Source organism: Rhinatrema bivittatum, chromosome 9, assembly GCF_901001135.1.
Source record: "Rhinatrema bivittatum chromosome 9, aRhiBiv1.1, whole genome shotgun sequence".
In the NCBI taxonomy this organism is placed as follows: domain Eukaryota; kingdom Metazoa; phylum Chordata; class Amphibia; order Gymnophiona; family Rhinatrematidae; genus Rhinatrema; species Rhinatrema bivittatum.
In genome coordinates, this window is record NC_042623.1 from 166,243,381 (window position 1) to 167,294,067 (window position 1,050,687).

At 44.3% G+C, this 1,050,687-nt stretch overlaps 4 protein-coding genes and 1 long non-coding RNA gene across 5 annotated transcripts; 4 read left to right on the forward strand and 1 right to left on the reverse strand.

The window, feature by feature from the left end:
• Positions 1-314: 314 nt before the first annotated feature.
• AGXT (alanine--glyoxylate and serine--pyruvate aminotransferase) lies at positions 315-70,333 on the forward strand. The gene is given in 12 exon segments (XM_029615169.1): positions 315-1,385; positions 20,146-20,338; positions 24,093-24,157; positions 43,144-43,244; positions 43,579-43,649; positions 49,915-49,944; positions 49,947-49,998; positions 56,307-56,402; positions 58,576-58,645; positions 62,430-62,525; positions 67,159-67,287; positions 70,040-70,333. Coding segments are annotated over 12 exon segments (1,275 nt in total). The 5' UTR covers positions 315-1,121; the 3' UTR covers positions 70,148-70,333.
• Positions 70,334-92,244: 21,911 nt separating this feature from the next.
• On the forward strand, positions 92,245-94,811 carry LOC115099180. The gene is made up of 2 exons (XR_003858706.1): positions 92,245-92,375; positions 94,689-94,811. It is a non-coding gene; the product is annotated as an uncharacterized LOC115099180 (long non-coding RNA).
• A 20,678-nt stretch (positions 94,812-115,489) lies between these two features.
• MAB21L4 (mab-21 like 4) lies at positions 115,490-183,648 on the reverse strand. Its single transcript, XM_029616931.1, has 5 exons — positions 183,071-183,648; positions 142,789-143,020; positions 129,384-129,537; positions 127,510-127,866; positions 115,490-118,331 (listed from the first exon to the last, which is right to left on the reverse strand). Exons 1-5 carry the CDS (start codon positions 183,576-183,578, stop codon positions 118,239-118,241), a joined length of 1,344 nt encoding a protein of 447 aa, XP_029472791.1. The 5' UTR covers positions 183,579-183,648; the 3' UTR covers positions 115,490-118,238.
• A 20,292-nt stretch (positions 183,649-203,940) lies between these two features.
• On the forward strand, positions 203,941-709,035 carry CROCC2 (ciliary rootlet coiled-coil, rootletin family member 2). Its single transcript, XM_029616014.1, is given in 37 exon segments — positions 203,941-204,219; positions 292,203-292,353; positions 310,031-310,104; positions 310,106-310,177; positions 330,263-330,430; positions 335,244-335,327; positions 336,926-337,032; positions 342,831-342,996; positions 359,553-359,659; positions 381,347-381,574; positions 428,856-428,952; positions 438,248-438,337; positions 439,534-439,737; positions 468,111-468,310; positions 474,717-474,899; positions 494,419-494,563; positions 503,930-504,076; positions 504,831-505,061; positions 511,673-511,866; positions 512,099-512,226; positions 527,238-527,407; positions 530,567-530,746; positions 539,040-539,174; positions 540,770-540,913; positions 591,022-591,260; positions 605,596-605,755; positions 624,701-624,868; positions 625,937-626,288; positions 644,809-645,020; positions 646,419-646,539; positions 646,981-647,144; positions 658,750-659,190; positions 659,852-660,001; positions 660,765-660,965; positions 685,251-685,382; positions 685,992-686,171; positions 704,446-709,035. Coding segments are annotated over 37 exon segments (6,072 nt in total). The 5' UTR covers positions 203,941-204,156; the 3' UTR covers positions 704,530-709,035.
• Positions 709,036-747,186: 38,151 nt separating this feature from the next.
• On the forward strand, positions 747,187-1,046,888 carry SNED1 (sushi, nidogen and EGF like domains 1). Its single transcript, XM_029616628.1, has 31 exons — positions 747,187-747,544; positions 842,770-843,057; positions 853,473-853,613; positions 860,285-860,447; positions 864,165-864,290; positions 880,915-881,028; positions 903,155-903,268; positions 903,776-903,889; positions 913,336-913,434; positions 914,771-914,890; positions 915,779-915,895; positions 928,062-928,178; positions 937,353-937,469; positions 940,365-940,478; positions 944,298-944,471; positions 948,393-948,506; positions 956,988-957,101; positions 957,979-958,092; positions 963,621-963,734; positions 970,934-971,230; positions 978,680-978,863; positions 982,778-982,878; positions 995,323-995,601; positions 1,006,621-1,006,765; positions 1,007,097-1,007,179; positions 1,008,862-1,008,960; positions 1,010,516-1,010,632; positions 1,012,890-1,012,977; positions 1,028,675-1,028,754; positions 1,037,507-1,037,544; positions 1,043,166-1,046,888. Exons 1-30 carry the CDS (start codon positions 747,344-747,346, stop codon positions 1,037,530-1,037,532), a joined length of 4,074 nt encoding a protein of 1,357 aa, XP_029472488.1. The 5' UTR covers positions 747,187-747,343; the 3' UTR covers positions 1,037,533-1,037,544; positions 1,043,166-1,046,888.
• Positions 1,046,889-1,050,687: the final 3,799 nt, after the last annotated feature.

Genomic DNA, 1,050,687 nt, shown 5'->3' on the forward strand with positions numbered 1-1,050,687 from the left:
GAAAAAGAAGGGATAGGAAAAATAGCAAATAAAGGTGTAAAGGAGAGGGAAACAGAGGGGTAAAAGAAAGCAAGTATACAAGAGGAAGAGCAGAGCAAGGAACGCGAGGGGTGGGGGAGAGGTAGGAGAGTGACTGGCTGCCACTCCCCCCGATGAACCGCTGTTCAAACAGAGCTCTCTGTTTTTCTGGCTATAACAGCCCAAAGGAGGATGACTTTCGGGGTCACTAAGTCACTTATGTCAGTAATCAACCTGGCAAGTTCCGAGAAATATTTACTCTTCAGACGGGGCTCAGTGGACTATAAATCCCCTCTCCCAGAGCCAGAGAGCATAGCAGGGTGCAGACGTCAGGCCTCCGTGCCTCTCCCCGAGAGCCCTGCAGCGTCCTCTCCCGTAATCCGCGCCTGGACCCGGGGGGAGGGAGGAGGCGGGAGGGTCCCTGTAGGCAGAAGGAGAGTATTTCAAAAGAGACATTTTTTTTTTTTTAAAGCACGGATATTGTTGGATTGCAAAGATTTAGAAAAGATCTCAGTTTGTTAATGTTCGACAGTATAATCTTAGTTTTCCAGCTCTTTGGTTAAGCTTTAAAGAGAGATAAACACAAGTATTTTTCCCAAGCTAGAAAAAAAGGGGGGAATCCCTCCCAGGGGCTTTATCAGCAGGATCCTGAATTTCTGTGCTCCGGCAGACAGGTGCCTGGTTCTCAGCACTGGGAGTTTCCAGGAGCTGAGTTTTCTTTGGAAAGTGCACCTAAGGAGGGGGAAAAGAAAATCAGCGGGAACAGTAGTAGCAAGTTTGTCGCCAAACGTTTTAAGTTGTTTTTTTTTTTTTTTTACTTTAAACTATAAAACAGTAGGTTGTGACAGTGCTAAGAAACTGGGTGAAAGGGGACTTGGGAGACCTAAACTGGCAGTCGGATCCTACTGAAGGTCGCAGATCAAGAGCCATTGGTTTAACGGCCTCGGGTGATATTGGAAAAGGTACACAAAATCTCCCCAAAAGAGCAACCAGAAAACGACCCCTAGACCGTTGTTCCTCCAGAGAGAGAGAGGCGCAGGCGTCACTGGTGCCGGAGTCCGGAGAGCAGGGTTAAGGGTTACCGGGTCAGCTGCTTTTTAAGGATGCAGGGGGCAGCTCGAGGCACTTGCTCCTTGCTCTCCCAGGCTGCGGCTCGCGCTGGAGTGCGGTTCTCGGTGCCCCCCTGCGCCCGCGCCATGGCTTCTGCTCAGTCGCAGCTGCTCGTCCCCGCCCCCGCTGTCTTACTGCAGCCCCTGGCGGTCCCCGACCGGCTGCTGCTGGGGCCCGGGCCCTCCAACGTGCCCCCGAGGATCCTGGCCGCGGGCAGTCGCCAGCTGATCGGACACATGCACCCAGAGATGTTCCAGGTAAAGGCTGCAGCCTCTCCCAGCTCTTCTCTCCAGAACTTTGGTGGGACTAGGTCATGGTTTCTAATTTTTGCATGCAAAAGATTTCTTCCTCTTTTAATCGTCCCAAAGATCTTTTTTTTTTTCTTTTTATTTCACACCCTGCACGCATCATACATGTAAGAGAGCCCATACAGGGCTTAGGTAAAGAGTTCTAGAGGGGTCTGGAGAAGCAGCACAGCAAGCAAGGAAGATTAGCTTGCAGATTCAAAGGCTAAGGATGGGCGGACAGGGAGAGAGACCGATAGAAGGCAGCAGAGCAAGACCGGGACATTACTGCTGCCCATTTGACAACATACCAATATTTTGAAACTGTCCAATGTTCATTGCCTATCAGTTTGGATTAAAAAGTGCTCTGTGCAGGACTGGATTTAAGATTATGGTGCCCGTAGACAGAAGATGGGGGTCCAAAAATGTTTCACACTCAAGCCGCACATTTTACTTTCAGAAATTAGCGCCTACCCAAAGGTAGGCGTTAATTTCTGCCGGTGCTGGGAAAGTATACAGAAAAGCAGTAAAAACTGTACATCCTCCGACTTAATATCATAGCGATATTAAGTCCGAGGTCCCAAAGTAAAAAAAATTTTTTAAATCGGTCCACGGCTCGAAAACTGGACGCTCAATTTTGCCGGCGTCCGGTTTCCGAACCCATGGCTGTCAGCGGGTTTGAGAACCGACACCGACAGCCGCCGCTCTTTTTACTGTGGGCCCTCATTTAAATACTGAATCGCGCCTGTATGTAACTTATGCCTAAATCCGGTCCTGGCTCTGTGCTGTGCACCATTGCACTTCAGCAGGTGATTTAGATAGGTCACTTGTTTTTTACTTGAAATAGTAGCCAGAAAACACTATGTCATCTGTAGTTATAACCAGGAGAAGTAGAATATTTTGATTATTTTTTTGTTCAAGGGGGAAACTTATAGCATAGCAGGCATTAAAAAAAGCAAAGAGAGAGATATAATAACTAAAGAACTTTACTTTCACATTAACATAGAGGGCACCATATGATTATACTTGTGGCCAATCTGCCACTGTTGTGATGAAAGTCAGGGTATACTACATAACAGCACCCAATGCCTATTTACAGAGACATCACAAGGGGTGGACTAGCAGGGTGACTGCCCAGGATGGCAAGCACTGTTCCCTCTATGCTGTGCGCAAGCAGGTCGTGAACCCTGTGCACACAAGAAAAACATAGTGCACACAAGAAATCCCGATATTATTTGCACTATGCTGGCTCGTAGCACACAAATTTGAACCCTAACCTAAATACTATTGGGGGAAATACAGGCTTCTAGTATATAACCAACAACAGAATAGCCCGTGTGATTGCAATGAAATTGCTTGTACTATTTATACTTAATACATAATGCAAATTGTTTGAATCTTATTACAACTACTATTCATGTATGGAGAGGAAAAAGGCCTCAGCACTGGATGGGAAATGTCAAAAGACCGAATCCCATCCCAGATAGTACAGTCACAGGTCTGAAAATCCTCTCTCTTTTTTTTATTTAATCCTTAGAACAATTTTTTCTTCTATGCAATTTTTATATGTTTATATTAAAAATAGCATTGGTATGCTCAATAGTGCAAAATCGAATTGTAGAAATAATGGTGCCTACATAGCCTTTTGGAAACATCGACCAAGTTTTTCTATTGAAATTCAGAGATAATAAAATGAATTCATGCCCTGAAGCAGCTACCCTGCAAAATGTTGGTAATGCCCATGTTTTGTTTTTTTTTAATGTCTTTAATCGGAGGCACTCGGCATTTCAAAAGCTATATGAAAGTTGTACAGCATGCAAGAAATCTGATCATGCCAATAAGATAAGTGCACTTTTCAACATTCTTTCTACAATTTGATGTTTGCACTAGTGGGCATACCAATAAACATATAAAAATTACATAAAAGAAGAAAAAAAAGTTCTAAGGATTAAATTAAAAAAAAAAAAAAAAAAAAAGAGGATTTTCAGCCGAGTGACTGTGCTATCTGGGTTGGGATTCAGTCTTTTGACGTTTTTATCCAGTGCTTAGGTCTTTTCCTCTCCATACATGAATATTAATTGTAATTAAGTTTCAAACGATTTGCATTATGCATTAAGTGTAAATAGTATAAGCAATTTCCTTGCAATTACATGGGCTACTCTATTGTTAGAGTTAAACATATACGTGCCTTTTTGTGCCCGTTGTTTTACATGTCCATCCACAAGTCTCTCTCTGTAACACTGTGACAGTTCCACTGAGCCATCCAGCATTAATGCGCTGAGTGTTCCTGCTTCTGATAAGAGATGTATTGTGCTGCATGCTTTCATTCACTACAGCTTTCTTTCAGCTTTGTTTTCATATTTCTCTATAGAAATACAAAAGTTGTAAAGATGTTAAAAATTTGCACATGGCCTTTCAAAAAATTAGAGGGAACTATGGTGTCAGGCCAGGGAGGGGAATCGTGCTGCCCCTGAGAGTCAGAGTGAGAGGCTGCAAACACAGAAGTCCAAAAGGGAAAGGGGGTGCCCAAAGCAACCTTTGCCCAGGGCACAGTTGTATCTAGCCTGTGCCTGCCTACTCCCGTTTGTTGTTGTGATAATTGAATCTGGTGCAAGGATTGCTTTGTTTGTTTTTTGATAGCTATCTTGTGACCTTTATTGTGTTAGTTTAATCTATTTTAGACTGGTTTGGCCTTGCTTTTCATCACCAGGTCCCATATCAGTGCCTTTGAACTGTGGGAGTTTTATCACTGGGGGTCATTTAAGCAAAGCAGTGAACCCCCTGCAGAGCCAGAAGTCATCATCTCTGTCCCCTTCACCTATCACTTTATGCCTGTACTCCCTCCTCTCATATTGGCTGTACACCTGGACCCCTTCCCTGACTCTCTTTACACCCGGTCCTCTCCCCCATTGCTGCTGTATGTCTGGACCTCTCCCTCAACCTTTGCCATATTTTTATCCCCTCCCCCTTCCCTCTCTGTTAAATGTCTCTACTCTTTCCTTCAGCCCTGTCTATACCTCCTCCCACCCACTCTGCTCAGCGTGTGCCGAGATTTGGATCCCCTTTTGCACTGTGAAAGTATACAAAGAATGACAGATTGATTTATTTAAAACTATTTATTGCTCACCTATTCAAATAAAATTTGGGGCAAAATACAGTTAAACATAACACAACATCAAATTGCAAATAATAAAAATCACTTGGTGCTAAAACATCAGAAGCATTAGACAGGTTCAGAGGAGGATGAAAATCGCATCTAGTTGACAAAATAAGAACTGGATTCTAGCTGGAATAAGCAAAGGCTTCACTAACCAGATGTAGTTTTTAGTAACTCCCTAAATGAATTAGAATCATTTGGAAGGAGAGATGCAAAAGAATTCCAGAGCATGGGACGAAAGATTGAGAAAGAGCGCTCACGTGTCTTGGATAACCTAGCTAAACGTGGAGCCGGTACATCGTGTAGAAAACTGGCTAGAGGAGCATAACATGCGACTCGGAGTACAGATGCATAAAGTGGAGCTCATCCATTCAGATGAGACATTATGCAAAAGATTATGTATTAGGACAGCGATTTTATATTGGATGTGCCTAAGGACTGGCAACCAGTGGAGGGACTTTAGTGGAGTAATATGTTCCCTGATAGGAGATCCGGTGTGTAGGAAAGCAGCAAAGTTGTGAATAATTTGCAGAGGGTGAAGAGTAGTCTGGGAAGATCCAACTAGAGAGAATTATAGTTCAGAAGTATCTCGTCCTCCCCTGCCCAAACTTGATCTCTTTTTGTAAATTTGTTGATTATTATGCAAATACACATGAAGAAGAGGATATATACAGAGGTTAATTGGCAATGTGTAGACACCTTTGGAAAATATGCTTTGGCTAAAACCACAATGTAGACAAAGTCCACAAGGGCATGAAAATTAGGGATGTGAATCAGGTGCCCGATCGTTCCCGCTTTCGGGATCGTCTGGCCACGGGAAAATCTCGTTTTCCCACGGATCCCCATTTTTTTTTTTTAGTGAAAAATCGTTTTTCGGGTTAGTGCGCGCTAACTCATGTTAGCGCGCACTAACAAAAATAGCAAAAAGTAACAAAAAATAACAAAAATAAACCCGAAAAACGATTTTTACGAAAATTCGGGGGGGGGGGGAAGTGATCATTTCTTTTTTTTACCAGATATATTAACAAATTTAGAAATATCATACGATATTTCAGTTCGTTAGAAAAATGATTCACATTCCTAAATGAAAATCCCCTAAAATAGGAATGGATGTTCATAGCAAGAATTTAGAATTTTTACATCAATTGTTAGAGAAAGAGAGAGAGAGAGAGAGAGACCTCCATCCTCCACCCAGCACACACAAAAGAGTGGGCTTAATCATCCAAAATGTTTTTGGTTTCTAAAGAGGAAATAACAGGAAGTATTTAAGTTTCTACCAGAGAGTAACTGTCATCTCTGCATACACATACCCCCGTCTTCCCCAATCACTTTACGCCTGGACTTACTGGGCAGACTGCCTTCATTTACTCTGTTACTATAAAAGGAGATTTTCATGAAATATTTGGCACAAATTAATGTAGTCCCTGGAATGGAGTCCTCTTTTGGAGTCCACAGCAAATCCTGGGGCCCGGATTCTCCCTGGAGAGGTGGTGTGGTGTGGTAGAGGGAATACTCTCCTAGGCCCTGGACCTTGTCCTTTCACAGTCTCTACACCAGATAACTATAAGCATGCTGGACTCAATGATAAGGTTCTAAAATAACTTTACTGATAGGTGATTTTACAGTGGAATATAGTTCTGCGTACAAGTCCATTCTTCATACAGTCCATAACACAATTTACTGAAGGTAAATCTGTTTCTGCAGTCTCCTGCAAAATGTACACTCCCAAACAGATTTTCTCCCAGCTTAGGGGCGATTTTAAAGCATCCTCCTTGGGATTCTCTATGTTGTAACATAGTAACATAGTATTGATGGCAGAAAAAGACCAAATGGGCCATCTTCCAGTAGTCAGCAATTTGTTTATGGTAATAACTGCCACTCCACACAGCTTACCCTCATGTGTTCTGTTAAGGGTAGTATCTGCTATTCTGTGCAGGTTACCCCCATACTTTCTGTTAAAGGTAGTAACTGCTCCTCCGTGCAGGTTACCCCCATGCTTTCTGTTAAAGGTAGTAACTACTCCTCCGTGCAGGCTACCTCACATATTCTGTTTAATAACTGCCACTCTGTGGAGGTTACCTCATGTGTTCTGTTGAGGGTAGTAACTGCCGCTCCTGTGCAGGTTACCAATGTGTTCTGTTTAGTAACTGCCGCTCCGTGTAGGTTACTCCATGTGTTCTGTTATGGGTAGTAACTGACAGTCTGTGCAAGTTATCCCCATGCGGAAATGTTATACCATTCCTTTCTTTAAACCTTTAGGGATCTTAAGTGTTTGCCCCATGCTCTTATGAATTCATTAACTGTTCTTGTTTCCACTACCTCTTCTGGGAGGTCATTACAGGCACCACTACTCTCTCTGTGAAGAAATATTTCTGGATATTGGTTCTTAGTCATCCCCCTGGAGTTTCAAATCATGACCCCCCCCCCCCCTGGTTCCACTCTTTCTTTTCCAGCAGAAAAGGGTTGAAGATTGTGCATTGTTGATACCTGTCAGTTATCTGAAAGTCTGTATCAGGGCACCAAGCAGAGTGGACGAAAGACCCCCAAAGGTGTAGAGTCTGGGAAATGGCAGCAAGGCTGAATGGTTGCAAGACCCCCAAGGTGTATCATCAGGAGCAGGGCAGCTACATTTTGATTGGTCTTCCATCCTGCGTACTTGCCCGCTTCGTCCACCTTAAACTCTGTCCTGCTACTACCTTACTCAAGAATCTTCAATGGGCAACGAATGAAACTAAAATGTGTTAAAATTCTGGGGCACCCTCCATTTGTTTTGGGGGTCCACAACGGAAACAAAATAGTCTGATTTGTTGTATTTTACTTATTTGTTTCAAACAAATATACGTCCCTACAATACAGTATTAATATTTCATGTCTCTCTTATCCTAAGCTAAGCCTATTTTTCCTTCCATTCACAACTTTATACCCTCTCTCACACACAGTCTCATTCTCTCACATGTACACTTGTATTCCACACACTTTCTATATGTATGCAAACACTCTCACACACATACTTTTCATCTTCTCTATCATACAGCACAATTCCATGACACAGTGGATCCCCAGGTCTGTAGGAAGACTGAAAAAAAAAAAAAAAAAGACACAGACATACAGCAATACTAAGCATGAAACATTCATACTGACTACTTATAGCACTACATAGCACTGTTACATATAAAAAGGTTTCTTATCACACAAACTGATGTACACATATATCAATTACACTGTTCATACAGTCCATTACATGTGTCGTTTCAGCCAGACTTTCAGGATAGGCTGAACAAGTCCTAGTTTTACCCCATTACCTGCACAGATTTGTAGTTTTGGTGTCCCTGATGAGTTCCTTAAGAAAAGCAAGACTACAAGTCTATTCAGGCAGTGGAAGTAAAACCAGGAATGGAGGAGCCAGTCCTGAAAATCTGGAGGCAGTTGTGAACCCCAGCCACCCATCATGCTTTTGAATATGTAGCTTACAAAAAGTAACACACACAATATACAAAATATAAAAGATTTATTTGCAGCAAAAAAAAAAAAAAGAAATCCATATAAAACAAGAAAGCTTGGCTGTAGGATCTTCTTAATCAAAGTTGTGAGGTTAGATCAGGATAGGGGGTGTGTATGTGTACATATTCTATTTGTCCATTTTGTACTATGCCTTTTCTGTGTCACTGTGTTTCAGACTGGGGAGTGTTGAAGACGGATGATAGCTTTGCCTTGTAAGGCAAATGAGCATGCCTTTCCCTATTCCACAGCCTTTCTTCTGTTAGAGTGCTCTGTGTAGTTAGTGTGGAAATGGTGAGGCAACCTATTCTAGAGGTGGAGTAAAGACTGAAGCGTCAGCATAGTATTAGGATTGTTCATTCTCCATGTGCAGTACTGCTGATAAAACAGTGAAGGCAAGGCAAAGTGTGTAAAAGCGTATGAGGCATTTTATTTTCATATTTTTGGATTTCTGCATCATGTGAGCCTTCCCTAACTCCTTTAAAATATTCTATTTAGCTTTCTTCTAATTCTGACAGTGTTTTTCCCCCAAACAGCATTGAAAGATTTCTTTTTCTTCTTCCCCCCCCCCCCCCCCCCCCCCAAGTAATTTCTATGAAGTTGAGCTCATATTTAAGTAAGACATATGGTTTCTTGCCATTCGTTTCAGCTAACATCATGGCTGAGGCATGCTCAATGGGCTTTTTCTGCCCAGTTACAGATGTTGTGTATGTCAGGAGAGTGACTCTGCCTATCAGAAAAGGGATAATGAGGGACAATTATATTGCAATGAAATAAATACATATATTATGCAATTCTGACTGGGGCCTGATCTAAAAATCAGTGAATAGGGGGTTTAGTTGGGTTTTGAGATATGCAGGGTGCTTGACTCATGTTTCTTAAACATAGAAGGGTACATATTCAAAACATAGCCATTTATCTAAGTTTGCTGAATAGACTTATTTGGCTAACTTACTACAACTGCATTGATATAAGTGGGAAATAAATGTTTCTAAATAAATAAATAACTTAGATGGGATATTCAGCAGCACAGTTTTGCTGTTGATTATCCCTGGCTAAATCGTTACTTAGTTGGATAAGTATTACTCGACAAAGTTTAGACCTGCTGTGGAGCAGCTCTAAACTTAGCCGGATAACTTACTGGCTAAGTAGCGCTGCCCCATTACATCCGTTGCCCACTCCCAAATTAGCTGGCTAAGTGGCAGCTGCTGAATATCCAGTGGCTGCCTATGAGCTGGTTAAGGCTGACCTAACTGGCTAAGAGGCCGATGCAATAAATTAGCTGAACCGTCAGCGCTCGCTTTCTTAACGCCCCATGCAATATTTAAATTAGGGGGTCGCGTTAGCAAGGAGGCACTAGTGTCGCTTGCCAAGGGAACGGGCTTGGTGGAATCAGCGGGGAAAGAAGACCCTGTTGAGCTTGACTCTAGTCTGGCTTGCGCGACCCTAGCACCTCCTTGCTAACTAGAACCCGATCGGTTTTTGTGACTCAGCCATCCGCTGGCAAAAAAAAACGATGCTGAGGGTTCAGAAGCGAACGCTTGTCAGTCTGGTGTCCGTTTCCTGATCCCAACTGTCTACGTTTTTTTTTAAACTTTGTTTGTTTCTTGAATTTTTCATCCTACTTAATATCACAAGGCAGGCAGGCGTTAATAGTTGACAGTTAAATGTGCATTCGAAATGCACATTTTTTTTTTGCATCAGGAGTGAATGCCTAATAGCGCTCATCACATGCATTTGCATGTGATGAGCGCTATTGGATTCACTCCGCGTTGGACGCACGTTGAATATGTAGTAATTGCATTAGGAGATTGATTAGCGCCTATTCAACCCTCATCAGACTGTGGGTTAGCAGTGCGCTCGGCTGAGCACACTATTATATCGGCCCCAAAGTTCATTTGAATATCAGCCTTGATATGTAAATATTTGTATTTGCCAAAGGCAAATACAAATATTTACATATCAAGGCTTCCTCCTATTCTTTTTGGGCATGCAGCTCAGTTGGAACCAGCCTCCAATAATACCATGAGGTTTTATTCACAACTATCCAGAGCTTTTACTCCATTTGCATATCCCCCTTGCAGCCCAGCCAATAGGTTTTGTCATTGAATCATGAATAAGACTCCCCCAACCCGGGGCTGTAAATTCTGCCTTTACAGCAATCCTGGTCCTGAGTGATGGGAGCAGAAGCCAAAGCCAGGAATCAAACTCAAATCTTTCACATGGCATTGTATAGAGCTTGCAGAGAATAGAAGGTGCAGCAAATGTATTTAGAGATGATTCTTAATTGTAAAATTAAACCTTGTTGAAAAAGACAGAATCGCTTGTTGAGAAAATCTGGAAGGGATTTATTTGAGACATCCTCAAAGCAACATTTATTTTTATATAAGCAGTGTGACACGAGTCAGACCCTTGCACTTGCCACTGAGCTTCCAGGCTGGTCCAACAAACATATTTCTGTGGAAAATTCTCTCAAATCTGTGTGAATTAAGCCCAGAAAGGTTGCAAGAAAATAACAGAGAGAGAAAAACAGTCAAATTTAGAGAAAGAGGAAAGAGTGAGTTGAAGGAGAAGATTATCTTGCTGATGGCTGAAGAGGATCAGTAAGTACTGCTGTGAGAAATTTTAGGACTTAAAAAGATTGGGGGGGGGGGGGAGAAGGTCAAATAGTGGGGAATATTATTTAATGTGCTTGTTTCTGATATAAAAAGCAAGCCAAGGTAGTTAATAGTTAGAGTTCACATAAAAAAATCAAACAGGTTTTTATCTAAAACACAGGATTGCCCCAGCCCAATAGACCAATAGTTTAATTAACCCTTTGCAGGTCACCACCAGATTAATAGTGAATATACCAATAAACTTAAAAGATTTTAATTTATGCATTCCTACTCCCTTAGCAACCTAAACTTAAGAACTCTACAAAATTAAAATGAAGGCACCAATCCAGCTGCAAGAGACGGCCCTTCCAGTCTTTTGCTTGGAGTGTCACATGTACTTTTACCTACCGGTGAGAGGTTGTATGTGTGCACCTGGTGCAAGGAGCTCCTGGCACTCAGAGAACGAGTCTGATATCGCGAAGCTAGAGTGGCAGAACTGGAGGAGCTAAGGCAGACAGAGAAGTATAGAGGAGACCTTCAGGGACAAAGTAGCCAAGACCCAACTGTAGTCTAGCAGCCCTGGTGCTGCCTTAGAGCAGGAAGGTCTCCTGATCAGGGAGTATTACCCTGGGGCAACAGGAAGTGATATTGGAGGAAGGACTTGCTCTCCAGGTGATGCATTGACCTCTCACACTGAGGGTTAAGTCGGCCATCATATTTGGTGATTCAATTATGTAGATAGCTGTAGGGCCAGTGCAAGGGTATTAGGCAGCCTAGGCAAACCTTACAGTCTGGCACCCCCTCCCCATACACAATTTTAAATTATGCATTTATAACATTTTACTGAAAAATGACATTCTGAGGTAAAACTAATATACAAGTTATTGTGATAATTTCATGCCCTGTTGTGATGCCAACAAGAAAACTTTGCATCTTGGAATTCATACGGCATCATACCTATTGTGATATATTTCGGCATGGTCCTCCCGTATCAACTCAGAACTATTTGTCAACACTCAAAGAATAACAAACCCACCTATAAAAAAAGAATACCACAAATATTACACCAGAATCTAAAATATCAATACACCTTCTGTAAGGAAAACAGAACAGGCCAAGCTACTACAGATCCCTACAGAGAAACCACATGCTAAAAGAATGCTTCATCTCAATCTTTGCATGCAGAACACAAACCCTCACCAAATACAGAATCAAGCCACAAAGTATACATAGAAATGCGCAGACAAAAACTGAACTGTAAAACGCATCACGCCAGACTCTATACAGTGTAACAATGGAAAAACAAATATTTTACCATTCCTTGTGAAACAAATCAATAAAATCAAGATATATAAATCATTAATCATAATTATAAAATCATATAAATAAAATAATTTCAAAACAGTTGATGAATAGAATATCCAATAATTAAAGACTCATGCAAATTTTGAAAGTTTTACCAAACACCAATAAAATATTTCAAACAGCAGACACATCACATACTACCCAATAATTAAAATGGTAGTCAGTCAAGAAAAATGAATTTAAAAAGCCACCTTTACTTACCCTCTCCAGCAGTTCTCCTACTCCTTCCCTTACAAGTCATACCAGAAGCAGCAGTAGCTGCTGAAGCTGTCCTCACAGTCCTCTTCCTTAGGGACCACAGCCAGTCTCTTCTTTCTCACAGACACACACACCAGTTACACCCTCAGGACCAGTTTCTGTCTCTCACACACCAATCATCTCCCCAACCAGTCTCTCTCTCACACATACACACACACACAAGCATACACATACCAGTCATCTCCCTGATCAGTCTGTCTCACACATATACACGTCACCTCTCTGGACAGTCTCTCTCAAGCACACAATGCTCTCGCTCTCTTACTTACAAACAGGTTCAATCACACACATGCCCTCTCTCACAGCTGCAAGCCAGCCAAAAACATGCTCCGTCTCTCTCTAACACACACAAGTACCCTCCCTGTCTCACATACACGAATCACCCTCCCTGTCTCACATAGACATTACACTCTCACAGAAGCACCATGCTTTCAGACTTGCATGATTTTTCACTTTTAATAAAAGTGAAAGTGATGCTCCCAACCCTTAAATAAAATCACATTCCTATTAGAAGGCAAAATGACACCCTTCCTTCAGGTTCTGTCCTCCCAAGGGACAGCCACCCACACCGTACAGCTTCTCTTGTTTTACGCTTTCAGGCAATAAAGCAAGTGTCTTTCTTCAGACTATCAGTCGTATGATTATTCATGTGGGAGATATGGAACAGAAAGACATCCTTAGTCAGCTTCCCTTTTAAGTGGGAAGATTCCAGTCTTAGTCATTTAAAACTATACATTTTCTAAAGGCTTAAAAAAAAAAAAAAAAAGCAAAACTGTTTCAGATTGGAACTATTCTAGTCTTCATGCTTAAATTATGCTTAAAAAAAAAAAACCCCACCTGGCATTAGTGTCTTAAATTTGTGATTTTGCTGAGATGAACATTTTAAATACTAAAGCAAAACAAAAAATTTAAGTATTTGCTTCTACCCACTTTAAGTTAAATTTTATTTTCCAGAAGAGGGATGTTTAAATTCAGTAATTTCATCTTTCATCCAACTTTTCAAAAGTTGCGCTACAAGCACAAAAGTTGAGGTATATGTATTATCACATTTCATTTTTTTAAACTGGCAGATTCCTCTCTCACATGCACACTACATACACCCACACAGAAGCTCCATTCCTTTCTCACATCACATACACCCACACAGAAACACATATGCACACAGAAAGAAGATCGGCGCAGCCGGAAACTGCGGCCACGTGATCAGCTGACCGGCCCACTGGGGGAAGCTCGATCCTCCGATAGGCCAATTCGCCCCTGGCGCCAGTGGCCTTCAGCCCCTACCATGTGACAGGAGCCAACCAATGGCACCGCTAGCCCCTGTCACATGGTAGGGGCTAAAAGTCACTGGCGCCATTTTGTTTAGTGGCAGCCGAGGCCCCGGGAGCGGCAGACTGCTCCCGGGCCCTCCGCTGGGCCACCAGGGGGGCTGGCAGAATTGTGAAAGGGCACCCCCTAAGTCTCGGCACAGGCCTAGCTCGCCTAGTGGTTCCTCCGGCCCTGGATATCTAGGTGGCTGGTGGATGTGAGGATCAGCTGGTAACTTACCTACCTAGTGCGAAGGTGGCAAACCTTATATGTCATCTAGATAGGATTTTAGACAGTGCTGGGGAGGAACTGGCTGTCATGGTACATGTAGGCAACAATGATCTAGGAAAATGTGGGAGAGAAGTTCTGGAAGCCAAATTTAGGATTTTAGGTAGAAAGCTGAAATCCAGAACCTCCAGGGTAACAGTCTCTCAAATGCTCCCAGTTTCGTGTGTAGGTCCCCAGAGGCAGGCAGAGCTCCGGCGTCTCAATGCGTGGATGAGACAATACAGGGAAGAGGGATTCAGTTTTGTTAGGAACTGGGCAACCTTTTGGGGAATGGGGAGACTTTTCTGAAAGGACAGGATCCATCTTAACCAGGGTAGAACCAGGCTGCTGGCGCTACATTTTAAAAAGGAGATAGAGCAGCTTTTAAACTATATCAAAGGGGAAAGCCAATCGTTGCTCAGCAGCGCATGGTTTGGAAGGAGGTATCTTCAAAGGAAACAGGAGTGTTAGGGCATCCTGACAGAGAGGTTCCAATAAAAGCAAAAGTAGACCATGTGCCTCTAAGGAAAGAATCACCTGCAGGGCTGGTGGGAGGCATTAAGTGGCTGCCTAGGGCACCGGAAGCGGGCAGAGCACCGCGAACGCTGGAGTTGATGTGAGGGCATCATACAGCACCCGTGCAATCTCTCTCTCTCTCCGCAAGATCATCTGAGAGAGGGAGATCATGTGCTAGGGTGATGTCACCGCCTAGGGCAGCTGAACATTCTTGCACCGGCATGGATCACCTGAGCTAAAAGATTTGAAATTATCCCTGTCAACTGAAAAGCAAGTTATTAATACAAACAACTCTTTGAAAAGTCTGTATGCCATGCCAGAAGTCTAAGAAATAAGATGGGAGAGTTAGAGTGTATGATGACATAGACATAATTGGCATCTCAGAGACCTGGTGGAAGGAGGAAAATCAATGGGTTAGTGTAATACCAGGTTACAAATTATATTGTAATGATAGAGAGGATCAACTTGGTGGGGTTGGGCATGGTGCTTTATGGATGGGATGGCATAGAATCCAACAGGATAAAGATCCTACAAGAGACTAAATGCACAATTGAATCTTTATGGGTAGAAATCCCAATGGGGAAGAGTATAGTGATAGGAGTATACTACCATCCACCTGGCCAAAATGATGAGACAGAAGATGAAATGCTAAGAGAAATTTTCGAAGCTAAACAATTTGGCAGTGCAGTAATAATGGGAGATTTCAGTTTCCTACAACAGTAGTCAATAGAGTCGTCAAGGTTACCCAAGCAATAATATAGTAATCAAAAGATGGGAACACAATTATCAATGTTACACATAGCCTCCATGAAGGTGTCAGCAAGCCTGTCACTGTGTTTACAGTCGAAACCAGCCAGTCTTCTCTATCATCCACCTTCAAACAAATTTATTCAAAATGCTTTTTTTGAATTTTTCTTTTGTATGTTTTTTATAAAATAATCCCAGTTCAGGAATTTTCAAGCGCTCAAAAATTAAAAAAATGTGCCCAAAAATTTAAAAAAAGCATTTTGAATAAATTTGTTTGAAGGTGGATGATAGAGAAGACCGGCTGGTTTCGACTGTAAACACAGCGACAGGCTTGCTGACACCTTCATGGAGGCTATGTGTAACATTGATAATTGTGTTCCCATCTTTTGATTACTAGATTTCTGTTTCCCCAATATTGAATGTGTAAATATAACATCAGGCCATGATAGAGAGATAAAGTTCCTAGATGGAATAAATAACTGCTTCATGTAACAATTGCTCCAGGAACTGACAAGAGAGGGAGCTATTTTAGATCTAATTCCTCATGGAATGCAAGATTTAGTGAGGCAGATAACAGTAGTGGGGTCCCTTGGCATTAGTGATTATAACATGATCACAATTGAATTAATGACTGGAAGGGGGACAGTGCTAACACTAAACTTTCAAAAGGGAAACTTTGATAAAATGAGAAAAATAGAAAAAAAACTATAAGGTACAGCTACAAAGGTTAAGAGTGTACAACAGACATGGACATTGTTTAAAAATACCATCTTAGAAGCACAGTCCAGATGTATTCCACATATTGAGAAAGGTAGAAGGAAGGCCAAACGATTGCTGGCATGGTTAAAGGATGAGGCCAAAAGAACTTCCTTCAAAAATTGGAAGAAGGATCCATCTGAAGAAAATAGGAAAAAGCATAAGCATTGGCAAGTTAAATGTAAAACATTGATAAGACAGGCTAAGAGAGAATTTAAAAGAAGTTGGCTGTAGAGGCAAAATTTTATAATAAAAACATTTTAAAATATATCCGAAGCAGGAAACCTGAGGGAGTTGGTTGGATCGTTAGATGAACGAGGGGTTAAAGGGGCACAGAGGGAAGATAAGGCCATCGTGGAAAGACTAAATGAATTTTTTGCTTCGGTGTTTACAAATGACTATATTTGGGGGATACCCATTCTAGAGACTGTTTTCAGTGATGATTCAGATAAACTGAAATCAGGGTGAATCTGGAAGATGTAGTAGGCTAGATTGACAGATTGAAGAGTAGCAAATCACCTGGACCAGATGGCATACATCCCAGGGTTCTGAAAGAACTAAAAAATGAAATTTCAGACCTATTACTAGTAATTTGTAACTTATCATTGAAATCATCCATTGTACATGAGAACTTGAGGGTGGCCAATGTAACTCCAATATTTAAAAAGGGCTCTGGGGTGATCTGGGAAACTATAGACCAGTGAGGTAACTTTAGTGCTGGAAAAAATCATGGAAACTAGTCTAAATATCAAAATCATGGGACATATAGAAAGACATGGTATAATGGGACATAGCCAGCATGGATTTACCCAAGGGAAGTCTTGCCTCACAAATCTGCTACAGTTTTTTGAAGGGGTTAATAACATGTGGATAAAGGTGAGCCAGAATATGTAGTGAATTTGGATTTTCAGAAGGTGTTTGACAAAGTCCCTCATGAGAAGCTTCTAAGAAAACTAAAAAGTCATGGGATAGGAGGTGATGTTCTGTGGATTGCAAACTGGTTAAGACACCGGAAATAGAGAGCAGGATTAAATGGTCAGTTTTCTCAGAGGAAAAAGGTAAACAGTAAGTACCAAAGGGACCCATATTTGGACCAGTGCTTTTTAGTATATTTATACATGACCTGGAAGGGGATACAAGTGAGGTGATCATATTTGCAGATAACACAAATTTATTCAGAATAGTTAAATCACAAGTGGATTGTGATAAATTGCAGGAGGACCTTGAGAAACTGGAAGATTGGGTGTCCAAATGGCAGATGAAATTTAATGTGGACAAGTGCAAGTCAATGCATATAGAGAAAAATAACCCTTGCTGTAGTTACATGGTGTTAGGTTCGATATTAGGAGTTACCACCTAGGAAAAAGATCTAGGTGTCATAGTGGATAATACATTGAAATAATCTGCTCAGTGTGCTGCAGCGGTCAAAAAAGCAAACAGAATGTTAGGAATTATTAGAAAGGGAATGGTAAATAAAATGGAGAATGTCATAATTCATCTTTATTGTTCCATGTTGATACTGCACATTGAATATTGTGTGCAATTCTGGTCACCGCATCTCAAAAAAAGATATAGTTGCACTGGAGAAAGTACAGAGAAGGGCAACCAAAATGATAAAGGGCATGGAATAGCTCCTCTATGAAGAAAGGCTAAAGAGGTTAGGGATGTTCAGTTTGGAGTAGAGACGGCTGAGGTGGGGGGGATATGATAGAGGTCTATAAATCATGAAAGGACTTGAAAAGGGAAATGTGAATCGATTATTTACTCTTTTAGATAATACAAGGACTAAGGGGCAATCCATGAAGTTAGCAAGTAGCACATTTAAAACAAATAAGATAAAATTATATTTCACTCTATGCACAAGTAAGCTGTGGAATTCATTGCCAGAGGATGTGGCTAAAACAATCAGTGAAGCTGGGTTTAAAAAAAGATTTGGAGAAGTTCCAGTGGGAGAAGTCCCTAAACTGCTATCAATCAAGTTGACTTACAGGCCGATACAGTACAGTGCGCTCCGACGGAGCGCAGTTAGCCTGCTATTGGACGCGCGTTTTCCCTTACCCCTTATTCAGTAAGGGGAGGAAAACGCGCGTCCAACCCGTGGCATCTAATAGCGCCCTCAACATGCAAATGCATGTTGACGGCCCTATTAGGTATGCGTGCGGGATACAGAAAGTAAAATGTGCAGCCAAGCCGCACATTTTACTTTCAGAAATTAGCACCGACCCAAAGGTCGGCGTTAATTTCTTCCGGCACCGGGAAAGTGCACAGAAAAGCAGTAAAAACTGCTTTTCTGTGCACCCTCCAACTTAATATCAAAGCGATATTAAGTCGGAGGTCCCGAAGAGTAAAAAAAGTAAAAAAAAAAAAAAATTGAATTCGGCCCGCGGCTGTCGGGCCGAAAACCGGACGCTCAATTTTGCCGGTGTCCGAGCCCGTGGCTGTCAGCGGGCTCGAGAACCGACACCGGTTCGCCCGCTGTCCTGCAGACTTTACTGTATCGGCCCATTAGTAAATAGCCACTGCTTATTACCTGCATCAGTAGCATGGGATCTATTAAATGTTTGGATACTTGCCAAGTACTTGTAACCTGGATTGGTCACTGTTGGAAACAGGATGCTGGGCTTGATGGACTCTCAGTCTGACCCAGTAAGGCAATATTTTATGTTCTTAAAAAGGAAAAGTGAGAGTAAATGAGGAGGAGGGAGAGGAAAAGGAGAATGAAAGGAAAATAAAGGAGAGGGGAGGGAAAGAGGGAGAGAAAAGTTAGAGATAGAAAGGAAAGGGTTAGGGTGAGGGATGGGGGAATTGACAGGGAGAAGGAGAAAGTAAGAGGGAGCGTGCATGAAAGAATATAAGTTATTTGGTGAAATAACAGCTATAGAGTTTGCCCTGCTGTATTATGCATTATTTACATAGAACAACCAGTGTACACAGCACTGTACAAGATAATTCTTTCAGTAGAATGTCCCTGACCCAGAGATCTTACTGAGTATGGGCCAGAGTCATGATCCTGTTAAACGTGGGCTGTGCAGAAAGGCTGCCAGTAATTTAGCACTTCTGGATTATAAAATTCAGAAACAGAAACTTGTATAGTTAGAAAGTGCTCTGGAGGACTTTTGCTCAATTTAAGGACCAGGCAAAAGTGCCCACAGCATTGTTTGCAGAAGATTTTTGTGTGCACAGTTTTTCTGTGGATTTCTTTTCCTTCTGCAACTTGCAGGAAGTTAAATCTTTTAAGCAAATGATGTGCTCTTTCAGAGTTCAGCTTATATAGATCTACAGAAAGCTACCTCATGACTGATTTATAATAGATCTGGCAGTGCCTGACCTCTTTTTAATCTTTAAGAGCTAAGTTAAATGAGACTGGCAGGGTGAAGGGTTGCAAGACGGAAATAGAGGGGAATCAAAGAGAACGAGAGAAGAGGAAGGGAAAATTGCAAGAGAGGGAAGAAATGAGACAGAGAATATTATGTGAAAACTGTTATTAGTTTAATTTCCTGTCCTACTCGCATTATGTCTTAGATCTTTAGCTAATTTTTTATTTGAACATCCCATTTGATTTATGTTAATTCCTGTTTATGAATACTACTTCCATAAATTGTCATTATTTATTAATTTAAAATCTTTTCTATACTGTTGTTAAGTTATTTACCATCACATTACAAAATAGGCACAAATAGTATTAAAAAAAAAAGTTTAAGTTATAGAAGTGACAATAATGATCCAGTTACAAAGAATTCTAATATAATTACTAATTGATGAATTACATATATTTTTCCTTCTGGTACACGTTTCATGGTTGAGTTACATGTAAATCTCACCTGTAATTTTACATTTTAACTAAGGTGATCAGAGAGATTGAAAAGGCGTCAAGCACATAGAAACTAAGTGCCGGGTTCAAATTTGCTGATGCCAGCTTTTCCTTACTTTCTTTGTTGATTTATAATATGAATGTTACCTTTGTAAACCATTGTGATCTATATATGGAATGATGGTATATAAAATGTCTAAATAAATAAATAAATGGGACAGAGAGAGAGAGACCTAAGGATGGAGAAGGGATGAGAAAGAGAGGGAAAGAAAGACGGGGAGAGGATAAGATAGAGGGAAGAAACAGTGAACAAGAGAGAGAGAAAACCAGACTGCGTAAAAAAAAAAAAAAGAGAGAAAATGCACAAAATGGTTAGCCTTCGAGAGTATTTGTTCTTGCTTCATCATTGCCCTGCGCTTCTTTTTCTCTCAGTTCTCTCTGTTTTTATTGCAGATCATGGATGAGATTAAGCTGGGAATCCAGTATGCCTTCCAGACCCAGAACCCGCTCACTCTGGCCATCAGTGGCTCTGGGCACTGCGCTATGGAGGCTGCGCTCTTCAACGCTGTGGAGCGCGGGGAGGTGGTGCTCATCGCTGTGAACGGTGTCTGGGGTGACCGTGCCAGTGACATTTCAGAGAGAATTGGTAGGTTTCAGTGCCCTTTGAGCATTTGGCTGCAGGGGAGATGGAGCCTTTGCCAGCAGTTTCTTTCCATCAGAAATACAGAACCATGTTATTGTTATCTGTGATATTGCCTATTTCTATTGAGCAAAAAATGTAATAAAATAGAAGTTTAAAAAATGAATGCTGGTTTTAGGATTAGAAGGGGTGGATATTTCATTCTCTCTCTCTGTTAATCACTTTTAAGGAAGTGGTGGCCAGTCCAGTGATTTATGAAGTACTTCATACTACAAAGTAGAAAACCTGAGTTCAGTTCCTAATGTCAGTTCTTGAGTCGGCCAGGGTTAGGTGTACTGGAGAAGTGGTTCTCAGGCTGTCCTGTGGAAGAGAGATGACACCTAACAGTCGATCAGAGAGTAGCAGCAGTAGTACTCTTTCAGCCATAGGAGACAGTGGTAGCATGAGGGCTGCAGGCTGCTGGCTGTAAATGATGGTTTTGTAATGAGAGTTGAATGGAATTATAAGTAGAGAGATTTTGGAGAGGTAAATAGAAAGAAATGATAGGCAATCAAGTCACATAGTTATGCAGAGAGCCCTACTGGATCTCTACAAAAGGAGCATACCCAGTGATTATTGCGATAGAGGAAAGAGTAGGTTTAGTTGGGTTATAGCTCCCCCATGTGTAATGTAATGGTAGATTCATGGCCTATAAAAACCCTAAGCAACATTTTGTAAGTGTGCATTTTGGGTTTCCTTTCTCAGGGGCAACATGCTTGCTCCTCTCTTTTCCTTTATTTTTGGGAAAAGAACCTTTGTGTTTCTTGGAAAGAGATCTGGGGTATGGATTAAAAGGCAAAGTGCCTTTCTCCCATCTTAATGATTTCAGGTTTGAATCCTTTTAGTTGTTGGGGAAGAAGTTTATCCATCCTTCTTGTCCTCATTTTTGGGTTATCTTTTATTTTTCTCTTTCTTCTGAGCTCCTTTTGGATCCAGGAACTCAGAGAATGTCATTTTGAAAGAGTATAGGAGTTTTGCATCCAAAGATGCAGAGGTTACTGCAGGCATGAATTCTCATGCATTCTGGGGGAGGAGATACGGACTTGAGAAGAACAGTGGCACTTTTGAGCGTGGTCTACTGTGCTCTCACATGGGTAGTGAAGAGCGGAGCTTGAACTGGGAAGTGAGAAGTGCATTCTGTTCATTTGGAGAAAGGTATACAGAATGGGATCTTATGGTATATCATTAACTGAGTAACCTAAAATGTAGGAGGGAACTTCTAAATGACCTTTACAGTTGGCCAAGGCTTAGAATGGACTAAAAGGTGCATTAAGTATTACAGAGTCAAAGATTTATTGAAGAGCCAAACAAATAAATAGATTGGGATTACATGAGAAGTTGGAATAATGAAAATGACTATTTACATCAACAATTGTCAGTAAGGTTAAGCTGGAAATCACAGTCAGCTTCCAGTGTGATTATTATTGCCTTAACAAGACATAGGATCTTGGAGAGAAATCTCCCCACCACAGGGAATCTTGGATCTCAGAGAGAGGCTTTGACATCAAGTGTATAGGAAGTTTGAATCCCTTAAACCCATGGCGTTGAGGGTAGCCTCAAGGAGGACCTCAGCTCAGAAGTTACAGTTACATGAGAAGCTGGGGTGAAAACAGATGAGAGGTCCATCAAGTTGAGCCTTCTTCTGATTGCCAGTCAATTATTTAAACAAAGAGGTCTAGAGTTGCTTGGAAAAATGTGGGCATCTGTAGCCAAGCGTGGAAAACAAATTCTTCCTACTTTCACATCTCTGGATCAGAAGTGTCCCCATGAGTTCTCTGTGTCTTCTCTCTCTCTTCCATGTGCTGTGATAGCATTTGCAACATCTGGCATAATCTGGCTTTTTCTATGGTGAGGGCCCCTGCAGTGGTAACCATCAGATTTCTGTGGCAAAACAGGTTCTCCAGCTTTTCATCACCCCGAGCAGTGCTGTATTGATGTAGTGAGAAAACAACTGCCTACCATAGCTGAATGTCTCTCCCACCCACAGTGGGTGCTCAAAAATGAATAGAAATGTGGAACGCTGCTCGCAGTATTACTGAGGACCGGGCAGCAGAGACCAGCGATAAGCTGCAAATTAGCAGTACAAGATTCCAAAACTAACTTGGGACTGCTTTCCTGCTACCTCCCGCCATTTTTCTTCAAAAAAAAGTGCAGCTATAATATGAAGCTGCTGCTTGTACTGTAAGCCCCAGATTTGAGTTCCTATGAGTTTCTGTCCATTTCTTAAAATAGGAGTCCATCTTTGACAGATGCCCATGAGAGAGAAGAATATCTTTAATCTGCCAATCCAAGGAATGGGAGCCAAAAGGGGAGCATGTTAACTTTTCGGTGGCCCAAAAAAGAAAGCATCTTCCTCCCATAGAAGGCAAGAGTGCTGGCACTTTATGGGCTCGGCCTGTGGTGGAGAATGAAAGAGACAGGTGGAGTTATCAGGGAGCTGAGAGCCCTAGTTTCTGCGGTGAAGCTTTGAGCTTTTCGTTGGTGTAGAGAGGAATGTGGAACTAAGTTTAATGATTGATGTCCAATGTTTTGTCCAGTTCCACCTGATAGGATCCCATGGGGCAGCTGACCTTGGACTCTGCACTCTCTGCATGTTAATGCACTACTCATTGCAGTCACTGAGTTACAGGCTGGAGCCACAGGACAAAAGTCCAGGAACAGACAGTAGCACCCTCATAAGCAAAATGCACCACTCTTGACGTATTCTTACCAACAGAAACGAGACGTGTGGTGCCAGCCAAGCACATTTCTTCAGTGTCTTGTGCATAATGCCCTAATTTCCGTGTCTCCTCTGAGAAGTACAGTACTGTATAACCATCACGTAAAGCAGACAGGAATGACAAGCACATTAGGTATGTCTAACACAATTTCACTTTATCAGGGCTCCAAAGCCAAGACTGCACATGTAAACCCTCAGATGGCTGTTCTAGATATTATAATACAGTGACGCTCAGATCTGGTTCTCATGATCCCCTCAATGAGTCTAGATTCCAGGGTGACCTAAATCTGTAAATCAACTCGTCTTAGTCCAAATACATGTCAGGAGCGCTCATGAGTATTTATTGCTTTTATTCTTTATAGCCAGACCAGTTCTGGTTTTCTAAAGCACAAGATTTGGGAGCTGCTGGTGTACCCACAATGAGACAGCATCAGTATTGCACTCTGTAGCGTGACAAAGAATTGGAGAGGGGGCATTATTTCGTTGTTTTAGACTGCACATCCTTCTCTGCAAGATGATTCTTCAGGAACCCATCATGCAGAGCCCGTCCTTTTGCCTGTTATTTTTTTCTCCCAGATACTTTCCCCAGCGCAGATCAATAGTGCTGGGCCGCAGGGTGCAGCTCTCCTCGGAGCTCCTTCCACTGCTGCTGGGTGGGAAGAGCTGCGAGGTTATTGCTTGACTGCAGTGTTAAGAGTTCATAACGTTAGAGCTTATCCGAACACTGCACTCAAGAAAACACGAATGCCACTATTAGCAGCATGAATCCAAACCCAGATCTTCTGCTTGGGAGTGCAGAGAATTATGTCTGAGCTCACCCTCAGTTAGTTCCCCTGGGCCCCTAAAGCACACCTAGTTTTAAAACTGTTTATGGATGGGATTTTAATTGTTTCAGTTGGCAGCACACCATGTTCTACACCTAAATCACTCTCAGTGTAAAAAGCTTTCACTTGGCCTTCCTTCTGAGGCTAATCAAAGGTCGTTTCTGTCCTTCCGTTGCAGGGGCAGATGTCCGCCGCCTGGAGAAGCCCTCCGGAGAAAGTTTCTCTTTGAAGGATATCGAAAAGGTGCGTGAGAGACGAAGAAGGTAGAGACAGAGAAAATTGTTGTTCTAGAACCTTGTTTCCTAGCATGTACCATCTGAAATCAAGTTCAGTGGCTCCCAACTCGGGGTCCACGAGAACAGCCCAGGGGGGGTCTGCCAGAAGGGATGCAAGAAAGTTAAGCTGAGCCAGGAGAGTGAGAGTGGGTCTATTGCTGCCTTGGAAACTTCACCACCACATTGCTGCAGGCCAGGAGGAGACGTGACAGAGAAGGAGAGTTATGCAGTAGAAGCCTCAAACCGCAATGCTGCATGCCCAGAGCAGGTAGGGAAGAGAGGGACTGACTGCAGCCCTCGAGAGTCATAAACTCCATTGCTGCACTGTGAGGATGTGGGCAAGAGAGAGTCTGATTGTGGTTCTCAGAACCTTCTGCTGCACCCTGAGGAAAGCAAGGTGATCACAGAGGTGAGAAAGCATTTCCTGCTACTGCCACTGGCCTGACCGAGAAAGAGGAGAGGAGAGCTGTACTAAGAGAGGCAGAAAGGAGGAAATGAGGCTGGCAGTATGAGAGGAGAGACAGAGGAGAGAAGGAATAAAACAAGAGGGAGACAGGAATCCACGAGTGACTAGGATCAGGGGAGAGAGGACCACCACCACAGACTGGAGAAGACCTCAGGCCATCATGCTGAACCAGGAGGTACAGAGAGAGAGGGATCAAGAGGACAGGATAGAGGACCACCATGGTCCAGGAGAGAAGAAGGGATTGATGACTGTCAGAGATTGAGGAGGAAGGACTAGAAAACAGCCAGGTGTGGACAGGACATTAAACATAAAAGTTATTTAGGGGGACACACAGACAGACATGGAGATCTCGTAAACCTTCTTTCCTTTGAAAAAAAAACAGGTTATTGTTTTGCTTTTTCTAAAATATAAATTTTGTGACTTTTGTTTTCTGTGTGTGTTTGTAAGAATCATAAAAGAAAATAAAGTATAAAAGAAAAACAGGCTAAAAGGGGGGTCAGTTTTCAGGGAGTAAGTTTCAGAACTTTTTGTGTGTGCATACTTTTACCTGCGGAGAAAAAAAAGGAGCAGAGCTAGGTTGGGGGAGGTAAGGCACACGTAGGGATTTACTGTAGTTTGGAAATCTTCGTGCACACTGTCACACGTGCACCGGCTTCATCGTAGATAAAAAGTACACAGATTCCCCACCTGCCCGGGTTTTCAAAAGGAAACTCTGCGGGCCGTTTCCCTTTGAACGTTAGACTGCAGGTCCCTGTGCTGATTTCCTGCCAGGCTGGAACCTTTATGACCTTTGCTTCCTATTCCCCACTGCAGCCGGAGTGGGAGGTGGTGGCCACTGTTGGCCTCAGCCTTCAGTTAGGAGGGCAATTTTTAAAGAGCTTTGGAAATTTCCCTCCCTGGGTATTCAGTGAAGGTCGTAAGCATTATTTAAATATCAAGTTTATATATTATAAATGATTCTAGAGTTACTCCTGGGGGAATTCTGCGCAAAAACATTTTAAATTCTGCACACTTTATATTGGTCAAAATAACACAATTTACATGACAGTCTTTAAGTAATTACATTTTGAATTAATACAGAAAAAAATTACTACTTAAAGATGCAGAATTTTAATATTTTGAGCAGAATCTCCCTAGAAATTCACTATAAAAGTGTCCCTTCCACTCGCTCTCCCTACTCCCCTGGCCACTTTGCCCTCTCAGGCCCCAACTCCTCCACCTGCCAGTATCTCTCCCCTCCACCTCTAGGCTCAACCCCTTCAACTCTATCACCAGTCCCAGAGTTTGACCCCCTTCTCAGTACTGCCCCTCACACAGGCTCCCTCTGTCCCTCCCTCTCACACACATGCTCCCTCTCTCTAGTGCACATACACACACCCTCATTCAGGCTCCCTCACTCTCTCGCACACACACTAATCCCCTCATACAGGGTCCCTCTCTCTTGCATACACACTCACACAAGCTCCCTTTCTCTCTCACACATACATCCTCACACAGGCTCCCTATGTCTCTCTCTCATGTACCCCTCACACATACACATTCCCTTCACACAGGCTAACACCCTCACATACACACGATCCCTTTTTCATACACACCAGCTCCCAGTCTCTTACACATATACACACTCCTTCACAATCTCCTAATAAAGGCTCCCTCTCTCTTGCACCCACACTCAAGCTGCCCCTGCTCTCTCACCTCCCATGCTCTCTCACACCCCCTCCCCTCCCTCTCCACACACACACACACACACACACACACACTCTCACTGGGGCCTTCATCTTCGCCACGAACGGCGTGCCAGGGCCTTCATCTTTCCATGCTCCATTCACAGCATGCTGTGGTCTCCTCTGCCATTTTCTGCAGAGAATTTGGCTATTCTTTGCAGAAAATGGCAATTCTGCACGGGGGGGGGGGGGAATTCTGCACAGACCTCCCCCAGGACTACAGAGTGCATATCATAGATTTCTTTTTTATGGCATGCAAAAATTAAAGAGAAGTTAGTCGGGATCCGCAAAAGTGTTTGAGGCTGAAAAGGAGTCCATGTTCCCTGAAAGGTTGGGAACCCCTAATCTAAGGTGACTCTGGATAAATGCTTTAAGCTTTAAAATCTGTTCTGAGATGGTTGGATGACCTAGAGTCTTCTAAGCCTGGCCATATTTGGAGTTGTGGTGCGTAGTTGGCCCCTCTCAATCTATGGGAGACAGAAGTGCAGCCTGCTCACCATGCCCCCTGCCTGAGGCCATTCTGAGGTGCACCCGGCCAGAGTCTAACCCCAGCAGTATTACTGCTTTCCTTATGTTAAGGATCTCTATGTTCACTTGTTGTTAACCTATACTTCCACGATGCACTTCAGTTATCCCCCTCCCAGTTCCTACTCCCTGTTAACATGTACTTTCAAACCTGCTAATACATGTCCCTACTAATTCCGGTATATAAAAGCCTATAAATAAATAAATAAATAAATATTACATCTGCATGAAAGGTGGGGAGGAATGGCAGTGTGTATTTGTTTATGCACATTAGGGTGAATTTTAAGACTCGCGTTACATGGCAATTACAGCCATTCCAGCTTTTACTATTGTAACCCTAACCTTGGCTACATAAAATGATGGGAGAATTCCTTTTGTATAGAGGGTCCCACTCCTTATTTTATTTCGTGGATTCTCATAAATGGATCATGCAGATGGTGATGTGGGCCCAAATAGAGACTGCAGGACTGGACAGGGAGAACTTCCAGGATCTCTCCCTTTGTGAACTCTGGGCCCATGTCCTACCTCTTAGTGTTGGCAAGGTAGCAACATTGAAACTGGTGTGACTCTGATTAAACTCTTAATTTATGGTTCACAAAGTCATTCAGAATTTAGAGAAGTAGGATGAGGTATGCAAATAAATACTGAATCTCAGAATTCATGGGATACAACAATCAGATCAATATCCTTCCACAAGTACCATATGCTGTACTCCCAGGATGGGAGTAACCCACTAACCACTTCCTCTGGAGAGTCCCATGACCTTTTCTCACAACCCTTCTCTTACAGGAATATGAGGTTTACATTCCACACATACCATTTCCCACCTCCCAAGTGCGTACATTTTTCCCATCCTCCCTCGACTCATTCTACTCATGGAACAAGGTCACCACTACCTTTACATTGCCGTAGTCCTCCACATCAAAATTCACATCCAAAAGGGCTCATGTAATTCCATTCCCAGCATCTACTCGTGACTCCTTGGTCACCTGTCCTCCCACTCAGATTCCACACTTCTTCCTTCCAATTGGGTCCAGGTTTCCCCAACATCCTCCATATCTTGGACCGTTGGGGGCAAGTCTTCATTTCAGAATCGCCCCAAACTCCCTTTCTCCTGGCCACTTTCCTCAGACGAAGGAACCCCTCTTCACCCCTGGTTTCCGGTCATTTCTTCGGGAGGAGAAAAACTTCTCCACTCCTTGGCCTCAGGCCTCTCTCCTTGAGTGAAAGAACTGCTGCAGGGCCTCGCTTTCAAATTGGGAGGGTCTCTGGGCCCAGCAGCCTGCAGGTTGGCTATTCAAGGCCACTGCCTTCTGGAGGTCCCTTCCTCTGCCCACCCCATCCCAAGAAGAGCAGGAACAAAAGAGGTCAAACTCCCACCAACTCCTCCCACTCAGACATTCTTTACCAATCACATTCTTGGGTTTTTAAGGGGACACCCACCACATGAAAACATTACACTGCTCACCTCCCACAAAATTCTATCTAGTGGTCAGTTACCATGACTACAAGTTCCAAACGTGATAGATCCTGGGTCTCCCCCACCTGTGCAACTAGAAACCAAACAGAGGGTCAGATTTGGGGGACTCACAACACTAGGTAAGAAGCCCTACGGTACCCTCTTAAGCTCATAGTAAGTGAAAGTTTTCAATGCTTCTTCATCAAATGCACACACAAATCTGGAAAATTAAAAAAAAAAAGTCAGTGTCTTATCTTCTTAAGGTGTAATGTATACCCACAGCTCCTGGAGGAAGTGACTGCTTTTTCCACAACATTTCTGTATCATTTTCATAAGCTTTTTCATCACAATCCAATAAACAGCATCTGATTATAAATACCTAGGGGATGGGCGGGGTATAGCACAGTGGTCTGTAATTGCAGTCTTGGTGCCCATCTCTAGTCTCTTCGCCGATGGAAGAATTCAGATTTAGGAGGCTTTAAACGTCACCGAGGTGGCTCTGTGCATGGGAGCCATTTTTTAATGCAGGTCTAGGAAGAACGGCTCCAGACTGACTTCCCCAAACCAGGGGCCACACCTTCTACAGCATGCATTCACTCTCTGGTTGAGCAGGAGGAAACATGAACATTAATCTATGGTCATCCAGGAAACCAGAATGGCTAGGGGTATCCAGAGGACTGGGCTGAGAACCTGCTCTTAGACACTGGTCCGTCCCACCACAGACTTCTACCACTTGCCATAGAATTCACCACTGAGCTATTGCAGGAAGCAGGGGAGCTTATAATCATAATTGTAGCATACAAGAAATTAGCTGGAAATAAATCTGCCAATCACAGTGAGGTAGATCCATTCTACCTTATCAATGTCATCATCTGTGTTTAATTTCCTTTTCCATTATTTACTTTATAAACTTAACAATGCAGCAGAAGCAGGAGGTAGATTTGCACACAATGGAGGCAGTGCATGCAGGTATTTCTCATGCATATTCATTGTGGATATCGTGAAAACCTGACTGGCTAGAGGTAGTGCTGCATGCTGCCGTGCAGAGGACCTGGGTTCAGTTTCTGCTCCCTAGGCTGGCAGGGGCGAAGGATATTGATTTGCGATTACCATGCTATATTGTGTTTTATGTTTTTGTATAGTTATTGTGGAGGAGCTTGTTATAAACTGGTGAATGGTAATACAACCACTGTGGGTGGGGAGGAGAGCCCAGTCTTAATCTTACAAAGACAGCTTGTGGCCAGATTTTGCAGGCCCCTGGCCAAGGACTGTTGCTGTAGTTACTGGGGCTTCAGTGAGGTGGGAGGGGATTATAAAAAGAGGAGAAAGAAAAGAGTCCTGGACAGCTGGAAATCACGGCTCATGGTCCCAAAGCCCAAGGGAGGTGGATTCTGACTGAGCTGGAAACCCAAAGGTGCAGGAGAAAAGTGTAGGACACATGGCTTGAGATGGAACTTATAATTTAGCATTTACATTATATTATTTAATATACACACGGTAAAATTAATTTAATAGAAAAGCTTTCAGGTTTTTTTGCTTTGTATAAAAACAAAGTTATTTTTGTAACTATTTTTGTGTTCATTTTTCATTATTTTTCTCTCTTCATTCAACTTCACTGTACACCTCAATCCAAAAAAAACAAAAAAATATCAGAGGGTAATGGAGTTCCACCTTGGCATCTAAAGGGATAATATTCAGCCATCCTGTTTTCTTCTCCTTATGCTTTCCTGCTTTCCAGTGCCTCACTCTCTTTTCTTCTCCTGTCCGCAGTCCATCCACTCCTACTCTCTACAGACATCTCCTTCATTCCCTGCCTTTCCTACCCACGGTGAGGTCCATCTTCAAAAGCATTTATCTGAAGTTAGCCAGCTAAATGAATATTCTAGCCGGTTAATAATTTAGGTGGGTAGATTTTAACCCGATACGTCAGCGGGGTTCCGGGAGTGTAGCTGAGAGGAGTTGAGTTAGCCGGATGACTTAGCCAGCTAAGTCTGGTCAGACCAAAAGACCTGTCCCAAGTGAGCCAGCAAACTTTAAGATAGCCAACTATAATAGTGCTGAAAACAAGGAACTCCCTAGTGAAATAAAATGAAAAGCCAACAAGAAAAAAATTTCACTCTTATGTAATGCACAAAAAAAAATAAAATTAAAGAAAAAATTATATTGTCTAATGACCATCATAAACACACAGAAGACTGCATTAATATCGTTAATGACTTGTGTCTCAACTTGTGTGTGGGGTTTAATCACTGGTCATTAAAACAAGGTGTCTTGTGAATGATACCACTATAATATTTTTGAAAAACCTTTGATATTTTTTAGAAAGCACATAAAATTCCTTTAAAAAGAAATGATTTGAAACATTTCTTTCACAGCTGTGCTGATGAAATGCGGTCCGTTGTAAACAGAGTCCAATATTTTACTGTCGTTTGACAATATAGCAGAAACCAGTTAGAATGTTGTCACTTGAGAATGGTCTAGAGTCCTAGCACAAAATAAAGCATCACGGAGAATAAACATCCAACGTTGCAACATTTCAAAAGGATGACATTCTCTTCGGGGATTCTGATAAGTGTTCAAAATTATCTGTCCATAAAAGGACTAACAGCAAAATCTAAACAAAGCAAGATAAGAAATGTGGTATCATGGTAATCCATCTATTTAGAAATGATATGAAAATAAAAAAGTGTATTACTTTTTAAGTGGACTGCTGGAAACTTTATCAGATCAAGAAAGCTAAAGACATCTTCCCAAAGTTAGATAAGCACGAGTAGCTCCAAAACTTTACTTACTGCAAGATAAATGAATGCTAATGTTGACAAGGCACAGAGGCTAAGCGCAGGCTCAAATGACGTTAGCACTGAAAAGTGTGACAGGGTGGGAAAAATTGGCCCTGTCAACCTTGAGAGCAAGAGCAAACTGTTGAAAAAATAAATTAATAATCATAATGGGTACCAATTGATATAGTTGTTCAGACCTGTCGGTGCTACTGTCTGTAGATAAAATATCCAGAAATGTTCCTGTTTATTGAGCACTGCTGTAATGTCGCCTCCCTCTGGTGATTGAATTTTCTCCAAAATAGTCCAGCGCAAATCTGAAAATGCATAATCTGTTCAGTGTAATGCTGGACTATGGGAACATGCATATTTACTGTGTTAAGATGACTACAGTGTTCCATTAAGTGGAGTTTGATCATCCTTGATGTACGGCCAATGTAAACCAAAGGGCACGGACAATGAATTAAATAAAGTTCTGCCTGTGAATTACAATCCGTTCTGATGCGATGATAGTGTTGGGATGTTGCATGAATTACTTTGTAGTGGGGGAGGGTGGAAAGGGGATGTGGGGTGTGGTGGGGCCAGGAGCATTTCTTTTTTGTTTTTAATTGGGGGAGGTCATAGAAACATAGAAATGACGGCAGAAGAAGACCGAATGGCCCATCCAGTCTGCCCAGCAAGCCTCACACATTTTTTCTCTCATTCTTATCTGTTTCTCTTAGCTCCTTGTTCTATTCCCCTTCCACCCCCATCATTAATGTAGAGAGCAGTGATGGAGCTGCATCCAAGTGAAATATCTAGCTTGATTAGTTAGGGGTAGTAGGGGCAGTAACCGCTGCGATAAGCAAGCTACACCCATGCTTATTTGTTTTACCTAGACTATGTTGTACAGCCCTTATTGGTTTTTTTTTCTTCTCCCCTGCCGTTGAAGTAGAGCGCCATGCTGGATATGCATTGAAAGTGAAGTATCAGGCACATTTGGTTTGGGGTAGTAACCGCCGTAACAAGCCAGCTACTCCTCGCTTTGTGATTGCGAATCCTTTTTTTCTTCACCCCTGTCGTTGAAGCTATGCAGGATATGCGTGAAGCATCAGTTTTTTGTTTTTTTTTTTCCCCCTGCTGTTGAAGCAGAGAGCTATGCTGGATGTGTGAAGTATCAGTTATTCTTCTCCCCTGTCATTGAAGCAGAGAGCTATGCTGTATATGCATTGAAAGTGAAGTATCAGGCATATTTGGTTTGGGGTAGTAACCGCCGTAACAAGCCAGCTACTCCCCTCTTTGTGAGTGCAAATCCTTTTTTCCATTACCTCTTGCTGTTGAAGCTTTGAGCGATGTAGGAGTCACAGTAAGCATGTGTATGTTTATTTAATAAGGGTATTGTGTCAATAGCCATCATTCTGGCGAGTCACCCACTCTTCATTGGCGGCCTCTTGACTTTATGGATCCGCAGTGTTTATCCCACGCCCCTTTGAAGTCTTTCACAGTTCTGGTCTTCACCACTTCCTCCGGAAGGGCATTCCAGGCATCCACCACCCTCTCCGTGAAGAAATACTTCCTGACATTGGTTCTGAATCTTCCTCCCTGGAGCCTCAAATCGTGACCCCTGGTTCTGCTGATTATTTTCCTACAGAAGAGGTTTGTCGTTGTTTTTGGATCATTAAAACCTTTCAAGTATCTGAAAGTCTGTATCATATCACCTCTGCTCCTCCTTTCCTCCAGGGTGTACATATTTAGATTCTTCAATCTCTCCTCGTACGTCATCCAATGAAGATCCTCCACCTTCCTGGTCGCCCTTCTCTGTACCGCTTCCATCTTGTCTTTGTCTTTTTGTAGATACGGTCTCCAGAACTGAACACAGTACTCCAGGTGAGGCCTCACCAAGGACCTGTACAAGGGAATAATCACTTCCCTTTTCTTACTCAATATTCCTCTCTCTATGCAGCCCAGCATTCTTCTGGCTTTTGCTATCGCCTTGTTTCGCTGTCTTCACATCATTAGACACTATCACCCCAAGGTCCCTCTCCTGCTCCGTGCACATCAGCCTTTCCCCCCCCATCGAGTACAGTTCATTCGGATTTCCACTCCCCATATGCATGACTTTGCACTTCTTGGCATTGAATCTCAGCTGCCATATCTTCGACCACTCTTCCAGTTTCCTTAGATCCCGTCTCATTCTCTCCACTCCTTCTGGCGTGTCCACTCTGTTGCAGATCTTAGTGTCATCCGCAAAAAGACAAACCTTACCTTCTATCCCGTCCGCAATGTCGCTCACAAAGATATTGAACAGGACCGGTCCCAACACCGATCCTTGCAGTACACCACTTAAAACCGCTCTCTCTTCAGAGAAGGCTCCATTTACCATCACACATTGTCTTCTGTCCGTCAACCAATTTGCAATCCAGGTCACCACCTCGGCACTCACTCCCAAGCATCTCGTTTTATTCACCAGTCTCCTGTGCGGAACCGTATCAAAAGCTTTGCTGAAATCCAAGTAGATGACATCTAGTGCTCTTCCTTGATCCAATTCCTTGGTTACCCAGTCAAAAAAGTCAATCAAATTTGTCTGACAGGATCTTCCCCTGGTCAATCCATGCTGCCTCTGGTCCATCAATTCTCCAGACTGTAGATAGTTCACTATTCTCTCTTTCAGCAGTGACTCCATTACTTTTCCCACCACCGAAGTGAGGCTAACCGGTCTGTAGTTGCCTGCCTCTTCCCTGTTCCCACTCTTGTGAAGCGGGACCACCACCGCTCTTCTCCAATCACTCGGCACCACTCCCGTTTCTAGGGATCTATTGAACAGGTCACACAGCGGACCCGCCAGAACATCTCTGAGCTCCCTCAATATCCTTGGATGAATCCCATCAGGCCCCATGGCTTTGTCCACTTTCAGGTTCTTTAGTTCTTCCCACACATTTTCTACTGTAAAAGGATTTTCATCTATTCCCCTTCCCTCCAGTTTCTTGTTTAGAGATGGTCCTTCTCCAGGGTCTTCTTTAGTGAACACAGAGCTGAAGTATTCGTTTAATATTTCTGCCATTTCTTCGTCTCTCTCCACACATTGATCATTACCACCTTTCAATTTCACTATACCACTTTGGACCTTTCTCTTTTCGTTGATGTATCTGAAAAATGTTTTGTCACCATTTTTTATCTCCTTGGCAATCCTCTCTTCTGCTTGACTCTTTGCCAACTTGATTAATTTCTTTGTCTCCCTCAGTTGATACAAATATTCTTCTTTGTGCTCCTCCCTTTGGGATCCTTTATATTTCTTGAATGCTGTTCTTTTAGCTTTAATTTTGTCAGCCACCTCCTTTGAGAACCAGATAGGTTTCAGTTTTCTTTTGCTTTTCTTTACATTTCTAACATATAGAGCAGTTGCCTTGGTGATTGCTCCTTTTAGATTGGTCCACTGCTGATCCACATCTCTCTCGTTCTCCCATCCTTTAAGTTCTTCCTCCAGGTAGTTCCCCATTTCCTCAAAGTCTGTGTTTTTGAAGTGACGTAATCTAACACTGGCACAGTCACTTAGGGGGTGGGAAGGGGGAGGGACCAGGACAGGATCAGTAGCCAATTTGTTTTTTTACATGGATGGGTGGGGCTGGAGGGGGGTCATCACCGTGCGGGCTTTTTTTTCCCTATTTTTAAACTTTTTGGGGTCGTCAGGGCCTCCTCAACTGGTGACCCCAGGTTGAGACAGGGGTCAGCACTGACCCCTGCTCAGTCTCTCCATTTGCCGTGACTTTGATTTTTCGGGCCAGCGGCCCTTTAAGGCTGTGCTAGTCCCGTGAGATTGGGGCCGCTATTGCATTAAAGGGCCGCTTGCTGTGTTCTTTTGTGTTACATGGTGTTTGGCTGCGATACAAAAGAATGCACCATACAGCCGCTATACTTTTCTGGGGGAGGGGGATGCACTATCTCGGCAACACCACCCCATGATAGTGGGTCCCCTCCTGAGATAAAACATAGCAGCTTCGTGAATGTAGGGGTAACTTTGCTATCCAGACTGTCTGAATATGGACCTCCATATGTCTCCTCACACCTTTCCTCCCTCCCACCATGTCTTCTATCTATTCCTCATTCCTCTCACCCACATGTGCCTAACTTTAACCCCTTACATCATATTTCCTCTCTCCTCTCCCACTGTGCATCTCCACCCTCTTTTCTTCTACTGCCTATTCTCATTCTCCCCCTTCCCCTCACCATATGTCTTCTCAATTTCTTCCTCTCTCCCCTATTTGTCTCCTAACCCCCTTTCCCCCCCAGTATGAATCCTCATACTTTCCCTTGCATCGTCTGCTCTTTCCACTATTCCTACCACTATGTCCACTCCCAGGAGTGAGTTATTTATTTAATGATTAAGAATTTTGCAACCATATTCTGCTTATGATAAATATCTCACTCTAAGCAGATTACAGTTAGCTTACATATAACATAAACATAACAATAGATTAAACAAATGTAGCCCCCCTTCTAGACGTGAGCCTGGAAGACGAGGGTCACACAGGGTCCTGGGGCTAGCTACTCTCTCTGTCCCACAGAGGTGTGGGGGTGACTCTCCTGATGAAGTCTCTCTTCACTGTAGGTGGAACACACACGAGTGCCAACAAAATGTTCTGGACACTCAGACTGGGTGTTCAAACAATAAAACGTTACTGCAGTAATTCTTCAATAGCAAGCTGTGGCACTATACATACGGTACCAGTTCTTGGCACAATAGTGTCCTCATTTCTCCAACTTTCCTTATCTGTGCAAGTGTCCCTCGGTACATGGATGAGGCAAACACTCAACTTTTAGAGCATAGAAAAAAGTTAGCCTTCCCATATTGCGAGAGGTATCCTAGCTGTGGGCAGAAATCCCCTTCCAATATACTGACAAGGTCTCATACCCTGAACAATTCCCATTTGTATCTCTCTCACCAGGAGGAAAACTCCAGATGGTGGTCTCTCAATGAATCAGAAAGGTCTTACTCGCTTTCTATTTTTCGCAGACGACACATGAAAGATACAAACAGCACTTTTAGTTTTCCCCATTCTAGGGCAGGAAGGGTGGCAGCAAAAAAAAAAAAAAAAAATCTTCTTTGCCAATCTACCAAAAGCAAAAATAAATATTTACTCAAATGTCCAAAACTGGAACTCTTGCAGCAGATCACCACTGGCCACTAACCACAGATTGTAAGCTGGGGTGGGCAGAGTCTTTCCTATCCAGGCCAGCCCAGCAAAGGGACTTCCCACGACCCGTTCCACTGTTAATTGTCACCGCTGTTCTTTGTATCGCCCCTGAGCGAATTTTGCAGTTACATTGTAAACCGATGTGATTTGTATCTTTTACAAGAACACCAGTATAGAAAAGTTAAAAATAAATAAATGATCCCTTCCCAAGCCAAGAACCAGGAATCTCGCAAAAAAACTCCAAACTCAGCAAAAAAAAACCCAGGAACAAAACACTAGAGACTATTCAATCATATAGGTTTTGTAGTGGAAAAGATTTAGTCTTCCACCTATCCTGGATTGTAGACCATGAGGACTGGTCCCTGGAGTAGGCCAAAACTACAAAACAATAAGAATCTTCTACATCCACATATCTCCAAACTGAATCTAATCTACCACACTGATCTATGACTCATCCTGCTTTTATTCAGGTAGGGGGATGACCATTCCAGCAACCTCATTGGAGTTACTATTCCAGATATGGTATGACCCTTTCCTCCAATGTCTAACCCTAACTCCTAGTCCAAGATGTAGGGAACTAGAGCCATATAGTGGTGATCCCAAGGGATTGCCACACAAGACAATCACCACTTCTTATCATGTATAATCAGCACATATCAAAATTAGGTCACCATGAATCATTTGGTTTCCTGTATCTAACCATTATTTATTTATTCCAAATTTATAGACTACCTATTAACATTTCTAGGCAGTTTACAAGCATACATTCATAATTCAACATATTAAAACAATCAAACTGAGTAAAGAAACATTAAAGCAATACAAACAAAAAACATCAGACAATGACTAATAAAACATCAAAAAACTTAAAAAAAAAATAAAACTAGTTAAAACAAATTAAAAACATAGGGGACTGTATTCAGTAAGCCAGTTAGTGGACAAGTTATCCAGCTAAAGTTAGACAGATAACTTGTCCCATATATTCAGCAGAATAAATGTCCTGCTGAATGTGATCAACCTAGAGTTATATGGCTATATAGAGCTGGATAACAAAAGCCCATCCAGCTATTTTTGAATAAAGTCAGTTAAGTGTTTACTATCCGGCTTTGTGTGGCCGGATAACCCACTAAGTAACACTGTCATTACCCTATAAAAAAAAGGTTAAGACTAGAAGGTGGTCAATCCCTCCCCCCTAAGTTGCTGCTAAAGACTTGCAAGGCCATAGTATCCTACCCCCACACCCCCTCTCCCCAAACCTTTTTAAATCTTGAGAAAGTGCCTGGCATTTTATGGCAGGGAGGCAGTCAAATGGGTATTTAGTAGTCGGGACTGGAGACTAGGGTCTGGCATACAATGCCAAGTACATTCTCAAGATTTAAAAAGGTTTGGGGAGAGGGATAGGGTTAGGATACTATGGCATCACAAGTCTTTAGCAGCAGCATAGAGGGAGGGGATTGGTCACTCTCTAAACTTTTGTTTTATAGGGTAATGACAACGCTACTTAGCTGGATATCTTTTAAAGCTATCCGTTTATGTAGTGTGTTATCCAGCCACACAAGAGTGGTTACCTTTAGACCTGCTCAGAAGCAGCTCTTCTTTGCCGATATCTCTGCCCTTCCCTGGAATGCCCCCAAAACTCCCCTTTTTTATCCAACTAAAATTATAGCTGGATAACTACTTTTCCGGTTATAATTTAGACAGCTATGAGGCAGAATATGCCACATTTGCTATTTGGACACACAATATTTGAGTTAGCCTTCTAAATGGCTTTTGAATATGGATCTCATAACAATCAGTACAGCTGCCATTCTTGCTTAGCATATTTCCACACAGATCCTAGCCTGGATTACTCGCAAATCTTCAGTGAGGTCAGTGGCCATCATCATGACCGGTTTTCAATAGGTTAGATAAAAACTGAACAGTCATTAATTCATATCTTCAGTTAAGTTAAACAAGAAATGATTTTTAAAAAGTTTTCTAAATCGCATGAAAGACCTCTCTCCCTTTAGCCCTAGAGGTAAATGTATTCCACAAAGATGGGTCCTAAAAAAAGGCGCTCACGAGTTTCGTCAAGCCTGAACCTGTCTAAGAGATGGAAGAATGAAGAGACACTGGGAAACGGATCTTAAAGACCTTGAAGGTTGATAAAGCTTGGTGACAAACCTTGATACCCTTTAAAAACCAATAGTAACATTTTGAACTTTATCCACCACTCAGTAGGTAACTAAGGATATTCAAACAGTACAGGAGAAATATGTTGACACATTGAAGGCCCAGAAACTATTCGAGCTGTAGAACTTTGGACATACTGAAGTGCACGAAGGGTAGTTTGTGGCAGACCTAAGTAAAAAGCGTTACAGTAGTCTAATGAAGAGACAACTAAAGAATGTATGAACATCTTTAAATCATTTTCATTTAGAAAAGGTTGAAGGCTACAAATCATGTGTAGTTTAAAGAAGGCACTTTTCACAACCTTATTAATCTGGGGATGGAAAGATAAGGTTGAGTCCATGATGACACCAAGGTTTCAAGCCTGTTCATTTAGATTACCAAGCAAACGCTGCTATGGTATGGCATATTTGCAAAATAGATTTTTTGGCAGAATTTTTTTTACCTTACAAAGTGCCTGGTCAAAGAGGAGTTTTTGTTAGTTTTACGAGGTGATACTAGAATTTATGGGGCAGGAAGAAGGGGGGGGGGGGAAGGGAGGACTGAGAAAGAAGGATAGGCAAACCAGTATAGCAGGAAGGGTGTAAGGAAGAAGAAAAAGGGTTGAGTAGTGGGCAGAGGGAAAATGACCTGTGATGGGAGGGAGGAGAAAGAGAGAGGAGAGGGCCCTGGAATGGTGGGAGATGGAGGATTGGTAATGGGAGTGAGAAAGGAATAGGGAGTTTGAAAGCTAGGAAGAAGAGGGGGATGAGGAATCAGCTGGAAACACAATAACCAAATTAATTATTTTCTTCAGAGTCAGAGAACAATAGCTCTAACTCTCTGTATGTATCAACTGAATATACAACAGAAGGAAGGGCAAGGGAAAAGGAGACTTCCTTACTAAAAGTTTATAACATTGTAGCCCTTCAAAAGCCTCGTGCAAAAGAAAACAAAGCTTCAAGACATACATGTAGGGCTATAATAGAGTTAATGCTATTGACCACATGAAACAGTGACAATAGAGATATGGAATTGATTGGAAGACGTTGAAGTGATTGATGTGTCTTCTGTTAATGAAAGACAGTTGGTAATAATTAAAGTAGGGATATGACGGGGTGTATGTACCGTGCCAGTCCAGAGGGGGCACTGTGCTAGGAAAGGCACAGTGAAGCCATCAGACTAGTTGAAGATAAGTCTAAACCTCAGCTCCCAGCAGTCTTTGCTAGGGGAGTCAGGAAAGGCAGGAGCTCCGACAGTGGGGTCTCTAGCGTGCTGGGTGGGTAGGGACTCCCAACACACCCCTAAAAAGTAGCAAGTGTGTTCCCTTGGAGTAGGGTGGTGGCTGGAATATCAAGAAGGTACTGTGTGTTTATTTTGAGGTTGGGTTGGGAGCTGTTATGCTGCAACAGAGCCAGAGTTTAAAAGCGTCAGCTTTTAAACTTGGGATGGAGTCAGCTGCTCCGGCTAGCTGACTCCATCCCAAGCTTGACTCTTGATATCTGGGGGGGATTCTTTTTATGTGGCCCAGACAGTGGTGTGTGATCCTCTGTGGGTGCGCTTGTAGTTGTGGCATTCCCGGGAGGGAGATGCTATAAACAAAATAGGCAGAACCAGGCACTGGGTGTTAAATAATAATTTAAAACTTGACTTTAAATTAATCAGAAAAGTTTACTCTTTAAATACTGGTGTAGTTACAGATGAATTTGTTCGAAGTAGGGTGTCTCATTCTGGGCAGGTGTTCTTCGCCACAGCAAACTGGTCGAGATTCCCATGGTGGTAAAAGATGTGCATTAAAGATCTCCCAGCAGCTCACCTGAGATTCCTAGGTCAGGGGTCCCCTTCTAGCATAGCAAAAATCCTAACTTAGGCTCCAGTGTCTTCCCAAACACCCTGCCCCGTGTCCTGGTCCCATACTTGTGCTGGACATCCGGATGGGGTCTCCTTGATCTTACTTTATTCCTTCTGAAAGTTGACGCCTCGGGTTGAAAAGTCTGAGGGTGGGAACCTGCCGATCCAGCCAAGTTCCCAATGAAGAGGGGCGGCCAAAAAGCCTCCTCACAATAAAAGAGAAATACTTTCTTTACAAAAACCTTCCTAGACTGGACTCTTGCTGTCACAGGTGCTTGTCACATTCATTGGGGGAATGGGCTCACTGGTCATCAGCCCCGCATTCTGGGTACAACCTGCGAGGATGACCTGCCCCAAAGGAGCAGGGTGAAATGCACTCCCTTCTGTGTTAGACTTCTTTCAGCCTTCACTCACCTCACACAGCCAAGCCTGTCACAGGTGCTTGCTTCCTTCAGGGAGTATATGGGCTCGCTGGGCTTCAGTCATGGAGTGCAAGTTCCAAAAGGATTCAGACCAAAAGGTTATCCTTACTGCAGCTAAATACCTAGAATCCACTGGCAGGTTGTGCACAACGAATCCCCCTCCAAAAAGGGAAAGTGGTGAACCAGGGAGGCCTCACTAGGAAGGGAAAAATATCTCTACAACTTGTCTCTCTGGTGTCTTCTCTGCACTGACTAACCACACCTTTAGTCACAAAATGGCTGGTTATAAAGGGCAGGAGCAACCAATCCAGTCTCTCCTAGGTGGGAGGAGGGAACGAGGATGGATGGCTCAAGATATTACATCTCTGGATGGAACTAGGGCATTCAGTGACAGACTGAGGAGTCCAGTCACAAGAAGACCAGAGACTGAGGACATGGAGAGCAAGCTCACCTCAGGGGAACATTACTGTGGTGAACATGTGTAAACCACCAAGTATTCTGTAATCAGATCCCCGGATGTCCTGATTTTGTCATAGTAAGTACAGCAATCTGATCAACAGGGGACTGGTGGTTGCAGCAGAAGCTTGAATAGAGAATATTGGCACTGGTAGGAAGGCTTTGGTAACTGCAGAATGGAAAGAAGCAGCTGCAGAAGGGTAGGGAGAAGTAAGAGCAGCAGCAGAAGGGCTAGAGCAACAGAAGACAGCACGGAAGGTGGGCAAGAGGTGGAGGTGATAGAAATGATACAGAATTTCCCTATGGTAGAAGGTTGATGCTGCAGGATTATGGAAGATGAGGGGCCCTAATTATGATTTGGCTGTTAATTAATTTGGGACATGTGACTGACTGAAGGAACTAGCATGTTTTATATTGATTATATAAACATCCAGGATTGTTGAACAGTCAGAACACAGGGCTAGAAATTGGGACATTTCACACTATGAGCTGGAAGTGCTATCTTTGGACCAATAATCTAAACTTCATTGCTTGATGCATAATCAGTTATCAGGTACAGAAGGAGATCTCTCTTTCAGTACAAGTGATATTATCTCACATTAGAGTCCTCAGTGGCCGTTCTTCTCAACTATTGTGAGATGATACCTCATATCATAAGAGAACTCTTTCATTTTACCTAGTAACACATTGAGTGTGAGAAAAATAAATCAAACATTAAAAAAAAAAACCCCAAAACAATAAAACAAAAATGGGGCCTCCCATCCCTCACTCTCACTCACCCCTAAAAGTCCCGGGGCTAGGATCTCCACCGGCCCCCACTTACCCGGTAGGGATTCACCAGCGAGGCCTAGGCAATTCTGCACATCAAAATGGTGCCATCCACTGGGGTGAATGCGCTGAGGTTAATTAACTCTGATGCGTCCACACTGGACAATGTCAGTTGAAGAAGAAAAGAAGAAAGAAAATTATATTGTCAGAGCTGCTCTGAGGCCTGGGCCCCGGCCTCCAGGTCAGGACCTGACATCAAGCCTGGGCTTCAGCCTAGGATGAGGCCCAGGCATTAGGACAGAGCCTCCAAGCCAGGCCCCAGGGTCCAAGCCAAAGTCCCGGCATAGGGCTGAGGTCTGGGTCGAGGCCCCAGTGTCAGGACTCTGACTCTGGTCCAGACTGCAGCATCAAGCCTGGGGCAAGGCCACGGCCTCCCTGCAACCCACTTTTCTTCTTCAGCCGTTGGCGGGTTGGGGTGTGCTGGAGGCCCAACAGCCTCTCTTATTCTTCGGCTGGTGACGGGTTTCACTGTCTTCACCCAATCATTGCTTGACAGAGGACTGGTTGAGGACATCAGTCTGATGATGACGACAACAACATACCCCCCAGGTGTGCCACCCTGTGAAAATGCACAGTATGTACACCCAATCGTGTTGGGTCTGCTGACAGATATGCGAGATCTGGTTTGACATGTCTTTAGTTTTATAGCTTACATTCTAAAACCAATAAAATGAAACATTGGGCTTCTTTTTCCTCACTCATGTTTCCTTTGGAAGTAAAGGAGAAACAACCTAGTACCTTCCTCCTGCTGTTTTTGGCTTCTAGCTCAACTGGAACCCACCACAACTAGGGCTGTGGCACCACATCTACTTGGGTTGTTTTCCTCCTTCCTCTGTAACTGAGTCATCACAGGGATAGTCCTCGATGGAGGGGCACAGACTGCATCTCCCTTCGGAGCCTGGTACACCTGCTGTTGAGCAAGGATTGTGGTTCCCTCCCTGCAGGGGCTACAGGTGCTGCTTCTCCCGCTTTTGCCAGCCTAAGGAGCAGAAGCTTAGAGCAGAACCCAAGTTTTCCTGCAAGGCAGTGCAGAGTGCTGTCAGTGGACCATCAGGCTGCCCCTCCTGTTGTTCTTTATCTGTCTCTCTTTCTTCCTCGGTCTCACTTTTCATTTTCCTTCTCTTTAGGGCCTGGCCGAGCACAAGCCTTGCCTCTTCTTCATCACTCATGGAGAGTCATCCAGTGGGGTGGTACAGCCCTTGGATGGAGTGGGAGAGCTCTGTCACAGGTCGGTACGAGTGAACCCTTCATGCGCCATATTTCACTGAAACCTCCAATCAGAATGGGACCAAAAGGAGAAATAGGAAGCTAAAGAAGGGGACAAAATGTGGAGAGGAAAGTGAGACAAAGGCAGGCAAGAGGCATGGGGAAAGGAAAGATTACGAGAGACTAGGAAAGAGAGAAAAAGCGAGGAGCAGAATGAAATGAGTTAAAAAATTGTAGAATGAAAATAGACAAAAAGAGAGAATCAGAGGACGCGGTTTTAACCTTATTTCCTTCCAACGAAATCTTTCGTAGAGTGTTGCCTCTTATAGCATCACCTCTTTTTTTCTTGGTTTCAGGTATAACTGTTTGCTGCTGGTGGACTCTGTGGCATCGTTAGGAGGGGCACCCATCTTTATGGACCAGCAGGGTAGGAGGCATCAGTTCTCACCTTCCACACTGCATTTTACACTTGGAGGGCAAAAACCTGAATCTGATGGTCTAGCGTAAATCAAAATGTGATAGTGCCTGCTATCAAGGTGGAAAAAGAGTACTAATATGCTGATGCACGTCACTTTGAAAAATTTTATTTAAAGACTGATTAAGTGCCTCGTTATTCAAAAAGATGATTTAGCCAGATAACTTGTGAGTTATCCCACCAAATGCCTTGAATATTGACCACCTGGTGAATAACTTTAAGAACCATATTTAAGATCAAAATAAAACTGAGCATAAAAATTCTTAGTTTTTCCAGCCCCCAACTCTCTCAGTAGGAGTCAGAGTAGTGAAGGGACTAGGAGTAAAAACTTGTTAGTGCCTGCTATCAGGGTGGAAATTTAGTACTAATAAACTCATGTACATTGCTTTGAAAGATTTTATAGTAAAAACTGGAAAGCAATTAATAAGTTTTTATAAATAAATAAAATCAGAATAATTCAGTTTTCCCAGATTTTTCTTATATAATTCTGTATATATATAATAGTATACCAACAACAACAATTTTATACCATTCCCTAGTGACAACAGTCATATACTAAACGCATCATAAACGTGCCATATCTACAGCAGGCCCCATTCAATGGAATGCGCTCCCACCAGACATTCGGCTTGAGTTCTGCCACTCTTCATTCAAAAAAAAACTTAAAACCTGGCTCTTTAGCCAAGCTTTTCCAGGACCATGATCATCATTTTTTCCCCTCCAACCAGCAAGAACATATCTTCTTCACAAACCCCCATTTTCCATACCACTACCTACTTCGGTATCTAATCTCTTGCTGCAGGACACTTGAGACTTTCTCACTTATACGTTATAATTTTTATGCTCAATAAGACCTGTCAACTTAATTGTTTAAGTCTTTTTTTTTTTTTTCTCCTTTATCTTTTGGTCATCAATGTTACAACGTTATTGTTAAATTTTGAACTTATGTACACTGTTCCAAGTTTCATAACCTTGTTCTATGTAATGCCTTTTGGCAATTTTCATGTTCTGTTTCAATGTAAACCGATGTGATCTTTATTTCATATAGGAACACCGGTATATAAAAATCTAAAAATAAATAAATAAATAAATACTCTTAATGCAAACATTCTTATACCATGCCCTACAGACAGCAATCCATCAACTTCTCCACACCACAACCACTGATCTTACATCATTCCCTAAATCTAACACACTTATTCCATCCTTTAATGACAGCACTTTTGTAACATCTCCCAAAGCTCACCCCATCCTGCACAGATAGCATTCCAGCAGCTTCTCTCAAAGTCAGAACGTATGCCTGCCTGTACAGAGAGCAGAGCTCATGCCCTCTTCTGCAGATAGCAATCTAACAGTACTCCAAAGCCAGAATCCTCTACAGATAGCAATGCAGCAGCTTGTGGCCAAACCAAAACTCATATCATTCCCAGTGAGAGCAAGCCAACGATATCTAGAAGTCAGAAATCATACCATCCTCTACAGACAGTAATCCAACAACTGTTTCCAAAGCTAGCCTTCTTATACCATCCTCTATAGGCAGCACTCCAATAATATCTCAGTCATTTTTCTTGCATCATACCCTACAGATAGCAATTAACTTCATTTCCTGATGTAAGCACTTTTATCTTTTTCTCCATAGAGAACAACCTATCCATATCCCAAAGCCAATGGTGCTCAAATCAGCCCGGCCCTCACTACCCCCTCCCCAAGCTAGTCAGGTTTACAGGATATCCCTAATGAATACACATGAAATATACACTGGCATCCTGAAAACCCGAATGACAGGTGGAGGCTCGAGGACCAGGTTGAGCACCACTGCTCCATTCACAGCAATTCCTGTTGTGCTACCAGGAAGGATACAGAAGTGCTCATAATTCAGAACTACAAAGCTACACAGTGAGCCCTAAGTCTGTGAGCATCCAGTTCTCAGATGTAAGCCAACACTCTTAGATTAATTTCTACTGTGGCCTCCGGATGGGTGAGTGTGGAGCAGAAGGACCTGTGAAAGGCAGGACTGCTAGTACATTCCATACAGGAGATTCTGGTGGGAAAGGCAGGGACTGGAAGAGCAATGAGCTGGACTCACAGCGAGGCTACTACACCATTCCCCACACAGACGCCTACTATGAACCAGTATGGGCAGCCACACTACTTTATCCTTCTGGGAGAAGCTGTGAAGTCAGAACCAGTGGTCTTACTCTCTTCCCTACAGGGACAGGCACCGGAGCTATGAACTGCCCCTACAGACAATACTCTCAGTCCCTTCACTACTTTGACTCCTACTGAGAGAGTCAGGGGCTGGAGGAACCGTAAGATAGATAAGAGAATTTTTATGCTCATTTTTAATTTTGATCTTAAGTACCTTTTAAGCTTATGGTTCTTAAAATCATAGACCTAAGGGTCGGTATTCAGAGGCATTTAGCTAGATAACTCATGAGTTATCTGGCTAAATATCAACTTTTTGTATACTGAGACACTTATCTTTAGACAGATAACTCATTATCCAGCTAAAAGTTATCCAGATAACTCTTTGCCATTTCTTATTTTATACATATGCATGTCTCAATAAAACTTAACTTATCCAGATAAGAAAAGAGGCATTCCAAGGACATTCCAGGGCAGGGTAAAGTTATCTGGCTAACTTAGTCAATTTTCAACTATATCTGGCTAAGTTAGTCTGATAACTTTAGAACTGCCTCAGAGAAGTGAACACATAACTTTCATCTTAATTGGTTAAAATCAAAAGAATATAGCTGATTAAGTAGCAGAGCTAAAAATAAATAAGCATCCCATGTGGGTCGGTGCCCAAATCCCCAACACACGATCATATATTCAAAATTTGTCATGCTGGGCCTAGCAACTTCCACCCCATCCGAATGCCTCCAGAAGCACTTAATAAATAAATAAATAAATATGGAGGGATCCTCTGGGTGGACTTCCTCACTCCCCCTACCCCCTTCCCAGTTCCAGGCAGAGTGCCAGAAAGCCCTACGCCTCTCCCTCCCTCCCACCGCATCCCTTACCTTCCTACTTACTACTAGGAGTGTGCAGCCAAAACATCTTGTGTCATGTTGTTTAGTGTCATTTGGGGGCCCGTTTCCATGCTGTTTAGGTTTTTTGTTTTTAATAGGTTTTTGAAATAGTGCACACTATTTCAAAAAAAGCAGATATTGTGCACTGTTTCTGAATATTGCACACTAAAAATAATAGAAGGAAAAACATTAAATTTAGTGTTTTTTTCTATTGTCTCATGTTGCAAAACCACATGAAACATGCACAGTATCCTTGGCCTTGTCTAAGTCATTTCAAACAAATGCACATCCCTACCTGATACTTCTACAAATTCGGCCTTTTGCCAGGATCAGGGAGCTCCTAGAGTGATCCTGACCACTTTCAGCATTGCTGTGGCTGCAACATTGGAAGCGTACGCAACTAGCATTGCTAATAGCAACCCCAATGTTAAAAGCAGCCGGGATTGGGCTAGAAGCTCCACGATCCGAGCACAAGGATAGATTTGTAGGGGTACTGGGTGGGTGATAGTGTTAGGGTTAGGTTAGGGGGAGGGAGAGGAGCAGAGCTTTCTGGCACTATACCCAGAACCAGGGAGGGGGCAGAGAATGTGGGGGAGACTACCCAGCAGACCCCACCATATTTGTTTCTTAGGTGCTTCCAGAGGGGTATAGGTGGTGCGAAGCCCATCAGAAAAGATTTTGAAAACACTTTCTAGGGGGGTCAGGAAATTGGGCCACAGGCTTTCGCAGAGCTCTTTAAAAAAAAAAAAAAGTTCTGCCATGTAGTCAGCTATATACTTTTAAATATAGCCGGTTAAGGTGAAAGTTATCTGTCTATCTGCAGCTGGATAACTTTAAACTTAACCAGCAATAATCAAAAGATGACCAGTTAACTTTAACGTTATCTGGCTAAAGTGAATAGGATAGTTTTATTCAGAGATATTCAGCAGGACATTTATCCTGCTGAATATCCAGGGCATGTCCTGCAGCTAACTTTAGCTGGATAACTTGGCCAATCACCACGTTACTGAATACTGGCCTCCTGATTTTTATGTATTTGATTTTTTATATTGTGATGCCTTTTTTATTGACTTGTATTTTATTATGAATGTAAATTTATTTTATGGTACATCACTTTAATTGTATTTATAGACAGGCAGTTCAATAAGATGATAAACTAAACCTAATCTGATCGCATGTAGCTGCATAACTTTGCTCCGAGTCAGGTCTAAAGTCATCCAGCTGAAAAGATTGTTATATACAGCTTAATACTGGCAAGGTTAGCCAGATAACTTAGCTCCACCCCAGAATGCCCCTGGCCATTTCTCTTTTATCTGGCTAAAATTTAGCCAGATAAGTGCCCTAGATATTCAAAAGCAAGCATTTATCAGGATAACTCACAAGTTATCCTGATAAATGCTTTTGAATTAAGGACCTCATTGTGTTCTCTATTGTAGTTGCCTATTGTAACGCTGGCACGGGAACTGGTGTTGGTGAACTGTTGGTGCTGAGTGATGATTAGCGCAACCTGGTGGGCGAACCAGTTAGGCCCACCCCATTAGCTGGCAGTGTGCCCTGTAGCGGGACAGGCCGGAGCTTGGCCTATACCAGCCGTTCTCTCCACAGGTTGAGCCCTTAGGTTCTGGCAGCTGGCGGTTCTTAGGGCAATGGAGAGAACGAGAGTCCAAAAGCCAGGCAGAGGTCAGGGCAGACAGAAAACAAGGAAGGCCAGAGTCCAGGAAGTCAAGCCAAGGGAAGGTAAAACAAGATGAGACAGAACACAAGACTGGGGGAAGACACAGACAGAAACAGAACAGGGCAAGGCAAGCACTCAGGAACAAGGCAAGAGAAAAACGGCAGGAGACAAAAAGCAGGAATGGAATGTAGGAACACGGAACAGACAGAAACACAGGAAGAAGGCTAATTGAACTGACAAGCAAGGCACATCAGGAGACCTGTTGCTGAAGCGAGGAACTATTGCAGAGCCTGGGCTTAAGTTGGGCAGGTGGGTAACATCATCAGGAGGCGCCGTTCAGGTTCCTCCTGCCACTGCACGCATATTATGTGGCAGCATGGCGCCTACAGAGAGGCTGGGCGGGGCAGCTGGATCCGGCGGAGTTCCTACTGCGTGAGAGTGGATGAGTGCCACGAATCTGAACACCTATATCTACTCATAGTGGTGCTTTCACAGGTTTAATTATCCACTGACACAAAGGAATTTAACAAACTTATATAGGATCTGATGTACCAGAGGTTTTTTCTATGTTGTGCCAATGGAGAAAATGCTTAGTACATTGACCCGTCTGAATGCAGGAGAAGAGTCCTTCAATACATTTACTATTAGGCCGATACAGTACAGTGTGCTCTGGCAGAGCGCACTGTTACCCCGTGATCAGAAGCGCTAGCTTTACCCCTTATTGAGTAAGGGGTAATAGCGTGTCCAAAATGCGCATCCAACCTCCACGAACCTAATAGCACCCACAACATGCAAATGCATGTTGATGGCCCTATTAGGTATTCCCGCGCGATTCAGAAAGTAAAATGTGCAGCCAATCCACACATTTCACTTTCAGAAATTAGCGCCTACCCAAAGGTAGGCGCTAATTTCTCTGGGCACCGGGAAAGTGCACAGAAAAGCAGTAAAAAATGCTTTTCTGTGCACCCTCCGACTTAATATCATGGCGATATTAAGTTGGAGGTCCCAAAAGTTAAAAAAAGTAAAAAAAATAGAAAAAAAAATTTGAAATAGGCCCGCAGGGTCGAAAACCGGACGCTCAATTTTGCCGATGTCTGGTTTCCGAACCTGTGGCTGTCAGTGGGCTCGAGAACTGACGGCGGCAAAATTGAGCGTCGACTGTCAAACCCGCTGACAGCCGCCGCTCCTGTCAAAAAAAGAGGCGCTAGTGACGCGCTAGCTTGCCCACTCTCCCACGATTTTACTGTATCGGCCCATATGGGAATTACAGAAAGTTAATGTGGCAAGCTGTGAAGACAATGGGGAAGTTTGGAAAATATCTGTGGAATGGCAATTCGCTTTTGGTGGGTTTCAAGGGCTGGTTTTATAACACATTTCTCATTATGTGGACCCTTTATTGTTTAATTATTTGGATTTACTGCGATTATTTCATACATTTGCTCCTTCTGAGAAATAAATCCAGCTATTAAATGCACTGAGTTTCTGAATCTTGTATCGTATTTCCCGATAGGTATTGATATTTTGTATTCCGGTTCTCAAAAGTGCTAAATGCGCCCCCTGGCACTGCCCCCATTTCATTCAGTGAGAAAGCCAGGTAAGAAAATTCTCAGATTACCAACTATGCTGTGGATATGGAGTGGGAGGGAAGTCCATAACCTATTCTGAGACCCAAAGTTTAAGGAAGATGAGGTTCTAGCACTCTCACCAGCTAAGTCCTGCCATGGGGATAGTTGTGTTACTGTTGTGGAATAAACTGTGCCGTAGGTCAGTGGTGCCAGTGTTTCAGCTGCTGATGCTGCCTCTTGACCAGTGGGGGGCGCTTTATCATCTTGTTTCTAGATGACAGGGAGCTGTAGCTGTCTAGACTGGGGACTGTCAGTAGAGGGGGTTCTTGAACCAGGGTCCGACCTCTTTTCCCATCTGAAGGTTCAGCATAGTGCTTAAAAGGATCCCTGGCCTTTCAGATACATCTGAAATAGACTCCAGATAATAGAAGAAGAAGCAACAACTCTGACCAGCAGGCTATATAGTTTAACACAAGACTTTAGAATTTAATAAAGTAAGTTTCCAGGGGTTAGAAACAAAGGACAAGTGCATAAACAAAACAGCTTTCCTAAACTCCTACTAATCTTTTCTTCACCTTCAAATCAGGTCCCATAACAATTACTTGTACATAGGGAGCTCCTCATCCTACTCCCGATGTTTCACCATTGTCTTTAGAACCTGAATGAAGAAATCCCTAGGTCTCATTAACTGGTAGCAGTTTGTGTTGTCTAATATTTAAGTCCCTGCTAACTACAAACAATTCTCCAAAGGTTCCCTAGCTTAGGATCCAGGGATCATCAACAATTCTTGAAAGCTTTGATTTAACCAGCTATAGTCTCAGCTTTCTAAAGCTAAAAAAAAACCAAACAAACCCTTGATAACCAGTACAGACTCCTAAAGATTTTATAAGTTCAGCTCACATGAATACCTAACAGCGCTAACAGTTATTCCCTGTTTATCTCTTAACACGTACAGGGGATAAGGCTAATACATAGAAATATCTAAGCATTTGGGAACCTGGTTTCTTAGTAACTTTAATCAGGGTGAGATCTTTCTCAAGTGCTTAAGTTGAACAAAGAAACATTTACTTCATACCAGCATTCAAACAATTAGCAACATAGTTTTTTAAACGCCTCTAATTAAGGTGTAACTTTTTAAATGCTTCAGACTCAGAGAAACTGTACATACAAATATCTAAACATTTGTTAACTTATCTTCTCAACCTTCTAAGCAAGAATCACATTCTCAATTGTACAAAGAGATTAGTAGTACAGACAAACTTTCAAGCAATTTTATAACTTCACTTTTAAACTTTTCTAATTAAGGAGTAACTGGTCATCTGCTTAACATTTGGAGAGCTAGTGCTGAGGCATACAAACATTTATACATTTGCCAGCTTATCTTCTCAAATCTTCCAAGGAAGGAGTCACGTTTTCAATTGCTTAAGATTCAGAAACAGGCAAACTTTCAAGCAGTTACTAACTTTACTTTTAAACCCCTCCAGTTTTCCTCCTGGAAAGAGAAAATGATAGCTCTAACTTAACTCTGTGGAAGGGCTCTGCCTGCAAATAGCTCCCCTTCTGCCTCTGTCTCTCTGACCCCCTTCTCCTTCCATGGACCTCTGTACTGGCTCTACTCCTGAGCCTGGATCTCCATATTGCTAGGGAACTCCCTTTTATAAAGCATCACACAGCCAATTATGGAACATCTGCTAAGACATTCTGACTCAGCTTAATGTTGCACATGCTCTCTCAGAGACTAGGTCCTAGGGCTGCTGGGAACTGTAGTTCTCTCTAGCAGCCATCTTAGTTTTTTTTCTTCATTTGACATCTAGCCAGATCCTGCCTACCACAAATACTATTAATCCATCATAACAATCAACAGGTCTGCACAATGAATAAACATGAAATACATTTGCACATTTTATATCTCTGAACAAAGTTAATTTACATAGTTTGGTTATCTTGAAAGCCAGACTTATTCCTGGTTAATAAGGAGGAAACAAAACATCTTATTGCAATTACCATTCAACATTAGATTAGAATGAAATTACCTGAGCTTCTGTAAGAAAGTAAAATCATGGTATTCCAAGAAGATGGTAAACATGTGCTGATGGTTCAGTCAGTTATGACTGAGGAGCTCCTGTTTGTATGTTTATTCTGTTTTAATTTGTTAGATTGGTCTGAATTGTAATGGCATTGCTTTGAATATTGCGCTTATATGTTTATTGGTTTTAGTATTGTACATTACCTTGAGCAGCTATTTTGGCCAGGAAAGCCATCTAGAAATTATTAACATAAATAACATATAAAAGAAATGTAAAAAATAACAACAAACATTTATGGAGAGTACAATCAATAAAACATAGCATAGCAGAGAAACATCAAAACACAAGAACAAACTAAACTAATAAAATACATGTTGTTGGTATTTTTTTTTTTTGTATCGGAAGAGTTAAGATGCTCCATTTTTCCCATACATAATAACATAGAACATGATGGCCGATTGACTATTTGGTCCATCCAGTCCAACTATCTGCATATTTTTATTTATGCAGCAATTGCTTTATGTGGTGCTGGTACCTGGTGAGACAGCATGCATAGACAGGAAAGGAAGGGTAGAATTCTTCTGGCAAGGAAAGGCAGCATATACCTTTTCACCTTGCTCTATGCCCACCCACTCTGTTCTCTTAGCAACTCAGAGGTCCATATTCAAATGCTACTTAGCCAGATACGTTGGACTTATCCAGCTAAGCTGCGGCTGCTGAATATCCAGCTATGATTAGTCACCACTTAGCTGGCTAGGCCTGGATTTATCAAAATGCACTAAATATCACATGCGATAGGAAAATGGGTGTATTTTATAGTAATAGGCAGTTTATCGCAATTTGCGCTAATACCTATGCAAAGCACTATGTTTTTCACACTTTGCGATAAGTGCCAGAATTGTTGTATTTCCTGGGCCATGTTTAGTAGTTTTAAGGTCCTGGAGAGCCAGCCTAGCTATCAGGGCCACTGAGGGGAGAGAGAGAGAGAGAGAGAGATAAATACCTATCTAGTGTGAGGGCATTATGGCTAGGCTCTCTCGCTCTCTCTCTCTCTCTCTCTCTCTCTCTCGCCCCCTCCCCCCTCAGTGGCCCTGATAGCTAGGCTGGCTCTCCAGGAGCTTAAAAACAGCATTTTCAAAATCATCGCAGCGAGATAAAGCCCTATCGCACGGCTTTACGCAAATAAAAAAGGTGTAGTTAAAATACGTGTTAAAGCTGTGCGATACGGCTTCGCAAAATTGTGAATCGGTCTGATTGTTAGTTAGATAGTTAGTGAGCAAGCAGTGGACATAAGTGGGAGGCACTACTTATCTGGCTAACTTAGGCCTGGATTTTCTATTGTCACACAGCTTTGTGAATCCCATGGTAACGGGGGGGGGGGCGAAGCAGGAGGCAGGCCTGCGAAAGCCGGCAGCGATCGCACCACCGCGGTATTATCGCTGCTGGCTTTGCACCCAATAGCACCACCATGAAAGGTGGTGCTATTGGGTGCGCTACTGGCAGCGATAACGGGTCTTACCTTATCGCCATCAGCGAAGTTACCGCCGTGTCCACCCCGACGCCGCCCCGACTCCTCTTCCGGTCCTGACTCTACCCCTATCAAGCTATCACGAGCAATAGGCTTACAAAATAACCCCCTTAGCCAACTAAGTAGCAGTATTCATACTTATCTGGTTAAGTTATCGGATAAATTGGACTTGCTCCAAAGCAGATCTAATCTTAGCCAGATAAGACTTATCAGCTAAGTAGCAGCAAATATGTGGATATTCAATCCCATGTAAGTTAGTCAGATAAGTCTTATTTGGCCAGCTATCTTACAGAATCATTTATCATTCTGCATTAGGGCCTTAGCGTTAAGATCCTAACGCATGTGGGTATGCAAATGTGATATCTGCTATGCAAGTGGGAGGAGTTTGGGTGGAGTTAATGGTAATGAGCCGCTCCTAAGGTCAAAAGCAATAGAGCAATGTGGGTTTTATCACCAGAAGTAAACTACACCTTGTTTCTGTGCATTTTGCCTGTGATAGCTGTGTGTTACTATAGGGAACATTTTTTTTTTTTTTAATATGAGAGAGAGCGGGCCTTCGCATAGGAGTTGATTTGTACAATGCACTCTCTACCTAGCTTGATGCACTTTCTACCTACCTACCTGTTTGAAGCTAGGTGGAGAGTGCATTTTACAAATTATCTCCTCTTGGACCTTTCGTTAAATGAAATGGCAGAAAATCTTCAGTGATGTGTACTCTTTCTTGTTCGTACCTCCTACTGTGTATGTAAAACACCCCCAAAACTAATCCCACCTCGAGTTAAAAGTGGACCCTCTTACAGTGGTATAAATAGAGTGACATATTGACACCAATGCAAAGGTTCTTGCTCTCTCTAAGTACCTATGTAAGGCAAGAACCGGGAAATTAGCCCTACACCCTCTTTTTATCACAGGCACTATTTCCGCTTTAGAGCATTTTGATAAATCTAGGGGGTTAGCTTGCTATATCTGAATATTGACCTCTCAGAGCTTTGTATGATTTCACCATATCCAGATTTCAATATTCCTATTATTTTTCTTTCCATTGCTAGAAGATATTGATGAATAGTAATTTATTTATTTTATTTATTTAAAAAGTTTATACCACACTAACAGTAAACTGATCAAGGTGGTTTACAACAATAAAATACATAAAATATAATCCAGTCATATCACATAAAATTAATTAAAACATAAGAACAACCCTGACTTTACCCTTTTCCTGAAGCCCAAATAGTTAGTCTTCAATCTTATAACTAAAGAAATAGAGTTCCAACATTCCACATACACACACACACACACACACCCCACTGAGAATAATCTAGCGAGTCCAATGATTATGGTGTATAGACACTAGCTCAGTTTCACAGTAGATTTCTAGAGTGCAAAACAGCATCACATAATAGGGCACAGAGTTTTTGTACTCTAACCAAAGTATCTATATATTATTGCTGCACTTCTGCCAAAAAGATATGCTACTTGAATATTATAATATGATCTACTTTATGCAAAAGTTAGAAAAAGCTCCATGCTGAGTGAGCCAAGTAGCGAGAAAGTTATCGGAGTAAATTTACTTGGATAACTTTAGCCAAATATTCAACAGAACTTATCCGGATAAGTGTTTCACTGAAGTTACCCAAATAAAATTATCTGGGTAACTTTGCTCTGGCTGGCTTACTGAACATTGCCTATTTGTAGTTAACGCTAGGGATCTGACAGCTGCCCATGGGATCCCTCTCCCTGCCAGTGAATTTAAAAAATAATGTAGCGGGCCCATCAGTCCCCCCCCATGATCCCCCTCCTTTGCAGCCAAAAAGAAATATGAAAACATAAGTGTCAGAATCCTCTCTGCTCCTGTCCACAGTCTGATTTTAGACAAAGAGCTTCTGCCCTGGTGCCCCTCTTAATCTTGTCTTCTTCTTCCCCCTCCAAAATATTTAAGTAAAACACCGTGGTTGTGACCTCCTCCCTTTTCTTACCCTACCCTCCTGACCCACCCATAACTCAAAGTTTCTTTCTAAGCATAACATTTTTAACTGGTGAATATTCTTATCATATCATTTATATGCTAATACTGCATTTTTTAAAATCATATAATCTCTTGTAAGTTGAGCCCAGAAGGCAGAAGTGAAACTTAATGCTGACCTTTGACATACTTTAGCATTCTGGCTAACCCTTAACATACTTTAACATTCCTACAGCCTTGGCTATTTCCAAACATCTGATCAATTCAATGTTATTATGCTGTTATTATCTATCTGCTTCTTCACTTCTACCAACTGGTCTGTCTTCATAGAGAACCCCCTCAAAGCACCCGTACACAGGTGTAACATGCTGTAACTGTGTGTGTGGGCATATTGGAACAATCTGCAAATTTTCAAAGTGGCCTTATCAGCTTATGTCTGCTTTGAAAATTCGAGCTGTGGTCTGCAGGAACTTAGCTCTACATGGGCTGTTATAAAATTATCCTTCCCAACCTTTGCACAGAATAGACTGTAAAGCAGCGACGAAAATAATAGTCAGGTAGCAGACTTCCTTGACTGAAAAGTATTAATTATTGTTTCTTTAATTGAAGGGTTTTATTTGTTGCATCGGCTTCTTTTGCTCTTTTTAGATTTTTACTGTGGTGATTACTGGATACTGTTGCCAGGCTGTGGATGTCGCAGGGACCTGGAGCTGCTGCTAAGATAAATAAAATACTGACTGTCTGACTGTTGCAAATAACTTGTGAAGGTGACTTGTGATTTTAGTGGTGTAAATGAGTGATTGTTTTTTCTCCTCCCAGGAAGAAGATCTTTAGCCGGAAAACAAAGCCACCCTCTCTCTATGTGGACATGGGCTGGTTGGCAAACTACTGGGGCTGTGACGATAAACCAAGAGTGTGAGACCCAACTGCTGGGGTTTTACTAACAAACAGATCTCACTTTTTTACTTCTCCCCCAAGTGCTGAGCATACTCCTACCATAACATGAATGTAACTTCAAACATCACCTAGCTTCACTGACTCCTTCGCCCAAACTTTACTCATTCTAATCATAAACGTACTCTGATCCAGAGTTTACACTCTTCCACACAAACACAGAACTGCATTTAATCAATTGTCATCACAGCCCAGTATTACAAAGAAGGGCAACGCTGCTGAAAGTCAGGTGAAAGATACCTTAGGTCGCTTTCTGTTTTCATCCTGAAGATGGTGGATGGCAATTGATAGGTGCTGATAAAGATATTTGTTCAGTAATCTTCTATCAAGTTAAGGTTTACTGGTATTTTATTGTAGCTTCCTATGGATCACAGGGCCCAGTAAAGATAGTCTGACATGGCATGGGTTGTATTTGATGGGCTGACGTTTTCTTTCAACAGAACTAGCCATATCACAATGTAAAACTGTTATGCTGCACCCATTTGAGTCTTTTTTTTTCCCATGGTCAAATTTTACTCACCTTAACCACAACATATCTCTAACATTATCCCTGAGCCTCCTAATCTCAAGTCACATACGATATTAAACTTCACCAGCTGTGAATTCCATCAAATTGGCAATCTTTCAATCCAAATCTTCTTCTTCTCACTTAAATACAACACTTTGCCACAGTATCCAACCTCTACTGCGATACCAAATGTCTCCCTTGGCCTAAACATCAACAACCTTCAACATCAATCTTCGCCTAGACGTCCTCCATGTGTGCTGCTGTGGTATAGTAGACTCCTGGATACTTCCTTGCTTGAGGGGCCGAGGGTTCTTTTGGAAAGCTTGCAGAGATAATTACTTCCATGTACCTCATTTGGGCTGTGTTCCTGCTAATGTGTCACAGGTGATGTAAACTGACCATTCAGATGCCAGGACCCACCAGTCCACTTCCAAGTCCTAACAGAGCCGCATTTTTCATAGTCAAGTCATAGGAGCTGCTAAAGCCAGGCCTGGATTTGTCAAGAGACACGGTAGAGTGGCAAAAAGATGGGGTTAGCTAAGCTTCCTACTCCATGCCTCTCCCTCCCAGGCAGTGTGCAGGGAACGGAAGGAGAGGACTAAGCCTGATGGAGGCAACACAGAGCAAAGAAGAATTCCTCTGCTCCCTGATCCAGCCTTCCCCCTCCTGTCCTGTGCAGAAAGTATGGGATGGGGGGGGGGGGGGGGACACCTCACCAACGGTGCCCAGGGCAGCAAAATCTGAAGCCGTCACTGGCCAGGTTGGAGACTGCCCCCTTGAAACCCGCCTTGCCCACCCCTCGACTCCTCATCCCTCTTTGCCTCCAGTGTGATTGTTTCACTCTCTCTCCTCTCACTGGTGGTCTCTTTAAGGATTAGCTGGTGCTGTGCAAGGAGCAGGAGGTAAGCGGGCGCAGAAGCAAGACATTGGTTATTCTAGGCAAAGAAGAGGGGAGGGGGAACAGGAGAAAAAAAAGCACTGCAGGATAGGAGGTGAGCAGCAAAAGAAGTGGTAGAGCATGAGAGAGGTGGGGAAACGAGAAGAGCGGGTGGGGGAGCAGGAAAGGAAAGCAGAAAGGGGAAGCAACAGAGGAAAGAAAGAGCAGAAACAGCAGAGGGGAAAGGGGGGAGTGAGGAGGGGAAGCAGTGAGAGAAGGGACATGAGCAGGGGAGGGGAAATAGGTGATCAGAAGGAGGAGCCAGAGGAGGAAGAAGAGGAAGCAGGTGGTCCAGCTCAACCTGTGCAGGAAGAGAAAACCAGTTGGGTGCAGCCCTGGATCCTTAGCAGGCGGGGAAGATAGAAGGTTGCAAGTAGGAATGCAAAAAGCCGGTAAAGAGAGAGAGGGGTGGGAGATACAAAGAGGGGGAGAATCAAACTGACAAAACCCTTTGCTATGGCCCTGGCAACATGCAGGGCAGTGGTACAGAAATGGAACCGAGGCAAGGGGTTTTTACTTCACCCACAGCTAACGTTATAAGTACCCTGCAGCGCTTCAGCCCATCACCGGGCCCATAACTGGAGTTAGCTGCACTCATAGTTTGTCCCAAAAAAAAAGGTAGCCCCCAGTATTTCACTCTTTCCGAGGCTGGGAATTGCCAGGTGATGCTCTGTCTCCGTATTTCACAGATACCACCACACCGGACCCGTCACTAACTTCTTCAGCCTGCGAGAGAGTTTGGCAGTCCTGGCTGAGCAGGTGAGTCATTCTGGGACAGGGAGTACCAGGGAAGAGCAATTGTGAATAAAATCAGAAGAAAACCAGAGTGAGAATATTTAATGAGAAGCAGAGAGGTAACGGTCAGAGGACCAGTAACTGGTCCATGTTATTAGGAAATGTAATGTTTCGTCCACATTTATTTGGTGCCCAGTTACCTTGGGGCGATTCTGGGTCTGGGGAGCAGCCCAACAGGTGCCCTCCTTAGGTGGACTCTGCTGGTCCTTGGTGCCTCCAGCCTCCAGCTAGGGAAGAACGGTTTAGGCAGGTGGAATGCTTTTCCCTTTCTCCCCAGAAACATTCAAAAAGAGGTGGAGATTGTAAACAGGGCTGGCAGCATTTACAAGTTTTCCTAAATTACACAACATTCCTACAAGACATCAAGCAGCACGTTTACGGGCCGCTGCAAGATCGCGGGCTGAGCCTAGCGCACAGGTTAACGAGCGCTTGGACGCGCGTCCCTCACCCCGATGCAGTAAGGGGGATCGGCACATCCAAAGCGCGCGTAGCTAATAGCGCTCATCACATTTAAATTCCGTGTAGATGAGGTTATTAACTATTATCCCGCAATGCAAAAAATCCCCCTGCGCCCGAGGTACACTTTTTAAACCATCAAATTTTACACCTGCCTGGAGCAGGCATAAAGTCTTCCCGCACGTCAAGGGCTCAACTTAAAAACAACAAAAAAAAACAAAACTGCTTTTCTGTGGTTCCTCCTACTTAGTATCGTTGCAATACTAAGTAGGAAGAACCACAGAAGGTAGCACCATGCAAAAAAAAAAAATGTCTTGACGTGAAAACAAAATTTGGGGGCGCACAACATACACCCACAATATATATACGCTCCGGGCCATGTATATTGTGCATGCATATTGTGCCAGTAAATTAGCTGCTGCGGGATAAAACGGACGCTTATAAATTGAGCGAGCCTTTTGGTAACCTGCACACACAGGGCACTTAATAGTAATTTATTCACAGCTTCACTTACTGCCGATTGGTCCATTCATTGTCACATGTCAATGAAAGGACCAATCCCCTTTCAGAAGGCTGTCCTGAAAGGGGATTGGTCCTGTCACTGACACCTGTCATCGAAAAGGACCAAATCGGGAACAGCCCTGCTGGGGGGTGGGCAGGGAGCTCTGGCCAGGCTGTTGGGGACGCACAGCCACTTCTCCGGGGCGCCCGATGCAGAGCCCTGGGGACCCACAAATTACCCACTGCATGTCCCTTTTAGCGCAGCAGTTCATTTGCGTATTTCATCGAGCACCCAGGAAGGTGGATGTGCAGTGCACGCATTCAAAAAATGTGCATCCACTTTGGACGTATGTTTTTTACACACCTGTTAGTGCAGGTATTAATCCCCAGAGGGCATCACCGTTCAAAGATAAGATAGAACCTTTCATGTTCCCTTTTATTCTACAAAAGCAAAGAAAGAGGGTGGTAAGAAATACTTTAAAACAACAACACTCGGGAGACCACTGGCATTAACCAAAAAGGTGATGAAATATAAGGGGGTATTAGAAAAGACAGATGTGGCAGGCTTGTCAGCAAGTACCACCTGGTCGAATCAGTCATTTTTCCCAAAGACAGGAGCAATTTTAATTTGCATTTTTTGGCCTGCGAATAAAATGGCTGCTTAAGGTTCAACAGTCTGGATATCGCGATGAACTCCAAAAGCCAAACCTCAGTGTTTTAACAGAGGCAAGAGAAGCACGGTCTCAGACCCCTGACCTCAGCGTCCGCTGATGTTTCGGCAATCCCTGTGTCCAGAGGACAGAAAAAAGGATTCGTAGCTCGATCCTCTGCTCATCTTCAGCCGAAAAGTCTCACAGTTCCAGCCATGCTTATGGCGGAGTACAAGAAGTTCACTTTCAAGATGGTTGAACCTTAACCGGCCATTTTACTTGCACGCCAAAAAAATACTGAAACGATTGCTCCTGTTTTTAGGGTACAAATGACTGATTCTGTTTTTAGGGTACAAATGACTGATTCAACCAGGTGGTGTTCGCTGGCAGGCTGGCCATGCCCGGCTTTTCTGATGCCCCTTATATTTCACCACCTTTTTGGTTAATGCCAGTTGTCCCAAGAATGTTGGGGTTTTTAAAAGTTTATCTTATCACTCTCTTTGGCCTAGATTCATCATTCCTCTATATTTATAGTGGAACGATGAGCCATGGGGGAAAAAAAAGGGGGCGGGGGGCAATACTGAGTTAGGCGGCCGCATCGCGGTGGCGCGTTTTCGTGCTTTTACAATTCTTTGTGAGGCTGTGGTTACCCCCTCTCCTTCTTGGTCTTTTATTCCACTTCGTTAACCCATGTGTATGAATGCAAGTGGGCTAGTAGATGCTGCAAGCCATTGGGGGAGGGGGGTGGAGATTTGTTGTATCCAGGGCAAACTGGCCATTTCTTCAGCTTTGCTGCCACGTTCATCTCCACTCCACTGTCAGGTTCAAGCTGCTCCTCCCTCTGCCACCGTGTTAGCACACCTCCTGGGTGGGGGGACACAGGTTGCTTCTGCTTTGTGGTCCGCACCCTTCTCCCTGGCTAGCAGGAGCTTTCTATGTCCGGTGATGATAGCTCTGCTAGGCCCATAGTTTCTCCTAATTGGGAAGGATTTTCTTTGCTCTGTGATTCTAGCTCAGCAAAATCCATAGCCTACCTCTCAGTTTCTTTATTTGATTCTCTCCCTAAGCAGGATACTACAGAGAATGGGGAAAAAAAGAGTGGATACTTCACCACACCCTTCTCTGTTCTGTTTCCCCCTGCATCCTACCCTGGATTTTTTTTTTTTCTCTTTCTGTTCTGAAATGCAGTTGCCAAAGGTGTTAGCCACACACTTATTAGTCAGAGTGAGAATCTGCCTGCCTGTTAAAAGCATTGTAAATGCCTTGTCTCAATGTTCCCAACATATATTCCTCATTTTTCAGACTTCTGACTCTTAGAATTTTGTTTCTGTTTGTCTTTTGAAGTGACATTGGATTGAAGTTTAGCAGTAGAGATCAGGAGATTAGCATTTCCTTTCCTATTCGGATCTCTAGCTTGATACTCCAAATTTTAGATCTACAGTAGAGGACTTATCACCCATTCCCCTTGCCAACATTCAGGCCTATACAGAACGGTGCGCTCGGCGAAGTGTTTGACCACGCATTTTTACCCCTTATACTGTAAGGGGTAATGGCGCATGGAAAACATGTGGCCAGCCCCCCTGAAAGTAATAGTGCGCATCACATACAAATTAGGTATTCGCCTGGAGTACTGAAAGTAAAATGTGTGGTTAAGCCGCACATATCACAGTGATATTAAGTCAGAGGCACCAAACGTAAAAAAAAAGAAAAAAATATCTGCCTACCAGTCAGTGGCTTTGAAAATGGACACTGTTAAAATTAAGTGTTGTTATCAGACTTGCTGACAGCTGCCTTTTCCACTATAAGTAGGTGCTAGGGATGTGCTGTTGTGCCTAGTGCCTCCTTCTTACTACCTGGCCTCGTTTAAATACAGAATCACGCTGGCTCTCACATACCTTTTATTAAATCGGCCTGATTGTTGTGAATCCCACAGGCTGACGGCTCAGGTTACAATGCAGAAGTCTGTGGGTCCTGCTTTTTCTTATGCAGCTCATTTCAGCCTGTGGTATACACCCGTCCGCCTCCCTGTCAGACCCAGGAAGAGGATTTTACTTTTTACCTAGGAAGTATCCACCTGCTTTTATTCCTGAGCCTCAGTCTGCTTACTCAAACACTTCTTGTTCCTCTCTCTCTCTGCACAGGGGCTTGAAAAGTACTGGCAGCTGCACAAGGACAATGCTTTGTACTTACACCAAGGCCTGGAGAAGCTGGGCCTTAAACTCCACGTGAAGGACCAGGTAGGACTCAGGGACATTGACTGGCTGTGATTCCTGCCCAGAGGAGAAACAGAAATACAACCACCAGTATTTGGTGACTGAAGGAGCCATTACATTCTCCACCGTGCCTCCATGCCCCTTATCCCTACCCTCCCGTACAACACAGAGTACTTCACTTTTCTACATATCTCATGATTAATGATAAAAGGGCCTAGGAAGTAAGAATTTTCTTCATAGACAAGAAGGGTTCATGTATTAAAACCTGTGCTAAAAAGGGGTTTTTTGGGCGTGTGTCAGCTAAAAATGTAATGTGCACACTAAAATACCACTTGATGACCTATGCACTAAAATTTAGCTCATTCACACAGAAATGTGTCCCCACAGCTCACACATTCTTATTCAGCATGTTCACTAAATCACACTATAACAAAAGGATGAGCATACATGAGTTGGAATGCAAAATCCCCTGGGCTGACTGGCTTAAAGTGAAAGGGCTGGTTAGCGTGAGGGATTTTATCCTCTCAATGCCAGCAATAAAGATCGGCCTAATCCTGCCCCGCTCAAAATATCAATCCTGTTCTGATGCTGGAATAAAGAAACCCCTCTCAGTGCTAGACTGCAAGAGCCCCCTTCAGGGTTATACCTCTCCCCGCCTCAATCTCCTTTTGATATTATAATGAAGAAGCAGCCTTCTGATCCCCTTCCAATGTAGAACTGAAGGAGCCCCCCCCCCCTCTGGGGCTACCCCATTCCCACCCCTCCAGAGCTGTCACCTACCATTCTGGATGTTTCTCCATTTTCACTCACAAGGAGGACTTCAGAGACCTCCAAATGGCACTGTCCAGCAGTACTTCACTAGTGGCGGTGCCATTTGGAGTTTGGCGGCCATGCGGGCAGGAGGACTCAGCAAAACCCCCCCCCCCCCCTACCAGCTAGGGATGGAGAAGTCTCTAGAATGGTAGTTGAGTATTTTGAAAGGGTGAGGGGTCTTGGGTAGCCCCCAGAAGAGGCTTCCTCAGTCTTACATTGGGAAGAGGATAAGCCTTTAGGGGTTTACTCAATCCAGCAGCAAGGGAGATCGGCTGATATATATATATATGGGAGGTGAAGAAATCCCCTGAGCTAACCAGCCCTTCCATTTTGGATCAGTTGCATGGGGGACTTAAAGTAAGAAAGAGGGACTTTTAGGCCTTAGCATGCATGCTAGAAAGCTGATTTAGAGCCGGTATTAGCGAGTGCACACTAAATAGCAGATTCCAAATTGCATATGGCATTCCTTTATTTACTCGTGGGTAAGCACTACCCACTAACATCATTGGCAACCCCATTAATGTGCATGCTAGGGCCTTAGTGTATATGACACTATTTTAGCACACAGTAAACAGCCTGAATGTGCATACTAACCTTTGGAGCATAGGCCCTATAATGGGAAAAGCCTGTTAACCCATCAGGCACAAAGTGTGCCCAGGTGGCAAACAGAAAATAGGTGCAGTAGATACTGTAAATCTTCAGACTTTGTTTTGTCATTGACACTGAGACTGTCTCTTAACTATTTCTTCACAAGTTCAAGTGCTCTGATCAGAGTGTAAGAGAATTTGAAAATGTATAAAAATTGTAGTTTCACAATACCAAGTCCAGAAGGGAATATCTTATTTTCACACACCTTTGCGCTTAGCTGAACCTAGAGGAAAGGAGGGTAAGCAGGAGGAAGATGTATCTATCAGATCTCACTCGCTCACTGGAGCTCAGTGCTAATTATTGGAAGTCAGCCTTACATGATTATCCCCAGAGATTAGAATGACATTTTCACAGCATTAAACAAGTACTGGATTTAGTTCATTGTAATTCTATTAACTGGTCTATTAAAAAATATCTGTCTCACTAATTTGGGACCTTGGCGATTTTGTTAGGAGAGAATTTTTATTTTTGCAAAAAGGTGTCCCATTCTGTAAGGAAAATAGCCACCTAACTGGTTTAGACTGAGGTTTAGGGATACTAAAGCATTATTCTAGAGACATCAAATGGGGAAAATGGTTTCAGATCAGGCTTCCTCTAGTGAGATCTATTATCATAGAGAATCCCAGATTCAAGTATTCATTGCGGCTTTACCAGGTGCCAGCTTCCACATTCCCACTTATGTACCTGCCTACACATCCATGTGCCAGTTATCCCCCTCTTGGGTGGAAGAGGACTAGAACAGCGGAGAATCTGTTTCTCCCTGCTTCCTTCCTCCACCTCCATTTTAAACTCTCTTTCTCCAGGAGTGGCCTGCAGAGTTCAGGCTGAGTGTTTCTCACAGGGAGGGAACTGCCGGTCTCATATATGGATATACTGTGCTTCACCTTTCTGGCATTTTAAGATTCTTTTGGTGCCAAAGCACTATAGAAATGGCTAATGCTGTTATTTTTTATACAGCTAACTCTAGTAATGAAAGCTAAGAGAGCCATATTAAAAAACCCACTGAGCAAGTAAGATGTCCCGATAAAAGTGCCACTGAATATATCCAGATAACTTTGCCTGGCCAGCACTGAGTGGCTAAAATTAAGCCGTGCTCCTGGAACACCTTTGGCACTATCTCTTGATTTGGCCTCATTCTGTGCCTGCAATGATTTTCCAGATAAAATGTAGCTGTCAGTGGGGGTTTGAAGTGGAGGAGGGGTGGCAATCGAAACAGGAAAATTTGTCTGGATAACTTCCAAAGATAGCCGGACAAACTGTTTAAAAGTTGACCTCTATGAGCTTTGAAATTTAGCAACAAGATGAACTGATGCTACCAGCCCTTATCCTATGACCCTGAGCAGATTACTCGATCTCCCTCTCTCATTTCCTTTTTTACATGTTTCTTCCTTTAAGCACGTGTAGAGACACTATTGGGATCTTCCTGAGATGGCCCCAGCTAAGACATGAAATAATGGAATCAGGAGAGGAGCATACCATTTTCTTAACAGCACCCCCTCTGAGGTTGCTAGATGGCGAGGAGGAGATTCGTGTGGCATTTGGAGTTGGTAGTCAAAGTAGGAGTGGATTTTTTTTTTTTAAATATCTTGGTGGGCCAGGCCACATGACTTGGAGCCCCAGAATAAGAAGGAGGAGATATGTATCTTTTCACTCCACAACCTAGCTAGTGAGGTTGTCTCAGGCTCTTTGCAGTTTGAGGATTTTCAATGTTACTTTTTTGGCTTTTTTTTTTATCTGTATTCCCTGATCCTTGCTCAAGGATGGAAAATGCCCCTGCAAAGATGGGAAAGGTGAAGATGAGAGAAACTCTTCTCTTCCATCTCATGCCTTGAGGACGGTCAAGAGTGACTCTGCTCTGAGTGATTGAGCGTTTTTGTAAATATTTACGATTTTTTGTTTCGGGAGGAAGTTGCTGCCATCAGAATGGGGGAAGATGAGGAGTTATTTTTTTTCCCTACTGCATTGGATCTTTCATCCTGAAAGATCCCAAGTTACCATCTGGAGAAGAGAAGTAGGTGTAAGATATTTTATTTATCTGGAGACGCCTATCCGAGTCTCTACCCCAGGAAATGAGAAGAGGGTTGGGAGTTTTGGATCCAGGTATTGTTTGAGAAGGCATTCCTCTATATCTGGGACACCTCTGGCCTATTTGGGACGCTTACCCTTCCATGCCCTGGAAAGTGAGATCATTTCAGGACCCTAATATTGAGGGACTCATTCACAGATAGAGAGATATTGGGAGAATAACTTTGGGTCATGGATGTAACCAGAATTAAAAATGTATGATGCCAGATGATTAGTGTTGAAGACCTGCTGAGTTGGAACACCCATCCAGGATGTCCAGATGGATTATTTTTGGCACCTACACCTACTGAGAGTGACACTCGCACCCTGTCCACCCCTTGTATCGTGGGCCCCGGAGGTATATCCCCCCCCCCCCCCCCCCCCATCAGAGAATCTACACCCCAGGGCTGTTAGGACTGGAAAAGGATTGTACCGGAAGAGGGGCTGCACACGATTAATGGATTCATTGTGTGTGCCTTGCTTTGCATACAGTCTGTGTGAAATATTGTGTGACAGTTCAGTTATCCCTTTTAGTGATCCAATGAACAAAGCAAGCACAGAGGTTTAAATCGGTTTGCACGTTCCTAATCCATTGTCTCCATGGTCCTAGCACAGTATCTGCACGTACAGAGTAATGAAGTCCAGGCATAGTTTTGGGGGAGCTGTTGTCTGACTGGAGTTGGGTGGGGGGGTTTCTGCAAGCTTTGGACTTCACCAGCGCACTGTGACAAGGGATTGCCGACTGAGCACAACGATTCTTCATTTTCTGCCTCCAAGCCATGAAGCCGAGCTAGAGCAGCATGCCTCAGGGCACTTCTCCCTGTAACTAGTACCTCTGACAGCAGGGAATCCTGGTTTCCTTATAACTAGACACTGAGAGCAGCACAAAGACGCCTCTGAGCTCTTAACAAGGCAACCAGTTGAATTCCAGCAGAGGTCGGCTTTCCACTTCACTGCTGGTTCTGGTTCTTGCAGCCTCTCTGTGCTAATGTTGGGGCTGAGGGAGGAGAAATAGGAAAAGGAAAAAAAAAAAAGAGGGAACACCAGGCAGTTATTAATCAAAACTGTAGAATAATCCATTGCTTTTCGCTGGGTTGCTAGGAATGACTGTTTATCTCTGGACATTTCTCAGGCGGTGAGGCTGCCAACAGTGACCACCTTGCAGATTCCGGAAGGCTATGACTGGAAGGAAATCACATCGTACATCATGAGGAAGCACAGCATGGAGATCACTGGGGGGCTGGGACCTTCTGCTGGAAAGGTAAACGTCTATGCAAGGGCAGGGTCCCGATTCCTGGCGCCTTACAGGGAACTTCAGAGTAAAGCTAACCAGCCCAACCACTGATCAGTAAGACGTGCAGCCTGAGAGCTCACACGCAAGATTTGCTGCGTGTGCAAAACAGGCCTTGGGGGGGGGGGGGGGGGTTCTGCACAGGATATACCCAAACCAAAAAGGTTTAAAAGCTGGTTAGGGAATGTGGCAAAGTAACAAGAAAGGGAGAACTATCATGACTGATTGCATCACTTCTTCAGGTGCTTAACATTCATAAATTAAGAAACATCCTACCCTAAAACTCATGGCTAGGGAACCATGAGAATAATCCACTATAAGAGCTAGGAATCACTTTTATATATGTAATACAGAGAACGCCTGCCCAAATGAGGGGGGGTGAGCTGTACAGAGACCCCTCCTCTACCTCTTGTACAAGGGCAGAATGGGGTATGGGTATTTTGAAAAGCACTGAGGAAGACATATCCATGCCCCCCAACCCCCCCTTGTCACACCCTATTCTCAGGAACAAGGTACAGCAGTCAGAATCACCACACAAAAGTATAACACTTGGTAAATTCAACAGGGAACAGAGGGAAATAAAAAGTTAGCATGCACAATAATATTGAGCAAAGGTAATAGGCTGGCAGATTCTACTTAAACTAAATAATGCAGAAAAACCAGTGAAAATAAACCATTTGGCACTGCAGTTAGCTGTCTAGCAGCACCTACCTGAGCTATGCGGTGCAAGAGAACAGAAAGACAAACCCAAGAGATTCTTTGCATCTGAGTGCTCAGAAATAAAAAAATAAAAATATCCCCTCAGACCCCCAGTCCTGGCTAGTGTGTGCACACAATGGTAGGGCCCAACTGATGTAAGGTGGTATAGGCCGGATGCTGAGGCTTGACTATGTTTAACTCCCTGGGGGTGAAGGAGGGGTTAAACCAAAAACTCCAAGCTAGAACGTCCTCTCAGCTGAATGCTGGTCAGAGAGGCGGAAAAGGTTGTACAATAAACAGCTTTATAATAGTATAAGTAGGACCGGGAAGGTCTCCAAAATGAGAAGTCAATAATTTGTTGTAGTGTAAACCGGATCGGGAAGGTCTCAAATTGTCACCCCTTTTGACGTCACAATTTGAGACCTTCCCGGTCCTACTTATACTATTATAAAGCTGTTTAGTGCACAACCTTTTCCGCGATGGTTCCAGCTCCTTCACCCATCCGGTTCCACACAGTGGCTTGACATCGTGAAAGCCTGTTTGGTCCTCAAATCTATTAAGACCAATTACTGTCTCGGTGTCACGGCCACCTCGCCCTCTTGACATCCTGTCCTGAGCTGCATCCCATTCTTGAGACATTAGCAGAATATTTGCCCGGATTCACAGCATACAAAGCTGTGAAATTTCTGGTCCCCCTGACGCAGCCCTGATGCGAAACACGGCCGTGTCGGGGTCCTTCGTCTATACGTTTATTTACTGTGGTATCGAATATGGTGCACAATCAATGTGTGCACATGTAAAATTAAAAAATTTTGATTGCTGTTATTGCTCAGTATAATCTTTGTCGCACATCATTCTGTTGCTATTTTTCTCTATGTGTGTGCTATCTACTCTGCCCTTCTCTTGTGCAGAACTCAGACAGGACCAGGACTGGGTGTTAAAATTAAATTACTGGTTCTTAAAGTCAAATTAAAGTCCATTGTCCAAAGTGATGAGTGAACATCTGCCTGTAATTACAGGATTTCTTTCTGAGGAGGTAGGTGTCCTTATTACAGACCTCTGGGTAGAGCCCATGGTGATGTTAAATGCACATTACTCTCCCAGTGGCTGTGCTGTGGGAATCCAAGAGGAGGGGGTCCCCTTTTGCTTTGCAAAAATCCTACCTTTAGAAATCTTATCTCCCGTGACACCCAGCCTGTCCTGTTTTCTTGGGGGGGGGGGGATCCAGATGGGATCTCCTTCTCTCACTCTTCCTTGGATTCAGTTGTTCATTCTCCCTATCTGTTACTTCTGGTGATTTCTCTTAAGTGGAAAAATCTGGAGTCCAGGCTATTACTCCTGCGCTGAAATCCCAGTGGGGAAGGGGGATCCAAAAACCTCCCCACTACTCTTTACTTCCAAAAAGTACTTTGTCTTACTCTGGCTAGCTTCTCTGCCTTCACTATCTCTCTCGCAGCAGGATCCATCTCTGGTGCTTGCCTACCTAGTGAGTAGAGTAGGCTCACAGGTCTTTGGTCCCCTGAAGAGAGCCCCTTGCCCCAAAGGGGTATCAGGCTTAAAAGTCTCTCTCACTGTGAATTATAAGAAGGACCCTCTGGCAGGGAGTGCACAGTGAGTTGTCTCTTCTAAAAGAAACTCTTTTGAGCAAGGCTGGGAGGTCCTACCAGAGTATGAAAAACATACATGTTGTCTCTGCAGCTGCTCTCTCTAACTGAACCCTACGAGTGTTAAATTGGCCGGGCTAAATAGCACAGAATCATCCAACCAGCATCTCCGGATGGGAGGGACTGAAGGGCATGGGTGGCTCCCTTCCTAAGTGTGTTCTAAGGAGAGGGATACAGGGATTGTGGCATCTAGTGGGCTGACCCGATAGGCAGCTTTCAAAGGGAAGGTACACGCGTAACTCTCACTTTGAAAATGAGTGCAAAGTCTGTAAATAAGAAGGACTTGGGGATTTTGCAGCTAAGCGGCCAGTCTGAAAACTACCCCGTAACACCTAACTAACGTCTGCTTCATTTCTTAGGTACTGAGGATAGGTCTCATGGGCTACAACTCCTCCAGGGCCAATGTGGACAGGGTCTTGCATGCTCTGAAAGATGCCCTCCAGCACTGCCACAAGAACAAAATCTGAGGAGGAGGAGGACCCCCCGCCCTGGACCTGAAGGTTCCAGCAGCTCATCAGTGGAGGGGACCTGAAATCCTCCAATCATCTGCCCCTCACCTGCAGGACAGTGCAGAGGCGCTGGGTCCTGTTACTTTAAGGAAATAACAGAATGTTACATTAAGAACTGATTCAATAAACTCTCTTCATCTGAAATGATTTGTCCTTCTCATTTCTTCTGTGTTTCTGAGGGGTCCTACAAGAATAAAGGGAGTAGTGGAAGTAACTGATCATCCATAGCGAAATTTAACCCCAGTGTTTTCTGGGAAGCAATCTTGAAAACCAGCAAAACAAAAAAACAGGGGTACCAATGGTCAACAGCAAAGCTAATTGTACTCAGTCTCTCGCTTAAACTGCTGGAATTCTCTTCCAGAGATATTCAGCTCATGATCATTTGTGAAGTAAAACTGGAGTAAGTGCCTCACAGAACTCTGCCACATAATCAGATATAAATGCCTGGTAATTAATGAAGGAGGAGATGTGCTGTGTGAGCACTGAGAGCAGTGAAGAAGGGCTCCTGAGACCGGTGATTTCTAAAACCTCGCTGGGCCACAAACGCTCTGGGTGACCCAGGGCGAGTCACTTGTTCTCCCTGTGCCTCAATTTGCCCAAACTTAGTTGAGACATAAATGGTGTTGCTTCTTCTCCTCGTCCATAATTGGAGGCTATCCTACAGACCACTCATTAAAACTGGCAGTCAGACCTTCCATCCCCGAGCTGACTGCATGAATCTGACGTATTAAACTGGAAAGCACAGTGGGATCGAGTTTTGCATGAAAATTGCTACATAAACCTAAATCCAAATTATTTATGCTGGATATTTGCAATTTTCTTTGCATTCACAGTATTCAATAACCCAAGTATGTGCATGCAGAAGGAAAACTGAACCAAAGGTTTTTTATAGGTTTAATGAATCCACATGCACCTGCATGGTATATGTGACAGTGAACACAGGCCATGTGTGTATATGTGAATTCTTTATTCTCTATTTCTCTTTTCATAGTTCCCACTACATCCTTTTCCATATATTGGTGTACAACACCTTTGCTATTGAACCACTTTAGTGCTGCAATGACAGTTCTGTGATGGAATAGTATTTACTACCATATAATATTCACGGTAGCTTTCTAATTTTTTTTAGTTGGTGCTTGAAAACGTTGCCTAAGTGACAGCATGAAAACTGAAGCCTATTTATCCACATAACAGGCACAGCACAGGAAACAGCGGTGCAAGAATCTCTCATGCACGCACACACACACACATACATACAACACGGGTAGAGGTCGTATAAACATCCCTCACACACACTGTCCCACAAAAACAGGTACAACATGGGCAGCAAGCAGTACAAGCTTCCAGTACACACTGCATAATGGGAAGGCAAAATGGCTGCTGACTAATGGTAATTTAGGCACTAAAGAAGGGAAGATTATACCATTTGAGACTTTGTTAAAAGAAATGGAAATAAAGATAATGCATATAGAAACCGAATTAAAGAAGTGGTAGAAAAGGAATAGACTAGAAAAGGGGGGTAGAAGGAAAAGTCTGAAAAAGAAGATGAGCCACCAGCAATGAAAAAGCAGACTGAGAAAGTCTGCAGCCCCAGAAAGAAGCAGTAAAGTGAAAGAAAAGGAAATAAACAAGCAGAGGATAGGAATAAAAGGTATGCAAAGCTGGAAAACTGGCATTTGGGTTGTGTCAGTTTGCCACAATACAGCAGGCTCTGGCAGCAATGGTCCGCAGAGCGGGGTACACCGAAGAAGTTACTCCGTAGGGATGATGCAGCGCAGGGTACACCGAAGGATTCCTCATTCCGAGATGGTATAGTAGTGGCCCGAGGTACGGGGTACACCGATGAGGGTCCTGTAGCGATGATGCGGTAGTGGCCTGCAGCGCAGGATTCACTGAGGTGGTTCCTCACTTAGGAATTTTACCATGGGTTGTCAGTATGTAAACCAAATGTCTTTTCCCTTGATAAGAAGTAAGATGGGCCACTCCAAATAGGTCCTTGTCACCCGTGGTGGCCTGGGGAGAGTTCAGGAAAGTCTTTCTGAAGAGTAAATGTCTGAGTTTGGATGTTTGGGATCCCTTTTTGATGCCTGTGATTTTGGTGAATAGCCACCAGATGGCAGCAGGCATGGAGATAGGTCCATGGTATAGGATGATGTTCATTAGAGTATTGTCCTTTAAGAGGGTGGAAAAAAGGATCCTCTCTGGGGAATGGTCATTGGACTAGAAACTAGGGTTCCAGTTTTTGGTGGGGTGAGATTCCACCATGGACTAGGAGTGAAGGGAGCAACCGGCAAAGGCTGGTTACCCTGGAGACCCCTCCTGTCGGGAGAGGGCACTGTAGGGACTTTCCTCCTCATGGCAGGCAAGTTACCAGGCAGTGCTTCCGTCCACCAGACACCCAACTATCTACATTTATGATGGCCAACCTAACCCTTCCCCCTGGTACTGTAGAGTTTACATGGGGTAAATCAATCAGGAGCCTGAGTTTATTTTTTTTAATTTAATTTTATTTATATTCCAACTTTCAGCACTTCAAAGTAGATGACATTCAGGTACTGTAGTTATTTTTCTATTCATAGTGGGCTCACAATCTGACCCTGAGGCCACAAGGAGTGGTGATAGTGGGATTTAAACCCTGGCTTCCAGTCCACTGCTCTAACCCCTAGTCTTTTACAGCCAGCGAGCAGAGGTGTTTCAGGGATGGAGCTGAGGCAGAGCTGGAGGGGCGGAGTCAGCAGAATTTCAAATGTCCCTTCGGTACAGCACAAAAGTCGAGCCACGCACTTGGAAAATTATTCTTGATGAGCAGGAGTTTTAATTGTTATTTGCCTGGTATATTGAGAAAAGGTTTTTTTATTCAGATGATCTTCAGCCGGTCAGCAGGTGGCAGTATAAGAGCGCAGTGTTCCACTGGCACCAGGAGCTGGAGCTCAGGGGATGAATCCCAGGACCGATGTCTTCACCCTGCTGCTAAGGTTCTGAGAGAGAGAGACTGTAAGACAGAGAGAGATGCTCCTTTCAGCAGACTTTGCACTGCTGCTGAGGATCTGTTAGAGTGATAGAACAGGCTAAGAGAATGACAGCTGGAATTAGCAGAAAGAGAGAGAGAGAGAGACCTGTTTCAGCTGGGAAGTACAGCTGTGGGGTGACAGGAAAAGGTTGCACAGAGCCCTCATGTCTGACTGGGAAGGAAGCAGCATTTCACTCTGCAGACAAACTGGTAAGTACCTGCAGTTACTGTTCCTTTTCTTTCCTTTTTGCTGTTTCCAGTTCTTCAAGCCTTTTGAGTTAACTGTAAATCCTTTTCTTATATATAATAACAAACATTCATTTATTAGCGCTGTTTCTGTGAATGATTAGTGACAGGTAAGTTAGTGCTGGGTATCAGCAGGGTCCTGCACCAAGTCTCACACAGTTATTTCAGGTTTTTGTGTCAGGTAGAGCTGGAGTAACCAACCAGCATCTGAATCAGTGAGGAGGTCTTCTGACCACAGATTGTGCTTATAAATAAACATTTGACTGCTATTTAGTGATTCCTCAATTGTTATATTTATTGTTTTCTCTTTTCTGGGTCCCTTTTCTAAGGTCTAAGCACCTCCCAAAGGAGGACCTAGTTTAGGGTAGTGAGTGGACTAAACCATTTGCTATGGCTCACTGGAGTAACTATAGAGAGCAGACAGTTCCCTGTGATCGAGGGACTCCTCATCTCTGAGAAATCACTGATTAGCACTGTGAAATCCCTGAATACCAACAAAATGTTTCTTCATTTATATTTATAAAATGATAGGTCCATGCAGCGGTGCTAAGAGCAGGAAGTTAGCTGGACTTTCCCAGGTACGTGTTCCCTCTAGATAAACTTACTCCACTGTCTTTGTGCCTATCTAGCTAACTTCAGGGCTGCTACCCAACTAAACATAAGCCCCACACCCGGTCATCTCTTTTTATCCAGATAAGTTAGCCATTCATTGGCCCACAATTTTAACACTTTGCGGTTTGTCCAGCTAAATTCCAAACTCAGCCGGACAAATCCACTGACCGAGGACCTTTAAAAGTATTACATGGCAGAAAGCGATGTTTGCCAAGGCTCCTTACCGTTTTTTTTTTCTTTGTAGCGCATGCACTGCAATCAGACCAAACACACATGGGATGTCAAGGAGAAGTAAGGGAAAGGAAAAGGGGAAGCATAAACAAGAGAGATAAAGGGGAGGAAAAGTAGAGAACAGCAAAGGCAGGTAGGCAGAGAGGAAGGGGAAGGGAGATATAGAGAAGGGAGGCATGGGCTAGGGGAGAGGAGGGAGAGCAGAGGGAGCATTGGAAGGAGGGGTGGGAGGAGTTGATACAATAACAGGAAGGAGCAAAGGAGAAAAAGATGGAAGGGGGAGAACAGGAGATAAGGCAGGGAGATTGATGGGAGAGGGAAGAGGGGATAGCTGAGGAAGCAGTGGAAAGAGGGGTGGGAGTAGTTGCACCGGTGCTGAAGTTTGCAGGACGAGCGGAACCGGAAAGAGAAAGAAAGGAGATATGTGAGCATTACCTGATGTCCTACTTTCCATCTGAGGTACAGGCATTGATCTTGATTATCACAAAGTTAATTGTGCCATTTCTGTATACAATGTAAGGGGTAAGTTTTCAGAAGATCTGCTGATTGACCACAAGAGTTGATTATGTTTATTGGATAAATTTTCAATCACAGCATGGCGGCTGGAAATGTTCCCAAAAAGAAAATTGATTCTTACCTGATAATTTTCGTTCCTGTAGTACCACGGATCAGTCCAGTGTTGAATATGGAGGCAAAGAAGACACTTCAGGCAGCTTTCATGGCAGGCAGGTAAAAAGGACTTGAGCACAATTCAGCGCCCTCTTTTATTGTACATTCATACAAAGGCAGATGATGTGTCATTACATGATTGGCTACTTTCCCCATAACAACAGACGAGTCTCTACACTATTGGCTTGGCTCAGGGGGTGTGCACGGATCATTTCATTGGCTGCTGAAATCTATACCTCCTGACTTTGTCCTGCCTCTGACTAGGGAACACCCAGCCCCTCCCCCAGGAATTCAGGGCAGTCAGGTATCCTTTCCTAGGCAGAGAGGCTTAAGCACAAGTGATGCTTTGTTTCAGGCAAGGCCAGGGAGAAGGGAAGATAGTGTAAAACCCTGAAATGGCTTGCTGGCAAAGCTTATATTTCCCACATCTCACCCTTTCTGTTTTTGTTTAGGCAGCTCAATAAAGCTTTAGACCCTTACTGAAATCTGTTATGTCTTGGTATGGGCTGGAAATAGGAGAAGGGAGATATGGAGGGAAGAAAGCTGATTCGGCGTGGTGTGCCAGCTGCCGATGAGCTCCTGAATCTCCATATCACCCAGAGCTGGTGCAGCGTGGTGTGCCAATGCTGCAGGGCTCAGGATTCCCTATTAGGCATCTTACAAGACATCTTTGTATCCGGGCTGAGAGCAAGGTTTCAATATGGATATGAGGTTGGGTATGCACTGAATACAGCATCACAGGCAGATAATTAAGACAATTATGGTCATTATAATAGAAATTACCCTTTTGAGACCAGAAATATCAGGGAGCCAAGACCATAGCCAGTCCCATGGGGAAGTTGGTATTCTGTCTGAAAGTGGTGCATCAGCATCCATGGTTTCTATCTGCTCTATGGTATGTGTGAGGTTTGCTTTATAGTCTGATATGTACACACAGCAATGAGATCCAATGAATGCACAAACACCACCCTTAGATGCTAAAATGGTGTCTAAGGTCTAGCTGTTCTGAAATGCTACTTCTCTAATCTGAGAAACTTCTGTTGTGAGTAGTTTTAATGCGTGGACTGTCTGATTGAATAGGGCAGTAGTCCAGTTAGCTAGGAGGTGTAAGTCTCTGTAATTCATATCATTTGGGTTATATAACTACAAAGGGTAAATCCCTCGTCCCCTCTATACTTTCTGCACCTGCTTGGGTCTCCCACTGCACATCCTGAAATCTGCCAATTGCATACATATATGTGGTATAATTATGTAAGTGTTCAGTGATTAATACAAAAGTTCGGTTACAATATGGATATTTTCCACCTGAATTCCCTTTCCCATCCCCTCTATCATAGTCCCAACAAAGAGCGGCAGTCTCTTGAATACAGCTACCAATGTGTAGTATGGTATTATTAACTGGAGAGTTAATGAAAACACCTCTCTGTAAAGGATAATTAGTCCATACTGTAAGGTTAAATGGTACAGCATGCATCAGTCGTTCTCCGCAGGCTTGGGTTGGCATGTGTGTGCAGATCCAACAGTCTGTTCGATTCAACAGGTGTGAAAAGTTCTGTGCATCGAGGATGTACATGTTGTTCTGTCAGAGTCCTTGTTCTGAAATCGCCATAGCTGGAGAAATAAGGCAAAGGAGGAGGGTGCAGAACACAATTGTTAATGAGTTGGCATTCAGGCAAGAAAAGGCGGCTAATAAGTTCTCTGGAGTTTTCTCAAGGCCTTGCTGTTCTAAGAGTTGTGCAGATTGGTTGGATAGGGCCTTGATCTGTCCCCAGGTCATGTGGTGCTGCTTTTTGCAAGGAGTCCGGTCTCTGTCCTTCTGAGGGCTGTGGAGGCTCATGGAGAAGTTGGGGATCGGGTCCTGTAGACCTGGACACCTTTCCATCTTTTCACGGCTTGATACCTGTGGAAGCAAGCAGAGAAACATATCCTCGTTCCCCATTTTAAGGGAACGGGACCGTACCAGACATTAAATATTCTATACAAAACTGATGGCTGTGGGTGACTAACCCTAGTCCCATAATGATTACTCATGGCTGTGGTCTTAAATTTGATATGTTTGGATGATTTAAAGTGATTTAAAACAATACTTGGTTCTTGTTCAGCCAGTCCTTCTTAGGGGGAAGTCCAGGGGCAATCCCTCCTTTTTGTTTTTGTTTTCAAGAGCTCTTAAGGGTATGATTGGCTCTCTCCACAATGGCTTGCCCTGTGGTGTTGTAGGGGATGCCAAATAAGTATTTAATGTTCAATTATTGACGAAATTCATGTAAAGGAATGGCTGCAGTAAATAGAGCCATTATCAGTTTTCAGAACAGAGGGTAACCCCATTATCAAGAAAGTTTTTATGCAGTGATCAATTTTCATTCAGTAAAATAGCATAAATGTAAATTAATCGTTTAAAGGAAAAGTCAATTGTAGTAGGCTGAAGCACAAATGACTAGTATATCAGACATTATATTAAACATATGTTACACAAGACTGACATATTCATTTTCATTCATCCTGCAAATATTCATTTACACAAAACTGACACATATTCATCCATCCTGCAAATATTCATTCATAGTCTTCTTGGCATCAAGACAGACAACAGATAACACATAATTTGAGCTAAAAATCTTATCAAAAAGTTATCAAAAACAAAATCAGATCAAGGATCAAAAATCAAAAGTCAAAAGGTGTTAGAAAAATGTTAAAATAAACTGCAAAGTGTTCACCTTCACATCTCCTCATGGCAGGAAGGCTGTAAATCTGGAAAATATCAAAAACTGGCATACAGCAAAAAATTACTAAGGTAAGGATAAAAGTGAGCTTCTTACTTTTTTAACCTTGAAGAAATCAATTCTATTATTCAATTTAATAAAATCAATTTGGATTTGCAAGAAAAGGCTTAGGAGGGATTGCTTTAGATGTAGCAACCTCTATCAGTAAAAATTTTAAGGTTCAGAATTCTGTATAAATTTTGTGAAAAAGAAAATAAAACTGAAGTTTCTTTAATACAGAAGGTCTGTAGGCCTGAAAAATAAAAACTATTATACAACAGAATTATTAAAACAATAATATAATATAACTTGTAGAATAACATAGCGCCTCCTAGTGGAGACACCATCATTACTTTATAGATTGCAACTATTGTTCCAGGTTGCAATCAATAATACTCTGAGCTTACTTTCAATGTGGAATATCAGAATAGAATTTCTTCATATAATTATTAGAATAGGAAATTAAACACGCTGTTCGCACTAAAGTGACTGTAACTACTATTAAATGTCCTTGTCAGTAACCTCAGTTCAGTATTAAAGAAGTTTGAAAGTATGTTTGAAAGTATTAAAAAGATTAACAGAAAGAGAGGAAGGGCTAGTGCAGTAATGCATTGAAGGTCGAGGGAAAAGATTGGGATCAGCAGATCTGTCTGAGTTATAACATATAGAAACTAGAGAGAGAAACTGCAGGACTAAGTCCAGTTTTTTTTTTTCTTTTCAAAAGTTCTCCCTCCCTCCCCCATGAGGGGCAAGCAAGAGTTAACAGAAAGACAGAAAAGGGGGGGAGGAGCAGTGTTTCTCAAAAGAAAAGAACTGCACCCAAGGAATTAATCCTTCAGTCAATAGGAACTGAAAGATAGCATTGTTTAACAATCTAGATAACATCAACCAGAGACAATGGCTTGGCAAGGACTTGCTGATTTCTTGCAGACAGATTCTATCTTTCTCCTGTAGGGAAAATTACAATAAAAATCTGTGTGCTGGCAATTCAAGCAATTGCTTATAAACTTAAATCTCAGAGAAATGGAGTCATTTTAAATGTGAGCCAAATTAATTTTGCAAAAAGTGAACATTTCACATGAAATTCACACAGCAATTGTTCAAATTTCAGTACAGTTTTAACATAAGGTTCTGCATTCACTTTGTGGGGGGAAAATACTCTCAAAGTATGCAGATTTTTTGTAACTGAATTCAAAGAGAAACTACTCCTTAAGCATGCAGTCCCTCTGCAACTGAACATCGAAGACCAAGAGAAACCATTTTTTCCAACTCTGTACTGTCTGTGCAATTACTCTGTTTAATCTGGACTGCAATAGGTCATTGAAGTGTATAATTAAATCATTTTTTTCATAGTGATTTTTTCTTTGCTTGTAACGCAGGAGTCTAATTAAATCATTTTTTTCATATTGATATTTTCTTTGCTTGTAATGCAGGAGTGCAGCTGCCTGGCCCAAGGTCTTATACGCTGATTTCTTTGAAGACCTGGGGGCATAGCCACTGCTCATGGCACTCCGGGCGGCACTCAACTCTATTGCTGCCACACCCAGCTCTTTAATCCCTTTTGTAATAGGAGAGGCTTGAATCCCTTTCAATAATTCCTCTCTTGTGAGATTTCCATGTTCTAGGTGAAATCCCATGCTGACCGCGGCACATAAATTGTTACCGGGAGCAGTGGTTTGAGATGGTAATTTACCTGGACAAATTGATGATGCAGAATCAATGACTGTCTCAGGCAATGGCAAATGGGGGTACAGGGAGTGGTTGGTGGGGGAAGGGGGTTGCAGGCAAGATGGAGGAAGGCTAGTTTTTCTGACCTCAGTGTTTTCAGTTTCCTGGGGCCTTTTCTCTGAGATGGACGCAGAGGAAGCCACAGCTTGAAGTCCTAATAATTCTTTTTCTGTAAGGTTTTCTTTCTGCTGTTTCTGCTGAAATTCAATGCTAATCACCCCACCCAGGCCAGGTTGTGGCTCAATTGTTCTCAAGGACTGCTTTTCTAAAGAAGTGGGGAAGGTGTGAATGGGCTTGGGTGTGGGTATGGAGAGCTGATACAAAGAATTTGCTGTCTCTGAGGGAGACTGAGCATAAGATGGGGGAAGGGTATTCTGATTGAGTCTGCCTGCTTCTAAAAGCACATGGTTTGAAAATGCTGCCTTGAAACTTTTTTTTTCTATGTGTTCTATGGCCTCTGTACATTTTTGCCAGATTAATAACTGCTTTATGGGAGCTCTGGGAGCCATATGAAGATTATTGCCTATTAAAATCCAGTCCTGGATATTCAGAGTTCCAGCCTATGAATACCAAGGGCAACGGCAAGCTATTTCACTTATTAATTTTTCTAAGTCCCCCAGGCTGATTTGTGCTTTTTCTTTTCTTCTGGTGATGAAATAATGATTATTGATTATTTTCTGCAGCTCCTTGGCATGTAGCCTTTGCTGTACAGATAAATCACTTCCCATGCTCACGAATGTGGGGAACAAACTTACTGAGAAATACTTTAAAAATACTAAAAAGTACCTTAAAAATACTTACGATTGCAAATCTGTTGAACGGTACGTACCTAAAGCTATGTCCAGCCGAAATGAGCAGAGAGTATATCATCACGTGCGGGCTCACCAGATGTTGAATATGGAGGCAAAGAAGACACTTCAGGCAGCTTTCATGGCAGGCAGGTAAAAAAGGACTTGAGCACAATTCAGCCTTGAGAAAACTTGCAAAAAGCAGCACCACATGACCTGGGGACAGATCAAGGCCCTATCCAACCAATCTGCACAACTCTTAGAACAGCAAGGCCTTGAGAAAACCCTCTTTTATTGTACATTCATACAAAGGCAGATGATGTGTCATTACATGATTGGCTACTTTCCCCATAGCAACAGACGAGTCTCTACACTATTGGCTTGGCTCAGGGGGTGTGCACGGATCATTTCATTGGCTGCTGAAATCTATACCTCCTGACTTTGTCCTGCCTCTGACTAGGGAACACCCAGCCCCTCCCCCAGGAATTCAGGGCAGTCAGGTATCCTTTCCTAGGCAGAGAGGCTTAAGCACAAGTGATGCTTTTATTCAGGCAAGGCCAGGGAGAAGGGAAGATAGTGTAAAACCCTGAAATGGCTTGCTGGCAAAGCTTATATTTCCCACAGTCCAGACTCCTGGGTTTTGCCCCCCCCCCCCCCCCCCCCCTAGCAGATGGAGACAGAAGTTTATCAAACAAAACTCTGCCATATCTAGGCTGGTGCCACCTACAGTCTGGCAGTATTACTTAATTTCAAAGCAGAATGGATTACAAAACACCCAAACTAACTATATACAGTAACCTAACAACTTGAACCGGCTCAATAAACCCCCAAATGGGAACAGAACCCATGCTATCAATAACAGGATATACAAAATTGAGCTGTGAATGAAAGAAAACAAGCAGTATGGACTCTCCTTTTCCTTGGAAGAACAGATGGCGGGACTCTGGACTGATCCTTGGTACTACAGGAACGAAAATTATCAGGTAAGAACCAATTTTCTTTTCCCTGTACATACCCGGATCAGTCCAGACTCCTGGGATGTACCAGAGCTGCCATTAAATGGGATGGGATCCAGAGAGGCCCGCCCTGAGCACCCCTTCTCCAAATCCACTAGTCTTTGGAGCCCGAACATCCAGACAATAATGTCTGGCAAAAGTATGTAAGGACTTCCACATAGCCGCCCTGCAAATCTCCTCTGGAGATATTTGTTGGCATTCCACCCAGGATGTGGCCTGAGATCACGTAGAATGAGCCCGGAGACCCACCGGCAGTGACTGTCCCTGCAACAGATACGCAGAGTTTATGGCCTCCTTCAACCAGCGAGCTATCGTAGTCTTCGAAACCGCATTGCCTCTTCTAGGCCCACTCCAAAGTATGAACAGGTGATCCAATACACAAAAACCATTGGTAACCTCCAGGTAGTGCAACAGTGTCCTACGGACATCTAATTTCCACAAGTCCTTAGACAAAGCATCTGAGCTGTCCAAACCCAAAAATGATGGAAGCTCCACTGCCTGAGTTAAATGAAAGGAAGAGACAACCGTAGGTAGAAATGAGGGTACCATTCGCAGAGACACCCCAGACTCCGTGATCTGCAAAAAGGGCTCCCGACAAGACAGGGCTTGAAGTTCTGACACCCTCCTTGCCGATGCAATAGCCACTAAAAACACCACCTTCAGAGTGAGATCCTTCAAGGTGGCCCTGCGGATAGGTTCAAAGGATGCCCCACACAAAGCCTTAAGAACCACATTCAGATTCCAAGAAGGACAGGGCCGCTGGAATGGTGGGTGTAAATGTTTTGCCCCTTTAAGGAAACGAGCAACATCTGGGTGAGACGCCAAAGATGCACCGTAGATCTGACCGCGCAAAGAACCTAGTGCTGCCACTTGTACATGCAAGGAGCTACACGAGAGACCCTTTGCCAAACCATCCTGAAGAAAATGCAAAACATCCAGAATGGTTGCCCGAGTGGGCACCACATCCCGAGCAAGGCACCAGGCCTCAAAGACCTTCCAGACCCGCACTTAAGATAAAGATGTAGAAACCTTGCGGGACCTTAAGAGAGTAGTTACCACAGCATCCAAGTACCCTCTGGATTTCAGCCGCTGCCTCTCAAAAGCCATGCCGCTGGACAAAAGCGTTCGACCTGGTCGAAACAAACGGGCCCCTGATGCAGTAGATCCGGCATGTTCGGAAACCATAGGGGTTCCTCGAAGGCCAGATTTACCAGATCTGCAAACCAGGGACGTCGCGGCCATTCGGGAGCTATGAGCACCACCTCCGTCGGATGTAAGTCTATGCTGCGAAGGACCCTGCCGATGAGAGGCCACGGAGGAAACACATACAGTAGAACATTCGTCGGCCAAGGTAGCACCAGAGCGTCCACACCCTCCGCTCCCGTCTCCCTGCGATGGGCGAAGAACCGAGGAGCTTTGGAATTTATTTATTTGCAATTTTATTTGCAACGTCACCATCAGATCCAGAGCAGGTGTCCCCCACTGGGCACAAATAAGCTGAAAAGCAGCGTCCGCGAGTTCCCACTCTCCGGGGTCTAAGCAATTGCGACTGAGGAAATCCATGTGAACATTCTCTACCCCGGCAATGTGAGAGGCCTCTATGCTGCACAAATTCTTTTCCGCCCACGCGATCAACTGACGGGCTTCCAACGCCACTGGTTGACTCTTGGTTCCCCCCTGCCGATTGATGTAAGCCACCGTGGTTGCATTGTCTGAAAGAACTCTGACCGACTTGCCTCGGAGAAGCGGAAGAAAAGCCTGCAGCGCCAATCGAACCACTCTGGTCTCCAGACGATTGATGGACCAATGTAGGGATGTGAATCGTGTCCTCGATCGTCTTAACGATCGATTTCGGCTGGGAGGGGGAGGGAATCGTATTGTTGCCGTTTGGGGGGGTAAAATATCGTGAAAAATCGTTAAAAATCGTTAAAAATCGAAAAATCGAAAAAACCGGCACATTAAAACCCCCTAAAACCCACCCCCGACCCTTTAAATTAAACCCCCCACCCCCCCGAACCCCCCCCCAAATAACTTAAATAACCTGCGGGTCCAGCGGTGGTCCGGAACGGCAGCGGTCCAGAACGGGCTCCTGCTCCTGAATCTTGTCGTCTTCAGCCGGCGCCATTTTCCAAAATGGCGCCGAAAAATGGCGGCGGCCATAGACGAAAAAGATTGGACGGCAGGAGGTCCTTCCGGACCCCCGCTGGACTTTTGGCAAGTCTCGTGGGGGTCAGGAGGCCCCCCACAAGCTGGCCAAAAGTTCCTGGAGGTCCAGCGGGGGTCAGGGAGCGATTTCCCGCCGCGAATCGTTTTCGTACGGAAAATGGCACCGGCCATACGCGTATGGCCGGCGCCATTTTCCGTACGGAAAATGGCGCCGGCAGGAGATCGACTGCAGGAGGTCGTTCAGCGAGGCGCCGGAACCCTCGCTGAACGACCTCCTGCAGTCGATCTCCTGCCGGCGCCATTTTCCGTACGAAAACGATTCGCGGCGGGAAATCGCTCCCTGACCCCCGCTGGACCTCCAGGAACTTTTGGCCAGCTTGTGGGGGGCCTCCTGACCCACACAAGACTTGCCAAAAGTCCAGCGGGGGTCCGGAAGGACCTCCTGCCGTCCAATCTTTTTCGTCTATGGCCGCCGCCATTTTTCGGCGCCATTTTGGAAAATGGTGCCGGCTGAAGACGACAAGATTCAGGAGCAGGAGCCGTTCCGGACCGCTGCCGTTCCGGACCGCCGCTGGACCCGCAGGTTATTTAATTTATTGGGGGGGGGGTTCCGGAGGGTGGGGGATTTAATTTAAAGGGTCGGGGGTGGGTTTTAGGGGGTTTTAGTGTGCCGGCTCACGATTCTAACGATTTATAACGATAAATCGTTAGAATCTGTATTGTATTGTGTTCCATAACGGTTTAAGACGATATTAAAATTATCGGACGATAATTTTAATCGTCCTAAAACGATTCACATCCCTAGACCAATGAGCTTCATGTGGGGACCATTGCCCCTGCACCGACTTCTGCAGACAAACCGCTCCCCAACCGGACAAGCTGGCATCTGTAGTGACCACTGTCCAGGTTGGAACTACTAACGGTACTCCGCAGCATAAGTTTCTCTGACACAACCACCAATCTAGGCTGGACCGAGCTGAATCCGTCAGGGGTAAAAGAAGATGAAATTGTTCTGACACCGGGTTCCATCGGGAAAGCAACGCTAACTGTAAAGGCCGCATATGAGTGAAGGCCCAGGGAACCAATTCCAGTGTCGAAGTCATTGACCCCAACACCTGAAGACAATCCCAGACGATCAGAACTCGCTTGGATAACAAGTTTCGCATCTGACCCTGTAACTTGTACATGCGTTCCACTGTGAGAAACACCGTTCCCCGATGAGTGTCAAATAAAGCTCCCAAAAACTCCAGAGACTGAGAAGGCACCAGCCGGCTTTTGGATGCATTGACTACCCAGCCGAGAGTTCTCAACAATTGAAGCACTCCGATTTTGCGCGAATCAGCCAATCGTCCAGGTACGGGTGCACCAACAAACCTTCTCTGCGAAGCTGCGCCGCTACCACCACCATAATCTTGGTGAAAATCTGAGGTACGGTGGCAAGGCCGAACGGCAGTGCCTGAAATTGGTAATGTTGACCCAACACGGAGAACCTTAGAAATCTCTGGTGATCGGTCCGGATCCCGATGTGAAGATACGCTTCTGTAGGTCCAGGGACGCGAGAAATTCCCCCTGTCGCACCGAAGCAATCACGGACCGCAGGGTCTCCATGCGAAAATGAGGTATTCGCAGACATCTGTTGACCTGTTTTAGGTCGAGAATGGGAAGAAAGGTTCCTTCTTTTTTTGGAACCACGAAGTAAATGGAATAACGGCCCCTGCGAAGTTCGGACGGCGGGACTGGAACAATCGCGCTGAGATCGCAAAGTCGTTTCAGAGTCTCTCTTACCGCCCGGCATTTGGCCACAAAACTGCAGGGCAAGACCAGGAAGCACTGGCGAGGCTGACGTACAAAATCTAACGCGTAACCGTGTCTTATCACATCTAGGACCCACTGATCCGATGTGATTCTGGTCCACTCCTCGTAAAACCGAGACAACCTGCCTCCGACCACTGGTTCTGAGGAATGGACCGGCCACACATCATTGCGAGGGCTTTCCTCCCTGCGCATTCTGACCAGCACCCGGTCGGCTGAAAAGGCGCCTGCGAAAGGACTGAGATTACGTCTGCTGCCTGTTGGCACTATGGCAGAAGGAGGAAACTGACCCCAGAGAAGTCTGAGGCCTCCGACCTCCCCTATATTGTGAACGGGAAGACAGAGCAACTCTCGACTTTGGTCTGTCCTCTGGCAAACGATGCACCTTGTTCTCGCCTAGGGACTCAATCAGATCCTCCAATTCCTTTCCAAACAGCAACTTGCCTCGGGACCTCTGACCAACATCATAAACTCATAACCTCTGACCAACATCATAAACTCCTTCTTAACTCAAGGAATGTACCCAGACAGTCTAAAAAACGCGGCCCTTAAACCCCTTCTCAAGAAACACAATCTAGACCCCAGTGAATTAGCTAATTACCGCCCCATCTCTAACCTACCATTCCTAGCCAAACTTACAGAGAAATTGGTAAACACCCAGCTTTCTGATTATCTAGAAGAACACAACATCCTATATCCATCCCAATATGGCTTCCGCAAATCACACAATACGGAAACCCTCCTCATTTCTCTGACAGACCATATTATCATGGGACTGGACATAGGCCATTCCTTTCTTCTAATCCTCCTAGACATCTCGGCGGCTTTTGACACCATCAACCACCCCATCCTCCTGAATCGCCTATCAGACATAGGCATATCCGGATCAGTCCACAGATAGTTCAAGTCTTTCCTCAGTAATAGGAGCTTCAAAGTCAAAATCAACAATAAAGAATCACTTTCGACAAATTCTTCTCTGGGTGTTCCTCAAGGATCCTCCCTATCACCCACCCTTTTCAACATTTACCTCCTCCCCCTATGCCAACTGCTAACAAGTCTCAATCTAATTCACTACATCTATGCAGACGTCGTGCAAATTCTGATTCCCATAACAGAATCCATCGCTAAATCTCTCATGCTCTGGAATAACTGCCTAAAATCTATCACCAGTCTTCTCAACAGTTTAAATCTGGTCCTTAATGCCTCAAAGACCGAACTCCTCCTCATCTCTTCCAACCAAGACAACCTCCTCCCACAGACCTACAGCAACTCCCATCTCACCCATACTCATGTAAGAGATCTCGGAGTAATACTCGATAATCGTCTTAACCTAAAGAATATGATCAACACCACGACCAAAGATTGTTTTTACAGACTCCAGGTCTTAAAAAGACTCAAACCGCTACTATACTTCCACGACTTCAGGACAGTTCTACAAGCCTTACTATTTTCCAAAATAGACTACTGCAGCGCTCTCCTCATAGGCCTCCCCAGCTCAACTATTAAGCCGCTACAGATGATACAGAACGCGGCAGCCAGAATTCTGACCAACACCAAGCGTGGAGAACATATTACTCCCATCCTCCGTTATCTACACTGGTTACCAGTAAACTACAGAGTTTTACACAAATCACTCACTTTAATACACAAATCCATCCATAATCACCTGCAACTCGACCTCGAAATCCCACTCAAACTTCATACGTCAAACAGACCGATTAGAGAAATCTACAAAGGCTCTCTACAAGCCCCTCCAACCAAAGCCACGCGCCTCATTTCGACCAAAGACCGAGCCTTCTCGACAGCAGGCCCAGCCATATGGAACAACATCCCTTCAGACCTCAGGCTGGAACCTTGCCTCCTTACATTCAAGAAAAAACTCAAGACTTGGCTGTTCCGCCAAGCCTTCCCAGATCCCTCGGATACACATTAGATGATTAACACTTCCCAAGATCTATGGACTTTGTCCTCCTCTAACTTCTTCATAAGCGCTAGTTTCTTCTAACCACTTAACAAGCACTAGCCATGTTACCGTGTTGGTTTTTATGTTCTTAACCTTCTGCCCTCTTAGGCCTCTCTTTCCAGCTGCTTAAGCCTCCAAGTTTACCATCCCTGTTGAATGTAACTTTGATTCTTCTGTTTATATAAAAAAGTTTGTTTTTTGTTACATTTCCCCTGTTCGATGTAAACCGATCTGATATGGTATTTAACCATGAAGGTCGGTATAGAAAAATGCTAAATAAATAAATGGCAATGAACCCGGCCGTGATTTAGAGGACACATCAGCTGCCCAATGGTATAGCCACAACAAGCACCGCGCTGAAACTGCCGACACCATGAATCTGGCCGATGTGTGAAGCAAATCATAAAAGGCATCCACACTGTAAGCAATCACTGCTTCCAGACGTCCCACCTGGCGCGTTTCCTCTGGGGAAATCAAGTCGTTGGCTAGTAGCTGTTGCACCCAATGAAGCCCTGCTCGCAAGGAGAAATTACTGCAGATAGCTGCATGAATCCCTAGCGCAGAGACCTCGAATATCTTCTTAAGCTGGACCTCCAGCTTACGGTCCTGCAAGTCTTTAAGAGCCATCCCCCCGGTAACCGGAATGGTGCTCTTCTTCGTGACAGCCGCCACAGCCGAATCCACCTTAGGGACTCTTAGTAGCTCCAAGGCCTCCTCTGGCAAGGGGTAGAGCTTGTCTATCGCTTTAGCCACCTTGAGGCCTAAGTCTGGGGTATCCCATTCCTTGAAGAGCAAATCGTCGCTGAAAAATGAAAGGGAAAAGCTGAGGGAGGACCCCTCAGGCCCAACACCACCGAGTCCGTAGCCCCAAGCCTGGACTCTTCCTGAGGCAGCTGTATCCCTAATTCGCCGAGTATTGCCTGAATAAGGGGACCCAGTTCGTCCCGTCGAAAGAGATGGACTACCTTTGGGTCATCACTGTCTGCCCCATGGACATCTCGCAAATTTCCGGACAGCTGGTCCTCGTCCCCTTCAGCCCCCCTCACGGGTTGGGACGGCAGGTCCTGGTCCTCTGGCTGGTCCCTCCGTATCTGAAGAGGAATCCGGATCAACCAGAGGGGTCCGCAATCTGAAAGGGGGTGGCCCCTCCGTGAGATCCGGGTCCTGAGCGGGCTTGGCCCGTTTTCCAGACCCTAGTGGGGGGTCTGGTCCGTGTGCCCTCTTCCTGCCCGCTTTGCGGGCCTTGAAGGCTTTATGCATAAGCAACACAAAATCAGACAAAAAAGAAGAGTCTGAAGACAAATCTGTCTGATCCCCCTCAGGGACCTCTGGATTGGCAGGCAGCCAGGTCTCGCAGGTCTGTCCCCCTCAGGGACTCTGCGTTGTGGTGACAATCGCGGTGGACAGTTGTCCTCCCCCTGCGCCGCCGGCTCCTTGGCAGCCGCGGATACCAGCGGGGCCAAAATGGCGGCTGCTCCCGCCGAAGCTGACCCTAATAAACCCAAAATGGCGCCCGTTCCCGCACTCCGTGGGAACGGGTCGGCACCTGAAGACTGTAAGTCCCCAAATGCTCCGGTCACCATTTGGACCCTCACCAGGACCCTGCCCGGGGCCGCAGAGACTCCCTTGCCTCTGGAGAGGCAATCGGAACACAAATTGTCCCAGGACAGTCGCGCCCGCGTGGTGTCGCAAGCCCTTCAAGCGGCCCGATGCGGCATGCTGCAGCGAAAAATGGCCCCGAAAATTGCTCGGAAGGCGGCGAAAATGGCATGCAAGCACCCCGAATGTGACCAGAAGGGAAGGAGAATCAAGCCCCGACAGAACACACAAAAAAATATTTTAACTTTTTTTTTTTTTTTTTTAAATATACTCGCCCAATAGCCTCCGGGTCCTGGACCAACTGGGGGGAGTGAGCCGGGCTCCCTGGTATCACTCCCAGTCATGAATTCACGCTGGCAAGAGGGCAAAGCACCCCACACCACAGCGGCCTCGGAAACCAGGGGGGATGGTCCCCTCAGGACCTCACAACCCCCTGGGAGGCAGGAGACTGGACCTGCAGGCAAACCACTGTGGTCCTCTACCTTATTATAACTTTATCCTTCTTTTTACCCAGCTAACAATACTATCTAGAACTGAAAAACTAGGCTTCAGTACAGACTGTAGGTTTTGCACCTCCTACACCTGCTAGGAGACAGAAGAAGACTGCCAGACTGTAGGTGGCACCAGCCTAGTTAAGGCAGAGTTTTGTTTGATAAACTTCTGTCTCCATCTGCTAGAGGCGGGGGCCAAACCCAGGAGTCTGGACTGTTCCGGGTATGTACAGGGAATTTAGCTTAGCCGGTTCAGCATTGAGAGGCCCCCTGAAAACTTACCCTGAGCAGTTCCAGAGGATCTAACCTCACTGAAGGGCCTGTCCCTTAATCAAAAAAAAATACCCACCTCTACCCTGACTCCCAATCGCTCGGTCATTTTTGACGCAGGCTTGTCTTCGTCTGTTAAAGAAAGGTTCAGACTTTAAAATGTGTAAGGCTGAACGCACATCACCATTATATACAGGGAGGACAATAATGAAAGCCATTTCTGGGAGTAAAGCGCTCTTTTATCCACAGAAATAGGCTGTTTGATTACTGTCCATCCTCTACACAAGTAAAAGCAGGAGCTTATAACAAGGCATATTTCTAGTTTGGAGTTCAGACAGGGGGAAAACTAAATCAAGAGACCAAAGTGTTAGGTCCCTTTAAGGGCTGCAGCTGGAGAGCTAAGCCAGCTCGGGATTATGATGTCTGATTATGACATCAGCACAGTAGAGGTTTGAAACCCTGCAACTGCTTTCTTTCTTGGTCTTAGCAACAGACTTCCTCTGTTGCTCCTAGGCTGTGTTCCCTGTGCTTCGGTGCCGTGCCTCCAGTGTCTCCTGTGTCATCGTCCCTCCAACGTCTCCTGTGCCTTCATGCCTCCAGCGTCTCTTGGGTCTTCATGCCTCCAGTGTCTCCATGTTCCTGTGACCATCACTTCGTCTCTTCGCTATCTGCCACAGACCTTCTGCTTGGACTACGCTGTCTCTTCAAGAGACTGGTTCCTATCTTCATGGGTGAACGCTCTCTCTGCCCACCTGCCTTTGCTGTTTTCTATTTTTCCTCCCCTTTCTCTGTCTTGTTTATGCTTCCCCTTTCCCTTACTTCTCCTTTTAGCAAAACAGTTTTAGTGGTTAATATTATTTCCTTTCCATGTAAAATTCCCTTTTATTACCATTAGAGGGTCCCTGAGGGAGAGAGAGCTGTGGGTTAATAGGGACAGACAGGGAGAGTTTGTAAAGCTAAGGAAACCCAGCCAGTTGTACAGTCTGAGCTGATCTTATCAGCACCCTCACAGCTGACTGAGACAGGTGCAGCATTCAGCTCTGCAAAAACTTTCACTTAAAAACCAGTTGGAGTTACTGTGAAATTCCTTTTCTTCTTCCCCTGCTTGTAATGCAGTTTATTTAAAATCCTTTGTGTTGACTGTTCTGCCTTCATAACAAGCTCTGTTTATTAGCACTGTGGATCCTAGGTAAGTGAGTTTTTCAGTGGTTCTTGTATTTTCTGGATGTACATTCTTTATTTGCCTGGATACTGTGAAACCACAGGTTTAGGGAGTCACAATGTCCTCAGAAAACCCTCCTGAAGGAGCAGGTGGTAGGGTTCTTGCCCCAGATCCAAGGGGAAACCCAGTTGGTGGGTGGGAGGTTGTCAGGAGAGAGGCACAAGTGCAGGAGGAGGCAAGGAGCTCTTGTTCCACTCTCCAGTCCTTATGAAAATTTAATTCAAGAATAAGGGGGAGGGATGAATCAAAGATGTGGCAGCAGATCATGCTCACTCCTGCCTTGAACATTTGATTATGGGGGTGAGGAGTCAGAGACAAGGAGCAAAAGCTCCCTCCATGAACCTCTGGTTTGGTGCTCTAGGACTGAGCTGTGGGACTCAGCCTTTACCTAAATAATCAAAGTATGAAAGGTCTGGCCAATCACACCTGAATTTTAACCTGAGGTAGTAAGGAATGCAAAAGTACACATCTAGATTTGCTTTGTTTATTGCTCCCTCAAAAATACCCCTGTCTGCTTTTTGTGAGGGCACGTAGTTAAAGGAAAACTCTGCATATAGTTTTCCCCCGTCCGAACTCCAAACCAGAAATATGCCTTGTTATATGCTCCTACCTTTACTTGTGTAGAGGATGGACAGTAATTAAACAGCCTATTTCTGTGGACAAAAGAGCGCTTTACCCCCAGAAATGGCTTTCATTATTGTCCTCCCTGTATATAATGGTGATGTGCATTCAGCCTTACACATTTTAAAGTCTGAACCTTTCTTTAACAGACGAAGACAAGCCTGCATCAAAAATGACCGAGCGATTGGGAGTCAGGGTAGAGGTGGGTATGTTTTTTTAGATTAAGGGACATGCCCTTCAGTGAGGTTAGATCCTCTGGAGCTGCTCAGGGTAAGTTTTCAGGATGCTTCTCAGTGCTGAATAGGCTAAGCTAAATTTGGGAACATTTCCAGCCTCCATGCTGTGATTAAAAATTTATCCAATAAATGTAATCAAATGTGGTCACTCAGCAGCTCTTCTGAAAACTTGCCCCTTACTTTGTATACAGAAATGGGCACAGTTAACTTTGTGATAACCAAGATCAATGCCTGCACCTCAGATGGAAAGTAGGACATCAGGAAATGCTCACATATCTCCTTTCTTTCTCTTTCCGGTTCCGCTCGTCCTGCAAACTTCAGCACCGGTGCAACTACTCCCACCCTTCTTTCCACTGCTCCCTCTGCTCTCCCTCCTCTCCCCTAACCCATGCCTCCCCCTCCCTATCTCCCCTCTTCCCTCTCCCATCAATCTCCCTGTCTTATCTCCTGTTCTCCCCCTTCCATCTTTTTCTCCTTTGCTCTTTCCTTTTATTGTATCAACTCCTCCCACCCCTCCTTCCAATGCTCCCTCTGCTCTCCCTCCTCTCCCCTAGCCCATGCCTCCCTTCTCTATATCTCCCTTCTCCTTCCTCTCTGGCTACCTGCCTTGCTGTTCTCTACTTTTCCTCCCCTTTCTCTGTCTTGTTTATGCTTCCCCTTTCCCCTTTTCCTATCCCTTACTTCTCCTTGACATCCCGTGTGTATTTGGTCTGATTGCAGTGCATGCGCTACGAAGAAAAAAAACCGGTAAGGAGCCTTTGCAAACATCGCTTTGTGCCCTCTAATACTTTTAAAGGTCCTCGGTCAGCGGATTTGTCCGGCTGAGTTTGGAATTTAGCTGGACAAACTGCAAAGTGTTAAAATTGTGGGCCAATGAATGGTTAACTCACCTGGATAAAAAGAGATGACCGGGTGTGGGGCTTATGTTTAGCTGGCTAGCATATAGTTTACCCCCTGTCCGAACTCCAAACCAGAAATAGCCTTGTTATATGCTCCTACCTTTACTTGTGTAGAGGATGGACAGTAATTAAACAGCCTATTTCTGTGGACAAAAGAGCGCTTTACCCCCAGAAATAGCTTTCATTATTGTCCTCCCTGTATATAATGGTGATGTGCATTCAGCCTTACACATTTTAAAGTCTGAACCTTTCTTTAACAGACGAAGACAAGCCTGCATCAAAAATGACCAAGCGATTGGGAGTCAGGGTAGAGGTGGGTATTTTTTTTAGATTAAGGGACAGGCCCTTCAGTGAGGTTACATCCTCTGGAGCTGCTCAGGGTAAGTTTTCAGGAGGCTTCTCAGTGCTGAACTGGCTAAGCTAAATTTGGGAACAATTCCAGCCGCCATGATGTGATTGAAAATGTATCCAATAAACGGAATTTATCTCTTGTGGTCACTCAGCAGCTCTTCTGAAACCTTACCCCTTACGTTGTATACAGAAATGGGCACAATTAACTTTGTGATAACCAAGATCAATGCCTTTACCGCAGATGGAAAGTAGGACATCAGGAAATGCTCACATATCTCCTTTCTTTCTCTTTCCGGTTCCGCTCATCCTGCAAACCTCAGCACCGGTGCAACTACTCCCACACCTCTTTCCACTGCTCCCTCTGCTCTCCCTCCTCTCCCCTCCTCCCTCTCCCATCAATCTCCCTGCCTTATCTCCTGTTCTCCCCCTTCCATCTTTTTCTCCTTTGCTCCTTCCTGTTATTGTATCAACTCCTCCCACCCCTCCTTCCAATGCTCCCTCTCCTCTCCCTCCTCTCCCCTAGCTCATATCTCCCTTCTCATTCCTCTCTGCCTACCTACTTTTGCTGTTCTCTACTTTTCCTCCTCTTTCTCTGGCTTGTTTATGCTTCCCCTTTTCCTTTCCCTTACTTCTCCTTGATATCCCGTGTGTATTTGGTCTGATTGCAGTGCATGCGCTACGAAGACAAATAAATGGTAAGGAGCCTTTACAAACATCGCTTTGTGCCCTGTAATACTTTTAAAGGTCCTTGGTCAGCGGATTTGTCTGGCTGAGTTTGGAATTTAGCTGGACAAATCGCAAAGTGTTAAAATTGTGGGCCAATGAATGGTTAACTTACCTGGATAAAAAGAGATGACCAGGTGTGGGGCTTATGTTTAGTTGGGTAGCAGCCCTGAAGTTAGCTAGATAAACTTACTCCACTGTATTTGGGTCTATCCTGCGGGAACTTGTACCTGGGTAAGTCCAGCTAACTTCCTGCTCTCAGCACCGCTGCATGGACCTATTAGTTTATAAATATAATTGAAGAAACATTTTCTTGGTATTCAGGGATTTCACAGTGCTAATCAGTGATTTCTCAGAGATGAGGAGTCCCTCGATCACAGGGAACTGTCTGCCCTCTATAGTTACTCTAGTGAGCCATACCAAATGGTTTAGTGCACTCGCTACCCTAAACTAGGTCCTCCTCTGGAGGTGCTTAGACCTTAGAAAAGGGACCCAGAAAAGACAAAACAATAAATATAACAATTGAGGAATCACTAAATAGCAGTCAAATGTTTATTTATTAGCACAATCTGTGGTCAGAAGACCTCCTCACTGATTCAGATGCTGGTTGGTTACTCCAGCTCTACCTGACACAAAAACCTGAAATAACTGTGTGAGACTTGGTGCAGGACCCTGCTGATACCCAGCACTAACTTACCTGTCACTAATCATTCACAGAAACAGCGCTAATAAATGAATGTTTGTTTTTATATATAAGAAAAGGATTTACAGTTAACTGAAAAGGCTTGAAAAACTGGAAACAGCAAAAAGGAAAGAAAAGGAACAGTAACTGCAGGTACTTAACAGTTTGTCTGCAGAGTGAAATGCTGCTTCCTTCCCAGTCAGACATGAGGGCTCTGTGCAACCTTTTCCTGTCACCCCACAGCTGTACTTCCCAGCTGAAACAGGTCTCTCTCTCTCTCTCTTTCTGCTAATTCCAGCTGTCATTCTCTTAGCCCGTTCTATCACTCTAACAGATCCTCAGCAGCAGTGCAAAGTCTGCTGAAAGGAGCATCTCTCTCTGGGTGTTACAGTCTCTCTCTCTCAGAACCTTAGCAGCAGGGTGAAGACATCGGTCCTGGGATTCATCCCCTCAGCTCCAGCTCCTGGTGCCAGTGGAACACTGCGCTCTTATACTGCCGCCTGCTGACCGGCTGAAGATCATCTGAATGAAAAAATCTTCTCTCAATATACTAGGCATCACCAAGAATAATTTTCCAAGTGCGTGGCTCGACTTTTGTGCTGTACCGAAGGGACATTTGAAATTCTGCTGACTCTGCCCCTCCAGCTCTGCCTCAGCTCCATCCCTGAAACACCTCTGCTCGCTGGCTGTAAAAAACTAGTGGTTAGAGCAGTGGGCTGGAAGCCAGGGTTTAAATCCCACTGTCACCACTCCTTGTGGCCTCAGGGTCAGATTGTGAGCCCACTATGAATAGAGAAATAACTACAGTACCTGAATGTCATCCACTTTGAAGTGCTGAAAGTTGGAATATAAATAAAATTAAATTAAAAAAAAAAAACTCAGGCTCCTCATTGATTTACCCCATGTAAACTCTACAGTACCGAGGGGAAGGGTTAGGTCGGCCATCATAAATGTAGATAGTTGGGTGGCTGGTGGACGGAAGCACTGCCTGGTAACTTGCCTGCCTGATGTGAAGGTAGCACACCTCACACGTCACCCGTTGCTGCCTTGGATCAGAAAAGTCTCACGATTGGAGAACATCATCTTGGTGTAGCAGGAAGTGATCCTGTAGCAAGGACCTGCTCTCCAGGTGATGCGATGTCCTCTCGCACTGAGGACAAGACTCCTAGGGCTACTGCCCAGGAGGAAAGGGTTAGGTCGGCCATCATAAATGTAGATAGCTGGGTGGCTGGTGGACATGAGGACTGCCTGGTAACTTGCCTGCCTAGTGCGAAATTGGCACACCTCACACGTCACCCAGATAGGATTATAGACAGTGCTGGGGAGGAGCTGGCTGCCGTGGTACATATGGGCACCAACAACATAGGAAAATGTGGGAGAGAGGTTCTGGAAGCCAAGTTTAGGATTTCAGGTAGAAAACTAAAATCAGGAGCCTCCAGGGTGGCATTCTCTGAAATGCTGCCCATTCCAGGTGCAGGTCCTCAGAGGCAGGCAGAGCTCTGGGGTCTCAATTCATGGATGAGACGATGATGCAGGGAGCAGGGATTCAGTTTTGTAAGAAACTGGGAAACCAGAATGAAATCAGGCTGCTGGCACTAACTTTTAAAAAGGAGATAGAGCAGCTTTTAAACGGTTTGGAGGAATGTATCTTTGAAGGATACTAATGAAATAGGAGAGTTAGGGCATCCCAACAGAGAGATTCCAATAAAAGCAAAAGTAGTCCTTGTGCCTGTAAGTAAAGAATCCAAATTATCCCTATCAACTGAAAGCAGGTTGTTAATACAAACAAAAAATACACTTTGAAATGTCTGTATGCCATTGCCAGAAATCTAAGAAGTAAGATGGGAGAGTTAGAGTGTATAGTGGTGAATGATGAGATAGACATAATTGGCATCACAGAGACTTGGTGGAAGGAGGATAACCAACGGGACAGTGCTATATCAGGATACAAATTATATCGCAATGACAGAGAGAGGATCAACTTGGAGGGTGTGGCACTTTATGTCCAGGAGGCTATAGAGTCCAACAGTATAAAGATCATACAAGAGACTAAATGCTCAGTAGAATCTATATGGGTTGAAATCGCATGTGTGTTGGGTAAGAGTATAGTGATAGGAGTATACTACCGTCCACCTGGCCAAAATGGTCAGATGATGAAATGCTAAGAGAAATCAGGGAAGCTAACCAATTTGGCAGTGCAGTAATGGGAGATTTCAATTATCCAAAAACAACAGAAGCAACCTTGCACATAAGCAAGTATCCACATAAACAGGTGCAGGAAAGACAATAAGGTCCCATTCAAAATTTCAAAATTTCAAAATTTCACCATGTATTTATGATTATGTCCAAAAAGATCACAGTTCGTTCAAAACGGCAACTCCTTCAAGTAAACAAAAAGATTTTTTATAAATCTGTCCCCCGACACGGTCCGTGTTTCGTGTTAACTGCATCAGGAGGGACCACAAAATTATAATCTAAAATAAAATAAATTAAATATATCAGGAATGGAAACAAATAGGCTGCAAACAAATATAACATAGCTATTACATACCTCAGTAGTGGTTTCACAGGAGCGCAAGCGCCTTATCAAATTGACAGCCATTTAAAGGGAAAAAGGCGCGAAAGGTCTACCCTCTCGCGAGATGCTGGAACAGCGAATGCGCACAGCAACACACATGTGGAATTATTAGGTATTTAGTAGAATTGGTACCATTCTATCTCCTTGTTAAGGCCGTTCGGAAGGACCGTATCAAGCGTAAAAATCCAGCGCTGCTCCCTCCGACCGAGTATCCCGGAGAAATCACCCCCCCGTGGGGGGCGGGCGACCACCTCCAGGACCAGGAAGGAGAGAGCATCGATAGAATGACCCGCCTGGGACCAGTGTGATACTAGGGGCTCATCCATCCTCAATAATCTGATATTACTGCAGTGCTCAATGATCCTTGTCTTGATCATACGCGAGGTTTTGCCCACGTATAATAAAGAACAAGGACATTTCACCACGTAGATCACTCCTCTAGTAGTACAATCAGTGTTGAAAAGCATTTTGAACACACGTCCGGTCTTGGGGTGTATAAACTCTGTAACAGATTCAGTATGTCGGCACATAGAACAGTGACCACAGGGGGAATGTTGACCACTCATGCCCGGTCGTGAGTCATTCGAGCGGCTCGCCGTGTGAACTAGCCTGTCCCGAAGATTATTCCCTCTCTTAAAGGTAAACCGCAGTGAACCATGCATTAATGTATTAAGGGACAAGTCTGCCCAATGTCTCTTGATCATATTCACAATGGTCCTACCAACCACAGAGAAAGGAAGAATACAATTCAGTGATGAATCTTCAGTGACCGTAGATGATGTGAAAAGCCATTCCCTGTGTGTGTATAGCGCTCTCTTAAATGCTTTTTTAATAACCCGGGATGGGTAGCCCCTGTCTGCGAATCGTGCCGATAACAGTGACGCCTGTGCAAGGAAATCAGTCCGGTCTGAGCAGAGACGCCGTAATCTTAGGAATTGCCCTATCGGGATATTATCTCGGAGAGCACGGGGATGGCAACTGGTATAGGCTAACAACGTGTTCCTATCTGTAGCTTTTCGGAACAGTGAAGTCTCGAAATGATCGCCTACCCAAAAAATCAAAACATCCAAAAAAGAAATCTGTGTAGGGTGGATATTAAAATTAAATTGAATATGAGGGTTAAGAGAGTTCACCCAATCAAAAAATACATAAAACTGCATGTCTGTGCCTAACCAGATAATAAAAACATCATCAATATAGCGTAGCCAGGTATGGATGAGAGAAGACCATTCCGAAGAATAAATCTGAGATTTTTCATACTCATCCATATATAGGCACGCTAAACTAGGAGCCATCGTCGCTCCCATCGCGGTACCCTTCTTTTGCTGATAAATTTGATCCTGAAACTGAAATAAATTTTTTGTCAATGCCATCTCTGCAAGTTGCACCAAAAAAGCGGTGGTGACCCGATGCGGGACTGGGCGGGTGTTCAAAGCCTTTTCAATCACTGTGAGGGCTTCAGGTTGCGGTATGTTAGAATAAAGTGAGACTACATCTAGGGTAATAAGAAACAAAGAGGACTGAGTAATCTCAAGCTGACCTAAAATGGACATAAAGTGCGAGGAATCCTTCACAAATGACTTAATGTGAGGTACTAGTGGTTTAAGGAAAACGTCCACAAACTGGGATAATGGTTCCAATAAGGAGCCAATACCCGCTACAATCGGACGGCCTGGAGGGTTCGTCAACGATTTATGAACCTTCGGCAGCATATAAAATAGTGGCATAATTGGATGGGCCACCACTAAAAATCTAGCCTCTTTGTTCGTTATCATGTGTGCATCTAGGGCCATTTGTACTAGAGACTTAATATCCTGAAGCAAAACTTCCGTGGGGTCTGCGGATAGAGGGGTGTAGAAAGAAGTATCTCCTAGCTGTCTTAAGGCCTCTACTTCGTAATCAGATCGATTTAACACTACTATACCACATGGTGAAATTTTGAATGGGACCTTATTGTCTTTCCTGCACCTGTTTATGTGGAGATTTCAATTATCCCAATATTGACTGGGTAAATGTAACATCAGGACTTGCTAGAGGCAAAGTTCCTGGATGGAATAAACAACTGCTTCATGGAGCAATTGGTTCAGGAACCAACGATAGAGGGCGCAATTTTAGATGTAATTCTTAGTAGAACACAAGATTTGGTGAGAGAGGTAACAGTGGTGGGGCCACTTGGCAATGGTGATCATAACGTGATAAAATTTGAACTAATGACTGGAAGGGGACATTATGTAAATCTATAGCTCTAACACCAAATTTTCAAAAGGGAAACTTTGATAAAATGAGCAAAATAGAAAAAAACTGAAAGGTGCAGCTGCCGAGGTTAAAAGTGTACAACAGGTATAGACATTGTTTAAAAATACAATCTTATGGCGGCCCCAATTTCTCTGCTTGAAATTCAGGTAGCTATCAAGTTGTTACCGGAGGGTAAATGTCCTGGCCCTGATGGGTTCCCTACTGGTGGTGGGGGGCATTCCCTGGGCACTATGGCTGATGCTACGATCACTCTCATTCATAAAAAAAAGTCACCCGTAGTATGCCTTATTGGCGCTCACAAATACAGGTTATTGCTGGTCTGGAATAGCTACGGTACAGTCTTAAGGGTGAGTATGCTAAATTTACCAATAGTTGGGGGTGGTATCTTGATTATTTGAATGATACTTAAGCTAATTTGTGGTGCCACTTGGGGTTATTTTTTTATTTTCAGATCTATTGTCCCTATTGTCCATATTAGGTGCTACAACCCAAGAAAGAGATTTAGGTGTCATAGTGGATAACACATTGAAATCGTCGCTTCAGTATGCTGCGGCAGTCAAAAAAGCAAACAGAATGTTGGGAATTATTAGAAAGGGAATGGTGAATAAAACGGAAAATGTCATGTATCGCTCCATGGTGAGACCCCACCTTGAATACTGTGTACAATTCTGGTCGCCGCATCTCAATAAAGATATAATTGCGATGGAGAAGGTACAGAGAAGGGCTACCAAAATGATAAGGGGAATGGAACAGCTCCCCTATGAGGAAAGACTAAAGAGGTTAGGACTTTTTAGCTTGGAGAAGAGACGACTGAGGGGGGATATGATAGAGATGTTTAAAATCATGAGAGGTCTAGAACGGGTAGATGTGAATCGGGGCACTCCATGAAGTTAGCATGGGGCACATTTAAAACTAATCGGAGAAAGTTCTTTTTTACTCAGCGCACAATTAAACTCTGGAATTTGTTGCCAGAGGATGTGGTTAGTGCAGTTAGTATAGCTGTGTTTAAAAAAGGATTGGATAAATTCTTGGAGGAGAAGTCCATTACCTGCTATTAAGTTCACTTAGGGGCGGATTTTAAAAGGAGTGCAAATAGCCTACTTTTGTTTGCGCTCCAGGCGCAAACAAAAGTACGCTGGATTTTAGTAGATACGCGCGGAGCCGCGCGTATCTGCTAAAAACCTGGATCGGCACGCGCAAGGCTATGGATTTTGTATAGCCGGCGCGCGCCGAGCCGCACAGCCTACCCCCGTTCCCTCCAAGGCCGCTCCGAAATCGGAGCGGCCTTGGAGGGAATCCTCTAACGCCCTCCCCTCACCTTCCCCTCCCTTCCTCTACCTAACCCACCCGCCCGGCCCTGTCTACACCTCCCCCTTACCTTTCTCCGGGGATTTACGCCTCCCAGAGGGAGGCGTAAATCCCCGCGCGCGAGTGGGCCTCCTGTGCGCCGGGCAGCGACCTGGGGGTGGGTACGGAGGGCACGGCCACGCCCCGGACCGCCCCGGGCCATAGCCACGCCCCCGTACCCGCCCCCAAAACGCTGCCGACACGCCCCCGAAACGCCGCGACGACCGGGCCCGCCCCCGACACGCCCCCCTCGGAGAACCCCGGGACTTACGCGAGTCCCGGGGCTCTGCACGCGCCAGTAGGCCTATGTAAAATAGGCTTCCCGGCGCGCAGGGCCCTGCTCGCCTAAATCCGCCCGGTTTTGGGCGGATTTAGGCGAGCAGGGCTCTTAAAATCCGCCCCTTAGAGAATAGCCACTGCCATTACCAACGGTAACATGAAATAGACTTAGTTTTTGGGTACTTGCCAGGTTCTTATGGCCTGGACTGGCCACTGTTGGAAACAGGATGCTGGGCTTGATGGACCCTTGGTCTGACCCAGTATGACATGTTCTTATGTTCTTATGTTCTCAATCATTTGCTCCCCTATGTACTCTCTTTTGCCATGTACCTCACTGCAATATGAGTTATTGCTTCTATGTACTTTTCTCTGTTTGGAAAAATATAAATAAAGAGTTATAACAATACAATCTTAGAAGCGCAGTCCAGATGTCTTCCATGCATTAAAAAAGGTGGAAGGAAGGCAAAACTATTACCAGCATGCTAAAAGGTGACCTGAAAGAGGCTATTTTAGCCAAAAAAATCCTTCAAAAATTGGAAGAAGGATCCATCTGAAGAAAATAGGAAAAAGCATAAGCATTGTCAAGTTAAGTGTAAAACACTGATAAGGCAGGCTAAGAGAGAATTTGAAATGACGTTGGCCGTAGAGGCAAAAAGTCATAATAAAATGTTTTTAAAATACATCCGAAACAAGAAACATATAAGGGAGTCGATTGGATGACTGAGGGGTTAAAGGGGCTCTTAGGGAAGTTAAGGCCATTGCAGAAAGACTAAATGAATTCTTTGCTTCTGTGTTTACTAATGATGATACTGGGGAGATATCAGTTCCAGAGATGGTTTTCAAGGGTGATGAGTCAGATGAACTGAACCAAATCATGGTGAACCTAGAAGATGAAGTAGGCCTGATTGACAAGTTGAAGAGTAGTAAATCACCTGGACTGGATGGTATACACCCCATGGTTCTGAAGGAACTAAAAAATGAAATTTCAAATCTATTAGGTAAAATTTATAACCTATCATTAAAATCATCCATTGTACCTGAAGACTGGAGGGTGGCTAATGTAACCCCAATATTCAAAAAGGGCTCCAGGGGTGATCCAGGAAACTATAGACCAGTGAGCCTGACTTCAGTGCCAGAAAAATAGTGGAAAGTGTTCTAAAGATCAAAATCACAGAACAGAGAGAAAGACATGGTTTAATAGAACAAAGTCAGCATGGCTTTACCCAAGGGTAAAAATGGTCAGATGGTCAGAGGGTAAACAGTGGAGTACCTCAGGGATCTGTACTTGGACCGGTGCTTTTCAATATATATATAAATGATCTGGAAAGGAATATGACGAGTGAGGTTATCAAATTTGCAGATGATACAAAATTATTCAGAGTAGTTAAATCACAAGCGGACTGTGATACATTATAGGAGGACCTTGCAAGACTTGAAGATTGGGCATCCAAATGGCAGATGAAATTTAATGTGGACAAGTGCAAGGTGTTGCATATAGGGAAAAATAACCGTTGCTGTAGTTATACGATGTTAGATTCCATATTAGGAGCTACCACCCAGGAAAAGATCTAGGCATCATAGTGGATAATACTTTAAAATCGTCAGCTCAGTGTGCTGCAGCAGTCAAAAAAGCAAATAGAATGTTAAGAATTATTAGGAAGGGAATGGTTAATAGAGCAGAAAATGTCATAATGCCTCTATATCACTCCATGGTGAGACCACACCTTGAATACTGTGTACAATTCTGGTCGCCGCATCTCAAAAAAGATATAGTTGCGATGGAGAAGGTACAGAGAAGGGCAACCAAAATGATAAAGGGGATGGAACAGCTTCCCTATGAGGAAAGGCTGAAGAGGTTAGGGCTGTTCAGCTTGGAGAAGAGACGGCTGAGGGGGGATATGTTAGAGGTCTTTAAGATCATGAGAGGTCTTGAACGAGTAGATGTGACTCGGTTATTTTCACTTTCGAATAATAGAAGGACTAGGGGGCATTCCATGAAGTTAGCAAGTAGCACATTTAAGACTAATCGGAGAACATTCTTTTTCACTCAATGCACAATAAAGCTCTGGAATTTGTTGCCAGAGGATGTGGTTAGTGCAGTTAGTGTAGCTGGGTTCAAAAAAGGTTTGGATAAGTTCTTGGAGGAGAAATCCATTAATGGCTATTAATCAATTTTACTTAGGGAATAGCCACTGCTATTAATTGCATCAGTAGCATGGGATTTTCTTAGTGTTTGGGTAACTGCCAGGTTCTTGTGGCCTGGTTTTGGCCTCTGTTGGAAACAGGATGCTGGGCTTGATGGACCCTTGGTCTGACCCAGCATGGCAATTTCTTATGTTCTTATGTTCTTAAGGGAAGTCTTGCCTCACAAATCTTTTTTTTGAAGGAGTTAATAAACTTGTGGATAAAGGTGAACCAGTAGATGTAGTGTATTTGGATTTTCAGAAGGCATTTGACGAAGTCCCTCATGAGACGCTTATAAGAAAACTAAAAAGTCATGAGATAGGAGGCGATGTCCTTTCGTGGATTGCAAACTGGTTAAAAGACAGGAAACAGAGAGTAGGATTAAATGGTTAATTTTGTCAGTGGAAAAGGGTAAACAACTGGGCTGCCCCGGACAGGTTCCCATCAGTGCTGGCCTGGTTTCAGCGAATGGCCTCGTTTCTCCAACTGGATCGTTTGGACTTTGTACTGGGCAAGCAGAAGCCAGATAACTGTACCGGGCCTGCTGGCAGGCTTGTGTTCTTCTGATGCCGACAGCTGTTCAAGAAGGGCTGCGGGCAGGTGGCTATGAGCCTGAATGGTGCAACCCAGGGTCTCAGTAGGGGGCTGGGGCTTAGGGGGTGGAGGGGGGAAGGGAAGGGTAGTGTGTGGTGGTGTGACTGGCATGTGGTGTGCATGAGGCAAAGTGAGGTGCAAATGTTAATAGTATGAGGGGAACTGGTATGGGGAGAAAATAGAAAAAGCAGATGGGCTGGAGACATGAGGGAGATCTCTGTTGTTGTTAGTTTGTTTAAACAACTTGTGTTGCATTGGATGTTCAGTATATTGGTTGTACCTGCTGAGTGCGGGATTCACTGCCTGTTCATGTTTCCTCCCAATAAAAATTATTTTGAAAAAAAAAAAAGGAAAAGGGTAAACAGTGGAGTACATCAGGGATCTGTACTTGGACCTGTTCTTTTCAATATATTTATAAATGATCTGGAAATGAATACGATGAGTGAGGTTATCAAATCTGCAGATGATCCAAAATTATTCAGAGTAGTTAAATCACAAGTGGATTGTGATACACTGCAGGAGGACCTTGCGAGACTGGAAGATTGGGCATCCAAATAGAAGAAGAAATTTAATGGGAAATAAACATTCCTGTAGTTACAGATGTTAGGTTCCATATTCGGAGTTATCACACAGGAAAAAGATCTAGGCATCATAGTGGGTAATATATTGAAATCCTCGGCTCAGTGTGCTGCAGCAGGCAAAAAAGCACACAGAATATTAGGAATTATTAGGAAGAGAATGGTTAATAAAACAGAACATGTCATAATGCATCTGTATCGCACCATGGTGAGACCGCACCTTGAGTACTGTGTACAATTCTGGTCGCCGCATTCCAAAAAAGGTATAGTTGCACTGGAGAAAGTACAGAGAAGGGTGATCAAAATGAAAAAGGGGAAGGAACAGCTCCCCTATGAGGAAAGGCTGTTCAGCTTGGAGTAGAGACAGCTGAGGGGGAGGGGGGGGATATGATAGAGGTCTTTAAAATCATGAGAGATCTTGAATGAGTAGATGTGAATCGGTTATTTACACTTTCGTTTAATAGAAGGACTAGGAAGTTAGCAAGTAGCACATTAAGACTAATCAGAGAAAGTTCTTTTTCACTCAACTTAAGCTCTGGAATTTGTTGCCAGAGGATGTGGTTAGTACAGTTAGTGTAGCTGGGTTTAAAAAAGGTTTAGATAAGTCTATTAACTGCTATTAATCAAGCTGACTTAGGGAATAGCCTCTCTAATCCTGGCATCAGTAGCATGGGATCTACTTAGTGTTTGGGTACTGTTGGAAACAGGAATGCTTGGTTTGGTCACTGTTGGAAACAGGATGCTGGGCTTGATGGACCCTTAGTCTGACCCAGTATGGCAATTTCTTATGTTCTTAGGGACGACATGGATCCATGGAACAGTGATTCCTAAAGGTACAAACCAGATACTACTACTAATTATCATTCCCATAGTGCTACTCTTTGTACATAGCACTCTACCAAAACATATAAGAGACAGTCCCTACTCAGTAGAGCTTACAATATAATCAAGACAAACATACAGGGCAAAAGAGACATTAGGCATTTCATTTCATCTTTTAAGGAAATAGGTTCCTGTTTGTACCCCAGGTCAGTCCAGACGAGAGGGTTTATGCATCCCTACCAGCAGATGGAGGCAGAGAACAAAACTTTGAGGCACAGCAACATAAATGGGAGTGCAACCTGCAGTCCTTCAGTATTGACCTGTATTTCTCTGTCTCCAGCAGATGGTAGAGGTGCAAACCTGCAGTCTGGAATTGTTTAAAAAAAAAAAAAAAAAGATAAGAAGAGAGTTTGGCTCCCCGAGGTGTTAGGTTCCTTCCTGGGCTATCCCTCGGGTGGAGCAGGGACTTGGTAATCCCTGTCCAGACTCGGCCCTCCTTGACAGGAGGAGTAGATAGCCAGGGGTCTTGGGTCTTTGCTGTGGCTGCAGTTTGAGGCAAGCTCGCCTCGATGCGGCCTCGTTTTGCAGCGAATGTGCCTTGGGGGGATCAGGATCTTGTTTCGACCCCCGGGGAATAGCACGAACATGCAAGCGGCTGGGAAGGAGCTAGTGGCAAAGATACCCTTGCCTAGGAAGCCCCAAACGGCCAAAAAGGCTAGAAGGCCCACGGAGCAGGAGGGATCCTGCGTATGCTGGGACTCGGGCACGCCCTGGAGTCCAATTCGTCAGATAGCATGGATGATCCTGAACAGGTTCAAAGGGATTCAGTGGGACCGGAGAAGGACCCTGTTGGTGCCCTGGGAGATCTGGGGCAGGACCGTGAGCAGGATCCATTGGATCCTTTGGGATACCCCGTACCAAATCCTGGCGCTCAGGACCCAGATGCTGTTCCGGTCGCAGAAGGAGATGACCCGTGAGTGGTTCGGCTGTTCAGGAGGGAACTGGTTCCATTCATTCCACAGGTTCTAGAGGAGCTCAGGATCAAAGCCGCCCAGGAAGACTTGGACAAGGAAGGGGTGAGTCCACTCCTGGAGGGGTTGTGGGAGCCTCCTACCACTTTCTCATTGCCGAAGCAGGTGAAGAATTTGGTGGATCAGGATTGGGATTGTCCTGAGGCGAGCCTGAAGTCACTAGTGTTGCGATCCCCCCTGCTGCTGCACTACAGGAGGTCTCTTACCTTCCTCCGGAGGCCGCTCTGAAGCCAGGGCCTCGCCTACGTTCCATCCGGGACTTGCTCCAGGGCCTGAGAGGCCTAGCTGTGCCTGTGGCTTGCTTGCCAGCGTTTGGACTTCCTGTTTGGCGACGCCCTTCTCCTAGGGGCTGGCACGCAGCTCTCTTCCCCAGTTATAGGACCAGTGGTGCGCGGTCCTGGTAAGCTCCTCCCAGGGAGTTGCCTTCTACCTCCAGTATTTAAGGACTTTCTGTTCACTTGCAAGAGGCCTCCGGATCAGGTCCTACAGTCGTCTGTATCCTTGCTGATCCAGGTCTTCCGTGATCATCATATGCTTTGATGGATCCCTGTCCAGTGTCTCTGCCTAGATGTTTGTTCCTGTGCCTGCCAGCCGTAAGGACTTCGGATGTGAGTATCCCAGCATCGGAGTTCCTGTTCGCCTGGAGTTTCCCTGCACCCTCCTTCTCAGCGTGGTCTGCGACCAGCCTTCCTGGGCTGTGTAGGGCGCGTCTGGGACAGGGTGGTCCGCGACTCAGTCCCACGGGTGGGCTGAGTAGGGCGCCCTGATGGACAGTGCCATGTTTCCGTCCAGCCTTGTCTACAGTGTCTGCTTCAGCCCTTGCCCGGATGTCTTCCTGTCTCTGCCTTGACCTATTTCCTCGTCTGGTTCCTGAGCCTTCTGTCCTGTTGGGCCCTGGAGTGGGCAACAGGAGGGATTCGTCCCACGGGCTCTTGAGCTTCTGCCAGCCGAGGGGGCTTCGGATGTGAGTATCCCAGCATCGGAGTTCCTGCTCGCCTGGATCCTTCCTGTGTCTCGCTTCAGCCTTGTCCTGATGTCTCCGTCTTGCTTCAGCCTGCTTCTGCCCCGTCTGATGTCTTCTGTTTAAGGACTCTGTCTGCCCTCGCCTCTGTCCAGCCTGCTGCCCATTGCCGTTCCCTGCGGCAGGTCCGAAAGGGCCGGGAACAGTCGGAGGACCGTTCATTAGTCAACTTCCCCGTGTTGGCTACCATGGGCATGCAGGTCCGGCTGAGGGTCGGACTCCCTGCTTCTGCTCCTGCCTGCCTGGCTCACCATGCCTGCTCAGCTCACCTCCCACGGTATGGCTGGGGCTCCTCCCTGGCTTTCACCGTGGCCCAAGGGCTCACCACCCGCTTACGACGACCGTGCCCGCGCGCACTCGTAACAACTAGGGCTATAGGGAATGTAAATCCCTTGCTGGAACAGACCTTAGAATCGTGGAGAATTCCCAAGGTGGATTCAGCCATGTCGCCGGTTACTAAAAAGATGACAATTCCTGTAACAGGTGCGGCAGCTCTCAAGAATGTCCAGGATAAGAAGCTGGAGATCCTACTCAAGCGGCTCTTTGAAGTCTCAGCTTTGACCCTTCAGGCAGCTATGTGCAGGAAGTCTGATGCAGAGAGCCTGTTTTTCCTGGGTGCAGAAGGCACATGAGAAGCGTTCAAGAACGGCATCTGAAGCATCACATGCGGCCTGTTGAGAGGCGGGGATAGCCTATGTGCTGTACAACATGGTCCAGTCTTCTGCCAGGAGTATGGTCTTGGCAGTGGTGGCGCGACAACTCCTGTGGATGTGAAATTGGTCAGTGGAAGTTGGTCTAAAGCCCAGCTGTCAATCCTCCCCTTTAGGGGGAAGCTCGTGAAGCAGTTGGGAGAGTCGAAAGGCAATAAATTACCTGAGGTCAGGAAGGGTCCTAGGAAGTCCTTTCCGCCGTGAGCCCATTTTCGAGAGCCTAGAAGATTTTGGGTGAGCAGAGCCCTAAGCTGGGATCACAGAAACCGAGTTCGGGAATCATCGCAGATCTCACGAGAGATGGTGGTTCCCAAGGGGGAAACGGAAGAAAGGTTGGACAATGAGGGTGTATTGGCCCACTCCTCTCTGGAAGCTATCGGAGGGAGGCTCTCTCTCTTTTACGAAGAATAGACCAGAATCACGTCAGACCAGTGGCGTCTAAGTGGCAATGTCAGCCGTGGTTTGCGGACCTTCTGCGTCTGGTGGGAATTATTAGAAAAGGAATGATGAATAAAACGGAAAATGTCATAATGCCTCTGTATCGCTCCATGGTGAGACCGCACCTTGAATACTGTGTACAATTCTGGTCGCCGCATCTCAAAAAAGATATAATTGCGATGGAGAAGGTACAGAGAAGGGCTACCAAAATGATAAGGGGAATGGAACAACTCCCCTATGAGGATAGACTAAAGAGGTTAGGACTTTTCAGCTTGGAGAAGAGACGACTGAGGGGGGATATGATAGAGGTGTTTAAAATCATGAGAGGTCTAGAACGGGTAGATGTGAATTGGTTATTTACTCTTTCGGATAGTAGAAAGACTAGGGGGCACTCCATGAAGTTAGCATGGGGCACATTTAAAACTAATCGGAGAAAGTTCTTTTTTACTCAATGCACAATTAAACTCTGGAATTTGTTGCCAGAGAATGTGGTTCGTGCAGTTAGTATAGCTGTGTTTAAAAAAGGATTGGATAAGTTCTTGGAGGAGAAGTCCATTACCTGCTATTAAGTTCACTTGGAGAATAGCCACTGCCATTAGCAATGGTTACATGGAATAGACTTAGTTTTTGGGTACTTGCCAGGTTCTTATGGCCTGGATTGGCCACTGTTGGAAACAGGATGCTGGGCTTGATGGACCCTTGGTCTGACCCAGTATGGCATTTTCTTATGTTCTTATGTTCTTATGTGGTAGACAGGCCCATGCGTTTGGCTCACCTCTCAGGGTTACTTGACAGAGACCCGTATTTTCAGACCGGGAGGATCACTTATGTCTAGTGGCTTGGCTTTTGAGAGGTGGTGGCTCCATTTGAAGGGATATTTGGAACCGGTGATTGCAACTTTGCTTCCGGCAAGGAGATCTTCCATTTCAATGGCTAATGTCCGGGTGTGGAAAGTTTTCAAATCCTGGTGTTTGCTGAAAAGAGTGCAGCCCTTAAAGGTGGACATCCCGCAGATCTTGGCCTTCTTGCACAGCGGGTTGTCTAAGGGGTTAGTGTGCCGCAACATACCGGTTGCGAATCTCTGGTCTAAGGGGTTAACGTGTAATTCCATTCAAGTCCAGGTAGCGCCGTTGGGTTCCCTGCGTGGTAGGATTCGGGGAAGACCGCTGGTGTCTCATCCAGATGTGGCTTGTTTCCTAAAAGGGGCAAAGCATCTGCGTCCAACGGTGCAGAAGATCTGTCCGGTATGGAATCTGAATTTGGTTCTTCGGGTGCTGTGTAGCCCCCCCTTTTGAGCCAATGCAGAGGATGTCGTTGAAGGATTTCACCCTGAAGACTGTTTTCCTGGTGCCTATCTGTTCGGCAAGGTGAATTTCTGAGCTGCAAGCATTGTCATGGAGGGACCCTTTCCTGGGTTTTTCAGACGATCGGGTTTCTTTACACACGGTTCCTTCTTTTTTGCCGAAGGTAGTGTCCTCTCTTCACCTTAATTAGGTGGTCGAACTTCCAGTATTTCTGAACCTGACAGCCAATTATTCGATGGCTAGGGAACTTCACTTATTGGATGTGCATCGTATCCTTTTGCGATATCCCAAGGTGACTAATCCCTTTCAGAGATCGGATCATCTGTTTGTCCTGTTCAATGGAGCACAGAAGAGAAATAAGGCTTCCAAGGGCACAATTGGTCGCTGGATAAAAGAGACGATAGCTTTGGCTTACATCTGCAAGGGCCGGCTGGAGCCGGAGGGGTTGTGAGCACATTCCAGTAGGGCAAATGCGACTTCATGGGCAGAGTGTCAACTGCTTTCTCCACAGGAGATCTGCCGTGCGGCGATGTGGTCTTCTCTTCTCACTTTTACCAAACATTATTGCTTAAGATGTGCGGGCTCCAGAGGATGTGACGTTTGGGGAGAGGGTTTTGCGTGCGGATCTTTCGGGTTCCCTCCCAGAATAGAGGGGCTTTGACTGATCTAGGGGTAGGAACAGGAAAGAAAAATTGGCTCTTACCTGCTAATTTTCATTCCTGAAGTACCATGGATCAGTCTAGAGACCCATCCCCATCTGTTGAAAGACTTCCTTGCTTCTGGATATGGCTAAGCTGATTGACCTGGCATTTGATATAAAGAGAGTAATGAAAACTGGACATAGTTGGGTGTACATTTGTGTTAAATAAAGGGGGCCTAGTTTGCAGGGGGGCTCCAACTGTATTTCAGAGAGATTGTAGTGGAGAGAGATGGTTCAGGAGCTGCAGTCGAGGGTGGGGCTGCTTTCTCAATACTTTCTCTAGTGTTTGCAGGGCTAGAAGGAGCAGGCAGGGCTCAGAATAAAGGCAGAAAATTTCTGCCTCCCCAGGACTGGAAATCCCTGCAAGCCCCAGATCTTTTCCCTCCAGGAAGAGGAAAACCTTCAGCCTGAATCCACCCCTGCAGCTGCTGAAAATGGAGGGAAATGCTGGCCCTGGTTTCTGATCAGGTAAGAGATTCTTCTCTGTCCTCTTATACACAGGGCACCAACACTTAAAGGAAAATTTACAGGCTTGGGAGGCTTTCAGTTCCGGTCAAAAAATATAGCCAGTTACATGGCAATGTAGACTTTAAAGAAAAAGGAATCTTATGGGCCTAATGTCCCAAATGACATCCCCCACTCCCACCACACACACCTAAGCTGTAACCATTGGCCCTGTTGGGTCAGTATCCTCAGCTCCCAAATCCCTCCTAAAAGGATTTAAATAGTAAAAGTGAAGGAGTCAGGGCCTGCCTCCTCTATCCGCCTGTTCCCAGTTTAAACATAATTGTGCCACAAATACCCTGCTCTCCCTCCCACCCTCCCAGTACCTTTCCCAATCTCATTGTGATGAGCTCCTACCCTAATCCCGGCTGGCACTCTCTGCACTGCTCACACAGGAACATGAAAAGCACGAGCCAGGATTGTGGTAACCCCGGGTCTCCATCCCAGCTGATGACTGAGATCGGCAAAGATATCAGGAGAGCTGGGGGGGGGGGAGGGAGGGGGAGGCTATTTCTGCCACAATTACATTGAATTGGAATAGAAAGAGCAGTACATCATCCCCTTTCTGTCTTCGGGGGTCCAGTTGGTAGTAAATAATCCTTTACATTTTTTCATTAGTTTTTGTGGTTTCTTAGCTGCTGCAGTGGGTCCATGAACAGCATCATCATAACCTTCAGCAGCACCAGGGATTTAATCTTTGCCTGAAGATTCAACACTATTACTTCACCTCTCATTAGCCCTAGTGCTTGGACTAAGGGTGGGCATATTTTTATACTGGGCAACGTGCATCCAGAATGATGTTTTCATTCTTCTTCCTATCATATTTCAATAGTAGTAGTCACCTCACTGGGATTTACTTTAGGTATTATGCAACAGCGTCACTACATGAAGAAACTCAGCAAGACTTGGTGAAGGACACTTACTCCATTTATGCTTTCTGATTCTCTCCTCTGTGGATCATTTTATGCATTTTCAGTCCCTATTTTGATGTGAAGCTTTTATCATATTCAGAGCATATTAATGGTTTCCATCCTGTGTGGATCCTTTCATGCCTAATATTCTGTTTGCCTTTTGACTGCTGCACCACACTGAGCTGACGATTTCAAAGTATTATCCACTGTGATGCCTAGATCTCTTTCCTGGGTGGTAGCTTCTAATATGGAACCTAACATTGTGTAACTACAGCATGGGTTATTTTTCCCTATATGCAACACCTTGCACTTGTCCACATCAAATTTCATCTGCCATTTGAATGCCCAGTCTTCCAGTCTTGCAAGATCCTCTTGTAATGTATCACAATCTGCTTGTGATTTAACTACTCTGGATAGTTTATCATATGCAGATCTGATTACTAGGGATGTGAATCGTTTTAGGACGATTAAAATTATCGTCCGATAATTTTAATATCGTCTTAAACCGTTATGGAACACAATACAATAGAGATTCTAACGATTTATCGTTATAAATCGTTAGAATCGTGAGCCGGCACACTAAAACCCCCTAAAACCCACCCCCGACCCTTTAAATTAAATCCCCCACCCTCCCGAACCCCCCCCAAATGAGTTAAATAACCTGCGGGTCCAGCGGCGCCATACGCGTATGGCCGGCGCCATTTTCCGTACGAAAACGATTCGCGGCGGGAAATCGCTCCCTGACCCCCGCTGGACCTCCAGGAACTTTTGGCCAGCTTGTGGGGGGCCTCCTGACCCCCACGAGACTTGCCAAAAGTCCAGCGGGGGTCCAGAAGGACCTCCTGCCGTCCAATCGTGTTCATCTATGGCCGCCGCCATTTTTCGGCGCCATTTTGGAAAATGGCGCCGGCTGAAGACAACAAGATTCAGGAGCAGGAGCCCGTTCCGGACCGCTGCCGTTCCGGACCGCCGCTGGACCCGCAGGTTATTTAACTCATTTGGGGGGGGTTCGGGAGGGTGGGGGATTTAATTTAAAGGGTCGGGGGTGGGTTTTAGGGGGTTTTAATGTGCCGGTTTTGCGATTTTTAGATTTTTTAGATTTTTCACGATTTTTCACGATTTTTCACGATATTTTACCCCCCCAAACGGCAACAATACGATTCCCTCCCCCTCCCAGCCGAAATCGATCGTTAAGACGATCGAGGACACGATTCACATCCCTACTGATTACCTCACTCATCGTATTCCTTTCCAGATCATTTATGAATATATTGAAAAGCACGGGTCCAAGTACAGATCCCTGAGGCACTCCACTGTTTACCCTCCCTGTCCGGGGAGGCGAGAGGGTCAGTATGGCTAATTCATCTGCTATCTACAGAAAACACCGTTTACGGTAAGCAAACTTACTTTTTTCACATAGATAAGCAGCTGAATTAGCTATGCTGTCTGGGAGTCCCCAGCTGTTGTATTGAGCAGATTTTATTGTAGTTTGTGTATTGTTGTGCTCAATACGTATATAGTAGGCGGACAGTTCTTAAGAAGTTGTTTTCTGTGTTGAACAAGTGCTCTTCTGAAGAATAGTCCGGCCCATATGCGCATTGTCCACGGTCTGTTTATCTAAACAATAATGGGATGTGAAAGTGTGCAGAGATGACCACGTCGCCGCCTTAACAGATGTCTATGAGAGGCATTTCATGGATGTGAGCGATCAATGCGGCCATTGCACGAACCTGATGCGCCTTAGGTGTTGATGATAAGTGTTCTGAACATTTCTGGTAGCAGAACTGTATGCAATTCGATATCCAGCATGATAAGGTTCGTTTTGTGACTGGAAGTCCTGATGCGTTTGGATTAAAGGATAGAAAAAGTTATGAGGGTCTGTTAGGCATTTGGGTGCACTGTTTATAATAGGCAAGCGCACATTTACAGTCTAGAGTATGAAGTTTCTTTCATTATCATTGGAATGAGGTTTTGGACAAAAAGTGGGTAGTGTGATGGACTGGATTAAGTGAAAACTGGAAAACACCTTTGGTAGAAAACTTGGATGAGTGCGTAATGTTACCTTGTCATGATAAAATTGCAGGTAAGGTGGGTAGTGAACTAAGACTTGAAGGTCACTCACCCATCTAGCCAGGGCCGGTGCAAGGGGATTAGGCACCCTAGGCGAGCCTTCTCCCTTGCGCGCCCCCCCCCCCCCCTCCCCGGTCTTGGCCCCGACTCCTACATCGTTCTCGATGACGCCCGACTGCGTGGTTTTCTGGGTCGCGAGCAGGTTGGGCACTGCTTTAAAATTGGTTACAAAACAAAAGTGTTAATAAAAAAGTCCAAAGGGTCTTCTGCATAACTTTAAAAAGCTGGCCAGTTTCACACTTCTAGTAAAACTACTATAAAATCATTTGATAGCCTCATTCAACTAATTCTATATGGCTATGAGAGTGAAGTCTGGAATTTATAGGAAGGGACAGAATGTCAATATAAATCCTGCACCTCCAGTTCTCTAACTCTGTGCATCCACTGAAATTCCCCCAAACAATGGAGCTTGGATGTTTCCCTTACAGCTCAACATACTAAAAGATATTTTCAAATTCTGGTGTCACCTCACAGTAACAGAGGCAAGAGTTCAACGTATAAATGTCAATGAGAGGACCCTACATTTTTACATTATGGACAGCCCCCACTTAGGATTCTCTACTTTTGTGGTTCCAGTGGAACTAGATAACTCTCCAACAAAAGCCCTGGTAGGCTTAGCAAGTATAAAGACAGTCATCTGGAGGCAACTAGTTAAGAGAGTACAGATCGACTATGAAAAGACTGTGACCCTCGCTAGTATACATGGTGACCAGCGGTAATAATCGACCAGATAGGTCTCGCTGATCATCTTAGCTGGACAAGCTAACATAGAAATTGGAATACTTCCTGGATTCCCATTCCCTGTTGTATTGGGATGCGATTATCCAGAGTTCGAGACTCTCTGGGGCTAGTTTACAATTAATCTGACTAACTTGAACCACAGTGAATCATCTTGCCCTGAAGTCTTCTCATCCCCATCCCCTATCTCTCACCTCCTCCCTCCCTTCCAACTCTTCTCTCACATACCCCCAATTGGTCCCCACTCAATTCCCTAGCTCTTCTCACATCTCCAGTCATTTTTCATTCCCCTTCTCTTACCCTCCACAGCTGATCTCTGAAACCCTCCAGCATCTTATCTCTCTCTTCAAATAGCTTCTTCTCTAAACATCTCTCTCCAAGGGTCAGCAGCAACATTTTCCTTTGGGCCTCTGGCCAAAGATGGATAAAAACTAGTGAGAAGAGATGGCAGGCTGAGGATAGGAGTGAGGAGAGAGGAGCTATGGCTATCTCCAACAGCTCTTGCACACTCAGCTTTCCCCTCCCCTCATAGCTGGTCCTAAGCCTAATAGTGATCTGCAAGTGCAGCTGCATTAGTAAGTACAAGCAGAGCTGGGCCTATGAGCCACTGCAAACTTACTAATTTCAGTGACCCCCAAACCTTCCTCCTGCAAGGCTTCCTGTTACCATAGAACTAACACTGATTTCAACTACTAATGCTGGTGGTGCCTAAAGAGTGCTGCCATTCAAGGCACTTGTGACCCCCCAGTGAAGGTTTTATAAGTCTATTTTGGGAAGCCATGACCTAAGAGGTAAATAGTGACTATACTCTCTGAAGTGTTGTGTCCCTTACACGAAGGTCATTCAGGGGAGCTAAGTATACACTGCAACCCAAATAACTATAAGTTACAGATAGGCAACTGTAAGGGGAGATGAGAGGAGGATAATTATTACTGAAGAGACCTGCATATCAAGCTATATGCATGGAGATGTGTTTGTAAGAAAGTAATTGATATAGGCTGTCTTTAAAGGGGCTTTACTGTGAGTGGACATTAAGCATACATCAAATAATAGACCAACACCGAAATTGTATGAATATATATCAAACTTTATAAAACTTTTAAAAATTTAACAAATTTTAAAACTATTTACAAATTTAAAAAAAATCACAAGGGAAGGGGTGGGGAAAATCTAGGAACTAAACTATTTTCATAAAACATAAAGGCCAGGTCCTGAAAGGCCTAGGGGGCTGGTGGCGATCGTGATGGCCTCATGGCCATCATCTTAAAAGCAGTTGTGTGGCCTTCATGAGCCTGGGCTAGTCACTCCACGACCACTGAGGATGTCAGAGACCCTGCCTCCTGGCCTGGAGCGGGAGCCCCAGTCACTGAGGCAGCTCCTGTGGAAGTCAGATGCTGTGGTGGCTCATTGCCTCCATCATCCAGCAACGAATGGGCAGCCTCAGGATCAGCATCCCAAGGTCCCGGGGCAGAAAGGGGAGGAGGTCCTACAGGAAAGGAAAGAGGGATAACGGAGGCAATAGGCCTGGGGCCTCCACTGGATGGGATGGCAGTTTTGCTGCCACAGGGTCCGTGGTGGCTGCTGATGCTGCCCTGCAATGGTCCTGTTGAAGCAGGAGGGACCAGGGCCTTGTCACCATTGTTGTCCTCATCCTCCTGCCATCTTTGCTTACATATTACTATTTTTGGTGCATCACAGCTCAGCAATAGAAGGATTCTGCTTTGGATGTCACTTGGTGGCATGAACCCCTTTGGCATTTTCCTCTTTGATCAATAGGGAACAATAATTATGAAAAAAGCAAATTCCCTTTTAATCAAGTATAATAACACAACGATGAATGTTCAACCACACAGAGCCATAAATTATTTTTATATAATGTATAGATTTAAATACTTTGATGCAATTCATATATAGAGAGAGAGTTATTGACCATAATTCATCAAGGACTTGTCCCACAAATACAGACTAGGAGAAAATCCTCAATGAATCTGGCCCTATATATCATTACTATAAGCAAACACAAAGTATAGAATACTGTAGTTGATAAACACACAAATATAATAAAAAGGAAGATGACAAAAAGAAACAGCAGATGTGTATAAAGTGTGTTTGTTGGTGAAAGTCCATGTTTCCAACTTGACTTCATATTGATCAAAAGATTTTAATCCATTCTTGGTTTCCTCCTCCTCCTGTGGACTTCCCATTCAATTGGAACCAACCTCTACTGGGCTATGGCTTTATGAGTAATCATTTGCAGCTACACAGTGTGCTTCTCCATTGTATTAATTCCCTCATAAATTCATCAAGCTCGGCCAGTGTAGTGGCAGTCTTTTGCCAGAGGCTTCCCAGAATATGTGTATCATGAGTCTAGCCACTAGGTGTCATCATTGTGCAATGGAAGGAGGAAGGTGGCATACAAGCCAATTAGAAATAGAAATGACTGGGATTCCCTCCCCAAGAAGGCTGTGAATACAACTTCTGCAGCATTCTTTGGCCCCAGGGAAAAGAACCAAATGAAACTCCACCACACGAATGTGATATCTATAAATTACTCCATACAAAACTCACACCTTCCAGAAAAAAATATTTTTGTATTTTCTGTTTTTAATTTTCTTACTTAAAAAAAAAACTTTTTAAATTTCTGTTGAAAAAATTATTATGAAAGGGGTTGTTGGCTTCATATATAATCAAATTACCTCACGGTAATACACTTCTTATTGTCTTTATAATCATTAACTGCCAATCTCCTTCCAATATATGCTGAAGTATTTATTTTTTTAAAAAAATAAACAAAATTGTGCACATATTTATCACTGCTCATGATCATCTCTCCAAAAGCCTTAATTTTGAAAAAAATAACAAGCAGCACAGAACATCTGAGTGATTGAAGAAGATCGACATCCCCTGATGAAAGATTGGTTGTCTGAAACGTGGCCTTGTTGGGAGAACAGCAAGCCTTTTTTTGGTTACATCACTTTAGTGCGTGTTGTGTGTGTTGTGCTTTCAAGAATAGCCAAGGATAAATATAAAAGACTTTTAATGATGCTAAATATGTGTACAATTTTTTTTTTATTATTTGTAATAAAACAAATGATTTTTTATATAGTAAAGTACATCAGCATATATTGGAAGGAGGCTGGTGGTTAATGATTATAAAGACAATAAGAAGCACATTACCGGGAGGTAATTGGATTATATATGAAACCAACAACCCCAGGGAAAAGAAGCCACACTTGGAAACTGAACTCAGCTCTCCTGCATAGCAATGCACAGCAGCACGGAGCCACCAGGTCCACCTCAGTGCTGGTTTTTCTAACCCTCATTGTAAACAGAAAAGGGGAATAGCCAGGGTGCATTTGGAAGGAGAATTAAAAATCCAGAGTTGGAGGAAGATTTCATGGTACTGTGGTTGCATTAACAATTCATGGCATATATCAGAATCTCATCCCACGTGTTATAAATAATAATTGTATAATAACCTTTGTAAATATTGTTGTATAAAACAAGAAAAACAGTGTAGGTATAGTCAATAAGACAATAAAATGGGTAAAGAAATGACCAATGGCATAAAGTTAACAAGCAGATGAGGACCATGTGTTCGGCTTTCTCTTCTGGTTTCTTCTCTCTGTTTACTTGTCTAGGCACGCAGAATATTCTTAAGTTGGCATTCTAATCTGTTATAATTAAGATGTTTCCTATTTGTGAGCTGCTGTTCTATGCCTTTTCAAAAAGTTCCTGGAAACTTCCAGGTCGCTAATTTTTGCCCTTAAAAATGATTAGGTTGACACTGTGGAGCTTGTGGTACGGAGGGTTACCAGAGTGCTTAGGGTTCAGTGCTGGTTGGTCATATTCTTCTTGATCTTTGACATGAGATTTTGCATAGCAGAGATCCGATCCTTATCCTGAATGTGGTAGACCTGGAACTGAGCATCGGAAAAGAGTGGAGACATTGAGAAAGAGATAGAAACAGAACAAGTAAGTATATAAACGCTTAAAACTCAACTTCACATAGCCTTCCTCACTTTTATACAAAAATGACAAGTCTAAAGCTGCATTTCCTTATTCCCACAAGATTCTTTGGACTAGAAATACTACAGCATTTCTGTCTAAATGTAAATTGATTAGTATATCTGGCTCTCTAATGTTGGTTTCACCCCTCCTGCATTGCTGACACAATAAGAATTCTACACCAACATTGAATATTCATTATATTTTCATTCTTTGCATTATTAGGGGTAGATTTTAAGAGGCGCGCGAACAGCCTACTTTTGCTTGCGCATCAGACTCAAGCAAAAGTACGCTGGATTTTAGTAGATACGCGCGGAGCCGCGCGTATCTACTAAAATCCTGGATCGGCGCGCGCAAGGCTATCGATTTTGTATAGCCTGCGCGCGCCGAGCCGCGCTGCCTCCCCCCGTTCCCTCCAAGGCCGCTCCGAAATCGGAGCGGCCTTGGAGGGAACTTTCCTTTGCCCTCCCCTCACCTTCCCCTCCCTTCCCCTACCTAACCCACCCGCCCGGCCCTGTCTACCCCCCCCCCTTACCTTTGTCGGGGGATTTACGCCTCCCGGAGGGAGACGTAAATCCCCGCGCGCCAGCGGGCCTGCTGCGCGCCGGGCCGCGACCTGGGGGCGGGTACGGAGGGCGCGGCCACGCCCCCGGGCCGTAGCCACGCCCCGTACCCGCCCCCAAAACGCTGCCGACACGCCCCCGGAACGCCGCGACGACCGGCCCCGCCCCCCGACACGCCCCCGACACGCCCCCCTCCGAGAACCCCGGGACTTACGCGAGTCCCGGGGCTCTGCGCGCGCCGGGAGGCCTATGTAAAATAGGCTTCCCGGCGCGCAGGGCCCTGCTCGCCTAAATCCGCCCGGTTTTGGGCGGATTTAGGCGAGCAGGGCTCTGAAAATCTACCCCTTAAAGTATATTAGTAAACACTGGAGAAAAAAAAGAAGATGGAGCCAAGAAGAAAAGAAGCACACAAAGTGGGAGAAGGAAATAAAACTGGAATATATAAAGAAGCAGCAAATGTGGTTTTAAAATTAGACAATATGGTAGAAGAAGAAAACCAGAGAAGAAGCTGATGGAATTTCAAAATGGGCGCATGAGCTAGTGAAATTACAAACCCAAATTAAACAGGGAATTTAAAGAAACAGGGTTGGAAGATTGGAGGATGAAGTGTTAGAGATGCCGTTACATCTTGAGGGGAGAAACGTGTGGAGATAGGAAAGCACGGGAAAATCCTTGCAAGGCTGGGAGACAGATGAATATAGAATGGTGCAAATATCCCAACTCAGGATTGCTGACCTTTTAATTGGGATTTTTCTGGTGGGGAGTCAGCAGAATGTGATCCTGGACTGCAGTAATAATCCACAATTGCATCTGGTTTGGTAGAGCCATTTCATCATCATTTATCAAATTAACATTTATGATGTTAAAAACCATGAGAGGAGGTACATAGCACTGGATACATTTTAAGAAAAAATGCAGCAGAGTATTTATTTAAAGTCACTTGAAAATAAACAAAGGAATCTCATTTTTCCAGCCTGTCCACAATTGTCTTGTGTGTTTAAGTTATGCACAAAAAGAAATAGTTAAAATGTGTAACCTATCATTAAAATCATCCATTGTACCTGAAGACTGGAGGGTGGCCAATGTAACCCCAATATTTAAAAAGGGTTCCAAGGGTGATCCGGGAAACTATAGACCAGTGAGCCTGACTTCAGTGCCAGGAAAAATAGTGGAAACTATCCTAAAGATCAAAATCATAGAGCATACAGAAAGACATGGTTTAATGGAACACAGTCAACATGGATTTACCCAAGGGAAGTCTTGCCTAACAAAACTGTGTCATTTTTTTGAAGGGGTTAATAAACATGTGGATAAAGGTGTACCGGTAGATGTAGTGCATTAGGATTTTCAGAAGGTCTAAGAAAACTAAAAAGTCATGGGATAGGAGGCGATGTCCTTTTGTGGATTACAAACTGATTAAAAGACAAGAAACAGAGAGTAGGATTAAATGATCAATTTTCTCAGTGGAAAAGGGTAAACAGTGGAGTGCCTCAGGTATTTGTACTTGCACCGGTGCTTTTCAATATATTTATAAATAACCTGGAAAGGAATACGATGAGTGAGGTTATCAAATTTGCAGATGATACAAAATTATTCAGGGTAGTTTAATCACAAGCGGATTATGATACATTACAGGAGGATCTTGCGAGACTGGAAAATTGGGCATCCAAATGGCAGATGAAATTTAATATGGACAAGTGCAAGGTGTTGCATAAAGGGAAAAATAACCCTTGCTGTAGTTACACAATGTTAGGTTCCATATTAGGAGCTACCACCCAGGAAAAAGATCTAGGCATCATAGTGGATACTTTGAAATCTTCAGCTGAGTGTGCTGCAGCAGTCAAAAAAGCAAACAGAATATTAGGAATTATTAGGAAGGGAATGGTTAATAAAACAGAAAATGTCTGTATCGCTCCATGGTGAGACCGCACCTTGAATACTGTGTATAATTCTGGTCGCCGCATATCAAAAAAGATATAGCTGCGATAAAGAAGGTACAGAGAAGGGCAACCAAAATGATAAAGGGGATGGAACAGCTCCCCTATGAGGAAAGGCTGAAGAGGTTAGGGCTGTTCAGCATGGAGAAGAGACTGCTGAGAAGGGATATGATAGAGGTCTTTAAAATCATGAGAGGTCTTGAACGAGTAGATGTGAATTGGTTATTTACACTTTTGGATAATAGAAGAACTAGGGGGCACTCCAGGAAGTTAGCAAGTAGCATATTTAAGACTAATCAGAGAAAATTCTTTTTCACTCAACGCACAATTAAGCTCTGGAATTTGTTGCCAGAGGATGTGGTTAGTTCAGTTAGTGTAGCTGGGTTCAAAAAAGGTTTGGATAAGTTCTTGGAGGAGAAGTCCATTAACTGCTATTAATCAAGATGACTTAGGGAATAGCCACTGCTATTAATTGCATCAGTAGTATGGGATCTTCTTGATGGTTGGGTACTTGCCAGGTTCTTGTGGCCTGGTTTGGCATCTGTTGGAAATAGGATGCTGAGCTTGATTGACCCTTGGTCTGATCCAGCATGGCAATTTCTTATGTTCTTATTGTTCCATAACATGGCAAACCCTTTCAAAGAAGTTAAGCAAACAAACATGCTTTTGTATGAATAGGTCTTTCTGTTTCTGGGAGGTCATCAAAATTGGTCCATTAGCAAGAATTAGAAAACTTCTTTTAATCTGACCAAAGTTACCAAGACTTGGAAATTCAGGAGGCAGGTAGCTAGATTGTGTGAGGGAGTAACTGATTTTGGAGTATGTTTCAGTAGTTGCATCTATGCCATTTTTTCCCCTGAGATTTAAGTATTTTAGTACTGCCACCTGTGATTTAAATCTATTAAACAATGCCTGTTTGAAATTCTAAGATTGCAGACAGGGTTTCTGATCACAATCATAGATCACATATGTTTTTGTCCTTATCTACTTTGGATGGAGCGATACTTGCTAACACTAATCAAGAAAAAAATTCTGCATATTTTAATTGATAATAAGTTAGAAAGCTGCCTGTGAAGCCACAGGGCAGCAGCCAATGCTGGGCACATGTTAGCATGCTTTTAACTGAGAATTGACAAAGGGATCTATTAGGCTATGCCTTCACTGTCTAAAGTGCTTGTTACTCCAAATTTAGGACAGATAATGCGATAACATCATAAATGTTTTTACTGCACAATAAGCATTTCACATCATGTCCTAAACATTTACCACATCTATTAAAATGTGATAAATGTCATTATCACGCTCATGGTGTTATCATGGCCACTTATGTAAATATATGGTAATGAGCATGCTTCTGAAGAATAATGAGCTATGTAAGCATTTCACCCTCATGTGGGAGATAAATGGTGCAGTATTTATCATGGAATAATTAAATCAAGAAAAACTAGCCACTTGAAGAGTGTTGTTAAGGGTAGATTGTATGAGGGAAAAGGCCTATGGGGCCGATGCAATATGCCCAGCGCACTGTTGACATGCAGTTAGACGCGGGTAAAATAGGCACTAATCAATCTCCTAATGCAATAAGGGGATTAGCACCTATTTAACGCACGTCTAATGCAGAGTGAATGCAATAGCGCTCTTCACATGCAAATATATGTGAATGAAGCTATTAGGCATTCACTCCCGATGCAAAAAGAAAAATGTGCGTTTCCGATGCACATTTAATCTGCCAGGAGCAGGCATTAATAGATGTGCGCATCAGAAAAAGAATAAAAGAAAAAGAAAAAAAAAATTGACGATCGGGCCCATTACAAAAACCGACGCCGAATTTATCAGCGTCGGTTCTCGGGGCTGTCCGCCACTAAGGAAAACCGACGCTGATAAACCCGGCGTTGGTTTTCGTGACTACTAAAAACCAACGCCGGGTTTATCAGCGTTGGTTTTTGTGACCGGCGTACGGCAGTCACAAAAACCGTCCGGGTTCGCATTAGCAAGGATGCGCTTGGGTTGCAAGCGACCCTAGTGCATCCTTGCAAACGCAACTACCTAATTTAAATATTGCATGACGCCCCCCTTTGGGGCACCATGCGCGCAATAAGAGAGTGGGCGCTGACTGTTCAGCAACAGCTTTCTACGCACCTTTATTGCATTATTACGTTTGACAAAAAGACTTATTTCACTAATGTGGAGTCTTTTACTGTTCTCTGACTGCAGCAGGAGAGGCAAAGGGAAGGAGACAGAGAGAGGGAAAGGAAACTGCACCAGCCGACGGTGGGGACCTGCAAGGCTCCTCCCTTCAGGTTGCACCAACTTCACCTTGATCCAAGGGTCCAAATCTTCAACATATTGCCAAGGCCATGGATTTGATGAATGTCACAGCTTTGCAGGCCATCCCCGATCTGGCACACAGCATACAGGAATAGCAGAAGTTTCTGGAACACCCGGTAACATCAATGGAATGGCTCTCTATATGATTAGATGCTGCTACGGCTTCACCAGTCTCACTACCTACTCTGCCAGTATCTATGGCACTCAGCCGACCAATACCACAGCTGCCATCTCCACCCCAGTACGCCGGGGACCCCAAGCAATGCCGTGTGTTCCTAAACTAATGCTAAATCCATTTTGCTCTACAGGCACCACTCTTCCTGAATGACATAATTAAGACCATATACATTTTCTCACTCCTGGATAGCAAAACCCTGGCTTGGGCTTCTCCCCTCTGGGAGAGTACTGACATTCATGGAGGTGGCCAGTAGAATCTTAGTGGGGTCAATAATATTTCTGGGAAGCACTGGGATGTCCTTGGTTTGAAAAGAGCAGAAGCGTGCATCCGCCTGTAGATTTTTGAGAGCCGGGTGATATCGTTCAAAGTCAAAACAGGCAAGAATAGAGACCAACAAGCCTGCCTTGCATTCAACTGCTGAGCATGGTCAAGAAGTTTGAGATTTTTATGATCCATATAAATCATAATACGGTGTTGAACTCTCTCGAGTAGGTGGCGCCTCTCTTCAAGAGCCAGTTTGAAAGCTAAGAGTTCTCTGTTGCTGATGCTGTAATTGTGCTCTGCAGAGGAAAATTTCTTTGAGAAGAATGAACAGGGGTAAAGAACTCCTTTAGAGAACTGTTGACTTAGAACTGTGCCTACCCCCATGTGGATGCATCTACTTCAAGGACGAATGGAGGCAAGGCTTTTTCAAGAATGCATCCTTAAATTCCTGGAATTCTCCTATAGCTTTGGGAGGCCAGTCTCTAGTAGTGACACCCTTTCGGGTGAGGGCTGTAAAGAGCGCTGCTACAGAAGAGTAATTTGGGATAAATTGCTGATAATAGTTGGCGAATCCCAAAAATCTCTGCAGTACTCAGAGCCCCATGGGGCGAGTTTAGCCTAGGATGGCCTTTACCTTCTCGGGATCCATATAGAATCCATCACATGAAACAATGTATCCCAGGAAGGGCAGTTTCTCCTTTTCAAAAAGGCTTTTCTCTAGCTTGGCGAATAAGTTGTTTTCTCGCAGGTGTTGTCCCAACAATGGATACTGAGATCCCAAGAGAAGATTAGTATGTCATCTAGGTACACAACAACACAAATGTAAAGTAAAGCTCAAAAAATGTCATTAACCATTTTTTGGAAGACTGCAGGGGAATTACATAGGCTGAAGGGCATAGCTAAATACTCATAATGCCAGTCATATATATTAAAAGCAGCTTTCCACTCGTCACTGGCTTTTATTAGGACCAAGTTGAAAGCTCCCCTGAGGTCTAATTTGTATTTTACCCTATTCAACTAAATCTGCTTTGGTGGCAGCAAGTACAAGAAAACATTGGGGGATTATGGCTCTAAATCCAATTTCCTCTGAACCTCCCCTTATTATGTATAAAAGGGGTAAAAATATTAGAAATATGGTGATTCAAGCTGACTTACCTAGATTGATTAATGAAGATCTACACTTTGAAATTTCAGGACATACTGTGTGTAAGAATTGTGATATTTGTGCAAATTCCTTGACAGGTCAAAATGGGAAGATCCACAGTCAAAGAAGACCTTTAAACGTGCACATCCTACAAATTGTAATACATCTAATGTGATCTACTTTATTAAATGCAGTTATCCACTTTTGTATATTGGGAGGACATCTCGTTCATTGAAAATACGGATAAGGGAACATCGTAGTCATCTTCGTTTAAAGAAAACAGAAGCCCAGATTGTGAAACATTGTCTCCAATATAACCAAATCTTTGAGGATCTCTATTAGACGGTTATAGATTCAGTAATTCCTACAACAAAAGGAGGAGATATTGCTTCCTTTTTGAATTTGAAAGAACAACAATGGATTTATAAATTGAATACAATTGCTCCATTGGGAATGAATGAAACTTTTGATTGGTATACCTTAATCTAAGATCTTCTTTTTTGTTTGGCTGGAATTTATAAAGCCTTCTCTGATTGGCTGTATTCAAAATCTTGGATTTTGATTGGCTCTTTAAGTATCCTTTTGATTGGTCTTTTTTGTAATAAAACATGGAAGAGCCAGAGTGTTTGTTTGTAGACGTCATCTTGTTGTGAGAGGAGAAAGAATGAAACATTTAATGCCGAAATATATTGCCCTTGATGAAGGATCGAAATACGTAACACATCCTGGTTGTGAGAGGAGAAATAGTAAAACATTTAATGCCGAAATATATTGCCCCAATGAAGGATCGAAATGCGTAACACATCCTGGTTGTGAGAGGAGAAAGAGTAAAACATTTAATGCCGAAATATATTGCCCCTGATGAGGGCATCTCATGGCATGATATAAATATTTCCATTAGTGTCTCTATTTAAAAAGAAGAAAAAATTAATGAAATCATATGCATACACTATGGCAAAAATAAGTAATTTTTCCTCTCATTTGAAAGTATTTTAGAAATTTATGGGACTATAAATGATAAAAGGAAAATATATACTAAAAATCTTAAAAAGAAATTCTGTGTTTTGTGGACATTTTTGTGAGACCTATGATTTAAAATAAAAGGAAAAATCGGTTCACTGGATAGTCCAGCCAAGTTGGGTGAAACTGTCCTTTAGCGATTAAAGGTTTCCACTTCTGATGGTCTCTTCAATAGCTCTGTTACCCTTGGTTATTTTTTTAATAAGCCATGTATGAAGGTCTCCTAGCTAAATTAATTTTTAAAAAGGGCTTTCTATTCAGCATTTATAGACTTTATGGTGTGATTTTGCCTGTTATGCAGTCTTCCAACCACTAGAGGCCCCCGAGGAGCTGCTCCTACTCTCCAGTTATAGCCTCCATGATCCCATGACTCAGCAGGACTCTGCCTATTTAACCCTGCCTCTGGCTTTGTTTACTGCCTTGTCACTGAGTACCCTAGCTCTCTGCTTGGTCCTGTCCAGCCTTGGGCTGCTCTCTGGCCTCCAGGCCTTCCAGCCTTGCTTTACTTTGGCATTCTGCTTTTGCTTTGACCTGTGGCCTTCTCAGGCCTTCTGCCCTTGCCTTGTTCTGGGCCTTTCTGGCCTTCTGCTTTAGTCCTGCCTGGTGTCCTTCTCAGGTCTGCTTTCTAGTTTTTTGCCTTTTGCTTTGGTGTTCCTTGTTCTGTTTTGTCCTGTCCTGTCCTTTCCTGTTCGGTTCTGTGTGTTCCAGCCTGCTCCAGTGTTTCATGCCTGCCTCTGACCCTGGTCCTGCCTTAACTTGGTCTCCAAGTCCAGTCTGCACCTCAACTCCAGCCACAGTCTAAGTTCTGCCGGCCACCAGAAGCAAAGGGCCCAACCTGCGGGGGAGGTGGCTGGTACAGGCCGAAGATCCTTAATCCTGTCTGTGTCTGTCCTGAAGCCCTGACCTGCCCCTTTGGAGGTTCACCAGCCCTATCCAGGCCCACACTTTAGATTGGAAGAAGGCACACTGTTTTGATAAGTATTATTTTTTGCATCAAAAAGTTTAGAAAAATTGTGCTAAAATGTTAATTATCATAGTTATAGAGTCAAGTTGAAAAAAGACCCAAGGTCTATCAGGTCCAATCTTTCTCTGATTGCCTTATGGCTAGCTCTATATCAGGGGTGTCCAACCTTTTCATGTGAGGGACTACATTGCAATTTTTTTCTCACTCATGGAGCTAGTGAGCAAATTTTGGAAAGATAGGGCATTAGAAATTTATCTTAGTGTTAATTCAAATACAAAAGGTGTAATTTTCTTTATTGGAGCTAATAGCAGGCTTATAATTGCAGCTGCATCATTACAATCATAGGTCTCCTCAAACACAAGATTTTTTCTAGCCTGGCAAGCATGCCCAGTTCAGCATTTGAAGACCAGAATTCCTTATCTAGATTTTAGTTCATCTTTGTGTGAGCTGGAAGAAGTCATTTCATATTGTTGTGTTAGTTTACTCAGCTGAAATTAGGTAATAATGATATTGGCATTGCTCCTACTTACCTCTCTCTTATTCAATGTGCAAGATGGAATGCATGGTTCTCCATGTATTTCTGATATTGAAGAATAGTAGCACCCAGTTTGGATGAAAGATGTTATGTAACTAAATTTTAGGGTGAGGAGTCGGTATCCCTTCCCACCCAACTTCTACCCATGATACTGAATTACCTTATTAAGTAGGATGTCAAAGTAGGGAGTATCCCAGTAGATTCCATCATTAGCAGGGAGTTGCAGTAATGTCTTGATGCCATTTTCTACCCGCTGACTGCTTTTAGCCACCTGATGAGTGATGTGAATTTTCAAGAACTGCTCAGGGCTATTGGCAAACTCCTCCACTTTATTGTACAAGGAGCTCAGTTCTAGATCTACCCCTTGGAAAAGATTCCGATCTGGATACAAGAAGTCAGGAAGATTTCTAGTTGCCAAGCCACAAAGTAGGATCACTAGGAGTCTATAGACAGAGGCTTCCAGGTCATCCCAATCCTCAGGGGAGGGAAACAGTTCTGTGGCCCAAAAGAGCACGATCTACAAAGCAAGAAACAGCGATGTTGATGTAAAAAATATGAAACAGGAGTTTATAAGTAAAGAGAAATGATTTCACAAATCTCCGGGTACCCACAGTACCAGATTGTGCTTGTACCCTGTGATAGCTATTGTTAACTAGTGCATATCGGAGCTCGCCAACCATACTGAAGGGCAGAGACTACAGCATATGATTTCATGATAGTTTGAAATCCAAAATGAGTCATCCACCAATTGATGAGATTATCACATGCTACGCAGTCTTTCTCAGTCCAATGAAAGGAGCTATGATGAGAATTTACCATTTTTTAAATATTTAATACTATTATCGCTGAAATACTTCCCTCTGTCCTTTCATCAAATTTATATTACAGTTTAAAAAATGAGGGATTAATCAAACATTGTCAGACAGTATCCTGTGATCATGCATTATAAATTCCTTTACAGCTAAGTCAGCAGGTTATTCAATGGCATGTCAACTATAACAGGGCTTGACAGCACCATAATATGTTTTATTTGCACTTGAACCTACACGTAAACATAGATGAAAATTTGTAATTATGTTTTTCTGGCTCAATAATTTCCTCCTGCTCCATTTTTAACTCAGTTGAAAATGATCTGTATTGGTCAACAGTGCCATGCACCTTCATTCATAACTACCTGAATGTTTTCCCCTTTTTTTATAACCTTTTCTAGCTCAGTCATTGTAATGACGGTGTTTGGCTGGGCAATTATTGTAATGATGTTGATTCACTCAGGTCATAGTTACATGTGCATCTTAAATCCAGCCAGTAGGTGTCACCATTAAGTAATGTCTGAGACTCCCACACTATGGGAGTCTCAGACTCCCATAGTGTGGGAGTCTGAGATGCTATGCGTGCTGCCACTGTAGTATGCCCTGGCCAGCCAGTAGAACCTAGATTTTGTGCACAGGAGTGCAAAGCATGACCACTGAACTGGTCCAGCCAAAATTTGTAATTTTCTTATTTTAAAATCAAAATCAATGATCTTTTAAAAAACATTTAATAAATTCAGTAACCTAAACCAAAATGCTTATTAAAGTATTTTAATTCATTTGATCTTAGTGGTACTCTGCCATTGACCTCATGCCAAATAGCATACTTGAGGTGAGTGTTGAAATTATAGAATGCTTGCATGCCCTGCCAAGATTCTTTTTGGCATAAGAGTAGAATCACTTGCACTCTTAAGTAACAGACATCTCAACTTTGTTTAGATGTTATTCTCAACCTACAAATGCTCTAGAGATTTACATATGAAAAAGGTTGTTACATGCTAAATTTCATTTCCTTTAATTTTATATGAAAGACTGATACTCTTGAACTTTTGTCTGCTCTCATGATTTTAAATTTACTCCTCTACATGACCAAACAATGTCCATATTGTTGCAATTTTAACTCCTGTCTGCCTTACTACGGCTTCATCATTGTTTACACAGGATTCTATAGAATTTTCAATAGTACATAGATTGGAAAGGGTTAATGAAGCTCAGAAAAAGTTACCTTCAGGTGATAGAAGGAAAGCCCCTTGCTTTTGCCTTCTTCTTGCCAGTGCTCATTATTGACCCTGTCCAGAATGGAGAGGCTGTCCAGGCGGTGGCCTGCAAGTGTATCCACAAAATCAAATAGTTTCCTGAGTAGCTGATGGGAGGAGTATCTGAAAACCAGGAAAAAGAAAATTGTGCTAGCCAAATAAAAAATCCTTTCTGCCTTATTGGAATTGGTATGGAGTCCAATGAATACCTGCAAGTTATGAAAGGAATATATTTATCCAATGGAAGGAGATGATTCGACAGAGCATTCAGATTAGTTAACACTCGCCCCATGAATGCATATACATATGTTTACAATTGCAAAGGTGACATCATATATCATGTGACTGCACATTAAAAAGCAAAGCATAAACCATATATAGAAATTGCTTTGCATATGAATTTTATTATCTATTTTATAAAAATTACAGCTTACTTCTGGCAAATCATTTAAGCCAGTGGCTTAGAAACTTATAGTAAATTGTTTTCTCCCTGCTAGCTAAGGTAATTTAAGTAACAAAGGAGACAGCTCCTGGCCATTACTTTTGAAGTCAGAAAATTCAGCACAACTGGGGGATAAACAAATGTCCTTTTGAAAGACAACAGAAGGGCACTCAATGTTTGTTTATGATGGGCACTTGAGAGAGCTATATTTCCCTTTGAAGATTTAATAAGTGGGCGAAAATAGTGTCTTACAATTGAAAATTAAGAAATATGTGATTCTATTGGCTGGAAGTCATTTTCTGGTCAACAGCAACACCATGCAGATACTACTGGAAAGAGGGATGTTATAAATAACTCTCATCTGAAACAGCAGGCTTTACATCAGAGCTTGTTGTAAGGGGGTGCCCAAAAATACCCCTTTCCAGCAGTATTGCCCTTTATCTTTATGGCATCAGTGACCTCAACAGGTCTGCTATGCTAGCAATGTGAGTCAGAGCTTTCACTAGACCTCGCCTCTATGCATAATGTCAGTGTAGTATAAGGTGTGTTAGTGAAATATATCATTGCCCATCAGGAGGGGTTGTAAGGATGTATAAAATTCCTACACCCATGTAATGAGGGGGTGATGCAGAGGGAGTGAAGGAGTGATGCAAGAGACTTCAGGACTTGAAGTCTGAAAGAGGTAACCATCTTTTTGTAGAGTGGTACCATTGGACTTGTGTCCCTCCATGGAGAAGGCCTCAAAAGGAAGATTGTGTCAGAAGGGGATTTCTGGAGAGGAGTGACAGTCTGATCCAGGGGAAGTGCTGGGACCAAACAGAGAGGTACTCAGATCTTGCTGGGCAGAGAAGAGTGAAATAAAAGGCTAGGAAGAATACCTCTGTTGTCCCAGGAGAGAAGTGAAAAAGCTATAGCCTGAAGAAATGTGATTTCCAGTGAGGAGAAGCTGCTCTACTAATGGGAAAGGACACTTGTGAGGGTTCTAAAACAAGGAGGAGTTTTCTACTAGAAGCTCATCTAAGAAGACAGAGTGGAATGAGGAGGGAAGGTATCTTCCATCCTAACAGGAAATGAGGGTGCCTGTACCTGCAAACAGCTGTATGGGAGTATGCTGAATATCTTTTTGTCTAAGAGTCTGAGATCATTTTTTGTGTGCTATAATTCTGAATTTTAATTTCCTGCTCTATTCACCAGCAAATAGAGAGTAGGATTAAATGGTCAGTTTTCACAGTAGAAAAAGGTAAACAGTGGAGTGCCTCAAGGATCTGTACTTGGACCAGTGCTTTTCAATATATTTACAAATGATCTGGAAAGGGATACAACAAGTGAGGTGATCAAATTTGCAGATGACACAAAATTATGCAGAGTAGTTAAATCTCAGTTGGATTGTGATAAATTGCAGGAGTACCTTGCAAGACTGGAAGATTGGGCTTCCAAATGGCAGATGAAATTTAACGTGGACAAATGCAAAATGATGCATTCAGGGAAAAATAACCCATGCTATAGTTACACCATGCTAGGTTCTGTGTTAGGCATCATAGTGGATAATACATTGAAATCCTCGGCTCAGTGTGCTGTGGCGATCAAAAGAAGCAAACAGCATGTGAGGAATTATTAGGAAGGGAATGGCAAATGAGTGCAGTGCTGTACAAATGCATCTACTAAGTCATACACACTTTCCAACAGGTAGATCTCAAAATCAGCAGCTATTTGTTTATCAACTGAGGTTGGCAATGGGTCCTTCCATCTCAATGTTATTCTTCTAGCCAAGGTAATGATAGTATCGACAATATTCAAATTTGATCCTTTTAGGATAGTATTTTAAAAAGAGAGTACTAAACAATGTGTTGCGCGCCCCATCCACGCCCGGGCCTGCTCACCTCGCTAGCTCCTCTGCAGGTCACGGGTCGGCCTCCCCAGCGGCAGCCATGAGTTCCTCCAGGCCTTGGTGTCCCGCGGTAGCGGTCGCCGGGCCTTCCACTGCGTACCAGGCCTCACGCTGGAGTTCGGCGTCCTCAGTGGCGTTGGCTACGCGCGTGCACACGGATTGCCCAGCCTCTTGTAGGGCCATGGGCGGGTCCTAGCTCCGCGGCGCGCCCTGATTGAACGTACGATATAAGGATGTCCTTGCCTGCACTTCTTTGCCTTGGCAATTGGTCGGCACTGTACGTGTACTAGTTTTCCTCCGTGTTCACAATCTTGTTCCAGCCTTGTTCTAGCGTCCTACTGTTCCAGTGTCTGTCCATCCTGTCTCCCCAGTTAGTATCCTCGGACTGTCTCTCTGTAACTGATCTCAGCCTGCTCTTTGACCGTTCTGTTCGCTGCCTGGATCCTGACCTCTGCCTGCCTTGTGACCTCGTCTGACCTCTGGAACCTGATCCCTGCTTCATTGACTACTCCTCTGATTGATCCTCGGAATCTGACTCCGGCTGCCATTGACCACGTCTCCTGATTCTGACTTTGTCCCTTGCCTTGTCATCACCTACGCTGTACTGGCCTTCATTGCTTCTCCAGACCTACAGTATGGAGACTGTCCGCGCTCCCTTGTTGCTCATGGGCAATCCTCTCTACTACCTCTCTGGGAGATCCTGCAAGGCCCTCCTAAGTCCAAGCGGCCCGAGTCCCTACAGGCTCCACCCGGGGGGCCATGGGCTTCCAGTGGTGAAGCTCATACTAGACTCTGTCTCTTCCTGTGCTCCACGCCCTGGGGGCAGGTGCTTCCTGGTCCCTACCAGGGAGTCATTCTCCACTGCTCCAGGACAAGGGTCCACCTCCAAGTGCAACAGGTTGCCAAGGCTATGGACCCAGAGTCTCCTGCCTCCAGGGTCCTACCAGGTTTGGCTGCCACAGTCAAAGAACATCGCAGGGCTTTGGAATCGCTAGCCTCTTTGGTAGAAGAGCTTCGTTCCCAGCTGCGAGATACAGCTCTGGCCAATCCCGTGGGCCTATCGGCCTCTATGCTACCCAAAGCATCATTGGCACTCCCTGCAGCTCCTCAATACAACGGGGACCCACGCTCCTGTCGTGGCTTCCTCAATCAGTGCTTCATGCAATTTGTACTGCAATCCTCCTTGTTCCTGAAGGAAACCACTAAAGTGACCTTCATCCTTTCCCGCCTAGAGGGAAGGCTCTTGCATGGGCCTCTCCATTATGGGAATGCTCTGATCCCATGCTTTCCAAGCTATCCGAGTTGTTGCTCTCTTCAAGCAGACCTTCAGAGACCCAGGCTGCCAAGCTGCAGCCAGCCATAATCTACTCCACCTCCGTCAAGGGTCACGGACCCTCTCTGAGTATACAGTGGAATTCAGGACCCTGGCTACTGAGCTCGGGTGGCAAGAAGATTTTCTGCAAGCCATATTCCGAGATGGACTCTCCAGCACTCTCAAAGATGAACTCTCCGTCCGAGAGGCTCCCACGTCTCTAGAAGACCTGATTTCCCTCACCGGGAAGATCGACCATCGAGTCTGGCAAAGGTGCCTAGAAGTAAAAGCTTCCTGCTCTCCTACACCACGTCCCATGCATGTCCAGAGTCCTCCAGCCAAGACTCCATCACCACCACCTCCCGTGGTGGAACCCATGGAGGTGAACCATGGGCGACTGTCTCTGACCGAATGTCTCCGGAGGAAGGAGGGTCTTTGCCTTTACTGTGGTGCTTCCAGACATCTTCGGCAGTCCTGTCCGGTCCGTCTGGAAAACTGCAATGTCTGAGCCCGGCGGAGGTCCCGAGATTAGGCGCTACTGTCACTGGCCCCCAACTCCTGCTTCCAGTCTCTCTGAGCATCGAGGCCCACTCCTCCTGTTGATACAGGAGCAAATGGAAGCTTCATCATCTATATTGTCAAGCTTCTGAACATTCCTCTCCAGCCATTAGATGTGAGCCTCCGCATCACTTCCATTCAAGGAGAACATCTTCCAGAGCTCATCACCCATCGAATAGTGGCTGTCCGTCTTACCATGGGCACTCTCCACGAGGAGGGTATGTCCTATGCGTTAAAACGTTCCACACATCCAGCCATCCTGGGGCTGCCCTGGCTCCAGGTCCACGAACCCCAGTTCGATTGGCATTCCCTGCAGTTGGTGCAGTGGGGTTTCAAATGCCAGAAGACATGTCTACGTCCAGTATCTCCAGCTGTCTCTGTCTTGAAGTCTACCACCATATGGGGCGGATTTTCAAAGGCCCGCTCGCGCCGGTGCGCCTATTTTGCATAGGCCGCGTCGCGCGTAAGTCCCAGGGCTTTTGTAAGGGGGCGTGTCGGGGCGGGGCCTACTGACACGGCGTTTCAGGGGCGGGCCGTGGCATTTCGGGGGCGGGCCCGGGGGCGTGGTCGAGGCCTCCGGACCAGCCCCCGGGACCGGAGGACGGAGTGGGGCTGCCGGCCAACGCGCGCAAAGTTACGCCTGCTTCCAGCAGGCGTAACTTTGCCGAGAAAGGTAAGGGGGGGGTTAGATAGGGCCGGAGGGGTGGGTTAGGTAGGGGAAGGGAGGGGAAGGTGCGGGGAGGGCGAAGGAAAGTTCCCTCCGAGGCCGCTTCGAAATCGGAGCAGCCTTGGAGGGATCGGAGGCAGGCTGCACGGCTCGGCGCGCGCAGGCTGCCGATTTTGCGCAGCCTTGCGCGCACCGACCCCAGATTTTATAAGATACGCGTGGCTACGCGTGTATCTTATAAAATCAGGCGCCTGCTGCGCGAACAAAAGTATGCGCTCGCGCAACTTTTTAAAATCTGCCCCTATCTGGTTTGCCTACCCAGTATGCTGAATTCGAAGATGTCTTCTCGAAGCAGAAGGCGGACACTTTGCCTCTGCTACACAAGTTGAATTGCTCCATAGAACTTCTGCCGGGCATGATGCCTCACAAGGGCAGAACTTATCCATTGTCTCATCCAGAAACCCTAACCATGTCTGAGTATATCAAAGAGAAAAAGGGTTCATTCGTCCCTCTGATTCTCCCGCTGGAGCAGGCTTTTTCTTCATCATCAAGAAAAAGGATGGTGGTTTACGCCCTTATATTGACTACAGAGGGCTCAACGCCATAACCCGCAAAGACCGGTACCCCCTGCCCCTTATCAGTGAGCTGTTTGACCGCATTCAAGGGGTACGGATCTTCACCAAGTTGGATCTGAGGGGTGCATACAATCTGGTACGCATCCAACCTGAAGATATCTGGAAAACCACATTCAACGTGAGGGATGGTCACTATGAATATACTGTGATGCCCTTTGGGCTATGTAATGCCCCAGTGGTCTTTCAATGCCTTATGAATGAAATCCTCTGAGACCTCTTGTACTCATTCGTAGTCGTGTATCTTGACGACATCCTGATCTTTTCCAAAGACCTTGAATCCCATCGAGATCATGCTCGTATTGTCCTCCAACGTCTAAAAGAAAATCACCTTTATGCCAAGTTAGAAAAGTGCTTCTTCGAGCGAAATTGCTTACCTTTCCTAGGGTATATCATATCTGATTGAGGTTTCTCCATGGATCCAGATAAAGTCCAGGGGATGCGAGACTGGCCCCAGGCAGTAGGCCTATGGGCCTTACAATGTTTCCTTGGCTTTACTAATTATTACAGGAGCTTCATTGCCAATTATTCTACCCTAGCTGCTCCGCTCACCACCATGACCAAGAAAGGAGCTAATACTCGTGTGTGTTCACTCCCAAAGCACATGCCGCCTTTTCAGACGCTAAAAGAAGCATTCTATTCTGGTCCTTGTCTTCAGCATCCAGACCCAAGGCACCCATTCGTCATCGAAGTCGACGCCTCTGCAATTGGAGCAGGAGCCATCTTAAGTCAGTTTCCTCCAAAGGGTAAATTGATACCTTGTTCATTCTACTCACACAAGTTCTATCCTACAGAGCAGCACTACACCATTGGTACTGAGAACTTCTAGCCGTCAAGTTGGCGGTCCAAGTGTGGTGCCCCTGGTTGGAAGGGGCGCAACATAAATTTACCATTTTCACCGACCATAAGAATCTTGAGCACTTTAAAGAAGCTCAACTCTTCAATCCTAGACAAGCCCAATGGGCGCTCTTCTTTTAACACTTCAATTTTGTCCTACATTATTGCCCAGCTTCCAAGAACCTCTGTGCTGATTAACCAGAGGATGTTCCTGATGTTCCCAGACACATCATAGATCCTGCCTGCGTATCCCTTGCTGTGACCACTACAATTCCAGTTGGGAAAACAGTTGTTCCACGTAGATTACGTGAATGAGTTCTGAAATGGGCCCATGATTCCAAGTTGGCAGGATACCCAGGTCGTACCAGGACCCTAGAGATGTTGCGGAGATATTACTGATGGCCCAACATGGTGCAAGACTCTCGTAACTATATAAATTCATGTCCCGTCTGCGCCCAGCAGAAGCCACCTACCGGATGGCCTTGGGGCCTACTCCAACTGCTTCCAGCACCTACCGAGCCATGGTCCAGCATCTCAAAGGACTTCATCACAGACCTGCCTCCGTCCCAGAACAATACCATAATCTAGGTCATCATTGACCGTTTTTCCAAAATGGGTCACTTCCTGGAAACAGGATGCTGGGCTTGATGGACCCTTGGTCTGACCCAGTATGGCATTTTCTTATGTTCTTATGTTCTTATGTTCCCCTGCCGGGCCTCCCATTGGCCCCAGAATTAGCCAAGTTGTTCTTGAAACACATTTGCCGTCTCCATGGACTCCCAAAGGAAATCATATCCGACCGAGGACCACAGTTTGCCACCAGGTACTGGCGCTCTCTATGCAAAACGTTTAACATTGCCTTGAATTTCACGTCGGCCTATCACCCACAGGCCAATGGTCAAGCTGAAAGGACCAACCGGACCTTGAAAACATTCCTTCGTTCCTACATGAATGACCAGCAGGACAACTGGTCTGATCTGTTACCCTGGGCTGAGCTGTTGCATAATACCCACGTAACTGCTGCCACCGATGTATCTCCGTTTTCCGTGGTATTAGGATGACAACTTCGTTTGCCACTTCCAGTTCCTCTGATTGTTCCTTCTCCAGCCATGCAATTCATGGCCCACACCATTCGCCAGGTGTGGAATCAAGTCAAAGAGTGACTTACCCAGGCCACTGAGCACTCCAAGCGCACTTCTGATGCCCATAGACGTCCTGGCTCCACTCTTCCGTATGGTCAGAAGGTGTGGTTAAGCACCCGACACATAAGGTTGAGTCTCCCTTCTCATCGCTTGGCTCCCACATACATCGGCCCGTTTCCAGTAGGGATATGAATCGTGCTTCTGACGATTGAAAATATCATACAATATTTTCAAAGTCGTCAGAAATTGGGGGCTCCCTGAAACCGATAGGAAAACCCCACGAAATTGTTCGTGGGGTTCTCTTATCGTTTTGGGGGAGGGCGGGGAAAACGGCACACCAAAACAACCCCTAAACCCATTTTTAAAGATGGCGCGGGCCATCCAGTGCTCCTACCATGTGACAGGGGCCGGCCAATGGCACAGATACCCTGTCACATGGTAAGGGCAAAGGGCCATCGGCGCCATTTTTATTAGCGGCAGCCGACAGCCCGAGAGTGGGAGATCGCTCCTGGGACTTCCACTGGACCACCAGGTACTTGTAAAAAGTTTTGGGAGGGCTCGGGAGGGTGGGGGAAGCTAAGGGATCAGTTTTAAAGGGTCGGGGTGGGTTTTTTGTTTATCGGCTCGGGCGCAGCCGATAAACAAAAACGAAATCGGGACGCACAAAAAAAAATTAATGATGTGAATCGGAACCGATTCTGGTTCCAATTCACATCTCTAGTTTCCAGTGCTTCGAAGAGTGGGAGCAGTGTCTTATCAACTTCAGCTACCTCTGCCATAGGCATCCACAACACATTCCATGTCTCCTGGCCCTCTCATAGAGACCCTTCACCTCCGTGGATCTCTACCGAACCAGATTCGTCACTCCAGGTAAGAGAGGTCCTCGAGATTCGTCAGCGTCGAGGCAGATGGGAATACCTCTTAGCCTGGGAGGGTTATGGGGCCGAGGAGAACTCATGTGAACCATCCCACAACATTCTTGAAAAAGAGCTCCTCAGGACTTTCCACAGAACCTATCCTGAAGAGTCACGGCCGCTTAGAGGGAGGCCTAGAAGGGGGGGGTGGGGGTACTGTTGCATGCCCCGTCTGTGCCTAGACCTGCTCACCTTGCTAGCTCCTCTGCAGGTCATGGGTCGGCCTTCCCAGTGGCAGCCACAAGCTCCTCCAGGCCTCGGCGTCCCACAGCGGTGGTCGCCGGGCCTTCCACTGTGCACCAAGCCTCACGCTGGAGTTCGGCATCCTCAGTGGCATTGGCCACGCCCCTACACATGCACGGACCTCTTGTACGGCTAGTGGCGGGTCCTAGCTCCGCGGCGTGCCCTGATTGAACATACGATATAAGGAAATCCCTGCCTGTACTTCCTTGCCTTAGCAATCGGGTCGGCACTGTAAAATTTCCCGGTGCTGGCCGAAATTAACGCCTGCCTTTGGGCAGGCGTTAATTTCTGAAAGTAAAATGTACGGCTTGGCTGCACATTTTACTTTCTGTATCGTGGGAACTAACTAATAGGCTCATCAACATGCATTTGCATGTTGCGGGCACTATTAGTTTTTGGGGGGTTGGACACATGTTTTCCTCGCGCTATTACCCCTTACTGTATAAGGGGTGATATTAGCACGTGGAAAATACACGTCTAGACGGGGGCTAACGATGCACACCATACTGAATCGGCCTGCATGTGAATAAGAGCACCTTAAGAAGCACAAAAGAAGTGCCATGCAGAGTCAGACCAAAGATCCATGGAGCCCAGTATCTTGTCTCCAGGAGTGACCAAAGCAAGTCATTAGGAAGTACCCAGCAGATCCCAATTCCTTGTTGTACACTCCCAGGTATAAGCAGTGATTTTCCCCAAGTCTACCTGGCTAATAATTGTTTATGGACTTTTTCTTCAGGAACTTGTTCAAACAGATTTTAAACTCTGCTATGCTAGATGTTTTGGATTCATGGACCCTTGGGCCGATCGGAGCCTGAAGAGGAGCTGCTGTAGGTGTTTGCAGCAGCGACCCCGACCGGGAGGCGGAGAGGACAGACTAGTGGCTGGCCAGAGGTGGAACTCTGGGAGCCCTATGCGACCAAGAGCTCTGGCGAGGGCGGAGGTGATGAAGGCGCTGGCACTGTGTCGAGGGAACCTTCGCCCTGGAAGCCGATCCTCCCCCGAGAGGAGCTCGTAGGAGTTCGGCCGCTGGGACTTAGGAGATTCACCCTGGAAGCCGGAGTCCCCCCAGGAGGAGCCCGTAGGGACCCGGCCGCTGGGACTTAGGAGGGCCCGCGGGGGCCTGGTCAGCTAGTCCAAGGTTGAGTGCCGAAGGGTCGTTGCTCGCCAGTCCAGAGTCAGGAACCAATGGATCGCCGTCAGCCAGTCCGAGGTCAGGAGCCAGAGAATCAACGTAAGCCGGTCCGGGGTCAGAAGCCAGGGGGTCAACGTAAGCCGGTCCGGGGTCAGAAGCCAGAGGATACCAAATACCAATCCGGGGTCAGGAGCCAAGAAGATCCGTAAGCCAATCCGAGTCAGGAGCCAAATAGGAGACAAGACAGCACGAACGCAGCAACTGAAGACAGGAGCAAGCCTGGGAACCTCGTTGCAAGGCGCTGAGGAGAGGGACTGCAGGGCTTAAGTAGCCCTGCAGCGTCTGACGTCACTTGGAGGAAGAAGGCAGGTTTCCCGCGCCTGGCCCTTTAAATCTCGGGCCGAGACGCGCGCGTGCCCCTAGGGGGCGGAGCCAGCCGCGGCGAGACGCCGGCTGCTCCGGCGGCGCAGAGGCCGCGCGGTGGGAGCGGGGGCAGGCCCGGGCGCCGCGTGGGGACGCCGAAAGCGTGGCGGCAAGAGCCCCCCGGAGGCCCGAGGAGGGCCGGGAAGACCCGGAAGCCCGCGGCGGTAAGTGGAGCGGCCGGGGTCAACCCGGAGCCGCAACAAGATGCCTTTACCACATCCTCTGGCACACAAAGTCCACAGCTTAAGTGAAAAGTACTTTCGCCAATTTGTTTTAAATCTGTTACTTGCTAGCTTCACAGAGGGTCCCCTAGACCTAGTACTAGTATTTGAAAGGATAAATAACGATTCACTATTTACCTGTTCCACTCCCATTCAAGATTTTATGCATCTTTGTCATAACCCCTCTGTCTTCTCTTCTTCAGGCTGAAAAGCCCTGGGTCCATCAAGCTCAGCATGCTGTCTTTGGAAGGAGACATTAAATGAAGGCCCATCTTCTTGGTGGGCATGAAAGATCCCAAGGCACTTGTGCAAAAGCAGTGAGGCTAACCCTGGCATCACAGTTATTTCCAGCAGAGGCTGCACAACCTGCCACCTGCGGAAACTTCCCCTGTAATAGAACCAAAATTCAATCTTGGAATCCTCTGTCTGTTTGGGTAATTTAAGCATCTGTGCAGTGCTTTTTAATAAAAGTCCTAAATAAATAATAAACCTCCTATTTAGGATTTCTTCATAAGGAAGCCATTCCATCTTCACAACTATTTTTGTTGCTCTTCTCTGTACCTTTTCTAGTTCACTATATATTTTTCTCAAATTTACCACATGGAAATAAGAGTAAAAAAACAATTATATTGTCTTAATGGTAAATTCTATGGATTAATCTGATTGCTGTCGTTTTAGTGTTAGCTACTTCTTCATGTTTATTTATTTAACTTTTAATAAAGCTTCCTTGGAATGTATCAATGTTCTCAATAAAACTCAAATTCCAAGTGAAACCTTTTTAATATTAACATATGTACGATGAAGTGATCCACAAACTGTCTCCAAATGTCCTCACGGGCAGGCAGCTTGAAGCTAGTGAGCGCGCGGCTCTGAGTGTCCTGGGCATCAGGATTTTGAAGTGCAGCTTAGGGTCCCCTCTTCTCACTCTTGCAACAGATTTTGAGTTCTCCCGACAAGACTGAGACTCTGCTTCCGCTGCTCCTCCCCAGCCTGCGTCTGCCTCACTGCTTCGGTTTCCGCCACGCCCTCCTCGCAGCTGGCACACTGGGTTCTTCACTGTTGGGAGATCTCCCTGCGTTCCCGTCTTTTCCAGGCTCCGGAGTGGGGCTGGTTTGGGTGGGGCTCAAAGCTCCGCCCAGGGTCACCCTTTTCTCTTTCTGTATAATTATTTTTTTCTTGCCTGGCTTTTTATCCCTGTTTGTTTGTCTTTGGCCCTGGGCTGTGGTGATGTGTTTCCTCTTGCTGCAGTATATTTATAGAGACCCTTCGGATATAACACTGATTGGAGATTGCAGCTCTCAAAATGGGTGTGCTTTCAGTTTGCTTGATAGTATTATAATTAGTGAAAAATCCTTCTTATTGGGGGAGGAATGAAACCTGAAATTTAAGGATCTTACTATAGTCATGCTCGAACGCCTCACTGGTGCTTTTGTTTCACTAGAGCTACAACACCATAGTGATGATGATAATATCCATAATAATACATTTATTTCTCACACGCTTCACAGTTTGAGGTGAGTTACAAATTTAATGTACATAAAAAGTACATACTTGTGGAACACTGACGTTGAACTCCAGAGTGCATTCAACAGGAACTAAAAACTAAAGCCTATACTATGCACAGTCTTAAATTTTTATGAAATATGAACTCCAGAATATAACCTGTATGTCCTTATGGTTGAGTACCATGATGGAGCTTATGGTTTATTAATACTTAATTGCCTGGAAAAACCTGTATTTTATTAAGGCTGAACAAACATCATGGAGCAACTTTGATCTCTCTAATGATTTACAATATTATAACAGCTCCACAGTAAAATTATTACTAGTATTATTATTTATGCAGTTGCTTAGAACTTTTATCCAAAGCCCTGTACAATTTTTAGTAAACAGCAGATACTTAAATTACACAGACAGAACCACAATTGAATCTTGAAATTCTCTGTCTATTACAGAGGAGATTTCCGCAGGTGGCGGGTTTTGCAGCTTCTGCTGGAAATCTCTGTGATGCCAAGGTTAGGCTTCACTACTCTTGCACAAGTGCCAAGGGATCTTTCATGCCCACCAAGAAGACTGGACCTTCATTTAATGTCTCCTTCAGAAGACAGGATGCTGGGCTTGATGGATATCTGGTTTGATCCAGTATGGCATTTCTTACATTTCTTATGCAGCTCTCTCAACAGGATAGTGTCCCCCCAACACCTTGCTGAGACAACTGTCTAGGAGAGAACCGTGCCTAATATGGCGCCATTCACAATGCTTCCCATAGCATCCAGAGGTTTCCTAGTCAGGTACTGGTCTGTGGTAGCACTGTTTAGCTGATAGCTCAGAGGATTAAAACACAATATAGTATGTCAGAAGCACATGAATGTAGTGTCTATATCTTCTTCCAGCTAAGCACTAAGGTGCAGTCTATATTTAATTAAATGTAGACTATTAAGCTGCATGGTCAATCTTGTATCTCAACAAGGTAAGTAAAACAAAACTTTATAGTGCTCTCTATATTTTATTCAAAGTTCCATTCTAGAAAGTGGTGTCATATCATAGATGAATTCTGTGGCTGAGCCTAAACTCCTTGGAGGTTCAATTGATTTGACTCCAAAGATAAAGCAAAAGGATACATAGTTAGACTCCTAATGTGCCAAGAGCCTAATTTTGAGTTCGGGATAAGAATGCCATATCTGGTAAACCTACTTCCTACTTAGTGACCACATTGCTCTATCTTAAAAGGACAGGCTGACTCAGTTCAGGATTTATCCCATTGCATGTAAGGATTGTAGTTTCACTTTCCCAATAAACTGGAACTACAAGTTCATGTATGAAATTTAATTAAGACCAGGGCTAGTTTAGACTATCCCTTTCGACACAGTAACAACGCCATATGGTCACCAAGTTCCTACTTCTAGGCTTGGTCGCTAGCAGTAGCCTCTGAAATATGTAAGCAGGATTTGGGTTGTATTTACCTCCATTGATGGTGAGTTGCAGGTATCAAATCGGCCCCTGGAGTTATTGCTGCCTGCAGTTTATCTTGCGGGAAACCTCTAACTTTTCCTTTTTGTTTCCTTTCCAGCTTGATAGTGTCTTTTTGCCTCTTCACAACAGGGACAATGTTGAAATGAACCATCTTCAAGCCGCACTGTACCTGAAGCAGGATCTGCAAGCTGTCTTTGTTCAAGTCCACCGCACAGAGGTCTCCTGAATGTGGAGAATCATATTAGGACAGTATAAACTTTCATGTAGTCCTACATCTTAACTGCTTTCACTCTGTTACCTGAATTCTCTTCCTCTGATGCTTTGTAAATGTTTTATTTCACTATCTGCAAATTCAATGAATTATGCTTCTATCATGTCATTAATCTATTTTTTCAGTCATCAGTCTCCCTTCTCTCCAGTATACTACTCACATTTTTTTCATCCCTCTATGACCCATTCATATACCATCCTTTTTACAAATCTACATTTTCACAACCACCAATCCATCTTTCAACACCCATTCTTCCATCCCTTATGTTCCCTATATTCATTAGTTCACTCATCCATTACTTTTTTAATGTCTGTCAGTCCATCGACATTTCTTCTCAACTTGTGATTTTCTATTAACTCATTGTTAACAGTTTTTTTTCCCAATTTTGGGGAGGACAATGTTCCAAGCTATGAATGCAGGTCCGTAATCAATTTTGCATGGAAACTGGCTATTAGAAAATTGCCCACCCTCACTATGGCTAAAAGAATGCACAGCATTACCTGCATTTACAGCACGGCTTTCCAAACCTGCCATGGGGATCCCACAGTCAGTTGGGTTTTCAGGATACCCACAATGAATATGCATGAGATATTATATGCAAATTTGAGTCTGCATAGTATGCAAATTTATCTCATGCATATTCATTGTGGGTATCCTGAAAACCTGACTGGCTGTGGGGTCCCCAAGATGGGTTTTGGAAGCTCTGGTTTACTGAAAAGCGTCCCTGGGGGTGTGTTTTAGACGTACTTGGTGAAAATAGCATGCACAGACTGCATTTTCAAGTTTGTGTATATTATTTCATCTTCGAAATCTACCCATAGAAAAAACAGGTACAAAAGTCCACCGCTGCAGGTGCTTATGACAAGTTTCAAAAGGAAAATACATCTGTACTTTCTCTGAAATGGTGCAAAACTCATGGGTATAAAGTATCCATGGACCTTGTCCTAAAGAGAGCAGTTTGGAAATTGCTCTCGATAATGTTTATTGAAGTTTAGCATAACATCCACAATAATAAATCAATAATTAACAAGCCTGCATAGACTTCAGGAAAACACTTCAACAAACAGTAAGAGACATATACATGTGCGTATACCAATGTGCATTACATGCTTTCCTTATTTTAATGTACATGGAAGAAGAAGGATTTTAGATGACTAAGGATAGGAGAGACAGAGCAATAAGGAAGGGAGAGTAAAGAAGAGAAACATGGAAAGTCTTCGTCAGGAAATCTGCCTAGAGGAGTCAGGAGGGATTCCATACTTAATAGAACCAATGTATTGTAGGAAACCTTTGGTTTCCCTAACTAAAAGGAGTGCACCAATTGATTGGGGAGGTTCTGTGCAGAAATAAGTGAGAGAGGTTTAGGTTTTGCTCCCCCATGTGGGGACACAGATGGTGTCACCTAGCTGTTTATCATCCCAAAGCACCATCTATCCTCTTGGATTTTTAGTTACAGTTTCAAGCTGACAGGAGCTCTCTAACTCCTCCTTGTTAAATTTTTCCTAAAATATGGGAAAGGAGTGAGGAAGTCTTCCCATTTAGGGGTCAGCCACCCGTTGACCTGTATATCCAGCCTTTAAGCTTTCTTTGGACTCCTTTAAGCTGATTTTGAGACTTTGTCTGTGAGAGCCAGTCCCCCTTGTTGCACTGGATTGGGGTGTCCCTGTATTCAAGGCTGGATCATGGGGTAGGAAAGACCTGCAGTGTGCTATCTCTCCTTCACAGGATAGACCTGACAGTGACCTGATACAGAGGAAGTATATTTTGTCTTTTGCACTATCTCCTCTGTTTGAAGGCAAGGAAGTTTTGTTCCTTCCTTTCTATTTCTGGCTTGATTTCTCCCCTTTTTAGGTTCAAAGATGCTTTTTTTGTTCAACTGAGAGCTGATGGTCCTTGGCACCTGGGACTCAGTAACCAAACTACGAAGAGATGTGGAGAAATTCATCTGGAAGAGGGGATCTCATCAAAGTACTCTAAAGAAAGGTAATTAAAAGATACAAAGTAAAGGTAACAAGAACTGTGTTGTTGCTATATGGACTGGAGTATTAACTAGAGGGAGAGTAAGATGCCCACCAAGCGCTGCACAAGGAGTTAAGGAATTCTAGAGGAGTTAGCAAGAGAAAAATCTGGGACTAAGTTCTGATAAATTATTGGGACTGCCATTCTAACCACCTTCAGTGGGAAGAGCTAAGGAGTCAATTGGGATGCTGAAGGAGGACTGAACTAAATTCAATCTGCTAAACTTGGAGAAATTGGAGAATTTGGGAGGAAGGAATTCAGTGTAAATGAAGTGCTTCCAGAGACGAGTAGAGACTTTACTAAAGAAGTGGAGACACAAGTTTATTAAATCTTTCTGCTGTCTTATTATTTATTGACTTGAACTAAGAAATTAATTTGCAGCTGTAAATATTACTCAGTCATCTAATCAACTATCAGAAAAGAAGTTGGAAAGCACCATTCCTCTCATGCTTGTTTATTAACTCGGTCTCTACATCCAATAATCAGTGCTGTGTACAGAGGACGGAGAAAGGGCTGGTCTTGCAAATAGCAGGTATTGTTCATCCCTACATTGTGATCCTGAGACTCAGAAAGTAAAGCTCTCTGGTGGGGTGAAGGAGGGATGTGCAGAAGGGGTCCGTCTCTTTTATTTTTCCTATATGCCCCTGGGTGCAAGTAAAAGTATCTGTCCCACCCATGGGCTACAGTATTTTGTTGTTCCAATAACCAGATGGCTTAGGGGTGGGGGGGTCTATTCTTTCCTAATTAGAAGGATTTTAGTGGTTAGTGGTCAATCAGATGGTGTAGTAGACCTGGGGGTGAAACTCCCCAGAATCTGGGATCCCATAGCACCTTCCTTAAAGAGCTGAGGCTTAAACTGTAATTCCAAAGCAATTCTTATTTATTTACAGGTCACATAGAAAAAAGTATTTGCAAGTCTTCCATTTACAGGTGCTACAAAGGTTACACACTTTACATAATAGACACTGAGCAGCAGCAGAAATCCCCCATTTCAGAAATACAGATGGGATTCTAGTTGAACCCTGGTCATTCAGAAAAAATCACTAGACCTAGCTCCTGTCCCCTGAAGCTTAGATTCATTCCAGACTGGAATTTAAATGCTCAGGACTTGTTGAGCAGAATCCACTCCCTAACTCCAAGATACAGTGATTACTCACAGTTTTAATGTTGAACCCAAAGGTTAAGAATATAAGAATATAACATAAGAAATTGCCATACTGGGTCAGACCAAGGGTCCATCAAGCCCAGCATCCTGTGTCCAACAGTGGCCAATCCAAGCTATAAGTACCTGGCAAGTACCCAAAAACTAAGTAGATCCCATGCTACTGATGCCAGTAATTGAAGTCAACTTGATTAATAGCAGTTAATGGGCTTCTCCTCCAAGAATTTATCCAAACCTTGCCACCCTATGTTGCCATCCTATGTTGGCCCATATTTAGATCAAACTTCCGGTATATCGTGTTACATTTAAGTCAATGATACCTATCTGAGTTTAAAAAAAAATGGTTCCAGTTGCTAAGTTGATTGTTAAGCTTGTTGCATGTACTGCTCCGTTTAATATCTTATTGTAAAGCCTGTTGCTGAATTATTGTTTGCTGTAAACCGAGGTGATGTTCTGTATGTGCCGCGGTATATACAAATCTCAAAATAAATAAATAAATAAATAAACCAAGGTTACTCCTGGGAGGAGAACATTCAGTTGAGTTGCAATGCATTCTCTCTCCTAGGAGCATGGATAGGCCTAAACTAGGAGACAGATGAAATTCAACAATTCTCCTTGCTACAACTGAAATTCACTTGGCTGTTGCTAGATTGCCTCAGAGCTTCTAGAGTTCTAGCTGGTGCTGACTCACAGGATATGATGCCAGACCTCCATATATTTCTCAGTCCAATGCTAGGGGCACTGTAAATAAGATGGCAGGGGTTCTGCCATAATCAGTTAAGGTTTAGAATATCCACACCCAAATGCAAATTTAGGATTGGACTGCACCATGCATATAACTACAACAAAAAAAAAAGGCTATTGGAGGGATCCAAGATGGCACTGCCACCATCGGCATAGTCATCGTGAGACTCCGCACTAAACTGTTTTCTTCAGTTTTACCTGAAATGCCCCATACCAGTCGGAAGAGACGAGCTAGGGAGAAGACTTACTCTGGGGTCTCCCCCCAGACACCTATGCCTTGCCCTATGAATGTTCACGTCATTCGTGGAGGTCTTTCATTGGGAGTGGAGTGGAGTTGCTGGGGTTGGGAACTATGGAGGAAGGGCAAGTTTCCCTCTCAGATTCATTCATCTCTTTGTCCCCGATGTTGAGAAATGCGCCAGCTAACCCTGCCACACTCAGGAACTCGGATGTGAGCTAGGATCGGTCGCAGGCTGATGATGCCGGCAGCCTAGGTGCCCAGGTAGGGAGCTCTCTGATGGGAGGAGGAAGTCCGGATGCCAAGGAGATTTCTCTCGGTGAAATGGCTGGTCTCACAGCTTTGGGAGAGCAATCCATGGAAGAAGGAAGAGGATTTTCCACTCCTGTTTCTCTGTCAATGCCTACATATCAGCAATTTTCTTTGGTAAGATCTGAGCAAATAAGTTTAGACTCTATTTGGGAAGCAATCAAAGGGCTTGGTAGCTCTCTTACAAATCACCTAAATCTATTAGTCCAGAAATCTAAGGACTATCATACTCGTTTACAATTGATTGAAACTTCTTCTAAAGTTATGTCTGAATAGATCAATCAAGCCGATACAGTACAGTGCACTCCGGTGGAGCGCACTGTTAACCCGTGTTTGGATGTGCATTTTTGACGCGCTAGCTTTACCCCTTATTCAGTAAGGGGTAATAGTGCATCGAAAATGTGCATCCAACCCCCCCAAAACTAATAGTGTCTGCAACATGCAAATGCATGTTGATGGCCCTATTAGGTATTCCCGCGCGATACAGAAAGTAAAATGTGCAGCCAAGCCGCACATTTTACTTTCAGAAATTAGCGCCTACCCAAAGGTAGGCGCTAATGTCTCTCGGCACCAAGAAAGTGTACAGAAAAGCAGTAAAAACTGCTTTTCTGTACACCCTCCGACTTAATATCATGGTGATATTAAGCCAGAGGTCCCAAAAATTAAAAATAATCAAAAATAAAAATTAAAAAAAATTTTAAATTGGCCCACGGCTGAAAACCAGATGCTCAATTTTGCCGGCATCCGGTTTCCGAACCCGTGGCTGTCCGCGGGTTTGAGAACCGACACCGGCAAAATTGAGCGTCGCCTGTCAAACCTGCAGACAGCCGCCGCTCCTGTCTAAAAAGAGGCGCTAGGGATGCGCTAGTGTCCCTAGTGCCTCTTTTTACCGCGGGCCCTAATTTGAATAATTTTATTTACTGAATCGCGCGCACAGGAGAGTGGCTTGTGCTTGTTACCCAGGTAGAGAGTCCATCAAGCTAGGTTGAGAGAACTTTGCCCAAATCTCATCTTGGAGTGAGTTTCCTCACTCCGAAGGTCATCAAATCTTCACAAGAGACCACTGTTCTGTTCGTATGTTTCATGTTGAATGTCAAAGTGGCCCCTAACCCCCTACACTAATACCTAAACCTCACCTCGAGTGACTGGGTGGGCCTACCATAGGGATACAAATACCTATCCAGGGGGATAACATCATGGCCAGCCTCTCTCTCCCTCTCTACCCTTCAATTCACCTAAAATAGGCCTTACAGGAATAAAGGCAATAAAACCTTACATCACAGCAGCTAACACAATTCAGAAAGGTATTGTTAAAATCAGCATTACAGCTATGCAATAGCTCTTCACAGACAGGCAAACCCAGCCACCCCTAACTACTCCTATTTTCCAAATTTGCATCGCACCATACAATATGGTGCTATCGCATGCAATAAGCCCTTAACGCATGCAAAAACACCTTATCACATTTTGATAAATGACCCCCTTAGGGATGTATCTTATATTTCCTTTACTCCCTCATAGTTAACACATGGGCCGATTCAGTAAAATGCGTGGGAGAGCTGGCGCTCTGAGGCAAGTGTCCGCTCTCCCAACGCACGTCCAGGCCACTCTCCTGGGCGCAAGATTCAGCATGCAAATGAGGGCCCGTGCTAATAAGGAGGTGCTAGGGACACTAGCACATCCCTAACGCCTCCTTATTGGCAGAAGCGGCGGCTGTCAGCGGGTTTGACAGCCGACACTTAATTTTACCAGCGTCAGTTGTCAAACCCGCTGACAGCCACGGGTTCAGAAAACAGACGCCGGCAAAATTGAGCATCCGTTTTCCAACCTGCGGGCCACGGGCAGATTTTTAATTTTTTGGGGGGGGGCCTCCGACTTAATATCGCTATAATATTAAGTTGGAGGGTGTACAGAAAAGCAGTTTTTTCTGCTTTACTGTACACTTTCCCGGTGCCGGCCGAAATTAACTCCTGCCTTTGGACAGGCGTTAATTTCTGAGAGTAAAATGTGCGGCTTGGCTGCACATTTTACTTTCTGTATCAAGCGGGACTAACTAATAGGCTCATCACAATACATTTGCATTACTGTATAAGGGGTAATAATAGCGCATCAAAAACACGCTTCTAAACGGGTGCTAACAGTGCACTCAGCCTGAGCGCACCGTTCTGAATCGACCTGACAGTTCCTAAGTGACAACATTGAAACCTATTAGGATCATTAAATTTAGTCTTATGTGTCTCCTATTAACGCTGCAATATTTCTCTATTTAGTTTAGACCCTTTTTTTGGGGTGCTGATTTTTTCCTTATTAATCAATATTACTTGGACTAGTGGAATTAGATCTCCCCATATTGTTGACTTATGTTTATGAAGTTTTTTTGTTTGTTTTTGTTTTTCTTTCTTGTATAATTATTATATATCAAAGAGTATACTTCATATATTTTCTATCTATCAAGATTTCTTGATCTGTAATTAAATTTTGCATAAATAAACTTTTTTTTTTTAAAGACCATTGAATCAACAAAGCCTGGAGCACCAGGTCATACTGTAACTAGTGCTACATTTTTTCCATTACCCATTTCTCCATTATCACACATCCCATATTCTAGTTTTCCATTTTAAGAAACCATTTCCATTCAGCTGCTATGCAACAGCTTGCAGCTGCAATAAGATGACAGGTCAATGTGCTTATTGTCTTTATCAACATATGGAAGTAACCTCATAATAAAAAACCCAGAATCCTAAGGTAAGTCTCAGCCTAAATGCCTAAAGCAAATTGCTGAGCCCTTTTCCAAAAGCATACAACGTTTAGACATAATCACCAAATATTTTCTATACTTTTTCAATGTATCATATCAGTTTAGAGGGTAGATTCTCTTTGCAGTATTATAACTATCAAGCATAAAATAACTCCTATGCTTAAATCATTTGTTCAAGAAATAATAATCATGCGACCCCCCCTCAAGAAAAACTGCAAAGTTTGATTGCTTTGCACATGTGCATTGTATTTACAATTAAAGAACAACAAGCACTGGGGTAGATTTGAAAACCCCTGCGCGCCGGCGGCCTATTTTGCATAGGCCGCCAGTGCGCGCAAAGCCCTGGGTTGCGCGTAAGTCCCGGGGCTTCCTAAAAGGGACGGGAGGGGGCGTGTCCAGGGGGCGTGTCCAGGGCAGGGGGCGGTCTGGGGCGGGTCCGGGGGCGTGGTGACGGTTCGGGGGCGGGCCGGGAGGACGGTCCCAAGTCCCCCGGCACTATGGCCTGTGCCGGGGGATGCCGGGGCGGCGCGCGCAAGTTACGCCTGCTTCAAGCAGGCGTAACTTGCCCAACAAAGGTAGGGGGGGGGATTTAGGTAGGGCTGGGGTAGATAGGGGAAGGGAGGGGAAGGTGGGGGGATGTGGAAGGAAACTTCCCTCCGAGGCCGCTCCGATTTTGTGCAGCCTTGCGCACACTGACCCCGGATTTTATAAGATACGCGCGGCTACGCGCCTATCTTATAAAATCTGGTGTACTTTTGTTCGCGCCGGTGGCGCCGGTGGCGCGAACAAAAGTACGCACACGCACGCGCGTATTTTTTGAAGATCTACCTCAGCGTAGTTTTCATTGACATAAGCAACATTCTGTCCTTCCCAATGCAGCCCATCCGTGAAACACGGACATAGCAGGGGACCCAGCTATTTCTGTGACATCTGTGAATATCAGTGTTTCAAGGTTTAAATAAACCACTTTTGGATATTTAAAACAGTTTCTGCCTTATGAACGTGACTATTTTTGAAACTTGCAAATAATGGATTTTCAACTGTGACTGCCACGCTATTTGTTGTTCTTTATTAATGCCTATGTCATGCAGTTCTTCTCCACTTGTTTCATGGTATTTATAACCCAGCAAATAATTGTCTCTGTAACCCTTATTATAGTTTCCCTGCACTTAGAGGTTAATAAAATTGGTGAGGTCCCTTTAAGAATTTACTAAAATTTGCAATGCCCCTACTAGTTCAGGATGTCTTTTTGTGATGGCTAGTCAGCTGGAGCTCAAAGTTGCAGTAGTGAATCTCTCAAGCTGATATAGTTTAAGGAGAAGGGAACCTACTTCTTTATTTTTGATTCAAAAGTAAGCAATATGTTTTTGTATGCTGTTATTTTTTCTGTTAATCCATATAAAAACTTATGAAGACATACATTTCCTGTTTATATTGTGTGAAAATGATTTGGCAAGTGTTTGCTATTGTAATTTCAATTGATTGCACTAGTTTGTTGTGAAAAGTTTAGCATAATTGGGGATTTCAAGATGGTCGCCGCGTGAAACGGTTGGCGAAACGCTCTCTCCCCGATTTCTTTGAAAACTTTTTTCCTGAAACATTGCGCATTCAAAAAGAAAAGCCAAGCTCAGAGAAGTTTTGACCTCATCATCTCCGATCTCTGAAGGTGGCCAAACGAGGATTGATTCGTTTTTCGCTACTGGTGTAGCAAGAGGATTGCTGGTAGAGGAGGCCGCTGCAAACGCCGACATAGGGCAGATGTCGGCTTTGCTGGCCAATGAGATCACACTGAGTCCCGGCGCTCCGATGACCCCCCCCCCCCCTTCCCCGGTTCCATCTGATGCTTTGTATATTAGCTGGGAAAAACACTGACTCGGATAAATTAAATTTGAGTGACTTACCCAGAAGCAGTGAAGATGAGGAAAAGAGAGCTATCCAGGAAGTTGTGAGAGGGAATACGACAGGAGGGGGAGAATTGGCTCAGAAGCAGATTTTGGAAACTTATATACCTATGGAAACACCAAAGGTAATAACTATGGAGTCCTTGTGGCATGCTATGAAGGGTCTAGAAAGAACCATTATGAATTTGACCAAAATTACACTGGAATCAAATAAATGTTTATAAAAATTGAAAGAGATATGAATGTGCAGACTACCAAGATGCAAGCGATGGAACAACATATGGATAAAATGGAGAAGATTCAAACATCGATTTTGAGAGTGGAAGATGTAAATGTGAAAAAGTTAGAAAATGTTGAAAATCAAATAAAATATCTAAATCTGCGTGCATTGAACTTTCCATTCATAAAAGAGATCTCTGCTTATGAAATGTTAAAGGATTACATGATAAAAATACTAAAAATACCTGTGGAAGGGCTTCCTGTGATATCAAGAGTATATTATCTTCCGAATAAAGGAGAAAAAGTTAAAGAAATGGTCCGGGATGAAGAGAACCCTTTGAATTTGACTCAGATTTTGGAATTATCATTGGACTCTGAAGTTAAAAAGCGAATGACATTATTTTTTTCATGTGCTTTCTCAGCGGATAGAGATTTGATTTTGAAGAGATTCATGCGAAATAGGGCAGAAGTTTATTATGGGAAAAAGATCTGGATTTATCCAGCCATTTCCCGTATCACTCAGGAAAGACGCAAGAAATTTTTGTCTTTCAAGCCTGAAGTAGTTACGAGGGGAGCCAGTTTTAGCCTGAGGTATCCTAGGAAATGCATTATTAAACATCTGAATGCAAAGTATATTTTCTTTGAACCTGTTCAGTTGCAGAAGTTTCTTGAACCAAATAACCCCCAGATTCCGGAGTAAATCGTAGCAGTTATGTAGTGTCTTGCTACATTCATGTGACGGTCTAATATTTAGTAAATGAGAGTGATGTGATTTCTTATAAACCGTCAATGTAAATCCCCTACAGGATTGCTTGGAATAGTAGATGAAAACTATGAATATTTAAACTGAGTAAGAAATGAAAAGTTTTTCAATTGTGGTAAAATTTAATATGTTAATCTACATATTGTATAATGTTTACTTGATGTAAATATTGAAAAGTTAATAAACATTAAATTAAAAAAAAAAAGTTTAGCATAATTAACATGCCTGATATATTATATATATTATATACATGCCTGATATATTATAGCATTGCTTGGTAAATGTTATTTGCTTTGCTGGGTTTTTGGTTTATCATACGCCGCTCTGGGGGATTTGTTGGGAAACGGGGAAGACAGCAAATAAATTTGGTAAATAAACAAATAACTAGTTGACTGGAGGTCAGAGGGTGGAGGAGCTGCAATGAATCTCTCAAGCTGATACCGTTTGCATAGAAGGGACCCTAAAGTTTTATTTCTTTTTTCCAAAGACTTCAGCAATGACCCTGGGAGTTTGGAAGGAAGATCTGAAGAGCAGCAAGCAGAAGCAGTTCCCAAACCCCAAGTGGAGCTTGAAAGTCTGAAAGGATCTTCACCAAGGACACGCATTGAGGCTGATGTAATAAAACCTGTGCTAAAAAATCGGAGTTAAATTTCAGTGTGGATTGGAGGTTCTTTTAGTGGTTCCTAGTGTCCCACAGGTACATTTAGGAGAAGTCAGGAACTGAGCAGGCCCATTAATTTGGAAAAAGATGCTAGGACACCTTAGATTAACATCTAATTTAAAGACTTTCAAAAAAAATATTGAAAACAAGGCTGTACCAACAACCATTTAAAGAAAGTAATTAATAAAAGAATTGCAGGTCAGCATGTTCTAGCTGTCAGGTAAAGAAAATAGAAGAAAAAGGTGCAGCTTAGAACATTATGTGTTTCATTGTCTGTTTTATAATTTTACAACATCATCCATAGAATGTTTTCATTTTCTAAATTGCTGCAAACATTTGGAGCTGTGATTAATACATGATGGGATCCTCATGGGATGCAGTAAGCTAATGGGATGCAAATCAAGCAGGAGTTTAAAAAAAAAAGCACACTAAATGAACAAAAATGGAGTTGACCTGACACATCCGCAGTAAAGTTCTTTAAAACAGGAGTAAGGGGGTATGTACTTAAAGGCATAAGAGTGTCACCAAAATGACCTTGCATGCGAGATTGTTCCTAAATTGGAATGCCCAGTGCCAATCTCACATGCAAGGCCATTTGGGCAAGGCACCTTCAGCTGAACAGTATGTACATTGGTGCTGTTTCTTCCTAAGGGCTGTAGTTGCCTATTTCAGAGAGTTTACCCTTCTAATTTCACTTGGCATGCTTTGCCCAAATGCCATTGCATGCAAGCTTGTGCCAAGTTGGGATGGCCAGTGCCAACCTTGCATGCAAGCCTATTTTGGTCACACTTCTTCCAACTTCAAACACTTACCTCCTTACTCCTGTGTTTTGTTAACTTTTACTCCAGGCCAATGAGTTAACCCATTTCTGGTGGCCATGATATTCTATTGCTCTACCCATGTAGTAGTGTCTAGCTGTTTCTACCTCACTAAGCATCGCAATAAAATAACTTTGGCAACCAGAAATGTGCATTTACAACACCTCTGATCAAAGAAGGAATTTCAGTTCCAGCATAAGATCTTTTGGGCTTGTACCTACAGCTGAATAAAACAGAAGCTCTCTGAATAGTATGCATTTTAGTGTTACGGTTCTGGCCGCGAGCGCTGCGACCAGACCCTTACCTCCGTGTTCCTGGACCTGTTCCTGCTTCAGTTGGCCTAGTTCGCTGTCTGTTCGGTGGCGTCCCCGCGAGGGCCGCACTGCCGGGAAGCCTCCCATGGATGCCCTACCTCTAAGCGCGCGTGCGTGCCACTTGGGTGATTTTCTAGGCCGTTTCCCGCCAGTGGTGACTCCGCTCAGTTCCTGACATCAGACGCCGCAGCCTTGATAAGCCGGCCGCGGACACTCAGTCTTCGCCTTGCAACGGGCTTCCAACCGGTTTCCTGTTGCTCCATGCCCCGGAGTGAGCTGCCTTGGAACTCGCTCCGTTCCTGCTTGCCTGCTACAGTACCTGCTCGGTTCCTGCTTGCCAGCTCAGTACTTGCTTGGTTCCTGCTTGCCAGCTACAGTACCTGCTCGGTTCCTGCTTGCTAGCTCAGTACTTGCTTGGTTCCTGCTTGCCTGCTACAGCACCTGCTCGGTTCCTGCTTGCCAGCTCAGTACTTGCTTGGTTCCTGCTTGCCAGCTACAGTACCTGCTTGGTTCCTGCTTGCCAGCTCAGTACTTGCCTGGTTCCTGCTTGCCACCTACAGTACCTGCTCGGTTCCTGCTTGCCAGCTCAGTACTTGCCTAGTTCCAGTACCCGAGTCCTGCTACAGTTCCCGCCTAGTTCCAGTACCCGAGTCCTGCTACAGTTCCCGCCTGGTTCCAGTACCCGAGTCCTGCTACAGTTCCTGCCTGGTTCCAGTACCCGAGTCTTGCTACAGTTCTTGTCTACTGTTTTAGTCTGGTTCCAGTTCCCAGTCCTGACCATCAACCCGCCTAAGTCCCAGCGGCCGGGCTCCTACGGGCTCCTCCCGGGGAAGCACCAGCTTCCAGGGTGAAGAGCACCTCTACGTCCTGCCTGAACATCTGCCTCCTGGCCTGCAGTATACAAGAGACATTGAACACCTTTCCCAGTCTCTTGGAGGTCGGCCCAAGGGTCCACTAAATTGAGACTCCATAACATTTTAGTGTTGTGCATTAGTGTTTTTCACTCAACCACAATTAAACTTTTTTCACTCAACGCACAATTTAAACTCTGGAATTTGTTGCCAGAGGATGTGGTTAGTGCAGTTAGTGTAGCTGGGTTTAAAAAAGGATTGGATAAGTTCTTGGAGGAGAAGTCCATTACCTGCTATTAATTAAGCTGACTTAGAAAATAGCCACTGCTATTACGAGCATCAGTGGCATGAGATAGACTTGGTTTTTGGGTACTTGCCAGGATCTTATGGCCTGGATTGGCCACTGTTGGAAACAGGATGCTGGGCTTGATGAACCCTTGGTCTGACCCAGTATGGCATGTTCTTATGTTCTAATGCATCCTGACTTTGACATACTGCTCAGCTGTAGGTGCCTGCCCAAGACAGCTTATGCATTGTTCAGCACTAGATTCCAGCCCCAGAGAACTTACATTGGAGTTCACACTGGGCACAGCAATAGACAGCATTAGCCACCAGAAATGTAAGTTTATGTCACCTCAGACCCAGGAGTTAAATTTCCAGTGTAAGCTCTCCGAGACAGGCACCAGTCACAGGTTTTCTTTGTTTTCCGGAGCAGCTGCTCAGTACTCGCACACAGTGTTAAAGTGTGTTCTGTTCAGCTGTCGGTGCCCACCCAGACAGCCTATGCTTGGTTCATCTAGCTGTAGGTGCCTTCCTAAGCTCATTCTTTTATTTTACTTGCCTTTCCATGCCAAAATGGCCTTGAATGAGAGATGCACAATACCAATGTCACATACAATGCCATTTTGGCAAGGCATGCCAAGAAAAATCAAAGCTCAAATTGTCTTGGGCAGGTAATTTCACCTGAACACTGTGCACTTTGAGGCTGTGCGTCCGACTTTGGCATCCTGTTCAGCAGCAGGTGCTTCCCTCCCCGGAGAGTTTATGCTCTGTTAAGTTAACTATAGCCTCCCTTCCTGAGAGAGCTTATGCTTTGACTTTACTTACCATTCCTTGCCAAATGGCCTTGGATGCAAGTGGGCACCTACAGCTAGCTGAACAAAGTGTAAGCTCTCTGGGATGGGTATCTATAGTTAAGCAGTATGCTAAAGTTGGGATGCACAGCGCCGGTGAACAGTAGTTCAGCTGTCGGGTCCCGCCCAGAGAGCTTACACTGGAAATTAAACCCCTGGGTCCGAGGTGGAGTAAACTCACATTTCTGTTGGCCAAACTTATTCTGTTGCTGTGCCCAGTGTGGTAGAAGCAGCTAGACACTACCACACTGGGCACAACAATAGTATAACATGGCCACCAGAAATGTGAGGGAAGGTTTACTCCTGCTCTAACTCGGGAGTTAATTTCCAGTGTTAAGAAAATGTGCTTTAAGTTGTCTACACTTTAACGCACCTCTCTGCATTGTTAGGGAATAATTAATGCCTTCTTTTACATGCGATTTGCATGAACCCGTGCTAATTTTAGCTCTGGTTTTTAGTCCTGGTTCAATACATATTTTTTAGGAGTAAAAGCCCTGTTAAATACCAGAATTAACTTACCACAGAAGAAAGCTCATTAAGGCCTGGATTTCTCAAAACGCGGTAAGTATCACATGCAATTGCAAAAGGGGCGTGGTTTATGCTACTTACTTATGTGAAGAGCTAAGTTAGTGCAAATTGCGATAACATTATCAGACTATAGGTGCCAGGCCTGTTGTATTTCCTGCATACAGCCACTGGGGCGGGGAGAGAGAGAGACTGACTGGCCGGCCGGTCTCTTGTGAAGATCTGAGGACCGACGGAGAGAGGAAACTCACTCCAAGATGAGATTTGGGCAATGTTCTCTCCACCTAGCTTGATCGGTCCTCAGATCTTCGCAAGAGAGCACTGTTCTGTTCATACTTCTCATTTTCAATGTCAAAGTGGCCCCTAACCCCCTACACTAATACCTAACCCTTACCTTGAGTTACTAGGTGGGCCTACCATAGGGATACAAATACCTATCTAGGGAGATGACATCATGGCCAGTCTCTCTCTCTCTCCCCCTCCCCCCCCAGGAGCTTCAATTCACCTAAAATAGGCCTTGCAGGAGACATCATGAAAGGCAATAAAACCTTACCACACACTCATGGCAGCTATCACACAGCCTAACACAATTCAAAAAGGTGTTGTTAAATCTGTTTAATAGCTCTTCACAGGCAAATCCAGCCCCTAACTCTTCCAAATTTGCATCACACCATATGATATGGTGCTATCACATGCAAAAATGCCCTAGCACATTTTGATAAATGACCCTATAAAACAGGAGTAAAAACCTGTGCCTATGTTAGGACACCTTATTACACTGGGACTGATGTAATCTAGCAATTGCAAAGGTGCTTGTACCATTTTAGACTGAGCTAACTAAAAAATGTTGTTTGTGGAATATAGAGCCCAACTTTCACAACAGTTCAGAGTACACCATTTACACATGTAAATGAATACATGGAGATTTATGCTAATATTTTATAAACCAAGTGGCAGGAGCCACACGGTTTATAAAATACAGTGTATTTTTCCCCAAAAATATTTGCATCTGTTTGTAATGCAGGAATATGTATGCTTGCTCTACTCCTTAAAAAAAATGCACCTATATAGTTTAGGTGTGAAATAATTATAAGACTTTATGTGTAACAACCCAGAATTAAAAATGGTAGGTTATATTTTAAAGTATGTGCATACCCCATTCTAAAAATACTTTCCCAGTCACCATTTTACCTAGACCTTCACCTAGCAATTCACCCTGAACCCCCACCAGCTCATCCAGACCTCCTACCCAAAATCTGCAGTCAAAGGATAAGTCTGATTTCAACTGCATGTGATGGGGCTTTGCCCATCCCTAGGTCAGTCCCCACTATTTTTCCATCAGTAAGATAGTGGGAGAGGGGAATCCTCCCACCGCAGTAACCCCACCTTTTTAGGGGATGGGCTGTTTGGGGTTTATAAACCCTGGGAGCATGCTCAGTGGTCAGAAGGTTAGGTGGGGCTCTAAGAAAAAGACCCACAGAGAGTTGGAGATAGAGATTCCCTCAGACTCTCAAGCAAGGAACTGTTGGGAGAAGTGGAATTTGAGGACAGGAGCTGGAGATCCCCTCAGGATCTCAAAACCAGTGATTTTTGGATTCTGAGAAATGCTGATGTTTTGGAGGCTTGGGACCAGAACTCAGAGATTTGAAGAAGATTTTTTGAAAAGGTTGATCAATCCACAGGGAAGGGCAACCCCCCTGTCTCCCAAAGGTGGATCAGAAGTTTCTTTTTGTCGAAACAACCAATAAAGGCTGGGGTGAAGAGAAGCTGAAAGAAGTGAAATGTAAAAGGTTTTTGAATTACATATTGAGAGTTGACCCATGGTTTGGGATTTTTGCTAAGGATAATGGTGCAAGGAATGTGGACAAGGAAACCATTTTTCCACTGTATTCATTGTTTTGATGCTGGACGTTATTAGGTGATACTGGACTGGATGCTGTTTTTAAAAGTTGCAGTAAAGATTTTATTTTGAAAATCACTTTTGGCATCCTTGCTCTTCTTTTGGTGTCTGCACCAGGGACCCTGGAGATTAACTTCTCTTCCCCATCCAGACTGAAACCCATACCTGTACCACCCCAAAGTGAAGGATTAAGCACCCAACTTGGGGATTGGTTACATGCATAAGTCAATTAGTAAGTGCAAAAGTGTTTGGACAAGTTTGGAAATGTATGCATGTATCCCTCTTACTAAAAGTCCATTGACCAAACTCTAAAGCTCTGGGACATATACCAATCCACCATTGAAAAGGTATTAACTCAAATGAATCTTTCCCTAAATACTAGAAAAACTGAAATCCTATACGTCTCCCCTAAATTAAGCAAGACAAACGAGCTTGAAATTCAAGAAGCGGCCAAAAACTACCCCATCTCCCTAGAAGTATGAGATCTAGGGATTCTTATAGATTGTAGGGATGTGAATCGTTTTTTGACGATTTAAAATATCGTCCGATATATTTTAAATCGTCAAAAATCGTTAGGGCCACGATACAATACCAATTCCCCCGATTTATCGTTAAAAAATCGTAAATCGGGGGAAGGGGGAGGGCAGGAAAACCGGCACACTAAAACCCCCTAAAACCCACCCCCGACCCTTTAAATTAAATCCCCCACCCTCCCGAACCCCCCCCCCCAAATGCTTTAAATTACCTGGGGATCCAGCGGTGGTCCAGAACGGCGGCGGTCCGGAACGGCCCCCTCAATTGAATCCTTTTGTCTTCAGCCGGCGCCATTTTGCAAAATGGCCGCCGCAAAATGGCGGCGGCCATAGACAAAAACGATTCGACGCAGGAGGTCGTTCCGGACCCCCGCTGGACTTTTGGCAAGTCTTGTGGGGGTCAGGAGGCCCCCCCAAGCTGGCCAAAAGTTTCTGGGAGTCCAGCGGGGTTCAGGAAGCGATTTCTTGCCGCAAATCATTTTCCGTACGGAAAATGGCGCCGGCAGGAGATCGACTGCAGGAGGTCATTCAGCGGGGGTTCCGGACCGCCGCTGAACGACCTCCTGCAGTCGATCTCCTGCCGGCGCCATTTTCCGTACGGAAAACGATTCGCGGCAAGAAATCGCTTCCTGAACCCCGCTGGACTCCCAGAAACTTTTGGCCAGCTTGGGGGGGCCTCCTGACCCCCACAAGACTTGCCAAAAGTCCAGCGGGGGTCCGGAACGACCTCCTGCGTCGAATCGTTTTTGTCTATGGCCGCCGCCATTTTGCGGCGGCCATTTTGCAAAATGGCGCCGGCTGAAGACAAAAGGATTCAATTGAGGGGGCCGTTCCGGACCGCCGCCGTTCTGGACCACCAGGTAATTTAAAGCATTTGGGGGGGGTTCAGGAGGGTGGGGGATTTAATTTAAAGGGTCGGGGGTGGGTTTTAGGGGGTTGGCTCACGATTTTAACGATTTTTCACGATATTTTTAAAACCCAAACGGCAACAATACGATTCCCTCCCCCTCCCAGCCGAAATCGATCGTTAAGACGATCGAGGACACGATTCACATCTCTAATGGATTGCGAATTCTCCATGAAATCCTGCGTTAAAAAAATCATAAGCGATGGTTACTTCAAATTAAACATACTCAAAAGATTAAAACCCCTCCTATTCCCTAAAGACTTTAGAACTGTCTTACAGGCACTTGTCTTATCAAGATTAGACTACTGTAACTCACTATTCTTAGGCCTTCCCACAAATATAACAAGACCATTGCAACTTCTGCAGAACTCTGCAGCTAGACTCTTGACAGGTACTAGAAAATCTGAACATATCACCCCAATATTAAAAAAACTTCATTGGCTGCTGGTCAAATACAGAGCCCAGCATAAAATCTTATCACTAATACATAAAACCCTCTACAATGAAAAAATTGAATGGCTAACCTCTTCACTTCACTTCCACACCCCCTCAAGAACCACCAGATGAACTGGAACAGGGATGCTACCAATTCCTTCCCCCAAAATTGCCCACCTAAATAATGTAAGAGAAAGATCTCTCTCTATTGCTGGACCCCTTCTCTGGAACTCCATCCCGCAGGAATTACGACTAGAAGCTGACATCAAATTATTTAAAAAGGGGATTACAACTTCGTTTTTTAAACAAGCCTACCAAGAGCTGTTAGCATAATTATCTTACACTTTTGATTTAATAATAAAGTAATGTATATTTTTATTTTTATTATACTACCTCTACCCTAACTATACTACCTCTCTAAGGGCCTCATTTTCTAAAGTATCGCAGGCCTGCGATACTTTAGGGAATGAGGGGCGGGGGCCGAAACGGGGGATGGGCCTGCGCTAGCCGGTAACGATCGCAGCATCAAGGTGTGATCGCTGCCGGTTTCGCACCCAATAGTGCCACCATAGAAGGTGTAGCTATTGGGCGCAAACTCGGACACGAAAAGGGCCTTACCTTTTCGTCGTCCGCGGCGTCTTTGCAGAGTCGGCTCCGGTGACGCCCCTACTCCTCCCCTTCCACTCCGCCCCCATTTTGGAATCGCACGCAATAAGGGACTTTTCGTGTGCGAAACGTCCCTTATCGCGTGCGATCCGTATGGAAAATGAGGCCCTAAGTGTTTAAATTTTGATTATTTAGCATACTATTTAGTTTGCTATGTTAATTATATTATGAAATAATGTATTTACTTCTTTCTTCTTTGGAAATGCAAATAATTTTAAATGATTAATTGCTAACTACTGTAAACCGATTTGATATGCTTGCATGAAAAGTCGGTATATAAAAATTATTAAATAAAATAAATAAATAAATAGCAAGTTGCATGTATAGCTCAGAATCCTGCCCCAGATTGCTCCTAGGCAGCCCCTTTTTCCCCCATTAAAATTTACATGCAATACGCATGCAAAGCCAGTGTACAGCCGGTGTACAGCTTTGAAACTTCCCATCACTGAGTTGAACAACTATTTGACTTTATTTTCTGCTCAAATACTTAATCAGAGTTGCCTGCAATGTATATTTTCTTGTTTTGCATACCTTATATCATTGCTAATCTGCTTGAGTAAAGCAATTGCATTTATATATGTATATGTGCAAAGATTCAAAACCAATTTTTGCTGTCTCAGTAAAGACATTGTTACAACTGTATTTGAGTGTCATTGTTGCTGAGTTTGTGGTTTGTGGTTTTTTTTTTTTCTTTCACTCAGTGCAAATTTTTCAGCCATGTAAAATTTTTAAAGACCCTGAAGAAATGCATTGTCGAAAGCATTTTTTGTGTCCACTGACCTGTCTCCAAAATTGAGAGATAGCTAGTGTTGCACCTGTCGGTCGCAGACAGCTGCGACCTCTCATGCTCACCTCTTTTTTCCCTGCACCGTCAATCATTGGGACAATGGCGGCCTCCGCCAACCAACGCCGATCTCCCAGGCGTCCCCGGGACAGCATGGGCACTGCCAACCGCCATCTTACTTCCAGCATCACATAGGTGCGCGCGCGCGCAGGGCCTCCTTATGTATACATCATGGCAGGAACCTCGGCGGCATCACCTCCCGATGACGTCAAACCCGCTAGTGTACTTAAACTGACTGGCCCATTGCTAAGACGAGTTAGCAAGGAGTCCTTTCATTGTTAAATCCGCTCTAACTTGGATCTTCTATTCCAGAATCTCCTCATGGCATTCGGACGCTCTGAGTACCCGCTCCACAGGGGCTCTTCCGCGTCTTGGCTATCTGCTCCTCGGAGAGCCTATCTGCCTTGGACTTATGCTGACCCGATCCTTGGGTATCTCTGCTGGAACTTCCTTGTGTGAGTGCCTTCCTCATCTACTTCAACTCTGCTGAAGTCCCCTCGGTGTACCCTGTGCCTCGGGCCACTACCGCACTTCAGCATCTCTACTCTACTCACCCTGTGCCTCAGGGTATTATTGCTTTACCAACGCAAGATCTATGGCCTGGTTCCTGTCTCACAGACCTCTGCCTCCTAGACATCTACAGTACAGTTTCCTCGGTATACCCCACGCTGCGGACCACTACCGGATCTGCACTCAAAGGTATCTCATCAGCCTACAGGAATCTCCTGGTGTAACCCAAATTGCGGGTCACTACCGGATCTTCTCATCATCATCACCATCTTGACTACTTTATTTACTCAAGAACTGTGTTTATTGCATTTCCCGCTCCTCGAGTTATGCATTATCTTTTTCTCCCTAATAAAGTCTCTCTCACAGCTGTGTCCTACATCGGTGAGGCCCACAGGGCTCCACCCTGTGGGCGGAGACATCTCTCACCTCGGCCCGGGGTTCACAACTTTCACCAGAAACCATAACAGCTAGGAAGGGTAAGGTAGTTACACCTCCATCACAGTCCTCAGTTACTGTAACTTTTCCTAAAATGAATTGTAAAATGTGTTCCATTTATGTTTCTAATACATTTAGTCAAATGTGTTTGAGTTCTTTGTAAGCTGTGGTATATTTTATTGAGCCAACAAAAGAATTATCCATGAGTTCATGAGTTTTTGAGATCACACATGTGCCTTCTTCAGAACCTACAAAGAATTCCGCTTCCTTCAAATCAACATAGCTACTAGAATTCTGCACTTCTGAAATATATTTAAAATGCAAAATGAAATACATTCAGAGATATCGATTGTAAACATGACATTACTAAAGAATTACCTCAGAATGTGTCTGTAACACCACTTCCCTAACCCCAGCCCACCTCCCAAAAACTCACCTCGAATCAAAGTGCTCCCTTACAATGGTCCATATATAGGATATCAGACTGCGCCTCATAAATTCTCTCTCTCTCTCAGAAAAGTTTAGAGTTATGCACATCAGTGCTGGCCCTGCCTCATTTTTTGGGTGTGTGCCCTTCCTGGCTATTTAAAATTCGTATGTGGCCATTTTTGCATGCGCAAGCCTTAAAATCTACCTCATACTGAGAACCTCGAAACACTGTAAGACATTTGCAATGAAATTTAAGCTGGAAACAAGCATCCAATTGTAAAACTCTCTCTCCCAATGCCAAAAATATTTCCTTCTCTTCTGGGTGACAAGATACTGCCATTGCCACTGCCATTAGCAATGGTTACATGGAATAGACTTAGTGTTTGGGTCCTTGCCAGGTTCTTATGACCTGGATTGGCCACTGTTGGAAACAGGATGCTGGGCTTGATGGACCCTTGGTCTGACCCAGTATGGCATTTTCTTATGTTCTTATGTTCTTATACTCAAATTAAAAAATAAAGAGGTCTATATTCAGTCACTGTTCGGATAGCAAAGTTAGCCGGATAAACTTACCGTATCTGGCTAACTTTGGAGGTACATTCAATAGTGCGGCTGCATCAATGAATATATCTGGCTATCTTAAAGATAACCAGCTAACTTTATCCAGTTAACCTTAGGACAGCTCTTTGGCCCAACCAAACTTAGCCAGACAAGTTATCTGGCTAACCTAGCCACCTGGTTTCAAAATGAAATTAACAAGAGTAGAGAGTACCACCACTTAAACCTCTGACTTCTCCAAAAGTACAACTAGGGGCAGATTTTAAAAGACTTGCGTGCTTAAATCCAGGAGGATTTATGCGCGTGGGGGGGGGGGGTGTTACACGTGCCGGACCTATTTTCAAAAGGCCCGGCGGCGCACATAAAGCCACGGGACGCGCTAATGTCCCAGGGCTTGAAAAAAGGGGCGGGGCATGGCCAGGGCGTGGGTGGGGCTGGAGCCTTCAGGCACAGCGGTCATTTGGTGTTGTGCCTGGGATTGCGGTCGGCCTTTGGCCGGCGCACTCAACTTACGCCTGCCCAGAGGCAGGTGCAACTTATAAAATAAAGGTTGGGGGGGTTTAGGTAGGGCTGGGGTGCGGGTTAGGTAGGGGAAGGGAGGGGAAGGTGGGGGGGGGGCGGAAGGAAAGTTCCCTCCGAGGCCACTACGATTTCAGAGCGCCCTTGGCGGGAACGGGGAAAGCCAGCAAGGATCCCCAAGGGCTTGGTGTGCGCAAGGTGCACTATTGTGCACCCCCTTGCGCGCGCCAACCCCGGATTTTATAACATATGCGCGGCTGTGCACGCATGTTATAAAATCGGGCGTACATTTGTGCGCGCCGGGTTGCGCACACAAATGTACACCCACACATAGGTATTAAAATCCGGCCCCTAGCCTGTCAAAGCCAGCCCAGAATCTTGAACTTTCTGTTCTCCCCCAATTCTCCTCTTAGATGGGAAGAGTGACAGAACCAACTTGGGGAGTATTTTGAGTAGCTCAAAAAAAATATCTTCTAAGCAAGTCCCTAGATAACACAATCAGAAGTTTAGGAAAATTGATGAAAACCAGGTTCTTCTTTCTAATTACATTCTCTAATTCTTCCATTTTATCACATTACACCATGCTTTCTTTAAGTAGTCACAGTTCACCCTCTTGGACCTTTACCATCTTCCTGTCAAGTCTTACTAGGTTTGAACTAATGGCCCCAGCCATTCTGAATCAGGGTGCTTAACTAGCAGACCATTGCACACCAAGGAATGGGAGACGGAAGATCAGTAACTTAGCCAGCAAGTGGAAGAGGAAGACAAGGCTCCCATTAGTTTAACAAGAGAATCATCCCTGATTGGGTAGACTATTTCAAGTCCGATATTTCCAGCTTCCTTGTTGACCCAATCAGAATGCTGGGTTTTCCTTCCTATTCCTGTGACAACATATGGCCATACAAGAGAATGACGTCCGCCTCAGGGCTGGTTGGCTCCATTTTGAAAATAGAACCAGCGAGGCAGCAAATTGGGACTGCTCTTACCCTATTTTAACTTCTTGGGACCCACAGATGGGGGTAAGATGGGTCTGAGAAGGGGGATATGTTCTTTTATTTCGATAGTGCTGGCAGGGAGAGATTTTGGTGGTGGCAGGTGTCTGGCCTGGCACTGCATTCTCACATGAAAAAAAAAAGCCCAAATAATTCTGTTGGGACTTTCTTTTAGTTTTGTTTTGAAACAACACATAATGAAAACAGTGTTTCATTGCATTTATCATATTTCAAAATGAATGGACATCCTTAATGGTATGAGGATCCCCAGGTTCAGAGAGGTGACGACCTGGGACTTGCTAATCCTCTTCGCAATAAGTAAGAAAATTCTGACTCAAAGGAAAGCTTGAACCCACACTGGCTGAAGCATTTATGACATGGGTTTACTCTGTAGTTGCCATCTTGAGCCACCCCCCTCAGATGAACCATATTCTAAACTAGTTTGAGGGACAGTTCAAGAAGGATTATATTGTAACTGCATGAACTTCACCTGAGTATCATATCTCACCCATGAATTGCTACAAGTAAGATATAATTACATTTTCTCTACTATAGGCATATTGCACTAGGGTTGCCAACTCACCCCAGGTCGACTAAACAGGCTGATCTAGTTCTGGTTTCTCCCATTGCATACCTGGAGATGTAGTTCTAATTGTCCCACTGATTTCCCTTAGACAGTCAGAACTACAACGGGACAAAACCAGGACTGGATCAAACTGGTCACTAGACCCGGGATGAGTTGGAAATCCTATGCAGCACAGTCAGGGCTGGTGGAAGCACTAGGCAAACTAGGCAGCTGCCTAGAGCACCACAAGTGTGAGGTCGGTGGCCTAGTGCTCCCACCGGCTCTGATCGCCATCAGCCCCACGGAGCTGGAAAAAGGCCTGGAGGCAAAACAACTGAAGCTGTGCTGGTATAGTCCGAAGGAGCATCGGCTGGTGCCCCGGGGCCGGAAGGAGGCAGAGCAGCGTCAGCAGAGCCCAGTATCAGCCAGGCCATGTAGGCTGGAAGAAAAGAGGACCCGAAAGGGGGAACAGCATTGGTCAGACCTGCATGGCTAAAGAAGAAGCAGCCGGAGCGAGAGCATTATCTGAGCCCCTGGGGCTGGAAGAATGGTGAACTCATGAGGCACAGCATCAGCCCAAAACAGCAGTAGCAGCAGCAGTGTCCACCGGCCTGCGCGGCTTAAGACAAGAACAGGAGCACTTTCACCTTGCAAGACGAGGAGGAGTCCCGATGGCGGAGGATGCCCAAGTATATATGTATATATGTGTGCGAGAGACAGCATGTCTATATGCATGAGAGAGAGCATGCATGCATGTAAGAGCATGTGTGAGACAGCATGTATGTGTGTGTGTGTGAGAAAGAGCATGTCTGTGTGTGTGTGTGTGTGTGTGTGTGTGTGTGAGACAGATAGCATGTATGTGTGTGTTTGTGAGCAGGGCCAGTGCTAGCTTTTTTGCTTACCTGTGCAAAAAGTACTGTGCTTGCCCCCCACCCCCGATTAATTTAGTGCCTGTCCCAGGCCATCAAATAAAGCCCAGCTCCATCCTGCAATCTATATTTTTAAAAACTGACATGCCCCTCCCAGAACCCATGGATAGGTACTCTAGGCAAACCTTACAGCTTTGCATACATGCCCCCCTCCCCTCCCCCATACACACACACACACACACACACACACACACTCCCACACTCTTTATAGACACACACAATTAATTCATGCATTTATAACAAATTTTACATGAAAAAGAACATTCAAAAGTAGTCTTCTGAGGCAATAATAACACTTTCAACATGTATATTTATATTTACATACACTCCTGTGGTGCCAACCAGAAAACTCTGCAAAAAAGGTCACTTGGAACTCCTATGGAATTAGGCTTTTTGTAATGCGTCAGGCTTGGCCCTCAGAAAGCCATGAATAAACAGAATTACCATTACAATATAGTAAACCTCCCATAACAACCCTAACAAAAGGCAACACTGCACATATTACACCAATCCCTAAACACCAATAAAATTCTTATTAGGAAACCAGGCTGCTATAGGTCCCTACACAGAAATTTCATGCCAGCAAAATACCACATCTCAGTCACATATGCAGAGCACAGAGAGACCCTGACGAAATACAGAATAAAGAGATCAGAAAGTATAAACAGAAACGTGCTGAGAAGAACTGAAATGGAATCCACAACAAGCCAGCATCTATGTGCAGAGCAACAATGGAAAATCAGAGACAGTAACATTCTTCATAAAACATTAAATAATAAAATCAAGGAATATAAAACATCAATCATAAAAGTAAAATCATATTCATAAAGGGGTAGATTTTAAAAAGGTACGCGTGGGTGTACATGTGCGCGCGTTACCCGGTGCATGCACATGTACACCTGATTTTATAACTTGCATGCGCACCTTGCGCGTGCCGAGCCGTGCTGCCTTCCCCCGTTCCCTTCCCTCCCCCCCACCTTCCTTTCCCTTCCCTTACCTCCCCCGCCCTTTCCCCCCTACCTTTTCTTTTTCCTGATTCTATTTCTAAACTTACTTCAGCCCTTTAGTAAAGCCCCGGGACTTACATGCATCCCGGGGCTTTACGCATGTTGCCGGGCCTTTTGAAAATAGGCCCAGCACGCAAAAGCCCATTTACATGCATAAATCCTCCAGATTTATGCGCATAACCTTTTGAAAATCTGGCCCAAAGAGAATAAATATTTCAAACCAGTTAATGAATAGAATATTGAAAATTTACCAAAAACTAATAAAATATTTCAAAACATCTGTTGAATAAAAAAATCCAATAATTAATAAATATTCTATCACCCCCCCCAAAAAAAAATTAAGTATTTCGAAAGAGCAGAATCATAAAATTACACCCAGTAATTAAAACTAATAAACATTAAAACAAATCTCCTGCTCTCCATACCTGGAAACTTCTGATTTCCAGTCACCCTGAGATTGTCGTGGATTGGGGGAGGTAGGGCTGCACAAATTTCATCTTCTTTCTCACACACATGCACAATAACACATTCATTCTCTCACACACTCTCTCTCTCTAACATATACAGGCTACCTCTCCCTCACAGATACATTCTGTGTGTGTGTGTGTGTGTGTGTGTGTTTGTGTTTGCCTGTGAGAGCCTATATGTGATAAATAGACTCTCAAGACACACAAACATACACAAACACACAAGCTCTCACACAGACACATTCACAGGATCACAGGCTATCACACAGACACACACACACATATAGACTCTCACACAGTCACACACACACCGGCTCTCACACAGACACACACACACATATAAGATCTCACTCACACACACACACACACACATGCACATACACACAGACAGACTCTCAGACATGCACAGGCTCTCACTCACACACACATACAAGCTCACACACACACATACATGGTCTCCTGTTGTCATTGAGCCATGGTGGGATGAGCTTCACCAAGGAACTGCGGGCCTCCTGCTGTCTTCGGGCCATGGTGGGATGAGACCCATCATGGCCCCATGGACCTCATGCTGTCTTTGGGGTGTAGTGAGATGAGCTCCACCATGGCCCAACGGTCTTCCTGCTTGGGAGGGGGAGTGGAAGCTGTATATGGGTGTGCGCTCACACATGCGAACGGAAGATGGGCCTCTCCTTCTTTGTCCGCTGGCGAATTGAGTGCCAGCGACCTGCAGCCTCTCTCTTTCTTCGGCCACCAGCGAGTTAGGCTCTGCCAGCAGCCCTGCAGCCTCTCCTGCTGCCGCCCCCCGGGTGTGCCACCCTGTGCAAATACATGGTGTGCACATCTGGTTGTTCTAGGCCTGTTTGAGAGCATGTCTGAGTAATCGAAATTTGTGTATTGCAGATTTTGTGTGTGTGTGTGTGTGTGTGTGTCTGTGTGTGTGTGTGTGTATGTGTGTGAGAGAGAAAGAGATGGGAAATCACCACTCCTCCCCTCCGCTAATCTACAACAATCTCGAGGTGACTGGAAATCAAAAGTTCTCAGGTATGGAGACTGAGGGATTTCTGTTTATCTTTTATTAGTTTTAATTATTGAGTGTTATTTGATGTGTCTGCTATTTTGAAATATTGGTGTTTAGGAAATTTTAAAATAATTTTATACAGAGGTGCCAGCTCTGTAGGTGCTTGAGCACCCCCAATATTATCTCCTGCAGTCCTATAGATTGAAAGCTGAAAGCTCCATGCTTCAGGGATGTTGGAAATAGCAGCATTGAAATGCTTCTGTCTCCTTGCTACTTCTCTAACTTCCCCCTGCAGCCTAATGGCTGGCTATATATCTAACCAATGGGGCTGCAGAGTACCAGAGAGTAGCAGCAATGTAGGATAGACAAGTCTTTCTGAGGTGCAGCAGAGAAGGGGAGGGATGCTGATAGAGGGTGTGGGAAAGGTACACAGTGGAGCTATAAGTAAGGTGAGAGAGGAGCTGAGAGAATTCTAGAAGATGGTCTTAAAGAAAATAGTGGCCGTGACCTGCTGTGAGGGTCTGGGAGAGGAACTGAAAGAAGGAATTCTGGCTGGGAGAGGAGAAGGTGGCAGGAACTGTGAAGGGAAGAGGGACTGAGAGGGAAGCTGTGTGGGCCAGAGAGGCCTGAGAGAGGGGACGTGGGCAGTGAGAATGGCACAGTAGCTGAGAGAAGGGAAAAGAGGACCGTGGGTTGTGATAAGAAGAGGAGCATGGGTGGGAGGTTATGGGTGGGTGGAAATGTAAGAGGGAAAGAAAGGAGAAGGTGACTGGGAAAAAAGGAGTTTTGTGAACAGAGAGGAAGGGGCTGGTAGGAGAGGTACAGTAAATCAAGAGGAAGTTTGTAAGAAGAGCGGGTATCATGATGGAGGGAAGAGGCAAGAAGAGGTGAGGTAAGAGATGGAAGTGGCAGGAGGGGGAGATTAGGAGGAGGTGAGAGAAGATAATGACAGAGGGTGGATAGAAAGATATACATTTGGAAGAAAAATAAATGATAAAGAAATGAAAGGAAGATCAGAAAATAAGCATTAAAAGAAAACAGGAATGAAGATACAGAGAGGAGAAGAGGAGAAAGCCAGGTGCAAGTTGAAGCAGAGGTTAGATTCAAACCACAGTCACAAAGTTTAGTAAAGATTTCTGTGTGAGCTGGGCAGGGTCAAGGGAGGGGGTGCAGGTGATCTCTGCCCTTTCCCTCCTGCCCCGCCTTCGCCAGGGTAAATAAAGTGTTTTACTGAAAGGATGGGGAAGAGGGGGGGGGGGATGGAGGTTGTGGGCCAGAATCCTTCTCAAAAATCAGCAGCCACATTATTGTGTGGGACTGCGGTCAGGGCTTGAACGGAGGGGGGATTTAGGAGAACATTGTTCCCCTTATTCACAGAAATAAATAAAACATTCCCCCCCCCCCCCCCCCCGGTTACCTCCCATAAAACAGCAGTTTTCTCTGGGGTTTTCAAATTGAGGCTAGGAAGCACCACAGGCTGGGGGAGGTACTGGCGGCTGACCTGCTAAAGGCCCAGAACATGCAGCTTGGGGTGGAGTCCTACGTGGACTCTGCAGGCCTGGGGCTGGCTCTGGCCTGGAATCCGTGAGCGCCAGGAGAAGCGCTGCACGCGCGTGGGGAGGCAGGAGAAGTTCCAGGGGGAAAAAAACAAAACAGAGCAGGGGGTGACCCAAGCCTGTATAGAAAGGGGAACTGAAAGGTTGGCTGAGCCCGCCGACGAAGGGACGCCTAACGTGCGGATGAAAGCTGGAAAACAGTGAGGGGATGGCTGAGCCCAGCATGCAGAGACGGGCAGCTGGCTAAGGAAGGGCGAGAAGGAACCTGCTGTGGAGTGGAGGGATGGGAAGAGGAACAGAGAAGGACAGCTCAGTGGGAAATGGGGAGCAGAGCAGGCTAAGGGGATGTAGGGAATGGAGCTGGAATAGGGGTATTAAGCCCCTCCCCCCAATATAAAATTTAAAGTATGCTCGTGAAGGAGGCGGAGAATTAAGAGGGGAGGGGGAAACGAGGAAAAGATAGGAAGAAGAGGATGAGGAGATTTAGGGAATGAGAGAAAATGGGTTTGAGAAAGAATGGTGGTGAAAAGTGAGGTGAAGGAAGAGGCAATGGTTTGGATGGGGCTGCTGGGAGGGAATGGAGCAGGAGGGAGGAGGAGGAGGGAGGAGGCTGATGGAGATGAGCAGGGATTGGGGAAAAGAATGAATGATTCTTCTCCATTTTTATATTGGCCTGGCCACAATGAGTCTTTCCCATGTGCCCATTACCTTCTCCTCTCTAGACATTTAAATGCAGAATGGTCAGTCACCAATCCACTGTGTTGTTTTCTTTTTTCTTTTTTGCTGGAGGCGCTGTAATTTGTGTTCAGTTCAGAACCCCTGATCATTTTCAAAAGTTGGCTCCTATGATTTTATATGATTTCTAAAGTATTATATGTCATTCTATTCATCAGCTGTTTTGAAATATTTATTCTGATTTGTATGGCTTTACTATTATGGTATTTTATTTATTTTTTTATTTTATTGTTTTATGTTATCTGAGGAGTGGTGGTGATTTTGTTTTTGCATTGTTGCAATGCATAAAATGTTTGGCTTCTTGCAATTTCCAGTTCAGTTTTTATCTGCAAATTTTTATTTATACTTCATGGTCTCTTTATTCTGTATGTGGTGAGGGTCTGTCTGTATTCTGCATATGTGACCAAGGTAAGGTATTCTGCTGGCATGTAGTTTCTGTGTGCTATGTATTCTGGTTTCCTAAAAGGAGATGTATATATAATATACATATTGTGATAGTTTTATCTCAGAATGTCTTTTTCTCATATAAAATATGTCATTATAAATGCATAATTGTAATGGTGTGTGGGGGAGGAGGGGGGGGTGCCAATCTGAATGATTTGCCTAGGGCAACTAATACCTTTGCACTAGCCCTGAGCATGGTATCCAGGAACCTTGAGTATAGAAAACAGACCTCATTGCCTGATTACTGAGACACACGTGATATATCAATTTACAGTGTAATAACTAAGAACCTGTAAACACTAGGAGACAACCAAATCTGATATATTGCTGCATTCTTTCACACAGACTTGCAGACAGACATTCTCTTTCTTTCTCTGTCATTATCCACACATGTAAACAAGAAAATAAATAGTACTCAAGCAAACTGACAGGACGAACTGGCTCTGAAAAACCCCACCCTTCAAACCCTGTCCTCCCACATCTCTACATCTCAATAGACTTGTAACCCTTAAGGAGAGGGACACGTTTTACTAGTAGGAACAGGATCTGTTGGCTTAACCAGAATTGAAACCTTGCAATTTAGCCTCTACAAAAAAAAAAAAAAAAAAGATAAGAAACAATGTGACAGGAATCCAACAACTATTTCATTGAACTCTGCCTTATTCGGCGCTGGGTGGGTTTGGCTGGCTCAGTGGCTGAATGGTATAAGTGCTGCACACTGTCAAACAGAGCAGCTGCATTCAGTTTCCAGGCCTAGCTGCAGAAGCAGGGAGCCTCGGCCATCGCTCAAGGGGGACACCTAATTGCTAGAGATGGGTCCATATTCGCTGTGATATTTAGCCAAGAACTGTTAGTGCGATGCCTGGGCAAAGTTAGGAGGGTGAAACAAAATGGAGGAAATATCCCAGAGCAGCTGGGAATGGAGCTACATGGTGCTATAACCCAAGAGAGTGGATGTGATGCGAGAGTGGATGCGATGTGGAGTGTAATGTTTAATTAAAGATTGTGCTAGTAATAAGGATATGATAGAGGTGTCTGATACCGGTTTGTGAGCTAGGCCCAAGCCTGCAGTTCAGCAGATGGTATAGTGGACCTGGCACAGAGGCAAGCGCCGTGTTTCTCAGAGCTGGACATGGAAAATCAAATCACCACAAAACACTTCTTTCCCCTTTGTGACCCCTCTGATTGCACCCAGCTTTTCCCATGGATGGACAGACACCTCTCACCAGTCCACACAAGGCTCTCATACAAAAGGCATCTTTCAAACAAGAAGAACATTGTATGGACTCCAGAAGGAGGCTATCTTTGGTATAACGCAAATATTAAGGAGGGCACTAACAGTCAATTTGACAGACTGACATCATATCCAACATACCTTGGCTTACAAGTGAGATTCAGTCCAACCCTGGCTTTGGCAAAATCCTAACCCGTGACTGCTAGATGGCAGTGTAAGGGGTTAGGCATCTCATTGCATGGATGTGCATGGTAAGGTATAGAGCGTGCTGACTGGCAGTCTACGGATTGGGAGGTTTCATTATGGGGTAAATCACTGGGCGCGTCGGGCAACAATATTTTTTTTGCAGAGCGGACTCATTACGGGGTAAATCACAGGGAGCTGTGGCTTTGCTTTCCCCATGGAAAAGCACAGTGTTGATCCCTATTGCGGTCTTTCTCCCCATGCTATCCTTTTTACTGTACTTTTTCATGAATTTCCTTTCTTTTGCAGGCCATACATATAAAGGTGAATTTTAAAAGCCCGGCCGCGCACCAAAGCTGGGAGATACGCGCACAAGGCAGGCCGAGTTTAAAAGCCGCCTGCGTACGCGCATATCTCCCGCTACGCGCACAAACGAAAGGTTCTGAAAAAGTGACGGGCTGGGCATGGGCCTTCCTGGATTTCACCTTGAAATTTGCACATAAATACTTATGCGCACAGGCCCAGGGCAGCGTCCCCTGCCGCGTAACTTTACTTCTGCTATGGATGATGTGTAAGTCGTAAAACAAACAAAAAAAAAACAACTAAACACATCAGCGGGGTTTTGAGGGTCGTGGCTAATAGCGTAGAAGGGAGGCTGTTAAACTAGAGGCTTTGGAAGTCCTATTCCTTACCTGGGCAAACTGGGAATAAACTGGTAAACCTGGTAATGGCGTCAGCACTCGTGTGTTTTAATATCCTCTCACATGTAATAGAAGTGGCATTTGCGCCATAGTCACGTGTCCACGTAAAATTGTGCGCACATGTCCACGGTGTTCAGGCTTCTTTAGACGTGCACATGTTAGAAAATGGCCGTGTCCCTGGGCGTGGGCCGACGAATGTGTGCACATGCGCGCTCGCACGCCTGTTTAAAAGTTACCCTCGCTGGGAGCAATTTTCAAAGTCAGAGAGTACAGGGATTAAAACAGGTGGTAAGCTGTTTACATACCATGAAATACATTTTCAAACATAATAGACCACTGCATTTTAGATATAGATTTGATACACCAAACTATTTTACACCTTAAGAGCAGAAAGAGAGGGAGAGATCAACACAGAAAAATCCTGCATTGTCTTTGGATTTAAAGGTCATCACAGCTTTAGCCTTCCTAGCTACACAGCTTCTAGATCACAGTCAGTGACATCACAGGGATTAGCCAGGTGGCCATCAGTCACTGTATTCAACTGTTTATTGATGCTCTTCTAAGAAAAATCAATATATTTTTTTCCCCCGAGAAACACATCACCAACAGCAAACCGTGAGGGATGTTTACAATGTAGCTAATTTCCCTCTAGTCTTGGGGACAACTGATGATACTTACATTACAATCAAAACACCAGCTGCAACAGGAACAGGAAATCATTCCACTACCTCAAATATGCAGGTGGTAGGCGATACCAAAGGACTTATTACAAATGTGGTACACATAAGGCTCCAGTCTCATGCCACATTTCTTTCATCCTCTCACGGTCGGAGTAACTTCACATCTTGAGAATTTAATAAATTAGAGGACAATGGCTTATAGGTAAGGACATGCTTTCTATTCATTATCTGCAATATTCACAGCTTTGGTCAATACATTTACTTATAAAGTCTACTCCATCCTTAGCCTATTGACTCCTACTTAAGTGTCCTTATTGCCCTACTTGTGTGATCACCTGCTTTCCCTACCCAGCACCATAGTCTCTTTTCTCCCCCACATAACTATGGCTATTCTTTCACGATCTGGCTAATGACTCCAATCTCATTCCTACAAACTCCTGTAGAAAACATTATAACGAGGTTCAGAGGATCACCGGAGCAGTCACTGAAGACTTTTCGCATCCTAGAATTGTTTTAGATGCCTTGATAGGTCAGATAGTAATTTAGTGTATTACCCAGTGAAAGCCTGTACATTTTTCATGGCAAGCAATCTTCTGTACAGTAAGACAAAGCAACGTGACTTGGCTGCCTCTGAGGGGAACAACATACATTCAATTAATAGCAATTCTGAATTTGTGGAAAATTTTGACAGGATACAACAGCACTCCCAGATCAATGCTACCTAACTTAAAAATAGACTAACCACACAGCATTTCTAATTGGGACCAATTAAATAAATTTAGAAGCATTTACATATGCACAGGCTCACATTTTTCTTCTGCTGCCACCACCCACTGAGATGATGCCTCAGTTTTGACTCACCCAAGCACTGCTGCAAATTGAAACCTGCCACACAAATCCCACTGTTCTTGGAGGACTTCATGGCATCATGACCAGATTTCCTAGGAAGGGGAAGACAAACGGTCTGTCATGTCACCTCTGGATAGCAGCTGTATTGCTGGATCTGGTGAAGGGGGAACATGTATGGTAGGCTCATATTCTCTACCACGACGGCCAGGGAATTCCCTGTTTTCAAGAGTGTTACCATTATCCCTGGCTGAGTGGCATTAATCTCCTGAAGCAGTTATGTGTTTTGGGATATCATCTCCCTCTCCTCTCTACTGAGTCTTACAGGTGCTCCTGTTTCCTCCAGAGACTCTTCACCTTGCCCTCAGCCAAACTCATCTCTCCAGACTTGATAATTGGTGATTGCCTCCAATGTCGTCTGCAGTCCTTCTTCCTAGGTGAGTTCTGCTCCCTCTCAAGAACCATTCTCTGCTGCTAACCAAAATGCCCCACGGTGAGCATCCTGCATGGATCCATCATCTCCTGAAGATAGGCAAACAACCATTACATACTGAAGTTTAATTTCTCAAACTAATGTATGTACATGGACAATGCTGAGGGTTGTTCAGGTGCAGATCCTTCTAAATATCCAGGGTGAGCTAGGAGGACCTCCTCTACTATGTCCACATTAAGAATAAGTGGAGGGCCTTCCTAACTACTGCCCTGTGGCAAAATGGAAGGAAGTCCTGAGAAGGGAGGAAAACAGAGAAGAAAGCAGAAAGACCAGAAGGGATGGATTCTAGGTCAGTTATTCTAGGATTGGCAGGAGCTCCTGCTTCTGTGGAGAAGGAGACTGAGGAAAAGGAGAGTGCAGCTAAGGTGTCCTCCTGCTTGGTGGTCTCCAAGCTGTTGGTTTCTGTTTGAAAAGAAAAATAAATCTCTTTAAGTCTCCAAGTTCCAGCTAAGAAAATCTGGGTTCAGAAAGTGTCCAGAGAGGCCACTATAAACCTTAGCAGATGTAGAGATGTGCAGAGAAAAAAAATGTTTAATTTTGTTTCATTTATTTTGTTCCAGAGGTTTTGTTTTGTTTAATGTTTATTTTGATTTGTTTTGTTTCTGTTGCATTCAGCACTTCATGGGTTAATCCTGTGAACCGTCGCCCTCATCTCTGGGCCCGGGCTGGCTGTGCTGACCCTCTACGCGGCAAAATGCCACCAGCTCACCTTGTGGCAAGCTCACCCTCCAATGTGGCAAGACGCCACCGGCATACCACGCGGCAGGTCACTGCCGACTGCAATGCACAGCATTGCTCCTTAGGTGCGCGCACGCATCACCTGCCAGCATTTAAAGGGACTGTAGCGGAAAAGTCCCTGCAATCCTTAGAAAGGACATCATCAGCATTGCCTTTTACGAGGGCAGCTTCCCAGAAGCAACTCGCCTGAGCAACAGGGCCATCTACCGTGTGTAGTGTGTGTTGCTTCTCCAGCCTGTTCCTGTCTTGGTCTCCAGCCTATTCCAGTCTTGTCTTTGCTTGCCTTAGTTCTCATCTACCTAACCTGCTCCTGCCTTGCCTGTCTGCCTTAGCCTTATCTGTTCCTCTTCCTCTCCCATGGACGGATACCTGGTTTGACCCCTGCCTGGACACGTCTGATCGCTGCCTGTCCTTGAACCCTGCCTGGACACATCTGACCACTGCCTGCCTCTGACCCTTGTCCAGACCCCAACATGTCTACTCGCCATCTGCTTATGACCTTTGCCTGGCCTTGGACCACGTCTCCAGTTATCAGCAGAGATCCTCACCTAAGTCCTACCAGCCCTGGAACCCAAAAGCTCAACCCAAGGGGAATGTGGGCTGGTAAAGGTGAAGGTCCTGTCCAGTCTCTGCTTCACCTGGCTCTGCCTGCTGACAGTGAGGAACTGCAGGGCTCCTACCTGCAGGTGGAGCCAATCTTGCCTCAGTCCAAGGGTCCACAGACACAACAGTTTCCTAAACTGAAATAAACATTATGTTGCGGTCCCGACCACCCCCCTCATGTTCGGGGTCAGGCCCGCTTACCGTCTCTTCAGTTCTCGCAGGATTCCGCTGGGACCCGGGCTCGACAGGGCCTCTGCCCGAGGAGTTCTCACGAGGAGGGCGCCATTACAGGCCTATCCCTGCCTGGCCTCACGCGCGCGCGAGGAGGCTTCTCTTAAGCGCACAGCACCCAGAAGCCCAACTCCGCCTCCTCTGCTGACGTCACGCCCCGCTCCAGATTTAACCGGCGTCCAGTCCTCCACTAGACGCCTTGCAACGAGGTTCCCTGCTGACTAAGTTGCTTCCTGTTCCTGTCCTTGCTTGCTGATTCTCGTTGTCGCTTTGGTTCCTGATCCCGGTTTGCCTAACGGACTTCTCTGCTAGCCTGCTTCCTGCCTTGATCCCGGTTTGCCCAACGGACGTCTCTGCTAGCCAGCCGCCTGCCTTGACTCCGGTTTGCCACGGACTTCACTGCTAGTCAGCCGCCTGCCTTGACTCCGGTTTGCCACGGACTTCTCTGCTAGCCGGTCGCCTGCCTTGACCCCGGTTTGCCACGGACTTCTCTGCCCCCAGCCATCCGCCTTGATCCAGGTTCGCTACGGACTTCTCTGCCAGCCTGCCGCCAGTCCAGATCCCGGATTGCCTCGCGGCCTTCTCTGCTAACCCGCCGCCTGCTGCTACTCTGGTCTGCTTCGCGGCCCAGCCTCCAGTTCGCCGCCGGTTCAGACTCCGCCTACCTCTCTGACCTGCCTGCCAGCCAGCTACCTGCCTCGTTCACCGGTAGCTCTCCCTGAACTATCAGACCTCTCTCCAGACCACCCACAGACTTGCCCTCTCTGGACTACCTTGACTACTCTAGTCCCCAGGGCCTGGGTCCCTACGGGTCCCTCCCGGGGGGATTCCAGGCTCCGGGTATCCTTGCCAGGCACTGACTCTGCCCCCCGGTCTGCTCTGTGTTATACCTGCAGGCCGGCCCAAGGGTCCACTTCTTGCCTTACTACAGCCTGGTCACAACACATTACATGTAGAAATAAAATGATTACCTCAACAAAATTGGACCAAACTATCCCCTTCTGTGGGGATCTCCAATGTAGAAAGGGCCGAAGCAATCCCCAGTCAGCCCTGCACCAGCAGCTCCAGTTTGAAAATGGAGCTGGCTGGCCCAGTAGCCAGTGTCATTTTGTTTTATGGCCATATGCTGTAGAGATGTGAATCATGTGCCTGATCGTTTTAACTATCAGGTTCTGATGGTGGGAGAAAAAAATCCGATCGTTAGAGATGTGAATTGGAATCGGTTCCAGTATGGCGCCGATCGCCTTTGCCCTCACTATGTCACAGGGAGCGACCGTCGCTCCCTGTGACATAGTGAGGGCAAAGGCGATCGGCGCCATTTTGAAACCTCCAGCACCGGCACCGGCACCGAGGGTATGATTGAAGGGATGGCTCCTGGACACCCCGCTAGACCACCAGGTACATGTAAAAGGTTTTTGTCGGGGTCGGGAGGGTGGGAGAAGCAAAGGGGTAATTTGTAAAGGGTCGGGGTGGGTTTTTTTTTTATCGGGCCATCGGCGCCATTTTTATCAGTGGTAGCCAAAATGGCGCCAATGGCCCGAGAGAGGGAGATCGCGCCGGGACCCCCCCCCCCCCCCCCCCACTGGACCACCAGGTAATTTAAGATTTTGGGGGGGGGTTCGGGAGGGTGGGAGAGCAAAGGGGTCATTTGTAAAGGGTCGGGGTGGGGTTTTTTTTATCTGCTCAGGCCTCACTAAAAAATTAACAATGTGAATTGGAATCGTAACCGATTCCAATTCACATCTCTAACGATCCGATTTTTTTCTCCCCCCATCCGAACCTGATCGTTTAAACGATCGGGCACACGATTCACATCTCTATTATTTAACAGTCCTAGGCAGAGACCACAAACAGCATTTTGTGATATGTTTCCTGTACCCTATACCTATATAGAAAAACAGGCGAGTACATGCAGAAAAAGTGTAAGAACTGCACTTGCTGTGGTACATAGCCACCCCCAAAAAATCAGAAAGAAATGCTGCAAAAAACGTTATCAGGCATAGAGAAAGGAGAAGTATGAGAGCCTGAATGTAAGCAAAGAAAGCATCGGACAGTTCTGGAAAAAAGGGTCTCTAAACAGGGTTCAGGAAAATCTCCATATTCAGAACAGGAGTGAAAACCGCATTAAGGGATGTATGCAGCAGTATGGGCAGTTTTTGGGTAGAGATGGGCGTGGATGAAAAAGTGAAAGGCTCATACCCAGAGATATCCTACAATCTTTTTGGTAGAAACAGTATACATAGCTTATCAGAATAAAAGCAGGACCATATATAGATACGTTTGCTTACAATAGGTTGCAGCATAGTATGGAACTGGTCCAGCAGCCATTCTCTGTCCCAGAACCAGAATCCCCTGGTCTTCTTTTTGACATCCATCAACTCACAGGGGTAGGATACCAGCTGGGTGAAACACAGAAGAAGGCCATAACTGTGCCAAGTTCCTCCACCTCCTCGCAGGTAGGAACAACTAACCTTCCTCTGGCAGGAAGAGCTGGGTTAGTAGTTGCAGATCAGCCTCATAGAATTTGGGCTTTCTGGTTCATGGAGGTGCCATCCCAACACATGCTCTCCACACACAGAGGAACAGGAAATAGAGAGCACTAAGGTGCATATAAATCTGGTCAGCCAAAGTGCACATGCTGACATGGTCATCATGCATGCAAATTTGGGGCTGGAAATACTTGGGTTTTCAAAACAGTGCAGCTCACATCACAGGGCACCATCCTTCCCATTTAGAAACACTACTGAAAATTATCCTTCCTCTGTACAGATCATAAACTTTCAATGTTATTAATACCAATGATTATACATAGAGAGCAAGGCCTTCATCTAATCCTTTTGTTTTTGACCCAACAATTTCCTCCTCCTTCTATAGGCTTCCAACTCAAACGGAACCAATGTTGGCCTTCCTAGCACTATGAGCCTTCATTTTTCCTCCTATTTTTTAATTCCTCTCCCCCTATGTACCTAATATTGATCATTGTAGCTCTAGAGCTTCTTCCAGAGCCCTGCAAACCTGGAACCTGAATCGTCACTAAGTGTCACCTTAGAGCAATGAGCATAATTCCTTCTCTGCCTCTGTGGCATCCCCAACTCCAGCTAATACAGGGACAGAAATCCCAACATGGAGATTGAATCAGGCACCTTCTATATGAAGCACTGGGTCTGCCCCTACATCTTATCATTTTAATCATGGCTGACTTCCACATTATCTCCTCCATCGATAAAACTGGTAATAAATTGGCCTACATGTACGAGAAGCAAAATGAGGGTGTACAGTCAGGCACATTAACAGCATGAAGATATAAGGCATGCAAATACATCTAATGCACAAATATGAAACACCACCCAGAAAGTCTTATAATATAGCCAAGTTGATGCATACTAAAATTATGCATGCATTTTCAGGTGACTGAAAATTCACTCACCCATTCACAGCTGACTTAAATGTGAATATTCTTACATATGTAAGAGACGATTAAGGGCCTGACTTATACTAAGTTGCTTTCCCACACTGAAACAGAATGGAGGGAAAAAAAGCTTTAGTAAATCATACCCCAAGTCTTTGAAACTATATCCTTTACTCACCTGCTGACTTAGACAAAAACCATACACAGAAAAATAAACCTCAAAATGTACCTAGGAGTTTAAAGTTGGACCTCCACTTAGTTACAGTGTCTATCTTTCATATTACCCTTCTGTAACCTTAAGAGAAAGATTGCATTTTTTTTCACAGGACATAATGGCATGATGCCATTAATATTTAACATGAAGCACAGTTTTAAAATTCATGAAAAAGGAAGCAGCTAAGCCAAATTTCATAAAACTGATCAAATTCAATCCAAAGGAGAAATATTTTCTATAGGTGTTAATATCTGCTCTGATCTTGCAGTGATTTTTGCATATCCAATCATTAAAATGAATGTAAAACAAAACCCAATCTCATTCTAGATAAGACTGCTAAGGCAGTACTGTTCAATGTGTTTAACAGAAAATGCGTGGTCAAAAATAGACACTCCATTGGCCACTGTACAATGTAAAGGAGATGGTGGATAAACATGTTTTAATCAAGTTATGACCAAAACAGAAATAGCAAAAAATGTGGGGAGAAAAGTACTTTTTAAAAGGAATGAGAAGAAATAGAGCAGATTGATCTGAAAAGAAAACAAAGTATAGTAGAGCAGATTGATATTGGGGAAATTGCTTTGAGAATAAAAGACATAGGAGCCTACTGTTACTCTATAAAACTACCATTCCAATCACACTTTACATAGGAACTTTATTACCTGGTGAAAATAATGTGAGATCCTTCCTTGTTGTGATGCCTGTCCAGTGTTTAATCTTCAGCACTTCAGCATCCCTATCTCTCACAGTAATGAGTCAATAATACCATTAATGCACAAACACAGGATGCCCACCTGGTGCTTACCTGGTCTGATAAGAGTGTGATGCTTACAGTGAACGATGGAGGCTACTACTAGGTCCTTTAGAAGTTTGACCACCTTTCCTGGCACAATATGCCCACTGCTTCTGGAACCATCCATAGCATCAAATACATCATCCTTGCGCCAGATGTCTGGCACAGCGGAAGTCTTTGGCACCTCCAAGTAGTAGCAGCCACTGAGTGTTCGACCCTGACTATTGGAAGTCGCATCACTTCCTTGCTGAGCATCTGAACTCTCCTGTACCAAAAGGTCTTCAGCATTCACCCAGAGGGGCACATCTATGATTAATCCATCTACTGAGGTACGGAGAGAAAATTCAATGGCTTCAGGGTCTCTGCAATAATTAACCCTGAAGCGGGAATCCACAGCACTAACCCTCTCCAACACAGTGAATAGCACATTCTCTGCTTTCTGGAAATCCTGGATCCTCTGGCTACTCTGAGACTTGATTGCAAGCCGGTAGTGATGCCATAGGGAGATTTTAATATCCATGGTGGTGGCAGGGATGCTTTGGGAACTCCTGCAGGGAGCAGACTGCACAGTAGCCTCTCGGTGACTATAAAGTGTGTGTGTGTACGTGCTGAAATCCCAGGAGAGTGTGGGAGGAGAAAGAGAGAGGGAGGAGGGATATAAATGGCATGGAAGGAATAGAGAGAGAGAGATGGGGAGGAGTTACAAAGAGAAGGAAACATGGGAATAAATACTAGAGAAAGCGAAACAGCGAAGGTACACTGTATGAGAAGCATTATAGAAGATTCAAATATATACAGCTTGGTGCAAGTGAGTTTCATGGAAATAGCTGGATCAGGACCAAGAGTTTTAGAAGTGTTCACTATCGAGTTGGTTAAACAATAACAGATCATACCCCTAGAAATCTGTGTTGGGCATACAGGTGAAAAATTACCTTGTCACCTATTTGTTCTCTTAGATTGTAAGCATGAATGCACTTATAAACAGAACAGACTGGCAGATACCAAACTCAGAGCCTAAAGGCTCTTGCATTTATTTTGAAGGAATGAAGTTAAACCTCATTCCAAGTAAAAACTATTGTGTGCAAATGCTGCTAAACATACAGAGCTACTTCCTTATGGATATATACTCATTCTTTCATGCACTCACACATATTTGTTTGTACTACAGGAAGGTGCATATTTTTCATTGTACACAGGTAAGAAAAAGTTTTCTGCACCCCCCACTATAAAAATTATTTCAACTATCTTAACATATTTATGCTTGTAGAATACCACGTATTAAATGCCTGCATTTTACTGTGGGTGCAATCACTCAATCTGACTACAAGAGATCTTTAAGCAGCGCAGGTGAGTGTAGAGGAAAAACACATAGCATTTATCAAGAATGTGATTTTACCTGCTTAGAAGGATAGATAAGCAGGATATAAATGTATAAATAAATAAGTAACTGTGGTGGTGTGTGAACTGGTTCCATATTTGTTACACTCCCTATAGTGTCAATTTGACAACCCTAGGGGCGGATTCCAGGAAAAGATCAGCCCGGGGATTTTCGGCAAAACTGGCCCAGGAGATACCCCATGGTCTGCCGAGCGCGGCTCTGTTGCTGCCACGCTCGGCAGACCACGTGACCAGAGCGACCGGCCCACTGGAGGATGCCCGATCCCCCGAGAGGCCAATCCGCCTCTGCCTAGAACCTGAACCTGCAACCTTTTGCCTCCGTAATAGGGACTCTACCACTGAGCAAAAAGAAGCGCTCCCATGGCTGAACTTGTAGGAGAATCCTGTGCTTTAGTCTGGTTGCACCTATCCAAACCCCTTATTGCTCGACTGTTGCTTTTTGTAAAATTGACAGGAAGCTCATTACTGGGTCTGCAGGAGGGGAGGGGAGGGGAGAGGAAAGGGGGTCATATGGAATCCAAAGAAGAGAGAGAGGAGAGGAGAGTGCCTTAAGTTTTAAAGCACTGCTCCAGAGTGCAGTCAGACTGCTCTTCATTCTGCCACCAGCACAGGAATATAAAAAGTCTGTATCAGATTTCAGGGCTCTCATGGCCAGCCCCTTTTCACCTGGCGGGTGTGGCCAGAGAGACTATTCTTACCCAATTTCCCACCTTCTAGTCATCTCAGTCTGGCACACTGCCAACCCAAAAGGAGAGAAGAAAAAAAGAGCATCTTTTTCATTGTGAAATTTTGCCACTAACACCTACCACTGCATTCCAGAAATGCTCCAAGATGAGAGTCACGGGAGGAAATATTTCAGAAATGTCTTCTCTTTCTTCACAGACATGGAATTAAGACTGTGATGACAGTTTTCCCTGCCATACAAAAGAAGGAGTCAGACATGCTTCTGGCTGGCAATGCAGCAGGGCACAGAAGAGTGGATTTCTTACATATTTGTGAGCCTTCCTTGTGACATCATCACATGTCATTTCTTGTGTTCTGGTCAGTAGGCTAACTCTTTTTTTAAGCAGGTTTAATCGTCCTGCTTTGGCAATGGTTCTTAGATCATCATGTCTCCAGTGGGGCCAGGTGGCAGAAACTAAGTTGTTCATATTTAACAGCATTCTTAGTCTCAGCCACCAGGCCAAGAAGGAACCAACCAGAGCTGATAGCTCAAAACCCTATGTTTCATAATATACTAATATACTGATCTTAGCCAAAAGTTGTGTGCTCGATAACAGAATTATTATGAGTCAGACATATTAACCTGGGAAGAGCAGCTCAGAAGACAGGACTGTACAGCCATGGGATAACCTCATAACATTAATATTGCACTGGAACTGAAATGAGACCTAGTGGGAAATCTTCTAAAACACATGATATGTCAGCTCATTGTTTGCAGTCAATGTTTCTACATGAATTCGGTGCAAATGAAGCATTATTCTTGGATACCCTATAAATACAAAATAACTACAGAAAGTCAGTGTACTCTGAACTAGCTCAGATGACTTCCACTGTTGTGTACAAATCTAGAGTAAAGCAGGGTGGCTTTTTGTCCTCCAGGCAGGGTGATTGACCACCTTACTTTAGAAGATCACCTTACAGTAAAAGATTTATACAGCTTACACCCATGACCTAGACCAAAACTAGATGCTTTATTGGGGCCTATAGTTTACTGGGTACAAAAATACATACAAAGTAAATATGTAATCACAGAATGAGAGAAAACAGTTAATAAACTAGGCCTAGAGTCTGCCTATATCACAGTGAAGGAGTTTTCAAAGTAAGTCTGCAGCTCAAAGTCTGTGTACGGAAAACGGAGCATGTGAGCACAGTTGATTCCCCTCTAGGAGTTGTGGAGAGGGCAAGTTTAGTTGTGATACTGTCTCATTCTGAGAAAAATATAGGTACAGCAGGATAAGGGAAAAACCAGCTGAAAGCTCTTGAGGAGTAGGGGCAGAGAGAGGAGTGGCAGAAGATCTCAGGCTATTGCAGGAGACCCTGTGGGGCCGATGCAATATAAAGCGCGGAAAGCGGGTGCTGAAAAGTCAGCGCGCGCTTTCCTAATGCGCGCATGGATTAGCGCCTATTTAACCCGCGTCGGAGTGCGGGTTATACAGTGCACTTGGCTGAGCGCACTGTATTGCATCGGCCCCTGTGAGAGAGAGTGCTAAAAAAAAAAAATTAACCAAACCCAGAAAGAAAAACTGAGCAGAGAGAGCGTGTCTGCTGGGACATTTACTGTGAATCAGTGAGTGTGAGTTTTTGGCCTGTGTGAGACTGAGAAACTGCTAGGGTTGCTCAAGTACACAAAAATAGTCTAGTTTCCATCCCCTGCCGAGACTGATAGCAGGAAGCAGTTTTATGTTGAGCTACAGAGAAAGTGGAGAAGAATAGGCAGAGAGAAGGGCATTGGTTGGATCCAGTTCCTAGAGGAGATCAGAAAGGACCTGCAGCTGAAGAAAGAAAATCAGTGAGCTATTTCTGATGCACCACATCAATTAACATTTTTTTTTGGCCAGAAAATGCGCTCAATTTATAGACAATATCCAAAAGTGACAGAAATAAAACACATGTGATAATGCTAGCAAAACTATTTACTGTGAAGTATTAAGCTGAAAATTTGTGCAGATTCTGGAAAAGAAAACAAGATATAAGAAAAGGCCTTTCATTCTTGCATGTGGTTAAAGTGTTTTTGAGAATAAAGTAAGTGAGCAAAATACTTATCTGAAATTTCAGATAAAAGTAAAGACTTTGGAAATTGTTCAGAATACGTCAAGCATTACCTGAATAATATGTAGAAGCATTTACCATTAAAGTACAAACCTGTAAAGAAAAAATAGAAAAAATTAAAACCATGTTGAATGTTGGCAATATTACTGTGGTTTTTTAAACTTGTCTGACATTAAACTTACAAACCTTTTGAAATACCTTCCTGCCAGCATAATATCAATTTTAGTAATCTGGAATTGAAATAAAATTCTAAATTTTACTTTTGGAAAGTTGCTGCTCATTCACCACTCACATTTTATTATATTTATGTAAACTTTTATTTCTCCTCCTCTTCCAGATCTCCAGGAGAACCATGCACCAGGTGGTATAACCATAACTTTTCAGAGACCTGGTGGGGGAGAGGGCAATTATGAAGCCCCCTCTGGGGGGCTTCATAATTGCCCATAATTGCCCATAATTGTCGTGACGTCACGCTCAAGGCGTGACGTCACGACGCTTGACGTCACGGCATGTGACTGCCTTGAGCGCCGAAATCGCACGGGCATTCATTCACTGCCGGCGGAGGCTGTGCATTCATCCAGGCAGAGGGAGCCGGCGGCGAAAGCGGCCTCCGGAGGCCGCTTTCGCCGCCGGCTCCCTCTGCCTGGATGAATGCACAGCCGCCTTGAGCGCCAAAATCGCACGGGCATTCATTCACTGCCGGCGGGGGCCGTGCATTCATCCAGGCAGAGGGAGCCGGAGGCCGCTTTTGCCGCCGGCTCCCTCTGCCTGGATGAATGCAAGCCCACCCAGCCGCCTTGAGCGCCGAAATCGGGAGGAGAGGAGAAGGGAGAAGGGACTACCGTAGCAGGCCCGAGCCTTGCTACTTTTTCGTTTTTTTTTTTTTTTTGCTTCGGGAGGAAGGGACAGGACTGGGGCTGCACCGGAGACCGGACGGAGCCTTGAGCGCCGAAATTGCACGGGCATTCATTCACTGCCAGCGGGGGCCGTGCATTCATCCAAGCAGAGGGAGCCGGAGGCCGCTTTCGCCGCCGGCTCCCTCTGCCTGGATGAATGCACACCCACCCGGCCGCGGCCTGGATCGAACACGCGCCTACCCGCCCGCCGGCTCCCACCGCCGCCTGGATCCAACGCGCGCCCACCCGCTCGCCGGCTCCCGCCGCTGCCTGGATGAACGGGCGCCCATCCGCCCGCAGGCTCCCGCCGCCGCCTCGATGACCGCACGCCTGGGGGATTCGGAAAGTGACAGGTATTTATACATATATATAAACAACTTACGCTGCAATGTTTTTTACACTTTACGGTTTTACCCCCATTTTTTACACTTTATTCCCGTTTTAATTTTCGAACACCACACTAACACCACACTGACACCAAGTAGAGGGTAGGCGGTAAACTAACAGGTTAAGGACGCGGCAAAATAGCGGGTTACAAAGGAGATAATCTGAGCGCGCGTCACAATATCTGAGGGGAATAGCTAATTCCTTCATTATACAGCTAATTCGTTCATTTACATATCATATACATGCTGCGTGCGGAAAGGGTTATGCGTCTGTTTTAAGAAGCGCTAAGGACGCGTGAAACTGGAGACTGTATCGCTGGATAGCCTTACGCGTCCGAATTGTGCGCTCCCAGCACGTTACAGACGGGAAATCTTCAACCGCATGTTACAGTATCGACCTTATGTTGGGTTCACCTTCGGTTTGTTATTTTATTTTTTCGCTCGTCTGCTTTGCTATGTTAAGAGACTGAATTGGTGCCTTGCATGGATGCATGGGCATGCTCAGTCTGCTGGTCAAAGCTTCTAGAAACTTTGACAAAAGTTTTCCGTGCTGGGCTCCATCGGATGATGTCACCCACATGTGAGGACTAACATCCTGCTGTCCTAGGAGAACATCTGTTCAGGTAAGCAACTGCGTTTTCTGAAAAATCCCCAAATTTTCAAGGTATTCGGAGGCATCGTCACTTCATTTTGGATTTAACAAAGAGAAAATGGCATTGTTCAGTTTGTACAGTCATTTAAAACAAATGTACTTCCCTAGTGGATAATGACTTACCTAGACAAAACTTAGCTAGTTTGAGGAGGTAAATATTAAAATCTTGGTTTTTGTTTGGATAATCCAAGCAAAAACTTTGGATTGAACTGCTGACCTGATCAGGTTAAACAATACAGGAGGACTCCTTCAAGTCACTTGTTTTATATAGGTACAGGTACTCTACATCCTACCAGAACTCAGAAAGAGAGGTGCTACCCAATTACTACTCCTTCAGTTACATAATGGAATTCTAGCTACTTACACTGTGATCCAACTAGTATGGATTTGTGACACATTATCATCTCCCCCTCATCTCTGTAGCATATCTGATGCAATTCCAGTGTTCTCACAGATCTTCCATCTATAGAACCTGTTGCAGGTTGGGTTAAGCAACCTGACATTCATGGCAGATTGTGCTTCCCTTGGCAGATATGAAGATCCTGCTAGGTGGGAGAAGGAGAAGGGGAGTGTTATAAGTACAATGCCAAGACTCTAATTATCATTGTGGGTAATGGAATGCATCCAGTACAGCCAGCAATCAAAGATTCATTGTTATTAGCTTGCGTAGGATCTGTTTACTCTGAAAATAATTTGTCAGTGATGTTATATCAGGAATAGATGGGTGTGAGCTTTTCTGCATTGTTCTATCTTGTGCAATCACCATTGCATATTATCATACCCTGTAAAATAATCTGTACACTATAATTATCCGCCTCCATTCTTGTCACATTGCTGTGTGTTTATTTTTGTTACTTTTTCTTCATACCTGTTTCAATCCATTCATTCTCCTCCTTAGACCCTTTCCCACTTCACAGTGTAGCTGGTCCCCTATCTTGTACTGCGAATACTATTCAGGAGTGCTACGGGTCTGGATCCATGTCCAAATGGAGAGAAAGAAAGTATTTTGTGGACCCTGGCATGATCAATCACAATCTCAATCAAATGCATACACTCTAACTTGATGATGCATACCAGATGCAAAAGTATCCACTATAAGAGCAAGGAAGCCACAAGTATTACCATGGGTAAAATATAAGCTCACACCAGCATCCACCCATTCAGCAAAACACTGAGAATAGTAGGCAAAACGTAAACTGGAGTCCAAAGTAGTGTTCAAAATATAAAGTTGTTACAATAAATTAAAATAGAAGTATCCAAGTATCTCAAAAGGAGAGCAACAAAACATCAATACAATGGAAACAGTGACTTCTTTGCCCATTTTAGCTCTTCTCACCTCTCGCCTATGCCTCGCACTTTCATCCACAGAAAATATATCCTCACCAATGAGAGTGGGATAACTAGAGTGCAGCTCCAGCTAACACTGGTCAGATGATAAAACAATCCCCAAGCAAAAAAAAAAAACTGTAGAAAAATCCCAAACATGGGGCAAAACTCTTAAACTATAATCCAAACTACAAAATCTTCAAGCCTCTTGAGTTCTTGGCTCAAAAGTCTTAGTCCATCTCTTCACCCAAACTGTTTCTGGTCACCTGGGCAAAAAGATATTTGGCCCAGTCCGTTGAGATATTGGGGGTATGCCCTTCCCTCTGGCACTTGCCAATCAATCCAAAAATCTTCTCAAGTCTCTGTCCTCAAAACTCCTACTTGAATGCTTGAATTGCTTTCTGTAAAATCCAGGGGGAATCTCCAGCTCCCCAACCACCTTGCTCCGAAATCTTGGGGGAAATCTCCAGTTCTCCAATCCACTCTTTATTGAAACCCAGGGAAGGTTTCAGCTCCTCACTCTTCCTCTATCTCTTTTCCACTCTCCAATTCACTGAAACACTGGGCATGCGCAATAGGTCTTTATACCCCCAAAAGCCCATCCCCTAAATGATGGAGTTAAAACAATGGGAGGAATCCCAAATACCAAAACTCCTCCTACTGCCCCTTTGAGAAAAATACCTGGGAGCAATATTAGGGATTGGCAATGTCCCATCACAACTGCACGGAGTGCCCTCCTGGTAGAGGTAGTTAAGAGGAGAACTGTAACGGAATTCTAAAGAGCTTGAAATAAACCCAGAAGATCCCTAGTAGCTAAAGGATGAAATGAAGATAAGGGGTGACCTGCATTGGGGTAACTTGCACGGAGCAGCAGTTACCACCACCAGAATAAAAGAAAAAAAAACCTCAAGTTAAAAGAATAAATAAATGCATGTATACCCCTTGTTAAAATAAACAATTAAAAAAAGAATAAGTAAATAAAGCTTACTGGGCAGACTAGATGGAGCACTTGGGTCTTTTTCTTCTGTCATTTATTATGTTATGTTATCCTGAGGGTCAGAGTAAGGACTCTGCTGGTTTTGAAGTCTTGGATTACCTCATACAAATCATGGATATGTTTTTATTTCAATCCTCATACTTCATTTATTTATTAAATTTATATTTATTTATTTATTTATTTATTTGAATTTTTATATACCGATATTCCTATAAAGAATATAGATCACACCGGTTTACAATGGAACAGAACTTTCGCTGGGAGGCGATACATTAAACAATGAACATTAGCAATTGCAATATTCAGAAAAACATTTGGAAACAAGGAACCATAACAAACCGGGAACAAAAACAAAAAAATAAAATAAAATTGTGGATAAATAATAATAAAATAATAAAATAAAATAATAAATAAAATAAATAAATAAATAAATGAAATACTTTATTTAAAACTAGGATGGATCCTCGAGGGACTGTGAAAAGATAGTTCAGTAAGTCCAATAACTGTTAGCATAGGTCTTGGAGTCATGTTCTAGGACCTGCATCAAAGAGAACTTGGGGTTTTCAGGGAAAGTTTGATTGAACAGCCAAGTTTTTAAGTCTTTCTTGAAGGTTAGGAGACAATGTTCTTGACGGAGGTCAGGAGGGAGAGTGTTCCAAAGAGTCGGCCCAGATGTAGATAACGCTCTTTTGCTTAGAGAAGATTTAGTAGGGGGGGGGGGGCATGAAGAGAGCCTTTGTAAGCTCTTCTGATTGGTCTTTCAGAGGTGTGAGCACGGAATTGATGGCTCAGTTTGAGAGGGGCGATGTTATGAATGTCTTTATGTATCATATATGTATGTATATACCGCATAACCCGTTAAACAATAAAAGTGGTTACAATAGTTCACATATATAATACTTTTTAACCTTGGTTCCCTCTTTCCAGTGTAAAGAGTGGAAACTTAACTGATAAAATATGAAAGACAGTAGGATATGAAATCAGTATGCATTCATGCCAACTAAGCTGTTTTTGTGTGCTGTTGTTCTAAGAATAGAGAAAGCAAGTTTGGATAAGTTCTTGGAGGAGAAGTCCATTACCTGCTATTAATCAAGTTGACTTAGAAAATAGCCACTGCTATTACTAGCATCAGTAGCATGGGATAGACTTAGCTTTTGGGTACTTGCCAGTTACGTATAGCCTGGATTGACCACTGTTGGAAACAGGATGCTGGACTTGATGGACTCTTGGTCCGACCCAATATGGCATATTTTTATGTTCTTATGCTTACAGTAAATAGTGTTTTCTGTAGATAGCATATGAATTAGCTATGACATTTGGGTTAGATCACCTGGCAGCACTGAACAGACCTCTCTCAGCCAGTAGAGCTTTTACTCTACTGATCATGTGTCGCAGGGCTGGCGGAAACACTAGGTGAGGTAAGCGGTGGCCTAGGGTGCCAGGGTCCCAGGGGCAGCAGCTGTGGTATGCAGCAAGAGCCAGCATAGTGACGGTCTCACGGCAGTGCAAATAAATTAATCGGGGGCTTGTGGCGAGTGACTGACATGCCGTGCTGAGAAGAGGCAGCCACTGCCACTGTGCCGGTAGTGGCAACTCATCAGGTGTTGGCAGGATATTTCAGCGATGAGCGACCCGTCCGCCCTCACCCAACTACCAGCTCAAAGGCTTCACTTGAAGCTCTCCGAGAGTCACTCCCCGGGCCCCCACAAATGCTTCATCTTCACTTCTGTTGGTGAGTCAGAGCCCCTCCCCTCTGCAAACAGAAGGCTGTCTGTAATCGAGTGTGCAGACACAGCAGGGAAGCTCGTGTTATCTGCTGCATGCACACTTGAGGAGGAGCGGAACAGGAGCAGTGCAGCAGGGCACTGCAAGAAGAGACCTGTCTCACCCCATGGACCCCACTGGGTGTGCAAATCATGCAATTGCACAGGGCGGCACACCCAGTGGTGTGGCATCGGGATCATGGAGAGGTCAGCACACCCGGTGGAGCAGTGTTGGGAGCAGGGAGAGACTCACGAGGCCACTGGTGGCTCTCATCTCACTGGTGGCCGGGAAGAGGAATTGGTCCCTGAGGCCACCGGTGGACTCCATCTCACTGGCAGCCAGGAAGAGGACTTGGCCCTTGAGGCCGCTGGTGGACTCCATCTCATTGGTGGCACAGACCAGGAATTGGTCTGTGAGGCTGCCAGTGGACCCTATCTCACCAGTGCCTGAAGAAAGAAGAAGGAGCCCATTTTCCTACTCCTTCTCGGTGCCGGCATTTGCTTTCCAAAACATGTGCAGCTAGCACATTTTACAACATAAGAAATTGCCATACTGGGTCAGACCAAGAGTCCATCAAGACCAGCATCCTGTTTCCATCAGTGGCCAATCCACTCCAGGCCATAAGATCCTGGCAAGTACCCAAAACTAAGTATATCCCATGTTACTGATGCTAGTAATAGCAGTGACTATTTTCCAAGTCAACTTGGTTAATAGCAGGTAATGGACTTCTCCTCCAAGAAATCATCCAAACCTTTTTTTTTTGTAATTGAAATTTTATTGATCCGCTCAATAAAAGATACAAAGCAACAGGCTATTGAAAAAGTGCAAAGGTAACAAAAAATTATATTCAAACCATCTCTGCATTGTACAGAATAATAAAATGTAAACATAAACCTGTGTATGAGTTTTATTTTTCAATTTATACCTCCCTTACCCCCTCCCCCTCAGTTATCTGAACGTAATCCAGCACATGGATATTACAAAAAGGATGATACATATGTTATTTCTTATCTCCGCAGTTGTAACCCTCAATGCAGAGGTATGACACAAGCTGATCCCACCTCGCCCAAACCTGCACGTTATGTACGGGAGGGTAAAAAATATCTAGGAAGTGGCAAGAACTAGGCATAGCTAATAATACTAACTAGAAAAAGTGAGCCGCGGGTCCCAGGATTAGGTAGTAATTAGTGCACTGTAGACCTACATGCACCTATTCCTAAATGAGAGTGACCATCAGAATTGGGCATAAATTCAGATTTCCATCTTAGGTAGGGTGACCAAGTTTCCCTATGATGTGCTAGTCTGTCATTGCGAATTGCAGTGGGTTTACTTATATAGTATACCCTGTCTATTCTAGACTGTACAGTTCCTATGGTTGGGACCCCCGGCTTGCACCACCACAGAGCTATTTCACATTTAACGGAGGAAACTACTTCTTGGGTCCAGCATTGTGCAGGGCTGGTTTCTTTGTCCGGAAAGATATTAAGCAAACAGATTTTTGGATCCTTAGGGATTCAAAGATGTGATACTGAGAAGATAAAGTCAAGATCGGCTTCCCATAGTTGAACAATACTCGGGCATTCCCACCACTGATGGAAGTAAGTTCCTATAGTGACACAGCCCTTCCATCAAAGATTACTGTCTCCCCCACCAAACGTGCTCAATCTGTCAGGGGTGAGATACCATCTATATAGTACTTTATACACATTTTCTTTTATCGCCACAGATATCAAGCATCTGCTGGTGATAAGGAAAGATTGATCCCAGTCATTATCTTCAAGGGTCTTCCCAATACCTCGTTCCCATGTTATTTTATTTATTTATTTGTTTATTTGAAGTTTTTTTTATACCGACGTTCGTTTGAACAGCACATCGGTTTACATGGAACAGGTAGAAAAATAACACTAAACATAAAATAACATTAAACTGGTAGTAAAATAACATTAAACTTGCATGGGAAAAAGTAAGAAACATCTAAAATCCTTAGAGGGTTTACAAAATTCAACAAAGTTAATAATTAAAACATAGTGTGTAAAAGCAAAGGGGGGAAATAAAACAAGCAACAGAAAGGAATGAGCAAGGTAAAAGATTTGAAAAGGATGATTGGATAAGATAAAAGGGAAAGAACGAAGGAGAAGGGGAGGGGGAGCTATGCAAAGGTCAGCTTACCTTGAGGGACCCCTTTAATGAGAGCCATAATTTTGGAAATGGGTTTGAAGACCTTGTCTGCGTGTGAACAATAAATCTCAAATAGGGATTTACCCTGTTTTAGTGCCCTCCCAATTTGAGCTGTAGAGAAAAAATGAAGGATTTAATTGTAAGTGAATAAATCCTTGTCTGATAGGTGATGTATGTGTTGCAAATCACGAAAATGTAGAAGGTTCTGGCCATTCCATAAATGCTCCCAGGTGTATAAATCTCTCCCTTGCCATAGCCTGATCATGCTTGAAGCCACACCTGGAGTAAAGGATTTATCATAGAGGAATTGTATTGAAACCGCTATCTGATGGGAGGAGCAGTCAGATAGGAGTTAGCAATCTGTTCAGTTTGGAGTTAACAGTCTGCTGAGGAGATAGCAATCTGTAATATTTAGGAGAGTTGTGGGTGGATCCTTGGACCAGTGGCAGATGACCATGCCCTCGGGGAAGACCCCACCGGTCAGGCTCAGAGTATGGAGACAGACACACACTAGTTCTTTTATTAGACAGTATACTGAACCACCAGAGGTGGCAGTAGTGAGCTGGAATGCCCGGCTGGGCTGTAGTCCCTCAGAAGCTGGAATAGTGATCCCTGGAGGCTGAGCTGTAGAGAAACTGAAATATAGTGAGTAGGCAGGGTAAGCAGAGATCATGTACCGAACCTGATGGTAAGACTCACACAATGTCTCATGGAAGCCCAGGAGCTGGAATGTATAGGCCCTCGAGGAGCGAGTACCTGGTTCCAGGGAAAGCTCTGAGAGAGCAATGGTAACTCACAGATGTAGTAGGCAGTGCTGACTTCCAGGCAGAAGTGAATTCGAAGAAGTCCGGGAACAAGGGCCCTCGAGGAGCAAGTACCGGTTCCAGACTGCAATCTACAAAGTAAGAGAGAGAGAGAGAGAGAGGCCCCTGAGGAGCGAGTACCCCTGGTTAGTCCGAGGAGACAGAGTAGCGTAGATAGAACGAATCCATATCCTTGCTAACTCGATGTGTTAGCAAATTCTAAGACCTTAAATATCCGTCACGGGTGACATCATCTTCGGGGACGCCCCCGAGGTTCGCGCCATCACTGGTACTTCAGTTGGGGCTGTGCTGCGCGCACGCACACCCCTATGCCTCCAGGAAACATGGTGGTTCGCAGCATGGAGCTGGTCCGGGGATGCCGGAGGACCACGGCAGGAAGACGCCGCAGCAGCCAATCTTCCCGTGGACGAAGAGGGAGGTGCCAAAGAGATGAGGAGGGCGGAGAGGGGGCGTCGGGAACTGACGGACACAACAGGAATGACGTTAGATAATAGGCGGTTTTATCGCCAGCCAGCTTAGACTGCCATTTCCCCCACACAGTTAAGATCAGTTGGGAGAAGGGGGACAAGCCTGCAACATCTATCCTTCTCCTTTGCCAGGCTCTATAATGAAGAGGAGGGTCACCCGCGCCTGCAGAGGCTATTCTGACCCAGCGTTTTGGGACTCCTCAGAGGTGCCATTGAATAAGTGCACTAAGCTGGGATGCACTAAAATACCAAGCCAAATTGGGTACTTGGAGGCCACCCCGAGTCTTATCTTGGTATAAGGTGGATCAGGCCACCCTGGTGGCCTGTACCTCCAGATAAACCAAAAAGGTTTGCACTGCCATAGAGATAACAAGGTGTTTGGAACTAATACTGGCAAAGTCTGAAAAAAGTAGCATAAGCGGGGTAGGATATTTATTTTAACTATAGGTATTCTTCCAAACCAGGAGAAATCCCCTCAATCCCAGTAGTCCATGCTAGTGAAAAGCGGGCTATAATTCAGGCGAAAAAGCTCATGGTCCTCAGGGCCAATCTTAACACCCAGATATTTAACCCAATCTTTTGCAATGCGAAATGGCAGGGTAGCCATGATAGTTTTGAAATTGTCTGGTGACATTGATATATTAAGGAGTTCTGACTTATCTTCATTTACTTTATTGCCATAGATTTTGCCATAGGCTCGCATCTCCTGCAGCAAGAGCTGAAGGGAGGAATCTGGGGTCGTCACTGTGAAGAGGAGATCGTCTGAAAACATGGACAGTTTGTAAATGGAAGACTCAACCTGTAACCCTTGTATTGAGGGAATAGATCTCACTAGGGCTGCAAATAGTTCCAAGGATAAGGCAAACAGAAGGGTGATAGCGGACATCCTTGTTGGGTTCCCCACTTCACCTGGAATGGCTGAGTGTATGCTCCATTAATTTTTAGGCTCCCCTAGAGTTTTCATATAGGCGTTGGACCCATCTAATATAATTAGTAACCAAGTTGAATTTTCCAAGGACTTTGAAAAGGTATCGCCAGTGGACCCTGTCGAATGCCTTTTCAGCATCCACTCCCAAAAGCGCCAGAGGTATGTTCTCCTGCTTCGCCCTCCAAATGAGTTCTAACACTCTTCACACATTGTCTGAAGCAAATCGGCCAGGGACGAACCCTGATTGATCTTCATGGATCAGAAGGGGAGCTACTTGTCCCAATCTGGTTGCTAGCATCTTGGCCAGGAGTTTCAGATCGATGTTAATCAAGGATATGGGATGACATGTCCCGCAAAGTGAGGGGTCTCTCCCACTCTTAGCCAAGATAGTAATACCAGCTAGGTTAGCTTCGGGAGATATAGAGCCCTCAGACCTCAAAGCATTGATCGTCTGGAGTAATAATGGAATTACCACTGCCTGAAAGGTTTTATAGAATTTAGCTGTGAAACCATTGAGGCCTGGGGATTTTCCTAACTTCAGGCCTTGAATCGCCTGGTAGAGTTCATTATGAGTTATTTCAGTATTTAAGAACTCAAACGTTTCATCCGGGAGAGATGGTAGTTCCACCCTTTGTAAATAATCATCTATAATTGAGTCACCTCCCAGATCATCGGGGGCATACAATTCTTCATAGAAGCGGGTAAATCGAGTGCGGATCTCACCGGCTTCATATAACATCGTTCCTGTGGAATCTGTGATTTTAGTGATAAGGAATTGTGCAGCTCTCTCTTTAAGCTTTCTAGCTAGCATGCGTCCTGCTTTATTGCCGAATTCAAAGTGATTCTGACACAGCAAGTCAAGATGGAAAGCTATTTTCTCTAAGTCAAGGGCTTGCAGTTCTTTTTTGGCAGACTGATGTTCGTCTAACTTTTTAGAATCTAGGGATCGTTTATGACTTAAAGCTGGTTTAGCAATATGCTGCATAAGGCGTAGGCATCTGGCATTCCTTTCTTTTTTAAAGAAGGTAGCCCGGCCTATTAGTTTCTCCCTGGCTACTGCTTTTAAGCAGTCCCATATTGTTCCGGGGGCTACTTCCCCTGAGCAATTCAATTGCAGATACTCCTGGATATCACCAGACAAGGATTCCACAAAGGTTTTATCATTTAATAAGCTATCATTTAGGCGCCAATGACAACTACCAAGGGGTCTGGTGGGTAACCTAATTTCTAACCAGATGGGAGCATGATCTGACTAAGTGATAAGGCCTATGTCTGACTCAATTACCAATTCTGAAATATCCTTATCAATTAAATACATATCAATACGAGAGTAGCATTGATGACAGCTGGAAAAGAAAGTATAATTACGCTGGGTGGAGGTTCTGCAAGCACCAAATTTCAACCAATCCCCTTTTGTTAATTAAGGTTTTTAAGGCCTGTCTGTGGTTCTGACCTTCCCCACCTATGAAATCTGAGTTATCTAGGTAGGGATACCTAGTGAGATTAAAATTGCCGCCAATTATTACTTTACCCTCTGCCCAAGTCTCCAGCAGGGTGGAAATGTGGTGGAAGAAGGATTGCTGGTTAGTGTTAGGACCATATAATGTAAGAAGTGTAAACAGGGTATTGTCAATTAAAACTTTTAAGGCTATAAATCTACCCTCAGGATCCTTTTGGGTGTCTTTAACATCTATAACAAGAGGGTTCACCTCCTCTCCCGCCAAACAACTGAACTGGAAAATAAGATCCCCACTCTACCATACTTCCGATGAATGGATGCAGAGGCCAAAACTTGCTGAGGAAAAGATCTATCCCAAAGGAGGCGTTCTGCCCATTTTAGTAGGTGGGTCTCCTGGCAAAAGATAACATTTGCCTGCCCCCTTTTCGCCTCCTGAAAATGTAGTTTCCTTTTTGTTGGGGAATTTAGGCCCTTCACATTTACAGAAATTATGTGTAGCCCTGCCATCTGGTGTCAGTAAAACATATATTTATTTTATTTATTTATTTAAAGCTTTTTATTCTACCGGTATTCGTGGGCACATCATATCGGTTTACATAGAACTTGAAACATTGTACAAAGAACAGGGTGCAATAACTTGGAGGGGGTAACATAACAGTTTACAGAGAACTTGATTTAGGCGATGTACAGTGGATTATTTGAGTATACACATAACATTATAGGAGCAAGGGGAAGTGGGGGAGGGAGAAGGGAGAGGGTAGGAGGGGTTATTGGGCATATACATAACATATATACATATATAAACTAACCCTGTTGGTCATCACCCTAGAGTAAACTGAGAGGCATTCTTCTACAAACCCTTGCTGATCCAGAAATAATGCCCAGCAATACACTTGCGACAACCGAGTTCTCCCCCAATTTGTCTCCCCCCCCCCCCCCCATAGTCCCTTGACCATCAGCTCATGTCCTTCTGTAATGGGCCCACTCCTCCTGGAGGTATGAAGTTATCGGTGTTTCTGGCCCCCTCCTCCAAGGACCCCCCCCCCCCCCCCCCCCCCCCCGTCCATGATGTGCTTATAAGATGAAAGTAATGCAATCTTGCCCCCAACTCAAACTGAGAACAGAAAGTCAGGCGAAAAGCAATGTCATAATAAAGTCATCACACTTATGCCAACTATGACCTCACTCACTATAAAAGAGAAAGGAGAATGTCATGGCTGGTCACTCAGGGTAGTCATAAAACTAAAGAGATCCACTGGAATGTCGCCGTAGGCGTCCATCTCCCTTCTCGATGCCTTGCCATCTGGGTTTGTCACTTTGGGATCTGGTATTGGTACTCAATTCGGAGGCGTCCCCTGTCGTCACAAGAAGCATGCCAGCTGCTTGTAAAATATCCACCGCTTCCTCTATGGTAGATACCCGCAAGGTTACTCCAGCGATGGTGAAGCTCAATCCAAACGGGAACAACCATCAATATTTGATGTTATTGGTCCGAAGAATGATGATGACTTTGCTTAGTCCTCTCTGTCTGCAAATGGTGGTCGGGGCTAAATCTTGAAAAATCTCCACTTTATGGTTCTCCCATTGTATAGAACCAAACTTACGCGACTGCAAGGTGATATCTGTTTGGGAAAAGCTGCAAAAACAGGCTATGATGTCCCTGGACCTGTTGGAGCGATTTGCCCCCAGAGCACATGAGCCTGTTCTAGTTTAATCATTGTCGCTTCCACTGATGCAGATTTGGTGCTGAGAATTTGAGTGCAGATACTGCCAACCACTTGTTTGCAGTAACTAAATTCCTGGGATTCAGGCTTGAAGACCTGTTCTCCAGGTCTTCAAGCCTGTTCATGAGATCGTTGTTGGCCTGTGTAAGTTTGTCCTGGGCAGGTTTGCAGCTTGAGAGCTCAGAGGCTTGATCTTTCAAGCGAACCTCCATGTCTGCCACTCTGTGCCCCAGTGCTGTGACATCCTTCTGTAACTCAGCCATGACCCCTTGTAAATATTTTTTTAGCCCTTACATATCACCGCAGAGCTCACCAAACCAGTAGATAAAATCAGCATGGCTTGGCGGGGTTTCCCCAGCCCCGGTTGTGCAGATCTTGCTCACCTCTGCAGCCGCATGTGTGGCCTGCCCTGCACCATCCGAGCCAGCCTCCAGTTGTGCCGTGGCTGCGGCGAAAGAAAATCTCTGTAAGTCTGGTTTTTTTTTTTTTGTTAGGCTGCCATTCTGACAGTGTTGGCAGCTTCCAGCAATGCTTTTTTATCGAGAACCGCCGCAGGATTATCCGATGGGGGCAGATTATTCTTGGTCGGGTTGGGAGCTCCTGACTCAGGCAGCCATTGCCATCGGTGACGTCCATCCAAAACATTTTTAAAGCCAACTACACTAACTGCACTAACCACATCCCCTGGCAACAAATTCCAGAGTTTAATTGTGAGTTGAGTGAAAAAGAATTTTCTCTGATTAGTTTTAAATGTGCTACATGCTAACTTCATGGAGTGCCCCCTAGTCCTTCTATTTTCCGAAAGGGTAAATAACCGATTCACATTTACCCGTTCTAGACCTCTCATGATTTTAAACACCTCTATCATATCCCCCCTCAGCCAATTCTTCTCCAAACTGAACTGCCCTAACCTCTTTAGCCTCTCCTCATAGGGGAGCTGTTCATCCCCTTTATCATTTTGGTCGCCCTTCTCTGTACCTTCTCCATCGCAACTATATCTTTTTTGAAATGCGGTGGCCAGAATTGTACACAGTATTCAAGGTGCGGTCTCACCATGGAGTGATACAGAAGCATTATGACATTTTCCATTTTATTCACCATTCCCCTCCTAATAATCCCTAACATTCTGTTTGCTTTTTTGACTGCTGCAGCACACTGAGCTGACAATTTCAATGTATTATCCACTATGGGGGAGGGGGGGGGGGTGGTGGGTAGGAATCTATCTGGGGTGTGTGTGTGTGTGGATGGGAATCTGTCTGGGGTGTGTGTGAATGAATGGGAACCTGTCTGGTGTGTGTGTGTATGGGAACCTGTCTGGGGTGCAACAATAGAAAAGCAGAAAATCACTTTTCCTCAAAACAACAGAGTGGGAGATTTTTTAAATCCTTATTAGTTTTAATTATCTGGTGTTATGTGTCTGCTGTTTTGAAATATTTTATCAATGTTTAGGAAATTTTAAAATTATATATTGGGGGATGGGGGAGTGCCAAAGAAGTATCCATCGCAGGTGCCAAATACTCTAGGTACACTTCTGCAGGGAAGGACAAATGGTGACATGTGAATTACTTTGCAGTACTTTTGTTGGCTGAGACAGTGAGATGCCAATGCAAATTCTTTCCTTTGAAGCCTACCAAAGTCATTCTCACCTATGTTATTGTTAAATTACTCCATCTCCACTACAATGGGGGAAAGAGGGAGGGGGAGTGTTTTGGAGGGAAGCCAGTGGTATTATCTTCTGAATTGCAGTAAAATCAGGGGATCAATTGCTAATGTACCTTTTTAATTAGGTATAAAAGATAAAGGCTATCTTTTGTTTAAGCTCAGACAGGCAGAGCGAGGGGAGGACCTAGCAATTAGGTGAGGTTTCTGTCCCAGCCTCCTGGCAGCTACAAAAAAAGAAAGAGCATTTGCAGATAGTTGGAAGTGTTCCTTGTAGCCATAGTCTGTAAAATAGTAATTATATAGCACTGTTGAGAAAGCAGGTTTGTTATTTTGTAGTGAGGGACAAGAATGTGAGTTTCAAAAAGTTCCTGACTTTTTGCTTTATTCATAGCTAAAAGATCAATATTTAGAATAGTATCTGCATACACTCAGTATCAAGCTGACATAGTTGCAGAGAAATTTGGAAGATTTGTCATGATTTTATATAGAGAGGGAATTACATTTTTTTGTGTGCGAGAATTGGGACTTCCAACCTCCTGAATCAAGTGGACCCTGCATTTGAGCTGTGCACAGGCCTTCAAGCATCTGCACCGGCTTCAGTGGAGCAGCTTGTCTACAGAGAAAAAAAAAATTCCTGAGACTTAACTGAGAACTTATATTTTTCTGGCAAGAATTTAGGGGAAAGTTTAGAGTATTTTGCAGGTGAACTGAACTGAGATATAGAGCAGGATTAGTGATTTTTCTTGTATAACTTGCAACCTCATTTCACTCATTTCCCAAAGTTAATACATTTTCTTTCTTTTGTCTGTTTGCTATAGAGAATAAGAATCCTAATGCATTATATAAATGAGATTTACTTGCAAAAGTCACACATTGTGGGTTTTATGTTATTACTTTTTGTTCTAGTCTCTGCTCCAGCCTCCTGGCCTTATCTCTTGGAGAACCTCTAGTTGTTTGGGTGCAATACATTTGCCCCTCTAATCACTCAGCTGAAAGGTGGAGTTGTATTTGTGGCCCCTCCCATTCAAGGTGAGGGGTTCATACATATAACGCTATAAAAATACGCATAAGAGACAGTCCCTGCTCTATGGAGCTTACAGTCTAGTCAAGATAGACAGAAAAGATAAATAAGCATTAGGACCCCCTTTTCTCTAACCTTCGTTCTGTACCTATAGTTTACATCTCTACTACCCTACTTGTTTCCCTCCAAATCCGTCTCCTTCTCTCTATCCCCCTGGCTGTTTCCTTCCACCACTCCCCCAGCAGCTTGGGTTTGGTAGCTGCGCGCCGCGTGGCTCTACAGGAGTAGGAAAGGCGGGGATTCTGCAGGAAACAGCCGGCGTTTCCCGTCCCTATGGTAACTCCCAGGCTGGCGTTGTGATTCTATGGCAACGCGCAGCAAGCGGCGTCCTGGTTTCCCTGGTAACCAGCGCCGGGCCCGCCGTACGAGCCCGCGCGGCCGACACTGTTCCAAACTTCTGCAAAGTGAGCGAAAGCGCTCGAGGCGCTCAGTCGCTACTTTGCAGACAACCTTAAAGCAAACAGCTTTCCCTCCGTTTGATGCTTTCTCCGGGAGGCAGTGTCTGATTTGCTGCTTCCGGGCACTGTAGCATTTGGAGTGAAGGACGGTGCAGGTCGCCTGGAGGCTTCAGGCTTTTTTTTGCGATGAGTTCTCCGGACGAGGGAGAAGAGGAGAAGCAAGGGCTGAAGTTGGAGGCCGTTATTCAGGTCAGTCAGCAAACTTTGCGCCAGTTTCAGAGTGTCCGTGCACTGTGCAGAGTGTTGCTCTGTGCTATGAGGGGTAGAGGGCGAGGTCTCACAAATCGAGGTGCTGCCATTTTTTTTTTTTTAATCAAGGGGCTGGCTTTTCCTTGCTGAGACACAATTTGTTTTTATTAAATAATTGAACAATGGATTCCCAGGAACCAAATAAACACTTTTTCTCTAGAAATGGATGAACTGCTTGAGGTTAAACTCATTAAATCTATAAGGACAAACCAAGCAAGTGTTACTCCGGCCGCATACCCTGCCTGCACATCCCACAAACTACTGTAACCAGAGTTGCATTTCCCCTGTATTCCCGCCAAAGCGGAATTGCCTTACCTTCCCTCCTGTCCCTCATTCCCCAGTACCAGAACCATGCAGAACTGCCAGGTCACCCAGTTCCAGGAGACAGACATTTTGGCCAGTCCTGGTTTTCACCTTACATTCCAAAGCAGTGTGATAGTTGTAGTCCCTGATTTTACACATGAAGTCCCATAATATATGAGAATGGGGTGAGAAATCCAGGACTGGTTTAAAATGTCCCTCCTGGAACAGGGTAACTTGACAGCTCTGTCCATGATTCTCCTCACCCCCTAAATCTCAAACCCAGCCCTCACAGCCTTATACACTGCTCTCCTCACCCTACTAAATCTTGAGTTGCTACCTTGCCTACTTATTAGTAGCAGTGGTGGAGGGAAGGAAAAAAGCAGGCTGAGCCTGAGAAAGCAGGGCCTGATGTAAAAGGCTGTGTGGTAAAACTGTGTGCACTGAAATTCAGCATACGAATATTTAACCCACTGTGTAAAAAAAATAATTTAACTCCCAATGCAGTATGGTATTGTTTTGTTGTTGTTGTTTTTTAATCAAATCAATGACTCCCAGACTGCAAACTCAATTGTAAGGGGCACTCCTTCAGTTATTATTTATGAAAGGTAATTTATATAAGCCACCATGAACTGTATTGAAATATGTAAGTTATACATTTTCAAATAAATTAAAATAAATATGGTAATGCATTGGGAGTTTAAAAATTACACAAACACAAAATCTGCGCATATTTTAACTTGGGATGAGGAGGAATCTTCAGCCACCCACAATTGCCCATGTCCTCGGGTCAACATAACAGAGTCAAAACTGGCTGCTGACAGAGCCCCCTGCACAAAGAGAGAGCAAAATCCGGTCTCCAGCTGCAACAGAGAAAAACAAAGCACCCTGGGAGCAGAGGAAAAACTGCCTTGCCTTTCCTGTTTCATATGCACAAAGCATGTTTTCTGTGCATACAATATGTTGAGCTTCTGATTTGCATGAGAGAGCGCTAACCAAATTTCATAGTTTTACAGATTTAATTTTTGTACTCAAAGCTCCTTGCTGCATTGGAAGTAAAGTTTGTGCACAACAAATGTATGCACAATTACAAGTGAAACTGTGTGCTCTGGTGAGTGCACCTTATTACATTGAAGTTGAGGAAAGGAAGGAAACTGGCTGTAAGGTTGAATGATAGAGAATCCCTGCTGGGTTGGGGGAAGGTAGGAAAACAGCCCTGCCCTTCCTAAAGAAACTGGAACTACAGATCCATAGATGCAATGGAGCAAAACCAGAATTTGATCAGCTTGTCACGGCTGACCTGGGTCAGGTGTCAACCCTAGCTTGGGGGCAGGGAGGGAGAGAGAGAAGCTTGTCCGGTTAGAGAAAAAAAGGTAGACAACTAGATTAAAGACAGAAATGGAGGAAAGAGAAGCAGGAGAAAAAAAATTAAGAGAGAAAAAGAAGCCAGATGGAAATGGAAAAGATCAAGAAAAGGAGGAAGAAGCAGAGACAGAGGATACAACAAATCAGGGATGCAAAAAGTTGGATAATATTTTAATTTTTAATGAGTATTTCTGCTGTTTTATGCATTTGTTTATTTTTATTAATTTGACTTGGCTTGTGTTTGGTGCCACCATCCGAGCCAGACTCTTCACCTTTAGCTTTTCTTATCAAATTTTTGGGCTCGCACACCTTTCTCTATCGTCCTGGATCCAGGATTGCAGCTGGCCCAGGATCCAAGCATTATCTCTGGTTAGGTCCATGCTACCATACACATGTTATTCCCCTGTGTGGGCTAGTGGTGTGAGTCAATGCAGGCTCACTGCCCCCCATGGCTGTCTCACCTCCTTCTCTCCCCGTGGATCATGTGACAGTACAGGCAGACACCTGCCCAGCAAGGTGTTCAGGGTTGTAACTGCCCCCGCCTTCTTGCTCAGGGTTGTAACTGCCGCTCTGTGCAGGTTTACTCGCACACAGAAAAGTTACATGCAGGAGGAGGGAGGAAGCTGCCAGCACGGGCCCAACTCTTGCCTCTTCCATCAGCGGTGACCCAGCTCCTTCGACAGCACGAAAGTTGTGAAGACAATGTGAAGAGAGCAAATGATGTGTGGCGGAGGAGTATGAAAGCGTGAGATGGAAGGGCAGGAAGAGGAAGGGGAAGGCGGTGGACTCACAAAGAGGGAGGGATGAGTGACAGAGACAGGGGAGCGGCTGATGGAAGAGGTGGATCAAGGCAGGAAAGAGGGAGAGAAGTGAAAAAAGTGGCAATGGACAGAAGGGAAGAAGAGAGAAGTGGGGCGAAAAGAGGGACACAGGTCAGGAAGGGAGAGGTGGAGAAAGGAGGAGTAAAATATAATAGAGAAAAATGTTATACGAAGGGGTCAGCAAGCCGGGCAAATGTGAGATCCAGACAGAGCGTCTCACCATGAAGAGGAGTTTTTTTTGCTTAAGATAAGTCCCCCGATTGCGGGAGCTCCGAAACGCCAGCTGAACCCTGGGTTTTGTGACTCTTATAACACATTGATTTTCCTGAGCATTTGCCTATAGGCATGCTTTATGTGCATAACAAAAGTTCTTTAAAAGAATTGGATAAAAATACTGTTTTCATCACAATTTAAAGTATTATGTGGCTGAATAATAGAGAAGTCCGGGCTACCTCCTTTTAGGTGGTTTTGCACATTTGTCCAGCTTGCTTACACCCTTCATATAACATTCTTCTATTATATTTTCTTCCATGATTCACTATGGGGCTGATGCAATACAGTGCGCTCAGCCGAGCGCACTGTATAGCCTGCAGTTGGACACGGGTTGTGTAGGCGCTAGGGGATTAGCGACAACACGAGGCAAAACTAATAGCACTCATCACATGTTAATGTGGCTATTAGGGAATCACCCGCAATGCAAAAAAAAAAAAAAAAAGTGCATCTAAAACACATTTTTAAGCTAAAAAATTAACCCCTGCCTAGAGCAGGCATTAATTGCTGAGCACTCTCAAAAGTTGTACAGGAAAGCAGAAAATACTGCGTTTCTGTACATCCTCCTACTTAATATCGGTGAGATATTAAGTAGGAGGAACAAAAACGTTAAAAAAGTAAAAAAGAAAAAATTATAAAAAGTGCTGGCGGTGAGGTTCAGGAAATGGATGCGCAGTTAAGAAGCGTCTGTTTCCTGTATCCCTGCCTGTGCGCCGATAAGGAAAACAGACGCCGATAAATTTGGCGTCCGTTTTCTAAACCGGCGGACAGCCGACCACTCGCTGGCTCCCACTGTCAAGGAGGCGCTAGGGGCATGCAAGCGACCCTAGCGCCTCCTTGACAATGCGACCCTTAATTTAAATATTGCATGGCGCCCCCCAGGAGGGGTGCCTGGAGACGCATTAGGAAAGCGGGCGCAAGCCGTCAGCCTTGCCTCAAGCCTTCAGCCTTGTCCTTGCTTGGCTTCAGCCATGGCCTGGTCTCTGTATGGACGTTTGGACTCAAGTCATAGTCTGACCCCTGCCAAGACTCGCTCACCTGCTACTGGCACGGGTCTCAGGACTCTACCTATGAGGCTCGACATGGCAAGAGGGGCTCACGCATACCAAGTTCCTTACAGAACCCAATCCCCAGCTGAGCTCTCTCCAGTTCTTCAACTAGCCCTTTTATACTGGACGAGATACTCCCTGTGTGGGACATTGCTCCCCATTAATCACTCTTTCACATTAACACAATGTAAATACATCATGTATTTACATTATGTTAATTTACATATTTACCTAGTTTGCACTAGTCTCAGTGCTATTCATATGTATTATTACACCTAGTTAATTTTGTCTTACTACTTCCTGGCTACTCTAGCCCCCAAGTTCAATCTCCCTGTTATATGTAACTTTGCTTCGGCTCTCTTGTTTGGTTAATTAGTTTTTCTCCTAAGTTCCATGTAAACCGGCCTGATATGAATCCTTTCATGAAGACCGGCATAGAAATATGTTAAATAAATAAATAAATAAATGTTATTTTACCAGAAGAGATGCCATCTAGTGGCTTTTCAAAATACCACACCTTATGGATGCAATTAGCTGCAACAGATAGCTTCCCTACAGCACTCCCTCACTCTCAACAGCTCTCAGTTCACATGAGCACCCAATTGGAGGCCAAATAGTCTCCTCCACCCAGAATTCTTTCAAAGGCTTTCTTTGTGATGGAAAAGGACTCCTTGTTGATGGACTTATCACACTTAGGGGCTGATGCAACAAAGTCGCGTAGAAAGCGGACGCTGAACAGACAGCGCCCGCTTTCTTAACAGGCACCATGCAGTATTTAAATGAATGGGTTGCATTAGCAAGGAAGACCCTAGCGCCTCCTTGCTAACGCGAACCCAGTCGGTTTTCGTGACTGCCGTACGCCCGTCATGAAAACCGACACCGAGTTTATCGGCGTCGATTTTCCTTACTAGCAGAAAGCCACGGAAACCAAGGCCGATAAACCTGGTGTCGGTTTTTGTGACCAACGTATGGCAGTAAGGGAAATTGATCCGAGTTTATTGGCGTCGGTTTACCTTACCGGCGGATAGCCAGAAAAACCGACACCGATAAACCCGGCATTGGTTTTCATTACCGTTCGCTTCTGAAAACCAACGCCGAGTTTATCGGTGTCGGTTTTCCTCGCTGTCCGCCGGTAAGGTAAACCGAAGCTGATAAACTCGGATCAGTTTCTCTTACTGCCGTAAGCCGGACACGAAAACTGACGCCAGGTTTATCGGTGTTGGTTTCCGTGGTTGTCTGCTAGTAAGGAAAACCGATGCCAATAAACTCGGCGTCGGTTTTCATGACCGGCGTACGGCAGTCACGAAAACCGATTGGGTTCGCGTTAGCAAGGAGGCGCTAGGGATGCGCAAGCGACTCTAGCGCCTCCTTGCTAATGCAACCCACTCATTTAAATATTGCTCCTGGCAGGCATTAATAAATGACAGTTAAATGTGCGTCTGAGACGCACATTTTTTTTTTTGCATCGGGAGTGAATGCCCACTAGCCTCAATCACATGCATTTGCATGTGATGAGTGCTATTAGATTCACTCCGCATTGGACGTGTGTTGAATATGCGCTAATCCCCTTATTGCATTAGGGGATTGATTAGCACCTATTCTACCCGCGTCCGACTGCAGGTTAACAGTGCGCTCGGCTCAGCACACCGTATTGCATCGGCCTCTTAGCGTGGAGACCAAAAAGTTCCAGTTTGGTCTCATCTGACCAGAAAAACTTCTCCCACATATGTGCAGTATCCCTTAAGTGTTTCTTTGCAAATGCTATGCGGTATCTCATATGGCTTTTCTTTGCAGTGGCTTCTTTCTTGTCACCCTCATGACTGGATCACAGCAGTGTTTTGGTGGTGCCTGTTTTCATGTCACAGTGATGGGAAAGAGATTCAAATACAATGACATTTTCTTATAGTCTTCTGTGGGAATGAGCAGTGGTTCCCACAGGCCTGGAGACAAACTAGTTTGACTCCAGCCTTTCTTAGAACATAATTTTTATTCATAGCTTCAGTCATATACACAACAGTAGACTGCCTTTACCTTCAGACAATGTACTCTCACTACTCACAGTTTGTACTGCTTCATCTTGGTTCAGTGTTTGGACAGTGTTACGTTACATGAGCTGTTTTCCTCCTGGAGACCTGGGCTTGGTCTGCTTATCCCCACCTGGATCCCAGCTCCCCAGTCTCTGTTTATGCCCTCTGAGTTTCACCTGCCCTACAGGATCCTGCCCACAGAGGATACTCTCCTTAGTGGATTTAAGGTGGACCAGGTGTCTAGCCTGGTCCTGCACAGGTAAATAGGGGAACACTAGGGGCATATCCTCATATACCCCTCCCCTCAGCTTTGACTTGTTTGGCCAAGTGTCCCTGCTCCCTCCTGAATCCCATCCAGTAGAGTCTAAGACATCCCATTCCCCTTCCTCTAGCTTCCCACCAGCTATGCTTGGGAATGGGGATCCCCATCTCTTAGGGTTATCCTCGATAGCGTCACGACCCCCATCTAGTGTGCCATTTCCACTGTGCACATCCCTAGTCCTTTAACTGAGTCCTTTGCTGGCTCTGGGTTTGAATTCCATCCCGATAGTGCTTTATGGACTGATTGGGGAACTACAAGTTCTGGTTCCTCTATACCCAGCTGTGCCTGCTTCCTGGCAACTGGTATCTCTGATGTAGAGTTCCTCCTTGGCTCCTCTGTATCTTCAATTGCTAGAGTCTCCACAGCGTCATCCTCTGGGCTCTCTGTGGACTTTTCCTCTTCTGTACACTCTGCAAATCCTCTCCCTGGGCTTTCCACAGTTTCCTATTTTGTACACTCTGGCTACTCGCCTACCCCAGTCGATAGCTCCTCTGCAGCCTCACTTGCTGGGGTCTCCACAGTGCCACCTTCTGGGCTCTCCATGGCATCTCCCGCTTGCTTTCTGTGCCCTCTTCTCTGGGCTTCTCATGGGAGTTGGATCTCGGTTCCTGGCAGTGTTTGGGCACCCTGCAGGGTCTTCCTCCAGACCTCTTGTATTGCCTCCTTCTGGCCGATTGGTGCTGCAGCCCACTAGCCATGCAATACTAATTCCTCCTGGGCAGTCTGTGTTGCCCTCTCTAGGGCTCTCTATGATTCCTCTATCATGGTTCTTCACTGCCCCCTTCTCAGGGCTTCTTACAGGAGCAGTCTCTGGTTTCCCGGTAGTGTTTGGGCACCCTAAGAGTCTTCCTCAGGACCACTTGTAGTGCCATCCTTTGGCTTCTCATATCTGCCTTCTTCTGGGCTCACCACAGCCTCTCCTCCTAGGTCACATTGCCAGAGCTCACTGAGCACCTGGTCAATCTCTGCTGCAATCACCTTTATTTCTGCCACCATCTGCACCCAAATTCCAAAATCAAAAAAAGACACCCCAATCATTTATAAAATGGTCATAAAAATACAAAAAAAGATGTGGCATTATAAATGTTTATTGTAACAAAAATAGTACACACATGATAAAAGCAGATATAAAATCAAGCATAAACATTAGTTTAGTACTTTCATAATACAATGAAAACACTAAGGGGTAGATTTTATAAAAGTACGCCCGTGCGTACTTTTGTTCGCGCACCAGGCGCAAACAAAAGTATGCCAGATTTTAATAGGTACGCACGTAGCTGGGCGTATCTTTTAAAATCCGGGGTCAGCGCGTGCAAGGCTGTGCAAAATCGGCAGCCTGCGCGCACCGAGCCGCGCAGCCTGCCTCCATTCCCTCCGAGGCCGCTCCGAAATCGGAGCGGCCTCGGAGGGAAATTTCCTTCCACCCCCCGCCCCGCACCTTCCCCTCCCTTCCCCTAACTAACCCACCCCCCGGCCCTAACTAATTCCGCCCCACCTTTATCGTGAAAGTTACGCCTGCCCGAGGCAGGCGTAACTTGCTTGCGCCGAGCCAGCTGCCGGCGTGCCATGGTCCGGTCCGGGGGCTGGTCTGGAGGCCGCGGCCACGCCCCCGGAACGCCACCGATGACGCGCCGCTGCGATACGCCCCCCCCCCCCCCGACATGTCCCCGACACGCCCCCCCAGGAAAGCCCCAGGACTTACAGTGTCCTGGGGCTTTGCTCGCACCGGCAGCCTATGCAACATAGGCTCGGAGCGCGCAGGGGGAGCTTGGGGCAGGTTTTCGGGGGGTACGCGCGTATCTTACGCGCATACCCCTTTGAAAATCTGCCCCTAATAGGATAACATGGGACTCTCTCCACAATCTCTCTGAGAAGGACTTACATCAAGAAAATAATGCAACATCGACATGCTTCGCATAGCTGCTTCAGGATAATTAACATATACTGAGCTATTGATATATTTCAAAATTCTGCCAAATTCAAAAAAGGTTACTATATACCAAACTAATTAATAAATTCTGCCAAATACACTGTGTGGCACGATTGGAGGAACCAGAGACAACCTCCAGGGTGGATGAGGTCAAACAGCAGATTAATGAGACAGAATCAGTCATAATTAATCTTTCCAATCATAAGCTTACAGCAGATGAGAACAAATTGTTATCGAGGGGGCTGTCCTTTGTTCCCCCCAAATTTTATGATCCATTTCAATTCAGGATAGATCTCAACAGATTTGTCTTAAAAATTTCTTTACATACATTCTTTTCAGAGAATCCTGCAACAGAGACACTGAGTCTGGTTAGACCATGGTCCACATGGATCCCACCAGGACCTTTGAATCCAGCTTTGGACACTTTTCAATCTATAGTATTAAAGTGGGTTAAACAAATGGAAAAGAAAAATAATTTTTATGCGGATAATTTAAGTGAGGGAGAGAGATCTGCTCTTAAAAATCTGATTGCAGATAAACAATTAGTCATCAAGCAGGCAGATAAAGGAGGGGCAATTGTTCTCCTAAATCATGATGATTATTTGAGAGAAGTTAATGAGACAATTAAATGATACTACATACTAGCACCTATAAATGTCTTGTATCTGAACCTACTGAGAGACTTAAGGCCAGATTAAGAGTATTATTCTAGAGGGGTTGCATAGTAGTTTTCTTAAACGTTCTGAATTTTTGAATAAAGTTCATCCAAGGATACCAACTATTTACATGCTTCCCAACATTCATAAAACATTAAATAATCCACCAGTGAGGTCCGTAGTAACTGGTAATGATTCTATATTGGAACCTCTTTCTATTTATGTTGATACATTTTTTAAACCATTTGTTGAATGCATTCCATCTTTTATTAGGGACATGTTCATTTTATCAATGAGGTTGAAAGTTTGAGTGTACATCTAGAGGAAAGCTTACTGGTTACAATGGATATAAATTCTTCATTCTCAAGTATTCCCCAGGAGAAGCTCTCCTTGTTATAGCACAAACATTAGAATCTAGACCCAGACCACATGGGGTTCCTACTTTTTTCATCTTACGTTTAGCATCAATTGCTTTGAAGAATAATTATTTTATCTTTGACAATAAATATTATCAACAGATAGCTGGAACTGCAATCAGTGCTACTATGGCCCCCTTCTTTAGCAAATCTATACATGGCTGATTTTGAGAAATCTTGGGTCTGTTGTTCCCCTTTTCAGTGTAGTATTTTGGTTTGGAAAAGATACATAGATAATATTTTTATGGTGTGGAAGAATTTCTTTCTTTTCACAAGTGGTTCAATAGTTTCAATGATAATATCAAGTTCACTTTACAGTTCAATGTGTGCAGTATCACTTTCTTAGATCTAGTGATTTTTAAGAACAGTAAAGGCTGTTTAAGCACTAGATAGAAAGGCTACAGACCACAATAGTCTGTTAAAATATGATAGTGCTCATTCGAAGAAATTGAAAGATAGCTTACCTGTATCACCATTTCTTAGAGTAAGATGTAATTGTAGTGAGGGAATCTAAAGTTTTGAGTTCTAAACTTAAGGGTAGATTTTCAAAGGTGGCACAGATGGGCACAACGATTTTATAAATGTGCGTGCCGGCACGCACATTTATAAAATCCAGGGGCTGTGCACACGTGCGCTGGATTTTATTATTCGCGCGCACGTGTGCAGGCAGTGCATGCAAGGGGGGACTGGGAGGGAACTTAACTATCCCCTACCCTAACCTCTCTTCCTCCTCCCCTTCCCCTTCCCTTCCCCTCTCCTCCCCAACCCTTAAATCCTACCTTTTTGCTTTTTTTTGGGTTGTTTTCCAACTTACTTCAGGGCCCGACCTGAAGTAAGTTGCACGTGCCGGTAGCTGGCCGGCGCACGAGGCTCCAGGACAGCAATCAATGGCGCTGTCCCAGCCCGCCACCCCCCCTCCCGGCCCACCCCTTCAAAGAGGCCCAGCACTTATGCGCGTACCAGGGTTTATGTGCGTGGCCTTTGAAAAAGCGCCCGTATGCACAAGGCCAGCCACGCACGTAAACCCTGGGATTTATGTATGTGGCCCTTTGAAAATCTACTCCTTAATGAAAGAGGATATCCATTTAAATATATTAGGTAGGCTTATAAAAGAGGATTATTTAGTAATCGTGATCTTCTTTTGAATTATAAGCCTACTAAGGATGTAGAAGATGATGTTATCACCTGTGTCTTACGCCATTCTCCTGTCTCTCAAAATTTATCTAAAATATTATACAAGAATTGGAATTTATTGTCTATAGTTCCATGCATGGAGAATAAAAAAATTAGGTTTGCTTACTCAAGAGATTCCAATTTGAGAGAGAAGATCATTCCTGCATTGTTACCAACTATTACTAAGGATCAAAAAATTTAATCCAGAAGAAAGTTATGGGGAGTTATCAATGTGGACATTGCCTCTATTGCAGGACTATGGAAAGGACTGATTTTTTTCTTGAATCCTGTTGATAATAAAAAGTATTTTATCAAGAAATTGTATAATTGCAACAGTAATTATGTAATGGATTCCATCATGTGTCCTTGCCCAAAAGTTTACATAGGTAAAACTACCAGGACTGTTAGGAACTGGATTGCTGAACATCGGAGTTGTTTTAAACTGCATAAGATGCCTGCACCGATGGTTTCTCATTGTTTGCAATATGATCACAATTTTGAGGAACTGAAATGCATAGTTTTGGATAGTGTAGCTCCACGAACCAGAGGAGGTAATCATAGACTTGAATTAAGCCGTTTGGAACAGAGGTGAATTTTTTTAATTGAGGAGTATTGAACCCAGTGGGCTAAATAGCAGCATTGAATGGAACCTGTCTTATAAGTGAAAATTCTTTAGACTGAGTCAAAAATAAGTTCATTAGTTAAATATAGATTATTATCTATTTAGTAAATGAATATATCTGTGACTATTTGTATTAAAATAGCGATTTGATGATTGAGCTTATTAAAATAGCCTTTAGAAAGCAAGAAGCTGATTTGTCATTATGTAGAATGTGCTTACAAAACGCGCATGATGTAGGATAAGAATATGTTTAAACTCAGATGCCATGGAGCCATTGTGTAGATGCTGAACAGTGTGCCGTGTATATGGGAGCATTGATGTTTTGAACCACGAAGAAGTGTAAGTTCCCTTCAGTCTCTTTGAGGAGATTTTGCAAACGATATAAAAGAGAATAGAGTTGTGATTTATAAAGATGTGGCATTAATGTTTAGTTAATATATATATATATTTTTGTTTGTAGAAAGTCCGGTTGAGGACTTGAAAGTTCACCAATGAACCGTTGATCAAGAAGCGTATGTTACTGATTTTGATTCACAACTTGTATGAAACTTTGGAATTCTGAAAAAGTGATTATAATATATGGTTTGTCTGTCTCGTGCTAAGAAATTCATCTGATAAGGTGATGTATAAGTTCTCAACAGTTTTATAAAAGCAGCATTAATCTATGTTTAGTTGTTAGAACATTTTGCAATAATAGTGTTTTTGGATTTCTATTGATCGTCTATTGATATAGCAGTTCGTCTGCACCATGGAACATGAGAGGATGTTAAGATGAGAAGCATTCATAGACATTTAATGTTTGAAAGGACTTCACAAAAATAATTGGTTAAATCACTTTTTTGTAAGAGAAAGTTATTTTGAGATATTACAGTCTCTTGAGCCAATATGAGTAAACCAGCATAAAACACCACACAGTGTATTTGGCAGAATTTATTAACTATGAAAGTACTAAGCTATTGTTTATGCTTGATTTTTATATCTGCTTTTAACATATTTGTACTATTTTTGATACAATAAGCATTTATAATGCCACATCTTTTTTTTTTGTATTTTTTTATGACCATCCAGTTTATAAATGATTGGGGTGTCTTTTTTTGATTTTGGAATTTCGTTGATTTTCTTACCTCATTTGGTCTTTTTGGTGCTTGGTTTTACCATCTGCACCCATCCATCTCCCTGCCCAGCCAGGGAGCAGGCTTTCTGGCATCTCAGCCCCGGCTTGCTTCTCAAGCACTTGTATCTCCTGCCTCAGGTTCTCTCTTCCCTCTGGTTCTGATGAGCTGGGAACTCCTACCAGCTAGACGTACAAGATATAATTGCGATGGAGAAGGTACAGAGAAGGGCGACCAAAATGATAAAGGGAATGGAACAGCTCCCCTATGAGGAAAGACGAAAGAGGTTAGGACTTTTCAGCTTGGAAAAGAGACGGCTGAGGGGGGATATGATAGAGGTCTTTAAAATCATGAGAGGTCTAGAACGGATAAATGTGAATCGGTTATTTACTCTTTCGGATAATAGAAAGACTAGGGGTCACTCCATGAAGTTAGCATGGGGCACATTTAAAACTAATCGGAGAAAGTTCTTTTTCACTCAACGCACAATTAAATTCTGGAATTTGTTGCCAGAGGAAGTGGTTAGTGCAGTTAGTGTAGCTGTGTTTAAAAAAGGATTGTATAAGTTCTTGGAGGAGAAGTCCATTACCTGCTATTAATTAAGTTGATGTGAAAATAGCCACTGCTTTTACTAGCAACAGTAACATGGAACAGACTTAGTTTTTGGGTACTTGCCAGGTTCTTATGGCCTGGATTGGCCACTGTTGGAAACAGGATGCTGGGCTTGATGGACCCTTGTTCTGACCCAGTATGGAACGTTCTTATGTTCTTATGGCTGCACTCCTTCCCTGCAGAGTAGCTTGCTTGCTGGAAGAGGACCCCACCCTGCATCCATTCACCATACTCACAGCCCACTCTGGCAACCTTTCCAGGGCCACACCCTGTTCAGCACAGCCTTGCTGCACCACTGTTTCTTCCTCTTTTCTTTTTTTCCAAGGCAAAAAAAGGTAAAAAAAAAAGCTTACATAATTAGCAATAACTAAATTACTTTTAATCCCTATCTACCTCCAGCCAGGCTTCTCCCGTTAGCTGGTACAAACTTACCATTTTTTGGCTGTCCCTGCAACCAGGCCCACTCACACTTTCCTCTCTACCTGAAACTTAGACCTTGGTTGTTTTTTTTTTCTTTAGTGCAGCTTCTAAGACACACCCTTTCACACAAGCTACCATGCTGTGTGCACCCCTCTGCTGTATACTTTGTTTTAGAGCCACAGGCCCTCTGTGTTCTGTACTATGTTTAGAACCACAGGTCCTCTTCACAACTCCTTCTTTACTCCAAACAGACACTTTCTTGGAGGCTGGGTGTTTTTTTTTTTTCTGTGTTCCATGTGGGAACGAGTGGTACACGCAAACACAGAGAAGTTGTGACCAGGGGTCCTCAGCAGAGGAGACCAGTCTCACACTCGAGTAGGATAGACAGCACAGCGTAGCAGGGACAGGTCCCGGATGTAGATCCAGAGCGCTGAAGATGAAGAGGAGACAGACTGAAAGGGTTAGTACTCACTGAAGTAGAAAGCTGTATAGTTGAAGGTCCTGGCAGGCAGAAGTTGTTCAGTGGCAGGCACCAGATTAGGGAGAGCAGGCCCTCGAGGAGTGAGTACCCGGTATCCCAAGATAGGTACCTGAAATAGAGCAGAAGGGCCCCCGAGGAGCGGGTACCCAGGTTAGTGAGAATTACCCCGAAGGGCAGAGAGAGCTTCCTGCGGCAGCTGGGAAGCGGCAGAGCAGCTTAGACCAGAGGCAGTCCAATCCTTGCTAACTCAGTTTGTTAGCAAACGAAGGGCAGGCTAAATACCAGGATGTGATGACATCACTCGGAGGGGACGCCCCTGAGGTTCCCGCCATGACATGGATAAAGACGTGGGTGGCGTGCATGCGCGCTCCCTAGGAGGCCCTCAGGAAAATCATGGCGAACACCATTGCCGTTGCTGTTCCAGGGATGCCGGAGAGAGCGGCATGAAGATGCTGCAGCAGCCATCTTCCCAAGGCTTGAGGAGAGAGAAGGAAGAAAGGTGAGGCTCAGAGGTCGAAGCCGTCTGAGACCGACGGACGCAACAGAAACATAAATTAGTATGACTCCAGCCTGTCTTAAAACATTATCTTTATTCACAACTTCAATCATATACACAATAGTAGATAACCTTTACCTTCAGACAGTGTACTGTCTCTACTCACAGTTTGTACTGCTTTGTCTCAATTCAGTGTTTGGACAGTGTTATGTTACAGGAGCTGCCTTCCTCCTGGAGACCTGGGCCTGGTCTAGTTATCCCCACCTGGATCCTAGTTGTTATTCCCCAATCTCTGGATATGCCCTCTGAGCTCCACCTGCTTCGCACTCTTAGTGGATTTAAGATGGACCAGGCATCTAGCCTAGTCTTGCACAGGAAAATAGGGGGAAACCGGGGCACTGCCTCACGTCTTTCCTTGGGTTTATACCTTTGAATAATGTTATCCCAGAATTCTTTTGGCACTATCAGCATGTTTTCACCATACTCAAAATCAGCCTTATTCTTCATTCAAGAGTATTTCAAATCAGCTCCACTACTGTGATTGGAAACAGGTAGGCTCCATTTAGCTTATTATGGGCCTTGATAAGGCCATTTTTTAAACCAGAGCTAATTTAGGTTTTCTATGACAAGGGGTGTGATGATTCATGCAATCAAACCTTGTTTTATTCTTATAGTAATTACTTTTAGAATACTTCAGTAACTATTGTTTCATGATCAGGGCTTGACTTAGTATATTATTTCAGATTTTCATATTTATGAACCGTCTCTTCCCATTAGGCTACAAGGTGGTGAACATCAAAACATACAATACAACAAGAATAAATACAGCAAAAGCAACAATTCTTAGAGTGAAATTATACAAAGGCTTTTTGGAAAAGCCAGGTTTTACATTGCTTACAGAATGCAGAGTAATCCTCTACCATTTTGAAACTAGGGTAGGATTAGTCAGATGATTACCCAGGTTGATGTGAGAGAAGGGGGCGCTCCTATGCTGCTGGCATTGTTTGTTGGACTAGGCTGATCTGCCACCACCTCAGGCCCTGCCACGTGTCTAACTGGCAGGAATAGCGACACTTAAAGGCACATCACTTTTCTTAGCTGTGTGGGACCAGTCTCACAGTATGAGGCATGAGATCACACAATCTTGCAGCTCACGTCATGTCTCGCTGCAGGAGAAAGTTGACATGCTATTAAGTGCTACTCTTCCTGCAAGTTAGTGCCGGCCGATGATAAGCCCAGGGAAGAGCTAGCGATATACCCATCAGGAAGGGAGGAGAAGAAAGATCTACTTTTTATTTGACTGCTTTTTTTTTAATTTACATTTGACAGAGGGGCATGATGAGGGAGACTGTAGGGGGGCAGAGAGAAGGAAACTTACTTCATATGGGGGGAGGGGAAAAGTGTGACTGTACATGGGATGGTGGAGGGAACAGGGAGAAGTAGACTTATATGGAAGGTGTGATGGGAGGTCAGAGAGAGGGAGACCCACATGGGGAAGTGTTGGTGGTGGTGAGGGAACAGGAAAAAGAGATCTACATGGGGTGGTGTGTTGGGGAGCAGGGAAAGACTGTACATGGAATTGGGGATAGGGAGGATCCTGAGGGACTGTACATGGAGTGGGGGATAGGGAGATAGGACTTAGGATGGTGACATGAAGTGAGAGAGAGAGGAGGAACAAGGATAGAGGGGGAAAGGAGGAAGGGAGAGAATTGCTAGAGGGAGGGGTGAGAAGAAGGAGAAGGGGGAGAATGCCTGGAGGGCAAGAGAGAAAGAATGCATGGAGGGAGGATTGTAAACTGGTTAAAAGATAAGGAAACAGAGAGTAGGAGGATTGCAAACTGGTTAAAAGATAAGGAAACAGAGAGTAGGATTAAATGCTCACTTTTCTCAGTGGAGAGAGATAAATGAAGGAGTGCCTCAGGGATCTGAACTGGGACCGGTGCTTTTTAATATATTTATAAATGATCTGGAAGGGATAGGTGAGTGAGGTGATCAAATCTGCAGAAGACACAAAATTATTCGGAATAGTTAAATCACAAGCAGATTGTGATAAATTGTAGCAGGACCTTGTGACACTGGAAGACTGGGCATCCAAATGTGGACAAGTGCAAAGTAATGCATATAGGGAAAGGTAACCCACCCTCTTATTTCCAAGATGTCAGGTTCCATATTAGGAGTTACCTTGCTGGAAAAGGATCTGGGCGTCATAATGGACTATATTTTGAAATTCTTGGCTCTGTGTGTGGCGGCAGTCCAAAAAGCAAGCCAAATGTTAGGAATTATTAGGAAAGGAATGGAAAATTAAATGGAGAATGTCATCATACCTTTGTATCACTCCATGGTGAGACCGTAGCTAGAGTACTGTTTGCAATTCTGCTCACCGCATTTCAAAAAAGAGATAGTTGCACTGCAAAAGGTACAGAGAAGAACAACCAAAATGCTAAAGGGAATGGAAAGGGTTCCCTGTGAGGAAAGGCTAAAGAGGTTAGGGCTGTTCATCTTGGAGAAGAGACAGCTGAGAGGGCAACCCATCGATTCTATTAGTTGATGCCATTAATTTAATCTAAACCAGTTACAGCATTGATATATGCGTATTGCTTCTTGCCCTATCAGTAGCCCACATTGACCCCCTTCGGGGACCCCACCCCCACAACCCTACTCTATCCCAAAAGCAACTCCAAATGTCCCCAATTATCCCCAACCCACTCCTAACACCCCCTCCCCATCCCCAAACTTCAGTTGCCCCCTAACCCACCCCTAACATCCCCACCCCAAACCCCAATTTCCATCCCAACTCACCCCTAACCCCCTCTACCTGCCACCCGATCCCAAAACTCCAATTGGTTCCAATTGCTCCCTAACCCACCCCTAACACCTCATCCCCAAATCCCTATTGCTCCCTCTATTGCCCCAAACCACCTCTAACACCCACCACTCCCACCCCAAACCCCAGTTGCCCTCCAGTCCACCCTTTACACTCCCTACCCGCACCCACCTGTCTAGTTTGCACAATGTACTTACTCCATTCAGATCTGTGATTGAAATTGGCCTGACTCCCCAGGATTGGAAATAAGTACAATATATTGGATGATTAATTGAACTAAGACAAATGGATACAAAGTCTTTAGGCTGTTATTGTTGTAACATTTATATCCTATACCAATGCATTTTATTTTTGCTGTAATTTTATATTTTATGCTGATGGAATTTTTCCAAGGACAAGCAGGATGGCAATCCTCACATATGGGTGACATCATTGAATGGAGCCCAGCATGGACAACTTATGTCAAAGTTTCTAGAACTTTGATTGAACCTCTCTGAGTTTGCCCAGCATCCATGCGAGGTCCCCTCAGTCTCTTTTTTTTCCACAAAGCCTTATGGTCGTGGCATTGAGTCTCTCTAATTTTCTTAAACTTCTTTGAAGTGTATTTTCGCGTTTTCACGGGTTTTTTCTCACCTGTACTCATGCAGTATCGATGCGGGGTCCTTCTGGTTCTTCCCTTCAGCATGATAGCCAGGTTTCTCGGCATTTAATGTAAGTTTTCTTTCGCAGTCATTACACCCCGGGCAGTGGTGCCTTCGGTGCCCGCCAGCCATCATAGGCTGCCGTCATCAAATTCAATTTTGTGTCCTTTTTGTTTCAGATCGGCATGTCCACATCTGGATTTAAGCCATGCCCTTGGTGCTCAAGAACTATGTCGATCATGGACCCCCTTGATTGATGGATACAAATGCCTGGGGGCATCGCATAACATCTGAGGTTGCAGAAATGCGCCCAGATGTCCCCAAAAGGATGTAAGATCCGGCTTGATAAGATGGAACGACTCTTTGGGTCGGAGAAGGCTGGCCCATCGGCATCAGAGGCATCGGCCTCGAGGAGCCTTGGAGCTGCACTGATGGACATCAAGCCATTGATACCGGCGGGATCATAGGTTCCATTGATGTTGGTGACTGCCAGGATGCCAGAGACAGGCCATCATCAGTCTCCCCCAGGTTGAAGACATTAGGTTTGTCATCTTCGGCCTCGTTACAGGGGAGGGACTGATCTTAGCACCAAGGGAAGCTGAAGCAGCATTGGCTTCATTCTCCATTGATGCATGGTGCCAGGCACATCAATGCACCAGCTTTGGCTGTGATACCCCAAAACATCCCTGTGGTGAGGAGCGCCAAGCTTCCATTGGTATCTGAGGTATGTGGCGGTCTCCACCAGCTCCAGTGCCCGCCATCGATCCTCCTCTCAGTTCTAAAGAAGATGTGGCCACACTTCCTGGATCCCAGTTGGTCTTGGGATTGGCATTCTTAGAGGAGGAGCTGGAGAGTGGTGTACAGTCGGCCATGGAGAGGGCAGTGTGCAGCCTTGGTGTTGGGGCACCAACTTCAGCGAGTCTGGGACAGTCCATCCTCGAGTCACTGTTGGAATCCCTGTATGCGCTCATCGGAATTTTGCCAATGCAGCCTGTGTCTGTTCTCGTGGCATCCCCGATGCCCACTGAGCCCCATGAATGATGAAAACACATTTGATTGAGCACTGATCTAATATTCGTAAAATTCGACTGAGTGCACCTTTAGTATTTCATTGTGTAGATTTCAATCATTCTTTTGAGGATCTTTGTTTTTGCATCATTGATCAACTTTATGACAACTGGTGCAGTGATGATTTGAACTCACATCTTTTACAACTTGAACAGTGGTGGATCTATAGATTGCATACTGTGTCTCCACATGACTGAATGCTGAGTGTGCTTCACACAAAAACTGCTTGACTATCTTCTACACCTGTTGGAGATTGATCTGAAGACTAACTCCATTAGAGTTCACCTGGTGCTATTGGTGCATATCAATATTTATTTATTTATTTATGTTTTTTATATACCGGAAGTTCCTGTATACAATACATATCACTACAGTTCACATTTAACAGAGATAACTATCGCCAGTGCGGTGGTTTACATGGAACATATCAAATATAATGAACGGATAATCTATAATAAAGTACAATCTCTTGTGAAACAACTAAGATCAACTTAGAATGCAACTTGCAACTTGGAAACATATAACTGAAGCAATATAAACATAATATTATTGCTGTAAGACAAGGATGTTGTTCTTCTTGCTTTTAGCTCTCTGGGAAAGCTTGACGGAAGAGCCAAGTCTTGAGTTTCACTTTAAAAGTAGAAAGGCACGGCTCAAGGCGGAGGTCCAGTGGTAGGGAGTTCCAGAGAGACGGGCCCGCTGTGGATAGAGCGCGTTTCCTCAGGGAAGATTTTGCAGGTTGGGTGATCAGTCTGTTCTGGTATGCCCTTCTGGTTGGTTTTTTAGAAGAGTGTAGTTGAAGCTGGAAGGTTAAGTTGAGTGGAGAAATGTTATGTAGGGCCTTATGAATCATCATGCAGGTTTTGAACTGTATCCTGTATTTGATGGGAAGCCAATGGAGATGCTGGAGGATCGGGGTGATATGATCCCTTTTTTTGGCGTTGGTAATATAGTGTAGAAGGTAAGCCCATCTCTGTACCACCTATAGTTGTACAATTCATGTAGGGGCTACTTCAACTGAAGCCTCCCTTAAGGCCTCCTGCTGTGTCCTGGGACTACAATGTGATTTTATCTCAACTGATGCAAGCACCTTTTGAGCCACTGTGCTCCTGTGACCTGAAATTCCTGGCCTGGAAGGTCATATTTTTGGTGGCAATCACGTCAGCTCGCAGAGTCAATGAGCTACAGCCCTTAGTGACTTATCCACCATACACAAAATGTTTTCATGATAGGGTGGTCTTTCGCACGCATCCTATGTTCCTGCCTAAGGTGGTGTTGTACTTGCATCTTAACCGATCCATTGTCCTGCCAACATTTTTTTTCCAGGCCCCATTTGCACCAAGGAGAATGAGCCCTGCAAAGTTTAGACTACAAAAGAACCTCTATTTGACATGGACAGAAGCCCATAGACAGTCCAACCAACTTTTTTTTTTTTATCAGAACAGGTTGGAGATCATCGTTGCCAAGCAGATGCTTTCCAATTGGCTAGCAGACTGCATCTCCTGCTGTTATGTCCAGGCAGGATTGCATCTTGAGGGCCATGTCAAGGTTCACTTTGTCAGAGCGATGGCAGCGTCGGTGGCCCATTTATGAGCAGTTCCCATGGAGGAGATCTGCAGGGAAGAGACATGGAGTTCCATCTACTCATTCATATCACATTACTTTTTGGATAGGGATGGCCAACGTGACAGCAGGTTTGGCCAATATGTCCTTTGGAACTTGTTTGAGGTATGGAACCTAACTGTGTTCCCGCCTAGGGCCCGTTCTTTCTTTTCAGGCTGCCCCCACCCTTGTTATCAACAAAACTTGTTGTTGTGCCCCTTGGCACATATTTTGGTATTTTGTTAGTCTCCTTTTTGTGTTGGGGGCAACCTGTAGATAGGGATTCACTCATGTGTGAGGACTGCCATCCTGCTTGTCCTCGGGAAAGCAGGGTTGCTTACCTGTAACAGGTTTTTTCTGAGGATAGCAGGATGTCAGGCCTCATGAAACCTGCCCTCCATCCCACAGAGTTGTTCTTAATTAAATGTGGGTATTGTTCTTAATTAAATTTGGTTCTTGAAGTCTATGCCAGGTTCCATCCGATGATGTCACCCATTGTGAAGACTGACATCCTGCTGTCCTTGAATTGAGTGTATGATTTTTTCCTGTAGAAAGGCTTGACCCAAACTGAAATAGAATAAAATATAGAGAATCCTCTCACACAGGAGAAAATTCCCAGCACTTTAGAAATGATACATGATAGTAATAGTAGCACACCTAGCAGCCTGCCCAATCAGAAATAAAGATTGCCCATTTGTTACGTGTTGATGTAATTTTCCTCATTTATTTATTTGGATTTCTTACACGCCTTTGTGAATAAGAAATTCGCACAAAGCGGGACACAGCACATTAGGATAGTAACATATAGTCGGAGACTAACAGATTAGCAACCTAACAAGTCCAGTCTGAAAGAGAAGGATGGACAGTAAAACTAAAACAATAAATCAACAATAGGCTTGAAAAAATACTCATTTTAGCATAACAAGTTGTAGCCAGTAGGTGGCAGCACAACATGTGAACAAGCTTAAGCATGCAAAACTGATAATGCAGCAGAGCAGAAAATATAACTTAAAAACATCGTTTCCCAACCTCTTCAAACCCAGGGCACTCCTACATTAACAAAAATTTTGTGCGGCACACCAAACGCCATGGAGCAGGCAGTTCAAATGTAAACAGGACTCAAATGATCAAAAGAAGAGCTAGGGAAGCACTGAAAGCCCCCTTCTGAATTTTAAAACAAAGGAAAAGAAGGGTGGAGGCATAGATGAAGTCATAATGGACCAGTTCACATTGAGAAAAGAGGGGTGATGAGTAGAATGCCTCAAGGATCTATCCTGGGGCTGTTCAATATCTTTGTAGACAATATTAAAGAGAGGTTAATGGGATATATATATATTTTTTTTTTTAGATAACACTAAGATATGCAACAGAGTGGTCACCCCTGAGGGAGTAGATAGAATGAGAAGTGACCTAAGAAAGCTTGAGGAGCAGTCGAGTGCTTCACATATGTGGAAGCATTTAGCTAGATAACTCAGAAGTTATCTGGCAAAATGAATATTTGAATACTTATTCAGCTAAATTCTAGTCAGATAACTATATGGCTAAAATTTAGCCAGATAAGTTAGGGGTATTCCCGAGGCATAACTGGGAGGAGCTGAATTAGCTGGATAAGTTATCCGGCTAATTCCAATATTCAGAATTAGCCTGATAATTTAGCCAAGTATATTCAGTGATGTGGCTGTGCCTCTGAATATGTGGGATAAATAAGCCATATAAATTAGGGATGTGCACAATTTTTTTTTTCTTTTCATTTTCGGGTTCAGGGTGGACCATTTCAGTCCACTCCCCGAAGCCGAACCCGAAAACTTTTTTCGTTTCATTTTCGGAAACAAGCTGAAAAAAACCCAAACCTTCAAATTTACTTAATTACAAACTCCACCCCCCCAACATCCCAATCCCCCCCCCAAGACTTACTAAAAGCCCTGGTGGTCCAGCAAGGGTCCCGGGAGCGATCTTCCACTCTCGGGCCGTCGGCTGCCACTAATCAAAATGGCGCATTTTCTAAGATGGCGCCGGACGTCCATTACTCTTACCATGTGACAGGGGCTGACCAATGGCACCAGTAGCCCCTGTCACATGGTAAGGGCAAAGGGCCACCAGTGCCATTTTGATTCCTGGCAGGCCCAACGGCCCGAGAGTGGAAGATCGGTCCCAGGACCCTCGCTGGACCACCAGAGCTTTCAGTAAGTCTTGGTGGGGAGGGGGGGGGGATTGGGATGGTGGGAGGGGTTGTAATTAAGTAAATTTGGTTGGGTTGGGTTTGGGGTTTTTTTTTTAAATAAATGTGCCCCTTCCCCCGTGCTAACCCAAAAAACAAATTTTCCCTGAATTTCGGGGAAAATCCGTTTCGAGATTCCGGTCTCCCGAAACAGGACTAATTCGTTCTAAATGAATGCACATCCCTAATATAAATGTATCCAGCTAACTAGCCGAGCCTCACAGCAGCTGAATATGGACTCTAAGGGGCAGATTTTCAAAGGGTTACACGCGTAAGATACGCACGTAACCCCCGAAAAGCTGCCCCTGCACGCGCCAAGCCTATCTTGCATAGGCTCGGAGGCGCGCGCAAGCCCCGGGACGCGCGAATGTCCCGGGGCTTGCAAAAAGGGGAGGGGCGTGGGCGGTCTGAGGTGGTCCGCGGGGCATGGCGTGGCCTGAGCCTCCAGGCACAGCGGCCATTTGCCGCTGTGCCCAGGATTGCGGGCCGACCTTTGGCCAGTGCACGTAACTTCTTCAACAAAGGTAAGGGGGGGTTCTAGGTAGGACGGGGAGCGGGTTAGGTAGGGGAAGGGAGGGGAAGCTGCGCGGGGGAGGGGCGGAAGGAAAGTTCCCTCCAAGGCCGCTCCGATTTCGGAGCGGCCTCGGAGGGAACGGAGGCAGGCTGTGCAGCTCGGCGCGCGCAAGTTGCACAATTGTGCTCCCCCTTGCGCGCGCCGACCCTGGATTTTATAACATGCGGCTGCGCGCACATGTTATAAAATCGGGCGTAGATTTGTTCGCGCCGCGTTGCACAAACAAATCTGTGCCCGCGCGCAAGTTTTTAAATCTGCCCCTAAGTGTTAATGCAAAAAAGTACAGTGGACTGCAGAAATTCAAAGGGGCAGTACACAATGGGGATGAGATACTGGTGACCCACCAAGCACGAAAAAGACCTTCTGATGATCATCTTTTGATCTCACAGTAATGAAACAGTTGTGTCAAGATGGCAGCCGGAGCCAGAGGAATTCTAGGGCGCATAGCAAAAGGTGTAACCAATAAAAACAGGAGGTGAGAATGCCTCTGTACAGATTTCTGGTGAGATCTCATCTAGATTTTTATGTCCACTTTATTTATTTATAAAAACTTCTATTCCTCAACCTCCAACATTAGTCCAGTGTGGAGTAACAAATTCATAATTAAACACATAATAATTCTGGAGGCTAAGGGGTAGATCTTAAAAAAATACGAGCGTGTACTTTTGTTCACGCAACCGGCGTGATTTACGCGCGCAGGGCTTTTAAAATCTACCCCTAAATCTCTAGAGAAAATATAGACAGAACGGAAGCAGTATAGAAAAGGGCAATTGAAATGATGCAGATTCTGCATCAAAATCCCTGTGAGATGAGACTTAAGGACCTATATAAGAACATAAGAACATAAGAAAATGCCATACTGGGTCAGACCAAGGGTCCATCAAGCCCAGCATCCTGTTTCCAACAGTGGCCAATCCAGGCCATAAGAACCTGGCAAGTACCCAAAAACTAAGTCTATTCCATGTAACCATTGCTAATGGCAGTGGCTATTCTCTAAGTGAACTTAATAGCAGGTAATGGACTTCTCCTCCAAGAACTTATCCAATCCTTTTTTAAACACAGCTATACTAACTGCACGAACCACATTCTCTGGCAACAAATTCCAGAGTTTAATTGTGCGTTGAGTAAAAAAGAACTTTCTCCGATTAGTTTTAAATGTGCCCCATGCTAACTTCATGGAGTGTCCCCTAGTCCTTCTACTATCCGAAAGAGTAAATAACCGATTCACATCTACCCGTTCCTAGGGGAAGAAAGACAAAGAATATAGAGATATTCACATTTATTCTTTATTTAAAATATTTCTAGCTAGCCTATCCACAATTCAAAAGGTATAAATAATGCACAAGAAGAAAACAAAAACAGTCTCCAGGGGCAATGGTGAAGGGAAAAACAGTAACAGAATTCAAGAAAGCATGTGATAAGCACAGAAGAGCTCTAGTTGCAAAGAAGTAAAGGGAAAGCCAGAGAATTAACTGGAGTCTATGGCATGCACCAAGAACAAAATGGAGTCTTATGGTTCATATCTGACATGATACTCTCTGTTTCTCATTTACTTATTTATTTGTGCATTTATTTATTTTATTCACTGAAATAATGGCTCACTTCCTCAAATTAATACAAAAATCATCAACTATTTATTTATTTTTGATTTTTGATTTTTTTTTTTTCTTCTATACCGAAGTTCTTGTAAGAATACAAATCACACCGGTTTACATTATAACAACAAAATTCGCTGAGGAGCGTTACATAGAACAATGAAGGCATATAAATAAGAAATGAATTATAACTTAACATATAGTAAACTAACTTATTGTTATATAATAACTTAACATATAGTAAACTGTAACTTATCCTATCGTATCCTAGAATCCTTGAGGAAAACTGCAAATGTTGCAGAATTTTTATTTGTAAATACCTATTTAAAATACTTTCAAAAAACCAACAGGGAGTGGTATCAGAACAATTGGTGCTTCCAATCTCATGGGCTCTTGCCCTTACAGGCCTACAACCCCTCTCTTGTTTGAGCACTGTCTGATCACGTCATTTACCACTTCCCATATGATATTTTTTCTATTTTTATTTGTGTATATATTTATCTATCTAACCCTATTTTAATGTGCAAGATCCTCCCGTTTAAAATTCCCCGTTTAAAACGCACACCTCACCTTCCCATTTAAACCATGTGTTAGCTTTTTCTCTTTGTCAAATGGAACCGGTATTAATACAAGGAAGAAGCTTTGAGACAATTGGCGGATCAACAATTTTATGAAAAATTGGATGGAGACCCCACAATTCAGTTGAAAGAACATATTGACAACATACTAGAAGAAGCCCTGTTACAGGGTTGGGTCACAAAGAGGGAATTTCGTTTTTTGAAAGTAGAGCATCCTAGGGTGCCTACTTTTTACCATCTCCCAAAGATTCACAAGAATTTGGTGAACCCACCAGGACGTCCCATTATTTCATCTCGGGGCTCACTACTTGAACCACTTTCTCAATATGTCGACACTTTCTTGCGACCACTGATACCTACACTGCCATCTTATGTACGTGATTCAGGCGAATTGATACAGTTTTTGGAAACTTTAAATGTTTCCTTAGAAGGGGTTTCTTTAGCTACAATAGACATCGTGTCCCTATACACAAACATACCTCAAGAAGCTGCATTAGAGGTGATTCAAACACGATTAACAGCGCAAGCAGCATTGATCCGACCACCAGTTACTTTTATTGTAGAGCTAGCCAGGCTGGCTTTAAAGAAAAATTTCTTTTTATTTGATAACATCTATTATCAACAGGTGGGAGGAACGGCGATGGGGGCCATGATGGCCCCGAGTGGCTCCAGCCTTTATGTAGGGCATTTTGAGTCATGTTGGATAGAGGCCTCTCCATATAAAAATAATATCTTGGTGTGGCGCCGATTCATTGACGACATCTTCATAGTGTGGCAAGGGACTGAGGTCCTCTTTAAGGAGTTTATAGAGTGGTTGAATACCTGCGAGCGAGCTTTGCAGTTTACATACACTTTTGACAAATCCTCTGTCTCATTTCTAGACATAAAAATCTCTATAGAGGCGGAAAAATTCTTTTTCACAATTTTTCAGAAGCCAACGGATCGCAATACCATATTAGAATATTCAAGTTGTCATCCACTAACATTAAGGAACAGTATTCCCTTTGGCCAATTTTTGAGGCTAAGGAAGCTTTGCTCGACAGTAGGGTAATACAAAGAGAGAGCGAGAGAGATAAGTCAAAGATTTGTAGATAGAGGCTATCCAACAGCTGTAGTAAGAAAGGCCTGCAAGCGCGCAAGATGGAACCACAGAGAACAATTACTTGAGCCTAAACAGAAAGAAATGACAAAGCGTTTGACATGTGTGTTACCATATTCTTTGGGAGTGAACGAGGGTGGTATGTAGCATTAGGTGCCACTGGAATGTTTTGCAAGTTCATGCGGTTTTTGAAGCACAGCCTCTGATAGCCTTTAAAAGAGGTATTAATATTAAAGACCAAGTGGTCAGGTCACATTTTAAGGCATCAGTTGAGAGAACTATAGAAGGAGAAGGACATTCTCCGTGTGGGTCATGTGTTATGTGTCCATTAGCTCACTCCAATATCAATATACCATTTGAAAAATTAAAAAGATTTAAGCCTGTAGCAAAGTCATCTTGCATTTCGAGCAACGTTGTCTATGTAATCTGGTGCCCTTGCGGGCTACTATATGTAGGTAAAACGACGAGACTATTAAAGACTCGTTTAATAGAACATAAAAGTGCATTGAAACACAACAAATTAGAGGCCCCATTAGTACAGCATTGCATAGATAAATCCCATATTTTTGACAGTCTACGGTGCACAGTTTTAGAGAGTGTGGAGCGAGATGAGCGTGGAGGGGATTTAAATCTTTGTCTGCTTCAGCAAGAACAGAGGTGGATTTTCAAGTTGAACACGGTAACCCCATCAGGGCTCAATAAGGAAGTAGATTGGTCGGTATACCTGTAGGGAGAAGCTATTAGGATAGGTCATCATCCTTGTCAGAGTTATAAACAGCAGACTTCCGGTAGAAGGAGAAAGATAGCGTTCGAGCGCCATATTTGAATGTAGGAAGAAGTCGGGAGAAGTCATGCTGAGCTAAATTGTAAGTCCCGTTGTGCTAGCCATATAAAAATCGAGTATAATTAAGAAAAGGATTATTAAAACTGTTCTCTTTTTTGTAGGAAAGTAGTTGAATGCCCCTGAAGCAGGCGCAGGGAGAGCGCCGAAACATTGTCAATGTTGGGCGGGCAAACCAGAAAATAACAGCGTGAAAGGCGATTGTGATTTAGCATAAGAGATAAGTTTAAATATAGTAATAAGAGAGGTGACCACACTATAAGAGAAAAAGCTAATACATGGTTTAAATGGGAAGGTGAGGTGTGCGTTTTAAACGGGGAATTTTAAACGGGAGGTTCTTGCACATTAAAATAGGGTTAAATAGATAAATATATACACAAATAAAAATAGAAAAAATATCATTTGGGAAGTGGTAAATGACGTGATCAGACAGTGCTCAAACAAGAGAGGGGTTGTAGCCCTGTAAGGGCAAGAGCCCATGAGATTGGAAGCACCAATTGTTCTGATACCACTCCCTGTTGGTTTTTTGAAAGTATTTTAAATAGGCATTTACAAATAAAAATTCTGCAATATTTGCAGTTTTCCTCAAGGATTCTAGTTGATGATTTTTTAATTTATTTTATGTCATTTATATTTTTCCAATCCATATAAGATATTGGCGGACTATAATAAGACTTTATATACATCAATCATAAAAACAAACAACATGTATAAAATATAACTAATTAGCAATCAATTTAATCAAATAAAATCACAATTTATGGTACCCTGGCCTCAGGGCCTGGAAAGATCTTTTATTTATGTTACTTGAGGTGCACAATTAAGTCACCTTGATTGACATAAACAAATGGATAATCACTGAAGGTAGTCTGAGGTGGGTTGAACTCAATGGGCTGATACTTTCTACTGAAAAGACTATGCTATGCAAACAGCATCCAGGGAAGGGTAATAGTTCTGTGCTTTTAAAAGCAAGTGGGACTTATTTATGTTCTTAGTAGTGAAAGATGGGATTGTTCAATTTATACTGACACAAAAGACCTTTGAGATGGGTTTCTTACTATATAAAAGTGTGACTGTATAAAATATGGGCAATCAGAACTAAGCTGAATGCATTTTCCTAGAGACTGAAGATGCATGCTTCCTGCCTTCCTGGTATATACAGTAATTTCAGAGCTAAGTACTTGAGTTATCGTCTCATGTTCTACAGTCCACGAACCTTATAAACCACTCGATTGTTAACTGGTTGTCCTGTCAGAGAACACATGACCCATAGATTATGGCAGTTACACTATCTGCCTGCAATGCAGAGAGCTAATTTGAAGCTGACCATGCTGATAGAGTAAACAATCACTGGAGGTTATTCAATGAATTTAGCTGATCTTGTACAAATATATATTCCTCAGCACCATCTACATATGTTCTTCCAAACATCAATTATTAGGATTAAAAAAAAGAAACATGCAGGTACATTTTCTCAGTATTTATTTATTTAAAATATTTCTAGCCCACGGTATCTATAACGCTAGGTGGGTTACAGAAAAAAAAACACACACAGGTACATAAAATAAACATAGTATGGCAGTGGGACCTGCTGTGTGGAATTCTTTGCCTCTTGCAGTAAGAAAAATGATTGATAACAGTTCAGGAAGAAAGTAAAGGTCTTTTGTTTCTTAGAGGATTTTGGCGCTGAGACAAAAGTAATGCAGCAAATTTCTCTTTTCTCAGTTAACCCCTGATTAGCAAGCAATACAGCACATAAAGGCCTTTGTTGTACTTTTGTTATTGTCTCATGGTAAACACTATTCTATTTGTTTTATAAAGATTTTGCTCTTACTTGCATTTATTATTTTATGTTTAATTAGTATAATCCACCTAGAACAATACTTTATTGAATTTGGTGGAATATGAAACAACCAATTTTTCCCTTCTCCTTCACTTGTATATAGAGGGAACTACATTTACCACTACCCTTGTTGTCTATCACTCAACCAGTTTCTAATCTAGTGTAACACCATGAGTACCACACCCAGGTTACTAATTTAATTAACTAATCTCCTGTATAGGGCAGAATCATATATTTAGCTGAAATCCAAGTTTACCACATATAGCATATGCTCTTGATCTCTGATATCCCAGTGAAAGAAACTGATCTGTTTTCTTTGACATAATCTCATCCTGGTAAAATCGTTCTCCCTCGGATCCTGCAATCTGCTGTATTCAAGGTACCTCATCTTTTCCTTCAGTACCCTTCATTAACTGTCCCACCACTGAGGTTAGACTAACCAGCTTGTAGATTCCAGCTTCCTCTCTGTTATCCCTTTTATGCACATGAAAGACAATCTGCTCTTCTTTGGTATTGTGGAACCATTTTCGTCTCCATAGATGTACTGAACAGATCATTCAGTGGACTCACCAGAACCTCATGAGCTTGCTTTATATCCCAGGATGTTTCCCATCCAGCCTCACAGCTCTGTCTACTTTTAGTCATACTAGTTCACCTCAAGTCCTCTCTTCTGTAAATGGTGCAGCATAAGAACATAAGAAATTGCCATACTGGGTCAGACAAGGGTCCATCAAGCCCAACATCCTGTTTCCAAAAGTGGCCATTCCAGGCAACAAGTATCTGTCAAGTACCCAAACACTACTGAAACCAGCAGTGGCTATTCCCTAAGTTAACTTGATTAATAGCAGTTAATGGACTTCTCCAAAGACATCTATCATATCCCCCCTCAGTCGTCTCTTCTCCAAGCTGAACAGCCGTAACCTCTTTAGCCTTTCCTCATAGGGGAGCTGTTTCATCCCCTTTAACATTTTGGTGCAACTATATCTTTTTTGAGATGCAACGACCAGAATTGTACACAGTAAACAAGGTGCAGTCTCACCATGGAGCAATATAGAGGCATTATGACATTTTCCATTTTATTCACCATTCCCTTCCTAATAATTCCTAACATTCTGTTTGCTTTTTTGACTGTCGCAGCACACTGAGCTACCAATTTCAATTAATTATCCACTAGGACGCCTAGATCATTTTACTGGGTGGTAGCTCCTAATATAAAATGTAAAATCGTGTAACTATAGCATGGGTTATTTTTATCACAATCTGCTTGTGATTTAACTACTCTAAATAATTTTGTATCATCTGCAAATTTGATTACCACACTCATCGTATTCCTTTCCAGATCATTTATAAATAAATTGAAAAACACCGGTCCAAGTACACATCCCTGAGGCGCCTCCACTGTTCATCTCCCTCCACTGAGAAAATTGACCATTTAATCCTACTCTCCTGTCTTTTAACCAGTTTGTTATCCACAAAAGGACATCACCTCCTATCCCATGACTTTTTAGTTTTCTTAGAAGCCTCTTATGAGGGGCTTTCTCAAACACCTTCTGAAAATCCAAATACACTACATTTATGGGTTCACCTCTATCCACATTTTATTAACCCTTCAAAAAAATGAAGCAGATTTGTGAGGCTATGTTCCATTATCAATGTCTTTCTATATGCTTTGTGATTTTGGTCACTAGAATAGTTTCCACTATTTTTCCAGCACTGAAGTCAGGCCCACTGGTCTATAGTTTCCCAGATCGCCCCTGGAGCCCTTTTTAAATATTGGGGTTACACTGGCCACCCTCTAGACTTCAGGTACAATGGATGATTTTAATGATAGGTTACAAATTTTAACTAATAGATCTGAAATTTCATTTTTTAGTTCCTTCAGAACCCTGGTGCATACCATCCGGTCCAGGTGATTTGCTACTGTTTAGTTTATCAATCTGGCCTACTTCATCTTCCAGGTTCACAGTGATTTGATTCAGTTCATCTGATTCATCACCCTTGAGAACCATCTCCAGAACTGGTATCTCCTCAGTGTCCATATTTGTAAACACAGATGCAAAGAATTCATTTAGTCTTTTAGCAATAGCCTTATCTTCCCTAAGAACCCCTTTAACCCCTCGGTCATCTAACGGTCCAAAAGACTCCCTCACAGGTTTCTTGCTTCAAATATATATTTTTACATTTTTATTACGAGTTTTTGCCTCTACGGTCAACTTCATTTCAAATTCTGTCTTAGCCTGCCTTATCAATGTCTTACACTTAACTTGCCAATGCTTATCCAACAGAAGAAAATAGGATAATGCATAAGCATTGGCAAGTTAAATGTAAGACATTGATAAGACAGGCTAAGATAGAATTTGAAAAGAAGTTGGCCATAGAGGCAAAAAACTCACAGTAAAAACTTTTTAAAATATATACAAAGCAGAAAGCCTGTGAAGGAGTCAGTTGGACCGTTAGATGATCGAGGGGGTAAAGGGGCACTTAGGGAAGATAAGGCCATCGCGGAAAGATTAAATGATTTCCTTGCTTCTGTATTTACTGAAGTGGATTTTGGGGAAATACCTGTACAGGAGAAGGTTTTCATAGGTAATGATTCAGATGGACTGAACCAAATCACAGTGAACCTAGAAGATGTGGTAGGCCTGATTGACAAACTGAAGAGTAGTAAATCACCTGGGCTGGATGGTATACACCCCAGGGTTCTGAAGGAACTAAAAATGAAATTTCAGACCTATTAGTAAAAATTTGTAAGCTATCATTAAAATCATCCATTGTACCTGAGGACTAGAGGGTAGCTAACGTAACCCCAATATTTAAAAAGGGCTCCAGGGGCGATCCAGGAAACTACAGACTGGTTAGCCTGACTTCAGTGCCAGGAAAAATAGTGGTAAGTGTTCTAAATATCAAAATCACAGAACATATAGAAAGGCATGGTTTAATGGAACAAAGTCAGCATGGCTTTACCCAAGGCAAGTCTTGCCTCACAAAACTGCTTCACGCTTTTGAAGGAGTTAATAAACATGTAGATAAAGATAAACCGGTAGATGTAGTGTATTTGGATTTTCAGAAGGCGTTTGACAAAGCTCCTCATGAGAGGCTTCTAGGAAAAGTAAAAAGTCATGGGATAGGTGGCAATGTCCTTTCGTGGATTACAAACTGGCTAAAAGACAGGAAACAGAGAGTAGGATTAAATGGACAATTTTCTCAGTGGAAGGGAGTGAGCAGTGGAGTGCCTCAAGGATCTGTATTGGGACCCATACTTTTTATTATATTTGTAAATGATCTGGAAAAAAATACGACGAGTGAAGAAGTAATCAAATTTGCAGATGATACAAAATTATTCAGAGTCATTAAATCACAAGCAGATTGTGATAAATTGCAGGAAGACCTTGTGAGACTGGAAAATTGGGCATCCAAATGGCAGCTGAAATTTAATGTGGATAAGTGCAAAGTGATGCATATAGGGAAAAATAACCCATGCTATAGTTACACAATGTTATGTTCCATATTAGGAGCTACCACCCAATAAAGAGATCTAGGCGTCATAGTGGATAACACATTGAGATCGTCGGTTCAGTGTACTGCGGTAGTCAAAAAAGCAAACAGAATGTTGGGAATTATTAGAAAAAGAATGATGAATAAAACGGAAAATGTCATAATGCTTCTGTATCGCTCCATGGTGAGACCGCACCTTGAATACTGTGTACAATTCTGGTCGCCGCATCTCAAAAAAGATATAGATGCGATGGAGAAGGTACAGAGAAGGGCGACCAAAATGATAAAGGGGATGGAACAGCTCCCCTATGAGGAAAGACTAAAGAGGTTAGTAGTTTTCAGCTTGGAGAAGAGACAGCTGAGGGGGGATATGATAGAGGTGTTTAAAATCATGAGAGGTCTAGAACGGGTAAATGTGAATCAATTATTTACTCTTTCGGATAATAGAAGGACTATGGGGCACTCCATGAAGTTAGCATGTGGCACATTTAAAACTAATCAGAGAAAGTTCTTTTTCACTCAACGCACAATTAAACTCTGGAATTTGTTGCCAAGGGATATGGTTAGTGCAGTTAGTGTAGATGGGTTTAAAAAAGGATTGGTAAAGTTTTTGGAGGAGAAGTCCATTACCTGCTATTAATTAAGTTGGCTTAGAAGATAGACCCTCTATTACTAGCAACAGTAAAATAGGATCTACTTAGTTTTTGGGAACTTGCCAGGTTCTTATGAACTGGATTGGCCACTGTTGGAGACAGGATGCTGGGCTTGATGGACTCTTGGTCTGACCCAGTATGGCATGTTCTTATGTTCCTATTTTCTTCAAATGGATCCTTCTTCCAATTTTTGAAGTATTTTTTGGGATAAAATAGCCCCTTTCACCTCACCTTTTAACCATGCCGGTAATTGTTTTGCCTTCCTTCCACCTTTCTTAATGTGTGGAATACATCTAGACTGTGCTTCTAAGATTGTATTTTTAAAGAATGTCCACACCTGCTATACACTTTTATGTTTGAAATATCTTTTTTAGCATCAAAATTAGAATCAACATACCAGTACATGAAAAACAATGTAAGTTTAAATCAGATGCCTTTTTTCTTGTTCATCTGACCCCTTCTATAATCCTAAGTCCCACCCCTCCAGCTATCATTCCCCCTACCCCTTTCCTCCCCTCCCCACCTGTTGAGCTGGAGATGGACCCTTGGCCTGGTGCAGGATAGGTATGGCCCTCTGGTCGGACCCAGAGAGCGCCTGCCACCATGAGGCGGAGCACAAGAGGAGACAGAGGCTAGCTGGAGCTTCGTCAATAGCAACCCGGAGTTTCCGCAGGTTGAGCCCTTGGGTACCCGGGCCGCCTGGTCTTAGGTGGGCCTCGCAGGGTCTCCTAGAGAGGAAAGCAGGGGAGTGCCCACCACGAACAAGGGTGCGTGGTCGATGTCCAAGCAAGAATGTCCAGAGGTTGCAGGAGGCCAGAATAGAGTGTCAGAGTGGATAGCGAGGATCAAGGCCAGAGTATCAGTCCAGAATGTTCAGCCGAAGCAGGGGTCAGTAACTATAGTCAGTCTGGGCGTAGTCAGAACAGGCAAAGGTCAAGTTCCAGGCAGTGGTCAGGAATAGTCAGTGTACAGGCAGAGGTCAGTTCCAGGCAGCAATCAGACGTGGTCAGTGTACAGGCAGAGGTCAGTTCCAGGCAGCAATCAGACGTGGTCAGGAGCAAGCAAAGGTCAGTACCGTGAGATCAATCTGAAAGGTACTACCAGGAGAGACGAAGGAACAGGAGACACAGGAACAGGAGACACTGGAAAAGGCAAACTAGAGAACACTGGAGTGTACGACCCTATTGCCAAGGCACTGAGCTAGTGGCTGAGCCCTGGTATATATACTGGGCTCAGGTGACATCAGAATCGGGCGCCGCCCGTGAGTTTCCCCGCACTTGGCCCTTTAAAGGTGGAAGAGCTGTGGGCGCGTGCCTAGGAGCAGGGCCGATGCCGAGGAGGACGCCGAGCCCCGGCGTGAGGAGCGCTGCGAGGTAGAAGGCCCCGATGAGCCTAGAGATGCTCGAGGAGGCTGCAGCTGAATAGCGCTAGGATTGAGGGAGGAGCTGGTAGATGGGCGCGCCAGGTTGAGCAGTCCCGGTCGCAGCACCAGTGCGGCTGAGAAACGCTACACCACCACAACATCAGCATCCTAGTGTGGAAGTAAATAACACTGCTTACAAGGTATTCAGAATTCAGTTCCTGGCTCTACTAGAAAGAGTTGAATATACAAATCCCAGACTTCCAGAAATTGGGTCTTGGATCTGAAAGACGAACGAAACTCCAAGGGCTCCATGTACATCATGTTATAGACTACATTATGCCACCACCACTACTTTTAAACTTTGCAGCTGCACCTTTCAATGTTTTTCTATTTTCCTCATTTTATCAAAAATTTCCTTTTGAAAATTTAGTGTTAGAGCTGTAGATTTACATATTTTCCCCCTTCCAGTCATTAGTTCAAATTTGATCATCTTATAATCACTATTGCCAAGTGTCCCCACCACTATTACCTCTCTCACCAAATCCTGTGCTCCTCTAAGAATTAGATCTAATATAGCTCCCTCTTTCATCAGTTCCTGAACCAATTTTTCCATGAAGCAGTTGTTTATTCCATCCAGGAAAAGTAACAAGGAAAGAAGAAACAGGAAAAGGGATTAGAATATAGACAAGAGCAGAAGAGAGACACAGAAGAGTATAATGAAGGAAAACATGCAACAGTGGCATACAACAGGTGTAAGCAATTTTGGTTCTGGAGTACCACAAACAAGTCTGGTTTTTAGGAAATCTACAATGAATATGCATGAGAGACACTTGCATGCAGTGCCATTTTTATATGCAAATATATCTCATGCATTTTTATTGTGGATATCCTAAAAACCAGATCTGTTTGCAGCTCTCCAGGAGTGGAGTTGCTTATCCCTAGTATACAAGGTGATGTGAATTTTGAAAGTTTTACATTAATGCATTGTGTATGTATATATATTTTTATTTATTTATTTATTTAAAACTTCTTATATACGTCATAGCAAATAAAGGGGGTCATTTATCAAAATGTGGTAAGGCGTTAACGCATGCGATAGCACCATGTTGTATGGTGTGATGCAAATCCAAAAAAGAGGAGGAGTGGGATTTGCCAGTCTGCAAAGTGCTATTGCACACACATATCTATACCTTTTTCAGTAGCATTAAGCTGTGTGATAGGGTGGCAAGGTGTTAGTGCATTTTGCAATGTCTCCTGGAAGGCCTGTTTTAGTAGGTTTGAAGCTCCCAGAGCACCAGGGGGGGAAAAGAGAGAGAGAGGCTGTAATGTCTGCTCCCTAGATAGGTATTTGTATCCCTATGGGAGGCCCACCTAGTAACTCGAGGTGAGGTTTAGGTATTAATGTAGGGGGTTAGGGGCCACTTTGACATTCAGCGTGAGACGTACGAACAGAACATTGGTCTCTTGTGAAGATTTGATGACCTTCGGCGTGAGGAATCTCACCCAAAGATGATATTTGTGCAAGGTTCTCTCAACCTAGCTTGATGGACACTCTACCTGGGTAACATCAAGCTAGGTGGAGAGAACATTGATGGCTTATAGTTTATTGTTCTTAAAATTATATGTGCAATAACTAATACTTGAGCATGGGTGTTCCCCAGGGATCCTCCTTTCCTCTACTGTCTTCAGTATTTACCTTGCTCTTCTCTGCACAGTTCTATCCAATCTAGGTGTGACTTTTAGTTTGTATGCAGATGACATACATTTTTTTGTTCCCATTCTTTCTACAGTCACATTGGCGATGGATAAACTAGCCATCTGCATGACAAAAATCAAGGAGTGGATGACTAACAATATTCTGGCCTTAACATCAAGAAAATGGAATTCATGCTCCTTTCCCAATCTTCATTTTTAGATGCCCCCTCAAACTTCTTATCTGACGGCTATACTATCCCTATTCTATTGAAGGCACGAAACGTGGGGGTTCTCATCGATTCCTTCTTGTCTCTATGGCCTAGTTCAATCTTCTTATTATATGCTTCGCCTGCTGCGCCCTCTGAAACCACTTCTCTGTGATTCTGATTTTCACACCATCATTCAGTCCCTAATCTTGTCACCCCTGGATTACTGTAATGGTCTGTTCTTGGGGGTGCCCAACTCTCATCTTCATGTCCTTCATCTAATCCAAACTTCTGTGGCTCGTCTAATCTCTGGCACTTTTCTACATAGTCACATTTCTCCAGTTCTCACTGAGTTACACTGGTGGCCCATCATATGGTGCGCACAATTCAAACTCTCACCTGGATCTTTATGGCCCTTCATGGTTAGCATCACCTTGCTTGTCTTCCTCTGTTTAGTATACCAGCCAGCCCATAGTCTCCGTTCTACCTCCCAGCATTTACTAGAAATCCCCTCTTTCAGACAAGCCCAGCTATCTGAGACTCACAAGTGCATTTTTTTTATTACAGCTCCAGGCCTATGGAATTTTTTTCCACTGTCACTTTGGCGCTCCCTCCCAAGCTTCTCATTTTATTCACAAGCCTCCTATGTGGGACCGTATTAAAAGCTTTGCTGAAATCCAAGTAGATTATTTCTAGCGCTGTTCCTCAATCCAATTTTCTAGTCACCTAATCAAAAATATCAATCAGATTTGTCTGACAGGACCTTCCTCTGGTGAATCCATGCTGCCTTGGTTCCACCGGATTGTAGGAGGTTCACTATCCTTTCCTTCAGCAGAGTCTCCATTAATTTTCCCACCACCGAGGTAAGGCTAACCAGCCTACAGTTTCCAGCTTCCTGTCTACTACTACTCTTGTGAAGTGGGACCTTCACTGCTCTTCTCCAATCCCGCGGCATCGCTCCCATTTCCAGGGATCTATTGAACAGATCCTTCAGCGGACTCGCCAGCACATCTCTGAGCTCTCTCAGTAGCCTGGGGTGTATCTCATCCAACCCCATTGCCTTTGTCCACTTTCAGTTTGCCTAGCTCCTCCCATACATTCCCTTCTGTAAACGGAGTTTCGTCTACTCCATCCCTGTCTATGGTATTGTTAATCAGCAACGAGCCTTCTCCAGGGTCTTCTTTAGTGAATACCGAATTGAAGTATTTATTTAATACTAGCTGTACCCAGCCACGCGTTGCTGTGGCTCAGTCTGGTTAAATGGAAAGAAAGAAAAGAGAAAGCGCACGTTTGTAAGATGTTTAATTTCACAATGCTTGTGGGTATACAATATTTTTTGTTGTTCCATTGTCTGTGCAGATATAGAGATTGTCTGGTTTGCCGACTCTAGCTTTGCTGGGAGTGGGGATGGAGCGATGCCCATGAAAACTCTTCCCGTGGTGGCTGAGACCCACGGGCAGCTTGACAGCACTGCCTTCCCCCTCCCCCCCCCCCCCCCCACAGTTGCGGGATATTTACTTGGCTTCTCCTTATCTGTGGGACTCAGGGGGTGGGGGAGGAGGGCGAGCTGTTCTCTGTTCAGCTCTTTGTGCTTTGGCTGCTTTGGCTGCAGCTGCTTGTGATCTCTTCACAGCCGCTTTCTACTGCATTTGATCTGCTCCGGCTGCCCAACTCCCTCCCCCCCTTCCCCGGCGGTGGACGGACTGGCTCGGCGATTCTTCTACCCTTTCCTCTTCCTGTGTGTAACTGTCCGGCAGTCCCTACTCCCCTCCCCCCTTCCCCAATGTATTTCCCCCCTTCCCCAATGTATTTTGTAAGGGTACCAGTGGGGAGAGTAGGTGCTTCTGAGCCATAGGCTTTATTCTGCCAGAGCCCATTGTAATCCAGTTTTTCCTGGATTCTGAGTCCTGGATGTCAGACTTCTCTGTGGGAGTGGTGGTGGATACTCAGGATGCTTCAAAATTAGGGAAACTGGATGTCTCAGAGTCACAGGTCTTGTTCTAATGTAGCCCACTGTAAACCATTTTTATACTTGGGTTTCTGAATCCCCTGTGAGAGTTGGAAGACATATACAGGATCCTGCAAGGAAGGGGTGGTTTTTTTGAATGTTGTATATTATCTCCTTCAGGTGCGTTAGCTCCTTATTCATGGCAGACATCTGAAGGCAAATTAGACAACCCTTAATTCTCCAAATGATAGGCCTTGGGATACATATGGAGAGGAGAGAGTGAATGAGAGAAGGGCATAAGGAGGAGGAGATGGGGTTGGACATTTGGTAGAGTAAATAAGGCTATAGAGAGGGAGGGAGAAGAAAAGATGGAGGAAAGAAGGAAGTTGAGAGGTGTTAGTGGAGGCAGAGAGAAAAATGGAGATAAAGAGATGATAAATTGGGGAAATGAGACAGTGGAGGGGAGGGAATGAAGGGGTTGACATGGATCCAAGGTAAGGGGAGAGAGCTGCATGGCAGGGACATTGCTTGGAAATGGCAAACATCAAAATCTGTCACTGGCTTCTATGTGGGTTGAGGCTTGATCTGTTGTTTATGTCTGCTCTTCAGGCTTGGAAATGGGTGAGAGTTAAAGACGAACTATCTCCAACATTTTTTATTTTTCTACCTCTTAGGGGGAATGGGGCTTTTGCACTGGGATTGGATCATGTTGGTTTTCGTAATTGAGAGGCTGATGGTCTTAGGAGGATTGGTCAATTGCTATTGGAATCTCGACAGGAGATACTTACATTTCAAACTTTAAAGGACACTTAAATAATAAGGATTTCTATGCCTATTTGCAAATATGTCATTATATTGAATCTGTCTTACATGGCAACAAGGAGGTTTTCAAAGCAGGGAAATTTGAAGGGACAGTTATCAATCTTATCTCTCAATCTGGGCCAATCTCAAAATTATACAGGGGTTTAATGGATTATAGGAAGGTGGACCCACTCTCATCCATTACAACGAAGTGGGCAAGAGATCTGGGAATTGATCTGGAAGAAGATGATATTAGATTTTGTCTGACTGGGTTGGGACAATTAACAGAAGGTGCTAATCTTCGAGAGAAGCAATTTAAGGTGGTGCACAGGCTTTACTTTTCACCATTCCGAGCATTTAAGGCTGGTATCAGTCGGGACAGTGCTTGTCTGAAGGGTTGGGCATTAGAAGGCAACTTTTTAAACTGTTGTTGGACATGTGCGAGCATTAAAAATTTTTGGACTTTAGTTTTTCAACATATCTCTACCTGGGCTGGAAGGGATATGCCGCTAGATGTATCCCTAGGCTTATTAGATATTTTTAATGATTATGGGCTGTCTGATAAATATCTGTTGTACATGCGCAAAGCTTGTTGTATAATTAAAATGTGTATATTGAAACAATGGATATGTAAAGATGCGCCCACCTTGGAACAATGACGTATAAAAATGAATAGCTTATTACTAATGGAGAAATTGTCTGTTTCCAAGAAAAACTATAGGAGACAAAAATATTTCTTCAAATTTGGAAACCATACCTAGATTCCTTGTCTTGTAGAATTTGCAGTCTAATTGTCAATTCTTTTTCGGTATCATAATTTTCAGCCATTGTTGGGATTGTTGGGGGAGAGATGGGTCAGGTGGGGAGGGGGTAACATGAAGAAAACATTGTTGCTCACTGAAGCCTGAGGGGATTTCTTCAATACCCTACTCTATATAATTATCTATGAATGTTGGTACAGTTCTGATTTGGTTTGCTGTATTTGTCTTCTGAAAACAATAAACAGATTTTTCTAAATCTGTCACTGGATATGAAGAAACATTAGGAAGAGTCAGACAGATGGAGTTGGGAGGGACAGTAGCAGGAGATGGAGAGGCAGGAGAGAAGACGAGATCAAGCAGCAGAAGGATAGGGCTGGGAGAAACTGAGATAGGGTGATAAAGAAGAAGAGATAGGTTAAGATAAGAACTATAGAGCTTGGAAAAAAGAGAAAAAGATGAAAGGATAAGAGAAAATATGGAGAAGAAAAGAGGACAATGGAGGGATGAAAGAGAACAAGAGACAGAAGTGGGAAGAGAGAGAGAGAGAGAAGTTATGTCAGTGCTTCTGAGTTTTACCAACTAGTGCTAAAGCACTGTTGGTTTCTATGGGATAGAAAGGATGAAACACAGGACAGAGAATGTGAAGCTCTGGGTGTTAAAACATTGAGGAAGTCCAGAAGGATAACCGGATGTCCGAGAAGAATTTTAGGAGAGAAAGAAAATTGCACAAAATCAGGAGAGAGCACGTAAACTCCGTGTGCTCCATGGTCTGATACAGGATAGCACCAACCTGTGATAAATGAGGTGCTGTGGCATTGTTGCATACAAGAGGAACTCAGCTGAGTGCTTGTGATAGCAATTGCCATATGTAGTCACTGTACAGAGTAATAAATTACTTTCCAACACTGCCTGCCTGTCATCTTCTCAAAGAACAGACCCAAAGTGCAAATAAAAGTATAAACCGCAAACTAGCAAAGCCACGAGAAATCTTTGACTTTGAGCCAGCAGGGTCTGTTAAACATTAATCCTGTTGCTAGTAGCTACGTTTATAGCTTCCATGGAGTGGCTGCACAACTTAAGTCATTTCCTGCCAAGGAGGTTTACATGAAGAAGAGGATCCCAGAGGCAGTGCAGTCCCTAGGCTAGAATAGTCCTGTTGGTACAGCAGTTCTTCAGCCTTTTGGAGGTAAAGTATCGTCCAAAAGATTTGACAGTTTAGAATTTTTTGATGATCCCTGAGATCCGTCATGAGTGGAATCAGGAAGGGAAAGATGACTTGTTTGGGGAAATTGCAGAGTCTTTTGAAGCAGAAGCAACCTCGTGAAGTATGGGTGAGGTTGCAGCAACCAGGGACCCATTCCAGTGCACAGCATGGCCAAAAAAAGGGTACATTGGAATGTAAGAGTGATTCCCAGGCTATCCAGTATTGATGAGCCTGAGGTAAATTCTTGGACTTTGATGAAAATAGCATCCCTTACTGGGGCACTGCTGGGGCTGGTAACCCAATGCACTAGGATCAAGATAGCCAAAAAGAGGCTGTGAAGAGATAACTCCAAGTGTGGGGCTCTGAGTTATAAGCTGAGGAGGGTCCCTTCTTATTGGCTAATTTTAAAAGGAGCACACGTGCACCCATAAACGAACACTTAATTTTATATCATGAGCACAAGTACATACGTATCATTTAAATATGCCTGCCACGCATATATGTGCAGCCTTTACACACGTATTCTAATAACATGCTCACACTAATGGGAGGGGAGGGAGGGAGAGACAGAGAAAGAGCGAGCACACTGTAGGAGAGACAATCTGGCACTTTTTATATCTCCCACTGTAAGAGGAGCATGTTCAATTTAGAGAGAGATTTTTTATTTTTTTTTGGGGGGGGGTTAGTATTATAAGAGTCTACAGACCCTTTTGTCCTAGGTAAACCAATGTAACATCACCTCATCCCCCCCAAACCCACCTGGAGTTGAAAGTGCCTCTCTTACAGTGGGAGATATATAGTGGCCCACATACACGTGTATGGGGCTGTTTTTGCGCAAGCAGCGCTTTTAAAATATGCCCCTGTTAGTCTTTTTTTGATTGAGATTGAGAACCTGCACAATATGGGGACTTAAAGCTCTGCCATCTGACTCCATTAGGGACGCAGTTACATTATTACCATTGCCAAAGCAAATGGATTACATCTCCTAATTTAAAAAAAATTAAAATAAAAAATCTGTATCACTGCTATCTTTCCTTCCTTTCTCGGCAGATAATGGTGTTCACAAATAATGATGCTAATCTGGTCTGAATTTACATGGTGCCTGGGTGACAGTTTTTCATACAAGAAATGTTTTCCTTGTGCTTGCCTAACTTCATTAAGTGAGCACACCCTGACATTTGTCAGATGCCTGGCATAACAGGAATTGGACATTTTGTCATGGATGAGTGATAAACATGTTAACCCTTTCAGTTCAGGGTTCATTGCTCTCCTTACTTGTTTTCATGGTGAATAATAGCTCATCCAGAGGAAGCACTGGACTAGCAGGGACTAGTTGACCATGGGAGGCTCAAACAGGGGCAGTAAGTAGAAATGCAAAGGGAATTTTAAAATATTGGCAAATGCTTTAAAAACATAGATCTAGTATACTCATTTCTGGGATGAAAATGGGACAACAACATTGGTAATATTACAAACAAGAACCCCTACCCGCTTGCTGTCAGTAAATCCACAAGTTTTGAATAAACTACAAATGAGTGAATTACTTGATAAAATTGAAAATACTTCAAAAGGATTGCTCATATATACTTGCACAACCCACAATCTAATATTCTGTGGTGTGCACTGTTATATTCATAGCTCCTTATTAAAATCAGTAATGTTATCTTGCCTTTTTTTTCCCAAATAAAATATCCACCAGGTTCATTATAATTCCAGTTATATATCAATGAATCTAGGATTTCATGGGATGCTCTTCTCGGCAATGCACCGGGACCACTTATCTTACTGGAGCAAGCGGAAAAAAAAAATCCCTTTTCACAAAGTTCCAAAGTCCCAACACAACTGCATTTCGACATCCACCCCGGTGCCTGCCTCGGGGATCAGGTAATTGTAGTTCTGTGCTTGAGGACAATTTAACATGTGGCATGCCCAGCTTAAATTTAACAGATAGCTGTTATGACTGTCGGTCGCAGACAGCTGCAACCGATTCAACTCATGTCATGTGCTGCCCTGCTCTCCTCTGCGGGCCTACTCGTGGCTGGGGCTAGCTGCTGCTGCTGCATCCCTCCTGGTTCCCAGGGCTCCTTATGGTGGCCGGGACACCGCTGCCACCCATGCCGACTCCGGGCCTTCCTAGGTGCGCGCTTGTGCCACCGAGCCTTCCTTTGAAGGCCCAATGGCGGGAACATCAGGGGCGTCCCCGATTGATGACTCACTAGGTTGGGATTCTTAAGCACCACCTTCGCCCCTTGCTAGTTTACTTGGCAACGAGTTCCTTCGCTACTGGTGGTTGCTCCTGTCTCCTTGGACCCGTGGTTCCTGTATTGGATCTACCTGTGACTCTGAACTCTGGTTCGGGTATCCGCTCCTCGGGGGCCTGCTTGCGCTCCAGTTGGAGACCTTGTCTTCAGGCTTCCCCTGCTCCTCAGGCTATCCTTGCGCCTTCTAGAGCTTCTGCCTGCCGGCTTCCCTGCTCCTTGGGGTTGTCCCTTGGAACTGCCTTACTACTTTGGAGACTTGACTCCGTGCTTCCTCTGTCCTCGGGGCAGTGCCTACACCAGTGACTGTACCTGTGCTTCCAGCTCCTCGGAGCAGTGCCTACGTTCTACTCCTGTGACTGTATCTGCGCTTCCCCGCTCCTCAGGGCAGTGCCTACGTTCTGCACCAAGTGACTGTACTCTGCACCTCCCCGCTCCTCGGGGTAGTGCCTCCGTTTCTCTTCAGAGATTCCACCGTGCGCAGTCCCGCTCCTTGGAGTTGCTTAAGTCACTACTGCAGAGATTCGACTTGGGCTTCCCCGCTCTGTGGGTCAGACTACGTCATCACACCAGAGCCTCTCTTGCTACGCAGCCCCGCCCCTCGGGATAGTCTCTGCTGCGTACCTCCAGAAGTTCCTGTCTCGTGCTCCCCGCTCCTCGGGGCCTGCCTAGCGCTTCTCTCTCGGAGGTTCCTGCTCTGGTACTTGCATCTTCAGTTCTGCCTGTATACTGTGGGTTTGCTTTGACTGTGTCTCTTACCCCACTCCTCTGGATCCCCCACAGTACCCTCTCTACCAGCTCCTACGATCACGTGGCTGTGACGCAGGATGCTCTATTCCTCTACACACTACTGTATCTCCTGCTGCAGCTGACCTCGCCTCTCAACGGTGAGGACCTGTGGGGCTCCTCCCCACAGGTGGTATCAACCCTCACCCCGGGCCAAGGGTTCATGAAACCCAAGAATCCTAACAATAGCATCCTCAGCATAACCACATTTAGGGACATAGCATTTGTACATCATGAACTTCTGTACAATGAAAAATGGGGATAAAAAAATTAAGGAAATCAAAAGCAAAGACAGGTAAAAATGAGTAGAGAGAAGATGTGAAAGGAAGTTTAGGGGTAGATATTCAAAGAGCTGCTGAATGAAAAATTTGACTGGTTAATTCTAACCAGATAACTTTGTCTGAATATCCAGCCTCAGCTAACCAGCTAAAGTTGCAGCTTTCAACAAGCTGCAACAACCTGTCAACAAGCAGGGTTGAATTAGCCATGACATTTATTTATTTATTTATTTATTTATTTATTTAGGGTTTTTATATACCGACTTTCTCGATATACAAATCAAATCAAGACGGTTTCCAAAGAACAAAACTTTCGCCGTAAGGCGTTACATTAAACAATAGATATAGTATTGAACAGGTAATGTGCGGCTTTACATTAAACAATCCACATATTGAACAAAAGAACGAAAATCAATAAATATTAAAAATTAGATGTGATAGATATATACAATATATGACAATAATATTGTCAAATAACATGAATAAATGATAGGTAAAAAGTCGGTATTGGGCTTTGTATGGAGCTATTTTGCTTTTTGATCGGAGTCGAAGTGTTCCTGCGATTCCGGGTAGGCTTGCCGGAAGAGCCACGTTTTTAGGTTTTTCTTGAATGTTAGATGGCAGGTTTCAAGTCGCAGATCAGGTGGTAATGAGTTCCAAAGGGTGGGTCCGGCTGTGGAGAGTGCCCTTTTAGCTAGCGAAGTTTTTATCGGGGGAGCATATAAAGAACCTTTATAATTATATCTGATAGGTCTTTTTGATGTGTGAAGGCGGAATTGCGAGGTAAGATTTAAGTGAGCGCTGCCCATAATATCCTTGTGGATCATTGATAATGTCTTGAAGGTGATTCTAGCTTTTATGGGAAGCCAGTGGAGGTAGAGCAGAATTGGAGTGATGTGGGCTCTTTTGTTGGTGTTGGTGAGTAACCTCGCCGCAGCATTTTGTACCATCTGTAAGGGTTTTATGGCTGATAACGGAAGACCTAGCAGAAGAGAATTGCAGTAGTCTAACTTGGATAGAATTATAGACTGAACTACTAAACGGAAGTCACTGAAGTGGAGGAGTGGTTTCAGATTCTTTAGCACTTGTAGTTTGAAGTAACATTCTTTGGTTGTGTTGTGGATGAAGGATTTAAGGTTGAATTGATTGTCAATGCGCACTCACATGTGGGTGATGTCATTTGGTGATGCCGAATGGACCCTTCTCTCAGCTCATAGAGCTTTTGCTGAATTGAGCATGTGTGGGAGTTCCTCTGCGGATGCCTTGTCAGTCCTTTAGTCTTTTTTCATCTGAGCTACAGCACAGATGAATATCCTCTCTCTTTTTCTTTATTATATTCCTAAACTATTTTAAAGTTTTTCTTAATTTGTTTCCAACAGTCCATGTTGCCTCACTGCCTTGGCAGCCTCCAAACAGCATTTTTCTGTGCTACGAAAAAAAAAGATCTTTAAAAAGCAGAAAAATGTCTGGCTCCAAGAAGGCTGCCCTCAGCAGCTTCAAGGATTGTGTATGTGGTAAAAATATGTCTATCACCAGTTGCCATGACATTTGTTACCAATGTCTCGGGCTTAATTAACCATGATGCACCTAACTGTTACCACTGCAGCTGGTTGTCACCACAGACCTAGTGATCCAGAGCCTGGAAAATGGAGGAGTTGCACAAGTCAGTAAATAGCTGCAGCCTTTCCTCCTCCCAGAGTGAAGCCTCTTCTAGCTCCTTGGGTGCCGAGTTGAGCAGATGCTCCTTAAGTAGACCTCCCCCAACTTTGGAGCAGGCCCCAGGCTCCTCCACCTTATCAGGGTTGAGTAAGCCATGAAAATGCTGCTCTCTGGCATCCAAGCCCCTCATGGGTACGACATGGATCAATACAGCCCAAAAAAAACCGTGCCTTTCCTCAGAGACAGCAGCGCAATCAGCACCAATGAAGCAGCACTTATTCCCAGCTCCGGCGGCACTGTAGACACACCATTCACTGGCACATCCAGCTAGGGAACTGTTGATGCATTAAGCCTTGGCACCATCAACACATCGGAGCTAGAAGCCCTTGATGCCTCAACCTCAGAGCACAAATTGATGCCATCTGCTCACTGGGCCTCAGTGCTACCAACGCAGCTATTTCTTAAATTGCCTTCTCTTCACTTTGTGGTAGGGTAGAAGGTACAGAGGAAAATATGCTCCACTTACCTCCTCCTATTTCAAGAGTGATTTTTCCATCGAGTCTTCTAGAACAATGTCTTTGTCTAGAGACACAGGATCCTACCTGTCTGGTGGTGCCTTTGATCCCCCTCCCTGAGACAGGTACTACAAAGTATAGAAGGCATTCAAGAGGAGCCTATTCTGTTTTCAGAAGAGGATGTTCCACACCCATTACTTGGCCAGAGGGCACAATAGCCCTTAGAACAAATGACAGAACTGATGAAGACTTTTTGTCTCCCTGGCAAGTATGACAAGTATGGCACTCTTCAACCTCTCTTCTCTAGGGTACTGCATTTGCTCCCTCAAAAGGGAGTTTCTTTCATCCTCGAGCTCAGAGACATCCTATCAGAAACCCTGCAGCTGGATTCTGGCCCTCGCCACTTTCTCCGTGGAGTCCAGCCACTTGGAGGATGTACCTCAGGTATACTCCTGTCTGAGAATGATATATCCACAAAACGTAAGTAATATATTTTATTAATCCAAAATTACAAAAATACAAAAATGTGTAAAAAACAGTTCCTTTTAATTTTTAACAGTGTATCCACTAAAAAAAAACACATACACATTAAAAAACATACACCACACACCACTCATACTTCATGCATACCAGCAAAAATAAAAGTAAAAGATCAAAGAGAACTTCCCACTCAACAGTTTCGCTTCTCAAAGTTTCTTCAGGAGAGAGACCACTGTATATACATTTTACATTATTGAAGACCAGTGGATACCATTATATGTTTCCAGACAGAGTAGAATCAAATTATCCTCAAAGGGGATGATTCAAGTTGGTATGTATGTTTTTGAATGTGTATGTGTTTTTGTAGTGGATATATTGTTAAAAAATAAAATGAACTGTGTTTTATACATATTTATATTTTTGTAATTTTGGATTAATAAAATATATTACATATGTTTTGTGGATATATCAGTTTCATAATTTGTTATGGATAGTTTATGATATATGTTTTTAATTGTTTTGTATTTTGAAAGTATACTCCTCTCTGAGACAACAGAAAACCCCACCTCAGTCACCTACATCATCATTGAGGTCCTGGGTCAATGTCCCTTCTCTCCTTGGGTCAGAAGAAAGATTGATGGGAATTCCTTTGGATTCCCTACCTGAGCCTCCGAAGCACTCGTCACCACCCAAGGTCCTCTCTTATTCCAGATTTGTGGATAGGTTGGGTAAAATCTGGGAATCAATGTTCGTAAAGATAAGGACCTTCACACATAAGCCTTTGGCTTTCTCCAGATCATAGACACTCCAGCAGAACCTGCAGTGATTCCAAAACATTTGTTCCTGCAAGAATTACAGACAAGAACATCCAATTTCCTGTGCTCCAGTAGAAAGAGAACTAGACCTAAAATACAGAGTCCAAAATATCTGTGGGTTTGGGATTGTGCAGCTGCTTCAGCAATCTTTGTGGAGTCAGCGCTAAAACAGGCACCAATTCTACATATTGTAGCACTCACATGATTGCATTTAGCAACTGAAACTGCTACTAGGCCCAGGTGCCATGGGCCATGCTGCATATCCACAGGTGCTCCTGAATACAGAAGAATGTATACACCTCCTAATTAGATCAGCATATAAGTCATTTGATGTTATGGCCCATTCATTGTCGGCGTCTATTGGAGCATACCGAATGGCTCGGCTAAGGGCTAGCAGTTTGAGCGATGATGTCCATGACAAGCTGGCAGATTTTTCTGAACTGGAGATCACTTCTTCAGAAACAAACTCAGGGAAAGGGTTGCCCAGATCAAGGAACATGTGACGGTCTAGTCTCTCTCAACAAGCTTTGAGTAACAGTCATCATTAAAACACACCTACTTCACATTTAAGAGTTCTTCTTTCAAGAAATGCCCTTTCTGGTAATTCTAGCAGTGATATACGCCACCTGTGCTGCCACAACAACTTCCGGCTCAAGGACAGCAGCGTGAGAGGCGTCAGCCAAAAGAGACACCGCTTTCCCAACTAAAACTTGTGCCCTGTTTTTGACCATCCTCGAATTCCAGAACTCAGCCTCTCCAGTAGAGGGGAGAATTCATCTATACCTGGGGAGTGGCGCAAAATCATAAAAGATCACTGTGTACTCAAATTATGGAATCTGGTTACCACTTCTGTTTCTCACAGGACAAGCAGGATGGTAGTCCTCATATATGGGTGACATCATCAGGATGGAGCCCAATCATGGAACACTTTTGTCAAAGTTTCTAGAACTTTGACTGGCACTACTGAGCATGCCCAGCATGCCACCATAAGAACATAAGAACATAAGAAAATGCCATACTGGGTCAGACCAAGGGTCCATCAAGCCCAGCATCCTGTTTCCAACAGTGGCCAATCCAGGCCATAAGAACCTGGCAAGTACCCAAAAACTAAGTCTATTCCATGTTACCATTGCTAATGGCAGTGGCTATTCTCTAAGTGAACTTAATAGCAGGTAATGGACTACTCCTCCAAGAACTTATCCAACCCTTTTTTAAACACAGCTATACTAACTGCACTAACCACATCCTCTGGCAACAAATTCCAGAGTTTAATTGTGCATTGAGTAAAAAAGAACTTTCTCCGATTAGTTTTAAATGTGCCCCATGCTAACTTCATGGAGTGCCCCCTAGTCTTTCTACTATCCGAAAGAGTAAATAACCAATAACCGGTTGGAGAAAATGGCTTTGTTGTTTCATACAAAGCAGCGTCCATCGTCTCAGACTTCCACGTCGTCGACGCCGTCTCCCGCCAATTCTCGACATCGGTCCGACACCGATGACTCTAGATCGATGTTTAAGACTTCAGTGTCTACATCCTAGGTGCTGGCCACGGGTAAAGCCAAGCACCGAGAGAAGCATCGGCATAGGCATCAAAAATCTGTGCTGTCTCAACCAGGTTCACCGGTGGCATCCTCTTCAAAGTCCACTGAGCCACCAAAGGAAAAGGCCTGTGCTGAGGAGCCCCAACCTCCTCTGAGCCGGGTGCACCGAGGCATTCCCCGCCTTCCGTGGGCGTGGCAGCCGAGACTCCATTGGGACCGGTGGACCCTCCGGTGATGCCATCCCTGCCTCCTACTCCGGACCTGGTATTAACCACACCAGTGACCCGTGAGGAATTGAACCGGATGGTTCAAGAGGCAGTGGTACAGGCTCTACATGGACTCCCGAAGCCATCGACACTGATACTGGTTCCAGTGCCAACTCCAGAACCGATGCCGATGCTTGCTCCAATCCTCGAAAACTAGATGTCCTCATCGGTGCTCTGCCATTGGCACCAGGGAAAACACCGATACCGTTCGCTCCATCAATGCCCATCCATTTCTACTTGGACGAGGAGGGTCCTTCGATGCCAGACCCGGTTCCAGGGCCTTCTGGAGCATTTCCACCGAGGTGTCCACCGAGGTCACCGACTCCTTCAGTGCCCCTTCGTCCTTTGCCGATGCCAGCCCCGATGCCACCGGTGCCAACACCGATGCCTTCGATGCCTCGACCTCCTCCGGCCGGAGAAAGTCCCTTACTGCAAACTTAGGCCTGGATTTTCTAAGTTCGCAGAACTTAGAAAATCCGGCGGTAACGGGAGGTAGGGGGGCGAAGTGGGGAGCGGGCCTGCGAAAGCTGGCAGCGATTTGCACCACCGCGGTGCTATAGCTGCCGGCTTTCGCAAACCAATAACACCACCGTGAAAGGTGGTGCTATTGGCCACGTTACTGATGGCGATAAGGCTGCTTAACTTTTCGCCGTCAGCGATGTCTTCTCAGCATCCGCCCCGGTGCCGCCCCGACTCCTCCCCTTCCGGTGCGGATGCCGCCCAGAACTCACCCAGATCTAGGTATCACACGCGAACCCCCTACCTTTGTTGGAAAAGTTACGCCTGCTTGAAGCAGGCGTAACTTGCGCGCGCCGCCCCGGCATCCCCTGGCACAGGCCGCAGTGCTGGGGGACTCGGGACTGCCCTCCCGGCCCGCCCCCAAACCGTCACAACGCCCCTGGACCTGCCCCGGACCGCCCCTGCCCCCGGAACACGCCCCTCGATCATGCCCCCTCCCGCCCCTTTTACGAAGCCCCGGGACTTACGCGCGTCCCGGGGCTTTGCGCGCGCTAGCGGCCTATCCCAGCGCGCCTATCCACAAACCAATCCGAGTATTGCACTCACGAAATCAGAATTTATTCAAATACCTTTAATTAAAATAGCAAGATTGGGCTTAACTAGAGAAAGAGCATTCTCTGTAGCTGCTCCCGAAATGTGAAACTCTCTTCCAGAGCAGATTTGGCTGATCTCATGCAGTAAAGAATTTATTTTATCTATTAATTTTTAATTATTTAATTTTTAATTTATTTATTTATTTAATTTTTAATTTATTTAATCAACTATTTTATCAAAAATTGATTACTGCAATGCTCTGTTACTGGGTCTACCTAAAGCCACCATTCAACCTTTGCAAATGCTGCAAAATGCAGCTGCCCGCATTATCACTGACACAAGCCGCCATGATCACATCACTCCAGCTCTTCAGTCTTTGCACTGGCTACCCATGGCTTACAGGATAATTTATAAATCTATGTCGCTGATACACAAAGCCATTCAAAACAGAGAAATGCTCTGGTTCACAGATCAACTGCAATTCAAAATGTCTTCCCGCCCAACGAGATTCCAGAATTTAGCCAAACTAAATATCCCAGCACCCAATCTGACTAAACTCTCTAGTACAAAAGAACGATCTTTCATCATTGCTGGATCAACTATATGGAACACCATGCCCTCTGAATTACGCCAGGAACTCTGTCACAAAAAATTTAAACAAAACCTTAAAACCTGGCTATTTAAAAAAGCCTACTATCAATGATCTGTATCCTCAACTACTCTTCCTATCCGCCACAATCTCTCATATATTGCTTATATTCTTTTAATACATAGTTATATACTGTATTGTATTTCTTCAGTTACCATGTTAAATTGTAAAGCGCAATGCTGAATTACTGTTTGAATGTAAACCGAGGTGATGTTATTTACGTACTCCGGTATAGAAAAATCTATAAATAAATAAATAAATAAAAAAGAATTTAAAAAGGCATTGAAGACACATCTGTTTAGGCAAGCATTTGAAATCATCTAAATACAGATTTCTGTACATCTAAAGGGCCGGATTTTAAATGCCCTGCGCGCGGGCGCACCTATTTTGCATAGGCTGCCGGCGCGTGCACAGCCCCGGGACGCGTGTAAGTCCCGGGGCTTTGTAAAAGGGGCGGGGGCGTGTCCGGGGGGCAGTTCAGGGCGGGACCGGGGGCGTGGCGCCGGCCCGGGGGCGCCATCACCCCGGGTCGGGTGATGGCGCACCAGCAGCCTGCTGGCGCGTGCAGATTTACGCCTGCTTTTGGCAGGCGTAATCTGCCAACAAAGGTAAGTGGGGGTTTAGATAGGGCCGGGGGGGTGGGTTAGGTAGGGGAAGGGAGGGGAAGGTGCGGGGGGCTGGAAAGAAAGTTCCCTCCGAGGCCGCTCTGATTTCAGAGCGGCCTCAGAGGAAACAGGTAGCGCACGCCGAGCTCGGCGCGCGCAAGTTGCACAAATGTGCACCCCCTTGCGCGCGCCGACCCCGGATTTTATAAGATACGTGTGGCTACGCCTGGTGCGCGAACAAAAGTACGCGCTTGCGTAATTTTATAAAATCTACCCGAATATATTTATTCTGATTAAACTGTGTACTGATCGACCGATCAATTTGTTTTCAATTATGTGTGTTTTACTGTAAACTGCTATTAATAATAGGAGGTATGCGGTCTATATATAGATTTTAAATAAAAATTAATTAATTAATTAACAGGGTAGATTTCCTGTCACAGGTGATATTCTTTAATAATAATAATAATAATAATAATAATAATAATAATAATAATAAGAATTTTCAAAAAATACCATGTTTGGGGAGGGGGAGTAGCTGGGAGGGAAATATGTGCACCAAACCTCTCTCTACATCTCCCTTTTAATGACGTGAGCCTGTCTCAAACATTCCCCCTTCTCTTTTCCCCATCAATCTCACTGTATCTTTGTTCCACAGTCCATCCCAAACAGTCCCCATCTCTCCTTCCACAAGTCCATCCTGCCAGTCACTCTCTCTCACCCTCCACCAGTCCAGCCCCACCAGTGGCTCTTCTCTCCCTCTCTCCACCAGCCCATCCCCGCCATTGTTCTCTCTCTCTCCACCAGCCCATCCCCATCATAAGAACATAAGATATGCCATGCTGGGTCAGACCAAGGGTCCATCAGGCCCAGTATCCTGTTTCCAACAGTGGCCAATCCAAGTCACAAGTACCTGGCAAGTACCCAAACATTAGATAAATCATAAGCTATTACTTATTAAATACCGTAATAGCAGTTTATGGATTTTTCCTCTAGGAACTTATCCAAACTTTTTTAAAACCCAGTTACACTAACTGGTTTAACCACATCCTCTGGCAATGAATTCCAGAGCTTAACTATGCACTGAGTGAAAATGGCTTTTCTTCGATTTGTTTTAAATGAGCTACTTGCTAACTTCATGGTCCTTCTATTATGTGAGAGAGTAAACAACTGATTTACATTATCTTGTTCAAGTCCTTTCATGATTTTGTAGCCTTCTATCATATTGCTCCTCAAACGTCTCTTCTCCAAACTGAATAGCCCTAACTTCTTTAGCCTTTTCTCATAGGGCAGCCGTTCCATGCCCCATATCATTTTGGTCACCCTTTTCTGCACTTTTTCCAGTGTAGCTATATTCTTCTGAAATGCAGTGACCAGAACTGCACACAGTATTCAAAGTGCGGTCTCACCATGGAGCGATACAGAGGCATTATGAAACCTCCGTATTATTTTCCATTCCCTTCCTAATAATTCCAAACATTATGTTTGCTTTTTTGATCACCACAGCACACTGAGCCGATGATTTCAATGTATTATCCACTATGATGCCTAGATCTCTTTCCTGGGTGGTAACTCCTAAGATAGAACCTAACATTGTGTAACTACAGCAAGGGTTATTTTTCCCTATATTCATTACTTTGCACTTGTCCACGTTAAATTTCATCTGCCATTTGGAAGCCCAATCTTCCAGTCTCACAAAATCTTCCTACAATTCATCACAATCAGCTTCAGATTTAACTACTCTGCATAATTTTGTGTCAGCCGCAAATTTGATCACCTCACTCGTTGTACCCTTTTCTAGATCATTTATAAATATATTAAAAAGCACAGTTTCAAGTACAGATCCCTGAAACACGCCACTGTTTACCTTTTTCCACTGTGAAACAGACCATTTAATCCTACTCTCAGTTTCCTGTCTTTTAACCAACTTGCAATCCACAAAAAGACATCGCCTCCTATCCCATGACTTTTTAGTTTTCTTAGAAGCCTCTCATGCGGGACTTTGTTGAATGCCTTCTGAAAATCCAAATACACCACATCTACTGGTTCACTTTTGTCCGCATGTTTATTCACCCCTTTATGCCATCGCACTTTCTCTCCACCAGTGTGTCCCCACCAGTCTGTCGCTCTCTCTCCCTCCACTTCCATCTCTGCCAGTCTCTCTCCCTCCACCAGTCCCCCACCAGTCTCTCTCTCTCTCCATACACCAGTCCATCTCTGCCAGTCTCTCTTTCTCTCTCTCTCTCTCCCTTCCTCCACCAGTCCATTCCCCCGAGTCGCTCCAGATCCAGCTCTGTGGCTGCCAATAGTTATACTACATAAGTTACTGAATATGAATACATTCTTACACATTTTTTTATGTAGACGTTTGTTTGTTTTTTTAGATTTACTGCAGTGCTTTCAATTATATGTATTCCGTTTATATCAGTAACCCTTATTTAATAGGTTTTATATATTAGGAATGAGTTTGGTGTGCATATAATTATTTCTTTGTTACATTAATAACTTTTCAATATATGGCACATAACTAAAGGTAAAAATGAAAGTGAAGCATGTGGGGGTCTGCAAAGATTCTGGAAGTTAAAAAAGGAGTCCACATTCCCAAAAAGGTTGGGAACCACTGCTATAGAGAAAGGCATTTAAAAATCTCCAAGGTATCAATGCACATGAGATGAGACTCTTTCGATGAAAGAAAACTAACAAGGGGTCATAGGACAAAGGCAAAAGGAGGTAGACTCAGGCATAAGAAAAGGAAATATTTATTTACAGAAAGGGTGGTGGATGCATAAACAGCCTCCAGCAGAGCTGGTGGAGACAAGGACAGTATCTGAGTTCAAGGAGGCATGGGACAAGCACCGGAGATCTAAAAGGGAGTAGCAGAGATTGTACAACTGAGCAGCTGGTATGGATGGGCTGGTAAGATAAGGCATAAGGTCTTTTTTCTGCCGTCATATTTCTGTAGCAGAGTTTTATGCAGTTAGAGGCTGGAGGTGAGGATACTTCCATTGGGAGAGAGGTTACTGGCCTGGGGAACAAGGATACTCTCTTGGGAGGGCATGGCTAAAGAACCTTAAAAAATTTATAAGCACCATCACTAAAGACTGTTTTTATAAGCTACAAGTCTTGAGAAAGCTGAAACCTCTTCTTCATTTTAATGATTTTCAGATGGTTCTACAAGCCATTATACTATCAAAAATTGACTATTGCAATTCGCTACTCTTTGGCCTCCCAACTTCATCCATCAAACCCCTCCAAATGGTACAAAACTCTGCAGCCAGAATCCTTACCAATACGAATAAAAGAGATCACATCACCCCCATACTCAAACTCCTCCACTGGCTGCCAATTAAGCAAAGGATTCTATATAAAGTGCACACAGCAATTCATAAATCCATTCACAATATCTCCCCACTTCAACTAAGCACCCAACTACGTCCTCACTCTTCTTCTAGACCCATCAGAGGAGCATATAAAGGCACACTCTATGTACCCTCAACAAAATCCTCGTTTCATAAACGTGCCATATCTACAGCAGGCCCCGTTCAATGGAACGCGCTCCCGCCAGACATCCGTCTAGAGCTCTGCCACTCTTCATTCAAAAAGAAACTTAAAACCTGGCTCTTTAGCCAAGCTTTTCCAGGACCATGAGCATTTTTCCCCTCCAGCTAGCAAGAGCTCCTCTCCATCGCAAACCCCATGTTCTATACTACTACCTGACTCTTTATCTAATCTCTTGCTGCAGGACACATGTGACTTTTTCAGTTATACGTTTTATAATTTTGATGCGCAATGAGACCTGTTAGCTAATTTGTTTATGTTTTTCTTTTTTCTTATGGTCATAAATTTTACAATGTTAATGTTAATTTTGAACTAGTTTACCCTGTTCCAAGTTCCGTAACCTTGTTCTATGTAATGCCTCTTGGCGAAATTTATGTTCTGTTTCAATGTAAACCGATGTGATCTGTATTTCATACAGGAACACCGGTATATAAAAATCTAAAAATAAATAAATAAATTTATAAATATTTATGCTCAAGATAGGTGGGAGGGGGCCCGGGAACTTCGGCTTGCTTCCATGGACCACCAGGAATTTTTTCGATGAGTTATGGTGGGTTTACTATAGATGTTTGCGATTCCCTTTATCATGGTGACCCTGTCATAGGGGGCTCCCATCATGCACTGCTGCAACTGAGAATGCTTGAATTTCCCCGCCTTGGCAACACAAAGAAAAACTCTGTAGGATTTACTAAACCTCAGTACTCAAGTGTTGCTGTTTAACTAATCCTGCAAATTTTTACCCAAGGTATACAATCACTTCCAGAACTGTTTTACAATGGTAAGTTAACTGTAGGACTATATTTAGAGTAAGTTTTAGTTTCCTAAATATAAGGAATAATTTCTCATCTTAAAAGTTAGGTCTATAAATTTAGCTGAAAATCCCCTAAAATTCAGGCACCCAATTTAAAGATTGAGCATTTTTTTTAAATTGACCCCTATTATGAACCTACTGTTAAGGGGTCCATATTCTAGATTTATGTAGTCAAAACTGACTTTTAATCACATAAATCTAACCAGTTAAAATAGCACCCATTCTCCATCTGATCAAAATCTATCTGTACAAAAAAATTATTGTGTGCATGGATTTAGTTCACAACATAGGGGAGAGATAGGGGTGTACCCGTGGCAAAGTTTTCAGGTTTAGCTGGTTAGCACAATATTTGGCGCTAATCGGCTAAATTTGTCTTGCTAAGAGCAGCCACACAAATGACTTTCTTAAATCTAACCGCATAAGTTTTGTGTGGTTAGATTTAACCAGATAAAGCAAGTTTGCTTACTGTAAACTGTGTTCTCCAAGGACAGCAGGATGAATTAGTCATAATGCAAGGTTGACATCATCTGACAATGACAATAGGTCCTTCTCTCTTACTTCATAGAGCCTTTGCTCTACTGAGCATGAGTAGAGAGCTCTACTGGGCCTCTACTAAGAGGACCATACCATTAACAGCTGATACAGTACAGTGCGCTCCGACGGAGTGCACTGTTAGCCGGCATTTGGACGTGTATTTTTGATGCGCTACCTTTACCCCTTATTCAGTAAGGGGTAATAGCGCGTCCAAAACGCACATCCAACCCCCCCGAACCTAATAGCGCCCGCAACATGCAAATGCATGTGCACATTAAAAACTGCTTTTCTGTGCACCCTCCGACTTAATATCATGGCGATATTAAGTCGGAGGTCCCGAAAGTTTAAAAAATTTTAAAAAAATAAATAAATTTTGAAATAGGCCCACGGCTCGCCGGGTTGAAAACCAGATGCTCAATTTTGCCGGTGTCCGGTTTATGAACCCCTGGCTGTCAGCGGGCTCGAGAACCGACGCTGGCAAAATTGAGGGTCGGCTGTCAAACCCGCTGACAGCCGCCGCTCCTGTCCAAAAAGAGGCGCTAGGGACACGCTAGTGTCCCTAGTGCCTCTTTTTACCGCCGGGCCTAATTTAAATAAATTTATTTACTGTATCGTGTGCACAGGAGAGCAGGCGCTCGCCCGCTCTCCTGTGATTTTTACTGTATCGGCCCGTAGGATAGGTAGAGATAAAGCATTCCAAGTGGTTTACAACTCCCCCATGTGGGCGCTGCTGTGTTGGTTGCTCCTTACTGCTATAAAAAAGGGGACACATCTAGCAGGGTGTGAATTTTTAGTTATCTTTTCCAGGAGGCAGGATGGGGCTGTTACTGCTCCTGTTTTGGTTTTTCTTGTTTTTGGGAGAGGACCCTTTGGTCCTTATGGTTTTAGATCTGGGTATAGAACAGTAGAAGGGGTGCCCCTTTTCTACATTTTAAGGAATATTATTTCCTTCTGTTCTTGTGTGCTAGTTTTGTTGCATGAAGTTTTTTTTTCTACCCTTCTTTCTCTTTTTGTTTGGATATTGAAGACTAGTTTTATTTTTGCTAGCTAACTAAACTCCCCATGACCAAGGAAATTTAGTTACCATCATTGGGAGAGGAGTTTTCAAAGGAGTCTCTCACTAGTAGAATCACCCCATCCCCTCTTTCCCTTACCCCCTTCCATTATCAGACTGGGGTTACTGGAGCAGATGATATTAAATATTAGTGTTAATACTTTATAATAGATTCTGGATTGTACTGGCAGCCAGTGTAGTGATACCAGCGAGGGTGTGATGGATCAAATTTCCTTGTTCCTAATAAAAGTCTTGGAGAGGCATTTTGTAATAACTGTAATGGTTTTAATAGGCCTGTAGGAAGGCTGAGTAATAAGGAATTACAGTAGACTAAGTTTGAGAAAATTAGTGTTTGTAAAACAGTACGGAAGTCCTTGAAAGTTAGTAAAGGTTTCAACCGATGTAAAATGCACAGCTTAGCGTAGCCGGCATTAATTTATTTATGTGCTTTCTCATAGTAAGGTTTTCATCTATCTGGATACCTAAGTCCCATACTTGATCTATGGGGGTAATGTGAATATTACATGCTATGCTTGTATGGCCCAGGATTTTATTGTTTGTCAGTTACAGGATTTGTATTCATGAGGTATACTTACAGTTGTAGCAGTCTGTAGTTCTTTCAGTTCCTGTCCCTATTGACCTTGAAGTCAGAACTGCTATTATCCCTTTAACGTTCTTGAAATATGCACAATATTTCTAATGGCAATAATTCACAAGGATGCAATAAAGGAGATCCCAGCGGCCGAGAAATCAATTTCCATCTAAAATGCGACATTGCCGAGAAGTCTGAATCCTGGACTGTCTCTGAAACATCTGGGCAGGTGATGACTAATAGTGCAATTGGTTGGGAAGAAAGGCAGATTCATGAGCAAAGAGCTGCAAGCATGGGGCACTAGAGCCGTGGTGTGTGGCAGAGGACGGCTGCAGCTGTGTGACTCAGACAGATGAGTTCACAGCTCATGTTCTGAAAGAAAATAAAGAAACAGGACCAACCATTAGACATGCCTTCCTAAGCCAATTTCTAGTTTCTTACTTATAGTTAATCATTTCAGATTTTCTTTCATTTCACTTTCTCCTTTAAACTTTCATTTTCTAACAACCCCTGTGCAGTCCTCCCTTGTTTAGTTTTATCATCTTTTCTAAATGTCTTCCTCCTCTCTCGTAAACACTTAAAAACCTTTCTCTCAATGCTGCTCGCTTCTTTCTCTGCTAGGTAGTAGATGTGCCTTTCTCTTGTCCATGTTTCCTTCTCTGCATTTGTCTTCCCTTTCTCTCCCTATGTGTTGCCTTATTTCCTCCCCTCTCTCATCTCTTCCTCTTTGTCTTCCTGTGAATACTGCGCCTCTTGTTGCTGCGTCTGGCAAGTAGCCCAAGGCATTTAAAGGAACGCTAAGCAGAGCAGGAAAACTGCCCAAAGTTGTGGTCTGTTCAGAATTGCAGAGCCAGACTCGGGGAGACTGTGACCAATGACGGCCGCTGCGGCAACACACTGCAGGGGATTGTGTCAACAGTACACCAGGACTTAATGCTGAGAGTCACCAGGAGGGGAAAAGGAATCAGAGGCAATTTTACACCCCTACAAATCTCCCCTCAACCCCCTTGGCATACACAAATACACATGTTTCTTTTTCCAGCTTTATTAAAGAGACATTGTCAAGCTCTTCTCCTGCCCCCTCCACCCACAATCGTGGCAATCCAAGCACTAAACTGTACTTACTTTCATCTGACCACAGTATTCCTAGGGTAAAACCGGGCTGGCACACTGGGCCTTCATTTGTCTGCTGCTGTGTTTCTGTTGCCGAGGAAACATCAAGATAGATGTTATGTATGATCACAGAGAAACAGGGGTTTGTATGTACTTTTATATGCCTGCCCAGCACACAAATGAACCCTGTAAGCATGCAGTGCTGGCTGAAGATAAGTCTTTGGGTATTAGTTGTCAAGCCTTTTACCAAGATCTCTTAGGAAGACAAACTCAATTCAATCTTTCTTCTCCCCAACCAATTTTGAAAGCTGCTTTGTCCAACATTTCACGAGGCCCCATTACTGCAGCTCTTCAAACTCAGACTCAAGATGTTCTGTTTTCATTTTATGGGTTGTTTTTCATTTGCTTTATGTTCTTTTACTTGTGGAATGATATTCTACCACAAGTTTTTGACAGTGTATATGTAAGAGACCAATGTGTTCCTTACGAGGTAGTGTGTGCCTGTAGAAGGGACTGGCTGGGTTGAGTGATGCACCAACTTGTTCAACACCCCCACAGGAGGTGAACCCCAGCTTTTAGTAAGCATGACCCCCCCCTCCTAGAGTTTGGTCAGAAAAGAACCGTGGGACAGATTTTCTTCCTCTTTCCTACACACTAACCGTAGGCTTAATCTCCTATTGCAATCAGCTTTTGGGCATTACTGACACGGTCATAGAAGATCCTCAGTTCTTTCCCATAACAAGGGGCTGTTTATTCCATTTCTTATTTGTGGTTTTAAAGCTGAAGGTTACCAACTCCCTGGACAGAAGTCTTAGTCTTTTGGGTGGTCTTTGCAAGAAGAAACAGAGAAACATGATGGCAGGAAAAGACCACATGGCCGATCTAGTCTGCCATTCCATGCTAAGTGCCTAGGTCTACAATCCCTACCTCTCCCTCGGAGATCCCCGGTGCTTTTTCCATGCTTTCTTGAATTCAGACACTGCCCTTGTCTTCACCACCTCCACTAGGAGGCTGTTCCATGCATCCACTATCAGCATTGCAGTAAAGAAATATTTCCTTAGGTTACTCCTGAGTCTACTCCCTTTCACCATTATCCCACAACCCCTCGTTTCAGAGCTCCTTTTCATTGAAAGAGGCTCACCTCCTCTGCATTGATACCTTGGAAATATTTAAATATCTCTATCATATCTCCCCATCCCAACTTTCCTCCAGAGTGTACAAGTCTAGATCTTTAAATCTGTCTCCATATGCTTTATAATAAGAACATAAGAGTATAAGTGGCTAATTTTAAAAGGAACGCTCGTGCATCCATAAACGCGCATATCGGCACATGAGCAGAGATTCGCTGTAATTTTATATTGTGCACGCACATACACACGTATCATTTAAAATACCCCTGCTGCATGTATGTGTGTGCAGAAACTTAAGAGGTGGCTTGAGTAAATGTCCTGTACGTATTTCCGCTAGGGCTTTATTGGCTTTTATGCACATATGTAGGTGGATTTTAAAACATACTTGCGCGAGGGAAAAAACAGTTTTTCCAATTAGTCCACCAGTTTGTCCAGTTCATATTGAGGTCTTCAAGACTCCTCTGGTTCTTCATCCTGTAAGCCCCCCACTTGACCCCGAACTCTCACACTGTGCTGAAAGCCCTAAAACTCAAGATCTCCAGACTAGCTGCTCATCAGGACCAGCAGTAAAGTTACATGGATGACATGCCGACATGCGCCATGCTCAGCTTTTTTAAAATTTGGAGTTACGCTGGTTAGTCTTAGCCCAGCCCTGGAATGCCCATGCCCCACCCAATTTCCACCCCCATCTTCTTGATGTGCGCACAGTATGTACATTCATACTTCGTGGATTCTTAAAATCTGCATTGCTTGGGCATGGCCCATACAGCGTATGTGGCTGTTTCTGTACAAGCAACGTTTTTAAATTCTAGCTCTAAATGCTAGGGGTTCAGACCAAGGTCCATAGAGCCCAGCATCTTTTCTCTGACAGTGGCCCGTCCTGGTTGCAAGAATCCGGCAGATCCCATAAAGTAGATCTATTTGATAATTAATAACTATTTACCACTTGTTTTCAATTTGTTGTTTACTTATTTTTTGTTGTGTTTAATCTCCAAGGACAAGCAGGATGGTAGCCCTCACACATGGGCGACATCATCAGATGGAGCCCCGATGCGGAAAATTTATGTCAAAATTTCTAGAACTTTCACTAGACACAGTGAGCATACCTACATGCTATCACATGTCCATGCAGGGTCCCTTTCCAGTCTCTCTTTTTCCTAAGAGCTATAAGCCTTGTAGTGTATTTGGATTTTCAGAAGGCGTTTGACAAAGTCCCTCATGAGAGGCTTCTACGAAAACTAAAAGGTCATGGGATAGGAGGTGATGTCCTTTCGTGGATTACAAGCTGGTTAAAAGACAGGAAACAGAGAGTAGGATTAAATGGTCAATTTTCTCAGTGGAAAAGGGTAAACAGTGGAGTGCCTCAGGGATCTGTACTTGGACCTGTGCTTTTCAATATATATATAAATGATCTGGAAAGGAATACGACGAGTGAGGTTATCAAATTTGCAGATGATACAAAATTATTCAGAGTAGTTAAATCACAAGCGGACTGTGATACATTGCAGGAGGACCTTGCAAGACTTGAAGATTGGGCATCCAAATGGCAGATGAAATTGAATGTGGACAAGTGCAAGGTGTTGCATATAGGGAAAAATAACCGTTGCTGTAGTTACACGATGTTAGGTTCCATATTAGGAGCTACCACCCAGGAAAAAGATCTAGGCATCATAGTGGATAATACTTTAAAATCGTCAGCTCAGTGTGCTACAGCAGTCAAAAAAGCAAATAGAATGTTAGGAATTATTAGGAAGGGAATGGTTAATAGAACGGAAAATGTCATAATGCCCCTATATCGTTCCATGGTGAGACCACACCTTGAATACTGTGTACAATTCTGGTCGCTGCATCTCAAAAAAGATATAGTTGTGATGGAGAAGGTACAGAGAAGGGCAACCAAAATGATAAAGGGGATGGAACAGCTTCCCTATGAGGAAAGGTTGAAGAGGTTAGGGCTGTTCAGCTTGGAGAAGAGACGGCTGAGGGGGGATATGATAGAGGTCTTTAAGATCATGAGAGGTCTTGAACGAGTAGATGTGACTCGGTTATTTACACTTTCGAATAATAGAAGGACTAGGGGGCATTCCATGAAGTTAGCAAGTAGCACATTTAAGACTAATCAGAGAAAATTCTTTTTCACTCAGGGGCGGATTTTCATACTCCGCGAATAGGCCTACTTTTGTTTGCGCTCCAGGCGCAAACAAAAGTACGCTGGATTTTAGTAGATACGCGCGGAGCCGCGCGTATCTGCTAAAAACCTGGATCGGCGCGCGCCGAGCCGCGCAGCCTACCCCCGTTCCCTCCGAGGCCGCTCCGAAATCGGAGCGGCCTCGGAGGGAACTTCCTTTTGCCCTCCCCTCACCTTCCCCTCCCTTCCCCTACCTAACCCACCCACCCGGCCCTGTCTAAGCCCCCACCTTATCTTTGTCGGGGGATTTACGCCTCCCAGAGGGAGGCGTAAATCCCCGCACGCCAGCGGGCCTCTTGCGTGCCAGGCCGCGACCTGGGGGCAGGTACGGAGGGCGCGGCCACGCCCCCGGACCGCCCCGGGCCGTAGCCACGCCCCCGTACCCGCCCCCAAAACGCTGCCGACACGCCCCGAAAATGCCGCGACGACTGGGACCGCCCCCGACACGCCCCCGACACGCCCCCCTCGGAGAACCCCGGGACTTACGCGAGTCCCGGGGCTCTGCGCGCGCCGGTAGGCCTATGTAAAATAGGCGCACCGGCACGCAGGGCCCTGCTCGCGTAAATCCGGGCGGATTTACGCGAGCAGGGCTCTTAAAATCCGCCCCTCAACGTACAATAAAGCTCTGGAATTTGTTGCCAGAGGAGGTGGTTAGTGCAGTTAGTGTAGCTGGGTTCAAAAAAGGTTTGGATAAGTTCTTGGAGGAGAAGTCCATTAATGGCTATTAATCAATTATACTTAGGGAATAGCCATTGCTATTAATTCACCAAGCCTTCGCCGATCCACCAGACAATCACTAGTTGTCTTTCACTCTAACCCGGTCTGGCATTTATACTCACGAACATTGGACTCCGACACTTCCAGGTTAAAGCATCTTTTAAGCTTTTAACCCGTACGCTCTATGGTAACACTTTATATTTATTTCCCGCCTTATCTTCTTTCCAGCTTGTTCGCAAGCTTCCAAGTTCTCTTTCCCTGTTGATTGTAACTTTGACTTATTCCTGCCCATTGTTATCTTTCGTTTACTTGAATTGTTACTCCAGTTATACCCTTGTTAAATGTAAACCGATCCGCCGCCTCTAAATGCTCTATTTCAGTTGGCCTTCAGGAGAATTGTTATAAATTGCTATATCGCTGGCACAGAACACCTGAGGCCCTTCATAAATTTATCCCCTCGATTCCTGATGTCTGTTGGAGAGGGTGTGGGGCGCTGGGTACTTATTACCATATCTGGTGGGAATGTCCTAAGGTCACGGACTGTTGGTCGAGGGTTTTGGATTGGGTGGGTCAGATTATATCTGTCCCCCTTAAGGTTCAACCGTGGCATGTACTGCTTGGTCTTCCCATTGCAGATATTCCAAAAAACACGCAGCATTTGCTTTTACAAGTCTTTATTGCAACCAGAGCGGAGATCGCACAACTCTGGAAAAGAGATCATGCTCCCTCATTAGCTCAGGTACATAAGCGCTTACACTCCTATTATCACCTGGGTAAGCTAACGGCTGTTCATCGGGACAGACTTGGAGCGTTCCAAAAAGTTTGGGAGCCGTATTGTTCTTGGCTACAAACCTATGGTGCGGTCTAGCCCTCGGCTACACCCTTCATCACTGCTTGCTGCTGGAAAACTTACTAGTCGTCCCATTTGAGCATTGGATCCCACACTTACTTGCGGACTCCGCATCCCCATCCCATCCTTCCGGCGGTATGCGGTTCCTTCTGCTCTCTGTCCCGGTGCAGTTCTCAGGCGACTCCTTATTTGGTGTAGTAGTAGACACCTTCCCAAAGTCTTCCTCTGCTTTTTCCTTCTCTATTCTATATTGTCCCGAGGTGCTATTGGCATCCACACTTCAAGGCAGTTGCGATTATGACCATGTGGGGGTGGGGGGTGGGAGGGAGGGGGGGTGAGGATTTTCCTCTGTATGGTTTAAAAGCTGGTGACCTTTGTTACAGTTTTAATTTTGTGTATAACTTTTCTGTTCTGTTGCCTACTGAATCTTTTTTTTCAGTATGCCCATTACCTTCATGTGTATTCCATGTTATACCTACTCTTATTTGTTGCCAATAAAAATTGCTTAAATCAAAAAAAAAAAAAAAAAAAAATGTAAACCGATCCGATATGGTTATTTACTATGAAGGTCGGTATAAAAAACTGTTAAATAAATAAAATAAAATTAATTGCATCAGTAGCATGGGTTCTTCTTAGAGTTTGGGTACTTGCCAGGTTCTTGTGGCCTGGTTTTGGCCTCTGATGGAAAACGGGATGCTGGGCTTGATGGACCCTTGGTCTGACCCAGCATGGTAATTTCTTATGTTCTTAAGCCTTGTGGTGTGAGTGAGTTCTCTTTTGGCTGTTTTTAGCCTTGTGGAAAACTTTCTTTTTCTCATGTTTTTTGGGGATTTTTCTCATTGTTCCATTGCTGGGTCCCTTTCGGTTCCTCCTTGGAGTGTTCCTAGTCAGTATTTTTGTCGATTCTGGTAAGTTTCCTTTTGCATTTGATCCCTTGCAGTGGCAGTGCCTTGGTGCCCGCCATCCATTGATCCCCATTGCCATCATTTTAGGTTTGCGCCACTTTTGTTTCATCCTGACATGGCCACATCTGGTTTTTAGCGATGCCCCCGGTTTCTGAGGACCATGTCCCTCACTGATCCGCATGAGATATGTGTCCTCTGCCTGGGGGTATCGCATGTCATCCGGGCTTGCTGCTTATGTGCCCAATTGACCCCGAAGGGATGTTGGCTTTGACTCGACAACGATGGAACAGCTCTTTGGGTCGAAGAAGTCTGAGCAATCGGCATTGGTGGACCATGGGAACCGCACTGATGGCCACCGTGCCATCGACATCAGCAGGACCATTGATTCCATTGGTGCTGTTGGCGGAGAGGTGCGTCGGAGACCGACGACTGTCGATCTCCTCCTGTCCTAGGATGTCGGGTTCCTCGTCATCAACCTCTGCACTGGGGAAGGACCAGGCCAAGCATCGAGGGAAGCCGAAGAAGCATTGGTACCGGTCCCTATCAATGCATGGTGCTGGGCATGGGGATGCACCAGCTCATGCCGCGATGACCCCAAAGCAACCCCGTGGTGAGGAGTGCCAGTCCTCTATCAGTGCCAGGGGTCTGTGACCATCTTCACTGGTCCTGATGCCAGTCCCCGATCCATCGTGCTGGTCTGAAGACGATCTGGCTACTGCTCCTTCATCCCAGTTGGGGTGGCATCAACAATATTTGAAGAGAAGCTGGAGCACCAAGTCCAGCTGGACAAGGAGTGGGCACTGCAGGGCTTTGGTCCTTCAGCACCAATGGCACCAGACCCGGTGCCGCCTGTCCTCGTACTGCTGCTGGAGAATCTCAATGTGATCATCAGTGTGTTACCGACTCAGCTGGTGTCGGTTCCTGGGACAGCTTCGGTGCCCAATGGGACACTGAGGCCTCCCCCTACCGATACGGTGGTCATTGCCAAGGCCTGCAGACCCCCATGAAGTTTTACTGGTGCATGCACCTCTAGAAGAAGGCTGAACACCTATGGCCCCATCCCCTGTACCTTACAGTGAGGATGCAGACCCTATGACCCCTGGGGGTATGATGCTTTGGAGTCCTCCTCTGAAGGCTCTGAGAATCTCCAGTCAGATCCTTCTCCTCCAGAGTGAAGAAAGTCTCTGCCTTAGTACTTGACCTTTGCAGAGTTTGAGGGTGATGGCAGAAGCCATTCCATTTCAGATGTTAACAGAGGAAGATACAAGGCACAAAATGCTTGAGATCCTCCAGTTCATGGAGCCTCCTAAGGAGATCATAGCAGACCTGGTGCATGAGATCCTTAAGGAGGTTGCTGCTGAGGATATGGGAACCCCCCTCACAGTGCCTCCCGTTAATAAGAACGGGTTCTACCTTGTCCAGAAGGCTGCCAGATTCGATAAGTGTCAGCTGCTCCACCAGTCAGAGGTGGTCAAATCCACCCTCAAGAGTGCCAAGCGTTCTCAGACTCATTCCTCGGCACCCCCAGGGAAGGATCACAGAGCGATGGACGCTCTTGGGAGGAAGGTGTTTCAAGGTGCTATGCTCTTTGCCTGCATTGCTGCCTACCAGCTCTATATGAGCCAGTACTCACAGGACATCTGGAAGCAGGTGCAGGAGGTGGCCAGACAGGACACTCTTCTTGTCGCTGGTGCATATGGACCTGGTGTGCGGAAAGCACAAGGTCCAAGTGACCTAAATGCTTTTGATATGGCATCAAGAGTCTCTGCAATGGGAATCGGTGCCCGTAGAATGGCATGGCTGCAGGCCTTGGATCTCTGACCAGAGGTACAGGAATGACTTGCCAACATGCCGTGTACTGGGGAGAATCTCTTTGGAGATAGGGTGAGGGATGCTGTGGCCCAACCGGGACCACCATGAGACCCTCCAACAACTCTCTGCCAGAACTCCATACCCATCCTCCTCTTCTAGGAGGTCAGTGAGACAGAGACAAAGGAAGACTTTCTTTCACCAAAGGAAGTACTATCATCCACCCCTCTCTCCCGTCAATATCATCAGGGCTCCCATGGCCATTCCAAGCAGCAGAGAACCCCCAAGCCCCAATTGATACCTCAGTCAATTCTGCGGATGGGGTTTTGAATGGGTCGTAGGAAGCATAGGCCAGTCGCCCGTATCTGGGATATTGGACCCTCCAGTCGGGGTCAGGTTGTGGTTCTTTGCAAACTAGTGGCCCAGTATAACCTCGGATCAGTGGGTTCTTTCCATTGTCCGTCAAGGGTTTCAATTGAATCTATTGAGTGTCCCACTAAATTGCCATCTGTGCCCATTTTGGGGGCCAATAGCGCATCAGGAGGTACTGCTAGCGGAGCTCTCCTCCCTTTTAACGGCTGGGGCAGTTGAGCCTGTACCACCAGGGCAAAGAGGGCAGGGATTCTACTCCAAGTACTTTCTGATTTAAAACAGAACAGGAGGACTCAGTACCATCCTAGACCTAATGGCCTTGAACAAGTTTCTAAAAAAAGAAAAGTTCAAGATGATTTCCCTGGGAAACTTGATCCCCCTTTTACAAAAAGGGGACTGGCTATGCTCCTTCAATATAAAGGATGTTTACACTCACATCAAGATCTTCCCCAGTCACAGGAAGTATCTCCAATTTGTGGTAGGAAAACAGCACTTCCTGAACCAGGTTTTGCCATTTGGGCTAGCATCAGCCCCACAAATCTTCACAAAATGCCTGGCTGTGGTGGTGGCACACCGCAACAGGCTGGGAGGTCATGTTTTCTCTTAGCTGAATGATTGACTGGTCAAGAGCACATCTCAGGCAGGGGCCACCAGGTCCATGCGCTTGACCATCCAGATGTTGGAGTCACTAGGGTTCGTCATCAACTACCTGATGCCCCATCTCAGCCCATCACTTTAGTTGGACTTCATAGGAGCCCTGCTAGACACAGCTCAGACCAAGGCCTTCCTGCCTCACCTGAGGGTCATCGCCTTGGCAACCATTGCAACAGAGATTCAGCAGAGCCATCAGGTGGCATCCTGGCACATGTTGAGGCTGTTGGGCCATATGACCGCAACTTCCATGTCACTCCCTTGGTACACATGCACAGAGCCCAATGGACCCTGAGGCTGCAGTGATACTGGGCCATGCAGAGCTTCCAGGATTGCATCTGAGTCACCCTGTCCCTCTGGGATTCATTGTCCTGGTGGTGGGTACTTTCAAATCAGGATTGGGGGATCTCTTTTTGAAGTCCCCCTACCCAAATTTTCCTAACCATGGATGCATCCACCCTGCGCTGGGGAGCTCATGTAGATGGGCTCAGCACCCAGGGTCTCTGATCTTCTCAGGAACACTCTTGTCAAATCAACTTCCTGGAGCTTTGGGTGATCAGGTATGTGCTATGGGCTTTCAGAGAGCAGCTATCCAACAAAGTTGTCCTGATCCAAACCGGCAACCAGGTAGCCATGTGGTACGTCAACAAGCAGGGAAGCACAAGATCGTACCTCCTGTGTCAGGAGTGGTCCAGATTTGGTCATGAGCCCTGTCCGATGGGATGACTGGGACCAAAAATGTGGTAGTGGACAGGCTGACGCAAGCCTTCAGATTCCATGAGTAGTTTCAAGACCAGGGGGTAAAGTTTCTGGACCAGGTGGTAAAGAATCAGATATTCCATCTCTGGGGGAGCCTGGACATATATCTAGTCACGTCATCTTGCAACAGGAAGGTGCCTCGGTTTTGCTCCCTGTACAGGTCAGATGGAAAAATGTATGCCCATGCCCATCACTGGGGCAAGGGTCTTCTGTACGCGTATCCTCCAATTCCCTTAATGGCAAAGACGCTCTTGAAGCTTTGCGAGGAAAAGAGGACTATGATCCTCATAGCCCTTATTTGGCTGAGACAAGTCTGGTTTTCCACTACCTACAGGAGTTGTTCATTCAGAGACCAATCAGTCTGGGACTTCCCCAGATCTCATCATGCAAGATCAAGGTAGGTTGCGGCATACCAACTTTCAGGCTCTGTTGCTCACAACCTGGATGTTGAGAAGTTAATCCTGCAACTACTCGATCTCTCAGAGGATGTGTCTTGGGTCCTGGTGGTTTTTAGAAAGCCTTCCACTACAAAAGTGCTATGGACTGAAGGAGGTTTTCCATGTGGTGTGAGCAGAAGGCCCTGGATCCATTCTCCTGCTTGATTACCTTCTACACCATTAGTGTTCATCTCAGTGCAGCTGGTACACTCATCTCTGTACAGCCTATAGTTGTATGATTCATCCAGGGCCTGCTACTATTGAAGCCTTTCCTAAGGCCTCCTGCTGTGTCTTGGGAAATCAGCATGGTGTTAAATTGGATATTTTTATTTATATTCCACACTTTATAATGGATTACATTCAGGTACTGTAGGTATTTCCCTATCCCCAGAGGGATAATAATCTAAGTTTGTACCTGAAGCAATGGAGGGTAAAGTGACTTGCCCAAGGTCACAAGGAGTGACAGCAGGACTCAAACGCTGGTCTCCTGGTTCATAGCCCTCTGCTCTAACCACTAGGCTAATCCTCCACAACTGTGTTAGTGTAACTGATGAAAGTTCCTTTTGAGCCGCTGCTCACTTGTGACCTGAAGTACCTGACTTGAAAGTTAATATTTTTCATGGCAGACACCTCAATGCGCAGGATCAGTGAGCTTCAGGCCTTGGTGACTTATCCACCTTACACTGTTTTATCATGACAGGGTGGTCTTGCGTACGTACCTTACGTTCCTGCTAAGGTGGTGACAGACTTCTATATTAACCAGTCCATCATCCTGCCAACATTCTTTCCCAGGCCCCATTCACAGCAAGGTGAACAAGCACTGCACAGTTTGGACTGCAATTTAGCCTTAGCCTTCTATATGGAGCAGACAGAAGCCCATAGACAGCCCACCAAACTTTTTATTTCTTTTGATAGGAATCAGTTGGGCATTGCTGTTGCTGAACAGATACTATCCAGTTGGCTAGCAATTGCATCTCCTTTTGTTATGCCCAGGCGGGACTGCGTCTTGGGGGTTCATGTCAAGGATCATTCTTTCAGAACCATGGCAGCGTTGGTGGCCCATTTGTGAGCAGTTCCCGTGGAGGAGATCTGCAAAGCTGCAGTGTGAAGTTCTTACCACATATTTACATTGCACTATTATCTGGATAGGGATGGCCAACATGACATTAGGTTGAGCCAGTCTCTCCTTTAGAACCTGTTTGAGATGTAGAACCCAACTCTCCCAACTTAAGGCTCGTTTGGGTTCAGGCTGTCTCCCCCTCTGTTACCAACAGCACTGGGATTGTTAGGCCAGTTGGCATCTGGTTAGGTGTCTGTTGGTCCTCTTTTGTGTTGGGGAGCAGCCTATAGCTCAGGATTCACCCATGTATGAGGACTACCATCCTGCTTGTCCTCAGAGAAAGCAGAGTTGCTTACTTGTAACATGTGTTCTCTGAGGACAGCAGGATGTTAGTCCTCATGAAACCTATCTGCCACCCCGCAGAGTTGGGTTTCTCCTATTTTTTGTTTTAATTATAATTCCATGTTACAAGACTGGAGAGGGACCCCGTGTGGATGCGTGGTATAGGGCACGTGCCTAGTCAAAGTTCTAAAAACTTTGACATACGTTTTCCGCATTGGGGCTCCATCTGATCATCTCACCGATGTGTGAGGACTAACATCATGCTGTCCTCAGAGAACATCTGTTACAGATAAGCAACTCTGCTTTTTCCTCCACCTTTCTGTCAGTGGACTTGTTCAATATATGAATTGTAATTTTTTATCTTCACTATTATACTTTTTATTGTTATAGTATTCATATGTTGAATTTACTTTCTCAAGTTTATTGCATGACTTCATATTGGAAATTTGTGATTAATACAAAATTTTAAAAAAATAGATCTGTTTACTGATACTCCCAGGGATAGCAGTAGCTTTCTTTAGTCCAGTGTTTCCCAACCCTCTCCTGGAGGCACAGCTAAGTAGTCAAGTTTTCAGGCTAACAATAATGAATATACATGAGATAGATTTGCATACATTGGAGACCCAGGGTAAGCAAATCTATGTCATGCATATACATTGTGACAATCCTAAAACCTGACTGGTGGGTGTGCCTGCAGGAAAGGGTTTGGAAAAACTGCTTTAGCCTACCTGGCTAATGTTTTATAGACTATTTCTTCAGGAACTTGTCCAAACCTCTTTTAAACCCCACTATGCTATTCACCTTGACTATGTCTTCTGGAAACAGATTCCACAGTTTAATTGTGCACTGAACACCACCGATCATTTTACTAGCCACCCTCTGGACTGACTCCATCTGTTTTATATCCTTTTGAAGGTTTGATCTCCAGAATTATTCACAGTGTTCCCTATAAGGTCTCACCAGGGATGTATATAGAGTATTATCGTTTATTTTTTATCTGCTAACATTCCTCTCCCATGCACGCAAGCATCTTTCTGTTTTTCTCCATTGCCTTAGCCCCCTGTTTGGCTATCTTGAGATCATCAAATACGATCAACCCCAGATCCCACTCTTATTTTGTGTGTAGGATTTCACCCCTATACTGTACTGATCTCTTAGGGTTTGCAGCCCAAATGCAAAGCTCTGTTTTTTTTAGCATTAAATCTTAGCTGCCAGACTTTGACCAGGGGTTCCCAATCTTTTGAAGCGCATTGTTCTCTTTTCAACCTCCAAAACCTTTGCAGACCTCCACATGCTTCATTTAAATTTTTACATGCAGTTAAATGCCATACAAAATAGTGATTAATGTAATAACAAATAATGGAGGTAATTTTCAAAGTATTTACATGTGTAAATGTAATATACTAGCGTAACAGTTTTCAAAAGCCCATTTACGCGCTAAGCACCTGATTTTCAAAAGCATTTACATGCTTAAAATTTGGGTTTTACACGAGTAAATGCATGCCATATCTCACTTTCAAGTACAAGGCAAGTTAACCTGTTCAGCCCTAGCTGCCAGAAATGGCAGAGCATATCAGGACATAGGCTACTACCTGCCTGTCAGTTCAAGGATTGCAAGGGAAAGGAGGTCTTACTAGGGAAACAAAATATCTCAGTGCAAATAATAAATCTCAACAGGCACAAAAGATCCTTATTTTGCCATACCTTCACTTTAACCACACCATCCAAATGATCATTGGATCCCAGATGATTATCTACTATGATTTCAGAAAAACTCTGCCTTGGTAAGTATTGGTTCTAGTATCACCCTTTCCCATGTGGGTTCCATTACCAGTTGACAGAACAGTGCTCTCTGCAGAGAATCTAGAATCTTCCTGTATCTAGAAGACACTACAACAAGGATGTCCCAATCAACATCCAACAGATAGAAATCATCCACCAATAGCTCCTCCCCTTTCACAGCAATTTTGTAAATATCCTCCAATAAATCTCTGTTTCTTCTGCCTGCAATAGAGGTCTGTATTTTATACCAATATAAATAGATGTTATATTTTCTCTTTTTAAATTAACCCACAGTGCCTTTTCCTTACCTCATGATCTCTGCAGTTCTGTTGCTTAAATGGTATTTTTTTTTATAGTTTTAAGAAACTAAAGGGGTTTCTGTTTATACAAACATTTGGAAATTAAAATAGTTGCATTCTTTTTATCATCAGTTATTCCATCGTTTGAGCCTTATATGATGACAGAGACCAAAATATCTTTTAGAGGTATCATAACTGGCAATCAGTTGTGTTTTATTCATTGTTTAATGCTGGAATTGACAGGTGTAATGTAGTCTGTATTTATGAATGTTTTATTATGTAACCCATCTAGGATTATAGATAGTATGGGATAGAAATGGAGAAATTTAATCGTACTTGTTAATTTCTTTTCCTTAAGTTCTGCTAGACCAGTCCAGACAGGTGAGTTTACTCACCTAGTTTATGGAGAAAGAGGACACACCTTTTTCTGTGACATTACCACTGGTCATTAAGGGAGGTGCAGTCCAGGCACTTGACAGTTACCTTCTGTCAAAGCAGTTCAACAAAGTCCCTGAAACCCTCACTCCAATAATATTTAAACTGAAATGAGGGTGGGGAGACCACATCTAACAGCAACCTTTATGGAGGGATGGAGAAATAGGGAGAAGAAGGAGATACAGCTCAGATGATATAGAACAAAGTCAGTTTCGTCCTTAAGGAGGAGTATATAATCATTATACCTCCCTAAGGAAGCTTGGCTAGAAGAGAAAATGAGAGGTACAGTTTGGCAGCCTAGAGAACTCTCTAGAGACTTGGACTGGTGTAGCAGGACTCAAGGAAAGGAAATTAACTAGTAAGATTAAATTTCTCCTTCCTTATCATCCTGCTAGACCAAGCCAGGGAAGTGGGAAGTACTGAAGCCAAATTAGTCCAGGTGGGAAGAAAAAAGGGTTATTTTAAGAATGCTTGCTTCAAAAGTAGCATCTACCTTGGTTTGCAAGCCCAATGTGTATGTTTAACAAAGGAATGCAAGGACGACCAAGTAGCTGTCTTACACATATCTTCTGAGACACATGGCACCTGGGCCTTCATGGAATGAGCATGAAACATCTCTGGCTCCTGTCAGCCTTTCGGCAAGTAGGCCAAAGCAATTACCTTCTTAATCCATCTAGCCAGGATTAAAGGAGATTTCATTCTTACAAGGGTCACCAAACAACTCAAATAATCTGTCTATTATCAAAAAGGGATTTAGACCCTTCAGATACTTGAGAACCATGTGACGGATGTCTAAGAGATGGAGGCTGCTATCCTTACATTCCCTTGAAAGGTTGGAATGAATAGACTGTTTCAAATGAAAGGGCAACATTACCTTTAGTAAAAGGAAAGGAACCAGACAAAAGGCCCTGGGTCTCAAGTCGAGTCAAAATCATGGCCTTCAAGCTTTGAAGCCTTTCCAACATGGCCTTTATCCCTTTCCTCTTGAGGCCTGACGTGCAGGGGGAAACCATAAAGGGCATCTGAAATGGGAGCTGCAAACTCCAGAGCATATCCATTCTGTATAATGTCTAGGAACCACTGGTCCGACATGATGTGGATATACTCCCTGAAGAACCACGAAAGGCAATTCCACATTGGCACTACTTCAGAATGGACCTGCTGCTAACACCCCTGCAACCTCATTCCTTGGTTTCTTGGCCCCACAAAAAGGACTGACTCCTGCTACAGAAGTTACTACTTTGGGAAGGAGACTGCTTCCCCAGCCGGAAAGGGCAGATTCCAGAAATAACAACACTTTCTAGTGGCTCTTGTGTCTTTACAGGCTTTAGTTTTGGGAAGTAAATGACGGCAGAAAAAGACCCAAGTGGTCCAGCCAGTCTGCCCTGCAAGCTTTATTTATTTATTATTTCAATTCATCAATCAATTAATTAATTTTTTTAAAAAATTCTGTTAATGTAGTAACTGCCGCTCTGTGCGGGTTACCCCCATGCCTTCTGTCAATGGCAGCAACTGCTGCTTCGTGCAGGTTACCCCTTATCTTCATTTCCATCCATTAGCCACTAATTCTTTGCTTTATCTGGTCCAGGATCATCCCCTTCCCTCCTGTTCCCTGCAGGCTGCCTGAAAGGGAAAGGGCTGGAGCAGGAATCAGAGGGCTGTATTCCTCTGCCTGAGGTTCAGGGCACTGGTCAATACATTTGGGGCATGAGCTTCCTGGGCCCATGCCTAGTGATTCTGTGTGCATCCCAGAGAGGGATTGCAAGAGCTGAAGCAACTCCTGTATCTGAAATTTGTTAGCATAAGTACCATGGATGCAACCCATGCTGATGTGTTTTCACAGAAAATCTTTGTATTTAGGAATACCAAAACAGTATGTGGACTTTTACATGAACCAACAAGAAAGAACACTAAAATGCCTTGGCCTCTGAAGCTACAGTTTCCTGCTATTTGGAGGACCTCAAAGGCTAGTGCAGGGCATCAGCCTCCTACCCCCTCCCTCCCTGTTGTGAGCTGCCTTGCCAAAGGAAGCACCAGGAAGGGAGTTTCAATGGGATTTCTCCACAGCACCTTGCATTCACTTTAATCTGTCTATAACATACTTTTGATTGTTTTCTTAATTCTACAATATACTGTGGCAATGCTTTTCAAATAGCCCCCTACTAATCGCAAAGTCTGCACCATGGAGGTTGTACCTAATTTGAAGGATATATAGTTTGTGCATCCTTCCTTTGAAAATCACCAGGGATACAAAGTACTCATGGACTTTTGCCCCTGCTGCCTGTGCGAGTACAAATTTCTCTGCAAAATGATACACGTAGATTTGAGAGTACAATCTACATCACTTTACATTACTGATCCCGCCCAGAGCACAACCCTGGGAACACCTCCCCTAAATGCAGCTAAAAGCCTACAAATGAATAAACAGTGCGTATCCTTTACTTTTAGCTGCATTTGAGGAGGGTAGAGCAGTTTTCAAAACTGGCATTCTATCCGGGTGGGTATTTTTTTTTCAGCCGCATAAATCCCTTAGAACATTGCCCTCTATGGCGGTATTTAAAACCGCCCGCATTAGTGCAAAGTCAGTGGGTGCTTTTTACTCGTGGACTTTGCACTCGTTTTTATAGTGAAAGGATGTTGTGTACTTTTCCCTTTCAAAACGATTCCAGAAAAACTACCTGCACACATTTGCTAATCTGCGTGGATAGTTTTTTACAACCCAGCTTCATCCCCTGAAATGTCTTTCCCTATTGCCGGTAAAAGTGTGTGCCTAGAGGCCCTCTACATGTACTTTTACACACATCTAGTGTGGGCAAGTTTCTAGAAGCCTGTTTCTATAGCTAAAGCACTGTTTTACCTGCAGAAATGGCTTTCATAATGACCTTCTGTGGGGGTAATTTTTGTAACAGCATGTATAAATTTGGCGTCAAATGCATGTACGTTATACCAATTTTTCAAAAGGAAAGTACATGCACACTTGCCCTTTGAAAATGATCCCACCAAAACTACCCACACATTTACAGCTGCTAATTCGTGCACGGAAAGTTTTGGGGGGGAATGGGAAAGTACTGCGTGGCAGTGCAAACCCCCCCCCCCCCGGGAATACCCCTGCTCATTGTGAGTAAAGTACCTACATGCACACAGGGCTCACACGCGTACATTGACCCACATATTGTGCCGGCGATTTTATAGCTGGCCATTTCCGCAGGCAAAGCACCACTTTACCTGCAGAAGTGCCTTGTAAAATTACCCTCCCTGTGCGTATTTCTAATTTTCTGTACATTGAATAATGAGAGTAAAAAGATATTGCGGTAGTGGCAACGTTTGTTGATTTTGTGTGTGCAGATCCCGGGGAGTACCCTTGTGTTGTAAATCACAATATAAATTAAGTAGTAAAGTGAGAGGCTGGGATGACGTACAGCTGAGCACAGGGAGGTGCCTGTGTTTGACAAAAGCAGCTCTCCGTGGGCACCTGCACCCAACTGCCCCAATGAAGGCCTGGGGGGTCAGGTACAGGAATGCCACTAACGGATCTCAAACCAGACAACTGATCAGTGAAGAGTGTGTCTGCGGGGGCAGTTGTGTGTGTTGTGGGCAATGTCCTTGGAGAGTATTTTAAGGCACCCACTGCATAGCAGTATAAGACGTATCAGCTTTTACTTTATTTGGGAACAGAAGTGCAGGCTTCACCTGTTCAGGCGTGGCTAATTAGGCTCATAATTAAAGCTGAAACAACTAAGCAATAGGATTGAAAATATTCCCTGCTCCTTGTGCCCGTGGTAGTAAGACTCGCATACGGATCACACCAGGCAGTTTCTGGTGATTTGCTGCAGAAAGTAAAACTAGATGAGGAGTGGCCTAGTGGTTAGAGCAATGGGTTGTGAACCAGGTAAGCCTGCATTCAAACCTTGCTGCTGCTTCTTGTGACTTTGGACAAGTCACTTCGCTTTCCTTCACCTCAGGCACAAACTTTAGATTGTGAGCTCCCTGGCGACAAAGAACAGGAGCGTAATCTGCTTTGAACTGCCTGCAAATTCAGAATATAAATAAATAGGAGTTGCCAGCGGGTTGATGTCAGTTCTATAAAGAACATATTGAAGTGTTTCAGGTGACCTGATTAGTACCCTGTTGCATTCCTCCCGCTTGTCAATCCCTTCCAGGTGCTATGAACCTTATCTTTACAGCATGGCCACGCCCTGCCAACCTCTGGAGTAAGAGCCTGCACATTGACTTTCCAAGTCAAAGAGGAGCCTCTGTTCAGAGGAGCAGGACGTTAAAATTTAAACCAGGCTACAGAACGTGCTCAAGCTGAACTGAACCAGGCAAGCCTGCGGCAGGTGTTAAAATTTAGATTTTGATCCTACACTTGTGCAGGGCCAACTCCCCTGTCTGTAGTTTACTACTTCCTCAGCCACAGATCCATCTGCTACCCTGCCCTCCTAACTCTCAAGAGGGATTTTGTGACATGGAAAATGTGTCTGCTCTTCCTGTGGTTAGCAGGTAGGGAGCACAGTTTGCCACTGATGTTGGAGAATACTTGCATCATATCACTTACTGCCGCATTTGACACTAGAGGGTGCTGCTGCAGCAGCCCTGTATTCAGAATTCACATTAAGAGGCCTTTGGGCTAAACAGTTTTCCCATAGGCCCAAAATGAGAAAAAAAAACCTTCAGTAGATCTGAATCCCTTTCTTCCTGTGATCAAAAAGCACAGGGAAATGGGGAAAGATGCCATTTAGTCCCATCTGCTTTGGTATTCTTTGCAAGAATCGGAGAACTGTGCCCAAGGATATGAATTTAAAACCAGCAGCATGCCTTGCAGCTGTTCGTACACCTTCTAGAGATGAAAGGTTTGGCTTACAGCCAGATCTTGTCAGTTCATGCCTTTGTAGAGTTTGAGTTTTTATTTGGACTAAGAAACATGAAAATAAATTATTATAATATATGTACTGGAAGACAGATTAACAGGTGTCACACATGGTGTGTTCTTAGATATAAGCCTGAATTTTTCATGATTACCATTAGACACCTGTTAACATTGCTAGAGTCCAAGAGCAGAATACAAAACGGAAGAACTGGAAATCCTAGAGACTCCAGAAAGATTTAGAAGGCAGGGGCTGAAAAATGCAGGAGAATCCAGTGGCTGACTGGCCCAGTGGCTCAGTGATAGTGCTGTGCAGAAGGTCCCTGGTTTGATTCCAGGATCACATCTTCTGCACCTCAGGTTGACTGGGTCTGGGGCTGCTGTGAAAGCAGCATTCACAGCCCTGGGGGGATAGGGACTTGTGATCATCAATGAGGGCGATACTTGATGGCCAGATTTAGAACCCCTGGTCTTGGGTTCTGGAAGGCACCCTGGTGCATGGCTCCTGGCCGGATTAGGACAGTGGGAGGGAGGGCCTATTAAATTAGGGGGAAAAAACTCCCCAGGTAGATGCGAATGAAGGCTCATGGAGCCAGGATCCTAGCACCGGTTCTAACTGAGTTGGAAGAAAATTGAGAAAGGAGGAACCACGGGGAAAGAAAAAAAGTGAAATTGCTGAAATTTTAGTAAAAAGGGCTGAAAATGCGCAATGAAACCTTGACAAAATATGGGGGCTGAATGTTCTATAAAATATTGGAGCCATTGAAGGCGTAGATGTGGCAAAGCTCAAATGACTAGCTGTGACTGTTGGCTGTATTTGCTTCTGAATTGCAGGTCCCCAGAACCAGGCAGAGCTCTGGAGTCTCAATGCGTGGATGAGACGATGTTGCAAGGAAGAGGGATTCAGTTCTGTAAGGAACTGGGGAATCTTTTGGGGAAGGGGGAGTCTCTTCCGAAGGGATGGGCTCCACCTTAACCAGGGTGGAACCAGACTGCTGGCGCTAACCTTTAAAAAGAAGACAGAGCAGCTTTTAAACTAGAACAAAGGGGAAAACCGACAGTTGCTCAGCAGCGCATGGTTTGGAGGGAGGTATCTTCAAAGGATACTAATAATGCATTAGAATTAGGGCATCCCGACAGTGAGGTTCCAATAATAAGAAAAGTAGTCCAAGTGCCTGTATCTAAAAACTCACCTGAGCTAAAAAAATTCTAACTTATCCCTATCAATTAAAAAGCAGAATGAAAATACAAACGAAAAACAAACTTTGAAATGTTTGTATGCTAATGCCAGAAGTCTAAGAAGTAAGATGGGAGAATTAGAATGTATAGCAGTGAATGATGACATAGACTTAATTGGCATCTCAGAGACATGGTGGAAGGAGGACAACCAATAGGACAGTGCTATACCGGGGTACAAATTATATCACAATGACAGAGAGGAGCACCTGGGAGGCGGTGTAGCGCTTTATGTCTGGGATGGCATAGAGTCCTGCACGAGACTAAATGCACGAGACTAAATGCACAATCGAATCTTTATGGGTAGAAATCCCTTGGGGAAGACTATAGTGATAGGAGTATACTACCGTCCACCTGGTTAAGATGGTGAGACGGACAGAGAAATTAGGGAAGCTAACCAAATCGGTAGTGCAGTAATAATGGGAGATTTCAATTACCCCAACATTGGCTGGATAAATGTATCATTGGTACATGCTAGAAAGATAAAATTCCCGGATGGAATAAATGACAGTTTTATGGAGCAATTGGTTCAGGAACTGACAAGAGACAGAGCAATTTTAGATCTAATTCTCAGTGGAGCACAGTGAGTTCAGTGAGGGAAAGATCATTGTCTCTGGCAGGGCCTAAGATGTGGAATTCACTCCCTCTTGATATCCGCACAGAGTCAAATATTAATAGCTTTAGGAAACTGATAAAAACCTGGCTATTTGAACAGGCATTCAACCAAGCTAATTGATGTCTAACTGGATTCCCTGTTCAGAATATGTATTTATCGTTTCATTTATTATACTAATATTATTTTATTTTATTTTAGGTTGTTTTTCTTTTTTGAAATAATAAGATTTTATTTTTAAGTTATTTTATTACATAATATGAGTCATTGAAGTTTAGTTTTATGGATAGGTAATAATTTTAGTATTTAGGTTTGACATTTTTTAACTTTAGAACTATGGATTAATGGTAGGGTATTATGTTTCATTTTATGTATTGTTAGGTTTAATAGTATTCTCTGTTTTTGCTATACTGAATTCTGTTATTGTAAACTGACATGAAATTAATTTGAAGATCGGTATATAAAACTGACTAAATAAATAAAATAGATAAATAAATAAATATAGGTGGTGGGGCCGCTTGGCAATAGTGAGCATAATATGATCAAATTTGAATTAATGATTGGAAGGGGGAAAGTAAGCAAATCCACGGCTCTCGTGCTAAACTTTCGAAAGGGGATAAAATGAGAAAAACAATTAGAAAAAACTGAAAGGAGCAGCTACAAAGGTAAAAAGTGTGCAAGAGGCGTAGTCATTGTTAAAAAATACCATCCTAGAAGCACAGTCCAGATGTATTCCACACATTAAGAAAGGTGGAAAGAAGGCAAAACTATTACCAGCATGGTTAAAAGGGGAGGTGAAAGAAGCTATTTTAGCCAAAAGATCTTCATTCAAAAATTGGAAGAAGGATCCAACAGAAGAAAATAGGATAATGCATAAGCCTTGGCAAATTAAATGTAAGACATTGATACGACAGGCTAAGAGAGAATTTGAAAAGAAGTTGGCTGTAGAGGCAAAAACTCACAGTAAAAACTTTTTAAAATATATCCGAAGCAGAAAGCCTGTGAGGGAGTCAGTTGGACCTTTAGATGATCGAGGGGTTAAAGGGGCACTTAGAGAAGATAAGGCCATCGCGGAAAGATTAAATGATTTCTTTGCTTCGGTGTTTACTGAAGAGGATGTTGGGGAGGTACCCGTACTGGAGAAGGTTTTCATGGGTAATGATTCAGGTGGACTGAACCAAATCACGGTGAACCTAGAAGATGTGGTAGGCCTGATTGACAAACTGAAGAGCAGTAAATCACCTGGACCAGATGGTATACACCCCAGGGTTCTGAAGGAATTCAAAAATGAAATTTCAGACCTATTGGTAAAAATTTGTAAACTATCATTAAAATCATCCGTTGTACCTGAAAACTGGAGGGTGGCTAATGTAACCCCAATATTTAAAAAGGGCTCCAGGGGCGATCCAGGAAACTGCAGATTGGTTAGCCTGACTTCAGTGCCAGGAAAAATAGTGGAAAGTGTTCTAAATATCTAAATCACAGAACATATAGAAAGACATAGTTTAATGGAACAAAGTCAGCATGGCTTTACCGAAGGTAAGTCTTGCCTCACAAATCTGCTTCACTTTTTTAAAGGAGTTAATCAACATGTAGATAAAGGTGAACTGGTAGATGTAGTGTATTTGGTTTTTCAGAAGGTGTTTCACAATGTTCCTCATGAGAGGCTGCTAGGAAAGTAAAAAATCATGGGATAGGTGGCGATGTCCTTTCGTGGATTACAAACTGGCTAAAAGACAGGAAACAGAGAGTAGGATTAAATGGACAGTTGTCTCAGTGGAAGGGAGTGGGCAGTGGAGTGCCTCAGGGATCTGTATTGGGACCCTTACTTTTTAATATATTTATAAATGATCTGGAAAGAAATACGACGAGTGAGGTAATAAAATTTGCAGATGATACAAAATTGTTCAGAGTAGTTAAATCACAAGCAGATTGTGATAAATTGCAGGAAGACCTTGTGAGACTGGAAAATTGGGAATCAAAATGGCAGATGAAATTTAATGTGGATAAGTGCAAGGTGATGCATATAGGGAAAAATAACCCATGCTATAGTTACACAATGTTAGGTTCCATATTAGGAGCTACCACCCAAGAAAGAGATCAAGGTGTCATAGTGGATAACACATTGAAATTGTTGGTTCAGTGTGCTGCAGCAGTCAAAAAAGCAAGCAGAATGTTGGGAATTATTAGAACGGGAACGGTGAATAAAACGGAAAATGTTATAATGCCTCTGTATCGCTCCATGGTGAGACCGCACCTTGAATACTGTGTTCAATTCTGGTCGCTGCATCTAAAAAAAGATATAGTTGTGATGGAGAAGATACAGAGAAGGGAGACCAAAATGATAAGGGGAATGGAACAGCTCCCCTATGAGGAAAGACTAAAGAGGTTAGGACTCTTCAGCTTGGAGAAGAGACGGCTGAGGGGGGATATGATAGAGGTGTTTAAAATCATGAGAGGTCTAGAATGGGTAAATGTGAATCGGTTATTTACTCTTTCGGATAATAGAAAGACTAGGGGGCACTCCATGAAGTTAGCATGTGGCATATTTAAAACTAATCGGAGAAAGTTCTTTTTCACTCAATGCACAATTAAACTCTGGAATTTGTTGCCAGAGGATGTGGTTAATGCAGTTAGTGTAGCTATGTTTAAAAAAGGATTGGATACGTTTTTGGAGGAGAAGTCCATTACCTGCTATTAATTAAGTTGACTTAGAAAATAGCCACTGCTATTACTAGTAACAGTATCATGGATTAGACTTAGTTTTTGGGTACTTGCCAGGTTCTTATGGCCTGGATTGGCCACTGTTGGAAACAGGATGCTGGGCTTGATGGACCCTTGTTCTGACCCAGTATGGCATTTTCTTATGTTCTTAATATAAATGCTTCGGAGCCGGGAAAAAGGTTTGTTTGCTAACCCTGCTCCACTACTATAGCAACCCATGATGCACTGTCCTCCTGAAGTCCTGACACTTGTCTCCCATGCTACCCTGAGACACTGAATTTTCTTCTAGATATTTTCACCACCTCTTTTATTCAGCATCTTATCATGGTGTGAAATCTCAGAATTGTTTTTGACACTAGTGCATCTTTTACAAAACAGATAAAGCCTGTAATTAGAAGTTTGTTTTACAAGCTGTGCGTGCTTAGGGAGGTCAAGTCATATCTGAATCCTGATAATTTCCATACTGTGATACAATCTCTGATTATATCTGGTCTCGACTACTGTAATGTGATATATTTAGGTCTTCCTAATTTTCTATAAGAGCATTGCAAGTTATCCAGAACTCAGCTGCATACCATTATGAATATATTTCTCCGATCTTGTATGCCTTACATTGGCTTCCAGTTGAACGGTGTGTGAAGTTTAAAATCCTATCTTTAATCCATAAGGTGTTGATTAGGGATGCGGACAATGTATCAGTGTGTTGTTGACACTTTAAAGGCATGCATGAAATCTAAGATCTAGTGGTCAGCGCCTATTTGTTGTGCCTACACTCAGTTTAGTGGAGCTGTCTGAATCCAGTGTGAGGTTATTTTAGCTATGGAATCGGCTATCTGAGTCCCTTGTTTTAAGAACATTGTATTTTAGAAGGCATTTGAGCTTCTCCAAGGCAATAAAGATTGCCTGAGATGTTGCTTTGTTCATTTATACTTTTATTTTTTTATGTTTGTTGTATTTATTTTACGTTTGGTTTTATGATTTATGTACGTTTCTTGTAAGCTGCTTAGGATGATGAGATAACGCAGCATAGAAATGTCATAAATAAATAAATAAAACAAATGGTCCTTGATATCTTGGAGGTCAATCCATAGTTTGAAAGTATATTTGTAATTGACTCTTCACAATCATCACATCTGTTAAAGTGCTCCTAAAGTGTAAAAGTTGTGCTTTTGGAGTTTCTCCATTCCCTCCCGCAGCTCGTGTTCTCCACACACATCAGCTGTCTGAATCGTGCAGAACGCCATAAAAATACAGAGCACTATGACGTTCAAACAGCTGACCAACGAACCGTGTGGGCCGCAGCAAGAAGAGCAGAGGCGCCGGCCACTACAAGGGGAGTGGCTACATTGGGAAGTAGGGCGAAAGCTGTGGTGCAGCTGCACCAAAGAGGGTCACCTTCACCCCACTTGTTATGCTCTACTCCTCAAGAAGGGAGGAGTTAGCAATCTGTTATGAATCGGCTCCTGTGGAAGGAGGAGTTAGCAATCTGTTATGCTCTACTCCTCAAGAAGGGAGGAGTTAGCAATCTGTTATGATCAGCTCCTGTAGAGGGAGTAGTAAACAGTCTGTTAGGTTTTTAGACTACGGAGTAGCAATCTGTTATGAATCTGTTGCTGAAGACTCCTGATGGGGAAGGAGTAGCAATCTGTTACCAGTGGAGTGCTTGGAGAGGGCTCTCAGCTGTAGCAGAATGTAGATAGATGGATCCTTGGGCCAATGGCAGATGACTGCGCCCCCAGGAGGATATCCTGAGAGGGACCACCGGCTAGGCTTGGGTATGGAGACAGATAGAGATAATTCTTTTATTAGACAGGTTAGTAGAACCACCAGAGGTGGCAGTAGTGAGCTGATATGCCCGGCAGGGCTGAAGTCCCTCAGGTACTGGAACAGCGATCCCAGGGTTGCTGAGCTGTAGAGAAACTATAGATAGTGACTAGACAGGGTATGCTGTGTTCATAGCCAGAACTGGATGACAAAACTCACATAAGGTCTCAAGAAAGCTCAGGAGCTGGAAAGGTTTAGGCCCTCGAGGAGCGAGTACCTGGTTCCAGGGAAAGCTCTGAGAGAGCGATGGTAACTCACAAAAGTCTTTATCTGCGATAGCTTCCAGGCAGTAGAGAATCTTCAGAGTGTTTCAGGAACATGGGCCCTCGAAGAGCGAGTACCGGTTCCTATCTACAATCTGAAATAAAGAAAAGAAACCGAGGCCCCCGAGGGGCGGGTACCCCTGGTAAGTCCGAGGAGGCAGAGTAGCTTGGGAGTAAAGCCGAAGCAATCCCCTTGCTAACTCGATTCGTTAGCAAATACTGAGACCTTTTATATTGGAAGCGGATGACGTCATCTCAGGGGGACGCCCCCGAGGTTCGCGCCCTTGCTGGTACATCAATCGAAGCGCGCGCCCTACGTCATCAGGCAACATGGCTGATCCGCAGCGTCGAGCCAGTCCGGGGACGCTGGAGGGAGACGACAAGAAGACGTCACGGCAGCTAACCGTCCATTAGACCCGGAGGGAGTCGCCACAGAGGTAAAGAGGGCGGAGTGAGGGCGTCAAGCAGCGATGGACGCAACACCACCCCACCCCAACAAAGCTGACCAGCTCGATATCAAGCTGCGCCATGACCGCTACAGACTGAAACCACACGTGATAAAAGATGCTATGTGCCCTTATCCATTTATGCTCCAATAAACTGATGAAGGTGACTTCCTGCATTGTCCCTCCCGATGCAGTCATGGTGAAACACGGTCTCGTGTCAGGGGGACTGTACACTGTTTGAACTACTGTCTTTTCTGGAGCTTCTTTTGAATAAAGCAAAAAAAAAAATGTTTTTATTTGAATTTTTGAAACAGCTTGACTCTTTGGCTACATACTTACCCGATGTATCATATAGCGCCTGATAATCCATACTATACCTCGTAAATTCAGAAGTAACATGAGGAAATATTCTTCCCTGGGAAGAGTCTCCCAATGGGTGGTGGTGCACGTAAATGCAATCCTGGAATTCAAGAAAGCATGGGACAGTCATAGAAGGTCCTTAAATGGTAGGAAGCAAGGGTACAGCTGGAGATCATGTAGAGTCTGCATTATTGCAGTTTGAAGGGGAAGCGGGCAGACTAGATGGGCCCCTGTGGTTTTTTTCTGCTGTCATATTCTATATAGCAGACTGTCATAACATAATAATATATCATGTTATGATAATAAATCTTGGTACAGTTTCGTGTTACCTTCATAAGGCATGATAATGAATGTAAGTTATGGCACAAAAACAATAAATGTAGATATGATAACAGAGTGATGTATCTCAGTGGAATAATATCAGTCATGCTGTGACAGTGATAAATTATGGTATAGTAAGTCTCTTTTCATGACTTAATAAGTAATAGAATGATAATGCCAGTCACAGTTTTATAATGATGAATAGAGAATGCTGATAGCACAGCTTGTGGTGTGATAACAGTAAATCATGGTTTGATGATATTAGTTGTAACATGATAACAATAGGCAACGGTGTTTCAAGTTTTCACTGGCATTTTTCCCATTGAAATAACTAGTACATTTGCAGTGATAAATCTGGAGTAATTCTTGCATTATTTTTACATTGCCAACTGAGTGAACAGAAAGGAAACAGTTCAAAATTCAGAGGACATTTTTTTTTCTGTGGAATCAAATTGAATTGTCTTAGAAACTGCCTTAAGCAAGTTTAGGATTGATAGGAACAGTCTAAGCCCGAGCTGGCAGACCAGTTGCGACCATGAGTTACAAAAAATCCTTTTGTCTTCTCTGAAAGAAATAGAAGCTGAGAATCGTAGTATATTTAAGTGCCTAAAAGCAACAAGATGAAGGAAAAATAGAATTTAAAATCAAACTTTTCTTTAGTATGTGTGCTCTACATGAATGCTGAAACTTTAACACTAGAAGGGCAAATGTGCATGGGTGAAATCAGGCCGCTCTTATTTGGGGATCTGCATTTAAACAGTATATTAAGCAAACTTCTCCTACCAGCACCATATCAGGGCTAACATCTCATGAAATCCAGTCAGGTTTATCATTTTTATCTATCAATAAATAAGCAACTTTAAGTAATGTGTTTTTCAGTATCTAGTTTGAAAAAGAAAGATTAACGCCTGCCACAGGTTTGCCTGGTTCGGTTCAGCTTGTGCATTTTCTGCAGTCTGGTTTAAATTTTTTGTAAAATGTATCTGAGTAAGTAGTCGCCTGTGTAAAATCAGGTAGGTGGAGACTTCTGCTCATGTAAAGTGACCTATATCCTACGTGCATATGTGCTGTGGTGATCCTTGTCTACAATAGTGTTAGTAGTCATTCCTTACAATAATCAGAATAAAGGTTGTAGTCATGCCTAACTGCAGTTATATTATCTAATAAAAAGTCCCTGTTACTCATTTTACTACAGATTCCACTGCAGCCTACCAGTGGTCAAAAAAATGATGGTAACAAAGAAGATAGAGAAAATATGCTGGACCAACATCTCTGCAGGATCCATGTTTAACATGCAACTCACCTGAACTAGCAAAGGGAAATAGTTCCTTCTTGCATCCCCTGCTCCATGGACCCACTTCCAACTCTCTAACTGTTCTCTCCTTTAGATCTTAGAGGACAAAGATCCCTAGTCCACTGAATTAGCTCTGTCAATGGTACCTCACTCTCTATCTGTCCTCGGTGTCCATCTATCAGCTAGATTATAAGATTCACAGAGCAGGAACTGTCTCTTACGTGAATCTGTACAGCGCTGCAAATACCTTATAGTGCTATACAAATGTTTAGTAGAAGCAGAGGGAGTTGCTGCAGAAAAATTAGGGGCCTTTATTATATATTACAATATGAAACCGGTAGGTTATGAAACATTAGTGATAGCAAAATGATGTCGTGGTATGATATGACAATGCCAGTCATATGACAAAGACAAGTCATGATATGACAACACTAGCCACAGTTTGGCAATAATAATCCATGCTTTGGTAAAGCAAGTCATACTATGACAGTAGTAAGGCCTAGATTGGTCCAACAATGATACATTTGACCACAGAATGATGCTCTAATGTAATAATGCCAGCCATAGTTTGATGAAGCCTCTTTTGCATTTTAGAGGCTCGAAGACACGGTACTGAACCCTGAAGCTGCCAAAGAAGACAAAACACTGACTGTCCGAGGTGTGGGAGAGAGGGGGGCACTCACACCCATCCCTGCTCGAATCCGGCAGATCATTACTGGGAGCCTGAACGAAGAGGGACTGCAAGGTACAGAAACCAATGCATCCCCTTGATTCTCCATGAATAACATGGCACGGAGCAGCTCTGTATTTCAGCAAGAGAGATTTTACAGCTCTTGGAAGAAAAATTTCAGTGGGATTGCTTTGCTTTTATCCATTTGCTGTTGTTTTATCTTTCACTTCTTGGAAGGATGAGAAGCCAGGCTTAGGATTAGTAAGAGAGAGAGAATAAGAGACAGAGCAGAGGTAGAAGAGAGACAGCAAAAAAATGTACACAGTTAGAGCAGAGTCTGAGAGTGGCACATAAACACTGACAAAAGTGAGGCTGAAACAAGAAAGATAAATCAGACACAGGAAAAAGGCATGGGGAATATCTATGTAAATAAAAGGATAGTTGATGCCTGGAGCAGCCTACAAGTAGAGATGATAGTAACCAAAATATAGAGGAAATTCAGGCATGCTTGGGACAGATGCAATGAGTGGTACTAAGGGCAAGGTAGGGAGAATCTTGGTAGTCAAAGAGAACTTGGAAGATGAATTGACCAAGAGGCGCTTATTCAATGACAGCTGCTATGTAAAATTATGTTACTATGTTACACCAAAAATATAGATATAAGACAACATTAGAATATATTAGCTCAAGTCACAAAAATATGGATAAATAAAATAAACATCATTTTTAGTTACTGTAGTGTTTATGAATTGTTTGAAATGATTTTGAACTGTATATGTATTATGAATTGTGTTTTAATATATTTGTATTTATGAAATTGTGTATTTTTGTATGTTATAAGGCATTCTAGGCAGTCCTTTAGGTCTAAGAGAGTGGCAAGGAAGTACAAGATTAGATTATGCCAGTTTAAAACATTTATTGAAATACTAATTCTAAAAGAGTATATGTGTTGAGGTGGGGGTAGGGAGAGGGAAGGATGGTTCAGGAAAATCTCCCTTTTGTAAATTTTCAGTGTTGATAGGCACTCTATGAAAACATTCCTTCCTAATTTATAAATAGAATAATTATTTTTGCTTCCAAGTACATGACCTCACAGTTGTCTACAGTAAAATGCATTTACCACTTAGCGCTTAGACCTAATTTATCCAAGGTATGATGAATTATTTCCTGAACTACTATTTTCATTACAAAATTGTCTGCACAGCCTTTTCCTTCCTATGTAACTCATTTCTAAACAAGATGGAAGAAGGGTCCTGGTATAAATGCATGTGACATTCCATGCTCCACCTTACTCCAGTCATTCATCACGGTGTGATTTTCTTTAGAACATAAGAAACATCATGCTGGATCAGACCAAAGTCCATCAAGACTCGCATCTTATCTCTGAAAATGGCCAATATGGGTCACAAGTACCTAAGCATTAAATAAATCTCAAGCTACTATTGCGTATTAATTAATAGCAGTTAATGGATTTTTCCTCTAGGAAATGATCCAAACCTTTTTTAAAACCAGTTACACTAACTGCCATAACTACATGCTCTGGCAATGAATTCCAGAGCTTAATTATGCATTGAGTGAAAGAATTTTCTCCAATTTGTTTTAAATGAGATACTTGCTAACTTCATGAAGTGCCCCCTAGTCCTATTATTTGAGAGAGTAAATAACTGATTCACATTAACTTTTTCAAGTCCTTTCATTATTTTGTAGACCTCTATCATATTCCCCCCTCAGTCGTCTCTTCTCCAAACTGAACAGCCATAACTTCCTTAGCCTTACATCATAAGGTAGCTGTTCCATGCCACTTATCATTTTGGTCACCCTTCTCTGCACTTGCTCACAGATCTAGCAGGATGGTAGTCCTCACATATGGGTGACATCACAGGATGGAGCTCAATCACGGAACACTTTTGTCAAAGTTTCTAGAACTTTGACTGGCACCTACTGGGCATGCCCAGGATGGCCCTAACCCTGCAACCAGCAGGGGTCCCCTTTCAGTCTTCTTTTTTCCACGCAGCAGTAGCCACGCGGGTTAAGGAGCTCCACAGAGATTCCTGACAGTAAATTTCCTCATGGAATTACTATTCAACTTTCTACCCCACAGGGGTCCCCCCTCTTTCATTTTTACGCCCACAGTGGTCTGGTAAGTTTTTTACCCGATTCCGGTCGATTCCCGTTGAGTTTGGCCCTCACGGCCTACTGGCCGTCGACCGCACCGCAGCTAAATATTTTCACAGGCCATGGTGTCGGGGTTCCGTCGATGCCCGGACTGCACCCGCACAATGTCCATTACTGACCCTTACCAGGTTTGTGTAATGTGTCTGTGTGGCGAGCATGATGTCCATTCTTGCACCAAATGTGCCCTCATGACACCTAAAGGTCGCAAGGCTAGAATGGAGAAAATGGAGCTTCTCTTTAGGTCAAAAACCCCGATGCCGTCCATAGCATCGACATCGTCTGAACCGACACCATCTACATTGCACCATCATCGGGCACCGGCTGGTGTCAGACCAGCATCGACGACTCCATGGCCATCGACAGCCTTCTGTTCCCCCTCATGAAAAGGACAGAGGTGAGCGTCGAGAAAAGCATCGGCATTGACATCACAGGTCTCAGACTGTCGACGCAGGCAAGGCCTCGAAGTCATCATCGTCTGAACCACCATCGAAGAAAGCCCATCCAGAAAAGGCACCCTCCCTATCTGGTTCAGGGTCACCAAGGCAACCTTCACTGGACCGGTGATAGGAGCCGTGATTCCATCTCCAACGGTGGTCCCTCCGACTACGCCTCCGCCGCCTCCTCCTTCCGCCATCGGGAGTCCTTCTGATGCCTAGATAACCAACACCTGTTGCACACATTTTACCTTTGTTGTTGCATCTTTCAATTATTTTTAACTATTTTTCTTATGTTATCAAAGTTTCCTGTTGCGTTCGGTGGACGGGAGCTCCAGGGGGGCGCTCCTAAGCGCGGGACAAGATGTGTGCCCATGCGGTGAGACCAGTCCCTCTGGGTAGAGACAAGGAATCTGGAGGGCCGGAACCTCTGCCGGACCTGCACGCCCCAGAAAGACCACCAACACTATGATGGTCTCTGAACGGTTCTCCGACCGTTCCCAGCCCTTTCGGATCTGCCGCAGGGAGCAGCAGAGGTGGCAGGGCGAAGGCCTTGGAACAGACGAGGTGAGACCTTGGAACTTGGAACAGGTGAGACGGAACTTGGAACAGACGAGACGAGGTCTTGGAACAGACGAGACGTTGGAACTTGGAACAGATGAGACGAGTGAGCACAGTCCCTCAGGCACCCTACACAGCCCATAGGCTGGTCACGGATCACATTGTCCTCCATGTGCCCTACACAGCCGGAAGGCTGGTCAAAAACCACGAGGGGAGAGGTCGAGCACAGGACAAGACACAAGGAAAGGATAGAGCAACCCCTGGATCCTCTGAGGTCGGGACTAGGGAACTTGAGGATCGGAATCTCAACAATAAAAACAGGAACCTCCAGAGGCATGGGTTACTCAGAACCTCGGTCATCAGGACTGGAACATCAGGGAGTCCTAGGAACGGAGACGAAGAACATCAAGAAGTCTCAGGAACGAAGACAAGGTAGCCAGGCAGGAACAAAACAGAGAAGTCCTAGGGAGGACTGAACCCTTGCCAAGGCAATGAGTGAATGAACGAAGAGTCCTTAAGTAGGCCAGCTAGGGAGGCTCCCAGGTGATGTCATCAGGTGGGGCCAGAGGGACCCCACCTACGCTGTACCTTTAAATCCAGGAGGAAGCCGCGGATCTGCCCCTATGAGGAAAGGGGCAGGACTCTGGACAGCGACCATGCTGCCGCTGTGCAGAGGAGAGCAGGAAGAGATGGAGCAGGCCTCAACCAGGCCCGACGAGGGAGAGGCGGCATCCAAGCCACAGAGACAGGCTGAGGAGCGGCATCCCTGCCGCAGGAAGGACCGGGGAGGAGGGCCCCTCTCCCCGGAGGGGACAAGGAAGTTGGAGGCCTCCTGCCACTGTAGAGAGTCCCGGTACGGCTCCTGCCGCGCTGGCAAGATGGCGGCCAGCCGCTGGAGCACCTGGCGTCGGCAGCCTCAGGTGAGGCCCCAGCTTCAGCTGCGGCCTCCGGGCCAAGGTAAGAGCCTGCTCGTGGCCCCACCGTGAGCAGGATCACAACATTTCCCTTTTGAAAGTTTAGTGTTACAGCTGTGGATTTACTTATGTCTCCTTTCCTATCATTAATTCAAATCTGATCATATTATGATCACTATTTTCAAGCGGCCCCACCACCATTACCTCTGTCACCAAATCCTGCACTCCACTGAGAATTAGATCTAAAATTGTTCACTCTATCGTCATTTCCTGAACCAATTGTGCCATAAAACTGTCATTTTTTCCATCCAGGAACTTTATCTCTCTAGCATGTCCTAATGTTTCAGGGTGGAACCAGGCTGTTGGCATTAACCAATTTGGTTTGCTTCCCTAATTTCTCTTAGCATTTTATTTATTTTTATTTTTTATTTAGATTTTTTTCACTGTCCGTCTCACCATCTTGGCCAGATGGTTGGTGAGATACTCCTATCACTATACTCTTCCCCAACACACAAGGGATTTCTACCCATAAAGATTCGATTGTGCATTTAGTCTCATGCAGGATCTTTATCCTATTAGACCAAGTGGCTCCTCTCTGCCATTGCGATATAATTTGTACCCTAGTATAGCACTATCCCATTGGTTATCCTCTTTCCACCAAGTTTCTGAGATGCCCATTAAGTCTACATCATCATTCACTGCTATACACTATAATTCTCCCATCTTACTTCTTAGACTTCTGGCATTAGCATACAAACATTTCAAAATGTGTTTTTTGTTTGCATTAACATTCTGCTTTTCAGTTGACAGTGATAAATTGGAATCTTTTAGCTCAGGTGAGTTTTTAATTATAGGCACGGATTACATTTCTTATTATTGGAACCTCTCTGTTGGGATGCCCTAAAACTAATGCTTCAATAGTTTCCTTTGAAGATACCACCCTCTGAACCATGCACTGCTGCGCAACTGTCGGCTTTCCCCTTTGATTTAGTTTAAAAGCTGCTCTATCTCCTTTTTAAAAGTTAGTGTCAATAGCCTGGTTCCACCCTGGGTAAGATGGTGTCCACCCCTTCGGAAAAGAGTCCCCCTTCCCCAAAAGGTTCCCCAGTTCCTTACAAAACTGAATCCCTCTTCCTTGCACCATCATCTTATCCATACATTGAGACTCCAGAGCTCTGCCTGCCTCTGGCGACCTGCGTGTGGAACAGGGAGCATTTCAGAGAATGCTACCCTGGAGGTTCTGGATTTCAGCTTTCTACCTAAGATCCTAAATTTGGCTTCCAGAACCTCCCTCCCACATTTTCCTATGTCGTTGGTGCCCACATGTACCATGTCAGCCAGCTCCTCCCCAGCATTGTCTAAAATCCTATCTAGGTGACACGTGAGGTCCACCAACTTCGCATCAGGGAGGCATGTTACCAGGCGCTCCTCATGCCCACCAGCTATCCAGCTGTCTACATTCTGAATAATTGAATCACCAACTATGATGGCCGACCTAACCCTTCCCCCCTGGGCAGTAGCCCTGGGAGACACATCCTCGGTGCGAGAGGTCAATGCACCATTCTTTTTTTGATCATTCCTACCATTCTGTTTGCTTTTTTGACTGCTGCCACATGCTGAGCTAAGGATTTCAATGTATTGTCCACAAGGACCCCAAGTCCTTTTCCTGGATATTGACTCATAGTATGGAACCCAGCACCATGTACCTGTAGTTGGGATTATTTTTTCTGTGTGCATCACTTTGCACTTTTCCACATTAAATTTCATCTGGCATTCAGATACCAGTCTCCTAGCTCACAAGGTCCTTTATTTATTTATTTATTTACTTACTTATTTATTTAGAGAAATTTATATGCCGCATATGTCCAAGCTCTTGCGTTTTTCAATAAAACATTCATAATGATAATTCATATAAAACAATAACACAATAAAAATAAAAATAAAGCAAATTAAAAGCAATAATAAAATCATATAAAACATAAAACCAAATAAAACAAGATATCTTCCAATTATCCTCTCTGCCTTTCCAGTTCCCCAAATGTTCGCTACTAACCTCTTAACATTAGCATTAGAAATCCTGGAAAACTTGTTGAAATAAAAAGTCTTCAGCACTTTTTAAAAAATCACAGAGCACACAGTCAGTCAAAGCTCACAGGGTAAGGAGTTCCTCAATATAGGACCAGCAACAGAAAAAAATTCTCTCTTGAGACTTGACCAGTCTTACTGCACGAGCTGATGGAACATCTAACAACCCCATCTGAGATGGTCTAAGAATTCTTGTCAGATTGTAAATGTGTTACATTTTATTAGCCGTGGAAGAGAGTCAATTCTTAACAGCTTGTGAACAAATAAAGCCAACTTATATTTAATTCTCTTTTCAATTGGTAGCCAGTACAGGTCCTTTAATACTGGAGAAATGTGCTCCCTTCTCCCCACACTCAAAATCAGTCGTGCTGCAGAGTTTTATCAGACTTGGAGTGCACATCATGAGGTATTAGATAGTTCAATCAGTAATACATTGAAATAATCCAAAGTACGTAACAATATCTCCTGAGCAACAGACCTAAAACCAAATGATTCAAGCAGGTATTTCAAAGTTTTAACCAAAGTTTAAATAACCTGATTTCACAGCAGGTCTCATTGGAATCTACTCAAACCACTAAGCTTTAAACCTGGCCAACAATAGGACTCACTGAGCCTTCAAAAACCAAGGAGTTAGGCATAGAGGAATTAGAAAATCTCTGAACTATCATTACTTCAGTTTTCTTTAAATTCAATACTAGTCTATTATCATATAGCCATGTTTGACTAGCAGAGAGACATATAGATACATTCTTGAGTGTCTCGGCCCAGGTACCCGTCACTAGAACAAAAAACTGAATATCAGAATCGAGGCAATATCCCGCAGCTAGGTCTGCATGCAGTTTTACAAAGAGGCACCGGCCTTCAGTGGGTAAAAAGTTGTATGATTATCAGCAATGGACACCCTAAAAGTGCGATCAGATAGGTAGGAAGAGAACCAATCTAATACTTTCCCACCTGCTTCAAATTACCTGAGACGAAGTAGCAAAATGGCATGGTTCACGGAGTCAAATGATGCAGAGATATCTAAACACTAAAACAAAACTCTGACCCTTGTCAAAAACCTCTTCTGAAGGTATCAAAAGAAGACATGAGCAAAATCTCAGTGCTCAATGACTTACAAAAGCCAGACTGAAATTGGTCCAAAATGTGATAGTCCACAATAAAATCATTCAGTTGTTGTAACACAGCAGACTGGATGATTTTATCCAAAAATGAAAGGGCAGAAATAGGTGTATAATTTGCTAAGTCATTGGGATTTCTTCAATAGTGGGTGCAAGGCAGCCTGCTTTAAAGAAGTATCTAGTTTCCCATCTTCCAAAGAAAGATTAACAATTTTGGTCAGGGTAGGAACAATAATATCTTTCAAACATTTCAGAGTGGCGGTTTGACATGGGTTCAATGAGCATGGAGCAGCATTCATAGCACCAATAATTTGTAAAGCTTCCAAAGTTGTCACTGGTTGGAGCCTATCCCAAAATATTTCAGAACTGACAGAAAGAGATAAGTACCAATCAGAGGACCCAAAGAAGAGGAACAAATCATGGAAGCTTCTTTAAAATAAAGCTACAAAGCACTCACTTAGCTTTTTTCTGTCGTGAGGCAAATTACTTAACCCTGAGTGAGTCACTAGAGATTTCACAATATAAAAAATGTCCTTTGGATTTTAGTTAGCAGCCTCCAACTGAGCAGAAGAAAATCCTTTTTCTTTGTATTCTCACAAGCCCTACGATAAAGTTCTAACTGAGGCAAGTACTGTTGTTTAATAATATCATTGTGAGAATGCTGCCAGTGTCTCTCTGAGCTTTGTAATAAACTACACAATTTAACCAATTCAGGAGTGAACCTTGTCCTCTTCCTCTCAATCAATTTGCAAGGGGCTACTGCATAAATAATAGACATTATCACCCTATCCCAGTTCTTAACGGCATCTGAGTGGGTTGTATCATCCAAAGAAAGTAAAGCAAGCCGAAGGTCCTCTCTCAGATGCATTTCCTCACAATCTGCTGTTTTAACAACTTTTAATAATTTTGTGTCATCTGCAGATTTGATCATCTCACTTGTTTTCCCCTTTCCAGATCATTTATAATATGTTTAGCAGCACAGGTCCCAGTATAGATCCCTGTGTAACTCCACTAGTAAACCTTCTCCATTTGGAAAACTGACCATTTAGTCAAAATGTTTTCAACCCAGCCCTTGGGATACACCTAGCCAGTCAGGTTTTCAGGATATTGACAAAATATGCATAAGACAGATTTGTATGTACTACCTCCATTGTATGCAGATCTATCTCATGCATATTCCTTGTGGATATCTTGAAAACATGATTGGCTAAGTGTGTCTCGAGAACTGAGTTGAGAATCGATGTCCTACTCTCTAATTCTGTTCTTTTAACAAGTTATCAATCCACAATAGGACACTGACCTATTGAAAAATCATATGATTTTTCAATAGGACAGTGTCCTATTGTGGATTGATTGTGAAAAATTGTCCTATTGTGAAAAATCATATGATTTTTCAATTTTTTGAGGAGTCTCTCATCGAGGACTTTGTAAAATGCCTTTTGAAAATTCAAATACACTAAATCAACTAGCTCACCTTTATCTACATGTTTGTTTATTGTGAAGAATAGCATGGTAGTGATCCCTTGGTACTGTGGTGTAGAATTATTTGGCCCCTGTCTTGCCAGCCTCCTGGAAGAGGAGGACGAGTCCGGAGAGCTGGTGGAGAGTTGTTGGAGGGTTTCATGGTGGTCCCAAATGGCTCTGACAGAATGAGCTTTGACATGATCCCCAAGATGCATCCCCGCCTGGGCATATCAGAAGGAGATGCAATCTGCTAGCCAACTGGATAGAGTCTGTTTGGCAATGGCAATGCCCAACCTATTCCTATCAAAAGAAATAGAAAGTTGGGTGGACTGATTATGGGCTTTTGTCTGCTCCACATAGAAGGCTAAGGCTTGCTTGCAGTGCAAACTGTGCAGTGCTCATTCGCATTGGAGCAAATGGAGCCTGGGAAAGAATGTTGGCAGGACGATTGACTGGTTAAGATGGAAGTTCTTCGCCACCTTAGGCAGGAACTTAGGGTTTGTATGGAAGACCACCCTGTCATGATAAAACTTAGTGTAAGGTGGATAAGTCACTAAAGCCTGGAGCTCACTGACCCTGTGCGCTGATGTGACCGTCACCAAAAATATGACCTTCCAGGTCAGGAACTTCAGGTTACAGATGCGCAGTGGCATAAAAAGGAGCTTTCATCAGCTTGAGATCCAAAGATGCAGTGGGAGGACTTAGGAGAGGCTTCAAATGAAGCAGGCCCCGCATGAAACATACAACTATAGGCTGTATAGAAATGGGCATACTATCTACTCCTCAAGTTCATCTCAATGCGCCAATTGCATTGAGATGAACTTTAATGGAGTTGGTCTTTAAGCCAGCTTCTGATAGGTGTAGGAGGTAGTAAAGCAGGTTTTGTGTGGGGCAGGAGAACGGATCTAGGACCTTCTGCTCACACCACTCAGAAACCTCCTCCACTTCAATCCATAGGAATTTCTAGTGGAAGGCTTTCTAGAAACCACCAGGATCTGAGACACATCCTCTGAAAGATCAAGCGGTTGTAGAATTAATCTCTCAACATTCAGACTGTAAGTGACAGGGCCTGGAGGTTGGGATGCTGCAGCCTGCCTTGATCTTGCGTGATGAGATCTGGGGAAGTCCCCAGACTGATCAAGTCACTGGATGGACAACTCCCATAGGAGTGGAAACCAGACCTGTCTCAGCCAATGAGGGGCTATGAGGATCATAGTCCCCTTGTCCTCGCAGAGCTTCAAGAAAGTATTCATTACTAAGGGAATCAGAGGATACACATACAGAAGATCCTTGCCCCAATGATGGGCAAGGATGTCCAAGGCTGGTTTGCCATCTGACGTGTACAGGGAGCAGAACCTAGGTACCTTCCTGTTGCAGCGGGATGCAAACAGATCTATGTCCAGGCTCCCCATAAAGGTGGAATATCCAATTCCCAACCCCCCTGGTCAGGGACCACTCATGGGGTCCGAAGGCTCGACTCAGCTTGTCCGCTGCCACTTTCTCCATCCCAGCCAGTTACATGGCCCTAAGCATGATCCCATGTGTCAGGGCCCACAACCAGATCTGGACCGCTTCCTGGCACAGGAGGTATGATTCCATACCTCCTTGCTTGTTGACATATCACATGGCTATCTGGTTCTTGGTTTGGATCAGGACAACTTTGAATGGACAGCTAATCTCTGAAAACCCATAGCGAGTACCTGATCGCCCTTAGCTCAAGGAACTGATTTCACAAGAACATTGCTGAGCAAACCAAAGGCCCTGGGCGCTGAGCCCATCTACGTGAGCTCCCCACCCCCAGTTGGATGTATTTGTGTTAGGACAATTTGCATAGGGAGACTTTGAAAAGAGATCCCCTGTTCCAGATCTGAAAATACCCTCCACCAGGACAATGAGTCCTGGACAGATGGGGTGACTCATTTGTAATCCTGGAGGCTCTGAGTGGCCTGGCGCCACTGCGACCTCAAGGTCCTTTGGGCTCTGCACATGTGTAAACATGTAAAGGGAGTGACATGGACGGTTGCAGCCATATGGCCCAACCTGTTGGGTCTCTGCTGTGATGGTCGCCAAGGTGATGGCCCTCTGGTGAGGCAGGAAGGCCTTGGCCTGAGCCGTGTCTAGCAGGGCTCCTATGAAGTCCAACTGAAGCGAAGGGCTGAGATGGGACTTTGGATAGCTGAGAACAAACCCTAGTGACTCCAACACCCTGATGGTCAAGTGCATTGAACTGGCGGCCCCTGCCTGAGGCGTACTCTTGACCAGCCAATCGTCCAGATATGGAAAAACTTGCACTCCCAGTCTGCAGAGGTGCGCCACCACCATGGCCAGGCATTTTGTGAAGACCCATGGAGCTAACGCAAGCTGGTACTGGAAGTGCTCTTTTCCTACCACAAATTGGAAATACTTCCTGTGACTGGGAAAGATCTCGATATGACTGTCGAGGAAGTATAGCCAGTTCCCTTTTTGCAAAAGGGGGATCAAGATGCCCAGGGAAACCATCTTGAACTTTCCTTTTTTTATAAACTTGTTCAAGGCCCTTAGGTCTAGGATGGGACGGAGTCTTCCTGTTCTCTTTGGAATCAGGAAGTACCTGGAGTAGAATCCCGCTGTCTTTGCCCTGGTGGTTCGGCTCAACCGCTCTGGCCATTAAGAGGGAGGAAATCTCTACTAGAGTACCTCCTGATGCGCTACCAGCCCCCAAGATGGGCACGGAGGGCAATCTGGCAGGACACCCAATAGATTTAATTGATACCCTTGATGGACGATGATCAGAAACCACTGCTCCAAGGTTATACTGGACCATTGGTTCACAAAGAACCGTAGCCTGCCCCAAACTAGAGGGTCCATCATCCCAGGTATGGGCAACTGGCCTACATTCCCTATGACCCAGTCAAAACCCTGTTGCTGGAGTTGACTGAGGAGCCGGCTGGAGCTTCGAGGCGCTCTGCTGCCTAAGACGGCCGTAAGAGCCCTGATGGTGTGGATAGGAGCGAGGGGGAGGAGGATAGTACTTCAGCTCAGCTGTCTCTTCTCCAGGCTAAATAGCCCTAACCTCTTTAGCCTTTCCTCATAAGGTAGCCGTTCCATCCCCTTTATCATTTTGGTCGCCCTTCTCTGTACGTTATTCAGTGCAACTATATCTTTTTTGAGATACGGTGACTAGAATTGTACACTGTACTCAAGGTGCAGTCTCACCATGGAGCAATCCAGAAGTATTATGACATTTTCTGTTTTATTCACCATTTCGGTCCTAATAATTTCCAACATTCTGCTTGCTTTTTTGACTGCTGCAGCACACTGAGCCAACGATTTCAAAGTATTATCCACTATGATGACTAGATGTTTTCCTGGGTAGTAGCTCCTAATATGGAACCTAACATCGTGTTACTACACACCGGTCCAAGAACAGATCCCTGAGGCACTCCACTGTTTACCCTTTTCCACTGAGAAAACTGACCATTTACTCCTACTCTCTGTATCCTGTCTTTTAACCAGTTTGTAATCCATGAAAGGACATCGCCTCCTATCCCATGACTTTTAGTTTCTTAGAAGCCTCTCATGAAGAACTTTGTCAAATGTCTTCTGAAAATCCAAATACACTCCATCTACCGGTTCATCTTTATCCACATGTTTATTAAACCTTTCAAAAAAATGAAGCAGATTTGTTAGGCAAGACTTCCCTTGGGTAAATCCATGTTGATTGTCTTCCATTAAACCATGTCTTTCTATATGTTCTATGATTTTGAAGTTTAGAATAGTTTCCGCTATTTTCCCGGCACTGAAGTCAGGCTCCACTGGTTTATAGTTTCCAAGACCACCCCTGGAGCCCTTTTTAAATATTGGGGTTACATTGGCCACCCTCCAGTCTTCAGGTACAATGGATGATTTTAATGATAAGTTACAAATTTTTAACTATATATCTGAAATTTCACTTTTGAGTACCTCAGTACCCTAGGATGCATACCATCCGGTCCAGGTGATTTGCTACTCTTTAGTTTGTCAGTCTGGCCTACTACATCTTTCCAGATTCACAGTGATTTGGTTCAATTATCTGACTCATCACCCTTGAAAACCATCTCCGGAACTGGTATCTCCCCAACATCCTCATCAGTAAACCACGGAAGCAAAGAATTAATTTAGTCTTTCTGCAATGGCCTTATCCTCCCTAAGAGCCCCTTTAACCCCTCGGTTATCTAACAATCCATCCGACTCCCTCACAGGTTTCTTGCTTAGGATATATTTTTTAAAGTTTTTATTATGAGTTTTTGCTTCTATGGCCAACTTCATTTCAAATTCTCTCTTCGCCTGTCTTATCAATGTTTTAGACTTAACTTGACAGTGCTTATGCTTTTTCCTATTTTCTTCAGATGGAATTATCTTCCAATTTTTGAAGGATGTTTTTTTGGCTAAAATAACCTCTTTCACCTCACCTTTTAACTATGCCAGTAATCGTTTTGCCTTCCTTCCACCTTTCTTAATACATGGAATACATCTGGACTGAATGTCTAGGATTGTATTTTTAAACAATGTTCATTCCTGTTGAACACTTTTAACCTTTACAGCTGCACCTTTCAGTTTTTTTCTAACTATTTTTCTCATTTATCAAAGTTTCCCTTTTGAAAATTTAGTGTTAGACCTGTAGATATACTTATTGCCCCCTTCCAGTTATTAGTTTCAATTTGATCTAAAATATCTCCCTCTCTCGTTGGCTCCTGAACCAATTGCTCCATGAAGCAGTCGTTTTTCTAGCAAGTCCTGATGTTACATTTACCCAGTCAATATTGGGGTGATTGAAATCTTCCCATTATTACCTGCACTGCCAAATTGGTTAGCTTCCCTGAGTTCTCTTAGCATTTCATCATCTGTCTCACCATTTTTGTCCAGGTGGAAGGTAGTTATACTCCTATCACTATACTCTTACCCAACAAACATGAGATTTTTACCCATATAGATTCTACTGAGTCTCTTGTATGAAACCTTATCCTGTTGGACTCGATACCCTCCTGGCCATAAAGTGCCACACTCCCACCAAGTTGATCCTCCCTATCATTGCGATATAATTTGTACCCTGATATTTATTTATTTATTTAAAATAATTTATATACCGGAGGTTCCTGTATAATATACATATCACCCCGGTTCACAAAGAAACAGTAACTATCGCTACAAATAGCGATTTACATAGAACAGAATAAAAGAAGTTTTACATTGAACAAAAACTAAGTACCAAATATTTACATTGAAGTCAGCATGTGTAAATTTCTGATTAACAAAGGAAGAAAAAAAAAAATAGATCTGAATAACTCGTTGTGGGCTTGAAAAGACTTTTCTTCGTGTTCTTGGCTCTAGGGGAAAGCTTGTTTGAAAAGCCAAGTCTTAAGTTTCCCTTTAAATGTAGAGTGGCATGGTTCTAAACGAAGGTCTGGAGGGAGCGAGTTCCAAAGTGAAGGGCCGCTGTGGATAATGCACGTTTCCTCAGAACGGATTTCGCAGGTTGTGTGATTAGTCTGTTCTGATAGGCGCTTCTGGTTGGTTTCACAGATGTGTGTAATTGAATTTGGAATGTTAGGTTGAGAGGTGCGATGTTGATATAGCACTGTCCCATTGGTTATCCTCCTTCCACCAGGTCTCTGTGATGCAGTTATGTCAGTCTCATCATTTACTGCTATACACTTTAACTTTCCCATTTACTTCTTAGACTTCTGGCATTGGCATACAGACATTTCAAAGTGTGTTTTTTTGCTTTTATTAACAACTTGATTTTCAGTGATAGGGATAATTTGGAAATCTTTAGCTCAGGTGATGTTTTACATATAGGCATATGGACTATGTTTGCTTTTAATGGAACCTCTCTGTTGGGATGCCCTAACTCTCCTGTTTCATTAGTATCCCTCAAGGATACATTCCTCCGAACCATGCACTGCTGAGTGACTGTTGCTTTCCCCCTTGTTCTAGTTTTAAAAGCTGGGAATGAGCTAGTTTCATTTTAGCGTGTGCTATTTGTAAAATGTTTGTCCCAAACAAACAAAGTACCACTGCAGTTCTGTTTGTTTATGTTTCATTTCATTTTAGAAACAACATACAACGACATAAGAAATACAGAGGTCCATATACATACACAGGCCGGCTACAAAGTTAGCCAGATAAACACTTATCGGGTTATCTGGCTAATTATAGCATCTAACTTTAGGACAGCTCTTTGGCTCAACAAGACTTAGCCGCCTAAGTCATCCGGCTAACACTGAATATTGGAGTTAGCCAGCTATCTTAACCAGCTAAGTCAACTCCTCCCAGTTATGCCCCTGAAACGCCCCTAACTGAGCTGGCTAAATTCTAGCCGCTTATCTTATTAACCAGCTAGAATTTAGCCAGATAAGTGCTCAAATATTACTTTTACTGGCTAACCTCTGAGTTAAATGCTTTTGAATATGGACCTTGCAGTTAATATTTCTCATATTGTTTGAAATTAATGCACATCCCTAGTTGAAATACAGTTTATTGGATTAACATGAAAACTACCCAGAGATGTTTAGATGATAGCAAAGAATATGGTTTTGTTTATTAGATTGATTTGACTGGAGTGGAGGAGTAGCCTAGTGGTTAGAGCAGTGGGCTATGAACCAGAGAAGCCAAGGTCCAAATCCTGCAGCTGCTGCTTGTGGCCTTGGGTGAGTACCTCAAGTACAAATTTAGGGGGTCATTTACTAAGCTGTGCCAAGTGTATAGCACCCAAAAAAAACCTGTTTATCATTTATTTGGCCTAAAAAATATTTAGATGAGCACCTGGCTTTTGCCCCATCACATGATGGGGCAAAATCTGAGTGGTGTCATTTGAAAATGGCCACCAGGCTTCTCTGGGTGCCCACTGAACCACCAGGGTAACTTTTTAAGGTAAGGGGGAGTTCAGGGAGTGGAGGTGGGGGTCTACTAGACTTCCAGGGAATATGTTCTGTGAAAGAGAGGGTGGGGGCCTACTAGACCACAAGGGAATATATTGTATGTTGTGGGTGTCCTGGGGGGCTGCAACTGAGGCGGGCAGTTTGCCTCTTGGGGGTTTGACGTTTACAAAAGGGACGGAGTGTAGCGGAGTGACTATTGGATCTGTTTTTTAAACTTTTTCCCCTGCTGGGCTGTCTCTACAGGCAGCAGGGAGGGTGGCTGGTGGGGGTCTGTCCAGACCCCAGGTGAGGATTTTGGGCACATGTGGAGTGGGGGTGGAGGTGGGTTCCAGGCTCATTGCCTTTTAAGATGATGGCAACCTGTGCGAAGTGGAACTATCATTGCGTGCTTTTCCCCCTTTTCCCGCAAATTATTTTCTCGCTGTATTTTTCCATATTGCAAGGAAGCTGCCATTATATTTTAACCAGAGAGGGACCACATATCACGGGAACACCCACCTTCCCCACAATACCTATCCTGTCCCACAATAAAATATTGCTGTATAACAAATGACTCTGTTAGATTGTAAGCCTTCTGGGAAAATAACCTACAATACCTTACATGTAATCCACTTGAAGTGCCTGAAAGAGAAATATAAATGAAATAAATAAATACCAATGTTTCTGACTTTGGAATGGACTAAGGTTCTCCCTCTTACGGTGTAACACAAGTACAGATTAAGAGAGTCTCTGTTGCTTTCTGATATCTAACACAAGTGCAGCAGGATTAAAGACTTTACTTTTTCTCCGTCCCCAAATCCCTCCTACTCCACACCATCGCCATCACCACCACCACCACTACCCAAAAGTTTAAAGAACAGAAAATAACCTCCCTGCTCTCTAATACAGCACCCACAGTGTTCCTGGGAGCGAGCAGTGGGCACGATGAGGCTCTTCTCCTGGACACTGCTTCTTGCCCTGGTGATCTGGACTCAGGTCCAGGGGTCATTGCCCCTGGATGACTTTTACCCTTTGGACTGGAGCAAGGAGATTCCATCATTAGGAAACAAGATGATGGGGTTCCAGGTTCCTGCCCATTTCTATCCAGTTCCCCTTCTTTGGTGCTGTGCATGCTGAGCTCTATGGGATAGATATTCAAAGCCTATTTGGGTAACCAACTTAGTTGGATATAACTTATCCAGCTAAGTTACGTGGATATTCAGGTCTAATTTAGATGGACAACTTTATCCGGCTAAGTCTCAATATTACTACTTAGCCGGACAAGTTATCCCACTGCCCACCCATAAAGTTCTCCAGCTAAGAGACAGCCGGATAAGTGACTTATCTGGCTATCTAGCAGCTGCTGAACATAAGTGGATATATAGTGGCTGTTTGATAGCCAGATAAGTCCTACTTATCCAACTATCTGCCGTTTGAATATCAGGACCTATTAAGTACTACTTACCCTGGTTATTTGCTCTTATGGTAAAGAGAGCTTGCTACGATTGCTCCTTAAGGGACAGGGAAGGGACTTACTATAGGTTACTTTTTCAAGGTGCAAGTAAAGATACATCTGTGTTGGGGGATGTCATAATACAGCACCTGTGACTTTGTAGAGACAGCTGTGACTGAGGAGGATGAGTAGCCCTATGGTTAGAGTAATGGACTGCAAACCAGGGAAACCAAGATTCACATCCTATTTCTCCCACTGATACTCCTTGTGACCTTGGGCAAGTCACTTTACTTCCCATTACCTTGGGTACCCACTTAGATTGTAAGCTCTATGGAGCAGGACCTTAATGTACTTGAATATTTATCACCATTGAACAGTGCTATGTAATTCTGCTACTTATAGTAAAATCTTCCTATTGGTCTTGTCTGTGTGTCTTGAGTAGATTAAAATTTGGTATTTGCTTAAATCTAGCAGTGCTATTGAAATGGTAAACAGCAATAGTAGGGATCATATGGGACTCCATCATCTTATCCAATATTCATAGACCATGGAGAATCTCTCCATTTTTGATCTTCCTACAGGCTGAGGAACTCCCATCATCAAAACTTTTCAGTCAAGTTATTGACCCGGTGAAACTGTTGGTACCTCTCTCTTCTCTGTCTTGTAGCATCAAAGGAGATGACATCTTCAACCAGCATGCAGGAGGAGAACCACCTCTTGCAGCAGGAGCTCTCACGTCTTTGAAGATCTGCTTGCCCACACGCGGGCTGAGCGGGACGAGCTCACTATTAAGAACCATGCCATTAATGAGAGGGTAAGTCTTGTGACTTCAGATCCAGTCAGCCCTCCCACCTTTAATGAATTCACTTTTTTTTATGTGGGGAGTGATTTCACTTGTTCTTCAGCTTAGTGTTGAGTTTGTTGATACTGCAGGTCAGGAATGAGGTACATTAATGTTGTGTGGCCCCCAGGACTAAATTAACAAGGGGTGCCACAGAACACAATTGAGGTTCCTTGTCACAACAGTGATGGACTAGGAAGAGTGCTACATGTACAAACTGAGATTCACTTGCAGTACTCCCAGTTTTCTGCAATTCCCTAACTTCAGTAACTGTTGCAGAATTACCCCTTTGCTGCAGATTCATGGAGTATATCGGCCATTGTTAGAAACATAGAAACATGACAGCAGAAAAAGTTCATGCAGTCTGTCAAGTCTGGCCATCCATACAACTGCTAAGCTCTGTAATTTCTACACCTGTCTAAGAGAACCTCTATGCTCATGCCATGCATGCTTGAATTCAGATACTGTCTTTATCTCTATCACCCTCCTCTGGGAGGCTGTTCCATGCATCCACCACCCTTTCTGTAAATAAATATTTCCTTGGATTAATCTTCACTGTCCCTTTCACCCTCATCCCATGAGCCCTTTTTGGCAGATTCTCCTTTCATTCAAAGAGTCATGCCTCCTGTGTATTGAACCTCCATATCAATAACCCAGTTCCTTCCTCTCTCCTCAGATTCTCTGCCACAATTCCTATCCCCCTCAAAACAGATGAGAGCTGTTAACTCACTTAGTACTCCATGCAGAATAGTTGGCGAGCCCTTCCAAAGGATCAATAAATCAATAAGACTTCTGCGTAATCTTTCTAGTGGCTGCTGGTGTTAGCCAGCATCTAGGACCTGGAAAGTAGTTGAAACTCTCTATGCTGGAGGAATAAAAAAAAACCATGAGCACAGCAAAAACAGCTGCTGACTCTTAGGCTTCTTCCTTCAGCAGTCTTTTTTAGAACAAAAATGTTCAAGCCCTAGGGGTCTCATCACTCACATGCCAAGGGTCTCCTGGCTGAAACTGCAGAGGCTTAAAGGCATACATCTCCTTGCAAAGTAAAACATGGACTAGTTAAGAAACACTGTAGCCATAGGGCACCAGTACACAGCATCTGAGACCAGGGCACTAGACAACAAATTACATACAGATGCAATGAATCCCTTCCCTCAAAAGAATTTACATTCTGAAACAATACAGAAGATGATTTGTTGAAAGTCACAGTGCGTATCAGTATTAGAAGCAGGACTTGAATTCGGTTTTCATGGTTCCCAGACCATTATTCAAATTATTAGATCATTCTTTTCCTAGAATAACCAAAGTCATACTATATCGAGGTAAGCTGGCACGTGGTTAGTCAACCTTGAACCCTGGTCTAGTGCGGGTTATACATTTTTTATATAAAATAAACAACAAAAGAGTGTCTTAAAACACTTGGGGGGAAGCATATTTATATAGGTGCTGAGGGCATCATTACTCGACATCACAATGGTACTGTTCTATGACTGTGACAAAGTAGAAGGCCAAATATATAAACAGTGAAGAAAACTCAATTTACAAATTCTTGCAAATAAATCTACTACTGTTACAAATTATCACTTCTATGGCACTTCTTGACATATGCAGCACTGTACAAAAACATGTGAGAGACAATCCCTTCTTGGTAGAGCTTACAATCTAATTAAATCAAGCATGCAAGGCAAAACAGACTTTGGGAATTTCATTTATTAAGAAAATGGTTAAAAATTCTGTTTCATATTGGCATTTGTTATGTAGGCAAAGGACTTCCAAGTCTGTTTCGGTTGACTTAAGCAAATACTGGTATAGGGAGCTTGTTATTGATGTAACAGTTCAGGAAATGCAATAATATGTTTTTATACAAGGCAAGTATAGATACAACTATGAAAGAGATAAAGGTTAAATTGATGTGCCATACTTACATTGATAATGTTAAAAGATACTATAAGAAATTAGGTACAGCACCTAATTGTAACAAATGTAAGGTCAAACATGGTACTTTAATAATACACAAACTTTTATTATGTAATGTAATAATGCCATTTTGGAAAGCTATATGTTTTGAGCAGAAATGTATTGCGGTGTGCTTCCTCACAGGAGTGAAATTTTGCTGTGGCCAACAAGGGTAAGAAAAAGTTTATATTTTTGGTTTTGCAAATTGTGTGCAAGTCTTGCCTGCTGACTAAATGCATAGAAGATACACCACCTATTTTAAGCATTTGGCAGAGAGGGTGAGTGACACTGCTGCAGCCCTAGAATGGGGTTTGTCCACCAGAATTCTCCAATGGGGACCAAATATCTTCTGGGAGACCCAAGGACAGATTGGTCACAAACCTTTTAGCTTGGTTCCAAACAAAGTAGAATTTATTGTAAAGTGCACAAAAAAATGTAGAGAACTGTAATTCTCCAAAAGAAGTCTCAATATCAAAAATGGAGGAGAGAAACTATTAAATAGAAGTACAATCAGTTACCATATAGTCTTTCTGTGCCAAACTCCCTCACTCCAAGAAGTTATTTATTTATTTATTTGTTTTGTATACCGTCAATCTGTAGACAGTCTAGACAGTGTACAATTGAAAAAAATACAAAAAATTGAAAAAAAGAACAATAAAAGAATTTAAATAACAATACAGAAATTAAAATAAAATTCATTTAAAAATAATACATAAAGTGAAATAAAATTCATTTAAAATAAGTATAAACTATCAAATATATTAAGTTAAAAAGCCTGCTTAGTAAAAATAAAATGTATATCATAAAAGACACTTCTGACCGCTATTTACTGCTTAACCATTGCTTGATAAAGTATCACAGGCGTATTTGATGCTAAAAACAGTGCTCAAATTAAGTTTCAAGCTCTCGTAAGCTTTTTTGAATAACCAGGTTTTAAGGTTTTTCTTAAATATTCTAGTGTCTTTTGGAGTCTAAACTCATCTGGTAATGAGTTCCATAATTTGGGGCCCGCAACCGAAATTGCTCTGTCTCTGACTTTGGATAAATGAGCTGTTCTTATAGATGGTACTGTAATAAGTCGTTTATTGGCTGACCTCAGATTCCTTTTGGGTGTGTGTAGGTGTAGAGAAGCATTTAACCATTCAGTTTGTTCACAATTTAATGATTTTTGTATAATACATAGAATTTTGTACTCAATTCTCTGTTTTATTGGGAAGCCAATGAAGATCTATCAAGTTTGGTGTGATATGATCAAATCTTTTCCTCAACACAATACTCTGGCAGTCGAATTTTGGAATAGTTGTAATGGTCTTAAACAGTTTTTAGGTAGACCAAATAAAAGAGCATTACCAATAATCAATAGTAGAAAAAGGCAGAGATTGTAAAATGGTTCTGAAATCATTAAATTCTAATAAGGGCTTAAGATGTTTTAAAATGTGCAATTTAAAATAACCATCCCTTATTTTTCACTTAATATCAGATTTCATTTTAATTCTTGATCAATTAAAATTCCAAGATTGCGAACCTGGTCGGTTGGATCAATCTGCATGAAATCGGTTCTAAAAAGGAAAGTTCTGTTAAGGTGTTATTTTCTACTTAGTAAAATTCATTCCGTTTTTTGGTGATTTTACAGATCAGTTGTAAAATTCTCTCTTCTGCCAGGGTCCATAGGGCCGGATTTTAAAAGCCCTGCGCGCGTAAATCCGGCGCGGATTTACCCGCGCAGGGCACTCGCTCGCCGGTGGGCCTATTTTGCATAGGCCGCTGGCGCGCGCACAACCCCAGGACACGCGTAAGTCCCGGGGCTTCGTAAAAGGGGCGGGGAGGGGGCGGGGAGGGGGGGCGTGTCTGGGGTCAGGGGCGGTTCAGGGTGGGACCGGGGCGTGGTGCCAGCCCAGGGGAGTGGTCGAGGCCTCCGGACCAGCCCTCGGGTCGGGTGATGGTGTGCCAGCAGCCCGCTGGTGCCCGCAGATTTACGCCTGCTTTCAGCAGGCGTAAATCTGCCAACAAAGGGTGGGGGGGGGGTTTAGATGGGGCCGGGGGGGTGGGTTAGGTAGGGGAAGGGTAGGGGAAGGTGCGGAGGGTGGAAAGAAAGTTCCCTCCGAGGCCGCTCCGATTTCGGAGCGGCCTTGGAGGGTACAGGCCAGCGCGCGCCGGGCTCGGCGTACGCAAGTTGCACAAATGTGTACCCCCTTGCGCGCACCGACCCCGGATTTTATAAGATACGCGCGGCTACACGCGTATCTTATAAAATCCAGCGTACTTTTGTTCGCGCCTGGTGAGCGAATAAAAGTACGCACTCGCGCAAATTTATAAAATCTACCCCATAGGGTCCAAGCAAAATGTCATAACAAAGTCTTCCCCTGTGGGCCACCCCAGTCAGAACAGTTCCTCTTTTCCTTGAAGCAGGCTGTCTTCTGGATGATATAACAGTGGTCTAAAATACGTTTAACTTCCAGCAGAATCTTCTCTCAGCTAGGAATCCTGTTCTAGGAGCCCAACACCTCTCTTCTCCTTCTCCTCAGCTCTCTTCTCTGCTTCTATCCAAGTGCCTGTGGAAGTACCTTTTATGCCCTTTCCTCAAACCCATTCCTTTTGGGGGAATGATACCTCCTACTACCACTACCACTAACCTTTTCAATTCCCTCCTACACAGAAAAGATCTTGCAATTAGAGAACATTGTGGAACCAGAAACTCTCCTTTATTAACCATCTAGAGGGCAGAAACTCTCAAAAACTCCTTTCTAATGACCCTAGCCAGGGTTACAAATCTTTTTTAAGATGCTTGCACCAGATACTGCAATCCATACACAGCTGTATTTGTACTTACATCAGATTCCCTACTGAAAGGCAGGAATTGCTGGCTCTGAAGAGGGGTTTCTATGCCATGGCACAGTTTCCCCATGTTCTTGGAAACATGGGGGAACTGTTTCAAATAGCCTTCATCCCAGCCCATCAAAAGGAGGAGTCCTACCACAACCATAAGCTGTTGCATTCCTCAATGTGCAAGTGGTTATGATGCACAAATACATATCCTCAATGTTGTGCCCAGGTGCCCGGTAGCCACACACAATGTCTATATCCAGCACATTTTGCACAGTTTGAGGACAGGAGGTATGGCCATGACATAGTAAGACTATAGCTTCATTTCCTATTAACTAGCTATGTCTTTCATGCTTTGTTAGGTGCACCTCTCAAACTATTTTCCAGGAGGACCATTATTATATATACACCACAAAGGCAGGCCTAGTCATGCTGCCTACAAGGTGTGAGCAGAGGAATTATAGAGAGGCCCAAGATTTGGGATTCTAAAATTGAAGGGGATATTTCAACCCTATTTCTAGGAGAAAGCCTGTCTGACAGGAACTCAAGAAAACCTTATGCCTGGAAAAAAAAGCTAGCCTGTCAGGTGAAATCAGTATACTAAACGACTATCTCATCGATGTGAAACCGGATATATGCGCAATTACTGAGACATGGCTCAAATCTTCAGACACTGCAATAATTAACCAATTACCCACAGAGACATACAACTTCTTCCCCATCCCACGTCAGGGAAAAAAAAATGGAGGAGGAATCCTCCTAGCTACAAAAAGGACCTCAGATTCACTCAACACTCCTCCCCACACCGACTCGAAACTCGAATTTGGCTTCTTCTTGTCAGACAAACTCCAAATTTATACTTCTCTACGCTCCTCCAGGCTTACTGGAAACAGACACCTCTCCTCTGGTCGAATTAACTACTTCCCTTATCAATCTAGATGCCCCAGCTATATCTTAGGTGACTTCAACCTGCACGTCGACAACTCCATATTATCACCTAACTGCGAAGCCTTACTCACAGCATACTCCGCTTTAGGTTTCACTCAACTAGTTAACGAACCCACACACAAAGCCGGACACACGTTAGACCTTATCTTCGTCAATACAGCAATCAAACTGGTCCAGCACCCCACCTGCACGAAGGTACCATGGTCAGATCACTCCCTCATAACTTCCTCATTCTCAATAAAGATACCAGTCCATCTCACATACCCTCACATTGCTTCACTTACAGGAAAAAACATGCACCACAGAAGATCTTAGCAATCACTTATCATCACATCTCACCCAAGTAGACTTCACCAATCCGAACTCAAGCGCTTCGATCTTGGAACACCATCACGGAATCGATAGCAAACAAGCTATGCCCTTTAACAACAAAAAAACCTCACCCCAACTCCTCCAAAAGGGCACCATGGTTTACCCTAGAACTAAGAAAGCTTAAACTACTGCTAGGACAAAATGAGGCTAAATGGCGCAAAAACCATGTACCGTCACTCTATCTACCTATAAATTAACTCTTCCCCATACAAAGCCAATACCTTAAGATCCAAGAGGAACTACTACGCATCCAAGATCCACCACCTAATCTTCGACGCTAAAGCCCTCTTTAGCTACGTCTCTAACCTCACTCAATAAAACCCCTTCAGAATCGCTCTAAACCAAGCCAAATCTAAAGCGGAAGAAACTAGCGCTATTTTTCAACAACAAAATCAGCAACTTCTAACTCAACTGCCCCCTAACACCGCTTCTACTTCTACTTCAACACCACATCAGACCGCCTTCAAAAATTCCTGCTTAGAAGAACTGGAAACTCACTTCTTCCATTGAGATCCAAGGTATACTACGGAAAATGAAACCATCTTCTCACCCTTCGGACCACATCCCCTCAAAATTGCTTCTATCAATTCCTGACTCCATCTCCAAATCCTGTCAGACATCATAAATTGCTCATTAACACAAGGATTTTACCCAGATGACCTAAAATTGGCCTCTCTCAACCACTACTCAAGAAACCTAATCTAGATCCTAATGACCCAAACAACTACCGTCCGATCGCCAACCTCCCCTTCATAGCCAAGATTATGGAGAAAATTGGTGAACACCCCGACTCTCAAACTACATTGAAGAAAACAACCTCCTTTCCCATCACAATACGGTTTCCGCAAAACACTAAGCACGGAGTCCCTCCTCATTTCCTTAACAGATCACCTCATCCTGGGCCTCGATAAAGGTCAAGCCTTCTTACTGATCCTACTGGACCTTTCTTCAACCTTTGACACCGTTAATCATTCATTCCTCATTAACCAGTTAGCCTCCATAGGTATCTCAGGCACAGCTCTATCTTGGTTCATATCATTTCTCAGCAATAGAGGATACAAAGGTCAAGATTCAGAACAAAGAATCCTCTCAACACCCGTCGTCAGTAGGAGTCCCACAGGGGTCCTCCCTGTCTCCTACTTATTTAACATTTACCTTATACCGTTATGCCAACTTCTCACCGACCTCAACCTCAAACACTTCCTTTACGCGGACGATATCCAGGTCTGATACCCATTAAGGATTCCTTCGCAAAAACTCTGGCTTACTGGGATAAATGCCTTCAAAAATTAAAAACTCCTCCTCACCAGCCTAAACCTGGTATTAAATTCCGGCAAAACTGAACTCCTGCTCATCGCCTCAGAAAACATCACCATCACCTCTGCACAACAAGCAACGCCAACAATCACACAAGTGAGAGACCTAGGAGTCTTAATTGATAATCGCCTGAATTTCCAAGCCACTATTAATAAAACCACCAAAGACTGTTTCTACCAACTACAAGTGCTGAAAAGAATTAGACCACTTTTCCATGCCCAGGATTTCAGAACCATTCTACAAGCAATCATTTTTTCAAAAATTAGACTATTGTAACACCATCCTACTTGGCCTTCCCGCTTCATACACCAACCGCTTCAGATGGTGCAAAATGCAGCTGCACGAATTCTGACAAATACCAGGAGAAGGGACCACATAACCCCCATTCTAAAGAAGCCTCCATTGGCTACTATACACTTTAGAAGAATATACAAGGCCATTCTGTACCACTTACAAAAACATCAACCAACTGGCTCCCATTGACCTACTGATCCCTCTCCGACTACACAATTCGTCAAGACCGACAAGAGATGCATACAGGGGATCTCTACAGGTACCACCGTCCAAATCCACCAGACACTGCACACTAAGAGACCGGGCTTTCTCTACAGCCATTCCACCGTTATGGAACTCCATCCCCTCAAATCTAAGAACAGAACCATGCATCTCAACTTTCAAAAAAAGACTAAAGACCTGGATATTCACACAAGCTTTCCGGACGCCAATTGATAGAACACCGCCAAGCCACCCCTAATCTCCAACTATACCATGGTTAAACTAATCTCCAACATGGTTAACTAATCTCCAACTCGGTTAACTAATCTCCAAATACACCATGGTCATCCTTATCTTCTATCGTTTACCTGTGTGAATTTCAATAACCTTTCCTTTCTCTTCCTTCTCAGCCAAGTTCTTATCACCCTGTTATATGTAACTGCCTTTTCAACACCATTGTTATAGTTATGTTTACTATGCACCCCTGTTTTATGTTGAACCAGCACGATGTGACTGCTGTCTCGAATGCCGGTATTATAAAATCTGAAATAAATAAATAAATAAATAAAATAGTAAGACTATAGCTTCATTTCTATTAACTAGCTATGTCTTTCATGCTTTGTTAGTGTGCACCTCTCAAACTATTTTCCAGGAGGACCATTATTATATATACACCACAAAGGCCAGGCCTAGTCATGCTGCTTACAAGTGTGTTGAGCAGAGGAATTATAGAGAGGCCCAAGATTTGGGATTCTAAAATTGAAGGGATATTTCAACCCTATTCTAGGAGAAAGCCTGTCTGACAGGAACTCAAGAAAACCTTATGCCTGGAAAAAAAAGCTAGCCTGTCAGGTGCACCATCAGTTCATAACAAGAAGCTGGTAAGCTCTGCACTGCAGAGATAAACAAGGGACTATGTAAGTAGTCTGAGTGGAATCCACAGTTGTTGTTATTTCAAATATAGTATTGCATTTTCATTATATGGTGGCATTACTATGTTATACAATTACACAGACGGCATACTTTGTGCTCTGCCAGTCATGATGTCACATGTGAGGTGGTGTACCCTTCAACTACACTTACTAGTAATAATAATAAGAATTTGTCATTTACTGGCTATGTATGTAAATGACCACAGATGTGTTTCTGCATGCCTCTTCCGGTCACACACAACATATATATACATTTAGTCAAGATAATGGTAAGAGATGCAAGCCCTGCAGTGTGGAAGGCACATAATGCTGGACTGGCTGTAAGAGGGAGATAATAATATATTGTTTACTGGCTAGGCGTCAAAGGATTTTATGACTTTGTATGTAGCAGAAGTTGAATTTTGTTTCAAACTGGCAGGAATGAGATGAACATTCATTGATCTATTCATACTGACCAGTTACAATATATACAGAATGTGTATGCACATAGTGTTTGATATCCTAAATTATGGGTATATGTTTGTGTGCTTAGATTATGTAACCCTTGCTTGAGGTCCATAAAATGATAGAAAGGTTTTCCCTATCAAATAAGGGTCCCTCTTTCCAAATGTGTGTGATGGGTTCTTGGAATGGCCATGCAGATGGTAAAGTGGACCTGTATGGAAACAGCATGGCTACAATATAAGCCCCCCTTCTTCCCTTCCCGGACAGGGAGGATTCCCATCAGCCCTCTTCCATGAACTCTGGGCCCTACTTCTTGCTAGTGCTAGCTAAATAAAGCAAATAAGACACACTGTTTTCCAAATCAAACAATTAACTTTATTTCTGGATATACCAGCCAGCAAATTATTTACATTGGATGTGAAGCAAATGAAAATTTGAATGCTGAAAACATCAGAATTCATGGATTCTACAGCCAGAATACCTTCATCTCCTAATCACATATAACATTCAGAAGGTATACTGAGACAGCATCTTAGTCTTTACGTGCAAATTCAGATAGGTCTTTTACATCAAATACTACCATTCCCCATTTCTTCACATATCACCTTATCCACACCAAAGGGCTATGCTGACTCTTGCAGCTCCTCTTTGCTTTTGCCTCACCCCAGTTCTCTTCAAACAGGAATAAGGTGCACTTCTTCCCGTTATCACTGAAACAGCCATATCAAAATTCACATTCAAAGGGAAGCCCATGCAATTTTCCTATTTCCAGAGCTACTCACATATCCTTGGTCTATGACCTCCCAAAAGACATCCCCCCCCGTCTCCAGTCCTATAGCAGGTGGGAATTTCCCTGATTTCTTCCAGGCCGCAGACTCTCTGGAGCACTCCTATTCTGGACTCACTCAGAATCTTCTTTCTGACACACTTCCTCAGAGGGAGGAAGGACTTTGTCTTCTTTCGTTCCCTGGTTAGTTACTTGGGAAGGAAAAAAAACTCTCCTTCAAGGCCTTGGGTCTCTCCCCTTGAAGGGAAGAGCCCATACAGGGTCCCACTCCCACTGGGAGGGTCCCTGAACCCACCAGTTTGTAGGCTGGCTACTCCAATTGGTCACCATACTTGGAAGTCCTTAATACCTGCCCTACTTTGTGAAAGGTGGAGCAGAAAAGGCAAAACCCACCAAAAGTTTCTCACTTTTATACCTCCTGCCTTCACCTGGTCACCTAATCATAAAAAAACAATGAGGTCAAATTTCAAAACTGAACATTTTAAATGGCTAACTTGGAGTTATATGGATAATTTTGAGTCAGATAACTTAGATAACATGGAGTTAGATGGATAACTAATGAGTTAGTTGAATAACTTGGAATTAGATGGATAGCTTGCCATTAGTTGGATAACTTGTGAGCAAATGAACAGCCCTAACTTGAGTTATCCATCTAAATAGCTTGAATATTGACCTCATAAGACTATAAGATGAACATAAGAAATTGCCATACTGGGTCAGACCAAGGGTCCATCAAGCCCAGCATCCTGTTTCCAACAGAGGCCAATCCAGGCTACAAGAACCTGGTAAGAACCCAAACACTAAGTAGATTCCAGGCTACTGATGCCAATAATAGCAGTGGCCATTCCCTAAGGAGTAAATTTTCAAAATACATGCGGACGTCCATGTGCACAAGGTTCCTGGAATGCGCACATGGACGTGCTGATTTTATAAAATGTGCGCGTCGTTTGCGTGTATGTTATAAAATCTGATACCCACATTCACATGCGCTCCTGATTTTATATCAGCGTGTGCATGTGCTCGTGGGTGATCACTCGCACGCGTAAGGTAGGGGGGATTTTCTTTAAAGGCACGTGGAAACAAAATCGGGCCTTCCCCAGTGTCTTTCCAGTCCGCTATAATAAAGGAGTGGACTGGGAAGGAAACAAATAGCAACAAATTCCAGAACTTAATTGTTGCATTGAGTGAAAAAAGAAATTTTCTATGAATTAGTTTTAAATGTGTTACTTGCTAACTTCATGGAGTGCCCCCTAGTTCTCCTATTATCCGAAAGAGTAAATAACTGATTCACATTTACCCATTCTAGACCTCTCATGATTTAAAGACCTCTATCATATCCCCCCCCTCAGCCTTCTCTTCTCCAAGCCTTCCTCATAGGGGAGCCATTCCATCCCCTTTATCATTTTGGGCGCCCTTCTCTGTACCTCGATATATTAAGGGAACACATCCCACCTTCCCAAAAGCCACTTTATCACATAAAATTACAATGCTCACACTTCTAAATATGTCATCCAGTAGTCATTTAGCATTACTACAACAAAACCCCTATTAAAACATTTCCCCAAACATGTCAACATGATGATAGCAGGGTCTCCCCCAATCAAATGTCTGTTCACTGAGACCCAAAAAGAAGGACAATTTGGGGGGAGTTCCCTATATGCCCACTACAAAATCTTTCTGACAGATCTAATATGTAATTGTCCTTCAAATCATATGGCTTTGGATGATGTTGATGAACTTGGTCATGAGTTTTTTTTGGGGTGGTTCAGGCAAAGCTACTGATTTTTCTCTGACTGCGGTTAATAATAGTGTTGGCAGGCTGGCAAATGTGAAACCTAAGATGTCAGGTGTGACCCATGCCAACTCTCTGTGGCACAAGTGATGCTAGAGATTGGCTGCCGTGGAGATGCATCCACATCTGGGGTGAGATGGCATCACATCTCACCCAGTTTTTCTTCCTAACCCTCCAGTAGAGAAGAGGTGCAATCAGCACTAACATATACTTGCTCAACACTTCTGTTTTGAAAAGTCATTTTCACTTAGACAAAATGGGGCCTTACAGTATGATCCTTATGCAGTAGCAGAGATTCTGCTTCCCTGCTGCATGTTTCTTAATATAGCTATCCAATATGGCATCCCAGCTGACATGATCTGGGATCTTGAGGAGGATTCAATATGTCCCCCTGCACATCCTGGGAGTGGCAGCCAGGTTCATCATAGAATCAGAGTACTACTTTGTATGTAAGTACAGGTCATTGCCTTCTTCTGTTTAAAAGTTTTTATTGAATAAAGAAAAACAAAAAAATACATAACATAGGTTCATTTCTTATGTACACCAAACAATATACAGTAACAGTTGTAACAACTGGACATTTTATTTGCCCACCCGTCCCACCCATAAGAACATAAGAACATAAGAAAATGCCATACTGGGTCAGACCAAGGGTCCATCAAGCCCAGCTTCCTGTTTCCCAACACAGGCCAATCCAGGCCATAAGAACCTGGCAAGTACCCCAAAAATAAGTCTATTCCATGTTACCGTTGCTAATGGCAGTGGCTATTCTCTAGGTGAACTTAATAGCAGGTAATGGACTTCTCCTCCAAGAACTTATCCAATCCTTTTTTAAACACAGCTATACTAACTGCACTAACCACATCCTCTGGCAACAAATTCCAGAGTTTAATTGTGCGTTGAGTGAAAAAGAACTTTCTCCGATTAGTTTTAAATCTATAGCCCATGCTAACTCATGGAGTGCCCCCTAGTCTTTCTATTATCTGAAAGAGTAAATAACCTATTCACATCTACCCGTTCTAGACCTCTCATGATTTTTAAACACCTCTATCATGTCCTCCCTCAGCCGTCACTTCTCCAAGCTGAAAAGTCCTAACCTCTTTAGTCTTTCCTCATAAGGGAGCTGATTCCATTCCCCTTATCATTTTGGTAGCCCTTCTCTGTACCTTTTCCATTGGAATTATATCTTTTTTGAGATGTGGCGACCAGAATTGTACACAGTATTCAAGTTGCGGTTTCACCATGGAGCGATACAGAGGTATTATGACCATTTTCCGTTTTGTTCACCATTCCCTTTCTAATAATTCCCAACATTCTGTTTGCTTTTTTGGACTGCCGCAGCACATTGAATCGACGATTTCAATGTGTTATCCACTATGACACCTAGATCTCTTTCTGGGTTGTAGCACCTAATATGGAACCCAACATTGTGTAATTATAGCATGGTTATTTTTCCCTATATGCATCACCTTGCACGTATCCACATTAAATTTCATCTGCCATTTGGATGCCCAATTTCCAGTCTCACAAGGTCTCCTGCAATTTATCACAATCTGCCTTGTGATTTAACTACTCTGAACAATTTTGTGTCATCTGCAAATTGATTATCTCACTCGTCGTATTTCTTTCCAGATCATTTATAAATATATTAAAAAGTAAGGGTCCAATACAGATCCCTGAGGCACTCCACTGACCACTCCCTTCCACTGAGAAAATTGTCCATTTAATCCTACTCTCTGTTTCCTGTCTTTTAGCCAGTTTGCAATCCACGAAAGGACATCGCCACCTATCCATGACTTTTTACTTTTCCTAGAAGCCTCTCATGAGGAGCTTTGTCAAATGCCTTCTGAAAATCCAAGTATACTACATCTACCGGTTCACCTTTATCCAACATGTTTATTAACTCCTTCAAAAAAGTGAAGCAGATTTGTGAGGCAAGACTTGCCTTGGGTAAAGCCTTGCCGACTTTGTTCCATTAAACCATGTCTTTCTATATGTTCTGTGATTTTGATGTTTAGAACACTTTCCACTATTTTCCTGGCACTGAAGTCAGGCTAACCGGTCTGTAGTTCCTGATCGCCCCTGGAACCCTTTTTAAATATTGGGGTTACATTTGCTATCCTCCAGTCTTCAGGTTCAATGGATGATTTTAATTATAGGTTACAAATTTTTACTAATAGGTCTGAAATTTCATTTTTTAGTTCCTTCAGAAACTCTGGGGTGTATACCATCCGGTCCACGTGATTTACTACCTATTCAGTTTGTCTAAGGTCTACCACACTTCTTCTAGGTTCACCGTGATTTGATTCAGTCCATCTGAATCATTACCATGAAAACCTTTCTCCATCATGGGTACCTCCCAACATCCTCTCAGTAAACACTGAAGCAAAGAAATCATTTAATCTTTCCGTGATGGCCTTATTTCTCTAAGTGCCCCTTTAACTCCTCGATCATCTAACGGTCCAACTGACTCCCTCGCAGGCTTTTCTGCTTCTGATAAATTTTAAAAAGTTTTACTGTGAGTTTTTGCCTCTACGACCAACTTCTTTTCAAATTCTCTCTTAGCCTGTCTTATCAATGTCTTATATTTAACTTGCCAACGTTTATGCTTATCCTATTTTCTTCTGTTGGATCTTTCTTCCAATTTTTGAATGAAGATCTTTTGGCTAAAATAGCTTCTTTCACCCTCCCCTTTTAACCATGCCGGTAACCATTTTGCCTTCTTTCCCCACCTTTCTTAATGTGTGGAATACATCTGGGACTGTGCTTCTAGAATGGTATTTTTTAACAATGACCACGCCCTCTTGGACATTTTTTACTTTTGTAGCTGCTCCTTTCAGTTTTTTCTAACAATTTTTCTCATTTTATCAAAGTTTCCCTTTTGAAAGTTTAGCACGAGAGCCTTGGATTTGCCCACTGTTCCTTTTCCAGTCATTAAATCAAATTTGATCATATTAATGATCACTATTGCCAAGCGGCCCCAACCACCGTTACCTCTCTCACCAAGTCCTGTGCTCCACTGAGAATTAGATCTAAAATTGCTCCCTCTCTCGTCAGTTCCTGAACCAATTGCTCCATAAAGCTATCATTTATTCCATCCAGGAAAGTTATCTCTCTAGCGTGACCCGATGATACATTTACCCAGTCAATATTGGGGTAATTGAAGTCTCCCATTATTACTGCACTACCAATTTGGTTAGCTTCCCTAATTTCTCTTAGCATTTTCACTGTCCATCTCACAATCTTGACCAGGTGGACGGTAGTATACCCCTATCACTATAGTCTTCCCCGACACACAAGGGATTTTCTACCATAAAGATTCAATTTTGTATTTAGTCTCATGCAGGATGTTTTATCCTGTTGGACTCTATGCCATCCCGGACATAAAATGCCACACCTCCTCCCGAGTGCTCTTCTCTGTCATTGCGATATAATTTGTACCCCGATATGGCACTGTCCCATGGTTATCCTCTTTCACACATGTCTCTGAGATGCCACTTAAGTCTATGTCATCATTCACTGCTATAATTCTAATTCTCCCATCTACTTCTTAGACTTCTGGCATTAGCATACAAACATTTCAAAGTTTGTTTTTTGTTTGTATTTTCATTCTGCTTTTTAATTGATAGGGATAAGTTAGAATTTTTTAGCTCAGGTGAGTTTTTAGTTACAGGCACTTGGACTACTTTTCTAATTATTGGAACCTCACTGTCGGGTTGCCCTAATTCTAATGCATCATTAGTATCCTTTAAAGATACCACTCTCTGAACCATGCACTGCTGAGCGACTGTCGGCTTTCCCCTTTGTTCTAGTTTAAAAGCTGCTCTATCTCCTTTTAAAGGTTAGCGCCAGCAGTCTGGTTCCACCCTGGTTAAGGTGGAGCCCATCCCTTCAGAAGAGACTCCCCCTTCCCCAAAGGTTCCCCAGTTCCTAACAAAACTGAATCCCTCTTCCTTGCACCATCGACTCATCCACGCATTGAGACTCCGGAGCTCTGCCTGCCTCTGGTGACCTGCGTGTGGAACAGGGAGCATTTCAGAGAATGCTACCCTGGATGTTCTGGATTTAAGCTTTCTACCTAAGAGCCTAAATTTGGCTTCCAGAACCTCCCTCCCACATTTTCCTATGTCATTGGTGCCTACATGTACCACAACAGCCGGCTCCTCCCCAGCACTGTCTAAAATCCTATCTAGGTGACGCGTGAGGTCCGCCACCTTTGCACCAGGTAGGCATGTTACCAGGCGATCCTCACGCCCACCAGCCACCCAGCTATCTACATTCCTAATAATCGAATCACCAACTGTGACGGCCGACCTAACCCTTCCCTCCTGGGCAGGAGGCCTTGGGGAGATATCCTCAGTGCAAAAGGACAATGCATCACCTGGAGAGCAGGTCCTTGCTACAGGATCCTTTCCTGCTGCACCTGGTTGGTGATCTCCCATCATTAGACCTTCTTCCTCCAAGGCAGCACCAGGGCTGCCAGTCTGAAGTTGGGACTTGACTACTATGTCCCTGAAGGTCTCATCTATATACCTCTCTGTCTGCCTCAGCTCCTCCAGGTCTGCCACTCTAGCCTCCAGAAATCGGACTCGTTCTCTGAGAGCCAGGAGCTCTTTGCATCGCATGCACATGTACAACTTCTCACTGGTGGGTAAAACATCATACATGTGACACTCGATGCAAAATACTGGGAAGCCCCCCTCTTGCTGCTGGACTGCTGCCTTCATCTCAATTTTGATCAGTTCATAGTTAAGTTTTAGGTTGCTATGGGAGTAGGAATGTGTCTAACGTCCTTTAAATGTATAAGTGAATTCACTATGTGTCTGGTAGTGGCCTACCGGGGTCTGATCGAATTCTCAATAAAGTTTTTGTTGATAGGTTTTTTTTTTTATTTTTGTGAAAGTGGCACCTGCCTATAAATTAAGGGATGAGCTAGGGGTGGGTGGCCGAGGGGTGGGAGGGTTGGGAAATACAAACAGTCTAACTTCAGTTAGTCAGCCTGAGTGAGTCCCTGCTCCCTTGATTAACAATGTTGGTCCCTATTCAAACCCAATCACACTACCTCAACACCTTTCCAAGGTGAGTAACTGAGCTGAACTATTCAACTTTTTTACTAAGGTATACACTGCTCCTAGCTTATTTCTAGCTTCTGGCTACTTTTTGTGTTGGTTTTTTTTTTTTTGTGTGTGTTTTTTTTTTCCAGTACAAGCACTCAGTTAGTATTAAATACAAACACTCAGTTCTTTAAAAGTCTGGAGAACACTCAGTTCTGCAGACTTTTAAAAATAAACACACTACCTACTGCTACCTTATTGACTGACTAAAAATACAAACAGTCTAACTTGTTTATTCACTGCCTACCTACTGCTACCTTATTGACTGACTATTTAAAAATACAGTCTAACTTGTTTATTCACTGCCTTTCTGACTATTAAAGGCACAAACACACTAAATAATATTCCCAAATAGTTAACTTTGCCCCAATACTTTTAAAAAAGACAATGTCCCAAGCAAAAACTTACTGATTCCTTTCAGCCACCAGCAAGGTGATCCTCTCCTCTCAGTGTTCCCACTTCAGTACTGGTATATTCCAGGCCCATTCAGTCTGCCCAGCAAGCTCCCACACTTATTTTCCCATACTTATCTGTTTCATCAACCACCAAGTTCAGGGCCCTTGTTGGATTCAAATTTTCTGCCCTCCCCTGTCACTGATGCAGAGAGTAATGTTGGAGTTGCATCAAAGGTGAGCATAAGGCTTGTTCCGTATTCCAGTTCTTGGCTAATCTAGTGATAGGGAATAAACTAGATGTGGATGTTATATAATTTTTTTCTCCCCATTTCCTCTTCAATTTCTTCCTCAATTGCTTGAGTTTCTAGGATCTTGTCTGAAATTGAGAAGTGGATGCCACAAAACAAGCCTGCTCTAAATCTTTAAAAAAATTGAGATTTTATTGTTAGTGCATTTTCCTCCTGATGATTATCACATGACTCTACAGGTAAAGGATTTTAAAATACCTGTTTCTTTTCAAGCACAAATCATGTATTCAGTTAGATTCAGTTCTTTCTCTGCATTCCCACATTGCAGCAATGGTGAAGAAAACTTTCTTCAGGTTAAAGATATTACATAATGTGAAACCTGTACCGTACTTTGGTTCAAGGTTTGGTGATTGGTCTTTTCTAATGCTTTATATTTGGGTCTACCTCAGACTGTATTAAGACCCTCCAATTGGCACAGAATGCTTCAGTTGTGAGTCAGTGTGGTTTGAACCTACGAGCCTGCGATATCTAAAGCATGAACCTGCCATAAGACTGCAAAAGCTTTTAGGTTTCCAAGGAGTACTGGTATATTTGTTCTGTTTCCTGGGACAGTCAGACACGTACCTGCAGTCATCTGATTATACCAGCACTGGGTGTGGTCCTTATTCTCAGTAGAATATAAGGCATGCTAAGAAAACATACAGTGCTGGCTCAACAGCCATCTTGGTGTCTGCCCTGTGGAAGGGCTACTTCTTTGTTTCCTGATTCTTGTTCTTGTCTAAGTATCTAAGCCTTATTCTAAATATCCTGATTCTTGCAATTGTGTCCTGTGTCCAAGATTCCTGCACTTGTATCTATGGTACAGCAGTCCTGCACATAAACCTTCCTGCTTCACAGTTCAGTCTTCAGTGTCCTGCTTGTTTGTGCCCAATTCCAGTGTTCCTGTTCCGTGTGTTTCTCCTGGTGATTCTCCAGCTCCTGGCCTTGCCACGGTGTCTCCACCTTGCCTCTTCAAACTTGCACTTTCCCTCCGGGGTAGCCCTGGATTGCCAAGCCCAGATAACTGTGATAGCAGTTCAGCTGGTGACGAACATTTTTGTTCGAGAGCACATTACCCCAGTTCTTGCTAGACTCCACTGACTTCAAATTAGTTGGAGGATCAAGTTTAAAATGTTATTGCTTGTTTTTTTTAAAGCTATTAATGGTCAGGCTTCGAGATGTTTAAACTCAGTTTTAAGGATATATTGTCTAGCCAGTGTTTTACAGTCTTCTAAGTTTTTTTTTTGATGTTCCTACTTTCAAACAGGTTACACTCGAGAAATGTAGGGGATGTATTTTTGGCATCATGGGTCCACAGTGTTGAAACTCATTGCCAGAAGATTTGAAGATAGAGACTTCTACAGTTATATTAGAAATATTATTGAAGACTCATCTGTTTTCTGAAGCTTTTGGTGGCCAGCTTTTATCTGATAGCAGATGCATTGGAAATGTTTTATTTTATTTGGCAGTTGTGTGGTATTAATTGATTGAAGCAAAGCTTTTGATGTCTAGCTCTATTTGACAATAGATATAGCTTTAATTTCTTGTTTTATTTGGCAGTTGTGTGGTATTTATTGATTGAAGTGCTGATAGGATGTACGATGCTGGTAAGATTATTTTTTGTAAGGAAGGCTATAATTATTGTTCCATATTTACTTTTATGTTTTGTCCATTGTCTTATGTTATGCTCGACTGTACATCACTTTTTATGTTTTGTTATAATTTTATGTTATTTTTATGTCTTATGTTTTATAATTTTAATCTTGATTATATGTATGTCTCCATGTAATCCAGCTGGAATTGGGAATAGGTGGACTATAAATTTGAAATAAATATTGTTTGACTAATGAGATCAGTATTTATAACTACAGATGTACATAGTTAAAATTTCCTAGGTATACTGAATTCTATGATGATAAATGTGGTAGGGAAAAGAGTAGTGAGCTGTTTAAAGATGAAACAGTCACCTTTAGGATGGGAGGATATTAGAAAGTTTGGAGGCACCCCTCTTGTCGGAGTTGGCAGCTTGTGAAGGTTCTGGAACATTTAGGTTGGCTATGCAAGGTTGAAGGAATCCAATTGCAACACCCATGAAAATATTTTGCAAACTTTTTTTTTTCCATTTTACTTGAAAATGTAAAGCAAGGTTCTGTTTTAGTTTTTTTCAAACCTGTCAGCTTAGCTGAAATGGAGCTGCAGAAAAACGTTTTTATTTTTTGTGCTGATAGGCAGGAGACTTCTCTGAGATCAGACATGTCTTGGAGACTGTCTCACTGTTGCTCGGGTTGGTGTTGGTGGTTTAAGTGCTCTCTGCCTTTCTTGAAGCTGAAATAAGGATAAATCGCACAGTACCCCTTCCGGTGTTTCGGGCCTCTGAGTCCCATTTGTTTTTATAGCTCGAGTCATCACTGAGAGCAGAGGCTTTCCATGGAGAGAACGAGGCAGCCGTGTCAGATCTGAAGCACAGATATGAGGAGGACGAGAAAGCGTACAAGCGCAAACTGGCAGCCTATCAGGAAGGGCAGCAGCGCCAGTCCCAGCTGGTCCAGAAGCTGCAGAACAAGGTGGGCATAAATACTTTGCTCTCAATCTGAGATTCAGAGGCTAGGATGTTCATTATTAGCCAACTACAGCCAAAGGTGGCAAAAGCCATTGTTAACCATTTCCCAGGGAGAGTGAGATAGAGGGGGAAAGGGAGGTAGGGCTCTGTGGATTGTAGGGCGTAGACAGTATGAAACAATCTTCCCCATCATCGTAATAGTATCATTCATAAAAATATTTAATTTTAACATCAAAACGCAGATGCTGTTACAAAAAATAAAATCTACATCCATTTCCTCTCCCAGATCTCCATTATAAGAACTCTTCAATGTTAGCATATTTGCAAATGATGTATTGTAACTTTACTTTTGATTAACAAATATCAAGTATTAGTCATCTCCTTTCTTCCCAGCCTACCAGCATTCATGACTTGGTAATTTAGGGGTGCTGTTTTCAATAGGCTGCCTAATTGCAGAGTAAGGGCGCATTTTTAACGTGTGTGCTTGGTAGCTTAATTTTCAAAGAGGAACGGCCTGTGCAGTTTCTCTTTGCAAATTAGCCAGTATAACGCATGCACATACAAAAGGTGCACATACTGTGCATCGGCTGTTTGTGCAGGTGGCTAAGTAGGGGCAAAATAACACATGCACATTTGAGCATTGAATGCACGCTTGCTGTTTTTGCTTCTCCAAACTAGACCCCACCCCCTGGGAATGCTTCTTTTTTTTTGATCTGGTTAAAATGTGCACTCATGAAATCCTGTGCATACTTTTAGTTGGGCAAAAGAGAGCAATTTTCAGCCAGGTCGATTTATTTATTTGCTGGGTATATCACGCCGGTTTACATGTTAACGCAGAGAATAGAAAGACTAACGTGTCTTCATATTTTTACATTGTAACGGAGGCAACTCAACAGTAAATGTGATTACATTTTAACAGAGGGGAAACATTGTAACGGGGGTACCTCAAAAACAACTTAACAACTTAAAAACAACTTGCCATTCCTTCTTAATATCTATACGAATGAATAAGCAATACGTCTGAACACATGCAGCATTATTTACACTGATGACCTACTGTAGCTGTTACGAGCGCGGGCGCAGTCGTCGTAAGCGGGTGGTGAGCCCTTGGGCCACGGCAGGACCCCAGGAGGAGCCCAAAGCCACACCGTGGGAGGTGAGCTGGGCAGGCATGGTGAGCCAGGCGGGTACAGAAGCAGGGAGTCCGACCCTCAGCCGGACCTGCACACCCATGGTAGCCAACACGGGGAAGTTGACTGATGAACGGTCCTCCGACTGTTCCCGGCCCTTTTGGACCTGCCGCAGGGAACGGCAATGGGCAGCAGGCCGGACAGAGGCGAGGGCAGACAGAGTCCTTTACACTGAGACGTCAGACGGGGCTAAAGCAGACATCCAAAACAGGCTGAAGCAAGACGTTGAAGACATCAGGACGAGGGCAAAGGCTAAAGCAGACATCGTAGACAGGCTGAAGCAGACATCATAGACAGGCTGAAGCAGGACATTGTAGAAGAGGGCAGGAAAGAAGACACGGGCACTGTCCATTAGGGCGCCCTACTCAGCCAGCACAGCTGGACTGGTCACGGACCACCCCGTCCCATACGCGCCCTACTCAGCCCAGGAAGGCTGGTCGCGGACCACGCTGGGAACAGGAGAGTGCTAGGAAGGTCCAGGCGAACAGGAACTCCGATGCTGGGATACTGACATCCGAAGCCCCTTTGGCTGGCAGGAACAGAAGCTCAAGAGCCCGGGAGACGAATCCCTCCTGTTGGCCACTCCAGGGCCCAACAGGACAGAAGGCTCAGGAACCAGACGAAGACACAGGGCAGAACAACCGGAATTGGAACAGGAACGGAATCAGGCAGCTTCAGGAACAGACATCAAAGCAAGGTCAGGAACAGACATCAAGGCAGAGACACTGGACAGGGATCCATCAAAGCAAATGTGATCACGGAAGACCTGGATCAGCAAGGTTACAGACGACTGTAGGACCTGATCCGAAGGCCAGTTGCAAGTGAACAGAAAGTCCTTAAATACTGGAGGTAGAAGGCAACTCCCTAGGAGGAGCTTGCCAGGACCGCCCCTCGCTGGTCCTATAAGTAAGGTGGAGAGCTGCGGGCCAGCCCCTAGGGAAGGGCGTCACCAAACAGGAAGTCCAAACGCTGGCACGCAAGCCACAGGCACAGCCAGGCCTCTCAGGCCCTGGAGCAAGTCCCGGATGGAACACAGGCGAGGCCCTGGCTTCAAAGCGGCCTCTGGAGGAAGGTAAGATACCTCCTGTAGCGCAGCAACAGGGGGGGATCGCAACAGTAGCACTACTGACATAAGCAGGAGACTTTGTCTACATCAAACCAACTTTGACAGCCGCATTATTCAGACTGACGGGCTATGACCAAATTTAAATGAGACACAGGTCAAACTCTGCCACCTGTGCAGCCGTGATGCAAATAAAGAATATCGCCAACTGGACTGTGTATACTTGAGTCACTGTGGAAATCCACCATGTCTTGAAGTGACCTTGGGCCACATAGTTTCCTTCAGGATCCACATAGGAAAAATGAGAAGCAAGGTCAGCGCTTGAAACAACATCAGCTGTAAGTTTGCAAACTCAAATGGAAAATGCACTCAGCCAGGAGCAGAACCGCTGTGCGTGCTCTGTATTTACTCCCATGCTGAGTACATTTACCTGATATGGGAAATCTGTGCCCATGCTGAAATACAGCTGTGGCACCTAAGCCACAGAAAGGGCATAGAGGTTAAAAGTGCTGCACAGATTTGATGGTAAAATGCAGGTTTCCTCTTTATGGGAGCCTTGAATGGTTTTGAATAGTGGGTAACCCTCTTCTGGAAGGTAAGCAGCATAAGAGTATTCCAGATCCCTGGGTCAGCTATGTGTCAGGAGGATTAACCTGCCTTCTGACAGACAAGAGGGAGTGCATCCCTTTGGAACTTGGTGATGAACAGAGGCAATAAAAAAAACAAACCTTAACTCTCCTGAGTCTGGGGCTGGTAGATTGCAAGGAAAGAGAGTGGTATGGAGCCGTGATCCTCACCCAGGATCACAGAAGGGAGCCACCAGGAGTGCAGGGATTTTCCATTAAAAATTCCCAGACTTGAAAGCAGAGGATAAACAGTAAAGAGAGCAATACAGCCTGGAAGTTAACAGAGTAAAAGATAAAGCAGCCCTAACTCAAGCAGGAACTCACCTGGCTCGGAGGATCCTGATGCTGTACCAGAAGGATTTTTCCTTAAGCTGAGCAGGATAATTTGTGAGTTACTATTTTGCTAACTAAGGAGACTAAAGAGGGTACCAGGCTAGCTTGTGCAAAGACTAAGGAGAAGAGAAACAAAGTAACCAGGACTACTGAGTTGCTGTAAGCTTTAAGGAGAAGAGTGAGATTTCTGGAACTGTAATTCTGCTTGATTTCTGCATCTACCTGAACTGTCACTGTCATTATGTTTGATCCTGAAGATTCTGCAGTAAACTATTTATTATTTGGAGAACAACTTGAGTCTGAAGAGTGGTTTGTTTATGTGGCGTGCTCTCAGCCTGACACTGGCCCTGCAGGTTACCCTGCCCCCAGCTCACAGCCCCAGAGATTTATTTCCCCACCCTGGGACAATAACCACAATGCTCCCTGAGGCTGGGAAGGTGACCCCCAGAGAAGGGGAGGGGGCGTTACATAGCTACTGAACTATCATAGGTTGCCTTAAATAGCTTGTATATCCTTGCTGGGATAGGACTGTCAGACATCCGAAATGTCATGGGCAGAAAAAACAGAGGAAACAGCAAACACTAAACACTCTCTGTACAGCCACTACAAGGCAACAGTGGAAGTAATTAATGCCACACCTATGAGGCATCTCATAGGTGTGGCATTAGACACTCCTGCTGCATCTCCTCCTTATGAGGAGATGCAGCAGGAGTGATTTGAAGGCCTTGCCGCTGGGATTAGCATGAGCATCTGAGTGACTGAGCAACTTCTTGCAGGCCCATTGCTTAAAGACAGCCCCTGCACAGTGCCAGATCTTGCTGAGGCTAACTTACAAGGGCTGAATTGTGCTCGTCAATGGAAAAAAATAAGATTTTGGTGTTTGGACATGAGAAGAACCTGGTAAACCACTGATTAGCTTTGAAAATTGCTCTCTTATTGCATAAATAGCTAGTCCTATACAAACCTAGCAACTGCACTTTTTATTGTCCTCATAACATTTTTTTTTTCTTATTCCTCTAAAAGGACAATTTTCAGCAGAATCTAGCCATGTTGTTAACAATTACTAGATTGCCATTTTGAAAATCACACCCTCAGCACAGCCAAGAATATTTATACTTTTAGCCATGCTGAAAAGAGGTGAGAGTAAGGCTGGGAGGGGGAATAAATACCCCATGGGTTCTCTCCTGTGCAAGCTTTGCACCTGCAGGGAAACAGGTGCAAAGCAAGCTTTGCACCTGCAAAGTCCACTGGCCCACAGTTTTGAAAGGGAAACTCCACGGGGAGTACAAAGTGGACGCGGACCTGCAGCCTCCCAGCCACTTTCACAAATTGATCCCAGAGTTTGCACTGCTCAAGCCTGTGTTTCTTATCGGTATTATCTTAATTTCTTTCTCCCCCTCTCCTTCCACCTCTACCATTTCTCTGTCCCTCTCCACTCATCTCTTTTGCTTTCATTAACTCTCCCACACTCTCTGTTTTCCTGTTTATTTTACTTTCTGCTTCTCTCCTCTCATTCATCCTCCATTTTTCTCTTCCTTTGTCATTTTTCCAATACTTCTCTTCTCCATTCCTTTCACCATCGCCGCCCCCTCCCCCCCATCACAGGTTCTGCAGTACAAGAAGAGATGTGGGGAGCTGGAGCAGCAGCTACTAGCAAAAGCATCGGAATCTGAGCACCAGAAAGTGACAGTCAGTATATTTTACAAGGCACCCCTTCCCATTGAAGACCTTGAGCATAGGACAGACTTTCCATCTCTCCTATTTTCATTTCTGTTCTATTACCCTCTAAAAATTAACTTTGATCTTGTCACAATGTTTAACCCAAAGCTGTAGGGAACCTCCCAGTCTGGTTTTTTTTCTTTTCTTTGTAAATTGAAGGTTAATTGATTATGGGGAGAAGGTGTAATCTAGTGATTACAGCAAAGTGGAGGAGGAAGGTGGCAAATTATGGCCCAGGAGCCAAATCCAGCCCTGCAGATCACGCTAGTCTGGCCCCCTGTTGTTTATAAATATGCTTTGTTACTGGCCTGCCAACACTCCGAGCCTGTCTCCTGCTCCCTGCCCAGTGTCATCAGTGTACATGACTCTCCCCGTCATAAAACATGGACAGGTCTGGCCTTTTCTGATGGCATTGGCAGGAGGCAGGGGGACAGCCTCAGAGTGTCAGCGATCCTGTAAGAAAACATTACACCCTCAGTCCAGCTAATGTGGCCAACACCCAATTAGTCATTCGGTGGTGGTAAAGCTATAAAAGCCACCACCTGCTCAGGTGTTTGGGAATGTATCTTTGAGTGAGAGGTTTGCCTCTACACTGCTCCTCTGAGGGGGATCCTCTTCCCAGCCCCTAAGAACAGAACCCTTTCTTAATGTGGCTCAGAGGCCAAAATGTATGCCCACCCCTGGGTTAGATTATTGACTTGCATGTCATGAGAAGTCCTAGATTGTGAGTTCTGCCCAACTCCTTTTCTTATATGCCTCATGACACTCGCACACTTCCTAATAGAAATTCATTTAGATTCCCCTAAATCTATGGTGTCTGACATCTGGGTGTGTGCATCGATAACCCTGAACCAAACAGATGACATTGGAAAATTAAGATTTGATTTGAGGTACTAGCAGGTATGGTGATAACATGATATAACAGTGAGAAATGGCAATAATCCACTGTAGTACTTGTGTGTATGGTGATGTTAAGGGATGTGTGGTCATGATGTACTGAGCAAGTTAGGTTGTTACAGCCAACCAAAAAATGTCTGAAGGCAACTGACGGACCTCAACGTCCCTCAATGTTGAGGTCCGTAGATAAAAATCTCCTTACTGTTCCCACAGTAAAAATGGTGCGGCTGAGAGAGGCACGTTTAAGATCATTTTTTGTCTCAAGACCCTTATTGTGGAACTCATTGCCACCTACCATACTTTGCACTTGCTTGATGACTTTAGTCAGTTTAGAAAACATTTGAAGTCAGTACTTTTCAAGCAGGCTTATGAATTGAAATAACCGATTTTGATTTTGTGCCAATGCAGCTTGAACAGGTTTACATATCATTTATTATTTTATTGTTTATATTGTTTTATACTGTTTTACTAATGTATAATCATGTTCTATAATCCGCTTAGCACATATTATTATTATAAGTGGAATATAAACATTTTCAAATAAATAAATATTTTTCCGGTCTATCAGTTGTGACTATATTCCACAGACATATTTATAATTGTTTACTATAATGCTTCCAGGAACCAATCTAGTGCCTTTAAAAAATCCTTTTTGTTACTCTTCTTCCTAGCTGCAGACACGTTTAGATTCAGCGGAGACCCGTCTACGCCACTCTGAGCATGAACTCAGCGCTGAGTTAAAGCATTCCCTCATTCAGTTGGAGGAGGAGCAACAGAAGTAAGGCCTAGGCAGGGCCGGCACGTCCATTAGGCAAACTTAAGCAGTTGCCTATGGTGCTGACCTTAGGGGGCGCTGAAGAGCAGCCAGGTGGTGCCGTGAGCAGAGCCGCTCACTGCAAAGAGGAGTAGAGAATAGAGATGTGTTTCATTTTTTTTTTTCATTTCGTGGTTTGGTTCGGGTCCCCCGTGAGAAATTTAAAATGAATGCACATCTCTAGTAAAGAAGTATACAGTGGGCGGCACAAACAAGGTAGGAGGAGACGGGCCTGAGACTGGTTGGGGCGCCGCAAATGGGAGAGGGCGGGCGCAAGGCAGAAGTCACCTAGGGCACCTACTACCCGTGTACTGACCCTGGGCCTAGGTCTCATTGAAGAGAGGAGAAATGGCTACCTGACTGCAATACACATGAGGATTTATTTATTTATTTAATTTATTTAAGGTTTTTATATACCGGCATTCATGAAATGATCACATCATGCTGGTTTACAAATAAACAGGGGTGCAATAAATACATCAAAAACAGAAATAACGTGTCGAAGAAAGCAGTTACAATTAACAAGGACTATTGAACTGGGATCAGAGGAAATAAAGATAGTTTAGCAGAGACTAAATTATATACAAGGAGAAGAGGTACAGCTGCTGTGTTGGATATGTTGATGGCGAGGTGCATTAATTTAAGTCTGGGAAAGCTTGCATAAACAGCCAAGTCTTGAGTCTTTTTCTAAAGGTTAGGAGGCAAGGCTCCTGTCTGAGATCGGGAGGGATGGAGTTCCATAACAGTGGGCCAGCTGTGGAGAGGGCTCGATCTCTTAAGGTAATGTGACTAGTGGTTTAGTAGGGGGTACATGGAGGGATCCTCTGTATGCGTCTCTGTAGGTCTTGTGGAGTTGTGTAAGCGGAGAGGAAATTGTAGGTCAATTGTGGTGTGTTGATGGATGATTTTGTATATCAAGGATATGGATTTGTAGATGATTCTGAAGTGAATTGGTAACCAATGAAGGTCTTTTAGAATTGGGGAAATATGGTCTCTTTTCCTGGTGTTTGTTAGTAAACGGGCTGCTGTGTTTTGTACCATTTGGAGCGGTTTGGTTGTAGGAGGAAGGGAGACCCAAGTAGGATAGCGTTACAGTAATCTAACTTTGAGAAAATAATTGCTTGGAGGATCGTTCTGAAATCTTGGGCGTGGAAGAGAGGTCTTATCCTTTTTAAAACTTGGAGTTTGTGGAAGCAGTCTTTGGTCGTTCTGTTGATGGAGGCTTTGAAGTTCAGCCTGTTGTCAATTATCACTCCTAAATCTCTCACTTGTGTGGTTGGTGGGTTGGTTGGATGAGAAGCGGTGAGATTGCTGTTCTCTGGAGATATGAGTAGTATTTCGGTCTTGGTGGAGTTTAGTACTAGATTTAGGCTATTGAGGAGACGTTTGATTTCTTGGTGGCAGGATTCCCAGTAGTCGAGGGTTTTCGAGTATGAGCCTTTGATGGGGATCAGGATCTGGATATCGTCTGCGTAGAGAAAGTGTTTTAGGTTGAGGTTGGTAAGGAGTTGGCAAAGTGGTAGAAGGTAGATGTTAAAGAGTGTCGGGGATAGAGAGGAGCCTTGTGGGACTCCTACGGATGAGTCATGGCGTGAAGATTCTTTGTTCTGGATTTTGACCTTGTAACCTCTGTTGCTGAGAAACGATTTGAACCAACATAGAGAAGAGCCGGAAACTCCTATGGCAGCTAACTGGTTGATGAGGAAGGAATGGTTGACGGTATCGAAGGCTGCCGAAAGGTCCAGAAGGACCAGCAGAAAAGATTGACCTTTGTCGAGACCCAGGATGAGGAAGTCTGTTATTTTATTTATTTATTTATTTATTAAGGCTTTTATATACCGAATTTCTTGATACAAATCAAATCAATTCGGTTTACAATGAACTAAGTAGAATATACAATTAACCCATCAACAAGAGATACAGAGCATACAGTTACATTATAACAAGGAAGCCTTAACTTGGAGTAGGAAAATAAAGAAGGGGTGAACGGAGCAATAAATATATAAAGTGCAATAAAATAGAATAAATACTATATACAGTGGAGGGGGCTAGGAGCCAACCTCTCTTTAATGGATATTAGGCATGAAAAATTTGGAAAAGTTTTGTTTACAGAGATGTGTGGTGAACAATTCTAGATCAGGCAATGGAGTTTGTGGTGGGGAGGCTTGGCTGAACAGCCATGTCTTTAGTTCTTTTTAAAAGTTGTTAGACAAGTCTCCAGTCTGAGGTCCGGAGGCATGGCGTTCCACATGGAAGGGCCTGCTGTAGAGAGTGACCGGTCTCTGATGTTTGCGTGGTGCACTAATTTGATTGTAGGAACGTGTAAAGATCCCTTGTAAGCATCCCTTAAAGGCCTGGCTGTCGAGTGCAGTCTGAGAGGATGAGACAGATCAAGCGGGGTTTGATGGTGGATATTTTTATGAATGATTGTGAGAGATTTATGGAGGATCCGGAAGTTTACTGGGAGCCAGTGGAGATCTTTTAGAATAGGAGAAATATGCTCTCTCCGATTGGTATTTGTCAAATCCTTGCCGCTGCATTTTGTAGCAGCTGGAGCGGTTTAATGGTAGAGGCTGGAAGACCATGCAGGATGGAGTTGCAATAGTCGATCTTAGAGAACAGAATGGCTTGGAGGACGGATCTGAAATCGTAGTGGAATAGGAGCGGTTTTTGAGTTTTTTTGAGTACTTGTAACTTGTAAAAGCACTCCTTAGTAGTGTGTTTTATAAAATGCTTTAGGTTAAGGTGACTGTCGATTAAGACTCCAAGATCTCTGGCGTGTGATATATGTGGAATATTTTGTGATTGGAGAAGTATGGGACTACCTTCTGGAGTAATTAGTAAGAGTTCGGTTTTAGAAGTGTTGAGCACAAGGTTGAGGCTGGATAAGTAGTGGTTTATAGTTTGTAGATGAGCGTTCCATAACTTGAGTGTTGAGTCCAATGATTTGGATATAGGGATTAAAATTTGAAGGTCATCTGCGTAAATATAAAATTTGAGTTTGAGGTTTGAAAGTAGGTGGCAGAGGGGGAGAATGTAGATATTAAACAGGGTGGGTGATAGGGAAGTAAGGAGGGATTCCGTGCCTAGATTTTTATGGAATCCATATTGCGAGGCGGATAGAAGTTTATTATCTTCAATGTAGTCCGATAGTTGGGAGTTCACAAGCCTTTCCATAATCTTAGCAATGAAGGGGAGATTGGCTATTGGGCGGAAGTTGTTAGGATCTTTTGGGTCCAAATTTGGTTTTTTTTAGGAGTGGTTTGAGTGACGCCAGTTTGAGGTCGTCTGGGAAGGAACCGTGGGAGAGAGAACAGTTAATAATGTCCGCCAGTGTTTTGGAGATAGAGTCTGGGATTGTGAGAAGAAGTTTGGTGGGGATATGGTCCGCCGGGTGAGAGGAGGGTTTCATTCTTCTTAGAACAACTTGAATCTCAGAGGAGGAGGAAATGGGTTCGAAAGCTTTGAGGTGAATATTTTTGATGGGAGGCTGCAGAGCCGATGGTAGGGGGGCGATCTTGGAGGGTAGTTGGGTAAGAAGACCGATGATTTTGTTTTGGAAAAACGATGCGAGTTCTTCAGCTTTGGATTGTGCTTGGTTGCTGGGAAATTCTGGGGGGGGCGACCTGAGTGAGGCTAGATACATAGGCAAATAGGGCTTTAGCGTCAAAGACCAGGTTATGAATTTTAGATGCATAAAAATCCCTTTTTGATTTGGAAGTGGAGATCTTGTACAGGTGAAGCGTAAATTTGTAGGCGGAGAGCGTGCTAGCGCATAGTGTTTTACGCCACTTGGCTTCTTTCTGTCTTAAACTTTGTTTAAGCCTTCTCAGGTCATTTGTGAACCAGGGTTGTCTTTTAGAGGCATTTGAGTGGGATTTTTTTATTGCTAGCGGACAGAGCTTGTTAGCTATGGATTCTGTGATGACATTCCAAGAATGGAGAGCAGTGTTAAGGTCGGTGAGGTCTATAGAGGGAAGGTGTGGAACCAAGTGATTGTTGAGGTCTTCAGAGGAGCATGATCTCCTGTAAGGAAAGGAAGGTGAGGGTATGTGAGGGGCGATGGTTTGTTCTAGCGAGAAGGAAGTTGAGATCAGGGAGTGATCTGACCAGGGTACCTTCTTACTCTTCAGTAGGGATGTCAACTTTATGCCTTTGTTGACAAAGATCAGGTCCAGAGTATGACCAGCTTTATGTGTAGGTTTGTTGACTATTTGTGTGAATCCCATTGCTGAGAGAGCTAAGAGAAGGGTTTGACAGCTGGTAGAGAGTGAAGGGTTGTCCATGTGCAGATTGAAGTCTCCTAAGATTATTGCTGGGGCGTCCACGTTGAGGAGCGATGTGGTTATTTCAACAATAGGGGAGGCATCAGTTTCTAGGAGGCCCGGGGGGGGGCATAGACGAGTAGAATTTGTAGTTGGTGTGATGTGAAAAAGCCGATTTCAAGTTTGGTATCCGAGTGGACAGGATGTTGAGAGAATCTAAGGTCTTTTTTGGTTGCTAGGAGAATTCCACCTCCCCTCTTTTTCTGTCTGGGAAGGGAGAAAATGTCATAGGTTAGCGTCAGTAGCTGGTTTATTATTGCGGTATCTGAAGGTTTCAGCCAAGTTTCGGTTATTGCGCAAATATCCGGCTTAGCATCCGTGAGATAGTCATTGAAGATTAGAGATTTCTTGGTTCGGGATTGTGCGTTTGAATAGAGATAAGGTGAATAGGGTGAGGCCTAGGAGCTGAGTAATTGGTTGCAATCAGGATAGGTGTAAGGGTTTTAAGTTGCGGTGTTTTGCTTGTCTGGTTGGAATTCTTCTCTGTGATAGGCAGTGCTGTAGAATTGGGATTGGGAAGGCTGGATGCATTCTAAATGTTTGAGCTGGAGAGGGGGGAAGGTGAAACTGTAGTCAAGCTGAGGTGAAGATGTTGGTAAGATTGAGAGGGGTGAAGTGGTGGCGGTCTAGGGAAGACCCTAGAAGGTATATTGAGTTTAGTGGGTAAATGGGCCAATTGAGCCAGTTAGGGTTAGTGGTTGCGTTCGGTGGAGTTGAGGTGAGGAAGTAGCAAACGGAAGCACTGAATGGTGAGCCTATGGCAGAATCTGACGTGAAGAGCTGAGGATGAGGAAAGACAGATGAGGAAAAGACAGATGAGGAAAAGACAGATGAGGAAAGAGCTGAAGGATGAGGAAAGACAGAGTTGATATAGGAGTCATGTATTAATTGACAGAAGGGAGTGAAAGTAGGGGAGTGGTCCTCAGAAAATGGGATATCACAAGTGCACTGCATGCACTTCAGCTTATTTCCAGTCTCTATTCTAAGTGGAACCCTGGGAATTAAAGGCTTGTGTTATCCCGGAAGAGTGGAATCTTCAAGGGCATGGTTGGGTGCCCGTTGCTGGAATAATATGTACAGAGAAACCCTATGATTGAATTAACATGGAGGTCAATGTACCCGCTCTTCCCAGAAGAATAGGTGCGCAGCAGCAAAAATGGTTGAGTTGTCAAACAGTGTTACTGAAGGACTATAGGGGCTGAAAGTTTTTCTAGGAAGGATTGGGAGCTATTTTTAGGGGTTTTTTTTAAACATAGAAACATAGAATATGATGGCATGTGAGAACCTTTAGGTCCTTCTAAATATGCTTGATTTGTAAGGGAAGCCTAGACTGCGATTAATTTGATTATTTCAGTTCCTCTAGCACAGGCCTTTCTTTCAACCACATAATATGCCAGTGAGCTAATGATCAATTGGTTCCATTTATTTCCAACCCAGGAGTTCCAGCCTGAAGCAGATCAACACCATACTGCAAGAGCAACTGGAGCAGATGAAAGCATCCAACCAAAAGCTAGCAGGAGAATTAGAGAAGATGACATTCAATGTTCACAGGATGACAACTGAGCTGGAAAAGCAGGAGTCTCAGTGGCAGAAGGAAAAGGAGGTGTGGTCTTTAGTTTATTTTGTTCATAAACACAGAGCTCTGGTCACTGTCCAAATACCACCCAAACTGTATATCCTCTTTAAACCTTTGATCAGTGCTGCAGATATTCTCTCTGAACCTCTATATGTGCTTTATGGCTGGTATGGGAGGACATTATAGGTATATAGGTTCTGGCAATTCTAGCATGTTTTAACATGCCAGCTGGGCTTGATTGCTAAGTGTACAATGTTGCTTACCTGTAATAGGTGCTCTCCATGGACAGTAGGACAATCCAACCATATAAGTAGGTAATGTCATCCAGTGGTGCTGACACAGAACATGTTGTCTCCAAGTTCAGAAGAACTATAAAAATCTTTCTAAACATGTGTGGGAGATCCCATGCATGCCATTTGAGCTACCTCGTCTTTCCCAGCTAAGCTTCAGCTCCTAAGGAGGAGAGAAGGATTGTGTGGCTGGATTGTCTATTGTCCAAGGAGAACACCTGTTACAGGTAAGAAACTTTGCTTTGTCTGAGGACAAACAGGACAAACACAGCCACATAACTGGGGATTCCCAAACTGCTGGTTGCAATAAGAACTTTAAGAAGTACAAGTTTTATGCCACCAATTGGAGAAGAAGTAGGGGGGAATTAAAGCCCTTAGTTAAACAAGTCTTTTAGCACCACCTAACCAAAACTAATACCCCTACAAGAGTTGTATTCAAGACAACAGAGCTTGGTGAAGGTGTGAATAGATGACCAAGTAGCTGATCTGTAAATAGCTTGTATTGAGGCATAACCTAGATATCCCATTGATGAGGTACTTACTTAATGAGCTTTTACTTTAGAAGTGAGATGTTTTCCAGATTTTGCATAACAAAAGGAAATATAGTCTGAAAGCCATAATAATAAGGTTTGTTTATTTACTACCAATCCTTGTTTTGCTTTCATAAGAGAGGAAAGGTTGAGAAGACTCTCTGAAAGGTTTAGTTCTCTTAGTTCTTTCCAAGTAAAATTATAATGTGAAGGACTTATTCAGCTTCTGTAGAATGTGGCTTTAGGAAAATTGTTGGTAATACAGTGACCTGGATTAAATGGACTCAAGTGACAACTTTTGATAAAAATTTAGGATGAAAATTTGAGCGTAAGCTCACTCACTCTACAAGCTGATGATATGGCTAAAGACAAGAATTTTAGGTGGACTGTGACTAGAGAGGTTCAAAAGGAAATGCTATTAAACTAGTAAGAACTATATTAAGGTCCCACTGGATAGGCAGAACTAAATATAAGAGGTAGATTGTAAAGACCTTTAACAAACTTAGCTACTACCGGATGATGAGATATAGGATACCCTTCCCATTGCTGATGCACTCAGATGGACTCTGATGGAGCTAGATTTCAGACCTGAGTTACGGGCTGATACAGAAAACTTAGCGGGAGAGCAAGCGAGTGCCCGCTCTCCCAGCATGCGCCCAGGCCACTCTCCTGGGCACACGATCTAGTAAATAAATTTATGTAAATGAGGGCCCGCAGTAAAAGAAGGCGCTAGGGACACTAGCGCGTCCCTAGCGCCTCCTTTTTGACAGAAGTGGCGGCTGCCACTGGGTTTGACAGCCAACGCTCAATTTTACCGGCGTCGATTCTCGAGCCCGCTGACAGAAATGGATGCCGGAAAAATTGAGCATCCGTCTTCCAACCCACGGGCTGTGGGCCGATTTAATTTAATTTAAAATTTTTTTTTTTTTAAATTTTTGAGTCCTCCGACTTAATATCACTATGATATTAAGTTGGAGGGTGCACAGAAAAGCTTTTTTTTTCTGTTTTTCTGTACACTTTCCCTGTGCCGGCCGAAATTAACTTCTGCCTTTGGGCAGCGTTAATTTCTGAAAGTAAAATGTGCGGCTTTGCTGCACATTTTACTTTCTGTATCGCGTGGGAATAACTAATAGGCCCATCAACATGCATTTGCATGTTGCGGGCGCTATTAGTTTCGGGGAGGGGGGGGGGGGTTGGCCACGTGTTTTCGACGTGCTATTACCCCTTACTGTATAAGGGGTAAAAATAGCACGTCGAAAACACGCAGCCAAACCGGGGCTAAATATGCGCTCAGCATGAGTGTACTTTACTGCGTCGGCCCATTAGTTAGCCTGAGAAGATAACTGTAGTAAGGTAGATGTTGAACAGATAAAAGGATCTGCTGTATTTTTCTACACAAAGTATAGAAACTTTTCCAATTGAAGTTATATGAGCATCTGGTGAATGGTTTTCCTGCTGCCAATAGGACTTTTATTTCTGATGAAAAAGGCATCAAGTTAATTAACTTGCTTTCAACACCCATGCAGTCAATGATAGAGTTCGAAATTTCAGGTGAGGGAGCAGACTGTTGTTTTGTGTTAAAAACACTGGAAAGATTTGTAGACATATAGGAGGAGCCTTGGTTAATCTTTGGAGCCATGGGAACCAGCGTTGACAAGGCCAGAAGAGCTAAATGAGTATCATTGATCTTATATCTTTTCTTAATTTAAGCATTACTTTGGATATTAGAGAAAGAGGAGGAAACACGTACATGAAATGTGAATTCTAAGGAATGGCAAAGGCATCCCATGTTAGAACATCCTGTGCTGGTCTCTTGGAGCATTTGAGTGGAAATGTGATTTGACAGGGCTGTAAAAAGGTCTATTTTTGGCATCTCCCAAGTGATAAAAAGAAATTGAACTGTGCTGAGATGAGGCTGCAGTCAATGACTTGAGTCTGCAGACATACTGAGATTTCCTAGAAGGTATATTGCATTTAAATGTATCTTCCTCAAAACTGCTCAGTTCTACATTTTTCTTGCATGGAATCAAAGAGTCTTTGATTCCATGCCTCTTTGTTTGATTATGTAGTACATGGCAACTTGATTATCTGTCTGGACTTGAACTTCTAACCCTCTCAATAATCTCTCGAACACAAGGAGTGCCCTGTAAATAGCTCTTAGCTTTAGGAGATTGATATCTTGAGATGTCCAAGTCACCTGACAACACATGGCATTGAATTGTGCACCCCAGCCTTGTGTGGATGCATTAGCTGTTGGTATCCACTGAATTTGCAGAGGATGGAAAATTTAATAGATTGATAGGTTAGTCCACCACTGTACAGAGCGAATGAGAGATCTGGAAATCCTTACTTTGAAAGAAATTTAGCTGGGAGTGTTGATTCAAATGAAACCTTAAGTGCCACTATGCTTGCTCATACATAGGTAACAGATCCATATGCTCTGAAGCTGCCATATAGCATAATATTCTCAAACTCCTGGCTGTCATTGATGGTCAACTGGACAAATTGTGAACCATTTGAATTAAGTTTTCCTTCTTTGTAAGAGAAGGAAGGTCTTATCCTCCTTGGTGTTTAGATGAGCTCCTATTAGCTCTAGATGGCATGTCGGAGTGAGATGTGACTTCTCATAGTTTGTCAGAAAGCCTAGGAAAAGCAAAGTGTTGTGTGTGTAAGTTGTCACTTATTCTGCTTCCTTTGGAGATCTTCTGGATATCAGCCAGTCGTCCAGATATGGGAAAGCAGACATTGCTCCTCAGTACATAAATTGCTACAACTACTGGATATTTTGTAAACATTCTGGGAGCTGATGACAGACTAAATGGTATGACTCAATTCTGATAGTGTGTTTCGTTTACCACAAAATGTAGAGGTTTCTTGTGATTCTTGAGAATGGCTATGTGCATATAAAAAATATAAAAATATGTGCATATAAAAATATAAAAATAAAAAAATATAAAAATATGTGCATATAAAAAATATAAAAAATAATTCCCATTAAGGGACATTACGGCACAATGTAAATAAGCTACCTCTGTAAAGATTATATAATTCTTGTCTTTCCCTGTCTCTTTCCTTCCCAGTTTCAACAACCTTGTTATATTGTAACTTTTTACTTCCTCGACACTGGTTAAAAGAAAGTTATTGCACCCCTTGTTATATGTAAACCGGCATGATATGATTGTATCATGAATGCCGGTATAGAAAAGCTTTAAATAATAATAATAATAATAATAATATAAGCATCTTTTAGATCCAGGGTCATTAGCTAAACTCCAGTGTCTAAAGGGGGAAGAAATTATTCTGAGGGAATTCACTCTGAACCTTTCCTTTCTTAGACCAATCCATATGAATGAGTTATGGTCACAGACCAGCAGATAGAAACAAAGATCAACAGGTTTGTTGATGTCTCTCTTTATAGGCATCCATGCTGACTCAGCCTGCCAGTATTCTGTTGCCAGCAGATGGAAGGCGAGCATCCCATTCAGTGAGCTAAGGCCTGGTTAGACTGGATAAAAAGGACTTATTAGAAGGAAGTTCCTGACGTGAAAGCCCAGTGCTCCCTTTCTCAGTTGATCATAGCTATGGAGGGGACCAGATTGATCCACTTGCTAGGCAGCTGCTAAACTGAAAGCTCATGTTTCTGGCCTGGGCCAGGGGGCTACTAGTTGGGTTAGTGCCTTCTAGTTTTACTTGTTTTCCCTTCCTTCCTCCTCCTCCTCCTGTCATTTCTTTGCAAGAAAAGAGAACAGCTTGCTTTTTTTTTTTATTTGGGTGTCCAATTAAAGTTTTAAAAAAGGGCAGGCTGCTGGTGAGGAGCTAAAAAGGAGATCGTGGCAGGACAAGAATGTCTGGGTACCTAGAGGGCTACTCTCCGGAGAATCGGGTGAGTTTTGCCCCTTACCTTTGAGCCCCTCCAGTTGCGGCAGGGGTATCAGTGGGACAGAGTTTCAGCACATAATATGGCATTATCTGCAGAGTGTGGGAAGAAGACCTCACTCTGCACTGGGACAAGGCGATTGTCCACAGGAGGCCTGGCAAAGGTTTTTGGAGGGGAAAGGAGGCTGCTGGGCAGTGAATATGATTCCCAGGGGTGAGTGGGTGGGGCCAATCGGCAGGACCATCAGGGCAGTCAGTTCCTGCCAGGGAGAGGAGCTCCACAGCAGGAACAGCAGCCATTTTGAGAATGCAGGAGGAGCCTCCATTTCTTGCTCTCATGGAATGGGAGTCTGGCATTCCCACATCTGTGCTTACTGGGATTAAAAAGTCCATTTCTAGTTTCTCCTCTATAGAGGCTTCTTCTGTGGCAAGGGCTTCTATGCCTAGACTGTTTCTGAAGTGTATGCAAAAAGCTTTATCTATAGGTCAGAGTATGGTCCCAAAGTCTATCCCAGACCTTTCCTCTTCCTCAGATATGGGAAAAGGGAAGAAGAGGTCCAGGAAAGAAGAAGCTTTGGATTTGGAAGGGGCTAGTTTCTTTGGTTCTAATGATTCCCTGGAGGAGTTTAAAACTCTTAGAGGCATTGATTCAGAGGAAATATTCTTATCTGAATATTTCAGATAAGAAGGAGGAAACTTCCACTTCCAATGAGGATCCTATTGTGGTTAGTATACAGAAGCCCTCTGTCCTTTCCCCTGCACAAAGCGATTCAGGATTTGATTGATCTGGAAAAGGTCTCCCCAGAGGAGAATTTTAAAGGGGGGGGGGGGTGGGGGGACGTTCCTTATCTAAATTGTACTCCTTGGTGGCTGATAAGGGAGAAATTTAGATTTCCTAAGATGGATGCACTGGTTTATACTGTCACCAAGAGGACCACCATTCTTGTGGAAGGTGGCAAGGCCTTAAAGGATGCACAGGATAGAAAGATTGAGTCAGTTTTGAAACAGGCCTTTGAAGCTGCTAGTATGGCTCTTCAGATAGCTGCCTGCAGCTACATACGGTAGTAGTTAGATCTGACTTGCGTTTATCACATTGAGTTTAGAAAGATGTTGCAACTTGGAGGTGATGTGTTGTAAGATCCTTGTCACTTGGAGCCTCGGGTAGCATATCTCACAGATGTCTCTTTTGATTCACTCCGTACCACTGCAAGACGTATGGCTTTCATAGTGATGGCACAGTGGTTACTGTGGTTGCTTAACTGGTCACTGGATAATATTTCCAAGATGAATTTGATGAAACTTCACTTTTAGGCCAATGCAATATCGGCGTGCGTTAAATGGGTGCTCATGTTTGAGCACCTGCTCCCTTAACGCATGCTGATCCACCTCTCTCGAGTGCCCCGATTTAATATTTAAATCGGGATACGACGTGATGCAGTGAGGGGAGAGGATGTAGGAATCCCTCTCGGCATCTCGCCCCCTGCATCCAACCCCATCCACACCGCTTTTGCAGCTTACCACCTCACCTAACCTGCTTCGGGGCATTGCCAACACACTGCGGAAGCTCAGGAGCCCTGTGAAGATGCAAGCAAGGGCAATCCGCAAAGAGAAAGAAAGAGAGCCGGAGAAAACCGCGAGGCCCGAATCCCACACCGACCCCAGAATTAGCCCTGACGGAGGTACCCGCTCCGGCTATGTCACTTACTGACATTAAAACCGCCATCCTAGAAGCGCACAGGCCCGAATTGAAGGGCATTTCAGGGCAAATAGCTGACCTGTCGACGACCCTAGCTGGCTATGAGACCCACTTCACGGAGGTGGAGCAGCAGGTATCTGAATTGCAAGACAACCTCATGGCGGCAAAATTGGATATTGGGGCCTTGCAGGCTTCACTCCTAAAGCAGGCAGCACATTTGGACAACCTGGAAAATCATTCCCGCAGGGCAAACCTGAGGTTTGTGGGGCTCCCCGAGTCATTGGGGGATCGGGACTTACCAGGCTTCCCGGAAAAATGGCTGGTGGCAGAATTAGGTCTCACCTTGGATTACGGCCCCTTGCGTGTGGAGCGGGCGCATCGGCTTGGCGCCAAGCCGGCGGAAGCATCCAGGCCGCGCGTGGTAATCGCGAAAATTCTTAACTTCGCCCATAAACATGAGATTCTGCAAGCGCTGCGGTCTGGTCACCTCTTTATCCTATGACAACCACAAAGTACTGGTATTCCATGACTTCTCCACCGGGGTAACAGCTCAGTGGCATGTTATGGCTCCACATTGTACTAAGCTGATTGATCTCGGCCTAAAGGCCACCATTTTGTTTCCGGCCCGGCTAAAGGTGCAAACCGCTGCAGGCACTTGATGGTTTACTTCATCCGAGGAGGCAAGGGACTTTGTCCAGGCTCAAGAAGCCCTGGGCCTTACTGCATCCGACTGATCCTTTAAGGTGCTTTATCTGGGGTTTCTTCATGGGCTCTTGGCTTGGGACTCTTTTTACCTGTGCTGAGTTCTCAGGTAGACAGTGCCTCAGAGGGGCCAGATTTTGTTTCTGGTACGATGCGCTTGACTGCGCCATAACATTCTTTCATTGCTCCCAGGCAGTTGGTTCTTTTTTTTATATACTGCCTATGTGCACAGGCGGGAGAGGTTTCTAGTTTGTTTTCCTGGACCAGTTTTTTTGTCTAACTTTATTCTCATTCAGGTATTGTGGTTCGTTTGCTCCTATCATCAGACTCTTCAGTAGTTGGGACTGTTTACGCCTGTTCTATTTCATACAATGGGGCCGTCAATCTGTTTCTATTTTGTATTGGATGTGGATGGGGTTGGAGTTCGGGGGGGGGGGGGGAGGTTGAATGCATGGTGGTGTTCTCTTATGGTGGGATGTGTGATATTCGGAAGGATGGGGATCAGGGGATTAAGGTGGGATGGGAGGAGGGGTCAGGGGGAACAGGAGGGAGGAGTGGGGGTGGTCTTTTGCGGATGAGCGAGCAGTCTATGTTACTTCTTTTTCATGTAATCCCAAGGCGAAACTGGCAATATGTCATCAGGGTGGGGGCCTCAGCTGGGAGGGTCGCCACCGGAGTATTGCTGATTATCTGCACATGCTTTTCTCTTCCCGGTGGTGTTATGAGTAATCATACCCGGATTGTTTCTTGGAATGTTTGCGGGATTAACTTGCCAATCAAGCGTTCTAAGAATCTTTATCAGCTAATATATTTTTTAATGGACGTATCATCTTCAGTTTTAAAAAATGATACCTTAGCTACCTTGGCGATTTGGGCTTTAAATAAAAGGCCAGAGTCTAAAATAATCCCCAAGTCTTGAATCTCATTATGGACTTTCAGAGGATATCCAAACAACTTATCATTATCAATCAATACAGAAGGAGTTGATCTTCCTAACCAAGTAATAACAGTTTTTTCATGATTTAATATCATCCCATGTAATTCCATCCAAGTATTTTCCTTTTTCAATACCTGTTTAAGGTCCTAGGTATTTCTCCCATTTGTCTTCTTGGGGTGAATATTTGCACATCATCTACATAGATTTTGAACAAAAAAACCTAATGAATCCACACATTCACCAGTGAACTAATATAAATATTAAAAAGTATGGATGATAGACATGATCTTTGGGCAACTCCTCTATTAATCAGATACTATTCTGAAATATCTCTGTTATTACTAACTCTGTACACGGCCAGTAAAATATTACTGAAACCACTTGTACACCAAGCCTCCCACTCCCATCTCTTGTAATTTCTTAAGCATTCCACCATGAAGAACACAGTCAAATGCTGATTTGATGTCTAACTGTATAAGAATTCCAGTATAATTTCTATCCAATTCTTTAAAAATATCATCCATAAAAGAGACTAACAAAGTTTCTGTCCTAAAACGCTTCTAAAAGCCAAATTGTTCTCTATGTAATATCTTATCTTCTAAAAAAATCTTCTAATTGTTTGTTTATTTATTTATTTATTTATTTATACAGCTTTTCTATACCATTGTTTAGAGAACTATGTCTCTATCTCTACGGTTTACAGAATAATAGTAAAAAAAAACCCAATTAATAAAAAATAGATTAGAATAAAAATTACATTAAATCAATCAATACAAATAAAAATATAGATAAAAGTAAATAAAAAACATTTCTTAACAGAAAATCCATAAAAGAAGGAGTAGAAACAATAGAACAGGATAAAAATCAGGTTTGTAACTCTCCGTCTAAGATTTGGGTTGCATCTCATGGATTACTCGTGTATCAAAACCCATCTTTCCAGTCTAGTAGTACACAGATTGGACACCGGACAATAATTTAATACATCTAAACTATCTTTAGTTTTATCTTTAGGGATCGATCGCACTATCGCTTGCTTAAGAGCTTCAGGCACCTCTCCAGAATAAAAAGACTGATTAATGATGTTACTTAATATCATTTTAAGAGATAACAATAATGTTTTTATTATCTCAAATGGACAGGGATCTAAGTCACAGCCTTTTACCTTAATCATTGATACTACCTCTCGCAAACGTCTGCTAGTTAAAGGGGCAAAGGTGTCCCACTTCTACTCCTGTAAATCATTCATGTTATTACAAGTCATCAAATTTAAATTCCCTACCTCCTGTGCTCCAATACTCTCAATTTTCTCTTTAAAATAATAAGCTATTTTCTCTCATGTAGGAAGGTTTTCTGTATCCTGTGAGGGGGTTATTAACCTCCTCATCATTGTAAACAGCTCCAATGGCTTATTTATTAAATAATTTAATATATGCACAAATAGATACTTATAAGAACATCTGTGACAATAAACAAAACAGGTTATATATCAACACATGAGAAAGGGTAAATATCTTCCCCAGCTAACAGAAAATTATATATATATACAAAGGCCTAGCAAAAAGCTGCCACTTTTCTGGATGAGCGCTCTCTATGTCACCAGAGGCCGCAGGTGTTTTCTCATATGAGTGCTGAAACAGTATTGGGAAATCCATATCATTGCAGAGTTTGTCATGCTAACTTCTCTTGGTTCAGCTCTCGGCAGGAGTCTGCCCTTCCCACCGGGTGCTATGGTCTTATCTCTAGGACTGGACATGCGCTGTACAGTTTCTTGGTCTACTAGCTCTCCTGAAATATTGCCAAACTAACTGATAAGAAAAACCATTGCATGTGTCAGGGCAACTCTGAAATGGTGGGTTCTGGTGTTTTATTCACTACTTCTATTCACCATATTGCCCACACATTCTCTCTCACATACAGAACCACTAGCTGTGCCCTTTTCTAAATGAAGGAACTCAAAAATGAAATTTCAGACCTGTTAGTAAAAATTTGTAACCTATCATTAAACTCATCCATTGTACCTGAAGACTGGAGGATAGCAAATGTAACCCCAATATTTAAAAAGGGCTCCAAGGGCGATCCGGGACACTACAGACCGGTTAGCCTGACTTCAGTGCCAGGAAAAATAGTGGAAAGTGTTCTAAACATCAAAATCACAGAACATATAGAAAGACATGGTTTAATGGAACAAAGTCAGCATGGCTTTACCCAGGGCAAGTCTTGCCTCACAAATCTGCTTCACTTTTTTGAAGGAGTTAATAAACATGTGGATAAAGGTGAACCGGTAGATGTAGTGTACTTGGATTTTTAGAAGGCGTTTGATAAAGTTCCTCAAGAGAGGCTTCTAGGAAAAGTAAAAAGTCATGGTATAGGTGGTGATGTCCTTTCGTGGACTACAAACTGGCTAAAAGACAAGAAACAGAAAGTAGGATTAAATGGACAATTTTCTCAGTGGAAGGGAGTGGGCAGTGGAGTGCCTCAGGGATCTGTACTGGGACCCTTACTTTTCAATATATTAATAAATGATCTGGAAAGAAATACGACGAGTGAGATAATCAAATTTGCAGATGACACAAAATTGTTCAGAGTAGTTAAATCACAAACAGATTGTGATAAATTGCAGGAAGAAGTTGTGAGACTGGAAAATTGGGCATCGAAATGGCAGATGAAATTTAATGTGGATAAGTGCAAGGTGATGCATATAGGGAAAAATAACCCATGCTATAGTTACACAATATTAGGTTCCATATTAGGTGCTACCACCCAAGAAAGAGATCTAGGTGTCATAGTGGATAACACATTGAAATCGTCAGTTCAGTGTGCTGCGGCAGTCAAAAAAGCAAACAAAATGTTGGGAATTATTAGGAAGGGAATGGTGAATAAAACGGAAAATGTCATAATGCCTCTGTATCGCTCCATGGTGAGACCCCACCTTGAATACTGTGTACAATTCTGGTCACCGCATCTCACAAAAGATATAATTGCGATGGAGAAGGTACAGAGAAGGGCTACCAAAATGATAAGGGAAATGGAACAGCTCCCCTATGAGGAAAGACTAAAGAGGTTAGGACTTTTCAGCTTGGAGAAGAGACGACTGAGGGGGGATATGATAGAGGTGTTTAAAATCATGAGAGGTCTAGAACGGGTAGATGTGAATCGGTTATTTAGTCTTTCAGATAATAGAAAGACATGGGGGCACTCCATGAAGTTAGCATGTGGCACATTTAAAACTAATCGGAGAAAGTTCTTTTTCATTCAATGCACAATTAAACTCTGGAATTTGTTGCCAGAGGACGTAGTTAGTTCAATAAGTATAGCTGTGTTTAAAAAAGGATTGGATAAGTTCTTGGAGGAGAAGTCCATTACCTGCTATTAATTAAGTTGACTTAGAAAATAGCCACTGCTATTACTAGCAACGGTAACATGAAATAGACTTAGTTTTTGGGTACTTGCCAGGTTTCTTATGGCCTGGTTTGGCCACTGTTGGAAACAGGATGCTGGGCTTGATGGACCCTTGGTCTGACCCAGTATGGCATATCTTATATTCTTATGTTCTTATGATTTCACAGGTTCATATGTATCTTCTTCCCTGGCCTAGGAATTTATGAGCTTGAAGCTTTTGTACTCAACCTGTCCTCAGCAGTAGAACAGATTACAAATGAAACCAGTATGGTCATTTCCACCTTACAGAAAGGGGTGTCCTTTTTATCAGGAGTGGTCCTGAGCAACTGAATTGCTCTTGACATTTTATTAGCTAAAGAAGTGGATGTCTGTCAAGTTATTAACACCTCTTGCTGTACATATATTGACCAAAAATGGGGTAATTCAAAACTCATCATAATGTTGAAAGATCTTGGAGATCAAGCCCATGATTTGAGTACAAATGGTGGTGGGGAAGGAGGACGTTGGGATTGGGATTTTCTGGGAATTGGTTCATGGTTTGGAGGATTGGAAAAGAAAATTGCTTATGTTATTATTACTATTACTGTAGGATTAGTTTTGCTATTGGCAGTTTGTTTTGCTGACTATGCTTTTTGTCTCTTTGCAAGCAGAATGTATCAACTGGGACCACCACCACTGTTATGGCCATGACTTCATATACCCTCTCTGACTCCTCCTTTCCAGTAGAGGATTCCATCTTCAGCTCTGAATCTGAAGTAGAGTGGCTTCATGAACCAGAATTAGAGGGAATGCAGTTTGAGGATTATTAATGTCTTACCAGTAGTGATGCATCAACAGGAAGGGATTGTCGGATTCAAAGGGAATTTCTAGATTCCCTAGTGTAGTGATGCATTATGACTGGCAATACTGAGGCTATCCAGAAGAGCTTAATATCCCATCATATATTGTAGTAATAGCTTAAGGCAGTACTTCACATAAAGCAGCCTAAAGGACAAAGCATAGAAGAGCTATAAACATAAACTAGATAAAACCAGATATAACTAGATGCTGTTTGCTCCTAAAACACTGTCATATAACACAAATAAGGCTTAGCTCATGACTAATTAATAGTTATTAATGTTATGAATATTGTTGCCGCAGTTCATCTACAAATTATATTTTTTTTGCAGTTCTCAATCGTAGAACTGTGTCATGCATAAAATGAATAATCATAAGCAGGGGTATAATACTAATACTTGCTTATTTGCTGAAGTTAACCTTGTAAGGACTAAAATAAGCACTTTTATCTATATAAAGAATATTAGCTGTATAGGGCAGAATTGCTTCTCCTTTTTGGCAAGTCAGTTCTCTGTGTATATACATATCTTGAATACAAGAGGAACTTATAACTACAGCAGTTTTTAGCTTAGACTCTTATTTTTCTTTCTAATTAAGAACATAAGAAATTGCCATTATGGAGTGAATGGGACCTTAGGATTTCTAATAATTATTTGAAATCCCACACAAATATTGCTTTTGAGCCTAATACCTGACATTATGGATGCTAAGAAAACTAACAGGATTGTGGACTGCATTATTTTTATACACATAAGATAGTTTAAATCTCCGAGACGAAGCGAAAGCTCATCAGGTTAGAGCCAAGGCAACATCTGTGGGTTATCTTTGTTCTGCTTCTGTAAATGAAATATGTAAAATCAATGACATGGTTTTCTATTTACACTTTTCATACGTTGAAATTGTCAGCTCACTGTGCTATGGCGATCAAAAAGCAAACAGAATGTTAGGGATTATTAGGAAAGGAATGGCAAATAAAACAGTGGATGTCATAATGCCTCCATGGTGAGACTGCACCTTGACTACTGTGTGCAATTCTGGTCACCGCATCTCAAAAAAGATATAGTTGCAGAGAAGGGTAACCAAAATGTTAAAGGGCATGGAATAGCTCCCCTATGAGGAAAGGCTAAAGAGGTTAGGAATATTCAGTTTGGAGAAGGCACGACTGAGGAGGGATATAATAGAGGAGTACAAAATCATGAAAGGACTTGAACAGGTAATTTACTGTTTCAGACAATAGAAGGACTAGGGGGCACTCCATGAAGTTAGCAAGTAGTTCATTTAAAACAAATCAGAGAAAATTCTTTTTCACTCAAGGCCTAATTATGCTCTGGAATTCATTGCCAGAGGATGTGGTTATGGCAGTTAGTGTAACTGGGTTTAAAAAAGGTTTGGATAATTTCCATAAACCATTAATCAATAAGGAATCGTAGCTTGGGATCTATTTATTTTTTGAGTACTTGCCAGGTACTTGTGACTTGGATTAGCCAGTGCTGGACACAGGATGTTGGGCTTGATGGACCATTGGTCTGACCCAGTATGGCATGTTCTTATTTTTTAAAGCCTACAGGTCACTGGCAGCTCCTGTGGACCCCCAGTACAACCCTCAGTTCCAGGGTTCAGCCCTCACTGCTGCGTTCACTGCTGTTATTGTGCCCTTCTTGCTACAGCCACTGCCTCCCACTCCTCCAATCAGTCCGTGTCTGGTGATAGTGAGCGGTGGTAGAGCCATGCCATATATGCATGCCCATGTTTGCCTCATGCCACCTCATGATGCTGCCAATGTTTCTCTGGGTCCAAGTGGCTGCTGCCACCACCGCCAGCACAGTGCTACCATGGGGGAACCACTAAATACTGTCTTTAGGGAGGCGGGCAGGAGGAGCATTTGTCCTACATCACCCTACCTGCTGAGCAGAAGGAGAGCGAGAGAGGTGACAGTGAAGCCAGTGACTGCAAGAAGGAGGAGGAGAAGGGACCAGGGGCTGCCCTTGTCTTTGAGTGCTGCTTCCTAATGCATGCTGCTTGCCCCACCACTGGAAGGTGGAAAGTTGGGAGGGAGAGAAGGAGGGAGGTGGGTGGGTGGGTGGTTATTAATAATGTTTCAGGGGAGGAGGAATTGGAAGTGCACTCCTGTTTCTACCAGCAGGGAATGAGTTAGCCAGCTTCCTTTGGAGAGGCTGCATGTGGCCACTGCTTTCCTCGTTTGTCTGTATGTTGTTATTGTGCTTTATCCTGTGGCCAGACCCACCTCCTTCTCCTCCTCCTGACTGGCCCCTGTCTCCTTGAGTTCCTCTTTTGAATTGCAACCTGGCTCCTCTCTCCAGTTACTTTGCAGAAGCTTTTCTTGTTCTTCTCCTCTGCCCTTCTTTTCTCATCTCCACTCTTACAATAATGTTTGTTCCCTGTACGTACCAGGATCAGTCCAGACGGTGGGTTATGTCCCCCGTCCAGCAGACGGGGGACATGGTACTACAGGAATGAAAATTAGCAGGTAAGGAATAATTTTCTTATCTCTCCCTGCCTGACACCTGCAGCCTAGGGATGGGAGTCAAAGGAACTGCAAAAGAAAAACAACAAAAAACTCTGGGATAACATTATTAAAAGATACAGCTTGGGAGGAGACTATAAGAAAATTTCACTGTGCTTTAATACCCCTTGGGGCACTGACAAGTCCATTATTGTAAACTGGACTTTGCCACTGCCAAGAAACTGCTGCAATCAGGCCATCCCTCTGGCTGGTCGTAAGAGGGACCCCTCCCTCTACCCTGGGCTAGCCACAACATTGAAGGGGGACCATCTCTTCCTGACCTGGCTCTCCTTCAGCCCCATGTGATCCAAAATGACCCCTGCTTAAAACCTAGTAATACATTTACACTAATACACTTTGCAGAACTGACTGTCCTAACCTGCTCTCTAGGGTCTTCAAAGTGTATTAGGTCCTTCATTCAACTAATCCAACTCCTCCCACCAGCTCTTTTTTTTTTTTTCCTGGGTTCTTTACAGTGAGTAATTCCTTGTTGCTCAGGGCATAGTAGTGGTCTCTGTGTGAACCAATTTTGTATGCACCCTCAGTCTGTTTTTCACTGCTCCCCATCTGAAGCAACCCTCAGCTTGGGATTCCCCACTTGTGTGGCTGATTATATCCTACTTACTGACTAAGTTAAATTGCTTAACTGTGATAGGGGTTCTTTATAGACAGCAGGATAAATTATCCATACATACCCTTCCTCCTTCCCAGACAAAGTTGGAATGCTACGCTTTTGCATTATACTGAGGGAGCTTAGTGGGGGCAGCTGTGTGGGAACTCACGTGCATGATCAGAGAAACCTACGTTTTTTTGAGTTCTGAGAGAGCTGATCCACATCAGCGCCATCAGATGTTACCCACTTGTTTGACTTATTTATTCTGTTATCCTGCTATTTATAGAGAATTTCCCTAAACATATAAGAAACTTAGGCCTGGATTCTCTAATACCGACGGGCTCTTTGAATCGCGCGGTACAGGGGGGCGGGGTGAAGCAGGGGGCAGGCCTGTGAAAGCTGGCAGCGATTGCACCTCTGCGGTGCGATCGCTGCCGGTTCTCGCACCCAATAGCGTCATCATAAAAGGTGGTGCTATTGGGCGCGAAATAGGCAGCGAAAAAGGGTTCTTACCTTTTCGATGTCCACGATGTCTTCGCGGCGTCCGCCCCGGTGCCGCCCCGACTCCTCCTGTTCTGGTCTTGACGCCGCCCCGACTCCGCCCCCATTTAGTGATCGCACGCGAAAAGGGACTTTTCGCGTGCGATCGCTTTGGGAAATGACCCCCTTAGCTCTCTGCCTCAGTTTTTGTGAATTTGCTACCTGGAAACCCACAGATAAACATAGGAGACTATTACAACACCTGCTTGCCCCCTATTCCTTTTCCTTTTTTATTGTTCCTAAATTTGGGACCCTCTGAGGACCCTTTTTGGGTGTGTTACTGCTTCTTGGGTTCAGCTTTGAAGGAGGCTTCCTTTCCAGCACAGGGACTTCCATCGCTCAGAGCAGAGGTGTTATTTAAAAAATAAAACTTTTTGCAAGCTATCAGTCTTAAGCAAACTTTTCAGTTTTTCATGATGAGATCCAGCTGAATGCATATGGCTTTGAAATAATGGTGTACTTGCACTGTGCTCCTGTGTTTTCTTAATAAGAGATACTCTGTTATGGCATAAGAACCTTCCTGTTATGCATTAAGATTACCTTTGATTATATGCCTCTACTCAAACACTACTTTTCTTGCCCACATCTCTGTGGAATTGAATGTTCACAGCTATTCCTGTTCTGCTTCTTTCTCCTCAGAGATACAACTCATACCTAAGCAATGAGCACAGCAGCATCCTCACCATCTGGCGTCAGGTGGCCTCACTTCGTGGCAACTTTGTGGAAATCCGCACTGCCACAGCAAGGTGAATATAGGGACACTGGTGGGAGCAGCAGGGAAAAAAAATGCAAGAGAAGAGACCAGATGAAACTTCTGTTGCACAAATGTAAATGTTGTGCAACACTGCTTATGGTCAGATTTCCCTGCATCCATTCCATGTACCAGATATGCTTTTTTTAACTTTTTTTTTTTAATTCACTTTTAATTGTTATTCAGAGTGAAATACAAAAAAGCAATACTTAACTGACTATATTTACAATAACATGCTGTATACAAATCACCCACACTCACCTGTCAACGCACATAATGTATAATAACCATCACATGTGCTTCTGTGTACAGGCAAAGCTTCCATGACATGCTGATAGCATGAAAAATAAACTCTGTGTGGTTTATGGTGCCAGAAAACCCCATTTTGAGGGACAGAATTAAACTATGGGCAAATGTATCATAATAAAAGATGCAAAAGCCTGCTAGTCAGTTTGTTTGCAGAGTTCTGAAATAACACATTTTGCAAAATTATTTAATTTCCTTCACTTTCTGGAAAAAAACTAAGGGTCGGATTTTAAAAGCCCTGCTCGCATAAATCCGCCAGGATTTACGTGAGCAGGGCCTTGCGCGCCGGCATGCCTATTTTCCATAGGCCGCCGGCGCGCACAGAACCCCGGGACGCGCGTAGGTCCCGGGGTTTTTGGAAGGGGGCGTGTCGGGGGCGTGTCGGGGGCGGGGCCGAACGACGCGGCATGTCGGGGGCGGGGTGAGGCGTTTCGGGGGCAGGACCGGGGGCATGGCGCCGGCCCGGGGTGTTCCGGGGGCATGGCGCCGGCCCGGGGCGTTCCGGGGGCGTGGCGCTGGCCCGGGGCGTTCCGGGGGCATGGCCGCGCTCTCCGGAACAGCCCCCGGGTCGGGTCTCGGCGCGCCAGCAGCCCGCTGGCGCACGTGGATGTACGTCTCCCTCCGGAAGGCGTAAATCCGTGGATAAAGGTAAGGGGGGGTTTAGATAGGGCCGGGGGGGTGGGTTAGGTAGGGGAAGGGAGGGGAAGGTGAGGGGAGGGCGAAAGAAAGTTCCCTCTGAGGCCGCTCCGATTTCGGAGCGGCCTCGGAGGGAACGGAGACAGGCTGCGCGGCTTGGCGCGCGCCAGCTGCCCAAAATCGGCAGCCTTGCGCACGCCGATCCAGGATTTTAGAAGATACGCGCGTATCTTATAAAATCCAGCGTACTTTTGTTTGCGCCTGCTGCGCAAACAAAAGTACGCGAACGCGCTTTTTAAAAAAATCTACCCCTAAATCTGCAAAACAAAATTGATGGCACATTCCTGTTGATACCCTAGATCAGTCCAGATACATGTATTTTGCTCCCCTACCAGCAGATGGAGACAGAAATAAAACGCTTTCTCACAGGATAAGCAGGATGATAGTCCTTACATATGGGTGACATCACAGGATGGAGCCCAATCACGGAACACTTTTGTCAAAGTTTCTAGAACTTTGACTGGCCCCTACTAGGCATGCCCAGCATGGCACTAACCCTGCAGCCAGCAGGGGTCCCCCTTCAGTCTTCTTTTTTCCACGCAGCAGTAGCCACGCGGTTAAGGAGCTCCACAGAGATTCCTGACAGGAATTTTCCTCACGGAATTACTATAAACGTTCATACCCCACAGGGGTTTCTCCTTCGAATTTTTGACTCCGCAGTACTCCGGTAAGTTTTTCCCGTCGATTTTGGCCCTCGCGGCCTACTGGCCTTCGACCGTATCGTGGCTCGAGTTTTTTCATGGCCATGGCGTTGGGGTTCCGTCGGTGCCCGGACTGCAATCGCACCATGTCAGTAACAGACCCTCATAAGGTCTGTGTAATGTGTCTCGGATGTGAGCACGATGTCCTGACCTGCACCAAATGTGCCCTAATGACACCAAAAGGTCACAAGGCCAGAATGGAGAAGATGGAACTTCTCTTCTGTGCTCAAACCCGGATGCCGTCCATTGCATCGACGTCTTCAGAACCGGCACCATCAACTTCACACCAGTATCGACCACTGGCCGGTGACTGTCCGGCATCGACGACTTCTCGGCCTGCAACACCCTCTACTCCCCCTCAGGACCAAGGGGATCATAGAGACCGACATCGCCATTGGCATCGAAAGTCTCAGACCATCAAGGGAGCAAAATCATTGACCTCGCCATCGTCCAAGCCGCCGTCGAAGAAACCCCGTCCAGAAAAGGCACCGACCTTTTCAGCGACCGGGTCACCGAGGCAACCCTCACCCGAAAGGGGATTGGGAGCCACGACTCTGCCTTTAACGGTGGTCTCTCCAGCTATGCCTCTGCCTCCTTCTTTTGTTCCGGAGCCAGGGCTGCTTGCTCCAGGTCTCCAAGAAGAACTGTTCTGGCTGGTTCAGGAGGCCATCGACAAGGCAATGCATCGACTCGAAGTTCCTCCGGCACCGACACCGGTACCAATCAGGGAACCGACCGCTGATCCGATTCCGGCAGCAATGGCACCGCTGCTCTCGAGAATGGAAGTACTCATCGCTGCTTTTCCACCAATGGATACCGGGTCACCGATGGCTCCGGTGTCCTCTCCGTTTACATTGTCATCGGTAGGGGAAACACCGTTCCGCATCCCTCCATCAGGAGCCCTACCGACACCTCAGCCATTGATGCCGATACGTCCATTGATGCCGATACGTCCGTCGGCGCCACCGATCCATTAATCGATGCCCTCAATGCCTGCACCGGTGCCTTCGATGCCTTCATCGGTGCCTCCAGTTATTCCTTCAGAGCCTAGACCAGGACCTTCAGGGATTCCACCGTCTCGTCCCTCTAGGGCTCCTAGAGGGCAGATGCCGATCCCTACGATACCTGGACAGATGATTCTTCACCAGACACTTGCCTTCACCATCTTCTCCTTCTGAAAGCAGAAAGCCTTCTCCTCCAGAGGACCTTTCCTTCATAAACTTTGTGAAGGAGACGTCTGAATTGGTTCCCTTCCAATTACAGACCGAACAAGATGACAGGCATCAAATGATGGAGCTGCTGCAATTCCTGGATGCTCCCAAGGAAATAACCTCCATCCCTATTCACCAAGTTCTTCTGGAGCTCCTCAAAAAGAACTGGGAATACCTTGGCTCTGTTGCTCCAGTCAACAAGAAGGCTGACACTACTTATTTGGTACAGTCAGCCCCAGGTTTTATAACATGCGTGCGGCTGCGCGTGCATGTTATAAAATCGGGCATAGATTTGTTCACGTCGGGTTGTGCAAACAAATCTGTGCCCGCGCGCAGGTTTTTAAATCTGCCCTTTATTCTTTTTATTATATTTTATTTGTGTTTAGTACATAACATTTTACAAAGTGAACACAGATGCATATCCCTGCTGAAGTGGATTTGAAGGTGTCTTTTTACAGTTACACAGTTCTAGTAGCTGTATTTGTTATGCGTGCCGTCCACGGCAGATCCGCAGCGCGGCCCTCTCTTCTTTCTATACAGACTCCAGCTTCTGGTTCCTCCTTGATGGCAGCGGTAGGCTGCCAGCTCCAACCTCGAGCTGCCCCTGGTGCATCCGGCTCCGCCACAGTTCCCAGCGTCTCAGGTCAAGATGCCATTGCTGGTCGGGCCTCTCCGCGTGGCCCGTGGAGAGACGCCACTACCGCACTGCACCCCTCCCTAGGCGCACCGTGCGCTTTACTGATCCTTTTGAAGGGCCCGCGGCGGGAACCTGGCCACAGCCCCGGATAATTACGTCAAACTCTTCAGTGTATTTAAGCTCAGGCCTTGCTCCATAACGTTGCCTTTGCAACAGGTCTCCTCACTATTCAAGTACTCGTTGCTGATAGAGAATCATCTCTACGTCTTGTTCCTGACCCTCATTGTTCCTGGTTCCTGTTCTCATCATTCCTGCGCTGTCTATGTTTTGGATTGACTGCACGGATATCGACTTGGCTTTGCTCGACTACGTTTCTGCCTATCTCCGTCCCAGACCTCTGCTACGCCTGACTACGATACTGCTTATCTCCAGACCCAGACCTCTGCTATGCCTGAGTACGCTACAGCCTATCTCCAGACCTTGATCATTGCTTTGATTCACTTTTGCTATTGACTTCTCCATGTTCAGATCTCTGCATTGCTTGCCACGACCTCTGCTTTGCCGCCAGCCCTGATCCAAGCCTGTTACTGACACCTCTCTTAGCCTACTCCCTGGACGTGGACTTATTAGTCTTTGGCCTACCTTTGCTCGAGTGCCCCCAGCCAACCTCAGTTCCATTGATGCCCGAGGTTCCAATACCTTACCCAGTCCAGAGTAGGACTATGCCACCTATCGTCTGCTGTCTCTTGGCTGAACCAACTACTCTTGCTAACCAACCTCGAAGCCCACCTAAGTCCTGCTGGCCCCAGCACCCAAAGACTCAACCCACGGGGAACGAAGGCTGGTATAGGTGAAGCTCCAGCGGCCTATGCCTATCAGCCTACTTCACCTGCCGATGGTGGGGACCTGTAGGTCCCTACCTACGGGTTGCGTCAACACTACCTCGGCCCAAGGGGCCACCTCTGACGCAACAGGTTGCAAAGGCCATGGACTCTGTGGAGCCACGTGCCCTCCAGGCCTTCCCAGGCCTGGCATCCAAGATACAAGAACAGCAGCAGTTTCTCGAGGCACTGGCCTCCTACATGGATCGTCTTCACGCTCGGCTTGATGCTCTCACTAATAATCCATTTTTGAATCCGGCTCCTCCTCATCCACAGCCATCTCCATCGATGCCTCGAGCCTTGTTGGCCCTCCCAGCGCCCCCACACTTCAATGATGACTCCAGGCTTTGCAGAGGGTTTATTAACCAATGTTTCATGCAATTTTCTCTGCAGCCTTCCGTCTTCCAGGACATATTGACTAAAGCACCTTCATCTTATCCCGCCTTGAGGGTAAGGTGCTGGCTTGGGCTTCCCCCCCCGTGGGAACGCTCAGATTCCTTGTTAAAAGAACTGTCTCAGTTTGTGGCTGTTTTCCAACGGACTTTTGATGATCCTGGGCGACATGCCGTGGCAAACATTAGTCTACTACATCTCCATCAAGGTCAAAGAAGTCTCTTCGACTAGTTTCTGACTTTGGCTACTGAGCTCTCTTGGCAGGAAGACTGCCTCTGAGCTATCTACCTGGATGGACTCTCTCCACAGCTGAAGGATGAGTTGGCTGCACGGTAGCTCCCTTCCTCGCTTGAGGACCTTATAGACATGGCAGGCCGAATCGACCACCATCTCCAAGAGCATCACTGGGACAGTCGGATGCCCAAGAAGTCTTCGCGGGCTCGCTCTTGTACACCACCTATTACCATCCCTGCTTCTAGCGGAGACACAATGGTGGCTAAGACGGAGGAACCTATGCAGTTGGGTCGTGGGCGGCTGACACCGCAAGAGTGCCTCCGGCAGAGACAACCCAGTCTGTTTCTGTATTGCGGAGCAGCTGGCCACCATATACAGATTTGCCCCATCCGTCTGGGAAACTTCCTGGCCCGAGTTCAGTAGGGGTCCTGAACTTGGGTGCAACCTCTCCAGCCCCTCAGTTATCTGTTCCAATTACCCTGATCTGGGATTCCTGGTCCTTTCCGGTTCTTTCTCTGGTGGATTCCGGAGCAGGAGGTAATTTTATTCTCAAGGACCTTGTTCAGCTCTTGGGTATAAAAACCTGCTCGCTTGAAATCTCCCTATGCATTGTTTCTATCTATGGAGAGCCATTACCCGGCCGAATTTCCTTGACTACAGAACCTGACAGCTACGCACTGGTGCCTTAAATACTGAGGAAATTGAATTGTTAGTGTTGGAGAAATCCATCCATCCAGTAGTTCTTGGGCTCCCTTGGCTACAGAAGCATTCTCCCCAATTCAACTGGGGTTCGTTGCAACTGGTGGAGTGGGGTCCTGCCTGCCACCAGTCCTGCCTCCAGAAAGTGAAACCTCCATCCATGGTTCCTCTGGCTACTACGTCCTTTGGCATTCCTGCACCCTATGCAGCCTTTGAGGATTTGTTCTCCAAGCAAAAAGCCGATCTCCTTCCGCCTCTTTGAAGGTTTGATTGTCCAATCGATCTCCTTCCAGGGACCACTCCTCCTTGAGGACACACCTACCCCCTGTCTCTTCCTGAGACAAAGGCTATGACGGAATATATCCAAGAAAATCTCGCAAAGGGATTTTTCAATCCCTCTGCTTCACCTGCTGGTGCGGGATTCTTTTTTGTGACCAAGAAAGATGGGTCACTTAGGCCATGAATTGACTACCACAGCCTAAACGCCATCACCCGTAAAAATAAATAACCCTTAACATTAATTTCCAAATTGTTTGATTGCCTCCAGGGTGCGCCAATATTTACAAAGCTAGATCTGCACGGAGCGTATAACCTGGTCAGAATCTGTCTCGATTTCATTTGGAAAACCGCCTTTAATACCCGGGTCGGGTACTACGACTACTTGGTGATGCCCTTTGGCTTCTGTAATGCGCCCACAGTTTTCCAACAAATGATGAACAAAATTTTTAGAGATCTATTGTACACCAAAGTCGTGGCTTACCTGGATGATATCCTAGACTTTTCCAAAGACCTTGAGACTCATCGCACTGATGTCCAAACCGTTCTTCAACGCCTTTGTGAGAACCATCTGTTTGCGAAATTGGACAAATGCTTGTTTGAGAAGTCTAGCCTATCTTTTCTTGGTTATATCATCTCCCGACAAGGGTTCTCCATGGACCCAGCCAAATTGAAAGGAATCTTGGATTGGCCACAGCATGTGGGTCTCAAGGCGCTCCAGCGCTTCCTGGGATTCCTCAGCTACTATTGTCACTTCATCCTATATTTGTTGTGTTTGTGGCATTGTGTGGACCCTTAGTTGCAGTGGAGATGACTCCTCCCATGGGGAGGGGCCCCATGGGGAACCATAGAGATAGGCTAAATGCAGAGAGTAGACACTTGTAGGTGGAAAGCTTTATTGTACTGCTGTAGATAGATGGTATGAGGCAGAAAGGAAAGGCACTGGAGTCTGGTAAGGTGCCAATACGTTCTGACAGTCTCAGATGTAGAAGTCTCACCCGGATGTTCAAGGTAGGTAGGAACCCTCAGTGCGGGATAAGCCAAGCCTGGTGGGTGGAGTTGGAGAACCGGATCATATAGGTACTCACTGGAACATAGTGCAAGCGTCTTCCTGGTAGTGAAGATGGTGGGACCAAAGGTCCGTGGTGCGGGATACTTTAGACTGGTAGGCCCTCGAGGAGTGAGTACCTGATAGTCCGGAGATCCTGAAATGAAATAAGAGAGATAGACCCCCGAGGAGCGGTTATCTAATTAGTAGAGGCCCCAAAGCGTGGATGGACGTGAGAGACCCCCGAGGAGTGGGTGCCTAGAGCTTCTAAATGGAGCAAAGCCCTGGAGTGTAGAGTAGCATCTAAGCGTGCAGCTTAGAGCGGTCAGAGTAACTAAACTGGAGTCTTTGTTAACTCAAAGGTGGAAGCGTAGCGGAGGCTTTAAATACCCGGAGGTATTGACGTCATGTGGTGGGGACGCCCCCGAAGTTCCCGCCATGACGTGTATTTGAGCGTAGAAGATGTGCGCACGCGCACCCTAGGAGGCCACGGGGATGAGCAAGGTGGACTGGGACACCCATGCTGAGCTGGACACGCTGAGGCCCTCGGCACTCAGCAGCGGAAGCAGCTATCTTGCCCAAGAAGGAGGAAAAGGGAAGAAAAGAGGTAAGGCAGAGCGGTCGCAGCCGTCTGCGACCAACGGACGCAACAACATTATTCTACCCTGGCTGCTCCGTTGACAGCCTTGACTCGTAAAGGTCAAGACATGCGGAATTGGACTCCGGAGGCCGTCGCAGCCTTCCATTGCATGAAAGAAGCCTTCCAGAAAGGGTCCTGTCTGCATCATCCCGACCCAAATCATCCTTTCCTAGTGGAAGCTGACGCCTCCACCACTGGGGCTGGGGCAGTCCTGAGTCAACGCACTGCCTCTGGTACCATAGTTCCTTGCTCTTTTTACTCCCAGAAGTTTTCATCTGCAGAGCAAAATTACAGCATAGGGAATTGTGAGCTGCTCACCATAAAATTGGCTGTCGAGGAATGGCGCCCGTGGCTAGAGGGTGTACAATACAAATTTACTGTGTTCACCGATCATAAGAATCTGGATCATTTGAGTCAAGCCCAACGTCTCAATGCCCGTCAAGCGCGATGGGCGTTGTTCTTTTCCAGGTTCAATTTTGAACTCCGCTATTGCCCAGCTGACAAGAATCTCCGAGCAGATGCCCTATGACGATCCTTCGAGCCTGAAGATACTCCAGAAGAACCTACTCATATAATAGACCTGGCCTGTATTTGTCTATCTACCACTCATCCATTTCCCGCTGGAAAGACGGTCATGCCCCGACGACTTCGAGAAAGAGTTTTCTGCTGGGCACATGATTCCAAATTCGCTGGTCACCCAGGACGAGCACGGACCTTGGCATTGCTCTAGCGGTTCTTCTGGTAGCCCACCATGGTTTCCGATGCTAAAGCATACGTCGAATCCTGTAACATCTGTGCACAGCAAAAAACCCCAGTCAGTCGACCTTGGGGTCTTCTACAACCAGTTATCTACGAATTTCATCTTGGATTTTCCATCTTCAAAGGGTCACACCGTAATATGGGTAACCATAGACCAATTTTCAAAAATGGCCCATTTCGTCCCTCTACCGGGCCTACCATCTGCTCCAGAGTTAGCACGTTTGTTTTTCCACCATATTTTCAGACTGCATGGCCTACCCAAAGACATTGTTTTGGACAGAGGTTCTCAGTTCATTGCCAGGTATTGGCGTGCTCTTTGCCGAAAATTTGGTATTAACATCAGTTTAACAGCTGCTTATCCCCAAGCTAACAGACAAGCTGAAGGAATGAATCGCTCCTTGAAGGCCTTGTATGCTTACATCAATGACCGCCAAGACAATTGGTTTGAATTTCTATCCTGGGCAGAGTTTTCTCACAACTCTCATATCACCATTGCTACTGGAACATCACCATTCTCTATTGTCTATGGGAAACAACCACAACCACAACCACCATTGCCCATACCTCTATCAGTGCCATTCCCTGCGGCACAGGCTACCGCTACCGCGGATGCCCTTAAGACGTTATGGGAGCAAACAAATCTCCGCATGCGACAGGCCGTCACTTGGCTCCTGAATTCCTCCCTGGCCAGAAAGTCTGGTTAAGTACTTGGCATATCCGACTTCGAATACCATCCCAGAGATTTGCCCCTAGATATATTGGTCCTTTCTCAGTTATCCGATGCATTGGACCCATCACATATTAGCTTCGGCTGCCTCCTATGCTGGGAATACATAATACATTTCATGTGTCGCTTTTAAAACCTGTGATTCTATCTTGGCCTGCCCGGAAGGATTCTGAGCCACCTCCATTGGTGGCAGAAACTGATGCGACGTATAAGGTGCATGAAGTCCTAGACGTCCGCCGTAGGGGCCGCCGGTGGGAATACCTCCTTTCCTGGGAGGGTTACAGACCTGAAGACAATTCATGGGAACCAGCTCAGAACATCCTGGACAAAACTCTCCTCCTGAATTTCCATCATGCCCATCAGGGCAAACCCTGACCTCCAAGAGGGGGGCGTAAAGGGGGGGTACTGTTACGCGTGCCATCCGCGGCAGACCCGTGGCACGGCCCTCTCACCTTTCTAGTTTAAAACAATTTTATTATTTTCAAACAAAACAACAGGGCAGAGAATGTAGGATTTCTGCAACATTCTCTGCCAACTGAACAATACATTAATCCAGTACATATCAGTTTTTCCCCCTCTCCGTGCTCCCTACCCCCCACCCTTCCCCTGAAAGTAAAAAAAAAAAAAATAATAAACCTGTTATGTATGTCCGAAAAATGCTCATCACTCTGACCAGTAGCAAAAAAAATCCATAGTCTGATCATCACACCAATGTCACTTGTTTATTACCAAACTCCGGGAGCGATGTGGGAGAGATTGCAGAAATGGGCTCCATATTGATAAGAATACCTTCTTATGTCGTGGAGATTGCCGCGCGTTCACCACCGCCATCTGCATCATCCTATGAAGGCAGTTATGCCAAGTCCAATAGGGCGGAGGGGCGTAATTTCGCCAGTGGAGCCAAATTACCTTCTTGGCCACCAAAAATGCTTTACATATAAGCAACCGAGATCCCATATCTCGCACCCTTAATGGAGAGATGAAACCGAAAAGCAGCCACAGAGGATAAAGTATTATACGAACCTCCAGCAAAGTCTCCAAATATCTAACCACTTTCACCCAAAGGTTTTGAATAGGAAGACATTCCCAAAAGGCATGAGATAGAGAGCCACGTGCATGATCACATCTTCTGCAAGCAGTAGAGGGTACTAGCTTTAAATGGAATGCTTAAGTCGAAACGTAGCCGCATTGAATAAATTTAAATTGCATTTCTCGATAGTACCGAGATGTGGGATACTCGTTTGAAACAAGCGCAAATGATAGGCTCCGTTACCATGAATACCCCATCTCTATTCCAGCGTTCCACCAGAATTGTACAAGTATCAACAACAGTTAACTGTTTAAGGGAGCGATAACACATCGATAGCAAGGGTGCCTGGGTTCTGTCAAAAAAGAAAATAGAGTCCAGGGAGTGGAAAGTTGAGGCCTGTCAGGAGGTCTTGGGTAAGGAACCGATATAATGGTGGAGCTGCAAATAAGGAAATACCGCACTCGCCGAGAGAGCGTATATTTCACGGAGCTCCGGGAAAGGCAAAATACGACCCCCTAGCGTCAAAACATGGCCCAGCTATGTGATGCCCTTACCACCCCAGCGACGAAAGTCAGTCGACTGCAAACCTGGGGTAAAGTCAGGATTGCCACGAATCGGCAAGAGATATGCACAGATGTGGTCCATTTTTAGTAAACGGGTGAGCCGAAGCCAAGACTGAAGCATGGGTCTGGTGATCTCACCTTTCTATACAAACTCCAGCTTCTGGTTCCTCCTTGCTAGTGGCGGTAGGCCACCAGCTCCGACCTTGGGCCGCCCTGGTGCCTCCGGTTCCACCACAGTTCCCAGCATCTCAGGTCAAGATGCCATGGCTTGTCGGGCTCTCCGCGAGGCCCACGGAGAGATGCCCTTAGGCACGTGCACGCTTCACTGATCCTTTTGAAGGGTCTGTGGCGGGAACCTGGCCACATCCCCAGATGATGATGTCAAACTCTTCAGTGTATTTAAGCTCAGGCCTCACTCCATAGCTTTGCCTTTGCAACAGATCTCCTCGCTATTTGAGTACTTGTTGCAGATAGAGAATCGTCTCTACGTCTTGTTCCTGACCCTCATTGTTCCTGGTTCCTGTTCTCCTCATTCCTGCCCTGTCTATGTTTTGGATTGAATGCACGGATATCGACTTGGCTTTGCTCGACTATGCTTCTGCCTATCTCCAGACCCAGACCTCTGCTATGCTTGACCACGCTTCTGCCTATCTCCAGACCCAGACCTCTGCTATGTCTGACCATGCTTCTGCCTATCTCCAGACCCAGACCTCTGCTATGCCTGACTATGCAACTGCTTATCTCCAGACCCAGACCTCTGCTACGCCTGACTACGCTACTGCCTATCTCCGGATCCAGACCTCTGCTATGCCTGACTACGCTACAGCCTATCTCCAGACCTTGATCATGGCTTTGATTGACTTTTGCTATTGACTTCTCCATGTTCAGATCTCAGCATTGCTTGCCACGACCTCCGCTTTGCCGCCAGCCCTGATCCAAGCCTGTTACTGATGCCTCTCTTAGCCTACTCCCTCGACATGGATTTATTAGGCTTCGGCCTTCCTTTGCTCAAGCTCCCCCAGCCAACTTCATTTCCATTGGTGCCCGAGTTCCAGTACCTTACCCAGTTCAGAGTAGGACTACGCCATCTATCATCTGATGTCTCTGGGCTGAACCAACTACTCTTGCTAACCAACCTCGAAGCCCCAGCACCCAAAGGCTCAATGAGGGCTGGTATAGGTGAAGCTCCAGTGGCCTCTGCCTATCAGCCCGCCCCACCTGCCGACGGTGGCGATCCATAGGTCCCTAACTATGGGTCCCATGTGTGTTGGGGAAGAGCATAGCGATGGGGTATACTACTGTCCAACTGGCTAAAATGATCAGTTGGATGATAAAATGCTAAGAGAAATTAGTAAAGCTAACAAATTTGGCAGAATAGTAATAATTTGGGAGATTTCGATTACCCCAATATTGACAGGGTAAATATAACCCCACCTCGGCCCAAGGGTCTACCTCCAACACAACAGTATTGGTCCCAAATGGAGTCTTAATAAATCTAAGACTCCTTATAAATTAACAAAATAGATGCTATGGGGTCAATTTTAAAAGTGTTTAGGCACCTAACTTTGGGAATAAGGCTCATAAATTGCCACATTTGAAAATTGACTAGAAGGCACCTATCTTTAGGCCCCTAGAAAACGAGCAGGGCAAAGAAGTTAGGGTGGGAGAAGTGAGGCACTTGGCACAGGCACCGATCTAGGCAGCCAAATCAAGATTTAGCTGCCTAAATCTAGGCACTATCTCATTTTCCAGTCCAGTGATCACGCAGTCAAGCCAATCCCCTCTCTCTCAAATCCCAAGACTTAAAAGACCATCTAATCCCAAGCCTCAATCCTCTCTCTCTCTCCTGCTAAACCCTGATACCTGAGAACTCCCAACCCAAGCCACAATTCCCTTTCTCTGTTTGTCATCTTCATCAGCACAATGATGTTCTAGTGAATAGTCCTCACTCTCCCCACTAAGCAGGCCAATGCAATACCGTGCACTGGCCATAGCGCATGGCTCAACAAACAATTGAATGCACGTTTTGGACGCGCGTCCATAACCCCTGATGCAAAATGGGGGTTAGTGCATCCAAAACACACGTCCAGTCATGGGCGTAGGTAATAGTGCTCATCACGTGTAAATTCTTGTTGATGAGATTATTACCTATCTCCCCCCGATGCAAAAAAAAATTGTGTGCTGGATGTGCACATCCTTTTTTCAGTTCTTGTGACTTCATATCATTAAGATATTAAGTTGAAGGAACCGAAATAGGAGAATAAAAAAAAAAGTGTGCCAGCGGTCAGGTTAAGAAAAGGGACGCTCAGTTAATGAGCATCCATTTTTATAACCCGTGGTTGTGCACAGATTAGGAAAACAGATGCTCATAAAATTGAGCGTCCATTTTCATAACTGGCGGACAGCTACCTCTCCTGGGTGCCTGCTGCCAAGGAGGCCCTAGGGGTGCACAATTTTCCTTAGCACCTCCTTTTTACTGCAGCATCCGATTTAAATATTAAATCGGGTGCTTAGGAGAGGTGAATCGGCGCGCATTAAGGGAGCTGGCAGTTAATCATGAGCGCCTTTTTAACATTTGCTGATATTGCATCAGCCTGAAGATATTTGTGATCACACACACCTTTCTAGAATCTCACTTTACAATTCCAAAGGATTTTGCATCTTCCTCCTGCCTGCTCTGATAACAGATGCTGAATGAAGTTGCCTGGCAACAGATGGCACCATGCAGCCCAGGTCTGTGATGCTGGCACGGAGTTGCCCACAGAGATGCAAGGCCCTTTGGAATCATAAGATGAGATTCCTGAGGGTTACAGGTATTACAATCATATTCTTGGGTAGGGAGAGTGTCAGCTGCTGCATCATCAACGTAACGAGGGAGGTAAATCAGGTGGAGGAATGGGATCAAGGCTGTGAGCAGGGTGAGGTTTAAGTATTAGGGTTTGGCGGGAGGGAGTGAGAGGATCAAAAATTGAGGGAGGTGGGTTTTAGTCTTAAGGTTCAAGGAAACTAGGGGGAAAGTGGACAGTCACTCAGCAGCACATGGTTCGGAGGGAGGTATCTTTGAAAGATACAAATGAAACAGAGTTAAGGCATCCCAATGAGAGGTTCCAATAAAAGCAAAAGTAATATTTAAGGCTATAAGTAAAGAACCATCTGAGTTAAAAGATTCCAAATTATCCCTGTAAAATGATAAGCAGGTTGTTAATACAAACAAAAAACATATTTTGAAATGTCTCTATGCCAATGCCAGAAGTCTATGAAATAAGATGGGAGACTTAGAGTGTATAGTACTGAATGAAAAGGTAGACATAATTGGCATCTCAGAGACTTGGTGGAAGGAGGATAACCAATGGGATAATGCTATACCAAGGTACAAATTATATCACAGTGATAGGATGAATTAACTTGGTAAGGGATGGCACTTTATGTTCGGATGGCATAGAGTCTAACAGGATAAAGATCTTGCAGGAGACTAAATGCACAGTAAAATCTGTATGGATAGAAATCCCATGTGTGTTGGGGAAGAGTATAGCGATGGGTATACTACTGTCCAACTGGCCAAAATGCTTAGTTGGATGATAAAATGCTAAGAGAAATTAGTGAAGCTAACAAATTTGGCAGAATAGTAATAATTTGGGAGATTTCGATTACCCCAATATTGACAGGGTAAATATAACATCCGGACATGCTAGAGAAGTAAAGTTTCTGGATGAAATAAATGACTGCTTCATGGAGCAATTGGTTCAGGAACCAACAAGAGAGGGTGTCATTTTGCCTAGTTACATATAGTAACATAATATTGATGGCAGAAAAAGACCAAATGATCCAATCTAGTCTGCCCAGCACATTTCCTGTTGAAGCAACTGCCACTCTGTACAGGTTACCCCCATGTTTCTGATAAGGATAGTAATTGCTGCTCCATGTAAGTTACCCCCATGTTTCAGTTAAGGGTAGTAACTGCCAGTCTGTGCAGTTTACTGAAACCTTGTATATTCATAAAGCAATGTTTTTATTAGATGAGAGCCGTCTTGAAAATTCAGACAATGTTTTGACAGGCTTTGCTTTTGAACTTGGCTGTAGAAGCAGTCCTGTTCTTTTTTCCCTTATGTCTGCATATCAGTACCCCTGACTGTAAAAGTTGGGGCCAGAGTTAGGTGTCTGAATCCAATTCCTCTTTTCCCCCCACACTGTAAAAGTGGAGAGCAATGTTAAAGCAGAGAATAGTTATGTTCAAAGAATCAAGGCTTATTGGTTAAGTGTAGTAATCCCCATGCATATTGTTAAAGGTAGTAACTACCATCGAGCAGATTACCCCCATGCACCCTTTCCTTTATTTCCATCATTCAGCCTAGAGGGATCTATAGTGTTTATCTCATGCCCCTTTGAATACTTTGTTTTTGTGTTTACCACCTCCTCTGGAAAGGCATTCCAGGCATCCACCACTCTTTCCGTGAAGAAATATTTCATGACCTTGGTTCTGATTCATCTCCCTTGGAGTTTCATTTTGTAATCCCTAGTTCTACTGTTTCCTTTCTAACAGAAAAGGTTCAAAGTATGTGCATCATTAAAAGCTTTCGGGTATCTGAAGGTCTGTATCATATCCCCTCTGCACTTCCTCTCTTCCAGGGTGTACAAATACATATGCAGATCATTCAGCCTCTCCTCATAAATCTTCTAATACAGACTGCATACCATCTTGGTCGCTCTTCTTTGGACTGCCTCCATCCTGTCTCTGACCTTTTTTATATATAGGCTCCAGTACTGAATGCAGTATTCCAGGTGAGGCCTAATCAAGGACCTGTACAAGTGCATCACCACCTCATTTTTCTTACTGGTTATTCCTCTCTCTATGCAGGCCAGCATTCTACCTTTATCTATCACCTTGTCACATTGCTTCACCACCTTCCCATCGGCAGAAATTATCACCCCAAGGCTCCTCTCCCAGTCCATGCACATTAGACTTTCACCGCCCATCACATACAGCTCTTTTGGATTACCGCACCCAAGATGCATGACTCTGCACTTCTTGGCATTGCATCCTAGCTGCCAAATCCTCGACCAGTCTTCAAGCTTTCTTAAATCACTTTTCATTTTCTCTACTCCTTCAGGTGTATCCGCTTTGTCATAGATTTTAGTATCATCTGCTAATAGACAAGCTTTACCTTCTATCTGAAGTATCAGAACTGTGAAGGACTTCAAAGGGGCGTGGAATAAACACTGTGGATCCCTCAAGTCTAGAGGACGTGAATGAAGAGTGGGTGGCTCACGGGAATGACGGCTACTGCCTGGAGATTATACCCTTATTCAATAAACATACACACGGTTAATGCGACTCCAACATTGCTCTAAGCTTCAACAGCAAGAGGAAGTGTGGAAAAAAAGGATTTGCATTCACAAAAAGTGGGGAGTAGCTTGCTTGTTACGGCGGTTACTACCCCAAACTAAATAAGCCAGATACTTTACTTTCAATGCATATCCAGCATAGCTCTCTGCTTCAACGGCAGGGGAGAAAGTCTGATACTTCACTTTCAACGCATATCCAACATAGCTCTCTGCTTTAACGGCAGGGGAGAAAGTCTGATACTTCACGCATATCCAACATAGCTCTCTGCTTTAACGGCAGGGGAGAAAGTCTGATACTTCACGCATATCCAACATAGCTCTCTGCTTCAACGGCAGGGGAGAAAGTCTGATACTTCACGCATATCCAACATAGCTCTCTGCTTCAATGGCAGGGGAGAAAGTCTGATACTTCACGCATATCCAACATAGCTCTCTGCTTCAACGGCAGGGGGAACGTAGAAAGGTGGATCTATATACAGACAATAACCAACAAGGACTGAGTTACATAGCCTGGGTAAACAAAGGCATGGGTGTAGCTTGCTTATTGCGGCGGTTACTACCCCTAACTATGGTAGATATTCACTTGGATGCAGTTCCAACACTGCTCCCTACATTAATGGTGCGGGTGGAAGGGATATAGAACCAAAAGGTTACTAAGAGCCAAGAGTAACAGAAGTATGAGAAATATAAAAAAAAAGTGCATAGCTTGCTGTGCAGACTGGATGGGCCGTTTGGTCTTCTTCTGCCGTCATTTCTATGTTTCTATGTATCTTTTCCACAATGCCACTCACAAAGATATCGAACAGAACCGTTCCCATAAACGATCACTGTGGCACTCCACTTAACATGGTTCTTTCTTCATAGTAGGTTCCATTTACCATTATACGCTGTCTCCTGCCAGTAAACTAGTTTGCAATCCATGCCACTACCTTGGCACCCACTTCTAAGCTTTTCATTTTGTTCACTAGTCTCCTATGGGGGACCGTATCAAAAGTTTTACTAAAATCCAAGTAAATTACATCGAAAGCTCTTCCCTGATTCAATTCTCTAGTCGCCCAAACAAAAAAATCAATCAGATTTGTCTGACAGGATCTTCCTCTGGGGAATCCATGCTGTCTAGGGTCCAGCAACCCACCAGATTGTAGATAGTTCACTATCCTTTCCTTCTGTAGAGTCTCCATTAATTTTTCCAATGCCAAGGTGAGGATAACCAACCTGTATTTTCCAGCCTGCCTTTTGCTCCCATTCTTGTGAAGCAGGACCACTACTGCTCTTTTCCAATCTTGTGGCACCTTTCCCATTCCAGGGAGAGGTGCTGCAAGCTCATCTCTGAGCTCCCTCAGTATCTTGGGATGTACCTCATCTGGCTACATGGCCTTGTTCACTTTCAGTTTTCCTAGCTCTTCCCATACATTCTCTTTTGTAAACAGAGTTTTGTCTACTCCACCTCCATCCATGGTCTTGTCAACCAGTGACGGTCCTTCTCCTGGATCTTCTTTAGCGAACATCGAACTGAACTATTTGTTTAATATTTCTGCCATTCCTTCATTTCTCTCCACACATTGATCTTTGTCACCTTTCAATTTCAATATCCCACTTCAGACCTTTCTCCTTTCTCTGATATATCTGAAAAATGTTTTGTCACCTCACTTTACCTCTTTGGCAGTCCTTTCTTCTGCCTGACCTTTGCTTTCTTTATTTCTTTCTTCATCTCCCTTAGTTTCACCAGATATTCTTTTTTTTTTATTTTTTAATTTATTGCATTTTTAATAATCTCTATAATGACCAATTATAAATGAAATACAGATATTTTGTATTATTATGTAATCATTTCCAAAATGAAAAAGAAACATTTTCTCATAATTTCAACATATCTGCATAATTCAGGTAATAATAACGAGCTAGATAGCAAATAAGCGGTTATTTTGGAAAGAAGGAATCTCACCATCCCCATATAATACAATCAGAGGTTACATTGGCCTTCTTTTAATTTGCTTCTAGCCAGTCTCTGTGGTAATTGGGGTATGGGAGTCCAAAAACATTTGGAGCTGAGAAACTTCAAAAAAGGTATATTTATGACTTGAATAATTAATCTCACATCTGCAAGGACATTTCAGCAGAAACCTAGCTCCAATAGCTTCTATATCTGATCTTAATCTGAGAAAATTTGTTCTCCTAACTTGTGTTATCCTTGCCAAGTCTGGATAAATCCAGATTTTCTGACCATGAAAGATTTGCATACGCTGCTTCAAGAATAATCGCAAAACAGTGGCATGGTCTGTTGAAAACACAAAAGATACGCATAGGGGTAGATTTTTAAAGTTATGCGTGGGTGTAGATTTGTTCGCGCAACCCGGCACGAACAAATCTATGCCCGATTTTATAACATGTGCGCGCTGCCGCATGCATGTTATAAAATCCAAGGTGCACAGGGGGATGCACAGGGGGATGCACAATTGTGTAACCTGCGCGCGCCAATCCGAGCAGCCTGCCTCCGTTCCCTCCGAGGCCGCTCCGAAATCGGAGCGGCCTCGGAGGGAACTTTTTTCCAGCCCCCCCCCCCCACCTTAGATGGTCTAAGAGAGAATTGAAAAGAAGCTGGCTATAGAAGCAAAAACTCATAAAACCTTTTTAAAATATATCCAAAGCAGGAAACCTGCAAGTGAGTTGGTTGGACCATTAGATGAACGAGGGGTTAAAGGAGCACTTACAGAAGATAAGTTCATCATGGAAAGACCAAACAAATTCTTTGCTTCGGTATTTACTAATGAAGATGTTGGGGAGATACCTGTTTCGGAAATGGTTTTCAAGGGTGATGATTCAGATGAATTAATCCAAATCATGGTGAACCTGGAAGCTGTAGTAAGCCAGATTGACAAACTGAAAAGTAGCAAATTGCCGGACCAGATAGTATACACCCCAAGGTTTTGAAAGAATTCAAAAATGAAATTTCAGATCTATTACTAGTAATTTGTAACTTAGCATTAAAATCATCCATTGTACCTGAAGACTGGCGGGTGGCCAATGTAACTCCAATATTAAAAAAGGGCTCTAGGGATGATCCGGAAAACTATAGACCTGTGAGCCTGACTTCAGTGCCAGGAAAAATTGTGGAAACTATTTCAAAGAACAAAACCACAGAACATATAGAAAGACATGGTTTAATGGGACACAACCAACATGGATTTACCCAAGGGAAGTCTTGCCTCAAAAATCTGTCACATTTTTTTAAGGGGTTAATAAACATGTGGATAAAGATGAGCTGGTTGATTTAGTGTATATGGATTTCCAAAAAGCATTTGACAAATTCCCTCATGAGAGGCTTCTAAGAAAATCAAAAAGTCATGGGATAAGAGGCAATGTACTCTTGTGGATTGCAAACTGGCTAAAAGATTGGAAATAGAGAGTAGGATTAAATGGTCAGTTTTCTTGGTGGAAAAAGGTAAACAGTGATCTGTACTTGGACAATTGCTTTTTAATATATTTATAAATGATCTGGAAAGGGGAACGAAGAGTGAGGTTATCAAATTTGAAGATGACTCGAAATTATTTAGAGTAGTTAAATTACAAGCAGATAGTGATAAATTGCAGAAGAACCTTGCAAGACTGGAAGACCGGGCATCAAAATGGCAAATTTAATTTAATGTGGAGAAGTGCAAAGTGAAACAGATAAGGAAAAGTAACCCACATTGAAATTACACGAAGGAGGGGGGGGGGGGGTGAAAGGAAAGAGGAATCCCCGAATCAAGACTGATACTTCACTTGGAATACATATCCAGCGCAGCTCACTGCTTCAACAGCAGGGGGAATGAAGAAAAGAGGGTGTATATTCAAACAACCAACAAGGACTGAATTGCACAGGCTGGGTAAACAAGCGTGGGAGTAGCTTGCTTAATGTGGCGGTTACTACCCCAAAACAATTAGTTAGATACTACACTTAGATGCAGCTCCAGCACTGCTATCTACATCGAGGGCGGGGGTGGAAGGGAAATAGAACCAAAAAGTTACTTAAAAGGGACAAGAGCAACAGATAAGTATGAAAATAAAAACAAAAAAAAATATGAAAGCATGCTGGGCAGACTGGATGGACCGTTGGTCTTCTTCTGCCGTCATTTCTATGTTTCTATGACTTTTTACATTCTGGGGTAGTGATGCGCAGACATTAAGAAAAAAAACACTGGATTGCTTTTATGGCCAAGTCCATAAGCAAAGCACATCAAGCAAAACTGACTGATGAATGGGAGTAACCTACACAGCGTGGCAGATACTACCATGGGAAGCTTGCTGGGCAGACTGGATGGACCATTGGTACTTTTCTGTTGTCTAGGAAAATGATCTGGTCGTCATAGTGGACAATATATTGACATCATTGGCTTAGTGTGCTGCAATGGTCAAAAAATCAAATAGAATGTTAGGAGTTATTAGGAAAGGAATGGTGAATAAAATGGAATGGTGAATAAAATGGAGAATGTCATAGTACCTCTGTAATACTCCATGGTGAGACCGCCCATCTTGGGTACTGTCTGCAATTCTAGTTGCCACATCTCAAAAAAGATATAATTGCATGGAAAAGGTTCAAAAAAGGGTGACTAGTATGATAAAGGGGATGGAACGGCTTCCCTATAAGGAAAGGCTAAGGAGGTTAGGGCTATTCAATTTAGAGAAAAGTCAGCTGAGAGGGGATATGATAGAAATATATATATAATCATGAGGACTGGAATGAGTAAATGTGAATCGGTTATTTACTCTTTCAGATATTACAAGGACTAGGGAGCACTTCATGAAGTTAGCAAGTAGCACATTTAAATCAAATTGGAGAAAATTGTTTTTCACTCAACACACGATTAAGCTCTGGAATTCATTGCCAAAGGATGTGGTTAAGGCAGTTAGTGTAGCTGGGTTTAAAAAAGGTTTGGACAAGTTCCTACAGGAAAAGTCCATAACCTGATATTAATTAGGAAATAGCCACTGCTTATTACTGACATTAGTAGCATGGGATTTATTTACTGTTTTGGTATTTGCTAGGTAAAAAAGCTATGGATTCATCTTTTTGATGAATAAGATAAGTGTATTTTGAAAACAATGAGCCCAATATTCAATGCTATTTGCCCAGCTAAGTTTTGACTTAGGTGGATAAATGGCACTTTTTAAATAGCTGACAGTGCTAAACTGGATAAGTAGAGGGTGGGGTGGTGTTATCCTGATAAGGTAGCTAGATAATTTTAGGACTGCATGAAATCAGTCGTAAAGTTAGCTGCTTATATTTATCCAGCTATTTTTTAAATAGCCGCACCACTGAATATCGGAGCAAAGTTAGCTGGATAAATATATTCAGCGACCTTTGCAAGCCAGCCAGTGGCTGAATATCAATCCCATTGACTTTAGCACATGCAATAAATAAATTCCTTTATTTCCTACAGTGTCTGCCTAATGCAGCCTATCACTGGTTTCACTGGGCCAAAAATTAGCCGCAGTCCAGATGCTTTTTGTGTAATGCCTTGTTTATTAGGTTGCTGATGGAATCTGCTTCACTCTCAGGGGTCTCACTGAAATAAAGACAGATTTAGCACGGACGTCTCGCCGTCTGCAGACCGCCTGCCTCAACTTAGACTCGAACCTGCGTCTTTCACAGAGCAGCGCCGCATCATCGATGGAGAAGCAGGCCCTGCTTGCAGCACGACTGGAGCAGCAACTCAGAGACAAAGTGCAGGAAATGATTCAACTACAGAGCCACAGGGATGCTGAGAAGGTGGAGCTGAACTCCAGGTGAACAACCCCAAGCAGAATGAAGGCACTAAACTGGGATAAGATCCACTTATAACCATGTTCCCTATAAGCTGTGTGGGAGCCTGCTGACGTGCATCTAACTACTGGGTTGGCTCTATCCATCTTTCATTATGAATAAAGCAGGGGGCCCTGTAGTCTCACTGGAGTTGCTGGCCCCACACAGCTCAAAGTGCAAGATTACTGGGGTACAACCATCAATTAGAGGGGCGCTTGCAGGGCCCCCTGCATAGCTTAGATGGAACATTGCTCATAATATTAACAATAGCAATAAAGTAGTGCAGTCGCTGTGTTAATCCACTTGAATGCACCACAACAAATATTAATTTCCACTTCATCCTGCTACATCAGTCTAAGCAGGTGGAGGCAGAGCACATAGACTTTCTCCGTGACATCATGGCCACTCTCTATTAGCTGGTGCAGCACAGAGAAACTCCAGTATTCTCTGCCTTCAGAAGATGTTAGGGATTCACTGATGGTGCACCAGGATTTTTTCAGGACAGCTCTGACTTAGCGAGGGCCAAGCCACTGGTACAGCCAGCAAACGGGCTAATACAGTAAAAATCGCGGGAGAGCCGGCAAACACCCGCTCTCCCGGCGCGTGCACAGGCCACTCTCCTGTGGCACGATTCTGTATTTAATTGAGGGCCCATGGCAAAAAGAGGCGCTAGGGACACAAGCGCGTCCATAGCGCCTCTTTTTGGACAGGAGCGGCAGCTGTCAACGGGTTTGACAGCCGACACTCAATTTTGCCGGCATCGGTTCTCAAACTCGCTGATCGCCACGGGTTCGGAAACTGGATGCCGGCAAAATTGAGCATCCAGTTTTCAACCCGCGAGCCGCAGGCTGATTTCAATTTTTTTTTTTTTTTTTAACTTTCGGGACCTCTGACTTAATATCGCCATGATATTAAGTCGGAGGGTGCACAGAAAAGAAGTTTTTACTGCTTTTCTGTGCACTTTCCCGGTGCCCGGAGAAATTAATGCCTAATGGCTGCACATTTTGCTTTCTGAATCGCGCGGGAATATCTAATAGGGCCATCAATATGCATTTGCATGTTGCGGGCGCTATTAGATTCGGGGGTGTTGGATGCGCATTTTCGACGCGCTATTACCCCTTACTGAATAAGGGGTAAAGCTAGCGCGTCAAAAACGCACGCCCAATCACGGGTTAACAGTGCGCTCCAGCGGAGCGCACTGTACTGTATCGGCCTGAAAGCGAGCCCACTTTGGCAGCTCCCAGCCCAAGAGGTAACTAAGTAGAGCTTGGTGAAGGGCCACTCCTTGACTTAATTAAAAAAAAAAAAAAAAAAAAAAGGAAGAAAAGAAATAGAAAAGAAATTGGGAGTTCTTATTTGCATTGCTGGGTGCTGCGGAAAGCCTTTCCAACCCCCTTCACCCATCTTTATTTATTTAAAAGATTTGTATTCCACTGATTCGCAGATCTCAGCGGATTGCATCGTAACACTCATAGGTTATAAAGAAAAGCATGCATTAATACATAAAATAATTAAAAAAAATAAAGCAGGCAGCTTCACAAAAAGAAGAATTCTATACATATAACTGAACAGACTCAATGAAAATCAGGTTTATACCCACCCCATTGGGACCATTCTCTGGGTCTAGATGTCTAATTATTAAATGCCCGTGAGAAAAGTGGGTTTTTAGCAGCCTCCTAAAAGGGAGCATCTTTATCTCCTACCGCCTGCTTAAACCTGCCTGCCTCTGTAAGAATTAAAAAAAAAAAAAAACAAAACCCAGAGCAAGAGAGCTGCAGTATTGGAGCCATTTCTGAGCATCATTAAAGTGCAAGCCAATTAACAGGGACCTTGGAGGAGTACCTTGACGCTCTACCTTGGTAGGGTAAGTGTATTTCCTCTGGGGGCCTTCTGAAGCAGTGCTTCAGCACAGCAGCAGGGAAGATGGCCAGGCATGGAAAATAGGGACAGAAATTGCCATTGCATCACATGCAGGAGCCAGGCAATCAGTCTCCTCTTCAGGGTCACTGTGCATGGCTTTTGTACATACCAGGGAGGTCTCAGGAGAGTGTTCTCAGGCTGCCGGTGTGCCTCCCTCACTGGGAAAGAGTTCTGCAACGGATTTGTGGCAGGAAATAGCGGTGATGGCAGTAGCAAGTGCACCAGTTTTGGTAGGAACAGCTGCCATTTTGGTGCAGCTTCCCATGCATTTGCCAGCCCTGCAGCAGCCACGCGGTGACATGGAGGGCGAGATTGGGGACCCTCCTTTGCTTGCTTTGGCAGACAAGTCTCACAGTGCCTTTTGCACAGAGACAGTTTTCTCTGGAGTTCTTTCCCTTTTTGCATCAGGCTTTCTGCACTATACAGAGACCTAATGCAAAGAGAAAAATCCTCCTCCGGGATTCTTCTGGACAGTTTGGATAGTCAGTTCCCCACAAGAGACCAAAGGATGCAGCGAATCTACCTTCCTCTAGTTCTGATATCTTATGGGGACTCTAATTACTTAGCAGGCTTCGGTAGTGGGGCCTCAGCAGAGGGAGGGTGGGATTTCCTCAGACAGGGAAGAAATAGCATCCCTGATTGACCAGGTAGTGTCATGCCTTTGGGTTGTGGTTTCTACATTTCAAGAGCCCCACTGTATAGGACCCTATTAAGGGGGTCCGTAACCCTCCAGGGCCTTTCCCCTCCAAGTTGAAGAGATAATTCTTGTGGAGTCGGAGGCCTCTGAGAGTGACCTCAGGGAAGTCAGAAACCATCTCAGATTGTATCCTCTTTCTCAGGATGTGGTGCAAAGTTTGTTTCAATTGCCTAAGGTGGATGTGCTGGTCATGGCGGTCACCAGGAGGACTACATTTTCGGTTGAGGGCAGCCCAGTCTCAATGATCCCTAGGATCATAGGATAGAGCTCCTTTTGAAGTATATCTTTTTGGCTTCGACTTTGGTATGTTGGTACATGCTTTTCCACGCTGAATGCAACAGCATCCTGAGAGTGAAGAGGCGGCCAAAATAGTCTGCTGCAGCATTTTTAGCAGAAAGCCTTTATGATCTCCTCAGCATCTCATCCAGAACTGTAGCTTCCTCTACTGAAGCCAGGAAGTTTGTAGGGAGAACAGCTATGATTTCTAACCCCACCTCCCTTTATGTATGTACCTACTGTTCACCAACGACCCTCCTGTTCATTGTTAGAAAAATGACCCAACTGTCTGAAGAAAAACAAATCTCCTTTATTTATATGTTACCCAGGGCTAAGCTTAACTCTTTGACAGGCAATGCATACACAGACAATTAGGGACCCAGACTATATGATAAAAGCAACAATTACAAAAGCATATATGATGTCTAGTGCTTATCCAATTACTATTAATTTCTGCTGGTCTCATCTCTCTTTAGCTGGGACTTACTTTTGAACACTAATAAGTTCTACATTACTAACCCACAGGGTAGGAAATGGAGCTTAGGTTCTTACCATGTGGTTGGCAGTAACTTACGTTCTTGGGTTGGTAGGAAGGTCCCTCTGTTGTGCCGGAGGTGGACCCTTGGGCTGAGGTGGGGTTGGCGCTACCCATAGGAGGGATCCTACTGGTCCCCACCGTCGGCAGGCAGAGTGGGCCAGAGGCCGGCTGGCGCTTCACCAATACCAGCCCTCGTTCCCCACGGGTTGAGCCTTTGGGTACCGGGGCTGGACTTAGGTGGGCCTCCGTATGTTGTCGTCGATGGAAGGATTGAGAGGTCAGCCCAGAGGCGGCAATAGTAGAATGAAGAAGTCTGTACTGGACAAGGCAGAGTCCCGGAGACCCGGGTGCCAACAGAACCAAACTCAGACAGGGGGCCCCTGAGCAAGAACAGGCCGAAGCATGAATAGACCAAGTCCAGGATGTAGACTGAAGAAGCATCGTAGGGCAAGCTGACGTCAGGGACGTGGGCAATCAGGAAGCAGTGGCAAGGTAGAGCTGAGGTCTAGACAAGGAGAGAGACAATGGCGTAGTCAGACAATGCAGAGGTCCGGGCTTGGAGAGAGTCAATAGCATAGTCAGGCAATGCAGAGGTCTGGGCTTGGAGAGAGTCAATAGCGTAGTCAGGCAATGCAGAGGTCAGGGCTTGGAGAGAGTCAACAGCATGGTCATGCAAAGTAGAGGTCCCGGCTTGGAGAGAGTCAACAGCGTGGTCAGGCAAAGCAGAGGTCATGTCCGAGAAGGCAATCCAAGTGTAGGTTAGGAATCAGGAACACAGGAACGAGGAAACCAGGAACAAAAGTCAGCGAGGATCAGGAACCAGGAACAAAGGAGAATCACCAGGAGGCAATAAGTATACGACCAGCGGGCAGACCTGTTGCAAAGGCAATTCTTAGAAGCGGAGCTCGGCCTTAAGTACCGGGATTCCACTGACGTCAACATCCGGGGCCGCAGCCAAGTTCCCGCCGCGGGCCCTTCTTAAGACTCAATGGTGCACATGTGCCTAGGGAGGGGCGCGGCACTGGACAGCAGCATCTCTCTGCTGGCCACGCGGAGAGGCCCGACGCAGAGCTCAAGGAGATGCAGCTGAGACTGAGGCACCGGGGGCGGCCCGAGGACGGAGCTGGCGGCCCGCCGCCGCCAGGGATGAGGAACCAGGCACTTGATTCGTCTGAGAGAGGTGAGGGGGCCGGCCGCAGGTCTAACACCCTCCTTTTACCTGTCTCCAGCACAGATGCAGAGAGGACAGTCACGACCATTGAAGCGACAGACTGTTCAACTTTCAAGTCTCTTAGACCTTGTCTCCACAAGTTACCTCGGCCCAGGATGCAAGGGGCAAAGCAGGGATGGAAAGCCACAGCACTCAGACGGGTCACTTTCTTCTCTTCAGATGGGTCTCAATCAGCTGACGATGGACGGCCAAGAGGACTGTTAGCTTGCCCCTTTTCAAGGGCTCACCTATGCATAATTCAGCAGCTCAGGAATAGTCAGGTGAATGCATAATTAAGGCTTTTAATTAGCAGATCTTGCCACTCTTTTAACAGTTTCTTTGTTTGCTGTGGAGTTCAACATGCGGAAAGTTCTGATGAATGACAGTTACACAGGTTTGGCAGGCTCTGATAAACTATGATCCCAGATGGACATTTAGAACCATAAAAAGAGGCCTCAATATTATTGCAGGTCCGATTCCCACACCGGATCATCTGTGCTGATGTTTCTTTTGGCCCCATTTTGGTGCCAGCTTGGCTAGTAAAGTTAATAAATCCTTTGGGCTTGTCATGAACACAGTCTTGCATTTGGCTGCCCAGGGCAGAACAGGCCCTGTCTATTTTCTCTGCATTTAGCTGTGCACAACCCAAATAGACCAATGTCCATTTTTACTGATGGTCAGAGGCTCCATCTTAGCTGCCTGTTCTTGTTAGCAAGAATTGGGATATTTCCTACAGTTTACTTTGGATTTTGTCACTGGTCAGCAGATTCCTGGTCAAAGTCTCAGCTAGGGAGACTTTCCTTTAAAGGTAAGCTCTTTTCAAGGAGCTTCTAGAACTGCTGATTAAGAATCTGGGGGATCCAAAACTTCAGAAGATTCCTGAAGGTAAGCCTCAGTCCTCCATCTGGTCCAATAAGAGTCATGGTCAGCTTCAAGATTCCAGGGAGGCATTTCTCCTCTTATTCCTTTTGAGGCTTACATGTCTCTAAGGGACAAAATCAGTCCTTTTGTACCTTCCAGAAACCTAGGTCTGTTTCCACCCCTACCTCAAGAGCTGATCACTCTTCTCAATGAAGCGGGGTGGGTTCACTCCCTGGTCACTCGGGTAAGTCGGTCCGAATAACCTCAGATCAGTGTATGTTAGAAATAATTTGCTGTAATTACGTTTTGGAATTGCGGGCACCCATTCTCAACTCATTTATGGTTTCCCCCATGCCTTGGTCATCAAGCAAAGATGGTGCACGAGATGCTTCTTTGGCTTCAACTGTTATGGGTGGGCAGTGTTTCCCATTCCTTTGGAGAAGAGGGGTCTCAGGAGAAACTCCATTTGTTTCATGATTCAGCCAATCCCCAATCCAAAGAGAGTTAACAGCAACTTTGAGATCTGTCATTTCTGAATGGAGACCCTTCATTCCGTACTGCTGGAGGTGAGACAAGACGAATTCCTTTTTTCATTGGACCTGTCGGAAACATATGTGCATATCCCTATCAGGCAAGCCGATCACAAGTATCTTTATTTTTATATTCTGCAAGAACATTTTCAGTTCAGGGCGCTCCCCTTCAGCTTGGCAGCGGCTCCACAGACTTTTGCCAAGACAATGGTGGTGAGAGAGGATATTGGCTCATCAATTTCTGGATGATTTATTTTATTTATTTATTTATTTATTTTTATATACCGACGCTCACCCATGGGTATCACATCTGTTTACATTATAACTTTTGATAATGTGACGGCGGTCATATTATCATTACAATTAACATTGTAGCATTGTAAATGTACATTATCTATGGGTTGCTTTAACAATTATAACATTGAGTAATATATGCTATTTGGTAACTTTACATTATCGTTAAAATAGCTAATGTTGGAAAGATCATATGTATTTTGTTGGAGACGTTATCAGTTCTCTTGGTGTGGTAAGAGTGCTGGTTGTTAGGTGCTGTAATCCAGTGGGGTGGGTTGATTGTTGTCAGGATATGCTTTACCGAAAAGCCAGGTCTTTAGGGCTTTCTTGAAGTTTTGTGATGAGGGTTCTGTTTGGAGTTCTGTTGGTAGTTTGTTCCTTATACTACTACTGCTGCTTGCTCATGATAATTTTCACTTCTTCCTGTATTTCTGACGCAAAAATGTATGTCTTTTTTGTTTCCACTGTTTTCCTCACATACCTGTCCCGTCAGTGTTTTTGATGAAGGGGTGGTTTTTGGAGGTGATCTCTCCCAGCATCGTTAAGATGTTCAAGCTGGAGTTTTTTAATTTCAGGAGTTTCTCTGTGCTGCATCACCTATACATAGTGGGGTAGATTTTAAGAGGCGCGCGAACAGCCTACTTTTGCTTGCGCATCAGACTCAAGCAAAAGTACGCTGGATTTTAGTAGATACGCGCGGAGCCGCGCGTATCCACTAAAATCCTGGATCGGCGCGCGCAAGGCTATCGATTTTGTATAGCCTGCGCGCGCCGAGCCGCGCTGCCTCCCCCCGTTCCCTCCAAGGCCGCTCCGAAATCGGAGCGGCCTTGGAGGGAACTTTCCTTTGCCCTCCCCTCACCTTCCCCTCCCTTCCCCTACCTAACCCACCCGCCCGGCCCTGTCTACACCCCCCCCTTACCTTTGTCGGGGGATTTACGCCTCCCGGAGGGAGACGTAAATCCCCGCGCGCCAGCGGGCCTGCTGCGCGCCGGGCCGCGACCTGGGGGCGGGTACGGAGGGCGCGGCCACGCCCCCGGGCCGTAGCCACGCCCCCGTACCCGCCCCCAAAACGCTGCCGACACGCCCCCGGAACGCCGCGACGACCGGGCCCGCCCCCCGACACGCCCCCTCCGAGAGCCCCGGGACTTACGCGAGTCCCGGGGCTCTGCGCGCGCCGGGAGGCCTATGTAAAATAGGCTTCCCGGCGCGCAGGGCCCTGCTCGCCTAAATCCGCCCGGTTTTGGGCGGATTTAGGCGAGCAGGGCTCTGAAAATCTACCCCCAGTGGTAATGATGTTGCTGAGAAAGTCTGTGTTCTCTGCCTCCATCTGCTGGTAGAGGGACATAAACCACCTGTTTGGACTGGACTGGTCTGGACTAGTATAGTAGGATTATTGGAAAGAAAATTAACAGATAAGAAAATTTCTCCATATATATCAGATGATACATTTTTATTGGACTAACTTAATACATTTCTTGACTAGCTTTTGAGAGCTAAAACTCTTTTCTTCAGGTCAGAATTCGAATGAGCAGAAGATGACATTACCAGGAAATTTAAAACAATATGGCTGCTATAAGTGAATCATAAAAGGCATTCCAATGATAGGGTGAAGTGGAAGGGGGAAGAGGTGGGTTGTACGGGTGATAAGAAGGTGGTAGGCAGTATAATTTTATGGCTCATAATAGACCTAGATCTCTGAGTCCTTTTTTGTCAGTTCCAAAGTGTCTGATCATTTTAACTTCAAACATCTTGTGTTCAAGAGACCTATGTTTCATATCACATTATGAGCCATAAAATTATACTGCATGTCACCGTCTGATCTCCCATCAAACCCCCCTCACCCTTTTCCCTTCACCTTATCACTGGGCTACTGTTTTTGTGATTCTTGTATGGCAGTCACATTGCTTTATATCAGGGGTCAGGAACCTTTTTGGCTGAGAGAGCCATAAACGCCACATATTTTAAAATGTAATTCCATGAGAGCCATACAATATGTTTAAAACTAAATACAAGTAAATGTGTGCATTTTATGTAAGATCACACTTTTAAAGTACAATAAGTCTCTGAAAATATTACACCAGGCCTTAAGACACCAATACATCTCCTATTAGGAAAACGGACCAAGTCAGGCTGCTATAGAGTCCTACACAGAAACTACACGCCAGCAGAAAACCTCACCTGAATCACGTGCTGTCCCTCACCTAACATAGAATAAAGAGACCAAAACGCATAACAAGAAGCATGCAGACAAAAACTGAATTGGAAACTGCAACAAGCCAGAGTCTCTGTATGCAGTGTAACAAAGGAAAAAAGAAACATCACACATCCTTATAAAACAAATCAAGAAATATAAAATCATCAGCAGTAAAACTGTACTAACAAAAAGAACATATTTCGAAACAGCTGATGAGTGGAATATCCAATAATTAAAAACTCATATAAAACATTTCCAGATACCAACAAAATATTTCAAAATAGCAGACACAAAGATCCAGTAATGAAAAATAATAAGGATACAAAAATTTTTTTGCTCTGCATACCTGGGAACGTTTGATATCCAGGTGTCCTGAGATTGTTCTGAATTAGCAGGAGGTGGGGTGGTTTGCTTGGAACTTTCTCCTCTCTCAGTCACATACCAGCGCTCTCTCTCACACTGGCTCTCAATGACACACCTATACACACATGCTTTCAGTCACTCACATATACAAATGTTTTTTCTCTCTCACTTATATAGGCTCTTAATTACACATTTACACACATGCTGTCTATCTTTTCACGCTTACACACACACAGGCTTTCAATCACATAAATACATGCTGTCTTTTTCTCTCACACACAGACTCTCATTCACATGCTTACAAACATGTCCTCTCTTTCTCTCATTTACACACAGGCTCTCAATCACATACTCACATGCTCCCTCACCTAAATCAGCTCTCAATCACACACATACACACATGGTCTCTCTCTCTCATTTAAACACAGGCTCTCAATCACATACTCACATGCTCCCTCACCTAAATCAGCTCTCAATCACACAGACACACATGGTCTCTCTCTCTCATTTAAACACAGGCTCTCAATCACATACTCACATGCTCCATCACCTAAACCAGCTGTCAATCAGACACAGACACACATGATCTCTCTCTTACTTATACACACAGGCTCTTAATCATACATACACATGATCTCTCTCACACACAAAGGATCTCAATCATACGCACATACTCTTTCAAACAAACAGGTTTTCAATTACAAACTTACACATACAGGTTCCCAATGGTAAACTTACATTCATGCTCTCTCTCTCACAGGCAGGATCTCAATCACAGACATACTCTCTTTCACATATACAGGCTCTCAATCATTCACATACATGCAATCTCTCACTCACACACACAGGATCTCAAACACACATGCTTGCTCGCTCATTCATTCACTCTCTCTCTCCCCCTTCCCCCCCCCCCCCGGGAACTCGCGGCAGCAGCAGCCACCTCCCAACGCTAACCTCCTTCATTTTCAGCCCTCGCGGAGGCGAAGGCGGAGTCCCATCGGCCGCGGTTGAAGATTTTCATTTTCCTCCGAGCCGCGCTGCAGTCTTCTTCCCGTCGGACACTAGCGTGCCTGCGCGGGTCTTCCTGCGCAGGCACCCGATGCTCTCCACTTCCTCTTCCGGGCCGCGGGAAGAAGAGAGCACCGGCGTGCTCTCTTCTTCCCGCGGCCCGGAAGAGGAAGTGGAGAGCATCGGGTGCCTGCGCGGGAAGACCCGCGCAGGCACCCGATGACTCCAGCGCTGGCACCCGGCTGACACCCGATGACTCCCGCGCAGGCACCTGGATGACTCCAGTCGGCGTGCTCTCTTCTCCCCCCCCCCCCCGCGGCCCGGAAGAGGAAGTGGTGAGCATCGGGTGCCTGCGCGGAAGAAGAGACCACGCTAGTGTGGTCTCTTCTTCCCGCGCAGGCACCCGATGCTCTCCACTTCCTCTTCCGGGCCGCGGGGGGGGGGGGGGAGAAGAGAGCACGCCGGTGCCGCTGACTCCAGCTGTCCTGCCGCGTTGCGCCCGGGCTGACAGCATTTTAAGCCCGGGCGGCGGAGGACCGGGGAGCAGCTGGGTCAGCGGGGAACCGCGAAGTATGGCGACACTTGTCTGCGAGCCAGATGCAGCCCTCAAAAGAGCCATATCTGGCTCGCGAGCCATGGGTTCCCGACCCCTGCTTTATATTTTCTGGTAATGTCATTTCCTACTCATGCGAATTAAAGCTATTCAAGAAATGTATTACATTAGTTCAATAAAAAGGTATCACTGATACAGTGGCTTGCGAAAGTATTTGACCTCCTAAAATGTCAGAAGATTTGTGTGGATTACAAATGACACACAGATTGTTCCAGATAATATGTTGATTGCAAACCTGTAAGCTCTTAAAGTACATTTTCAAAGCCACAATTCATTATTTCTCTGCATAAAATAAAATTAAAAACTGAAAAATGCTGCTTGCCTTCCAGTCTAGTACTTGGTAGAACCACCTTTTGCTGCAATAACACCTTTAAGTCTACTTTGCACACTGTTTGGGAATGAATTTTGCCCATTCTTCCTGTCAGATTTGCTCCAGGTTGTTCAGGTCTGTTGGATGACGCTTATGGACTACAGTTTTCAAATAGTACCACAGATTCTCGATTAGATTGAGATCCGGACTTTGATTTGGCCATTGTAGAACAGTCACCTTTTTGTTGTTCAACTACTTTGAAAATTTACTTGAAGAGCATATTGGTTTGCAATAAAACATACTGGCTGTAGCAATCTGCGTAGGTGTCATTTATAGTCCACACAAATCTGCTGACTTTTTAAGGGGTCCAATATTTTTGCAAGCCACTGTATATACTTTTTGGTTTTATTTGTTAACCTTTTATTTCTGTGCAATAATAGTAATAGTAATCAATAACACAGGGAAATTTATAAGGGCTCCCCAAGTTGCTTTCCCTTTCTGAGCTCCACCTCTGTCTCTCAGCTTCCCCCACCACACTCTCCCAGGCCATCCATCTCCTAATTCTCTGACATCTTCATCTCCTTCCCCTTTCCATCTCCAAATTTTAGTCTTATGTTATAACTCTTTATTGATTTTTATAGAATAAACAAAGAGCAAACAGGAAATCAAGAAAATCTGCTGCAAGTACAACAGTATAATACTAATGTGCATTTGCAAACTCTTTAGTACTCACTGAGGGAGAATATCAAGAAAGAAACATAAACATAGTTTCAGTAACAAGAAACCTGTAAGATTAATTTCATGGTCTATTCCAGTGGACTAGAGGATTTTGATGCTGGAACACACCTGTCTTTTAGAAAATCCTCCAAATGACCTGGGTCAAAAAAAGTAAATCTACTGTACTATATTTAACTTTACAAGGAAATCTTACACCCAAAGCAATAACTCTATTCTTCTTAGAAACAATTCCCTCCTTTGCTGTGTTTCCATCTCAACATCAGGAAATACAGCTATTTTTTGTCCAAGAAAAAAACTATTCCTACTTCAAAACAACAATCTTAAATGTCAATTGTTTAGATTTTAAAATGACCATCATGGTTGCCCTATCTGTGACATCAGATGGTGACTGCTCAATGAACGCAGTAAGGTCTAAAGTCTCTGAGGACATACCCTCACTTTATTTATTTATTTATAAAACAATTTATACTGGTATTTGGGACAAGCCATCATATCGGTTTACAAAAAATACAATTAATTAAATTTCAACCACATTCAGATAAATAACATAAAAAATTGGACATAAAAATATTACTAAAAATTAACTTATTACAATATTATAATTATAAAACATAAAAAGCAAATAAAATCACATAAAAACGGGGGGCGCTCTTGAGCGGCGACCAAGATGGCCGACTAACCACTGAGCTCCGCCAGACCTCGCTTCTAATCTTTGATTATCCCCATTTATTCTCTACGCTACTTAATCGAGAACGGTCTATTCTTCTTTCGGAATGTCTGCTGTCAAATCTGGGAAAATAGATGCAGCTTTCGCCGCGGTTTCTGGGTCGAAACGAGCTAAGCCTGACCCCCCTACGCCTGAAAAATTGGTGGCTGGCAAAGCAATGGCGTCTGCGGATCTAGTTCTTCTTGAGCTTAAACAACTAAAAGACATGCTGCAGAAAAACACCGACGCCACGACCGCGATCGGACTTGAGCTGAAAACGGTAGCTCAACAAATGGCACACTTTCAGGCCCGATTGGACGATGTAGAGGCCCAGACCGCTTCAGTGTTGTTAACTGCGTCATCCATTCCCACTATTCGCCAGGAGATCGCACTCATGCAGGCCGAAATTGAAGATCTCTCAAACAGAAACAGACGCAACAATCTTCGAATACTTGGTATTCCTGAGGGCATGGAAGGTACGGACGCTGTCGCTTTTGTTCTACAACTTATTCCTTCTACTCTACAGATAACTTTTGACAAGCCTCTGGAAATAGAAAGGGCGCATCGGATCCCGGCGCGGCCCCTCCGAGATTCGAGGTACCCGCGGCCTATTATTTTTAAGGTTCTCCGATATCCACAAACTCAGCTTATTTTGACGGCGGCGAAAACTAAAGCTCCTATTACTTTCCAGGGCAACCCTATTATGTTTGTCCCGGATTTCGCGAAGGCTACGGCGGCGAAAAGGAAGCAATTTTTAGCTTTACGCCCACGCCTCAAATCGTTGGGGGCACAATATGGTCTTCTGTATCCAGCTCAAATGCGGATTACCTATCTCAATCGTACACAAACTTTCACCAACCCGACTGCGTTGGAAGAATTTCTATGTTCTCATGATCGTCCTTCCGAAATGGTAACCTGATTATTTCCTTTTCTTTTGCTAAGCTGATCCTCAATTAACGGCTAGTGGCACTTCATTGGCCCTAAATGCCCTATACTTTACGCTATTGATGCGTTTGTTTATTTTTACATGTCCTTAGATTTTCCTTCAATGTTCCTTATGGACATGCCTTTATTTTTTAGTATCTGGATGATATTTTTGGACTTCAGGAACATACATTTTTGCTTGTGCTCTTCAAATGTCTGGCTAGTGAATCACCAATCCTTTATTTGGACCCGTTTATTTTTATCTTTATTTTTTCTGTTTTGTGTTTTTCTCTTTTTGATGTACGGATTCTAGTCAGTTTTTTGGACTTTAGCTTCTGCATTTCTCATCAGGAATCGTTTGTTTCTCCTATTGTTTCAAGAAGGGGACTCCAAAACTCTACGTCATGGTCTGGCGAGAGAGAAGTTGGTTACTCGAGTCGTCTGGCACTACAAGAGGCTCGTTTTCACGAAGCAGCCTGTTTGGCTTTTATTGTTTCTTTTTTATGGCTTTTTACAATTTCCTCTTTTTTTCTCTTCATATTTGGATACTGCTTTTTTCTGAGCTGGAAATTTTACCCTTTTCTATTTCCTTTTTCTCACCCGAGAGGTTAAGTTTTCTTGGATGGTTTGATGGCTACCCAATATATAATTATACTATGCGATTATGGCTTCACAGATTACTGATATTAAGATCACCTCCTTAAATGTCAACGGCTTCACACACCAGATTAAGCGAAAAAAGGTGTTGACTTATCTCCAAACGCTTCATACTGACATTGCTCTATTGCAGGAGACCCACCTTTCTTCTACTGAGGCCCTCAAACTGAAACAACAATGGGTGGGACAAGTGCTGTTTAGCCCTGCATTCGGCAAGAAAAGAGGCACTGCCATTTTGATACATAAGAGACTAGATGCTACAATTCTACATTCATCGGCTGATGAAGATGGTAGATGGTCTTTGGCTCAAATTCAGATTGCACAGCAAGTTTATCTTTTTTTAAATCTCTATGCTCCAAATGTCGATAGCCCAGTCTTCTTTCAGGACTTGTTTACTAAACTACTTGCTTTTCCATCTCTTCCATTAATTATTGGTGGTGACTTTAATCAGGTCTTGGACCCTTTTCTTGATAAAACCACTAAATTACGCCCACATATTACCAAATCTTGTAAAACTTTGCAGGCGCTCATACGGACCCATGGTTTATCGGATCCTTGGCGTTTACTTCACCCTACAACTAAAGACTATACTTTTTTTTCCGCTCCCCATAACACATACTCCAGGATCGATCTACTTCTGGTTTCTAAACATCTGGTTCAGCATGTCACTGCAGCATCTATACAATCCATTTTGATTTCTGATCACGCCGCTATACAGATCACTTTAAAGCTTTTCTCTACAATCTCTGCTGAACATAGGTGGAGATTTAATTCAGCATACTTAGCTGATCCCCAGTTTCTCTCCACAACCAGTGAACACATTGAGGAGTATTTTCGGTTTAACGCAGCAGCTGAGGTCTCTCCTGATACTATATGGCAAGCATTTAAAGCGACGATCCGAGGATCCATCATAAGCTATTCTATACGACGCAAGAAGGCTTACAGTGCTACATTAGCTGATCTTCAGAAAGAAGTAGATGATTTAGAGCAAATGCACATTACTCATCCCACACTACCTTCTCTCACCAGTTTATTGAAAGCGAGATATCGCTACAACCAGCATCTAAGCTCTCAAGTTCAGCTTAGTCTTAACCGTCAGAAGGCGACTTATTACGCTGAAAATAACAAGTGTGGTCATTTGTTGGCTTCATATCTTAAGAAACGACAAGAAAGAAAACGAATTGATATGATTTTGTCTTCTAATAACACTTCTTTGACCACTGATGTAGAGATTCTTCGGGAATTTCGCTCCTTTTACGACTCCTTATATCAGACTGAAGCGGATCCTTCCAAGACTGGTATACACCGTTATTTAGACACTATCGATCACCCGATTCTCACTGGAGATCAAGCTTCCAGGTTGGATGCTCCTTTCACCCAGGAAGAGGTCACCTCGGCTATCACTGCGCTTTCTTTGGGCAAGGCACCTGGACCGGATGGTCTTTCAACAGACTTTTATCATGCTTTTAAAAAATCGCTTGTTCCGCATTTACATACTTATTTTGTATCTATGTCTCCCCTTTCCTCTGGTCCGTCTAACTTCAATGAAGCATGTATGGTAGTCCTACCAAAGCCAGGTCGTGACCCTACTTCTGTTTCTAATTATAGACCAATTTCCTTACTGAATACGGACTATAAAATTTTTGCTAAAATATTGGCGACACGATTGTCTTCAGTGTTGGGTGCTATTATTCACCCTGATCAATCTGGCTTCCTCAAAGATAGATTAATTGCTAATAATTCTCGTATGTTCCTCCATATTTTGGCACAGGCACCTTCATTGTCCTCTCCTGCAGTAGCGGTATCATTAGATGCGGAAAAGGCATTTGATCGTGTTGAGTGGCCTTTTTTGTGGGCTTCCCTGGAATGGTTTGGCATTGGACCGGTCTTTCTAACCTGGGTCCAAGCCTTATATTCCTCTCCCACGTCTTTTTTATTTATTAACAATCATTCATCCTCCCCATTCCAATTGCATAGAGGCACCCGCCAAGGTTGTCCTTTATCCCCATTATTATTTAACCTGGCTTTGGAACCCTTATTACTAGCCATACGGCAATCAGCGAACATAGAAGGTCTCAGTATTGGCGATCAAACATATAAGCTTTCGGCATATGCCGATGATGTTCTTCTCTTTCTTGCAAATCCTGACCTTTCTCTCCCCTCATTGTTCAATCTCATCTCTGCCTATTCGGTGGTTTCGGGGTATAAAATTAATTGGCATAAAACTGAGATGCTCCCTTTAAACTTTCTTGGTTCCTTGGTGAATATTGATGATATACCAATTCAAAAAGTAAAACACGGACTCAAATATTTGGGCATTCTTTTCCATGCAGATGTTGACCTTACGATTTCTAAATGTGAAGAGTTGCTTCTTCGGCAGCTCAAAGAGGCGACTATAACTTGGTCCCCTCTACATTTGAGCTGGTGGGGTCGTTTAGATTCTATCAAAATGGTCTTGGCTCCGAGAATTACCTATGTCCTCTCCATGCTCCCAATTTTTTTTTCTAAATCTTTTTATACCCGTATAGATCAAGTTCTTACTAAATTTTTGTGGAATAATAAAACTCCTCGGATTGCTTTAGCTAAGTTAAAACGCACTACTAGATATGGCGGGGTCAATTTTCCAGATTTTTATTTATATCATCAGGCATATATTTTACAACAAGGCTCCCATTATTTCCTAATGGAGACCTCTTCTGCCATTCCTCCTAGATGGCTTTCTATCGAATTGTCTTTATTGTCCCCAGCCCCTGTGGAATATTTCCCTGGCGTTCCATTATCCCGCACAGCTAACACTAACCCTATTTTGAGGTCCCTGCATTTAGCAATTTCAGAGTTTGATAAACTACGACCCAATACTACTCCTCTTTGGGCGTTATCTAAATTTGCTCCATTGTGGCACAATCAGCGAGTCAAAGTGGGTGGTAACCGTCTTCACTGGCCCCATTGGCAGAAATGTGGGATATGGTTTCTTTCTGATATTTTGGATAATGGTCAATTAACTCCTTTCGATTACTTAAAAGATTTGTTTCAGTTACTGACTTCTCAGTTTTACGCCTGGGTACAACTACAGCATGCTCTTAAAGATGTGAATATCCCTACTGTATTGTCTGGTTCTGACCCATTCTTGATTTCTTTTTATGCCCTTCACGAGGGAAAAGGTCATCTTGCTTCTCGAATTTATAAATTTTTCAAGTCTAAATTGTCACTCAGCTCTCTTCGGGGACTACAATCCCACTGGATGACAACTCTAGAAGTTAATTTGGACAATAACCAATGGCAGGAATTATGGCAAAAATCTGTGCGTATATCCCTTTCCTCGAGTTTAACCCAAACTTCTTATTTTGTACTGCATAGGGCTATATGGACACCGTGGAGAATTCACAGAGCGGGACTATCTCAGACTCACAATTGTTGGTCTTGCTCTGACCCCAATAGCACTCTTTCACACATGCTATTTTACTGTACTTACGTTAAACAGTTCTGGGCTCAGATTGAACTAATCATCTCTCACATACTACCTCTAGCAGGTCCCATTACTTATAAAATGGTTATCTTACGTAGTAGAGACCCAATCCTGGAGCTTAACACTGCTCAAGGTAAATTGTTAGATTTTTTACTGCTCATTGCATTACATAATATTCTAGCTAACTGGAAACAGAGTACTCTCCTTTCTAAACATATGTGGTGGAACTCTGTCTGTATGTACAGTAAATATGAGAAAGCGATGGCGATTAAGTCTCGTAGACTTACTACCTGGGCGCAGGTGTGGAAGCCGCTTGACGAATACATTTTATCATTGACTTAATACTTGGGTAGCTCTTTCTCCGGATCATGTTACTATGTTTTATGGGGAATATATTTGGCTGACCTCTTGGCGGGTGAATTCTGTATCTGTCTTACTTATCCTTCTATTTTTGGTTTTTTTTTTCTTCTCTACATTTTCTCTCTTTTCTCCATCTTTCTCTCTTATTGCTATTCTCTGTTTTCTTCTATATAATACCATGAGGGGTTTGGTTTATTATCATGTGTTTGTTTAAGGATTACTGTATTGCTCGGTAGATGTCAATGCTATTGTTGTTTTTGTACTTGTTATACCTCTCAATAAACATTATTCAAACTCAAAAAAAAATCACATAAAAACATGGACAAATCAGTATACCACTTCTAATATCTTGGTCAGAAGAATTACTAGGACGATCCAGCTTTGGTATCTCAGTTGGCGAAATTAGGCAACACCTAGGAAAGTTTGGAAATATCAAGTTCAATCTTCACATATAATTTCCCTAGTGTTTGGGCAAGTCAGTCCTAATGAGTGGTTTATGCACCTCTGCCAGCAGATGGAAACAGAGAAAAAGCCAACGTCATGGCATATAGTCCCGCCCCAACATCAGCCCGCCAGTATTCTCTGTCTCCAGCAGATGGTGAACATGCATTTCTCTTCGGGGGATTGCCTGTGAATAAAAAAAAAGAAAAAAAACAAAAAACTGGAATAAAGAAGATGAAAAGAAGAAGAAAAAAGTTGGAAAGGAGATATTGGAAGGATGAAAAACATCTATTTAGCACCGCTTGCTTCCTGAGGTGATACCATGCAGTCCCTTCCTCAGTAGAGTACCTCAGTCCAATAGCTTTGAGTGGCATGGGTCTAACATTCGATTAGTGGTTGCAAATCGAGAGAGGCTTTGGTGGTGAGGACTTTAGTCCTGGCTCCCCCCCCCCCCCCATAGCTGGGACCCATTCCTGCTGTCAACCAAGGAGGGCTAAGCTCAGGTAAATGTTTTCCATATTTAAAAAAAAAAAACAGTGCAGAGAAGAATGTAAGCAGGAGAAAGGAGTCTGTTACCTTGGCGTTCGGCTCTCCTGCTCAAGTCTCTGGGGAGTTATGTGAGGTGAGGAGGTAGTGCAGGCACAGAGGTTAAGCAGCCATTTGGCTAGGCTCCACTTACAGGCTTCTCCCTTTTTGGGCGCATGGTAGGCTGCAAGGTGTTTTTTGCGCGTTTTGTACTGTGTCCAATTTGGACGTTCTTCTAGATGCACATCGTGTGCATCCTGCTTAGGTGTCTTTCTTGGTGTCAGTATTAAACACCCAGTTTGGGCACCTAATTGGATGTGTGGCCTAGGTGCATATACTTGTGTGCACATTTTTTCTGCAGCCATTTTGGGTGCGGGTTTTATGCGTGCATAATCTAGGTGCAATCTTTTACAATTCTGCATGATTACAAATATGGTGCCCACGGCGATGAAACCTAAGCGCTTATCTATTTATGCTGCATAGCACAGCAGAGCCATTCAGCTCTTCATCGCTGCTGCCACCATCGGGGAAGACCTGCGCGATCGGCGCCGAGCCCCGCCGGGGGAAGGTCAGTAAATTGCTCTCCCCACCCGGGCGGACTAGACGCCGACAGCGCTGCTAAAATCCCTACTGCAAAAAATTAAAGCGGCGAGAAATTAAAAAACGCGCCGAGATCGGAAGCCCTGCCCGCCGAACAAAGCCTCCAATCGCAGACAGCCCAGAGGGGCTTTAAATCCTCTTGAAACCGGCGCCATTTCCTCTTCATCGCTGCTGCCACCATCGGGGAAGACCTGCGCGATCGGCGCCGAGCCCCGCCGGGGGAAGGTCAGTAAATTGCTCTCCCCACCCGGGCGGACTAGACGCCGACAGCGCTGCTAAAATCCCTACTGCAAAAAATTAAAGCGGCGAGAAATTAAAAAACGCGCCGAGATCGGAAGCCCCGCCCGCCGAACAAAGCCTCCAATCGCAGACAGCCCAGAGGGGCTTTAAATCCTCTTGAAACCGGCGTCATTTCCTCTTCATCGCTGCTGCCACCATCGGGGAAGACCTGCGCGATCGGCGCCGAGCCCCGCCGGGGGAAGGTCAGTAAATTGCTCTCCCCACCCGGGCGGACTAGACACCGACAGCGCTGCTAAAATCCCTACTGCAAAAAATTAAAGCGGCGAGAAATTAAAAAACGCGCCGAGATCGGAAGCCCCGCCCGCCGAACAAAGCCTCCAATCGCAGACAGCCCAGAGGGGCTTTAAATCCTCTTCAAACCGGCGCCGCGCGACAAAGGAGCACGACAAAGGGGCCTGCCCCTTTGTCTCGCCCCTTCGTCGCGCGCCCCGAAGGAGCCACAAGTCAAACCCTCGGTCTTCCAGCTCTGGTTTTATATCTCATCTCCTCGTCAGCTGCTCACCATTTCAGCTCCTTCATAATAACAGCGGATCAACTACTGGCTGAAGTATCAGAGCTCAAACACCGAAAGACAGCGGCACTAGCCTTCAATCTCCATCCTCCCACAATAAAACCTACCAAGCCACTCCATACTACCGCGTCCAAGATTCCAGCTCCAGACCCGCACAGACCACGCCAGCTTCAATCCAAGAACCAGTGGAATTGCCGGAGTGGCAACAGATTCCACAGAGGAACTTCAGAGATCTTAGAAAAGGAGACTATTCTCGGACTACACTAACCCAGCATTCGCCCAGCATACACCCAGCATTCATCTGATTACATTCTCCCAGCATTCGTTCGACTACAACGATTCCGTCAGACATCTGACTTCAGCTACCTCCACCCGCTAACATGCACCCCATCACAATTCCCATTATACATAACTACAAGTGGAGAGCACCAAAACCCCCCACTCCCCACCTTCACAACTGCCCACATAGATTCAGGCCCTTCCCCATACCAAGACAACAAAGACTCATATCCATCATGACTTCTCCCATCACGCAACTTCTTGGCCTCTCTCTTTTCACTTTAACCCTATTCAACGCTCAATCACTTTCCAAAAAAATTCACCTTCTCAATGATTACCTCATCGACAGCAACCCAGACATATGTGCAATAACAGAAACTTGGTTAAAACCTTCAGACATAACACTAACAAACCAGCTACCAACTCAAACATTTGACCTCTTCTCAATACCCAGACCCAAAAAAAAAGGAGGAGGTATCCTACTTGCCGCAAAAAAACAACTGGGCCTAACCCTACAACAATCATATTCCACTACAAAACTGGAATGCTCCCTATTCAAATCACAACAACTTCAAATATTTCTCATCTACGCCACACCAGGAACCCTAGACACCAACCCCTCTCCTCTAATAGAGCTAATAACCAAACACCTCAACTCAGAAAAACCATCTATCATCCTAGGAGACTTCAACTTACACGTCGACTCCACCCCTCAATCTTCAAACTGTGAAACATTTCTTACCTCCCTCAGTCACCTAGGATTCTCACAAATAATCAGCGGTCCCACACACAAGGCAGGTCACACATTAGACCTCATCTTTATCAACGACAGCTTATCTACCTATTCCAATCCCTCCTGTTCTCCAGTCCCCTGGTCAGATCACCAGATCATCAACACGACTCTCAAAATGAAAAACACTCCACCTCCAAACATTAACAAAACCAAGATTCATCTTAGGAAACCATGTTCGATTGATCAACTTAACGAACAATGCTCCAAAGATCTCAACCAACTAGACCTCTCAGATGCCGACACAGCCATTACCTCATGGATCAAACTCACAAACAAAATAGCTGATCAACTTTGCCCAATCTCCTCCAAAACTATTCAACCAGCACGAGACAACAGAAAACCGTGGTTCACCCCAGATCTCAAATCCCTGAAACAAAAACTTTGAAACAAAGAACAAAGCTGGAGAAACAACCCTTCACACTCAGCAAAACTGGACTACAAAAACACCCTCAACACCTACAGAAATGCCATCCACAAAACAAAGAAAGACTTCTATGCAAAAAGAATTCACAATTTCATCTTCGATTCAAAAGCTCTATTTTCATACGTCTCATCTCTTACCAAACCAATGCCCCCATCCATTCCAGACCAACAAGCACTCAACAAGGCAAACGAATTGGCCACTTATTTTAAAACAAAAATCTCCAACCTCACTCAACACCTTACAACCCACAACTCCCCACCTATACCTATGAGCGCTTTTCAATTCACTCAGAACGCCAGACTAGAGGCTTTCGAACCCACATCTGCCATGGAGATCGAAAACATACTCAAAAAAATTAAACCAGCTGCTCATCCCTCAGACCCACTACCAACCAACTTGCTCACCGCCATCACTAACACTGTAGCAAAACCCATTGCAGAAATCATTAATACCTCCTTAGCCCAAGGCATGGTACCCAATCAGTTGAAACTAGCAATTCTCAAACCACTACTGAAAAAACCAAACGCTTCACCTTCTGACCCAGCTAACTTCAGACCCATTGCTAACTTACCATTGATTTCCAAACTGATGGAAAAAGCTGTCAACAAACAACTTTCCGAATACCTCGAGGAACACAACATTCTCTCTCCCGCACAATACGGTTTTCGGAAATCATTAAGCACAGAGTCCCTTCTGCTTTCTCTCACGGATACATCGTGAAAGTAGCACAGCTCACGTGCAAGTTCTGCAAATGTTTGCAGTATCTGGCTGGCTTAGGATGTTTCTGGCCCTAGTAGGGAGATGGGGAGAGGGAGGAAAGGGTGAATGGTGGGGGAGGGGGTGAGGGTTAGATAATTGGTGGGGGAGGGAAAAGTGTATCTGCCCTGTGTGTGGGTAAGTGTTCATGTTGATCTTATTTTGTAATCTGCTTTATAATAGTTTAATTGTTCGATATGTTCCATGTACACCGCCATCCAGGCGATAGTTATCTATGTTACCTGTGAACCGGAGTGATATGTATATTATACAGGAACTTCCGGTATATAAAAACAAAAAATAAATAAATAAATAAATAAATACCTTACTTCTGAATCTGGAAAAAAAACAATCATACCTACTGGTTCTCCAAGATTTATCTGCAGCATTCGACACGGTAAATCACTCACAACTCTTAGACCAACTATCAAACATAGGAATTAAAGGCACGGCTCTCAGTTGGTTTAAATCATTCTTATCAAACAGGTTCTACAAAGTCAGAATAAACAACAAGGAATCTGAACCCATCCTATCAGACCAAGGCGTTTCACAAGGTTCATCTCTATCTCCCACCCTGTTCAACATTTACCTCCTCCCCCTCTGCCATCTGCTATCAAAACTCAAGCTTACCCACTACCTCTACGCAGACGACATCCAGATCCTCTTACCCATCTCAGAATCTATTCAAAAAACTTTATCCTTCTGGGAGGACTGTTTACAACCAATTAAACAACTACTCTCCAACCTTAACTTGATTTTAAACTCCAGCAAAACAGAGATGCTACTTATCTCACACGACCCACACATCAACTCACCTTACCTTTATCAATCCACCTCATCAAATATTGATCTCTCTTCAGACGTCAGAGATCTAGGAGCATGGCTTGACAATCAACTTAACTTGAAAAAATTTATAAATACCACCACCAAAGACTGTTTCTATAAATTACAAGTCCTCAAAAAGTTAAAACCTCTCCTTCACTTTAATGATTTTCGCCTTGTCCTACAATCCATTATTTTTTCAAAACTCGACTACTGCAACGCAATCCTGCTTGGCCTCCCCGCTAACAGTATCAAACCCCTTCAGATGGTACAGAACGCCGCCGCCAGAATCCTAACAAACACCAATAAAAAAGAACATATCTCCCCTATCCTGAGCAACCTCCACTGGCTACCCATCAAACAGAGAATCCTTTTTAAAACCCTTACCATTATTCACAAATCAATAAACAACATCGCCCCTATATCTCTCCAAACGCAACTTCGTCCACACCTATCCTCCAGACCCATCAGAAGCGCCTACAGAGGCACACTGTTCGCCCCACCAGCAACATCTTTACTAAGAAAAAGAGCACTCTCAACCGCAGGACCACACCATTGGAATGCTCTCCCCCCAGACCTACGCCTTGAACCCAGTCTGCCAGAGTTCAAAAAAAAGTTAAAAACCTGGCTCTTCAGACAAGCGTTCCAATTTACAGAATCCAACTAAGCACCTTATCCTGATTGAACCTTAAATTTATTGTTTTATACAGTTAACAATATTCAACATATATATATGCAATATTTAACTTTTTAATTATTTTAATTTAATTTAGGTCACGAAAACATTCAATGTTTAATTGTTAATTGTTATTTTTCAATGTTATTTTTCAATGTTCATTGTTCGATGTTCATTGTTCGATGTAAACAACCCCGGTCTGACCTCCCAGACTGGGGCAATCTTTTCGTTTATTGTAAACCGGACTGATTTGTATTGTATACAGGAATTCCGGTATATAAAAATTAAAAATAAATAAATAAATAAATTCAGCCGGAGCTTTCTTTAAGCATGTGACAACGTTGCCTGGATGCAAGGGGAGATTTTCCCCTTTCTGATTTTGCCAGCATTGGTCCATCTCCTCAGTCTGAGGGGAGTGGGACCGAGGGAGATATGACAGGGGTGTCCCCTCCCTTGATTGATCCACGGGCCGAGTTGTTATGAGTCTCTAGCTCTCAGGACATCAGGTTCAGGTCTATGAGTCCTGGAATAGACCTGTCCTCCTTTACCTGGGTAGAATTCTTCCAGGGATTGCAGACATTTCTACGGGGCCGGTATTTTGAATCAGGTTGGTCCGTGCACTCCAAGTGCTCCTCTGCCTGTCTACGCGGTCAAGTGCTGTGGCACAATGCTGCCTGAGTAAGCTCAAATGCAGGTGGATTAGGATGATACTGATGATAATGGTGGTGGGGGACATTCCCCCAGATTTGGAGCTATCGAACTTTTCTCCTTTTCTTTTATAAGTTGCAGGGTTTGATCTCTCAGACCTTGAAGACCCTTGGAGTGGCTGGGCCTGACTCCTTGGGGATGCAGAAGAAGGCAAGGCTTCTTGTTTCTTTCCCCTCCTGGATGCACTCCAGGAATTGATTGATCTGGAATGGAATGCGCCAGAGGCATCTTTTAAATGAGGACGCATCTTGGCGAGTTTATGCTCCTTGGACCTGCAGACCAGAGAGCAGTTGTGTTTCCCTAGGGTTGATGTCTTGGTGTGTTCTGTCATGAAACATACCTCCATCCCAGTAGAGGGAAGTGCGGCACTGAAGGATGCTCAGGATAAGAGGATTGAGTCCATCCTAAAGCAAAACCTTTGAGTCAGTGACAATGAAATTGAAAATTGCTTCTGGTTGGCCTTGGTAGTTCGGGCTACCCGGCGTTTTTGCCAAGAATCTTGGACCTATAGTAGAACCAGGGACTACCTTCTTAGCTGATGACTGTGACTTGGTTCGCACAGTTGACAGAGGAGTGGCTTTGGTTATTGTGGCCAGGCAGCAACTGTGGCTGCACAACTGGTCAAAGGATACTATTTCAAAGTTCAGTCTTACCAAGCTGCCCTTCACGGGCTCGCTTTTGGCAGTGAATTGGAAAAAATGGCAAGTAAATGGGGAGATACCCAGGTCCCTCGATTGCCAGAGGACAAGAAATCCGTTGCCCAGTCTTTTCGGTAGTCTCAAAACTACCGGCGTTTTCAATCTTATAGGGGCGGTTCTTCCCAGCCATCCCATCCCTTCCACAGGTCTCATTCCTTTCACCCCTAAGGACCTCGATAGGATGCGGACTCCAGAGGTGGAGCCCCTTGGTCTTCCCAGTAAAGGTTGGCGGGCTCATCTGTTGGTTCACGAAATAGGTGGCATCTATCCCGTTTTTATCCCAGGTGGGTCCAAATTACTTTGAATGAGTGGGTTCTCGAAGTGATTTGGGATGGTATGTTCTAGAATTTCTTCGCATTCCTCTGGATGCCTTCATGGTCTCTCCATCCAACTCCCCTCAGAAGAGGGTAGAAGCAGAAGTGACATTACTTTGGCTGTTGAACCTGAAAAGTGGTGATTCCCTTTCCTGAATTGCAGAGAAATACAGGCTGCTCCTCCATTTATTTATTTTGTCATGCCCAAGAAGGAAAGGTCATTTCGGCCTATACTAGATCTCAAGGGTGCCAGTTGAAATTTATGAGTCACGCATCCCAGGGTGGAAACTGTGTGCTCTGTCATAATGGCAGTTCAAGCAGAGGAGTATCTCACATCTTTGAATCTGATGGAGACGTATTTACATATTCCCATCTATCAGGAACATCAGTGGTTCCTCTGATTTGCTATTCTGGATCATCATTACCAATTTCAGGACTTGCCTTTCAGGCTAGCCACAGCACCCAGGACCTTTTTCCAGAGTCATGGTGGTGATAGCAATGGATCTTCACATGGAGGACTTTCTAGTTCACCCCTATCTGAACGACTGGTTTATTCGAGCCAAGACCATGGAGGAGAGTCTTCACACTTCCCACAGGTTGGTTTCCTTGATACAGGAATTAGGCTAGGTGGTAAATCTAGCCAATTTACAGCCGTCTCAGACCCTGGAGTATCTCAAGGTTTGATTCGACACAAGACAGGGCAGAGACTTTCTGCCGGACTCTTGGATCTACACGTTGATACTGCAAGTTCAGTCCCTGAGGAACTCTGTTTGTCCTACCATGTGGTCTTATCTGCAGGTCCTGGGGTTGATGGCTGCCACATTATGTGCCCCGGGCGAGGGCACATAAGCACCTTCTTCAGCATGTGTTGCTCTCCCGATGGAGTCCACAGTCGAAGAACTATGCGATAAGGATTCTTTTTTTTTTTTTTTAATTCTTTATTTATAGATTTTCTAATAAATCACAAATAAAATGATTTACAGAAACACCAAAAAACATGGTTGGTATCTACAGAAATTATAACATACAAAAGTTACAATGATTAAACTTATTAGTAGTCACTCTAAACCATTATCTTTTCAAGTCAATCTTGAGAGAGATGCGGGATATTGGAAATTAAGGGAGAGTATTACATTTATCTTTCTAAAACAAATAGGGCTAATACAGAAACCTGCATACTCATTACTTATTTTTAGACACAGGGGATGAGGTTGTTAACTTCCGTTGTTCCCAGAAATGTTTCAAATGATCGGGTATAAAGAAAATAAAAACTTCATCTTGCTTTGAAATTAAACATTTACAGGGAAATCTCAAAACAAAAGAGAACCCCAAAGCAATAACCTCTTGGCAAAAACCCAGGAAGGATTTCCGCCTAAGCTGTGTGGATGCAGCTAAGTCTGGAAACACTTTGAGATCTTTCCCCAGGTAATTGATGGGGAACTTGGCAAAATATTTTTTCATGACAAGATTTATATCATTTATTGATGAAAACGTTGCAAGCAAAGTGCCCCTATCAATAACCTGCGCTGAAGAGTCCTCAAGAAAATTAGTTAAGTCACCTTGAAACATTTGATCTGTTTCTTGTAGTATCACATTTCTAGGTTTAGGTAAAAAATAGCAGTTAGTGACTATAGGAGAGTCCTCTAATCCAAAACCAAGAGATTCAATAAGAAACTTTTTTAAAGGATTCTTTTCCCATTAGAGGTGAGATCCAAGTTAGACTGGTGGTTATAGGCGGATCATCTCAGGAAGGAAATTTTCTTGATGATGCCGGATTGGTTGATACTCACGACAGATGCGAGCCTCCAGGACTGGGGGCTTTCTGTCTGGAGTTGGTGGTGCATGGGTGCTGGAATGCAGCAGAATGGCAATGAAACATCAACAAAGTGGAGGCATGGCATACCTGCGATTTGCCAAGCGGCTAGAGTAGCATCTCCTAAGCATATCCGCTTTCACATTGCCAAAAAGGACAATATCAGAACTGATTTCCTCAGCAGGAGACACTTGGACCCAGGAGAATGGGAGCTGAGGACAAAGCTTTTCAGTACCTGGTGAACCACTGGGGCCTACCGGATCTAGACCTTTTGGCAACCTTCAATAATACCAAGGTTTCCGGTTTCTTCAGTTGCAGGCAGGATCCGAAGGAGATGGGCATTAATGTTCTTGTTCAGGAGTGGCCACACGGCGCCCTTCTGTATGTGTTTTTGCCCTGGCCTCTGATACGCAGGCTGGTCCAGGAGATTACAAATCAAACCAACTCCATCCTTTTAGTGGCTCCGGATTGGGCTTGAAGACCATGATATGTCGATCTGCAGAGCCTTCTGATATGCAGTCCCCTCAGGCTATCATCTCGGATGGATCTGTTATGTCAGAGGCCCATTCTGCACAAGTCTACAGGTTGATTCTGCCTTGCAGCATTGCCATTGAAAGGGCTCAGTTGTTGAAGCGGGGTTTTTTGCCTAAGGTAATTTCCACTCTTCTTCATGCCTGGAAATTTTCTACTTCTCTAGCCTATTTTAGAGTTTAGAGGGTCTTTGAGGCCTAGTGTTCTGAGCGAGATACTCAATTTTTCAAAGTGGATATCCTTTGATTTTGGAATTTTTACAGGATGGTTTGCTTAAGGGTTTGGCCCTTAACACCTTGAAGGTTCAAATTGCAACCCTGGTTTGTTTTAGGAGAAGAGTCAATGGAGGAATGTCTCCCATCCAGACATGTTCCGGTTCTTGTAGGGCGTTAAGCTCTTTGCCCCCATTGCAGCTTCTGGTGCCTCTGTGAGACCTTAACTTGGACCTTGAGTTTTTGGCAGGTCCGACTTTTCGACTACTGTGTTCTCTTTCCTTGTGGCGGCTTACCTTGAAGACAGTTTTTCTGGTAGCTGTCTGTTTGGCACGTCAAGTCTCTGAGCTGCAGGCTCTTTCCTGCCATAATCCTTTTCTCCATATGAATCCAGGTGCGGTTCAACTTTGGACTGTGCCCACCTTTTTGCCCAAAGTGATTTCAGAGTTTCTTTTGAATCAAACCATTTCTCTGCTCACCTTGGTCAGGTGCAGAGATGAAACTAAATATCGTCTTTTGCATTCCTTGGACATCAAGTGTCATTTACTGCAGTTCTTGGAGATGTCTAAAGCTGTTCGGATGTCTGATCACCTGATTGTGGACCAGAGTGGAGGTAAGCAGGGCACAGGCGACACAAGCAACGATTGCCCACTGCATTAAGGAAGTCATTATGACAGCCTATGTGGCTGCTGAGGTAGCCTTACCGAAACAGATTAGACCACAAGGGCTGAGGCAGTTTCATGGGTGGAACTTTATTTGTTGTCACCTGCTGAAATGCGACATGGTCATTTTTGCACGCCTTCTCCAAGCATTTCCACTTGGATGTTATAGCAAGGTAAGACACTGGGTTTGCGCGAGTGGTATTGACTGGACTGGCAGCCTCCTGCCCTTTTCAAGATTAGCTTTGGTGCATTCCACTCATTGGGATTAACCTGCCCGAAAACTAAGGAAGGAGAAATTACTACTTACCTGATAATTTCCTTTCCTTTAATAAGGGTAGGTCAATCCCAGATCCGCCCTCGGCTGCCGATGTTTGAATTTGTGGTTAAACAACAGAACATGTGGAAGGATTTGACAAGGGTAGAAGGACCTTCCACACATTCTGCTGCTTATCCTTTGATGGTTGGATATTACGCCTTCTCTGATTGCCCCTAAATTTATGGTTAGCCTTCCTTTGGGTGAGCTATGCAGAATATGATACCTGCTCTTTATTGAAAACTGGTAAGTGGCTTCTCTAGCCCTTAGTTTGCTAGATATGTTCCTACTTTTGGCTGAGTTCAGTATTCCTGTTGGTTGAGAAACATGAATAGTTGGTTGTTAATAATAATTTCAAGTATAATCAGTTTTGTCCACAGTTTGGCTTTTCCAAAGAATACTGGCGGGCTGATGGGGCAGGACTATATGCCATGACATCAGCTTTTGCTCCATCTCCATCTGCCGGGAGAGGTGCAGAACCCACTTGTTGGGATTGACCTGTCCTTACTAAAGGAAAGGAAATTATCAGTTAAGTAGTAATTTCTCCATTTTCAATCTATGTAATAAAACATTATCTTTCATAAGGGCAATATTGGTGTCATTATAAAGTAGTACACTTATTAGAGATTTCCTGAAACTTTTCACTGTGCTCCATTATAGTTTGTGACAAACTTTCACCTGATTAGTACTATTTTAGTCTTTTAACCCTCCTAGTCCCATGTCCCACCCCTTTGTCTTACCCTTGTAGCCTCCATTTAAGCCTTCATGTTCCTCTCTCTTTCTTCCCAACTCTCCCATTACTATTCCTGAGAACTTCTTGATTATGCTCACAGTACATTTTTATTTATTTATTTATTTATTTTAATATACCGAATTTTTCATGCGAACATATCAAACCGGTTTGGGGATGGGGGGTAGAGAGGTTACTCAGCATTTTGTGGTGCATATAATAGTGTCTGACATCATGATAAAGACACTAATATACTTACCTCCCATTTCTAGCATGATCATGTTTACCAGAAAACACAAATACCCTATTTATTTTTTCTCTTCACCACCACCTCCCTTTTGCAGCTTCTTTAACCTTCCACATGTCTAAATATAGTTGTCTTCTTCCATCCTGTGTGATTTTCCCTCCATGAACCTTTGAGTTGTGCTCGCCCATAGATTGCTGTTGATTAGTGGAGGGAGGGGGGAAGATAAGAGGAAGGAATAATGCATATCATAGAAATGTGATGGCCTATCTAATATGCCCATCCACACCAACTGCTTAGTTTTACAGTCTCTACCACTCCATCCCTTGCTTTCTTGAATTCAAATACTGTCCTTGTCTCCACCACCTCCACAAGAAGGCTGTTCCATTCATCCATCAACTTTTCTGTAAAGAAATATTTGTTACGAGCGCGAGGAGCACAGTCACCTCTAAAGCAGGTGTTGTGAGCCCTTGAGCCACGGCGCGACTCAGGGAGGAGCCCCAAGACATACCGTGGGAGGTAAGCTGGTGCGAGTATGGGTAGCCAGGAGCAGGACAAGGTAAAAGACACGAACTGAAGGTTCGACCCTCACCAGAACCTGCCCGCCTCAGGATGACCAGCAACATAGTGTTGGTCAATGAACAGTCCTCCGACCGTTCCAAGCCCTTTCGGACCTGCCGCTGGGTAACGGCAATAGGCGGCAGGCTGGACAGAAGATGAGGGCAGATAAAGACTTTAAAACATAGAAGGCTCCAAAACAAGGCACTGAAGACGAAGACTTGGAACAAGGTACTGTAGACGTAGACTCTGGAACGAGGTACTGTAGACATAGGCTAGGGTCAGGACGAGGACTTGGGAGGATTAGACATTGGCACTGTCCCTCAGGGCGCCCTACACAGCCAGTACCACTGGTCTGGTCATGGACCACCCTGTCCTACACCCGGAGGAGCGGGACCAGCGCAGGAAAGGAAAAATGCTGCACAAAGCAGTCCAGAGCAAGGTACTGCACACCGGCAGTCTGAAGCAAGGTACTGCACACCGGCAATCTGAAACGAGGAACTGCACACTAGAGATGTGAATCGAAACTGGAATCGGTTCCGATTCTGGGTTCGGGGACTATTGGGAAATTTTTTGCGTGCGGTCCAATCGTTTTTTTTTAATCGGCTGCGCCCGAGCTGATAAACAAAAAACCCACCCGACCCTTTAAAACACATCCTTTAGCTTCCTCCACCCTCCCGACCCCCCCCCCCCCCCCAAACTTTTTTAAAGTACCTGGTGATCCAGTGGGGATCTCGGGAGTGATCTCCCGCTCTCGGGCTATCGGCTGCCACTAATCAAAATGGCGCCAATGGCCCTTTGCCCTTATCATGTGACAGGGGCTATCGGTGCCATTGGCCGGCCCCTGTCACATGGTAGGAGCACTGGACGGCCGGCGCCATTTTTAAAGATATTTTCAATTATCAGAAAAACGATTCACATCCCTACTGCACACCGGCAGTCTGAAGCGAGGACTGGGACAGAAACATAAGGAACTAACATCAGGAGACATCAGGAAACATCAGGAACCAGGTATAGACACAGGACATGGAGCCATCAATAAAAGAAACCAGTGGAAACCTGGATCGGCACAGGAGAACCTGGACAAGCATGGCATCCGATCCGAAGGTCTCCCAGGCCAAGGAGCAGGATCCAGACAATTGCTCAGGTGAGGCCCTGGTTTCAAAGCAGCCTCCAGAGAAAGGTGAGATGCCTCCTGTGGCACAGCTACAGGAGGAATCGTAACAATATTTCCTTCAGTTACCTCTGAGTCTGCCCCCTTTCACCCTCATCCCATTAACTTTTTCTGTTTCACCCCATCTCTGCTAATCTACATTAAGGGGCGGATTTTAAGAGCCCTGCGCGCCGGTGCGCCTATGTTCAATAGGCCTACCAGCGCGCGTGCAGAGCCCCAGGACTCGCGTAAGTCCCGGGGTTTTCCGAGGGGGGCGTGTCGGGGGCGGGGCCGAGCAGGGCGCCGTTTTCGGGGCGGGACGCGGCGTTTCGGGGGCGGGCCCGGGGGCGTGGTTTCGGCCCGGGGCGGTCCAGGGGGCATGGCCGTGCCCTCCAGAACCGCCCCTGGGTCGCGTCTAGGCGCGCCAGCGGCCTGCTGGCGTGTGGGGATTTACTTCTCCCTCTGGGAGGCGTAAATCCCCCAACAAAGGTAGGGGGGGGGTTTAGACCGGGTCGGGGGGTGGGTTAGGTAGAGGAAGGGAGGGGAAGGTGAGGGGAGGGCGTTAGCGAATTCCCTCCGAGGCCGCTCCGATTTCGGAGCGGCCTCGGAGGGAACGGAGGTAGGCTGCACAGCTCGGCGCGCGCTGGCTACACGGAATCAGTAGCCTTGCGCGCGCCGATCCAGGATTTTAGCGGATACGCGCGGCTACGCGCGTATCTACTAAAATCCCACGTACTTTTGTTGGCGCCTAGAGCGCCAACAAAAGTACGCCAACGCGCCGTTTCTGAAAATCTACCCCTATATCTCTGGTGTTACCACCACCGCTTTTCCCCCTTCAAGAATGACCCCTCTTTTCCCTTGCTGAGCCCAACACTCTTCTTGCTCCCATCCCATTATAAGTCACAGCTTAAAAACCTGTGCACTCTTTCTCTACCCTCAGTGGAATCACAGCTGCAGTTTGACATGTTGCCTATTGTATGTGTGCTCCAAGTTTACTCCTCCCCTAACTGCAGGCTTACTGAATGGAAGTGGCTGTAGGATTGCCAACTTTTCTACATACTAGGACAGGTCACCTGAGGACCAGGATTGGGGTGGGGTATTCTCAACTTCATTTGCATAAATGTGAACATATTTCAGATCTGCCACTTGGGACCCATATGGTGTTAGACCTATATTGTAACACATGTTGGGTGTGGACCTGGCCCACAAAAGCAATGAGTATACTGAATTAAAATTAGAGTATAGTAAACCTCCCATATCAAAACAGCACTAAAAGCTAGCACTCATAGAAGCATACAAAAACAATGGCAGAAAAAGACCATATGGCATATCCAGTCTGCCCATCTGTCCAATTAATTTAGCATTATAATTGTCATCACTTCTTTAGAGATCCCCTATATTTATCCCATGCCTTCTTAATTCAGATACTATTTTTGTCTCCATCAGTTCCACTGGGAGGTTATTCCACATATTCTCGACCTTCTTTGTAAAGAAATATTTCCTAAGATTTCTCCTGAGTCTACTCCCTTTCAATCTAATTACATGACCCCCTCGTTCTACAGCCTCCTTTCCGTTAAAAAAGGCTCACCTCCTGTGCATGGAAACCTTTGAGATACCTGAATGTCTTTATCATATCTCTGCTATCTCACCTTTCCTCTAGGGTAACAAACCTACCTATGAAAAAGACAACAATTCAATTATTACATCAAGCCCTAAAACACCAATACACCTCCTATTAGGGAAACAGAATAAACTAGGCAGCTACTGGTCCCTGTTATGTTCTGGTATGGTTGTGGACTCTGGATCGTAGTGAGAGCTGGCTCCACCCACAGGGAGGAGCTCTGTGGGGACTCACCACAATAGGTGTGGCCTCAGCTGAGATGGACACAGTTAGTAACGAGACTTTATTAGACCGGAACGTAGGTGAAGTACCCACCGAGTGGGAAGAGAGACACAGTCCAGAATAGTAAGGTGGCTAAGTGATGATATCCCCGGTAGTGGCCTGCAGAACGGGGTACACCAGGGAACTCCTCCTCCAGATGAATACTTCTCAAGGGTAGATCCAGTAGTGGCCTGCAGTGCGGGGTACACCGAGAATCAGCACTGATGTTGATAAGAGAAGTGCAGGAGGTCAGCAGAGCAGAGTAGATGAGGGTACTCACTCCAAAGTGTAGAAGTAGGTATGCTGAGGCGAGTATGGTAGTGGCACGGGGTACACCGGAGGTTCCGTCAGAAAGATAGTAGCAAACGAATAGCGTACTCACAGGGCTGAACAAGGCTGGGTCCCAATATGAGTAGATGGATTCTCCAGGCAGGATAGCCAGAACGCAACAAGGCCCCCATGGAGTGGGTACCTAAAGCGTTCCAAGGCCCAGAGTGCAGGAATGAGTTCAGAGTAGCGAATAGTGAAGCGTCTTCAAGTGGAGTGGAATTCAGCAGGAAGGAAGTCCTTGCTAACTCGTAGGAAGCAAAGTCCGAATAGCTTAACTACACTGGCGGGTGATATCATGTGGAGGGGATGCCCCCGAGGTTCCCGCCATGAAGTGTTTAAGAGAGGGCCTGGCACACGGACGCATGCCCTAGGTAATCCCCAATTCAAGATGGTGGACAGGATTGCCCATGCCGTCCCGGTGACGCCGGGGAAGGCGGTGTTTGCAGGCGGAGACTGCCACTCTACCAAGAATCGCTGGTGCAGGGAAAAAAGAGGTGAGCATCAGAGGTCGCAGCCATCTCCGACCGACAGGCGCAACAGTCCCTACACAGAAAATACATACTAGTAGAATATCTCAATTCAGCCACACGTGCACAATGCAGACAGACCTTTACCAAACACAGAAGAAAGAAACCATAAAGTAAAAACAGATCATGCAGGCAAAAATTGAACTGGAAACTGCAACGTCAGACTGTATTCAGTCTAATAATAGAAAAACAGAAACATCACCATGCCTCGTAAAACGTCAAACAAAACAATTAAATATAAAACATCAATCATAATAGTAAAACCGTGCTAATAAACAGTAAAAACTGCTTTTCTGTGCACCCTCCGACTTAATATCATGGCGATATTAAGTTGGAGGTCCCGAAACTTTCCAAAAGAAAAAAAAATTGAAGTCGGCCAGTGGCTGTCGGGTCGAAAACGGGACGCCCAATTTTGCCAGCGTCCTGTTTCCGAGCCCGCGGCTATCAGCGGGCTCGAGAACCGACACCGGCAAAATTGAGCATCGGCTGACAAACCCGCTAACAGCCACCGCTCCTTTTGCCCATTTTTACCGCCGGGCCTCATTTAAATACAGAATTGTGCGCATAGGAGAGTGGCCTATGCGCGCGCCGGGAGAGCAGACTTTACTGTATCGGCCCGAGAGATATCACCGGGAGGCGAGAAAGTGAGGGTAAAGCCTGAGGCTGGATAAACTCTGCAGTCTTTCAGCAGAAAAGAGAAGACTAGATGGAAGATGGGTCTTAGGCCTCTATTTGCCACCACTTTCTGAGTTTCTGCATTATGTTTCTACGAATGAAGTAGCTTCAGTTCTGGAGTTGTTATCGTGAGATTAATTTATACTGGTATTTATTTATTTATCTAAAATGTTTGTGGGCTAACATCAGAACATACATAGCAGATGTTCAACGAAATACAGACACACAGGCCTGTGGAGTGTTTAGATACCTTCTGCCTCTAATGTAGTGTTTAAAGTAAATAACCAGCTGGAGAAAATAATTAAACCTGCTAATATGGCAGTAATATGTAGTGCTGGTTATGACAGATTACCAAAAGACTGCAGGCAGTAGCGGTTACTGGGGAGAAAGGGACATGTCTAAACCTGTTTAATATCCTTCTCCCCTTTCTGCGCTTCCACTTTTAGTAGACAGATCTGGGTTTGGCGTTTTGGAATGTACTCCGGCATTAAGGTCTGAAGAGAAATGGAAGCTTTTGCACGATGAATTCTGCATTTCCCCCAAAATGAACAGAGTGGAGACCAAATCCAAATTAACTAATCCACACATGAAATACTGGATTAATTAATCCAGAAATAGAAAGGTTTGTGTATGAGAACAATAGATGTCCCAAATTAATCACTGAACCACTCGAAGATTGCTAATGGACACTGAACTCCATACACTTTTGGCAGCAGTTATAAGTTTTTAGCAAAATTAGGGGAAAAAAATTAGGGGAAAATTAGGCACAATTTTATCTGGGGATTTAAGTTCCTGCAACTTCTAGAAGGAATCAAATTATGCAAGCAAAAAAGCGCAGTAGAATTATTGCTTGATTCATAAATGTAATATTTTGAGGCTAAAGTCCCACAGTGCTTTAGGGTAGTTTTTAAAAATTATTTTGCTGCCGAACTACAGATTTAGGCGGTTAGATCAGCTTTTGAAAATGTCCTGATGCTGAGAAGCTAAACATAGTCACCCAGTTCCACTGGGCAGCCATATTTAGTTGCTCAGACTTTGGGCAGTCTTAGGAATATTTTTAGGTCAGGAGAAATACAAAATTTTCTTCACTAGCCAGCTAACTGGGTGACGCATCAAGCTGCGATAGTGCTCTAACGCTCGTTAAACAGCACAGCTGTTTAAAAAAAAGCAAAAAGCTTTGAGCTGTAGTCACGGCTGATCCCTTGCTCAACCCAGGGCAGCCACTCAAGGTGGCCCCAACTCCTCAAAGTTAAAAAAAAAAATTACATTTTCATGTGCGGCAACGGCCCCCCACCCCCACTCCCCCTCCAAAGTTTCAAATAAAAGTAATTGGGGCAATAGACACAAAAGCTTGTTGGGGTGTAGTGTCCCCTGCCCAGCCCCCCCCCTTCCCCCCAAAGGTGTGAATTTAAATAAATGGGGTTCAAGCACCTTGTGCTCCTGCTCCATCCCCTGACCCCTCCCCACACCATCCTGATCCTTAAAAATAAGAAGCAGGTTCCTGCAATGGAGCCAGGGTACCCCCCCACCCCCCCAGCACCCGGCATCGTCGATGCCATTTTTCAAAATGGCGTTCACCTGACCTTGCCCCTGTCATGTGATTGGGGCAAGGTCCGGGATTTGGATCTAGGCCACATGGTCATCTCAGTAACTGCAACACCCAGCTCCCTCTGCTGCCAACTACATTGTTAAATAAAATAATACAAAACTTTGCAAAGAATGTACACAGAACCTATAGAACACACCAGCCATGCCCTAGCACACCGACTTCCATGCTCAAACAGTAGGAACACTAGCCATGAAAAGGTAATACTACAGATATTACAACAGCCAGGCACTTGAAAATCAATACACTGCATACTGGAAAAGCAAAACAAGCTGGACTGCTATAAATTCCTACATAGAAACTACACACTAACAGAATGCCCCACCTGTGTCACAGAGAGAGACCCTCACCAAATACAAAATAAGTGACCAGAAATTAGAAATGTACAGACAAAAATTGAAATGGAAACCCCAAGAAGCCAGATACTGCATGAAGTGACACACTAGATAAATAGAAACAGAAATGCAAATCCTCCTCTACTGAGGAAAACATAAATATACCAGAAATGGACATCCCAAAAGCTGACATATTCCAGTCCTTAAACTCTATATAAAACGTTTTACTCTACCTTTGTTGTCAGGATATTTTAATTTTCTAATTGTGTTTGTCACAGTCTCGTTTCCTCTCTCCTCTGTCTTCTTTCAACTCCTTTCTAGTATCTTATGTCCACTTGTTTCTTCTCTCTCCTCCTTTCTTCTTCATTTCCTCTCTTACATCTGTCTGACATTAATCTTTCTCTTTCATCTCTTTTTTTCGGTTTCTCTTTCTTTCTCTTTATCCTCTCTCCTCTCATTCACCAGTCCTCAATCTCCCTCTTTTCGTCTCTCTCTCCTACGCTTTCCATCTCATCCCATTCCCAGCTCATCTTCATTTCCTCATCCCCTTCCTTGTCCTCTCTTTTCTTACCCCATCTCACACTCCTTTCCCAACCTATTTCCCCCTCTTTCATCCAGTCCCTAGTCCCCCACTTCCACCCTCTTGTTCTCACTGCCTTCCAGCCCTCAACTACTTTCCTCTGCTTCAGACTCATCTCCTCATTAGCCCTAGTCCCTTTTGAAATTCATCCCTTCCATCCAAATATGGAGGACTCCCAAGTCCATGTTCTCCCGATTGCCCCAGAGTCATTTTTAAATTTTTTTTAATATGGCTTCCGGGTCTTTCTCCCCCTCACCTCCTTCCTCTTTTCAGAAGCTTGTAACCACCTGCTGCTTCCTTCAATGACAAGAAGTTTGAATCGCAGGGCTCTGCGTATGTGATATCTTGTCAGTGAACTGTGCCTGCATGAAGGGCGCAGAAAGGTGCCGGCACCACAGAAGAAGGAGCAGGAAGTTACCAGACTCGGGCCATGGGCCTCAGGAGCCTATATCTAACGATGCCCCCTGGGATTTGATTTTGGATTCTTTGCACTATGTTGCTCAAAAACATAAAATTTAACAGTTTGATTCTACATTCAGATCCAAAATATGGTGTGTCTGTGTTGTGATAATGAGGACACTAGAATTCACAGTTTAACGGAATTGCCCTTCCAGATCAAAATTTGAGCAGGGGCTGGTAGAAGCACTAGGCAGCTGCCTAGAGTGCCACAAGTTTTAGGAGGGTGGCTTGGCAATGGCATCTCCTTCTTCCTGCCTCCACAGAACTGGAAGAGGATGCAGTGTTGCGTAGGCCCACCTCGACAGGAAGATGGAGATACCATTGCTACAGCCAGAAAAAACCACAGCAAACTGCTCTGCCTACTGTGTGGTCAGAAGGAGCAGGAGACAAAGCAGCATCGGCTACATGGCCAAAGAAAGGAGAAGCAGGAGGCAGAGCGGCATTGGGCTTGAGCAGGAACAGCAGGAACAGCAAACAAAGACGAGTCCTGCTGGCCTCATGAGCTAAAGAAGGAGATTACTGTTGCCGCTTGTGCTTTCAGAAGGGAAGAACAGTGACTGAAAGAGCGTGTGTGTGTGAGATTGAACATATGTGAGTGAAAGAGAGCATGTGTGTGAGAGGTGAGAGTGTGTGAGAGAGGGTGAATGTGTATGAGTTAGCATGCATGTAAGAGAGTGAGATTATGTGAAAAAGAGCACATGTGAAGGTGTGAGTGAGTGAAGGAATGAGGGTGTGTGTGTGTGTGTAAGTAAGCATGTGTTTGAGAGTAAATGAGAGCAGGTGTGTGAGCATGTATGTGAGAGAGCATTTGTGTGAGTGAGTGTGTGGGCGTATATGAGAGAGGGGAGAAAGTCTGTGTGTATACCCCCCTCCCCCTTCCCTGTTAATCCATGACAACCTCACGGCATCTGGAAATCAAAAGTTCCCAAATATGGAGAGCAGGGTTTTTTAAAATCCTTATTCCCTGTACGTACCAGGATCAGTCCAGGACACCTGGGTTGTGACTCCGCACCAGTAGATGGAGACAGACTAAAACTTGTGGGCGGAGCATATATGCCCCTGTGCCAGTCACAGCCCCTCAGTCTTACTCTGTCTCCAGTAGGTGGTGCAGGTCTGGTCACAGCCCTGTCGGGCCTGATTCTGTGTGGTTAGTCAGGTTCGCTTTTGTGGTTGATTTTATTAGGCCTAACTTGGTTTTTTTCTTCAAATTGGGTTTTATTTAATCTTGTTTAATTCTAGTCCCAGTTGCCCTGCCTCCCTGGGGAGTTGAGAGGTCCTGAGGGGACTACCCTCCCCAGGTTGAGGCCGCTGCTAGGGTTGAGGACCCGGCTGGACTAGTAGCAGCGTCAGGGGTGACACCGGGGAGCCCGGTTCACTCACCCCTGCAGGACATAGGGCTTTTCAGCACCTGGGACAGCGTTTTTTCTTATTTAAAAAAAAAAAAAAAAAAAAGTGTTTTTACTTTTGTTTTCAGTCGGCTCTCCGTTCCCTGGCGTTGCGCTCCGTTCCGCTCGAGGGGGGGCGTCTTCGGCAGGGGGGAGGTCGCCGATTTTCGCCGCGTTGAATTTTTGTGTTTATTCGGCGTCCCTCAGTGCTTTTCGGCGCGTCTTTGGTTTCCCGCGGTTTTTTGCAGGGCCGCGCGGCTCGCAGTGCAGGGCCTGCGACTCGGCGCGCGCGCGTCTCTCCCGGGACGGGCTTTGCTCGGCCTGCGTCCCGGGAGACGAGGGATCGTCGGCGGCTCCTCGGGGGGCCCGTTCCCGGGTCGCGCGATCGCCGTCGCAAGGGGGGGGTCCCCCTGATAGGCCTCCTGACCCGTTCCTGGTCAGCGCGGGAATGGCGGCCATTTTGTCTACCGGCCGGGTAGCTTCGCGGGAAACGGTGGGGGCCTCGGTTTTACCTCCTACGCTTTCCCCGCAGCGGGGTGCAGCGGTGGAGGTCCCTTCAGAGGGGCCCCAGTCCCGGGGGCATTCGGAAAGCGACGCAACGGATTCGGGCAAGTTTTCTGAAGATTTGGCGCTTTTGCTGCGCCGTTCTAAGCGCAGCAAGCGCAGACGGGGGGGACGCCTCGCGTTCAAGGGTCCACCGGTCCCCGCCGCAGAAGAAGATGGCAAGGAGGGTGGCGAAGACCACCCAGAGAGCGGCCTGGGGCAAACGGCTTCCCCGAGGGGTGCCGCAGAACTCGGATTCCGAAGATACCTCCGGGGCGGACACAGAGGCCTCCGAGGAGCCCCTGCCTGGGGCCGGGACGGCAGCAGCAGATGGCTCGGCGCAGCCCAGTACAGGTAAAGGAGCGCAGGCCGTCGACGGGGATGACCCCAAGGTGGTGCGTCTGTTCCGCAGAGAGGAACTGTCGCCACTCATTCCGGCCATTCTCCAGGAGCTGGGGATTGAGGCTCCTCCGGTGGTGGTCCGCCAGGAGGCAAATATGGATCCTGTTCTGATTGGGTTCACAGGGCCGGCGGTCGTTTTTCATTTTTTCGTCCACGGATATCCTCTTCAAGGAATGGGATACTCCGGAGTTAGGTCTGAAGGTCAGCAAGGCCATGGACAAACTTTACCCTTTGCCGGAGGACGCGCTAGAGCTCCTCCGACTCCCAAAGGTGGATTCGGCAGTGTCAGCTGTCACGAAGAGGTCTACCATCCCGGTCACGGGAGCGACAGCCCTCCGGGATATTCAAGACCGTACGTTGGAGGTTCAACTCAAAATATTTTTGAGGTTTCTGCCCTAGGGGTGCGTGCCGCCAGTTGCACAAATTTTGCTATGCGTGCTAGTCTGCGCTGGACTCAAGTCCTGCAGGCGAATGCGGGTCTCTCTTCAGAGGAGGCTTCCCAAGCTGACAGATTGGAGGCGGCCATTGCCTATGGCGCGGATGCATTCCATGATCTTTTGCGCACCTCAGCTAGGTCCATGGTGGCAGCGGTGTCGGCACGTCGTCTCCTTTGGCTGCGCAATTGGGCAGCGGATGGCTCTTCCAAGGCTCACCTCGGGGCTTTGCCTTTTAAGGGGACATTGCTGTTCGGCAAGGAGTTGGACGATTTGATGGTTTACCTGGGGGAGAACCGAGCGTTTAAGCTGCCGGAGGATAGGACCCGGTCGAGATTTTCCTTTTCAGGCAGAGCCCGGTTCAGGGGGCCCAGGAAGTCTAGGCCACAAAGATCCTCTGGACCCTAGGCCGTCTTCCTCTCGGTACACCCAGTGGCAGCAGTCCTTTCGGGGCAAACGTTTTGGCCGGCAAGGAGGGGCCCCGTCGGGTGCGGGGTCCAAGCCTTCGCAATGAAGTTCGGCCGGCCCATCCCTCGTCGCGTCCTCGGCACGCTGTTCCAAACGTGGGGACGCGTCTATCCTTATTCCTCGAGGAATGGGCCAGCGTGACATCGGATCAATGGGTCCTCGACGTGATAAAACATGGCTACGAGTTAGATTTGGCTCGCATCCCAACGGACAAATTCCTGGTCTCACCCTGCAAGGATCCCAAGAAGAAGGCGGCGGTGCTAGATACCATCCAAAGACTAGAAAGACTGGGAGCCATCTCGCCGGTTCCGGCCGCTCAGTACGGCAAGGGCCGGTACTCCATTTACTTCTTAGTCTCCAAGAGAGACGGCACTTTCCGCCCAATTCTGGATCTGAAAGGAGTCAACAGATGCCTTCGAGTCCCTCACTTCAAAATGGAGACCATTCGGTCAGTGATCGCGTCAGTGCGTCCCGGCGAATTCCTGGCGTCCCTAGATCTCACAGAAGCATACCTTCATGTGGAAATTCAACCAGCGTTTCAGCGGTTTCTGAGGTTTGGCATTCTGGGCAGGCACTTCCAGTTCCGGGCGCTTCCGTTCGGCCTGGCGACAGCGCCTCGGACATTCACGAAAGTGATGGTGGTCGTGGCGGCGCAGTTGCGGCGGGAAGGCCTGCTGGTTCACCCTTACCTCGACGATTGGCTGAGCCGGGCGAAGTCTCAGAGTCTGTGTCAGCAGGCGGTGGCCAGGGTGTTACAGCTCTTGCAGTCCCTGGGCTGGGTGGTCAACTTCAACAAGAGTTATCTCGAACCTCTCAGTCCTTGGAATATCTTGGAGCCCTGTTCGACACGTAGCGAGGCAGTGTGATTCTCTCGCAGGACCGGATATGCAAACTGCAGTCTCAGGTGCTACGTTTTTGTTGCTACACCGGCCACGAGTCTGCGATTACCTGACGGTTCTGGGGTCTATGGCATCCAAGCTGGCGTTAGTCCCTTGGGCGTTCGCTCATCTATGGCCGCTGCAGTCCTCATTGCTTTCCCTCTGGAAACCGGTTTCCGAGGATTTCTATCTACCTCTACCTCTCGAGGGGCAGGCGCGATCCAGCCTGAGCTGGAAGTCGGTTCAGGGTCTGTGGTCAGTCGCAGACCCGGTGGTCTATCAACCGGCTGGAGACCAGAGCGGTCCGTCTGGCGCTGCAAGCTTTTCTACCCCTCGTGCGCGGACAGGCGGTCCGGGTATGGTCGGACAACGCTACCACCGTGGCTTACATCAATCGCCAGGGAGGGACAAGAAGTCCTCTAGTGGCGGAGGAGGCGCGGCTCTGGATGCTCTGGGCAGAACGGCATCTCAGCCATCTCGTGGCTTCCCACATAGTGGGAATCGACAACGTCCAGGCGGATTTTCTCAGTCGTCACCGCTTGGATCCCGGAGAGTGGGAGTTGGCGGACGAGGCGTTTCTCTTCATTCGCCGGACTTGGGGAATGCCCCACATGGATCTGATGGCCACCTGGCACGACGCGAAGGCTCCGCGATTTTACAGTCGACGTCGCGAAAGGGGAGCAGAAGGAGTCGACGCGTTGGTGCTTCCCTGGCCGGTGGATGTGCTTCTCTATGTGTTCCCACCGTGGCCCATGATCGGAAAGATCCTACGGCGCATAGAATTGCATCCATCCAATGTGATCATGGTGGCGCCGGAGTGGCCACGCCGTCCGTGGTTTGCGGACCTGGTCCAGCTGTCAGTGGCCGCACCCCTTCGTCTACAGGGATTCCCGGGGTTCCTTCGTCAGGGCCCCGTCTGTTTGGAGGATGTGGCTCACTTTTGTCTCGCAGCATGGTTTTTGAGAGGTATCGGTTGAAGAGCAAAGGCTATTCGGATGCGGTCGTTGCTACGTTGCTGAGATCCAGAAAACAGTCTACGTCCCTAGCTTATGTTCGGGTCTGGGTAGTTTTTTGAGGAATGGTGCATGGAGTGGGGCCTAGACCCCACTTCCGCTTCTATTCCCGATATTCTGGCTTTTTTTTTTCCAGGCGGGGCTCGCCGAAGGTTTAGCGTGTAATTCCCTTCGGGTTCAAGTGGCGGCGCTTGGCTGTTTGCGTGGTAAGGTCCGGGGGATCTCTCTGGCTCTCCACCCGGATATCTCCCGCTTTCTTAGGGGGGCTAAGCACCTCCGTCCTCCGTTGCGGCCCCCTTGCCCGTCTTGGAACCTCAACTGGGTACTCTCAGCCTTATGCTCAGTGCCGTTTTGAGCCCCTGAAACGTTCTACGCTCAAGGATTTCACCTTGAAGACCGTATTCCTAGTGGCGATTGCATCGGCCCGTCGTGTTTTCAGAATTACAGGCGTTGTCCTGTAGGGAGACCTTCTTGCGCATCTCCGATTCGGTGGTCTCCTTGCGGACGGTTACCTCCTTCCTTCCTAAGGTCGTGTCGTCGTTCCATTTGAATCAGTCAATTGAACTTCCCGCTTTCTTGGTTGCGGAGTCTTCGGACCCGAAAACAAAAGACTTGAGAAAACTAGATGTGCGGAGGTCCCGGCTTCGCTATCTGGAGGTTACTAATCCGTTTCGGGTGACGGATCTTCTGTTTGTGTTAACTTCGGGTCCAAAGAAAGGTGCTGCGGCGTCCCGCACGACAATTGCCCGTTGGCTCAAGGAAGCCATTGGTTCTGCGTACATTCTGCGCGGAAAATCGCCGCCGGTGGGTCTTCGGGCTCATTCGACACGCTTTGCAGGGCGGATACCTGGAAGTCGTTGCATACCTTCATTAAACATTGCCGGTTGGATGTTCAGGCTACTGAAGCTGGGGGTTTTGGAGAGAGGGTACTCCGAGCGGGACTCTCTGCTTCCCACCCTCGGTAAGTTAGCTCTGGTACATCCCAGGTGTCCTGGACTGATCCTGGTACGTACAGGGAAAGGAAAATTAGTTTCTTACCTGATAATTTTCGTTCCTGTAGTACCAAGGATCAGTCCAGGATCCCGCCCGCAGTGTTGCGTTATAGTAACGGAGAGTCCGCTCATTATTGTGTTTTTCAGTACGCTGATCCATTCGCTCTCCCGGTTGGGGAGTCTGGTTCCTGTAGGGGTGTTGGTTTTCTTTTCCCTACCAAGTTGTATGGTTAGCTATGGTTGCCTTTTGGCTTTTGTCTACTTTGACATTACGTATGACTGAGGGGCTGTGACTGGCACAGGGGCATATATGCTCCGCCCACAAGTTTTAGTCTGTCTCCATCTACTGGTGCGGAGTCACAACCCAGGTGTCCTGGACTGATCCTTGGTACTACAGGAACGAAAATTATCAGGTAAGAAACTAATTTTCCTTTAGTTTTAATTATTGGATGTGATTTCATGTGTCTGCTGTTTTGAAATATTTTATTGGTGTTTGGAAAAAGTTTAAATGTTTTTATATGAGTTTTTAATTGTTGGATGTTATTCTGTTTATCATCTGTTTTGAAATATCTAATTTTTATTAGTATGGTTTTATTATTGATTTATATTTCTTGATTTTATTGTTTAATGTTTTCTGAGGAATGGCAATGTTTCTGTTTTTCCATTGCTGCATTGCATACAGAGTCTGGCTTATTGCAGTTTCCAGTTCAGTTTTTGACTGAGGTGATGTACCTTGCCAGCATGTAGTTTATATGTAGGATGCTATAGCAGCTTAGCTTGTTCTGTTTTCCGAATAGGAGATAAATTATTGTTTTAGGGTCTGATGTAATATTTGCAGTGTTGCCTTTTCATAGATAAAATTGTTGCTGTTTGAGTTCTGGCAGTGAGTGCTTTTAGGTATGGCAGGTTTACTGTATTGTAATTGTAATTCAATTTGCTCATGATTTTCTGAGGGCCAAGCATACACCCAACATATGTTACAATAAGCCTGATACCATATGGATTCTGAGGGTCCTTTTTATTTATTTATTTTTTTGCAGGATTTTCTGGTTGATACCACTTTAATTAATATAAATATAATATACTTTTTGTTGTTGTAAGTGATATTTACCTCATGTAAAATTTGATACTGTAAATGCATAGGGGCGGATTTTAAAAGGCGCGCGAATAGCCTACTTTTGTTTGCGCTCCAGGCGCAAACAAAAGTACGCTGGATTTTAGTAGATACGCGCGGAGCCGCGCGTATCTGCTAAAATCCTGGATCGGCGCGCGCAAGGCTATCAATTACGTATAGCCGGCGCGCGCCGAGCCGCGCAGCCTACCCCGTTCCCTCCAAGGCCGCTCCGAAATCGGAGCGGCCTCGGAGGGAACTTTCCTTTGCCCTCCCCTCACCTTCCCCTCCCTTCCCCTCCCTAACCCACCCGCCCGGCCCTGTCTAAACCCCCCCCTTACCTTTGTCGGGGGATTTACGCCTCCCAGAGGGAGGCGTAAATCCCCACGCGCCAGCGGGCCTCCTGCGTGCCGGGCCGCGACCTGGGGGCGGGTACGGAGGGCGCGGCCACGCCCCCGGACCGCCCCGGGCCGTAGCCACGCCCCGTACCCGCCCCCAAAACGCTGCAGACACGCCCCCGAAACGCCGCGACGACCGGGCCCGCCCCCCGACACGCCCCCGACACGCCCCCCTCGGAGAACCCCGGGACTTACGCGAGTCCAGGGGCTCTGCGCGTGCCGTGAGGCCTATGTAAAATAGGCTTCCCGGCGCGCAGGGCCCTGCTCGCGTAAATCCGCCCGGTTTTGGGCGGATTTACGCGAGCAGGGCTCTGAAAATCCGCCCCATAATTTTTAATTGTGCATGGGAAGGATGGGACCGGGAAGGGAAGCTGTAAAGTTCACTTAGGGTGGCCAATACCTTTGCACCAGCCCTGTATTTGAGCCCATTAAAGGAGAACTACACAGAATAATGACTGAATCCCTTTTGTCACAGAAAGGCAAAAGTTACAGCGCATGACTGAGTAACAATGGAGACTGAATTTCTCATTTGTCTTGTAAGGGTGAGGCCTCCACACTTCAGTGTATCTGTGGATCACTATTCAGATGGATGGATTAACAGTGAAGTAATCTTTCCCGATTAAGGTTGGGTATCTGCTCAACATTCTCTTTAATGGAGTGCCATGGATGTCCTTGCTTTAACCTCCATCTTTAGTTAGGAAAGCCACTTCTGAAATGAACTGCCACCAGGAAAGGAAGATATTCAGCTTACCAGTAAGACAAAATGTCCATATTTCATCTTTTTTTCCCACCTAATTTAAGAGCAAGAATAGTGCTAGCTTCTTTGAATGGAAGCTCCACTTAGATCAATGGAGGTGTGGCGGAATTATTGCAGCCAGCCACTTGGATGGTACTGACTATCAAATATCCTTATCAGGAACTGGCAAAGGATGCTGCCTCAACTAGAGCAATAGATGGAATGAACGGGGTCACATTGAGTTGGGAAGAAATGTTCAGATTCATTCAAATGAAAGGGTTCCTTATGCTTCGAATGGTTACGTGGTAGAACTTGATGCTACTAAAGCAGTTTTATCCACTTCTGCAAACATTTTTAAAGTTAAACTGCATGTGCTTCTAGAGGTTAGTGATATTACTGGGCAGTGAGCTTTTGTTACATTATGTTCTGATCTCTACCTTGAGGATCTATAGATCATCGTCAGCTAAGGTTCTGCAGCTTTTTTTCTTTGCCTCACTCTAAATAACTATACCCAAGTACCTAAAAAGTGGATAATTCATTGCAGGTTGAAGTGAGTGAGGAGTGTCTTTTAACTAAATTTGTAGATCCATGAAAATCCAGACTCTTTCCACTCTCTCATTACATATTCTCGTTTTTGGGGTTTTTTTTGGTCTGTGCTGCACTTGAATCTGTTCTTCCTGACAACCTTCCAGGTTCACTTTCTTGATTTCTGAAGGTCCCAGACATGTTTTTGTTATGAATAATTCTCCATGTTCTCTTTATTTTACTCATTGTGTCTCCCAGGATCTCAGAATTAAGTGTGCAAGTAGAGAAACTCAAAGAAAAGAATGAGAAGCAAGAGAAGACTATCAGTTCCCTGATACTAGCGAACGAGAAACTGGTACAGAAGTCAGAGAATCCGTTCTCTCCCTTTTTCAGACTCTTATTTTTCTTTCATTTTCTATCTCTGTGTCTTACTTGCTATTAACCATCTTGTATTTTTTTTCTCATGGTCTAGATTTTGTTGTTCAATATCACATTACCGTATTATTAAGATGCACCTGACCATAAGACATACCTAGGATTCAGAGGGGGGAAATTTAAAAAAAAAATGGTGTGCTAAACAGGCTCTGTTCCCGGGCCGTCTGTGCGTCTTATGGAGCAAATTAGGGGAGTGCATAACATTTTTTTGTCCCCATTTCGTTTTCGGGTCTGGGGAGGGCCATTTCGGTCCACTCCCCAGATCAGAAAACTTTTATCGTTCTCTTTCTGTGGGAACTCCCCCCTCCCCAAAACAAAAACCCCCATCCCAACCCTTTAAATTTAATTAACTACAATTCCCCACCCTCCTGACTCCCCCAAGACCTGCCAAAAGTCCCTGGTGGTGCAGCGGGGCTCCGGGCACTGGGCACCGGTAGCCCCTGTGACATAGTAAGGGCAAAGGGCCGTCGGTGCCATTTTGATTACTGGCAGCTGACGGCCCAAGTGCAGGAGATCGCTCCCGGACCCCTGCTGGACCACCAGGGACTTTTGGCAGGTCTTGGGGGGGTCAGGAGGGTGGGGGTTGTAGTTAGTTGTTTTTTATATATTCGCTCCTTAAGATGTACAGACATTTTCCCCCCAGTTTTGGGGAAAAAAAAGTACGTCTTATGGAGCGAAAAATAAGGTAATTTACCTCTTTCTTTCTCTGTCTACTCTCAGTCTGGTTTTGTCTCTCTTTTGTACTTATACACATTACTTCAGGAAGATGTATACATGTCTTCTCGTGTGTTATAAACCAAATAATAAATTCCTCACCCAGGGAGTGTAAACTGAATACCAAAACACTACTCCATTCCTTTCTACCTAAAAAAAAACACCTTTTTTTTGCATTAACTGAATTTAAAAAACATATTTTAAAAGTGGAAGTCGGAGGTTTCATGCACAGCAAAATACAGTACCATCCAGTTTACTGTGGCTCTTATCCTTAATCATTAACCACCAACCAACCACCATCTTTCATCCAGTTAATTTTATATATTATTTTTGGAAAAAAGATTTTTGTAAAAAAATGCATATTAAAACCTACTTATAACGCCATCATTTCCAAATTCTCCAAACAGATAACTGGCATTGAAGTTCATGCGTCATCCCACATAAACTGTATAAAAAATACTTAATCAGGTGCTTGTGCTGTCCCGCTCCAAATGTGAATTACAGGAATGTCCCGCTCAATACTTTCAATCACTACTCTCGTGTGTTATGACATTTATATGTAACTGATAGAGCCACATGCTAGTGATCACATAGAAACATAGAAGATGTCAGCAGAAAAGCACTACTTAGTCTAGCCAGTCTGCCCATTTGTGCCTGCTTACTGTTCTGTCACAGGTTACTTGGACTGTGGTTTTCTCCCTGCCTCTTCCATAGAGGTTCCTTTGTGTCTATCCCATGCATGCTTGAATACTGCTGCTTGAGCTTTTCATTCTATAAACAGTGTTTCCTTTTTGTTATTTGGTTTATTTGATTAATCACATTTCTTCCCTGAGGAGCCAAGGCAATGTACAATAAAAAGATAAAACCAATAAACATGATAAATATAAACTAAATAACAAAACATAAAAGACAGAGTATAACTTAATAGATACAATATAGCAACTAATACTGCACACATCTAAAAAATATAACAAGCATAAAATAAGAACATATAATAAAATAAACATAAAGAGGCCGATATTCAGAGCACATTTAGCGCTTTTACGAAAAAGAAAAACCACGACCCTTCAGATGTCACCAATTATCGTCCTATTGCTTTACTACCGTCTCTAGCAAAGATTATAGAATCAGTAGTACTACACCAAATATCCGATTATATTGAAGAAAATAACATTTTACACAACAATCAACATGGCTTTAGAAAAGGTCACAGTACCGAATCATTACTCATATCATCTTTTGATACCACAATTCGTGGATTTGATTCCAATACAAATTACTTACTTGTACTAATTGATATTTCCGCCGCATTTGATACAATAAATCATGACATCCTCATTACTAATTTAACTCAAATAGGCATCTCTGGTCCCCCTCTGCAATGGTTTATGTCATTTATAACTAACCGCCAACAAAAAATCATGATAAATAAACACCACTCAGACTGGTACTCCACCTCTACAGGAGTACCCCAAGGCTCAGCCTTATCGGCTCTCTTATTCAATCTATACCTATTACCCTTGTGCCAACTTTTGGATGGCTTAAACTTCAAAATATATGCCGATGATATTCAGTTCATTATACCCTTCACTGATTCATGGTCCAAAACTTTCTCTTTACTGCAATTATACTTGTCTACAATCAAAACTTGGCTTTCCCATAATAGGCTAAAATTAAACACAAACAAAACAGAATTAATTTATCTATCCACCATTCCAGATTCAATTTATAAACCGCCACCAACTTTTACCTTTGAGAACCAAATCATTTCCATAAAATCGCACGCAAAAAACTTTGGGGTAATTCTTGATTCCAAACTATCTATGACAAACAATATATCTGAAATTGTAAAAAAGTCTTTTTTCAAAATTCACATGCTAAAGAAACTGAAACCATTACTCCTTCCAAATGATTTTCGATTGATCACTCAAACACTCATTTTAGCTTCATTAGACTACTGTAATGCTTTATACCTTGGTTTACCTCAATCAACAATTCATCCACTTCAACTAGTTCAAAACGCAACTGCCCGTATGTTATACAATATCCGTCGAAACGAACATATCTCTCCTATTTTACAACAACTACATTGGCTCCCAGTATCATACCGTATAATGGGGCGGATTTTAAAAGGCGCGCGAATAGCCTACTTTTGTTTGCGCTCCAGGCGCAAACAAAAGTACGCTGGATTTTAGTAGATACGCGCGGAGCCGCGCGTATCTGCTAAAATCCTGGATCGGCGCGCGCAAGGCTATCAATTACGTATAGCCGGCGCGTGCCGAGCCGCGCAGCCTACCCCCGTTCCCTCCAAGGCCGCTCCGAAATCGGAGCGGCCTCGGAGGGAACTTTCCTTTGCCCTCCCCTCACCTTCCCCTCCCTTCCCCTACCTAACCCACCCGCCCGGCCCTGTCTAAACCCCCCCCTTACCTTTGTCGGGGGATTTACGCCTCCCAGAGGGAGGCGTAAATCCCCGCGCGCCAGCGGGCCTCCTGCGCGCCGGGCCGCGACCTGGGGGCGGGTACGGAGGGCGCGGCCACGCCCCCGGACCGCCCCGGGCCGTAGCCACGCCCCCGTACCCGCCCCCAAAACGCTGCCGACACGCCCCCGAAACGCCGCGACGACCGGGCCCGTCCCCCGACACGCCCCCGACACGCCCCCCCTCGGAGAACCCCGGGACTTACGCGAGTCCCGGGGCTCTGCGCGCGCCGGGAGGCCTATGTAAAATAGGCTTCCCGGCGCGCAGGGCCCTGCTCGCGTAAATCCGCCCGGTTTTGGGCGGATTTACGCGAGCAGGGCTCTGAAAATCCGCCCCAATATATAAAATTGTATCCACTATACACAACTTAATATACAATACTGATTCAATCTGGTTATGCTCATTGTTACGAATTTATAAACCATCCAGACAATTACGTTCCTTTGACAAATGCATGTTAGAAATTCCTACTGTAAAATCTGTTAGCTTATCATTAACCCGAAAACGCGTTTTTTCAGTTGCAGGTCCAACATTATGGAACTCTTTACCAGACTGTATCCGATTGACTTCTAATTGCAGAGAATTAAAAAAATCACTGAAAACTCATCTATTCATCCAAGCTTTCCATTTATAATAATATTTTATAATCCATGCACTGTACTTAATCTTTGTTTTATTTATAAATGTTTGTGTCTTTGTTTTTAAAATTGTGCATGTGTTTTGAACATTTGTAAACCGCCTAGACGGATATATTTTATCCATTTGTGCGGTATATAAAAACTTTTAAATAAAATAAAAATAAATAAATAGAAGTCCAGGGGGAGCGTAGGTGAGGAGGATTTGGAGCGACTTTGATTTGAATAAGCCTACCTCCAATTTAGGTATTGTATTGATAGGTTGTAACGTGAGATTGAGAGATTGATAGGTTGATAGGTTACAACGTGAGGTTGTAAGCCTACCTCCAATTTAGGTATTGTATTGATAGATTGTATCATCTCAACTTTCTTGCCATTCCTCCGGACTCCCCACCTCGGCTGAAATGGGGAACATCCGACCACTCACCAGTCCTAGAGCAGGAGGTCTCCCTCCTCCTCCAGTCCAGAGCAATAGAACCAGTGCCCTACTCCCAACAGGGCCTCGGATTCTATTCTCGGTACTTTCTAATCCCAAAAAAGTTAGGTGGTGTTCGCCCGATACTAGACTTTCATGCCTTAAACATGTACCTACAAAGAGAAAAGTTCAAGATGGTAACCTTGGTTTCTCTCCCTCCCCTTCTACAAAGGGAAGACTGGCTCTGCTCTCTAGACCTCCAAGGCGCTTACACACACATCGCAATAACTCCGTCTCATCACAAATTTCTGTGATTCCTGGTAGGCCCAAAGCACTATCAATACCGAGTGCTACTATTCGGCCTGGCTTCTGCACCACAAGTCTTCACCAAGTGCCTTGTAGTAGTAGCAGCAGCATTCCTCAGAACTCAAGGTGTCCACGTCTACCCCTACCTCGACGATTGGTTGATCAGGGCTCCCACCCAGCAAGCTGCTCTGACATCCCTACGTTTCACCTTGCATACCCTGATCTCCCTAGGGTTTCTCATCAATTATCTGAAGTCCAGCTTAGTCCCATCACAAACCCTGTCGTTCATAGGAGCAGACTTGGACACCTTCAAAGCAAAAGCATTTCTTCCTTGAGAACGGGCTCTCACTATCACTTCTCTTGCCCATCAACTGCAGTCTCAACAATGCTCAACTGCACGTCACTTCCTAGTTTTGCTAGCATACATGGCGTTCTCAGTACATGTCACTCCCATGGCTAGTCTTTCCATGAGAGTCATGCAGTGGACTCTAAGGTCATAGTGGATTCAATCATCTCAACCACTTTCAGCCGTTGTCCACATCACCAACTCACTTCGCCTGTCTCTGGCTTGGTGGAAAAATCAGTCCAGTCTCCTCCAAGACCTTCCTTTCCAAGCTCCAGATCCTCAAATAACCCTTACAACAGATGCCTCCAGCCTCGGCTGGGGAGCACATGTTGCCAATCTACAAACTCAAGGGTCCTAGTCTCCAGAGGAAGCCAAACTCCAAATAAATTTCCTGGAGCTACGAGCAATCAGATATGCTCTCAGGGTGTTTCAGGATCGCCTTTCCAACCAGGTCAGCCTGATTCATACAGACAACCAGGTGGCCATGTGGGACATCAACAAACAGGGAGGAACAGGCTCCTATCTCCTGTGTCAGGAAGCTGCACAGATATGGGCGGAGGCCTTTTTCCACTCGATGTACTTCAAGGCCACCTACTTGCCAGGAGTGGACAATGTGTTGGCAGACAAGCTGAGTCGCACCTTTCAGCCGCACGAGTGGTCCCTCAACCCCACAATAGTGGACTCAATATTCCAAAGTTGGGGTTACCCTCACATAGACCTCTTTGCATCACCTCAAAACTGCAAAGTGGTGAACCTTTGCTCTCTCACTCGCAGCCAACACTCACTGCCGAAAGATGCATTTTCCCTCTCATGGGCAACCGGTCACTTATATGCATTCCCTCCACTTCCACTTCTCTCAAAGACTCTCGTGAAGCTACATCAGGACAAGGGAAGCATGATCCTGATAGCCCCTCACTGGCCACGCCAAGTGTGGTTTCTGATTCTTCAGGACCTCTCCATTTGCAGGCACATTCCCCTGGGGAAGGACCCACTTCTGATCACTCAGAACGATGGGTGCTTACGACACCCCAATCTTCAGGCCTTGTCCCTGACTGCCTGAATGTTGAAAGGTTAATTCTTCAGCCACTCAACCTTTCGGAGCCAGTTTCCCATATCTTGATTGCTTCACGAAAGCCTTCCACGAGAAAATCTTATTTTTACAAATGGAACAGGTTTAAGTCATGGTGTTCTTCCCTGTCCCTTGATCCCTTCACTTGTTCTCCCACAAAATTTCTAGACTATCTCTGGCACTTGTCAGAATCAGATCTAAAACCTTCTTCCATCAGAATGCATGTCAGTGCAGTAGCTGCCTTCCATAAAGGTGTTGGGGATATTCCCATTTCAGTACAACCCCTTGTAACATGTTTTCTGAAGGGCTTGCTCCACCTCAAACCTCCACTGCGCCCTCCAGCCCCTTCTTGGGACCTTAACCTGGTTTTGGGTCAGTTCATGAAACCACCATTTGAGCCTCTCCAATTCTGTGATCTTCGCTATCTCACATGGAAAGTAATTTTTCTTTTGACAATCACATCCGCTCGCAGAGTTAGTGAATTAAAGGCCCTAGTTACCTATCCGCCTTACACTAAACTTCTGCATGACCGGGTAGTACTCCGCACTCACTCTAAGTTTTTGCCTAAGGTAGTATCGGAGTTTCACATTAATCAATCCATTATACTACCCACCTTCTTTCCCAGGCCCCATTCCAATCCAGGAGAACAGGCTCTGCATACTTTTGACTGTAAATGGGCTCTAGCATTCTATCTAGACCGTACAGCTACCCACAGAAAATCCACTCAACTGTTTGTTTCTTTCCATACCATCAGATTGGGTCAACCTGTGGGAAAGCAGACTCTCTCCTCCTGGTTAGCGGACTGCATATCTTTTTGCTATCAGCAAGCAGGCATTCCACTTCAAGACTGTGTTAAAGCACACTCTATCAGGGCCATGGCAACTTCAGAGGTGCACCTACGCTTGGTGCCGCTTCCTGAGATTTGTAGGGCTGCTACCTGGAGTTCTCTCCATACCTTTACAGCACATTATTGTTTAGACAAGGCTGGAAGACAAGATTCCATTTTCGGCCAGTCTGTCTTGCGCAACCTATTTGCAACTTGATGTACCAACACCCTTCCGCCAATCCGTTAGGGTTCAGGATGCCCTCTACCAAATTGCACCCCAGTCCTTGTGCCTCTTGCACAGCCTGGGTACTTTTGGTCCATTTCTCGGACATCCTCAGCTCGGTACTCACCCATATGTGAGGTCTACCATCCTGCTTGTCCTGTGAGAAAGCAGAAGTTGCTTCCCTGTAACAGGTGTTCTCACAGGACAGCAGGATGTTAGTCCTCATGAAACCCGCCCACCACCCCGCGGTGTTGGGTTCATTACTTTTTCTTATTTTCTTTTTGGCACTTACTTTAGCTTTTAAACAAAACTGAAAGGGGACCTCTGCTGGTTGCAGGGTTAGTGCCATCCTGAGCATGCCCAGTAGGTGCCAATCAAAGTTCTAGAAACTTTGAAAAGTGTTCCGTGATTGGGCTCCATCCTGTGATGTCACCCATATGTGAGGACTAACATCCTGCTGTCCTGTGAGAACTCTTGTTACAGGTAAGCAATTTCTGCTATCTCTTTGGGGCTGGAACCACTCCTGGTTATTTCTCTCACTGACTCTCATACCCCCGGAACCTGGATACTTTGTTGGGGGGGGGGGGGTGAGGGGGGAGATTTCTCTTTCAGAACCCGGTGTGACAGCAGATCCTCTTTTGTAACTTACTGGAGCCATTGATTTAGTGTCCAAAAACAAAGTCTTTACTGATGGATTATCAGGATGAAATATGGCACAAGTTAAATTAATCCTCGGCATCACAAAAATACTCTTATTTACAGTCTCTTTCCCTCTATCTGTGCATGGGTCTCAATTACCAGGACCCAGGAAACATCCAGGCTTCAGGGCTTGGGTAAGTAGAATTCCAAGATGGTCAGGGTATCCTTTAGATGAGCAGGAAAACTCCTTCCAAAAACTGGTAAAAATGCTAAAACGCAGTCTCTGCTCTGAGAGTCTAATCCTCTCTCTCGCAGGGTTTTGACTCCTGATGGGTGTCCTCAATGTCCTCAAATGGCTCCTTACTTACAGTTAGTTGATCTTCCTTTTTCTCTTTATCTCAGTCAAATCCCTGATGGAAGAGACCCATTCTAGAACAAGCAGTTCTAGTTGTCCCTTTGGGTTGGAAGAGGAACAGCCAAACTTTCCTCCCAGATCTTCTTAAAACAATGTCTTCTTCCCCAAAACTGAAGTAAACACCAGAAGGTTCCGGCACCAGGTCACCACCACACCTCACTGAGGTGGCAGAGGGGCAGGCCTTCCCTAGCCTGGGCCTCCCAGAGAGAGGGTTCTCCATGCCCTCTCCCCAAACAGAGTTCTTAAAAATAAAGTCTTTTTAAGCTAAAAAATCAACCCAGGTTGCAGACCTTACCACAATTAGAATAAGAGGGGAAGATCCATGACCTGTTTCACAGACTCTAATCAGGGTGTGCTTGAGTCCAAGGAGAAGGCCCGAAAATCCAACTCGGGCAAAAAGCTCCAAATACTTCCACTAACTTCAAAAATAATTAGCTCTCAGGAGAAAGCTGCTTATAAATCCTCTCAAAGGGGATAGCTATTCCAGCACCCTGCAAAGGAGGGGCTGCACAGAATTGTGCCTCTCTTCACACACTAACTGCACTGTCTGAACCAGGAATTACCCAAGGCTTACTGGTAATGAAATTGAAAGTCCATTACATATATAAGAGCAATACACTCTAATTATGTGGTCCTTTCTTTTTTTGCCTCTCTCTGTGTTTCTCTCACTCTCATTCTTTTCTCTGTCCCTCCTGAACACACTCTTCTCTCTCTCTTTTTCTCTGAATTCTCCTTTCTTATATGTTATTCTTTTCATCACTGAGAGCGCCATATTCAAAAGATTTATATGGGTAAAATCGACTTTTATATGCATACATTTGGCCCTTGAAGTATAGACTCCTTTTATATGGGTAAATTTACACAAATGCTTTGTGCAGACAAAGTTACTTAGACAAAAAGGGGATAGGGCTGAAGGCTTGATGACAGTGGGCTAACATATTTAGCCATATAGTACCATACTGAGCACTATGTAGATACATTTGTGCAGACAAGTTGGTCTGCACAAATAGCAGATCTAACATTATTTAGAACAATTATCCAGATAAGTTCCACTGAATATCCAGATAGTTATTGAGGTAAAGTATAACTTACCCACTTGGTGGGTTTTTTAATATGAATCTCTGAAAGGCTTCTCTTATGTCTGATTGTAGGAAGGTGCAAAGACTGATGAGCTGATAGAGGTGGAGGCATTGAAGGAGGAATGTGTATCTTTACAACAAGCCCTAAACAGTATTACAGAGGTATGTTCTTTCATGAAGTATCGTGATATCCTCTCCCTCTGTAATAAAATAGATGGAGAGTGGGAGTATTAGGAAGCTATATCTCCATTCTGAAATAGTATGGAATGCTCAAAAACAATATAGTTGCAATGGTGAAAGTACAGAGAAAGGCAACCAAAATGATAAAGGGATGGAACAGCTCCACTGTGAGGAAAGGCTAAAGAGGTTAGGGCTGTTTAGCTTGGAGAAGAGACGGCTGAGGGGGGATATGATAGAGGTATTTAAAATCATGAGAGGTCTAGAATGGGTAAATGTGAATCGGTTATTTACTCTTTCGGATAATAGAAGGACTAGGGGGCATTCCATGAAGTTAGCATGTTGCATATTTAAAACTAATCAGAGAAAATTCTTTTTCACTCAACTCACAATTAAACTCTGGAATTTGTTACCAAGGGATGTGGTTAGTGCAGTTAGTATAGCTGGGTTTTAAAAAGGTTTGGATAAGTTATTGAAGTCCATTACCTGCTGTTAATCAAGTTGATTTAGAAAATAGCTACTGCTATTACTATCATGAGTAGCATGGGATATACTTAGTTTTTGGGTACTTGCCAGGTTCTTATGGCCTGAATTGGACACTGTTGGAAACAGAATGCTGGGCTTGATGGATCCTTGGTATATCCCAGTATGGCAATTTCTTATGTTCTTATGCTCAAGTGTTAGTTCCAAGTTCTAGTTCTAGACTATTTGCTTTATTATATTTGAGAATGTTTAATGCCACAAGGTTCTGCATTATTTCCCAGCTGTACAGTTCTAATACAGATCCTGCTTTTAGCCAGGGTTGGTCTGTGTGTCTCTGTTACTGATTAGTTACTTCTCCAGCTGGGTTTTGGAATATTAGGTTTAGGTTGATATCGCCACAGGGGTTATGTAGTTATGAAATATTAATTTTCACAGTTTTCCCATATTGAGGGTCTGCTGTAAGTTTTGTGAGGGGATTATTTGCTGACTCACAATTGTGTTATCTGCAATTTTTTTTTTTTTTTTTTTTTTGCTGTGTAATTTAAACGCTTTGTGGTGAAAGCTTTAGGCCAGTAGCTCCCTGTTGATTCTAGCATTCCTTATTCCTGGATGCTGGGCCACATTTTTTACAGTGACAATTTTGGTTTGAACCTGTTGGTGTTCACTCTCAATATCTCTCTCTTTCTTTCCTCTTTCAGATAGCTCAGGAACATACTGAGGGTATAATAGTCTCTTCACTGGATGTTGTCAGGAGTGCAATAAAGGAGGATACTATGAGACAGCGCTCCTTCTCACCATTAGGACCTCGAACATCTTCGTTACGAACCCAATTCTCGCAGCGCCAAGAAGCAGCCTTACGAGCCATACAGAGCGCTTTCCAGAGCTGGCAACATCGGAACCAGGTTGGGGATATTTCTGTTGAACGAAAACATAGGCAGCCTCCTTCCATGCCATATGCTATAAACCCATTCAAATCTTGCCCCAGCCCCACTCACCACCATTAATGTCAGGAGGTGTCTGAGGCTGAGGCAATACACACCTTCATTTGCAGCTTCTTTGTTTTCTAACCATTTGTCCTTTCTTTTTTTCCTCTCCCCATCCTCCTATTTTGTTCACTCATTGCAGTGGATAGGTAGGGGCTACAGTTTCCTTGGGAGCTTGGCAGAAGTGCAACTTTAAGCCAACCAGTATATTTTGTTCTTGAGGTGAAGGATGAGACTCCCATTCCCTGGAGGCTGTGAATGCTTCTTCCATAGCATGCCTGGACTTAGGTAGCCCAAGGAGTAAGATTAGGATCTGGAAACTGAACCTCAGTACTTTCACTGCAGCACCCAGCTCTGCTACTAGACTATTGGGCTAGTCCTACTTTCAGCCTGTTGACTTACTAATACAGGAAGCTCTTGGGTTTTTAATAGTTATACTGGAGACATTGCATGCAGACACCTGTGAGCATGGTACTATTGATCTGGATATGAATATATTGTGTCTTAGGTACCCCCCCTCCCCTGCATTTTGTTTTGTAGACTGAATAAAAAGGCCACACAGTTCCCAGGATTTTATCAATGTCCAAGACCTCTGATTCTCTCTGCCATCACACCATACATGTAGCTCCTGGGATGTCGGGGTTCCCAGACAGGGAAGAGGTATAGACTGCCAAGGTCCTTAGTGTGATGATGGGGACTTGCAGTACAGCCACTCAGTATCACCCATGTCTGTCACTGACCAGTAGGTACTCACTATAAAATAGTTCAGTAGGCTGGAAAGGCCACAGCAATAGTGGTGTTCAACAAAAGAAAGAATTTACTTCAGCTTAAAAAAACAAAATCTAAGCCAAGATTGTGAAAATCATCAACTTAAAAAGCATGACAACTCCCAGAGCTGCAGTTTCTTTCTCCATGGTACTCGTCGTCCCAGATCTCTTCCTTTGGTCTGAATCAGTGTCCAATATCCCCTCCCTGTAAAGGGTAGAAAATTCTCTTCTCTCAGAAACGTAAGCAAGGGCAAAAATGGAAAAATCCTCCTTGCTTCAAAACAGGATGCAAACTCATTCAAACCGCAGCTATCCTCTGTCCCCACTGGTTACTTCTCACAGGGCATATTGGCTGAAAATCTAATCCCTCCAGCAAGGTTCTTATTGGCCTCACTTTTGGGAAATGGTCACAAAATGCAAACTCCGAAATCTCTCAACAGTCTTCCACAGATGAGCCATGAGGCCTACCAAAAACACCACCTAGAAAAATCCCTCCTCTCCAACCTAAAAGGCTCTCCTTGGAGCATGCTGAAAATTAATATAAATATACATCTTGGGGAGGATCCCCCAAAATGCAGAAATTTAGTGATGCCGGAAAAGGTTTAGTAATGGTGCAAAACCACTGTTACACATATTATATAAAAATAAAATGGGACTGCTCTTTTTGTTAATGATGATTGTTGCAGATTCTTAAACAAAAAATATGTTGGCAGATAAGGACCTTTTGGTCTTCCTAGTTCTCCCATGTGTGCCTTCCTATTGTGCTATTACTTGATCTGTAGCCTTCTTTTCTCCTGCCACCATTAAGATCCCTTTGTGTTTGACCCATGCATTTTTGAATTCTGCCACTGTTTTGTCCCCATAACATCCACAGGAAGCCTCTTCCAGAGGTCCAACAGCCTCTCCGTGAAAAAATATTTCTCCCATTCCTTTTGAGCCTTCCTTCCTTTATCTTCATATGATGCCCTTTAGCTTTATATTCTATGCAAAATGCTATCTTCTGGTACTGTATTAAAACGTGCTAGGAGTTTTAATCATTTTATTTTATTTCTCCTTTCCATTTTTGCTTTTAGAGAGTATGGATGTGCAAAGGCAAGTTTTATTTCAGTTAGTTTATTCATTTCTTAGGCCACAATTATTAGTTTGGTTTGTTTCAGACAATTTTTTTTTTTTTGTCTGAAACAAAAAAAAAAAAATGAGGGAAGCTATGCAACTTATTTTGTGATCCAAAATTGGGGTTTTCTAATCATTTCAAATGAAACTTATGGGTGGACAACATCAGAAGGGTGAAGGGCACCCCAATGTGTCAAATTTATGTCAAGTGTCACCAAAAGTGGCATGAATAGCCCAGGGAGCTGTAATGGGGCAAAGTGTTACCAAGAGTTACAGGAGTTCTCCAAAGCAAAATGAGAGGAGAAAATCAGCAGCCAGAAAACCCCAAGGCTCCAAAAGAGGGGCAAAGGGCACCAACAATAGTGGCATGAACCCCCCAAGGCAACACAAGAGAGGCAAAGTGGCATCAAGTGTGGCATGAACAGCTTAAGGCACCTTGATGGGGAAAGAAAGCACCAAAAACGTCAGGAAAAACTTCAAGGCACTGATAGAGGGTCAAAGCAGAAGAGTGATATGAAGACCCCAAAGCACTATGAGAAGTACAAAGCAGCCACCCACAATGGCAAAAACACCCCAAGACTCCAAATGAGGGGCAAAGGGCACCATCCAAATTGATACAAAGCCCTAGGCAGGGAGAAGCCAGAGGAACTACCTGGAGGAGGCTTCATATTGTTACCGTACATCATCATTAGAGAAAGGAGCTGTCTTGGAGCAGGCTTGGAGTTGGTCTTTCTCTTTGCTGTACATAATCTCAGCCTTGTCAGTATTATCTGGCTCCTCCATTAAGAGGCTAAGATGCTACGCACTACAAACTCCAAATTCTCTTCAGCCACTAACTGTTCAATGTCCTGTGATTCAAGGAATCCAAGACATGATTCTTCTTCTGAATCAGTTCTTGCACATGCTGTCTCCATTACCTGAGATGCAGTAATAATGGAGAAGTGCAGTATTGATTTTGATGCTGTACTTCTGTTGCCCCTGCCATTTCCAGTTGTATAATCTGTTGAAGGATAAATACTGGACAAGATCAATAGCCAATAAGAACCACAAGGGAAGGAAGTTGGAAGAAAAAATGAAAGCGCGCATGAAACCATTAAAGATAACTAGATAAGGTCTGTGTAAAGCATTGGATTTCCAGAGCAAGACCAAGAGTCGGCAAGAACCTTAAGGGATGGGAATTTGGAAATAACATCAAAGACAGCCGGAGCAGAAGGAACCATCGAAAGATAGCAAGAGTGGCTTGGACCAGCAGCAGTGGTGGCATTGGTGATTAAAATCACATATGGTAGGTTCAGAGCAATGCAACAAGAAGAGTGGCAGCAAGGTCCCAAGATATACAGCAAGGGCTGAGGCAGGAAGAAGAGTGACATCAACAGCCCAAGGCCCCAAGAGGGGCAAAGTGGTAACAGGAATGGCAGGAAGTTCCTAATGGTCCATAAGTGGTGCAGCACGTATGCAAAGCAACGGATTGCCAGAGAAAGACCAAGAGTCAGCAAGTAACAGTGGCATTCACTGCCAGCTGGCTAGCTATGCAAATATAGTTTATTGTAGTTGTACAGTAGTTTATTACATGCAATAACTCTTAGTATGTGCAAAAATGTCTCTTGCACACTGTATATGTGTGCTGACTCATTCTGCACATGCACAAACTCTAAGGTAGAGTAGAAATAGACAAGGCTTTAGCTGGTGTTCACTGCATTCTGCCTCTGAAGTTAATAATAAGTGCAGGTTTAAAGACAATACAGCAGCATATAGAAAGAGTGGCATAAAAAAACAAAAAGTGTACAGCGTGGATTATCACAAACAACACAGAGGCATCACAACCCCACAAGGCGTACAGTGCAGGATATCACAAACAGCACAGAGCTATTGAAACGCCTAAGGTGTAGAGTGTAGGTATTGCAAACAGCATAAAGACATTAAAACCCTCAAAGCATAAAGTGTGAGAAATTGCAAACAGCATGAAGGCATTAAACATTCAAAGGCAACATGAGAAGGACAAAAGGAACCAACAGTAGTTATATGAACAGCCGAAGGCAGTGAAGGCACTAAAACATCAGCAAAGGCAGCACCAAAAGTGGCATGAATATCCATAAATAAACTGCAAGGTAGCAAAATGGTACCCATAGTGGCAGGTGATTTCTTTTTTTTTTTTTCAAAATGATTTTTATTGAAAGAAGGAAGCACATTAACAAGGAAACCCCTCAGGATCATCTTGATTCAGTCCAACAGGGGAAAGACACAAATGTGAAAAATATGCTAATATCTGCATGACCTCTGACACTCCTTATAAAACTTAAAGTGTTTAAGAAATGGAGCCACTAAGTACCACTAAAAATAAACTTTGACACTGTCAGGACCATAAATGCCCACCCCCTCCTTTGGAACATCTGGCTTCCTTTTCCAGTGAACCTCATATCCTGTGGTCAGCAGGCCTCTTTGAGTGTCCAAGGACAATAGCTGGAAAAAGGACGCCCAGACTGCGCAGTATATCTCATCAAGGCATTGGGGTAGATTTTAAAAGAAGCGCGATCAGCCTACTTTTGCTTGCGCATCAGACTCAAGCAAAAGTACGCTGGATTTTAGTAGATACGCGCGGAGCCGCGCGTATCCACTAAAATCCTGGATCGGCGCGCGCAAGGCTATCGATTTTGTATAGCCTGCGCGCGCCGAGCCGCGCTGCCTCCCCCCGTTCCCTCCAAGGCCGCTCCGAAATCGGAGCGGCCTCGGAGGGAACTTTCCTTTGCCCTCCCCTCACCTTACCCTCCCTTCCCCTACCTAACCCACCCACCCGGCCCTGTCTACACCCCCCCCTTACCTTTGTCGGGGGATTTACGCCTCCCGGAGGGAGACGTAAATCCCCGCGCGCCAGCGGGCCTGCTGCGCGCCGGGCCGCGACCTGGGGGCGGGTACGGAGGGCGCGGCCACGCCCCCGGGCCGTAGCCACGCCCCCGTACCCGCCCCCAAAACGCTGCCGACACGCCCCCGCAACGCCGCGCGCTCCGGCCCCGCCCCCCGACACGCCTCCCGACACGCCCACTCCGAAAACCCCGGGACTTACGCGAGTCCCGGGGTTCTGGGCGCGCCGGTGAGCCTATGTAAAATAGGCTCACCGGCGCGCAGGGCCCTGCTCGCGTAAATCCGCCCGGTTTTGGGCGGATTTACGCGAGCAGGGCTCTGAAAATCCGCCCCATTATGAGAGAGCTAGGAGCATGTGGGTCAGTAACAGTGGCAGTCTTAGACAGGAAGGTGTAGAACTGTAAAGAGATGGGGTGGGAGGAGAAACTTGTATTTTTTTTTTCTTTATTTTCATATTTTATTTTGGGGTCAAAACACCCCAGTATAACTAAGAAAGAAGCAAGGTGGGAGAGTTAGGCCAGGATCCTAGAGTAATATGGAGAAACAGAAAAGAGATGGGTTGGGTGAAGAAACTTGTATTTTTTTCTTTTTTCACATTTTATTTTGGGGAAAAAACATCCCAATATAATCAAGAAGCACGAATGAGGCTAGGATCCAAACACTAAACAACACAGAGGCATGAAAATCCCCAGGGTGTAATATCAGGGGCATGTAAGCTAGGTAGAATGGCAGCAAGATTCCCAGGTGTAATGTTTGGCTGGCTGCATGACAGCCCCCTACTAGCTGCACTTACCTGGACACCACCAGAATTCCTTCATGGCCAGAAAGCTGCCATCAACCTCCTTGTCCTGCCTCCCCCATAGACATGTGTGTGCAGCCGCACACACTTTAAAGACTCTGCGGTGGAAAAGCTGGTTTGTGGCGACAATGAATAATGTCACCGCTTTGCCTATTTAAGGTCCGGCTGCACAGTTGTTCCATGCCTGACCAACAGGTCCTCCTACTTCCTTAGCAGTGTAGGTTGCTTCTTCTAATCCTGCCTTGCTCCAGTCTTGTTTCTGATGCTGCCCTGCCTCGTCCAGCCTGCCTTGCCTCATCCAGCCCATCCTGCCTTGTCAAGCTTGTCCTGCCTCTTCCAGTCCATTTTGCCTTGTCCTGTCTCCAACCTTACCCTGTCTCTGTCCTTCTCTTGCCTGCCTGGTATTGACTTCTGTTACAGGCACAAATTACTTTCTTGTCTGCTGCCTGCCACTGACCTCTGCCATGAACCTTGACTATACTTTGCTCACCGCCTGCCCTGACCCTCTGTCTGAACCTGGTAACTGATCACTGTCTACCCTGACCTCAGCCCAGCTCCAGACTCTCTCTTCCTGACCGTCTTTTGGGACTTTTGCCTAAATCCTGCCAGCCTCTGTAACCCAAAGGTTCAACCTTCAGGGAACGGTGCTGGTATAGGTGAAGGTTATGCTCTGTCCCAGCCTAGGGCGCATCCACCAGCTATTGGCATGGGCCTAGTAGGTTTGTCTACAAGGCTGCATCAACCATGCCACAGCACAAGGGTTCACCACTATTATACCAAGAGATAGCATCAGAGGAATAACAGCTAGGCAGAGCAGCAGCAAAATCTCAAAGGTGTAGCATCAGGGCATGTCAGCTAGGCAGAGTAGCAGTAAAACTCCCAAGGTGCTTTCAGTCATCCTGCTACTCACATGGAAATTATGGGAAACACAGAAAAGGCAGATTGATTTATTTTCAAGAGGATAAACTTTTTCATCAAATCTAGTGCCAACCTTGAATGATGAGGGCTTACAATGGCCCTGGCATTGAGAAGACACATTCACTGGGCATGCTAGTTGGTGGGCAGGAAAGATAATGCTGAGTCATCTTGGCCAGGTCTAGCCAGATCATGGACTTGTGTGCCCAAAATGAAAGTAGATCTGTGACCATGTCCTTGATAGGTTCTGTCAGATAGCATGTCATAGAAATTTCTGTTGGCATCTACTTTGCTGGGGTGGAGTGAAGGTTTCTGTTTCCAGCTGCTTTAGCTAGGAGCCTGCATCAGGAGACACAGTTCTGTGGGGGCAATATAGCTGTGGTATATCGAGGTGGGGGAGGAAGTGGTTGCTGACAGGGTGCTGCTTGTGCTCACACTACTGTCTGGGGTGGCCACTCTTTCCTGTGCTACATCCCCACTCTGCCTCTGCCTCTGGCGCTCCTATTCATGCACTCTAGCCGCCATTATCTCCTTTATGTAAGTGAGATGCTGGGACCAAAGGGCAAGACTCCCTTTCATCCATAGATCACAAATCGTAGCAAGCAATCTAAGTATTGTTTTCTGTTGGAGGTTTCAGCCTCTCTTGCTCCAGTTTTTGCAAGGAGTCCACACACTGCAATACTTCTGCTTTCATATAGTTTTGCTCACAGAAACCCTCTAACATTTCCTCCAGAATATTTACTATGGGGATGACCCCCACCTAGCACTTCTGGAACTCAGAGACAGGTCATGAAGAGTCGTCTCTGCTCTACTAACCTCTGCAGCATCAGATACATGGAATTCCAGTAAGCCAACTTCTTGAATAAGCTGCATATGAGGCATCCTGAATTATTATTGCTTGTCACAGAGAAGCTGCCCATCCTTTATTCAATGATAAAAATGTCCTGCTATTTTCCTGCACCTCTCTATCAGATCCTTCAAGACTGGAATCCCATGTTCCTTGGGCCCCAGGCCCAAGGCAGCCCTTATTGCCTTGGTGCAACAAGTGTGCAAAGCAGTGGGTCCCCTGATACCCCCATCTTCCACTGCTCTTATAATATTTGCACCTCTCTGTCACAAAATAAATCTTCATGAACACTCCTTCCTCTCGGGCCTATTTTCCAGCCCTCCAACATCTTTCTTATGGCTGTTAGGATATTGCACAAGGTATAGGCGGTATCCATCACATAGGTGTGCAACATAACCCATCTGCATCCTGATGCTCAGTCCCTGCTAGAGCTGTTGCCTGCCTCTGCCTTGGCCATCTCCCACCAGTGTGCCGTCAAGAAGAGATACATGTGCATATTGTTTGTACTAGGCCCGATATTGCTGATGAAATATGCACTACTCCCATCTGCCTTTGCCAGCTTTGCCTACATGTGACTATGGCATTAATTGTTCAGAGTGGGGATAACCTGTCTGCTGAAAATGGTCCTGGAAGGCACTTTGTAATTGGGGGTTAAGAGCTGCAGCAGATGCCTAAAGCCTAGGTTCTTTGTGATCTGCAGGGGCTGGTCATCCAGGGCAATCATTTCCCCAATGCAACTCATCACTACTTTGGATGCTGCTTGACTCTTGCCCCAGGACAGTGATATAGACCACATCCCATTTTCTCTATGGTGGTTTGCTGCTATAAACACATGACAGGGGGCTGCTGGTATGCAAACTGAATAGTGGAAGGAGCCACGATTTCAGCTTGGAGAAGAGTCTTCCCCTTTTCAACCCTTTTGCTACAGCTTCTGCTTTGAGTGGCGAAGGGTGTCCCCAAGCTAGTACTGCCAATGCCAGTGGGTAGTGTGACTGTAGTTGATGCTACATACCAGCTTTTCTCAAGTGCCCCAGTGCCTTCTCTCGGCTGATGGCCTTACTGCAGTGAATACAATGAGAAAAATGCAGGTCCTTTCTCACTTAAAATGCCTCCATATAATAGATGACTTTGATGATCTCCTCTATGCCTCCCTGGGGGCTGCTGCTGGCACTGGAGTTGAAGCTGAGGGTGGACTATGAGGAAAAAGGCTAGTGGCTTCACTTTCTACTTGCACTCACTGTTGTTCCTGGATATTGCTCTTAACACCTTATTATCATCTACCTCCCCCACCTCTGAACTGGAGGTTGATTCTACTGGCTAGAACTCCCACATTTTCTTTGGATGTTAGCTGTTCAATATCTTCAGATTCAGGGAATCTAAGACATAATTCTTTCGTAGAATCAGTTTTTGGAAATACTGCCTCCATTAGCTCAGAAGTAGTAATCAAGGACCAGCATGCTGCTGGTTTTGGATATTGCACATCTGCTGCCCTTATCTTGTTAATTCCAGCCTCAGGTGATTCTCCCATCTTTTTCTCCTGCTCCAAGACAAGAAAGAGAGAAAAAGGCAGCAGTGGCACATGATCTCCTAATTTTAATTTATTATGGATTGAGCCAGCTTCCATTCCTGGCTTTCTGCAGCTAAAAAAAAATCTCTTTTAAGTTTAGGGGAAAGACTCCCTTTTCTGACTGTATCATACATTCACATATCACACATATGGTTTATGTGTGTACACTGCTGAATAACTCCTTTTGCATACACACAAAAAAACTGTCAGAGGATAAACAGAGAAGACTGGCAAGGCTGTGCTTCTCTTCACTGCATCTGTCTATAGATAACCAGTGCAATATACTGTACAGAGTCAACAGACACAAAAAAATCAGTGTTCACTGCTTTTGTATCTCCAGCCCACCACCTTGCCTCAGTGAACAGATATAATGCAGTGCCTTTTTTCTCTGTCACAGTGAGAGCCCTATGATTGCAGCAGTGAAGATAATAAAAAGCCCCTTTCTAATACCAAGATTCTTCTCCTTTTTTAAAATCTTTTCTTTGACTCTAAGAGAACTTCTGAAAAGACAAGCTTTCCCTGCAAACTACAACAGAGATAATGGAGTTTCTTTGTACATGCTCAGACCTTTCAGTGGAAGGACATCAGCACCACTTGATTCAGATGCCAGTTATGGGCTAGTTAAAACAAAATGTTTCATCTTGATTGGTCCTCCATCTTGTCTGCTTGCCTACTTGTCCCACCTCAGCTCCAACCTGGCTTCTACCTCACACAGCCAGTGGTTGGTTGCTATAGTTACTAGTCTCACTGCAGAACTTTTGAATATCCCATAGATTTGAATAGAAAACATAAACAAATTAAGCAACAATTTTTGTTTAAATTCATGTGCCCCCACCATTTGTTTCAGTGGTTCACAAATGAAACAAAAATGGTCTCATTATTTGCATTGTACCCATTCATTTGAAAGAAATGTACATCCCTTTTAGAGAATACATTTTGACTCCTCCAGTCTCTTATGTATAGCAGTAATGTCCAATATAAGGATCAAACTCAAGACATTGACATTATTAGCAGCATACACACATAATAACACAGCAGCATAGAAGGCAATGGCAAATAAAAATCAATTGTCCAATCTAATCTGCCCAGTTTTTCTGACCTACACTTTTAAGAATATATGACATTTGGCAGCCATAGAAGCTTGACCATTTGTAGAATATTGCTCCTTATCCAAGCCAGTCTTCTTCTTTGGTTATCTGCCATCCTGGGTAGATGAGCTTATATGTTCCCATTCTTAATCCAACACCCAGCATCCATACTATCCAGTATGTTTTACCAATGAGCTTTGTAATAGTTTCTGTGATCTGCTTTGTACAGGCTTTGGCCAGTAAAATGTGGATTATCAATGTTATTAAATTAAATTAAAAAACTACCAAACTTAGAGGTTCATTCACAAAACAGCATTAGATCATTTACTGTGTAATAAACACTGTTTAATGCATAGTAAATGCTGTAATGAGGTTTTTTAAATACCTTGCATTATTTCATCCCTGGCATTGTGCTCATTACTAATCCAAACCATGCAAATCAAATAATACAGCTTTCCTAAAAAGACACAAGCAGCATTATTTGATATGAAGTTAGCTGCAACTCAAGAGCTGTAGCTAACTCTTCCTGGGAGTATCAGGATACCCTCAGCCGTCCCTGGAGATGACCGTAGTGGTAAAAAATGTTAAAAAAGAAAGTTGAGAGATCCAACCATTGCCCCTTCCCCACCCAACCCCTCTTTTCAGTAAAAAGAGCCCCCCCCCCATTGAAGCATGATCCCCCCACACTAACCTCCACTCTGGACCTCCACAGCACTTACTCATGTAGTGACCCCCTTGGGATGACCCTTATTATGCTGGGTCAAAAATTTAAAAAACATCTAAATGGGGGAAGACCCAGCCCTTATCATGTTTTGAGTGGTTAACAAAAGTGTTCAATAGTTATCATATAGTACTATGACGTGACCACTCTGAATGGCATTTTAGGGGGATGAGTTATGATATAAATTGTTTAAAGTGTTTTTTCTTGGGGGGGGGGAAGAATGTATGTTCCCTTAACAGTGTGAGACTTTCTTATTGGTGGATTTTATAGCGCGAGCAGCATAAAGGGGAAAAGTTTTGGTGAGTGTTTGCCCTTTCCTCCTCTGCCCATCCCCAATAAAGGGGATGGGCAGGGGAGGAAAGGGCATGACTTTTTAGTTTTCGTAGAGCCTCTCATGAGGGACTTTGTCAAACACCTTCTGAATAAAGGGTAGGGAATAGGGACCTCCAGGGATGTGACCACACTGGAGTATCCAGCCTATGGGCTGGAAACCCAGGGACCCTCAAAGTTGAGTGGGATCCCCGTCCCACTCATCATTTTATGTACCCTATTAAGGAGTTACACCCTTTATGCCCTGGTCGTGTAGTGGAGGCCCAGAGCATCCCCTAGGCTGTGGGTCTGGTGGAGGCCATGTTTCAAAATGGCACTAGCTGGCCCTTTTGCTTCTGTTATGAAGTCCCGTGGCTTAGTGAACTCCCCCCTTAGTGAGACTGTTGCCTAAACATCTGGCTTCCTAAATCCTAAAAACGTGCTAAATGGTATTGGCCATCACCAATCTGCTGAAATCCTTCCAGTTGATTTCTGAGATGTTTTAGCCAGTTGGCACCAACTCAGCTATCCTAAGACTTGTGTTGTTGCTAGGTCATTTTCCTTTATCTGCTCCTTGTTTTCATCTTATTACCTTCTGGAAAGATATTTGGCTTCTGCCATCATCAATCCAGTCAATTTCTGGGGAGTTATAGCTTGATGGCTTCAACTTGATTACCCTGTGGCCTGCTATGTCCTTAAGTCATGCTTTCTTTATCTTCCCTTTGCTTTTTCTTATAGCCTCTCACCTTGCCTCTGCTCTTCAGGAAGTGAAAGGCAGGTTGTTTGCAATATTGCAAATTGTCAACAGAGTTCCTGTCATCTTATCTAACCCAAGCAGGTTGAATTTTGTCAAAGTACTGGTCTGTTAGTAGTTTATTCTAGGCATCCCCCACCTCTCAATACAGAAGTATTTTCTCATATATCTTCTGAACTTTACTCCCTCTAACTTCATATCATGACTCATTGTCCTTGAAATTCCTTTTCTGTGGAAGATTTCACCTTCTGGTCATTTATTGAAGCATGTTAAACATTTGAATGTTTCTATCATATCCCCCCTTTCCCTTCTTTCCTCTAGCGAGTACATTTTGAATGTATTAAGCCTTTATTGGAAGGTTTTCTTGGTAATAGGGAATGACCCGTGACCATCTCTCTTCAAGGACTGTCATCTATTTAGCAGTAGTTATCTTGAGCATTAGTATTATATATAATGATTGACTACATTTCCTTTATGCTTTTTCTTGTTCCCCCCAAATTTTGGTTTATTGATGGATATTATTACCGAGCTGTATTTCTTTATCTTATTTTTTTATATGTCCAGTATGATGTGCATATCAAGTTGTGATGATTAATTATATTTCAAAATTAATAAAAATACAATTAAAAAAGGCTTTTCTAAGGGGTCCAAGATGGCCGCCTGTTGAGAGGCTCAGGTTGTTGGTGTTCCTCTTTTTCTGCGTGTTTTATTACCGCTATGCCTCATACTAAACAGAAGCCTAAGATTCGGGACTCGGGGCTAACTACCCCTGGCTCAGATTCTCTTAAACCTACCATTGAGGGGTTCCTGCCAGACATAATTCTTCCATAGAAGAAGCGTCCTTAGCGTCTGTAGAAGAAGCGTCCTTAGCGTCGGGCCTTGAGGACCGGGTGGCCCTGTCGCCGGACTTACAGACCACTTTAAGTCCTGGAGCACCATTTACTCCTCCATTTCCCCTTGTGCCTTATATTTCGGACGATTTTTCACCGCCATGTGGACCCTCGGGAACTAGATTGGCAGTCTCTGGAGAGAATTCTGCCGCGATTGTGACTGGGTTAGCTGCTGCTTCTGCTTCTGATCCTGAGATCTTGGCGTTATTGGAGAGCTCTGCGCCTGGAATGGACTTGCAGGTTCCCTCTCAGGTGACCACTTCAACTCCACAGGGGAATAATTAAGATCTTGGAGAGTCGAATATTATACAGGAAAACTTAGGTATAAAGCCTATTTTGTTTCACCCTGCTCTTCCAAAGCCTCTGGTAATTACACTGGACTCACTTTGGTCAGCCCTTATGGTTTTGGAGAAATCCATATCCTCCTTAGTTGATGTTACCTCTACCTTTGCTGGTCGATTTCAAGCCCTTGAATCTGAATCAGTTTCCCATATGCAAAAAATGTCAGCTTTGGAACTTCAGGTTTCTTCTTTACAGCAAACCCAGGATTTGTTGGTTAAATCAGATTTTTCTCACTCACGAAAATTGGAGAATATAGAAAATTCCATTCATTACTTAAATAAGAACATAAGAAATTGCCATGTTGGGTCAGACCAAGGGTCCATCAAGCCCAGCATCCTGTCTCCAATAGAGGCCATACCAGGCCACAAGAACCTGGCAATTATCCAAACACTAAGAAGATCCCTTGCTACTGATGCAATTAATAGCAGTGTCTATTCCCTAACTCAACTTGATTAATAGCTGTTAATGGACTTCTCCTCCAAGAACTTATCCAAACCTTTTTTGAACCCAGCTACACTAACTGCACTAACCACATCCTCTGGAAACAAATTCCAGAGCTTTATTGTACGTTGAGTGAAAAATAATTTTCTCCGATTAGTCTTAAATGTGCTACTTGCTAACTTCATGGAATGCCCCCTAGTCCTTCTATTATTCGAAAGTGTAAATAACCGAGTCACATCTACTCGTTCAAGACCTCTCATGATCTTAAAGACCTCTATCATATCCCCCCTCAGCCGTCTCTTCTCAAAGCTGAACAGCCCTAACCTCTTCAGCCTTTCCTCATAGGGGAGCTGTTCCATCCCCTTTATCATTTTGGTTGCCCTTCTCTGTACCTTCTCCATCGCAACTATATCTTTTTTGAGATGTGGCGACCAGAATTGTACACAGTATTCATGTTATGAACCCTGCCCGCAGAGCTTTCCCCCGCGAGCAGGCCCTGCTCACCTCGTTTCTGCTGCCTTGCTGCCTTCTTCACCAGACACGGCACGAACACCGCCGAAGTCGGGCCTTCCCACGCAGCCGGAGCTGCGGACTTGACTTCCTCCTGCAGCCTGGAGGCCGCCCATCTTGTTCCTCCCTTCACCGCGGCTGGAGCCGCGGACTTCTCCTTGCTGCCACAAGCCCCGGCCTGAATTGACGACTGGAGCCGCCGCAAGGGCCTCCTGCAGCGGCTGGAGCCGCTGCCGTCATCGGGGCCTGCGTCCTGGCCCAGCCCTGCTCTCTGCGTGCTGACGTTGGGCAGGACCGCTGTCCATGGTCCTGTACAGCTTGTTCCTGCTTCCTTCATCCTAGGCGCGCGGCCGCACCTCTCTTCAGAATTTAAAGGGCCAGCCATAGGAAGTGTTGCTGGCCCCACCTATGGACTATTTCTTGTTACAGCCCTATAAAAAGGGCTGGTCTTGCCATTGTTCCTTGCCTTGCATCGGAGTTACTTCATTCTGGAGGCTCCTGCCTGCCAGAGCTCCGTCAGGACTTCTTCGTGGAGCTCCTCATTGTCTCGTCTTCTCGTCATGTCATGTCTCGATTGCCTGAGGTCCCCGTCCAGGTATCTTGGTGTCTCGTCTTCGGACGTCCCGCTTCCTTATGCTCCTGGTTCCTTGGTGTCCTGCTCCTGTGTCTTCAGTGCTCCTGAGCCTTCTGGTCCTGTCAGGCCTTGGTCCCTGGGATGACATCTTTCCCGACCTGCAGGTAGAATTTGTTCCTGTGCTCCTGAGCCATCTTGTCCTGCCAGCCTTTGTGGAGCTCCGGACGACATATGGCTCCGTTGTCGAAGTACTGCCTCAGCTGGATTCTTCCCTGCGCTCATCCCGCTCTCTGCGTGGTCCGTGACCAGCCTCCTCGGGCTGTATAGGGCGCGCAGTGGGACAGGGTGTTCCGCGACCAGCCCATTGGGTCCGCCCGTGAAGGTGGGCTGAGTAGGGCGCCCTGAGAGACACTGCCAATGTCCACCTGCCCAGTTTCTTGTCTCGTCTGGACTTCATCAAGTTCCTTGAATCTGATGTCGTCGCATCGATCCTGGTCTGAGATGCCGTCACATCGATCCTGGTCCGTGATGTCTTCGCATCAGCCCTGGTGTCATATCTTCAACAGCCCTGGTGTCATGTCTTCAATAACCTTGGTGTCATGTCTTCATGTCAAGGCCTCCATCTCCCCTCATCCTCAGGCCAGCTTGCTGCTCAATGCCGATCCAAGCGGCAGGTCCATAAGGGCTTGGAACAGTCGGAAGACTGTTCCCCTACCAACATCACCTTGCTGTTGGTGCTGTGAGCTTGCAGGCCTGGCAGAGGGTAAGACCATAGTCACGCCATGCTGGAACACGCCGTCAACCCTCGGTTTGGTCCTGGATCCCAAGGGCACACTAAAACACCCCTACTTAACAGAATGCAAGGCCTTCCGAGGTCGTTATATAACAGAATACAAGGCCTTTCGAGGCTGATACTTAACAGAAGCAAGGCCTTCCGAGGCCGCTACTTAACAATTCAAGGTGTGGTTTCACCATGGAGCGATATAGAGGCATTATGACATTTTCCGTTTTATTAACCATTCCCTTCCTAATAATTCCTAACATTCTGTTTGCTTTTTTGACTGCTGCAGCACACTGAGCCGACGATTTTAAAGTATTATCCTCTATGATGCCTAGATCTTTTTCCTGGGTGGTAGCTCCTAATATAGACCCTAACATCGTGTAACTACAGCAAGGGTTATTTTTCCCTCTATGCAACACCTTGCACTTGTCCACATTAAATTTCATCTGCAATTTGGATACCCAATCTTCCAGTCTTGCAAGGTCCTCCTGTAATGTATCACAGTCTGCTTGTGATTTAACTACTCTGAATAATTTTGTATCATCTATAAATTTGATAACCTCACTCGTCATATTCCTTTCCAGATCATTTATATATATTGAAAAGCGCCGGTCCAAGTACAGATCCCTGAGGCACTCCACTGTTTACCCTTTTCCACTGAGAAAATTGACCATTTAATCCTACTCTCTGTTTCCTGTCTTTTAACCAGTTTGTAATCCACGAAAGGACATCGCCTCCTATCCCATGACTTTTTAGTTTTCGTAGAGCCTCTCATGAGGGACTTTGTCAAACACCTTCTGAAAATCCAAATACACTATATCTACTGGTTCACCTTTATCCACATGTTTATTAACCCCTTCAAAAAAATGAAGCAGATTTGTAGGCAAGACTTCCCTTGGGTAAATCCGTGTTGACTGTGTTCCATTACATCATGTTTTTCTATATGCTCTACGATTTTGATCTTGAGAATAGTTTCCACTATTTTTCCCAGCACTGAAGTTAGGCTCTCTGGTCTATAGTTATCCGGATCGCCCCTGGAGCCTTTTTTAAATATTGGGGTTACATTGGCCACCCTCCAGTCTTCAAATACAATGGATGATTTTAATGATAGGTTACAAATTTTAACTAATAGATCAGAAATTTAATTTTTGAGTTCTTTCAGTACCCTAGGATGCATTCCATCCGGTCCAGGTGATTTACTACTCTTTAGTTTGTCAATCTGGCCTACTACATCTTCCAGGTTCACAGTGAATTCGTTCAGTTTGACTGACTCATCACCCCTGAAAACCATCTCCAGAACTGGTATCTCCCCAACATCCTCATTAGTAAAACATGGAAGCAAAGACTTCATTTAGTTTTTCTGCAATGGCCTTATCTTCCCTAAGAGCCCCTTTAACCCCTAGGTCATCTAATGGTCCAACCGACTCCCTCACAGGTTTCTTGCTTTGGATATATTTTAAAAAGTTTTTATTTTGAGTTTTTGCCTCTATGGCCAACTTCATTTCAAATTTTCTCTTTGCCTGTTTTATCAATGTTTTACACTTAACTTGACAATGCTTATGTTTTATCCTATTTTCTTCAGATGGATCCTTCTTCCAATTTTTGAAGGATGGTTTTTTTGGGCTAAAATAGCCTCTTTCACCTCACCTTTTAACCATGACGGTAATTGTTTTGCCTTCCTTCCACCTTTCTTAATGTGTGGAATACATATGGACTGCGCCTCTAGGATTGTATTTTTAAACAATGTCCAACCTGTTGAACACTTTTAACCTTTGCAGCTGCACCTTTCAGTTTTTTTCTAACTATATTCCTCATTTTATCAGTTTCCCTTTTAAAGTTTAGTGTTAGAGCTGCAGATTTACTTATTGTCCCCCTTCCAGTTATTAGTTTAAATTTGATCATGTTATGATCACTGTTGCCAAGTGGCCCCACCACTGTTACCTCTCTCACCAAATCCTGCGTTCCACTAAGAATTAAATCTAAAATAGCTTCCTCTCTTATTGGTTCCTGAACCAATTGCTCCATGAAGCAATCATTTATTACATCCAGGAACTTTATGTCTCTAGCAAGTCCTGATGTTACATTTACCCAGTCAATATTGGGGTAATTGATATCTCCCATTATTAGTGCACTGCCAAATTGGTTTGCTTCCCTGATTTCTCTTAGCATTTCATCATCTGTCTGACCATTTTGTCCATGTGGACGGTAGAATACTCCTATCACTATACTCTTACCCAACACACATGAGAGTTCTACCCATATAGATTCTACTGAGCATTTGGTCTCTTGTATGATCTTTATCCTGTTGGACTCTATACCCTCCCGGACATAAAGTGCCACACCCCCGCCAAGTTGATCCTCCCTATCATTGTGATATAATTTGTACCCTGATATAGCACTGTCCCATTGATTATCCTCCTTCCACCAAGTTTCTGTGATGCCAATTATGTCAATTTCATCATTTGCTGCTATTCACTCTAACTCTCCCATCTTACTTCTTAGACTTCATTGCATTGGCATACAGACATTTCAAAGTGTGTTTTTTGTTTGTTTTAACAACCTGCTTTTCAGTTGTTTGGGATAATTCGGAAATCATTAGCTTTGGTGATTTTTTACATATAGGCATATGGACTATGTTTGCTTTTAATGGAACCTCTCTGTTGGGATGCCCTAACTCTCCTGTTTCATTAGTATCCTTCAAGGATACATTTCTCCGAACCATGCACTGCTGAGTGACTGTCGGCTTTCCCCCTTGTTCTAGTTTAAAAGTTGCTCTATCTCCTTTTTGAAAGTTAGTGCCAGCAGCTTGGTTCCACTCTGGTTAAGGTGGAGCCCATGCTTTCGGAAAAGTCTCCCCTTTCCCCAAAAGTTTCCCCAGTTCCTTACAAAGTTGAATCCCTCTTCCCTGCACCATCGTCTCATCCACGCATTGAAACTCTGGAGCTCTACCTGCCTCTGGGGACCTGCACGTGGAATAGAGAGCATTTCAGAGAATGCCACCCTGGAGGATCTGGATTTTAGCTTCCTACCTAAAATCCTAAATTTGGCTTCCAGAACCTCTCTCCCACATTTTCCTATGTCGGTGCCCACATGGACCACGACAGCCGGCTCCTCCCCAGCACTGTCTATAATCCTATCTAGGTGATGCGTGAGGTCTGCCACCTTCGCACGTATTTTAAATTTTCCCCAGTCAAATTTAATTTCTACAATGGATATGCTTAAGAAATATATAACTGAGGTCTTGAAAATGCCTACAGAAATTACGCCTACATTTGCTAAAGTTTATATGACAAAGTCTTCAAATTCAAACTCATCTGGTCATATTTTTGAAACAGACTTGCATCTAACTCAATTTCTGGAATCCTCTACTGATATTACAATTTCTCGACGTGGGACTCTTTTCTTATCTTGCATTTTTTCCCATGATAGAGATTTGATATTAAGATCTTTTTTCCGCCATAGACAGTCTTCCTTTTTTGGACAACAAGTGTGGATTTTTCCAGACATTACTTGCTCCTCTCAGGTACGTAGGAAAAAGTTTCTTTTAATGCGTCCTGAGGTTTTGGCTATGGGTGCTAAATTTATTCTTCGATTTCCTTGTCAATGTATTATTACTCATCATAGTGTTAAACATGTATATTTTGATCCTGCTTATTTACTTTCATATTTGGATGCTCGTCCCATGGTTGTCTCTGTTTGAATTTCAACTAACGGCATTTGTATTTAATAGTATCATGAGCTGCCTCTCATTTCATTAATATTTTCTTTTAAGTTTGCTTCTTTTTTTTCCTTTCATCTTGGTATCCTCTCTTATTTCTTTAATATTACATGAGAGGTGTATTGTATTGCTTAATTTTTTTCTTCTTTAATTATTGCTTATTATCTCTCATGTATGTTACTATAAGCCTGTATGCTTGCTAATAATTTGTGAAATTTCAATAAATATAAATTTTAAAAAAAAATTTTAAAAGCCTTTTTTGTAGTGTTTGTATTGCAGGTTCTATATCACTTGAGTAGCCTTCTTCTGAGCTGCTTCCATCCTCTCAATGTTTCTATGAAGATATGGCTTTCAGAACTATGCACAGTACTCCAGGTGGAATCTCACTAGTGATCTATACAAGGGCAATATTATCACCTCTATGTAATTTCTGTTTTGCCCGCTAGTAGGTGCATTGTTGGGATCAGTGAGATAATTAAATAGCCCATGCTCCCTGGGTCCTTTTCTAGCAGGGGAGGAGAGAAAAGTCCTTCAGAACCCTTAGACTTGTAGCATATCTTCTCCAGTATAATAACTGCATGATCGCACAAGGATGGGGTTCCAAAATAAATCAGTTTACTAGGGTGCTTAATGCAAATGAACATTCTGGTAGATAGTATACATTTCTAGTGCAATACATACAGAAATAAAAAATCCAAACACAGTCAATATTCTCCTAGGACAAGCAGGATGGTAGTCCTCACACATGGGTGACATCATCAGATGGATCCCGGCACGGAAAACATGTAAAAGTTTCTAGAAACTTTGACTGGCACACTGAGCATGCCCAACATGCCTCTAACTACGCATCTACATGGGGTCCCTCTTCAGTCTCTTCTTTTCCATGGATCTGTCGTTTTGTGCTTGTGGAGCTCATGCTCTTTTTTTCTTCGGAAATCATTTTTTCCTGCGTCGGGTCCCTCTCCATCCCTTCCAGCCTTAGTTAACTGGTGGTGCAGTAAGTTTTTGCCTTCTGTGTGGTTGATTCCTAGTACCAACGTCCTCCAGTGTCTGCTGGTCATCGACTGCTCGCCGGCCTTCTTTTTGTCCTGGCGTCATTGGGTTTTCATTGATGCCCCCATTGCCTTCAAACTATGTCCCTTACAGATCCACATGAGGTGTGTATCCTTTGCCTGGGACATCGCACAATGTCCGGGGCTGTCGTTTTTGCGACCAGATGACCCCATAATGGCTGGCGTGCCTGCCTGGACAAGATGGAGAAGCTGCTCTTGTCCAGGAAGCCCAAACCCTCGACACTGGCATTGGAGGCACTAACACAGAAGGGGCACGGAGAGCCGATGGACACCGATCCCTCGGTGTCCACCCCTCCTCTGGGGCCTCCAGTGGAGAGGGGTTCCAGAGAATGGCCTTCATCGACCTCCTCTCGTTCAAGGACTTTGGTATTGCTCCTTCATCCTTGGCGCCGGGGAAAGACCGGGCCAAGCACCTTGGGAAGTCCCGGAAAACATTGCCACCTGTCTCCGTCCTCGCAAGGTGCCAGGCTCGGGTTGGCACTGACACCTGCTGCGATGCCCCCAAAGCAACCCCGCAGTGATAATGTATCGCCCTCCATCGAGGTCGGGGGTCCGAGGCGTTCCCCACCAATTCCGGTGCTGGGTGCCGATTCCCCTCGGGACCCTGAGGGGGATCTGGCTATGCCTCCTCCTCCTCAGGTTGTCCTGTCCTTGGTAGCCTTTGAGGAGGAGCTTGATTGTAAGGTACAGCTGGCAGTTGTTTGAACCTGCAGAGCATCGAGCCACCAGCCCCAATAGTGCCGGAGCCTGCCCCTTGGATGTTAGCACCACTGCTGGAGCACCTTGACATTCTGTTTGGTGTTCTCCCCATGGAACCGAAGCCAATGGCCAGGGTGCCATTGATGCCCCAGCAGCCACTGGTGACTCCTCCTCCCAATGTTGGGTCGTCTGAGGAGGAGGGGCCTTTAAAGCCAGAGGGGCCATTGAGGCCCTTGGTTCCACGGCTAGCGTTACCTGGTCCAGCTTTTTCGAGACACTTGATGCCCTCGTGCCCTCGGTGCCCAAGTCATTGGGCCTGGGAATGCCTCCCCCTCGGGCATCTCTGGATGATCTTAGCATTGATGATGCCCCTTATGACCCTGAATCTTCTTCTGATGACTCCGGTGACCTTCCCTTAGACTCGTCTCCTCCAGAGGAGCAGCACCGGTACCCACTTGAGGACTTAACCTTTGCTGATTTCATGCAGGCCGTGGCTGAGGCCATTCCGTTTCAACTTCTTACAGAAGAGGATGCCAGACACAAGATGCTGGAGGTTCTCCAGTTTGTGAATGCCCCAAAGGAGGTGATGGCAGTTCCCATCCAAGAGATTTTCAAGGTGTTGCTCCTTAGAATTTGGGAACACCCCGTCTCTGTGCTGATGCAGTGTATTTGGTCCAGCATGCTACCAGGTTTGAGAGGCGTCAGCTCCCTTATCAGTCGGTTGTGGTGGAGTCCGCCCTTAAGAGGGCCAGGCACTCTCATACCCACGCTTCTGCCCCTCCAGGATAGGAGCAAAGGGAGCTTGATGCGTTGCATAGGAAGGTGTTTCAGGGCACCATGTTGCTTTCTGGGATTGCCTCCTACCAGCTTTATATGATGCAGTATTCTCTGAACCTCTGGAAGCAGATCCAGGAGCTGACCGACCACCTGCCTCAGCAGCAGCAGGATGCCTTTTCAGTGGTCATCCAGCAGGGTCTGGAATGCGGCAAGCATGAGGTATGTTCCACCTATGATGTTTTTGAAATGGCAGCGAGGGTGGCAGCGGCAGGAATTGGTGCCCACCAGATGGCCTGGATTAGGGCCTCAGAACTCCGCCTGGAATTGCAGGAGAGGCTCACCTTGTACTGGTGACAACCTTTTTGGTGACAAGATGAAGGATGCTGTGGCTCAGTTGAAGGATCATCATGAGACCCTGCAGCATCTCTCGGCCAGAATGTTGGACTTGCCATCTTTGCCTAGTAAGTCCTTGCATCAGGGCCCAAGGAGGTTCTTCTAAAGCCAGAGAAAATACTATCCTCCCGCTTCTCGCACCTGGGCCCAATGGATAGGCTCTAATGGCCACTCTAGACAGCAGCGGACCCCCAGACCTCAGCCAGCACCCGAGACCAGTCCCACTATGAGGTTTTGACTAGCTGTGAGGGAGCATAAGTCTGCCGCCCATACCCTTGAAGCAGGTTCCTCTGGTCGGGGGCCGACTACGGTTCTTCCTGAACTGTTGGCCCAGTATTACATCAGACCAGTGGGTTCTGTCCATTATGCATCAAGGGTATCTCCTGAACTTTCTGGGTGTCCCTCTGGTCTCTCCCCATGCCCCTCTTATGGTCAGTCCTCACATCAGTAGATACTGTTGGCAATGCTCGCCACTCTTGTAATGGCCAGGGCCATTGAGCCCGTTCTGCTGAATTAGTGGGGGTGGGGGTTTTATGCCTGATATTTCCAGATTCCAAAAAGAACAGGGGGACTTCGTCCCATTCTAGATTTGAGAATCTTGAACAAGTTTCTAAAAAGAGAAAAGTTCAAGATGATTTCTCTGGGAAGATGGCTGCTGCCGCTTCTTCTTGCCGCTCTCTCCGGCGTCCCTGGAACAGCAATGGCGACAGTGTTCGCCTTGATTTCCTGAGGGCCTCCTAGGATGCGCGCACGCACACCACCCACATCTTTATTTACGTCATGGCGGGAACCTCGGGGGCATCCCCTCCGAGTGACGTCGTCACATCCTGGTATTTAGCCTGCCCTTCATTTGCTAACAAACCAAGTTAACAAGGATTGGATTGGATTGGAATGCCTCCGGTCTAAGCTGCTCTGCTGCTTCCAGCTGCAGCAGGAAGCTCTCTCTGCTCTTTGGGGTATTCTCTAACCTGGGTACCCGCTCCTCGGGGGCCCTTCTTCTTTATTTCAGGTGCCTATCTTGGGAAACTGTGTACTCGCTCCTCGAGGGCCTGCTTTCCCTAATCTGGTGCCTGCCACTGATCAACTTCTGCCTGACTGGACCTTCAACTACAGCTTCAGCTTCTGTGAGTACTACCCTCCAGTCTACTTCAACTTCAGCACTCCGCTCTACATCCGGGACCTGTTCTCGCTACACTGCGCTGCCTTCCATCTACTCGAGTGAGAGACTGTCTCCTCTGCTGAGGATCCCTGGACTGCTTCACTGGGTAATCTTCACTGCACCTGCTTCCCGGGCAGTACCAGCAAGCTGTATAATAAAAACCTACTCTTCTGTGCTGCGTGTATAAAGAGTCTAGCCTAGTACTGCGGTTCCTCACGGGGCTCCTCCCCGTGGGAGTGTCCATCGCCGCAGTACCCAAGAATCCACTCCAACACCTCAAAACCATAACAAGGAGATTGGCTTTGCTCCCTCGATCTAAAAGAAGCCTACACCCACATCGAGATTTTCCATGCTCACAGGAAGAAACTGTGGTATGTGGTCGGCGAGCAACATTTTCAATAAAGGGTGTTGCCATTCGGCCTGGCCTCAGCCCCACATGTCTTTACCAAGTGCCTGGCCGTAGTGGGTGCGTACCTCCACAGATTGGGGTGCACATGTTCCCCTACCTGGACGACTGGCTCATCTAGAGCCCCACCCAGGAGAGAGCGGTATGGTCTCTGCGCTTGACTGTTCAGATGTTAGAGTCCCTGGGGTTTATTATCAACTACCCAAAGTCCCATCTCAACCGCTCACCTCAGTTGGACTTCATTGGCACCAGGTTGGACACAACTCGGCTCAAAATTATCTTCTCCTTGATTGGGCACTCGTGTTGGTGTAAATTGCAGGAGTGGTCCATCAGATTTTGGAACACCGCATGCTGCGACTCTTAGGGCACATGGTCATGACCATCCATATTACTCCCTTAGCTCACTTGCATATGCGCAGAGCTCAGTGAACCTTGTGGTCCCAGTGACAGCAGACCACCCAGGACCTCCACATCCGCATCTGATTTACTCTGTCTCCGGGACTCTTTGTCTTGGTGGCCAACTTGGAGTAGGGGGTGCCTTTTAAAAGTCCTCCTGCCCAGATTGTACTCACTATGGAGGCTTCCAACCTTGGGTGGGGTGCCCTTGTGTAGGGGCTCCGCTCTAGGCGTTCAGGGATCAGCTGATCAAGAAAGTGGTTCTGATCCAGACCGAAAACCAGGAGGCAATGTGGTACATCAACAAACAGGGAGGTACAGGGTCATTCTTCCTGTGCCAAGAAGCTGTTCAGATCTGGTCTTGGACTCTGTCGCAGGGTATGGTGCTTCGAGCTATGTACCTGGCCAGGATGGAGAATGTGGTGGTGGACAGGCTTCCGACCACATGAGTGGTCCCTACAAGAAAAAATGACAGATTGGATCTTCCGCCTTTGGGGGACCCCGGATGTGGATCTGTTGCATCCCCCTGCAACAGGAAGGTGGATCAGTTCTGCTCCCTGTACAGGGTGGATGGCAAACCAGCCTCAGATGCCTTTGCCCGCCATTAGGGCAAGGGCCTTCTGTATGCATATCCTCCACGTCCCCTGGTGCTGAAGACTATCCTGAAGCTTTGACAGGACAGCGGAACTATGATCCTCATAGCCTCTCACCGGCCGAGTCAGATGTGGTTCCCGTTCTTTTGGGATCTTGCCATCTGGGAGCCGATCAATCTGGAGACCTCCCCAGACCTCATCACACAGGATCAGGGGACGATGCACCAGCCCAACCTCTGGACCATGTCCCTGATGGTCTGGATGTTGAGAGTTTGATTCTGCAGCCCCTCAACCTCTTGGATGATGTGTCTCAAGTCCTGGTGGCTTCCAGGAAGCCTTCTACTATGAAATCTTATGGCCTGAAGTGGAGGAGATTTTACATGTGGTATGAGCACGGCAGCCTGGATCCATTCTCCTGCTCTTGATCAAGCTGCTTGATTACTTCCTGCACCTTTTGGATGCTGGCTTAAAAAAGAACTTCGTTAGGTTGCCCCTGAGTGCAATCGGTCCCTACCTCTGGGGTGTATGGTTTGCCCATCTCTGCGCAACCCATTGTGGGCCGCTTATGTGGGACATGCTTCAACTGAAGCCTCCCCTGTGGCCTCCTGCTGTGTCCTGGGACCTCAATATGGTATTGGCCCAGCTCATGAAGGCTCCTTTTGAGCCACTGCGTCCTTGTGACCTGAAGTACCTGACCTGGAAGGTTATGTTTTTGGTCACAGTCACACCAGCAGGCAGAGTCAGTGAGCTTCAGGCCTTAGTGATGTACCCACGCTACACGAAGTTCTTTCATGATAAGGTGGTTCTGCGTACGCACCCTAAGTTACTGCCTAAGGTGGTGACGGATTTACATCTTAACCAGTCAATTGTCCTGACCACCTTTTTCCCCAAGCCACATTTTCACCAGGGCGAAAGGGCTTTGCACAGTCTGGATTGCAAGAGAGCCTTAGCCTTCTGCTTGGCGTGAACAGCAGGCTATAGGCAGTCTCCGCAACTCTTCAACTCTTTTGACAAGAATAGATTGGGAATTGCTGTGGCTAAGCAGACATTGTCCAACTGACTGGCAGATTGTATCTCCTTCTGCTATACCCAAGTGGTCATTCTGTCCTGCTCGCACCCCTCATCCCTCCAGACCCCCCCCCCATCTTACCTTATGCAAACAAAAAACCCTGCCCAGGAGCAAGGTCTCAACTCCCTCGCTCCCGGCGATCCAGCACTGCTTCTATCTTCTAGCGCTGGAAGCATCAACTACCCATAGGGGTAGATTTTAAGACCTGGCGCGCGCGCATGTTATAAAATTGGGGTTCGGCGCGCGCAAGGGGGTGCACAATTGTGCACCTTGCATGCGCCGAGCTGCGCTGCCTTTCCCCATTCCCTACCCCCCAACCCATCCTTTCCTTCCCTTCCCTTATCTCCCCCGCCCTTTCCCCCCTACATTTTTCTTGCTTTTACTATTGTTGTACAAAACTTACTTCAGCCCTGGGGCTACTGCCTACTGCCGGCGTGCAATCCCCGGCACAACGGTAAATGGTCGCTGTGCCGAGAGCCTTTGACCCCACCCTGCCCCTGGACCACGCCGCCCCTCCCCGCCCCTTTTTTGGAAGCCCCGCGACTTACAAGCGTCCCGGGGCTTTATGCGCGTCGCCGGGCCTTTTGAAAATAGTCCCGGCGCGTGTAACCTTTTGAAAAACCGGCCCATAGTGTACACCTTCAGTGCTAAAAGTAAGCTTACTTTTCTAGAGCTTTCTTTTAAAAATATCTGGGTAAGTAGGGAATTATCGGGCCACAGAAGGTTGGTTAAATTTAGACCTGCTCTAAAGCAGGTCTAAAGTTTTCCGGCTAACTTAACCAGATGTACCCGATATTTGTCTAGGTTAGCCGGATATCTCAGCCCCTCTCTGGAACGGCCCTGAAGCACCCCTTTTTTAGCCAGCTAAATTATAGCCAGATGAGTAGTTATCTGGTTATAATTTAGCCGGATAAATTGCTGAATATGCCACTTGTACCATTTAGACGGATAACTTTTGAGTTATCCGTCTAAATGGCTTTTGATATGGACCTCATTATTTATTACTTTTAGATCTTTTTTTTTTTTGGTTTCACAGTTTCCAGTGATCATCTTTTTAAATGATATTTAACTAGTGGATTTTTATGTCCCAAATGTATGATTTTATACTTTTGTAACACTGAATTTCCTTTTCCTAACCCTTGCCCATTCTTCCCATTTTCTCAAATCTCCTTTCATCTTTTTCATCCTATCCTGTATGTCTACAGATTTTGGTATTATCTTCAAACAAGCATATTTTTCCCTCAGGTTCTTCAGTAATGTCACTAATAAAAATAATGAAAAGAACTGATCCTAACATCAAGCCCTCACATAAGCCCACTCATCACCTTGCCTTCACCAGAGTGGATTCATTGACCACAGTCTCTGCAGCATGTTTCACAAGCAGATCCTCACACAATTTACAGCTTTCCTGATCCACCACTTTTTTTTTTCATTAAAGATTTCAGTCATTTGTTTGATAGGATCTTCTCTTTGTGAAACTGTGCTGTTTTGTGCCCTATAATCTTACTTGTTTCAAGGTGCTGCACTATCGTTTTCTATAGTATTGTTTCCATAGTTTTGTCCACTACTGAAGTTTGACTAACAGGTCTGTAGTTAGCTGCAACCTCCTTGATTGCCTCACTTTTGGGTAATCAAAACTACATCTGCTTCTCCAGTCCACCTGAACCTCCCCAATTTCAAACACAAGTACTTGTGAGGGAGCTCTTTTAGCATTCTGGAGTGTTCACCTTTGGATCCCCTAGGCCTTATTCGTGCTTATTTTTGTAACTGCTGCCAGAGGCAGCAGAACACCTTTTTGGTTAGGGTTGGAGGGGCAAGTCAACCCAGCTCCATGACCACCCCACTCTCTTTGTGCTCCTACCTCCATTGGTCTCTCTTTCTCTCTACCCCATGCCCCCTCCCCTGCCACCTCTTTCTCTCTCTCATCAATTCTCTTATTCCCCAATCTCCTTCTCACTCTCTCTTCCTCGCTCTTTCTACCATCCCCTTTCCCTCCTTCATGCCGAGGAGCCTCAGGTCGCTTCCTCCTCCTGTGCCACCTGGCTTGACTGCTATTTTGAACCAAGTCCTGTGTGGTTCAAAGCAGCCGCCAGGCCCAGAGTTGCAGAGGTAGAGGATGCGGCTGACACGCCGCTGTTGTCCTCCTCCTGCTTCCGGCCCGAGCTGATCCAGCACTGTGGGGTGGGCCAGATTTTGGTCAGGTCATGGTCCCTATGGCCCACCCCATTCCGACACTTATGAGTACTACAAGTTCCTGCTTCTCTGTTTGGGCCTTTATTTGTCTAACTGCTGTCCTGCTTCCTTTTAATTTTCCTGATAATTCGGCCTATCCTCATCTGTCTGGGTTTTTTTTCATATTTTCTTTGTTTTTATCATTTCTGCTACCTCCATAGAAAATCATATTGGTCTCTTTTCTTCTTTTCATTTTTTTATCCAGCTTTACACACAGATTTGTTGCTTTTTCAATGCTCCCTTTCATTGATGACCAAAGTTCTGTACCCTTCAGCTCTTGAATTCCTGCTCATCACTATGTTAGCTTGTTTTTAACTTAAGGCTTCCCTTTCCTTTTTTTTCTCCACCAGTAAAACCCTTCCCCAGACAAGAACTATGTCTCTGTTTTTAAAGAAAAGCAGCATAAGGGTGCATGTATGATTATACTGATTGGACTTTCAGGAAAGGCTGACTTCCTCTTCTGTGCCTTACCGCTACTCATGTCATTTCTCCATGGGCAGACGTTGCGTTCACAGCTGGAGCAGTCCCAGGAAGCATTCTCAGTGGTTACGAAGCAGCAGCTGGAAAGCCACCAGGAGAGTCGAGCAACAGAGCTACAGCTGCAGAACCTGAAGAAGGAGCATGAAGACCTCCTGGCTGCCTTAGAGAACCTCACAAAAGAATCCCATCAGTCTGTAGCCTCCTTGAAACTCCTTGAAAGGTAAAGGACAAAAAGAGCAGGGTATGGGAAAGGGGAGGCCTGTGGAAATCTGATCCTGGATTAGAATAATTATCCCTCACCCTGAGATTAAGGCAGAAGGACCACAGGTGAATCAGATTTGAAACAGATGCACTAGGAGCTGAATCTCAAAACTCAGGTTCCCTTGTTGTAAATCCAGTTTTCTGATGGCAGGTACAAATGTGCAGTGAGTTATTTCAGGTCAGGATCATGGTCAGGTCAATCATCATTTATTTATGGCACACTTTTTTTTTTTTTTTAAATTGAAGTTTTTATTGAACTCGTTCAAATGAACATAACAACAAGATGTAGTACAGTACCACAAGCACAGAATAACAGCAGTAAATACAAAGCACCTCGGCATATGGTACACTTTTCCAACAAAAGAGTTCAAAGTATGTTACGGGAATATAGTAAATATTTAAGAATCAAGATGCCAATAGGCCTTCTGAGTACAGTGGAGGTACAATTTCAGTGTATGGATAATTATAGCGCAAAAACCTGTAGTGGATATGTACTGAGTTTATATAGATCACATTACCATTAGAGGCAAACACTGCTATGAAGAGTCAAGTTTTAACCTGTTTTCTGAAGGATGGGAGATCTGGAGCAAGTCTGATGCAAGGTAGTAGGATATTCCACAGGGTTGGGGCAGATCTTGCAAAGGTCCTCTTTCTAGTGCTGGTGAGACACATTGAGGTTGATATTCAGCACCAGTTTGCTGGATAAATTTGGATTAATGTGGCTTAAGTGGTGCTGTTTCAAAATTCAGCTGCATTCCACAGCTGCCACTTAAGTACTTATGCAGTTAAATAGCTGGCTAAGTGAAGGGGGGGAATGGGGCATTCTGGTTAACTTAGCCAGATAAGTGCCAATATTCAGCCTTATTTCTAAATAAAATGTAACTTTCCTGGAGCATGGCCAATCCTGCCCCACACCACCTCAGCCACCCATCTTCCTGAAGTGCAAAATCGAATTTTGGGCTGACTGCAACAAGGCCACCTGGGCACCCCACCTCTCACCCCAGCCTCTCCACCAGCCAAGCTTTCTCCTGCGTTTCCCCTCTAGCAGGAGAAGAGTTGCTTATCTCTTGCTGTAAAAATGACCCTAACGCAGCAGCTTCACATTTCAACCTACATATGGTCAAAGTGTGGGCTGGTGCTGAGCCAGCATGATTTTGATAGTGTTGGGCAAGACAGCAAGAGGTAAACACTTCTCTTTCTGCCTGCAAAGAGTATTGGGGGATTGGGACGTCAAGGGTGGTCAGGTGGGTATCCGGGGATTCTCGTTGGTGTATAGGAGTACATGCAGGCTTGTTTGGCCATGAAGGTGGGAGACCAACATCCGGGCAGCCCGGATGTGCTGGGCAGAAATGGGTTGAGGGTACTAAAGAGGATAACACACTGAGGCTATGATGCAAGGTCCGCACACTAGCCTTTTTTTACTGCCCCTTCCTACCTCCCCTTGTTCTTAATTTTCTCTCAACTATTGTATCTACAAAGAAAGTTCACACACTTTTGTTTATAGGATATAAGCTTAGAAGCTCATTATCCCCCTCGGTTAAATAATTAGCATGTGATTAATTTGTTTTTGAGCCATATGGCCAGCAAATTTTCAGGTGCATCACTTATGTAAGCAGTCACCTGACGCCACTGCAGCTGCAGATACCATCACCTTTATGCCACCTGATGATTCTGTCCCTATGTGAGCGGATAGGGGATCCCTGGATGGCTTCGTTTAGCTGAACTGCACTAGCTAAGAGATGATGGAAGATGAAAGAACCCCGGCAGAAGATCTGACCAAAAGGAAGATGAGAATTGCTGGGTCATTTACTCAGAAGTTCTGGTGGCAAATAAACCAGTGTAGTATTGGAAGAAGTAATATGATTTCCTTGCTTGTTGGTTCTATGACCAACTGCTGCACGAAGCAGTCATTGTTGATATCTAGATAATTTACCTCCCTTGCCTGTCCTGATGTGACATTTACCCATTTAATACTCAGATAATTGAAGTCTCCCATTATTGTTGTTGCGTTGTCCGTTTTACTAGCCAGTCTAATCTCAGTTAGCATCTGTTTCCTCATCATGGCCAGGTCAGGGGTAATATTCCTCTTCCACTTCCTCTGGCTATGGTAGTGGCTCAGCTTGCAGTGACCTCCAGCTCTGGTTGAGGTCCTGACTGACTTTAGGTGGCCTCCTGCTCTGGTTGTGGTCTCAGGCTATCAGCAGCCTTTTTTTAATGGGATGTTTAAACATCCAGGTTTGATCAAGGTCAAGATGGTTTTGTCTCCCAGTGAGATCAGATGGTATGGCATTAAGTCCCCTTATTATGCAGGTTCTCAGTTTCAACAAATAGATCAATAATGGATTGACCCCAGCTCATGACTTATATCATATATTTAATCTTAGACAAATGATCAGTTTTCTCTGTTATATTCTGTCCCTCACAGGGAGTTTTCTCAAACTGAATCAGAAAAGAGAGTTATGTTGTGCATGGTGGTGATATTTCCCTAGATAGATAACAGCTCACCGCTCACCGCTTTGATGCAGTCAGCATTGGTGTGGACAATTTATTCACATTTCCTGCACTTACAGAAATATATGCAGAGGAGGCCAACGTGCATGGGGTAACTGCACTTTTTATGTCCTGGGTATAAGTAGAAGCCTCTTCCCTTCCCAATCATGAAATTGTTGCAGTGAATGCACTACTGCTTTCCAGTTCACAGTCCTAAACCCCTGTGTATTCAGGAATGTGTGCAGCTTCTCCAGAATCTGAATAGGAAATGAGCACATTTCTCTCCTGGTTCATTTTTAAAAACAGAAATAGCATTATAAATAGAATTTTAGGAGTATGCATGCTAAAATGTGAATCTGAAGACTTCAGGTTTTACAGGAGTGTTACAGCAGATAACTTTTACTACAGTCTTACCTGCTCACTTACAGAATCTTCAAAACGTTTCACAACTTTAGAGAATATACTAGAGCTGCTTTCAGAGAACACAAAGAGAACTGGTACACAATAACTGCCAACCTTCATATGTAAGATGATGATGACTTTTATGAAAAGATGTATAGAAAGTAGAGCAATAAGGGGGCATAAGAAAGCTGATAGATATGCACATAATTTATACCAGTTTTGAAAGCAAACTTAACACACATGTTTGCTTTGAAAATTATCCCATCAAAAATACCTGCACACAATTCCACCTCTAATTTGTGAGCAGAATGTTTTTAGGGAAAATTTGCATGCATACTTTTGAAAATGCTAATGTATGCATGTAAGCCCACGCCCCTCCCCAACTCTGCTCCTGGAATCACCTTGGCTCAGTCCAGTTAAACTTATGTCCATACATGACATATGCACGTAAGTTTACCCGCATATCGGGTGGGCAGTTTTAGAGCAGATCATTTCCATGTTTACTCATGGAAATGCCTTTTGAAAATGACCCTCTAAGAAGGCAACCTTGTCTGAATCCTGGCTGACTTCTAAATCCCTCTTCTAACTGCACATGAATAAGAGAAACAGTGTAAATACAGCGATATATATTTAAAAAAAAAAGAGCCAAATTCCCAGGAAGTGTCTCAGAGTATTACAGATCACCATCTTTTATTCATTTGTTTTGTTTTTTTTAAAGACCATCGCTGGAGATCTGTGAGATGTGGATGCAGAAATTCCAGGACTGATTCCCTGCCTCCTAAAATTGCATGCACAGGGCTGGTTCTTCCATTAGATAAACTAGGCAGCTGCCTAGAGCGCCAAGATTTTGGGGGTAGCAAAATCCTGCCAGTCCGAGGTCCGATGGGGTGCTGAACCAGAGTCAATTCTGCCCAAGAAAGGAGTGTAGACCTGAAGCCACTGCTATGGATAGGAGGGATTGTTGGGGGTGTGAATTAGCAAAGGTTCACCTAGGGCACCAAATAGGCTTGCATCGACCCTGTGCATACCATCCCCATGGACCCCCTCCTCTCCCTCGTATTGTTGTTCACAATCTTGATAATCAAACAACCATATTCTATCTAAACAACACAATCATAAAAGAAGTGTGTTCTGAAACTTCAAGGGTGCACCCTGGGTGCAGGAAACCATATGAGAAGGCATGGACATTTATTAGCACACTTTTTGAAACTTTTCATTGGAAACGTTTCTTACATTTAATTGAAAAGTCTTTGTGGGCTTTGGGGTACTTTTTTTGTGAGGGGTTGAGCACATCTGTGCAGTACGGGAACAATTTTCAGTTGCCCACATAGCTGTAAAGTACGACCCATGGATCTTGTTGCTAAATTTCAAAGGGAAAATTCCCAGGTAGTTGATTTATTTTATTTATTTAAAAACTTTTCTATACCGTCATTAAGTTAGTTCACCATCCCAACGGTTTACAAAAAGGCACCAAAGGATATTCAAGGTAAATTGGTATAAATTACAAGTTATACATGTGCCAACATGGAACGGTAACAATTTTAATAATATAGCTATAGTTTGTCTTTGAAAACTGACTACAAGGTGCGCATGTGCAAAATCCCTGTGTACTTTGAGGCTGCTATTTCTGCAAATGGTGATTCAGGGGAAAATACAAGGCACACGGTTTTAAAAATCAAAAACTATGTGGTGGGTGGGTGTGCAGTCGATGCCTTCTGGGGATTCTGTGAATCATCCCCCAAAAAGCTCAACCCCGAACAACACGTGCCGACGCAGCTGTGCTGCAAAATGCAGCTAGAAGAGCAGGGCTGCTAGGCCGGGACAGAGGAGCCGCCATCAAACAGAAGAGTCAGGGGAGCGGAACAATATCCTCCCATCTGCAGGAGGGAGATAGCAAGCAGCTGCTTCTTCCTCTGAAATCGGAAGTGCGCGGGGGGGCGGGGCAAGCAGACCAGACCTCACGAGACGATGGGCGCCCCATGTGCTTCTGACTTCACAGGGAAGCTGGCAAAGGAGGCTGCAGCAAGTAAAGGCATTGCTCCTGCCGGTGCACTCCTGACACCTGAAGGCGAGCTCGGTTGGGAGGGGAGAAGGACGTGTGATTGGGGGGAGGGGGATGGAAATGATAATTGCGTGTGCCAGGAGAAAAGGAAGACAGATGATTAGGCTGGGGGGGGGGGGGGGTCGGGTGAAGAAAATTGATTATGTCACCAGGAGGGGAAAATAAGGACAGATGACTGGGCTGGGAGGGAGGGAGTTGAGAATAAAATTGATTACATTCTGGGAAGAGGTGGAGGAAGAGATGGACATGATTGAGTTGAGGGAGTATGGAGAAGAAAATTGATTATGGCGCTGGGAGAAAGAAAAAGGAGGAGGAGGACAGATGACAGCCTGTGGGGAGGATGTGAAGAAGAAAATTGATTATTTTGCTGGGGGGGGGGGGGGGGGGGGGGGGAAAGAAGAGGAAGACAGATGACCGAGCTGGAGGTTGTGTGTGGAGGGGGAAATTGATTATTGCAGCTGGGGAGGGGGGGGGGGAGGTTGGACTGATGATTGCACCTGGGGGCAGGGGAGGCAGGCCAGATGATTATGCCAGGGGGAACTGGGGAGAGGACAGGGAAGGTGATTATGCCAGGGGTGGGATAGGGGAGGGGGCAAGGAAGACAATTATGCCAGGGAGCTGGGTGATTTTGTCAGAGGTGAGGAGAGGGAAGTGAAGATGATTGTGTTGGGGGTGAGAGGGGAGATGGAAGGGAAGGGGATTATACCACGGGGCGCATTTACTTAATCCTGTACTGTGAATGTCACTGCACGCTACTAAATGTAAGTGTACTGTGTTCCTCCCCTGATGTAAACACCCCTCCGGAATGCCTCTTTTCAATCTGGCTAAAGGTTCAAGCATTGTGAAAGCCTGTGTGTAAGTGTAGTCACTGTTAGGCGGGACAGTTTTGAACCAGGGCAGCTATCCAGGCAAATGCCCATTTACCTGGATAAATCGCTTTGAAAAACTGCCCTCTGTGGGCTTGATTTTCAGAGACATGTGCACATAAAACCCTATTTTATACACGTAAGTGGCATTTAGAAAATCAATCAGGGGGTTGTGCATGTAAAAGTGCACACAAAACCCCATTGCACACATACTTTTATCTGCACAAGCAAGAGATGTTCCCAAAAGCAGAGAAGGAAGGGGAAAGCATTTACGCACATACTTTGGATTTTAGATCGATTGCACATAAATGTACAATGCAGAAAGTTACAGCTGCTTGGGAACAGGTGTGCCTTTCTGCGTTTTTATATGTATGTTCATACTGGGATAATATTCTGTGCATAAGTCTGCTTTGAGAATATGGTTGAAAGTCTGCAGGTACATTGTAAAATTACCTTCCCTGTCTGTATGTCTTTGTGCCTATGTGTGTGTGTATATATGTCTATATAAGGGACTGATAGAATTTCTGCCTTTGCACCCAATGCAGAGAAAAAGAGACCCTGGAGACAACCATGCAGACTCTGATACAGAAACAAGACTCCATGCAGCTTGAAGTGGAAAGGTTAAAAGCCGTCAACTCTGAGCTACACAGACAGAGGGACATGCTAGAAGAACAGAAGGAAGACCTGAACAAGGAAAGGGAAAGATCTCACAAGGAGCTGGAGCAGGGGTCAGTCAGCAGCCTGCCACTCTAACCCGCCTTTGTGTTACTGTATAAATAAACCATGCAGTTGCCAGCTTCAATAGGAAAGAGTCTTGTGCCTTGCAGTCTGCCTCATTCATGTAATAATGCATTTCCTGCCCAAGGGGCAGTTCCTAATGGAGGTGGAAGAAATTTTTTTCTGTTATGCAGTCAGCCCAGATTTGGAATATTGACTTCAGGGAGACTGATAAGAGTGGGGAGGGCAAAGAGCAAAAGTTAAAGCATATGAATCCCTAACCTGCCCCTAAAAAATTAAAATAAAATAAATTGTCAAATACTGCTGAAGGTAGCACTAATGGGCATAGTGTAATGGTACATGTCAGTCGTTACACATAAATTTAAAAACGGAGGTCCATATTCAATGTCCTTAGCCAGATAATTTCAGACTTATCTGGCTAGGTGGCGATATTTGAATATTCAATAGCCACCACTTAGCTGGATAACTATTTAGCCGGCTGTTGTCCCTCATTCTAACCTTACACACTCTAATTTCCTTAGGATTTCTCGTCAATTACGACAAATCCTCTTTAGTCCCATCTCAAACCTTGTTGTTCATTGGGGCAGACACCTTGCATGCAAAGGCTTTTCTACCTCGACAGCGAGCTCTCTCGTGTCTCTTACACACCACCTGCAGTCTCAGCACTCCGCGACTGCACGTCACTTTCTCATCCTCCTTGGACACATGGCGTCCTCAGTGCAAGTCACACCAATGGCCCGTTTGGCCATGAGAGTCATGCAGTGGACTCTATGGTCACAATGGACTCAAAGCATTCAGCCCCTGTCAACTATTGTCCACGTAACCGTCAGTCTCTTGCCTGGTGGAGAAATCAGAACAATCTCCTCCAAGGCTTGCCCTTTCAGGCTCCAGACCATCAAATAACTCTCACCACCGATGCTTCCAACCTCGGCTGGGGAGCCCATGTGGCCAATCTGCAGACACAAGGATCTTGGTTTCCAGAGGAAGCCAAACACCAAATAAATTTCCTGGAGCTTTGAGCAATAAGATATGCTCTCAGGGCATTTCAGGATCGCCTCTCAAATCAAGTTATCCTGATCCAGACGGACAACCAGGTGGCCATGTGGTACATCATCAAACAGGGAGGCACGGGCTCCTTCCTTCTGTGTCAGGAAGCTGCACAGATATGGGGCGGAAGCTCTCTCCCATTCGATGTACCTCAGGGCCACCTGGTTACTGGGAGTGGACAATGTGTTGGCAGGCAAGCTGAGTCACATCTTTCAACCGCACGAGTGGTCTCTCAACCCCTCAGTAGTGAACTCCATCTTCCAACAATGGGGATATCCTCAGATAGACCTCTTTGTGTCTCCTCAAAACCGCAAAGTAGAAAACTTCGCTCTCTCATTCGCAGCAAACACTCTCAGCCCAGAGACGTATTCTCGCTCTCGTGGACAACCGGTCTGCTCTATGCATTCCCTCCACTTCCTCTTCTCTTGAAGACTCTCGTGAAGTTATGTCAGGACAAGGGAACCTTGATCCTGATAGCACCTCACTGGCCACGCCAAGTGTGGTTTCCAATACTTCAGGATTTCTCCATTCGCAGGCACATTCCCTTGGGAAAGGACCCGCTTCTGATTACTCAAAATGACGGGTGCCTTCGCCACCCCAAGCCTTGTCCCTGATGGCATGGATGTTAAAAAATACCATTCTAGAAGCACAGTCTAGATGTATTCCACACATTAAGAAAGGTGGAAAGAAGGCAAAACGATTACCGGCATGGTTAAAAGGGGAGGTGAAAGAAGCTATTTTAGCCAAAAGATCTTCATTCAAAAATTGGAAGAAGTATCCAACAGAAGAAAATAGGACAAAGCATAAACGTTGGCAAGTTAAATGTAAGACATTGATAAGACAGGCTAAGAGAGAATTTGAAAAGAAGTTGGCTGTAGAGGCAAAATCTCACAGTAATAACTTTTTTAAATATATCCGAAGCAGAAAGCCTGTGAGGGAGTCAGTTGGACCGTTAGATGATCGAGGGGTTAAAGGGGCACTTAGAGAAGATAAGGCCATCGCGGAAAGATTAAATGATTTCTTTGCTTTGGTGTTTACTGAAGAGGATGTTGGAGAGGCACCCGTAATGGAGAAGGTTTTCATGGGTAATGATTCAGATGGACTGAATCAAATCACGGTGAACCTAGAAGATGTGGTAGGCCTGATTGACAAACTGAGGAGTAGTAAATCACGTGGACAGGATGGTATACACCCCAGAGTTCTGAAGGAACTAAAAAATGAAATTTCAGACCTATTAGTAAAAATTTGTAATCTATCATTAAAATCATCCATTATACCTGAAGACTGGAGGATAGGAAATGTAACCCCAATATTTAAAAAGGGCTCCAGGGGCGATCCGGGAAATTACAGACCGGTTAGCCTGACTTCAGTGCCAGGAAAAATAGTGGAAAGTGTTCTAAACATCAAATTCACAGAACATATAGAAAGACATGGTTTAATGGAACAAAGTCAGCATGGGCTTTACCCAGGGCAAGTCTTGCCTCACAAATCTGCTTCACATTTTTGAAGGAGTTAATAAACATGTGGATAAAGGTGAACCGGTAGATGTAGTATACTTGGATTTTCAGAAGGCGTTTGACAAAGTTCCTCATGAGAGGCTTCTAGAAAAAGTAAAAAGTCATGGGTTAGGTGGCGATGTCCTTTCGTGGATTGCAAACTGGCTAAAAGACAGGAAACAGAAAGTAGGATTAAATGGACAATTTTCTCAGTGGAAGGGAGTGGGCAGTGGAGTGCCTCAGGGATCTGTATTGGGACCCTTACTTTTCAATATATTTATAAATGATCTGGAAAGAAATACGACGAGTGAGAAAATCAAATTTGCAGATGACACAAAATTGTTCAGAGTAGTTAAATCACAAGCAGATTGTGATAAATTGCAGGAAGACCTTGTGAGACTGGAAAATTGGGCATCCAAATGGCAGATGAAATTTAATGTGGATAAGTGCAAGGTGATGCATATAGGGAAAAATAACCCTTGCTATAATTACACAATGTTGGGTTCCATATTAGGTGATACAACCCAAGAAAGAGATCTAGGCGTCATAGTGGATAACACATTGAAATCGGTTCAGTGTGCTGTGGCAGTCAAAAAAGCAAACAGAATGTTGGGAATTATTAGAAAGGGAATGGTGAATAAAATGTAAAATGTCATAATGCCTCTATCGCTCCATGGTGAGACCGCACCTTGAATACTGTGTACAATTCTGGTCACCGCATCTCAAAAAAGATATAATTGCGATGGAGAAGGTACAGAGAAGGGCTACCAAAATGATAAGGGGAATGGAACAGCTCCCCTATGAGGAAAGACTAAAGAGGTTAGGACTTTTCAGCTTGGAGAAGAGACGACTGAGGGGGGATATGATAGAGATGTTTAAAATTATGAGAGAGGTCTAGAACGGGTAGATGTGAATCAGTTATTTACTCTTTCGGATAGTAGAAAGACTAGGGGGCACTACATGAAGTTAGCATGGGGCACATTTAAAACTAATCGGAGAAAGTTCTTTTTTACTCAGCGCACAATTAAACTCTGGAATTTGTTGCCAGAGGATGTGGTTAGTGCAGTTAGTATAGCTGTGTTTAAAAAAGGATTGGATAAGTTCTTGGAGGAGAAGTCCATTACCTACTATTAAGTTCACTTAGGGGCGGATTTTCATACTCCGCGAATAGGCCTACTTTTGTTTGCGCTCCAGGCGCAAACAAAAGTACGCTGGATTTTAGTAGATACGCGCGGAGCCGCGCGTATCTGCTAAAAACCTGGATCGGCGCGCGCAAGGCTATCGATTTTGTATAGCCGGCGCGCACCAAGCCGCGCAGCCTACCCCCGTTCCCTCCGAGGCCGCTCCGAAATCGGAGCGGCCTCGGAGGGAACTTCCTTTTGCCCTCCCCTCACCTTCCCCTCCCTTCCCCTACCTAACCCACCCACCCGGCCCTGTCTAAGCTCCCCCCTTACCTTTGTCGGGGGATTTACGCCTCCCAGAGGGAGGCGTAAATCCCCGCGCGTCAGCGGGCCTCCTGCGCGCCGGGACGTGACCTGGGGGCGGGGCCGGAGGGCGCGGCCACGCCCCCGGGCCCGCCCCTGGAACGCTCGCGACACGCCCCGAAAACGCCACGCGGTTCGGGCCCGCCCCCCGACACGACCCCCGACACGCCCCCTCCGAAAACCCCGGGACTTACGCGAGTCCCGGGCTCTGCGCGCGCCAGTAGGCCTATGTAAAATAGGCTTACCGGCGCGCAGGGCCCTGCTCGCCTAAATCCGCCCGGTTTTGGGCGGATTTAGGCGAGCAGGGCTCTGAAAATCCGCCCCTTAGAGAATAGCCACTGCCATTAGCAGTGGTACATGGAATAGACTTAGTTTTTGGGTACTTGCCAGGTTCTTATGGCCTGGATTGGCCACTGTTGGAAACAGGATGCTGGGCTTGATGGACCCTTGGTCTGACCCAGTATGGCATTTTCTTATGTTCTTATGTTCTTATCCTTCAGCCACTCAGCCTTTCTGAACCAGTTTTCCGTGTCTTGATTGCTTCACGGAAGCCTTTCACGAGAAAATCGTACTCTTCAAATGGAGCAGATTTACGTCATGGTGCTCTTCTCAGTCCCTTGACCCCTTTACCTGTCCAATCGCGAAGTTTTTGGACTATCTGGCTCTCATCAGAGTCAGGTCGAAAAACTTCTTCCATCAGAATGCATGTCAGTGCAGTGCAGTAGCCGCCTTCCATAAAGGTGTCGGGGATGTCCCTATATCAGTACAAAACCCCATTAAACACACTTTTTGAAGGGATTGCTCCATATCAAAGCCTCCACTGCGTCCTCCGGCCCCTTCTTGGGACCTTAAAACTGGTTTTGGGTCGGCTCAACAAACCACCATTTGAGCCTCTTCACTCTTGTGAACTTCAGTATCTCACATGGAAAGTGATTTTCCTTTGGCAATCACTTCAGCTCGCAGAGTTAGTGAATTACAGGCCCTAGTTACCTATCCGCCTTACACTAAACTTCTGCAGGACCGGGCAGTACCTCCACACTCACCCTAAATTCTTACCCAAGGTAGTTTTGGATTTTCATCTAAATCAATCCATCATTCTATGTACCTTTTTTCCTAGGCCCCATTCCAATCCAGGAGAGCAGGCTCTGCATACCCTTGACTGTAAACGGGCTCTAGCGTTCTATCTAGACCATACAGCTGCCCACAAGAAAAGCACTCAATTGTTCGTCTCTTTCCATCCTAACAAATTAGGGCAGCCTGTGGGTAAGCAGACTCTCTCCTCCTGGTTGGCGAACTGCACATCCTTTCGCTATCAGCAAGCGGGCATTCTATTTCAAGACCATGTTAAAGCACACTCTGTGAGGGCCATGGCAACTTCAGTAGCGCACCTATGATTGGTGCTGCTTCCTGACATTTGCAGGGCTGCCACCTGGAGTTTCTCTCCACACCTTTGCAGCCCACTTATTGCTTGGACAAGCCGGAAGACAAGATTTCCATCTTCGGCCAGTCTGTCCTTCGTAAACTGTTTAAAACGTGACGTACCAACACCCTTCCGCCTGCCCGGTGGGGTTCAGGATGCCCTCTACCAAATTCCACCCCAGTTGTGTGCCTGTTGCACGCCCTTGGGTACATTTTGGTGCATCTTTGGACATCCTCAGCTCGGTACTTACCCATATGTGAGGACTACCATCCTGCTTGTCCTGTGAGAAAGGAAATGTTGCTTTACCTGTAACAGGTGTTCTCACAGGACAGCAGAATGTTAGTCCTCACGAAACCCGCCCGCTGCCCGCGGTTGTTGGGTTCGTAACGTTTTTTTTTTTTTTTTCAGCACTGCCTGTAGCTTTAAATAAGACTGAAGGGGGACCCCTGCTGACTGCAGGGTTAGTGCCATGCTGGGCATGCCCAGTAGGGGCCAGTCAAAGTTCTGGAAACTTTGACAAAAGTGTTCCGTGATTGGGCTTCATCCTGTGATGTCACCCATATGTGAGGACTAACATCCTGCTGTCCTGTAAAGAACACCTGTTACAGGTAAGCAACATTTGCTATCTTTCTTCTTTCCATCACTATCATTTGATCTCCCTCCTGTCTCACCATTTATCCACACCTTTTACCATCTTGAAACCCTTCATCTCTCTTTTTCTATCTCCATTTCTTTCTCTGTTTCTTATTCCTCTCCCTTGTCTTTCCTAGTTCTCAATCTTCATGTTTCTGCTTCATGCCCTTCTACCAACTCTCCATCTTTCACTGTCATGCCCTTTCAGTTCAGTTTCCCTTTTGGCTTTTTTTACTGTTTTAAAGTTCTCTTCCAAATTGTCTCACTTTTCTCCTTTCTCAGCCACATCCTTTATTTACTGTTATCCCCCTTGCCTTGTCCTCACTACCTGCTCGCACCCTCTTCCTCAGTCTTCTTGCCTGTAGTTTTTCATCTATTTTACCACCCCATCTGCCCTTCTTCCTCCTGCACACATTCTAAGCTATCCCCTCCTTATTCTTTCATTCCCAGCTCTTTGCCACTCTCACTCATCGCTAAAATGTTTCCCTATCTCTCATTCCCTTCCTGATCTCATCTCCTTTTCTTTGATTTTCCCTCACCCTACCCTCCCATTTCTAATCCTCTGTCTCTGCCCCATCACCCATCTCCTTCCCTCCATCTCTGCTCCATTCCGGAACCACCCATTCCTTCCCACTGCCTCTCCCCTCCCCTCCCAGCCCCACCTCTCTGTCATCTCACCTCCTTCCCAGCCTATACCTCTTCAGCTTCACCTGCTTCCCAGACCTGCAGTATTTTACCTCTGTCTCTTCCCCCCAACCCCCACAGTTCAGTGCTTTTCTGTTTCCTCCCTCCCCTCCCCACCTCCCAGGGGAATCAAGAGGAGAAACATCAGGAGCAGTGATGTGGTACTGTAGAGACAGAAATAAAGAGCTTGTGTTTGCTATCCTCATATCGTGCCTCCTCCTCGCTAATCTGGAAGCATTCAGGGAGGAGGAGAGGAGATGGTAAGCCTGCAGGGATAATGAACGCACACATGCTTTCTATTCATGTTTTCACAAGTGACACACTGCAATGCAGAGGAAGAAACAGCTGTGTGCTGCACCTGATCATGTGTCCATGGCTGCATAGTCCAAGAAACACACTGAGCAATGGTAGAGGCAGGAGAGGTAGCAGGCAACCCAGGAATCTTGCAGAAGAATTTGGGGCTATGCGGCAATAAAACTAAAATTAAATTGCAACTGATGTTTTGTTATTAATATGGTAAATTTGTGACTAGTTTTCGAGAGCTATACTTGCTTTGACAAGTCAGAAAACAACACCCACAAATGTAATTTGTTAGTCTAATAGAAAGGAATCACCTGTAACTTGTTTTGCTGACATTTATTCCTGCCTTTAAGCAAAGTAACATGGCAATCAGATTACTTCACAAGCAGAATATGAAGTAAACTAAAAATAACTCCACGAACTGTAAAAAACAAAAACAAAACAAAAAAATGTGGTTTGCATGGAAACCAGCCTGTACTGCAGCACTAACAATCCAGCGGGTTTTTGACACACATGAGAGCAGGTTGGAACTGATAGCTGATTGGTTGGCAGAGACTCTTTGACATCTGTTGCAGCTGTTCTCCGGAGTGACTGGCAAAATCTCTCCTGATGGTGCACTTCTCATCTGTGTGAAGCTGAGGCACACAGCTTGCTTTTTCTATTCTTCCTGGGAAAACATAAATGCTTCTATGAAGTGAACATTAGATCTTAAGTGCATGAAAAGTAAAGAACTGCATCAGATAGTCAGTGCAATACAATGCAATGTAATCTAATGTGCTTTTAAGGAAATTCAATGCACAAAATCCAGTACCATACAGTATAAACAGTGTATAGCACAGCTCAGTATAATACAACACAATGTAATCCATTATGGTACAGTACACTGTAATAGAAGTTACAGTAAAAATCACTATAAAATGGGGTATACAGGGGGTTTTGGTTTCATTTTTTTCATTATCATCATCTTTAGTGCACACTGTTCCAAAAAGATGAACAAAACGAGTACAGTTTTTAGAGAATATTACTTATACAGCTCAAATTAATGGGTAAAACAAAATAATGAATTTAAAACATTACATCATTGTATATATACAATAAAATTAACATAAAAATATGCCAGCAGTTTACACACATTGACATAAACGCAGTGTAAAACAATACACACCGAAAGGGGACCAATACATCCACAGCTCTGTTCATAAAAAAAAAAAAGGCCACTCAACTGCCCTGAGGGTAAATGATGCTGAAAAGTCAGGGAGAGCACTGAGCTGCCTCCAACTCAAGGAATATCACAATCAAAGGCCTTCCTAAAAAGCCAGGATTTAAGTAATTTTCAAAAGTTTGACAAATCTCCAGCCAAATTGATTTCAATAGGGAGCAAGATTTGTAACTTGGGGCCACTCCATGAAATTGTTTGATTTTTGGTATTTGTGAACCTCATTTGTTTAAAGAAGGAAAATACAAAAGAGATTCTAATGCTGAGTAAAATAAGAGTGTACTGTTCTGTTTGTACATCTCACTCTGAATGTCAAAGTCGTCCCTAACCCCTATACTAATACCTAAATCTCACCTCGAGTAACTACATGGGCCTCCTATAGAGGTATAAATACCTAACTCTCAACAGCTTACTATCAGGCCAATACAGAAAGAAGCACGAGAGAGCCGGCAAGCGCCCACTCTCCCGACACACACACACAGGCCAGTGTCCTGGGCACACAATTCAGTATCAGCCCAAATGCAAATGAGGGCCCTCAGTAAAAGTAGGCACTAGGGACTCTAGCGTGTCCCTAGCACCTCCTTTTTGGCAGAAGCGGCGGCTGTCAGCGGGTTTGACAGCCAACGCTCAATTTTACCGGCGTCGGTTCTCAAACCCGCTGACAGCCACGGGTTCGGAAAATGGATGCCAGCAAAATTGAGCGTCCGTCTTCCAGGCAGATTTTTAATTTTTTAATTTTTGATTTTCTCACAGGACAAGCAGGATGGTAGTCCTCACATATGGGTGACATCATCAGGATGGAGCCCAATCACGGAACATTTTTGTCAAAGTTTCTAGAACTTTGACTGGCACCTACTGGGCATGCCCAGCAATGAACTGACCCTGCATCCAGCAGGGGTCCCCTTTCAGTCTTCTTTTTTGCACGCAGCAGTAGCCACGCGGGTTAAGGAGCTCTCTGGAGATTCCTGAAAGGAATTTTCCTCACGGAACTTCATTCAAAAATTTTCAAAAAATTCTACCCCATAGGGGTCTCCCTATCGATATCCATACTCCGCAGTCGAAAGGTAATGTTTTACCCTTGTTGCGGTCGATTTCCGTTGAGTTATCCTTTCGGGGCCTACCGGCTATTGACAGCACTGCGGCTAAATTTTTGTCGGAGACATGGCGTCGGGTTTTCGGTGGTGCCCTGACTGTATTCGAACAATGTCCATCACTGACCTGCATGGGGTCTGTGTTATGTGTTTGGGGTCCGGACACAATGTCCTTACTTGCACCAAATGTGCCCAAATAACACCTAAGGGCCGTAAGGCTCGTTTAGAGAAGATGGACTTTCTCTTTCAGTTAAAAACCCCGACTCCATCGATAGCTTCGACGTCGTCCAAGCCGGTGCCTTCGACTTCTCGCCAGCACGGGGACACCGCTGCTGTTCGACCAGCGTCGACGATTCCAAAGGTATCGATTGCCTCCTTGCCTCAAGAAAAGGACGGAGGAGAACATCGGGAAAAGCGTCGACACCGCCTCGGAAGGCTCAATCCGTCGATCCAAGCACATCCTTGGCATCGACATAGCCACCGACAAAGAAGCCCTGACCAGAAAAGGCCCCATCCTCTTCTGAATTCGGGTCACCAAGGCGTTCCCCACTTTCAGTGGTGCCAGGATCCGCGATTCCACCTTTACCAGTGGACCTTCTGGCTACGCCAGTGCTGCCTCCTACTCCGGTGCCAGGGTTCCATGCCCCAGGCTTCCACGAGGAATTGGATCGGATGATCCAAGAGGCCATCGGTAAAGCACTTCAGGGCTTCCAACCTCCATCGACGCCGGTACCTGTCCCCGAGCCGGTCACCGATCTGATTCCTGTAGCGCTCGCACCGTTTCTGGGTAGATTGGATGCGTTGATCGGTGCTCTGCCTCCGATGGAACCAAGAGCACCGGTGGGTCCAGTACCTTCCACACCAATTCCATTATCATCTGATGATGAGGAAACACTGTTACCCATTCCACCACCTGGAATTTTACCACCGACTCGTCCATCGATGCCATCGGTCCCTTCGGTGCCTCCATCGATGCCATCGATGCCTCCATCGATGCCTTCGATGCCGGCGGTGCCACCTCCAGTGCCATCGATGCCTAGGCCTGGTCCTTCAGGATTAGCACCTTTTCTTCCTGCTGGAGACCCACTAGGTGTTGGAGGTCAACCCTACAACGTCCTCTATCAGGGTGCATGCTAGTGCAGTGTCTGCATACCATAAGGGTATAGGTAATGTCTCCATTTCAACACAACCCTTAGTATCACGTTTCATGAGAGGCTTGCTCCATTTAAAACTTCCACTGCGCCCTCCTGCCCTTGCTTGGGAGCTTAATGTAGTTTTGGTACGGCTCATGAAACCTCCGTTTGAGCCTTTCCACTCCTGTGATCTCTGCTATCTCACCTGGAAGGTAGTTTTTCTTCTTGCGATCATGTCTGTTCACAGAGTTAGTGAATTACAGGCATTAGTTACCTACCCGCCTTACACTAAAATTCTGCATGACAGGGTAGTGCTCCTATTACGGTCCCGGGCCGTGCCCTGGCCCCTCCACCTACCTTGGGGCCAGCCTGGGCTGCTGGAACCTCTCCCCGGCCAGCAAGGCCCGGCCTGGCTCCTGCTGCAGCATTCCCTCTTCGAGGGAGACACCACCGATCCTCCGTGCCTGGCCCCGCCCCCTAGGCGTGCGCACGGGCTCAGTATTTAAAAGGGCCAGCGCGGGAAGACGGCGGACATCCCTGAGATGACGTCAGATGCTGCAGGAGTATTTAAACCCTGCATCTAGCCCTATGCCTTGTCTTGCAACAAGGTTCTCTCTTTATTAAGAGTTGCTAGTTGCTGTTCTGACCTCGGCTTTCGTCCACTGACTTCTGACCCCGGCTTTCGGCCACTGGCTTCTGACTCCGGCTTTCGTCCACAGACTTCTGACTTCAGGTTTCGTCCACTAGTTCCTGACTTCGGCTCTCGTCCAGGAGGTCTTGCCTAAGTCCAAGCGGCTTGGGTCCTCATGAGCACCTCTCGGGGGGGACCGCGGGCTTCCAGTGGTTAAGTTCCAGTTGGCCTCCTGGCTCCAGCTCTACTTCTCTATCTTCTGGAAACCGCCAGTTTCGTAAGTCCAAGCAGCCCGGGTCCTCACAGCCTCCTCCTGGGGGGATCTCGGGTCTCCAGTGGTGAAGATCCTCCTTGTTTCCTGCCTGTGCTGCCTCCCGGCTTCGACACCCACTGTGTACCTTCCACAGTGCGTCATCATCTGTCCTAGTCAGCTCAAGGGTCCACGAACTCAACAGCTCCGCACTCATCCCAAATTTTTGCCAAAGGTAGTGTCAGAATTTCATATTAATCATCTATTATCCTACCTACCTTTTTCCCCAGGCCCCATTCGAACCCAGGAGAACAGGCTCTGCATTCCTTGGACTGCAAACGTGCTCTAGCTTTCTACCTGGACCACACGTCGGCCCACAGGAAATCTACCCAATTGTTTGTTTCTTTTGATACTATCAAATTCGGAAATCCTGTGGGAAAGCAGACCCTCTCCTCCTGGTTGGGGGAATGCATTTCTTTTTGCTACCAGCAAGCAGGCATTCCACTACAAGACCGTGTAAAAGCACACTCGGTCAGGCCATGGCGACATCAGTAGCGCACCTCCATTCGGTGCCGCTTGCTGATATTTGTAAGGCTGCTACCTGGAGTTCCCTCCATACTTTCGCAGCCCATTATTGTCTAGATAAGGCTGGCAGACAGGATTCCATCTTGGCCAGTCTATTCTACGCAACCTGTTTTCAGCTTAACTTCCCAACATCCTTCCACCAACCCAGACAGGGTTCAGGATGCCCTCGTAACCAAATTTCCACCCCTGTTGTTGTGCCTGTTGCACGTCTTTGGGTGCATTTGGTGATTTGCTCGGGCATCCTCAGCTCGGTACTCACCCATATGTGAGGACTACCATCCTGCTTGTCCTGTGAGAAAGAGTTGCTTACCTGTAATAGGTGTTCTCACAGGACAGCAGGATGTTAGTCCTCACGAAACCCACCCGCCACCCCACAGAGTTGGGTTCCTATACATTTTCTTATTTTATTTTTCGCATGTACTTTTACTATGATACGAGACTGAAGGGGGACCCCTGCTGGATGCAGGGTCAGTGCATTGCTGGCCATGCCCAGTAGGTGCCAGTCAAAGTTCTAGAAACTTTGTCAAAAGTGTTCCGTGATTGGGCTCCATCCGGATGATGTAACCATATATGAGGACTAACATCCTGCTGTCTTGTGAGAACACCTGTTACAGGTAAGTAATTCTGCTTTTTTTTATTTTTGGGGCCTCCGACTTAATATTGCTATGATATTAAGTTGGAGGGTGTACAGAAAAGCAGTTTTTTCTGCTTTTCTGTACACTTTCCCGGTGCCAGTTGCGGGTGCTATTAGTTTCAGGGGGGTTGGCCACGTGTTTTCGACGCGCTATTACCCCTTACTGTGTAAGGGGTAATATTTTTACCCCTTACTGTGTAAGGGGTAAAAATAGCATGTCGAAAATGCGTGGCCAAACACGGGCTTACAGTGCGCTCTGCCGGAGTGCACTTTACTGGATCGGCCTGAATGCTATGTGTGAAAGCATTGCAAAGTGCAATAAAGCCATGTCGCACAGCTTAACGCAAATGAAAAAGGTGTAGTTACTTGCTGCGTTAAAACTGTGCGATATGGCTTCGCAAAGCCAGCCCATTTGGCCAGAAATTCCACCCCTTTTCTAAATTACCATCCATCATGCAAAAAGCCCATAATGCGGCTTGGAAAATAACTTCCTAAAATGGCAAAATAAAATAAAATTTCATTTGGTTTTCTTTAATTCTAAAAATGATACAAAATAAATTTCGTTGTTGTCATTTTCAAACAAAATCACATCTCTAGTGTAGAATAAAAGCTCAGTTGAGTACAACAGCCCTATGAAATAAAATGCACTATATAAGTACACTGCAAGATATTACTATCATTTTGCTCTACAGTTCTGCTCAATGCTATATTTTACTTGCGTTATACTTGTATACTGCCTCCTTCAAACAGAAGTTTGACCCAAATTAGTTTAATACCAAACATAGAGAGACCGACATTTAGAAGCCATTTATATGGATAACTGAAAAGTTAACAATCAAAAAGCACCAAAGGGAGGGAAATAGAATTCAAATCCTGTTATCACCAAACACTATACACAAGATACAATATCATAAGCCAAAGCTCAAGAAATGTAATCTACTGTCTCTCGCCCGCAATGGGCCTCAAGCAGTCGTCAGCCTTCTGAGCAGCATTGTTGTGGCATTTACTTTGAAGAGACGGGTACTAAGTGTCCGGGTTAAGAGAATATTGGGCCGATGGTGGACAGTAATTATTTCCCCTGAAGAAGACTGTAATAGTCGAAACATGGCCCATGTCGGGTGAAAAATGTGGGTGATATAATTTGAGGATTCGATCCAGTTGAAAAATAAGTGGCTGATGAGCGTCTGAGTTGGCTAAGTATTCCAGTTTCAGTATAGAGACAATAGGTCATTATTTTAGGAGATGCGTTTAATAAAGTTTGGCTAAAAAATTGGATAATAGAATTTTTAAGAGCAACAATACAAGAGACAATAAATGATTATAGCAATGCTGCTCAGAAGGCTGAGAGACGACTGCCTGAGGCCCATTGCGGGCGAGAGACAGTAGATTACATTTCTTGAGCTTTGGCTTATGATATTGTCGCTTGTGTACAGTGTTTGGTGATAATAGGATTTGAATTCTATTTCCCTCTCTTTGGTGTTTTTTTGATTGTTAACATTGAGAGGAGTTGGCTTCTGGTTGTGTGATTAACTGAAAAGTTATCCATCTAAATGACAAAGAGGTGATATTTGAAGCCATATGCGGCTAAATTCTAGCTGCATAATTTGGGGGCAGCTGGGAGGCATTTTGGGGCAGGCCAGAGTTAGCCGCATAAGTTATGTGACTAACGCCGATAGTCGAAGAATTAGGAGTTAACCTATGTAGCTAATTCTGGTCATGCCATAGGGCTGTCCTAAAGTTAGCCGGATATACCTATCCGGCTAACTTTAAGATAGCTGAGTATATTCAGTGGTGCGGCTGTGCCGCTGAATATCCCAGTTAAGTTAGCCGGATAGGTATATCCGGCTAACTTAACTAGCTGGTCCATGGCTGAATATGAACCCCACAGTATAGTGCAATATACCACAGTGTAATGCATTATGATAAATACACTACAGTCTAATAAGTTATAGTTTCACTTGGTCATTCAAATACTAATCTTGCCTGTTCTTCACTGTTGTAATGAGGTTTTTATTGTTTTGGCAACATCTGCACTAAAATCCCTCCAAATTTTGTTGAACATCTGTTTTCAGGCCAAAACATTAGATCGCATATTACCTCGGTGTTGTAGGACTTGCATTGGCTCCCCATTGAATGCGAGTAAAATAAGTTTACTTACTGTAAACAGTGCTCTCCATAAATAGCAGGATGAATTAAGCACAAAACATGGGGTGACTTAGCTCTACTGAGCATGTGTGGAAATTCCCACACAGGTGTTATCTCATGAGTCTCCTCAGTAAATTTTAAAGCTAAATCTAGTCAGGTAGTCGACTCTCCAGGGAGGTAGACTGGTATTAAATATGGCTCATTTATCCTGCTATCTACAGAAAATACTGTTTACGGTAAGCATACTTGCTTTTTCCATCGATAAGCAGGGCTGAATTAGCCATGACATGTGAGGAGTCCCAAGCTGAGGGTTGCAGTGGAACATTTACTCGATAAGCAATCTCCACTTCACAATGAGAATAGATTGCTGGGTGAACAAGCTATGTAAAACTGCTTGTACAATTTACTGTCACTCCTTAAGAGGTTGTCCAGACAGTAATGGGTTGTAAAGGTATTGATGTGGTTCACTGAAACAGATGCTTAGCACCAACAGCTGTGGAGAAAACTTCTCTTTATTAGATACTACAAAATAATATAATAAAGCTTTATGGAGAGAGAGACTAGTAGAGTGCTACACGAAACACCAGTATAAACTTTCTCTCTCAAATGATTTTACTTATAATAAGAAATTATATAGGATTTACGCTTGTACATTTTCAACCCCTAAATTAGGTTACACAATTGTCAAAATTTCTATGATCGGCTTTTTACTATAAACATTTAATCTGAATGGCTATATGTAGATTTGTTCTTGCTCTACATGTAAATTATCCTTGCTTCCTATGTAAATATCTATGGGCTTCCTACTACCTACAGTGCCAATATGATCTTGCTGATTCTAAACATAGTTCCTGTAGCCCTGTAGCCCAGTCTTTTCTGTTAATGCAGCATTTTCTATTTAGCCTGCAGGGTCTGCCTCTCTAGCAAATTCAAAGCATAAAGTGAAGCAAAAATGTTATAGAATCTTGCTAGTAATTTTAAAGCCAGTTATGATCGAAAAACTTAGGAGAACAAGAAAAATGACTTCTTGTATGGCATGTCAAAAAGTGTTTCATTACCTTTTCAGTGCTTTTTTTTATAAATTATATCTGCAATAGGGACTAAGGGCCTGTGAGCACCTATATCAATATGTACTGATGACCAAGTAGCTGCTTAGCAGATGTCTTTGAGAGGCACCACTCACAAGTGAGCAATGGAAGAGGCCATAGCGCTAAGGGCCAGATTTTCAAAGGCCTACGCACGTAAATCCCATGGATTTAAGCGCATAGGTGGCCTTACGTGCGCCGGGCCTATTTTCAAAGGCCCGGCTATGTGCGTAAAGCCCCGGGACGTGTGTAAGTCCTGGGGCTTCGGGAAGGGGGCGGGGCTAGAAGTGTCGCTGTGTCGGAGGATCACATGCTGGCAGGGTGCCTACGCGCACAACCTGCGCCTGCCCTGAGGCAGGCGCAAGATTTACAATAAAAAGTTTTGGGGGGGGGGGGGGCTAGGTTAGGGATAGGGGGTAGGTAGGTTAGGGGAAGGGGAAAGGAGGTAAGTGTAGGGGGTTGGGAAGTTCCCTCCCAGTCCGCTCTGAAATTGCGCGCACGTCTGAAAATCTACCTTTAATTGAATAAGTTTGACAGAGTCTGTACTTTGTAGGCCTACAGCTGTGTAGCAGTACTGGATGTAGGCTGCAATACAGTTAAGACAATATACATCTGGAGACTGCTATGCCCAGTTTATTAGGATCATAAGATACAAAGAGCTGCAAAGCCTGGCAATGCGGCTGAGTCCTTCTCTTGTAGCAGGTCAAGGATCTTTTGCAATCTTAAGGTATGAAGGGCCTTTTCTCCTTCATGTGCTTGTGGCCATGGGAAGAAAGTAGGCAATACAATGGAATGATTAATATGAAAAGTTGATATGACTTTTGGTAGAAACTTTGGATGTGTATGGAGTACCAGCCTATTGTGGAAGAATTACATGTATGGCAGATAGTGAACTATTGCTTAAAGTTCTATGACTCTTCTGGCTGCTGTTACCACTACAAGAAATACCACTTTCAAAACCAATTATAATGGTTCATAAGGTGGCTTCATCAATTGAGACAGAACAACATTCAGGTCCCATTGTACTGGATATTTCTGCACTGGAGGTTTAACTTGCCATAAGCCTTGCATAAATTTTGATACCAACAGATGAGTTGAGATAGGTTTACTATGAATTTGAATATAGAAGGCTGCTGTGGCAATGAGATGTACTTGTACTGAGGATGTTGCAAGGCCTGATTCAGAAAGAGAGAGCAAGTAGGCTAGCAAATACTTGGGTTTCCATGAAAACAGGGCCAAGGCATTATTAAGTTGAATCCTTATGGAGAATATTTTCCATTTAAAGTCATGGGTTGTCCTATTTGATGGCTTTCAGGCAGGTACTATTTATTATGTCCTCAATCTCTTTGAGTAAAAAGAAATCAGCAATTACCAAGTATTCAACATTCAAAACCATAGTGGCCTCTTTTTTTCTTTTTCCTTTATTTATTTTCCTAACCAAAAAGATAGTTGCCCTTATAACTTCTCCTTTTAGTTTTCTCCACTTCTGCTTCCCCTAGATTTTCACAACTAGCTAATGACTCCGTAAGGTACTCCCCCATTTTAACAAAATTTGTTTTCTTGAAGACTAGATCCCTTGCCTTAGAATGAACCTTCATCTCTTGGGCTCTAATATTGAACCACTCCATGCATTCATAGTCATTACATGGGGAATAGATGATGCTGGTTAACCCTTAATCAAATATGCCAGTTATCTGACAGCATCCTGCTTCCTGCTCCAAGCAGCAGTCTTCAGTGGGGAGGAGAGTGATGCTGGAGTGGACAGAGCACAACGGTACAAAGTCACTCTGCTCCCTAGTTCCAGTTCCTCCTCTCATGTTCCATGTTGGGAACAGGAGGTGAGGGGGGTGATGCAGGAGTAGACAGATCATAGAGCAGGGCAGAGAAAAGCTACTGTGCTCTCTAAATGTTGATTGGCATTCTGTTCAAACCTTCTTGGCAGCAGCAAGAAATGAGTAAAGCCTTACTTCTAGATACCGGTTATTTGAGCTTTCCGTTGTTTGAGTGCCAGATAATGGAGATTTTACTTTATCTACTCTGAAACATTTGTGAAGCTCATTTGAACTTTGAACCTTTTCTGAAATTCATGCCCCCAGTGGAGATTTGCATAGAGCTGAAATATGCATCAGGTTTTAATGTGCAGCTGGAGCTGTGAACCTGAACTTTAAATTGTAGAGGAAATAATAAGATTTTAAAAAGTTTTGATCTGAAATTACAGAAAGAGCTGGAAGATTTTAAAAATTTTGATCTGCAGACTTTAAAATCCACTTTTTTTATGTGGTTGTAGCCAGCGATGGATTTAGCTGTCACCTGCCCCTAGGTGCTGTACTTATATATTTATTTATTTTTAAAGTTTTATATACTGCACTCTACAATGGGGTTAGATCGAAGCGGTTTATATTATCACATGCATAAATAATAAAATAAATAACACAAAGTGTGGTACAATGGTTAAAAAAGAAAACGGCATAAAATCAAGTCATAACAAAAACAAAAAAAATAGCAATAGCGACTTCACACCTTGAAAAGTTTAGTACAGATGACCAAGCAATCACAGGCTGTCCAAAAGCGAGGGTATAAAGCTAGGTTTTCAAGTTTTTCTTAAACTCCTTAATATTAGATATTACCCAAAGAGAATTGGGTATAGAATTCCAAAGGAAGGCAGGCCTTCCGGTGAGATCAAGCCTAGCTAATTTGACTGTTGGAACCTCGAGGAGGTCTTTATTCATAGAGGAGAGGTGTCACACGGGTTGGTACATACGTAAACTAGAGCATAGCCAAATTGAAGATTTTTTATGTAATATGTTGTGAATAATAGCAAGAATTTTATAATGTATACGTTGAGGCACAGGAAACAAGGGTAGCGAACAAAGGACAGGAGTTATGTGTTCTCGATGACTCGCTCTTTTAAGGATACCTTAATCTTATTTTATCTTTCCCTGATCTCCAGTTTTTCTGTTTTTCCTTCATGGACCTCTGGTTCTGTTCTGCCTCCGTTGGGCCTCATGGCTCACAGTGGCAGAAATCCTTCAGGGCTGTGGAGTCAAAGGTGGCAGGTCTTCGACCCCCTCGGGCCATCGGAAACAACGGGAGCCGGCATGTCATGGGCACTGCAGAGGCCTCCAAGGACATGCAGCAAACGAATCAGCAACTCTTCAGCCCTGCATGTTTTTTGGCCCCGTGCAGGAAGCATTGAGAGAAGGCTGATGACTGCATTTTTTTTGGCCCCACATGGGCTGCGTTGGTAGGAGGTGTGGCACCAGCGGTTTCACTCTTTAGCCCTACATGGAAAATATCAAAAGTGGATATGATGGCAGCATTCTGTGACCCCAGGCCAGCTGAATGCAGAGTGAGGGAGAGGGAGTGACAATGATATTTTTCAGCCTCAGGCAGGCTGTATTCAGGCGAGGCAGGGCAGAGGTGGCATTCTTTAGCTCCAGATAGGCCGAATCAAAATGAACAAACTGCATCAGGATGTGGGGATAATTTGCAGGTGATGAGAGGATCTCAGGTTTTAAGATAATTTTGTTATGATATTTTCCATGTAAATCTAGTCAAGTGGATATGACAAGAGATCAGGGTGAGATGAGAGAATTGAGAAGGGAACAAGAGTTTAGGATAGTGATATGTGCTTTGCTCTCTGGTTAATACATTTCCGTTCTTGTATTCTGGCAGACAGCGAGTCCTGGAGCAGCTCGAGGAAAGGAGCTCCAGCCTGAAGAAGGAACTGGTGTTAGTGAAGGAGGCTCTGAACCAGATGACATTGGAAAAGGAGGTCATGGAAAGTGAAAAAGAAGGTCTGAGCAGTGCACTTTCTAAAGTAAGGAAGGCAGACTACCACCATAGACCACATCAGGCAGCTAACCTTAGAGCTCCCTTTCCAGGATCGATGCTAGGTTTTTTTTTTTTAACTGTCCTGTGTGAATAAATACTGTGTTACCCTTTTTCATGCTTAATTTGTATTGTTTTTTCAATCAGGGCCAGTGTAAGGGATTTAGAAGCCCTCAGTGCTCTGCCCTATCCCCTTCATGGCTCTCTTCACACACACAATTAAAAATCCTGAAAGATTTTACATGAAATGGTACATTTAAAGTACAGTCTTATTATATTTTCATGTACTGCTGTGGTACCAACCAAAAAAAACAGCAAAAAGGTAAAAAAAAAAATCCCCACCATGTTAGATGTAGACTTGACCCTTAGAAAGCAATGAGTAAACTGAGTTATCAATAGAATATAGTAAACCTTCCATAACAAAACAGTATTAATTGCCAGCACTCAAACAGTAATAACCCTAACTATGAAAAAGTAATGGTAAATTTATTATACCAGGCTCTAAAACAACAATACACCTCCTATTACCAAAATAAAACAAGCCAGGCTGCAATAGATCCCTACACAGAAACTACTTGCTAGCAGAATATTTCACCAAGGTGAAAACATAAAGTTATAAATAGAAATGAGCAGACAAAGATGAACTGTAAACTGCAACAAGCCAGATTCTAGATGCAGTGCAACAATGGAAAAACAGAAACTTCACCATTCCTCATAAAACTTCAAAAATAAAATCAAGGAATATAAAACATCAATCATAATAGTAAAACTATACTAATAAAAAGAATATTTCAAAACAGATGACGAATAGAGCATCCCAAGAATTAAAATGCCCTGCACCGCCTCCTGGTTCTTTTCTTCTGCCAGTGGCCCTGGGCTAGGTCTTTTCCCTTCTCCACTTATTCTGCCACCGGCGAGATGAGCTTCTTTGACACCCAGCACCAGTCATCTCTCTTTCTTCTCTGTTTCCACTGCGGCCCTGCACCAGGCCTCCCTCCCTCCCTCTTCTCTTCTTCTGCTGCTGGCAGAATGGGCTCTTCTTTTTTTTACCACTGATGGCCCTGCGCCAGGCCTCTCCCTCTTTCCCTCTTTCCCTTTCTGCCGCCACTGTCCCCTCCCAGGTGTGCCCCACTGTGCAATTGCACACTTTGCACACCTGATGGCGCCATATCTGTTCCTCTCTTTGTTTCTCTCAACCTATACCAGCATTGTGCACCCTTCATAACTCCTGTTTTTAACTTGTGTACAGAAACTTGGGCACTGGGTACTGTCAGAAATGCATAAAGATCTTTTAGAAAGAGACTATGGATAGTGATACCAAGAAAAGGCGATGACATGAGAGGTGACCTCCACATCTAATGGTGAAAGTCCTATTCCTGGAGTCTGAAAGGCCAATTTAGAAAAATATTAGTAACAAATGTTGGAGTTGCAGTGCCACTGCAGTACAATATCAAAATATCATCTTGCTCATTTCTTCACTCTATTGCTGTTTATTTTGGTTGTATTACTAGGTCTTCTTTCTTTTTGCCTTATTTTATTTCTTGTATTTATACACCATTTTGAATAAATTGTGTGATATTATAGCCACAAACCTTGATTTCAAGGAGGTTGTTTTTGGTTTGTTTTTTTTACAAAGAAACATGCAAAATTTAGAATATGGTGGTAGATAATGACTGTAAAGCCCAGTATCGTAGACCCTACTTGTTCTCTGGATTTCCTTTCACTTCCATGCTACCAGGAATATTCTGTGCTTGATTCATGCTTTTTTGAATTCTGTTACTGTTTTGGCCTCTACCGTTTCCTTTGGGAGGCTGTTTAATGCAACCATTATCCTTTCTGTGAAGAAATGATTCCTAATGTTATTCTCAAATCTAAACCCTTGGAGCAGGGCTTCCCAAACTGTGGGTCCGGAAATAAGCTGACAAAACCTTCAGCCGGGGTCACGAATGCTTCAAAAGGCAGCACTCTTTAGGCACCAGCAGCAGCTGAACTAGTAGTGGAAATCAGCATGGAGCCTGTGAGCCAGCACCCACTCACAGGCCCTGCAGTGGCCCTGCCCTTGCATGAATTTCTGTGGTAACAGGAAACCCTGCATGAGGAGGGATCAGTGTTGCCTGCACTGGTTCACAGGCCCTATTCTGATTTTCATTATTAATGTTGCTGTTGCTTGCAAATCACCACCGAGCTTAGGACCAACCATGAGGAGAGAGGAGGGCTGAGGGTGCATGAGCCTGGCTGTGCGTCCAGTTTGTGTGCATAGTTGGGCACCTAGTTGGGCGTGCAAGGGCACCTGCCCGGGCACTTATTTGTGCATGCACCCTCATGCGTGCACTTATTTACATGCACTGTCTGAGCATCCTGGTGGGAGTTCAGTTTTGTGCGCTTATCAGGGCACTGTGTTGAGCGCCTAATTTTTGGGCACATAAATTTTGGGTGCTTATTTTTTTCAGTGTTAAACATAGCTGGGCACACTGTTATCAGAAGCCTGTTAGAGCATACTGACAACCTGATGGCATCAATAGCAAAGAAGCCTAAGTGCCCTGCCCTTTGTGCTGCTTTCCATATTCAGGCGCCTCAGACTGGCGTTCTCTCTGACTTGTGTCAGCGCTGTTTGGAGGCTCAGGGAGAATTGCCTCCGCCTGATTTTAGTAAGCCTGGTTCTTCCCAGCTTGATGCAGGAATGGAAAAAGAGCTATCAGAGGTGTCACCTGATTTTGGGGCTCCCCTAACTGTTTCCTCAGTGGAGGAGGGTAGTTCAGTGGGTACAGGACCAATGCCCCCTGGTTTCTTAAAAGGAATGAAGCATCTTTGTGCTCCCTTGCGGTTATCAGTGCTTTTGTGCAGTCTTAATCTAATTTTGGATTTTGTGGCGGGCCCCACTTTTCGACCAATGCATAGCATCTCCTTGAGGTTACTGACCTTGAAAACCGTGTTTCTTATGTCAATTTGTTCTGCACATAGAGTATCGAAACTGCAGGTCTTGTCTTGCTGGGAGCCCTTTTACAGGTGACGCTGGGGGCGGAATAGCTAAGCACTGTTTCATCTTTTTTGACAAAAGTGGTCTCAGATTTTCACTTGAGTCAGTCAATTTCCCTGCTGTCTATGGACAGGGAAAGAGATGCAGAGGAATATTGCCTGTTATGGGCCTTGGATGTCAAGAGGCATATCGTGAGGTAGTTGGAGGTTTCCAAACCTCTCAGGAAGATGGATTACCTATTTGTTCTCCACGGGGGGTGTAAACAGGATGAGCCAGTGTCACAGGCTACAATAGCCCGCTAGATTAAGGAGGTAGTCACAGCCACATATGTGGATGCTGAGCAGCCATTGCCTGGTCAGGTTAGGGCTCATTCCACTAAGGCTCAGGCAGTGCCATGGGCGGATATTAGATTTTCGTCTCCCGTTGACATTTGCCAAGCTTCAACGTGGTCCTCCTTCCACACCTTTTCCAGGTATTCCCAAAAGAATGAGCAGGTCCTGTAGGACACAACCTTTGCACGTGTGGTGTTCAACGGACCGCGGGCAGCCTCCCGCCCTGTTTGGTAGCTTTGGTATATCCCGCTGGTTCTGGATCCATCTATCCATGGGCTAAGAAAGGAGAAACTACTACTTACCTGATAATTTTCTTTTCTTTAATAAGAAAAGGTGGATCTACCTTCCCCCCTTAGCTGCTGGATGGTTGTGCTATTGTTCTACGTGGCTGCGAGTTCAAGGGGTTACTGGTAAGTGTTACTCCAGTCTTTAGACTAGTCCTTATACTCTTTGTCTGAGCTCAGTGTTTTCCTGTTGGCTGAGTGCTATTAAAAATCAAGTTTTGTTAGTTTGCCCACAGTTGGCTTTTGCAGAGAATACTGGCAGATTGATGTCAGTGCAGGGATATATATACTGTGATGCCAGCTTTGCTCCATCTCCATCTGCTGGTAGAGATGCATAACCCACTGGTTCTGGATCCATCTGGGCTATTAAAGAAAAGGAAATTATCAGGTAAGTAGTAATTTCTCCTTACATGTATCAGTGTGACACTTGCATGGGGCTCTAATAACATGCTTTTTAGCTGTCTGTGCTGTATTCCCATTTTGGTATCAGTGTGACACCTACATGGAGTTCTCAGGAGGGTAATGATACCTAAGAGGTTGATATTCAAAAGACATTTAGACAGATAACTTTTCAGTCATCCGTCTAATAGAGATGTGAATCGAAACCGGAATCTGATCGGTTCCGGTTCCGATTCAAATCTTAAAATTTTTATTGTCCGGCCCAATTGGGTTTTTGTTTATCGGCTGCGCTCAATCCGATAAACAAAAAACCCACCCCGACCCTTAAAAACCGACCCCTTAGCTTCCCCCACCCTCCCGACCCTCCCAAAAACGTTTTAAAATTACCTGGTGGTCCAGTGGGGGCGTGGGGAGTGATCTCCCACTCTCAGGCCATCGACTGCGCTAATAAAAATGGCGCCGATGGCCCTTTGCCCTTACCATGTGACAGGGTATCCGTGCCATTGGCCGGCCCCTGTCACATGGTAGGAGCACTGGATGGCCAGTGCCATCTTTAAAAATGGCGCGGGCCATGGCCAGCCATCCAGTGCTCCTACCATGTAACAGGGGCCAGCCAATGGCACGGATACCCTGTCACATGGTAAGGGCAAAGGGCCATCGGCACCATTTTTATTAGTGGCAGTAGATGGTCTGAGAGCGGGAGATCGCTCCCCGCGCCTCCACTGGACCACCAGGTAATTTTAAAACATTTTTGGGGTGGTCGGGAGGGTGGGGGAACGTAAGGGGTCGATTTTTAAAGGGTCGTGGGTTTTTTTTTTATCGGGCCAATGGCGCCATTTTTATTAGTGGCATCAAAATGGCGCCGATGGCCCGAGAGCGGGAGATCGGTCTCGGGGCTTCCACTGGACCACCAGGTACTCGTAAAAAGTTTTGGGGGGGTTCGGGAGGGTGGGGGAAGGTAAGGGTTTAGTTTTAAAGGGTCGGGGTGGGTTTAGGGGTTGTTTTGGTGTGCCAGTTTTCCAGCCCTCCCCCCAAATCCCCAATTTATGATTTTTCACGATAAATCGGGGGAATTTCTATTGTATCGCGCACTCTAACGATTTTTGACGATTTAAAAAATATCGGACGATTTTTTAAATCGTCAAAAAATGATTCACATCCCTACCGTCTAAAGGGCTAACCAGCAAGTCGCATAAGTTGGGGGCAGGTGAAAGGAGTTTCGGGGAGCAGCAGAGTTAGCTGCATAAGTTGTGCAGATAACTCCTATATTCAGAGTTAGTCGCATAACTTATGTGGCTAACTCTGGTCGCGCCATAGGGCTGTCCTAAAGTTAGCCAGATATACTTACCGGTTAGAGATAGCCAGGTATATCCCAGTTAAGTTAAATTAACTAGCCACGCTGTGGCTGAATACTGGCCCCCATATTTCTAAAATTGAGAAAAAAATTAAAATAAAATGTAATTTATGAAAAAATACTAAGGGGTATATTTACTAAGCTGCATTAGGAGTTTACCGCATGGTAAATGCCTTAACACAAAGATAACATGGTATTTTCAATATTGTGTGTATTTTACCCTTAATATTCTAAAAATGGTAATGAGTTGCTTTGCATGCAAATACTTTTGCAAATGCACGCAAAGCAGCTTATTAATAGTAAATTTTATGTAAATAAAATGATGCAGCTTGCCTAAAAAATCTCAAGCCATGTTATTTTTCTGAAAATTAGCTTCGACTCAGGAGTTGTAGCTAAGTTTCCCTGGGAGCATTGGGATGCTAACATGCATCCTGATGCTTCTGGGCAATTTCTTAAAGGGCTATATTGACCCTTTGATGCCCGCCTCTCCACCAACATGTGTAAACCACCCCCCCCCCCCCCCCCGGGCTCTTATGTGACTCCCGCTGCTTCTAGAGGTGGCCCTTATGTAAAAACAAAAACAGTTTAATGTTGCATGGTGAATGCCTCTTCCTGCTACTCCGCCCTGCTCCTTTTCAATAAATTCCCCCCAGCTCCAAACAGCCCCTCCAGCATAGCCCATCATCTCTAGGCATATCTGGTGGCCTGGTGGGCCCTAGAGCACCCCTTAGGCTCTGGGTCTCCATTCAAAATGGTGCCATTTGGCCACTATTCATAATTTGTATTTTGGCTAGCCGATGCCATTTTGAATGGAGACAGTGATGAGCTTGAAACCTAGAGGTGCTCTGGGCCTCACTAAGCCATCAGGTATGCCCGGGGAGAGTTCAGGGGGACTGGAGTCAAGTGGGGGGGAATTTATTGAAAAGGAGTGGGATTGGGTAGTGAGGAGGGGCATTCATCGTGTAACATTAAACCGTTTGTTTGTTTTTGTTTTCTGGAACTTTTTATTTAACGTGTGGCATACACATTAGACAAGCAATACAAATACATTGACAAGAGAATTCCTAGCGTAGAGGCTCTAAGCAATAACACTGATACATAGCACACAACATCTAAATTAAGAATACGTCAATCATTCAATATCATTCCGACAAGCCCAACACTTTCCCCAAACAGTCCCATATTTATCAGTTTTCCCCTTAAGCAAATAGGTATGTTTTTCTAAGATTGAAGTTTTGACCATCTGCTACTTCCATTGAGAAACACTGGGGGCTGTCTTCCAATATAAGGCAATACTTTGCCTAACTGCTAGTAAGTAGTGTGTGATGAGAATTTTATCAGATGCAGAAATATGCACAGCTATGCCCATCCATCAGCCCAGCAACCGCAATGTAGGGGTAAGCTCAAAGTCATGATTACTAAGCAAATGAATGATACCCTCAATCTTACCCCAAAATCCTGCTAAAGGGGACAAAGCCACCAGACATGCAGATAAATGCCTTCAAGCCCATACCCTCTCCAGCAAAGAGGAGAAGAATACCGGGAGAAAGTAACAAAAATTTAGGACATCGGTACATACGGTGCAGAAGACGTATCATAGTTCCCACCCTTCTGGCACATATAGAGGCAGAGTGTGCTAATTGCCAGATCTTGTCCCAATCAGTATCAGTATCATCCAGCGAGATTTGTAAAGCTTCATTCCAGTGTCTGATATAGAGGTGAGAAATGGTTCTACCAGGGAGTTTGGGGTCACTAAGAAAGCTTTTCAAAGGCGAGGGGACCCACCGTTAGCCAAATACCTTTCCAGCACCCTTTGCTGGTGTAAATAAAAGTGATGGGTGTTCTTGACAATATGAAACGTATCCATACGTTCTGAAAAGGTGGCAGTTCTACCCCCTCCACATCTGCCACAAGAACCGTAAGCCATGGACCTGCCACTCCCACATATCCAGAAAGATCAAGCAGTATGAAAGGCCTGGATTTTTAGCCAGAGCTGTGATGGGGAAGAGCCCTGAAACATCAATACTAAGATATTTACAGACTTGTTTCAAACATGAACCGTGTGGGATCACATTTTTCCTTCTTGGATAGCCTTCTTGGATACTAATCGGGCCACCATATTCTGGACGACCTGTAAATGACGTATAGATTTGTCTGTCAAGCCTTACCACCAACATTTACCTTCCTTTCCACCTTCTTATCTCTTCCCATCTGTCCTTCCCCCATCTTCTCCACCTTCCTCTCCTTCTCCCATCTCTTTTATCCCAATCTACTCCTTCTTCTTCCTCTCTTCACTTTTTAACCAGGAAACTAGCTGAGGATTTACCAGAAGCAAATCTTATCAAATGAATCTTATCAATTTCTTTGACTGGGTGACCAGAGAGTTGGATCGAGGGAGAGTGCTAGATGTACTTTACTTGGATTTCAGCAAGGCCTTTGATATAGGAGACATAAATAAACTGAGTGCCCTTGGTATAGGACCTAGAATGATTGACTGGGTTAGAAACCGGCTGAGAGGGAGGTGACAGAAGGTAGTGGTAAATGCAGTTTTCTCTGAAGAAGGGGGTGTTACTAATGGTGTACCTCAGGGATCGGTCATTGAACCGGTTCTTTTCAACATTTTTGTGTGAGTGACATAGCAGAAGGATTGTTGGTAAAGGTTTGTATTTTTTCCAGTGATACCAAAATCTGAAACAGGGTGGACAGCCAGGCAGATGTGGAAAACATGAGGAGGGATCTAGTGAAGCTTGAGGAATGGCCTAGGGGGGTCTGACGGCTAAGACTTAATGCTAAAAAATTCAGAGCAATGCATTTAGGATGCAAAAACCCAGGGGCAGGTACAGTATTGGAGATGAAATTCTTCTAAACATGAAAGAAGTTCGTGATCTGTAGGTAATTGTATCTGATGATCTTAAGGTGGCCAAACAGATGCATAAAGCAGTGGTAAAAGCCACAAAGATGCTTGGCTGCATAGGGAGAGAAATGGTCGGTAGAAAAAGGGAGATGATATTGCCCCTGTATAAGTCCCTGGTGAGACCTCACTTAGAATATTGTGTACAATTCTGGAGATTGTACCTTCAAAGGATATAAACAGGATGGAATTGGTCCAGAGGGTGGCTACTAAAATGATCAGTGATCTTTGTTCTAAAGCATATGGACATAGACTCATGGAGCTAAACATGTATACCCTAGAGGAAAGGCAAGATAGAGGAGGCTTGATAGATACATTTAAATATCTGAAAGGGCTCCATGCACAGAAGATGAGCCTTTTTCAGCAGAAAGGAGGCTCCAGAAGGAGTTATGGGATGAGGGTGAAAGGGGGTAGAAATATTTCTTTATGGAGAGGGTGATGAATGCATGGAATGGTCTCCCAGTGGTTATGGTGGAGACAAAAACAGTATCCGAATTCAAGAAAGCATGGGATAAATACAGGGGATCTCTAAGAGAGTAATGGGAATTATAAAGCTAAATTAATTGAGTGGACTAGATGGGCCATACAGTCATTTTCTGTCATCATGCTTTTATGCTCCTATGGGGTGACTGCAGAACTTGGAGTGTATGTCTTCACTGCATCCTCACTCTACTGCTAACCTGCGGCAGGAGGGGTAGAGAAATGGAGTTGCTGGTCATGCCAGCCAGGACTTATCTTCAGCGGTACAGGATCCTCTGGGTCACAGCAGTTTCTCCTCCAAAGAGTCAAAAGTGGGGTTGACAGACCTGCTGGTACAAGGTAATGGTGTGTTCTGCCCTACTTCAACGCCTGCTTGTATGAGCACATGAAGAGTTGAATGAATGGATCATTGCAGATTCAAAAGCAATGAGAAGAGTACTTAATAGATACTTTACAATCCACTTCCAGTACTTCTTATTCAATAAAATATTTGATGAAAGAAACAAATATCTGAGTATTAAGACAGTGGGACTGGGAAGAGGGAAGATGTTCTGAGAAAAAGAGAAATATTTTCTGTTCAGGTGTTCACACTATAACATTTTCCTTCCCTGTTCCCAGGCTGAGGCTGGCAAAGCTGAGCTGGAGCTTTATATCAGTAAGATAAAAACAGAGGATGCTGCTCTGAGAGACTCCCTGGCAAAAATGGGGGCCCTCACAGAAGGACTTGCCCAGGACAAGATTAATCTAAACCGAATTATTCTACAGGTAATACATAAAAAATGTAACTCATCTCACCTGCACTGCATAGCACACATGTACCAACATACAGGTAACTCAACTCCTCTGCACTACACTATGTATTACACAAACTGGAACTTATCTCCTCAACATTACACACACCATCATACAGGAACCCATCTCACCATCATTGTACACCATCGTTCAGGAAACTCACTTCATTTGCACTGCACCACATACCATACACTGTAATAAAGATAACTCACCTACACTACACAGTACACCATTCACCACTGTACAGATAACCCACCTCGGCTGCACTTCACTGCACACTGTACACCATCATATAGATACATAGATACAGGAGGTTATTTCTAAGCCACGATAGATAGATCACCTTTATCTGAACCACCACCACTCTATCTCTGTCCCCCTTTAGATACGGGTTCCAGAACTGAACATCGTACTCCAGGTTGTGCCTCACTAAGGGTCTGTACAAGGGAATTATCACCTCCCTTTTCTTACTAGTTATTCCTCTTTCTATGCAGCTCAACATTTGTCTGGCTTTAGCAATTGCCCTGTCACACTATTTTGCCAACTTCAGATCACTAGATACTATGAAACCTAAGTCCCTCTCTTGCTCCGAACTTGTCAGCTCTTCTCCCCCAATACATAGATAGGAAATTTACTTCAATTGTACTACCATACCATACACCACCATACAAGTACAAGCTGTAAGATATCTCCCTCTCTCTGTTCCTCACTTGTTCTTGCTGTGAAGATGGAGGGAGACAAGAGCTCAATACTGGAGCAGAGGCGAGATGTTGAGCTTGAACGGACAGCCTTGCGGGAGCAGGTAGCTCACCTTGAGCAAGAGCTGGACCGGATCCATGCCGAAAGACGAGGATTGGAACAAAACTGGCTAAAGGCAGAGGAGATGCAAGAAAAACTAGAGGAACAAATCATCAAAATTCGCAAAGAGAAGAGTCAGCTGCATGATCAGATCACTCAGGTAAGGAGGCCAGAATTGAGATCTCTCATTTTAGCCCAATCTGACCTGAACGTAGCCAGTCAATGTAATAAAGCAAATGGGAAATAAAACAGCATGCTAAGTTGCATATGTAGAGTTGCCTTTGTGTAGGTCACTGATTAGACCATACCATGAGTACTATATTCAATTCTATAGGCTGTACCTTCATTAGGACATTGAGATGGTGAACTTGATTCATAAAAGAACTACAAGAATGACACAAAGAAAATATTATGACACTCAAAATGTATTTACTGGAGAAAGGAAAGGATGTGGAGACATGATAGATGCATTCAGATATTTGACAGATTTCAATAAAGTGTGGGAAGGTGAATTATTGCTTGAAATGTTCATGTTCAGATTTTATTTTCCTGGGAATTTCTCAGTTTTATTATAAGGAACAAAAATGGGATAAAATCAGTGGGAAAAAACCCCAACCTCTTTACAAAGAGGGAGGCAGGCGTTTGGCTGTGGTCGTAACAACCAAAACCATGATGGAATTGAAATATAACTTGAAACAGACAGCACCATGGTTAGCTCAGGTGGGGGAAACAAGCAGAATATGAAGTAGGAGTCTTGTGTTTTGCTCAGGGCCAAAGAGGGGAAAAAACAAGCCAACAGGCAAAGAGTGATGGTCTGACTTCAGTTAATACAGATTGCCTGCTGTTAATGCAGAATGCCACAGCACGAGTTTGAAGGGGGTTGTATTTATGGAAAAAAACATTACCCCAATGTTAAAAGAGCTACACTCACTACCAGTCAGATTTCAAGTGCAATTTAAAATACTGGCTGGCACTGGCTTTCAAAGCCTTCAATCCTGTTGGTTTAAGATTTGGATTAAATTACTCACCTTTCCAAACCCATGCTCAAGGTGAGTTACAATTCAGGTTTAGTAGTAGATCCCGGCCCTATAGAGCAGTGGTCCTCTACCCTGTCCTGGGGGCCCGCCTGCCAGTCGGGTTTTCAGGATATCCACAATGAATATGCACGAGAGAAAATTTGCATGTACTGCCTCCATACCATGCAAATTTTCTCTCATGCATATTCATTGTGGATAACCTGAAAACCCGACTGGCTGGTGGGCCCCCAGGACAGGATTGGGGACCACTGCTGTAGACGGCTTACAATCTAAATTGGTACCTGGGACAATGTAGGACAAAGTGACTTGCCTAAGATCAAGGAGCATTAGTGGGAGAAGCAGGATTTGAATGCTGGTTTCCCTGGCTGACAAGTCTGCTGCTCTGACTACTAGGCCACTCCTCCGTTGCAGCTATCATAATATACTCTACTTCAGGCATTAAGAGCTTCCAAGGAGGCCCTTTTGCATGCCCCATCACCATCAGAGGTGAGGTTAATGGGTACACGTGAACACACTTTCCCAAGCACAGCTCAGAGACTATGGAATTCTTTTCCATAGGATGCAGTTAAATAATTACTTAGCATTCCATCATTTATTTATTTATTTATTTATTTAAAGGATTTATATACCGGAGGTTCCTGTATAATATACATATCACCCCGGTTTACAAGGAACGGTAACTATCGCTTCATTTAGCGGTTTACATTGAACATGTTAAAAAACATATGAAGGCCTTGCTATTCCAACAGGCTTTTAATGTGTTAGTTCTTGGTAGATTGATGGGTAGCTTGTTACTGGGGGTTTTGTTTGTCTATGTTGCTATATGTTTTTAGAATATACTGGGTCCGATATCAAAAACACGTTCAGTGCTCAATAACCGGAGAAGTAGGACTTATCCAGCTATCTAGCAAGCCGCTGAATATCAGCAGCTGCTAGATAGGCAGAAAAATGACTAATCCAACTATCTCTTAGCCAGCTAGATAGTGCGTGGGCAGTGGACGAATCAGGGCAGCACTACTTAACCGGATAACTTATTCGGTTAAGTAATTATATTTCACCTTAGCTGGATAAGTTATGCGGGTAAGTTATACCTGCCAATGAGCTACTTATCCAGCTAAGTAGTGCTTATATGCAAATATTCAGCAGCATAACCATGCCACTTGAATATCCCTTGCAACTTAGCCAGATAAGTCATATCCGGCTAAGTTACTTAAATGGCCAACTTTCAGTTTTGGGCCTAACCTGTATTGTATTTTTTTTATTATGTGTTATAAGAACATAAGAAGTTGCCATACTGGGTCAGACCCAGGGTCCATCAAGCCGAGCATTCTATTTCCAACTGTGGCTAATCCAGGTTACAAGTACCTGGCAAGTACCCAAACATTAAATAAATCCCATGCTACTAAAGCTGGTAGTAAGCAGTAGCTATTCCCTAAGTCAACTTGATTAATAGCAGTTTATGGATTTCTCCTCCAGGAACTTATCCAAACCTTTTTTAAATCCAGCTACACTAACTACCTTAACCACATCCTCCCACAATGAATTCCAGAGCTTAATTGTGCATTGAGTGATTTTCTCCAATTTTTTTTAGTTGTGCTATTTGCAAACTTCATGGAGTGTCCCCTAGTCCTTCCATTATTGAATGAGTAAATAACCAGTTCACATTTACCCTTTTAAGTCCTTTCATGATTTTATAGCCTTCTATCATATCCCCCTCAGCCGTCTCTTCTCCAAGTTGAACAGCCATAACCTTTTTAGCCTTTCCTCATAGGGGAGCTGTTTCATCCCCTTTATCATTTTGGTCACCCTTCTCTGTACCTTCTCTGTACCTTCTCCATTGCAACTATATCTTTTTTGAGATGCGGTGACCAGAATTGTACATAGTATTCAAGGTGCGGTCTCACCATGGAGCAATACAGAGCCATTATGAATTCTCCGCTTTATTCACCATTCCCTTCTTTATAATTCCTAATATTCTGTTTGCTTTTTTGACTGCCGCAGCACACTGAGCCAATTATTTCAATATATTATCCATTATGATGCCTGGATCTTTCTCCTGGGTGGTAGCTCCTCATTTGGAACCTAGCATCATGTAACTACAGCATGGGTTATTTTCCTTATATGCATCACCTTGCACTTGTCCACATTAAATTTTATCTGCCATTTGAACATAAGAACATATACATAAGAACATAAGATATGCCTTACTGGGTCAGATGAAGGGTCCATCAAGTCAGTATCCTGTCTTCAATAGTGGCCAATCTTCCAGTCTCACAAGGTCCTCCTACAATCTTCCAGTCTCACAACCCTACAATTTATTTACAATCCTCTTGTGATTTAACTACTCTAAATAATTTTGTGCCATCTGCAGATTTGATCACCTCACTCATTGTAGTCCTGTCCAGATCATTTATAAATATTTTAAAAAGCACTGGTCCAAGTACTGATCCCTGAGGCACTCCACTGTTTACCTTTTCTTTTTAGATTGTATTAATATTGTTACTATTTTTCATTTTATCATTTTATGCTGTTGTGATTTTAATTGTATTCGGACTGTTGTTCACCATTTTCAATATTCTGTGAACATTCTATGGAACTGCAGTCTATAAATGTGAAATAATAATAATGACTGCATCAGGCTTCCAAGAAGACTAGGGTAAGCTATAATTATATTCTAGATTTTTACCCCCCTTTTCCAAGTGATGAAGGTGGCTTGAGGCATTAGTAATTCAGGTACAATAAGTCCCTTCCCTTCCCCAAAGGGCTTTTAATCCACTTGGGTATTTGAGGCAGCAAGAAATAAAGTGGACTTCCCCACTGACACTTCTTGTGACCTTAGGTAAGTGGGATTTAAACTCTGCTTTCACTGGTTCTCAACCCATTGCTTTAACCACTAGGCCACTCCTTCTCTCATGCAGATTAGTAAAAGTGGTTACAAGCCTTAACAGCAGAGAGATACACTGCATGGCATGGCAGTTACGGCATTAAATAGCAGCATTACGTTTCCAAGATGGCTGCCATAACCTACACAGCACGACTATTGTTAAAACCCAGTGTCAATGAGTATGGGGAAGTCAGATGTTTTTGGACCAACAGCTTCACAAAGTTTGGTATCTGTGTGGCTTATTATAAAGCATGGCAGGGGGCCTGAGCTTTGGATTAAGAATTAGTCTTGTAAATATAACACTTACCCGGGGTGTTTAGTCCCAAGGGCTCACAATCTTATTTATAAGCTTCAGGGGTGCTCCAGCTGGCTGACTTCTTCCCAGCTCGACTCTTGATCTCTGGGAGAGATTCTTTCTATGGGGGGAGACGCTCGTCTATGGCCCAGACAATGAAAGAGACTTTAGTGCGTTCCTTGTGTGTATTTGTAGCTGTGGCATACCCTGGAGGGAGATGCTATGAATAAACAAACAGGACCAGGTGCTGGGTCTTAAATAATTATTTACTGATTGGTTTAAGGCAAATAAAATTCCATCTTTAAATACCTGTGCAGTTACAGATGATGTCTTTACAGTGTTTCACTGTGGGTAGGTGTCTTTTTCTTTCAGCACACTGGTTGAGCTTCCCTTGGTGATGTAAACTGAGCATTCAAACCTCTCCCAGCGGCTTATCTGGGATCCCTAGGTCAGGGGTCTCCTACTAGCATAGTAAAAATCCTACCTTACAGTCCAGCAACTTCCAAAATATCCAGCTCTGTGTCCTGGTCCCAAATTAGTGGAGATCCAGATGGGATCTCCTCACTCTTCCTTGACTCCATTAAGCTGCTTTGAAAGGGTGACTCCTCGGGTTGAAAAGTCTTTGGGTGGGAACCTGATGATCCAGACAGGCTCCCAGTGAAGAGGGGTGGCTTAAAACCTCCTCACAACAAAAAAGTGTATTTTCCTTCTTTAAAAAACAGGATGCATTTCTGCCATCAAAAATCTCAGTCAGGTTTGTCACTGGTCTTTCCCACCTAAGGTGTAGAGTGGTACTCATGGGTCTTCAGTCTTCTGGACTGAGAGCCCTTTTGCCCCAGAGGGAAATCTGGCAAAAATCATCTTACTGAATTAAATATTTAGGGATCCTCTGGCAAGTTGTGTACAGAGGCAAATCCCCTACAAAAAAAGGGAAACCTGATGAGGCAGGAAGCCTCAGCAAGGAGGAAATCACTCTACATCTTGCTTCTCTGGTGTCTGCTCTAAAATGAAACTAGCCACAGTGTCTTCAAATAGCTGGGCTAAATAGCACTGAGTCATCCAATCAGAACCTCCAGGTGGGAGGGACTGAAAGGTATGGATGGCTCCCTTTCTAAGTGTATTATAAGGACAGGGATAGTGGCATCCAGTGGCCAGACTGGGAGTCTGCTACATAAGAACCAAAGAGGAAGATAAGGCCAGAAACAGTCCTACCGTGTTTCCCCGAATATAAGACAGCGTCTTACTTTCTTTTTACCCCCAAAAGTCCCACTATGTCTTACTTTCAGGGTATGTCTTATATTGGAAAAAACAGTCGAATTTTTTAAATACCTGTCGGAGGGCCGCGTGGGTCCAGGCGGCCGGCGGGAGCCGGGTGGTCGCGTGTTAAATCTAGGCCGCGGGCGGGTGGGCGCTTGTTCCAGGCGGCGGCGGCGGGGGGGGGGGGGGGGGGGGGGCGGGTGGACGCGCGTTAGTTCGAGACGGCCGGCGGGTGGTCGCGTGTTAAATCTAGGCCGGGTCGCACAGGCGCGCATTCATTCACTGCCGGTGGGGCAGCCCCCACCGGCAGTGAATGAATGCGACCCCTGCGATTCGATGCTCAAGGCAGTCACATGCCGTGACGTCACGGCATGTGACTGCCTTGAGCATCGAATCGCAGGGGTCGCATTCATTCACTGCCGGTGGGGGCTGCCCCACCGGCAGTGAATGAATGCGCGCCTGTGCGACCCGGCCTAGATTTAACACGCGACCACCCGCCGCCCTCCGGCCGTCTCGAACTAACGCGCGTCCACCCGCCGCCTGGAACAAGCGCCCACCCGCCCGTGGCCTAGATTTAACGCGCGTCCACCCGCCCCCCCCCCCCCCCCCCCCCCGGCCGCCGCCATCGCCGCCTGAACAAGCGCCCACCCGCCCGCGGCCTAGATTTACGGTAACACGCGACCACCCGGCTCCCGCCGCCAGCCACCTGGACCCACGCGGCCCTCCGACAGGTATTTAAAAATAATTTTTTTACTACGTCTTACTTTCGGGGGATGTCTTACATTAGCCGACCCCCCCTAAAATTCCCACTACGTCTTACTGTCAGGGGTGTCTTACTATCGGGGAAACACGGTAGTAATGGAGGTGCTGGAGGCCAGCATGGCCACAAAGTTTGGGACAGATAAAGAGAGCAATGGGGCAGAGGGTTGATTTAAGAATGGGTATTTATATGCTTATCTACCCAAAGTGGTAAAAAAACAGAGAGGAAAGAGATCAACTGGGAAGACTGAATTGCCTAATTGGTTTGTATTTGCAGTTATTTCTCTATGCCTTGTTTTTTGGCCTCTCCTTTTTCTTTTGTTCTTTTTTCCTGGAATTCTTTCTTTCATCTTTCCCTTTTGCTTGCGCTTATTTTTTCCTCATTTTTAATTCCACTCTTTTCTGTTTAATTTAACTTCTCATTTTTTACTGCCAACCTTACTTTCTTCTTAAATGTCTCTACTCCCACCTGTCCCTCTCTATCGCTTCCATTCACCCTCTCTCTTCATTTACTGTGGTCCTGCCGCCTCTCCTTGCAGATAAATAGTCAGAAATATGCGCTGAATGAACAGCTGCTGCAGAGTCATCGGGAGACAGACATGCTGAGAGACTCCCTCATGCGAGCTACACAGAGGAAAGAGGAGCTAACCAAAGAGAATGCAGCGCTGGGTGTCCAGCTCACTGCTCTGGAGAGGGAGAGCCAATCCATGGCCGAGGAGCTAGCCAAACTCAGGTAACTGCTTCCCACTGCTTATGGGCAAAGGTACTCTGACATTCGCCCCTCTTCCCCACCCCAACAAATCATGAGACCAGCTCCTGCAAACACTTTACACCATGGCCTCTTAACCTTTTCATTTGCCCTCAAGGATTCTAATGCTCACAGGGCCAGTGTCCCACCATCTCCATTATCATCTCTTTAGTATGATTTCACTATGTCCTTCCGATCATTTACTAATGTGTTTCAGTGATGAAAAGGATGCCTTGGAAACCAGCCTGTATGAGGCACAACAGCTGGCAACACAACTGGAAGCCCAAAAGGAACAGCTGGAGGGGGAAAATCAGAGTTTACTCCTAGCAAAGGGAGCTTTCATAGGTATTGTATGGTGCAGGCTCTCCTTGCCCCTTTACACTCTCTTTGTGCTGTCCTGGATAATTACTGTTTTATATTGATTAAGTGCTATTTTTTGTAAGAAATCATTTGTATATATTTACGGTATATATTTATTATATGTTTGATTATGTATGTATTCTGAGGGGTAGATTTTAAAAGAAGCGCGATCAGCCTACTTTTGCTTGCGCATCACACTCAAGCAAAAGTACGCTGGATTTTAGTAGATACGCGCGGAGCCGCGCGTATCCACTAAAATCCTGGATCGGCGCGCGCAAGGCTATCGATTTTGTATAGCCTGCGCGCGCCGAGCCGCGCTGCCTCCCCCCGTTCCCTCCAAGGCCGCTCCGAAATCGGAGCGGCCTTGGAGGGAACTGTCCTTTGCCCTCCCCTCACCTTCCCCTCCCTTCCCCTACCTAACCCACCCGCCCGGCCCTGTCTACACCCCCCCCTTACCTTTGTCGGGGGATTTACGCCTCCCGGAGGGAGACGTAAATCCCCGCGCGCCAGCGGGCCTGCTGCGCGCCGGGCCGCGACCTGGGGGCGGGTACGGAGGGCACGGCCACGCCCCCGGGCCGTAGCCACGCCCCGTACCCGCCCCCAAAACGCTGCCGACACGCCCCCAGAACGCCGCGACGACCGGGCCCGCCCCCCGACACGCCCCCGACACGCCCCCCTCCGAGAACCCCGGGACTTACGCGAGTCCCGGGGCTCTGCGCGCGCCGGGAGGCCTATGTAAAATAGGCTTCCCGGCGCGCAGGGCCCTGCTCGCCTAAATCCGCCCGGTTTTGGGCGGATTTAGGCGAGCAGGGCTCTGAAAATCTACCCCTCTGTGGATAAGCAGGACAACAATCAATGATGTCAATAGACAGTGCTGAGACAGAAAATATCTCTTAGAGCTCAGAAAACCTGAGAATTTTGCTATGTACCTTCTCATGTTATGCACCCAAACTATATTACTTCATGTGGAGTAATGCAGTCTGGGTACATAACATGAGCAGGCACGGTCTTTGGTCACTGCTACTTTTGCCTCAGATAAAGGCCAGACACAAACTAATGACTCTATAGATGACTTCAGGAATTAATAGGCATATACAGGTTCAGTAGGTCATTCAAATAATTAGAACCTAGTCCTTTTGATGTCTAAAAGTCGAATATAGGACTTTACATTTAATGCAATAAGATTCGAGAAGCCAATAGAGATCATCGAATACTGAATTATATAATCTCTCAAACTAGTGTCTGTTAGTAAAAGGACATCGGCATTTTTTAATTAATTTGAGTTCTTAATACTCCTGGCTGAGAGACAAAAATATAACAAATTGAGGAGGGTCATATGAGCATGAATAACGGTAGCCAGCCATGCCTTCTCAAAGTTAGGACACAACTGACCTATTAGTCACAGATGCAAAAAAGTGCTCCAGGCAGTTGCCAAGATTTGTGAATCCATGCAAAGCTTAGAATCCACAGTCACTCCCAGGCTACATACTAGGTTTTGCATGCTATTGAAAATCCACCATTTTGAGGGAGAGAATTTAAAGGCTTAACTTTTTTTTTTTTTCACGGTTATTGATGCACTTAACATCAGTTTGTGAGAGAGTAGCCAATCCGTTACAGCAGCTAGATAGTTTCAGGAGGATAAACAGCTGAATATCATCAGCATAGCAATGATACTCAGCACCAAACTTGCTGATGATTTTCCCTAAAGGCTGCAAATATGTATAGAATAGCAGTGGAGATGGACCCTTGAGAGATATCTTCCTCCAGTTGTACAGGTTGGTACCAATCATTTGAAAATACATTCAGTAGTATCCCTTCAAGTCCTAGATCCTTTAATCATTCTAGTAGGATGATATGATCTAAGGTATCAAACATTACTTTCAGATCCAGATCCCCTTGTCCAGCATTCTAAGAAGAACTGTCTCAGTACCTTGAGCCTTTCTGAAAATCAGTTTCATCAGGTCCAAAGAATCTATTTTCTTGCAAAAGATCTCCTGATAATTTTCCCTAGAAAGGGATATTAGAGATTGGTCTGAAATATTCTATTTATCTTTTATCTTTATTAAAAATGTATGAATCGCCCATACATATATTCTGTATTTATTTATTTAACATGTTTATATACCGTTTTACCAATACAGGATTGACCAAAGCGGTTTACAATAATAATAAACTTAGAAATCAAAACAAAAATTCAAGTTAAATAAAATAATAAAATAAAATAAAATAATAAAACAAGTAAAACAAAGTTAGAATAAAAATACAATCTGCATCTTGATCAATAAAACAAAATTTTGGGGGTACAAAAAAATAAAGGCAGAAAGAAAGAGATATAGCGACTAAACTAACAAATAATTAAAATTAAAACCTCCTAGTGTTTGGGTATTGACTTTGACTGGCCTCTTGTATGGTTAAAATAACTACTACTGAGAAAGCTCAGGCTTTCCAAACGCTTCCATGAAAAAGTAAGTTTTTAATGCTTTCTTGAACTCATTTCTATTAGATATTTGTCTTAAGGGGTCCAGCTGTATTTTACCTGAATGAAGAGATTTTTTTTTTCATTAGTGACCAACTATTGCTTGTTTTAGAGCACTTAGCATTTCAGATAAGGAGGCATTCAGTATCGGTGTTGTTAGTCGTGTGCATGTAGATTTTATCAGACAGGATGGACAAGGATCAAAAACACAAGTCATACATCTAACCGTGTCTAGAAATAGATTCACCTGCTGTTCATCTAGTTTGTTGAAGCTTGCCAATATTGAGGCTTTAGAATTATCAGCAGCATTCCAATCATCCAAAAAGACTATATTTAAACTTCACATATTTACAGATGTTGAATAAGGATTATCTACTGCTGATGATTTAATATCGTCATCAATATTCGGATTACCCAGTGAGATTATTTTGGGGCTCTGTGAACTCAGAGAATTGCAAGAGAACATTCTAACTTGCATCTGTAACCCCTTTTGTCAGGAACACTTCCTGAGACAAGTACAGGGCCACTTTCGAGAACTGCAGTGTTAGGGAAAAAACTGGCTGCAGATCCAGATTAGGATTTTTCCAGTGGGGGACAACTCATGTTGTGAAGCCAAAGAAGATCACACACAGTTAACAAAAAATACTCTTCACTAAAATATATTGTTCCAAAACCAAAAAAGTTTACTGAACTTTCATGAAGTAGCAGAAAATACAAAAGTCCAATTCAAACTTCTGGACTCCCCAAAATATAGTTTACAGACTACATACAAAAACACAAAATGTTTGCAGAGCAAGTATCCCTTCAACTTCCGAATGTATTGTCCTAATTACAGAAGTTTTCAGCTCTCCAACTTCCACAAAAATATAAGATGATGGGTCCATTCAGTTTCTTTCAAAATACAAATGTCCTCGTCACTGGAAAAATTGAGAATAAACCTTTAAAAGAATGGATTTACACACATATTGGCTTTCTCCACTCCTCCAAGATGTTGATTCCTTCCTTTGTCTTGCGGAGACACCTGTAAAGATTTTACAAAGATTCACCCTTTTTTAGGGATGGACAGAAACTATCACTGCAAGAAACCTGGGCCTCCATTGTGGAAAGCCCATCCAAATGAGCTGCAAAATAAAATGGATTAAGTACAATTTAGAAAGAAATTAACAGCTAAGTTTTTTCAGTAAGTGCACGGGTAGAATGTAACGTAGTGAAATGATCCTGTTATTCACTATTGCCTGGATTTTTGATGGCCTGTGCGTGCAAATACCGGGGGATACGCGCATGGTTGGGCCCTGTGCGTGCCAAGCACATTTTTGAAAGGGCCTGGCCACACGTATATTGCCCGGTACGTGCAGAAGTGCCGGGCCAGTGAAAAGGGGCGGGCCATGGGGGGCAGGGAGGGGCAGGGTGGGGGCCGACGAGGACAGTGGCCATTAGGCCCTGTTGTGGGGAAGCGCGTGCCGGCAGCCAGCTGGTGCGCGGTTCTTACTTCTCCTCCGAAGAGGAAGTAAGTACTGAAACAAAAAAAAAATAGGGTAGATAGGGTTAGTTTAGGGGTCGGGGAGGAGAGGGGAAAAGTGAGAAAGCATAGGTAGTGGTATAGGAAAGTTGCCCCTAAGTCCATTCTTTAACTGGAGTGGACTGGGAGGGAACTGGGCAAAGGCCCGACCGTGTTGCCGAAATTCCAACCCCTGCACGCACGAGTTGTGACCCACTTGCACATGCACGCGCCGATTATAAAATCAGGCGCGCATGTGTGCGCAGATATCGTATTTTATAACATGCACGTGTCGCCGCGTGCATGTTATAAAATTGGCACGTCCGTGCGTGCACTCCGGGAATCACGCACATGGATGCGCGCAGAGGTCTTAAAATCGACCCCTAAGTTTTTAAAGAAATATTAATACAAGTTTTATTATATAGTCATTTTGTTTATGTGATTGAATGTTTCTTATGGATGTTCTGCTGATAGCTACATTAAACTGCATTGCTGGAAACTGTGGAATATTAGTTTTTAAATAAATTAATTAATTAAATAAAATAAATCACTTGCTAACCACTATACTTCCCTGGACACTCCCAAAGCTGGAAGGCTCCTAACTTTATGGCAAAGTCCCAGCCAGCTTTACAGGTTAACAAGCCTGATCTTTTCTGAAAAATAATCTTACCAAATCATTGTGTAACCTTCTTTCACAGGGTAGTCACCTTCAAGCGCTGCAGGGATGAGAAAATCTGTCTGCAGCCCCGGCACAGGGTTCCTTTCCACTGGGGAATACTATTGCTATGGGGCCCAAGAGAAGTCACACAGAAAAAACAGGAGTCCACACCCAGACTGTTGTTTCAAAATAGAAAAAGAATTTACTTCATAGTCCAAGTTTCAAAGTCCAGAGAGTTAGAAAAAGATGAAAAATTAAAATAGCATAGTCCAGCACTTGAAACCAGAAATAACTTCTCAATTCCAGTCACAAAAATCTTCACAGCTGTTCCTCACAGTTCTCTTCACACAATATTTGAGCACAGTCCAAAATAATTTTTCCCTCTCAGGCTTGTATCAAGGCCCCTTACTTCCTTTAGGCCCCAGTGAAAAAAAAACAGCAGAATCTCTTCTCCTGTAATCACACTTCTAGCTGTGGGCTTCCCTGGGCAGATTGGGCGTCGCCACTGATTTAGGGATCCTTTACCTCAGAGAAGGCCCTTGGCTCGTCCTAGAAGAGGTCCCTTTGCTTCTCCAGTCTGTAGCTTTGAATTCCTCTAAAACTTCAAGACTTCAAACCCCTCTGTCTCAGAAATCTTTCTCTCAAAACTCTTGTCAGTGCTTGTGGAAGCATCTTAAATACCAACTTCATAACCCATCCACTTTGGGAGAAGGATCTCCCTTTTACTCACTTCCTAGATATACACCTCTTAGAACCTCCCTTTGCTGGAAAATTCTCATGATTCAAGATAAAAATAATTTAGCATTATAGTAAGGCCTAAGCTGCCTTTCACTTACAAGAAATGCCATACATATAGTCATTTTGAGGCTGGCTGGTAAGGCCATCCACTACCTTAGATAACTTATTATCTGCTGCAATACCAATAGCAAAAAGTATATTTGATTTTCTTTGCCACCACCAGTGCAGTAATTTAAATTTTGGCATGAAGATTACAGAGAATTGTTTTAGAACTGCAGTTTATCAAGACTGAAACCCACTTCCCAAGGGAGACAGGGGTTAAAGAGCATGCTACCATTTAAGCAAACTGTAGCAGAGAAAAAAAGAAGACAATACAGCTATGTAACATGAGCTGCCAGCCCAGGAAACCCAAAATGAGACTGAAAGGGTTGCCAGATCCCTTACTATGAGGGTACTTAAATGACCATTGAATAGATGAGTCATAGACTCAGGTAGAGGATTTGCAAGTCAAAGCCCCCTAAACTATTGTTGGCAACTTGCAGTGGAATATCACTTTAAATCGAAGGATAGCAAAATCCTATATTACAGAATTATGACTGGAAATGTCCTATACTGGAGAATTCTGAATGAGAGGGGGATTTATAAGAGAAATGTACTGAAATCAGTCCTAGGAAGCAAGCAGATTCTCACCCTGACTAACAAGGGAGTCAGACTCTTGGGTACCTAGTTCTCAGACAACAGAGAAAAGGCCAGGCAGAATGTAAGGCTGTACACACATTCTCTTTCCATGGTCCTGCCTTGGTTTTGGCCTTTTGGCTAACAGAAGGTAACCCAATCAGGCTGGGAAATAATGGCTAGCCATTAGCTTAGCGGAGCTAAAATCACTGAAAGCTGAGACTGCGGAGGGCCTCAATCACTGAACACTAAACAAGCCATGAGCCCCTTGAAGCTGTAAGCCCAAGCCAGGAAAACCCTCCTACCAAGGGAGAAGAGCTGAAGGACAGTGGCAGATCCAGAGGTGGAGTGATCCCCCAGAAGGGACTCCAGTGGCAGATTGAGCGGTCCCCCTAGAGGGTGTGAACCCTCGCAGCAAATTGGGAGGTGACCCTGGTTCCCCACTTGAGCAAGGGGATCTAGCGGTAGATTGAGAAGTCCCCCAGGAGGTTTGTGGACCCCAGCAGCAGATTGAGCAGTCCCTCTGGAGGGTTTGGATCCCAGTGGCAGATTCAGCAGCCCCAGAAGCAAGGGAACCCCAGCAGCAGGTCCGGAGATACAGTTGGGTTCCCCAGGAGGGCGAGGACCACAACAGCATTCCAGGAGGTGGAGTCAGGTCCCCCAGGAGGGCATGGACCCCAGCGTTGGCTCAAACATTTCAGTGGAGCAGAAGCAGCAACAAAGAGATGGCAGCGGTTTAGATAAATCGGACCCCCCCGGGCCAACACTGCCCTCCAGCCCAGTTTCATCTTTTAACATGGGTGAGACTTGGGATAAAAGGGGGAGGATAATAATAATACTTGTTTAAGTGGGAATGCAAGAGTTCCCTTCTATAAGGTGGTATAATGTGGGGGCCAACAACCCCAAATTGCCAAATATAAAATGTTCTTGCTACCTTGTAAAAATGTCTATAGTTGTGTGGCCTGAGACTATTAGCCACGAGAAGTTAAGTGTACTGTTTGACATCCTATTAGCGATGTACATAGTCATGAAGAAATATTAGGGATGTGAATCGTGTCCTCGATCGTCTTAATGATCGATTTCGGCTGGGAGGGGGAGGGAATCGTATTGTTGCCGTTTGGGGGGGTAAAATATCGTGAAAAATCGTGAAAAATCGTGAAAAATCGAAAAATCGAAAAATCGCAAAACCGGCACATTAAAACCCCCTAAAACCCACCCCCGACCCTTTAAATTAAATCCCCCACCCTCCCGAACCCCCCCCCAAATGACTTAAATAACCTGCGGGTCCAGCGGCGGTCCGGAACGGCAGCGGTCCGGAACGGGCTCCTGCTCCTGAATCTTGTTGTCTTCAGCCGGCGCCATTTTCCAAAATGGCGCCGAAAAATGGCGGCGGCCATAGACGAACACGATTGGACGGCAGGAGGTCCTTCCGGACCCCCGCTGGACTTTTGGCAAGTCTCGTGGGGGTCAGGAGGCCCCCCACAAGCTGGCCAAAAGTTCCTGGAGGTCCAGCGGGGGTCAGGGAGCGATTTCCCGCCGCGAATCGTTTTCGTACGGAAAATGGCGCCGGCAGGAGATCGACTGCAGGAGGTCGTTCAGCGAGGGTTCCGGCGCCTCGCTGAACAACCTCCTGCAGTCGATCTCCTGCCGGCGCCATTTTCCGTACGAAAACGATTCGCGGCGGGAAATCGCTCCCTGACCCCCACTGGACCTCCAGGAACTTTTGGCCAGCTTGTGGGGGGCCTCCTGACCCCCACGAGACTTGCCAAAAGTCCAGCGGGGGTCCGGAAGGACCTCCTGCCGTCCAATCGTGTTCGTCTATGGCCGCCGCCATTTTTCGGCGCCATTTTGGAAAATGGCGCCGGCTGAAGACAACAAGATTCAGGAGCAGGAGCCCGTTCCGGACCGCTGCCGTTCCGGACCGCCGCTGGACCCACAGGTTATTTAAGTCATTTGGGGGGGGTTCGGGAGGGTGGGGGATTTAATTTAAAGGGTCGGGGGTGGGTTTTAGGGGGTTTTAGTGTGCCGGCTCACGATTCTAACGATTTATAACGATAAATCGTTAGAATCTCTATTGTATTGTGTTCCATAACGGTTTAAGACGATATTAAAATTATCGGACGATAATTTTAATCGTCCTAAAACGATTCACATCCCTAAGAAATATATATACCTATATAGTCTAATAAACCTGTATATATTTGTACATACTGCTAGTCTTGTTCACAGTCCCATTTGTTTTCCTGGGGTGAAGGGAGGGAAATCCCACCCACTAACACCTACTTCCCTAGGTGGAGGCACCAAGCACCAAGAACGTGAGGACCGACAGAGTCTGCTCTAGAGAGGGCTCTCGCCAGGTTGGTCCCGGACCCAGGAACGCCCATGAGGAAAGCGATCCAGGGGCATAACAAGATTAATAAATAATAATAATAATTAATCTATCTCCAGTTACTTTCTAGGCAGTAGCTTTTGTATTTAAGTAGGTGAAACTCACTGTGAAACAAGGAGACCAATAGAGTCCGTTGCTTTCTTTAGGTTTAGATTCCAAACCTCCACAAAAATAAATACTGATTTATTGGTTAAGAACATAAAAAATTTGCCTTACTGGGTCAGACCGAGGGTCCATCAAGTCCAGTATGCTGTTTCCAATAGTGGCTAATCCAGGTCACATGCATCTAACAAGATCCCAAACAGTAAATAGATACAATATTGCTATTGCATAGTGATGAGTAGTGGCTATTCCTTAAGTCTACTTGGTTAGTAATAGTTTATGGACTTCTCCTCCAGGAACTTATTTGTCTAAACCTTTTTTAAACCTAGCTACACTAACTGCCTTAACCACATCTTCCAGGAATGAATCCAGAGCTTAAATGTACATTAAGTGAAAAATAATTTTCTCCAATTTGTTTTGTATATGCTACATATTAACCTCATGGAGTGTCCCCTAGTCTTTTTGAAGTCCATATTCAATAGGCCAGTTAGTGGACAAGTTATCAGACTGACGGTAGCTGGATAACTTGTCACATATATTCAGTGAGATAAACTTCCCGCTGAATATACATGGCTAAAGTTATCCGGCTACTGCTAGCCATTTGACTTTAAACCTAACAGGCCAGCTTTGGAATATAGCTGGTTAAGTCTCAGGTTAACCGACTTTGTGTGGTTGGATAGCTCAAACTACCCATAGTTTATGCTTCCAACGCTAGAAGACAGAAGCAGTGCTGGATTGCTGGCAGCAGTAGATTTGGGACCTCGCTCCCAGCAGAGGTTTTTTTTTTTGTATGGGGATGAGATGAGGGGGGAGGGGGGGGGCCTGAAGGGATGCACACAGGACTTCTAACACTGTGGATGGGTGGGAGAGATTGGGGGAGGGAAGGGAACCACATTCAGATCTATAATACTGGGAATAAGGGTGGGGCAGCGACATGCCTACCACAGAAGTATTACAAATTTTAAAAGGAGTTTGGGAGTAGGGAGTGCATGGCCCATATATAAAATTTGGGGATCGGGAGGGGAAGAATTGAGCCTCTGGTCCCTTTGTTTGTTTTTTGTTTCTTCTCTGACAGCACTACTTACCTGGATATATTTTAAAGATATCCAGGTAAGTAGGGAGTTATCTAGCCACACAAAGCCTGTTAACTTTAGATCTGCTCTAAGGCAGGTCTAAAGTTATCCAGATCTAAAGTTAACCAGCTAACCTAGCCCTATATTCTCAAAATTCGGCTAAGTTGACCTGATAGCCCCTCCCCAGAACGCCCCTAGAAATCTTCTTTTTTATAACCTTTGAGTTATCCATCTAAATGGCTTTTGAATATGGACCTCAGTCTTTTTTGAAAGAGTAAATGACCAATTTACATTTACCTCTCCTATTCCACTCATGATTTTATAGACCTCAATCATATCTTCCCTCAGCCATCTCTTTTCCAAGCTGAAACTCTTTAGTCTTTTCCATCTCCTTTATCATTTTGGTCATCCTTCTCTGTACCATTTGCAATGCAACTATAGGTGGAAGGGGGTACAGCCGTTGAAGCAGTTTAACTCCTCTCAGACCCAAATCCCTGGACTTCCTGTAATAATGGAATAATAGTCTCCCACATTGGAGACTCCTATGGCTTCGGCTCCTCTAGCCAAAGACAGGAAACCTCCTGTTCAGTCAAAAACCCTATCTCGTCTTGGGGAAATAGGCCTATGACCAAATCATCTCCAGGCTCCTCCGCATCCCCATCTCTTGAAAGGAACCGTAGGGGAAGGAACTGGGCCAAGATTGTCTGGCAGGCTTGAATTAGCCCCCTGAGGCACCTTCCCCAGCAACGTAATGGCACAAAAAGCATGATGTAAAAAATGAAAAAATTCCAGAGAAAAATCTCTCCGAGGCCCAAAGATCAATGCCAGTACCCCTGGCGAAGGGCCTCACGGAGGGTACATCTGGCACCAAAATCAGGAGTGCATCAAACTCCTTGCTCCCTTCCAGAACGTCCCTGGGTTCTGGGCCCGATCATGTGGGAGATTCCTAGATGGTCAACATCTCTGAAGGCTGCGTGGCAAACCGCATGTCAGGGCCTTCAGAGCATGGTGCGCCAAAAAATGATGCAGGCGGCGAGGTGGGAGCTCGACTTGCCACCGAGCAGCCACCATGTTTCTCCCCCATTCATGTGCATGCTAGGCATATTGGATCTTTCTGCACCGCAGCCTGGAGGACCCTGCAGGCCTTACAGTGCCAAGTACCTCAGGCAGACTCATTTCCCCTGTCTACGAACTCCACAGCTGGCACAAAAACAAGGTGTGCTCGCATCTCCTCCCCCCTCAGCCGCTGGAGAGCTAGCCAAACTCATTCCTGGACAGCAATGTCGACACAGGATCCTTCTTCCTCCAACAGCCCCCCAAAACACCTACTTGTTAATGGTTGGACTGGTGTAGCTGGACTAATAGAAAATAAATTTCTCAATTTCTTTTTTGAGATGTGGCTACCAGAACTGCACACATTACTCCAGGTGTGGCCTCACCATGGAGCAATACAAGGCATTATGAAATTCATTGTTTTATTCTCCGTTCCTTTCCTAATAATTTATAACATTCTATTTGCTATTTTGAATGCTGCCACACACTGAACTGAATATTTCAAAGTATTGTCTTCTGTGACACCCTGGCCCTTTTCCTGAGCAATAACTTCTGATATGGAACCTAACATCATGTAACTACAATATGGATTAATTTTCCCCATGTGTGCTCTTGTCCACATTAAATTTCATCTGCCATTTAAATGCCCATTCTTTCAGTCTTACAAGGTTCTGCAATTTTTCACAGTCTGTTTGTGATTAAACAACTCGGAATAATTTTATGTCATCTGCAAATGTGATTACCACATTCAAGAACAGATCCCTGAGGCACTCCACTGTTTACCCTTCTCCACTGAGAAAACTGACCAATTAATCCTACTCTCTGTTTCCTGTCTTGTAACTAGCTTGCAGTTCACAATAGGACATCGCCTCCTATCTTCTCAGGAATCTCTAATGGGGCACTTTGCCAAACACCATCTGAAAATTCAAATACACTGCACCCACCAGCTGACCATTACCCACATGTTTATTAACCCCCCTGGTTAAATGCAGGATGGGGACATCTAAAGTCTAAGAGCAGTAAGGCCATCTTTACTACAAACTTTCTTAAAACATTTCCTTTTACCAGAGCCCAATATGAGGGTAATTCTGTACACATTTCACTAAATAGTGATTAGACAAGGCTATGAAACTCTTATAAGGGGACAACGGAATGCCATTTTGGCCGAGGGGGAGAGAACCATGCAAATTGCCTCCAACTCCACCCCCATCATTTACAATTAATGCCAGAGGAAAGAGAGGAGTGACTGAGAGTGGAAAGAGGGAGGGGGGGAGAGACAAAGAGGTCCTTTTCTGTCTCCTCACTCCTTTACCCATCGTCCCTCCTCTTTCTACAGCCTCCCTCCTCCTTTCTCTGCTCTCATCCCCACTTCTTGCTCCCTATCCCTCCTGCCCCCTACCCCTTTCCTTTTGCTCTCCTCCAGTTCCCATCTTCTGCTCCCCAGGTCTCCAGCTCTCCCAGTCCTCCCCATCTTCTGCTTATCCTGCAATTCCCCCTCCCGCCCCCCGCCCCCCCCAGATCTCGTAGAATCAGTGGAAGCAGTGCAGGTCCCACAGCAGCTGGTGAGTGGCAGCAATGAAGACAGGTCTGGTGGAAAGGGAAGCAGGGTCAAGTGGTCACAGTGGTGGCGGCAGAAAAAGAAGGCTGGTCCAGGCAGCTGCAGTGGAGGCAAGGGGGAGCAGGTCAGGTGGCTACAGCGGCAGCAAAAGAAGGCAGGGCTGTGGATGGGGGAAGGTAAAGCAGGTCTGACTGGCAGTAGCAATGACAGCAAACGATGGTGGCAAGAGAAAGCAGGTTCAGTGGCAAGATAAGATCTCAGTTCAGGCCAGCAGCAAAGAGGGCCTAACTGTGCTGATGCTAGTTTTAACTCTAGCGCTCAGTGGAAGTTACATCTTTAAATGAGAGCCTTGTGCGCAAACAGCAAGTTTTCTGTGCATAAACATTATGTGAACAACAAGTTGTGCACACAAATCAAGTATAAATCATATTTTGTACACATAAAAATATTTTATGATGTTTGTGCTCATAAATCCTGTCCAAAAGATTCTTTAACCACCTGATTTAAAATGAGTGATCAGCCTGTGCTGAGAGCACATTTTAACTTTTGATTTTACATATATTTTTGTTTTTGCAAATATTTTTAACTCCTGATGCAGTAGCATGTCATTTGCTTACTGCATCGAGAGTAATAATTTTTTTTTAGCACCTGCATTAGGAAATGCACATTGAATTTCAGGAAATGCTTTTAACACAGGGCTTATTATATTGGCCTTAAGGTGTGCTGGTGGTCACCTGAACAGAGAGAGAGAGAAAAGACTAGGATCTTTATGCTGCAGGCAGCTGAGTTAGATGCAGCTATGTTTCTGCTTCGGTCTTATGAAACTCAATGAGTTATTTTAGAGAATTGCTGAATGGTCTGTGTTTGGTTCAAATACTATCAGGCTTCGCTGCACAGCAGGGGGATGGATTCCTCTCTGTCACACAGGTTGGTGCTCTTCTTTCTCTCAGCTGTCCCAGAGAACTCCTGCAGCTGCTGCCTCTCTCTGTCCTCTTCCAGCCATCCTAAAACACACATGTGGCAGTCTTAATTCCCAGCTCCTATATGCAAAGAAAAAGCTAGTTTGTTTACCTGTAAATAGGGCTCTCTGTAGACAGTAGGATGAATTAGCCATGACATGCGGGTTACGTCATTCAATGGTGCCAAACAGACCTATCTCTCAGAGCTCAGCAAACATTACTGAGTATGTGCAGGAGTTTTCGCATGCACGCTGCCTCATAAACTCCTCAGTCTTTTTCAGAGCTTAAGCATTTGCAAGGTAATAGATTGTCTAGGGAGGCAGTGGGTAATAAGCATGGCTAATTCATCCCTGTTTTTCATAGATAAGCAGGCTTAAATAGCCATGATCTGTGGATGGTATCATCCAGCGGCACCAAATAGACTTGTCTTTCCTAGCTAGTAGAACTTTGAGCTCTACAACAGCTCTTCAACTCACAACAGAGTTTTTAGTGCTACAAAAAAACAAAAAAAGACTTGTGCCTCTTCAAACTGGCTGAAGAACGACATCCATGATAAGATGAAATCTCTCACAACATGTTATCCCTGCTTTGCTCTGGACATACATGTGGACTTTTCTGTGTTCTCAGTACTCTGGGGTGCCAAACATAGAGGAACTATGTAAGTCTCTCAGAAGTAGCAGTAGATCCTCCTCCGATAGTGCAGCATCATCTGTCTCATTGAGAAATAAGTTGAGATGGGGCTTTTAGGGTACCCCAATTCTTGCTAACAGAACAAGCAACTAAGATGAACTCTCTGACATCAGAATAAATGGATATTGGCCTGTGTGGCTATTTGCAGCCAAATGCAGATATGAGAGACTTTGCAGTTGCTATATATATGACCAGCTTTACAGATTAACAGGCCCCTACCAGCCTGGATGGCACCCTGTGAGGGCAAGAGAAAACATAAGGACAATTGATGCTGTATGAATCTGTGAATTCAGAGCACTAGGGGCCTCTTTTTATGACTCTGGGGCCAATCCCAGAGCAGGACTTATCAGTTCACTGTCAGATTAGAACAGCTGGCAGTTGACATGCTGTCCTCTCTCTGAACCTGGAGAAAGAAACAAAGAACTCTGAAAGTACAGGAAACTGCAGCCTATCAAAACCTTAATTGTATATTTACCTGACTATGGATGAAACTGCTGAGTTATGCATAGGTGAGCCCTTAAAAGCAGCAGAGAGCAAGCATTTAGCTTCAAAGTCAATCGATCATTACCAGTTCAGAAGAAGAAGACAACCCATCTGAGTGCTGCTTCTGCCTCCCCCTGCCTGTGCTTCCTGCACCTGGGCTAAAACTGATCCCCTCCAAAGTGTCTGTGAGTAGAGGAGTTGAGTGCATCTTGTTGCTGGCCAGTAATAAGTGAAGCCCTTCTCACCTCTGGACACCATTTGCTAACTTTCATTGCACATAACAAACTTTTTGTGCCCAGCTTAATTTCTATGGTGCTTAAGAGGTGGAAACAAATAGGCCTTTCTTTTTTTTGTGTCAGTTGTGGGCTCAGGGTCATTTTGTGGCTTTTGATGACTTAATGAATGCATTTTCTCTTACTGATAAAGATAGATTTTATTTTCCTTTTTTTTTTTTTACCATATCTTTAATAAATTTATTTAAATCCAACTACACAACAGAACTCAGGATACATTCTAGAAGGGAGGTGATGATATTGTGAGAGAGGAAATCCAACAGGCAGATCTGAGGCTCCAAGCACAGGAGTTGGGTGGTGGTATAGAAATCATTTATAGAAAAGTTCACAAATTGTTTGCTTACTGTGTAGAGGAGTTTGAGAGGTCACAGCATGACCTGGAGGCTCAGGGAATTGTGAGGAAGAAAGAAAAGGAGCTTCTGGAGCAGAGACTGTCGCAGACTGAGCAAGAGGCTCAACTGTCACTAAAGAATCAAGCGCTGGTCCACCAGGAGGCCCTGGAACACCTCAAGAAGGAAAAGGTAAGCACTCCAACGTTGGTTTAATGATGGACCAAGAGACTAGTGGAGAGAAATATTGCTCTAATAATACAGTGCAGCTCCTACACAGCTGTAGGCCCTGTCCCACAGGGCTCAGCGATACATTTGGGAGTGCTGGGGCCAGATTAGCACTTGCTCCTGGGGTTCTTTCTTGAATGGGGGAAAGAGTCAGTCTTTCAAGACCTCTGGCTGCCCTTAGAGGGTTTCTCATACCTTCAGGTAAAAGATATGTACTGCACACAGTCAGCTATTATTCAAAATTAAATCCTTTTATTGGTTACTTGACTGAAGATGAAAATTCACAGAGACTACCCTCTAGAATAGTGCACATCAATGCAGAAAAGAAAGTTCCAAAAAGAAAAACAGAGATACCATCACTGGCAAATCTGCACTCCCTGGAGGTAGGTGCTTGTGGAAAATGACCCTCCCTGGGCACTTTCCTGGATGGTACCTCCAAGCTGGATGCAGATTCTTTCCCATTAGAAAACTGGAAACTCTTCTAATGTACTTCAGAAACTTCTATTCTGATTCTTTCCTTTAACCAGAAGCTCTGTAGGATCTTATCCTTGCAAGGCAGTCTTCCTTTTGACTCCTCACCAATAAAAATCCTCTTTCTCCAAATCACTGAAGAAATCTTTCTCAAAGAGATGAGAATAGGTGTTAACTCCACTCTTTCTTAAGACCTCATCTCTGGTTCCTTGGAATATTTCTTTATTTACAAAATACTTATTAAATATACATTACCTGCTTATATTATCAAATTCTACACAAGGTACAAACCTCAAAACCTCAAAGGTCCGCTCTTGGATTCTAAGATTACTCTTCCTGATCCTAAGGGCCTGGGAACCCTATCTTTAGGTCCACCAGTCACCTTCTCAGGACAGGAAACAGGAAGGAAGGAACTCCAAGCCAAGTGAGCTCATAAGTTTTGTTCAGCTTTAAATAGACACCTCCCATCTGGGAGTACTAGATATACCACTAGATACCTACTTCCTCTGACTTCTGATTATACATACACCTGGTCCTTCTCTCTTCCTTGACCACAGACCTCTTGCTTCTCTTCTCCCACCCCGGACCATTTCTCTTATACCTGGGAACCTTTGATTTCTTGTCACCCTGTGATTGTCACGAGGTAGTGGAGGGAGGAAGCAGACCTGGTAGCAGCATATCCACAAACTTTATCTCACATTCCAGCACACTCACACATATATATGCTCATTCTAACACACACACTTCTCTTCCTCTTCCACATACATGCACTCACACACACATGTATATTCCCTTTTCCACATGCACACACACACACATGCACACTCATTCATGTCTCTCCCTCTTCCATACACATTCATGTACTCTCACATACAAATGCACACTCACTTCTCTCTCTTTACCACACACACAAATTCACTTCCCTCCCTCTTCCATGCTAATACATGCTCTCTAGCACACATGCACACTCACTCTTCTTCTTTTTCCACACACACATGCACACTCATTCACTTTTCTCCCTCTTCCACAACACATGCACTCTCGTACACATACATGCATTCTCATTCTCTCTTCTCATCTTGATCCTCATTTAACCACAAGAGCAGCCTCTTTCCTCAAGCTCACGAGACAAATGTGTCGCTTCCTCCTCTTCTGCAGCATCAGGCCTGCGCTGCCCTTGTTTTATTTCCTGTGCATGGCTCAATGCTGCTGCTCTTCCTGCGTCTGCAGTTTCTGGGGGGGGGAGAGGAGGGAGGTGGGTGCTAATTATGCTCCTGCTTGTCTCACTCCTGCTGTGCGGCCCTGCACTTTTCCTCATCCTCCTGCAGCACAGGTGCTGACATTCCTCTTCCTTCGGGCCTATGCTGCTCCAGCCATTTTTTCTTCCAGCCTTATGCAGTAGGGCACCCAGAGTTTTCGGGTGTTGGCCCGGAGACCTGGCCATTTGTTCAGAATTCGCAGTCTCCAGGCCAAATCCGGAGAGTTCCCAAGTATGCTCTTCATCACCTCATCCCATCCCAGACCTTTTCCTTTTCTCTTTCCCCTTCTAGACTCACTGACTACTGGCTCCACCGGGCTGTCTCTCCAAAGCCTCTGCCTCCAGCTATTCACTCCACTCCAGTAGTTTTCCGCAGCTCCAGCCACATAGCAGAGATTGAAGTGCTGGAGAAGGCACACTCCTGCAGATTTTTCTGTGGCAGTTTCTGTGTGCCAGGAAGGAAAGAAAGTGATCCTTTCCCTCATACAATCCCTCCACAGAGCTCAGGATTACTGCTTTACCTCTGCTATTACTAGAATCAGTCAGTGATCATGAGGCCAGATAATGAAGTTGAGCCATGCTCTCACAGGCCCCACCTCATACATGAAAGCCCAGGGAAAGTAGGGCCTATGAGTGCATGCCTTGGCCTGACTCAGTCCCTGGCCCATTCTCACTGATTCTAGTAACAGTAGCAGCCCTGTGCTCTGTGGAGGGTCAGTGGGAGGGAATTGGACTGGTTAGGGGGGGGGGGGGGGAGAGAAGCACATGATCATGGGCAAATGGAGGTAGAAACTGTCACCCCTAAAATTGGACTACCATAGAAAAATCCAGACCTGGAGCTTCCCTAGAAAAAGATGGAGTTTGTTTGATAATAATTTCATCTTGCTTTTTTTTCTTAGGTAAAAAAAAAAACCAAATGTTTCTGGGAAATGCTGTTTGTGATTAAAATAGTAAAGCTGTAGAATGGAGATGGAATTGGTTAGTTGCATAGAATGGCAGCTCTAGGCCCATTCCTGTAACTAGGCCTCACTGTAGTGTGTGACTAGGCCTCACTGTAGTGTGATGTTTGGTGGGAGAGCTGTATTTAAGTCTCATGTCTGATAAGGGCAACATAATGTGAGTGCATGATGCAGATGGATTCTCTAAGGCCCTGGGAAAATGGCTGCTTCCTCAGGGACCAACTCTATTGGTTCATAGGCAGCACTGATGGATTAATTTAGGAATTTTTCTCCTATTCCTCTCCTCTGAACAGAAAGACAGGATGAACACTTAGTGAACCAAGCTCCAATTTACAGGAGGAAAAAGTCCCAGGAAGCTCCTACCAGCACTCTGGCTTAGTGGGGGTGTATAACGTCCATACACTTATTATAGTTTTATTTAACTCCCTCTACCAGGCGAATCTGCACAAGGCCCTGACAGAAGAAAAGGAAGAAGCTGTGCACAGACTGCAGCAGGAGAAAGAAGAGTTGACTTCAAAATGTGAAGCAGAGAAACGAGAGCTTACCGAGGAGATTCTCTGCCTACAGGAGGAGAGGGACAAAAGCCTTTTGCTGGTGGAGAATGAAAAGCAAAAGGTAAAGAGGCAGGCACACATTAAATAAATAAATAAATAAATAAATAGAGGAGAAGAATGCAAAACAAATGGTGAATAGGAAACAAGGAGAAGGAGTGAGAAGGGATGGAGGTGATGAGAAACAATGAAAACCATAGAGAGGTTGGACAAACTAAAGGAGAAGAGTGACTAGAGCATCTCCTATCCCTGCCCTTCCCAAAATCAGGCTCTGAAGGGAGAGGTGAAACTGACAGCTAGTGCAGCCCCAGCAGGAGGAGAGATAGAGAATAGTGGACAAGTGCTGTCCATGGGGAAACTCATATCTACCACAGCTCCAGCACAAAGTGATCTAAAGAGTAGTGAACAAGCACTGACTGTGCAGAATATCACAGCTAACTTCCTATAGGAAGTGCTATAGAGAGTGGTATAATAGCGCTGTTTTTATGTGAGCAAGAATTTCAGTCAGACTAAATTTTCAAGAGCTTAGTCAGGACTTAAATGCATAAATTGAGAAGTTGTGTATAAGTTGGTCATATTCATACAATGTTGATTTTCAACACCTTATATTATGCGTGTAATTACATTGTACACATCACTTTGTATGCACAGAAAAGGGGCATTCATGGAGGGGGAAGGGTGTTCCAGGAAGTGTGGTTAGGACTTGCATATGTAATTTAAACATTTAAAAAGGTATGAGGTCATTTCAGCACCACTTAGCTGGATAAGGTTTGACTTACCTGGCTAAGTACCGACGGCTGCCACTTAATCACATAACTACTTATCCAGCTAAATAGTTAGCTGGCTAAATGATGGGATGGGCAGGGGCCTAACTGGAAGGAGTTGAAGTAGCCAGATATTCTTATCTGGCTAATTAGCTCAGATGAATAGCAGCTGAATAAGGAATTCTAAATGTATAAACAGAGTTCCATTTATGCATGTAACCGTTCCACCTAATTAAGCAGGTAGATTTAGGTGTATATATGAACATAAGACATGCCATACTGGGTCAGACCAAGAGTCCATCAAGCCCAACATGCTGTTTCCAACAGTGGACAATCCATGTGACAAATACCTGGCAAGTACCCAAACATTAAATAGATCCCAAGCTACTATTTTTTATTGATTATTTATTGATTTATAGCAGTTCTCCTCTAGGAAATTATCAAAAACTTTTTTAAACGCAGTTACACTAACTGTCATAACCACATCCTCTGGCAATGAATTCCAGAGCTTAATTATGCGTTGAGTGAAAAATAATTTTCTCTGATTTGTTTTAAATGAGCTACTTGCTAACTTCATAGCATGACTAGTCCTTTTATTGTCTGAGAGAGTAAATAACCAATTTACATTTACCTGTTCAAGTTCTTTCATGATTTTGTAGACCTTTATCATATCCCCCCTCAGCTGTCTCTTCTCCAAGCTTAATAGTCCTAACCTCTTTAGCCTTTCCTCACAGGGGACCCGTTTCATGCCCTTTATCGTTTTGGTCAAACTTCTCCGTACTTTCTCCAGTGCAACTATATCTTTTTTGAGATGCGGCGATCAGAATTGTACACAGTATTCAAGGTGAGGTCTCACCATGGAGTGATAAAAAGGCATTATGACATCCACTGTTTTAATCGCCATTGCCTTCCTAAGAATGCCTAATACTGTTTGCTTTTTTTGTCCGCCACAGCACACAAAGCCGACGATGTCAATGTATTATCCACTATGATGCCTACATCTCTTTCCTGGTTGGTAACTCCAAATATGGAACCTAACATTGTGTAACTATAGCAAGGATTATTTTTCCCTATATGCATCATCTGCCATTTGGACACCCAATTTTACAGTCTCATAAGGTCCTGCATTTTATCACAATCCATTTGAGATGTAAATACTCTGCATACTTTTGTGTCATCCGCAAATTTGATCACCTCACTCATCGTACCCCTTTCCAGATCATTTTTAAATATATTAAAAAGCACCAGTCCAAGTACAGATCCCTGAGGCACTCCACTGTTTACTTTATTCCACTGGAAAACAGACCATTCCCTGTACGTACCCGGATCAGTCCAGGACAGCTGGGTTTTGCCTCCCCACCAGCAGATGGAGACAGAAGAAGACTTTGCGGACTCTGTCCTATACCCCTGAGGTGCCACCTAGTGTCTCCCAGTATTCTTCTGTCTCCAGCAGATGGTGGAGGTGCAAAGCCTAGTGTCTCTCGGTGGTGCTAAGTTAGGGATTTGGTTCTTGATATTCTTACCTTAGTGCTGCTGTTTCTTCTTGTTAGGGATCTTGGTAGGGTTCCTTTAAATTTAAAAAAAAAAAAAAAGTTTTCCGCTGCAGGCCAGCAGTGCAGCGTCTAGCCTCCCAGGGGGTTGTCAGGTCCTGGTGGGACCATCCCCCCTGGTAATAGAGGCTGCAGAGCAGAGGGTTGGGGACCCTACTTCTGCCGTGGCTCGGGGTGATGCCGGGGGTCTCGGCCACTCATCCTCGTCCAGCCTGCCGTTTTCTTCAGGTACAGGTAAAATTTACAATTTTTTAAAAGTTCGTTTTTAAAACTTGCCTGGAGTTAGGGCCTCCGCCGGCCGGGTTTTCGTTCCATTTTTCGCCGTTTTTCGCCGCTTTTTTACCATTTTTTGGCCGTTTTTTCGGCCCGGGGGGACCGGGAAATCGCGCCGAACGCCGCGGTTCTTTTTTCGTGTACTCAACTAATCGAGCCCAGGGATTTGCCGCGTGGTGCAGCCTACTGACCGGGAAATCGTGCCGAACACCGCGGTTCTTTTTTCGTGTACTCAACTAATCAAGCCCGGGGATATGCCGCGTGGTGCGGCCTGTTCTGCCTGTGGCAGTGCGCGCGCGCGGATTTCCCGCGCTGGGGTCTGCACGGCCTGTGTCTCCGGTGGGGAAGGCTCCTCACAGGATTTTCTTGGCAAGGAGCCTGAGCAAGGCTCCAGATCGCGTCGGGAGCCCCGGAGGCCCGGCTCCATTCCAGCTCAGTGCTGGTTCAGAGGCCTTGTTAGCAACCTTCCGGGACCAGGAAAAGACAGCGCTGGATGCGCTGGGTGATGGGTCTTTTCCTCCTCCGCTCTCCCGAGGCCGGCTGCTCCTGGTGGGGGCATGGGGCCGATAGCTCCAACTGGGGTTTCCTCAGATGAGGAGGATCCGGAGTCGGATGGTTCTTCTTCTTCGTTCTCCTCCCACTTTGTGGACATGATGCGCAAGTTCTTCAAGGCTCGCAGATCGGGACGGAGGTCGCGATCCAAGTTGCCCCGGGACTCTTCTTCACGGAAACGGTCCAGGCAGTCAGAGGGGGCGGATGCCCCCAAGCCAAAGCGTCCTCTCCGTTCTCGGGAAAAGTTGACGGAGTCTTCTCAATCGGACTCATCGGAGGACGATCCAGCGCCCCCAATACCTGCTGGCGACAGACAGGAAGAGGATCCTGAGCTTTATCCTCAGCCGGCCAAGCCGGGGGCGGTCCAGGCGACGGACGGCAATGATCCGAAGGTGGTGCGCCTGTTTCGAAGAGATGAGCTAGGGCCGCTGATACCGGTTATTCTAGAGGAGCTCGCTATTGAAGTCCCCCCGAGGATTCCAGGGTTGGATCTATGGACCCCGTCATGGTGGGTCTCTGAGGTCCGGCTCGTTCCTTTCCCTTTCACTGGTCGGTCACAGACTTATTGTATAAGGAATGGGACAATCCGGAGCTAGGTTTAAAGGTCGGCCGAGCGATGGAAAAATTGTACCCGCTCCCGGAGGACGCATGGGAGCTCCTCAGGCTTCCCAAGATTGATTCCGCAGTTGCAGCAGTTACCAAAAGGACCATTGGTGCTATAGACTTTTCATAATAACATTTCAACACAATTTGTCTATGACTTTGGGACCTTCATAACACCCACAGGTTGACAAGCTTAAACTTGTGTTTACACCGTTACGGGTCCTTTTTAATCATTGGTCCACTAGTCCAGTTTTGCAAAAATATTTTTTTTAATTTTTCTACGTTTTTCTTAAAAATATCAAAGAATTGTACTTCCCTTTATTCTTTGAAATGGTACCAGAGTCAAGAGTCTGACGCGTACGTGTTTCGCGAGCCGCTGCTTCAGGGACGTCTCGTAGTGACTCACTTTGCCCGGCGCTCCTCCAGATGATTCACAGGGTGCTGCTGCAGGAAATCCCTAGGTACTTATGTGATGATTTTTCAATTCTACAGGGGTCCCTTTGGGTAATTCGGACCTGCCACCATTTTCTGTTTCAGCGTGAAGGCCTTCTAGTCTATAGCACCAATGATATAAAGAACAAATATTTGTGATACAACGTATTTTTGGTAAAGTTGCTTAGGTCATAGTTCTGTGGATAAATAGACATATTGATTGTTGGTAATTGAAATTTCCCATTATTACTGCACTACCAATTTGGTTAGCTTCCCTAATTTTTCTTACCTTTTCACTGTCTGTCTCATCATTTTGGCCATTTAGTCGGTTGTTACTCCTATCACTATACTCTTCCCCAACACACAAGGGTTTTCTCCCCATAAAGATTCAATTCTGCATTTATTTATTTATTTTATTTATTTAATATCTTTTATATACCGACGAACGTTGGGAACATCTCATCGGTTTACAGAGAACAGAACTTAGCAACAGGCTTTACATTTGTCACATGATTATAATAGGAATAGTAGAAATAACAATAATAACAAAAACAATAACATACGAATAATATGGAAGTTATACAAGTAATAATTAACTAAGTGGGATACATGATAGTGGTTAGTCAGAAGAGGGGCAGGGAGATTCTGCTAGATATGATTGATATCAACATTTGTAGGAGGAATAAATTTGTATATACAATGGTTGTCGAGGAATATATACACGTTTGTGAGTAAAAATGTTCTTATTTACAGTAAGCTGTCTTGATAAATTTGCTTTCCGGGAAGCATAGTAGAAAGCTAATTGTTAGGCAAGATGGAAAGGGGTGGTTAGGGGGTGGGAAGGAAAAAGGGGTGGGGGGGGGGAGAAGGGAGGAGGGAGGTTAGGAGTTAGGGAGCGGGGGGGCTAGTGAATGTGTGAATGTTAGGTGTATGAGTGTCTAAAGAACCAAGTCTTCAGGTTTTGCCTGAATATTTTTGGGCAGGTTTCTTGGCGGAGGGAAGTGGGTAGTTTATTCCAAATTATCGGTCCTGCTAGGGAGAGGGCTCTTTCGTTAGTGGTGCGGAGTTTAGTAAGCTTAGGTGAGGGGGTGTGTAGTGTGGCTAGATATTGTTTTCTGGTGGGTCTACTACTGTTGTGAAAGGAGAAGTGTTCTTTGAACCAGTGCATGTTGTTGTTATGAAGGGATTTGTGTATTAGGGTGAGGGCTTTGAAGGTAATTCTAGATGCGACGGGTAACCAATGTAGATGTTTGAGTACAGGGGTTATGTGATCATATTTGTGAGTGTTGGTGAGAATCCTGGCAGCTGCATTTTGGAGTAGTTGTAAAGGTTGGATGGTGTTTTTAGGCAAACCTAGTAGCAAGGAGTTGCAGTAATCTATTTTCGATAATATGAGGGCTTGTAATATGGTGCGGAAGTCGCTGAGATGTAAGAGAGGTTTGAGTCTTTTTAGGGTGTGCAGTTTGTAGAAGCAGTCTTTAAGGGTGTTATTAATGAATTTCTTGTAGTTAAGATGACAGTCAATGAGTACGCCGAGGCTTCGTACATGGGTGGGGAAGGTCTCTTGCAGGATCTTTATCCTGTTGGACTCTATGCCATCCCGGACATAAAGCACCACCCCACCACCAAGTTGCTGCTATCATTGTGATATAATTTGTATCCTGGTATAGCTCTGTCCCATTGTTTATCCTCCTTCCACCATGTCTCTGAGATGCCAATTAAGTCTATGTCATCATTCACTGCTATACACTCTAACTCTCCCTTCTTACTTCTTAGACTTTTGGCATTAGCATACAAACATTTCAAAGTGTGTTTTTTGTTTCTATTTTCATTCTGCTTTTTAATTGATAGGGATAAGTTAGAATTTTTTTAGCTCAGGTGAGTTTTTAGTTACAGGCACTTGGACTACTTTTCTTATTATTGGAACCTCACTGTCGGGATGCCCTAATTCTAATTCATCATTAGTTAATCTCCCGGGGGTTTGTAGTTAGTGTTCAGTTCAGGGTTTTCTGCTTTGACATTACGTTATACTGACAGGCTGTGGGTGGCACCCTGGTATATATGTGGAGCCTGACAAGTTTGGCTCTGTCTCCACCTGCTGGTGCGGAGGCAAAACCCAGGAGTCTGGACTGATCCTTGGTACTACAGGAACGAAAATTATCGGAGGTAAGACCTAATTTTCTTATTTAAAAAGGGCTCCAGGGAAGATCCGGGAAACTACAGACCGGTTAGCCTGACTTCAGTGCCAGGAAAAATAGTGGAGAGTATTCTAAACATCAAAATCACAGAACATATAGAAAGACATGGTTTAATGGAACAAAGTCAGCATGGCTTTACCCAAGGCAAGTCTTGCCTCACAAATCTGCTTCACTTTTTTTAAAGGAGTTAATAAACATGTGGATAAAGGTGACCCTGTAGATGTAGTGTACTTGGATTTTCAGAAGGCATTTGACAAAGTTCCTCATGAGAGGCTTCTAGGAAAAATAAAAAGTCATGGGATAGGTGGCGATGTCCTTTCGTGGATTACAAACTGGCTAAAAGACAGGAAACAGAGAGTAGGATTAAATGGACAATTTTCTCAGTGGAAGGGAGTGGGCAGTGGAGTGCCTCAGGGATCTGTATTGGGACCCTTACTTTTCAATATATTTATAAATGATCTGAAATAAATACGACGAGTGAGGTAATCAAATTTGCAGATGATACAAAATTGTTCAGAGTAGTTAAATCACAAGCAGATTGTGATAAATTGCAGGAAGACCTTGTGAGGCTGGAAAATTGGGCATCAAAATGGCAGATGAAATTTAATGTGGACAAGTGCAAGGTGATGCATATAGGGAAAAATAACCCATGCTATAGTTACACAATGTTAGGTTCCATATTAGGTGCTACTACCCAAGAAAGAGATCTAGGCGTCATAGTGGATAACACATTGAATTCGTCGGTTCAGTGTGCTGTGGCAGTCAAAAAAGCAAACAGAATGTTGGGAATTAGAAAGGGAATGGTGAATAAAACGGAAAGTGTCATAATGCCTCTTTATCGCTCCATGGTGAGACCGCACCTTGAATACTGTGTACAATTCTGGTCGCCGCATCTCAAAAAAGATATAATTGCGATGGAGAAGGTACAGAGAACGACGACCAAAATGATAAAGGGAATGGAACAGCTCCCCTATGAGGAAAGACTAAAGAGGTTAGGACTTTTCAGCTTGGAGAAGAGATGGCTGAGGGGGGATATGATAGAGGTGTTTAAAATCTTGAGAGATCTAGAATGGGTAGATGTGAATCTGTTATTTACTCTTTCAGATAATAGAAAGACATGGGGGCACTCCATGAAGTTAGCATGTGGCACATTTAAAACTAATCGGAGAAAGTTCTTTTTCACTCAACGCACAATTAAACTCTGGAATTTGTTGTCAGAGGATGTGGTGAGTGCAGTTAGTATAGCTGTGTTCAAAAAAGGATTGGATAAGTTCTTGGAGGAGAAGTCCATTACCTGCTATTAATTAAGTTGACTTAGATAATAACCACCGCTATTACTAGCACGGTAACATGGAATAGACTTAGTTTTTGGGTACTTGCCAGGTTCTTATGGCCTGGATTGGCCACTGTTGGAAACAGGATGCTGGGCTTGATGGACCCTTGGTCTGACCCAGTATGGCATGTTCTTATGTTCTTATGTACCTCTGGGGACCTGCACGTGGAACAGAGAGCATTACAGAGAATGCCACCCTGGAGGTTCTGGATTTCAGAATTCTACCTAAGAGCCAACATTTGTCTTCTAGAACCTCTGTCATTGGTGCCACATGTACCATGACAGCCGGCTCCTCCCTAGTACTGTCTAAAATCCTATCTAGGTGATGTGTGAGGTCCACCACTTTGCACCAGGTAGGCATGTTACCAGGCGATCCTCACGCCCAGTTGCAAATTGACCCAGTTTTCAAAGTCAAGTTATGTTTTATTTTGTATTTGAAAATTGGGGGGGGTGGGTGTACAAGCTTGAATGTATACATGTAAATCTGTACTTGCATGCACTTCAGAAAATTTAGGCCTCAGTGTTTGGACCTTGATGGAATCCCTAGTGAATGCCTTGATTGAATCCATGGTAGGATTCTCACCAAGGAACTGGGACATCTCCTGATAGCATTTTTTCCTCACTTAGCTTTTGCCTGTCCTTCTCTTTCTAGGCATTGTTTGTGAAAGAGTCAGAGAAAAGTCTCCTTTCAGAGAAGCTCAGCCAGGCCCAGCGAGAACTTACAAATGCCAACTTGGAGATGGATCGGGTGAAACGAGAGGCTTTGAATCGGCAAGAGCTGGATAAGGTGAACATCATGTCCTAGATCCTTGATCTTGTGTCTAATGCATACATTAGGATAATTTTACTATGGAATAGTCACTCTGACAGGATTCTAATTTTAGAAAATTCGCACTTCTGGCGGTCATAATAAGCAATAACAAGTTTCTGCCCTGTTGAAATTCACTAGGGATGTGAATCGTTTTTTAACGATTTAAAATATCGTCCGATATATTTTAAATTGTCAAAAATCGTTAGGGCCACGATACAATACCAATTCCCCCGATTTATCGTTAAAAAATCATAAATCGGGGGAAGGGGGAGGGCAGGAAAACCGGCACACTAAAACCCCCTAAAACCCACCCCGACCCTTTAAATTAAATCCCCCACCCTCCCGAACCCCCCCCCCCAAATGCTTTAAATTACCTGGGGATCCAGCGGTGGTCCAGAACGGCGGCGGTCCGGAACGGCCCCCTCAATTGAATCCTGTTGTCTTCAGCCGGCGCCATTTTGCAAAATGGCCGCCGCAAAATGGCGGCGGCCATAGACAAAAACGATTCGACGCAGGAGGTCGTTCCGGGCCCCCGCTGGACTTTTGGCAAGTCTTGTGGGGGTCAGGAGGCCCCCCCAAGCTGGCCAAACGTTTCTGGGAGTCCAGCGGGGTTCAGGAAGCGATTTCTTGCCGCGAATCGTTTTCCGTACGGAAAATGGCGCCGGCAGGAGATCGACTGCAGGAGGTCGTTCAGCGGGGGTTCCGGAACCCCCGCTGAAAGGTAGCACCGGCGCTATTTCTACAATGCACCGGAGGCCCGAGAGTAAAAGATCACACCGGGACCCCCCCCCCCACTGGACCCCAGGTAATTTAAGGCATTTTGGGGGGATTCGGGAGGGTGGGGGATTTATTTTAAAAGGTTGGGGTGGGTTTTAGGGTTGTTTTAGTGTGCCGGTTTTCCCGCCCTCCCCCTTCCCCTCCCCCTTCCCCCGATTTACGATTTTTGACGATAAATCGGGGGAATTCCTATTAAATATCGCCTCTAACGATTTTTGACGATTTAAAATATATCGGACGATATTTTAAATTGTCAAAAAACGATTCATATCCCTAATGATTTGCACCCTCCTGTGGCTTGTGTCCATGGTGTTATCCTGAGGTATTTTTGCTTGTAGGAAAGCTGGTGGCTTTCCCTGCAGAGGGCGAAGAAGAGATAAGAGGTGAAACAGGTGCAGAAATCAAATACAGATCCAACCCATAGAGTCGCAGGAATATAGAAGCATCCACTGATGTTTGATGGATGCCTTCCACCAATGATTCTGCTAACATGACTTTGTTTGCTTTTCTATCCAACTGGCCTCCATTTGCATGATGCATTTCTTTTCTCTAAATGGGGAGACAGAAAGCAAATTACATGTTTCAGATTAAATGACTGAAAATGGGCAATTCTGAAGTTGTTGATCAAGTTAACTTTGACAAAAATTATTTGTGGAACAATTTCCCTCCTTGCCATACCAGTTTTGCCACCCTTATCTGGCATGAGGTCTCTCTGGTCCCAGCTATTTGGGGGTGCTAAGCTGTCCAGCTCTGCACACTGACTTCTCAGGAGCATCTCATCTCCTTCCCTGCAGAACACCCTGGCAAGCGTCACGATGGAGCTCGAGACATTACAGTTGCAGTTTGAGGACACAGTGGCTGCCCATGAGAAAGAAGCAAAAAGCCTGAATGAGCGTCTGAAAGATCTGGCAAGACAGAAGGACACCGCTGAGAGGGAGGTGAGAGAGTCAGAGGTTGTCCAGGTACAATATTGTATCCGGCATGTGGCAGATTTGTTTTCAAATCCAGGATTTTGGCTTTTAACTCTAGCAGCCACGACAATGTCGCTGTCCTGACCACGTCCCCCACCTATACATAAAATATAGCATAAACATTTTCAAACCACACGATTAAAATATGAACATTAGATGGAATGCAAAGGATGCAGCTTTATTACACAATAGATATCCTCAAAACAACCCGTACCCGAGCTGACCCGTAATAGCCAACTGGGCTACTCCCTGCCTGCGCCGCCCACCAAGTACTGAGCAAGGCAGCCTCCTATCAGGCCCCCTGCCATATCCCCAAGCAAGGGGGCCACACCCCCCGAGGCATACCGAGACCTCGCCATTAGCTGCATGGACCAGAATTTTGAAGCAACAGTAGTGTTTCATGGGGAACCAACATAAAAAGGTATGGGAGTAATGTGGACGTTGAAAGAGAAATTGAGTAGCAAGAGATCACTATGATGATAGCAGTTAAAATCATCACGGAGCCTGTGACCTGGCCAGTGCTCACAGGACTCGTCAGTGGCCCTGGTTCTCACAGGGGTTTTCTTAGTAACAGGGAGCTTGTGTAAGAAGAGAGAGTGGAGCTCAAGTAAGGCCTGTGAGCATGGATTGACAGACCCCCACGATGCTTTTCACTGCTGTTGCTACACTCTGGAGACTTCTGCTGGCAGCAGACCAGCCCAGGACTGGGCTGTATTCTTTTCCCTGTACCCAGATCAGTCCAGACTCCTGGGTTCTGCCTCCCTTCCAGCAGATGGAGACAGAGAAAGTTTTACTGACACTGTAAGTTAACCCGGTGTGCCACCCACAGTCCGTCAGTATTTCTCTGTCTCCAGCAGATGGAAGGTGGTGCAAATCCTGCAGACTGAGGAGAGTTAAAAAAAATAGGGAGAAAAAGTAAAGTAGCAGATTTAATATCTACCTAGCCCTCTTTGAAGGTTGGTAGGTCCTGGTGGGGCCATCCTTTCAGGTGGAGGAGCTGCTGAGTCGGAGGGGTTGGAAACCCCTGGGTCTGCGCGAATCCTTCACCCGCTGAGGAGGAGATAACTGGTATGGCCAGTTCCTTCGCCCTCCCACCCTCAGGTGGATAGCTGGAGCCTGCAGCTGCAAGCATAAAGGTTTAAAAAAAAAAAAAAAAGTCAGAAAGAACCTCACCTTTTTCTTGCCTTTGCTGCTTGTGCTGGTCGGGTGCTTTAGCTTTCTCGGCATTCCACAGGTCTTCGGGTGCACTGAAGGTCAGCGCTTAGCGGCACGGTCAGCTAAGGCGATTGCTTGTTAAAAAAAAAAAAAAAAAGGAAAGAAAAGGAAATAAGAGAAGAAGACAGGCTCCTGAATATTTTTACTTCCATGCCTCTCAGCGGGCAGTGCACGGCGTGTGGGGGGACACACACCCGCACCTCTCCCTTGCCTGCTCTAGTTCCCGCTGTGTCTCCGGAGGGAAAGGCAGCTCAGGGAATGCCCGCCGGGGGGGGAGGGGGGCACGGACAGGCAGTGATTCTCCACGATTACTTCGGGGGGGATCTGAGCAGCCCAACAGTGCCTTTCTGATTTCGACGGGAACGGTGGCCAATTTGTTTACTTTTGCTGCCACGTCGGATAGGGCTTGCAGGGACGCTGCCCTGCCCCCACCGCTGTCGCCAGCTGATCAAAAGCCTTCAGAGACCCGGGCGTCCTGGGATCCCCTGTTGGGGGACAAGGAGGAAGACCTCCTGGAGTAGGATCCAGAGGAATCTGTGGATTTTTCTCCAGATTTTTTTTTACTAATGCATAAGGCTTTTTTGGCTAAAAGGGCAGCTGGACGTTGCCTTCCCAAGCCACTGGACCTGCAGAAGCCAGCTGTGGCCAAGAAGCCGCGTCCCTCTTGATCTGGTGGGGCAAGCAGAGTTCTGAGGATACTGGCTTGTCGGTTGCCCTAAAGGAAGGCTGATGATAGCTCAGAGAGCTCAGAAGCTGAGGAGTCCCTCGAGGCAGATCCATCTGGGGTAGATCCTCTTTTACTCAGTGCGGACCCAGATAAGGCATGGGATCAAGCACCCTCGGTGGAGGGGAATGATCCAAAAGTAGTCCGCCTTTTTTGCCGAGAGGAAATGTGGCCCTTAATATCATGTGTTCTTAATGAACTAGGTATTAAAGAGCCCCAAGCAGATTCGGACTACGAGGGAGTGGATCCAGTCATGTAGGGCCTGAGGGGGCTAACCAAAACATTTCCTTTCCCCAAGTCGGTGAAGGAGTTGGTGCTTCAGGAGTGGAAAACTCCAAATACAGGCTTGAAGGTTGGCAGAGCCATGGAGAATATGTATCCTTTGCCTGAAGACACATTAGACCTTTTGCGGATGCCGAAAGTAGATGCTTCGGTTTCGGCTGTGACGAAGAAGACAACGATCCTGGTAGTGGGTTCAGCCACTCTTAAGGATATGTAGGATAGGAAGTTGGAGGTGCATGTCAAGAAGATCTTTGAGGTGTTGGCATTGGGCATTTTCGCTGCCTTGTGTAGCAGTTTTATGCTCCGGGCCGGGTTGTGCTGGGTACAGCAATTGCAATCTGACCAGTCATTATCTCCAGAGGATGTGCTGCAGGCCGAGAGTCTATAAGCTGTTGTAGCTCATACATACTTCCTCATGTTCGATGATGTCTGTGGATTCTGCTAGAAGGCCTCTGTGGTTAAGGAACTGGTCTGCAGATGTTTGGTCTAAGTCTCAACTGGGATCGTTTCCATTTAAGGGGAAGTTGCTTTTTGGAGAGGACTTAAAGCAGCTGGTGAAGCTTCTCGGAGAGACTAAAGGTCACAAGCTGCCAGAGGACAAGCTAAAGTTTGGCAGAGGCTTCTCTGCGACAAGGGCTCGTTTCTGGTCGAGCTGGCATCCCCTCAGTCTCGCCCTTCTGGTGAAGGTCAGAGACAAGGGGTTAGAAGGTAGCAGTCTTGGAATCAGTCCTTTCAAGTCCATCGACCAGTCAGAAATGGTTCTGGTCAGGGAGCCCCCGGTGCCAAGTACTCCCAATGAAGCAAGGCCAGCCCACTCCTCCATTCTACTCATCAGTGGTCAGTTAACATCCTTTCTCAAGGAGTGGGCCAAGATAACGTCACATCAGTGGGTCCTAAGTGTGATAGAACACAATTATGCTTTAGAATTTGCTCGGCCATTAAAAGATTTGTTCATGAGGTCCCCTTGCACTTATGGGCAGAAAAAGAGGGTGGTTCGGTGAAACCGTCAATCGTCTACGTCTGTTGGGGGCCATTGTGCCAGTACCAGTCAAGGAAAGGGATTCAGGAAGGTATTCCATTTACTTTGTTGTCCTGAAGAAGGATGGCACCTTTCGGCCGATTCTGGATTTAAAGAAGGTGAAATCGGGCACTCAAGGTACCTCGTTTTCAGATGAAAACATTGAGGTCAGTGATTGCTGCACTGCACAAAGGGAAGTTTTTGGCTTCTCTAGATTTGTCCAAGTTGTATCTCCACATTCCAGTTCATCCGGACCTTCAAAGTTCTCTCAGGTTCATGATCCTCGGAAATCATTTTCAGTTTTGCACTCTACCTTTCAGGTTGGCAACTGTGCCGAGGACCTTTACAAAGGTGATGGTAGTAGTAGCAGCAGCCCTTTGGCAGGAGGGCATTCTGATCCACCTGTATCTTGATGGCTGGTTGATTTGTGTGGTCAGAGGACCTTTGTCATAGGTTAGTGACAGTAGTGCTACAGTGCTTACAGTCCCTAGGCTGGGTTGTGAATTAAAAGAGCCAGCTGATGGCATCTCAAGTTCTAGAGTTCCTGGGTGCACACTTCGACACCAGGCTTGGGAGAGTTTTTTTCTCCGAGGAGTGGATTGTCAAGATCCAGGAACAGATTAGCAGGCTGCTAAGCAGTCCACTTCCCAGGGTCTGGGATTATCTGCAGGTTCTTGGGTCTATGGCTTCCACTTTGGAATTGGTCCCTTGGGCATTCACTCATATGCAGCCTTTTCAGTCAGCCTTGCTCTCCAGGTGGAATCCATTCTCGGAGCAATTTCATCCACCTCTGCCTCTGATGGAAAGTGCCAGGTCGAGTCTGGATTGGTGGCTGTGTCGAGACAATTTGAGTTGTGGAATGGCCTTGGAGGTTCCAAATTTGATAGTGGTCACAACTAGAGATGTGAATCGTGTCCTCGATCGTCTTAACGATCGATTTCGGCTGGGAGGGGGAGGGAATCGTATTGTTGCCGTTTGGGTGTGTAAACTATCGTGAAAAATCGTTAAAATCGTGAGCCGGCACACTAAACCCCCCTAAAACCCACCCCGACCCTTTAAATTAAATCCCCCACCCTCCCGAACCCCCCCAAATGCTTTAAATTACCTGGGGATCCGGCGGTGGTCCAGAACGGCGGCGGTCCGGAACGGCCCCCTCAATAGAATCGTGTTGTCTTCAGCCGGCGCCATTTTTCAAAATGGCCGCCGCAAAATGGCGGCGGCCATAGACAAAAACGATTCGACCGAGGAGGTCGTTCCGGACCCCTGCTGGACTTTTGGCAAGTCTTGTGGGGGTCAGGAGGCCCCCCCAAGCTGGCCAAAAGTTTCCTGGGAGTCCAGCGGGGTTCCGGGAGCGATTTCTCGCCGCGAATCGTTTTCGTACGGAAAATGGCGCCGGCAGGAGATCGACTGCAGGAGGTCGCTCAGCGGGGGTTCCGGACTGCCGCTGAACGACCTCCTGCACTCGATCTCCTGCCGGCGCCATTTTCCGTACGAAAACGATTCGCGGCGAGAAATCGCTCCCGGAACCCCGCTGGACTCCCAGGAAACTTTTGGCCAGCTTGGGGGGGCCTCCTGACCCCCACAAGACTTGCCAAAAGTCCAGCGGGGGTCTGGAACGACCTCCTCCGTCGAATCGTTTTTGTCTATGGCCGCCGCCATTTTGCGGCGGCCATTTTGAAAAATGGCGCCGGCTGAAGACAACACGATTCTATTGAGGGGGCCGTTCCGGACCGCCGTCGTTCTGGACCACCGCCGGATCCCCAGGTAATTTAAAGCATTGAGGGGGGGGGGTTCGGGAGGGTGGGGGATTTAATTTAAAGGGTCGGGGGTGGGTTTTAGGGGGTTTTAGTGTGCCGGTTTTCCTGCCCTCCCCCTTCCCCCGATTTACGATTTTTTAACGATAAATCGGGGGAATTGGTATTGTATCGTGGCCCTAACGATTTTTTGACGATTTAAAATATATCGGACGATATTTTAAATCGTCAAAAAACGATTCACATCCCTAGTCACAACAGGCGCCAGCCTGTCTGGTTGGGGGGCTGAGTATCAGGCTCAAGTGACACAGGGACTCTGGTCTCCGGAGGAGACATCTTGGTCCATCAACCGTCTAGAGATGAGAGCAGTGCATCTAGTGTTGCAGGGCTTTTTACCTCTTGTTCAGGGCAGGCCAGTGAGAATGTTATCTGACATTGCGACGGCTGTGGCTTACATCAACCAGCAGGGCAGTACCAAGAGTTGGGCAGTGGCGCAGGAGGCCTAAAAGTTAGTCCACTGGGCAGAGCACCACCTGGAGGTGCTGGCAGCTTCCCACATAGTGGGGTTGGACAATGTCCAGGCAGATTTCCTCAGTCGCCAAAAGTTGGATCCCGTGGAGTGGGAGTTGTCAGAGGAAGCCATGATCCTGATTTGTTGCAGGTGGTGCATACTGTGCTTAGATTTCATGGCAACGCAGAAGAATGCCAAGGCTCCAAGGTTTTTCAGTTGAAGGAGAGAGCATGGGGCAGAAGGAGTCGATGCCTTGGTCCTACCATGGCCATGGGGAATTCTCCTGTATGTGTTCCTGCCGTGGCTACTGGTGGGAAAGTCTTGTGAAGGATAGAGCTTCATCTGGGGCAGGTAGTTCTGGTGGCACAGAATGGCCCCGTCAGCCATGGTTCGCAGATTTGGTCAATCTTGCGGTGGTTGGTCCACTACATCTGGCTCATCTTCCCAACCTGCTGCGCCAGAGTCCTATAATTTTGGATCAGGCGACTCGCTTCTCTTTCATGGCTTGGCTTTTGAGAGGAAGCGCCTAAGAGAAAAAGGGTATCTGGAGGATGTTGTTACCAGTCTATTTCAAGCAAGGAAGAAGTCCACCTCCCTAGCATTCGTGCCACTGTGGAAGGTGTACGAAATTTGATGCAAGGAAAATAGCATGGATCCTTTTGGAGCATCAGTGACTCACATTTTGTCAATTTTGCAGCAAGAGTTGGTAAAAGGTTTGGCTTTCAACTCATTAAGGGTCCAGGTGGCTGCCTTGGGGTGCCTTAGGGGCAAGAGGCATGAAGTGTCTCTGCTTGCGCATCTGGATGAGGTTCTTTTTTTTTTACGAGGGGCCAAACATTTGTGTTCCCTGGTACAAAAAGCATATTCTCCATGGCACCTAAACTTGGTCCTTAAAACATTGTGTGGGGCCCCGTTTGAACCGCTACGCAAGGCAGCTTTGAAGGATCTTACTTTAAAGGTCGTTTTTCTGGTGGCAATTTGTTCGGCTAGATGGATTTCAGAACTACAGGCCCTGTCATGTACAGAGCATTTCCTAAGGTTTTCAGATTCTGGTGTCTCCTTGCTAGTGGTGCCCTCTTTCCTTCCAAAGGTTGTTTCCTCTTTTTACTTGAATCAGACATGAAGTTACCTGTCTTCCGGAATTTGGATAGGTCGGTTGCCTTGGAAAAGGAATTGCGGTGTCTGGATGTGAAGTGAGCTCTGTTGCGGTTTCTGGAAGTCACCAATAGTTTCAGGGTTTCCGATCATCTTTTCATTCTTTGGAGTAGTGCAAAGAGAGGGCAGAAAGCTTCCAAAGCTACCATAGCATGGTGGCTGAAAGAGGCCATAGTTTTGACATATATTTGCATGGGTCGACCGGTGCCTCAGGGTCTGAGAGCTCACTCGACGCGGTCGCAAGTGGCATCATGGGCTGAATGCCAGTGTCGCCACAAGAGATTTGTAGAGCAGCTACTTGGAAGTCTTTGCAAACTTTCTTCAGGCATTATTGTCTGGATGTCCAGGCTCCAGAGCCTACCAATTTTAGAGAAAGTGTACTTGGAATGGGACTCTTGCAGTCCCACCCGGTTTAGGGAAGCTTTGGTACATCCCAGGAGTCTGGACTGATCTGGGTACGTACAGGGAAAGGGAAATTGGTTCTTACCTGCTAATTTTCATTCCTGTAGTACCATATATCAGTTCAGAGTCCTGCCCGGGTGTGGAGAGTCCACTCAATCTGTGCTGTTTGTGTATAATCTGAAGTATATTCAATTGGAGTTTTTGGCTCAGGTGATGGCTGTACATGCCATTTATATGTTGTAAGGATCACTCAGATTTAGAGTTTTTCCACCTCCTGCTCATTCGGCAGGAGAGGGGGAATAAGTTCCGTTGAGTTTTTGGTATTATTTTCCATCTTGGCTTGGGTACAGGTCAATACTGACAGACTGCAGGTGGCACACCTGGTAAAGTTACAGTGACAGCAAAACTTTCTCTGTCTCCATCTGCTGGAAGGGAGGCAGAACCCAGGAGTCTGGACTGATCTGTGGTACTACAGGAACAAAGATTAGCAGGTAAGAACCAATTTTCCTTTAACCTTCAGCAGGCCCAAGAGGTCCCCTGTGTTGGGAGGCTCTGAGCAGCTGCCCTGGTTAGACCCCTAACGCCAGTCTTGTGTATACAATAGGCATTAACTGTAAGAAAACAGATTTATCAAATATTGTATCTGAATTAAGAAGTCAGAGTTTGAACAATTGTAAAGCTGATGGCTGAAAGAGAATTTGAGACTAGTTATGTATATAGGAGGGAAAAGATAGGGAGGGATCAAAAATGACATCCAGATTCTATGCCAACTTAGGGAAGAGAAGGACTATAGAATCAGTAGAAACTGGTGGAAGTCAGAGAGCAAAAACATTATTGTGGAAAAAAAACCCCTCCATTTTGGAGGCATTAAAAACCGAATGATTCCTTGAAACAATGGAAGAAAGCTGAAGAAAGACCAGATATGGAGGACAATGGGAAGAAAAGGCAAGGTAGATTTGGGTGTTATCTGCAGAACAGTGAGAGTAGAAGCCATGAAAAATAATAAGAGATCCCAAATTATACATGTAGGTGGAGAGAAGGAGGGACCCAAGGACCAGGTCTTGAGGGACACCAATATCTAGTAGTGAGGGGTTAGTTTAGAGGAGAAGTTGTTGATCCCAAAGGAACACTCAGCAATATAAAAACAAAGCCAAGTCAAAACCAGGCCAGATGCACCAACTGAAGGAAGCCTATCAAGCATACTACCATGCCAGCAGTATCAGAAGTGGTAGACGTACCTAGGAGAGCAAGGGTGATGGATGAAGTAGTCAATCATGATGTCAAGAGGTGACTGAACAGGTGTAACAGAACAAATTCAGTGGAACAGAAGAAACAAAAGGCAGACTGAAACAGGTTGAGAGCAGAGGTGGAAACCAGAAAGTCCAAAGGCTAACAGTGCTAAAAAGTGTCCAAAAGTACAGTACATTAAAGGACTGTGGCAAGAGATGGAAGCAAAGAAACTGGATAATAGTTACTGAGGAAGTGAGAATCCAAAGAAATGTTCTTGAGAATAGGCAAAACGACAGCCAACTTCAAAGGAAAGTCCCAATGGAGAGTGATGAATTGAATATACGAAGAACACAGTGACTCCTGCAGGGAGAGGCAGGGACTGCAAGAGCAATGAGCACCTGCTTCACCCCCCTGCAGTGACTCTCAGTACAGGCAGGGGTTTTAAAAACTTTGAACTCCTGCTCTACCCTCCTGCAGTGGCTCCTGTGGGTAGAGGCAGGGATTGTAAAAAAAAAAAAAATGAGAGCTCCCACATCCTCCCCTACACAGTGACAGATTTTTCTTATTCCTCATAGTTAACACTTTTACACCATTCATGAGAGGGGAGGTGTGAGCAGATGGTGTGGAATGTAGCAGTTCCCCATTAGAAAAGATGTAAAGAGACCAGGATAGCCTATGGGAATGAATCAAGAAAGGTAAAAAGGCAGGAAGAGAGTGAAAGAGAGGAGGGAAGCAGGAGAGACAGATGGAGAGAGCTGGTACCATCCAAGCACAAAAGGACATGAAGGGAGAAAGGAAAAACTGAAAAGCCTCCAGTGAGGCAGAGAGTGTAATTTAACATGACAGCCTGTTTATTTTGGCAAAACTAGATCTCTCTTCAACAGATTTCAAAGTCCAAGCCTGGGGGGGAGGAGGGGACCACACAAGCAAGTGATGGGGGACTTTAAAAGGAGAATGGGGTGAGGGGAGGTAGAAGGCAGCTGGAAGAAGGCTGGGAAAAGCTTATTACATGTTATTAAAATGAATGAGGTCCTTTCTGCATACACATTAGCTACCAGCTTATCCAAGGAAGCAAGACAAGAGGAGAGAGGGTCTGCAAGAAGCAGCTGGGGAAGGGGGCAGAGAGAAAGGAGTGGGAGAATGACAGTTACAGGACTAATATAACAAACTGAGGGCAAAGAAGCAACAAGAGAAATCATAGCAGGCGCCAGCACCAGCCTACTTATCGCCATGGGAACCATAACATTTGCACAGCCTTTTAACTTGAGACGCTCTCAGACTCTCAGGTCAGCTTAGAGCAGCCCTACATCTTCTTACTGTACAGTACCTACTAAGGACAGTTGAATACAGTATGCCCATGCACAGTACCCTGATACTGTGCGGTCAGCTGTAGTTCACCCATGCACAGCACACTTTCTCAGTACAGTTAGAAAAAGTATACTACACATGATACCTCACACTGTATAGTCAGCTACAGCACCATCACATTGTACAGTTACAATATAACACAGCACCTCACACTGTACAACCAGCTACAGTACCCTCACACTGTATAGTTACAGTATGCCACACACAGCACATCACACTGTATAGTCAGCTACAGCACCTCAAACTGAACAGTTACTGTATATTACACATAGCATCTCACACTGTACTGTTACAGCATACTACATGGAGCACTTCACACTATATAGTTAGCTACAGCATCTCACACTGTACAGTTTCAGTATTCTACACACAGCACCTCATACTGTACAGTCAGCTACAGCACCCTCATACTGTACAGTTACAGTACCTCACACTGTATAGCCAGCTACAGCACCTCACATTGTACAGTTACATTATTCTACACACAACACCTCACACTGTACAGTCAGCTACAGCACCTCATACTGTACAGTTACAGTACACAACACAGCACCTCACACTATACAGCCATCTACAGTACCCTCAAACTGTAAAGTTACAGTATACCATACATAACACCTCACACTATAGTCAGCTACAGCACCCTCATACTGTACAGTTACAATATACCTCACACAATTCGCACTGTACAATCAGCTACAGCACCCTTACAGTATACATTTACAGCATAGCACATGACACATCACACTGTACAGTAAGTTACAGTTCACCCACACACAGCACCTTTACATTGTACAGTTACATTATACCACACACACAATACCGCACACTGTACAATCAGTTATATCACACAGTGTACAGTTACAGTTTGCTACACACAGCACCTCATACTATACAGTCAGCTACAGCACCTTCACACTGTACAGTTACAATATACCACACAGTACTTCATACTGTACAGTCAGCTGTACTGACCCAGCACCCTTACACTGGTCAGTTATAGTATACCATACACAGCACCTCACACTGCACAGTCAGCTACAGTTCACCCACGCACAGCACCTTTACATTGTACAGTTACAATATACCACACACAGCACCTCACACTTTATAGTCAGCTACAGCAACCTTATACTGTACAGTTACAGTATACTACATACAACATCTCACACTATATAGTCAGCTACAGCACACCCAGGCCCAGCACCCCTACACTGTACAGTTACTGTATACCACACTTAGCATCTCACACTGTACAGTCAACTGCATAGCCTTACTAACCATACCCTCTGTAAAGACAGCTAAACTGACACAAGTAAGGGAGAGAGCACTGTCATTAGCCGGCCCTATATTATGGAACTCAATGCCACCCGAAATAAGACTAATGAGGGATCTAAAACTTTTCAAAAAAAGCTTAAAAACATGGCTTTTCAAAAAGGCTTTTCAAAGTGAGAATGGGAAATAGGTAGTACTAAGAAACAAAAAAAGGACTTATACATACAAGCAAAAGTCACCTGAGAACATATGTGTGTTTTTATTTTTTATTTTATTTTTCACACTTAAGTATTAAGTTAAAGAATTACAGTATACCGCATCTACGGTTAACCCATAAAGGGAATTTTAATACACTTTACATATAGCTTATAATATTGAATCATGTATCTGAACAATTGCGGCACCCTCTGGTTAAAGTACAATCCATGTCGAATTTATTTATGTGCCTATTTGTAAACCGTTATGATAGTATATCACTAAACGACGGTATAGAAAGGTTTTTAAATAAATAAATAAATATACCCAATCACACCTTCATATTGTACCATTACAATATACCACACACAGCACCTCACACTGTACAGTCATCTACAGTACACCCAGGCTTAGCACCCTCGCACTGTACAGTTACAGTATACCACATACAGTACCTCACACTGAACAGTCAGCTACAGCATCCTTACACTGTACAGTTACAGTATACCACACACAGCACCTCACACAGTACAGTCAGCTGCAGTTCACCCACGCACAGGACCTTTACATTGTACAGTTACAATATACCATACACAATACCTCACACTGTACAATCAGTTACAACACCCTTATACTGTACAGCTACAGTATACCACACATAGCACCTCAAACTGTACAGTCAGCTATAGTACACCCTGGCCCAGCAACCCTCACACTGTACAGTTACAGTGTACCACACAGTACCTCATACTGAATAGTCAGCTACAGCACTCTTACACTGTACAGTTATAATATACCACACACAACACCTGACACTATATAGTCAGCTACTGTATACCCAGGCCCAGCACCCTTACACTATACAGTTACAATATACCACACATAGCACCTCACTCTGTACAGTCAACTACATACAGCCATGCACAGCACCTTCATATTGTACACAATACCTCACACTGTACAATCAGTTACAACACCCTTATACTGTACCGTTACAGTATACCACACACAGCACCTCACACCGTACAGTCATCTACAGTACACCCAAGCACAGCACCCTCACACTGTACAGTTACAGTATACCACATACAGTACCTCACGCTGTATGGTCAACTATAGTATAATATCTTATGTTGCACATGCACAGCACCCTCACACTGTACATCATCCATATAATATACTCATATACAGCACCCTCACATTGTACTGTCAGCTATACTACACACATGCATAGCATCTCTACACAGTACTGTTAGATATAGCACTCGGCGCACACGCAAACAGAAGAAGGGCCTCTCTGACAGCCAGTGGCGGCTTGCAGCCTCTCTCTTTCTTCAATTGCAGGCGACTCTGCGGCCTCTCCTGCTGCCGCTGGCTCGCCGCCTTCTCCAGGTGTGCTGCCCTGTGCAAATACACACCCGGTTGCACCGGGCCTGGGGGTGGGCATTGATATAACCCTCCATTTTCCTCTAACGATAACAGGTGCAACAGAGCCAATGCAAATGGTTCACTTGCCTTTGTCTTGTGCCAGCTTAGTTTATCTTTCTAGAGCTTTTCTAGAAAAGATTTCTCGACCTGCGCGATGGTTTCCTACTTGCTGCTTGACTTAGTGTTCTCTTATTCTTCAGGCTTTTTTGGGTTAGATATTAGAATTTTTTTTTTCAGTTAATCTCCCTTCATTCGCCCCATAGCACCCAAGTCAGGTTATTTTGGCTTTTTGACCTTTACCCTTTTTTTTTTTTCTTTTTGCTGCTGCTGCTGGCTCTAGGATTGGCATCTTTTCCATGGGCAGTAACTGGACATCCCACTAAACTTGAGATGGGAAGTCTCCTGTTATATTTAACATTCTAACATCAATTTAACATCAGTTTTCTTCTTTCTCTTTCTTACAGAAGCATTGCTAAGTACTTAAGACACCCCACCATGACATTTTGATAATTAAGCCCCTCTTCCCCAATGGATCATGTAAAAACACAGAGCAGACAGTAAGTGAGTTTCTGTTGTGTTTATAACATGCACCAGGCACACTGCAAGAGCCAAGGGAATACAGAATGCTGGTTGACTCTTACACTATCTGCAGCATGCTGCCAGTTTCATATCAAGGGGCTCTCAACAGCTCTGTTCCACTTAGTGGGGGATGGAGGGGTGCTCCTTTTTTATTTTCACAAAATTATTTAACTCTCTACCACCTCCCTCCAGATAATGAAATAAACTGTACATAGAACATGAATAACTTAATACTGAAAATTACTCTCCACACATGGGATTCTTGGCAGATTCTGTAACCTTTTTCTGGATCAGCATTCAAATCACCTAAAAATACTATACAAAAGTTTTAAAGCTACGTAGGTTAGATCAGATACATTCACATCTGAAGACGGTGCCTACATGGTCTCAATAGCTTATATACAGTATTTTTGGATAATACTTAGCATAGATCAAATAAAAACTATCACAGCTTGCCAAACACACAGTTTACCCCAGGAGTCAAATCTGCCATACCAAGTCAGGATTCAAACAGCAACATGTTTTTCCCTGATATTGGTCTTGCCCTTTCATCTTTTTCCTAAATTTCTCTTTATTTATTTTATATTCCGCCATTAGGACACTTTAAAGCGGATTACGTTCAGGTACTTTTAGGTATTTTTCCTGTCCCCGGAGGGCTCACAGTCTATTAAGGAGGTTTACTGTGGTGCGATAAAGGCTTTATTGCATGACAAATGGCCTTTATTTAGTCTTTATCACATGACAGTGGCGTAGCGCGGGCCCCTGATGTCTGGGAGCCAATGCATTTGTATTGTGCACCCCCTCCCTCCACTACCATCCATCTTGTAGAAATGCTTAAGGTCACAGAAAGTCACACTAATACAAACCCCGAAAAAGAAACGGTCCCTCTCTGGTACTGCAAGCAAACAAAAACAGCCTCTGTTTAAGAATGAGACCAAGAGCCAAGGTCTGTGATGTAAAATTTCTAAATTCTTCCAAAATTTCCCATTTTTTCATTTCTAATGATCAGGGGGAAAAATAGGGAAAAACTATTCCAAATTTGTCCTTTTTTCCAGACCTGCACACATCACTGCAGCCTCATGATAGCACACTGCCTGCCACCTGACCAAATAAAGAGTAATCGACCAAAAATTAGAAAGAGAAACATGGAGACAAAAGCGAATTGGAAACCTCAAAAAGACAGACTCTGCCCACAGTATAACATAATAAAAACAATTGCATTTTTCCTGTACTGTAAAAAATATTCAGAGGGATAGCCATATGGACTCTGTCCTCAAAAGCTCATTCTTCAATAAATTGGTTAGTCTATAAGGTACCACCTGACTCCTGTCATTTTTTGTACAAAAAAAAAATAGCAAAATTCAGATGCACATTTACCAAATGCACATTTACCAAATTCTTACCATTTCCTAACTCAGAGAAACAGAAGCAATAGTAATCTCACTCTCCTGCTCTCCCAGGCCCCAGCAGTCTTGTTCCCTAACACCTCCCAGACCTCCAAACCAGCCTCATATGCAGTGCAATAATGCAAAAACAGAAAAATCACCATTTCTTATAAAACAAAATCAAGAAATATAAATCAGTCATAATAGTAAACCATACTAATAAAATCAATATTTCAAAACAGATCACAAATAAAGCATCTAATAAATAAGAATGAAGATTTAAAAAAAAAAAAAAAAAGTTAAAATTTCCCAAAAACTATTAAATATTTCAAAAGAGCAAATATATCAAACACCACCCAATAATTAAAATTAATAAGGATAGAAAAATGTCCCTCTCTCCATACCTGGGAACATTTGATTTCCAGTCAATTTGAGATTGTCATGGATGAGTTGAGGGGAGGACTGAAAATAGATATTTCTTCTCTTTCTCTCATATGCATATGCATACATGCTCGTTCACATGGACACACACACGTGCATCCTTCTACCCTTTGTTTTTCTCACTCCCACTTCCTCATTCCCCTCTCAATCACTCACCCCTTGCCTTCCCTCTCACTCACCTCTGTCACTCATGCCCTTTCCTGCTCAGTCACTCAAACCCCTTACTCTCCCTCACTACCACTCACCCCCTTCCCTTTCCTCTCAGTTACTCACTACCTCCCCCCCCCCCAGTCACTACCTCCCCTTTCCTCCCCTTCCCTCCACTCACCCTCTTCATTTCCTTCCCCTCTCCTTCCTTCCTTCGCTCCCTCTCACTCACCCCACCCCTTCTATATAACTTATGCCTCCCTCTCGGCACCCACTACCCTTCCCTTTCCTCTGTCACTCACCTCTCCCTCCCCTCACAGTCACTCACCCCCTCTCTTCCACTTACTCCCTTTCCTATCAGTCAATCTCTCTCTTCTCAGTTACTCACCCCTCACTCCTTCCTTTCTCTCTCTCACTCTCAATCCATTTCCTTCTCTTGTTTTCTCTCTCTCACTCATATTCCTTCTCTTCCCTCTCCATCACAACCCGCCACATGACTCCCCCCTCCTCCCTGAGGTCCTCAGGTCATCATCTGGCCCATTGGTGCACTAGGCATCCAGTGCTTCCATGCAGGGCCTCTTCTCACTGACAGGGGATGGGAATCCCACCAGTGCATCACCACAGGGCGCCAATCCATGGGTCCTCTTCTCACTGGCAGGGAGGTGAGAACCCTAGCAATGCATCACCATAGGGTTATCACTGCACTCAGGTTTCTATGCTATGGCACAGTTCTCCCTCATTCTGGGGACTATAGACTGCACCCATGTAGCCCTTATCCCACCCCATCAGAGGGAGGAGTCCTACTGCAACCATAAGCAATTCCACCCCCTCAACGTGCAAGTGGTGAGTGATGCACAAATGCGCATCCTTAATGTCATGCCCAGGTACCTGGGAGTTTTACACAATGCCTATATCCTTCAGCAATATGCAATTTCTGCGCAGTTTGAAGGCAGCGATATCGCCATGGCAGGCTCCTAGGTAAGAGGAGTGCTTCATTTTCTAATCTCGTGCTAAGTGTTTATTGTATATATGAATACCTCTGCAAACCTTATGTTCTCATTTACCACCTGTTTGTATTGACACATACATCTTTGACCATCATAATAGGCATCATTGTGTGGTGTTATACAGCCATTGTCACTCTGCCTTATATTTAATCATAGGTCAGTCCATATTATTAGAACACTTGTTAGAAGAATTCTTTAAGAATTTTTTTGTGCTTCTCTCACCCGTGCAATTTAAAATAATATTGATGATTCTCAATCTTTATATTTTTAACCTGTTCAAACATGTAAATCCATGATAAGAATTGAGACTTCCACTTATCTAAACTCCAAAATTTTCTTCAACGGAATGTTGTCAAACAACCATGATCTTCATGCCCAAACGTTTTGCAATGTGAACAATTAGCACAGTGCGATCTTCATGCCCGACACGGTACTGTGTTTCGGACCAAATAATGTCCTTCATCAAGGGCTCAATCTGCGTTTTACCAGCGACATGGCGTTTCTCAGCGTGTTAATATGCTTTGCTGGAAGTCTGGAGTGACAATAACTGTATAATACCACACAATGATGCCTATTATGATGGTCAAAGATGTATGCGTCAATACAAACAGGTGGTAAATGAGAACATAAGTCATTTGCAGAGGTATTCATTATTGACTGACTTTGTTCCTCAAGACAATTGGTCATTCTTAGCATATTTATAGTTTATTGCATATATGCCAGGGAGGTATGTGTCTGCTTTGTTTGCCAGGCCTAGTCATTCTTGTTAGATGGTGTTGAGCAGAGATAGTAAAAAGAGGGCCTAGATTTGGGGTTTCACTAAGGATGGTATATGTTAAAGCAGATTCAGGGAGAATCTGTCATTCCAGAACCCCAAAAAACCTTGTGCCAGAAAAGAGAAAGGCGAGTGTCAGGTTCACTGTCAGTTCATAACAAGAACCTAGTAAGCTTTAAGAGAAAGGACAAACAAGTAATATGTAACATTCAGCCAATGTTTAATTTCAGACATGTAACATTGAGAATCTGATTTAGGAAAAGAATCATTTATGTAGGGACTGTAAAACTGTATGTCATCTGCATAAATGTTATATACTATACCTAGATTCTTAAAAATGCTATACAATGGTGCAAGATATATATTAAACAAAGGGGAGGAAAATGCTGAACTATGCGGTACATCTGTCAACATCTGCTTCCATGATGAATTATTCTCTCCTATTTGGATATGCTGTCATGTACCAGAGAGGAAAGAGTTGAACCATAGCAATACTGATCCTCTTAGCCCTATTTGTACCAATCGATTTAACATTTGGCCATGATGCACCGAGTCAAAAGCAGCTGTTAAATCAAGTTGGATCAGGACACCTGCCCTTTCTTAGTCTAGTTTTTATGGAACAAATCAACCAGGGACAACAATAGGGTCTCTGTTCCATTATTCTTCCGGGAATCCATATTGCTGGTTATCAATACTCTTATATTTTCCAATTGGAGGAAGACACACTTTTCATCAATTTTGTTCAACATTGGTCTGTTGAGGATTGGATGAAAATTGGACACGACATCTGGGGCTATAGACAGGTTCTTCTGTACAGGTCTAATTGACGCTACCTTTAGGGCCCTGGGAAACTTCCCTCAGTAAGTATACGGTTTACTATCCATTGTAGAATTTTATAAGAAATCCCTTTCAACTCTTTCACAGTCCTGAAGGGACATGGATCTAATATAGAAACAGTAGATGTAAGTTTGTTGATTACCAAAGTAAGTTCAGGGAATGTCACATATTGAAAAGGTCCTTCTTTAGAAACTATATCCAATGAAGGGTTTGCCATTGTAGCATTACAAAACTGTGTCTGTATTCCAGTTGCCTTATCATAAATAAAACTCTGCCAGAGTGTCACAACTAGGAAAAAATTTGTTGATTAAAATCTGGCTTAATAGTAAACTGCCTAACAAAGCCAAAAAGCTCCAAGGGACGATTTAATAAGTGTTCGATTCTACAGAGAACCATGGATGTCTTTTTATCAATACATTGCTGCTTATATAAATGCAAAGAAGGTAAATGTTGCTTGTTGAAGACCTCATCCTTCATCTTCTTGCTTGAACTCAAGTCAGTGCCCTATTTTTCAGCTCCTGATGCATTAGTATAACATTAGCTTACTGCATCGGGAATTTAAAAATAATTTTAACCTATGAGTTAAACGGTGCTGAAATTCAGCACACAGTCTTAACCCACACTTTATTGCATCAGCCCCAAAGAAATCACAGTTTATTGTATATCATGTGTGATATAATACAATAAAAACATTATTTCTGAATCAAATATATTAAGTTAATATATAACTAGAGCCCAAGAACTAAACACAATACATTTCTTCCCATCCACTGCTTACTAACCCCTGAAATTCTGTTCTACCAATTTGACAATAATAATTTTCAAACCTATGTAACAAAACTTATTTTTATAGCACTACTAGATGTACATAGTAGGGATGTGAATCGTGTCCTCGATCGTCTTAACGATCGATTTCGGCTGGGAGGGGGAGGGAATCGTATTGTTGCCGTTTGGGGGGGTAAAATATCGTGAAAAATCGTTAAAAAATCGTTAAAAATCGAAAAATCGAAAAATCGAAAAACCGGCACATTAAAACCCCCTAAAACCCACCCCCGACCCTTTAAATTAAATCCCCCACCAAATAACTTAAATAACCTGCGGGTCCAGCGGCGGTCCGGAACGGCAGCGGTCCGGAACGGGCTCCTGCTCTGAATCTTGTCGTCTTCAGCCGGCGCCATTTTCCAAAATGGCGCCGAAAAATGGCGGCGGCCATAGACGAAAAAGATTGGACGGCAGGAGGTCCTTCCGGACCCCCGCTGGACTTTTGGCAAGTCTCGTGGGGGTCAGGAGGCCCCCCACAAGCTGGCCAAAAGTTCCTGGAGGTCCAGCGGGGGTCAGGGAGCGATTTCCCGCCGCGAATCGTTTTCGTACGGAAAATGGCGCCGGCAGGAGATCGACTGCAGGAGGTCGTTCAGCGAGGCGCCGGAACCCTCGCTGAACGACCTCCTGCAGTCGATCTCCTGCCGGCGCCATTTTCCGTACGAAAACGATTCGCGGCGGGAAATCGCTCCCTGACCCCCGCTGGACCTCCAGGAACTTTTGGCCAGCTTGTGGGGGGCCTCCTGACCCCCACGAGACTTGCCAAAAGTCCAGCGGGGGTCCGGAAGGACCTCCTGCCGTCCAATCTTTTTCGTCTATGGCCGCCGCCATTTTCGGCGCCATTTTGGAAAATGGCGCCGGCTGAAGACGACAAGATTCAGAGCAGGAGCCCGTTCCGGACCGCTGCCATTCCGGACCGCCGCTGGACCCGCAGGTTATTTAAGTTATTCGGGAGGGTGGGGGATTTAATTTAAAGGGTCGGGGGTGGGTTTTAGGGGGTTTTAGTGTGCCGGCTCACGATTCTAACGATTTATAACGATAAATCGTTAGAATCTGTATTGTATTGTGTTCCATAACGGTTTAAGACGATATTAAAATTATCGGACGATAATTTTAATCGTCCTAAAACGATTCACATCCCTAGTACATAGTGCTATACAATGATGATAAATATCCAGGTATGATAAGTCCCTGTCTTAAAGAGCTTACCATCTATGATAAACTGACTTGCCCTAGGTCACAAGGAATGCCAGTAGGAGAAACAGGATTTGAAACTTGGTTTCCCTAATTCTCAGCTCATTGCTCCATCCACCATTAGGCCATACTTGATCTTCTAATGTACTTATCTTCTTCATTCAGGTTTCTTTCTTGATCCCCCATCAATTTCTTTTTTTGTTTTCTTTTTTCATTTATTGTGATTTCTTATTTTAATTTTCCTAACTTTTCCTTATTTATTTTACTTTTTTACCACTCTTCCTCTCTATTCTGATTTCTAGGCTTCCTTCTCTCCTTCCCATTCTGTTCTCTCAATCTTTCTGCCACATTTTTTCCTTCCTGTTGCCCTTTATTTCTTTCATTTACATCATTCTTAGTTCACATTCTTTTTCTGTCCTTTATTTTATTTTTCAATTATACTCTTCTATTATTCCCTCCCCTCCTCTCTCTTTCACATACACTTATCCTTCCCCCCACACACACACTGTTCTCCTCCTGCTTATTTCTTACACATACCCCTCGCCTCCCTCCCTTATCTCTCTTCTATTCACCCCACCTCCTGCTGAGGCCTCTGTATGCAGTTTCTGGAAGCAGGATCATTTATCATGGGGCCCTTGGGTATTGTACTTCTTCTCTAATCCTTTCATTTCCCTAGTTAGGTTTTTCAAGCATGTTTTTGTTTAGATTTTGTTGTTGTCATGTCACTGTCAGATCAGCATGCTATCAGTGTCTGGTGGGCATTGATAGCTACCGCCATTGAGTTTGACTTTGTGTCCTTTATTTTTCTGTCAAACATGACTTATGGGTTCCAACAATACACCAGGGTCAAATCTATTACTGATCATCAAGATAGATGTGTCCTGGGCCTAGGAGTGTCACGTAATGTCTGGGGATGTCACAAGGGCACAACCATGACCCCAAAAAGAAGATGGTCCTGCATGGAACTGATAGAGAAGCACTATGGACATGGAAGTCCAATCCACCAGCATCAGACACATTGGCATCGAAGAACATTGGAGCTGCACTGGTGGAGGAAATGTCACTGGTATCAGGGAAGCTGTTGGTTCTCTCGATACCAAGGGCCAATAGGGAACCCAGGGACAGGCCATCGTTTTACACTTCCCAATCAAAGATAGTGATGGGTTCTACTTCTGTGACACCGGAATTGCAGAGTTCTGATTCAGGGCATCAAAGGAAGCCAAAAAGGCATCAGCATCAGATTCCATCAATGTGCAATGCTGGGAGCAGGAATGGTCTGGCGGCTACCAAGAATCTCCCTAAGCAGTCCTGAGGTGAGGAGAGCTCATCCTTGCAAAAGTCCCAGGATTCGCAACAGCCTCCACAGGTTCTGGTGTCAGCCACCTCTACACCTCTTGGTTCCAAGGAGGATGTGACCACCCTTCCTTCCTCCAAGTTGGTGTTGACATCAGCTATTTTCGAGGAAAGGTTGAACAAGAAGGTCTAGCAGGTATTAGAGAAAGTGCTGCAGGGCTTCGGTGCCTCAGCATCATGGGTACTGGGACCAGCACCAACCATCTTTGAATTGCGGCTTGAGTCTCTTCAGCTGCCCAGCAGCCATGCAATGGCACTGATGCTGATACCAGTACTGATGCAGATTCTTGGAGGGGGGGATCAGGGACGATGCCTGCTACCCCACTGGCAATCTCCAGCCCATCAGGGAAGGAAGCCTCTCCAAGCAGCCAAGTAGTCCCCTCTCTGAGACCTTGGCTGAGGGTCAGGCACAGTTGGAGTCCTCACCCCCAGCAGATCATGGGGAATTGGCCTCTGAATACTCATGGGGGTATGGCTATGGATCAGATAATGCTTCTAAAGAAGAGGAATTAACAGGTCTCCCCTCCAACCCTCCCTTCTCCCCCAGATAGAAGGAAATCCCCTCCTGAGGATCTCTCCCTCACAGCTTTTGTCCAGAAAATGGTGGAGGCCATTCCTTTTACTTTACAGATGGAAATTGAAACAAGTGCAAGAAGATGGACATCCTCCAGTTTGTGGAGCCATCTAAGGTAGTTCTGGCAATCTCAGTCCACGAAATCTTTCAGAATGTGCAGATGAGGATGTGGGAGAACCCCCTCTCTGTGGCTGCCATTAATAGGAAGGAGGACAAGGTTTACTTTGACCAGAAGGCTCTGGGATTCAAAGCTGGGCAGCTGCCACACCAATCTAAGGTAGTCAAATCCACTCTCAAAAAAATCCAAGAAGCAGAGGACTCATTTGTTGGTGCCCTCAGGAGAGGAGTCTCGATTCTGGACGCTATTGGAAGAAAAATCTTTCAGGGAGCTATGCTGAATGCCCACATAGCCTCTTACCAGTTCTTCATGGACCAGTATTTGTGGGACCTACTGAAGCTGATGCAGGGGGTGGCCGAGCTGCTTCCTCAGAAGCAGCAAGACGCCCTTGTCACTGGTGGACAAAAGTATGGAGTACAGAAAACACATGGTCCATTCGGCCTTTGATGTTTCTAAGACAACTTTAAGAGTCTCAGCTGTGGGGATTGGTGCCACAGACTCACCTAGCTGTGGGCCTCAGACCTCTGACTTAAGGACCAGGAAAGACTTGTGGATGAGCCATGAAATGGAGAGAATATTTTCAGAGATAAGGTAAAAGATGCAGTGGCACAGATCTGTGAACATTGTGCAATGTTGCAGCAATTTCCCATGACTGCTCCAGACCCACCTTCTACTTCTAGAAAGTACCTAAGGACGAGACAGAGGGAGCACTTTTTACAATCAAGGAAGCACTATCCTCTACCTTTTCGGTCCCAATCATAACAGGCCCCATGTGCCCATTCATGGCAGCAGTGGGCACCTAAGCTACAGCCTGCACCCTAGACAACTCCTAGTATTTTTTTTGTTTTGTTTTGTTTTTTAATTTCAAATTACATACAAGCATAAACTTGAATCAGAATAGGAGATACCTTTACATCAATTTTGATAATTCAACAAATTAAACAACAAATGAAATAAAGTACCTCCATACATTATAGGAAAATGGGGGGAGACAAAAGGAAATATTTGAGCGAACTAACAAAGACAATCTCTTCTAAGGTATCTGGTTTCTAGGTTCCGCTACAATAACTTTTTCTCATACGACCCTCAAAAAGATTTTAGGAGTGTGAATCCAAAAATGTGCGTAATTGACATGGTTAAAAAAACACATAATTTGAATTTTTATAGTTAAACATTTACACAGATACTTCAAAATAAATCTAGCTCCAAGTACTAACACTTCAGCTCTCATTACCAGAAAATTCTTACATCTCTCTTGTGTAAATTTTGTTATATCTGGGTACATCCAGATCTGACCATGAAACAGATGGGTTTGATTTCGGAGGAAAACTCTTAATATCGAATTTCTTTCTGTTGGAAACACAAAAGTTACAAGCAAAGTCCCTCTGGTCTGAATATCCGTTTCACAAGAAAGTTCCAAAATATCCGAGATATTTAAAATATTATCTTGTACCTGATCAACCAGTGCTTCTTTCAAGGATGATGGCAAATAATACATTTTTGTAATTACCAGGATTGCTTCTTTGGGTAGTTTAAGTATCTTTATGAGGTAATTATTGAAAATATCTCGAGGCGATATCAATTTCAAATAAGGAAAATTCAAGATCCTTAAGTTTAAATTTCTTAATGTATTTTCTAAATTTTCCAATTTCTTAAGGTGACCAGTATCCGATTGTATTAGCTTCGCTTGTACTGCTTCTACAGATGGCATTCTAGTATCCAATTCTTTTATTTTAATATCTGCCAATGTTATTTGAGATTCCATTGTCACAGTTTTAGTTGTATTTCCTTTCATGGCTTGTGTTAAAGAACATATTGCCTTTTTCAAAGATGTTAATGCATTCCATATCGATTCTAGCATAATTATTGAAGGTCGAGACAATGAAGGCTGAATAATCAAACGTACCTTTGGTTCACCTTCTCCTTCTGAGGGGTTCCCCACAATTGTCTCTTCACTTGTAGATTGTAACTTTTCCAAAATGCCCTTGGAATCTCCCAGACAGAGATTCTCCGAAGTCTGTGCCAAAATGGCATCACTTCTCGGGGCAGGAAATATCTCTTGATCAAACTCTCTTTTTATCGATGAAGGTGACAATTCCTCCGAGATGTCACCAAAAGTGGCAGAAGGTGGAGGGGGGATCGTTGGGGCACCGGGGCTTAGCGATGTTTCTTCGGCCCTGAGGACTGCTGTTTGCTCCCCGCCAGCCACATCTGCAGCCCTTCCCTCAGGTGTTTGAAGAGGAGACGCAAATAACGTCTCTATCCGCGGCTAAGAAGATTCAAAGGAAGGTAACGGAGAGGAAGCAAAAACGTCCCCCAATTTCGCTTTTTGCTTAGTATGCAGCATCTTCGAAATGAGGAAAAAGAAAGTTGAATTCTAATAGGTATCGGGGAGAGCATTTCTACATCCGCCGTAGAGCACAGCCATCTTGTCTCCCCCTCCCCTGGGACAGGGTTTTAATTAATTACCAAGAACTTAGCCTACATCCCAGTACCCATACCTGATGATCTCCAGATTAGAGGCAGGCTGAGGTTTTACATAAATTGTTGGCCCAGTATAACTTCAGATCAGTGGGTCTTTGGCATGATAAGTAGAGGGATCTGCTTGCAGCCGTTTTATCATTCACGTATTTCTCTCTGTATTTATTTTTATTGTTCTCTGTTTGAGATATTATGGATGGTTTTATTCTACCCCACCTTGAACCTTGGAAGGGCGGGCTAGAAATCTTTTACATAAATACATAAACTGAATCTATTGCACAGTCCACCAAATCAACCTCTGGATTCAAAATTGGGTCACATGCTGCAACAGAAGCTGCTTCAAAAGGAGTTGTTTTTAAAGTCTTATCTTAGAAACTATGTTGATTTGAAGTTCCATCTTTGAAGCTAAGTTGAAACACAATTTTATATGTAAAGCTTATTTATTTAGAACAGTTTTATTCTGCCTATAATAACAAAGTTGTAAAAAAGTAAAAGAAAAAAGAAAAAACAGTGTTATTGATGCATTATTATTTGTAACCACCTGCCCTTCTGGGATCACCTTCTCAGCTTCAAGAAGCCTGGGATAACTCATCCAAAGTGAGGAAATCAGTCTCATCTGGGTCATGAGCTGGGGGCAGATAAATTGCAGGGCCAAACTGAGCTGAGGACACACTCCCAAACACCACCACAAATTCACTGTCCATTACCGAGTGTTACGAGCGCAAGGAGCGCAGTCGCCTCTAGAACAGGGAGTGAGTTCTTGGGCCACGGCAAGACTTAGGGAAGAGCCCCAAGCCACACCGTGGGAGGTGAGCCGATGCAGGCATGGAGAGCCGGGCAGGTACTGAAGCAGGGATAAGGAACGGAGTCTGACCCTCAGCCAGACCTGCACGCCTATGGCAACCAACAACGCAATGTTGATTGATGAACGGTCCTCCGACTGTTCCAAGCCCTTTCGGACCTGCCGCTGGGAACGGCATAGGGCGGCAGGCCGGACAGAGGACGAGGGCAGACAGAGTCCTTAGAACACTGAAGACATCATAGACGAGGGCTGAAGCAAGACATCATAGACGAGGGCTGGAAAGGAAGACATGGGCATTGTCCCTCGGGGCACCCTACTCAGCCCACCCACGGGACTGAGTCGCGGACCACCCCGTCCCATAATGCGCCCTACACAGCCCAGGAAGGCTGGTCGCGGACCACGCTGAGAATGGGAGAGCGCAGGGAAGAAGAAGCGGTGGATTACTGCACTCCTGGCAGTCTAAGGCAGGTTGCTGCACTCCTGGCAGCCTAAAGCAGGTTGCTGCACTCCTGGCAGCCTAAAGCAAGCAGGAACATCTGGAACTGGATCAGGAACTGGAACAGGAACAAACATCAGGAACATCCGGAACAGACATCAAGGCAACAGGCAGAGACGCAGGACGGGGAGCCATCAAGACAAGCAAGACCACGGAGGACCTGGATCGGGAGAGGTCACAGGCAACTGTGGAGCCCAATCCAAAGGCGAACAGGAACTGAAAAGAAAGTCCTTTTATACTGCTGTGTGCGGGCAACTCCCTGGGAGGAGTTTACCTGGACCGCCCCTCGTTGGCCCTATAACTGAGGTGGAGAGCTGCGGGCCGGCCCCTAGGGAAAAGGGCATGGCCGAACCAGGAAGTCCAAACACAGCCAAGCAAGCCACAGGCAGGCCTCAGGAACAGCTAGGCCTCTCAGGCCCTGGAGCAAATCCTGGATGGTACACAGGCGAGGCCCTGGCTTCGACGCGGCCTCCTGTGGAAAGGTGAGATACCTCCTGTAGCGCAGCAACAGGGGGGATCGTAACAACCGAGGGTGTGCTCCGACATGAAAATAATTTATTTAAATAAACTGTTAATTCAGTCTAGAAGCCATACTTCCAAAAATAATCCAGAATATCCCTCCCAATCTCTTTCAAAGAGTTAAAACCAAAGTCAAATCACAGTTCTATGTATAAATCTCTCTTCAGGCTTGAACTAGGCCTGACTTCTTTAGCAGTTTAATTCCAATTTGTTACTCACAACTCACTCCCTCTTTTGTAGATGAAATGCAGCTCTCCAACTCTGCTCAGAGCCTTCAATCAGACATAGGTTTCCTTCTGGTCCTGAAGGCTCTCCTTACAGTTTCCTTAATTCACTCTGCAAACTCCCAGATTAACTTCTTTAGATATCTCTTCACATTTCTCAGTTTCCTGAGACATCTGTGGGGTATCTCTGCCCAACTCCTTCTCCTTTCCCCTGTAATCCCTGGAGAGAGTCACAACTGCTGCCTCCTCCTGGCTTGGTGACTGTCAGACTCTCCCTCTGAACATCTGATGACCTTACACTTTCTGGAACTTTTCTACTCTCGGTATGAATACCTTTACCAGTTTCCCTTAGGAGAAAACACCAACTTCTCAAATATTATACAACTTTGCATCTTCTCTGTGGCACATAGGGGTCACATATTGATTATGAATTTAACAATCAAGGACCAATAATTATAATATGGGTGCGATAAAATAAGCAAAATATGCTTGACTGAGCCAGTTAGTGTGGCAGCCTGGATGTATGAAGGTCCTTTAAGTATGATATAACATATTTTATGCTCTCTGCATAGTGATAATTAAGAAGAATTTAGTTTTGGGGTTGGAACAGTAAAAAACTGCCATTTTCATTTGCTGAACGTGTTGAACTTATGAAGACTGCACGCACCCATCAAGACGTCAAACCAACTCAAAGTTGTTCATGCCCCTTTAACCACATGATCCGACTACTGCAACATATTTTATAAGGGTCCAACTGACAAAGAACTGCACAAACTCCAGATAATACAGAACTCAATGGCACAACTGATAGAAGGATGCAAACTACATGACCACATCACTTCCATCCTAGTCAAACTACACTGGCTACTAATTCAGTACAGAATGAAATTCAAACCTCTGACACTGATATTCAGTATTTTAAGAGAAGACAGACCTATCTACTTGAGCAAAATGCTATCTGCACACATGCCTTCTAGATCTCTAAGATACTCACTCAGAGCTTCCATAACTACTCCATAGTCAAAAGAAATCAAGAGAACAGACACCTACAATAGATCTTTCACAGGAGCCACACCTACCTTATGAAACTCCTTCCCAGAAGAGCTCTGACAAATACAGGACTACTCTCACTTCAGCAAGCAAATAAAAGCCTAACTATTTTATCAAGCCTTTAAATGCTAATCATGAAATTGACTATGAAAACTGCTTGATAGTCAACTGAATGCTTTAAACATACTGCTAAAATCCTGGGTTTTAAGATAGGGCTGTTTATTTCGAGTTAGTAACTAGTATTATGTTTCTGTTAAAGCCTGCTCTTAATTGTTGATTTATTTAGAGTTAAGCCCTGAGGCGCACTTTACCTTACTTTATCTGCTTTCTTTTGTTGAGTTATATTTAGATCATGCTGCTGCTTCAAATATTTTTACTCCCTTGAAATGTGAAGCTACTAATGATCTATTTGTAAACTAATTTTTTCAATATGCTGTGTCCTGCTTTGAGTGAATTATATATTCCAAAAGGCAGAATATAAATTCAAGTAATAAATAAATATGGAGATCTGGCAGATATGAATTATTATGGATGCTAAAGCACCAACAGTATCCATCAAACTGGCACTTATTTTGTTCAAATGGTTTCTATACCAAGATGCCACTGAGAGTAGTTTGGATCTAGCAGCAGAAGTTCTGCTGGTACAAGTAAGTCCAGCTCAAAGCTGGCCATGAAACCTAAGGAGAAGGCCCAGGAAGTTGGGCAAGTTTGCCAGACCTCATTGAAGCAGTCAACACCTCAGACCGAAGACAGGCCCTACAAGTCAGGACAAATTCCAGTCACATAAGGTGCAAAAGATATGACTCATAAACTAAAATGGGTGAGCAGTAAGCCTCAAGGGGAAGCTTCAGAACATTAGTGCTTTTCTCTTACATACTACTCTAAAGACTTTGATGTATTTAAAATTGCCCATGCCCATGACAGGACCCATAGGACTCCCTTCCCAGTTTCCCGATGCAAGACTAGCCCACATTGATCTCCCAAGAGCCATCATCCAGTCTTTCAGCAGTACCTCCAAATGGCCTACCGGGGTATGCTGTCATTGTGAAGTCTTTGTTTCTGCAGGAGACATCACTAAAAACAAAATGAGCCTGGAGGTGTTCAATCAGCACTTTGGATGCAAGCCCAGATTCAGGCATAAGCAACATAGGCCTGAAATGTCAAATATGAAAGCCAAAGAGAGGTGCCACTATATCAAGGAGGGACCTGTTCCTGCCATCCATATCAAAGGGGCACTGCTATGGCACTCTAGGACTCTGGAGAGAGGGTGGAGTAGATAAACTTCTCCCATTTTCTGATCTCCAGGGTTTCCTACCTTTCACTCTCTAATCCTGCCTATGGGTAAGAAAATCTTAAATCCAGCTCTCAGATGTACTAACTTGTATGCATTAGGCACTTTGATGCCAATGACTACATGAACAATCTGCCTTTGGTGACATTACCACAGGAGTTGAGTGCATCAATGTCTACGCTGTGTTGATCTTCCATGCTGCGGCTGACTTTATCAAGAATCGAGTCAGCCCCCTCGATGTAAGGATTTACACTGTTAAGTTCCTGTGTCCAAACTGATTTGTCTCTTGAACGTTTCCTCAAGAGAATTCAGTCTGAAGAATCTGCAGTTTCTGAATCTGACTCAACTGTCAAGAGCAGTGCTGAAGAGGACAACTATGCAGAACTCCCTTCAGAGGAATCTCCACAACTGGCAAAATTATTCTCCCCCTCCCCCCCCCCCCAAATGATATTTCTATTCCTGATTTTTCCCTTAAGAAAAACAAGAAGAATTGAATTTTGTTATACACAGAGGGGAAGAATGTAAAGAAGCATCTAGTCTGCTTGGCCTATAATGCATTTGCGACAATATCAAGTGCGTTTGATATGGCCACTGACACTAGAATATGGGCAGCAGGCTACAGAGAAGATGTGCAGGAGTGCTCATGGATGTTTCATGCTCAGACAAGAACCTTTTTGGAGGCAAAATGAAGAAAAAATGGACTTCATCTAAGATAACTAGATCACTCTCCAGACCCTATTTCCACCTTCAACCCAGACTCACCTCGGAGAAGCCTCAGACAAAGCAGACATTTTCTCAGAAAAGATTCTTCCAAGGGCCTTCTTGCCCAAGAAACCAGGGGTCTAGGACTAACAGTGTGAGCAAACCTACACTGCCACCCATTCAAACCCATGGTCTGTTTTTTGACTGGGTCCAGAAGAAGTATCCAGCCTTCCAGTCCATGTGTTGTAGCCAGCTTTCCAATCCATATGCATAAAACCTATAGGACTGAGTCTAAGGTTTATCATAAACCATTGGCCCCTTGTAACCTCAGACAACTGGTTCCTCTAGATCGGTGGTTCTCAACCCAGTCCGAACACACCCAGCCAATCTGGTTTTCAGGATATCCACAATTAATATGCATGAGATAGAATTGTACGTACTGCCTCCATTGTATGCAGATTTATCTCATGCTTATTCATTGTGGATAGAATGGCTAGGTGTGTTCCAAATACTAGGTTAAGAATCATTACTCGGGGATGTTTATAGGTTATGTCTTTTGGAAATCTTTTGCAAGTTGTTTGCCCAAAAGTGTGATCAAACCCTCCCTATATCAGGACTTACTGAGATTGGAAATTTCTTCCCTCATGTAGGCTCATTCATTTGAACCTGTGTCACACAGAGAGGTTGGTGTTTTAACTCCAGGAACTTCCTGAGTCCCAGGAAAACCAAGGGATTCAGATCTATCCAACACTTAAGAGACTTGATACATTCCTAAAAGAGGAAAAGTGTAAGATGATTTCTTTAGGTACCATTCTTCCTCTTCTAAATCAAGAAGACTGGCTGGAACTCAAGGAGGCCTATATACACATACAGATATCACACAGGTACTATCTTGGCATGAGTATAAAATAAGGGCTTTTTAAAGTGTATTTCCAAATCCTACCTTGTTTTATTAATTACAGTCAAATGGAAAAGCCTGTCCTGCCTGCTCTCCCACTTACATGTAGCTCCCTGCAGCTTTACCTTCTCCCACCTTTCCAGCTGCCAATAGCCCACCCACCTACTAAGCATGCCTATCTATCTAAAGATTTCTAGTTCTCCATGCAAATATTATTGGCTCCCAACAACAAATCTCTGACCTGAAGATTTCTAGCCCGTCAGACAAAATAAGTGCAGCTTCTTTTTGGGATTGAACACTTGTTACTTTGTCATCCTGGGCTGAGGGTTGAAGAGATTCCACTGCATTGATGGGGCTGACAACAGAAGTTTGATGGGGCTGACAGCAGGAATTATTCCATAGTGGTTGCAGAAAGAAGGTTGATGGGGCTGCCAGTGGGAACTGTGCTGGTGCTTCGAGAGAATGGTGTTATACAGTCACAGGATCTCTGCTGGGGACATCAGGATCTGTGCCACAGGAATAAGGTTGGCACACCAGGTTGGAAGAGTCACAGAAGAGAAGATGATGGGGAGAATGGAATGATACAAAACCTGCAACAAGGTTTACAGCCCCAAAGGTGTGGAAAACATGAGGAAGGAGTTAGTTACGTTTGAGGAATGGTCTAGAATCTGGCAGCTAAGATTTAATGCTAAATAATGCAGTCATGCATTTGGGCAGGAAAAAAATCAAGTAAACAGTACAGTATAGGGGGTGAAATTCTTCTGAACAAGAAAGAGCAGAAACGGGGTGATGGTATCTGATTATTTTAAGGTGGCCAAACAGATGGATAAGATGACAGAAAAGCCAGGAAGATGTTTGGCTGCATAGGGAGAAGATTGGTCAGCAGAAAGAAGGAGGTCATATTGCCCCTATATAAGTCCCTGGTTAGACCTCATTTGGAATACTGTGTATGATTCTGGAGACCACACCTTCCAAAGGATATAAACTAGATGGAATCAGTCCAAAGGATGGTTACTAAAACAGTCATTAGTCTTTGTTCTGAAGCATATGGGGACATACTTAAAGATCTAAACATATATAACCCAGAGGAAAGGAGGGATAGAGAAGATATGATTGAGACATTTAAATATCTCAAAGTTTTCCATATAGAGAAGGCGGACCTCTTTCAAAGGAAAGGAGGCTCTAGAATGAGGAGTCATGGGATGAGGGTGAAAGGGGATAGACTCAGGAGTAATCTAAGGAAATATTTCTTTACAGGGAAGGTGATGGATGCATGTAAAAGCTTACTAGTGGAGGTGGTGGACATTAGAAAAGTATCTGAATTCAAGAAAGATATGATACGTTTAAGGGATATCTGAGGGATTGTGGAACTGAGCAGTTGATGTGGTTGAGCGGACTAGATAGGCCATATGTTTTTTTCTGCCATCAGGTTTCTGTGTCTCTATAAATGGGAGAGAGGGAAAGGCCAGATATGAGAGAAAAAGACTGGAGAAAAGAGGAGTACAAATAAAGTAAAAACAAAATTTTAAAAATTAAACAAATAATAGCCAGAATAAAAAAAACAAAACAGGAAAGGGGGAAATAAGCTATAATTAATATGCATTTTACCTGACTGATTTATGGGATCCTCTTGTATTTGAATCCATCATATAATCAGGTGAGCACAGTATCTCAGATTTGTGGTAGGTGCATAGTACTGCCAGAACCATGTCCTGCCCTTTGGTCTAGCTTCTGCTGTGAGGATTTTCACCAAATGCTGTTGTGGTTATTGGTTATACTTGCACAAGCCGGCAAAGCATGGATGACTGGCCGATCAAGAGCATTCTCAGTCAGGGATGAATGAAGTAGTGTTGTCATGTATTTTCCCAAGTCTCTTCTGAACCTGTCAACTCAGAATTTTTAGGGACTCTGCTGGACATGATTCAAGTCAGGGTCCATGTCCTTCATGACAAGAGCTTAAGTCACTGTGATTGCAGCAAGGGAGATCATTCAGAATTAGCAGCCATGAGCTTGGTTCATGTTGAGGATGCTAGGCCTCATGGCTGCAGTAGTTCATGTTTCTCCCATGGCACTTCTCCATATGAGACAATGGATATTTACGTTTCAGTGAACTCAGGCAATGCAGATACTATAGGACGGAATCTTGGTCACAGAAGAATTGAAAATGTATCTCCCTGTCCAAATTCCTCCTTAATCCTTATCAAATTGTGCTCATCATGGAAGCATCCAGCCTATGCTTATGGGTGGGGGATAGGTTCACCTAGATAAGCTACAAATCCAGGTTTCCTGCTCCCTCCAAGAAAAATCATTTCCTACCAACATTTTGGAGATGAAGGAAGCTCTAAAGGCTTTCAGATACTGGATGGCCAACAAAATTGTTCTAGTGCAGACAGACAACCAGGTAGTCATGTTCTACCTGAAAAAGCAAGGAGCCAGGATCCCGCTTCCTGTGTTGGAAAGCTGTCAGAGTCTGAAATTGAATATTCTATCATTAGATAACCCTATTTCATATACCTGACAGGAAAAGACAATGCCATGACAGACAGAATCAGTAATAATCTGCTAGACTGCCTTAAATAGACTTCTAAACATTAACAAAATATAGGGTGAAAAATACCTTACTTGCTGTCCGGTATTCACTGAAAAGGCATCTGCCACCCCCTAGGCTGTGCCTTAACTTAATTCATATACCATTTTTTTATTTGAAATTTTGGATGCTTTTTATATTTTGTTTTGTTTTTGAAATGCAATTAAAAAATATCAGTCTTTAAAGAAATTCAAATGGTTCTTGATTTATATTCAGAAACCCTCTCCAAAGTTTGTATTCATGGCTACTAGGGAACACATCTGAAGTTTTTTGTTTTTAAGGAACGCAAGCGTCTTAAGACCACATCGTTGTTGCCCAGCACTAACAGCGTTTCAACAAGAATGTCTGCTTCAGGAGCTAGAGAGAGCTTTAAAAGGATAAATAGATTCAGTACTTGTAATTCCCAACAGACAATTTAGCAATATAATTAGAAACATACTGTGCTGTAGGAGTCTCACTTCTTTCAACCTGCCGCCATTCTATCAACGTCTGACGGCGTCTTCTCACTTCCGCCAATGTAAAGGGAACAAGGGACAACCTCCCCAGCGCATTCAGGGCATGTCACTAAACTTTATTTAACTTAACAATGTTATACCCAATTCATTTAAATGGTAAGCCTTGCAGACATCATTGTAAATGTAGATCTTAAATAAAAACAATGTCTTTTAATATAACTAATCAAATCTGGACATGCTGTATAGTTGAATAATGGTGATTAATAAAAAAAAGGATTAATGCAAAAAAAAATTTAATAAATACAAAAACAATTTTTTTGATTATGAAATCAGACCAGTCAATTTCTTTATTCAAATCATATGGCATGACGGTATTCCAATTGTAAATGAAACATTGTTCCAACTGAAGAAGTCTAAGATCAAAATTCCCTCCTCTCATGGGGCATTGTAACTGGACCAAAATAACTGCCCGAACTTCCTCAATGGTATGGGATGCCTCAATCCAATGTGACACCAAAGGGGCCTCTTTGACAATGTAAGCAACTAAAATGTTCTTGAATTCTTATTCTAAATATATCCATGTTGTCTTCCCGATGTAGATTAAACCACAGGGGCAGCACACAATGTAAACTACCCCCTCCGTGTTACATGTTAAATATAGGCGAAATCTAAAAGGTTTGCTTGGTGGTCGTTTTGTTAATGTTTATATATTATTAAAAAGGTGTTTTTGAATAGAGGAAATTTGTGTTATAGCATTGACTTATAACAGGGTAGAGTAAACAAACTTTCTTGAGTGGAATCTGTCAAAGGTAAACCTGGTTATGAACAGTCCTGAGGAGGAAGGTACGAGAGTTCTGCTCCAGGAAGAAACCAGAAGGCAGCAGCAGACACCTCCTACTTTCATTGATGGGGGCTGGGGTGAAGCTATTCTGTATACTTATCCTCCACTTCTGGCAGCCATCTCCTTGGTACACCTTAAAAAAGACAGAGGAACTATGATTCTCACAGCACCTTTTTAGCCAAGAACAATGTGGTTTCCTTTTCTCCTGAAGATGTCCATCAATGAGCTCTACATAGTGATTTATTCATCTTAGACCAAACTCCATCAAAATAAGGTGAGGCTTCATATCTGTCCCATTTAAGGTGTTGCCCACCTGAATCTATCAATTATGTTTCCAACATTCTTCCCTGGCCATATGCAAGGGAGGGACTGCAAGGGTTTGATTTGTGTAAAGGACCCTAAGGTCATGTTATGATTAAGCCCTGGTTCAGATAGTCAGTCTACATTAATGAGTAAGGGAATGCACCATTCTGTACAGCCTCTCCCTTTGAGGATGCTGGAATGGCCGTCCCCTTTGTGAGTCATATCAAGCAGCTCTCACTTGGGAGCTCGGGGCAGTGTGAGTTACTTTTGGAATTAGTGGAGTTGTTTGGTGCTTTTCCTGTGTTGATTTTTGGGCCTACTCTTAGGACTGAGGCTCACCCTGCTGGAGATCTGTGAGTTGAGTGGAGTCTGCCCTGCCTATCCACCCCCTAGTGGGTAGGGTCTGCATCCCAGGATATTTTGGGGTTTTGAAAGTCTTTAGTTTGTAGGAAACCTGGTGAAACCCTGTATACCTCCTGGATTCAGGGCATGAGGAACCCTGTGTTTGGGGCTGCCCAGGTTAGGGAAGACTTGTCCCTCTACACCTTCAATGAGGACAGAAGAAGTTGGAGACCCAGTGCCAAGACCTTCTGGTGTTTGCCTCAGTTTTGGGAAGAAGATTTTTGTAAGAAGACCTGGGAGGAAGTTTTGTTGCCCCTCTTCCTGCCCATCAGAAGAAACAGCAAGAGCTGCTTCTTTCAGGCTGGATCCCTCCCATCAGGGATTCATCCAAAACAGAGTACTGAAGACCAGCTAACTGCCGGTATATAACAGGTTGAGAACACTGAGGACATCCAAGAGGAGTTTTCACCTTGGGGGAAGAGAAGTTTGGGATTATTAACTTTTTACCAGTTGGAGGGGGTTATTCTACCCAAACAAAGGGACCCTCCCCACCTGGGAACTCCCCTTAACCAAGCCCTGGTGGGTGGAGGTTTTCCTTGTTCTGGTATAGAGATTCCTGCACAGGCTGAGTAAAGAGACTGTAGCAGGAAAAGAAAACCTGTGGTGCTGTGGATTGAGTTGAACTGTTCCATATTTCATCTGAATTTTCTATCAGTAAAGGCTTTAGTTGTGGACAGTAACTCAGTGACTCCCACAAGGTTACTGGCACTAACAGCACACACCCCTCTCCCAGGGAAAGAGACTTACAGGATACTCACCCTTAGCACTCTGAGCCCTGAAAGAGCACATTTTTCCCCTCATCAACAAAGGATCCAGGCCCTGGGGGTAAGAGATTGTGTACTAGCTAGCCTGGTGAAGTTCCAGCCTAGGGTTGCCAACTACCCAGATTTCTTCTGGACTATAGGGATTTTTGCTTTCATGTCCAGAAGCCAAAAGGAGGGCTAAAATGTCCGGAAATAGTCCGGATTTTAGTCCTTCGAGATTTCTTAATTTTTGTTATCTGCTGTGGGATTTTTCTCCCAGTTAATGGGAGAGGTGATGAAGGCGTTATCTGGTCTTCCCAAGCTGTAGAGGGAGCTTCACGTCGGAACCGTTTTATGCTCTCTTTGCTTTCTATGCCCAGGGCTTCTTTTTGCTGCTGCAGGCATGCTCTGGCTGGTGGTGCATCATCCAAAGGAAAAGGAGGGGGGGATCCTCAGCATCGTCAGAACGAAGAAAAAAAAGAAAAAAACAGGTATAGCAAGGCCATTGACCCAAAGAAAAGAAGAAGCCCGCAGGGCCGTCAGCAGTCCCTGTCCCGCCAGTGGCTCAAAGAAGAAAAGAGGCCTGCTGTCGTTGTTGGCCAGAAGAAAGAAAAAAGCCCTCAGAGCCATCAATGGACTCTCATCTTGCCGATGACCTGAAGAAGAGGAAAGGCCCTACAAGCATGTCAGCCCAAAACAAAGGACATCGGGTTGCAACAAAGGAGAGGGCCCGTCGGTGCTCCCCATCCTGCCAGCGACCTAAGAAGAAAAGATGCCTGGTGCCGGCAGGGCTATCGACTTGAAGAAAGAGAAAGGTCTCGCAGAGCAGTCGACAGATCCCATCCTACCAACGATGCAAAGAAATGCAGATTGTGATAAATTGCAGGAAGACCTTGTGAGACTGGAAAATTGGGCATCCAAATGGCAGATGAAATTTAATGTGGATAAGTGCAAGGTGATGCATATAGGGAAAAATAACCCATGCTATAATTACACAATGTTGGGTTCCATATTAGGTGCTACAACCCAAGAAAGAGATCTAGGTGTCATAGTGGATAACACATTGAAATCGTCGGTGCAGTGTGCTGCGGCAGTCAAAAAAGCAAACAGAATGTTGGGAATTATTAGAAAAGGAATGATGAATAAAACGGAAAATGTCATAATGCCTCTGTATCGCTCCATGGTGAGGCCGCACCTTGAATACTGTGTACAATTCTGGTCGCCGCATCTCAAAAAAGATATAATTGCGATAGAGAAGGTACAGAGAAGGGCTACCAAAATGATAAAGGGAATGGAACAACTCCCCTATGAGGAAAGACTAAAGAGGTTAGGACTTTTCAGCTTGGAGAAGAGACGACTGAGGGGGATACGATAGAGGTGTTTAAAATCATGAGAGGTCTAGAACGGGTAGATGTGAATCGGTTATTTACTCTTTCGGATAGTAGAAAGACTAGGGGGCACTCCATGAAGTTAGCATGGGGCACATTTAAAACTAATCGGAGAAAGTTCTTTTTTACTCAACGCACAATTAAACTCTGGAATTTGTTGCCAGAGAATGTGGTTCGTGCAGTTAGTATAGCTGTGTTTAAAAAAGGATTGGATAAGTTCTTGGAGGAGAAGTCCATTACCTGCTATTAAGTTCACTTAGAGAATAGCCACTGCCATTAGCAATGGTTACATGGAATAGACTTAGTTTTTGGGTACTTGCCAGGTTCTTGTGGCCTGGATTGGCCACTGTTGGAAACAGGATGCTGGGCTTGATGGACCCTTGGTCTGACCCAGTATGGCATTTTCTTATGTTCTTATGTTCTTAATGAGTCCACACTGTGTTTGTATATGCAAGAGAGAGTGCATGGGTGTGCGCGTGAGAGAGAGACAAAGAGCATGGGTGGCTGGGTTTGTGTGTCTGTAAGAAAGAGAGTGAGTGCATGGATGGGTGGATGTGTGTGGGTGACCATGTGCTTATATGACAGAAAAGAAAGTTTGTTTGCTCTTACTCCACCCACTAATCTATGACAATCTCAGGGTGAGTGGAAATCAAAAGCTACCTGATATGGAGAGTGGGGGATTTTTAAAACCCTTATTTTAATGATTGAGTGTTGTTTGATGTGTGCTGTTTTGAAATATTTTATTGGTGTTTGGTTAATATTTTAAAACATTTTATGAGTTCTTAATTATTGGATGTTATTCTATTTGTCATCTGTTTTGAAATATTTATTCTTTTGTTTTATTATGGTTTTCTAATTATGATTGATGTTTTATATTTCTTGATTTTGTTTGATGTTTCATGAGGCATGGGGATGTTTGCTTTTTCTATATTTACTCTGCATACAGGGCTTGGCTTTTGGTTTCCAGTTCAGTTTTTGTCTGCATGTTTCTATTTATGCTTTATGGTCTCTTTATTCCATATTTGATGAGAGTCTGTGTTCTGCTAGCATTTAGATTCTGTGTAGGGATCTAGAGCAGCTTGGTTTGTTCTGTTTTCCTTATATAAGATATATTGGTTTTTAAGGACTGTTGTCATATGTGCCGTGCTGCCTTTTCCTAGGTAGGGTTTGAGTTTGAGAGCTGGTAATTAATGCTGTTTTGCTATGGGAGGTTTATTACATTGTAATGGAAATTGTTTACTCATGGCTTTCTGAGGGCCAAGCCCACACCAAACACACGTTACAATAAGCTTAATACCATACAGGTTTCAAGTGTCTTTTTATTTTTTTATTTTTTTTTTGCAGGGTTTTCTGGTTGGCACCACAACTGTGTATATAAATATAATATACATGTTATTTTAAGTGATATTTTTACCTCAGAAGAGTTTACTTTGAATGTCCTTTTTTATGTAACATCATTTATAAATGCACCATTTTTAATTGCACGTGGAGAGGACCCTAGGGGGTTGCGAGGGACTCAAGGCTGAAAGTTTCACCAAGGATGCCTAATAACTTGCACCATTTCTGATCAGGAGCCACAAATAGAAAAGTGCATATGGAGAGAAAGAGGAGATCATAGCAGCGCCTGGAGCCACACACAGGTAGAGAGAGGAAACCGAGACAGCAGGAGACTGGGAGCTGGGAGGGAGAGCAGTGATATATTCCCCAAATTGTTGAGCCTAGCAATCTGACTGTGTTTACTGTCTTATAACAAGGAAAATTCCATCTGCCTCCCATGTTACAGGGAGCAACTCACAGAAGGTCCAAGAGAGTCCACATTTATACCCTAGACACAACACCTGAAAAATCTCACTCTTTGGCCTTCAATCTCACTCATTGGGATGGACCACCCTTGGCATCTCTGGGGATGGGTTTAGTGTGCAGGCTGGGATCAGTCTTCACTGTGCTCACAACTCTTTCTAATGGGCTTTTTTGTTTTGTTCTCCCACTGAAAAGGGACCATGGGAGCGAAGAAGCCCCTTCACCACCTTGGGAGAGTGTAGCCCTGGCCCTTGTGAATGATTAATCAATAATAAAACCATCTCCTGAAGGCTGCTTGAACATTGAAATGCAAGCAAACAGCAGACTAAGCTATTTTTTTAAATGTTGTTAGTATGCTTTTACTATTATGATATTTTATATTTCTTGATTTTGTTGTTTGATGCCTTATGAAGAATACACAGATTTATGTTTTCCCATTGCTGCACTGTTTGGCTTGTTGCAGTTTCTAATTCAGTTTTTGTTTGCACATTTCTATTTATAGTTATGGTCTCTTTTTTATGAATTTAATGAGTGACTGCCTGTGTTCTGCATGTTTGAGGGGTGGCCAACCAGCATATTGCAAGTTCCATACAATGGCTATGAAACCAGTTAGAATCCCGGAGCGTAGGGGTGCCGAGAAGGGGTGGAAATGAGAAAGGAAGGGGGCTGCTGAATGTTGTGGAAGGACTGATAGCAAGCAAGAACTTTACAAAATGATACAACAGTGCTAGGGCAGAGGGGTACTCACTGAGTATTTGAGCAGCAGCATAACAGCAGAATGTGAGTGTGTGTGTCATTGTGTGTGTATGTCTGAGTGTGTATGTGAGTCTTTGCGACTTTGAGGATGAGACTTGTGACTTTGTTCTGAGAGGCTGTTTATATGTGAGTCTGTATCTGAGAGAGTGTATGGATGTGACTTTGAGGGTGTGTGTGTATGCAAATCTTTGCGTCTGAGAATGCTGTGTGTATGTGAATCTTTATGTCTGAGATGGTGTGCATGTGTTTCAGAATTTTTGTGTCCGAGAGGGTATTGTGTGTGTGAATCTGTTTTTGAGAGAGTGAGTGTGTGTGTGTGTGTGTGTGTGTGTGAGTATTTGAGTCTTTGTATCTGAGAGGATGTGTGTGTGTAAGAGAGACTTTGTGTCTAAGAGAGTATGGGTGTGTGAATCTTTATTTCTGAGAGTGTGCATGTGTGACTGTGTCTGAGAGGCTGTGTATGCATGTGTCTGAGAGGGTGTTTGTATGTTTATCTGTGGGTCTTTGGGTCTGGTGGGGGAAGAGAGAAGCTTGGCCTTTTCTTTCAGGTGTGGGGACATTCCTCTCCCCCCCCCCCTCCCTGAACCTCCCCCGGTAAAAGTAATAGCAGTTCCTTATCTCTGTGAATTCTGGTTTATTTATTTAATTTATTTATTTAAAGCTTTTCTATACCGTCGTTTAGTAGTGCACCATCACAACGGTTTACAGTTAGGCACAAATATGTGGTTTCTAAATTATCCATGGGGTGCCATTATTATACGGTTACATAGTTCAATAATATACTCTAATTGGGGAATGGGTGTGGTTACCATTTACGATTAATTGTCTCTCATTTAATACTTAATTGTGAGGAGATTAATTGTGGCTTTCTATGTGTGAAAGGTTGGCTATTCCTGCTATTCTGCATGACCTAGATACTAGGTCTCACTGCTTAGTAGGGATCACAGAGGAGCCCTATGCAGTAATAGTTAAGAACATAAGAACATGCCATACTGGGTCAGACCAAGGGTCCATCAAGCCCAGCATCCTGTTTCCAACAATGGCCAATCCAGGCCATAAGAACCTGGCAAGTACCCAAAAACTAAGTCTGTTCCATGTTACTGTTGCTAGTAATAGCAGTGGCTATTTTCTAAGTCAACTTAATTAATAGCAGGTAATGGACTTCTCCTCCAAGAACTTATCCAATCCTTTTTTAAACACAGCTACGCTAACTGCACTAACCACTTCCTCTGACAACAAATTCCAGAGTTTAATTGTGCGTTGAGTGAAAAACAACTTTCTCCAATTAGTTTTAAATGTGCCACATGCTAACTTCATGGAGTGCCCCCTAGTCTTTCTATTATCCGAAAGAGTAAATAACCGATTCACATTAACCCATTAAACACCTCTATCATATCCCCCCTCAGCCGTCTCTTCTCCAAGCTGAAAAGTCTTTAATCTTTCCTCATAGGGGAGCTGTTCCATTCCCCTTATCATTTTGGTCACCCTTCTCTGTACCTTCTCCAGGGCAACTATATCTTTTTTGAGATGCGGCGACCAGAATTGTACACAGTATTCAAGGTGCGGTCTCACCATGGAGCGATACAAAGGCATTATGACATTTTCCATTTTATTCACCATTCCCTTCCTAATAATTCCCAACATTCTGTTTGCTTTTTTGACTGCCGCAGCACACTGAACCGACGATTTCAAAGTGTTATCCACACATTGATCGTCTTATGTTTCCCTTTTTTGCTTGAAGACAGCTTTTGGCTAGTAGGGTTGCTAACTGGCTCCGGATTTTCAGGACAGGTTGATCCAGTCCTTCTTTTACTCACCTACAAGCAGGTACTTATAGTCTTGTTTTACTTAGGGAATGCAATAACGAAATCAGAACAAATCCCAGCATGACTGGATCAAGGTGTCCTGAAAATCTGGAGCCAGTTGGCAATCCTAGGGCTACATTGCTATTGCTTTTCCTCAAAGAAAGCAAAATTGCTCACATGTGATAGCTGGTCTCTGATGCCAGCAGTGCAGAGAGCCACGTCAGCCACTTGCCTTCTTTCCTGTGAGGCGTTGTTCTCTGGACCTTTCTTTCTAAGCTTAGCTAACCAATAAACCAAGCAGCTGCAGATGCAGCAGTGATTGGGAAACTACTGCATGTGCCTAGAAGGAGCTGGAAAGATCCTCCCTACCAGCACAAGACAGTCACCTGGCCCTTGTGTATAGCTCTTTGCATCGCTGTCCTCAAAGACTACATATTACAGGTGAACAATTTCAATGTATCCATTCACAGATACAGCACCCACAATCATGTTGCAAGGCATTTGCATGACTAAACCCTAACATTTCACAGTCTCACATATACTGTACAGTGTCTGCAGAATACTTTCACATACAGCACTGTACAGTTTTTTCCTAATTATTTCATACACAAACTCTCTCTTTTCTACGTCTGGCTCTGCACACACATCCTCAGGCCCTCGCTGTCGCTTTCATTCAAGACATCTCCATAATATAAATACTCACGCACTGTTTTTGTGTCGCTCACATTATCTCTGTCTCTTTCTTACTGTTTCTCCTGACCTCTCACTCTCTCTGTCTTTATCATTATCTGTGCCTCTCACTTCTGACCATATATCTGTCTTGTTCATTATCTCTCTCTTTCTCTCTACATCTAACACTCCCACTCAGGGTTTATTTTTACTAACAAGAAGCTGTTGTGAAATAATATATCCCATAAATTCAAGACTTTACATCAATCTGGATGGTCACAAGTCTCACATATTACTTATCTACAGCCTTTACACTTCAGTTGCTCATATCCCTCCCCTATCACAGGCCCAAAGACCTCACTTGTCAGCCTCTCAAGCAGCCCTTGTGCATGACTCCCATACAACTCTTACCCACCACTCCTTTTTCCATCCATCACTCTCCCACATCCCTCTCCCATCATTCTCCCATGGGCTTTATTCATCACTTTACCATATCTATTGTCCTTCACTCTCAAATCACTTGCCCAGAGCCTTTACTGCCATGTATAGTATTTCAAGATCTTTTTTACACACACATATACACACAAACTGTTTTTCTAACACACATACATACCCCTTCTCCCAGGTTCGGTCTAACACACACATACATTCTCATACACACACATTTCCTGTCTCTCCAATACACATGCACATATACAAATTCCTACATACTAACACACATATTCCCATTCTCTTTAACGCCGTTACTCTTTTCCTGGCATACCCATACATTCCCCTTCCCACGAACATACACGAATGCATGCATTCCATTCCTTTCCATCATACTAACGCATGTATTTTCTCTCTCACACACAGATACATTCTGTTCCCTAATGTACATGCATACATAAACCGCTTTCTATGTCACACATACTCTTCTCTTTAACACAAAGTCCTTCACTCCAATACATACCCACTCACTACCTCCTCACACACACAGATACACTCTGTTCCCTAATGTACATGCATACATGAACCCCTCTCTATGACACACATACTCTTCTCTTTAACACAAAGTCCTTCACTCCAATAAATACCCACTCACTACCTCCTCACACACACAGGATACACTCTGTTCCCTAATGTACATGCATACATGAACCCCTCTCTATGACACACATACTCTTCTCTTTAACACAAAGTCCTTCACTCCAATACATACCACTCACTACCCTCCTCACACACACAGATACACTCTGTTCCCTAATGTACATGCATACATGAACCCCTCTCTATGACACACATACTCTTCTCTTTAACATAAAGTCCTTCACTCCAATAAATACCCACTCACTACCTCCTCACACACACAGATACACTCTGTTCCCTAATGTACATGCATACATGAACCCCTTTCTATGTCACACATACTCTTCTCTTTAACACAAAGTCCTTCACTCCAATACATACCCACTCACTACCTCCTCACACACACAGATACACTCTGTTCCCTAATGTACATGCATACATGAACCCCTCTCTATGACACACATACTCTTCTCTTTAACACAAAGTCCTTCACTCCAATACATACCCACTCACTACCTCCTCACACACACAGGATACACTCTGTTCCCTAATGTACATGCATACATGAACCCCTCTCTATGACACACATACTCTTCTCTTTAACACAAAGTCCTTCACTCCAATAATACCCACTCACTACCTCCTCACACACACAGATACCCTCTGTTCCCTAATGTATGCATACATGAACCCCTCTCTATGACACACATACTCTTCTCTTTAACACAAAGTCCTTCACTCCAATAAATACCCACTCACTACCTCCTCACACACACAGATACACTCTGTTCCCTAATGTACATGCATACATGAACCCCTCTATGCACACATACTCTTCTCTTTACACAAAGTCCTTCACTCCAATAAATACCACTCACTACCTCCTCACACACACAGGATACACTCTGTTCCCTAAGTACATGCATATGAACCCTCTCTATGACACATACTCTTCTCTTTAACACAAAGTCCTTCACTCCAATACATACCACCTCACTACCTCCTCACACACACAGATACACTCTGTTCCCTAATGTACATGCATACATGAACCCCTCTCTATGACACACATACTCTTCTCTTTAACACAAAGTCCTTCACTCCAATAAATACCCACTCACTACCCTCCTCACCACACAGGATACACTCTGTTCCCTAATGTACATGCATACATGAACCCCTTTCTATGTCACACATACTCTTCTCTTTAACATAAAGTCCTTCACTCCAATACATATCCACTCACTACCTCCTCACACACACAGATACACTCTGTTCCCTAATGTACATGCATACATGAACCCCTCTCTATGACACACATACTCTTCTCTTTAACACAAAGTCCTTCACTCCAATAAATACCCACTCACTACCTCCTCACACACACAGATACACTCTGTTCCCTAATGTACATGCATACATGAACCACTTTCTATGTCACACATACTCTTTTCTTTAACACAAAGTCCTTCACTCCAATACATACCCACTCACTACCTCCTCACACACACAGATACACTCTGTTCCCTAATGTACATGTATACATGAACCCCTCTATATGACACACATACTCTTCTCTTTAACACAAAGTCCTTCACTCCGATACATACCCCCTCACTACCTCCTCACACACACAGATACACTCTGTTCCCTAATGTACATGCATACATGAACCCCTTTCTATGTCACACATACTCTTTTCTTTAACACAAAGTCCTTAACCCCAATACATACCCACTCACTACCTCCTCACACACACAGATACACTCTGTTCCCTAATGTACATGCATACATGAACCCCTTTCTATGTCACACATACTCTTCTCTTTAACACAAAGTCCTTCACTCCAATACATACCCACCAATACTACCACCTCACACATAAACACACTCCCCACCAATACACACACTTCACAAAATATATATACTCCCTTCTTCACACACACACTTTCCTTTTCTTCAACACACACACATTGTCTCTCTTACAACACACTTTCCTCTAACATGCACTGCTTTTTAGTCCACTATACACAACCCCCTACACACATTTTTCACACACACACACACACACACACACACACATGCATTCATTTTCTTTTTAACATAAATGTATGCTCCTCCCTTCAAATACTGCAATACACAGACACTCCCCTTCTGCCCTATATATGCATCCATTCAAGTGCACACACCCCGTTTCTTCCTAAAAAAACACATATTCTCTTTCTTGCCAATATATCTACAGAGATACATGCTGCCCTTCTCTATAACACCCACACTTTCCTTATCTCCATCACACACACTCCCCTTCTTTGTAACACATGCACATTTCCTTTCTCCACAACATACACACTCCCATTCTCTCTCTCACACACACACACACACACACACTATATTTGTCCTTAACACATACACTTTTATATATGTAAACACATACTATTTCTACACTCCTATTCTCTTTCGCTCTCATGCACTCATATAATCTTTTTGCCTGTAACACATGCACACACATTCCCCTCCCCCTCCTGCTGGCTCCTTCAAAGTCAGGGCTCAGCTGGTGTTCTGGCTGAGCCCCCTGCGTGATTTCAAAGAAGGGAGGGAGGCTGTTTATAAAACGTTCCAGTAAAAAAATTATTATTATAATCACATTAAGAGATTTTTTGGCTGTAAAACTCCTTGACAAAGGGGAAGCTGGGATTTCATTCTTTTTCTAGGCGGTTGTTTTCTTTTTTCATCTTCACTGTCCTGGGAAACGAAAACAAGTTTGTTTTATGATGGATCGTCCTCTTCTCTGGTCACTGACCTGCCAAGGTTTTTTTTGGTTTTTTGTTTTTTTTTGCTTAGCTTGGCGGAAAACTAAGGCCTTGGTTGTGGATCCCATGTGTGGGAGGGGATGGAGGGGGCTTACCCTAATCCATCTCAAAAAACACAACAACAAACAGAGTGATGCAAGCCAGCCGGAGACACTGTACAGTCTCAAGTGGTAAAACTCAGAACATACTGTACAAAACACACTCGGGGCTTTGAGACAATGTGGCTCACCTTTATCAATTGCCTCTCTCTGCCATTGTCTCTGTCCCAGACATCTTTCCTCCTCTAGTATCTCTTTCCAAGGTCTTTCTCTTCCTACAGTACCTCTGTCACCGGCATCTCTGCTTCTGCAGTGTCTATCCCAGATGTCTCTCCTCCAGTGCATCTGTCCTAGGTGTCTCTCCTCCTGCAATGTCTCTGTCCTACCATTTCTGTTCCAGGCTTTTCTGCACCTCCAATATCTCTGTCCAGGTGTCTGTCCCCTTCTAGTATCTCTATCCTAGGTCTCATTCCTCCTAGGCATCCTTTGTGCTTATTCCATGTGTTCTTGAATTCTGAACTGTTTTTGTCCCCACCATCTCTGTGCATCCACCATCATTATATGAATAAATATTTTCTTATTATACTCCTAAGCCTCATAGCAGCACATCCTTTCTGCTGAAAAATATATTCTGCTTGGGGGTCAGTTTTCAAACATCCTCTGAGCAGATAAGATAACCAGTTAATTTTAGCCAGTTTTCTTTAGGAAAATTTTCAGCTGAACCTAACTGGCTAGGGTTTCAGCTGAAAATGTGTCTGAATCTAGAAGGTATAGGATAGCTCTGTGCGGTATAAACTTATCTGGTAAGGCTACAATCCCCACGTCCAATAAGCCTTTAAAAAAAACAAAACCCAACCCTCCTGAAATGCACCTTCCTCCCAGCAATGCAGAAACAGTTTTAAAACCCCAGTCCTGCCCAACAATCTCCCTCTTGTCCCCTCCCCATTCTGGCAATGCATAAGCATAAAAAAACCCCTTTGGATGAGTCTGGGGGTTGAGGTGGGGGTTGTGAAGATTGTGGGAATTGAGTAATCATCTCCTGCAGAGGTTTTTTACATTCCCTTTGAATAATTACTCCCTTATGCATAAAGATTGACTGCTACAGACTGTTCAGGTTTCCAAACAATTTCCCTGAAGAAGATAATTGGATTCAAACCTGTTACCTCACACCTTCAAGGTAGTAATACTAGCCCCAGGCCACATGGCTGAGCCAGAGTTAGAAGGGACAGAAACATCTGGAGATGTTCTTCTTTTTCTGTTCCATGCAATAATACAATGAGATAGAAAGGATAGATATCGCTGGGGATGGTTTGTTTTTTTTATTCCATGCAGTGAGCTAAAAAGGATAGTAACATAGTAGATGAGGCAGAAAAAATGACCAATTGGTCCATCCAGTCTGCCCAGTTATTTCTGTTCAGACTGCTGAGGATATACCCCCAGTTGCCAGCCTTAGAGCATGACTGCTTGTCCTGATCCAGGAGAGCCTTTCTTGTCTTCCTTCTTACTACTCCACCATCTTTGATAGATGAGCATACAAGATTCCCTATTTATTTTGTACCTAGTACTTTTCCATTCCCATGTCAAACCACAAAGCTGGTACCCAAACATATGGCTGCCTAGATCCCCTGATTAGCCTGCCAGACAGACCTAGCTTTGGTTATACCTTCTTTTCTACTAGGATGTCTAATTATCACAGTATTAGCAGCTTGTTAGGTAGACCCAACTGCTAGTTAATTCTATCACTGCAGTCTGCATCTGCATCCCATGCTTTTCTCCCTAAACAAGTTTAGATACTTCCCAAGTTAGCCTTTTTCTTCTCAGCTTTATCTCTTCCATGCCCATTTTGTTTCTCCATATTCTCCTCGGGATGATATCTGACCATACAATCCTAGCTCAGGGGAATAAAGCTGTTATTCAAGTCTTTCCAATTCTTAATATAACCTTGGCTTCCTTGCAGACTACAAAGTTGTTGCCTCTAAGGTAAATCAGAATGAGATGCGAAGAAGGTTCAGCTCTCCTCTGCGAAAGCTGGTATCAGTTGAGGCCATCTCGTTCTATATATTCCCTTCCAGTGTATATATACCCCTTCTGGTGTTAATTCTAAATACTCTCAACATCTCCTCTCTATAGCTCACTTCTTATCCCAAGATATGAAGAAGTAGTTGCATATCTAAAATAATTTCTACTGGCCCAATTTGCCCTTTTCAGTGTCATCCTTCTACTCTTAGGCACTATCCATTATCCTATTGCACTGACCCAGCTAGTCTCTGCTAGTCTGCTGATAATAACACAGCTACTTCCGTAGCCTATAATGTCACTAGGTCAGTGCTTCTCAAGCCAGTCCTCGGGCACATCTAGCCAGTCGGGTTTTCAGGATATCCACAATGAATATGCATGAAATAGATTGCATACAAGGGAAACAGTGCAGGCAAATCTATCTCATGCATATGCATTGTGCATATCCTGAAAACCTGACTGTTTAGGTGTGCCCTGAGGACTGGGTTGAAAAGCACTGCACTAGGTTATGCTTCCACTAGCTCATCACTCTTTTTCAACTAAGGACCCTCTGTGTTCGTCCCACACCCTCATGAAGTATGTTACTCTTTTAGCTTTCCTACATGCTCTGGAAGTGCATTCCACACATCCACCACCCTTTTCATGAAAAAATATTTCCTGACATTGCTTCTTAGTCATATCATGATTCCTAGTTCTATAATTTCCTTTCCATTGAAAAAGGATAAAAATGGCAGGGGATGTTCATTATTCCCTACAGTGAGTTAGAAAGGACAGAGAGTTCTGGTGATGCCCTGTAGTTCCCGCAACAAGATACAGCAAGATAAAAGAGACAGAAATGCCTATGAATGTTCTTTATTCAACACATCTCATAGCTTGTATGTTAAATCCAAAGAAAAGTGGTCTCCAAGGGAAGGATTTCTTTTTATAACTGACAAGATATTAGTGTGGAAATTCAGTATATTGAGGTACTGCCTTCTCTTTCCTCAGCCTTGAGGATGCCTCCTTCCTTCTTATTTTCTATATACAGAGGGCCTGCTATTCAGCACCATTTAGCTGGCTAAGTTTGGACTTAGCCAGCTAAATTGTGCCATTTGAATATCTGGCTGCGGTCAGTGGCTGCCACTTGGCCAACTAACTTTTTATCCAGCTATGGGGGTCATTTATCAAAGTGCTATATGGCATTTTCACATGCAAAAATTGCCTTTAATGCATGCGAAAGCACCATAACGTTTGGTGCAATGCAAATGAGAAAAAGGGTAGGAAATTTTGGCCAAGCTCACAGTTTTGCAGAGCTATATTGCTTTAACTATACCTTTTTCATTTATGTAAAGCTGTGTGATAGGGCTTTATTGTGGTTGTGATGTTTATTTGCACATACTGAGCTCCTGAAGAGCCAGCCAAGCTATGGGGGAGGGGGAGGGAGAGGGAGAGGGAGGGAGGGAGGGAGAGGGAGGGAGGGAGAGAGAGAGAGAGAGAGAGAGAGAGAGAGAGAGAGAGAGAGATTAATGCCCTCACACTAGATAGGTATTTATATTTCTATGGGATGCCCACCTAGTATCTCGAGGTGATGTTTAGGTATTAGTGTAGGGGTTAGGGGCCACTTTGACATTCAAAATGAGATGTATGAACAGAACAGTGCTCTCTTGTGAAGATATGATGACCTTCGAAGTGAGGAAACTCATCCAAAGATAAGATTTGTGCAATGTTCTCTCAACCTAGCTTGATGTTAGCCAGGTAGAGAGTCCATCAAGCTAGGTTGAGAGAACATTGCATAAAACACACCCCTTTTCCTATCATATGCAATATTTAGTACATTTTGATAAATCCAGGCCTATGTGAGAAGTGGTGTGGGGGCTTTCTGGGAAGGGGCCACTTGCCCTGCTAATTTAGCTAGATAAACACCGATATACAACTTAGTTGGCTGGATAAATCTAGGACAGGTATTCGATTGCCCTAAAGTTAGCCAGATAAACATTGCTGGCTAATTTTAAGATAGCCAAGTATATTCAGAAAAATATCTCAAGTTAGGCAGATAAATTATCCAGCTAACTTACAAAGCTGGATATCATCTCAGTATTGGGCCAAGAGATTCTTCTACATTCTTCAATGTGGAATCATATTGTTAAGGTTCTTCTCTCTGTATAGGTGGAAGAGTTGAGGACTCAGCTGAGGTTAGTCGAGAATACTTGTGATGGAGTCCGCAAGGACTTGATTGAGACTCACCGACAACTTGAGGAGGCAAAGGATGTGCAGGATACCCAGCGCAAAGAAACCCTGGAATTGCGAAGGGCCCTGGGTGATGAAACCCGAGAAAAGGAGGCACTACAGAAATCCAACACTGACCTCCGGACTGGGATCAAGAAAACTGAGGGAGAAAGAATCAGGTAATGGGAATGGGCATAGAGAGAAGGAAATTGTGCCAAAGGCAGAGAAAAAAAGGAAGCAGAAATATGGAAGCCTGGTTAAACTAGCCAGTAAGGGGATAAGAAAGAAAGTTAACTGGATAAGGCACTAGTTAAGCAAGAAAATTCTAATGGCTAGTCAACAGAATACAGTGAAGGTAAAGAAGCCAGGTTGATGCTCAAAGGGTTAGTCGGAGTAACTTTTTGAGTTACCCAAGAAAACCTGGGATTTTAATATTTACCCCTCCCCTACTCTCCCATTCCCCATCCTTAACCCCCTACCCCAGCTGACCAGTTCAATTTTCTCTGGCTAATTCATTTATCGGCACAAAATTTAGCTGGATAAAAGACACTGATGGAAGCATTCCGGCGTATGGTTCACTTTGAGCTGGTGTGTGTTGATATTCAGCACTACCCGGACAAAATTAGTCAAGCAAATCTGGTCAGAAAAATACATGCCTTAAAGTTATCCAGATAAAGTTATTTGGGCGTATTCAGCAGAACATTTATCCATGTATGTTCCACTGAATATCACCCTAAGTATTCTGCTCACTGGCATCACTGAATATCACCTTCACGGTGCCTAAATGTAGAAACCTAAATTAAGCCCCTAAGTTAACACCTATTTTTATTTTATTTTTATTGAAACTCAGGAGCCTTAACTTTCAACTAAAACTCCTAAATTTAGGACTGTTATTAAGTTTCCAAGATTTAGGCCTCTACGTCTGGTGCCTAGTGCTGAAAGTCAGTGCTAATCACCTAACTTGTTTTCTGCTCTCTAACTACACCTTTGTATCCACCCACTTTTTAGGATCCTAGTGAAACTGGAACCTATATTTAGGTACTCAATTGTTGCCTGCTCAGTTATTTTTTGGATATAAATTATTTTATTAATAATAATAATAATAATAATAATAATAATAACAATAATAATAACAACTCAGCCCTAGTAAATGTTCAAAAGGCCAATTTAGGAACCTAACTCCCAAAGAGGTCGATTTTAAAAGTGTTGCTCACGCAGAAATGGCCATGGCTGCGCATGAGCAATGTAGATTTTAAAAGCCACTATTTACACGTGTATAACCCGTGCATATGCCAAAAATAAGGGGGTGGGGCCATCAATTAACACACATAACTCTGTATTTTAAAAGTGGAGGCCGCAGCTTGTGATGGCTTATTATCTGCATAATTTTATGGCTGCTCCTGACAAGGAGGTTTATATATCTCTCATTTTGGAGCTTATAGGACAAGGTGAGAGGATTGGGTTAACTTGGGGCATGCAGATGAAGAACCAGAGGGGTCTGGAAGACCTCGATATTGACTGGGCAAACTGGTGGACTAATTGGAAAAACTGGGAATATCGCTTGCACGAGCATGTTTTAAAATCCGCTTACATACGTGTGTTAAATCCAGCAAAGTCCTATGGGATATACACAAAGTAGGTTTTCTCAAGTAACCTCTTAAAATCAGGAGCATACTTATGCATGGTAGGTGTATTTTAAATCATACGCGAGCAAGAGCGAGCAAGATTTAAAATTCTAGCGTATCTCCACTCATGCACCCATAGATGCGTGTTTTAAAGTTACCGTCGAAGTCAGGAGCTTCGATCCTTTGAAAATTAGCCTCTCTGTGTTTATTAGTAGCATTCTGTAAGCTTCTGAGGGGAAGATTTGCCTTTTTGCAGATGACACAAAAATCTGTAACAAGGTAGACACACCCAGTGAGGTGGAAAAAAGAAAAAAGGATCTTGGCAAAATTGGAAAAATTATAAAGAGTTTAGAAGCTGTCCTTCAAAGCAAAAAAGTATAAAATTGTGCATTTGGAGCACCAAAATCTATTAGCTACTTATCAGTTAGAAGAAAAAGTCCCTTGCAATTGCCAAACAGGAAACAGACTTAGAAGATAAAGACTAATTGGACTATCCAGTCTATCCAATCCACACTGTTAAGGATATATCCCAGCTGCTGGTCATAGAAGCTTGAATGCTTGTAGTTTTTGTTGATTCCCTCATTGATTCTTAACCCTTTATTGTTACGCCCATTGGTCACAGACTGCTGCGACCACTAATGCTCACCTCTTTCTTTGCTGCATTGACACCGTTGGGGAGAGTGGCAGCCTTCACCAGCTACTGCCGACCTGCCTGGTGTTCCTGGGATGGCGTGGGCACTGCCGACTGCCATCCTGCCTTTGGGATCACTTAGGTGCGTGCACGGGCTAGTTTTAAGCGCGTCATGGCGGGAACCTCGGGATGACGTCTTCACTCAACGATACTTAAGCCGGCTGGCCCTGCCTACTGACGACTTGGCAAAGAGTTCCCTCATTGCTGAATCCACTTCGCTCACTACGGACTTCCCGTTCCAGTTCCTGCACATTTGGCGTGAGATGCTCTGGATACCCGCTCCTCGGGGGCCCTTTCTCGTCTCTGGCTATCCGCTCCTCAGAGAGCCTTCTTGCCTTGGACTGCTGCCTATCACCGTTCTCTGAGGCTTCTGCTGGAACATTCATTACTGTGAACACCTTGACTCTACGGACCACTACTGTACCATCTGTAGTATGGAATCCTCTCCTGTGTGCCCCGCGCTGCGGGCCACTACCATAACATCTCTAGTAAGAGAGATGGTGTACCTCATGCTGTGGACCTCTACTGTACCATCTCTTGTGGGAAACCCTCACCGGTGTACCCCATACTGCGGGCCACTACCGTACCATCTTTAAGTGAGGAACCCCTTCAGTGTACCCTGCGCTGCAGGCCACTACCAAATCATCGCTGCAGGAAAACCTCATCAGTGTACCCCGCTCTGTGGACCATTACCGGATCTCCACTTCTGAGGTATCCCCTCTGGGTATACCCCACCATACAGACTTTGTGACTTTCTCCTGCACTCCCCGCTTCTCGGGCAGTGCCTTTCTATCTCTCTAATAAAGACTCTATTCCACAGCTGTGTCTGATGTCTGCTGAGACCTCACCTCCCAATGGTGAGGCTCACAGGGCTCCTCCCTGTGGGCGGTACCATCTCTCACCTCAGCCCAGGGCCCACATACCTACAAATCCTAAGAGATTGCCAAGTACATGGACCCGGCACAGGTCTCAGCAATTTAGGCCATCCCTGACCTGGCCCAGCAAATTACAGAACAGCAAAAGGTATTAGAGACTTTGGCTAATGCCATAAATCAATTGAGTAGTCGGCTGGATTCTGCCTCAACGCCTGTCAAGCCAAGCCCTGCTCCACATGCGTCACCATTCTGGACTCCAGTGCCCTTGCCAGCATCTCCTCGTTTCGCAGGTGACCCCTTGTTGTGTAGGGGCTTTTTGAATCAGTACAGCATGCACTTTTCTTTACAACCTGCATACTTCCCCGACGTAGTATCCAAAACTACATACATCCTGTCCCTCCTGGACGGAAAAGCCTTGGCCTGGGCGTCACTCCTTTGGGAGCGAATGGATCCGATCCTCAACGACTTGCTGGGCTTCCTTGCCTTATTCCGCTCCATATTTGACGACCCCGGTCGCAAGCCGGATCTACACTCCTGCATCTGCAGCAAGGTGCCAGGTCACTGACCGAGTATGTCATTGAGTTTAGGACTCTTTCCTCAGAATTACACTGGGACCTGGGCTGCCTGCGTGCCATATTCCTAGAAGGTCTAAGCTCATGCATCAAGGACGAATTAGCAGCACGAGAACTCCCTGAGGCCTTGGACTCCCTTATCGACCTCGCCCGTCGCATTGATCGCTGTCTGCGTGAGCGGTCACATGAAGCTAGAAGATCCAAGAGAATGTCTTCGGGTGTTCCTCGCATTCGCCCAACACCTATCACCCAGACTGTTCCTACACCCAGCACTGAGGAAGAGGAACCGATGCAAATGGGTCACAGTCATCTATCTGCTAAGGAGAGGCGGCTTCGGCAAAGATCAGGTCTTTGCATGTATTGTGGACAACTGGGTCATGCGGTACCCTCCTGTCCACTCTGTCTGGGAAACTCCCAGGCCTAGGATCTGCTGGAGGACTCCTCCTAGGCCTGACCAAGCCATCTCCTCCGCTAACACTGCCTGTCTCGATTAACTCGGACGCCCAGGAATTTCACACCCTAGCACTGGTGGACTCTGGGGCCGGTGGGAACTTTATACTTAGACAACTTGTGGAACACCTACGAATCCCCACCGTCCAGACACCTACGCCACTGCTACTGCCTTCTATTCATGGTGAACCGTTACCAGGCGAAGTTACCTTTTCCACGGTCCCCATCCAACTTTGCACTGGGTCATTTCCTTCTTGGTCCTAGATAAGGCTATATACCCTGTGGTGCTTGGACTGCCATGGTTACAAGTGCACACACCACAATTCGATTGGAGCTCTTTACAACTGTCCCACTGGGGCAACTCCTGCCATGGAAAGTGCTTGGAGGTCGTGTCTTTTATGCCTTGCCTAACCACTACAACATCCCTTCCGGGTGTTCCACGTCTCTTTTAGAGACGTGTTCTCCAAGAAAGCCTCGGACATTTTACCACCTCACTGCTCATTTGATTGCGCTATAAACTTATTACCCAACACTGAGCCTCCCAGAGGAAGGGTGTACCCACTTTCTCTGACTGAGTCCAAGGCCATGTCCGAATATATACAAGAGAATTTGGCGAAAGGCTTCATTCAGCCTTCTAAGTCTCCTGCTGGAGCCGGGTTCTTTATTGTGGGAAAAAAGGATGGCTCCCTCCGGCCGTGCATAGATTACCGCGGCTTAAATGAGATCACCCTGAAGGATCGCTACCCATTGCCATTAATCTCTGAACTTTTTTGACAGGCTCCATGGGGCCAAGATATTTACTAAATTAGACCTCAGAGAAGCGTATAACTTGGTCAGGATACGCCGGGGTGATGAATGGAAAACCACATTTAATACCTGCGACAGCCATTTTGAATATTTAGTAATGCCGTTTGGCCTCTGCAATGCCCCGGCAGTATTTCACAATATGATGAACAAAATCTTCAGAGATATGCTGTACAACTGTGTAGTGGTATATCTAAACGACATTCTGGTTTTTTCACAAGACCTTCACAGCCACCACTTAGACGTCACCAACATCTTACAACGCTTGAGGGATAACCAGTTATATGCCAAACTGGAGAAATGCTCCTTTCTCCAGGAGTATGATCCCTTTCTGGGCTATGTGGTCTCTAGCCAGGGGTTCCAGATGGATCCACAAAAGATTAAAAATATTCGGGATAGGCCTCAACCCTCAGGTCTTAAAGATTCCTGGGTTTTACTACTACAAATAGTTCATCCACCGTTATTCAACACTGACCACCCCACTCACAGCTATGACTTGAAAGGGAGCCAATCCCTCCCAGTGGTCATCTGAAGCCGTGACCGCCTTCCAAGAACTCAAGGAGGCGTTCCTATGAGAACCGTGCTTACGTCACTCAGACCCCCAACGACCCTTCATCGTCAAAGTAGACGCTTCAGACGTTGGTATTGGTGCAGTCCTCAGCCAGCATTCAGCCAATCACACCTTGCACCCATGTTCGTTTTTCTCCCAACGCTTCTCTCCTGCAGAGCGTAATTACGGAATCGAGGACAAGGAATTACTGACAATTAAATTAGCCTTCGAAGAGTGGCGCCCCTGGCTTGAGGGAGCGCAGCACCAAATCACGGTTTACACTGACCACAAGAAACTTGAGTACTTACACCATGCTCAACGCCTTAATCACAGGCAGGCCCGCTGGTCTCTATTTTTTACCCGTTTCAATTTCCTCTTGTGATCCCAGCCAGCAAATGAAAACACCCGAGCCGATGCACTCTCCTCTTCGTTTACCACGGAAGATGTTCCAGATACTCCACAGCACATCATCGACCCAACGAGGGTGCTCCTCTCCACCACACACACGGTGCCAGCTGGGAAGATGGTGGTTCCCCGACCAGTCAGAAGGAAAATCCTCAGATGGGCAAATGACTCCTTGCTTGCAGGCCATCCCGGACAAGCTAGAACACTTGCTACTCTTCAAAGGTTCTACTGGTGGCCAACTATGAAAAAAGATGCTCAAGCATATGTAGAATCATGTCCCACTTGCGCCCATCAGAAGCCGCTGACAGCCTGCCCTTGGGGGCTCCTTCAACCACTTCCTGCACCTAGTGAGCCATGGACACATATAGCCATGGATTTCATTGTGGATTTTAGGGATGTGAATCGTTTTTCAACGATTAAAATTATCGTCCGATAATGTTTATATCGTCTTAAATCGTTATAGAACACGATACAATAGAAATTCTAACGATTTATCGTTAAAAATCGTTAAATCGTGTTAGTGCGCACTAACTCGAGTTAGTGCGCACTAACTCCCCGTTAGTGCGCACTAACTCCCCGTTAGTGCGCACTAACTGAAAATGATACAAATAAACACTTTCCAGGTCACTGAAGGTCAGTTAGGAATGAATATGTGTTCCTATTGGCTGGCTGCCCTCTTATCTATTGATGTTACCAAGGTTACCACTGAGGTGATGGTTGGGGGGATGGGAAATGGAACTGGAAACTAACGAACACCAACAGAAAATGAAACAAAGTGTTCACACTTCCCAGGTCAGTAAAGGTCACTTAGGAATGAATATGTATGTATGTATTCCTATTGGCTGGCTGTGCTCTTATCTATTGATGTTACCAATATGGTTGGGGGGATGTGAAATGGAAACAGTTGGAAGCTTGACAAAAAAAGTAATGTAATGATCAGCACTCACGTGACTAGAACTTGTTTGTTTATTATTTTTGTTAGCAGGCACCTGAAATGCTAGTGCATGTTGAATTTGCCAATCACTGTGCATTTTAGAAAGGTGGTCCTGGCTGGAACTGTACACAGTTCAAATATATGTAATTGATTGTTGGTAAGTGTATTTTTTAAGTAGCCACACTGGCACCAGTATGTTTACTTTTCCTCCTACTTAACTCACTAGCTCAGCTTTGTAAGAAGGGCTTCTCTGCTTGTGTGTTGTTTTTGTTTGGTGTGAGGAGAGCAGAAACATCAGATCTTTATTCAATCTACTACAGTCATCTCTTACAGTGCCCTATCCCTATTAATACCAGGAGTGTTGTGATCTTCCTGCACACAGTGCCCTAACCCTGATACCAGTCTGAGACAGCTCCCTCCCTGCATTACTAGTGAGAGGCTGGCTTCACAGACAGGGGGGAGCTGCCTGACCCTCACTCCTGACTTCCCCCATGTCCCAGCTAGTGAATGGTGTGTGGGTGAGGGGGGGGGGGAGGATGGTGAAGTCTGAGACAGCTCCCTCCCTGCATTACTAGTGAGAGGCTGGCTTCACAGACAGGGGGGAGCTGCCTGACCCTCACTCCTGACTTCCCCCATGTCCCAGCTAGTGAATGGTGTGTGGGTGAGGGGGGGGGGGGGAGGATGGTGAAGTCTGAGACAGCTCCCTCCCTGCATTACTAGTGAGAGGCTGGCTTCACAGACAGGGGGGAGCTGCCTGACCCTCACTCCTGACTTCCCCCATGTCCCAGCTAGTGAATGGTGTGTGGGTGAGGGGGGGGGGGTGGATGGTGAAGTCTGAGACAGCTCCCTCCCTGCATTACTAGTGAGAGGCTGGCTTCACAGACAGGGGGGAGCTGCCTGACCCTCACTCCTGACTTCCCCCATGTCCCAGCTAGTGAATGGTGTGTGGGTGAGGGGGGGGGGGAGGATGGTGAAGTCTGAGACAGCTCCCTCCCTGCATTACTAGTGAGAGGCTGGCTTCGCAGACAGGGGGGAGCTGCCTGACCCTCACTCCTGACTTCCCCCATGTCCCAGCTAGTGAATGGTGTGTGGGTGAGGGGGGGGGGAGGATGGTGAAGTCTGAGACAGCTCCCTCCCTGCATTACTAGTGAGAGGCTGGCTTCACAGACAGGGGGGAGCTGCCTGACCCTCACTCCTGACTTCCCCCATGTCCCAGCTAGTGAATGGTGTGTGGGTGAGGGGGGGGGAGGATGGTGAAGTCTGAGACAGCTCCCTCCCTGCATTACTAGTGAGAGGCTGGCTTCACAGACAGGGGGGAGCTGCCTGTCCCTCACTCCTGACTTCCCCCATGTCCCAGCTAGTGAATGGTGTGTGGGTGAGGGGGGGGGGTGGATGGTGAAGTCTGAGACAGCTCCCTCCCTGCATTACTAGTGAGAGGCTGGCTTCACAGACAGGGGGGAGCTGCCTGACCCTCACTCCTGACTTCCCCCATGTCCCAGCTAGTGAATGGTGTGTGGGTGAGGGGGGGGGAGGATGGTGAAGTCTGAGACAGCTCCCTCCCTGCATTACTAGTGAGAGGCTGGCTTCACAGACAGGGGGGAGCTGCCTGACCCTCACTCCTGACTTCCCCCATGTCCCAGCTAGTGAATGGTGTGTGGGTGAGGGGGGGGGGAGGATGGTGAAGTCTGAGACAGCTCCCTCCCTGCATTACTAGTGAGAGGCTGGCTTCACAGACAGGGGGGAGCTGCCTGTCCCTCACTCCTGACTTCCCCCATGTCCCAGCTAGTGAATGGTGTGTGGGTGAGGGGGGGGGGGGGTGGATGGTGAAGTCTGAGACAGCTCCCTCCCTGCATTACTAGTGAGAGGCTGGCTTCACAGACAGGGGGGAGCTGCCTGACCCTCACTCCTGACTTCCCCCATGTCCCAGCTAGTGAATGGTGTGTGGGTAAGGGGGGGGGGGAGGATGGTGAAGTCTGAGACAGCTCCCTCCCTGCATTACTAGTGAGAGGCTGGCTTCACAGACAGGGGGGAGCTGCCTGACCCTCACTCCTCCGGGGTATTGTGATCTTCCTGCACACAGTGCCCTATCCCTGATACCAGGGGTGTTGTGATCTTCCTGCATGCAGTGCCCTATCCCTATTAATACCAGGAGTGTTGTGATCTTCCTGCATGCAGTGCCCTATCCCTATTAATACCAGGAGTGTTGTGATCTTCCTGCATGCAGTGCCCTATCCCTGATATCGGGATGTGTGCAAGAAGATCACAACACCCCCGGTATCAGGAATAGGGCACTGTGTGCAGGAAGATCACAACACCCCCAGTATCAGGAATAGGGCACTGTGTGCAGGAAGATCACAACACCCCTGGTATTAGGGATAGGGCACTGTGTGCAGGAAGATCACAACACTCCTGGTATTAATAGGGAGAGGGCACTGTGTGCAGGAAGATCACAATACCCCTGGTATCAGGGTTAGGGCACAAGTTCTAGTCACATTGACTGATCACATTACTTGTTTTGTCAAGCTACCAACTGTTTCCATTTCCCATCCCCCATATACTGTCAGTAGGAAACTTGGTAACATGAATAAATAAGAGGGCAGCCAATAGGAATACATATTCATTCCTAAACTGACCTTAACTGACCTGAAAAGTGTCAAATTGTATCATTTTCAGTTAGTGCGCACTAACTCTCCGTTAGTGCGCACTAACTCCCGTTAGTGCGCACTAACTCGAGTTAGTGCGCACTAATCGGAAAAAACGATTTTTAACGATTTTTTAACTAAAAAATCGTGCCTAAGACGATTTTCTTGCCCTGCCACACGATTTCTATCGTTAAGACGATATGGAAAACGATTCACATCCCTAGTGGATTTATCTCCATTCAGTGGCAACAACACCATCTGGGTCACCGTGGACCGCTTTTCGAAGATGGCCCACTTCGTGGCATTACCTGGTCTACCTTTAGCTCCTGAATTATCAAAATTATTTATTCATCACGTCTTTCGCCTCCAAAGACTCCCAAGACACATCCTCTCTGATCGACGGGTGCAATTTACGGCGAAATTCTGGAGGTCATTATGCAAGAAATTCGACATATCCCTGGACCTCACATCAGCCTACCATCTGTAGGCCAATGGCCAGACAGAGAGGACGAACCGTACCTTAAAGCAGTTTCTCCTGGCATATGTGAACTCTAGACAGAGTGACTGGTCCGATTTACTCCCCTGGGCTGAGTTTGCCTTAAACTCCCACCAGTCTGCTTCTACTGGATCATCACCCTTCCAAATTGTTTACAGACGCCAACCTCTGTCTCCTCTTCCTGTACCTCTGTCTGTGTCGTCTCCGGCATCTCAGGCCTCTGTACCTGAGAACACCAACTCTGGGAACACACCAAACAACGTCTACAGCAAGCTGGTCAAAAGGCAAAGAAGTTCTACAATGCCCATCATCAGGCAGCTCCTCAGTTGAACCCCGGAGACAAAGTGTGGCTCAGCATCTGCTTCATCCACCTGAAACTGCCCTCAACTCAGAGGCCAGATACATCGGGCCTTTTGCAGTACTTCGCCGCCTGGGTCCAGTTACTTACAGCCTTGGTTACCCACTTCACTTAAGATACACAACACCTTCTACATCTGACTCTTAAAGCCACTCATTCTGTCTGAGTTTTTGAATAAACCGCCTGAACCCCAACCTCTAACTGCTGAAGAGGACATCACGTATCAGGCTGAGGACATTTTGGATGTGAGGAAGCGCAGAAGGTGTTGGGAATATCTCATCTCATGGGAAGGATTTGGCCCTGAAGAGAATAGTACTTGTAGCTTGGATTGGCCACTGTTGGAAACAGGATGCTGGGCTTGATGGACCCTTGGTCTGACTCAGTATGGCAATTTCTTATGTTCTTAGTTGGGAGCCTGCAGCCAACATCCTCGACAAGGAACTGATCAAACAGTTCCACACTTCTCATCCAAGGAAGCCAAAACTCGCAGGGAGGGGCCCTAAGAAGGGGGGTACTGTTATACTCGGTCGCAGACGGCTGCGACCACTAATGCTCACCTCTTTCTTTGCTGCATTGGAGAGATTGGCGGCCTCCGCCAGCTACTGCCAACCTGCCTGGTGTTCCCAGGACGGCATGGGCGCTGCCGACTGCCATCTTGCCTTCGGGATCACTTAGGCATGCACGCACGGGCCAGTCTAAGCACGTCATGGCGGGAACCTTGGGGACATCCCCTCCGGATGATGTCTTCACTCCACGATACTTAAGCCGGCTGGCCCTGCCTACTGACGGCAAAGAGTTCCCTCATTGCTGAATCCGCTTCGCTCACTACGGACTTCCCGTTCCAGTTCCTGCACATTTGACGTGAGATGCTCTGGGTACCCGCTCCTCGGGGGCCCTTTCTCATCTCTGGCTATCCGCTCCTCGAGGGCCTTCTTGCCTTGGCCTGCTGCCTATCCCTGATCCCCGGGGCTTCTGCTGGAACATTCATTACTGTGAGTACCTTGACTCTATGGACCACTACTGTACCATCTCTAGTGTGGAATCCTCTCCGGTGTACCCCGCGCTGCGGGCCACTACCGTAACATCTCTAGTAGGAGACCTCTTCGGTGTACCTCATGCTGTGGACCTCTACTGTACTATCTCTTGTGGGAAACCCTCACCGGTGTACCCTGTGCCGCGGACCACTACCATACCATCTTTAAGTGAGGAACCCCTTCGGTGTACCCTGTGCTGCAGACCATTACCAGATCTCCACTTCTGAGATATCCCCTCTGGGCATACCCCACCGCCCAGACTTTGTGACTTTCTCATGCACTCCCCGCTTCTCGGGCAGTGCCTTTCTATCTCTCTAATAAAGACTCTATTCCACAGCTGTGTCTGGCGTCTGCTGAGACCTCGTCTCCCGATGGTGAGGCTCACAGGCCTCCTCCCTGTGGGCGGTACCATCTCTCACCTCGACCCAGGACCCACATATCTACAAATTCTAACATTTATTTTATTTATATGCTGCTGTTTGGCACTTCAAACCGGATTATTTTCAGGTACTGTAGGTATTGAATGAGTAGACGAGCATGTAAGTTCCCATAATAAAATCACACCCAGCATCCCTGACCCATTTCTTACCACCAAGCAAACATAACATAATTAGATAATGTCAACAGATAAAGACCAAGTGTTTCATTCAGTCTGCCCAGCAAGTTGCTTATGGTAATAATTGCTGCTCCATGCAGATTATCCCCATGCCCTCTGATAAGGGTAATAACTGCAGTTCTGTACAAGTTACCCCCATGCCATATGTTAAGGGTAGTAACTAGGGATGTGAATCGTTTTTTGACGATTTAAAATATCGTCCGATATATTTTAAATCGTCAAAAATCGTTAGAGGCGATATTTAATAGGAATTCCCCCGATTTATCGTCAAAAATCGTAAATCGGGGGAAGGGGGAGGGGAAGCGGGAGGGCGGGAAAACCGGCACACTAAAACAACCCTAAAACCCACCCCGACCCTTTAAAATAAATCCCCCACCCTCCCTTAAATTACCTGGGGTCCAGTGGGGGGGGGGGGGGTCCCGGTGTGATCTTTTACTCTCGGGCCTCCAGTGCGTTGTAGAAATGGCGCCGGCGCTACATTTGCCCTGTTTTTTGTCCCCCGACGTCAGGAGCGTAGGAGATCGCTCCCGGACCCCTGCTGGACCCCCAGCGGGGGTCCAGCAGGGGTCCGGGAGCGTACAAAATGGCGCCGGCGTATGGCGTGTGGCCGGCGCCATTTTGTACGGGAGCGTATGGCCGGCGCCGGCATATGGCCGGCGCCATTTTGTACGGCAAAACGATTCGAGTGCAGGAGGTCGTTCCCGGACCCCCGCTGGAATTTCGGCAAGTCTTGTGGGGGTCAGGAGGCCTCCCCAAGCTGGCCAAAAGTCCCTGGGGGTCCAGCGGGGGTCCGGGAGTGATCTCCAACGCTCCTGACGTCGTTTTGCCGTACAAAATGGCGCCGGCCATACGCCGTATGGCCGGCGCCATTTTGTACGGCAAAACGATTCGAGTGCAGGAGGTCGTTCCCGGACCCCCCTGGACTTTTGGCAAGTCTTGGGGGGGTCAGGAGGCCCCCCCAAGCTGGCCAAAAGTCCCTGGAGGTCCAGCGGGGGTCCGGGAGCGATCTCCTACGCTCCTGACGTCGGGGGACAAAAAATAAAATGGCGCCGGTGCTACCTTTGCCCTGTCATATGACAGGGCAAAGGTAGCGCCGGCGCCATTTCTACAACGCACCGGAGGCCCGAGAGTAAAAGATCACACCGGGACCCCCCCTCTGGACCCCAGGTAATTTAAGGCATTTTGGGGGGGTTCGGGAGGGTGGGGGATTTATTTTAAAAGGTCGGGTGGGTTTTAGGGATGTTTTAGTGTGCCGGTTTTCCCGCCCTCCCCCGATTTACGATTTACACGATATTTAAAAAAACAAAACCGCGACGATCCGATTCCCTCCCCCCCCAGCCGAAATCGATCGTTAAGACGATTGATCACACGATTCACATCTCTAGTAGTAACTGCCTCTCCATGCAGTTATCCCATGTCTTCTGTTAATAGTAGTAACTGCAGCTCTGTGCAGGTTATCCCAATGCCTTCTGTTAAGGGTAGTAACTTCCATTCCATGCATGTTACACCTCCCCCCATCTCTTCTGTTAAGGGTAGTAACTGCCGCTCTGTGAAGGTTACCCCCATGCACCCCTTTCTTCATTTTCAACAAATAGCCTCTAGGCATTCACAGTGTTTATCCCATGCCCTTTTGAATTAATTTTCTGTTTTCTTCCTCACCATCTCATCTGGGAGGACATTCCAGGCTTCTATCACCCTCTTTGTGAAAAAATATTTCCTGATGTTTGTTTTGAGTTGTCGCTCCTGAAGTTTCATTTTGTGAACCCTAGTTCTACAGTTTCCTTTGCAACAGGGAATGTTTGAAGTTCGTATATCATTAATACCTTTCAGATATCTGAAGGTCTCTATCATATCTCCCCTGCACCTCCTCTCCTCCAGGGTAAATGTATTTAGATCCTTCAGTCTCTCCTCATAATTCTTCTGATATAGACCCCACACAAGACTACTTCGATCCTGTTTCTATCCTGAACACAGAACTCTATGTGAAGCCTGTCAAACAGTTTCATTAGCTGAACACTCCTGCTGCTTTGTAATCTATATACTGAAATACATATTTTTTTTAGTATACACAGTACAGTACTTTGAATAAATATACTACTACTACTACTAAAGACAGAATTATGAAGAGAGGCAAAAAAGAAGATGAGTGGCTCAGATAAGAACAGCATTCTCTCTCTCAGTGAGGGGATTTTCTTTTATTATTTTGGACCTTCTTTTTCAGTTTTCATTTTTTTTTTCTGGGAATATAATCAGTGTTTATTATAATGAACAAAAAAACAGGAGAAAGATCAATGGGAAAAAAATTAAATAAGCTCCATTGGTTTTTTCCTCCCCTTTTTCTGTGTTACGATGAACACTGATAAATTCCTAGGGGAAAAAAAAATTAAAAACTGAAAAAGGAAAGTCCCTAATTATAAAGGGATAGCATTAACCAAACCTCGCTGCATCACTGTCTTATTTAGTCTGAAGAGGTCCAATGACGAGAAGGAGCAGAAGATCGCTGTGCTGGAGGAGTCCAGAGCTGCAGCTCAGAAGGAGTCTGGAGAGCTGCGGGCGAGCCTTCGAGAGGCGGAGCGGTCCCAGATAGAAGCCCGCAGGGAGCTACAGGAGCTCCGCAGACAGGTAAAAGCTGAAGCCAGCACCTCACCCAAAGTCAAGCTGGGTGTTGGGAGGGCTAAGGAGGAGAAGGAAGAACAGACTTCCCCCCTCACTGTCTTACTCCATCACTGTTGATTTTCACCGTTCTTCCCTAAAGTCTAGTCCTTTATTTTTGCTCCCGTGTCTTTGTCACACTGTGCTACTTTATTTTATTTATTTATTTTTATATACCGACATTCGATCAAGAAGTCACATCAGTTTACATTCAGGTACTGTAGGTATTTCCCTATCCCCAGAGGGCTTACAGTCTAAGTTTTTGTACTTGCCCAAGGTCACAAGGAGCGACAGCAGGTTAGCCAATCCCATCCGCATTTTGGATTACTACCCACATCTTCTTTATCCTGTTTTGGTTTTTTTTTCTAACATTCAGTTTATTTTTCTGCTCTGTGCCTGCACATGTTGGATGTGTGAATAAAATCTGCTCTGCTGGTAAATAGTAAAAATATTTACTTGTGTAATATTGGTTCAGAGACTAATTGTGTTTCATTTATTGCCCAAGAAACTCAAATTCTTCTCCACATCTGCTGACCTCATAATAACAGGTTTGCAAAACAAAATAAAACTAAGTCATTCTCCGGTTCTTTCACATAATTACAGATATATGCTGATTTAATAGTTTATATTATGGCTTGCCAAACCAGTTCTGGTGATCCCATTGAAGTCGGGTTTTCAGGAATATCTCCAGTGATTATGCATAAGATTAATTTGCATTTATTGAAAACCCTAGTGTCAGTGTTGTCACTGGCTTCATGACATAAGTGCAGCCCCTGTCTCGGGCATGGGGACACCCTGGGAAGGTCACGGATTACACAAGGCCCCGTGACCTTCCCAGGGTTCCTGCACAAGGGGGAAAAGACAGTTTTTTCAAGGCCCTTGTGATTTTCTTCTTCACCCAGGGGCTCTTCCTTCCTTCCTGCACACCAGTCCAGCAAAAGTCACAAGAAAAAAAAAACCAAAAACACCACACATACTCAGAAGCTGTTCAAACTATAAAGAGGTAGATACTGAAAAGATAGCTGGCTTGGAAAGTTAGCTGAGTAAACATATCTGGCGAACCAATCCAGGATATTCAGTGGCGTGGCTCTACCACTGAATATACCCAGAGGATGTGGTTATGGCAGTTAGTGTAACTGGGTTTCAAAAAGGTTTGGATAAGTTTCTAGAGGGAAAAAAAATCCATGAACTGCTATTAATGAATGAGCAATAGTAGCTCAGGATCTATTTGCAGGGGAGGCTCACGATAAACTGCTGCCTGAGGCGAAGGATGCGATGGTGCTCCCCCACCCCACCCCTCCCCACCCCCACAAGGCACGGCACAGCTCAAATCATCAAGAGGGCCAAGGGTGGGGGCGGCTCATTTTGGCCCTTTTGATTATTTGAAATGCAGCAGAAGGCGGATTGCAGGGTCAGAGTTCCCAGAGGAGTGGCAGATAGAGTGCCAGTGATAATATTTCTAGGAAGCTGGCAACCCTGCCAAACTCGCAGCAGCCCTAAGATCTGCTTCCCACCTTTTCCCCAGCGTTTGCCCCTGGAGGAGATGGGTGAATGATGGGGGGGCTGTGTGTGGTGCATGCTTTCTGGGCCAGTCCAAGGGCATTAAGTTCCCTGGGCGATTCTTTCAGTCTTGCAACTCACCTCCCCCTGGCCCTTACCACACACACGCACACAATTTAAAATTATGCATTTATAACAGATTGTACATAAAAAAGGATTTTCAAAGCATAGTCTTCTGAAGTAAAAATCTCACAACATGTATATTATTTTTTACATACATTGCTTTGGTGCCAGCCACAACAGTGCATGCAAAAAAAGACACTTGGAACCCATATGATGATATTTGTCATATTGTAATGCATGTTGGGTGTGGGCTTGGCCGTTAGAAAACCATAAGTAAACTCAATTATAATACAGTAAACCTCTCATACCAAAAAAGCACTTGTTGTCATTGTGGATCCTTGAGCCGGGACGGGGATTAGCGCTACCACAGAGGGACAACCCTACGTGGTTCCCGTCACCGGTAGGTGGAGAAGGTGAGGTCAACCCAGCTGGAGTTCCACCTATACCGGCCCTCGTTCCCCGCAGGTTGAGCCCTTGGGTACCGGGGCCGGTAGGACTTAGGTGCGGGTTGCCTTGGTGAAGCAGGAGAGACGAGGCGAAGACGTGGTCAGGAGTCCGGGTCAGGGCTGGCAGCGGAGATGCACTACGAGAGTTCGGTCAGAAGATCCGGGGCAGGCAGCAGGCAAGCAGAGACGAAGAAACCAGGCCAGGGGTCGAGACGGGCGGCAGACAGCGAAGACGAGAGACAAGCCAAGAGATGGAACCAGGAGGTCAAGCCGAGGAGGGATGCAGGAACTGGAGTACGAAGGAAAGAGCGAGGACCGGAGCTGGATCAGGATCAGGAGCTGGATCAGGAACTTGATCGGGAGCAGGACTTCAGGCAGGAATCAGGAGCTGGATCAGGAGCAGGTCTTCAGGCAGGAATCAACGCAGCAACTAGCACTCCGAGGAGACGACCTGTTGCTAAGGCAAGCAACAGAGGACTGAGGCTTGGTTTAAATAGCCCTCCCTCTTGACGTCATCAGAGAGGGCTGGACCAGAGTTTCCCACCCTGGGCCCTTTAAGAGGCGTAGCCTCCCACGCGTGCGCACCTAAGGAGAGCTCTGCAGGAAGCAGGGCGGCGACGTTCAAAGCCGCATGGCATGCACACAGTAACAACCCTATCTATGAAAAGGCAATACTTGCAACTGTTGACACCAGGCCTTAAAACTTCAATACACCTCCCATTAGGAAAACAACAAGCTAAACTTCTATAGATCTTTACACAAACCACACACATCTAAAGAAACTGTGCAGAAACCTCACCTCAGTCACACATGCAGAATACAGACATTCACTAAATATACAATTAAGTGTGTTGCGGTTTGATGCTGCTGGAGAGGATAGTGGACCCTTGGGCCGACCTACCTATGGAGACAGGGTAGGCTGGGAGGCGGAGCCACAAGCTAGAAGGGTTCACCCAGGAACCAGGGACCCCCCCGGGAGGAGCCTGTAGGGTCCCGGGTCCTTGGGACTGGGAGCTGTTTGCAGAATGTCCAGAAGGCTGTGGTGGGACGTAGGCCGGGACCGGAGCAGGCAGAGTGAATAGGATGTCCAAAGTACCCGGAAGGCTGGGGGCCAGCTGCGCAGAGCCGAGGGCCGGCTGAAGGCAGGGCAGCGGGCGGCTGCGGAGTCAGTAGCAAACCGGAGTCAGAGGCAGGCAGTGGGCTGAAGCGGGGTCAGAAGCAAACCGGAGTCTGAAGCAGGCTGCAGGCTGAAGCGGGGTCAGAAGCAAACCGGAGTCGGAGGCAGGCTGCAGGCTGAAGCGGAGTCAGAAGCAAACCGGAGTCGGAGGCAGGCTGCAGGCTGAAGCGGAGTCAGAAGCAAACCGGAGTCAGAGGCAGGCTGCAGGCTGAAGCGGAGTCAGAAGAAAACCGGAGTCGGAGGCAGGCTGTAGACTGAAGCGGAGTCAGAAGCAAACTGGAGTCAGAGGCAGGCAGCGAGCTGAAGCGGAGTCAGAAGCAAACCGGAGTCAGAGGCAGGCAGCGGCCTGAAGCGGAGTCAGAAGCAAACCGGAGTCAGAAGCAGGCAACGTGGAGATCAACAGGAACGCAACTGGAAGCAACTAAGAAATTGTGAACCTCGTTGCAAGGCGTTGAGAGAGAGTCTGAACGCCGGTTATATCGGGAATCGGGCGTGACGTCAGCCGCGAGGGCGGGGCCGGGCTTCCGGGAGCTGGGCGCTCAAGATGGACATCCTCGCGCACGCGCGAGACCGGAGGGAAGCAAGCCCGTAATGGCGGCCGCCACGTGGAGTGAGAGAAGCCCCCGGGGTCCGGAGCGGGCGGAATGCGGCGACTACTGAAGCGGAGGTAGGCGGGCCTGAGCCCTAACAGAAGGGAAGCGGTCGGGACCGCAACAAAGTGATCATAAAGTATAGACAGATACTTGCAGACAAAAACTGAACTGGAAACTACAAGAAGCCAGACTCTATGCAGTACAACAAAGGAAAAACAGAATCAGTACCCATCCTTATAAAACATAAAAGACTGACCCATGTTAATATCATCCCTTAATTTCGTCATCCCTAGTTAACGGCATCCCATAATTCCAGTGTAAAGACATCACTCTATTATCTTATTCATCTTCGACTTAACTCAGCCCATGACTTCATTCAGACTTGGCTTTAATGTTGTATATTATGTAAAGATCCTTTGTAAATGTGTTTTTATCAATTGTCCCACTTTCTTCTTCTTCTTCCTATTCTCCCAGTTGTATTCTTCCCTGTTTATTGTAACTACAATTCCTGCACCTGTTTAGTTGCTCAAGTTCTCTGTTCAACGCACGACTTGTTAAATGTAAACCGGTTTGATGCGACCCCTGGTCGTGAAAGCCGGTATAGAAAATAGCTAAATAAATAAATAAATAAATAAATAAATAATAATAAAATCAAGAAATATAATATATCAATCATAATAATAAAAACATACTACTAAAGAAGAATACATTTTTCAAAACAGACAACAAATAGATCATTCTCATAAAATATTTCACTAAAATATTCAAAACATCGGACACTTCAAAACACCACCTAAGAATTAAAAACAGTAAGAATAAAAAAAAATTCCATGCTCTCCATACCTGGTCAACTTTGATTTCCAATCACCCCAAGATTTTTGTGGATTAGTGGGGGAATGGGGCTGCACACAAACCTTTCCCCTCTCAAATACACTTTCACACACATAGACTCGCACTCTCTCAGATGTTTCCTCTCGCACATGCACACCCACAATCATTCTCTCTTCTCCTCCTCTGGAACTCACAAACAGAAGCAGCAGTTTCCACCTTCTGTCCATATAACAGATGAGACTCCTCTTTCTTCCTGAGGTGTGGGCTGATGGAGCTCCTCTTCCTTTCTTCTGGACACATATGCCGGCACCACTCCTACTCCTTATGGCTGCAACAATTCCGCCTTTTCTTCCCACCTGGGCAAGCCCATACAATATAATTTCCTTTAACAGGCCCACACAGGCAGGAAGAACAAGGAAGCACAATCGTCACAGTCCTAACACAGCTGTGCTGCCCCAAAACTGGAGCATCCTAGGCAGCTCTGCACCCTCCCCCATACATTCTTGCTCCCTCTCTAATTCCCACCCTTTCCCATCTTGCCCTCTCACTCACCTCTTCTCCTCATGCACATCCCCTTCCCCCCTCTTATTCACCCCTTTACCTTTTCTCACATAGCCCTATTCCTTTCACTCTCCTCTCACTCACCTGCCTTTTCCTCCCCTCCCTTCTCACTCAAGCACCTTCCCTCACTCACCCCTCCCTCCTCTCCCAGCTAATTCACTCCTCTCTTCTCACCCCTCCACCTCTCTCCCCTTCTCTCCCCTTCCTGCTCATTCACCCATCCCACCCTCTTTCATACCACTTCTCACCCTCTTCCTCCTCCCCAATCATTGACCCTCTCGTCTCACCTCTTTATCCTTTCTCCTCTCTCATCCTTTTCCACTGCTTTTTCTCACTCAGCCCCCTTCTTTCTCCCTCAGGTCCTGCACAAATTAGGCTCCTCTGCAGACCCTCGGGTGCGTCATTGAGCTGCAAGGTGCCAGGCTCCTCTACAGTCCCAGGGGAGAATGCCCGCTGACACGGTGCTTCTCTGTAGGCCCGCGGGGGGGGAGGAGAACCTGCCGGCACGTCATCAAGCTGCGCTCCACCAGGCTCCTCTACAGGCCCAGAGTGGGGGAACCACCATGTGCTCATCACTTCTCTGCAGACCCGCAGGGGAGTAGGAAGCCCTGCAGCTTGTCATCTAGCTGCGCCATGCTCTTTAGACCCTCGGGAGGTGGGAACCTCTGTGGGTGGGTCATGAAACTGCACAGTTTGAAGTTCCACTGTAGGCCATCAGGGGTGGTAACTCTGCCGCTATGAGGCTCCTCTGTAGGCCCACAACTTGCTGTGTGTCACCCTGGGGCTCTTCTTCTAGTCTTGTCTCGTGGCAAGGTGAGGCAGTTGCCACAGGAATGTTTTGTGGGCACTTTTTTGCTGCTCCCAAAATGTTGCCACCGGAGGTGGTCGCCTCATAGAACTACCCCTGAATGTTTGGGTTCTTGCCAGGTACTTGTGACATGGATTGGCCACTGTTGGAAACAGGATGCTGGGCTTGATGGACCTTTGGTCTGAGCCAGTATGGCATATCTTATGTTCAGATAATTTTTATTTAGCTGGATAAGTTATCCATCTGATTTTAGATCTGCTTGATAGCAGGTCTAACTTAGCCGGAAAAGTAGTTACTCCCTGTTTGCTGCCTGCCCCAACCTCTGGACTGATTTCTGGTATCCGCTGCCTGTCGCCTGTCCAGACCCTCTCCTGCCTTGGACTCTCTCTCTCTCTCGGCTACCCTAGGGACCCACCTAAGACCTGGCGGCTGCCAGAGCCCAAGGGCTCAAGCTGCAGGGGAGGTGGCTAGTAAAGGCAAAACTTCAACAGGACCGTCGGGTCCATAGCCTCAACAACCTGTAACGTATCTGGTATTGGTGGACCCTTTGTGCTGTGATGTGGTTGGCATTGCCTAGTGGGTGAACCCGCTAGGCAATGCCAACCACATCACAGCACAAAGGGTCCACCAATACCAGATACGTTACAGGTTGTTGAGGCTATGGACCCGACGGTCCTGTCTGCTCTACAAGCAATTCCTGGTATAGCTAACCAGATTCAGCAGCAGCAAGGCTTTCTGGATCAAGTGATAGGGGTCATCGAGAGGCTTGCGGCTCAAATGGATGCCCTGTTGATTCTACCATCTACCCCGGTTCCTTCTGCAGTCCTTCCACTGTCTGGGCCATCTCCTGCTTTGAGGCCTGCTCCACAGCTATCACTGCCACATAGCTTCCATGGGGATGCTAGAGAGTGCAGGAGCTCTTTCACCAATGCCAGTTCTCTTCCTCACAGACAAGGCCAAGGTTACCATATCTTGTCCCAGTTGGGGTGACCCGCCAAGGTTGAGCCTCCCTCCTTTGGGAAAGAGATTATCCTCTCCTGTCCAACCTAGATTGGTACCTGAGGGAATTTTGCCTAATCTTTGGTGAGCCCAGCTTTAACTCCTCGGCTGCAACTGAACTCCTCCACGTACATCAAGGCGCCAGGTCAGCTGGTAATTATGCAGTCCACTTCTAGACACTGGCATCGGAGCTCCAATGGAGGGAGGATAGACTGACTGCCATCTTCCACAGGGCCTGTCCGAACACAATAAGAACAGGACCCATCGGCCACCTTGGAGAGACTCATCAGTTTGGCATTCCACCTGGATTTTTAGTTCCAGAAATGGGCAAGAGACAGGGGTCTGTCTCAATGCCCCACCTGTGTGACTTCCAGTTCCTAGCGTTGTGTGACTCCCGCCAGAGCCCTGGAGCCAACAGGTCCACCAATGGAGTCCATGTAGGTGGACCATCTCAGGATCTCACAGAGGAGAAACAGAGGTAGAGTTGCCTCAACCTTTGTCTATATTGTGCCTGCCAGGGGCACTTTGCAGCTAGTTGCCCGACTATGAGGGAAACTCCGGGACCTTGGGCTAGTGGGAGAGGCCACCCTAGTTCGACCCAGCTTCATTCTCTAAAGTCTAGTTCTAGTTTGTCTATCCATTAAAAACATCCAGATCCACATGCAAGCCTTCCTGGACAAAGGCGCAGCAGATAACTTCATCGCAAAAATATTAGTACGCCAAAATGGTATCCCTGCAGAGCAGATGGGAACAACGTTCACCATATCATCATTCTTGGGCGAGCTTTTGCCTGGTCGAGTTACTTTGCCCACCGTGCCCCTACAGATGCAGACCAGCCTGTTCCATTGGAAGCAGATCAGCCTATATGTTCTGCCAAAATCCATCAATGGGATTATCTTGCACCTTCCCTGGTTGATGCAGCACCAGTCCCATATCGACTGGAGTATTCTGCAAATTTCCAGATGGGGCGCTTCCTCTCATATGTACTGTGTATCTCCAGCTAGCTATCCCTCTCGCTCGAGCGATGGTTCCAGAACTACCCAGCCTGCCTTCGCAATACTCAACCTACGTAGACGTCTTCAGCAAGAAGCTGAAACTCTTCCCCCACACTGTTCCTATGATTGCTCCACTGAACTCCCCCGAGGGAAGATGCAGCCTAGGGGGAGGGTTTACCTTCTGTCCACTCCAGAGACAGAAACAATGTTGCAGTATATCCAAGAGAATTTGGAAAGGGAGTTAATTTGCCTGTCTTCATCCCTCGCTGGTGCTGGGTTTTTCTTTGTGGGAAAAAAGGACAGGTCACTCCATCCTTGTATCGACTATCGTGGACTCAATGCTATCACCAAAAAGAACCACTACCTCTTGCTGCTCATCACCAAGTTTTTCAACCGCCTCAGGGGGGATGCAGACAGGCCCGGAGTGACCGGTTATGCATACCGTGCATTTGCATGGGGCAGCACATCCGGGGGGACAGAGGGTCAGCAGGAGAGGCCACAGGGCTGCCAGGAAGCCTAACTTGCCAGAGGCTGAAGAAGAGAGACTGCAGGCCACTGGCGCTCAACCCGCCGGTAGATGAAAATGAAAGGCCCATAAGCCTTGGTGGAGCTCATCTCACCACAGCCCAAAAACAACAGGAGGCCCGTGGGGTCATGGTGAAGCTCATCTCACCATGGCCTGAAGACAACTGGAGGCCATGTGTGAATGTGTGTGAGCTTGTATGTGTGTGTGTGTGTACCTATGTGAGAGCCTCTGTGTGTGTGTGTTTGTGTGTGTGTCTATATGAGAGCCTAACAGGCCGATACAATAAAGTGTGTGGGAAAACATATTTTCTGCTTCACTATGTCTTTGGCAACCATGGGGAATCTCCCTTTTAACTCCAAACAAAACCTGGAACTGGTCTTTCATCTCCCCATGACCCTTCTGGCAATGTCCTTCTTCTATCTCCCAAAATCCCTTTGTACCATTCTAGTCCTTAGTAATGACTCCAAACCAAGCCACAGTTTAGTTTCCAAAATTCTGCTTATTCTGTCACGGCTAACACACAGGCATAGCAGCAACAGTTTGGAGCAGGTATTTAGCAAGGCTTAAGAGAGCTCAACCTTTAAGTTTTCGAGCAGACACAAACATAAACAGAAAAGTGCTGCTCATAGTCCTTCTACTCCTGGGCTGGCTTGCACAGATTAAAAGGATTCCATGCCAGAGTTTCCTGACGAGGATTAACCCTTATAGCCTGCAGTTCCAACTGATAGGGTCTGCAGCATAAATTACAGACAATTTATGGGAGAACTTTTCTAATTCAAATGTTCAGGATTTGTAAACACCACGGTTTCTCCAAAACCATACAGGAACAGAACTTATCAAGCACTGCTCAGAAGGGCTAAATTTTCACTACACAGCTTCAGCATTTCTGGCATTAGGGTTGCAGATCACCCTCATGTAAACTGCCCCAGCACAGTTTAAGGTAACTCCAGCCTAATCTGCCTGGGAGAATACAGCCCAGCCTCTCTGCTGCCTCTAATGTTGGGCTTGTCCCTCTCTCCCAAACCAAGCTCTAGCTAATAACCTTAAATTTAAAGTACAGCTAAAGGTCCCCTCCTTGAAATTAGCCACCTGCTTTATTAGTGGTTCCTGGGGTCTGGATAAGCTCTTTTTCCTCTCCTTGATTTTGTCCTTTTATTTCTTCCAGAGCTCTCCCTCTCTGGGTTTCTCATGAGCTGTGCTCTAACGGGCCTAACCTTCTGCAGTAGTTTCTAATACATTAAAAAATGTAACCCTTTATTGCTTTCAAGACACGTTCCCCCAACCCCCATGGGAATGGCTACCATTCCCCTGCTACTTCTAAACAAAGACTTAGCTTAGAAATGAGAATGTCTATCTGGCTCTGAATCAGCCTTCTCAGCATTGCCCTCCATTGTTTTCCAGGTGCCCCTTGTCTCCACCTCCTCCAGCCCCAGCCTGGCCTGTCCTCTGTTCCCCTCTGGTTCCTTTTATGGGAACTGGCAGCCTATTGGAAAGACGAGGGTACCTCCCTCTGACTCAGCCCCTTTTCTTGCACCATCTCTTTAACTAGGTGACTGGACTACTGGGATTTTGTAGTCCTGCTAGTTAAACCTTTGTTCACCCCAGCTTCAAGCTGTTGCTGCCTTTTCCTTAAAGACTGCCCTTTTGCACAGAGACCACTATACTCACACCTAAATCATCACCCCCCCCCCCCCCCCCCCCCAGTAATGGACAAACCGAGCGGGTGAATCAAACTCTCAAGGCCTTCCTCAGGTCATACATGAACCAATGGCAGGACCACTGGGCCTCCCTCCTCCTTTGGGCAGAGGCCCTGCCACAATAGCCACATAAGCAGTTCGACTGGGGCTTCACCCTTCTATATTGTGTTTGGCTGTCACCCACATTAGCCCATGCCCACTCCACTTTCAGTCGCCTGCCCTGCAGCCATCTTAGTGGGCTGCAAACTACATGACCTTTGACAAACAAAACATCACCTCTTAAAGCAAGCAGCAGCCCGTTCCAAGAGACAGGTAGATAAAAAAATATCACCCTGCACCCCAGCTCCAGCCCGGAGATTTGGTATAGCTTAGCATAAAAAACCTGCGATTCTGGATGCCCTCCCTCAAGTTTGTGCCAGGCTTTGTGGGACCCTTCCCTGTGGCCCGTCAAGTCAGGAGTGTGGCCTACAAACTGAAATTTACCTTTCCACACTCCACATGCGCGATGTATTCCACGTGTCGCTATTAAAAGCAGCGGTCCTATCTTACCCATCCAGACTGATTAGATGTAGGTGAATTTTTAAGATAACCAGCTGAAATTAGCCAGTTATCTTATCCATTCAGTATGACTGTCCTGGGCTCTTCACTTGGGGAGGGGGGGGGCACCTGTGCCACAGTGATAGTCCTGCCCCCCCCCCTGTGTAACATCATTAGGCCATGCCCTCTCCTCTCAGTGCAGTTCAGGGCCAAATAAAAAGCCACTACCACTGCCACCATCTCCCCCTCTGATGCAGCCCATGTGGAAATAAAGATACGATGTGTGTCGCTGTCTCCTTTGCCCTCCCAGCTGCAGAGGCCTCCCAGCACCACCGCTCACCTGCCAAGGAGGTGAGCGGTGCTGCCGCCCCCCCCCCCCCCCCTGCAGTCCAACCAGTAGGGGAGCAGGGCCAGCGGTCCAATGCTTCTAACCGGCTCACTGTTAATCTGAACCGTACAGGAGGTGGGGGAGGCACCAGCAGCAGCAGGGGTAGCTACAGGCACTGAAAAACCAGTGCAGCTCCCCTTCTGACCAAGCCACAGAGAGGGAAGGGAGGCAAAGGGAGGGGAAAGGGGCCCCCAAGAGGTAGGAAGAGCAGCCTTCAAGCTGAATAGGCAGGGACTGGGGAGGTAGTGAGGACCGAGATAGTGGGGACTGAGGTATGAGGTTGGGGAGAGACAGAGAGTGAGACGGGAGGGATAAAAGGGTTGGGGGAAGGGAGAATTGTGGATTGAGTGGGGGATCTGGGAGAGGGAGACTCAGGGAAGGGGGACAGTGGGGGAGGAGAGAAAGACATGAGTGTCACCTATAAAAATGTTAAGGCAGCCCCCACAATGTCTGACTTACCTTGGGCTGTTAGAATCAGCTCTGTCCTAACAACTGCTTGAAAGCTGAGCTTCCCTTTGGAGTTTGTAAGAATCCAGCATAATCAGCTTCCATTACTTTCTAGGAGAGCAAGCTAGATAGGGAGGAGGCAAGCCAAAGTGACATTTCCACACACCCTGCCCTCCCCCGCAGCACGGCCCCCTGCCTTTAAATTGGCTATAAAAAAAAAAAAATCTCCCATGGGCCTTCTATGCAGTAATGAAATCTCTGTTCAGTTTCAACCACACAGTAAAACTACCATTAAAATTATTTCAAAGCATCATTCAACCAGTTCTTCTGCATAGAAGTGAAGTCTGGAGTCTGTACAGGATGGGAAAGTAACAGCAACACAAACCCCCAAGGCTCAAAAAAAAAAAACAACAATCCTATCCTTACAAAGGCAGCACCACAAATTTTACTACAGACCCTAGAACCCCCAACACATCTCTTATTGGAAAAACAGGACATGCCAGATTGCTATGAACCCCGACACGGAAAATACACGCTAGCAAAATCCCTCACCTCATTCACATGGAGAACACAGGCTGACTCTTACCTAATACAGAATAAGGCACCACAAATTAGAAACAGAGACATTTACTTATTTATTTTACAGCTATTTATATCCTGACTTTCCAAAGAATCTCTGCCCAAAGCAGGATACAACAAGCAAACAATAGCACAAATTGTATCAATAAAACAGAGTAATACAATATATAAAGTCAAAGAGGTCAGTATTAAGAGGCTGGGCATCTGGCTAAATTAGCTGGATAAACTTATCTGGTAACTTATGCTGGATATTTAGTGATTCTGATGCACCACTGAATAGACACAGCTATCAGGAAGTTAGATAGTTTATCTGACTAACTTTAGGCCTGCTTTAGGGCAGTTAGCTAGCTATCTTAGCCAGATAACACTGAATATTGGCATTTATCCAGTTAATTTAGTTGGATAAGTGACACCACCCCCGGAATGCCTGTAGGTTATACTGCTAAAGATAGCTCAGAGGCATTCAGCATGGTGGGATTTTTAAATTCTGCCATTTGTCCAACTAAGTCTGAACTTAGCCCTACAAATGATTATTGACTCATATAAATTAATTCTAAAACATTCTAAAACATTTAAAATATCAAACCTACCCAATAAATAAATAACTAGTCATAATAGCCAAAACAATAAAAAACAGAAAAGCCTTAAAAAATAGAAAAGATAATTCCCAGAAACCACGACAAAATCAAATTATAAAAGCCATCTGAGAAAAAAATCTTAATGCATGAAAAATGTAGAAGCCTGGCACTTGTCTAGCCTATAGCAGAATGGAATTCTGTAACTGAGGAGATGCAAAAACTGAGATGGAAATTCCAAGTCCCCGCTCTCCTCTCATTGAGACCAAAACTGAAATGGAAACCCTAAAAAATCAGACTCTGTGAGCAGTAAAACAGTGTAGAAAGAAAAACAGAAATGCATTTCTTCCTATACTAAGAAACATACAATGATATAAGAAACAAACATTTCCAAAGCTGAAATATGGCAAATCACTAAAAACTGAAAATAAAATATTTTTCTTTCTACATTTGCTGCTTGGGCATTTTATTTTTCAAATCAATTGGTTCCAGTTTCTTTTTTCCACTTTCCTCTTATTGCTTTTATCCTAAGTCCTTTTCCAGGATCTTCTTTCCATTTTCCATTCCTTCTCTTTCTTCCTGTCTTCTTCCCTACATCTGTCCTGACATTGATCTATCCCTTTCTACTTTTTCTCCATTTCTCTCTTTTCTATCCCTGTATACACTGATAGATACATTTCATCTCTCCTTCTCCCCCTCTCTCATCCTCTAGTCCTTCATCTCCCTCTTTTCACATTTCATCTACCTACCAGCTTTCCATATTTCAGTCTTATCCCTCTCGAGTCCTTCCATTCCCGAGTTTGTTGCTCATTCCTTCCCCACCCTCCTATTCCCTCTCTGTCCTTCACTTACTCACTAATCCCCCATTTTTGCCTTCTCCAGGAGGTTAATGATTATGACCAATAATAAATTGGTGCGGGGACACCTACACTATATATGAAACCTTCTGCTCTTTCCAAAAAATATTTTTTTCAGACAATTAAATAAGACTTTTTGAAAATTCCTAGATCCATATTGAGTGTAGGTATTGAATTTAAAGATAAAAGTAACATTAAAATTGATAAATATATATTAAAAAAATTCATATCCACAGCAACAGAGCAGTATTCTGCTCTTGATTTGACTATAATTAAGCGGATCGCTGTTTTCAGTGGTGTTTATATAGAATTCGGTTAATTCCAAAAGTTAGCCAGACAAACTCTTTAAATATTGACCTCATTATCATCTGTTTACATTCATATGTAACCAAGGAGGTAATAATCCCTTAAATCCAGATAAATGTCATGAATATTTTTTGAAGGGAATATTTTTGAAATGTATACTTTACTGTTTCAGCCTTCACCTGGCAGAAGATCAAGACATAAAGAGGTCAGAAATACATTGAACAGAGAGAAAATAAAGTATAGGCAGGCATACCCATCAATATGCTTCTCTATTAATGGGCTATCTACACAGGCACGCAACAAAGGTGATGCATGGAAAAAGTGCAGTGTCCATGTTACCTGCCGCAAAATCACTTCCCTCCCCTCCAGAGCACAGATGAAGAGGCTGATGTCCCAACAAACCCCTTCCCTTCCTCCCCCGCCAGAACATAACAGAATGGGCCAGTGCCCTGATGGACCTCCTCCCTCTCTTCAACCTGAACCGCTGGAGTATAGGTGAAGGGGGCCACAATGGCCTGAAGATCCATTTCCTTGCTTGCCCCCCTCCTTCTCAGCCTGAAGACAGACCCCCTTCACTCCTATCGAACAGGTCTCCCTCCCTTCCCTCTTCAGATATGGGCCAAGGACAACGAGGTCAGGAGAAAGCAAGCCCTTCACGTGCCTCTCTCCCATCAATTTCAAAAATGGCATCAACTGAATCCTTTACTCTAGAGATGATTCCGTTTGGGATGAAATATTTAAGTGAGCAATGGCCTCCTTGAAATACTCGGTAATGAATATTAGAAATATATGTGATGCACTATATCACACTAATTATTCTAGCTTAGGGCCTGATTTACTAAGGCTTTTCTCCCATTCTGTGCCCATAGAGGTAAAGCTTGGTAAATCAGGTCCTTCACTGGAACCTTTGACTGGGCGGGGCCGGTGCATCCATTAGGCAAGCTAGGTGGTTGCCTAGAGTGCCAGAGTTTTGGGGGCATCAGAATCCTGCCAGAGCTAACACTGCCAAAGAAGGGAACACTGTTCTGGAGCCACTGCTGATGACTGGGATTTGTGTCAGTGGTAAGAACAGAATACCCTTTCCAATTGCTGTATCCAAATTACAGTTGACTAGATGTGAACGACAACCATTTTATATAGAGGCAAAAATGATGGGGCATGGGAGGAAAGAAAGGGCTTGGTGTCCCAATCATGGGGCATTATTTACTTACCTGTTTTCCCAAGAGCCAAGAACCTTAGTAAATCAGGCTAATAGTTTGCTAATATATTGTTTGTCAGATTAAATCTGTGATTCAACAGTATGTACTCTCAAAGAGTAAGGCATGGGTGAAAATTGACTGGGCAAGGCTGCCCTTGGATCCCTAAATCTCATACAGAAAAAGTTCCATTATCTGGAGCTTTACCCTCCAGAATTCTCTATTAACTGGTATCTCACCAAGGCAGCACCTTCAGCTGTGGAGGGCGGAGAGGGAACTGAGAGGAGATGCTGGATCGGAAGCCGAGTAGTTATTTTTCTCGCTCTCTCTCTCATCTGATCAGTGCTCTGTCTGTTCTAGTCTCACCCCATCTCCTCCTACTCCTTGCACACTACTGCCTAGGAGGGGAGGGGCTGGAGTAGGAAGCAAAGGAATCTCAGATAGCGAAACATATTTGATTAACTGGCACCTCCTGTTCCCCATGGATGCTAGATAATGGCACTTTTACTGTATAAGAGGTGGGGGGGGGGAGACAGCCATTTGTTGATTTTAGTTTTAAAATGTGAAACACATTGTATAAACAAATAACTAGGACCTATTTTGGCTCTATTCCATCCGAAGAATAACTTGATGTCTCCACTGCGTATGGAATCTGAAACATTTTCTGAGGTGGGAACATAAAAGGTCTGGTGACCATTGGATGGGGCAGGGGGTAGTGGGGGTCAAGGATGGAAGTTTTCTGAAACTTGACAGCTTGAAGGGCAGTTTTCAATTGGATAACAAAAAATATTTTGCTTTCATTCAACTGACACATCTCCTACAGAAACCAGAGATCAAGAAAGCTGTACCAGCTCCAAGCTTTCAGATGGAGGAATGTATGTGTTACTCGTAGCTATGAAGAGTTTAACGTCTAGAATGTATAACCTTTACTTCCAGACAGATCTGCCTGTGCAAAGGAATTAAATTGTGCTTTCACAGAAATACAATGGAAAGAAATAGAGAAAAAGAGCAAGCAATTCATTTGTTTCCTCTCATGTTTTTGCAAATGGATATAAAATTCCACTAAGGTGGTACATCTGACCAGGGCAAGGTTGTATATGATTCTTCTTGTAATATTGGGAACGTGCCTGAGGAACTGAGGAAAAGGAGGCACATATTTAGTGGGATTACCCTACCCTGCTACCCTTTTGGAGGAAGTTCAAAGCCCCATAAAGGCAAGAATGGAGGCTGACCCTCCCTGGGAGCCTAGAAAATTTCTATTCAGCTCATTGAGCCAACACTTAAACAAAGCTACAAATAAATTTACTACTAATCATGTGCTCTTAGCAAGCAGATGCATCACTGCTGCAAAATGGAAAAAGATTCTTCCCAGCAAATAAGATACAGTAATTAACCAGTGTCTGGGAGGTAATGACGATGGAAAAGTCAACAGTAAAAAGAAATAGATTATATTTATTTTCAGAAGATTTGGGATCCATTCTTGCAGAAGTCAAGTGACCTTTGCATCTTGTGCTAATTTCTCTTCAGGTTTTTTGCTTCGTTTTTAGCTTACTTTCCAAAGGGAGGGAGGCCTATGCGATCATCCTGTCTGTGTGTCTGTGTGCATGGGGTCTGTCCCCTTCTAATAACTTTCTTATTCAGTGTCCTAGCCACACTCAATTTTCAGGGCATGTCTGCTGGGGGCGGGGAGTGGGCCTGAGGATTCTGATAGTGGGTACTGGGTATATTTTTTAATCCACTTAATTCAAGTAGATGTGTACACAATTGTAGTTCCCTGATAAGTATTTGGGTTTCGCATCCGAGCCACACTATGTCAGGGGATCCATAAGGATCATAAAGAGGTATTTGGTGGGGAGGGGGGAGGAGCCACGGCACATAGTCCACACATATACGAAGGCCATTACGCCACTCAATAACTTTTTGCCAGCCACGGCACCTAATAACTTTATGGTTTTAAATCTGATTGATACCGATTTTTCAGGTCATGTCAGGGGTACATGAGAATTCTGACAGGGGGATATTTTGGGATCCTCATCTTCCGCAAATATGCATGCGCAATTGTTGCCCCGAATAATCAATATTTCGGGTTTTGCATCCAGTCCACATCAAATTTTCGGGACATCTCAGGTGGTCCACCAAGATGATGATAGGGTACATTTTGCAGATCCTCATATTCCACAAATGCACGCACACAACTATGGTACTTTTTCATTTTATATTTGATCCATACCACATGTCAGAGGTTTATGAAGATCATGGCAAGGGAATTTTGGAGAGATACACATATGTTAGGAATACACATGCAAAATTATGCCAACTTTTAACTTTTTCCTTTTGTGTCTGATCCACACCAAATGTTCAGGATATGTCAGGGGTTATACGGGGATCATGAGGGTTATTTCTTAGGCAAATCCACATATTCTGCAAATGCATGCATACAGTTCTGTCACATAGATAACTAGGAGGCTTTGCATCCAATCCACACCACACCAAGGGGTTATTTTGCCAAAGGATTTCTCACATTTTGTGTCTATGGGGAAAAAATGCTTAGTAAATCCGGCCCCAGATTTGCAAAAGGTGTTAAGGGGGCTATAAGGAGTCGGATGTGATATAATATTTCTGAAAGCGTGCACGCTTGCGCTCAATGAGTGCTGACGCATTCTGGAAAGCAGGCCTCGTTAGTCCTTTGTGGAACTTCTACTTATTTCCTTCTTTCTTGAGCATTTCCTTAAATGTATATGCAGGGCAGAAATAAGATTTGTTGAATATTCTCTAACTACATGTCATACAAATATAGATTTTGTTGAGCCCCAATAAAATTTGAAATAATACAGAAAAAAATGCATTTCAGGGGCTGGGCATTCTGAGAGGTGTTTGTGCGTATGCTGTTATCTCTGAAGTGGACATGCCTCTAGCGCAGTGTTTCTCAAGCTGGTCCTGGAGTGACCCCTAGCCCTTCGGGTTTTTCAGGATATCCACAATGACTATGCATGAGACAGATCTTCATGTGATGGGGGGGAGGGGGTCAGTGCGTGCAAATCTTTCTCACACATATTCACTGTGGATATCCTGAAAACCAGATGGGCTGGGGGTTACTCCAGGACCAATTTGAAAAACACAGCTCTAATGCATGTACCGTGTACCACTTGATCCCATGCTAGTATACACATAGAGATCAACAATATTAAAAAACCATTTAGATGCATAACTTAAAGTTATCTGTCAAAATGGCAGGTTGTGATATATTCAGCCCCTTATCTGGCTAGATTTTAAAATCTGACTGGGCTTTTAAAAAAGGCATTCCAGGGGCATAACAGGAAGGAGCTACATCTCCGGCTAAGTTATCTGGCTAACTTTAGACCTGCTATTGAGCTGGTCTAAAGTTAGCTGGATAACGTATCCAGCTAACTTAAACTTATCCAGGTATATTCGGCGGCATGACTGCACCGCTGAATGTCGCAGCTAACTTACTTAACTGGCAATGTCTGAATATTGATTTCATATACTTTTAGCTGCATGGCAAACCGATGTTGAAAGACAATGTACTCGGCTACTTCGGGTATCAGTTTTGTAAAATTGTCCAGGTTTGTGCGGGCTGAAAAATGCATACGTACATTGTCATTTAGGCACCTTATCGAAAATGTACATATGACACAAATCAAGAGTTTATAGAAATTTGCAGACACATTTTTTGCCCACTCCTTAAATCTAGCCCTAATACTTTAACATAGGGTATGTGGCAGGAGTAATCTGAGGAGCTCTCTGCATTGGCAGGTGAAAATACTGGATGGAGAAAACAATAAAAAGGATCGGGAAGTGTCAGAGCTGCAAACCAGGCTCATGCAGGATGAGCAACGAGAGCAGCAGAGCCGCAGAGAGTCCCTGGAGCTGAAGCAGAAGATTGTGGAGACAGAGGCTGGCAGAGAGTCTGCTCGCAAAGAGGTAATGCCGGCTGGTAGCCAGTGATATCTCCCTCAGTCTTTGGGCTAAGATCCAAGTGTAAGTTTTGAGCTATGAGCTGAGAATGGTCCCTTCTTAGCCTTTCAGCTGAGACTGAGAACCTGTATAATATAGATGATTACTACTCTGCCCCCAGACCCCATTGCAGACACAATGATGTTATAAGCATTGTGCAACTAGGAGGTTTAAATCTTCTCCAAAAATAAACAAATAAATAAATTAAATCCATTTCCTATGCATGCTGTACTCTCTCTGCTAGCACTTACTGAGCTTCTGCTCTGTCAAAAGTTTTGTGTACCTGACACAGTGATATGTGTACCTGCTTGTTAAGATTGTCTAAGATTACTATAGAACTTTAAGAACATAAGAAATTGCCATGCTGGGTCAGACCAAGGGTCCATCAAGCCCAGCATTCTGTTTGCAACAGAGGCCAAAACAAAGCCACAAGACCTGGCAAGTACCCAAACACTTTGTATCTGTAAGGAGAGTCTGAGCCAGTCCTAACTTTCCACCCTTTGCATGCATGGACTTGTAGTTTTATTTATTTAAGAAATGGTAACTACAAGCTCATTCATGCAATGAAAGTAAAATCAGCACTGGCTTCAGCCTCTCCATACAGACCTGGAGCTAAATGACAGCCCTACTTGCAGTTGCCTTCTCTCTGATTCAGCACTATTTAAATGTGTAGTGTGTGGATTGTACATATTACTGTATTTGCGGGTGTGTCTATAATAAGCAGAGGTTTGCTTTCTAACAGAGCAGGCTAAAACTTCCTGCTTTCTCAGGTTCTAGTGTTTGTGCTTAATTACTGCTTCTTCTGCTAAATTACACTTTCTGTATTTGCTATAGCTGCCTACCAACAGATACTGTTTTGTCTGCCTGTTCACTGAGGCTGTGCTACGTGTGTGCACATTGTTGGGTTTTGTACAAGTCAGTGCCTATAAGTGGATGTGTGAATCTATACATGGGTGTTACTGGCGTTATACATTTGGATTGAACCCCCATCTGCTGCAGACCAGATGACACTGCTCACGTTTTACCTCTTCGCAGGCAAGCAGCCTACAAAAGAAGCTAGCGGAGATGGAGTCAGAAGTGTGCAGCAAGGAGAAAGATTTCCATGATCGTCTCAGTGAGAGTCAGGCCAGCGAGAAGAAGCTGAAGGATGAACTCTATAACCTGGAGGTGAAGCTGCAGCAGGCCAGTGGGGCTGCTGAGGAGCTGCGCCTGCGCCTGAGTGCATCTGAGGGTCGCTTCTATGCCCTGGAAGCTGAGCTGGCCAAGGTGGAGGCTGCCAGGAAAGAGATGGAATTCCGCCTGACCAGCCTCCATTCCGTACTGCGCCGGACACTGGGGATACGCGGGCGCAGCCCATCACCACGGCGACCTCGCTCTCCTACCAAAGGTAAGCCATCAGCCTGGGCGCAAGCAGTAGAGCTAAGTATAGTCTACTGGTTGACTGGTTTTCTACGCGAACACAGGCAGGTTCAATTCTCAAACAGCCAGCATAAGAAAGTCAGAAAGATTATGCATAAGCTACACCAATTTTTGAAGGTGGACTTATGCATGAATGTCTGTTTTGAAAATCATCATCCCATCAAATCTATCCTTCAAAAGGTTATACCTGCTGTTATTTGCAGAGACATTTTTTGAGAAAATTTATGTGCACACATTTTAAAATCTTAAAACATGCATGTTAAGTCCAAACTATGCCCCCATTCAGTCCAGGTGAGCATATGCATGAACATGATATATGTGCATGTTTGCCCGCATATCAGGCAGGCAGTTTTTAAAAGGCCCCCTACTGTGCATAAAAAACATGTGGCCATGCAGCAAAACAGCAGCAGCCAGTCCTCAGACTGGTGCCATTTTGGTGTCACTATGGCGCCAGTCACAGGGCCAGCCGGCACCCATCTGAAAGAGATAACCAAGGGGCAGTAGATGAGCAGGCATCCCTCTTCCCTTTTTACTAACCAGGATCTGAACAGACAAGGTAAGTGGGGACCTAGCCCTGGCATAATTATTTCAGGGAGGTGGACAGGCGCTCAGAGGGTCTCTTGGGGGGGGGGGGGGGGCCCTGTTTTGTTTTCTATTTTTATTATTATTTTTAGCTTGTTTTGTTCAAATTTTTTTATTAAAAGACAATTTCAGGAACAGTAAACACAGAAATATATAATACAGGACAGCTGGTTGATATTTCCCAGTGGTCAGTATGAATAAGAGCATAAGAGCATAAGAACATAAGAACATGCCATACTGGGTCAGACCAAGGGTCCATCAAGCCCAGCATCCTGTCTCCAACAGTGGCCAATCCAAGTCACAAGTACCTGGCAAGTACCCAAATATTAAATAGATCCCATGCTACTAATGCCAGTAATAGCAGTGGTTATTCCCTAAGTCAACTTGATTAATAGCAGTTTATGGACTTCTCACCCAGCAATGTATCCAAACCTTTTTTAAACCCAGCTACAATAACTGCCCGAACCACATCCTCCAGCAACGAATTCCAGAGCTTAATTGTGCGTTGAGTGAAATTGTGCTAACTTCATGGAGTTCCCTCTAATCCTTCTATTATCTGGAAGAGTAAATAACCGATTCACTTTAACCTGTTCAAGTCCTTTCATGATTTTATAGAAGACCTCTATCATATCCCCCCTCAGCCGTCTCTTCTTCAAGCTGAACAGCTCTAACCTCTTCAGCCTTTCCTCATAGGGGTGCTGTTCCATTCCCTTTATCATTTTGGTCACCCTTCTCTTTACTTCTCCAGGGCAACTATATCTTTTTTGAGATGCGGTGACCAGAATTGTACACAGTACTCAAGGTGCGGACTCACCATGGAGCGATACAGAGGCATTATGGCATTCTCTGTTTTATTCACCATTCCCTTTCTAATAATGCCTAACATTTATTTTATTTATTTATTTATTTATTTATACAACTTTATATACCGACTTTCAAATATATGTCAAGCCGGTTAACAATCATTGAATTTGCAGTACCAAATTCAAAAAAACATTCTTCATAAAAACTAATCTAAGTTTACATACTTTTCTTAAAAAATACATAAGGAAGAACAATAAAAACACTAATTTAAAACTAGCACATTTAAAAAAATAAATAAAAAAATACATAAACCCATCAGCCTCAATTACCCACCAAGAAGTTACCCAGTCATCCCACATCGCTATTCTTTCAATGCCACATTTCCCCAAATCACAGAACCTAACAGGAGATCAATTGGTTTGGCTAAAAGCCTGCTGGAATAGCCAGGTCTTTAATTGTTTCTTGAAACTATTGATATTGTCCTCAAGTCGGATATCAGTAGGCAAAGAGTTCCAGAGTTTGGGCCCTGCCAGGGAGAGAGACCTCTCTCTGACTGAACCCAAACGAACCAGTTTAGGAGATGGAATTGTTAACAAAACTTGTCCCAATGATCTCAAATTCCGAGCTGGCACATGTAGACGTAAAGAAGTGTTCAACCATTCAGAGTTAGAGCCGTAGATGGCTCTATGAATAAGTGTCAAACACTTGAACTGGATACGATAATGTACCGGAAGCCAATGTAGCTTCATCAGCACAGGCGAAATGTGATCACATCTATTAGAGTTAGCCAATAATCGAGCAGCCGCATTCTGCAGTAATTGCAGAGGGCGAATAGTAGAAAGTGGAACTCCCAGAAACAAGGCATTACAATAATCTATTTTCGGAAGTATTTTGTTTTTTTGTCCACCACAGCACACTGAGCCGATGAGTTCAATGTATTGTCCACTATGATGCCTAGATCTATTTCCTGGGTGGTAACTCCTAATATAGAATCTAACATCATGTAGCTACAACAAGGGTTATTTTTCCCTATATGCATCACTTTGCACTTGTCCACATTACATTTTATCTGCCATTTGGATGCCCAATCTTCCAGTCTCGCAAGGTCCTCCTGCAATTTATCACTATCTGCTTGTGATTGAATAATTTTGTTCATCTGCAAATTTGATCATCTCACTCGTTGCATCCCTTTCCAGATAATTTTTTAAATACATTGAAAAGCACCAGTCAGTGGTGTACTAAGGGGTGGGCGAGGAGGGCGGTCCACCCCGGGTGACAGCTAGGAGGAGATTGTCATCGGGAGGCCCCCACGCCACCCGTCAGAACTCCATATGCCAGTGGCCAAAAGAAGAAACACTGCCGGCGGAGACCAGGATTATCCATGGGGAGCGGGAGGATGTGGACACTGTTCCCTTTAAACTGAACACATGTGCCACTGCACACAACTTATATTTCCCCTCCCCCCCAGGAAGATCGGTGGGGCGGAGGAGGAGCTCATTGCACCATGGCCCGAAGAAACAAGAGATCCCCAAACTTCCAGGTGCTTCTTCTCCTTCCTGTCCACCCAGCCCCGTAAGAAAAACATTGCTGGACCCGTGCTGGCAGAAAGGAAGAGAAGCAGCATCTGTGGCAGGGCCGCTGCGGAGCCCATCCTGCGGCGACCTGCTATCAGGAGGCCCAGAGGCTGAGGCCCTGTAGAGTGTGTATGTGAAAGTGAGTTGAAAGAATGTGTGGGGGAATGAGCCTGTATGTTGTGAGAGACAGAGATACAGCACAGGAGAGCCTCGTGTGTGTGTGAAACAGCATGTGTATGAAAGCTGGGTGCTTGTGTCAAAGAGCATGTGAGAGCCTGTGTGTATGTGAGAGAGACAGCATGTGAAAGAGAGAGCAGTGTGTGTGTGAGACAGCATGTGGAAGAGAGAGCCAGTGTGTATGTATGAGAGAGACAAATCATGTGAAAGACAGAGCCGTGTGTATGAGACAGCATGTTAGAGAGAGACAACGTGTAAGAATGAGAGCCTGAGTGTGTGTGCAGTGCCAGTAGAAGGGGGTCAAGCCGACCTAGCTGATGATGACATGATGTGATCTGTCTCTCTCTCTCTTTCTCCATCTGACACACACCGCAAACGACCCAAGCTCCTTAAATGCACTAAAATCAAAAAAACAAGATGCCCCCAGCTCCATTACTCACCCATGCCATGTCTCATCCCTCCTGCGCTCCCTTCAAATCTGCTGCTTTTACAAACTACTCTACTACCCTGCCCACTTCCGGCACCCTAGGCCACCACCTCTCTGCCTAATGCTTCCGCCGACCCTGTGTGTGTTTGAGAGAGAGACAGCATGTGAGAATAGGAGCCTGAGTGTGTGTTTGAGGGAAGAAGGGAAAAAGGCAAGTGGAGAGAAGCAACAGAAAGAAAAAAAGAGACCATGTAAAAAGGATTGGGAAAAGACCAAGAAAGGGAACATGGGGGGGGAAAAAAGCCTGGGACCAACCAATTAGAAAAATAAGATCAGATAGCAAAGATAAAAAAAAATGTTTTTGAAGTTTTAGTGATTGGCATATGTTATCTTAGGGAATGTGCATAACCTATTTGTATTTTGTTCTTTTGGGCTTTCTATTTTAATTTTGTCTGCATGTTTCTGTTACTAATTTGTAGTCCCTTATTCCGTATTAGGTAAGGGTCTGTCTGTGTTCTGCGTGTGTAACTGAGGTGCAGTATTTCTGCTGGCATGTAGTTTTTCTGTAGATGGAGTATTAGTGTTCTAAGGCATGGTATAAAATTTGCATTGCTGCCATTTCATAGATAAGGCTATTCTTGTTTGAGTCCTGAGATAGTGCTGGTATGGTATGGCAAGGTTCTAAGTGTCTACTGCACGTCGGTGGGAAATGTCTGTGGGCACAGAGGAAGGGGCGGTGCCATTTATTTGTATCTTCCTGCACAGTGCAGAGGAATCAACGGTAGACAGGAAGAGATGACTGTCACCATCGAAAAGGTGCCTGGGATGCTTAGGGAGAGGAGGGGTCTTGGTGCCTGGGAGGAGGGGAGAGTGCTATTGATAGAATCTTGGTTGGAAGGGAAAGGGCTTTGGGAGGGAAATACTGTGGAGAGGGGGTCATGGGGGGGAGGCTGCATGAGGTATCTTGGGAAAAGTGGAAAAGGCATCATGGAGTCTTTTGGGGGAGTGCAAAGTAGAATCTCAATCTTGAGGAAAGGAACCCCTCTTGTCCTTCAATCATGGTTGGGAGTCCCTTTCTGGCTGATTGACCCTGGGCCCCCAACCCCTCTAAGGTCAACCCTGGTGAAGCCTATTCCACTAGCAGCCGAAGAGTGGAACAGGCCCTCAGAGCTTGTGTCAACAGTCAAAGAAGAGAGGGAAAGACTCAACGTGAGTCAAAGAGTATGTGTGAGTAATAGATATGTAAGAGAGAGCGTATGTGAGAGAACGTGAGACAGCAAGACCATGTATGAAATAGAGCATGTGAGTTGTGTGTGAGAGAGTATGTGTAAAAGAGTGAGCGTGTATGTGTATGAAAATGCGAGACCATATATGAGAAAATATGCGCGTGTGTGTGTGTGTGTGTGTGAGAGAGAGAGAGCATGTATGAGAGTGATTTTATTGTTTGTTTTATGAAGAATGGTAATTCTGTTTTTCCATTATTGCACTGCATACAGAGTCTGGCTTGCAGTGGTCTCCAGTTCAAATTTTGCCTGCATATTTTTATTTATACTTTGTGGTCTCTTTATTGTGTATTTGGTGAGGGCCTTTGTTGTTCTGCATGTGTGACAGAGGTGAGGTCTGCTAGAAGGTAGTTTCTGTTTAGGGCTCTATAGCAGCCTGGCTTGTTCTGTTTTCTAATAGAAGGTGCACTGGTGTTTTAGGGCCCAGTTTAAAATTTGCAGTGTTGACTTTTCAGCGGTAGGATTCAGTGCTGGCAGTTGATGCTGTTTTGGTTTGGAAGGTTTTCTATATATAGGGCTTCTCTTCTCCCTCCATGGGCATCCTACCTCTCTCCCCCAGGATTTTGTGTGTGTGTGTTTGAGAGAGAATGGGAGCCTTCCTGGGTTGTTTATGTGTATGTGTCAATGGGATTCTTCCTGCATTATGTGTGTGAAGAAATTTTGTACTGTCCCACTAATACAAGACAAACTTAAGGTGATTGGAAATTAATAGATTTCCGGTATGGAGAGTGGGGAATTTTTCAGTCCTTATTAGTTTTAATTATTTAGTGTCTGATGTGTCTGCCATTTTGGAATATTTTATTGCTGTTTAGAAAAATTTTTAAATTTTGTATGAGCTCTTAATTATTGAATGTTATTCTATTCATCAGCTCATTGGAAATGTTCTTATTAGTATGGTTTTATTAGTTTTGAGTGAGGGAATCCAGAGGAGACAGAGAGGGAGTGAACCAAGGGTTGTTGTGGGGGGGGGGGAGGCGTGCCAAAGGTAGTATCCACCCCGGGTGCCACATACTTTAGCTACGCCACTGGCACTGATCCAAGTACAGATCCCTAAGGCACTCCACTGTTTACCTTTTTCCACTGAGAAAATTGACCATTTAATTGACTCTCTGTTTCCTGTCTTTTAGCCAGTTTGCAATCCATGAAAGGACATCGCCTCCTATCCCATGACTTTTTAGTTTTCTTAGAAGCCTCTCATGAGGGACTTTGTCAAGCGCCTTCTGAAAATCCGAATACACTACATCTACTGGTTCTCCTTTATCCACATGTTTATTAATCCTTTCAAAAAATGTAGCAGATTTGTGAGGCAAGAATTCACGTGGTAAATCCATGCTGGCTGTGTTCCTTTAAACCCTGTCTTTCTATATGCTCTGTGATTTTGTTCTTTAGAATGTTTGTTACATGATGTTCCTTTGTTGCATTTATTAGAGGCAAATATAGAGAAATCATATGACTGCCCATGCCTAGTTGTTACTATGTTAATAAAGTGAAAGGAGAAATAAGAAAGACAAGGAAACATCAACAGCTGAACGTGTGAATTCTTTAGGCTTTGGTTATGATGGATTTAAGTTAGCTGACGGTGGTTGCAGTTTTAAAAATCATTGAGCCTGCCATGCTGTCTATTCACATTCATGGTCTTTCTAGTGTTGGATTAGCAGATCAGAGACTACCAACAATTTTTTTCTTCTCTTTGATGGGCCTTATCACATTGAAAGTTCTTATACAAGGCCTGGAAAGTGTTGATGTCAATATGAAACCAAGCTGAGATATATCAGGCTAGCAAGTTAGTAGATTTAAGTTTGTACATGAATCTGCATTTAACCATAATGACTTTTTGTGTGTGCGTGTGTGTGTTTTGATCTAGCTGGAGACAAAGACTAAACATATCTAGCAACACTACAAATATGTCAAGAACGTTCTGTTATTTTACAACTCTCCAGTTTTGAAAGACTGGGATATTATAGTTTAAAGTTTGTGAAATATGAGTTTATTATGCCTAGATTCCCCTTTTTACGATTTAGGAATTGTAAATTTTGGTTACCTGTTGCACTTTGTTGATGATAAATCAGAGGGTATTGTGGGATTTACTGCTATTTCTATTGCAGGTGGTATCCGAATGCATCAAAATTGATCTCCTCTCTCTTAGGAAAGTACTGTTATCATTGTTGGAGAAGGGTTTACAATGGGAGGGGGGCAGCGGCAGATTCCCGATGAAGATCGGCCCGGGGATTCGCCGCACAGGAGATACCACGTGGTCTGTCGAGCGCAGCTCTGTCAGGGCCGCGCTTGGCAGACCACGTGACTAGCGCAACCGGCCCACCGGGGGATGCCCGATCCTCCGCTAGGCCAATCCGCCCCTGGAGGAGGGGGTGGATGGGTAGGGGGTGATGGATTGATGGAAGGGATAAGAGAGGATGGAAACAAGGGAGAATGTTTTATCTTCTATGGGTTCTGAGTCTGTAATATGAGTGTAGATACTGAGGAATGAGGGACAAAGTAAGTGAAAATGATTCATAGGTTGGCAGTCCAGGCTGAGAGGCTGTCAACTATCATGTTTGGAGTGAGATGTTTCTTCATGATTTTATATCAACTATATTTTTTGGATGATGATAGACTCACTTAGGTGTGTCTCATGGAATGTAGCAGGTGAGGACTTACTTATAAGGAGAAAAAAAAAGGTCTCTTGGCATCATAGGGCACATATACTTCCTCTAGACCATCAGGTCTAGAGGAAGTGTATAAAGAGGAGGCAGCAAAACACTGCACGGAGCGGCAGTAGCCACAGAGGCATTCACGGAGCGGGATGCCAGTGGCCAGTGGTTGGTGTTCCACATTCATGGAGCGGAAGGATGGAGGGCTGCCATCTCCAAATTAAAACAAAAAACAGGGGTCGGCAAGAGTATGTAAAATTAACGAAGAGTTCATAAGCTATAGGTATTACCAATTATTAGGCTTATTCAATATTTGTTGATAGATAATGTGGCTTTCAATGCATACTTCACTTTCAATACATATCCAACATAGCTCTCTGCTTCAACAGCAGGGGAGAAGAAAAACTAATACTTCACGCATATCCAGCATAGCTCTCTGCTTCAGTGGCAGGGGAGAAGTAAAACTAATAGTTCACGCATATCCAGCATAGCTCTCTGCTTCAACGGCAGGGGAGGAAGACCGACACTTAACTTTCAATACATATCCAGCATAGCTCTCTGCTTCAACAGCAGGGGAGAAGAAAAACTAATACTTCACGCATATCCAGCATAGCTCTCTGCTTCAACGGCAGGGGAGAAGAAAAACAACCAATAAGGGCTGAATAACATAGTCTGGGTAAACAAATAAGTATGGGTGTAGCTTGCTTATTGCGGCGGTTACTACCCCTAACTAATCAAGCTTGATATTTCACTTGGATGCAGCTCCATCACTACTCTCTGCATTAATGGTGAGGGTGAAAGGGAAATAGAACCAAAGGTTACTAGGAGCCAAGAGAAAAAGATAAGTATGAGAAAAAAAGAAGTGTGAAGCTTGCTGGGCAGACTGGATGGGCCAATTGGTCTTCTTCTGCCGTCATTTCTATGTTTCTGTGATTCATTTCTATGTTTCATATTGCTTGAATTCAGGAAACACACTTAAATGACATAGAGAGTCAAAAGCTAATAAGAGAATGGGTGGGCAATGCTATTTTTCACCTGCTCAGAATAAAAAAGGAGGATTGCTTAACAAAAATGTCCACTTTGAGCATTCACAAGAATTTACTGATCCTGAAGTTTGATTTATTATCTTGGTGGACAAACTATATGGTCAAGAGATCACTGTATATAATATATATGCCCTGAACGAGTACACAAATTCTTTTTTCACCCTATAGCAAATTTTTTAATGATTAATAAGAGTGGTCCTCTGATAATGGCTGGAGACTACAATTGTGTCTATGACCCCCAAATTGATAAGTCTTTTGTGGGTAAAAGACACAGATTGTGTAAAGACAAAGGGATCTCCTATGTCTGTACTTTTCTACAATTAATGGATGTGTTGAAAATGTTAAACCCGGAATTGACTATGTCTTGATTTTTAATAATTTCTTCTCCAGGTAACCCCTGTTCCACATGGGGTCACCATCCCAGTCTTGGGGAGTACTAAGGTCACTCTCCCAAGGTAGGTGACTGTGACTCCTGGGCCATGAGCTGGAGGCAGGATAATTTACAGGGCCAGGACACTCCAATAAAATAACTGACTATCCACTCCAGATGTGTGCTCCAACTGAAAAACTGTTTACTGAGGGTGATGCAGAGTAAAACATTATGAAACAGCACAAGTAGCAATAACAGTAAACAAAATCACAATCCATATTCCATAGAAGTAAGATGGGAGAATTAGAATGTATAGCAGTGAATGATGACATAGACTTAATTGGCATCTCAGAGACATGGTGAAAGGAGGACAACCAATGGGACAGTGCTATACCGGGGAACAAATTATATCGCAATGACAGAGAGGAGCAGTCGGGAGGAGGTGTGGCACTTTATGTCCGGGATGGCATAGAGTCCAACAGGATAAACATTCTGCATGAGACTAAATGCATAATTGAATCTTTAGGGGTAGAAATCCCTTGTGTGTTGGGGAAGACTATAGTGATAGGAGTATACTACCGTCCACCTGGTCAAGATGGTGAGACTGACAGTGAAATGCTAAGAGAAATTAGGGAAGCTAACCAAATTGGTAGTGCGGTAATAATGGGAGACTTCAATTACCCCAATATTGACTGGGTAAATGTATCATCAGTACATGCTAGAGATATAAAGTTCCTGGATGGAATAAATGACATTTCTATGGAGCAATTGGTTCAGGAACCTTCAAGAGAGGGAGTAATTTTAGATCTAATTCTTAGTGGAGCACAGGATTTGGTGAGAGAGGTAACGGTGGTGGGGCCGCTTGGCAATAGTGAGCATAATATTATCAAATTTGAATTAATGACTGGAAGGGGGACAATAAGCAAATCCACGGCTCTCGTGCTAAACTTTCAAAAGGGAAACTTTGATAAAATGAGAAAAATTGTTAGAAAAAAACTGAAAGGAGCAGCTACAAAGGTAAAAAGTGTGCAAGAGGCGAGTTCATTGTTAAAAAAAACCATCCTCAAAGCACAGTCCAGATGTATTCCACACATTAAAAAAGGTGGAAAGGAGGCAAAACGATTACCAGCATGGTTAAAAGCGGAGGTGAAAGAAGCTATTTTAGCCAAAAGATCTTCATTCAAAAATTGGAAGAAGGATCCAACAGAAGAAAATAGGATAATGCATAAGCGTTGGCAAGTTAAATGTAAGACATTGATAAGACAGGCTAAGAGAGAATTTGAAAAGAAGTTGGCCGTAGAGGCAAAAACTCACAGTAAAAGATTTTTAAAATATATCTGAAGCAGAAAGCCTGTGAGGGAATCAGTTGGACCCTTAGATGATCGAGGGGTTAAAGAGGCACTTAGAAAAGATAAGGCCATCGCGGAAAGACTAAATGATTTCTTTGCTTCAGTGTTTACTGAAGAGGATGTTGGGGAGATACCCGTACTGGAGAAGGTTTTCATGGGTAATGATTCAGATGGACTGAACCAAATCACGGTGAACCTAGAAGATGTGGTAGGCCTGATTGACAAACTGAAGAGTAGTAAATCACCTGGACCGGATGGTATACACTCCAGAGTTCTGAAGGAACTCAAAAATGAAATTTCAGACCTATTAGTAAAAATTTGTAACCTATCATTAAAATCATCATTGTACCTGAAGACTGGAGGATAGCTAATGTAACCCCAATATTTAAAAAGGGCTACAGGAGATCCGGGAAACTACAGACCGGTTAGCCTGACTTCAGTGCCAGGAAAAATAGTGGAAGGTGTTCTAAACATCAAAATTACAGAACATATAGAAAGATATGGTTTAATGGAACAAAGTCAGCATGGCTTTACCCAAGGCAAGTCTTGCCTCACAAATCTGCTTCACTTTTTTGAAGGAGTTAATAAACATTTGGATAAAGGTGAACCAGTAGATGTAGTGTACTTGGATTTTCAGAAGGCGTTTGACAAAGTTCCTCATGAGAGGCTTCTAGGAAAAGTAAAAAGTCATGGGATAGGTGGCGATGTCCTTTTGTGGATTACAAACTGGCTAAAAGACAGGAAACAGTGAGTAGGAATAAATGGACAATTTTCTCAGTGGAAGGGAGTGGGCAGTGGAGTGCCTCAGGGATCTGTATTGGGACACTTACTTTCCAATGTATTTATAAATGATCTGGAAAGAAATATGATGAGTGAGGTAATCAAATTTGCAGATGATACAAAATTGTTCAGAGTAGTTAAATCACAAGCAGATTGTGATAAATTGCAGGAAGACCTTGTGAGACTGGAAAATTGGGCATCGAAATGACAGATGAAATTTAATGTGGATAAGTGCAAGGTGACGTATATAGGGAAAAATAACCCATGCTATAGTTACACAATGTTAGGTTCCATATTAGGTGCTACCACCCAAGAAAGAGATCTAGGCGTCATAGTGGATAACACATTGAAATCGTTGGTTCAGTGTGCTGCGGCAGTCAAAAAAGCAACAGAATGTTGGGAATTATTAGAAAGGGAATGGTGAATAAAACGGAAAATGTCATAATGCCTCTGTATCGCTCCATGGTGAGACCACACCTTGAATACCGTGTACAATTCTCTCAAAAAAGATATAGTTGCGATGGAGAAGGAACAGAGAAGGTCAACCGAAATGATAAGGGGAATGGAACAGCTCCCCTATGAGGAAAGACTAAAGAGGTTAGGACTTTTCAGCTTGGAGAAGAGACGGCTGAGGGGGGATATGATAAAGGTGTTTAAAATCATGAGAGGTCTAGAACGGGTAGATGTGGATTGGTTATTTACTCTTTCGGATAATAGAAAGACTAGGGGACACGCCATGAAGTCAGCATATTGTACATTTAAAACTAATCGGAGAAAGTTCTTTTTCACTCAACGCACAATTAAACTCTGGAATTTGTTGCTAGGGGATGTGATTAGTGCAGTGTGTGTTTAAAAAAGGATTGGATAAGTTCTTGAAGGAGAAATCCATTACCTGCTATTAATTAAGTTGACTTAGAAAATAGCCACTGCTATTACTAGCAACAGTAACATGGAATAGACTTAGTTTTTGGGTACTTGCCAGGTTCTTATGGCCTGGATTGGCCACTGTTGGAAACAGGATGCTGGGCTTGATGGACCCTTAGTCTGACCCAGTATGGCATGTTCTTATGTTCTTATTTTCTTCCTCAATAAAAGGAAACCAAACAACTTCTTACATTAACACAGTCTCTTCTTCAGCTTATCCTGGCCCTCTTTTTCTTTCCATTATCAACTTAAGTTACTTACAATGTCCTGATCAGCTCAAGGAAGAAATCCCTCTGGTTCTGTAGACAGGGGTCAACCAAGCCCTGTAACAGACTCCTGCTGGCACAGTTTGCTTCCTGGTCCAAACAAGTTCCTACCACAGTTAAAATGTTCTTAATTTTCACTTTTCAAACACAATATCCTTGAACCTAGTTTCCCTCAAGCTTCTTGAGACACTGTGAGAGTATCTCTGCTTGAACGTCTGCTCCTCCCCTTGCAACCCTGGGAGAGGATCACAATTATATCTTCCTTTGTGCTCTTTGACTCTGGAGAAGACCCAGACCCAGGTTATAACCTTCTCGTAAACCAAGCCCAAAGAGGCTGTAACAGGCTATCTGTCAAAAAGTGTGTGTGTGTAACACCCTCTGACCAAAAGATGGCCTTTACCCTCTTTATCCTCTTTTGGTCAGAGGGTAAAGATGACCTTTACCCTCTGACCAAAAGATGACCTTTAAGCACTGAAACCTTCTCACTTTACTTCACTGCACCTTTGCAGACTTCCCTTTAGGGGAAAATCTCCACTTTAATATAGAATATTCTTTGAATAGCAACATTTACACTTCTGTGGCATACAGGAGGCACAACTAAGATTCTGAGGACTGAAATTGGCCCCATTGAGATCTCTGAGCATTCTCATATTTGGGTACAGTTAAGTAGGAGCTTGGCAGAGCTAGGTGTTTGCAGGCTGCAGTTAGGCTGATGCAGTATTGGTGCGGGGAAAATGGGTGCTCAATCATGACCTCTCCAGGGCGCCCAATTTAATAGTTAAATAGGCTGCTGTGGTAAAAAGGAGGCACAAAGGGAAACTGTGTGATCCTATTGCCTCCTTGGCAGCAGGCGCTCAGGAGAGGTGGCTGTCAGTGGGTTAGGAAAAGGACACTCAATTTTACGAACATCCATTTTTCTAACCTGTGCACAGCTATGGGTTAGGAAAATGGATGCACGTCAATAGAGCATCCCTTTTCCTAACCTGACCACCGGCACACTTTTGAAAAAAAAATTTTTTTAAACATTCTCGTCCTTTTTGATCCTCCAACTTAATGTCGCCACGATATTAAAGTTGGAAAAAGTACAGAAAAGCAGTATTTTCTGCTCTTCTCTACACTTTTTGGTCTGCTCAGAAATTAATGCTTGCTCCAGGCAGGTGTTAATTTCTGAGGGTAAAGATATGTGCATCAGGCGCACATTTTTTTTTTTGCATCGGGGGAAAATAGCTAATAGCCTCATCAATATGAATTTGCATGTGATGAGCTCTATTAGCTTTGTGGGGGATTGGTCACGTGTTTGGATGCACTAATCGCCTTATAGCATAAGGGGTTGTGGACGCATGTCCAGCACGTGCGACCAACCATGGGTTAACCAGTGCGCTCGGCTGAGCACACTTTATTGCATCGGTCTGACTATGAATGGAAGTGCCTACAATTAGACTGCGATAATAAAGAATTATCCAGCCTCTAGTTTCTTGCCTCCAGAGCAATTTGTTGGAAATAGGGGGTGCTGTCAGGGTTTTTGCACCAATGTGAATTGCCCTTCAAGATGTATGCGAAATACTTTACCAAGGAAGTTAAGAAACTGTGCCAAGTAGTAACCGTACTTACAGGGGATGCCCTGAAATGGGCCACCACCCGGATGGAATGAGAAGCAGGTATAACCTGGAGCATATTTTTTCAAGACTTTAAAAAAATGTTTTCTGACTCTTATCAAAAACACACTGCAGAGAAAGAGGCTTAATACACCAGCAGCAAGGTTCAGGATCTGTCCTTTCTTATGTGGCTCATTTCCACCAATTACAAGCGGATGTGGAATCAAACGAGGAACCTTTGTGGCATCATTTCCACTTGAGTCTAAAAGAAGAAATTAAAGATGAATTAACTTGAATTGAACCTCCTTCCATGCTGGAAGCTCTGATTAACACTTGTATCCCAATAGACACAAGCCTCCCCTCCCCAACCCTTTATTGAGTTCTTCCCCAGTGTCTGATGAACAAGATGTTCAGGAGTCTATGCTGGTCTGTTGGGAAACAGGATCCAGATTGGAGACTCAACAACCTCAACCACCACCATTGCTCTCGCCTGTGATATGGGGGCATGAGAGAATTTATTGTTCAGTATCCCTCCCACACCACTAAATATACCCCTCTAGTTAGCCGGATATGTTTATCTGGCTATAACTAGACGAGCTGCATAACAGCTAAAAAAGGACCCCCCGGATGTCCAGAAGCCTTTCGCTGAGACAATGAACAACATAGGCAGAGGGGCAGTATTATAAGAGACCCACTCATAAAATAAAAATACTTTGGCAAGAACATCTGAACACAGACTTTATAATATGCTATAGTAATTAGAGATGTGAATCGTGTCCTCGATCGTCTTAACGATCGATTTCGGCTGGGAGGGGGAGGGAATCGTATCGTCGCCGTTTGGGTGTTTAGAGTATCGTTAAAATCGTGAACCGGCACACTAAAACCCCCTAAAACCCACCCCCGACCCTTTAAATTAAATCCCCCACCCTCCCGAACCCCCCCAAATGCCTTAAATTACCTGGGGGTCCAGCGGCGGTCCGTAGCTAAATCGGGGGAAGGGGGAGGGCAGGAAAACCGGCACACTAAAACACCCTAAAACCCACCCCCGACCCTTTAAATTAAATCCCCCACCCTCCCGAACCCCCCCAAATGCCTTAAATTACTGGGGGTCCAGCGGCGGTCCGTAGCTAAATCGGGGGAAGGGGGAGGGCAGGAAAACCGGCACACTAAAACCCCCTAAAACCCACCCTCGACCCTTTAAATTAAATCCCCCACCCTCCCGAACCCCCCCAAATGCCTTAAATTACCTGGGGGTCCAGTGGCGGTCCGGAACGGCCTCCTTCAATTGAATCGTGTTGTCTTCAGCCGGCGCCATTCTGCGCCGCCATTTTGCAAAATGGCGGCCATAGACCAACATGTTTCGACTGCAGGAGGTCGTTCCAGACCCCCGCTGGACTTTTGGCAAGTCTTGTGGGGGTCAGGAGGCCCCCCCCAAGCTGGCCAAAAGTCCCTGGGGGTCCAGCGGGGGTCCGGGAGCGATTTCCTGCCGCGAATCGTTTTCCGTACGGAAAATGGCGCCGGCAGGAGATCGACTGCAGGAGGTCGTTCAGCAGGGGTTCCGGACCCCAGCTTGAATTGCAATGAAGCTTCCAAAACACCAAGATCAGACCAAACAAGATTACCATTTTCAACTCAGTACTAAACAAATGGAGACTGAGGTCCTTAACCCAGGTCCTTGCAAGTGGCTCAACAAGTGCTCCAAGGCAATGTCCAAAACACCTTGTTGGTAGAATGGTCCAGCTGCCACCATCTCCAGCAGAGGGCTATCAGACAGACAAAGATCTCCTTTGAGGTCCCTTCAACGGGCACTGCCATGCTTTGTACCTAGTATCAGTTGGTTTTTGGTGAGATCTCCAGCATGGTCAGTATCATTTCTTTCATTTCTAGATAGCCTTTATTCAGTCTCTCATTCATGATCTGATGGTCAATCAAGGCTCCTGCTGTCAGCAGTAAGTCTACAATCAAAGTCTGTATCATCTGAAGCCAGTGATGGGATGTTCACATGAAACTGGAAATGTCATTGGCACAATATGACTGCATATTGTTCATTGTTGGTTGTATTACTATTAGGGATGTGAATCGTTTTTTGACGATTTAAAATATCGTCCGATATATTTTAAATCATCAAAAATCGTTAGGGCCACGATACAATACCAATTCCCCTGATTTATCGTCAAAAAATCGTAAATCGGGGGACGGGAAGGGGGAGGGCAGGAAAACCGGCACACTAAAACCCCCTAAAACCCACCCCTGACCCTTTAAATTAAATCCCCCACCCTCCCGAACCCCCCCCCCCAATGCCTTAAATTACCTGGGGGTCCAGCGGCGGTCCGGAACGGTCTCTTGCAATTGAATCATGTTGTCTTCAGCCGGCGCCATTCTGCGCCGCCATTTTGCAAAATGGCGGCGCAGAATGGCGGCGGCCATAGACCATGCAAAAAAGCCATTCACTGTAGACCCCACTTAATGCTTCTGATTAGGGATGTGCATTCATTTAAAACAAAACTGAAAAATGCAACGAATAAGGCTAATTTATTTCATTCATGGGGGCCCCAAATGAAATAAATCGTATTCATTTGTTTTGTTTTAAACTAATAATTTGGGCCTAGGTCTAGGCCCAAAGTCAGGGCTTAGCCTAGGGCATAGGCCAAGGCCCAAAGCAAAAAAAAATAAAAAATTATCTTATCCATCGGGTATCCGAGGAGAGCCTAGGCCCGGACCCAGCAGATGGCGCGCCCCAGCGGATGGAGTCATTTGGCTTGCAAGTGCCGAAAAACAAAGAAGACCAAGATGAAGCTCCGAGGCCTGGTCTATGAGGCTTGGGCCTGATCCTTGGTTGAGGCCCAGGCATCGGGAACTGGCCCCCTGGCTAAGGCCCCGGTGTCGGGCCCTGTTCCAAGCCTAGGCCCCAGCATCGGAACCCAGCCTCCAGGTCGGGTTGCGGTGTCAGTCCTGGGTCCGGGCCTAAGGCCCCGGTGTCGGGACCTGACCTCCAGGCTGGGTTGTGGCATTGAGTCTGGGTCCGGGCCCTGGCCTAGGCCGAGGCCCTGGCATCGAGACCCAGCATCGGGTCACCGTGTCAGGCCTGGGTCTGGGCAGGCAGGCATGAGACCCCGGGAGGCGTCTTTTATGTTGTTTGGCCGATTATAGGGGGTTTTTTTTTTTAGTTTTCTCATGAATGAAAATGAATCAAACAATCCACGAACCAAAATTTGTGGAAAGAAACTTCCCGAAAACAAAAACAAATTATTTTCTCCTGCACTTCCCTACTTCTGATATGTTTAACTGTAAAGGGCTTTGGGATGTTATAGGATGAATAGAGCTAGGTACATTATTTTTGCTGTTATTGTTGTAGCGGTCCCTTGTCTGGTTCTTTATCCTTAACCAGGGATACCACAGTTCCAGGTCCAAGTCCGGACGGGGAGAAGGAAAATCTTCTGGGACCCTGTGCGCACTCACTCTCTGGCTTATTCACAGCTCAAGTTCTAGCTAGCAATGTATCTCAGTAAGACAGGGTCCTGAACAGGAGCAAGGAAACAAAATGGGTAGAACGTAAACTCAACCCAGTATCCATCCTTTCAACCCTTTCACTGGAAGCAGCAGGGGAAAAAATTTGAAAGGAGTCCAGTCGTGATGTTTTACATAAATCCTTTACTATAACTTACATAAAAATATCCAAGCCAAGAATGAGAAAATCAAAAACAATTATCAAAAAGATCAAAATGAGAAAAAAGCAGTAGTGTCCTTGTCTATTCTAGATTTTTTTTCATTTCTCTCCTACCTCTTGCACCTTCATCCTCAGTCAATATATCCTCACCAGTGGGGTGGGAAAGCTAAAGTGTGGCTTCCAGCATCAGACAATCTGTTGCAAAAATATCCCCAATCCAAAAATATCCAAAATGGGTTCCAGATTTCCCCAAACCTCAAACTGTAATCCAAGTATCCAACATTGAGGCTCTTGATTCTCTTTTCAGAAGTCTCTCATTCTCTCTCCACGCCTCGCTAATCTGGTTGCTTGGGCAAAACCACCTCAAATCGGGCAACCCTTCCCTTCGTACCAGGAAAAAAATGCAAGTATCCCCCAAAGTCAGATACTTCTCCTCATTTGAGACTCTGGGTGAAATCTCAAAAACAGCTCTTCTATATCTCTTCTCTGCTCTGCTCTCTGCTCAATCTCCAGCTCCTCGCCCTCTCTGCTGGGATCCTGGAAGGGACCTCTAGCTTTTTCCTCCTGGCTTCTTCAGCTGCACCTAACCCTCTGACTATTGAGCATGCTCCAAGGGATTTTATACCCCCTTGAAACCTATTCCTCAAAAAGGTGGGGTTTGGGCAAGAGGAGGATAGCTGGCAAAACTGAGGACTAAATATAGTATCGGGCATAGCCCCCATCACCCTGTTTTAATTGTGATGTGAGAATGATAGAATAAGAGCATTCTGTTGCCCCAGTCAGCAACCAGGAACTTGGAACAGACAGCAGAGTAATCTATGGCTTCCTTCTTTGTGGAAGGGATCAAAGGGGATGGTTTTTATGATGTTTCTTTTTTTTTTTTTAGGCCTAAAACACAGTAGACTGCGATATGAGAAGTAAGTACTGATATTAAGTTTGCCCTTCTTCCCTGTCCCTTTTCTTTATCTCCCACTATGGTATCAATCTCCATAGGATTTGACAGTTCCTTCAGCAGTACGGCCACTGATGGACAGAGTGGCCCCACCTCCCGCACTGGGTCCCCAGAGAGAAGCCAATCATACTCCCCCTTCAGATGGGCCTCTCCCTCCCGAGGTGAACAGGCTGTAGGCGAGATTGACCCAGAAGCAGTTCGAGATGCTTTGAGAGACTTCCTGCAAGAACTGAGAGAGGCACAAAGAAACAGGGTAAGGCTCTTTCTGCACTCGGCTTTCACTAGCTCTGCTGCGTGTTTCTTCTGTGTCCTCTCCCCTTATTTATTTTATTTATTTATTTAAGATTTTTATATACCGGCATTCATGATACAATCACATCATGCCGGTTTACATAGAACAGGGGTGTACAATGAACAACAGTGTAACCTGTGGAAGTGAGCAGTTACAAATAACAAGGGAATTAAAACTTGGGAGAAGAGAAGAAAAAAGGAGAGGATAACATTAGATAAAGATATTTACATTAGATAAAGATATTTACAATATCTATAATATAAGCTATAGACTTAGACTGCCCACTTTCCAAACAGTTACAAAATCACATTCCAGTATCTGCGGATATTAGAAAAGAACTATCTGCCCTTTGTATTGCACTGCTGAATCATTGTACTATCCTGATCACTCTTTGTCGTCGAGCTCTCCCACTTACAACGCTGTATTGTAGACTTCTAGCAGTCCTTTTCCTATTGGAGAAAACTTGATTCTCTGCTGGCTACAATACCTTTTAAATGACCAATAAAAACAAGATGTCATAGCACCTGAGCTTTTGAAACCTTATTTATTTAAAAAAAAATTTATATACCACATAAATCAAATACATTATACTATGCACTTTACATAGATCATTAAATATCACAAACACAATAAAAAAACCAAACTAAAATACATTAAAATTACTAAAAAGACCATTAATCATAACACATTTATTTACATAGATATATTTCCTTAACTTTCATTTACTTAAATACATTTCCTTAAATTCTCTTCATCTTAGCTGCCTCATTAAACATTGCCAAAAGCTTCTGAAAATAAAAAAGGTTTAAGCTGCTTTCGAAAAACCCTAATATCAATGATAACTTGCAATTCTTAGGTAAGGAATTCTATAAAGTTGAGCCTGTGACAGAGAAGGCCCGAGAGCAAGCTGTGACTAATCAATGTTCTTTTATTGAAGGTACTGTTAGCAAAAAATCATGTTGTGATCTTAAGTTTCTATTGGAGAATAACTCAATAATAGTCCAAACAAATAAAAGCGGCCACACCAGAGGCCTGTGAGATCTTGAAATCTCATGTACTACAATATCTTTTTTGTTAGTCCTTTAAAAGGTCTCGCAAAAGGGTCTACTTCCAGCATCTCTACCATACTCATAATTTCTAGGGTAGCACTGTATTCTCACACTCTCTGCCCCATTACTTCCCTCTTATACTCATTTCCCTCATCACTGCTCTCTCATGATTGTCCTGTCAGTGCCCTCTCATACTCACTGCCCAGAATGTGGAACATCACTGTTGCCTCACATTTATTGCCTTGGCACCGCAATCTTATACTCACTGCAGTCTGCAGAGGAGTTTGCTTCCATTTGTTTTGTCTCCCAGGATGATGCCCGGATACAGGTGATGAATTTGAGTCGTCAGCTGAGTGAGATGCAGAGTGAACGGGACCGAATCAACAACCGTATTCTAAACCTGCAGAAATCTCTGGCAGAGGCTGAAGAAGGTCAGTCACTCCTCTCACACCTCTCCAGAGAGAGAGAGTTCATAAAATCTGAGTCACTATTTCCCCTTCCAAGAAGAAACAGAACACCATTTGCACTGGCAAAGACTTGAACATATTTAGCATGGAGATGGAATTCATCTCTCACTACAAGAGCGAGTGAGGACTCCAGGAACACACTCAGCTGTGGCATAGGCCACGGAACGGGGTGGGCCACTGAGGTCATGGCCTGACCAACTTTTGACCCCACACAGCATCAGTAACTAGGGCACTTGGGGGAGCCAGGGGCAGAGGTTGGTTTGTTTGCCCCCTCCCCAACCAAAAAATTATTATTCAGCTGCCCCTGATCTGTGGTCTGTCTCCCACTAACTTGTTAGGGAAAGGGGGTTAAGGACCTGGCAAACTTTGATTTTACACACACTAACCATTCTCTTCATATTTCAGGCAAGCGCGGGATAGATGGGCGCTTGAGTGCTGCTCAAACAGCGCTGATGCTAAAGGAGGAAACCATCCACCGTGCGGAGCGAGAGCGCCAGGTCTCTGCAGAGAAAATATCCTCTCTGGAGCACAGTTTGCATGCCAGTGAGGAAGAGAAGCGAGACTTGCAGGTACAGTATGCAAATGGGGTGATACAAAGAAAAAAGGAAAAACAGCAGGTACCTTTCGTGTGTGCAATGGCAGCGATACGGGGCTCCCAGTATACTGGAGAGTGTCAGCAGCACCAGTAAAACAGTAGAGAAACCTGCAGAAATGTGTGGGCCTAAGAGTTGAAAGGCAGGGACTATTAGGATAGTGCCATCTGGATTGGCCACTGTTGGAAACAGGATACTGGGCTTGAATGACTCTTGGACTGACCTAGTATGGCATATCTTATGTTCTTATATAAGGAATAAGTGTGTGCAGACTGCACAGGAACTGGTTGAGGAAAGGACACATACAGTGCATGTACACAATGGGGGTAATTTTCAAAAGGATTTACACGCTTAAAATCAGGTTTTACACATGTAAATGCACTTTACATGTGTAAAACCCGATAAACTGCTATAATCACATCTTTAAACCAGTGTGCCAGCATAGCTCTTGTGGCCATCTCGCTTCTACGCAAACCACCATACAGGAAAAAGGAAAATCAGATCTCCTGAAAGCGTTAGTGATCTTGAGATATTCTAAACGATGTCTCCTCCTGACCAAAGGGCAAAGAAATGTACAGTCTTCAGAATCTGTGTGCCTGTTAAATGAAAGGAAGAATTGACTGACATAATGAAATTCTGAACTAACTTCAGTAGAAAGGAAGGAACCAGGTGAATATGGACTTCATCCTTTTGTAATCAATATCCCTCTAGTTGAATAAAAGCGACAAGGACCGTCTTCAAGGCCAGCAGTGTTACGGAAATAGCCTGCAGAGGAGCCAACTATGATCCCACTAAGAAGGACATGCTAAGTTCCGATCCGAAGGTGGAACCAGAATCTGGAATGATGGTCTAATATGTTTAATGTCCCTCAAAACCTGAGAGTCATTTGGAGTATCAGACAGAGGCCATCTGGTATATGCTCTCTATACTGAGAGAGAAGGACACAACCTGTATCTTTAGCACCAAGCCCTTAGATGGCCTACCTGCCAAATATATGGAATCAATGGACCTGACACATTCCCAGGAACACACTGACCTCCAGAGCACCAAACTCAAAATTCCCCCCAAAAAACATATAAGGCAAGGAATTGGTGAATTATCTGACTTGCAGGATTATTATTATCATGGCCTTCATTAACTGTATCATCTCAAGGGCTCAACCACAGACAAAATTGATCTGGATTCTCGTGGAACATCAGATCTGCCAAAACAACTTAGTAAAGCAAAAGCCTTAGAAGACTGTTGCACCATATTTGCCTCAGAGGCGCACACCACAGTTGATGAGGCCAGTCTGGAGTAACGATGGTCTCTAGCCCTGGATGGCCTTCCATATTCCGAAGCGCTTCTATTAAGCAGGCACGGTTAATGGAAACTTGTAAATGAGCTTTTTATGTTATCGGGCCTTCTCTGTGGAATAATTTACCAGAAGTATTAAGAAATATTGATGATGTTCCTAAATTTTGCAAGCAGTTGATAGCATATTTATTTTGCAAACAATGAAGATTTGGTATTATCTATCTCTGATTTTATTTATTTTACGGATTGTTTTATTATTTTGTATATTATTGTAAATGTGCTGTTTTAAGTACTAATTGCTGTAATCCGCCTAGCACAGGACTCTGTTATAGGCGGGATAAACATTATTTCTAAATAAATAAATGAATACTCAGCTCCTCAGGAGCCAAAGAGGAGATATGCAATGAAACTCTCCACTGGTCAGTCCTGGACCAGGGCATTGATCCCAAACAAAGGTGCATCTCTCTGCTGGCCAAAAAAAAAACCTACACACTTTTGTATTTAGGCCAGTCGCCAATAAATGCGATTTCTTCAGGCCACATCTGGCAACAATCTGAGAAAAATCCGTGTGAGATAGAGACCATTCCCTTCATCCATGACATTGCAACTAAGGTAAATCACCTGACCATTGTCCATGCCTGCTATATGAGACACTGTCAAGTCCTGCACATTCTTTTCCACCCCAGAAAGAATCAAGTTGATCTGTGACAACACTCGAGACTGTCAGCTTCTGTTGCAGAGGTGGACCTTTGGCCTGAAGTGGTGTTGGGGCCATCTGTGGAGGAAATCCTCACAGGTCCCCACCATCGGGAGGCAAGGCCAAGCGGGAAGCGGAGGCCGACTGGAGCTTCGCCAATACCAGCTCTCATTCCCCGCAGGTTGAGCCCTTGGGTATCGGAGCTGGCTGGACCTCTCCCGAGAGAGGTGTCCGGAGGGTGGAATGCCAGAAGGCAGCAGAGTCGGAGAGTCCCAGCAAGGCGAGATGAGGGCCAAGGTCAAGTCCAGGCAGAAGGTCGAAGGCAGGCAGCTATAGGCGAGGTAGGTTCAGGCAGAATGGTCAGAAGCAGGCGGCTAGGCTTGGAGTTGGTTTCAGACTGAAGATCGGTGGCAGGCGGCAAGGTTCAAGGTCAGGTTCAAGTCTGGGTTAAGCCAAGGAAGACCGTCCGAAGGTAGGGCAGGAACAGGAACTGGAGCTGGAGCAGGGACTGGAACAGGAACTGGAACTGGAACTGAAGCAGGTACTGGAACAGGAATTGGATCAGCAACGAAGCACACAGCAGAGAAGCGTGGAGACCTGTTGCCAAGACAGGCTCTATGCGTCTGAGTCTGCCTTATATAGTGGAGCCGGTTGACGTCATCACCTGGGGCCGCGGAAGACTTTCCCGCTGCAGCCTCTTTAAATCCCGGAGAGACAGGCCGAAGAGGAGGAGGTGGCATCATCCCCCCACGCCACATGCAGGGAGGCCAGGTCTGCCCTGGGGGGACTCGTCGTAGCACAGGAGGGTCCCAGGAGCACGGGAGGAGCGACTGCCCACCGCAGCCAAGGATGTCGGGCTAGTTCCAGAGGCCCGGCGTCGGGGGTGAGTAAATCTGGCCGTGGGTCTGCCACAGCTGGGGAATGTAACAGGTTCCCCTTGATGATTTATATCTGCTATTGCTGTGGCAGTGTCAGATAATACCCTGACAGCTTGTCCCATTATCCGAGGTGCAAAGACAAGGAGATTCAACCTAAGAGCTCTGGGTTCCAAGCAGTTGATGAACCAACTCGCTTTTTCAGGGATCCACTATCCCTATGCAAAGAGCTCCAGACAGTGCATGCTCCCCCCCCACCCCACCCCCAAGCCCAAAGGACTGGCACCTGATGCCAGAAGATCCAAACTGGGGTCACCAAAACCAATCCTGAGCCAATGGCCTGATGTGTGCTCGATGTGATCTACTTGGATTTCAGCAAAGCTTTTGATACGGTCCTGCATAGGAGGCTTGTGAATAAAATGAGAAGCTTGAGAGTGAGCGGCAAGGTGGTTGCATGGATTACAAAATGGTTGACTGATAGGAGACAGTGTGTAATGTCAAATGGAACCTGCTCTGAAGAGAGAGCTAGATTAAGTAGAGTACCACAGGGATCAGTGTTGGAACTGGTTCTGTTCAATATCTTTGTGAGCGACATTGCGGAAGAGATAGAAGGTAAAGTATGTCTATTTACGGATGATACTAAGATCTGCAACAGAGTGGACACACCTGAAATAGTAGAGAAAATGAAAAGTGATTTAAGAAAGCTTGACGAGCGATTAAAGATTTGGCAGCTGGGATTCAATGCCAAGAAGAGCAGAGTCATGCCTCTGGGATGCGATAATCCAAAAATGCTGTTTTGTGATGGGGATGAAAGACTGACGTGCATGGACCAAGAGAAGAATCTTGGGGTAATAGTGTCTGGGGATCTGAAGATGGTGAAGCAATGTGACAAGGCGATAGCTAAAGCCAGAAGAATGCTGGGCTGCATAGAGAGACGAATAACCAGTAAGAAAAAGGAGGTGATAATGCCCTTGTTCAGGTCCTTGATGAGGCTTCACCAGGAGTATTGTGTTCAGTTCTGGAGTCCATATCTCAAAAAGGATAGAGACAGGATGGAGGCGGTCCAGAGAAAGGTGAAGAAAATGCTGTGTATCGGAAGATCTATGAGGAGGAGCTGAAGGATCTGAATATGTATACCTTGGAAGAGAGGAGGTGCAGGGAAGATATGATACAGACCTTCAGATACCTGAAAGGTTTCAGTGATGTATGGACTTCAAACCTTTTCCACTGGAAAGAAAACAATAGAACTAGGGGTCACAGAATGAAACTCCAGGGGGGAAGACTCAGAACCAATGTCAGGAAATATTTCTTCACAGAGAGGTGGTAAAAGCCTGGAATGCCCTTCCAGAGAAGGTGGTGAAGAAGAAAACAGTCAAAAAATTCAAAGGGGCATGGGATAAACACTGTGGATCTCTAAAGGCTAGAGGATGGAAATGAGATAAGCGTGCAGGGGCAGGGGTGGTTCTATAATGAGGCAGGTTGAGGCGGCTGCTTCAAGCGGCAGAATTTTGAGGCAGCAAAAAATGCCCCTCTCAAACACCACTATGGTGTACCCCTCACCCTGCCTGTCCCTGCCACGGCTGCCTCAGCTGAGGCTGGTGACGGCTAGGAAGAACAGAGAGAGGCTGGAGCCACTGCCGGAGCGCAGGCCGGCGGCGACTGAAGCAGTGACGTAGCCCAGTGGCTCAAGAAGAGAGGCCCTGTCACAGGGCCACAGTAGACACACCTGACAAGAGGAGGAAAAAGCCCGAGACAATGCCAAGAAGAGGAGGTGGACCACAATGCTGGCAGTCAAAGAAAAAAAAACCCTCACAGGAAGGTGCCCATTCTGCTCATCCACTTGTGCCGGCCCTGCACATTCAAAACCCATGCGGCTGGTAAGTTCTCTATGCTGATCCTGTACATCGTGAGATCAGCATAGAGGAGTGCTAGCCATGTGAGTTTTGAATACAGCGGGCAGACACATGAGGAGCAGCAGCAGAACAGGGCTCCCCGTTTTACTATCTCTTCCTGTGTTTTGTGTTTGTGGGTGTGTGAATGGGAGCCTGCCTGGGGATTGAGAATGGGAGCCTGCCTGGGGTTGGGGGTGGGGGATGTGAATGGAAGCCTGTCTGGGGGTGGGGTGTGTGTGAATGGGAGCCTGCTGGAATGGGGGTGGGGGTATATGTAAATGTGAATAGTATCCTGCCTAGGTGCAAGTTTGTATGTGAATAGGAACCTGCTTGGGGGGCTGTGAATGGGAGCCTGCCTTGGGGGCTGGGGGGCTGTGAATGGAAGCCTGCCTGAGGGGGGCTGTGAGAGAGAGAGCATGAAGGAGTGAGAACTTGTGATATGGGAGTGGGAGCCTGCATGTTAGAGAAAGCATGTGAGAATGGGAGCCTGTGTGTTTGTGTGAGAGTGGTAGCCTGCATATAAGAGTGAAAGCCTGTGTGTGTACGTATGTATGGAAGTGGGAGCAGGAGCCTGCATGTAAGAGTGAGAGCCTGTGTGTTGTGTTTTTGGGAATGGGAGCATGTGTGTAAGAGCATGTGAGAATGAGAGTCTGTGTGTGTGTTTGTAGGAGTGGGAGCCTGTGTGAAAGCAAGCATGTCAGAGTGAGAGTTTATGTGTGCGTGTGTGATTAGGAGGAGAACCTTTGTGTATGTGAGAAAGAACATGGAAGAGTGGGATCCTGTGTGAGAGAAAGCATGTGTGTGAGAGAGAGTCTGTGTGTGTGTATGAAGGAGGAAGGAAAGAAGACAGAATAAAAGAGACCCTGGAAAAGGAAAAGACAGACAAGGGGGAAAAAGAGACTGGGACCAACTGATTAGAAAAATAAGATCAGACAACAAAGGTAAAAAAACTATTTTGCCTTTCAGCAATTGGAATATACCATCTTTGGGAATGTGCATTTCTTACATATTTATTTTTTGCTTTTTCTTCAGTAATCCAGTGATCCCTGAGTCTGGTTTCTCAGGCTTTACATTTCAGGGTTTGTTTTTTTTTTGCATGTTTGTTTCTAATTTGTAGTCCCTTATTCTGTCTTTGAGAAGGGTCTGCCTGTTTTGTGCATGTGTGACAGAGATGCAGTATTTTGGCTAGCATCTAGTTTCTCTGTAGAGATTTGTAGCAGTCTGGGTTGTTCTGTTTGCCCATTAGGTAGTGTATTCGTGTTCTAGGGCCTGGTGTAATGTTTGCCTTGCTGCTGGTCCAAGAGGAAGCCATACACTTCCATATTAGATTTCCAGGAACCAGGTGCTAAACCATCCTTATTCTTCAAGACAACAAATCAATTGAGTAGTGGCCTTCAAGTTAAGCAGTCTCTTCTGTACAGACTGTATAGACTCTCTTTTCATGACTGAGCAAAAAGGAGAAACCATAAAGCGTTGGAAATGGGAGGAGCAAATTCCAGAGCACAACCAGCTTTTATTATTTCCAGGGCTCATTGGTCCATCACAATTTGTGCCAATCTTTGACAAAATAGGGACAGATGGCCGCCTATCAAGAAAACCAAATATAGGGGGCCCAAGCACTCATTGTGCCATCCTAGAGGAGCTGGAGCTTCCTTTCTTGGAACAAAAGGACTGGAATCTGGACTAGACCTCTATACCGAAGAACTTCAACCCGGCTTGAAACTCCTTAAGTCTTGATAACTACTGCAAGACAAGTAACTCCATGATGGGGGTTTTGTTCTATCCACCAAGAGCCTTTGCCATCTTTTCCAGTTCTTCACCAAATAAGAGCCGGACTTTAAGGTACAGCTTTGACAAATCAGTTTTGGAGATAGAGTCAGTTGACTAGTTGCACATCCTCAGAAGCTGCTGAACCCCTAAACGCAGCACACCAATATCTGAAGAGCCATGCTCACAGTCTCAGGACATGTTTAAGAGCTGCCCCACTTTCTACCAGGTTGAAGGGCTAGCAGCTAGATGTTTGGGCAAAAGTTCTCATTTAGGGTTGCCAACTTTGAAAAATTTTAAAAATGGCCAGACTCCCATCTCCTTTCCCGCAGACATTCTCTCTTCCATGAAGCCTCATCCCAGACCTTTTCTTATGAGCCTGTGAATATTCTGATCCCAGACCACACTTCCTACACTGTGCAGCCTAGGAGTAAAGCATGATCTGGATCAGTCCTGGCCCACACCTCTTCACAATCTGTCACTGCTGCCACTCTATTCTGGCTTAGGGCTGGCCTCTTATCATAAAAATGTGTCTGTTCCAGGGATTAAACAGTGGCAGATGGAGGAAAAGGAGACATGGGCAGGAGGGGAGGGGAGTAGATTGGTCTGTGGAGAGGGAGGTGGTGTCTGCTACTGTAGAGGCCAGCAATCAGCAGAATACTGGCACTTACTTTGCCAGTTTAAAAGTCCTGCCAACCACCAGCCACCTTTAATCAAAACTGGCCAGACCGGCCATTTGCCAGCCAGCTGGCAACTGTAGTCTCACTAGTTTTGTTAACTGTTTAAATGATTACAAAGCTTGGTGGTAAGACAGGAGAGGATTTGATGGGTGTTGGATTGAGGATGGGAACATGACTGCTGATCTATGCAAGATGGTAGAGAACCAGAGAGTAAGACAACCAAAACAGACTGTGCAAAGACATAGACTTAGATAAGGAGTAAAATCCTACAAGCACTCAAGTTTCTACGGATGGCAGGTGGGATCTATCTTTAGCAAGGTAGATCAGAATAAGTGGGCAGACTGGATAGGCCATTTAGTTATATCCTACCATCAACTACTATGTTCCTCATCATAAAACTGGCAGCAGCTAAGAAGGGAGAATTTCAAAGCTTTCTGATGTTTGTTTTCCTTTAAGAATTAAACAAAAATCAGATAGAAAAGAAGAGATGTTGTAAACATTTTACTTTTCCAGCTAATCACTTAATTTTGATATTTTTATTTAGATAAGTTTTTGTTTGCCCTTTCCCCATTTTCTCTCTGCTCAGCTGCCTCTGCCAATTGGCATTGCCCAAGCAGCTCAAGATGCCCTCGTCACCGCTCATTGGCTGGTGGGAGACTGCCATACAAGCAGTAGCTGCCTTCTCTCCCTGGGCTTGAGCAATATCACCCATGAACCTGACCCGACAGACGAATCCCTCGCACTCCTGCAGTGCCACAGCCCGAGTCACAGGGCCAACCCTCTTTGTATTTTGTTTTATATATTTATATATGTGTGTATGTGTGCATACAGACATATATATGTAGCCCCCCCCCCCCCCCCCCCACACACACACACACACACCAGACCGGGTACATAAAATGATGGAATGGGCCATCCAGTGCTAGTAGAGGACATTTCTTAAAAATGTGTAGTGTGGTTTCTTTACACGGTCATGCAGATGTTGAAGTGGACCTTTTGGTGGACAGCCCGATTTACCACATCTCTGCTTCACTTGTGCTTTTAGGGAGAGGGAGGAAACCCCCTCACTCCCCTCCTTGATCTCTGACTCCATTCATAAGAATAGGCCGGCATAATAATGGAGACTGGCACCTTGCATCCAGTTCCAAACACAACAGCAGCTTTTAGTTTCTGGAATTATCCAGCCAACTGAAAATTGGATACATGGATGCAAAGGTGTAACATCATCATTGCTGAACAAGTCAGAAAAACTACACTACTTCAACCTGTTATCCTCATCCATTGCCTTTTCTCTACCTCAGCCCTAAGGGAGGGCCGGGTTGTTCAGACATACCCATAACAAAATTCTCATCCAATGGGAACCAAATGCGGAAGCGTGCGTCGCACAGCATTACCCATACCACCAGTGGGCAGCTCACCACTCTGGGTGAGCTGCTCCAGGAGCCCCTGGCCACTCACTTTCAGCACTCCGGTAAGCTCCTCGGGGGCGGGAGGAGAAGGAAACCTCTTCTCTCCCTCCGTGCCGGTTTTCCGGGCCTCTGCACATCAGAGGACACCCTGGGCAAATCCCACTCTTGTGACTCACCCCCACTCCTGCACTTCTCCTCTTCGCTGCATGGTAGCTCTCCTAGGAGTAGGAAAAACCCACTCCTTGTCACTCTGCAGCTACCGTCTCGTGCTCCTCCATTCCTATCCAAACTCCATAAAAAAAGGCAACTCTGTAACAATTCTTTTTGGCCTCTGGCCTCTTCCCATGAGGTGGGGGGGAAGAGCCCCTGCAGGGTCCCAATCCCCTTGGAGGGCCCCTGGGCTTCTGAGTACTCCAGTTGATTACATAGCTGGAGGTCCCTAAATCCCCACCCTATTCAGGCAACAGCAGAGGAAGAAGGGGCAAAACCCCAGCAAAACTCTCCCCCTTTTTTTTTACTGACTGCTTCTTTTTCAGCAACCAATAGGAGAAACTCAGACCTTTAAAGAAATATACATACATTTTCCCAAAGCACATTATATCAGGTAATACCTACTCACCCATCAAAAATGCCATCCAGTGGCTAAACATTATTACTACAGGCAAACCTCGTTTAAAACATTTCTTTCTCCCAAAAACCAGGAGGTCAATATTCAAAGCTGGCCATTTAAGTAACATGGCTGGATATAACTTATCTGGCGAAGTTACAAGGAATATTCAGTGGCACGGCTATGTTGCTGACTTTATGAGTATATATTCATGCTTTAGCCGAATAAGTTATAACCAGCCAAGTCAGAATGGCTCAATAGCAGGATTAACTTAACCGGTTAACTTATGTGGCTAAAACTGAATTCTGCAAGTTTTGCAGCTAACTCGCTCCGCCCCAATCCGCCCACCTCACGCCTACAACTTATGCAGCTAACTTTCTACCCACATAAGTGACTTATGCGGCTAAACGGCAGCTGCTAAACGTAGACGCATATTCAACGGTCGCTACTTGACTGAATAGGCTATATATATATATATATGTGTGTGTGTGTGTGTGTGTGTGTGTGGATAAATAGTGCTGAACACCTTTTGAATAATGACCTCCAGATACCTTAGTAATTCCCAGGGATCTCCCCCATCTCACAAAAAGAAACAAATATATGCGTGTGTGTGTGTGTGTGTGTGTGTGAGTAAATATACTGTGTATATATATAAAGAGAGAGATAGAGATAGAAATGTAGATAGAGATAGAGATAGATACAGTAGATAGGCATGTATCAGTGAATAACATTCTGAATTAATCCACTTAAATACATAGAAATAAGGTAATCAGACACACTGCAGATGAACCATTTAAATTGGACTAAACACATTTTTTGCGCTGACATAATGAAGAGAGAGACTAGGACTCACAAAAGCTAGACACATATCCACTAATTTTCTCCACATAAAACTTATCATCTATAACTTATGTAAAACAGGGCCTTTGGACCTTTCACTAAGGTCTGTGCTTGTTCCATCAGGAGACATATTAAGCTTGTCAGAGCAGTGAGTGGATAAAACAATTTGCTATGTCTCTCCCCTCTAGGAATGGCCACGTGCTGTAGTCCTGGGTGTTAGAGATCAAAGAGAAAATTCAAGTGAGAGGTTTTAAAATGAGAGGAGAATGTTAATCTTCTGTCTCTCTAAATAAGTTTGGACATAGACTGTCTCACACACATGCTCACTTTCACAGATGCTCACTCTCACTTCTCTTTTTCACACACATGCCCACTTACTTCTCTCTCTTCCACTCACAAACCCACTTATTCTCACTCCCTCATACACCCATATACATTCTTACTCCCACACTCTTATCCTTCACACTCCTATACTTACATGCCCACACCCATACTCATTCTTTAACTCTCACATGCCCACTCCCACAGTCACTCCCTCACTCACATGCTTCCTCCTTCACATTCTCACAATACCTATGCTAATTCACACACACTCCCTCACACAAATGCCTTTTCACTCATTCCTTCATACAAACATGTCCACTCACACATACATGCTCACTTTCACACACCTTTCTCTCTCCCTCTCCTTCCCTCTTACCCTCCCCCTGTGAGCCCACTAGTGGCAGCAGCTCTATAGACCCACATGGCCGATGGGACTCCTCTTTCTTCCTGCCACACAGGCCAATGCTACCCCGCTCCTTCTTCCTGCATGGAGACATGCCCTGCATGCCTCAAACTCCACCTGTTCCTTCTTCCAGCACATGCCTGACACTTTGCCTTCTTCCCACCTGTGCAGGCCCAAGTGACTTCCCCTTCTAGGCCTTCATGGTCATTTGAGCAGCAGAGCCTGGACATTTGTAGTGTTGACCTGGAGACTCAGCAATTCATTTGGAATTCTGAAGTCTCTGGGTCAAATCCGAAGAGTTCCCACATATGAAAATGACTTGCATACAATTATACTTGCTAAACTGTATGCAAAAAAGTTTGGGGAAAATTTATGCGCATACTTTTGAAAATGTTTAAGTATGCGCATAAGTGTAAATCTGTCCCCAGCTCCCTCTTTGGAATGCCTCCACCCAGTTTGGGTCAAGTTATGCTCATAAAGGACATCTGCAGATAAATTTACTTACATATTGAGCAGGCAATTTTATAACAAGCCATTTTGAAAATTACCCTTTCTGTAGTCATCTAGTATTAAATATAGATATACTGTATGTTATTTTTGGTAGTGTTGCTACTTTTGTCTGCTTCCAGAGCTTAAACATATGGCATTGAGCCAGCGCCTCCATTCTGGCTCTTAGATCAGTGATGTTTTGTGTCTCAGTTCTGTCCAGGACCATTTAGCCCATGGAGCACTCTGATTGGCTGCTTGTCCCTCAGTGCCATGTTATAAGCTGTGTTGGGTCTTCCTTGCAGGAAAAGATCAGCAAACACAAAGTGAGGGAGTCAAAGCTGGAGACAGACAAACGAAAGCTGAAGGAAGTCCTGGAGGCATCGGAGAGTCGGGCTACCAAACTGGAAGTGAGCTGTCGCTCAGTGGAGGGAGAGCTTCAGCGCACACAGCTGAGCCTGACTGAGCAGGACGCTGAGATTCGATCCCTGCAAGAGCACATGCAGCTGCTGCAGAGTCAGCTGGCCGACAGTGAGCGCCAGTGTGCATCGGCAAGGCGAGAGCTGGAACGCCTTACCCTCTCCCTGGCCAAGGCAGAGGAAGGGGAGAGCCAACTGAAGGAGAAAGTCCAGAGCCTTTCTCAAGTGCTGAGTGACACCACGGCAGGCTCCAGCAGCCTTCAGGAACATGTGTCACAGCTGCAGAAGGCACTGACGGCAGCAGAGCAAGACCGTCGTGGGCTGCAGGTATCCGACTGCTGCAGGGACAAGCATGTGCTGCATAAGATGCAGTGAGATCCATACCCAAAGCATTAGAGTTTCACATTCACAGCTCCTAAATGAAGTAAGATAATGTCTCGCACTAATGCCGGTATATAATAATGTCTCGCACTAATGCCGGTATATAAAAGCTATTAAATAAATAATAAATAAATAAGATACAAACTTAGACTAGGGACTGATCTCAGTTTCTGAATGCAGCAGCTTCCCAGACGTTTACACTCATTGCCACTGAGTGCAGTAGGATCCACATCCCAAGCTGTAGCAAGTCACCTCTAACTGTAACAGAATTCACACTAGAAGTTCAAGAACCATACCTTGCTGGGCCCTAGTGTATGGTACCATAATGAAATGGCAGTAAGAACTGTTATTGGGTTATACAATTATTGTAGTTTAGACTATGTTATCATGTCACTGCTGTGTTTAATGCTAGATATGAAAAGATATTCTAAAATAATACAGTATATGACTAAATAATAATAACAATGTAGCTGAAACATTGGGGTGACGCCCAAACGCTGCCCACTGATTGCCCAAGGTACTGCCTGACCTTCACATCCACTGCCAATAGCCTGAGATGACCCACACAATGTTTTTGTTAATTGTTAACAGTCTCCTTCCTTTGCAGGAACGTTTGGACTCCATGCGACAGGCTCTTGCTGACAGTAAAAGGCAGAACCACAGCCTGGCAGAGACAGTGCAGATGCTGCAGGAGCAGCTCGGGGAGCTGGATCTGAGGTGCAGAGAGCTGGAGGCGCAGATGGGGCATCTCCAGGAGGTGAGACATGGGAGAAGGAAACAGAGGCTTAGGGGATCTGGAGAGGAGAGAGGCAGGCAAGGAACGGGAAAATATAGCAAGTGAGACAGAGAATGGGAGGCATAGGTACGAGAGTATGGAAGAGAGACCTAAAGAGGATTCAAAGACAGAATAGGGAGGAAGGAGAAAGGGGCAGCTGAAAAGAAAAAGGTTTAAAGGAAAAAGGAAAGCAGAGAAAGAGAGAAGCACAATTAGTGTTTGCCTTTTCATTCAGAACCATGCAGCATCACTTGCAGCCCCTATCAGTAAGACAAGAGGTCAGAGAGTACATCAGGAAAAGTGTTGGGAATAAAGGTAACAGACATATCTGCTGCTGCTTCCATCCACTTCAGACCATTTCATATACTGAAGCAAGAAGTGTTATTTATATCAGTGCCATAGGGCAAATTAGGACTACAATCACCAGAATCTACTGGTGTGAGAAATGTTTAGAAAGGGGCTGGACAAAACTGCCATAGTTTTAATTCCAATGCATGGCCATGCACAAGAGGGAAGCCATATTCCTATGAAGGTCGGTATAGAAAGTGTTAAATAAATATTCCCTCTTGTGCAGAACAAAAGTGCACAACAGCTGATGTTTTGGAACACAGCTTTGCTTCTGGTATGCAAAATGCGAGACCTTGCGCCTTCTGCTCATGCTCACAGCTGTCCTGTGTAAAGCCTCTGGTTCATGGGTCCATGATGCTTATCTGTTTACCTTCCTGTCGCTCCTCATGTCTCAAAGGCACTGCGCCGGTACCAGGAACAGGAACAGGAGGAGGATGCCATGGTGCAGATACTGCAGGCTGAGAAGAGCATGCTGCAGGAGAGAGTGGCAGCGCTGCAGCGAGCTCTAGCAGACCTGGAGGGAGAATGCAAGGAGATAGAACGCTCAGCACTCCGCCTGGAGAAAGACAACACAACCCTCAAGAAAACCTTGGACAAGGTAGGAAGATGCCAGAGGAACAGATCACAGTGGCTGATGGTGTATTGTGTAAGGTGGTCTTTGACAACACACACAGAGTAGAATACACCAAATACACCATAACTTTATTTTACATACCCATAACATCCTTCTTACAAACTTAGAGGTCAATATTCAAAAGCGTATTCAGCGCTGTTTAGCCAGATAAGTATAACTTCTGCAGCTAAGTAGTGGTCGATGAATATGCACCTACATTCAGTGGCCGCTGCTTAGCCACATAAGTCACTTATGCAGCTAAAATGTTAGCCACATAAATTGTTTCTAAACGCCACCTTACTTGTCAGTGGCGTTTAGAAACAAGTCATGCTGCACAACTCTTCGGCCCCTGAAGCAGATGCAGTATGTTGAAACACTGGCAGTGTCAAAAGGGCGGTCATAGAGCTCCACTCTTTAAAGGGATTTTAGTGATTCAGACTGTTGGAGACCATTGATTATCAACGACAAGATAAGATAAGTTGGAAGAGTTGTTGATTAAGGAGAGTGTTGGGACAGTGACTATTGATTATCTTGTTTTCACCATATAAGTGGAAAAAGTTGTTTTCATTGTGTCAGAAAAAAAAATGTTTTTTAAACATAAAAATTGAGCACAACATCACGGGCACAGATTTAGAGGTTTAGAGTAAAAACGGTATCTGTCTCTGTTGGTGTTTTAACCAATGAATGGTTGTTACCCGGTGAAGGGATACCGGACACCAGAGTTTGTTTAGCAAAATATTATGTCCCCGATATTTGTAATTTTCATTATTATAGTGGGGAAGCTTTTACAGAGGCTATTTGTTTGGTGTGGTAAATTTTCAAAAGGGCCATTCTAGCTGCCTAGCTGCCGAAGTTAGGCAGCTTAGATAGTTTGAAAATCGATCCATTTAAACACCTTCTGTCTGCACATGCAGACTGACACAGTCTGTACACAAATAGACACAGCTACACAAATTCTGTACACACAGTGGCACAGTAATACATCATCCTCCTGACCAGGTATGAGGGGCCAGAGTCCGGAATTAAAATGTAATTTTTCTAAAACTGCCACAAAGCTCAACCCCACCCCTCCCCACACAGTCATGTATACAAATAAACATGCACACACACACAAATACAAAAACATGATGCGCCCCACCCCAGTTCTTTGGCTACTTGTATTGCCTTTCATGTTTGGACAAGGAGCCAACATACAGGCCTTTGCCCGGAGAAACAATGTATGTCACGCATGTGTTAGGTATCAGCAGGGGCGCACTGGGATTGGCCTAATTAGCTCTAGTAATGGGGACACCAAATCCAAACCAGGTGGCAGAACCGTCCTCTGAATGTAATATGTGCAGTTTCAGTTTGACTCTCAACCTTCTCTATCCAAGAGAGATCTGTTTCTAAAAGTTTCCGTATTTTCAGTCAGGCTATATTCTCTCTTTTCCTCCTCCCTCCTGTTTCTTTTTGTTGCTGTTCTTACTTGGAAGAGAGTTCCTCAATGAATTTACAGTGTTTACAACTTTATTTCCAGTAGTGTTTTAAGCTCGTAATCATTACCCAGCAACAGTCTCTTAGGACCAACAGAAAGGGAACTGAGGACACAACGTCACATGTCATATGATCTCTCTCTCTCTCTCCATCTCTCCTCCTCCATCCCTGCAGTCTCCCTTCCTCCTTCTATCACTGTCTACCCTCCTTCCCCATCCCCACTGTCTCCCTCACTTTTTCTTTCTCTCCCCCTCTGCAGCCCCTCTTCTCTTCCTCCATAGCTTCTCTCTCTTTCCCCCCCTCTATAGCCTCTCTTCCCTATCCCCATATCCTGCTCTCTTCTCCCCTCCCACAGCCTATTTTTCTCTCTCTCTTCTCCACCCATGCAGGCTCCCTCTGTATTATCCCCATCCCCCAACTGCCTTATCTCTGCCCTCACAGCCTCTCTTTCTTTCTATCAGCCCTCCCCGCAGCCACTACAACCTCTTTCTCTACCCCCTATAGCCTCCCTTTCTCTCTCTCTCTCTCTCTTTCTCCCCTCTAGTCGCTTTCTTTATCTAACCCCCTACAGCCTCTCTTTCTTTCTATTCTTCCACCAGTTTCCCTCTCCCCTCTTTCTATAGCTTCCCTCACTCTTCTCCCCCAAAATAGCTTTCTGGAAGTCAAATTTAGGCTTTTAGGTAGAAAGCTGAAATCCAGAACCTGCAGGATGGCATTATCAGAAAAGCTCCCTCTTCCATGCACAGGACCCCAGAGGGAGGCAGAGCTCCAGAGCTCAATGCATGGATGAGGCGATGGTGCAGGGAAGTGGGCTTTAGATTTGTTAGGAACTGGGCAATAGTTTGGGGAGGGGGGAGCCTATTCCACAAGGATGGGCTCCACCTTAAGTAGGATGGAGCCAGGCTTCTGGCATTGACATTTCAAAAGGAGATAGAGCAGCTTTTAAACTAAATAATGAGAGAACACCAACAGTCGCTAGTGAGTGCATGGTTTGGAGTGAGATATCTTCAAAAGTTATTCTCATAATGGGGAAGTTAGAATATTCCAACAGAGAGGTTGTGATAAAGGCAGAAGTAGCCCAGGTGCATTAAAATAAAGAGCAGAGAGAGAAATGATTCCAAACTGCTGTGAAAACAATTAAAAATCATACTTTGAATTGTCTGTATGCAAATGCCAGAAGTCTAAAAATAAGATTAGCGAGTAAGAATGTATGGCACTGAACAAAGATACAGACATATTAGGCATCTCAGAGACTTGGTAGAAGGATAATAACTACTGTAATATTAAAGTACAAATTATATCGAAATGATAGGCCAGATCAGATTGATGGAGGGGTAGTGCTATATGTTAAGGATGGCATGGAATCAAACAGGATACACGTCCTACAGGAAACAAAATGTAATGTGGAATTTCAATGGAAGAAATTCCCTGTGCGACAGGGAAGAGTATAGCTGTGGGCATACACTACCATCCACCTGGCCAGGATGAAAAAGCAGACAGTGAAATGCTAACAAAAATTAGGAAACATGGGAGATTTCAGTTACTCCAACATTAATTGGGTTACGTGCCTCAGCAGGATATACTGGGGAGGTGAAGTTTCTAGAATCTAGATGCTATAAATGACTGCTTCATGGAACAGCTGGTCCAGGAACTGAGGAAAAACGAGAATATTCGAGATGTAATCCTCACCACGATACAGGATTTGGTGCAAGAGGTAACTGTGATGGGGCTGCTTGGTAAGACTGATCATAAGCTATTCAGTTTTAACATAACTACTGAAGGGAGGATGTTAAGGAAATCCTTTGTGGTAGCATTTAACTTTAAGCAAGGAGACTATGAGAATTTGAGGAAATTAGAAAAAAACTAAAAGAAGAGGATACAAAGGGTAAACGTTTAGATGAGGCATGGATGCTTTTAAAAACACCATCTTGGAAGCCATGCATTGGAAAAGGTAAGAAGAAGACCAAGCAACTGCCAGCATGGTTAAATGGTGAAGTTAGAGAGGCTATAAATTAAAGCCAAAAGGACATCTTTCAAAAACTAGAAGGTAGATCCAAAAGAAGAAAATAGGAAAGAGCATAAGCATTGACAAGTTAGATGTAAAACATTAATAAGGCAAGCTAAAAGGGAATTTGAAAAGAAGATTGACAGGGAAGCAAAAACCCAAAATAAAAACTTTTTCAAGTATATTTGAAGCAAGAAATTTGTGAGGAAGTCAATTGGACTGCTAGATAATGTTAGGGTCCCCGCCCATAGAGGACGCCAGCCAGATCCCCTAACCACCGGGAGACCCGCACTAACCTCTGCCGCATCTCCCCGGCTGAGGCTGCAGCCGCGACCTGCTCTTGCAGTGATCCCACGCCGATGACACACTGCTCCAGGCCAGACTCCCTAGGCGCGCACGCATGCCATGCCGCCAGATGTAAAGGCCCAGCGGCAGGAAAAGTCCCTGCAACATGCGATGATGACATCAGATGCCTTGGGTACTTAAACTCAGCCTTACCTCGTCTACCTCGCTTCAGCAACAGGTCCTGAACTGTGAGAGTGTGTTCCTGTGTGATTCCTGTTCCAGCATCCCTGCCTGCTCCTTGCCTTCCGTGCCTGCCTTCCTGCTCCTTGCCCTGCCGGACTGTCTTCTGCCTGCTTGACCTCCGCCTGGTAACCCGACTCTGAGTGACCTCTGCCTACCTGACCTCTGCCTGGTCATCTGACTCTGAGTGACCTCCGCCTGCCTGACCTCCGCCTGGTAATCCTACTCCAAGTGACCTCCACCTGCCCAGATCTCCAACCTGTCTCTTCGTCTGCACCCTGCCTGCGGCTGTCCTGACCTCCGGCCTGTTCCTGACTCCGCCATGACTCCAGCTGGTCCGACACTGACTCTGTCTCAGGACTCACTCTGTGTGACTCCCCCGCCTAAGTCCTGCCGGCCCCGGTACCCAACGGCTCAACCTGCGAGGAACGAGGGTTGGTATAGTTGAAGCTCCTGTCGGGCCATCCGCACCTGTTCCGCCTCCCACCAACAAGAACCACCAGGGGCCTCTCCTGGCGGAAGTACCAACCTTGTTGCGGCTCAAGGGTCCACTTCCCTTACAGATAACAGAGGGGCAAAAGGGGCGCACAGGGAAGACATGGCCATAGCAGAGAAACTAAATGAATTCTTTGCTTCAGTCTTTACTGAGGATGGTATTGAGGAGATACCTTCACCAAATACATTCTTTGAGGGCGATGAGTCAGAGGAACAGAAACAAATCACGGTGAACTGGGAAGATCTAATAGAGAAAATTACAAACTAAAGAGTATCAAATCATGGGGTTTAGATGGTATATAGTCCTGATTTTTTAAGTAAGTAAAAATGAAATTATAGCTTTATGACTATCAATCTCTAACTTCTCATTCAAATCAGCTCTGGTACCTGAAGTCTGGAGAGTGGTCAACATAACACCCATTTTTAAACAGTGTTCTGGGATGTTCCAGAAAACTATAAACCTGTGAGCTTGATATCAGTACCGGGCAAAAGGGTAGAAGCTATTTTGAAGAACAAAATTACTGGCCATCTATATAGACACAGATTAAAGGGGCAGAGCTAACATGGATTTAGCAAAGAGAAGCCTTGTTTTATAAATCTGTTGGATTTTTTTGAAGTGGTTAATAAACGTGTGGACAAACTTGAGTCAATTGTTATAGTGTATCTGGATTTTCAAAAGGCAGATGCGAGGCTCATCAAGAAATTAAAATAGTCATGGAATAGGAGGCAATGCCCTATTTGTGGATTGATAACTGGTTAAAAGATAGAAAGCAGAATAGGACTGAATTGTCTTTTCTCTCAGCGGAGAAAGATAAATAGTGGAGTGCTCCAGGGATCTGGGACTGGTGTTTTTTAATATATTTATAAATGATCTGGAAAAGGGGTTTCTTCTTTCCCTAATAAATAATGCTGTGCCTGCAGCTTATTTGTGTTTTCCTCTCCTTCAATTCGCCTGTGTTTTTTGTGCCTTTCAAGATGCCTCATGAGATCTGCAGTCTGCAGTCCTTGTGTGGTCTGGGTAAGTCTCTGGCCTGGGGACTTGACTGAGTACCCATCAAGGCAGGAGTTCCATGAAGTTTTGTCTGACCACTGGGCATTGACGGAGGCTCAGACTGCGAAGGAATCCAGGACGGAGTGTTCCAGTGCAGAAAAGTGCTTATCTTCCCCACGCTTCTGGGAACTAGTCACCATGGGCCCAGGTTAATCGTCACCTCTGTGCCTGAGATGACAAAGCCTCCCTCCTGTCTGTCATCTTGTTTTCCTTGGAAGAGAGGGTGAGCATGAGCCTAGTCATTCAGCTGTGCTGCTGCACTGTTGATGCCATGCTTGACAGTGGTCACCCATGAACGTCCATGTGCCAGAGCATCGATAGTTAGAAGCTGGGCATGTAGACCAGGAGCACTACGGTGGCCAGGATCAGTGCCATCAAGCACTATGGATGCCATCAAGCACCATGTGCACCATTGATGCCATTGAGTGGTGAGGGAACTGTTGAGTGCTGAGGACACCATTGAGCACCGTCAATGCAATTGAGCACCAAGGGCGCCGTCAATGCTGTCAAGCAAATAAAGGAAAGAGCACTATCACTGGCTGGTCCTGTGCTATGGAACACTATGCCACTCGAAATAAGGCTGCAGAGAAATCTGAAAATTTTCAAAAATAATCTGAAAACCTGGCTGTTTAAACAAGCTTTTTATATAAATAAAGAGAAGGAGAAAAACAGTTGATTAATACGGACGCACCAAACAAGAAGTTGTTATTGTTATTTTTATCCTACAAATGCATATTAATGTTAAATTCAAACCGCCTAATAATTTCCTAACAAACAGGCTTAACTTAAACACATAGATAATTTTACTAAATTGTTACCATACTATGATGGCACATGATTAATTTGTAATCTATACCACTCTTAACTTTCATTTTCGTGCCTTTTTGTAAACCGTTGTGATGGTTATCCAACTTAACGACGGTATAGAAGAGTTTTTAAATAAAATAAAAATAAATAAAGCAGCATGAGAGCCGGAGTGCTGTCAAGCGCACTGGGCACCATTGATGTCATCAAGCACCGTGTGCACTGTCGAGCACTGTGGATGCAGGCAATGCCATTGAGCGTCATTGCCACCTTCACTGTCGAGCTTGGAGATCTGTGCACGACATTGGCATCATCGACACTGAGGAATGCCATAGGCACTGTCAAACAGTGCAAGCGCCATCAACACTGTCAAAGGGTGCTATTGAGTGCCATGGGCGACATAGGGCACAGTCGATGCCTTCAGGTTTCATGGGTGGTATTGACATCATCAAGTGCCTTGAGTGCTGCCGATGTCAAAGGGCATTATCAAGGCAGAGGAGTACTGCAGACGCACTTGAGACCATCGGGCATAGAGAAGCACTGGCAGAAGTTGTCTGTGTCGCCAAGACAGTTGATATTGGGGAGTGCTGGGGTGCCATGGATGTCAGTGTCACCATTGAGGCCCAGACGCCATCACCATTCATGTTGTGGCAGGTGCTGGGTTCATTGATGCCAGGGGCACCTTTTCCACCATCCAACATAGTAGGCACCATAAAGTGTATTGACTGCATCAAGCAAGACAATGCGCATGCTGTAGTGTACCTAACAACTAAGTTAGGCTGCCCAGGCCTAGTGCATCAGTGTAGAGGCTGGCACCATGGGAAGCTGTGCAGTACTATTGGCATTGGTGCTACCACACTTCTCAAGATGGTCAACTCCTTTGCAGTGCTCAGCTAGGTTGCCAGTCCACACTGTGGCATGGAGTATGCCGCAGCGTGGGCATGAGCTGCAATGCCAATGCAGAACCAGGGCTGATGCTGCAAAGTTAGGTGCATATGTGTCACCGACAGCAAGGTTGAGCTCTGCTACATGGTTAAGTGCTGTGGTTTAAACACAGAGATGCCACCATTACCTAGTGTCCTCTAGTGTATGGACAGAAGGCATCACAGGCTGGTGCACCACAGTTGCCAGTGCATCAAGATGTCTCTGGCCTTTCAAATGAGAATGCCCACCTATTTAGTCCAGGGCCACTCTTTTGGGGTGGGTACTGGGTTTGTAGCCTTGAGGTACCTTCCCCATGGGTTGGAGACAGGCCTTTTTGGGACCCCTCCCATGTTGGCATACACTCTGGATCCCCTTTACAGGGAAGCTTCCATGGCACATACAATCACAAGTTCTTTGATTTTGCAGGGGCTATGCCTCTTGATGGCAAGGTATAAATCAGAGCAGCTATTGACTGGGCCCCTATGGGGAGCTGAGGGTGGGAATGTGCAATGAGAGTTAGATACATCATTTTCATTGGCATCCCAGCACCTGGTTGCCATAGTATCCGTAGATGATCAGCCACCAGTGACTTGCATGGTCGCCGATAGAATACTGTGATGAGTTGGCATCTGTGTCCCACTATCCCACAGAGAGTTGGGGGTTCTGAGATCAGGACTTTGTTTCCCAGACCCTGATAGTGATGCTGTGTAGATCACAGGTGTGGGACAGGGGTCTGGTCACATATATGCTGTCAACCTGGTTAAAGTTGAGATCTTCATCCCTCTCGGGATATTGGAGATATGGCAATTGTCTTCCAAAAGGCTACCTTAGTAAGTTCCCTCTCAGCAACTTATTTTTCTGTTCAGGGAAGTGGTTGTTTTCACTCTTCCTTCTTCGGGTGGCTTTACCTCTGAGTGGCTGCTTTCTTCCTCATCCATTCTCTGTATCCCGCTGGATCTGGGATTCCATCCGGGAGGAGCATTCCTCCACTGGGCACTACCACGTAGCTGAGAAACCTCGAGGCATGTGGAGAGTTGTTCCAAACTCTGGCTTCCTGCTGTATTGACATTGGTTGCCCTCTCATGGGAATCCGCTCCCCAGCAGCAGATAAGGATTTCTCCTGAATGACGGGAGTGCCTTTTCTGATACCTGCTGGACAAAACATGCTTGTTTTCACTTTGCATCTGCTCCTGCCAATCAGAGTCATGCTTGGGTGGTATTCTAGCCATTGAGGGGATGGTTCCTTCCCCACTGCATTCCAAATGGTGAGACTCAAGTCATCCAGGTACCTGAGTTATTCAGAAATTCTCTGGCACAACTTACCCTAATCATGGCTGTATGCTTCATGGGGTGGGGAATCTCACACAAGAGGCCCCACACCCACATTGTAGTCATTTAGGGGTTGTCATCTCCTCTTTCAGATATAGTCCTGACAGTGTGGATGTTCATTGGCTGACAAGCGGTCTTTATTTATCCACTTCAATTAACCACAGGTTTCTTCTGTTGAAGAATGAGTTACCTTTAGCAGTAGGCTTTGAAGCCCTAGGCCAGGAAGGGGAAAAGTCTGTTCTGCTGATCATACTGAACTTGATCTGGGATCCTCAGGGCTCCCAGGAGGGAGAAGTCCTATTTTCCACAAGTGTTGGCTCTTGCAGCATTCCTGGTTCCATCTCTCAGTGGAAAGGCTTCTGGACTTCTTCCTCAAGATCTACTTACCCTTAACTGGAGTCTAGGGTTAGTAGTGAGTGTTTGATTCTCTCAGTTTACATTGCCACATGTCTACTGAGAGGAGGTTGGACCTATGGGCTGCATCAGACTTGGTCAAAGCTCCCTGACTAGATGTTAAGCAGGGGAGGTGATACAGTTGGAGTAACACCCACCATCGATCTCCACAGCTTAGAGGTTGTTTCTTTGTACCTGCAGCCCCGGGGTCTGCCTGCTTGTATTTATTCGCTTCTTTTGACTTCCAGTTGGAATGTCAAGAGAGAAGCCTTGGTGCGAAAGGGAGTGGTGTCATTGTTTGTATGGTTTTGGGTGGACCCTTGGACACTGTGGCAGATGACCACGCCCATGGGGGAAGTCCCATGAGGGGCCACAGATCAGGCTCAGCTTTAGGACACACAACACAGAATTATCTTTTATTAAACAGAGTGGAGAAGCCACCAGAGGTGGCAGTAGTGAGTAGAGATGAAGCCCGGCTGGGCTTGTAGACCCTCAGGACACTGGAACAGTGATCCTTCAATAGCTGTGCTGTAGTGGAGAGAAACTGAGATAGTGAGTACAGTGGAGCATACACAGGGTTCTGGTATAGAGCCTCATTGGTTGAATACTCACACAGCGGTTTCTCCCGGAAGGTAACACAGAAGCTGGAATAGAGGCAAGCCCTCGAGGAGCGAGTGTTCCAGGGAACAGCTTTGAGAGAATGTAGATGGTAACTCACTGATGGTGTAGGCAGCAGATTCTTCCAAGCAGAAGCTCAGGTAGCGAGTCTTTGAACATGGGCTCTCGAGGAGCGAGTACCAGTTCCAGATAGCGACCTGAAAGAAAAGAGAGAGACCCCCGAGGAGTGGGTACCCTGATAGAGTAAGTCCAATAAGGAGAGGCAGAGTAGCTAGGCACGGAGAGCTAATCCCATCCATAAGGAGTCCTTTCACCTTGCTAAATCGAATAGCTAGCAAACAGAGTAGGCTTTTGTATCCGGGATGTGTGATGTCATCACAGGGGGACACCCCTGAGGTTCGCGCCAAAGAAAGAATAAGAAGCAGGGCCGTGCGGCACGCGCGCCCTATGGCAGCTGAACAACATGGCGGGATGCAGCGCCCAAGCCGGACCGGGGACGCCGGAAAGGACAGCAGGCAGATGCCGCGGCAGCCAGACGTCCATCAACCGCAGGCGGAGTCACCAAAGAGGTAAGGAGGGCGGAGTGGAGACGTCGGCTGTGTAGCAAGTGGTCATAACAAATGGCTTCCAGGAAAGGTACACAATCCTTTCCCTGTTTTTGGCCAGAATCCTGATTAAAATGCTTTTGGCTTTTTGTGGTCAATTGGTTGGCCAATGTATTTCACTTTCATCTGGGCTTATCTTGCTGAGTGGGAGGATATGCTCGACATAGGAGTGCTTAGATTGAGTGAGCTCCAATTGAAGCTCACCGCTGTGCTTGAGGTCTTAACATGGAGCTCCCACTGGGAATATCTCTTTCATGCCTCGGCACTCTTGTTTCTACTCTATCTGACCTGGGTCAGGTCTATTGTTGTGGCCATTCAGCAGATGGAATCTGCAGACCCTGATGCCTTTTTCCACTCCTTCGAATCTAGTATTTAGGTTCTATGCCCTTTGTTCCTCACGCCAAGTAGCAGATTTAGCTATGTGTGAGCAATGTTTTTTTGCTGTTCAGATGCTATTGATCCAGTTTTCTTTCTGAAGGGTTCTCTAATCCCATATCATCTATTGACTATCTTTCCGACACCGAAGAAAACTGTGCAGTCTTGTTCCAAGGGTTCATTTTCTCTTGGTTAATGATTTGTGCCTTTCCTGGGCCCAAGAGAATGTAGGCTTAGCAGGGCATGTCAGGGCTGACTGTGCAGGAGCTCTGACTGTGTGGGTTTTGTGCGGTGAACTGCACATCACAATCTCTGCATTTAGAAGGAGGCTATGGGTTTTTTTTTACTCCGTCTTTGTTACGTGTCTCTTTGAGTTGAGAACTCAACTCCTTTCCCTCCTAGAGTCCATTATGGGTTTGGCTGCTTAAAAAAAAGAAAAAACCATCATGCTTAACAGGGGAAAGGGGGAAAGAGTGGTTTCTCTTGCAACCACTCAGGTGGTGCCTTCAGCACTATCGGGTTTTTCCCCCTTTTTCTTGTTTTTGAGCAGTTTGGGATATCACTTGTGTGAGGACTGCCATCCTGCTTGTCCTCGAAGAAAGCAGTATTACTTGTCTATAATAAGTGTTCTTCAATGGACAGCAGGATGACAGGCCTCAGGATTCCTTCCTGCCTCCCCTGGGAGTTGGTTTCTCCATGTCTTAGCTTTATCATGGACTTGAGGGTCCTGCCTGGGAGGCAGGTTGGTGACTACAGCTGCACATGCTCAGTAGAGCAAGCTGAAAGCTCTAGAATCATTGAAATCAAAGTTCCATGCTGGGCTCCGTCAGATGACAACACCCATGTGTGGGGACTGACATCCTGCTGTCCATTGGAGAACACTTGTTACAGATAAGCAACACTGCTTTACTTCTCTGCACATATCCAAAACACTGTTAAAATGTGTCATTTCTTTCTGTATAGCATCACCAAAATGTATTCTTTCTTCTCTGAACACACTATCAAAACCCCTACCCATTCTCTCATCATCTTCCACTTATTGAAACCTGCTCTTCACAGATCTCCCAATGAACTATATATCTCCAGCACAGTCTATTCATAATTCATCTGCATGACTTATCTTCCTCCAATTTCATTGCAACTATGTAACTTCTCTTCTCAAGTCACTATATTGGCTGTTTCCGTTTCCACATACAGTTCAAGCTCCTCCTACTCATCTACAAGTACATATACTCTGTATTTGCTGATTACCTTATTTTCTTTTATCTACCCCTACACCCCTGTTAATGGACTCCTGAGGGATACAGGATGGGAAGAAGTGACTGAAAGTATGATGAGGAGAAAGTTAGTGAAGGGCATAATTGGAATGGGAGGGGGAAGTAAGTGGAGGGATGAGTGAAGGGCATACCTAGGATGGGAGGGGGAAGTAAATGGTGGCATGAGGGAAGGGCATACTTGGAATGGGAGGGGGAAGTAAGTGGAGGGGTGAGTGAAGAGCCTACCTAGGATGGGAGGGGGAAGTAAGTGGAGGAGTGAGGGAAGGGCCTACCTAGGAAGGGAGGGGAGAAGTAAAAGGAGGGATGAGTGAAGCAGGGCCGGTGCAAGGGTATTAGGCATCCTAAGCAAGCCTTCTGCCTTGCACCTGTCCCCCCCCCCCCCCCCCTCCCCCTCCCCCCAGTCGAGGCCCCCGGCTCCGGCCCCGACTTCATTCACTCAGACAGGCCCCCTTTTTTACACACACTTAGGTTCCTTGTCTCATTCAACACGCATCCTTACACAGGCTCCCTCCTCTCTCACTAACACCATTGCTCTCTCGTACACACACAATCCCTCTCACTTACACACTCACATGAACAAACAGATGCGCCACTCGTCACCCTCCGAGACTCTGCTTGTGGCCCTACATGGCTGCTCTTTGCCGCCCCTAATGACTCGCGTCCTAGGCAACTCCCTAGTTTGCCTATTGGGCTGCGCCAGCCCTGAGTGAAGTGCATACCTGGAAGCTTGCTGGATTTGATCTTGCTAGTTTTGGTCCCAGTAGTAATTTTCTTGCCCTGTAAGAAAAAAGTCCTTCTTGCACACGCATGGCCATCCATCTTCTTTCATGCCTGGAGGGGGCATGTTGGGTGTAGCACTGATCACAAGAGGGAGAGCTTCGGCAGATTAGAAAAGTGAGACAGGAAAAACTGAGGGCCCCTTCCCTCCTCTGCTTTCCCTGTAAGATTGCGCATGCACACAGGTTGTAAAACAGGCGTACACATGAAAACATACCATGCAGAAGAAATGGCAAATAGAATGGCATTTCAAAGAACACTGCATACAAATTTGTATACTATGAACACTAGAACTTTTTTTGTGTATGCAGCCCACAAAACAATTAGAGGGAACATTGTCCACCACGCACACACACACACCCTTAAAAATCTTAGGGTGAGCAAAGCACAAAAATTCTCAGGCATGTCCCTGACCCAGACGCTCCACTGGTACACAGCATATTAATACAAATACAATGTATTCGGTTGCAGGTTTGTTCTGATCCAGGCTCCTTTAGAGTAAAGGGGATTTTTGTCAGTAGCTTGATGCTATTGATCTGCTAGGGCTCCTTCTAAAGGAGGAGTTTTAGGTAGGCAATTGCCCAGTAGCAGAATTTTCTGCTATTATGCAAGAGATCCAGATTCTGTCCCCGGATCCAGCCCATGCTCCTCGGGTCAGCATAGGGAAGCACTCACAGGCCCTGGTAACAGAGCTAAGTCATCACCTCACAGCGACACCTGCTGGACCAGCTCAAGCCTGCACTTGTTTCCATAGGGTAGCTAAGGCCCAGCAAGATTTCTTCTGACACACCAGAAAAGGATAGGGAGGAATTCTGAAGGGAAAAAGTATCCCCAATTGAATGAAGGCCCCTGGAGCCCCTGTCAGTGAGGTGGGGGGGATTAAATCAGTTTCAATCAGTCTGGAAGCCCAGAGTAAGAGGGGGATAGCCAGCCCCGATTCTTCACACCTTCATAAAATAAAAGGATGATCCCTAACCTAGTGATAAGAAGCAGGGAAAGTCCTGATCTTAAGCTATCATTAAACCTGGTGTTAGGACGTAGAGAATTTCCCATCTGAGAATCCTCTTCTGGGAATAGGAGCTATTACTAACCAGGAGGAAAGGATTGACTTATCTGAAGTTTCTTTGGAAGAGACTTTGCCTGGTCTCCCGTCCCTTCTGAGTGAGCAGGAAACAGAGACAATGCTCTCAGATGGAAATGAGAGAGCAGGAGCGAGGACAAAGAGTGATTTGGTTGCTGTGGAAAAGCAATTTTGTGTAAACTGTATAATTATATTTGTACAGGCATGAAATAGCTCTGTGCAGAGTGCCCCCTTATTCCACCTCCTCCCTGCCGCCCACCCCTGTAGTCTCATGTACCTCTACGGCTAGTAGGGGGAGGGCCAGGGGGTTGGAAAAGAGCTAATGAGTTGCAGAGGATCAGCTGGAAGTGGCTAGAGAGGGTAATTCATATCAAACTCATAAAAGCCTTTTATTAGTGTCTCGAGAGGGGGAATCCGGATGTGCTTGTTTATTTATTTTGGATTTCAACTGGATTTTTTTTTTTTAATTCTCCTTCTCTGCTCATGCTTCCTGCCAGGATTCATGAGCTGGAGATTAAAGGGACAGGGGGCTCGCAGGGAAGAGCGCAAGACTAGGAAGAGGGTCAGAACCATGTTAATCACAGAGTTACAAGAATGCAGAACTAAGCCTGGAAGAGCTGCTAGGCTTCCAGAGAGTCTGTGTAGCTGCCATGGAGAGGACTCCTAGGCTTCCATCCCAGTCATAATCTGCCCTAACCCTCTTTGCTGCTGTTTCTCACTTTTGTAGATAAATGTATTTGAATACTTTTGTAGATAAATGTTTTTGAATGCTTATTACCTTAAAGTGTTGAATCAGTTGCTAAAACGAGGATTGCAATACATTATTCTACAAATATGTATCTCTGTGTAGTTCATGCTGGCTGGTAAATTCAGACCAGTTCTCTGCAGAAACAGTACAAGCTTTACCTGGAATCACATTGCAAAAAGTGGATAGATCATTGTTACATGCTGTAAGTGGCAGATGGATTAAAAAGCACGATAAGCTTTATTGTCATTTGCCAACTACTCTCCCTCCGCCCCGATTTGCCTTTCCTCACCATGACCACTGCCACCACCCAGTTGTTGCGCGTCCCGTCCGCGCTCGGCCCGTGCACGGGCCTGCTCACCTCACCAGTTCCTCGGGGGGTCCCGGGTCATCCTCCCCTGCAGCGGTGGCAAACACAGCTAGGCCTCGGCATCCCGCAATGGCGGTCGCCAGGCCTTCATCCTCAAGCCAGCCCTCACGGCGGGGTTCGGCGTCCTTCGTGGCATCGGCCCCACCCCTAGGTACACGTACGCGGACCGCCCGGCACCTTAAAGGGCCAGGGGCAGATCCCAGCTCTGCGGCGCGCCCTGATTGATGGGACTATAACAGGAAGCTCCTACCCTGACTTCCTTGCCTTGGCAATCGGGTCGATCCTAGTGATTTCTAGTTTGCTTCTGCGTTCCAGCCTGTGTTCCAGTCTCGTTCCAGCCTTTGTTCCAGTCTCATTCCAGTACTGTTCCAGTGTCCTTCTGTTCCAGTGTCCTTCTGTCACCTCGTCTCCCCAGGTAGTACCTTTTGGACTGTCTTCTCGGTACTGACCTCAGCTTCCCTTTGACTATGTTTGACCTCTGCCTGCCTCTGACCTTCTGCCTGTTTCTATGACCACATCTACACGCTGCTTGGAATTGACCTCTGCCTGATTACCGCACAATTAAACTCTGGAATTTGTTGCCAGAAGATGTGGTTAGTGCAGTTAGTATAGCTGTGTTTAAAAAAGGATTGGATAAGATCTTGGAGGAGAAGTCCATTACCTGCTTTTAATTAAGTTGACTTAGAAAATAACCACCGCTATTACTAGCAACGGTAACGTGGAATAGACTTAGTTTTTGGGTACTTGCCAGGTTCTTATGGCCTGGATTGGCCACTGTTGGAAACAGGATGCTGGGCTTGATGGACCCTTGGTCTGACCCAGTATGGCATGTTCTTATGTTCTTATGTTCTTACCGACCAAGTCTGCAAGCTGCCTGGAACTGACCTCTGCCTGAACTCGACCACGTCTGACTGTCTCCTGGAACTTTACCTCTGCTTTGGCTGACTACCCACGGACTGACTACTGGTAACTGACCTCTGCTTTGCCTGACTATCCACGGACTGATTCCTGGCTCTGACTCTTGCATCTGGCCTTGATCCTTGCTATACATTCAGAGACTCTCTTCTGGCCTTCTTAGGCACCCAAGACTTCTGGCCTGAGTATCGACTGCGCACCCTTGATCGTGGTGGGCACATGCCTGAACTTCCTATCAAGGAGATTCTGCAAGGCCCACCTAAGACCAGGCAACCCGGGTACCCAAGAGCTCAACCCGGGGGTACCTAGGGTTGCTAGTGGCAAAGTTACAGCTAGCCTCTGTCTCCTCTTGTGCTCCGCCTACTGGTGGCAGGAGCTCTCTGGGTCCGACCAGGGAGCCTACCAATCCTGCACTAGGCCAAGGGTCCACCTCCTGGCACAACAGGTTGCCAAGGCCATGGCAGAGTCTCCCACCATACGGACCTTCCTGGGTCTGGCCGCAACTATTCAAGAACAACGAAGAGCTATAGAGACTCTAGCCTCCTCCGTAGAGGAACTCCGCTCTCAAATGCAGGACGCAGCAATGGCCAATTCAGTGGGCCTAACCTCTACTCTGCTACCGAGAGCATCACTGGCACTGCCAGCACCTCCTCGCTTCAATGGGAATCCATGCCTCTGCCGAGGCTTCCTCAATCAGTGCTTCATGCAATTTGCTCTCCAACCCTCCTTGTTCCTGAAGGAGTCAACAAAGATAACCTTCATTCTTTCTCACCTTGAGGGGAAGGCCCTGGCATGGGCTTCTCCACTTTGGGAGCTGTCCCAGTTCATTACCGCCTTCAAAGGACCTTTGAAGATCCTGGTCGTCAGGTGGTTGCTGGCCATCAACTACTCCACCTTCGTCAAGGCTCCAGATCCCTTTCGGAGTTCACGGTGGAGTTCCGGACTTTGGCAACGGAACTGGGATGGCAAGAGGATTGCCTTCGGGCACTCTACCTCGAGGGCCTATCACCTGCTCTCAAAGACAGACTTGCTGTCTGTGAGATTCCCATATCTCTAGAGGACCTGATTTCCTTCGCTGGGAAAATTGACCATCGCCTCAGACAACGGCACCATGAAGTGAAAGCACCCCGGCATCCTGCTCAACACCCAGCACATGCCCTTAGCCCTCAGCTGAAAGCTCTACTGGCACCACCTTCCTCCAATGAAGAACCGATGCAAGTCAACCATGGGCGGTTGTCCCCTGAGGAGCGTCTTCAGCGTAAAAAGCAGGACCTATGCCTTTACTGCGGTGCCTCCGGACATCTGAGGCAATCCTGTCCAGTCCGTCCGGAAAACTTCAAGGCCTAAGCCCAGCGGGGGTCTCAGCTTGGGTGCTACTGTCACCGGCCCCCAACTTCTACTACCATGGAGTCTCGATCCTTTGCTACCACTGCTCTCATCGATACAGGAGCCAGTGGCAGCTTCATAATGGATAACATAGTGAACCTTCTGAAAATTCCAGTACAACTTCTAGAAGTTCCTCGTCGCATAGCCTCTATTCAAGGGGAACATCTCCCTGGATGTATCACCCACCGCATGGTGGCCTTCCATCTCACCGTGGGAACTCTACACAAAGAGGAGATATCCCTATATGTCCTAAAACATTCAACACACCCAGTTATACTGGGCATCCCCTGGCTCCAGACACATGGACCCCAATTTGACTGGCAATCCCTCCAGCTAGTTCAGTGGGGCCCACAATGTAAAACAAAAACTGCTTGAAGCAAGTATCTCCAGCAGTGACCGTCCTGAAGACCACCACCCTTGCCGGCTTACCAGCTCAGTACTCTGACTTCGAGGACATGTTCTTGAAACAAAAAGCAAACACATTACTTCCACTCCGAAAATATAATTGTCCTATCAAACTTCTACCCGGTAGTACGCCTCCCAAGGTAGGACCTATCCACTCTCGCTTCCTGAGACCCAGGTGATGTCCGAATATATAAAAGAGAACCTCGAGAAGGGATTCTTAGTCCTTCTGATTCACCAGAAGGGGCAGGCTTCTTCTTTGTTAAGAAGAAGGATGGAGAACTTCGGCCTTGCATCAATTACCGAGGGCTAAACGCCATCACCCGTAAAGATTGCTACCCATTACCCCTCATCAGCGAATTATTCAGTCGTCTACAAGGGGCCCAGATCTTCACGAAGCTCGATCTACGAGGAGCATACAACCTTGTGCACATCCAGCCTGAGGATATATGGAAAATCGCGTTTAACACCAGGGATGGCCACTACGAGCACATAGTGATGCCTTTCAGCCTTTGCAATGCCCCTGCGGTGTTCCAATGCCTGATGAATGAAATCCATAGAGATCTCCTTTACTCATTTGTGGTGGTGTACTTAGATGACATCCTGATTTTCTCAAGAGACTTGGAGTCCTATCGCTCCCATGTCAGAACTGTTCTCCAACGCCTCCGAGAAAACCACCTGTACACAAAGCTTGAGAAATGTATCTTCGAGCAGAATTGTCTACCATTTTTAGGGTACATTATTTCTAACCAAGGATTTACTATGGATCCTGAAAAACTTCAGGGAATTTGTGACTGGTCCCAGCCGGTCGGCCTCTGGGCCTTACAAAGATTTCTTGGATTCACGAACTATTATAGAAGCTTTATAGCCAACTACTCAACATTAGCCGCTCCACTCACCGCAATAACCAAGAAAGGGACCAATCTCCAGATTTGGAGTCATCAAGCTCAATCAGCATTCCATGCACTAAAGGAAGCATTCTGCTCTGGACCCTGTTTGCGACATCCTGACACCAGCCGTCCATTTCTCGTCAAAGTAGATGCATCCGCTATCGGAGCCAGTGCAGTACTAAGCCAGTACTCCTCCAAGGGTACACTAGAAGGCGTTTGACAAAGTTCCTCATGAGAGGCTTCTAGGAAAAGTAAAAAGTCATGGGATAGGTGGTGATGTCCTTTCGTGGATTGCAAACTGGCTAAAAGACAGGAAACAGAGAGTAGGATTAAATGGACAATTTTCTCAGTGGAAGGGAGTGGACAGTGGAGTGCCTCAGGGATCTGTATTGGGACCCTTACTTTTCAATATATTTATTAATGATCTGGAAAGAAATATGACGAGTGAGATAATCAAATTTGCAGATGACACAAAACTGTTCAGAGTAATTAAATCACAAGCAGATTGTGATAAATTGCAGGAAGACCTTGCGAGACTGGAAAATTGGGCATCCAAATGGCAGATGAAATTTAATGTGGATAAGTGCAAGGTGATGCATATAGGGAAAAATAACCCATGCTATAATTACACAATGTTGGGTTCCATATTAGGTGCTACAACCCAAGAAAGAGATCTAGGTGTCATAGTGGATAACACATTGAAATCGTCGGTTCAGTGTGCTGCGGCAGTCAAAAAAGCAAACAGAATGTTGGGAATTATTAGGAAGGGAATGGTGAATAAAATGGAAAATGTCATAATGCCTCTGTATCGCTCCATGGTGAGACCGCACCTTGAATACTGTGTACAATTCTGGTCACCGCATCTCAAAAAAGATATAATTGTGATGGAGAAGGTACAGAGAAGGGCTACCAAAATGATAAGGGGAATGGAACAGCTCCCCTATGAGGAAAGACTAAAGAGGTTAGGACTTTTCAGCTTGGAGAAGAGATGGCTGAGGGGGGATATGATAGAGATGTTTAAAATTATGAGAGGTCTAGGACGGGTAGATGTGAATCGGTTATTTACTCTTTCGGATAGTAGAAAGACTAGGCGGCACTCCATGAAGTTAGCATGGGGCACATTTAAAACTAATCGGAGAAAGTTCTTTTTTACTCAACGCACAATTAAACTCTGGAATTTATTGCCAGAGGATGTGGTTAGTACAGTTAGTATAGCGGTGTTTAAAAAAGGATTAGATAAGTTCTTGGAGGAGAAGTCCATTACCTGCTATTAAGTTCACTTAGAGAATAGCCACTACCATTAGCAATGGTAACATGGAATAGACTTAGTTTTTGGGTACTTGCCAAGTTCTTATGGCCTGGATTGGCCACTGTTGGAAACAGGATGCTGGGCTTGATGGACCCTTGGTCTGACCCAGTATGGCATTTTCTTATGTTCTTATGTTCTTAGTACCATGCTCTTTTTATTCTCATACATTTTTGCCTGCGGAGCAGAACCACACTATTGGTGATCGGGAACTACTTGCTGTTAAACATGCACTCCAAGAGTGGCGCCCCTGGCTGAGGACGCTCAACACCAATTTACTATATTCACAGATCACAAGAATCTGGAGCACCTCAAGGAAGCGCAATTATTAAACCCGAGACATGCCCACTGGGCATTATTCTTCAAACGATTCAACTTTGAGTTGCGTTTCCGCCCAGCCTCCAAAAACCTTCATGCTGATGCACTCTCGTGCTCTCTTGAGCCTGAAAATACCCCAGACATCCCAAGTCACATCATTGACCCGGCCTGCGTGTCCCTTGCAGTAACTACAACAGTACCGGTGGATAAAATAGTTGTCCCACGACAGCTACGTGAATGCGTACTCCACTGGGCCCATGACTCGAAAGTGGCTGGACATCCCGGTTGAGCACAAACTCTAGAAATGCTGAGACGTTTTTACTGGTGGCCCAGCATGGTATCAGACTTTCGTAACTATGTGGACTCATGTCCGATATGTGCCTAACAGAAGCCACCCACCAGCCGGCCATGGGGAATCCTACACCCACTACCAGTGCCCACTGAACCATGGGCTAGCATATCTACAGATTTCATCACCGATCTTCCACCGTCTTCAAACACACTGTCATCTGGGTCCTAATCGACCATTTTTCCAAAATGGGACATTTTATCCCACTCTGGAGCCTCCCATCAGCTCCCGAACTCGCTAAACTGTTCTTGACTTACTTTTTCCGACTTCAAGGACTTCCCAAGGAAATCGTGTCAGACAGAGGCCCACAATTCGCCGCGAAATATTGGAGGTCCTTGTGTCAAAAATTTAATATCCAGCTAAGCTACACCTCAGCATACCATCCTCAGGCGAACGGCCAAGCTGAAAGAACTAACCGGACCCTGAAAGCTTTTCTCAGATCTTATGTAAACGATCAGCAAAATAATTGGGCCGACTTGCTTCCTTGGGCCAAATTATCTCATAATACACACCTTGCTGCAGCCACAGATGTCTCCCCATTGTTTGTGGTGTTCGGGCGCCAACCACAACTACCATTGCCGGTACCACTCTCTGTACCTTCGCCAGCAGCGCAATTCACAGCGCAAAGTATCCGTAACGTATGGAACCAAGTAAAAGAATGACTCACCCAAGCCGCAGAACGTGCTAAGAAGTTCTCTGACGCCCATAGAAGAGCAGCCCCACTCTTCAGACCTGGTCAAAAGATATGGCTAAGTACCAAGCACATTAGGCTGCGACTCCCCTCACATCGCCTGGCACCCAAGTACATTGGGCCATTTCCCGTCCTCCAGAGAGTGGGAGCAGCCACCTACCAGCTACAGTTGCCACGATCCATGGGTATCCACAATACCTTCCATATTTCTCTACTGAAACCACTCGTGCTGTCTTGGCCTTCCCGAAAAGATCCACCTCCACCTCAAGTGTCCACCGAGCCAGATCATACCCTCCAGGTAAGAGAGGTCCTCGATGTCCATCGGCGTTGAGGATGCTGGGAGTATCTTGGGAGGGGTATGGGGCCGAGGAGAACTCCTGGGAGCCCTCACAAAACATCTTAGACAAAGACCTCCTCAGGGCCTTCCATAGGGCACACCCAGACAAGCCTCACCCGAGGAGGGGGAGGCCTAGAAGGGGGGTACTGTTGCGCGTCCCGTCTGCACTCAGCTCACGCACGGGCTTGCTCACCTCTCCAGTTCCTCCGGGTGTTCTGGTTCATCCTCCCCTGCAGTGGTGGCAAGCACAGCTAGGCCTCGGCATCCCGCAGTGGCGGCCGCCGGGCCTTCATCCTCCAGCCAGGCCTCACAGTGGGGTTTGGCGTCCTCCGTGGCGTCGGCCCCACCCCTAGGTGCGCGAGTGCGGACCACCCGGCACCTTAAAGGGTCAGGGGCAGATCCCAGCTCCTCGGCGCACCCTGATTGATGGGACTATAACAGGAAGCTACTACCCTGACTTCCTTGCCTTGGCAATCAGGTCGATCCTAGTGATTTCTAGTTTGCCTCTGCATTCCAGTCTGTGATCCAGTTTCGTTCCAGTCCTGTTCCAGCGTCCTTCTGTTCCAGCGTCCTTCTGTCACCTCGTCTCCCCAGGTAGTACTTTTCGGACTGTCTTCTCGGTACTGACCTCAGCTTCCCTTTGACTACGTTTGACCGCTGCCTGCCTCTGACCTTCTGCCTGATTACCGACCACATCTGCACGCTGCCTGGAACTGACCTCTGTTTGAACTCCAGCTTGTCTGACTGTCTCCTGGAACTTGACCTCTGCTTTGCCTGACTATCTACGGACTGATTCCTGGCTCTGACCCTTGCATTGGCTGACCACGCTTCCTTGAATCGGGCCTTGATCCTTGCTATATATTCAGAGACTCTCTTCTGGCCTTCTCACGCACCCAGGACTTCTGGCCTGAGTATTGACCACACATCCTTGATTGTGGTGGGCACACCCCTGAACTTCCTATCAAGGAGATCCTGCGAGGCCCACCTAAGACCAGGCAGCCCGGGTACCCAAGGGCTCAAGCCTGTCTCCTCTTGTTCTCCGCCTCCTGGTGGCAGGCGCTCTCTGGGTCTGACCAGGGAGCCTACCAATCCTGCACTAGGCCAAGGGTCTACATTCTGGCGCAACACCAGTACCCTTCTTCAGTACTTCCTCTTTTAATTACCTCCTTCCACCTGGGTGCAGCAGGGTCTTGGCTAGCTTGCTGCAACCCCTGATGTTCTTCAGTGGGGAAAAGGTAAAGCTTCAGTGTCCACAGCTTTAGGATACATGCAAAAAAAAAAAAAAATCCACAAAATAAAATTTACTAAAGTATTTCTGCATTTCTTTCAGTGATAATCACAGAATACAAAACAAAGATACAAATACAGGCTGTAATTTAACAGTTCCTACTCAGCAGCGTTTAGCGGCGTCTGCTCTCCCTCTCCCACAGTAGAGATTCTCCCCACTAGGACTTTCTCTGTGTGGGTGCCCGTGTAAACTTGTTGATTTATTCCTTCTAGCAGGAACTAGACTCACTTCCTCCTTAGAGAGAATCCTGCTCACCCAAAGATGAGCTTGTGATGCCACTCCTTAGTGCAAAAATTCTGGGGCAGGATCACAAACCTGGCAGCCTTCCTTTGCGCCTCTTAAGATAGCTATGGTAACCTCTACTGCAGAAAAGGAGTTTAGTGCTAACTCTCCTCTGACAAGGATCACCTTTGGGTTCTTTCATTCAGAACCCTCCTGGACTCTAAGCTCTACTCTCCCTGGAGAAGAGACAGAACAGAAAAACCACAAGGCAAAACCGGCTTTACCAAGAAGAGTGAGTGTTATCTGCCCCAGAAAGGGAGTACCTGAGATGCTGTGAGACTTGCACAGGGTCTGGTGAGCGTGTATTAAGGATGACTGTAGCAGCAGACCTGCCGACTCCTGTTAACATCATGTCACACAGCATTTGCCTCCATGGACTTCAGAAGCATCTTCCAAAAACCAACTCCAGTCTCAGTGTGAAATTCCATCTTCTATCCTGAAAGCTCATCAAACAAACCATCCTTAGTACATCAGTAGATTGCAAGGTTTATACAAGATATGCTATATATTGTCTAGCGGTCACCTGCTGCTGGTGAGAAGCCATGAGCTGAAAGTAACTCCTCTTTAAAACGGGCTTAATGTGATGGCTTCTTGTCTTCTGTTTATACCAATTTCTTTCTTTATCTTTATTGGAGACTTATTAATCAACTACTGCCAAAAGTGCTAAGCGATGTACATTAAAACATACATAAAATTTTAAAACATGAATAAAGATAAAATACAGACTATCACACCATAAAAATAACATAAGCAAAATACATTATACAACACATTACACAACAACAATAAATGTATAGGTCAAACAAGAGGCTAATGACCTACATGAGTTTACATGACAGATCAGAATATACTTTTTTCTCCAGGTTGAGTGTTAACAGCTATAAATATGTGATTTCAATACCTCATTGTTGCATTTTGTAGGATTGTTTATCCTTTATAAGTGAACTGTAAGTAATTAGTGTCCTCTAGTAAACAACTTTAGGGTTTATGCCAATGAATGAAGTTGGTTACAAGACAAACATCCAATTAAGCAGGTGTTCTCATTAACAGTATCTTCTTTAAGTGAAGCACAATTACCTAACGCTGTAGAGAGATCTTCTTGATGTTGATCTTATCACTTGAGGTTGGTCTCATGAGAATTCAGGATCTCTAAGACTTCAAAGCTCCAATCCTTCTAATCAGCAATCCTGGAGCCACGCTGCAGTGCTCCACCCTTGCCACTGGCAATAAGACATTGATATGTTTCATCCTCTTTGTAGGCAGAACGTGAGAAGCTGAGGAAAGAGGGTGATGCCCTGCGTCTCAGTGCACAGAGAGGGCAACTGGATCAATCACTGACCAGTTTGGAACAGGAATTGGCTGATTACCAGAGGCAGAACCAGCAACTGCAGGTCAGGACTCCGTGAGTCAAGATTAATGCCATTCATGGGGGCATAGCAAATATCAGCAGAGGATGGGTGATAACAGAGTCGCATGCACCTGCTTGTCATGATTTGAGAATATTAGTAATAATGTGGATTTTTCTAGCATCTATTGCCATTTTTAATTATAGTAGTTTAGAAGCAAATTCTAGTGTTTATAACCCTGGAGAAAACATGTACTTCTTGGAAGTTATACAGTAGGATAAAATGAAACCTGCTCTTGTTTTGTTTTTTCCCCAATGACCATTGAATAAACTTAAGACACAAGAAGAAAGAGATTTGTTTTGAACTTAAGCAAGGAGTAAACAGATGTGCAAAGAGTCAAATTTTTATCCAAAGAGTTCTGCTGATTCCATAAGTTAGTACTCTGACCACTCTCCTTCTCCCTAATCGGTACCAGTTTAAAGTGTTCAAAAGAAAACTTCTGTGACCTGCCTGACCCTCACTGACACACACACACAATGATACTAAAGCTCCAAAGTTTGGTTTTTAACCTGGGTTTAGTAGAAAGGAGGTGGGGAATAGCAACATCTAAGAAGGGGTTTTTTAGGCTGATGAATGCTTTGGCTCTGATGCTAGGCACAGATAGCGGACCTGGAACGGGCACATACTCAGCGCCTAATGGAAGTGACATGTCGGCACCAGCAGGACCTTGAACTAGAGACAGAGAGGCTGCGAAGTACTCAGCTCCAGGCAGAGAGGACCATGGACTCACGAGAGAGGGCGCACAAGCAGAGAGTGAAGACTCTGGAGGAGCAGGTAAAGGAGAGAAGGATGAGGGGCCATGGGATAATATGAGGCTGATGGTAGTGAAAACTACACACTAATCATCTGTGCTGCATCTCAGCATCTCAGCACAGGTGTTCAAAGATAACATTGCAAGCATTGAAGGCTCAGTCCCCTCTGAAGTGAACAATTACTTATAAGCTGTTAGATTACCAGGTGTGAGAAAGACAAATGGGCCTATGCAATAAAATAGTTTTACCATGTATTTTAGTATCATTTTTACATGCACATTAAAACAGGATGCAATTTGCTATGTAAAAAGTTTTACTAAGGGTGTGGTAAAACTTGAACTCAATAGCAGGGCCTTGGTACTAATTTGGACAGTTACACAAAAATGTTTAGCATTCACGGTAACCGCAGTCCAAAATCTCCCCTGCTAACTGGCCCTTTCACTTTAGGATGCTTATGCATGGAGACTTACTTGTCCTCCAAACCTGGAGAACAGTAAGTGCATCCCTCCCCAACCCTTTCCCCCTACACACACATTGGGGTAGATTTTATAAATCTACGCGAGCACGTACTTTTGTTCGCGCACCAGGCGCAAACAAAAGTACGCTGGATTTTATAGGATACGTGCGTAGCCGCGAGTTTCTTATAAATCCGGGGTCGGCACGCGCAAGGGGGTGCACATTTGTGCACCTTGCGCGCGCCGAGCCCTGCGCGCGCTGCCCGTTCCCTCCGAGGCCTCTCCGAAATCGGAGTGGCCTCAGAGGGAACTTTCCTTCCACCCCCCCGCACCTTCCCCTCCCTTCCCCTACCTAACCCACCCCCCCGGCCCTATCTAAACCCCCCCTACCTTTATTCGAAAAGTTACGCCTGCCTCCGGGCAGTAGTAACTTAAGCACGCCGGCTTTCTGCTGGCGCAGCAGGCCCCGACACAGGCCGCTGTGTCGGGGCACTCGGCCACGCCCCCAGATCGCCCACACGCCCCCGAGCTTACACCACTCCCCCTGGCCACGCCCCCGACCACCCCTTTTTGCAAGCCCCAGGACTTACGCGCATCCCGGGGCTTGAGCACGCTGCCGAGCCTATGCAAAATAGGCTCGGCGCACGCAGGGGCATTTTAAAAGGGTTACGCGCGTACCTTATGCGCGTAACCCTTTTAAAATCCGGCTCGTTGAGCACCATCACACCATCAGTTCTTTGTCAGGCATTATATATAGTCAATAACCCCTTTTCCCCCAATAAGCAGTACCCCTGATAGGCAGAAATCCCGCTGATAGGCATCTCCTCCCACTCTTGTATAAGCAATAAGACAATAGCCCCCTTTAATAGGCACCAACCATCCCAATAGGTATCACTTCCTCATAATAGTTAGGAACATAGCACACAGGACATAGCACAGACTCATTATTACTTGTTGCGGGCGTGGACGCTGGGACCAAGGCAGGGTTGATGCAACTTGCAGGGAGGAGCCCTGTAGATCCCGACTGTCGGCAGGCAGACCGGGACAAAGCACAAGCCTAACCACAGCTTTGCCTTTACCAACACTTGTTCCCCTCGAGTTGAGCCTTCGGGTGTCAGGGCCGGCAGGTCTTAGGAGGGAGCCTTTGCAGACAGCAAAGATTCTTCGACGTAGCAGGGTCAGAGCAGACTGGGACTAGGCGTATCCTGAGACAGGCTGTGATCAGAGGCAGACAGGGAGGTCCAGTAAGCAAGCTGTGGTCAATTCCAGGTATCCTTCCAAAGGGAAGGTGGGACGGATAGGCAGAGCAGAAAGGAGAGGGGCAGAACAGAAGGGCAGATGAGGAATTGTGGAACACTGAAGGACTGACCACGAGAACTGAAGATGAAGACACAGAAACTGGAACTGAAGATGAAAATGAGGAACTAGAACTGAAGATCACAAGAATTGGAGAATGCAGAGACAGGACCGCTGAGGTAACTCGCACTACAAAGCAGTAGGGAGACCTGTTCCCAAGGCAAGTTGCTGTTCAGAGCTGCTCTTTTATAGGGTGGTACTAGTGATGTCATCTTCAAGGGCCACAAGGCTTTTCCCGTTGCGGTCCCTTTAAAGCCCAAGGAGAGGCGCATGTGCCTATGAAGGACGCTCTATTAAGAAGTCATCAGTGGCATCTTGCTGCATCGGAGGATGGCTCGGTCAGCTCGGAGAAAGTCGCGTCGGCGTCCCGCCGCATGTGCTCTTAGCGTCCTGCCGCAACTTGGGCCGGGCTGGAGGTAAGAGTGGCGGTCAGTGGGGCAGCCTACAGACTGCCAATCGCAACATTACTATCTATAGAGGATTTCATTCTTTCCAACTTCAAGAAAGGGAATGATGTGATCATCATATTACTTGAATTGTCTGCAAGATCTGACACACTCTCCCTTGAGAGGTTGTATTCCCTGGGAATTGGTGAGAATGTTGTACAGTGGTCTAGAATACTTTTCAGAAACTGACTTTTTCAAGTTAGAATTGGTGAAAATGTTTCCCACCTGGAAGGCCTTAAATTCTTTGTAACCCACCCTGAACTTTGGAGGGGTGGGATATAAATATAATAAATGAATGAATGAATGAATTGTAGAGTGCCTCAATCTGCCCTTTTGATGATTTTGATCAACATTTATCTGCAGTTATTGGGTTCCCTTATTGCCACTTTAATGTTAATTACAGAATCTCTGCTGATAATGTTCAGCTTTTTGTCCTGGTTTATCCTGATCTAGCTAGTTCTCTAACCTGACTAGCCACATGCATCAATGCACTTAATTCCTGGATGTATGATATTGTACAAAATTGGTGGCTTAGTCATACTTTGCCCACATCATCATACTGTCAGAATGCGCCCCCGCCGTGGGACTTAACTGGCTATGGTGCTCCCACGCCACTCCAAACGCTGCCGCTGATTGCAGCAGCAGCTCCCTCCTGCCGGCACAGCAGGTGCTTGCATGTTGCCGAATCCCGACCTTATGTGCTGCTGAAGGAAGTTTCGTGGTAGGACATCAGTGGCAGCAAATACTTCTTCCTTCTGTTCCTCACCTTGGCAATAGGCTTCAGTGAGTCTGCTTTTCCTACTGCTCCAGTTCTCTCTGTGTTGCTGTCTTCCTGTGCTCTCCTTCTCCCCTGGTTACTCCTCATCTGTGCCTTGTGGTCCACCCTGGTATTCCTGTCCCTGTTTTCAACTCCAGTTTGGTTCTGACTTCGCCTGGCTCATGGGACTTGCTGTTTGCTGCCTGCCTTGACCCTTGCCTGGTTCAGGACTTTCTGTTTGCCACCTGCCTCGATCCTTTGCCTGTTTCTGGATTTGCTGTTTGCTGCCTGCCTCGACCCTTCACCTGATTCTGGACTTGCCTTTTACCTTCTGCGGACCATTCACCTGCTTCTAGGCCTGTCCCTGCTTCAGGACTTTTGAGGTCCTGCCAGTTGTCAGCGCCAAGATAAGACACTTAGATTCAAGTTAAGCGCCTGACGGTTCAGTGGGGGTTCCACCTGTGGAAGTGAGACACTACTGCCCAAGGGTTCATGTAAACCTAACAGTTTGCCAAGGCCATGGACCTAGTGGACCTGACAGCCTTACAAGCCATTCCTGGACTGGCAACTCAGGTCCAGCAACAAAAGGCGTATTGGACCAGGTATCAGGGGTCCTTGAAAGACTTGTGGCACGAATTGATTTTCTCTCTGTACCAGCACTGGCACCAGCTCCTCTCATACCACCAGTGAGTTCTGTTCTTCGATTACCACCTCCTCCATGATTCATTGGAAATCCTCAACAATGCAGAGGATTTATTAACCAGTGCCACATGCACTTTTCACTTCAGGATTCTCGGCTCCCTGCTGACAAGATGAAGGTTACTTTCATTCTATCCCTTCTCAAAGGCTTTGACTTGGCTTGGGCTTCCCCCACTTTGAGAGTGAGAGGATCCTCTATTGGAAGATTTGGATCATTTCCTCCAGGATTTTTGTCTGGTATTCGACAAACCAGGATGTTCCGCCTTCAGCTTCTTATCTATTACAGATCCATCAAGGACCTCATTCTGTTGGGGAGAATGCTGTATAGTTCCAAACCCTGGCTTCTGAATTACAGTAGGGAAAAGATAGCCTTATGGCAATCTTCTGGAAAGGACTATCCAAAAATATAAAAGATGAGTTGGCTGGACAAGAGCCTCCAGACTCGTTGAAAGATTTTATTCGGCTGGCAATCCGTCTGGACCTACAGTTCCAGGAACAGTTCTGGGAGAAGGCTTCAACCTGTCAACCAGTCCAACTAGACCCCACCTTCCAACGCCCAGTTCTTCCAGCCAAGCCCCTGGAATCTAGAACCTCATCTGAGGAACTCTTGCAAGTAGATAGCCTCAGGATCTCTCCCAAGGAACGTCAGCAACTCAACCTCTGCCTTTACTATGCCAGCCTTGGTCACTGGGCAGCTTCTTATCCCCTCAAGGCAGAAAATTCTTGGACCTAGGGTTGGTGGATGAGGACAACCTAGGTCACTCAGGCTCCCCTCGCAGATCTTACTTCCCATGAGTTTTTCCTTGGAGAAGAACCAACTATACCGGTATAGCACTGTCCCATTGGTTGTCCTCCTTCCACCATGTCTCTGAGATGCCAATTAAGTCTATATCATCATTCACTGCTATACATTCTAATTCTCCCATCTTACTTCTTAGACTTCTGGCATTAGCATACAAACATTTCTATCTCCTTTTTAAAAGTTAGTGCCAGCAGTCTGGTTCCACCCTGGTTAAGCTGGAGCCCATCCCTTCGGAAAGACTCCCCCTTCCCCAAAGGTTCCCCAGTTCCTAACAAAACTGAATCCCTCTTCTTTGCACCATCGTCTCATCCACGCATTGAGACTCTGGAGCTCTGCCTGCCTCTGGTGACCTGCGCATGAAACAGAGAGCATTTCAGAGAATGCTACCCTGGAGGTTCTGGATTTAAGCTTTCTACCTAAGAGTCTAAATTTGGCTTCCAGAACCTCCCTCCCACATTTTCGTATGTCGTTGGTGCCCACATGTACCACGACAGCCGGCTCCTCCCCAGCACTGTCTAAAATCCTATCTAGGTGACGCGTGAGGTCTGCCACCTTCGCACCAGGTAGGCATGTTACCAGGCGATCCTCACGCCCACCAGCCACCCAGCTGTCTACATTCCTAATAATCGAATCACCAACTACGATGGCCGACCTAACCCTTCCCTCCTGGGCAATAGGCCTTGGGGAGATATCCTCGGTGCGAAAGGACAATTGTTTGTCTAGCATGTGTTCCATTTACACGGTCTCCTTCACCACATCCTATCTGACTGTGGGGTTCAGTTTATCACTCGTTGCTGGAAGGGCTTATGGAAAAAGTTCAGAATCCATCTCGTTTCTCCTCGGCATACCACCCTCAGTCAAACGGATTAGCAGAATGCATTAAACAATCACTCAAAACCTTTTTGCGATGTTACATGAACCAATGTCAGGACAACTGGTCCTCCTTGTTTCTTAGCCAGAGATGAGCCACAATAATCATGTTAACCAAGCTATGGGAACTTCGCCATTCTACCTAGTTTTTGGATAACATCCACAGGTACTAATAGCAATAGCCACACCATCAACCTTCCCCGCCGCCAGTCTCGCTAGCCAAGAACTTCACAATCTTTAGCAGACCACACATCAACTCCTGGAACAGGCTGCCTCTCAATCCAAAAAACAGGCTGATAAAAAACGATGTCCTACTCTGCAATTCTGACCAGGAGAACTCTTATTTAGCCATAACCTCCAATTGCGAATGCCTTCGCTGAAATTCTCTCCTCACTTTGTGGGACCTTTTCAAGTACTTCGACATTTTGAAAATGTGGCATATAAGCTCAAACTAGCATCCATGTTTTGAATCCATGACATATTCCATGTTTCTCTCCTCAAGCCTGCAATTTTGTCTTGGTCATCTAGACAGCCGCCACGACCTCCCCCCATGATTCTCGAAGATGACACACAATATGAGGTGGCCGAGATCCTCGATGTCAGGAGAGTAAGGAAAGAGCTGCAATACCACTTTTCCTAGAAAGGTTACGGCCCTAAGGAGAAATCTTGAGAGCCCGCCAGCAACATTCAAGCCCCTCAGCTTATTCACGAATTTCATCAATAGTTTCCATTAAAACCCAGACCTAGGAGGCAGGGAGGGGGACCTTGCAGGGGAGGTACTGTCAGAACGTGCCTCCACCATGAGACTTACCTGGCTATGGCACTCCCCCACCGCTCTGAATGCTGCCACCAGGCTCCAGCTGCAGCAGTAGTTCCCTTCTGCCTGCATGGCAGATGCTTGCATTCTACCGCCCCCTGACTTTATGCATTGCCACCGGAAGTTCCAGGGTAGGACATCAATGGTAGCGAATATTTAAAGGGCCATTCTTCCTGCTGTTCCTCACTTTGGCAACAGGCTTCTGTGAATCTGCTTTTCCTGCTGCTCCAGTTCTCTCTGTGTTGCTGTGTTTCTGTGCTCTTCTTTTCCCCTGGTTACTCCTCGTGGTTCTCCCTGGTGTCCCTGTCCCTGATTTCGACTCCAGTTTGGTTCTGACTTCGCCTGGCTCCTGGGACTTGCTGTTTGCTGCCTGCCTCGACCCTTCGCCTGTTTCTGGACTTGCTATTTTGCTGTCTGCTTCGATCCTTCACCTGGTTCTGGACTTGCTATTTTGCTATCTGCTTTGATTCTTCACCTGTTTTTGGACTTGCTGTTTGCCACCTAACTCGCCCCTTTGCCTGGTTCTGGACCTGCTGTTTACCGCCTGCGAACCATTTGCCTGCTTCTAGGCCTGTCCCTGCTTCGGGACTTCTGAGGTCCTGCCAGCTGTCAGTGACAAGGTAAGACACTTGGATTCAAGTTAAGCTCCTGAGGGTTTGGTGGGGGTTCCACCTGTGGAAGGAAACACTACTTCCCAAGGGTTCACAAAAACCTAACACAAACCGTCAATTACAGATAGAAGGTGCTACAATCCATTTCTCTGATAAGGCATATAACCTTGCAATAGTTTTAGATTCCACATTATCAATGCAGCCATAGATTAACACAATTTTAAAAGTTACCTTTTACAAGTTGAGTTTCTGATAACAGATTCTACTATCAAGGTTCTCTGTTTGGAAATGTCTTCTGTCATCTGAGAAATGTCTTCTCTTAAGGAATGTGCTCACAAGAAAAGAAGTCCCTTCAAGTCCACCATATATAACTGAGAGAAATCTTCAATGCTCTGAAAATATGCATTCTATGATTAAAGAACAAGATGGTGTTGATCCAAACAGAGAACCGGGTGGTAATGTTTTATACTAATAAACACGATAGAATAGATTATTATAAACTTTCCCTAGAAACCTAAACAATTGGCAAATTCCCAAGAAATTTCATTCCTAGCTGTCTTATCTTCTAGGGACCTAGCATCAGTAGACAGATAAAGTTATTCGATGCAACCACACAAATGATCACTACATGAACACATAGCACAGAAATGCTTTTAATTTTTGGGCACTCTACAAATAGACCTCTTTGCAACATGCCTCAACATTCAGTTGCCCATATACTGCTCCAGGAGGCTAACAAAAGACATTTTGGCAGGGGATACTTTCTCAATTCAATGGAATCTAGGACTTTTTATGGATTTCCCTCAATTCCACTCACTTCAAGAACTGATTTAAAAAAGTAAGAAGGGAGGAAGGTCAAATTATATTGGTAGTATGAGGCATGATGGACATGTCTTGCCTCCTACCACCAGAGGGCCTCAGTGGGCTCCTGGCATTGTCTGATTAGTCTTCCTAGCTCTATGGCCCACACTTCCTGCTGGTGGCCATTGTGTTCCTGTCTGAACACATATATATATATTCTAGGTTTTCAGTCTGCACGTTGCCAGAGCTTGGTCTTATCTTTTGTGGTCCTATCTTGCTCCTTACCTTGGTCTTAGATGCTTCGTGTACCAATCATTCCTATCTGATCCTAGATTGCTTCGTGTGTCCAGCAATTTTGGGTGGTCTTATCCTACTCCAGCATGTGTCTTGTGCTTTTAGTCTTCCTGCAGTGGTCCTATGCCACTTCTATAGGTGCTTTTGTATCTTCAGGTTGGTCATACATTGCCTTAGTGTATTTCGTTGTGTTTCCTGTTTTTCCTGTTTAGGTTCTTCTGGCTGTCAGCACCCAAGAACTCAACCCAAAAGGAAGGTGGCCAATGTTTTTGGAGATGACAGCGAGTACACTCTCCCACTTCAGTGTCTGCTAACTCAGTCAGAGTTCATGTTAGTGCCAAAGCAGCATACCATGAGAATTTGGAAGATGTTCCTATTCCTCATCAGCCTACTTTTGCCAAATTTATGAAAGATCTCACATATATGGAACCTCCAATTAAAGATCCTTAGGATCTGAATGTAGTCCTAGCTCAAATCATGAAACCCCCATTTCAGCCCTTAGGAATGTCAGAACTAAGATTCCTTTCTTGGAAAGTTTTATTTTTGGTAGCGGTTACTGCTGCCCAAACAGTAACTGAATTGCAAGAATTAATCCTGTTACGCATGCCGCCTGCGGCAGCCCCGCAACACAGCCCTCTCACCTTTTCAGATGGACTCCAGCTCCTGGTTCCTCTTCACTGGCAGCAGTGGGCCACCAGCTCCGACCTCAGGTTCCCTCTAGTGCCTCCGGCCCTGGCACGCTACCCAGTGTTGCCAGCCAAGATGTCCCTGTTCGTCGGGCCTCTCTGTGTGACCCGCAGAGAATGCCGCCATCAGCGCGTGCCCCTTCCTAGGCGCACGCGCATCATTGATTCTTTTAAAGGGCCCGCGGCGGGAACCTGGCCGCGGACCCGGATGCTGACAGACTCTTCAGCGTATAAAAGCTCAGGCCTCGCTCCATAGCATTGCCTTTTCAACAGGTCTCCTCATACTCCGAGTACTCATTGCTGATCCTAGAATCATCTCATTGTGGTGTTCCTGTTTTCCTATAGTTCCCGGTTCCTGTTCTCCTTACTCCTGTTTCGTCTATGTGTTGGACTGACTCTCTGGATTTGACCTCTGCAACGCCTGACTACTTTTCAGCTTCTCTCCAGCCCCGGACCTCTGCTACACTTGACTACTCTTTAGCTTCTCTCCAGCCCCGGACCTCCGCAATGCCTGAGCATGTCTGCCATCTCCGTGCCCTGACCATTGCCTTGATTGACTACACCTGCCTTCTTCATGCCCTGACCACTGCCTTGATTGACCACGCCTGCCTTCTCTGTGCCCTACCCCTTGCTTTGAATGACTACGCTACAGACTTTCCTGTGTCCAGAGTTCTACGCTGCTTGCCACAACTTCCACTCGCCACCAACTCTGATCCTAACCTGTCAGTGATGCCTCCTCTGGATGTGGACTTACAAGGCTTAGGCCTTCCTTTGTTTGAACGCCACCAGTTATTCATTGTTTCTTTGGCGCCTGAGTTCCAGTACCGAATCCAGTCCAGGATAGGACTATGCCATCTACCGGCTGCTATCTCTGGGCTGAATCACATCTCATCTCTAGCTAACCCCGAGGCCCACCTAAGTCCTGCCGACCCCGGCACCCAAAGGCTCAACTCAAGGGGAACGAGGGCTGGTATAAGTGAAGCTCCAGCGGCCTCTAGCTTAAGCCTACTCCACCTGCTGTCAGTGGGGACCAGTAGGTCCTTGCCTACGGGTTGCGTCGACCCCACCTCAGCCCAAGAGTCCACCATCCAATGCAATAGGTTGCAAAGGCCATGGACTCCGTGGAGCCGCGTGCTCTCCAGGCCATAACGGACCTGGAATCCAAGGTTCAAGAACAGCAGCAATTCCTGGAGGCACTAGCCGCCTCCATCGGACACCTTCATACCTGTCTTAATGACCGTCCTAGTGAGTCTGACTCTAACCAGGCTCCTCCTCTTCCACAACCACATGCCTTGAGTCTTGTTGGCATTTCTAGCACATCCAAGCTTCAATGGTGACTCCAGACTCTGCAGAGGGTTCATAAACCAGTGCTACATGCAATTTGCTCTGCAGCCTTCCGTCTTCCAGGACGAGTTGACGAAAGTCACGTTCATCCTATCCCGCCTTGAAGGGAATGCCCTGGCCTGGGCTTCCCCCCTGTGGGAATGCTCGGATTCCTTGTTGAAGGAGCTGGCTCAGATTGTGGCTGTTTTCAGATGGACCTTTGATGATCCTGGGTGACATGCCATGGCAAGCACCAGCTTACTACATCTCCATCAAGGACAAAGAAGACTTTTTGATTATACCATTGAGTTTCGGACTTTGGCTACCAAGCTCGCTTGGCAAGAAGACTGCCTCTGAGCTGTCTACCTGGATGGACTCTCTCCGCAGCTAAAAGATGAGTTGGCTGCACGGGAGCTCCCTTCCTCTCTGGAGGACCTTATAGATTTGGCAGATCGAATTGACCATCGTCTTCAAGAGCGTCACCGGGAGAGTCGGATGCCCAAGAACCATTTGCGGGTTCGCTTCCACTCACCACCACTTACCAAACCTGCATCTTGCAGTGACACTAGAGTGGTCAAAGCAGAAGAACTATGCAGTTGGGTCATGGGCGGCTGACACCAGAAGAGTACCTCTGGCAGAGACAAACTGGCCTGTGTCTGTATTGTGGAGCACCTGGCCACCATCTACAGACTTTCCCAATCCGTCCGGGAAACTCCTTGGCCCGAGTTCAGTAGGTTGCAACCTTTCCAGCCCCTCAATTATCAGTACCAGTTACCTTAATCTGGGACTCTTGGTCTTTCCCGGTTTTTGATCTGGTTGATTCCGGAGCAGGAGGTAATTTTATCCTTAAAGACCTTGTGCAGCTTTTGGGTATAAAAATCCATTCGCTCGATACGTCTTTATGCATTGCTTCCATCTACGGAGAGCCGCTTCCCGTCCGAATGTCCTTGACTACGAAATATGTCCAGTTACGTACTAGGGCTTTACATATCGTGGAACTTGAATTACTAGTATTGGATAAGTCTATCCACCCTATAGTACGTGGGCTTCCCTGGCTACAGAAGCATTCCCCCCAATTCAACTGGACCTCATTGTAACTAGTAGAATGGGGTCCCATTTGCCATCAGTCCTGCCTCCAAAAGGTAATACCATCTCCCCTGGCTACTACATCCTCTGGTGTACCTGCTCCGTATGCTGCCTATGAGGACGTGTTCTCTAAACAGAAGGCTGACCTCCTTCCGCCTCTCCAAAGGTTTGATTGCCCAATCGATCTCCTTCCTGGGACCACGCCTCCTCGTGGACGCACCTATCCTATGTCATTACCTGAGACAAAGGCAATGACTGAATATATTCAGGAAAATCTTGCAAAAGGTTTTATTCACCCATCTCCATCACTCGCTGAGGTTGGATTCTTTTTTGTGACCAAGAAAGATGGGTCACTTAGGCTGTGTATTGACTACTACAGCCTAAACGCCATCACCCATAAGGATAAATATCCCTTACCGCTGATTTCTGAATTGTTCGACTGCCTTCAGGGTGCCTCCATCTTCACTTAGCTGGATTTACGCGGGGCATATAACCTGGTGAGACTCTGCCCCGATGACATCTGGAAAACTGCTTTTAACACCAGGGATGGTCACTACGAATACTTGGTGATGCCCTTTGGCCTCTGTAATGCACCTGCAGTATTCCAACGAATGATGAACGAAATTTTTAGAGATCTATTGTACACCAAAGTTGTGGCTTATCTGGACGATATCCTTGTCTTTCCCAGAGATCTTGACATTCATCACGCCGATGTGCGAAATTGGACAACTGTCTGTTAAATAAGTCCAGTTTGCCTTTCCTTGGCTATATAATCTCTCAGCAAGGCTTCTCCATGGATCCAGCTAAATTAAAGGGAATCCGGGATTGGCCACAGCCAGTGGGACTCAAAGCGCTTCAGCGCTTCTTAGGATTCCTCAACTACTATCGTCACTTCATCCCACATTATTCGATACTGGCTGCTCCTTTGACAGCCTTGACCCATAAAGGCCAAAACACACAGAACTGGCCACATGAAGCCATTACCACCTTCCATCGTTTGAAGGAAGCCTTCCATAAGGGGTACTATCAACACCACCCAGATCCGACTCTTCCATTTCTAGTCGAAGTTGACGCCTCCGCCATTGGGGCTGGGGCTGTCTTAAGTCAACGTACTGCCTTTGATAATGTAGTTCCTTGTTCCTTTTACTCCTGTAAATTCTCATCGGCTGTTGCGATCGTCGGTCTACGACAGCTTCGCCCCGCCTACCTCACTCTTCTTGCGGTTCCTCCCGCTCACTCGGACTACTGGCTGCCGCGGCATCTGTCTGCCGTCCTCTCCGGTGTCCCCGGACCAGCTTTGGAGCTGCTTCCTGCCATGCTCCTCCAAGGTACTATAGGGCATGCGCGCGCCGCCCTCATCTTTATTTCCTCGTTGGCGCGAACCTCAAGGGCGTCCCCCTGAGATGATGTCACGCTCCCCGGATATTTAAGCCTACAACTTTTGCTAGCTAATTGAATTAGCAACCAGAACTCTATGGATGGGATTCGCTCTCCGTACCAAAGCTACTCTGCCACTCCAGCGTTATCTGGAACTCTTATTGCTAACGGGGTACCCGCTCCTCAGGGGCCTCTTCTGCTTCTTTCAGATGCTATCAGGAAACCGGTACTCGCTCCTCGAGGGCCCATGTTCCCTGAGTTGCTGCCTGTATCTACAACCCTTTCTACTTGGAAGACTTCACTAACAGTTTCCATCTGTGAGTACATCTATTCCACAGTATTGCTTCCCTGGAACCAGGTACTCGCTCCTCGAGGGCCTGCCCTCTGTTCCAGTGCCAGACCTCTCATCTAGTGGAATCGCTGTGTGAGTACAATATCTCGGAGTCTCTCTGCTTTAAGGGATCAGGTAGTTGCTCCTCGAGGGCCTGTTCTCCCTATCTCAGAGCTTCTCCTATTCTACCTGGGACTCTGTATGCTTCTCACTATGTACTCATAACTCTCAGTCTCTTTCCACTACAGCACAGCCAAGCAGAGGATTCGCTGTTCTAGCGTCCTGTGGGATATGTGCCCAGCCGGGCTCAACATCTACTACTCACTACTGCCACCTCTGGTGGTTTCCACAACTGTTTAATAAAAGATTCAAATCTGTGTTTGTGTGTCCAGAGTCTAGCCTGACATCATGGTCCCTCACGGGACTGCCCCCCATGGGCGTGGTCAGCTGCCACAGTGTCCAAGGATCCACCCAAACATCAATAACCATAACATCGGCAGAGCAAAATTACATTATCGGGGACCGTGAATTGCTTGCCATAAAGTTGATTCTTGAAGAGTGGCGCCCGTGGCTAAAGGGCGCACAACATAAATTTACGATGTTCACTTCTTTAGCACATCAGTACTCTGCTTCCGTAGAAGATATCTGCAAAGTTAATAGATGGTCTTCTCTCCATATCTTCACTGCTCATTACTGCCTAGAGGCTGCTTCATCTCAAGACTGCAGCTTTGGACTAGCAGTTCTTCAAAGCTTATTTAATTAATTCTTTCAACTCTACCCTCCATCCTCGGGCAGCATAACGATTGCAATGATCCCTACTGACATGAAAATATAACACACTAATCATATACAACCCTTAACTTGGGAGTCCCCATTTGCATGACTGATATTATCTTGCTTGTCCATGGTGAAAGTTGCTTACCTGTAACAGTTGTTCTCTGTAGACAGCAGGATAAATGAGCCATACAGTCCATCCCACCTCCTCTTTAGAGTTGAAGCTTAGTTTGCTATTAAGATTGAGGAGATTTATGGACAGGTGGCTGCGTTGGAACATCCACACATGCTCAAAAAGACTTTATAGCTTTTTCTGACTCTAAGAAAGCTTTCCATCTCAGTGTCATCGGATGATATTACCTATTATGTGACTGAATTATCCTGCTGTCTATGGAGAACACCTTTTATAACTTTTCTCACATTCCTTTTGCGTTTTCCCTCCCTTGGTTTTATATGATGACCCTCTTGTTCTTGGACTTTGTAATCCATGGAAAATACTATCGTCTGGTAATTTTTTGAAGCCTGCTAGATATCTGAATCTTTGTATCATATCTTTCTTTTCCCTTCTTTCTAATCTATAGTGTACATCATTAGCTTTTTTACTGGATCTCTGTACAGCTTATAGTGTGGGAGATTTTGGTGGCCCTCCTTTGAATTGCCTGTTCTTAGTAAATGTCATATGTGGTCTTCAGAACTGAATATAATTCTCATAGTGGAATCTCACCAGAGGCCTCTACTGAAGTAATACTTGTGTACCCAAGTGTTCCATTAGCTTTTCAAACTTGTCACATTGATTGGTTACCTTAAGGTCATCAGAGATGATGTCTCTTGCTTGTTTAATAACTTCTAGTTCTCCACCCCCCCAAAAAAACTATTTCTGCATCCCAAATTCATGATTTTGCCTTTCTTGATTAAAGTATTGCTGCCAAACATTTGAAGTTTCTAAATCCATTCTTCATCTTATTTATACTGCCTGACATAACACCTACAAGTAGGCACACTTTCCCTTCTAACTGTTCCTCTCTGTCACTTATAAAAGACACTGAAGAGGACTAAGATTAGCACTGATCCTTATGGCACTTTGCTGATTACCTTCCCTTCACCAGACTACCACTCTCTCAGACCTGTTACTCAACCAACTTCTCAACCAGTTTATAATTTTCTTCTAACTCAAAGACTGACTAGTTTGCTTACCAGTCATCTACATAGAACAGTGTGAGATTCAGGTAGATCACATCTAATACACTCTGTGATCTACTTATCTGGTCAATCAGTTTTTCTTGGCAAGAATTTCCCCTTGGGGAAACCATGTTTCCTATGATTCTGTATCCCAATTGCCTTAAGGTACTGCACTATTCTATCCTTCAGTAGTGCTTCCATTATGATGCCCAACTCCCTTCTACCTTCTCACCACTGTGAAATGATACTACACTTTCTTTTCTCTAATCTCTTGGATCCTCTCATATTTCGAGTGATAAGTTTCAGCAGAGCTATGTGGGGTACAGTCAGCACCTTCTTAGTTTCTTCAATATTCTGGGATATACTTCATCTAGTCCCATAACTTTCTGATTCACAGGAAGGCTCAGAGTCATCTTATGCCTTTCTCTCATTCAGATGATGAAGAATCCACAGGTCTTCCTTCAGATCCCTCCCATCATCATCCTAGTAGTACATCTCCTCCTGAGAACATGACATATCATGTGCTTTGTGCCAAAAATGGCCAAAGAATTCCATTCAGTTTACAAGAAGAAACAGAACCTAGAGAAGATATGTTTGGCATATTCAAATATATCCAAGTGCCCAGCAAGTAATAGCAGTTCCAGTACAGAGACTTCTTCAGGAACTTCAATCAAGATTGTAGCAAACACCTTTGTCTAACCTTCTTGTAACAAGAAAGTTAAATCTCAAATACAAAGTTCAACCATCTCCGACATCACAAGATCCAGCTCTTCCATCAATTAATGCAAGTAGAGCCAGCTCTGAAAAAGCTAAATGTTCTAAGGTACATTCCAACAACATTTTTCCAAGCATTCATGCTGAACTCCAGAATAGTGGCTCATCAGTTGTATGTGGTACATTAAAAGTATTCTTGCCTGCAGAGGCTGCAGACTATCCCAGTATCACTTCCAATAGATAAAATGGACCATTCCAGTAATTCAAGAAGAATGTGATAAACATCTAATTATAACTGCTAACGACGCCTATGGTACTTCTTTCAGCACTTCAGTAACAGCCATTGGGGCCAGAATGATGGCTTGGCTGCATGTTTCAGGAAAGAATGAATATGTGTATGAGAAGCTTGCAGACTCTTCATGCATGGGCAATAATATTTTTGGAGACAAAGTAAAGGCAACATTATATGTTATTAAAGATCACAGTGCTACCCTCCTCCATAACCTTTCAGCAGTTATGACTGAACAGCCATCTATTTCTAGAAAGGGTCAGCATCAACCCTATTGGAGGCCACACTTATATTCAAGGAGTAGATGCGAACAATATCCTTATTAGTACCCTCGTGTTCAGCAGCAGAACACACCACAAACCAAGGAAAGCGGTGTTGCTTACTTTTAGCAGATGTTCTCCGAGGACAGCCGGACATCACTCCTCACACATGGGTGACATCATTTGATGGAGCCCGGCATGAAAACCTTATGTCAAAGTTTCTAGAACTTTGACTGAGCCTCACTGAGCATGCCTACAGCATGCATTATACCACGTGTGCACATGGGTCCCCTCAATCTAATAATATAGCTAAACAGAAAAAGTGAAAACCCAGCTCTATGGGGAAGCGGGCAGGAATTGTGAGGACTGACATCCTGCTGTCTTTGGAGAACACTTGTTACAGGTAAGCTTCTTTGCTTTCTCCAAGGACAAGTAGGATGGCAGTCCTCATACATGAGTGATCCTTAGCTACAGACGACCCCAAACAAAAAAGGGGAACAACAAAAACCCAGTACCAAAGGGCACAACCATATTTTTGTTGGCAACAAGCCTTTTTTACATGCAATTATCCAAAGGAGGGGGCAACCTGAAACAAAAACAATGAGCCCTAGGCAGGAATAGAGTTGGGTTCTACACCTCAAACAAATTCTGGAGGTCAGATTGGCCAACCTGCAGTCGCATTAACCATCTTTGTCCAAACAATAATGTAATGTGAATGAGTGGAGAGAACTCCATATTGCAGCCTTGTAGATCTCTTCCAATAGGAAGGATCGACTGGTTAAGATGGAATTCTGACATCACCTTGGGCAAGACCACCCTGTCATGAAATCTTTGTGTAAGGTGGATAAGTCACTAAGACCTAAAGGGCACTGATCCTGTGCACTGAAGTAACTGCCACGAAAAATATAACTTTTCAGATCAGGTACTTCAGATAGTAGGTGTGCAGTGGCTGAAAGAGAACTATCAGCTTGGACAAACCATGCTGAGGTTCCATGATACAAAAGGAGGTCTAATTTCACTAGATTCCTCCTCAGCTCAAGGAATGATGTAAGGGCTGGCAGCTAAGATTTAATGCTAAAAAATGCAAAGTAATGCATTTATTTTATTATTTACCAACATTTGATCTGAGATATCCATTGGTTTACATTCAAGTACTGTAGATATTTCCCTATCCCCAGAGGGCTTATAATCTAAGTTTGTACCTGAGGCAATGGAGGGTAAAGTGACTTGCCCAATGTCACAAGGAGCAACAGTGGGACTCAAACCCTGGTCTCCTGGTTTGTAGCCCACTGCTCTAACCACTAGGCGATTCCTCTTCCCCTCCCCAGTTAGGATGCAAAACCCAAGGGAAAGGTACAGTATTGGATATGAAATTCTTCTAAGCACAAAGGAAGAGTGGGATTTGGGGGTGATTGTATCTGATGATCTGAAAATTGCCAAACAGATATATAAAGCAGTGGTAAAAGCCAGAAGGATATTTGGCTGCATAGGGAGAGGAATGGTCAGCAGAAAAAGGGAGGTGATATTGCCCCTATATAGGTCCCTGGTGAGACCTCACTTGGAATACTGTGTACAATTCTGGAGGATATAAACTGGTTGGAGTCAGTCCAGAATGTGGCTACTAAAGCATATGGGGTTCTGTTCTATTCTGCATAGTTCTTGTTTAATGATAGATCCAGACTTCACACCCAAAGTAATTTTGCTAGTAGTTTTATTGCTAGTAATTTTACTGGAGGGTTGAAAGTGGCCAAGCAATTCTTTATTACATATAAAAGCTTTTTCTTGTAGTATCTTTGTAGGCAATTTAAAACTTCCAGATGCACTTAATGTCAGTCTAGGGTGTGCTCTATGTCTTAGTTATTTATGTAAAATTTGAGTTTCTGTTGGAGATCGCTTGTTTATTTTGTCTGGAAAATCATAATTTATATTTTTTCCAGACTCACCTGTAGGGCCCATAATTTGCAGTGGGTCTCTGGCATTTTTTTTTTTTTGCTAAATGTTTGGGTTAGGGGATAAAATAATCAGATTTTCCGCATACAGCAGATATTTGATCTGAGTCATTTAGTATCTCTCTCTGACACACACAGAGACACTTCCCTCTCTCTGTCCCCAAGAGAAAATGCACTGAGATCTCACCTCTGACTCTTCATTCCTCTGTGGACAAGAGAAAGCGATGAACCCACCCCCTGACATTTTCCTGATCTCTGCTTTTAAACCTGAAACATCACAACATCAAGTTTTCTGTAGTGATTCTCACAGCCTCCAAATCTCCAGCAGTTTCCCACACTTTCATCTCCCTCTCAGCAACACATGGCAATGTCCCCAGCTTCCCATGCTAGAGTATTATCTATTACTTCATCTCTTCCCAGGTGAATGTTCTGAAGGAGCAGCTAGAGCAGGAGCTGCGCCGGAGACAGCTGTATATCAGTCAGGCCCTTCGACCAGGAAAGTGAGCAGCGCCAACTGATCCTGCCCCTCCTGTGCAACTGACTGGCAAGTTGGATCATCAGCCTGGAACAGAACCAGAATCTGATGCAGTCAACACTACATCTGAAAAGCAAAGATTCTGGCTTCTCTTACCTCATTTGGGATTTCTGAACTACAAGGCCAAGACGAGGCCATTGCGAACACAATGGGACAGTAGCTGTCCTAGGAGAGGTGGGGAAAAAAAAGACTGAAATGGCATTGCATACGGATCTGTGGCTGGGACCCAGCGACCTGGTGCTCTTAAAGAAATAATTAGCTCCAGTGGCAGTAAACGTCATTAATCTCAGCCATCAGAGGGTCCTTTACACATTTCCTCCATTAACATGTGCTCAGTTTTAAAGGTGCTATCAGCCTTCACACGTCTCCAGCCTGATCCAGTGCACATTTCACATTCAGGACTCAAGTAAGACTTCCCAGTATTAGGCTCAGGAACTTCAGTAAAAGAGACTCTGATATTAGGAGATTTAAATCACAATCAAACACAGGGAGGAAATGTGTCCCAGCTGGGAGTAGCATTAATAACCTCCAGACAATGGATAGATAGTGACATCATACTCTTTCTATGACCTTTATCAAGTCACTTTTTCTCTTGTGCCTTTAGGAAATAGTTGACAAAGTGTTGTTTTTTTTATTAACCATGCTTGCCCATTCAACAATTTTTAAAAACATATACATTAGCAATAAGAAGTAACTGCACGTTTTTCCTGATATTTTGTGGTAAGGGTACCACAGGATTTGTTGTTTCTCATGAGAGCAACATGCAAGAACACAGCTCTGACAAGCCCCAATCCACCTGCTGTTCATCAAAACATCCTGGATACAAGCTATTTATTTACCAAATTTTATTCAAATAAATTGTTAGAGAGACTAACTACTGCTCTTTTTGCTGCTCTTTCTGACAATTTGTTTGAATTAATTTTAGGAACTGGTGTAAGAACTCTTTAAACCCTGTGAGTACAATGGCTTCCTTTTATCTCCATTTAAAACAATGTTTCACCGAATTCCACCTCACACATTGACTTGAGTTATAGCTGGAATTTATGATGTCACTTCCTTCTTCTATGATTGGCCTATGCATTTGCCCTTCATTGGCCTGATTCACTAAAGCTTTTCTCCCATTCTGTGTCTATGGGTAATGACATTGCTTATCAGGTCTATAATATCTTTTACATCTTTGTTGCTCACTAGTAGAGCACATAATGCACCATTTTATGCTCCTCTCAGGCTTGGGACTGCATGTCCATAATGTTACTAGAATTTGCAAACAATTTGGGACTGCCAAGGGCAGTTCTGGTTTTACAGAAAAAGAGACTATGCTTATATTGAAACAGAAATGCATGAAAAGAAGATAAAACCAGGACTGGCTCAGCCTGTCCAGGTGGCATGGAACTAGAGGGTACCTCTGCTTGTGCATATCTGTGTACCCCTCACCTCTCCTCTCAGACTGAAAATTAAGGATGTTCCACTGTCTTGCTGAAACAGATTAGATATGATAAATCTTTTAGGGAAAGATGTGAAAAGATTAATGGATTTTTATAACCAGACTCAAGGATCTTCCCTCCTAAACTGAGACAGGTGGCAACTTTTAATATTCCAGAATTCACTTTCTTGCCTTTATTTTCAAATTGTCCTGTGTATCTTCACTTTTCATTGGTAAAACCTCCAAGTGTATTGTGAAGTCACTTCCCATCTCACCACTCCATCTCCAGCACTGAGCATTGCTGTACAAATGCAGGCGAATTCCATGGCAAATACAATATTTCCACTGGCAGTAATGAGAAACAGCTTGTACTGAAAGCCCCTTGGAGAAAGAGTGTACTATGCTCAGTTCAGCCACACCCAAAGAGGACTGGGTAATCCTTCTAGTCTTTATATCCTGCCGGCCTTTGTCACGCTGGCAGGTGTCTGGGATTAGCTCAAAGCCAAGCCGTCTTGTGACTCTTTGGCCATAAGATGCAGTTTAATGTGTTAAATTTAAAATTGCTACAGATCCGCCTACACAGCTCAGCCTGCAGGCTCCAGGCAAATCCTTGCAGGAACCACAGGACTGTTACCATGACAATAGTTGCAGCCATCTTGGAACTGCTATGGACTTCACCTGTTATCATTACTACACATTTTTTCCCCATTATTGTTTGGTTCAAAGTATTTGATTAGTACAGCTTTAAAAATTCTTAATCTTGTTTTTCCTTTAATAGACAATATATCATTTTAATGACAGCTAAAGAATATTTATTTATAAATGATAAAGACACTACTAAATGGGAGGGGCCATAGGCTTATGTACTAGAGAACTAAAAATCTGAAACTGAGCATGACTTCTTCTCACACCATTTAAATTGTTAGTAATATTCTTTCCCCAAAGACTAAGACAGCATAGGTCAGAACTTCCCATATTCGTTCTGGAGACCGCACAGCATTTCAAGTTTTCATGATATCTGCTATGAATATATATAAGGTAAATTTACATACATTGAAGACTCAGTGTAACCCCTGCCCCAACCTTTTCTTGTCGACAGGGCTCACACTGAAAGTCATGAGCTGGGGCTTAGCATCCGTAGTGCACAGTATAGCACAGGAACCACCAACTTACAAAGGGGTGTGCTGTATACTACCAAGCCCCCTCATCATCAGGATCTGGACAGTTTACCAGTTTATTGTGGCAATTCTCTGCCGGCCTCTTTCCTGCTCCTGGTTCTCCCCAAAGCACAATTATTCCCCTACCACATTGCACCAATCAGCTTCCTTCTTTTTCCTTTAGCCACAGAAGAAGTGAGAGGGGAGAGAGTGTATCAAGCTGCAACAAATAGCAGTTTGTGTATGCTACTCATTTTCTCGTCACTGCTTTTCTCCCTCTCTCTCAACTCGGTGGGGCCCTACTCCTGTTAGAATTCTCATGGACCCTTGATGGTAATATCCAACTGTCTTACCTTGAGCATAGATGGCCGGCGGGGATTCATGGTTCTAGAGTGGAAAGCAAATGACTAGTCCGCAGGCAACAATAGCAGATCCTGAAACCAGGCCAAAGGTTGGGGCAGGCGGCAAGCAGTAATCCACAAGTCCAGAACCAGGCGGAGGGTCAAAGCCAGACAAGGAGAGGACAAGAACACGACACACACATAACAAGGGAGTAACAAGGCAGAGACAGGGATCAGAGAAAACAAGGACGCATAAGGAGAATAGCAAAACTTGAAATTGGAGCAGCAGAGAAGCGCAGATATACCAAGGCCCATTGCCGAGGCGAAGAGTAGGAAGAAGAGTGATCCATAAATAGGTTGCTGCCACTAGCGTACTAAGCCGGAATTTCTGGTGGCTGCGCATAAGAGCGGGTGTGTCGGCATTCATGTGTGCACCATAGCGCATCTGACAGGGGACTTCCGCTGCTATGGCAGTGACACCTGGATCGCCGAGGGAGCACTGAGTGTGGGTAAGTCCCACAGCGGGGGTGTTTCCTAACAGTACATCCCATGCAAGGTCTTCTTCCCTGTCTTCTAGGTCTGGGTTTTAATGTAAAGCATAGATGAAATTCATGGATGAGTTGAGTGGCTTGAATATTACTCGTGGGCTCCCAAGCGTTCTCCTCATCATAGGTAGAAGTGTGACAACTTTCTAGATGGCCAAGACAAAACAGCAGGCTTGAGGAGAAATACATGAAATACATCGTGAATTCTAAATGTGGGAGGTAGCCTGAGTTTATATGTCACATTTCCTATCTATTGATCAACTTGATAAGGTCCCACAAAACAAGGAGCGAACTTCAGTGAAGGCATTCATAATCGGAGGTTATGGGAACTTGCTTTTTATCCATCTGCTTTTTAGATCAAGCAGCAGCCTGTTCCAGGAGTTGATGTATATTTTGCCAGAGATCTTGTAGTTCTTGGCTAACAAGACTAACGGCAGGGCAAGTTGATGGTGTAGCTATAGGCATTGGTACCCAAGGATGTTGTCCAAAACTAAATAGAAAGGTGAGGCCCCTGTAGCTTGATTAACATGATTATTATAGCACATCTCCGCCCAAGAAAGGAAGGAGGACCAGTCATCCTGACATTGGTTCATGTAACATCGCAAAAAGGTTTTGAGTGATTTATTAATACATTCTGCTAATCCATTAGATTGATGGTGGTATGCTGAGGAGAAATCGAAGTGGATTCCAAATTTCTTACATATGCCCCTTCAGTAACGGACAGTAAGCTGGACTCCACGGAAAGACTGGATGTGATGAGGGAGACCGTGTAACTGGAACATATGCTGTGTAAACAATTGCACCAACTCTGGTGTAGAGGGCAGTCCAGGTACAGCAACAAAGTGGGCCATTCTTGATAAGCAGTCTATAATTACCAAAATCGTATTGTTTCCTTCAGAAGGAGGAAGGTCTGTAATGAAGTCTGTGGCGAGGAAGCTCCAGGGTTCCTCATGGGCCGGTAATGGTTAGAGTACATAAGAACATATGAACATAAGATATGCCATACTGGGTCAGACCAAGGGTCCATCAAGCCCAGCATCCTGTTTCCAACAGCGGCCAATCCAAGTCACAAGTATCTGGCAAGTACATTAACATTAGATAAATCACAAGCTATTATTGCTTATTAATTACCGTAATAGCAGTTTATGGATTTTTCCTCTAGGAACGTATCCAAACCTTTTTTAAACGCAGTTACACTAATTGTTGTAACACATCCTCTGGCAATGAATTCCAGAGCTTAACTATGCGCTGAGTGAAAAAGAATTGAGTGACTTTGTCAAATATCTTCTGAAAATCCAAATACACTACATTGGCTGATTCACCTTTGTCCACATGTTTATTAACCCCTTCAAAAAAATGAAGCAGATTTATGAGGCAAGACTTGCCTTGGGTAAATCCATGCTATGTTCCATTAAACCATGTCTTTCTATATGCTCTGTGATTTTGATCTTTAGAATAGTTTCTACTATTTTTCCTGGCACTGAAGTCAGGCTCACTGGTCTATAGTTTCCCGGATTCCACATACCTTTTGATGTCGTTCTTTCACTGAGGCCACCAATAGTGTCAGAAGAGGAGCTCCATGGTATGTCGAAGTCCTGGGTGACCTGCAATGCATGAGTCATGGGCCCATCAAAGGACCCATTCTTGCAAACGCTTGGAACTGTTAGAGTAGAAGCAATCATGATTCTGGCTAGTTCTATAATATGACGAGGTGGATCGTGAATTTCATCAGGGTCAAAACTTCTGGATAGAGCATCAGCCCATTGATTTTTCTCGCTGGACGGAAACATAAGTTGAAGTCAAAACAGCTGAAAAATAGAGACCATCGGGCTTGTCATGGATTAAACCACTGAGCATGAGACAGATATGCCAAATTTTTATGGTCGGTATAGATAGTGACTGTATATCTGGCTTCCTCTAGAAGTTGGTGTCATTCCTCCAGTGTTAGATTAACTGTGAGAAGCTTTCGATCTCCTGTCAAGTAATTCTTTTCTGTGGAGGAGATCCTTTTAGAAAAATATGCACATGAAATCAATTTCCCATCAGTATCTGGTTGTAGAAGAACTGCACCTACTCCTAAGGAGGAGGCATCTACCTCGACAATGAATAGTCGAATGGGATCTGGATGTCGCAAGTAGGGATCCTTAATGAATTCCCCTTTTAATTGTTGAAAGGCCTGAACCACCTCTTGGGTCCAATTGTGAGCATCCACCCCTTTTGGGTTAAGGCAGTGAGGGGGGCCACCAGTGAAGAGTATTCATGGATGAACTGGTGGTAATAATTAGAGAATCCTAGAAACCATTGTAATGCCTTGAGGCCCACTGGTTGTGGCCAGTCCAGGATGGCCTTGAGTTTCTATGGATCCATTTGTAGAACAGTTTGAGAGATTATATAACCTAGGAAGGGTAATTCTTCTTGGTGAAAGGCACATTTCTCTAATTTGGCATACAACCTGTGTTCACGCAGTTATTGCAGGACCTGTCATACATGGTCTTTATGCTGATCTAGTGTCTTGGAAAAAATAAGAATGTCATCCAAATATACGAGAACGTGTGAATGTGATCGCTCCAGGGGTGATCCGGGAAAATACAGATCGGTTAGCCTGACTTCAGTGCCAGGAAAAATAGTGGAAAGTGTTCTAAACATCAGAATCACAGAACATATAAAAAGACAAGGTTTAATGGAACAAAGTCAGCATGGCTATACCCAGGGCAAGTCTTGCCTCACAAATCTGCTTCACTTTTTTGAAGGAGTTAATAAACATGTGGATAAAGGTGAACCGGTAGATATAATATACTTGGATTTTCAGAAGGCGTTTGACAAAGTTCCTCTTGAGAGGCTTCTAGGAAAAGTAAGAAGTCATGGGATAGGTGGCGATGTCCTTTCATGGATTGCAAACTGGCTAAAAGACAGGAAACAGAGAGTAGGATTAAATGGACAATTTTCTCAGTGGAAGGGAGTGGACAGTGGAGTGCCTCAGGGATCTGTATTGGGACCCTTACTTTTCAATATATTTATAAATGATCTGGAAAGAAATACGACGAGTGAGACAATCAAATTTGCAGATGACACAAAATTGTTCAGAGTAGTTAAATCACAAGCAGATTGTGATAAATTGCAGGAAGACCTTGTGAGACTAGAAAATTGGGCATCCAAATGGCAGATTAAATTTAATGTGCAAGGTGATGCAAATAGGGAAAAATAGCCCATGCTATAATTACACAATGTTGGGTTCCATATTAGGTGCTACAACCCAAGAAAGAGATCTAGGTGTCATAGTGGATAACACATTGAAATCGTCGGTTCAGTGTGCTGCGGCAGTCAAAAAAGCAAACAGAATGTTGGGAATTATTAGAAAGAGAATGGTGAATAAAACGGAAAATGCCATAATGCCTCTGTATCGCTCCATGGTCAGACCGCACCTTGAATACTGTGTACAATTCTGGTCACCGCATCTCAAAAAAGATATAATTGCGTTGGAGAAGGTACAGAGAAGGGCTACCAAAATGATAAGGGGAATGGAACAACTCCCCTATGAGGAAAGATTAAAGAGGTTAGGACTTTTCAGCTTGGAGAAGAGACAACTGAGGGGGGATATGATAGAGGTATTTAAAATCATGAGAGGTCTAGAACGGGTAGATGTGAATCGGTTATTTACTCTTTCGGATAGTAGAAAGACTAGGGGGCACTCCATGAAGTTAGCATGGGGCACATTTAAAACTAATCAGAGAAAGTTCTTTTTTCTCAACGCACAATTAAACTCTGGAATTTGTTGCCAGAGGATGTGGTTAGTGCAGTTAGTATAGCTGTGTTTAAAAAAGGATTGGATAAGTTCTTGGAGGAGAAGTCCATTACCTGCTATTAAGTTCACTTAGAGAATAGCCACTGCCATTAGCAATGGTAACATGGAATAGACTTAGTTTTTGGGTACTTGCCAGGTTCTTATGGCCTGGATTGGCCACTGTTGAAAACAGGATGCTGGGCTTGAGGCCCCTTGGTCTGACCCAGTATGGCATTTTCTTATGTTCTTATGTTCATTTACCATAGCTTGGAACACTGCAGGAGCATTGCATAATTCGAATGGCATAACTAAATATTCGTACTGGCCATCTTGTGTGTTGAATGCAATTTTCCATTTGTCTCCCTTCTAGATGCGAATCAAGTTGCAAGCTCCCTGCAGATCCAGCTTAGTAAATATCTGTGCTCCCTTGAGCTGATCAAAAAGCTCCAGAATGAGTGGCAGTGGATACCGATTTTTTTTGGTAATGGCGTTAAGCCCTCTATAATCAATACAGAGCCGTAGAGACCCATTCTTTTTCCCTATGAAGAAGAACCCAGTTCCCACCGGGGCAAAGATGGCCTGATGAAACCTCTGACCAAGTTATCTTGAATGTATTGAGTCATAGCTTCTGTTTCCAGGACTGACAGCGAGTACATGCTCCCACGAGGAGGCATCTTCCCAGAAAGCAGTTTGATAGAGCAGCATAGTCTTGATAAGGAGGCAAAGTCTCAGCTTGCTGTTTGCTGAAGACATCAGTAAATTCCACATACGGGGTGGGTAATCTTGGCAGGGTTGGAAATGAATTTTAAGCACCAGGGCTCTCACTGGCGTCAAACAGTGTTCATGGTACTTGGGGCTCTATTTGACCTGTTGTAGGGGTGGTGAAAAATTAACCAAGGCAAACCCAAAATTATCTGGTTGACAGCAGAGGGCAAAATATAAAGGCAGATCTTTTCTGATGTAATAGGCCAGTATTCATAGTCAGAGGTGCCATGATTCGGGTAATCCTCCCCGAAAGTGGTTCCCCGAGACAGAGGAAACCATAAGAGCAGATCTCAGAAGCTCGGTAGGAATTTGATATTCTAGCTCTAGCCTTTTTTCTATGGTTTCAAGCAGTTCCAGACAGTATCCAGGAAGGCTTGAAGGTGTAGTCAGGTCTTATTCAAGAAAGGATTCCTGAGGTTTGGTTGGAAGAACCGACATTGAAAGGTGGGCACTAATCAGACTGGACGACGAGCTGAAGCTCTCTCTCAGGATCTTTCCTGGAACCATAGGTCCAAATGGATTGCCAGCCAATCAGTTCTTCCAATGATTCTGGAAGTTCCTGCCCAGCCAATTTATGGTCTCAGATAGTCCTTGCCAGAAGATGGCCGAAAGGCTATCATCTCCCCACCATAGTTCAGAAGCCATTCAAATTTGAAGGCATACTCCCCAACAGAGCAAGACCCTTGTCAGATTTGTTATAGATCGGAAGCTGCAGAAACTGAATGTCCCAGTTCATCGAACACTAGATGAAAATCCCGTAGAAAATGATCCAAGTTATCCAATAGAGGGTCCTCTTGCTCACAAAGTGGAGACGCCCAGGCCAGGGCCGAACTTTCGAGAAGGGATAGAATGAAGGTAACCTTCGTTTTGTCAGTAGAGAACAGAGACACCTGAAGTGAAAAGTGCATTCTGCACTGATTAATGAAGCCTCTGCATTGTTGAAGGTCTATGCTGAAACATGGAGGTGGTAGTAATCGAAGAACAGGACTCACAGGTGGAATGAGAGGAGCTGATGCTAATATGGGTACTGCAAGAGCATCCATTCATGCTGGAAGTCTTTTGAGAACCTCTGTTATTTGGTCCAAAATGTCCTGCTGTTGCTGGACCCGAGTCGTGAGGCCAGGGATGGCTTGTAAGGTTGTCAGATCCACCGAGTCCATGGCCTCGGGAAACTGTTAAAATTCTCGTGGACCCTTGGTGGTAGTATCCAACTGTCTTACCTTGGGCGCAGATGGCCGGCGGAGATTCACAATTCTGAAGTTGGAACAGATCTGGTAAGCTGATGACTAGTCCACAGGCAACAATAGCAGATCCAGTAACCAGGCCAAAGGTTGGGGCAGGCGGCAAGCAGTAATCCATAAGTCCAGAACCAGGCGGAGAGTCAAGGCTGGCAGCAAGCAGTAATCCATAAGTTCAGAACCAGGCAGAGGGTCAAAGCCATGCAAGGAGACAACAAGAACATGGCACACACAGAACAAGGGAGTCACAAGGCAGAGGCAGGGACCAGAGAAAACAAGGGAGCACAAGGAGAACAGCAAAACTTTAAATTGGAGCATCAGAGAAGTGCAGACTCACCAAAGCCTATTGCCAAGGTGAAGAGTAGGAAGAAGAGTGATCCTTAAACAGATTGCTGCCGCTAGCATCCTAATCCGGAACTTCTGGTGGCTGTGCATAAGAGCAGGGGTCAGCATTCGTGCGTGCACCATCGCGCGTCTGACGGGGGATTGCCGCTGCTATCGGCAGTGACGCCTGGATCACTGAGGGAGCGCTGGGTGCGGGTAAATCCTGCGGCGGGGGTGTTTCCTAAGAACTCCTTGCTGCAGGCTGCAGCTGCTACTGCAGTTTTCCCTCATCCAGCGCTGTGTCTCCTGCAGTCTCGCTTGACTTTCTCCTTCGGTGCTGAAGGATGGCAGCATCCCTGTCTCAGTCCCACAGCAACCACCACAGCTCTGCCTTGTGCTACTACAGACACTGCCGCCCTCCTTCAAGCCTACCCGGCATCATGTCATCCCATCCTCAAGCATCATGCCATCCCACCCCAGCTAATGCAACAGTGCCTCGTGTTTCCTCTTCTTCTACTACTGGCTGCTGTAGCCAGACCAGAGCCAGGTAAAGACATTTTGAAATAAAAAGGAAACCACCTTGGCAAGAAAGGATGATTGATAAACAAACATGCAGTGTACTCTAGTGACCCCCTCTCTTCCTCTAGAACCCCCTTCCTGCTCTTATCCCTGCCCAGTATGCCACTGACCCCCCCTCCCCTCTCTCTGCCTACTATCCCCCAACCCTTCTGTCCCATTCTCCAGCCTGTTATTCATTTAATTTGATTGACCTCCATTCAATACAGCATTGTCAAAGCGGTTTACAATAAAATATCATAATTTACATAACCAAGCACAGAAAACAATGAAATAAAAAAGCTAATAAAATTTGCATTCTTGGGACAAAATTTAAAAAGTTAAAACAAAAAGACATAGTATCCCCCTGCTGTCCTGTTGCTGGGCTGTCCGCGGGAAGAGGGCATGGCCGGCTGGGGATGGGGGAGCGGGTCCTCCTCTGATTACATGGTGGCAGCTGCATAGGGGTTAAGGAACGCTTGTGCACTACAGTTGTGGCCTGCGGCACTTGCACCCAGTCCCCTGATGAGGTGTATTGGTGCCTCCCGCCAAACATGGTACTCCAGGTGCTTGCCTGCAACTGTATCTCATGCATATTAATTGCAGATATCCTGAAAAAAAAACCCAACTAGCTATGGGGTTCACAGGCTTGTGAAGCCCTGGCCTACGAAAAATGAAGTGTCAAATCAGGTCTCCAGTGTCATCAGTTTGGGAGGCAGGGCATATTCACAAACAGGACTGGTTTTCAGGAAGAACTATGAAAATTAAAATGGTTATTCGACCTATGTATGCAACTATATCTGATGAATATTTATTGTATACATCCTGAATATCCATTGTGTGGCCCTTGAGGGTCAAAGCCCTTGATTAAATTATTATTGCATTTTTAGTGTTAGGAAGACCCTAGCAAATGACTTTGTAAGTTTAAATATCAAACAAGTTCATATTCTATTAGAGGTTTTGTCTTTCCCAGGTTCAAGCCATAGAATATTGTAGCTGGAGGGTTGCTTAACCCACTCTGAATCTTAGCCCTGTTGCATTAAATTCTCTAACCTCTATTTCAGAGAATATAATTTTTGGAGTGAAAAAGCAGAAAAGCATGCATTTCCCAAAACTGAGGGACTTAAAGACCAAGAGATAAGCACTCTGCAAAAAAAATGGTTCACAGTTGCCAAAGGGTCAGGAACTGGAGAAATGTAGTATTTGATTATGATCTGATAAAGAGATCTCTGCAGTCTTGAAAGACTGTGCACAGCAACATCTTTATCTAGCCCCCTTATCCTCCTTGGAGACACAGAGGTGGCACATCAGGGAACTGAGGGACCATTAAACACCCCATGGGGCTCCCAGGCTTCTTCTGAAAAGCTTTCAGGGCCCTTAAGCATTAGATTTTTGCTGAGTCCTTCCCAGGTCAAATAACACAACCAAGCATTGGATATTATTCCAAAACAAAATGTAATGGGATTACTTGGACATTATGGATGACTACAGAAAAAAAAAAAATCAAAACAGTCAGTGGCTTCACATACACAAAAAATCTGCAGATGGGAGTTGTCTTCTCTTCCAACTCTAACAGGGAACTCTTTAGAGATGATCCCACTGCTGGGACTCCCTGTATTGGTACCTGAGCAAAGTTTGTAGAGACTGTCTCCTTCAAGCAGGAAACTTGCCAATTCTCTTTCTGGTTGAGGGTTGTTCAATGTTTAGATTATCTTTTAAAACACTAACTCTGTGATTTTATGCTACCACTACTTAGCGCAGAAACTCCTGGAGCAAATCCACAAACCTGGCAAGTTTCCTCTGTTCCATACCGCAGTCCCACCTCTTGGACTAGAGCTGGAAATTTCTCTTGCAAACAAGGACTTTTTTGTCACTACTCCCCTCTTCAAAGAGGTCACCTTTGGGTTTTCTCCAACTCAGGATCATCCTGGACCCCACAATTACTCTCCCTCGTCAAATGCCTGATGACTCCAACCTTGAGCCTCAGCCACCTTCCTTGGAGGAGAGCCAGAAGCAAGAACAGAAAGAGCACAAAACCCCAAAGGACACCTCTGTTATACAGACTCTAATCTCTTGCCCCAAGGATACGTCCTATTGGGGAATGTCTGAAACAGCAGCCACATTTCTACCCTCTGACCTCATTCATAAGTGTTTGAGGAGACACTTACTTAACTAGGAAAGGACCCTTTAGGGATACCTGTACATTTAGACAAGTCTTACATTAATCCAACTTAAAGTATCGTAACCTGCAAAGAATTTAGTTATATATGCAACTCTAGAGGCAGGAATCTCAGGTGGAAATCAAATCTAAGATTTCCAATCAACAGCACAGAATAGGAGCCCCTGGAATATTACGTTTTCTCTTAGTAGTTATTTCTCGGCCTTTCTAGGATTATTAGTCAAGAAACAATGGATATACCGTAAGTGAGGAGATTTATGTGAGACAGATTTTAATAGTTTCTTACTGATGATTCTGGAATTCTCTGACCCTAAATAAATGACTGAGTTTGCAGCAACCAGTCAGATGAGATCGGCAACGTCATAAACAGCATCCTATCATATTTCTTATTGGGACTTATCATGCCATGACCATAACAAACTCTGGACTATATATACATTCAACAGTAGGCAATCAGAGGTTTCAGTCAGAATGATAATATCATAGCCAAGACACTTTGGATTTTGTTACTCAAGAATCAGTCTAACATTGAACAGTGCAAATTCTTAACACTTTACCAATCAATAGGCTATCATGATGAGATGAAGGTTTGCACTTAACTTTCATTTAGAAGAATTTTTCTTCCATAATATGTACAAAGCTCCATAAATCAAGAGGTAGAAATAGCTGATGTCCACAAATTGTTCTTTATTCTTTAATATGTAGGATTGTGCTATTACTTTGATGCCTAACAATGAGAATATTTCCGAATATGGATGCAGAATATTTTTTGTTTGTTAAAATTAAACAACCATGACACTGGTAACCATGAAAACATGACTGTCACGTAGCAGTGGGCGATGATATATCTTGCTTTCATTGCCACTTTTGTAATCCACAAGGGGTATTTCTTCTACGCATACAGTATTACAGGGACCTTCATTTTCAGTTTTTATTTTGCCTGAAAATTTCAATGTTATAACAAAAGATGTCAGTGGAAAAATGACTTTGATATAACACTGGAGAAAAATCAGTGGAAAAGCCATTTTTATACCGATTTCTTTTTTGTTCTAACACTAAAATTCCCAGGCAAAATAAAATAAAAACTGAAAACTAAGGCATCTAATTATTAAGCACAATGCAGCTTATCAATGGAATAATTGTATTATGCATATAACATTAATAATTTCTAGAAACTAGTGGCCATGGTTTTTTTGTAGCCTCATCAGTTTTTCCCCGTCATAGGATGTCCTGAATTATTATATGTGAGTGAATTTTTATTTTTACGTTTTCTATGTTTTTAATGTTGTAAATTAATATTTTGTATGTAGTAAAAGATGTTAACTGAATCCTAGTCGTCAATTTATTTTCAATTTGCTTCTTTATAATCTTAACCAATATAAATACATTTGTTTCCTGATTTCCTTACAATAACAATATGGCTACCTTTGGAGAAAAGACTGGGTAACCTAGCATGTCCAGTCTTTTCCTCCTACCTTGGCCCTTGGTAAAACATTTTATTGTGTGCGCTAATATTCTGAAAAAGAAAAGTGTTATCCTAGCAGTGAAAGCTACCGGAATGATTAATAGTAACCTCTGATTTGTGTATATTTATTTTTATTTATTTATTTAACATTTTTTATATACCGCAGTTCTAGTAACAATATTACTAATCACTTCGGTTTACAAGTAACTTGGGGTGACATAACATATGTGTGTGTCTTACAGAGAACAGGAAGTCTGAACTGGGATTTGGATAAGATTAATATACGTGAACATGTAATAAATATAAATATAAAGATAAGTATAAATATAAATAACATTGATCAGAAACGATATAACATTTTAAATAATGTATCTAACATAAATAGCGATTTTATAGTTAAGTAGCAGTCCTGTAATATGTAAGCAGTCGTAGGGGGATGTGTTATATATGTATTCTTGATTCCTTAGGCAGAGGGACAAATGATGAGAAGCTCATGTAGTGATAGTGATATTACAGTTCCTTTCATATGAAGGCTTGGGAGAAAAGCCAGGTCTTGAGTCTTTTTTTGAAGTTTATTGGGCATTGTTCGAGCCTAATGTTCGCAGGGAGAGAGTTCCATAGGTTAGGGCCTGCTGAGGAGAATGCTCTTTTGTTTGAAGATGTCTTTAATGGAGGTGTTTTTAGAGAGCCTTTTTGTGCAGATCTTCGTGGACGAGAGGATGAGTGCAGCTTTAATGGGATTATTAGGTCTAGGTGTGAGGTTTTGTAGATGGCTTTGTGGATGTTCGAGAGGGATTTGTAGAGGATTCTTTGTTTAATAGGGAGCCAATGGAGATTCTTTAAGATTGGGGTAATGTGGTCCCTTTTTTTTGTTTTGGTCAGAATCCTGGCAGTGGCATTTTGTAGCATTTGTAGAGGTTTAAGGGAGATAGCTGGGAGACCAAGTAAAAGAGAATTGCAGTAATCCATTTTTGAGAAAATAATTGCTTGCAGTACTGATCTGAAGTCATGGGGGTGGAGTAAAGGTCTAAGACGTTTTAAGATTTGGAGTTTGTAGAAACAATCTTTCACGGTGTTGTTAATAAAGTTTTTGAAGTTCAGTTGGTTGTCCATGATAACTCCTAGGTTTTTTACCATGGGCGATAGAGTTGGTGTTACCACGGGATGTGTGTTGGAGAGCTGGTGGTTGCCATCTTGTGTGATGAGGAGGAATTCAGTTTTGTTGGCATTGAGAATTAGGCAGAGATCTGCAAGTAGATTGGATATGGTGGTGAAGCATGAATTCCAATAATGGAGGGTTTCTTGCAATGATTTGGTTATTGGGATGAGAATTTGTATATCGTCCGCATATAGGTAGTGTGTTAGATTCAGTTTAGATAGTAGGTTACAGAGGGGGAGCAGGTAAATGTTGAATAAGGTCGGAGATAAGGAGGATCCTCGAGGTACTCCTAGGGTTGAATCGATGGGTTTGGACTCCTTGTAGTTGATCTTAACTTTATATGTCCTGTCTTGTAAGAATAATTTAAACCAATTGAAAGCGGTGTTTTTGATTCCAATCTCTGCTAGGCGGTTTAAGAGCATCTCATGGTTTACCGTGTCAAATGCCGCTGAAAGATCGAGGAGTATAAGGAGGCACGGTTGTTTTTTCTCGAGATTGAGGAGAATGTTGTCACTTAGCGAAATTAAAAGTGATTCTGTACTTCTGGATTTTCGGAATCCGAATTGAGATGTGGCGAGAATGTGGTTTTCATCTATGAATTCGCAGAGTTGATGATTTACAATTCTTTCAAGGAAAGAATATGTGTGTTTCAAGGAAAGAATATGTGTGTTACACACACATATTCAATGTGGTAATTTTATTTGACCTACCACTTAAGTTGCATTTTGTTTGTATGCACAGGCATTTCGGTGGTGTACCCCCAAATCAGATAGAATTTAATGTGTGTACTCTGAACACATCTTACCATCTTACATCTCAGCTTCCTCCTGTATCCTCAGCATAGGCTACTCTGTCCCCTTTGTCTCATCACCTAATGCTCTTTTTCTCATTTGTGTTCATTACACCTCCAGAACTCCCTTGCCTATCTTTTTTTTCATTTTCAAATCCTTTTACTAACATTAAAATGGAATATGTACAGATAAACATGTATGTAGTGGGTATATTATAAATCAGCTTAAGTAAATTCAGCGCCATGAAAGGGGCCAGATTGGCAGCACTGGAAACCAAACTCCACGTAACAGGTTCAGCACAGACTACAGCAGTGCAGACTTCCCACAACTAACCCGGCCAATTTGCCACTGATCCGGAGGGCTCTCCTGTAGGGGTGATGGAGCCTTGCTTTGACCCAGCATGGCAATTTCTTATGTAGTTTCTTATGAAAGAGTAATTCAGCCCAAATACCTGTGCAGTCTTTGTCCTCTGCTGAGACTACCAAACTGTGGTGATGTTTATTTTATAAATTACATTGACGCCTGTTTACTGGAATCTGAACCAAAACCATCAGCTCAATTCACTTAATCAACAAATGGTTTTCGGATGGTAATCAGTTTTGATAGCCACAGACTAGAGACAGATTTGAAATCGTGACATAAAAGTAAAGGAGGATTTGCAATCACAATTTTCACCTCTGGCACAGGGCACGACTTCTTCAGGGTCACAATGCATGTCAGGATTTGAAATGGAGTAGTTCCCAGCCCATTACTCTAACCAACAGGCCACTCCCTCACCTCTCTACAAAAAGTAATGGACCCACCACCTTCTGAGTAACATGACATCATATATTTCCTGCATCTGTTCCACCCTCCTCTCTCCTTCTTTACAGAAAGCATCTTCCTTAGTTATATGGTGCTGCCAACATTCTCAATGTCCACTATACAAAAATATGAGAATAATTTGCCACTTATCCTTTGGACTGACACCTATTGACATCCTTGGTTGTCCTACTTTATTTCTCTGTTTTAATTCCACCATCTTTGCCCACCCTTATCCAGATGGCATGCCCGAGTTGTTCCGTGGACCCCTCGGCATCACTCATCGGCTGGCAGGAGCCAGCACAGTAGCAGCTGTCGTATCTCCTCCTTCCCAGGCCATAAAAAGCTATCCTTGGCCATCCCCTGCGATGCGGCAGGCGGTGCTACAGTCTGAGCCACGGGGACAAACTGAGTCTTCCACATTTAACAGTGTACCTGTAGCTAAATAGTAACAAGGTCTACAGCTTTCCTCCTGTTACCTCAGATACAGGCTAATGACACTAAGCCCACCTCCAGGTGAGCTTCTCTCATGACTGAAAGTAGAAACTGCAAGAAAATAGTCAGAAGATATAATAACAGTAGTTTATCATAAGTGCATAAACATAGACTTCACATGTAGTTTCAGAGGTATGGCCAGGTTTTAAGTTCAGGAGTATGCTGTAGTCTTGAAATCCAGTGCCCTTGAAGGGAAAATGTATCCTTTGGCCATCAAAGACCTGAAATTGGAGAGGACAATTTTCAGAGTTATTTAAGCATGTAGAGATTTGTGTGTGCAAACTGGCTGGGTAAACACCCACTTTCAGCCACAATTAGGGGAGGTGCTTCCAGAGGCATGTTTATGTCGGGAGGTGAAAATAATGCACCCAGACTGCCTTTTCAGCTTTCTCTGCAGAATTTCCCATGCGAATTCGTATCCACATGAAAAGCAGGTGCAGATGTCCATGGATTCTCTCTACCCATGGCACGTTCCAAAGGGAAGATACATGTGGACTTTCCCTTTTAAAACTGGTGCAAAGTCCAGGGTACAAAATACCGGGGGATCTTTGTTCCAGTGTAGACAGTTTGCAAATTGCTTTCGTAATAAGCGGATTGGTATCAGTGACAGAGCACCGCCGTGGAGGAGGCTAATCAAGTGGCCAGAGGGGAAGATGATCTGAACAGAAGAGAAAGTCTGCAGGAAGAAATGGGTAAGAATTAGGACAGTAAGATCGTGCCTTCAATGAGACAGGAGTTACAAAAAAAAAAAACCAAACTAGCAGTGCCTCAGCTTGTCCCTGCTGACCTTAATTTCCTTTGCAAAGCTGAGGCCTTAACTGTATTCTCCCTTACACCCCTTACACAGACTCTCTGAAAGAAGGTGTTGGGCTTTTCTCATTCGTTCCTGAGGACCTTAAGGAATTACTCCTTGCATGTGTTTGTTTTTTCCCAGGATAATTTGAACATTCCTTACCAAACACTTTGCTTCTCGTGACAAATGGGGATTTCTGAGGCAGAGACAAAGGAGCCCTTGAGTCTCAGCTGTAACCTAGAGCAGCGTGCTGCTGACAAGTATTTCCTGATTATATTTTTAGCACCTGGAAAAAAAATGTTTCTTTAGCCCATGGGGATAAAAAATAATGAACCAAAATGTGCCCTGTGTAGCGCCTACACAATATTAACCCCTTCTGTATGTAAAAGCTGGTAAGAAACTGGGACAAACAGATGGGGAGGCTTGGAGAGAGAGGAATGAGGGAGAGGCACATGAAGAGAGGAGAAGGAAAATGGACATTAAAAGGAGAAGAGGGTTAAAGAAGGAGAGAGAGAAAGTGTAGAGGAGAGAAAGGGTAAAACAGGGTGAGCATTTCACTTTTAGAAGAATAAAAAGCTTACTCTAGTTGTCCTGCACACAACTGCTGGGTTACATGTGTTAAACAGTGCAATGCATACATGTGTTAAACAGTGCAATGCATATATGAGAGACTGTAAAGATCAATATGTAAGTTTAGTATTTAAACCACTGTAAGAGGGGGCACTTTTAACTCAGGATGAGGATTGGGGGGGGGGGGGGAAGGTTGGGGGGGGCAGTTTTACATACACAGAGGTGCAAACAGCTAAGTTGACATCACTGAAGATTTTCTGTCATTTGGAGCAATGAAAGGTAAAAAAAAAGGAGTTGATTTGTACAATGTACTCTCTACCTACCTTGACTGAAGCAAGGTAGAGAGTGCATCAAACTAGATAGAGCATATATTGTAAAAATCTACTCCTCTTTTACCTTTCATCACTGCAGATGTCATAAAACCTTCAGTGATGTCAAATTTTCTGTTTGCACCTCTGACTGTATATGTAAAACTGTCCCCAAACCTACCCCCACCCCCCAAACCTCACCCCAAGTTAAAAGTGCACACTCTTACAGTGATATAAATATTTAACTTACATATTTTTCTCTCTCTCTCCCCCCGAACTGTCTTGTGTGATAAAAACCTTTTCAGTCACTAACATTCCTACAGTGGATTAATCAGTATGCGATGCAAAAAATAGCGCAGGTGCGATAAAAGTAACATGTGTTGCAGAAATTACCTATGTGGTGCCAGACCAGGGAAATTAGCCTAACCATGCCCTCTTTTTTTTATTGCAGGTGCTATTTACGTTATATTTATAGAATTTCGATGAATCTAGGCCAATGTTTGTTAGAATACATGTTAACGTCCAAAATAAAGATGCTAAGTTACTCACAAGAACTTCAAAACGAAGCAAAATGCATGAGCTGAAGCAGTAGTACCTACCAAAGAGCATTTTATAAAATTCTGTATTAGAATTCATCCTTTACTTTTTGTAACTTCTGAGGAAAAATAAGTAGTATTGCCTGAATGTAACTCTTGTGAATAGTTCACAGGAAGATGATGAGTAATCTGAGAAAAAGAGTACATGATAATAAAGGTGCCCACCTTTAGTAGCCCAAGGAAAACAGTATATGGCCAAAATAAAAGTGCCTGCCATTACTAAATTGAGGAATACAGTGAATGGCCAGTAGAAGAGGACCGGAAGGCTCATCTGCATACTGCTCCCAGCATCCCCCAGGAGAGGAGTCCAGAGATCACCACAAGCGATCCAGAGATTGACTTCCACAGCCCAGCTTCCAGAGGCCCCGCACGGTTTGCAGTAGAGGAGGACCGGAAGGCTCATCTGCATACTGCTCCCAGCATCCCCCGGGAGAGGAGTCCAGAGGTCACCGCAAGCGATCCAGGGATTGACTTCCACAGCCCAGCTTCCGGAGGCCCCGCATGGTTTGCAGTAGAGGAGGACCGGAAGGCTCATCTGCATACTGCTCTCAGGATCCCCCGGGAGAGGAGTCCAGAGGTCACCGCAATCCTTCTATTAACTGAGTGAAGATTAATTTAACCGTGGTGTAAGAGGATTGGTAAGTATAGTTTTCAGAAATTTTTGGGTTTATAAAGGTTTGGTGAAAGGTGAAATTAAGGGATATATTCTTTAGAGTTTGTATGTGTCTGAGGTAAAAAGCAAGCCAGAGATAGTTAATTCTAGTGTCTGTCTTTCCCACCCACTCAACCCTTGACTTTTAGGCACAAGACACTTTCTCATTAAAAATCAATCAGGGTCTTATCTAAAACATAATATTGTACCAGCCCTTATTGAAAGTTTAATCATCCCCTTGTAGGACACTAGCTGATTAATTACTAAATTCACCTGTAAATTTAAAGTACTCTCATTCCAACTCCCTTAGTATCCTAAACTTAACTAGGAACTCAATAAAACTAAGATGAAGGCAGCAGTCCAGCAGCAAGAGGGGGGCTTTCCAGTCTTTTGCATTGAGTGTCACATGTATGATTTTTTACCCGCCGGTGAGAGATTGTATGTGTGCACTCGGTGCAAAGAGCTCCTGGCTCTCAGGGAACAAGTCCGATCTCTGGAGGCTAGAGTAGCAGACTTGGCGGAGCTGAGAGAGACAGAGAGGTACATTGACGAGACCTTCAGGGACATAGTAGCCAAGTCCCAAATCCATTCTGGCAGCCCCAGTGCTGCCTTGGATCAGAAAGGTCTCCCAATAGGAGAACATTACCCTGGTGTAGCAGGAAGTGATCCTGTAGCAAGGACCTGCTCTCCAGGTGATGTATTGTCCTCTCGCACTGAGGACAAATCTCCCAGGGCTACTGCCCAGGAGGGAAGATTTAGGCCGGCCATCATAGTTGGTGATTCGATTATTAGAAATGTAGATAGCAGGGTGGCTGGTGGATGTGAAGACCGCCTGGTAACTTGCCTGCCTGGTGCAAAGGTGGCAGACCTCACGCGTCACCTGGATAGGATTATAGATAGTGCTGGGGAGGAGCCGGTTGTTGTGGTACATGTGGGCACCAATGACATAGGAAAATGTGGGAGAGAGGTTCTGGAAGCCAAATTTAGGATTTTAGGTAGGAAGCTGAAATCCAGAACCTCCAGGGTGGCATTCTCTGAAATGCTTCCTGTTCTATGTGCAGGTCTCCAGAGGCAGGCAGAGCTCCAGAGTTTCAATGCGTAGATGAGACGATGGTGCAGGGAAGAGGGATTCAGCTTTGTAAAGAACTGGGGAAACATTTGGGGAAAGGGGAGACTTTTCCGAAAGGATGGGCTCCACCTTAACCAGAGTGGAACCAAGCTGCTGGCACTAACTTTCAAAAAGGAGATAGAGCAGCTTTTAAACTAGAACAAGGAGGAAAGCCGACAGTAACTCAGCACTGCATGGTTCGGAGAAATGTATCCTTGAAGAATACTAATGAAACAGGAGAGTTAGGGCATCCCAACAGAGAGGTTCCATTAAATGCAAACATAATTCATTTGCCTATATGTAAAAAATCACCAAAGCTAATGATTTCCGAATTATCCCAAACAACTGAAAAGCAGGTTGTTAAAACAAGCAAAAACCACACTTTGAAATGTCTGTATGCCAATGCCAGAAGTCTAAGAAGTAAGATGGGAGAGTTAGAGTGTACAGCAGCAAATGATGAGATTGACATAACTGGCAACACAGAGACTTGGTGGAAGGAGGATAACCATTGGGACAGTGCTATATCAGGGTACAAATTATATCGAAATGATAGGGAGGATCAACTTGGTAGGGGTGTGGCACTTTATGTCCAGGAGGGTATAGAGTCCAACAGGATAAAGATCATACAAGAGACTAAATGCTCAGTAGAATCTATATGGGTAGAAATCACATGTGTGTTGGATAAGAGTATAGTGATAGAAGTATACTACCATCAACCTGGACAAAATGGTTAGACAGATGATGAAATGCTAAGAGAAATCAGGGAAGCAAACCAATTTGGCTGTGCAATAATAATGGGAGATTTCAATTACCCCAATATTGACTGGGTAAATGTAACATCAGGACTTGCTAGAGACATAAAGTTCCTGGATGTAATAAATGATTGCTTCATGGAGCAATTGGTTCAGGAACCAACAAGAGAGGGAGCTATTTTAGATTTAATTCTTAGTGGAGCGCAAGATTTGGTGAGAGAAGTAACTGTGGTGGGGCCACTTGGCAACAATGATCATAATATGATCAAATTTAAACTAATAACTAGAAGGGGGACAATAAGTAAATCTGCAGCTCTAACACTAAATTTTAAAAAAGGAAACTTTGATAAAATGATGAAAATAGTTAGAAAAAAACTGAAAGGTGCAGCTGCAAAGGTTAAAAGTGTTCAACAGGCATGGACATTGTTTAAAAATATAATCCTAGAGGCGCAGTTCATATGTATTCCGCACATTAAGAAAGGTGGAAGGAAGGCAAAACGATTACCGTCATGGTTAAAAGGTGAGGTGAAAGAGGCTATTTTAGCCAAAAAAACATCCTTCAAAAATTGGAAGAAGGATCCATCTGAAGAAAATAGGATAAAACATAAGCATTGTCAAGCTAAATGTAAAACATTGATAAGACAGGCGAAGAGAGAATTTGAAATGAAATTGGCCATAGAGGCAAAAACTCATAATAAAAACTTTTTTAAATATATCCAAAGCAAGAAACCTGTGAGGGAGTCGGTTGGACCATTAGATGACAGAGGGGTTAAAGGGGCTCTTAGGGAAGATAAGGCCATTGCAGAAAGACTAAATGAATTCTTTGCCTCCATGTTTACTAATGAGGATGTTGGGGAGATACCAGTTCCGAAGATGGTTTTCAGAGGAAATGAGTCAGACGAACTGAATGAAATCACTGTGAACCTGGAAGATGTAGTAGGCCAGATTGACAAACTAAAGAGTAGCAAATCCCCTGGACCAGATGGTATGCATCCTAGGGTTCTGAAGGAACTCAAAAATGAAATTTCTGATCTATTAGTTAAAATTTGTAACCTATCATTAAAATCATCCATTGTACCTGAAGACTGGAGGGTGACCAATGTAACCCCAATATTTAAAAAAGGCTTCAGGGGCGATCCGGGTAACTATAGAACAGTGAGCCTGACTTCAGTGCCGGGAAAAATAGTGGAAACTATTCTCAAGATCAAAATCGTAGAGCATATAGAAAGACATGATTTAATGGAACTTAGTCAACATGGATTTACCCAAGGGAAGTCTTGCCTAACAAATCTGCCTCATTTTTTGAAGGGGTTAATAAACATGTGGATAAAGGTGAACCAGTAGATGTAGTGTATTTGGATTTTCAGAAGGCGCTTGACAAAGTCCCTCATGAGAGGCTTCTACGAAAACTAAAATGTCATGGGATAGGAGGCGATGTCCTTTCGTGGATTACAAGCTGGTTAAAAGACAGGAAACAGAGAGTAGGATTAAAAGGTCAATTTTCTCAGTGGAAAAGGGTAAACAGTGGAGTGCCTCAGGGATCTGTACTTGGACCAGTGCTTTTCAATATATATATATAAATGATCTGGAAAGGAATACGACGAGTGAGGTTATCAAATTTGCGGATGATACAAAATTATTCAGAGTAGTTAAATCACAAGCAGACTGTGATACATTACAGGAGGACCTTGCAAGACTTGAAGATTGGGCATCCAAATGGCAGATGAAATTTAATGTGGACAAGTGCAAGGTGTTGCATATAGGGAAAAATAACCATTGCTGTAGTTACACGATGTTAGGTTCCATATTAGGAGCTACCACCCAGGAAAAAGATCTAGGCATCATAGTGGATAATACTTTAAAATCGTCGGCGCAGTGTGCTGCAGCAGTCAAAAAAGCAAATAGAATGTTAGGAATTATTAGGAAGGGAATGGTTAATAGAACGGAAAATGTCATAATGCCTCTATATCGTTCCATGGTGAGACCACACCTTGAATACTGTGTACAATTCTGGTCGCCGCATCTCATAAAAGATATAGTTGCGATGGAGAAGGTACAGAGAAGGGCAACCAAAATGATAAAGGGGATGGAACAGCTTCCCTATGAGGAAAGGCTGAAGAGGTTAGGGCTGTTCAGCTTGGAGAAGAAACGGCTGAGGGGGGATATGATAGAGGTCTTTAAGATCATGAGAGGTCTTGAATGAGTAGATGTGACTCGGTTATTTTCACTTTCGAATAATAGAAGGACTAGGGGGCATTCCATGAAGTTAGCAAGTAGCACATTTAAGACTAATCGGAGAAAATTCTTTTTCACTCAACGTACAATAAAGCTCTGGAATTTGTTGCCAGAGGATGTGGTTAATGCAGTTAGTGTAGCTGGGTTCAAAAAAGGTTTGGATAAGTTCTTGGAGGAGAAGTCCATTAATGGCTATTAATCAATTTTACTTAGGGAATAGCCACTGCTATTAATTGCATCAGCCACTAACCAACCTCTTTCCCTCTTAAACAATTCACCAACTCAAACGTGTAAGGGAAACCTTGTGTGGTGATAATTTTGTCCGGAGGTAATTGATAAGGATAACCGATTTTGCAGTTATCCTGTCTTTTGCCTCCGTCTATTATTCTTTTATTAAAGTCAAAAGATATTTTTTATTTTGTATTTTGTATTTTGTAAAAAAAAAAAAAAAAAAAAAAAGGACAAGCAGCTCCGTACCCATGAGACATCAATAAAGGCGACGACCTTGATAAGTATGACATAAGACTAACAGTGGGTCGGAAAAGCAGCAGGGGAGAAGGGATTTTAAGAAAAATAATACAAAATAAAAAATATCTTTTGACTTTAATAAAAGAATAATAGACGGAGGCAAAAGACAGGATAACTGCAAAATCGGTTATCCTTATCAATTACCTCCGGACAAAATTATCACCACACAAGGTTTCCCTTACACGTTTGAGTTGGTGAATTAATTGCATCAGCAGCATGGGATCTTCTTAGTGTTTGGGTAATTGCCAGGTTCATGTGGCCTGGTTTTGGCCTCTTATGGAAACAGGATGCTGGGCTTGATGGACCCTTGGTTTGACCCAGCATGGCAATTTCTTATGTTCTTATGTTCTTATAAAAATGCCCACTATTAGTAATTTGAGGAACACTGTGCATGGCAATAATAATCTAATCCAACTGAATAATCTAATAACACCCACCATTAGTATCTCAAGGAACACCGTGCATGGCCATAAGAAAGGCACCTGCCATTAGGAAACAGAGGAACACACTGCATGGCCATAAAAAAGGTGCCTAGCTTTAATAACTTGAGAAACAAAGAGCATGGGTTATGATTATAATAAAGGTGCCAACTTTTTGTGACTCAAACAGCACGGTGCATGATCATAATAAAGGCACCCACCATTAATAACCTGAAGAACACAGAGCATGGCCATAATAAAGATGCCCACCTTTAGTAACCAAAGGAACAAGGTTGTAACAGAGTGACCCTGTTTTCCCCCTTTTTGTATGTGCTGGACCAGACTAGATGCCTAGTCCACCTTAAGCCCCACAGAGGGAGAGAGCTTTATGAGCAGGTCCCAGCTGGGGCTGGGATAAGGGGGCAAACCCAGCTGTGTAAGGAGGCAGGCAGCTCCTGTAAAGCGCTTTGTCCAAAGCAGAAGGAAGTGCATGCATACTAACCAGAAGCAAGGCAGTCTACAACCCCTGTGTGTGTAAGCGACTACTTCTAAGGTAGGCAATCCATTGTGAAAGTATTGTATTTGTTTAATAAAGTTTTAGCTGCACCAGAAAGGCTGGAAATAGTGTGTCTCCAGCCAGGGAAACACCGCTCAGTCTCCCACAAAAGTGCATGGTTTATGGTTATAATAAAGGTGCCTGCCATCAGTACCCAAGGAACACAGTGTATTGGCATTACAAAGGTATCTACCATTAGTAAGGTAAGGTAAAGGAAACATTTATTTTCATATACTCATTTTCCATTAAATCAGAACAATGTACAATAAAATTTTAAATTAAGACACATTTTAAAGGTCAAATAAGGCCTTGCTTATGCAAAGGTTAAGAGTTTACAACAGGTGTGGACATTGTTTAAAAATACGGTAATCCCGATTGAATCAAATGGGAAACCATGATGGCCGCCGACCACTGAGGACGTGAAAGCAGCAGCTCCTGGTCTGTCGAAATTTTGGCTTGGCTTTTCTGTCTAATTTCTTTGGACTTTCATTTACTTGAACCATGCCGCACACAAAAAGAAAAGCTAAAGTGAGAGAAGGATTACCTAGCACTGAAGACAACCGACAGCCAAGTATAGTTGCTGCTTTTGCTAAGACGCCATCGATTAACCCCGAGGGTGGAGTCGCTGGAGCCGGTATAGAGCAATTGCCTGGCTCCCTGACTTTTGAAACAACTTTGAGCCCGGGGGCTCCAACAACGCCCGAACCTCCTGCGCGTGGTGAGTTCCTTTCTTTTCAAGATCTGCATACCCCTGACTTACAGAGAAGAGCAAAAGAGAGCTTTGCTTCTTCGGAGAGCCCGATAGCCCCGAGCTCCAGTAAGCAGGGAGAGGGAACCGCTCGCTGCACAGAACAACGAGAAGAAGGCGCAGTAGCAGAGGTAGGAACTGAGAATGGATCGTTATCACTTACTTGCTCTACTCCCATAATAGCTCCTTCCCTGGGTGAAATCAGGAATATACTGTTTTCAATGCAGAAGTCCATAAACGCACTAACTATGTCAGTACAAGAAGCAATATTGAAATCTCAGAAAATGGAGGAGCAGAATGAAAAATTAATAAAACGTATAACCCTGATGGAGGGTAGAGTTGATAATATGGCTAAAATACAAGCGAATTTGATAACATCAGAAAAAATGCAAGAAAATAAAATGGAACTGCTTGAAAATCAGATAAAAAGAGCTAACCTGAGAATACTAAATTTCCCGAAGACCAGGATGATGACGGCAAAAGATTTATTCTCAAGTTATTTGATGAACATTTTGAAATATTCCCAAGATAATTTACCATTATTATCGAGGATTTACTACTTGCCACAGCGTAATCCGAAGGACAAGGGGAATGATCAAGAAGAGAATCAACCAGATGAGGATGTGAATGCGGATTTAAACCTTACCGAATTTTTAGAGAAATCTTTTGAATCTGAAATAAAAACTAGAGCAACAGTATTGATTCAATTTGCAAGTGTAGTTGACAGAGATAAAGTACTAAGATCATATTTTAGATTTCAGAAATTGAAATTTTATGGATATACAATACAGATATTTCCAGACATTGCAAAGAGTTCCCAGATAAAAAGAAAAAAGTTTCTTGCAATGAGGGGGGAGGCTATAGAGCGTGGAGCAAAATATTTTCTACGTTTTCCATGTAGGTGTATATTAAATTTCAGAGAAGCAAAGTATGTTTTCATTGAACCCGAACAATTGCGGGTATTCTTGGATTCTCATTCTCAATCCTAGAGAAACTCTGAATAGTAGTTGGGGGAAAAAAAATGGGTATGGTGTCACTCTCTGTTTGGTTTAGGCAATTTAATGGATATAAATATTTCTTAGGAGTATTGCTCTAGTTTCCTCTTGGTCTCCCCATAGATTTCTTTGGGGATTTATTCAATATGATTACAGATATAGGGTATTTCGCTTTACTTTTTGAACGCTGACATAAATGCTTGAAATTTCTTTTTTATGGTGTATCTGTATCTGTAAGATTCATATTGTAATTATGTTTTCTTGTAATAATGAAAAAATTCAATAAAATATAAAATATACAAAAATACGGTAATCCCTAAGTCGGGGTACATGAAATGAATGGGGGGAATTCTCTATTGTTTAAGGGTCATCCCTTTCATCTTTTCTGTGGGCTTCACTAAGTTGGTCTTGTAGATGGTGAGGTCAGTCTGATGGGGTCAGCATGCTTTAGTCACCACTCTCCGTTGCTTGTTACAGTATGGGAAGTCCCCTCACTCCCTTCCATGATCTCCGACTCCATCCATAAAACTAGGCTGGCTCAATCATGGACAGTGACACATCGTATCAATTCCAACTCTTTTTTTCTGGTATATCCAGCCAGCCAAATTATTTATATGGATGAGCCAAGTGTTTCACCAAATACTGAGCAATTTCAGAAAATCATGGGCTTCCATACATTGTGATTAGTACAATCACTGCTTGACCTCGGGGGCCATCACATTTTCCTCTTCACTGCCTTTTCTCTGGTTTCTTCAACAAACCCATACACCAAATCTCTCATCCCATGGGCACACAAATACATAAGCACCATAATTCCATGACAGCAAAGTCCGTTCACCTTCAGGGTTGGATTGGATGTTAAGAAGTATCGGAGTGGCAAGGAGTGGGGTCTTTTCTTCTAAGTGAAATACCATACATCTAAGGAAAAGAAGTGCAGGAGTGGGGTGTTTATCCAATGCCCCTGTACTTTGATTTATGTGGGGGGAACCTCCCTTCATAGCCACACGCGGATTTATGAACATTGCTCTTGTCTACGGCTACAGAGAGAGAATGTACCACTTGTTAAACATTGGCAAGAGGCTTGACACACGATTAATGGCTTACATTTCTTCATTATTGAAGTATGTCATCCCTCCCCCCGTGGCGGTGACTTTCCCCACCGTTTGATACAGCATGAACAAAGGTGGATTCATGTTTTAGATATCGTTTCCCCTGTGGCCTTAATCTGAATATTGACTGGTCAGTCATTTTCTGACACAGAGCATAAGACGACTGAATGATCAGTTTTCTCAATGGAGAAAGGTAAATAGTAGAGTGCCCCAGAGACCTGTTCTGGGATTGGTGCTTTTTAACCTATTTATAAATGATGTGGAAAAGGGAACAAGTATTTGCAGATAACCCATAATGATTCCAAGTTATTAAATCACAAATGGATTGTAAGGAACTGCATGGTACCTGGGAGACTGGGCATCCAAATGGCAAATGAAATTTAATATGGACAAGTGATGCACATAGGGAAAAATAATCTAAACTGTAGTTACTTAACGTTATGTTTCATATTAGGAGTCACGATCCAGGAGAGGGATCTAGGTGTCATCGTGGACAATTCGATGAAATCCTTGGCTCGGTGTGTGTGGTGACAGTCAAAAAAGCAAACAGAATGTTAGGAATTATTAGGAGAAGCATGGAGAATAAAATGGAGACTAGCATGATACCTCTGTATCGCTCCAAGGTGCAACTGTGTGCAGTTCTGGCTGCGACATCTAAAAAAAAGATATAGTGGAACTAGAAAAAGTACAGAGAAGAGCGACCAAAATGATAAAGGGGATGGAACAGCTCCCCAGTGAGGAAAGGCTAAAGAGCTTAGGGCTCTTCAGCTTGGAGAAGAAACAGCTGAGAAGAGATGATAGAAGTCTATAAAATCATGAGCACAGTGGAATGATAAATGCAAATCTATAGTTTACACTTAAAAAATAAAAGATTAGGGGACACTCATGAAGTTACTAAGCAGCAAATTTAAAACAAATTGGAAAAATATTTTTTTCATTCATTGCAGAATTAAACTCTGGAATTCATTGCTAGAGGATGTGGTAAAGGTAGTTAGCATAACTGGGTTTAAAAAAAGCTTTGCACAAGTTCTCTGAGGAAAAGTCCATAAACTGTTATTAACCAGGTAGACTCAGGGAAAGTATCTGCTTATCACTGGGTATAAGCAACAGGGAATCTATCTACTATTTGAGTTCCTGCCAGGGTCATTATTACTTCTCTGTACATCACCTTCTTTTAGTGATGTAGGAAAATGTGACTAATCAAATAATAAACATACTTGTGACCTGGAATGGCCATTGTTGGAAACAGGATACTGGGCTTGTTGGGCTCTTGGTCTGACCCAGTATGGCAAGTCTTATGTTCTCCATCCAATAAAACATTCAGATATATAAAAGACAATCACATCAACCTACAATACAAAACATAAAAAGTCAATGAATTGTTACTAGCCACAGCTTCTAAATAAGTTCTAAAAGAAACAGCAAATCCCAAACCTGAAGACCAAATATTCATTCAAGAAATTAATTAAAAATCTAATTGAACAACCAGGCTTTTGCAAGTTTCCTGAATTTTAAATAATTATTTTCAATTCATAACTCCATAGGCAAAGAATTCCAAAATAAAAGTGCCTAGTACTGGAAAGAAGTTTGCTATTCTAACCTAATTTCAGAAGGAGATGGAAGTAGGAAAAACTTGTACCCTGAGTAACACAGTGTAATGTCATAATAAAGATGGCTGCCATTAATAATCCAAGGAACACAGTGCATGGCCATAACAAAGGTACCTCCCACACTCACACACACCATTAGTATCCGAGGAACACAGTGTGCAGCCATAACAAAGGTACCTCCCACACTCACACACACACCATTAGTATCCGAGGAACACAGTGAGAGGCCATAACAAAAGTACCTCCCACACTCACACACACCATTAGTATCCGAGGAACACAGTGAGAGGCCATAACAAAGGTACCTCCCACACTCACACACACCATTAGTATCTGAGGAACACAGTGAGAGGCCATAACAAAGGTACCTCCCACACTCACACACACCATTAGTATCCGAGGAACACAGTGTGCGGCCATAACAAAGGTACCTCCCACACTCACACACACCATTAGTATCCGAGGAACACAGTGAGCGGCCATAACAAAGGAACCTCCCACACTCACACACACCATTAGTATCCGAGGAACACAGTGAGAGGCCATAACAAAGGTACCTCCCACACTCACACACACCATTAGTATCCGAGGAACACAGTGCGCGGCCATAACAAAGGAACCTCCCACACTCGGCCATAACAAAGGTACCTCCCACACTCACACACACCATTAGTATCCGAGGAATACAGTGCGCGGCCATAACAAAGGTACCTCCCACACTCACACACACCATTAGTATCCGAGGAACACAGTGTGCGGCCATAACAAAGGTACCTCCCACACTCACACACACCATTAGTATCCGAGGAACACAGTGTGCGGCCATAACAAAGGTACCTCCCACCCTCACACACACCATTAGTATCCGAGGAACACAGTGTGCGGCCATAACAAAGGTACCTCCCACACTCACACACACCATTAGTATCCGAGGAACACAGTGAGCGGCCATAATAAAGGTACCTCCCACACTCACACACACCATTAGTATCCGAGGAACACAGTGTGCGGCCATAACAAAGGTACCTCCCACACTCACACACACCATTAGTATCCGAGGAACACAGTGCGCGGCCATAACAAAGGTACCTCCCACACTCACACACACCATTAGTATCCAAGGAACACAGTGCATGGCCATAACAAAGGAACCTCCCACACACACACACCATTAGTATCCGAGGAACACAGTGCATGGCCATAACAAAGGAACCTCCCACACACACACACCATTAGTATCCGAGGAACATAGTGCGCGGCCATAACAAAGGAACCTCCCACACGCACACACACCATTAGTATCCAAGGAACACAGTGCATGGCCATAACAAAGGAACCTCCCACACTCACACACACATTAGTATCCGAGGAACACAGTGAGCGGCCATAACAAAGGTACCTCCCACACTCACATACACCATTAGTATCCGAGGAACACAGTGTGCGGCCATAACAAAGGTACCTCCCACACTCACACACACCATTAGTATCCAAGGAACACAGTGCATGTCCATAACAAAGGAACCTCCCACACTCACACACACCATTAGTATCCAAGGAACACAGTGAGCGGCCATAACAAAGGAACCTCCCACACTCACACACACCATTAGTATTCGAGGAACACAGTGTGCGGCCATAACAAAGGTATCTCCCACACTCACACACACCATTAGTATCCAAGGAACACAGTGAGCGGCCATAACAAAGGAACCTCCCACACTCACACACACCATTAGTATTCGAGGAACACAGTGTGCGGCCATACCAAAGGTATCTCCCACACTCACACACACCATTAGTATCCGAGGAACACAGTGTGCGGCCATAACAAAGGAACCTCCCACATTCACACACACCATTAGTATCCGAGGAACACAGCGTGTGGGAGGCACCTTTGTTATGGCTGCCCCAAGAGTTTTCTTCGGGGCCGAAACCTTCCCATTTTAGAAGGTATTCAAAAGTCTTGCCTCTTTTACGAACGTCCAGAACTTCTTCGACTTTGTATTCTAAGTCGTCTTCTGCATTGATGACAGGTAGAGCTTGAGTCTTGGAAGAAAATTCACTGAGTATGATGTTATAGATATCAGCAGCGATGGATGAGCTGCTGGGGACGTCACTGAGATCTTCAGTGGAAGTGGTGAAGTTGGGGAATGTCCAAAGCCCACTTCAAGTTGTAACACAATAGTGGATCTTCTAATTGATGAGGGAACTCCTCAGGTCTTCCACTAGACGTCTGAGAATGAAGTTGCCTCCTGCCCCTGAGTCCACTAGGGCAGGAGTCTGAACCGTGATCGGTCCATAGGTCAAAGAGACTGGGAGAGAGAGCAGAGGAGATGTCACGGTATGGCCTAAGAACAGTCCTCCTGCAGGACTTAGGCCCGTCCATTTCCCGGATGAATGGAGCATGTGGAGACATTATGGCCGAGCTGACCACAGTACATGCAAAGGCCGCGCTTCTTCCGAAATCTTCTCTCTTTGGAGGTCAAGCGACCATGACCAAGTTGCATAGGTTCATCTGTATCAGCAGCAGGGATTACTGGAACCATCCGAGGTGTAGAGACAGCACTGGCCTGTTTCAACCCTGGTAATACCCTAGGCCGGAGTTCCTTCATCTTGTCCTGGAGCCGGTGATCAATCCGAGTAGCCAAGGCTACTAATTCATACAGCGAGTCAGGTGTTTGGCGAGCAGCCAGCTCGTCCTTTAAACGGTTATCCAGGCCTCTGCAAAAGAGAGTCTTGAGACATTTGGGGTCCCAGCGAAGTTCTGCCGGAAGAGTTTTGAACTCTATGGAAAATTTTGCCAATGATCTGTTGCCTTACTTCAAATCCACTAAAGCAGAACCGGCTACAGATGTTCGAGCAGGGTCATCGAAAATGGATTTAAATAAGCCCATAAATCCTTCTATGTCCTGCAAAATGGAGTCCTTGCGTTCCCACAAGGTGGATGCCCAAGACAGGGCCCTGCCATCCAGGTATGAAAGGATGTAGGTAGTCTTGGAGAGAGCTGTAGGAAATAGAGACGGCTGTAAGGCAAAGTGCATGCAGCACTGGTTCAAAAAGCCCCGGGTCTTCTGGATTTCTCCGGAAAAGCGGATTGGAGCCGCCAATGATACAGCAGATTTCAAAGTTACCTCCGGTGACTGACCTTCTTGGTTGGAGGCTGTGCCTTGAACCTTCTGTGTGTGTAACTGATGAAATGCTGCAGTTAGTTTTTCCAAGGCGTCTTGCTGCTCCACAATGCGCTGGGCCAGGCCCGGTATGGCCTGCAAGGCATTAAGTTGTGCCGGATCCATGGAGTTAGCAATCTGCTGGGAGTCAGCAATCTGTTATGAGTTAAGGAGTTAGCAGTCTGCTAGGGAGTTAGTAATCTGTTAGGAGTTAGCAATCTGCTAGGGAGTTAGCAATCTGTTGTTATTTAGGAGAGTTGTGGGTGGATCCTTGGACCAGTGGCAGATGACCACGCCCCGGAGGAAGATCCCGAGAGGGACCACCGGTCAGGCTCCAAGTTGGGAGACAGACACACACTAGTTCTTTTATTAGACAGTATACTGAACCAGCAGAGGTGGCAATAGTGAGCTGGAATGCCCGGCTGGGTTGTGGTCCCTCAGATACTGGAACAGCGATCCCTGGAGGCTGAGCTGTAGAGAAACTGAAATATAGTGAGTAGGGAGGGTATGCAGAGTTCATGTACCGAACCTGATGGTAACACTCACACAATGTCTCCATAGAAGCCCAGGAGCTGGAATGTATAGGCCCTCGAGGAGCGAGTACCTGGTTCCAGGGAAAGCTCTGAGAGAGCAATGGTAACTCACTGATGTAGTTGGCAGTGATGACTTCCAGGCAGAAGAGAATACGGAGCAAGTCTGGGAATGAGGGCCCTCGAGGAGCGAGTACTGGTTCCAGACTATCACCTGAAAAACAAAGAAGAGAGCGAGGCCCCCAAGGAGTGGGTACCCCTGGTAAGTCCGAGGAAGCAGAGTAGCTTAGGTAGAGTAACCCGAACCCTTGCTAACTCAATCTGTTAGCAAATTCTAAGACCTTATATATCCGTCGCGGGTGACGTCATCTCAGAGGGATGCCCCTGAGGTTCGCGCCATCACCGGTACTTCAGTCGGGGCCGTGCCGTGTGCGCACCCCTAGGCTTCCAGGAAACATGGCGAGTTGCAGCGTCTAGCCGGTCTGGGATGCCGGACTTCAGCAGAAGGACGTAGCGGCAGCCAATCTTCCTGCGGGCGAAGAGGGAGGTGCCAAAGAGATAAGGAGGGCAGAGAGAGGGCGTCGGGTACCGACAGACACAACAGGCTTATGTTTATACTGCGCTGGAAAGGGGCATTTTCTGGCCAATTGTCCTGAGAAAGGGGGAAACTTCAGAGCCTAGAACCAATCGGGGAGATGGTTCTAGGTTTTACCGGCTCTGCTCCCCAGCTTATTCTTCCAGTATCATTGATTCAGAACCAGCAAGAATTCTCTACCTTGGCTCTTCTGGATTCCGGGGCAGGAGGGAATTTTATTATGAGTAATCTGGTCGAATTCCTTGGTTTACCTACTTCACTACGAGAGACACCGTTGGTACTTTCTTCTATAACCGGAAATCCACTTCCTGGACGAACCCTTCGGACTACACTTCCAGTGTGCCTCAGGACTGGTATACTACATATGGAAAAGCTCTCCCTTCATGTCATTGACAAGGCCATTCATCCAGTCATTCTAGGGATGCCTTGGCTCCAAAAACATTCCCCCATGATTGATTGGGAGACACTTCAGTTAACCAAATAGAGCTCACAATGTCAACAGCAATGCCTTCTTCCAGTGACACATCTTCTCACCGTCTGTCTTGCTACCACCTCAGGAGATCTCCCTTCACTGTACTCCAGTTATGCTGATCTTTCTCCAAAGAAAATGCAGAAATTCTACCTGAAAATCGGCTGTTTGATTGTGTCATCAATCTGCTTCCTGGGACCATTCCTCCTCGAGGAAGGGTGTATCCGTTATCACTTCCTGAGACCCAGGCTATGGCCCAATACGTCCAGGAGAATTTAGACCAGGGATTCATTCGCTCGTCAAAATCGCCGGCCAGAGCTGGTTTTTTCTTTGTGGCCAAAAAAGATGGTACTTTACGACCCTGCATAGATTATCGAGGCTTGAATGCCATAACCAGGAAAGATCGTTACCTGTTGCCCCTCATTCCGGAATTATTGGACCGGTTACAGGGCACCCAAGTGTTTACGAAACTTGATCTATGAGGGGCATATAACTTAGTCCGCATCAGACCTGGCGACGAATGGAAGACTGCTTTTAATACTCGGGATGGACATTTTGAATATTTAGTAATGCCCTTTGGATTGTGCAACACACCTGCAGTTTTCCAGTCTATGATGAATGAAATTTTTCGGGATCTATTGTACAATAAAGTAGTTGTATATCTGGATGATGTACTGATTTTCTCCCGAGATCTTCAATCTCACTGCTATGATTCCAACAAGTACTGCAATGTCTGCAAGCTCACAAGCTTTATGTTAAGTTGGAAAAATGTATTTTTGAAGCCAAGTCCTTGCCCTTTTTGGGATACATTATTTCCAATACTGGGTTCCAAATGGATCCAGATAAAGTGGCCTGCATTCGGGACTGGCCCCAGTCTTCTGGTCTGCACTCTCTGTAGTGATTCTTGGGTTTGCCAATTTTTACAGGCACTTCATTCCTCATTACTCCCAATTAGTTGCTCCATTGACTGCATTAACTTGAAAAGGAACCAATACCAGGGAGTGGTCTATGGAGGCAGTGGACACTTTTTCCAGGCTAAAGAAGGCCTTTCTTTCTGAATCCTGCCTTCACCATCTGGATCCTGCACATCCTTTTGTTTTAGAAGTAGATGCCTCCTCAACTGCTGTTGGGCCTGTCTACTAAGGGGTTTTCTACCTTTGTTCCTATTTTTCTCGCAAATTCTCTGCTGCTGAAAAGGATATGGTATCGGGAATAAGGAGCTCCTGGCCATAAAACTGGCTTTTGAGGCTTGGCGACAATGGTTGGAGGGAGAACAACATACCATTACAGTCTATACTGACCATAAGAATCTAGAACATCTTCGTCAAGCCCAACGTCTAAATCCCTGTCAAGCGCACTGGTCCTTATTTTTTAACCGTTTTGATTTCCTGGTAAAGTACAGACCAGCCGCCAAAAACATCAGAGCAGACGCCCTCTCTTGCGCCTCTGAGGCCGAAGATTATCCAGACCCACCGGACTTCATTATCGATCCAGCACACATCCTGGTGGCCAATACTCATATAGTTCCCTGGGGAAAACTGTCGTTCCAACCCGGTTATGACAACGTTTGTTGGAATGGGCCCATGATTCTAAAGTGGCTGGACATCCAGGTTGAGCTCGAACCCTCTCGCTCCTCCGAAGATATTATTGGTGGCCATTGATGTACCAGGATGTGAGAACCTATGTGGACTCGTGCCCAACCTGCGCCTGGCAGAAAACTCCGGTAGGACATCCTTGGGGCTTGTTACAGCCTCTACCTGCACCCAAGGAACCCTGGACTCATATTGCTACCAATTTTGTAGTAGTTTTACCTACTTCCAATGGGAATCGGGTGATTTGGGTGGTCATTGACCGTTTTTCTAAAATGGCCCACTTTATCGCCCTCCCAACACTACCCTCCGCTCCTGCCTTCGACCCTGGACTGTCTTGGACTCTTCCATACTATCTGCCTAGCTGCTGCTCCGCTGGCACGACCTCATCACCTGATTACCATCCCTGAGTCAATCTCCCGCCAATGAGTCAATCTCCCGCCAATGAGGAAGATGTTTAAAGGGTAAGCCCTTTAAACATCTTATTGTTGCGGCCCAAGGGTTCACCGATTCATTGAATCGTAACAAGACCTGACCAAGACTAAATTGGAGTCATCAGCAAAGAGAGTTTATTCTTATCTTTTTATTGCCTCCAGATAAGAACATAAGAAATTACCATGCTGGGTCAGTCCAAGGGTCTATCAAGCCCAGCATCCTGTTTCCAACAGAGGTCAAACCAGGCCACAAGAACTTGGCAATTACCCAAACACTAAGAACATCCCATGCTACTGATGCAATTAATAATAGCAGTGGCTATTCCCTAAGTAAACTTGATTAATAGCCGTCAATGGACATCTCCTCCAAGAACTTATCCAAACCTTTTTTGAACCCAGCTACACTAAATGCACTAACCACATCCTCTGGCAACAAATTCCAAAGCTTTATTGTGCGTTAGTTTTTCCCAGCATACAATGAGGAAAAACTAGGCCCGACCTAGGTACCCCTTATCATCTGAATGGATGGGCATCAAATTGAAAATATGTATCAAAGTAAGTTGTTGTTTTTTCAAAGCAGAGTCATATATACAGATATAGATATCTATCTATCTTCCTATCTATGTACATTTCTGTATGCATGCTCCATTGTCAGAAATTTCCCCTTTATGCATTAAAACCATCTGTTAATATTCATTATTAACTGCTGATTCATTGTATACGTTTTTACCTCTTCAGTTCACCCTGGGGACAGATGAGACTTTTAGTTTTGGGGTCTCCTTGTCAGCATGGCAGGACAAGGACATGCAGTCAGGACAAAGGAGACTATCCTCATCCCGTTTCCTTACTGTAGAGTTGTCTGCTCCCTAGATTTCTTTATCTTCAGAATTAGGGCAAGTGAAACCGTCCCAGCCTTCCTTATTAGAATGAAAGAGCTACAAAGAGATCTCGCTAAGCTGAATGAGAGGTCAATAAGTTGACAAATTAGTTTTTACATAGTTAAGCGAAAAGTGTTGCACATAGGAAACAAAGTTTAGGTGCAGTGGAAACCGCAAACCCTAGAGGATATTTTCTGATTGGATAGAAAATACAGAATACTGGAAGTGAAGGGAAAGCATCATCGCGTCAGATAGGTCTGTCCACTTATTCAAAGGTCATTTGACTCCTGTTTTTTTGACAGAACCTCACTCATTGGTACATTAAGTCTTCCATTACATGTGCCGATGGTATCTTTTAAATAGCCACATGTATGTGCGTAAGGCGGCTTATGCGAATGGACATGCACATTTTATAACATAAGCGCATATATGTGCGTATGATAGAAAATTGGCTGTATGCACGTACATGTGCACGCAATTTTGTATGGATGCATGCTTGTGTGTGCAAATGCCAGTTCTACCGCGTAAGTGGGGGGAGTTTATTAGATATGCGCGCCGACGCAATTACCAGTTTCCCAGTCTGTTCCCAGTTCGCCCAGGTAAAGGCTCCCAACTTCCTAACTGCCCTAATTAACCGTCCTCCCTTTTACCCTATTAGCCCCGACCCTTCAAACCCCGCTGACCAGCCCTGATCTTTTTATTTTAGAACTTGCACGCCATCCATAGCAGAAGTAAAGTTACTCAGTAAGGGACCTCGGTGCACATATTTCAAGTGACCTTCCTGGTATGCCCATGTCCCGCCCAGACCACGCCCACGATCCACCCCTTTTTAACTTTTTGATTTGTGCTAGTACCGAGACATACACGTGTACTTGAGCGCTTCTCATAATCCACGCAGCACGCACTGACACGAGACACATATGTATCTCCCGACTTTAGCGTGTGTAGGGTTTTAGAAATCTACCTGTTAGGTTTTAGCCCAAACCCAGAAAATCACATTCATTTACAGCACTGGGGTTTGTCTGGCAGCAGGGAGTGGGGTTTTTATAGTACAGGAAAAAGTCAATGAAATTTGTGTCTGAATGCCATCATTTCCAGCTGTGTATTCTTCACCAGGGATGGATGGCACGCCGTGTTCTCACATTACCGTGTCATTCCTCCTCTAGCAATGGAACACTAGAGGGTATTACTGTACTATTGCTCCTCTTTGATGTGGCTCCCTACTGCGATATTCCTTGTCTAGCTATGGACCTATAAAAGGGGAATTCTTCTTCTGGAACACTAGAAGGGTATTACTGTGATACTCTTTTGCCTTTTTATCTTGGTCCAGGAGTTTTCTTCTCTTCCTTTGCACCTCCAGCTCAAACAGAGCCAAGGCTGCAATCCAACGCCATGAACCTTCATTTGGAAATTGCCCAGGGAGTTTGCCCCTATTTTATATCTCCCTCCCAACTTGACAGTCCTGAGGCAGGGGCCGGCACCAGGGCTCCTTTAGGGGAACCTTGCATTCATGGCCACAAGCTGTCACCCTTAAGCAATGACCTCTCCCCGCGGAGGCTGTGAATGCCGCCTTTACAGCATCCCCAGCCAGCCCGGGGAGCAGAAGACCCAAAGCAGGAATAGAAGCAGCAACCTTCCACTCAGTAGTACACAGCACTTGCCACTTGAGCCACTGGGCTGGCCTGTAGTACTCCAGCTTTTCATGTGGAACTCTAGAGGGGTATTGCTGTGGTATTTTTCCTCTTGGTATGGAGCACTAGAGGGGTATTGCTGTGGTATTTGTATGATAATGCACTGGATCTGGTGCATTAAGCTTTACTATTACTGTGAAAGTCCTATGACAAGGAGCTGGATTTGGCACTGCTCTTGTGGAACTATTCCTATGCTAGTGCTCCTGATTTGGCACGGTTGGATCTGGCATAACTGTAATATAACTATGGTGATAACATAGTTGTTATAAGAAGAGTAATGACAATGAACTTTCCCATACAGCAATGAACGACATTTGGCAGCATAAGACGGCCCAAGACAGGGAAAGGGAAAAAAAAAAAAAACCACCTTCTAACTTACTTGAGTTAAAGAAGGATGTTACTGTAATCCCTGGCAAAGGCAGAGGCTGCTTCTGCTGCTGTGTCTAGGCCAGGGAAGAGTTAAAAATCTTTGGAGGTTCCAGCAGATAGATTGCTGCGTGTTTTTTTTTTTTTGTTTTTTTTTAAGCAGCTTCCTGCCAGAGACGGTGTTAAGTTGTGAGAATTTGTTCCCTGCTCTGCTTAAAAAAAAAAAAATTATTTTTGCTTCTTTAACCATTTCACTCCTGGGCAGGATCAAAGGTAAAGAAAAAGTTTTGTATTTGTCTTTCTCTTTTAACCTTTTTGCTATTCTCCCTGCCTCTCTTACTGTTCCTTCCTTTCTCACGGTCACTTTCCAGTTTCTCCCTCCTATCTCTGTTTCCTCCTGTCTCTTTCTCTCTCTCTGCTTCGCACTTCTGTTACTTCATCCGTCTGTCTTTCCCTCTGTCTCTTTCTGCTTTTGTTTGCAGTTTTCTCTCTCTTTCTTCCTCTGGCACTAAAGGAGCCAGGGGAAAAAGGCTTCAGGATTTCTCAGTAGTCAGGCCCACAAACAATTGCCTGCAGGCGAGTCCTAGTGAAAACCGAGACCACAAGAGTGGACTGCCCATCTAACAGAGACATTAATTCTGAGTTTCCACTAATGTAGGGGTAGGCAATTTCGGTCCTGGAAGGCTACTACCAATCAGGTTTCCAGGATACCCCTAATGAATATGCATGAGGCATATTTGCATATATTTTAGGTGCTGTGCAGGCAAATCCATCTTATACATATTCATTAGGAATATCCTAAAATGCTGACTGGTTCATGGCCTTGCAGTCAGAGACTTCCACTCTTGTCAGAGGAAGGGGGTTAAATCAAGTTCCCAAACCCGTCCTGGGGATCCCACAGCCAGTCAGGTTTTCAGGATGGCCATGGTAAATATGCATGAGATGAATTTGCATATATTGAGTCTCCATGATATGCAAATTTATCTCATGCATATTTGTTATGGATATCCTGAAAGTCTGACCTTTCTGGGACCAGAGTTGGCCACCCCTAGATTAAATCAAACACCTATTAGAACAGTGCTTCCCAAACCTGCCCTGGGGACCTTATAGACAGGTTTCCAGGATATCCACAATTAATGTGCAGGAGATAAATTTGCATATCATGGAGACTCAATATATGCATATTTATCTCGTACATATTCAGTGTGGATATCCTGAAAACCCGACTGGCTATGTGGTCCCTAGGACAGGTTTGGGAAGCCCTGTAGAAGAGCCCTGAGTTCCAGAATAGGATTACCTTTTTCTCTCTCATTTCAAAAGCTACTGGTGGCAGGTGTGGCACACCTAAGGATATTCCAGTCCATATTTTGCTCATTTGCACCCAAAAAGCATTCAGACCAGGGCTTCCCAAACCTATCCTGGGGACCGCACAGTCAGTCGGGTTTTCAGGATATCCATAGTGAATATGCATGAGATACATTTGCATACCAATGAGAGTCAATACATGCAAATGTATTGGTATGCAAATGAATCTCATGCATATTCACTGTGGATATCCTGAAAACCCAATTGACTGTGAGGTCCCCAGGACAGGTTTGGGCAACTCTGATTTAGACTCAGGTAGTGAAGTCAGAAAGGCTCAGAGAATACCGGGCCACTTCCCCAGTCCCAGTCTAGAATTCCCACCTCTGAACATTCTGCCAGCTGTTATTCTGATAGACTACATTCCCCAGAATGCTTCGAGGGGAGAAAAGAAGAAATCACAGCCCTAGGGAAAATGTATCTGCCTATAGAGCCAGCAGGTCACCCTCACTTCACTCTCTGCTGAACTCTCAACTGATGTTCAGATTTATGTTGTATGTTAGCAGCGTTGTGAAGAAATTAGTCGCTTTGGAGCGTGACTGGGAATAAATAATGGCTTGTGACTCTAATAATCTGACTAAGAGTGGAGTGCAGTACTTTTGATCACTGAATGTAACTAACTTCCAGTCTCTCACTATGTTTTGTGGAATCATCAGTGATAAAGTGATTACCTGTTCAAAGCCAGGTTTAACTATTAAAATATCGTTTTGAAACCTCCAACTAATCTGTTGGTAAATCAGTTTCCATTTATTCCACTTGGGTTCAATATTTGCATTACATGTTTAGTTTATAAACCCATTTCCAGCATAAAACTACACCGGAGTGCTGTGCTTTGTTTTAAGGGCGTCCAAAGGAACTCAAGAAAGGAACTGCAGTAAATTGCCTCCCATGTGTGAGTAAGCAGTTGTCCGCTCAGGACTGGACAATAACTGCAGCTGCGTCTATAAAGTAACTTTACAAAGGAGCACATCTCTCCCACAACAGTTTCTGCAACGGGAAATAATCGAGCCGTTTCCTGCTGCAGCGGTTAAAAGTTCTTTTCCCCTTTCAAGAGCAATGCCTTATTTGCATACCCCGCCCCCAACCTCCCCAAATTGTCTCTCGCAGGCACGTCCCCTTTCAAGTTCCCAATTGGATGATAAGTCCTTGCTGAATATTCCAATGAGGAAGCTGAAGGGGGTTGACGGGGTGGAGCCTTCTATCTCAATGAGCTCCGCTTCTCTGCCTGCGCTCCTCTCAGCCTCCAATCTGAACAGAGACCCCAGTGTAACCAAGTTCAGAGTCTCCTGCCGAGCAGCAGAAAGGGAGCGAGAGAGAGGGGGGGAGAGAGAACTCAGCCAACTTAACTGACCTGAGGCTCCAAGACATTTCTGTTTAGCCCCGATTTAGAATCCTTCCCAGTTTTGTGCTTTGTTTTCCACAAACAGCATTGCATACGAAGAGAGACTTGGGTGTCATTTACTACTGAAACCTATGTGTATGTTTTTTGACCCTTTACCCACCAGTTGTTTGGGTTTTTTTTTTTATTTTATTACAGACTTGCCTCTCTCTCTCTCTCATTCCCCACTCCCCCACCCACCACCATCACCACCACTGCCCAAAAGTGTGAGCTTCACAGTTTAAAGGACAGAAAATAGCCTCCCTGCTCTCTCTAGCAAAGAACAGTGCCCACAGTGTTCCTGGGAGCGAGCAGTGGGCACGATGGGGCTCTTCTGCTGGACACTGCTACTTGCCCTGGTGAGCTGGACTCAGGTCCAGGGGTCAGTGCCCCTGGATGACTTTTACCCCTTCGGACTGGAGCAAGGAGATTCCATCACTAGGAAACAAGATGACGGGGGTTCTGGGCTCCTGCCCATTTCTATCCAGTTCCCCTTCTTTGGTGCTGCACATGCTGAGCTCTATGTAAGTACTGTCTACCCTGGTTATTTGATCTTACCGTGAAAAAGCTTAGTGTGATTGCTCTTAGGGGGGTCAGGGAACAAGGGAAGGGGTTACAGTAGATTCCACCGTGAAGGTGTAAGTAAAAAATACAGGGATGTCATGCCACAGCATCTGTGATATATCTGTGCCTGATATCTGTGGCTTTTACAGAATTCTGGAACCTGACTGTGAGTCTTTAGTGACTATGACTGTGGCTTTTTGTGGCATTCAGAGAAGTTTGCAGTTTTTTTGTACTTTTTGGAGACGTTTATGGCTGGGACTTATTTAGATAAGCTTTTCAGTGATTTGTAAAGCCTATGACTTGGCCGAAACTTTGACAGCTGTCTGTGACTTGGCCATGGCTGTCAAAAAGGTCCATGAAAATTCCCTTGAAAAGTCATTCAGTGATTCATGATGAGGCTGGAATACCCCTCCCCTCTCCTCCTCTCCACCCCCTGTGGGGTTCAGATTTGTTAAAGATCTCCTATAGACAATATTTTAGCAGCTGTATTGATCTTGGAGAAAGCTGACATCTGAAGATGAAATCTATTTGGTCACAAAAAACTCGTGAACAACATTTTTGCATAATCGTGCCTTGGTCCAGCAAAAGACATGACAACCTGCAAAGAATCCCATAGATACACCCCCCCCCCCCCCCCCCCCCCAGAAAGTCCAGTTCCTGATGAATATGGAAAGGTATTCCATTGTGTAATAATCCAAAAGAAATGATATGCTTTATAAAGGGATAAAAGGCACGAGGCATCAGCTTTGCCAGCAAAGACTGTGTCTTCAGCAGTTTGCAGCCTCACTCTAAACTGTACATTTTAACTAGCGCCTCCCTCCTGAAATCCCCTCTCAGGTTATGTGACCAGTTTATACTGTCTGTGTGGTGACATGACTCTGGGAGAATGGCACAGCCAGATCTAGACTCAGCAGAGCCACTCAGCACACGCGTGCCTCCCATGATGGGGGGATTTTGCACAGAACATCAGGAATGGAAGCACTGGGGAATAGGCATCTCTGGCTCTCAAACGCCAGGTACTGCTAGGATTTCCCATTAGGTTAGCTGTTCGCCAATCTGGTTTAGGGGGTCTTGGGGAAAGAACTCCACAGCTGATGGTTTCACCAAAGTGCTTGCAGGTTTACGTTAACAAAAAAAATATTTATAGCTTAAACTGTCATTGGTGATAACAAAAGGTACACTTCAAATACAGATGGAGAAAAGATGTTTTAAAGAGAAAATCTTTTTTTTTTTTTTTACTTGTTTTATCCACCTCCTTCGCTTTTTCTCGGTGTCTGGGCCTGCAGGAGCCCAGCAGCATTTCACTGCCTGCTTGGTTCTAGCTGGCAAACTGAAAGCACACAAAGCAGGCAAACGCATTTAAACCATGCACTTTAGATTTTTTTTTTTTTTGCATCTCTTCTTGTTGTTTATAGCCTAAAGGCTCCAGCTCTGCATAGTACCCTCATATAGCTTAAGGACCAAAAGCCATGTTAACTGGAAAATGTTTCAGCTACCATGCCCTGCGGCTTTAATTCTCTTCCAATTGGCAGGACCCAAATCTTTCTCTCTCTCTTTTTTACATATTTATTTTGGATATGCATTTTGTGGAAATCCAAGGCTCAGATTTGTTTACCCTCGGGATGTATGTTCCTTAGAATGAGAGCGAGGGTTTCTGCTGATAGATGTTAGCGGGGGCTGAGGCACAAGGAAAGCGAGTTCTGACGTCTTTGATTTTTGCCAGGTTGGGAGAGCGGTGTAACACAGTAGTTCATGACACGCACTGCGTGCATTTACATGACACTCAATACAGGTGGACAATGGTCAAGGCAACTAGTGAAGATGGGTTTTAAAAGGGTTTGGGCGTGTTCTTACAGGAAAAATCCATAAACCATTATTAGCCAGCTAGATTTGGGAAAGCCACTGCTTATCTCTGGGCGTGAGCAAAAGAAATGGATCTACTCTTTGGGATCTGCTGGGTAACTTGCGCCCTGATTGGAGACAGGATGCTGGGCTCGACGGACCTTTGGTCTGACTCAGCATGGCACATCTTATGCCCCAAATTCACAAGATACTGTGGTGTGCTCTCAAAGGCTCTGATTCTTGGAATCTGTACTGAGTACAAGGGAAAGGAAAGGACCTGCTGACAGGGAAAGCAAGAGTTTAGAGAGCATATTGTAGTTTCAATGTCTATGTTTCCTTCTGTCCCTTTTATTGCTCCATATTCTTGTATCTTTATCTCACTCTCTATAGTTTCGTTTCCCTCTGCTCTTGTATTTCTCTTTTCTTTTTCTCTTTATCCTTCTTTCTCCCTTTTATTCTTCCCACCTTGCCCTGATATTCTTCTTGGCCTACTTTCTGAAGGAAGAAAAGTAGGCTTATGAGATTATCATCGCTGTGTCCGTGACCATGTGACCCCCTTAATAATTTTTGTGATTAACGTTCTATCCAACCTAAATTTTTAGAACATGGTGGTGTTCAAGAGGATCCTGACCAAGGTATATTTTTGGGGATTCATATATATGTGTAGACACATTCCTGCGTGTACTCCGGAAAGTAGGTTCCCTTAGTTCAACATGGAACTTCTTGGGGTTTTTGTTTTTAACTATTTATTTATAAACATTTCGGCATACAAAATACAATATACAGGTATAAAGCATCAAAAAACCAAACAAGTGACATAAGCTTTAATCAAAGTGCTGATGAAAAATATCCCAAATCAAATTATATTTAAGCATGTGACCTTTCATAGCATACCTAAGCTGTTCAGAATCAGCTACTTCTTTAACTTGGGCTTTCCAATAAGAAATAAATCTGGCAGCCAACAATAGTTGGGCAACCAACAAGCGATATTTTAAGGGAATGGCTGACCCTATCCATCTCCCCATTTGGACCAGTGTCGGTGTAAGACATATTTGGATTCCCAATATAGCTGCTATTTCCTGCGTAACTTACGACCAGGATCTGCGCAGACAGGGGCAGGACCACCATATGTGCTTGTAGGTACCCCTCTTCCCACAGCCACGCCAGCAGAGAGAGTTCGCTCCAGGGGCAAATTTAGAGTAGAACGTTGCCGTGTGATATATCCTATAGAGCAATGTAATCATTAACTCAGTGTGTTGTACACATATAGAAGCACAATGCGCCATCCGCCAGATATTTTTCCAGGCTTTAGCATCTAAAGTGATTCCCAAATCAGTATTCCAGGCCTCTATCAAAGAGGGGGAAGTGGCAAGGTCGTATTTATCAGCCATAATACCCCGGTATAGCAAGGCAATACCTTTTTCCCGAGCACCTGTGTCACTCAGATACTGTTCCACCTTGCTCAACTATCGCAATGGTTCAGCTAAATTAAAATGGTACTCTAAGGCCACCCTTATCTGGAAAAAAAAGGCTCGTGATTCCGAAACGAGGTCATATTCACTTTTTAACTCAAAGTCCATAAAGATCATCATCATCTCATAGATCAGAGAGAAGAACTAACCCTTTGTTTCTCCAGCTTTTAAAATCAGAGGAAAACATGCAAATGCCAAGAGTTGGGTTTTCCAATTATAGATGCAACTGGGGAAAGCTTCTCTGTATTCATTCCTACAAATTGTTTTACTTGACCCCAGACCGCAAGTGTATGTGCTAAAATAGGGCTGAACCTAATGAACTTCTTGGTTTTAATTTATTCACTGAGCTTTTATGATTAAACACTTCAGTAAAAGGCAGAGATAACATCCACCAGTGACACGAGTCGTGCATCGTTCTAGACTTACTGACATCAGCCTCTGTCTATGCTACTGTGTAAACCTAACCACCTTTGGCCTGATATTCTGCCACTCATCCCGCTCTTTCACTTGTCTAATTTCTCTTTTATTTTTCCTCTTTCTCTCTTACATTTTCTTTCCTCTCTGCATGTTTTTGTCTTCCTTACTCTGTTGCCCTATTTCTTGTCTGCCATGACCTCTCTCTCTCACCTTGGCCGAGTCCTGCTGTCTCCTGCAGAATGTAGACACCTGAGACTGAGACCAGGTGCTCACTGTTGCTCTTGGGCTGCCCTTGGCCCTGCAGCTTTTTTTGGTTTTGATGGGAATCATTGCCTGTTTCACGAACACTATTTGTGTCATCTGTGTTGCAGTCTGATACTGCAGGCGAGGTAGTGGACCCTTGGGCCGGCCCACCTAGGGTGACAGGGTAGGCCGGGAGGCGGAGCCACAGGCTGGCAGTGTTCACCCAGGAACCAGGAGCCCCCCAGGAGGAGCCCATAGGGTCCTGGAACCTTGGGACTTGGGGAATATGCTCAAAGTCCAGTGGCAGGAATGGCCTAGGCTGGAACTGTAGTATAGGAAGTCCAAAAGTATTAGATAGTCCGAGGACCGGCTGTACAGGCCGAGGGCCAGCTGATGACAGGACAGCGGGCGGCAGCGGGAACTGTAGCTAACCGGATACTGAAGCAGAGTCTGTAGTAAGCTGGAACTGAAGCAGGCTGAAGACTGGAATGGAGTCTGTAGCAGGCTGTGGACTGAAGCAGGCTGTAGACTGGAATGGAGTCTGTAGCAGGCTGTAGACTGGAATGGAGTCTGTAGCAGGCTGTGGACTGAAGCAAGGTCGAGAACAAGCCGGGGTCGGAGGTAGGCAGCAGACAGAAGCGAAGTCGGGAACGAACCAAGGTCAGAGGCAGGCGGCAGGCTGAAGCGAGTCAAGGCAGTCCAAAGGTCAAGGCAGGAACGAAGAACAGACGAAGCACAACTCAGAACTACTAGGCAGTAGTGAACCTCGTTGCAAGGCAAGGAGAAGGAGTCCGGACGCCGGTTATATCGGGCTTAGGGCGTGATGTCATCAGCGCAGGCGGGGCCAGACTTCCGGGAGCTGTGCGCACAAAGTGGGCATCCTCGCGCGCACGCGAGGCAGCGGAAAGACGGGCAAGCAATGGCGGCCGCCACGTGGAGCAGACGGCGCCGCCGGGGTCCCAGTCACGCGGAACGCGGCGTTTCCAGCAGCGGAGGTAGGCACTGTTCAGACCTAGCGAAGGGGAAGCGGCGGAGACCGCAACAATCTGAGTTTGTAGAAGGCTATGAGAGATTTTGGGCCTGCTGTCCTAAACTGAATGGGTTTATGAAAGAACTCTAAATTGTGTTCATTAAGTCAATTTTAAAAAGAATTACTTTAAAATAAAAACTGAGTCCTGCACACACTACCTAGGAAGTAATATGGATGCAGGAGATGAAACATCTTCCACATGGTGCTTAGTGTATAAAATAAAGCATTATTATTTTGTTATTCCTTGCCTTTTTGAAGAAATCCTGCTAGTGTACTCATCTTGTTTCAGATATCCTCATAATGTGGTGCTTCTACTGCCTCCTTGATTGCCCCAATCTTGTCTCTCTGCTGAGTACATGACATGATTCTGAACCAGGGACTGGTCCAAAATGAATTTATACTCTGCTGGACTCTCCTTGTAGGCTTACTAAACCTAGCGGAGGACCCATATGGGTCAGATTAGCCTGTATAAAATTGGATTAAAGACCAGGGTAAAGAGTAATGGGAGGGGGCTACTGACCGGTGCCCAGGGCACTTTTAATATGTCTTTGCCTACCACTGGAATGTTAAAATATTGAATGCAAGTCCCAAATTGCAAATAACCAAAATATGTTTCATGAACATAATATCCTGAATGAAGCTCTGCATCAGTCCCCTAAACAATCCTGTCCTCAGGGCAACAGGCTCTCTATTCTTGTGCCAATCACCTGGGCCATTCGACGAAGTACCAGTTAGAGTAATGATGATACTAATATATCAAGAGTAAAAAGATCAGAGGCTGTACAACTTACAGAACTATTCTACTAGGTTGAATCTTAAACTGCAGGGAATATAGTTATAGTCTTCCCCTTTAACTTGGCATGACAAGGCTTTTATCAACTTCAGCCCTTAAAACAGATACAGACCCAGGCATTCATCTATAGCACTGGTTGGGTCAATGAACTGATGCAAACATGTTATACTTCGATTGGTAAGACCAGATAACTGAAAGTCGTTAACCAGGTCTATAAAGCCTTTCAGACTGACTTGGTAGATTGGCGGAGGGATACAGAGCCTTTCAGTTCTAGGACTTGATGGCTCAATGGATTAGGAAAGCAATACAAAGTCTCATGTCTAGGCCTGGATGGTATAAGCAATTGGTAGGCACAGGGTTCCAGAGCCTATCACATCTAGTTCCAATCCACCTTCAGTCGGCAGTGAGTGTGACTGCTAGCTCTTATCCTCCAACAGTTATCTAGCAGCCCAAAACTTGTCCTCATGGTTCCCAAAGAACAGGCCTTCATATCGCTAAAACCACTAGCATAGTAGGCACTAATAGGCAGCCTCAGGAGAGACCAAGGTTAGAAAGTTGAATATTCCTATTATCTTAGAGGGTGCTGCTTCCATTGGAGAGCGCTTGGTGCCATAGCATGTCTCTTTATCTAAATCTTTGCAACAAGAGTCGTTAAATAGTCTTTGGCAAAGAGATACTGACTTTTGGTGCTTGAACTGAACTGCTTTGATGAGAGTTGCACTTGTAGATTGCTAATTCCTGAATCTTTTCTGCTTTTATTATTCAGTGGTTCCCAAACCTGTCTTTGTAACCCTACAGTCGGTTCAGTTTTCAGTCTATTAACAGTGAATATCCATGAAATAAATTTGCATGCACTGGAAACCTATTATATGCAAATTTTATCTCATCATATTCAGTGTGAGTAGCCAGAAAACCTGATTGGCTGTGGAGTCTTGAGGACAACTTCAGGAATTGCTTTTTTTATTCTTAACCAGCTATGGGGCAGATGCAGAAAGCTGGGCATTGAAACAGTGTGCTGAAATTCAGGGCATAGTTTCCTAACGCACAAGCTACATTGTTTTTTTACTACAATAAGCTAATGGTATGCAGATGCATCAGGAGTTTAAAAATGCACGCAAACCAGAAAATGTGCACAAAGACAAGGCTTAGCGCACAGCAAAACATGATTTATGTGCATAACATATCCTATGTGCAGAAAACATGTTTTTTGTGCACAAATGATGTTTTCTGCATATAAAGTGCGATTTATGTGCACAAACAAGGCTTTTTGCACAGAAAGCATGTTTTGCACATCATATTTTATGTGTGGAAAATCATGATTTGTACACATAAACCATGTTCTTTGCACATAAAATATCAGTTATGCGCACACAAACACTGTTTTCAGCACAGTAGATCGGCTGCTGTTGGAGACAGGATACTGTGCTAGGTGGACCCTTGGTCTGACCCAGTATGGCATACCTTGTGATGTTAACATGCGTTTAAGGTAGCACCCTCGCTTGGAAATCCCTTGCTAATGATGGCCTTAGCTATTACCTCCCAATGCAGAGAGGGGCGCTGCCTTACCTCCTGCTTTCTTAGCACTGGGAACTTAACTCCTACTCCGAGATGGAGGAAAGTTTCCAAGGCTAATGTTAGTTTACAGTGCCGGGACTTGTACTTGGTATTTTATGCGCAGAAAATATGCTTTTCGACAAGAAGCATGTACTCCAGAGACATAAAATGCTTGTTGCATGGACAGTAAAGTCTGTGCACAAACAAATATGCTCACAACTAAGGGTTACACTGTGCGCTCTGTCGCGCACACCTTACTGCATGGGCCCCTAGATTTGGGGAAACTGGGAGTCGGAGAGAAAGAGACTCCCTCTAGGTACTGGAGCTGGATGCCCGCACCAAGCGCTCTTCCAGTTGATTTCAAGCTTTCTTCTCGCATTCAGTCCTCCTTAATGAGGAGCCCCTATCTATTGGAGAGCTATCTGTACACCCCCCCACTGTGCATGGGCCTGGCTGTGGGGATTTCGCTGAGCTGTTTTGGGAAGAATCCCAGCTGATGATTGATTGCTGTGAGACAGTCCGCCAGGGCCCTCGCCCTCCAGCTGCAGTGCTGAGGAGCTTCCCCACAGCTGGAGGCTGGGCCGGGAACGCGCCTGCAGCTTTACCTTCAGAGCCCGCCCCCCAGCAGGAGGGGGGAGGGGGCTCTGGGCGAGGATTCCAGAGAAGCAGCGGTGCCATCCGCTTTCTCGCTCCTTTTCCCTCTCTCCAGCGATGGTCAGATTTGCCCGTTTGGATTAGAGAGCACACATATTTCATGGCACAATAAAAGGAAGGCTTTCTTACACAGCCATGGCACACTGCCCGTCCAAAGAGACAGAAAACAGTTTACAGTCACTCCCCCTACCTTGAATGAGAGGCTCCCACTGCTGCTACGCTCTAGCCCATTCATAGCAAAAAAAAAAAAAAAAAACCAGTGGTGTCCGCTCAGCCCACTTGTTTTATCGGAAGTTGGGGGATGAGATGCCGTCACTGCTCCGCTGATCCTGGCCCTTTACAGCAGTCCCGGACCCCACGTGGCCGGGACTGCTGTAAAAGGCGCGGCCCAGTCAGGCAGGCCACTCCACCTGCCGGATGGAATAAGCTGCCTTTACCTCGCAAAGCCCTGGCTCGTGTAGGACCTTTCCCAGTCCTTTCCAACGGCTGGGGGGTGGGGGGCAGACGAGTTTGCCCAGGATTTGTAGACGTCCTGGAAACGTCCGGTAGCAGGAGGTTCTGGGACCCAAGCAGAGCCACAGAGGTGGGAGAGGTTGCAGCTGGCAGATGGTCTTACACATCTTCCCTTCCCAGGAACCAATAGGGAGGGGAAAAAAAAACCCAACCCCAGTACAAAAGTTTAATGACCCAAACGCAGAGCAACAGCAGCAATGCTGAATGCTAGCAGCCGGAGAGGAGAGGAGAGGGAGGGGTTCAGGCCCAGAACTCTGTCCCTGCCTCTTGACCCCACCGGGACCATTTGCCACTACCTCCCACCCTACAGGGTTGCAGCTTTACTTCTTATGTGGTTTGGGAGATCATCGGTTTTCATGTATTGTGTTCACATTCCCTGAGAAATTGTGCCACTCGTGGCCCATGTTTTGCTGTGATGGGGGGGGGGGGGGGAGCTCTCTAGGTCTGGACTCGCCAGACCCCTGGGAATGCTTTCCCAGCATCAGGAGATCGCTTGTATCAGATACAGTGTGTGCCTCCAGGGGTGAAGGGCAGGAACGTGCTCTGCCTTTTAATAATGCAGTGAAATTTGGGAAGCCGCAATTGAGATATTTAGACTGTGAAATGGGTGTGCAGATTAAGGCGGCGCGTTAGCATGCAGCCCCAGACCAACTCCAAGCAGGCAACTTTAACCAGCTCCTCTCTGCCCTCCTTTTCCAGTCTGATGTTTTTTTTCTCATTCCTAGCTTGGGAAGGGCAATTCTGATCCTGCCCGCAGCGCTTGCCAGCTTTCTACCCACGGGCCTGCAAGCTTCTTTGACACTGTGAGTGGTGCGCACGCCCGGGCATTGCTCGTACATTGCGCCCGCATTAAAGCAGGTGTGTGGCGTACGCCCCGGAAAGTGCGCGTGGCCATCTGAAAATGCCACTGCCGAGCGTGCTTTTCCCTCCACCAACCAAACCCTGCCCACCCCCTTTCAACCCCCACCTACTGGGGGGAGGGGACAATTTTCTCATGTAAAAGTCTTCTGAATAATTGGCCCCTTTAAAGATTTTGCAAGCTTCTCCTACCTAGCCACTGCCTTCACTGTTAATCCACTCAAACCAAGGGCTGCTGTGCTAATCCTCATGCGCCACCCTGATACGCATAAAACCCAAATACCCGAAGACATTGCACAGACACATGCAAAGTATGAATACAGCACAGACAGCTGAAGAGTGAGCTCTGGAATGGAGATTTTGGAAAACAGGACATGTAATGATGAAAAGATTCACTCCTTTTACTCAAAAAAAGTATACAAAAAAACAAAAAAAAAACGAGGGACATTGGGACAAACATAGCAGCCAGATCAAGAGTAGAAGCAAGAGAAGGAAGTGAGCTGATAATCTGCAGAATTTAACAGCCTTTGCTGTCCGGTATCTGTTCATTAGCACAAGAGACTCCTGTGTAGCTTAGTTTTTCCCCAGGAAAACCACCTATATATGGTTTTGAGTCAGAAAAGAGACCCGTCATCCTCTCCTGACCTGGATTTGAAGTTCGTGGTGAAGAGATTGCTTCTGATTTAGATGTATATGAATTGTAAATTTAAGTGTTTATTTTCCAGTTAATTAGGGGTTATATGGGGGGGGGGGGGTAACAAAAATCCGTTTATCAGTGTTTTTGCAGCGCAGATACTATTGTTGGGTACCTTTTCTGGTTGAATCGAATACATTGGGGGTGCTTTATCAGAGTTTATTGGTTAAAAGCTAAAGTCAGAAGGCCTGCTCTGCATATGATAGCAGATACGCGCCATGGAAAAGAATGCCCAAACGTCTGAGCATGTCAGTTCTGCATGCTGGGAAACCCAGTTTGGCATTTCGGTAAGAGGCTGAGAAATCGCAGCCTGCTATTTCATATAGTACCGACGAGGAAACAGTATGCTGTGAGATTTAGAAAGAGAAAAAAAAAAAGCAGGCTTTTGGTTTAGGTTACGTGGGTGGTTAGGTTGTTCACCAAGTCCAGCCTTCATCTGATGGCTAACAGCTGTCTGTCCATGGTAACCCAGGGAAAGATGAAGAAAATACTGCACTTCTCGCCCGCCTGCAATAGTGAAAAAAAGACTCCTTCCCCTCCTAAAATTCAGTGACCGGCTTAGAACTGCTGGATTCACAGTTTTCCCTAGCGCCATTAAGAGAATGCTTCTAAAAGCCACCACCTCTGCTTTTTGTTACTTTGATTTTGGCCTCGATCAGGTATCAACCATGGGATCTATTGCTTAAAAATTAACAAAGCACCTTCCACTCTCCAAGCCCCTGTGCTAGGTCATCCATCTCAAGAAATGACTGCATGTCCGATTTTGGCATGCTACGATGGTAAAGTGCATTAACAATATGGATGCGGAACCTGTTAAAAATGCAATCTCTATTCCCCACCTCGGTGCACCCTCCTTCCTTTCTATGTTTGTATTATAGTCTCTCCGCAGTGCCCCAGGGTCCTTGGGAGCAGCCCCTGTTGGACCGGCCTTCAAAAATGACATCACAGATCAACCACACGGTGGCACTCCCCAGCACGGCGGCAGGCTTCCACGTCAAGCAAAACTTGTCCTTTTGGTGGCCAATGGATAGCTTTGCTTACCGCGAGGTGACTGAAGGGCTTCCTGCCCAGTGCGCGGTTAGTGGAGCTTTTCTTTTAAAGCCACCCCGCGCTCAGAACATTCTGCCGTGTATCGGCAGCACGCTTACCTCCTGCTGGAAAAGAGCTTGCCTCGTGTGGCTGTGAAAACAGGAGCAGGTCCCTATCCTGATAAACCTACTGAACTTCTTACGTAGGCCCCCCAGGGGTGGAGGGGTGCACCGTCTCGTTGGCTGCTAGGGACAGCCACTGTCGCATCTTCCCTCCCCTGCCTGGGCCTGAGCGCACCAAGCTCCACGCATGCCCAGGCTTGACGGACCCTGATATCTAAACCCTTGCCGTAGCATCCAGCATTGCACCCCAGAGCCACAAGGGTCAGCTAAGATTAGCCACTTTTATTTACTTTTGTGTCTTGTTGTTCTTTGACCTGATCAATCCTTCATTTACAATTACCTGTGTATTTACTTCCCCTATTTTATATCTTACCTTACTTCAGTCCAGTTGTGGCAGCCACACTCCTTGGCCGGTGCACCATGGCTTCTTCCGGAGCCCTGCGATCATGGGCCCTGAATCCGGTCATTAGGTGTCACCGTTGTACAATGACTTATGATTCTCTTCACCCCAGCCTCGACCCCAAGCGGCCTGGTAGGCAGAAGGCCTGAGCCAGAAACCGAACTCGTGTCCCTCTGCATCTCAGTGCACAGTACAGTCAGTAATAATAATTTGGTAACTGGTTGCTTTACAACCCTAGTTAAAGTAGTCCAAGTTCAGCTGAATTCAATGTTACCTTTAATTAAAAATTTACAAGTACCTCCCCATAAGGACAGGATGGAGTTACAGCAGGCCCTTCTTATTACAAGTGCTGTAGCAACACAAATAGGTCTTGGCCATATGAGTCACATTCTGCTTATCAATCTTTATAATGAATTAATTGGCGTGCAGCCCATTTGCTCGAAAGCGGGACCATTGTGATGGAACGTAAAATGAAATAGGAAAATAGGCTGTTAATATTTTGGCTTCCAAAATCTCATGAGTGCTTTTAATGGTGGATGAAGGAGATGCTGTGACTCCCATAGAAGCAGAACATGATGGCAGACAAAGACCTATGTAGCCTGTTGCCATTGTCTTAGGCCTCAGCTGATGCCTGCCTTCACCTTCCTAAAGTTAAAATCCTTGTACGCTGCTTCTGGTGCACAGAAGATCACACAGTGGCTAGGGGAGGCGAGATTCTCCAGGTGTTACAGAGCTGTGCGTCAGCTATGGGTCTCCATGACCAGCCCTGCTCATCCCATTCCCCAAGCATCTGACACTTGTACAACAGAAATTTCAGGCATTGCCCCACAGCGAGGAGCTGGTGTGCTGCCCAGAAACCAACCCTAAATCAGCCAATCCAACTGCATTGCTCAAACTGACGAGGCTCTCCTAAGCCATCTGGGGAGGGCAAATAGCAGAATCCACTGAGGGAGCAAAGGGGAGAAAAGACAACAGAAGTAACTGTAAACTACTTTTCTGTGGTGTGAACGAAATGTCGAATTAACTATTCTCTTCATTGCCTGCATTAAGGCCCATAGTAATCCCAAAAGCTGAAGCTTTAAGCATTCATCTATCTTTAAAGCTGTTATCTCTACCTAACAAGCCTGTTGGTTTTCTATTCATGAAATGTCATTCCCAGCTAACTTGTAGTTGATGTGTTGTGTAAGGACACGTCTGCTGTGATTTGCTCATTCTGAAACAGTGGAGGACAGCTATAATTTTGTTGCAAGTGGTAGTTAAACTTTTTAAAGGCTGCTTTATTTCATCGTAGTCTCTAAAAGGCTCAGTTTCATTGGTTTCTTGCCACCCCCTTCTTGCACAGAATTCCTAAGAGCATTCTGTTCTTTTTTTTTTTTTTTTCCAACACCTCTTTATTAATTTTATCAAACAGAGAGAGAACAAAGCAAATTACATACATAGCTGTTGATGTCCGCCATTTCCATCTAACATGTACAGAACATCCAAAAGAGACACCGAAAGGATATAAAAGATGGTAGAACATACAATTCTCTGTCCGATATTTAACCCCCACTCCCTAAACCCAGGCGGAAAATTCTCTAATGCACAATCTGAATGCTGAAATTAAATGCAAGTATTACTCCCCCTAGAATGATGCCTGACATAGCCCCTCAGGAATCTACCCATACAGAAGAAGAGCAAATTGTACATCTTGAAAAGTGGATGTTTACATGCTGGATTAACAATATAATGTACTGTTTGTGGAGCAAGCTATGTCTTAAATAGCCTGGAGCCAAGAACTTACACCTGTCCCCAGTACAGGCTCCAATTTAAATAAAACCAAAGCTAGCTGAGAAATAACCGAGACACGAAATGGCTGAATGACCAAATTAGTGATCTTTACAGATCAGTGTCATGGCTTCCTGAAGAGACTCAGGAAACTCTTTTGCAGTAAGATATTCGAACATTAAAAGTTTATTCGTCCTCCCTTTCCGTTCAGCCAATTTAGGGCTAACACACTGAATCCAGGAGCCCAATATAGTTTTCTTTGCAACAAGGGAAACTTTGTCTGAAAAATCTTCCTATCAGACTCCGACATTGGAGAAGCATTTTCAGAAATACCAAAAAGCCAAAATCTGGGGTCATTAGGTAAGCGGCATTGCCAAATAGATTCGATATGAGTCTAAATCTGGGACCAAAACTCCAGAATTTTGGTGCATTGCCAGAAGTCATGAAGATAATCACCTAACTCTAGGGAACATTTTTGACAAATAGGTGTTTTACTTAATGATGCATAAAATGCTATCCTCTGGGACATGTACATTTTAAATTGAGTTTCCCTTAGTATTACATTTTCAGCAATCCTGTGTAATTTTTTTTAAAACACTGCTTAACTCTTGCAAGAAAACACTAAGAGTCGGCCATTTATTCTATTTTTGAGAATCTGAACCAGAATATCACCTGGTTGTACATTTAACAAAACTGCATTGAATCTAGCAAAATAAGGTTTTTCATATCTACTGCCCACTAAAACCTCTTCCAATAAACTCGACCTACAGAATTCAGGATTCTTTTTAAGTAGTTCAAGTATATAATGTCTCACCTGTAGATATGCATAAACATCTTTATGTGGTATCTCATATTTGGCTTGTATTTCTTGAAAACTCGGTATAACCTGGGAATTACCCACAAAGAAATGCTGAATAAATGTAAGCCTTTTTGAAACCAATTTTTTAAAAACCTGATTCTCCAGTCCCTGAGAAAACTGCGGATTCACCTGTAAAGAGATAAAGGGAGATATTATTCCTACTTTCAGTAGAAATTTACATAGGAGTGCCCAAGTGGCATGGCATGAAGACAACAAGAAATGATCTTTAATATCACTCGAGATCTTCTTATCTGGAATTTGAATCAATGACGTCAGAGAAAAGGGGCACAACCAACTTTGTACCAACTCATACGTTGAATAGATGTTTGAAATAGCCAATCATGAAGGTGTTGAAACATACAGGCCGCATTGTACACTTCAGACGCATTTGGACACTTCAGACACCCTCCCCCCCCCCCCAGAATCTGTCATCAAAAGATCAAGGGAGATTCTTGCCCTCTTACCTGACCAGAGACATCGATTGATCTTTTTATTTATTTCTACCACATTTGATTTACATAGCCAAATGCCTCTGAACGGTGAGCCGTTTAGAGGCAGGGAAAGCGACGAAAAGACAATTAAAAAGAAAAAACCCCCCACATCTTTAAGGAACCTCGCAGTGAGTAGGGCTAAGCCGCTCCCCCTCTGAGCTACACAGCCTATCAGAAGCTGGCAAGGAAGCCTTTAAAATACCGGCGCTACTCGGCGGCATCGCGCGTCCGCACGAGCGTGACAAAGGGGCCTGCCCCTTTGTGCGCCCCTTAGTGCAGCACCTTAGGGCAGCCGCTAGTAAATAGTCTGTTCTCTTCCTCCCTGAATGCACAACTTCCCCCCCGTTCTCCAAAGCTGTTAGCGGCCTCTCCCTTTCCAAACCCATCAGGAGCCAATTATGATTATTTCTGCCATCCTGATCCTCCACAATAGTAGGAGAAACATAGTAAAAAAGTATACTTTTCCCACCATCCAACAAAAAAGACTCATTCCTATAATGATCTCACCCCTGAACCAACTGTTGGGCCTCACTTTATTCTCCTTAACTCTTTTCAACGCACAATCTCTTTCGAAAAAAACCCATCTCCTCTATGACTATCTCATGGAAGCCCAACCGGACCTATGTGCCATCACGGAAACCTGGCTAAAGCCAGAAGACACAGTGCTAATCAACCAACTTCCATTTCATTCCTATGATATCTTCTCTATTCCCAGACCGAGAAAAAGAGGAGGCGGTCTGCTTCTAGCTGCTAACAAAAAACTAGGATTGTCCCTTCAGCTTGCAAACGCATCTTCCTCTCTAGAACTTGCAGTTTTTAAATCTAGCCACCTGCAAATAGGCCTTATTTATGCACCCCCGGTGGCCTTGAATCTGACCCATCACCTTTAATTGAACACATTGCCAAACATATCAATACTGACAAGCCTGCTATATTACTGGGTGATTTTAACCTCCATGTGGATATGACCCCCCGTTCTTCCAGCTGCGACACTTTTCTCAACACGCTGAACTTCATGGGATTCAAACAAATCATTAATGAACCAACACACAAAGCAGGACACACACTGGATCTAATCTTCATAAATGAATACCTCATCCCATCCTCTCAAGCAACATGTTTCCCAGTCCCATGGTCGGATCATAAGCTAATCTCCACCACCTTGAAGAACCACCAACCCCTCCCCTCAGCTATACAAAAAACCACGGTCTAATTCAGGAAATTATGTAACCCTGACTTCCTCAGCTCTCACCTGTCCTCAGAGTTAGACCAGCTGGACCTCTCAGACGCAGACTCGGCCTCATCCTCCTGGTCCAAAATCACCAAAAAAGTGGCAGACCTAACCTGCCCTTTAACCACCAAAGTTCTTCAATCAAACAAAGACAACAGAAAACCATGATATACTCCGGAACTAAAAACCATCAAGCGAGAACTCAGAAACAGAGAACAGCTATGGCGTAAAAACCCGTCATCAATAAACCTGACAGCATATAAATCCCTTATGCACCAATACAGGATCTCCATCCTCAGTGCAAAGAGAGACTTCTTTTCACAGAAAATCCATCACTTCATCTTCTACCCGAAAGCCCTATTTTTGCTGGTCTCCTCCCTCACCAAACCATCCCCCACGACTATGCCGGATGATCAAGCTGCAAGTAAAGCCACGGAACTAGCCACATACTTCAAGAATAAAATCTCAAACCTCATTGCTCTGCTTACGGATAACAAGGTCCTGCTTCCTCCACCCCCCATCCCCGTCTCTGCACAGCTGACTACATTCTTGGAAACCTTCGAGCCTACCTCCTCCTTAGAAATTGAAAACGTGCTAAAGAAGCTCAACCCTGCCTCTCACCCAATGGACTTGATCCCATCTAACCTACTCATCACCATCTCTAAAACCGTCTCCAAACCTATTGCAGAGATCATTAATTGTTCCTTATCACAAGGCCTAGTACCTGACCCCCTCAAACTTGCTATCCTTAAACCTCTACTGAAAAAAACAAATCTTTCACCAGACAACCCGGCCAATTTCCGCCCCATAGCAAATCTTTCGTTCATCTCCAAAATCCTGGAAAGAATAGTAAATAAGCAACTCTTGGAATACTTGGACACCAACAAAATCCTCTCCACGTCTCAGTTCAGCTTCCGTAAAGCCCGAAACATTGAATCCCTCTTAATCTCCTTAACAGACACCATCCTCCTGAATCTTGACAAAAAACAACCTTGTCTGCTCATCCTCCTCGACTTATCAGTGGCATTTGACACGGTGAACCACTCTATTCTCTTAAATCGACTATCAGACATCGGCATCAAAGGCACCGTTCTCAGCTGGTTCAAGTCATTCCTTCAAAACAGGTTTTACAGGGTCAAAATCAACAATAAAGAATCTCCCCCCATCTGCTCCACTTTGGGAGTCCCTCAAGGATCCTCATTATCCCCAACCCTCTTCAACATCTACCTGCTCCCACTCTGCCAATTTCTCGCCAAATTAAACCTAACGCATTACTTATACGCAGACAATGTGCAAATTCTTATACCGATCACCGAATCACTACATAAAACACTGGAATTCTGGAACACCTGCCTTCAATCCATAAACAATCTTCTAACAAGCCTCAACTTGATCCTGAATACCAACAAGACGGAACTCCTCCTCGTCACCCAAGACGGTAATTACTCATTGCCCAATACACACCCCTCAATGCAACCAGTTTTCTCCCCCCAAGTTAGAAACCTAGGAGTCATCATGGATAATCAACTGAACTGCAGAAGTTTTATCAATAACACGACAAAGGAGTGCTTCTTTAAACTTCAAGTCTTAAAACGGCTGAGACCTCTCCTCCACTTCCAAGATTTCGGACAGTCCTCCAAGCAATCATCTTTTCAAAAATTGATTATTGCAACTCACTTTTGCTCGGCCTCCCTGCTAATACCATCAAACCCTTACAGATGCTACAAAACGCCTCAGCAAGAACTCTCACCAAGACCAACAAAAGAGACCATATTACACCCATACTGCGGAACCTACACTGGCTCCCAATCAAATTCAGAATCGCTTACAAAGTAATAACAATCATTCACAAAGCCATTCACAACATCACCCCACTGGATCTTAAAATCCCACTTCGACCTCGCATACACTCCAGACCTGTGATATCAGCATACAGAGACACTCTCCATGTCCCTCCCATTAAAATCTCATTAAGGAAGAGAGCTCTCTCCACGTCCGGCCCATCTCAATGGAACTCGCTCTTTAAAAAGAGGCTCAAGACCTGGTTGTTCAACCAAGCCTTCCCTTAATTCATATGAACAGATGAATCTATTATGCTGCTCGGAAGTAGTCTTATCATCTCTAGCTAGCTGTTCACTGTGTAGATGATCTAAGAATTTCTCCTCCTTAGTATCTTGTCCCATTGTCATCTTCTTAGTCGCTCGACTATTCCCCTAAGTTAGTATCCGGCTCGCCGGTTAAAGTTTTGCTTTTTATCTCTCTGTTAAACCCAGTTCCATGGATCCAAGTTAGTTCATCCTTGTTTAATGTAATGCATTCTTATGCGATGGTCATCGTTATAATGTAAACCAAAGTGATTTGTAACTTGTTACATGAATATCGGTATATAAAAGTGCTAAATAAATAAATAAATAAATAACATTTGGAGAATGTACAACCATTTGGGTACCTCCATCATTTTCAAGAGATGGATTTTACCTATTACGGAGAGAGGGAGATACCGCCATTTTTTAAGAAAAGTCTCCATGTTTTGCATGAGTGGTTTAACATTAACATCATAGATTCTATTGATATCACAAGGAAACTTTATCCCCAGATATTTCATTTCACCTTCCACCCAACGTAATGGAAAGTCTCCAACCCACTGACCCTTTAAGGATCTGAGAACATCCAATACCTCAGATTTATTCTGATTGATTTTCAAACCTGCCAAAGTTCCGAAGACCCATTGATGTCGTAAGACTTTCCATATCAACTCCTGTAGTTCTGTAAGGAACACAAGGGCATCATCGGCAAAAGCCACTATTGTAAATACATGTCTCCCCTTAATAAATCCCAAAATTATGGAATCCATTTCAATTTTTCTCAACAGGGGATCTATGGAAATTATAAAAAATCCCCCTCACGCCCATACCTTCCCAAAACTGAAAGCATATAAGGCAATGAGACTATCAAAGGCCTTTTCTGAATCAAAGCCTATCACTTTAGCTTGCAGGTTACTAGATTTGCAGATGGACATTGCCAGAGTAAGTTTCACTTGAATAGGGGAAATGATAGATGGAATGACCAAGTTCAATCTATCTGCTAAAATTTTGGTAAACATTTTCAGATCACAATTCAAGAGGAAAATCAGTTGGTAGGAGGCCAGGGACATCAGATCCTTCTCCATCTTAGGCAACACTGTAATAAATGCTTTATTGAAGCCCAGTGGGAATTGATCATCCTTGAGGGCACCCAGGAAAAAATTCACCATAGGGCCTGTCAGTTGTTGACTTAGGATCTTATAATAGTCATATGAAAAGCCATCAGGCCCCGATGTCTTATACAATTTGCTAAATTTAATAACTTGCATAATTTCAAAGGATTGTATTGACCGATTCAGAAATCCCACTTGTTGTTCCAAGAGAGAAGGAATTTTAAGTCCTGAAAGAATCTATCCTCTTCACTACAACCCCCTGTCGTATCATCCGCATATAGGGATTCATAAAACTTCCTGAAAGCTTCACATATGTTGGCACTTTTGGATACTATATCTTTGTCATTTTTAATCTTTTCAATGTGAGTCTTCCCTTTTCACACCTTCATCGTATTTGCTAAAAATCTCTCTGCCTCATTCCCAAAATGAAAAAAATTATGCTCTGTTTTCCTCAGCATGCGTTGTGTTCTTTGGTTTAGCACCATATTCAAACTCTCAAGAATAGTGTTATATTTCTCCCGATATTTTTTTTTAAATCTTTCTGCACCTATCTGTCTTTTGCCAATTTTAGTTTCTCTTCTAATTGCAGAATCAACTTATTTATCCATTTATTCCGGGTGATCATATAAGAGATTATTCCCCCCTAAGAACCACCTTACTGGTTTCCCAAAAAAGAATAGGAGATTGTGTTGAGAATTGTTAGTTTCAAATTCCTTCCATTTCTTTCAGAGAAAGGAGTGAAAATCAGGATCCTCTCTCAAATGACCTGGAAATCTCCACAATTACTCTTTTGGGCTGGAATCGTCTGGTTTAAAATCAACCCATATCATGGAGTGATCAGAAATGGCTGCTAGACCTATTTCTGCTCCTGAGAAATTAGAAAACAAAGACCGGGACACTAAAATATAATCAATCCGAGAAGATCTAAACGCTCTAGAAATGTGAGTAAAATCTTTAGCTTCCGGATGTAAGACCCTTCAAACATCCATTAGATGAAGTTCAGTGCAGAGGTAATCAATTCCTTTACCCTTCATTTATCTATTATCTCTGGCCTCTGCAGATTTATTTAAAGATGAATCACTTACGCAATTGTAATCACCGGCCAGAACCAAGAGGCCTTGAACATTAACTAAGAGAACATTTACCAAATGAGCAAAGAAGCTATAAGTGTACTCATTGGGAACATACAAATTACAAATTGTATATTCTTGTCCATTCAGTTTACGAATAAAAATTACAAATCTCCCTTTTGGATCTTGTATCACATTCGTCTCTTGTATATGTACATTCTTATTTATTAATATAGCCACCCCAACTTTTTTGCCCACTGCAGCTGAGAAAAAACAAGACTGCACGCATCCTCTTTTAAGTTTATTATTCTCTATCACCATGAGATGGGTTTCCTGTAGGCAAGCAATTGTAGCATGGTTTTTACTTAAAGCATGAAAAACTTATTTCCTCTTTATGGGTGACCCTATCCTTTTGACATTCAAGAAATTATTTGTAAGCCCTTACTCATTTCTTTGGTATGATGAAAGCATGTGAAGCATCTTCATAATAATTGTAAATGGGACACCCAGCCTTGTCCCGTCTCTGTAACCACTATCTAATGGATAGGAAGTCTACTTCTAATAAATGTAATAACAACATCTAACCCACCAACATTAAATATCTTTGGAAAATATCCCACCCATTCCTTCCCCTCCCACCCCATAAAGGCCCTCACCCATCCATTCCCCAATAACCATCTATCCCTTTGTAACCAAATTTGCCTCCTTCACAAAGCATGAGGTATATTCTAACATGTGAATGGAAGCCATCCACCACTAGAATGAAACAATATGAGACCTGATATGCCTACTGGGTAGAAAATTATCCCTGAATTTCCCTATTAGGTACCCAATATAGGCTCCAAGCATTCATTACTAAAACTAATAACAAACCAGTATAATTCACCAGGGCCTGTACCTCTAATAGATTAGCCTGTACCTTCAGCCACCATAGGTTTAACACTTTTTTTGTATATATATTACCCAGTTGCTTATGGATATTATTAGTCTGTGTCTTCCATAGCTGCAGACCAAGGTATAATTCTAAATGGAATAAAATGAAACGTAGGGATCATCTCCGGCACGGCCCCTGTACCCGCTCTTCTGAGGCCTAGCTGCCAATAACAAACATAGCCTTCACCTGCGGGAAACATCAGGGTCATCTCTGGTATGTCCCCAATGCTCATTCAATTCAGCTCCTGCTGACATCAACATAATCGGAACCCCGGCACGGCCCTTCATGGAGCTGCATAATTCGCCACGATACAATTCAACTGCCTGATTGGCATACAAGCATATAGCCTTCTCCCAAATGATTGTCTCATAACTCTGACCATGAGTTTGCCTAAATTCCTTAACTTGTCCCCAAAACAACAAGTTATACAATCTTACCACTGAATTCTGAATATCTTCTTCCAAGACAAGTCGGTTTGTTTATTTCAAGACTATTCGTTGGGTGTCGCTCAACAGCAGAAAGAATTTAACCCATTATGTGCAATCCTGGTGAAAAAACAGGTGAAATTCACACTACAGTATCCTGCATGGCTCAGGGTCTGGTCTGAAGGCAAAACCTTTTTGATTGACAAGGTTTCCAAGGTAAAAGACCATCTGCCTTAAATTTTGTATTATTATTACTGATGGAAATACAATTCTGGTTACTGGATTTTGAGCTGTTTCTTTGCCCACTTGTTTCTGGACAAATAAAGTTTTAAGAAGAACGTAAAATCATCACACGCTGGACAATGGCACTATAATGATAAGTGCAATTCGTTTGTGTCCAATGGCTGAGGAGGATTAGCATCAGGATTAGCATCAGGCCTGAAGCTTGGTAATCTATCTGTAAACTGTCCAGGGTTCCTTTGGGCTCATCCCTAGTTGACCCTTGCTTAGGACACAGTAAAGATACTAGAAGAGGAATGTACCATTCCTAGCTGCTCCTTCTGCCAGAGTGTGGGACGTGAGCTCCTGCCTGCATAAGTGCAGGTGGGTATACAGAGGGATGTAGCATTTTCTGATTAGCTTATGAAGGAGTGAGATCTGTCCATTTTTGTTCCCCTTTCTCTATTTCCAGGCCCTAGGGCCAGAGACATAGTTAAAAGGGGAGAGGCATATACCATTCCAGTACACAACCTGTCTGGTAGGGTTTGCCTCAGGTTTTTGAGTAAGTGATTTTTTTTTCTCCGGAAAATCATTTTTGGAGTGTTTTCTTTTGTGAGACTGTGGTCCTTGCTCATGGAAGGAAAAGTCCTGCCTTGGGAAGGACAGAGGTAGAGAAGACCTGCTGCTCCTATCTCTCTGTCCGTGGCGGGACAGTGGTGACTTGCTGCAAGAGAACCCTGGGTTTTGATGTTTGAAGATTTTTGCCTTTTGAGTTGGGAAGCTTTTTCTGCCACCCTTCCTGCCCAGTAGTTGGAGAAAGAAGAAGAGCTGACCTTTCCTGGCTACAGGACCTTTCATTTAGAGAGATCTAATGTCACCCTTTTTAGAGGAGAACTAGGAGTAAGAAGTGTTGTGCTATCTGGAGTCCCCACTGGAATCTTCACCCTGGGAGAAAGAACTAGCTGTCGTCTGACAAAGTAGTCTGCTGGGAGTGTGATACATTGGCAAGGTGAGACAGAATAGCCTGTGATTGTCACTTTCCCCATGGGTTGAACTGTCAGGTGCTGATGGCTGGCAGGGGTTAAATAGTACACCCCAAACCAGGATTAAGCAGGAATGCAGTGGGAAGCACAAGCAAATACAGGATCCAGGAAGACCAGATGAGATAAATCAGCAGATCCAGAGAAGTGAGGAATACACTGAAGTCAATGCACCAAAACAAACTCTAGAAGCAGGACTCCAATGAAAGGGTCAGAGAATGAGAAACGAGCTCTGGCAACCTGCTGACTGGATGCCTGAAATTATATACGTCGAGACAGAAAACAAGATGGCCACCAGCAGGAAGAGTGGACCAGGGAGCTGGGAGGACTGAGCAGATGATCTCTGAAGCCCACAGAGGCCCCTGCTGGTAGGAGGTAAGAACTGCCTATTGGGACCTCACATTGTCTCCCTGCAAGGTCCAAGACTCAGCAACTTTATGATTGTTCAGCTGTGATGTCACAGCACATTATGACATCACCACAAACCTGTAATCCACTGTAACTGACTACAGTGACCAGGTCAAAAATTAGCATTATGAAATAAATAAAGGAACTGAAAGCTGGGTAGCACAGCTATAGCAGAGGAGGAAGAGAAAAGTGAAAGAAAACAGGAAGCCTGGATGGGGTGAGAGGAGAGACTTGAAAGGAGCAGGGGAATCCAGAGAATTTGTTCATGAAAAAATCCAGATATGAGAAGATTTAGGGCCTGATTGAGGAAGCTTATTTCCCTCCTAGACACAAAATGAGGAAAAGCCTTAGAAAATCAAGCTCTTAACATGCAATGAAAACATGACTGCAGGTGCTGAGGATTTCTTTTATCTGTTTATTGCCAGTAGTAGAATCCTCGGTGAGAGTTTGGTACTCCATCCAGTATTTCTATATTAATAAAACAAAAAATGCCTTTTTTTCCAATATAATTCATCAGTTAAAGCAAACAAAGTCATTCTGATCCCACATGATTGTTCAGCTGTGATGTCACAGCACATTATGACATCACCACAAACCTGTAATCCACTGTAACTGACTACAGTGACCAGGTCAAAAATTAGCATTATGAAATAAATAAAGGAACTGTTTATTGCCAGTAGTAGAATCCTCGGTGAGAGTTTGGTACTCCATCCAGTATTTCTATATTAATAAAACAAAAAATGCCTTTTTTTCCAATATAATTCATCAGTTAAAGCAAACAAAGTCATTCTGATCCCACTTTTTGCTCCTATTTTTTAATTTTAGTCCTGAAGAGATATTAGTGTTGAAAGGTTTCTGAAAACTCTTCCAGTTTAGCTGTGCTTGCCCATCACTAGAAATCTGTCTGTCAGAGTGCCGGTACACAACCTGTCATCAAAGCCTGAGCAGACATCATTCTGATCAATGGATGCAGCGAGGACAGGACTCGAGGAAGGGTGAGACAAAAAAAATGCAGATTTATATCAGGACCAACAAGAAAGGAGACAGTCAAGAAACGAGCGAGTTGATATTTTGAACAGACTAGCTTGTACGGCTGCTTTAAATGTGAAAAATGAATTGAAGCACCGCGGTGGGGCTTTGGTCTCTTTTGGCCACCCCAGACCCTCTCAGCTAGCTGCCTCCCCTCATTCCCTTCCAGTGCTGGGAGGCTGGGCATTGAAGGAGAGAGGAAGAGAAGCCTGCTAATGGGCTTCATGGCTGCCCAGGCTCTGCTTGACCCTTTGGCTGACATAGAAGCCCGCTCTTTTAAAAAGTACACTTTATTATTTCACACCAACTATTTTAACACACCAATTTTTGCTTTTTGAATTACCACAATGCAAAATTATGTAAGGAGCTTCTTAGCTATGAATGCATAGTTAAACTATATGTGAAAAAATGGTCCGCAAAACCGTTTTGCAAAAAATTAGACTACACCCCAAGCTGTTGTAGTTAAACTTTTTTCACTAAAATCTGTAGAAAAACTGCGGGTGCTATTTTGCTACTAGGTTTTCTTTGCATACAATGCTCAATAGCAAAAATAGTGTGTGCTAATTTCTAAATAGTGCACACACTTTGGGAATACAAATTTGTATTAAATGCATCATTAGAGCCTATTATCCCACTTTAATATCTGCTAACAGCAATTTTAGCATGGGAAGTTGTCTTTGCAAATTTAGGGACATTTTAGTTCATTGGTGTCTAAGAGAGAAGCAGCCTGCAAAGGATTCCACCACTGGCTACAAAACGTAAGTGAAAAAGACGAACCTAGTAACATGAAGTAGTTTTTGGAAGACAGCTGAGGTTTCCTGTTGTATAGAAAGCATGATCTTTGGCCTTAGGCTCAGTGACATTAATTGAACTGCCTAAAAAGTCTATTAAATTGCTTCAGTTCGTCCTGAATGCAGCAGCCCGCATTATCTCACAGACTTCCCAAGCCTGAAAAACAGTTATCCGATGACCTGCAGGAAAATCAGGGTTACCAACCCAAGTCAAGTAAAGGGAAACCAAACATTTCTTTCCCAAGTGTGCCCTCCACCACTTCCACACCTTCCGATCTGAAAAAAAACACAAAAGTTCAGTCTGGAAAGAGGTGGAAGTTTGTTCCATCGGGAATGCAGTAAGTTACCAGGTCTATATGGATGAGACCACGCCCCCGACAAAAACTCATTATCATATTTGCTCTGCAGTATTACCCATTCATAAACAAAGCGCAGCAGACAGGCTGCATTTTACAGTCTTAGGTCTGGAAGTGCCAAACCACTCGGATCTCTAGGATGTGCCAATTTGTCAAAACTAATTCTAGCCGGTTTATTTCTCCAGAGAAAAGTTGTTACCAAAGATTTAAAATGGTGTATATCTTTCTTTTATATCCACAATGGTAGTATTCATAAACAGTATATTAATTTGGGCAAAATGCCCATTTTAGTAAGAGCAGCACAACCCATAATTGACAACGGTAAAGATTTCCATTTTTTCCATAATTGTTTTAATTTTACCCAGAATGTCCAAAAAAAATCAAACTTATGCTTGATCTTGACAGACCTACTTAACATGATTTCCAGATACCTAAGATCATCAAGGGGCCACCTTAGAGGAAAGAACATAAGAACATAAGAAACATAAGAACATAAGAAATTGCCATGCTGGGTCAGACCAAGGGTCCATCAAGCCCAGCATCCTGTTTCCAACTGAGGCCAAACCAGGCCACAAGAACCTGGCAATTACCCAAACACCAAGAAGATCCCATGCTACTGATGCAATTAATAGAAGTGGCTAATATAGTGACTTCTCATAATTAATGTTTAGACCAGAAAAGGCTCCAAAGGGCAATATAGTTTCAATAATAATCGGCAATGCCCTCTTAGAATTGCTAACATACAGTAACCAGCCAGTTTTGAATTTTTGTGGCCTACATGCAACCCATTGAAATGCTGCAAACCCCTTAACTTGACTGGTAATGATTCAAGAGTAAGAATAAACAACAGAGGCGATAAAGGTAACCTTATCCTGTTCCCTGGAAAGACGTCCGTTAACAAAAACTTGTGCCTTAGGATCTTTATAAAGCAAGTTAATTCAGCTCAAAAATTTTTCCCCAGTATTATATTCTTACAATACCTAGAGCATTTTCCGCCAATCCACCCTGTCAAATGCATCTTCAGCAGCCAGGCTCGCTAGAAGACCCTCCAACTTTTGCAGTCTGGCAGATTGAATAGCTATTAATGCCTTCAAAATATTAAAGACAGAAAATATCACTTTGACAAAGCCTATCTGATCCTTATACACAATATGACAAAGACAATAAGACGTAGAAGATTAAATATCATACATCTGGCTATATAGAGAAAGGTTCCGTGAGCTGAGCTGTATTATCCATTGATGCCAATAAAGGGGCAGATTTTCAAAGGGGTTCGCGCGAAAGATACGCACGTACCCCCCGAAAACCTGCCCCAAGTTCCCCCTGTGCATGCCGAGTGCAAGCCCCGGAATGCGCATAAGTCCCGGGGCTTTCCTGGGGGCGTGTCGGGGGCGTGGCATGGCGGCGCATCATTCGGGGCAGGGCTGTGGGCGTGGTTCCGGCCCGGGGGTGTTTCAGGGCGTGGCCGAGGCCTCCAAAACTGCTCCCGGGCCAGGGAATCGCATGGCCGGCGAGTGCGAGTTACGCCTGCCTCGGGCAAGCGTAACTTGTCAAACAAAGGTAAGGGGGGTTTAGATAGGGCTGGAGGGGTGGGTTAGGAAGGGGAAGGGAGGGGAAGGTGCGGGGGGGGTGGAAGGAAGTTCCCTCCAAGGCCGCTCCAATTTCGGAGCGGCCTCGGAGGGAACGGAGGCAGGCTGCGCGGCTCGGCATGCGCAGGCTGCCAATTTTGCACAGCCTTGTGCGCACCGACCCTGGATTTTAAAGGATACGTGCGGCTACCCGTGTATCTATTAAAATCCGGTATACTCTTGTTTGCGCCTGGTGTGCGAACAAAAGTACGCGCGGGCGTACTTTTTAAAAATCTACCCCAAAGTGTTTGCTTGTATCTCCTGGTCCTTTCTATTTTTAATTCTTAAACACTTTGGCGAATTTAACTCGTGGATGCAGCTAACAGCTCAAGTTCTATCTAATGGCTTGTTATCAGAGCCTTATCTTTATATGCAGATAACACCCTTTTATATCTTACTGATCTTGCATTCACTTTCTGCAATGATGCAACTTCTTTCTGCAATGATGCAAATTCTGGAAACTTACAGCTCATAACACCCTTTTATATCTTACTGATCTTGCATTCACTTTCTGCAATGATGCAACTTCTGGAAACTTATAGCTCATTATCTGGATATATTGTTAATTATTCTGAGATTCTGTTGATTGGCCCAACTGGGGCACCACCAAGGGAAGATGAGGCCTTTAAAAGGGCTCAAGCAGGCATTAAAAACCTGGGTATTTGGATCCCAAAGGACCTCACCAGACTTTATTGTGATAACTACACTGCTATATTGGATAAAATTTGGTTAGATCTGGGTAGATTGTCTTTCTTCGTATCTCTCTTCTAGGCAAGGAAAACTTAATAAACTTAGTTCTACCTAAGCTAATTTACTCCTTTTCACATTTCCCATGTGATAGTCCAGTAGCTATTTTTCAGACTCTCAGGAGTAACATATCAAATTTTTTGTTGAAAGGTCATCCTCCCAGACTGAACTATTCAACCATGACAAAGCACAAAGATGCCAGTGGAGCAGATGCCAGATTTTCAGTGGTATTATTCGGCATGCTATTTGACGTGTCTTCGTGTATAGCTTGGTACAGATCCTCCCCAATCATGGCTTTCTATGGAGACTGGTGGGACCAGGGGCTACAGCCTGTCCACTTTTTTAGAGATGCTACCCAATTCTAATATAGGCCGACATCAATATAGCGATAATTCGATCCTGGCACATATGCTGGATGTTTGGATGTTTGGCGAAAACTATGCAAAAAGCTAGGTCTGTTGCTGGGAACTAGACCTATATGACCTCCATTATCAAAAATCCCATGGCATCACTTGGTACTTTTTCTCCTAATGTAGATGCCTGGCAATCCTTCGGATTGTGGTTCTTAGGTCAACTCTTAGAAGATGATAATATTAAGTCCTTTACTGATCTCATTGATGAATTTCATATTCCTGCTCATATTTGTTATTTCTATAAGCAGTTGTGCAGGGATATAATGTGGCTGCCTGGAATGGACCTTAATTTCTAGAAATGTGAAGGGATTGAGGAGATTTTATGTTGTGAAAATGGAGGCTATCATCTCATATCTTTTCTATATCTCACTGTTCATAATATCCTTGTGGGGAAGGATACTTCACCTGGGCTTATTGGACAATGGAATATGGATTTGTCAGGAAGATTAGATATTAAAACCTAGAAACACATTTATTTAGGCATTTTATATACTGTCATTCAAAAAGAAAATCGCAACAGTTTACAAAATCTGTGTGCATATTCATGGTCAACATTCACAGCGTTCATATTCTGGGTCAGCACAACAGCAAATTAATATCTAAGTTCATATTCATAATTATTAGGTCAGCACATCAACAGCTACAAATTCTAATTCTCCTAGAGGTACGCGTTACATCGTTCAGTTCTTATTTCTTGCTTCACTGACAATATCTCTGGTATCAATAGTGGAGTGTCGTCATATAGGTATTTTATGTTACATCCTATGCATTTTTAAAGAGCCATGCTTTCAGTTCTTGCTTGAAGCTCTTGTTTTATGTGACACAGTGTCTCTGGGAGGGAGTTTCACAACTTGGAACCCGCTGTGGAGAACATTCGGTCTCTTATTTGTGTTAGGTGTATATTCCGTCCTTTGTTTTGTGATCTTAGGGCTCTCTGCGGTGTGTACAGTTGAAGTGTCATTCCTATTAAGCATGTGTTAATATTGTTGATAATATTAAACATTAGAGTTAATACTTCATAGTGAATTCTGGATTTTACAGGAAGCCAGTGCAGTGCTATCAGTGAGGGAGGGATGTGGTCAAATTTCCTTGTCCCTAGTAAGAGTCTAGCAGAGGCATTTTGAAGTAACTGTAATGGTTTTAGTAGACCTGAGGGTAGGCCAAGTAATAGAGAGTTACAGTAGTCTAAGTTTGAGAATATTACTGTTTGTAAGACAGTGCAGAATTCTTGTATTGTTAGTAGTGGTTTCAGTTGCTGTAATATTCTCATTTTGGCGAATCTTGTTTTAATTAGCTTGCTTATATGTTTTTTTCTTTGTGAATCTCTCATCAATCTGAATTCCCACATTCCTAAAACCTCCAAACATGTCTCGATTTGTTATAAAAGACAGGAGCTAATGTTTAAATTATTATACCGCATATAATGTACTCATGTTTTTTTACTAAATTTAGCTATGCAAGTGGCTTATGTTGGAGAGGCTATGTTCATCTAGGTACTTATCTGCACATGTGGTAGGATTGTGAACATATACAACTCTTTTGGTCTCAAGTGGTGGATACTATAATGGTAATGTGCGTACAGTGGTTTCCTGTGGACCCTTCTCACTGTCTTTTGGGCTTATGCTCCAACAAATCCTGTTTGCATGGCATACAGACTAATCAACTGCTACATGCAGCACACCTGACTATTACGCATATATAGGAACATCCTCCATAAGTTTCTTGTTGGGAACGTAAAGTAGCCGTACTAGCCGATATTGCTATTCTTGAGAGACTGACTTATGGTCTTGAAGAGCAAATGGACTTGTATTATGATATTTGGTCCTCCTAGTGGAGCTGGCAAAGGGAGATGTAGCCAGGGTAGAATGAAGCTCCAATACTACTGTTCTAGATATATGCCACCTTTCTCCCTGTCTAATATTGTTTTATTTTCAAAGGTTCTTTGTTATGGGTGCTTATTTTTGCAATGTGATGTAACCCTTTTCTTGGCAGGGGCATCTGTCCTTTGCTACCTGTTTCCCTCCTCCTTGTGAGCTCAGGGGTGAGTTCTTTCTAAGGAGGGTGGGGGGGGGGGGGGACGGACGGACTTGTGTTTCTGGCCCAGTCAGTGAAGTGTCTTCCTTTGTCAGTGTGTAGCTTGTTGGCTGAAATGGTGATGTGATAGTACTTGGCTGGGACAGATGAAACAGCACACAGGACTGGGTGTTCAAATAAGGATTTTACTGATTTTTTTTTTTAATGTAATCAAGGTCCATATGCAATATAAAAAAGAACAACAGATAAGTGTCCTTTCTCTCTGTGCATGCAACTGTCTCCGGTTCCTGGGTGTTTTCTTACACTCCACCTCTGAGAGTCACAGGCAGTCCCACCTCTGGGGAATATTCCTATTCTTCAGAGTTCCCTCTAAATAGAGACAGTCCTACCTGAGTCCACCCAGCCTGTGCCCGTGTCCTGCGGATGAGGATCCTGTGGTGGGTCTTCTGATTTCTTCTTCTGTATTATATGACCTTTCCGTGGGAAAAGATCCAGTTCTCACGTCAGGACTGAGCTAAATTTAGCCCCAGCCCCAAATGAGGAGGGATGACAAAAAGAACCTCCTCAAAACCAAAAGGCTGGCCCGAATTCTCTACCAACCAGAAATCTTCTCTAAGGTGAGCTCTGCACTTGTAGCCCCTTTGCTGAGCTGGAAGTCTACAGATCTTCGGTTTTCTGGCCTCCAGATCTTGGGAGTTGCCATCTCAAGGAAGCTCCAGGTTCTCACCTCCAGTCTCAAAAAATCCTCTAAGTCAAAACTCTCATACAATGTTTCTCTTAACTTCAGGGTAGCCTTGTACTGGGAGGCAATGCCTGACAGGGATTTCCCTTAAACAAAAGTTCACCTAAAGAGGGGTGTAAACCTCACTTAGCCAACAGAAACTACCAGGGCTCTTTCCTCTTCAAGAGCCAAACTAAAAGACCTCACCTACTCTTCTCTCATTCCCTGTTTTTAAGCAGGGTCCACCCACTCAGGCAGCCTCTAGACTAGAGGAGGAGCTGAAATGTGGTATTCCCTGTAGCTGGTTAACATCTGTAGGGACCTCTAGCGGCCCAACCCGTGGGGGTGGCACAGTGGTATATGTAACCTTATATTCTATATGATGTGCCTTATATAAATACAGTTAAAAAAAAGCGAGTTGGGCTAATAAGATCCTGGGTGAACCGGATCTTTACCAGGTTTGGGGAGTATGACAATCATAGGCAAATTGTTACCCTCTTCAAAGGCACCCTTAATCTGGGCCCTGTGAAACATCTCTTTCTGTGGATTCCAAATGTCTTCATAGAAAATGTTATATAATTCAGGCCCCAATTTCAACTGTTTAACGGCCCTATAAATCTTTAGATTATTTATAGGGACTTCCAGCTCCTGACATTGAGGGTCACTAAGCTGAGGAAGATGCAGATCCCAAAAGAAGGAAATCTGCCTCGCCACATCACTTTCTTTTGCGGATTAGAGTGCCTTGTAATACTTTTCAAAAACATCCACAATTTAAGCGATGGCCTCACAATGTTGCCCTTGAGGATGAATTTCCATAACAAGATTCCTCCTCCTCGCATGTTTAACTAGCCTAGCAAATAACTTCCCAGACTTACCACCCCACTGAGACAACTTGAATTGGAAAAGTTGTATATTTTGTTTTGCCTTAGAATCTAATAAGCTGTTCAGCTCCACTCTAGCAACCTAAATCCGTCATTTAGCATGTGCGGATAAAAATCAGAAATGCTCTTTTCAAAGCCACCATCCTGTTATATAAGTCCACTATTTTCTTATTCCTTTCTTTCTGTTTAGAAGTCCAATAGGAAATGGTATGCCCTCTTAAAACAGCTTTAGCTGCATTCCAGTATATCACAGAATCTATGTCCTCACTGGGATTGTGTTGCTAATATCAGATAACAAAGATGTTATTGGTGTATAAACAAGGGTGCACGCGCCAAGATATCTGAGCAGAGTCCCCGTGTTCCAAACAGATATAGATCTGAACCATAGAATGATCTGAGAAGGGAAGTTCTGCCACATTAGCAGATACAAATTTATCAAAGAAAAAAATCAGACAATAAAATGGAATCCAGTCTAGAATAAACCTTATGAATACGTGAGAAGACTGTGAAATCCTGATCATCAATATGTTTTAAGAGCCAGGCATCGAAAACATACAGCTCCTTGCTCAGAAAATGTACCCCAGTATCTAACTGATCTTTTCGTGGAATCTTAGTCGGTTTACAATCTATCAGGGGATTATTCATTATGTTAAAATCCCCTCCAGTGATCAAATGATAATCATCCCAGGGAGTTAGTGTCGCCAAAATATTATTTTAAAAGGTCTGAGAATAATGGTTAGGAGCATATATATTACACAACAATAATTTTTTCACAAATAATGGGCCCAAAACAATTATGAATCTACTGTGAACATCACAGAATTGATGTTCCATCTCAAAAAGTAATTGTTTGTGAATTAATATTGTTACCCTTCTTTGGCATTTAGAAAAGGAAGAAAAATAATATTGCCCAACCCAGTCCCCTGTGAAATTTTTGATGCGTAGAGTCTTCAAGATGAGTTTCCTGAGTAAACACTATATGAGCCTTAGATTTACGAAATGCCAAGAGCATTTTTTTTCCTTTTAATAGGCAAATGTAACCCATCAGTGTTCAAAGAAGCTATATTGAAATTAGCCATTATCATATGAAAAAAAGACAAAAACAAAAGGTGAGGGATTCTGCAGCCTAAATTCCCCCACTGCCCTCCCAACATGAGACGACTGTAAAGCAAAGCTGTGGTTGAGTCATCGTCATGGACTGATTCACGTCCTCCACACCCATTTCGGAACACTAACGTCCAGACATCATTCACACAAACAACCAACGCATTCACTCCCCCCTAAAAATATCCAGACAATCCACTGTCCCTAAGAATTAAATGGGCTTGTCGTCTTTCCTGAACAATTCCAGGGGCTCCAAGGGGTAACGGCCATGACATGTGGGACTGGTACATGTTCAAGAAGGGAAAAAGATGATGTCTTTCAGGCCTCAAAAAAATGAATGCATCACAAAGTTTCCAAGCTGAAATCCAAGAAAAATTATGAAGGCAACTTGTAGAGAAGCAAGATACACTGATCATATATAAGAAATAACTTACAAAAGGTGAAAGAAAAAGAAAAGGAGGCAACTATTTATTACAGCATTTTTCACACACCATCTTAAAAAAAAACCCAATTAGGCGCGGCCCAATAAGGTTGTAGCACAGCGAAAAACTCTCAGATGATGCCCATAAAGAGTTCATAAGAACATAAGAACGTGCCATACTGGATCAGACCAAGGGTCCATCAAGCCCAGCATCCTGTTTCCAACAGTGGCCAATCCAGGCTATAAGTTCCTGGCAAGTACCCAAACACTAAGTAGATCCCATGCTACTGATGCTAGTAATAGCAGTGACTATTTTCTAAGTCAACTTGATTAATAGCAGTTAATGGACTTCTCCTCCAAGAACTTATCCAAACCTTTTTTTAAACCCAGCTACACTAACTGCACTAACCACATCCCCTGGCAACAAATTCCAGAGTTCAATCTATTTTTTGCATACACCATTAATGAACATTGTCAATTTCGCTGGAAAATGAAGAGAAAACTTGATTCCTTTTTTATGTAACTGTGCACAGTACAGCAACAACGCATTTTGTGATGCCATGACTTTTGCTGAAACATCTGGAAATAATAACTCTTTAGCATTTCCATATTTCAGATCGTGCAGTTTATGATAAACAGGCAAGATCCTCGTTTAATCAATTAAATTTAGATACTGAAAAGTTGGTGTGGCTTCACCGCAGTCCATGAGAGAACACCAGCCAATGTACGCGCTCCTCTAAGAGGACCTCTCCTGAGAGCTAACACCAATGGCTTCTGGAGGCCATGTCTCACATAAACGGATCAATTCTGCAACTTTCATTATTTCTGGAAGTCTGCTGTTTGCAGATTATTTCTTCTACTTTGGTTCTCAAAATCATTTAACTTGTCTGCAAATGTCTGATTCTGTTTATGTAATTCCAACAGGTTTGCGTCAATCATATCCAATTTTTCCTCATGCAGCGAGACTTTTGGTCAGTGATGGTCATAGTCCTGTTATATTGTTCCATCTTTTCATGAAGTTCATCCATTAATGACTCTTATAGGAGGTGGGGGAGGGGATGAAAGCACCAAAAGTGCCTAGGGGCTGCAAAATCCTGCCGCCACCCCAAGTGGTGCTAGCACTGAGGGTGTCCGCTCAGCAGAGTGTCATTCCTGGAATTCCACCAAGGCTTTTATTTTAATTTGATTCTGATTTGCTCTGATATTTGTTTTAAAACTGATTACCTTTATTCTTTTATTTGTTTTAATTTTAATTATGTATTTTAATTCTGTATGTTGTTGCATTTATGTTAGGTTGTCATTTTACTGTTCCTCACCCAGAGTATTTTGGTAAATGAAGCAAGTGATAAATATAACAAAATGAAATAACAAAGCCCTCTCTGCCTATAGCAGCCTTATTATACAAAGTAACCTTGCCTTGGTTCCTTATTTTTTTATTACAGCATAATATTAACCAAGGTGATGGCGATTTTATACACGCAGACTTTACCGAGTATTTTGAAAGCACACTTACACACTTAAGTTTGCTTTGAAAATCCTCTGGCAGTTGTCCTGGTACACGCACAAATCACTTTGCACGAAGTTACACCGGCTCCAAGCAGTGTGGGGTAACTTACGTGAATGCTTTTTAAAATAAAAAAATTCTGTTGATAAGTGCCAGCTCTCTCCCCACTCTGCCCGCCCCTGAACGCTTCTCCTCAGCAGCTTTGTGCGGCTCTATGGTGCGATCACACCTTGAGTACTTTGTGCAGTTCTAGTAGCCCCATCTCAAAAAAGATAAAGCAGAACCAGACAAGATACAGAGAAAGGCAAGGAAAATGATAAAAGGGACGAAACAACTTCCTTAGAAGGAAAGGCTAAACAGGTTAGGGCTCTTTGGCTTGGCGAAGAGACCACTAAGAGAAGATAAATTGGCAGTTTATAAAATCATGAGTAGTATGAAGAAGTTAATAAGGAACAGTTATTCACCCTTTCGAATAGTGTTAGGAGACACTCTATGAAGCTAACTGATAGATTTAAAACAAATTTTATAAAGTATTTTTCAGACAGCGCACAGTTAAACAATGGAATTTGTTGCCAGAGGTTGTGGTTAAAGGTGGTCCTATAGCTGGCTTTATGAAAGTTATGTTGGTGCGCAATGGCTGAGGTTGATAGAGATGACATTGGTGCATCTCTACAGGTATGTCAGCAAGCGTGCATGGCCTGGGTGCCACTAGATGGCGATGTTCGCCCTATACTTTACAAGGGCTATTTTCTCAATAGACTTATGATTAATGTTGACAGGTCAATAATTCATTTGATGTACGTTAAAACACGGAATATTCTGGTTAAAGGAGTTAATCCTGAGGGCACGAGAAGGGGATTGCTAATGAAAGGAGAATCAAGGTAGCCCTTCCTATATGGGGCTATCTTGTGGTATTTTTTTCTAAAAGGTTAAAAGTTTATTTTATTCTGTAAAACGGGGAAGGTTCCAGTGTTTGGTGCAAGGGATGGCCCTAGTGTGTGAGTGGTGTGAGTGGCTTGTGTGGTGGTAGCCAATAGCGCTGTATGTTTGGTGTAAAAGAATGTTTGCCCTTTTGAAGGGACTGGTTTTTGAGGAAGGGGAAGCCCCTGGAGAGTCCATGCCAAAAGGTGTTAGAGGAGAAACATCTGGAGCTTCCTCCTAAAGTGCTACAAATCTCTGAGTATGGATTACAGATGAGAGAGGAGGGATGATTTCTGGATTACAAGCTTGGTTGTGTGAGAGGACAGTGTGAAGGCAATGAAGCTGGGAAGTTTACAAAGGAACTGTGGTAGGGGACTGGCTGGACCTAGGGGAAGAGGTACCAACTGGTTATTTCAACACAGAGCTCGGGACACTGCATTGGGCCCAAAGGACTAGGGTGCAACAACCCTGGAGCTGCTCCTGGAAGTGTGATCACTCCAGGAGAGAGGGGGTGCCAGCAAGGCCATTTGGCTAGGGCCTACAATGTTCATAGGGCCTACTATTATTAGGAAAAAAATTTTTAAAAGCTAAATATATATATTTCTAACATGTATAAATAAAATTTTCAATTGTAATTGAAGAATTTGCTAACAAAAAAGCTCATAAAGCCTTCTTTAAAAAATAAATAGTATTTATTTATTGTGATGCCTTAAGCCTCCCATCCTTCTCCCCTCTTCTCTTCTCCGCATACCTACCCCTTCCTCCTTCCATTGCCTACCCCATCCCCCCTTTTTTCCTTCTTTTCCCATTCATACTTTCTTGTATTCAGAGCACGAGTTTGTATATACCTTCCTCGTTTTTCGTTTCTATTTTCATTTTCGTTATTTGAATTAAGTTATTTTTAGTTATTTCCTGTTACAACCTACTCCATATGCTATTTGCATATACTTTTGTTTCTCAAATTGTTCTATGTATCATTGTTTCGTTTCAATGTAAACCGGGGTGAAGGCATGTGCTAAACCTCGGTATATAAAAGCTTCAAATAAATAAATAAATAAATATTTGGGAAATTTAGAAAACGATTTCTCTTATTAAGTATCACATCAGAACCTTACATAGGGGCCTACTTTTCTTAGCTGGCACGGGTCTAATTCCTGCTCTTTCAGGCCCTGGGTGTGATAATTGGATTTTAAGATGCTTTTGAAGTAGGAGGACTGTTTGTGTGACTTTTGTGACTGAAGGGAGAAATACATCTAGGACCTCCCCTAGGGTTTGAAAGGAGAGACATCTTGGAGGAAGTTAGGCTGAAAGTGAGGGACTCACCTGCCCTGAGGAGAGTTATTGGAAAAAGATTGAGAGCTAACTGTTCTGAGTTTCCTCTGGGAGAGAGTTGAGGAAGTGTGATTTCAAGAGGGCTTTTGAATATTTTCTACAAGGAACAGTATTTGGAATAAGACTTCAGAACTATGAAACAGATGGGGATAGATGGAACTGTTTTGCTGCCTTGGAGATTAGCTACAGAGAAAAGAACTAAAATTTTGAGATGTGTTATTGAACTGTAAATGAGAGACTGTGCTATTTTGGAGCCTGTGACTACTCAACTGATTCCAGAATTGCGTTTCAATTATCTGTTTTTTTCTACTTGACTATTACTTCAGTAAACTTAATTTTTTTGGGGGCCAGAAGTATTGTGTGGCCAACATGTTTTTTAAGTGTCTTCAGCTCAGTTTGATCCTGCATTGGATTCTGCTCCCCCCACCCCCCGCCCCAGTCTACACCCAGAGAAGGAATAAACCCCACCTTGGAGGAGCTGCTGCAGTGCTTCTCAGGGCTGGGAAGGTGGGAGTTACACATGCATCCTATGATGTCACAGGTTTGGAAAGTTCTAGGACAGGTGGTGGTGATTCCTGGGTTTGGCGACAGAATCTGTACAGGAACAGAAATTGCAGATTGCTCTGACAGTGTTGCTGGCCCTTGCTCACAAACATAATCAACATGGCAGGCGCCAGATCTGTCTATCAGGCATTCTTGGGGTATACAATGTGCCTGGTCACTTCATTTATGTTAGCTGTTCCTCATTTTGGTCCAGAGCTGTAGTTATGCATGAAGACTGGATCATCATTTTTAATCTTTCACATCATCTTGGATGGCTGTGCCTAGCTGATAGACTCTTGCTCAGGGGCGGATTGGCATATCGGGGCTTCGGGCATGCTCCAGTGGGCTGGTAGGCCCAATTATGTGGTTGGTGATAGTTGCAGCGGCCTGCATTCCCCTTTTCCTTGACCACCACAGCAGCAGCATGGGCCTGGGACCTCACCGTGCGCCTCATGCACCCCTCCTCAACGCAGCACCATGGCAGTGGGAAACACTGGCTACTTCTTGCATTCTGCATTTTCCATGCCAGTGGGGCCAAAGAAAGGAATTACAGGCTGCAGCAGCTAAAGAAAAGACCTGCTCAGGTGCGGGCCAAAGATGACAGCTGCTGGCCACCGCTGAAGACAAGGTCGGCAGGGCCAAAGTCAGGAGCCACTGGCCACCACCACCAGGTTGGCAGGGCCAAAGTCAGGAGCCGCTGGCCACCACTGGAGACCAGGCCAGTGGGGCCAAAGAAGGGAGCCGATGGCTGCTGCTGTAGACCAGGTCAGCAGGGCCAAAGACTTGAGCTGCTCAGCTGGGGGCTGGTGAGAGAGAGGGTGCTTCTGTGTGCATGTGAGATTGGGAGGGAGGGTGCTTCTGTGTGTCTGTAAGTGAGGGACGGAAGGTGCTTGTGTGTGTGTGTGTGTGTGAGATTGGGAAGGGTCTTCTGTGAAAGTGAGTGAGGGAGGGAACTTCTGTCTGTGTATGAATGTGAGATCTGGAATGCTTCTGTGTGAGTGTGTATGTGAGACAGGGAGGGTGCTTCTGTGTGTGTGTGTGTGTGTGTGTGTGTTTGTGTGTATGTGAGATCTGGAGAGTGCTTCTGTGTGTGTGTTTTTGTGTGTGAGAGAAGGAGGGTTCTACTGTCTGTGTGTGTATGTGAAACAGGGAGGGTGCTTGTGTGTGTGTGTGTATGAATGTGAGATCTGGAGAATGCTTCTGTGTGTGAGAGAAGGAGGGTGCTACTATGTGTGTGTGTGTGTGTGTGTGTGTGTGTGTGTGTGTGTGTGTGTGAGACAGGGAGGGTGCTTCTGTGTATGTGTGCATATGTGTGAGATCAGGAGCATTTTTCTCTGTGTATAAGTGAGTGAGGGAGGGTGCTTCTGTCTATGTATGTGAGAGAGGGAGGGTGCTTCTGTATATGTATGTAAAAGAGGGAGAGTGCTTCTGAATATTTATGTAAGAGAGGGAGGGAGCTTCTATGTATGTATGTGAGAGAGGGAGGGAGCTTCTGTATATGTATGTAAGAGAGGGAGGGAGCTTCTGTGTATGTATGTGAGAGTGGGAGGGAGCTTCTTTGTGTGTATGTAAGAGTGGGAGGGAGCTTCTGTATATGTATGTAAGAGAGGGAGGGAGCTTCTGTGTATGTATGTGAGAGAGGGAGGGAGCTTCTGTGTATGTATGTGAGAGAGGGAGGGTGCTTCTGTGTGTTTATGTAAGGGAGGGAGCTTCTGTGTATGTATGTAAGAGAGGGAAGGAGCTTCTGTGTATGTACGTGAGAGAGGGAGGGTGCTTCTCTGTGTTTGTATGTAAGAGTGGGAGGGAGCTTCTGAATATGTATATAAGAGAGGGAGGGAACTTCTGTGTATGTATGTGAGAGAGGGAGGGAGCTTCTGTGTGTGTATGTGAGAATGGGAGAGAGCTTCTGTGTATGAATGTGAGAAAGGGAGGGAGCTTCTGTGTATGTATGTGAGAGAGGTAGGGTGCTTCTGTGTGTGTGTGAGAGAGAGAGAGAGAGAGCGAGAGAGCTGGAGCATGCTTCTGGCTGTCCGTGGCTGTGATTTTTTTGTTTTTATCAATGAGCCCTTGAGTGCAGCATACCTTAATGACAGCCTCAAGCTGGCGAAAACTTTTCCACATTGCAATGAGCGCATTGAGTACATGGAAAATATTTTTGAATTGTGGATATTAGCTAATAGTGCTCATCAGGTAAATTCCATGTAGATGAGGCTAGTAACTATGCGGTGCTTTGGATGCGCTAATCCCCATATTGCATCAGAGGCTTATGGATGCCTGTCCAAAACGCGCATCCAATCACATGTTAAGCCATGTGCTAGCCTCAGCTCACTGTATTGCATCGGTCTGTTTGTGTGTGTGTGAGAAAAGGAGATTGCTTCTGGCAGTGTGTATGTGGGTAGGAGGGAGGGAGGAGAAAGTTTGTGCATCCACTCTCTCTTGCTAATGTATGACAATCTTCGGATGACTGGAAATCGAATATTCCCAGGTATGGAGAGCACAAGATATTTTTATCCTTATTATTTTTAATTATTGGAGTTTATTTGAAGTGTCTTCCAAATACCAAAAACATATTTCAAAACAGTAAATTTAAAAAATAGAGTTTTTAATTATTGGATATACTATTTTCAGCTGTTTTGAAATATTTGTTCATTTTTTTAGTATGGTTTTATTATATTTTGTATTTCATATTTTTATTGTTTTATGAGGAATGGTAATGTTTTTGTTTTTTATAAACAATGTCTAGCTTGTTGCGGTTTTCAGCTCAGTCTTTGTCTGCACATTTTATATTTTTTATTTATGCATTTTTCACAAAACAAGACAGAAAAGGTTTTCCAGGTTTACATCATCATAAGTATACATAACTTATTTTGAAAACATTTTTGCAACATTTCCTGTTCTCCCTTATTCGTATTATAAATTTAAACAGGTAGGCGTATAAGAATCTAATCTAAACTGGAACATTACTTCTGTAAATGGAAAAGGAAAAAGAAAGTTACCTTGTTCCAACATTATCCTGAGTTGGCTGAATAGGAGTGGTAACATTTCCCTGATTATCTATGAAAAACCTTAATTGTGATGGCTCAAAGAAAAGATAACGTAAATTGTTCCAGTATATCAAACATTTACAAGGGTATCTAACTGACATTATAGCCCCTATATTCTTTATTTCCTGATTCATGTCAAGAAATTTTTTCCTTCGAATTTGGGTAGACCTAGTAAGGTCTGGAAAAATCCAGACCTTACCACCCAAATATAGTTTATTTCTGTTATGAAAGAACAAATTTAATATGGAGGCTGTCGTGCAGATATCAGTTTAATTTTAGGAAAATTTAAAACCCATAGGTTATGATATCTGGCAGAATTCTCTAAATTCTCAATCTTCTTCGAAATAACATTTTCCTCTTGTATCAACTTTGTTTGTATATCTTGGATAGAAGATGATTTACTTTCTAATTCTTTAATTTTGGCTTCATGAGTATCCAACTTTGGCTCCAACTCCTGTATTTTATTCTGGGATTTGTTAATAGCCGATGTCAAGGAGGCTATCGAACTCTGTATAGTCATTAAGACTTCCCATACCATTCCCAATGTAACTTCCTGATGTTTATTCATTCTCAGGGTTGATATCTCTCTCATTCCTCCATCCTGACAAATTACAGTAATCTTTGCAGATTCAATGGCAGGTTCCTCACCACTCTTTAAGTTGTTAGATGAGGTAATCATCTTTCCTTCTACACCTCCATCTTTAACATCCTCTGTTATAAACTCAGTAACAGCTTCTGCTGCTGGTCTAGGTTCCAAATTTATTGGATCCTGTTCCCAGCTCTGAAACTGGGAGTGGGTGTTCATAGGTGGTGATGGAGTCTCAGGAGCCACAGGGCTTAATGATATTTGAGTGTCTAAGGGATTTTGAATGTGTTCCTCATCCATTTTCCCTGCAGATGCTCCTGGGGTAGATACCAAGGTGGGAGCAAAGAACCCATCAATTGTGGATTGAAGAGGTAAGGGCATGGTAGTTGCAGAAGAAGCTATCCTCACCCTACCCTTTTGTTTTGTATGAGGCATGTATATATACAAAAAAAAAGGTTCCTTGATCAACTTTCTTTAAGTTCAATATTCAAGATTCTTATATGCAACGGAGGCAGATGAAGAGGAAAAAAACAAATACAATTCTACTCACATTTAGGTGGAGGAGTTCTGACAACCAATTTCCAAATAGAAAACGGAAAAACAATTTCAAGAATCCACACAAAGCCGCGCGCCCCTTAGGCGCACGTGGCTTGAGCGGCGTGCCAGCGTCTGCTGCGCGCCACAGCAATTCCGTTTTTAAAGGCCCTCAGCTGGGACCCTCCCTGATGATGTCAGGGGTGGAAGTCAGGTCTCTGTACCATCGGGGCAAGGCAAAGCTGTTCCTTACCACCGAAGTCCAAGGAAAATTTTCAGGAAAGTTTCAGTACTTTGTTCCTCTCCTCTACCTCACTCGAAACAGTGGCAATTCCTTTTTAAAGGCCCTCAGCTGGGACCCTCCCTGATGACGTCAGGGGCGGAAGTCAGGTCTCTGTACCGTCGGGGAAAGGCAAAGCTTTTCCTTACCCCCGGAGTCCAAGAAAAATTTTCAGTCAAGATTCAGTACATTGTTCCTCTCCTCCACCTCCTGGTCTGCACATTTTAAAATATTTTTTTGGTGACTAGAATAACATTTCTCAGATATGGAGAGTGGTGAATTTTTAAAATGTTTTAGTTATTTGATGTGTCTGCTATTTTGAAATATTTTATTGGTATTTGGGAAATATTTTAAACATTTCCCAATGAGTTTATTTATTGGATGTTCTATTCATCTGCTGTTTTGAAATATTTGTTCATTTATTTAGTATGCTTTTTTTTATTATATTTTATATTTCTTGATTTTTTTTTATGTTTTATGTGGAACAGTTACTGTTTATTCATTGTTGCACTGCATACAGATTCTGCCATATTGCAGTTTCCAGTTCCATTTTTCCTCACATTTCTATTTATAATTTAGTGTGTCTTTATTCTGTATTTGATGAGGGTTTGTCTGTGTTCAGCCTGTATCAAACCGAGATGAGGTAAGCATATGAACGAGTCAGATACCCCGTGGGTTGGTTTTGAAAAAATCCATGGGCTGATATTTTCCTGCAATCCACCCCTGCTCTCGCTTCTTTTTAAGATCTACAGTACAATCTGGGAATAAGTGAGCTAAGTAATTCTTCATGAGCATTTCAGTTTGATCTTGGCTCACTGTGGTATATGAAACAAATTAGGTCAGTCAGCCTCTTTCAATAATCGTCAGCAAATCTGTGGTCACCCGTAATCATTCACTACACTTGATGTGGGATGAATTGGTTCAGTGGTTGAGGGGAAAATCAAATTTTGTTTCACAAATGTCTTAAATTCGTTGGACATGAATACAATTCCCTTACCCATTTCTGGAGTTCCATGCATGGCAAGCACAATGCCACAGGGACAGCAGTATTTGCAGAAGTCATCCTGAGTGTGGCACTTTCAACCTGCTCCTTTAGGCTCCCAGCTCAATCAGAATTATCCCGTCAGGCTATGATTCCATAAGCCTTCATTTGCCAATTACCCTTCTCCTATATTTTATATCCTGCCTCCCAACTTACGGTTGTTTAGCCATTGAAGCAACTATTCTTAGCCAGGGGGCCACAGACCGGTTTCTCTAAAACCAAGGTAACATGGACACTAGGTCGAGTCATTTGACTTTTCCATTGAGCAGTGGCTGAGACTCCCTCCTCTTCTAGCCTCGTCCAGCACCGAGATTAAAAGCCTGACCCAAAAATAAAACCTAGGTTTTCCATATGGCACTTCACAACACTTTCCACCGAGACACCGGACAGATCCCTGCTTTTGGCAACTTCTGAAAACTTGGAAAAATAGTTACTGATGAGGGGAAATATATGTTCTTATAATGGTCCTGAAAAGCAAATGTGTAGGCTCAACTATGGGGTTCAACATGACTTCCCATGAGTTTCACTCTATGCAACCGAAAACATGCCGGTGGTGAAAAACTAAACAAAATATAGCAACCATGATTATATAAGTCATCGATTATCCATATCTAACGAGACCTTCATAACATTGTGTTGTATGCTCTCGCTTAAACTTGTTCCAAGTGTCTTCTAATGGAACGCAAGGCGCTGAGCTCCCTCACAATATATAATTATTGGTCTCTGGCTCGTATGTTTTTTTTAATAATTTTCATTAGAGTTCAAAAGTGTTCTTGTAACAATGTATACGTAATAGTGAAACAAAAAGGAGCATTGCACTTACCTTAATTAAAGTTTTGTCCCTATGGTGCGATTATCCTTATCTCAAAGGTGACAGCTTTAATTTAAAGTCCAGGACATTGCTCATGTGAACATGTTTCCTGTGTTTCAACAGAGAAACCGATCCGCCCTGGTCCCCACCCCCAACACACAGCGTGTTTCACTTCGTCTTCAGAGGCATTGGGAGGGTCACTACAATAAACACTATCACCAAATAAGACAAGGGAACAGATTCAGAGTGCTCCACAGCTCGTGATACTTTCAAATTAAACTGTTCATTCTTCTTCGTTGTGGGTCATCCTCTCTACACCCAGTTGAGAATCCGATACAAGACCTGATCCTTTGATGTCTTTGTGATAATATTAGCATACAGGTGTGTTTCTGGTATTGATTCCAGCATCAAAATTTCAGGCAGTAGTGAAACATCAAATTCATAACATTTCAGCTACAATCAGCTTACAGCATCTGTAATCGCAATCAATTTCCCAGGGTGATAGATTAAATTATAGTGTTATATGTCAAACAAAACATTCTGACAACGCATCTGGGGAGACTTCACTTGTATAGTATGCTTCCCTTGGCCAGCAATCCTAGTATTTATAATCTGTTTTAAGCACTATTTCTTAATCATAGACATAATCAGGGACTCTCTGGCTTCCTGATATGACCGTTGCTTTGTGATCAGTTTGTGCATAATTCCTCAGAGTGAATATTAGTGTCCTTGAGTAGCAGATGACTGGTGTCAGTCTCATCCGACATCTTCTGGCGCTATACAGCACCCACATCATATGATGAAACCACGCGTAAGAGCTGATGACATCTTCTCATTGTCATGGACGGGCACTACTTCAGACCATGGAAGTTGGCTTCACTGCATGTATCTTAGTGCATGGTGATCTCTTAACCAGAAGGTGATGCCAAGGGTCGGTGTTCAAGGCCTTGTCTTTCAAGAAACTGTGACAAAAATTGAAGAATCTGCGGAACGCTTGCCAGCCTTAGTTGGAGCAAGCTAAAAAAGACTTTTCAGATAGTTCAGGTTTTTTCATCTGTCAATCGAAATATTTGAAATCCAGAAAAGAAGTATTTATTTTGATCTAATTATTGTATTTATTTAGTGTAAGTATCCCTCTACTTCCGTATAACATTCGGCACGGTTAGCATGGTATAAAGTCATAAAACACAAAACCAATTGCAGATGATATTTACAGAACATAAAAATTGGGCTAAAACAGTAATCAGATCCTTTACTAAGAGCAATGTTAAAATGGAATCCTTGACCTGTTTCCTATACATTTTAATATCCTTTATTACTCAAAGCCCAAGTGACGAGGTATTACAGAATGATGGAGCCAGATATGTAAAAGCCCTTTACCGGGTGGATTGCAACCTGCATGAGTGCTCTGCTGGAGCCATTAGTAAATGTGCTTCCTGAGACTGTAAGACTCTTTTAAGAAGGTACCTAAGTAGTTTCTGTTCAGTTTGGAGAAGAGACGGCTGAGGGGGGATATGATAGAGGTCTTTAAGATCATGAGAGGTCTTGAACGGGTAGATGTGAATCGGTTATTTACACTTTCGAATAATAGGACTAGGGGGCATTCCATGAAGTTAGCAAGTAGCACATTTAAGACTTATCGGAGAAAATTCTTTTTCACTCAGTGCACAATAAAGCTCTGGAATTTGTTGCCAGAGGATGTGGTTAGAGCAGTTAGTGTAGCTGGGTTCAAAAAAGGTTTGGATAAGTTCTTGGAGAAGTCCATTAAAGGCTATTAATCAAATTTACTTAGGGAATAGCCACTGCTATTAATTGCATCAGTAGCATGGGATCCTCTTGGTGTTTGGATAATTGCCAGGTTCTTGTGTCCTGGTTTGGCCTCTGTTGGAAACAGGATGCTGGGCTTGATGGACCTTTGGTCTGACTCAGAATGGCAATTTCTTATGTTCTTATGTAAGCTGCAAGGATTTTCTGTATTTAACAGCTTAAAAGCAATCACTGAGATCTTAAACTGTACACGCCAGTAATGATTCATAGCATTACAAAGGAAGACCCAAAAATGTGAACAGTACAAAATAATTCTGAGGTAGATATTCAGAAGTCATTTAGATGTATAACTTAAAGTGATTCATCTAAATGATAAGTTTTGGTGTGTTCAGCTAAAATCTAGCTGGATAAAAAGAGGTGTCTGGGGGGGGGGGGGGGCTCAACTGGGAGGAGCTACTTATCCGGCTAACGTTGGCCCTGTTATTGGTATGACACAGTCAACCTCTGTGGCAGGCAAGTCTAGATAGAAAGAGAGAGAAGCACAGAGAGGAGCGATAATTCTTCAGGTCAGCATGGAACTGGTAAACGCTGCCTAGCTCTTTGGCAATGCTAACTGTAGCTTCGGGCAAAATCACAGGACCCCCATCAAGCTTAATCTTCCATTCTGGAGACAACTTCAAGTCTATGAGCAGAAGTGTGAGTGCCATAGTGTTTCTCCTACCAGGGTAGAGAGTGGAATGAAATGCCATGAGGGATTTGCAACACCAGGAATCAGGGAATCGATCAAACACTGAACCAACCCTAATTCTAGTCCAGTGTCATGCGAATGCTGGAATAGCTCTACTCTCTTTTGTATCATAGTTCAGTCTGCCTTCCTGGATATTGAGAACCGTAACAACTGATTGTTCCTGTGGCTTGTATACTGTGCGAATACTTCTATGTAAATAAAGTCAGACCAGTCTGTAGCCACTCCTGGGAGTACTGTAGCAGGATTTTGCACCAGGAATCACAGACAGGAATTTCATCCTTTTCAATGAGCTGCCACCTGAGATCCACTACAACACCTGGCAGACCTTATCACAGCTCCATATAGGTCTTCCAGGCATCCCCCGGAGCACCGGTTCCATGATGAACTCCTGGACCATAGCCAGGTTCGACTGACTCGACGGTATGCATGGACGAAGTCTGCAGCTGCTCACCCGGCTCGGCTTTCTTTCTTGACATTTTGGATTTTATATGGCAGACGTACTCAATGTGACTTTTCTTCTTAGAAAAGCCACACTTATCATCCCTGAATTTGAATGTGTGTGGTTTCTACCAGACTGAAAACAGAATGATATGACTTTTGTTTTCTCTCACATTTTCAGATTTGACTGGTGATTTGATGGCAAGCTGTTGCAATTTTGGGATATTTTTGTTCACAGGGCTAGATGACTTTAATTTGTGTGCTTTGATGATATGTGTGTGGTTGCAATGGCCTTTTCTCAAAATACTGTGGGCCAGATTTTCAAAGGGTTACACGCACCGAGCCTATTTTGCATAGGCCCGGCGACACGAGCAAGCCCCGGGACGAGCGTATATCCCGGGGCTTTGTGAAAGGGGCGGGGCGGGACCGAGGCCTCCGGCACAGCAGCTGTGCCGGGGGATCGCGCACTGGCACTCGGCTGGTGCGCACAACCTACGCCTGCCCAGAGGCAGGCGCAATTTATTAAACAAAGGTGAGGGGGGGGTTTAGATAGAGCTGGGGGGCGGGTTAGGTAGGGGAAGGGAGGGGAAGGTGGGAGGTGGGAGGGGGGAAGAAGGAAAGTTCCCTCCAAGGCCGGTCCAATTTTGGAGCGGCCTCGGAGGGAATGGGGAAAGCCATAGGGCTCCCCTAGGGCTCGGTGCACACAAGGTGCACAAGTGTGCACCCCCTTGCGTGCAGCTGTCATATTTCTTTCCAGATCAGTTATAAATATATTGAAAAGTATGGGTCCAATATAGATCCCTGAGGCACTCCACTGCCCACTCCCTTCCACTGAGAAAATTGTCCATTTAATCCTACTCTCTGTTTCCTGTCTTTTAGCCAGTTTGCAGTCCACGAAAGGACATCGCCACCTATCTCATCACTTTTTACTTCCTAGAAGCTTCTCATGAGGAACTTTGTCAAACGCCTTCTGAAAATCCAAGTATACTACATCTACCGGTTCACCTTTATCTACATGTTTATTAACTCCTTCGAAAAAGTGAAGCAGATTTGAGGCAAGACTTGCCTTGGGTAAAGCCATGCTGGCTGTGTTTCATTAAACCATGTCTTTCTATATGTTCTGTGATTTTGATATTTAGAACACTTTCCACTATTTTTCTTGGCACTGAAGTACATGTACCACGACTGCCGGCTCCTCCCCAGCACTGTGTAAATTCCTATCTAGGTGACGTGTGAGGTCCGCCACCTTCGCACCAGGTAGGCATGTTACCAGGCGATCCTCATGCCCATCATCCACCCAGCTGACTACATTCCTAATAATCGAATCACCAACTGTGACGGCCAACCTAACCTTTCCCTCCTGGGCAGTAGGCCTTGGAGACACATCCTTGGTGCGAAAGGAGAATGTACCACCTGGAGAGCAGGTCCTTGCTACAGGATCCTTTCTAGCTCAGTGGGTACCAGCCTTTATTGAAGTATAGTACCATGTGTTATTATTTGCAACGCCCTGTGGTTTTTCCCTGTTTGATAGTCCCCTCCTCAAAGTCTAGTCTGGCTATAGATCACAGCTCCTTCTGGAATCTGCTACCTATGACCATTAGGTATGGTTATCAACTGGCTCTATGTCATGAGGGACAGGTTAATCTAGGCCTGGTTTTACCCTGTTGCATACAAGGACTTGTAATTTAATGTCATAAATATATCTATAGTCACTTCTTGAGTAGTCTGGTTTTTACCCTGTTGGACTGTATACTGTATTAAGCATATGGGCCACTGATGCATCACCAGAATGAAGGACATCCCATTGGTAAAAGCCATACCTTTCTCCTCCTCAGCAGTCTGATTAGTGGCTTTGACGGTAGGTTAGTTGTGTAGGGCCAAAATAAACACTCACTCCATCTCTGCAGCTGCTTCTCCTCTTATGCCTCCTGATTATAAAGGAGGTGCACACCATGGCCGGGAAGACAGGAAGCACATGCTGTGTCCTTGCCCTGTTGGCTTGCCACTCTCTGTCCAGACTATTATGCTCCAAGAAACTGAAGGAACCAGAAGTAGAGAAAGAGATGGAGAAGAGCTTACATGAAAGGAGAAGTAAGGCAGAGAGGAATCCAAGGGCAGGGGAAAATGAAGAAGAACCTGGAAGAGATGGAGAGGACCCTTGGACAGTGGAAGCAGAGATGAAAATGAATTTAAGAAGGATGGGAGATGAGGAAGAGTAGGGGCAGGAGAAGAACCTGGTTGGGGAGGAGATCTGGTGAAATGGGAAAGGGAGTTGACGTGGAACCTGGAAAGAGCAGAAGGGAGGCAGGGAGAGTGGGAGGAGGAGTAGAAAGGATGAAAGTAAGGCAGGAAAAGAAGTAGGGGATGATGATGATCCACCTACCTTTTAAAATCCTAGATCCACCTGCATCATGAAAGAAATTCAGTTTAATTTTTTTTTTCTGTCTATGGCCAGATTGAAATACCGGACAACTGTGTATTCTGAAGTAAATATTCAGCAGTGTGGGGAGCAGACAATTTATCAGGCTACAGTTAGCCCAGTAAATTGTCACAGATATTCAGTGGCGTGCTGCCCATTAGGCACTCCACTGAATATTATCTGATAAAGTCCTAGTTAGCTAAATAAAACTTGTACTGGCTGCTATCCAGTATGACCAGCCTTAGCTGGATCAGTTATCTGGCTAACTTAGCTCCACACCGGAACATCTCCAACTTATCTGGCTAAATAGTTAACCAGATAAATCGAAGGCATTTTGAGCAGCAGGAAATGTAAAATCTGTGGTTTATCCAGCTAAGTTCCGCCATTAGCAGGACAACCTGTCTGAATATTGACCCACCTGTTTTTGTTTAAGCAGGGCATGGCACAATTTATTTAAAAAAAATACAGAACATCTGCCCACTATGGCTTCAGACCTTCTAACCTGGAAGGACACACAACGAGGGTGCTCACCAGTAGGGTGGGTGATAACATTTCCAGAGGGGTATCTGTGTTAGTTTGTAGTAGCAAAAAATGGCACAGAGGCTGCTGGTACCTTTTAGACTAGCAGATTTATTGAGGCATACAACATTCGAGGACAAAAGGTCACTTCATTCGATGGCGGGGCTGTATGTGCAAGAGTGATGTTCATTCCATGCAACAAAAGTGAAATTTGGGATTTGCCGGCCTGCACTCTGGCAGGAGGTATTACTGAACAGGTGTAGAAAGTAGGAGCCATGCGAAATGAAGGTGCCCCGGAGGGCTCCATGTCAGGAAGGACAGACTGAGTCAGGCCTTGTTTCACCCCATTGCATATATGGACTTGGGGGGGGGGTCCTGCTTTCCCTAAGAGAAATTGAAAATACGGCTATGGAATGAAACCAAGGACTGACTCCCGCCTGTCGCTTAGGACATGGAGCTTGTTGGCAGCCCTGAAATGAACCACTTGCTCTCCTTGTGCTCTGGCGAGCCTGAGTTTTTGAATTCCTTGCCTGTGCTCTGGGAATGGAAGGTAAAATCCTTAGGCTGGCTGCAATAGGGAGCTCACGTGGAAATGCACTAATGTTGGACACTGAGAGGAAGTGGCCCCTGCTCTGTGCTAGGGAGCGTGGTAAAAGGTATCAGAGTTCAAAAAGAGCGAAACTGAGCACCGGAGTCAGGACGTTGGTCTGTGCTTTGCCCTCTCTGTGACAGGTGGTGGGGGTGGAGGCAGCCATGGCAACTTTAGACTCTTCTGGGTGTACTTTAGCACTCTAGGAACACTTTTCTGTTGGCTTGCAGGGTGGTGAGAAAAGTTTCACATTCCAGCACATTGAAACCTGCTGCTGCAGCCCTTGGGAGAGAGCATAGGAATCACACGTACCTGTCATTCCTCCCAAACTTGGACAAAACCATCCAGTTAGTGTCCTAGCACCTCTGCGACAGAGAAATAATTGTGCACGGGATACCTGAATCAGGAGGTCCTAGGACCCCGATTCCCTGAAGTGTCTGAGATCCAAGGCTGTGTCACCCGGTCCAGTCCTGAAAGCACAGCTAATAAACCAGGTCGATTTGCAGAATAACCACAATGATTATGCATGAGGCAGATTTGTGTACACTAGATCTGCAGGGCATGCAAATATGCCTCATGCATATTCATTATGGACATCCTGAAAACCAGACCAGTTAGGCTGGCACCCAGGTCACGGTTGGGAACCACCGAAATTCTGAATCAGCTGCCCTGGGACCCTGATCTGGATAAAGGGAGAGCGAGAGAGAGAGAGAGCTTTATATGAGATATATCTAACTTAGAAGTCCTGGGAACCTGGAGTTGGGGTTGGGAAATATTTCTGCTTGTTCCCTGAGACGGATCAAGCAGCTGCTTTCACTTCTTGGAAACTCTGCGGCTCCCCACTGGCAGCCGCTGGCTGTGGCAGCCTGAGCCCTGGCACTGCTCAATGCCTCAGCCCGTGCGGACTGCCCTCTAAGTGCTCCCAGGCTGACTGCTCCCAGATGGCACTGCACACACACACATGCAGAGCCAAATTCGGGAAACCTTTTTGGCATGACAGTTTGCACATGTTGCCAAAGCAATACAGAAAATAATTAACATAAAATAAGAGGAGGACGAAAAAATATAAGATTAACAACAACAGTAAAATACACACTCACAGATAGGTGCTATCTCTCTCTATTACACACACACACACTCACTCACTCTCTCTCGCTCTCCCTCATACACTTTCACAAACACACATTGAGTTAGCAAGAACCAAACCTGTGATAAGGACAATAGGGGCTGTGTGCTATGCTGTGCTGTGACCGAGCATGGGCCTCCTGCCTTTCCTGGGATTATGCTGCACTAATTAAATACGGCATCAGATTCCTCTCATGCTAACGAAACATACAAGGTGTTGTGCTTGCAGCTAGCAGTGTAGGAGAGAGGAAGAAGCATGGCCCTAGGTTGATGAGAGCAGGGGCTTCGTGCCAGCTGTTGCCTGGGGCTAGAGATTGCTTCCATATTCCCACATTTTTCACCCAGTAGATTGCACAAGACCCTGAGCTGCTCTGCAGCCAGAATCATTCCATGCTGAATTCCTAGCGGTGCAATCTTGGCTTCCATTCGGTTTTGGGGTTTTAGTTGTCGGTTAACTCCGTGTCAGTCAATCTGTGACCTCCTGGTGGTGACAGATTGCTACGGAAGGGAGCGATGCCACCAAGAGCTGTGCAGGTGAAGGCTTGGTCAGGAGGGTTGCAGTTGAGGGGGGAGCTGAGAGGTATCTGCATTTATTGCCCCACCTTACACTCCGCTCTGTCTTTTCCCAAAGACACAGATGATTTGAGATGATGGATCTGGCATCAGTTTTGTCCAGTGTTGTGTTCTTTTCTTTTTCAGTTACAGAGCAGCTAAATGGGAAAAGAACCAGAGCCCCCAGTGTAGCGTGAACAAGGTCCCATATGCACTTCCATTCACTGTGGAGCTGCAGTGCTCCTGCATCCCCCCTGCCTCCTCCCTCTGATAATTACTGCCTGTTGTTGGGCTTGGAAAGCTTTTTGTGTGGTAGTAATTAGACCAAATAAAAGCAAAATACAGCTCAGTACTTACTTCACTTTCCCTCCAATGAATTTGAAATCCATTTAATGTTTAGTTTTAAACATGTCAGTAAATGTTTTTGAAGCAGCAAAAGCCTGCACTTTGAACTTGTTAGCGGGAAGGTGAAGTGAGGACAGTGCAGAGCGGACCTGCGGTTTTGACATGATGATGTCACTAGAAACCCTGTACTGCCCTCTGTGGGTGGTTCCAGGGACTGTGGACATTGGGATTTCAGTGCTCACTGTGCATCCCCCAGGTGCGGCTGCCTGTGTACAACGCCAAGAAACTATCATTGGAACTACAATAAGATACCTTAAACAGACACTGATGACCTTGGAGCATGCATGCTTCATGTGTAGTGTGACCCTGATCCCAAGTGTCTGATCCTTAATCTCTACCGCTCCTTAACCTCTCTGTTGCTATGCAGAGGAGTTTGGATAAAGATTATGGGCCTCTATGAAGTGATGATGACACCAGTGACATTTTTTGAGTATAAAGGATGAGGCTTGTGGGAGGAGCATTGTTACAGAAGAGTTTACAGAGAGAGATCTGTAGAAACTGTTTATTCAGAGGAAGACCCATGAAGCTTTTCTCATGGAGGGAGTAAATTAAATACTCTACTTCCAGGCCAATGACCTCTATCCTAAAAAGCCTCTAAGAGGATCATAAGGACCAAAATAAAAAAAGAACATAAGATACCAAGGGTCTATCAAGCCCAGTATCCTGTTTCCAACAGTGGCCAATACCAAGTCACAAGTACCTGGCAAGTACCCAAACATTAGATAAATCACAAGTTACTTTTGCTTATTAATTATTGTAATAGCAGTTTATGGATTTTTCCTCTAGGAACTTATCCAAACTTTTTAAAACTAGGTTACACTAAGTGCTGTATGTTACAAATGCGCCCTGCAGGCCCTGAGGAGGAACACGGAGGTGTGATTGCTCCTGGGAGAGAGTGAACCCTTGACCCATGAGGCGCCCCAAGGAAGGTGAGCGAGTGCAGGCATGGGCGGAGCCAAGTACACTGGAGCTCAGACAAAGAGGATCAGCCCCCTGCTGAGCTACACGCCCCAGTGAAGTCAGACAGAGGCAGAGGGCTGGGAACGAAGAGACCAGGAACTGGAGCAGGAGACTCCGGATCCTGGAACGAGAAAAGAGTCAGAGTACATAGAAGAGACGAGGCTCTTGGAGACTTGGACGAGACGAGACTCTTGGAGACTTGGACGAGACGAGACTCTTGGAGACGAGGAAGAGATGAGACACTTGGAGACGTGGAAGACGAGACTCTTGAAGACGTGGAATAGACGAAACTCTTGGAGACAAGGAAGAGCACTGTCCCTCAGGGCACCCTACACAGCCCGACGTGGACTGGTCACGGACCACCCTATCCCACTGTGCGCCCTACACAACCTGGAAGGCTGGTCACGGACCATGCCGAGAGCGGAACATGCACAGGAGAGAGAAGAGGATCCGGACAGCGCTTGGGAGAAGTCCAGCCGGAAGGAGACTCCAGTCCGCCGAAGACGGACACCAAATGAGACGGATTTACTCCCACAAAGTCCGGTGGACGGCAAGGCTGCTGCGGATTCTTCAATGTCGAGATAAGGAATGAAGGAAAGTGGTACACAAGAGAATGGTACCTCCGGACTCACGGACATCGGGGTATCTGGACATCTGGACACCTGGATACCTGGATCTCTGAACGAGTGGACATCTGGACATCTGGGCATCTAGACAAGGGGTTGAGAGACCTCAGGACAAGTGGACATCTGGATGTCTGGTCAGGTGGAGAGTACATCTGGATGAAAGGACATCTGGATGAGAGGTCATCTGGATGAGAGGACATCTGGACACAGATGAGGAAGTCCAGGGCTTCAGGAAGGGAAGCCAGGGACTGGAACATACCACGAAGGAGATCCGATGAGGGACGAGACCCAGGACATCGGACGGAGACATCAGGGACACGAAGAACATGAAGTCATCTGGACAGGAGCAGTAGATGGATTCCTTGGAAGCTGGAGAAATTCCAAGGGAGAAGTGAACCGATCCGAAGGCCCTGAGGAACTGAAGCAGGGCCTTTATATAGGGCAGGACCAGGAAGAGCCCTGAAGACATCACCCAGAGGGCCAAAGAGTGCTTCCTGCTTCTGGCCATTTTAAGAGCGCCTAGAGGAGCCCCAGAGGCTGGGGGCAGAGCCAAGGCCTGTAGCGGCGTCCTGCCGCTTGGAGGAGGAGAAGCAGACCGGCAGCGGCTCCTGCTGTGAAGAGGAGCTAAGCTGGGGGCAACCTCCTGCCCTGAAGAAGGAGGAAAGGCAGCGGCGGCTCCCTGACGCAGGAGAGGAATCCGACGGTGGCACTCAGGCCGCGAAGAAGGAAGGAGTCCCAGCAGGGACCTCCCTCGTAGAGAGCATTGGTGGCACGGCTCCAGCCATGCAGGAGGAGAGCAGCAGCAGGCTGCTCTGAGGGATGCCGGCACTTCTACAGCGCGAAGGTCTGCAGCAGCAATGGCGCCGGCAGAGGAGGAGATGAGAGTCTGTCCGCGGGATGGGTTCCGCGAACAGGATCGTAACACTGTAACCACATCCTCTGGCAATGAATTCCAGAGCTTAACTATGCGCTGAGTGAAAAAGAATTATCTTCGATTTGTTTTAAATGAACTACTCGCTAACTTCATGGGGGTGCCTCCTGGTCCTTCTATTATCCGAGAGAGTAAATAACCTATTTGCATTAACTTGTTCAAGTCCTTTCATGATTTTGTAGACTTTTATCATATCCCCCCTCAGTCGTCTCTTCTACAAACTGAACAGCCCTAACTTCCTTAGCCTTTCCTCATAAGGCAGCCGTTCCATGCCCCTTATCATTTTGGTCGCCCTTCTCTGCACTTTCTCCAGTGCAGCTATATCCTTTTTGAGATGTGATGACCAGAATTGCACACAGTATTCAAGGTGCGGTCTCACCATGGAGCGATAAAGAGGCTTTATGACATTCTCCATTTTATTTGCCTTTCCCTTCCTAATAATTCCTAACATTCTGTTTGCTTTTTTTATTGTCACAGCACACTGGACCGATGATTTCAATTATTATCCATTTTGACACCTGGATCTCTACAGCACCTGGATAACTACAGCAAGGGTTATTTTTCTGTATATGTATCACTTTGCACTTGTCCACGGTAAATTTCATCTGCCATTTGGAAGCCCAGTCTTCCAGTCTCACAAAGTCCTTCTGCAATTCATTACAGATTTAACTACTCTGCATAATTTTGTTTCATCCGCAAATTTGATCACCTCATTTGTCGCACCCTTTCCAGATAATTTATAAATATATTAAAAGGCACAGGTCCAAGTACAGATCCCTGAGGCACTCCACTGTTTACCTTTTTCCACTGTGAAAACTGACCATTTAATCCTACTCTCTGTTTCCTGTCTTTTAACCAACTTGCAGTCCATAAAAGGACATCACCTCCTATCCCGTGATTTTTGGTTTTCTTAGAAACCTCTCAATACTTACTTGACACTGTCAAGAGTTGTATGATTTGTACTGTGAACCTGGTAACTGGGGTGGAGGTTTCGAGGTGCCACGTGGGGCAGGAGGATTTGCGTTGGGATTGCAGAGGGTGGAGAAGGCTGGAAGCTGCTCTCTCTCTGGAGAAAGCATGGCAGTAGGGAGGAATCAGGGTGGCTCCTTGGGATCTGGCACAGTGCCCAACAACAATTTCACTATGGTCAGAGAGTGGGAGATCAGACCAGGGTGCCTGCTTGGCAGCTCTTTTTTCTCTTTCAATCATCACATAAATGTTTACATCATTTGAATGTGGCCGGTTCCCAGATAACTTTACCCCTGTTTTGAGGCATGTCCAGACGTAGCTAAATAACTTATTCAGCTAACTCTAAATATTGGAGTTAGCGAGATAAGTTATTAGGCTAACTGAACTCCGCCCCAATCCTCCTCCAAATTATCCAAATACTTTTTTTTATCAGGATAATGACTTAGCTGCATAAAGGGGTTGACTTTCAAAACTAGCGTGCACATGGACGCCCGATTTTAAAACATGCACATGCTGTGAGTAAAGGAAAAAAATAACATCACTGGGGACGCCCATCCAGTGTTCCCCACCCTGGGGAGAGAAAGAGAGAATTTACTCTCTGTGCCACAGACTTCGCTATTTTTATATTTTTATCAGCTTGGAAGGAGTTTTGACCATCCGAGTACTGTCAGCAGGTACTTACAGTGGCTGATCTGCTCTGAAGTACAATGTACTTTTGCAATATCTATTTATTTATTTATTTGTTTGTTTGTTTATCTATTTATTTATTTATTTATTTATTTAGAAGCATTTCTTGCCCACCCTTCCCATGTTCAGGGTGAGGTACAGCATCACATTCATAGTTAATTAACATAAAATAATAACAAATAAAGATGTCAAATAAAATGCAAGTAAAAGTTACATAGCAAATTGTAAGACGAAAGGATGGAGACCAGTGTTGGTGTTCAAGTGAAAAAAAAACTTTACTTCAACTTATGCAAAATAATGCAAGATAAAATTGCAAATAGAAATCATCACAAGAAAAGCAGTGGTTTCCTTATTCCCCTGCCCCATCGAAGGTGGGATGATTGTCCTCATTCACATTCATAAACTGGGGTAGCACTGGGACAAACATAGCTGTTTCACAAAACTCTCTTCTCAACCACAGGCATCCCAAGTCTTCTCTTTTGCTGTTAACTGGGCACAAAGAGGGAAGCACTCCAACAACTCAGCCCTTCCAGAGATGGGGGTTTGCCCTTCTGTTAGGAACTGGTCCACAGCAGATAGCAATAGCAAAACTCTTCACGTCTGAAAAATCTTACAAAATTCCTCTCTTCTCATTACTCCCAAAACTCTTCACTTCTCCAAACTTGGTCCAATCCACCAGGGGAGCAGATTACAGGGTTGCCAGGTTATCATGAAAGAGCAAGCGCTATTTTCTGAAAAAAAAACACGCCCAAACACGTGAGAAAAAAACGAAACAAAATTAGATTAAATCAAAAGTGGTGTAGAACAACAAAAAACCCCACCATAACAGGTTTCCATGTCACATTATTTTTTACCTGTAGTCAGCAGGTACAAACAGGCTTTCTTACAAAGGAGATCTTCTGCAGGGAGAAGAAATAAACAAAAAACCTTAATTAGATGAAATAAAAAATGGTGTAGAATAAAAAAAACACCAGCCCTTCACACCCCTTCCAAACACATCTCTGGCCCCCTCACACTCATTCCCCCCTCCAAACACATCTCTGGCCCCTCACACTCATTCCCCCCTCCCTTCACCCTCCAAGCGTATCTCTGGCCCCCTCACACTCATTCTTCCCTCCCCACCCCCTCCAAGCACATCTCTGCCCCCTTCACACTCATTCCCCCTCCCCTCACCCTCCAAGTATATCTCTGGCCCCCTCACACTCATTCCCCCCTCTCCACACCCTCCAAGTACATCTCTGACCCCCTCACACTCATTCCCCCCTCCCCACACCCTCCAAGTACATCTCTGACCCCCTCACACTCATTCCCCCCTCCCCACACCCTCCAAGCACATCTTTGGCCCCTCACACTCATTTCCCTCTCCCCATCCCTCCAAGCACTTATCTGGTCCCCTCACACTCATTCTTCCCTCCCAGCACACTCATTCCTTCCCTCCTGATACCTCTTCTCTTTGACTGTAGCCAGCTGAGTACTACAGCCCTGCAGTGCTGCATAAAAGCTTCCTTGGTCACCCAGCTCTGTTGCTTGCCAAGCAGGGTCTGCCCATGTGCTTTTATGAGCTTTGCAGCTCTGGCTGCCCTTGCTGCTGCAATAATTTTGGGTGGGCCTGCTATTGCACAGGCCTCATCAGCAGCAGCAGCCAATCACAGCAACAGCAGGGCACAAGTCCCGCCCAAAAAAAACCGCATTTGGTAGGAAAAAAATGCCCAATAAGAAGCAGCCCGCAAATTGAAAAAAAAACAAAGCCCAAACTCGCACGAAATTAGCCAGGTTGGCAACACTGGAGCAGGAAGACCCTGATCGCAGAAGAAAGGCCCTTTGAACTTGCTCAGAGGAAACTTTATATCCCTTAGACACATCCCACAAAAGGTGGGGTAAAGGCAAGGGGAGGACCACAACAATGCAAAAACCTAAATTGCTGGAAAAACAGGGCAAAAACAGTAGCAGGGACTACATTTGTAAAACACCGTTTTATATCAAGTCCCTTTGAAATTATTCCCCCCTCCTCTGTATTTGGGGACCCCGGCAACCCCGATCAGAAGACATGGACTATATTTCCAATTTGTCACTAACAATATTCAGCTGTGTATTCCTTTAAGATTAACCACAACGGTAGTTTCAAAAGCGAAGGTATAACACCAGGTATTGAATCTAATGTTACAATGGTAAGAGATATCATATATCACTTTCCCAACAAAATTTATCTCACAGTTTATTCAACTACTCCCCAAGAATATTGTTCTTACAGTCACATACAAGTCTCCCCCAATTAAACAACTATATTCCAAAATTTCCCAACAGCGGCCCTTGTTTCGCCGGTATATCCAGCTTCATCAGGGAACATCAACACATGTTAATCCTTATAATAATATCCAGTTAGAATGTCACTGTGGTCAACGCCATCCACATTATAATTTTAACATTTATACTAGTTGGTATATTCTACCAAGTCTCAAACGTAACTAATTACATCACATATTAGACTTGTTCGGGGAACACATGTACTCAATTTCCTATACTTGCTGTGCAGCTGGTGTAGTGCCGGATGCTTGAAGCTTCATGTCTTAGACCATAAACTGCAATATTAGTAAACCAAAAATTTAAAAATCATGTAATTTTAATCCGAATTTTACCAATTAAAAACCACACACAATTTACTCATATGCTTACTTCTTCAAAATACAAAAGCAACAGAAACTCGCTCCAAATTTATCATATTCTTGCAACTGTCAAAACACCATATGCCAGCAATCTATAAGATAAAACTAAATTACTCAACTAATCTTGTCAAAAAATTCCATAACACATTCCACTGGTCAACTGCAATTCACTTACATAGAACAATCTTCCACCACGGCATCTCTCAATTCATCTCACTGGGCATCAAGCACAAGAATATTACCTTTGTAATATTCCTTTAAGAGAACATAGAACGTGTCTATGAGAAAATTAAACCAGTGTTTAGTGGATATTACAAGATGGATGTCCAATAATAAATTGAAGTTAAATTTGTCTGAAAGTAAAATAGTATGGGTTAGGAAGAAATTCTCAAAAATTGGAAACCCATGGTCTCTAGTAGGCAAACTATTATTCCTATAAAAGAGCAGATTCATACCCTAAGCCTAATTCTTGAGCTTGGCCTAATTTTTAAGGTTCATTTATTAGGCATGATAAAGAAATGGTTTGGGTTATTCAGCAATTGCAACAGCTTCACCCTATATTTGATCAAAAATGCTTTGCTATGATCGTTCATGCAAGGGTAATAGAACGTCTTGATTATCACAATTAATTGGTGCTAGGGCTTCAGCAACTTATTCAAAGCTCAGCAGCCTGGCTGTTGAAGGGCATGAGTTTGATAATGTAGCTCCCTGGTTTTGCATGAACTCCCCATTGAGCCAGGGATCACATTTATAGCTCGTTCTTTAGCATTCAAGACCCTTCATAATTTGAGCGCATATACCAAGTCTTGTTCTGCCTTCACACTATGTAGGTGTGTTCTGTGAGCCTTCACTAAAAGATATTCAGTTAGCAAAGTCACAAAACCAGTGTTTTATGTTAGGGTTGCCGGTTGCGGCGGCCCGCAACCGGGGCCAGGTGTCACGGCCGCCGGCCGCGGCGGGTCACGCCGACAGCTGTGGCAATAATTGCTCACCTGGAGCGTCGGGTCCTGCCGGAGGCTCCTGCGATGGCAGGCAGCCTTCTTTGGCCTTCCCTCTGGACTGCTGCTGCTGCCCAGCCCGGCCGCATGGTTCATCTCGGCCGGGCTGGCTCCTCCCCCTCTGAGCCATGACAGGAAATGGTCATGGCTCCTCCTGGGACTCCGCCTCCTGGTTCCTGTACTTAAGTCAAGGTCTGACACTCAGACCTTGCCTTGGTATCGTGGCTCTGTGCTTAGTTCTGGTGCTCTGTGTTCCTGGATTCGCTCTTCATCCCGCTTCTCTTCGTTGGACTGTCTCTTTGGCTCCTGACCCTCGGACTGGTGGTATTGATTTTCTGTTGCTGACTTGGACTGAACTCTGGGCCCTTCTGTTGTTTGTTCCTGGATTGGCTTCGGACCATTCTCCCGTCTGCTTCTGGACCGGCTCTCGACCTCTCGTTGGACTTCGACCCTTGGACCGCCTTTGGACTATTCTTCAACGTAGACTCCTGGACTTCGTACGACCTGCTGGAGGCGCCAGCCGTCTGGAACCAATGACCTACAGGAGGCGCTTGCATCCAGACTATCTTCACTCTTCAGGGAGTCTCCTAAGTCCCAGCGGCCGTATCCCTACGGGCCCCTCCTGGGGGAATTACGAGCTTCCAGGGTGAAGTCTTCGTCCAATACATCTTCATCAGCAGGTCTAGCCATCTGACGGTGGAGACCAAAGAGGGTTGCCCTTCTCTTTGGTAGGGCTAACTCTACCTCAGAACAAGGGTCCACGCTCCAATTCATAACATTTTACATGTATAGTCCTTACAGTGGGGCTCCAGCTTCTGAGGGACATCTGCCTTACCACCAAGGTCTTGAGTTTTAGACATGATTTTAATAAAGTATATAAGTTTTGCCCAGTAAAAATATAAAAGAGGGTATTTTTGACTGTATAAAAGGCAGAATCTGCTATGATGGGATGGTAGAGGATTGTGGTTGTGAAGAGGGACAAGCTGTAATAGGGGACAGTTTTAATTTTTGAAACCGCATGGATGAAGCAGTTTTAGTAGGATTTAGCTGATTTGTGGTTAGGATTTTTATGTTTTCATATTTTCAGCGTGCTTTATGTAGTACGTCGAAATGTATGTCATCAGTGTGGTTTTATAAGTGGGTCTGTTTTATTTTTGTTACTTTATGTTCTTGTTTACCACTATTAAATACACAATTTTAAGCAGGCTCTGAGAAAAAGGAATACAAATTGAAATAAATGAAATAGCTGACACATGACGGGCGATGTCAGAGCCATACTGTACATGTAAGTGGCAGTTGACACATGGCATGTGATGTTATTGGAGCCGCTCCTTATATGTCTCAGTTATGGCTAGCAAGCATGCAGTGGGCAATATTACGCAAGCTGCATACTATACAATGTTATTTTTATGTATACAATGTGTTTCTCTATAATGTGACTGATCTTCAGAGCTCCTGTGACAGTAGTTCAAGCTCTTACTATTGCAGGCAGAGTCCCTGTCTGACCTTGGTAAGATACTTTATCTCCCTCTGCCGAGTTTCACCCATGTAAGTGATATCCTTACTTCTACCATTCCCCTTTGAAAAACTTCATGCAGACCAGGCACCAAAAATGTGCTACCAGGCAAGTTGTTCCCTATCCCCCTCCCCATCCCTCCCACCCCAAATAGGTGAGTGCATAGAGATTTATGTCTTGCCTTGTAAAATATGTTTGGTTGATTGTGACTAGAAAGGACCATTGAAGCCAAATTATTAGCAAGGTGTTATTAATAAGAACAAACAAGATGATATTACTGACACTCCTATATCCATACAAAGATAAAATTGGTTCATCCCCTTACAGGTTGAGCCTGCAGGCTATGCCACTGTTGTGTTTTTCATGAGGAGGTCTAGAATAGAATATTGGCAGCTGATATGCTGTAACCACAGACCTGCTGCTTGCAGGAGACCTAAGACAGTTATAGAAGGACCTTGAGGCCCTGTCAGCCTGCGTATAACATGAAGCATGGCAGAGGGCTGTCGATAGCCCAGGGAATGCATGAGGTGCTATGCTCTGGTCTTTAATTAATTATTCATAGATTTCATTTTAAAAAGGATTCCCCTGTGGAGCCAATGCCTTTAGCAGTAATAACTGTTATATTTCGCTTTGGGTGATTTTATCTGGAACAACAGTTGATAAATGACAATGAAATGAAATGAAATGACATGAAATTGGTACTGAAAAAAATAAATAAATTTATTTGCTGGTTGTGATACATTCTATTGGACCAATAGAACAGTTATTCAAGCAGGATCTTGTAAATGAACTTTCAGGAGCACACATGACTCTTCTCTAGATAATCCAAAACAAGGGTAGGGGCAATAACATAAAAACATAAGAAATTGTCATACTGGATCAGGCCAAGGGTCCATCAAGCCCAGCATCCTGTTTCCAACAGTGGCCAATCCAGGCTACAAGTACCTGACAATTACCCAAACACCAAGAAGATCTCATGCTATTGATGCCAGTAATAGCAGTGGCTATTTCCTAAGTCAACTTGATTAATAGCAGTTAATGGTCTTTTCCTCCAAGAACTTATCCAACCTTTTATAAGCCCAGCTACACTAACTACACTAACCACATCCTCTGGCAACAAATTCCAGTGCTTAATTGTGTGTTGAGTGAAAAAGAATTTTCTCTGATTACTCTTAAATGTGCTACTTGCTAATTTCATGGCATGCCCAATGGTCCTTCTATTATCTGAAAGTGTAAATAACCGATTCACATCTACTCGTTCAAGACCTCTCGTGATTTTAAAGACTTCTATCATATCCCCCCTCAGCCGTCTCTTCTCCAAGCTGAAAAGTCCTAACCTCTTTAGCCTTTCCTCATAGGGGAGCTGTTCCATCCCCTTTATCATTTTGGTCGCCCTTCTCTGTACCTTCTCCATTGCAACTGTATCATTTTTGAGATGCGGCAACCAGAACTGTACACAATATTCAAGGTGCGGTCTCACCATGGAGCGATACAGAGGCATTATGACATTTTTTTTTATTTATTTATTTATTTATTTATTTGATTTATTTATTTGATTTTATATACCGACAACCGTTTGCACATCGTGCCGGTTTACAGATAACTTATAACAAATAATATATAGGCAAAGCCTTTACAAGGAACGGTTTGTAACATAAATGCAGTAACATGGCAATTAACTAGATAAATAAGTAGGGAGGGAAGGGTAGGGATATACGAGACAAAGGGAGGGGGGAGGGGGAAGGGTGAAAATGGAAGAACATAGGGAAAAGATATGTACAGGGGTTCGAGGAACAATTAATATGTACATAGGTTATATACAAAGTTTTTGTTTTTGTTTAGGTTTGAAGCTTCTTGGAGGGGGTGGGTGTCAGGTGTAGGTCCTGAGGGGGAGTGTTGGTGAGGGGTGGTGGTCGGGTTAGGGTGTTAGTAAGGGATGAAGATGATTGCGGGTATGCTTGGAGGAAGAGCCAGGTTTTGAGTTTCTTTTTGAAAGTGGGTGTGGAGGTTTCGGTGCGTAGGTGTGGAGGTTTCGGTGCGTAGGTCAGGAGGCATGGAGTTCCAGAGGGAAGGGCCTGCGAGAGAGAGGGCCCTATTTTCCATTTTATTAACCATTCCCTTCCTAATAATTCCTAACATTCTGTTTGCTTTTTTGACTGCTGCAGCACACTGAGCCGAGGATTTCAATGTATTATCCACTATGATGCCTAGATCTTTTTCCTGGGTGGTAGCTCCTAATATGGAACCTAACATTGTGTAACTACAGCAAAGGTTATTTTTCCCTATGTGCATCACCTTGCACTTGTCCACATTAAATTTCATCTGCCAGTTGGATGCCCAGTCTTCCAGACTCGCAAGGTCCTCTCACAATCAGCTTGTGATGTAACTACTCTGAATAATTTTGTATCATCTGCAAATCTGATTACCTCACTCATCATATTCCTTTCCAGATCATTTATATATATATTGAAAAGCACTGGCCAAGTTCAGATCCCTGAGGCACTCCACTGTTTACCCTTTTTCACTGAGAAAATTGACCATTTAACCCTTCTCTCTATTTCCTGTCTTTCAACAGTTTGTAATCCACGAAAGGACATCACCTCCTATCCCATGATTTTTTAGTTTCCTTAGAAGCCTCTCATGAGGGACTTTGTCAAATGCCTTCTGAAAATCCAAATACACTACATCTACCAGTTTACCTTTATCCACATGTTTATTAACCACTTCAAAAAATGAAGCATATTTGTTAGGCAAGACTTGTCTTGGGTAAATCCATTCTGACTGTGTTCCATTAAACCATGTCTTTCTATATGCTCTGTGATTTTGATCTTTAGAATAGTTTCCACTATTTTTCTCAGCACTGAAGTCAGGCTCAGTGGTTCAAAGTTTCATGGATCACCCCTGGAGCCCTTTTTAAATATTGGGGTTACATTGGCCAACTTCCAGTCTTCAGGTACAATGGATGATTTTAATGATAGGTTACAAATTTTAACTAATAGATCTGAAATTTCATTTTTTAGTTCCTTCAGAACCCTAGGGTACAAATCATCTGGTCCAGGTGATTTGCTGCTCTTTAGCTTGTCAATCTGGCCTACTACATCTTCCAGGTTCACAGTGATTTGGTTCAGTTCATTTGACTCATCACCCTTGAAAACCATCTCTGGAACCATTATCTCCCCAACATCCTCATTATTAAACACAGAAGCAAAGAATTAATTTAGTCTTTCTGCAATGGCCTTATCATCCCTAAGAGCCCCTTTAACACCTCGGTCATCTAACAGTCCAACCGACTCCCTCACAGGTTTCTTGCTTTGGATATATTTTAAAATATTTTTATTTTGAGTTTTTGCCTCTACAGCCAACTTAATTTCAAATTCTCTCTTAGCCTGCTGTTATAATCATTAATGCCAAGTGGCCCCACCACCATTACCTCTCTCACCAAATCCTGCGTTCCACCAAGAATTAAATCTAAAATAGCTCCGTCTCTCATTGGTTCCTGAACCAATTGCTCCAATCATTTATTCCATCCAGGAATTTTATGTCTTTAGCATGTCTTGATGTTACATTTACCCAATCAATATTGCAATAGTTGAAATCTCCCATTATTACTGCACTGCCAAATTGGTTAGCTTCTCTGATCTCTTAGCATTTCATCATCTGTCTGATCATTTTGGCCAGGTGGACGATAGTATACTCCTATCATTATACTCTTACCCAACACACATGCGATTTTTACTCATATAAATTCTACTGCTCATTTAGTCTCTTGTATGATCTTTATCCTGTTGGACTCTTTACCCTCCCGGACATAAAGTGCCACACCCCCACCAAGCTGATGCTCCCTATCATTGCAGTATAATTTGTATCCTAATAAGCACTGTCCCATTGGATATCCTACTTCCACCAGGTCTCTGAGATGCCAATTATGTCTATCTTATCATTCACTGCTATACACTCTCCCATCTTACTTCTTAGACTTCTGGCATTGGCATACGGTCATTTCAAAGTGAATTTTTTTAGAACATAAGAACATAAGAAATTGCCATGCTGGGTCAGACCAAGGGTCCATCAAGCCCAGCATCCTGTTTCCAAGAGAGGCCAAACCAGGCCACAAGAACCTGGCAATTACCCAAACACTAAGAAGATCAGTTGATATGGATAATTTGGAATTCTTTAGCTCAGGTGATTCTTTACTTATAGGCACTTGGCCTACTTTTGCTTTTATTGGAACCTCTCTGTTGGGATGCCCTAACTCTCCTGTTTCATTAGTATCCTTCAAAGATACATTTCTCCGAACCATGCACTGCTGAGTGACTGTCTGCTTTCCCCCTTTTTCTAGTTTAAAAGTTGCTCTATCTCCTTTTTGAAAGTTAGTGCCAGCAGCTTGGTTCCATTCTGGTTAAGGTGAAGCCCGACCTTTTGGAAAAGTCTCCCCTTCCCCAAAACTGAATCTCTCTTCCTTGCACCATCATCTCATCCACGCATTGAGACTCCGGAGCTCTGCCTGCCTCTGGTGACCTGCGCGTGGAATAGGGAGCATTTCAGAGAATGCTACCCTGGAGGTTCTGGATTTCAGCTTCCTACCTAAAATCCTAAATATGGCTTCCATAACTTCCCTCCCACATTTTCCTATGTCATTGGTGCTCACAAGTACCATGACAGATGGCTCCTCCCCAGCACTGTTTGAATCATGTGGGTCTTCAAAGATACAGAGTCCCGCAGTTCAAACGGGATGTTTTCACCGTGGAGCTGGAGGAGGGAGGAAGTGCCCATATTTAAGCTTCAGCGTGATGTCTTCGAGGTGCTGGTTGGGGCAGGGAAGAGAAGGGACAGTGCAGGGGAAGAATGGAGCTGAGGGAGAAAGCAGGGGGAAATGGAAAGCATGGACGGGGGGGTGGAGGCAAAAGAAAAAGAATGGGAATCAGGGACTTGGGTGTAATGGAAGAATGGGAGACAGGAAATGAGGGGTAGATCAGGGAAGAATGGGATTTGGGGGACTCAGAGAGCAGGGAAAGAACAGGGATTCGGAGAGCAGGGACTTTTGTATTGGGTCAGGGTTAAGAGCTGGATCTGTCAGAGCTGGGGGCAGCAGGAACTTGGTTGGGTACTAGTGGAGGGTGTTAGATTGGCTTGGGAGAGTATGAGTGAGGGTGTGAGATGGAGTAAGAGAGGAGCTGAAGTGTGGGGAATGTTTGAGAGGTGGTGTGAATGGCCTGGAGGACTGGAGAGAAGATGAAAAGCAGTGGGAAAGGATTGGGGGTGCTGGGGAGGGGTGCGAGTAAAGGGATGGGTCTGTGAAGGGGAAGATAGAGGGTGGGAATGGGAATGAGGTTGTGGTGAAAGAGGGATAATAGGAAACCAGTAGGGAGTAAGAGGCAGAAGAATGGACTGGAGACCAGGGAAGGAATGAGTAACAGAAAAGGAGCGGAGGATGGTGAGAATGAGAGGCACAGGAAGGTGGATGAGGGTAGGGTGAGTACAGAGGGTGGTAGGAACGGGGGACTAAGGAACAGATGAAAGACAAAGGCAAATAGGACTCTGGAAAAGGAGTGAGAGACAGGGGGATGGGAGGGCTAGAGGAGGGCTAGGGTAGGAGATGGAAAATTTGTAGATAGGTGGCTAACTCGACTCCTCCCAGTTACGCCCCCAGAATGCCCTTAACTTATGCTGCTAATTCTAGCTAATTAACTTATTATCTGGCTCAAACTTAGCCGGATAAATGCCCAAATCTTCATTTAGCTGGATAACTTCTGAATTATGTGGCAAAAAAAAAAAAGAATCCAGACAACAAAGTAGAAAAAAAACGTATTATTTTTAGTTTAGTAACTGGAATATGTAACACAGCAATCTAGTAGCTGTTTGGCTCCTTTAGTAAACTGGATTCTCTGCAGGCTGTGATGGATTCTCTGCAGGCTGTGATAGCTTTTATTGGCTCAGTGCAAAAATTATCCAAAAATATCATGCATGAGCTTTTGAAAGCACTGTTCTGTAGATATGAATAATGTGTCTGTTGTGCTATTTGGAGAAGGGACCTCTGGCTTCCTAAAAGCTTGTGTACAACAATTTTGGTAATTTTTACACTGATCCAGCAAAAGGTTTCAGAATCTGCCAAGAATCCTGTGATTGGAATGTGATTTTCAGTATTAAATTATTGTATATTATATGTACAGTTTATTTTATTGCTCTAAAAAAAAAAAAAAAAAAAGAGTGTTTCACCAAGTGGAGCAGAGCTGGTGAAATCCCTTGATAAGAAGCTGGCAGTACCCCACTGGCCATGTAAGAATCAGCATGTGCCACTGCTCTGTTCTTGCCAGTTCTATGTACTGTACTTAAGTATTTATAACCTAATCTGGCAAAATCTTATTTTTGTCTTTTTATTTTGATGGATGCCATTTGAATGGAGGTTTTTGTATGGTGAGTAAGGGAAACGGCCCTAGTTCTGGAGATTCTGTGGGTGCAGAGTTGCCTGTCTGCAGAACTGGAGGCACAGGGGTTTATGATGAGGTCCTATCCCATTTGGTATAGTTTTGGGTTTAATGGTGGACCTCCGATTTCACTCTCATTCACTCAGAAGAATTGGTTGAACGATGCTTGCCAATAAGTTTAATAGCAGGTTTCCTGCTGGTTGAAACTGGGCGGGAGTTTCTAAATGAACTAGAAAGGCATTTTTCTTATAGTGAATTTGTAGACAATTTAAAGTGACCAGATACAGTTAGTACCAGGTAAAGATGTGCATATAGTCCAATGGGTGCTCTACTTCTTGGTTATTTATGCAAAGTATGAACCTAGGGCATGTTTTAACATGTGCTGTCTCTTCTTTAGGACCCATGATTTGCAGTAGGTCTCTAGCAGGTTTAGGCTCTTTTGCACACTTTCTGGGGGTGGGGTATAGAACGAATGGGGGAAGATAATGGATGTAAATATTAAAGAGCAGGGTTACTCCTGATCACTGAAAACACCTGCTCTTGATCTTTCTGCACAGTACTGGCTGCCCCTTCCAAACCCGATCGAGCCTAGTCTGCCGCTTCTTCTCTGGGTCCAATCAAGTCCACCCATCCATTGCCTACTTCCATCTCCGATTTAGCTTAGCCTCGACCTCAGGGCCAGTGTTAGACACGATGGGGTCCAAGGCAGAAACTAAGGATTGAGCTCTCTTCTGTTCTGCCCTCACCCAAAGTCCTCTCCCTTGAGGGAGAGAGAGAGCCTTATATTCCAGGGCTATAAACATATTGAGAAAACCTGGGTGCCAGTCAAAAATGTTTAGAAGCCAGGAAAATTGTTTAACTTTTCTGCACTTTTTTGTCTATTTTGGGGCGGATTATAGTGCTTATTTTTCTTTTCTTTGGGTTTCTCTGTTTTTGAGGAGTGCTTTTGTTGGCTCACACAGTCCCTCACATAGTACATTTTTCCTTTTCTTCCTGATAGACCAGACCTTGCACATGGGATTTCTTTCCCTGTTGGAGACAGAGGGCACGCTTCTTTTATGACTTCACTGTTGTCCATACGGGAGGCAGGCTTGGATTCTTCAGTAGGCAGACTAAGTCTGTACCTAGGGCAGCAAACATTTGAGGGGAGAGTAGCAGACTGGCCGAGTGATTTATTGCCTTCTTACCTTCTCACCCTATTAATGGTCCTCCTCCCTTCCTCTCACCATCCCTGGTCCTCTCACTCTCTCCTCTTCCTCTCCCCCATCCCGACCCTGAGATCTGCTCCCTGTACTGCTACTTGAGATGTCTTTTCCTCACACAATGAAAGGAATATAAATTATACAGACATGTGCAAGATTTATAATGTAATATAAAAGATGGAAATGTATGAATGTATTTTCTTTTTTTAATGCAGCCAGCTGAACAGTAAATTGTTCAAATGCAATTTCTTTGAGCTGCAACCCTATTGTAGCAACCAAAGAAACGAGAAAACCCTCCTGCACGCGGTAACTGAGGGAAATCAGTATGGTTGTTGATTTGAGAGGTTTTTCTGAGATGTATTATCTGTCTGGCTGCTGCAAAAATAAAGCACTCAGGTTCTGTAAATGAAAGGGGCTTGGAAACCCACTGGATCTCGTCTCCCAGACATAGGGAGGAGAAACAAGAGCCAAGCAAAGTTTGGTTGGAAGAATGTCAATTTGTTATTGTAACACTTCAAAATATATTTTTCTTTTATCTTAAGATAAAGACAGTTTCAGCGAAACAAACTCTAGCCATTGTCAGAAAATACTTCAGAACATTTAATAACATGTATTGCAATGTATAAACAGAAATCAAACAAACAATGCAAGACTATGGGGGTCATTTATCAAAATGTGATAAGCTGGTTTTGCATGCGTTAAGGGCTTACCGCATGTGAAAACGTGTTTAACGCATGCGATAGCACCATATTGTATGGTGCGATGCAAATTCTGAAAATAGGAGGAGTTAGGGGTGGAGTGGGGGCTGGGTTTGCCTGTCTGCGAAGAGCTATTGCACAGCTGTAATGCTGATTATAACTACACCTCTTTGGATTGTGTTAGGCTGTGCGATGTCTCCTGTAAAGTGCTTATTTCTGGTGAATTGAAGGGTCCAGAGCCTTGGGGGGAGGGAGAGAGTGAGAGCGTGAGAGAGAGCGAGCCTGGCCGTAATGTAATTCCCATAGGAAGGTATTTGTATCCCTATGGTACGCCCACCTAGTAACTCGAAGTGGGGTTTAGGTAAGAGTGTAGGGGGTTAGGGGCCACTTTGACATTCTACGTGACACCTACGAACAGTGACACCTACAGTGGTCTCATGAAGATTTGATGACTCCTGTAAGGTCTGTGGCCTGTATATTCAGGGCCCAATGTTAACATAAGAACATGCCATGCTGGGTCAGACCAAGGGTCCATCAAGCCCAGCATCCTGTTTCCAACAGTGGCCAATCCAAGTCACAAGTACCTGGCAAGTACCCTAAGCTAGGTTGAGAGAACCTTACCCAAATCTCATCTTGGAGTGAGTTTCCTCACTCCAAAGGTCATCAAATCTTCATGAGACAACTGTTCTGTTCGTAGGTGTCACGTAGAATGTCAAAGTGGCCCCTAACCCCCTACAATCTTACCTAAACCCCACCTCGAGTTACTAGGTGGGCCTACCATAGAGATACAAATACCTACCTATGGGAATTACATTATGGCCAGTCTCTCTCTCTCTCTCACACACACATTAACAATGGTCTGGCACTATTGCACAGGTAATTAGCACAAATTGTGATAAATGCTATATTAGCATAAAACACACCCCTTTTGCTAAATCCAGGCCTTAGTTAGAAAACAGAGTTATAGCCAAATTCAAAATCTTTCACATGGAACTATAAAACAGGTAAGGATCTTACTTGGATGCAAAATTTAAGATCCTTAAAGACACTCCAGTGTTGTGAAGACTGATCCTGTCTGGGTGTGGGGGTATCAGGATTTTCCCTTTTTGCAAGAGTCTCTTTTAAACCTACCAGGTATAAAACCAAAAAGGTTCAGTTCGTCCAGTCTACGTACAGTATCTGGTCAGTGTCGCTAGCCAGTATTATTAGTCTGTAGCTTTAGCTCTAGCAGTCTGTCTCTCTAATCTGGCCAGGCAAGCAAAAATCATAGGCAGGTGTGCACACACTTCTCTTTCCTGTCTCTCTCTCTCTCTCTCTCTCTCTCTCTTTAGCTCCTTTGCTTCCTCTGAATGCAGCGACCTCTGGACTGTCATCCTAGTAGAATTGTCTGTCTTCTTCTCTTTGAGCTATGCCCTGACTATAAAGAAATCAAAAAGGCAAAACCCCTGCTATGCTATCCGCACCAATCTTCCTCAAGAAAACTTTATATGAATGTTGCCAACACAAATCTGGACCTTGTTGAATTGTGTGGTCAACTAGCTGGGTGAGAAATAAACAATAAAAGCAGTGTAATCCTTCTCTTTTGTCCCCCCTTTTTTTTGTATTTATTCTTGTTAAACTGCACAGGCACTGTTGAAGATTTTCTCCAAAAAGAGTATGGCTACCACTTATACAGGCACACTCTCACTCTACATCCCTCTGTACCTCACCCCAGGTTTATCTTTCTTTTCTGGAAGCACTGGTGGATAATGAGCTATGCCAGGTTTCTTCAAACTGACCGCAGTTGGAAACATGCTACAAGGGTCTGTGGCCTGTATATTCAGGGCCCAATGTTAACATAAGAACATGCCATGCTGGGTCAGACCAAGGATCCATCAAGCCCAGCATCCTGTTTCCAACAGTGGCCAATCCAAGTCACAAGTACCTGGCAAGTACCCAAAAACTAAGTCTATTCCATGTTACCATTGCTAGTAATAGCAGTGGCTATTTTCTAAGTCAGCTTAATTAATAGCAGGTAATGGACTTCTCCTCCAAGAACTTATCCAATCCTTTTTTAAACACAGCTATACTAACTGCACTAGCCACATCCCCTGGCAACAAATTCCAGAGTTTAATTGTGCAAAGAGTGAAAAAGAACTTTCTCCGATTAGTTTTAAATGTGCCACATGCTAACTTAATGGAGTGCCCCCTAGTCTTTCTGTTATCCAAAAGAGTAAATAACCGATGTACATCTACCCGGTCTAGACCTCTCATGTCCAAAAATATCTGGCTAAGTTTGCAGGATATAACTTATCCAGTTAACTTAGAAGGGATATTCAGCAACACGGCTGTACCGCTGAATATACCCAGATAGGTTCTAGTTAGCCAAATAAGTTATACCGGGATAACTTTAGACTTGCTATCGAGCAGCTCTGACGTACAGGGTCATTCATCAAGCTGCGATAGGTCATTATCACGCACATTACGGCGGTATCGCGTGTGATACCACCCTAACGCACATGATAAATACCGCATTGCGTTAGGATTTAAATGAGGGAAAGGGGAGGAGTTAGGGCGGGGTTAGAAACATTGTTTTTCCAGTACTGCTATGGGCAATAATGTTTTAGGCAGTATCGTGGGCAGTAGCACCGGAAATAACACCACCTATATTTAAGGTGGAAGGATGAATTCTGGGGTTATTCATTTAACTTAACTGGATAAGCTCAAATAGCGGCACCTATCAGACACCTTCAGCTTTTCTTTTAGCCAAACAATTCTTTTTAGCCTTCACTCTCTCTCAAACAAATTCTAAAAAGGAGCAACAATGACTTCCCGTCTGCTCCTCCAGGTTCATTTATCTCCTCTATTTATTTATTTATTTATTTATTTAACGTTTTTATATACCGGTATTTGTGGGAACATCATATCGGTTTACATATAACTTGTAACAAAAAGTACATTGAACAGAGAGGCAGCAGAGCTTAATACAAAACATTGCAAATATCACTTACAAGTAGCGGCGGCAGATATTTTTGATGGCAATGGGGGGGGGGGGGGGGGGGTAGGGGGAGGAAGGTGAGAAGCCAAACTTCACATGCAATCATTCGCGAGTTCAAACCCAGCCTTTGAATTAACACACCATTCTTTTTCACTAAAACAGTTTCTTAGCAAAACCACAAACTCACCCCCCCAGGCAGGCTCCCATTCACATACACCCCCCCATTCACATATACCCCCCCCCCCCCCCGGGGCAGGCTCCCATTCATATCAGACACCCCCAGGCAGACTCCCATTCACATATACCCCCCCCCCCCAGGCAGGCTCCCATTCATATCAGACACCCCCAGGCAGGCTCCCATTCACATACACCCCCCCATTCACATACCCCCCCCCCAGGCAGGCTCCTATTCACATACCCCCCCCCCAGGCAGGCTCCCATTCATATCAGACACCCCCAGGCAGGCTCCCATTCACATACACCCCCCCATTCACATATACCCCCCCCCCAGGCAGGCTCCCATTCACATACACCCCCCCATCCACATATACCCCCCCAGGCAGGCTCCCATTCACATACACCCCCCCCCATTCACATATACCCCCCCCCCCCAGGCAGGCTCCTATTCACATACCCCCCCCCCCCCAGGCAGGCTCCCATTCATATCAGACACCCCCAGGCAGGCTCCCATTCACATACACCCCCCCATTCACATACCCCCCCCCCCAGGCAGGCTCCTATTCACATACCCCCCCCCCAGGCAGGCTCCCATTCATATCAGACACCCCCAGGCAGGCTCCCATTCACATACACCCCCCCATTCACATATACCCCCCCCCCCCAGGCAGGCTCCCATTCACATACACCCCCCCATCCACATATACCCCCCCCAGGCAGGCTCCCATTCACATACACCCCCCCCCCATTCACATATACCCCCCCCCCCAGGCAGGCTCCCATTCATATCAGACACCCCCAGGCAGGCTCCCATTCACATACACCCCCCCATTCACATATACCCCCCCCCCCCAAGGCAGGCTCCCATTCATATCAGACACCCCCAGGCAGGCTCCCATTCACATACACCCCCCCCATTCACATATACCCCCCCCCCCCAGGCAGGCTCCCATTCATATCAGACACCCCAGGCAGGCTCCCATTCACATACCCCCCCCCCCATTCACATATACCCCCCCCCCAGGCAGGCTCCCATTCATATCAGACACCCCCAGGCAGGATCCCATTCACATACACCCCCCCATTCACATATACCCCCCCCCCAAGGCAGGCTCCCATTCATATCAGACACCCCCAGGCAGACTCCCATTCACATACCCCCCCCCCCCCAGGCAGGCTCCCATTCATATCAGACACCCCCAGGCAGGCTCCCATTCACATACACTCTCCCCCCCCCCCATTCACATATACCCCCCCCCCAGGCAGGCTCCCATTCACATACCCCCCCCCCCTAGGCAGGCTCCCATTCACATGCACACCCCCCCCCCCCCCCAGGCAGACTCCCGTTCACATAAACACAAAACACAGGCAGGCTTCCCATCCGGAACAGAAGGGGAAGCCCATTCTGCTGCTGTTCCTCTGCCCGCTGTATTCAAAACTTGTGGGGGCTAGCACTTTCGCGATGCAGAAGTTAAGCATAAAGCACCTACTGGCTGCACATGTTTTGAATGCCATAGGGCCAGCAGACTTGGAGGAGTGGGAGAATGTGCTCCTTTCGATGAGGTTATGTTTTTTTCTTCGACCGCAGATGGGATGGGGTCCACTGGCGGCCTCTGTTGCTGCTCCCCTGGATATGTACGCCCGGCATGTCTGCTGCAGCCCTGCAACAGTGCCTCTGTTCTTGGGCTGCTGGGCAATGCTGACAAGGTGGACCTGAGCCCAAAGTGGGTGAGCCATGGCCCACTCAGTCCTGCCTGTGGCTACATAACTGGATAAGTTGTGCTGGACTCCTGGTTTGTTCCTTTTTTGCTCCGTTTGTGAACACCACCCCCAAACAGTGCCCAAACTTTACAAAATTGTGTTAACCCCCGAACATTTCACTTTAACTCTTTATATATTTTTTATTTATCCTTTATATTTAGAACATCTGACCTTTGTTTGGCTCCATTTCTTTATTTAAAAAAAAAGAAGAGCCACTTTGCTTCAGGAGTCAAACTCCCTCAGGGCTTCAAACACCACTGTTTTTTCTCAGCTCTTTTCAAGTAATTTTATATTTGTTTTCAGTAACCCTGATACACGGTGATCAGTCTCTGCTATTTTAACTGTATGTCTCTCAGCATCTTCTTTGATGTCACCAAGTGAGGACTGCAACTTACTGAGCCTGTCTTCTAAAACTGCTGAGGCATTCCTCAAGATGGGTTTTACCGTTTCTTCTTTTAGGTCAGCTAAGGATTTCTCCATTTCCCCAGCTGCCATCTTGTTATCAGGTTGTTTAGCTTTCTCCCAATCAGAGTGAGATGCCTCAGTCGGACATTCCTTGCCCTTCTGAGATTTAGAGAAGTGTATCTCTCATCCTCGGTCTTCTTCTCACACTCCACTATCCCCAGATACACACCTTCTTCTTCCCTTCCTCTCCTCATAACTGATCCTTTCCCTCTCTCCTCCTCCTATCCTTTCCCTGATATGTCCTCCCTATATTAATACTTGAACTCTTTTCCTCACCCAGTACAAAGAAAATAAATTATACTGACAAATGTAAGATTGAAAAATGACTTAATTTTCCATAATGCAGAATGAAAAATGGAAATGTTTTCCAATGTGCTTCAGAGTTTTCTAATTTTTGCCATAGTCTACTCCTGAGCCATTGCAAGAAACTGTGAAGCTGTGCCTTGATACCCAACTAGAAAACTAGATGGAGTTTCTCAAACCTGTCCCCTGCCCTCCCCTCTCTCCCCAGTCAGTCAAGTTTTCAGTATATTCACATCCCAAGGAAACCAGGTCAAATCCCACTGCCGCTCCTTGTGACCTTGGGCAAGTCACTTTATCCTCCATTGCCTCAGATACAAATTTAGGTTGTGAGCTCTCTGGGTACAGAACAATACTTCCAGTTCCTAAATGCAATCTGCTTTGAAGTGTTTGAAAGGCAGAATATAAACCAAATACAATAAAAAAAATATACATGAGATTGTTTTGCAAATCTTGGATACCCAGTGGAGCAAATTTTCAAAGTTAAACATGTAAAAGTAGCATATATCATAATAATTTTCAAAAGCCTATTTATGTACATAAAGTCCATTTACTCACATAAAACTTCTTAAAAATTCATCCTTATGGAGTAAATTTTCAAAGAAGTTATGGATATAGAACAGCATGTGCATTCATTGCTCCATTTGATTCATTTTGGCAGTACACACATATCTACCAAATGGATAATGTGCACGCAGAAACAAATGGTGTGTATATATGTGCACACACCATTTGTTTCAGCGTGGATACTATCCATTCATCAAATAGGGGTATTCCACCGAAACAAATCAGATGGATGGCGTAACAAATGCACATGCCTATATAGCAGTAGCAATTTTCAAAAGCCTATTTGCACACACATAAAGTCTTTTGAAAATTATCTCATATATGCAAATGAATCTCTTGCATATTCATTGTGGATATCCTTAAAACCCAACTGGCTGGGGGAGTGGAGTCTGAGGACAGGTTTGAGAATCCCTGCCCTACAGCATCCCCAGAAAAGAATCTCAGAACATAGAAGTTTGATGTACAATGGGACATACTATGTTGCCCAGGGGCTACATTATGATGACACATTTAACTTAAGCCTCATATATTTAATTTTGGATTTAATTTTTGGATTTTTAGCTTGCTTTTCCAAATCAGGTGGTTTATAGCATTATTAGATAAGTTCCTTCCCTTCAACAGCTTATAATCTAACGGGTTGATTTTAAAAGTGTTGCTCGCAGAAAAAATGGCCACATACATGCTGCAAAGTACGCGCCTACATACCCGTGAGTGCATCAACAAGAAGGGATGGAAAAGGGGCGAGGCATGGGCATTCTGGGGCAGGGCCAAGACTTAACACGGATAAGTCTGCATTTTTAAAAAGCTGACCATGGAGTGTGTTGACTTGTTATCTTCATGAGGAGCAAGTCCAGAGGTCTCCAGTTTTAGGGCTTTTAGTACAACTTGAGGGTTCGGGGTCAAGTCGGGGGCTTGCAGGAAGAACCAGAGAGGTCTTGAAGACCTCGATATGAACTGGGAAAAGTGGTGGACTACTTGGAAAAACTGTTTTTCCCCTCATGCGAGCATGTTTTAAAGTCCACCTGCATATGCATGTGAAAGCTGCTAAAGCCCTAGCCAAAATGCACGCGGGAGGGGTATTTTAAATGATACACGCATACTTGCGAACATGATTTAAAATCACAGCATATCTCCACTCACGCGCCAATATGCACATATAGAAAGACATGGTTTAATGGAACACAGTCAGCATGGCTTTACCCAAGGCAAGTCTTGCCTCATAAATCTGCTTCACTTTTTTGAAGGAGTTAATAAACATGTGGATAAAGGTGAACCGGTAGATGTAGTATACTTGGATTTTCAGAAGGCGTTTGATAAAGTTCCTCATAAGAGGCTTCTAGGAAAAGTAAAAAGTCATGGGATAGGTGGCAATGTCCTTTCATGGATTACAAACTGGCTAAAAGACAGGAAACAGAGAATAAGATTAAATGGATAATGGTCTCAGTGGAAGGGAGAGGGCAGTGGAGTGCCTCAGGGATCTGTATTGGGACCCATACTTTTCAATATATTTATAAATGATTGGGAAAGAAATACGACGAATGAGGTAATCAAATTTGCAGATGATACAACCTGCTCTAACTGCTCCTTGGTGAGAGAGGTAACGGTGGTGGGGCCACTTGGCAACAGTGATCATAACATGATCAAATTTAAACTAATAACTGGAAGGGGGACAATAAGTAAATCTGCAGCCCTAACACTAAACTTTCAAAAGGGAAACGTTGATAAAATGAGGAAAATAGTTAGAAAAAAACTGAACGGTGCAGCTGCAAAGGTTAAAAGTGTTCAACAGGCTTGGACATTGTTTAAAAATACAATCCTAGAGGCGCAGTCCATATGTATTCCACACATTAAGAAAGGTGGAAAGAAGGCAAAACGATTACCGTCATGGTTAAAAGGTGAGGTGAAAGAGGCTATTTTAGCCAAAACAAATCCTTCAAAAATTGGAAGAAGGATCCATCTGTAGAAAATAGGATAAATCATAAGCATTGTCAAGTTAAGTGTAAAACATTAATAAGACAGGCGAAGAGAGAATTTGAAATGAAGTTGGCCATAGAGGCAAAAACTCATAATAAAAACTTTTTAAAATATATCCGAAGCAAGAAACCTGTGAGGGAGTCGGTTGGACCATTAGATGACCGAGGGGTTAAAGGAGCTCTTAGAGAAGATAAGGCCATCTCAGAAAGACTAAATTAATTCTTTGCTTCCATGTATACTAATGAGAATGTTGGGGAGATACCAGTTCTGGAGATGGTTTTCAGGGGTGATGAGTCAGACGAACTGAACGAAATCACTGTGAACCTGGAAGATGTAGTAGGCCAGATTGACAAACTAAAGAGTAGCAAATCACCTGGACCGGATGGTATGCATTCTAGGGTACTGAAGGAACTCAAAAATGAAATTTCTGATCTGTTAGTTAAAATTTGTAACCTATCATTAAAATCATCCATTGTACCTAAAGCCTGGAGGGTGGCCAATGTAACCCCAATATTTAAAAAAGGCTCCAGGGGTAATCCGGGTAACTATAGACCAGTGAGCCTAACTTCAGTGCCGAGAAAAATAGTGGAAACTATTCTCAAGATCAAAATCGTAGAGCATATAGAAAGACATGATTTAATGGAACACAGTCAACATGGATTTACTCAAGGGAAGTCTTGCCTAACAAATCTGCTTCATTTTTTTGAAGGGGTTAATAAACATGTGGATAAAGGTAAACCAGTAGATGTAGTGTATTTGGATTTTCAGAAGGCGTTTGACAAAGTCCCTCATGAGAGGCTTCTACGAAAACTAAAAAGTCATGGGATAGGAGGCGATGTCCTTTCGTGGATTACAAACTGGTTAAAAGACAGGAAACAGAGAGTAGGATTAAATGGTCAATTTTCTCAGTGGAAAAGGGTAAACAGTGGAGTGCATCAGGGATCTGTACTTGGACCGGTGCTTTTCAATACATATATAAATGATCTGGAAAGGAATACGACAAGTGAGGTTATCAAATTTGCAGATGATACAAAATTATTCAGAGTAGTTACATCACAAGCAGACTGTGATACATTACAGGAGGACCTTGCAAGACTGGAAGATTGGGCATCCAAATGGCAGATGAAATTTAAGGTGGACAAGTGCAAGGTGTTGCATATAGGGAAAAATAACCCTTGCTGTAGTTACACAATGTTAGGTTCCATATTAGGAGCTACCACCCAGGAAAAAGATCTAGGCATCATAGTGGATAATACTTTAAAATCATCGGCTCAGTGTGCTGCAGCAGTCAAAAAAGCAAACAGAATGTTAGGAATTATTAGGAAGGGAATGGTTAATAAAACGGAAAATGTCATAATGCCTCTATATCGCTCCATGGTTAGACCGCACCTTGAATACTGTGTACAATTCTGGTCGCCACATCTCAAAAAAGATATAGTTGCGATGGAGAAGGTACAGAGAAGGGCAACCAAAATGATAAAGGGGATGGAACAGCTCCCCTATGAGGAAAGGCTGAAGAGGTTTGGGCTGTTCAGCTTGGAGAAGAGATGGCTTAGGGGGGATAAGATAGAGGACTTTAAGATCATGAGAGGTCTTGAACGAGTAGATGTGACTCGGTTATTTACACTTTCGAATAATAGAAGGACTAGGGGGCATTCCATGAAGTTAGCAAGGAGCACATTTAAGACTAATCGGAGAAAATTCTTTTTCTCTCAAAGCACAGTAGAGCTCTGGAATTTGTTGCCAGAGGATGTGGTTGGTGCAGTTAGTGTAGCTGGGTTCAAAAAAGGTTTGGATAAGTTCTTGGAGGAGAAGTCCATTAATGGCTATTAATCAAGTTTACTTAGGGAATAGCCACTGCTATTAATTGCATCAGTAGCATGGGTTAAGGCTGTTCAGCTTGGAATAGAGACGGCTGAGGGGGGATATGATAGAGATGCTTAAAATCATGAGTTGTCTAGAACGGGTTAATGTGAATCAGTTATTTACTCTTTCGGATAATAGAAAGACTAGAGGGCACTCCATGAAGTTAGCATGGGGCACATTTAAAACTAATCAGAAAAAGATCTTTTTCACTCAGGGCCGGATTTTTAAAAGGTTATGAACGTAAATCCGGAGGTCTTATGCGCGCTGGGCCTATTTTCAAAAGGCCCAGCGACACACATAAAATCACAGGACGCTTGTAAGTCCTGGGACTTTACTAAAGGGGCGGGGCGGGGGGACCAGAGGCCTCCGACAAAGCGGCCATTTGCCACTGTGTCAGAGGATCGCGTGCCAGCAGGCTGCCGGAGCGCGCAACTTGAGCCTGGCCGGAGGCAGGTGCAAAAGGTAAGACAAAGGTCGGGGGGGATTAGAGTAGGGCTAGGGGGGGAAGGTTAAGGGAAGGGGTGAGAAGGTCAGGCTAGGGAGAAGGGAACGGGGGAAGGCAGCGTGGCTCCACGCACACAAGGTGCACAATTGCGCATCGATCCCTAATTTTATATCATGTGTGCGCCTGCGTGCGCCTGTGCGCGCATGTTATAAAATCGGGTATACATGTGTGTGCGTCGGGTAGCGCACGCACCTTTTAAAATCTACCCCTCAGCGCACAATTAAACTCTGGAATTTGTTGCCAGAGGATGTGGTTAGTGCAGTTAGTGTAGCTGGGTTCAAAAAAGGCTTGGATAAGTTCTTGGAGGAGAAGTCCATTACCTGCTATTAATTAAGTTGACTTAGAAAATAGCCACTGCTATTACTGGCATCAGCAGCATGGGATAGACTTAGCTTTTTGGGTACTTGCCAGGTTCTTATGGCCTGGATTGACCTCTGTTGGAAACAGGATGCTGGGCTTGATGGACCCTTGGGTCTGACCCAGTATGGCATTTTCTTATGTTCTTATGGGCGCACATGCGTTCCTTTTAAAATTACCCTGTAAGAGTAGGTACCTGAGGCAAGAGGACATAAAGAGGTCTATTTTCAAACGGTTGCGTGCGTAAGATACACGTGCAACCCCTGAAAACCTCCCCCTGCCTCCCCCTGCGCGCGCCGAGCCTATCTTGCTTAGGCTCGGCGGCGCGCACAAGCCCCGGGACGCGCTGTCTAGAACCCAGTATGCATGTGCCGTAATTGGTTACTAGATGTCACTAGTAAGAGGTTAGGAGGGGGATTTAGGTAGGGCTGGGGGGTGGGTTAGATAGGGGAAGGGAGGGGAAGGTTGGGGGAGGCGGAAGGAAAGGAAGTTCCCTCCGAGGCCGCTCCGATTTCGGAGCGGCCTCGGAGGGAATGGAGGCAGGCTATGCGGCTCGGCATGCGCAGGCTGCACAATTGTGCACCCCCCCTGCGCGCGCCGAGTGTGGATTTTATAACATGCGCACGGTAGCGCGCATGTTATAAAATCGGGCGCAGATTTGTTCGAGCAACCCGGCGCGTACCTTTAAAGATTTGCCCCAAAGTGACTTGCCCAAGATCGCTAGGACTGTCAGTGAGGGAAGTGCAAGCTGAAATGTGGTTTTCCTGGTTCTAACCACTAGGACCACTCTTAATCATTTTTTATTAAATTTAATAATTCATCTTTTTTTTTTTTTTTTTAATTTTAATCCCCTCTCCCCTCCCCCTCCCCTCAGACCAGAACAGGGCTGCCTGCAGCTGGAGAGGACTAAGGAGTAGGAGAGACCTCCAAGGGTAACATGAAAAGGGCCATTACAAAATGAAATAGAAAAATGTCAGTTTGGGAAGTAGAAGTAAACACAGGCTGTGCTTCTTGGGAGAGCGCAGTGCTAGGAGCACGTGCGGGAAGTCTCACAGCAGACACTAGGCTGCTGCAGTTTATCGTATGGAGCTGAGCTTAAAAAATGTGAGAGGTGTGTCCCTGCAACCCACCCCCACACATGCCAACATTTCAAACCTCTTCAAGGTGATAGGAAAAGTATTTCCACCTTTAAATACCTTGCTATTTTTGTCCATGCAGGGCAGGCCTGTCTTCTCCTGGGCTTTGGTTTTCTCTCCTAAAGCAACACTGTTCTTTAATGCCATCCTTTTTAAATACTGAAACCTTGGAAGGGTCACAGAGCAGGGTCTGTCTCTTGCTGCGTATCTGACCAGTGCCGCACACTTCTAGCAGCTGTATAGAGGTCACCCTCATTAATAGTCATTTCCTTGCTTTTCCGGGTCTGCCTTTCTCCACAGAAGTTACTGCTTTACTTCTGGTGAATTTAGTGTTTGTAAAAGGTGCCATATCGACAGTGCAAAGAACTAGTTGCCTCCATTTATTAAAAGAACAAGCACAGATCGGGCCGTGGCAGGGCGAGCTTCCTCATGCTGCATTGCCGGCAGGCCGTCATCCTGCTCCCGAGGGGTCATGTGAAGGGGGTGAGAAGGCATTTCATTTTCATCTCTGTGCTGAGACTGTCAGCAATGGTGCCAACTGGGGCCCGATTGTGATAGTGGATGTTTAAGGATGGGTTCACTTGTTCCCCTGGACTGAGAACATCCACCCGTTTGCCATAGTCACCACCCAATGGCCTTCAAATGCTAATGGCTTCCGGTTACTACCAGCCTGAGCCAGATATGTACTGGTGACCCAGAGGCGAAAGGCTCAGTAAAGTCCACTAACCTATTCAATCCTCCACCTACTGAGGTTGTTTTTAATTAAGTATAGTAGAAAAGTACTTATGCTTATGTTCAAGCAAAAAAGTCAGCACGTGTGGGAAACTGAAGAGGAGCAGTGTCATTTGTCAAGGCTTCCACCTTTGCTACTGTGCATTCGCTAAGGGCATAATTCATCCAAATTATTTTTGGCTTCTGAAAGGCAACCGGAGCCAACTCTGAATAGTAACTATTGTAGAAATGTTGAGAAATATTTGGGTGGAAAATGAATACTTATCACTGGTTGAAAAGTGATATTTGGAACATGCAGGTGGAAGAGCAACCCTTAACACCTTCCTCTTTTCCCCACAAATCCCCAGTCATCCAAATATATGTGCATCTTGTATTCACGTCCCAGAGCCCTCAGACAAAAGCCGAAATCACTCCCGTGGCATCCAGCTGCACCTGTGCAGCTCCTGTTACATTCTCTGGCCAGATTTTCAGCTCATGTAAATCTCCATTCCTATTTGTCACAATCAGCAGTAGTAATGCTCTATTTTAGGATTGTCTTATTGGATACAAAACAGAAGTTTACAATTTGATCGCCTTCCAAGAATGTAAAAAATGTCTTGCATCCTTTTTTGTTGCCAGGAGTTTCCACCAGCTGTTCTGGTCTCCCAGCTCAATCAGAATTGGTCTCTGCTGGACTGAGCCCCCAATTCACAATTACTCAGGGTTATCCCTCACTTTTTAACACCCTTTACATCCCTGTCATCCAACCATTGGAATGATAATCCTTGGCCAGGGGCCCCCAGACCACAGCTCTGTCTAGAACCCAGTGTGCATGTGCCGTAATTGGTCACTAGATGTCACTATTGTGCGATGGCCGAGACTCCCCCCTCTAACTCCAGCTCCTGCCAGTCTTAAGAGCAGAAGTTGAGTTCTAGAATCAAATCCTTGTGCTGTGAGCTGTCAGGCCAGTCACTCTACATCCTCTTTTAATGTCCATACTATAGTCTATGAATTTGGTGTTTTCATCGTGCCAAGATGATCACATGATCAGTTCTCCCCAACCTATGTCTAAAATGTACATTGATCAGCTATAGAAATCACCCTACTCATTGCATGAACCTGTAAATTACCCATAAACACATAATCATAAAAGACATATCTAGAAATCTCACAAATGAATTTTAAATATGACAGATCCAAACATCATGCTTCTCTGTACAATTATAAAACTCTGTGCTACAAATAACACCTTTCATTCACATCTGGAAAGAGCTCTAAAAATACAAGTTCCCACTCAAGAAACAGCAGGAAAACAGCAAGGAAGCTGTCCTGATGATACAAGACCCACTGGCATGGATGCACCATGAAAAACACATTAGCACCAAACACCATACAGGTCTTCACTACATTAATGGGTCATCTGCAAGCTCAAATACATGCAAAGGTTGTAAAACAAATTAGTCATGCAGGTTACCCCCATGCCTTCTGTTAAGGGTAGTAATTGCTGCTTCATGCAGGTTATGCCCTTCCCTTCCGTTAAGAGTGGTAGTAATTGCCGCTTTGTGCAAGTTCCCTCCATGCAGAAGTGTTACACCTAACGTTAACGTAGGTTCCCCCATTTGTTCATTTCCATCCTCTAGCCTGTAAGGATCCACAGTGTTTATCCCATGCCCTTTTGAATTCCATCATCATTCTCGTCTTCACCACATCTTCCATGCATCCTCCACTCTCTCTGTGAAGAAATATTTTCTGAGATTGGTTCTGAGTTGTCCCCCTTGGAGTTTCATATCATCGCCCCTAGTTCTGCAGTTTCCTTTCCAGCACAAGTGGTTTGATGTTTGTGCATCATTAATACCTTTCAGCTATTTGAAATTCTGTATCATATCTTCCTGGCATCTCCTTTCCTTCAGGGTATACATATTCAGTCCTTCAGTCTCATTTCATATGGCTTTTGATGCAGACCCCATACCATTTTGGTCGCCTTTCTTTGGATCGCTTCCATCCTGTCCTTATCCTTTTTGAGATAAAGTCTCCAAAACTGAACACAGTACTCCAGGTGAGGCTTCACCAAAGGGCATTATCAGCTTTTTTCTGCTATTTCTTTTTCTATGCAATCCATCATCCCTCTGGCTTTTGCCACTGCCTTGTCATGTTGCTTTGCTGCCCTCAGATCACCAGACAATATCACACCTTTCTCAATCCATGCACACTAGTCTTTCATCCTCCATCTCATACAGCTCTTTTGGATTACTGTATCCCACATGCATGACTCTGCACTTCTTGGCATTGAATCCCAGCTGCCAAACCTTCAGCCACTCTTCAAGCTCTCTGCTTCTTCTGGCATGTCCACTCTATTGCAGATCTTAGTGTCATCCGCAAAAAGACAAACATTTCCTTCTGACCCTTCCGCAATGTCGCTCACAAAGATATTGAACAGAATCTGTCCCAAAACTGATCCTTGAGGAACTCCACTTAACACTGTTCTCTGTTCAGGGTACCTTCCATCTACAATTACACACTGTCTGTGGTCAGACAACCAATTTGTAATGCATTCTATCACTTTGCTTTCCATTCCTAGGTTCTCTTTTATTCTTGAGCATCCTAAGTTGGACCATAACAAAAGCTTTGCTGAAATCTAAGTAGATTACATCGAGTGTTCTTCCTTGATCTAATTCTTTAGTTACCCAATCAAAAAAAAAATCAATCAAATTCGTTTGACAGGACCTTCCTTTGGTGAAACCTTGATGCTTCGGGTCCAGCAACCCATTGGATTGTATGTTCAATATCCTTTCTTTCAGCAGAGTCTCTATTAAGATGCTAACTTTAAAATGAGCATGCAGATGCCCATACATACACATATGGGTGCACGAGCGCACACACGCTGGAATTTTAAATCGTGTGCAGATGATTTAAAATACGCCTACCAGACAAATGTATGCTCCTAATTTTAAATGGTTACTAGAGCAAACATATTTTGTGAATCTTCCTTAGGACTTTGCTGGCTTTAATGCGCGTGGATAAGCGGATTTTAAACATGCTCACATGAAGGACATTCCTAGTTTTACCAATTAGTCCACCAGTTTGCCCAGTCCATCTCAAGGTCATCCAGACCCCTTTAGTTTTTTCAGCCTGCATTCCCCCCTGTTGACCCAGACCCCTTACCCAGTTATTTTAGGCCTAAACAGAGATGTATGCAGACTTGCATCTCATCAAGGGCAGTGTTATGATTCCCACTCGCGGAGCTAATCCCTGTGAGTAGGCCTCTTCACCTACTCACCGCCGCCGAGACTGCCGCTCCTCCGCGGCCGAGTCACCGAGCTGCCAGGACCCACCTCATGTGGCATGAACCGCTGACTGTCTTCGCGGCCTAGTGCCGCCGCTGCCGATGCCGGGACCCTCCGCGGTAGGCTGCCACCGATGCCACCTCTATGCGGCCTGGAGGCCGTGCCAGTCAGCTGTTTTGTGTGGCCCCAAGTCGCCGCCGAAGTCCTTCTTGAGCGGAGGAAGCCACTGCCACCCCAACGTCATCCTGCGGCCTGGAGGCCGCTTCTGAAGCCTGCCTGCTCCATCTGCTTCTGCGCAGCAGGGACGCCGCTGTCTGGAGTCCTGCTTCACCTCCCTGGCACTTCCTAGGCGCCGACGCATGCCTCTTCAAGTTATTTAAAGGGCCAGTGGCGGGAAAAATCTGAGGCCCTACAGGAAGTCCTCTTTAGCTCATTTCCTGGTTCAGCCCTATAAAAGGGCTTCTCTTCAGTTCCTTGAGGCCTTTGGATCAGCTTGCACATCATTGTTTTCTCCGTGGTCTTCATTGCATAGATGGCTTCGTGTTCAGTGTTCTTCATGTTCCTGATCCTGATGTTTCTGGTCTCCTCGTCTTGATGTCCTGGTCTCGTCCCTTGTCAGAATTTCTTCGTCTGTAGTTTGGGATGTTTCCTGATGTTCCTGATGTTTGCAGTCCAGCCCTGATGTTCCTGATTCTCCATGATCCAGACCTGACGTCCGTGATGCTCCGTGATCCAGTCCTGACGTCCGTGATGTCCCGTGATCCTTGATGTCCACCCTTCCTCGTTCGCAGCACAAGCCTCCGGAGGGTAATCCTTGCTTGAAGCCAAGCCCTGTCTTGGTCCTGTGTCTTGAACTTTGCAGGCCCTCGGATTCCTTGTGTCTGTTCCGTCCATGTGTTGGACTCTATTTGGTACCCCGCATTGACAAAGCGTGGTCCACGACCAGCCACAAGCGGCTGTGTAGGGTGCGCCCCAGTACAGGCCTCTCAGTTTCTGGGACATGTCCTTCTCACTTGCTCCATTATCTCGTCTAGAGTCTACCCCGCATCAAGCGTGGTCCGTGACCAGTCCTGCGGGTGGGCTGTGTAGGGCGTGCTGCGTAGCAGCCTCAACTTAATCCTGAGTCTTCGTCTCCTGACCTTTGAGCCTGAGTCTTCGTCCAAGCACTTACATCTTCGCCTGAGTCTTTGTCAAGTATCCATGTCTTTGCCTGGCCTCCGTCCGGCCTGCCGCTTCTTGCTGTTACCCAGTGGCAGTTCCGAAAGGGCTTTGAATGGTCGGAGAACTGTTCATTGACCACCATTACGTTGTTGGTCTCCTTGTAGCATGCAGGTCCAGTGGAGGGTCAGTATTCTTCAGCTTTGTTCCTGTCCCGGATATTCCACGCCTTGTCTTCGCTCCAGCCTTGTTCCTGCTCCATCCGTGCTGGTACCAGCTCACCTCCCGCGGTGTGTCTTGGGGCTCCTCCCTGAGTCAGGCCGTGGCTCAAGTGCTCACATTCTTCTCCAGATGGATTGTGCTTCTGAGCTCCTGACCGGGCCTGAGGGTGTGCTCCACAACAGTACCCGAAGGCCATAAGCTCAGTCCCGATGAGCGAGCTCCGCAACAGGCAGAAGTAAATATGCATGACTAACAGCCTGCAGCATGCTGCAACTGTTGGATTTAAAATAGGGATTTATGCACATAAATGTTGGCCCCGCCCTGTAACACCCCTGGCATGCCCCATCTCCACCCCTTTTTTAAAATTTGTGTATGCGCATATACTTGTGTAATTTGTGGCTTTTAAAATATGCATTGCTCACAGATGGCCCATATACTCGCATATTTGGGCCTTTTAACTCAAGCAACGCTTTTAAAATCCACTCCTAATTTTCGTACCGCTGAGGTAAGGCTAACTGGCCTGTAGTTTCCAGCTGGAAGCTATAGGCCGGTTAGAGAATGCTATCATGAAGATAGTTATTGTTAAACAATGCATAAAAAAAGTCCAGTTTAGATACAAATATGGCAGAAGATTATCATCCATTTCTAATATCCCTTTCATTTGGCAGCTCATCAGCAGGCAGAGTACTTAATTGGTAACTATAGTTTCTAATCATGTTAGGCAGGTTTCTGGCAGGGACACAGCATTGAGGAGGTGCTATTGACCCTGATGGATGACCACCATCTTAATTTGAACTGGGGTAGGGACACAGTGTTGGTCCTGCTGGATTTAACTGTAGCATTTAACGCTGCAGACCATGTAATCCTGATCAGGCTGTGACAGAAGAATGAGGCAGGAGCAGCAGTACAATAGTTGGTCTCTTTCTAGAACAGTGCACCCAGACTCCCAGAGGGTGCATTGGCCCTTTACCTGTCATTTCCCTGGATCCTAAATTATGGGGTACTACAGGATTCAAATTCGTCACTGATTCTATTTCTTTATCTTTGCCCACTGCTAGAAGTAATTAGAAAACACGGGCTAAGCTTTTACTTTTCTGCTGATGACATCCAGTTCCATGCACTCTAGGTAAGGATGAGGAGAAATCAATTACCAGTCTCAAAAGCTCATTGGCTGAGATATCTGAATAGTCAATTAAAAATAAGCTTTGGATAAATCCTACAGAAACTGAGATATAGGTGCAAAACCCCCCTCACATAAGAGCGATCCTTCAGCCGTAATCCCTGGGGAAATTCCAATAGTATTTGGTCCCCAAGTTAGAACATTGGGGTTTTAGAAGGGTTTTGACTAGCTTGATATGACACCGCAGATAATGGGCCTTAACTAAGACGGGCTTCCACCTTTGGATGGTGCGGCAAGCTTGAGCTCTTCTTGGCCAGAATTTAGCCACAGTATTTCATATTAAGTATAAGCAGCTTAACTATTGTAATTCTTTTTATAGTGGATTGTCTGTCAAACATACCCAGAAAATCCAGTGTATCGAAAACTCAGCAGCTAGATTGCTGCTGGGAATACAAGTTTTAACGGTTGCACTGGCGTCTGGTGAAAGCTTGGATTCTTTACAGATTGATGGCAGTTGACATTTTAAAACCTTAAGGAGCTTAAGTACTTCCTATCTATCAAGTCCTGTGGCTTTTTATACTCCATCTAGAGCCCTTAGGTCAAGTGATGTCAAACTATCAGAAACCTCCTCTTTATCAGTGGCAGGATAAGTGGGTACCGGAGAGAAGCATTCACTTGTGGGCACCCCTGTATGGGACCCTTTTTTCCTGCAGAACTCCGTGGACTTGGAGACTATTTAAAGTTTAGGAAGATTTAAAGGCATGGCTATATATTTCTGCTTTTAAGTAACATATGATTTCTTCCAAAACAAAATGGCAGGTGCTCTAGATGCTTGGGTCTTTGAATGCGAGCCCTACAAGTTTGTTCTTGACTCAGAAAGGCTTACTGCACAAGTTAGTTTCTGATCTTAGATCAGAGCAAATTAAGAAATGTCATTTGAAATGTGGCTGGTAGCATCACTGGTGGTTTCATTTTGAGCTTTATTAGGGGCTTTTAGTTGATTTTTAGTGTATTTTGTCATTGTCTTGTTTTTTTCTTCTTTACTCTGGCTAATTTGGGGGTGATTTCCAAAAGCATTTATGTGCAGAATACACGATTTTACGCATATGAAAGGTTTTGGGTTTTTTTGTAAATTACCCTGGGGGATAGTATGTATGAAAGTAGGAGCAGAGGTGATTTTCTGCATGCTTTTACACGTGCTGGAAAGAGGCATTCCCAGGAGAGGCGTTAGGGGTGGGGGAAACCATTTCCATTTTCAAAAGTCTGCATGGAAATGTACCTGTATCCGTTTATACCTGCTTCCAGGCAGGCATAGGTGTGCATGTAAGCCTTACGCAGGCTGTTATAAAATCAGGGTCTGATTTTCAAAAGCATTTACACTCTTAAAATTGGATTTTACACATGTAAATGCACTTTACCGATGTAAGTGGGCTTTTGAAAGTTGCTACAATAAATGCCATTGAATTGTCCATAGGTTTTACCCACATAAAGTGCACTTAACGCGGGTGAATGGCTTTTGAAACTTGCTAGGATAGTATCTTACATTTACATGCGTAACTCTTTTAAAAATTCATCTGTTAGCCTTTTTATGTACTGCTTTGTATCTCTGTTGAATGTTTTGAGTGAGCCACCGTGAGCATCACTGTGAAAGGCAGATTCACAAGTAAATAAGTAAATACCAGCCAGTGCAGTCGCTGCACGTATGCTGCGCCTGCCGCAATGCCGGTGCGAAGTCCCATGGGTGCTTCCTGTATCCACAACGCACGCACTGGCAAATTTTCAAAGGGAAAATCCCTGGGAAGTTTGAGTTTGCAGGTCTGCAAGCTGCATGGGGGAGACTGAAAATTACCCCCGTTTTATCTAGAAAAGGGGAAGAGACGATATAATACAAACATTCAGATATCTAGCTGGATTTTTTTTTTTTTTTTAACTTGGCAGTTTCCTCCTGCTCCTTTGTGCTTCTAATTCAGTCAGAACCAGGGCTGGATCTGTTGCCATGAGCCTTCACCTGCAACTTCTCTGCGATTTTTTTTTTGTCCTATTTTACATCCCCTCCCAGCTTTATTTTAGTCCAGTCATTACAGCAACAGTACTCGACCAAGGCCCATACACAAAGGCTCCTTCCAGAACCCTGCAATCAGGAGTCCTAAATTCAGTCAGTAGGTGTCACCATTGCCCAATGACTGTGACTCCCCCTGCCCCCCATAGCTGTGACCCAAGGCATAGAAGACCTGATCCTGGGAATCAAATCCAGGGCCCTCCGCATGGCAGTACTCAACCCTGCTATTGAGCCATGGAGCTGGCCTGTCTAGCTGGATTCAATAAAGTGCCACAATGTAGCATTCTCCATAAAATCAAAAGCTCAAGAAGGGGACAACATAAGAGGCTGAAGGGAGGGAGGCGTGATAGCAATGTTAGAAAATACATATTCACTGAAAGGATGGTGGACACCTGAACAGACGTCTAGCAGAGGCAGAAATTTAGCATATATAATGGGAGGGATACAAAGAGATGAGGAGGTAGTGCTGACTCGCATTATTCGTACCTGTGAAAATGGACTTTGGTAGCAGAGTAAAAGAGGGAGAAGACTAGAGACCGAGTAAGACCTGTGATAACACAGTACTGGAACAACAGTGGCACTGCAGGTCAGGACTGAGGTGTGAGAGTTTTGGTACTAGCCTGTGGCATAGCCACATGTGGGCCTGGGTGGGCCATGGCCCAGCCACTTTGAGCTCAGGCCCACCCACTTAGCGTTGCCCCGGCCCAGCAGCCTGAGAAGAGAGGCCCTATCTCAGGGCTCCCGCAAACAGGCCCAGCGCTACACAGCAAAGCAGTATTCAAAGAGGGAAGGTGGCCCGGGAGGCTGCCGATGGAACCTGTTCCACCAGTGTCCAAAGAGAAGGTGGCCTACGAGGTCACCAGTGGCTCCCATCCCACCGGTGGCTGGAAACAGAATGAGGCCCGGGAGGCTGCCAGTGGACCCTATCCCACTTGGCAGCCAAAAAGAGAAACCTGACCGGAAAGAGCCCATTTGCCTGCTCCTCCTTGTTTGTCGGCCTTACCTAATTCAAAACCCTTGCAGCTTTCAAGTGCTCTATGCTGATCTCGCGATGCACGAGATCAGGATAGAGGAAGAGCTAGGCGCAAGAGTTTTGAATCGCATAGGGGCCAGCATACAAGGAGCAGCAGCAGCAGGAGCAGCAGAACAGGCTTCTCCTTATGTTCCTGATGGGGAGACTGCCTGGGTTTTGTGTTTGCGAGTGAGTGGGAGCCTGCCTGGGAAAAGAGGGTGTTGGTGTGAATGGGAGCCTGCTTGGGTATGTGTGTGAATGGGATCCTGCCGTGGGGTGGGGATGTGAATGGGAGGCTGCCTGAGGGGGAGGTGTGAATGGGAGCCTGCCTGGGAGAATGTGTATGTGAAAGAATAAGTGGAAATGGAGAAGCTGTGTGTATGTGTGAGAGAGAGTGCATGTGAGAGTGAGACCCTGTGTGTGTGTGAGTGAGGGAGCGTATGTGCATAAAAGTGGGAGCTGCATGTGAGAGAGAGTACGAGAGTGGGAGCCTCTGTGTGTGTGGGAGTGGCAGTCTGCTTGTGAGAGTGAGAGTGTGTGTGTGTGTGTGTGTGTATGTGTATGAGTTTGCATGTGACAGCCTTTGTGTTTGTGTGGGAATGTGAATCTGTGTGTGAGAGAGAATGTAAGAGCGAGAGCTTGTGTGTGTCTATGATAGGGAATGGGAACCTGCATCTGAGAGCCTGTGTGTGTGTGATGGTGGGGTGGGATTGAAACCTGCAAGTGAAAGCCTGCATGTGAGAGAGAGCATATGAGAGTGGGAGCCTGTGTGTATGTGAGAGAGAGCTTGCAAGAGTAGGAGCCTGTGTGAGAGAAAGCATGTGCTTGAGAGAGTGCATGTGGGAGAGAATCTGTGTGTTTATGAAGGAGGAAGGAAAGTAGATAAGAGGAGAGAGAAGAGGCAAAGAATAAAATAAATCCTGAAAAAGGAATTAAGAAAAATACAGACAAGGGGAACAAAGAAACATGGACCAACCGATTAGAAAAATAAGATCAGACAACACAGGTAAAAAAGACAATTATTTTGCCTTTCAGCAATTGGAATATGCCATCTTTGGGAATGTGCATTTCTTATATATTTGTATTTTGATGTTTCTTCAGTATTGCAATGTTCACAGAGGCTGAGGCTGGTTTCTCAGGCTTTCCATTTCAGTTTTCTCTGCATGTTTGTTTCTAATTTGTTGCAAATCTTAAATTCTTATGATGATAATTAAGGTATTTTTAATGCTGGTAAGTGCTTTAAATAACAGAATTAAAATATTTTAAATCAGCACTCATGCTGAAATATTTAGAAATCCATTGTCAAATGCACTCTAAGGCATTATTTATTGATAAGATTACTAATAGTAACATGGGAGGCCCACCCATGTTAACCTTGGGTCCCCCCAAAAATTAATTTCTGGCTATGTCACTTGTACTAGCCTAGCATTAACTGCTTCAGGTCAGGAATGAGGTACACAGGAAGAGCTGTGGGGGGAAGGGAGGAGAGTAGAGATGTACTTCAGGTAAAAATTTTGTGTCGGGCTTCGTTTCGGGTCCCTCCCCATGGGAATTTCATTTTTCCCACGGTTCGGGGTTTTATTTTCGGGGGCCAAGATTTTCAGGTTAGCGCGCACTAACTCAAAAATGAATTTTTTCCAAAATTTCGGAAAACATTTAATCGCTTTTCGGTTCTCCCGAACCATTCCAAATGAGGCAATTTCGTTGAAATTACCTAATTTCCCTAGAGGAGAGCTCTCAGTACTGTTTTGAGAAGGATCCACAGTAGTTCAGGTACAATTGGCAGAGCTTGGGAGCTGGGGGTGGTGAGGGTTCCTTCCATACTGGAATAATAGAGGGCATTATCAATAATGTTTGGTCCAGTGCTGGCAAAGTAAGCATTGTTGTGATTCTGTGATTTTATTTATTTATTTTATTTTGTTTGCTTTTATATACCGATATTCAGCAATGCCATCATGTCGGTTTACATATAATAATTTTAACTAAAAAATGGATACAATGTAATAAATATAATAAATGAGGGGAAAAATGGGATATGTATTAAAAATATAATTATCAAATATGTTAAAAATCAATGAAAGATTGGGGGTTGAGAAGAGGGAGAAACAAGAGAGGGGTGGGAAAGAGTGTAGTGATTGATAAAATAGAAGGAAGGGGGATGGGAAAAAGGGGAGTAAAGGTTTTTAGAGCTGAGGTTTTAGGGCAGCCCCTCACTGATTGCTCCGTCTGTGTCACTTCTGTGCTATGGGAGCCTTGTCATAGGTTCATCCACCAGCAGAGAGAAAGAAGCCTGTAACCCTTGCACAAATACCAAATCCAGTTTAAAAACGTATTTTTAGCAAGAAAGCGTACTATTTAAAGAAAGGTAAAGATGCGGTCTGAATTCCGCTGGCACGGAGAGGTGAAATGCGAGTGGCCCCAGGTGAGATGCGAAGTGTTTGTGGGAAGCCTGCTACCGTGGCCGTTTTCTCAGCTGTTGCTTCTTCCTTTGGCTTGTCTCATGTGGGGAGAACAGGACAGCTCTGTTCTGTCCATCTCCTCTTGGCCTCTCAGGGCCCTCCAGCTTATACCTCCTCCGCTGCAAACAGCAGGAGGGAGGGGCTCCCTGGCAGGTCCCAGGCCAGTAGCAGCACTCAGCAAAAGTCATATACATTTCAGGAAGAGAAACTTGAAAATATCTATTGCGCAAACTGTAAGCGAGTTGTTTTTTTTATTGGGGTCTCTGCACATTCTAGGGTTTTCTGGACACTGTATTAAGGGAGCGGACATAAAAGAGGGGATGAGGCATTAAATAAGGGGCTTCAGAGGATTAAAGGAGAGAGGAGTGAAGGCTTAGGATATACCCAGAGACTGTAGGGGGGTACAGGAGAGGGGGATGAGGGGATAGGATATTTCCAGAGACTGCAGAAGTAAAGAAGATTCAGATAACTCTATTGGCATGACAGTTCTATATGTGTTGCCAAAGGACTGTAGAGAATCCAAATCTTTCAACCTGCTGATTGACAAAAGAAGCAGGTTTTGTGAGCTTTGCAAAAAAAATAAATAAATAAAAAAGGTTGCCATTTCATCGTTATTTTTCAGGCTGCTTCTGGTAGTGTTAAAAGTAGCTCTGATCAGAAACTAGGAACTCTTCACATATAATGAAGAGGGGTGCCCCCTAGTATGCTGACGGAGAAGAGTGTACAGCAGGCCAGTGCAGTCTGGACAGGAACTTTGCAACTCGTATAGGGAAGAATATTATTTGGTGGCTTTTCTCTGGACCTGGCCTGTTTCCTCGTTCTCACTGCCATGTTTCATTCTCCCTTCCCATACAGGTGAACAATAATGGAATCCTCTCCTTCCTGAAGGAAGTCTCCCAGTTCACCCCTGTAGCATTTCCTATATCCAAGGACCGCCGGGTGGTGGCCGCCTTCTGGGCTGATGTGGACAACCGCCAAGCTGGGGAAGTGTACTACAGGGAAAGCAAGGACCCAGCTACCCTGCAGAGGGCCACAAAGGACATCCACAAATATTTCCCAGACTTCCCCGACTTTCGTGCCGAATGGGCTTTCATTGTTACCTGGTACCGGGTGACCTTTTTTGGAGGCAGCTCCTTCTCTCCAGTGAGTTCTCGGCTTTGGTGGGGAGGCGACATGGGTACAGTGTAGGCGGTGCAAGAAGGGCGATACGCAGTTTGTTTAATGACGTGATTAGAGATATTGCACCCGGTTATGCAGCCAGAGTCTCTGTCCTGGTGAAAGGAGGCTTAACTGGAGCCTCGGAGTCCTTAAAGGTTTCTTCACCTCAGTCTGTGTAATGGGAGAAATTAACAAGAGGAGAGAACAAGGGTGGTTATGCATTTATTAAATTTATATTCTGCCTTTCAGGCACTTCAGAGTGGAAGACATGTAGGTATGTGGAGGGGAAGCACTGTAGGTGTCCCTCTGTCTCCAGAGGGCTTACAGTCTAAATTTGTACCTGGTCAGCTTTCCAAAACTGTTGAGAGCGTATGGTGGGTGCGGGGACTGCAAAAAAATCCCATCCATTTTCATTGTCTGAAAATGCCCTTATTTTTCTGTCCCAGCATTGATACGTCTAAGTCTCCAGCATCACCCACAGATAAAGCTGATGATTAGATTGTGACTGCGCTGAAAGAACATTTTGCACACAGGCCATCTGAAATCATTCAGTGATTTAAGTCCTCACGAACCTGTTGCTGTTTACATGTCTAAACCCTGCAATTTTGGAGAGCATTTTGAAGTCAAACTGAGAGATCATTTTGTCTGTGGAATATGTGATGAAGCTCTGCAGTGTCACCTCGCTGAGACCAACTTAAATGTTCACAGTCACTTGAGAAAAGGCCGTTGTACTGGAGGCAGTGTCACAGCACAGGCATGAAATCCATTTGGCCATGTCAACAAGAATACGCCATGTGCGCAAATGGCCTGTCAAATCCAAAAGCAGAAGAGAAGGCGAAATTCATCTCATTATGTTTACACTGTGGTGGAAATTATACACTGGATTCGTGCCATGTCAGGGATTCTGAGTGTTGCTTTTCTAAGCGGAAAGATCACAGCAAGCGTGTCTGCTGCCCACAATCCAAGACTTCAAGAAAGAGAGAAGAGGACTGTGAGCAGCTACAGACCTATTCCATGCATATTATCGAATCAGCCAAAAGATCAAAGCATCCACAACATAAACCACAGCAATTCTAAATGGAGCACCATGGGAGATAGGAGACTTGGAAGCCATTATTCCTAAGGTCTCACAAGAGGATCAAGGGCCTATATATGAAGGTGTGATAAAAACAATGCGTTCCCATGCTGTTTTACAGCAAGACAATTCCTGCAGGATTTACTAAACCACAGTACTCTGGTAAACCCCACGGGAATTTTCTTTCATTGCCTTGGCTGGGAAAATTGCATGTTCCTGGCCACAGCAATGTGCAGTAACTGAGTTGACCAGTTTAAAGGATCTATAAGGCCCTGTAACAATCCCCCCATCCCCTGGCCAGTGGGGGTAAAAGAAAAGGCCCAGGGCTACCCTCCCCAACCCCACCCAGCACATACATTTATTTTAATGTAGCATCATTAAGCTCCTCCCACAGCAAATTACCCTGCTTTGGCCTCCAAAAGCCCATCACCATTCCAAATATCTTTCTCCTCTAAATCCTCCCAGAAACCCCTAGCTTACCCACTAAGGCCCACTTACACCTTATCCTAAAGGGGCAGGAGCAATCTCCACTTGGTACTGGTTTGCTGGCACCATATTACAAAATGGCGCTTGCTCACCTCTGGATCCCTTGGATTGCCTTGCAGGTCAGTCAGTGTAGTAAATGAACCCTGTGGTGAGCACGTTGGTCTCAGCATCATCCAAATATTCTGCTACATCAGGGGTAGGTAAACTACAGCCCATGGGCCAAATCTGACACATCACCACCTTTCCTCCAGCTTACCTACCTCTTGCCAAAGCTACACCATGTGTGGCCCGTCAACACTCTGACCTGTCTGCTGCGTGCCCGATATCATCAAAAGCCCAAAATGTCACCCTTGATGATGCACAACATCAGGCTTTCAATGATGATGTTGGGCATGCACGCATGCAGGCAGGCAGATTACATAGTCAGTATAATAAAGGAAGCTAACTTGGCCAGCATTTCGCCACCATGGCTGCTTCAGGGCTTATCAAATTCTCCAAATGCAAAAAACATTCACTGATGGTCTATAATGAATGCAGCAAAATAGCTAAATTCATGGTAAACCAGCTGGTCTTCATTAAATGTTTTTTTGCCACTGTGGCAAAACGCTCTCTATGTCAGCTTGCTTTATTATACCTTTTTGGTCCTGGGGCCATTGTTCTGCAATCAGCACATAGGACTGGACTAGCATGCTTTTCTTTGAAGCATCTTTTCATCTATATAATCCGTGCATAATTTTTGCATGTTTTAATGAAGTTAAGTATATTTTTGTCACTTGGGTGGTTTAAAGATTATAGCTGTAACCCCCTCTCCAATTGATATCCAGAATATAGGGACCACTAAGAGTCCTAGGACCAATCTTATCTTTCCGAACCCCTAATTCCTCCTGCCATGTACCACCGAATGTTGACCACTGGAATGCCGGGGTTTCACTGGCGGCGAGGCAGACAAGCCTCCAGGCCCTTGGTGAATGGAGAGGGAGGATGAAGACATAGTCTCTCCAATCCCACAAGCTCCACTCTATCTTTCTCACTCCAGTAAATCTCGGCGGGCTTATTCTCAAACTCAGAAAGAACAGGCAGGATGTTTGAAATGGTGTTCAAATACAAAGTTTACTGTAAATTGTAAGAACTTGATCAAAAATAGAAAATCATAAAAATAAAAAATCTCTTGATTCAGATAGAATGAAAAACTCCAAGTGCTTTAGTCTCTCTCTCTCTCTCTCTCTCTTTCTCGCCCCAAATCTGAGTCAATGTCTCCTCCTGGTGACAAAAACATTCTTTCCTCCAACAACTGGGTTGGAAGGTGGTGGCAAAACTCCAGCAACAGTTCTTACTTTTGGGCAACTACAGTCCCCACTTTAACTAGACACAGGGCAAATTAGCATTCTATCCCAATCCCCTCAGGCAGAGGTAACTGCCCTCCTGAGCTAAGAGCGGGTCAGGAAAAAAATAACTCTCTCAAAGTGTCAAAACTCTTTCCTCTCTTCTCTACTCGCCCAACGTAGAACCCTCCAGATCCATGAGGACTCTAGCAAGACTACTGATCTTGTCTTTTCCCAATTCTGCAGGCTACGTTGCCTACTGGATCCACCAGAAAACACTTTTTCTGCTCCAAAACTAAAGCTACAAGCTGAACATGCTTAACTCAAGTTATATAGGGGGAGCCAGACCAATCCCAGCACCCTAGGCAAGGAAAAATCCCAGGGATGTTCCAAAAACGTAGAAACATGACAGCAGAAGAAGACCTTATGGCCTATTTGCCTGCCCATCCATCCAATTTATCTAGCCCTTACAATTCCCATCACTCCCTCAGAAATCCCCTTCATTTATCCCATGCTTTCTTGAATTCAGATACCGTTTTTGCCTCCACAACCTCCACTGGGAGGCCGTTCCATGCAACCACTACCCTCTCTGTAAAAAAGTATTTCCTAAGATTACTTATGCGTCTATCCCCTTTCTAGAGCCTCTTTTCAATTGAAAGAGACTAGCCTCCTGTGTATAGAAACCTTTTGGATATTTAAAGGTCTATCATGTCTCCCCTATTTCACCTTTCCTCTAGGTTGTACATGTGTACATGAGTCTATCCCCATATGCTATAGAATGAAGCCACTGATTATTTTAGTATCCACACTCTGGAGCAATTCTATCCTGTTTATATCCTTTTGAAGGTGCGGTCTCCAAAATTGTACACAGTATTAATCCAAATGAGGTCTCACCAGGTACTTATACAGGGACAATATCACCTCCTTTTTTCTTGCTGACCATTCCTTTCCCTATGCAGCCAAGCATCTTTCTGGCTTTTACCACTGCTTTATATATCTGTTTGGCAACTTTGAGATCATCAGATACAATGACCCCCCCAGATCCTGCTCCTCTTTTATACTTAGAAGAATTTTGCCTCCAATACTGTACCCCTCCCTTGGGATTTTGCAGCCCAAATTCATGACTCTGCATTTTTTAGCATTAAATCTTAGCTGCCAGTCTCTAGACCATTCCTTGAGCTTCGCTAGATCCCTGCTCAAGTTTTCCACAGCTTCCTGGCTGTCTACCCTGTTGCAGAATTTGGTATCATTGGCAAAAAGACAAATCTATCCTGACAATCCTTCTGCTATGTCGCTCACAAAAATGTCCAGGGTCCAAGGTCTCAACTCTGAGGCACACCGACCTTATCAGAGTAAATTCTATTTACCGCTACCCTTTGTCGCCTCCCACTCAGCCAGTTTCTATCCCAGTCAGTCACTCTAGGTTCCATACCAAGGGTGCTCAATTTATTTATAAGTCTTCTGTGTGGAATTGTGTCAAAGGCCTTACTGAAATCCACATCTACTCTCTCCCTTAATCCAACACTCTGGTCACCCAATGAAAGAAATTGATCAGATTTGTCTGTCAAAATTTACCTCTAGTAAAACTATGTTGCCTCACTCTTACAATCTATTGGATTCCGGAAACTGCACTATCCTATGTTTTTAGCAGTGATTACATTAATTTGCTCACCACAAAGGTCAGACTAAGCAGTCTGTAGTCCCCAGCCTCCTCCTTACTTCCACTTTTATAAATAGAAGCACATCAACCCCTCTCCAGTCCTCCAGAACTAATCCCAACTCTAAAGAAGCATTGAAAATGTCAGCCAATGGAGCTGCAAGGACTTCTCTAAGTTCCTTCAATATCTTTAGATGTATCCCATCTAGCCCCATTGCCTTATCCACTTTTCATTAGCTCCTCACAAGCACACTGTTCTGAAAATCAATTGAGTTTTCCCTCACTTCTAATCTTATTTGTGTTTGCTTTATGTGGTCCTACTCTAGGCCCTTCCACAGTGAACACTGAACAGAAATATTTGTTACCCAATTTTGCTTTTTCCTCATCAGCTTTTACATATTCCTCCCCTTTCCCTCTGAGTATCACAATGCAACTTTTGCACTTCCTTCTATCACTATCATATCTAAAAACTGTCTTGTCCTTCAATTTAACCATATTTTCTATTTTTTTCTTCCATTTCAATTTTGCATCCCTGACTACTTTCCCATTTTCTTTTAGCTTTTCTAGATATTGTTGCCCATCTTCCTCTTTCTGTGATGCTAACCTTTTCTCCATTACCTTTGCAGCTACTTCTTTAAAAAACCATAGTAGCCTTTTTTTCCTATTTCCTTTATTTACTTTCCTACAAAAGGTTAGTTGCCCTTATAATATCTCTTTTTAGTTTTGCCCATATTCTACTTCCCCTAGATTTTCTCAGACTGCTAATAACTCGCCCATTTTAACACAATTAGTTTTCCTGAAGACTAGGACCCTTACCTTTGAATGTACTTTCATCTCTTGTGCACTATAACTGAACAACACCATCCGATGATCTCTGGATCCCAGATGATTATCAATTACAACATCAGAGATACTGATCCCATTGGTAAGCACCAGTCCAGTATTGCCCTCTCCTGTGTGGGTTCCGTTACCATTTGACAGAATAAGTCTCCTTGCCAAAAACCTCTCCGTAGAGTTGGAAAAAGGAAACAGTGGTAAGGGAACAAAGTAGCCCTTACATAGTAAAAAGATAATGAGTTATTTCAGAGATTCTTCTTAACTTGTGATTGACCTTAAAGCCATTTGTATAGCATGCTATACAATCTAATCGTTCCATGTAATTTCTCTCTCATTATTATATGTTCAATGTAGACCGATACGATGTGCAAACGGTTAGCGGTATATAAAAACCTTTAAATAAAAATTAAATAAATGTGTGTTACCTTCATGTTTGGCTGAGTTCTGAGATTTTCCGTGCCCCCCCCCCTTTTTTTTTTTTTTTTTTAAATAATTGCTTAGAGTTTGGTATGTAACCCCCCTCTTCGGGTGACTCCATAATGCAGGGGCACAAAACAGTCCCCAGGACTCTTCCCAGATCTCCTTTGTCTTCCTCCAGCACAGTCAATGATCAACAGTAGGCCATTGGGGTACCAGAGGTTTTCCGGCGAGGAGGAGGACAAACCCCCAGGGTCCTAGGGTCACGGGGATGGAGCCTGGAACAGTCTCTCATAGCCACAATCAGATCTCAGATGTTATCTCAGCTGGCACATCCTTGAACTGGACAGCAGCAGACTGGATACTTGGAGTGATATTCAAATTAAACTTTACTATAACTTGATCAGATTCCAAACTCACAAAAAAGAAACTCAGAGATCTCTGCATACAATGTAAAGGAAAATTCCAAGCACCCTTAGTCCTCTCTCTTCAACCACTGGGTCAATTCTCCTTCATAGTGACAAGAAAAGTAGGGAGAAGTCCTTTGAGTGGGTAGGAATTGGTGGGAAAATATTCCTCCCAACGAAAAATAGAAAACCAAACTCTCCAAATCAATTCTTTCTTTTGGACAACTGCAGTCCCCACTTAAATTGGATGCAGGGCAAAGCAGACCCCCTAACCTATTCCTCCCAGGCAGGGAGACTTCCCTCCGGAGCTGGGAGCAAGTCCAGAGAAGAAAATAAACTCTATCTTCTCTTCTCCTCTTCCGGGGCAATACCTCTCCTACATCCAAGAGGGCACTGGCAAGCAAGGCAAAGTGCAATGGGGCCTGAAGTTGGGGACCACCAAAAATCTCCTCCTTATTATCCAAAAACCAAAACTGCAACCATACTCTGCACATGATCAGTCAGGCTTTATAGACCGAGCTAGACCAAGCCCAGCACCCTGGGGAAGGGAACAACCTTAGGGTTGCTCTAAACGCTGCCCAAAGTTTCCCTTAGAGTTAACCAGAGAAACATAAGTGGTAAGAGAACAAAGTACCCCATACAAATACAATAATAATCTCTGCAAATTTGAAATTTGTATTAGACTTTGATTAAGTTTTTTGATTTACTTTTGTTCTAATTTCGAAGGGCCAGATATACTTAAGGATGTTTCTCATTTTGTATCTATAGGGAAAATGCCTTCTATGTATTACCCCTAAAATTATCTTTTTTAGGTTGAAGATTTTGCTGATTTTGGTAGAAGCTGGGATCATGGTTACAGGGACTTCCAGGTGCTGAAAATGGTAGCACTTAAGCTGCTAGATACTGAAATGCCTGCGGCATGTGATGGGGGTTTGATTGGAGTGGCAGTGAGCTCCACGAGGGACTTCTCCTGGCCCCTGTTGCAGCTGATAACTTGTACTGTGGAACCAGCATAAAAAAGTTTTCCTATCTCAGTGCTATATGACTACCAGAAAAACAACAATGATTATTATGGGATTGTGCAATGTGAGTATCCAGTATAGGACATATCAGGGTTCATTGGTCACAAGTGGATGTGGCATAAGCCTCCTGAGAAGAAACTGATTCAAAGTTGGTCAAGGTCGAACTCAATGAATTTGTGAAAGTCTTCTCTGAAGATTTGTGAACCTACCCATGACCAAACATTTTGCTGGAGCTGAATCCATCGATTACATCAAAGCACACGAGATTCTATTTATGATGAAGCCAAAACTTGATGCAGGAATTGAATTTAATGTTTCAAAAGGTATTTTAGACCTTCTCACATTCCCAAAATGGAAAATACCCAGTATTTCAGTGGAGAAAACAGATAGAGATATTCACATCTATGGCAACTATAAGATCAGAATTAGAAAAAAATGTTAAGTCGCATTTATATCTTATGCCATCCAGTGCTGACATTAGAAGAATGGTACATTTTTTCTAAGGTGAATTTAACACACATCTACCTACTTCTGGAAGTTAATTAAAAATCTTCATAAATACACATGTTCATTGCACATCAAGGACTGGTCATGTTAAATGCTTCGAACTTAGAGTGTTAACTACATCAGGAATATTTCAACAATTCATGGATACATAGTACATAAAAAAGGAGTTTTTATGTACTATGATCATATCTTGGTTATCGCAGGTTCAGAATTGCTGGAGTTAGCTTATTCCTAAAGATGGAAAATTATGTATTGCATGGCCAACATAGAGTGCTGGGTTATTGTTCAACATGTGTCAGTACAACACTGTGTATGTCTAGAATTGCTATACTGATTAATAATGATGGGACCATTCACAATGTCCCATCACCCTGTTCGAGGCAGGAGTTATAAGATTTCTTTTGGCTTGTCAAATTCTGTCATATGTTTTTTAAAGATAAGGCCACAATCACTGAGCCCCTTCCAAACTCTTCTAGACAAGAGTACCATGGAAGTAGATGAGCCAACCTGAAGATTCCATCTCCAATTGACTATTGTCAGCTGAACAGTACTGATGGACTATGATCAGAAGAAACCACTGATTCTCATGTGTAATACTTTAACATATGGTGTGGTGCTATACTGAGCACATACAGGTGTATGGAGCTGAGTCACCCATTGTCTGCTATTCAAAGATATTAACATTCACCGAAAGAAATTATGAACAAATTAATCGCAAAGCATAAGTCGTCATAAAGAAATTCCACAACACAATTTGGTGATGAGGATGGAATCTATCCTGTTAGGCATGAGATGGAAATCTGAAGAAATCATAATCCTTTGTTAAAGTGCTAAAAATAAGTCCACAATGCAAGTAATGTCTCCCTGAAGGCTTAATTTTTCACTTTTTTTTTAAATACATATGACTATAAACTAGCCTGCTGTCCTGGGAAATGGATTGTGAATGCTGATGTCCTGAGTCAACTGATTCTGAAATGTCAAGAAATTTATATTTCACCGCTGCCTGAATTTCTGGTTCTGGAAGCAATACAGGGGTGATGCGAAAAAAGTAGATATTGCCATGTCTTCAACTGTTTATAGAGAGAATGATCTACAAAGAAGCTGGAGGAGCAGCTTAAGCTCTTTTTAGGTTCAAAATGAACTATCAATATACAAGGGATGCCTTCTGTGTAGAAAATTCATCATCATCCGAAAAGTAGAGCGATCACTAATTTTTCAGATCCATACTCTATGCATTCAAGCATTTTACATATAAAAGCTACAGCTAAAAATAATGTCTGATGACTGGGGATTGATGTTATAATTAAATGCACCTTGGAGAAGTTCAATAGTGTCACATGTTGCATAATGCACCATCCAAGGTAGCATTTCATGAAAGGGAAGTTACAATCCATTTTTTGAGACCAAACATCACCTTTGTTGGACCATTCTAAAGTCAAGTGTTCCTCTCTGTCACTAACTCATTGTCCAAGTGAATATTCCTGAAATGAAATCTGATTCTCTACACACTCATTGCACCATTTCCCTATGCATCAGATGATTAAGCTGAGTGAATGGTACAGATAACCAACAACAATCTACTCATCACCCAAGACTGCAACAATGTGCCATGTCAACAACTCATGTCAAATTGCCCAGTCTGGGAATATGCTAGAATTTCATTGAAATCTGGAAGAATGCTGCTAAACAGTATGGAACAATGTGAGTGTCCCATAGAAATACCTAATTCAAGACCCAAAGACTGGAGTGTCAACAGGCCAATGTGCACGTCCCCTCCACAATGGAAAATTATGGACAAGCCACAGTATGACAGTGTCCGTGCAGCTCAAACTATGAACCGTATAAAAAATTATTGTAGTCTGCACTCCTTTAGTGAAGGAATAGTAAAACTACACAAACTTCCACCTGAAGCCCTCTCATGGCTGGCAGATTAATATTGAGCTCCTAAACATATTGCCATACACAAGAATAAAAACCACAAATTTACTGAAGAAGATCATCAAAGGAAGTTGGCCTACCCAACTTGCTTGCTTCTTAATTGCACAACATGTTAAGCCATGTACCACAATAAAACAAAATCTTAGTGCCAACAGTCCTGATGGAATGGGACACTCTGGGAATTAAATCAAAGACAGAGTGCCCTCCTCAAATAAGTAAAGCCAAAAAAAGATAATGAGTAGTGAAGGGTGCTGCATTAATGGCAACCAGCCAAACTAAGCAGGAAAAAATGAAAACCAGGCACACATAAGCAGAAAAAAAAATCATTTTTTTTTAAACTTAATGGGAATTGTCTCAGTGTGTTGTAACATTGGCCAGCACCTACTCCCTCTCCTTGAGGCTAAAGTATCTTAGAAGGCGTTATGGATAATATATGGGGCATTTATTGTTGATAAGCTGTTCTACGTCCCTTTGTAGTGTTCTTAAACATATTTGCAATTTTATATACATATTTTATTGCAAAATTGCTTTTTCTTAGGGCAGCATCATAGTCTTATCTTTTTATACTTATCTCTTTCCTTGCTTCTTTCTCTTACGTTTGTGTCCTTATAATTATATCCTTTATTTCTGTGAGTTGTTTCTCTACTTTTCTTCCTCTTTTGCTACTTTCCATCTCTCTCTTTGAGGCCTTAATCCTCCCCCCACATCACCCTGTTTCTCCTTCCCCTGCAGGTCAACACCTTCCAGACTGTGCTCATCACAGACGGTGAGTTCTCTTTCACCATCTTCAACTACGAGTCCGTCACCTGGACCACGGGGATGCACGCCAGCAGCGGGGGGGACTTCGCTGGGCTGGGGGGCATCGCAGCGCAGGTAGGATCGGGCCCGCCGAAGGGACAGTGCTCCTCACCAACCCCCTGAGACCTCTCTGAGCTGCGCCTGTCTCGCCTCGCATTCAGTGTTCCTTGCTTTAGATCTGGCATGAGTCAGGAAGCAGCTGGGGAATTAGTTTGGTTGGGTTGGGTTTTGTTTTTTTTCCCTGTGAAGTTGTTAAATAGCTGTGTGTTTCCGCTCTCTGCAATGGTGCTACATTTTTTTTCTGGAGCCCAATATAGGCCACTTTGTTAGAATTTGGCCACACGTCTTTACCTTGGCCAGCATCTCATAGCCCCTTCTCGCCTTCCCTAACCTCAGACTTGTAGTTGGGGTGGGAGATTCGGCAGCTGCTGCAGATGGAGGAGGGGGGGCCACTCCTGCCTTGCTTTGTTGTCTGCGGTTCTCTATGTTCTTTCCTCAGAGCCGCGGTCGGATGTGCCGTGGGGCCTTGATCTCTCCCTGGCGCTGTGCCTGCTGCCAGTCTGAGACACTACAGAAGATGGGAAATTACAGGTGCAAAAGAAATAGATGTATTTTTCCAATCCCAGAATGCCAGGGACACTCTCTAACCTGTCCCTTCCCCCTACCCTTCCCCTCCCCCGTACCACCACTTCTATACCTTCCTTCCCCTTCCTTTCTGTACCCCTCTTTCCCAGAGCTTGGACGTGTTTTATGAAGCCGCACCCTAGCACCATCAAAAAGAACGAAAGCAAATAAACAGTAGAACTCTCCCTGTGTTTGAAGTGAGATGTTGAAGTTTCAAGAATGCTCATATATTCCAGACCACTTACCCACTCAAATAGTAATAAAATCGAGCAGTAGTTCAAAAGCACACACTGCAATTCGGTGATACCCTCTATCACCAAGTTGTCATTTTCGTAAATTCTTTAAGAAGTTCTTTTATTTTTCCCAGAACCTCTGGAGAAAGCCCTGTTAGTAAGAGAATGGCCTAGGATCTCACATTCTCTGGATCTTAATGGTCTGTAAGGACTATGATGTCATGAGTGACCCAACACCCTCACATGAACCAATCAGATCACATTCCGCACATTTCAGCAATACATGCCCCCAGGATTCATGTGATTTGCAGGGGAGCTATTAAAATAATTTACAAAATAATTGGGTAAGCTTTCTAAATGATATTGTAGAGTACTATTGGGCATTATTTCTTGCTGTTTGTACCTCTGGAATATTGAACACTTTCTTTTAAGTTTGAAAATAATGACACACTTCTTCCATCCAACCTTTATATCCAAAACAGCAAATTTTAATGTACAGTAGCTGATGACATCGTAATTAATCCGAGTATAGGATTAATTACTATACAGTAAATAGCTTGACCTGGTTGGTGGGAGGGGAAGGTTAGCCAATTGAGCAGAGTGATTAGCTGAACACTCCTAGGGCTTTAGAATATTGGATTTTGGATCAGAAGGCAGAAGGCGTTAGCAGGTATTCGATAGCCTGAACCGGTGTGGGTTAGTGGCCCAGGTGCTGGTCAGTAAAATTAAGGAAAACTAAGCTTCACGCCCTAATCAATAATATCACTCTACAGTGTGTCACAGAGCAGGAACATCTGAGAACCCCAGTTAGAAGGGCTATTGCACTGTACCAGGGAAGAAAGAGCACAGAAGTAACCCTACATTCAGTGGTCATTTTCTTTAAAAAAAAAATAAAATAAAGTTCCAGGTCAGCAGCAGCAGCCTCCACCCACCTTCCGAACCTGCTGCAATGGGGAAAAGGAAGCAGGCTGACCAAAGGTGCCAGGTCAGCAGCACTACCTGCATTAGCACAGCACTGACACTGGAGACTATGGTAGTGGTAAAGAAGAACACACTGCTCTGAAGATACTGAGTTACCTGTGCAGCCCTGGCTCCCTCCTAAGCATGAGATGAGCACAGAGGTTCTTTCCATGGCAGAATAACTTCCTAGACCCTTCAGTGGGGGGAAGCATCCTTCACGTCCTGGCTTCTTTCAGATGAAACTCCACACACACGCTTGATGTTCCCAGAGAATATCCGTTTACTTAGCGATAGATAGCTGCAAGTATTTACAGTAGAACAGACAATCTATTCACACGTCTCAAATACAGTTCAAGTCTTGCATCCGGCTTCTCTGTTATAGCAGGACAGGGACTGTTCACTGTCTTGATCTCTTTATACAACTCGGATTCAAGACAATTAGGGAAAAGTCTCTTTCCTGCAGAGCCCAATCTCCCTTTACTTCCAACCCAACATATTAGATTGAGATGTGGATCATTGACCTGATCATGCATGAAGTACTTTCAGCTTCTCAAACCTTTCCCCTAGGAGTATGATTACTGGCAGATCAGCAATGCTGGTTCCAAGCTGGAAATTGTCGTGGGCATTGTCGGTTCCTTCACAGCAGAGAGTGCAGGTGGCTTAGTAAAACAGGAACGTTTACTGTTCATGCCAGTACTAAAAAAAAAAGAGGCTGGTTCTGCAGTCTACTCCCAGTATTTTCCCTTTTTTATTTCTCAGTGTCTTTCCCACAGTGCCCCTGAGCGGCAGACCCCTTTGTGGTACAGAATCCACTTACACATTCACGCTCTCATGACCTCGTCCCATTATTGAGAATTCCACAGCACTAACGAAACAATAAGCCTTGCAATAATGGTTAACGTAGCAGGGTTCTAGCTCTTTATTTTTCTGCAGGCAAAGAGACATATCCGTTACTGTTTCTATAGGTCAAGTCTTGTTACAGGCTTCACTATGTGACGTCACTGGGTGACCGCTGGTCATTAGAGCAATACAGTTGCCATTCACTTCATATCATCAGAAAGGCTCTGCAAGCTTCTTCCAATAATTCTCTTGGTTCATTCTGCCATAGTACCCCCTAGTGGCAACTCCTTGTGTAGCATGCACTTATGAGTTAATACTCATAACACAAGTCACCCAGAGATCTCTTGTACTGGTAATCCTAATACTTATCATTTACCGTTTTCACTTTGTTATATATTTGTAGCTCTTATTAATCCACTTTCCAGAGAGAGAATTTTCTCTAGCTCCTATCTCTTTCTCTTCTAACCTGGGAAAGATTCCCTTTGCTCACTCTCTTTCTCCCCCTTCAGTCTACTTGGGTAGAGCTCCTTTCCTAGGAAAACTCTTGTAAATTTCCCACATGGGTCTCTGCATACTGCGTACTGGCAGAAACCACCTACTGAACCCCTAAAGGGGGCAAGCAGGAGTGGGGTGAATTTTAAAAGCCTGGCGCGTGCCAAAGCTGGGAGACACGTGCAGAAATTTGGCCAGCATGCGTGGCACAGATTTTAAAACGTATGCACATATCTCCTGGCAAAAAGATTTTCACGAAAAAGGGTGATCGGCATGGTGTGGGTGGGGCATGGGCGTTCTAGGATTTATGAATTAAACCAGCGCATAAATACGTATGCGCATAAGTGCACGCCAGTGCCTGACAGATAACTTTATTTCTGCTTTGGATGGCATGTAAGGCCTAAAACAAAAAAAACAAAAAAAAACTAGACTAGTCAACGGGGCTAACAGGGTAAAAGGGAGGCTAATTAATAGGGGGGTTAGGAAGTCCTATCCTTTATCTGGGTGAACTGGGAATGAACTGGGGAAACTGGTAATTGCGTCGGCGTGGATGTCTACTAAATGTTTCCCACTTAGGCGGTAGGGGCACGTAAGTGGGGAACTTATTTATTGACCTAAAAACTAAGCCATTGTCTAAGATCCTATGTTAATCTCTGTTATATTACTCTTAGTCACGTTAATCTTTGTTATACTACTCCTAGTTATGTTTTTAACTAATTATGTTAATCATATGCCTTTGATCTCTTCTCTCCCACACTGTAAACCCCCTGTTCATTGTAACTTTATCTTCCTAGTTAATTGGTTACCCCGAGTTTCAATGTAAACCGGTACGATAAGACGCTAGTCTTGAGTATCGGTATATCAAAAGTATTTAAATAAATAAATAAATAAAATAAATAGGGGCGGCATTTGCGCGCACATGTGCGCATTCGTACGAAGCCTACTTTATGCAATGTGTGCATATACATGCGTATGTTATAAAATAGCCACGTGCTTTGGCGCAAGCCGGCATACGTGCATTCATGTGCACCTGCGCGCCGGTATCAAAATTGCCGTCCCTGTTAGAGCATGATTTGGGCTTTGGTAAGGCAAAAGAATCTTACACCTGTTTCCCTGACCAGTTCATTTAAGGACAGGAACTTTGTTTCTCTGTCACAGGAGATCCCAGAAGTAGCCGATCCTGTAAACACTGGGGAGAAATCCAAAGGCCGTACTTGATGCTAGTTACGAATGGTCCATACTTAGCCATTATCTGAAAATTACATATCCTGTACCCACAAAGGACAATAGTTAATGCTTTTCATGCATTAGAGTGGGCATAGGAGGCTTGTATCTTTAAGCCTTAATGATGTCAGCAGTGACATCTACTGGGTATAAATATAGGGTGCATTATGTGTGCACCTTTTTTTGTCTTGGGGATTTTCTTTTTTGCATTTGATTTTAGCTGTTTGCTGCTGCCTTGCTGTCTGGTGCAGAAACCTGTGCATGCAACCTTTTTCTTATGAAGAAGTAAATCAATTACTGTGCTCCTAGGATTAAGGCCTAAGTTTTAGAAAAAGCCCTTGGGAGGAATCATGGGGACCACAGAAGGAATAGCCTGCCTCATAGAAGTCTTGTTGTTTGTCTCACTGATCGAGTAAGTGAATGATTTTGCTAATGATGAACTGTACTGGATTTTGCCAGGAATTAAATTCTTGTGTGCGAAGGAACTTGTTTTGCTGCTATAGCCTTTTGCCGCAGTCTGAACGTCTTACTGTGGATTCTTGTGGAGGTTGAACTTGGTGACGACATCCTATTTTTGTGTATAAATAAATTTGTCAATCTTGGAACTAACAGATCCCAGCTGTGGACCAACTTATTCCAGGGTTGGGTTTGTCTGAGGTGAAAGTTGCCAGTGGACTGTTTCTGGGCTAATGAAGCCATTCACTTGGGCAGCTTGTGTTCAGCCACAGAGGGCAAAGGCTTACCCTATTCAGTTGAAAATAAAAAAAATCTATTCATCTTGGGATACCCTGAGCCTGGTTCCCTTCCCATCTGCTGGACCACGTTTCAAGAACCCCAGTGACCAGTGAAAGGTTTGTACTTCTAGTCACTGGGTTATATTTTATGTACCCTAAGTTGGGTTACCTGGATATGAACGATACTTCACATCCGACTTCTTTCTCTGAGGGCCCGTGCATGTGCAGAGTGCAGGAGTAGGGACCTGGAGATGGTAGGTATGATCAGACCCAAGACAACTTTGGAAGCAAAAAAAGATGAAACAGAACTCGTACTTAGACATAGCCATTGTGTCAGTGAAAGGCTAGGCCGCTCTTATACTGTCTTCACTTAATGCTGCCTTTGCTGGCACACCGGCTGAGGGTTATTGTGGTGCTAGCAGCAGCAGTTTCTTCTGCTGTAGCTCCATAATATCTGGTGCTCGGTTTCTTCTACTTGGAACAGGCTGAGGGTGCTTTTCAGAGCAGGCCATGGAAATGTTGATTTGGACCTGGGGGGGTTGGAGGGAAGGAGAGGGAAGCACTTGACTCTTTACCATTGTTAAACAAAAGAAACTGCACTCAAGAGCATTGGTGTTCCCAAGAACATGCAATGTTCCAGGTAGATACCTCAGCTTGAGATAATGCAGTCTATTTATAGTCAATATGCTATTAGATCTCAACAGGTATCTTCTCCTCTCCCCCTGCTCCTGTGTGTTAGAGTTGCAGACTTTCCGAAGGCTTTAGTTAGAGTTTGGGGCACTGATTCCCAGGGCATAGGGAAGAGGGGGCCAACTCTGGTCCTCAGAAGCCACCGTAGAGGCAGTGCATGCACATCTACCTCTAGCGTATTCATTGTGGATATCCTGAAAACCAGATCTGTTTTTGGCTCACGGGGACCTGGCATAGGGGATATCCTTTTGTTTAGGGAAGAAAAGATTCAACTGGTGCCCAGCCCATGTGGCTAGGTCCAGCAGCGAGTTACTGTATGTGAGTGTATTAGTAGGGTATGAGTTCCCATCCGAACACACCGAGTGTGGGTGACGCATTGTACTAGTGGGGTGCGAGTTCCTGTCCCTGCAAACTGAATGCGTGTGACGGATTGTATTAATGGGGTGTGAGTTCCTTTCCTGGCACGCTGACCGTGTGTGACGGATTGTATTAGTGGGGTGTGAGTTCCTTTCCTGGCACGCAGACTGTATGACTGATTGCATTAGTGATGTTTGGGAGCCTATGCCAGTACATTAAGTGTCATTATCTTCGTGGGAGGTGATCTCTTACAGTGACATGCATTCCACTATTTGAAATTTCTTAAGCGAAAAAAGTTGAGGGATGGAAGAAAGAGATATTTGGATCCCTAGTTGATGTGTACGGGAATAATTAATATGAAAGTAGGAGACAACAGAAAAATTGACACAGATTTTTCCATTTAAGAATGAGTCTGTTTCCTAAACCGGAGAAGTGGGTCTCTAAGTAGTGTCCCCTCTTTCTTTCTTTGCCTTAGATTTCTGGAATGCATAATAGAGTTTTATTGATGGGATAGACAGATGGGGTAACAGGGCTGGGCTCACGAGGGAGCCTTCCTCCTCAGAGTCCCCATCTTCTGCTCTTGTCTTCCTAGGCAGGCTTCAACGCCGGTGATGGAAAGCGATATTTCAACATACCAGGGTCACGTACTGATGACATTGTTGATGTGGAGATGACCACAAATGTGGGGATCCCTGGACGCTGGGTGTTCCGGATCGACGATTCCCAGGTGCAGGTGGGGGGCTGCAACAATACAAGTAAGAGATCCTCCAAATTCTGACTGGTAGCCATTTTGAATGTTTATGTCAATTATGTTTTCAGCTATAGTGATTATGCTCAGTGATACTAGGTCCTGATTCACAAAAGCTTTTCTCCCATTCTTTGTCTATGGGAAAAGACTTTTATGAATAAAGCCCCAAATACTAGTGCTATGGACTATGCCATAAATGTGGACTCCAGGATCACCATATAAAATTCCTTATGTGGGCAATTATTAAATAAACTTGCAAGGAAGCATTGAATAATTTTCTAAGAAACATTATATAAGGATCTATATTTGTTTTTTGAGCCTGAAGCTCTGCTCTGCAATTGAAATGCAGTGATGCCACAGAAGGTTCCCAGAGGGCTCTGTGTAACCAGGGACAAGCTGAAGCTTTGCCCCATTGCATCCTGGCCTTACAGTGCTGAATGTTCTAGGAACGTCAAGTCCACAGATATAATGGGAAAAAAGCCAAGACTGCCTCGGCTTGTCCCTGATGGTCTGGAGCCATCTGGTGACCCCTCATAAGAGACCAATCTCTGGCCAGTAGGGATGTGAATCGTGTCCTCGATCGTCTTAACGATCGATTTCGGCTGGGAGGGGGAGGGAATCGTATTGTTGCCGTTTGGGGGGGTAAAATATCGTGAAAAATCGTGAAAAATCTAAAAATCTAAAAACCGGCACATTAAAACCCCCTAAAACCCACCCCCGACCCTTTAAATTAAATCCCCCACCCTCCCGAACCCCCCCCAAATGAGTTAAATAACCTGCAGGTCCAGCGGCGGTCCGGAACGGCAGCGGTCCGGAACAGGCTCCTGCTCCTGAATCTTGTTGTCTTCAGCCGGCGCCATTTTCCAAAATGGCGCCGAAAAATGGCGGCGGCCATAGACGAACACGATTGGACGGCAGGAGGTCCTTCCGGACCCCCGCTGGACTTTTGGCAAGTCTCATGGGGGTCAGGAGGCCCCCCACAAGCTGGCCAAAAGTTCCTGGAGGTCCAGCGGGGGTCAGGGAGCGATTTCCCGCCGCGAATCGTTTTCGTACGGAAAATGGTGCCGGCCATACGCGTATGGCCGGCGCCATTTTCCATACGGAAAATGGCGCCGGCAGGAGATCGACTGCAGGAGGTCGTTCAGCGAGGGTTCCGGCGCCTCGCTGAACGACCTCCTGCAGTCGATCTCCTGCCGGCGCCATTTTCCGTACGAAAACGATTCGCGGCGGGAAATCGCTCCCTGACCCCCGCTGGACCTCCAGGAACTTTTGGCCAGCTTGTGGGGGGCCTCCTGACCCCCACGAGACTTGCCAAAAGTCCAGCGGGGGTCCGGAAGGACCTCCTGCCGTCCAATCGTGTTCGTCTATGGCCGCCGCCATTTTTCGGCGCCATTTTGGAAAATGGCGCCGGCTGAAGACAACAAGATTCAGGAGCAGGAGCCCGTTCCGGACCGCTGCCGTTCCGGACCGCCGCTGGACCCGCAGGTTATTTAAGTCATTTGGGGGGGGTTCGGGAGGGTGGGGGATTTAATTTAAAGGGTCGGGGGTGGGTTTTAGGGGGTTTTAGTGTGCCGGCTCACGATTCTAACGATTTATAACGATAAATCGTTAGAATCTCTATTGTATTGTGTTCCATAACGGTTTAAGACGATATTAAAATTATCGGACGATAATTTTAATCGTCCTAAAACGATTCACATCCCTACTGGCCAGTCAGATGTGAGATGAGTCAGCTGCCTTCAGGCATCACCAAGGTATTCATATAAAATCGAGCCAAAACAGCCTAAAAAAGCAGCAGCAGGAGTTAAATGTAATTTCCTTGAAGCAAAGTGTCGCGTCTTAGTGTCAGTAATGGAGGGATATAGCCAAGGGACCTTCGTTTTCGGTTTTTATTTTATTTTACCAGGGATTTATCAGTTTTTATTACAACTAGAACAAAAACGGGAGAAATCAGTGGAATAAAATGACCCAATATTTTCCCAGGTAATCGTCCTGTTTGTTCTTGTTATAAATACTCATAAATTCTAGGGAAAAACAAAATAGCTGACAAAACGAAGGTCCCCAGATAGAGTGTCACTGTTCCTTCATGAGCGGAGGATGCTGGCTGTGTTGAAATGTTGCAGCTGGCGATCTGAGGGGGGTCTCGCACAAGAGCAGAATGCTGGGTCTTCAGGATGGTCCCTAGAGTAGACGCCAGGGAACTGTGGGGTAGAGCAGTGCATCACTCAGCTGTACTTCTGGTGCAGTGCATATCACTACACTTTCCAGTAAAATCAATGGCTGTATCAAAAAACGAGGCTCTATAAATCTTTCCCACCCCGCCCTCCATGCTATATTTCCAGAATTTACTTAAAGTCATCAAGAAAAGAAAAACAATCAGTTGTTCAAATTATATATCAAATTCATCAAAATAACTTACTTATCCAAAAGTAGTGCTGGATGTGGCTAAGTAAATTATTTTGATGAAACTGATATCTAGTTTGAAGTTCCTCTGTTATTTTTTTTAATTTGACATGATTATATGTATGTATCTGAGCATACACAGCCATCAGGACTTATTCCTCTACAGTCTGGGTTTGTTTTCCTGATGAACTGTTCTGCAGTGCAGCTGCTCTTAATTATTTCGTGTCCTCGGTTTTCCGGTCACAAGCAAGTTCTTGCAAGTCTCACAGCCAGCTGAGCCATCTTACCTGGGTTTCTCCTCCTTCGCAAAGCCAGATTCCAGGTCCAAAATATTTCCAGCTGTGCGCATTGCTTGTGATCGGTGAAGAACACAACTTGATTGTCCTCCGCTAGGTTTGCTCTGCAGTGAGCAAGACTAACAAGAGTGGTTTGGTGAATACAGCGAGCAAACGTGGCACAAAAGACCTAGAGGTAGCATGTAGTGCTTACGTGATTACAGAATCCCAGAGTAGCGCATCTTACCAAAGGGCCATTATGCTTTGAGAGTAGGGTTCAGCATGCTTGGTGTTTAATGCTATGAGGCTGGGATTCAAAAGCTTTCTCTGGCTAAGTTTTGGCATTAGCCTGACCAAAGCCAAGATTTGAATATTTTCTCCTGCCAAGCAGACGGATTCTGTGCACCCAACTTATTGAGTACACAAAATTTATCTGGATGAAAAGAGGCTGGGGGCGTTATGGGGGCAGGACTAAACTTTAACCTGTGAACACAATATTGAGCACTGTCCAGCTACAGTTATGCGCCCAAATCTGGTTGGAAAAATAGTGCCTTAAAGTTATCCATATGAAGTCATCCAAGTATATTCAGCGGCAGACTTATCCAGATGAGTTCCACTGAATATGCAGGTAAAGTTACACACTGGCTGTCTAAATATTGACTTATATATGTACACAAGCATATGCAACAATGCACACATACAATAAGTATACACACAGTTATTACTGTAACTAATTATGATTATTAGGAACTTGTGGCAGTGCAGGATTATGTTTTGCAAGCATATTCTAAACTAGTTATATTATTTTTAGGGGCAAGAAATATAACCTACTTTTCCCTAAACCTTTCTGCATAATCTTAGCTAACTTATAGCTATATAGTAAATCCACAAAACATTATTTTTAAAGTATTTTGTACCAATTCTGATGTAAGTGACTAGATGATGCAGCCAGAATGATAGAAGATTTCTGTGTATCTCACTATATCAAAACTGACCAAGCAGGAGGCCCCTTCCGCCTTAATAGTTCTCAGTTCTCTTGCCTGCAGCTTCTGTGTGTTTGACTCTCCGTCCATGCCTGAACTCTGGGAAATGCATCGAAGACTGTGTCACGGGCAATCCCTCCTACTCCTGCTCGTGCCTTGCTGGCTACACTGGCAAGCGATGTCATATCGGTGAGTGTGTCGCAGTCATTCTCGTAGACAAGGCTCTCTTCCATACCCTCACCTTCCTCGCCCTGCTCCTTCCTCTTTCCATCAGTTGAATTTCAGAATGCAATATCATATGCAATTATTTTGCAATCTTTGGATCCGACCAATGTTTGGATAATGTGACGAGAATCCAGGGATGGTATATAATGTAGTCTGTTTTTTTTTTAGGAATGTACAGGTCCATATTCAGTAAGCCGGTTCGTGGACAAGTTATCTGACTAAAGGTAGCCGGACAACTTGTCCCGTACATTCAGCAGGATAAACGTCCCACTGAATATACTTGCCTATATTTGGATATAGCCAGTTAGGTTTTTAAGTTACCTGGCCATGCGTGGCTGGATAGCTTTCTACTTAACTGGATATCTTCAAAACAATATCTGGTTAAGTAGTGCTGGCAAATTAAAAAAAAACAAAATAAAAAACCAGAAGTAAAGGGCTGCAGACCAATTTCCTCCCTTCCCCCCACCAAATTTAACTGATAGCCCTGTTGGGCCATGCACCCCCCACCGCACATCCCCACCTAAATGTTATAATTGCTCTGGCATCTGCAAGCACCCCTCCATCCCTGGGTCAAGCCACACGGAAAATGTGACTGCTGCCAGACCCCTTCATCCCCCATGCTCTTATATTGCAGTGGCACAACCCCCTCATTTAGCTGGATAGAACTGGAAATCAGCTAGATTAGCTGGATAACTTTATTACCTCCCCAAAACGCCCCCAGAAGTGGCTGAATGTTACAAAACTTGCCATTTAGACGGATAACTTGTGGGTTATCTATCCAAATGGCTTTGAATATTGTCCTTGTAGTGTAAAGCTGTTGACTGCCAGATGTCAAGACCATGCAGTTGACAAGGAGGAATTGTTTTGACTGGTGGCATCACCACCGGGATGGCTTGAGAGCTGGGAACATCAGCCGCATGGGACTATTCAGAGGGTCTGCCATGTCCCCTTACACTTCCTGCTGTCCGACCTTGTCCCGGTCCAGCTCACATTGGCCTCCCTGACCTTTGCCCCTTACCTTTGTGCAGTGTTTCAGCTTTCCTTGCCCCGACCATTGCGTCAAAGATTTAATAGTAAAATGCTTAGGATTGAAGCTTAACGGCTTGATCTCTGGATACATCTCAGAAGAAAAGCCACACTTGCTTAGACAAGCAGTTTTCAGTGAAGGATAATTTAAATTTTAAACCTTTTTTTTTTTTTTTTTTTTTTTTAATAGAGTCCTTCAAAACAAACATGCCAAGCCTGCGGATGGATGAGTCAGATTCACCCCGATGTTCATTTCTCTCCCGCTTCTTCTGGGGTCTCTGACTCAGAGCCCGTCTGCAGGTTTGGTATGTGTGTTCCTAAGGGCTCTACAAAGAAATACATGATTTAAGAAACAAACTATTCTTCTTTGCAAGCTGATTCTCTACATGAGGGCAGCCTTTGTTTGGTGTTTAGTGACATGAAACAAAGCATTCAGGACCTTTTTCCAAGCTGACCCAGGATCTCTTGGCTGTGCATTCTGGGGCGCAGAAGAGGGGAAGGGAAGATGCAGGAGTAACTGTGAATTTGTAAAATGTTAGGTGTAATGCTTTAGCAATACAAATCCATTCACATATAAAGAATACGATGCTGGGGATGACCCTTTGGCACAGGTCAAAGGGCTATTCAAACTCAGATTCAAAGCCGCTGCAGGGCTGGTGAGCCACAGAAGTGATGTGCTGAAGGCTGCTAGGGTGGGTTGCAGCTACCATCGCAGCCTCTGCCAGTCATAGAGCAGCACGGAGGGAAAGTCGTAGAAGGGGGCCAGGGGAGGGTCCCTTTCCTGCTTAGGTATGCTGGCTAGGATGCAGGGGTTGAACAATCCAGGACAAATGATAGAGGTGGGAGAAGATGTTGGGATTAGGTTGTCCTGCTTATAGAAGAACACAGAAGATGTCAGCAGACAAGGACCAGTTGGTTCACCCTGTCTGCCCATTTGTATCTACCTGCTGGGTTAACTTGATCTGTGGTCTTCTCTCTCCTTCCCCTACCAATGCCACTAAGGTCCATTTGTTTCTGAAGAATGCTTGAGTTCAGATACTGTTTTGGCTCCTACCCTCTCTCTTTGAAGTCTGTTCCAGGTGTCTGCTACTCTCAGTGGACAAGTATTTTCTCATGTTCCTTTTGCATGACCCTCCCACCCTTCAGCTTCATATGAATGTCCTTTTGTCCTTGAACTTATCATTTTATGGAAAATGTTACCTTCTGGTGCCTTATTGAACTCTTTCAGATGTTTGAATATATGTATCGTTGGTGGCCCATATAGTGGCAAAGTCCCCAGGCCCTGTCACCCACAGGCTTTGCACAGTTCTTAAAGAGGAAGTATAAGCATACTGTTGCGTTTGTGCCTATTCTCGCCCTCTCTCCACCCTCTCTACCTTTGTGGCGACTCCCTTCGGGACTGACGGACAGATGCTGCTGCGGCTTCTCCCTGCCTCTTCACACCGGAATCCCCGGGCTGGCTTGATGCTACGAATCCGCCATGATCCTGATGACGTAGGGCGCACGCGCGCTCCAGACTTTGTACCAGCAAGGGCGCGAACCTTGGGGGCGTCCCCCCGTAGTGACGTCATCCGCTTCCAACTTAAAAGGTCTTTGCTTGCAACTACGAATTGAGTTAGCAAGGACTCTGTTGGACTAGCTTCGGCTGTCCAAGACTACTTGCACTCAGGGGAAATCTTTCTCCGCTGCTCTGCCTCCACAAACTTACCTAGGGGTACCCGCTCCTCGGGGGCCCCGCTCTCTCTCTTCTTGATTTCAGATTGCTAAGACGGGATCCGGTACTCGCTCCTCGAGGGCCTACGTCCCTGAATACTCAGAAGACTCCTCACTGCCTGGAAGCGATCGCAGATGTGAACACTGTGAGTTCTATTGCAGATAGGAATCAGTACTCGCTCCACGAGGGCCTATGTTCCTAATCTCTGAAGACTCCCTTCTATCTAAGACGTTATTGCAGGTACGGAGATCGTGAGTTATTATTGCAGATTGCAGATAGGAACTGGTACTCGCTCCACCAGGGTCCATGTTCCTAAAACCCTTTACAGACTCTCTTCTATCTCAGAAGCTATCACATATCTCTATCTTATGAATTACTATTACAAATTACAGATAGGAACTGGTACTCGCTCCACGAGGACCCATGTTCCTAAAACCCTTTACAGACTCTCTTCTATCTCAGAAGCTATCGCATATCTCTATCTTATGAATTACTATTACAAATTACAGATAGGAACTGGTACTCGCTCCACGAGGGCCTATGTTCCTAAATCTCTCCAAGACTCTGTTCTATTCCAGAAGCCATCCCATACACAGCTATTGTGAGTTCTTATTACAGATTGTCTATAGGAACCAGTGTTCGCCTACAGCTCCTGTTCCTGAATGTACTGAAGACTCTCTGTTGCATAAGAGGCCATTACAGATATCTACAATTGTGAGTGTACCATCTTCTACTGGTTATGTATCCAGCATACCCTGTCTATTCACTACCTATAGTCTTTCTCTACAGCTCAGCAACCCAGAGATCATAACTCCAGTATCTGAGGGACTTCAGCCCTGCCGGGACATCAACTCACTACTGCCACCTCTGGTGGTTCAACTTCCAGTCTAATAAAGAACTATCTGTGTTTGTCTCATATCCAGCCTAGCCAGTGGTCCCTCTCAGGATCTCCTCCTGGGGGCGCTGTCATCTGCCATCGGCCCAGGGATTCACCATTTCTACTCAGTGTTTATTCTTACACTACTAGAGCAGGTATCGTACTGACTGCTACTCTGTGGGAGCCATCTCCACATTAGATCACTAACTACACCTACGGAGTATCGCTAGCTCCTCTCCTTGGGGAAACATCATTCTACAGAAGACTAACTACGCCTCCCTGGTAATCACATCAGTAACAGATTGCTATCCTTCTCTTCTCAAGGAGTGATTTACAATAGATTGCTATCATCTTCCCTCTGAAGGAGCGAAGCCATACATATTGCTAACTTCTCCCTCCTGGCGGGGTGAACGCTAACAGATTACAATTCCTCCTGGCGGGGTTATCCATAACAGATGATAGCTCCTTTCTCTACAGGAGCATTCAGCAGCCAGATTGATACCAGATTGTTAACTCCTCCCCTTTGGGGAGTAGATCCATCACAGCTCGCTAACTCCGCCCTCCTGGCAGGGTGAGCAACAACAGATTGCTAGCTCCGCCCTCCTGGCAGGGAAATCTATAACAGATTGCTACTCCTTAGCAGATTCCATAACAGATTGATAACACATACTTTACCTTTAAACGTTATCCCAGGAAAAAGTACCTGCAGCTATTCTACCTGCTTTCTCTGCAGGTTGTTTTTCCTTGCAAAACATTGCACATTGTTGCCTCCCCTGAATTAATCCTGCTCCCAAGAATGCCTCCGCACAGTGTAGGAAAAGGTTGTTTCACAATGTGTGCCTCCTTTCAGCCACGTGAGGAGTGAGAGGTTTTCAGGTTAATTGGTATTGGTGCGGTTAAATGGCTTCTGAAAATTGTTTTGCATATCTCCCTTTTCCCTCCTTTTTCCGAAAGTATTTTTTTTTTGTCAGTTACATCAGTTGATGGACACTGACAAGGACACTGACAAGGAAAAAGCTGAAATACTTTTGTTCTGGGTCCACCAACGAAGCAAGTGAAGGAGGACCACTGATTATTGGCAGGGTTAAAGATGGTGGTGGGGTAGAGTTACAGAAGGAGAGGGTTTGCATGGAACTATTAAAACTAAACATAAGCAGGACATTGCAGCCAAATAGGATGTATCCCAGGATAGTAAAGGAGTTCAGAGAGGTTCCGTCAGCTACGCAGACAGATTTGGTCAATCAATCTTGGTCACAGAAGTGGTTCTAGAGGACTGGAGAAGGGCAAATGTCATCCTTCTCCCTAAACATGGTAATAGTCTGGTTCTGTAAAATTTCCTCTGAAGATTCAAGATGGTGTCATGATATTAGGAGTTACATCTTGGAGCTCCCTGTGGTTTGCCAAATGCTCATTATATTCTATCTTAAGAACTTTCCTGACCTTTGACTCAAGGTTTGATGGAATAATTTGTATTTCGTGGTGGTAGAGTGGAATCACTGGTGGTTTCCACTACTGGGGCAGAAATAGGAGTAATCCTCCAGCTGGATCTTGAAACGTCATTGAATCCTGGTAATCTCATATTACCTCTGGCTCCAAGTCTTCTAAAGGGTGATTCATCGGGTATGACTACAGTAATGTGAGATGGGGATGCTTTGCTTTCTTCATCAGTAACAGGGATGATTCTGTTGCAACAGCCCAGAGGATTCTCCCCTCCCCACTTCCTCCTCCCCGATGTTGCTTTGGCCAGCTGCCCTGAAATAAAGCTGGTGTTGTGCTGGAGCACCACTTCCTGTGCAGGAGATAGACTTCTGGTGGTGATATGGCTGCACTTAGGCAATCTGTCCCTGGAGTTTGATGAACTCAAGAAAACAAAACAATGCAAGAAGGCGATCGCAAGAGCCAGAGGAATGCAAGGTTGTATAAGGAAAGGCATACCCAATAGAGAAAAAGAGGTAATACTGCTTCTGTGTAGGTCATCAATGAGACCTGATCTGGAGGATTGTGTTCAGTTCTATTGGCCATACCTCTGAAAGGATATAGACAGAGTAGATGCAATCAACCCCATTCCGTTTGTTTTGGATTGGAAAAATGCAAAATGAAGCAAAGCGTTTTGTTGCATTTTCCCTGTTATAAAATGAAAGCACACCCCTAGAAGGCTATAGCAGAAGATCCATCTCAAAATATGCCTAGCTAAGGTTTGCTCCAAGAGCCAGCCTCAGAAATTAGTAAGGATATATGTATTGATGGACAATCAAAATAATAGATCACTGACTGCATCAGAGTTCTTTGACTCATTTGACATAGAGGAGGATAATGCTCCATATTTGCTCAGAATGTAGAGACAATGGGGAGAAGAGCAAATAGTTGCATGATAAAGGCTATAGATGGCAATATTAAGTTACTGCACCCTACTGTAATAGAAGTGAAATTATAACTCTGAAAGTCTCATTGTATCATCCTCATCTGAAGGTTATAGCTGATCATATCCCACTTTAGATCAAAATGCTGCTTGATAGAGAAATGCTCAAGCTGCACAAGGTTTGCAAGCAGTGCAATGGTTCTTTCAGCATCCTTTATGCTCAAAGACTTGATTTTGTGTAGGTGATAAAAAGTGATGTCTGCACTGAGTACACAAATCAGACAGACACTGTCTCTACTAGCGTCCTAGAAAGTGGACACACATCTTTTTTTTTAAGCTGTGTCCTAATCTCTTTTTCATAAAAGAGATGCCTGGCTGCAAAGAATGACTAGGTCATCCTTCCCACACCTACCTTGGACATCGCAACATTAGGAAACTGTAATGAGGGTTCTGGGAGTAGAGCATTCCAGACTGCAAAAAATGACAATAACCCTGGACTTTCAATAGAAGACAAACAATTTCTCAAATAATGGTTAAAAGAATTATTCAAAGATGAGTCAAATAGTTGGGTGGCGCCATTCCATTTTGCACTCCCAGACATTGACTTCCCAACAACGGAGAACATGGAAACAGACTTCTGTGTCAATAATGGATTTGAATCAATACTTACAGAGAAAGAAGCTGCTGACCTGCTCAAAAGAACACAAGAGATGTTACTTGTCATTAACTTGAGGCTCCATAAAATGGCTTCCAATAGTATCAAGATAATGAAGGCATTCACCTCAGAAGACTATGTGAAAGATCTGAAGGACAGACCTCGGGGTTAACTAATTCAACCTAATCTTGGACTAAGTTGGTACCTTAGTTCAAGAAAAAATGGATACTTAATGTGATATCCAATTGCCAATGAACAGCCTACATGATCTGCTTGTATTTGTAGCTTCAGTAACTATACAAGGAAAGTAATTATTGAGATCTTTCTTAAGAGATATGAATGCATACTACATTATTCCTAAATATGAAACAGGAATAGGAAGTGTGAAAAAACTCTACAAGATCTGGAGCAACTCCAAATTAAATGCGTGCATACTTTGATCTCTCTTTTTTAAATTATTTTATTTAAACATTTTATATACCATTGTTCCATGTATAGATCACATCGGTTTAAAAAGTAACATTCATAGTTATAACTCAACAAATAAACGAAAAAAAAATGATGTGTTACAACGGTGGTATTCATAGACAGGCATTAATATTTAACAAGTTAACTTTTCTAGTAAATCTTCATAATTGATCTTGTATTTATGGCAAAGAGTATTGTAAATTAAAACATGATGATACTTCTTACATCTTAGTTAGTGGGTTGTTTGATATTCTTACATTCTCTTGTTTGATTTATTCTTCATGATTAGATTATTATCTTTTGTCCTTCTTGTCTATGTGGCTCTGTATTTTCAGATGATTTTAAGTTAAATTATAAGCATTTTTAAATAGTCATGTTTTAGCTCAGATTTAAATTTCTTTCTATCAGGTGTAATATGTAACGACTCAGGCATAGCATTCCAGAGCTTTGACCCACTATGGAAAACATACAATCCCTTATTTGTGCGAGATGTGTGCTCCATATTGTGGGAATAGCCAATAGTCCTTTATTTTGAGATCTTAGTGTTCGCTGTGAATTGTATGGTTGTAGTGTCAGTTCTAACAGGCCGGGATTATTTGATTGAATGATATCGTTAATGCTTTATAGCAGATTCTGTATTGTACTGGTAACCAATGTAATGACATTGGCGAGGGTGCTTTGTGATTGAATCTTGCTGTGGCATTTTGTAATAGTCATAGTGGTTTTAAGTTACAAGCTGGAAGGCCTAGTAGTAAGGAGTTGCAGTGTCTAGATTCAAGAAGATTAGAGTTTACAATACTCTTCGGAAGTCCTGAAGAGTTAATAATATGGAGAGGTCTATATCTTTTCAAATGCCTCTTTGAAAGCCATAGCAGCAGTAGCTTACTTAAAGATAACATATACAGAAAGCATGTACTACATATGATTTATCTTCTGCAAGGCTAAGTTAACACTGTTACCTAACCACATTATTCCTAGACTTGAACTGTATGTGTTGGCAGTAGAGATAACTGAGCTGATACAGTGGGCATTCAACCCAACACAGTAAAGTTTTACACACTGATGGTAAAGTAGTTCTCCAAACCAGAAGGTTCTATGTGTAGGTAAGCAACTGATTTAAACACATCAATAGGTCAACATAACCAGAGCAGCGGAATTATGTTTCCACTTATCAGAACCCTGAAGGTCATGCTACAAGGTCTTTTCCTACTGCTCATCTTATGCAGGCATCCTGATTAACAGAAGCAGAATTATTCTTGAACCATGATTATTTATTTATCCATTAATTCTTTCTTCATTTCTCACTTTCCCTATTAACTTAAAGCAGGTTACTATCAAATAACACATTTAGCAATACAATAAAAACCATACAACAGCATAATCAAATATATCACAGAAAAGATAAATAATGCATCAGTTATCAATCCAGTGCCTCTACATAAAATCCCAAACCATTTTCTAATCTCAGTCATGAAAGTGCTAACTTTGGCATAGCATGATAAAACACAACCCACAACCCACTATCCATAATTGTAACCAAACACCTTTCAAATAGCCAGGCTTTAAATTTTTCTTGAAACATAATTATTTTTCAGATAGCTTTCCAGTGGAAATGGTTTTCTACATCACAGGGGCATGGTTATTGCCAGTCTTACAGCAGACAAAGGTGCAGAGTCTAACAAAACTTGTTGCAAAGACCTCAGTAATTTAATCGATTAATATCGCCAGATATAAGCAGACCTGGATTTATTGGTAGGCACACTACATTGCGATGCTGCCCGCGGATCTAGCCGCGAGCATCCTCTTACCTTCCTTGCCAGCCTTCCCGGTGCCGTTCCTTTGCAGCCTGGAGTCTGCCGCTGACACCTCCGTCTCTATGCAGCACGAGCCGCCGCCGACCAGGCCTCCCATGTGGCCTGGGAACCGTCGCCCCCACTCCTTCTTCCATGGCCTGGAGGCCGCTGCCAGCGCCAACTCTTCCGCGGCCAGGAGGCCACCCTCGATGCTCCTCTTCATGGACTGGAGGCCGCTATAGACTCCGCCGCTTTCCTTGCGGCCTGGGCACCGCCTCCTCCTGCTCCTTCACGGCTAGGCCGCCGCCAATGTTCTTCTTCTGCGGCCTGGAGGCCGCCATCGACTCTGCTGTTTCTTCGCAGCCTGGAGGCTGCCTCTGACGTCCTCTTCCATGGCCTGGAGGCCGCTCCAGAGCTCCTCTTCATGCGGCAGGGAGCCGCCATCAATCTTCTTCCTTCATGGCAGGGAGCTGCTCACATCGGGGCTACTTCCTCTTCATTCAGCAGGGTGTCGCTCTCCAAAGTCCTGCCTCCTCCTAGGTGCGAGGCTGCGCCTCCTTGCTTCATTTAAAGGGCCAGCAGTGGGCAGTCCTCCTGGGCTCCTTCTGCTAATATTCCAAGGTGTTTCCTCTTCAGCCCTACAAAAGGGCTCAGCCTTCAGTCAATCTTCGCCTTTGCAAGGAGTTAGTCATGGAGTCGGACCTCTCCTGGATCTTCAGTTCCAGCTCTTCCTTCCAGGAGTCCTCCGTGATCCTTCTTCACTTCTTCAAGGCATTGTGTTCCTCGTCTTCATTCATGGTTCCTGAACCTTCATCTTGATCTTCGTTCCATGTCCTGGTCTCTCGACGGATTCCGTCCTCTTGTCTTCAGATGTCCTGATGTCTCCATGTCTCCATGTCCTGACATCACCTTGTTTCCGGATGTCCAGACATTCCCTTGTCTTTGGATGTCCAGACGTCTCCGCCCTCTGATGTCTTTGTCATGTTCCAGTTGTCCCTGCGGTCCTCTTCCCTAGAGGTCCCTGATATCCAGATGCCTTACATGTCCAGATGTCCTGATGTCCTACGTTTCAATCCTGATGTTCCAAGTCTCTGAGTTCCAAGTCCTGACTTTGATGTCCTGAGTTCTAAGTCCTGATTTCGATGTTCCAAGTTCCAAGTCTCAATCCTGATGTCCTTCGTCCAATCCTGATCCTGAAGTATCGTCAGTTCCTGGCTTCAGGTTCAGCTTCGCTCACCTCGGACCTCGTCTCCAGCTGACCTTTCCTGGGAGTAAATCTGTATCAATCCGGTGTCCGTTTCCTGATGGCTGGAGACCTCTTCCGGCAAGATCTGTCTTTGAGCACTGCCCGGATTCCTACTTCGTCCTGAGCCTCAGTCTTGTGCTTGTTCCGCTCTCCGCGTGGTCCGTGACCAGCCTCTTCAGGTTGTGTAGGGCACGCCATGGGACAGGGTGGTCCGCGACAACCCACGTTGGATGTGTAGGGCGCCCTGAGGGGCAGTGCCTGTCTAAGTCTTCAAGTATCCTGAGTGTTTGTCCTTGCTCCTTCTAGTTCCAAGAATCCTTGTCTCATCCCATCCGAGATCCGACTTCCAAGTCCTTGTCTGAAATTCTTCCAAGTCTTCGTGTGAGCCTTTTCAAGTTCCAGGTCTTCATGTGAGTCCTTCCAAGTTCCAAGTGTTCGTGTGAGCCTTTCCAAGTTCCAAGTCCTTGTCCGAGTCCTTCCAAGAGTCCTCGTCTGAGTAACCGGAATCCTCTCCTCAGTCTACGTCTGATTTCCTTCCATGTCTGAGCATCTAGCGTCTGAGTTCCAAGTTCCAAGCATCCTCGTCTCGTCTGAGTTCCAAGTTCCAAGTGTCCTTGTCTTGTCTGAGTTCCAAGTATCCTCGTCTTGTTCAAGTCTTCAAGCCTAGTCAAAGTCCAAGGTCCCGTCTTGTTCCTAGTTCCAGTACCATCTCCTGTCCTCGACCTCTGTCCATCCTGCCACATCTGCTGTTCCCTAGTGGCAGGTCTGAAAGGGCTATTGAGTGGCCAGAGGGCTACCCCAGAGACCAGCATAGCATTGCTGGGTCTCTACCGGTGCATGCAAGTTTGGTGGAGGTTAGGGCAGTGGTCAGTCTGCTCCTCCAATGCTTGGACACGTCTTGCCTGCCACAGCGCTTCCATGGAGATCCTCTCTGCAGTTGCATTGTGGTCCAAGGGCACACATCTCCCCGGAATCGGGAGTGCTCCCTAGCGCTTCCTCCCACAGATTCCAACACACTAGACCTGTGCCTAGGGCAGCAAAAATCTGGGGGCAGCAGGCAGGCTGAAGATTTGCTGCCTTCCAACTGTGCTGAAAATCATGCAGCAGAGTGTTGCGGTTCTGGCTGCGAGCACCGCGACCAGACCCTTACCTTCATGTTCCTGGACCTACTCCCGCTTCTGGAGGCCTAGTTTGCGCCCTGTTTGGTGGCGTCCCCGCGGGGGCCGCACCACTGGGAAGCTTCCCATGGATACCCTGCTTCTAGGCGCATGCACACGCCACTTGGATGCTTTTCTAGGCCGTTTCCCGCCAGTGGTGACTCCGCCCAGTTCCTGACGTCAGACGCCACGGCCTTGATAAGCCGGCCGCGGACCCTTAGTCTTTGCCTTGCAACGGGTTTACCTTCTGGTTCCCTGTTGCGTCGTGCCCCGGAGTGAGCTGCCTTGCTACTCGCTCCATTCCTGCTTGCCTGCTACAGTACCTGCTTGGTTCCTGCTTGCCTGCTACAGTTCCTTCCTGGTTCCAGTACCCAAGTCTTGCTACAGTTCCTGCCTGGTTCCAGTACCCGAGTCATGCTACAGTTCCTGCCTGGTTCCAGAACCTGAGCCCTGTTACAGTATTTGTCTACTGTCCTAGTCTGGTTCCAGTTCTCAGTCCTGATCAACAACTCGCCTAAGTCCCAGCAGCCGGGCCCCTACGGGCTCCTCCCTGGGGGGCTTCGGCTTCCAAGGGTGAAGCCGCCTAAGTCCCAGCGGTTGGGCTCCTACGGGCTCCTCCTGGGGGAGTACCAGCTTCCAGGGTGAAGAGCACCTCTACATCCTGCCTGAGCATCTGCCTCCCGGCCTGCCACATACTAGAGACATTGACCACCTTTCCCAGTCTCCTGCAGGTCGGCCCAAGGGTCCACTAAATTGAGACTCCATAACAGCAGAGAACAGCCCTCTGCTTCCTGATCTATCCCTTTCTTTCCCAGGCAGACTGTAGAGAACAGGAGGTAAGGGGGATGAGCTACCCAGCACTCTAATCCAGTCCCTCCCCTCCCGTCATTCAGAGACAGAGACAGAGCAAAGGGGAATCATTTTGAGAGAGAACTGAGTGGGGATCATTGACGGGATGAAAGTGGATTGGCTGGTGGGAATGTGTCTGTGTGTAAGAGAGAAAGGAATGGTGGAGGGGACGGGCAATGTTTGTGTGTGTTTGATTGATGAGATTAGTGCAGATGTCTTTTTCCTTACTCGGTGAAAAGAAAATAACTTATACGGACACATGCATGGTTAAAAAACAACTTGATTTTTATAATGTGAAATAAAAAACAGAAATTGTTTTGCCAATGTGCTTCAGAATTTTCAAATTGTTGCCACAAAAATCTACCCCTGAGCTGTCGTAGGAAACTGAGGGGCTTTGCTATAGTCCTTCTACTCTCTGTTGTCTGACCATACAGGAGGTGGGGCAGGGGGGGTCAATGGCACCATCAATGCCTTGGGGCGGCAAAACCCTAAATCTGTCACTGGGTTTAAGAGACCCTTTCCAACTTGTGGATCCTCAGTCAGATGCAGATATCTATCTAGATGTGATTACCTTTGCTATCAACATTATAGCTACTAGGTGTCCACCATTTCAACTGGTTTTCAAGATTGATAGCATGGGAGCCAAATTCCAAAACAATTGGTGGTGCTAAACTCAATACAAAATACCCATCCATGGACATAGTGAAGGAATTTGCTCAATATTGGGTGTCCTGAAGCATCCACTGCACCCACTGAACGCGCATCCACCGAGATAGACAAGCTACAACTTGCCTCATTCGCATTGTTCTTTATTTCTATTAGACATTTGTCAAACAATAATTGCCACCATTTATATCCGCACAAAACCGCGCACAGCTGATGAACTCCCTCATGCAAAGAGAATCATTCTCCACTGTATTCAGCAAGAAGTATATGCCAAAGAAATCCCGTGCATTGGCAAGAAAGGAAATATTCCTAAAGACGGGTCCCTTTGGAAATTGAGCCCCTCATTGCCAAGAATGGATTGATTAGGACTGGTAGTCAGCTAATCAATGCTTAAGTGAGACAAAGGACTGCGAAAACCTTTGTCAGACCCATCACAGGAGAAAGTGCTTCTCATGTTACATGAAGATTACATGTGTAAGTTTACATGTGTAAGTTTACATGTGTAAACTGTAAGATTGTGAATGCATATCAAAATGTACAACCTGTTTTCAAATGCTAAGCAAATTACCCCTTACTTGTCATAAATGCTGTAAATAAGTTACTTATATAACCTTCTACACCATACATGTTATAAGTTTTCTCTTTGTTCGATCCCACATTAATCACCGTGTGGGTAATGTTACGTTCCTTTTACCTTTCTCGGCTGCTATCCTCTCCTCCTTTTCCTTTCCCCCTCTCTCTCCCCCCCCTTTTTTCGCTCCTGCTCCAGCCCCCACACCCTGTTTTTTGTAATTTCTCATCCTTTCTCGTTTTATTGTAAACCGGCGCGATGTGCTCGCACGAACACCGGTATATTAAAAGCTGTTAAATAAATAAATAAATAAATAAAAATAAGATGTGTTACCACTATGGACTCACAGCATGTTCCTGTTACGTTGTTTTGGGTTTGCTAGAAAGTGAGATCTACTGATATCAAGCAGGTTCTTGTGGACTGGTTTGGCCTCTGTTGGAAACAGGCTGCTGGGCTTGATGGACCCTTGGTCTGACCCAGTATGGCATTTTCTTATGTTCTTATGTTCTGTGAGTGTTTTATATATATATACTGGAATTCTGTTTATATGTTATTATGCCACCCAGTTGTTACATTCAATGTCGCACTTGCAAATATTTCATGGCAGAGATGTATAACCTATGCTCTGGTTGATTAAGTTCAGAGCAGGATGCTGTGAATTTTTCATTTGGCATCGCTCACCTAAACTTATACTCTTTGTTCCCTCTGACCCTGAGATCCCATAGAAAGCATTGCTTTTTCACCAGTTTCACCTGAGAATTGAAAAAAAAAGGCCTCCATCTATGACACAGTTCAGAGACTTTGTTCCAGTTTTTCTTGTCTCCATGTCATCCTACAATGTAATTTCTGTTTCCGGTTATACGTTCAATTAATGTTTATGGCATTTAAGACTTGATCTGTGTCTGTGTATGAAGCGGAATAAGAGTTAGCTATCTGTATAGCCATACAGCATGATGTGGAGAGTACAGACTAAGAGGTTTTTGTCTACTGGTAAGTGAGGAAACCACTTTTCCTACAGTCCCTTCATGTTTGTTTCAACTTGCTTGATCATTGTAATTTCAAGTGTGTTACATTCTTTGAAAATTTTGAAATTCCCTTTTATCATACTTCTAATAAGGTCATGAATGTGGTGGTCTGGCTAGGAGAAACGTTCCCCCTCAGAAGTGTCACTTTGCTTTGCTTTGTCCCGTGTTTATTCTTGTCTTTCATTAAGGAAACAGGCCCTCAGACACACATTGCTCTGTATTGTAATAGGCTTCCCCGGGCTGCCCTACCACTGTGCCTTGAGCCTGGTCTGAAGAAACAGTTGCATGGGGGTAAGAAGGTGCTGAGTCCCTGGCTTGGATGCTGGTGGGTTAGTGGCTAGGACTCAGCACTTTCACCTCTGTGACCTGGGGTTCATTTCACAGTCAGGGAATGTTAGTAATTGAAAAATCTATTTTCAGCTGGTTGGCGATGTTGGGGTACTGTCCGGATAGCTCATAGCTGGCCAGATATTTGGTAACGGCTACTTTGGTGTCCATGGCAGTTTGGATTATTGTGGGACCACATGGTTGGACATGGGAGGGGAGGGATGCTGGATGTGAACTATAAAGGGGATACTAATTACTCCTGGGGGAATTCTGCGCAGAAAAATTAAAAATTCTGCGCAGAAAAACTTAAAATGCTGCAAAATTTTGCAAACTTTATATTTGGCCAAAATAACACAATTTGACGTCTTTAAGTAATTACATTTTAAATTAATACAGAAAAAAGTTATTAATTAAAGATGCAGAATTTTAAATATTTTGAGCAGAATTTCCCTAGAAATTCACTGTGAGAGTGTCCCTTCAACTCGCTCTCCGTACTCCCCTGGCCACTTTGCCCTCTCAGACCCCAACTCCTCCACCTGCCAGTATCTCTGCCTCCCACCTCTAGGCTCAACCACTTCCACTCCAGTGCCAGTCCCAGAGTTTGACCCCATTTTCAGTACTGCCCCTCACACAGGCTCCCTCTGTCCCTCCCTCTCTCACACATATGATCCCTCTCTCTAATACACATACACACACCCTCATACAGGCTCCCTCAGTCTCTCGCACACACACACATCCGCTCATACAGTGCCCTCTTTCTTGCATACACACCCACACAAGCTCCCTTTCTCTCTCACACACACACCCTCATACAGGCTCCCTCACTCTCTCACACACACACATATCCCCTCATACAGGGTCCCTCTCTCATGCATACACATCCACACAAGTTCCCTTTCTCTCTCACACATACATCCTCACACAGGCTACCTATGTCTCTCTCTCTCACGCACCCCTTCACCCAGGCTGTGTCTCACACATACACAATCCCTTCACACAGGCTAGCACCCTCACATACACACGACCCCTTTTTCATACACATAAGCTCCCAATCTCTCACACACATACACGCTCCTTCACAATCTCCTCATATAGGCTCCCTCTCTCTGAAACCCACACTCAAGCATTCCCCCCCCCAGCTCTCTTACCTCCCATGCTCTCTCTCACACCCTCCTGCTCTCACCCTCCCCTCTCCCTCTCCCTCTCCTCTCTCCCACACACACACATTCTCTCTCACCGGGGTCTTCCTTCTTCGCCACAAATGGAGCACACTCCATTCATGGCACACGGGGGACTTCCATCTTCGCCGCGAACGGAGTGCATCCTGTGGCACACATGGAACATGCTCCGTTCGCGGCATGCCGGGGTCTCCTCTGCTATTTTCTGCGCAGGGGGGGGGAATTCTGCGCAAATTCTGTGCTCCACAGTAGCGCAGAATTCCCCCAGGACTATCTAATGCTCTGCTACCCAGGAGGAAGCAGTATGATGGAGAAAGATAGATAAGTGATAAGGAGTGATATCCTACAGGCAAGCCCGCTCTGTTGCTGGCAGCTGGGACATATCATTGGTAATATGTAGAGCAATAATTGGGCAGACTGGATGGGCCAATTGATCTTTTTTGCCATCTAGTACATCCACCCAAAAAGAATACCAGTTCAATATGTGGAGTGTAGGGTTCTTCAGTATTGTGGACACCCGCCCTTTGACAGTGAGATAGAAGCTATTAGCCCATTTCACGTAGGCCACCAAATAGCTTTCAGACAGTAATCAATTTTGGGCCTCTCGCATGCCGAACCTGATTTGCTTTGGCGGCCAGCTTTTGGCAGGACTAACTAGCCTCCTTGCTTCTTTTTAGATGTGAACGAGTGCTCCTCTTTCCCCTGCCAGAATGCAGGGAGCTGTACCGATGGCATAAACAGCTTCAGCTGTCAGTGCGCCCCGGGGTTCAAAGGACTCAACTGTGAAACAGGTAAGGATTTCCAACGGCAGGGAGCTGATCGGCTTGGAACAGACACCCTGAATCCGGGGCAGACGGGGCTCAGGTTCCAGTTCCAGCTATGGCTTTTACCTAGACCTTGTGTGATCTCGCTACAGAAGCAGTAGTAGCAAAAAGAAAAGGAAAGGAACTGCGGTCAGAGGAAGATATATTTTATCAACTAACATACGGGCCGATACAGTAAAGTCCACGGGAGAGCAGGCGAACGCCCTCTCTCCCAGCGCGCACACAGGCCACTCTCCTGTGCGCGCAATTCTCTATTCAAATGAGGCCCGGCGGTAAAAACAGGCAAAAGGAGGCGCTAGGGACACTAGAGCGTCCCTAGCGCCTCCTTTTGGACCGGAGCGGCAGCTGTCAGCAGGTTTGTCAGCCGACGCTCAATTTTGCCGACGTCGGTTCTCTAGCCTGCTGACAGCCACGGGCTCGGAAACCGGACGCCGGCAAAATTGAGCGTCCGGTTTTCGACCTGACAGCCGCGGGCTGACTTCAAATTTATTTTTTTTTTTTTTACTTTTGGAAACTTTCAGGACCTCCGACTTAATATCGCCATGATATTAAGTCGGAGGGTGCACAGAAAAGCAGTTTTTACTGTTTTCTGTGCACTTTCCCAGAGCCCGAAGAAAAGGTAGGCGCTAATTTCTGAAAGCAAAATGTGTGGCTTGGCTGCACATTTTGCTTTCTGAATCGCGCGGGAATACCTAATAGGGCCATCAACATGCATTTGCATGTTGCGGGCGCTATTAGGTTCGGGGGATTGGACGTGCGTTTTCGGCCCCCTACTGAATAAGGGGTAACGCTAACGCGTCAAAAATGCATGTCCAATGGCGGGTTAACAGTGCGCTGTATTGGCCCGAAAGAAAGAAGTTTTTTTTTGTTTTGTTTTAAATAGCGCCTTTCATAAATTAACAGTACTGCAACAGTCCTCTAATGGTAATGGTCTGGCACTTTCAGTCCTCAAGATGTGTTACAGAGCAGGGTAATAAGCACACATTGATTGGTTCAGGATCAGGCTGGACAATCTTAATACAATTACTGAACAGACCCTAGCGGGATAGTTGAGACTCATATTTGATTGCTAATATTGCAGGGATGTGTTAATTACTGTAACATGGCTCATCACACAGGTGATATTGGGACTTCAGCCACATAGGGCTGAAGTCCGCATATAGAACATAGACGTGGATGTCAACCATAATTGCCAAAGCGAACTTATGCACATTAAGTCTGCTCTGAAAATTAGTAGGTTTGGTTATATGTACAGCCCTGTATGGCATGCACGCACACAATGACGCCTGCTTGGGAACAGGGGTAATTGTTAGCAAGTAGCACATTTAAAACAAATCAAATTCTTTTTCACTCAATGCATAATTAAGCTCTGGAATTCATTGCCAGAGGATGTGATTAGGAAAGTTAGTGTAGCTGGGTTTAAAAAAAGGTTTGGATAAGTTCCTGGAGGAGAAGTCCATAAACTGCTATTAATCAATGAGGAATGGCCACTGCTTGTTGCAGGCATTCATAGTATGGGATCTGTTTAATGTTTGGGTACTTGCCAGGTGCTTGTGACTTGGATTGGTCACTGTTGGAGATAGGATACTGGGCTTTATGGATCCTGGGTCTGACCCATTATGGCATATCTTATGTTCTTATGTAAATGTGCATATGTACATTTACGCACACACTCTGGAAAATCACCAGTATGCGCATAAATTGTTTCCCCGCCCCTAGAAACATCCCTTTCAAGTATGTGTATTCCTCCCTATCAGTTGCACCAATTGTACCCGTTGTACCAGCTTTTGTCAATTTCTTGTTTCTTCCGTTATCTGCTCCGCCTGCGTGCGAAGTTTTCTACTGTTTTGGCTCATATTGCTCTATGTATAGCCCTTGAGCGAAGTTAATGTACCCGTTGTACCAGTTTGTGCCAATTCCCGTTATCTTCTATATTGGTATCGCCTACGAGCGAAGTTTACTACTGTTCTTGTTTTCTATTGTTTTCTATTGTTCTATGTACAGCCCATGAGCAAAGTTAACATTCACTGTAAACCGAGGTGATCTGTATCCCATACAGGAACCCCGGTATATAAAACCAAATAAATAAATAAATAAATAAATAAATAAATGTGTAAAATCACTTCCATGCATAATTTTACACACATAACCCCCAGGGCTTTTTTCTTTTCTTTTTTTTTGAAAGGCCATTTACACACACAAAACTGCATTTTATGCATGTAAATGCTTTTGAAAATTATCTCCTCATTATCTAGGGGACATAAAGACATCCAGTATATATCACTACTCTGTCCATTGTGAACACACCCACCTGATATTCAAGAGACCTCCAAACCTACTAAAATGTATCATTTCTGTCTTGATAACATCACCAAAATCTGCCCCTATCTTTCAGAGCGCACTACCCAAATCCTTATCCACTTTCTGCTCACCTCCCGCTTAGACTACTGTAATTTGCTCCTCCCAGGTCTCCCAGCGAACCAACTCTCTTCACTACAATCTCTCCAGAATTCAGCTGCGCAACTTAAGCTTTTGTCAAAGATGCTGCACCATAGAATCCCTCTTCTCAAGTCCCTGCATTTCCTCCCTATCTATTTCTGCATTCAATTCAAGCTCCTCTTACTTTACTCACTCTGCAGCTCCTCACTACCTCTCTTCTCTTATCTCTCTCTCCACCTTCCTCGTGAACTCCGCTCATCTGGTATGCCACTCCTACCTCTGCCCTTCTCCTCTACTGCCAGCTCCCGACTCAGTGTTTTCCACGTGGCGGCACCATGTGCTTGCAATAGACTTCCTGAGCTGGTGCGTCATGCTCCCTCCCTTGCCTTATTCAAATTCTGTCTAAAAACCCATCTTTTTTAGGCTGATTTCAAATCTTAATCCCTGGTTATCCCACTTACAGCCTTATTGATTTTAACCATTTTCTTACTAAATGAAATTCCCAGAGTCTCTTTTGCCCTGTATGTTTATCTTGATTACATTTCAAGCCCTATTGAGCAGGTACTGTCTCTTACGTGTTTATGGTGCTGCATGGTCGCGAATGCTATAGAAGTGATAGTAGTAGTAGCAGAGGTAGTAATAGTGGCTCCATCCATGGTTATTTTTGAAGAGAAAATTAAAGACACACTTATTTACATTAATCTACCTAAGTGCCCAATTCCTCTTAATCTACCTAATCATCTTTTCTGCCAGATTAATTTGCCCCAGACTCTCCGTATTCAGTTGCTATGGAACAAGATACCACTATCGCTACGCCTGGAGACATCTTACCTTACCTTCAGGAAAAGAATTAAGGCTTTCCCTAAATTCACTTCAAAAACTGTAACATCTTTGATAGACAGTGACAAACTCCCATCTATCACTGGACTACTGGAACTTGATCATGAAACTGCATAATCAACCCTGCCTGACTTCCTCTTATTGTCGCTACTTCCTGTGTACCAGATACCTGCCTCTTTCGAATGTATCTGCATTCAAATCCTGTCTAAAAACCCACCTTTTTTAGGCTGATTTCAAATCTTAATCCCTGGTTATCCCACTTACAGCCTTATTGATTTAACCATTTTCTTACTAAATGAAATTCCCAGAGTCTCTTTTGCCCTGTATGTTTGTCTTGATTACTCTGGCTCTCTAAGCCATCTATTACAGTGTTTCTCAACCTTTTGAATGCCAGGGACCAGCTAACTACCTACCTGAAATTATATGGACAGCACTGCACTGATGAACAAAGGGGGGGGGGGGTGGAGGTTGTGGATGGGGAGAGCTTCCCCAGAAAAGTTAGGAAGTGGGGAGGGGGGAGTAGAATATACTCCCTTCCCAACCCCATCTATAATTTCATGGTTCAGCCGTGCACCTGTTCTGAGTCACTTTAAGTAAGCTGTTTTCTGGCTATGCTACAGGGTATACTGCAGCATGTGCAGCTGAAGGGAAGGCCTTGCATCTTCCTCTTCCTCCTACAATCATAACATAAGAATTGCCATGCTGGGTCAGACCAAGGTCCATCGAGCCCAGCATTCTGTCTTTGACAGTGGCTAATCCAGGTCAAAAGTACCTGGCAGATCCCATATAGTATATCTAATTCCTGTGACTTACTCCCAGGGATAACAATAGTCTTCTTTAGTCCACCTGTCTAATAATGTGTTATGGACTTTTCCTCCAGGATCTTGTCCAAACCTCTTTTAAACCCCATTTTCCTTTTAATCCAGGCCAGACCCAGGGGGGTTATGCATGCCTACCAGTAGATGGAGACAGAAATCAATAGACTCGCTGATGTCACTCCATTTATGCCTTTGTGCTAATACCAGCCTGCCAGTATTCTCCATCTCCAGCAGATGATAGGCAAGCATTCCATGCTGTGGACTGAGGCCTGGTTTGGCCAAATGACAAGGAATTGTGGCCGGGCGGCTCCTGCAGTGACATATCAACTCCCTCCCCCAGTTGAGTAATTCTTGATGGTGGATGGGGACTTCTATTGAGGTGTCAGTCGCAGCTACCTTCCTCTGTTGAGCTAAGTTACAGCAGCACCAGGGGAACATCCAGGTCTGTGGCTGGTTGGGGTCTGGGCTTTTCCATGTCCTTCCCTCCCCTCTGCTGATCTGCTATCGGACCCCCCCCCCCCCTCCTCCTCCTTATATGAGCATGCCCTTGGCTTATCAGGTGTGGAGAAATGGTTTAAAAAAAAAAAAAAGGAAGTGCCTTACATACAACTTATGCTGGGAAGGCCTGTGCGTTGGTGTTGCCAGCAGTTCATATGGTGACGGGGAGTTGATGAGCTCCTTCTCTGGCAGTGATGTCTCCTTGGCGAGTTCAGAGCAGGAGTTGGCTACAGACAGGAGGCCAGCCAGGAAAGCGACAGCAGCATAAGCCAAGCGCAGGAAATGGCATGGTTCTAGTTGGCATGCAGGTTTAACAGGAACCAGCTGGGGAAGGGTACAATTATGCCTCAGTTGCTTCGAGGCTTGGGGGACACCTCCTTAGCAGGGAGTGTGTCTATGAGCTCCATGTGGTTTCATGGGGCTGGAGTTTCCCGCTGGTGTCCAGGTTGGTTTGCAGCTTTAGAGAACATTTTGTGACCACAGAGCAGTGCAGGACGAGTCAGCTGTCAGTTCTGAGAAACCCGTGGTGTTGGCTAGGCTGGCAGCAGTAGAGTCAGTGCTAGTGAGATCTTCTCCTAGAAGAACTGCTGTGTCGATGGTGACAGTTGACTGGCAGTATTTTTTTTTTTTTTTTTTACGATATCTCCTTTGTGCAGTTCCTACCTAGCAAAGGTGGGAACAGCGGCCATTTTGGGGTCACAGTTGGGGGGAAGCTGAGGGAAAGATATGGGCCACCCATTTTTCAGCTCCGCAGGCCAGTGGTAGTCAGTCTTACAAAAAAAAAAATAAAAAATTCCTGTTTGTTGCGGCTGGACCTGGGAGCACGCTATCCCAAGGTCCCTTAGTCCTGAGGGAGCGCGCCTTGGATCCTGTTTGCCACAGATGTGCCTGTATTGGGGGAGCACGATACACATTCCCTGTGCCCTGAGGAAGTGTTTAAGATTCGCAGTTGTCTTTTTGGCCACTGTGATTATTGCACTGTGGGGGAGTTACTCTCCTTCTCCCTGGGCTAAGGGGCATAATTTGCATCCTGCGGGTGCTTTTGGAGCTACACAGATACTGCCTCGGTTCTGCAGATTTCCTCAGTGGAGGATGTTCCTCCCAGCCCTGGGTGGGTTTTCTGCTTGGGAATTGCCTCATTCTGTCCTGGCTTTCATCGGTCTCAGATGGAATCCAAGGTGGCAGAGAGTGCGAACAGAGGCGGAGAAGCTTCAGCTGCTGCAAGGGATTAGTGAGGAAGGACCTGGAGGAGGGAAGCCTCTTTCCTCGAGGAGAACAGACACGGCTGTTCCCCCAGTCTTTGCGCAGTGATGCAGAGGAATACGAGGAAGAGCACTCCAGTGCCACAGATGTCGCCATTTTGATCAGTGCTGGAGCATTCCAACTAGGGCGGACGTGAAAATACTCCTGCCAAAGGGAAAGAATTGCAATAGCTTACATTTGATCATTTCAAAGATTAAAGCCACCATCATTTCCTAATACTTTTGAATCTCAAGACATTCACACCAAACATGGAAAAAAGCCTCCACTTTCCCACAATTTTTCCAGCAAAGATTCTCAACATTAGGGAATGCCTCGTGTATTTTTTTCTGGGGTTAAATACCACCTAAAAAGCATTTTATATCTGCTTTCAATAATAATAAAAGATGGAGCTTTTGCTGATGCCCCCAAAATGGGCCCATTGATTTTCCCCCACTTCTCCTCCACTCCTCCAAGATCCCTTTCCTATGCTAAAATATGTTTAGGTTTCCTAAGCAATTCCCTTGTTAACAAAGAATACCTTTTTGAAAGGAGCCCTGTAGAGATCAGAGGTTTATCACCACTGATTTCCCTTTCAATAACTAAGGCCTGGATTTATCAAAATGCGGTAAGTACAGCATGCAATAGCAAAAGGGGTGTGTTTTATGCTAATATAGCATTTATTGCTAATTACCTGTGTGAACAGCTAAGTTAGTGCAAATTGTGATACCATTTTCAGATTCTACAATGAGAGAGAGAGAGAGAGAGAGAGACTGACTGGCCATAATATCATGGCCCATAGGTAGGTATCTGTATCCCTATGGTAGGCCCACCTAGTAACTCAAGGTGGGGTTTAGGTAAGAGTGTAGGGGGTTAGGGGCCACTTTGACATTCTACGTGGCACCTACGAACAGAACAGTGGTCTCTTGTGAAGATTTGATGGCCTTCGGAGTGAGGAAACTCACTCCAAGATGAGATTTGGGCAAGGTTCTCTCAACCTAGCTTGATGTTACCCAGGTAGAGAGTCCATCAAGCTAGGTTGAGAGAACCTTGCCCAAATCTCATCTTGGAGTGAGTTTCCTCACTCCAAAGCTCATCAAATCTTCAGGAGATCACTGTTCACCTGAAATAGGACGTACGGGAGACATCGCAAAGGGCGATGAAACCTTACTGCACAGTCACGGCAGCTATCGCACAGCCTAACGCAATCCAAAGAGGTATAGTTAAAATTGGCGTTACGGCTGTGCGATAGCTCTTCGCACACAGGCTAACCCAGCCCACACTCCTCCTATTTTCTGAATTTGCATCGCACCATACGATATGGTGCTATCGCATGCGTTACACACGTTTTCGCAAGCGTTAACGGGGCTTTTCGCATGCGATAAGCCCTTAACGCATGTGAAAACGCCTTATCGCATTTTGATAAATGACCCCCTAAGTTAGAACTTTCCCACTAGGAATAAAATGACACACCTGAAAATACACAAACCTATCTTTCTCTCTTAAAGAGTATTTCTCAACCAAGGTACCCTGATTCCACAAATAACCAAGCTATTTCCTAATGTTTCCTAATTCTTAAACCTATTAAACTGGACCCCTGGCAAAATGTTTTTATTATAGCTGATTGGTGTCAAAGGAGAATAATCCTTTCCACCAATCAGTTGAGCCTTCCACTAGGATGTATAGTGAAAGGGCAACGTATGCTATTAAGGTCTACGAACAGCCACACATAGGGTTTCAAAGAAACCCATTCTTTAATCCTGTCCTTACTGTGTCAATCTAATATCACTTGTGCAGCCACATAATGTTTCCTAACATTAGGGATCCCTAACCCTCCACAAAGTTTAGTCTGGAATAATTCTGATCTCGCCACCTGAGGGGGCCTGTGTCTCCAAATAAATCCTGAGGTTTTCTTCTGCAGTAATTTAAGAATGTCAGAAATCCCAAATGGCAATGTCTGGAATTGATAACACAGGTGAGGGGTGCCATGACGTTTCAACTGATGCAGTTCTTCCCAACAAGGGTAACTCATACTGTGACCATCCAGAACAACCGTGATTTTAATCCCCAAATATCTAATACTGTCCATGGCCCATTTAAAGGACTATATGTCTTTCAGGAACAATATTAACTGAGATGAGTGATATTTAAAATTTATGACTTGTCCATATTCATCCTAAATCCTAAGACTTCCAAAATTTCCAATTTTTTTTTTTAATCAAAATTGGTAAGGACTGCCTAGGGTTGACCAAAATAAACAAGAGGTCATCAGCAAAAAGTGAAATTTGGTAATCAACATGACCCAACTGAAAACCCTTAACATCCATATTTTTCCTAGCTCTCTCAGCAAAGGGCTCCATAACAACAGCAAAAAGCAAGGGTTACAATGGACACCCCTGCCTAGTGCCCCTTCCAAATGGGCAAAAAATATGACTACCCACCATTCACTTTAATACATGCCATGGGAAAGGCATACATTTTATGGACCCATGTAATGAAGTTAGAACCTATCTCCAGTTTTTCTAAAACATAAAAGGCCAATTCACTCTATCAGAATTCTTCTCGGCATTCACAGATAAAAGGATTGAGGGAATTCCATGTTTCTGAGCATGCCAAATTAAATTTAATCTACAAAAAAATATTATTGGCAGCTTGTTTTCCTGGTCTAAATTTTGACTGATCCTCATCTTAAGGCCAAAATTTTTACCAGTAACTTAATGTTTAAATTTAGTAAGGAGATAGGATGATAAGGCCCACACAGAGTGTTATCCTTCCCCTCTTTAGATATTATTGTAATCCCTGTCAAATTCATAGAAAGAGGCAAACTGCCATTTCCCAATAGCACATTAAATATTCATGTTAAGAGGCCTACAAGAACTTCCTCAAAAATGATATAAAATTTACTAAAGAAGCCAATGAAACCAGGAGATTTTTCCTAATGTTAAATTCAATATAGCTCGAGAAACTTCAAATTCCATAATTTCCTTATTCAGTCTTTCTTGAAATACCTGTAGAATCATAGGCAAAGAGGCACTCGCTAAGTAAGAATCTATCCCCATCATCTCTGGAGGCAGCTATTGTTGAAAATTTAAAAAAATAATAACTTTTTAAATGTCAGCATACACCCGCTCCTACCCCCACTCCCACCCCCAGTCCCTCCTCATTATTAAAAAAATCCAGCCCCAGAGGCTGGGTCTCCCACTCTAGCCCATCCCTGAACTTTTTTCAAAATGGCACCAGCTGGCCTTTGCCACTGTCACGTGATGGGACAAAGGCCAGGTGTATAATGGTCACCACTGGGCCCCCACTCAACCACAAGAGATATTTTGGTAGTTGGGCAGTCTTGGCCTCAGGATGTAAATTTTGAAGGAGAAAGTTGGGCCTAGAGCCTAGGGGACACTCTGAACCAGAGAGGAGATTATTCTTCAGTAATGGGGGTCCAGGGGTTGGGGGTCCTGGTCTCCAGGGCTGGATATTTTGAGTAAAGGGGAGGGGTTAGGGTTGGGGATGAGGCTTGCGCCAACTTAAAATTTTCAACAGCAGCCTTTTCTAGGGGTGGTAGGGGGTGGGTGGGACAGTGGGGGATGTCTGTGCAGAACTCTAGGGTATTTGGATAGTTTTGCGGGGGGAGGGGGCTTACATGGGGAAGGCGATGGCAGGTCCACAGTTCTTGGGCCACCATCATGTGTTCTTTAGGGGTTTTCACTACCATAGTATTTTTCCCTGTAAAATACAGCAGGAAAAAAACACCGTGCTGTCACAATATTTTTCTATGCAGCATTTTATCATGGGGAAAAATATTGTGAGAGTCACAAAGCCTGAGGATATTTTATCGTGATTTTGTGATTCCCGTGGAATTTTCCCTCAGAGAAACATATCATAGCTTAGTTAATGAACCCCCCAAAATTCCAGATATATTTTACAATAGCATACAGAGGAAATCTTTGGCACTCATGACTTGTTATTGAACAAATAACAATTTCTATTTCTCCACAACCTACACTCATCACCTCTTCCTCCCTTCATCCCATCCCAAACAAGTCTGTTCACCTAATCCAACACAGACCAAAAAGGAAAACATGAGGAATGGCATCAGTGACCAAGAATTCCCACAATAGCATATGGCATATAGTCATTACCCTAGTTTCATTGTGAAGCAACAAGATAATGCCTTGTCTAAGTGAATAACTAGAACCTAACTCTCCCTGATCTTCTGCTAAGATATTATGGAAAAATTATAAAATGAGTCCATCTAATTTTATTTATTTATTTTATTTAACATGTTTTGTATACCGTCATTCGGTTTCGCCATCATAACGGTTTACAGTAATCATAATAGGTAGACAACATAATGTCCACGTTGTCACCATAAAGCACACTATCATCGAGCAAACAGTCCAAAAATCCATCATCAAGTCTAGCAAATCAAATTATAGTATCTTTAGATGACTCCAAAACCCATATTTCGACGTAAATATTGCACCACTTTATTTTCCCTGCTGCCACTGTAGATGATACAGAGGGAAATTTCACTGCTGGGTCTGCAGAAGCCAATATGGATAAGGCTTCCTTTGATAGGTTACTCTGCTAATGGTGAAAGCTAGAGCAAAAGGAAAAAGCCAGAGATATCGTATGTTTTTGTTTCGTAGAATAGTAGTGATATCCCTGATTTCTCTGTGCTTCTGAAGCATAATTGATGAAATGTCATTATATGTTTCCACTTTATTATCTTCCCATGCCAATGATCCCTAGGACCTATCATGTTGAATATTAGCTTCTTTAACCGGAAAATCATGAAGACTGGCAATTACTTTCTGAGCTTGTTATGGGTGGGCACTCACAAGGCCTGGTGTGCTTAATCCACCATGATTTCCATGTCCATATTAAAAGTAGTCACTTTCCATCAGTATAGCCTTGCCAATTTGCTTAAGTACATGAATGCAATCCAAGTAGTCATCCAGTTCTGGCACTCCACAAAATCTCAACTTCTCTCTTCAGGTTCTATTTTCATGATCCTCATTTTTATCAGAGAGCTTGTTGTTTACTTTCTCTAACTCACATGTTGAAGATTTCATTTTCAGTGTACTGTCATTGTGCTCATCTAATTTTGATTCAGCCTCCTTCACACACCGGCCAATCTCAGTAATATCTCCCCTGAGATCGTTCACTATCTCAAATTTCATCCTTAACTCCTGTGATGTAACTATTTAACTCCTGAAATCAGGCCTGTAGCTCATCATTAGAGACAGGTCAACCATGTTTATCTGTCCAGCTTTACCAATGATCACTGCCCATGGCATCTTTTCCTCCTCCAGGCCACCTGACACCATTTTCCCCTAGCTATCATTAGAGCCACCGCCCTTCAGATATGAGAAATGCTTCAAATCAACCGGCGTACGTCTGATGGGTATGTATAACTTAATCACTCCTTTTGGTAAGATTTTCCAATTCCAGAGGAGTCAGCTACTATAAAATCGTGGATTTTACTTAGCTTTTTCCAGGGAGCTTTTCTTTTATGTTGCCATCTGGGTCACTGATGTCACTTCCCCCATGAATTTTTAATTATTGGATGTTCTATTTGTCAGCTTTTTTAAAATATTCTTTGTATTAGTATGGTTTTACTATTATGATTGATGTTTTATATTCTTGATTTTATTGTTGATGTTTTATAAAGAATGGTGATGAATTTGTTTTGCAACACAAAACTGCTTGTTCCTTCTAGTGTCAGTGACAATCATCTACTGCGGCCATCATAAGAGGAACTCCTGGTATTTATATGCCTTTATTGCATTCTCTTTAATCATAGGCCAATGTTCGATTTTTAAATTGTTAACTTTTTTTTTGCAAATAAAAATCATATATCTCAAAAAGACGTGATCCCCCTGATGCAAATGTTTGAAACAAAGTCCGGTGTCGGGAAGTGTTATCTTGTCATGTACCAAAGATATGTGATTTTTATTTGCAAAAAAAAGTTAATTTAAAAATCAAACATTGGCCTATGATTAAAGAGAATGCAATAAAGGCATATAGATACCAGGAGTTCCTGTTATGATGGCCACAGAAGATGATTGCCACTGACACTAGAAGGAGCAAGTAGTTTTGTGTTGCACTTCATATACTTCCTTCAGCATTTTGCACCAGTTGCCTTGTCACTTTGATGTATTTGTTTTTCCATTGTTGATTGTATATGGAGTCTGACTTTTTGCGGTTTCCTGTTAAGTTTTTGTCGGCATGTTTCTATACTTTGTTCTCTTTATTCTATATTTGATGAGGGTCTGTCTGTGTTCTGCATGAGTGACCAAGATGAGGTATGCTGCTAGCGTATAGTTTCTGTGTAGGGATTTATACCAGCCTGGCTTGTTCTGTTTTCCTAAACAGAGGTGTATTAATAGATTTTACGGGGAAAAGGACATTCAAAATACAGTCTTCTAAGATAAAATAATCGCTTACAAGAACATGCTATGCATTACTGTGGTGCCAACCAGAAAACTGTGCCAAAAAAGCAAAAATGACACATGGAATCTGTATAGTATTAGGCCTATTGTAAGGCATGTTAGGTGGGGACTTGATCCTTCAAAGGTCATGAGTAAAATGAATTACAATTACAATATAGTAAGCCTACTATACCAAAATAGCATTAACTGGCAACATTCAAACTGTAACAAGCCTACTTATGAAAAGATAATACTTCAAATATTACACCAGGTCCTAAAATTCTGTTATAAATGCATCATTTTTAATTGTATGTGGAGAGGGCCATGGGGAGGCGTGGGGAGCATGGGCGCAAAGCTGTAAGACTCTACTAGAGCATAGAATAATTCTTGCACTTCCCTGGTGTAAAATATCCTAGGACCCAGTTCAAAGTCTCTGACTAGGACATGTATCCCACACAGAATTTACATTGTTTTGTTTTGGGGTTTGGGGGTTTTTTTGGTCACTTATTCTTTATTGATTTTTTTTAAATTTATAATTATATTTTTATAATTTATAACTATAATTTTTAATTATAATTTTAATTTATAGGGGTAATGTTCAGCCACTGGCCAGATTGCAAAATTAGCCAGATAACCTAATTGGAGTTAGCTGGATAAGTTAATTGTCTAACTTGTCCCCGCCCTAGAACGTTCCTGTATTGTCCATTACTTACTTAAAGCTTGGCATTTAGCCAGATAACTTGTGAATTATTTGGCTAAAGGGCTTGGAATATTGGCCTCATACTGTGGTATTTGTGTTTTTCTTTAATTATTGTAATGTGCCCTTCAGGGCACCATATAGGTACTGTAAATAAATAATCAGGTAATTTTCCAGCTGACCTCCTAACCTGACATACTTCTTGAGGCCCTCTTCTAATCATGGGCAATGTGAAATCCGTAAACATTTTTTTGCCACCTAGGAGGGAGAGTTCCCTGCTGGATGTCCCAAACTAAAACAATGATTGTTACGGGTCCCTTAGTTATTCTAACAAAAAAAAAAAAAAAAGAAACACACACACACAAAAGAGAAAACACCGTTTAGTACATGGACTAACAAAGATGAAAGCTCAATGTGTTTTCATTATTTCTGTGCACTCTTACTGACTCTTCCAGTACACATTAGATATACCGACATCATGTGAGAACCCCAAAAATCATGCATAGTTTAGGAACATATAACAAATACTCTCTGAACAAGGTTGGGGAATGACTCTCTAAGGCAGAGCTTTCCAAACTGTGTGTCGGGACACGTTAGTGTGTCGCCTGCAGTGTGCAGGTGTGTCGCGCAAGCCCGGTCAACTCTGATGCGAGTTTGGGCTTTTTTTTTTTCTAGAGATTCACTTTTTTTTTTCAGTTTATGGGTTGCTTATTATTGGGTGATTTTTGCTGTCAATCGCGTTTTTTGGGGGGGCTTGGTGGGTGGAACGAGCCCAGCCATCCTTGCATTGGCTGCTGCTGCCGATGAGGCCTGGCCATGAGGAGTACTGACTGCAAGCAGCAGTGTCTGGTGATCATGGAAGGGAGTGAAGCACTTAACTGGCAACAATCAAAAAGACGAGGTACATGAGTGTGGGGGCCAGACATGTGCTGGGGAGAGAGAGATGAGTGAGTGGGGGGCAAACGTGCTGGGGGGACAGACATGTGCTTGAGGGGGAGAGATATGAGTGTGTGGGGGCCAGACATGTGCTGGGGGGAGGAGAGAGATGAGTGTGTGGGGGACAGACAATTTGTTTTATTATTGTTTCTCATAAATTATAACAATAACATGAATCTTGGAATATATATTTTTAATATAAATTTAAGGTTTTCATGAGATAGGTTGTGTCGTGAAACATTTTATTTATGTATATATTTAAGGAAACATACGTAAATTGTCGAAATATGTTTCGTTCGTTTAACCTTTAACCTCTGGTTTACTAGTAGACTGAATTACCGTGTCGTGAAATTATGTTTGTCTAAAAAGTGTGTCACCAACATGAAAAGTTTGGAAAGCTCTGCTCTAAGGCTTGGTCTTGGTGTCCCAGTGGGTGGCCAGGAAGGCCAGCTTAAGGAAAGCAGGTTTGCTGGCTATGCTGCTTGCTATTTCTGTCTCGCTTTTCAGAACATGAGTAGCATTTTTATAGCTTGCTCTATCTGATGTACCTCACTTAGCCTAGGTGATTCATTGCCTCTAATACATTTTTATTAGAGGGACAGTAAAACTGAGTAGCAGCTGACACTCTTAAGTCTCTAAATGTGTCGGATCCTTTGGGCGAAGCATGGTTCCTACATGTCCTATGCATGCAGTATCCTTGCAGCAAAGGGTGTGAAGAGCTTTTTCCAAATGTGAGAGAGGGAATTGTTAGGCATGTTTCCAGGGGCCTGCCATGAGTGGCATACATGAAGGCAGGACCAGATCCAACTGGGTGCACAAGCTATGTACATTAGCACAGGGTGGCAACTTCTGGTGGTGGTGCTGGTGCCTGTGGCTACCACTGAAGAAGAATGAACAGAGTCGGTGGTTGATAGCCTGTGGGCAGCAGGACCACAGTGGTCAGATGGGAGGAAACTGCTGATTCTCCCACCTCTTCTCCTTCCCTACAGTGACACTGACACAGTGCAGAACACAGAAGAGCTATTCCCTCTCTGAAACTCCTCCTCTTCGCCTTCTTATTTATTCATTCATTTTTTTGTATTTAATTAATTGCCTAGCCGAGGGCTCCAAGTGATGTACAGTAGTCCTAGACAAATAGTTTCGCTCATCGTCACAAAAAATAATATAATAAATAATGCAGTTAAAACAAACCAAATAAAATTATAAAATTAACAGCAACATTTAAAAAAATATAGCACTTACAAACAACAACAACAATATACAACAACAACAATACAAATAAGATTAATACTGAAGCAATAAAAATGAAGGAGCAAAGGCCTTCTTAAATAGATCGGCCTTCAGCAGTCACCTGAACCTTAGTGGTGATCCTTTGGAAGGGAATTCCTCCAAAACTGGATCTACACAAGAAAAGGTTTGAGACTGAATTCTCACTAATCTACAGGCCTTAAGTGAGGGAACACAAAGAAGGAAATCATTTCCCATCCTTAAACTACAAGCAGGGATAGATTTTTCTAAAGTTTTTCAGACAGATAGAAAGGAGCTAACTTCATATAACACTTTAAAAGTTAAATAGGCTCCCGGGTCCAAGCATAGGAGGAGGCGGCTAGGCAAGCAATGAATAATGTGGGGGTCAGGGAGAGCAGCTGAAATCTCTGCTGAGTGAGGCTAGCTGAGGGTGAGGTGATGAAGGAATGAATGCTGCTGGGGGAGACAGGAATGGGATTAATGATGGGAGAGGTGTGGAAGAAATAAATACTGCTGGGAAGTGAGGAAAGGTAAGTACTGGGGGGCAGAGGCGAGGAAAGGCGAATGCAGCAAGAAGAGAGAAGGGAGTAAATGCCCTCTCCTTGAAATCAAGAAATCAAAAGTGGGTTCTCTGACACCTTTTTCCTCCCCAAGGTCTGTACTGTCATATGTTCCACAGCAGGTGTGAGAAGAGCCAGGAGGAGGTCAGGGAATGAGTGAGCGAGAATGTGGGAGAGGGGATAAAAGATGTATGGAGGAACCATGTAAGGTGTTAAAGAAAACTTGGGGGTAGAGGGAATTCAAAAGAGCTGGGAATCGGGGAGGAAGGGGAGGGAGTGCTGGACAACTAGGGGAGTGATGTGAGAGGGGTGGAGATCAGGGCGTGTGACAGAAAGCCAAACAGGAGTTGCAAAAGAGAGGAAGAGATGATGTCAGGATGGGGGTGGAGCAGAAATGGTAATGGATGGAGGCAGTGTGGGAGAGTGTTCCAGAGATGGTGATACGGGGAGAGTGTTTGATGAGGAGAGCCACAGAAGGCTGATGGGGGATGTGAGCATGTGAGAGAGCCAGAGAGAGTATTAAGGGAAGGAGACAGAGTGACTGGGCTTGGGAGAGAACTAGAGAGAGTATTAAGGGAAGGAGACAGAGTGACTGGGCTTGAGAAAGAACTAGAGAGAGGGTGAAAAGTAGATCATGAGAAGGATGATTGAGGGTTGAGAGTCAGTAAGAAAGATAAGGTAAAAGGGTCAAAATAGAGGAGATGAGAAAATGTAAGAGTGGAGTGAGGGAAAAGGTTGAAATGAGGAGAGTCGGTGTGGGGGTGATGGAAAGAGATGAGCGAGCCAGAGAGGGGGTGGAAGGGAGCCAAATGGTAGCAGAGAGGTGGATGAGGCAACCCAGTAAGGGGGAACGGATGGGACAGTTGGAGAGATGAAGGGTTGGGAATCCTCCCAGGAGAGACTAGGTGTGAGCAGATTTTTTTTTTGTGTGAGCAAAATTTTTTTAAACCAACAATTTTTGAGTGCCAGTCCCTCACGTGCTTAGCTTAGAGGGAATTATGGTTAGGGCAGGGAGAAATGGAAGATGAGAGATGGTGAAGAAAAGAAGAAGAGTAAAGGAGAAAAGGGGGTGAGATCCAGGTGTGAGAGGACAGAGAGAGTGAAAGGATGGTGATGTAAGCAAGAGATGTAAGGTAAAGAAGAAAGAAAGGGAGCAAAATGAGATAAAAGGAAAAAAAAATCAAAATCAGAGAGATGTAGGGATGGCAGGAGGAAAGAAGATCATGGACAAGGAGTTAAGAGAAGAAACGGTGGAAAGCAGAAAAGAGAGGTCAGAACCAATGCAATTAAGGAAAACCCCCATCCAGACGACAAATGTAAAAAAGTAAAAAAAGAAAAAAGGATATTTTCAGGTTAGTGGTTGGAAAATGTCAAACACTGGTCAGATATCTGAAAGGCTCCTGAAGTAAACTGGATTCCCTGCAAGGTGCTATAGCTTTTATTAGATCATGTAGGAATTATCCAAATACGTTGTACATGAGACCACGTGCAGATATGATGTGGCAGGTAACGGCCTTTGAAAGGGAGGTTGAAGACTTATCAGACCTTGACAGGGAAAAGGGAGGGAGGAGAAAGACAGTAACTTTATCAAGGTCTAAGAAATAAACAGCCAAGGCCTGTGTAGGGCCTGGAAAGAGAGTCGGAGTGGGCCTTAAACAAGACTTTGGAGGGAGACAAGGTGAGGAAAGGTGGTAAGAGGGTAAAAATGAAAGAGGAGGGGAAAATATGGTAAGTGGAGAGGAAGACAAAGGATAAGCATGAGAGAGGAGAAAGAAGTAGTATTTACTTATTTTTCATGTTTTTCTCACTGAAGCTAGGCCCTCAAAATTATTTCTCAGAGTGGAATAGTTGCCCAATCTCTTTCCTCCTTTCCCTAGTAGACTATTAACCACCCCTTTCTTCCCTTCCTGGAAGAAGCAGAAACCGGCAGAGCATGGAACATGTGAGCTAGTGTGCACTCACGGGTCCTTTAAGTGGCCTTGCTCCCTCCTCAAGCACAGACTTCCTGTTCAGCAAGGAAACCCATGGGGGGAGGCGGAACCACTATGAGGCCTGTGATCAGATGCTGATCACCCATAGGCCCTGCAGCTCTCACCACCACTGCCAGAGGGGACAACATGCTAGTCGTTCCCACAAGGCAGAAAGATAGGTAGCACCAGCCCTGTGTGACAGCATGAGTGGAGTCTTGAAGAGCAGGTGTGGCGGAGATGGAGCTTGTGTGGAAATATGAGACTGCATTGCCCCTTCCTGCCCTGGGTTGCTCTATAATATAATACCATTGTCATATGTGGAGGGGTTCAGCAAGCCTTGCTTATTCTGGGTAAGGGAAAAATGCCAGTATTCGAACTTTATGGACAGTAAAGCTGTCAGTCAGTTAAGGAGCCAGTAGAGCGCATAGGCAGGAAAAGTGCTTTTTTTTTTTAATGTTTTCATATATTGTATGTTTGCCTTCCACAACAGCAGTTCTTAATGCTTTGTCCCTTCCTAAGGCAAAGGAGTTTTGTTTTTGACAGGAAATATGAGGTTTTCTATGTATGCATTCATGCTACTTCTGCCCAATTCCAGATGGTGCTGATGTCAGCCAGAGCAACGTTGCATCTCAGAAAAGGAATAATGAGCCTCATGCATATTTCAATAAAGCTGATAATATATTACACGCTATAGAGAGGGGATCAGCCAAAAAAGCTGAATAAAGGGGGTTTATTTGTGTTTTTCCAAAAGACATGATGTCTTGAATCTGCCGTTCTCAGACAGATTGCACATACGAATTTACTCGTCCATCATGGCATATACATTTTTGCTGTAAGTTTTCTGAGCTCCACACTGGGATGAATCACTCCCTCTATGTTATAGGGAGGAACATTTCTGGGAAATGTGGAATCCAACTATTGAATTACAAGGTTTGAACTCGTATCAGTTGATTTGGGAGTCATGTGCTTGCTCTGATAATTGCATTGAGTGGGTTGTTCTTTTTTTTTTTTTTTAACAATCTCTTCTTAGATTTTGTGAAAGACGGAATACTTTTTCATCCCTGCTCTTAAAAAGTGGCTGTCACTTTTCCTTGTCATGAGATGAGGTTGAAAGGGGATAGACTCAGGAGTAATCTTAGGAAGTGTTTCTTTAAGGAGAGAATAGGGGATGTGTGGCTCGGCCTCCCAGTGGAGGAGGTGGGCACAAAAACGGTATCTGAATTCAAGAAATCATGAGATAAATACAGGGGATCTCTAAAGTAATTTGCCCAGGTAACTAACCCTGGAGCTGAAAATCACCCTGCTCCCTCAGCGTCTAAATCTGGCGCTGAATTCTCGATGTACCTGAGAGGTAGAGGGGTGGGGGCTGTGGGAGGCAACGTGCAAGTCATTTTGAACTCCCATCGCGTAGGTGAACACGCGTGCTTTGCCACCTGCTACGCCGCAGGTACAAAGTGCTGGGTACTCTCCCATCCATGGCCCCCCTACTGGCCCAGATTTTCAAAGGGAGACTAAGCAGGCGGGTTTTCTTTTGAAAATTTGGTTACAAATTGCTGCCCTTACTGTTTTCCGAGTTTATAAAAATTCAGTAACTAAGATGTATGAGATCGGTATTCGGTGGGCTGGTAAGCGAGAAAGTTTCCCGGGTATCGTTACCCGAGTAAGTTCTGAGGGTTTGGGTGAGTGGTCTGCTGAATATACCTGGTTAAAGTTACCTGGGGCAGCTCTTTCTCTAACCAGGCTTGAAGCTCGTCTACTAAAGTTTAACCACAGCCTCGGGAACGCATCGCTAAATGCCTCTTTTTATCTGGATAACATTTTGTGCAGAAGACGAGTTAAGCCAGACAAAGTGGGAAAGAGGGAGAAATTTGGTCATCTTGACATTTGTCTGGGTGAAAATATCTGTCTAATCCCCATATATTGTGTACGGTTTGTTTGAAATGGCCCCTTTCATCCAAAGGCATTCATTCGCAATACGCTTTTAAAATTACACAGGTCGATTATTCAAAATGGTTTGTCTGGGTAACACTGAGTCACTTGGGACATTCTTCCCTCATTCCCCGGCTAAATTCTTTTTTCTGGGTAATTTGGCCTCCGCACAAAACTTAGCTGGGCAAAGAGGCCATGATACGGGCATTCCGGGGGCATGGTTACATTTTTGCACTTCTGTTCAGTCGGCTGGGTAGGTCTGGTCAGAAAAGTGGCTGTCCTGAAGTTACCTGGCACACTTATCCAGGTGCATTCTGCTGAATACCCAGGCAAAGTTACCCGGGTTACATTCCTCCTTGGAAACATGCCTATAGTCAGTTAATTAACCCTTGCAACAGATGTTCTGTAACAGTGTTTATTCTCAAGGCTTTACCCTGGCAAGGGTAGACTTGGATGTACCCTAGGTCAGCTGAGATAGTAAGGAGTGGATTACATGGAGCCAGTATCTGCAGAGATAAGGGGTTACGGTCAGCAATGTACCTAGTAACTTTTTTTTCTGCTATAAGAAAAGCCATGCTGGGTCAGACCAAGGTCCGTCGAGCCCAACAACCTGTCTCTGGGTCACAAGTACCCAGCAAATCCCAAAAAGTAGATCTATTTCTGCGTGCTGTCTCCAGGATAGCATTGGCTTCTCCTAGTCTAGCTGCCTAATATTGTTTTATAGACTTTTCATCCAAGAACTTGCCCCAAACCTCTTTTAAACCCCTTGATCATGTCCTCTGGCAACAGATTCCTTTGATATATTTCATAATAGTCTGTAGAATTTGTCAAAGGATGCCTGGGACAGTAGGTCCCTGTGACGTTGGAGACATCTTATCCAGCGTAGTCTGCAGTGAGACGAGAGGTTTTGAATCAAAAGCAGTGTTTCCATTTCTCACCAAAGCCCTTACTGTTCTAGCCACATCATCTCTAGGCATCTCAGAAGCATCACTGCTGGCTGATGGATCACCTGGCATTTCTGGGGGGGAGGGAGAGGGAGGAACCTTTCCTCCTGAGCTCAGAAAAGCCTCAAGATCATTTCCTCTGACCCAGCCAATCTGACCCAGCCCGCTGCACATCTAATCGATAGGGCCAGGCAGGCAAGGAAAGTTTAGAACAAGGTCTTGCCTTCCTTTTTCTGCCTTTTTCTGGGCTTATGACTCCAATGTTGTGCATGTTCCCCAGACTGGGAATTATACACCTAGCATGTTGGTTTGGCTCCCAGCCTATACTTCTTTAAAGGAGGGTATCTCCCAGCAGTCAGCCATATAAGTTTGACCACCAGCAGGATTTCACTTTTTCCTCCCTCCCCTTCCCCCAATAGAACAACCTTTCTTCTTAATTAATGTTATTTATCCAACAATAAAATAGTTTTACAACTTTAGGTGTCCCTGGCTTGACTTTCTGGCTCAGCGTCTTTTTTTCTCGTTCTCTGCTCTTCTTTATTCCTTTTCTTGTTTTCTGCCTCTTTCTGCTGCCCTTGCTTTTTTTCTGTTTCAGTTCTATCTTTTCCTTCTTTCTCTTCTTCAACAGCGGATACAGTTTGAATACCTTCTCTTCCTTTTCTTTTCTGTCTCCTTCTCCTGCTTTTTTTTTTCCTTCTTTCTCCTCTTCCTCCTCTCTTCTTCTTCCTGTCTGGTCTCCTTTCCTGTCTCCTTTTTAATCCTCTGTTCCTTATGCCCTTCCTCCTATTTTATCTCCTTGGATTTCTTCCCCATCCAGGGTCCTAATTCTCTCTCTTACCACCACCTTTGCCAGTCCTCCCCCTTTCCATCTCGTGCTATCCATGGTTCTCTCTCCCTTTCCTCTTCTTCCCCAGTCCCTTCCCCGCTCAGTCCCACCATGGTGAGGCCTATGAGACCCCGAAATCGAAACCCACCGACTCCAGACCAAACTTTGCGAGTTCTCAGATATGTAGATGAGTGGTCCTCAGCACAGCCCCAATAGGTCTGGTTTTCAGGATATTCACAATGAATATGCATGAACTCTACCTGCAGTGATTGGCTCTAAAAAGCAAGTTGGTTTGCATCTATTGGTTACCTGTGGGTAGTGGATGGGGGATTTAAGACTGGGCTGAAATCCATGGTTGGGTTCTATGATCTTTGCAATGCACAAATTCCTGCATTCCCAGGTAATGATGTTTGTACAATCATAAATGGAGAAAGAGGACCCCTGGTTTAGTGTTATTAGGCTATTTGATGTATAGAATTACGGCCCTGAACTTCTGCCCTTTTAGCCTCAGAAGGGGGCTCTAGAATCTGGATTCTGCCTCGAGAAGACAAAAACCTCCTTTGTCTCAAATGTGTGAGTTTTAAAGTTTGTTTTTGTTTAGTTTCTAGGGAAACCAGCAGGTGTTGCTGAAGACATGAATATCCCCAAACAGGTCTGAACCTTAACTTGGAGCTCATAATTTAATGACTGTTTATTTGTGTCTTGGTAATCCCAGAGGAATCACCGTGTGCCGCCAAAGAGTGCCAGAACGGCGGGGAATGCCACGTGGCGAATGAGATGGTAGTGTGCATCTGCCCGATGGGGTATACAGGGGAGCATTGTGAGACAGGTAAGAAGCTGACTGGCAGGATAGGGTCCGCAACTGGCCTTGGGTGAGGGGAGAGCTGGTTCTCTCGGGTGACAGATGGTTTCCTGCACACTGGATTTTAGTGACCATGTGTTGTGAGCTAGGCTGTATTACAGTAGATAAAAAGTGTCATATTTCAAACTCTGCACCCTCAATGTTGATGTATTTGTGAGTCACATACAGTTAGGTGCTTCTTCCTGGGTGGCTTAGGGTGGACAGTGCGAGGAGAGAATTCTCAGAGGAGACACAAACGTGCAGTGGTACAGATACAGGAGGGAGCTGCAGAACCAGACACAGGCACGCAGCGACGCAGGAGCTCTGGAACAGAGCACGTGGCAGGCAGCAGTGCAGAGGCAGGAGGGAGCTCTAGAATAGGACACAGGCCTGCAGCAGTGTGGGGAGAGGGGAGAAAATATGCATGCTGTGGTGTAGAGAGAAGCTGCCAGGGATTCCCTCCATGACGTGCTCCCTGTTCTTCTTCCTTCTTAGATTTAAATGAATGCGATTCCACCCCATGCTTGAATGGAGGGACCTGCGTGAACTTACTGAACAGCTACACCTGTGTGTGCTTAGAACCATTTACAGGCGTGCACTGTGAGATAGGTGCCTGCACTTTCTATGCACCTCCTGAGTACTGCTAGCAAACAGTCTCCTTGTATTATTTCTTGTACTGGGCTGCACTTGACTGTTACCCTTCATGATGATGTCTCTATCTGCCCTTCTTTCTCCCTGTCTCCTCCATCTCTCAGACCTGTTTTCACTGCAGTGCGATCTGTCTGGGTTCCTTCTCTTCCCCTGCATAAGCTCCTAGACCTTTGACCACATCTGGCCTGGGTCCTATATCTGTACCTGTGCCTCTGTTTGCTAGGGGGATCAACTGCCAGTATGGTAAGCAAGAGGCCTGTTCAGCTCTCTTCTTGCCTTGTGAATCATGAGGGGATGGATATGATTGAGTGGCCTGGTTAAAGCATAGGCATAACTTATGCAGCTAACTCTGGCCCGCCCCGAAGCACCTCCCGCCTGCCCCTGGAATGCCTCCGTCTTATGTTCCTAAATTTTAGGCTCACATCTCAATGTGCGCCTAGAAGTTAGGTGCATATGGCACTGAATATCCCCGGTTAGCCATTTAGACGGATAAGTATTCAGTTATCCGTCTAAATGGCTTTTGAATATCGACCTCAAAGTTTACAGTTAGTACTGTATTTCTCTAGCCCGTGAGATTTTCAACAGGATATCCACAGGCAGCGTTCCCTCATTCCTTGACTAACCTCTCAGGTCTGCTGTTTGGCAGATGGGTCCATAGCTCCTGGGGCGTGTTTCTCCAGCCCCATGCCAGAATGGGGGAACCTGTAAGGAGGCAGATAAAGGATATGACTGTCAGTGTCCAGAGGAGCACACAGGGCTGGACTGTAAGAGACGAATCCTTCTGCCTCACCAGAGTCTTCACAAATTGCAGACCCTTCAGGAGGATTCAGTACATTTAGAAAATAGAAGAAATGACTCAGCCAATCACCTTCCAGCTTTATCTGGCACTATCTGACAGCCTTAGCCTGTTATAGCTCCGCTCTGCCACCTGGGGCGCTGTGGGAAGGGGAGCAATAAGGAGAGACACAAGAGGAGTGAGGGGAGCTTCAGGAGGACCCTTGCCATGTTCAGAATGAGGTGAAAGGAACTTGCTGAAGTAAGGAAAGGCATAAGCTCCTGGGAAAAGGAAAAGAGTCATTAAGAGGGTAATTTTGTAACAGCCTGCATAAATTAGGTGGGAAATACGCACATAGATCCTGATTTTAAAAAGCATGTACACACGTAAAACTGGGTTTTACCGGAGTGAATGCACTTTACTCGAGTAAGAGGGCTTTTGAAATTTGCTACGATAGTATGTTACATTTACACCTGTAAATCCTTTTGAAAATTCAGCTGATAGGTTACACCAGCTTTCAAACCAAATTTATGCACGTAAGTTCGTTTTGAAAATTATCCCACCAAAATTACCAGCACACAATTTCTCCTGTTATTATGTGTGCGGAACGTTTTTCCAGAAATTGTATGCACATGCTTTGAAAATACAAAATGTATGCTCATAAGTGCAAACTCCTCCTCGTCGTCATGCCTGGGAACACCTTCACTCAGTCCAGGTAAACCCACGTGCGAACCAGTGCTGGGACTAGGAGGGAGCGAGGGGGGGGGGGGGGCAGCAGTCCTGGGTGTTAGGGCCAAAGAGGTGTTGTCAGCAGGGCTGTTTGGCAGATCAGGGGGCCCATTGCATGATCAGACAGGACTCATCCCCAACGACTCTATCTGCCAGTGCCCCACCAAATCCTGGACTGCTTCCTGATCCAGTCCACTCCTCTCGCTCCCCCCTCCCCTCCCCTCCCGTCTGCAGGAGGTTTTCTCTGCATATTTTGATTCTACTTTGTGATCCCATAATTCTGAATTTGGTGAAGATCTGGGTTCCATGGATGTGACTGAGGTGAGGTATTCTGCTAACATGTAGGTTCTCTGTAAGAATCTGGAGCATTCCGGTATGTTCTGTTTTCCCAATAGGTGGTGTGTTGGTGTTTTAGGACTTGGAGGAATATTTCTTTGTTGTCTTTTCATACGAGATTGTTGCTGTTTGAGTTCTGGGAGTTAATGCTGTTTTGGTATGGCAGGTTTGCTATATAGGTTCTGAGCGATTGTTTTGCATGGTTTTTGTACTTCACAAAGTGTCTGATAATGGAGGGTCTTTTTGTCACTGCTACTCAAGTGACAACATCATTTGAAATTTTTTCCTGTGGCGAGAAGTAAGGGGAAACATCCTAGATCAACCTAACCAACCATTTTGGAGATTACCTTCAATCAATGGTGTATAAATGTCTTTACATTGATAAATGTAGGTATTTATAGGGGCCTTTTTGCAATGAATCCACAAAAATTACAGATGACACATTCATCAGATACTGTGAAATGGTTTCTGAAAGATATTTTTATTCCGTCTACATATATATATATATATATATATATATATATATGTGTGTGTGTGTGTGTGTATGTGAAGGGCAGCTGTAGAGGGGGTGTTGTAGACACCACCTCCTGAGTGGCGCAGGGTGGCAAGGCTGGAGACTAGGTGTGGGTGGTCCAGTGCGGCTGAAATGAAACTTTGGAGTAAGGTGCTGGCTGGTATGGAGCTCTGAAGCAAAGTGCATGTAACCACAGGAACAGACTGGAATAAAGTGCTGGCAAGCATGGACCGGAGCACAGGAACAGACAGGATCTGAATGCAAGTAAGTGTGAACTGGAACAGCAGGAATAGACTGGATCTGGGTGCAGATAGGTGTGGAGCGACTGCAGGTATATGTGAAGCTAGAACAGACAGAATCTGAGTGCAGGTAAACATGGACTGGAACAGCAGGAACAGACTGGATCTGGGTGCAGGTAATAGTGGAGTGACTGCAGGTATATGTGAAGCTGGAACAGACAGAATCTGAGTGTAGGTAAACATGGACTGGAACAATAGGAACAGACAGAATCTGAGTGCAGGTAAGCGTGGACGGGAACAATAGAAACAGACTGGATCTGGGTGCAGGTAAGCGTGGAGTGCATGCAGATATATGTGGAACTGGAATAATGGAACAGATGGGAACCGAGTGCAAGCACGCATGGAAGTGTGACTCTGGAAACAGGGTCTAGGGCAAGACAAGACAAAAACAGGATGAGGACTACACAGAACATAAAACAAGAAAGCCTGTAGGCTGCAAAGGCAAAGCAGGGAGACCAAGAAACTAGGAAGAGACCTAGGGAGTTTCAGGGCTAGGCCAAATCGGGGAACAGAGAGAGGCCTGGTTTCATAGAAGAGATCTGGGAGTCTCAGGGCTAGGCCAGGGGCCAAGAAGCAGAGAGGCCTAGGGCAGGCCACAAGGCAAGGAAGGGTCAGAAGGCTCGCAGGCCACAGACAAGGCTTGGAACAGAAGGCCAGAAGGCTCCAAGGCAAGACAAAAGCTCGCTGGGATCAGAAGGCCTAGAGACCAGAAGATAGGGCAAAGAAAGGCTGGAGTCAGAAGGCCAAGAAGCTGAGAGACAAAGCTAGGAATGGCTTGAGAAAGCCGCAAGGCAGAGGTGGCTAGAGCAGGGAGCCAAGAAAGACTCAATGCTGAAGTACTGAGGCATGGGCAAGACTTAAGTAGGGATGGAGTCTGGGTGTAATACAGGCAGCAGAGAAGGGCTTAGCCAGTCAAGGGAATGAGTTTGTGGAGGTCCCCTGCTGGCGTGGAGGCTGAAGCATAGGCTGAGGACAGGGGACAGAGAATGCTGGAGAACAGTTTGGAGCCGGGCTCACTAAGGTCCTCTGGTGGAGGGGAGGCTGGGTAGCAGCCAGAAATGCAACTCTATATATATTTATTCATTTATGTATTTATTTATTTTAAGATTCTTCTATTCTGCCTATATAACAATGTTAGGCTAGGCGGATTACAATTTATATTTTCATATAATAAATAAAAATACAACAATGTTTAATATGATGTTCACTTGTGAGATTTTACAGGATTGTTCTGTGAAGGGTGATGGTGGGGACATAATGATTGTTGTGTTTAATTATCATAATCTTAGGAGGGGCTATGGGCCTGAAAGTTAATTAAAGGGTGGGAGGCAAGGCTGAAGGTTCACCTAGGGCTTTGCTTCCCAAACCTATTGTGGGGGACCTCCAGCCACACCAGTCAGGTTTTCAGGATATGGGAGAAAGGTTGGGGACGCCTCATGGCCTGTGACTGCGTGCTGGCTCATGCCTCAAGCTGATTTTATTTCCAGTTTCTGCAGCTTTTGCTGCTGCCACTGCATAAAGATTACAGCATCGCGGCCCGAGGAGCAAGTAGGGAGGAGAAAGAGAGAAAGGGGGGAGAGGAGAGGGGGGCTGCTGCTGGCCAGGGTGGAAAAGGGGAAGCCAGAGCAGATGCTGCTGCTGGGCAGGAATTTGGGGGGCAGAGAAGGAGGGGGGGCTGCTGCTAGACAGGGTTAGGGGAGAGGGCGCTGCAGCTGGGCAGAGGGGTGGGAAAGAAGGGACTGCGGGTGGTTAGGAGGTTGTGGGAGAGAGGGAGCTGTTGCTGCCGAGCTGGAGGTTGTGAGGGCTTCTGTTGCTAGGTCAGGGGCAAATGGTTGTAAGAAGGAGGGGCTGCTAGGCAAAGGATGGGAGGAGAGAAGGGGAAGCTGCTAGGCACGGGATAGGTGGTGGAGAGGGGATGACGTTGGGAGAGAGAGGAAGGATGATGCTACACAAGGGATGGAAGGGGAGAAAAAGGATGAATGGAAAGAATGCCTACAGTATTGAAGACGGCAATAGTTAGGCCAGTGCTCAAGAAGGTAGGCTTAGATCCTAATAGGGCTGAGCATTATTCTCCGGTGTCCAGTATTCCCTTCGTAGGCAAAATAATTGAGAAGCTATTGTTGTTCTCAAGTTTTGCATACAAAGCTGTCAGGGTTCCAGTGTGGTAGAGGCACTGAGACTGTTTTGCTAAGTTAAATGGACAAGATCAGGAGGCAAGCAGATGTTATTGAATCTTCTTGATTTAATAAAAGCATTTGCTATGCTGAACCACAAGCTGCTCCTGTCCAAGTCCTCTCTTCCCCAGATAGTGCAGACTCAGAGGATTTGCCTCATGTTTGGAGGATAGATCTTTTCGAATGAGTTGTAGAGGGGGAACCCCAGGAGCAGTTCAAACTGCCTGTGGAGTTTCTCCTGGGTCAATATTGTCTCCACTTTTATTTAATATTTATATGGCCCCATTGATTAAGTTGTCGTACTTTTGCAGGAACAGGAGCCTTAGGCTGTATATGAAATGGCTTCTAGAGTAGAAGAGAGTCTGTAAAGGATTCTAGGAACAAGGGCCCTCGTGGAGCGAGTACCAGTTCCTATCTGCAATAGAACTCACTGTGTTCACGTCTGCGATCGCTTCCAGGCAATGAGGAGTCTTCTGAGTATTCAGGGACGTAGGCCCTCGAGGAGCGAGTACCGGATCCCGTCTTGGCAATCTGAAATCAAGAAGAGAGAGCGGAGCCCCTGTGGAGCGGGTACTCCTGGTAAGTTTGAAAAGGCCGAGCAGTGGAGAAGGATTCCCCTCGCTGACTTGGATCATTGTTGCAAGTATCGTGGACTGCCGAAGCAAGTCCCGTTGGAGTTCCTTGCTAACGCGTTAGAGGTTAGCAAACAAAGACCTTTTAAAGTGAAAATGGATGACATCACTACAGGGGGACGCCCCCGAGATTCGCACCCTAACTGGTACAAAGTGTGGAGTGCGCGCACGCGCGCGCCCTTACATCATCAGGAACATGGCGGATCCATAGCATCGAGCCAGCCAGGGGACACCGGGACCAAGAGGCAGGGAGAAGCCGCGGCTGCATCTGTCCGTCAGAGCCGAAGGGAGTCGCTCCCAAGGTAGAGAGGGTGAGCGAGGGCGAGAAGAGGCACGAACGCAACAATATTAAGATATTAGACTATAAATAGAAGTGTGTCATCAATGACTGTGTTTGAGATATGGGCCTCTGAAACCTCTGTCCGGGACTACCAGCCCAGGGTTACATATGTGATATGTTGATTTTGTTGTTTGTTTTGTATGCTTTGTTTGATCTTTGCTTTGATGGTTTGCTCGGTAAGGTGTATAAATCAAATTCAAATAAAGAAAGAAATAAAAGTAGGGGTGAGTGAGGGAGAAAGAGAGTAATGTGGGGAACGCAATGGGAGGGACTGAAAGAGAGGGATCCAGGAGAAGCCAAAAAGGATGGGCGGGGGGGGGGGGGGGGGTGGAGAAAGAGGGAGATGCTTGGCAAGGAGTGGACAGGAAGAGAAAGGGGGCTGCTGGAGAGGAGAGGAGGAGAGGGAGGTGCTTTGCTAGAGATGTTGCTACTTGTAAGGTAAGGGCTGGGAGTAGGATGCATAATTCTGAATATCTGTCCTGAGTGCCGAAAAAGCTGGTCCCAGCAGTGGCGCCAACAGGCAGCACTCGTCCAAGTTTACTGACATACTGGGAAGGCAGTTTTGTAACCGGCCTTTCCCTGGGGTAAAGCACGGTTTTACCCATGAAAATGCCTTTGGAAACGACCTCCTAAAGGAGCAATTTTGTTTCTCCCTGCCTTGGTGCAACGTCTATGAGTGTTAGGGATGTGAATCGTTTTAGGACGATTAAAATTATCGTCCGATAATTTTAATATCGTCTTAAACCGTTATGGAACACAATACAATACAGATTCTAACGATTTATCGTTATAAATCGTTAGAATCGTGAGCCGGCACACTAAAACCCCCTAAAACCCACCCCCGACCCTTTAAATTAAATCCCCCACCCTCCCGAACCCCCCCCAAATAACTTAAATAACCTGCGGGTCCAGCAGCGGTCCGGAACGGCAGCGGTCCGGAACGGGCTCCTGCTCTGAATCTTGTCGTCTTCAGCCGGCGCCATTTTCCAAAATGGCGCCGAAAAATGGCGGCGGCCATAGACGAAAAAGATTGGACGGCAGGAGGTCCTTCCGGACCCCCGCTGGACTTTTGGCAAGTCTCGTGGGGGTCAGGAGGCCCCCCACAAGCTGGCCAAAAGTTCCTGGAGGTCCAGCGGGGGTCAGGGAGCGATTTCCCGCCGCGAATCGTTTTCGTACGGAAAATGGCGCCGGCAGGAGATCGACTGCAGGAGGTCGTTCAGCGAGGGTTCCGGCGCCTCGCTGAACGACCTCCTGCAGTCGATCTCCTGCCGGCGCCATTTTCCATACGGAAAATGGCGCCGGCCATACGCGTATGGCCGGCGCCATTTTCCGTACGAAAACGATTCGCGGCGGGAAATCGCTCCCTGACCCCCGCTGGACCTCCAGGAACTTTTGGCCAGCTTGTGGGGGGCCTCCTGACCCCCACGAGACTTGCCAAAAGTCCAGCGGGGGTCCGGAAGGACCTCCTGCCGTCCAATCTTTTTCGTCTATGGCCGCCGCCATTTTTCGGCGCCATTTTGGAAAATGGCGCCGGCTGAAGACGACAAGATTCAGAGCAGGAGCCCGTTCCGGACCGCTGCCATTCCGGACCGCCGCTGGACCCGCAGGTTATTTAAGTTATTTGGGGGGGGGTTCGGGAGGGTGGGGGATTTAATTTAAAGGGTCGGGGGTGGGTTTTAGGGGGTTTTAATGTGCCGGTTTTTCGATTTTTCGATTTTTAACGATTTTTCACGATATTTTACCCCCCCAAACGGCAACAATACGATTCCCTCCCCCTCCCAGCCGAAATCGATCGTTAAGACGATCGAGGACACGATTCACATCCCTAATGAGTGTCTCCTGCCTGTGGCCTTTCCACTGCTTCTCAAAGTGAAGTCACATGCATGCTTTCACTTTGAATATTACCTAGAAAACCTGCACGCATTTACACTGGCTTCCTGAGAAAAAAAAACACACATGTCTTTAAGATCATGAGAGGTCTTGAACAAGTAGATGTGACTCGGTTATTTACACTTTCGAATAATAGAAGGACTAGGGGGCATTCCATGAAGTTAGCAAGTAGCACATTTAAGACTAATCAGAGAAAATTATTTTTTACTCAATGCTCAATTAAACTCTGGAATTTGTTGCCAGAGGATGTGGTTAGTGCAGCTGGGTTCAAAAAAGGTTTGGATAAGTTCTTGGAGGAGAAGTCCATTAATGGCTATTAATCAAGTTTACTTAGGGAATAGCCACTGCTATTAATTGCATCAGTAGCATGGGGTCTTCTTAGTGTTTGGGTAATTGCAAGGTTCTTGTGGCCTGGTTTGGCTTCTGTTGGAAACAGGATGCTGGGCTTGATGGACCCTTGGTCTGACCCAGCATGGCAATTTCTTATGTTCTTATGCTGTTTAAAATTCAAAGATATTCACTTAAGTGCAAACCGCTCCCCAGCCGCACCTCCTGCACTGCCTCACCCTATGCCATGCCTCACACAGGGAGGGCAACTTTCTAAAAAGCCTATCTCCAAGGACGAAGCACCGTTTTTACCTGCGGGAATGACTTTCATTATTACCCTCCCTGTAAAAGCATAATAATGGGGGAAGGCATAAAAGGAGTGAGCCTAGACATAGGGGAGTGGAGGCAGAGGGGCAGTGGAAGAGGGCTGAGAAGGGAGTTCCATTTCCTAAAAGCACTGTTCCTCATCATTTCAGAGGACTCTGCTGCTGCTTGCAGAGCTCGCTGTGACTTTACTCTGGGTTCTCGGGGCCAGACAGTAGAGTCCATGAGAGAGAGAGGACTCACCCATAGGTAACCACTTAGGATTTGGGGAATAATTATCATGTTTCCCGTTTCCTCCGGTGTAGCTATAACATATTTATATTGCAGTCTGCACTGTGTGCGATAAAACTATGCAAAATGTTCCATACATGGAGGATTATGGGATGCCTACGAGTCTCCCATTGGAAACAAATTGGCAGGTAGGGAGAAAAATAATGGCCAGTAAGAACAATCTCATGCAATCCCCAAGGAAGGCACACACATGACCTCTGGAGATCACTATTCTATTTCAAGGGACTCATTTTTTGTACTAGAAGACACGTGTGGCAGTCAATGCGTGCACTGTGAAACTGGTCTTAAAAATGTATAGACTAATAGAGCATTCTGTTTTTAGTCATGTGAAATTGTCTTCCAGCCAAAAAGCATGCCGGTTCCAAATCTAACTGTTTCAAAAAATGTACAATTAAAGGTAAATTACGAATGTGAAAAAAACTCTGCAATGAATACAGTTGAGTATTGATACACCTTGTACTCGGCAGTATAAGTTGTGCCTTGTACTCGCTACAGAATTAAAGTTTGCAAATTCAACACCACTAGAAAAGGAATATCAAGTATTGTTTTTATTATATTGCTCCAAAAAAAAAAAGTTCCTTTCTTGGCATTTAGATGAAAAGGGCTCCTACTACCAGTATCGTTCTTTTCCATTTCCTCCATCTTCCTAAGTCTGCATGGCCCCCTAACACCCAGCAAGAGCTTTCTGAAGGGAAACTGTGCCGAATCTCCTCTTTCCTTAGTTCCTAACTGATTTTCTCCATCCCTTGAGTTGCTTTTCCCGTCTGTTACAGAGGTGGAGGACTGTCAGTGCCGGAATGGAGGGACCTGCCTGGATGGAAATGCCAACTGCCACTGCCCCCCGGGGTACTTTGGCCTCCTTTGTGAATTCGGTAGGATATTGACGACACCAGATTCAAGGTTTAACCCATTATCTGGCCCCCTCCGCTGTATGAAAGTCTGCCAAAGATGTATGAACATGCACCGCTTTCACTCAAGGACCCCTAGAATCACAGGGGATGATTCATTCATTCATTCATTCATTCATTCATTCATTCATTTATTTATTTATTTATTTATTTTATTTAAAAGGAATTTATATCCCTTGCCCACCAAAGTTCGGGGCGGGTTACAGTATTCTTCATGGGATAAAGTTCTGGTCCTCCTCGTTCATTTCCTCAAGACAGAATTTGTTTCATCATTGCCATATGCTAGACTATCCACAGAGGATGTGACCATAGGGCCCCCAGTACAAGATAAAGTGAGTGACTGAAGGGAGATGAGTTTCCAAAGCGACTAAACATAGTGAAGAATAAACTGCAAGGGGGGAATGATAACAGAGCCTGGCGGCTGCTGCTTCTTTCATATGTTGTCAGATATCAACTTTCAAATCTATCAACCACTGTGTGGTGTTGCTCAATATGCGGATTCTGCCTGCCCCGTCAGGGCATTTATAGAGACTACAGCTTTTATTGCACACCACATTCACATAGGAGCTATCCAAGAAGTTCATCCTATGAGGTCTGGCTTTGAAGCAACCATCTCAAGATCTCAGCCTGCTCAATTTAACCCCCATTTTTCTTTCAAGGCTGCATCCAGTGGGAGACTCATTTCACGTAAGAATAGGTCTGACCTGTCCCAGTGGTCAGCTGTTCATAGGTTTGTTCGAGTATGCCCAATGTTTCCAGAAGCTTAGGGACCTCATGTACAAACAATCTGCTTTTAAGTCTTCGGGTCTTTAGTTATCAATTTGACAAGCAGATGGTTTTCATCTTTTTTCACTTGGTTTAATGCCCAGTAGAATAGGAGGTACATTGGTTTGTGTCCAGATTGTACAGCCTGTTACGAGTCTCAGTATGCAGGTTGTGATGGACAGGAGTAATGGCAGTGCCCCAGCAGGTGACAAGAGAGAGGGACTGCAGGGATGAGGGGCCTAATAGGGAATGGAAGCAGTGACAGCAGGGGTTTGGTTGGTGAGGGAGGGACTCAACAGTGATGGAAGAAATGACAGCAAAGTCCCAGCAGAAGAATCAGGAAGTGATAGCTGGGAATTGGAAGGTGATGAAGGGAGTGACAGCTAAGTCCCAACAGGTGAATAGCAGTAAGCACTCAACAAGTCATCAGATAACTGGAACCCAATACATTGCTTTCTAGTCATATGGGGTCTGTGTGTTATTTACTACTAGTCTTTGCTATTGGCCAATATATTTTTCTGTGATGCTTTTTCAGAAGTGACAGCCACCCCGTGCAGCATGAGCACCCAGTGCCCAGATGGAGGGTCCTGCATGGAGTATGGAGGCACCTATCTTTGTGTCTGCCATACCGACTACAGCACTGCTGGAAACCACTGTGAGTCTGGCGGGCACAAGGCAGCCATAGAAGGTGGAAGGCGATTTTTAAATCATTCCTATAGGAGTCACTTACAAAGAGAAGTTATCCAGGGCAGAAAAGGCTAATAAGGTTAGGGATACATATAAATGGTCGATGAGAGGAGGAGGGATGGGTATAAATGGCTGGGGAGAAGAGGGGCAGTTTTTATATAATGTCTTGCCTTGGAGCAGGTCTAACTTATCCAGTTAACTTGTAAGTATGAATATTGCTATTTATCCGACTTGCCCCTAGACTCATCATTCAGCTGTATTTATAGCAGAATGATGTGTCATGGAAAGAAAAGGGGCAGGGGGGAGATAGTGGGCAGCCAGCCACATCGAGGCAGTGCAGTTTTGCCCTGTAAATTAGCCGGATAAATAATTCCTCCCAGTTGTATCCACTGCCTGCCCACTGACTATTCAGCTAAAAACTTAAGGATAATTGACTTATCTGGCTATAAGTGGCAACCACTGAATGTAGCCGAATATTCAGCGGTCGCTACTTAGCTGGATAAGTTGTAGTGTCTGAATATTGATATTAGTGTTATATTATATTATTATTATATTATATTATTATATTGATTATTATATTATATTATTATCATTATTATTGATTATTATATTATATTATCATATTGATATTATTGTAGTGTCTGAATATTGATCTTATTAGGTTTATCTGAGCAACTCGTTCTGCATGTGAGTCCTAGTAGTCTCCGAGCAGGACACAGAGAGCCATGTTTCTTTTTCTCTATTACTGCAGCCTACACCTTTTCTGCTCGGGACTCCTGAATTGCTCGAAGGCATTTCTGTTACTGCACTCATTGCCCCTGCTGACCCTACTGACCCTACTGTTTTGCTCCTGCAGCTCTGCCGTCTCCCTGTGACTCTGAGCCATGCCTGAATGGGGGCACCTGTGATGTTCAGGATGATACTTACGTCTGTGAGTGCCCCCGCAGCTTCCTGGGCAAACACTGCGAGAAAGGTACACTCGGGACACCCAGACCCAGGACAACAGAGTCAGGGACATGGGGGAGCTGGAGGACACAGCAAGAATCTGGGTCACAGTGGGGAGGAGGAACACAACAACAGTCACGGACATGAAAGGGGGGAGGACGCAGGAAACGGGAGGGGCAAGACATAGTGCAGGAGAATGGGACACAGCAACAGACACGGGGGAGAGGAAGGATGAAAACACAGTGACAGTCAGGGACATGGGGAGGGGAGAAGGAGCAGCAGGGATGTAGGGGAGTGATGGGAGAAGACATGGCAACAGAGTCAGGGATGTGAGGGGGTGAGGGGGGGGGGGCAATACAGAGCAACAAAGCCAGGAGTGAGGGCCATGGACAGAGCAATACAACCAGGGATATGCCTTACCGTAGAAGCAGTGCATTCATTCAGAATGAGATAGGAGGATTTCTCTATGGGACTGAGGACTGAAATTATAGAACAGGCAAACAGATACAGCTAGAGGATTCTGCTTTTTTCTGGAGAGCCCATCTGCTTGCAAAAAAACCCCATGGGCTTTCCACCTGCTTTTTATGCAGGCAAAAATATTCTGGGAAAACATGCTTAGATTTGAAAATCTAATCTGTCTGTGGTGTTTCTCTACCCTGCCCTCTCCCAGCCCCAGGAATGCATCCCCTCAATTCAACCAAAAGTGCATGTACTGTGGAAGTCCAGACTCATTTAGCCAGGCAGTCTTCAGATAGGCCAGTGTACTTGAACAGATTGTTATTCACCTAACACGGGCGCGCGTGATGTCACGGCGTGCGTCACGCCCGTCTATGTGCTTTCATTGGCTGGAACGCCCAAATTGACGGGCGCTCCAGCCAATGAAAGCACATAGACGGGCGTGCTTTCATTGGCTGAGCGCCCTTCAATTTGGGCGCACATGGACGGGCGCGCATGACGTCACGGCGTGCGTCACGCATGCCCGTCTATGTGCTTTCATTGACTGGAGCACCCAAATTGACGGGCGCTCAGGCCAATGAAACTACGCTTCGCTTCGCTCGCGCTGTGACTGGAGAGGGCACAGAACAGTGGGCTTTCACCTGATTTCACAATTTGATGAGGGCCGAGCCAGGAGAACCGGGACCTGCGCGGGGGGGGGAACGCTGCAAGCCGCTTTCGCCGCTAGCTGCCCCCTCCGGAGGGCGGCAGAGAAGGGAAGGGGCTGAAAAGCAACAAAAAGTAAGAAAGCAACAAAAAGTAATGTCGAGTCGCTTCGGGAGGAGGGGAGGAGGGGATTTTAGGTTTTTAAAGGTTTCCTTTTGGAGGAAAGTTTGCCGTCTACCATTACCCCTGCCTCTAACGCAGGGGTAAGGGTAGGCGGTAAGTTAGCAGGTTAAACGCGTGGAAAAACGGCAGAGTAAAATAGCGATAGTCAGGGCGCGCGTTACTGTATGGGAGGGAATAGCTAATTCGATCGTTTACATTTAATATACATGCCGCGTGCGGAAGGGGTTACCCGGTGATTTAAAGAGGCGGTAAGAATCGGTTAAAGGGGATTGTGTATCGCAGGAAGGGCTAACGCAGCCGAAAAGTGAGTAGAAAGCGGGTTAGGAGCTGGGTAACCGCGGTCCCACTTTACTGTATTGACCTGACAGTAAATGAGATCAAACTTTCAATCCAATCTGCACAGCAGATATTTATTTAGCCAACCTTAGTAGATGCACATACAATCCCTATGCAGCCAGATACCAACTGCCCTTTCCCCATGTCCTTTTCTCTCCACATCTTTCCCAAGGACGCCAAAAATCTGCCACAGTGATGGCTTCCACTGCTAGCTATTTCAGGCATTGCCATTTTCAACTTTGCTTTGTACAAAACCAATAAGTAAGCCAAAACCTAGGATCCCCTTCTTTATCTTACTACCAAGTTTTCCAATAATCCCCAGAGCTGCCAAAGTTAACGAAACTGTAGTAAAAAAAAAAAAAAAAGGTATGACCTCCCCATGCTCACTGAAGTTTGCATGGCCCCTCCATGCAGGCCACATAGGTAAATGCTTTGAAAAAAATTGCCCTCCCCATGTTCAATCAATTTAAAAGGAAGAAATGAGTAATGCCTGCAAAATCTTCCCATCATCAAAATCCTATTTCCTTATCTTGCTACACCAGTGCAGACAAGTGAGTTATCTGCCCCTTCTAGCAGGTGAGGGCAGAGGACACGCCCTTTCATTGTGACATCATCACTGGTGGTTACCATGGTGCAGCTCCAGGAAAAAGCCAGTATTCTCTGCCTCCAGCAGGTGGAAGGACGTACTGGTCTGGGGCAGTAGGATTATTACTCTCATGTTTACTAGTCTCCTTTGCCTGGTTGAGTGTGTTACAGCTTTTTCTTGCTCTTTGGAACATGCAGCTATATCTTCAGTTCAGCAAGCTCTAATTTGGATACTCCCAGCCCCAGAAGGAGTCTGGTAGAGTACAAGAGGTTGGGGGGGAGGGTTTCTGGTTAATATCTCAGAGGGGTCCTCTGGTAAAGAATTACCTTCCCCACCCTCCTTTGCCACTCTCCCTCCCCCCCCCCCCCCCACCATGGTAAAAAAAAAAAAAAAAAGGACAAAAGAATTCTGAGAGAGCAGCAGATTTATCAGTGGCAATGGCTGAGAGATCTCATGAAGAGGGGATAAGTAATTTCAGAGAAGGGTCTTGGTCTTAAAGGAGGATGTTTTATTCTTTTGTTCCTTCTCTGCAGGGAATGGCCTCAGAACTCAGATGTTGCTGTGCTGCCTGTGGGAGCCGGCACGCTAGCTGAATGGCAGGCTCCCCTTTCTCGCTTTATAAGCAGGGGAAAGATTTCTTTAGCAGGCTTAGATTTAACAAATTCCAGAGAGATTAATTTCAATGTTTCCTCTGGTTTAATAGTTCCAGTGCTTGAGCGAGAGAGTGGAATCACTTCTGAGGTGGCTGTTTCAGCGTGAATGGCACCTATTTAAATTTCTGTTTCTTTGCTGTCTGCATCTGCTCCTTCTCCTTCTGCACCTAATCTTGAGGGTCTACCATTACTCCAGTTAGTGGTTCCAGTGGATTCAACTTCAGGGTCTTCCCTTGATACGTCTGGAGACTTTGCCTGAATTTTTTCGATTTTTGCACCAGGCCTTCTGCACAATGCAGAAACCTGACGATAGGTGATGGAGGTGGTGGGGAGCTCCTATTTCTGTTGGTCTCTCTCCTCTCCCAGGTGTTTCAACTTGGGAGAGTGGCAGGAAAGCAACCAAAAATTTTAAAAGTTCATTGATTCAGGGGAATCTATTCTGACCAGGAACACAATGGGGAAACAGACCCCACTCTGAGGAGGTGAATTATCTTCTGATGGTGCAGAGGACACAGTTATTCACATTTTTAACAAGGATGAGATACTGTATCTCATTTTTCAGGTGGTCACTTCAATTAGGGTGACTGATTCTCTGGTGGAGGCTCCTGTTTGAGATTCTATTCTCCAGGGAGTTTGTAAGTCCTCTTTTCGTAAAGGCTTTTCCCGTGCCTTTAGAAATTAAAGATACGTTTCTATCAGAATGGAAATCTTCTACCAGAATGGGAATCTCCTGCTTCTGTCAGAATGGGGATCTGGACTTAAGGGTGTCAAGATCTTGAGCAACTTTATTTATCCTTTTCCACAGGATGGAATCCTAAGTCTTTTTCAGATGCCTTGAGTGGATGCCTTAACCTCGGCAGTTACTGCTGCCTGTAAAGATCCTCAAGATAGGAAAATTAAAGTTTTAACAACACATGCTTTTACTGTTACGGCTTTGATAGTGCAGACTGCTATCTGTGGGGGTTACGTAGCACAAATTAATTTGCACTGGGCAGGCTGGAGTCAGGTGCCTTTTTCTTAACCAATGCCTTTTATGACCGCCTCCTGAATTTCATCAGTCTGTGGCCTCTGCTGTGGCTGTGAGGAGGCTTTTATGGCTCTGGCACTGGTCAGCTGATTCTTCATCTAAAGTTCAGAAAACTTTCCTTCAAAGGAAAATTATTATTTAGCAATGATTTAGAAAAGCTAGTTGAGAAGCTTGGAGAAACGAAACCCCCCAAGACTCCCTAAGGATAAGGATCCTCTTTACAAGGCTAACAAAGGCCATGGTCAATTTAGAGATTCCAGGAAGTACAGATCTGGCAAGCATCAAACCTTCATGTAAGGAGTCAGTCCTTTGGAGAAGCAAGAAAGATCAAAGGGGACTCAGTTGGTTCCACTGGAACCATCTATTCTAACCAGTGAAGGTTGGTGGGTCCTGACCTTGGTAATTCCTATAGAAGGTCATCTACAGAATTTTTACCAAGAGTGAACCCACATATCTTCAGATCAGTGGGTTTTGGATGTAATAAAAATGGTTATGTCTTGGAGCTCACCATGCCAGTTTTCAATACTTTTATACTCTCCTCTTGTGAATCACCTCACCAAAAAAGTGGCAGTTCAAGCTATCATCCAGAGACTGCAACTTTTGCAAGCAGTAGTTCCTGTTCCATACAAAGATTGTGGTTCCAAAGAAAAACAGTTCCTTCAGACCCATTCTCAATTTGATTTCTGAAGGCTTGTATTTAATTAATAATTTTAATATTTAATATTTAGTATATTTCTTATTTTTCTATTTTATGCATTTATTCATGTAATGTTTTTAAAATGTTTTATTATCTTATAATTTGACATTTAATTAATTTCTTTGTTAGAGATTTTAGTTTTATTTTGTTTTACAGTTCATGACTTCTCTTGTGTTTATTTTTATCATTGTAAACCGTTGTGATGGCATGTTCCAAACAGCGGTATATAAAAGTTTACAAACAAACAAATAAATAAATAAACAACAATCTCCACATTATCCATTTCAGAATGGACATTCTCTGGGTGGTTTTACTGATGGTAAGGAAGGATGAGTTTCTACGCTCCCTAGATCTCTTGGAAGCCTACTTTCATATCCCTACAAGGGAAGCCCATCAAAATTTCTCTGTTTTTGCATTCTGAACAAAAACTACCAGTTCAGAGCATTTCTGTTCTGTTTCGCCACTCACCACAGCCCTGAGGACCTTTACCAAAGCAATGCTAGTGGTGGTGACTTTCTTGAAAAAGGAAGGAATTTGATCCATCCTTATTTAGATGATTGGTTAATAAAAGCCAAGTCTTTTCAAAAGGACCTTACAGTATTCAAAAGAGTGGCTCAGGTTTTAGAAAACAGAGTTCGATTTTAAAAAGCTGCATACGCAAAAAAGACCACACGCACCTGTAAAACAGCACATGCACGAGTAAAAGGTATTTTAGAATCTGAAACATATGTGTGTAACACAGGGACCACAAGTAAATTTGCACATAGAAAAAAGCAGACCAAGGGAGGGGCCAACATGAACATCGTAAGTTGCTATTTTAAAACCTGCCAAAGTGACACGTGTCAGTCTTTTACTTACATATTTTTACTTCTGCTCAGTATTTTTTTATTTTTTTTATTTAGCACTTTTCTATACCGACCTTCATGGTTAAAAGACCATATCAGATCGGTTTACATCGAACTGGGAAAACTGTAACAGAAAACAACTTTTATATAAACAAAAGAATCAAAGTTACATTCAACAAGGAGAGTAAACTTGGAAGCTTAAGCAGCTGGAAAGAAAGGCCTAAGAGGGCAGTAAACTAAGAACATAATACAATTGAGGAATCAGAGCTAGTGCTTATTAAGTACTTAGAGGAGGTACAAAGTTCCATTGCTCGTGAAAGAGTTAATCATCTAGTCAGGTGTATTGTATTGTATGTATTGGCATTTCATTTTCTACTTTTAATCATGAATGGCCTCAAAGCGAATTACAATAAATTTAAAGTAGGTTAGGATAGTGTTATATCAACAAACAATACTGGTTGAGCATCTATATTTTTAAAGACAGATTCTTAGATTCTTTTGTTGTTGCTGTAGAAATAGGAATATTTCTGTGGGAATGCTTGGCCAAAACGCCATGCTTTAGCTTTTTTCCTGAAGGTAAGGTAGCTGGGCTCCAAGAGTAGGAATCAGTATCAGGTATAAGTGATTGCAAACATCATGAAAATGAAAACATGATTTGGTGAGGGGTCTGGGTGACATGGGGGGAGTTCAGGTTGAAGATCCACGAAGGTCTTCACAAGGTGCAGCTAGACAGGGCAAACTGGTGGACTACTAGGTAAAACTGCTACTTTCTTTCTCATGCTCATTTTACAAAATTCAAGGAAGTACATGCGTAAAAGCCAACATTTGCTAAGAACACTACGCGAGTTAAAGCTTCTCATGTAAATGATTAAAATTAGGACCATGAATATGCGAGTAGAACTGAATTGGGCCACTTATGCAGATACATTTTGAAAGTGGCGACCTTGCTGCCACTTAGTCGGTAAGTTTGAAAAACCGCTACTTATCCAGCTAAATAAGCTACGCGGATATTGTAAACATGGTACTTATCCGGCTATGTTTAACATTACATGACACATATCTTTTAGAAGTGTGAATATGTTGTTGGGTAGAGTTGTGCGTATTTTATATCTTATGTGCACAAGTGCGCACACAATACACAGTACATGTGTGTGCATGAGTGTGTGCACACATCTACATATCTGCATAAGTGGGCACACGTGCGCTTGTTTTAAAGGTACCCTCTTAGGTTGAGTGATCAACTTTTCCAAGAGCAGACTTCAACCTATTCAGTCTCTGGAATATCTAGGAGTGTTCTTCGATAACAAAATGGATCAAGTTTTCCTGACTTGGGAAAGAATTATCCAATATAATTAGGTACAGGGAGCTCCAGGAGGTTAGGATTACCTATGGCTTCTGGAGACAGTGGCAAGCAGTTTGGATTTGGTACTAAGGGCCAGAACTCACATCTTATTCTTTACAGATTTCTCTGCTTTCTCAATGGTGCAATCAGATGTAAGTCTGAGGCTACAAAGTTCATCTTCCCCTTCTGAGATTATTAGATAGAATCTATTGTGGTGGTTTGTTCTGCTAAACTTATAGAAGAGAATGAGTCTGGAACTTCCATTATGGACAAGTCTAACAATGGATGTGAGTTTGACAGAAGGCGGACTCCACCTTCTGGAGCAAGTCACTCAGGCCCTTTGGAGTAAGGAGGTGGCCGCCTGGTCAATCAACAGGCTAGAAACCAAGGCCATCAAGTTAGCCTTACTTCACTTCCTGCCAGTTCTGAAGAGCATGCCAGTTCGTGTTCTGTCCAACAATTCCACAGCAGTGGCTTACGTAATCAAGCAGGGAGACACCTAAAGCCAAATAGACAGCCCTACTGTTTCAATGGGAAGAGCTGAATCTTCTACAACTCTCTGTGGTTCATAGTTCAGGACTAAAGAAAATGCAAGCTGATTTTCGCAGCAGAAACAGATTGGATTCTAGAGAGTAGGAACTCAGAAGGCTTTTCTGAAGATAGTGATTTGATAGTGGTTTTCTTACATGGATCTTATTGCTACTCACAAGAATATCAACACCCTCTGATTCTTCAGCTGACAAAAGGAATAAGGCTTCAAAGGAATAGATGCTCTGGTTCAACCTTGGTCAAAAGAAGTACTTTTATATGTATTTCCTCCCAGGCCTCTGACAGCAAGAACGCCGAGGACAATAGCTAGGTACTCTTCATTGGTAATTTTAGTGGCTCTGAATTGGCCAAAAAGATTATGGTACACAGATTTAGTGAAGGTTACAAGCTGATTTCCGCTATTTCTAATATCTTGACTTTTCTCCATAGAAGCCAGGACACAGATTTAGTCTTAACTACTTAGCCCTTTAAAGAGTTTATCTCCTTTTATTTGGTAGAGACCAAGGAGTCTTGATCACTCCCCATTTGGATGTGTTTTCTCCAAGGGATAAATATGTTCAATCTGTCCTTAAGCCTTTGGTATCTCCATGGCTCCTTAATCTGGTTCTCAAGACCTTAGTGAGACTACCATTTGAACCCCTTAGGAATGCTTTTCTGAAGAATTTGCTTTTCTAGTGGCCATTAGTTCGCCAGGCATATTTCTGAACTTCAGGCTTTGTCATGCAGGGATTATTTTCTATTTTTTCTTTGGACTCAGTTTTGCTTCACACAATCCCTTCCTTATCTAAAGTTGTTTCATTCGAATCAGTCAATTTCTCTTCTAGCTTCCTCATCAGAAAGGTATCAAGGTAATCAGGAGTCACTAAAATACTTAGACATCTGACTAAGTATTTCTCAGATATTTGAAAGTTAAAATAATCCATTTTAGAAGTCGGCAGGATGTTTATCCTTGGAGGACCAGATAAAGGCAAAGCAGCTTCCAAATATTCTTTGGCAAAATGGATTAAAGAAACAATTGCCTCAGTTTATATACTGAAACTTTGTCAGGCTCTAGAGGTTTTTCAAACCCATTCAACAAAAACTCAAGCTTCTTGTTGGATGGAGATTTCTGCTCTGGCTTTCCCCACTCTAGAGGAGGATATTTGCAAAACAGCAACCTGGTCTTCTGTGGATACATTCACTAAGCATTGCAGATTGGAAGATATGGCCTTTGGAGCCGCTATTCTTATATTGGCCCTAACCTCCCTCCATTAATAATTGGGCATGGGTATTTCCCACTTGTCTGCACCAGTGTAGCAGGGTGATAAGGAAGGAAAAATGTAGTCTTACCTGATAATTTTCTACTACTCCAGTCCAGAACCCTCCTGGGAAGTTGGGCCTCTATTTGAATCAGTGATCCTCAGTTACAGAATTTAAGAGTCAATCAGAAATTTCTTTTCACTTTTCTCTTTTCTCTTTGTTCTTTTTCTTTTTTTCTTCTAACTCTTGAATGTTGGAAGGATTTTCTTGGTGGATACCTTTTAGGTATTTACATTATTTCATGTATCAAGCATTTAAATCAGTTTTTAGTTTATCTTCCATAGCTTTGACATAAGAATACTGACTTTTTTTGCTGGAGCTGCACCATGGTAACCACCAGTGATGATGTCACAATTAAAAGGTGTATCCTCTGTCTCCATCTCCTGGAAGAGGCAGATAATCCACTTGTCTGGACTGGTGTAGAAGGATTCAAGGAAGGGAAATTATTAAGTAAGACTGCATTTCTCCATTATTATTATTATTATTATTATTATTATTATTATGTTACTTAAAATGATGCAGTATTGTTGGGGAGAGGAGGGAGTGTTTCCTTCAGAGTAATGAAAACAGAAGTATGTGTTGTTGTGTTTTGCGCATATTTAGCAAACTTTAAGGAATAATCTGGTTTTACTGAGCAGATCGCAGCTTCTAGTTAAACCAGGGAAAGTAAAATCAAACACATTTTTTATCTGAGAGGCTTCAGCACTCAGGCTATCTACAAACAGCTATTTGTTTTAGGAATGTTTTTAAATTGTTGTGAAACCCCCCCCCCCCCCCCCCACCTTCAGAGGCTGCAGAAGGGGTTATTTGCACCAGTGTAGCTCTGGGAACAGCCAAGGTCTTCCAGGGCTCGCCAGAGAGGGACCAGATCTGTCGCTGGGAGACCCAAGGGAAGACTTACCAAATATAACAAAGTCCAATGTCCACAATTGTTGGTCCCAAATAAAGAAAAGTATTGCAAATCCAAAAGTAAAATCAACTTCGTCACAGGAAAAATCATCAATCAAGTCATAGGATACAGTCTAAAAATTCAAACAAGATCAGCAGAATCCTCACTTCTTCAAATAGCTTTCTTTGATAAGAGAAGTGCACAAAGCCTTCGAGGTAACATGGTTCAAAACTTCTTTCCTGGAGCTTCCCCAGCAAGGACAGTACCCTTTGACTTTTGCTTTCCTTCTCCTTCTGGATGGCTGTAGAATCCTTTTCAGATTTCAAAGCTTAAGCAACACTGCTGCTTCACAAGCCGGTACACTCCCAAGACCTCTCATCACTCCTCCAAGATGCCTGGAAAAGCATCTTAAATAACCTTTTCTCAATCCAATCCCCCTTTAGAGGGCATGTACCTCCTCTTATTACTCCCTTATCTACGCCATTACAACATTCTTCTTCAGCACCAAATTCTCATATCCCCCTATAATCCCCCTCCCCCCTGCAGTTTGCATGAGCCCTGCAGTAGCAGAACTCTGTCTTTTAAATGACCTCTTAAGAAAACACACTCTTTACTGGCCCTAGAAAGCTGGAACCTTCCAGAATAGGGTGACCATACAGCTCCATGTCAAGGGGGACGAGGCAATCCAGTCCTGGTTTTATCCCATTGCAGTCATAGAAATGTAGTTTTGATTTCTCTATTGATTTTCATAAGTAGCTCCTTGTCAAGGGAAAATAAACCAAATCAGCCCCTGGTTTACCCCAATGCATGCAATGAGACATAGTTGTGCTTTTCTTAAGAAAATCATTAGAGAAATCAGAACTACATTTCGATGACTGCAATGGGGTAAAACCAGGACTGGATTGGCTTGTCGCCCTTGACATGGAGCTATACGGTCACCCTACTCCAGAAGTCTCTAGCACATTACTTGTTGATTCTAGTCAGGGTTATAGTTGTAACAATACAACCCAAATAACTATGGTTGGTAGAATAATTATAATGCGACTACTAGGATCTATCAATATTAAGGATCGCAATCACTCTTTAAAATTATTTTGAGACCAGGCTATCATATTGAAAATACCACTCTTTCTCTTCAGTAGCACTGATTTATAAGCATATAGGTCTCACTCCACAATGAGGGGCGGATTTTAAATGCCCTGCGCACGAAAATCCGGCCGGATTTACGTGCACAGGGCCCTCCCGTGCCGGCGCACCTATTTTGCATAGGCCGCCGGCACACGCAGAGCCCCAGAACGCGCGTAAGTCCTGGGGCTTTCTAAAAGGGGCGTGTCAGGGGCGTGTGATGCGGCGTTGCAGGGGCGGGGCTGGGGCGTGGCGCCGGTCCGTGGGTGTGGTCGAGGCCTCTGGACCAGCCCCTGGGTCGGGTAATGGCGCGCCAGCAGCCCGCTGGCGCGTGCAGATTTACATCTGCTTTTAACAGGCGTAAATTGTGGAACAAAGGTAAGGGGGGGTTTAGATAGGGCCGGGGGGGTGGGTTAGGTAGGGGAAGGGAGGGGAAGGTGGGGGGAGGGCGAAGGAAAGTTCCCTCCGAGGCCGCTCTGAAATCGGAGCGGCCTCGGAGGGAACAGGCAGCGCGCGCTGGGCTCGGCGCGCGCAGGTTGCACAAATGTGCACCCCCTTGCGCGAACAAAAGTATGCGATCGCGCAAATTTAGAAAATCTACCCCTACGTTTTTGTAGATTTTCTTATTTGCATATAAAAAAAAGGGGGGGGGGGTACCTTCATAGTTTCATTTATCTTATCTCAGAGATCAACAAACCGTGATTTTTAAAAGAGAAACTCTGTGGGGAGTTTCCTTTTAAAAACCCAGCTTGAAAGTCCATAGGTACAAAGTACCTGCTGGCGTGCAACCTCCTTGCATGCTTTCAAAATTATATTCATAAAGATGACATTTTGATGATAATTTTAAAAAGCCATTTACCCTGGCAATTTCTGATTTACCCAGATGCAAACACTGTCTGATAATTGCCCTTCCTTAGCTCAGGTAAAGCAGAGGTTCCCACAGTACAGGCACTTTCAACCAGGTTAAGAGGAGACGTCCTGTGGGCAGGATTTGAGCAGGATTAGGAGTAGCACATATACTTTGCATTTTTAAATATATGCGTGTTATTTCTGAGCCAAATTTTGCCCACACAAGAAGCAGGTGCACAGTTGTACTCATGGGCAATTTCTGCATAGACATTTGCACTTGCTTCAAAGCAGGTGCAAATGTACACTGGTACTAAGTTCCTGCTGTGCACCACTGGCCCAATTTTCAAAAGATACCTTGCAGGAAAGGGGGGAGGGTCCCTTTAAAAATTAACTTTCATGCCTATGAGTATAATGTCCCTTCGGGAAATCTCGGCCTTTCCCCTTAGAAGCCCACAATTTTCAAGATTCATTTCTTAACCAGCTTGGGAAAAATCAAGGCCAACATGAGCAAACATTCATTTCTAAAGGAACACCATCCGAATAACGGAGCAACCACTTGAGAGACGGCGCCTGCTTTAAGAGGAGGTCGGGGACGGGATCTGTTGGGAGGGTGAGGAAGGATTGTGAGCAAAGATAATAAAAGCTCTCCAAGGACGTGTAAATGTTTTGTACTTTTGTGTTTCTTTCTGTTCTTTTTTTTTTTTTTTCCTCAGGAAGGCCCAGCCCGTGCAGCTCTGGGCCCTGCCGAAATGGTGGCTCGTGCAAAGAGTCAAACGGGGAGTACTACTGTTCCTGTCCCTACCGCTTCACAGGAAGGCACTGTGAAATAGGTATGGAGAGATGCCAGGCCCGAAGAGAGACGTTTACAGCATGCGGATTGGGCTAAATCCCTCTGTTCTTTGGTTGATCTGCCCCCCCCTGGTTATTTTGACTGCGCTCCTCACACTGTTGTAAATTCTGTGCTCCTGCTCTGGTTGCTCCAGGTGGCAGGGAGGGGAAGTGAAAGAGTCACAATGGTCAAAGAGGTGAAGGAGTGGGAAGGGTTAGAGAAAAGCAAGTGAGATAAGGGAGGGGAGAAGGAGAGATAAGGTGTGTGAGGGATAGGAAAAGGGGGAGGGAAGGAGACTAAAGGGAAAAGGAGAGGGAAAGAGGCATGATAAAGCAGAAATAAAAGGGGAATGGGGGCTTCCAGACAGCGAGAGAGAAGAGATGGGAAGGAGCTTGAGAGTTAGAGAAGACAAATGAGAGCTGTCATTGGAGCAAAAGGAAAAAAAAAGGGTCCAGTTTGGCATTCAGCAGATGTGATTGAAAAGATAAAGGGCAAAAGGGTTAGTTTTCAGAAGATATCACAGGGAAACGAACAGAAGCATTATGAATGGGATCCACTGAGTTACAACACCCAAAGCAGCATGCATTCATTAGGAGGACGGTCGTGTTAACCAAATCTGATTGGGGGGTTTTGACTGTGTGACTAGATGGTTAGATGGGGATGGCATGGTAGATAACAGCCTACTTAGATTTCACTAAGGCCTTCAACACTAATCTGCACAGGTGACTCACAAACACACTGAGCAGCTTGGGTGCAAGTCCTGTGATAGTTAATGGACTTAGTAACTGGGTGACTGATAAGCAATAAATGGTAATGGCAAACAGATCTTTTTCAAGGAGAGGAGGGCAACTAGCCACAGAGATCTGTCCTGATGTCAGTTCTGTTCATTGTGGACCCTCCAAGGTTAGGGAAAATTTAAGCTGGGATTTAAGAAAGCTTTAGAAGTTGTCAAAAGTGTGGCAATTAAGATGAAAGGGGTAATTGTCAAAAGGGTTTATATAATCTCCACTTTTTGTGTGTAAATCAGCTTTTGAAAATTACCCAGAGTCTTGTGAAAGGAATAGTATTTGTGTAATTTGATTTTCCATCGACAAGCAGGGCTGAATTAACCATGCAATGTGGGTGACATTATCTGACAGAACCAAACAGACCCTTCTCTCCAAGCTCATAGAACTTTTTCTCTACTGAGCATGTACGGAAATTCATGTGCGAGTGCTGCCTCGTGAGCCCCCTCAGTCCTTTATTGTTTGTGCACCAGCACAGACATATACCCTACCTCTCTGTATTTTTTCTTCAGATTTCTCTAAAATTCTCAATATCTTTTTATTCAAAGTTGCCACACTGCTTCAGCAGCCCCCAAATAGCACTTTTCATTGCTACCTCAAAAAAGAAGTTTTTTTCTTCAGGATGTCTGGCAAGAAAAAGCCCATAGTAAGTAGCTTTAAAGACTGCATATGTTGTAGAAAAATGCCCATTACTGATGGACATGAGGTTTGTTACCACTGCTTCGGATCGAATCTCAACCAAGCCAGTTGTTACTGTTGTGGTTGGATGCCCCCATATTCCCAGAATTTGAGGGCTTAGAAAATGGAGGAACTGTGTAAGTCTCTCAGAAGCCACAGTCTATCCTGTTCCTGAAGTGCAGCTTCATCTGCCTCCCCAGGAATGGAGTTGAGCAGGAACACCTCTAAAGTATCTTCCACTTGGTGGAATAAGCTGAGTCTTCAGGGTCAAGTAAACATAAAAAGTTGTGAAATGCGTCAAAGAAAAGGAAACGCTACTGAGCAAAGTTGCCAGTTCAGCTGGCACTGAAAAGCACAGAGTATTGGCACATTGACACACTCAACACAACATTCTCTGGTGCATTAGTCTTCAACGTGCAGTGTACCTGCGCTATTGGCACACGGTGCATTGCTGCCATTGACACACAGTGCATCTGCACCATCGACACACAAGTCCTCGGTGCCATCAATACATAAGTCCTTGATACATTCAGCACATTCAACACATCAAGCCCCAGAGCACAAAATGCATCAAGTCTTGACACCATTGGTAATAAAAATTAAAATCGTCAGCTCAGTGTGCTGCAGCAGTCAAAAAAGCAAATAGAATGTTAGGAATTATTAGGAAGGGAATGGTTAATAGAACGGAAAATGTCATAATGCCTCTATATCGCTCCATGGTGAGACCACACCTTGAATACTGTGTACAATTCTGGTCGCCGCATCTCAAAAAAGATATAGTTGCAATGGAGAAGATACAGAGAAGGGCAACCAAAATGATAAAGGGGATGGAACAGCTTCCCTATGAGGATAGGCCGAAGAGATTAGGGCTGTTCAGCTTTGAGAAGAGACGGCTGAGGGGGGATATGATAGAGGTCTTTAAGATCATGAGAGGTCTTGAACGAGTAGATGTGACTCGGTTATTTTCACTTTCGAATAATAGAAGGACTAGAGGGCATTCCATGAAGTTAGCAAGTAGCACATTTAAGACTAATCGGAGAAAATTCTTTTTCACTCAACGCACAATAAAGCTCTGGAATTTGTTGCCAGAGGTAGTGGTTAATGCAGTTAGTGTAGCTGGGTTCAAAAAAGGTTTGGATAAGTTCTTGGAGGAGAAGTCCATTAATGGCTATTAATCAATTTTACTTAGGGAATAGCCACTGCTATTAATTGCATCAGTAGCATGGGATCTTCTTAGTGTTTGGGTAATTGCCAGGTTCTTGTGGCCTGGTTTTGGCCTCTGTTGGAAACAGGATGCTGGGCTTGATGGACCCTTGGTCTGACCCAGCATGGCAATTTCTTATGTTTCTTATGTTAGGACCATCAGAACAGGCTGCGCCATCATTGATGCATCATGCAGCAATGCTTCCAATGTAGCTGTATGCTAACATGCCCAGAATTTTGTCAAGGGAAGAAGGGGATATGCTTCACTTGCCCCACCAATTACCAGAGCACTTAATCCAACAAAGTTGCTGACACAAGGATTACATCTGGAGACCCCAGACTTCATGTGTTCTTTGGTATCTCTCACATCAATTAGCCCCAAATATAAATTCTGCAGAGCCCAGAAGATGTGCAAGATTCCATTCTGGTATCAGAAGTGGTCATTCCACCACTCACAGCAGGCCAGAGGGCACGTCAGCTCTTTGACCAAGTGGAGAGTTGGTGAAAGTTTTCATTACCTCTCTAGCTGATAAGGATAAGGAACCTTCCAACCTCTCTTTTCCAGACTATCATATTTACTACCTCGAGAAGAAGTCCCAGTATCCCCATTGCAAAAAGATACACCATCAGAACCCTCATGAGGTGGTTCTAGTCCACAGCTCTCCATTGAGGTGGAGCCCAGCCAATCAGAGGATGTACACCTCTGAGACAACTAAAGACCCCCACCTCAGTTACCTTCTTCATCATTGGGGTCCTGGATTAGTGTTCCCTCACCTCTAGCTTCTGACAAGGGTTTGATGGGAATGCTCTCCAACCCTCCTCTTGGAGCCTCTAGAACTCTCATCTTAAAGACCTCTTGGAGCCTCTAGAACTCTCATCATTCATCTCTTACTCCAGATTTCTGGACAAGTTGGAAAAAGCACATGGAGTTAATTTTCATAAGGACAAGGATCCTCGTACAAAGCCCTTTAGCCTCCTCCAAATTTTGGAAATAGCAACAGAGCCAGCAGCCATCCCAATCCATGATATCCTGAAAAAATTACAAACAAGAATATGGGAGAATCCTATTCCCTGTGTCCCAGTTACAAAGAAACTATACTTCAAATAAAGTGGGTAAAAATCCCAAGGGTTGGGATAATGCAACTACCTCATAAATTGGCTTAGTAGAATCAGGGCCTGAAAGAGCAAAGAAAATAAGAATATTTTCAAATACTCCACCAAGGAAAGATCCCAGATTACTGGACAATTTTGGTAAAAAGGTATTCCAGAGCTCCATATGTTGTGTACATAGTTCTGCTCACCAATTGTACATGGTTCAATACTTACATGATTACACATGGCGATAAAAAATGTCCTGCCCAACCTCCAGGGCCAGGGCTTGTACTCCTGCTACTTCCAGGGGAAGGCAGAATATAAATAAATAAATATGGCAACATGATAACTTAGGGGATTGAGACCCATCCTAAATTTAAGAAGTTTGAACAAGCATGTACTCCGGGAAAAATTCAAAATGAATTCATCCACACAATTCTCCCCTTCATCCAGAGGGGACAGTGGATGAGCGCACTGGATCTAAAAAATGCTTATGTTCATATACCCATTCATCCCTCCCTTCCACTGGCATTACCTGAGCTATGTGGTGGACTCTTCCCACTATCAGTACAGAATACTTCCCTTCAGTCTATCAGTGGCACCAAGGGTTTTCATAGTAGTAACAGCGCATCTGCAGTGACAGGGAATCCAAGTCTTCTCTTACTTGGATTACTGGCATGTGATGGCAACCTCTCGGGAAGGTGTGCTAATCTCCCTACAAAAGTCAATTCATCTTCTACAGTTAGGTTTTCTGGTGAATTTCAAGAAATTGACTACTAATTTCCTTCAAAAAAATCAAATTTATTGGAGCATGAATAGATTCTTTGAAAGAGAGAGCTTTTCTTTCCACAGATTGAGTGAATACTCTCAGGTCTCTTTTGTATAGACAGTTGAACACAGATCATTCAATGGGAAGTACAGGTCATTCTGGGCTACATGACAGTGGCAATTCATGTAATTTCTCTAAGCCACTTTCATATATGTCTCCTGCAGTAGGGCCTTCAGTTGCAATGGGACCAACCAACTCAGCTACTGACAACCATAAGTATAATGGAAATTTTACAAGAAATAAAGCAGGCACTAAGCTAGATTCCTTGCTCCTTCAGGAAGGAGCACCTCTCCATCTACTTCCTCATCAAGTAACATTGGCGACAGATGCCTCCACAAAGGTTTGGGGGGGGCCCATATTGGGCCCTTTCAAACTCAAGGAACATGGTCATTCATAGAAAAACAATTTCATATCAACCTCCTAGAAGTGTAAGGTTGCTCTAGCAACCTTCACTTGTCTCCTCCAAGGGGAGAGCATTTTCATTCAAACCGACAACTAAGTAGCCATGTTGTACGTGAACAAGCAGGGTGGCACAGGCTCATAGACTGCCCAAAAAGTAGTAAAGATATGGGAATAGGCATGCAAACATAAGCGGTTCTGCAAGCAATTGTAGGGAACCTTTGGTTTCCCTCACAAAAAAGGAATGTACTAAATTGCTGGAGAAGTCCAGTGCAGAATTAGTAAAAAGAGGTTTGGTTTTTGCTCTCTCATGTGGAAGCTCTCCGATGTGTTCCTGTTGTTTATCATCCTTAAGCATCATCAATCCTCATGTATTTTTAATTGGATTTCTTCAGACAGGAGCCCCCCCTGGTCTCCTGCTGTGTAGAAAATGTTAATATCATGAGCCATCCATCTCCCCTCAGTCCCTCTCACCTGGAGGGCTGTGGTTGGATGCCTTAACACTATTTTGTCCAGCCATTTTAGGACACTTTGGGGCGGATTTTAAAAGGGTTACGCGCATAATATATGCGCGTAACCCTTTTAAACCCCCTCCTGCGCGCACCAAGCCTATTTTGCATAGGGTCAGCGACACGCGCAAGCCCCGGGACACGCGTATGTCCCGGGGTTTGAAAAAAGGGGCGGGGCAGGGGCGGTCCAGGGCGGGCAGGGGCATGGCCAGAGGCCTCCGAAGGCCTGCTAGGCTGAGTGCCGGCTCGCGCAACCTATGCCTGCCCAGAGACAGGCGCAACTTAAATAATAAAGGTAGGGGGGGATTTAGGTAGGGCTGGGGGGCGGGTTAGATACAGGAAGGGAGGGGAAGGTGGGGGGGCGAAAGGAACGTTTTTTCCGAGAATGCTCCGATTTCGAAGTGGCCTTGGAGGGAACGGGGAAAGCCATCAGGGCTCCCCTAGGGCTCGGTGCGTGCAAGGTGCACAAGTGTGCACCCCCTTGTGCGCGCCGACCCCGGATTTTATAACATGCGCGAGGCTGCGCACAAATGTTATAAAATCGGGCGTAGATTTGTACGCGCCAGGTTGCGCGCTCAAATCTACACCCGCGATTAGGTTCGAAAATCTGGCCCTTTGGGATCAGTTTGAGAAAGCAGTGGAAGGGTAAAGATGTCTTAAGATTTACACTCCGGTGAGGCCTCACAGCTTCACCCAAACGGACTTTCATTTAGAAGTGATACCTCATAGTGCACTCCTTCTCAGAGAGTCCCTCTCCTACTAATTTTCAGAGAGATAGATTCTTACGCCTGATACCCTTTTAGGGCGAAAGGGCTCTCACCAGAGGACCAAAAACCTGTGAGCCCACTCTAAACCCTAGGTGGGCAAGCACCAGTGATGGATCCTGCTGCGAGAAACAATGAGGGCAGATGTATCCAGTTTAAACTTAAGTATTTTTTGAACCTGAACAACATGGAGAGGTTTTTGGATTCCCGCTCCCCACTGTGATTGCAGTGCTGAGGTAGCCTAATTTCACTTGACTTTTCCCCACAAGACGTCCCCAGAAATATCATCTAAGGATGAAACAAGATTAGAAGACCCAATCCAGATCTCCATACTGTGGGATAGAACTTTTGATGCAAAGTTGGGAACTCCTCCACTAGGATTCCCGAATAGCTGCTGGGTGAGCTTTGTGCATTAAATATCACTATGGCTTTACCCAAGGCAAGTCTTATTTATTTATTTATTTATAAGTCTTGCCTCACAAATCTGCTTTACTTTTTTTGAAGGAGTTAATAAACATGTGGATAAAGATGAACCGGTAGATGTAGTGTATTTGGATTTTCAGAAGGCGTTTGACAAAGTTCCTCATGAGAGGCTTCTAGGAAAAGTAAAAAGTCATGGGATAGGTGGCAATGTCCTTTTGTGGATCACAAACTGGCTAAAAGACAGGAAACAGAGAGTAGGATTAAATGGACAATTTTCTCAGTGGAAGGGAGTGGTGAGTGGAGTGCCTAAGGGATCTGTATTGGGACCCTTACTTTTCAATATATTTATAAATGATCTGGAAAGAAATACGACAAGTGAGGTAATCAAATTTGCAGATGATACAAAATTATTCAGAGTAGTTAGATCACAAGCAGATTGTGGTAAATTGCAGGAAGACCTTGTGAGACTGGAAAATTGGGCATCGAAATGGCAAATCAAATTGAATGTGAATAAGTGCAAGGTGATGCATATAGGGAAAAATAACCCATGCTATAATTACACAATGTTAGGTTCCATATTAGGTGCTACCACCCAAGAAAGAGATCTAGGCGTCATAGTGGATGATAACACATTGAAATTGTCAGCTCAGTGTGCTGCAGCAGTCAAAAAAGCAAACAATGTTGGGAATTATTAGAAAGGGTATGGTGAATAAAACAGAAAATGTCATAATGCCTCTGTATCGCTCCATGGTGAGACTGTACCTTGAATACTGTGTGCAATTCTGGTTGCTGCATCTCAAAAAAGATATAATTGCGATGGAGAAGGTACAGAGAAGGGTGACCAAAATGATAAAGGGAATCGAACAGCTTCAGGACTTTTCAGCTTGGAGAAGAGACGGCTGAGGGGGGATATGATAGCGGTGTTTAAAATCATGAGAGGTCTAGAACGGGTAAATGTGAATCAGTTATTTACTCTTTCAGATAATAGAAAGACTAGGGGGTACTCCATGAAGTTAGCATGTTGCACATTTAAAACTAATCGGAGAAAGTTCTTTTTCACTCAGCGCACAATTAAACTCTGGAATTTGTTGCCAGAGGATGTGGTTAGTGCAGTTAGTATAGCTGTGTTTAAAAAAGGATTGGATAAGTTCTTGGAGGAGAAGTCCATGACCTGCTATTAATTAAGTAGACGTAAAAAATAGCCACTGCTCTTACTAGCAACGGTAACATGGAATAGAGTTAGTTTTTGGGTACTTGCCAGGTTTTTATGGCCTGGATTTGCCACTGTTGGAAATAGGATGATGGCCTTGATGGACCCTTGGTCTGACCCAGTATGGCATGTACTTATGTTCTTATGGGCTATACCCAGATGCCTGTGGGCTATTTGAAAATTACCCTCATAATGTAAAAATGCAAAGTCCTTCATTTAGGGGAGCAATATTTGATATGGGATCCCTAAACAGGATAGGGATCTGTGAATGATCACAGTTAATAACATCAAAGTGGCCAAACATTGTAGCAAGGGAGTGGGAGAACCAGTGAAATGGTATTGTCAAGTGGGTGATAATATCTCTGTACAATTCATTAGTGAGACCTTATCTAGAGCATTATGTTCACTTGTTATCCAGTTAAATGAAACGAGGGCACTTATCAGGCTAACATTTAGCTGGATAAAGAGGGGGGCGTTCCAGGTGTGTTTCAGGGAGGAGTTACATTAGCCGGATAAGTTATTCAGCTAATTCAGATATTCAGAGTTAGCCGGATAACTTATCTGGCTAAGTCTGGTTGTAACCTAGAACTGTCCTAATGTTAGCTGGATAAAGTTATCTGGCTGACTTTAAGATAGTCGGCCATATTCAATTGTGCAGCAGCACTATTAAATATACCTCCGCAGTTTATCTGGCTAATTTTTCTATCCAGACTGTGACTGAATATGGACCTCACCGTATTCCTTATTGCCTGGGCCCTAACATCCCCCCCCCACCCCCCACCCCCAACACTGTGATTGCGAAAATGACAAATTTGTATTCAGCTGTAGAACCCCTTGACACTTGATGATTTAAATGAAAATATATATTTTACTATCATTGTGACCTTGTCATTGTCACTATTTGTAATACACCATGGGTCTGATTCATGATGATCTTTCCCGTAGACACAGAATGGGGGGAAAAAAAGCCTGCGTGAATCAGGCCATATGCATGAAAAGACAGTATACTATGTCAGTGAGGGAGTGATGTGAGTACACACACAGAGTCACATGTGTGATTTAAGAGTGTATGGGTAATAGAGCATTATGCGGATGCCAGCATGGCATGCAGGTGACAGTGCAGTAAATGGATGGCATCACAGAATGGGTGTGACAAGAGCATGTGGAGGTGAGTCACGTTACTTTTATTATTATTATTATTATTATTATCATTGTTATAATACCCTAAACCAGGCACTTACAACAAATTACAAACAGGTGCAATGTGTGTCTGTTCCTTTCAGGCAAGCCAGACCCCTGCACCTCTGGGCCATGTCACAATGGGGGCACATGTTTCCATTACATTGGCAAGTACAAGTGCGACTGTTTACCAGGCTACTCAGGGCGGCACTGTGAAACAGGTATGAGCATACTAGGAACAAATTTGAAAGGAGTCAGAACTAAAATTATATCTCAGGCTAGCAAAGCCTTTATGTTGTAGATCAGCGGAATATAAATCTTTCAAAATAAATAAATAAATAAATGTCACAGGTGACATCCCCAGGGGGTTTAGTTACTATAAATTTGCCAGAGACCCGGTTTCTAACCCCAGCTACAAGAGTTAATAAACTAAAACTAAAGGATAGCTTATAGGGATATTTCTGTGGTTGAATTAGAAGCATCAAAAAGCATTCCCTTTCTGTTTAATTTGACCCATATGGCTTGTCAGCATTCCCTTTCAAATGGGGCCTCTCTTGAGTGCTATAGAAGTTTCACAAGGTGTATGCACCCTATTCAAAGCCAGGGAGGCCTGGAAGGAGTGAAATGGGGTGCACTGTTCCCTCCCTCCTCCCCATCTTGGTTGGGTTCAAGGTGCCCTAAAATCTGTGGTGAAGACTCGGGCTTTAAGGAAGTCCTGATAGCGTTTTCATGTCAGTCTCACTGGCCCAGAGGTTTGCCCATGGGAATCTGGGTATTTTAGCTTCAGGGAGCCTTGTGAAGGTACTGCAATAGAGCATTTCTGTGCCTTCTACTCTTCAGTCCTCATTGATTTGGGACCCAAGATATGTGCCCCATTCCAGGAATCCACCTGCATGCATGCATTGCGCCAGTGTTGACACACTATGTATCGGTTTCACGACTCTGCTTTAGGTGGAAACCAACTTTTGCTGATGCCCATGCCAGGAGCCTCCCAGTTTATGCCTGATCTGTTTCTGGTACAGCCTTGGCTGAGTTCAGCTTCAGGACAAGACAAACTGATGCCTCTACTGTAACTTGACAATTCAGGAGGGCTCCTGTGGGTTTTCCCCCCATATCAAGGCATTCTCCCTCTGGATAAGGGGCTGGATAAGGGGCTTGAGACATGTCTAGACTCTAATAGGCCCCCAACTGTGAGTCTGTGAGTAATATCTTAGACCATTTCCACTTGACGTCACTGTCTGAACACACATCTTTTCCATATTTTATATAATTGATGGTTAAAAACTTTCCTCTTTAGTGTAAGAAAAGCAAGAATCCCAGTGTAGACACTGAGATCTTGCAACTTAATACCCCTGAGGACTTAATGATCCCTCCCAATCACTGTTCTACCCAGTACTGTGAAACAAGTGAGGTGCACTCTTACTCTGCACCAGGTCTGAACAGAAAGGGATGACCCATGTCTCCAGGGATCACCAGGTATTAACCATTTTCATTTCCTATATAACATCCTACTGGTGGAGTTAGCCTCCCAACAGCTTCATTCCTCATAATCTCATGTGCCAAAAAGCCATGACCAGGAGTCCATAGGGGTTGAACCTGTCCATAATATTGAATGCTCACATGCAGACTACCAGGCCTGCAGACCTCAAGGAGTCTTACACGCAAACGGAGATACACATTAATCGCAGGACCCCTATCTGATTTCTGTCCCGCTGTTAGTTGTTGAATTTATTGAAGGCCTTGCTGAGTCATGCGACATCAGTGTGGTGTGGTTTTTGCATAGCTGTTGAAAGGTCTTCTCAAGCCACTCAGGTCTTATAAGTTCATAAACCTGATTTGGAAGTAGTGATTGTAGTGATAGTCACTTTGACCTGCAGAGGGTTGTATTTACTAAAGTGCGGCATTTGTACCAAGGGAAAAATGACCATATAATTTACTAAACTATGGTACCAAATACTGTAGTTTAGTGAATCCTGCAGTAGTTTTCCATTTGTTGCCTTGGTCAAGAACTTTGCATGTTCCTGCCTGTGGCAGTGCAGTATGGCAGCCCCCCCCGATCCACCATATTTTAAAAGGGCCACACAGCCCCAGAAAAGCCCCTCCACCAAAGGGTCCCCAAAATACCTGGTAATCTAGTTGGACCCCTTCTCCCAAACCCCTTCCATATCTCAACCTATTAACAAAAAAAAGGTAAAAAGCCCCTTTAGGCCCCACTCTCCGGTTAAAAAGTTACATCCCCTTGAAAAAGGTTTTAGGGAGGAGGGGGGCTTGAGGGACATGGGACCTTTTTTCAAGGGGTATAGCTTCTTGACTGGGGGATGGAGCCTAAGGTAACTTCTTGTCATTTTTTTATTTTTTTTTTAACAAGTTGAGGTATGGAAGGGGATTTGGGGCAGGGGTCCCACTCATCCCCCAGGGATATTTGGGGCAGTCGGTAGGGGGCTTTTCTGAGGCTATGCAGTCCCTTTAAATTCTAATCCAGAGAACATCGGAAAGTGCATAGCATCCCGATGCTTCTGGGAAAAAGTCAGCTATACTTCTTGAGGTATAGTTAATGCTCAGCGAATAATGCAGCTTGTGAAGTTTAACCCAAGCCGCATTATTCAATTTGCATAGTAATGAGCTGTTTTGCATGTATTTGCATGCAGTGCAGCTCATTACCATACATTACACTGGGTTTACAGGCCAGGAAATAACATGCAGAAATTGCACATTCTGCGAGTTATTTCTGCACGATTTTTTTTTATACACAGTAAATGCTGTACACCAATCGTTAATGTCTTAGCACAACTTAGGAAATAGGTGGTCTAGGCCCCTGAGTCGGTGAACTTCAGACTCTAATAGCTGATCCTTCTTGTAACCAGAATTGTCCATGACAAGGTGGTGCTTTCCACTTCCCTCCATATAACCATGATTACAGAGAAACAATTGTATCATGGAACCTCCAATAATGACCAAAATTGGTAAAGACCCACATAGGAATCTCAAATGCCTCCTGTGACATCTGTCTGAGACTTTGTATGAATTCTGCACTTTTACCTGTGCATGAGATTTATGAGATGTCTTACACCAGGGAGCATGTTTTAGTGTCTCTGACCCTTTACACTCTTATCTAGCTCCATCTCCCTGCTTCCCAAGTCCTTGTGAGAATGGAGGGACCTGTGAAGACCTCGGTGAAGATTATGCCTGCAGCTGCATAGCTGGGTACACAGGAAACCACTGTCAATCAGGTAAGACCCTGTAACATTAAACAATGGTGGCTTGTGGCATTGGAGCTGTTTTGCATGCTTTGCACAGAAGTAACTATTGTTATCCTGCATCATAAGCCCACTTCAGCAATCTAAAGGCTGATTCAATAAGCTCCGTGGGAGAGCCGGCGCTCTGAGGCGAGCGCCCACTCTCCCAACGCACGCCCAGGCACTTCTCCTGGGCGCGCGATTCAGTATTTAAGTTAGGGCCCACTCTAATAAGGAGCGCTATTAGTTTCGGGGGGGGGGGGGGGGGGGGGGGGGGTTGGCCGCGCGCTTTCCACGCGCTATTACTACCCCTTACTGTATAAGGGGTAATAATAGCGCATCAAAAATAGCCCCAAAAACGGCCGAGCGCACCGTTCTGTATCGGCCTGTAAGATTGGATGTGCTGTTTGTCGTGCTGTTATTTACACAGAAAAATATATGCACATACGGTATATTGGGCAATAGTAATAGACACAAAAGGGCTGATGCAATGTCGGGCATTGAACTCAGCACGTCACTAAATGCATGGCTGGACATATGCCCAATGCAATATCGGGATTAGCACGTCCAGAATGCGCATCCATACCAGCACATAGCTAATAGTGCTCATCAAATGGAAATGCCATGTTGATAAGGCTATAAGCTAGCACCCCTGATGTAAAAATAAATGTGTGTCCGACGCGCACATTAACCCTCAAAACTTAATGCCAGCCCAGAGCTAGTGTTAAGTTTTGAGGCATCCCAAGCCATGCTCAGAAAAGCAAAAAACACAGGGGCAGATTTTAAAAGCCCTATGCGCCAACCTATTTTGCATAGGCCCAGCGACGCGTGCTAAGCCCTGGGATGTGCGTTTGTCCTGGGGTTTGAAAGAAGGGGTGGGGTGGGGGCGTGGCCAGTGGCCTCCGTAGGGCCGCTAGGCCGGGGGATCGCGTGCCGGCACTTGGCCGGCGTGCGCAACCTATGCCTGCCCAGAGGCTGACGCAACTTCTAAAACAAAGGTTAAGGGGGGTTTTAGGTATGGCTGGGGGGCGAGTTAGGTAGGGGAAGGGAGGGGAAGGTGGGGGGGGTGGTAGTAAAGTTCCCTCCGAGGCCGCTCTGATTTCTGAGCAGCCTTGGAGGGAACGGGGAAAGCCATCGGGGCTGCCCTAGGTCTCGGCACGCGCAAGATGCACTAACTTTTCTGTAGTTCCTCCTAATTAATATCATTGCAATACTAAGCAGGAGGAACCACAGAAAGCTGCAACGTGAAAAAAGAAATCTTGACAGCAGTCAGGTTAGAAAAAGGGAAACAATTTATGAGCTTCCATTTTTCTAACCCATGGCTGTGCAATCTCCTGGGGCACTCGATGCCATGGATGTGCTAGGGACACACAATTTATCCATTGCGTGCCAGTTTATTTGAGAATGACATTGAGCGCCCAAGACAGGGGATATGCGCACGTTAAAGAAACGTGCATCCAGGTTGGAAGCACGTTTTTTGCACACATGATATTGCATCGCTCCCAAAAGGAGTTAAATTAACACAGGTTTGAAATATGTCAGCAGTAGTGCCAAGGCTTTTATGAACTTTTAAATTAATGCCCATTCTGCCAGCTGTGGGACACCAGCAAGTGCAGACTTCCAAAACTCATCTAGGTCTTTGTAGCTCGTTTATGGTTGACCACATTTTTGAGGGATCAAACATTCTGAATGCTTTTTCTGTTCACTCTAACTTTTTCCCCCAAGCCTCCTTCTTCCTATCCTGAAGTGAACAGGAAAGTGGGGGGCAAACAGAAGGAGATGGTTCCCTGCAATCTGGGGCCGATACCATAAAGTGTGCCCAGCCTAGCACATAGCCTAACGCACGCTTGGACGTGTGTTTTGGACATGCGTCCATAACTCCCGATGTAATAAGGGAATCAGCACAGCCAAACAAAGGCGAAGCTAATAGTTCTCATCACATGTAAATGCCATGTAGATGAGGCCATTAGCTATTACCCCGCAATGCAAAAAATCACCGTGCACCCAAGGCACACTTTTTAACCCATAACATGTTATGCCTGCCCTGGAGCAGGCATAAAGTTTTCCCGCACGTCAAGGGCTCAACTTAAAAGCCAAAAAAACCTGATTTTCTGTGGTTCCTCCTACTTAGTACTGTTGCGATATTAAGTAGGAAGAACAACAGAAATCATCACCTTGCAAAACAAAAGTCTTGATGGTAAAAAAAAAAAAAATGTGGGTGCGCACAATATACACTCACAACATATATGCTCCAGGCCATGCATTTTGTGTGTGCATTTTATGCTGGTAAAATAGCTCCCGTGGGGAAAAAACGATGTTTGTAATTTGAGCATCTGTTTTGATAACCCGCGCACAGTCACATCTCCTGGGCGCCCGATGCCATGGACGCGCTAAGGATGCACAATTTATCCCTAGTATGTCCGTTTTAATGCAGCAGTTCATTTACTTATTGCATCAGGCTCCCAGAAGAGTTGGATGTGCGTACATTAAAAAAACATGCGCCCAGTTTGGACACATTTTTTACATGCACTTTATTGCATCAGCCTGTCTGTTTGCAGGGGAGGGGCTAGAAGCAGAGCAGGGAGAAAGCTGAGACTGAAGGCAGGCAGACACCCTGTAGCTTTCTTCAAAGGATTGAATTAAGAGGTGGAAAAGCTTCAGGAATGTTGATTCTGTGGCAGATTGTCAATTATGTGGCAGCTAACTAATTATGTAGTTTCTCCCATGGCCGCACAATCATGGGAGCAGGGGCAAAGTAAATACTGTAAAGTATGACTGGAGATTTGAATATGCAAGCTCTGCACATACTTTGCATCCCCCAACCTGTCTCCACCCCTTTTTCTATTCAGGTAAAAGTACTCTTGCTGTGAATAGCACACATGCTTTTACCTACATGGAGATAGGGGAAGCAATAATCAAAATGCAATTTTATGTAAGTAAAACATGCAATTACCTACGTAAAATGTTTTGAGATAAATATTCGAAAGGTTTGTCTGGACAGATGTTCGAATTACCTGAACAAAACCTGAGATAAAAATAATTCCCCCTAATTCCCAACTAAATTTTGTCGAGTTAACTCAATAGTCAACTAACACAAGATTTAAAAAAACAGCTTTGCTGGGGTATTCTTGGGATAGGTCTACACAATAGGTGATGAATGCTGATATTCTACCAGTACCCAGCTAACCTTAGCAGGATCAGCCTTGTTAGAAAAATGTATTCAGCAGAACACTTAACCTGAGTAAAGTGAATGAGTAAAGTTACCAGGTAACTTTCTCATTCATCAGCTTCTGATTAGCGCCTCCTTACAGGACAATAATGAAAGTCATTTCTGCAGCTAAATGCTGTTTTGTTTGATTATTGTCTGCTCTCTATAGGGGTAAAGGTTTATGCATTTGTCAACAACAGAGGTATTTTGTAGGTGTTCATAGTGGGCAGGCTTAGATCAGGAGAGGCAACTAAACCTATAGATCTGGATGTTCGAAACAACACACTTTGTTTTGCCTTAAAAAAAAAAAAAAGTAGCCACACAAAAACAGGTGTAAATTTATCTGGGTACTTTTAAGGGGGACAATAACCAAAGCAAAATTACCCAAGTAATTTTGCTTTGATTATTGCGGCAAACCACGGGTGTTTTGATTATCTACCCCTTTGTGACTTAGGGAAAGCATCAGTTCCCGTAAGCTGGTTTACGGGAACGGCTGACTGACTTGTTACCTAATTACCTCATAGCTGAGCTCATAGTTCCCCCTACCCCCCCCCCCCCCCCACTCCACTGTCTCTCAGATCGTTTCTGTCCTCTCTCCCATGTAGAGGTAGATTGTGGAATTCCTGAAAAGGTGAAACATGCACAGGTTATATTCAGCTCTACAAAGCTGGGTTCGCTGGCAGAGTACCAGTGCAACAAGGGCTACACAGTGAATCCCCGAAACAGCCCAAGGGTCTGCGGAGAGAATGGTGCATGGAGTGAACCCCCAGTGTGTGAAGGTAAATATCAGAAAAAAGTAAGACTCTTCCAAAGGAAAATGCATGCCAGGCTGTCTTGCCATATTTCACTTTCTCTCTTTTCTGCTCTGACATATCAAATCACGCAGAGGAAAAGAGGAGAAAAAATGCAACAAACAAAATAGAGGCGGCATGGATTAAATATATTCACTGTAATACTTAGACCAATATTCAGAAAAGCAGTGAATGGATACCTTATCCAGCTAAAGTTAGCCGGATAAGTTACCAGGGATATTCAGCAGAATAAATGTCCCTCTGAATATACTTGAATAAAGTTATCTGGCAATACTCACCCGGATTACTTTCAAACCTAATAGGCTGTGTTTGAATGTAGCCAGTTAGATTTAAAGTTATCCAGGTATGTGTACCTGGTTAATTCTTAACCAGCTATATTCAAATAATATAGCCAATTAAGTGGCTAAACTTGGAAAAAAAAAAAAAAGCATCATTGCAGACCTGCTGGCCTGATTTCTCCACCCTTCTAAAAGGAATAAGTAATGTGACTTGAATCCCTTCCCCCAAGCTCCCCCTACAAATAGAAAACATATTGTGGGCCTATCAGCCAAGAAGCCTTCCCTCGTTCTGCACTCTGGATTGGCAAAATAAATTTAGAATTCAGACTCCACCCTGACGCCCAACCTCCCCCTCCCCACATAAACACCAGCTGAGCCCTCCCCATTCCACCCGGTACCCTCCCAAATCCTGTTCGGTTGCTTGGAGCTTGGTACAAGCGTCCAGTTCCCAGTGCGTTCAGCGTGTCTCCACTGGAAGTGGTTATCTGGCTGTTCCCATCTTGGGAGTGCAGCATATTGCAATGGTGGAAGGATATTGATTTGACTGTTGAATCCCATGAATTCTGAGTATTTAGTACTTATTTGCATACCTCATCTTACTTCTGTAAATAGTGGCTGACTTTATGAACCAGAAATAAAGTTAAGAATTGAGTTTGTTTGAACCATTGTGACTCTGATTAATGCTTTTTCCGGGCCAGCACTAAAGAATAGGACTTGAGCCAGAGTTACAAAGAAACATATAAATGATGGCAGAAAAGGACCAAATGGTCCATCCAGTCTGCCCAGTAAGCTTATGGTAGTTTGTGTTGAGACGTGTAGGTTACCCCATGCTTATCTGTTTCCCAGACCATAAAAGTCAGGGCACTTGGTTGCTGTTTGAACCCAATTCCCTGGTATCCTCGTGCTTATCAGTTTCCCACACTAGCCCTCGTTGATTGCTGTTGAATCCAATTCCTAATTAGGCTTGCTGTTGATGCAGAGAGCAATGTTTGAGTTGCAACTAAGGATCAGTCTTATTGGTTAAGGATTGTAACCACCGCATCAGCAAGTTACCACTATACTTGTTTCCCCAGACCGTAAAAGTCGGGGCCCTCAGTTGCTGAACGAATCCAATTCCTCTTTTTCCCCTGCCGTTGAAGCAGAGAGCAATGATGGAGTTGCATTAACAGTATCAAGGCTTAGGGGTAGATTTTAAGACGTGCATGCATGCGGTTCATTTGCGCATGCTACCCGGTGCGTGCACATGGACAACCGGTTTTATAACATGCGCGTGCAGGTGTGCACGTTATAAAATCGGGGGTCGGCGCATGCAAGGGGGTACACATTAGTGCAACTTGCGTGTGCAGACGCCCGCGGCCTTCTCCCGTTCCCTCCCAGGCCGCTCCAATTTAGGATCAGCCTGGGAGGGAACTTCCCTACCCCCTAATCTATCCTTCCCACCCCTTCCCCTAACCTACCCACTCCCTAGCCCTATCCTAACACCCCCTCAAAAAAGTTTTCTTACCTTTTGCACCTGCTCGAAGCAGCACAGGTTGCACGTGCTGGTAGCCTGCCGGCATGCAATCCCCCGGCGCAGTGGCAAATGGCTGCTGTACCGGGGGCCTCTAGCCCCACCCCCGGACCGCCCCACCCTTTCCCCGCCCCTTTTCTTCGGCCCCGGGACTTATGTGCGTCCCCGGGGCTTTACGCGCATGGCCGAGCCTTTTTAAAATAGGCCTGGCATGCGTAGGCTTTTGAAAATCCGGCCCTTAATGGTTAACTAGCAAGTTACTTCATGCACTCGTTTCTTCATTTCCATCATTTAGTGTTTAGGGATCCACAGTATTTATCCCATGCCCTTTTGAATTCTTTCACTGTTTTGGTTTTCACCACCTCCTCCGGAAGGGCATTCCAGGTTTCCACCACCCTCTCCATGAAGAAATATTTCCTGACATTGGTTCTGAGACGTCCTCCCAGGAGTTTCATTTCATGACCCCTAGTTCTACTAATTTCTTTCCAACGGGAAAGGTTTGACATTTGTACATCATTAAAACCTTTCAGGTATCTGAAGGTCTGTATCATATCACCCCTGTGCCTCCTTTCTTCCAGAGTACACATATTCATATCCTTCAGTCTCTCCCCATAGGTTTTCTTATTCTGACCCCACACCATTCTGGTCGCCCTTCTCTGGACCACCTCCATTCTGCCTCTATCCCTTTTGAGATAAGGGCTCCAGAACTGAACACAATACTCCAGGTGAGGAGGGATTTTTGAGGTTCTCCCTGTCCAATCCAGATAGGTGAAGCCACTTCTATTGATGTCTCTATTTGGTTTCACTTCACCATCTGCATGACCCATTTATGAGAACCCACTAAATAAATTTGGGAGTGGGACTCTCCTTACCCATGGGAACCCTCCCATCATTGTATGTACCCAATGGAGCAGGGGTTACACCCAGATAAGTGGCAGAGGGTCCATCTTGTTGCTGCTGCTGCTGTAGCAGATGGAATAAGGTAGTTAAATCCATCCTCTGTGGGCAAACTCAGGCAGCTTATTGCTGCGGCAACAAGATGGACCACCTGCTGGAGAGCACATCCAGTACTTAAGCCTGGCTCTTCAAGTGAGTAATGATCTATTCTTTGCTCATCATGTTCAACCTTTTTGTGTCCTGCGCACCCACCTAGTCTTTTCTTGTCATCGCACATCCCTGTACCAAGGATATCATTAACAGCTAATAATTGGGGCAGTTTTCACAATGCACACGGACCCCTCGGTGAGCGCAAGGACAAACGTACCTGCAGAGTCTATAGATGCAAACTCCCTTGCATGGGCACTGGCCCTTTTCCCCTGCACTGGAGGGAGAGACAGTTTTCAGAAGGACTGTTTCTGCTGGTCAGCACCATCAATCTCTCATCTAATTAGGAGTCATGCCTTTCAGTCGGTAAACCCATACTCAGTGGTTTTACAGTTACATAATCAGAATGCGACTCCTTTGTTTATATACCCCTTAGAAATATTCCTCAAGATAGCACTGGTTTCTTCTTACGGGGTTTCACTATAAATCTGAGTTCTCGCATGTGCTTTCGTTGCCTTGACGTTTAGTCTATGAAATGCATGAGCTTGCTACGAGCATGACCCGTGATTCTCTATCCGAACTGGATAATTCTTTCCTCCTCTGGATTGGGGGGGGAGGGGCGGACAAGGCATACGGAATAGGGGTCATAATACCAGGAAACACCTCGTACAGATTGCCACCATCAGAGATCTGCAACAAGTTTTCCATGTGAAGTGAGAATGGCGAAAGCTAAGACTTTTTTCCTTTGTTTATTTTATTGCTATTTATATTTTTATTTACTTGGAACATTTAATTAAGCCCACTATTTCATTACAAGATTATTAAAAGTTTAGCTCTGCCAAAAATATCTATTGTCGTCATAGACCTCAGTGGAAAAAAATTGGCATAAAAACTTAAATTACTCCTGCCAGAGCTTTTTCCAGGTTTGGCAAATGCCCTGCTCTTCCATGCCCCCTTGTAAAGTGTATAACAAGTATGCAAATGAAAATGTGAATTTTACAGAATGTTGACAATATTCATGCACTAAATCGCTTGCATGTTTACCTCTGCCTGCAGAGATTGATGAGTGCAGATCTCAGCCCTGTCTCAATGGAGGTTCGTGTAAGGACCGTGTGGCAGCGTTTCTCTGCATGTGTGAGGTGGGCTACACAGGACACCACTGTGAGTTGGGTAAGAGAGAAAGTAAGACACAGCATCACCCCCCCCAAGAAAACTTCTGGCAGTCCTAAATTCCATGTCACAGATGGAGGGAGAAAAGGATGCATTAGGATAAGATTGTCAGGAACCCGGGACTGGCCAAATATTCCCCTCCTGAAACTGGGTCACTTGGCATCCTGTAGTACTTTGCCCTCCCCTGCCCCTGCTAGCTGTGGAATGCACCCCCTGTCTCTCCCTGTCCTCTGAATGCATATTGGAAATGTCATTTGAGATTACAAAATCAAACAAAAGAGCAGCCAAAAACTAAATTCTCATAATAGACACTTCTCACCATTCAGCAACAAACACTTGGTGGTGATCAGACTTGGGACCCGCAGCAGGTCAGGCTCAGCCCAGCAAGTTAGTTCAGTTGATAAACTGGAGCCTGCAGCTGCCCCTCTGCCTGGGTAGAACTATACAGTTGGGTACAGAACGTTACGGTCTGGGAAAACAAATAAGCATGGGGTAACTTGCTGGTGTGGCGGTTACTACCCTTAATCAACATGCCTGATACTTTGGATGCAACTTCAACATTGCTCTCTGCTTCAACGGCAAGAGGTAACAGGGAATTGGGCTCAGACAGCAACCAACAAGGGTCCTGACTTTGACGGTTTGGAAACTAAGTAAGGGGTTGACTTGTATGGCGCAGCAGATGCTACCATAAGTTTGCTGGGCAGACTGGGTGGACTGTTTGGTCCTTTTCTGCCGTCATTTTCCATGTTTCTATCTATGAGTTTCATTATTCTAGTCTGTGGCTCTGCTTGATATCCAGGATTGCTGACTGATCCCAGGTCTTGGGTGAAACTCTGAGCTGATCCCAGTTTTCTAAATCTCCTTTCCCTGAGCTTTTTTATTCACAAGAGAAGGCAAAATTACTGAATGCTTTACAAAGGGTGAATGAAAGGGCCAGAGTGCCCCTCATGACTTGTACTTCTAGCAGCTGAGAGCCCTAATTGTAACATCTAAATGTAATCTTGTAATCTTAAAGCCTAAAGCTACAACCAACATAATACAGGAACTAAACATTAAAGACTAAAATACGGAGTTAAATTCATGCTGTTCCGAGGGCATCCATCCTTTCATTACTGCCTCTGCTGTGCAAAACAGCTGCAGCCTGTTGAGGTCAGCAAGAACACCCTGCGTGAACTCCAGGTGCAGGAACGGCACTGCAGGGCTAATGCATCTGCCTGAAACATCTGTATAAACTTCAAAAGCACAAAGTGGAATCCCAGCATGGGAGGGACTCACTGTCTCATCCATCTCAGATGCAGAAAATTAGGACTAATTTAATTGTGTAATAATAATTGTGGTCTAAAGTATTCCACAAACATACACATGCTATGTAAGAACATAAATATATAGCAGACTGTCACCCTTCTCATATTGCCTCTTGGAGCCTCTACATGGCTCCCCAGTGTGCCTGAAATCTTCTGGCGTGGGAAGCAGGAGATGGGATATTGCTCTTATATCCTGATTCCCCCAGCATAATCCCTTGCACTTCTGTCATAGACCTGGGGAATAGGAGCTGGGATATCACTGCTGTACCCAGTCAGAGCTGGATTAAGCTGGGGTATGCTCATAGGCAATGGGGGAAGGGGGAGTTATCCTCCCCCTGCTCCTTATGTGGGGATGGGGGGGGGAGGATTCAATTCATTCTGCCCAAATCTTTTTCTCAGGTGTGCCACCGCCCTTCCTCCCCCACCTTTAAGTCGCAGCACCAACTCCGATGGCAACAGCACAAACCACAAAGGAAAATCAGCGTGGGGCCTTGCACAGCCGTTTTGCGCTGAGTGTCCCTGTGGTGCTCTGCTCCCTTCTCCCACGTGAGCTTCATGTTACCAGGGAAACCTAAGCAAGGGGCAGGGTGCTGCAGGGTCTGTCAGTGCGAAAGGGCTAAGGAAGGCCCTGCGCTGATTTTTTTTTTGTGGTCTGTGCTGCTGCCATCGGAGCCAGCACTGCAACAGAAGAGAAGTGGTGACATGGCAGCAGAAGTAGGATTTAGACATGGGAAGCAGGGGTGACACTCCAGCACCCGTAAAGATTTGGCGCTGCAGGCAGTTGCCTATGCCTAAATCTGGGCTGCCTCCAATACAATACCTTATGCTTCTGCCACAGACCTGGGGACTAGGAGCTGGAATCTCCAGTATAATAACTTGTGCTTCTGTCAGAAATTTGGAGATCAGGAGCCTTGATATCACTACCAGGGATGTGCATTCTTTGTTTGTTTTTTTAGTCAATTCGTTTCAATTCGTTTTGGCCTGTGTGCTCGTATCTTGCGATCGGAATATATGCGCACAAAACCAGTGGTATGCGTGCAAGTGGGCACCCACCTGAGTATGTGCATTCCATCAGTTTTGTGTGTGTACTTGCTGATCACGCACACAGCTGAAATGAATGGCCCGACGAATGCACATCCCTAATCATTACTGTACCTAGCTCTCCACTGTAATGCTTTACAATTCTGTTACAGGCTCAGCAATGATCCAATTAGTGCTTTGTTCATGTATGGCACATCCCGGATATATTTATACTATAATGAAACGATATGGCATGGGATGGAATGAAATATTTTAAGATGGCTGAATATTTCATGAAGAAAATCAAGATAACTCATACCTTACCCTCAAGTCACTGTACGTGCAAATCCAGTCTATGCCAAATTTTACTTTAATTTCAAAAGTTCAAATTAAGGTGTTTCTCTGCAGATTGAAAAAATGAATTTGATAGCTTGGAGAGTCATTGAGGAATGTCTGCCGAGATTCACACAGAGTTGGTGTCAGAAGGGAGATTGTATGCAGTTCTAGTTGCCTCATAGTTGTATTAGAAAAAGTGCAGAGAAGGCGACCAAAATGATAAAAGGGATGAAATGGCTCCCCTATAAGGAAAGACTAAAGAGGTTAGAGCAATTCAGCTTGGAGAAGAGATGGCTGAGAGGGGATATGATAGAAGCCTATAAAATCATGAGTGGAATAGAATGAATAAATGTAAATAAGTTATTTACTCTTTCAAAAAATACAAAAACTAGGGGGACACTCCATGAAGATATAAGTAGCACATTCAAAACAAATTGGAGAATGAAGTTAGTAAGTAGCACATTCAAAACAAATCACAGCAAATTCTTTTTCACGCAACACACAATTAAGTTCTAGAATTCACTGCTGGAGATTGTGGTTAAGGCAGTTAGCATATCTGGGTTTAAAAAGGTTTTGGACAAGTTCCTGGAGAAGAAGTCAATAAATGTTTATTAACCAAGTAGACTTAATAAATAGCCATTACTCACTGCGCAATAGCAGCATGGGACCTATTTAATGTTTGGGATCTTGCCAGATTCTTCTGACTTGGATTGGCTACTGTTGGAAACAGGATTCTGAGCTTGATGGACCCTCAGTCTGACCCAGTATGGCAAATTCTTATGTTCTTATACTGAATTTGTATCCCAGGAGGTCTTCTGAATCATTCGTACCTGGAGATTTTTGGCGTTTGACTTAAGAGTTTATGGAGCAACTCTCCGACTTCTACAATGTGGAGGACTTCCTCCAGTCATGGCACAAGTACTGTCAGCAGCAACAGACGATTAACTCTCTGTCTCTATAAATCTTCCCCTATTATGCTGAGACTTACATAAAGATAATGACCCACAGGATATGGAGGTCATTTCAGCTGCTTATGCACAAATCTTGCTGGCTGTTAGTGCTGTTATCATCTTTACTATTTTGACCCATCAGTTTCTTCCTGCTCTTGTGAGCTTCCAGCTCAGTCAGAAATGGTCTCTGTTGGGCTATGGCAGACACTATTTGGGATTTCCTCCTCCCCCCCCCCCCCCATCCCCAACCCCTGTTCCCTGTCTAGCACACCTATCACCAGAAAAGTCCTTGGCCAGAGCCACAGACCATGGCTCCTTCTGGGAACCTAAGACACGTGTATCTAGAAGTCTGCCCACATGATGGCTGGGATTCTCCCCACCACCGCATCCCCCTGAGATGCAGATGCCAGTGGTGCTGGGCGGCCCCCTCAGGATTTCTCGTACGAGTCGGCGTTGCATCTGCAGGGAGTTTGAGGATGTGATCGACGTTCTTTTTTCCAGGTGGTGCGAGCGAGCAGTGGCAGGGCTGAGGAGAATGAGTGAGAGATTATTGGGGGGGGGGGGGAGGGGGAGAGGCCACAGGTGGAGGGGACCTAGGAGAATGAATGAAGCGGGGCCGTGCAGAAGACTTGGAAGCATCAATGAAAGGAAGTCGCGTGGGGGTCGATTGAACGAAAGGGGGGGAACAGGGATGGGACTGGCACTACAGTTAAGTTATAAATAATAACCCGTAAGAAAGGAGTTTGTAGGGGAATTAATCCGTATCCTGTAACTGATTCCTTTTATGAGCAAATAATTAGGAATCTGCAACCAATTGCTTTTGAACAGTCTTGTCCTAAACCTTGTCACTGGTGCCTCTGACCTGTTACACTTCTGGGAATAGAAGGAATCATTGCCGCTAGTTACTAATGAATGGAATTTCTGCAAGAGGGATAAAAACATTGTTCCTTCTGCTTACATCAGAGAGAGAGAGAGAGAAATTGAATTTCCACTTTGCTTTGTGGCAAAAGAAAAGCCACCCCACCGCTCTAGCACTCGGCAGAGAAGAGAAACAGCACCATTTGTTTGAGGAGGACGGGGACAGGCATAGTTATCCTCCCAAGTTACAAATCCTCTCCCACGCTTATTTGGTAATTAATGAGAGCTGCAGTTGATTAACCCCTTAAATGTGGGTGCTGAGTTATCCCAGTTATCTCTGGCACAGTTTTGTTTTCAATCTGGAACTGTTTATCTCGCAGATGACTGCCATATACCACCGGGAAGTTAAATGTCACAGCTTTCTGGTGGTGTCTGACATTCATCAGTGCAGCCCTCCAGAGGCCCTTGAGTTGTTAAGTGTTGCTGGATTCAGTGGGAGGTTTCTTTCCAGGGACTTGGCTCCTAAACGTTTAAGGGTAAAGCGTAAATCCATGTTCCAGTAAGATCTCGGTCCGCTCCTTGGTCCTGCGTCTCTCACCCGCTGTGCCCTGTGGCTCCAGGCAATCCACTCAAGCAAAAAGGCTGAGGTGGAAAAGCCAGAATTGAGCAGGGGCCATCAGATGTCTCTCGTGCGATAAAGGCGTCATTTTTGTGCTGTTTGAGAAATTTGGGAACTTCCAGAGGTCTAGCTGTCTAACTTTGTGGTAGCAAAAACAGCAGAGAGCTTGGTGGCACCTTATTATAGACTTAGCTGATTTATTGATGCATTCGTCGTTGAGGACAAGAGCTCTCTTTCTCCTATATGAGAGAGGATTGGAGTGCAAATGTGAACAGCCACATCTAAAAACTACGCAAACTGTCACGTCTTATCCATAAGAGATGCCTCTTATAGTACTAATCAACTTATTCTAACACAGGATTAGTTGCTGTTAGGTCAGTTTTCAAAGGAAGATGAATGCTTGACCTAGGCACATAGAGGTCCATATTCAGAAGCATTTAGTTGGAGAACTCAGAAGTTATCTGGATAAATGAATATTTGGGCATTTATCCAGCTAAATTCTAGCTAGATAACATTTTTTAATCTGGCTAAAATTTGGCAGGATAAGTCAGGGGCATAAATTGAGGGGGGGGGTGTGCCTGTGCACAACGGCTGACTATGGATCTCATAAATTTTAAGCAGCTAAATTTTGGGGGGTTTTAGAAAGGAAATTCTCCTGACTTGGAGCCTGACTTTCAAACCTATCTGTGGTACAGCATTTGGGCGCATGAAGGGAATGCGAAATTTATCCTAGTGTTTTATAAACCGGACGACAGGAGCTGCACGGTGTATAAAATATCGCACAGTTCCACGTGCGTGTTTCAGTGTGCGTGAATATTTGCAGCTCAAGAAAGCACTTACTGCTACCTATTTTATAAACATATGGATGTAGAATGTAGGTGGAAAAAAATATATACTATCTCCACGTAATATCCCTGATTTACATGCGGACGCAGGTATTTTATAAAGCATGCACGTAGATTGTTTTGAAAATACTTTTGTGTACTTGAAATCGCCATTTCGTCAGTATCTCCACCGGTTTACCCGGTCCAAATCCAGTTCATCTAGACCCTCTAGCTTTTCACCCTGTTCACCGGGCCTCCCACCCAAAAATTGCACACATCAGACACGTCCAGTATCACTTGTACTAATCAATTATCAAGTATAAAATTGTATAAATAACTTTGATAATTAATTTATATGCGGATATCGCTTACAAAATAGCAATTCCCACGTGTACTTCTTGCCCCCTATCCTGGAACACTCTTAGAACACCCTTTTTTGCACTGATAAGATGTGCATGTGAAACCAAAAATACATGCATACTGTCGGTTTATAAAATAGCATGTAAGCGAATACATGGCAGTCCATATTCAGCCACTAGGTGGCTCGGCTAGCCCGATAGGTTTATCTGGTTAACTTTAGGATAGGTCTGTGGGCTGATCAGAGTTAGCTGGATAAGTTATGCAGCTAACTCAGCTCCTCCCAGTTACACCCCACAGAATGTCCTTAACCTATTCAGCTAAATTCTAGGCAGCTAACTTATTATCCGGCTAGAATTTAACTGGATAAGTGCCCAAATCTTCATTTAGCCGATAACATCTGACTTATCCGGCTAAATGCTTTTGAATGTGGTCCTCGTGATAATTATGCATGGGACTCCTTTGAAAATTTACTCCTTAGGTGCCTAAAACTAAGAAAGCCCATATTCATAAAAAGCTGAGTTCCTAAATTTGGTTCCTATTTTCAGCCAAACGTAGGACCTAAGTTTTCAGCTAAAATTCTCATAAATTTAGGACCCTAAAATTTAGGACCCTAAAACTTAGGGTCCTAAATATAAGCCTGCTATTCATTTACATAGATTTAGAGCCCTAAGATAGTTGCCTAATTCTGAAAATCGGTGCTCAGCTCCTCAGTTTGTCTCCCCCCCCCCCCCCCCCCCCCCCCCCCACATAACAATGCAGAAAGCACCGGCTGGGTTTGTGGTAGCAGTGTACCATAATCCCATGTGAAGGCTGAGGCTGGGAAAGGTACCAGGAAGGTGAGGGGTTTAGGGTTGGGTAGGGGGTTGGAAGCAGACGAGGGATGTTTTAGGCATAATTATGTGGAACTGGAGAGTAGGCAGGGGGAGAGAGGCAGGCTGGCCCGACTCCTTCCAATTTTCTTTTAAAAATGTTCTTAGAGGAGTTTTGGTGGGGAGATGCTCAGCCCAGCAGGGCCCAAGGTTACAACTTGGTGGGGGATTGTCATTTGGGCTGCTAGGCACAAAGTTACCTTTTTTTTTTTTTTTTTTTTTTAAATAAGCATTGCCACTTAACTGGCCAGATAACTTTTAACTTAACCGATGATATTCCAAAGATAGCTGGTTAAGTGTAAAGGCTAAAGGTAGAGGGATAACTTTAATCATGGATACTAATCTCACTGAACATCCAGGATAATTTATTCAGCTAACTTTAGCTGAATAAGTGATCCAGTGGAGGCTTTTTTTCATATTGGTCTCCAAAAGCTTTTTTGTGGTGTATTAGCCTTTGTCTTTAAAGAGTATTTCATATATGGTAAAAATCATGCAGCAGATAGGTAATTTCTCAGTAACCCAGTTGTCAACATGCAAGTGTCATAGTGATTGGATTAGCCAAAATCCTTAAATCCTACCTCTGGCCAATTTCCCACAAGATTGCAAACACCTTGAGAGTTCAGTTAAAGGAAGCAAGCTCCCTCACTCTCACTCAAGGGAGCAGTTTGTTGCTGTAAAGTCCATACTCTGCACAGAATAAGCAGGTAAGGTGTCAGCTAGTCCTGCAGTATCACTGGCTGAGGGCCTCGAAGCTCTTGCAATAAAATGTAACAGCATGGCTAGATTTGTGATGCTCTTCTAGTATGGGGGTGACAGTTCTTTTCTGGGCACAGGAAGATCACAGTGGATTGATGAAGACATAGTATCCAAGTAGATTAATGAAACAGAAGAATAGTGTGATCCTTTGAGCATCTAGGATATTATGGGCCTTGTCTGTGAAAGCTTTTCTCTTATTCTGTACCATAAAAGAGAAAAGTATTTTAAGAGATGTTAACACAACCCCTTCTCCCCCATCTCCTAGCACCAAATTTCACTCCTGCATGAATGCCTCCACATGTGTGTACCTGCTAAGGCTACCACCAATGCCCAATAATCAGCTTTAGCTAATGCAATGACTCTGTACCACAGATGTTGGTGCTGTGCTAGGATTTACCCCTCTGCATCTGCTTGTTGCTTACCTTACAGGAAGCCAGGCCCTGCATCGTAGATACTCCATGCAATAAAGGCTTTTCAAAGTTCCAAAACAACGTCCCTCTGTCACAAGTAGCAGAAAAGAGATGGAATGCTGAGCAAGGATATGCACCTGTTAATATATAATTATATATTTTTAATTCTGGACAGAGGTCAATGAGTGTCAGTCAGACCCATGTAAGAATGGAGGGCGCTGCGAAGATCTTCTGGGATCCTTTGTTTGTCACTGCATGAATGGCTTTGTTGGACTCCAGTGTGAAACAGGTAGAAATTTTCATCTTACGTAGTGATGCTGAGCTTCCCAGCTCTGCCTTAATCTTTTTCTGATCGACATCCCACCCATGTGTGCTTCCTCTGTCATGTTGCTCTACCAGTGGGCCTTTACTCACAAATGGAGGAGTCATTTGGAGAGTAATTCAGTTGCCACTCACTAAGTATTGGGCTTCTTTCCCCACACTTTTCTGTTAGTGAATGTCCGTCCAAACCTGGATGACCCACTTCTCATGTAGTCTCCATTGTGATTTTATCTGAAGTTCCTTCATTCCCCTCCCCCCCCCTTCCCATAGTGCACACTGCATTGAGCAAATGGGGAACGTCTTCTTAGCTTCCTCTTCCACTCACCCACTGGAGACCATCACCCTCAATGACTCTGGGAAAAGCTCTCAATAAATTAGGCCCTTCGAGCCAGCCTTGGTTTCTAAACGCCAATCTCTGAGCCCTTTGGATATGTAGATCGGCATTTCTCAGTACAAAATAGCATTCAAATTACAGATGGTTTGAAAAATAGGAAGTAAAAAATTCCAAGGACTGCCAGTCCCCATGCTCACTTGGAATCAGCTATGAGCTCTACTCTTATAGATGTTTGTCTCCTAGAATGGGAGGAAAATTCAGGTTCTTTGTTCAGATAGCTAGTGTTTCTTCCATCTCCCAATCCATCTCCTCACTCAACCCATCCAGTTGTGCAAGCTGTGCTCTTTACTGTAGGGTAAGAGAAGGGCGTTCTCTGTATTAATCAGTGAAATTATGTATTACAGTGGTTTATAAAAGATCCCAGAAGCCTTATAGTCCATTGACACATGGCCATGCATTCTCTGATGTACTGTTCTTCTGATTTGTCCTCCCTTGATTGTGTATCCTATAGAAATGGACGCCTGCGATTCTGGTCCCTGTCAGAATGGTGGAGATTGTGAAAATGATGGTGGCTCTTACCTGTGCGTCTGTCCAGAGGGTTTCTTTGGCTACAATTGTGAGACAGGTAAGGAAGCCCAGACACCATGACTGTGTATGTGAGTGGGCTGCAGACGAGAACGTGGAAGCTTGGTACTGAGTTAAATGTTCAGAGCAAAAGAAGAGCATCAGGTCAACTGGTACCATTTTCACAGGTGTAGCAAACAGGACAGAAAGGAGTGGGTTTTTCTTTTCCTTTCCTAAACAGGCGGTTCCTGCATCATATGGGGAAAGCGGGGTTGAAAGGAATCCCTTCTTCACCCTGGGATAGGGGTCAACAGCCCATCAAAGGACTGAGGATTGGAGGATGGCTAACATAATGCCCATTTTTAAAAAAGGCTCCAGGGTGATGGGAAACTACAGAGATCAGTGAGCTTGATGTCTGTTCCGGGCAAAACAGTAGAAGTTATTCTGAAGAAAAAAATTACTGGATAGACACAGACTAATAGGACAGAGCCAACATGGATAAGGTAAAGGGAAGTCTTGCCTTACAAATCTATTAGATTTTTTTTTTGAAGGGTTTAATAAACATATAGGCAAAGGCGAGTCAGTTGATGTAACTTGTCTGGATTTTCAGACAGCATTTGACAAAATCTCTCATGAGAAACTCATCAGGAAATTAAAGAGCAATGGGATAAGAGGCAATGTCCTATTGTGGATTGGTAACTGGCTAAAACAGTAGCCCCCAACCCTGTCCTGGGGGCCCACCAGCCAGTCGGGTTTTCAGGATATCCACAATGAATATGCATGAGAGAAAATTTGCATGCACTGCCTCTATAACATGCAAATTTTCTCTCATGCATATTCAATACTTTATGATGCTGCCAGATATTTGTGACCTGGATTGGCCAGTGTCAGAGACAGGATGCTGGGCTTCCTGGACCTTTGGTCTGACCCAGTAGTGCATTTCTTTTATCCCTGATAACTAATAGGCTTGGGTCCAAGATAGCTTGCTGATGCTGTCAATAAAATGTAATACATCTCTTGAGCTATTTGTTAGCTTTTTTGAGTTAACACAGATTGCTTTAAACTATTTTAACGTTAATGAGTGATATGCATGCATTTGAATGGTGACTTAGCTCATTCATATTTTTCCCATGTTAAGATGATTTTTTTTTTGCACTAATGACAATGCAAGGACATGTATTACCATTAACACATCTTAATGTGGGTGTGACATGCATTGAATGCTAAAATAGGCATTTAACATGCATTAAAGTGAAAATGCATTTATGGACAAGCTTGGAGGGGAAATGGCTATTGATGGGTATGATGATGTATTTACATCAGGGAAAAATGCTATTCTTGCAGTTCTGATCTAATGGCCATTCTTGGGAGTCGAGAAGGATGTTTTTTCACTGTTCTAGAATGCACAGTGTTTTCTTCACCTTCCTCTGGATCACCTTCGAGAGAGAGCTGTTGGGCAAGCAGAAGTGTTGGATTCAGTACATCTCTGGTTTTCTTTCAACCTAAGAATCCTTGTAACTATTTAATTCCTACTGATGACTGAGAAGACTGAATGGGCTGGTAGCAGGGGATGTGTTGTTACTCAATGAAAGTACTCACCTTACATCACTGGATTTCTGCCTAGGCTCATACATACATTGATGTGATTGCTGTAAACGTTGAGTCTAATCCATACAGTATGGGGTCCATGCAATAACATTTGTTCTATTGTTTATGTGGGTATCTAATAATTGTTTATGGATTTTTCTTCAGGAACTTGTCCAAACTCTTTTTAAACTCTACTATGCTAGACGACTTGATCACATCCTCCGGCAACAAATCCTACAGCTTAATTTTGTATTAAGTGAAAGATGACTTTCTCTAGTTTGTCTTATATCTGCTATCTGTTAGTTTCATGGAGTGTCTTCTAGTACGTGTATTATCTGAAAGAATAAATAACTCCCCTATTTACGTGTTGGACCCCACTCATGATTTTATAGACCTTTATCATATCCCCTTTCAGCCGTCTCTTCTCCAAGCTGAAGAGCCCTAACCTGTTTATTTTTTCTTCATAGGGGAACCATTCCATCCCCTTTATTATTTTTGTTGCCCTTTTCTGTACCTTTTCTAGTTCCACTATATCTTTTTTTGAGATGGGGCAACCAAAACTGAACACACAGTACTCTGTAGTTTGGTTGCATTATATTTCTATACACAGGTAATATGATATGCTCAGCTTTGTTCTTCATTCCTTTCCAAATAATTCCTAATATTCTATGGGGCAGATTTTTAATATTACGCGCATGGGGTACATTTGTGCGCGCTACCTGGCGATTTCGGAGCGGCCTTGGAGGGAACTTTTTTTTTGGTCCCCCCCACCTTTCCCTTCCTTCCCCTATCTAGCCCACCCCCCAAGCCCTACCTAAATCCCCCCTACCTTATTTTGTTGCGTGCACCGGCTCGCCATCCCCTGGCACAGGCCGCTGTGCAGGAGGATTCTGGCCCGCCCCCGGCCTCACCCCTGAACCGCCACCATGCCCCCGGCCTCACCCCTGGCCCGTCCCCGAACCGCTGCCATGGCCCCGGACCACCCATTTTTTAAAGCCCTGGGACAAACACGTGTCCCGGGGCTTGCGCGCGCCGCCGCGCCTATTTTGCACGCAGGGGTAGGTTTTCTGGGGTTACACGTGTAACCCTTTGAAAATCTACCCCTATTTGTTTATTTAACCATCACCACACACTGAGCTAAGAATTTTAAAGTATTGTAGGCAATGACTCCAAGATCCTTTTCCTGGGTGGTGACTCCTAAAATGGAACCCAACACTGTGTGCCTCTAGATAGGATTAAATTAAATTTCATCTGCCCTTCAGATGCTCACTTCTCGGGTTTGGCAATTCCTTACAGCTTGCTTATGTGTCATTTGCAAACTGGATCACTTCACTTGTTGCTTCCTCTTCCAGATCATTAATGCATAATGCAATACCGGCCCCAATGCAGGTCCCTGAGGCACTCCACTGTTTACCTCTTTCCATTGGGAATATTGACCCTTTAGTCCCACTCTTTGTTTCCTATCTTTTAACCAGGTACCCATCAATATCAAGGCCTTGCCTCCTATTCCATGACTTTAGTTTCCTGATGAGTCTTTCTTGCCAGACTTTATCAAATGCCTTCTGGAGATCTAGTTAAACTACGTTGACGGGCTCACCTTTGTCCACATATTTATTCATACTTTCAAAGGATTCTAAGATGCAAGCCAGCCCAAAGTGAAAGGGCTGGTTTGCACAGGGATTCCCTCTCTCTTTCCCTGCACACAAAAAACGAAAAGGCCACAGTGCCATGATGTTCCTCCCTCTGCCCCAGCAAAAAGATTGAGGGGCTACATGGATTAATTCCCACTTCCATCCTTCATCCATCAAACAGAAGAGTAAGGGCCCTGAGGCCGATTTCCTTCCTCCTGAGCAGGAAGTCCCACAGGCCTGATTTCTTTCTCACCCCATGCTCTCCCCCCCCCCCCCCCCCAAGCAACAGAGTCAGGGCCCCAGAGGTTTGATTCACCCGAACATCCTGAGCAAACGTCAGGGGCTATGAGACATCCCTGCTGTGCCCCCTCTCCCTACCCCCTAGAAGGCCCTCCCCCTTCTCTTTTTTTTCCAATTTATCTTTTATCGAACCACCAAAAGTTATTAAGACAATAACAGTGTCAACATTAAAAAAAAAAACAAATAGCATCAATGCACAACAACGTCCTCCCTCTCTGAAGCAGGACAGGAGGAGATCAGGCCAGGGGCTTCCAGCCCATCCTCCCACCCTACAGCCGAGCTTTTTTTTTTTTTTATAAGTGCGGGCTGACCTTTTGCAGTCGCTTGCCAAGCGTGGGAGTCGGGAGAAGGGAGATTGGGTCCCCTGACCACCTAGGGCCCTATAGCCAGCCACTGTCTGGCTGGACTTATCCGGCTAACTTGTCTGGCACAGCCGTGCTGATGAATATGCCTGGATAAGTTAAAGTTAGCCAGCTATGTGTTTGTCGGGGGAACTTTAGAACTGCTCAAAATTTATCTGGCTGACTTAGGGGTTCATTTACTAAGCCTTTTCCCCAGAGACACAGAATGGGAGAAAATCTTTAGTAAATAGGCCCCTTAGCCGGATAAGTCTAAGAGCGCTACTTATCCGACTAATTTGGAAATTTACTAAGCAGCAATAATTTATCGTGGGAGGGGCCAAACATTGCAATGAAGCATCCCCACAATATAGACCTCCTCCCTGGCAAACTATTGTGGTTGTACTGCAGCACAATTTTTTTTTATCTTGGCACAAACGTGTGACAAAAAACATTAGGCTGCATTATGGGGGTCTTCTCTCGCGATGGCAGCCCACCTCGGACGCGGCCGCTATCGCTTGAAGGGCCCAAAGATTTTCTCCCTCCCAAATAGTCAAAAAACATCTCAAGGGGTTTTTGGAGACCCCCGCCCACCCCCCTTGCCACCTTGCGAGGCAGCCCTGGCCCCCAAAAGAAAAACAAATAAAGGAAATCATGTGGTGTGGGCCCGCTCCCTTACCTGACTCCTCCCCTTAATACTCAAAAATGCCCCCTTAGCTTTACAATCCCCCAGTCATCCCCATGCCTTCCCCACCCCCCTGTAATATCCCTGGGGTCTAATGGTTCCTCATCCCCCAATCCAAAAAATTACCCTAGTGGTCTGGGAGCTAACAGGACCCCCCCCCCCCCCAGCCCCTTAAGTCCTCTGTACCTCTCAAAGAAACCATAGGTAGTCAGTGGAAGTGGACTGCCCCCTAGCTCCAGGCCTTTCGACACCATTTTAGAAAATGGTGCAAACCTGACGTTGCCCCTGTCATGTGACAGGGGCAGAGTCTGGGGACCGGACCTGCCCTTTTGGCAATTTTAAGCATGCAAATGTAGATATATCGTGCAAAATGGTAATATCACATGATAAATAGCATTTAATGCACTTTACATGCTGTTTAACTCATGATATCGCCTTATCGCACAGAGTAAATCTAGGCCTAAGTTAGCTGGATAAGTAGCTCCTCCTTGATACTCCCCTGTTCCACCCACCATTTAACCAGCTAACTACTTAGCTAAGTGGCGGCCGCTCAGTGCAGTCAGATGTTCAGCTGAATAGGACTCCATATTCAGCTGCTGTGTGGCTCTGCTAGTTGGCCAGATAAACTTCTGTGGATAAAATAGAAATCTGTGTGGCCGATACATGCATAAAATTGCAGGAATGCATACTGCATTCATGAACTTTGATGCACATATGGAGAAGTTTTCTAGGGGATGATGCTGGGCAGGGTTGGGACTTGTGTGCATATTTTTTTATTTTACAAATTATGGGAACATAAAATCTCTTAGCAAATCTATGTGCACTTAAAAGCAGGTGTAATTGAGTGCATACAGTTTTGCCAGAATAATTTTCAAGAGGACATATGCACGTAAGTCCACTTGAAAATTGGTGTCACTTATTTGCCAACTAACGTATGCATGATGTGACAAAATAATGTGCACAAAAGTCCCTTAATGTGCATTTTTTGTGTGTGCCCTCTGAGTTTACACATTGACCCAGCAGTGTGTTTTCTTCCCATCCTTCCCAGTGAGTGATCCTTGTTTCTTGAACCCCTGCGGGAATCGAGGCTACTGTCTGTCCAGTAATGGATCCCACATCTGCACCTGTAAAGTGGGCTACAGCGGGAAGAACTGTGAGAAAGGTAATGGGATTCATTATGGGCTCTGGAGGCCATATTTACCAACATCCTTCACCAACTCCCACCGTTCTACCTCCTACTACCTCTGTACTACCTCATCTTACTCTAGGGAAAAGGGAAGTTAGTCATCTTATATCCTGCATGAAGTAAATGCTTGACCCAGGAAGTGATTTCTCGCACATTAATTGTAAGTCAATTAAGTGCCTGAACCCCATTAACTGTGGGCGTATCAGGGCCTAGTTTACCAAAGTTTTGTTTCCATAGGCACCAAATAAAAGAAACCTTTAAAAGATTGGGCCTTAAGTGCTTATTTTGAAGCGACTGCACCCATTATCAGTTGGTATATTAATCACTTGTGCTCATTAGGAGTATGCCAATTAAGAATGTACCTAGTATATCCCATGAAACGTGCCCCCCTTAATAGGGTTGCCAACTAGCCAGCTTGGTTCACTTTAATTAACAGAAGCCAGTAGCTGGAAGGACATTTAAAGCAGCAATATAATTACCTCAAATCGTCACTGAACATGAGGGATATGTGGCACATAAGCTCACAGCCCCTCTTCTTCCAGCATAGGTTTCCTTTCTGAACTGGGAGCTCGAGGAGGAGGTAAGGAGCTTCCCAAGTACTGGTTCACAATCCTTGTGCTCAGTGACAGGGTACACTTGATGCTGTTTCCTGATAATAGCCGCATTCAGTGCTGCCCACTGCACCTTCTTTGCTTCAGGCCAGAGAAAAAAGGTGAGCAGGTAGGGAGGGGTTGGTGGAGTGAGCACCATGAATAGCGGAAGAGGTGGTGGTGAGACATGGGTTGGATGCACACAGTGGGGAAGTGGAAGTGAAGAGATGGTGAGGAGGGGCATGCAGGGGAGAGGATGAAGAGAGACCAAGCACAGAGGAGTGCAGGAGTGATGTGAAGGGGAAGGGAGTGGAAGCATATGGGGGAGAGGAGTTGTGGAGGAAGAGGAACTATAGTGGGGTTGAGGCAGGGAAGTGGAGGCATGTGCATTTGTAGTAGAGTTTTGGTCTCTTGGCAACCCTGTCCCATAGTATCCTTATCGTCCCCCAGACCAGTCCAGAACCAATGGGTTTTTCTCCTCTACCAGCAGATGGAGACAGAGAAGAAAAGCTTTAATGTACTGTTGGTACTTAAGTTACTGTGCCACCCGCAGTCACTCAGTATTCTCTGTCTCCAGCAGATGGTAGAGGTGCAAAACCTGTAGTTGAACTTGGAGACTAAATTACTCTCAGGGGTGTTAGGTTCTGATTCATGGACCATCCACCTGGTAGATTAGGGTCGAGCAAGGGGTCGGTGACCTTTGTTGGCCTTAGACCCTGTTTTAGAGGAGGGTTTGATAGCCAGTGGTGCTGGTTCCCTGTTGCTGACGGATTCTGCCTCCCCTCCCCTGAAGACTCTGTTAAAGGGAAGTGGTTTTTATTATTCTTTATTATTGGCAGTTGTCGTTTGTTATTTTTGGAGAGTTGGTCACTTTAAGAAAGTTAAAAAAAAAAAACCAAAAAACAGAAGCTCTCCAGAAGCAGAGTGATCATCAGATGGCTATGGGAAGCATAGGCAGCTTCAGCTGGCCCTCCTGGCGGTGTGGGCTGGTTCAGGGCTGATTGTGGCGCACAGAGAGGGAGCAGACAGAGCCGCGAAGCATTCCTTGCTGTTTGGAGCCACGCACTGGAGATATGGCCACTCCCACTGAGTGCAGAAAGAGGTGCTTGGCCTGCAGCGATCGCAAAGGAAATCTACAGGCTTCGGGGATATGAAGACTGGCAGCGAGGGAGCTTCTCCTCTCCCTGTGAAAATTTAAAAAATGGTGCACATAAAGCAGCAGCCCTGTGATAAGCCAAACATCAAGAATGCAGGAAATATGGGAATGGCGGCCACCTTGTTCTCTTCCCCTTTGGGTTCAAAGGAGGTTAATGGCAACCCCCTGCGGTTGTTGCCCATTGCAGGGGGTTCTGCGGTCTTTGGGGGCATAGTTGCAGAGGTTTTGGGGCTGCAGGATGAGGATTCAGACTCAGAGGAACCCTGTTCAGCAGATTTTTTGCTTTTGATGCACAAGACCTTTTTGAAGAAAATAGATGGGCCTAAGGGCCCTTGCCAAGTCCAAGAGAGGTGCAGGTGGTTCCGTTGTGCCCCAAAAGGAGGAGGATTGAGCCTGATCCACATCTGGATTTTGGTTCAGATGGGTTAGGAGAGGAGAGTGGAGCAGATACCCCAGAGGTTCCAACCGAGGATCCCCCTGGGGAAGATGATGAAGAAGGGGCGTCATAGTGGATAACACTGAAATCGTCGGTTCAGTGTGCTGTGGCAGTCAAGAAAGCAAACAGAATTTTAGAATTATTAGAAAGGGAATGGTGAATAAAACGGAAAATGTCATAATGCCTCTGTATCACTCCATGGTGAGACCGCACCTTGAATACTGTGTACAGTTCTGGTCGCTGCATCTCAAAAAAGATATAGTTGCGATGGAGAAGGTATAGAGAAGGGCTACCAAAATGATAAAGGGAACAGCTCCCCTATGAGGAAAGACTAAAGAGACTAGGACTTTTCAGCTTGGAGAAGAGACGGCTGAGGGGGGATATAATAGAGGTTTTTAAAATCATGAGAGGTCTAGAATGGGTTAAGGTGAAACAGTTATTTACTCTTTCAGATAATAGAAAGACTAGGGGGTAGTCCATGAAGTTAGCATGTGGCACATTTAAAACTAATCGGAGAAAGTTCTTTTTTACTCAACGCACAATTAAACTCTGGAATTTGTTGCCAGAGGATGTGGTTAGTGCAGTTGGTGTAGCTGTGTTTAAAAAAGGATTGGATAAGTTCTGGGAGGAGAAGTCCATTATCTGCTATTAATTAAGTTGACTTAGAAAATAGCCACTGCTATTACTAGCAACAGTAACTTGCTGTTACATGTTAGTGTTTGGGTACTTGCCAGGTTCTTATGGCCTGGATTGTCCACTGTTGGAAACAGGATGCTGGGCTTGATGGACCCTTGGTCTGACCCAGTATGGCATGTTCTTATGTTCTTACCTTTTTGGCAGAAACATAAAAAGTTCTTCAGATTTGCAGTACTTGGTGAGAACTGCGAGTTTAGAGTGCTCCCTTTTGGGATGGCAATGGCTCCATTCACATTTTTCAAGGTGATGGTGGTAGAAGCATTAGCTCTGTGCAGGGAGGGTATTCTAATAAATCTCTATTTAGACGACTAGATAAGTCATGCAAAAACCAGCGCAGACTGCTAGCAGAATAGTTTGGTTGTTGCAGCTCTTGGACTTGGTAGTAAATTTTACCAAGATCAAATTCTTTCTGGCTCAGACCTTGAAATATCTGGGGGCTTGTTTCGAGACAGTTGTAGGCAAGGTGTTTCTTACAACACACAGGAGACTGAAACTGCAGAGACAGGTGGGTTGATTGCTGCAGTTGAAGTCACCCAGGGACTGGAATTATTTTCAGGTTCTAGGTTCCATGGCGTCTACTCTGGATCCGGTTCCTTGGGCAGCTGCTCATATGAGACTTGCAGGCGGTTATTTTCTCACACTGGAATCTGCAGTCAGAGGATTTCAAGATTTCGTTGCCTCTCTTTGGTGTAGGCTTAATTGTTGCGTTGGAGGTGGACCCTTGGACCGAGGTGGAGTTGACACAACCCGTAGGTAGGGACCTACGGGTCCCCACCATTGGCAGGTGGAGTGGCTGATAGGCAGAGGCCGCTGGAGCTTCACCTATACCAGCTCTCGTTCCCCGCGGGTTGAGCCTTTGGGTGCCGGGGCCAGCAGGATTTAGGTAGGCCTCGAGGTTGGTTAGCAAGAGTGGTTGGTTCAGCCCAGAGACAGCAGACGATAGGTGGCGTAGTCCTACTCTGGACTGGGTAAGGTACTGGAACTTGGGCGCCAATGGAATTGAGGTTGGTTGAGGGCGCTCGAGCAAAGGTAGGCCGAAGCCTAATAAGTCCACGTCCAGGGAGTAGGCTAGGAGAGGCGTCAATGACGGCTTGGATCAGGGCTAAAGCAGAGGTCATAGCAAGCAATGCTGAGATCTGATCACGAAGAAGTCAATAGCAAAAGTCAATCAAAACAATGATCAAGGTCTGGAGATAGGCTGTAGCATAGTCAGGCGTAGCAGAGGTCTGGGTCTGGAGATAGGCAGGCATAGCGGAGGTCAGGGTCTGGAGATAGGCAGAAGCGTAGTCAGGCGTAGCAAAGGTCTGGGTCTGGAGATAGGCAGAAGCATAGTCAGGCGTAGCGGAGGTCTGGGTCTGGAGATAGGCAGTAGTGTAGTCAGGCGTAGCGGAGGTCTGGGTCTGGAGATAGGCAGAAACGTGGTCAGGCGTAGCGGAAGTCTGGGTCTGGAGATAAGTAGAAGCGTAGTCGGGCAAAGCAAAGTCGATATCCTTGCAGTCAATCCAAAACATAGACAGGGCAGGAACAAAGAGAAAAGGAACCAGGAACAACGGGGGTCAGGAATAAAGTGTAGAGATGATTCTCTATCAGCAAAGAGTACTCAAGTAGCGAGGAGACCTATTACAAAGGCAATGCTATGGTGCGAGGCCTGAGCTTAAATATACTGAAGAGTTTGACGTCATCATCCGGGGCAGCGGCCAGGTTCCCGCAGCAGGCCCTTAAAAAGGATCAGTGAAGCACACACGCCTAGGGAAGGGCGCAGTGCGGGTAGTGGCGTCTCTCCTCGGAGAGGCCCGACGAGCAATGGCATCTTGACCTGAGATGCTGGGAACTGTGGCGGAGCTGGAGGCACCAGGGGCAGCCCGAGGTCCGAGCTAGTGGCCTACCACCACTAGCAAGGAGGAACCAGAAGCTGGAGTCTGTATAGAAAGGTGAGAAGACCGTGCCACGGGTCTGCTGCGGACGGCACACCTAACTAGAATAAGCTTTTCCTGGTGGCTTTCATGAGCCAATTTGTTGAAAGGAATGGAGTTGGAAGTTCCATATTGGATAATGGTAACCATAGATGCTAATCTGAGCGGTTAGGGGGGCCATCTGTCAGAATCAGATGGTGCAGGACCTATGGACAGGAATGAAGGCATCTTGGGCCATCAATCATTTAGAAGCAAATATGATCAGAAAGACCATTTCATTCTTTTAGCCATTACTCAAGGACAAAGTTTTGAGAATGTTATCAGACAATGCAATGACAATGGCATACATAAACAAGCAGGGAGGAGCCAAAAGCCAGGCAATCTCCACAGAAGTGGGGAGCTTGCTACATTGGCGGAAACGCACCTAAAGGTATTGTTGGCATCTTATATGGTAGGGGTTGAAAATTTGCACACAGATTTTCTGAGCAGACATCTTCTGGACACCAGAAAGTGTGAGCTAGAGGAGGAAGCTTTTGCTCTTATCAGGACCAAGTGGGGGATTTCTCAATTGGATTTGATGGAGACAAAGTGCAATGTCGAGACCTAGATTTTCTTCAGTTGGCAGGGAGAGCCAGTATCAGAGGGTCTGGATGCCCTCTCTCATGCATGGCCTCAAGGGGTTCTGCTTTATGTCTTTCTAACTTGCCCATTGAGAGGAAGAATAATCAGGCAGATAGAAAGACATTGAGGCAGAGTGATTCTGGTAGCTCTGGAGTGGCCCTGAAGACCATGGTTTGCAGATTTAGTGGATCTAGCATAAGAACAAACTTTTAAGGCTCAATCCTGTGCTCAGATTGTTACATCAGGGGTCCATCATCTTGGAATAGGTGAATCTCTTTTGTATGACAGCCTAGCTCTTAAAAGGAGAAGATCGAGAGTGAAGGGTTATTGGAGGAAGTCATCACAACTCTGCTATGAGCCAGAAAGTCTTTAATTTCTCTGACATATTTGCACGTCTGGAGGTTGTTTGAGTCCTGGTATCAGGAGTTGGGAATCCTTCCATTTCAGGCCTCAGTTCTGGTGATTTTAGACTTTTTGCAGAAGAATTTGCAAAAGAGCTTAGTCTTGAACTCTCTTAAAGTGCAGGTGGCAGTCTTATCCTCTTATAGAGGAACAGTACCCAATTCTTCTCTTGCATTGCATCTGGATGTCCCCCTGTCTGACAGGTTGTTCCACTGTGGAAACGTAATTAGGTGTTGACAGTCTTTTTTGCTGATTAGGAGGGCATCTTTGAAGCATCTTACTCTGAAAACAGCCTTTTTGGTGGCTGTCTGTTTAGCGAGATAAGTTTCAGAATTGCAGGTATTGTCATGTAGGGGTACTTTCCTCCCTTTTCTTCAGAGGGTTACTATTTAAATGGTGCCATCCCTTTTGCTGAAGGTGGCTTCATCCTTTTACCTAAGTCAATCAGTTGATTCGCCTGCATTTCAGAAGTCAGGGACTTCTTCCTTTTCTTCTTCCTCAGCACATTCTAAGAAACTTCATGTTTAGATGTGCGTAGAACCCTTCTAAGATATTTGAAATTCACTAATGCCTTTCGTAAGTTGGATCACATTTTAGTATTGTTTAAGTGGATGAAATAAAGGAGAAAGAGCATCAAATGCATCTATAGCTAGATGGAATAAGGAAGTGATAGTGTACATTTGCAAGGGCCTATAGGACTTAGAGCGCATTCCTTTAGGATACAAGCAGCATCTTGGGTAGAGTGTCAGTTGGTTTCACCCCAGGAGATTTGAGAGTGGCAGCTTGGTCTTCTTTGCACACTTTTGCCAAACATCATAGGTTGGTTGTGCAAGATCTGGACATCCCTCTGTTTGGTGAGTTACAAGCAGGTCTCTCAAATTCCTGTTCATTTTAGGGAAGTATGGGTACATCCCATTCATTCTGGATCGGTCTTGGGGATGATAAGGAAGGAAAAACTGTTTTTTACCTGCTAATTTTCTTTCCTTGAATCCCACAGACCAGTCCAGATTCCCACTCTGGATCGCTGGAGACTGATCTTCTGTTTGTACATATACACGCAGATAGTTCTTGGTGTTTAAATCCTGTGGAAAAGGGGAATTCAGTTTTAATTTGAGGGCATTCTGATAGTTTTGGCTTTCCCCTGCTTGAAATTAAGGGATTACGTTTTTTAGCTTGGTTACAGGCTATACTGAGTGATTGCAGGCGGCACAGTAACTTAAGTACCAACAGCACAGTAAAGCTTTTCTTCTCTGTCTCCATCTGCTGGTAGGGAAGTAAAATTAATTCTGTATTCTCTCAATAGTGGTTGATTATGATGTCATTTCTCACCCTCTATTTGATTTTCTGTCATTTTCCTGCAGAACTACTGCCCCCAACATCCTTAACTGTAGAAGCAGTGGAGGAACATGAGATCACTATTTTTTGGCATCCACCTGAAGATCATGGTGCAGTGCAGATGATTGATGGCTATGCTGTGACGTATGTTTCCTTTGACGGCACTTATCGAAGAACAGATTTTGTGGACCGGACCCGCTCCACTCACAAGCTTCGGGCACTAGCTCCTGGGAAAACCTACAATATCTCCATCTTCTCGGTGAAACGCAATGTGAACAACAAGAATGATATCAGCAGGCCAGTAACAATCATAACAAGCACAAGTGAGTCCCCTGAGAAGAAATATGGTGGGGTGGGGATGTATCAATATTCAAAGGGTTTATCTAGCTTACCTTTGGAGTTAGCCAGAGAACGCTCGGGATTTGAATATTTCCTCCCATTCTCCAGTTAAATTAGGGCAGGCAACTCATTAGCCACATAGAATTTAACCAGGTAAAAATAGATGGTGTTAGAAGTGTTCCTGGGGCATGCCTAAACTTTATACAATCAGCACTGATAGACTGATCCTTGGTACTACAGGAACGAAAATTATCAGGTAAGAAACTAATTTTCCTTTAGCTGAATAAAGTTATCCAGATCATTTCAGGTCAGCCAAATAGCTGTACTATAGTAATCTGAATAACCAAGTCAGGCCACAATCCCCTCCTCCCTGCTTTCCAAAAGAAAAAAAAATGTAGCAAGGCCAGATTCCTCCCATCATCCCCCACATTAAAAATGTATTGGGGTGCAATATGCCCCATCCCTCCTGCCCCAAGAGGAAAAATATTAACGGGTGACGAGTTGGATCCCACCCCAACCCCTGACCTACCAAAATAAAATAATAATGGACATATGGGCTCTCCACTCCCTTCTGCCCACCAAAAACGTGTAGTGGCTGAGTCCCAGCCCCGACTCAGCTGTAGCTAGCCTATGGATAATATGGCCATGGCCATAGTTGCTACTGCCCTAAGAACACCATATTCCCTGTACGTACCCGGATCAGTCCAGACTCCTGGGTTTATGCATCCCTGCCAGCAGATGGAGACAGAGAAAGTTTACATTTATTTATTTATTTATTTAAAAACTTTTCTATACCGTCGCTAAGTTATATACCATCGCAACGGTTTACAAATAGGCACATAGACTAAGGTAAGTAAATATAGGATATCATACATTCTAACAGGTGCCAATAAAGTTCGGTTACAATTTCATAAATAAAATCATTATTTGAGTAATGTTGGTCAAGTCCAGGCATATTATTGAGTTACTATCGCTTTGAAATATTACTTCTTAAATGTAGGATTGAGTAAATTCATTCTCATCTGCATTACCCTGTACTTTCATTCTCTACCCTCCAGACTCTTTAGTGAAGGCTTTTTTAAAGAGCCATGTTTTTAGATTTTTCTTAAAAGTTTTTAGATTATTCTGTAATCTGAGTTCGGGGGGCATCGTGTTCCATAGTATGGGCCCAGCCAATGATAAAGCCCTTTCTCTCACTTGGGTTAATTTTGCTGACTTTACTGAAGGAATTGTTAGTAGTGCTTTGTTTGCTGAGTGGAGGTTTCTTTGTGGAACGTGTACTCGTAAGGCTGTGTTTAGACAGTCTGCTTCTTTATCATATATTAGTTTGTGTATAGTGCATAAGGCTTTGTATTTTATCCTGTATTCGATGGGCAACCAATGTAAGTCTGCTAGAGTTTCGGTTATATGGTCCCTCCTCTTTTTTCCCGTTAGTATTCTGGCTGCAGTATTTTGAAGTATCTGGAGTGGTCTTATCGATGTGCTTGGGAGTCCTAGTAAGAGTGCGTTGCAGTAGTCAGTGTTAGAAAAGATAAGTGTTTGCAATACTGTTCTGAAGTGGGCAGGTGTGAGTAATGGTTTCAATCTTCTGAGGACCATAAGTTTTGCGTAGCTTCACTGCTTCATAATCCCTGGTGCCACCTGCAGTTCCTCAGTATTTCTCTGTCTCCAGCAGATGGTGGCTGGTGCTTATACCTGCAGTTCTCTAGTTTTCCCATTTCTTTTTCTTTTTCTTGCGAGCCTTCCTCCCAGGGGGAGGGTTCCCGGGGGGGGACGACCCTTCCCTGTTTGGTTGAGGTGGACGAGCTGGAGGTCGGTGACCTTTTTGTACCCTCGATCCAGTGTGTTCCGTGGGGTGCAAATCTGGTGGTCCCGATCCCTCCCCTTCACAAGGCCACTTAGGCGGCTTGTTGGCTCCTCACAGCTCCTTGGGATATCTGCCTCTCCTATTTACTTTAAGCTGGGCTGAGCTGGACAGCTCCCCTCAGCTTTAGGAAAAGGGAGTCCTTTAACTGCTTATTAAAGTTACTTAAAAAAAAAAAAAGAATAATGCTTGGAAGCAGCTGGAGCTGAGTGGTGAGGTTGCAGGGCTCACTCAGGCGGTGTTTCTTTCTTTGAAGGAGCGTTTCCACGGCGGTACTTGTGCTCGGCGTGGGGTTCTCGGTCCCACCGTGTGATCATGGTTCGTGACAGGGCCTGCCGGGCTTGTGGCGCGTTTCCAGTGCGACTAGGCCACAGCGGGCTCTCTGCTGCGTGCGTTTCTGGTGATGAAGGGCCGTCGCATCTCCTGGCCCCGGCGACACACAGGAGAGGCACTGCCTCTATGGGCATCATCAAGTTACTGCTCTGACCCCCAACTGATACGGCTCATGGGGCCAATAAGAAAATTCTCTGCCGCTGGCCCAACCTTGTGATCCAGCTCATGCAGGGCTGAAGAATCTTCAGCTGCAACCAGAGCCAAAATTATGAGTCAGCTGCTGATCTTTTCTCCTCCCCATGGCCCAGCCCAAGCCAGAAGAATGGAGCCTATGTGGTTCAGAGTCTAATACACTATTTGAACCACATAGAGATCCCTAGAAATCTAAGATGGTTCTTTATGGTTCAAACTGCTTCTTAGACTGTGAAGCATACAGGAGTGAGGAAACGTGTCAATTCCACTTTTCTTCCAACTTGGGCTGGGCAGTGGGGGAGAAGGAGGGAGAGCAGAACCCTAGGGCATTTGGGGGAGAGCTGAGACTGGAGGTTGGTATGGGGGGAGAGCAGCACCTGGGATGGTAGGGGACACTGGGGATTAAGAGAGGGAGGTGCAGTTTCTGGGGCATTTGAGCACAGGCCAAGATTAGGAGGAGGAACAAAAGCACCTGGAGATTTGGGTTGGGGGAGTATGGGGACTGGGAGATTAGCAATGGTAGGAAACCAGGAGGACTGGGAGATTTGGGGTGGATGTGGACGGCATGGATTGGGGGAGGATGGGTTTGTGGGAAGAGCAGCAATTGGGAGAAAGGATGGGGAGTGAGTGGTGATTGAAGGACTGGGAATGTAACGAGTGGCAACTGAGGCATAGATGGGTGGGGACTGAGGATTTAGAAAGGAGGGCAGCCCTTGGGGCACTGAGGAGAGTGGGGACTGGAGGGGAGGGGATTTGAGGGGACTGAAAGATTGGGGGTCAGTGGGTATAGAAATCAGCGATTGGGAGGTCAGTGGTGGTTGAATTGTTGTGAGCTGGGGTTGGTGGAACTGGGGTATGAGACTGGAAATTGGGATTCTGAGTGAGGATGTGTGGGACAGGGAGCTGATAGTGTGATATGATCTGTTTCTTTCGGATGTTAGTGGTGGTGGTGAGATGGGGTACAAATGGTGAGTAATGGGCAAGAGATAGTGTGGAGGACCAGGGAGGGAGTGGGAGGTCGTGGAAATGGGGGGGGGGGGGGGGGGGGCTGAGGAGGGGGTGAAAGAGAGGAGGAATGGGAAGCTGGGGATAAGAGACAGAAGAGCAAGACTAGAGCCAGGGGAGAGGGTGTGTTAAGAAGGAAGGATTTGAGCAGGTGAGGGGTTGAGAGGCAGAAGAAAGTAGATGAGGGTGGGGAAGGAGTGAGTACAGAAAGTGGAAATGGGAAGCTAGGGAGTGGGTGATAGAAGGAGAAACAGGAATCTGGGGAAGAAGTGAGAGCAGAGGTGGAACGGAAGGACTGTGTAGGGGTTTAGAGAGAAAAGGGAAGATGGGCTGGAAAGAGGGAAGGTGAAGATGGGAGGTAAATGGCAGGTAGGTAGGTACGAGATGAAAATAGAGAGATTACACTGGGAGGAGCAATGGGAGTAAGAGAGGTAGGGCTGCCCCTGGAGTAGGATGGGGAGGGACGAGAAAATGTGCAAGACAAAAGATGTGGAGAGATGGCAAGGAGGGAGAAGTAAAAAAATGGGAATAGGAGAGCTTGAAGGATGATAATCGGGACAAGTGAGAGCAGATGGCTGGAGAGAGAGAGATGAGAGAGCCAGAAGGGGGAGATGGAAGGCTGAATGGATAGAGCTGGGGAAGTTGGGAGAACTGGGAAGCTGGGAGAACTTCTCTCTCCAGTTCTCCCAGCTGGGAAGCTGGGAGAACTGGAGAGAGAAGAGGGGTGAAATGTAGCTATGAGTGAACAGAGAGGCAGAGAAATGAGGTGAAAGGAAAAAAATCAATGTCAAAGACATAGGGGAGAAAGAGAAGCAAACAGAAAATGAAAAGGAGTTTGGAGAAAATGGAGAAGAGGAAGGCACTGAAGAACGAAAAAAAAAAACCCCAGGACCTACACAATTAGAAAAAAGAAAATGCCCAAACATGTAAAGAAAACATTTTGTTTTAGGTTTAGTGACTAGAATATATCAGCTTTGGGAAAGTGCATCTCTGAGAAAATGCATTTCTGCTTCTCTTTCTCCAGTATTGCACTGCATGCAGTCAAGCTTCTTGAGGTTTCCACGTCAGTTTTTGTCTGCATATTTTTCTATCTAATTTGTAGTTTCATATTCTGTATTTGATGACAGTCTGCATGAGTTACCAAGGGATGGTATTTGGCTGGCATAGGGATCTATAGCAGTCTAGCTTGTTCTGTTTTCTCATTTGGAGGTGACTAGGGCTAGATGTAATATATGTGTAGTGCTACCTTTTCATAGGTTGGGTTGCTGAGTCCTAGGACTCTGTGCGGCTTTGGATGGTAGGTTTGCTATACATAGGTTTGTATATGGATTTTTTTGCAGGATTTTGTGTTATTTCCGAAGTTCCTTGTAGAGGAGAGTTTGTATTGCTGTTACTGAGGTGACATCAGAATTTGTATGAGGTCGATATTTAGTGCCACTTAGCTGGATCAGTTCAGATTTATCCAGCTAAGTAACGCTGTTGGAATATTTGGCTACGTTCAGCAGCCGCTGCTTATATGGTTACTATTTATTCAGCCAAATAGCTATCTAAGTGGTGGGCATTGCGGAGCATACTTACCTGGCTAACTTAGGCCTGGATTTATAAAAATGCACTAAATATCGCCTGTGATAGAAAAAGGGGTGTGTTTTATGGTAATAGGCAGTTTATAGCAATTTGCGCTAATACCTATGCAAAGAGCTAAGTTACCTCAAATTGCAATAACTTTTTTGCACTTTGAGATAAGTGCCAGAATGTGGTATTTCCTACATACAACCACTAGGGGGACCCTGGGTGCTATGGGTGGGGGGGAAGGAGGGAGAGAAAGCCTAGCCAAAATGCCTTTACCCTAGATAGGTATTTATATCTCTATGGGAGGCCCACTTAGTAACTCGAGGTGAGGTTTAGGTATTAGTGTAGGGGTTAGGGGCCACTTTGACATTCAAAATGAGACGTACGAACAGAACAGTGCTCTCTTGTGAAGATTTGATGACCCTCGTTGCACAAATCTCATCTTTGGGTGAGTTTCCTCACTCTGAGGGTCATCAAGAGAGCACTGTTCTGTTTGTACGTCTCACTTTGAATGTCAAAGTGGCCCCTAACCCCTACACTAATACCTAAACCTCACCTCAAGTTACTAGGTGGGCCTCCCATAGAGATATAAATACCTAACTAGGGTGAGGGTATAACAGCTAGTCTCTCTCTCTCTCTCTCTCTCTCTCTCTCTCAGCTTTATAAAACCCACACCTACCTCCTCCTCTTTTTCAGATTTGCATTGCACCATACATTATGGTGCTTTTGCTTGCGTTAAAGGCGTTTTTGCATGCATTAACAGTACTTTTTGCATGCGATAAACCCTTAACACGTGCAAAAATGCCTTATAGCATTTTGATAAATGACCCTATTAGCTAGATAAGTGACAATATTCAGCCTTATCCGGTTAAGTTAACCAGTTAAGTTAGAAGTTAACCAGTTAAACTTATCCAACTGAATATTCCAGCTAAGCTAGCCAGACATATTTAGCCAGCTAACTATCTCACTCAGATAGCAGCTGAATATCTATCTCTATATACATTGTACTTCACCTGTGAAGGTATAATTGTGTATTTCTGCTGTAGTACATGTTTTATAGATCAATAAAAAATATTTTAGCAAATCATAGTTGGGTGGGGTATCTGAATTCCTTATTAATGTAAATTAATGTATTTATGTTATGTAAAGTATGAAAATAATAAAGTTGTAGATGCGACAGAGGTATCTTATTCTTTTTAATTTAGGGTGAGAATACGAGAACAGTTGTCTATGCCCTTGAGTAAGTCCAGTCTTTCCCTCTCCAGTGTGAAGACTCTATATGTGCACGGAGTGGCCCTTGGCGGTACTCTTCCCTAACGCCATCATTGTGCAGACCCCTAGTTTCTAAGTTTAATTATTTTTTATCAGGTTACATATATGTTGTGTACAGTGTGAGGGCACACTTTCATTTGGCCATAGTTGCCAAATTGCCTGGCTACAACTCTGCCCACACCCTCTCATCCCCCATTTAAAAAAAAAGTATGGGCCAAATCTTGCCTCTACCCCCCACTCCATAACCTGCAAAAGTCTCCCCAAAGTGGATCAGGAGGAGGAAAGGATCTAACCTCTTCCTGCTCTGCTGAATACTAAGTTCTGTTACAGCTGACAGTTACTGCACTTAATATCAATATACTCTCTTCACGCTGGAATGGGGATTGGTCACCCTGGAATGAAGTGAATAAAGTAATACTAAGCGTGGTATCTAATATCTGTACCAGAACTTAGTATTCCACAGAATAGAGGAGGGCAGGGGTGGGGCTTAAATTTAGCACTGCTGTTCACTTTCCAGATAAAGAGATCTGGGCAAATCTGATTGTTTTGGAAGTCTGTTTTAACGTTATGCAGATATCTTTCACTTTAGTTGGGTATATTCAGTGGAATGCATAACTGGTTATATTCTGCTGAATATCAGAGTAAAGTTACCCAGATAACTTTCCCGCTCCCTGGCTTCTTAATATGGATCACTCCATGTTCAAGTTGCATTTAAGGATGGAGAGTGGGGAAGAGGGCCCAACTGTGGTGATCTTTACTCTGTTCTGACTTCAGAGTTCTCATACCTTGTCCAGCTGGCATGAAGCAGGCGCGGGAGCCATTGAGAGGAGAACTAGTACAGTAGACACACCCAGTTGTTGTGTCCACAGCTATGGGTCATTGCTGAGCAGTTCAGCCATATTGGAGGCCTTCCCAGCTGTGGATTTGTAAACATTTAGATAATAATGGAGGCCTAGGGAGAATGTGCCATGAGGGAACCTCTGAAGCCTCATCTCAGGGAAGCCTGCCTTAGATGGAGCCATGAAAGTCAAGGAGAATCCTTACATCCTCATGTCATTTTCTTCACACGGGGGAAATTGCGGCAGTCTTTGCACGCATGGTCTCTGAGAGTGGTTACCTGTCATGTGTCAGTCCTTCTTAGGCTGAGTGTGGTATTGGGATGATGGGAAAACAGTGTGACCTTTCTCTTTCCAACCAGGGCCGCAGTCAGCAGAGGGATTCCAGGTTGCCAATGTGACAGCCACCAGCATCACAGTGAAGTGGGCACTTGATAAACTGAAACACTCAGCAGTCAGCAGGGTCCATCTGTCCATTCGCCACCACAAGGATCTTGATGATCACACAGTGGAGGTAGACCCCACTGCCGCCAAATATACATTCTGGTAAGAAGAAACCGAAGCAGCAATAGAAATGTAAGGAGAAAGAAGGTTATCCAAGACAGATGTGACAGGAAAGATGTGATATGATATGGTAATAATTAATATTTATTATGGAGGTAATTTTTAAAGTTACGCATGTAAAAATTAGCATATACATGCATAAGCAGCCTGCACTCGCATAGTTCTTATTTTATAAAAGTCAAAAGTTTGTGCATATTTTACGTTTCGCGTGCACAAATATGGATATAAAAAAGGGGCTGTCTGGGATGTTCTGGGCGGGACCAACAGTTATGCACGGAAGTTGCTATTTTAAAAGACACTCGCGTACATTTGGCAACTTACTTGCAGGATTTTACACTTGCTAATTATTTTGCATAATTGATATCAGCCTTGTTTATTGTGTAGTATTGGCTGGGTGGGGCGTTCTGGGCGAACTGGGGGGAGTTCAGGTTGAAGAACCAGGAGGGTCTCGATAAGCTGGAGAAGGACTGGGCAAACTGCTGGAGTAATTGGTAAACTAGCTAAGTTGGCATAATTTAATTATGCCAACTTAACGCGCATAAATAGGGTTTTACGCGAGTTAAGCCCTATTTAAATTTCACGTGTAAAATATACACAAGCATATTTTTAAAATAGGCATGAAAAGTACAATTGTTCAGTGCATTGAAATGCTCACTTTCACTGTATTGCATGTATTCGCTCATAAGCATACATGCCCGTGTATATTACAGGGTAAGGATACGTGTAATTTTAAAATAAGCGTGTATATGATGCACATGGGTTATAAAATGCTATTGTAGATCTATGCATGGCCATATATGCATGTATATGCTGCCATGTATAGTTGTTTGAAAGTTATCCTCCCTATGTATAAACTTAATACCACTATGCACAGTATTAAATAAGATAATTCACATACAGGCCAATGCAATACTGTGTGCTCAGGCTAGCGCACAGTTAACCCGTGGTTGGACATATGTTTTGGACGCACGTCCATAACCCCTTATACAATAAGGGGAATAGCATGCCCAAAAACGTGCGTCCAAACCAGCATGCAGCTAATAGTGCTCATCACATGTAAATGCCATGTTGCTAGGGTTGTTAAGCTATTCCCCCTGATGTAAAAAATAAATGTGTCCCTGACGTGCACATTTTCTCTCTCAAAAATTAATGCCAGCCCCAGAACTGACGTTAAGTCTTGAGGAGCCCCAAAAGTTAACAGAAAAGCAGAAAATACTGCTTTCCTAGCACATGGGTTATGCACCTCTACCAGCAGATGGAGATGGAGCAAATTGACATCACAGTATGTATAGTCCTGCAGTGACATCAGCCTGCCAGTATTCTCCATCTCCAGCAGATGGTGGACGTACATCTCCATACTGGGGATTGCTTCAGATTTTAGGAGAATTTAAAACAAAGAAAAAGAAAAAAAAGAATTGATTACCCTGCTCTCCTGCGGTGATACCAAATGTTCCCTCCCCCACTTAAGAATTCCTGAGGTGATTTCCGTGGTCCCTCGGATGTGTGCCTTGGTCCAGTAGCTGGTTCGTCGGCCAGCATGGACTTAGCTGATTGTACAGCTTAAAGGCAGTAGGTGCAGGAAGCTGAGCATGGCGGTGATGGCAGATACCCTCTCCCCCTGCAGTCGGAGACCGTCTCTGTATTCAGCCAGGAAGGGCTGAGCTCAGTTAAGTTTTTTAATAAAGAAAAAGAGATACCTTACAGAGACAGTGAAAGAGAATTGTTTAGGGATTCCCTGGTCTCTGAGCTAGATGCTCCGTTCTGACATTCCTCCCACCCTGAGGGAGGTCCAGGGACAGGGGCAGTCTGGTGGGTTGAGCAGCCTCTTTTGGCTAGACCCCGTTCCGAGGCTTTTCCACTGCATGGTGCATGGTAGGCTGCAACAGTGTTTTCACGTGCTTTTGCCTCCACGTTTGGCTGCCTCTGTAGGACGTTGGTTCAGTGGTGCATCTCTGTGTGTGTCCGGGTTTTGGATGCTTAGTTGAGGGCAAGGAGGGCAAAGCCACATTGGGACCCCGCAGGGAGAGGGGAGAAAACTATCACCCTTGCTGCTAAGGAAAGGGCACTAACTGGGTCACTAACCCAAGCTGCCTGAAACCTATGACCAGGGAGGATGGTCCCCCTAGAACCTACAACTCCCTGGGAAGACTGCTAAAAGCTTCCTGTCCTACCTTAACAGCCTTACTTAAAACTATTCTTCCTTTTTTTTTTTTTGAGGTAATCAACCCCCGAAAGGAAAGGTTCAGAACTGCAGGTTTTGCACCACCTCCATCTGCTGGAGACAAGAGAAATACTGAGGAACGCAGGTGGCACATCAGGTTAAGAGGGGTGCCCTCAAAGTTTTTCTCTGTCTCCATCTGCTGGAAGGGAGGCAAAACCCAGCAGTCTGGACTGATCCATGGTACTATAGGAACAAAAATTATCAGGTAAGAACTAATTTTTCTTCAACGGCTGCCCAGGACCTCTATGAACAAAATGATTTTGTTTCTGTGCTGATAGATTGCTGCATTTTTCTTTTCTGTTTGGTTTTACTTTTTCTCCCTATAATTACGATGTTCTTTAACAAAAACCAAAATTATAAAAACGTTCCAAGGGACATCTCTAGAATTGCATATCCCAGATAATGGTATACCTTACTTTAGCACCCTAAGAATTTTAGCATTTATAAAACCGATCAACCTATTCCTATTCCTCTGCATTTAACCTTTTATGCACAGCTTCTTAGTGCAGTCCTGATTCCTGCAGCAATAAAAGCAGTGTTGTTTTACATCAGTGTGTTTGTTGGTTCACATGGACAGTTCCCCACAGAAGTCTATTCATAGAGGGGGAATTCATCATCACACAGGCCCCACCCCTGGGGGGGGGCTACATATCAAAAAGTGATGCATAACTTCTCATTATAAATTTTTGACACTGTCCAGTGTTTTGAGGATCTCTCTGCTTCAGAGGACATTTTTTTGGGTAAACTTTCTTGTCCCGCGTTCACCTGCTCTAGACCATGCCAATCCCAAATCACTCTAGGGGCTGTCACATAGACAGCAAACAATCTGTCCCAAAGCCAGGGACAGAGCGTGGCACTGAGTCAGATTGTCTGCTTTCAGGAATACCAAGGCCTAGAGCAGGTGAACGCAGGACCAGAGAGTTTACCCAACTAAATGTCCCCTGAAGCAGAGATATCCTCAAAACCCTGGACTGTGTCAGAAATTTACAGTGAAATAAGTTATGCATCACTTTTTGATATTTTAAGTGAAAAATTTTAAAAGACTGCTTTAAGGAGACCAATGATTACAAGGAGGAATTACAGTTTGAAGAAAGAGCATGATTCCATGTATGATGGTCTCTCCATGTAATATTTAATGAAGGTAGTGTGCTGGTCTCGCTGTATAAATAGGTCAGTGTTACAATTTTGTATTGTTTCTACCAGTGGTAGTTCTGCTTTTGAAGATATTTAGCAAGCTAGTGGTATGTGGCCATTTGCCTAAATTCACACTTTGTATCAGTATTGCAATACCTTTTCTTAATGTAATACCCATGTTTCTGTAATATTTGGTTACTTTTATAGTCCTGTTATATAGTTACTGTTCTTACATGGTTTAAACTTAGTTCTTTATAAAGCCTTTTTTAAGCTGCATTTCATGTTCCTTGTAAACCGATGTGATGTTCCCAACGAATGTCAGTCTAGAAAAACTTTAAATAAATAAATAAATAAGTAAATTTGTGGCATCAGTATTTCCAGAGATTATGATGTTTAATCAGTTTTATTTAAAACAATATTTGTGTCTGAAATAAGCCAGCAATCAAATTTAAAAGACAACACAATACTCAGGCTGCAAGAATACTTTAGACAACTACTGCTGCTGGCAATCCGTGAAAGGCTGTTCTCCTTCTCTCCCCAGGCATTTGCAGCCAGGAGAAAGGTACGTCATCCGAGTCACGACCCAAGGTGGACCTGGAACCGACCAAAGCCTGACCAGAACCCCTTTACATGTGTGGACTCGTGAGTAGCTCTGTCACCCTTATATAGCTGCTTAGATTAAAAGAGGATTAGAAGACCTTTCAGTCCGGCCATCTTCTGACTCCCTAAATCTTTCCTTATCACTGCCATCATAATCCTCAAACCTATAATTCCCAAATTTATGCCTCCTTTAATTCCCAAAGACCTTTGTACGCTGAAATTCTTCTGCCAACACCAATTCCAATTACAAATGTATATAAAAATGTATAGTCTGTTAATCCACCAATTTTAGCAAATAATAATTAACACACATAATACAATTATTAAAATACATACAATCAACAGGATTTAAGGGTGTGCAACACACACCAAGTAAAAAAAATAACAAAGTTCTGACCTGAGATTCAGCTTACTGTCTTAAAAACATAATGGCAGAAAAAGACCATATGGCCTGTCTAGTCGTCCATCCACACCAAGTCTACAATCCTTACCATTACCTCAGAAAACTCCTGTCTTATTCCATGCTTTCTTGAATTTAGGTATTGTCCTTATCTCCACCACCTCCACCTGCTCCGTGAATCTGCCATCCTGTATGTAAAGACATATTTCATTAGCTTACTCCTGGGTCTATCCCCTTTCACCCTCATCCATGACCCCCTTGTTCCAGAGTCTCTTTTCCATTTATACCTTGGAGGTATTTAAATGACTCTATCATATCTCCCTTATCTCTCCTTTCCTTTAGGATGTACATTTTTAGATCGTTTAAGTATGTCTCCATATGCTTTAGAATGAAGACCATTGACCTTTTTAGTAGCCTTGCTCTGGACCGATTCCATCCAGTTAGTGTAGCTGGGTTCAAAAAAGGTTTGGATAAGTTCTTGGAGAAGAAGTACCTTAAAGGCTATTAATCAAGTTTGCTTAGGGGGAATAACCACTGCTATTAATTGCATCAGTAGCATGGGATCTTCTTAGTGTTTGGGTAATTGCCAGGTTCTTGTGGCCTGGTTTTGGCTTCTGTTGGAAACAGGATGCTGGGCTTGATGGACCCTTGGTCTGACCCAGCATGGCAATTTCTTATGTTCTTAAGGTATTGTCTCCAGAATTGTACACAATATTCCAAATGAGGTCTCACCAAGGACTTATACAGGGGCAAAATTGCCTCCTTTTTCCTGTTGACCATTCCTATCCCTATACACCCAAATATCTTTCTGGCTTTTGCCATTGCCTTATCTACCTGTTTTATCACCTATATGATCATCCCCAAATCCTGCTCGTGTTTCATGCTTAAAAGACTTTCACTCCCTATACTCTCTCACTCCCTTGGGTTTTGCAGTCCAAATGCTTGACTGTATTTTTTAGTGCTAAATCTTAGCTGTCAAACTCTAGACCATTCCTCAAGCTTCTCTAGAGCTCCTTTTATGGTATCCACACCTTTCTGGGTGTCTACCTTGTTACAGATTTTAATGTTATCCACAAAAAGACAAACTTATACTGATAATCCTTCCGCAATATCACTTACAAAAATGTTGAAAAGAACTGGTCCAAGGACCGATCCCTGCAGTTTACCACTAGTAATGCCCCTTTCTTCAGAATGAACTCAGTTTACTACTATTCTTTGTTTCCTCCCATTCAAACAGTTTCTAAACCAGTCAGTCCCTTTAGGGCCCATATCTAGGGTGCTCAATTTATAAATCATCTATATGGAACCGTGCCAAAGGCCTTAAGGAAATCCAAGTACACTATATGATATTTATTTATTACTATGTTAAATTGACATCCGGTTATATTGTTCCATCTGTTCTATGGTTCCATGTAAAGCCCCTTTCTCTTTTGGGCAGTTCATCGTTTTATGTAAACCGGAGTGATTTGTAGTTCTCACAAGAACTTCGGTATATAAAAATTAAAAATAAATAAATAAATAAATAAATCTAGTGCTCTCCTCTGACCCAACTCTCTGCTGACCTAATCAAAGAAATTGATCAGATTCTTCAGACAAGCCAGCCTGGTAAAACCATGCTGCCTCAGATCTTGTAATGCACTGGATTCCAGAAACTGTGCCATCCTCCGTTTTAAACAGCAGAGGTCAGACTAACCAGCCAGTAGTTCCCAGCCTCCTCCTCTCTTCCAGTTTTGTGAAGAGGAACCACATCTGCCTGTCTCCAGTCCTCTGGAATGACTCCTGATTCTAAGGAAGCCTAGATATGGTCAGCCGTTTCCTTAATTCCCTCAGATGATTCCCATCCGGCCCTGTCACTTTATCTACTTTTAGTTTTGCTAGCTCTACACCAACAGAGTCTTCTGAAAATCGTTTGAGGTTTACCTTATTTCCTTTCCTAATTGGGTCCCATTTTCTGTGGTCCTATTCCTGGTCCTTCCTCGGTGAACACCGAACATAAGTATTTGTTAAGCAATTCCACATTTTCCTTGTCAGCCTTTACATATTCCTCCCCCTCACCTCTGAGTCTCACAATGCCACGTTTGCTCTTCCTTCTATCACTAACACATTAGCTATTTTTTCTTCCATTTGCATCTTCACTCTCCTGACTACTTTCCCAGCTTCTCTTTGCTTTATCAGATATTGTCACCTGCCTTCCTTTTTCTACAATCTCTTGTAATTTAGGAATACTAACCTTTTTTTTTTTCTTACTTTTTCAGCTACTTTTACTTTCCTAACAAAAAGGTTAGCTGCCCTTACAATATCTCCTTTCAGATTTGTCTGCCGCTCTTCTTCCCCTCGATTTTCCCATCCAGCAAATGACTCCTTGAGGCACTCCCCCACGTTACGTTAGTTTTCCTGTACTGTTGGACCCTTGCCTTTGAATGTACCCTCACCGCCTGCATTCTAATACTGAGCCGCACCATCCGGCAATCTCTGGATTACAGATGATCCGTCGCTTATACATCAGAAGCACCAGGTCCAGTATCGCCCTCAGAATTCAGGATCTTCCTACTTCTGGATAACACTGCAGCCAAGATGTCCCAATCAACATCTACATCTGGCAGATTGAAATCACTTAGCAATAGCATCTCACCTGTGAAAGGTGTTTTGTGAATATCCTCCTATCCATTTCTTCTGCCTGCGATGGAGGTCACTATATTACACCAATACAAACAGATGTTCCATTCTCTCTTTCCAGATCAACCCACAGTGCTTCTTTCTAACGTCATAATTTCTAGAGGTCTATTGTTTTAATATTACTTTTGTATATATAATATATTGCTCCTCCTCATTTTCTTTCTACCCTGTACTTCCTGAATATATTGTAGCTCAGAATAAATATATCCCAGTCATGATTTTCCATATACCACATCTCTATGACAACCACTACATCCAAATCAGCTTCTTCCACAAATGCCTCTAGATCTGGGATGTTATTTCCCATACCATGAGCATTAGTTTGAATAGCTTTCCAGATGTTGCCCATTTTTCCCCATTTCTCTTTAAGTGTTTAAAGATTCCCTTGCTTGAGTACTTATACTTATCGTAGGGCTTTGTTCACCCATCCCTGACGATGAAAGCCTTCCTCAGTGGGTGTGCCACTCTGTTCTGGAAAACACCGCACCCCTTCTTTAACAGATGGACTCCATCTCTGCATAGCAGTCCTTGAAACATGATCCCATGGTCCAGAAAGCTGAAACGTTCTCTTCAATACCATGTACGCAGCCACTCACTCATTTCCAGAATGTGAGTGCCCCTCACTGGGCACCTGTCCTTGGCTGGGAGGACTGAGGAAAATTTCACTTGTACACCTCTCTGCTTTACCTTCTATCCCTGAGCCAGGAAGTCAATTTTGGCACACTCTGGGGTGAATTTTCCAAACGATACGTGTGTAAAAATGAGCACATGTGCATGCAAATAGCCTCTACTCATGTAATCGGTATTTTATAAAAGTCCAAAATACCTGCACATTTTCACATTTGCGCATGCACGCGCGCATGTAAAAAGGGGGCAGTCTAAGAGCTGTTGGCGGGGCCAAGAGTTAAATGCAAGTTGCTGTTTTAAAAGACACTTCCTCTTTGTCCTGCAGGCCAGTCCAGACAAATGGGAAAGCACTCGCTCACCGCCAGGTGGAGGCATAGAACTTCTTCCTTCTTTTTCTGCCATCAGCCTATATTTTCTGTTTTGGCAGGGTGCACCATCAGTAGTTCTCTGTCTCCAACTGTTGTGGCGGTGATGCTGGAATAGCAAAAAAAAAAAAAAAAAAACCAAGGGAAAGAGCTAGTGGCAAAGGGTAAAAATATTCTTCCCTCTCAAAGTCCAGTCCCATTTAGGCCTGGCAGGATTTTACTCATTGCCCACATAGTGCTGGGTTTAAAAAAAAAAAAAAAGAGGCAAGCAACATAGCGAGAGAGTAACTCTGTGGGCGAAGCACCTCCATCCCCTTCCCCCTCCCCCCCCCCCATCTCAGAACCATGGCAGAGGGAGGCAGGAAGTGTCTCTTCCCAGGATCAGTCCAGACGGTGGGTTATGTCCCCCGTCCAGCAGATGGAGTCAGACAAGGCTTCGAAGGGTGCTGACCTAAGTACGTGTGCACCCTCTGCAGGAGCTCAGTAAATCTCTGACTCCAGCAGATAGGAGTAGGGGAACCTGGTGCTTCCCCTCCATGAAGGATTTTCCTTTCTTTAGTGGTTTTTTAGGCTGGATCAAGTTTGTTGAAAAAGTTTGTTAAAGTTTGATAAAAAGTTTGTTTAAAAAAAATAAAATAAAATAGAGGGAGGAGCGAGGAAAGTTCCCTTCCCCCGAGCTTGCAGGCAGGGCTGTTTTCAGTCTCCCTCCCCTTCTCTCCCTCCTCTCTTCTCCTTTGCCGTCGGGTGTTTTGGTTTTTTGTGAATTTTTCCTTTTCAGCGTGGAAGCTGCTTTTGACCTGGGGAAAGCTGGTGGTGCCAGCCTCTTCCCCCTCATTGCCACAGGTTGCCCCGCGGCCCCGAGACGTTTTCATTCCCCGGGGCCGCCGCAGCAGAGAGGGGACATTCCTCTGCTGCTGCTGCTGCTGAGCTCAATAGTGGGCTCTTTCTGTGTGCAGCGCAGTGTGCCTCGGGCCTCCAGAGAAAAGCAGGTACGAAAGGAAACGGCGGAGGTGGGAGACCAGAGAAGCAGGATGGATGCAAAAGGTGAGTCACTGGGGGAAGAGCCAACACCCGCATCGTGGGAAGTCTAGGGGTCGGCAGCCAGGGAAAGGACCCATGACTGGGGCAGCAGCGCTGATGCTGAACACAAGGCAGACAGGGAGATGAAAGGTAAGGCAGCAATTGAAAACTGAGGCCCTAGATTGTCCCCGTGTACTCTCAGGGAAAAGGAGACAAGGGCTAAAAGGCTCCGAGGCGGAAAAAAAAGTATATCCGTGCACCAGGTTTAAATCACCAAGCCTCTGCTTCTCAGCCTATAGTCCTCAGAGTCACAGCACAATTATTTGAAAAATCTTCAGGGTTAGGGGAGGAGGATTCACAAGAAGAAGGTGACTTGCAAGAATCAACATTGCTACAGTTAGGTCTTTTAAAAAGGAGGGGCTGGCTGTACTTACAGCAAAAACTGAGCAGTCATTAGACTTAACCAAGGAGGAGAAGGAAGATCCTTTGAGTCGGCCAGCCTATCTGCAGGCAGCAGTATATGGTGGAAATTTAGCTAGAGCAATGATGAAGTGGCTGCAGCAAGGATGTGTAGGTAAAGGTGAAGTAGACATTGATGAAGATGTGAAAACTACCAAGGTAGAGTCAGGGCAGCGTTCATGGAGGACATGTTATATGATCTAATTTGGACCTTATCCAAACAAGTAGTTACAGTGGTTATGGAAAGAAGGCTCCTGTGACTAAAACAGTGGGTGGCTGATTCGCCCTCCAAGATTCTTCTAAGCAGGCTACCCTTTAAAGGCCTATTATTTGGGGAAGATCTAGAAAAATTGGTGAAGAATCTAGGAGATTCTGAATCTCAGAGATTGCCGGAAGACCAAGGCCAGGTGGAAGTAAGAACCTTTAAGGGTTACCCCAAAGACTCAAGGTAATATAGGCCAGCTAAGGGGTCATACCCACAAGGGAAGGGGACTAAAGTTAGGCTGATTTTTGTCATGGTAGTCAGAAGAGAAGCAAATAGAGAGCCTCCTGAGTTATAGGACCTCTTAGAGGTTCCAAATGAAGATTTCCTCACTTCTTCCAGTAGGCGTCTGACTAATCAGGTTATATGAGGCATGGATCCATATTATGACGGACCAAATGTTCTTAGAGATTATTTGACAGGGATATGCTCTCGAACTGGCCGCCCCTATACCTGACAAACACCTAATGTTCCCAAGCAGCTTCCCAATAAAAAAAGGAACTGTTCAGTCAATAGTAGAGAAACTGCTCCACTTGGAAGTGGTACTACTGGACTCGAGGTATTAGACCTAAAAAGTGTGAACAGCTACCTCAGGATATCCCATTTCAGGATGGAAACATTGAGATCAGTGATGGGGGCAATAAGAAGAGGGGAGTTCTTTACCTCAATAGATCTAGCAGAAGCATATCTACATATTCCCATTAGGGAAGCACACCAGAGCTATCTGGAGGGTTGCAGTCCTGGGGAACCACTGTCAATTCAAGGCCATGCCATTGGGCTTGGCCACGGTGCCTTTACCAAAGTTATGGTAGTAATGGCAGTGGCAATAAGAAAGAAAGGGATTCTGGTATACCCTTATTTAGACAACTGGCTGGTAAGAGCCAAGTGGAGGCTAGAGAGCAAGTAATCCACCTTGAGGGTGAGACTGTCCTTGGAGGCATCGGGTTGGGTAGCGAACAAAGTCTTCACAATTCCTGGTGTATCTGGGGACACACTTCAAAATGAAGTTAGGGAAGGCCTTCATGACTTGGGAGAGGATCTCAAAGCTGTAAGCCTGGGTGAAGAAATTGATGGCAAGCAGGAATCCCAAGGCAACAGCCTACCTGCAAGTGCTAGGATCAATAGCTGTTGCCATAGATCTGGTCCTCTAGGCGTGGGCACACATGCATCCTTTGCAAAAGGACACTGGTCCCCTCAGTGTCAAAGTTACAAGAAGAAGCTTGTTCTACTATCGGAGACCAGGGTGAGCCTCTGGTGGTGGTTGAATGATATCAATTTGTTAACATGGATAAGCATGGATCCACCAAAGTGGGTGACATTGACAACCAATGTCAGCCTGGTGAGGTGGGGGGCCATTGCAAAGGGCAAGTAGCACAGGGCAAGTGGTCAATAAGGGAAGCCGCCTGGATGATAAATCAGCTAAGAATAAGAATAATCAGGCTGAACATCGATAGCTTTCTCCTCAGGGTTAGGGGAAAAGCTGTAAGAGTGCTATCGGACAGTCTATAGTGGTAGCATATGTGAACAGGCAAGGGGACACTCAGAGGCCACAGTTAGAGAAGGAGACGGGGAGCCTAATGTGCTGGGTGAGTCATATAGCAGGAACAGAAAACAGGTAGGCGGACTAACTCAGATGGCACATACTGGATCCAGGAAAGTGGGAACTGTCCAAAAAGGTGTTTGTGAGCATAGTAAAGACCTGGGGCCAGCCCCAATGGGACCTGATGGCCACACATCAGAATGTCAAGGCCAGAAAATTTTTCAGCCAAACTCAAGAAAAAGGTTCAGAAGGGATAGATGTGTTGATTCAGCCATGGCCAATGGACAAAATACTTTGTGTTTCCTCCTTGTCCAATGATTGCAAGGACGCTCTGCAGGATAACAAACCATAACAGCTGGATCATTCTGTTAGCACTAGACTGGCCCTGACATCCATGGTATGCAGACTGGTAAGACTGAACAGGGAAAGGCCACTCAGCAGACACCAATGGCCTTCTCCACCAGGGTCTGATGGTGATTGACGATTCAAGTCCTTATTGGCTTACAGCTTGGCTATTGAAAGGAGAAAGCTGAGAAACAGAAGTCTTGATCCTTTGGAGAATGAGAATACAATTTATATCCTTGGCATGTGGCAGGGTCTGGAAGCTGTTTGAGACTTGGTGCGGGGAGAAAGGTGTTGCTGTGTTCTAATCACAGGTATGAACAATTCTAGGCTTCCTATATGAAGACCTGGACAAGGGTTTAGCATTGAATTCATTGAAAGTACAAGCTGCAGCATTAACATGCTTTAGAAGCCTAATGGAAAGAACATTGGTAAGTACCCATCTGGATATATCTCATTTCCTCAGGACAGTAAAACATGTGGATTCCCCGATTCAGCAGTTAGTGCCAGCATGGGACCTTAGCCTGGTGTTGAGGGCCTTAATAAAAGCATGTTTTGAACCCCTAAGGGAAACATTGATAAAGGACTTGTTGTTGGAGACAATATTTTTGGTGGCAATCTGCTCAGGCAGAAGGGTTTCAGAGCTCCAGGCACTGTCCTGTAGGTGTCCCTACTTGACATTCTACAAGGACAGGGTTACAATCCGCACAGTCCTGGCCTTTCTGCCTAAAGTAGTGTTGGAGTTCCATATCAACCAGGAAATATATCTTCCAGCTTTCAGGAGATTAGAGTGTGTTAGAACGAAGAAAAGCTTCCATCTACCAGATATCAGGGGAGCTCCATTGCGATATTTTAGGATTATAAATGAATTTAGGAAGTCAGACAGGTTGTTTTTCCTGTTTGGGGACAAAAAAGGGGCCAGGTGGCATCCAAAACATCCATTGCAAGAAGTTTTGCAAGGAAGCAATTATAGCAGCTTACATTGGGGAAAGCAGACAAAATCCACCCAGATTAAAGGCCAAAGACGAGGTTCCAGGCCACATCATGGGCAGAGCACAAGTTAATGTCTTCTCAGGATATTTGCAGGGCAGCCACATGGTCATCTTTGTATTCATTTATAAAGCATTATAGGCTGGACCTGCAAGCAAAAGAGGAGGCAGCCTTTGGTGGAAAGGTTTTAGGGGCTATTGAGACCTCATCCCACCCAGGGTAGGCACTGCTTGGGCACATCTTATTTGTCTGGCTTGGTCTGCAGAATGCAGAGGAAGGTGAAATTTAAACTTACCGGTTAATTTCCTTTCCTTGAGTTCTGACAGACCAGTCCAGAACCCTCCCCAGAGGAGAAAACTAATAGGGAGAATTATTTTTCTTTTATTTTTTCCATTTCTCTCTTGCTGTGGAAAATGGAAAGGGAGAAGAATTGAATTAAGGAATAGAGAGGCAAGGTTCCCTCTCTCACTGCTGATATTCTCGGCTGTGAATTAAGAAAAAAAAAATGTAGATATAACGTAAGTTCACCTTTTCTTCACAGTGAAAAAAGCAAAGGGGGATACCAGAGAAAGAAGAACTGAAGAACCTGTTGGTAATCTAGATAAGTATATGAGCTTATTTTCTTTTTCTCTTTTGATATTGCCTCTTTTAACTCTTGTAGATAAAGGTAATGAATAAAGGAGGAGCAAGTGTGCAGTAATACAAGGATAGGAAGCTAGAGCAATAGGCTACTGAAGGTGTACCCTGCTATCCCAGAATATATTGGCTGAAGTCAGAAAAAGAAGGAAGAAGTTCTCTGCCTCCATCTAGAGATGAGCGAGTGTATTCGCATTTATATGGACTGGTCTGCCAGGACTCAAGGAAATGAAATTAACTGATAAGTTTAAATTTCATCTTACATGAGTAGATTTGCCAATCTACTTGTGTAATTCTACACCTGCTAATTATCTTGCGTAAGTGATATTAAACATGTTTGTGTATGATTGGTTGGGTGAGAGGTCTTGGTGAACTTAGGGAAGCTCAAGCTGAAGAATCGGGAAGGTCTATATGAACTGCAAAAGGACTGGGTGCACTGGTAGACTAATTGGTAAACTGGTTACTTTCACTGATGCATGAAAGGTACAAGAGGAATTGATTTATACAATGCACTCTCTACTTAGCGTCAAACAAGGTAGGTAGAGAGTGCAACAAGCTAGGTAGAGAGTGCCCTGTACAAATCAACTCCTCTTGTACCTTTCATCGCTCCAAATGGCAGAAAATCTGCAGTGATGTCAATTTTGCTGTTCGTACCTCCTACTGTGTATGTAAAACTGCCCCCCAAACCTCTCTCTGAGTTAAAAGTGCCCCCCTTTTACAGTGGTACAAATAGTAGAGTGACATATTATTCTCCCTCAGGTGTTCTCTTTCCCTCTCTCTCTCTCTTTCTGGCATTTGCGATAAAAACCTGTTCCCAGTAACACACTCTGTGGTGCATTGATCAGCGTAGGTGCAATACATTTATCAAACCTTGTGGAAATTACTGATGTGGGAGCATGGAAATTAGCCTAACCATGCCCCCTTTTTTCATCGCGGGTGCTATTTCCGCTATATTTATACATTTTGATAAATCTAGGCCTAAGTTGGCCAGATAAGTTAAAACTGCCATTAAGCAAGAATAAAGTTTGCCAGATAAACTTATCCAGCTAACTAAAAAGTTATCCAGGTATATTCAGTGGTCTCGAGTGCACTGCTGAATATCTCTACTAAGTTAACCGGATATGTTTATCCAGCAGACTTCTATAACCAGCTATTTTTTAATATGGAATTCCAAGTGTCTAAGTATGATGATCTACTAAGTATTTGAATGTCATTGTTACTTTTGAGTGAATAGCAGTTTAAAGAAGATTTTTTTTCTTTATTGCTGTTTAACTTTGTACCATGTAGAGGTTGTGTCAACTTCTGTTCACTTAGAGATCCATTGAAACATACAATTTGACCAGGAATACTCAAACTTTTGTACATAACTGTATACCAGCTAATCGTATCTATCAAATATTTCAGACTATTCCCAGCTAGGCTGCTGTAAACTGACAATAGTGTTTTAAATTGAATTTGTGCAGCGATAGGAAGCTGCTAACAATGATGTTGCTGTCCCCCATGGCTTATGCCTGATAAAAATTCTCACAGCTGTATTTTGAACGAGTTGCAGTCTGTTCAATAAAACTATTGGAAGACACAAATAGATTGAGTTCCAGTATTTCTAGGTGCACCAAATGATTGCATCACTGTTCTCAAATCTTGAGAGCACAAGAATGGGCACAGCTTTTTCACTAAACGTACACTAAAACAAGCTCTTTTCACAAGTGCCATGACCCGAGTTTCAGAAATAAGTTTGGATTTAATCCAAATTCCCAGACTCTTCACCTCTGTGGACAGATTCATTTCTAAGCTTGGCAAATTGATCGGAAAAGGGAGAAAGACTTATCCAAAGAATTTCTGTTTTTCGTTCATCTTTAAATGATTGGCATACATCCATTTAGTAATCCCTTATTCCACAGTATTAAGTTTTGTAACAGACTCCTGCCAGATTTGCCAGGGTGCTGAAATGTGAATATCATCTGCGTAGATATATACTCTCACCCCCTGGTCCCCAATGAATTTCCCCTTCCATCTTCGATCTCCCTCCCCAGACACTATGCCTGGGCTGCAGTAAGTAACCATCGCTGCCCCAAGTTACACCCACTGAGCCGCTCTTGTAACCACTCTCCTTCCTCCTTCCTTGATGTGCCCAGGCCTCTCCCACCCCAACAGACAAGGAATCTGAACACAGGCCCTGAACTGCAGCACCTGAACTAGGGGGTCAGCCCAGTTTTGACATTGCTTTTAAAATAAGGAAAAACAGGAAAACTAGCTGCAATAGACCTTTTCCCTTCTAGTCTTACATAACACATCAAAAGCAATCGTGCACTCTTTCCCTGTGTATAAACACAGGCTACAGTTCCCATGCACTTGTACAGAATGTATGCTAATTTTCTAGTTTGGGATTGCAGCTCTCGTCTTTAAAAAATTGTGATGGCAATGGTATATTCAAATTGTTAGAATTACATCTGCAACTTGTGTGCAACTCTCTTACATAATCTAGAGGCCGATTGAATAAGCCACGCTGACGTTTCCTGGATTTTAACTCCTATTTTATCGTGGGTTTTTTGGCGCTATCCTAAGCCCGTTATGTAATAGGGATTTTAGCGCTGGAAAGATCAGCATTATAAAACCTGTGGCAAGGTTAGCATGCTCATGCTAATTTTAAAGTAATAAGCCTTATTATCTATTACCCTGCAATGCAAGGAGGTGTGCTAGTGGGGGGGCTGCCTGGCATGCCTCCTTTTACCACAGGAAATGTAATGCTTGGTCAGAGGCAGGAGGTAAAGTTCCCACGATAAGAGGAAGCCACTGAACCCCACTTGAGGAAGCCACTGAACCCCACTTGAGCGGGCCGAGCTGGATCGACCGGGTGAGTCCCCTCCTTCTCACTGATTGGAATGGAACTCCCCCTGCCCTCCCGAATACCCTGCTACCCTCTCTCTCACCTTAACAAAATGTTAGTTGAACCCCCCCCCCCCCCCATATACCCCTCTAAACTGCCCAGAGCCCTTCAAATTCTTCCTCCTCCCCCCAGCAACGCCCAGCAAGACCTTACCTCCGCTGGCTGGGCTTCCCTATCTCTGGCAGGCAATTGGTCCCTCCACTGTCAGCTTCGGTGAAAGGACCAATGAAGATCATGATCTTTATTCAATTGTTCTCAAATGTTTTTCCTCTGATGGGGCAGGGCCTCTTCCTCCCAGAAACCTCACGGCGTCCAGAATCTCTACCTCTTCCATACATCTGACCTGGGAACGGCCATCGCTGGACTCCGTGGATAGTTACATCATCAATGTCACTACCAATCAAAGCTCCAGGAGTCGATATCTGCCCAGCGGGAAGATAGCATCTTACACCGTGCGAGATCTGCTTCCGGGTCAAAGGTACCGCCTGTCGGTAACAGCAGTTCAGAATACAGAGCAAGGACAAGTTCACAGTGACCCCGCCCAACTCCATGCCATGACCCGTAAGTGCAGATCTTTGATCATCTTTAAAATATGAGGGATGTATCATTTTTATATTTTACGAATAATGCTTTAGGCTTGAGAGGGCATTGGCATTATATCTGCTAGGCATGCCAATGCTATTATGAGGGATGGAGGGGGACACTGATATTACATCTGCTATTACTGAGGAAGGGAACATTGGTGTTACACCTAATAGGGCTGCCAGTGTTCTAATTGGTGGGGGAAACTGACTTTACACCTGATAGAGAAGTCATTGATGTTTTTGAGGGAGGGAAGCCAAGTGTGTGACACCTGATAGGGATGTCAGTGCTGTTATTGAGAGAGGGGAGCACTGGTCTTATACTAGATAGATTTTAATGCTGTATTTGGGGGTGGGAGGGCACTGGTGTTACACCTGATAGGGATTGAGGAAGGAGATACTGGTGTTATACCCGATAGCAGTGCTACTAATGTAATTGGAGGGGGCACTGGTATTACACCTGGAGAGTGCCAGTGCTGTAATTAGTAGGGGCACCTGTGCTACACAGAGTTGTTGGTGTTATGCTTCTATGCAGGTCATCAATGATAATGTAGTTGATATACAAAGAGTATTTCCTGGTAGGTACTTTCAAAGGATTTTTGTACAACTTACAGAAGAGGAGATGGTGCTGTAATTAGGGAAATGTTAATATTAAACACAGAAGTGTGGTACTGTACTTTGGTGGTCCGATGGTGCTATGCACACAGGAACTGTTATATAGCACTTGATGGAACATGGCTGGTATGCTTGTGTTACACACAACATGGGTACTGGTGTTACACCGAAAGGGAATGTTGATGAATGTGCAGCATGTGTAATTGCACAGGACAGCAAATCTTCAATGGATGTCAGAATAAATGGGTTCTGCCTGGAAGAGAGTAGAGATGTGAGGACTGAACAGAGATTCAAGAATACAGCCAAGATGAGAGGGAGGGAAGAAGCACATGACTGGTCAACAGCTCAGATATTAGGCTTTGCTTCCTGGTATCTTTTTCCTCTCCTCTGAGCACCAGCCAGTGACCCCTCGTCTATCCCCTTCTGCCTCCCACTTTGGCTTCTCTTTCTAATAACTGAGGCAGCAGGAGCCCATCCCTACTGCACCCAGCATCCATCATCCCTCCTCTGTCTCTGCACAAACTACCAGCTCCATGATCAATTATAAACTTCATAGGCTTACTTACTGTAGACCTCATGATATGCTGCTGCCTACCCAGAGGATGGATATCCATACGGCACATAGCTGCAGAAATCTTCTTGGTCGGAAAAGAGAAAGCTTCCTGTAAAGCGCTTCTTAGTGGGTGAGGAAAATTACTCTACATTTCACATAGCTGTGCAGCTTCTTGTTGAGGAAAGGATAGGCTTCATACATTTCATGGGCTGCAATATGCTTCTTGTTAAGAGGAGAGGGAGGCTGCATACATTGAATGCTTCTCATTTTGGAATCTTATTTTAAAGCTTGCTGGGAGTTTCTCAACAAAACATTTAAACAGGACTTGAAAATGCAAGACTGCCTCACCAATTCCTTACAATGACCCCACATAATCACTTACCCTGGTATGTCTATTTGGGATGCAATGGGCAAAAGCTGGGTGTAGAGCTGTATGATGTAGCTTTCATTTATTATTTAATATTCTGCAGTTTGAGTTTACATCAAAGTGGTATACATATGGATGGGGAGGGAAGTGACATCACCACACCGTATGGCAGCCTAAGATTTGAGCTCCCCACTGTAACCTCTTAAATTAGCAATTTTTCAATGTATTACTCCAATTCTACAGCATGTAAGACTTATAGAGTTATTCATCAAAATGCGTTATGGCGTTAATGCACGCGATAATGCATTAACGCATGTGCTAGTGCCATAACGCATGCGAATGCAAATTTTGGGAAGGGGCAGGATTAGGGAGGAGTTTGGGCAGGATTTACAAAAATGAGGGACAATATGCTATCACACGGTGAATTTTTGTACTATGTTATCTTGCCCTAGCTTTATGGTATCCTGTTATAGAGTCCATGAAGCTAGGGTGAGAGAACATAGTAGAAATGTCATCTTTGTAAGACACTCCTCACTCCTAATGACATCAAATCTTCACCAAGCTGTACTATGCTGTTCTTACTTCTTGCTCTGCATGAAAAACTGGCCGCTAAACCCTATACCACCACGAACACCTCACCTCGCGCTATTAGCTGGTCCTCCTATAGAGATATAAATACTTGACTACTATGAAGGCCTTATAGACAGTGTCTGTGTCTCTGTCTCTCCAAGATGAGGGGTGCTGTGTCTAGCTCCCCTAATGGTGATGTTTTCACCCGTGATGATTTTAAAATCAGCTTTTGTGAACTTATGAAAGAGATCTAGTTGGTAAAAGAAGCAGTTTTGGAAAATGTGGTGGAACTCCATAGTGAGCGCTCAAATTTTGGAAGGAGGGTGGAGGTTAAGGTGGAAGTGGAAGATCAGGCCTTATCTAGTACACAGCTAAATAAAGTGCTGTAGAAAATGGGAAAAACCAATAAAGAAATGTCAGACAAACTCAAGGATTAGAGAACCAGTCCCATCGGTCCAACCTATGTATTTGTGGTCTACCAGGAATGTCTGATTATGAAAATTTGTGATGGTGGTGCAACAGATTTGTAGGAACATGCGATTAAAACTGATAGAGTTCATCATCCATTGGGTCCAGCTCCCAGAAATGCTCCCCCCCCCCCCCCCGGGACATAATAGCATGTTTCCATAATTTCTTGATAAAAGAGAAAGTGATGGCACAAACGAGAAAACTAGGCTCCGTCAACTAGGATGGTCATACCACTGGCATTTATAATGACCTGTCCCTTATGTAAAAGAGGTGGGGCCCATCACCACCATACTGAGAAAAGAAAACATATGTTAACAGTGGATGTATCCCTTTGGACTGGCATTTACGATTAGTGGACTCGCATCAAGGGTCAAGACTGTGTCGGAGATGGCAAAAATCCTACGAGCGGTGGATATTGCTGTTTCAGTGGCTATGGAGCATAATCTGTCTCACAAATCTGCTTCACTTTTTTTGAAGGAGTTAATAAACTTGTGGATAAAGGTGAACCTGTAGATGTAGTGTACTTGGATTTTCAGAAGGCATTTGACAAAGTTCCTCATGAGAGGTTTCTAGGAAAAATAAAAAGTCATGGGATAGGTGGCGATGTCCTTTTGTGGATTACAAACTGGCTAAAAGACAGGAAACAGAGTGTAGGATTAAATGGACAATTTTCTCAGTGGAAGGGTGTGGGCAGTGGAGTGCCTCGGGGATCTGTATTGGGACCCTTACTTTTCAATATATTTATAAATGATCTGGAAAGAAATACGACAAGTGAGGTAATCAAATTTGCAGATGATACAAAATTGTTCAGAGTAGTTAAATCACAAGCAGATTGTGATAAATTGCAGGAAGACCTTGTGAGGCTGGAAAATTGGGCATCCAAATGGCAGATGAAATTTAATGTGGACAAGTGCAAGGTGATGCATATAGGGAAAAATAACCTATGCTATAGTTACACAATGTTAGGTTCCATATTAGGTGCTACTACCCAAGAAAGAGATCAAGGCATCATAGTGGATAACACATTGAAATCGTCGGTTCAGTGTGCTGCGGCAGTCAAAACAGCAAACAGAATGTTGGGAGTTATTAGAAAGGGAATGGTGAATAAAACGGAAAATGTCATAATGCCTCTGTATCGCTCCATGGTGAGACCGCACCTTGAATACTGTGACCAATTCTGGTTGCCGCATCTCAAAAAAGATATAATTGTGATGGAGAAGGTACAAAGACGGCTGACCAAAATGATAAAGGCAATGGAACAGCTCCCCTATGAGGAAAGACTAAAGAGGTTAGGACTTTTCAGCTTGGAGAAGAGACGGCTGAGGGGGGATATGATAGAGGTGTTTAAAATCATGAGAAGTCTAGAACGGATAGATGTGAATCGGTTTTTTACTCTTTCGGATAATAGAAAGACTAGGGGGCACTCCATGAAGTTAGCATGTGGCACATTTAAAACTAATCGGAGAAAGTTCTTTTTCACTCAACGCACAATTAAACTCTGGAATTTGTTGCCAGAAGATGTGGTTAGTGCAGTTATTTATTTTATTTATTTTTTTAAAAACTCTTCTATACCGTCGTTAAGTTAGATAACCATCACAACGGTTTACAGCAAGGCACGATAATGAAAATGTGAGTGGTATAGATTACAAATTAATCATGTGCCATCATAGTACGGTAACAATTTAATACAATAAACTATGTGTGTAAGTTAAGCTTGTCTGTTGGGAACATATTAGGCGGCTTGAATTTAACATTAATATGCATTTGTAGGTTACAAGTAACAAGTTCTAGTTTGGTGCGTCCTTATCAATCAACTGGTTTCTCCTTCTCTTTATCTTTATAAAAAGCTTGTTTAAACAGCCAGGTTTTTAGATTGGTTTTGAATATTTTCAAATTTCTCTGCAGCCTTATTTCGAGTGGCATGGTGTTCCATAGCATGGGGCCAGCCAGTGATAATGCTCTTTCCCTTACTTGCATGAGGCGGACTGTTTTGACAGAGGGGATAGTTAGTAGAGCTTTATTAGCAGATCTCAGTTAGTATAGCTGTGTTTAAAAAAGGATTGGATACGTTCTTGAGGAAGAAGTCCATTATCTGCTATTAATTAAGTTGACTTAGATAATAACACCGCTATTACTAGCAACAGTAACATGGAATAGACTTAGTTTTTGGGTATTTGCCAGGTTCTTATGGCCTGGATTGGCCACTGTTGGAAACAGGATGCTGGGCTTGATGGACCCTTGGTCTGACCCAGTAAGGGATGTTCTTATGTTCTTATGTTAATACAGGATTTATGAAAAATGATCTACCTAAATGGCAGAGAGTGGGAAAAGGTGGCAGAAGGCTATGGTGGAATTCAGAAGGATCTGCCTCTCCCAAGGATTTGAATACTTGAAGATCATGAGGGCTCTTCTCATTCCAATAAACAACTTTATAGTCTAAAGTTTTAAACTCATTTCTTTTATCTATATTTGTTGAGACTATTGAATGGAGGTGATTAGATATCTGATGATCTATGCCAGCTTTTCTAATTTCTGAATGGTTGGGGTTTTATTCAGGGAAAGTTGCTGAGTGCTAGGTTGCAACGCAGATCATTCTTTATTTGTACCTTTTAAATTTGTAATGTTTCTTGGGACAGTGGGTTATGATGTGGTGCCTCCATTCCACTAAGAGAGCTAGTTGTCTGGCCTTTTAGTGCAGATCATGGAATAGGGGTGGGGGAAGGTATCAGAGGGTGGAGGATGGGGGGCTGGGTGGGAAGGTTGCTGGTTTAAAGGAACTACATTGGGTGGTTATTGGGGAATGGGTGGTTATTGATATGAATGATGTCCAGGGATATACTTGTCTATCACTTATATTGACTTTAATCTTTCTCATTTTGTATATAGCAGAAATTAAAATAGTAACATTAAATGTAAGGTATTTGAATTATCCCTTTAAAGAAGCAGTTTCCTTAAAGGCTATGATTCTATTCATTCAGAAGACCCATCTCCAGAAGCGTGATGAAAGATTACTGTACTCAGAGAAATATCGAGCCATATTTCTAGCATCTAGGAATAAATACAGGGGGAATTATTGTGTCCAACAAGTTTAATGCAGAAATGAAAGAACTATTAAAGATACAGAAGGGTGATTTCTTATCATTCAGTTAGTCATTCATTCTGAAATGAATATTTTGGTTAATACTTATTGTCCTAATGCGTATCAAGGGACTTTCTTTAAGGCCATGGAAAAGGTTCTGTTGGATTGCCCCAGCGGCCAAATAATCATGAGGGGTGATTTTAATTTAACTTGAGTAACATCATTGGATAATTCCTCAGGGATGAGATTAATGGCCAAGCCGCACAGAGCACAGCTTAAAAAGCTAATGGATAGGTGGAACCTGGGAGAGGTATGGCATGTGCTGTACCTCTCTGAACATGATTATTCTCTCTTCTCTAAACCTCATAATTCTTATTCAAGAATTGATTTCTGTTTGGTGAAAAAACATTGGCAGCTTGAACTGTGGGGGAAGATATTGGATCGATTACATGGTCAGATCTTGTCCCAGTCTGGTGGGATTTTCTTGAACACCCAAAGGAGAGAGGCAGACGTTTCTGGAGGGTTAATGATGGTGTATTTAATGATGCAGATGTTTTCCAGCATGTGGAATTGGATATCCTAGAAAATTAAGTATGAGAGAAAAAATGTGTGAAGCTTGCTGGGCAGACTGGATGGGCCGTTTGGTCTTCTTCTGCCGTCATTTCTATGTTTCTATGTTTCTAATATCTTCATTTTAATGACAATGCTGAAACACTCATGCTTCTTTGGGACTGCCTTAAGGCTGTCATCAGAGGTAGATATCTTTTTCCATTTATCAGAGAAAAGAAAAAGAAAGGAATAAAACTATCTTACTGCAGTCTATCAAAAAACTAGAGCTTCTCCATAAACAAAATCCAACATCTGGGGTTCTATTTTTTTATTTGCTGATGAGATTGCCTTTCTGTTAGATCTTGTTAAGCAGTTCTGTTTTGAATCAGGCAATAAGTCGAGTAAACTGCTGGCTTAAAAGTAAAAAAACCAGATTCATTCAAAATCAAATAGTTAAAATCAAGGATAAAGATGGGAATTATGTACTGGATAATGCTAGAATTGGGGCTCGATTTGACATTTCTATGAAGAGCTATATGCTGAGGATGACACAATTGGAGAGGGAGATATTGATCTTCCCATAGTTGGTCCTGAGTTGCAGGAACATCTAAATAAAGAGATAACTACTTTTCATGTTTTCACAGCCATTAAAGATTTGACAGCAGGAAAGGTACCTGGCATTGATGGGTGTTCTGCTAAATTTTACGAGGTCGATATTCAAAAGCCATTTAAACGGATAACTAAATAGTTATTTGTCTAAATGGTTAGCCGGGGAAATTCAGCACCATATGCACCTAAATTCTAGGTGCACATCGAGAATTTAGGTGCATAAGTTGGAGATGTTCCAGGGGAGGGTGAGAGGTGTTTCAGGTTGGGCCACAGTTAGACGCATAAGTTATGTGGCTAACTCCGATATTCAGAGTTAGCCACTTAACCAATGAGGCTAACTGTGGTCGGCCCATAGGACTGTCTTAAAGTTAGCTGGTTTGACATAACCGGCTAATGATAGCTAGGGATATTCAGTGGCACAACTGCGCCACTGAAAATCCCCATTAATTTAGCCAGATAGCTATATTCGGCTAACTTAACTAGCCGCTTCGCAGCTGAATGTTGACCTCTATAAGACCTTTTGTGATATTTTAGCGAATCCTCTGGCCCAATTGTTTAACTGTCTGTTGGAGGGGGGAGAATTAACAGCATCTTCCAATGTAGCAGACATCAAAGTCTTAGCTAAAGAAGGTAAGAATACCACTTTATATGGCTCCTATAGACTGATATCTCTCATAAATCTCAATCTTGAAATTTTGGCTAGCTGAGCATCTCAAAAAGCTGGTGCCTCTCTTAGTTCTGACTTTCCCTTTCCTTTTGGGAGACATTGAGAAATCAAACCAAAGCAAGAAATGGAGGAAAAAAGGACAGCCAAACCGCAGTCAGTTCATGCCACCATCTTGATCTTCCAATGGTCAGTGTATTCAGGAATAACTTTTTGAGTTGGGTTCTTAAACTATATGCTACTCCAGAGGCATGCATTAAAATTAATGGGGGTTATTCTAATAACTTCAAGGTAAGAAGTGGTACTAGATAGGACCGCCAACTGTCACCACTGTTATTTGCCCTTAATATGGAGCCCTTTGCTGGAATACATTAGGAGAAAATAAGAGATGGAGGGAATCTCAGTAGTGGGGGAAATTTTATTCATTCTACATCAGCCTGAAGCCTCGCTGTCTGCATTGGTAACTGAAATTGAACAGTTTGGGAAGGTATTTGGGTTCTAAATAAATATGGATAAGTAATAATACTTAATATTTCTCTTTCTGAAACTGAGACTCAACAATTGAAGTGTTAGTTCCTATCTAGGTAGACCACAGTGAAGTTGAAGTACCTGGGGTATTTTATTGAAGCCAAGGTGAATGATCTATTACAGTTCAACTTCTCGCCTATGCTATCAACCCTCTCCAGAGATTTGCACAAGTGGGAGAACTCATCCTTGTCTTGGTTGGGCAGGGTAGCAGTGATAAAGATGAATATATTGCCATATCTCTACTCTTTATTTCAGACATTGCCAATTTATATCCTTGATAAGATTATGAAAACCTTTCAAAGAAGAATCTTTATTTTAATTTGACAGCACAGACCTCCAAGGATTGCCCATCTAAGTCGTCTAGGGGTTCCAAACATTAAAAAGTACTACCTGGTCTCCAAGTTGAAGGCCATCATGGATTTGCATAAGAGAGCAGAAACAAAACAATGGGTTCAACTTGAACAAGCACTACTGGATCAACTCCTATTATGGTTTTAGTATGGGCTCCTAAAAGGTCCCAATTTGGCTTGTCTTAGTGTCACCTTGTACACGTTTAACAATAAAATTTTGGGACACCTGTAAGAAATCTTTAGTGTGTCCCTGGAGTTATTTTTTCAGACTCCAATTAGATTTAATACAGATCTTTTGTCTAGGCTTGATTCTGAGATATTTCAATGATGGGAAGCATGGGGGTTCAGTAGACTTGAACAGGTTTGGGTAAACCAAAATGTGTTGGCTTTTGATAATGCGCTAGATAAATTTCATCTAGCTCCTCAAGATAGGTTTGCTTATTTTCAATTAATGCATTTCATGAGATCAAATAAGGTTCAATCGGACTTCTCCAAGGAGAAGACCTTGTTTGAGGGATACTGCACTATAACTGATAATCTTAAAAGGGTAATATCTAAACTTTATGTATTACTAACTAGAGTTCCACCAAGTAAACCTAAGTATTTGGGGGTGTGGGAGAGGAATTTGGAGGAAACCTTGGAAGAAAATGTTTAGGATCTTTGTTTTTTATCTATCTGGTTTAGTTCTATTTCATCCTTAGTTGTTGAATATGAGTACAAAATACTTTTTTATTGGTATCTTACTGACAATATTTCTATCACATGGTATATACTGACAATATTTCCCAATGCCAATGGGGTATGTTGGCACCAATGTAAGGGAGAAGGTACTTTCTATCATATCTGGTGGCAATGTCCTTTGATTTAATTGTTTTGGGATCAGATTATTAATTTAACTGCTGTGGTCACTAACAGGGTCATTTATCAAATAGCGTTATGACGTTTTTGCATGCGTTAAGCACCTTTAACATATGCGAAAATGCCTTTGATGCATGCGATAGCACCATAACGTATGGTGTGATACAAATCAGAAAAAGAGGAGGAGTGGGCTGGGTTCACTGTTTTGCAAAGCCCTATCGCACAGCTTTTAGCTACACCTTTTTCAGTAGCTTTAAGCTGTGTTAAGGCTTTATTGTGTGTTGTGTTCTCGAATGCCAGATTTAGTAGTTTTGAAGGAGAGAGAGAGAGAGAGAGACTAGCCATAATATGCTTTATGGACTCTCTACCTGGGTAACATCAAGCTAGGTTGAGAGAACATTGCACAAATCTCATCTTTGAGTGAGTTTCCTCACTCCGAAGGTCATCAAATCTTCACAAGAGAGCACTGTTCCTGTTCGTACGTCTCACTTTGAATGTCAAAGTGCCCCTAACCCCTACACTAATACCTAAACCTCACCTCGAGTTACTAGGTGGGCCTCCCATAGAGATATAAATACCTATCTAGGGTGAGGGCATTATGGCTAGTCTCATTCTCTCTCTCTCAGTGGTTGTATGTAGGAAAGCCCTTTTTTCTATCACATGCAATATTTAGTGCATTTTGATAAATCCAGGCCTTAGTCAGATAACTTTTCAGTTATCTGCTAAATGACTTTTGAATATTGACATCTATATGATTTGTATTGTATTTTTACTATAGATGGGGCAGGGAAATTGGGTGGGGTGTTAATCCATTTTGTAGATGGTTGTTGAATTGTGGACACTTTTTCTGTTTTCAATAAAAATTAAATTACAAAAAACATAGGGGCTGATTTTAAAACCTGCGCGCGGGCGCAGATTTGTTCGCACAACCCGGCGCGAACAAATCTACGCCTGATTTTATAACATGCGCGCGCAGCCACGTGCATGTTATAAAATCCAGGGCTGGCGTGTGCAATGGGGTGCACAATTGTGCAACTTGCGTGCGCCGAGGTGCGCAGCCTGCCTCCGTTCCCTCCAAGGCCGCTCCGAAATCGGAGCGGCCTCGGAGGGAACTTTCCTTCCGCCCCCCCCCCCCACACCTTCCCCTACCTAACCCACCCTCCAGCCCTACCTAGAACCCCCCCTTACCTTTGTTGAAGAAGTTACGTGCACCGGCCAATCCCGCCGGGCCCCGCCACACCCCGCCCCTTTTTGCAAGCCCCGAGACATACGCGCGTCCCGGGGCTTGCGTGCGCCGCTGAGCCTATGCAAGATAGGCTCGGCGCGCGCAGGGGCAGCTTTTCAGGGGTTACGTGTGTATCTTATGCGCGTAACCCTTTGAAAATCTGCCCCATAGTGTACATATAAAATATGATAGCTAGCTACATAAAGCAAAAAAATAAAACAATATAATATAAAACAAACAATACAATATAAAATAGACAAGGAAAAACTACCAAAGAACAAAAAAAAATAACATCATAAGAATGCTGCATCCTGTCTGTGTTCTGAACGTTTTAGGTTACATATGTCTGAAAGTGAAATGGAATACATTTCATTTCCGATGAGGCAAAACTGAATGAGGATCACACTGTACCTGAAAGAGCAGACATGCAGTGTATTTTGCTGTTCCAGCCTAATGCCACTTTGACGTAACCCTTAGTATCTGGTGAATATTCGTAAGATTGTTTCTGGTAGGACATGTCTCATTTGCTGTTTCCTTGCTAACCATATTCCTTTATGATCTCAGTGCCAAGGGATGGACCATTGGACAGGCGATGGAGCCAGACAGGACACTCTAGGATCCTGCGCAACAGGCATCCCCCAGCATTCCTGCCGGAAGTGCACTTGATAATGGACCGTGATGCCCCTGAAGAACCATCACAAGGCCCCCGGTAAACAGCTCACTTGCAGAAACCAAACTCTGAAGTTTAATTAATGAAAACATATAAAATTCAGAAAGAGGCTACAGCTGAGTACCAGTCTTGGTCACTTAATGCAGGAGGAATAGGAAGGATCTGGTGATTAGAGCTTGAGGCTGAACAACAAGATAACCCTAGGGCTTGGGTTCTGTGCCCAGTTAACCCAACTGCAATGTTATATAGCTGTTTAACAGTTTGGGTGTTTGTATGTGAGTGCACAGGTTCCTTGGAGTGCACAGTAAATGCACAAACTTCCCCATATGGTGCCAGCAGGCATACTCATGTGTTATTTGCTCTTTTACAGATTCACAGAGTTACTGGATGGCAGAGGACGAATCAGTGCCCGATTTGGCACTTTACAGAACAAATCTATCACACTGAAAAAACGTGCGTATCTTGTGGTTTTGAGAGCTCAGTGACAGCAGACATGCTACAAGCAGGGTAGTGCTAGCCAGAGAGATTTTATGCTGTGAGAGCTCAGGCCCAGTCAGAGTCAGGCACTGAAAAGTGCTCTTGAAGACAGAGTCAGGAGCTCATAGGTGCTTTATATAATAAAACTGAAAAGGACAGGTGGAGGGATACAGGCGTGAAAGGAAGGTGGCAGCTGTGTTTACAAACACTTTGGGTCAACGTCATTTCATAATTCATGTAAATCCTTAAAATTAATTGCTGCCTTTTTTATTATCATTTCATTTCATTTATTCAATTTTCTATCCAGTCTTTCTGTGCAAATGCTCAAAGCAGGTACCAGAATAACAAGTACAATAAAAGTTAGTTCTGTAGAGCAATTGTTCTCAACCCAGTCCTCAAGGCACACCTAGTCAGCCAGGTTTTCATGGTTATCCACGATGAATATACATGAGATAGATTTGCATGTATTGGATGCAGTACATGCAAATCTATCTCATGCATATTCATTGTAGATATCCTGAAAACTTGATTGGCTAGGGGTGCCCCGAGGACTGCGTTGAGAACCATCGCTGTAGAGATATTAGATTTTAATAGTGAAATATCTTGAATCCAGCAGGAGGCGGGATCTGAGACAGTATGGTTTATGAAAGGGAGATCATATGAGACAAATCTGATTGATGTTTTTGATTGGATGACCAGAAAATTAAGTCAAGGTCATGCATTGCATGTGGTGTACTGGCTAGCCAGATTTAGGCCTCCCATTTGGCTGTTCACAGTTACCAGACTAACACGGAAATCCAACATTATCCTGCCCCAGGAAGAATTTTCCTCCTTCTGGATCTAGCAAGCTAACTCCTTAGTTAAGTCAGCTAGATCCCATTGAAAATCCATCCCAGAGTGCCCTGCTCGGAGCCGTGCTGTTGGGGTGTGGGCTGTAGTGAATCTTTTATTTTTGTTGTAGGGGGAGGGCCAGTTTGCTTTCTCCCACACATTTCTTGTTGGGGCATGCCTTACACTTGATAGTTAACTGCATGGCTGGATTTGCTGGTAACCGATCCATTACTCCTTTGGATTTGTGGGGATAAACCAAGCAATAATTAGAAATGCAAAGACCTGCTGACATATATGCGCACAAACTACCATCCCCACAGCATGCTACCTAAAAATGCAAACAGGATAAAAATAAAGAGACAAACGAATAAAACCAACAACTAACACAAGAGAGCCAAGAAACAGATGATAATATTGTGAACAATTTAATTAGATACATTGCCTTCAAAGACTAGCAATGAAGTTATTAGGTGATATGTTTAAGACAAATAAGAGAAAATACTTTTCTACTCAAAGGTAATTAAACTCTAGAATTTGTTGCCAGAGGATATGATAAAAGCTGTTAGTGTAGCTGGGTTTAAAAAAGGTTTGGACAATTTCCTGGAAGAAAAGTCCATAAACCGTTATTAAGATTGACTTGGGGAAATCCACTGATTATCCCTGGGGATAAGCAGCATGGAATTTATTGAATTTAGGAATCCTGCCAAGGACTTGTGACCTGGATTGGCCATTGTTGGAAACAGGATGCTGCGCTTGATCGATCTTTGGCCTGACCCATCATGGCAAAACTTATGTTCTTATTTATGGGATTCATGAATATATTGTAGAACCAGAAGCTCCAGTGAAGCTGGAAAACCTGGAAGAGACAACCAGCCGGCTCAGCCTGGCCCTGCTACTTTCTGAACCAGAGAACAACAAGACAGAGAGTAAGTCTGTGAGTGTGCCAATACTCAGTTTGCGCAAGGACCCGAAACACAATATGTTGTGCTGCCTAACCTGCATTTGCTCAATCTGATAATCACAGCATGGCATCAAGGGGCACTGTGCTGCTGCAGGATCAGCATTTTATAACCTGGCCACAATCTACTCTTCAATACTATAACATGATGTTAGAAAGTCAATCCCTTGTATCATGGCCATTATCCATCCTTCAGAACTGCAGTGTCCTGTTAGAAGGTGCTGTCTCTCATACTGTGGCCATGCTCCATCCTTCAGTACTGCAGTGTCCTGTTAGAAGGTGCTGTCTCTCATACTGTGGCCATGCTCCATCCTTCAGTACTGCAGTGTCCTATTAGAAAGTTATGTACTGCGAGACATGCTGACTTTCTGTGTAAGAATGTTTCTAACATCACAGCAGAAAACATTGATATGATAGCACTGTGTTTTCCTTCATGCCCTATTCATGCACTTTCTCATAACATCTCCTTGAAGGATTAAGCAAAAATAATACAAATGTTAAGAGAAAACCATATCCAAAGTTTACTGAATTAGGTGGCTAGATTTAACTGCTCTGTGCAGGGCAAGTTCCACCCAGGGAAGCTAGCCGGATAATTCCGTATTCAGCTGTCTAGATCCCTTTTGAGAATTATCCTCTATGGGAAAAATGTTAAAGCCCCATAGGCAGCTTGCAGGTCCAGAGGTACACCTGCCAGCTAATTTTCAAAAAGAAGTTCCCTGCAGAGTTTTCCCCTTTGAAAATTCATTGCTGGTGGGGACTGCAGACTTTGCACTTGCTTCATATAGGCATTGAGGTTGGTATAGGGATTATAATAAATAGAACATATATATATATAGATAGATATTAACTTTGGTGCAAATAAAGTAAACTAATAACATTATAGCAAGTAAAATAAAACAGACACACATATAGATGGTAACATTTGTGCAAAGAAAAAGTAAACAAACATTGATACAAATAAAACAACACAATAGAGAGGTAAGATAAATAGCATCTGCCCAGTAGATTGATGAGTAAGCTATTTGTATTTCCAGCTACTGTCTTTCACTATATGTGATACATTATAGTTCAGGTGTGTGCGCGCCACCAGCAGTCAAGCAAAACATCCATAAAAAAAAAAGTCTGGCAATAAATGTCAGTCTTGAACTGAAAGTAGTTTGGGGTTAGGCCCAGCTCTTCTGGGCGCAAGTTCCAGAGAGTTTGTTCTTTGTCAGTCATTATTACATAATTAAAGCACACTTGCTAAGCTAATCGGATTACAGGATAAGGGCACATGTTAGTATGATGGGAAAAAAATTGGCAGAAGGAACAACAGAAGACAGTGTCTGAATGCAGGTGTCAAGTCTTTTATTTCCATGGCATAGCTTCTGAACAGAATGCATTACACAATATGTCACAAACACAATATGTCATAAAGTCCAGTTGGAAGCTCCAAGACAGAACAGAATGTACCTGCTAAGATCCTACGTGGATTACTCCAGAAGCCTGTGTAGACCCGTAAACCTTGCCCCTTGCTTATGCAGGTGACTTCGATGAATGCTCTGAGAACCCCTGCAGGAACGGGGGGACCTGCGTGATAGGGGGCGAATCCTATAGCTGCGAGTGCCACCCGGGGTTCAAAGGCAGACACTGCGAGCTTGGTAAGTGACTGAGGAGGTACATGAATCACAAGGGGGCGGTCCTACTACCCAAAAGATTCCAGGCCTTCCAAAAACGTGACCCACCAGGACGTCAATTTTCAAAATATTTAACTGGATAAAATTTTGTCAGCTTGCTGGTTAAATTTGCCCTGTAAAACTCTCTCCCTCTGATCAGCTAAATCTGTGTGCATAAAATTGCTGTGCACACGGACTGAGCCAATCAAAAAGGGGGCTGGATGTGGGGTGATAATTTTTAAAATCTTTCTGAAGCTTAAATACTGGGAGGGAGAAGCAGGAATCCTCAGGGACAGGTTTGTTTTTTAAATTAAATTGTAGGGAGAAGGGAAGTGGCCAGCGGGACATTTTTTTTTTTTTTTTAACAGTCCGGTGGGCGAGAGGGTAGGAAGGAAGCGCATCAAACTGCAATCTGGAGGCAGGGAGAGTGAACCCTGGCGTGGTGATGGTGGTGGAGGGGAGGATGGATGAGTGGTAAGCGGCTTTGTCCTCTTGGTGCCTGATTTTGAGCCCTAACTGAATATGTTTAGCCAAGAAACTCAGCCGATCCTAATTTGCTGGTCAAATTTTGACCAGCTAGATTTAGGAAAATATTCAGCTGAAAACCTAAATGGTCAGATTCAGCTGAATATTCGCCAGAAGATTAGGCTAAAATTAGACAATTATTTTATCCGCTCAGTGAATTTTTTAACATGGACCTCCATAGCTTTTGGGGCCCTTTTCCCTCATCAAATGAAGCGGGGCAGGGGGGGCAACTCCAGACTTGGTTTTCAGGATAAACACACTGAATATCTCAAACATATTCATTGTGGATATCCTGAAAACCAGGCCTGTTTGTGCCTCTTGAGGACTGGAGTTGGCCACCCCTGAAATAAAGTAACTGTGCTCTGGGTGAGCTCCTAGACATTTTTTCTTTTTTTTGCACTTTGTGCCCAGGCGAGAATGCAATGGAATCTCTGCTGTTAACCCCCATGCATTCCAAGCCATTGGCAGCACACGGCACAAGGGAACAAAGGTTTCCCTTTTAGCACATGGAGATCCAGATCTAGAGGTAGTGATCAGGTTGCAGTGGAAATATCTCGCATCTTTTTATCTTTTGTAAGACCCATTTAGCAGATAGTGAAATCAGAAAAAAGTAAGGAGAGTCTCTCTCTTCTGTGGCTTTTAGGAATTGAGCTACTGATGTATTTGAGTCTGTTATCTTAAATTTCTCTTCTGCTTGCTTGTCCTTTCTTCATAAACAATCAACTTCAAAATGTGTTTTATTGTCATTTTTTACTTTTGCCAGAGATCCCACATTTTTGTTTAGTGTTGTGATGTTCTAGGTCCCTGCTGCTGAGTGCCCATGGAAATAAATGAGGACGCAGCTGAAAATCATCTGGAACTTATGCAAATGCATTTAATAAGTTGCAGATCCTTCTGAGTTGTTACTAGGCTTAATTCAATGTACCCTTCCATTGCAGTAGCACACAACTTAAAATCAGGTTTTTTTTTTGCATACATAAAACTACAGGAAAGAAAGATTTGCATGGTTTTAGAACTCCAAGGTCTTGTACACTGTCCCCCGGGGAATCACAGCAGAACATGAAAGCCATGTCAGTTCATCTTTCTTTAATGAACCAATGGCATAATCTCATAAACATCTAATGGCAGAGCTTGCATCTCACCTGTTGTCAGTGTGGAAAAACTTCCAGCGTTCTGGGGCTGCCTTCCCAGATTTATTTATTTTATTATTTATTTAAGAGTTTTTATATACCGTCATTAAGTAATACACCATCATAACGGTTTACAAATGGGCACCTATAACAAAGTAAATATAGTTCATAAATAACATGGGTGGTGCCGTTAGAAATCGGTAACATATAAGAGTTTATATCAAGCGACATTGATTGTGGTTGGGTGTTTTATAGAGATTCATCTTACTGGTGTATGCTGCTAAACAGCCACATCCTGTAACACAGAAGTTACAAACAGAAAACACAGGAATAATTGTCTGCCGAGACCATAAATCCTGCCCATAAGAAAGCCATGTGCTTAGTGCAGAAGGTTTGCATTAGATGAGAACTCCTCTGTAGAACCTTGGGCAGAGGTCGAGGAATGTGGATTGATTGACCAGGTATTTTGGTAAATCTCAGCTGGATTTCTCTTGGGCAGAAGTCATGGGACAGAATGCTGAGTAACACAGTGAGCAGACTGATTCCCAGAATGTTCTAATCTGTGCCGCCGTTCTGTTTTCGTTTAGTCTGTACGAAGATGCCCCACTCTTGTACTCGACTCTACTCTGAAACAAAGTCTTTTCCTGTCTGGGAGGGAGGAGTCTGTCACTTCCTGTAAGTATCTCTGCAGGAATGCTCAGGTGCTATGCCTGAACACTTCTGGTTAGTTTCCTTAAATTGTTGGCGTGCCCATGCTGTGTCACCTCACCCTCCAAGCCAGCATCTGCCCTTGCCTCTCAGCCAATCAGAATTTCTTTGACTTTCTTAGGTGCTCTTAATGTAATGTAGCAGCATCTGCTAAATAAATAAATGTACTATCTTAGTACTCTGGCACCAGACTGTTAAATAAATATATTTGTAAAAACCTGGCATAAAAGAAGTCTCTGACTGACTGAGAGGGATTGTTCCATTATTGGAGGAACTGCAAGTGGTTTCCCGTTTTATTGCTGAAACTTCAAAGTTCTAAAATGTTTATTTTTTTCTTAACAAAGACTAATTTATAATATAACTGTACAGTCTGTCCAGGGCATCTCTTAAGATTTCAGAAGCATGCCCTGGCCTGCAATCCTGGGCCTGAACTACTCAGCTTCACAAGTTCTTCTGCCTGTGCAGATGTCCTTCTTTTCATTCCTTTACACCATGTCTGACCATTATGTCACACGCATTTGAGCTCATCCAGTCACAAGGCGCCACTCTTATGTCCTAAGCAGTAACTGACACCAATATTACTCATAGACAATAGCGTCACACATGAAATGGGAAGCTGTTTAGACAGTTAGAAGTATAATCTCAGGTTGATAGGACTTGACGTGATATATCACCGAATACGGTATGTGTACCACACGATTTTTCAGTCACACGGGAAACTTTCAAGCATGTTCATCCTTCTTTAGCACATTCCTAGCATGCATGCTACTGCTGTACGTAATGACCTAATTTTGATATTTATCAGTGTGATGCCATTGAAGTCTGTCATGATGAATTACATAGTGAATGGGTTGATACTGGTCAGAACAAACCAGGATCAGGATCTGTGTGCTCTGAAGAATCAAAAGCTGACCATTAGTGCATGATGCCAGGACAATGATTGCAAGAATGAGGCAATCAATGGGAAACCATGTCAGGTCACTCTTTGGTGTATTTATTTCATGACTGGCACTAGCCTTCGGAAAAAAAAAACAAACAGCCCGTAGGTGTGCCACTAAATTAATAGAATGGAGGGAAATCTTAACCTACTGGACAGACCATCTCAAACAAAAGGAGAATCTAATCACTCTGTACAAACATATTGCAGGTTATTACCAGGAGGTAGAAAGAAACCTTTTTGTATTTGAAGCGATGGATATCGAAGAGGAAGGCGTTTTTTTGTGCTTAAATGGGTTAAAACATTGAAATTGCTGGTAGCAAAGACAGTTCTAGCCCCTTCACGAAATATTTTTTAAATTAAAGTAGATGAGTTCCAAGACCTTCATGGCATTCAGATTTGCTGAGGTTATCATCAGTCGGTTCTGATGAAGGGATTTTCTCCAACAGGGATAGCCCGAGACAAAGGTAGCTTGAAAAGACTGAAAGCGATGGACTGATGTTTTCTGTCAATCAAACCATGTAGCATGACTGAGGTAGGAAGGAGAGTGATTGGATTGTAATGAAGGGGACAAGAACTGAGAGGAACAATACTGGTTCTTCTCACATCCCAGACTGTTGGCATGTAGGCCAAGTGGAGAGAGAATAGTGGCAGGGGTACTTTGTAATTCTAGTCTCTAACTTGGAGAAGCCATTTTGATTGTCTCAGGACAGGTCACTCATTGATTTCTGGGGAACTGCTGCAGTGGTGCTGTTGTTGCCCCACAACATGCCTTTCACCCTCTGCTGAATATGAATACATTGTTGGCACTAATTATCTGGGGGAATGAATCCATCCTGAACCCTGAGCTCCATATCTGTGTGGTAGCTGTGCAAAGAAAGTGATTCTAACCAATAACCTAAGTAGATATTCACTAGAAGTTATGAAGCAATCCACAGGCAGTCGGGAGGGCTCATAAATTGACCACCACAGGCCCATTTTAATGCAGAGGCACATTTACATTCAGATCTATATTGGACATTACCAATAAAATCAATCCCAGTTGAAATAAATGAAACAATATAACCAGTGCTGGTTGATAGCAAAAAGTGGTGTTCCCTGCACGTACCAGGATCAGTCCAGATGGTGGGTTATGTCCCCCATCCAGCAGATGGAGTCAGACAAGGCTTCGGAGGGTGCTGCCATATAAACCAGTGCACCCTCTGTGAGTCCTCAGTATCTTTCTGACTCCAGCAGATAGGAGTAGGGGAACCTTGGCTTCCCCTGTCTTGGAGAGAGTTTGTTCTTTCTTCCTTCTTTTCTTGTGTTTTACTTAGATGGATCAAGTTATTTAAAAAAAAAAAAAAAAAGGGGTCAAGCATAGTGATTTTCTATTGGCTTGCAGACGGTTCTGTCTTTAACTTGTCTCCTTCCCTTTCATTTCTCTCCCCGGTGGGGTAAATTTCTTGTGATTTAGTTTCTTGTGATTTTTGTTTTGACCTTTTTCTCCTAGGTTTCTCGATTTAGCGCCTCTGTGGGTGGATGTTGGAGGTTTCAACCTCTCCCCCCTCACCACGTCCCAACCCGCGGCCCCGAGACGTGCATTCCCCGGGGCTGCTGGCCGCAGAGAAGTCACATTCCTCTGCTAGCACTGTTCCAACGGGGTCGGAGGCGAAGCGGATGCGTTTTTCCCACTGCCTGCAGCGTTGTCCCTGCTTCACATCCCCCCTCCAGCAGATGGAGCCAGAGCAAAAACCGAGAGGGTGGTCCCTGATAACTGGTGCGCCCTCTGTAAACCCTCAGTATTAAGAATATTCAAGCAATAAGGAAAAACACACCTTGGATGGATCAATACAAATTGAATATCATGGATCAATACAAAATTGAATATCAACTGTAAACAAGGCTATGCAAAAAACTTGCAACCTGAACTCATCAGTCCCAAACCGATCCTGAAATAATTACACAGTGAGCTGAAAGATTATCCCAAAGAACCCCCAACAATCTGTAGGGTGGGCGTCTGGACTGATCCATGGTACTACAGGAACGAAAATTAGAAGGTAAGGAATAATTTTCTTTTCCCTGTACGTACCAGGATCAGTCCAGACCTTGGGATGTACCAAAGCTTCCCTAAGTAGGGTGGGCCACTGATAACCCAGCTCGAATGACCTGAGCCCCAAAGGAGCCCACGATCGGTGGTTGAAGATTCAAGCGATAGTGACGTGTGAATGTGTGTAATGACTTCCAAGTAGCCGCTCTGCAAATCTCCTGCAGAGAGGCCGCTCGGCTTTCTGCCCAGGAGGCTGCTTGAGCTCGGAGAGAATGAGCCTTTATAACGTCTGGCGGTGGACCCCCAGTGCCAACGTACGCTGTAGAAATTGCTTTCTTTAGCCAGCGGGCATGGTGGTTTTAGAAGCCTTGTTTCCCCTTCTGGGGACCACTCCAGAATGAAGGAGGACGCACTTGACATTGAGTCGTCTAAGCTCTCTAAAATCCTCGTCCTGGAAGGACGGCAGCTCCATCAACTGATTCAAATGAAAGAACGAGACCAACACAAGGATACCCCTGAATCCGTGAAGCGTAGATAAGGCTCTCTACATGACAAGGCTTGAAGCTCCGAAATTCTGCGAGCAGAACAGATAGACACCAGGAATAGTGTCCTGAGAGTGAGGTCCTTGAGGGTAGCTCTCTTCAGAGGTTCAAACGGTGGACCGCCTAGAATTCGAAGGACCTAAATTGCATATCGGTGGCTTCACATTTTATTTATTTATTTATTTTTAACTTTTATATACCGACATTACTGTATAAAATACAAATCACACCGATTTACAATAAAAACATAACTTCGCCTGTGAGCGTTACATAGAACAATCAACAAATTATATTAAAGCATACATTACCTTTGTCAGAAATGTAAAACAATTATAAAGTAGAAATTGTTAACAAGGGAATAAAGATAACAAGGGGAATATTAAAACTAGGGGATGCACATGCTTTACTCCCTTTAAGGACCGGACTATGTCAGGGTGCGATGAAATCGCACCCTGACATAGTCCAGTCCTTGGTGCCCTCCATCCTGATGATGGAGGGCACCAAGGGCTGCCACCTGTACTCTGAGGGAATTGTAGGCTAATCCCATTTCCAGACCTTGCTGCAAGAAAGATAAGATCTGGGGTATTGTCGCATGATGTGGAGAAAGTTGTGTGGACTGGCACCAAGACTCAAAAACTGTCCAGACCCAGACATAGGACATGGAGGTGGAAAACTTCCTAGCCTTGAGAAGAGTGGAGATAACAGCCTCTGGGTACTCTCCTCTTCTCAGCTGATGCCGCTCAAAAGCCAGGCCGCTAGACAGAAGCGATCTCCCTGGTTGAAAAATACTGGGCCCTGTCGGAGAAGGTTCGGCAGATGTCTCAGTCGAAGCGGGTCGTTCACCGCAAGGGTTGACCAAGTCTGTAAACCACGGCCGTCGAGGCCATTCCAGAGCTACCAGGATCATGGGCCCCTGGTGAATCTATTCTTCAGAGCACCTTTCCCACTAGGGGCCAAGGCGGAAAAACGTAGAGCAGGAGGTCCCGTGGCCATGGGAGGACTAAGGCATCAACACCCTCTGCGTCTTGTTCTTCTTCTGCGTCTGAAGAAGCGCGGAGCGCTCCTTTGAGTGGCCATCAGATCGAGATGGGGAGTCCCCCATCGCGTGAAGAGGAGTGACAATGCTTCCTGGGACAGCTCTCTCTCCCCGGGATCTAAGCGTTGGCGACGTAAGAAGTCCGCTTGAACATTCTCTACGCCTGCAATGTGGGACGCCGCATTACCAATAAAATCAATCCCAGTTGAAATAAATGAAACAATATAACCAGTGCTGGTTGATAGCAAAAAGTGGTGGTAGACTGAATTCACTCTGAGGAAAGAAGGACAATTAGTGGAGTGCCTCAGAGATCTGTCCTTGAACTAGCTTCGTTCAATATCTTTGTGATCAATCTTGCAGAGGAGCAAGAAGGAAAATTTTGCCTCTTTGCAGATAACACTAAGATCTGCAACAGACAGGACAACTTTGAGGGAGAGAGAGAATGAAAAGTGATTTAAAAAAGATGGAGGAGTAGTAGAATGTTTGGCAAATTAAGATTCAATGCAAAAAAAGTGAAGACATGTATTTGGGGTATAGAAGGCCAAGTTGGGTGAGTGCATTAACCAGTAACCATTAACCAGACCTTGAGATGATTGTGCCTGATGACCCCAAAGCAGTGAAACTGTGTGATAAGGCAGTACCCAGAAGCAGAAGGTTGTTAGGGTACATAGGAGGAGAGACATAACCAGCGGGAAAAAGAAGGTGATAATGCCTCTGTACGGGTAATTAACGAGACCTCATCTAGAGTATTATATCCAGTTCTAAAGACCATTCCTATGAAAAGGATATAGAAAGGCTAGCAAAATGGTGCAGGGTCTATATACCAAAATCCCTATGAGATGAGACTTAAGATCCTCAATATGCATTTCCTATATAAGAGGAAAAAGAGTGGAGATATGATAAAAACATTTATGTTCCTCAAAGGAATAAATAATACACAAAAAGCAAATATTTTTCAGGAGAAAGAGTGCTTTAGAACAAGAGGCTCCATAGGGATAAACCCAGGAGCAACTTCAGAAAATATTTCTTCATGAAGAGGGTGATGGATGCATGGAACAGCCTCCTGCGGGAGGAGGTCGAAGCAAAAACAGCGATGGAGTTCAAGAAAGCATGGAATGGGCACAGAAGATCCCTAGTTGCAAAGACTTGAGAAGATGAACTGGGTCCATGGCACTGCACCAGGAATGAAATTGGGCAGATTGGATGGCTTATCTGCCCTCATATTCTATATTTCTATATCTTATTCTATATCTTATATCATATTCATATTCTATATCTCACTCATGTGAGAGATCTAGGTGTGCTAATCGACAATAAACTGAACTTCAAAGCCCACATCAATAAAACCACCAAAGACTGCTTCTTTAAACTGCAAGTCTTAAAAAGGATAAGACCACTATTCCATGCCAAAGACTTCAGAACCATCCTCCAAGCCCTCATTTTCTCTAAACTGGACTACTGCAGCTCTACTCTACTTGGCCTCCCCTCCTCATACACAAAACCACTCCAAATGGTTCAAAACGCAGCAGCCCATCTACTGACTAACACTAGGAGAAGAGACCACATCTCCCCAGTTCTACAAGACCTCTACTGGTTACCAATCCATTTCAGAGTCATTTATAAATCCATCACCTTGATATACAAAATCATTCACCAACATACCATAATCGACCTACAAATTCCGCCCCGTTTACACAAATCCACAAGACCGACCAGGGAAGCCTACAGAGGATGCCTCATTGTTCCACCCACGAAAACCACTAAGCACAGCACCTTAAGAGACCGAGCCCTTTCCACAGCAGGACCACCGTTATGGAACTCCATCCCTCCAGATCTCAGAAACGAACCATGCCTCCTAACCTTTAGGAAAAGGCTAAAGACATGGCTTTTCAGGCAAGCCTTCCCGAACTCCACCTAACATGCACCATCAATAATTTCTCTGCTCAGAAGCTGTATATATTGGACTCCATATTTATATTGTACATTTGTATATAATTAACCCCCTCTATCTCTCTTTATTTCTTACAATCCCAGTTCATTAGCCCTTGTTAATTGTAACTGCTTCTTTTCATCACGTTTTATTATGTTTTTTTTGGTTGTATTCTTCGCACCCCTGTTTTCTGTAAACCAACATGATGTGAACGAGTTCATGAATGCCGGTATAAAAAAACCTTAAATAAATAAATAAATAAATATTTCTATGGATGTGCTGTACAGTGAAGAGAATGCTCATGTGGGCAGATTCATTGCCGACGGCTCACCTCCCAGCAAAGCATCAAACTGAAAGCAAATAGGACTGACTGCTTTTACAGGATGATTAGAGGGAAATGTTCCATTTTGCCAAATTGAAACTTGTCATAAAAGGAAATATTGACAGCATGTTTGGCACACATAATAAAGATATTTGCGTGGTCTGAAGAAAACTATTTGGAGCATGTAGGAAGAGCCCGCATAGATGCCCCAGTAACACTCTTCACACTGCCCACATATATGCTCAGAGCGCCCACTCCTATTTTATATTTGCCTTCTTGAACGGGCAGACTAAAATCTAGCCTACATCAATCATACCATTTCTTTTTCAGGGTCTTCCCTTTGTGAATTAGAGGCATACCTTTGGTCACTGTTGAGTCCTTGCAGGAGGCTCTTCCAAGACAGACGGGAACAACCTGCTCCTAGGCCCAAGGGGATCTTTAGCACAGTCACTCTAATGAACCGTCTTCACACTAGAAGCATTGTCCAATAAAAAAAAGTTTATTACGGCAAAAATGATTGAGGATAATATAATCTTCCAGGCATCACAATCAAAAAACAAGATTTAGAGACTCAGTGCACAGTTAAGCTCTGGAATTCATTACCAGAGGATGTTAAGGCAGTTAGTGTAGCTGGGTTTAAAAAAAGTTTGGACAAATTCCTGGAGGAGAAGTCAATAAACTTATTAACAAAGTTGACTTAAGAAATGGCCACTACTTATCACTGCACAATCACAACATGAGATCTATTTGCACCTTGGGTTCTTGCCAGGTACTTGTGACCCGAATTGGCCGTTGTTGAAAACAGAATACTGGGCTTGAGAGAGTGAGAGACTGTGTGTGTTTGGGGACCTGTGAGAGCGAGAGCCTATGTGCGAATGTGTAAGAGCCTGTGTGAGACAAAAGGGAGAGGATGTGAGAATGGGAGCCTGTGTGTGAGAAAAGAGCATGTGTGAGGGAGGAAGAGAAGAAGATAGAAGAAACAGAAAGAGAAGAGAGACCCTGAAAAAAGAATTAGGAAAAGACTGACAAGGGGAAAGTGGAAAAAAGAGACCAGGCACAAATGATTAGAAAAATAAAAAGATCAGACAACAAAGGTAAAAAAATGAGTTTTTAGTTTGGGAATGTGCATATATTTCTTATATTTTTATATTATGCTCTCTCTTTAAAGTTCCACTATTCAGAGTCTGGTTTCTTGGGCTTTCTATTTTGGTTTTATCTGCATGTTTCTGCTTCTAATTTGTAGCCCCTTATATCTGTATTAGTTAAGGGTGGGTCTGTGTTCTGCCTGTGTGTGATTGAGGTGTAGTATTTCTGCTAGTGTATATTTTCTCTGTAGGGATTTGTAGCAACCTGGCTTGTTCTTTTTGCCCAGTAGGTGGTGCATTGTTGATCTAGGGCCTGGTGTAATATTTGTATTGCTGCCTTTTCATAAATAATGGTTCTGTTTCATTCCTTAGTGTTAGTACTGTGATTGTATGTTATGGCTAGGTTCTAGGTGTTTTTGTTTTGTTTTGTTTTTTTTGCAGGGACTTGTGTCACTTCACACAGGGCCTGATTTTAAAAAGCATTTACTCGAGTAAAACAGGGTTTTACTCGAGTAAATGCACTTTACTTGAGTAAGTGGGCTTTTGAAAATTGCTATAATATATGCCATTGAATTGTCAATAGGATTTACTTGTGTAAGTGCACTTTACTCCAGTAAATGGCTTTTGAAAATTGCTACAATAGTAGTTACATTTACATGTGTAACTCCTTTTGAAAATTACCCCCACAGTGTTTATATATATATATATATTTTTTTTTTTATTTTTTTTTTGCATGTTGGGTTGTAATGTGAAGTGTCCTAATTCTGCTCTGCACTTGTTCATGTGGTTATTCTGATTATTGCTATTTTATTATAGTTATGATGATCTTTGCCTTTCTAGAAAGAGGATTCATGAAAGAAAACATTGATATTTGTTTTATTACATGATTGATTGGATCTGATATTTATTTTCTTTGTTTTTTACGTGATATTCTTGTCTATTTATAAATTGCAATAAATATAAAATTAATACAAGTTAAAAAGGAATTTTTAATGTTGGTAAGTGCTTGAAATAAGTTTCATTCATGATGCATAACAGCTGTTGGATTTAGAAATTCTTTGTCAGGTGCCCTCTAAGCCATTATTTATAGATAAGGGTACAATTAGTAGGGCTCAGACATGCCCACCCATGTTAACTTTGGGCCCCCTCAAAAAATCAGTTCTGGCTATGCCACTGATTTTGCCACAGCCAGAAGAAGCATGTGCTACAGGGAAAGTGCATGAGGGTGTCAGGTACCCTATGGGCCAGTTTTGAAAAAATCCCCCGGGCCAATATTGTCTTGTAATCTGCCCCTGGTTCTATTAAACCATGTCTTTCTATATGCTCTGTGATTTTGATCTTTAGAATAGTTTCACTATTTTTCCCGGCACTGAAGTCAGGCTCACTGGTCTAAAGTTTCCCGGATCGCCCCTGGAGCCCTTTTTAAATATTGGGATTACGTTAGCCACCCTCCAGTCTTCAGGTACAATGGATGATTTTAATGAAAGGTTACAAATTGTAACTAATAGATCTGAAATTTCATTTTTAAGTTCCTGCAGAGCTGGGATGGCTGTCCTCGTGTTAGGAAATGGGCAGTGCAGTTTTGGTTTGGAGTTAGGAGTAGTCAGAGATTTCTGCCTCAGCTGTTTTGGGCCTACCTCTGGACTCAGGCACCACTAGCCTGCAGTTTAAGGGGGGGGGCGGGTGTCGGTAATGTCTTTTCCAGTCCACTCTCTGGCTGGTTAGGTGAGTCTTCCAGGTTGTTTTTGAGGGATTATTTTTTTCATTTTGTTTGTAAGAAGCCTTGCGAGACCCCTGGTTTTTGGCCTGGAGGAAGATTATGGGGAAGTCTGCCTCTGGGGGAGGGAGGGCAGAGTACCCTTTGTACCCTCATCGAGGACAGAGGAATGCTGGTGACCTGCTGCAAGTGTTTCTGCTTGTTAAGATCAGTTTGGGAAGAAGCACTTTGGTTACCAGAACTGGGAGGAAGGTGTTTGCTGCCTCCTTCCTGCCCAAAGGCAGAACATCGTGAGAGCTGCGTGTTCCCGAGGGGATCCTTTTCCATCAAGGATTCGAGAGAGGGGAAACATTAGACATTCGGAGAACAGTCAGTAAGACCATTTTGAAATCTTGGAAGGACCCCCACTTGGAGTCGTCACTCTAAGGAAAAGGTAACTTGGGACCTATGTAGAGACCGATTTTTCTTGCCTGTTTGGAGGGGGTTTTTTTCTGCCCAAACTAGAATATTCCTGTAAATCTGGGGTACCTTACTTATCCAAGCCCTGGTAGGTGTGTCCCCTACTCGGAAGAAGGAGAGAGACCCTTGCAAAGATAAAAATTAAGAACTGTAAGTGCCATCTAAGAATTTAGAACTGATGTGATCTGTGCCCTTGATTGTTTTCAACAAACCCAGCCAGTAAATTTTATTTTTGGACATTCACACCGATTCTCCATTGTTGTTTGTGGGCACTCATAACCTCCAAGGGAAAAGAGAAGGCATACTTCTTCTGGGGAAAGTAACACTGTCACCCCTGCCCCCCCAGTAGTGAAAGACCCCAACCCTGGAGCAAAGAGACTAAAAGAGAGAGAGATCAGAGCTAGCCCTGGCCCCAAAGGATACAAATTATTTTATGGCCCCATTGGTGTTAAGTCTTCACCCGGAAATGGGGTTACATAAAGAACAGAATTACTGGCGTATGGCTAGACATTGTTTAATGGGGAAGAGCTAGCATGGATTTAGCAAAGGAAAGTTGTGCCTTACCAATCTTCTAACATTTTTCGAAGGTGTAAATAAGCATGTGGATAAGGATGAACCATTTAATATAATGCACTTGGATTTTAAGACGACATTTAATAAAGTCCCTCATGAACGATTCCTCACATAATTAAAAGGCCATGGGATAGAAAGCAATCTCCTATTGTGAATTCGTAACTGGTTAAGTACAGGAAACAAAGAGCAGGAATAAATGGTCAGTTTTCCCCTTGGAAAGAGTAAATAGCAGAGTGCCCCTGGGATTTGTACTGGGACCAGTGTTTAACTTATTTATTAATGATCTGAAAAAGCGAGCAATGAGTGAGGAGAACAGTTGTGCAAATGACACAAAATTTGTCAAAGTAGTTAAAACATGAACAGATTATGAGGAATTGCAGGAAGACATTGTGAGTCTGGGGAATTTGACATCTTAATGGCAGATAAAATGTAATGTGGAAAGCGCAAAGTGATGCACATAGGGAAAATAATGCTGGGTTCCACATTAGGAATTACCATGCAGGAAAAGGCTATTGGAGTAATTATGAACAATAGATTGAAATCCTTAGCTTCGTGTGCAGCAGAGGTCAGAAAAGCAAACAGAATGTTAGGAATTATTCAGAGAGAAAATGCATCTGAACGTGTCATAATGCCTCCATATAGATCCATGATGTGGTTGCCCTGTTTCAAAAAAGAGGCAGCAAAATTGGAAAGGGCAAAAAAATGAAAGAGGGAATGGAATGGCTCCCTTACGAGTAAAGGCTAAACAGTTAGGGCTCTTTAGCATGAAATAGAGACAACTGATTGAAATTAAGAAAATCATGAGTGGTATGGAACAGGTTAATAGAGGACAATTATTTACCCTTTCAGGGGCAGATGCAATAAATTTGTGTAGAAAACAGGCGCTGAACAGTCAGCGCTCGCTTTCTTAACGCACCCCAGGCACCCCCAAGGGGGGGGGGGAGGCGCCATGCAATATTTAAATTAAGGGGTTGCGTTAGTAAGGAGGCACTGGGGTTGCTTGCGCGCCCCTAGTGCCTCCTTGCTAATGCGAACCCAATCGGTGTCGGCGGTCCGCCAGTTAGGAAAACAGACGCTGAGTTTATCAGCGTCGGTTTCCCTAAACGCCGCTTGTCATTCGCGCGTCTGTTTCCTGCACCCGACTGCCAGTAGGTTTTTTTTCTCTATTTTTTAACTTTATTTAGTTTCACTTTTCCTCCTACGTAATATCACAACGATATTAATTAGGAGGCAGTACAGAAAAGCAGTTTTTTCTGCTTTTCTGTACTGGTTTAAGGAGTGCTCAGCAATTAACGCCTGCTGCAGGCAGGCGTTAATTACTGAGTGCTAAATGTGCGTCCTAGATGCACATTTTTTTTGCATCTGGAGTGAAGGCTAATAGCCTCAATCATATGCATTTGCATGTGATTAGCGCTATTAGACTCACTCCACGTGGGATGAGCATTGAATAGATGTTAATCTCCTTATTGCATTAGGGGATTCATTAGCGCCTATTCAATCCGCGTCTGACTGCAGGGCACTATATTGCATCGGCCCCTCAGTTAGTACTGTGACTAAGGGATACCATTGGAGTAATATTCAAGAAGCTGATAGTGGGCAAGTGTGCTATTATGGATTGGAACTGGTTAAAAGATAGAAAAGAGAGAGTAGGGCTAAAAGTTAAATTTTCCCAACGGAGAAAAGTGAATAGTGGAGTGCCCCAGGGATCTGTTCTGGGACCACTGCTTTTTAATATATTTATAAACAACTTGGAAATGGGAACAAGTGATCAAATTTGCCAATGACACAAAATTATTCAAAGTTGTTAAATGACAAGAGGACTGTGAGAAATTGCAAGAGGACCTTGCAAGACTGGGAGACTGGGCATGCAAATGGCAAAAGCGATGCACTTAGGGAAGAATAAACCAAATGATAGAGATCTATAAAATAATGAGTGGAAGGGAACGAGTAAATGTTAATCAGTTATTAGGGATGTGAATCGTGTGCCCGATCGTTTTAACAATCTGGATTGGCTGGGGGGAGAAAAAAATCTGATCGGCATGATTTTTTTGTAAAAAAATCGTTTTTCTGAATAGTGCGCACTAACGCAAGTTAGTGCGCACTATCAAAAATTGTTACTTAATGGTTTAAAAGTAACATTTGAGGAAATGTTCGTTAGCTAGAGGTGCACACTAAGCTGCGCATGCTTGGTGCTGTCCCCCTGTGGCCATTTTGCTACCAGATATAGCACGCACTATCCAGAAAGAGAAAAAAAGTGCCAGCAGGCTGCAGCAGTGACAGTGCCAGCAGTAGCCACTAGCCAGTAGCCAGTCTAGCCTCAGCCTGCTCTTTAAATTTAACCACTGTAAATATAATAAATTAATAATAAAGTGTTTTGTTTAGTTTTTCTGTAGTATGTTAATGTTTTGAAGCTCAGGTTGCAAGTTTCTTTATTAAATGTTTTGTTTCACTAAAGTAGAATATAGAGAAGTACTTAATTTCATTTTATGTAAAGTTTCTTTAGTTTAATACACAAAGTACTTCATTTTATTTTATTCTACTCTAGTGAAAAAAAGTTTAGTTTAACACAGGAACTGCAAACTTGAGCACAGTGAATGGGGGGGGGGGGGGGGGGGGGGAAGAGGGATGTGAAGGATGAGACAGCCCCTGCATTCAGCAGCTCTGATTTTCTGAAGAGATCTGTCCTTCAGAGACCAGGGAGTGGGACTGCTTGGCCCTTCACCTCCCCCTTTCCCTTCCCTTTGTCAAGCTACCAACCGTTTCCATTTCCCATCCCCCATATATTAAACCATCACCTCAGTGGGAACCTTGGTAACATCAATAAATAAGAGTGCAGCCAATAGAAATACATATTCATTCCTAACTGACCTTAACTGACCTGAAAAGTGTCAAATTGTATCATTTTCTGTTAGTGCGCACTAACAATGGATAGTGTGCACTAACCCGATTAATGATTTTTTTACGATAAATCGGGGGAATTTCTATTGTATCGCACTCTTTAACGATTAATGACGATATTAAAAATATTGGACGATAATTTAAATCGTTAAAAAACGATTCACAGTCCTATTGGTTCTTTACTCTTTCTAAAAGTACAAAGACCAGGGGTCACACAATGAAGTTACTAGGCAATACGTTTAAACCTAGTAAAAGAAAATATTTTTTTACTCAATGCAATAATTAAGCTGTGGAATTCGTTGCCAGAGGATGTGGTGGAAGCTATTAGTGCAGCTGCTTTTAATAAAGGTTTGGACAAGTTCCTGGAGGAAAAGTCCATTAACCATTATTAAGGCAGAGTTGCAGAAATCCACTGCATAATCCCTGGGCTAAGCAGCTTGGACTCAATCTACCCCTTGGGATTTTGCCAGGTTCTTATGGCCTGGATTGGCCACTGTTGGAAACAGGATACTGGGCTTGGTGGACCCTTGGTCTGACACAGTATGGCAAAATTATGTTCTTATGTAAAGTCAGCCGGATAACTTGTCCCATATATTTAGCGGGATAAATATCCCAATGAATACATTTGCTTAAAGTTATCTGGCTACATGTATGGTTGAATATAGCCATTTAGGTTTTTAAGTTATTCAGCCTTGTGTGGCTGGATAACTTGCTACTTATCCAGATATCTTCAAAAGATATCCAGGTAAGGCACGCTGACTTTTAAATTAAAATTAAAAAGATACAAAAGGATCTGTGGCCCAATCTCCTCCTTCTCCCACAACATTTCATATGGCCCCATTGAGCTGTGCACCCCGCCTCAACCCTCCCCCTAAATGTGCAACTAATGACCCAGGCTCACAAATTGGGCCCCCCACTCCTTCCCAAAAATAAAAATAGGGCTGCCCCTCCCCCCCCCCAACAACTCAGCCACCTGCAGTCCCTATGTGCTGTGCCACCCCCTCCCCCAAATCCCACCCCCTCCCCTGTGATACCTTATAACCTTCTTCCAGGAGCAAGGTACACAGTTCCCTGCTCCTGGCGCGTCCAGCGCTGCTCTGTCAGACATAAAGGGGCCATTATTCTAAAAAAAACTGAACTCCTAAGTGTGGGCATCTAAGGGCCACGTTCATTAAGGCTTTTCTCCTATTTTGTGTCTGTGGAAAAAAAACCCTTAATGAATCTGATACGAAGTTATCTAAGTTAAGTACCTGATTTCAGCCAAACCTAGGAGCCTGTTTTCAGCTGAAAATTTCACATCAATGTAGGGGCCTGAAAGTCATTTCTCCTTAGGCCTGCTGTTCATTTTACTAGATCTAGGCCCCTAAATTAGGTGCCCAGTTCTGAGGATCAGTGCTAAAGCTGTTGCTGAAAGCATCAGGCTACCCCCTAGCTTACGCTTTCAGCGCAGCCTCTGACAGCGCGGCGTTGCAGGCGCAGGAGCTGGGAACTGTGTACCTCGCTCCTGGCAGAAGATTATAAGATATCGGGGGGAGGTATGGGAGGAAGGCGCAGCAGATAGGGACTGTGGGTAGGGGGGGGTGTCAGGGGTTGGGGTGGGGGGGCGGGCCCTCTTTTTCTTTTTGAAAAGGGGGAGGCTGAACTTTGAGCCGGAGACATTAGTTGCGCATTTTGGGGGGCTGAGGTGGGGGGGGGGGTGGGGGTGGTTGGATGATCCATGGACTTACAGGGCCACATGAAATTCTGTGGGGGAAGAAGGGGATTGGGCCACAGACCCTGTTACATCTTTTTTTTTTTTTTAAATTTGAAAAACAGTGCTTCTTACCCAGATATCTTTTGAAGAAACCCGAATAAGTAGCAAGTTATCCAGCCACACAAGGACAGACTAATAGAATGGTTACAGTTCTGGTTTTGCCTCATTGCATACAGGGACTCAGAGCTTTGATTTCCTTAAGAGAAGCGGAAAAAGTCCATAGGTGCATTGGGGTGAAACCAGTGCTAGCTCAGCCAGACCCCGGATGACCCGGAGCCATTAAATAATGAAACCGCTCCTTCTGTAATTTGGTCCGTATCATGACCTAAAGTGCATTTTTCATGCTGCGAGATGGTTTGACCCATCGTTTCTCACATTTACAGGTACAAAAGGATTTACAAAGTGCATCCGGACATCTGCTACAAGGAGAGTTGTGAAGGGGCAGTGGTGAGGAAGACACTCAGTACGTATGAGCGTGTGACTATCCAGCATCACATTGGGCACAGGGGCGTCGGGGACGTCCAAATCTATTTGGAATTTCTCACTATAAAAGCAGATGTGATAATCAATTTCTAACCCAGTCAACTATTTTAGGGTGCACTCCTAAGCTGGACAATGTCAGAAGCTTTACTGAAATCTAAGAGGTTGATATTCAAAAGATTTGTCCAGCTAACTTTAGGAGTCAGCTAGACAAACCCTGGTGTTTGAAACTTCCTCCCTCTTATTGGCTAAATTTTTTCTAGGCAAACTGTTGCCTGCACAAAATTTACCCAGGTAACAATAGGTAACACTAAGGGCATTCCTAGGATGGGGTTTCACTTTGTCCAGCTAGCACTAATATTCAGCACTAGCCAGGCAAAATTACCTGGGTAACTCTGGTCAATCAAATAGTAAGCTTAAAGTTACCCAGATAACTTTATCCAGGTAATTTTATCTGAGTATATTCGGTAGCACTGTTACCTGGATAATTGTACTAAAAGATATCCAGGGGTAACTTTGCCACTCATCAGGTTGCCAAATACAGAGCTCTAATACATAGGGCCTCACTAGGGCCCCACTAAGTTCTATTCTTTTTAGAGATCATAGGGATAGGAGGAACGTATCACCTATCTTTTAGTTCCCCCACGCGGGCTGCTGTAGTGGCTGCTGCCGGCCTCAACAAAAGGCCGAGACCCCCTTCTGAGTGTGGATTCTTAGTTTGGTTCTGGAGGAAGTGGTAGTGTTTCCTATTTATTTTCCTTCTGCTCTTATTTTTGGGAAAGAAGGAAAACATTTAGTCACTACATATTGCTGTCTAGATCATGAAGAAGAATAAGGAAGCTGTGAGTTTTCATGCCTTTTTTTGAGGAGGAACTTAGTTTTCAATTTTTGGGATTCAGTTGAAGGAAGTTTTCAACCCACCCTTCCTTCTGATTTGGATTTAGTCGACTGATCTTTTACTATCGGACGTTTTGGAGCCTCTCCACATTTATTTCTCCTATCCGAGATTTGGAAAGAAAATTGGACATCTATCCAGTGTCCAGAAGGAGAAAAGGAGTGGTAAAGGAGAAGAGTGACACCCCACTAGTATAATCCACTTCCTATATGCAGTGGATATTTTGGAAAAGAGTTAGAATGGTACCTTTCAGGAGTGAAAGAAACCAGAAGCGTGTCATACTTGACTACCAAGACATCTGATCAAAAATATTGTAAACTGGTGTTTCCCTGAGAGGCATGGGTGAGAACTCTGCTGCTGCCGCTGCTTTATTTCCTTTTTTTTAACATCCCTCATACTAAATGAAAAGCCAAAATCAGGGAGATCTCAACAGCTCCTCCCTCGATTGATTTGAGACAGCAGAAAATTGAAGGATTTCTTACCCCATCATCTCAGTCTATTTTTGGTGCCAGTTCCATTGTGATGTTGGCTGTTGGGCGTGTGGCCCCACTGCTGGAGGATGAAATCTCTTTGAGCCCCAGAGTGCCAAGGACTCCTTCCTTCCCATTTGGTGACATTATCAATAGAGGACTCGCTTCCTGGTGTCCCCATGAGAGTGCTGAGCCAGGGTGCGACTGGGGATGCCTACACTTTTGATACTGAAGGTCTTGGAAGGGAGAGGCTGTTGCAGTGATTTTCTTCATTGGGAGACTTGAACGAGTCAGCGCAGGAAGGAGCTGCACTTCAAAGTCCCATGCTTCTGGCCTCGATGCCTTTGGTGGTGGGGGAGGTTGCTTCAGTCTGTTTGAGCAAACCTCTAGTATTACTCTAGATTCAGTATGGACTCCTTTGGTCTCACTTGAAAAAAGTCAATCTTATCACTGGTTGAAGTTACCTTGGATATTAACTAGAGATGTGAATCGTATGATCGATCGTCTTAACGATCGATTTCGGCTGGGGGGGGGGGGAGGGAATCGGATCGTCGCGGTTTTGTTTTTGTAAATATCGTGTAAATCGTAAATCGGGGGAGGGTGGGAAAACCGGCACCCTAAAACATCCCTAAAACCCACCCCGACCCTTTAAAATAAATCCCCCACCCTCCCGAACCCCCCCAAAATGCCTTAAATTACCTGGGGTCCAGAGCGGGGGTCCCGGTGTGATCTTTTACTCTCGGGCCTGCGGTGCGTTGTAGAAATGGCACCGGCGCTACCTTTGCCCTGTCATATGACAGGTCAAAGGTAGCGCCGGCGCCATTTTGTTTTTTGTCTCCCGACGTTAGGAGCGTAGGAGATCGCTCCCGGACCTCCGCTGGACCCCCAGGGACTTTTGGCCAGCTTGGGGGGGCCTCCTGACCCCCACAAGACTTGCCAAAAGTCCAGCGGGTGTCCGGAACGACCTCCTGCAGTCGAATCGTGTTGCCGTACGGCCGGTGCCATTTTGCACAAAATGGCGCCGGCCCCCCATGCTCCTGACGTCATTTTGTACGGCAAAACGATTTGAGTGCAGGAGGTCGCTCCCGGACCCCCGCTGGACCCCCAGGGACTTTTGGCCAGCTTGGGGGGGCCTCCTGACCCCCACAAGACTTGCCAAAAGTCCAGCGGGGGTCCGGGAGCGACCTCCTGCACTCGAATCGTGTTGCCGTACGGCCGGCGCCATTTTGTGCAAAATGGCGCCGGCCCCCCATGCTCCTGACGTCATTTTGCCGTACAAAATGGCGCCGGCCATACACCGTATGGCCGGCGCCATTTTGTACGGCAAAACGATTTGAGTGCAGGAGGTCACTCCCGGACCCCCGCTGGACTTTTGGCAAGTCTTGGGGGGGTCAGGAGGCCCCCCCAAACTGGCCAAAAGTCCCTGGGGGTCCAGCGGGGGTACTGGAGCGATCTCCTACGCTTCTGACGTCGGGGGACAAAAAACAAAATGGCGCCGGCGCTACCTTTGACCTGTCATATGACAGAGCAAAGGTAGCGCCGGCGCCATTTCTACAACGCACCGCAGGCCCGAGAGTAAAAGATCACACCGGGACCCCCGCTCTGGACCCCAGGTAATTTAAGGCATTTTGGGGGGTTCGGGAGGGTGGGGGATTTATTTTAAAGGGTCGGGGTGGGTATTAGGGTTGTTTTAGTGTGCTGGTTTTTCCGCCCTCCCCCTTCCCCTCCCCCCGATTTACGATTTTTGACGATAAATTGGGGGAATTCCTATTGTATCGCGCTTCTAACGATTTTTGACGATTTGAAATATATCGGATGATATTTTAAATAGTCAAAAAACGATTCACATCCCTAATATTAACCATTGTATACAGTCTTCTGAAATTGGTATTTCTGCTCATAGAGAAATGCTGGAGGAGTTGGATCAAAAAGTTACTAATATACAGAATATGTAAACAAATTTGGTTCAGAATGAGAAAATTCATGGGAAAAAAAACAGGAAAATATTGAGAACTCAATTTGATTTTTGAACCTTGGGGTTCTGAATTTTCCTATCTTGGATTATATTTCCCCGGTGGATCTTTTCAAAAAATGTATTTCTGATATTCTAAAAATTCCTTCTGAGGCGATGCCCATTATTGCCAAAGTTTATTATGTGCCATCTGGAATAAGACAAGAAGCTGCCAATCAAGATTGTGAACATGACTTAAATTTAACTGAACTTTTGGAGACATCAGGTGATGTTCAAATATCTAACAGAGCTACGCGTATGGTTTCTTTTGTCTTTGGTCAAGATCCGGACTCTGTTTCAACTCTTTTTTCAAAATAGTGCTGCTTTATTCTATGGACAGAAAATCTGGGTTTATCCAGATATCACTAGGGTAACTCACTAACGCAGAAGGTGATTCTTGGCTATGTAATCTAATGTTTTGGCATTAGGGGCACAATTCTATGGTATCCATGTAAATGCCTAGTAAAGTATCATAATATGAAACATGTTTATTTTGAACCTTCTTAATTAAGAGCTTATTTAGATGCCCAACCCAACAGCGGTTAGTGCCTGATGTTCGGATTATTGATAATGTGATGTTTATTCTCTCAGTTTTTCTTTTACTTATTACCTTTTTGTCAACGCTTTTTTTGTTCATGTCTCCCCCTTTTACCTTAATACGAGAGGAGTTTATTTCTTCTGCAAACCTTTTCTTTCTTGGTTTGATGTATTTGATGGCATTTTTCTTTTTTATCTACTCTCAGTTTTTTTGTAACAAGGTCTCTTGTTAATATATATAAATGCAGTAAAAATAAATATATTGTAAATTGGAATTAAATGTGATCCACCATCCCACCAGTGTAGAGATCCCTGAAGAGGAAGCTTTAAAACTGCCCCCTATGCTGGAAGGGAACCTGGTTGGGAAGTACTGAAGTCGCAGATTTACTCTCAGTAATGTTTGTGCTATGGATTGTGTGAAGAAGAAGGACTTATAAAAAGAAGGCCTTAACTGTACTATAATGCCATTTCACAACAACCTATCCGTAAAGCTATTATGGAAACTTATCACGGAGTCCAGCATGATTATTGCTGTTGCTGTAGAGACTGTGAAAGGACAATGCCTAGAGGCCTAGGAATAGCCTCTCCCCCTTCCGCCACTGGAAAGCTTGGGACCTTTTGAAAGAGAATTGAAAATAGTTTAAGCCCCAGGATTAGTTGTGTGCCCATGGAATCCTATAAATAGGACCCCAGTCCCAGGGTTTACACAGTTCTGGCATTGGATCGGTGATTTCAAGTGTTTCTATGTCAAAATGTGAATTTTTGAGAGTTTTGGACTTTTTTTGTTAAATTTGGAGAAAAGACCCCATAGACTTGAATGGACTAAAGATGTCTCCCATCCCTGATGGAGGAGGAGGGGAGAAGAAAAATTCCTAAGCCACTTACCAGAGGCAGAGGCATTGATGTCAGCCCAGGAGGAACTTGGAGACCCTGATGATGTCAGCTTTCAGAGGAGGAGATAGCTGCTGAGTTCAGTGAGGTGGCATGGAGGAAGAAGATTCTGCAAGACTTTCATTTCTTGCTCTCCCAGGGTTGGAGGGACGAGGGTGTGTGTGTGTGAAAGAAGCACTGGAGCTTGCTGTTTATCCTTTTTACATGTCTGGCCCATGCCTTGGATCCCCGAGCACATGAAGAAGAGCCAAGTTAGCTGCTGGTTGCCTGAGTGAGGAGGTACTGTCTCCTCTCCCATTCCTGTTGGTTCTTTGAATTGCTGAGAGTGAGACCAAGGTACCAGTGGCACTGGATTTTTTTTTACCCCAATCACCGTGATTGAAAGCCTGCAGGACCAGATCCCAGAAGAAAAAGAGTCTGTAGTAACCCGGGTCCGACAACATACACAAATGCTATTGTCACTATCTTCCCCACTCTCTGGCATTTTTCCTGCGGCCTTGGGTCTGAAGAAGATAGCAGAAAAGGAGTGGAGCCACAAAGAAAAAGAGCTAGAGCGGTTCAGAAGCAAAGAACGGGCAGCCTATAGAAAAGAAAAAATCACTGCAGCACAGGAGCGTGATACATCTGGCATCAATTGCGAGAGGCACCCCAGATACTGCTTCCAGCTCCACTGAAGAAGTTGGTTATCAGAGCCAATCTCGTAGTGAGAGGTGAGGGGGCCATAGAGAAGAACATCACTGCTATATAAGATAGCAGGAACAGTGGGCCAGCTCTTAAAGGGGCAGTGCCTGATTTAAATGGCGAGTGCTCCCTTAAAGGGCCAGCCCTAGATGTAAGTAGCAGCCCTTTGAGGAGCCACTTTGCCTTAAATCCAGCCACCTGGGTCCCTGGACTGGGTTTTGGTGGGTGTGGTTGCTGGATGCTCCTGAGGGGCCCCAGCAATGGCTGAAGAGGTGATGGAGCTGGAAAAACCACACTAGCCACATGAAGGAGCTATTGGGAAAAGATTCTTGAGGACCTACTGATTTGAAAAGAATTTCAACTGTTTCAGCCACACAGTTCTGGATAGGAGATAGTCATTGGGCATTGCGTCCAGAGCGAACTTAACTTCTCTGAGAAAGAAAGCAGAAAGTTTCATCAACTGAGGATATCGCAGTTAATTTAACTGCACAGTCTGGGATGGGAGATGACCATCAGGCATCCCATTCCCGATATATGGATTTAAAATGCCAAGGAGCCATGACTAAGGCAACTGAAGAAACTGAAAGACAAGAATCTTGAAGTGGCTGTTGGCTCTAGTGAGCATGACATTGTTTGAAGAGTTATCTCTCAACTTCAAGCAGATGTGACTTCAGAAGGGCAAGTGCAGAGCCAGAAGCACTGACCATGTGCCTTGCACTGAACTGTTGCCACATCATTTCAGATGCTTTCTGAGCAGACTTTAAAGCAAAAAGAGACATCTCTTTGTTTCTCTCTGTAGTGTTTGTGTGTGTTTTATTTTAGGTTCCTAAGAATTGGACCCAGTCCAGGGTTACATATACTACATCCAGAATTCACCACAATCTAATTCTTTGGTGGACATGATGCCCCTCTAGTAAAACCATAATGCCTTGGATTTTGTAATATGCTGGATTTAAAATACTCCACTGTCCTTTCCTTCAGAAGTGATTCCATTAATTTGCCCACCAAGAATGTCAGATTTCTCCTTTTTTTCAACAGTATGTAGAGAGATGATGTTTGCCTGTCTCCTGTAAACAAAGATTGTTTGAACAGAACTGCCAGAAGCTCTCTGGTGTATCTCATCTGGCCCCATTGGCTTAATCGCTTGCTGTTTTGCTAGTTCCATGAGAATCATCTCTTCTGTAAATGTAGTATCTACCACATAACCACATTTATTTATTTATTTGGAACTTTTTTATACCGACATTCATGTGCAAAAGAACATATCAGATCAGTTTACAGTGAAACGAAACAAGCATAAACGAATGCATTACATAGAACAGGGATACATGTAACTGGGAATCAAAAAGGGTACAAATAAGTACTGAGCTCTTCTAGAGAGCGAGAAACTATTATAGAACACCAAATAATGTCTCATTTCTATGAAATCTAACATGCCATCATCTGTGGCCCTTATGTAATCCCTTCTTTAGTGAATACTGAGTATTCATTCAGTATTTCTGCCTTCACTTTGACACCCTCCATCCATTCCTCATTTTTACCTCTGCCCTTTCTCCTGTCACTGGTATTATCTGAATAGTTTATCTTCCATGTACACCTTTGCAGTCCGGATTGCTTTTCCTGCTTCCTTCCTTCAGCTATGCCAGATATTCTTCCCTATCCTCCTCTTTTTGAGATCCCTTGTACATTTTGAATGCAAACCCTCTTGCTCTTACTCTTGTATCCACATCTTTTGAAAACCATACTGGTACTTCTTTCTTTTACTTTTAACTACTGTCTTAACATAAAGATTTGTTGCCCTTATAATGACTCCTTTTAATTTAACCTTGTGTTTTTCTGCTTCTCCAAGATCTTTCCACCCTTTCAGTGTCACCTTAACATACTCCCCAATTTTAATGATTTTCTTGACATCCAGGACTCTGACCTTTGTGTGGCCCCCTCTTTGTCTTTGCTTTTATAATATACCAGTGTTTCCCAACTCTCTCTTAGGGGCACATCCAACCAGGCTGGTTTTAAGGAGATCTAGAAATCACCACCTGTGGTGTCCCCCAAGACTCCTCACTATCCTCTACCCTCTTCAACATTTATATGTTACCCCTCTGCGATCTATTAACCAACCTAGGCATCACCCACTACATCTACGCGGATAATGTCCAAATCCTCATCCCTTTTTCTGACTCCCTACACACGGCCCTAAAGACATGGGGCATTTGCCTCGCCTCTGTCAACCAGCTCCTCACCAACATGAACCTGGCGCTTAACCCGGGCAAAACCGAACTCCTCGTCATTTCGTTGAACAACCATACTTACCCCATTTCCCCTCCCCCACCCAAACCCATCTCCCTACACGCACGTAACCTAGGCGCCATGATTGACAATCAATTGAGCTTAAAACCATTCGTTAAAACTATCTTAAAAGATTGCTTTTTCAAACTCCAGGTACTAAAGAAATTGAGACCTCTCCTTCACCACTCCGATTTCCGAACTGTTCTCCAAAGCACTGTTGTACATGTTCGTTCTAGTTGGCACAGCTGCAATGTTTCTGTTAATTGTGAACCGATGTGAGGTTACTAAACAAATGTCGGTATATAAAAACTGCAAATAAATAAATAAATATTCTCCAAAATTGACTACTGTAACTCCCTCTTCCTTGGTCTCCCCACTGCATCTATCAAACTAGAGATGTGAATCGGAACCAGAATCGGTTTGTAACTATTATGATGCATTTACCTTTATGCTCCATTTTAATTGCACTGTATCTTGCTCCTTGCTATTTGCTCTGTTTTCTTTGTAAACCGATACGATGTGCAAACGGCAATTGGTATTTAAAAATCTTTAAATAAATAAATAAATAAAATATGCATGAGATTGATTTGCATGCATTGGAGACTGTGTGTGTAAATCTATCTCATGCATACTCATTGTGGCAAGCCTGAAAACCTGATTGGATAGGTGTTCCTCCAGGACAGGATTGGGAAACACTGTATTAAACCAATACCATCTGATGATCACTGGAGCTCAAGTGACCATCTACTATAATGTTAGAAACAATGGTCCCCATTTTTGGCCATCAATATATGCATGTAGATGTGTTTGTAAGTATGTGCCTTCATGGATTTACGAGTCTGTTTTAATGTTTAGAGGGAGCTTTTCATCATCATCCTGACGTATAAATAATGCAGTCATGTTTCATAGTGATGGCATTACTTGGATGTCTTTGTAACTATAGAATTTATTTTCTTCTCTTCAGAAAACAGAATACCACTCAGTCCCTGAAGAGGCTCAAGGGTAAGACTGCTCTTCCTTACTGTATATTCTGCTTCACATCACCATGAATGTACCATGACAAAAGAGTAGCCATTGCGTTCAGCCCTGCTCCTAAGGAAAGCCTTTACCCCTTAGTTATTCTAGTGTCCAAGGGACACACATACCCAGAGGACAGGATAGAAAGCATTAATTCCCACATTTAGTGCAAGTTCTATGATGTCATCATTACAATAACAGATGATAAATATTAAAGAAATAAACGTGACCATGTTAAGCTTCTAAGCTATAACACTCTTACCCTTAGATTCATCAAAATGCTGTAATATGACAGGCCTAACGCCCACGATAAGAAAAAAGGGTGTGTGAGAGGGAGAGAGAGAGATTGCAAGCACCTATCTATAAGGCCTTCATAGTAGTCAAGTATTTATATCTCTATAGGAGAGCCAGCTAATAGCTCGAGGTGAGGTTTTGATGGTGGTTTAGAGTTTAGGGGCCGGTTTTTCATGCATAGTGAGACGTAAGAACAGCACAGTACACCTCGGTGAAGATTTGACGTCATTTGAAGTAAAGAAAGTCTCACAAAGCTGACATTTCTATGTTCTCTCACCCTAGCTTGATGGACTCTAAAACAAAGTACAATCAAACTAGGGCGAGATAACACAGTACAAAATTTCATCTTTGTGAGACTTTCTTCACTCCAAATGATTTTCATAAATCCCACCTAAACTCCTCCCAAATCCCGCCCCTTCCCAAAATTTGCATTCATACGATAGTGCTATTATCGCATGCGTTATGGTGTTTTAGCATTATCGCATGCATTAACGCCATAACGCATTTTGATGAATGACCCTGTTAATTAGCACTTTATATCCTTTAGAGAACATACATGCAAAAAAAGATCACCCCAACATTAAACAAATGCTTATAAACATTACTGACAAGTCGTCAACTAATGTTGACAGCCTCTACATCTTGGCTAGTCTTGTACCCTCAGACATGAGAAGATTAGTGGCCAGTTGCATAGAATGATCACACCAGACCACAGACTCAAGATTTTCACTTTAACAGCATAAAGCTGCTACATAAGAGTTTTATTATTGCAATGGAACTACTCAGTTTATCTCCTGAGAACATGCAGCTTCAATAATGGAAGATGTAACTGCAACCAGCATCAGCAGCTGATAAGATGAGACTAGCTATAGTAGAGACTCTTACACCAGAGTCAAAAGAACCATGCGCAGTTTGGCTATTCCAATACTGCCTCTGTGTCAGCTACTGCAGAGTGAACCTTCAAAACAAATCTATCTTGACTAGACACAGAACATAAGCTATGTTTGTGGTAAAGAGCAAACAATGTTTCATTTCCTCCAGTATCACCTGTTATGTATGTTTGATAAATTAAGTGTAGTTACCAGCTGTGCAAGGGTCTGTTCCCACAAATGGTCATCATTAATTTAAGTTGGATGATGGATGTGAAATGAAGATGATGATCTTTTGGAAATAAAAATAACTTTTACACATGAAGTCATAACAACAAGATAGCATTGTAGATTCAGTAGATAAGGACTATTTGGCCCATCGAGTCTGCCCCATTCCCAGGCTTCTTTAGCTAAGGATATCCCCAGTAGGGATGTGCATTCGTTTCATTCGTTTCCTATACAAGCATGCAACATGAAACGAATTAACCAAATTAAACGAATGAAACGAATGCACATCCCTAATCCCCAGCTATTAGCTGTACAAGCTTGACTGCCTATACTACTGTAGTTCTTGTCATTCTTCCTCTCTCTAACTACCACTGAGGATATCTTCCATCTGTCATCTATACAGGCTTAACTACCTGTAGGAGATCATGTTTTCTTGTTTTATCCTTAGCTGGAAAAAGTAGTCAAGTCAGTGCGCTGCTCATGCTAGGAAACTTGCCACTTCTCCTTAATTATATTTGACAATATACCTAAGCTCAACCACCACAGCATGTTGGTTAATTTGGCTCATCTTCTTGGCAAGCTGACATCTCTACTATTATTCTGTGCAAGCCAGCTTTGTAATCTCCTCTTTTTGAACCACTAACATTCTGGGTAGATAAATATTTAAGTTTGCTAGACTTAGTTCAACACCCACATCACCTACATTTTTTTTTACCTTACATTTCCCCTACCCACGCTCTTACCACTGGCCTCTGTCCCAAGCATACTAAAATTCTGACATAGTGTTGGTTACTGTACTCTTCTGGGAGGCTGTACAATACATTTACCACCTCTCGCTATAAAAATATTTGCACTGAGTCTGTCATAACCCCTTTTCCTTTAATTTTTTTTGTATGAAAAATGTCACCTTGAATTTTACTGTAGTCTCCTAAATATTTAAATGTTTCTAGCATATCTTCCCTTTCTCGTTTTCCAGTTGAATACATTTTGAGATCTTTAAGCCTTTGAGTTAGGGTTTGTGTTGCTGGGGTTGTCTCATTTTTTAGTTCTTTTCTGAACTGCTTCTATCAGTGAACGTACAACCTCCAGAACTGGACACAGTACTCAGGAGTGGTCGTGAGGCAATATTACCTTCTTTTGCCTGCTGGCAGTTTAGCATACTATTAACTTTCCATGCCAATCTTCAGATCATTCAAGATGATTAGTTTTAGGTCCCTTTCTTGTTTGGCAGTTGCCAGTTCTTGTCCTCCTGATCAATAAGTTGCTAATGGAATTTTTGCACTCAGATTCATGATTTTTCACTTTTTTTGTATTGAAGCACAGCTTCTGAACCCTGACATATCAAGACTCTTTACCATTCTTCCATAGTTACTTTCTTGTGCCCTTTCATTTCCCTCCTTCCTGGTTTGTTTATCATGTTGCAGATTTTTATTCCAACTGCAAATAGGCATTATTTTCCTTTAAGTTCCTCTGCAATGCCACTTAACATAAAGCTTAGGGGTAATATGCACGAAGCGGCAGTTGCTACCTTAAGAAACTTGCTGGGCAGACCGGATGGACCATTTGGTCTTTTTGTGCCATCATTATTGTTACTACGTTAATAAAGATACTGTATTATAAAGAGACAGCCCTTCCATTAAGCCTTCAGGTACACCACTGGTCACCTTACCTTAAATAGATTGAAATCCATTGACTTACCAGTTCCTTGGTTTTCTGGCCTAACCATTTCCTTACCGAGTTAACAACGTTTGCTTAGTCTCATAATGGCAAGTCTGTTTAACAGTCTTCTATGGAACAGAGTCAAAAGCCTTACTGAGGTTCAGATAACCAAAGCCACTACTCCTTCTTGAGCCTTTATTTTTATCACTTGAAAGGCTTTGAGAGACAGACAGATAGACATTGAGACACTATTTATAAGGCCCAACTATTTATAACTCTATAGGAGGGCCAGGTAATAGCTCAAGGTAAGGTGTTAGTGGTGGTTTAGGGGCCAGTTTTACATGCAGAGCAAGACATACAAACTTCACAGTACACTTTGGTGAAGATATCTGACGTCATTTGCAGTGAGGAAAGTCTCACAAAGATGAGATTTCTGCAATGTTCTGTTGCCCTAGCTTGATGGACTCTATAACAGGGTACCATCAAGCTAGACCGAGATAACATAGTAGAAATCTTATCTTTGTGCAATTTTCCTCACTCCAAATGATGTCAAATCTTCACCGAGGTGTACTGTGCGCTTTGTACGTCTCACTCTGCATGTAAAACTGGCCCCTAAACCACCAACACCTCACCTCGAGCTATTAGCTGGCCCTCCTATAGTCATATAAATAGTTGAATACTGTGAAGTCCTCCCCAGTGGTACTCTCTCACTCTCTCTCTCAGAAATGGCCAAAATGCAAAATTTATCGCAAATTGCATATTGCACAGCTTATTGCCAGGAAAAAAGGTGTAGTTATTTCCGGCGTTAAAACCATGCGATAGCATAACACATGCTATCGCACGATGTGATATTGCCTATTGCCCCTCATTTTAATTAATCCCGCCCCTTCCAAAAATTTGCATTCATGCCCTGCGATAATAGTACTATCGCATGCGTTGACATTAATGCATGCGTAAACGCGTTATCACGTGCGCTAACGCCATAAAGTATTTTGATGAATGACCCTGTTAATCAGGTTTGTTTTACAATCACCTTCATTTTCCTTAATAATGTTTCCAAAGATCAAACTCAATTTTGGCTGCTATTCATTCAAAGCTTTTTCAATTTGAATGGTTATGTTGGTGAAGTCTTCCTCTGAACATTCCTCACTTCTCCAGGGACATCATTCTTTCTTTTACTGAACAAAAGTGTGAACATATCCTGCCAGCACTGAAGGTTATACAGTCGTATCACATATGTCAAAGCACCTTACAGCCACTTGCAGGATAAAATAGAATACATGAATAAGTTATCATTAGCTGTTCTAACATAACATAACATTCGTAGCCAGTGGAGAAGAGGAAGTGTGATTGCCACAGATCCCAGTATACACTTTTGTGAAAAGTTCTGAAGGAAATTAATTTTTGTAAGTTTTGTCTTCCCCCAGTTGTGTTTGCAAACCATTGTCTCTGCAGCTCCAGCATTTTCTGGTTTGTGAAAACTTACTATTAGATAATTCAATTTGCATAAAAACTTCATAAAGTTAAAAATACCTAAAAGCCAACAATAAAACAAGCCAAATCATCAACTAAAGCTTGCTTTAAAAAACAAAACACCAAGTCTTATGAAGCATGATACAACCAAGCAGTTTCAGGTCGTTTGGAAACCTTTTGAATTCTGTTGTGATAAAGGGATCTCATGAGTAGGCATCTGGCATCAGTTGCTTCTATCTTCCATTTATATGTAACATAAGAGGGAGGAAGGGCTATGGTTGGTGGGTGGAAAGGATTGGGTCTGGTTTAAAATACGGAAAATATGAACTGACAAGCAAATTGTTTTTCTTTTATGTTTTTTTATTATTGCTATGTTTGCAGTTGCTTACATATTTTGATATTTTCTTTTGATTGTTGCATCAGTTCAAGAAACTTTAAATTAAAAAAAAACCCCATAGGTTTTGATCAAATGTCCAAAGGTCAGATAATTTGTTTCCAACCAAACTTCTATGGGGAGTGAGCTCCACAGTAAGGGGACCACACAGGCGAAGGCTTCTTACTAATGTCATCTCAGGTAGCAGTGCTACTGATTTAAAAAAAAAAAAAAAAAAAAAAAAAGCCTTCTGAGCAGATTACAATGGACACGAAGGAATATATTATAGACATATCTACACCTGTGCCCTACCAGCTAATTTTGAAAATTTTGGCTAAACTCTGCATGTACTTTGTACACACAACTTTAGCACTACTCAGACCACTGAAAATTACCCTCAGTATGAACTACTGAAGAGAGGACTCAGGATAGATTATAAGCGGGGGCTGTAGCAATAAAATAAAGTATAAAAATGAAATTTAGTACTGAAGTGAAGGAAAACAGGAATATGAACCAAGAGAGGAAGCAATGGAGCCAGGATTTAGACAAGTGGGCACTTTGGAGATTTGCTTTTTAAGATCATGCTGTTTTATTTTCAGACATTGCAGTAAACCAGTTAAGTGCTAGCAATAAACTCCTGTAAGAGATGAAAAATGGCAAGTTAACTATCACAGCATGGCTAATGCTGGATCCTTCTTCTTCCTTCCCAGAGACCAGAGCATTCATGGTATTGTTATCCCAGGGAAGATCGGATCTACGGATTGTGTCGGAGCTCAACCAAAAGACTGGAGAGACCACCTAACCTGGGCTCATCAAAGTTACTGATCTGGCTCCCTGTTCTCCCACCCTGTTTGGCACAGTCCCAAAGGACCTTCTTTCTCCAGTCTCTTCTCTCCTCTTTGCATTTTCCCTCCTCTCCATCCTTACAAAGAGAAACCAGCGAGGGTTGGATCAGAATGACCAAAGCTCAGTGCTGAGGGTCTCTTAGCAAACTTGTGGTCTATGGATCTATTCCCATCGATGAGGGCATTTGTGCTTCATGACCCAGGAAGGACCTTTCCGAGCAATAGCTCACATCAGAACGTCAGCGGACTCCAAAATGAGCTCATTATCAAATGATGTAGACTTATATGTGCATCTATAGATATACACACTGTATTATGGCTATATAGTGATAAGCCCATAAAACCAGGACTGATGATGAAATGCTAATAGGTTTTTCACTGTAGTGTGGCTTCACCACCATTGCCGATCTATTCAATGGGCTTCTGAGATATCAACTTTATTTTCACTATGAGTTTGTGCTGGTCACATTACTCACTAGGGCAGAGCAAGTAAATCAGACAAAGACTGATGGATGCTGCACTATAAAAAAAAAACCCTCATAGTAGTGACAAGTACTGTGTATAGGAGAGGCAGGACCTCAGAGGGGCATGTATATGATGAAGTAAGGCCTGTGTGAAATTGGGGAAGCTTGTTGGACAGAGGGAGAGGGGGTGGGTGGGTGCAATAAACTGGAATGAATGGGAGGAGCTGGAGGTTTGAGAGGAAGTTATACAAAGAGATGGCACCTGTGAGGGGGGGGGGGGGGGGGTGAATGAATGTGGGTGGAGTCCTGGTGTGTGAAAAGGCTGGGCTTTGAAAGAAGCAGCTTATTCAGCAGTGAGGCATTTTGGAAGAGTATGTGTATGAGAAGTGTTAATAGCAGTGCTTGTGAGATAAGGCATTTACAAGGGTGGGATTAATGAGAGGTAAGCAGATTTGGAAATAGACAGAAGCCCATGAAGGTGGAGTTTTTAAGATTGAATGGCAAGGGAGGGCAGGGCCATCTATCTGTTTTAGAATCAGATTTGCACAGGCACATTCTCCATGACTGCACAGGGTATGATGGAAGGGAATGTCTCATTATCGTAGCAAAGTGGGAGATACTTTTAACTCAGAAACACATTAACTGGAAGTATATATGTTATATTTTATTCTGCTACCAAGATATACTCAAAGGGGCTTGCGACAACCCAAACACCTCCTGGAGTTATGTAAGACTGCTGTATCTTTGCATGTGTGTACTTCTCATTATATGCATATAAATAATTGTGTGTGTGTGTGATGGGGAAGAAGTCTAAATGAGGGGCTCTGCCTCTTTTCTCTGATGAATAAGTAAACTCTCCAGCCTCCTCTTACTGCGCTCTGCATACGGCTGCAGCCAATAAGTCTGCTGCCTCTCTGCATGTCATCAAGGCAATGTCCTCTGGTGCCTCCTGTGTACCTCTACCATTCTGCATGCACCATCCTAGCAGCCACTTTCTCTAACTTAATACTATAGGAAATGATGGCTGACAAAGAACAAATGAACCATGCAGTCTGCCTACATGAGATTCTTCTCTGGTTCTCTACCACTTTAGATAGATGAGCAGGTAAATTTCCATTCTTACACCAGCTTCCATTCTCCCTGCCTCCCTCTCTTTTACATAATCTCTGAACCCTATTCCTTCTATCATCATCTATATCTGTCCCAAACAAATTGAAATTCCTTTACAGTTCTAGCCTCCTCTACCTGCGCCGGTCGGTAATTCTAGGCTTCGTCATGTTTTCCTTTGGTTCTTATAAGACCCACGTTTAATCCAAGTCCCAGGCCCCTTCCCCATGTCTTACCATTAAGTTTTGTAATAATCCACACAGCCAGCAAACCGCGTGAGGCTGTTGTCCAAACATCACTTAGAGAATAGCCACTGCCATTAGCAATGGTTACATGGAATAGACTTAGTTTTTGGGTACTTGCCAGGTTCTTATGGCCTGGATTGGCCACTGTTGGAAACAGGATGCTGGGCTTGATGGACCCTTGGTCTGACCCAGTATGGCATTTTCTTATGTTCTTATCCAGCCACCCCCTGGTTCACTGACATTGGGGTTAAAACCAGTGTCACACTGCCATCTCCCAAACCTAATGCAGCTGTACAGCCGCTATTCAGGTTTTAGCCATGGCCATTCTGTGTAGGTTATCCCAGCCTTGCAGGCTGCACAGAGCCTCTGTTGCCCTGGTGTGCATCACTGCAGCAGCAGCCACCTCTGTGCAGATTTGAATCAAATGGGATGCAGGGCCTGAGTAAATATGCCATGGTGGGCCTTCCTCCCAGAGGTTGAACAGCAGGGAGAAGGGCGTGAGATTAGCTCCCCTCTCCCCAAGGTTCAAGAGCAGGTCAGGTTGCAGCTGTGAAGAACAGCCCGGCAGGCGCAGAGAGGCAGCAGCCTTGGACTGGCCAGCAAACCCAGAAGTAGCAGCGGGCGAATGCTGCAAGTGTACTGCTGCATCAACTCCATCCCACCAACTTTCCTGACTCCATGTCAATGCAGGGCTCTCTAAAGCAAGGGGGCTGAAGTGATTGCCCTGGTTTGACCTGCCCTTCTCTTTCTTACCCTCCTCCCCTCAAGGACAGCCATGACTCCGTGTGTTGGCAGCCTCTACTGCAGCCACCTCTTCTGGCATCTGTGTGTGTGACATCACTACTTTGAAGTATTCTATAACCCGAATGTATTTTAATAGCTGTCATCTCCTTTGCACGTCTTTCAGTACTACTTCCTTTCTCCACTCTCTTCTACTGCTGGTGTTACTTATTTAGTATCTATTTGACTCCAACCCTTTGTGGAACAGTCATAACCACCACCTCAGTAGGTAAGCAATATGGACTGCAGTATTTAATAAAGGGAATTTAGACTTTTGGGAGTAGGGAATGATTTAGTATACTTTCCTGCCAGGGAACAGAAAAAGGGATGGGCAGCCTTGCAATCAATGTAAAAGAAGGCAGGAGAGGAAATGGGATCAAACAACAATATGGTATTAGAGTTACATATCAGGGTTTCACAAATCATCTAGTGATAGAAGGGCCTTCAGTAGGGATTACTAGAATGTCCAGTCCACTAGTGAAAAGGATGTGATTTGTGTATCAGGGCAGTGAAACACAAACAAGTTGCTACACACAATAGCTTCACACTCAAGACCACACAGGACTGGTGCTTTGGTATTTCAGTGGGCCAGCCCACAACTAAGGAATTGGCTTTGTAATCTTAAAATCTAGCACCTGCCTCCCCATTCCCTTTAAATCCCAAGTGATCACTGACTCATCGAAGGTGTAAAGAAACCGGCAGTTGGATTCTGGCTCACAAAAGGCAGGTCCTGTAATAATTCTCTTTTTATGCATTGTTTTGTGGTACTGAGCAATCCCAATGCAACATGCTCTTATAACATGCGTCCTCAGAATGACATATGAGAAGGGGCTGTTGTAACCTTTACCATATGCAGTACCAGGCTTGGAATGGCACCTGATGAAGAGTTAAGACTTGTACACAAAACAGAAAATAAAAAAAAGTGTATGCAATACTGCAAAACAAAACAAAACAAGCTTGAGAATTTTAGCCTGTATAAATTTTAGATTTGTTTGGCTCGTTTTTGTACTGAAAGACATACAATTTATAATAAAAAGACCATTTGTGGATATGTCTTGAAGAAGTGATCTAAACCATAGCAGAGATGACAGCAGAGCCAGGCTGCTTAGTCCACCCAGTCTGCCGAATGCACCCTGTTTCCTGTGCTGCCGCAGCCCTTCATTCTCTTCTCCCTTCCTATCTCCACCACTTCTCTCTCTTCAAAGCCTATATGAATTCTGTCATGCTGGTGTCCTATTACCTCCATGGGAAGTTTTAGTTGTGGTGTCCTCCACTTTTTCAGTGAAGAAGTGTTTTCTCCCATGCCCTACAGCTTCGTATGATGCCTCCTTTCTCCTTGGCTTTTGCCACTGGGGAAAAGGCTACCTTCAAGTATCTTTTAGATATTTGATTTTTTTTTCTATCATGTCTTCCCTTTCTTTTACAGTATCTCCACATAAGATTTGATTAAACTAAATAGAAGGGAAAAAACCCAAAATGTATAAACAACCAGTCGATAAAAAGACTAATCAAACAAATGAAAGTATACTGATATAACATGATTGATGTCGGCAGACCAAGGACTATTTGGCCTACTTAGTCTGTTCGTGGGCCCTTCCTATGCTTCTCTAGTTCTACTCATCACGCTCCCTACGTTAAAGATGATCTCCCAGCTGTCAGCTGTACAAAACTGCCTGCAGGAGGTTGCTGCTTATCCTTTGTGCAAATAGCAAGAGGGGGTAACCAAGCTGTCCTGTCAGCTGCCACCCATACTAGGTAACATGCCATCTCCCTCCCAATAAGTCTTGCACATATCACAGCCCTGCAACTGCACCATTCTGATTGGCCTTGTAACAGTCCTAGCCGTCACACCCTGCAAAGCAGATACCACAAGATGACCACAATTTACAATATTTGTTTGCTTGTTGTGATTTATTAACTGCTTTTTAAAAAAAAAGATTTACCCAAGCGGTATACAATAGGTTAAAAACATGGGCAAGTATGACTGATGATTACAGTGGTAAGGGTCTCAGTAAAAACTAATACATATATAAAGGCACTGAAGCCAGTACAGAGACATAATACATAACACACATATATAGGTAGTAACTTTGAGGCAAGCAAAATAAAACAGACCCACATCTAGAAGGTAACATTTCTGCAAAGAAAAAGCAAACAAAATAACACAATAGAGAAGGAAGAGCTCAGTAACCCACAATCCAGTGGGAGCACTAAGAGGAGAGGATCACCTTGCTGGTAGCTGAAAAGAATCAGTAAGTACTGCTTGGGGAAATTTTCAAAACTTTAAAGTACTAGGGAGAAGTAAACTATTGGAGTATATTATTTAGTGTGTTTCTGTGTCTGTATTGAATAGCTAGACAGAAAGGCAGGCAAAAAACAAAAGTTTGTATAACATATAGTAGTAACATAGTAATGATGGCAGAAAAAGACCAATTGGTCCATCCAGTCTAGTCAGCAAGTTTCCATAGGTAGCAACGGCCACTCCGTGCAGGCTACCCCCATGTTTCCCTTAAGGGTAGTAACTTCCAGTCCGTGCAGGTTTACCAAGCTTTATGATAAATCAAAAAAATTTCAGCTAGCACACTCTTTACTGAATGATGAACTTTCTTGAAAATTCAGATAGTGCTGCTTTATGTGCATTGCTTTTGGACTTTGCTGTAGAAGCAGTCCTGTGCTTTTTCACTTATTCCTGAATATCAGTACCACAGCCTGTAGCAGTCAGGGACCTCCTGGCTGTTGTCTAAATCCAATTCCCTTCTTCCCCTGCCGCTGAAGTGGTGAGCAATGTTGCAGTTGCATTAAAATCAACAAGGCTTATTGGTTAAGGGTAGTAATCTCCATGCTTTCTGTGAGGGTAGTAACTGCTGCACCAGCAAGTTACGCCCTGCATGTTTTCTTCATTTCCTTTAGGACTAGGTCATAGAAACAGTCCTATGCTTTTTCGCTTGGATCTGTGTATCAGTATCCCAGACCAGTGGTTCTCAAACTGGTTTCCATCGTGACACACCTGATGGACAATGCTAACATGTGATACACAGCTCACTACAATCCATGGTGGAAATTAAAAAATTAAGTATAATTTTCTTGTTAAGAATGCAAAAGGGAAAGATAAGAGTACTCTCTCTGAACAAAAATTACATATATAGTAATCCTCTCATACCAGAATAGCACTAACTGCCAGCATTCAAAAACAGTAACCACCCTACCTAAGAAAAGGCAACACTGCAAATATTATACCAGGCCCTAAAACACCAATACACCTTCTATTAGGAAAACAAAAGGTAGATTTTTAGAGTCGCGCACGTTTGCCAGCACACGCACATGGAGCATCAATTTTATAATATTGATGTGTCCTTTATCATTTTGATCACCCTTCTCTGTACCTTTTCCAATGCAAACATATCTTTTTTGACATGCTGCACCCAGAACTGCAAACAGTAGTCCAGGGGAGGCCTCACCTTGAAGTGATATATAGAGGCATTTTGACAATCTCTGTTTTATTCTACATTCCTTTTCTAATAATTCCTAGTGTTCTGTTTGGGGTTTTTTTTTTTTGTTTTTTACTGCCAGGGCACACTGAGCTGAGGATTTCAAAGTATTGTTTGCGGTAACTCCTAATATGGAACTTAACATCGTGTAACTACAGTGTGGGTTACTTTTCCCCATGTGCATCACTTTGCACTTTGTCCACATTAAATTTCATCTGCCCTATGAAAGCCTAGCCTTCCAAGTCTTGCAAAGTCCTCCTGCAAGTTTTCACAATCCACTTGTGATTTAACAACTTGGAATAATAAGGTTAAGTGTTTGTTTTCCAACACTGGGGCTGTTTCAAAAGTTAGAAGTTATTTTCTCTCTTATGTGTTTCTGTACAGCACTGTGTGCATCTTGTAATGCTATAAATATGATTAGTAGCATAGTGCATAATGAGGAGGTCTACATCAGTCAGTCAGTCAGTCAGTCAGTCAGTCAGTCAGTCAATCTAAACAGCTAATTCAAGGTTTTCTGACAAGAAATTGCTGCCTGGGCCTGGCCTAGTGGCTCAGAACGAGTGATACAAAGAGATCTGGATTTGATTCCTGGATCCTGCTCTCTGGATAGGCCCAGCCTGGGGATGCTACAAGGCAGTGTTTGCAGACCTAGCCATAACTCAACAGCAACACTCAGTGGCCAGACTCAGGGTCCATGTTACCAAGATAAGGAAACAGACTGTGAAATTCTAGCAAAAATTAGAAAAGTAAATAAAACTGGGAACACAATAATAATGGGAGACTTCAATTACCCCAGGACTGGCTATATCAACGTCTCATCAGAACAGGCAAGCCGGGTTAAGTTTCTAGGTGTCATAAATGATTGCTTCATGGAGCAGCTGGTCGCAGAACCAACAAGATCTAATCCTCAGTAGAATGCAGGACTTGGTGCAAAGGGTTACAGTGGTAGGGTCACTTAGCAACGTGATCTGAATGCAGTCAAATTTGCAATCATTGGAGGAGAACATTAAGTAAATCTACTACAGTAGCATGCAACTCTAAAAAGGAAAACTAGGACAGAATGAGGAAATTAGAAACAAATTAAAAGAAGCACTTTTCAAGGTTAAAAGTTTGGATGAGGCATGGACATTGTCTAAAAATACCATTTTGGAGTCCCAGATAAAATGTATTTCATGCATTAAAAAAGGTTGAATACCAAACACTTCCTGCATGATCTAATGCTAAGGTGAAAAAGGCAGTTAAAACCAAAAGGACATCGTTCAAAAACTGGAAAGCAACCACCAATGAAGAAAATAGGCAAGTG

Coding starts and splice junctions, on each gene's coding strand:
- MAB21L4 (XM_029616931.1), bottom strand. CDS start 183,578: ATGGATATTAAAATCTCCCTATGGCATCACTACCGGCTTGCAATCAAG. Junction 143,021..183,070: donor TCACACTCTTATCAGACCAG/GTAAGCACCAGG, acceptor CTCCACATTCAG/GAGACCTCTGTGCGGTGGAC. Junction 118,332..127,509: donor TTGACATCCTACTTAATAAG/GTAATTCAGTAT, acceptor TCCGATGCTCAG/TTCCAGGTCTACCACATTCA.
- SNED1 (XM_029616628.1), top strand. CDS start 747,344: ATGGGGCTCTTCTGCTGGACACTGCTACTTGCCCTGGTGAGCTGGACT. Junction 747,545..842,769: donor CTGCACATGCTGAGCTCTAT/GTAAGTACTGTC, acceptor CTTCCCATACAG/GTGAACAATAATGGAATCCT. Junction 937,470..940,364: donor AGGGCGGCACTGTGAAACAG/GTATGAGCATAC, acceptor ACTCTTATCTAG/CTCCATCTCCCTGCTTCCCA.